The 1151447-nt window shown below is 43.3% G+C and overlaps 3 protein-coding genes and 6 non-coding genes across 18 annotated transcripts; 4 read left to right on the top strand and 5 right to left on the bottom strand.

The window, feature by feature from the left end:
• The first annotated feature begins 48963 nt into the window (after nucleotides 1–48963).
• Nucleotides 48964–49036, top strand: Trnak-cuu (transfer RNA lysine (anticodon CUU)). Its single transcript has one exon. It is a non-coding gene; the product is annotated as a tRNA-Lys (tRNA).
• A 78-nt stretch (nucleotides 49037–49114) lies between these two features.
• Nucleotides 49115–49188, top strand: Trnat-agu (transfer RNA threonine (anticodon AGU)). The gene has a single exon. It is a non-coding gene; the product is annotated as a tRNA-Thr (tRNA).
• A 32932-nt stretch (nucleotides 49189–82120) lies between these two features.
• Trnag-gcc (transfer RNA glycine (anticodon GCC)) lies at nucleotides 82121–82191 on the bottom strand. The gene has a single exon. It is a non-coding gene; the product is annotated as a tRNA-Gly (tRNA).
• Nucleotides 82192–198565: 116374 nt separating this feature from the next.
• Trnat-agu (transfer RNA threonine (anticodon AGU)) lies at nucleotides 198566–198639 on the bottom strand. The gene has a single exon. It is a non-coding gene; the product is annotated as a tRNA-Thr (tRNA).
• Nucleotides 198640–198716: 77 nt separating this feature from the next.
• On the bottom strand, nucleotides 198717–198789 carry Trnak-cuu (transfer RNA lysine (anticodon CUU)). Its single transcript has one exon. It is a non-coding gene; the product is annotated as a tRNA-Lys (tRNA).
• A 52288-nt stretch (nucleotides 198790–251077) lies between these two features.
• Nucleotides 251078–343649, top strand: LOC126214987 (carbonic anhydrase 2-like). Its single transcript, XM_049941618.1, has 7 exons — nucleotides 251078–251165; nucleotides 270042–270113; nucleotides 282434–282598; nucleotides 294442–294574; nucleotides 302532–302637; nucleotides 322488–322718; nucleotides 343545–343649. The coding sequence occupies exons 1-7, from the start codon at nucleotides 251078–251080 to the stop codon at nucleotides 343647–343649; spliced, it is 900 nt and encodes a 299-aa protein (XP_049797575.1).
• Nucleotides 343650–393180: 49531 nt separating this feature from the next.
• Nucleotides 393181–393252, bottom strand: Trnad-guc (transfer RNA aspartic acid (anticodon GUC)). The gene has a single exon. It is a non-coding gene; the product is annotated as a tRNA-Asp (tRNA).
• A 60644-nt stretch (nucleotides 393253–453896) lies between these two features.
• Nucleotides 453897–615447, bottom strand: LOC126214864 (molybdenum cofactor sulfurase 3). The gene is given in 15 exon segments (XM_049941502.1): nucleotides 453897–454161; nucleotides 466233–466337; nucleotides 475638–475744; nucleotides 494014–494229; nucleotides 511175–511407; nucleotides 521185–522092; nucleotides 537735–537851; nucleotides 540609–540894; nucleotides 550497–550645; nucleotides 559587–559819; nucleotides 567489–567496; nucleotides 567976–567998; nucleotides 568232–568460; nucleotides 581771–581927; nucleotides 615118–615447. Coding segments are annotated over 15 exon segments (3024 nt in total). The 5' UTR covers nucleotides 615173–615447; the 3' UTR covers nucleotides 453897–453963.
• A 794-nt stretch (nucleotides 615448–616241) lies between these two features.
• Nucleotides 616242–1140977, top strand: LOC126214866 (poly(rC)-binding protein 3). 10 transcript variants are annotated; one of them, XM_049941504.1, is made up of 12 exons: nucleotides 616263–616379; nucleotides 757327–757365; nucleotides 868672–868712; nucleotides 1052917–1053109; nucleotides 1069098–1069154; nucleotides 1086446–1086562; nucleotides 1089107–1089385; nucleotides 1115186–1115539; nucleotides 1123319–1123412; nucleotides 1134456–1134606; nucleotides 1135357–1135485; nucleotides 1139121–1140977. In XM_049941504.1, exons 4-12 carry the CDS (start codon nucleotides 1053032–1053034, stop codon nucleotides 1139545–1139547), a joined length of 1686 nt encoding a protein of 561 aa, XP_049797461.1. In that variant the 5' UTR covers nucleotides 616263–616379; nucleotides 757327–757365; nucleotides 868672–868712; nucleotides 1052917–1053031; the 3' UTR covers nucleotides 1139548–1140977. The 10 variants fall into 10 exon arrangements, with proteins under 10 accessions (XP_049797469.1, XP_049797466.1, XP_049797465.1 ...); XM_049941512.1 differs by lacking the exon at nucleotides 757327–757365 and having other exon boundaries at nucleotides 616242–616379; nucleotides 1089119–1089385; nucleotides 1115186–1115311; XM_049941509.1 differs by lacking the exon at nucleotides 757327–757365 and having other exon boundaries at nucleotides 616242–616379; nucleotides 1089119–1089385; nucleotides 1123322–1123412.
• Nucleotides 1140978–1151447: the final 10470 nt, after the last annotated feature.

The raw sequence follows: 1151447 nt of genomic DNA, 5'->3' as shown, positions 1-1151447 counted from the left end.
GTACGAATGAATGATACAGACAGTTCATCCATTCCGGGAATCGAAAATCTCTACTATTGATGCCTGTTATCAGTACTGATGCTGGCAAGATATCGGTCCCGGGGATTCGAGGGCTGTAAAAGAATATTTTTATTTCATGGTCGAAATCGGATTACAAATGACGAAATATTTTTTAGTATGGTATAATTACAAATTAACAAGTTACTGATTGTTTTTCCTCTACTTCTACTGTGGAACTTTGCTTCTCGACAAATTTCATGATTTTGGGTCAATAGGAAGTGTACCCTATGGAGTTCGATGAGTGAGTTTGCAAGTATCAAAATATGTGACATAAATGCCTGTATACGTAAAAGTTTTCTGGATTTGGTACCGCGTCATAATGTATAAAACTACTCCTGCTGGAGAAAAACCAACGTTTCGGCCACGATTGCAGCGGCCTTCTTCTGGACAAGGTGAATGCATTACACACTGCAGGCGTTCACAAGGTGGAATGCGAATGTGGAGAGGCATACATTGGCGAGACTGGTAGGCCAATAGCAACGCGCATTCGGGAACAGGAGCGCTATGTTCGTCTAGGGCAACACAGTAAATCCGCAGTGGCAGAACACCAGCAAGACTGCGGAAAAGAAATAAAATTCAGCGAAGCCTGTGTGTTGGCCAAGCAGCCAATTATGACGAAACGCAAAAGTCAGAGAGGCCATCGAAATAGTTAAACACGCTAACAACCTCGGCTGCCGGCAATCAGAGCCCAACAGACCGCACTGTCAACACGAGGCGCGAGCACTGCCGGCGAGTAACTGCCGACGCCCAGCAGTTGGTGAACGGCAGCAAACTTCTCATTCGACGGTGGCCACCGATCATGGTACACAACACAAGAGCCAATGGACAACAGAGGTCACGTTCTCCATCCACCGCAATAACCTATCAAAATAAAGTTCCCTCTCCTTCTTCCTTAAGCGACCCACGAAACTAACTACCTTTTTAAAATTATGACGTAATGGCATGCGCAGTGAACACTAAGGCACCATTAGACCCAGAAGAAGGCCGCTGCAATCGTGGCCGAAACGTGGTCTTTCTCCAGCAGCAGTAGTTATTAACATTATGAGGCGGTACTATACCCAGAAAACTTTTATGTCGACTGACTCTGGCCGCGGAAGCCTACGATTTATAAATGCCTGTATGTTTTGATAGCAAGCTCATCTTGTACACACGACCAACGAGCAATAAGCTTCAGTATTTGACTTAACTTTCAAGCTGATAGGTGTATCCGTTCCTGAGAAAAGGGCTTCTTAACAAGGTCTTTTTAACAAATGGACAGACAGACAGACAATCATATAACAAAAGTCAATTTTTTTCGTATTATACAGGGTGAGTCGCCTAACGTTACCGCTGGATATATTTCGTAAACCACATCAAATACTGACGAATCGATTCCACAGACCGAACGTGAGGAGAGGGGCTAGTGTAATTGGTTAATACAAACCATAAAAAAATGCACGGAAGTATGTTTTTTAACACAAACCTGTTTTTTTAAATGGAACCCCGTTAGTTTTGTTAGGACATCTGAATATATAAACAAATACGTAATCAGTGCCGTTTGTTGCATTGTAAAATGTTAATTACATCCGGAGATATTGTAACCTAAAGTTGACGCTTGAGTACCACTCCTCCGCTGTTCGATCGTGTGTATCGGAGAGCACCGAATTACGTAGGGATCCAAAGGGAACGGTGATGGACCTTAGGTACAGAAGAGACTGGAACAGCACATTACGTCCACATGCTAACACCTTTTTATTGGTGTTTTTCACTGACGCACATGTGCATTACCGTCAGGGGTGAGGTAAACGTATACACGTGGTTTCCGTTTTCAATTACGAAGTGGAATAGAGTGTGTCCCACTGGAAACGCGTCGACGTATGTGGTGTCAGCATGATGGTGCACCTGCACATTCCGCAATTAACACTAGGCTGACCCTTGACAGGATGTTCGACGGGCGTTTCATAGGACGTGGAGAACGCATAAATTGGCCAGCCCGTTCTCCTGATCTTACACCTCTGGACTCCTTTCTGTGGGGTACGTTAAAGGGGAATGTATACCGTGATGTGCCTACAACCCCAGAGGATATGAAACAACGTATTGTGGCAGCCTGCGGCGACATTACACCAGATGTACTGCGGCGTGTACGACATTCATTACGCCAGAGATTGCAATTGTGTGCAGCAAATGATGGCCACCACATTGAACATCTATTGGCCTGACATGTCGGGACACACTCTATTCCAATCCGTAATTGAAAACGGAAACCACGTGTGTACGTGTACCTCACCCCTAATGGTAATGTACATGTGCGTCAGTGAAAAAGACCAATAAAAAGGTGTTAGCATGTGAACGTAATGTGCTGTTCCAGTCTCTTCTGTACCTAAGGTCCATCACCGTTCCCTTTGGATCCCTACGTATTTCGGTGCTCTCCGATACACACGATCGAACAGCGGAGGAGTGGTACTCAAGCGTCAACTTTAGGTTACAATATCTCCGGATGTAATTAACATTTTACAATGCAACAAACGGCACTGATTACGTATTTGTTTATATGTTCAGATGTGCTAACAAAACTAACGGGGTTCCATTTAAAAAAACGTAGTCTTGTGTTAAAAAACATACTTCCGTGCATTTTTTTGTGGTTTGTATTAACCAATTACACTAGCCCCTCTCCTCACGTTCGGTCTGTGGAATCGATTCGTCAGTGTTTGATATGGTTTACGAAATATAGCCGGCGGTAATGTTAGGTGACTCACCCTGTATAATTACAAACTATTTCCTGATTTTTTTTTTCCCTTTACCTCCACTGTGAAACCTTCGTTATGGCCAAATGTATGTCAACTGGTAGTACGTTACAGGTTTCGATAAGTCACCTCGCGAGTATCAAAATATGTGATACGAACTGCCAGATTAGCCGAGAGCGCTAGCGCGCTGCTTCCTGGACTCGGGCAGGCGCGCCGGCCCCGTATCGAATCCGCCCGGCGGATTAACGACGAAAGGCTCCCGACAGGGGCCTGGGTATTGCGTGTCCATTTTGAAAAGGACGCGCGGGGTAGCAGCGCGGTCTCGGGCGTCTTGTCACGGTCCGTGCGGCTCGCCCGGCGGAGGTTCGAGTCCTCCCTTGGTCATGGGTGTGTGTGTGTGTGTGTGTGTGTGTGTGTGTGTGTCGTCCTTGGCGTAAGCCAAAAAAAAAAAAAAAAATTGGTCGGCTTTCGGTGGTGGTCGCTTGCGGACCGGCTGCGCACGCCGGACAGCCTACCGCAGTTGTTTACTTCCGCGTCGCGGTATTTCGTGTCGTGCAGCGTCCGTTACTGCTGCACCCCATGGCGCACTGTTACCGCCGAGCGACACTTAAAGTAACATTCCAAGCCGAACTTGCACGACCACGCGCTTATGAAATTGAACAATTCATTCGCGAAGAGCTACGTCTAGACCCTCCAGGAAGTGATAGGTATTCACTTCTCTATCACTGGCAGTATCGTCTATATTAAAATGACGACGGAGGAAACACGTGCTGAGGTAGTTCGACAACAAGCATACGGACTCAAGCATCCTGACAGGCATATTGGAGAGATAACGGTACATCACGCTGGTTTCGGTCTTCGTACAATTCTGGTCTTTGAGCTCCCTTTCGAAGTGGCACAAGACGCGGTAGTCGAAGCTTTCCGACCCTACGGCAACGTTGTGGAGCACATCGAGGAAAAATGGATTTCCTTGAGACAGACAAGTTGCTGTCCATGCATCAGCACGGCTTTAGAAAGTATCGCTCCTGCGAAACGCAACTCGCCCTTTTTTCACATGATATCTTGCGAACCGTGGATGAAGGGTATCCTTGACTTACGGAAAGCGTTTGACTCGGTGCAACACTGCAGACTCCTAACTAAGGTACGAGCATACGGGATTGGTTCCCAAGTATGTGAGTGGCTCGAAGACTTCTTTAGTAATAGAACCCAGTACGTTGTCCTCGATGGTGAGTGTTCATCGGACGTGAGGGTATCATCTGGAGTGCCCCAGGGAAGTGTGGTAGGTCCGCTGTTGTTTTCTATCTACATAAATGATCTTTTCGATAGGGTGGATAGCAATGTGCGGCTGTTTCCTAATGACGTTGTGGTGTACGGGAAGGTGTCGTCCTTGAGTGACTGTAGGAGGGTACAAGATCAGTTGGACAGGATTTGTGATTGGTGTAAAGAATGGCAGCTAACTCTAAATATAGATAAATGTAAATTAATGCAGATGAATAGGAAAAAGAATCTCGTAGTGTTTGAATACTCCATTAGTAGTGTAGCGCTTGACACAGTCACGTCGATTAAATATTTGGGCGTAACATTGCAGAGCGATATGAAGTGGAACAAGCATGCCCGCATCTCGTGGTCGTGCGGTAGCGTTCTCGCTTCCCACGCCCGGGTTCCCGGGTTCGATTCCCGGCGGGGTCAGGGATTTTCTCTGCCTCGTGATGGCTGGGTGTTGTGTGATGTCCTTAGGTTAGTTAGGTTTAAGTAGTTCTAAGTTCTAGGGGACTGATGACCATAGCTGTTAAGTCCCATAGTGCTCAGAGCCATTTTGGAACAAGCATGTAATGGCAGTTGTGGGGAAGGCGGATTGTCGTCTTCGGTTCAATGGTAGAATTTTGCGAAGATGTGGTTCATCTGTAAAGGAGACCTCTCATAAAACACTAATACGACCTATTCTTGAGTACTGCTCGAGCGTTTGGGATCCCTGTCAGGTCGGATTGAGGGAGGACATAGAAGCAATTCAGAGACGGGCTGCTAGATTTGTTACTGGTAGGTTTGAGTGTCACGGAAATGCTTCAGGAACTTGGGTGGAAGTCTCTGGAGGAAAGGAGGCGTTCTTTTCGTGAATCGCTACTGAGGAAATTTAGAGAATCAGCATTTGAGGCTGACGCAGTACAATTTTACTGCCGCCAACTTATATTTCGCGGGAAGACCACAAAGATAAGATAAGAGAGATTAGGGCTCGTACAGAGGCACATGGGCAGTCATTTTTCCTTCGTTCTGTTTGGGAGTGCAACAGGGAGAGAAGATGCTAGTTGTGGTACGAGGTACCCTCCGCCACGCACCGTATGGTGGATTGCGGAGTATGTATGTAGATTTAGATGTAGACTTTCACGACATACCACGTGTTGAGTGGTGTCCGCCAAATCAAAATCGAACTCTCCAGACATGTACCTTCCTATCTGCTGATAGGTGGCGTGCGAGCCATCCTTATGTGTGGTGACCAGCGCGGACGTGAGCCGGTTGCTGACAAGAGGGCCATGTTTGGTCAGACTGTCTCCGCCGACGTTTGCTCCAGGTCCCGACCAGTGACTCAGCTCCCAAAGCGACGATCACTTGCTTACCAGACAGCTACGCCACAGCCGTACGCAGCCCCGATGCGTCACTACGGGAAGCGGCGGTCTTCCCCCCCCCCCTCCCCTCCCAGGCACTCCTCACTGGAAATGACGGTGCTGCCACCACGGCCTCACTCACCGGCACCATCTCCTCCGACGGCTACGAAACCGCCGCCCCTCCAGAGCTCGATGACCAGCCCGCCCGCTGCGATGATGAGAGTGCAGTGCCTCCCTCTGCTTTTCTTCAGACGGGCGCGACCTCGGACATTGAACGTCCACATTCTGATACAGAACAGCACCTCCGAAAGCAGCGGTCGCCACGGAGACGGAAGAAGAGGTCAAACACGCTACGACGACACACTTCTTCATGTGGCATCACAGGCAGCAGAGCGGACACAAGACAGTGATCTCCCTTCGACTGCCCTGACGACAGGAGTGGCCGCTCCTGTTGTCCCATCTGAGGAACGATCCTACCCGACGACGATGGATGCTATGGAGGGGGAGTCCCTGGACCCCAATACAGCAGTGTCACCACGACTCGTCCTCGATGAGTGTGACAGTAGCTTGCCACCTGTTCCAGTGTCCTGGGCTGATGATGTCGACGATGGAGCACATCGAGATGGTGGCCCTCCCATCAGTCACTGCCCCTTGGAGGTGCCTGACCCACCTTCACCCAGTGAATGCGGCTACAGTGGCTGCACCAGATGTTACACGCCAGCCGGACATCTCTGCCGGAAGATCTGTGGGGATGGCGGGAGCACGCCCACAACATTACTGCATCGCAATGATGAATCTGGCCACCATTCGGGCTTCCCACAAACTAGCACTGTTTCGAGAGACCATTTATGCTGCTGATGTCGACATTGCCCACCTCCAACAAGTGTTCGTGGCCGATTTCTATGCCCCCACTGGCTATGCAGTACACATCTCCCATGCCTTTGACAGCGGTAGTGGAGTCGTCATCCTCCTCCATTCTGGACTCACCGCCGAAGATGTAGTGTACCTTCCTAATGCCAGAGGTATTGTTTGGCGTCTGCATCTTCAATGTATATGCGCCACCCAGCTCCACTTGACGTCGTGACTGACGCACCTTCGTTGCTGACGAGGTACTGCCGCTTTTAGAGGGTCTTCTGCATGAAATGGTCCTCGGTGGCGATGTCAACTACACACAAGGGCCTGATGACCAACTTACACGTCATTCCCCATGTGCGGCCCTCTCTGTCATCACCGACAGACTTCAGCTTGTTGAGACAAGGACAAAAATTCATGGCACCCACGCAGGTTTCATGTACTATACAGCGCATTCGTCCAGTCGCCTCGATCATATATACCTCACATGTTCACTTGCTGCCGACACTCGACATGCCGAAGTATGGCCTCTGGCTTTCTCTGACAACGCCGCCCACATCTGCAATGTCGGCCTCGCCTGCCAACAGGTGTGGCACAGCCTTGGCCTGTGGAAGTTAAACTTTTCCCACCTGAATGTCCCTGATTGCCGACGGATCGTTGAGGATGCATGGGCTCTCTGTCGTCGACGTCGCCCCACATACACATCCACCTTATCCTGGTGGCTATCCTGCGCGAAACCAGCTCTACACAGGGCACTGATGGGATATGGCAAATACTTCAAAGCCTGACAAGCAGGCACGATGGACTTTAATTACGCAGTGCTTCGCGACTGTACTTCGATGGCATTCTCTCCTGTCCATCAGATGATAGTGCGTCGTGTAAAGCGCAGATCACTTCACTCATGTGATGACGCTTGGAAGGGACCCTTGTGGGATCCTGCACCATATGCCTCACGAAACGCCATCGATGTCCCACCTCCTCACAGTCGATCTCTCATCCATGACATCACCGACGCAGAAGGTCGACGATACACTGTGCAATGCGCCATTGATCATGCTTCCTGTTCTCATTTCCGCCGGCTGTACACTGCCGTCCCACATCCTCTGACCCTAATAGAGGAGACAGCGGCATTAACTGTCAACAGCATGTCAGAGGATGGCTCAAGAACTTCAGGAGCACCTCCGATGAAGTCCTAGATGCTATCAGGGTGGGACCTGCCAACAGGGTCCCTGGACCTGACGGCCTCCCCCTCGAATTTTACAAGTGTTTTAGCTGTCTTTTGATGCTTACTCGGACGTCCATCAGTCGCGAACCGATGTCACCCACAATCCCAGCCACCTTCCATGATGGGATCTTCATCCTGGTCCCTAAGCCACATGGGCGATCACGGATCTGTGATTAGCGGCCCATCACTCTGCTCAACAGTGACATGAAAATTTTTACCCATTTGTTGGCCTCACGACTGAAGAAGGCAGCAGGATACGTCACCTCCCTCGATCAGACTTCGTTGCGTGGTGACAACATCCATACGGCCCTTTGCCATTAGACGGATCACACTCGCGAGGTCATAACATTTGCCTGGCGCCTTAGCATCACTTGACTTCAATCAGGCATTTCACTGTGTCGACCAACCCTCCTGAAATCGGTCCTCCAACACATGCGTTTTGTGGCTCGTATAGAAACAGTGATAATGCGGTTCTTGAACGGCGCGACATAAAGAATACTCGGTAATGGTCGCCTCACCGCGCCTCTAGCGATCGAGCGCTCTGTCAGACAGGGTTGCCCACTTTCCACGATACTGTATGCTTTGCCATTAGAGCCCCTACTCCAGGGTCTTCGCCAACGCCTGATGGGCCTGACATTGCATGGGCACCGCTTCTGTTGTACAGCCTATGCTGACTACGTAGTTCACTACCTCCGCAATGAAGATGATGTTCGCGCGGCTCTGACTTGGGTGGCGACGTATGGGGAGGCATCGGACAGTTCTCTAACATTTCCAAATGGAAATTACTGTTCATTGGTGAGGGTCTACTTGAGCGATATGTAAGTAGGCTGTTTAGGTTTTTATGTTGGTAACGTCACCTAGCGCTCTGTATGAAAATCACTGGCAGTCTGTGGCTGGTGGGCATTGTTGAAATAGTCGCAATTGTAGTGTTGGGCAGTTGGCTGTTAACAGCGCGTAGCGTTGCGCAGTTGGAGGTGAGCCGCCACCAGTGGTGGATGTGGGGAGAGAGATGGCGGAGTTTTGAGAGCGGATGATGTGGACGTGTGTCCATCAGAGACAGTAAATCTGTAAGACTGGATGTCATGAACTGCTATATATATTATGACTTTTGAACACTATTAAGGTAAATACATTGTTTGTTCTCTATGAAAATCTTTCATTTGCTAACTATGCCCATCAGTAGTTAGCGCCTTCAGTAGTTTGAATCTTTTATTTAGCTGGCAGTAGTGGCGCTCGCTGTGTTGCAGTTTTTGAGTAACGAAGAGTTTCGTGAGGTAAGTAATTCATGAAAGGTATAGGTTATTGTTAGGGCCATTCTTTTGTAAGGATTACTGAAAGTCAGATTGCGTTGCGCTAAAAGTACTGTGTGTCAGGTTAAGGACAGTCGTGTATAATTGTTCTAAGGGGACGTTTCAGATATGCCGCTCCTCTAAGTGTGCCCACCAGCATCTGCTGTCTGGGTATTGATCTTATCAATGCCCTCCGTCGTTCAGCGGCAACCAACAATAGACATCTCCTCCAAACGATCAGCGCTGGCCTTGTGGATCACCAGCTTAGATCCGTCAACATTGTACAGCGTGCGCAATACGTGAATGTTTACCACGCATCCCACATGTGGCACAAGTGGTCCCGGTCACAATTATTCTAGCACGTTGTATGTTGATAGCGATTGGATCCTTTTACCGAGATGTTATTTAAAGTTCAATATTCCTCCCTTGCTCTCCCGCGGGAGCGTGGTCGAGTGGGCTTATTCCATGTGGCAGATAGAGATACGGTACTTTTCATTAGCTCCCAACTGAAAATCTGGCGTCGCTGCCCCACGAGTCTGACCAGCATGCTTTTCCATGAATACGCGCCAGTCATCCTACACGCCTTACCACTTTCACGTATACTCCAGACAAAGGCTGTACATGACTCTTTACAAATGTGTCGAACTCCCAACGCCTTCGAACACAAGTTTTCACATGTCGTATGGCGGCGTGTGTGGAACATGCTGGTTATCTGGACACCAGCGTCCAGTCCACCTGGTATATCACCGTCAGCGGCAAACAGGTCAACCAGTTTCGTCTGCACCGCATCCGCCTCTCTGTCTGCACTGTGGTGTAGAGGACAGGGACGCTCATCGACTCTCATGTGGTCCGTCGTCAGACGCCTGGAGGCTCGTGCAGCGTATCTTGGCTTTCCTTACCGGACAGACACCTGCCCAGATCACTTTGGTTCAAAATGCTTCAAATGGCTCTGAGCGGTATGGGACTCAACTGCTGAGGTCATCAGTCCCCTAGAACTTAGAACTACTTAAACCCAACCAACCTAAGGACATCACACAACACCCATGCCCGCCCCCTGGACACAGTGTTTACCGCACTGCCGCCGCGCGCCTCTCGGCCGACCCGCACTCCCACCCAGCGCCGCCTGCCAATACACGGTCCTTGTCCACGTCCTCCATGCTCGCCACTGACGCGGATTTGAAGCGTCGTCCTCCCGAATGCGAGTCCTGAGTGTTAACCACTGCACTACCCCACTCGATCCTTACAGGTCACTTTGTTGTCTGCCGTCTGTCTGTCTTTTAAAAATACTTTTTCACAGGAACGAGTTGACGTATCAAGCTGAAATTTATGTCATGTACGAAGGCCTATGATGTGTTGGTGGTGTACCAAACTGAAGCTTATAAGTCGGTGCAATCGCGAGGCACATCCTTTTGTATCACGTATTTTCTATCTATATCCGAACCCCACTCCAGCGACTCCCGGGTGTGGGTCGTTACCACGGAGTTTGGCAGTGTTTGTTTCAGAGGGTGGCCGGATGCCCTTCCTGTCGCCACCCCGCACCCCCCAGCGTGGGAGCAGTGTACCCCAGCTGTCTGCGTCTAGTGTAAAGCGTGAAATAGTGTCAACGGTTTTGCAAATGTCTGCGAGTCGTGTAACTGACGCTGGGCATGGGGGTCCAGCCCGGTATTCAGCTACAGGGATGTGGAAAACCGCCTAAAAACCACATCCAGGCTGGCCGGCACACTGGCCCCTTTTTTCTGTACTACCTGTTTTTTTTTCTGCCCATGGACAGGAAAGGGGAAACGACAATAAAAATTCTACTTGCCACCACCATTTCTGTTCTAGCAAAAAAGAAAAAAGAAAAAAGAAAATGCACCTCTTCAGGCCTATCCCAAAACAACTGACGTATTGCTACAAGGGTTGGGAAAGGAAGAAAGTAGCGGGGAAGAACATAAAGAGAAGCGATGAAAAAGAAAATAGCTGTGAAAGGGCTTTTGTTTTTTTAGTTTTTTTATTGCACTTTCTGCTTTTTTGTTTTTTGCGTTTTTGTATATATGTATTTAATTTATTTATTTACTTTTGTTAATTATTTCATTTAAAAAAATTGAATTAAATTACTCTATGTACCAGAATTCCAGGAGTCGCTAGCGCCTTCCGATTGGCAGAACATCCAAACGTGTCTTCTCGAAAATTTAATGGAGATTCCTTCTGTAGTGCGTTCAGAACGTGATGTCGGCAAAAAAGTATTGTCATCTCATCGCTTGGACGTTCCAGCTGGAAGGCGGATCATGAAAGGCGCTCCATAGAAAACTGGAAAAGAACTGCTTCTATCTGGGGTTGCGAACAAGTGCACAGTCCAATAACCTAGTTCTGATTTCTCGTCGGTGCCAAAAAGGTAATGGACGGTATGAGCGCGTATCCAATTCACAGCACTAGTTTTTGGTGTGGGGTAATGAATCACATCCGGGAATAAAAGCGTCAGGAAAGTGATCTGGGCCGTCCGGAGTGGCCGTGCGGTTCTAGGCGCTGCAGTCTGAAATCGAGCGACCGCAAGCTACGTCTCATTTCCTAATCTAATTCCCTCAGTATCACCCGATTTAATTCGACTACATTCCATTATCCTCGTTTTGCTTTTGTTGATGTTCATCTTATACCCTCCTTTCAAGGCACTGTCCATTCCGTTCAACTGTTCTTCCAAGTCCTTTGCTGTCTCTGACAGAATTACAATGTCATCGGCGAACCTCAAAGTTTTTACTTCTTCTCCATGAATTTTAATACCTACTCCGAATTTTTCTTTTGTTTCCTTTACTGCTTGCTCAATATACAGATTGAATAACATCGGGGATAGGCTACAACCCTGTCTCACTCCCTTCCCAACCACTGCTTCCCTTTCATGCCCCTCGACTCTTATAACTGCCATCTGCTTTCTGTACAAATTGTAAATAGCCTTTCGCTCCCCGTATTTTACCCCTGCCACCTTCAGAATTTTAAAGAGAGTATTCCAATCAACATTGTCAGAGAAGCTTTTTCTAAGTCTACAAATACTAGAAATGTAGGTTTCCCTTTCCTTAATCTATTTTCCAAGATAAGTCGTAGGGTCAGTATTGCCTCACGTGTTCCAATATTTCTGCGGAATCCAAACTGATCTATCAGTTTTTCCATTCGTCTGTAAAGAATTCGCGTTACTATTTTGCAGCCGTGACTTATTAAACTGATAGTTCGGTAATTTTCACATCTGTCAACACCTGCTTTCTTTGGGATTGGAATTATTATATTCTTCTTGAAGTCTGAGGGTATTTCGCCTGTGTCATACATCCTGTTCACCAGACGGTAGAGTTTTGTCAGGACTGGCTCTCTCAAAGCTGTCAGTAGTTCCAATGGAATTCTGTCTACTGCCGGGGCCTTGTTTCGGCTCAGGTCTTTCAGTGCTCTGTTAAACTCTTCACGCAGTATCATATCTCCCATTTCATCTTCGTCTACATCCTCTTCCCTTTCCATAATATTGTTCTCAAGTACATCGCCCTTGTAATAGTAGTCGACTACAAATGACAAATGAATCGTACAACAATGACTAAGCTATACGTTTGACGTTAAACAAACTTTACTACTCAGTGCGCGTGGGTGTACACCGTGATACTGTTAGTTACGAAAGCCCATCCACCACGGCAAGGTCGTAACACATTGGATGGAAAAAATCGGTTTTTAATTGTCCTGAAGCGAAAAACTGCATAAAAAGCATAAATGACATCAGTTTTTAATTGTCCTGAGGCCAAAAACCACATAAAATGCATGAATCAATATCAAATCGGATTATTAATTTCCGTGTGACTGGCGAAAAACATGTTCAATATGCTGTTCACCGTTTTCTGCAACAAGTTGAAATCGAGAAACAGCATGTTTCGCAACTGATCGAAGTATTTCAGAATGCATGCCTTCACTGCAGCTATGTTTGCAATCGGAACACTGAACACTGAACATCTGTCAGACAGCCCCACAGCCAGAAGTCACACGCGTCGAGATCAGGTGATCGGAACGGCCAGGTCGTAGGCAAATGGCGGCTGATAATTCTATTTCCGAAATGGCGCTTTAGCAGCTGCGTAACTGGATTTGCAATGTGCGGAGGTGCGCCATATTGCATAAAAATGACCCCATCCACACATTCACGGTGGTTGCGCAAAAGTCACTCATAGCGCTTACCAGTGACGGTAAAGTTAACAGGACCAGAAGCACCTGTCTCTTCGAAAAAATATGGCCCTATGATAAATGGTGCCGTAAACCCGCACCACACAGTGACCTTTTCAGGGTGAAGTGGTACTGGTCGATTTGCGTGTGGATCTTCCGTTGCCCATATTCTATCATTCTGTGTATTGACGTATCCTGTCATATGGAACTGGGCTTCGTCTAGCCACATCATCTTCCGCGGCCATTCGATGCGAGCAAAAAATTCTAAAACAAAGGTCTCTCTTGCTGGAAGGTGAACAGGAAGCAACTCGTGCACATCGGTAATTTTGATTGGATAGCAAACAAGGACGTTTCGTAGGATTTTACGCACCGTGGTCGCGGGTACGTCCAATGTTCGGGCAATTCTCCGAGCGCTACCCGTTTGCACACCAGCACTCGTCTCCTCCTGCATTGCTGTGGCCACTGCTTCCACTGACGTCGAACCAATTCGTTTCCTCCCTCTGCCAGGTTTCACACCAAAAGAACCCGTCGTCGAATATCCTAGTCAATTCTTCAGACCCACGGCAGTCTTCAGACCATGCCTTTTCTCAAACCCTTCACTGTCCGGAACTTCTGCAGAGCGACGTGTGCACAGCCGTCATTCTTGTAGTACAGCTTTACAGGCAGAGCGCGATCCTGCATTGAGACAGTCATGGCGAACGTCGCAGACGCGAAAGCAGGAAAAGCCGGGTACCCGGCGTGTTTGTACCAACTTCAGTGGGTCGTGCGCACGACGGGTGTTTTCATTTACGTATTCTGACACATACAGCGCCATCTATTGATCAATTTTTACACTATTTTATTTTCTTGTGCCACACGTTTTCCCCCTTCTCCGATAATAGTCCGGTGCAATTTTACGTCATTCTGACCAGTGGTGTTATTTCTACAGCGTTTTGAAAGTTTAATTATAATCACCCTGTACTTATCTGATGTTCTTTTATGGTGTCAGCTATGTATCGCTCATTAAAGTTCAGGTCGAATGCCATAGTTTCTCTTTTTATTCTTTAAACTATATCTTGAGACGTATGTAAGCAAGCACCTCTCTTCTCAAGGGCCCAGTTTTAGCACCTGTAGAGCAGTACAGGTATATCTGTAAGTTTATAGACCTTCAGTAGAGTATATGTGGAATTTCTATCCTGACGTTTTGCATATAGATACACAGAAATAGTGTTTCATTAATTTCCCCATACCTAATACTGTGCCCTAAATACTAAACGTAATGTTCAATGATCGGCTCGTCAACTCGAATGGTCGGGGCAACACATGTGAGTAAAGATACCCCGCAACGAGGGCGTACCCTTTGAGGGACACTAATGGGCAGTTAACCCAGATACCAACCCTGCACAGAAAAAAATGTGATATTACCAGACAGAATTCCCCTCTGCCCTGCCACACTGACATGCCAATACCGCGCCAAATAGAAGCCAAGTAATGCAAGTAATGTATTCTGACTGGCAGCAACTTCAGTCAGAGCCATTTATTGTGATATCTCAAACGTACTACACTATTCGTCGCTGTTCCCCTTACAGCTTAAGACACAGACTGCTGTAGTTTGTAGGAGCTTACCAGTCTTTCAGAGGAAATGCCCTAACCCGATAATTCATATGAGGTGTTAACACAATTATTTTTTCACGAAACCTTATCGAGCTGTTGCCATTATGCGCTTTATATCCCCTCACTTCTGTTCTTGTCAGTTATTTTGCATCCCAAATAGCTAAACTGCTCTACTACGTTGTCTTACGTCCTTATCTAATTCCCTCAGTATCGGCTGATTTAACTCTGCTGCACGCCATTATCCTTATTTTGCTTTTGGTGATGTTCGTCTTAAAACGTATTTTTATTTGGTTCAAATGGCTCTGAGAACTATGGACTTAACATCTGTGGTCATCAGTCCCCTAGAACTTAGAACTAATTAAACCTAACTAACCTAAGGACATCACACACATCCATGCCCGAGGCAGGATTCGAACCTGCGACCGTAGCAGTCGCGCGGTTCCGGACTGAGCGCCTAGACTATTTTTATTTCTCTTTAGCTGCTCTTCCATATCTTTTGTCGACTTTGGGAGAAATACTATCTTACTGGCAAACCTTAAAAATTTAATTTATCCTCCCTGGACTGTGATTCCTTATCCGAATTTGACCTTGGTTACCTTCGCTGCTTGCAGTATGTGGAGCACAATTATAACACCCTACCAGTATGAGGAATCGACTATAACCGTGTCTGAATCGTTTGTCAACTATTGCCTCATTTTCATATTCTTTCGACCCTTATAACAGCAATCTGGTTTCAGTACATGTGTTATATACCTTTCGCCTGCCCTTCCTCCTGTATTTAATCCCTGATAGCTTCAGGATTCTAAAGACTGTATTCCTGTCAAAATCTGTAAGGTTTCACATATAAGCCCAATGCTTATGTTCTTCGCCATACTGCTATACTACGCAGTTACAACTGTCTCTAATGATCTCTCCAAAGATGGAATGAGGCTGCAATGCCATAGGGCAAAATAAAGCAGCACATGCTGCAAATTCCGAAGCGCATTAAACTACTCTCACAGCCCATTAACACGAAAAAAATCGTATATCGTTTCACACGTGGTCTACGTCTTCCAGTACGATAACACACATCCTTACGCATCTTAGTGAACGACCGTGTCGCAGTGGTAACACCAGTTCACGTCAAATCACCGAAGTTAAGCGCTAACGGGTTTGGATAGCACTTTGATGGGTGACTGTCCAGGTCTGCCGAGCGTTGGCAAGTGGGCTGCACTCAGCCGTAGTGAGGTCAACTGGGGATCTACTCGGCTGCAAAGTAGCGGTTCCGGTCAAGAAAACTGACAACGGCTGGGAGAGTAGTGTGCTGACCACGCGCCCCTCTGTATCTGCACACAGTGACGCCTTCAACTGAGGATGACACGGCGGTCGGTCGGTACCGTTGGGTCTTTCGAGGCCTGTTCGAACGAAGAGAAAGTTACGCACCTAAGAAGACAAAAGTCAGGATTTGTATGTTAAAACATCCTGATCTGACAAAGACATAACGTCTGCCCTATATGTAATCTAATACTGTTATGAAGTGTTCTGAAGATCGCTCCCATAGACAGTGAGAATAGCAGATAAGGAAGCATTCTTCGCACGACCTATATATAAATTAAAATAAAGGAAAGCTTAATCTACACCATCATTCATTCAACATCCAGTGATGGATAAAGGCCTCATCCTAACTTCTACATGAATTCCAAGCTTCAGCTGTACCCATGTCACTCGCTCACCTTTTATCTCATCTGCCTCTGTTTCGTTAGTTCCCTTCTTATCTCTCCGTAGACAGCATAGAAATGCTTCGTCTGTCTGCCTACCGTTCCAGACCATATACATTTCATTTTTATTACAATCCCAGTTACATGTACTACTCGGGTTCGTTCCTTCATCTGCTCGTGTGTTCTCTTATCCCCTACCACCTGCGAGCACATCTACATCTACATTTATACTCCGCAAGCCACCGAACGGTGTGTGGCGGAGGGCACTTTACGTGCCACTGTCATTACCTCCCTTTCCTGCTCCAGTCGCGTATGGTTCGCGGGAAGAACGACTGTCGGAAAGACTCCGTGCGCGCTCGAATCCCTCTAATTTTACATTCGTGATCTCCTCGGGAGGTATAAGTAGGGGGAAGCAATATATTCGATACCTCATCCAGAAACGCACCCTCTCGAAACCTGGCCAACAAGCTACACCGTGATGCAGAGCGCCTCTGTTGCAGAGTCTGCCACTCGAGTTTGCTAAACATCTCCGTAACGCTATCACGCTTACCAAATAACCCTGTAACGAAACGCGCCGCTCTTCTTTGGATCTTCTCTATCTCCTCCGTCAACCCGACGTGGTACGGATCTCACACTGATGACCAATACTCAAGTATAGGTCGAACGAGTGTTTTGTAAGCCATCTCCTTTGTTGATGGACTACATTTTCTAAGGACTCTCCCAATGAATCTCAACCTGGCACCCGCCTTACCAACAATTAATTTTATATGATCATTCCACTTCAAATCGTTTCGTACGCATACTCCCAGATATTTTACAGAAGTAACTGCTACCAGTGTTTGTTCCGCTATCATATAATCATACAATAAAGGATCCTTCTTTCTATGTATTCGCAATACATTACATTTGTCTATGTTAAGGGTCAGTTGCTACTCCCTGCACCAAGTGCCTATCCACTGCAGATCTTCCTGCATTTCGCTGCAATTTTCTAATGCTGCAACTTCTCTGTATACTACAGCATCATCCGCGAAAAGCCGCATGGAACTTCCGACACTATCTACTAGGTCATTTATATATATTGTGAAAAGCAATGGTCCCATAACACTCCCCTGTGGCACGCCAGAGGTTACTTTAACGTCTGTAGACGTCTCTACATTGAGAACCACATGCTGTGTTCTGTTTGCTAAAAACTCCGCAATCCAGCCACACAGCTGGTCTGATATTTCGTAGGCTCTTACTTTGTTTATCAGGCGACAGTGCGGAACTGTATCGAACGCCTTCCGAAAGTCAAGGAAAATGGCATCTACCTGTTAGCGTGTATCTAATATTTTCTCTCATAGATCGCTGTGTTTTTTAATGGCTGCCACGTAAAAGTTTCATATCTCAATGCCACAAGGAGAAATTTGCAGTACGCAATAACTGTAAACCTTCCACTTCACACAGATCGATAGGAACGTTTCGGAATCCATATTTAGTTTGCTACAACCACTCGGGTTACGTCTTTTCCGTCCAGTTGTCTTCAACTCGTCAACCGATTTTGCGAATTGAGTGTCTCATTGTTTTCTTCACGTATGTATTGCTTTGGTCGTCTTGCTACTGACTTTCAAGCCTCCTGTGAGACTTGGTCCGTTACGTTCCCGCATGCTACGAGTATTTTTCATGTAATCACGGTTACGTCTTCCACCATAGTCCTCTCCCCGACGCCTTCGTTTTCCTGTCTCTCCTGACAGCCCCTAATATCCATCCCTCTCTTGTTCGCTGCCTGTTTCTCAGTTAGAGAAGGCTGCTCGGGGTAAGCTGCTTATTAAATCAATAACGCCAGCTGGGTGGGGGGGGAGGTTCTCTCCAGGGCTCACGTGGCCGCGTCACGTGGCAGTCCTCCCCAAAGCGAATGACCCGCCGTAAGGGAGTAGCGGCAAAGGGCACGTACAGAGGGAGCTCAGACACGTTTGCGACTTTATCAGACTGCTTGTAAAACAATAAACTGGTAGCCAAGATCGCAGGAATTCTTTTTATTCCATGATTACCGGTTTCGGCGAAACTAAAGCCGCCGTCATCGGATCTTAGGACACATACAGGTTACAACATCAAGGCAGACAATGGTAATATTAATAGTTGCCTACAACACGCAGGCCTTATAGGCAACTATTAATATTACCATTGTCTGCCTTGATGTTGTAACCTGTATGTGTCCTAAGGTCCGATGACGGCGGCTTTAGTTTCGCCGAAACCGGTAATCATGGAATAAAAAGAATTCCTGCGACCTTGACTACCAGTTTATTGCTTTACAGGCATCTAGATCGCTCCCACATAAGCACAATGTGCTCCCTACATTATCAGACTTCCTTAAGAAAATTGACAAGCAGGCTTGAGAATATCTAAACCTCACAGAGTTAAGATATATGACCCACGGTGTAACGTTTATTCTGTATCCCATACAACACTTGTTCTTTTAAGCACAGGTTGTCCGGCAAAGTTTTTCTTTACAGGTTGTTTACCTGCAGAGATGACAATGTGCTGTAACATGTAGAAATTGAATGCAAAACCATAAAACCGTTCCAAACCTTTTCGCCTTGATGCGTTTCGCCACATCGTGCAGCGTTCCCTAGACTTCCCTTCTTTTCTTTTTTTCAAATTTTTTCGTGCTAAATGAAACTGATATTAAAATCGGCGATATCATGTGGACAGTAATTCATTCCTGTATTGAATACGAAGATGAACTGCATTATTCTCTGTTGTGACATCACCTCTGTGGCAATCGCTGCAATGCGAAATCTAAATAATGCACATAACGTACGTGTTGGATCAGATATAGCCAGATCAAGTGACTCAGCAAAAGCTTGTGACATAGTCCGAATTACTTGTTGACTTCGATGCATACTAGGTAGACTGTGACCACACGGCCGATAACTGACTCACTCCTGCAGCCTGTAACGTCTTTGGCACGTATTCGTACGTACGTTTAGCGCAATATTGCAATTACATTTCAATTACACACAAGACATACTTCAGGCAAAACCTTAGTTTGGCTTGTAAATTTCTGATTCCTTTGTTACCACATTTACTCCTGTGGATACCAGTCAGTGAACCCAATATACACGCCCAGTTTTGCTGTTTCACGTATATGTCAAATTATGCCTTTGTTGGAAGACAGACCTCACGTCTCTCCGTACATTCACTTGCCGATACATCGTGGGACCAGCGCTGTTACTGTATCTTTATATAATAGGGATGACGCATTCAGCTGCATTAATAAGTCATGATGGTCATTGAGGGGTGTAACGTAAGACCGAATTGGACTGCAAATAAAACAAGATCCTACTAATGCAGCTGAAGGTGCCATCTCTACTACCGGCTGGTGCAGGTATGGGGTGGATCCACAGGCACCTCGGTCCGTTCTGCTTTGAAGAGAATACACCCAGAGCACCTGTCAGGTGTGTTGTGATGTCTGCACATTGTCGAGACCGGCTTGTCCGGCATGCGATTCTACCCTACACCTACATCTACATACATACTACGCAAGCCACTGACAGTGCGTGGCGGAGGGTACCCTGTACCACAACTGGTCGTTTCCTATCCTGTTCCACTTGCCGGTAGAGCCTTAATTTCTCGTATCTGTCTTCGTGGTCCTTATCCAAAATGTATGTTGGCGGCAGTAGGATCGTTCTGCGGTCAGCTTCAGATGACGGTTCCCCTTAGCTTTCCTTCGAAATGAATGACGCCTTTCCTCCAGGAACCCCCTGTTAAGCTTCGAAAGCATATACATAATACTTGCACTCTGATCGAACTTGCCGGTAAAAAATCCAGCAGCTCACCTCTGAATTGCTTCGATGTCTTCTTTCAATCCGACCTGGTATGGATACCAAACACTCGAGTACTCAAGAATACGTCCCACCAGCGTCCTACATGCAGTCTCCCTTTGCAGGTGAACCACTCTTTCCTTTAAATAATCCCAATAAACCCAAGTCGACCATTGACTTCCCTACCACAATACTCAGACGCTCGCTCCATTTCATATCGCTTTGCAACCTTACGCTTAGATATTTAAATGACGTGAGTGTGTCAGGCAGCACACTACTAAGCTGTATCCGAACGTTAGCGGTTTCTTTTTCCTACCCATCCGCACTAACTTTCATTTTTCTACATTAAGATCCGGCTGCCATTCATCACTCCAACTAGAAATTTCATCTACGTCATTTTGTATCTACTTACAGTGAATTATCTTCGACACCTTCGTGCACACCACAGCTTCGTCAGGAACAGCAGGTGGCTGCCCACCCTGGCTGCCAGATCATTTACGTATATACAAAACAGCAACGGTCCCACCACACTTCAGTGGGCGCTCCTGATGTTACCCCTGTCTCCAGTGAACACTCGCCGTCGAGCACAACATATTGAAGTATTCGAGCCACTCGCGTATCTGCGAGCGTATTCCGTATGCACTCACCTTCGTTAAGTCTGCAGTGGGGTACCGTGCCGAACGCTTTTTCGGTAATCTTGAAATACGGAATCAGCCTGTTACCCTACACCCATAGTTAGTTTTGTGGCGGCCTTCGTAGCGACAACACTTCGCTGTAGAAACGGCCTACGAAGTCACCGCCACACTTTTAATAGCGGGCCGACCGGTCCGCTGGAACAGTGAACAGAAAGATGAAAACCCAAACACTCTGATTAAATAAAAGTCGGTACTTATCTTTATTAACGAAGATACAGAAACACAGTAGTGAACTCCGTGTCTACAGAAGTCTGTCTAGTTCGAGTCGGAGCGGCTAGGTCAGCGTCGGCTGACGACAAACAACAACTCTGCTGCGATGAACACACAACTGACTAGCAGGTACACAATTCGGTGGCGAGTCTACAACTGAGCGGCGAATCCAGAACTGTCCTAGCGCTCGCGACTCCAGCGCTTAAGAAACCAGAAGCCAGCGGTGGCGCGCGCAGACTTGCGGCGATTTCCTGTATCGCTGGCGCTGCTTATGCGGACGGCGTCCGGACTTTGATGCTGCCAACCTTTTTGGCAGCGGGCTCGGTTGGCATTACTGGCTAGGATATAACAGTTAGCAGTATATCATGTGAGAAAAGAGCAAGCTGGGTTTCGCACGAGCGATACTTTCTAAAGCCGTGCTGATTCGAGGGCGTGAGCTTTTCGGTTTCTAGGAAATTTATTATATTCGTACTCGGAACATGTTGTAGAATTCTGCAGCAATTCGATGTTAAGGAAATTGGTCTGTAATTTTGTGGGGCCGTTCTTTTACCCGTATAATAGGAGTCACAGGCGCTTTGTTCCAGCCGCTTGGCACTTTGCGCTGGTCTACAGATGCGCGATAAATGCAAACTAAGTAAGGGGCCAATAACGTAGAGTGCTCTGTAAAACCGAATTGGGATTCCATTCGGACCTGGCGACGTATTTGTTTTCAACTCTTTCAGTTGTTTCTCTACGCCAGGGATGTTTGTTACTATGTCATCCATACGGGACTCTGCGCGATGGTCAAACGACGGTACATTTATGTCATTCTCCTGTGTTGCTTAAACGTGGAATTCAAAACTTCGGCCTTCCTTTTGCTATCTTCTACTGCCAAACCAGACTGGTCGACAAGTGACTGACTGGAAGCCTTATACCCGCTTGGCAATTTTACATAGGACCAGAATTTTTTTCGGTTTCTCTGCCAGATCTTAAGCCAAGGTATGAGGCCAGTAGCTGTTCTATTCTTTGTGCGTTGATCTTTTCATAGAGGTGCGAATGTCTGCTAATCTTTGCCTGTCGTCATTTGCACGTTCTCTTTTAACCGAGAGTGCAACAGCCTTTCCCTCCTCAGCTTTTTCCGAATTTCTTTCTCAAACCACGGTGGGTCTATTCCGTCCTTCATCCACTTACTAAGGACATACGAGGTATGACTGGAAAGTTTTAAGAATGAATGCGCTTCTGCTTACTGGTTTGGCAGGCAGGTACACACAGGATGGGGAGGGAGTCATTGTCTTGTCCTCGAACGCCCTCTGACAGGAAACTGTGTTTCCTTTATTCAATTCGTTGTGGCAGCCGGTTGAGTGCGGGTCTGTTAGGGCTTGTTGCCGGATTCTGTCAAAAATGGTTCAAATGGCTCTGAGCACTATGGCACTCAACTTCTGAGGTCATCAGTCCCCTAGAACTTAGAACTACTTAAACCTAACCAACCTAAGGACATCACACACACCCATGCCCGAGGCAGGATTCGAACCTGCGACCGTAGCGGTCGCGCGGTTTCAGACCGGATTCTGTCTGCGTGAAAATGGACTTAAAAACAGAGCAACGACTTTGTGTGAAATATTGTTTTAAACTCGGGAAATCGGCTTCTAAGACTTCCGAACTATTAAAAACAGCTTTTGGAGGTAATTGTATGAGCCAGCCAAATGTTTCTGTCTGGTGCAAAAGATTCATTTGAAGATAAACCACGGTCCGGCTGTGTTTGCACCTCAAAAACGAGTGAAAATGTTGCGAAAGTTCGCGACTTGGTGCGATCTGATCGTAGACTTACAATTAGCTGTTTCATTTAAGTTTCTATGCAGTTCAGTCAATTTTAACTGAAGAACTGAACAGGCATCCAGTGTCCGCAAAATTCATTCCAAAAGTGTTGTCAAGTGACCAGAGAGAATACCGACTTGAAGTGGGACTGAAAATGACCCAGTTTTGTTAAATGGGGTAATTACAGGTTGCGAATCGTGAGTATATGGATACGATCCTGAGACCAAAGTGCAGTCTTCGCAGTGGAAGACTCCAGGTTCACCATGACCGAAAAAAGCACAGCATAGTCGGCCGACGGTGAAGACAAGGTTGGTGATTTTTTTTATTCTACCGGTATTGTGCATAATGAATTTACCCCTGGAGGACACAAAGTTAACCAGGAATACTACAAATGTGTCCTTTGAGCGTTTGCGGAAGAAAAGACCTGCATTGTGGAAGGACAGGAGTTGGGTGCTACCTGTACACCGTGACAATGCTCTGGCTCAACGTGCCTTCTCCACCGTTGAATTTTTTATCAAATTCAAAATTCCTGTGCTTCCACAACAACCATATTCAGAGCCCCCTTAACACACTTAAGGAAAAATTTTCCAGGAGTGTTTCCAAAATTGGAAACACCATTGGAGTCGGTGTGTTCAGTCAGAAGGGGACTATTTTGAAGAAGATGCATCACAGTAGCATGTAAGTACCACCATTGTACAATTACAAGGCCATTCTTAAAACGTTCCAATCACACCTCGTACTATTCCAGAACACGATCTACAATCTGCTTAAAATTTGCCCATAATTCCTCTATGGCCATCATTCTGGAACTAAATGACTGCAAAAATGGTTCAAATAGCTCTGAGCACTATGGGACAACATCTGAGGTCATCAGTCCTCTAGAACTTAGAACTATTTAAATCTAACTAACCTAAGGAAATCACACACATCCATGCCTGAGGCAGGATTCGAACCTGCGACTGTAGGGGTCATGCGGTTCCAGACTGAAGCGCCTACAACAGCTCGGTTACACCGGCTGGCCTAAATGACTGCAGTTCATTGTCTAAGTGAGTTGTCAACAACTGCTTGACTGCTCTTTCTAGCAGAAACACTCCCTTAGTTCTCTAGACTGATTCGTTAACTTTCGTAACCGTAGTCGCTATGATACCATGATCACGAATCCCGGTGTCTAGACTGCCATCGATAAGGCCCGGCCTGTTTGTAGCTACAAGGCCCAAGATGCTTCCATTGCCTGTCGGCTGCCGAACTAACTACTCAAGATAGTTTTCGGTAAACGTCATCAAAAGTACTTAACATGATTGTCTGTCTGCACCCCCTGCAATGAATCCATACAACCCCAGTCTATACTCGTTAGATTAAAGCCACCAGCAACTAGTATTGCATGATCTGGGTATTCATGCACAAATGACCAAAGACTTTCTTTGAATGACTCCAGCACTGTCACAGTGGAGTTGAATGGTCGGTAAAAACAACCAACCATTTCTGTTTTGGAAGAACTCAGCTGTGTGGAAACCACTGTTTTCATGCAAGGTGGGGCGGCATCTCATGCCGCTCACCCAGTGGCAGGCCGCTTAATCCAGTCTCTCACGAACTTGTTGCCTCCAGAGATTTTCCAGACGCATCATCTGCAAGATCCCCTGATCTGAATCCATGTGACTTTTGGCTTTGAGCATCTCTAAAAGAACGCGGAGACACGTCCAGTCCCTACCCTGTCTGGTGGCCAGTACACAGGAACACGTTGCTGAGATTGCACTGAAATCGCTGCGAGCAACTCTGTGATCACATTTCCTCGAGATCTCCAGCGCTCGTATTGAAAAAATTGTGTAAGTGACTCTTAATAAGAAGGTGAACATTATGTCTTTCTCACTTGTTTGACATTTTCTGCCCACTTCCTGTTCCTTTTTTACATTCACAGCACCAGATTTGCACTTTGTAAGGAAATTAGTGTTTGACTTCCTGTCGACAACGAGATCATTAGAGACGGAGCACAACTTCGGATTAGGCAAAAATGGGGAAGGAAATCGACCGTGCCCTTCCAAACTAACTGTCCCAGCATTTGTCTGAAGAGATTTAGAAGAGTCACGCAAAACCTAAATCAAGATGGCCGGATGCAGATTTCAACTGTCGTCCTCCCAAATGCGAGTCCAGCGTGCTGACCAATGTGCCACTTCACTTGCTTGCACCTGGCGGTCAAAATTGGAACTAATTTTTCCAGCGTAAATCGATTCCGCACTGACACATTGGAATATCCACCACGTTTCGCAGCCATACGGTAATTATAGCCAACACTCTGAGTAGCTGCACTTTAATTATAACCACCTAGTACATAAGGGGGTTCACATAGTTCATGATAAGCTTTGTTGTGATTTGCAATGTTCGCCATAGATCACTTCGATTATGTCGACGTCTATACTCAGCAAGCCATCTTGCGGTGTGTGGTAGACGGTACTCCATGTACCATTGTCATTTCCCTGCTAACCTGTTCCAGTCGTATATGATACGTATGATGGGCTCGAATCTGTCTAATTTTATCCTGCTGATCTTCCTGCGAGGTATGGGTGGAAGAAATGACACATTGGTTGATTCTTCTAGGAACCCAAGCTTTCGGGATTTTAACAGTGAACCATACCACGATGCACGATGCCTCTCTTGCAGCGTCTGTCACCCGAGTTGGCTGAGCATCTCCGTGATGCTTTCGCTCTTACTAAATTGATCTGCAACGAAACGTGCTACCCTTCTTTGGATCTTATGTATTGAAGTATTGGTCGAGGTACGCTTTTGTTAGCTACCTCCTTCGTTGATGGACTAAATTTCCGGGGGATTCTTCCTATGAATACCAGCCTGGCAACCGAGCGAGGTGGCGCAGTGGCTGGTACACTGGACGCGCATTAGGGAGGACGACGGTTCAATACCGCGTCCGGCCATCCTGATTTAGGTTTTCCGTGATTCCCCTAAATCGCTCGAGGCAAATGCCGGGATGGCTCCTTTGAAAGGGCACGGCCGACTTCCTTCCCTGTTCTCCCCTAATCCGATGAGACCGATGACCTCGCTGTTTGGTCTCTTCCCCCAAACAACCCAACCCAACCAGCCAGGCCTTTCCTGAGATTAGTTTTATCTGGATCGGTAGCACTTTAAGTCCCTCCACACGCATATTCCTGGACGTGAGTGACTGCCGTGATCGTTCGTGTAATCACACAATAACGGGTCTTTCCTTTCACCTACGGTACGCAAAACGTCAGATTTATTTATGTTGAGGGTCAACTGCCAGTCGCTGCACCGGACTTCGACCCTCTGGTGGTCCTGCATTTTCCTACTGTTTTCTGTCGTTGCGACTTCTCCGTGCAGCTCCTAACAGTACCAACTGTGATCAGTTTCATGCGGCTACCGTCGTTAACCAGGTCACATACGAGAGTGGTAATGCTACTGCAAGCGACGAAAGCAACAAAAGTACCTCAGTACGGTCAGCCGAATACCAGTTGAAGGCATTGTTCCAATTAGTACTAAATTTATTATTAGATGTAGTTTAAAACACTACAGGAATAGCTTAATGACAGAAACAACTTTTACATATTCAATGTAAAAATTAATCTATATCGTCCTCTACGTCTTTATCCATTTGAATCTGATATTCAACAAACAACTGAATTATTTCAAATCTCTTTTGACTGGTACAGGCTGGAGTATTGCGTTTTGTGCACTATGTGATCAAAAGTATCCGGACGCCTGGCTGAAAACGACTTGCAAGTTCGTGGTGTTCTCCATCGGCAGTGTTGGAATTCAGTATGGTGTTGGCCCATCCTTAGCCTTGATGACAACCTCCACTCTCGCAGACATATGTTCAGTCAGGTGCTTTTCTTGGGGAATGGCAGCCCATTCTTCACGAAGTGCTGCACTGAGGAGAGGTATCGATGTCGGTCGGTGAGGCCTGGCACTAAGTCGGCGTTGCATAACATCCCAAACGTGTTCTCTAGGATTCAGGTCAGGACCCTGTGCAGGCCAGTCCATTACAGGTACGTTATTATGGTGTAACCACTCCGGCACAGGCCGTGCATTGTGAACAATTCCTCGATCGTGTTGAAAGATTGCTCTTCAACAATGAGAAGCAGGAAGGTGCTTAAAACATCAACGTAGGCCTGTGCTGTGATAGTGCCACGCAAAACAACAAGGGATCAACCCCCCCCCCCTTCCCATGAAAAACACGACCACACCGTAACGCCACCGAATTTTACTGTTGGCTCTACACACGCTGGCAGATGAAATTCACCGGGCATTCGTCATACGTACGCCCTGCCATCGGATCGCCACATTGTATACCGTGATTCGTCACTCCACACAACATTTTTCCACTGTTCCATCGTCCAATGTTTACGCTCCTTACACCAAGCGAGGCGTCGTTTGGCATTTACCGGCGCGATATGTGGCTTATGAGCAGCCGCTCGACCATGAAATCCAAGTTTTCTCTCCTCCCGCCTAACTATCATAGTACTTGCAGTGGACCCTGATGCAGTTTGGAATTCCTGCGTGATGGTTTGAATAGATGTCTGCCTATTACACATTACGACCCTCTTCAGCTGTAGGTGGTCTTTGTCAGTCAGCAGACGAGGTCGACCTGTACGCTTTTGTGCTTTACGTGTCCCTTCACGTTTCCACTTCAGTATCACATGAGAAACAGTGGACCTAGGGGTGTTTAGGAGTGTGGAAATCTCGCGTAGAGATGTATGACACAAGTGACGTCCAATCACCTGACCACGTTCGTAGTCCGTGAGTTCCATGGAGCGGCCCATTCTGCTCTTTCACGATGTCTAACGACTACTGAGGTCGCTAATATGGAGTACCTGTCAGCACAATGCACCTAATATGAAAAACGTATTTCTTTGTGGATGTCCGGATACTTTTGACCACATAGTGTATGTACAGGTAATTGTTTGCAAACATTATGCAGAGGGATATTGCTGCAATTGTGGCGTTTAGTGCTATATACTTGTAAATGTGCCTAAAGGGGGTTGGGTGTGGTCATTAATGTCACAAATTGCATGATTATGTCTGCTGCATCGATAAAGATTTATAGCTTCGTACAGTTTTAGCACTGGAAGTTGCTTTCAACTGGAAAAGCGAAAAGCAGTGTTACATCCATAATTACCTAACTTGTGCTTGTTACGTTGACGGAAAGGTTTTTGTGTCCGCAGCTCGTGGTCGTGCGGTAGCGTTCTCGCTTCCCGCGCCCGGGTTCCCGGGTTCGATTCCCGGCGGGGTCAGGGATTTTCTCTGCCTCGTGATGGCTGGGTGTTGTGTGATGTCCTTAGGTTAGTTAGGTTTAAGTAGTTCTAAGTTCTAGGGGACTGATCACCATCGCTGTTAAGTCCCATAGTGCTCAGAGCCATTTGAACCATTTTTTTAAAGGTTTTTGTTCTTCTGTTTTAAGTCCACATGGCACAATTTAAACATTCGCAATAGAAGTTTCAAGACAGCGACATTGCGAGGTATTTTGTTCGCTGTAAAACATTGAAATATTTCTCATAAAATTTTATATAATGCGTTCTTCACCTAGGAACGGTCTTAAAATTCTTATGCATAGCTGACCCTCATGTAAATACTTAATTGAAGTGTTTCCGCAAGTTTGCATCTGTCATACATACCTTAAGAAACAAGTTACGGAGAATAGCGTTGGTGATCGATATGGGTTTTGTCATTGCTGTAGCTTATTTATTTTATTTATTTAAAGATGTAAACAACACAATGCATAATTCATTCTACTGAGGTAATCGATGCTCCAGTGGTTGTATCATATGTGTAACCTGGATGCTGGATGGTATGTACAGGGCATTAGCAAACCTTTGACTAATCACAAGTAAACTGTTGCAGTCACCATGGGCTGTCATCCCACAGTGTTGCAGAAGTGTATTTGAATAAAGGAGTCAACACATAACACTGTCAGACATAGCAGAACAAAGGAACAACATGTAGACGGAGCGAGGTGGCGCAGTGGTTAGCACACTGGACTCGCATTCGGGAGGACGACGGTTCAATCCTGCGTCCGGCCATCCTGATTTACGTTTTCCGTGATTTCCCTAAATCGCTCCAGGCAAATGACGGGACGGGTCCTTTGGAAGGGCACGGCCGACTTCCTTCCCCGTCCTTCCCTAATCCGATGAGACCGATGACCTCGCTGTTTGGTCTCTTCCTCCAAACAACCCAACCCAACAACATGTAGGCAACCACGGACACTGTTACAAATCAGCTGCATATACCTTAGATGAGAACATCCGTGAAGGAGGAACTTGAAACTTCCCCTTTGTATGTAAAGAATGACGGTGCTGGAAAAAGTCTTACGTTATTTGATTTTCAAACAGCTGAGCAAAACTGAACGTACTCAGACATTTCTCTCTTTTCTTATTCTGATCAACACTAAACTGACACACAATATTTTTAGCGCAACGCAGTCTGACTTTCAATAATCCCTACAAAAGAATGGCCCTGACTAACAATAACCTATACCTTTCATGAATCACTTACCTCACAAAAACCTTTGTTACTCGAACTACTGCAATACAGCGAGCACCAATACTGCCAGCTAAATAAAAGATTCTAATTACTGAAGGCACTAACTAACTACTGATAGGCTTAGTTAGCAAATGAAAGATTTTGATAGAGAACAAACAAAACATACATATCAAATTTCCTTTTTTCTGACGGACACACGTCCAGATCGTCCGCTCATAGTGACCTCTAAAAACTGTGGCCTCTCTCTCCCCACATCCACCACTGCTGGCGGCTCACATCCCATTGCCCAACGCTACACAAGCGAGTATTCCGACAATTGAGTCCAACCAGCCACAGACTGCACACAACGCAGTCAGCAATTTCCATACAGAGCACTACGTGGCGTTACCAACATAAAAACCTAAACAGCCTACTTACAAACATACTGCGCTTGAAACTCGTAATCGTTGATTTAAGTGTCTGAATCAGCATCATGGAAGAATCGAGACTTGCAGGAAATACGACTCCAAAAAATCGAGCTGTGACCATGGAAGCTGATGGTGATGTTAGCGCTTCTCTACATCTACGCCGCCCAATGCTACATACTTTTTTTTTGTACCATCGTGCATGGTCTGCCGGAGACCTTGATTGTACTAATAACTGTTTCGGTTGTTGAGGAAGCGCTCCATCTCGAAAATCACACCGTCCTGATTCCGGAAATGTCTGACACGCAGTGGTATCTTCACCTGAGGAAAGTCGAAAACGACACTTTGTGCCACTTCATCAGAATACCGGGAGTGAGGCAAAATTTGACAGCCAAAAGTTAACAGCACGTGTTAGCCGGGGCGTTGTTGTGGAGCAGACGCCTCCTCGGACTGCTTACTGTGACGCTTTGTCTTGACAGACTCCCACGGCCTCGTCAGCAGGTTTCGTCAGTATGCTCCAGAGACGGTTTGGCCTTTCGACTACACTGTCCTGTCATATTAGTGTGACCACAGACTATGTTCTATGTCAACATGCAACAACCACTCAAAGATGGTACGTCGCAGTACTAGCACTGGAGGAATACATACAGCGGGCGCCCGCACGCGCGCGTGTGTGTGGTGCAGGGGCCAGGGGCGGACGGAGAACACTGCAGTCTTCGTAATGCAGAAGAGGCCGGCCGAAGTGGCCGAGCCGTTCTAGGCGCTACAGTCTGGAGCCGCGCGATCGCTACGGTCTCAGGTTCGAATCCTGCCTCGGGCATTGATGTGTGTGATGTCCTTAGGTTAGTTAGGCTTAAGTAGTTCTAAGTTCTAGGGGACTGATGACCTCAGAAGTTGAGTCCCATAGTGCTCAGGGCCATTTGAGCCAACTTATTTCATTGTCGCCTACACAAACAAAGGTTCTCATACACAAGTCTTGGAGCACCAGGGCTTTCAATTCCACCGACCCAGACCGCAACTTCGCGGTTAATGCCAACTGACAGTTCAAATCTTAATAAAGACCCTAATATTTAAAAAGATACACAACGGACAAATCTAGAACAGAGAAGATTATTTAACTTTTCGTTCCTTATTCCTTTTTCGTTAGTGAAATCTTCACATAGACAGCTTTACATCTAAGAGTGTACTGTTTATTATTCTCCTAGTAGGTTCACGCGTATCCACTGATTTAGTTGTGTCATTCATGCTTGTGGTTCATGTTCATTTCACTGTGTCTTTCACTTACCTTTATGGTAACTCGCCTTCCGCGGCTTGCTTCATAGATCATACCTATTAAATAAAATTACTGCGTGCTAAAGCTGAGCTCTTGTTGTGCTGCTACATATATTTAGTCTCTTCATTCGTTTCTGTAGTTATGTCATGCTAAACATGTATAAACGTTTGGGTTCCGTTCCTCGTTATAAAACAAACTACTTCGCTGGTTCTTCTCAAGTGGCTTGTACTTATACTCTTCTGTAGGTTAGAAGTCGTTTTTCCTTCCAATTCCAAAATTTAGACTTGAACACTCATATGTTCTCTTAAAAATAAGGGTAAAATTAAACTACTGCGAGTAATAGTATTCGTACTTTTCTATATGTTTCGAATAGTTGGCCCTTATGGGCGTCAAAACTAATATTAGCATTGAAAGTCGTACAGATTAAATATATTTATGCAAACACAAAGAAATATATACTTGTATTCATTCCTCTATTCCATTCCTGTAAGGATGTCAATTTCTTGTCCCATCTTTTGTCCGCTCATCTTGATCAACCTGTACCAAAATACTTTGCGAGCTCCGTGCCCATAGACTCTAAATTCCGCTGTTACTTAACTTAATCTACATTGATCAATATACTGTCTTGTCTGACAAATACAAGTACATTCCTTCGCTTCTTATCTGGTAGTAAGAAATATGCACTAGCCCAATTTCCTTTTTATAATCCAGCGTCATTTGCCACATAAATGTACTAGTTTTTTGTTTCACTTAAGTACTGTGCGAAAGGTAGAATAGAACTAGTATATTTGCATTGGTGTGATTTTGTTCTTCAGTCTTGTGCCTGGATGTATGGCCTTACTTTCTCATTACAATTTTTTCGTCGTAGTATTAACTACACAAGCATTGTATCTGCTGTTAGTTTTCTTTACGTTTTTGTACTGGAAGTACTGCAGTGGTTTTGCTTATATTGTTCTGCAGGGTTTGAAGATATAGGTGTCAAAAAATTGCATTGGCCGGTTGTTGTTGTTGTTGTGGTCTTCAGTCCTGAGACTGGTTTGATGCAGCTCTCCATGCTACTCTATCCTGTGCAAACTTCTTCATCTCCCAGTACCTACTGCAACTTGGCCGGTATAATTAACCACTTCTAGTATAACATATCCGTAGCCACCGACTGTGCGTTGTCGGTGACCTCAGTTATATTCACCACTGGATCTGGCTGGGTATCCCCATTGCGGCTTCCCAGTTCCCACTCGGAATCGGGACCGGTTTCGATTGCTGGTAAGTGTTTCTCCCCTGGTTTCCGTGGTGGCAGTCCCATTGTGGATTCTGAAAATTCATTTGCGTACTTTACTGTTGGTGACTATTTGGTGCAAATGGTTCAAATGGCTCTAAGCACTATGGGGCTTAGCCGGCCGTGGTGGCAAAGCGGTTAAAGGCGCTACAGTCTGGAACCGCGCGACCGCTACAGTCGCAGGTTCGAATCCTGCCTCGGGCATGGATGTGTGTGATGTCCTTAGGTTAGTTAGGTTTAAGTAGTTCTAAGTTCTAGGGGACTGATGACCTGAGAAGTTAAGTCCCATAGTGCTCAGAGCCATTTGAACCATTTTTGAACTATGGGACTTAACATCTGAGGTCATCAGTCTCCTAGACTTAGAACTACTTAAAGCTAAGGACATCTCAGACATCTATGCCCGAGGCAGGATTAGAATCTGCTACCGTAGCAGCAGCGCGGTTCCGGACTGAAGCGCATAGAACCACTCGGCCACAGCGGCCGGCGACTATTTGGCGGCGGTCACCTGTGACTTTTATTGTTCTGATCATTCCAGTTGCCGTTACCGTGGTTCGAATAACCAGGGTGACACCTGTCATCATTCCTACGTCTACTTTTATGATTGGATTGATGCCGTCGGCCGGGCCAGGTACTGACAACGACGCAGCCTGCCGTGTGTCAACAAACGCGGGACGCTCGTCACGTACTCGCCCGTCATTGTTGCAGTAACACTGCGAACGGGTGGGCGTAGCGCGTCCTCCGCCCGCACCATTACGATACCCACTCTGGCTATTATTGTTGCTACTAGCCTTCGTATCTTCGTTCATAAGGCAAATAGAATCGTGGACAGACACAAAGTATTCTACATTGGTTTCAGGGACCTGCACCAGTTTTCTGTAATGTGAAATGGAAGTTTTCCTTTCAAAATCTGTAGAACATCACTAAGTTCCACGGGTGCATCGCAAAAACGAGTGCTATTTATGTACTTTTCGAAATATTTTTTTAACGTTTGCTGCCTGATACTGTATGGCTCTGGAGTAAGTATTTATTTTCTTATTCTTTCCTACACATAGCACTCCGTCTTTAGGCCGCAAGTGGCCCATCGGGACCATCCGACCGCCGTGTCATCCTCAATGGAGGATGCGGATAGGAGGGGCGTGTGGTCAGCACACCGCTCTCCCGGTCGTCATGATGGTTTTCTGTGACCAGAGTCGATCCTCAGTTGGCATCACGAGGCTGAGTGCACCCCGAAAAATGGCAACAGCACATGGCGGCCCGGACGGTCACCCATCCAAGTGCCGGCCACACTCAACAGCGCTTCACTTCGGTGACCTGACGGGAACCGGTGTATCCGCTGCGGCAAGGCCGTTGTTCTCCTGCACACAGCACAGCTAGTATTTCGCAAGAGATGCATTTTCAAATTGTGCTAATTGTGTGACAGCACTCTGTCGTCTTGAATACCCAAAGCGCGGCCTCACCTTGCATAAAACCTAATGTGTACTGGATTTGTTGTTGTTCAGACCTAGCTGTAGGCAACGCACTCCTAAAAGCTTTTACGATAATAACTGGATGAATAGATTTTTTTCTGGGGGTGAACACCTGGAATTCTCGGTTTTTTAGAAGACTTTCTTCTAGTATAACTGATGAAAGTGTGGTGTCTGCCCCCATATTTCGTGTAACAGCGTTTTGTGGTACTATGTTTGTGCTAGCTATTGTTCCTTGTGAACATACATTCGCATAAAAAATTGGACTAAGACATAATTACTCTTACCTGTACAGCTACTAACATTCCTTGCTTGGTCCTTAATTTTATTCCATTCTTCTTCTAATTGCTCTAATTGCGTTCTTGTTCGTGTTCGCACATAATCCTATACTTAGGTAGATCCTGTGTAAGTGTTCTTTGTATCTGACGTAACTCAGTTTGTGCCAGGGTTCGGACGGCTGCCCCCGTCGGAGGTTCGAATCCTCCCTTGGGCATGGGTGTGTTGTCTTAGCGTAAGTTAATGTAAGTTAGATTAAGTAGTGTGCAAGCCTACAGAACGATGACCTCAGCAGTGTGATCCCAAAGGAACCTACCCAAATTTCCAATTTTCTCTTGTAAAAATATTCAACTTGTTTTCCATGTTTTATTGCTATGCCATCTACTTGTTTGACTACCTGTTGAACTGTGGACTATAGTGTTGTGTGTTCTAACCGCAATGTCCCAAAATCTTTTCTCACTTTTTAATCTGCCCTATCCTATCTTTTACTGTACTTTCCAGTGTTGAAATATCATTAGTTATTCCTTCTACGTCGCCGCGTATCACTTTAATGACGTGATTCGCAATGTCTGTTTTCAAAGTGTTCTGCGTTGTGAGTGAGATTACTAACATCGTTTGTCAATGCATCTGGCTTAGCAGAAGTGGTATCTGTCTTTTATTTGTTTTCATCAAATCTTTAATCAAGCTTTTGATTGACCTGATCTTCTTTCCTTTTATGTAAAAAAAGGGTCGTGTGTAGGATTTATTACCTCGGAATTAGTATTGCTCTGACGTGGCGTGTCTTGGGCGCGCGACAACATTGCCACCGCTTCCCTGAACATTTTAAACGTTAGTCTCGGCTATAGTATCCAAAGTGTTCTCTTCCTCTGAACCTTCCATGGTTGTTGTTTCAAACTTAGTTTTAACTATAACAACTTGTATAAATATCCAAAATTAAGTAATCTCTTTCTCGTTCGCCATTTTGACAATTTAAACAGTTTAATAATGACGCTTAGCTGTAAATTACCTCTGCTACTGAAAAATGTTTCTTTACAAAGCAATTGCGTCACGTTGAGCGTGTTTGCGATCTCCTGCAAGAATGTTTCCACCGTATTGTGAAACATTTATGTAACGAAAAAAACTACAAAAATAATAAATTTTGAAACTACTAGAGAAGAAACCAGATTCTATGCGTAGCACACAGTGACTCTCATAAAAAGTCTATTCTGCTTCCACACTTAACGCTAACAAGCGCTACAAATGAGTACTGTTACCTGACGTGTTGTTTTGTTGCCGTCGGAAAAATATCAGAATAGGCTTTTTTTTCTAGATTTTTCCGTTCTGGTTTCACTGTATCAGAATTTTGAAAAATATTTCCTTATTACTGTTGTTTTCTCGGCGTCATGCGTTTAGTTGCATATAGCATGAAACTAAAAATGTTGCTTTGTACATATGTGTATAATAAATTTGTGTATACTTACGTCGTGTAAACAGTCGCCAGTGTAAAATCTTCTATGTGATTTGCGTTTACTGGTGAGAGTGGTTAAATTGTTGACTCCTTAGTGAGGGAAAAAAAATTAAATAATTTTGAAAATCTGATACGCCCGCAACTTCTCTATGGAACCGTTAGTCGCAGCACACAAAAGGGATTTACATCAGCGAGAGAGCCAGTAACGGGTTATTTCCTAATGCCATATTTCATGATTATGGTTAGTTTTACGATCGGAAAAAAAAAAAAAATACCCGTCTATCTTCAGATCGGTATGCGAGAGGCAGGGGATTTTCTGATGAGCTGCCCTGGAGAAAATTATTATACCTTTTATGTTTTGACCCTCAAATAGGAAAGTTCAAGACTGCAAGCTCTTGAAAAGGGTGAGAATTATAATCGCTTAATCTTTACGTACCGCGCAAACCGTCATTTCGACACAGTCCAAGCCGTCCAGGAATTAATTCAGACAACGTCAGAAAGATAGAAAATTTTAGTAACTGTGGTAACAAATCACAAAGGGTGTCCCATAGGGTTCAGTTTTGGATCCACTCCTACCCCTTATACGGGGTGAGCATTAATATCGGCGACAAACTGCAGGGACGGATTGCTAACTGGAAATAGAGGAACATGTGTCCGGAAATGCATCGCTGCCACAGCAAATGGCGCTGACGGATGACAGTTCCTCTGACCACGTGCCGTGTGTTCCTTGTGTGTTGCACGTTGTGTGACTGACGCAGCGTACTGTAAGCAGCAGGATGGTCCTGTATTCAAGTCGGGAACAAGCCGAGATGGTGTTGGTGATCACACAACATCTCAAGTCCTTTTTGGCCTTTTGTGAGATCGTGGGTCCTTTCAGAGGAGCGTGTGCATGGAGGCGGCGGACTGTGCGTACACCAGAACTGGATGACCGCGTTCAACTGGATATGGAGACGAATACTAGCAAAACCTACAGGCAAGTGTCTTGCCAACATGGTATAAGCCAGAGTACGATTGTGTGTATCCTGCATGACAACCGCTTCTGTCCCCATCACCTGCAACAACTACAAGCATTCCGCAACGAGTGGAAGGTTTATCAGCAGCGGATGCTATGCAGCTCTCCACTGCGTTCCGGAACCATGTGTTGTAGCTGCACGCAAACCGTCCATTTCTGGACACACGTTCGTAGGATCTCATTTCCTCCATTTCCAGTCATGAATATGTCCCTGCAGTCTGTCGGTTTTATTAATGCCCACCACGTATATGTGAATGACCTTCCACTTAACAGTCAACACGCAGAATTGATACTTTTTTCAGATGGTGCTAGTGTTGTAATAAATCTCATTAGAGAGAAAGCAACACAAGATTAGTAAATGATATTTTCCAAAGAATTATTAAGTGGTTCTCTGTAAAGGGACTCTTCTTAAATTTTGTAAAAACGCACTACATTCGGCTCTGTACAACAAATAGTCACACCAACAATTGAGGTAAACAAGAGTAGTAGACGAGAAAGATTTTCATTCTGCAGCGGAGTGTGCGCTGATATGAAACTTCCTGACACTGTGTGCCGGACCGAGACTCGAACAGGAGTTAGTAAGTAGGGCTACAATGCTCCAAACTTTGGGGGGGGGGGTTACATAATGATGAAAACGTGAACTGGAGGAAGCACTGTTTGTATAGTTGCTAATCTCGGAAACAACCAACCTCCTGACATATATTACATGTCTCCATTTACTAATGTCGCACGGAATAATTTTGTGGGGTAATTCATCACTTAGAAAAAAAGTATTGATGGTACAAAAGCGAGCAGTAAGAATACAATGTGCTATTCACCTACGGCCGTCACGCAACTCTCCAAGGAGCTGGGTTTTATAACTGTGCTGTCACAGTACGTATTTTCGGCAATGAAATTCGTCATCAATTTTCAAAGAACACTGATGTAGGTACATACAACAATAGAGGGAAAAATGATCTTCATTATCCATTGTTAAGGCTGTCAGTTGCTCAGAGAGGAGTTCAGTATGCAGCAATAAAATTTTTTGACCATTTTCCCAAAGTGTCGAACAGATAAAGAAGCAAGTCTTTAAATCTAATTTAAAATCATTTTCCCTGGACAACTCCTCTTTTCCATTGATGAAGTTGTACTTAAAAACTGGCAGCTAGTTAAAAAAGAGGATTTTTAAAAGTGTAACTGCATGAGTAGGAATAATATGATGTGTTCATTAATGTTGACACTGATCATGTATACATATCCTGTATATTGACATTATTTCGATAAAAGAATCGTTCAGATAATCTGTGGAACGTGTTCCTAAATAAGTGCTTTACAGTGTGAATCTGCTGCCCCTACCGCCGTCGTTTTATGCAGTCCACAATATTACAGCTCCCTTCGTAAAGTACGTGCGAAATTTTCATATTCTCTCGCTCGCTAAGAGCAAACTATTAGTCCTTCAGAAAAAAATGAGCTGGACCTTTTTGTAGGAAATTTAATGTAGTTCAATTTTATACTGTGATACGTTTTCACTGGAGATTACTGTTTTATTCAAGAGAAACTAATAAGAGTGATCTTCAAACGCCCCTCCACCCTACACTCATTCCTCTCCAGTGGGGATTTATAGTACATCGTACTTGGCACTCCCTGCTACCATTACACAAAAATTTTCGACTAGACGAACTGTTCCCAATATTGGACCTTTTTCGGTCTCTCATGATTGGGCTACTGCGACGCCAGCATAGTCAGATATTTCGCTAACATCGTTAATTTATACGTGCCTGTGAGGGTAACGAATGAAAATCGATTTTTGTAAACGTTAACTTAAAACTAATTACATTGAGAATTCTATCGAAACTTAACCCTTACAAGGACAGTACTCCCGTAGTCAGAAGGCCTGAAAAATATGACGATGTAATTGTTTATTTTATGCTGTTAGAATTCAAAACACTGTTACGTAAAGCTTACACAATCGTCAGTTTCACAATTTGCAAGTGCTCGACTAAGACGGTGGCGTTATAAGGCCAGTCAGTCGAGACCAAAAAATACGGGAAGTAATTCGAGCAGTCGCAAGTATTTGTGGAGCGGTGGGAGGATGTGCCATGAACAACATGCTAGAAATACTGACCAGTGGGAGCTGAGTGTGGGAGTGGGGATGCGTTTGAAGTTGATCTTCGTACGTTTCTCTTGGACAACTCGAAAACTACGACTGGTAACAATTAAGCAGTCCAGCGGAAAATGTAACTACTTTGCATTTCCTACAAAAAGATTCTCCTCGTTTTATGTACAGAACAGGCTGCGCGTGACGAGCGACAGAATATGAAAGCCTGGCGCTTGGTTTGTGAAGGCCAGGTATAATATTGTGGGCTGCAGAAAACGGCTGCGGGAGGGGCAGCTTGATATTGTCTGCAAATGTGTCGCGAAAGTAAAGATGATGTAACATATTGAAACGTCGTGCCTCATGGTTAAGTTTTACTGCATCATCATGCAATATGTAGTAAGGGATAAACTTTTATGACTAATTATTTTGTGAGCGTTTGTCAGCGAGAAAAAGTTTTGAAAAGTTTGAAATTATCTGAAAAGTTTATTGGAAGCCACTAAGTGAGGTAATTCTTAGTATATGAATATGGTGTCGGTAACTTACAAGGCACGACTATCGCCTCCTCAAGATAAATACAGTTTCTAATTTTAATACGTGATTTGCTGTGTTAAACCTTGAGGTAACATTTCCCCTCTTATTGAGCAGTTTATGTTAGCATTTTAAATTTATAAACTGGATCAATAATTACATGAAATCAAATTTTTGTTGCCCTTGTTATTTTTCATTCTACTTTATTTACCGGAAAATTACCTGTGAAGTTTGGAAATTAATATCTGTAAAAATAAATACGCTACAACCCACTCGCCCAGTCCCCTCCTTGGAGCCTCGCCTGCCTGTGGGAGGTTCTAATAGCCCTTGCGGTCCGCGCAGTGTGGGTGACAGTTGCAGCCGCGGCCGGCAGAGGCGCTGCTATCGCGGCCAGCTGCCGCCTGATGGACAGCGGACAATGGCGGCGGGCGCTTTGTGCCGCTGTCCCCACCACCCGATACCGCACCGACTGCTGGCTAGCAGAGCAAATTTTACTGTGGCCGCCACAACTACCCTGCCAAGAGGTGACACTGAGGTACATTATTTGCTCGTCTCGCTATTTTATCCCTGCCAAGACACACAAAAAGTATGCGGGATTTGATGGTGAAAACTTACGAGAAAGAAAGGTCCGATAATAGAAACCAAAGAATCCGGATAAAGGTGAGTGGATTCCGCAGAAACGTAATTGTCTATATAGATAGTTCACCCATCCCGTGAATCGAGAATTTTGACTATTTTTGCCTGTTACCATTGTCAATGTTGGCAAGATATCAGAATATGTGACATAATAGGCCATATCTTTTGACTGCATTGATCTGGAAGCTTAAATACTGTACATCGCCAAGGGACTACACACTTTAGTATGTGACAGAAATTTCAACTTGATATGTCTACCCGTTCCTGAGAAAAAGGCGTCTTCAACTCACGGACAGCAAGTGTCCTGTCAGTGTTTCATTTTTACAGATTGAGGAACGGAAACGTAAAAACGATGCAACATGCATGGTCCAACAAACCAGACTTTTTCTAGGTAATTGCTAATTTGTGATTACGATCTACCGCTGACTTCAGTATGGAATACTGTCCTAGCTACTGTAGTAACCACCCCACTCCTGTACTTTTCCACTCGAGCGCCCACATACAAAGCCTCGTATCTCCCAAGCTGAGAGCCGTACAACGATACAATTTTACATGTACGTTCCGTGGTATAAATCGAAACTGTAAGTAAAATTTATTACGAATAGAGATAATAGTAAAGAAGTGGTAGACTGATGTCGAAGTTTCACTGCATGAAGATGTAATAAGCGATTAACTTTCTTCCTTTCATTATTTACCGGGGTCGTGTCAGCGAGAAAAAGTTTCGCGAAGGTTTGAAATAATCTGTAGTGTTTGTTGAATGTAGGTAAGTGCTCTCATTGTCAAAGACTCGATGAATACAATCTCGGTAACTTGCAGGCCGTGAGTTAACTCTGCCTCAAAACATACACACTGTTTCTGTGTCCGACCCATCAACGTTGAGCCACACTGCCGCATTGGATGTCGTCTTACATCAGAAGCAAAATGTGCCGGTGGTCCGTTGTGCATGTACCACGTTCCCCAGCCACCTGGACCTTCTGGATAAAGTTGAGCCCAAATGTAGTGGACCTTATCAGAAAGTTCACGCTTACAATACGTTTGCGGTTACTAGAAAAATATTTTTATACTCAAATCGAGGACTTGTAACCAGACATTCGCAAACATCACGCGAAACCTTTTTGTAGAACGAAAATCTGCTGTATAAAAATCAACGTGGATTCTGCAGACATCCTGCGAAACTCAGCTCGCTCCGGTCCTCCATCAAAAAGAAACGCAAAGTACATCTATTTGAAAAAGCAAATAAAAATGCTCTTAACGCCTTTTTAAGAGACAGTCCCACTCCTTCCCCATCTGATCATGTAAGCGTAGAAAAGTTGTGGAATGATTTCAAAGAGACAGCATCGACGGAAATTGAGAGACACATACCGCATAAATTAATAAGTGATGGCACTGGTCCCCCATGGTACACACAGCGGGTCAGATCGATGTTGTAGAAACAACGAAAATGCATGCCAAATTTAAAAGAACGCAAAATTATCAAGATTGGAAAACTTTTGCAGAAGTTACAAATATAGCGTGGACTTAAATGCGAGATGCTTTTAATACTTTCCACAACGAAACTCTGTCTCGTAATCTGGCAGAAAACTCAAAGAGATTCCGGTGATACACATAAAGCACACCATTGGCAAGGCGCAATCAATACCTTCACTGCGCGATTCAAATGGTTCAAATGGCTCTGAGCAGTATGGGACTCAACATCTTAGGTCATAAGTCCCCTAGAACTTAGAACTACTTATACCTAACCAACCTAAGGACATCACACACACCCATGCCCGAGGCAGGATTCGAACCTGCGACCGTAGCAGTCCCGCGGTTCCGGACTGCAGCGCCAGAACCGCACGGCCACCGCGGCCGGCCTCTGCGCGATAACAACGGTCAAGTCACTGATGACGGTGCCGTTAAAGCAGAGTTATTAAACACGTTTTTCCGAAACTCCTTCACCAAAGAAGAAGAAGTAAATATTCCTAAATTCCAATCAAGAACAACTGCCAAGATGAGAAACATAGAATTAGATATCCTAGGTGTACTAAAGCAGCTTAAATCACTTAATAAAGGCAAGGCCTCCGGTCCAGATTGTATATCAGTCAGGTTACTTTCATAGTATGCTGATACAATAGCTCCATATTTAGCAGTTATATACAACCGCTCGATCACAGAAAGGTCAGCACCTAAAGACTGGAAATTGCTCAAGTCACACCAGTACCCAAAAAGGGAAGTAGCAGTAATCCACTGAATTACAGGCCCATATCACTAACTTCGATTTGCAGTAGGGTTTTGGAACATATACTGTATTCGAACATTATGAAGTACCTCGAAGAAAACGATTCATTGATACATAGCACGGTTTCAGAAAATATCGTTCTTGTGAAAACCAACTACCTCTTTATACTCATGAAGTAATGAATGCTGTCGACAGGGCATGTCAGATTAATTCCGTATTTTTAGATTTACCAGAAGGCTTTCGACACCGTTCCTCACAAGCGTTTTCTAACCAAACAGCGTGCCTACAGAATATCGCCTCAGTTGTGCGACTGGATTGGCGATTTCCTGTCAGAAAAAATGGTTCAAATGGCTCTGAGCACTATGGGACTTAACTTCTCAGGTCATCAGTCCCCTAGAACTTAGAACTACTTAAACCTAACTAACCTAAGGACATCACACACATCCATGCCCGAGGCAGGATTCGAACCTGCGACCGTAGCGGTCCCGCGGTTCCAGACTGTAGCGCCTAGAACCGCGCGGCCACCGCGGCCGGCCCTGTGAGAAAGGTCACAGTTCGTAGTGATAGGCGAAAAGTCATCGAGTAAAACAGAAGTAATATCCGGCGTTCCCCAAGGAAGTGATATATGCCCTCTATTGTTCCTGAACTATATTAACGATATAGGAGACAATCTGAGTAGCCCTCTTAGATTGTTTTCAGATGATGCTGTCATTTTCTGTCTTGTAAAGTCATCCGATGATGAAAACGAATGGCAAAATGATTTAGATAAGATGTGTGTATGTTGCGAAAAGTCGCAGTTGACCCTGAATAAAGAAAAGTGTGAAGTTATTCACATGAGTAGTAAAAGAAATCAGCTAAATTTCGATTACGCGTTAAGTCACACAAATCTTAAGGTTGTAAATTAAACTAAATACTTACGGATTACAATTAAAAATAATCTAAATTGGAACGACCACACAGATAGTGTTGTGGATACAGAAAAGCAACGAATGCGATTCACTGGCAGAGCACTTAGAAGGTGCAACAGGTCAACTAAAGAGACTGCTTACACCACGCTTGTCCGCCCTATTCTGGAGTACTGCTGTGCGGTGTGGGATCCGCGTTAGGTGGGACTGACGGATGACATCCAAAAAGTTCAAAGAAGGGCAGCTTGTTTTTTTACTATAGCGAAATAGACGAGATAATGCCAGAGGAATGATACGTGCATTGGAATGACAGTCATTAAAACAAAGGCGTTTTTCGTTGCGACTGGATCTTCTCATGAAATTTCAGTCACCAGTTTTCTCCTCCGATTGCGAAAACATTCTGTTGTCACCCACCTACATAGGGAGAAATGATCGTCACGATAAAATAAGAGCAATCAGGGCTCTCACAGAAAAATTTAAGTGCTCGTTTTTCCCGCGCGCCGTTAGAGAGTGGAACGGTAGAGAGACAGCTTGAAGGTGGTTCACTGAACCCTCTTTATAGTGAATAGCAGAGTAATCACTGAGATGTAGATGTTTCATACTGTAGCAAAAGCCATCATTGTAACGGACACGCCGCTTGCTGCCTACTTTTGGGGATAAACCCTCTACTGGCGTGTTTCTTGTCGACACGCGTGGCCCACCCACAACGCCCCTGCAGTAGGAACCCACCCCCAAGATATATTTTAAAACTTCTGTCTGGCCACTTCATCCACTTGTCCTTTTGAGTTTCACCAGATTCCAATACTCATCTTCTACCCTAAGTAAATTTGGACAGAGTGAAGAAGGCATAAGTGAATTAATTTGCACTTAGCTTTTTGATGTCGTTGAAATTTTGGGCGACGTCTTCCACGCTGCTGCTGCTTCTTGTGGAAGTTGAATAAAAATGGGTTCTGGTAAGAGGTCTGACGTTTGTCTGTAAATAAAAAGTCTTGGCCATGATGTCATTTTCCACCACATGGTTTACTTCCAAATTCTGATTACACTTTCACTACTGGTTACAGTATTCACACATGTTAGTGATGACAACAGTTTTTAGAGCGACCATCAAAACACGCCATTTCCTAACATCCCTGACAACCAAGTGCGTCGTCTGCCTCGAACGTCACAGACCTCATAAAACCTCCTGGTTCAGGTTGCATTTGTTTTGTTCTGGATTTTGTTTGCCACCTTTTGACACAGGTTAATACTACTACAAAAACTAGAAAATGTTAAATTCGTAGGTTGAAAGCAATGCTTACTACATCTATTGGAAATTACTTATAAGAATATGATGTTTATATCGTGTTGATAATGATATACTTAAATTGTCTACGGCGTGTTTTCTAGAAAGGGATGTTTTGCAGTTCTGTCCTTTTCTTCAAATTGGTTACATTTGTTTTATATTCCATATCAGGAATTACAAATAATAAAAGTAGCTTTGGTGTGAACAATTTCGAGAGTCAATGATGGTTTTTGATTCAAAATTACGACGCAATTTTCATATTTCAAATTTAGCTGTTTTCTATTTGGGATGCAACTGACAAAAACTAGGAAGCATTTCAGTGTCTCTATCTCCTAAGTTTTCGGATGAGATATAAAGTTCCAGAGGATGATTTCATTAACTATTTAACAATATTGCACAATTTGTAATTTTCGTCTTTTGGTTCGTTATTGAAATTAACATGTCTGTTTCTATGATGTCAGTGCTCAGAGGTTTGCTTACATGTAATATGCATTTTGTCTGTTCCAAAAATTTATGTTTTCTTGATAACTGTGTACTTGCAAATGTGGTTCTAAGTCTACACTGAAGATCATTTTCGATAAGATGTAAAATCCCTCCTATATTTCTTCTGTATAGAACATATACAGTGTCTACAAATGTTGTCTGTCGAAATATTGTGTGAACAGTTTGAACAGATTGTAAAGCTCAACTAGAAAGATTTAGTGAATCTACCGATACCATGTCCGTAATGGTACACTCTGAACGAGAGTACAGCCCGTATTGGGGGACGATTGGGAAAGTTACCTGCCGTCCCCTTTCATAGGAACCATTTAAGCAATTTAATATATTTCAATTAATGCCTCGAGTAATAGAAAATTCCAGAGTCACAGAAAAATGTAGAAGTTATTTTGCTCTTCAAAAAACCGGGCAAAGGCGGGTAGGGCTCGCGCTCTGTGGACTCCGTGGAAACTTTATTATGTATACACACAGTTCATCTATAGGTTTTGGTGAGTAACGTTGCGAATATCAACACATGCGACGTAAATGGCTGCATCTTGTTACTGCGTTGATTTAGACACTTAATTCTTTTTACTTCGCCAAGGGCGATTCACGGAGAGAGGTGGTGCAGTGGTTAGCGCACTGGACTCGCATTGGGGAGGCCGATAGTTCAAACCCGCTTCTGGCTATTCTGATTTAGGTTTTCCGTGAGTTCCCTAAATCTACATCCAAGGAAATACCGGGATGGTTCCTGTGAAAGGACACGGCCGATTTCGTTCCCGATCCCTTCCAAATGCGATGGGTCTGGTGACCTCGCTGTTTGGTCCCCTCCCCCATATCAATCAACCAAATTCGCCAGGGGATCATAGATCTTAGTACTTGACATAAATTTCAACTTGATAGCTTCATCTGTTGCTGGGAAAAATGGGTCTTAACAGACTGATAGACAGGATCCCGTTTTAACGGACTGAGGTATGGAACACAATAAAGTGACAACTCGGACATCGAGGATGACAGGCCTATTGGTCTTTTACAGTCTGCTAACAAAAGCCATTACGGACCGCCTGAGTCAAAAATTTGACTTTTAGCGACCAATCGAGAAGGCGGGACCCAGAAAAGGTTTCAGTACAACCGACCGTTTCCAAGCAGTACGCGCACAGAGGAATGTGGGGGGTGTAGTGAACCACGTCACATGGCCATAGAGCACCAGAAGGCGTTGGACACAATCGAGACCTAGACCGTAGTGACGACGATCAACAGGGTCCGCATTGACGACAGATGTACCAACTTAATCCGCTACATTTACGCGAGTGCCGCTGTACGTTTGAAAATAGAGAGGGACCGTATCACTGGGAAGGTTCCCCTCAGGAAGGGCGTTACATCAGGAGACGCAGTCTCACCTAAATTATTAATCTTGACTCTGGAGGCTGTTTTGAAGTGCCTATCCTTGTGAAAGGTATCAATGTAGATCGAAAACGTCTCAGCCGTCAATACTTTGCCGATGATGTCATCCTCTTTAGCAGCGACGCAGACGAACTGTCAGCAATCATCCGAGAACTAAAATGATCCATCCCAACCTGTAAGTCTCAAAATCAACCTTCAAAACTTCAAATTCATGAGCCCCGTCAGTTTTACGGCCCCCATCAGAAACCGTGCACTGGAAATAGTAAATGAATAGGTTTGTCTGGAACATAAAATCCAGCTTGTGCAAGATAATCACGACTGCGTGATGTTCATTTACAGAACTGGATATCAACTGGATATCACCCAGCGAACTGATCTCACTTGGATGACTTTCGGTTAGCTCCATTACAACCTCCGCAACATCCCTGACTATCCGTATAAATTTAAAGAGGCAGGTTTATGATACATGCAGTGACAACATATGGGTTCTAAACTATGACACAAGCCGTGCAAATCGACTCCAGGTCTGTCAAAGGACAATAGAGAGAGTAATGCGTGGAGTGAGTCTGAGACACAAGTTCAAGAAAAAAGAGATAAGGAAAAAAAAAAAAAAAACGAGTGGATAGCAAGCCTGAAATACCTCGCAGCAAAGGTCGATATGGGCTGTTTTCAAGAGACCTATGTCCAGGAATGGGTATCTGAAGAAGAAGAAAAAGAAGAAGAAGAAAATCACGGAAAACGTAAATCTGAATGGCCGGGCAGGGATTTGGACCGGAGCCCTGCTAACCTCCGTGGCTTGAGGGATGGCTAGTTGTAGCAGTAGTTGCGGTGGCAGTAAGAGTAGTAGTAAGTTATTTTTGTGAAATTTTGCGTCGTTATAGGCAGAAAACGTGGCATAAAAATGCATTTAACCCAAACTGCGAATAACGCGAGTATTTTTAAATACCGTACGTACTTCCGGCTTGCAAATTCTTTATCTGTTATTACATAAAATGGGATACATATTACACCAATGTATGTTTTATAACAACAAATATTGAAATCAATGACCGAGTGTCGGTGTATTATTTTGTCGAAAAATTATGTGTAAACATCGTGTGGTGGACATCTTGAGATGGGATTCTTGCAGATTTCGCATTGGACACTATATCCATACCTTCTTTCTTGCTGTCATAAAAAGTAAACAGACAAAGGCCTACTTTCAATACGTGCATAAATGTACGAGGGTAATCCCAAAAGTAAGGTCTCCTATTTTTTATAAGTACATAGACCTCTTTATTTCTACATTGGTTATATCAGTTTACAGCTTAAACATTTAGCTATTTTTCGACATAATCACCACTTCTGTCGATTCATTTTTGTAGACGTTGTGGCAGTTTTTGTATGCCCACGTCATACCAGCTCGCCGCCATGCTGTTCAGAAAGTTATGAACCTCTTCTTTCACCTCGTCGTCGGAGCTGAATCGCTTTCCGGCCAAATGTTCTTTTAACCTGCGGAACAGGTGATAGTCACTGGGCGCCAAGTCAGGACTATTGGGTGGGTGGGTGATTATGTTCCACTGAAACTGTTGCAGGAGAACAACGGTTTGACGAGCGATGTGTGGGCGAGCGTTGTCATGGAGAATGTGTACGCCCTTGCTAAACATTCGTCTTCTCCGGTTCTGAATTGCCCGTTTGAGTTTGAGAGTCGAGCAGTACATGCCAGCGTCAATTCTGCGCCCAGCGATTCAGCTCCGACGACGAGGTGAAAGCATGGCGGCGAGCTGGTATGACATGAGCATACAAAACCTGCCACAGCGTCTACAAAAATGCATCGACAGAAATGCTGATTATGTCGAAAAATAGCTAAATGTTCAAGCTGTAAACTGATTTACACCACTGTAGAAATAAACAGGTCTATGTACTTATAAAAAAAATAGGATACCTTACTTTTGGAATTACCCTCGTATGTCAAATGAAATAATTTTCTGGGACAATTGCACATGTAGGCACACAGAATTCAATCTACAGAAACGCGATATGGCCGCTCTAAATAAATGTAGGTAAATGTTGTAAAAATGTGGCTTACGAACAACAGCCTCGCAGTACCTTTAGACTCTGAAGTTCGTTGTGAAGAGCCAGGCACAATTTCAAAACAATGGTAGCATTAATAATATGTATATTTTTAGCACTTTCAGTTGCAAATGATGCGTGATTTCAATCACTTAACGATCATCTTAACAAATCCGATCTGGGGATGACAGCTAAGTAAGGGAAGCTAGGAATTAATTGTGGCACTTTGTAACTGATTGTGCTAAAATAAGAATTTAAAAAAATATAAAATTGCTGCGTATCTTATGACAATGTCGTCTATTATCAGTAGTAGGATTCATAAATATAGCACAAGGAGCAGAAATAGTTTCCACAATCCACAAAGTAAAATTGTTAGCCGTACTCTTGCACAGGAAGGAGTAAGTATGTAGCCACCTCTCTTGTGAATTGAAGGTGCTGGCAAAAATGGACGTTTTAAAAACAAGTTTGAAGTCAATTCTGCTTGCGTTATTTTATTTGACAACTCATTGTACTCCATAGATAAATGCTGAATAGATAATATCTGCAATATTGCATTTAGGCACCGGTAGAAAAAAAAATCCAGTTCTGTAAATGAATATCACGTAGCCATGTTTTCACGGAAAAAATCTGTCTTGTTCGTAAAGTTACTGACAGGATCCTCATCATAGCAGTTTGTTCCGAATATTATGCAAAAAAGAAAAAAGGAGCATTGCGTATGATCACCTTTCTCACTTCGTTCACCATCCTTTTTCTTGCGTGCAACAGTTTAACATCGAATGGCACAACTTCGTTGTGTTGAAAGTACTCTCCAAGACGTAAGGTATCATTCGTGAGCGTTATCAGTCTGGTTATAGGTTGCTGGCAACTACTACCAATATTGAAAATTAAAGAAAACTTCTATATGTTCGAAACTGCTGGGATTGAACAGATACCGTACTAAATACTTATTGACTGTGAATTACATAATTTTTCTAATAGGCTTTTCACAAGATGCGCTGTCACGTTCATATACGTGTAGGGCACGGTGTACCAAGGTGCCCGGCTAGCTCAGTCGGTAGAGCATGAGACTCTTAATCTCAGGGTCGTGGGTTCGAGCCCCACGTTGGGCGAATATTTTTATTCTTTGAAGGGATGTTCGTAGAGTCTTGAACAAAGGTACATTCGAAAGATGCCACTATTTCCCGTGCGGCGCCGTGGCTTAGTTGGTTAAAGCGCCTGTCTAGTAAACAGGAGATCGAGGGTTCGAATCCCTCCGGTGCCTCGTGGGCTTTCTAGTTTTTATATTTCTATGTCTAATAAACCCTCCGAATGACGGAAAAAGACGGAAAGAAGATTAGGGGTTTGACGTATCGTTATATGCTACGGTCGCAGGTTCGAATCCTGCCTCGGGCATGGATGTGTCTGTTGTCCTTGGGTTAGTTAGGTTTAATTAGTTCTCCGAAGTTAAGTCGCATAGTGCTCAGAGCCATTTGAACCATTTGAACATATCGTTATGGACAGCGATAGGACAGCAGTAGGAACCATTGCCACATTTGCGTGTATTGTCTTTAGAAAGCCTATGTCTGGATATTCGTAATCCGAATGTAAGGAAACAGTTGTCTACCTGAATATGAGATCTGGAAAATGTTTTGGATGATGAAACGAAAGACGTTAGCCACTTTTCTATGCATTCAACCAAAAGTTGCTATGACATAAAATGTAAGCTTTCTGTACCTAGTTTGGACAGTGTAATGTTCACGACACTTACCTCAGTCATCAATATAGGTATCTGCATTTATACTCCTAACATGTCGCATATCCAGGTTACAATGTCTTAAGTAGTCCGTGATGACTTTGTAATTTTACATTTTCGGTCACCATGACTTTCGCGCTCGCTGACGAGACGGGCTGCTCTTGTGTAGATCCTGTGTCAGACCTGTGTGGTACAGAGCCCACACTGACGACCAATACTCAAGTGTTTATCGAACGAGAGTTTTGTGAGCTACCTTCTTTTTGGGCAGAGTATATTGCCTGACTATTCTTCTAACGAATCTCAGTGTGGAATCTGTCTTATCTGCGATTTCTCTTATGTGGTCGACCCACTTTGAAAAACTTCTTACGCTTTTTCACAGATATTTAATGAGTGTCACCGCTTCTTGTCAGTCTTCTGAACTCTGCACTTAATCGTACAACACTGGGTAAATTCCTGTCTATTTATGCGCTGTAGGTTACGTTTGTCTGTGATGGTGAACTCCCAATCCCCGCACCAAGCGTGGATTTTCTGCAGGTCTTCTTTGATTTCGCTACAGTTTTTTGGCATTGCGAGTCCTCTGCGTACAACAGTACCATCCGCGAAAAGCCACATGCTACCTCTAGTGTCACCCACTGCATCGTTTATATATATTGTGAAAAGTAATTGTCGTATAACACTCCCTTGGTTTAAAACACAAGTTACTTTCACGTCTGAGGATTTCTCTCCGTTGTCAATGACGTCCTGTGCTCTATTAAAATGGTAAAAAAATGTACAAAAATGTTTTGTTGCCTAGACCGCAGTTTACAATTTTAATATGTTTATGTTGTAACGAAATGACTTTCTGAAGCACATTAAGCACGTGGCGAGGCCACAGCGTCTGACCAGATCAGTATCCACAGCAAACGAGGAGAGAGTAATAAAACTGATCCTTTAATTCTGATCACACATTCCAACTCTCTATAAAATTCTGAGATAATTGATACCAAACTCACATCTGCCAATTAATTAACAAGTCGTCAATCTTAATTACACATTTAATACTATTAAACTAATTTTTCCCAGGTCTACCGAAGTATTGTTTACATAGAGGGTCACCGGTTGAAGGGGCAGAATAATTTTCACATTTCCCATTTATTTTGTACAGAGAACTTGCAAAAGGGAGAAATCTAGCTTGGTTTCCTGACAGTTATTTTGGATCGCAGTTGGTGGTGGCAGAGACATATGCTGCGGAAAAACAATTTATACATCCTTCCAGAGATTTCCAATTCACAGAAGATTTATTGTTGCAACAGTGCATATGGAGTACATGAATTGACTACATTGAATGCCGGACATTTGCCACGCCGGACATTTGCCACACTTGCCCCTTCGCCAGGTATCTGATCCCTCAGGTAAGGGACGCCCTTCCCCGCACTACCTCTGTCCGCTTTCAAACCGCCGTCTCCACATCTTACTCGATACAACCAGTACGTAAGGGACCTTTTTCTTCGACATCTTGGCCAAATACAGAGCTTCTTTTCCGAAATCGAGATATTCATAACTTTTGGGAAACGAAAGCAATACCGACGATTATATCAGTATGTAATTAGTTCTGCCAAGTATAAATATAGATCCCTCTGTCTGTACGGTAGCTTCCTTTCACGCTTACTGATTGCGATAGAAACAGCCCATCGCCATGAGAGCAACAAGAAAGGAACGGTGTAAAGAGAATGCGAATGTACGCTAATCCCTGCATTTGTGCCTACTTTAATTGCTACAACTGCGTGCCCAAAAGACAATAAGGAAAGAAGAAATCGCTATGTGAATGTTCGAAAAGAAGAACGACGTACTCCATATTGATTTACTCTCTAAAATGCGATATCCCTTGCGGCGAAACATTAGTTAATAAAGTGTAGCGGGACAATGTTCAAAACATGACTGAAAATAGAGATAAGAACATCTGCGATTGACATGTCATCTAAAGTCGACGTACAATTTTAAAATGTTAGAAATAAGGAAATGAAGTAATACAGAATGCTATGCTTGTAACGTACGTTGTTGTTCTACATTGTTTAGCTCTGGTATTTACAGGGTCACAGAGAAAGCATCCTAGGTTTTGGAGGGAAAAGCCGTAATTGTAATGATCTCCACTACAACAGAAACAAGAAGCACAACTTAAGGAAAAATAATGTAATGTGTGTTCCAGCTGACAAGCGACATTGAAGCAGGTAGTTCCTGTGACTTAGTATGGGCAGAGGTTATATTGGACAACCGGAATAAATTAATAACTGGCTCCTTTTACCGAACCCCGGTCTCAGGTGAAACAGTTGCTGAACAGTTCAAAGAAAACTTGAGTCTCATCACAAACAGGTACCCCACTCATACAATTATAGTTGGCAGTGACTTCAATCTACCTTCCTTAAGTTGACAAAAATACATTTTCAGACGCTATTGTAGATAGAAAACAACTTCCGTAATTGTTCTAAATGATTTTTTTAAAATTATTTTGAACAATTAGTTCACGAGGCCATTCAAATTGTAAATGGTTACGAAAACATACTTGACCTCTTAGCCACAAATCATCCTGAGCATCACGACGGGTACAGGGATTAGTCAACATACAGTCGTGGGCAGACTCAATTCCGTAACAAAGAACTTCACCAAAACTAAACGCGAAATATATCTTTTAAATTCGGTTGACGTCTTTCTAAGAGACAGTCTCCAATCCTTCCAAACTATGTAAGTGAAGACCATATGTGGCTTAAGTTCAAAGAAATAGCATCGACAGCACTCGAGAAATTCGTACCAAATAAACTAATAAGAGACGGAACTGATCCCCCATGGTACACAAAACACAACAGAAAGCTGATGCAGGAGCACCGAAAATGGCACGTATAATTTAGACGAACGCAAAATCTCCAAGATTGGCGAAGTTTTACTGAGGCTCGAAATTTAGTGCGAATTTCAATGTGAGATGCATTTAATAGTTTCCACAACGAAACTCTCTCAAGAAATGTGGCGGAAAATCCGAAGAGATTCTGGTTCTGTCTTAAGAAAACCAGCGTAAAGGCTCAGTAAGCGATGAGGAGGAGGAGGGGGGGGGGGGGGGGGGAGACACAAGGGACTCAGCCCTTCGGAGCAGGTATAATCGCGGCAAATGCCCGCACGCCGACATTTACGGACCAATAAAAGAAGCGGTTCTGAGCTACCAAATGTCGCCCCTTGCTAAAACATGCATATTAGTATGTGTTGTAACCTGCACGGGTAGTAATGCAGGCATTGTTTCTGGCATCCAGCCGATCGTAGAGTTGGCGAATACTGTCCTGCGATCAGGTCACGTAGTTCCGTGAGAGTCGTTGGTCGACGAGTCACATGCGTCACTTCCCGTCTCATCATATCCCACAAGTGCTCAATTGGAGATAGTGTTGGTGAGGGAGGTTGCTGCACGCCTTGCAGAGCACGTTGAGGTTTTACGGGCAGTGTGTGGGGGAGCATTATCCTGTTGGAATAACACATCACCTCCCTGTTGCAAGAACGGGTCTAACAATATTCTGCACGTACTGAGCGCTGGTTAGCGTCCCCACCAGAGGGTAGATTATAACCCCAACCCCCCCCCCCCCCAGACCATAAGGCCAGGGTCAGGGCTAGAGTGTCTTGGAGGAATGCAGCCTATGAGACAGCACTCACCAGGTCTACGTCGTACGTACGTACGACCATCACTTGCGTGCGGGCACAACCTCAGAATCTGGTTTCATCGCTGAAGACAACGGCGCGCCATTCCATCCTCCAAGTGACCCGCTGATGGTACCAGTCGAATCATGCACGGCGATGCTGTGGCGTCAGTGGGAGACGGGCTAGAGAAGTGCGCGTGCCCCTAGGGGCTGATATAGTCTGTCGGTAAACAGAAGACTGAAGAGCGAGCGAGCGAGTCCCCCCACTCTGCCAACCCAGCTACAAGGCGCTCCTACAGGCTGTTTCACAGCGTAGTGCCGGCCCTGCCGCGGCGCACGCTTCAAATCTGAGACAACGCCGTGTACAGATACGTCTCGGCTGCGTTTAGTTTTAGAGAAATGCATTAAGAGCATAAGGAATACAATACACGATAGCTTCTTCCGAAACACAACATTATAGAGTAAGTAATGTTGTTGTTGTTGTGGTCTTCAGTCCTGAACTGGTTTGATGCAGCTCTCCATGCTACTCTATCCTGTGCAAGCTTCTTCATCTCCCAGTACCTACTGCAGCCTACATCCTTCTGAATCTGCTTAGTGTATTCATCTCTTGGTCTCCCTCTACGATTTTTACCCTCCACGCTGCCCTCCAATACTAAATTGGTGATCCCTTGATGCCTCAGAACATGTCCTACCAACCGATCCCTTCTTCTGGTCAAGTTGTGCCACAAACTTCTCTTCTCCCCAATTCTATTCAATACCTCCTCATTAGTTACGTGATCTACCCACCTTATCTTCAGCATTCTTCTGTAGCACCACATTTCGAAAGCTTCTATTCTCTTCTTGTCCAGACTGGTTATCGTCCATGTTTCACTTCCATACATGGCTACACTCCATACAAATACTTTCAGAAACGACTTCCTGACACTTAACTCTATACTCGATGTTAACAAATTTCTCTTCTTCAGAAACGATTTCCTTGCCATTGCCAGTCTACATTTTATATCCTCTCTACTTCGACCATCATCAGTTATTTTACTCCCTAAATAGCAAAACTCCTTTACTACTTTAAGTGTCTCATTTCCTAATCTAATTCCCTCAGCATCACCCGATTTAATTTGACTACATTCCATTATCCTCGTTTTGCTTTTGTTGATGTTCATCTTATATCCTCCTTTCAAGACACTGTCCATTCCGTTCAACTGCTCTTCCAAGTCCTTTGCTGTCTCTGACAGAATTACAATGTCATCGGCGAACCTCAAAGTTTTTACTTCTTCTCCATGAATTTTAATACCTACTCCGAATTTTTCTTTTGTTTCCTTTACTGCTTGCTCAATATACAGATTGAATAACATTGGGGACAGGCTACAACCCTGTCTCACTCCTTTCCCAATCACTGCTTCCCTTTCATGCCCGTCGACTCTTATAACTGCCATCTGGTTTCTGTACAAATTGTAAATAGCCTTTCGCTCCCTGTATTTTACCCCTGCCACCTTCAGAATTTGAAAGAGAGTATTCCAGTTAACATTGTCAAAAGCTTTCTCTAAGTCTACAAATGCTAGAAACGTAGGTTTGCCTTTTCTTAATCTATTTTCTAAGATAAGTCGTAAGGTTAGTATTGCCTCACGTGTTCCAACATTTCTACGGAATCCAAACTGATCTTCCCCGAGGTCCGCTTCTACCAGTTTTTCCATTCGTTTGTAAAGAATTCGCGTTAGTATTTTGCAGCTGTGACTTATTAAAATGATAGTTCGGTAATTTTCAAATCTGTCAACACCTGCTTTCTTTGGTATTGGAATTATTATATTCTTCTTGAAGTCCGAGGGTATTTCGCCTGTCTCATACATCTTGCTCACCAGATGGTAGAGTTTTGTCATGACTGGCTCTCCCAAGGCCATCAGTAGTTTTAATGGAATGTTGTCTACTCCCGGGGCCTTGTTTCGACTCAGGTCTTTCAGTGATCTGTCAAACTCTTCACGCAGTATCTTATCTCCCATTTCATCTTCATCTACATCCTCTTCCATTTCCATAATACTGTCCTCAAGTACATCGCCCTTGTATAAGCCCTCTATATACTCCTTCCACCTTTCTGCCTTCCCTTCTTTGCTTAGAACTGGGTTGCCATCTCCGGGCGGGGACTACTCAAGAGGACGTCGTTATCAGGAGAAAGAAAACTGGCATTCTACGGATCGGAGCGTGGAATGTCAGATCCCTTAATCGAGCAGGTAGGTTAGAAAATTTTAAAAGGGAAATGGATAGGTTAAAGTTAGATATAGTGGGAATTAGTGAAGTTCGGTGGCAGGAGGAACAAGACTTTTGGTCAGGTGATTACAGGGTTATAAATACAAAATCAAATAGGGGTAATGCAGGAGTAGGTTTAATAATGAATAAAAAAATAGGAGTGCGGGTTACCTACTACAAACAGCATAGTGAACGCATTATTGTGGCCAAGATAGACACAAAGCCCATGCCTACTACAGTACTACAAGTTTATATCCCAACTAGCTCTGCAGATGATGAAGAAATTGATGAAATGTATGACGAGATAAAAGAAATTATTCAGGTAGTGAAGGGAGACGAAAATTTAATAGTCATGGGTCACTGGAATTCGTCAGTAGGAAAAGGGAGAGAAGGAAACATAGTAGGTGAATATGGATTGGGGGGAAGAAATGAAAGAGGAAGCCGCCTTGTAGAATTTTGCACAGAGCATAACTTAATCATAGCTAACACTTGGTTCAAGAATCATAAAAGAAGGTTGTATACCTGGAAGAATCCTGGAGATACTAATAGGTATCAGATAGATTATATAATGGTAAGACAGAGGAACCAGGTTTTAAATTGTAAGACATTTCCAGGGGCAGATGTGGATTCTGACCACAATCTATTGGTTATGAACTGCAGATTGAAACTGAAGAAACTGCAAAAAGGTGGGAATTTAAGGAGATGGGACCTGGATAAACTGAAAGAACCTGAGGTTGTAGAGAGTTTCAGGGAGAGCATAAGGGAACAATTGACAGGAATGTGGGAAAGAAATACAGTAGAAGAACAATGGGTAGCTCTGAGGGATGAAGTAGTGAAGGCAGCAGAGGATCAAGTAGGTAAAAAGACGAGGGCTAATAGAAATCCTTGGGTAACAGAAGAAATATTGAATTTAATTGATGAAAGGAGAAAATATAAAAATGCAGTAAATGAAGCAGGCAAAAGGGAATACAAACGTCTCAAAAATGAGATAGACAGAAAGTGCAAAATGGCTAAGCAGGGATGGCTAGAGGACAAATGTAAGGATGTAGAGGCTTGTCTCACTAGGGGTAAGATAGATACTGCCTACAGGAAAATTAAAGAGACCTTTGGAGAGAAGAGAACCACTTGTATGAATATCAAGAGTAAGTAATATTAACATAATATTAACATAAGAACGGAAGTCAGGATTGTACTACAAACGTAGAATCATGTGAAAGTGTGTTCCTCTATTGCTATTCGTGAAACGAACCCCATATAATGCAATCAATCTGTATAATTTAAGGCTTGCTCTTACTTTGTGTTTCTAGTAAAAGGCAGAAGTTTTCTTCGAAGGACTGCATTGAAACTTAACAATTTTTGGAACACGAAGAGTGTTTAAAAAGTAAGCAGAAATTTATAATTTTGTGTGTTGTATTAGTCCGATTTGCACTACTTTTTTGCCACTGTCTTCGTAAACATGTCGCAAAAGTATGTGTACAATGTTATGCATATTGGGTATTTACTGTGTTGTCAGCTGTAAAAAAGGTTACATGTCTTTCGGTAGCATCAACGATTCTTTTGTATAAAAATCAGATTACAGAATCTGTATTAAATTTTGTTATAGGGATGGAATAAAGTGTATGAAATTTTTGGAAATGTTAAATATTGCTTTTGTTGAGCCTGTTATGAGTGAAGCAAGGGCATACAAGTGGTATAAACATTTCAAAGCAGCCGTTAAAGGACAGCGGTTTTACAAGCATGGATGAGATTAAAAATGCACAGTTAAGAGACAAATAAACTATCCCGAAGAAACAGTTCCTAAAAAATTTCGGAAATTGGAAAAAGCACTAGCGCAAGTGTATAATATGTAATGGGAAATATTTTTATGAGGATAATATTGCTGTAGATTAACAAATAAAGTTCTTACGAAAAACTAAAAATTAATATGCGAACGCTCCTCGTATGTGAAGCTTTTTGCTTAGAAGTCCAGAATCGATGTACATGTTTCTAATAAAATTTCAGCAGAGTTTAGAATAGCTATTGCGCACATATTTCAAGCAATATGTGAATAGTGACCGAGACAAATATTTAGTGTTCCATAAGCATCAAATCGGATCGGTTGGTAGGGCATATTCTGAGGCATTAAGGGATCAGCAATTTAGGGCAGCGTGGAGGGTAAAAATCGCAGAGGGAGACCAAGAGATGAATACACTAAACACATTCAGAAGGATGTAGGTTGCACTAGGTACTGGGAAATGAAGAAGCTTGCACAGGATAGAGTAGCATGGAGAGCTGCATGAAACCAGTCTCTGGACTGAAGACCACAACAACAAGAACAAAAGTATCAAAGGTTTTACGTGATTTTGAAACTGTCTATAACGATCGGTTTCCTCCCAAGATTATTAGTTTTCCTTCGCGGCGATTCCACTAAACCATGCGGCTTATTTTCACGTTCCTTCCGTATGCGTCCTATTCTACGAGGCTGACGTTTGCATACATTGCAGCTCTTTATTGGGACTGGTAATATTAGCCAACAGTTCTTTTTGGGTCGCCTCTTTAATACACGCTGTAGTTACATTAGAGACGATCGAACGGTCGTTACTCCGCAAATACCTCCACTTCTTCGTATTCTGCATATTTTCCTGCAATTCTAGACGATTATCCATCACTTGCGGATATCGAAGTACATTAGCAAGTATACAACGTTAACTCTGACACTGGCAGCTAAGATCCCACGAACACAAACGACGTATATCACTGCACGCCGATCTACACCGGTAGACAGGTAACGGGCAACAGATTTATGGTGCCCCTGTAGGCCGTTCTTCCGGGAAAGGCCACTGCCCCCACCAAAAGCGCTGCTCACTCTTGAGTTTACAGACTATAACCGGTTCGCAACAGTTCGTCTTGACAAGTACGGGCTCGCTTGCCGTCTTACTTGCCGTGTGGTGGCTGTACGGCTGCTGCTGCTGCCATCACAATACGACGGTATTGCCGGACGTGTGTGCTGCGCGGACATAAAGGACCTCGTCTGAGAATCTTCACGTGACCACTGATAAAAGCATCGTTGTACATCTGACGCAGTACGTCCGACTTGTACGACAATTTTCCGAGAGGACTGTCCCCCTCCTTGGAAGCTCACAATTTGACCCATTTCGGTCTCACTCAGTTGCCCACAGGAAACAACCAGATAGTCTCCGTGACGTCGTCTGCTCGCTTCACACGTCTACACTACACCGAGTCTTCTCGCTGTGAGGATTCCCTAATTAATGGGTACATACAGATGACGCTCTGCTAGTTACCCCACTACGCTATTGTTGGTGGACGATGTTGAAACCATTATCAACTATCGGCCAAGTGCCATGTGCCATCATCCATCAAAATCGACGTTGTCTCTCGAGCAGTACTCATTTTCTTCCGACAATATACGGGGTGTTCAAAAATCTCTCCGCAGTGCCGTGTGATTGTTAGCCGCGCGTGCCGTATGCCGCAGTGAATATACCGAAATGAAACTCACGTCAGTGAAATACAAGTTATTAATTTATTGAATATTCATTTTTACTTACAGATTTTCACGTTAGATGTTGAAAGTGTCCCCTCTGTTGTTGAATACACAATTCAGTTCGTGTAATCATGTTTCCAAACACTAGCTGTAACACTTCTTCTGTAAGAGAAGCATTGAAAGTGGATATTGCCCTTTTCAATTCATCGATATATTTGGGACGGTTTTTATAGATAGTTGCTTTCGCTGCACCCCAGAAGAAAAAGTCAGGTGGTACTAGGTCAGGCGATCGTGAAATATGCGATCACCTCGAGAGATGTAATTATTACCAATTTTGAGATCAGAAGGTGCATCTTTGATGTCAGTCATAAATTTTGTTTTTTTTTTCAAATGAAATTTGTAATCCTATTTTTGTTGCCTGCTCTTGTAATAATTCTAGCTGTTTCTGTGCATCAGTGATGTCTTGCGCGATGAGTGTCATGTCGTCAGCAGTGACACTGAAACGCGAGCTGTATGCGCGCTTGCACCATCTTGTTGAAAATAACCGTTCAGACTTTGACTTAACACAAGCTCTCCTACGAATGAATACAGACTATCACTGCAGTATGGTTGTGCGTTTATTGTTTCGTTGAAAAATATGGGACCCACAATCCGACGTCTAGAAATTGCAATCCAAACTCTTATTTTCACATAGTGAAGTGGTTCCTCATGAATACACATATGAGATTTTGCGAGTTCATGTACCCGGATAAATGAAACCATATCTCATCAGTGAAAAACATTTCATTAAGAGTACCCCTCCCATTTTGTTGAACGAAATTTTTGAACCATTCACAACAATGCAGTCTCTTGAGATGATCAGTATTTTTCAGTTCTTCCACGACTGTAACTTTGTATCGGCTAAAGTTCCAGTTTTTTGCTTACAGCTGTGTGGGCCGTTCAGAGACTAACATCGATTTCCTGGGCGAGTTTTCTTGCTGACTTGTTCGGACTCGTGGACATTTTATCGGAAATATCGAGTAGTTTATCCTAGGACAAAACGCTAGGACGACCGCTTCTCGGTGCATCTGTCAGCGAACCCGTACTTCGAAATTTGTTAGTCAAATCTCGCACAGTATCGCGATGTGAGACTGGTCTCTCAGGGAAAACTGAATTAAATGTTTGAAGAATTGAAACTGTGTATTTACCGCCACCTTTGAACACTTGTTCGACTAAAAACACACGTTCTTGAATGTTAAGCATTTTAACAGCGACAAAAACGAGACAAACGAACATAGGAACTAAACTTATACGTTCACGTCAACACCTAACGACACACACACCAACGATACTACTGACGCTGGCTGAGATAAACGAAACAGTGGAATGTTGGGAGAGTCCACTTGAAGGGAAGTAACCCAGGCAGGCGAACAATAATACGGCACTGCGGAGAGACCTTTTGAACATCCCGTATAATGTTCTGGGAAACCGCGCCAATTCGGTCTACGTCACCTGACGGCAAGAACTAAGCCGCACCAGTCGACCTCCAACCTGTGTTAGGTTGGCTACGAGGACCTTTTCGTACACCGCGGAGGTCCACTGCAGTTCGTCGACGGTGTGCCTAAGTTGCCCGGAGAGCAACTCTGTCTGCGACGCCATTCTGTTAACATTTACTAATCCTGTCGGCGTTGCGATGTTCGTTGTGCGTGTAGCATGGTCAGCTCTACCGTCTCATCCCCGTTACCGTGACCGCATTCTGGACCTATGACTAACTTCTTCCGTTAACGGTAATTCATTTTGCGCTCTCTCTAGGGACTGGACTTCATTCTGAAGACGTTAGTGTGTGTGTGTTTCGTTTTTTAGACTTGTCCGGACGTTCTCCCTTTGCTTCTGATGCTTCTTCTTCTTCGCGGATGGATCACTTAGGACCACGCGTAGTCAACATTTGTTGGTCTTCTTTTTCGCCCAGTATTCCCTCATAAGCAACCAATGGGCTAGCTTTCGTTGCGTAGACCACGTATGTCGGTTAGTTTTTCTGTCTTCTTCCTCAAAACCCCGTGTGTTTGTGATTTTTCTGATTTCATTTCTGTCATGTAGATTTGGAGACCCTAATTCTCTCAAGTCTTTTTCCGTCTGTTTGTACCAGTTCGGTCTTGTAGTTTTGTTCTTTAAAAATGTATGGATTTTGTGTGTTAACCTGTTTGAGTCCATACTTTCTAAATGCCCCATGAATTGGATTCTTCTCGTGCGCATTGTGTCTGTTATTTTGGAAATATTTTTATATATTTCTGCATTGGGTTTTGGATAATGCACACCATCTTTAGTTCTTGGTCCTAGGATTTTCCTCATTATTTTACGTTCTTCCACTTCTAATTCCCCTTTTAGTGTTCTGTGTTTAAGGTTTAGTGTCTCAGATGCGTAGAGAGCTTCCGGTTTAATTACTGTTGTGTAGTGTCGTATTTTGCAATTCCACGAGAGACTCTTTTTGTTGTAAAGGTTTTTTGTTAACTGAAACGCCGTCTCTATTTTCTGGACTCTTGATCTGGCAGATTTCTTTTCATTGCAATTTTCTGCAATCCATTCACCTAAATATTTAAATTCTTTTACTCGAGACATGTAGTTATTACCAATTTGATGTCAGTCATAAATTTTGTTTTTTCAAATGAAATTTCTAATCCTATTTTTGCTGCCTGCTATTGTAATAATTCTAGCTGTGTTTGTGCATCGCCAATGTCTTGTGCGATCGGTGCCATGTCGTCAGCAAATGCTGAACAGTCTAATTCTACGCCCTTACGTTTTGGTCCCAATCTGTGTGCTGTTGCACCTGCTTTTCTCCATTCTCCAACAACTTTTTCGAGAGCACAGTTGAAGAGCACTGGGGACAGTACATCCCCTTCTCGTATTCCTGCGTCTATTTCAAATTCCGTGCTAAGTTCTCCCATAAATTTTACTTTGGATTTGGTCTCCATGAGTGTTTCTTTTATGACGTGTCTTTTGATCTAGTCCAAATTCTGCTAATACTTCAAAAAGGCGTTCTCGGTCTATACTGTCATATGCTTTTTTTAAAGTCGACAAACGTGATGACAAAACTTTTGTTTGAAATACTATGCAAATATTTCATCGAGTTTTTCAAGCTAAGAATTTCTTCTACGAATGATCGACCTTTTCTGAATCCACCTCGGTATTCGCCTAGTTTTGAATCCACCTGAGTTTCTACTCGGTTTTGCAGGGCTTTGGACAGAATTTCGTATGTTATTGACAATAAAGAGATTCCACGATAGATGTTGGGGTCTGTTTTACTTCTTTTTTTGTACAGAGGATGTATGATTGCTGTCTTCCAATCTGTGGGGATTTTTTTCAGTTTTCCAGATTTCATGTATAATTTCTTTGATTTTTGCAATAAGATTTTCTCCTGCATTTTTCCATAATTCTGTGATGATTTGGTCTTCTCCTAAAGCTTTGTTATTTTTCAGTGACTGAATTATCTCTTTAATCTGCCGTAAACTTGGTGGCTTTGATCTTCTGCTAATGTTTATTGTTGTACATTTCGGCCAGTCATAAATTTTGTTTTTTCAAATGAAATTTCTAATCCTATTTTTGCTGCCTGCTATTGTAATAATTGTAATAATATTGTAATAATTGCCGCGGCGGCAATTTGGAAACAGTAAGCTTTCCGACAAACGGCGCAATACATTCCGCCGTAAAACGGGGGTGCGATTAAGATATGGAACAAAAGTTACTAAAATATGGCACCGGTCTGGCTGTAAGAATAAGAGAGAACGTAAATTCGCGATAAAATGAGACCACAAATACAAAATAATCCGATGTTTCTCAAATATTAATACTGGTTAGTTACGTGTCCTTTTGTGAAACTCACGAGCGTACACTTCGTTGAGAGGCACGCACGGTCTGTCCTCGCTTGTGGCCTATGTAAAGAAAAGTTGGGGGAAAAAGACATTCATTTTATGTTTAAAGAAATAAACTGAATCGAACTTCGTGAAAGCAGAATAGTTACAGGTTCATGGTCACGAATTGCCATGACCTAAGAAAAAAATTAAATATGATGGCCACAAAAGGAAATAGGTAAGTGCATTCACGTACCTCAGCTATTATGCAGCGTCGTGTCGAAGATCGGCGCCCAATATGAGATTTTGAAAAGAAAATTTTCAAGAAATAACTTGACTGGATTCCAAGGTTGCGGATTCGTTGGACCGTCAATGAAAAACAGTGTCGATACGTTTTTATATGGTGATTATTCAGCATTTCGCACACAACACATTATCATACATCTTTGCAATTCGACCTAAGATAAGGAAACACGACTCTTCGTCGAGAAAAAAAAAATCTGAAGCTGAAGCGGTTCTTTGTTTTTCCGCGTTATCCCTTCGTACAGCTTACATACATCCTCGAAAATAAATATGTTTGAAAATTATTATAATACGTACAGAAAAGAGATAAGGCAGTAAATAAAAATAAAAAAAATGAATATTTAAGTAGTACTTCTTCATGTCCTACGTTAAGTCCATTGCTTGTCTAGCGGTTGTGTTATTGTGGGCGATACTTTAGGAAGCTCGTGGCAGGGCTACCTCTAGTTTGTGTGTCCATTTCTGAACAGACACATTGGGGCGCTATACTGACTTGTATTGGTCTGTAGCTTCGCCGCTGTCCCTTTCTGCTAATTAATTCTTTACTAGGGGACGAAACACTTGCTGTGACAAACGATGTCCGACGCCTGTGAGAGAAGATCTGAAGGTGAGTGATGTACTGTACGAGACGTGCGGACGGCAAAGTGTTAATACTGCGGACAAAAAACGGTGGTAGTTGGTACATTTCCGAAGGCCATTTCTTCCGTCTTTCGGAAACCCGTATTGCTTCAAACTCTCAAGAGGATATTCGATAGAGACTCAAACAACAAATGCTACAATGTCATATCACATTTTCGTAGGATATATTTTTTATACGTGCGCTGTTGTAATATAGTACAGATTCCAAGTCTTTTAATTGTCTGTCATTCTGTCACTTTAAAATTTCAAAATTATTTGGATTCATGTATAATCTTTTTATTGCTGGGACAGTTTATTTCTGCACGGTTACGATTCGGCTCGCCCTTTAAGATGCTTTTAACGTAAATGATGTATTAATATGATTGGTTTTTTTTTAAATATGGATGAATGTTTGTACATAGTGCTCAGTACTGATAATGTTCAGTGCATATTCACCTACTTTTACGATCTGAACGGCAGATTACTTCTAAAGCAGTAAGGTATTATCCAAACAACGCTGTAAAATCGATTGTGATGTATGTTCATTTTACTAATAAAGCAGGCTCTACCTGCGAATAATGTGTCGACTTTAACATTTTGATACTCTATATTACTATGTTAAGAATTTTTCTGAGACGATTTTCTTTTCTCCCTGGTTACAAATCTGAAGACGGTCGTTATCCACAACCAAAACAAGTCGTCACGTTTTAATTGTCTAACGTAAATTTCGGGGTAGGCAGTAAAAGTTGTTGGATAATTTTTTAATTTTAATAATGATAATACTTTATTGATTAGATCGCAGTATGGAACTCAATCTAAGGACGTCCAGGTATCTTCCTGGGCCTTCTGGATCACATCGACAGACAGAGAGAGACACGACATTTGTTTGCGGAATCGATATCGATTCCTGCAGAGATCTTCAGTCTCCAGAAATGCCACAATGACGAGCATGAACCCGGCTACACCTGCACGTTACGGCATTGGCAAACTCTCTGTCGCCTGTCTCTGCCCACTCATCTTTCCACGCGAAAAATGTAACGCGCTTTTGGTTCAGGAGTGTCGTCGGGTGCATTGGAATCGTGAATAAGTAAGCGCCCTTTACGCATTGCGACCTTTGCGATGAGGTCGACGCATTTGTTTTGTTGGGCGCCGTGTTGCGCTGGTATTCAAGGAAAGTTCTCCGAAATCCCATACCGCTACAGCCCAATCACCTTTCCCACAAGAGCCGGCCGCGGTGGTCTCGCGGTTCTAGGCGCGCAGTCCGGAACCGTGCGACTGCTACGGTCGCAGGTTCGAATCCTGCCTCGGGCATGGATGTGTGTGATATCCTTAGGTTAGTTAGGTTTAAGTAGTTCTAAGTTCTAGGGGACTAATGACCACAGCAGTTGAGTCCCATAGTGCTCAGAGCCATTTTTTTCCCACAAGATAAAAGTCGTTGTCCTGCAGTGTAACTGGGCTGTGGAGATCTGTCAGAGCAGTCAAGGAGTTGAAGATCCTGTTTTGTCACAGCTGCATGAGCAACTACAGACCTTCCATGACGTCCACTGCCACTGCGGCAAACGAGGCGTCCTTAGGAAGGCAGTACAGACAATTAGCTACAAGTGCAGACCAAAAGACACATCTAGGAGTCACGCAAATTCGTCAAAAATTGATATTCTTTCAGGTATCGATGGAAAATGGAAAACTGCAAACTTTAGCGGCCGATGGATGAATGTGTGACCCTGCAGCGCAATTTCACTGCGAAGCTGTCGAGGGGATATGTCGACACCAGGGCATAAAATCTGTGCGAATTTCATTCCGTGTACTCAGTTGGACAGTAAATATACCTCGCAAACAGGCGCGTGAGCAATATAAGCAGATGTCAGTATTTGAGGAAGAGAGTATAGTTGGCCTCAAGGACTGGAGTAATCGGCGCATCGCTCGACATTTGAATAGGACCGATGCCACTGTTCGACAATGTTGGCAGGACTGGGTGAACCATGGCCGAACACGTCGTCAAGGAGGATTCAGTCGACCTAGAGAGACGACAGAATGTGAGAACCGAGCAATCTTCACAGAGGCACTCGGGCACGGATTCATCATCATGATCGATCAGACGTGTAACTGGTGTTCCATTAACCCAGAGGGTCATTAACAAGCTGCTCATATAAAGAGGGTTCAGCTCACGGCACGCATTGTAGTGACTACCGTAGACCTCTGTACACCAACAAGCCCCTTTGCAGTGGCATCGGGCGCATTGAGTCTGGAACCTCGTCGATTGGAGTAGAATTGTCTTCGGTGATGAGTCCCGATGATCAGCAAAGACGCGTCCGGAGACGCCACAGACAGCTCAGCCATACTGCCTGTTCATTTCATAGCAGGACCCCTTTGGTTGCATTTGCGGTACCCCTACAGCACAGAGATACATCGACGATGTTCTGCAGCCCGTTTTATTGCCCTTCATCGCAAGCCATCCTGGGCTTACATTCCAGCAAGATACTGCCCGCCCGCACACGGCGAGAGTTTCTACAGCTTGTCTTCCTGCTTGCCAAACCATGCCTTTGCCAGGAAAATCGTTTGGAGCATTATGGCCACAGCTCTCCAACTAGCTCGGGATTTTCGCGATCTGCGCGCCAGTTGGACCAAATTTGGCAATGTATCCCTTACGGTACCAACCTGACTGTCGCCCGTCATGCTGGCCGATAATCAGGATTGATGGTCTTGAGTGCCCATTTCATTTCACAGCGGGACCGCTACAACTCTCTCATTCAGTGCCACACCGAATAACTGCCTGCATAAAGGCGAGAGGTGGACCAGCGCTTTATAGAATTGCTCAATTTGTGAACCTGTTCCTCTTGAATGATTCACCAAATTATTCTGAAATTGTAATCATTTGTTTCTTTGCACATGTGATAATATCTACAGATTTCCGTTCGTTTCAGATAATTAATTCCTTCGTAGTGCGTCGTTACTTTGTCTTAGAGTGTATTTTAGCAGATAGTTGCATAGATTTATTTGAACAAAATATTCGACAAAACATGTGTCCAATATTTATTGGTTACAGAGACACAGCCATTAGAAAGCAGCTCGCACAAAGACTCACAAGAGGCGTTAAGAGAAGACAAAATTTGAAAGTTGAATGAAAAGTAATGCCTTCACCATCGTTAACTGGGCTTGGATGGGAATATTTTAATAAATCAAACGCAGAAATAATCCTTAGAAGGCGATCTTTAGTTACCAATATTCACTTTCCCACATAATCACCAGCCAGTTGGATTCATTTCTGCCAACGATGAACAAGTTTTCTGAAGCCGTCACGGAAGAAGTCGACACTCCGTTTCCACAATCACAGTCTCACAGTTCTCTCAACGTCCGTATCAGAAGCAAAATGATGTCCCTCCAGATTGTCTTTCATTATCGGGAACAGATGGAACTCGGACGGTGCTAAACCTGGACTGTACGGAGGATGCCGTACGGTGGTGAGGTTCAGTCTCTGAAGTTCTGCTGTGAAGTGTGTGGTTTGGCATTGTCACGCTGCAGGAAAACATTTCCCTTTTCCTTTCGGACCCTTGTTAGACGCCGTTTCAGAGTTCGCAGCGTTGTGATGTAACGCTCCGAATTTATTGTTTTTCCAGGATCAAGGAAATCAACATGGATGACACCGTGTGCGTCCCAGAACACTGTGGCCATGATTTTTCCAGCTGAGGCTGCGTCTTGAATTTCTTTTTCTGGGGCGAGTCTTTGTGTTGCATTCCATAGACTGACGTTTCGTCTTTTGCCACATGTGAATGGAGAAAGGCGTCACCTACATTCTCGTAACGCGAGAGCAGTCCCTGGCAAATTTCAAGTCTGTGCGCTTTCATTTCAGGAGTTAGAATCGTGCACAGATATTCCGATAGCCAAGCAAAGGAATAATGTGACCCGCAAAGTCTTGTGAAATGCCGATTGTGCTTGCAATTTCTCTCTCAGTGATACGACGATCGTCCTGAATGAATCTGTCAACATTTTGCTTGTGAAACTCGGTGGTTGCTGTCGCAGGATGTTCCCGCCTCAACATCTTTAAACTTATTCGGCCAGCGATGCACAGTACTCAAATCAACACAGCCACCACAAACTGGTTTCATTCTCTGATGAATCTCATTTGGGGTGACACCTTCTGCTGTCAAGAATACAATGACTGCACATTGCTGAAATCGCATTGACCGACCGCCTGGGCAGGGTCCCACACAACCGCTCAGTGCTGAGGCTTCCCGCAAACTGGAGCTGTAGAGAAGAGGCTACGGAGCAAGCCAGTACCTGCTGCATACCAGTGCTGCCAACTGTTGAAGAGTTACGAAGGTGGAGGCATTACTTTTCAGTCAACCCTCGTATTAAGTTCAAAGAAGACGTGATATGTTGCACCTCCTGCTCCAATCCACTCTCGAATTCTAATGACAACACAGCTCGTAGTTTGTTTCTTTTCTTTTTCTTTTTTAGTTCGTCTTGGCATTCTCTTATGAGAGCAGCTATATTCATAATTCGTAAGACCCAATAGCACTTTTTGTTTGTGGACTTCGCATTCCAACCGCCTCCCCCGGCAATAATCAGAAAAGAGTGAAACCTGGGAACTTTGATGGCCAAGAAACGTCACCATTTTCCATCTTCTGACTAGAATGTTCAGGGGTCGTCTCATGCTGGAAGAACCGCTCAGTGCTCGGAGCCAAAGGGACCTCTTCCATAAATGCCTTTGTTTCTTTCGCACTCTGTTGATTTGCAAGTTCAGATGACGTACGGCTGCTGTACACTCCCGCGCCAGTCTCACGCAGTTTGGCGAAAACACGACGAAACGCTCTCGAACCTCGCACTCTGCAGTTATAACTTCGTCTGCCATACTCTCTGCAAGTAGCGTTTCCATTCCAAAACGCACACACACACACACACAATCAGTTATGCAAACTCGGCACAAGTTCGAAATTTCAACTTAAAAAAGATACAATCGATAAATAAACCCATAGCAACTGGAGTCCCAAGAGACGAAATAAATACTTATCACTGTAACCAGAAGTAATAATTTAACGAAAAATAAGACAGATGTTACATTCATCATCAGCCTCTTAAAATATTTACCATATCTCCTGAAACCATCAGTATATATTTTAATCGCATCAGCGCAATTGTTCTTAATGTGTTATGGATATTTGGCTTTCACGTTGCAAGAAGTAAGTAGTGGAGAAAAAGTATTTTCAAAGTGCTACTTACTCCAATGAACTGTATCCTGTCGCAGTATTAACACTTTGCCGTCCGCAAACGTCTCGTACAGATTTATTCGCTTGGCGCCGGCAGCGCTAATTCGGATTACTTCGCTTGTCGCCGCCGGCCGTTAAAATGGGTTAAATGGCTCTGAGCACTATGGGACTTAACTTCTAAGGTCATCAGTCACCTAGAACTTAGAACTACTTAAACCTAACTAACCTAAGGACATCACACACATCCATGCCCGAGGTAGGATTCGAACCTGCGACCGTAGCAGTCCCGCGGTTCCAGACTGTAGCGCCTTTAACCGCTTGGTCACACCAGCCGGCACCGCCGGCCGTTCTTGACGTTATCGAGAGATTATAAATTGTTACGTTTTACTAATCTCATCGTTAGTTCTCCTAACTTCTCAACCCTGTTCCCCTACTTTCATCAAATTTCGAAGATAAACAAATTTTGTATTCATTTACGTATGTATGTTTCATATATTTGTTTATTTGTATTGTCTTTGGTACTTCATATTTCTCTTTCATATGATATGCAGCAAAAGTGTCTCCAAGATGTAACGCAACTCCACAAGACTTGCGCATTAAGTTTATTGTTCTTTTCTTACTACTAAATTAAACAGTGAACAGCAATCCCAGGACGCAACGAGCCGACTGTTACGATGAGTCTCACGCCGCTTGGCCGGTCGGCAGCGCCAGCGATTTGCGCCGCATAACATTGTCAGAGACAGTAAAGGTCCTTTAATAGCAGCTGAACGGAATGGACAGTGCCTTGAAAGGAGGATATAAGATGAACATCAACAAAAGCAAAACGAGGGTAATGGAATGTAGTCGAATTAAGTCGGGTGACGCTGAGGGAATTAGATTAGGAAATGAGACACTTAAAGTAGTAAAGGAGTTTTGCTATTTAGGGAGTAAAATAACTGATGATGGTCGAAGTAGAGAGGATATAAAATGTAGACTGGCAATGGCAAGGAAAGCGTTTCTGAAGAAGAGAAATTTGTTAACATCGGGTATAGATTTAAGTGTGAGGAAGTCGTTTCTGAAAGTATTTGTATGGAGTGTAGCCATGTATGGAAGTGAAACGTGGACGATTAATAGTTTGGACAAGAAGAGAACAGAAGCTTTCGAAATGTGGTGCTACAGAAGAATGCTGAAGATTAGATGGGTAGATCACGTAACTTCGGTAGTCCGCCACTTACCGCCACTGCATTCACAGATGGAGCGCCGGAAGAATCTTTAATTGACAGCACGCACGAAGGCAGTTAAACAATATAATCCTGTCCTCACGTACCCTGCGCGAGCAATACGTCGGCTGGTTGCAGTATATTCGTAGCATCGCCATTTAAAGGCAGTTCTTGAAATTAGTAAGTAAGCTTTTCGGGATAGTTTGCGTCTGTCTTCATGTGTCTGCCAGTTCAGCGTCCGCTTTGCATATTCTTGTCTCTGCTTGTCCGTACTCTTTTATCCCTCTACTGGTCCTTCCATTGCCAGATATCAGAATATCAGATGGCCTACTAGCCCAGATCTTTGTGATAATGATCTTCCATAGGCGGTACGGCACTGTCCGATTCTGCCCTCTGCTTTGACCCGTGACGTCATCAAGATGGGGACACCCCTGTTTCTAGCATATGCAATACGGCGACCATGACGACTATTAGTCCCATTTGCATAATAGTAAATCCAATACGCCATTATATCACTGTAACGTAAGGTACATGTATGCAGCGTTAATACTATCATAAACATGTTAAATAACTTCAAAATGGAAGTACAAATGTGGAAGTTTTTCACCAACCCCGAAGGCGGAAATTGTGTCGTCGAACGCTTACAGCATGTTACTAGATTTTCTCACATTTCTGTAGCATTTTCTCATTAACACCGCATGAGGTATAGTTTATTTCGTTAACTCTAATAACTGTGTCGTTCTGTTACTATCAGGTGAAAAACTGAAACAGTTGTGACGCCCGTTATAGCCATACAGTATTTGAAAATGGAGTTGTAACTCCGAATCGCGTTGGACAGCAATTAAAAAATAAAAATAAAATGACTGATGATGGAATATTATTAATTAATAATCAGTAACTCAGAAGTTAATCACAGAGACCCCATTAGTTAATGTCTCTTAACAACATGGCAGAACTATATCAAAACCTAACGACACGAAAATAACTAGAGCTCACTCCACGACACCTATAACTTCGTATAAACCACTAAATACGAACTTCAATTATCAACAACAAGAAATTGCAGAAGACTACGACTTACAGAAACAAACTATACTTTTTACAATAAAGACCAAAAATACGTAAAAACATACTTAACACCCAGTCAGCTGACAAATCTTGGTTTACACACATGCGCACACACACACACACACACACACACACACACACACACACACACACACACACATCAAAATAAATATTACTGAAACCCACTAAAAACACCGCCACACACACAAGCCCCTGTTCTGAGAAGCATAGACTTCGCTCGGTTTCATACATTTCGTGCACTATTCACACTTCACACATTCCGCCAAGAGGCCGTGCAACTGGATAAATTTAATTGTGGGCGCGATATTGCCCCTTATAGCAGCAACCGACGAACGAGTAGTAAATTTCGTTGTAAGATCCATACATAGTACCCAACGAGAACCACCTTCACAATAGTACCGAACGAAACACAAAAAAGCTTCTGAATCATTAACAACTCGACGAACTAACAGTGACAAGACCGAAAACAAAACAGCAGTCAATAACTAACGACCTGGAAATAACTCGCAGTCAAGACGCGAAACACAAACTCCGAAAACATCCAGTAACACACGATAACAAGTCTGATGCCGCAGTAACACCACTCACAACAGTTCACAAAAATAACCAACCCACGCTCGACTGCGGCACCACTCACTCCAGCACGCCCTCTGCAGACAGTCTATTTAAAACACGTCGCGCCTCAGTGACGTCAAACGAGACAGTTACGTCACGGGACCAGAGCAGACTGGTGGAACCGAACACTTCCGTTGACCCCTTCCACAGACTTCTGGACTCACACCCGGGAAGTCACCAGTTCAGATCCCCGTCTACATACAGATGCAGGACTTCCGTTCTTTCCCTAAATCGCTTAAGGCGAGTCTCGGGATTGTTCCTTTGACAGAACACTTCCAATGTCCTTCCGCAGACCGAGCTGACCCCGTCGTCGACGGGACGCTAAACCCCAACTTTCCATTCCCTTTCGATAGCTTCTTTCCCCACCTGTTCTCTTTTAGCGCTTCTACGTTTCACACATTATAGTATCAATTCTAGATATCATTATAGATGTAGATATGATACGGTGTGAAGAATTTGACAGTGCTGAAAGACCTAAGTCGAAACAAGGCCCCGGGAGTAGACAACATTCCATTAAAACTACTGGTAGCCTTCGGAGAGCCAGTCCTGACAAAACTCTACCATCTGGTGAGCAAGATGTATGAGACAGGCGAAATACCCTCGGACTTCAAGAAGAATATAATAATTCCAATCCCAAAGAAAGCAGGTGTTGACAGATGTGAAAATTACCGAACTATCAGTTTAATAAGTCACGGCTGCAAAATACTAACGCGAATTCTTTACAGACGAAAGGAAAAACTGGTAGAAGCGGACCTCGGGGAACATCAGTTTGGATTCCGTAGAAATATTGGAACACGTGAGGCAATACTGACCCTACGACTTATCTTAGAAAATAGATTAAGGAAAGACAAACCTACGTTTCTAGCATTTGTAGACTTAGAGAAAGCTTTTGACAATGTTCACTGGAATACTCTCTTTCAAATTCTGAAGGTGGCAGGGGTAAAATACAGGGAACGAAAGGCTATTTACAATTTGTACAGAAACCAGATGGCAGTTATAAGAGTCGAGGGGCATGGAAGGGAAGCAGTGGTTGAGAAGGGAGTGAGACAGGGTTGTAGCCTCTCCCCGATGTTATTCAATCTGTATATTGAGCAAGCAGTAAAGGAAACAAAAGAAAAATTCGGAGTAGGTATTAAAATCCAGGGGAAGAAATAAAAACTTTGAGGTTTGCCGATGACTTTGTAATTCTGTCAGAGACAGCAAAGGACTTGGACGAGCAGTTGAACCGAATGGATAGTGTCTTTAAAAGAGGATATAAGATGAACATCAGCAAAAGCAAAACGAGGATAATGGAATGTAGTCGAATTAAGTCGGGTGATGCTGTGGGAATTAGGTTAGGAAATGAGACACTTAAAGTAGTAAAGGAGTTTTGCTATTTGGGGAGCAAAATAACTTATGATGGTCGAAGTAGAGAGGATATAAAATGTAGACTGGCAATGGCAAGGAAAGCATTTCTGAAGAAGAGAAATTTGTTAACATCGAGTATAGATTTACATGTCAGGAAGTCGTTTCTGAAAGTATTTGTATGGAGTGTAGCCATGTATGGAAGTGAAACGTGGACGATAAATAATTTGGACAAGAAGAGAATAGGAGCTTTCGTAATGTAGTGCTACAGAAGAATGTTGAAGATTAGGTGGGTAGATCACATAACTAATGAGGAGGTATTGAATAGGAGTGGGAAGAAGAGAAGTTTGTGGCACAACTTGACTAGATGAAGGGATCGGTTGGTAGGACATGGTCTGAGGCATTAAGGGATCACAAATTTAGCATTTGAGGGCAGCGTGGAAGGTAAAAATCGTATAGGGAGACCAAGAGATGAATACACCAAACAGATTCAGAAGGTTGTAGGCTGCAGTAGGTACTGGGAGATGAAGAAGCTTGCACAGGATAGAATAGCATGGAGTGCTGCATCAAACCAGTCTCAGGACTGAAGGCCCCAACAACAATGAAGGAAATCACGCGAAAATCGCTTGACTTATAAGTGTAAATCCTGTGGTGAAGAGAAGATCAAAGAAAAGTCCAGATGGAAGTGTGTCACGATTTTTCCCATGTCTATAAGGCGCGCATTAATAGAGATGAACAAGTACAGCATGTTCAAGTATGTCACCCAGTATCCTTGGCATTGGATGGTTTCACGAATAGACATCTTATTAGTCTTTAAAAAGCCAATGTTTACTACAAGGAAAGCACATAACAACATGTAATATACCCCATGACTGGCCGTGCTTTTTCATCCGAGACTTAACAGATATGAAGACAAGCCGTCCGTGGATTACCTTAGCCAGTCATGACATAGGATTTCCTCCTACCTGTTTGGCCGTAAGGTCTCATAGTTGATGTCCTTCGCAGAAGCAATATCAGCACCATCGGAGTCTCTGGAATGTGCAAATCTATGTCCTGATGAAGCGGAAAGTTATTACTTGAAATAACGTTCGTGGATGCCCTTAAGATGCATTTATTTATGAAAACACTGTAATGTGATGATAAACGTTAATTATTAACTGAAAATTAGCAATTTCTTGAAAGCTTGTTCTTACGACAGTGCTAGATGGACAGACATGCTATCGGCGACTGGAGATGGTGGCGCGCAGTCTAGATGTTGTACGTACTGTCGTGGAACGTCGTAACTGTTCGTACAATTTCGTTGTCTCAAACATTGTACTTTTATTTACTGAAATGACTACTATCCTGTGTCGTAGTAGTGTTTGAGTTGTAGGCTTCTCCTCATATCAGTACTAAACCTTCTTTAAACAAAATCACTTGCTCTGAGACAGGTTGGTCCAGCGTGGGAAACTTCCTGCTGCTATGCATTCTGCAGCTCTGCTTGACGTCACTGAATGCTAATGATATCTGCAGCCGCGATATAAACCTCTAAATCTGGAAAATAAGGAAATGAAATGCAATGGAAAAATAATGGGTACCTTACAGTCACATTGCTGGAGGTAATAAGTAGGACTGAGTTGTCAATTGCTCGACAGCTCTCTTGTTATGGTTTCCAGAACGGTTGTTGCATATTAGCAAGAAATATATTTAAAAATTCCTATTTTGTCGAAAACTGACAGTCTGAGCCCGTGGCTGTGTACAAAATATAGGTTGACTCTTACGTAGAAGATAGCAGCATCCAGCTACTTCTTAGAATGCTATTTATTTATTTAAATAGGGCCGTTACAGCTTTCGAACCGATACATTCATCTTCAGACGGGTCGCTCACGTTACGATACGTTTTACATTAGCTTTCTCTTTTTGTTTACCAGCTAATGAAATTTCCTTCGGGTGGTGGTGTTGTACAACCAAAACAAGATGTGAGACAATGTCTTTTTAACTTTAATTGTGCCCACAGCGTTTTTAAGTGATGTAAGTAACGAAAACATCTTCCGTCTAATAATTTGTTTACATCACTTAAAATCGTTCTGAGGCGCAATTAAAATTAAGAAGACACTGTCTCACATCTTGTTTTGGTTGTACAGCACCACCACTCCAAGGAAACGTCATGAGTTGGGAAACAAAAATTGAAAGCTAATGTAAAATGTAATAATTTTTTTCATGATGCCACAGCCTTAATGCATTTCTTTAAAGTCAGTACCGCCATTAGACTGTTTCTTTTTATTTGCAGTGTTACATTTACACGATCGTGATTTCGGCTTTACAATGGCGAAATCGTGATCGTGTAAATGTAATACTGCAAATAAAAAGAAACAATCTAATGGCGGTACTGACTTTAAAGAAATGTAAAATGTATCTTAACGTGAACTAGCCGTCTGGAGGTGAACGTATCGGTTCGAAACCGGTAACGGCGCTATTTGAATAAATAAATAAATAGTATTCTAAAAAGTGGCTGGTTGCTGTTATGTTGTATGTAAGAATCAACCTATAAAAGATATTCTTTGTTTCTGTTGTATTACACTTAAAATACAACTAATCTCTCAGGTTTCCTCCTAACTAACTGCGACCGGTCTCTTAGGAGTAGCTGGAAGTTCTCTAGCTGCAAATAAAACGTAAAAAAATGGATGCTTCGGCCGGGAATCGAACCCGGGCCACCTGCGTGGCAGGCGAGCATTCTGCCACTTTTTTAAATTCTGAAATAGTTACAACAACATCGTGAAATTGCTTATTGTACTGACATAGTCCTAAAGATAATCTTCTACATTACTGGATGCCTTTGCGAAAACGAAACATTTCTTGAAAGTGATGTTTCTCGTTTGATAGTACGTGTTTTTCACAGATCAGATTGTCTCTCGTTTTTCCATGTTCTGAATCGCATCATCGAAAATCGGAGTTCACTTGACGGTTCTCCTGAGGAAGTTGGCGTGTGTATCATAGTAACTGTTGAAGCGTAGTAGCTCGTAGTGCTGGTCGGAGATGTACGTCCAAAAGTCTCCTTCGCTCCTTTCTTTACTGGACAGCAGGTAAAATACAACTTGTCCCTTCAACCAGTTGACGGCATTGTTTTTAGGGACGGGTTGAGTTCTTCTTCCGGGTATAAAAGGCACGTTGGCGTTATCAAATACGGCGGTTTTGTCTGCATAGTTGCGAATTTTTTTCTGATGGAGAACCATATGTTATTTGCATTTCCACAGACAAATTGATGTTCATCTGTGTCAATCAGGTTGCAAGTGGTACACAAAGGAGAGTCCGCCAGATGAATGGAATGTAGTCTGGAGTTCGTTGGAAATTTCCTGTTCACAAAATAATACCACAATGACCGCACTTTTGTTGGTAAATACAGGTGGTGGATGTTCCTCCAGATATCATGCCAAGAGTGACCGACGCATTTTTGGTCTGAAAGTTCATTGAGTTATGGTAGATTTTCTTGATTTTGATGACATCTTTCTCGTGTGTTTCTACGGAGAAATGTTGTGGGTGGTAAAGTTCATTTGGGATGTGGTGAACGTCTATTGGGGCATCCTGGCTGGCCGGCGCTATTTCATTTAACAGAGATGCGGCGACACTATTCACTGACCACTCCCATTGTTTATACGTTTTGCAGACGTACAATGCTTGTCCTTTATTGCAATCCACCGTTCTCAGTCGGTAGAGTCAACGTTTGGTACTTGACTTTGAACAAGTGGCCGCGGCTGACGAAGTGGCCAAAAGCAGCCAAAATCCTGTTCGCCACTTCCCTCGGCATTGGCAGGGCTTGCGCCACGTAATTTAATTTAGAGCATATATAGATGGTCACGAGAGCCACTCTTGGTATCTCGTCAAGAGTACGGAGATTGTGCTGACGTATATAGGCACGAATGCTGTTGAGGATTCTTCTGTAATTAACTGCGTTGGTCTGCCGAATATTCCTTGTATATTTCACCAAAAGGCATGTCATGGTGACAGTTTCCTTTATTGGTCCACGAATGGGAACTCCTAATCCGCTTCCAATATTAATTAAGCCAGACTTATTTCTATACAGTTTCGCACCAGACACTAGTTCATATTTGTTTATTATGTCCAGTGCTTTCTTTATCTCGTCGTTGTCTTTGGCAATAAATGCAACGTCATCGGCATATGCCCTGCAGACAATCCTACGGCCGTGTGTAGTGAGTCCTTGGAGGTTGTGGCTCAGGAGAAAAAGTAATGGATCGATTGCTATTGCAAAGAGTGACATAGACATCGGGCACCCTTGTCGCACCGAAATTTCATTGCAATAGGCCTACTGGATTGACCGTTTACCATGTTTGTCGATGTTGACTTCTGCAGCAGATTTTTAATAATATCGATAAAACATTGCGGAAAGTTCATGGCACACATGGTGTGAAAAAGATAAGCATGATCGATTCTGTCGAATGCTCCAATGATACGATGGCGCACTTCATTTTACAGGCTCCAGAGGTGGAAGTAATATCTCTGTAGTCGCACAGTGTGTGGTAGATGGACCTGCCTTTTCCTTCGCTCAACTGAAAATGATCCAGTGACTGTGTTCAGTACTGATTTTAATCCTTCATTTATGATGCAGGCAAATATTTTATAGTCAGAGTTTAGGAAAGTTATAGGCCTGAGATTTGTTACCGAGTTTCCTGCAGGATGTTTTAGGGATTAGAACTATGGTGTGGGACGCCATTGGCGGGATTCGTTACAGATACACGTTAATTTGGGAATCAGCTGCCTTCTGAACATTTGATAAAACTCCGCCGGAATGCCGTCGGGCCCAGAAGAGTTGTTTTCCGAGCTTCGTGTTACAGCGTCTGCGACCTCTTCTCCTGTAATTTGAGGTAACAGGTTGTTTGCTTCTACCGGGTCGAGCCTGCGTGTGAATCCCGTCATGAAGTCACTGTCCGCCTGGATATCCTTTGTTGTATTGCCTAATAACTCCGTTAAGTATTTGTGAATTTCGTTCGTGATGTCACTTTGCTGCGTCAGTAATCTGCCGTCAGAAGATCTTAGTTCGGTTATTATTTTCCTACATTGCCCCTTCCTCTCATTCATCACATGATATATAGAGGTTTGTTCTCCTTGTACGGCATCGTGAAGTCTTGCTCTTGCTTGATGACCCTCCGGCTGTTTCCGTTTCAGTCCGAGAAGTTTAGCCTGAATTCGTTCCATTTCCACGTAGTTGGCATTTACTGACACATCAGATTGGTACAGGTCACGAAGGACTTGCAAGAAATATTCTACCGTCTGTTTTTACCAAACGTTTTTCTCGCGATTTATTATCGCGGGTTTCACACATTTCATCCACCATGTCAGTGCCGAGGTATATGAAGTGAATTTGTTCTCGCACGCGGTCCATACGTTATTGATATTTCATGGTATTCAGGGTATTTTAGGTGTTCCACGTTCAACTTCCACTAGCCTCGTCCCCTGTACGTTTCTTGCCGTTTTTAAGTTCATGGTACATGTGTATGCAAATGTTCAAATGTGTGTGAAATCCTATGGGACTTAACTGCTAAGTCATTAGTCCTTAAGCTTACACGCTATTTAACCAAAATCATCCTGAGAACAAACACACACACGCACCCATGCCCGAGGGAGGACTCTAACCTCCGCCGGGACCAGCCGGACAGTCCACGACTGCAGCGCCCCAGACCGCTCGGCTAATCCTGCGCGGCACATGTGTATGCAGGCAGCGTGATCCGAAAAGATAGTGGGCCATAACTGTGTTTGGAGGACGTGCGTTTTCAAAAATTCAAATGGCCCTGAGGACTATGGGACTCAACTGCTGTGGTCATCAGTCCCCTAGAACTTAGAACTACTTAAACCTAACTAACCTAAGGACGTCACACACATCCATGCCCGAGGCAGGATTCAAACCTGCGACCGTAGCAGTCGCACGGTTCCGGACTGCGCGCTTAGAACCGCGAGACCACCGCAGGCGGCCGTGCGTTTTCAAGTCGACTGTTACACAAATCCTGTCGATACGACTGGCGGAATGATTCGTAGTGTGAGTGAAACCCGGCAGTGCACCGTTCTTGAGCTCCCAGGTGTCAACCAAGCGGAGTTCTGTAATTACGACTCCGAGTTCTGCACAGTTATTAAAATGCGGCGTCTGGTCTTTTGGAGACAGCACACAATTATAGTCACCTCCAAAACTGATATGCTCGTAGCGGCCACCGAAAAGGGGAACTATATCATCTTTATAAAATTCAGCTCTTCGCCTCCTGTTCCCGGTGCCAGATGGTGCATAGATATTCATAAGACGCGTATTGTGAATGGTGACTGCTGGACCTCTAGCGTTTGCCAGTTTCTCGACATCTTTGATGATGATTCCTTCTTTAGTGAGTATCGCCGTTCCGAGGTCACGGTCGTTCCCTGGATTTACGACTGCATTGTAACCTGTGATGGCATCCAGTCTAATATCAATAGCATAATAACATCAATATCGGCGGCATGGAGCATATCTTGCAAGTCCTTAAGGTTTAATTCGCTACGGATCTTGTTTATATTCAGCGTCCCGATTCCATAAGCTTGTAATGAAGTCGTGATTAATTATCAAAGTCGTTATGGCTCACTGTCGACGAAGCCTAAGGTTTTCCACGTAGTGAACGAGACGAAGTCTTCTCATTTGCTTGTCTTTCTGCACTGGAATCTATCCTCCTGGTAGGTGTGACACGTCCTTCATTTTCTCGTCTGCGGGAAATTCTTCAGTGTCATCTGCCCAGTTTCTCGTATCACTGCGTTGAGACAACTGTATCTCTGCCCCACGTGGAGAAGGAGTCCTGTTCTTCGTTTCCTTATTTGTGGACCGTTTCGCTTCGCCATCCTGTTGCGTCTGCGTTTTCACTTTTCCGAAGTCGTCTTTCCCCGCTGTGTGCGGGGTCTGTGGGTTTACGTCAAAATTGACAGATGTCATGCCACTGATTTTGCGACCGATTCGTTGTGCCTTTTCACGCACCGATTGTACCTTTTGGGGAGATCAGATGGAGCTATCCTCCGTTTTTTATGCTTTTTGGGAGAAGATCAGGATTTCTGCCGTTCCTCATCCTCGGAAGCCTTGATGGGATCTTGTGCAGCATCTTTTGGAAGACATCCTGCTTCTGTGATGGGCGCCGCTGCAGGCGACGGAACGACAGTCGTTCCTTCAGTAGAGCTAGTGGTCACTGACAAGCCTTGGCCGTCGTCTTTTCTGTCGCCACTGCTCACCGCTGCGAAACTCGATGTCGTGACAGTGTGGCCACGGGTGGCCGTAGCATATGTCACTGGTAGGACCGTCATCGTCAGGGGAGGGGCTGCTTCCCTCGCCAGTACCTGCGTCACTCTCCTCTGTATACATCACAATAGCTCTATAACCGCATACGTAAATATACGAGCAAATGTGCTGCTGAAGATCTATTTTTATTTGCCTGACGCCATTTAAAGCTGGAAACGTTTGAAAGGTGGTCCACTTCTTCATAACATTACTAATGACCTTCCCGTATGCTTTGAGGACGCAATTAATCTGTTCCGCACTTATTTCAAAGGGAAGTTCAAAAATCCGGACAGTTCTAATCCCGAAACCTGCATGATCAACTTTGACATCACCGACGTTTCCATCACAGTGATTAAATTTAAAAGATCCGCCACATCCTTCAATAATCTTATCACAGCATTCAGCATTCACCATCTTTACATAAACTGAGCTACTCACAATCGATGAGTTGATCCCAATTATAGCCTATCAGCGAAACTGATCTTTACTACAGGTTGTTTATAATTGAATATCGGGGTTTTAACGCTTTATAATATTTATTACATTAAACTTACAGTTATAAATGATATGTCAAATGAAAGAGCAACTCAAAACAGATTTACCAAGAACCTTATAAATGTTCAATATGAGCACTGGCATAGCGAAGTACGCGATTGGTTGAACTTCAGTGTCCCCAAGCGCTGGATAGGCTGCAAGGGGACCAATGACGGGGCTTGCGTTGCATGGCCTCCACGTTCACCCGACCTAACGCCATGCGATTTTTTCCTTTGGGGCTTCATCAAGGATCGCGTGTACTTGCCTCTGCTACCAGCAGACCTCCCTGAATTAAGAAACCGGATTGAAGCAGCTGTTGCTAGAATCACTGAAGACGCACTTATCAATGTTTGGGAAGAACTCGGCTATAGACTTGATGTGTGCCGTGTGACAAATGGTGCTCACATTGAACATTTATAAGGTTCTTGGTAAAACTGTTTGAGTTGCTCTTTCATTTGACATATCATTTAAAGCTGTAAGTTTAATGTAATAAATATTATAAAGCGTTAAAACCCCGATATTTATTTATAAACACCCTGCACATCGGGCAAGAACTGTTCTACTTGGAATGCTCTAGATCATACAAAGCGTTCATCAAACGTGAACTTCAAAGTATCTTTCCGAAGCGGTTGCGTCATATTCATGTTAGATTCATTTTCAATTATACAATTGACGTGTAAGCCGCAAGAGCGCCCACTTACTCGTCATTCCGGGGTTCGATTCCCGGCGGGGTCAGGGATTTTCTCTGCCTCGTGGTGACTGGCTGTTGTGTGATGTCCTTAGGTTAGTTAGGTTTAAGTAGTTCTAAGTTCTAGGGGACTGATAACCATAGATGTTAAATCCTATAGTGCTCAGAGCCATTTGAACCAACTTACTTGTCAGCACGCGGCCGGCCGCAGCGAGGACGTAAACAAGGCCCGTCCGCTCAGCTCGCCCTCCGAAGCACGACTAAATTGACAATATTCATCGAGAACTACACGAAAGCTGGTAGTGGTTGACGTTGCTAACCAGAGATATTGCTCCTAACCAACTGCGACCGGTCTCTAGGGAGTAGGTACAAGTTCTCTAGCTGAGAATAAAAAGAAAAAATGATGCATCGGCCGGGAATCGAACCCGGGCCGCCCGCGTGGCAGGCGAGCATTCTACCACTGAACCACCGATGCTACATGTTTTAAATAGCGTGTAGCTACGTCACAAACGTGGTCGTTGCGCTGAGTCATGTTCGCTGGGTCCGACGCTGCTTTCTCTGCGCCCGCCGTAATGCTGGTCACAAATTAAAAAAAAAAATCTGTTAGTGATGCTTCCGTCAAAGCCCATCCTCTCAGATCTTCTGTTACCACATATGAAGTGTGACAAAATCCATTAACTGTGCACATAACACCAGCATCATTATGTCTACTCCAAAGAACATGTACACGACACAGGCAAACTACTCACCTCGGAGTAACAGCGACAGGAACGCAGGTCGGTATAGCTACACTTGCGGACAGCGCTGGAAATCGGGCGAAAGGGGGGGAGGAGCAATTTTACAGGGATGATGAGGTTACCGAATTCATTTGCTGAAACAGGAACCCTGAAACGAAAAAAAATTCAATGACTAAGTAAAACCAGTCGAATAAATTAGTGCTACAAAAATATGATAATCCAGGCTAACACAGGAATAGAATTCAGCATTGTAACAAATATTATTCTCTCCGTAAAGAAAAAGGTTTTGCTGTTGCCAGATAACGAATACAAGCTGTAACACAAGGGATAAAAAATGGTTCAAATGGCTCTGAGCACTATGCGACTTAACTTCTGAGGTCATCAGTCCCTTAGAACTTAGAACTAATTAAACCAAACTAACCTACGGACATCACACACATCCATGCCCGAGGCAGTATTCGAACCTGCGACCGTAGCGGTCACGCGGTTGCCACTCCGGCCGGCCTAACACAAGAAAGTACAGAATATCTACGCAAAAGTCAACCGGTTTAGGAGGAACTTACGTGTTGCGAAGTCGAAATCATTTGGAGGTAAATAAAGAATTTTCTTCTCCTTAATGTTCATCGCGACGAAATTACACTCTCACAAGTAAGACAAAAAAATCTGATGTACATGTACAGGCAAAAAAATTATTCCAAGTTCAGAAATACTGGATGATTTCCAAGCTTGTTTGCGTGGCCATCCTCCGCAGCGAGGAGCCATCCTGTAAGTTGGTAAGTGTGCTACGAACAGCGTGCAGAATGGCCTGTAGGTGGCAGCATAGTGCAGATGCACACATACCGTCGCAGTATCAGTATAAAGATGGCCGCCCCACTTGCGACTTGCACCAGGGAAGAACAGCGTTCTGTTATTCGGTTTTTGCGTAGTGAGGGTGTGAAACCTATTGAAATTCATTGACGAATGAAGGTTCAGTACGGTAATGCGCTTTTGTCACAGCAGCAAGTCTACGAACGGAGTAGAAAGTTCGCAAATGGTGTGACTTCAGTGGAAGGTGCTCCTCGTCCAGGTCAGGCACAACGAGTTGTGACTCCACAGAACATTGCAGCAGTTGGAGCCATAGTGAAGGAAAACCGCCGAGTGACACTGAATGACATTGCAGCATGTTCACAGATTTGTCATGGGTCAGCACACCACATTGTGCATGATGTGCTCCAGTTTCACAAAGTGTCTGCAAGATGGGTGCCACGGCAGCTGACTCCTGATGTGAGGGAATGACGTGTTGATGCTTGTGAACAACTTCTTCGGCGCTTTGAACGAGAAGGTGATGGCTTCCTTCCAAGCGTCGTTACTGGGGATGAAACCTGGGTTCACGTCCACGAACGGAAACGAATAGAGCGAGCAAGGAACGGCACCATTTCTCATCACCAAAACCAAAGAAGTTCCGAACAGAACTATCGGCAGGGAAGGTTATGCTGACTCTCTTTTGGCACGAAAAAGGTGTCATTTTGGAGCATTACATGCCTAGAGGGACCACTGTCACCAGCGCATCATATACAGATCTCCTAAAAAATCATCTGCGGCCTGCAATCAAATCAAAGCGACGTGGATTGCTGTCAGCAGGTGTCCTTTTGCAACATGACAATGCAAGGCCCTAGACTGCCCGTACAACAATTTCAACAATCACAGACCTGCATTTTGAGTGTCTTCCTCAATCACGATACTCACCAGATCTTGCCCCAAGTGATTTCCATATGTCTGGACCACTCAGAGACGCATTGGGAGGAAAGAAGTTTCGTTCTGATGAAGAGGTACGCCACGCGGTGCACGAGTGGTTGTGTGGACTACCAAAAGATTTTTTTTTTCTAAAGGAATTTATGCACTTTGTAAGCGCTGGAGGACTTGTATTGAGCGTGGTCGAGATTATGTTGAAAAGTGATACAGCTTTGTACCAATTCTGCACAATAAATAATATTTTTTAAAAATTTTAGGTTTTCGTTCGTAAAAACCGCGTTTTCTAGCTGCTTTGTGTTTTATGTCTCCCAGATGCATTTCGGCTTTTTCACTTTAAGCCATCATCAGTGGGATAGTTCGTGTTTTTGGTTGGCATCTGCGTTTCCTCTCATCTGGTGACAAACTGGAGGTCGCACTAAAACTCTCTTTACGAAACATAAGCGTGTTTTTACGTTCCGAACTTTTTTCATCACATTATTTACCTTGTTTGACCTTATTGTTCTGGTACACTATAGCTCTTCTGTCACTAGCTGCTATAGATATATGATTTCAGCTATCACTTTATCAAACATCATCTCCTAGCGAGCAGGCTGGGTGGAGGGGGGGGGGGGGTTGGCTTACAAAAATAATTACCACAGTCGCAATGATCGGCCTTTACAATAGAATAATGTCACCTCAATCTTTTCTATTGATTCATTTTCCTGAAAACGAAAAGCCAATTGTTCATCGCATTTGTATGGCGACTTGCATCTCAACTGTGCTGGCTGTGGTGTTGCAGGAAAGGACGCAGCATCTCCAATACGACCACAGAAAGTAAGGCACTGTGGTCTGGAAACAAACTTGCCGACTGTAGGCGACGTTACTTTTCATATCTACTCTGGGCGTGCAGCTGCGACTCGTGGCAATCAGCTTTTCTGCCCTGTGTATCTATGGCTGTGACGTACCTCCTCTTCTGAATTACGGTGATTGTCTCCTGCCCAGCTAATGTGCGAAACCTCTGAGAACGTTAGGTTCAGAGTGTTCCGAGATAATGTGCCGTGAGTCAAGAGCTCGGAGGGTGGGCGCAAGTAACGGCATTTTGTGACGTTCCATTGGGAGTAGAGCAGAGAAACCGTTTCTCCCAGGAACTCGACTTTCGTGTGCCAATTCATGGAAGACAACTAGTCGTCCGAAGACCAATCAGTTTACTATGACGACTTAGAACAAATTATGTTCTTGCCCGTTCTGGCATACTGTCCCGCCGGCAGGTAAATGTAGTATCAACATAAGACTGCACAGCCAACTAGTTGCAAATTAGTGTTTGGTAAACTGACTTAGGTTTCGATACCTACTGAGGGTGTCTGCGTCAGAATGAAATTTTGATGAGCTCTATAAAATAATACATAGAAAATTTGGTATGACAAAAAACACATTAACCAAGATGACGATTGTCACGCGGTACAAAGGTTACTTACATAAAATTAAATTGCGAAAAAGCAGTGGTCCGATTTTAGAACAGTTACGCTCAAGTCAAAAATAAAATAAAACTAAACAAAGCGTTCCAGCCTTTGGGACGTGTGCCTAGCTAGGAACAACATCAGACTGATTGGCGCAATGGATTACATTACTGCAGCAAAAACAATACAAGTTGCGCCGCCTATCGGGTGCGGACAGTAACATGCGACCATTTGAAAAATTGTGTTGTTTTTTGTTGTTGTGGTCTTCAGTCCTGAGACTGGTTTGATGCAGCTCTCCATGCTACTCTATCCTGTGCAAGCTTCTTCATCACCCAGTACCTACTGCAACCCACGTCCTTCTGAATCTGCTTAGTGTATTCATCTCTTGGTCTCCCTCTACGATTTTTACCCTCCACGCTGCTAAATTGGTGATCCCTTGATGCCTCAGAACATGTCCTACCAACCGATCCCTTCTACTAGTCAAGTTGTGCCACAAACTCTTCCCCAGTCCTATTCAATACCTCCTCATTAGTTATGTGATCTACCCATCTAATCTTCAGCACTCTTCTGCACCACCACATTTCAAAAGCTTCTATTCTCTTCTTGTCTAAACTATTTATCGTCCATGTTTCACTTCCATACATGGCTACACTCAATACAAATACTTTCAGAAACGACTTCCTGACACTTAAATCTATACTCAATGTTAACAAATTTCTCTTCTTCAGAAACGCTTTCCTTGCCATTGCCAGTCTACATTTTATATCCTCTCTACTTCGACCATCATCAGTTATTTTACTCCCTAAATAGCAAAACTCCTTTACTACTTTAAGTGTCTCATTTCCTAACCTAATTCCCACAGCATCACCCGACTTAATTCGACTACATTCCATTATCCTCGTTTTGCTTTTGCTGATGTTCATCTTATACCCTCCTTTCAAGACACTATCCATTCCGTTCAACTGCTCTTCCAAGTCCTTTGCTGTCTCTGACAGAATTACAATGTCATCGGCAAACCTCAAAGTTTTTATTTCTTCTCCATGGATTTTAATACCTACTCCGAATTGTTCTTTTGTTTCCTTTACTGCTTACTCAATATACAGATTGAATAACATCGGGGAGAGGCTACAACCCTGCCTCACTCCCTTCCCAACCACTGCTTCTCTTTCGTGTCCCTCGACTATTATAACTGCCATCTGGTTTCTGTACAAATTGTAAATAACCTTTCGCTCCCTGTGTTTTACCCCTGCCACCTTCAGAATTTGAAAGAAAGTATTCCAGTCAACACTGTCAAAAGCTTTCTGTAAGTCTGCAAATGCTAGAAACGTAGGTTTGCCTTTCCTTAATCCAGCTTCTAAGATAAGTCGTAGGGTCAGTATTGCCTCACGTGTCCCAATATTTCTACGGAATCCAAACTGATGTTCCCCGAGGTCGGCTTCTACTAGTTTTTCCATTCGTCTGTAAAGAATTCGCGTTAGTATTTTGCAGCCGTGACTTATTAAACTGATAGTTCGATAATTTTCACATCTGTCAACACCTGCTTTCTTTGGGATTGAAATTATTATATTCTTCTTGAAGTCTGTGGGTATTTCGCCTGTCTCATATATCTTGCTCACCAGATGGTAGAGTTTTGTCAGGACTGGCTCTCCCAAGGCTGTCAGTAGTTTTAATGGAATGTTGTCTACTCCCGGGGCCTTGTTTCGACTCAGGTCTTTCAGTGCTCTGTCAAACTCTTCACGCAGTATCATATCTCCCATTTCATCTTCATCTACATTCTCTTCCATTTCCATAATATTGTCCTCAAATACATCGCCCTTGTATAGACCCTCTACATACTCCTTCCACCTTTCTGCTTTCCCTTCCTTGCCTCGAACTGGGTTTCCATCTGAGCTCTTGATATTCATCCAAGTGGTTCTCTTTTCTCCAAAGGTCTCTTTAATTTTCCTGTAGGCAGTATCTACCTTACCCTAGTGAGACAAGCCTCTACATCCTTACATTTGTCCTCTAGCCATGCCTGTTTAGCCATTTTGCACTTACTGTCGATCTCATTTTTGAGACGTTTGTATTCCTTTTTGCCGGCTTCATTTACTGCATTTTTATATATTCTCCTTTCATCAATTAAGTTCAATATTTCTTCTGTTACCCAAGGATTTCTAGCGGCCCTCGTCTTTTTACCTATTTTATCCTCTGCTGCCTTCACTAATTCATCCCTCAAAGGTACCCATTCTTCTTCTACTGTATTTCTTTCCCCCATTCCTGTCAATTGTTCCCCTATGCTCTCCTGGAAACTCAGTTTATCCAGGTCCCATCTCCTTAAATTCCCACCTTTTTGCAGTTCCTTCAGTTTAATCTATAGTTCATAACCACTAGATTGTGCTCAGAGTCCACATCTGCCCCTGGAAATGTCTTACAATTTAAAACCTGGTTCCGAAATCTCTATCTTACCGTTATATAATCGATCTGAAACCTGTCACTATCTCCAGGCTTTTTCCATGTAAACAACCTCCTTTTATGATTCTTGAACCAAGTGTTAGCTATGATTAAGTTGTGCTCTGCGCATAATTCTACCTGGCGGCTTCTTCTTTCATTTCTGCCCCCCCAATCCATATTCACCTACTATGTTTCCTTCTCTCCCTTTTCCAACTACCTAATTCCAGTCACCCATGACTATTAAATTTTCGTCTCCCTTCACTACCTGAATCATTTCTTTTATTTCATCATAAATTTATTCAGTTTCTTCGTCATCTGCAGAGCTAGTTGGAATATAAACTTGTACTACTGTGGTAGGCGTGGGCTTCGTGTCTATCTTGGCCACAATAATGCGTTCACTATGCTGTTTGTAGTAGCTTACCCGCACTGCTTTGTTTTTATTCATTATTAAACCTACTCCTGCATTACCCCTATTTGATGTTGTATTTATAACCCTGTATTCACCTGACCAAACGTCTTGTTCCTCCTGCCACCGAACTTCACTAATTCCCACTATATCTAACTTTAACCTATCCATTTCCCTTTTTAAATTTTCTAACCTACCTGCTCGATTAGAGGATCTGACATTCCACGCTCCGATCCGTAGAACGCCAGTTTTCTTTCTCCTGATAACGTCGTCCTCTTGAGTAGTGCCCGCCCGGAGATCCGAATGGGGGACTATTTTACCTCCGGAATATTTTACCCAAGAGAACGCCATCATCATTTAACCATACAGTAAAGCTGCATGCCCTCGGGAAAAATTACGGCTGTAGTTTCCCCTTGCTTTCAGCCGTTCGCAGTACCAGCACAGCAAGGCCGTTTTGGTTAGTGTTACAAAGCCAGTTCAGTCAATCATCCAGACTGTTGGCCCTGCAACTACTGAAAAGGCTGCTGTCCCTCTTCAGGAACCACACGTTTGTCTGGCCTCTCAACAGATACCCCTCCGTTGTGGTTGCACCTACGGTACGGCTATCTGTATCGCTGAGGCACGCAAGCCTCCCCACCAACGGCAAGGGGGGAGGTGAAACATTATAACAGAAATAATTGAAAAATACGACAGGAAATTTTAAAAACAATTAGAAAGGACGAGAGCGTAATGTATTACTGAAAATAGACAGTAATAACAGAAATTTCTATTACGTAAAGGACAGAATGATATAGTCTTTCTTATTTACAGACAGCTGTACAATCCAGAAAATATTTGCTTGAAGGTAACTTTAGTAGCACATATCCGTGAGATTCGAAGAAAATGATGTTCCGGAACCACAGGCAGGAAGGTATATTTATTTTTATAAAGGAAACAAAATTCCACGAGCAGTGCATTGAAAACGATTGAAAAAAATTTTCTTACGTTGTTGAAGCTGTTCATTGATGATGAGGCCATCGTTCTTAGAAATATGTTTGAAAATCTCCTGTTCTTCCAGTACATCGAGCCTACGACCTTTCTTTTCTGAATGTAAAATGGAAATTCAGTTTCGGTTTGTGTCCGGAAATTAGCAGATGACCAGCAAAAGTTGAATTGTGTACATTAGTTCCTCTTTTTCGCAATAAATGTTCCTTGCACTTGCCATTAAAACAACTTCTAGTTTGGCCTATGTAAGAAACGGGACACGTATCACAAGTGATTTTATACAACGTATGACTTGTGTATAGGAGCGACTGTGAACTTGAGACTGTGAATGGGATTTTTTTTTTTTTTTTTGTTCGTGGAAAAGGTAACTTTGAATCCATATGACTACAAATTAATACGAAATCGGGCCTGAAAATGGAATCCAGAAAATATTTTGTACTCGTTACTTTTCCAGGAACAGTAACTTGCAAAAAAATCTCATTTACAATGACAGTCAAGTCCACAGTTGGTCCTACACACAATCCAGGAGTGTATAAAATCACTTGTGATACGTGTCCCGCTTATTGTGTAGGACAAACTGGAAGGTCATGTGGTGTCAGGTGCAAGGAACAATTATTTGGAAAACGAGGCAGTAATGTACACAATTCCTCTTTCGCTGATCCTCTGCTGATTTCCAGACACTAGCGTTGAAGACATTTCCATGTTACATGGAGGAAAGAAAGGTGGTAAGTTCGACATACTCTAAGAGCTGCAGATTTTCAAGCATACTTCTAAGAACCATGGCCTCATCCTCAGTCAATAGTTACAACTACGTAACAAAAATTTTTTCAATGGCTCCAATCCAAAGCGCGAGGAATTTTGCTTCCTTTATTTTTGCTGTATTTTCTTGCCTTTGGTTCCTAAACATCACTTTCTTCGAATCTCATAGATATGTGCTACTAAAGGTACCTTCATGCAAATATTTTCCGAATTATGCAGCTGTCAATAAAAAAAATTCTGTGTTGTTCTGTCCTTTACGTAATAGTAATTTCTGTAAAGCCTAATAAATGGATCTTATTTATACTTAACCTGTCTGACTACCGTGTATTTTCAATAATATATTAAGCTCTCTTCCTTTATGTTTGTTTTTAAAGTTAATCGTCTTGTTTTTCAGTTGTTTTCGTTATAATTTCTCAAACGGGCACATATCAGTGTACGCGCCCGACAGGCGGCGCAACTTGTATTGTTCTCGCTGCAGCAATTTAAGCCTCTGGGCCGGTCAGTCTGAGGTTGTTCCTAGCTCGGCACAAGTGCCAAAGGCTGCAACGTTTTGTTTTATTTTTACTTGAGCATAGCTGCTCTAAAATTGGGCCATTGCCTTCTGGCAAGATAATTTTACGCAAGTAACCTTTGCACATCATAAAAATGGTCATTTTGGTTTATGTTTTTTGTCATGCTTAATTTTCTATGTATTTTATCGGGTTTCTCAGAGTTTCATTGTGACGAAGACACCATTAGCAGGTGTCTAAACCAAGGTCAAGGCTGCAAACAGTAATCTGCAACCGGTTGGCTGTAAAATTCTATGTTGAAACTAGTATACGGTCGCTGCGTAACAGTCATGTTTAAAACTGTAAATGTAGTACTGAAAAGTGCGTAAACACTTAACCCAGTAAGTACACTAGGCGAACTTCAAAATACTTATGATGATAATTTTGGCTCATCGTGTTGTTTTTGTTCTCGCTTGGGAAAAAAAGGTCCAGAAACTGTTACTAACTTGGCATTGAAACATGATCTTTCTTGTCACGCAGAGTTCTACTGTCACATTATCAAATACAGCGTTGATTGACAGTGACTGACCGTTGAGACTGCACAAACCAATTGCCTCTGAATGAAAATTTCGTCTGCACAGCGATAGCCCTTACATACTTGTGTATCAATGACAGTTAAATCATTGGTAACCGCCGTTTTCCCTTTCACAGTGAAGAATTAAATATTCACAAAGTTTTAAATGTGTTGTGAAACTTTGAGTCCAGTCACTTATTAAAATGCAAAGTATAGGTAAATTCTCTCAGTATTTCAGTCGCTTTCATTCATAAACATTCCAATGCTGAAGTGTTATTAATTCGTCCATAAAGATTTCTTCAGAACCATGCTGAAGGTTGTAAAAGTTGGAAATGTTTACATTTTGAATAATCGACAGTGTTGTTCTACCGTATTTTCCAGATATCTCTACAGTAAGAATTTGCGGCTTTTATTCAAAAACTGAATAACACAACCCAATTTCCGCCTTTCTGGATTTGAAACGACAGAACTGTCCAAACTGAAATATGCTTTCACGAAGTTACGAATCGCATGATTTCGTAATTTAGTGTATAAAATGAGACGATAAAGTTAGTCGTCTGCAGTTCATTACATTACTTCAAATGGGTCGCATAATTCACTTGAAAAGTGTCTTCGACTATATTAAACTGGTATCGGGCATTTCAATATACACCTCTCGTAAGCAGGCAGCAACATCTCGACATGAACAGGAAGTTCATTTTACGAGTAGGTTCTCTTGTGGTAGTGCCAGCACATCTCCGCACAGAAATACTGTACAAAGAGAGATGGCAGCTTTAGAAAGTTTTTACGAAATGCAGACACACTTGCAGATGATCAGCGTGTGGAGCATACGTTCACAGCTGCCTCTAAACATAAATATATGTAATGTTACTCAAGCAACTAGAAGAAAAGATCCGGTTCGAGTACACTATGGTGATTAAACCGAGAAAACAGTCCGAACCTTAAAGTGTATCAGAGTTAGTTTGTGGAGTGTCTAGCGTTAAAAGGTTTTTGACTTTCACATTTAACCAAATATAACATTGATGATGATGATGATAATTTATGGCAATGTTTGCCGACAAGATAAAGAATGCCACCTTTAACACTAGATTGCGTACTCACGGCAGTTCTCCTTGGCCGTTTTTTGGCACGACTTGAAAAGAGAGAAAAATTAATGAATGATGCGTCGGTTCTCGATTGTGTTCAGGAGACGTACAGACTGACTGCGCGAAAATACACTCCTGGAAATGGAAAAAAGAACACATTGACACCGGTGTGTCAGACCCACCATACTTGCTCCGGACACTGCGAGTGGGCTGTACAAGCAATGATCACACGCACGGCACAACGGACACACCAGGAACCGCGGTGTTGGCCGTCGAATGGCGCTAGCTGCGCAGCATCTGTGCACCGCCGCCGTCAGTGTCAGCCAGTTTGCCGTGGCATACGGAGCTCCATCGCAGTCTTTAACACTGGTAGCATGCCGCGACAGCGTGGACGTGAACCGTATGTGCAGTTGACGGACTTTGAGCGAGGGCGTATAGTGGGCATGCGGGAGGCCGGGTGGACGTACCGCCGAATTGCTCAACACGTGGGGCGTGAGGTCTCCACAGTACATCGATGTTGTCGCCAGTGGTCGGCGGAAGGTGCACGTGCCCGTCGACCTGGGACCGGACCGCAGCGACGCACGGATGCACGCCAAGACCGTAGGATCCTACGCAGTGCCGTAGGGGACCGCACCGCCACTTCCCAGCAAATTAGGGACACTGTTGCTCCTGGGGTATCGGCGAGGACCATTCGCAACCGTCTCCATGAAGCTGGGCTACGGTCCCGCACACCGTTAGGCCGTCTTCCGCTCACGCCCCAACATCGTGCAGCCCGCCTCCAGTGGTGTCGCGACAGGCGTGAATGGAGGGACGAATGGAGACGTGTCGTCTTCAGCGATGAGAGTCGCTTCTGCCTTGGTGCCAATGATGGTCGTATGCGTGTTTGGCGCCGTGCAGGTGAGCGCCACAATCAGGACTGCATACGACCGAGGCACACAGGGCCAACACCCGGCATCATGGTGTGGGGAGCGATCTCCTACACTGGCCGTACACCACTGGTGATCGTCGAGGGGACACTGAATAGTGCACGGTACATCCAAACCGTCATCGAACCCATCGTTCTACCATTGCTAGACCGGCAAGGGAACTTGCTGTTCCAACAGGACAATGCACGTCCGTATGTATCCCGTGCCACCCAACGTGCTCTAGAAGGTGTAAGTCAACTACCCTGGCCAGCAAGATCTCCGGATCTGTCCCCCCATTGAGCATGTTTGGGACTGGATGAAGCGTCGTCTCACGCGGTCTGCACGTCCAGCACAAACGCTGGTCCAACTGAGGCGCCAGGTGGAAATGGCATGGCAAGCCGTTCCACAGGACTACATCCAGCATCTCTACGATCGTCTCCATGGGAGAATAGCAGCCTGCATTGCTGCGAAAGGTGGATATACACTGTACTAGTGCCGACATTGTGCATGCTCTGTTGCCTGTGTCTATGTGCCTGTGGTTCTGTCAGTGTGATCATGTGATGTATCTGACCCCAAGAATGTGTCAATAAAGTTGCCCCTTCCTGGGACAATGAATTCACGGTGTTCTTATTTCAATTTCCAGGAGTGTAGTTTCTCAAATGACCTCTTAACCCGGATTGCTTTCACGCAATCAGACTCTTCAGTGAAAGTACCTAAGGGACCTATTTGAATAATAATAAGAAAAAATTGGAAATGAATGCAAAACAGTGAAATTTTGTAGAAAAAAAAGTCTGATCGGAAATTGAACACATTAATGGTCTCCCAAATACAATCGAGACACCGCGTTAAAGAACGAACCTGTAACAAAGTTCATTTAAACATAAACATTATTTGTGGTTAATTTAAAGAAAAGAATAAGCATAGATTTTCTGTACAGTGGAGCATCAATATATTCTCAAAGAACGAAGGCGTTAAACTATAAACATTAACAAATTTACAATGAATACAAAACTTACATTTTTATGTTTTTCTCATACATGGAGCATACAACAATCGCTGCTTTTGTATGTGTGATATTTTGTAAAAATTAAATGTCCTGGCGTGCGCGTAAGTATTTTTTATCGTCACAAAGTTTACAAAAGCGTTTTGTTTTTCTTGGTGATAACGTGGTTTTTCACACTAAAAGAAATATAACTTGTAGCGGTGCTACACAACACGTCTTAACAAGTCGGCGACCAAACATCAAAGGTAGTGAAGTAAATGTTAACATATCGGCGACCAGAAGTACAACTAACTATAAAGACTCTAGAATTTTCCTAACAAATGATAAACTGTTCTTTCTTCTGTTTCGCAGCTTCTTGCTATCAAGCGCTGCGGCAATGATTTTAAGTATCTGCGCCCAGCGAGCCATAGTGTTTAAAAGTACCTTTTAAACGCTGGCCGCGCGTCTTGGTATAGGCGCACGTTATAAACAGATTTCGTTTCTTTACTCTCGCGTTTTCATGCTTAGTATCATTACAAACTACAGCTCGATGGCTGTCCTTTTCTCATATGCAAAATGTCTGAAATCCAATAATATCACAAGTGATTTGTGGTAGAGCGACCACAAAAATATAGCTGTAGGCAAGGAGGTTGTTAGACACACATTTTTTTGGGAAAATCTTCTACATCTACATTTATACTCCGCAAGCCACCCAACGGTGTGTGGCGGAGGGCACTTTACGTGCCACTGTCAGTACCTCCCTTTCCTGTTCCAGTCGCGTACGGTTCGCGGGAAGAACGACTGCCGGAAAGCCTCCGTGCGCGCTCGAGTTTCTCTAATTTTACATTCGTGATCTCCCCGGGAGGTATAAGCAGGGGGAAGCAATATATTCGATACGTCATCCAGAAACGCACCCTCTCGAGACCTGGAGAGCAAGCTACACCGCGATGCAGAACGCCTCTCTTGCAGTCTGACACTCGAGTTTGCTAAACATCTCCGTAACGCTATCACGCTTACCAAATAACCCTGTGACGAAACGCACCGCCCTTCTTTGGATCTTCTCTATCTCCTCTGTCAACCCGACCTGGTACGGATCCCACACTGAGGAGCAATAGTCAAGTATAGGTCGAACGAGTGTTTTGTAAGCCACCGCCTTTGTTGATGGACATTTTCTAAGGACTCTCCCAATGAATCTCAACCTGATACCCGCCTTACCAACAATTAATTCTATATGATCATTCCACTTCAAATCGTCCCGTACGCATACTCCCAAATATTTTACAGAAGTAACTGCTACCAGTGTTTGTTCCGCTATCATATAATCATACAATAAAGGATCCTTCTTCCTATGTATTCGCAATACATTACACTTGTCTATGTTAAGGGTCAGTTGCCACTCCCTGCATCAAGTTCCTATCCGCTGGAGATCTTCCTGCATTTCGCTGCAATTTTCTAATGCTGCAACTTCTCTGTATACTGCAGCATCATCCGCGAAAAGCCGCATGGAACTTCCGACACTTATCTTAAGTAAGTACAGGGTGGCGCAGATGGATCGGGTGGTTTTAAAATACTTGTCAAACTGTCAATTGTAAAGGTATTGGATTGAAATAAAGTGCAAAACGTGTAGTTACAATGGAAGTTTATTAACAAAAAAATAGTAATGTTAGTTTTTAAAAATTACATCCATCAAATGCCCTCCTTCTCGAGCGACGCATTCTTGGAGTCGGTCCTTAACGTTCCGCATTGCCCGCTCAAGCACATCACCAGGAATTGATGTGATTTCGGTGTGAATTGCTGCCTTCAACTCCTGAATGGTCCGGGGTTTGTTCATGTAGACCCTTGCTTTTAAATAGCCCCATAAGAAAAAGTCACATACCGTGAGGTCCGGCGAGCGAGGGGCCCAATGGACATCTCCATTACGGGAAATCAAACGGCCAGGGAACAGAGCGCGTACAGCTTGCATTGATATCCTAGCGGTATGTGCAGTTGCCCCGTCTTGTTGGAACCACATATTGCCCATGTCGTAATTGTTCTCTTCAAGTTGTGGGAGAAGAAAATCTTCAATCATGTTCACATAACGCTGCGAATTAACAGTAACCGCCTGCTCCCTTTCATTTTCAAAAAAGTAAGGACCAATTATCCCTACCTTAGAAACCCCACACCAAACCGTCACTTTGTCACTATGGAGAGGCCGTTGGTGTAGATCTCTTGGGTTAGTGTCGGCCCAGTAACGGCAATTTTGCTTGTTTACGTATCCGTTAATGTGAAAGTGAGCCTCGTCAGACATCATGATAATCAGGTTTACATCTTCCAATAACTCCAACATCTGTTGGCTAAACTGAAGCCTTTGAAGATGGTCTGTTGGGAGAATTTTCTGTACCAACAGGATTTTATAGGGGTGGAATTTCAGTTCTTCGTTAAGAATCCTTTGAAGGCTCCGACGTGACATTCCAAGAGCTTGAGCACGACGTCTCGTTGATCGACGTGGGCTCGCAGTGACATCGCGTCTCACACGCTCCACGTTCTCAGGCGTTGTTATTGTTGGCGGTCTAGGCGTCCATTTTGGAGCACATGAACCAGTAGTGCGGAAATTATGCACCCAACTCAATATCGTATCTCGCTTAGGAACACTACCGCGAGGTGGGATGTTGAAACGCCGGCGAAAGGCACGCGTCACAGCAACAATTGACTCGTTATTGCGTATGAACTCTTCCACTGCGAAAACACGATGCTCAACGGACCACGTAGCCATCGCGACTGACTGCCAGCCTGCAACTGAAACTTCCCATCCCCCCCCACCACAGGACGAAGTCGCCGAACACCTGGCTCCCCCCCTCCAGACGTACAGTCCACTTCAAAACCACCCGATCCATCTGCGCCACCCTGTATAATCTACGCTAGAAATACACGGTTCACTCAAATTAATGTGATCATCGCCTATGTACGATGTCACCGTGTAATAACGACTCACAGATGACACGTGAGAGATCTAGCAGGGGGGGGGGGTATATAAAGCGTGACGTGGGGAGGGGGGACGTGGAAAACAGTGCAGCCGTTGTAATGCGGAGACGGAGCGATTTATCTGACGTCCAGGACGGCACGATTATTGGTTTTCGGGCCAAGGGTGGAAGCATCTCCGAAACTGTTAAGTTCGGAAACAGTTCGCGTGCCACTGTTGTTGAAGCATGCCGTGTATGGCAACTCGGAGCAGTCGAAAACCGGCGCCGAGGCAGCCGAAGTGGACCGCGACAGGGGAGAACGTCGGCTGTGGAGTTAAGGCCGGTTCCCACTACAGCGCGGCAGCGCGTCGTGCGGCAACGGCAGCGGCAAGCGTTTTCCGCGTTGACGCGCCGGCTCGCGGAATCGGCGTTCCCACCTGGAAGCGGCAGACGCTAGCGGTAGCCAATGACGGACTGCCACTGAGGTACGGGGAGGGACCCACTGAAACTCCCGGTGCGTTTGAAAAACTATATCTTACACCTACATGGAGGAAAGACGAAGTTGGGTGTACAGGGAGTACAATGTACTCTTTCACATATTCTATTATGCATGTTTTCTCATTTCACCATAAACAGATTTCATGACTACCGTTCATCATTGTTCACTATCTAGCACATTGCTTAAGAATCATGAAAGAATAATACATATTTGGAACAAAGTTTTCGAAACCAGATTTTAAATTATAAGACATTTACCGGTGCAGACGCAAACCTACAATACTTTATTAGTTACGAGCTGCAGTTTACAACTAACGAGACAGTAAACGGTAGCAAATTAAGGAAATGGAACTTGAATAAGTCAAGACCCACAGTTTTTCGATAATCTGAAAGTTAGCGTAATGCAACGACTGACTGAAACAGAGGAAGGAATCCGCTAGAATACGAATGGATATCTTTGAGAAAAGAAGTGGTGAATGCAGCAGAGTATGAGAACGGGAAGAAGGTACAGTAGAAATCGTTAGATAAAATGTGAAATATTAAATCTGACAAGAGGTAAAAATACAAAAATGCAGCAAATAAAGTAGGCCATTGGAAATAGAAATGTCTAAACATGACGTTGACAGAAAGTCCAAAATTGCAACGTGATTTTGCACTTGGAAAACATAAGGGAATGAAAATGAGAAAGAACAAAGAAAACTTTGCTCAAAGGAGAAGCAACTGTCAAGAACTCATTTGGCAAGCCAGAACTAAGCAAATAAGAGAAGGCTAGATAGTGGAAGGAATATGTAGACAGGAGAGGGGGAGGGGTTGTACAAACTAACATAAGTACAATGTTAGATTCCTGTGAGATGTCTGAACACGCAAGGCAATACTGATCCTACCACTTAACTAAGTGGACACACTGAAGAACAGCGAAACTGTGTTTATAGCATTTGCATGTTTAGAGAAAGGTTTTGACAATCTTAATTAAAACATTCTTTGAAGCTCTGGAGATGTCATCGATAAAACACAGGGACACAAGATTATCTACAACTTGTACAGAAACCAAACTGCATTTCTAAGACTTCAATGACTTGAAAGGGAAGCAGTAATTGAGAAGGCAGAAGTAGAGAGGATATAAAATGAAGACTGTGAATAGCAAGAAAAGCGTTCTGAAAAAGAAAATTTGTTCACATGGAATATAAATTGTAATGATTGGGTACTATTTTACGAAGGTATTTGTGTGGAGTGCAGCCTTGTAAGTGAAACGTGGGCGATGAACAGTTCTGTCGAGAAGACAATTGACGCTTTCAAAACGTGGTGATCAATAAGAATGCTGAAGATTAGACATGAGGATTGTATAACTAAAGAAGAGGTACGGATTTAAATAGAGTAGGAAGAGGAAATTACGGCACAACTTTGACTACAAGAGGGGTAAGTTGACAGGACATATTATGAGGCGTCAAAGAGTGAGGACAAAGGGGTTGGGTGATAGTATTCTGATTATAATCATTTGTTCAAATGCTATTCTACTATTTTATCTGTTAATGTAAGCAGTGAATTTAGTCTTCCATGCACTCCTCCACAAAACATTTAAACCAAAACTGAAATCAGCTGAACACCAAACCTTTCAACCACTGTCTGACAACTACTGCACTTTCAACTTTCTATAACTATCACTGGCTAGCCCCACACATATACAGATATAAGGAGAACAGAAATAAACAAACAATTTCAGCATATAATTCTTTAGGTTGGCAACATGTACATAAACAAACCAAACAGGAAGGGGCATGAGGTGAACACACTGTAGTTACGACTTCAAATCAGTGTTTTCGGTAAAATGTCTACAGCTAGTGACAGAAGAAAAAAGAGCAAACATGAAAATGTGCTTATGTTCCATAATCTAAGTTTTAGTTCAACCTCCAGCATGTGACCAGGTGAGGGGAAACGTATATGTCCGCCAAAAACTCGATTCACTGTAAGTAATCAGTTATGCATTTAAAACAAAACTGAATCATTCTAGATTCCACCGAAAATGCCTTAAAGTAAAAGGCGAAACGCGCCTTGAACCAATAAAGTACACTCGATAAAGAAAAAAAACCTTTGTTACTTACCAAAGGAAATAATCAATACCTGTAGATACTTAGCAAATTACATCTTATGACATACCAGCAAATTAGTTTCTGTTTAACTTCTCATTCCACACGCTATTAACTGCTGTTTAAAAAAAAAAAAATCATCTATCCCTTCTGAAAAACTGTAGTATCTCGGTAGATAAACAGATTTTGGATATTTATCATGCGACGAAATACATGACTTTTTACAAGTTATCGTTTGCAAAAAAACGCTTTTAGATTTCTTGAACCGTTTACGAAATTTGCGGTTGATACAACCACATGGTTTACGACGAGCAGGACGAAGTATCGGTCGCGTCGCAAGCGACCCGCGCACGGTCACCGCACAGCCCATCCGCCGACATATCATTCAATATCTCGAGAACGGTGATAGCTATCGTTCTGCTCTCAGCTTTAAAAGCAATTTCGATATGTTGACTAAATTTCATACGCAATAATGTATTACCTAAAATGAACTGTACGCAAAGTCCACGCAATGCGTTTTTACCTCTGCACACTCATTAAAATTTCGTGTAAAGGTTTACGTAAATGCGATACAGCACGTAACCACGACGAATATCTAAAAGAAATTCGGCCCTTTATCGAGAGAAGATATCAGGCTGTAACATGCCCAAGAATCAAATTTTTCTACCGAATAGTTTCCTTGGAATCGGATGATAAGTATTTCATAGCTGCCGCCGCGTCCGCGCCAGCGGTTCGGCGAAAGTTCTTGTGGCCCGGGGTTGCGTACCTGACGTCACGCTCAGCGCGTTCTGTGATTGGCGGCGCGCACCTGTGGCGCGTCACGCGGCAGCGGAAGCGGTTCGACATGAGCAAACCGCAACGCAGAGCCCACCGCGCCTTGCCGCTGACGCCGTTTCCATGGCAACCACGCCGCTGACGCGCGGTTTTGACGCGCGGCAGCCCTAGTGGGAACAGGCCTTTACGAGCGGGCGAGTAGGCGTGCAAATGTGGGAGCAGCTGACCGCTGCCGACACCTAGTCTCCTCAGCGACCGTTGCCGCGCGCGGGTCTCTCCAGCAAACGCTCTGTCCGCACACCCGTGCCGACTGCTCTTCATCGCCGACGAAGGATGGACTTTTGCATGCCAGTAACGCAACTGGGCATCCACTGACAAGGGGGGGCCACGACGTTTGGAACGCTGATTTACTGCAAACTTCGTACACTCGCAGTACTCCACGAGGACAACAAAATGTGTTAGCAGTAGCGCGTACTTCTCAAGCCTTATTGAGAAACTCGCAACATAATTTCGGTCGTCAAATATATACAGCAGTGCGTGGCCGTTTTTACCAGGAAGCGGCGGCAGCCGAGTGGTAGCCGGCACGGTAGCTCAGTGTGTTTGGTCAGACGGCTACCTGCCCTCTGCAATAGAAAAAAAAACTGAGTTAATCGATCAACAACGACCTGAAACGTGTCTTTCGACGTCCGCCCCGAGCAGATAAAACGGAGTGGGTAGCGATCAAGCGCCGTAATCGCTCGGTCGCTGGATCGAGTCCCATTGGTCTTTTTTTTAATTTCTAACACAGTCATTTCCTTTACTATTTATATTACAATTGATATAATGGGAAAAATACGTGTAATCGGATGAACTTTTATTAAATTTACAATGTTATTTGGCAGTCTACAAACTTTTATTATCACAAATAATACGACGGTAGTTCAATAAGTAATGCAACACATTTTTTTCTGAAACAGGGGTTGTTTTATTCAGCATTGAAATACACCAGGTCATTCCCCAATCTTTTAGCTACACAACACTATTTTTCAACGTAATCTCCATTCAATGCTACGGCCTTACGCCACCTTGAAATGAGGGCCTGTATGCCTGCACGGTACCATTCCACTGGTCGATGTCGGAGCCAACGTCGTACTGCATCAATAACTTCTTGATCATCCGCGTAGTGCGTCCCACGGATTGCGTCCTTCATTGGGCCAAACATATGGAAATCCGACGGTGCGAGATCGGGGCTGTAGGGTGCATGAGGAAGAACAGTCCACTGAAGTTTTGTGAGCTCCTCTCGGGTGCGAAGACTTGTGCGAGGTCTTGCGTTGTCATGAAGAAGGAGAAGTTCGTTCAGATTTTTGTGCCTACGAACACGCTGAAGTCGTTTCTTCAATTTCTGAAGAGTAGCACAATACACTTCAGAGTTGATCGTTTGACCGTGGGGAAGGACATCGAACAGAATAACCCCTTCAGCGTCCCAGAAGACTGTAACCATGACTTTACCGGCTGAGGGTATGGCTTTAAACTTTTTCTTGGTAGGGGAGTGGGTGTGGCGCCACTCCATTGATTGCCGTTTTGTTTCAGGTTCGAAGTGATGAACCCATGTTTCATCGCCTGTAACAATCTTTGACAAGAAATTGTCACCCTCAGCCACATGACGAGCAAGCAATTCCGCACAGATGGTTCTCCTTTGCTCTTTATGGTGTTCGGTTAGACAACGAGGGACCCAGCGGGAACATACCTTTGAATATCCCAACTGGTGAACAATTGTGACAGCACTACCAACAGAGATGTCAATGATGGTGATCCGTCGATCATCTCGAACGAGTGTGTTTGCACGCTCCGCCATTGCAGGAGTCACAGCTGTGCACGGCCGGCCCGCACGCGGGAGATCAGACAGTCTTGCTTGACCTTGCGGCGATGATGACACACGCTTTGCCCAACGACTCACCGTGCTTTTGTCCACTGCCAGATCACCGTAGACATTCTGCAAACGCCTATGAATATCTGAGATGCCCTGGTTTTCCGCCAAAAGAAACTCGATCACTGCCCGTTGTTTGCAACGCACATCCGTTACAGACGCCATTTTAACAGCTCCGTACAGCGCTGCCACCTGTCGGAAGTCAATGAAACTATACGAGACGAAGCGGGAGTGTTTGAAAATATTCCACAAGAAATTTCCGGTTTTTTCAACCAAAATTGGCCGAGAAAAAAAATGTGTTGCATTACTTATTGAACTGCCCTCGTATAATATTCATAACTATTGATTAGTAAACGACCAAACGCATAAAGTGATTGTTGTGTATATAGTTCCGCGTAGTCAGCGCGTACACAACTTTCCCACTAGAGCGCGCCCCGCTAAGCAGAACAGCGCAGGCGCAGCACTCGTCCGTCTCCACACTACGAGATGGCGCTGCCTTAGAGACGGACCAAATTCTGCTTCCGCCGATCCGCGTATTAATATGTAACACAGCCATTGAGATTGCTCCTAACGTAGAACCTTTTCTCCTTGTGGATCACACCCGCGCAGTGATACATAAACGCGCCAGGTATTATAACGAGTGTACAGACCTCCGATTAGTCAGTCTGCATTAGTGTGTAGTCAAGTTTCAGTCTGCGCCTAATAAGATTACCATATTCCTGTACATAGCCATGAAGATAAATGTATAGACACTTTGTCAAGTATCAGAGATATGTGAGAATAAGATTAACGTACCAAGACCAAAGGAACTTCAGATTGTCAGTTGTGAACAGCATCCAGAACCAAGTTACGTAATGTCTACGCTTTTTATTATTTTAATAAATGTGTGTGAAAATTAATCAAGTTCTGTTTAAAGTTGGTCACCGTCAATCTGCTACTGTAAGCGTGCAAGTGGCATTTCTATCGTCTGACCTAACGGCAGAAGATAAACACGCCACGATAAGACCACGAGACATATTGCTGACACTCGCCTACTTCGTTAGAGCGACAAGTCAAATAATCTGATGGTGTGCGTACTGAAGGTCTTACAGTACGCACACCAGAGTGATACTGAAAATGTATGCTTGTCCGTGTCTTCAAAATTGTTCGTATTTAATCGAAAAAGAACGAGAAATTGCTTCTCGTGAAGACGCTATTAAAATACACTCGATACTGCATGATCGATTATCAGCGCCGATATTTGAGGAAATGCTGCGTGATGCATCGTTTGCGTCCAAATTATCAGCTGTAAGAGAGGTTTCTGAAAATGTTAACGAGGTTTGCTTTTCCACGGAAAACCTCAAAAGACCTAGCGAATGCGGAAACAGCATTTATTCAATGCAGCTGGTGCCGTTTAACTTTGTTTTCCATGTTTTTACGAAAAATACCATTCTGACATTGTTCGCCTAATGTTGAAAGCGACGATTAATTGTACATCTTTCCAAATCCGTCTGTGCCGGTCAAAACTTGCAGGTAACAAGTCGTTTCGGGCTCCTTTCAGGTATAAGGGATTTCTCAAATCACGGACAAGCATACATTTTCAGTATCACTTTATACGTTTGGTCGTTTACTAGTCAATAGTTATGAATATTACATTATTTGTGATAAAAAAATTTGTAGACTGCCAAATAACATTGTAAATTTAATAAAAGTTCATCCGATTACACGTATTTTACCCATTATATCAATTGTAATATAAATAGTAAAGGAAATGACTGTGTTAGAAATTTAAAAAAAGTCAATGGGACTCGATCCAGCGACCGAGCGATTACGGCGCTTGATCGCTACCCACTCCGTTTTATCTGCTCGGGGCGGACGTCGAAAGACACCAGTTTCAGGTCGTTGTTGATCGATTAACTCAGTTTTTTTTTATTACAGATGGCAGCTAACCCTCTGACCAAACACACTGAGCTACCGTGCCGGCTACCACTCGGCTGCCGCCGCTTCCTGGTAAAAACGGCCACGCACTGCTGTATATATTTGACGACCGAAATTATCTTGCGATTTTCTCAGTAACGCTTGAGAAGTACGCGCTACTGCTAACACATTTTGTTGTCCTAATGGAGTACTGCGAGTGTGGGAAGTTTGCAGTCAATCCGCGTTCCAAACGTCGTGGCCCCCCCTTGTCAGTGGCGGCAGCTGGCCTATTCAGATCAAACACGCTTCATGCTCCATTGGGCAGTGTCTTGGTGTCTACGGCGTGCAACGTGTGAAAGCAGACACGCCGCAACAGTTTTCGTGGAATTTCCTACATGATCTAGTCATTCTCGAAGGCAGAACCGATCAACACAAGCATCCATCTATGCATGAGAAGCATGTCCACCCCCACGTGCAGTTTGTTTTGCCTCGTCTCGATGGCATCTACCAGCAGGACAATGCAGTGTGTGACACAGTGCGTTGTTCGAAGAGCACCAGGTTGAGTTTACCGAACTCCCCTGGCCATCAAACCGCCCAGACTTAAAACCCAATCGAGAATCGGTTCGCGCCATGGATCCTCAACGAAGAAATCCAACGCAGCTGGCCACAGCACTCGAACTGGTGTGGCTCCTCATCCCTGTCGGCACTATCGAGAACCCCCCCGGCTGTCTTTCCGCACGTCCCGCGGCAATGTGTGAGCTGCGAAAGACGATTATTCAGGTTTTTCACAGGTGGTCACATAAATGTGACTGGAAAGTGCAGGCTGCTTGCCAAGTTTCATCCGATAAATTCTTGGGTAATATTCGTCGGTGTAGGACTCTCACCAAGTTCGATGGACAGAAGAGATAGATAAGATTCAAAGTTGAGCCACAAGATTCGCCATAGTCTTCTTTAGTCGCCGCGAGAGTGCCACACGGATGTCCAACAACCTCTACAAACTGCCAACTGTGCCCATGTTCCGTGGCGAATGAAGGAGCTGTTACGTCCTCCAACACACGCCGATGAGCCAAAGCATCATAGCCATCTTACTAACTGCGTACTAGTACACCTTTAGAAAGCAATGCCGCAGCGCGTCTGCGTGAATAGTATCCGATAATTCCTTGGTACGATTCTGGAAGTATATGCCGATATACACTACGTGATCCAAAGTATTCGGACACCCATAAAAACGTACATTGTTCATATTAGGTGCTGCCTCCTACTTCCAGGTATTCCACATCAGCGACCTCAGTAGTCATTGGACATCGTGAGAGAGCAGAAAGGGGCGCTCCGCGGAACTCACGGACTTCGAACGTGGTCCGTGGATTGCGTGTCGTTTCTGTCATACGTCTTTACGCGAGATTTCCATACTGCTAAACATCCCTAGGTCCACTGTTTCCGATGTGATAGTCAAGAAACGTGAAGGGACACGTACGGCACAAAAGCGTAGAGGCCGATGTCGCCTGTTGACTGACGGTTGAAGAGGGTCGTAATGTGTAATAGACATCTATCCGGACCATCACACAGGAATTCCAAACTGCATTATGATCCACTCCAAGTACTATGATAGTTAGGCATTTCATGGTCGAGCGGCTTCTCATAAGCGACACGTCACGCAGATAAATGCCAAAGGAAGCCTCGCTTGGTGTAAGGAGCGTAAACATTGGACGACTGAACAGTGAGAAAACGTTGTGTGGAGTGACGAATCACGGTACACAATGCCCGGTGAACGTCATCTGCCAGCGTGTGTTGTGTCAACAGTAAAATTCGGAGGCGGAGGTGTTATGATGTGGTTGTGTTCTTCGTGGAGGGGGCTTGCACCCTTTGTTGTTTCGCGTGGCACTATCACAGCACAGGCCTACAATCATCTTTTAAACACCTTCTTGCTTCCCACTTTTGAAGAGCAATTCGGGGATGGCGATTGCTTCTTTCCTGTGACGGACTGGTTACATGACAACAACATCCCTGTAATGGACTGGCCTGCACAGAGTCCTGACCTGAATCCTATAGAACATGTTTGGGATGTTTTGGAACGCCGACTTCGCGCCAGGCCTCACCGACCGACATCGATATCTCTCCTCAGTGCAGCACTGAGTGAAGAATGAGATGCCATTCCGCAAGAAACCTTCCAGCACCTGCGAGAGTGGAAGCTGTCATCAAGGCTAAGAGCGGGCCAACACCACACTGAATTCCAGCATTACCGATGGAGTGGAAGCTGTCATCAAGTCTAAGAGCGGGGCAACACCACACTGAATTCCAGCATTACCGATGGAGAGCACCACGAACTTTTAGCTCGTTTTCAGCCAGGTGTCCGGATAATTTTCATCACGTAGTGTATACCTACGCAGATGTGACGCATTTCCCGTAAATTACGATTTGGTGGTTTGTGGGAGCAAAGATGGTTCCTGGCAGCGTCCCAGATGTGTTCCATTAGGTTCATTTTCGCCGAATCTGGTGACCAAGACATCGACCACCAGTGTAGCACGGTTCTGAGCTTGTATCACGGACAGTTATCCTGCTGGAAGAAGCCGTCGCTAACAGGGGCAGACATCCAGCGTGAAGGTATGCAGATGGTCGTCATTAGCGTTCACATTGTCCATATCTGTCACGGTGCTTTCACACCCGTCCTATGGCAGCCCAGGCAACATAGTAATTCTGCCCCTAAGCAAAAGGAATCCACGAGTGTGGAACGGCACTATTGCTGACAAATCGCTGGAAACAGTATCTACCGTCAAATATCTAGGAGTAACTATCCAGACAGATCTTAAGTGGAATGACCACATAAAACAAATAGTAAGAAAAGCAGACGGCAGACTGAGATTCAGAGGAAGAATCTTCAGGAAACGTAACTTATCCACGAAGGGATTATAAGGCTCTTTTCGACCGATTCTTAAATACTGTTCATCCGTATGAGATCCCTACCACGTGGCACTGATGGAAGAGACAGAGAAGATCTAACGAAGAGCGGGCGTGTTTCGACACAGGATCGTTTAGTCCACGCGAAAGCGTTATGGATGGTAAACAAACCCTGGTGGCAGGCGGTACAAGGGACGTGTTGTGTACCAAGTAAAGTTGTACTACTGAAATTTCGAGAGAGCACTTTCCGGAGAGAGTCAGGCAACATAACTACCTCACACACCCATCTTGGGAAATGATCATGACGAGAAAATTCGTGAAATTAGAGCCAAAACAGAGGCTAACCGACAATCATTCTTCCCATGTCGCGAGTGGAACAGGGAAGTTGTGATCAACTAGTGATAGCAGATATGCCCTCCGGCACACACCGTTAGGTGGCTTCCGGAGTATGATGTATGTGTAGTTCTAGATGCACACGTACATGGAAATTACGACCGGTGGAATGTGTGCGCTGTTCGCAACAAGGATGACACGCACGTTGAGCGAAACATTAGTTTCCCGTATGAGGTACTACTGTCGGCATATGGAAACTAATTTCTGAACCGAAAGGTAAATAAACAGAACCACAGATACCGGTCAGACGTCAACCATCACAGGATGTGTAAGCTTTCTATTAAATTATTGTCAGTATGAGAGAAAACCTTATCCTCATGTATCTTCTTGAAATGTAGAATTTGAAATAAGGAAAACGAATCTAATTAAATGTCAAAAGAATCTAATTGTGTGCTCAGTGAAAACTATATAACTAAAACTCAGTACCGAAGCACTCTATAAACGATACGCAATATCAATAACAATATCGACAAAAATAAATTACTGCTCTTCTCAGAAGAAAATAACTGCTTGAAATTATCAACACTACCCACTGAAAATTAATGTATTTGTTTGCACAGACACCTGACAATCCTGACTACCCACTGTTTGCACAAGAATGCGAGGAGAGATCTCCCCTGAAATGAAAGTGACTTACCTCCTGTTCAGGATGTTCTTGTGTCTGGAGTACTGCCGTTCTCCAAAGTAAACACAAATCAGCAGGTGCAGCCGCTAAAGATAAATAGTCTACTCCAAGTCTCTGAATCAGAAATAATTTATTGTTTCGTGTGGTGTAAGGTGCAATGGACACACGATAAAAATTCAGAATTTGCTGTGAACCACGGAATTGGGTTTTACTTTAAGGAACATAATTTTTGAGAAATCAAACTCTGGTTATTAACAAAAAGACTGTTCAGAATAAGAAGACTCTAACAACTGCGAAATTCTGTCATCACAAAAATTACAAACATACCTTTAAAATTCCTCCAAACTTTTCTCTATCAATCTTAATACTTTCTTGTTCATTATAAAGTATTCTAGACAGATTCTCCCAGAGCCACAGAAACACACCTCAGTCTCTCAAGGATTCAGTTGTGCACTACTAAACCTCAAACAAGACTGCCACGGCGCTGCGCAATTGACTGACTATCAAGTCATCCACAGATAAAACTGAACACAGAGTCAAGGATCTTATTCACTACTCATGCGGTGCGCTCATTCATCTTTGTCTCAGTAGAGTAGAGGTCAATTACACTCCTGGAAATGGAAAAAAGAACACATTGACACCGGTGTGTCAGACCCACCATACTTGCTCCGGACACTGCGAGAGGGCTGTACAAGCAATGATCACACGCACGGCACAGCGGTCACACCAGGAACCGCGGTGTTGGCCGTCGAATGGCGCTAGCTGCGCAGCATTTGTGCACCGCCGCCGTCAGTGTCAGCCAGTTTGCCGTGGCATACGGAGCTCCATCGCAGTCTTTAACACTGCTAGCATGCCGCGACAGCGTGGACGTGAACCGTATGTGCAGTTGACGGACTTTGAGCGAGGGCATATAGTGGGCATACGGGAGGCCGGGTGGACGTACCGCCGAATTGCTCAACACGTGGGGCGTGAGGTCTCCACAGTACATCGATGTTGTCGCCAGTGGTCGGCGGAAGGTGCACGTGCCCGTCGACCTGGGACCGGACCGCAGCGACGCACGGATGCACGCCAAGACCGTAGGATCCCACGCAGTGCCGTAGGGGACCGCACCGCCACTTCCCAGCAAATTAGGGACACTGTTGCTCCTGGGGTATCGGCGAGGACCATTCGCAACCGTCTCCATGAAGCTGGGCTACGGTCCCGCACACCGTTAGGCCGTCTTCCGCTCACGCCCCAACATCGTGCAGCCCGCCTCCAGTGGTGTCGCGACAGGCGTGAATGGAGGGACGAATGGAGACGTGTCGTCTTCAGCGATGAGAGTCGCTTCTGCCTTGGTGCCAATGATGGTCGTATGCGTGTTTGGCGCCGTGCAGGTGAGCGCCACAATCAGGACTGCATACGACCGAGGCACACAGGGCCAACACCCGGCATCATGGTGTGGGGAGCGATCTCCTACACTGGCCGTACACCACTGGTGATCGTCGAGGGGACACTGAATAGTGCACGGTACATCCAAACCGTCATCGAACCCATCGTTCTACCATTCCTAGACCGGCAAGGGAACTTGCTGTTCCAACAGGACAATGCACGTCCGCATGTATCCCGTGCCACCCAACGTGCTCTAGAAGGTGTACGTCAACTACCCTGGCCAGCAAGATCTCCGGATCTGTCCCCCATTGAGCATGTTTGGGACTGGATGAAGCGTCGTCTCACGCGGTCTGCACGTCCAGCACGAACGCTGGTCCAACTGAGGCGCCAGGGGGAAATGGCATGGCAAGCCGTTCCACAGGACTACATCCAGCATCTCTACGATCGTCTCCATGGGAGAATAGCAGCCTGCATTGCTGCGAAAGGTGGATATACACTGTACTAGTGCCGACATTGTGCATGCTCTGTTGCCTGTGTCTATGTGCCTGTGGTTCTGTCAGTGTGATCATGTGATGTATCTGACCCCGGGAATGTGTCAATAAAGTTTCCCCTTCCTGGGACAATGAATTCACGGTGTTCTTATTTCAATTTCCAGGAGTGTATTTACAATATCTGAAAACATGTGAGAGTAATAGAGATGGATCCATTGAAGATATCTGACGCACGGAAAGTGCTGGTCGGGTGTGGAGTAGGGAGGCTCTCGTATTGTTGGGCTGTCCTCCACTCAGGCTGGCCGCGGGGTTTCAGGCGCCTTGCCACGGTTCACGCGGCTCGCCCGTCGGAGGTTCGAGTCCTCTCTCGGGCACGGGAGTGTGTGTGTGTTGTCCTTAGCGAAAGTTAGTTGAAGTTGGATAAAGTAGTGTGTAAGCCTAGGGACGGACGACCTTAGCAGTTTGGTCACATAGGAACTTACCACAAACTTCCAGTTTCCATTCAGGGTGCACTAACAGCAAGCAGTTATCTGACATTGGCGAATGATGATATGCTGCTGTCATTACTGTCTGGAGACGGCACATTTGAAACTTTCTTTCTGTACAATGGTACCCCACCCCATTATGGGTTAGTTGTCGGGGCATACCTGGATCTCCAGTTTCCCTGTAGATGGATAGGTTTTATTCGACGAGCGGGGGGAGAAGACCTGGGACTCCCACTCGACCAGCCTCTATTTTAACTGATAATGAGGCGAGCTTGGTTTGTGTGTTACGGTTTCCTATGACATCGGGACTTCTTTTATCAATACTTGGTGTGAGATTTTAAGGTCTTGTAGATTGGCTTGTTCACCCATTATTTTTAAGCAGTCATCTAGCCACTGTTCTCTGTCCTCTTTTTCACTGTGTCTGTACTGGTATTTTATCCTTGGTTTCATCTAGTTATTTTGCAGTGTTTTGTCTGAATTCTATGGACAGTCTAGTAATGAATCATCTGATGTGTTACGCAAGGGCGTGCTGAAAAGTAGTGCCTCTGAACTTTTTATGTGAAAGCTTATATATTCTTCAAGTCTGGATATTTAGCTCTCGACATAGTCACTCTGGACGAACACATTGCTCTCAACCATAGATGGGTAGCTCAGATGGTAAGAGGGTTAACCAGACCTCTGTAATAAAAAAAAACTGAGTTCATGGATCAATCACGAACTTAAACGGTTGTCTTACGACGTCCGCCCCGAGCATATGCAACGAACGTAAACGAACAAAATGAGATTAAAAAACTGGTAGAGCACTTGCCTGTGAAAGGCAAAGGTCCCAAGTTCGAGTCTCGGTGCGGCACACAGTTTTAATCTGCCAGGAAGTTTCATATCAGGGCACACTCCGCTGCAGAGTGAAAATCTCATTCTATTTGCGTTTTGTTTTACATTGTCATAATGAAGGGAAGGGTGCTCCACTGCGTGGAACAACTCTTCGAATTCGAAACAATATTGCACCACGCTGTTTCTCAGGCACCGACATACACTCCTGGAAATGGAAAAAAGAACACATTGACACCTGTGTGTCAGGCCCACCATACTTGCTCCGGACACTGCGAGAGGGCTGTACAAGCAATGATCACACGCACGGCACAGCGGACACACCAGGAACCGCGGTGTTGGCCGTCGAATGGCGCTAGCTGCGCAGCATTTGTGCACCGCCGCCGTCAGTGTCAGCCAGTTTGCCGTGGCATACGGAGCTCCATCGCAGTCTTTAACACTGGTAGCATGCCGCGACAGCGTGGACGTGAACCGTATGTGCAGTTGACGGACTTTGAGCGAGGGCGTATAGTGGGCATGCGGGAGGCCGGGTGGACGTACCGCCGAATTGCTCAACACGTGGGGCGTGAGGTCTCCACAGTACATCGATGTTGTCGGCGGAAGGTGCACGTGCCCGTCGACCTGGGACCGGACCGCAGCGACGCACGGATGCACGCCAAGACCGTGGGATCCTACGCAGTGCCGTAGGGGACCGCACCGCCACTTCCCAGCAAATTAGGGACACTGTTGCTCCTGGGGTATCGGCGAGGACCATTCGCAACCGTCTCCATGAAGCTGGGCTACGGTCCCGCACACCGTTAGGCCGTCTTCCGCTCACGCCCCAACATCGTGCAGCCCGCCTCCAGTGGTGTCGCGACAGGCGTGAATGGAGGGACGAATGGAGACGTGTCGTCTTCAGCGATGAGAGTCGCTTCTGCCTTGGTGCCAATGATGGTCGTATGCGTGTTTGGCGCCGTGCAGGTGAGCGCCACAATCAGGACTGCATACGACCGAGGCACACAGGGCCAACACCCGGCATCATGGTGTGGGGAGCGATCTCCTACACTGGCCGTACACCACTGGTGATCGTCGAGGGGACACTGAATAGTGCACGGTACATCCAAACCGTCATCGAACCCATCGTTCTACCATTCCTAGACCGGCAAGGGAACTTGCTGTTCCAACAGGACAATGCACGTCCGCATGTATCCCGTGCCACCCAACGTGCTCTAGAAGGTGTACGTCAACTACCCTGGCCAGCAAGATCTCCGGATCTGTCCCCCATTGAGCATGTTTGGGACTGGATGAAGCGTCGTCTCACGCGGTCTGCACGTCCAGCACGAACGCTGGTCCAACTGAGGCGCCAGGTGGAAATGGCATGGCAAGCCGTTCCACAGGACTACGTCCAGCATCTCTACGATCGTCTCCATGGGAGAATAGCAGCCTGCATTGCTGCGAAAGGTGGATATACACTGTACTAGTGCCGACATTGTGCATGCTCTGTTGCCTGTGTCTATGTGCCTGTGGTTGTCAGTGTGATCATGTGATGTATCTGACCCCAGGAATGTGTCAATAAAGTTTCCCCTTCCTGGGACAATGAATTCACGGTGTTCTTATTTCAATTTCCAGGAGTGTAGTTACGTTCACCCCGCCATGTTACGTGCTTCGGAGCCCTTTGGTGGCAGGGGACTGCAAATATATAATGCCAAATAAATGCGTAGAATGGTTTTTGTATATAAAAAGCTTTAAGAGTTTTGACATAAAAATTCGGAGACATAACTTTTCGCCGCACCCTGGTGTCTTAAATGCTCGTTCGTTGTTACATGAGGGTTATAAACTTCTTTTTATTTTAATAATTTTCCACCACGCTCGTCTTTATTTTATGCAAGGACGCTGATGACCTCGTTCTTTAGCGCCCTAAAACCATAACCATCGTCATCGGGAGATGTAAAGGTCGTACTGATTGGCTGTGTCCCTTTAAAAATAAACAAAATCACTTTTCTATATAGCAAGAACAAAGAGTTGCTGATTAATAGGATCAACGGTTCATTAGTTGTTGGCCATGTCAGAATGTCCTTGTAAAACCCATCGTTCTTGTGAGGGATGTACCGAATCACCTTGCTGATGTGTTGCACATTCTTTGAATAATAGCTATTTTCTGAGTGCAAGCTTTCCAAGTTGGCAACTATAGCTTGCCAATATCCATTCGGAGAGTTTTAATAGTCTGAAGCCGTTCCTTAGAAGTTCACTGATGTTCGCGTATGGCACCATGGTTTTTGGTGATTTTCAGCTGTACACAGTGTGAAAGTTGGCTGACTGCAAAAGATTGTTTTTGTTCTTTAGGTACACTTTCTCCGATGACTACAGAAAGTGCATTTTTCTTATAATATTTTGTTCACCATCGTTTATAATCTTTAATGTCTTCGGCTTTATCAGTGGTACAATGAATTTACCACACTTACTTGATTCTGCAGTCTTCCTGGCATATTTTTCAGGTGGGAAGACTCGCTCGATTTCTCGCAAACATTCTTTATAACACCGAAATCTCGATCACAGGGATGGAAAGTGTGTCCCGTAATTGGAAAAACTGACTCACAGATTCGAGTAGTAACAGTTTGAGGAGAGAAAAAACGAATGACGGCGTGATTACGGTTTTGCCCCGAACTACCATCTACTTGAAGGAAAAGATGTCTTATTCTGTTTGGAACATAACCATTTATATACAGTTGAATGAACGTACATACACTACTTCATGCGGAGTGATCTGATGGCTCGTTCTCCTGCAGATATGACATACTTCTTCCGTTGTGATGTGTTGAATGTCAGTCACGTGTATTTCTTCTTCAGAAGCACCTTCTCTCCTCTATGTTGAATGTGATGTTTGGTAATGTTCAGTTCTTTCAGGTGCATTTGCACTTGTCTATAGCAGTTGGCTTTTGTCTCTCTGTTCCAAAAATAGTTAAAAAGTCGTTTCAAAATTGGTTCAAATGGCTCTGAGCACTATGGGACTTAACATCTTAGGTTATCAGTCCCCTAGAACTTGGAACTACTTAAACCTAACTAACCTAAGGACACCACACACATCCATGCCCGAGGCAGGATTCGAACCTGCGACCGTAGCAGTCCCGCGATTCCAGACTGAAGCGCCTAGAACCGCACAGCCACCGCGGCCGGCAAAAGTCGTTTCAGGATTCTAGTATTCGGTAAGCGAGAAATGTGGCCAATACACGTAAACGTTCTTTTTCGCATGGTATCAACAAGAGATTCACTTTCTTGGTAAACTACCGAAGTGACCAAGAGTATACATCGACCATTAACCTGGTGCTCTTTACTGATAATTGTTCGGAGTACGGTACTCTTCTATCGGCTTTCTGCAATTTATAAGTTGTTACTTGAGTGTTTAATTTAAATAATGTATCACTTGCACATGTTTCCTCCGGTTTAATGGTGGAGGATACTGCTGAAGTTTCACACTTGTTCTAAGAGATCTTCTCCGTATGTTGGCCGAGCAGTTGTCTGTGATCGCTTTAGTTTCAGTGTTCCAGTATTTCTTGATGCTCTGTTATTGGCATTTCAAGTAATAATCTCACCAAGATATTTAAACTTCTTCACCATCTTAATGTTCTGAGCATTATCGAGTGTAATATGGGTTGTGTCAACTGGGAAGGTGGGCATCATTTCAGTTTTCTCAAAAGAAATTTGCAACCGAACCTTTGGCTCTAATCGTTAGTTCTTCTATCTGGAACTTTGCCCTTTGGACTAATAGTTCGAGTTCTTCTGTCTGGAACTTTGCTTTATCCATACTGTTTGCTAACAATAACACATGTTCTGCAAATGTACGACAGTTAAGTCTAATCTTTCATCCAGACTTACAGATGGTGGACGTACCTTGTCCCATTCGCGCATGAAGTTCTCCAGCACACAATTAAACAGTACTGGAGACAATCTATCGCCTTGTCGAAGTCCAGTACGAATCTTAAAAGGTTCAGAGAGTTTATTTTTTCTAAGGATGACCGCAATGAGATTAATAAATTTCTGATGTAAATCAAATTCTGTATGGATACACGGCAGAGATTAACGATGGATACTATAATTGGTTTTTTTAAAAAATCGACTAGCTTCTTGTTCCTGACACTTCGGTGTTTCACTTTACATTTAAGACTAATAATTTGATCTGGGCAGTTTCGTCCTAGGCGAAAACCTGCTCCATATTAATCTAATTCAAGTCTGTTTATGAATTCTGGGATACAGAACCTCAGAAAATTTTGTAAGTAGTATCCAGCAAAGATATGCCTCTATATCCAATTTGGATATTTGGATCCAATGTGTTCTCCTTTCTTGTGTAGTGGATGGATTATTGAAACATTCCATTCCTGGCAATTTCTCAGTATTCCAAATTTCAGTAATATGTCTACGTAAATTCAGAATAATCTGGGCATTTGCATGCTTCCAAAGTTCTACCGCTAATTGATCATCACCCTCCGCCTTATAATTCCGAAGTGAATTAATCGCTGCTTGTACTTCGTCTGATTGTAGGGTTCTAACATTTTCTAGATGCGTTCTATTTCTCGGATAAAGGTCAAATTCCAAATACTGTTCAGGTTCCGCACTATTTAGTAATTGTTTGACGTATTCAGCCAAAATCATTGAACTGTCATACCTGTTAGGTGCTGTCTTTCTGTTCACATCCTTCATCATAAGAATAGATGGAGTAGATTTCGATTGGTACTGTTTAAATGCTTGAATAGTAATCCCTCATCTTGTGGCGACCCAAAGCCTACTCGATAGATTTCGGTGAGTCCTGATGAAACTTCGTTTTGACCCTTCTAATTTCGTTAGCCGTTGATCGTCTAGCATTTATTAGATTCTCCCTGGAACTTTCCGCTCTCTTTCGTGATCACTTAACCGAGAACCCCTTTAAAAACAAACGATTCAGTTAGGTACGCGGTGAAGATCAGAAATCTTGCTCACCTCAGGAAACGGGTTGTTGTTGCTTGAGTTCGCGTTCCAGTACCTGTGCTGCTTAAAACCCATGAAGAGTGGATGAAGCGTGAAGCAGGAAAAAACGACCTTACATTGTGCTGGCCAAAACGTTGAGCACAATATTTAGTCTTTATGTGCTATCATCTGCATTTGTCTTGTTCTGTATAAAATGTCGCATAACATGAAAATGAATAAAATTACGCTCAAATGAAAGGCCCCAAAATTTTTCTCGTGTTATTCTCTGTCTATCTGAGCTGTCATGTTGAAAGTGCTAATTTTAAAAAAATATATTATTTCTTTCTTTTATGCGTACAGTTATGGATGTATCTTTTGTTGGTTCAAGAATGAAAAGGATATGAATGATGTATTTCGTTGTGGCTCAATCGTAAGACGTAATTTCAGTGAAGGTACATGACATTTATTACAATGTCTGTAGAACGGGTATTACTCGTAATCCTGGATATAATTGTAATCACATTAAAAGATGGTGTCAAAATTAGTGTGGCTAATACTGATTGCTAGATCGTAAGCATGGTCCAGTTGGTGAATATTGGTACAACTCAGCATTACTTTTGCTAGAAAGTGCATTCTTAATTACCAGCTACTGCCATAGTTCCCCAACAAGTGAAAAATTCATAATGTGGTAGACTGAGTTAAAGGTAACACTCATAGGCAATACTGCGACGTTCTTTAATCATGAGACGACTTTGTGTAAATGTTATGGATGAGTAACAGTCTGTTTGTACTTCAGTCCATAACTTTGATCTTTCAAAATTAGTACACAAAGTAATTCGATTAATAACTGATAAACGAATAGATAGAAGTGAATTTATTACGATAACGAACTTAACTACTGCTTAAATGACAGTATATTTGATTAACCAGTGACTGAATGACATTACTTCATTGACATTAAACCATATGGTCTCTCTAGGCTATTTTAAAAAGGAATAGGAAAAAAACTAAAAAAATTAATTAGAAAAAGATGATAAAAAGTGGCAGAGATGAAGAAATTGTTAGATGATGTTCAGACTCGTGGAATTAAACGATTTTTATGTGGATCCGATTCCGTAATTAATAAAATTCCCATAAGCGATTCACAACCTTTGAGATATTCCTCTGACTTAATACTTAATACTAACTTCGGTGATTGTGGGAAAATAAATATACTCGCGTTTGAGGACGATATATATTTCTCTTGTCCTGAGAATATCTGATTTGCTATATAGCTGACGTTCTTTCCCACAAACACTTCAGTGCTTTTTTTTTATATTTCTGTTTTTCATAACTGACTTACAGAAAAGCTACCAAGTCAATAACAACGAAGCATACCAGAATGACAGATAAAAATACAGCTATTCTTAGAACAGCTGATATTACGTTCTGTTAGACGGATTGACTGCCGCATGTAAGTTCTGGTATTTCATCTTTTAAATTAACAACAATTTGCTAATACATAAAGTGATCGGCAGCAGGCCAGGCTCGAAACCGACGTCGCATCTCACTGGGACCGTCATTAAAGTTTTGCATCGTGTGTGGATTGAACAATCGAGAAGTGATACAATTTTTTTTAAATAACATCGAATTGGTAGGTGGTAAATGATCGATGTGTTCAATGGAGAGCATGATACTGAAACAGGTGACGAATGGATATATAATGTATGAGAAAAAATATTAGGAAGAAGAGAATGTCAAAGTTGACTGACAAGGATAGAAAATCAATAAAGTCTACATCTTTTAACGTCAGTAGCCTATTGTGTACGTATAATAATATATATGTATACAAAGAAAGACTTTGTATGACGCACTTCACCAAACGAAATCAACATTTCAATTTCATGGGTTTTGTTGTTGTGTGATGTGATGCGAAGTGGAATTATGCTTTCATGTGAATACAGCAAAGTGAGTGAGTGTAAGTCGTTATAACATTCGGACCTGAGCCTTTCACATGCAGTACCCTCTGGGTTCTGAATCATGATGTTGTTCCTAAGTCCATGGAAATCAGAAGACTTATTTGCGAGTTATGTAGTACAAGTGCTTTCATAGTGTGGTGAAATTGGAACGTCAATTGCTTCATTATTGTCGACCAATAAGTTTATATAATCAGTCAACACTTTTTGCACCGCACAGCTAATGAGACATCATGTTGATCCACAACTTTGTCATTATTATTGAAATTAATGGTCCATGAATGTCAAAAATTTGAAAGTTCTCGAACAACATTTCTCTGAAATCTAATTAATGTCTTCACTTTTGTCTTTAATTACTCAATCTCCACTAACTGGTAGATTTAATTGTATATAATGTATCATCATCCCTTGTTTTACTGATATTATTGTAGTCTCTAGCAATCATTTCATAAGATTTTGCAGCTGACGTGAATCACATTATGCAGTACTGAAATGTCTTGTGATTTAACATTCCAGGTGAGGAATTGAAGAAACAAACTGATGAACGTACCCTGACTGGTGAGACTGCCGTGGCGTGATGTTGGCGGCGTCCTGTAGTCGTCAGCTGTTGCGAGAGGAACCCATGGCTCGATCGACACCTGTCCAGCTAACATCGGCATGAATGCCCTCTGTCGACAAAACTCGAAACAGGAAAACGTTTTACGAGTCCTGCTTAGTTTTTCATCTGAACGACTCTCTACATTCATTGCCAGACGAAAACAATATGCGAGAGATGTAAGTGTAAATAATTTTTAAAATTGTAAGACACCTATCAATATAAATGAAATTTGAAAGGTTCGCAATACGTTTGTTGTTTTTGGTTTTAAGTGTCCACACACGTATTTGATAATTGTAATTAAATCGTAAAACTAATCGTACTCCATTGATCTCTGAATGGAGTAAAAGTAATCTCTGAACAGGTGGTACAAACTTTTTTAATGTTGATACATGCCACTTGCCAATAGATTTGTCAGTTTCGATGTTCTCTAATTAAAATGTGCAAGTATGCACTTGTTTCGCAATCACAGTTCTCTGTAAATGTTCGATAACATGGACATCTTTCTAGGGATCTAGTTGCACTGTAGACGATTTCTAACAGCTTGTATTGCTTCTTAAATATTATGTCCTCCCTTGTTTTCGTGAATCTTTGTAAGAATCCTTTATCTCTGCTATTTGGTTAGAGAAAACTGTTTTATATTTAAAAATTGATTTATGCAGATGAATGCAATGATTTTTAGTGTGTTGAATGGAGTTAGTAAGCTTGTAGTTAATAAGATGAGACATTGTCCCTTTAATGTTGTTATTGTTAAAGGCATTACCAAGGCCGGCCGGAGTGGCCGTGCGGTTCTAGGCGCTACAATCTGGAACCGCGAGACCACTACGGTCGCAGGTTCGAATCCTGCCTCGGGCATGGATGTGTGTGATGTCCTTAGGTTAGCTAGGTTTAAGTAGTTCTAAGTTCTAGGGGGACTGATGACCACAGATGTTAAGCCCCATAGTGCTCAGAGCCATTTGAACCATTTTTGCATTACCAAGGTACGGTACTTCAACAAGAGAACGTAAACATTGACGCAAAACTGAAGGTTTAGATGGTTCATAGGGAAGCTGATGGAATAACTTATTACGGAAAGCTATTTTTTAAGCTACGATAAAGAACATTGAAACTATTCAGACGATCGCCGAGGTCTCAAATTGCGTGCACGGAGCTGTCAGCTTTGGGAAAGAATGGTAAAGATTATTCCTCCTTATGCAAGAGCTAATAGTAAGTGGGGAGGATGCAGAATTAAGAGGAGGGCAGTGAGTGCGGCAGCGGTAGCGCCGGAAACACGCAGCACGGCGCCTCTGATTAGCTGGGCGGAATACGGCAGCCGGCCGGCTAATGACGGGCCTGGGTTTCTGAACTGCACTGCCGCGTTGCGCAACGGCTCTCCGATTGGAGAGCACGAGGCGATGCACAGGAAGGAGCAGGAAACACGCAATGAACACGGTGCGTCAGTAAACAGGTACGAATTGGGTTTCAAAGTAATACCTGACAAAAGCGTCTTAAGTCCGACGAAAGCTTTAAACGTGACGCTGAACTACACCTAACGTAGAATTTTAACAGCAGTATCAGTCTGAGTAATGATGATTATTTTTCAGGAAGAGTCGTTGTCCCCACTGCTGTTCGTCGTCGCCTCCAGCCACCGGTCAACTATCTTACAGAAAACAAACTTTATCAAATAGTGAGAAATGTTCAGAAAATATTCCATTTGACGTACATCATGACCTGAAGCTGCACCGAAAATATGAATTTTAAATTCAGTCTCTGGCGAATGTAGCCCGAATCGTCAACATTGACACCGTCATAGATTTCGGCTTCGACAAGTTGAGAGCTGGCATGAGCCCCCTCTCATATTTCTATCTTACGATTCTCCTCTCTAATGCCATGCGGTGAAAAGTTGCTATTCCTTCACACGCGGACTTCCCACGCAGCGTCTCTCGTCACCCAGATGGTCCGGTGGCAGGCGTGTTCTGCTGATCTGGAAAGGGTTTAGCCGACGGGTGTGAGGGAGTCGAATGGATGCTGTCCAGACGCCGACATTGTCATAAGAGTGGGGGCGACACGCCCACAGGGGCCTGGAGGAGCGACTGGGGTTAGAGATTCCGTAACTTCGCAGAAACTTAGTGAAAACACTTTCTGGCGGGCTACCAGCGAGGCGTGGGAATGACTTGTGTTCCCAGGCAGTCTTGCCGGGCAAATTCCCGCGTTTTCTGCAAAATCGTAACTGTGATTGGCTTGCTCAGGGGATAGCTCCCTGACGTAGCAAAATCGGCGCAGAAATTGGCGCCAAGAATCTCCATTGGTGGAATGGTAGTGCTCCGGCAATAGAGTCGAATTTTCCGTCGGTTTTCGAGTTGCTGATTGGAACGTTTAACCACGGCCACTCTCGTGGGGGCGGGAATGTTCTGTGTTCGGCTTGTACGGGTGCTCTTGAGAGAGTCGGCTCTCGCCTTTCGGTCGGAGTAGGTTACAAGACTGAGTGAGCTCTCGCTGCTCTGGACAGCCTTCCTTCCGTTGGCTGTCTAATATACTTTCATTTAATTGTAATTGTTTCACAAAGTTGCTGAAGTTTCGACTTCAACGTAACTTTCCGAGTACAGTTGGCAATTGAGCGTTCTGCGTACAAGCGGCCTATGTTGTCCGTCTTGAGCAGCTTTGGCGAAAGTTGACTGTATCGGAGTTACTCTGTGACTTCTCTTGTTAAAATGAATCACTGCACCGTCAGTGATTGTGTAGCGAGCTTTCTTCGTCTCCCTCAGAGGCGCATTTGTGTTGCTAGGAAGTCTTTAGTCTGGAATAACCAGACCAGGATAATTTGTTTCAGGCTATACTCGCGACATTAACACCACAACGACGGGACATGGAAGCAACCAGCCATCGCCTCTGGTATGCCAGATCATGTCCTTGCAGTTAAGAAGACAGCTTGGTAATGTACATCCGCAGCACCGGCAAATCAGGGAATTTTGCTACGTGATTATCAGAGCTCAACAGAGCGCGCCTGTTCGTCTTTCCTAACTTTGTTCTCTCTTGGGTGTTCATTCTCTGAGTTCTCGCTACTGTAGTAGCAATTAATGTTGGGTTGGCTCGTGGTTTCTCTTAAGATTTGAGTTGCAAGGAATTGGCTCCACATACCACTTGGTCATAATTGTCACAATCTAGTTCATGGACAACCTCACCTTCACAGCATTTATTTGAGTATCTAATTTGATGTATTGTAAATGTTTCATGTGTTTTGTTTATTATTTTGAGTTTAGCCATAATAAATCAAATTGTTATTTTGGACAGAACTTTCATTCTGTTAATCGGTAGAGCAACCCTTTCATTTCTCACTACGTTAATGAAACTTTCATTTATCTAATTAGTTTCTATCAAATTAAATTATTGCAGGTGCCAGACACTTTTCTACTCCACTTGCAGGGTCGATTACAGTCAGTTCGCGTTTCTTCTTAATCCATGTGCAACAGCAAAAGTCGGAGTTAGAAAAGGGGGAGGGGGGCTTAGAGCATCATTTCCATATGAAGATTCTAGAAGAATTTAGCGTTAAATACACTGATAGCCCCGGCACCTTGCAAAGTGCGCTAGAGTGGTACTAAAGAAGGGCAAAGTATCACTGGCGTGAAGGCATCTAAATCTCAAAAAGACAAGCTGTCAAGTGTGACCAGCCAGTAGCCTACAAATACGTAGGCGTTTGCAGTTGCACAACATCGAGCATGGGAATGTAGCAAATGTAGTCGGCGAAGACTACACCCAGAGATTCAGAAAGCGAACTATATGGCGGATATACCATCGAGGCATTTAATACCTGGGCCATACCCGATATCGGAGACAGACTGCAGGCGTCGTGAACTGGACGCAAGCGGAGCTGGATAACCCGGAGTTCACCGTGCACTTCACCCTCGCAGTGACGTCGACAGACTGCTGTACTTGCCGAGAAAAACATGCACTAGAGGATACTTGCAAGTGAGGCAAACAGTGGAAGAAGAGAAGCAAGCACTGTCGGACCACGTGACAGAGCGCCAACAATCCTCTCCGGTGTCAATCCCTCAAAGAAATTAGGGGCAACTCTCAAACCGTCACGAGAAAATAGACTTTGAAGGTTTACGAGGAATTTTAATTCACAAAACAGTAGTCAATTTTCACAGTGGACTACATGGCTCCCTCGGCAGTGTTGTAGCATGGTAATTTGGTTAAACTACGGATCGCTAGTTCGAATATGACTATGGTATTTTTTTCCGCTTTACGTTTTTGTTTGTTTCAGTTTGAATACCTACAGAATTTAAATATAAAATTTATAAAATATGTGCTAATTAACAGGTATTTAATCGTCATTAGGGTCCCGCACCTCAGCCAGTAAAAACGGAACCCTTATTGGATAACTCTGTTGCCCACCTGTCTGTCCCACTGTTAAAAAACGGGTACATGTATCAAGTTGAAATTTGTCGCGTACTAAGATGTACCATCCCTTGGTGGTGTAAAACAATTAAGCTTCTAAGTCAAACCAATCAAACCCTGCAGCAGTTTACGTCACGTATGTTTATATCTTGCTGGTGTCTATATCGATAACAGGCAAAAATCGTAGACATCGTCGAATCCCGGGATGTATGAACTATCTACACACGTAATTAACTTTGTGCAGAACTCTCGGTGCTGTAGTCCTGCTCGCACTTGTTCTTCCTTCTAATTACATAAAATATGCGTTATCGATATCTTATGAGAGCTTGCTAATAAATATGGTTGAAATTAAAAGCATTACAAATTTATTAAAAATGTTTGTATATTGATAGTTGCTATCCGTGTGATATTTACTCGTAATCAGAAAAAAGAGGACGCGCATTTTTCTTAAAATAGATATGTTTCCTAAATGATTCTCCATTCCTTTCAATTGAAAGCAAGATTGATTATCCAATTACCTTCCTGCAACGCTACCGAGTGAGCCACAAGGCCCACCGTAAAAAATTGCCTCGATCTCACTCCTCGTAAGACTTCAGACTTGACTTTCTCGATAATTGTTGATATTTGAGTTCTAAACTTCCCGTAGCACAAATATATAAAAAAAAATACGAAAATCTCGTTGCCAGGTGGTCTCCTCGTCAGTAGGGCATTGCGTGGACAGTTCTTGGAGAACATCGAAGGTAAAGTAGAAAGCAAAAAGCCCTGTCTTGGGCGAGCAACGCCACCCCAGAGGAGGAAACTGAAAGATTGATTTTTGCTGCACAGCAACAAGCCATCAGAACGCTCAAAGCTAGCATCGAGAAATCAGCAGAAGGCCCTAAGTCCAATCTCTGCAAAGAAGCTGAGGATACAATCGACTACCTCTTGAGCTGTTGCAACAAGATCGCTCCAACTAGGCTGTGGCACAAATGAGCCAAAATTACGATGTACAGGCGGCAAAGAACTGGTGGGATGTAAGCCAGAAAAAATTGTAGAAAACTAATATATCGCGTTGCTGTTTGGTTTGTGATGATGTTTGGTTTGTGGGGCGCTCAACTGCGCCCATACAAAGCCCCAATCTTTACACAGTCCAATCTCGCCACGTTCACGAATGATGATGAAATGATGAGGACAAAACAAAACAAACACCCAGTCCCCCAGCAAAGAAAATCCTCAACCCAGCCGGGAATCGTCCCCAGGACCCCGTGATCCAGAGGCAGCGACGCTAGCAGACCACGAGTTGCGGACTGACGTTACCGTGGGGCTTTGGGCTTCATACAGATGGAATGCTGGAACTTTGTCCACTAGACGTTACTAATATGGAGGAAAAGATATAGCGTATGATTAAAATAGCCATCACAAGTTATAGCAGAATCGACGAGAAAGAACTGGAATAACTTTCCAAATACGAGGACTTGAAAATCAAACTACAATGTCTCTGGCGTAAGCCAGTGAAAGTGGTCCCAGTGGAAGGATTGCCCCAAGTTCTTAACAGGCATTAGCGCTGCCAGCTGCAAAAGTCACTTTACAGGGACATACGCGAATTATTCACAACAGGTAGTTAGATTAACGATAAAATGGGAATTGCAGCATAGTGATACCATACCCTCTGGGTGATCACCACTCTTTGGTGTGATTGCGCTTGGCTACCATGGGGCCTCAACCTTTGCAGCACCTTTTCCCTTTCCTGCTGCATGTCTATCCCGCTATTCTTTTTCCCCTCCCTTGGGGAAAATGTCTGAGACATTTTTGGGAAAGTGTTCTGGAGTTTTGGCCTGCTATCAGAGCAGTCCTTTCACTGTTTTCTCTTTCTTTCTTTCTTTGTTCTCCATCTCCTATCATTCCTCCGCTTCGGCGTTTGAAGTTCCTCTTTGTTTCTTCCTCCTGCTTGCGCGCTCCTGAAGGTCGGCCCACGCGTCTGACGCGTAGCATGTGACTGGGTAACGCCTAATTCCCAGTCCCGGAGCAGCAGGGTTCACACATACTCTCTGGCACAGGCCAGACCAAGGGAGAGGTGATTGCCTGAGCTGTTACCCTCTCAAACTGCCAATTGGCTCGTCAGGAGCTAGAGAGGTATGACCTGAGGTTTGGAAAGAGGGAGGTGTGACCTGACGTTTGGAAAGAGCGCACCATCGGAGACGCTGGCAGTCACGGGGGATTTTCTCACAATGAGCCAATCACCATCTCAATCTACGTCTATTGAACGAGAACGGAATAAGGCCAAAGATCCCAAGGATCTCCCAGCTGCACCTCGGTTCCTCGAGGTATCACGTACTGAAGAAGGTCAGTCCTTCGCTATAGTTAATCCATTTCTTATTCAGAAAGATGGTACAATTGCTGGCCCTGTGAAATCCTGCTCTTATTTACATGATAGCACTTGCATTTGGAGCCCAACAGCTGCTTGCAGGTTCACTCCTCCATGGCCGTCGTCCTCATGTCGAGGCCCACTGAATGCTGAATTCTTCACGTGGTGTTACTTACATTAGGCTGCTTGATGGTCTGACCGAGGGAGAAATCCAAACATAAAGGTTGATGCAAACTTAATGCCTACATGCACTCTCTTTCTCCCATTTGGTAGAAAAGTGCTTCCATCAGAGATCAAAGCAGACAATGAAGTCATCATGGTCTGACCATACATTCCAAACCTGATGCGCTGCTACCAGTGTCAACGTTACAATCTCACTCGAATATCCTGTCGAAACACGGCCGTATGTGTTACTTGTGGTGCATCCCGATCTTCCGCCCCAGGGCCAGACAATGCTCATATTCAGATGTCGCAACACCTTTCTCTTGCGGGTAAGGACTTTGTGCTTCATACATACCATTGCATCTGAGCAAGTGGCACGTTTCCCAGACGCTGGCGTGAAGTCACTGTCATATCCATACCTGAGCCCCATCTCTCTCACTAGCTGTGTTTGCTATATAATAGTATGATTCATGCCCAGCTGGTATGGAGGCTAAAGTATCGCAATTTTCTAACCAATGCATGTGGACTTCGAGCGCGCCGTTCTGCAGTTGATCATCTCGTCAATTTTTGTCAACCCGTGTCGTGAACGGTTTTCTGCGGAAATACCAGACTGTGTCAGTGTTTTTTGATTTGGAGGAAGCCTGCGACACCTGCTGGAGGACTGGTATCCTCCGTACACTCTACAAATGGGGCTTCTGAAGCTGCCGGCCCAGTTTCCTCCTTGAATTTTAAAAAACTTGAAGTTTCAAGGTACATGGGGGTTCTGCCTTGTCGGACACCTTTATCTAGAAAAATAGGGTGCCTCAGTGCTCCATCCTGAGCGTCCTCCCCTTTTCTATAGCTTGCCCCTCCGGGGTATCTCCGGCTCCCCTTTCGTCGACGATTTTGCGATCTATTCCTGTTCTCAACGGACTTGTCTCCTTGAACGGAATCTTCAATGATGTCTCAATCATCTTTACTCGTGGAGCATCAACAATTTCTTTCGCTTTTCCACTGACAAAACCGTCTGTATGCATTTCTGGCGGTGCATTGAGTTTCTCCCACCGTCTTTACATCTTGGACCTGCTGCTCTCCCGTTCGCTAAAACTACGAAATACCTGGGGCTCATGCTTTATAGAAAACTGCTTTGGTACTCCCACGTATCTTACGTGGCCACCCACTGTACATGGTCCCTCGGTGTCCTACGTGTCCTAAGTAGTACTTCCTGGGGAGCGGATTGGACCACCCTCCTCCGTTTGTGTCGATCCCTTGTATGTTCGAGACTACACTACGGGTGTTTCTTTTATGCACCTGCACGTCCGTCCATCTTACGCTGTCGAAATACAATCAACCATTTTGGAATCCGTTTGGCCGCTGGCGCCTTTCACACTAGCCCGACTGGGAGTATCTGTGCAGAAGCTGCTGAACTACCTCTGTCATACCGGTGTGACGTCCTCCTCAGCAGACGAACATGCTGCCTCTGTGTGGGCTCTAATCTCCTTGATTTTATCCTCATCGTCTCTTCGCGAGATGTTCCTAGGAGGGAGCAATATACTGCTTGACTCCCCGGTGAAGGTATGTTCTCGAAACTTCAACAAAAGCCCATACCGAGCTACTGAGCGTCTCTCTTGCAGAGTCTTCCACTGGAGTTTATGTATCATCTCCGTAACGCTTTCACGATTACTAAATGATCCTTAACGAAGCGCGCTGCTCTCCGTTGGATCTTCTCTATCCCTTCTATCAACCCTATCTGGTACGGATCCCACACCGGTGAGCAGTATTCAAGCAGTGGGCGAACAAGTGTACTGTAACCTACTTCCTTTGTTTTCAGATTCCATTTCCTTAGGATTCTTCCAATGAATCTGTCTGGCATCTGCTTTACCGACGATCAACTTTATATGATCATTCCATCTTAAATCACTCCTAATGCATACTCCCAGATAATTAATGGAATTAACTGGTCCAGTTGCTGACCTGCTATATTGAAGCTAAATGATAAGCGATCTTTCTTTCTATGTATTCGCAGCACATTACACTTGTCTACATTGAGATTCAATTGCCATTCCCGGCACCATGCGTCAATTCGCTGCAAATCCTCCTGCATTTCAGTACAATTTTCCGTTGTTACAACCTCTCGATATACCACAGCATCTTCTGCAAAAAGCCTCAGTGAACTTCAGATGTCATTCACAAGGTCATTTATGTATATTGTGAATAGCAACGGTCCTACGGTACACCTGAAATCACTCTTACTTCGGAAGACTTCTCTCCATTGAGAATGACATGCTGTGTTCTGTTACCTAGGAACTCTTCAATCCAATCACACAATTGGTCTGATAGTCCACATGTTCTTACTTTGCTCATTAAACGACTGTGGGCAACTGTATCGAACGCCTTGCGGAAGTCAAGAAACACGGCGTCTATAGTTATGCACATCTGTTCGATGTCCCTTCTTGAAAACGGGGATGACCTGTGCCCTTTTCCAATCCTTTGGAACGCTACGCTCTTCTAGAGACCTAAGGTGCACCGCTGCAAGAAGGGGGGCAAGTTCCTTCGCGTACTCTGTGTAAAATCGAACTGGTATCCCATCAGGTCCAGCATAGAGATGGGTAGTTCGCGAACGAACGGGTACAAAGGAACGGTTCACCAAGATGAACGAAAGGACCGAGAAACGAATTCAAAGGAACGATCTGTTCATAGTTCACTTCGGTCGCGGCGGTCTACTTATAGTTCCCGGGAACGAGGAACGATCTGTTCATAGTTCACTTTCGGTCGCGGCGGTCACTTCGGCAGTTCTCGTTCCAGCCTCGGTCGCGTGCTCGTCTCAGTCTCGGCCTCCCTCGGCCGCACTCGCCTTTCTTCGCATGACCACCTGTCTCAGTTCCACTGCCGACTGCTCCTAGTTAGTTCAGTCTCCAGTTGTTCGTTTCGTTCACTGCGATCGCCCATTTCACATGTGTTCCAAACTGTTCTTGCACTTCGTTCTGGCTATTCAGCGTCCACGACCGGTAATCAAAAAGTATTTTAGAGTTACGTAAATTACATAAAAATTACGTTGTTTGTAATAGGTACGTCTTTTCAGGTAACAAAATGGCATATCACCTCACTTCATTATATCGATGAGCAGCAGAAGACATACCTATAACAAGGCTAGTTTTTTTAGTTATTCATATATTTTTTGGTTTCATCGACTTGATTTAGCAGCTAAAGTTCAATGATTTGCTTAATTTTTAGTGTAAGAAAATTCATATAAAAAGATTTTCGTGTATCTTTCATATACAAAACATTACATTTAGGAAGGCTCTAATTATTTTTAAATTTGGTTGTTTCCAATTTGCATTACCTGCTAGTTGGGTTTCTTTGAAAAAAAAAACAGTGGGTTGTGGGTCATTTTGGCTCAGTACGAAAAGCGGTGCCTCTCCATTTGAAAAGACATAAATTGCCATAAAATCGTATTTACTTATTATCTCAAACATTTGTTTAGAAGGAGCTTTCAAACCAAAAACTTTATTACTGCGAACTTAATTATTATTATTATTGCTGCATTAACTTTAATAATGCAACATAAAACCTAATTTTTACCAAGCGTGTGACGCAAGTATGAGAAAACCACATTTTATTTTATGCTTCCATAAAGTCTCTACTTCGCCTACGAACTCAGAGACAAGGTGAAGTATATTGTTTACAACGTAGCATAACTATGCAGTGGAAGTCGAAACGAAGAATTTTATACAAGACACTTGTGGTCTATTAAGTTCGTAAACAGCCACCAACAGGTTTACGAGACTACATGAGCTATAGCCCATGGGCGTCGCGTGAGATTTTCATGTTCTCTTCTCCAGCTCCCTACACATCGTCCTCAATTGTTTCGCAATTGTTGCTTGCATTAGCATGTTATTTCTTCACTGCCTAATTATTACATGTTTGTTTGTTGTATCTGCTCGTAACGGGCAACACATCGTCCGTAACTGGCGAGCAGTCTGTACTAGGGGTCGGTTATCCGTGCGATCGGCTACACAAGGCTACGGTTGGCTAAACGAGAGGTTCTGCAGAATCACAGAAATTACTTCTAAAAGTGTGTAAGAATTCTGTAATGAATAAAAACTCTATACTCCACGGGGGAGGCAAGTGCCCCCTCTTGGTGCCCTCCATCCTACACTACTAGTTTTCAGTTTTTCGTAAGAACCATACACCAGGCACAAATGAACGGTGAACGAGTAAAAATGAACGGTTCCCAAAAAAGAACGATCAGCAGTGAACTAGTTCCCAAGGATGAACGAGTCTGCCCATCTCCAGCGGCCTTTCCTCTTTTGAGCGATTTCAATGGTTTCTCTATCCCTCTGTCGTCTATTTCGATATATACCATTTTGTCATCTGTGCGACAATCTACAGAAGGAACTACAGTGCAGTCTTCCTCTGTGAAACAGCTTTGGAAAAAGACATTTAGTATTTCGGCCTTTAGTCTGTCATCCTCTGTTTCTGTACCATTTTCGTCACAGAGTGTCTCGACATTTTGTTTTGATCCACCTACCGCTTTGACATAAGACCAAAATTTCTTAGGATTTTCTGCCAAGTCAGTACACAGAACTTTACTTTCGAATTCATTGAACGCCTCTCGCATAGCCCTCCTCACACTACATTTCGCTTCGCGTAATTTCTGCTTGTCTGCAAGGCTTTGGCTATGTTTATGTTTGCTGTGAAGTTCCCTTTGCTTCCGCAGCAGTTTCCTAACTCGGTTGTTGTACCACAATGGCTCTTTTCCATCTCTTACGATCTTGCTTCGTACATACTCATCTAACACATATTGTACAATGGTTTTGAACTTTGTCCACTGATCCTCAACACTATCTGTACTTGAGACAAAACTTTTGTGTTGAGCCATCAGGTACTCTGAAATCTGCTTTTTGTCACTTTTGCTAAACAGAAAAATCTTCCTACCTTTTTTAATATTTCTATTTACGGCTGAAATCATCGATGCAGTAACAGCTTTATGATCGCTGATTCCCTGTTCTGCGTTAACTGTTTCAAATAGTTCGGGTCTGTTTGTCACCAGAAGGTCTAATATGTTATCGCCACGAGTCGGTTCTCTGTTTAACTGCTCAAGGTAGTTTTCGGATAAAGCACTTTAAAAAATTTCACTGGATTCTTTGTCCCTGCCACCCGTTATGAACGTTTGAGTCTCCCAGTCTATATCCGGCAAATTAAAATCTCCACCCAGAACTATAACATGGTGGGGAAATCTACTCGAAATAATATCCAAATTATCCTTGAGGTGCTCAGCCACAACAGCTGCTGAGCCAGGGGGCCTATAGAGACATCCAATTACCATGTCTGAGCCTGCTTTAACCGTGACCTTCACCCAAATCATTTCACATTTCGGATCTCCGTCAATTTCCTTCGATACTATTGCACTTCTTATCGCTATAAACACGCCTCCCCCTTCACTGTCCAGCCTCTCTCTGCGGTATACATTCCAATCTGAGTTTAGGATTTCATTACTGTTTACGTCTGGTTTCAGCCAACTTTCTGTCCCTAGTACTATGTGGGCATTGTGACCATTTGTCAATGAGAGCAGTTGTGGGACCTTTTTGTAGACGCTCCTTCAGTTTACTATTAGCACATTAATGTTGTTATTTCCTGTTGCGTTTTGCCTACTGCTACCTTGTCGCGTCTCAGGAGGCGTCTTGTCGGGCCTAGGGAGGGAGTTCTCTAACCTGAAAAACCCCCATGTGCACTCCACACGTACTCCGCTACCCTTGTAGCCGCTTCCGGCGTGTAGTGCACGCCTGACCTATTCAGGGGGACCCTACATTTCTCCACCCGATAGCGGAGGTCGAGAAATTTGCACCTCAGATCTCCGCAGAATCGTCTGAGCCTCTGCTTTAAGCCTTCCACTCGGCTCCAAACCAGAGGACCGCGATCGGTTCTGGGAACGATACTACAAATAGTTAGCTGAGATTCCACCACCGCCTCACCAACTCCGCCAACCGCCTGTATGAACTGAGGGGAACTGAGGATGACCTCTGAACCCAGTCGGCAGGAGTCATTGGAGCCGACACGAGCAACAATTTGCAGTCGGATGCACCTACGTGTCATCACCTAAAGTTGTGTAACATGTCTGCATATGTTTATACATTAGTAAATATGATTTCAACTGATATGGCAGCAACGACGTGTATTACCTTTTCCTGCTCCTACCCACGCGCCGCGTTCCATCTGGGATACAAAAGCCCCTGTTCACTTTGGACTTCATTCGCTTCCGAAGGGAACTACTCCAGATTCGACCTAATGCTGTAAGTCTCTTCAGCCTTCATACGGAACTTAGCGATAGTACCTTTTTGCACAGTGATGGCTCTCGGACTGAAAGTAGTGTCGGGTGTGCTTTTGTCATTGGCACCGACGAGTTTCGATATAAGCTTCTGGAACACCGCTCAATTTTTCCAGCACAACGCTTCACCCTCTATCAGTTCATCCTGTAACATCTGGTGGCACAGGCTTTTCAATTTTCATATGCTCAAATTCTCTGTGTCCTTCAGACCTTCTGTGAGCTGTACACACACAGTCCATCCCTTAGTGCAACGGGTTCAAGAGAGCTTCCACGTGTCCGGCGGTCACACAAGATGACAAAGTTTCTCTCGTCCTTGTGTTTTGCACACCAGTCCACTTTCCGTCATGTACGTCAGCGTTTCGCAACCTTTCACTATCCGCGACCGAATTTTCGGCCATAATCATTTTCATCACGCCCCCCTTCTCCTCATACGATTACACACACACAAATTATACACAGGGCTTCTCAAAAAGAAGGAAAAGATTTCAAACATTTATTGCTTCGAAATCACAAAAGATAGAAACAGAATTCCAACGTTCCTGGAAAGAGAAAAGTTCAAATTCTTTTGCATTCAATGTGAGCATCATGGGTTACACGACAAATATCAAAACGGTGGCGTATTTCCTGTCACAAACGAAGCAGCTGGTCTCCTGTTATCGATTTTGCAGATTCAACAATGCGATGTTGCAGAAGCGGAATAAAAACGCGGTCTTTACGTAGCCCCACAGATAAAAGAGAAGTTGTCGGAGCACGACTAACGTTACTTGAATGACACCATTCCAGGACGCTGGAAGAGAAGGAACAGAAGATGAACTTGATCGCTGGTGGCCTCCCAAATCTGCAGCCCTTAGACCTTGTAACTTATCTGCGGGGCTACCTAAAGGATTTCGTTTTTATCTCCTCTATGCTTGACACTCTTGAGAGTCAGTGACATCGCATTGTTGAAGTTGTGAGTTCGATAACGAGAGACCAGCTGCTTCGTGTGTGGTAGAAAATGAGCCGCTGTTTTCATATTTGTCGTGTAACACATGGTGCTCACATTGAATGCATAAAATTCAAGAGCATTTCGTATATGGAGTTCAAAAAGTAATACATTTTTTCTCGGCCAGTTTCGGTTGAAAAATTCGGAAATTTACTGTGGGGTATTTTGGGGTATTGCTGCTTCAGCCCCTATAGTTTCATTTGAGGTTCAGATAGGTGGCGGCGCTATACACATCCTTCAAAATGGCGTCTGCAAAGGAGGTGCGTTCCGAGCAGAGAGCTGTCACTGAGTTTGTTTTGGTGGAAGCGAGAGCGCCGCAGATATTCATGGGCGCTTGCAGAATGTCTGTAGAGAGCTGGCAGTGAGTAAAAGCACGCTGCATCGCTGGGCCAGTCAGATCGCAACAAGGTGTCGCAAATGTGTCGGATCTCCCGCGTGACGGCCGACCGCGCACAGCCCTGACTCCTGCAGTGCTGTTGGACCTCGGCGTACTCGTCGCCACAAGAATGCAAAACGAACTTCTCCTTTTCGATGACAACGCAAGGCATCACCGGAGAGGACCTCAGATTATTTCGCTGCACTGTTCTTCCTCGTCCACCCTACAGCCAGGATCTCCGCTGGGAACAGTACGTCGACGGTGGGGAGCTCAGTGAGGCAGCAGTGCGTTCGCTCCGACGCCGACCAGCACAGTGGTACGATGCGGGCGTATAGGCTCTTCCAGTAAGTTGGCGTAAGATCGTCGCATTGAATGGAGATTATGCTGAAAAACAGGGTCTTGTAGCCAAAAGAGTGGAGAACAATATGATGTGTCCCAAATAACATCGACCTACTTTCAATAAAAAAAAGGTCGCATTACTATTGAACGCCCCTCTTAGTGTTGCCATTTCCAACATCCTAACCTTTGTGAAACCGAATTTTCTGCGTAGGCTCCTATGAAGACAAGATGTATACCTCAGCTAAACATTGAAGAAGAACACAGAGTGTCTACTTCTACTTGGACCACTGTTTTCGCTTTCGGATAGATGGCGCTGTAATAGTCACAAACATATGGCTCACAATTTTAGACGAACAGTTGCTAACAGGTAGGTTTTTTAAATTAAAGTACAGAACGTAGGTACGTTTGAACGTTTTATTTCGGTTGTTCCGATGTGATACATGTACCTCTATGAACTTATCATTTCTGAGAACGCATGCTGTAACAGCGTGATTACCTGCAAATACCACATTAATGCTTTAAATGCTCAGAATCATGTCCGTCAACCTCAATGCATTTGGCAATACGTGTAACGACATTCCTCTCAACGGCGAGCAGTTGGCGTTCCGTAATGTTCCCACATGCATTGATAATGCGCTGACGCATGTTGTCAGGCGTTGTCGGTGGATCACGATACCAAATATCCTTCAACTTTCCCCACAGAAATAAATCCTGGGACGTCAGATCCGGTGAACGTGCTTCGACGACCAATCCACCTGTCATGAAATATGCTATTCAATACCGCTTCAACCACACGCGAGCTATGTGCCGGACATCCATCATGTTGCAAGTACATTGCCATTCTGTCGTGCAGTGAAACATCTTGTAGTAACATCGGTAGAAGATTACGTAGGAAATCAGCATACATTCCACCATTTAGATTGCCATCGATGAAATGGGGGCGAATTATCCTTCCTCCCATAATGCCGCACCATACATTAACCCGCCAAGGTCGCCGATGTGCCACTTGTCGCAGCCATTGTGGATTTTCCGTTGCCCAATAGTGCGTATTATGCCGGTTTACGTTAACGCTGTTGGTGAATGACGCTTCGTCGCTAAATAGAACGCGTGCAAAAAATCTGTCATCGTCCCGTAATTCCTCTTGTGCCCAGTGGCAGAACTGAACACGACGTTCAAAGTCGTCGCCATGCAATTCCTGGTGCATAGAGATATGGTACGGATTCAATCGATGTCGATGTAGCATTCTCAACACCGACGTTTGGGAGATTCCCGATTCTCGGGTAATTTGTCTGCTACTGATGTGCGGATTAGCCGCGACAGCAGCTAAAACACCTACTTGCGCATCATCATTTGATGCAGGTCGTGGTTGAAGTTTCACATGTGGCTGAACACTTCCTGTTTCCGTAAATAACGCAACTATCAGGAGGGCACGCCCGTTGGGCATTTTGATCACAATAGCCATACATTGACACGATATCGACCTTTTCCGCAATTGGTAAACGGTCCATTTTAACACGGGTAATGTATCACGAAGCAAATACCGTCCGCACTGGCGGAATGTTACGTGATACCACGTACTCATACGTTTGTCACTATTACAGCGCCATCTGTCACAAATCGAAAAAAGTGGTCCAACTAAAACATTCATATTTCATTACGTACTACACGAATATGTAATAAAAATGGAGGTTCCTATTTAAAAAAAAAACGCAGTTGATATCCGTTTGACCTATGGCAGCGCCATCCAGCGGGCCAATCATAGCGGCATCTGGTCCCCCCCTTCAAGCTAGACGACTTTCGTTCTTCGTAGTTTTTTCGTTTGATGCTTATTTCGCGAGATATTTGGCCCAGTTACTTTCAACGGACCACCCTGTGTATTTCACACATACATTTTGTGTTTCACATATAACAGTTTTGCTTTTTTTTCCGCTTTCCGTTGAATAAGGCCGATTGGCTTCCGTATCAAGTGAGACATATTTCTAACAATAAATGATGGTCGTTTCGAGAAGAAGGGCGGGGGCTGGCAACTATCAGATTGTCCGCTGCTTTACATCGTGCAGCTCTAGAGAAGGTGTAAAGTATTTAGTTCGTTCAGGATCGATTGGCATCCCCACTATAACTTCTGCAAAACAGAAGTTTGAAATGTGTGTCGATGTATGATTGAAGATGGACTATAGCACTGTCTGTCGCCTTCGGATGGTGGTGTTGCTTCCCACATGTGGCGCATTACGCAACACTTAGGTTTCGTCTTTCGAGTAGGGCGGTGGACATCGGTAACACGACATAGAAGCAGAGAAGCGTGAGCAGCAGTGGGCAGTGTGGTCTTCTGGAGGGAAGGAGCGACTGATTCAGCCATCGGCAAGGGGTTAGTAGCCACATGCGGGGAAACTGCACCAAGTCACAGATCTGTGTTTCCTTGGGTACCAGAGTTCAGATACGGCAGGGACTGTGCTGAAAAACACACACACACGGGGCCGGGGCCGGGCGAGGGCGGGAGGGGGGGGGACAGCAACTGCATGCAAATCACTGCCCAGCGTGACATTGACTTGATAATAGGGTACATTTATTTATTTATTTATTTATTTATTTATTTATTTATTGTTCCGTCGGACCACATTTAGGAGAAGTCTCCATGGTCATGGAACGAGTCAATACATGAAATTATAACACGATTGTAAAAACAGAATGAAATGAAATATAAGAAACATATTCAGGTGACACGTCGTTAGTTTAAATAAAGAAAATCAAGAATGTAACACTGGAATTTGCTTAATTTTTTAGCTCTTCCAGGAGCTCCTCGACAGAATAGAAGGAGTGAGCCATGAGGAAACTCTTCAGTTTAGACTTAAAAGTGTTTGGGCTACTGCTAAGGTTTTTGAGTTCTTGTGGTAGCTTATTGAAAATGGATGCAGCAGAATACTGCACTCCTTTCTGCACAAGAGTCAAGGAAGTGCATTCCACATGCAGATTTGATTTCTGCCTAGTATTAACTGAGTGAAAGCTGCTAACTCTTGGGAATAAGCTAATATTGCTAACAACAAACGACATTTAAGAAAATACATACTGTGAGGGCAATGTCAAAATTCCCAGACTATTGAATAGGGGTCGACAAGAGGTTTTCGAACTTACACCATACATAGCTCGAACAGCCCGTTTTTGAGCCAAAAATACCCTTTTTGAATCAGAAGAATTACCCCAAAAAATAATACCATATGACATAAGCGTATGAAAATATGCGAAGTATACTACTTTTCGTGTTGAAATGTCACTTATTTCAGATACTGTTCTAATGGTAAATAAAGCGGCATTTAGTTTCTGAACAAGATCCTGAACATGGGCTTTCCACAACAACTTACTATCTATCCATACGCCTAGGAACTTGAACTGTTCCGTCTCGCTTATAACATGCCCATTCTGTCTGATTAAAATGTCAGTTCTTGTTGAATTGTGAGTTAGAAACTGTAAAAACTGAGTCTTACTGTGATTTAGCATCAAATTATTTTCCACAAGCCACGAACTGATATCATGAACTACATTATTTGATAATATTTCAATATTACACACAAGATCCTTCACTACCAAGCTGGTGTCATCAGCAAACAGAAATATTTTTGAATCACCTGTAATACTAGAAGGCATATCATTTATATAAATAAGAAACAGCAGAGGCCCAGCACCAACCCTTGGGGAACGCCCCACTTAACAGTGCCCCATTGGGACTGAACATCATTACCACTCTCAATATTGCGGAGGATTACCTTCTGCTTTCTATTCTTAAAGTAGGAGGCGAACCAACTGTAAGCTACTCCCCTTACTCCATAATGTTCCAACTTCTGCAGTAATATTTTGTGGTCAACACAGTCAAAAGCCTTCGTTAAATCAAAGAAAACACCTAACGTTCGCAACCTTTTATTTAATCCGTCCAAAACCTCACAGAGAAAAGAGACTATAGCATTTTCAGTTGTTAACCCATTTCTAAAACCAAACTGTACATTTGACAGCAAATTATGTGAATTTAAATGCTGCAGTAACCTTGTATATACAACCTTCTCGATAACTTTAGCATGAAAATCACGTTTGGTGAAGTAGAGGATGCAGCAGGTTTGTCACGGGGGAACCGTCTACACCATCACGAATGAGCATAAGAAGATGGTGTGCATAATGGATAGCCCTATTCCATGACACAGAAACAGAAGCGTGCAGAGATGTGGCAACAGTTGATGTAACAGTACAGTGCACATCGGAGTTGTGTGAGCGTCTGGTAACCGTCGAGGAGTGACGCTACGAGACTCTGGAAAAGAAGCGCCAGTCTAGCAGTCACGGCTGGGATCATTCGTGCAGAAGCAAATGGCGACTGAGTTTTAGGAGACTGCTGGTGGCGGGTTGGCTCCCTCACAATGCGATCCTCGCCAGTGATCCGTACTGCGTTTCTCTGCGTCAACTCACGACAGAGCCTCCACGGAGGACGCGGCCGCGGCGCGCGGCCACGCGGCAGTCGCCCGACCACCGCCACCGTGCCTCAACTGGCATCTACTGTGCTGCGCTGCGGCAGGCTACATATTCGCCGGAGTGAGCTCCTAGCGACTACGCCCTACTGCAACTAGTCAAGAGGTCTTACAGGGTAATCTGCTCACCACCAATGACTAACTTCACGCTGTTGTCCAGAAGTGACACAAGGATACCCCCAAAGGATGGTTTGCTACGCAAATACGGAAGCTGCCGGAACGATAGCAGAAGTGTGCATCGGCATTGATCAGGAATACTTGTAACATAATATCTGTTTGTTTGCTCAGTAAATGGTTCCTGTGAACACAAAACAGATTGTAGTGCCGACCATTTTTGAACGCCTCAAGGATATCTGTTCTATTCAGCCGCGATCTGCGGCCCCAAACTGACGAAACTGTTGGCTCACTGCAGTGCTCTCATATCCTATAGTTGAATTCTTTTATCTTGGCGGCTCGCGCATGCCCGCCCAGACGCGGGAGATTGCTGCGTTGCCAGTTGCACACGACGCACGCGCCAATAGAAGCAGCGCCATAGTATAGTATAGTTCGCAAACTTACGTTTAGGGGGCAGCGCGCAGTTCATGAAGTAAAGCCACTACGGCCGCATTAACCCTTTCGCTGCTACAAAGACGTGCTCCCTGCATTCCGCGCTGTGAGCGATTTTGTCATCACTGCACTGCTAGCCTGTGCAGACACATCGTGTTCCGACTGCTTTGACAGTCTTATCATTCGATTCCACAAAAACTATTTGGCCCAAAAATTATATTTTTACACATCTTCTTGACCGATACCTTCCCCCCATAAATGACTTAATTTCGGTTCGACGTTCAACGCAGTTATTGTGCAGCATTAAGAGTAGTAAACCTTTGTACGAAATTTTGAAGAGTTTGCAGAGGTAAAAGTCTATAGCTTATACTTTCCGTATGGTCAATTATAGTTGCCACAATGTTGAGAATGAAATGTGGACAAGACAGCTAAATTTCATATAAAATTTAGTTTATAACAATATCTCATTTAATTTAAGTACCAGATAGGTGCCGTATGTAATATTGAGAAATATTCCGTCTTTCCCGACTGTAACAAAAGTTTTATTTACACTCAGCACGTTTGGCTTTATTTTAAATAAAGAGACAAAGCACTAGAAATTTAAAAAAATTGCATTCAAACGAATATAATTCGTGAAGTAACGCACTTCGATATTGTTTTTAAATAATGAAAATATTACGCTCTGCACAAGATTTGAACTCATAACCTTTCGCGTAGAAGCCCACCACCTTAACTGTTACGCTATCGCAACTCGTCTGACTATAACACCTCATGAAGACTCTAACACGTCACGCAAAATACTGACAAACACTGTTGGTATGACTATGAATTACTCACGCTTCGTCGAAGTACAATAGGAAATAAACTATTACCGCTGTTCTTTATTGCGAAAAACCAGTTCGTGTGATTGATACAAACACCTTTCCTTGATATCGCCTGAATTAGGACTCTTATTTCTTGTTTGGTTCAATTAATTAATAGAATATGAAGCAATTGGTATAAAGAATGCTAATGCTTTTTTCCAAACTTTCTATAAAAGAAAGTCTGCTATCAAGACATTGCTTTTGTTCTATTACTTTATTTATGACTGAACGTTTCTAAAACTGAAGGCACTCGTCCATGCTCTGCACTGCAGTCGAGATCTGGCAACGTCGTTCTCTGTTCATTGGCAGACTGTGTTTTGTGACGTCAGATGCGCAGAACGAACCTAACCTCGGCCGCCAACATAAATGACACGCACTTTAGTTGTACTGCACAGATAACAAACAGATTATGCTTAATATTTTTAAAGTATTACATCTAAATGCAGCGAAGAAATACCAACAGGTCGTTTTCGAACATTTTTGCACGTCACCCACTGTCATGCCCACTCCCACCTCTAGTGGTAGTAAAGGTGTGTTACCCCAGAGTAGTCTTGCACAAACAATACGTCATTTGCCTGGAATTTCTCCACGTCTTCCTGAGTTGTGCTTTAATGTCCGACATCAGTCATACGGGTCCTAGGGGCGTCGTGTTGTCACAATAATTTATTCCTACTGCTAAGAAATGTAACGTGTGCTAATCTTGACTGAAATTGCTTGAGCCGTTACAGAGGGCTGATACGCCCTCTCCCCATACCTGTGGGTGAGACGTCATCAAGACTCTCACCAATGACCCTAAGTCCCAGGAAACTGTCGATTCGATACTAATATCCGTCCTTATCAAATACAGAGTCCTCCAGAAAAATGTATACACCCTTTGTCAGGCTGTATCGTGATATCGATATTGTCGTTCTATTTGAGTTCCGAGTCTGTTGTAGTATGGTCTTTGGCTGAACAGATGTTAGTACTTTCATCTCGGTATTTAGAAAAGAAGATGGCTGGAGCACGCTTGACATTCGAGCAACGGAAATGTATTGTGAAGTGGTTTTTCAAGTTCCCTAGTGCCGTTGAAGTGCAACGTCAGTGGAGGCGGGAGTTTGAAACAGAATCACCAACCCGCCTAACAATTAAACGCATCATTGACATGTCTGAATTGCATGGAACCATTTGTGATATTCACAAAGGAAGATCACGAAGACAGCGTACAGCTACAAGTCGGCTTTCGTGTTGGGAACGTTTGTTAATCCTCCAGAGAAATCTGCTGTGTAATGTGCACGTCTAGTGGGGGTTAGCAGTGCAAGTGTACGAAGAATTCTGAAAGCTGCAAAGTGGAAAGTTTACCCTCCACTATTACTGCACGTGATTAATGGTGACGATCCTGATCGTCAAACGCAATTTTAGGAATGGCATCAGCAAATGGTAACTGATGACAAACAATTAGTAACGAAGGTAGTGTGGAGCGACGAGGCACAATTTAAACTTAATGGAACCGTGTGTACTGGACACCGGAAAATCCGCATCTTTATGTGGGTAAAGCGGTCGATCTATCAGTGGGTTGATGTGTGGTCTGGGGCTTAGTAGGACACTTTTTATTTTATGCTACCGTCACTGAAGAAGTGAACCTGGAAATGTTACGCACATCAATTTTGCCAGACACACGTGCACTTTATGGAGCTGATGAAGAGGTCTCCCACCAACAGGATGGGCGCCACCACACTACCACCTAAGCGTACGAGCTTTCTTGGATGACAATTTTCTGGGGCATTGGATTGGACGAAGCGGGCCCCTCGAGTTCCCTCGACGGTCGCCACACGTATGGACATTCACTTGTGGGAAACTGTGAAAGATAACACCTATCGACGTAAGCCACGCACGCTGGAGGAACTTGGCCAGGAGATCACAGCGACATGGGCCGCGACCTGCACTGTAGCGACCGCTGGTCGTTCTGTGTATAGCCGCCAATGGTGAACATTTTGAACATTGAAAGTAACCAAGTGCTAAACTGAAGGTTGTACAACATATGTGATCAGTTATTGAATGTAAAACAAACAGACAAGTAATACTTTTCGTTCCTTAAAGTGTGTATACATTTCTCTGGCGGACTCTGAATTATTACATGACACTTGAACTTCAACCCCTAGGGGTGATGTGAATGTATTATGCCCAAAGTGTTTTTAAACAGGTAATTTACATATACTAAAATTGGTTGAAATTTCTCCAGACGTTCCTGAGATATGGTATTTTATACCGCCCCTTACATCCCCATTACCACCCTTAAGATATATGGGCTGTTCGTAACGCCACAGTGCTAGTTAGTAGTTAATAGGTGAAATTTGGCTCAAATCGGCCCAGTGGTCTAACAGATAATGGGGAACATATCTTGTATATAGATACAGTGGTTTTTATAAATATAAGGGGGCAATCAAAAAGTTTCCGTTTAAAGGAGTTGTGCAGCGAATATGCAGCGTAGCGCGACTGCGGTGTTGGTGTACAAGCGACGACATGTAACCAAGGGGTTAGTGTGGCATCCCTGTCTTCCCGATGTGCGTGCAGTAAATGCTGAAGTGTGAACTGTGGCGACGTTATTAACAAAGGTGTCCAAAACCGACAAATGTGCTGATTTTCTTTTCGTGGCTGCCGAAGGGCGAACACAGATAGAGACGCATCGGAGGATGCCTGTCCAAATCCACCGTTTTGGAATGGTACGCCATGTCCTGTACTGCTTCATGACAACGCACGACCCCGTATCGCAAATGTAACGCACAGGTTAACGCCCACTAAAGTGCCAGACAGACGGCCGTCCGCCCTATGGTACACATCTCTCCCCATGCGACTATAACGGCTTCGGTTCCTTGAAAGAGGCGTTGATGATGGGGGTCAATGCCGGCCGCTGTGGACTAGCTGTTCTAGGCGCTTCAGTCCGGAACCGCGCGACCGCTGCGGTCGCAGGTTCGAATGCTGCTTCGGTCATGGATGTGTGTGATGTCCTTAGGTTAGTTAGGTTTAAGTAGTTCAAAGTTCTAGGGGACTGATGACCTCAGATGTTAAGTCCCATAGTGCTCAGAGCCATTTGAACCATTTTGAAGGACTTCTCCAGGAGCAGCACACGGTGATGTACGAGACGGGTATCTTCAACCTGCTGCGTCGGTGGGGTAATTGACTCAGTGCTCACGGTGATTTTGCCTGATTGGCATAACGATTCTGGGTTGTACGGCCTTCGAACAGACACTTTTTAGTCGCTCCTTACACATGTTGTTGTTGTTGTGGTCTTCAGTCCTGAGACTGGTTTGATGCAGCTCTCCATGCTACTCTATCCTGTGCAAGCTTCATCTCCCAGTACCTACTGCAGCCTACATCCTTCTGAATCTGCTTGGTGTATTCATCTCTTGCTCTCCATCTACGATTTTTACCCTCCACGCTGCCCTCCAATACTAAATTGGTGATCCCTCGATGTCTCAGAACATGTCCTACCAACCGATCCCTTCTTCTAGTCAAGTTGTGCCACAAGCTCCTCTTCTCCCCAATTCTATTCAACCTACCCATCTAATCTTCAGCATTCTTCTGTAGCATCACATTTGGAAAGCTTCTATTCTCTTCTTGCCTAAACTATTTATCGTCCACGTTTCACTTCCGTACATGGCTACACTCCATACGAATACTTTCCATTATCCTCGTTTTGCTTTTGTTGATGTTCATCTTATACCCTCGTTTCAAGACATTGTCCATTCCGTTCAACTGCTCTTCAAAGTCCTTTGCTGTCTCTGACAGAATTACAGTGTCATCGGTGAACCTCAAAGTTTTTATTTCTTATCCATGGATTTTAATACCTACTCCGAATTTTTCTTTTGTTTCCTTTACTGCTTGCTCAATATACAGATTGAATAACATCGGGGAGAGGCTACAACCCTGTCTCACTCCCTTCCCAACCACTGCCTCCCTTTCATGTCCCTCGACTCTTATAACTGCCATCTGGTTTCTGTACAAATTGTAAATAGCTTTTCACTCCCTGTATTTTACCCCTGCCACCTTTAGAATTTGAGAGAGAGTGTTCCAGTCAACATTGTCAAAAGCTTTCTCTAAGTCTACAAATGTTAGAAACGTAGGTTTGCCTGTCCTTAATCTTTCTTCTAAGATAAGTCGTAGCGCCAGTATTCTTTGCACATATGCTATACTCATTTATTCCACTGTCGTACAAAATAGTGCCATGAAATTCAGTAGAAATACGGCATTACCCAAACCCTCAAGTACATGTAACTGACTTCATAGAACAGTTAATCAGATCTCTTTAAAAATTGCCAACTAAAATCGCAATGCCCCTTCATCAAAAAATATATTAATTTAAAAAATAATTATGAAAATTTTATACAAATATAACCATACTCCGTAAAATTACGAAACTCTGATAGACAGCTGTATGGCCTACGTGCCATAAGTCACTCATTTTAAACTAAAAAAAAACTCGTAAAATCAAAGCAGCACCCTTTTGGGTATGTGAGCGTATTTTGCCAAAGAATCAGATTGTTATTTGTGTGACAGTATCATATAGAAACTAAAAAATGGTTGAAATGGCTCTGACCACTACGGGACTTAACTTCTGAGGTCATCAGTCCCCTAGAACTTAGAACTAGTTAAACCTAATTAACCTAAAGACATCACACACATCCATGCCCGACACAGGATTCGAACCCGCCACCGTAGCGGTCGCTCGGCTCCAGACTGTAGCGCCTAGAACCGCTCGGTCACACCGGCCGGCTACAGAAACTAGAGTTGGAAGAGAGATGCTCTTGAGTTGAGAGAGAGAGAATTTTTTTTAGTGGATTCATAATAAATCGGGAACGGTGTGTTGATATTGGAACAATGAGCAGTCTGGAAGGAACGCGACACGGCGAGTTTCGCCCGTGATGACAGCCGCCGCTTGTTGCGTCAACGCACCTTTTCCCTCTGCCGTGCCACCACTACACACGTCCCCGTCGGGTGGGAACTTGGCTCGCACACACCACACGCCACTCGAACGCGCCGCACCGTCTTTTGTTTCGCCAGTCGCTGCGCAGTCGTCCCCCGGACAAGCGAACGGCGCTGAGCGGATTGGCTGCGCTCCTGTTAACAACGCGCTATGTGAGTACATCTGTTACACTTTCCTCGCCTGAGACAAGACTGTCTCTTCCAGCCACTCAGCGATATTCTATATCCTGCTGACATAAAACTGAAATGTTTTCTCTGTAGTTGAAACACTGGATACACATTTCACTGCACTGTTTGCTGGGACATGCCCTCATATCAAGCAAGCGAGCAAACTGCGTAAGGGACAGAAAACGTTCAGGTACACAGATAAACCAGTCGTTAGCTCGCGATAAAGGAACAACGTTTTTCGCTCGTTCGCTGTTTTACTATACAACGTCACGCGCTCGCCTCTAACTAGGGGACAGTACAGACTGCTCTGTCTTCTCCCGCCTATACGATTTGAAGCTCAGCGCCCAGACATCAGTTTACTAAAGCAGTATGATGCAATATTAAAAAAAACGCAAGAAAAAATTTATGTTTGAAGATTATAACATTTAAGAGCATTGCCGACCACAAAGACTTAAAGACTAATTAATGTAGTCACCGGTAGCTGGCTGATGTGTTAATAAGTGGAAATTAAGTTTTATACGTAAGCAGCCTTCTCAGAAGAGAATATGGTTTGGAGTGTGCTTCTGTTAGATGTGTCACATTTAAATTTCTGCTTGTTTCACTGCACAATGTAGAGTTAAAAAAAAAAATGGTTCAAATGCCTCTAAGCACTATGGAACTTAACTTCTGAGGTCATCAGCCCCCTAGAACTTAGAACTACTTAAATCTAACTATCCTAAAAACATCGCGCAGATCCATGCCCGAGGCAGGATTCGAGCCTGCGACCGTAGCAGCAGCGCAGTTCCGGACTGAAGCGCCTAGAACCGCTCGGCCACAAACGACCGGCCAGAGTTTTTAAACACGGTATGAAATCGTTATATGAAAACTGCTTTGTAAACTAAATGAAGTACCAGTTTTACAGACTGAAGCATTAGTAAAGTTTTTATGAATGTTGAACGAGAAGTGTAGTGTACTACTCTTGTAATCATGAAGTCACCAGTTCAAATGTTGAAAGAAGCCTCTTTTGTACTTTTATTTAAATTCCGTGTTTATTAACAAATTGAAATGTTAATTAAAAAATATTGAATCATAATTTTTAATAAAAATGACATCTTTTATTCTTAATTACTAACTGCTTGATAATTTGAGCATTCACAGTAATTTAATATGTATAATTTTCTGTTAATACTCACATTTTTCAGGCAATTAGTAATTAAAATTAAAAATTTCAACGCACATGAAAAAAAGTTTTGCATCACCGCGGTTCCGAGAGTTCCGGAACCTCTACAGAAAATTGGAATAGCGATCAACATAAACATCATTTCTGCCCTTCTTATTGCTCATGAAAACCACACATTGCATGTTGTACCACTGTACAACGAGACCTTCAGAGGTGGTGGTCCACATTGCTGTACACACCGGTACCTCTAATACCCAGTAGCACGTCCTCTGACATTGATACGTGCCTGTGTTCGTCGTGGCAAGTTCATCAAGGCACTGTTGGTCCAGATTGACCACTCCTCAACGGCGATTTGGCGTAGATCCCTCAGAGTGGGTGATGGGTCACGTCGTCCATAAACAGTCCTCTTCAATCTATCCCAGGCATGTTCGATAGGGTTCATGTCTGGAGAACATGCTGGCCACTGTAGTCGAGCGATGTCGTTGTCCTGAAGGAAGTCATTCACAAGATGTGCACGATGGGGGCGCGAATTGTCGACCATGAAGAGGAATGCCTCGCCAATTACGCTACCGATATGGTTGCACTATCGGTCGGAGGACGGCATTCACGTACCGTACAGCCGTTACGGCGGCTTCCATGACCACCAGCGGCGTACGTCGGCCCCACATAATGCCACCCCATAACAGCAGGGAACCTCCACCTTGCTGCACTCGCTGGTCAGTGTGTGTAAGGCGTTCAGCCTGATTGGGCTGCCTCCAAACACGTGTCCCACGATTGTCTGGTTGCGACACTCGTCGGTGATGAGAACGTGATGACAATCTTGAGCGGTCCACTCGGAATGTTGTTGGGCCCATCTGTACCGACTACATGGTGCGGTGGTTGCAAAGATGGACCTCGCCATGGACGTCGGGAGTGAAGTTACTCATCATGGAGCCTACTGCGGAGAGTTTGAGTCGTAACACGACGTCCTGTGGCTGCTCGAAAAGCGTTATTCAGCATGACTGGAACTGAGCGGCTGTCGGACCCCCTCCGTCTAATAGGCGCTGCTCGTGCATGGTTGTTTACATATTTTGAAGGGTTTAGTGACATCTTTGAACAGTCAGACAGAATGTGTCTGTGATAGAGTATCCACAGTCAACGTCTGTGTTCCCGAGTTCTGGGAACCGGGGTGATGCAAAACGTTTTTTGATGTTTGTGTATAATTTACTCTGTATTCACATTTTTATACGATTGGCATGTCCGGTGTCGTGATACAAGACGGCCCAAAAGTGTGTTAACATTCGAAACTGCATTCATTCACGGAATAGTGTAAGAAGAGCCGTAAAAATTGACACACCTGCATGAAATGACATGGGGTTTATTTAAACTAAAAAAATGTACAAAAACTGGCTAATAGATGGCGCTGAACGGCGACATGTCAGTGACGCCGCATGAGAAACTTGTATAAAATGAAGTGTGGTGAGAGAGGCAGTCAAGAGGCGCCAGGTCGGGCGTTAGGTTGACTTCATCAGAAAAGGCACTGTTAACGAAACTTTATTTTCAGAATCCAGAATCCGCTTCTGCAGCTTTACAAACGTAGCAGCATAAGAAGAATATTCTAACGGTAAACGTCCTGTGACAAGTGTCGCTATGAAGCAAGGTGATCACAAAGTTTAAGGCCATGGGCTATGTAGACGATGGTCCCCGTAGTGGGCTAATGGTGCTCGGATAGTTGAGGAAGTAATGGAGACCTCAGAGGGTTAGTCTCCGCACGGTGAAGTCGGCGTTCGTCGCACTGGCATTCCAAGCACTATAGTCTGGACAGCACTAAGTCGTACCCTCCAGTGCTATCCCTACAAAATCCAGCGTCACGAATTGTCAGCCACCGATTTTGTGACGTGGAGAGTATCTGTGGTGTGGCCACTTGAAAAAATGGGGGAAGATTACGATTGGCTGTCGTGTTGTGGACCGACAATCCTATTTCGCTCTGCAAAGATCTGTGGACAACCACAGCTGTAGAATTTTGGCTACCGAAAATGATAGAAACTGTGGTGGAAATCCTACTGCATGACGAGAAAGTGACAGTGCGGTGTGGATTTACCACATGAATCGTGATCGGACCCTTTTTCTTCGAGAAAATGCGGGGTGCTGCTTTTCAAACAGTCAGCGTGATATGGCGCGAGGTGTAGACTCGCACAGTCTCCGACCTGGCTGATTCACACCTGCTGGAATATCTGACTTCCATGCAGGAAGGCGCTCCACCCTATATTGCTGCACGTGTGAAAGATCTTTTGCGCACATCGTTTAGTGAGAAGCGCGTCCTGAAAGTCCGCTTCCGTCATTATTGGCATCTCAGATCCCAAAACTCAATCCGCGTGGATTAGTTGTGGGGCTACCGGGAATCACAAGTATCCGTCATTGGGAATGCTAAAAGACAACACCCGACAGCAATTCCTCCTGTACAGTGCTGTTCACAACATTGTACCTCGACTGCAGGTATTGTTGACGAATGACGGACGACATGTTGAGCACTTGTTATAAAGAACACCATCTTTGCTGAGAATCAGTTCTTATTGGTCATTTTCTGCACTTCTTTCGGTTTCAGTAAAACACTATATCATTTGAAGCGTCTGTCAGTTTTCACTTTTCTACCTACGTTATTCCGTTAAATATTGAATTTTCAAATGTTAACGGGCATCTTGTAAGTCACGGCATTCCACGTCTCATCCTAATTAGTTAATTCAAATGGTTCAAATGGCTCTGAGCACTATGGGACTTAACATCTGTGGTCATCAGTCCCCTAGAACTTACAACTACTTAAACCTAACTAACCTAAGGACATCACACACATCCATGCCCACAACTACTTAAACCTAACTAACCTAAGGACATCACACACATCCATGCCCACAACTACTTAAACCTAACTAACCTAAGGACATCACACACATCCATGCCCACAACTACTTAAACCTAACTAACCTAAGGACATCACACACATCCATGCCCGAGGCAGGATTCGAACCTGCGACCGCAGCAGTCGCGGGGTTCCGGACTGAGCGCCTAGAACCGAATTAGTTAATTATTTAGGAACGGATAGGAACTGCTACACTACGTTACATCTAAATGAGCATAGCGGGACTAAGATTTGAACATCGTTCTTCTCGGATTTGAGCCCAGCTATTCTTAACGAGTGCGTCCGACACCTCGCTCGACCATACAGATGAGCACTGACTAATGTTTACACGCGCACCGTCCTCCAGTGAAATATGCCACCACACACTGTATTGCGCTTAACGTCGATGCTATGATTACAGCATCGTAATCGTTGATGATTAGATAGGATTCCTATCCAGAGCGAAACCACAGTGTTCATTCTTGCATCTACATACGTGCAGAAATCCCGAAGTAAACGCGCTGGGCCGCGCGGGATTATCCGAGCGGTCTAGGGCGCTGCAGTCATGGACTGTGCGGGCGGAGGTTCGAGTCCTCCGTCGGGCGCGCGCGCGCGCGCGCGCGTGTGTGTGTGTGTGTGTGTGTGTGTGTGTGTGTGTGTGTGTGTGTGTGTGTGTGTGTGTGTGTGTGTGTGTGTCCATAGGATAATTTAGGATAAGTAGTGTGTAAGCTTAGGGACTGATAACCTGAGCAGATCAGTCCCATAAAATTGTAAAAAGAGTAAATACATAAAAAATGAACGCGTTGGTTGAGAGCCTAGCGCCGACCCTGACCAGAGTACAGAGTCACAACCGCGGATGGACTAACGAGGCAGAGTGTGGTCAACGGTGCGGCCCCACGTCCCTGGTGAGGTGATAAGGTTGGCGAATGAGTAATTACGAGATCGCCACGGCGAGTTTACCTGTAGCGCTCGCTAGACGACGCGTTCTTCTTGGTTTTACTTGGTGCAAACAGTCGTTCTTCCTGTTAATTCTTACTGGAAAGTGTTTACCTGGATTGCTCACTACGAGCTATGACAGCCACTTCGAACAATGGAAGACATGTATTTGAAGAATTAATAGAAGGGACTTGAAACCACGCACACGGCTTAAGAAGTCGTAATTGTGGCCGCAATGAAAATGAAATGTGCGGAAGGGGGGGGGGCAATAAGAGTAATGCAATGCATTTTTCTTTCTGCCAATTTAGGTTCGAAAAATGCGCGTTTCTATAGGGTCGTAATAGAATATTCCTGCTTCAGCCCCCAGATTCATACCTCTGTAAAGGAGGTGCTTTCAAAGGAGAGAGCTGTCATTGCGTTTCTATTGGCGGTCGACCATAGCATGTGCCCGCTCCCGGTAGCTGAGTGGTCAACGCGACAGAATGTCAATCCTAAGGGCCCGGTTCGATTCCTGGCTGGGTCGGAGATTTTCTCCGCTCAGGGACTGGGCGTTGTATTGTCCTAATGAAGCATCAAATCGAAAGACTTGCATCCGACGGACGTTCTACCCGACGGGAGGTCCTGGTCACACGACATTTATTTACCAGAGCATGTCAGATATTCATAGGCTGTGAACAAAAACACGGCTATTCGTTGGACGAGGTGGCTGTCATCATCGCAACAAGCTTGCACAAACCTGTCCCATCTCTCGCGTGCTGGCCGGCCACACCCAGCTGTGACTCCTGCATTGTTGGAACGTGCGGACACTCTCATTCGAGGCGATCGACGGACTACAACCAAACACCTCGCTGCTCAACCGGACGTTCCTGTTGGTTGTGCTGGCACACTCGTCCTCCAGTTGGGGCACTCAAAGGTGTGTTCTCGCTGGGTTCCTTGCGCCTAACAGAAGACCATAAGGGGCTACGAAGGACCATCAGTGCGGAATTGCTTGCGCGTTAAGAGGCTGACCGTGGCAGTTTTTGTCGAACACCGTAACAGGCAATGAAATATGGGGTCACCGGAAAGAAATCGGAAATCTATGTAGTGGCCCCAATGCACGTCTCCACCGAACAAAAAGTTGAAACCCGCACACTCAGCAGAAAGTTTATGAATTTCTCCTTCGTGACAAGGCAAGGCCTCACCCAAGTCTGCGGCCCCGAGAGGAGCTCACGCAACTTCACTGGACTCTTCTTCCTCATCCACCCTACGGCCAGGATCTCGCACCTTCCGACTTCTTTTTGGCCCAATGAAGGATGCGCTCCGCGGTATGATGGAGAGGTTACTGACGCAGTGAGACGTTGGCTTCGACGTCAACCAGTAAAGTGGTATCGTGCGAACAAATAAGTCTTCGCAGAAAGGTGGCATAAGACAGCCTAATCAAAAGCAGGGTTTTGTAGCCAGAAGAGTGGGAATAATATGATGTTCCGGAATACTGAACAAAACCAACCATCTTTCAGGAAACAAAAGTATTGCATTAGTTACTAAACGTTATCTGCAGTGACGCAGATTCTCCATATATCCGCACTAATAACTACTTTGCGGATTCTTGGGATATTCTAGATGAATGCTAATACACATAGTGGTTTTACTGGTGTAGTTCCTTACACTGATGTGACAATAGCCGTGGGACAGCGATATGTACGTATACAGATGGCGGCAATACCGAGCACACGCGAGCTATACAAATGTCAGTCCATTGGTCGAGCTGTCATCTGTACTCAGCTGATTCATGCGGAAAGGTTTTGTGGCCGCAAGACGGCAATTAACAGGCGCGGAACGCGCAATCACAGTTCCAACTAAACACACGGAACGTTACATTTCGGAAATTATTAGGGAATTCAATATTTCGAGAGTCAGGAGTGTGCCGAGCATATCAGAGTCCAGACATTACCTCTCAGCACGGAGAACGCAATGGCCGGCGGCCTTCACTTTAACGACCGAGAGCAGCGGCGTAGAGTTGTCAGTGCTAACAGCCAAGCAACACCGCGGGAAGTAACTGCAGAAATCAGTGTCGGAGGTACGACGAACGTCTGGCGAAACCTGGCGCTGGGCTGTGGCGGCACGACGTGGCCTCCAGGGCCTCTCCTGGGCTCGTGACTGTATCGGCTGGACCGCAGAACACTGGAAAACCGTGATGGGGTCAGACGAGCGCCGACTGCAGTTGCTAAGAGCTGATGGTAGGGCTAGAATCTGTGGCGCGCGCGCGCACACACCACGAAGCCATGGACCCAGGTTCTCAACAAGACACTGTGCAACCTGGTGGTGGCTCCGTAACGGGTTTTCATTGGACAAATATATTGTACTAGAACTGACATGTGATAACATTTTCAACGCAATTTGGGTGCATAGATCCTGAGAAATCAGTACCCAGAACAACCACCTCTGGACGTAATAACGGCCTTGATGCGCCTGCGCATTCAGTCAAACAAAGCTTGGATAGCGTGTACAGGTACAGCTGCCCATGCAGCTTCAACACGGTACCACAGTTCATCAAGAGTACTGACTGGCGTATTGTGACGAGGCAGTTGCTCGGCCACCATTGGCCAGACGTTTTCAATTGGTGAGATATCTGGAGAATGTGCTGGCCAGGGCAGCAGTCGAACATTTTCTGTATCCAGAAAGGCCTGTACAGGACCTGCAACATGCGGTCGTGCATTATACTGCTGAAATGTATGGTTTCGCAGGGGTCGAATGAAGGGAAGAGCCACGGGTCGTAACACATGTGAAATGTAACGTCCACTTTTCAAAGTGCCGTCAGTGCGAACAAGAGGTGACCGAGACGTGTAACCAATGGCACCCCATACCATCACGCCAGGTGATATGCAAGTATGGCGATGACGAATACACGCTTCCAATGTGCGTTCACCGCGATGTTGCCAAACACGGATGCGACCATCATGATGCTGTAACCACAACCTGCATTCATCCGAAAAAATAACGTTTTGGAGCCAAAAAATGGTATTATGCACCCAGGTTCGTCGTTGAGTACACCATCGCAGGCGCTCCTGTCTCTGATGCAGAGTCAACGGTAAGCGCAGCCACGGTCTCCGAGCTGATAGTCCATGCTGCTGCAAACGTCGTCGAACTGTTCGTGCAGATGGTTGTCGTCTTGCGAACGTCCCCATCTGTTAGGGATCGATACTTGGCTGCACGATCCGTTACAGCCATGCGGATAAGTTGCCTGTCATCTCGACTGCTAGTGATACGAGGCTGTTGGGATCCAGCACTGATTCCATGTTCTGCTAACAGTCATTGGATATCGACCAACGCCAGGAGCAATGTCGCGATACGATAGACCGCAATCGCGATAGGCTACAATCCGACCTTTATCAAAGTCGGAAATGTGATGGTACGCATTTCTCCTCCTTACACGAGGCATCACAACAACGTTTCACCAGGCAACGGCGGTCAACTGCTGTTTGTGTATGAGAAATCGGTTGGAAACTTTCCTCATGTCAGCACGTTGTAGGTGTCGCCACCGGCGCCATCCTTGTGTGAATGCCCTGAAAAGCTAATCATTTGCATATCACAGCATCTTCTTCCTGTCGGTTAAACTTCGCATCTGTAGCACGTCATCTTCGTGGTTTAGCAATTTTAATGGCCAGTAGTGTATATACATAACCATCCTGTCTCTTGGCAGCCTGTGGTGTTGTCACTATAACTGACAGTAATATTGTAAACACTCTTGCGTGTCTTCAGCCCATAAATAGCGACTGTTATGTCTTGCAGAGAAGTGTACTGAACTTGCTACAGGCACTGGACTGAACTATCAGAGGAGTACAGTGCTCTGACCTATCACGAATAATGTTTGGTATGAAATCAATGAATTTGTCAACCAGTGCCTTCCTCTTCAAAAAACTTTCAAATGTTCAGTGCTGTACCCAATTCAACATTAACGTCGTTTTACGAACTTTTGATAAATGAACTACAGTGTGCAATATATGAGTTCATTTGACTTCCCAATACAGCGGAAATGTTCAGCACGAAATTTAGCACGTGACAGAAAGTTTTAACACCGTGTTTTAAGTTTAAAAAGTGTATTCTTCGGTGGTCTCTACGTTATTAATCAGTAGGATATATATTACGATGTCCGACTTCAACAGACGCAAATTTAGACCAGTAGCAATCCTACTGTCAGAGCTCCGGCTTACCGAATTTCTTAAAAGTCGTTTGCAAATTTTTAACATCCGCGAACGACTTGAAGACGTGAAAGCGGATGCGGATCTAATTTTGCTGCAAACAGACTTCTATCTATACTCAGAGCTAAGATGAGAATGGGACCACAAACTAATATGAGGTGCAGGGATGACATTAGCAGACATCCACAAGCAACGTGGATTAGGCTATATTGCTAAACACTGTAATGCGTGAAGAAATCTGGAGGAGACTTTTCCCTGGAAAATGGAAGTGAGCGTATGGCATCGTTGGCCAGGGGGTCCCTACTCGGGGAAGTTCGGCCACCAAGAGCAAGTCTTATTTCATTCGACAATACACTGGGCGACTCGCGCGCCGGTGACGAGGATGAAATGATGATGACGACGACAGAACACCCAGTCCCCGAGCGGGGAAAATGTCCAACTCGGTCGGGAATCGAACCCCGGCCTGGGAGGCGAGCATGTTACCACCCAGCTAAGCAGGCGGACTCTTCCCTGCAAGTGTATGTTAAGTGAGCGCTGCCGCTGCTGACGTCATCATAACGGGTGTGACCCAAAGTCGATGGTAACTGGGTGGGGACGGTATGTCCAGTCAGCGTTAAATTGCTGATATTTATGACCCACTCTGTCGGAAAATGCTGTTAACTCGATCTGACGTGCGCTGCGATTGTGAATACAGGCTGTTTGGCTATTACAGGTACAAACAGAACAGAAGAACACAATACAATGAAACACGCTAGTCATCCTAACCAATGGCTTCTCCGATGCGGCCTATTAGGGGTCAGTACGTGAACGCCTTATAACAGAGTCACTGAGGGTCCAGACTGCGGACGTGCACTTCAAGAGGAACACACGAGTGTTCACATGGCCACCGTGTCCATGTGAAGACAGGGTTCAGCACGTCTCCTCATCGATGCCTGTACACGTTCAAGTATGCCAGGCACATTCCGAATATATTGACAGGCATAGACAGTGCGTTCACGAAGTTCTGCCACACTATCAACAGGGCTAGAATTCCAAAGCTTTTAACCTCCTCAGATCCTCTACCCTCTAAATTTAATTTTGCTAAAAAAAATTGCGTTTTATTTGATGTTATGGTTGATATTAGCAAGGACACATTGATCTTTAAAAATTTTTTTGATTGGTTTTTTGAGAATCTGATGTGTCATATACGACACACTGGTACTGAAGGCAGACAATTATGGAATGAATGTATGTGACTCCGTATATTATAATATAGATTTATTTGGCAAATTTAATAAAGGATCAAATTTCATTGTACAATATCAAAGTGTTAATATTTTTAAATTACATTATTTTAACATCCGCTGATTTTTCTTGGTGAGTTCAGTTCGTGTGAAATTCTCGAAAACAATTTCTGCCCTTCATGAGGCACAAATGAATCTTGCATTCTGTGCAGAAAACTCGTGCTCTTACACTTTTACATCCTGGTCGTCTACAACGATGAGTCTTTTCATCGTTCGTGACCTCTGGCATGTGAATAGCACTGCTCTTTCGTTTAGCATCACTCGGAATTGGTGCTGGAAGACTTTTTCTTTTCAAGGAGCTGGAAGCAGTATCCACTTCTTTATCTCCATCTGTAGATTCGTCATTAATATCAGGTATATAATTTCCTGAATGGATAAGCCACTCTGATACCTCAATTTTAAATTGTAGGTAGTCCATCGTATTTTTCCTTCTTTTCTTCAGTGCATTACAGTCTCTCCTGTACTCTATCCATGCTGCAGCACAAGCAAAATCAAAGAGATGCAGGATAATTCGCACTGTTCACTTTCTTGTTCTTGTACTTTGTCTGTAAACAGCAATGATATGATCCAGCATGTCGACCCCACCCATATTTTCATAATATTTTTCGATAGCAAGAGGCCTGCTGATATTTACGTATTGTTTGTCTTGCTTTGACCAACGCCTGCACTGTCCTAGAGGCAATTTTCCTTCTGCAGATGAGGCAACAATTACAGATTTGTTGTCATACCATTTAATAATGGCAATTTGTCCATCACCACGAACAGACTGATCAACTGCACCCCGACCTGCCTCTTTCATTTCTGCATCCGACTGAAGATCGCTCGCTCTTGGAACTTTACAAGACTGTATTGTCCCTGTAGCCTGACAGCCTCTGTCTGAGTGTAGACAGTCTAGGAGCTCAACTGACGTAAAGTATCGGTCCATATAAATTATAGACCCTTCAGGTAGCGTAGTTGCCAGTCTCATTACTACCTTTCCGCCCATGTTCAAGTAATCATAGCCTTCCAGTATACTGTCACCTTTCCCTTCATACATGAAAAAGTCAAGTGGTAATCCATCTGGAGATGTGGAAACGAAATTCTTGAGGCCACACCATTGCCGCATCATTGTCTTGCCCCAGAAAGGAATCATCTGTTCATCAATGGACACCTGTGTCCTAGGATTTTGTAAACAGCCTGCTCTGACGGTGTTTAGCAAAGGACAAATTTTCCGATAATTATCTTTTGCTCTCACATCACTAGCCACATCATTGTCTGTAACTAGTTTCAGTGCACTTCTGATTGCAAAAAGCCGCTTCCTTGACATTTTCCCTGCTACATCAGTCATTCTCGTCCCGAAAGCCCAATACATATTTAATCTGGGGTAGCCAAGACGTGACATCTTGATTGAGATGCCAAAAAACGTCATAATCTGTTGAGGAGTTGTATTTAGTGATTTCCCTGTGCGTGAAAAAGATGACCGATTGCTACAGGATGACAACAGCTCAAAAACACCATAAGGAATATATTTAAGAAAATATTCTCTTGTCTCACAGTGTTTCCCCTGCCAAACAGTTTCTACAAATGCTGGTGCAGGTGGTAAGGGCTCAAAGACGTCTGTATGGCGCCAAGGGGGGACATTTCTGGATTTCTGTCTGCAAAACTGATCAGTCACAGTATCTGAGACAACTTCACACGAATCGTCATCACTTTCCACTTCTGGTGCTAAAACAGTATCTTCATTGCAGTCTTCATCACTGGATAAACATTCAAGTTCTGAGATGTCTCCATCGAACTCCAGAGGTCTCTCCAACTCTTCAAGGATATGTGCATCTGACACTGAAGAAGTCAAGAAAGTTTTAATTACTTTAAATGAAACAAAAACCCGTAATTATAATTACAGCGACATGTATTCTAGTGTACACAGAAATACACATCCAGTTCCAATGTGTCCTATCCGACACACGTGTACAAAGCCTTTTGTAGTACAGTGAAAAATATTATTTCGTGGTTTTAAAATGCTCACATACCGAGCATTAGTATTTGCGTCAAACATTATGCACGTTAAGGTAACACAAAATGTAAATAACTTTACTTAGATGGGTACTTACAGTATCTCGACATCATTTTGTCCGCCTTTTCACGCATGCACTCAGGAAACAAAGCTCACACTCGTCACTTTACGCGCCAGACCGCTAAAACTCACAGGAATCCATGCTGACATCTCGCAGACGCTTAGGAAACTACTTAGACATGTGTCTCTGGCGTTACATCGGAGCTGTGGCTAAACAAAGTTCACCAATTTGGTGTGTCGTATACGACACGCGGGATCTGAGGAGGTTAAATGTGCCCACATAAACATCCAACGGGTTAAAGTCGGACATCTTGGGAGACCATGGTATTGGGGAGGTATGACCGATACGCTTGTTGTCAAAGATTCGTGCTAGGTATTCCCGAACAACTAAATGAAAGTGTGTTGGTGCGCCATCATGCACGTATCACATACACATCCTTTCACCATAAGGAATAATATGCAAACAGTTGATTAGCTTGTGTTCACAGGAAATGAAGGTACATACGACCAGCAAGTCGACCAGATGGGAAATGTGGCCATAGCAACGGATCTCCAACGACACCACCCCAAACGATAATGGAAGATCTCCGCAGAAGTGGCTTCTCTCTGTGGTAGCAAGTGGGTTCTCGTGAGCCCAAACGTGCATGCTGTAGATGTTCATGATAGCATCACCAGTAACGCAGGCTTCATGTATACCATTTGCACAAGGAATTGTGAATCTCTCCCACGTTGTGTAGAGAGCTATTGGGCGAAGGTAATGTGGGCTGCCGGAGCTTGCACACTTTGTACACAAATGGTTCAAATGGCTCTGAGCACTATGGGACTTAACAGCTGAGGTCATCAGTCCCCTAGAACTTAGAACTACTTAAACCTAACTAACCTAAGTACAGCACACACATCCATGCCCGAGGCAGGATTCGAACCTGCGACCATAGCTGACGCGGATCCAGACTGTAGCGCCTAGAACCGCTCGGCCACTCCGGCCGGCCTTTGTACATATTTCGGTGCAACTGCCCCTCACGTAATATGATTTAACTAAGGAAAATCAGGGTAAAAATCCGACTAGTTGCAAATTTTTGTACAGTGGTTCGAGGCTGCGCCATGATCAACATACTAAAAATTCTTGCCAGTGGGGTTTAAGCGGGAGGGTTGTGAAGGGGGTGAGGGCGCGTCTGAAGGGCGGTTTGGCACTTTTTTTATGTCTTTCTTGAATCACTCGAAAACTGCGGCTTCTAGTCATTGAAAAAAGGCTCGAGTAGTTTTTCTCTACGACTAGTAGTTTCAGCGTTACAGAGGATGGAGAAATGCACAGTATTAAAAGTTTTTCAATGCTGTAAAATGAATGTTTGCTTGGTAAACGAAGTGGGTTAAAACCACATGCAAGTGCAGTAGAGCCAAATGAAGCGATAGATTGTATTCCGTTGTTGTAACATGGTGGAGTGGTTAGGTGATGCAGGCAAGAGGCGTGAGGGAAGGCAGATCGCCGGATTTGTGTCATGCGCTTCTCTTCTTCAGAGGTGAGCAGGTGAATCCCGACCCTCGCTAGCCCACTACAAGATGCAAGTACAGAATGTTTCAGAAGGATATACCAACCCTTCCGCAACTCACCTTGCGAGGCACTGGCGATGTAGTGTGCAGACGTGCCTGGAGGTGCGTCAACATAGGTTACTAATAATACTGATGCATATGGACTGAATGTACGCCAAAGCTCTGCAAACTATTCTATACTACTAGAGGGGAAACTGATTATTAGTCATCATGTACGGCAGCCGTTTATAAGAATAGAGGAAACTTCCCCTACCATGATCGCTGCTCGTTTTTCACTTTACAGACAGACCTCCCTGGAATTTCGTATCCAGTTTCTTACGTGCGTACGCAACTGAGTAATTTGCTGCTGCAACTACAACAGAGGAGATATATGATGTTAACACTGTGAGTACTAAGATTCCGATTTTGGTACATGGGTGTTGCATGCAAGCTAGTCGATGGGGCGCTGACGATTTTGGTGTGGGTTTGATCTTATAAACAGTGGCGTATGAATATATTGTGCCTTCAGAAACTACATATTGGTCCGAAAAACGGCTACCTTAGATTTTGCTATTTAGCTTTATAAACGTGTTAGGAATAACTCATTGATGAATACAGGCGCCATTTTTAGATTTGTAACCATCGCTGTGAATTTATGCAAGTTGTTAATTAATGGCTATCACTTAGTGAAAGATGTCATCTGATTTAGAAAAAATATAGTAACCCAAGTATATTGGTAAGAGCTGGAATCTAGCGGGCGTAATGGTACAAATGGCAAAAGTAATTTTGGATGTATTCGAACTTTCATTAGAGTTATCTCTTACGTTAATTAGTTTCAGGGAAGTCAGAGTAAGTTACTGCATAGTATGGCTGTCGGTGTGAACGTAATTAAGTCGACCGATAAGCTCAGAGTTCCGTATCTCGTATCGTAGTAAAGTTTTCATGTACTAATAACTTTTAACTAACACGGTTTTCAGTAAAATTAATGACACCTAATGAAATCAGACATTGATCAAGAAACCCTTAATAACGAATTTAAGTAAGACAGTCTGATTAAAGTTTTGGCAAAAGACGGCCGGTGTGGCCGAGCGGTCCTAGGCATTTCAGTTTGGCACCACGCGACCGCTACGGTCGGAGGTTCGAATCCTGCCTCGGTCATGGATGTGTGTGATGTCCTTAGGTTGGTTAGGTTGTAGTACTTCTAAGTTCTAGGAGACTAATGTTAAATCCCATAGTGCTCAGAGCCATTTGAACCATTTTTGAACCATTTTGACAAAATCGATTATATGTTACACAAATACTTTCTAGATACTGGAGTAAAAAGTCAAAAATTAGCAAAAACAACTCCTATTAGCAGGAATGGAATGAAAGCGGTTCGGAAGTTCCAGCTTGCTCTGTTTCGTAACATTGGTATGACTGCATTTGTACAAACGTGGTATCAGGGAAACCCCTGGTTTCCGGGCCTGTGTTTATTGGGATTATTTGCTTGTTTCATTGTCCTCTCTGCTCGTCCCTTTCATCTGTACCTATAATAGTCAAACACCCCGTATTTTCAGGAGACCGACAATCTACTGTTGTAAACCCTACTGGGGGTGCAGTTAAGGTAGAACCTCTCCGGGCTCTCACTCGCATGTTTGTCAACACAAAATCAGGAAACCAGACAGCGAGGTCATCGGATTAGGGGAAAGGCGGCCGTGCCCTTTCAGAGGAACCATTCCGGCATTCGCTTGGAGCGATTTAGGGAAATCACGGCATGGGTGTGTGTGTGTGTGTGTGTGTGTGTGTGTGTGTGTTGTTCCTAGCGTAAGTTAGTTTAAGTAGTGTGTAAGAGTAGGGACCGATGACCTCAGCAGTTCAGTCCCTTAGGAATTCACACACACACACACACACACACACACACACACACACACAAAGAAAAAAAAGCTCTACTGCCATCCCTAATCTTCTAGGTGAGGTGATGGCAGCATGTGGGTATTGCGATGTCTGGGTACGTCTGGTTACGATTAACCATTAATACGCGCTCTTCGAAGCTAGATTGGGTCGAAAATTAAATGAAGGGTAGGTGTTTGAAGCTTAGGGGGGGAGTGCCGAGGCAAGAGCCAAGGGAAAAAAATCTCTGCCCTGGTCGTGTCGGGTAGGAAGTGCAGTAGCGGGTTGCTTGCTGTCTGCGACAGATCGTGCAAGGGTTAGTTAGGTGCGTTAGTGGGGTATCGTGCAGGCAGATAGCTTTAACGTTGCGAAGAGTTGTTACTCGGCGGCTGCAGCTGGCTATCGGCGTCGTCGTCTGGACCAACAACACCATACCTGTAACAGTTGGGTTCATCGTCGTTTAGTGTCCGATAGGTCATACAGCGGATGCACAGTGCAGGGTAGTGTTGGCGGTTTGCTTGTGCGTTAGTAAGCAAGCAAGCTTGTCGGCTTTCCTGCTGTTGCCTGTTGATCCGCTGTGATAGTAGTTGCCATATCCAGTCAGTATTGCCGATGTGCAGGCGCTCGCCTATGTTGTCGCTTGTGACTGTGTGTTAGCTCGCTATAGGTGGTTATGCCCTAGCTAGCAGTGTCTTTCGTCGCTTACGCTTCCACGTACGGTTGCGATCGTAGTTCCTCAGACTAAGGATGAAAGAATTGTTAGAGTGTCTCGATTTACTCTGTAATCGTGTGGCGAGTTTCTTGAATAGTTCTTTGAGTTTCAAGGCGGTATTCACTATGAAGATCCGCGGTGCGAGTGTAGCGTTACTAATGAAGCGGAGCACTTTGTTCTGTATGACCTGCAGGGCTACATATCCCAAGACAGGAGCTGCGTACGTCATCTTAGGTCTGATCAGTGTCATCTATATGGATATCGACACCCACTAATTTAGTGCATTCTCTGTTTAACAGGGTTGTTGGAGAGTCACGTGCGGTCTGTTGGCAACGTATTTTACGTGGTGTCCCGCCTCCCCCATGTAAGTTTCCGGCCCAGGCAGACACCGCGGTACCTAACTTTCTCTGGCAAACGTACCGGGTGTGCATGTAGTGTCACCTGTCTACAGTGTTGATGTTTGGCAGTAACTTCGGTTTGCGTGTGAACTGAACTGCTTCAGGCGCAGTGGACACTTGGAGATGCCCTACGAGCTAGTGAAAACGCTATTGGAACGAAAGATTTAAAAGAAATAAAATAATATGGATTGAATTCTTTAACTCTCTTTACATGTCGCTCTGTTCACCCAAGTAGCCTACTTTTTTCCCGGGAAAACGTGGTACAACATAGTGATAATAGTGGCCAGTGAATAAATATGCGCTGTTCCCATTCACGTTGTACGACGTTGGGAATTCCTGTATAGATCGATTCCGAAAATACAAAATAAAGTTACAGTAAGTGGCGATATTAATAAGAAGCGAAATGAATTAGGTCAAACACATGAAATTACTAATAGGGAAGGTAGTTGGAAGACTCGTAATAGCAGTGATGGATAGAAAGCACTGTTGTACATGTGCAAAGAAAATCGTGTACAAGACGCAAGTGCGAGGAGTTCTAGAGACCAGCCCCACATTTTCGGGTCGTCGTGAAGTGGGCATGGCAGCAGACGTCGAATACATAGATGCGCTGTTAGGATCGTGAAATCTTTGTTAAGAATGTAAATGTCGTGTGACTAGGGCCTTCCCGTCGGTTCCTCACAACCGACTTCTAATCAAGCTGCGGGCCTATGGGGTATCGTCTCAGTTGTGCGACTGGATTCGTGATTTCCTGTCAGGAAGGTCGCAGTTCGTAGTAACCCCCCCTGCGGGTCCGGGGATTAGAATGGGCCCGAGGTATTCCTGCCTGTCGTAAGAGGCGACTAAAAGGAGTCCCTCCCCCTCAAGGGGGTAGTTAGCGCCTGCGTCCGGAGACGGACGGTTCCACGACCTCTAATTGCGGTCATTTTGCTTTTTCACTTCTCGTTTCTTCCTTCCTTTGGTTGGTTCCTTTCTTTGCTCTTCTCCACCTCACTGTCTTCCTTACACTTTCCCCTGCAAAATCTCCTTGCCTTCTCATTGCCTTCTTCTCCTTGCCTTCTCATTGCCTTCTTCTCCTTGCCTTCTCATTGCCTTCTTCTCCTTGCCTTCTCTGGTCTCCGCCTCGGCGTTTGAGACAGTCTGTCCTCTCTCTCCCTCTCTCTGTCCTTTTTCCTCTTCTTCCTTCCTCCCTGTGCGCGCCTGAAGGCCGACCCACGCGTTCGCACGCGTAGCCGGTGACGGGGTAACGCGTAATTCCCCGCCCTGGGTAGACATGTAAGGCACGCGCGTACCCCCTGGTAAAGGCCAGGCCCGGGGAGGGGTGATTGCCTGAGCTGATACCTTCTGACCGTGCCGATTGGTCCCTCCGTCTGTTTCTCGGGAGGTGTGACCTGAGGTGTCAACATTCACCTAAGGCGGGAGTGCCCTCTGAGAGGGTCCCCACAAGGAAGGAGCGCGCCATCGGAGACGCTGGCAATCATGGGGGATTCCTCCGCAATGGATTCCACTCCATCTCTCTCGACTTCTGCCCAAAAACGGAAACGTGACCAGCTACCAGTGACAAAAGTACTACCGCCTGCCCCACAGTTCCTCGTCGTTTCTCGATCTGAGGACGGAAAGGATTTTTCTTCTGTCAACCCTTTCGTTATCCAGAAGGGCGTAGATGCCATTGCCGGATCTGTTAAATCTTGTACCAGGTTGCGTAACGGTACCTTATTACTCGAAACTGAGAGCGCCTTTCAGGCACAAAAACTGCTTCGGGCCACACTCCTGTACACGTTCCCTGTCCGGGTGGAGGCTCACCGAACTTTGAATTCGTCCCGTGGTGTGGTCTATACTAGATCCCTCGACGGCTTGACTGACGAGGAGATTCAATCTTTCCTCGCTGAGCAGGGCGTGACGGCTGTCCATAGGGTCATGAAAAAGGTCAACAATGACCTTGTACCGACCCGGACACTTTTCTTGACCTTCGATAGTGTTCAGCTGCCATCGCGCATCAAGGCGGGCTACGAGGTTATTTCTGTTCGCCCCTATGTCCCGACACCTACGCGCTGCTACCAGTGTCAGCGTTTCAATCACACTCGACAGTCTTGTTCCAATGCGGCTAAATGTGTCACTTGTGGCAGGGATGCCCATGAGGGTGACTGTCCACCTCCGTCTCCTCGTTGTGTGAACTGTCAGGGTGACCATGCCGCATCCTCCCGCCACTGTCCTGTCTATAAGGAAGAACGCTGTATCCAAGAAATTCGGGTCAAAGAGAAAGTATCTACCTCGGCTGCTCGCAAGCTATTGGCTAGTAGGAAGCCCACGCTGCTCCCAGCGGGGAAATACAGTACTGTCCTCTCCTCTCCTCGGACTACCAGGGAGGTGGCAACCCAGACATGCGATCTGACCTTCAGCACCACGGTCGTCCGTTCGGCCAGTGCTAAGATCGCGCGGTCGACGTCTCCTCTTCCTCCCATCACCCCACAGGCACCAGTCCCTTCATCAGCTTCTGCTAAGACGAAGACCCAGAAGTCAGATGCACGGGCCTTCAAGAAGGAACCGTCCCGTGCAGACTTCCTACGTACCTCGACCTCCCAGCCTTTGTCCGGTACTTCCACCAAACGACCTTCCAAGAAGGCAAATAGGAAGCACAGTTCTCCTTCTCCGCCACGGCGCATTTCTTCTCCTGCGCCACCCAGCGGTTGCCGCCCCAGGCCGTCATCCGTTTCGCCTGGCCGCACCGCTGGTAGCCGAACATCTGGCCGTTCACTGGCGGAGGAAGCTCCAAGATGGCCGATGAACCTATAGAACCAATGGACGATGACTGTCCGCCTACTGATAGCGGCGGCAGTGCTCGCTCGAAGCCAGGCCCTCAGCGGCCTTCGAGGTGACCCCTTCTTTCGTCTTTTTTCTTTTCTTACGATGGCACTTATTCACTGGAATATTCGCAGCATTCGCTCCAACCGAGAGGACTTGAAGTTGCTGCTCCGCTTGCACCGTCCGCTCGTCGTCGCCCTCCAGGAAACGAAGCTACGCCCTTGCGATCAAATTGCCTTGGCACACTACACCTCTGTGCGTTTTGACCTACCCCCTGTGGTAGGTATCCCAGCTCATGGAGGGGTTATGTTGCTGGTTCGGGATGATATTTACTACGATCCCATCACGTTGCACACCGGCCTACAGGCAGTTGCCATCCGCATTACTCTCCCCACTTTTACATTTTCCATTTGTACCGTTTACACTCCATCGTCATCTGCCGTTACCAGGGCAGACATGATGCAACTTATTGCTCAGCTACCTGCACCATTTTTGTTAAGTGGAGACTTCAATGCCCACCATCCCCTTTGGGGCTCTCCAGCATCCTGCCCGAGGGGCTCCCTGTTAGCAGACCTTTTCAACCAGCTCAATCTTGTCTACCTCAATACTGGCGCCCCTACTTTTCTTTCGGACACATCTCACACCTATTCCCATTTAGATCTCTATATATGTACTCCCCAACTTGCACGCCGGTTCGAGTGGTATGCACTTTCTGATACATATTCGAGCGACCACTTCCCGTGTGTTATCCATCTCCTGCAGCATACCCCCTCTCCGTGCTCATCTAGTTGGAACATCTCCAAAGCAGACTGGGGGCTCTTCTCTTCCAGGGCGACCTTTCAGGATCAAACATTCCCAAGCTGCGATAGTCAGGTCGCACACCTCACGGACGTCATTCTCACTGCTGCTGAATATTCCATCCCTCACCCTACTTCTTCTCCACGCTTTACGTGCTCGTCGACGTGCTTTACGCACCTTTAAACGCCACCCTACAGTGGCGAATTGTATCAATTATAAACGATTACGTGCACAGTGTCGTCGTATTATTAAAGAAAGCAAGAAAGCCAGCTGGGCTGCTTTCACAAGCACCTTCAACAGTTTTACTCCTTCTTCTGTCGTCTGGGGTAGCCTGCGCCGGCTATCTGGCACTAAGGTCCACTCACCAGTTTCTGGCTTGACGGTCGCGAATGACGTCCTTGTGGCCCCTGAGGCTGTCTCCAATGCCTTCGGCCGCTTTTTCGCAGAGGTTTCGAGCTCCGCTCATTACCACCCTGCCTTCCTCCCCCGCAAACAGGCAGAGGAGGCTAGGCCACCTAACTTCCGCTCCTCGAATCGTGAAAGTTATAATGCCCCGTTCACCATGCGGGAACTCGAAAACGCACTTGGCCGATCACGGTCCTCCGCTCCAGGGCCTGATTCTATTCATATTCAGATGCTGAAGAACCTTTCTCCTGCGGGTAAAGGTTTTCTTCTTCGTACTTACAATCGCATCTGGATTGAGGGACATGTTCCCGCATGCTGGCGCGAGTCTATTGTTGTCCCGATTCCTAAGCCGGGGAAGGACAAGCACTTGCCTTCCAGTTATCGACCCATCTCGCTTACCAGCTGTGTCTGTAAAGTGATGGAGCGAATGGTTAACTCTCGATTGGTTTGGCTGCTCGAGTCTCGACGCCTCCTTACCAATGTCCAATGTGGATTTCGTAGGCGCCGGTCTGCTGTTGACCATCTGGTTACCTTGTCGACCTTCATTATGAATAACTTCTTGCGGAAGCGCCCGACCGCGGCTGTGTTCTTTGAGTTGGAGAAGGCTTACGACACCTGTTGGAGGGCGGGCATTCTCCGCACCATGCATACATGGGGCCTTCGCGGTCGCCTCCCTCTTTTTATTCGTTCCTCTTTTAAGGGATCGACAGTTCAGGGTACGTGTGGGTTCTGTCCTGTCACACCTTTCGCCAGGAGAATGGGGTGCCACAGGGCTCAGTTTTGAGCGTCGCTCTCTTCGCCATAGCGATCAATCCAATAATGGATTGCCTCCCAGCTGATGTATCAGGCTCCCTTTTCGTGGACGATTTTACCATCTATTGCAGCGCGCAGCGTACGTGTTTCCTGGAGCGCTGTCTTCAGCGTTCTCTTGACCGTCTTTACTCCTGGAGTGTCGCCAATGGCTTCCGTTTTTCTGCCGAGAAGACGGTCTGTATTAACTTCTGGCGCTACAAAGAGTTTCTCCCACCGTCCTTACGACTCGGTCCCGTTGCTCTCCCATTCGTGGAGACAACAAAATTTTTAGGTCTTACATTTGACAGGAAACTTAGTTGGTCTCCACATGTGTCTTATTTGGCTGCCCGTTGTACCCGTTCTCTCAATGTCCTCCGTGTTCTCAGTGGTATGTCGTGGGGAGCGGATCGAACCGTCCTACTTCGCCTATATCGGTCGATCGTCCGCTCCAAGCTGGATTATGGGAGCTTCGTATACTCCTCTGCACGGCCATCCATCTTACGCCGCCTCAACTCCATACAACATCGGGGGTTACTTCTTGCGATCGGAGCGTTTTATACTAGTCCCGTCGAGAGTCTTCATGCTGACGCTGGTGAGTTGCCACTCACCTACCGGCGCGATATACTGCTTTGTCGGTATGCCTGTCGGCTACTGGCAATGCCCGACCACCCGTCTTATCGTTCCTTTTTTGATGACTCTCTCGACAGTCAATACGGGTTGTATGTCTCCGCCCTGCTCCCCCCTGGAGTTCGCTTTCGTCGCCTCCTTCAACACCTTAATTTTTCACTCCCTGTCACCTTTCGAGTGGGCGAGAGCCACACGCCACCTTGGCTCCAGGCTCAGGTTCGCGTCCACCTTGACCTCTGCTCACTCCCGAAGGAGGTTACCCCCGGTTCAGTCTACCACTCCCGTTTTGTCGAACTTCGTTCGAAGTTCATTAATATGACCTTCATTTATACAGATGGCTCTAAGACCAATGAAGGGGTCGGGTGTTCTTTTATTGTCGGGGCACAAAGTTTCCAATATCGGCTCCATGGCCATTGTTCGGTCTTCACAGCTGAGCTCTTTGCCCTCTACCAGGCTGTCCTTTACATCTGCCGCCACCGACATTCTGCATATGTCATCTGCTCCGATTCCCTGAGAGCTATCCAGAGCCTCGGTGATCCGTACCCGGTTCACCCTTTCGTGCACCGGATCCAACGCTCTCTTCCGCAGCTGGTGGACGTCGGTTCTCCGGTTAGCTTTATGTGGGTTCCTGACCATGTCGGTATCCCTGGGAACGAAGCTGCAGATGCCGCGGCCAAGGCTGCGGTCCTCCAGCCTCGGACAGCTTCTTGCTGTGTCCCTTCGTCAGACTGTAGCAGGGTTATTTGTCGGCGCATTGTATCGCTATGGCATACCGATTGGGCTGCACTTCCAGACAACAAGCTTCGGGCCTTGAAAGCTCTTCCCGTGGCTTGGACGTCCTCCTCACGCCCTTCTCGGCGGGAGGAGGTAGTTTTGGCCCGGTTGCGAATTGGCCACTGCCGGTTCAGCCATCGCCATCTGCTGACTGCTGCGCCGGCGCCGTTCTGCCCATGTGGGAAATTGCTGACGGTCCGCCACATTTTAACGTCGTGTCCGGATTTTAACACCCTGCGTCTCGATCTTGGCCTGCCATGTACTGTGGAAGCCATTTTAGCGGATGACCCACGAGCAGCTGCTCGCGTTCTTCATTTTATCAATTTGACAACCCTCTCAAAGGACATTTGATTATGCTGTTTTCTTTTTTAATCCTATGCCTGTCAGTATGTCTTTCATCGTGTTTTCCGTTTCGTTGCTGTTTTAACCTTGTGACTCGCGGTGCATTCCTAAAGTAGTCTGGGCGCTAATGACCGTTGACGTTGTGCGCCCTAAAACCACAAAAAAAAAAAAAAAAAAAAGTTCGTAGTAATAGGCGGCGAATCGTCGAGTAAAACTGAAGTGATATCAGGTGTTCCCAGGGAAGCGTCCTGGGACCTCTGCTGTTCCTCATCTATATAAATGACCTGGGTGACAATCTGAGCAGTTCTCTTAGGTTGTTCGCAGATGATGCTGTAATTTACCGTCTAGTAAGATCATCCGAAGACCAGTATCAGTTGCAAAGCGATTTAGAAAAGATTGCTGTATGGTGTTGCAGGTGGCAGTTGACGCTAAATAAAGAAAAGTGTGAGGAAATCCACACGAGTTCCAAAAGAAATCCGTTGGATTTGATTACTCGATAAATAGTACAATTCTCAAGGCTGTCAATTCAACTAAGTACCTGGGTGTTAAAATTACGAACAACTTCAGTTGGAAAGACCACATAGATAATATTGTGGGGAAGGCGAGCCAAAGGTTGCGTTTTATTGGCAGGACACTTAGAAGATGCAATAAGTCCACTAAAGAGACAGCTTACACTCGTTCGTCCTCTGTTAGAATATTGCTGCGCGGTGTGGGATCCTTACCAGGTGGGATTGACGGAGGACATGGAAAGGGTGCAAAAAAGGGCAGCTCGTTTTGTATTATCACGTAATAGGGGAGAGAGTGTGGCAGATATGATACGTGAGTTGGGATGGAAGTCATTAAAGCAAAGACGTTTTTCGTCCCGGCGAGATCTATTTACGAAATTTCAGTCACCAACTTTCTCTTCGGAATGTGAAAATATTTTGTTGATCCCAACCTACATAGGCAGGAATGATCATCAAAATAAAATAATATAAATCAGAGCTCGAACAGAAAGGTTTAGGTGTTCGTTTTTCCCGCGCGCTGTTCGGGAGTGGAATGGTAGGGAGTTAATATGATTGTGGTTCGATGAACCCTCTGCCAAGCACTTAAATGTGAATTGCAGAGTAATCATGTAGATCGATCGCCGGCCGCAAGTCTTTCGATTTGACGCCACTTCGGCGACTTGCGCGTCGATAGGGATGAAATGATGATGATTAGGACAACACAACACCCAGTCCCTGAGCATAGAAAATCTTCGACCCAGGCGGCAATCGAACCCGTGCCGTTAGGTATGACAGTCCGTCGCGCTGACCACTCAGCTACCGGGGCGGACAAAATCTTTGTTCAGGTTGTTAAATTATGTCTATTGTATTTGCAGTGGCAATGACGGATACTGGACTGTTTCCGTGCAAGATACAACTGGAGAAGTATATGTTCTACATCCGTAAACGCGAAAATAGAAATACAAAGAAGTAGAGAAGAAAACCAGCAACAGCATTCAGATTGCTGTCGGAGCTTTAACGATAGTTTCACATATGTATTACGCTGACTGAAGATAGGTGAAAGACCGGAATAAATAAATAAATAAATAAAAGTACATTAAAAGTGACTTGTTGGCTGTCTTCCTTGAAATAATAAAGTAAGGTAGCTGCAACAAAAATGAAGCATTACTGAATAATATTACTCAAATGAGCGATAAAGGTGAAAAATATTGGACACAACAAATTAAATGTATCATTGCAGTAAACAAATTAAAAATTGTATAAACTTTCTAAAGGTACTCGATATTGATTTTAATATGACGTATAACAAAGAACACATTTTATTTGCTCTTCATATATAACTAATATTGCATAAATTACTAACTGAAATTAAAAGAAAAATGGCTATAATTAAGTGCTGAGAACACATGCTTTCCAGGAATTGAGTTTTTATTATAATTTACCTTTCATTTGCTTACTTTGAGCGAAACAAGCTCGTCGATTATATAATTGAACTCTATTGGCAAGATAACTGTATTTCACAATTTTCTTCACCAGCAATCGACCTTAAGTACTTCTTTTTTCATCTTTCATTTGCTGAAATTGGTTTGACAAGATGCTGCAGCCGCTGGAATAGTTACAAATATCCTCAGACCTATTTCGCTGTTTCAATAAGGAACTTATTATTCATACGTCGAAAAAGGTCTTCAATATATCCAGATGGAAAGCTGTGTGAGTGTTTTTCAGACCTCTTTCTACTGGAATTCCAAAGACACTATTTGGCACCAAAATCTGGTGCATATTTTTGAAAACAAGGCACTGAACTCTCGTTTAAGGCGTTCCTCACAGAAAATTTAAATGAGATGTGTGTGTCATACACTGACGTGCCAAAACATAATGACCACCTGCTTAATAGCCTGTTTGTCAGTCTTTGGAACGAAATACATCACTGATTCTGCCTACCAGGGATCAGACACTTTGTCGATACGTTTGTGGAGGCATGTGGCTCTGGATGTCTACGCAAAGGTCACGTACTTGGCGTAAAAACGGGCCGCTGATATACGTACGCGATGGTAGCGACCCAGATGGGTTCAAATGGCTCTGAGCACTATGGGACTTAACTTCTGAGGTCATCAGTCCCCTAGAACTTAGAACTACATAAACCTAACCAACCTAAGGACATCACACACATACATGCCCGAGGCAGGATTCGAACCTGCGTCCGTAGCGGTCGCGCGGGTCCGGGCTGAAGCGCCTGGAACCGCTCGGCCACACCGGCCGGCCCCAGATGGGTGCGATAGGATTTACATCAGGCGAATTTGGTCGCCGAGACATTAGCGTGAGTTCACTATAATGTTTCTCAATCCACTGTAGCACGGTTCTGGCTCCGAGACACGGACAGTTGTAGTGCTGAACGATAACAAAGTTCGCAGCTGTCAGAGCGTGTCTTCGATCACTACGACAGGTCCCATGCAAGCGCGGGAGGATGCCTCCGGTGGCATAACACAGCCTCCCCCTGGCCTGCACGTTCCGAGCCGCCGTTCACCTCGATGACGGCGGCTGAGGAGACGGCGATCGACCTAGTGTAGCAAACACCGTGATTCACCCGAAGACTGGACAAGTTTCCATTGATCGACGGTCGAATACCGATGGTCCCGTGTCCACTCGAATCGTAACTCACGATGTCTTCGGGACAACATGTGAACACACAGGAGTGGTGTGCTGCGTATCTTCGTTTTCGACAACTTAAGATGAACGGTGTGCTCCGAAACCCTTGTTCATGCGCCGGCATTGTGCTGTTTCGGCAAAGATGCCACAGATAGCCGACTGTCCTAGTTTACAGAGCAGACAAGCCTCCGAACCCCACGTTGTGTGACGAGTCGTGGACTTGGAAACCATTTCGCCCCTAGTGGTAGTTCCACTGTCCTTCTCTCTCTTTTCCTTGCGTCAACATTCGACCAGTTTCGCCGTTTTCTAGATGCTCGCTCCCTGGCTCTGAGTGATAATAATCTGCCTTTGTCAAAGTGGCCCATCTCAATGGATTTCCCCATCTGCAGCTCATATCCTCGCTAGCGCGGTGCCCCGTCCGCGTCTGGTTCGCTTACATACTTTTGCTAGCGCGTCAAGGCCCGCAACCCCACCAGCTGGCATTTAACGTCGCGTTGGGCAGTTGTATTAATGTTTTGGCTTATCAGTGTGTGAGAGACCTGTTTCCCATTTTATGACTGAAATGCAATACTTCCAAGCAATCCAGCTTAAACAGTTTCAGTCCAGTCTTCAGTTAACAGATGTCGGTTCAAATGGCGTATTATTTGCTTCAGCAGCCTCTCGCCAACCTTCGAGATCCTCCGATACCGTAGCGAAGTAGCAGCAAAAATTTCGTTGTTAAACATGAGATAGCTGTGTAGACGGCAGAGTCCGCAGCTCGTGGTCGTGCGGTAGCGTTCTCGCTTCCCGCGCCCGGGTTCCCGGGTTCGATTCCCGGCGGGGTCAGCGATTTTCTCTGCCTCGTGATGACTGGGTGTTGTGTGATGTCCTTAGGTTACTTAGGTTTAAGTAGTTCTAAGTTCTACGGGACTGATGACCATAGATGTTAAGTCCCATAGTGCTCAGAGCCATTGGAACCATTGGAACCAAGACGGCAGAACCAAGCGCACTCTTGGCTCATAACCCATTTGAAATCTGCCCGTTCGTTGTTATTTCGTTTTGATGCTACCTGGAGGAAATGTGACGTTGGCAATACCGCACATTTACAAAGGGCGATCAAAAACTTGGATTCGAAGGCGGTACAGCCCAGTGCTGATAAGCTAGTCTGTGGCTGCGTCCGCCATGATGTAGCAGCAGTGCGCAACTTGGCATAGCATTCCACAACTGTGGCTATCGACAGATGTGCTGCCCCGTACACATTCCTCATTCTGCGATGGGTGTCTACCAGTGTGTGTCCTTCGGCAGCATGTTGGTCCGCTGGACCGACGTCGCAGTACTTCATGCTTCCGCATTTACCGCACGCACATCGGAAAGACACGAATGCTACACTAATCCCTTGCTACATGACAGTGCCCGCATCGGAGTCGAGCTACGTTGCATATTCGCAGCAGCAACTCCCTCAAACAGAAACCTTTTAATCGCCCGCTACACAATCTCGGGCCGAGGGAAAGGTTTCTTCTTGCAGGTAGAGGATAGGAACACATGGGACATGACCTCACGAACCTTTTCTGCTCAATTCGGAGATCGTCTTTATTTTCTTTTTTCAGTCAACTTTTCACCGCCGCTGTCTGTGCGCCTATCCCGCCATGGCCTACGTACGTCCCTGGTCGTGGCTCGCGAGGTCACTGGACTGATGTTTTTGTGTGACTATGTTAAAACGATTCACTGTAGTCCAGCACTGTTGGTATTATCGACGAGCAAGTCGCCGAAGTGGTGTCAACTCGAACATTATGAAGTACCTCGAAGAAAACGGTTTATTGACACATAGTCAGCACAGATTCAGAAATCTTGTGAAACACAACTAGCTCTTTATACTCATGAAGTAATAAGTGCTATCGACAGGGGATGTCAAATAGATTCCATATTTTTAGATTTCCAGAAGGCTTTCGACAGCGTTCCTCACAAGCGTCTTCTAACCAAACTGCGTGCCTACGGAGTATCGCCTCAGTTGTGCGACTGGATTCGTGATTTCCTGTAAGGAAGGTCACAGTTCGTAGTAATAGACAGAAAGTCATCGAGTAAAACAGAAGTAATATCCGGCGTTGCCCAAGGAAGTGTTATAGGCCCTCTATTGTTCCTGATCTATGCTAACGACATAGGAGACAATCTGAGTAGCCGTCTTAGATTGTTTGCAGATGATACTGTCATTTAACGTCTTATAAAGGCATCCGATGACCAAAAAGGCTTGCAAAATGATTTAGATAAGATGGTGCGAAAAGTGACAATTGACCCTGAATAAAGAAAAGTGTCAAGTTATTCACATGAGTACTAAAAGAAATCAGCTAAATTTCGATTACGCGATAAGTCACACAAATCTGAAGACTGTAAATTCGACTAAATACTTAGGGATTACAATTACAAATAACCTAAATTGGAACGATGACGTAGATAATATTGTGGGTAGAGCAAACCAAAGACTGCGATTCATTGGCGGAACACTTAGAAGGTGCAATAGGTCTACTAAAGGCTTGTCCGCCCTATTCTGGAGTATTGCTGTGCGGTGTGGGATCCGCATCAGGTGGGACTGACGGATGACATCGAAAAAGTACAAACAAGGGCAGCTCGTTTTGTACCATCACGAAATAGGGGAGATAATGCCACAGACATGGTACGTGAATTGGAGTGGCAGTCATTAAAACAAAGACGGGATCTTCTGACGAAATTTCAATCAGCAGTTTTCTCCTCCGATTGCCAAAACATTCTGTTGCCACCCACCCACATAGGGAGAAATGATCATCATGATAAAATAAGAGAAATCAGGGCTCAGACACAAAAATTTAAGTGCTCTTTTTTCCTGCGTGCCGTTCGAGAGTGGAACGGTAGAGAGACAGCTTGAATGTGGTTCATTGAACCCTCTGCCACGCACTTTATTGTGAATAGCAGAGTAATCACGTAGATGTAGACTTGCACCAGGCGGCCGGTCTACCCGACGGGAGGCCCTAGCCACACGACATATCATATTTTCACTGTTGATATTTTCGATGAACTCTGGGGAAGCATTGTGGATGGTTGTGATTTCTGAACGTGTGCAGGTTTCGATGAGGAAATGTGCTGAAGGCTGCCTTCACATGAACGATGCCTATAAGGGCACCTGTTGTAACGTGGTCGTCCTGAGGCGTATACCTGCAGTTTGGATCCACGGAGACTGTTATAAGGTTTTCATGTACTCAGTCATAATGCATCGTAGTGGGTAAACCATCGGATTCTGTAAAAATGTTTATTAGTATTATTTGCTTTTTTCACTGTTCGCTGGCCGCCCCCTTTCGTTTGTACACCGTATATACGTAGATGTAGACCATTCTATCTCCCCCATCCGTCCATCTTCCACAAGCTAGTAACACCTCATTAGGAATTCCCTCATGTTAATAAATTCCTGTCTACACCACTTTTGTCTACTACTAATAGTGGCCGTATTACCCAGGAGCCCTGTTTTCTGTGCGTCTACTGCTTCGTGTGTGTGTGTGGGGGGGGGGGGGGGGGGGTGCAGCATGAGACCGGTTTTGTCTTAGATAAATCATTCGCAGACATTCACTGCAGTCTGCCACTCAAAGTGAGTGTAGCCCTATCTCCGTTAGCGCAAGACACATTCCTGGTGGTCTCTTGCATCGCGCAAATAAAAACGTCAGCTGATGGAAGAGACGTGACTACGTCTACGTGAGTAACAGCCCACAATGAATGTCGGGGTTGTCTTACTGGAAACGAAACCGTCCACCAACTGAATGCATGAAAATTTTACATAAATAAAGTACAACGTGACAAAAACATGAGTAACTCAATAATGTGTGTAGATAAGTTTTTAAGAGAAACGAAAAACTCTGCCGGTATTGGGCACTGAAATAGATTCAACGGCGACACGCCAAAAGCCTGTGCTAGCCCACGATGTAATGCCTACCACAAATAACATTATGCATCATAACTCGAAAAATTGTACAGAAATCTGATGGCAGTTATAATAGTCGAGCGGCATGAAAGGGTAGCAGTGGTTGGGAAGGGAGTGAGCCAGGGTTGTAGCCTATCCCCGATGCTATTCAGTCTGTATATTGATCAAGCAGTAAAGGAAACAAAAGAAAAATTTGGTGTAGGTATTAAAATCCATGGAGAAGAAATAAAAACTTTGAGGTTCGCCGATGACATTGTAATTCTGCTAGAGACAGCAAAGGACTTGGAAGAGCAGTTGAACGGAATGGACAGTGTCTTGAAAAGAGGGTATAAGATGATCATCAACAAAAGCAAAACGAGGATAATGGAATGTAGTCGAATTAAATCGGGTGATGCTGAGGGAATTAGATTAGGAAATGAAACACTTAAAGTAGTAAAGGAGTTTTGTATTTAGGGAGCAAAATAACTGATGATGGTCGAAGTAGAGAGAATATAAAATGTAGACTGGCAATGGCAAGGAAAGAGTTTCTGGAGAAGAGAAATTTGTTAACATCGAGTATAGATTTAAGTGTCAGGAAGTCGTTTCTGAAAGTATTTGTATGGAGTGTAGCCATATATGGAAGTGAAACGTGGACGATAAATAGTTTGGACAAGAAGAGAATAGAAGCTTTCGGAATGTGGTGCTACAGAAGAATGCTGAAGATTAGATGCGTAGATCACATAGCTAATGAGGAAGTATTGAATGGGATTGGGGAGAAGATAAGTTTGTGGCACATCTTGACTAGAAGAAGGGATCGGTTGGTAGGACATGTTCTGAGGCATCAAGGGATCACCAATTTAGTACTGGAGGGTAAAAATCGTAGAGGGAGACCAAGAGATGAATACACTAAGCAGATTCAGAAGGATGTAGGTTGCGGTAGGTACTAGGAGATGAAGAAGCTTGCACAGGATAGAGTAGCATGGAGAGCTGCATCAAACCAGTCTCAGGACTCTGGACCACGATAACAATAACAACAACAACAACAACTCGTAAAAAAAGCAGTTGCGGACAAAACTTCGTTCGACGCTTTACTCTTATTCTGACCCACACATTACTCCCACCAAGTGTGTACAGTTACTTTTGAATCAGCCTGCATTTCATTTCAATAGCGTGTCAGCTCGCTCCGCAGTAACACTCATCCGTACAACAGCTGACGACCTACATTTCTGGATCTGGAACCTACTCCAAAGCTATTTCTTACTAGTGGCGTGCAGCAGCAGGTCTGAATCAGGAGAACTGTTTCTGTTGCATCAGAATACTTACACGTGGCAATATGCATTGTCAAATAATAGCAAGATGGCGGCGAAAAAAACGCGACACAGTATGACAAGGAAAACAACAGTGAGATTACTTGGTGTCGATGGAAATATTTCACAAAAGCGTCGCATTAATTACTATTTATGATTGCCAAAAGGATCTAACTGAATTGCAAGCCGACGTGGATACACACGCTCTGAATACGAAAGCGTAATCGTAAGAACATGTTCCGAGAAACTAACTTTAAACAAAGGAATAACTCTCTTCAGATTTCAGGAAATGATAACTTTCAATCTTCAGCATGACGGATTGTAAACGGTAATATTCACCCCCTGTAATCAGCTTCCATTTAACCACAAATGAGCTACATGCGGGTGTCTACTGCAAGCCAGAACCCAGAGTAATAGCAAGTAAATTGTGTAGAAATGTAAATGCACTCACGAACAAATCTGGCCGTTTGTCTAATATTCATGACGGCGATCAGTTCAAATGATCTCATTGAATTTCTTCATCCCTGTAGAATATCTGAACCAGCTCACAACCCTCTCTTCCTCCCAACGCAGATACGCTTAGTCACATTAATATGACTGCCTCCTATGTGCGACGTGAACGTGCAATAATCACAGGCCGGTATTACACTATCAAATTTCTTTGTCAAAGAGTTTTGACAAAGAAATTTGGTAGTGTAATTCCGGCCTTACAGACGGCGGGTGGCAGCACCAACAGTGGAGGGTATATAAAGCGTACTGGGGAACGCAGAAAACGGTGCAGTCGTTGTTGTAGTGTGCAAACGGGGCGATGTATCTGTGGTCCAAAACGGCATATCATTGACTTTCGGACCAAAGGCGGAATCACTTCCGAAACGGCTACGTATGTAAACTGTTCGCGCGCCGCCGTGGTTAAAATGGCGCTATCCAAACCCGGAGGCGACGCAAGTGTGGTGCACCACGGGCCATAAAAGACGGGGGTGAACGACGGCTGTGGGCGAACAGACGCGCAACTGTTCAGCAACTGACCGTCCAGGTGAGCCAAGGGGCTGTCAACAGTGTCTTCTGAACGTCTGTTCAGTGAACGTTGCTGCATGTGGGCCTCAATAGGAGGCGCTTGGTTCAGGCACCTATTCTGACTGCTGTTCATAGGCCACAAAGGCTGCAAATTTGCGCTCCAAAACCGCAACTGGATGCCCACGGCGGGCGACAGGTGGCCTTTCCAGGTGAATTACGTTTAAGAATCTGAAAGTAGACCATGCAACAATAGTCTCTAAAGCACAGCCCATAGGAGGGAGCGTTATTGTCTGGGGAATGTTTTTGTGGCAATCCCTAAGTAACCGCGTCGTTCTGAAAGGAACAATGTACCAACACAAGTATGCACCTATCGTGCAGTTTGTCTTTCCTCGGTGGCATCTACCAGCAGGACAATGCAACGTGTCGCAGAGCTCGCAATTTGCGTGCGTGGTTCGAAGAGCACCACGACGAGGGTACCGGGCCGCTGGCCAGCAAACACTACAGATTTAAGGGGAGTTGGAACGCCCCATCCTGACAATGTTAAATTTAGTATATCATCCTCTTGATCTTTTTCCAGGTTCTTTATTCTTTTCTTCTTTCTGGACTCCTTAGTGGCCAAATGTGCTGCATACTCTGCTTTATCAATGCGAACCTTCTCCATCCGTTCAAGTTCAAAAATGGTTCAAATGTCTCTGAGCACTATGGGACTTAACATCTGAGGTCATCAGACCCCTAGAACTTAGAACTACTTAAACCTAATTAACCTAAGGACATCAGACACATCCATGCCCGAGGCAGGATTCGGACCTGCGACCGTAGCGGTCGCGCGGTTCCAGACGGAAGCGCCTAGAACCGCTCTTCCACAGCGGCTGGCTCCGTTCAAGTTCTCTGATGCAGTTTGCTCCAAGATTAATTCCCATATGCTGTAGCACTTTCACCCTACCAATGTTGCCATCATTAAAAGGAATAACAGCATCACTGACCGTTCCAACAAAAACATTTTTTGGTAAGCGAGTACGTATAAGATTACTGAACGACTCATTGGGATTTTGAGTCTGACCATGCAGACACTTCTTCAGTAATTCAGGATTTGATGCGATGGAATGTTTATGGCTGTATGAACTGTTTGAGTACTGGGCATTGCGGTAATTGCACCATGAATCAGCTCCAGGAGGGCAAAGGTGGTGTATTGGTTTTTCATCAGTTAACAGTTTGTGGAAGAAGGTAGCCCATACTGCCTGCTTCATTTTCAATAAGTCCTCAGTATTATTTCTAATGCCCATCTCATAATACTGCTGTAGTTCATCAATCATTTTGTCTGTCAGCGTGCCTCTTATTTTTTTTTATCCTCAGAAAATTTCTTGTCTCTAAAACTTTGTTTCAACTTCCTCGACATGGTGCCCACTCTCTTCTGGACATGACCAACACATTCCAGTTTTGTGATAATCTTCTCACCATAAATCTGAGCGGCTACTAGGCTGTTATATGCTTTTGAGTCTCCATTACCTAAGAACAGATAGACTAAAAATTTCAGTAGCTGCGGAGGCCTCCATACCACGACTTGTTCCTTCATAATTTCTGTCACAGATGTGCCCTTCTTCATTCCCTGATTTACACTTAAAACAATGTTTGGTTAAAATCTGGAAATCTGTTACCTTTCCTGTATCCACACTGGTCACCATAGCAACAGAATTCATAGAACTGTAGCCGCACTTCTGCCAAGTGCCATCAAAAGCTGCTGGTATGCCATTCATACCATCATTTATTTCAACAGTTTAGTTTGCAGCACCCTTCATTGACTCACGTGCAAGAGACTTCACAGGAGCTCCAATAAATCCTGCATACTTGTCGATTTTGCAAGGTGGGCGTGCCGTATTCATCACGGCACACGTTTTTTCTGCTGCAGTGTCCTTTGCCAATAGCTCTCAATCCATAAAACCACCTATTTACTTCAAAATAATTATCTTTAAACTTATCAGAATTTCAAAATGAATGAGTATATTTACAACTGGCACATTTAATGATAAGTTTCCTGGTTAGTCCACTCGATACCTCACTATCTTCATGTAAATTAACTGGACTTCTACATATTTTACAACATACACATTCACCTAACACCCTTGTTAGGATGTGTAAATCTATCAGAATATAACCTGACCAACCATTTACATCACTTTCGATTTCAGAAACTGTGTATCACAACGTTTTATTTTAATGTTCGGAGCACTAATGGGTGTTTCTCTAGACACTAACGAGTTTGCCTGTATTTCATTGTCTGTAACTTCACATGCCACATGTCGAACACAATGTTTCCTTTATTCGAAAAATATATTACCATGAAACCCATGTTTCTTAAAAACACTTCGTTTTGGCGTCATACTTAACTTTTTCAGACATTTACCAATCTATTCATCATCACTTTTCCTCGGAAAAACGTTAGCACTTAGACATACAACGCGTGTTTATACTATGAAACGATACGACACTGTTTTTGACAGTGCTACCAATACAAACAAGTGGTTTAACCTTTATAACACAGCAATCCACAGCCTTCTATATAAAAAATTACCGATTTTATTAGATCTTGAAGTAATGCACATAAAAATTTTAACAAAAAAAATAAAATACTTCCCACGTGACACACACACACACACACACACACACACACACACACACACACACATATATATATATATATATATATATATATATATATATATATATATATATTATTGGTGTTTTGCCCTTAAAGAGCGCATTTGGACTAAACTACATGGCCAGTTCCTTTTGCTGCCTTCCTTGCTGCCCAAACTTCCCTCATTCGCTCGCTGTGTTTCTGTTTCCGGTCCTCTGTCCATGTTTCTTGTCGGCTTTGTGTCTTCGGCTTCATCTTGATTGCCTTTTTGGTTGCCCATATTTCTTTCATCTTCTGGCTGTGATCTTGCTTGCGTTCTTCGGTCCATTTTATGCCTGTTCGTTTGTCGCATTGTATCTCATGTAGTTTACTTTTCTTAATGATGTTTCTGAACTTTATTCTGTCGTTTATTGTGTCTGCTGTTATGTTGACCTGGTTCAGGTCGTTTTCTACCTCTGCCACCCATTTGTTGTTTCTAGTGGTTACCCAGTCAAAGATCTGTTTGGTCAGCCTGTGTGATGGCATTCTGTATAGGTGTCCATAGAATTGTAGTCTGCGTTTTCTAATCTTTTCTGTGATTGTCTCCGTATGTTTGTACAGTTCCTTTGTAGGTTTCTTGATCCATATTCCATTGTTGTTAGTTGCGCCAAATATTTTCCTAAGTATTTTCCGTTCTACTTTTTCTAATTGTCTGATTAGTGTGGTCTCTGCTGCATATAGTGCCTCGGGGAGCACCACCGTGTCGTAATGGCGTAATTTGGCTTTTTGTGAGATAGACTTCTTGTTGTAATGATTCCACACTACTTTGTATGCCTTGTCCAGTTTAGTCTTTCTTTCTTCGTTTGAGTCTCTGTTATGTCCACTCATTTGTAGTGTTTCACCGAGGTATTTGAAGTTTGCCGTTTTGTAAATCGTGCCATACTTTGTGTTCAGAGATGAGAGTTTCTTTGTGCTCATAAACTGTGTCTTTTCGTAAGAGATCTGTAGTCCAGTTTTGGCAGCGATTTCGTGCAGTTTTTCAATAGCGTCTTTTGTTTCCTTTATACCTTTCGTGACAATCGCCAAATCGTCTGCAAAAGCCAGGCATTTAATCTGTAGGTTTCCTAAGGTTATCCCCTGTTGTGATGTTTCCCATTCTTTTATGACCTTATCTAACACCAGATTGAAAAGGAGAGGTGAGAGGCCATCGCCTTGTCGGACACCTGTGCGAATTTCAAAGGGCTCTGATAGTTCCCCACAGAACTTTACTTTGGAGGTCGTGTTGGTTAAAGTTTGCTCTATGATAGCCCGTGTTTTGTTGTCTACTTTGTATTCTGCTAGAATTTTGAAGAGAGTTTTCCGGTCGATAGAGTCGTACGCCTTTTTGAAGTCAACAAAGGTAATGATCAGGTTCTGTTTGTGTTGTAAAATCATTTTCAGGTTCCAAATTTGTTCCGCACAAGACCGCCCTTTACGGAAGCCTGCTTGGTATTCCCCAATCAAGTGGTCGGTTTGGCATTCTAGTCTGTTCAGTAAAGGTTTAGAGAGGATCTTGTATGTGACCGGTAATAGGGATATTCCTCTGTAATTGTTCGGGTTAGTCTTGTCACCTTTTTTGTGTAGTGGGTGTATCAGGGCAGTTTTCCAGTCGTCAGGAATTTTCATGGTCTTCCAGATGTCTTCCAAGATCCTGTGGATGTCTTTGGTGAGTTCTGGGTCTTGTAACTTCCAGATTTCCGCGATGATGCCATCTTCTCCTGGTGCTCTACGATTCTTGAGTGACTTTATTATTCCTTTAACTTCTTCTATAGTTGGAGGTTCACTATCTGGATTGTATGTGCTCGTTTCTGTCATTATTTCTTCCATGGGGGGGTCCGTGTTGAGCAGTTTTTCAAAGTACTTTGCCAGAATGTCACAATTGTTTTTGGTATTGGTTTCTAGGGTTCCATCCGGTCTTCTGAAGCACAAGTTGGGTGGTTGATATCCAGTCATATTTTCTCTGAACGTTCTGTAGAAGTTTCTTGTATTGTTCTTCATGAAGTCCGATTCGATCTCTGTCAGTCGCCGTTTGTCATACTGTCGTTTCTCACTGCGAATGATTTTGCTTGATTGCTTCTGTGTTTTCAAGAAGTTCATCCAATTCTCTTGGGATTTATGGCAACTAAATTTTTTCCATGCACTGATTCGTTGGTCAATAGCTTGGTCACATGTGTGGTTCCACCAACGGTGTTTCCGTGTTCGTGGTGCTTGTGCTAGTTTCATGGCCTCTCGGATTCTTCGTGAAAGTTGTGTCCAGTCTGTCGTTTTCTCCATTTTAATTTTGTGTAATATTTGTGTCTGGTTTAAAGTAACGTATTCTGGATCTGGTCGAACAATTTTGTTCTTCTGGAGCTTTTTCTTGGGCAAAAGACGAATCCTGATCTGTAGTAGGTGGTGGTCTGAGTCGAAGTAGCCTTTACGGGTGTCTATGTTCAAAATTTCTTTTTGTGAGTCTTTCTGCACTATTACGTGGTCGATTTGTAGTTCTTGCTTTCCGCTGGGGAATTTCCATGTGGTAAGTTTTCGTGTTGGTTTCTTGAATTTTGTTGACATAATGGCGAGGTCGTGGCTTTTGCAAAAGTCTATCAGATGTTTTCCGTTTTTGTTGGTGTCGTTGTGTGGAGTATGTTTTCCTGTGATATGTCTGTATATCTTTTCTTTTCCGAGTTTGGCGTTGAAGTCTCCCAGTATTATTTTGACTCTATGTGCAGGAATTTTTCTGATAGTTTCTTCCAGAAGTCATCAATTTCGTCCGGATTTTTCCTGTTGTAGTCATTAGTCGGTGCATGTGCGTTGATTATTGTGTAGGATTTATTGGCTGATTTCACTGTGATGGTGCTGATTCTTTCGTTTGGTGACGAAAAGTCGATTATGCTGTCCGTGATGGACCTGTGTACTGCAAATCCTGTGCCAAAAAGCCTTAGGTTTTTCAGTTGTCTCGATGGTTTTCCTTTGTATATTCTGATATTCTCCGTGTTGAAATGGTCTTCGTCTGTGAATCGTGTTTCTTGCAGTGCACATATTTTGATTTGAAATTTTTCGAGAGTGTCTGTCAGTTGTTTCATCTTTCCTGTCTTCATCAGTGTGTTCACGTTGAGTGTGCCGATGTAGTGTTTGCGTTTGGTCTTGAGGGAGTTTGAGAAGCTCCGATTCTTCTCATGATGTCCGTGAGCCCCCGGAATCCGATGCTCACGACGATCCCAGTCTATTGACTGGGGCCCGGGGTAGTGAGATTTTTCTCGTTGTACCATCATATATATATATATATATATATATATATATATATATATATATATATATATATATGTGTGTGTGTGTGTGTGTGTGTGTGTGTGTATGTATGTGTGTGTGTGTGTGTGTGTGTGTGTGTAATTTTATTCGGAAAATTGCAAATTATATAATGAGATAAAAATCCGAAAATGTGAAAAAAATGTTCATTTCTAACTCCCCTTAAAGCCTATCGAGAATCTGTGGGAGCACTGTGTCGTGGTGTTCGTGACGCAGCTGGCCACCACGGCTCCTCATGCCTGTCGCTGCCTTCCCGAACCTCACTGACTCTCTTCCTGCACGACTTGCAGCGATCCGTGCTGCAAGATGTGGTTATCCAGGCTTTCGATAAGAGGTCACAGTAATGTGACTGGACACTGTAGAACGCGGCAGCAGCAATTCCAACAGGTGAGTCAGAACAAGAATGGCGGAAGCACGTTCGGACACGGCAGATCTCGTCGTTTCAAACTGAAACACTTGCCGTTGGCTAATAGACGAACCGATCTCCCAAAGCTGCGGAAAATGCCGCAGTTCGCATGCAAAGAGGTTGCTCAAAGAGCTATTTCGATCAGTAGAAACTCAGAATTGTAGAGACAGGAAAGTATTGGAAACGTAACTTTCACTCTCAGGTAAACGCAAAATACACTGAGTAAAAATGGAACTACGAAATGAACATGCGACTGTCAGCTGTAATCCTCGCACCACGTTACCGTAGCATTTCAAACTAAATGTGGGAGGCCAGTGATAACGTGGTACAAACGAAAAAAAATATTAATTACGTAATTTAGTTTTTCGAGACGTCAATTAAAAGTTAATATTACTTTATTACATTACCGCCTGGTCTCGGCCTTCTCATACCTGTTGGAAGCCAGCAAGATATTTTCGTATTCCGTTTACTACCGCTTCGCCTGGCCATGCACCCGCACTTCACATCGTTGCCGTTTCGGTCGTAATCAGTTCTTGCGCTGCAGTCTGCTCTCTGGCCCATCTGTTTGCTGTCACGTCTCGTACACTGTGCAGTCACTCCTTGACCTTCTTTAAGTATACTTTGTGGGACCACCATTTTTTAATAACAATGTTTCATTTCTGAAAAAAACTATTAAAATTGTGCGACTTTAAACTTCTGCTACCGCTTGCATTACTTTGCAAATATTTACAAATTTTATCGTTTAACATCACCGCTCATAACTGCAATTTACTATTATTAATTAATTCACATTATTTCTCTGTGCTGAATTCATTAGACTGTGCGAACACAATTTACTATGGATTACTCAGCTATATAGCTTCTTCTTTTAGTGTCCAACCCTGAGGCTGGTTTCCAGCAGAGCGTCATTCCTCTCTTTTGTCTGCCTTCCTCTGCATTTCCACGTATGTGTTACATCCAACGTCATTCATAATCTGTATCATGTATGATATCCTTGGTCGCCCCCGCCGACTCCTTCCCTCAATAGCTCCTTCTGCTATTGTTCCAATGATGTTGTGTCGTAGGATGTGCCCTACAAGTTTGCCTCTTCTTCTTTGTATGTGCCTTCACAGAGATCTGGTTTCCTGTACTCTTCTAAGCACCTCTTCATTTGTCTCTCCAGCTGATCATCACCCTTCTACAGCACCACATCTCCAGGGCCTCTAGCCTTCTTGCCCAAGTTTCACATCCGTATAGGGCCACACTCCAAACGAAACGGTTCATGATACGTTTCCTTATTTTGAGACTAATGTCGAGTAAGTTCCTTCTACGATTAAACGCAGTTCTGGCCTTTTGTATTCTGCTCGCAATTTCTTTCCGGCTTCTACCATTTCGGGGGTTCATATTCTGCTCTTGTACTGCATACCATCACTTTAGTCTTTTTCTTGTTTATTCTCATTCCGTACTGATTGAATAGAATTTTTTCCATTGTCCTCTAGATCATCTTATCTGTCCGTGACTATAGCAATATCATCTGCATAACGTAGCACGATCCCCACCTCAGTAGTTTCTCGAACTTGGTCTATAGCTTCCTGGATGTAAGCACTGAATATAAGAGGAGAGAGAGAGCACATCCTTGTCTTACCCTTTTTCTGATATTTGCTTCTTGTTCCTGGTCACAGTTCCTAATCAGTGCCACCCCATTCTTATAGAAACTGAGTATCACACGGATGTCTTGGTACTTTATTCCACTTTTTCTCAGCACTCTGAATATCTCTTGCTAGACGTTATCAAATGCCTTTTCCACGTCTACAAGGCAATAAAAGTTGGTTTATTTTTCTGTAACTGCTTTTCGATAACGAGTCTCAGTGCCAGAATCGCTTCTCTTGTCCCCAATCCCCTTCTGAAACCAAACTGATCTTCACTCAGCATATCCTCCACCTTCTCTTCAATTCTCTTCAGGACTATTTTTATGAGACTTTTTGATGCATGTGATATTAGGCTTAGAGTTCGGTACTGTTCACATTTTGTAGCTGCTGCCTTCTATGGTATAGGAACAATGATACATTTCTGGAAGTCTGTCAGCATCTCTCTTGTGTTATAGAGGGACCTAATAAGTTTAAGCAGCATCATTTTCATGCTGTCACCAGCATTCTTTATTAGTTCTGCAGGGATGTCATCAATACCCGTTACTTTGTTGTCCCGTAGTTCTTTTAGAGCTCTGTCGAATTCTTGCAGAATGGCATCTCCATTATCTTCGTCTACTTGCTCTTCTCTTCCTATTACTTCTTCCGAAAGACGTGTCCCGGCATACAACTCCTCTATATGTCTTAATCATGTCCTCACCAAACAGCATTTTCCCCTCTTTATTTTCTATTGTGCCTGAGAGTGTTGTTTTAAGTTCGTTAAAAAATTGATTTGCTGTTCTGTAGGCTAAATCAGCTCTTCCGTTTTGCATATTTTCTTCCACTTCCCTGCACATTTCTTCAAGAAAATTTTCTTTTGCTTTCCTAGCTTCTCTATTAAGTAAATTCCTTAGTCTTCTGTATTCAGCTTTTCCTTGTTCATCAGTTGCTATTGGGCATAAAGCAGACTGTCCGACATTAGCGAGTGACATTTTCAATTAGAGTGGCACATAGCCGAATAACGATTCATAGTGCTAAGATACCGTACTGAGTGAGTAGAGAGATTAAGAAACCTAGTAAGTCACACTTCTACTTGGCTGAAATGCAAAATCCGGGAAAAAAAATCTCTTCGTCAAGCTTGGTGCTCATGAGTCTATTACAAAACGACAAAGTGCAGTATGGGAATGTGATGGTTCCCCAAGATCAAAGAAAGTGCGATGCGACCGAGTTGAGCATCCCAAAGGAGGACTCTTCTGACAGTTTCACACGGCTGTGTGAAAGCCTGTGCTTTCTACTGAAGTGGATAGGGGAGGGGGGACACACTACGTAGGAGCACCTCATGCACTGAAGCCGCCATCTTGATTTGCCCTATATTTTATTAATGCAGTCTCGAAACTCTTTGAAGTGACGGTGTAGTCACGACTGGTCCCTTCTCACGTGACGTTATGTCCCGCCTGTAACTGGACAAGACGCGTACCAGACTTTGAAACTGTTTGTGTGTGTTTGCAGGTGCTGCAGACAGCTATGCGCGCCCAGGGTGTCGCAGTGAGGCCGCAGCTGCTGCTGCTGGCGCTCCTCACGCAGTTGCCGGTCCGCATCCTGTCCGGCAACAGCTGCGCCGGTAAGTACGCCACTCCCCATACTCTCTCCCGCCAGTACCGACTCAAGACTTGCCCAGGGGGTACCACCGCCGTGTTTACACTGGAGAAACAACGGGGGCACGGAGGGAGATAGTTCACGGCCATATTTGCATTCTAATGACCTGGACAGAACCTGAGGTGGTTTGTGATGAATGACTCGCAAAAATGGCATTTCACAACAGATTTCGGGTTAAGGACGGATGGATGGAGAGGGTTGTATGGGCGCACGACGGCGAGGTCTTCAGCGCCCGCTCAGATTGAGACGGGTGTCAAGAAAAGACTCAGAACAATAAGATAAAACAGAACGTAAGACACAGGTAACAAGGTTGGAAAATATGTGCCTACCCACACCGAAGCGTGGGACGAAGCACGCCGCCAGTAGTAAAACACGGACAACACAGGAAGAAAGTGGTAGAGGGAGCTAAAACAATGTAGCAGATGGTAGTGGCTGGCTGACCGCAAGGAAAAAGGGAGGACCCAGCCACTGTGCAGTACACTAAAACCTCCAGCCTAAAAGTTTAGGCCAGAGTCCAGACACATCACAAATCTATAAAACCCTAGACACACACGTCTCATCATTAGCTGAAACACACGGCAGGTCCCCATCAACTTGTGCTTCCGCCCTTGCATCACGGTATAAAATGCAGTCTGTTAAAATGTGGCGGACAGAGATGTGCACACCACAAGCATCACAAAACTGGGGATCCTCCCGCCGTAATAAAAAGCCATGTGTCAGAGGACAGTGCCCAATCTGAAGACGCTTGAGGGTCACTTCTTCCCGCCTGAGCAAATAGTTCAAATGGCTCTGAGCACTATGGGACTCAACATCTGAGGTCGTCAGTCCCCTAGAACTTAGAACTAGTTAAACCTAACTAACCTAAGGACATCACACACATCCATGCCCGAGGCAGGATTCGAACCTGCGACCGTACCGGTCTCGTGGTTCCAGACTGCAGCGCCTAGAACCGCACGGCCACTTCGGCCGGCCCCCCTGAGCAACCGGCAGGAGGAACGCCACGGCCGAGTTGTTGACTTCACCAACCGCAGTTTATTGGCCGTCACCGCCAGCCAGTCTTTCTCCCACAACTCCGTGGACTTCCTGTGGAGTGCAGCGATGACTGACTGCAAGGGGATAGGACACTGGACCACATCCTGCTCTCTGCAGGCCTCCTTGGCAGCCCGATCGGCCTGTTCATTGCCCCATATTCCTACGGATTAAAACCCTGTAATCCAGCAATTGAGGCTCATTATAGAGCATGGTTCAAAATTCATGTTACCCACTTCTAGAGATCATGTTTTACGTGGGAACCATGTCCGGAAACGTCATCTAACGAGGCTACCGAGCGTCAGTGTTACACGGGGGGATTCCGTGATACAAACTTTCAAGGATGATGGTCAAGGATAAATGCATGAGTTTGAGGTAAGAGGCCCTGTATCAGGAACGAACGAGTCGAAAGTTATAAGCGAAAACCATTCTGATACCTCCGACAGTGGTTCTGTTGCTAAGATTGTGGTATGAACAAAAACTAGAAAAAAAGTCCAGTAAAGAATGGTTCTAACATGCATATCTTAAGAGCGAAGAGTGCTTGTTAAATAGAGGAGATACGTTTCATACTAGCGAAGACGAGTAAATGTTCCACAAGCCCGCCCGGTTAGCCGTACGGTCTGATGCACTGCTTTCCGGGCGGGAAGGCGTGCCGGTCCCCAGCACGAATCCGCCAGGCGGATTAGTGTCTAGGTTCGGTGCGCCGCAAAGTCTGTGGATGGTTTTTAAGGCGGTTTTCCATCTGCCTCGGCGAATGCGGGCTGGTTCCACTTATTTCGCCTCAGTTACACTATGTCGGCGACTGCTGTGCAAACATTGTCTCCCAGAACGAGTACACCATAATTACTCTACCACGCAAACATTTGGGATTACACTCGTCTAGAACGAGATGTGCTCAGCAAGCCGAACCGCACAATAACCCTGGGTTCGGTGTGCGGCGGTGGTCAGGTGGGAGGACTGCTGTAGCCTGTTGTGGGGTTGTGAACCACTGAGGGCTACGGCGGGGACGAAGATTCTCCGTCGTTTCTAGGCCCCCAGTTCCATACAATACAATACAATACAATACAAGTGTTCCACAGCTCCTCAGCTAAGCATCAAGCCCGTGTTTACTGGACTTTCTTTCTTATCGTGGTGCATACTACCACCTCATCAAGTTACCTACCCTACAATCTTAGCAAGAACAAGTGTTCCACTGTCAGAGGTATCAGAATGATTTTGGCTTATAACTTTCGACTCGTTCCTTTCTGGTACAGGGACGCTTACTTCAAACTGATAAATTTATCGTTCTCCATCACGTTACAAGGTTTGTAACATCATCAACCAATCACCCTGTATATATACATGCATTTACAGGCGCCGGCCCCTATAACGTTGGTGCGGCAGCGTTCTCGCTTCCCACGCCCGGGTTCCCGGGTTCGATTCCCGGCGGGGTCAGGGATTTTCTCTGCCTCGTGATGACTGGGTGTTGTGTGGTGTCCTTAGGTTAGTTAGGTTTAAGTAGTTCTAAGTTCTAGGGGACTGATGACCATAGATGTTAAGTCCCATAGTGCTCAGAGCCATTTTTTGAACCCCATAACGTTGACGCTCTGTAGCGTCGCAGGATGACCTTTCCGGGCATTGGTTCCTATGTATAATTTCATCCACGAAATCTCTGAGAACGTCCTGTATAATTGTATAAAAATTTTTTATACAATTGAAAGTTTAATAAATGGATAACATTTTAAAAATTCAGAACTATGGAAATCATTAAGATGTTCAACTACATTTATTAACTTCGTTATGAGCAATTAAATATATATATATATATATATATATATATATAAAATGTCCTGCACACTCGTCTAATATGGGGTGCCTTGGAAACCTGCTTTCTCGGATAGTTAGACAACAATTCAAGCAAATCGTATAAATGGATTTTTATTACAGTAAAATAAATGACAATACTTTGACAGTTTACAACGGTGTCGGAAGTAAATGGCGACATACAAATATGAACTCTCTTCAGTATATACAACTCCAATACAGTAAAACAACACATTTCATAAATAGATGCCGTCGAACTAGTTGCCTGCATAGACTTCAACTGGCCCGCTACCAGCTGATCTGCCTCACATTCTCTCCAGGATTGAAATAGTTGTTGCAGAACTATTACTCCAGACACACCGATCAATGTCTGGGTTCAAAAATGGTTCAAATGGCTCTGAGCACTATGGGACTTAACATCTGTAGTCATCAGTCCCCGAGAACTTAGAACTACTTAAACCTAACTAACCTAAGGACATCACACACATCCATGCCCGAGGCAGGATTCGAACCTGCGACCGTAGCGGTCACGCGGTTCCAGCCTGAAGCGCCTAGAACCGCCCGGCCACACCGGCCGGCCAATGTCTGGGAAGAACTCGCCAATAGACGTGATGTGTGCCGTCTGACGAATGGTGCTCATATTTTTATTTAGTTATTTTATTTAATCGTATGGTGATTTTATACAGTATACATATGATATAAGACAAGATTAAACCTTAAAGTCCGTGTTTTTCAACCAATTAATTAAGCTGGGTGAGAGAGTGAACAAGTCGTCGGGAATTCCAGGGTATGAATGAAGTGGACAGTGTTTGACTAAATGTTCAATTGTCTGCTCTTCTTGGTTACATTCACACCTTGGTGAACTGATCCAGCCCCACTTGTACCTGAAGTAGTTACAACAACCATGTCCAGTCCTTAACCTGTTGAGGCGGCACCAGAGCTTCCTCGGTAGGTCAAAACCTTTTGGCTTCTTTGTGGGATCAAGGTGATGGGCTCTTGTTCCCAATGTTTTTGTTCTCCATTCATGCTTCCAGCTTTCATTTAGATCAAAATAATCCGCGATGAGCTGTCCTGCAGTAAGACTTGCTGGTCTTCTTGATCGCAATCGTTGCTGTGGCGGATGACAGAATTCCTGGTGCAGTGGTAGAGAGGGTGATGCAGAGATTTTCTTGGCCTCCCTCAGTAGAGCTTGTTTCTGCCTTAAGTGAGGTGGAGAGATGTGACTCAGTGCAGGTAAGGAGTGGCATGGGGTTTATTTGACGGAACTAGTAATGCAGCGCACTGTGTCGTTATGTTTTGTGTCTACCTTCTTCACAGTACACCTTCCAACCAGACAGACGCACAGTACTCAGCTGCAGAGTACACAAGACTGATGCCAGTTAAACGCAGACAGTCTCATGTTGAACACCTATAACAAAATCTATTTGAGTTGGTCTTTCTTTTGATGTATTACCTGTAATTGTATGTTAAATGTAATAAATGCTAGAACGTCTTAAAACCTCGATACTGATTTTGTAACGCACGTTACTTTCCCAAACAATCAGCCGTTAAATGATAGTTTCAGATAATCGTTCTGCTTCATTGTTTTGTCTTCTACTTTCTACTAATGAACACACTTTCAATGCAGTGTGAAACCAAAAATTCCGACTAAAATGCTCGCGATCGTCACTTGACCTAGTATGACGTCACGAATCAGTAAGCTATACTTTGGGCGCTGTGGATGTTAAGAAGTCTTCTACGTTGACCAAAATACCTCTTTAACCAATAATATTAGCCGAAAATCTTTTCCCCAGGAGGAAAACCCGCGTATTGTGACAGGAAGTAAAGACATTTATGGGCACCTCTTCTTCTTCTTCTTCTTCTTCTTCTTCTTCTTCTTCTTCTTCAGTAGCTCTACAGCCCTTGGTGAGCCTTGGCTTCTTCAACAATCTTCCTCCACACTTCTCGGTCATTTGCTGCTCTTTTCCACCCCTGGACTCCCATACTGGTGATATCCATTACTACCTCGTCGATCCATCTTCTTCTAGATCTCCCTTTTCGCCTAACTGAATGGATCATACCTTTCATCATTTTCTTTGGAATTCTATCCTCTGCCATTCTCTCCAAGTGTCCTAGCCATCGTATTCGCTGAGATTTCACAAATTTTACTACGTCCCTGCCTTGTATTAACTCTTGTAATTCGGCATTGTAGCGTATCCTCCAGCCTTCTTCCTCCCTTATTGGCCCATAGATTTTGCGTAGTATTTTCCGCTCAATGCTTCTTAGAGCATTTTTATCGTGTTCTGTCAACGTCCATACCTCTGCGCCGTATGTGATAACTGGGCGGACTAGGGAATTATATATTAGCAGTTTAGTTTTTCTTGTAACAAGGCTATTTTTGAAAAGCTGCATATTTGCAAAGTAAGCTCTGTTTCCTGCTTGTATTCTTTCCCTTATAGCCTTTCCAATATTGTTATCATTTGTTATTAGGGCTCCCAAGTAGTTAAAAAGAGGACACTCCATTGAAGCATTTCCCATTGATGTTTAGGTTTTTAGGGGTTCTTCTGGCCTCAGGTTGTGACATTACGATATATTTTGTTTTGTTTTCATTTACTATGAGGCCAATTTTTAAGGCTTCTGTTTCCATTGCCCGGTATGTTTCTAGGAGTGTATTGGTATTTCTTCCTACTATAGCAATGTCATCAGCGTATGCACATATCTGGCTAGTTTTCATAAATATGGTGCCTCTTTTGTTGATTTTATTTACTGTACTATGCAGGGCTATGTTGCATAGGACAGTGGAGGGACTATCCCCTTGTTTCACACCTTTATTAAAGTCAAAGCTATCACTTGTTCTGCTAAGGACCTTTACTTTTGCTCTTGTCTCTGTCATTGTCATTATTAAGTGAATGAGGAAGAAATGAACATTGCACGACATCGAACACAGTCCAAAACGCCGAAATTCTGTTAAGAATAACTTTGAAAGCCGTGTAGCGATTTTGCCAACCCAACCGTTGAGTTTGACCCGGTGTCACTGAGCGTTTAACGCTAGGGAACGTAATGTCTGAGAGGAGAATGCTGACTTAATTCACACCAGCTAACCCCACACCAGGTGACCATTGGAAAATTCGGGCGAGTAAGGCCATACAATATAACTACGTCTACCTTCCTTTAAGATTATAAGGGACCAAACCACAGTTTCAAAACAAAGATGTTTTTAGGGTTCCATACCGCAATCGGTAAAAAAGGAAGCTTTATATGATCACTTTGTGTCCGTCTGTCTGTCGGACTGTTAATAATCCTTTTTCTCAGGAACGTAAGATGTATGAAGTTGAAACTTATGTCACATACTAAGACCTATGGACCCCTGACGATGTAGAAAAATTTAAGCTACTAACTCAATACAATCAAAAAACACGATATATTTTGATACAAACTTACTCATCTAAATCCCTTGGCCTAGAATCATGAAATATGGAAAGAAGTAAGGTTTAATACACATAAGGGAAAAGATCCGAAAATTGTTAATTTTTAATTATATGATACCATACAATATTTGTTTTTGTAATTTGTTATCCAGCTGACCGTCTGTCCATCCGTCTGTTAAAACTCCTCCCGAACAGGCCATGAAGGCCTAAGAGGTACTGACCGGCCGCCGTGTCATCCTCTGGCCACAGGCGTCACTGGATGCGGATATGGAGGGCATGTGGTCAGCACACCGCTCTCCCGGCCGTATGTCAGTTTACGAGACCGGAGCCGCTACTTCTGAGTCAAGTAGCTCCTCAGTCTGCCTCACAAGGCCTGAGTGCACCCCACTCGCCAACATCGCTTTTCGGCAGACCGGATGGTCACCCATCCAAGTGCTAGCCCAGCCCGACAGCGCTTAACTTGGGTTATCTGATGGGAACCGGTGTTACCACTGCGGCAAGGCCCTTGGCATCCGTCCCTTAAGGTCGCTTTTTCCTCAGGAACGGGTAGACGTACCAAGTTGAAAATTATGTCACATACTATGGTCTACGGTTCCTTTGCGGTGTAAAAATTAATGCTTCCAAGTCACTGCAATCAAAAGATACGGCCAATTGTCAAATATGTTTGATATCTTACAGGTATCAGTGTCGATAACAGGAAAAAATCTTTCGAAATTTCGATGGAATCGATGATGTATCTGTGTACGTAACAGCAAATTCAACAACGAACTGCGAACTGTTCTTCAGCGGAATCCTAGATATTCTACAATGTGCAAAGTTAGTGACAGTCTTTCTGAAAATACCAAAACATTGGAAGACAATGAACCAAAGCTGGCTTGCAGTGACCTCACCGCCTTGAAATACGCTCCTGTGACGGACGTCCTTTGATGTGGAGGTGGTAAGTTTCTAAGGGTCTTCGTCCCTAGGCTTACACACTGCTTACACACACACACACACACACACACACACACACACATGCCCAAGGGACGACTCGAACCTCCGAAGGGGAGGCCGGGGGGGGGGGGGGGCAAGGCGTCTTAAACCACGTGGCTACCCCGCGCGCCCTTTGATGTGGAGAGGAGCGTTTTCCGGTACAAAACTATGCTTAGCCACAACCGTAGATCTATGGAAATAGAAAACCTGAAAATGCTCCTTGTGATCCAGTGCAACTCTGCGGAAATTGAAGACAGACAGGGCGTGTTAACTAATTTCGGATGCAGTACTTTAAGTAAGTGGTGTGCAGTAGATAAAAATCGCATTTTCTTCGTGAACTGTATTTTATTTTGCCTTTTTTACTTTAAGGTTGATTCAATGGGATCTAGAATGATACAGTTTTGTTTTGATGTGCGTTATTTGTGGATTTTAAAACAGTCCAAGTCTCACTTTTTTTATATAAATTAGTGATTACTTGCAGTTCTTCGTATTTTTGCTTGGCGCCTCTTGTCTGGTCACGCGCTGGAGCACCGCACTACAGCTCTGTTCACGAAACATTACCATGTTTTTATGTTCCGAACTTTTTTTTTCTCCCCATTTCTCATCTTGTTTGCCCTTATTGGTTCAAATGGCTCTGAGCCCTATGGGACTTAACATATTTGGTCATCAGTCCCCTAGAACTTAGAAGTACTTAAACCTAACAAACCTAAGGACACCACACACATCCATGCCCCAGGCAGGATTCGAACCTGCGACCGTAGCGGTCGCGCGGTTCTAGACTGAAGCGCCTAGAACCGCTCGACCATTCCGGCCGGTTGCCATTATTGGAGTGATGCGCTATCAGCCACTAATTATAGATATTTGATCGAAAAATGTGATTTCAAGACGTAACCTCTGTCATGTATATTTAAACAAACATGACAAAAATGGGTAGACGTTATTTTTCAGCGTATACTTCGCTAAGTTGGCAACAGGTACGTAAAGAAACCAAACAGTAGTTAAGTCTTAAAATCACAGTTTTCGATCAGATATCTAAAATTAGTGACAGAGGACTGATAGTGCATCACTACAATAAGGGCAAACGAAATGACAAATGACAACGAAGAAAGGTCGGAACATAAAAGTATGCTTAGAGCTGCAGTCCGGCCTCCAGCAGGTGACCAGATGAGAGGAAACGCAGATGCCAACCAAAAACGCGAAGAGCTGTAAGTAATCCCTTACTTACATATAAAACGAGATGTGAACTGTTTGTTAATCTACAAATATCACACATCAAAACAAAACTGTATCATTCTAGACCCCACTGATGACGTGGCGTCTGGGAGAAACAAAATACAGTGCAGCAAACACTTCTGTGCTTTCTGCGGAGGATGACCGTGCAAACGAACACGGTTTTACTGTTTGGCTAGGTGTTAATGTTTTCACGGTACTTTATGTTTTTTTCCAGTTTTTCAGTTGGGAGGAGCACTCCACAGAACTGCAGAAACGCCTTAACAAATCTGTATTTGCAATTAGTGTATTAGCAGACATAGGCGACATGAAAACGAAAAGGCTTGCATACTTTGCCTACTTTCATTCCATAATGTCATATGGTATAATATTTTGGGGTAGTCAAACAAAAGTTTTCAGAGTCAAAAAGTGTGTAATACGTATTATTTGTGGGGTAAATTCACGACGTCCTGTAGAAACCTCTTCAAAGAACTAGGTATACTAACTACTGCCTTTCAGTATATTTACTCCTTAATGAAATTTGTCCTAAATAATATCTCTTTTTCCAACAAACAGCTCAGCTCATACATATGATACCAGGAACAAAAATGATCTGCACAAGGACTTAAAAGCACTTACTTTAGTTCAAAAAGGGGTCCACTACTCAGGAACACACATCTTCAATAATTTGCCAGCAAACCTAAAAATTTTATTTACAAAATGGTTCAAATGGCTCTGAGCACTATGGGACTCAACTGCGGAGGTCATTAGTCCCCTAGAACTTAGAACTAGTTAAACCTAACTAACCTAAGGACACCACAAACATCCATGCCCGAGGCAGGATTCGAACCTGCGACCGTAGCGGTCTTGCGGTTCCAGACTGCAGCGCCTTTAACCGCACGGCCACTTCGGCCGGCATTTATTTACAAACAAAGATCAGTTTGAAATGAGCATGAAAGACTTACTAGTGGCCAACTCCTTCCACTCCATTGACGAATTTTTTAATAGAAACAAATGATGTATTGCATATACTCATGCCATTAGTATTGTTATTTCAGCTTAAAAAATGATGTATTGTACATACTCATACTATTAGTATTGTTATTTCAGCTTTTTTTAAAAAAAAATTGACATGTTCCACATGTTGTGGCGGAACACTACGCCACACTGAGAAGGAAGCTGAAAGGCACGCGTACACACACGCCGACTGGCGTCAAGTCTGGAACAGGATACGTTATGACTGCTATAAAGAAAATACGTAGCTTTGGAATATACTTAACTTTTAATGCTTCCTTTGGTACATCTCTCTTGACTATACAAATGAGACTCGTAAGATACATGCACTGATACAATTGGCGCCTTGCTAGGTTGTAGCCATTAACTTAGCTGAAGGCTATTCTAACTGTCTCTCGGCAAATGAGAGCAAAGGCTTCGTCAGTATAGTCGCTAGCAACGTCGTCGTACAACTGGGGCGAGTTCTCGTACGTCTCTCGAGACCTGCCGTGTGGTGGCGCTCGGTCTGCAATCACACAGTGGCGACACGCGGGTCCAACATGTACTAATGGACCGCGGCCGATTTAAGCTACCACCTAGCAAGTGTGGTGTCTGGCAGTGACACCACACCACATCCACGAGGATCTACTCAGCACGGATCTATGGAACGAAAAACAAATCTAATCTCCAGACACATGCAGACATTGTTAAAATAAGTGCTAGTAAGTCTTAAAGACCGCGAATAGTAATAATTATATTCACAACTTGGTGAATTTTATATTACAGTGTGTATATATAAAGTCATATTTTATTTTTAAGGTCATATTCATTCAAGTTTTAGGTCATGAATGCTTGCATATTTTGCTGTTTTTTATGTCATTAGGACTTATGACCCAATACTTCAGTCCCTTTAAACACATAATCATCGTCAATTCATGTCATTAGAAACGGGGCCCTAATCATGGAGAAGTGGCCTATATGCAATACTTTTGCATCGTCTGGATGTTGTCGCATTACTGTGTGTTGTACGTTCCAATTGATGCATGTTACAGCCTTCTTCACTGTTGTGCCGATGTAAGTAAATGGGGCAACAAGCATAGTAAGTGGTAATTATATTATTACGTTAGAGCGAACCTTCGCAGACCGTAGGTCACTTACACCAAGACACTCCGAAAGGGTCCTTGAACCACCTGGAGTTCGTCGGTGGAGTTCTGGTACTCCATATTATAAAAATGCCCTTTCACAAAGGCAAGTGAAATGGCCTATTCATGTAAACACTTATTCTAAGAGAAAATAATCCTTAAAATACTGCCCAGTGAAATTGTTACTGAATGAGTATATTAATCGACTACTTTTCAGTACTAGCTACATTTATAGACTCATCGAAATACTCTGTATCTAAATGAGAATACCGTAATTGGCTGTTTTCGTCGTGTCCATCGAGATTATGTTTGGTGTTAGCTTACGACTTTCGGTGTCCAGTTTGGCACTCATGGATCGCTTGCCGTATACACTTCTAGTGCGCGTTTAGCTTACCTACACCACCAGACGGGTTTTATTTTCTGGTTGTCGCGTGTATGGCTTACAATTAATTATATGTGGGAAATTTTTTTTTTATTCTAATATTTACGATTGAAGAATTAGTGCCGCTCTCGAGTCCTGATTTCAGTTCTGCTTGAACAAGTTACTGTGTAACGTATGTAAGTTCGTGCAGCTGTGTGTAGTCATTTTTAATTTAGTTTCCTAGCATTTTAATGTCCTTTTCTTTCTCTTTTTTCATCAAGGTTGGGAAAATGTTCTTTTTTGTCATTAATATACCAGAACTTACACCTATTTAATAAAAACATTACAACCCATGAGGCACCGGAGGGATTCGAACCCTCGATCTCCTGTTTACTAGACAGGCGCTTTAACCAACTAAGCCACGGCGCCGCACATGTATCTGTATATCTTTCACAGTAGACAGTTAAAATCGATATGCTGTCCTGTTTTCATACATTAAAAATTTTCGCCCAACGTGGGGCTCGAACCCACGACCCTGAGATTAAGAGTCTCATGCTCTACCGACTGAGCTAGCCGGGCGGTTAACGCAAAGTATGTTTGTAGACCCTCTTACCACAATACGCAAGTTATTGTATTTCCATATGCAATAGGCCGTTACATGCTAAACTACATACAGTTGACCGTGTAAATTAGGGTCCTCACAAGGAACGAAAAGAAACATGATAACGATACATAAACAATTATTAAGGGTACAATATCATAAAACATCAGCATCTCATAAATGTCGCCTGAAAAATGTATGTACAAAAGATATACTGCCGCCGCATTATCACATATTTTGTCCTTAATAACTAACATCACATTCATGTACTGATTATTAAACTCTGCTACTACTCGAAACAGAAGTTACATGCTACATGAAGTACCGGTACCGTAACACTTACTGACAACACCCGTATTAGCTGCCATGATCTATTTATCTACAGAACTAGGCATATATTGTAAAAACTACATCGTGCTCCAACTAATGGAATAGTCTACTGCACCCCGTCATGTTATGCAGGCTCCGTTCATCAACATTTTTAAATCTATACGAAGGTAATGTGATTCAGGAGTTGAATCGAAGATTTCGATTGGAAAGGTGGGGGGGGGGGGGGGGGGTACTGAACTAATACAAATCTCTAGAGTGAACTAAGGTGTGTTCTTAATCTACACTACTATATAAAGACAAGTCGTTGTACAGCTTTGTTACCTGTACCAAAAATCTCCAAGAATTTTTTTATCGATTTACTTCGAAATGCTTACAGGATGCTTCAAGAATCTCTTTATTAGCAAAAATCTCGAAAAGTTCTTGACCGATTAACTCCATATTTTTACACGGCACTCCAAACGTTCAGATCATTCATATTATATAAAATATGTAAAATATATGAAGGGGAAACACTGTTGGAAAAATACTCGGAAAAATTATCGGCCGGCTTACTGCAAAATTTTACACGATTTAACAATCATATGGGCATAACCTATATATTCCATTAAATAAGAATGTTAAGGTTGTCCGTCTGAAATCGGCTGTGAGAAAGATAATCCTATGATTTGCTGTGCTGTGAAAATGGGTAGTGACGTTTTCTTTCTCCCGGTCAGTTTTAACTACAGTAGGAGCGCATTTAAACCATGAAATAATTGTTTTTGTCACTTATATATTCAGTCTCTTTTTACGTAACTTTAAATGAGAATTGTATGCACAACTATATGCTGTTTTGTATTCATACTAGCAGTCAGTTTCAATAGAAAATAGAAAAGTAGCATTTATGGCTTACTGGCTTGTGATGAGAATACTGCTAAGGAATCTCAATCGTCCGATACTTCGTAACACTCCGCATTTGTAGATTAAAGCTATGCGAAACATTGTCACTGAAGTCATTATTTACACAGATGCGGCAGCAGAAGTGGTCTCTGTCATATCCCAATACCAATGATCCCACTCAGTTTAATTGACTTCAATACCCAACCACAGTTTCGTCGCAGTAACAATAAACGAGGCTCAAGATAAGACGAGGGGGGAGGGGAGGAAATGGGTACTGAGAGGGGCTGGAAGTGGTGGAGCAAGATGAGAGGAAGAGATGGGTAAAGGGGGGGGGGAAGAGGGGAGGAGATGATGAACAGACAGGGAGACAGAATAAGATTAGGACGTATATCTAATTCCCATACATATTTAGCTATTGTGAAGTATTGCAGGGTTCGCTAGTCCGTTGTAATACCAATTACAACTGCAAGAATTTTTTTTAAGCGTGAGGCGAAAATGGATGTAGTTATGAGGGAGAAATGTATGTAGTTATGAGGGGGAGGGGGCGAGACTGCAGTCCCACATCCCCCACCTCCCGCTAGATTCGATCTATTGTGACAAGAGCAATGCAAGGATTCTTCTTCAACGCTACAGCAAATGGATTGAACAGAGTATAACGAACAACAGAACTCGTCTCTATAAATCGACAGTACTATGTGACATTTGGACAAGGTGGAACAGAACATTGATAGTAAGAAACAAGTGAATTCACATTGTGTTTAATGAAATTTTCATAAACGGATAATAATTACGGCCTTATTACGCTATTCTATTAGCTGCTGTATGGTGTAGGTTTTGCAGTCTATAATGTAGTTGTCTCGATAAATCAGTGTTTCCCAACCTGGAGCTAATTACCTCATAAGGGATAACGTGAAATTTTGCAAAGGGTAAAAACAAAAGGGTTCGATTGCGTTTCACTCACAAGACTAAATATTTTTTTAAAGATTGTTACCATTAGCATTATTTCTTAAAATTTTAAAGTTACCAGTAATTCATTTTTTCTCTTACTAGTACTAACAGGTCATACAATGCAGTGGAGGTTACAGCTAGTGAAACGAATGCATGAAACCGCGTGTGTAGGACTTTGTCCACGACGCGAACGAAATTAACGTGTAATACGCTCTTGCTTCGCAGAAGTGACACGGAACTTGATGACGAGTCGCTACTAGGACCGGGTGCAGCACCTTCGCTCACATTTGTAAATAACGTTAGTCACTACACACAACATAGTACACGGTTCAATACTATATTCACAACGGCTGGTTATTCTTGCGGCGCACGATACGAACACGTGCGTAGCTAGTGTTGGCAGCGACCGTAAACATTCCAGAGCGGCACGAAGTCGCGATTTTCACCCATCACAGAGGGAACAGGTAAAAAATGCGCGATTGTGCAAAAATGCATTGTGTTCCGATTTGCAAAGACTTTCTTATACCAACAGCAGCAATACTATTCGCTAAAAACTACAGTTGAAATATTTGGAGAAAAATAGCAGCCAGAAATTTTATATTCGTAAGTACTTGAGATAACTTACGCCGTTTTGACATCTAGATTGAAGCAATATTCATTTACAGATATCTTTCGCTCTTTACAAATTCCAGCGATTTTTCTTACGTTACATCTGGTTTTTAATATTTCATTTTCTAGGAAATCATTTCCATGTTCAAATGTCTCTTATCATTAATCCACAAGGGTACAGAACAACTCTCTCCACAAAAAGAAGAAAAATGGGAAATTAGTAATAATCCTACTGCTCGTATAAAAGGCAAAGAATCATTATATCCTGAAATTACATCGCTGCCGCTTCACATCTCTCTCTGTCTAGAGCGTGTATTATACATTTTGTTGCGCCATGGTAAATAAAAAAATAGAAAAATTAACTTCAACTCCCTCATTTTCGTACACAGTTTTAAAAGCGTTTTACTTATATTTAATTTGTGCACTGCGAGAAATTGTCTGTGTTTCTTTGGAGACTAAAACTATCGACTTGCGAACGAGAATCGCTTGAAAAAATAAGCGCGTAAAGGTTGCACTTACGCATCTATGAAAGCAAAATTGTGACATATGCGATACACATGATTAGTTAGTGCACGCAGCGGTGAACTGCCGTCAACATTCCCGGAACTGGGATTTTCCCGATTTTCGGCGACGCTGGTGGTCTTTATATTCGGGCTCGCTTGTATCCGTCAGTTATACTGGGCGGCAGATAGCTCGCCTGAACAAGCGCAACGTTACACTATGACGTATCCGTGCCCAATTTCGATCGTTGGAGAGTCAATCGATTTTCATGGTCGTGTTGTGCCTGAGCGCGGTGAGCCTCCCGTGTCCCGTCGCACGAACCTCACATCTGTTATACCTGCTACCATAACTTAAGTGCGATTGAAGTTAGTTGTGACTTTCGACATTCGGCAAACTAGAGGGAGACGTGACGCCGTTGTCCGGGGAACACCAATGGCGAGCAGGCTCTCCCTACCACGCCACAAGCGGTTCGGCTGGTAATGCGCCCCTGTTGCCACACCACGAGTAAACAGTACCACGTGGCATCACGCCGACAACGTTCGTCAGCTGTCGTTGTACAGTCATATTTTGTGGCATTGAAATATTCTGTAGGCATCAGATATCGTGAAGAAGTGTTTTGTGTTTGCGTTGGATTAACAATAGCGCAGTACATCTGAATAAGATGGCTCTGAGCGCTATGGGACTTAACTTCTGAGGCCATCAGTCCTCTAGAACTTAGATCTACTTAAACCTAACCAACCGAAAGACATCACACACATCCATGCCCGAGGCAGGATTCGAACCTGCGATCGTAGCAGTCGCGCGGTTCCGGACTGTAGCGCCTAGAAGCGCACGGCCACATCGGCCGGCCATCATCTGAATAAGAGATTTGCAATAAAAGTGTCGTCCAGGATCACTGTTCACTGGCTGCAAAACACTCCTCGGAATTGGACAATAGTAATGGAGAAACGCCATACCGCACTGTTGTGATGCATAAATCCCCAACAATGCAGTGGAGGAAAGCGAGAGTTTTTTTCTCTGGGTACAAAGAAATGTTTCACCCGACATGTATAAAGCAAAGGGAACTTCTTGTGCTATATAAGCAGAAATTTCACGTTACCAGGTCAACTGGCTAACCGCAAAGGGCATAGTTTAATGAGGCTTCCTCCCTATCATGGTCATTTAAATCCGACAGAGTATATGGGCCTAAGTGAATAGTAATGTGGCAAAAAGCAACAAGATGCTCCGCTCACTGAGATTGAAATGCTGACAAAAGAAGCCACTGCAAATCTTACATAGCAGGGCTGGTCTAGATTTTTCACCCATAGCAAGAAGGTAGTTCAGCAGACATTGAGTAATATGTAACTTCTCTTGTTGCCATGTTAGAATCTGCTCCCGGCCGTTGAGGCCGAGCGGTTCTAGGCGCTTCAGTCCGGAACCGCGCGACTGCTACGGTCGCAGGTTCGAATCCTGCCTTGGGCATGGATGTGAGTGATAGCCTTAGGTTAGTTAGGTTTAAGTAGTTCTAAGTTCTAGGGGACTGATGACCTCATATGTTAAGTCCCATAGTGCTCAGAGCCATTAGAACTATTTAGAATCTGCTTTTTTTTGGTCAAAACACAGCAGAGTTTAGACATTCATCTCAATAACATTCTAATGCAGTTGAAATTGCGACAGAATACAGAAACAGTGTATTTTTGAACTACTAACTGGGTGCAAGTCAGGTTAATAGTTTATGAAACAGCCCATTTTGAGTATAAAAATAAGCATGTAAGTTCTTCACTTACACGCTAAATCTACAGCGATTTTCGTTTCACGAGTTGTCGATGGCCCTCAATAATAACACTATTTCACTGAAAAAAATCTGCAGTCGCTTGAATATAACGATAGATAGAGAAGTTTCGCATATTAATCATACGGCAAAACACTCTCGTACCACGTTTCAGGAATTACTGCAACCATTCGCCGTTTTTTCTTCAATTTTTATTTATTCATGACCGGTTTCGAATCGCCTGGCGACTCATCATGAGATGATACAATTTAGTTTGGAGTATTGTGGGGGTCGTGCATCCGTGGCAAATACAGAGACGAGGAAGTGAGCACTGTATGTCGGAAGAATATTACGATTGTAAGATTAATTTGGTGGTATTACTCACTGTTTTTATTCTTGTGGCAGGCACTGCTCTGGAAAACATAATGTGTGCTTACCAGTATCGTTAAATATCAAGTGAAACAGGCACTTTTCCTCCGACGGCGACTCCCACATACTTCACAAAATATAAACAAACCAAAGAGTGTGACTGTTATTGTCTCCAAAGAGTTTTGTGGAGGCAGAGATTTTCATTGCTCATTTTTCGTTTTGTGTGGCATTCGTAATAAAATATATATTTGTTACATTACTTTCTTTATAAAAAATATTATTATGTTTTTACATTGCAAAATTTTCTTTTGCTATTTACAAAATCTACAACAAAGTGTTTAGGACAATATTTCTGGTAGTGAAGTTACGTTTGGCATGTTTCTCATTGGTCAACAAACAGGATAGTATACATGTGGGGAGGGGGGGGGGGGGGGGAGAAGGAAGGAAGGAAGGAAGGAGAGATGGGAGGGAGAAGGTTGGTTGGTTGTTTTGGGGAAGGAGACCAGACAGCGAGGTCATCGGTCTCATCGGATTAGGGAAGGACAGGAAAGGAATTCGGCCGTGCCCTTTGAAAGGAATCATCCCGGCATTTGCCTGGAGCGATTTAGGGAAATCACGGAAAACCTAAATCAGGATGGCCGGACGCGGGATTGAACCGTCGTCCTTCCGAGAGAGAGAGAGAGAGAGGGAGCCATGTGGCACAAAATAGTCATCCAATCACAGATATAAAAACCAACCTCCACATTCTACACAGTGTAGACAAAGGAATCATAATGGACCTCTTGGAACAATCGGAAATTTTCATACATAACAATGAACAAATTGATTTGGCAAACAACCCAGTCTTCCAAAATTTTAAAGAATCCTTAAATTTGAAAAACTAATAAATACTGTACTCATCCACTCCCACCTCGCTCATACCACACCTAAACACCATCGTCTACCTCTTTTTACACTCTCTCTCTCTCTCTCTCTCTCTCTCTCTCTCTCTCTCTCATTTAATACGCAGGAATATGCAACCTAACACTCTCAAAATACATATTCATAGCGAAACCTATTTTTCACAGTAAACTAAGGATTTTTTGGAATAGTTTACCTGCTATCGAAATGCCACAGTAACTATAACCATTAGCGAAATGATAGGGGGGGGGGTTCATCATGAAGCTTACGAATTAAACTATAAGATGTGCGAGAATCAGAATTTATTACGGAACAGTTTCTTTAAAATCGTTTGAGAAAGATCGCAGATCAGCTGGCCCGCGCGACTTGCTGTTCATTTGAGCGAGGAGGCCTGCCGTTGCACTGCGGTCACCGGCCGACGCGGCCCCCACACGCTTCCCTCCACTCGCCCCGAACCGAACCGTCAACGCACTATAATTATTCTTTGAAATAATGCTCTGATTGCTATTTTTAATATCTGATTAATTCCAAGCGTGAAAGCATTACGAGGCTAACCAGGTTACGTTTATTTAGGAATTGCCATCTACAAATGCTCAGTCATTGTGTGTGCACCTCATTAGTGTTAATAAATGGAAACGTATTTACAGGTCGCGCATCAAACGGATAAGTGACATCTTGAGTCATCTTATTTAATTTGACGTGTTTATTGACTTCATTTCAGTTGACCTCCTTATTCATTTGAGGACCATATGCATAACATAATGTCGCCTAATTACTATATAAAATTGTACGTCGTTTGCACACCAGAGTAATAAACGTAGTATTACCATAACACTCTTTTGAAACTATGAAAGGATCGTAAATACGGAGTATCATTGAAGCATTCTTGTCTACGAATTAAAGGAGCAACTCATTACCTCCAGCTGGTGTAATCATTGCGATTTTGGACACTATTGTTGCCTTTTTCTTTATTTCAAAGTGAGAACCCGCCAACTTCGTACTCGTTATTTACAGATGTATTACATACCCGCCAGGGTAGCCGAGAGCGCTAATGCACTGCTTTCTGGACTCGGGTAGGCGCGTCGGCCCCGGATCGAATCCGCCCAGCGGATTAACGACGAGGGCCGGTATGCTGGCCAGCCTGGATGTGGTTTTCAGGCGGTTTTCCACATCCCACTAGGTGAATACCGGGCTAGTCCCAGCATTCCGCCTCAGTTACACGTCTTACAGACATTTGAACACATTCTCACTATTTCACGACTTACACTAGACGCAGACAACTCGGGTACAATACTTGCGTCCCGGGGGGGGGGTTCGGGGTGGTGGCAGGAAGGGCATCTGCGCACCCTCTGCAGCTAACACTGCCAAATCCGTAATAACAAGGCCGACCCCGCGCTGGTGCAGGACAAAGGCCCAAAGAAAGAAATATTAACATATGTATTACGAAAAGTGCTTAATAATAATCTCTCTAAATGGTTAAAGTGTGGTGGTTATGTGAAGTATGTTCTAATTTTCACAGAAAATTATAATTCACTGCGATAAAAATAAACTCCTTCCTTTGCTCTTGAAACTAACGCAAGGGGAAAAAGCATCAGCTGGAACATTCCTGTTCTAATACCAGGATACATTTGGGTCTGCATATGCACTTTAACTAAAGATGTTCTTGCTTGGAAAATAAATCTCCTAAAATTACTAGCTCCTAAATTTCTTTTACGCTTTATGGACGGCTAAGCCTAAGTTGCTATTTTGTTCCTTTCAAATGTGCCAATCTTTCCTGTCCTTTTTATTCTGAGTGGTACCTAATTTGTTTTAGCACATGATAATGTCTTCGAGATCTCTGCTGGCACTGGCGTGTTTCATGCTTAATTTGTATATTATTGACAACGAAAACTCTTTCATAGGACAGAGCACTCGTACATGTGTGATACATAAGATCAAATATTACAGAACATGCTTTTATCGAATTACAGAGAAGGTCCCAACACCTTTTAGAAAAGGGAAGGTAAAGAAAATAATATTAGAAATAGTAAGACATGAACCATTGCTGTTACTTTACCTTTCGTCGAAACATGACACCCCGATCAGTACTCCCTCGTGGACGTTCCAAACTCGTGAATTGGTTTCATACTAATACGTGCTGAAGACTTTACCCGCCGATATAACTTTACCTTACATTTAATTATAACAAAACGTACCAGTAAGGATAAGATTTCGAGATACTCCCAATATTTTGAAGCAGCATATATTCATAGGACATACGTTGTAATTAAAAACCTATTAAACAATAACTTCAATTAAGAAGACAAAAATCCAGTATTGCTTCTCCCAGTTTTTAGAACTCGATACGACCACGAAAGCCGATAGACATCCCAAATGGCCGAGACTGGTCATGTATGTACACATCGTGGTGATGTCACGGAGAAATATCACCGAGGCGAATTTCCGTCTCCCGCTCCGTGGCTGTCGCGAGTAGAGTTCCACCTTTGGCAAGTCAAAAGTCTGGACACTACCTCCTTTGGCAAGTCAAAAGTCAGGATACTTCACACAAAACGTGGTAAGTACTTAATCAGCAAATGTGCAATTCTTATTAACGTTAGTCAGATTTTGTCCTCACACCAGAATTTAGCTACAAACGCCACACTCGAACCTTAAAATATTTAGAAATGAACTGTGTTTATTTTACACACTGGTGAAAATTAGTGGAGCTAAGCCTGGAACTTATAGATGTATTTAGTGTTCCGGCCTATAGAAGTTTCTTCGAATGTAGAACATGCTGACAGAACTCTGAGAGAAGTCTGTTTTCACAAGAAGTTCGTTTTCAACACATTTCATCTACACTTTGTTTCGCTCATCAGTCCACAAGTCTATATCAGGAAGAACACTCATTCTGTGTGTGCGCTGCTCAAAGGAATACGAAATACAAATCTTATGTCTTTCGTAAGTTTGGAGCTGCAGTTTTACCAAAGAAATGATCTCATTTTTGGTCTGCTGGTAAATCTGAAGTTTTAAAAGTTTGAACGACAGTTCTTAACGCGGCATATAATAGTAGAATTTATCACCGTTTACTTTTATACTATTGTCATCTACAATATCTATAACGCTATCAAAAGCCAACTCTCATTTCATGCCTAGGACAGCGAATTCCTTAAATGGCGAGGTTCGAAATTAATTATTTAAATATGGATCGTACTTGGAAAAACCATAAAATAAGCGTAATGGTAATAATGTTCTGCTCCTACGGAACGGCCAAAGTACGAAACATATCAGAACTCCTTGACTCGGTCGCTTCATAGATACAACTGTCACTCCAATACTATGTATTATGAAAACGAGGCGTCGAAACAATTGACTTTTAATCCCATTGTTTTGTTGCTCTCTCATGAACTTTACACGGATAAGATGATAAAATGAAGAATATGAAATTAAACATTATGCAGTATAATACAAAAAGGTACAATTTAAAAAGTAAACCGATAAAGCAGCGACATTAGTGCGTCCCTTCGTATCATGTACGGACACCGAACACTTATACAAAAGTAGGGACAACAGTACAAAATCGGGACAGGTGGCAATTACAGTAGAGGTACAAAATTCACACGTCTCATGTTCCTCATCGAAACGATCATGCGCCAATGTTGCGCGAATGATTGTTGTCAATAGGTTTTCCGAGGCGGTTTTTACTTTCCTGCCACCTAGACAACAGTGAAAGTATTTGAAAATTTTCGGGTTCTTACATGCCTCTGGGGTGTGACATACCTCGTCTACAAAAACAGGAGCAAAAAGGGGGATACCGTGGAGCATTTGGCCAGAAAATACGAAATGTCCCACCACAATGTGGAGAAAAATAAACAAGTTAAAATCGCAATACATGAGACAACGTAAGAAGCTGTGCGAGTCAAAAAAGATGTTCTTCTCCACGAAAATTAAACTGACTTGGTTATCATCCTTTACTATTTTTACTACGAAGCATAGAATCCAGGGGAAGTCGGCATTCAGATTGCGATGAAGGTAGACTGGCTGTTAACGGAATAGGTACATTTTACTTTATTTCACAATACAATATCTGTATAAAGAAAAGACGTTGTTCAACGTTCACACGAAAATCTCGAAAAGTTCTTGACCGATTGATTTCAAAATTTTACGTAATACTCTAAAAATATACAGTTTATGTGCGTCTGAATTTTTAGTAAACAACAGTGTGCAGATTTTCTGTTAAAACCGAAAGCAAGAAGAAAAATTGTCTACTGTGGGGCGGTTTCGTTTACTTTTTCGGGGTAAGTTTGAAAGGTCTCTGTTGGATTCCTTTCATGTTAATTTCTTAAATCTGTTGTCATTTACGGCATAAATTCCTCTTCTAAATTTACTGTGGTATTTCTATCTGGGAGGAGACTGAGCAGTGAAACGTGTTACTTTTACACATAAACAAGAACGATCTGTCACACTACTACACTTTAAAACACAGTTTATATGTAATTCATGTCACACAGTCTCATACGGAAACTACATCCGCTTTCTTTTATATACTGTATATGATAAGATACTGTCATCCCCCTTTCCTTCTGTGTGAGAGGATGAATGAGCAAATGTGTTTCTAGTTGCATGCTGGATGGTAGCAGACAAGCCTGTCTGCTAGAGAACAGTAGGACCAACGTCGGAACAGGTAGCTACGCTTTCTAAAAGCAAAGAGGTTTCTATCCTTAGTATGGTCCTGTCCGTCCGTTGTCATGTTGGTATAGGAAGCTGCCCCTCTGGCCACTTCCGTTTGTATTTGTGAGCCACCCTCAGGAAGCACGCTCGGCAGTAGCGCAGGTCAGTCTGTCCGTGGCGAGCGTCTGAAGTGGTAAGATCTCCGGCTAAGCGCGTGTCTGCTAAGTCCGTAGGACAATGGATTTCTTAAGTTCAGCTTAACTGAAAATTTAATCATCTTTATTTCAGGTTTATCTCTAAAATATCTAATGTTATCTTAAATTGCAACGCAGTGTAATTCGCGTGTGAAGTTCAGAATATCTTCCTGTAGTTGGTTTGTCACTACTTTGTGAGTAAAGTGGAACCACGTGTTGATCAGTAACTAAGATCATCAATCTTAAATGCGAATGCTTGTGTGATTATAACGTCTCGTCTTGACAATACTTTTCAATATAGCAACTTTTCTTTATGTTCAACCCATGTGGGGTGTACTTTGCGAGACCAGTACCACGTGCTTATACAACTGTTTGACCCATCAGGTTAATAGTAAGACGATAGTAACCAGTTCGAGGTTTTTCTTTTGTAAATTGCTTTTCGATCTAATTTATTTTAATTATCGAAATTACTGTGGAGTTACACTCTTTGTGTAAACCAAGTTGACCACGTGAAGCATGTGGTGTAATCATCAAAGTAGCCCTCAGCTATTCTTTTTGGGAAGATTTCACAGAGAGTTAGTATGAATTTAGTATATCAGTGTGTGGTAATTACATGACGGACAGGATTGTGCTACGAACGTAACTTCTTTGGGTGAAAATTGAATCGGTTGGTTGTGGTTAATTTCCTCTTGCATATGTTTCAACGTTCTTCGTGTGTTATTTTATGAATGCAGTGTTGTATGCAGTCTCCCAATCTTGCCTCCATATTTGATGTGTTCCGTAAGATTACAAACTCACATTTTCACAGTCCTAAATAAGGCACCAGCTTAGTTACGACTCACGTTTAATATGCTGAAATTTCAATGATCAATGTTAAAATAAATTTCCAAATATAAACTGATTTATTTCTTTTTATTTAAATTCTTTTATATATATATATATATATATATATATATATATATATATATATATATATATATATTACTCCTGGAAATGGAAAAAAGAACACATTGACACCGGTGTGTCAGACCCACCATACTTGCTCCGGACACTGCGAGAGGGCTGTACAAGCAATGATCACACGCACGGCACAGCGGACACACCAGGAACCGCGGTGTTGGCCGTCGAATGGCGCTAGCTGCGCAGCATTTGTGCACCGCCGCCGTCAGTGTCAGCCAGTTTGCCGTGGCATACGGAGCTCCATCGCAGTCTTTAACACTGGTAGCATGCCGCGACAGCGTGGACGTGAACCTTATGTGCAGTTGACGGACTTTGAGCGAGGGCGTATAGTGGGCATGCGGGAGGCCGGGTGGACGTACCGCCGAATTGCTCAACACGTGGAGCGTGAGGTCTCCACAGTACATCGATGTTGTCGCCAGTGGTCGGCGGAAGGTGCACGTGCCCGTCGACCTGGGACCGGACCGCAGCGACGCACGGATGCACGCCAAGACCGTAGGATCCTACGCAGTGCCGTAGGGGACCGCACCGCCACTTCCCAGCAAATTAGGGACACTGTTGCTCCTGGGGTATCGGCGAGGATCATTCGCAACCGTCTCCATGAAGCTGGGCTACGGTCCCGCACACCGTTAGGCCGTCTTCCGCTCACGCCCCAACATCGTGCAGCCCGCCTCCAGTGGTGTCGCGACAGGCGTGAATGGAGGGACGAATGGAGACGTGTCGTCTTCAGCGATGAGAGTCGCTTCTGCCTTGGTGCCAATGATGGTCGTATGCGTGTTTGGCGCCGTGCAGGTGAGCGCCACAATCAGGACTGCATACGACCGAGGCACACAGGGCCAACACCAGGCATCATGGTGTGGGGAGCGATCTCCTACACTGGCCGTACACCACTGGTGATCGTCGAGGGGACACTGAATAGTGCACGGTACATCCAAACCGTCATCGAACCCATCGTTCTACCATTCCTAGACCGGCAAGGGAACTTGCTGTTCCAACAGGACAATGCACGTCCGCATGTATCCCGTGCCACCCAACGTGCTCTAGAAGGTGTAAGTCAACTACCCTGTCCAGCAAGATCTCCGGATCTGTCCCCCATTGAGCATGTTTGGGACTGGATGAAGCGTCGTCTCACGCTGTCTGCACGTCCGGCACGAACGCTGGTCCAACTGAGGCGCCAGGTGGAAATGGCATGGCAAGCCGTTCCACAGGACTACATCCAGCATCTCTACGATCGTCTCCATGGGAGAATAGCAGCCAGCATCGCTGCGGAAGGTGGATATACACTGTACTAGTGCCGACATTGTGCATGCTCTGTTGCCTGTGTCTATGTGCCTGTGGTTCTGTCAGTGTGATCATGTGATGTATCTGACCCCAGGAATGTGTCAATAAAGTTTCCCCTTCCTGGGACAATGAATTCACGGTGTTCTTATTTCAATTTCCAGGAGTGTATATATATATATATATATATCACCGGTTGTCGTATGACTATTAAAAGATTATAATTAATGTTAGTCTGTTGGGAATTCGGTAAGCTAGACTGGATGCCTGGTGAAACAGTTGCTCAGTAATGCAAGGTTAACTTCCCCAGACAGCTCACAGCTTTAACCTGCTTTTATTGTCTATCAGTACCGCTTTCATAGCAAATTAAAGTAACAACTTTACAAGTTTTAACTAAGACGTCAGGTCATTTAACAGACCTTTAATCATAGTCTTACTCTTCGTATATAACTTTAAGCAAAAATTGTATACGCAACAACGTGCTGTTTTATTTTCTTCTATCGGCTTATGATCAGAATACTGTTACGGAATCTGAATCGTCCTAAATCCTGTAATCCTGCCCGTTGGCAGACTAAAACTACGAGAAATAATGTCGCTGACGGCGATGGAAACGTCTCTCTCATAGCCCGTGTACCAGTGAGCTCATGCGATTTACCCATTCATTTTAAGCAACTTCAGTTCCCAAGAAAAGTTTCGTTTGCAGATATAATGAACAAGGCTCAAGGTCGGAAGGAGATGGGAAGAGGAGATGGACGGAGAGAGGGAGAATGAGGTGACTGAAAGAGAAAGGGGTGGAGGAGATTGGGACGTATATCCAATTCTTATAATACCTATTTAGCAGTTGCGTCAATGGTACTGCTTCCATTAGAAGTCTTTAGTATAGTGTGAAAAGAATGCGATATAATGGATCATGTATGAACCAGATTTGTTGTGCTCATGACATTGTATTGTTTGTCTCTAGTGCAGGTTGTGATGTCACCGCCAGACACCACACTTGCTAGGTGGTAGCCTTTAAATCGGCCGCGGTCCGTTAGTATACGTCGGACCCTCGTGTCGCCACTATCAGTGATTGCAGACCGAGCGCCGCCACACGGCAGGTCTAGAGAGACTTCCTAGCACTCGCCCCAGTTGTACAGCCGACTTTGCTAGCGATGGTTCACTGACAAATTACGCTCTCATTTGCCGAGACGATAGTTAGCATAGCCTTCAGCAACGTCATTTGCTACGACCTAGCAAGGCGCCATTATCATTTGCTATTAATCTTGTGATGCATGCACCGTCAGACCGATGTTCACCAATTATGGATTAAAGTTAAGTATTCCAGAAGCTACGTACTTATTTTACTAGACTCAACTCCTTTAACTGTTCCAGACCTCACGCCAGCCTGCGTGAGCTTAAACGCGTGCCTTTCGGCTACCTCACAGTGGCTTGCCTGTCTGGCCAAGTCACAACACAGATAAGCTTTGATAGTCGGCCGGAGTGGCCGTGCGGTTCTAGGCGCTGCAGTCTGGAACCGAGCGACCGCTACGGTCGCAGGTTCGAATCCTGCCTCGGGCATGGATGTTTGTGGTGTCTTTAGGTTAGTTAGGTTTAATTAGTTTTAAGTTCTAGGGGACTGATGACCTCAATAGTTAAGTCCCATAGTGCTCAGTGCCATTTGAACCAGAAGCTTCGATAATGAAAGGAAGTATGAAAGTACACCTGAAATCGGTTAAAATAAGACTAAGCTAATCTGCAATGAACACATAGAAAGTAAAACAGTACAAATTAGCCAGGAAATAGACCCAGTGAATGAGTTACAATCACGGCAGCTGAAGGCAATTCTATGGTCGTGCCACGGCATGTCCCCTATCAGAGGGTTGAGAAAATTCACAATATCAGTAATGCCTCCTCAAAATAGAATCTCCTGCACTAACGTTTACGTTTACTGTTTTAATAATATGAAATTAAATTAAACGTATATTTAATTAAACGTATAGAGAGCAGTTTTTTTGGGACATTGCGTTGTGCATCTGATTTCGAAGTCGTGGACGCGGGACTCTCGTAGCGACAGCTGCGGAAAAAAAAATGAGTGTCATGTAATATTTTGTGCAATGTAATATCTTGTATAGACACCTTTTATTAACGTGACACGTTCCACATCATTACGAAGCGTCGTATTCATGATCTATGGAACAAGTACTAATCTAATCTAATCTAACAACTGTTGGCGTACAATGTCGTGCATCTTGTCGCTAGGTGTGCATGTACCTTAAGAGTGCCGTGAACAGATAAAATTACTAACATCGACATTCTCCGCAAAATGAAGAAAAAGAAAGAAAGAATTCCTAAACACATTAAAATGCATAAAACTACAATGTCTCCGCCATGTAATGAGGAGTAGAAACAGATGCACATTGCTGCAGAACGTTCTTCAAGGAGAGAGACGACGAGGAAGAGGAAGAACATTTTGGCTCGGAAACCTGAGGACATGGACTTAAAGCGAGCGAAAGTGATGATGCACTTCTTATGATGGCTACCAACAGCCGGAGCAGGTGCCTTATGGACTACACTGCTAGTATCCTGAGTTCCTTGCTACACTTCTGCTGCCCCGGGCTCGCTCTCCACCCCCACCCCCCCCCCCCAGGATTCACTTACCTGCCTTACTACCACAGTAAGCCCTGATGCGACGTGTAATGTGGCTACGTGGTTCAGCTGTTTAAAAATCAGACTGTACCACTATTGAAATAAGCCCTTCATATGATTTGAATAGTGGTGTCCTACTTACAAAGTAGTGGTAAAAGCACATACGCCTAACTGTGTGCAGTTCGCACTATTCAGTTCATTCGATAGCACATTTTCTCTCTAAGTATAGAAATCGCGACCTGCTGTACAAATAACCTCAACTTTTCGCAGTCAGTAAACGGTTAAAAATTTCGTGTGATAGTTATCAGTTTAGTACGCTCCGCCATGTCTAAGCGGTACACCAATATCCAGAATCTTAAGTTTCCGAAATACATTCTTTAATCCATCAGAAAAATTCGCAATTTTTTCTAAAATCCCGAAACTTCAGGAAAGGATGTCATCAGTTTTCGGGCTATTACTTGTCTGTGCAGAAACAAATTGCACCATTTTTACAAACTTACCTAAACACCGAGCAACAGGTCGTGTGATAGTAATGCTCAGTCATGACTCCTCGAGACGAGCGATCTGCTTCCAGAACACATGAAAATTCTCCTTACTGATTGGCTGGAATATAATTTAGCCAGTCATCATCAGAGTTTTTCGCGGACAGCACAATAATTTCCGTCGATGACCAATCGAGAACTCCGAATTGTATTTCATTATCTCTCAAACTTTATATTTTTAGAAAAGTAAACACTCAAAACAACCAGATCTTTGTCTTCTTCTATAGTCGTTAAATTAGCAAGTTTACAGTAATTTCATACATGTATATTACCCTACACAATGTGATTCCTACTCTCATTCATCATTAACAATTTTCAAAATTCACACGCCAAACAAGTGCTTCACTCCTCCTGACAGCAGTATAAATGAAAATTATAATGTCAAAGAACTGGGAGCACTTGTTCATCTCTGTAGCACATGGAAGCGGCATAGTGATTTTTACTGAATCTTATATGAAAAAAAAGATCTCAACAAATTTAAAACTATTTTCAGTTGATACTATAGGGAAAGACCTAAGTAGAAACAAGGCCCCGGGAGTAGACAACATTCCATTAGAACTACTGACAGCCTTGGGAGAGTCGGGCTTAACAAAACTCTTCCCTGGTGAGCAAGATGTATGAGACAGGCGAAATACCCTCAGCCTTCAAGAAGAATATAATAATTCCAATCCCAAAGAAAGCAGGTGTTGACAGATGTGAAAATTACCGAACTATCAGTTTAAGAAGCCACGGCTGCAAAATACTAACACGAGTTCCTTACAGACGAATGGAAAAACTGGCAGAAGCCGACCAGTTTGGATTCCGTAGAAATGTTGGAACACGTGAGGCAATACTGACCCTACGACTTATCTTAGAAAATATATTAAGGAAAGGCAAACCTACGTTTCTAGTATTTATAGACTTAGAGAAAGCTTTGGACAATGTTGACTGGAATACTCTCTTTCAAATTCTGAAGCTGGCAGGGGTAAAATACAGGGAGCGAGATTCTATTTACAATTTGTACAGAAACCAGATGGTAGTTATAAGAGTCGAGGGGCATGAGAGGGAAGCAGTGGTTGGGAAGGGAATGAGACAGGGTTGTAGCGTCTCCCCGATGTTGTTCAATCCGTATATTGAGCAAGCAGTGAAAGAAACGAAAGAAAAATTCGGAGTAGGTATTAAAACCCATAGAGAAGACATAAAAACTGTTATGTTCGCCGATGACATTGTAATTCTGTCAGAGACAGCAAAGGACTTGGAAGAGCAGTTGAACGGAATGGACAGTGTCTTGAAAGGAGGATATAAGATGAACATCAACAAAAGCAAAACGAGGATAATGGAATGTAGTCCAATTAAATCGGGTGATGCTGAGGGGATTAGATTAGGAAATGAGACACTTAAAGTAGTAAAGGAGTTTTGCTATTTAGGGAGTAAAATAACTGATGGTGGTCGAAGTAGAGAGGATATAAAATGTAGACTGGCAATGGCAAGGAAATCGTTTCTGAAGAAGAGAAATTTGTTAACATCGAGAATAGATTTAAGTGTCAGGAAGTCGTTTCTGAAAGTATTTGTATGGAGTGTAGCCATGTATGGAAGTGAAACATGGATGATAACCAGTTTAGACAAGAAGAGAATAGAAGCTTTCGAAATGTGGTGCTACAGAAGAATGCTGAAGATTAGATGGGTAGATCACATAACAAATGAGGAGGTATTGAATAGGATTGGGGAGAAGAGAAATGTTTGGCACAACTTGACTAGAAGAAGGAATCGGTTGGTAGGACATGGTCTGAGACATGGGGGGATCACGAATTTAGTATTGTAGGGCAGCGTGGAGGGTAAGAATCGTAGAGGGAGACCAAGAGATGAATACACTAAGCAGATTCAGAAGGATGTAGGTTGCAGTAGGTACTGGGAGAAGAAGCTTGCCCGGATAGAGTAGCATGGAGAGCTGCATCAAACCAGTCTCAGGACTGAAGACCACAACAACAGCAACACTATAGGATGTTCGGAAAGTGTCTGTACAGTTACGAGATATGTTTGAAATGATGCCCCTAGGCGACTATACAGGTCTGAACCCGTTAAACTTTATTGCAAAACACTTTCTGTACATCTGACTGTGATACACTATCTGATCAAAAGTATCCGGACACCCTCAAAAACATACTTTTTCATATTAGGTGCTTTGTGCTGCCACCTACTGCCAGGTACTCCACATCAGCGACCTCAGTAGTCATTAGACATCGTGAGAGGGCATAATGGGGCGCTCCACGTAACTCAAGGACTTCGAACGTGGTCACGTGATTGGGTGTCACTTGTGTCATACGCCTATACGCGAGATATCCACACTCCTAAACATCCCTAGGTCCACTGTTTTCGAGGTGATAGTGAAGTGGAAACATGAAGGGACACGTACAGCACAAAAGCGTACAGGCCGACCTCGTCTGTTGACTGACAGAGACCGCCGACAGTTGAAGAGGGTCGTAACGTGTAATAGGCAGACACCTATCCAGACCACCACACAGAAATTTCAGACTGCATCAGGATCCAAGTACTGTGACAGTTACGCTGGAGGTCGGAAAACTTGGAATTCATGGTCGAGCGGCTGCTCATAAGATACACATCACGCCGGTAAACGACAAACGACGCCTGTCTTGGTGTAAGGAGCGTAAACATTGGACGACTGAACAGTGGAAAAACCTTGTGTGGAGTAACGATCCGATGACAGGGTGTGGGTATGGCGAATGCCCGGTGAACGTCATCTGCCAGCGTGTGTAGTGTCAACAGTAAAATTGGGATGCGGTGGTATTATGGTGTGGTCGTGTTTTTCATGGAGGCGGCTTGCACCCCTTGTTTTGCGTGGCACTGTCACAGCACAGGCCTACATTGATGTTTTAAGCACCTTCTTGTTTCCCACTGTTGAAGAGCAATTCGGGGATGGCGATTGCATCTTTCAACACGGTCGAGCACCTGTTCATAATGCACGGCCTGTGGCGGAGTGGTTGCACGGCAATAACATCCCTGTAACGGTCTGGCCTGCACAGTGTCCTGACCTGAATCCTATAGAACACCTTTCGGATGTTTTGGAACGCCGAATTCGTGCCAGTCCTCAACAACCGACGTCGATACATCTCCTCAGTGCTGCACTCCGTGAAGAATGGGCTGCCATTCCCCAAGAAACGTTCCAGCACCTGATTGAACGTAACCCTGCGAGAGTGGAAGTTGTCATAAAGGCGAAGGGTGGACCAATACCATATCGAAACCCAGCGTTACCGATGGAGAACGCCACGAACTTGTAAGTCATCTTCAATCAGGTGTCCGGATACTTTTGATCACATAGTATATGCAGTTATGCAAAGCGTGCGTTGTTGATTGCAATACGTTACAGATTTTTCAGGTCCCCAATGAAAAATGTCTGGTGGATTATGGTCCGCTGAGCGAAGTGGCGTAGGTTTTTCGAGATGACACGTTCCCCAAGAAACTTCCAGAAGACGCACAGTGTTGCTACCTGTGTGCGCAGTCTTCTTGCAACAATGAGCAGTTGATGTAGACTTCTTTTAGTTGTGGATGATCGAACAATAACGTTCGCTCTTCACGGTTTCTTCAAAGAATAAAGATCTAATAACGCGCCGTCTGGATATTGCTATCCACGCTGGAAATTTTCTGGTCATGCAGTGGAGTTTCAAGCACAGTACTAGGGTTCTCCACTGAGCATAATCGTGTGTGTTAACTTCCGGTGAGATGGAACCTGGCCTCGTCTGTGTGGGAGGTGACAATAGATCAGCGGTGTTCCCTCTATTAAGAGATGTAAATCATTTGCAGTAACGGGATCGCTTTCCATGGCCCGCATCTTTCAGTGTTTGCACTGCTGTGACTTTATAGGCCTTACATGAATACACTCCTGGAAATGGAAAAAAGAACACATTGACCCGGTGTGTCAGACCCACCATACTTGCTCCGGACACTGCGAGAGGGCTGTACAAGCAATGATCACACGCACGGCACAGCGGACACACCAGGAACCGCGGTGTTGGCCGTCGAATGGCGCTAGCTGCGCAGCATTTGTGCACCGCCGCCGTCAGTGTCAGCCAGTTTGCCGTGGCATACGGAGCTCCATCGCAGTCTTTAACATTGGTAGCATGCCGCGACAGCGTGGACGTGAACCGTATGTGCAGTTGACGGACTTTGAGCGAGGGCGTATAGTGGGCATGCGGGAGGCCGGGTGGACGTACCGCCGAATTGCTCAACACGTGGGGCGTGAGGTCTCCACAGTACATCGATGTTGTCGCCAGTGGTCGGCGGAAGGTGCACGTGCCCGTCGACCTGGGACCGGACCGCAGCGACGCACGGATGCACGCCAAGACCGTAGGATCCTACGCAGTGCCGTAGGGGACCGCACCGCCACTTCCCAGCAAATTAGGGACACTGTTGCTCCTGGGCTATCGGCGAGGACCATTCGCAACCGTCTCCATGAAGCTGGGCTACGGTCCCGCACACCGTTAGGCCGTCTTCCGCTCACGCCCCAACATCGTGCAGCCCGCCTCCAGTGGTGTCGCGACAGGCGTGAATGGAGGGACGAATGGAGACGTGTCGTCTTCAGCGATGAGAGTCGCTTCTGCCTTGGTGCCAATGATGGTCGTATGCGTGTTTGGCGCCGTGCAGGTGAGCGCCACAATCAGGACTGCATACGACCGAGGCACACAGGGCCAACACCCGGCATCATGGTGTGGGGAGCGATCTCCTACACTGGCCGTACACCACTGGTGATCGTCGAGGGGACACTGAATAGTGCACGGTACATCCAAACCGTCATCGAACCCATCGTTCTACCATTCCTAGACCGGCAAGGGAACGTGCTGTTCCAACAGGACAATGCACGTCCGCATATATCCCGTGCCACCCAACGTGCTCTAGAAGGTGTAAGTCAACTACCCTGGCCAGCAAGATCTCCGGATCTGTCCCCCATTGAGCATGTTTGGGACTGGATGAAGCGTCGTCTCACGCGGTCTGCATGTCCAGCACGAACGCTGGTCCAACTGAGGCGCCAGGTGGAAATGGCATGGCAAGCCGTTCCACAGGACTACATCCAGCATCTCTACGATCGTCTCCATGGGAGAATAGCAGCCTGCATTGCTGCGAAAGGTGGATATACACTGTACTAGTGCCGACATTGTGCATGCTCTGTTGCCTGTGTCTATGTGCCTGTGGTTCTGTCAGTGTGATCATGTGATGTATCTGACCCCAGGAATGTGTCAATAAAGTTTCCCCTTCCTGGGACAATGAATTCACGGTGTTCTTATTTCAATTTCCAGGAGTGTAGTTTTACTGTTTGCCTAATCGGTTTTACGCTACATCGGTATCTTTTTTTCCTTGTGCCAATTTGTGCAATGGTTTTGCTGGGTTCTGCTGCGTAGCCAGAAATATTCCACAACCTTTTACTCGATACTTTTAGTGCGTTCGTTCGGTATCCAACACTAAGCCAGTCACTCTAAATTTCTCAAGAAATCGAAGATCCGTATTACGACCAGATAAAACTGTATCCGGTAATTTTTCAGCAAATGTCTCCTGCACTAAATTTGTGTGTTTATCGCCTTGTCTACTGAAGGTAAACACACTGAAGCGCCAAAGACTGGTACACCTGCCTAATATCGTGTAGGGCCCCCGCGAGCACGCAGAAGTGCCGCGACACGACGTGGCATGGACTCGACTAAGTAGTGCTGGACGGAACTGACACCATGAATCTCGTAGGGCTGTCCATAAATCCGTAAGAGTACGAGGGGGTGGAGATCTCTTCTGGACAGCACGTTGCGAGGCATCCCAGATATGCTCAATAACGTTCATGTCTGGGGAGTTTGCTGGCCAGCGGAAGTGTTTAAACTCAGAATAGTGTTCCTGCAGCCACTCTGTAGCAATTCTGGACGTGTTGCGAGTCGCATTATGCTGCTGGAATTGCCCAAGTCCGTCGGAATGCACAATGGACATGAATGGAAGCAGTTGATCACACAGTATGGTTACGTACGAGTCGTGTCTATAGACGTACCAGGGATCGCGCATCACTGCAACTGCACACGCCCCACACCGTTACAGAGCCTCGACCAGCTTGAACAGTCCCCTGCTGACATGCAGGGTCCATGGATTCATGAGGTTGTGTCCATACCCGTACACGTCCATCCGCTCGATACAATCTGAAACGACCAAGCAACTTGTTTCCAGTCAAATGGTTCAAATGGCTCTGAGCACTATGGGACTTAACTTCTAAGGTCATCAGTCGCCTAGAACTTAGAACTACTTAAACCTAACTAACCTACGGACATCACACCCACCCATGCCCGAGGCAGGATTAGAACCTGCGACCGCTGCGGTCGCGCGGTTCCAGACTGAAGCGCCTAGAACCGCTCGACCACACCGGCCGGCTGTTTCCAGTCATCAACAGTCAAGTGTCGGTGTCGACTGGTCCAGGCTCTGTGTCGTGCAGTCATCAAGGCTACACGAGTGGACCTGCGGCTCCGAAAGCCCATATCGATGATGTTTCGTAGAATCGTTCGCACACTGAGACTTGTTAATGGCCGGCCGTGGAGGCCGAGCGGTTCTAGGCGCTACAGTCTGGAACCGCGCTGCTGCTACGGTCGCAGGTTCGAATCCTGCCTCGGACATGGATGTGTGTCATGTCCTTAGGTTAGTTAGGTTTAAGTAGTTCTAAGTTCTAGGGGACTGATGACCTTAGAAGTTAAGTCCCATAGTGCTCAGAGCCATTTGAACGTTAATGTCCAAGCATTGAAATCTGCAGCAATTTGCGGAAGGATTGCACTTCTGTCACGTTGAACGAGTCTCTTCAGTCGTCATTGGTCCGTTGTTTCAGGATCTTTTTCCGACAGCAGTGGAGATTTGATGTTTTATCGGGTTGCTGATATTCACGGTACACTCGTGAAATGATTGTATGGGGAAAGCACCACTCCATCGGTACCTCGCAGATGTGGTGTCCCATAGATCGGGCACAAAGTTCAAACTCACTTAAATCTTGATAACCTGTCATTGTAGCAGTAGTAACCCATCTGACAACTGCCTCAGACACTTGTTTCCTTATATAGCCGTTAACGAGACCAGCACCGTATTCTGCTTGTTTACATATCTCTGAATTTGAATACGCAAGCCAATACCAATTTGGTTGGCGCTCGGTGTATATTCCTCTGTTGCAACCAGTATAATTTAAAAGCAAATTGAACATTTAAACACCACACATCCCATTCAGTAGCTTTCATTAAGTGAAACAAACAGTTAAATGTTACGCAACAGTAGAAGACATAAAAAAGCGTATCTATGAAAAAACTGTTCTGCCAACTTGTGTTCTACCAACTTTGTTTCCAGGTTCCGATGTAATGTACATCCGTATTCCGTAGTCCAGTGCACAGCGGCTTTCAGTACACACTGTAGTTAAATTAATTCAGACTCAAATGACGTTATAGTGTTCACATGTTTGTGTGAGATCTTATGGGACTTAACTGCTAAGGTCATCAGTCCCTAAGCTTACACACTACTTAACCTAAATTATCCTAAGCACAAACACACACACCCATGCCCGAAGGAGGACTCGAAACTCCGCTGGTACCAGCCGCACAGTCGACAACTGCAGCGCCTATGACCGCTCGGCTAATACCGCGCGGCATGACGTTATAGTGAACATAGCTAGTGGCAGGGGTGAAGAGGATTTCGTACGAAATTCGTATTGATGACTGCTGTAAACAAAATTGTTGAAAGAAGACTGTGTATTGCCGGCAGTTTCCAAGAGAACACTTCGTTTCCAAAAACAGTGGCTTCACAGGTACTCCTGGCTGGCGTGTTCTGAAGACATACGATGAGCGTTTTGTAAACGTTTTCTTTTTAAATCTGACAATGTCGAAAAAGATGGGCCATACACTATCTACTAGAAAGCTCTGGAAAATCTTTCGAGTCATGCAGAAACAATGTATCATCTAAAATGTGTCGAATCCGCTGATAGTTTTTTGAAGATACCAACAAAGGAGAACAATCTATTGTGCATCAGATGAACAAATAAGACACGTAAAGATGTTGACCGATGCAGAGTGCTTCAGTCACTTGTGAAAACTGCGAGTTGTAAGGACGGCAGGAGTTGGATCTTCGCGCTAAACACTACTCTGGGAATTTAAAGTAGATGACAGAGAGTCAAATGATGCGAATTTTCGTTCTATCCTGAGTTTCCAGGCCGAAGTTGGCGATTTAATTTTGCAAAGACATCTTCAAAATGGTCTGAGAACCAACAATACATCAGCGCTGCTATTTAAAACCAGATGGTACTAGAAATGAGTAGTGATGTTTGACCACAGTGTGTACAAGTGCTACGCCGTTCTTGCTGGCAAAGTGACAGCCCTGGCAAGAATTGAGCAACTAACTGTGTGTACTCGATTTGCAGATTTGGAATTAAATATGATTCGTGAAGACTTACAGATGTTTTTGTACCTGGCTCAAAATGGTTCAAATGGCTCTGAGCACTATGGGACTCAACTGCTGTGGTCATAAGTCCCCTAGAACTTAGAACTACTTAAGCCTAACTAACCTAAGGACATCACACACATCCATGCCCGAGGTAGGATTCGAACCTGCGACCATAGCAGTCGCACGGTTCCGGACTGCGCGCCTAGAACCGCGAGACCACCGCGGTCGGCGTTTTTGTACCTGCTTCAGACTTAACACGACATGGGCTGTCAAACTTAGTATTGTCAAAATCGTGAATTTTTGATCCAGGATACGATGGAGCAGTCGCAATGATCAGTCATTTACGCGACGCGTTAACTTTCATTAGAAAAGAAAATCCAATGGCAGTTAATGTACGCTGCCGTCTCCACTGTTTAAACCCAACGTTAGGCCGAGCGGTTCCAGGCGCTTCAGTCCTGCTACGGTCGCAGGTTCGAATCCTGCCTCGGGCATGGATGTGTGTGATGTCCTTAGGTTAGTTAGGTTTAAGTAGTTCTAAGTCCTAGGGGACTGATGACCTCAGATGTTAAGTCCCTTAGTGCTCAGAGCCATTTGAACCATTTCTGAACAGTACAAATCATAACAGACTCAGTGCTCTTGCTGTCCACTCTGCGCTGTAGTGAATCTCTGAACTAGTGAATCACTTTTCCGAACTACCACGACAGAGAAATACTTGCTGAAGATGAGCGCTAACAGCTACTCTTCGTTTTTTTGCTTTATAACGATAAATGTTTGGGCTGAAATGTAGTGGGTTTGGACACAAAAAAAAAATAATCCCGAGTGCGTCCGTGTCGTATGACGCCAGACGACACACGAAATTCAACAATTACGATATTTGGTTGGGAGCTAATATAAAGCATGATAGTTTGGTAAACTCACAAATATACTCTTGTCACAATGTGGCTATTTGCTAATCAGTTGAGTGCCTTGGACCTGAGCGTGAGGTTACGCCGCAACACAAGAAAATTGTCTTCTTAAAATATTTTTAACCTATTTGATTGTCAGTTCTGATCCGTCGATTGTAATTATTACAAAAAATTTACTTCATTTTCTACGTGTCAACATTATTTCACGCGCTCTCGATCTCGGACTCCAAGCAAAACACCAGAAAATCGGCTTTGAACGTGAAACGTAGATCGTGTGAAATAAAAAAAAAAATGTTGTGCACCGTTGTCGGACAAGTGTGTAGAGTTGTTGTTGTTGTTGTTGTTGTTGTTGTCGTTGTTGTCGTCGTCGTCGTCGTCTTCAAACTGAAGGCATGTTTGATGCAGCTCTGAACGCTGGTCTATATTATGCAGGTATCTTTATCTCTGCGGACCTATTGCAACCTACACCTAGTTGAAACCTTTTCTGTAGTAAAGCCTTGGTATCCCTCCACATTTCTCCCCCCCCCCCTCTCCACACACACATGCACACGCACACACGCACACACACACACACCTCCCTTACGAGCCTTAGGATTCCATAATGCCTCAGTAAGTGTCAAATCAACGTATCCCCTCTTTTATTCAAGTTGTGCCATGAAGTTATTTTCTCTCGAATTCGATTCAGTAGCCGGCCGCAGTGGCCGTGCGGTTCTAGCGCTGCAGTCTGAAACCGCGCGACTGCTACGGTCGCAGGTTCGAATCCTGCCTCGGGCATGGATGTGTGTGATGTCCTTAGGTTAGTTAGGTTTATGTAGTTCTAAGTTCTAGGGGACTGATGACCTAAGATGTTAAGTCCCATAATGCCCAGAGCCATTTGAACCATTTTTTTCGATTCAGTACATTTTAAGTAGTTACTCGATAGGTGTTCCTGAAGAAAAACAAGCGTCACACAAGGAATCAACACGGATAAAGAAAGTGTACTAAGATGCAGAGTTGCTTCTGAGGGAGTTAGTTGCTTTGTTCTACAAATAAAGGTAGGTTTCCCCTTGCTTAACGTATCTTCTAAGATTAGTAGTGTTTCTACTACTCTCCGGAACCCATCCTGGTCTTCCCCGAGGGTGGCCCTACCGGTTTCTGTGTTCTCCCGTAAATACTTCGTATTGGTATTTTGCAGTCGTGACTTCATAGGCAGATAGTTCGGTAATATTCACATGTTTCACCATCTACCTTGTTTGCAACTCGATTAATACATTCTTTTTGAAGTCTGGGGGTATTTCACCTACCTCATACACAGTGATTGCACAAAAACATGGAAACCGCGGAAAACGCATGCATGAAGGCAAATGCAGACGCTAATCAAGTCTGCAGGTTGCGCTTTTATACTCGATAACGAACGGCGCCCCGGCAATGTCCTCAGTTGTTTCAAGTGAGAGTCCTGTGAGAACAGTGTTCTGCCAAGTTGAGAGTGCTTTATGTCGCAGCTGAGTGCATTCGAACACTGGGCAAACAGCTGTTACTCTTGTGGCGGCTGCTTCCGTAACCAAGGCAGCCGAAGTGTTTGGAGTTTCAAGAGGCGCCGTATCGAACATTTTCATCGCGCTAGCAGCGGTTACACAGTCAGCTGTAAGGAAGCGTTAACGCTGAAACTTGCCGCCCATGCGTATGCGCCACCACAAAAGTTCGTTTGGAGGTAACGCGGCGCAAGCCACTTGCGGCCCAGCAAAACGGTGACAGAGCTCGAGTCCCTTAAAACTCACTCGTTTACATTACGAAAAAAAATGTACGCGATAGGTTAGCAAACTACAAAATGTACAAGGAAAGGGAGTAAATGTAAATATTTGCTCGACTTTTTGCGACATGGCTAGCCCGGAAAATATAATTATTTTGGTATGTATGGAGAGCTAGGAATCTGCTCCAAAACGTCTCTGTAAACAACGATTCGGGACTTGTTTTCCGAGTATATGTAGAGGTATCCGGTTCTTGATTCACGCGAGCAGCCAATTTAGAGGTGTCCGTGCGAGAAACATGGGGTGCGAAGATGAATACCTGCCACTTTTGACGTATGTACTTTACTATTATTTGTAGTGATCGATAAGGCCCCTTTCAATGGGAACTGCAACCGTTTAAACTTGTGGTTTGTTGGGATGATGGGAATTCGTGGTATTAATACTGCCTCTCTCTCGGCCCTACCCGTGGTGATGGAGGACAGCACGGTGCAGCTTCTCAGGTGCCGCCACTGCACAGAGGTGGTGCACCCAGGTTACGCATCAGTAAGGCAGGCACACCCACGTTCAGCTCCAACTTGTCGGACGGCATCCCCGACAGCTCTAATGAGTTTAGAAACTCTACATGGCATGACGTTTCGTCGTCATCACTGTATCGACTGACGTGTACGTGGTCACCCCACGAGCTACTTGAGTGATAATTTTTTTATTCATGGCCGCGGGGTAGCCGTACCAATTGAACCACGCTCTGCTACCAATTGGTAGGATTCCTGCACTTAACTTAGGATCCAATTAGCAACTAATAAATACACGAAACACTCCGTTGCCAAATTTACCTTTATTGTAATTTTAATTAACGTGGAAGCCTTAAAAACACCAAACATGGAGGCAAAATGTACGCATCTAAAGGCTACTTAAAAAAGGAATAAAATAACGTAAATTTGTTTCCACAAGAGGAGAATACAACGTCCCAATTCGGACCTCGCTAACACTTACATTTTACAGGTATTAAATATAACAAGATAAATAATCATACATGTGACGAGAACAAATGAATAACACTATCAATCTTTACAGAAGAGAATACGACTATATCCACGAAGGTTCGCGCCCTGGCAAGGGCGATATTTAACTTCGACATATAAGGTGATTACAGTAAGCCCTAATTGCACTCGACAAACGTCGTAACGATATAAGCGAGACAAATGTACTGGAGGAGGATAGCCGGATGTGCCGCAGTAAAAAAAGGCCAGTATCAACCCCGTCAGGACGCGACCCCCGTGGACACGTCAGTCTCAGCCACCTGCAACATACACACAGTCATTTGTAGCTTCTTAAAAACAATTAACGTGAAAAGGCACAACGCGTAACACACTAATAAAATATAAACGACTACTTCGCAGAACTAGCTCCTCTTTAGACAAGGCAAACAGCAGAATATTAACAACACGTAAAATACTTCTAACCTATAACAAACTAAGGTACCACGTAATAGAATATCGTCTTGAGCTCATAGAACACTCAGTCTGACTTGCCTGTTTATAGGTCTTACAACTCAACAGTGTGAGCTTAAGCAAACCCGCGAATGTGAAACTCGAAATATGACGGGAATAATGATTGAAGCCACTGACAATGCTAGGCTGCCACACAGAGAAGACAATAGTAATTTACAGCGGCACACAACGGACCTTACATCTCCAATTTAGTATAATCAGAATAAACAATTTTGTGTATAATAACTATTTACAGTACCACGACAACCTCCCAATAACACTTATTAGCCAAGGTAGGTGCTGCTATTGAAAGGCACCTTTAGTAATGCAGAGTTGGAGTGTATTCACTTATTGGAAGGGTTTCAACTTTACATCCTTTACCACATAGCTCTCTGTTTACACACTTCTATAACTTCTGCAACTAAAGAAGGGTATATAAATGCACATATAACTGACACAGATTGAAGCAGAATAAAACAGTACCCTAGTATGGCGCAAATGGCTTCATTTCCTTTACACGTGGCTATCTTCACCATTCAGTAATTCCGAATATATTCAACAACGCTTGAGAGCAAGACCTCGCCGTGGTATCAGCTATTTACTTCACATAATTTCCTGCACAGACACGAGGCAGACGAAGCGTTTTCACATGCAACAGCGGCGAGCATCACACATTTCCTCCGTCACGCCATAAACACGTCTCGATTTCAGTCGCCAGTAACAAGAACCTATACATGCCCTCACAGCAGAAAAGCCCCAAAACAAAACAATGCACCACCGCGATACTAAACCCGAGGTCCCATCGAGTCACAGCCGGGATCACTCGCTGACCCTGCCCGTAGCGTACAGGCGTCGTACCACAGGCCTCACGGTAAACGTCAACAAGCCACCTCCGACCCTGTCAATATCCACCCCGCTGTCTCTTTTCTCTCCCCGTTAACCACCCGACCACCGGCCTGAATCGCGGAAGGCAAAGACGGTGACCCTATAATCGATGGCAGCGACGCCATTCTAAGTGCGAGAACACTGGCGCCAGCCGCGCCACGGCTCAGGGTGTGTGTGTTGTCCACAGCGTAAGTTAGTTTAACTTAGATTAAGTAGTGTGTAAGGTTAGGGATCGATGATCTCAGCAGTTTGGTCCCATAAGACGTTAATTTCCAATTTTTTATTCATGCTTCCCACCGATCCATTCTCAGCCGCCAAGATAACTCTTTCCTATAACCACTCCTGTAAGCTCGTAAAAATCTCGTTAATTAGATTATCATCCGAGCTTGCAGCATTGCGGAAGCGGCTTTCACATTTTATCAGGCCTTCCGCGTTATTGGGATGCGGCCCTCGCCGATCTCGAGGGAGTATTGAGCAAAGAGTCCAGACTCTTGGTCATTGTAGAGTTGGGCTCTCATGTTAGTTGTCAGCTGTAAACTTTCTACGGGTGCCCACAGTGGCGGAGATTCGAGACACGCGTTGATATCACCTGCCGCAGTGCCTCGCTCGATGGCCGGCAGCGTCTGTCGGAAGTCGCCTGCGAGCAAGACGACGACTCCACGCGTCAACATTGGGTTACAGCAGATGTTCTGCACGCTGCACCTGACCACACGCTTAGGTGTGTTCGAGCATTCGTGGCACACGATCAGTTTGCACTACCGCAATGGAATGTCGCGACGACTGGCTTATATTGCAAGTCGGCGTTTCCTCACTTGCAAAGTTCAGAGGAAGCTTGAACAGTTCTTCCTCCGCTGCGCAAGGTCGCAGCTCTTCTAGAGGACGCAACAGCCAGCGCGACGTTCCTCTCCTTGCACGACTGGGCCACCAACTAAGTCAATAGGAATGTCTTGCCAGTGCCCCAGGTGCGTCCAAGAAATGAAGACCCCCTTCTCCGTTCTCCACGCGGCTCAAAATTTTACAGAAACTTTGCCTTTGCTCTGGTAATAGCAGGGGATCAGTCTGCGGAACTGAGGCTTTCAGGGCTCCCGTGTCGTAACTCAGTTCCCTGGGTAAATAAGTTGACATCTCTCCCGTTCGTTGTGCGATGGGCATGCCGAAATCAGATAGCCACTTTCCCACCGTCGGGGAAGCTTTGTCCTCGATAAGCTTCAGCACTTCCTTAAAATACAGGGTAATCGTTGACAAAACAGACAAACCTCAAGGACGTATTCCTGACTGGAAATGGAAGAAAAAAGGTCCATTGAACATGTGTCTGGAAATGAACGGTGTGAATGCAACAAATCGTCCCAGAATTCAGTGCATCGCATCCATGTCACAACAGGTGTCCAAAGTGGCATTCGTGTGATTGCAGCTGATAGGTGTAGTATCGGTTTTCATGCAGGATAAACTTTATGTGCAAACACACGCTTTTGTAAATAGACCAATGCCTATTGACATTAATAAACTAAAATGATGGTGCTGCAGAATTCTTAAGCGAGTCGTTTACGAGATATTGTATTTTGAAAAGTTCCCGCACCGCCACTTGCACAATATCTGTGGTGGCACACACTAAAGAACAACATAGGTACACGCACTAGTGATGAGCATTCTGACCAGTGGCGAGACTACGGACCATCACAGGTTGTGTTCAGAACGACCAGCGGCAGCGCCAGTACACGCTTCCATTCTGGTACGGAACGGCTGCCGCACACTTGTTACCACTCCAGCGATGTCCGCGCAGCCTGCACTAAGACAGCGGTGCATGTGATCGGATGTAGTTGGTGCGTCCTTGTAGACAGCGTCTTTGAGCTTTCCGCTCAAAAAAATCTACAGCCGTCAAATCCGGATAACGGGCCGGCCAAGATACAGGCGCTCTGCATCGAATTCAACTATTTGGAAACAATTCGTGCACTGTGGTCTGGACAGCCATCATTCCTGTACCACAGGTTTCACCTAGTCTACAGAGGAACGTCTTCTAGTATCCGTGGAAGATAGTCTGTTAGGGGGCTCCAACACTTGTGTGGGTTCAGTGTTCCGTCTATGAAAAACTGGCCGAAGAGCTGATGGTTCACTATCCCACACACACTTTCCATAGACGCCGACGTTCCACCTGACGAAGCCAGTGGGACCGTCAACAGGCAACCGGTTTAGCTGGTCACGATGGAATGTCACTTCATCACTAAACAAGATACATCATACATCTAGAATATCCTGTCTTAATGCCAAGGTGCATAAGTTAACACGCTCCTCATAATAATTTCCATGCAGCTCTTAATGGAGAGAGATGTGATAGGAATGGAAACTTATGCCGGTGGAGAATACGCAGGACACTTGCCTGACTCGTGTCGCCCCCTCGTGCGACCGCGGATCAAGTGCAACTGCAGCAAGAACGTTAATTCCCCCCCTCTTCTGTCGTCACTCGTTTCCTTTTCTTACGTTGTCTAGGTATTACACTACAGCTTTCACGTAACTGGTTGAAGAGGTCGATAGATAATTGCTGAGATAGTTGACGTGTATTGGGATGTTTGCTGCATAGACCGTACAAGAAGGAACTACATTCATCCTACACGCTCCGTACACCATGTTCATGTCTGCTTTTTCTGCGTTGGTAAATCCCATCGGCCGGCCGCTGTGGCCGAGCGATTCTCGCCGCTTCAGTCCGGAACCGCGCTGCTGCTACGGCGCATGTTCGAATCCTGCCTCGGGCATGGATGTGTGTGATGTCCTTAGGTTACCTAGGTTTAAGCAGTTCTAAGTCTAGGGGACTGATGACCTCAGATGTTATGTCCCATAGTGCTTAGAGCCATTTTTGAAATCCCATCGTCCACTCACGACCCACTGCTTGGACTGATACACACTAACTGACTAGGAATCGCAGAGCACTCAGGGAACACACAAGCACACTGTAAGCAAAGGTAACTTCGTACATAACAACTATTCAGGTAGAATCGCACAAACAACTGTAGCTGCGGAATTTTTTCGAAATAGGATATCTCGTAAACGACTCTCACTGGAATCCTGAAGGAAAGATCACTGACATTCTAATTTACTCTACTCCTAGTCTCGTAATGTCAATCTACATCTACATCTACATGGATACTCTGCAAATCATATTTTAGTGCCTGGCAGAGGGTTCATCGAACGACCTTCACAATTCTCTATTATTCAAATCTCGTATAGCGCGGGGAAAGAATGAACACCTGTATCTTTCCGTATGAGCTCTCACTTCCCTTATTTTATCGTGGCGATCGTTCCTCCCTATGTAGGTTAGTGCCAACAAAATATTTTGCGAATTCGGAGGAGAAAGTTGGTGATTGGAATTTCGTAAGAAGACTCCGTTGCAACGAAAAACACCTTTCTTTTAATGATTTCCAGCCCAAATCCTGTATCATTTCTGTCACAGCCTCTCCCATACTTCGCGATAAAACAAAACGTGCTGCCTTTCTTTGAACTTTTTCGAAGTACTCCGTCAGTCCTACCTGGTAAAGATCCCACACCGCGCAGCAGTATTCTAAAAGAGGACGGACAAGCGTAGTGTAGGCAGTCTCCTTAGTAGGTCTGTTACATTTTCTAAGTGTCCTGCCAATAAAACGCAGCCTTTGGTTAGCCTTCCCCACAACATTTTCTTTGTGTTCTTTCCAATTTAAGTTGTTCGTAATTGTAATACCTTTAGTTGAATTTGCGGCTTTTAGATTAGACTGATTTACCGTGTAACCGAAGTATAACGAGTTGCTTTTAGTACTCATGTGGATGACCTCACACTTTTCGTTATTTAGGGTCAACTGCAACTTTAAGCACCATTCAGGTATTTTTTCTAAATCGTTTTGATCTTCTAATGACTTTATTAGTCGATAAACGACAGCGTCATCTGCAAACAACCGAAGAAGGCTGCTCAGATTGTCTCCCAAATCGTTTATATAGATAAGGAACAGCAAAGGGCCTATAACACTAGCTCGGGAAACGCTAGAAATCACTTCTGTTTTACTCGATGACTTTCCGTCAATTACTACGAACTCTAACCTCTGACAGGAAATCACAAATCCAGTAGCATAACCGAGACGATATTCCATAAGCACGCAATTTCACTACAAGCCGCTTGTGTGGTACAGTGTCGAAAGCCTTCCGGATACTCAGAAATACGGAATCGATCTGAAATCCCTTGTCAATAGCACTCAACACTTCATGTGAATAAAGAGCTAGTTGTGTTTCACAGCAACTATGTTTTCTAAACCCATGTTGACTGTGTGTCAGTAGACCGTTTTCTTCGAAGTAATTCATAATGTTCGAACACAATATATGTTCTAAAATATTGCTGCATATCGACGTTAACGATATGGGCCTGTAATTTAGTGGATTACTCCTCCTACCTTTATTGAATATTGCTGTGACCTCTGCAAATTTCCAGTTTTACATTGCTCGCTTTAAAAAGCGCCTCTTTGCACAAAAAATACTTTTCTGAGTGCTCTTAAAATCTGTGTATTGGCTAAACAGTATGAGAGCCTGAGTACCAGTCCGTTCTGCGAAAGCCGCACATGAACAGCACGTTCTATTTCCGCAGTACCTGTGGTGCAAGTTGTAGGTAATTCACACTGTACATTCATAACGCGATACAGAAAAACGTGAAAATGTAAGTACAAAAGCTTATTTCTTCGTTTTTATCTACATCTATGTCCTTGCACGGCAACGGCCTCGCCGCAGTGGATACACCGGTTCCCGTCAGACCACCGGAGTTAAGCGCACTCGGGCGTGGCTGGCACTTGGATGGGTGACCGTCCGGACCGCCACGCGCTGTTGCCATTTTTCGGGGTGCACTCAGCCTCGTGATGCCAATTGAGGAGCTACTCGACCGAACAGTAGCGGCTCCGGTCACAGAAAACCATCATAACGGCCGGGAGAGCGGTGTGCTGACCACACGCCCCTCCTATCCGCATCCTTAGCTGAGGATGACGCGGCTGTCGGACGGTCCCGATGGGCCACTTGTGGCCTGAAGACGGAGTGCTTTTATATCCCGCAAGCCAGCTTATGGAGTGTGACCGAGGGTACTTTGAGTACCTTTTTCACTTTCCCCTTTTCCTGTTCCAGTCGTGAATGGTTTGCTGCTGAGCCTCCGGGTGGGCTCCAATCTCTCTAATTTTGTCTTCGTGCTGTTCCCGCGAGATGTGCGTAGCAGGAATCAATGTATTAGTTGACTCCTGTGGAAATGTACGCTCCCGGAGTTTTAACAGTAAATCACACCTTGTTGGAGAACGCCCGCCTTACAGCGCCTGGCACACGGGCTGGTTGATCATATCTCAGATGCTTTTGCGCTTACTAAATTAAACTGTGACAAAATGTGCCGCTCTTCTTTGGACCTTCTATATTTTCTCTATCCATGCTATGTGGTGCGGATCTCGTGCTGATCAGCAATACCGATCCGTGCGAGACAGTGGATGGGACCAATATTTTCGAAAAAGCTGCACGCGAGATGTGATTTTTCAGGGGGTCTTGTGTTCTGTTGATTTCAGAGATAAGGGGTCAAGTGCTGTGGATAGCCCGTGGCATAGTGACCATTTGTGTACGCATCGGAAGAACAGGCACTCTGTAGCTATGCTACAGCACAGCGCTAAAATTTATGCATTGCACACTTCCTCCGACCCAGGCAAATTGAGTAAATTGGTTGGTTCTCTTGCATTGCGGGTAGTCTAGGGTGGACCTTAGATGGCTTATACAATAAAACCACCATTTGTTCACTGACAGTTTCTGAGAAAACCCCGGAAAACCATGATTTTTGGGTACTAGAAGCACCAATTGTGGGAATAGCCACTTCTATTACGTCTGTGCATGGTAGATTGTCGAAATTTTTACCATCTGCCCTTAAGATAATATTCTCTGGGAATATCGAAACTTTCTTCGATATTATCCGTTACCGCAGTTCAAAGTTACCGCACTTATGAACGTAGAATATGCACGTAAGTTCCGGTCTCAGGCGTAGATGTAGTTTTAACTAACGTACTGAAAATGTCGCAAGGGTTATAAGGACATCGCAGGGGTTGGAGGGGCATTACAAGGGTTCTGTGGTCACCGGACTTTGTATTAGTCAGAAATATCACTTCATGGCACGCTGCCTCTGTATGTTGGACACTTGAGGCCTGTACAAATAGGCCCAAAGTGGTATTTCAGTGACAAAAAACTGGACTAAGAGAGTCATAACGTGCCTGAAAAAGCACTTAAGGGGCTCCGGAACGCCCTATACTTGCAATGTTAAAATAACGCTTATAAATTACATCTTTCCTCACAAAGTATTTGAGGTAGGAAGTTGAACTTTTTACAGATTATTTATTGGAATATGGGCTACAACTTAACACAGGGATTTTACAAAATTTTAGTTCAGTTATTAAAGATGATTTTTTTTTTCAATTGTAATGAAAATTCACAACATTTTTTTGCAATTTTTTATTTATATATTCAAAAATATACAGTTTTTTGGAAAAAGGCTGTGTTAAATTATGCAGAAGGTACTGTGTAACATTTACTGAAAGTTTGAAACAAATATGTTTGGAAGATCCTTAGAAAACATGTAATTAGTATGAGAAAATAAAAGTTTTGGGAATCGAGCGACAAAGATTGGATTAACTTTTTAGTGCATTCCAGGTCCATAGGATGGATTATCTTCATCCTCTGCAAAGTCCTCCTCCAGCTTCCTCTTGTTCCTCCTCCTGTTTACTGTTGCTTGTATTTCTAGACTCTTTACAGCCCTGTCTGCAGCCCGAAGGCGTTCCTTGTCTAAAGCAAGCATCGCTCGTACCATGTTAGAACCTATCTTCATTCCCATATTTCTAAATACCTTGCACCTTACAATGTTGCCATCATTGAAAGTCGCAACAGCATCATACACACCAAAGTGAAGTGTTTCTATTCCAACAAATACAGTCTTGGGGATTCTCGACCATATAACACTATTTACACTTTCATTGGGGTTTTGAGTTTTTCCGTGAATACACTTTTTCAACAGTTCAGGTGCTGCTAAGTCTCTGAAAATAGGTTTTATCACCTCCATTATTGCATGAGGCAGACTATGCTTATGAGTGTACACTTCACCAGTTAGCAATCCTTTGTTATATTTACACCAACTGTCTTCTTCTTTGGGACACAAACTATGTTGGGGATTTTCATCGGTTGAAGAAGTATGAAAAAAAAAGGGCCCAAACAGCCTTCTTCATTTCGTCGACACTTTGTGTATTTTGCCTAATAGCCATTCCATAATAGTTCTGTATTTTGTCAATTACACTGTCAGTTAACCTTCCCTTCCCATCCAACCCTTTACCATCACTGAGTTTTTGTTTTTTGTACGAAGCTTTCAGTCGCCGAAGTCTTGCTCCCATTCGCTTCTGTACGTGTCCAATACACTCAAATTTCTGCACTACAACATCATCACCATAGGGCTTCAGTCCTTGAACATGTTTGAAACTTTTAGAATCACCGTCACCAAGGTAATTAACATATCGCACTTTATCACACGCCTCAGAACGCTGGAATATACTGGCAACACCAGCCACTTCCATTCCTCCACTACTGCCACTATAGTTAGCTTTGCAATTATTTTCATGTGTACCTTTATATTTTTGTGGACATCTACAATACTTTGATATTGCTGCTACATCTAAAACTTTCCCTGTATACATACTGGTGGCAGATACTACACCATGAAGAGATGTGTGTCCCCGTTTATGCCAAGTACCATCGAACGCTGCAGTCAAATCTCTGTTACCATTATTTTCCATTACTGCCTCGTCCACAGCGTTCTTCATAGATTCTATACAGACATCTTCTACTTTAGACCCTATTAATTTATTATAGGTCGTAAACTTGGTTGGGGGATTTGGAAGATTCATGATGCCACAGAAAATTGCACCTGCAGTAGCACCCTTACCAACTGAACGCAAGGAATAAACAAATCTAATGTTGTGTTCGTAGATTTTGCTACCATTTTCTTCAGTTGCAGTTACTGCAACACTGTTCCAAAAGGTGGTCATGTATGAACCCTTATCACATTTCAGTTGTATTTCACTAGCAAGTCCTACGTGCTTTATTATGGAGAGTTCCAGACCAACTTCACTACAATGAATACATCTTACACAGTTTGAAAAAATTCCTTTGAGAACCGACATATCAAATATTTCATTCACATCCGATTCGCCCATAAAACATTCATAGTTTTCACTCATTGAACCTAGCTTCTTCTGTGAAGTATTTTCTTTCCCACTTTGACTGCTATGGGCAGGTGTACTTGAGAGGTTAGGTTCACTCACTTGGTTATCGTCTTTATTGTTTACAGTAATAACACATACCTTTGGCTTCCCAACATTTCTCCTTTTCTTAAAAGCCTTCAGAGGATTTAACTTTACTTTTACTCATTATTATACTTCAACAAAACAGAGACTCAAGAAACAGAATTAATTACGAATATTTTCGAGATAACGACAGAGTAAATAAACATGAAACAATCGACAATCACACCAGCGATATACACTCCTGGAAATTGAAATAAGAACACCGTGAATTCATTGTCCCAAGAAGGGGAAACTTTATTGACACATTCCTGGGGTCAGATACATCACATGATCACACTGACAGAACCACAGGCACATAGACACAGGCAACAGAGCATGCACAATGTCGGCACTAGTACAGTGTATATCCTCCTTTCGCAGCAATGCAGGCTGCTATTCTCCCATGGAGATGATCGTAGAGATGCTGGATGTAGTCCTGTGGAACGGCTTGCCATGCCATTTCCACCTGGCGCCTCAGTTGGACCAGCGTTCGTGCTGGACGTGCAGACCGCGTGAGACGACGCTTCATCCAGTCCCAAACATGCTCAATGGGGGACAGATCCGGAGATCTTGCTGGCCAGGGTAGTTGACTTACACCTTCTAGAGCACGTTGGGTGGCACGGGATACATGCGGACGTGCATTGTCCTGTTGGAACAGCAAGTTCCCTTGCCGGTCTAGGAATGGTAGAACGATGGGTTCGATGACGGTTTGGATGTACCGTGCACTATTCAGTGTCCCCTCGACGATCACCAGTGGTGTACGGCCAGTGTAGGAGATCGCTCCCCACACCATGATGCCGGGTGTTGGCCCTGTGTGCCTCGGTCGTATGCAGTCCTGATTGTGGCGCCCACCTGCACGGCGCCAAACACGCATACGACCATCATTGGCACCAAGGCAGAAGCGACTCTCATCGCTGAAGACGACACGTCTCCATTCGTCCCTCCATTCACGCCTGTCGCGACACCACTGGAGGCGGGCTGCACGATGTTGGGGCGTGAGCGGAAGACGGCCTAACGGTGTGCGGGACCGTAGCCCAGCTTCATGGAGACGGTTGCGAATGGTCCTCGCCGATACCCCAGGAGCAACAGTGTCCCTAATTTGCTGGGAAGTGGCGGTGCGGTCCCCTACGGCACTGCGTAGGATCCTACGGTCTTGGCGTGCATCCGTGCGTCGCTGCGGTCCGGTCCCAGGTCGACGGGCACGTGCACCTTCCGCCGACCACTGGCGACAACATCGATGTACTGTGGAGACCTCACGCCCCACGTGTTGAGCAATTCGGCGGTACGTCCACCCGGCCTCCCGCATGCCCACTACACGCCCTCGCTCAAAGTCCGTCAACTGCACATACGGTTCACGTCCACGCTGTCGCGGCATGCTACCAGTGTTAAAGACTGCGATGGAGCTCCGTATGCCACGGCAAACTGGCTGACACTGACGGCGGCGGTGCACAAATGCTGCACAGCTAGCGCCATTCGACGGCCAACACCGCGGTTCCTGGTGTGTCCGCTGTGCCGTGCGTGTGATCATTGCTTGTACAGCCCTCTCGCAGTGTCCGGAGCAAGTATGGTGGGTCTGACACACCGGTGTCAATGTGTTCTTTTTTCCATTTCCAGGAGTGTATATTGAACCATTACAGGTTAGCCACAACACATACTTTATCTCACATCACTAAAATGTACCTGATGAACACGGACGTTAATAATAACACCATTTGACAGCAGTTTAACAGCGCCACAGTGGGTCACGCCCATGTAGAACACATTTCAAAAAAAAAAATTTAAAAGTAGTTGTAGTCTTCGGAATTGAATAAATTATGGATCTATTAAAAGGTAATAGTCTGCAGATTCAGAAAACGCAAAAAAGTAAAAATTGAACTTTTCATTATTTTGAGCCTTTCCGGAGCCTCTTAAAATGACTGCCAAGTATTATGTAAAACTGGAAAGACTGTAAATTCAGTAGAATATTTCTAATAACATTTTTACTATTTTAATATACGATTCATAAGCGACGTGTTTCCCATAACTTGCTAACAGATGAGCAAAGTATACAGAAGAAAATGTAGAACCAACTATCTTATGTTAACCTTATATTAAGCATACCTATTTGTTGTTGTTATATATCAAGGTATATAAATCTATCGAAGAATATAAATTAAGTGTAAAAACTTTACGCAGCTGTAGCATTCACACAAATTATAGAAATGTGTGTATGACTATTCCACATATCCTCGTAAACCACTTGACCGACTTCAACCAAACTTGGTACATGTATCACATACTGTGTGCAAAGAATCTTTGGCGGCTGAGAACCACTTATCTTTCAAAGAGGTAGCGGTAGGGCCGAAAAAGAAGACTTTACTCATCCAGTATTAGAGAAAGATACCACTTAGTGGCTTGCTAGAAACTTTACGCTCAATTTCAAATCTTTACGAAACTTTTTCTCGCTGACGACCCCCACAATATGACGAAAGCCTGAAAGTGTATCGCTTACTACATTTTCGGTGTTCATGTAGGAAAACTGCCGCATTCGGCATGATGTCTTAATTTATTAATTCTTTAGTACTAACTGCATTCGTGATACATTGTGCTGACAGTATTTACATATATCACTGAATGTACCTACAAAATTATGTCATTGTGCGACGTATAGTTAAGGAGAAATGACGTCTTAATACTGAGATGCTTCAAAAACTGCCACATTATGCATGACGATTAAATTTGTTACTTGTTTGCTACTAAATGTATCCGAAACACATTTCGCACACAGTAACCAAATACACCGCTGTGAGCGCCTACAAATTTCATTGTACAGCACATAGTTTGGCAGATACGACGATACAAATATTGACGAAACTGTTAGTTGGTAATTCTTCCGGGTTAAATGGCCGTGGTCCATGGAATTCCAGGAATAGAAGAATTCCATGGACCACGGCCATATAACCCGGAAGAATTATCAACAACAGTACCATTCGGTCATGAAAGCCTTCATTGTATGATTGACGAAACTACAGGGCTAAATTCGCTAGAGATATAGGTGAAATATGTGTAAAAATATGTATGAAATATATTAAAGATATGTGAAATTTATCTGACGTGTGTATGCTGGTAAAGGTGCGGGTAAAAAATCCTCCTAAACACTTTAATCGATTTCAAACTTGGTACACATATCAGTTTACTTGGTATATGATGGGGTAAGAAACACGATGGGGTAAGAAGCAGGAACCTCCTATTAGGAAGGGGTTGATAACGTGGAAAGAGAAGGGGAGAGGAAGAGATGGAAAGAGAGGGGGAAGCAGGACATGGACAAGGAGTTAGTCAGGAGGAGAGGGCAGAGAGAGGGGAGAAGGAGAAGGCGTGATACAACAATGCCGGGTACTCAGCTAGCTCGTATTATACAGCATGAGCAGTGCACCCTGCTGCAGAAGGGAAAAGTAGTAACCAGCGGAAAAATGCGCCTGTCAGAACAGAAAAAAGGCTAATATACTCCTCTTTAAATGACTCTGACAGAAAAGTGGGGAACCAGCTGCCTCAATCCCCATTCCACCCTCTTCACCAAAAGTCTTGGCGAGCGAACACATTAGCGCTATTTGTGGTGGTGGTGGTGGTGGTGGTGGTGGTTAGTGTTTAACGTCCCGTCGACAACGAGGTCATTAGAGACGGAGCGCAAGCTCGAGTTAGGGAAGGATTGGGAAGGAAATCGGCCGTGCCCTTTCAAAGGAACCATCCCGGCATTTGCCTGAAACGATTTAGGGAAATCACGGAAAACCTAAATCAGGATGGCCGGAGACGGGATTGAACCGTCGTCCTCCCGAATGCGAGTCCAGTGTGCCAACCACTGCGCCACCTCGCTCGGTGGCGCTATTTGTCCTGAAGGAGAGCAGCAGAAAGACACTGACAATGTGTGTGTGTGTGTGTGTGTGTGTGTGTGTGAGAGAGAGAGAGAGAGAGAGAGAGAGAGAGAGAGAGAGAGGAGGCACTGATGGTGGGAGAGAGAGAGAGAGAGTGGCAGTGAAAGAGAAAGGCAGATGGATGAAGACCATAGCAGTGGGAGCTAGAAAAAGATGGGCTATTGATAGTCTGTGATAAACAGTGACAGCATGAGAGTTGACTGGAGATAGTAGCAGTGGGAGCAAAAGAGATAGGGCGCAGCAGAAATAAAAAGAGAGACGAGTGGAGACCGTGCACTTATATATAGGGGAGCGACCATTTTGGACCGAAATTTTGAACGCGTGGGTATAGCAGAAAAAGTAAGTTGGATCTCCAAGAGTTTTTGAGCTGCTGAGGTGTGGTGAAGACAGTGACAGCGGGAAATAAAGACAAAAGAATACAGTGTAAGTGAGAGAGGAGACAACTGCACCGGGATATACTGGAAAGCAATGGGAGAAAACGCAGACAGTGTGAGAGCGACATGTATAGACAGCTGCAGTGAGGTGACGATGCCGAGTATGTAGGTTTAACTACAAGCAGAGTCTAGATAAAAGTATTTACAATATTCTTTGTTAAGAATGCGAATATATGCGCACGCAAAAGCTGTTGACTGGGAAAGGCGGAATGGGGAATGGACCAGCTGGTCGTACACTTTCCCGTCAGTCTTTTAAAGAGTAACATATTCGCCTTTTTTGTGCTCCGACAGTACTGGTTGAATGAGTTTTACAATCTACCTCTTCTGTACGGGTGCTTTATTCCCAGAGGACTGTATTGTAAAGACGTTGAAAAATGGTATTTTTGACGCTGTATGTTACATATCGATCTGTGTCTTATCACAGCTTACTTGTTAAAAATGTTATTTTAAAAACTTCCGGCTACAGACATGATCATGGCTGGCACATCACTACATGTGGCTTCTTGCCGTAATCATCTGTTCTGCAGCACTGGCGAGCCGTCATTCCTTTACTTTTCCGTAGATACAATATGTGATCAAAAGTATCCGGACACCCCCAAAAGCCGGCCTGGGTGGCCAAGCGGTTCTAGGCGCTACAGTCTGGAACCGCGCGACCGCTACGGTCGCAGTTTCGAATCCTGCCTCGGGCATGGATGTGTGTGATGTCCTTAGGTTAGTTAGGTTTAAAGTTCTAAGTTCTAGGGGACTGATGACCTCAGAAGCTAAGTCCCATAGTGCTCAGAGCCATTTGAACCATTTTTGAACACCCCCAAAAACACACATTTTTCATATTAGGTGCATTGTGCTGCCACCTACTGCCAGGCACTCGATATCAGAGACCTCAGTAGTCATTAGACATCGTGAGAGAGCAGAATGGGGCGCTCCGCGTAACTCACAGACTTCGAACGTGTTCAGGTGATCGGGTGTCACTTGCGTCATACGTCTGTACGTGAGATTTCCACACTCCTAAACATCCCTAGGACCACTGTTTTCGATGTAATAGTGAAGTGGAAACGTGAAGGGACACGTACAGCACAAAATCGCACAGGCCGACCTCGTCTATTGACTGACAGAGACTGCCGACAGTTGAATAGGGCCATAATGTGTAATGTGTAATGCAGACATCTATCCAGACCAGCACACAGGACTTCCAAACTGCATCAGGATCCACTGGAAATACTATAACAGTTAGGCAAGAGGTGAGAAACCTTGGATTTCATGGTCGAGCGGCTGCTCATAACCCACACAACACGCTGGTAAATGCCAAACGACGTCTCCCTTGGTGTGAGGAGAGTAAACATTGGACGATTGAACAGTGGAAAAACGTTGTATGGAGTGACGAATCACGATACACAATGTGGCGATCCGATGGCAGGGTGTGGGTATGGCGAATGCCCGGCGAACGTTATCTGCCAGCGTGTGTAGTAAAATTCGGAAGCGATGGTGTTATGGTGTGATCGTGTTTTTCATGGACGGGGCTAGCACTCCTTGTTGTTTTGTGTGGCACTATCACACCACAGGCTTACAGTGATGTTTTAAGCACCGTCTTGCTTCCCCACTGTTGAAGAGCAATTCGGGATGGCGATTGCATCTTCCAATACGATCGACCATCTGTTAATAATGCACGGCCTGTGGCGGAGTGCTTACACGACAATAACATCCCTGTAATGGACTTACCTGCACAGAGTCCTGACGTGAATCCTCTAGAACACCTTTGGAATGTTTTGGAACGCCGACTTCGTGCCAGGTGTCACCGAACGACATCGATACCTCTCCTCAGTGCAGCACTCCGTGAAGAAAGGGCTGCCATTCCCTAAGAAACCTTCCATCACCTGATTGAACCCATGCTTGCGGGAGTGGAAGCTGTCATCAAGGCTAAGCGTGGGACAACACCATACTGAATTCCAGTGTTACCGATGGAGGACGTCACGAACTTGTAAGTCATTTTCAACCTGGAGTCCGGATACTTTTGATCACATGGTGTAGTTCTTCCACAGTTTTTCGAATGTGTCACACTATGTCCCCATTTTTCCTTATGTCTACAAACGCTACTTGCAGTGTTGAGTTTTACGGCTTACAGCCAGTGAGTTTGCTTTTTTTCTGGATTACTTACGATATTTTTTAAGTTGGCAATGCTAATGTCAAGTGCCAATCCAACGTTGAGAGACCATACTGTCCCAATGACCTATTGTTAAATTAGCTGTGTGACTATTTCACGTTATCTTCTTCTGGTTTAGGTACCTATCAGTTTTATTAATTTGCTCCTAATGCACATTGTACGTTTTTGTAGATTTTCCACCTGATGATGCGACAATTTGCTCCTAATGCACATTGTACGTTTTTGTAGATTTTTCACCTGATGATGCGACTCCAGTATCGCGAAACCGACCGTGTAGAATCTTAGGTTATCAACAGTTAATGCGGCTTCCGGAAATTACTTTCTCTGCCGTTAATATGTGCTGTTAAAATTACTATTGAGATTAGTATGAAGTCGATTTGATGTTGCTCCACTTTCTTTTGCAATACTGAATTTAATCCGTCGTATGACATCCGACAAAGCTATTCCTCAAACTGAATTTTACTGGAGATCAGGAAAATAATTCTCTCAAATATATGAACTGTGAATACCGTATTATTACTTCAGTCTTACATCAGGATACGGGTCATGTAAAAACTTAGCATTTACTCAAATGGTTCAAATGGCTCTGAGCACTATGGGACTCAACTGCTTTGGTCATCAGTCCCCTAGACTTAGAACTACTTAAACCTAACTAACGTAAGGACATCACACACATCCATGCCCGAGGCAGGATTCGAACCTGCGATCGTAGCGGTCGCGCGGTTCCAGACTGTGGCGCCTAGAACCGCTCGGGCACGGCGGCCGGCAGCATTTACTCCTCCTGAAAATGAAGTGAATCGGAAGCTCGCACTTTATAGCACAGACGTTACGAATCTGGGGCCGGAAAGCAGACTACACGGAGTGCAAGCCACGATACTGTTGTTCGACGAGTGTCCGCAACCGTCGTATTGTCAATGCAGATAGAAAATGTTCTGGGCCCGGGCAGGCCTATCCGAAGTGCAGGCTCTGGCTTACCACACGACATTCCAACAAGTCTTCCGAACCGTAAGCTAGGTTTCCTTTTAACAAGGATGAGAAAATCTCTTTATGATTCGTTGTAAGTTTTAGGTCAACTTGAATTTTTATTTCTTTAGAAATAGAATTATTATTCCCTCACATGAATTTCATCTTACTAATCAATTCAAATACAAGCGTGGCTAACATTTCATTTGCATACAACTATTTTCGATCAGTTATCAGAACAAGAGTTTCAAACGTGTCCTACTCTTGCCGATCTTACGCTAGAAACCCGGCTTCTTTCCTTTGCTCTCTCTCAAAAGTCACAGAGTAAGGAATGGACGCAAGGCAGAAAACAAAGACCGACCACAATGCCCTCTCACAGACACCTCTCCATAAACATCATCTCTGGCGCATCGCTTACCTGATAATTCATTAACAATGTAGTACAAGATTCCTGTAGTGAGTCTCAGTCTGCCATCTGTATTAACTTCCATTACCTCTATGCAGTCGTTTCGCTGTAAATACCTCGGTACTTATAGTCCTAAATACAGCGAGGCGCCAAAGAAACTGGTATAGGAACGCGTATTCAAATACAGAGATATGTAAGCAGGCAAAATACTGCAATGCGGTCGGCAACGCCTACATGAGACAACAAGTGTCTGGCGCAGTTGTTAGATCGCTTACTGCTGCTACAATGGCAGGTTATAGAGAGTTAAGTGAGTTTGAACGTAGTGTTATAGTCGGCGCACGAGCGATGGGACACAGCATTTCCGAGGTAGCGATAAAGTGGGGATTTTCCCGTACGACCTCTTCACAAGTGTACAGCCAATATCAGGAATCCGGCAAAACATCAAATCTGCGACATCGCTGCGGCCGGAAAAAGATCCTGCAAGAACGGGACCAACGACGACTGAAGAGAACCGTTCAACGTTACAAAAGTGCAACCCTTCCACAAATCGCTGCAGATATCAATGGTCACCAGCAACAAGTGTCAGCATGCAAACCATTCAACGAAGCATGATCGATAGTGGCTTTCGGAGCCGAAGGCCCAGTCGTGTACCCTTGATGACTGCACGACACAAAGCTTTAATCCTCCCCTGGGGCCGTCAACACCGACATTTGACTATTGATGATTGGAAACATGTTGCCTGGTCGTATGAGTCTCGTTTCAAATTGTAACGAGCGGATGGACGTGTACGGGTATGGAGACAACCTCATGAATCCATGGACCCTGCATGTCAGCAGGGGACTCTTCAAGTTGGTGGAGGCTCTTTAATGGTGAGGGGCGTGTGCAGTTTTACTGATATGGGGCCCCTGATACGTCTAGTTACGTCTCTGACAGGTGACACGTACCTAAGCAACCTGTCTGATCACCCGCATTCATTGATCTCTATTTTGCCTTCCGACCGACTTGGGCAATTCCAGCAGTACAATGCGACACCCCACACGTCCAGAATTGCCACAGGGTGGCTCCAGGAACACTCTCCTGAGTTTAAACACTTCCGCTGGCCACCAAACTCCCCAGACATTAACATTATTTGTGCACATCTGGGATGCCTTGCAACGTGCTGTTCAGAAGAGATCTCCACCCCCTCGTACTCTTACGGATTTATGGAGAGCCCTGCAGGATTCACGGTGTCAATGGTGGAATTCCCTCCAGCACTACTCCAGATTTAGTCCAGTCCATGCCACGTCGCGCTGCGGCACTTCTATAGGCTCGCGGGGGACTTACACAATGTTACGCAGGTATAGCAGTTTCCTTGGCTCTTCAGTGTATTTTGTGGATGCAGCTGTTTTCAATGGTTATTTCCCAATCATGTAATCATACAACATTGTGGTTTCCAAAGTATTTCCGAGATACGATACATTCGATGACGTTGGGGGTGAATTGCCACTTCCTGCACCAATCGTTGATCCTCTGCAGGTCTTCCTGCATTTCACTAGAATTTCCTAGCATGGCGACTTCGCTGTATACATCAGCATCATCCACTAAAAGCCACGTGGAGCGTCCGACGTTATCCACTAGGACATTTAGAGATATTCTGAAAATTAATGGGCCTACAACACTCCCCTGAAGTTACTTTCACATCTGAAAATTTCTCCCCGTTGCAAATGCCATGCTGTGTTCTGTTTCCACAAACTCTTCAGTCCAGTCAAACAGCTGATGAGACATTCCGTACATTCGTGTTAAAGAACTAACATTAAAAACTTTGGATCGGTACATCCCGTCTCCTCTATCATCGCTCCCCTCTCTAAATCTTTCCGACCGCTGCACGCACACACACACACACACACACACACACACACACACACACACACACACACACTCTCAAAAGTTAATGAAAGATTCTTACCGACCGCTGTTTCCAACTTCCGGAGACAGTACTGGTGCTTAAGCTTGAGAAACCGCTCACCAGCTGTCGGCAGTATGTGGTAATCCGCAACAGATAACACCCGCGCAGGAACTACTGTACGTTAAGTCAGTTTTTCCTGCTTGTCGGCTTCCCTGCTTGCGCACCAAAAGGAAAGGAATATGCGGACTGTGTAAGAGATCGTGCGGTACACAATTCCCTGCCACAAAAGGATAGCTGTTCTCTAGTCCTACATTCATTCCGAAACTTACTTCTGGATTAATCGTCAGCTCAAAAATAGTTCAAATGGCTCTGAGCACTATGGGACTTAACTGCTGAGGTCATCAGTCCCCTAGAACTTAGAACTACTTAAACCTAAATAACCTAAGGACATCACGCAAATCCATGCCCGACGCAAGATTCCAACCTGCGACCGTAGCGGTCACGCGGTTCCAGACTGTAGCGCATAGAACCGCTCGGCCACTCCGGCCGGCAATCGTCAGCTCAGCTGAACACCCAAAAGCACGCAATTAATCAATCACGCAGAGAAATCATGACAGCGATCGCATAATTTCATGGCGCCTGAGTGTGCATTATAGCGTCGAAGTAGCACTAGATGGATTCTCGTCGGCCGATAACAACGCGGATGCATTCTCGTTGGTATCGATACACAAGCAGCTGTAATAGTTTCAGCGCGGAAGGGCTGTAGCGAGTATATAGAATGAAAAGCCGCTCACAGAATCGCGGTTTGAGGAGCTCCTGGTACTCGGTTCCTATCTGAGATAGCGACATGGGGTAAAAAAAAGTTTTGATTTAAACCAGACCAGCGGCAATTTGTATAGCCATTCGAACGCCTTACTGTTGCTACGTTAAAGCACATTAAGCAAGACTTGCAACACGAACCAGAGCTGACGCCCAGTCAAATTGTGTGAATCGATTAATTCCTTTTGAAAAAGATTTTAATTAGGCTGAAATTAACGCTCAGCTAACGGCACCATTTGCATGTACTCCGTTCGGATTTTACGTACAAAAGCATGCAAAAATAAAAACATGTTTTTCTGGGAAGTTTTGGGAGCGCCCACACTTTAAAATTGTACGAATAAGTTCAAACTTTACGCGAAGGTAGATAAATGGATAAGTCAAAACAATATTTTAACCGGTAATCTTTATCCCTTGTCGAGATACAATGGTATAAAGTCGAACTAAATGTAGCACGTAAAATTCGTGATTCGCGGAAAAGGTTTAAAGCGAATCAAATCAATTTAAAAAAATGCATTCTTACAATAAACTTTAAAAACCACGTTGAAAAATCTAGCTTCATTCATATTACGCGCAAAAAACTTTTTTTTTTTTTTTTTTTTGCGCAAAGCGCTTCTACGTTTCAAACTTGCGAATTGGTTCAAATTTGGTAGGAAAGTGGACATACATGTAGTTAATGGGCGTCCTGTTGCTTTGTGCAGCTTTATCCGTTGCCACGATATAAACAACATGGGTCGAAATAATCCTATACCGCATCAGTCGGCGCCCAAGTCAACAAAAATCTGCGTCTGTTGCCAAACTATGGCGGACTAATGTCAAAATTATAGTAGAGTAAAAGCTGGGAACCAGAATGAAAACTGCTCCTATCATAGCGCAAAAAAAAAGGAGAACGTAACCTCGGCAGAGTTTGGGATATAAAAGAAGGAAACTAAGCCGGCCGGTGTGGCCGTGCGGTTCTAGGCGCTTCAGTCTGGAACCGTGACCGCTCCGGTCGCAGGTTCGAATTCTGCCTCGGGCATGGATGTCCTTAGGTTAGTTAGGTTTAAGTAGTTCTAAGTTCTAGGGGACTGATTACCTCAGATGTTAAGCCCCATTTGAACCATTTTTGAAGAAGGGAACTAACCTCTCGACTTATCTGGCAGCTTCAAAGAAATTTAAATCCAAACATGCTGACATGTTCGCGCTTTTTTACGCCTTAACCCTACTTCAGTGAGCTTTATTAGCTGCAATGAGTTGGTAAACCTGCATTTGCAATTTATAGGCTAAAGTCGCTGATCTTCGGCCAAAAATCCAGAATATTTGCCAGCCACAGTGAACAATACGTAATACACTCCTGGAAATGGAAAAAAGAACACATTGACACCGGTGTGTCAGACCCACCATACTTGCTCCTGACACTGCGAGAGGGCTGTACAAGCAATGATCACACGCACGGCACAGCGGACACACCAGGAACCGCGGTGTTGGCCGTCGAATGGCGCTAGCTGCGCAGCATTTGTGCACCGCCGCCGTCAGTGTCAGCCAGTTTGCCGTGGCATACGGAGCTCCATCGCAGTCTTTAACACTGGTAGCATGCCGCGACAGCGTGGGCGTGAACCGTATGTGCAGTTGACGGACTTTGAGCGAGGGCGTATAGTGGGCATGCGGGAGGCCGGGTGGACGTACCGCCGAATTGCTCAACACGTGGGGCGTGAGGTCTCCACAGTACATCGATGTTGTCGCCAGTGGTCGGTGGAAGGTGCACGTGCCCGTCGACCTGGGACCGGACCGCAGCGACGCACGGATGCACGCCAAGCGTAGGATCCTACGCAGTGCCGTAGGGGACCGCACCGCCACTTCCCAGCAAATTAGGGACACTGTTGCTCCTGGGGTATCGGCGAGGACCATTCGCAACCGTCTCCATGAAGCTGGGATACGGTCCCGCACACCGTTAGGCCGTCTTGCGCTCACGCCCCAACATCGTGCAGCCCGCCTCCAGTGGTGTCGCGACAGGCGTGAATGGAGGGACGAATGGAGACGTGTCGTCTTCAGCGATGAGAGTCGCTTCTGCCTTGGTGCCAATGATGGTCGTATGCGTGTTTGGCGCCGTGCAGGTGAGCGCCACAATCAGGACTGCATACGACCGAGGCACACAGGGCCAACACCCGGCATCATGGTATGGGGAGCGATCTCCTACACTGGCCGTACACCACTGGTGATCGTCGAGGGGACACTGAATAGTGCACGGTACATCCAAACCGTCATCGAACCCATCGTTCTACCATTCCTAGACCGGCAAGGGAACTTGCTGTTCCAACAGGACAATGCACGTCCGCATGTATCCCGTGCCACCCAACGTGCTCTAGAAGGTGTAAGTCAACTACCCTGGCCAGCAAGATCCCTGGATCTGTCCCCCATTGAGCATGTTTGGGACTGGATGAAGCGTCGTCTCACGCGGTCTGCACGTCCAGCACGAACGCTGGTCCAACTGAGGCATGGCAAGCCGTTCCACAGGACTACATCCAGCATCTCTACGATCGTCTCCATGGGAGAATAGCAGCCTGCATTGCTGCGAAAGGTGGATATACACTGTACTAGTGCCGACATTGTGCATGCTCTGTTGCCTGTGTCTATGTGCCTGTGGTTCTGTCAGTGTGATCATGTGATGTATCTGACCCCAGGAATGTGTCAATAAAGTTTCCCATTCCTGGGACAATGAATTCACGGTGTTCTTATTTCAGTTTCCAGGAGTGTATATGGCTGAAGATCATACATGTAATAGCTAAAATAGTTTTTCTAAGGGAATAAAATTTCTGAGGGTGGATTAGTTCCTGGGGAAACGCTAAAACAATTTTTTTTTATTTCTCTTTTTTTTTGGGCGGGGGGGCAGATTGACTTTTTTCCCTGAGGGGACTCTTTGTCCCCCAAACCCAATCCATGCCACATATATGGTGATGGGTGTAAGAACAAATACACAAATTGATGTGCTTCTTGAGAGTAGGATGCATCTAAAATAGGAAGTATCGAGAGTGGAGGTGAATCTATAAGATGAAGTATCGGAGAGTGGGGATGCATGCATGCTAAACTTTAATGACGCATTGTGTCATAATGCACGACATGACAAATCATTTGTTGGACGGCGTGATGGCGTGGCTCATGTTACATGACATGACATCATGTATCAGATTACTTTACGTGACACGATGCAATGTATTTCCTGATATGGGTACTAACACTAACAAGTAAGAGGTTGTGAATTACATGCATTTGAAGCTGCCATATAAGTCGAAAAGCTAGTTCTCTTTTACATTCCTAACTCTGCCCAGGACTTGCCTCTTTTGTGCTGTGAAAGGAGCATATTTAATTCTGATAACATGTATAGTGTAATTAAAATGAAGTGCTACTCTAGATGACCTTCCGTGTTGCAGGTGGTGGAGACGTCCGCTGTGTGGTCGACCAGGCGGCCGACGACGGCAATGGCGTCGCTTCCAGTCCAGGTAAGCTGCCACAACACCGTGCCTTACGTAAGGGAGTTACGCACGCGACTTGGCAATCGTAAAGAGCAGGTTGGGGCCTAGAAATCTCACAGGTAGCGACACTGCTATTATCATTCACTCGTATGAAATTACGGTAGAGGGCAACAACCACACACACTTTGCCCTTGCGTGACTGTGTGTGGAGGTTATTTTACTCCTGGAACGTGTAAAAATAGTTAGATCAGATATCGGCGACAGGAGGACCGTATACGGACCGCGGAAGGTCGAACCTCGGACCGCCAAATACAGTCCGACGTCCAACCAAGTATCCCGGCGCCTTGTTCGCACTAGGCTAGTAATTTAGTCGAGTACTGAGTAATTTAGTAACTAAACGTGTCTGAAAAACAAAAATTTAGTCGAGTAGATTAGCAAGTCATTTAGTCGAGACGATCCACCTCATTCTATTTTTCTCGGCGAGTAGCGCCTCCCACCACGCGTCACTGCTCACTCGTTCATTTGTTAAACAAGTCCGAACCTGCCGTTTTAATCAAAGAGAGCGGAGTGGGCGGCCGGTCTTCACTTCGTTCCGTCAATCGCAGGCAGGCCGCGGAGCAATTATTCATTTGTTTTACAATTTGTGGTGTGTAAAACCTTTTCGTACATACAAACCTACATTAATAATGGGTCCTAAAAAGGCGAAAAGTGGACACTGAAAATAGATTTTTGACTGAATGGACTGAACAATATTGTTTTACGGCTTCAAGCGGTTCCAGTTTGCTTAATATGTAATAAAACTGTCGCTGTTATTAAAGGTGGCAATTTAAAGCGACAGTATGAAACAAGGAGGTGAAAACTCGAATGCCATAGCGAAGGAGGCATTCAACCGAAAGAGGAGACTCTTACGTGAAAAATTAGATAAAGGACTAAGAAAAAGGCTTGGCAATTGTTTTGTCTGGAGTGTGGCACTATATGGGACAGAAACATGGACACTGAGACGAGAGGATGAAAAAAGGTTAGAAGCATTTGAGATGTGGAGGAGAATGGAGAGAATAAGCTGTATGGAAAGAGTCAGTAATCAAAGACTATTGGAAAGTTTTGGTGAGAGAAGATGTCTGCTGAAGGTTGTAAGAGAAATAACTGGTTGGGACATTCATTGAGAAGGGAGTGCTTGCTAGCAGATGCTTTGGAAGGATTGGTTTGTGGGAGAAGACTGAGAGGAAGAAGGAGATACAAGATGATAAAAGGGAAGAGGAAATTATGCAGACCTGAAGAGGACGGCAGAGCATCGGACAGCCTGGAGAACTACCGTGTGAAAACCTGCCTTTTGGCAGAACACTATGGCGATAATGATGAAACAACTCATCAGCAATTTCACAAAAACTTTCCTCTTGGCAATGAGGCTCGTAAAGAAAAACTTCAGGTAATATAATTCTATTATATAATGTATAAATGTGATATGGAAAAACTGGTAGAAGCGGACCTCGGGGAAGATCAGTTTGGATTCCGTAGAAATGTTGGAACACGTGAGGCAATACTAACCTTACGACTTATCTTAGAAGAAAGATTAACAAAAGGCAAACCTACGTTTCTAGCATTTGTAGACTTAGAGAAAGCTTTTGACAACGTTAACTGGAATACTCTCTTTCAAATTCTGAAGTTGACAGGGGTAAAATACACGGAGCGAAAGGCTATTTACAATTTGTACAGAAACCAGATGGCAGTTATAAGAGTCGAGGGGCATGAAAGGGAAGCAGTGGTTGGGAAAGGGGTGAGACAGGGTTGTAGTCTCTCCCCGATGTTATTTAATCTGTATATTGAGGAAGCAGTAAAGGAAACAAAAGAAAAATTCGGAGTAGGTATTAAAATTCATGGAGAAGAAGTAAAAACTTTGAGGTTCGCCGATGACATTGTAATTCTGTCAGAGACAGCAAAGGACTTGGAAGAGCAGTTGAACGGAATGGACAGTGTCTTGAAAGGAGGATATAAGATGAACATCAACAAAAGCAAAACGAGGATAATGGAATGAAGTCAAATTAAATCGGGTGATGCTAAGGGGATTAGATTAGGAAATGAGACACTTAAAGTAGTAAAGGAGTTTTGCTATTTAGTAGAGAGGATATAAAATGTAGACTGGCAATGGCAAGGAAATCGTTTCTGAAGAAGAGAAATTTGTTAACATCGAGTATAGATTTAAATGTCAGGAAGTCGTTTCTGAAAGTATTTGTATGGAGTGTAGCCATTTATGGAAGTGAAACATGGATGATAACCAGTTTGGACAAGAAGAGAATAGAAGCTTTCGAAATGTGGTGCTACAGAAGAATGCTGAAGATAAGGTGGGTAGATCACATAACTAATGAGGAGGTATTGAATAGGATTGGGGAGAAGAGAAGTTTGTGGCACAACTTGACTAGAAGAAGGGACCGGTTGGTAGGACATGTTTTGAGGCATCAAGGGATCATAAATTTAGCATTGGAGGGCAGCGTGGAGGGTAAAAATCGTAGAGGGAGACCAAGAGATCAATACACTAAGCAGATTCAGAAGGATGTAGGTTGCAGTAGGTACTGGGAGATGAAGAAGCTTGCACAGGATAGAGTAGCATGGAGAGCTTCATCAAACCAGTCTCAGGACTGAAGACCACAACAACAACAACAAATGTGATATGTACAACTGCTTTGTAAACTTATCACGATAAAATTTAAATTACGGGAATATCTCACTTCTTACGAAAAAAGCACGAAATTGCTGGTTCGCTGCATGAGTGAGCAAGAAAAATCGGCAGAAGTAGCGTTATGTGTGCTGGACACTTAGTAAACACCAAAAACACTTTTCAGATTCTGAAATAATGAAAGAATGTATGTTGGAAGTAGCCTCGGCACTTTCTGGAGAAAAAAAAGGATGTTGTCGCTGCAATTCAAAGTATCCCAATGTCGGCAAGATGTAATACAAGAAGAACGGAAATTTTAACTACTGATATTAAAAGCTCTCTGCTTGAACTTTTGGAAAAGGCACCACGCTACGCCATTGCACTTGACGAATCATGTGACATTGTTGATAATGAACAAATATCTATTTTCGTGAGATTTTTCGACATTGAAAATAAGATATTCAGGGAAGAATTGCTCCCAATATTGCCTTTGAAAGGTAACACTCGAGGAGAAGATTTATTCAAAGCTGTTGACGAATTTATTAATAATTCCAACATTCGTTATGATAACAGCGCCCCAGCGACGATTGGCAAAGAAAAAGGTGTAGCAAAGAAAATCAGGGATCAGAATCCAGGTCTAATATCGTATCTGAGTATAATTCATCGGACTGGCCTTCGTGGAAAACTCAGTGCTACACTGAAAGAAGTAATGGACAGCTTGGTGCAGCTGATTAATTTTATGAGATCTCATTCTTCTCTTCAACACCGAAAGTTCAAGAAGTTTCTTTCAGAATGTGATGCAGCGTATTCTGACTTACTGCAATACACCAATGTTCGTTGGTTAAGTACAGGTCAAGTTGTTGAACGTTTGTGGCTAATAAAGGAAGAAGTAACCTCCTCCTTGCATATCTTGGATACGCAGGGAGAAAAAAAAACATAACAAACGAGCGCAATATGCTAGCCGTGGCTTTTCTGAAGGATATTCTGAAATATTTAAATGCGCTCAGCATAGAGTTACGAGGGAATGGGAAATTAATATGTGATCTGATACAAAGCGTGTCTGCTTTTCCTCGTAAGCTGGATATTTTTGAGAAAGATATTGCAAGGCACGAAGTTATTCATTTCCCAACAATTCTTGAGTATAAAAAAGAAAACTCTGAAAACGACATTGCAGTGTTTGTAAGATTTCTGTCCGATCTAAGGGACGAATTTGCTACAAGATTTCAAGACTCCCCAGAAATTGGAAAGCTGTCTCAGTTCCTAAAATTTCCTTATGACGTTGATGAATCGGCAGAATGGACTGATGTGGCTGCTAAGTTGTTGAGCGTTTCAAAGTCTTCACTTCAAGTGGAGATAATCGACTTGCAAGAAGATATTTCTTTGCAAATGTATAAAACTGTATCCACTGAAGAATTTTGAGGTAAACATGTTTCAGAAAAATATGAAAATTGTAAGGAAGTAGCTCTCAATCTCGTCACTATGTTTGGTTCGACATATATATTCGAATCGTCGATCACGAAAATGAATTTTTCGAAGAACACATATCGCCCACCTCGAAGACATACTTGGCATTTGCTATACCCCTCTTACACCGAACTTTAAAAAACTGGCTCAAGACCGTCGATGTAATTTCTCGCATTGAATATATTACAATATTAACTGAGAACTACTTGTTTTTACTTGGTTTACCCTTTTTTTGGAAACTAACTCGACTTGAAAACCAAATAAAAAACAGTACCTTTTAATTATTAGTTTTTTCTGCACCTACATAAAAATTTTTACACCGAATCCGGAACACACTGAAAACTACTTGCCGACCCTGGGTTAGAGTGTCGAAGCGTGTCACTTAGTGAGCGAGAATCTACACCCGTCAGACTTGTTACAAGGTTGTGACTGCTCTCGGATGCGAAATGAATAGGGTGGTAAAATTTCGTCATGGCTGGCCTCTAATTTTTGAAAAAGAGGCACGATTATTGAGACCCGCCTTGTCGGTCACGCAGTTAATAGAAACGGCTCTCCTACTGGTGTTGGGAGAAGAACATCAGCTGTGGCTCAAAGCGGCAGCTGCCGGCGATTAAACAAGGGCTTTTCAGCATCTCAGATAACATCTCACAGGTACACACATCTGGAGGAAGCTGTATTTATGATAAATATGAACACAGTTCCAGACTGTGTCTTAATGAAGAGATTACTAGCGTACGGAACATCACACGAGCTTTCTGACTGGATGAGATTCCGTCTTGAGCAATTTTTAATTATGTAGCAAAACATGCTCAAAACAGGTATATGAGAAAAAGCTGAAATCGCTAAAATTTAACGAAGCTTCAGGACCCAACGGAATCTTTATCAGATACCATACCAGATTTCCGTCTTTTTTTTCTCTCTCTCCCTTTCTCCAACGGTATCACCTCAGAGTAGCACTTACAACCTACATCCTCTATTAATTGCTGGATGTATTCCAATCTCTGCCTACCTCTGCAGTTTTTTTACAGTTCCCTCCAGTACCATGGAAATTATTCCTCGATATCTTAACAGATGTCCTACCATCCTGTCTCTTCTTGCCAGTGTTTTCCATGTATTCCTTCCCTCCCCGATTCAGTAAAAAAAAAACCTCATTCCGTACCGTATGCGTCCATCTAATTTTCAACATCCTTCTCAATATGCTTCGATTCCCTTCTGTTCCGGTTTTCCACAGTCTTTGTGTAACTGCCATATAATGCTGCTCAAAACGTACATTCTCAGGAATTTAGTCCTCAACTCAAGACCTGCGTTCTAAACTGGTAGACGTCTCTTGGCCAGGTATACCATTTTTCCCAGTGCTTCTCTGTTTTTGATGTCCTCATTGCTCCGTCTATCATGAGTTATTTTGCTATGGAGGTAGTAGAATTCCTGAACTTCGTCTACTTGATCCTCAATTCTGGTAAGTTTCTCGTTGTTGTCAGTTCTGTCGCTTCTCATTACCTTCGTCTTTCTCCGAATGACTCTCAGTTCATAGTCTGTATTCATTAGACTGTTTTTTCTATTCAACAAGTCATGCAGTTATTTTTCATTTCCACTGAGGATAACAATGACATCAGCGATGCTTATAACTGACGTCCTTTCATCAAGAATTTTAATCCCATTCTTGAAACTTTCTTTTATTTTCGTCATTACTTCTTCGATGTGTAGATTGAGCAATAGGAGTGGAAGGCTGTATCCTTGTCTTACACTATATCTAATGCGAGCATTTCGTTCTTGGTCTTCCAGTTTTACTGTTCCCTCATGTGTATCCCTCTTAACAGAGGGGAATCCTCGGACTTAAAAGTATGTTCGGGCATTCCTCAATGCAATGTAGGAGCATTATTGATCACTATATATGTGAATGACCTAGTGGATGACGTAATCTCACGCCTTTCCTGATAAGTGACGAAGTTGTGACAGTCCTGCCTGTTAATTAGTGCGCCTGACCTTGCAAGATAAGGGAACAGTGTTAATAGGACTTGGCGATTGTTAGTCGGAGCTCGTAGCCTCTCCTCACTGAAACAGAAACCGAGTCAATACAACATGTGTGACGGCTGCGCTAGAAAACCTACCGTAGTGGCAAGATTAAAACCAATTTCCCCTAACAGTCCTCCTGTAAAATTACTGTCGCTTGTGGCTACAGGCCGTCAACACGTTACTATATACGCTGAATATCACAGTTCAGCAGCCAAGCATCGTAGACCCATCACTGGAAACTCAGCAATAAGATAGGCAAAGTATAGGTTTATTCGTAATTCCGACGCCGAACGTACAATTTGGTCGAAGTAAGAGGACGTGGTGAAAGGAAATGCCTCCGAATTTTTTAAGTGAAAACTCTCAAAACGTTTTAAAAAATGACAAATGTTGTTGTTGTTGTTGTTGTTGTTGTTGTTGTGGGCTTCAGTCCAGAGACTGGTTTCATGTAGCTCTCCAGGCTACTCTATCCTCTGCAAGTTTCTTCATCTCCCAGTACCTACTGCAACCTACATCCTTCTGAATCTGTTTAGTGTATTCATCTCTTGGTCTCCCTCTACGATTTTTACCCTCCACCCTGCCCTCCAATACTAAATTGGTGATCCCTCTATGTCTCAGAACATGTCCTACCAACCGATCCCTTCTTCTAGTCAAGTTGTGCCACAAACTCCTCTACTCTAGAATTCTATTCAATACCTCCTCATTAGTTATATGGTCTACCCATCTAATCTTCAGCTTTCTTCTGTAGCACCACATTTCAAACCCTCTATTCTCTTCTTGTCCAAACTATTTATCGTCCACGTTTCACTTCCACACATGGCTACACTCCATACAAATACTTTCAGAAACGACTTCCTACAACTTAAATCTATACTCGATGTTAACAAATTTCTCTTCTTCAGAAACGATTTCCTTGACATTGCCAGTCTACATTTTATATCCTCTCTACTTCGACCATCATCAGTTATTTTGCTCCCCAAATAGCAAAACTCCTTTACTACTTTAAGTGTCTCATTTCCGAATCTAATTCCCGCAGCATCACCCGATTTAATTCGACTACATTCCATTATCCTTCTTTTGCTTCTGTTGATATTCATCTTATCTCCTCCTTTCAAGACACTATCCATTCCGTTCAACTGCTCTTCCAAGTCTTTTGCTGTCTCTGACAGAATTACAGTGTCATCGGCGAACCTCAAAGTTTTCATTTCTTCTCCATGGATTTTAATTCCTACTCCGAATTTTTCTTTTGTTTCCTTCACTGCATGCTCAATATACAGATTGAATAACATCGGGGAGAGGCTACAACCCTGTCTCACTCCCTTCCCAACCGCTGCTTCCCTTTCATGCCCCTCGACTTTTATAACTGCCATCTGGTTGCTGTACAATTTGTAAATAGCCTTTCGCCCCCTGTATTTTACCCCTGCCACCTTCAGAATTTGAAAGAGAGTATTCCAGACAACATTGTCAAAAGCTTTCTCTAAGTCTACAAATGTTAGAAACGTAGCTTTGTCTTTCCTTCATCTATTTTCTAAGATAAATCGTACGGTCAGTATTGCCTCCCGTGATCCTATATTCCTTCGCAATCCAAACTGATCTCCCCCGAGGTCGGCTTCTACAAGTGTTTACATTCATCTCTAAAGAATTCGCGTTAGTATTTTGCAGCCGTGGCTTATTAAACTGATAGTCCGGTAATTTTCATATCTGTCAACACCTGCTTTCTTTGGGATTGGAATTATTATATTCTTCTTGAAGTCTGAGGGTATTTCTCCTGTCTCATAAATCTTGCTCACAAGATGATAGAGTTTTGTTAGGCCTGGCTGTCCCAAGGCCGTCAGTAGTTCTAATGGAATGTTGTCTACTCCCGGAGCCTTGTTTCAACTCAGGTCTTTCAGTGCTCTGTCAAACTCTTCACGCAGTATCATATCTCCCATTTCATCTTCATCTACCTCCTCTTCCATTTCTATAATATTGTCCTCGAGAACATCTCTCTTGTATAGACCCTCAATATAGTCCTTCCACCTTTATGCTTTCCTTTCTTTGCTTAGAACTGGGTTTCCATCTGAGCTCTTTATATTCATGCAAGTGGTTCTCTTTTCTCCAAAGGTCTCTTTAATTTTCCTGTAGGCGGTATCCATCTTACCTCTAGTGAGATAAGCCTCTACATCCTTACATTTGTCCTCTAGCCATCCTTGCTTAGCCATTTTGCACTTCCTGTCGATCTCATTTTTGAGAAGTTTGTATTCCTTTTTGCCTGCTTCATTTACTGCATTTTTATATTTTCTCCTTTCATCAATTAAATTCAATATCTCTTCTGTTACCGAAGGATTTCTATTAGTCCTCGTCTTTTTACCTACTTGATCCTCTTCTGCCTTCACTGTTTCATCTCTCAAAACTTGTAATGTTATTGCATTAAGTTGTTCTGAAGGCGGTGCTGATGTTCAAGACCATAAAAGTGGGCTAAAAGCTGTGAGCGACCTGAGGAAGTTAACCTTGCATTACTGCACAACTGTTTTCAAGGTATCCAGCCTAGCTTACCAAATTCCCAACCAGACTAACATTAATTATAATCTTTTAGTACTCGTCTTACGATAACCGGTGATATACACTCCTGGAAATTGAAATAAGAACACCGTGAATTCATTGTCCCAGGAAGGGGAAACTTTATTGACACATTCCTGGGGTCAGATACATCACATGATCACACTGACAGAACCACAGGCACATAGACACAGGCAACAGAGCATGCACAATGTCGGCACTAGTACAGTGTATATCCACCTTTCGCAGCAATGCAGGCTGCTATTCTCCCATGGAGACGATCGTACAGATGCTGGATGTAGTCCTGTGGAACGGCTTGCCATGCCATTTCCACCTGGCGCCTCAGTTGGACCAGCGTTCGTGCTGGACGTGCAGACCGCGTGAGACGACGCTTCATCCAGTCCCAAACATGCTCAATGGGGGACAGATCCGGAGATCTTGCTGGCCAGGGTAGTTGACTTACACCTTCTAGAGCACGTTGGGTGGCACGGGATACATGCGGACGTGCATTGTCCTGTTGGAACAGCAAGTTCCCTTGCCGGTCTAGGAATGGTAGAACGATGGGTTCGATGACGGTTTGGATGTACCGTGCACTATTCAGTGTCCCCTCGACGATCACCAGTGGTGTACGGCCAGTGTAGGAGATCGCTCCCCACACCATGATGCCGGGTGTTGGCCCTGTGTGCCTCGGTCGTATGCAGTCCTGATTGTGGCGCTCACCTGCACGGCGCCAAACACGCATACGACCATCATTGGCACCGAGGCAGAAGCGACTCTCATCGCTGAAGACGACACGTCTCCATTCGTCCCTCCATTCACGCCTGTCGCGACACCACTGGAGGCGGGCTGCACGATGTTGGGGCGTGAGCGGAAGACGGCCTAACGGTGTGCGGGACCGTAGCCCAGCTTCATGGAGACGGTTGCGAATGGTCCTCGTCGATACCCCAGGAGCAACAGTGTCCCTAATTTGCTGGGAAGTGGCGGTGCGGTCCCCTACAGCACTGCGTAGGATCCTACGGTCTTGGCGTGCATCCGTGCGTCGCTGCGGTCCGGTCCCAGGTCGACGGGCACGTGCACCTTCCGCCGACCACTGGCGACAACATCGATGTACTGTGGAGACCTCACGCCCCACGTGTTGAGCAATTCGGCGGTACGTCCACCCGGCCTCCCGCATGCCCACTATACGCCCTCGCTCAAAGTCCGTCAACTGCACATACGGTTCACGTCCACGCTGTCGCGGCATGCTACCAGTGTTAAAGACTGCGATGGAGCTCCGTATGCCACGGCAAACTGGCTGACACTGACGGCGGCGGTGCACAAATGCTGCGCAGCTAGCGCCATTCGACGGCCAACACCGCGGTTCCTGGTGTGTCCGCTGTGCCGTGCGTGTGATCATTGCTTGTACAGCCCTCTCGCAGTGTCCGGAGCAAGTATGGTGGGTCTGACACACCGGTGTCAATGTGTTCTTTTTTCCATTTCCAGGAGTATATATATATATATATATATATATATATATATATATATATATATATATATATAAAGACAATTTATATAAAAAGAAATAAATCAGTTTATATTTGGACATTTATTTTAACATTGATCATTGTTCCGTTAAAATTTCAGCATATCAAACTTGATTCATAACTAAACTGGTGCCTTATTTAGGATTGTGTAAATGTGAGTTTGTAATCGTACGGAACACATCAAATATGGAGCCAAGATTGGGAGACTGCATACAACACTGCATTCATAAAATAACACACGAAGAACGTTGAAACATATGCAAGAGGAAATTAAGCACAACCCACCGATTCAATTACCACCCAAAAAAGTTACGTTCGTAGCGCAATCCTGTCCGTCATGTAATTACCACACACTGATATACTAAATTCATACTAACTCTCTGTGAAATCTTCCCGAAAAGAATAGCTGAGGGCTACTTTGATGATTACACCACATGCTTCACGTGGTCAACTTGGTTTACACAAAGAGTGTAACTCCACAATAATGATGATAATTAAAATAAATTAGATCGAAAAGCAATTTACAAAAGAAAAACCTCGAACTGGTTACTATCGTCTTACTATTAACCTGATGGGTCAAACAATTGTATAAGCACGTGGTACTGGTCTCACAAAGTACACCCCACGTGTGTTGAACATAAAGAAAAGTTGCTATGTTGAAAAATATTGTCAAGACGAGACGTTATAATCTCACGCACATTAGCATTTAATATTGATGACCTTAGTTAGAGTTACTGATCAACACGTGGTTCCACTTTACTCACAAAGTAGTGACAAAGCAACTACTGGAAGAGATTCTGAACTTCACACTCGAAATACAATGCGTTGCAATTTAAGATAACATTAGATATTTTAGATCCAAACCTGAAATAAAGGTGATTAAATTTTCAGTTAGGCTGAACTTAAGAAATCCATTGTCCTACGGACTTAGCAGAGACGCGCTTAGCCGGAGATCTTACCACTTCAGACGCTCGCCACGGACAGACTGACCTGGGCTCCTACCGAACGTGCTTAACAGATACAAACGGAAGTGACCAGAGACGCAGCTTCCTACACCAACATGACAACGGACGGACAGGACCACACTAAGAATAGAAACCTCTTTGCTTTTAGAAAGCGTAGCTACCTGTTCCGACGTTGGTCCTACTGTTCTCTAGCATACAGGTTTGTCTGCTACCATCAAGCATGCAACTAGAAACACATTTGCTCATTCATCCTCTCACACAGAAGGGAAGGGGGATGACAGTATCTTATCATATACAGTATATAAAAGAAAGTGGATGTAGGTTCCGTATGAGACTGTGTGACATGAATTACATATAAGAATTACATATAAACTGTGCTTTAAAGTGTAGTAGTGTGACAGATTGTTCTTGTTTATGTGTAAAAGTAACACGTTTCACTGCTCAGTCTCCTCACAGATAGTCAGAAACACCACAGTAAATTTAGAATTTATGCCGTAAATGACAACAGTTTTAAGAAATTAACATGAAAGGAATTCAACAGAGACCTTTCAAGCTACCCATTCTTCTTCTAATGTATTTCTTTCCCCCATTCTTGTCAATCGTTCCCTAATGCTCTCCCTGAAGCTCTCTACAACCTCTGGTTCTTTCAATTTATCCAGGTCCCATCTCCTTAAATTCCCACCTTTTTGCAATTTCTTCAGTTTTAATCTACAGTTCATAAGCAATTGATTGTGGTCAGAGTCCACATCTGCCCCTGGAAATGTCTTACAATTTAAAACCTGGTTCCTGAATCTCTGTCTTACCATTATATAATCTATCTGATACCTTCTAGTATCTCCAGGATTCTTCCAGGTATACAACCTTCTTTTATGATTCTTGAACCAAGTGTTAGCTATGATTAGGTTATGCTCTGTGCAAAATTCTACAAGGCGGCTTCCTCTTTCATTTCTTCCCCCCAATCCATATTCACCTACTATGTTTCCTTCTCTCCCTTTTCCTACTGACGAATTCCAGTCACCCATGACTATTAAATTTTCGTCTCCCTTCACTACCTGAATAATTTCTTTTATCTCGTCATACATTTCATCAATTTCTTCATCATCTGCAGAGCTAGTTGGCATATAAACTTGTACTACTGTAGTAGGCATGGGCTTCGTGTCTATCTTGGCCACAATAATGCGTTCACTATGCCGTTTGTAGTAGATTACCCGCATTCCTATTTTCCTATTCATTATTAAACCTACTCCTGCATTACCCCTATTACATTTTGTATTTATAACCCTGTATTCTCATGACCAGAAGTTTTGTTCCTCCTGCCACTGAACGTTACTAATTCCCACTATATCTGACTTTAACCTATCCATTTCCCTTTTTAAATTTTCACCTACCTGCCCGATTAAGGGATCTGACATTCCACGCTCCGATCCGTAGAATGCCAGTTTTCTTTCTCCTGATATCGGCATCCTCTTGAATAGTCCCCGCCTGGAGATGCGAATGGGGGACTATTTTACCTCCGGAATATTTTAGCCAAGAGGACGCCATCATCATTTAATCATACAGTAAAGCTGCATGTCCTCGGGGAAAATTACGGCTGTTGTTTCCCCTTCTTTCAGCCGTCCACAGTACCAGCACAGCAAGGCCGTTTTGGTTAGTGTTACAAGGCCAGATCAGTCAATCATCCAGACTGTTGCCCCTGCAACTACTGAAAAGGCTGCTGCCCCTCTTCAAGAACCACACGTTTGTCTGGCCTCTCAACAGATACCCCTCCGTTGTGGTTGCACCTACGGTACGGCCATCTGTATCGCTGAGGCACGCAAGCTTCCTCGCCAACGGCGAGGTCTATGGCTCATGGGGGGAGGACAAATGTTATTAACACTCAATAAATTTATTCTTCGTGAGAACACATTTGCAGCACTCTGCCGCTAGAAGTCTCCGAAGCGTAGCGTGTAACATGGCAATGTGTAACGTAATTACACACATAAAAAAAATTTAGCCTCACCGCAGTTCCCTAACCTCCTGAAGATAGACTTTGACTGTGGATATTGTATGACAGACACAGTCCCTCTGACTGTTCAGAGATGTCACTAAACCTGCCCAAAGACTTAAACAACCACGCACGAGCAGCGCCCATTAGACAGAGGGGCTCCGGCAGCTGATCAGTTTCAGTCACTCCACCAGCAAGGAGGTACACGGCTCGTGTTGTCTGTAGTTCAGCCATGCCTAGACGGTCAGTACCGCGGTTCGATCGCGTCCGCATTGTTATTTTTGTGCCAGGAAGAGCTCTCGACAAGGGAAGTGTCCAGGCATCTCGGAGTGAACCAAAGCGATGTTGTTCGGACATGGAGGAGACACAGAGAGACAGGAACTGTCGATCACATGCCTCGCTCAGCCCACCAAAGGGCTACTACTGCAGTGGATGACCGCTACCTGCGGATTGTGGCTCAGAGGAACCCTGACAGCGACGCCACCATGTTGAATTACGCTTTTTGTGCAGCCACAGGACGTCGTGTTACGACTCAAACTGTGCGCAATAGGCTGCGTGATGTGCAAATTCACTCCAGACGTCCATGGCGAGGTCCGTCTTTGCAACCAGAACAGCATGCAGCGCGGTAGAGATGAGCCCAACAACATGAAGAATGGATCGCTCAGGAATGGCATCATATTCTTTTCACCGATGAGTGTCGTATATGCGTTTAGCCACACAATCGTCGGAGACGTGTTTGGAGGCAACCCGGTCGGGCTTAACGCGTTAGACACACTGTCCAGCGATTGCAGCAAGGTGGAGGTTGCCTGCAGTTTTGGGGTGGCAATATGTGGCGCTGACGTACGCCGCTGGTTGTCATGCAAGGCGCCGTAGCGGCTGTACGATACGTGAATGCCATCCTCCGACCGATAGTGCAACCATATGGGCAGCGAATTGGCGAGGCATTCCTCTTCATGAACGACAATTCGCGTCCCCGTCGTGCACCTCTTGTGAATTACTTCCTTCAGAATAACGACATGGCTCGACTTGAATGGCCAGCATGTTCTCCGGGCATGAACCCTATCGAACATGGCTGGGATAGATTGAGAAGGGCTGTTTATGGCCGACGTGACCCACCAGCCACTCTGAGTGATCTACGCCCAATCGCCCTTGAGGTGTGGGACAATCAGGACCACCAATGCCTTGATGAACTTGTGGTTATATGTCACGACAAATACAGGCATGCGTCAATGCAAGAGGACGTGCTACTGGGTACTGGAGGTACCGGTGTGTACAGCAATCTGGACCACCACCTCTGATGGTTTCGCTGTATGGTGATACAATATACAATGTGTGGTTTTCATGAGCAATAAAAAGGGCGGAAATGATGTTTATATTGATCTCTATTCCAATTTTCTGTACAAGTTCCGGAACTCTCGGAACCGAAATGATGCAAAACATTTTTTTTATGTGTGTACATCGATGAGTGAGAAACATCATGTTGTAATCGAGATTCGCGTACGAAGAGTTGCTCCACACATGGAGCATCATCTCCATCAGCAGGACAGTGCTAGGCCACACACAGGCGCTTTGACATCTCTGAAAATCCAACGCTGTTGGTTCGCTGTCATCGATTATGTTCCGTACAGTCCCCACTTGGCCCCAACGGATTTTCATGTGCTTCCAAAACTTAAATAGCACGTATATGCCTCCATATTAACCCTAATTTCTCGTATCTTCGTGGTTTTTACGCATAGTATTATGATGGCAACAGCAGAATCATTCGGCAGTCAACTTATATTGCCGGTTCTCTAAATTTCTCTCAGTTGTGTTCGTTCAGGGGTTGAGGACTCACATTTGAGCTCTCGAACCATCTGTATTGGACCCCGCCTCTGAACTACTTCGATGTCTTCCTTTAATCCGACTTGGTTCGGATCCCAAACACTCGAGTGTACACGAGACTAGGTCGCTCCAGCTTCTTATATGCGATCTCCTTTACAAATGTACCATACTGTTGTGTACATAGTTCCACGTAGTCAGCGCGTACACAACTTTCCCACCAGAGCGCGCCCCGCTAAGCACAACAGCGCAGGCGCAGCGCTCGTCCGTCTCCGGACTACGAGATGGCGGTGCCATAGAGACGGACCAAATTCTGCTTCCGCCGATCCGCGTGTTAATATGTAACGCAGCCTATGAGATTGCTGCTAACGTAGAACCTTTCCTCCTTGCGGATCACACTCGCGCAGTGATACCTGAACGCTCGAGGTATTATAACGAGTGTACAGACCTCCGATTAGTCAGTCTGCGTTAGTCTGTACCAGTCTGTACGAGTTCTACATTTGCCTGTACCAGGCTATAGTCAAGTTTCAGTCTGTGCCTAATAAGATTACCATATTCCTGTACATAGCCATGAAGATAAATGTATAGACATTTCGTCAAGTATCAGAGATATATGTGGCATTTCTATCGTCTGACCTAACGGCAGAAGATAAACACACCACAATAAGACCACAGGATTTGGGCTGGACATCATTAAAAGAAAGGCGTTTTTCATTGCGACGGAATCTTGTCACGAAATTCCAGTCCCCAACTTGCTCCTCCGAATGCGAAAATGTTTTGTTGACATCGACCTTCGAAGGGAGGAACGATCACTATGATAAAATAAGGGAAATCAGAGCTCCTACAGAAAGATATAGGTGTTCGTTCTTTCCGCGCGCTATACGAGATTGGAATAATAGAGAAGTGTGAAGGTGGTTCGATGAACCCTGTGCCAGGCACTCAAATGTGATTTGCAGAGTATCCATGTAGATGTAGATGTATTTTTAGTCTCTTATTTCCTAATGTAATTCCGTTAACATCGCCTGATCTTACTCGATTATATTCCATTACCCTTCTTTTACTATTGCTGTCTTTTCAAAACAATTCCGATTCCGTAAACAACGGAGTTTTATTTCTTGTTCCTTTAATTCCCATTCGGAATTCTTCCATGGTTCCTTTGCTGACTGCTCAGTGTACAGATTGAATAAAAATCGGGGATAAACTAAAATCCTTTCTCACTCTATTGTCAGCCACTGCTTCTCTTTCGGTTCCTTCAGTTCTTATAACTGCAGTTGGTTTCTTTACAAGTTGTAAGTAATCCTCCGCTCCTTGCATTTTATCATTGCTACCTTTAAAATTCCAGCCAACATTGTGAGAGGTCTGCTCGAAAACTACACACATAAAAAAAAGTTATGCTTCACATCGGTTCCGAGAGTTCCGGATCCTGTGCAGAAAATCGGAATAGAGATCAACATAAACATCATTTCCGCCCTTTTCATTGCTCATCAATACCACAAATTGCATGTTGTACCACCATAATGCGAGACCTTCAGAGGTGGTGGTCCAGATTGCTGTACACACCGATACCTCTAATACGCAGTAACACATCCTCTTGCATTGGTGATGCATGCCTGTGTTGGTCGTGGCATACTATCCACACTTTCATCAACCCACTGTTAGACCCGATTGTCCCACTCCCCAATGCCGCAAAGTGATTGGTTGGTCACGCCGTGATGGCCCTTTCCAATCTATCCCAGACGATAGGGTTCATGTCTCGAGAACATGCTGGCCACTCTAGTCGAGCGATATCGTTATCCTGAAAGAAGTCATTCACAACATGTGCAAGATAGGGGCACGAATTGCCGTCAATGAAGACGAATGCCTCGCCAGTATGCTGCCGTTAATGTTGCACTATTGGCCGGAGGATGACACTCACGTATCGTACAGCCGTTACGGCGCCTTCCATGACCACCAGCGGCGTACGTCGGCCCCACATAATGCCACCCCAAAACAGCAGCGAACCTCCACCTAGCTGCACTAGCTGGACAGTGTGTCTAAGGCGTTCAGCCTGACCGAGTTGTCTGGTTGAATGCACATGCGACAGTCATCGGTGAAGAGAACGTGATGCCAATCCTGAGCGGCCCATTCGACATCATGTTGGGCCCATATGCACCGCGCTGCATGGTGTCGTTGGGAGTGAAGTTTCGCATCGTGCAGCCTATTGCGCAAAGTTTGAGTCGTAACACGTCGTCCTGTGGCTGCAGAAAAAGCATTATTCAACATGGTGGCGTTGCTTTCAGGTTTCCTCCGAGCCATAATCCGTAGGCAGCGGTCATCCACTTAGGCGGCCTGAGCGAGGAATGCCATCGACAGTTCCTGTATCTCTGTATCTCCTCCATGTCTGAACATCGCTTTGGTTCAGTCCTAGACGCCTGGACGTTTCTCGAGAGCCCTTCCTGACGCAAAGCAACATTGCGGATGCGATCGAACCGCAGTATTGACCGTTTTGGCATGTTTGAACTACAGACAACACCAGCTGTGTACCTCCTTCCTGGTGGAATGACTGGAACTGATCGGCTGTCGGCCCCCCTCCGTCTAATGGGCGCTACTCATGCATCATTGTTTACATCTTAGGGCGAGTTTAGTGACATCTCTGAATAGTGAAAGGGACTGTGCCTGTGATACAATATCCACAGAAACGTCTATCTTCAGGAGTTCTGGGAACTAGGGGTGATGCAATACTTTTTTTGATGTGTGTATAAATGATATAAACGTACGTCTCCTTTTCTTCAGTCTATCGTCTGATAGATTTCGTTAAGCAGGTATTATGTAAATTGTAATATTATTCTGATGGAGCAAATGGATCATCATTTTAGTACCTATGCATCGTACGACACAGTAGTGAAGCAATAAATAAGTGGTGTTTTTTTTCATATGGTCTTCAGTGTGAGTACACCATTTAACCATAAATAATTTCACTATTTTACCATCAATAATTATACAGCGAAACCATCAACAGTTGTACTATTCAGCCATCAATAATTACAGAAAATAACATTCTTAATATAGAAACGTTACTTCAAAGTAATTAAACAATTTGCATTCACTATTAGCAAAAAGGGAAAAGTATCGTCATTTCTAATGACAGATGTAATGATTAAATATTTCTCTACAAAAAAGTTTACAAAGAGATGTGCAAGATCAATAGTGTTTTGATTGCCTGCAGAAATAGTGATCGCAACCTCTCTGTAGGTCAGTATCAAATTTAAAAATTGGTAAGAAAAATTAATCTTATCAGGCATCTTAGAAATGCCTTGTCATTCTTTATTAGAAGATTTATTAATGCTTGTATGAAATGACAATCTAAGTTTTCTTTGGTCTGAGAGAAATTGTTCTGTTTTTCTAGAATTTGGAACAAGCCAAGATTAAATGATTAATATTTCGAACGCCTGAATTAATTCGATCAGTGCAAGTGTCTGAGTATGTTGTTTGTAAGCAGTGCACATAAGCAGGGGAGTTGCCGCGATCGAATCTCATCTGTGTGATTGTGAGGGAGGTGTGCAGTGTGCTGACCTGTTACGAAACCAAGGAAAGCGGCCTGTGTGTAGTTGAATTACTTGACGTAAGTAACCTGTGAATGGTAACTGGATAACAAGGTAGGCACTCGATATAACAGCCACCTTGGTCAACTGGTCTATTCATGTGTGAGCTTTCATCGAAAGCAAATTCAATATTTGTGTGATCGAGGACAATCCGTTACTTCGTGGGCTTTGCCAATAAGTTTAGTACTCAGTTTTCCCCAGTTCATCTTCTCTATGACACTAGGGATAGTTTTTGAACGAGAAATAATAAATCCTTCTTGTCGTTATGAGTTAGAGACTACTTGACGCCCTTCATGAATGAATGAGTGAGTTAGTAAGTGAGGATACCAGAAAACAGGACGCCGTGTGACATGACATGTTTTCCTTGCAGATTCGCCCCACAACGAGTCCAGCCATGGCGTGGCAGACCTGGTGCGCCACTGGGGCTACGACCACGACAACGGTGAGTCAGCTCAAAACCGTCCTCACCTCTCTTCTTTTACTGATTCCAATAACTACTACTGTTCGGTGAAGACTGTTTCACGAAAAAATGAAAGGACAGTCATTCTGCTACTTGTTCTATAACGATTTCCTACAAGTAATTACGCAGCTGATACCCTCCCCCATCTGCTCAAATAGCTTGTAACGTCCGACAGCTACTTACTGTATGCAACCCTTCAAGATTCTGTGGCAAAACGTTCACCAGAACACTTCGTAATCCGTTACGATTAAAGCGCAACCTACCTTTCCATTTAACTCTAACCCTATACTAATAAGTCTCCTATATTTTCTAGTAGACAGCGTCTATCTCTATTAGAGGCTGACTGAGATCGCTGATACGGCTCATAAGCGCTCGTCAGTCACATAAAAAAATACATATAAGCCAGTCACACAAACAGATGAAATACATACAAATATTAGCTAGCTATTTCTGAGGGTATTTTTCATTTGTTGTTACAATTACAAGAAAATGCGTGTTTTTCTCACCACACTCGTTTCGCTTGATTGAAGTAAGTACTAGAACAGAGTATGTTCTGCCCCACTCAACATTGTTGGCAGATTTATTCAAGGTGTCGGATCCAAGATGGCGGCGATAGATATGGCAACATTGCAATGACGTCATGGCACGTAGTTCTGATTTTGGCGGGAAAATAGGTCAATTGGGCTACCTCCACTAACCTAACTCCCTCCCCACCCCTCTCCAGAAAATGGCGTGCACTTCAAATTCCAGCAGGACAGTGCAATACACCATTGCTGCCTCTCCTAACCTAAGAAAATGGCGGGAAAAAAAGGTCACTTCGCCTACCTCCACTAATCTAAGTCATCAGACCGCCTCCTCTTCCTAGGAACTGGCGGGAAAAGGACTCAGCCTGTGCTGGATAGGATGGACGTAAGTCTTTATTTTGTAGGCAGTCTTTATTTAAACAATTAGAGGCAGTACCTCCATTCAGTGTGTTCACCATGAGGTCTGGAGTCCAACTGACCTTGTACACAGTACTGCCACCAGAGGGTGCCATTGTCCACCCTGTGATGTAATCTGAGATTGCGGTCTGGAGGGGGAAAAATGGCAGGAACCAATAGGAACCTTTAATCCAGTCACGTGTTAGACTTCAGCCAGTAAGATGGCGGTGTCTGTTAATGAAGTTGGAGAGGGTGTAGGGCACTTCAGTAGCTCTGGAACCTTGCTCAGTCAGTCAGCCAGCAGCAGCAGCAGAAGAAGAAGAACCATGAAGCATCAACAGTAGTCACAATCCAACACAGCCCTGCAGAACAGGAAGAAACGGAAAAGTGAGTATCCCATATCACACATTTCTCTGTGGTTAGCATTATTATTATCGGTTGTTTTCGCATCTTGGTCCATATGTAATGCTCACCTTTGTTCAGCAGTAGCGCTCGTCACGTCCAAGCCAGCAGGGCATCTTGTCGAGACCTGCATCGACGTCTGGAACTGCGGCAGCAACAACCTGCAGCATATCTGAACCTGTAGCGACCACGTGGGATCCTGTAGCGCACATAGCCCACTTGCTGGAGCAGAACAAGGAGCTGTTGTCTGTCCCACTCATCGATTTGTGTGATGAGGACATGCAATCCGCCCCCAACACCTCGAACACTGCGGGTGATCCCAAACAACAGCAAGACTGGTGACAGTACTGGTCACCAACATACGACCCATCCCAGCAGAACATCCCTATGCTAGTGCAGGCTGTTCGACTGGGACGAAATATGTCATGCAGAGCACTACATCAAACACCAGATGACTGCAGATTATTATCCAACTCGTTCTCCCCCAGACATTCGCCTTACTGGTGTGACACTATATATTACAACAGTGTATGATAACTGTGCAGTATGTGTGAAATCGAGTGACAACTGTGTTTATCTAAGGCACACCTCAGTTATGAAGTTATACAATCTGGATACTGCGCTACGTCTTGCTTCGGAGAGATTGAACTGTTGGTTGCCAAGCATAGGCTCTGCATACAATGATGTTGTAAACTTCCTACGTGTGCATAGTGTACATGTTGATGCTTTGAAGCAGTACCTTTGTTTGCACATGAACCCTGAACCGAAAGAGAAACAGATTAAATGTGGGTGTGAAAAACCTAAGTACTGTGAGGCATCCATTGGCTTGAGGGAGATACGCACGGAATTTACTGCACATCAAAAAGCTTTGTTTGGGAAATACTGTACAGGTGCGAAGCAGAGGATAAAGAAAAAGTCTGATGATTTGCTTGAAATATTGCATCCTATGTATGATATTTAAATAAATAAATAATGTATGTATATATAATCTCGAACTGTGTTTCTGTTTTATTTCGTACCTCTGTCATTGTAGTAAACGTATTACACTTATTAATATCCTTATTTTGTCCATGCTACACCAGTTATTCACTTACTGAATGATCAAGTTGCTCTTCATGGGTAGTATATATATATATATATGATGTCTCTGCGTAGCCAGTATATGTCAGTTGGTTAAATGAGCTATAATGGCTACACGTACTATTACTGCCCCTTCAAGTGTGTCTTTCTATATATGTCAACCACTTGTAGGTACCTAGCACAGGTAGTATCATGGCAGGGTGGGTGAACCATCCTCATCACAAGGACTTTGTTGTTGGTGACTGGTCCCGTGAAGACGCAAAAGAAGACTTGAGGAGGAAGAAGAACAACGGAATTCTCCTTCCTGATCATATACGTGCAGTTATCGTAGGTCCATCATCATGATGCTGCTATCACACGTAGATGGAGTCCGATTTGAACATGTTTGTATATTCTAAAAAACACTGTTTCAGCCCACTATTACAGGAGATATTGTATGGCATAGATGGTGTTACATATACGCCATTCAGTGAAAGTGCTGATATCCCTCCAATTGAAAAAGCAAAGCCAAACATGGTCTTCATATGTGACGGCATTTGTGTGGAAAACCAAGACCAAATTCGAAAATATTTTTATTTCGGTCGTTATATGGGTGCTGATGTATTTTATCAAAGCTTAACATATTCAAGAATCCCGAAACAGTTGGTCGGGGATAATCCAAACCTCGTTATAGCCTTCAAACAAGGCAATCTCAATTTAAAACACATTTACCACGCACATGTAGGAACTCTCAACACTTTCCATAAAAACCCTGACATGATAGAAAATCCGGCAATATGTCACATAGCTCCGAATAAATCCTGACATTAAATTAACCAAAGTAATACGATCAACGAGTGAGCAAATGAAATACCACAGACTAACACAAAAACGCCTAATTGCATGTCATACCATCCCACCGTGAAACAGACGCAGTTCCCGGGGGAGAAACGAGAACAGAAGCCGAGAGCATGGCCGTGTAGGCTAGAAGGCCCTACGATAAGAGTGGGACAATGCGACACCCGCATCGCCAGCCGACCGCCAAGAGGTCCATCCCCCAGCCCGTGTTAAAAGGTAGAGCCCTCCACTATAGATCTTACGATAACACTAAAAGGGCCACAGCAGCTGCAAGTTTTACTGTGAGACTATACGTGTCTCTGTTACGTAGCAAACATTACAAACATTGCCCCACCACGAAAAGTATAACGTTTCTCACAGCATAGACAGAATTTTTGTAGGCGGAGCTTAACATTGAGACGCTGATTGGTCAGTTGAAAACACCGCCGAATATCTTTTTCTTAAACCAATTTCGGTAAACAGTAGTAAGGATAAGTTCGAGAGAGTTGCTACACAGTCGGCGAGGTGTGTGGAGCTGCGCCGCCAGCCGACCCTGACACTCCCTAACCACCGACAATGTAATGAACGCACGCGATGCCGCATAAGAACGCATAAGGCTTCACTCAGAACTGCAGAAGTCTCATCTGTTACATCCCCTTTTTACGTAATACTAGTGTCGATCGTCAATTAAACTTCGTGGTATTCACATTTGTTACTTGAAGTTATAATCTGAAACGCGATGATTTTTCTGTGGTCTGGCATCTCCTTACCAGCAACAGGTCCCAGGTTCGAACTAGTCAATTCCCTAAAAAACACGGTCAGAGCGTCGCTGTGCGAAAGTGGTAGGGAGACACGACTTAGAACAGACACCACGCAAAATGTTAGAGTACTGATTGCTGGAATCATTCACAGTATAGGTTTCTCGTTATTTATAAAACAAGAAAACTGTATGATAGTGGGTGTGGTGTCACCGCCAGACAGCACACTTGCTAGGTGGTAGCCTTTAAATCGGCCGCGGTCCGTTAGTATACGTCGGACCCGCGTGTCGCCACTGTCAGTGATAGCAGACCGAGCGCCGCCACACGGCAGGTCTAGAGAGACGTACTGGCACTCGCCCCAGTTGTACAGCAGACTTTGCTAGCGAAGCCACACTGACAAATACGCTCTCATTTGCCGAGACGATAGTTAGCATAGCCTTCAGCTAAGTCATTGGCTACGACCTAACAAGGCGCCTTAGCTTTGATAATTAATATTTTGAAGCATGTATCATCAAGAGCGATGTTCTACAATTGTGGATTAAAGTTAAGTATTATATCAACTACGTACTTTATTTGCAATTCTCAAGATATTGTCCTGTTCCAGACCTCACGCCAGTCTGCGTGTAATTAAACGCGTGCATTTCGGCCTCCTCTAGCAACACGGTGTTGGCTCTTCTGCCAACACAGCAGTGGGTACAGGCGAAACTTTAAAGAGTTTCTGCATTGTAAGACATATCGCTACATCAGTATACGCTGGACCTTGGTCAAATTCGCGCGCATGTCTAGCTATCAACCCGAGAGAATGGGTGTACACAGACAGAACATTCGTCTGTACATGGATGCGAAAATTCAGGCTATTGTGCACAAAGTTGGAGGTATGCGCAGGGAACTAGAGACATATTATCAGACTCTTTTGAGAATGGTGAATGTGTTACATGAGTTGGTTAATGAAGTCGTTAAGAAGGTAACCGACTTAACTGAAAAGGTCGAGGCTGTTGAGGGGAAAAAGGATGTAGAGTTCCTTGTTGTTGAGAAGGGGAGCAGGCACATAAGAGGAAGAGGAAGAGAATGGAAGGGGCCAACTACAATATGCTTGTCTTGCTCATCTGACTTGCTTTTCTTCTCCAGGCCATAAACATGAACCGATAGGCCGGTATTCTGTGCCTCAAATTTAAGTATGTCCTGGATCTTGACGGGGAACTCTGTACCATAAAAGTTATAACACAAATGAATATTATGGTATGTACTGTGTAAGGGGTCTGTAGGCCCTTACTATAAATTTGCACTCGGCACAGGTCGATAGGGCGGACAATCGATTGTGTCGTGTTGCGAGAGCGAGTGTGGAGTTGAGCGTGTGCCATGTTGCGGGTAGAGGTGTGTGGAGGCCAGTTGTTGTAATGCAAGGCTTTGACGGAGAAGGGAGTCGCCATCGCCGTGGTTAGACCCCTTTGTACTAGAAATAATACCGGGAAAGTGAAGAAGTATAATTACGGAAGTGGTCAGTGACATTTCTAGTGCCAATATTTTGGTTTCGCGTCTACCGTGCCGGCATCACCTTGGATTGCAGTGTTGGGTTGCAGTGTTGGGTTGCAGTGTTGGGTTGCAGTGTTGGGTTGCAGTGTTGGGTTGCAGTGTTGGGTTGCAGTGTTGGGTTGCAGTGTTGGGTTGCAGTGTTGGGTTGCAGTGTTGGGTTGCAGTGTTGGATTGCAGTGTTGGATTGCAGTGTTGGATTAGCATGTGATGATAATGGAAAATGAAGAAGCCTGTGCTGAGATTAGCCATAATTAGATATGTATGACGAAGGCAGTGGCTGTCTCCTCCTTTTTTGTGTTTTTAAGACGAATATAGGTTCGTAATTAGTGAAACTGTGTTGGTGTTTTTCTTGTTACCAGACATTTTGTTATTACAGTATTGAGAAGGACGAACTGGAAAGTAACAACTTCCGTAGCAGTCAATTCCGATTGCCAGCCCCATTAGGTACACGGTCACACTAATAATAATTATTGGGCTGCTATTCGATCAGATCAGGTTGGGATAAATAAATGGAGGTGTTACAACTAGGACGCTCAGGATGATCCCTACGATCGTAATTTCTTTCACAATCCATGATTGACCATGCAAAACAAGCCTGATCGTTTCTATTTTCTAATGTTAGTTTTTCTTCTATTAGCTTTATCTCTAGGGAGCTTGATATGGCTTGACCCTGCATTTACTGGATCATAGACGTGTGTATGGATGTCCAGATGTAGTATTCAGCTGAGTGCTTCAGGTGACCGTCTGACGTCCATCACGGAAAACCGGACTAGTATAGCACTCAAGGTGGATTTACGAAACCACCCGGCGATTGATGTACTCCGTGTAATATTTTGAGTCCACCTCGTTGATGATGGTATTGAGGAGGGGCAAGTCGGTATGTGGCGAGGTGCACGGACCTTGCATATATATAGATTCCGACAAGGCTCATATGATGATGATGATGATGATGACGGAGTAGGATGTTGCAGTGTTACCGGGTCAGCGCGATGGGAAAAGCCAGGCTGCGGCAGTGGCTCCCGATGCTGTTGTAGACAGTCTGAATTGACTGTGTAAATAATGCATTCAACGTTTTTGGGGAAAAAAGGTCAAACGTTTCATGGAATGATTTGTCTAGCAGTAAGAAGTAAACTAGATTAGAGGAACATTGCTACAACTCATTTGCTGCAGATGATTTCAACAGTCATTCAAAGGCATAACAAATGTTTCTTTATCTATTTTATTTCCTTTAGACAAACCATTTCGCAAAACGCTCGACGTATTTCTTTTTCATTTTTTTTAAATTTTCAAGTATTATTCAACATCATGATCTTAAATTTAATACTTGATTTGAAGGAAGTCTTTATGACAGTTAAATATCACACCAATGTATCTTTTCATGTGCAAAATATGTAGACCTTGAAGAATGAACTCCTGGCAGTGGGATGTACCTCCACAGCTTTGGCAGGTCCCGAGCTGCCTGTATAACATCTTTAGTTGTGTCGCCCCCCCTCAACACAGGATTCCACTGTGGTTTGTGGTCCTGGTATCCTCCACGTCTCATATACTTCACTTTATTACCTTACCTATGGTGAGAGTGGGGATGGCAGGGTTGAAGCTGGAGCTGATTGAATAATCTCAGCCAGCACATGGGCTCAATTTATAAGATTGATCCATGCTGTAATAATTTTAAAAGAAAGTTTTTAGATGCTGCATGCATATATAATAATGCACACAATTTCATTCAACTTGTTTTAAAAATAGCCATGTCAATGTAGCCTCCGAGGCTACTGACATTATTCATTCCAGCCACCATGCAACCTGCATTTAAACCTCAATCCATGTGTAGATCAATCATTTACATATATTATGGCACCTGCTATGAACAGGTCCTGTTCCGACACACAGTTGTGATGAAGTTTGAGAAGAGGTGATGGGGATTTCAATTTTCTCCTGGTAAGTCGAAAGTGTCGCCATGGTGTTTGAAGTCAGTGCACTAGAGTTGATGTGCTGTATCATTAGCGCGATCATTGAAGCAAAGGAGGTATGTTCATAATACATACTTCAGAAATCTGTCATGGAATTCAATCAAAAACAACGCTCCCGGTGCAGGTGGACATGTGTAGGGCGTGGAGCTCTGATATTTTTGTAGGGTTCTGTGAATAAGAAGTAACAGAGAAGGCCTGTACGGGAAAGAACTACATACTGGTGACGACGATGTTAATGTTATTTTAGAACTAGAACCAGATATTTTGGAGAGTTAAGTCAAATGGAGCCTAGAAAATATCGCTAAAAACAGGGCTAGTGGAGGTGATATTCCAGCAGAATTGTACGGAATCATCGGAAAGAATGTAGTGGAAGCGTTTCATTCAATATGTTAGAAAATATGGATAACCCAACAGTGGCGGAAAGACTGAGAAAGCTCAGTGTTCCTTTCAGATAAGGGAATTTGTAAAGACTGTTCAAATTGCCGAACAATCCCACTTATCCAAAGTCATCTTAAAAAAAGCGTACAAAATATACATCCCTTGTTTAAAGAACTACCTGAAGCAAAGCTGGGTTTCGTAAATAAAGACGGACAAGAAATCAATTTGCCGACATCCGATATATTTTGCAGAAGGCAAGGCAATTCTAGGAAGATGTATATTTCTGTTTCACTGATTATGCTAAAACCTTTGACTGCGTCGACCACTATAAATTATGTCTTTACAGGACGGTAAATGACTGCATCGTCTGCAAACAATGTAAGAGGGCTATCGCATATAGATCATGAACAGTGCAGGGTCTGTAACAGATCCTTCGGGAACGCCGTCTGTTTCATTCGATGATTTTGCGTCAATTACTGAGTAAGAAAATCATGAATCCAGTCGCAGAACTGTTTAGGCATGCAATTTGTTACATTTTCTAACGTGAGGAGCTGAAACATGGAGATCCTCTGCCGATAGATCACACATCCGATTAGGGAATGGGTGTGTGAAAAAAATTAACGGAAACATGTGTATTTCACTGAATTATGCGTCACGGAATACTAAAACTACGCCATGAAAAATACCCCCTTCCGTTCGTAAATTCCCGTTACAAACTTGTAGGACTTTTTGGGGGAGTGGGTACATGATATTTTGAATAGGAACCAATGTCTGGAGACGTACCGTTTCCGTTCTGTGACGGTTTCGGTTCAGATGTTTAATTCTTCCCCTTCTGCTTGAGGAATAGAATTAGTTCTGAAGCAGTGCAATTACTAGCTAACAATTCGGAAGGAAACATAATAAAACATCCATTTATCACTTAAGCACATTTGTTTGTTTTAACACTTAAACGTTACATGTTTACATTACAAAACGAAAAAGAACCCAGCACACTGCACGTACAGAACAATACTGACCCATTACAACAGCGGCCCCGTGTGACGACCACCAACGTGTTGTGGTACACTCTCTCCGTCCCCCCCCCCCCCCCCCCCCCACCCCTGGTGTCTCTTCAGTTTGTAGTGCAGCGGCCAGAACTAGTGCGAACAGCTCTTTCTTTCTCTCTCCCTACAGGAGTCTCGTGGGTTACTGTTAAAAATATTATGTACTCACTCTCCTCTAAAAGTCCTAGAAGTTTGTAACGGGGATTTCCGAACACCCAATATGTGCACGAACCATCGGGGAAGTTTGGCCAGGTTGTTCAAAACAAGGAGATATAACACAAAATCACTAAGAACTTTTTAAAAATCCGTCATTCTTCCATACGCGAGACAAGAAAAAATTCGTGGTTCGTGAGAGAAAGAACAGTTGTATCGCGTAGGTTTTAAACCATTCCCAGTTATAGATTGACGCCTTAAGTGCAGTTGCTGTGGTGTGTACACGATGAAGGAAATTAGAAACAGGAGGGATTGAAGCAAACTGAAACTGGAACTTGCGGTGAAGACAACTGCCGTGAAGGAAGAATACAAACTGCAACTGGAAAAAGGGATAGCTATTGTAGACGTTCACCAGGGAAGACGAATGGAATATTTCAGAATTTGAAACACGAACAGCTGCTAGCATGAGTTTCTTGCAAGTAGATACCTTATGGGTTGCGAAGCAACTCAAATCGCTTCATACGGGCAAGTCTTCAGGTCCAGATTGTATACCGATTAGGTTCCTTTCAGATTACGCTGATACAATAGCTCCCTACTTAGCAATCATATACAACCGCTCGCTCACCGATAGATCTGTACCTACAGATTGGAAAATTGCGCAGGTCGCACCAGTGTTTAAGAAGGGTAGTAGGAGTAATCCATCGAACGACAGACCCATATCATTGATGTCGGTTTGCAGTAGGGTTTTGGAGCATATACTGTATTCAAACATTATGAATCACCTCGAAGGGAACGATCTATTGATACGTAATCAGCATGGTTTCAGAAAGCATCGTTCTTGTGCAACGCAGCTAGCTCTTTATTCGCACGAAGTAATGGCCGCTATCGACAGGAGATCTCAAGTTGATTCCGTATTTCTAGATTTCCGGAAATCTTTTGACACCGTTCCTCACAAGCGACTTCTAATAAAGCTGCGGGCCTACGGGGTATCGTCTCAGTTGTGCGACTGGATTCGTGATTTCCTGTCAGGAAGGTCGCAGTTCGTAGTAATACACGGCAAATCATCGAGTAAAACTGAAGTGATATCAGGTGTTCCCCAGGGAAGCGTCCTGGGACCTCTGCTGTTCCTGATCTACATAAATGACCTGAGTGACAAACTGAGCAGTTCTGTTAGGTTGTTCGCAGATAATGCTGTAATTTACGTGTAGTAAGGTCATCCGAAGACCAGTATCAGTTGCAAAGCGATTTAGAAAAGATTGCTGTATGGTGTGGCAGGTGGCAGTTGACACTAAATAACGAAAAGTGTGAAAGTGATCCACACGAGTTCCAAAAGAAATCCGTTGGAATTCGATTACTCGATAAATAGTACAATTCTCGAGGCTGTAAATTCAACTAAGTACCTGGGTGTTAAAATTATGCACAACTTCAGTTGGAAAGACCACATAGATAATATTGTGGGGAAGGCGAGCCAAAGTTTGCGTTTCATTGGCAGGACACTTAAGAAGATGCAACAAGTCTACTGAAGAGACAGCTTACACTACACTCGTTCGTCCTCTGTTAGAATATTGCTGCGCGGTGTGGGATCGTTACCGGGTGGGATTAACGGAGGACATCGAAAGGGTGCAAAAAAGGGCAGCTAGTTTTGTATTATCACGTAATAGGGGAGAGAGTGTGGCAGATATGATACGTGAGTTGGGATGGAAGTCATTAAAGCAAAGACGTTTTTCGTCGCGGCGAGATTCATTTACGAAATTTCAGTCACCAACTTTCTCTTCCGAATGCGAAAATATTTTGTCGAATCCAACCTACGTAGGTAGGAATGATCATCAAAATAAAATAAGAGAAGTCAGAGCTCGAACAGAAAGGTTTAGGTGTTCGTTTTTCCCGCGCGGTGTTCGGGAGTGGGATGGTAGAGAGATGGTATGATTGTGGTTCGATGAACCCTCTGCCAAGCACTTAAATGTGAATTGCAGAGTAATCATGTAGATGTAGATGGGAATATACCTCACAAAAAACACTTAAAAGGTGTGAGAGACTGGGCACTTCAGAGATGGGGCACCCTTACAGAAAATTCCTAAAGCAATTCTTTGATACTTCATCAGGTGTGTTACCTTATTTTTTGACCTTCTGAACGAATGTTTTTTCGTGGCCTTGATTCGTAAAGCGGGGGGCTGTAATGTGTTCTGACATGATTTGTATGGGGAACGCTGCTGACTGTTGTGACAAAGATGACCGACCAGGAGTGTCAAGCGGGGGATGGTGGAGTGCTGTTTTCCACCACCACCACCACCACCACCACCTTGTGACCTATTTGTGACCTAGGAGGGGTTTATTTATTTAATCGTATGGCTAGGGTCCCCGTCGGGCAGGTCGTTCGCCGGGTGCCGGTCTTTCAATTTGACGCCACATCGGGCACCTGTAGTCGATGAGGATGATAGGATGATGATGATGATGATGACATCACAACACCCAGTCTCTGGGCGGAGACAATTCCCCGACCCAACCGGGAATCGCACCCGGGCCGAGAGGTTTGACAATCTGTCATGCTGACCATTTTTTTTTCCTCTTCATTTTGTTCGTTAGGGTTCGTTGTATTTCGTCATAGCGGACGTCACATGACATTCGTTGAAGCTCGTTGTTGATCGTTTCACTCAGTTTTTATATTACAGAGGCCAGCCAGCTCTCTGACCGAACACGCTGAGCTACCGTGCCGGCTGAATTTCATTTTGTTCGTTTTCGTTCGTTGTATCTGCTCTGGGCGGACGTCGAAAGACACCCGTTTCAGTTCGTTGCTGATCTATTAACTCAGTTTTTTTTATTACAGAGGGCAGCTAACCCCCTGACCGAACACGATGAGCTACCGTGCCGGCGGATAAGCTTGTCACAGATCTGGTCAAATGCAGAGTGCGGCAGGTCTTGGATGGAGGTGACCGTATCCTTGGGATGGGGAGGAGAAGTGGGGCAGTTCTGGCAACGATGCTGAGTGTCCTAGGACCACCTCTGCTCCAATACCGACTCTGTCGCATTCCACTGTTGTCATGCTGCACCAACAAAACTCAGACAGGTCTGAATCCAAATGTCGCCAGTTGTAGCGGGTGACCAGTGGTGGCACGGACGTCAACAACCTAGGGCGCCACCTGCGGCCCTGCCTCGTTGCCTGCAGCTGTCACGTGCTGTCGTTCACTTCTACCTCTCGAGCAGGATGCCGCCGTCTTGTGGTCCGCTTCAGCAGTGTTTGTGTTTGCTCGGCAGGCCCGCCCCTGTGGCCGTCGTCGTCCCCGGAGTGCGGCGGTCGCCGGCAGAGCCCCGTGGCGCTGGACACCACGTCCGCTATGGCCAGCCACCAGCCGCGCCTGCGCTGGTTCGGCTGGCACAACCTGCCCGTCTCGCAGCAGGTCGCCAACAACGGACACACCGGTGCGGCCGCTCCCTCTACAGCTAGCTCGACACCCTCGCCGCCCACACACTTTCAAACCTCCACTGTCGTACACTACTGGCCATCAAAATTGCTACACCACGAAGACGACGTGCTACAGACGCGAAATTTAACCGACAGCAAGAAGATGCTGTGATATGCAAATGTTTAGCTTTTCAGAGCATTCATACAACGTTGGCGCCGGTGGCGACAGCTACAACCTCCTGACATGAGGAAAGTTCCCAATCGATTTCTCATACACAAGCAGCAGTTGACCGGCGTTGCCTGGTGAAACGTTGTTGTGATGCCTCGTGTAAGGAGGAGAAATGCGTACCATCACGTTTCCGACTTCGATAAAGGTCGGATTGTAGCCTATCGCGATTGCGGTTTATCGTATCGCGACATTGCTGCTCGTGTTGGTCGAGATCCAATGACTGTTAGCAGAATATGGAATCGGTGGGTTCAGGAGGGTAATACGGGACGCCGTACGGGATCCCAACGGCCTCGTATCACTAGCAGTCGAGATGACAGGCATCTTATCCGCATGGCTGTAACGGATCCTACAGCCACGTCTCGATCCCTGAGTCAACAGATGCGGACGTTTGCAAGACAACAACCACCTGCACGAACAGTTCGACGACGTTTGCAGCAGCACGGACTACCAGCTCGGAGACCATGGCTACGGTTACCCTTGACGCTGCATCACAGACAGGAGCGCCTGCGATGGTGTACTCGACGACGAACCTGGGTGCACAAATGGCAAAACGTCATTTTTGGGACGAATCCAGGTTCTGTTTACAGCATCGTGATGGTCCCATCCGTGTTTGACGACATCGCGGTGAACCCACAATGGAAGCGTCTATTCGTCATCGCCATACTGGCGTATCACCCGGCGTGATGGTATGGGGTGCCATTGGTTACACATCTCGGTCACCTCTTGTTCGCATTGACGTCACTTTGAACACTGGACGTTACATTTCAGATGTGTTACGACCCGTGGCTCTATTCTTCATTCGATCCCTGCGAAACCCTACATTTCATCAGGATAATGCACGACCGCATGTTGCACGTTCTGTTCGGGCCTTTCTGGATACAGAAAATGTTCGACTGCTGCCCTGGCCAGCACATACTACAGATCTCTCACCAATTGAAAACGTCTGGTCAATGGTGACCGAGCAACTGGCTCGTCACAATACACCATGATGAACTATCGTATCGTGTTGAAGCTGCATTGGCAGCTGTACCTGTACACACCATCCAAGCTCTGACTCAATGCCCAGGCGTATCAAGGCCGTTAGTACGGCAAGAGGTGGTTGTTCTGGGTACTGATTTCTCAGGATCTATGCACTCAAATTGCGTGAAAATGTTATCACGTCAGTTCTAGTATAATATATTTGTCCAATGAATATCCGTTTATCACCTGCATTTCTTGTTGGTGTAGCAATTTTAATGGCCAGTAGTGTATTTTGGCATCAAGTGTTTGTGACATTCTCTTATCTCTCACTGGACTAAATAAACAGCCGTGCAAAACTTAAGGTTGAAAATAACGCTTGCAAGGTTTGTGAATGCCAAGTGACATAGCCCAATGAAGCTTGGACCATAAATAGAAGAAAATAGTACTGACTGTAACTGAAAGATATAAACAATGATTACACTTTTATTCAAAGACAATAGTTGTACTGAAGATTTATGATGGTCCCCTGGACATCACTGGAGATAGGACACGGTTCATAATAGTGTGCATGGTCACTACAGACGACAGTGCATTCTGTGCAACGTTTCCGTCCTGACCACAGAGTTGGTAAAGAGTTCTTGTACTAGGGAATTCCATACCTCCACCAACGCAGATGACAAACCTTGAACTGTGGTTGGTGCATGTGCAAGTTCTGCAGTACATCTCCACAATGCATCCCACATGTGCTTGAGAGGAACTGGGTTGGCCACTCCAGTCACCGAATATCCTCTTCTTCAAAGAGCCTCTCCAACTGTTCTGTTCGATGTGGTAGCGCCTTCTCATGCATAAAAATGAAATCAGAGGTGAATGCACCACTGAGTTGAACCACACGGTGAAGGACTGCTGTGTCACAATAACTTCGACTGGTGACTGTACGGTACTCAAAGATCTGAATGTCAGTACGCCAATCCAGCATTATGCCTACCCATATCATAACACCTGGACCACGAAAACGGTTATGTTTGGCAACATCCCTATGTGCATTACATACCCTCATAAGGCGAGAGGTGGAAACCTGTAATGCACACAGGATCATTGTCCCATTTGGTGCCTCTGGTGTGATGGCGTGCGGAGGCAGAATGTTGCATGGTCCTATGCCTTCCTAATCATTCAACATGGTGCACTCACTGGTCAAAGTTACTGTGACAAGTCCCCATGTGCATCTATTCAGAAGTGTGTTCGGCCTCTACAGTTGGTTATCGTGGGTGCAATTGGGAGAGAGAGTGAGTGCGATTTTATCTTATCTTCTTTTATCGCATTTTCTACGTTTTAACAACATTAGTTTCAGTTGATCTTCGTATACGCGCTGATAAGCTCGATGTTGAGTGTCCCTGTTCCACAAACACACACATTCAGCCATCACTTCATTATTATGGATGAAAGTCTGCAACCGCAACCATATCGAATAGCGTAGCTAGTGGAGCTCCAGCAATGGGCCCATATTCGGCGAATAGGCCGACCTGCTCGTTCCCACAACTTCAGTCCCATCGAGAGTGGTGGTGAGATGCGGTGGGGAGACACATCGCAGCACCAGCGACCACCCAGCAATTACCAATAGCGCTGGTGGAGCAGTGGAAAGCCGTACCACAGGAACTCCCTGGCAACCTTGTGGCCAACATGTTAGCTCGTTGCAGAGCATGCAGTACCGTTCGTGGTGATCACTTTATTCCATTTATGCTCCAGATTTTATCGAGCTATGATACTTGGTATTGACACATTATGGGAAACTTACTTTCATCCTCAAGTCTTGTACACCAGTGTGTTGGTCACACCTCTTGTCCAATTCACTAGAATCTCTCTAAACCACATACCTCACCCTGAGAGAGAACTTAGCAATAAATCTTAAACTAAAATTAAACCCTGTATCAGTTAGAAGAATCGTAGTAATAAGATGTTTAGGGGCACCCTGAACGAACGTCGTAAATTTTTAAATCATATAGAGAAGAATGGCACATAAAATACAACCATCATGCACAAAATTATAACTATTGCAAACAGACCATTTCAGCTTCTCTTGAAAACAGATCCCTCCCCCCCCCCCCCCCTCATGAACCACATACCTCGTTATCAGGAGAAAGAAAACTGGCGTTCTACGGATCGGAGCGTGGAATGTCAGATCCCTTAATCGGGCAGGTAGGTTAGAAAATTTAAAAAGGGAAATGGATAGGTTAAAGATAGATATAGTGGGAATTAATGAAGTTCGGTGGCAGGAGGAACAAGACTTTTGGTCAGGTGATTACAGGGTTATAAATACAAAATCATATAGGGGTAATGCAGGAGTAGGTTTAATAATGAATAGGAAAATAGGAATGCGGGTAAGCTACTACAAACAGCGTAGTGAACGCATTATTGTGGCCAAGATAGACACGAAGCCCACGCCTACCACAGTAGTACAAGTTTATATGCCAACTAGCTCTGCAGATGACGAAGAAATTGAATAAATTTATGATGAAATAAAAGAAATTATTGAGATAGTGAAGGGAGACGAAAATTTAATAGTCATGGGTGACTGGAATTCGAGAGTAGGAAAAGGGAGAGAAGGAAACATAGTGGGTGAATATGGATTGGGGGAGAGAAATGAAAGAGGAAGCCGTCTGGCAGAATTTTGCACAGAGCATAAATTAATCTTAACACTTGGTTCAAGAATCATAAAAGAAGGTTGTATACATGGAAGAACCCTGGAGGTACTAGAAGGTTTCAGATAGATTATATAATGGTAAGACAGAGATTTAGGAACCAGGTTTTAAATTGTAAGACATTTCCAGGGGCCGATGTGGATTCTGACCACAATCTATTGGTTATGATCTGCAGATTGAAACTGAAGAAACTGCAAAAAGGTGGGAATTTAAGGATATGGGACGTGGATAAAATGAAAGAACCAGAGGTTGTACAGAGTTTCAGGGAGAGCGTAAGGGAACAATTGACAGGAATGGGGGAAAGAAATACAGTAGAAGAAGAATGGGTAGCTTTGAGGGATGAAGTAGTGAAGGCAGCAGAGGATCAAGTAGGTAAAAAGACGAGGGCTAGTAGAAATCATTGGGTAACAGAAGAAATATTGAATTTAATTGATGAAAAGAGAAAATATAAAAATGCAGCAAATGAAGCAGGCAAAAAGGAATACAAACTTCTCAAAAATGAGATCGACAGGAAGTGCAAAATGGCTAAGCAAGGATGGCTTGAGGACAAATGTAAGGATGTAGAGGCTTGTCTCACTAGGGGCAAGATAGATACCGCCTGCAGGAAAATTAAAGAGACCTTTGGAGAAATGAGAACCACTTGCATGAATATCAAGAGCTCAGATGGAAACCCAGTTCTAAGCAAAGAAGGGAAAGCAGAAAGGTGGAAGGAGTATATAGAGGGTCTATACAAGGGCGATGTTCTTGAGGACAATATTATGGACATGGAAGCGGATGTAGATGAAGATGAAATGGGAGATACGATACTGCGTGAAGAGTTTGACAGAGCACTGAAAGACCTGAGTCGAAACAAGGCCCCCGGAGTAGACAACATTCCATTAGATCTACTGACAGCCTTGGGAGAGCCAGTCGTGACAAAACTCTACCATCTGGCGAGCAAGATATATGAGACAGGCGAAATTCCATCAGACTTCAAGAAGAATGTAATAATTCCAATCCCTGGACGAACATCGTAAATTTTTACATCATATAGAGAAGACTGGCAGATAAAATACAACCATAGTGCACAAAATTATAACTATTGCAAATAGACCATTTCAACTTCCCTTGAAGACAGACATAACGTACTACTGATCCATTATTAGCATCAGTTGTAGGATATGGGGCGAGCGTTTGAGCTGATAGACTGCAGCTTCTGATGTCAGCTTTACTATTCTAAAGAGTTCAACGAAGAGTGCTACTAAGATTAAATGGGCGCGTGATGCACAAATGATGCGTTGTTATTAATTCTAGGAATATTCCCATTAGGCTTAGGTGTAATGAGAAGTGGAACCTTTATTGGTTAAAGAAAGGCAATAAAAACGTATGAAGCATACTTGCAACTAAGTCCAATACGAAAAACTTAATACAGAATCACATATTATAACTTTGGCTAACTAAATGCTAGACTACAGGCACAGAATGAGAAATATATGAATTTCTGACACCAAGGAGCGACTAAAAACGAGATTTCTTCGGCCGTCGAGTGGAGCGATTCTTTATATGAACGCTCGTGGCCTGTGTGCTACGTATCTAGATAAAATCCAAAGAGGGATGAATGAAAGAGTGGTCTGCGGCAGTGTGGGCACGTCAGAGCACAGGCTGTGGATCTGTGCGCTCTACGAAGGCGCAGCGGGTAATGGCCGTGAGGCATTGAGGTTGCTGGAGCCCAAAGCAGCTCTGAGGAACAAGCCAAGCTGGCGCTTCTTGGACGATACCGCAGCTGCAGTATCCAGGAAGGCAGAGGAAGACTTCAGGAGTCACTCAACAGCACGGCAGCATGCTGCCAACCCGACCAGATAACATACTTTTCAGACGGTGAGAAGAAGACTGCGGTCGACGACCACGAAATAAAATGGTTTCTCAAGACTTTACATTGCGCCGCTGCGAGTGACCACGGAAGTGTGGACTCCTAAGGTGTTACAATGAGCTGTGGCATGATTCTATGCAGTGAACACGCCGTTGACGTCCTGCCCTATGCCCAAGGTATGCACCAGGTCAGTGTGAGGGTGGATCCAGTAGCGGAAACAACGATCTACAGTTTTAATGCACCCCGAGAAATGAAAAAAAAAATCTTCGACTGTTGTTTTGTAATGGTAGAGAGTTGTTGTAGTATTAGCAGTTTTGTAGGATTGGCATTTTTTTTTCAAAATTTTGTTTCTGTGGAGATCCACAGCCTCTAAATGTTTAATAAAAGAAAACCTCGTCCACAATAGGCTGTAATGCAAACGAGCTTTATTTAAATCGTGCGATTAGCAAATTTCGCCAACTTGCCATTTTCAAGCACCTGTAAAAGCAACTTGGAAGGGTATCAGATTGGCTGCATACATGTCCATACATAGCCATCTATAAATAACACATTACACCACTCACAACTGTGGAGTAGTTCTACTTCTGTCCATGCATATCGTAATTGCCAAATTATTTTTCCCTGTACATAAAGAGTAGACGTTACATTCCATCCTTACATTGGGAATGGGTCCACGACAACGTTACGACCTTAAATGTCATATTTGTGACGTTTCTCTCAGTACTACAGGTTTACAACTAGCAGCAGCTGATATGATGTCGAAAATACATGTAGATGCACATACTGTAGAACTGTCGATAGGAAGTGCCAGAGGCTCATTACATACCAGGTGGTTATAATTAAACTTACCCTGTTTAACTTGTTATAACAAGGAAACTATTTACCATACAAGGACCAAAGTTGCTAGCATTAATGTCAAGGACATGGGAAAGAGAAATAATGCAGAATAAATTCCATTGAAACACTTTTAATATGCTGGTACGGTACATCATACCATTATATACCGGTACCACTACTGCTACAAAGAGGGCCTCAATATGGCGCCCATCAGCGTCGAGAAGAGTCTGAAAGCGCAAGATTACATTCTGCACAGCAGAACGAAACATTTCGCTAGGTATGCTGGCTACCTTTCTTTGGATCGACACACGCAGCTCATGTGTGAATGTTCGCCTGGTAAGCCCTGTTTTTTGCATGATGTACATCGAATAAAAAATATGAGCTGTTACAGATCCCTTAAGAAGAGAAACTAGGTGTTATAGGTGTTAACGTGACATTCACTAACATTTTTTAGAAAATACATCGAAGGTACTAGAAGATATGAAAACCTGTTAACATCTATCAAGCAGTATACAGTAAGAGGTAGGATGGCAAAAGAAATGGCACTTGCTATAGAAATATAGGAAGCAGTACTGGGCACTTCATGAAATTAAGGACTTGCAGTATGTGATACTACCGTAAAATGAAGCAACCCAAAATAGTATAGAGATCAACTCAGTGTAAATATAAAACAACAAGGGAAGATAGCGTTGAAAAAAGGAAGCGAACGTCTATGCAGCAGACGGGTCTGAAAGAAGAATATAAGGCTATGTAAATTAACTGATGGCACGATTCAAATAGAGGTCATTTATATAGAGCATATTATGGACCATGTTTTCTTTTATTTTTGCAAAATGTTTGTAAACACCAGGAATCAATAATTAATACATTTATTAGTATCCACAAGGAGGTGCCTGTGTGGTGTATAATAATTCCCTACAAAATAGGCTGTCATTGTGGAGATTAAATAAATAGTCCCTGTTGGAAGCGCACATAGGTTTCTCTGGGGTGGCGAAAAATGGAAAAATGTGCACAACTGGTACCAGCTGTCACGTGATACTCCACTGCTGACGTGAGTCGTGGCAGTTATTCTACGAGGGCCATCCACAAAGTGCATTACGTTTTGGAATTAAATATAAATAAATTATTGGAAATTTTTTATTAGACACAGATGAAAGCCACACTTAAATACTACTTTTCTACATAGTTGCCATTTAAATTAAGGCACTTATCGTAGCGATGGACGAGCTTAGAAATTCCTTCGTCGTAAAATTCGGCCGCCTGCGCCTTCAACCACGTGGTTACCTCTTCTTGAAGCTGTGCGGCGTCATCAAAACGCTGCATAGCCAACGACTTCTTCATTGCTGGGAATAAGCGGAAGTCGCTCGGTGCCAGGTCGGGACTGTACGGCGGATGAGGAAACAACTCCCACTTAAAAGATTCGAGAACTTCACGAGTGGCATTTGCCGTGTGGGCCCGGGCGTTGTCGTGAATCGGCAAGATCTTTGAGCCCAACTTTCCCCTGCGCTTGTTTTGTATTGCTCTTCTGAGGTTGTGCAGAGTTTGGCAATACCTTTGGGAGTTTATTGTAGTGCCTCTTTCCAGGAAATCCACAAAAATCACACCTTTTCTGTCCCAAAAGACAGTCGCCATCACCTTCCTTGCCGACATTGTTTGCATGCATTTCTTGGGTTTTTGGGGGGAATTTGTGTGCCCCCACTGCATTGACTGCGATTTCGTCTCGCAGTTCACATGCTCAACCCATGTTTCGTCACCAGTAACGATGCGATCGAGTAATGAGTCGCCATCTTTCTCGTAAGCGTCCAAAAACGTTAACGCTGCAGCCATTCGCTGATTTTTCTGAATCTCTGTCAAGATTTTTGGTATCCATCTTGCACAAAACTTGTGGTAACCGAGCTTTTCGGTAATGATTTCGTGCAACAAACTTCGTGAAATTTGTGGAAAACTCGTAGAGAGTTCCGTTATTGTGAAATTACTGTTTTCACGGACCGCGGCATCGACTTTTTCGACAAGTTCGGCAGTCACCATGCTGGGTCTTCCACTTCGCTCTTCGTCGTGAACGTTAGTTCGGCCATTTTTAAATTTTATGACCCATTGACGCACTCCACCTTCAGTGATTGTGTTGTCCCCATACACTTCACAAAGCTGCCGATAGATTTCTATCGGTGTACAGTTTTTTGCAGTCAGAAACCTTATTACAGCACGCACTTCAAATTTCGCGGCATTTTCAATTAATGCTGACATTTCAAACTGTCACAGTAACTCAACGGAGTACAGCACGAACCTCTCACTAGCACGGCAGGATGCCGACTGAGCGGCGGAATGCCATGACACCAAGATGGCCGCGCTAGCCCCGCCCCTAACGGACACAAACGAAAACGTAATGTACTTTGTGGATAGCCCTCGTATCATGTGTGGAATCAGTGTAATAAGACGATTCGACGTACAGACGTGACACAGTGGCGCAAAAGACCTGTTGTGATTGGACGTGTCCACGACCACACGAACTTCTGACGTGTCTACAAATGCTGTACCACTCGCAGCCTTGTGACAAGGCGTAAGAATAGCGAATGTAAAAAGACGCTGACCGACAGGGGGCGGGGACGATAAGAACTGCAGGTGTCAGTGGCTGCAGGCCCGTCTCGACCACTTTCCCAGTGAACGCTGCGAAGGGAACTGCGTGCAGCGGATATTTGGAGTCGGGGACCTCGCAAAAGGCACACACCGACAGACAAATCTGCACTTCATTATTACGCCAAACAACACACAAACTGGGCAGTGGCTGACCGTAGGCTTGTAGAGTGGTCCGAGCACCTGCAGTCTGGACTCTTCCCAAATGCTGAAAGGCGCTGTGTGCAGGGACAGCCCACACAGCCGTTTAGTTACCAGTGTGTGGACGGTGTAGCTTAGGCCGCAGGTGTTTCTATCATGTTTTGAGGTTTTTTCATACTACGATTTGGGTGCACATTCAAATTACCTAGAACTTGAACAAGGGTGTTCTTCTTTAACATTCTTGAAGGTCACGTGTTGCCTTTCGTTAGACAACTTCATGAGTAATTCGTGCCACCTTCCAAGATAACAGCCGTGTTAATAGGGCTACGATGCACTGGCTTCACACAGACTCAGGCGCTCACCCTACCACACCTCGGCTGACCAGTTAAATCAGCCGATGTCACTCACACACAAAATATCACGGACTTTTAACAACAATGGCTGAAACATAGCAATCAATACCCCTGCAATTTGGCAGTTCTGGCTGGATTTAATCAAGGAGTAGATTCAGACGGATGCGGCATACCTGAATAATAATAATAATAATAATAATAATAATACAGCAAGCATATTATTAAAGATCCCAATACCACAACAGATAAATGCCGTAAACAACAAATAGAAACAGTAGATCACATCACAAGCGGATGTACAATACTAACAAATACAGAATACCCCAGAAGACATGACAATGTAGCAAAAATAATACATCAACAGCTTGCCTTACAACATAAACTTATAAAACAACACGTTTCCACATACAAGTATGCACCACAAAGTGTACTGGAGAATGATGAATTCAAATTATACTGGAACAGAACCATTATAACAGATAAAACACCACCACATAACAAACCTGACATCATACTCACCAATAAAAAGAAGAAATTAACACAACTAATCGAAATATCCATACCCAATACAACAAATATACAGAAGAAAACAGGAGAAAAAATTGAAAAATACATCCAACTGGCTGAGGAAGTCAAGGATATGTGGCATCAGGATAAAGTTGACATTATACCAATTATACTATCAACTACAGGAGTCATACCACACAATATCCACCAGTACATCAATGCAATACAGCTACATCCAAACTTATATATACAACTACAGAAATCAGTAATTATTGATACATGTTCAATTACCCGAAAGTTCCTAAATGCAATATAACACATACCATACAGTTAAAAGGAAGTGACGCTTGATCAAGGTCCGCGTCACTTTCCATTTTTAACCAGACTTAACGGCTGAGAAAGTAAATAATAATAATAATAATAATAATAATAATAATAATGGAAAAAGAAAACACTTCATGGCAAGCACCCGTATCATCTAACACAGCCACACATCGATCAAGACGCATCCAACACATGGCTAAGAAAAGGCAATATATACAGTGAGACAGAAGGATTCATGATTGCAATACAGGATCAAACAATAAACACCAGGTATTACAGCAAGCATATTATTAAAGATCCCAATACCACAACAGATAAATGCAGACTTTGTAAACAACAAATAGAAACAGTAGATCACATCACAAGCGGATGTACAATACTAGCAAATACAGAATACCCCAGAAGACATGACAATGTCGCAAAAATAATACATCAATAGCTTGCCTTACAACATAAAATTTTAAAACAACAAGTTCCTACATACAAGTATGCACCACAAAATGTACTGGAGAATGATGAATACAAATTATACTGGAACAGAACCATTATAACAGATAAAACAACGCCACATAACAAACCTGACATCATACTCACCAATAAAAAGAAGAAATTAACACAACTAATCGAAATATCCATACCCAATACAACAAATATACAAAAGAAAACAGGAGAAAAAATTGAAAAATACATCCAACTGGCTGAGGAAGTCAAAGACATGTGGCATCAGGATAAAGTTGACATCATACCAATTATAGTATCAACTACAGGAGTCATACCACACAATATCCACCAGTACATCAATGCAATACAGCTACATCCAAACATATATATACAACTACAGAAATCCGTAATTATTGATACATGTTCAATTACCCGAAAGTTCCTAAACGCAATGTAACATATACCGTACAGTTAAAAGGAAGTCACGCTTGATCAAGGTCCGCGTTACTTTCACTTCGAACCAGACCTGAGGTCTGAGAAAGGAAAGAAATAATAATAATAATAATAATAATAGTATTTCTAGTTACTCGAATGCACAAAATTTGTAACCCTGCAACAGTTTTGGAGCTGCATTACTCGAATGAAATTAGCATTTTGATATATGCATTTTATTTTGGTAAACACGTAACTGTTACGCTATTAACATGTGCATTGTAAAAAAAAAAATATGAAGTTTGAGAAATTTTAATGGGTCGCGAAATGAATTTAAATCACTGTACCGTGTTCTTCACTACAAAGGGGGGATGTACCACTGATGACGCTGCCATAGAGCAGTAATGTGGAGGTAGTGAGCTCTGTAGGACGGCGGGTGTGTGTGTGTGTGGTGCTGCAGTGTCGGTGAAGTCGACGTACCTGAGCGAGAAGGAGGTGCCGGTGGTGTGGCTGTCGGACTCGGAGCGCCGCTACAGGCTGGACAGCGCGCACTTCCACTGGGGCGGCAGCGAGCACACGCTCAACGGCGAGAGGTACGTAGCCTGTATAGCTAGCTGGCTGCCTGGCACTCTGCCGCGTCCACGACTCAGCGGCAGAGGGGCTCAGCGCGTGGTGGTTGATTAGCGAAAACAGGCTAGTGTGTGCAGCAGCGGGCACAACTTGAGGGCCCAAGTGTCACTCCCAAGTAATATACACTCCTGGAAATTGAAATAAGAACACCGTGAATTCATTGTCCCAGGAAGGGGAAACTTTATTGACACATTCCTGGGGTCAGATACATCACATGATCACACTGACAGAACCACAGGCACATAGACACAGGCAACAGAGCATGCACAATGTCGGCACTAGTACAGTGTATATCCACCTTTCGCAGCAATGCAGGCTGCTATTCTCCCATGGAGACGATCGTAGAGATGCTGGATGTAGTCCTGTGGAACGGCTTGCCATGCCATTTCCACCTGGCGCCTCAGTTGGACCAACGTTCGTGCTGGACGTGCAGACCGCGTGAGACGACGCTTCATCCAGTCCCAAACATGCTCATTGGGGGACAGATCCGGAGATCTTGCTGGCCAGGGTAGTTGACTTACACCTTCTAGAGCACGTTGGGTGGCACGGGATACATGCGGACGTGCATTGTCCTGTTGGAACAGCAAGTTCCCTTGCCGGTCTAGGAGTGGTAGAACGATGGGTTCGATGACGGTTTGGACGTACCGTGCACTATTCAGTGTCCCCTCGACGATCACCAGTGGTGTACGGCCAGTTTAGGAGATCGCTCCCCACACCATGATGCCGGGTGTTGGCCCTGTGTGCCTCGGTCGTATGCAGTCCTGATTGTGGCGCTCACCTGCACGGCGCCAAACACGCATACGACCATCATTGGCACCAAGGCAGAAGCGACTCTCATCGCTGAAGACGACACGTCTCCATTCGTCCCTCCATTCACGCCTGTCGCGACACCACTGGAGGCGGGCTGCACGATGTTGGGGCGTGAGCGGAAGACGGCCTAACGGTGTGCGGGACCGTAGCCCAGCTTCATGGAGACGGTTGCAAATGGTCCTCGCCGATACCCCAGGAGCAACAGTGTCCCTAATTTGCTGGGAAGTGGCGGTGCGGTCCCCTACGGCACTGCGTAGGATCCTACGGTCTTGGCGTGCATCCGTGCGTCGCAGCGGTCCGGTCCCAGGTCGACGGGCACGTGCACCTTCCGGCGACCACATCGATGTACTGTGGAGACCTCACGCCCCACGTGTTGAGCAATTCGGCGGTACGTCCACCCGGCCTCCCGCATGCCCACTATACGCTCTCGCTCAAAGTCCGTCAACTGCACATACGGTTCACGTCCACGCTGTCGCGGCATGCTACCAGTGTTAAAGACTGCGATGGAGCTCCGTACGCCACGGCAAACTGGCTGACACTGACGGCGGCGGTGCACAAATGCTGCGCAGCTAGCGCCATTCGACGGCCAACACCGCGGTTCCTGGTGTGTCCGCTGTGCCGTGCGTGTGATCATTGCTTGTACAGCCCTCTCGCAGTGTCCGGAGCAAGTATGGTGGGTCTGACACACCGGTGTCAATGTGTTCTTTTTTCCATTTCCAGGAGTGTAGCTTCATGAACCTTCGGCCATACACAGAAAGAAGTGCTAGAGTACGGTACAGAAGATAACAGAAATAAATATGCAATAATACCAACAGAAATGACACTTCACAGATAAAGGTAAGTGCGATTCAAGATGATATCCAGGACATGACAAAAGACGGCCACGGTTCTTCAGAGGGTCTGTGATCACCAAGGACGGCATAGCATTCTCTGCGAGGTGCTCCCGCTTTGGGCACGATGTAGGTAAGGAGTTCTTGTCGTGAGGCGCTACACTTATCGGATGGTACGTGTGGGCGTGCTGCAGTACGCGTCATCAATCCATCCCACGTGTGCACGATATGGGGTGAATGCGCAGGCCACACCATTCGCAGAGTATACTACCGTTCCAGGAGCTCCTCCACCTGTGCTCTTTGATGCGGTCGCGCTGTTTCATCCTTAAAAATGATGTGAGGGCCGAATGCACCATTTAAAAGACGCACACTGGGATGGAGTACAATGACTACTTAACGACGACCGGTGACTGTATCATTTTCGAAGAGGTGGTCAGTATAGCCATACAACATTACACGGAGGTGACAAAAGTCTTGGGATACCGCGAAATATCGTGTCAGGCCTCTTTTTGTCCGGTGTAGTGCAGCAGCTCCATGTGATGTGGACAAGTTACTGCCCTGCAGAAATACTGGCTCATCAAAAAGTCAGTATACATTTGAAAACTGAATCAATCACGGAATAATGTAGAAAAAGAGGTACAAATTGGCACACATGCTTGGAATGACATGGGGTTTTATTAAAACCAAAAAAATACCAAAGTTCAAAAAATGTCCGACACATGGCGCTTCATCTGATAAGAATAGCAAGGAAATGCTCAATATTGAAACGTCCCCTTTTGAAAATTTATACATACGACTGTCCTTATACTGACACACAATATTTTTTAGCGCAACGCAATCTGACTTTCACTAATCTCTACAAGAGAATGGCGCTGACTAACATTAACCTGTACTTTTCACAAATCACTTACCTCACAAAAATCTTGGTTACTCCCACTACTGCAATACAGCAGGCGCCACTACTGCCAGCTAAATAAAAGATTCAAACTATGGAAGGCACTAACTACTGATAGGGATAGTTAGCAAATGAAAGATATTAATAGAGAACAAACAATGTATTCACCTTGATATCATCATATATATAGCAGTTCATGACAAATTTCAAAACTCCGCCATCTCTCTCCCCACATCCACCACTGCTGGCGGCTCACCTCCAACTGCGCAACGCTACGCGCTCTTCACAGCCAGCTGCCTAACACTACAATGGCGAGTATTACAACAATGCAAAGCAGCCACAGACTGCACACAGCACAGCCAGTGATTTTCATACAGAGGTGGCGTTACCAATAAAAAAACCTAAACAGCCTACTTACAATATGTCCACCATCATTCCTCAACAATAGCTGTAGGCGAGCAATAATGTTGTGAACAGCACTGTAAAGCATGTCCGGAGTTATGGTGAGGCATTGGCGTCGGATGTTGTCTTTCAGCATCCCTAGAGATGTCGGTCAATCACGATACACTTGCGACTTCAGGTACCCCCAAAGCCAATAATCGCACGGACTGAGGTCTGGGGACTGGGAGGCCAAGCATGACGAAAGTGACCGCTGAGCACACGATCCTCATCAAACGACGCGCGCAAGAGATCTTTCACGCGTCTAGCAATATGGTTTTGTTAAATTTTAATAAAACCCCATGTCATTCCAAGCATGTGTGTCAATTTTTACCTCTCTATCTACATTATTCCGTGCTTTATTAAGTTTTCAAATTTATACTGACTTTTTGATCACCCGGTATTTAGCCATGCTCCATCTACAGCCGTCCGTAACAGCGAAAGTGTTATCCATGCAGAATTTTCGACACGAAATGACCTGTCACTTATGTGCCATAAATGTTCGATGTCGATATGGTTGCCCAAATCATTCACTCGAACTGTCCAGAATGTTCTTCACGCCAATACGAAGAATTTTGGCCCGGAGACATGGTGCATTGTCATCCACAAAAATTCAATCGTTGTTTCGGAATATGAAACCCATGAATGGCTGCAAATGGACTCCCAGTAGCTGCACATAACCATTTCCAGTCAATAATAGGTTCAGTTAGACCAAAGGGTCCAGTGCACTCCATGTAAACACAGCACACACCATAACGAAGCCACCACCAAACTGGACAGTGGCCGGTTGATAACTCGGGCCCATGGCTTCGTGCGTTCTGCGCCACTCTCTAACCCTACCGTCACCTCTCACCAACTGAAACCGAGACTCATCTGGCCACGCCACGGTTTTCCAGTCGTCTAGCATCGAACCAATATGGCCACGAGTCCAGAAGAGACACCGCAGGCGATGTCGCGCTGTCAGCACAGGCATTCGCGTCAGTCGTCTGCTGCTGTAGCCAACTAACGCCAGATTTTTTCTATGTATTTTGTTCCTTGCAATGTTAAACTATTAATTATAAATTGTAAACATATTTAAACAGTTCAGTATCTATATATAAAATTAATATATTACATTTAGTTAAGATTACTACCCTCGAAGTCAAAAGACTGTATGTGATGGCAGAAAAAACGAGTACATGGTGAATTTAGTACGAAAATGTACGAAAAGAGTGGGATCTGCCACCTCAGTTCTCGCAAGAACAATTAACTATGTGGCTGTTTCGTTTCTCCTCTGTTGGAGCTCAACGATGCCACAGCTAATATCTAGCTGAATGTCAGCTGAAGTGAACGGAGCGTTCACACAAATTCCTCCTGTGTGTCGTACAGAGCATTATACAGCCCGTTCTGCACTTGACGCCAGTTTAGAGGAGAGTCCCCGAATTTTTCGGCCTTGTCTCTCTCGTAGCAAAACTGTCACCCCCACCTGGGTCCTTTCATGCTGCACGTCATGGCTTTTTTCCGACCAATAGGAACATTCCTGTTACTTTGTGGAAACTCTGTCAATCGCAAACGGCCTACCATTAAACTGCGCCGTAATTTCCGCCCTTTACTCCTTCCTAATTCGTGTCAGCCAATCGGACATTATGTGCCCGCTCCAGACATGCTTACATCACGAGCAGTTCACGTGATCGACTGCGTCACTTGTTTATTCATATCCATCTGGACATTCCCCAATGCAGTTTTCTAAAGCTTCTTTCCATACCACTCTGGTGGCCCGCTACTTGCCCTTTCTGGGTGAGTCACCTGGCCCGTTCATTGTCTCTCGTCACGGGTCACTTTTAACAGCTTTCCATAGTACTCCACTTGTGACACACCCAAAACGTCGCCCTTGGATTTGCTTCCCAAATGAATCATTTCCTCCAGCAGCTTGTTTCATGTCTTGCTCATTGACATGCAGGATATAGGTTCAATGTGTTAATAACGCCGATTGAGTATCATCCCTTTGCATTGCATGCTGTACATTTTTATAGGCAAATCTGCTCATTTTCGCCGAAGTATATCAGGTGACATATTCACCTTCCCGTTACAATGCATAAAGACTCTCATGTAAGGTGTGAAATTGACCATCATTTAATCAGCCGCCTTACAATTTGACTTCGAATTTTTGTGTTCAAATTATCTACGACCTTATTTTTTGCTGGCAAAATGGCTCGCTGGCTCAACGAAAAACGCTTTTCATGTTCTGCAGCAGTATTTGGGACCACTTTCGTGATCAGTTATCCTTATGATGTTGCGAATTGAAAAAAAAAAAAAGGTGGAAACCAGACGAGGCCAGTGAAATCGTCAACTGAAATTTTTCCATTGACAGCATCGAATAACTGCTTGGTAAACACTTCCACTGACCCATCATTTTGTAGATTCGCATACTCGTTGTTAGCTTGAGAGTTTTTGCATGTCTCCACAAAGTCGTTGACTTTACGCACGTGTTTATTTCATCAGCAGGTGCTGACCTTGGAATAACTATAATCATTTGGCAAAAATCGCCGACCAGTAGAATCATCCAGATTATTGCGCAAACCTCTCAGATAATTTTGTGGGTAAGCTCCAACATAGCGACTCGAACTCGACTGAATCGTACATTCCAACACACTTGTCATAAAGGAGTGTTACTATAAGTTAAATGTTTGACACTACAATAGTGAAGCCATACTCACAGTACATAAAATTTTTCTTTAAAGAAAGTGGGGTTACTTTACTGGTTTCAATAAACTAAATCGACATTTTCAAATGTAAAACATCTGTTGAAGAATATATAATGTATGCTCACAATTCCCTATATATATTCACAAACTGATGTTTTACATTTGAAAATGTCTACGAAGTTCGCTGGAACAGATAATGAAACACTTAAAAAAAAAAAAAAAGTGTACTGTGACTGTGGCTTCACTATTTTCGTGTTAAATAAACATTCGACTGTATCCATTTTTCCTGAATCATAATGGATCCCACTTCACAATTTCTTGATCGACTTGTCCCCAAACACTGTCCACCCTCTTCTGCAGTCTCACTGACTCGACGATCACGTACTTGTTGTTGGCTTTCGTTGCGCGTACGTCGACCAATATTTCGAGTCAATGGTGACTCTTTTCCACAGAGATAAAGCATGAACTAAAATCAGGTGAATGTTTGCAACAAAGCAAATTACCACGAACTGATATCACTTCAATCTTAGCAACACACCAAAGATATGATCACCATCGATAACACACTGAATTATCTCTTTCAATTGTATTCTTTTTCGTGAAATATGAATATTCACTGTGGAATTTGTTTTTGTTATGAAAACAGGCGGCAACAAAACTGTCGAACTGAGATTTCGTTGAAATTTTCATACAAAAATGCCGTACAAATTTCCGACTTCTCCAGTGGAATTTCCAAAAATATTCTTTCATGCAAACCTTGTCCTAACAATTACGAACAAAATAAGAAAGAAATAAGTCAAATCGGTGGAGCCGTTCGCAAATTGATGTGCTTTCATACGTGCCGCAGTTTATTTTTATTTATATTATAGATACGGCATCCAGTTCAGAAGTACAGCGTCATAAACATTGAGCTGCTTGAAACTTCACGGCGAATTTCGGTAAATATACTGGTGACATAATGTGTACAAATATGTGTACAATATGATAAATATGCGTGACGGTGCATACGCGGACATAACTATGGATAAAAAGCTCCCCGTAAACCCTGGATCGATCTCAGCCAAATTCAGTACACATCTTACTTACTATGTGGTAGTAAATAGTGTGAGAGTGAGAATCGGCAACCTCGTATTGCCGTGAGGGTCATACTTGGAGAGAGAACAGGGCGGCAAGAGGTGGACTGAAAGAGGGGGGTAAGGGGGAAATGGAGACAGATATGGGGGAGGAGGAGACAGAAAGAGAGAGGGGGAGAGGAAAGTTGTCAGAGAGAGGGGAGAAAGAGATTAACAGATAGATGAGGAGGAGGAGAAGGACTTAGAGGGGTGGAGGTGCAGATGGACAGAGTGGAAGGAGCAGACTGAAATGAGGAGTGGTAAGAGCAGGTCAACAGATAGGAGGATAGGGACTAAGGGAGATGGTCAGGAAGTGGGTGAGAACGAAGTGGAAAGAAAAATAAGATTAGAAGATGGACATAGAGGGAGGAGGAGAGGAGATAGACAGTGCGAGGAGAAGGAGGAGATGGCTGGAAAGAGGTGGGAGCTGGAGATGGACAAAGAGAGAGAGAGGAGGAGGTAAGATGGGAGGGCAGCAAATGGACATAGAAAGGAAATGAACGAAGGGAATGGGAAGGAGCAGATGAAGCGACAGAAGAAAATGAATGAAGAGATGGGCAGAAGCAGATGAACAGGAAGTTGGGTTCGAGGTAGTGGCAAGAGAGGGGATGGAGAAGATAGAGAGGGGGAAGCAGAAGATGGATTAAGAGGAGACTGGAATAAATACACACTCTAGCAACGCCAGGTACTCAGCCAGTTACATTTATAAAAGTTTTAAGAGAAATATTACCTGAAAAAAATATATATTACTGTTACATATTTGTGTTCGTGTTGCAGTACATCTAATATGAAATTGATTTTGCTGCCATTATTCTGCATTTTTTTGTTAACAAAGGTTCATCGTTTTCTCTCTTTGGCTATCACTTTTTTAGGTTTAAGTACTAGTTTTAGAAGATGGGTTGGGGAAAATACTGATTGAGAACAGAGTTTGTGAAATGGTGCAGTAGGGGGACACTGGGGAGGGGCTGGGGGGGAAGGGGGGGAGAAGGTGGGTGGAATGTTTGTAAATTGTAAACATACCGATTTTAAACTTTCAATTTGGGACACATTGAAAGCTTAGTTATTGAAACCCTATTTAGATTAGCTAAACAAAATGAGACCATTTTTCCTCTGCTCATGAGTGAAACGTGACAATTGGACTGGTTGTGCAGGTTCGCTATGGAGATGCACGTGGTGACATTTGACAGGCGCTTCCCGTCGCTGGAGAAGGCCAAGAGCCAGAAGAACGGCGTACTGGTGCTGGCCTACTTCTTCCGAGTGAGTAGCCCTGCTATATATGTATGTTAATCGAGCAGCGACTCGGTGCTGATCTCTGCCAACCGAGCTACTGCTGTGTTCGTCATCTAAATATCGAGACTAAAGCACTAGGTAATATTTATTGAAAATGTATGTCCATAGTCTTCAAAGTGCACGATGATTTAGCTCATCTGTACACTTCAGATATTTCCTGAATCGTCTAAGATGTCATAACTCTGTCTCCATCCAGATTAATTGTGGAAAAATCGTCACAAAATTATTTATAGTGTCTTTTAATACCTCTATATATTTCAGAGATATCGATATCTATTTCGCTTTTTCAAACTGAAGTACAGTCGTTTTTGCTGCTATACAGTATCGTACTTCTAAAAGAGATGAATTCAGTGTCATTTCTCTCTTCAAAATCCCATTACTAGTTTTGCAGAAATTACGATATTCGTAACTTACCCGTTACTGTGTTATACTGAAGTTGGCGTTGCTACACGAAACTGTCAACGTCAGGCTGATTTGGTAGCTCCAACTGACGCAGCTGAATGTATCTGCGTACTAACGCGGAATTGTAGAGAAAAGATAACTTCAACCTGATACCGATTACAGTGGCCTACATCTGTGGGACCGACACACCAACAGGAAGCCAGAAGTAGAACATCTAAGGATGGTGGCTGTTGTGACAGTTCTGTTCTTGTTTCTGCCAGAGTTTGAAAGAAAGCTGGACGTAAAAAATCGAAAGGATATCTGAAACAGGTCATTGAGGTATAAAGATTGTATAATAATTTACGCCGCACTCACATTAATGTGATCGCCTGTCAAAAGCCTGTGTGAACACCTTTCGCAGTGCAGACAGCTGCGAGACGTACAGGAAGACAGGGATGTGGTGGGGCCGTACCGACTCCAGCCGCGGGTGCGTCAAGAACCCGATCCAGATGCTCCCACACATTCTCGGTTGAACTTAACTCGAAGGAATCTGGTGGCGGGGAGTACGGTAAACCCGTGCTGGTGATCTTCGAATCACGCACGCACATTGCGAGCTGTGAGACACGTTGTGTTGTACTGCAGGTAGATGCCATAGTGCCGAGAAAAACAAACTGCATGTAAGGGTGGCCATGTGTACTCGTGTCGATCCATTGTTCCTTCTAAAATGACGAGATAATCCAGGAAACGCCACGAAAACGTTCCCCAGACTCTACGGCTCCCTTCTTCGGCCAGGACCCTTGCAACGATTATTGTAGGGCCATACACGCCAACTCCCATCTGTCCGATGGAGCATTAAACGTGATTCCTCTGAAGAGGCCACCTGCTACCACTTAATGGACTCCAGTTGCGCGACTGGCGAGCTAAAGCCGTCGGCACACGGACCGTGCTGTCGAACGTGAACGTTGAGCGTGCCAAGTTCAACGTGCTGCTGAACGCTCAGGAATGATGCGACTCGTGCATACGGTACGTGGGCCCCAACGTGGTATACGCGATCGCAACGCACTCCAGCGGCAGTTGAGAGATGTTTCTAGTTCGTAAAGCACACTGTTTACTCAACGGGCGCGCGTAAAATTCCCACGTTAGCTCTATTAAAACGCACATTTCCTCCATCGTCCACGAAAAGGAAAGTACCATGTCCAATCAATAAGGACACAGGCTTATAAAAGTTCCATTACAAACAGTGCGGTACAAAATTGGAATACTTCCCTGCATAAGATAAACATTATTTCATCATTCCCACATTTCAGTAAAAGCCCAAGGTCTGTCTTACTTGATCACTGTTCCAAACCCAGAAGCAGAATCTTTTCAACGTGTGAATTACGAAGGGTAAAAGAAAAAGGAGCAAAATATCTTTATACAAGTAGCGCAAGCTGTCTAGTAGATTAAGCCAATCGGACAAAGTCAGCCCTCAAAAAAAGGTGAGCCTATATTTACATAACATCAAATATTATAACATATATTTATATTACACTAATAAAGTATCAGAACCTAATAAAAACGCGAATGTTAGAAAAAAATTGGATGTGTTAAGACGCGAACCACCGCCCTAATAAAACCTCATTATTTGACAGAGACGCTACTCATTACGATCCTTGCTCGTAGCCATATTGTGTTACTCCGTGCTAAAAACGTTAATCGTAGATAATTATGTCACTAATTGAAATTTAACTATAACAAATTGCACCAAGAACAATGCGTTTTGGGTGGATATTCAGTGTGTCGCTGCCTTCAAATAGCATACTCCCATAATACGCAAGTTACAATAATTCTTTTGCCACGAATGTGATCTTTCTCATTATTTTATTGGAACGAATAACACAACTAACAACGGGTTTTCCAGTGATTCTCAATTTGCTACTGCTCAGAAACGGCACATATATATATATATATATATATATATATATATATATATATATATATATATATATATATATATATATATATACTACCGCACGTCCTGAGGCTCAGGCATCATCCGTAGCCTATGGGATAAATACCTGCTGGAATGTACGACGTTAACGCAGGATGGCAGCAGACCATATTATTCGTTTCGGACCACTTGATAAGTATGGAAGTGTGATTACGCATGTCAGTCATATCACGATTACGGGCAGCATGGGGTTCACGCCTGAGCCTCAGGACGTGCGCTTGCAGCGCATGTCGGGTGTTTCAAGCGTCAACTTTGCGTCTTAATATCTCGGGATGTAATGGGAATATTGCGATGCAATCAACGCCATTGTGTATGTGCTTTGTCATGCTATGGATTGCTGAAGAAAAAATATAGGAGGTCCATTTAAAAAAAACATAAGTTTGTGTTAAAAAACACATATGCTTTCGTTGGAGAATGTTTCCATATATGTACATTCATGGGCCCCAGCCCTACATTGATACCGGTGAAAGTCGTTTTCCAATAGCTGTTACTGTTCCAGAGATATTTTGGGTGGACAAGATTGCTGGGACACCCTGTATACAGGGTGCTACAAAAAGGTACGGCCAAACTTTCAGGAAACATTCCTCACGCACAAATAAAGAAATGATGTTATGTGGACATGTGTCCACAAACGCTTAATTTCCATGTTAGACCTCATTTTAGTTTCTTCCACCTACGCTCAATGGAGAACGTTATCATGATTTCATATACCGAGCGAGGTGGCGCAGTGGTTAAACACTGGACTCGCATTCGGGAGGACGACGGTTCAAACCCACGTCCGGCCATCCTGATTTAGGTTTTCCGTGATTTCCCTAAATCGCTCCAGGCAACTGCCGGGATGGTTCCTTTCAAAGGGCACAGCCGACTTCCTTCCCCGCCCTTCCCTAATCCGATGAGACCGATGACCTCGCTGTCTGGTTTCCTTCCTCAAAACAACCAACCAACCATGATTTCATACGGGATACTCTACCTGTGCTGCTAGAACATGTGCCTTTACAACTACGACACAACATGTGGTTCATGCGCGATGGAGCTCCTGCACATTTCAGTTGAAGTGTTCGTACGCTTCTCAACAACAGATTCGGTGACCGATGGATTGGTAGAGGCGGACCAATTCCGTGGCCTCCACGCTCTCCTGACCTCAACCCTCTTGACTTTCATTTATGGGGGCATTTGAAAGCTCTTGTCTACGCAACCCCGGTACCAAATGTAGAGACTCTTCGTGCTCGTATTGTGGACGGCTGTGATACAATACGCCATTCTCCAGGGTTGCATCAGCGCATCAGGGATTCCATGCGACGGAGGGTGGATGCATGTATTCTCGCTAACGGAGGACATTTTGAACATTTCCTGTAACAAAGTGTTTGAAGTCACGCTGGTACGTTCTGTTGCTGTGTGTTTCCATTCCATGATTAATGTGGTCTGAAGAGAAGTAATAAAATGAGCTCTAACATGGAAAGTAAGCGTTTCCGGACACATGTTCACATAACATATTTTCTTTTTTTGTGTGTGAGGAATGTTTCCTGAAAGTTTGGCCGTACCTTTTTGTAACACCCTGTATACATATAGGCTTGAAATGAATGCCAATATGGCGCCTCACAACTCTGTACTGAAGGGAGACGGCGTGCGTGTGACGTAGGTGGCGTTGTGCCATCTCATTGGTCAACGCTCAGACGCACGCTCAGAATGTCTGACATCCCGGATACTGCTCCGCACGCTCGGAAAGACTCCCGAACGTGCTATTCCACGCTATGACGTCAGAAACTCGGCACGCTCAACCTTCGGATGCACGGTCCGTGTGCCGACGGTTAAAGTCCAGCCTTCGTCACCAATGAACAGCAGTCAGCATGGGTGGACGAACCAGGCGCCTGCTCCCGAAGCCCGTACTCAGCAACGTTCGCTAGCTCGTTGAGAAGACACTGATAGTGGCGCCTTGGTTCATCTGGGCGGGCAACTGCGCAACAGTTGCACGTATACTCGCCCCTGTACACAATTCCGCAGCCGTCTTTCGCCCGTGACATCTACGGCTTGTGGTCCAGCACAGTTGCCTCTGAGCTAGTTTTGGATAGCGCCATTTTGCCGTGCACGGTATACTTTAACCACGGCGATACGGAAACAGTTTACGAACTTCCCCAGTTCGGAAATTCTTCCACTCTTAGCCCGAAAGCCAATGCACTTGGATGTCAGATAAAACGCTCCACTTCCTCATCACAACAATTACTGTTTTCCATATCCCCCCAACACTCACCCGCCCCTCCCCACTGTTAGTCCTGCCGCCTCCCGCCTACGAGTAGTTACCGCGCGTTCGCGTCGAACATAGGCAGTGTCGAATGCCCACTGTCTACTGCAGTAAGCCCGTTTGCAAAATCAGAATCGTTCAAATGGCTGTGAGCACTATGGGACTTAACTGCTGATGTCATCAGTCCCCTAGAACTTAGAACTACTTAAACCTAACTAACCTAAGGACATCACAAACATCCATGCCCAAGCCAGCATTCGAACCTGCGACCGTAGCGGTCACGCGGTTGCAGACTGAAGCGCCTAGAAACGCACGTCCACACCGGCCGGCCTAAATATATATTTTTTTAATAACACCATCAATAAATGATTCTATTTACAGTTTTTAGGCAGTTCGTTAGAATTTTGTTGATTTTTCTCCTCACTATTCCACAAAATATCTACTTTTTCAAAAAGATGCACTTCAGTATGGAACTTTAAATATGTAGTCTTGCACCCTGCGAGCACGTCATCATGTGATGCTATTTACAGTTGTTAAAAATTTTGTTGATTTTCTCCCCAAATAGGCACATTTTCTTTTTCCAGGAAGACGTACCACAATGAAAATACGTAGCACGCACACATTTCGCTTGAAACGAGTTTTCAGTGTCTGATGTAACTGTCAGCTCCCATAAAATTATATGACTACACCGGACCTGCATATAAAATAATGCCTAGTACGCTTCTACAGAGGAAGGTACACATTCTGCTCATGAAGTTCTGTGCTGACGTGTGGTGCTATTCTGTCATTCTGCGCAACGGATTAATCTGACATGTACCCTTTACCGTGTGGCTCCTGCAGGATGCAATTTCCACCCCCACACTACTACAGAAGTCAGAGAGACGCTCCTAACGTTCTAAAGAGAAATGCCTGAAAAACTTTCAGCAATAAGTGCCTTCTGGAGTCGTCCGCTGTAAGGAAATGACACAAAAATTCACAAAATTTCTTACGTAACTAGTGGGATACTTGGGTACTGGAGTAGTGCTGGTTAGTGTAAGAAAAACATGAAACTAACGAAAATTATTATTTATTTTGCAAAAATTCTGAGAAATCACAGTGGCACTTTTAGTTATGAACTGAACAAGTTATTTCCGGGTTCTTTTCGGAATGTGAAGTTACCTCTCAAGGATAGGATTCGGTAATGAAATTTCTACACAAAGTTTAAGATTGTTATTGATTTGGCAGAATGGCTGAGAGGCATGCCTAATCAACTTGAATAATTATCCTTTAGAATGTTGCTAGGTACGGTCGAGGCTGTCGCGTGTGAAATGCAGTGAAGTGTACTGTTGTGGAGGAAATATGGGGCTCGCAAGAGCTGTAGCGCACAATACCGTAAGCTGCGATGACTGCTGTCTGCGTCGCTCGCTGCTGACAAATAAGATAACTCTATCTGGATTGACCTTCGCCAATCAAACTCTCCCTACGCCTTGATGAAGTCGAGGACTCCTATTCGCCCCTAGTCTAACTATAGGCGTGGTGCACCGGTCAGATAACCAGTCCACCGTGATGCCACTCAAAAATTCGCTCGCAGTCGTTTAGCTATAACTCTGTCCGTTCACACCGCACAATAAGTGTGGCGGCCAACACAGTGAACAACACTTAATCGCAAGGACTCAGTATAGAGTAGCACTCGATTCGCTCTCGACAGAGGAGAGACTTGTTCCTCGCTCCAAGGGCGACAACGGAACGGCCCCTCTCCACGCCAGACATGAAGGGGTATATCTTTCGGTCTCTTCCATTATTCCTTCAGCTCAAGGCGTCAGGAATATCGTCTGCCAATCAGGATTGCTCTTCTAAAACAGGAGAATGACGTTTTGTTTAAGGCGACCAATCCAGAAATCTGTAGCATCGGCGTTTGGCGTTTGCTGTCTCCTTGTGAAAACCTCTGAAACTGCGTCCTATGTTTGTAAAGAATGCGTAGGCTGGGCGCTTCCACACAATGTAGCGGAATTTGCTTTTAAGCCGAACACGGGGTCGTTCTCCCTTTCACTCGGGCAAACGCTGTCTGCTCTACGGGCAGTCGCTGGCCTACCTAGATAGGTTGACTCATCCTCTGAAGGGACCGGCCTCCTGGCGTGCGGTCTGCCTCTCCCGAACTAAAAGCTTTTGTGACCGTCGTGTCTCGAATGTGTGTGTGTACGCCAGCCTCGAGTATTTCAATCTCGGTGTGCACTTGCAATTTATTAGTTAATTGCATATCGTTCACATGAATTCATACAACATTGACTTTATCTTATCGAGTTTGGGTTCGAATGATGCGTCTTGATGGGCGGAATATGTAAGGAATGAATGTCAGGAGAGCATGACGTCTTACAAAGTCTGCACTACACCTGAGGTGCGGTACGTTTCTGCGGGAGCCTACCACATCTGTCGCCGCATGTGCCACCACTGCTTCGCACATTAATACTGATAACTGCTGGGACATTATGCGAATAATTATGTCTATATTGAACATATATTTCACAGCGATGTTGCCCCTATCTTGAATGTTGTAACCAAGTGTTCTCAAAACTGAAATCTAACAGATATTTTTACTTAAGCTGGCTTTACAGTCTCTGTTAAGACATCCACATGTGGAATAGAAGGAGTTGCCTATGGGAAAGTCTTTCAAACTCTGTTTGAGCCGTGATTTATTTGAAGCTAAGTTTTTAATGGTTGCTGGCAATTTACTGAAAATGTGTGCTCCTGAATATTGGATCCCATTTTGGACCAAGGTAAGTCACTTTAGGTCTTTATGTCTATTGTTCTTATACCTGGTATTGATACTATGTATTGAGCTACTGGTTGGAAATAGAGATGTATTACTTGCAACAAATTTCATTAACAAATAAATATTCTGAGAAGCAGTGGTTAGAATACAAAGTTCCTTTACGGTATATTGATAATTTTTACTTATGGACCGTCTGACAGCAACTGAATAAAACACAATTTTAGTGCCATACGCGTTTCGCCTTTATTTTCTGCAAGGCATCATCAGTGGCCTGGAATATGTACATATGATAGCTATTTTATTTACATTTTTGTCACTGTGCCTATAGTTTATAAACAGTTCTGGTGGTTGCTATTTCCTATTAAGTAGTAATGTTTTGAACTGTACTTACAGGTTGCGTGGACAATTTCTTGCATATTACGCTCCTGTTACATTTTTGGTGTTGTTCTTCTTCTCATGAACGCCAATTTGCGGTTTTTTCCACATTCCACAGCACTATGCACTGAACGCTTGTTTTAATGCAATGTTTTGGTTTCTGTTGCCGACTGTCAAATGTTTTTGCCAAAGATCGAAACTTATGAGTGTAATTATTGAAGTATCAGTGGTCTGTTTGTGTATGCATTTGTGTGTGTTTGTGTTTTTGTGTGTGTGTGTGTCTGAATTTTGGTGTGGTATAATTTTGTGCGTGTGTGTGTGTGTGTGTGTGTGTGTGTGTGTGTGTGTGTCCAGGTGGTGTGGGGAAGAGTTTTTTTGTTTTATGTTATCATTTCCTTTATTAAGTGTAGTAGGTAGCCTGTGCTGATGTGTGTTTGTTCATTTATCACATGTTTGTTTTCTGCTATGGCTTTCTGGATGTGGAAGTTTTCTTGCGTTTGTATGAGATGTTTGTCGTGGTTGCTTATTCTCATTATTTTCATTTCTTGTTCCATGTTTGTAGGATGATGGTTATGGTGTTTCAAATGCTCTGCAAATGTGGAATGGTTTGTTTCATACTTCCAACTTCTGATATGTTCTTTGTATCTTGTTTTAAAATTCCTGCATGTCATGCCTATGTATACTGCATCACAACTTTGACATTCAAGTTTATATATTCCTGATTGTTGGAATTTGTCCCTCTTGGTAGCTGGCTGGCTTAGGTTTGATTGGAGGGTTTGCCCAGACTTATATGCTATTTTGAAGCCCTGTCTCTTTAGGATGTTTGCAACTCTGTGTGTTAGTTTATGTGTGTAGGTCATGGTGTACCATCTGGTTCTTTTCTGTGTGGTGTTGTCATTGTGTGTGTTTGTTGAGTGTGTTTGTAAGTTTTTAGCTTGTGAGTTCTTTTGTATTGTGGAACTGTTGTGTTTGGTTTTTATTTGTGTTTTTATTTTTTGATTGAGCTTGTGTACCACATGTGTGTCGTACCTGTTGTTCCTAGCTATTTGTATGATTGTACTCATTTCTTGTTCATAGTTTCTCTTGCTGAGTGGGATTCTGTTTAATCTATGTAACATTTGTCTTAGTGCTGCAAGTTTCTGGCTGTGGGGGTGGTTGGATGTGGAATGTATTACTGTGTCTGTGGCTGTTGGTTTTCTAAAGATGTTAAATGTATGTTTGCCATTTTCTTTTTTAAATGTAATGTGAAGAAAATGTATTTGATTTTCTTTTTCTTTTTCAAGTGTGATTTTTATGTTCTGATGAGCTTTGTTTATTTCTGAATGGAGTTCGTCTACTTTTTCACTTGGCTCATCTACCAGACAAATAATGCCATCCACGTATCTGTACCAGTATATGATTTTGAAACTTTCATTTGTGGTTATCTTATCAAATATCTGATTTTCTAGGTGACTGATGAAAATGTTTGCTAGTGTTCCTGATATTGGGGATCCCATGGGCAGTCCATCAGTTTGTAGATAATATTCTTTCTCAAACTGAAAGTAGTTTTGTTCAGTTGTCATTATGAGCATATCTGTTATTTATTTTATTCCGTCTGTGGTGAGGTTGCTGTGGGATGAGAGATTTTGTTCTATGATTTCTATTGTTTCTGTGATAGGAATGGAGGTATACATATTTTCTATATCGAATGAAATCAGTGATGCTGTGTGTGGTACCTGTATGTTCTGTATGTTTTCTATTAGGCTTCCTGTGTTTATCACTGTTCTGTTGTTTTCTACTTTATAGTGTTTTGTAGCTAACTTTTGGAGGTGTTTGGCTATGCGGTATGTTGGGGCTTTCTTGAAGTTGATAACAGCTCTCATTGGCATTCCGTCTTTATGTACTTTCAGTTGACTGCGGAGTGTTGGTGCTTGTGGGTTTTTCTGTGTTAAGTAGTATTTCTGTTTGTCTGTGAGTGTGTGTTCAATGTTTTTCACTGTTCGTTTCACATTTGCCTGGAATCGTGTAGTTGGGTCTGACTTCAGTTTTTGTATGGCATTGGTGTTTATGTATGCCTTGGTTTTTGTGATGTATTGCTCTTTATCCATGAGTACTGTTACATTTCCCTTGTCTGCTCTTGTTATTAATACGTTATTGTTTGTTAACTTATATTTTAACCTTTCATAGTGGCTGCTTCTGTTTGGTTGTTCTTATTGTGTGTCTGCTGTGTTTGTTTTATTATGCCTTTTATTTCTTCTTTTACTAGTTCTCTTGTCAGTCCTATGTTTATTTCACAATTATTTTGTTGTTCTTCACGTGTAAGGATGTGTTCAGTTTCTACTATGAGATTTTCTATGTCTTGATTGTTCACTTTGCTATTGGTGCAGTGTTTCAAACCTTTTTCCAAGAGCATTTTTTCATTTTCGTGTAGTTCTGTCTCTGTTAGGTTAACTAAGCGTGGATGGAATGTGTGTTGGTGTTCATGTGGCTTCACATTTAAAATGTAAATGTATTTTTGCGTCTTTTTTACTGTTAGTTTCATTATCTTCTGTTTATGTTTGTTTTGTAAATGTTTCATTGCTGTGTATGTATTGTGTTCAGTTTTTTCTACTAGTGCCATGAAAACTGAGGAACAAGAAATGAAAATAATGAGAATAAGCAACCATGACAAACATCTTATACAAACACAAGAAAACTTCCACACCCAGAAAGCCGTAGCAGTAAACAAACATGTGATAAATGAACAAACACACATCAGCACAGGCTCCCTGATATATATATATATATATATATATATATATATATATATATATATAAAATTAATATCACATACACACACACACACACACACACAAACACATACACAAACGCACACACAAATGCATACACAAACAGACCACAGATACTTCAATAATTACACTCATAAGTTTCGATCTTTGCAAAAACATTGGACAGTCGGCAACAGAAACCAAAACATTGCATTAAAACAAGCGTTCAGTGCATAGTGCTGTGGAATGTGGAAAAAACCGCAAATTGGCGTTCATGAGAAGAAGAACAACACCAAAAATGTAACAGGAGCGTAATATGTAAGAAATTGTCCACGCAACCTGTAAGTACAGTTCAAAACATTACTACTTAATAGGAAATAGCAACCACCAGACTGTTTATAACCTATAGGCACAGTGACAAAAATGTAAATAAAATAGCTATCATATGTACATATTCCAGGCCACTGATGATGCCTTGCAGAAAATAAAGGCGAAACGCGTATGGCACTAAAATTGTGTTTTATTCAGTTGCTGTCACACGGTCCATAAGTAAAAATTATCAGTATACCGTAATATTACACGCAACTGAGGAAGACAGGACTACAAAAGTTGAAGATGACAAAGTTCCTTGTACAGGTTCTTACAAGATGTTCTTGAATTTACACCACAAATGATTCTTATCACACGCTTTTGCACCCTAAAAAGTTTTGCTCGGTTTGATGAATTGCCCCAGATCCCATATGACATAATAGAATGAAAGCAAGCAAAGTATGCAAGTATTTTTTGAATATTTATATCTGCTACATGTGACATCATTTTCACGGCAAATACAGACTTGTTTAGGTGCTTAAGCAATTGTGTGATGTGCCCTTCCCAACTGAATTTATTATCGAGTTGTAATCCCAGAAATGTAACGCTTGTGAACCTCTCCGATCAGCATGTCTTCATATGTTATACTCATGCTGGAAGGAAATCTCTTACAGGTTCTGAGCTGCATACAGTGGGTCTTTGCAAAGCTTAATGGCAGTCAATTAGCTTTAAACCACTTATTAATGTTAGTGAAAATTTCATTAGCAGATATTTCTAAATCTGTACGTGCCTTGCTACTTACTGCAATGTTTGTATCATCTGCAAACAAAACAAACTTAGCATCTGGCAATGTAACAGATGAGGGATCATTAATGTACACAAGAAAAAGCAATGGACCCAAGCTGCAACCTTGATGAAAACTGACTGCTTACTGCACAGCTATTTCTCAACGACACCCGTTGTTTCCTGTTAGATAGATAAGCCGCAAACCATTTCGCAACATTGCCGATGACACTATAGTATTCTAATTTACTAAAGAGAATGTTGTGGTTGCCACAGTCAAAGGCTTTCGAAAGGTCTCAGAAAATCTTTTAACGTAACGTGTCTCCTATTTCCACAAATGAGAGTTTATCGCGCTGACACGTTTTTTCTCAGCAGCAAGAGATGTACAGTAAACTTTCCTAAGTTAACTGTACTGCCAATGTCACTGCAGTAGCGCATGGTAACATCTAAACAGCGCGTTGGTGTACCATTTACGCACTACATCAGTTCTACGTGACCCAGAGATTTCCATACGCTTTACGAAATTCACGTTCAATCGCGGTCTGACAATCCCAGTATTTATTTACTCCCATTCCCACAGAATGTGCTCCAATTGCGGCAGATGGCTCTCCCTTCGCCTCAGTTCCACTATCGTAGAGATCAGATATACACTGCGTCGCTCACAAGAATCCTCGAACATATGAAGTTTTTCGCCTGTAGTTAGAACGATTTGTGCACGGAAAGAATGTCTGTGTGTCGGTCAGAATTTTTGCACTACAGAGTAATTCCATAACCTTATCTACCATATTTTATCTACGAGTTAGCAATGTACATTTAGTGTACTCATTAAGATTCCAGTCCATCCATTAATAGACAGACAAAATGGAGGAAAGAATGTACACTGTTCTTTTTAATCACTCACGAAGTCTCTACTACAACTTAGCTGAGCAATGATAATTAATTTCGACGTAACATAATTATATTTCGTTACCGAGGATCTGTAAGAAAATGTTAAAATAAAAGTCAACTCTGTGTTAGTGATGTTTAACATTATGTTCCACAAGCCATCGAAAAACATTGTAAACATTTGTCTATTTATCTTGATGCTGCAAGCTGCTTCTCGCTGTCTCTCCAGCGTCATTTATTACATAATCATTATTTAATGGACTTCAAATATAATACAAATATTTTACAATCTGCCTTTGTTGCCGGTATATTAATTTTCTCGTTTCTGGCAGGTGGAAAGAATGCCTGCCTGCTGATTAAAATTTTTGAACTACAGAGAAATGCCATTATATCATTCACAGGGCTTTGTCAACGAGTCAACGATATACATTAAGTTTACCTATTAAATTGTAAGTCCATTTATAGGCACAACAAACACGTGGAAGAAATTTGTGTCTTATTTATCGAGAAAATAATAGACAGAACTTCTGCTGCTGTAAATAGCATCACGTTATGACGTGCTCGCAGGGTGTTAGTTCTTACATATTTTACGTTTCATATTAAAGCGCATCTTTCTGAAAAAGAAGATATTTCGTGGAATACTGAGCGAAAAATCAAGACAATTCAAACGAACTGCCTAAAAACTGTAAACAGCATCATTTATTGATGGTGTTATTAAACATTTAAAGCTGCGTATTTTTATATTTGTTTCTTAACTGTCGATAAAATACCAGATAAACCTATGTGTGTGCGCGATGTCTTAAAAATTCGGTAAAATTAATCACGAAACCCATATTTACGTGTATGATCTTAAACGGGGGGAAAAATAGCAGCGAAATGCATATTTACATGTATCTTCTTAATAAGTGAAAGGGAATCAAAAAATAGTACTGAAATGCGCATCTACTTATAAAAAATCGGTAAAAATTATCCACGAAACCGTAAATGGTGTCGTATGTTGCAGAAGATAGCGTGCGTGGTGAACATTCGTGAGAACTAGGCCAATACCGCAGGATGCTGTACAATGCTGGAAATTTGCAATATCACCTGAATGTGCTGACACTGCTGCTCCAGAGAAATCCACATTAAGGATGGCAGTCTCGGGATGCTGGGACGACACGTGCCCAGTAGCAGGAGAGTGGGGAGAGAAGACGTTATTTCCTTTTGTCATAAAATAACACCATTAAAAATTACCGTTGTCAGTTTAACGTAAAAGCTTTCGGACACCTCGGTAACCATGAACCAACGCCTCCATCTCGCCCATAAATTATGGCATTGCCATCACAGTTCAGGCCGGTTCCCACTAGGGCTGCAGCGCTTCAAAACCGCGTGGCAGAGGCGTGGTTGCCATGGAAACGCCGTCCGCGACGCGGCGCGGCGGGCCCTGCGTCGCGGTTCGACCGTGTCGAACCCCTTCCGCTGCCGCGTGCCGCGCTCCAGGTGCGCGCCGCCAATCACGGAACGCGCTGAGCGTGACGTCAGGCACGGAACCCTGGGCCACGCGAACTTTCGCCGAACCGCTGGCGCGTAAGAAAAATTTGATTCTTGGGTATGTTACAGCCCGATATCTTCTCTCGATAAAGGACCGAATTTATTTTCGTTATTCGTCGTGGTTACTTGCTGTATCGCATTTACGTAAATCTTTACATGAAATTTTAAGGGGAGCCGGAGGTGCCTATGCTGCCTATGTTAAAATCACTAAGTTTGAGGAACATTTATACCAAATAGAAAAATTTGAATTTTTTTTTTTACATATAGAGTGGTTTAGTATTGCAGTTATGACAGAGGGATTTTGGAGTACCTTTTCTAGTTTCCTTCCAATTATTTTTTATTAATGACCCAAATTTTTTTACAAATAATTGCTTTTTAATTAAATTGAAAAGAAACTACTGAACATATTGCCAAATGGCTGTGTTACAATGTAAGTTTGACCACTAGGAGTGCTGTACAAAAATTTCATCTCTCTAGCTTGAGTCGATTTTGAGAAAATGTTCCTCATATTCGAAAAATTCTAATTTACGGGAAATACATTCCTGCAGTATAGGATGGATTATCAGGGTCTTCTTCTTCATCCTCCAAAAGCTTCCTCTTCTGTCTTCTTTTCTGGCCCATTGTTCCATCATACGTCATATGCCTTTCTCTTCTTTCTGCTCCTCTTATCCTTTCTCTGTCAATATTTCATAGTGCTCATACAGTGTTCACCCCAGCTGTAAATCCTAATGCCTTCAGAACTTCACACTTCACACTGTTCCCTTGGTTGTAGGTTGCTATTGCATCATAAATGCCAAAGTGCAGTGTTTTTATGCTTACAAACACCCTTTTAGGAATCACTTTCCAAATCAAATTGTTTACGCTTTCATTAGGATTCTGCGTCTTTCCGTGTAGACATTTGTGTAACAATTCTGGCTGTGCAAAGTCATGAGAAATTTGTTTTATTGCATTTATCACAGCTGCTGGCAAACCATGTTTGTGATCATAGTCCTTTTTTGCATTATATTTGCACCAGGAATCTTTTGGGCACAGGCTGTGTGGAGGGTATTCATTGGAAGAGGCAGTATGAAGGAACAATGCCCACACTGCTTTTCGCATGTCACTAACATTACTAGTATTTTGCCTTACAGCATACCCATAGTATCTCTGTAGACGTTCAATCACCTCATCAGTAAGCCTGCCTCCCCCTCCTATTGTCTTTCCTCACTGAGCTTACTTGAACCCAAAGTTTGTTTGAGCCTTCGAAGCTGTGCACCCGTACGCTTTTGCACATGCCAATGCATTCCAACTTTTCAACTACAAATTCATTTCCATATGGTTTCAGTTCCTCTATAGTCTTGAAACCTTTGGAGTGACCATCCCCAAGGTAGTATTTGAACCTAACGTTGTATCTGGGAACTGAACGTTCAAAAATTTGTTTCACTCCATCCACTTCCATTGTTCCACTTGATCTACTAAAATTTGCCTCACAGGTTCCACTGTGCTCTCCTTTGATTTTATTTTTGCACCTACAATGTTTTGCTAATATTGCAACATCTATCACTTTTGCACTATCACCACAAGTAGCAGTTACAACCCCATTCAGGGATTTATGACCCCTCTTTTGCCAGAAACCATCTAATGCCACCAGCAAATCCCTAGAACCGCCGTTCATTTCTACAGATTCCTCCACTGCTTCCATCATGGTTTTCAAAGCCACATCTTCAACAGGGATCCTACCAGTTCACAGTAGTACCCAAATTTGCTTGGAGGCGATGGAAAGTTCATAATACCACAAAACAGTTTACCACCAGCAGACCCTTTTCCAATGGATCGAAGACCATACACAAGTCGAACATTCACATCAAACACTCTAGATCGTCCATTTTCACCAAAGAGACTGGCCTGTGAATTGTAGAAAGTCACTTGATACTTGCAACATGCACAGATTATCTTCATCTCACAAGCTAAACCAAAGTGCTTTGTTATCTCTAGTCCCACTCCTACACTAGAACACATTTTGCACAGAACACTTTCTTTCAGCACAGAAGATAATAATCCAATATTCAGTACTTCGTTAATATCATCACTGTCACTAACATATTTACGACATCTGTCACTTCCACCAGTCAGCTTCTTGCTAGACAATGTCACAGGGGTATGGCCGGCCATGTGTTGCTTAGCAGAAGAACGCACTGTTTCAGTAATTGTAGTATCCCAACTTGGTATTAGTGTTAATTTTCTTTTCCTCTTCTTATATACACGGTTATTAAAACGTGGCATCGTAACCGGAACAATGCTTTACACAAGAAGTATGATACTACCAACAACAGGCGCAACACTGAACTAATTCGAAACGGTAAAGAGCAGAGAGACGATGTTCCGCGCTGTTAGCGCTTCATTTGTCACAGAAAACAATGTAGCCAACCCTTGCACACTCGCTGTATGCGTAACATAAGGCACTGTATGCGTGGAGGGGGGGGGGGGGGGAGGCGGGGGGAGGGGGCAGGAGGGGGGAGGGGGGGAGAGACAATGTCAGTGAAAAAGAGAGAGAGGATGAGAAACAATGGATCAAGACAGTAGCATTGAGAGATAGGAGATATTGGTGGTCAGAGAGACAGTGGCAGTAAAATGGAAAGAGAGATACGGAGATAGAAACAGTGGGAGCAAAAGAGAGAAATGAAAAATACTGATGAGTGGAGACAATACATAGTCTTGGGGGTTGTACAGTCTCCCAGACTGGCGAACACAGGTATAGGGGAGGATGCATTTTGGACAGAAAGTGAAAAATGTGGATATAGGGGAAAACAAAAGTTGGACTGGCCAGAATTTTTGAGGTGCTGAGGTTCAGTAGAGAGAGTGGCAGTGGGAGAGAAAGACATAAGGAGACAGTGGTTGAGGGATACACTGTAAATCTGTGGGAGGAAAGAAGAAGACCGTGGGAGAGGGTCATATGTAGACAGTGGGGAGAGAGGGAGATGCGGAGTATGAAGGCCTAACTCTGTATAAAGAGGAGCTGGAAAACAGAATTTAGATCGTCCTGTGTGAAAACAGCGTGAATATGTTCGCATGCCAAGGAGGAAGGTGAGGAAGGCAGAGTGAGGACTGACGCAGCTGCTTCACCACATTTCTGTCCGCCGTCTTTTCACTAAGTCCGTATTCGCCTTCTTTTGTGCTCCGACAGAAGCAATTTTTCTCCGGTTTGTTGTTCCGACCTACTTCAAGGACGAGAAGGAGAATACAATTGTCGACCTGTACATAATGCAGCAGGGTGTGAGAGGAAATTTGGAAATTTGTTTTTTTTTTTTCCTACGGGGCCAAACTGATGAGGTCATCGGTCCCTAGTCTTACGCACTACTTAATCTAACTGAACCGTGAATTTACTTTCAAAATATTTTCTTAAAGAAATTACTTTATTTACTGGCGATTCATCAAGAACATCGACACATTTTATCACACTAGGTGAGCATGCACGTAGTTTCCAGGAAGTAACTGATGGAAAATTACTTTTAACCAATTTGAATTTTATTCCTAAAAGCTTTTCAAAACAGATTTAAAATTATAAGCAGAAAAGCACCCTCGAAATATCAAGTTACAGTTTTATTTAGAGGCAAAGAACAATATTAACAGTAGGAGGCTTCGGGCTGAGAAGCTCGCCTGCTCCCTTTCATCACGGCCGTAGTCACGACTGCTCACAACAACCTCTGAAAGAGTTCACTGGTGCAAATCTGCAACACACTGGATTACTTTAAACAAAAAATTTTTAACAACTCACACAAACATATAAACTATGCACCCTGTAACAGGAATGGAAATGGTACAACCCTCAAATTATTTGCCACTGAAAATGCAATTTTTTTTAAAGGACTCTTACGGTGGAAGGGTGCCAAGCTTATAACCTAAAATGACTAAATAAAACCCATAAAATGCAGACTTACATAAAATGTACAACATGCTGTACATTGCACATATATCGCCTCGCAGGATGAAAGGCAAGATAGAAACATATTCCAAGAATTCGGCCTTTAAGCAGTAAATTCGTCAACACCGAATCCGACAAATATGACCGAGGCAGCTATTAACGTATGCCAGACCGACCGACAGACAAACACTAACTGCCTAACAAATGCGGACAAGACAAAAGAACAAGCAGGGGACGAGAGACTGACCAAGAACACAAGTAGAATTTAACAAGTAACTGAAACAACATATCTGCATACACTTAACTTCTAATAAACTGCGATTTCTGGCGAAGACCTGGCGCAGCACACCCAAAACGCTCTCCCGAACCGTCCGCTGCCAGCCGCTTCAACGGACGCAAGAGGGTGCACCGATCTCCTGTCTCACTGCGTCGCAGCTTGTGCCGGCCAGACCGATGTCGTGGGTTGACTGCTGTTGCTCCGACAGACACTAACTGGCTCACCAATGCAGACGAGGGACAGACCCAGACTAACTTGGCTGACCAACGGACCAGACTCGCCCAGACTGACAGACTGCCCTGGCTGACCAACTGCCTCAAACTGACAGACAGACTGATAGATTCCTCCTGCTGAGTTTTTTTTTTTTTTGTTTCTTTCTTTATTGTGATTTCATTCCCCTGTCCCATACGGGCAGGGGAGGGCTGTCAGTGGCACAATGCGCCACTCTTCAGCCAGTGACACGACAACTAAAACAAGAATAAAATGTTACATACATAAGATGATAAAAAAGGGGAACATAAAACAGAGTAAGGGGAGAAAATGGAGGTAAAAATACACTGACATGGAAACGTTCATAGGGGACAGTTAAAAAAAAAAGTCACCAGAAAGTTAATAAACATAGTTGGCGATTCTTAAAACACAGAGAAGACACTGAATGTGCGTGCACAGGTTAAAAGTCGGCCACAGTATAAAAAACACTCCGGAACAACACACTTAAAATCCACTTGGAGCACACACGACGAAGAATAAAACTACCAGGTGGGACCTGCCGAGGGAAAGGTCAGAGAGGATGGAAAGGAGGGGAGAGCAAGGGGCAGCAGGGGAAGCGGCGGGATGAAGAGAGGACGGGCGTCAGCGGGTACACGGAGAGGCGGGAGACACGTGGGGCAGGAGATGAAGAGGAAAGACAGGGCAGGAGGGAGTGCAGAGACACTGAAAGGAGGCACAAGAGATGGAGGGGGAGTAGGAGCGGGAAGCCGCTCAGGATGGGGGAGGGGGAGGAGAGGGAGCCCTGAGGAGGAGGCAGGAAGGGGGGTTAGAGTTGGTAGGAAGGGCAGATGTCAGGGCAAAGCTCATCATCCGGGAGGGGTAGACGGTGGAAGTTGTGTTGGGAAAGGAGATGGAGGGTGTGGAGATGGAGAGAGGGTGGAACACAACAGTAAAGGCGCGGCAACTGGTTGGGGGTGGAGAGGAAGGGAGACACCAGGGGGTGAGGGGGATCAAGGCGGCGGACAATATATAGTGTGCGGATGTGTTCGAGGAAAAGGAGAAGGTGGGTGGGATGAGGTCGTAGAGGATGCGCGTGGGGGACCTCCTGCCGACCTCATAGCACCCCTTAAATGCACGTGAACAGGCATCCTTTCCCCTTTCCCACCAGAGGGAGACACCAGAGCTGCGATTGCCACAGCAGCGCCACCGCCAGCAACAGAGGGCGACTGCTTTACATTACGCACTGCGGCGCGTTTTTGGAAACAGCAATTTTTACTGCGGCTCACTAACTTAAACTAAGTTACGCTAACGATGACACACACACACACACTTATGGCCGAGGGAGGACACGAACCTCCGACGGGGGCAGCCGTACGAACGTTGTCGAGGTTCCCTCGACGTCGCGGCGGACGTGAGATTAGTTGTGTGTGACGCGTTGCAGGCGTCGGCGACGGGCAGCGCGGCGCTGCAGCAGCTGGTGTCCCGCCACCTGGCCGCCGTGGTGCGGCCGCAGTCGTCGCGGCTGGTGGCCCAGCCGCTGCGCCTGTCGCGGCTCGCCCATCCCTTCGAGAAGTCCTTCCTGCTCTACCAGGGCTCGCTCACCACGCCGCCCTGCAGCCAGGTCGTCCGCTGGGTCCTCTCCAAGGACGTGCACTCCGTCTCCCGGCAGCAGGTAAGCACACACACACACACACACACACACACACACTCACCAAAAATACACTCTAAAAAAAAAAAAAAGGCGCAACGATACCGACCGGCCGCCGTGTCACCCTCAATCCGTAGGCGTCACTGGATAAGAACTTGGAGGGGCGTGTCGTCAGCACATCGCTCTCCCGGCCGTATGTCCGTTTACGAGACCGGAGCCGCTACTTCTCAGTCAAGTAGCTCCAGACATGGCAAGCGGGCCGTGCTGTCAACGTTGATCGTGCCAAGTTCAACGTGCTGCTGAACGCTCAGGAACGATGCGACTTGTGCATACGGTATGTGGGCCCCAACGTGGTATACGCGATCGCAACGCACTCCAGCGGCCGTTGAGGGATGTTTCTAGTTCGTAAATCACACTGTTTACTCGACGGGCGCGTGTAAAATTCCCACGTTAGCTCTGTTAAAACGCACATTTCCTCCATCGTCCACGAAAAGGAAAGTACCAAGTCCAATCAATAAGGACAGAGGCTTATTGTGGTGTGCGTACTGTAAGACGTTCGGTACACACACCATCAGATTATTTGACTTGTCGCTCTAATGAAGTAGGCGAGTATCAGCAATATGTCTCGTGGTCTTATCATGGCGTGTTTATCTTCTGCCGCTAGGTCAGATGATAGAAATGCCACTTGCACGCTTAGAGTAGCAGATTGACAGTGACCAACTTTAAACAGAACTTGATTAATTTTCACACACATTTATTAAAATAATAAAAATCATAGACATTATGTAACTTGATTCTGGATGCTGTTTACTATTGACAATCTGAAGTTCCTTTGGTCTTGGCACGTTAATCTTATTCTCACATATCTCTGATACCTGACAAACTGTCTATTCATTTATCGTCATGGCTATGTACAGGAATATGATAATCTTATTAGGCGTAGACTGAAACTTGACTGCAGACTGATGCAGACTGACTAATCGAAGGTCTGTACACTCGTTATAATACCTCGAGCGTTCAGGTATCACTGCGCGAGTGTGATCCGCGAGGAGAAAAGGTTCTACGTTAGCAGCAATCTCATTGGCTGCGTTACATATTAATACGCGGATCGGCGGAAGCAGAATTTGGTCCGTCTCTAAGGCAGCGCCATCTCGTAGTGCGCAGACAGACGAGCGCTGCGCCTGCGCTGTTGTGCTTAGCGGGCCGTGCTCTAGTGGGAAAGTTGTGTACGCGCTGACTACACGGAACTATGCACACAACACTTATAGAAGTTCCATTACAAACAGTGTGGTACAAATTTGAAATACTTCTCCGCATAAGATAAACATTATTTCATCATTCTCACATATTAGTATAACCCCAGGGTCAGTCTTACTTGATCACTGTTCCTACCCAGTAGCAGAATCTTTGAAACATGTGAATTACGAAGCGTAAAGGGAGCAAAATATCTTTATACAGGTAGCGCAAGCTGTCTTGTAGATTAAACCAATCGGACAAAGTCACCCCTCAAAAAAAGGAACTTATATTTACATAACATCAAATATTATAGTATATACTTACATTAAACTAATAATAAAGTATCAGAACCTAATAGAAACGGCAATGTTACGGGAACTACGCGAACTACCGCTCCAACAAATAACCATTACTGGACACAGACGCTACTCACTATACTAAACCAACAGTGCCTCTGCACTGTGTCATATTATCTTAGCCGTTGGTAAAAACGTTAATCGTAGGTAATTATGTTACTAATTGCAATTTAATTATAACAAATTGTACCAAGAACAGTGCGTTTTGGGTGCATCTTCAGTGTGTCACTGCCTTCAAATAGCCTACTCTCATAATACGCAAGTTACAATAATTGTTTGGCTTCGAATATGATGTTTCTCATTAATTTATTGGATCGAATCACACAACTAGCAACGGGTTTTCCAGTGATTCTCAATTTGCTGGTGCTCAGAAACAGCATATATACATATAAGCTTGAAATGAATTCCAATATGGCGCCTCACAACTCTGTACTGAAGGGAGACGGCCTGCGTGTGACGTAGATGGCGTTGTGCCATCTCATTGGTCAACGCTCAGACGTACGCTCAGAATATCCGACATGCCAGATATTGCTCTGCACGTTCGGAAAGACTCCCGAAGGTGCTATTCCACGCTATGACGTCAGAAACTCGGCACGCTCAACGTTCAGATGCACGGTCCGTGTGCCGACGGCTTTAGTCTGCCTCACCCCGCTTGCCAACAGCGCTCGGCAGACTGGATGGTCACCCATCCGAGTGCTAGCCCAGCCTGACAGCCCTTAACTTCCGTGATCTGACTGAAACCAGTGTTACCACTGCTGAAAGGCCATCGGCAAAAATACACTCTAGGGATGTAAAATTAAAGATTCCATTCTGCACAGTATGTGTTCGGCAGGCTGTAAAAAATTAACCACTACGCTTTGGACGGTGTGTATTCGCCGCTGTCGATATATACCGGTATTGGTTACTCGTTACATTCGCTAGTGAACGTCATTACTCATGCACCCATTATAGACACATACTTTTGCTACTCACTACATTGGCAAGTCACATTAATGTGAACACCAGCCTGAATAATCACCTTTTACAGCGAGGACTGGTGCGAGACATGAAGGAAGAGTAAAACTTTGAACATAGCTGCTAAGTTTCAGTGACCGTGTGAGGTGTCAGATCAGAGGGGTGTTCTGAACACAATTTCGACACAAAGCAGCTCAACAGGCTGTGGAGTCGAAGGGGTAGGCTAGCAATAGAACAGTGCATCACCGTTGACTAGACACTCATTTATTGAACACATAAGTCAGGTACTACCAAAAAGGAACAATTAGTACAAATTACAAAATAATATTCTTTTCCTTTCAGTCACTCAAACATTTAAACAGGCAAATAGCAATCATTTAACTGAAAGTCTTTTAAGAAAGCAAGACTAGAAAATTTGAATGATGAGTTAAAATCATATTTAAATAGGCTCTGACCAAGCACATATTTTAAAACGAAATACTTCCTTTAAGGAACCAGCGATCAAAATTACATAATCCTCAACACCCATATTACATCTGTAAGGGGTCCGCAGGCCCTTACTATAAATTTGCACTCGGCACAGGTCGACAGGGCGAACAATCGATTGTGTCGTGTTGTGAGTGTGGAGTTGAGCAAGTGCCATGTCGCGGGTAGAGGTGTGTAGAGGCCAGTTGTTGTAATGCTAGGCTTTAACAGTGAAGGGAGTCGCCATCGCCGTGGTTAGACCCCTTTGTACTAGAAATAATACCGGGAAAGTGAAGAAGTATCATTACGGAAGTGGTCAGTGACATTTCGAGTGCCGATATTTTGGTTTCGCGTCTACCGCGCCGGCATCACCTTGGATTGCAGTGTTGGATTGCAGTGTTGGATGCAGTGATGGATTAGCGTGTGATGATAATGGAAATGAAGAAGTCTGTGCTGAGATTAGCCGTAATTAGATATGTATGACGAAGGCAGTGGCTGTCTCCTCCTTTTTGTGTTTTTGAGACGAATATAGGTTCGTAATTAATGAAACTGTGTTGGTGTTTTTCTTGTTACCAGACATTTCATTATTACAGTATTGAGAAGGACGAACTGGAAAGTAACAACTTCTGTAGCAGTCAATTCCGATTGCCAGCCCCATTAGGTACACGGTCACATTAATAATAATTATTGGGCTGCTATTCGATCAGATCAGGTCGGGATAAATAAACGGAGGTGTTACACCTTGGCTTACTGTGAAAGGACAAGTGCAATCTTCGGACGAATCGTAAAGAACAATAGGCAATTTTATCTTGCGTAACGCGAGAAAATATTTTTTCAATTTCGGATCAAGACAGAGCATAAACTTTAAAATCGCGACAAGAAACAGTGCATTCTTGAACAATACGAAGTAATAGCATCCTACGATTGTGAATAAACTGTTTTTTCTTGCCATATTAGATAAGAGTAATAGTGTTCATAAACTGTGTTATAATGTGCAAACGCGTAAATCCGCACGAAAAACTGTGAAAAGTGAACACCAAAGAAAGACACGTGTGAACATTACGACAGCAAAACGAACTACGAATTCGTCACGGAAGCTTTTAAAGAAGTGTTTAGTAGTAACATTATGACCGAAATTGCTTTTTGAATAGTGAAAAATCGAGCAACTTCAAGTGGACCCATAAACTGTTATGCAAGCGACAATATATGTGGCGACGCAATTGTTGAGGGACGTCACGCAGACCCGTGCAGCAGCTGCGCCAAAGAGCTTCAATCCGCGAGGTGATTTCACACGTCATCCCAACTACCTGTGCAAGGAGTAGGTCAGGCGCAGACGCACTACACTGACACCGAGCGCCAACTCAGCATCTAGCGGCCGAACCACAAACTACGCCCGCCTGCAGCGCCACGGAGCGGCCGATTGAGAACTACGAAAACTCGCCACAGATCTTCAGCGTGACATCACGCGGCTCCGGCGGCAGTACAGCGCCACGCCCACTTCAAACGTCAAAACATCGCGACTCGTGGTAACGTCAATTGGTGAGTGAAAACGACTGGTTAGCATAACATTAAATTGCAGTGTACTGTCTTCACGATAAATAAACAGTTTTAAACTGTGTTTCACCTTAGGAAAAGTGCCCAATTACAGTAATTTCCGAAAGGTTTGCGAAATATACTCTGAAATATAGCATACTTATTGATGCATGCTGCGCTGTCTAAATGGTGATTATACAGATATGCTCATTGTTTTTGGGGATTTTACATTTATAGATTTAATGAATGGTGTGATTTATCTTATATAAAACGTTTTACATAAACTGTGTATGTGAAAATCGGTATTTGAAATTATTAGGTTTTGAGAGTCGTTATGTTCAGTATTCATACGTATTGTGTCAATTTTGAGATTAACTGAAGATACTGCAGTTACTGTTTGATTAGTTTCGTGGTAATTAGGAGTGTTTTGGGTTACTAGAGGTTATTTTATATTACTTGCCTGTGCATTAAAAATAAACCAAACATGTCTACTGAAGATAAGCAGGTTGGTGAGGCAGTAGTTGAAAGGAAAGGGATAGGACAGGAAGACAGAGATTATTCAGGAATCAGTGATTATGGATTGTCATTAGAAAGCCCATTAGCACATTCAACTAGTTACCCCGAGACGCCGGAACAAACGACGAGAAATAAGTCAGTTTCAAAGGGTGCAGATATGTGATCGATGTTGACAGACTTGCTAAAGGAAACCAAGGCATCATTAGAGAAAGGTTTACAAGAAACTAGAGAAAGGGAAGAAATATTCCGCAAATCATTAGAGAAACTAGAGAATCATTAAAGGAAGAGTTACAAGAAACTAGAGAATTATTAAAGGAAGATTTACAAGAAACTAGAGAAGGGGAAGAAGTATTCCGCAAATCATTAAAGGAAAATCTACAAGAAACTAAAGAAAGTTTAGAAAAATCATTTAAGGAAACTATAGCACAAGAGATCAAGACATCGCAAATGAAGATAGAATATAATCTGAAGAAGGAAATGCAGGAGTTCAAGAACGATTGAAGATGGACATCGAGAGAGAGAGAGTAAGCTACAGAAGAATATAGACCAAGTCCAGGGAGACGTGGAGAAGATGGAAGGAAAGTTAACAAAAAAGATAGAAGACGATATTGAAGAAACTAAAGCCGAATTGGGAGAAAGGATCACCAAAGTGGAAACAAATTGCAATCATCGAATCGCCGAGGTGACGCAGATGCAGAAACAATGCAATGGTGCGGTTAAGGGGATAGGAGATAGGCAAAACCAACTGGCTGTCAATCTGAGAAATGCTATAGCTGTGCAACGAGAAGAGGATAACAAGAGAGTTGCAATGGAGGTCAGGCAATTACAACAGGGAGTGCAAAACCGAAGAAATTGAAAAACGAATTAGCAATGCCACTTTAACCGTTGGGGAAGGTAGAGTCGTTACCTTGATGAGCAGTGATAATCGGTACATCCAAAATAATACAGGGCAGAAATTTAAACCGAAAGGAGGGTTGCACCCAATGATATTTATGAAATGGTTAAAAGGAGTTTTCCCAGCACATTTTAAAGACGCAGACAAGATTCAATTTGCAATAGATAGGATGGAAGGTGAGGCCTTCACTTGGGGAGTCAGGAAGAAGGAAGGGACTACCAGTTATGATCAGTTTGAAGGGGAATTCTTGAAGAAATACTGGTCCAAAAGTCATCAGTGTGCAGCACTTGAGGACCTACTACACCGCAAGTCACTTAATACATGGAGAGGAACGTTGAGAGAGTTTGCCGAACATTTGTGGGAATTGAACGAGACCTTGGAACAACCCCTGAGTGATGACATAATGATATCAGCGGTAAAAAGAAGACTGAGCCGGAGAATGCAAGAAACTGTATCCGGGAGCCTAATTAAAGATAGGGAGGCCTTGATGGAGATACTGGAACAGTTGGAATCTGTTCGACCACAGGAACACAATCAAGCTAATGATCAAAACCGAGAGGGAAGTAGTGACCAAAGGAATCATTTTAATAATTCGTCTGATTATAGAGGAAGAGGTGGTGGCCATAAGTATAGGAACCATGATGGTGAACGGCAATGGAGAAATGACTGGAGAAGGAGTGAAGAACCAAGAGATCATGAGAGAGGAAGGGATAGGCGAATGAATGACACAGTGCATATAGAAGAGGCGGAGAGACCGGAAAACTGAATGACGCTCCAGATGAGGTCCGGTCAGGAGTGAGAGTGACAAGGACCAGAATAAACCTACTAAGACATGTTTAGAACATTTAGTTGTTAAACTGACATTTGAAAAAGGGCAATGTTTATTTGCATTGTATGAGGGGCGTTCAGAAAGTAAGCTCCGATCGGTCGCGAAATGGAAACGACTATGAAAATCCGATAAAGCTTTGCACAGATGTGTTGGGTAGTGTCTCTAGTATAACCCCAGTTAGCATCACGTCGCTCTTCTCATTTCTGAGCTCGCAGTGAGTGCGTAAAGATGTCTAGAAAATAGTGTCTGCCGCCAAGTACGAGGGCCTGGTGAGAAATTTCGCCTGAAGCTATGCAGCTAACATTACATAACTGTCGTGCTGTTTCTTCTTCAAGACAATTCTCAGCCGCATTCTGCAGGGGCAATGAAGATGCTCCTGCATCGTTTTCAAATGGAAATGTGAGATTACCCACAATACAGTCCGCAATTGTCTCCCCCTGAGTTTCATCTCTGGTCACATGAACCACTGTCTTTGAAGACAACATTTTGACAACGAGGTGTAGGCCAGCGTGGAGAATTGGCGGAAAGCACTGGCGGCTGCCTTCTATGATGAGGCTATTGAAAAGTTGGTACAACGCTATGACAAAAGTCTAAGTCAGAACGGCGACTACGTAGAGAAGTAGCTGAAAGGTGTAGCTAATTGTTACAAGTAAAACATTTCTGATGTTCACTGTGGTTTCAATTTGGCAATCAATCGGAGCTTACTTTCTGAACAGGCCTCGTATTTTCTGGTGTATTATAACTAGAACTTCATATTTCATATCGACGATTACCTGAGAATGGGTGTAATACCTGTAACAACTAATTTGTAATATAATAACTCATATGTCATGTGTTCATGTAATAATTTTTTATTGTTTGTTGTGTGTGACATTCAAGATGGACTATAGAGGATTATTGCTGCTTGATAAAAAATTGTGATTTGGACAATGCCATGTTTGTGGGATGTAATAACCTTTTGTAGAATATTGTTGTGGAGGCAGCCCACTACCGGAGTCGAGGGATTATTTGGTGAATTGTAATTTCATTAATTATTTACACTATGTGTTTTGTTCAGATGTAATGATATCTAATTTCCTTGCCGATTCTTTTACGCCAGAGGCTCCAAAGAAGTTTTCGAGGGCGGGGATGTAAGGGGTCCGTAGGCACAGGTCGATAGGGCGAACAATCGATTGTGTCGTGCTGCGAGAGCGAGTGTGGAGTTGAGCGAGTGCCATGTTGCGGGTAGAGGTGTGTAGAGGCCAGTTGTTGTAATGCAAGGCTTTACCGGTGAAGGGAGTCGCCATCGCCGTGGTACTTTGTACTAGAAATAATACCGGGAAAGTGAAGAAGTATCATTACGGAAGTGGTCAGTGACATTTCGAGTGCCGATATTTTGGTTTCGCGTCTACCGCGCCGGCATCACCTTGGATTGCAGTGTTGGATTGCAGTGTTGGATGCAGTGATGGATTAGCGTGTGATGATAATGGAAATGAAGAAGTCTGTGCTGAGATTAGCCGTAATTAGATATGTATGACGAAGGCAGTGGCTGTCTCCTCCTTTTTGTGTTAAGAATTTGTTCTCGTGATTTCCCTAAATCGCTCCAGGCAAATGCCGGGATGATTCCTTTCAAAGGGCACGGCCGACTTCCTTCCCCGTCCTTCCATAATCCGATGAGACCGATGACCTCGCTGTCTGGTCTCCTTCCCCAAACCAACCAACCAACCTTTTTGTGTTTTTGCGACGAATATAGGTTCGTAATTAGTGAAACTGTGTTGGTGTTTTTCTTGTTATCAGACATTTCATTATTACACTATTGAGCACAACGAACTGGAAAGTAACAACTTCCGTAGCAGTCAATTCCGATTGCCAGCCCCATTAGGTTCACGGTCACATTAATAATAATTATTGGGCTGCTATTCGATCAGATCAGGTCGGGATAAATAAAGGGAGGTGTTACACATCCAAGACATTTAAGATTAAACAGTAATATATAACGTCAGAGAGCTGCAGTCCCAAGTTTTAAGCAGCACGTTTCAGATGGACTGCACTGCAACAGTACAATACAAGTCCCTCAGAGGATCTCCCCACACAGGAAGTTATTGCCGCAATCGACAAAACATGAACCTCATTCCATGTACAGGCCTAAAGCAAACTAAAAGCTCTCTTAAGTTTGGTACAGTTAATTCCCTTTCAACATAACATACATCACAAGTCTAGCCCTACGACGGCACAGACACCCCGCAATTTAGCACGCGAAAAACTACAGCGATGCACTACACCATACACATTTCTTCAGTTACTGCATAGAAAGCCAATGTGATAGACAAACAGACCAGCATATGATAAAAGCTTAAGCAATTTCCTTACTAGACAACCCTTATCAATAGTAGCCGTAATTTTTTTTTAACGTGAGCACACCCACAATCAAAAGACAAACAACGCCAATCATAAGGACAGTAGCACGTAAGTAAGTAGCAATGGTAACTTCTGCTTAGACTGGCTACAAATCTGCGCGTGATTTAACACACCAGAGAACAGTCTTTAGAACATAACCATCAATACAACAGCAAATTACTCACTCGTGTACTCCGCCACGATTTCGATTCGCAGAGCCATAGACAAAACGTGGAGAACGTATCACTTAGACCAACATAATGGTGCTCCCTCACTTACCCCAAATAACTGACTCCCTTAGTTGCACAGCAAAGAACCAGACCTAATGAAACCACCACAGTTTTCGCCTCTAAATTGTCACAGTACAAGTGAGACTCAATCACAAATGTAATTTTACATCAGTTCCCGTACAGTCAATACAAGCGCCTGATTTTTACCCGTTTATAATGGCAGGCAGCAACATCGTACGGAAAAGAGCGTAGACACAACCTCTTTCCAATTTTCTTCTCCGAAAGCAGCCACCGCAACTCTCGGGCACCACTGGGACATCCAATGCAAAAATCACAAATTACCGGACGGCCGCTTCCCGCTGCTTGCTACGGCGCCTTCCGTTCAGAGCCAACTCGTATATCTCCGTGCGATAGGTCCGGTTCCACACTCGCTGCGTCAACCCGACAGCCGTCTTCCACCACGTCCCGGAGCACACACCCCCGGGATGTCGCCTCGTTGCTCCTCGCGTAGGCCCCAGAGGGCGCTGCTTAACGCCCTGACCGTGGCAGGAAAGATAAACCACCAGAGTGGCACTATCCATATGAGCCGCCACGGCTCATGTGTCAGAATTATATTAGAACAGATAAGCCCTCGGTCACAAATATTAAGTCAAAACTGACCAGGTTTCGACTCTACTATGAGCGTTATCTTCAGAATTAAACTGTTCTAAAACATAATAGGTATATAAGACATTAATAAACTAAAGTATGTACTGACTGGAAAGAGATGCATTACTTACATTCTAAAAAATCTAAGCCGGAAAGGCGATGTCATGAAAAGTACCTGAGTGAACACGGCTTGCAAATTCTGAAGACGACGCTCATAGTAGCGTCGAAACCTGGTCAATTTTGACTTAATATTTGTGAGCGAAGGCTTATTTGTTCTAATATAATGCAGGAAGAGTGTCAGTGAGGTTCTGGAAGGTACGGACAGCGACGTGGAGTCATGGCGGCTCCAGTACCTTGGCTAGCTGCACTAGGTTTCTCGGTTCAGGATCCGCGGCGCGAACTGCCCCTTCGAGGTTCCCGCACAGGTTCTCGGCAGAGATTAAATCCGGGGAGCTCGGTGGCCGGGGGAGTATGGTAAAGTTAACCTGGTGCTCTTCCAACCGCGCACGTACAGTGCGAGCTGTGTTACGCGTTGCGTTCTGCTGCTGGTAGATACCGTCGTGTCGAGGGAGAAAAAACTGTATGTAGTGGTAGGCATCGTTCACAGAGATACATGCGTACTTGTGTTGATACCACCCACATTCCCCAGACCATAACGCTCCGTCCACCGGCCTGGAACCTTGCGACATTTGTTGTTTTACTTGAGGCGTTTCAGACTCTACACGCCAACGCCCATCTGTCTGATGCAGATTCAGCTGGAAAGGGCACCAATCGCCATTCAGTGGACATCCAGCTGTGACAGCGTGTGCGAATTCAGCCCTCGTGGCCGGTGGACAGCAGTCAGCAAGTGTGCGTGAACAAGGCACCAGCTGCGGATGTCCACATGGAGCAACGTTCGCTGAGCGGTCTTCGAGGAGACACTGTTGGTAGCGGTTTGGTCCATCTACGTTGTCAGTTCGTCAAGAGTTGGACGTCTGTTCGCGGGTACACATCTCCGCAGCCATCGTTCACCCCTTCCATCTGTGGCCCGTGGTGCAACACATTTGGCTTCGGCTCCTTTAGGGATAGTTCCGTCTTGCCATGCATGGCAAGCGAACAGTTTGAAACTTAGCATTTCGGAACTATTTCCACCCTCGGCCCAAAAGTCAACGACGGTGCCCTGTTGGACCACAGATACATCGCTACCTTTCTGCATTACAAAAGCGACTGCACCGTTTCCCGTGGTACCGGCACGCTCTCTAAACCCTCCACTGCTACTGCTGCCACCTGCCGCCTGTGAGTGTTTGCCCGTTGACGTCGCACGCGGGCCGTTGTCACATTAACGTCACTGGGCTGTGTGTACACAAAAGTCGTGATCGTATAAAAACACTTATATTCGTAGGTGGTGACAGGTTTCGATCCAATGTCGATCATTTTCGGCCCACATTCCGCAACTTAGAGTACAACAGAATACGGGGAAACATGTTTTGTAATAAGTATTAAGTTACAAATAAATCATATGATCTTATACCTAGTGATGACGTGCGGAGACGATGCCACGGACCAGGAACTGTGGATACTAACCACTGATGTCGACTGCTGATTATGTGGCGGTGCCGCTGAGTTCAATACTAGAAACCCCGTCCATAGGCTATAGCGTTTACCAGCTGCGACACATTCGCGAATATAAACAGTGATCCAGGTACTGTCAAAGACAGGAATAAAAAAAAACATAAAACGTAACTTATATTTAAATAACAATTTATATGTTATACAGTTAGAATATTTATACAACATAAGGTCGAAAGCATCAGTGAGCACATTTGTGCTCTGTGCCCTGCAGGACTTACAAGGGAACCTCCCCATCGCACCCCCCTCAGATTTAGTTATAAGTTGGCACAGTGGATAGGCCTTGAAAAACGGAACACAGATCAATCGAGAAAACAGGAAGAAGTTGTGTGGAACTATGAAAAAAAAAATAAGGAAAATATACAAACTGAGTAGTTCATGCGCAAGATAGGCAACATCAACGATAGTGTGAGGTGAGGAACGCCGTGGTCCCGTGATTAGCGTGAGCAACTGCGGAACGAGAGGTCCTTGGTTCAAGTCTTCCCTCGAGTGAAAAGTTTACTTTCTTTATTTTCGCAAAGTTATGATCTGTCCGTTCGTTCATTGACGTCTCTGTTCACTGTAATAAGTTTAGTGTCTGTGTTTTGCGACCGCACCGCAAAAACGTGAGATTAGTAGACGAAAGGACGTGCCTCTCCAATGGGAACCGAAAACATTTGATCGCAAGGTCATAGGTCAACCGGTTCCTCCACACGTAAACACGTCTTACATATTCTATACGACACTGGTAACGGCATGTGCGTCACATGACAGGAATATGTTGTCGAATGGCGAATGGGTAAAAAGATTCTTCTACCTTGTCCGATTTAGTATTTCTTGTGGATGTGATAATCCCTCCCAAAAAAGTAATGAAAACATAACGGACGGACAGATAATAATTGTCTGAAAATAAAAAATTAAAATTTTCCGCTAGAGGGCAGACTTGAACCAAGGACTTCTGGTTCCACAGCTGCTCACGCTTACCACGGAGCCACGGCTCCCCTGGCCTTACCCATTCCTTAATGTTGCCTATCTTTCGCATGGACTACTCAGTTTTTATATTTTTCTTATATTTTCATAGTTCCACACAACTTCTTCCTGTTTTCTTGATTGATCTGTGTTCAGTTTTTCAAGGCCTATCCACTGTGCAACTTATAACTAAATCTGAGGGGGCTGCGATGGGGAGGTTCCCTTGTTAGTATACAGCAGAGACGGACTGCAGGACGCCGCAGGGTACGTAGTGACAGGGACGACAGGGCAGCAGTCACACAGGGTGTGCCGCTGCCGCGCTGCATTCGGTTCGGCCTCGATCATCTTCATACTCGCGTTGGATGCACGTCCCCATTCAGTGCCGTACTGTGCACTGCACAAATCTTACGTAACCATTGTCCAGCATCACCAGTAGTATAGACACTTTTATGAAGCCCACAGGATTATGTGCAGTCACTGTTTTGAATTTAATTACAAGCAGCAGTTTCTGAAAAAATTCTACATTGAGGGTTAAATACAACAAAAATATTTCATGGAATACGGGATCGTCAATATGTAGTAAAATATAAAAAGAGCACGCAATTTTTACAGCAACTCGTCGAACAGATCGAAAAAATATCTGTCTTTCAAATATATTTGTTGATTGAGTAATACCGACCCATCTTTTTTTGTACTGTATGAAAATTTTAGTATCTTTTAATGCTACTGAAGATAAACAACAACTTTTACACTGAGCCGTAATTAAGATCTGTGGACCCCCAAAACCACAATCTGTGGTGGTGCACTACTAGCGGAAATTTTATAAGAACTAACCTACGGCAGTGGCATTGCAGGGAAGTTTTCGATGTGAAAGGCTATGTTATTGTTTATTGCATAGAATTTTACTATACAATACAAGGCTTAACGAAATAATGAGATTAAAAAACTTAGAACAATTGGAATCAGTAAGACATTAAGTGCGATTTGTAAACATCGCTATGAACACCTTAGTATATTTTTTAAAAATCAGTAACTTGATATTATTCTCCATGTAGAAATTAGCATGTCAGATTAAAAATTACATATTTACAATACATTACTAAACAGCAGGTTGCCTTTCTAACGGATTCCAGGGGCAAGAAAACTTCGATTTTCAATTTAAAATGCTGTCGCTATCTACTCATTGAAAGGTACAGTCTTATCCTAAAGTTTTAAGACAGTAATATAAGCGTTACAGTTACAAACTGTGTGTATGTCTACAGGCAAGTTTAACTGACTGCGTGCAAATCATCCACTCTGTATTCATCCAGTATTTGGGAACACGGGCGCTTAACGACATGGAGCAAACTTTTACGTCAAATGATATTCCTGGAGAATTTCGAAACTTTTTTCGGTATCATTATATGCTAGCGAGATCCAGAGGTTCAGACTTACTGTAATTGTGCAGAAAATAACAAAAGAAAACTCTTTTTGGTTGTTTTCGCACCGCGGGCCGCAATTTTCTAAATAACTGACCATAACAAATCGCTCATGCGTTAACTATGAGATTCTTCCGTGATACATCTGTAAACACCGTTCTCCATAATGAGATTTTCACTCTGCAGCGGAGTATGCGCTGATATGAAACTTCCTGGCAGATTAAAACTGTGTGCCCGACCGAGACTCGAACTCGGGACCTTTGCCTTTCGCGGGCAAGTGCTCTACCATTTTTTTTTTTAATCTCATTTTGTTCGTTATTATTCGTTTCAATTGTTCGTGGCGGACGTCTCCTGACGCCCGTTGAAGTTCGTTATTGATCCATTCACTCAGTTTTTTTATTACAGAGGGCAGCGAACCCTCTGACCGAACACGCTGAGCTACCGTGCCGGCTAAGTAAAGCTGTGAGGCCGGGCGTGAGTCGTGCTTCGGTAGCTCAGATGGTAGAGCACTTGCCCGCGAAAGGCAAAGGTCCCGAGTTCGAGTCTCGGTCGGGCACACAGTTTTAATCTGCCAGGAAGTTTCACCGTTCTCCATATTTGAAAATGTGTTTCCGTTGTCAAGATACACCCGAAAAACCGTGATCTGCGAGTGATAAAAGTGTGTAGAGTGGATTGACAAACTGATGAGAAAAATTTACTAGTAATTAAGTCCTTTTGTGTTACCACTTTTTTGTTCCGATACAGCCGACTTCTGTTTCTCTGTAAGGTCGTGGCTGGGTCTAAACTACCAACGCTCAGTCAGTGTGAATAATGCCGTCACAGTGAGTGCTGCAGACGGGGTGACGCTTCCCAAAAGCGTCTCTAACTGGCCACGTTTTGCACAGTGTCCTCCAGCAGCCAATCAGAGGGCTACGAAGGATCACGTGGTGGTCCCAGCAGGGACTAGAGAGGACACGCCGATGCCACCGGCGCGCCCCCCACGCTGACTAGCTCACACGTGTCTCCCCGGTTCTCCTTATTCGGGCGCCATGCTTCATCAAGCTAGTTGTCGATGGCTTCCCACCAGCCGCAGCTGTATGCCTGTATCCTTAGGCTAGCTGTACTCAAATAAACCTCCAGTCAGTTTATTCCATTTTTGTTCTGACTTACACTACTGGCCATCAAAACTGCTACACCAAGAAGAAATGCAGATGATAAACGGGTATTCATTGGACAAATATATTATACTAGAACTGACATGTGATTACATTTTCACGCAATTTGAGTGCATAGATCCTGAGAAATCAGTGCCCAGAACAACCGGCCGTAATAACGGCCTTGATACGCCTGGCCATTGAGACAAACAGAGCTTGGATGGCGTGTACAGGTACAGCTGCCCATGCAGCTTCAACACCATACCACAGTTCATCAAGAGCAGTGTCTGGCGTATTGTGACGAGCCAGTTGCTCGGCCACCATTGACCATACGTTTTCAGTTGGTGAGAGATCTGGAGAATGTGCTGGCCAGGGCAGCAGTCGAACATTTTCTGTATTCAGAAAGGCCCGTACAGGACCTGCAACATGCGGTCGTGCATTATCCTGCTGAAATGTAGGGTTTCGCAGGGATCGAATGAAGGCTAGAGCCATGGGTCGTAAAACATCTGAAATGTAACGTCCACTGTTCAAAGTGCCGTCAATGCGAACTAGAGGTGATCGAAACGTGTAACCAATGGCTCCTCGTACCATCACGCCGGGTGATGCGCCAGTGTGGCGATGACGAACACACACTTCCAATGTGCGTTCACCGCGATGTCGCCAAACACGGATGCGACCATCACGATTCTGTAAACATAACCAGGATTCATCCGAAAAATTGACGTTTGGCCGTTCGTGCACCCAGGTTCGTCGTCGAGTACACCATCGCAGGCGCTCCTGTCTGTGATGCAGCGTCAAGGGTAACCGCAGCCATGGTCTCCGAGCTGATACCCCATACTGCTGTAAACGTCATCGAACTGTTCGTGCAGATGGTTGTTGTCTTGCAAACGTCCCCATCTGTTGACTCAGGGATAGAGACGTGGCTGAACGATTCGTTACAGCCATGCGGATAAGATTCCTGTCATCTCGACTGCTAGTGATACGAGGCCGTTGGGATCTAGCATGGCGTTCCGTCTTACCCTCCTGAACCCACCGATTCCATATTCTGCTAACAGTCATTTGATCTCGACCAACGCGAGCAGCAATGTCGCGATACGAAACCCGCAATCGCGATAGGCTACAATCCGACCTTTATCAAAGTCGGAAACGTGATGGTACGCATTTCTCCTCCTTACACGAGGCATCATAACAACGTTTCACCAGGCAACACTGGTCAACTGCTTTGTGTGTAAGAAATCGGTTGGAAACTTTCCTCATGTCAGCACGTTGTAGGTGTCGCCACCGGCGCGAACCTCGTGTGAATGGTCTGAAAAGCTAATCATTTGCATATCACAGCATCTTCTTCCTGTCGGTTAAATTTCGCGTCTGTCGCACGTCATCTTCGTGGTGTAGCAATTTTAATAGTCAGTAGTGTAACTCAAGTACTTACGCTCATGCGAATGTCTACGTTCCGCCTTCCGTACGCCAAAGGCAAATCCTGTACAAAACAACTAGTTGTGGAGATGGCCACATCTATAATTTGAAACTTTTCTCGACATCATTATCCATTACCGAGAATCAGAGCTTCAAAATTACTATAAAATCTGCACGGAACATTCAGTCTGTTTTAACTAACATAGTGAACATATGGCAAGGGTACTAAGGCCATCACAAGGTTTCTGAGGTCACCAAACTATGTTTCCAGTCAGCTTAGTTTCACCACTAAAACTTCATGACTTTGCGTCTCTGTACGACGAACACTTTTTGCCTACACAAATATGCAGCGACAAAAATGTGATAAAGAGGGTCTCAACATGCCTGCAAAGAACTTAACATGACTGCCAAAAATTATGTAACACTGGAAAGTCTGCAAATTCAGTAAAGTATTTCTATTAACATTATTACTAATAGTAAACAGCGCGTCTCTGATGAAATGCGATTGATGACCAAAGTATCCAGAAAAAAGTGTAACCAAACGATTTTGTGTTAACCTTCTTTGCCTTTCATATGTGTCAAAGTATATAAATGTATCGAAATATACACAAATAAAAAATAAGTTTTGCATCACCTCGGTTCCGAGAGTTCCAGAACTTGTACAGAAAATTGGTATATAGATCAACATAAACATCGTTTCTGCCGTTTTTATTGCTCGTGAATACCATGCATTGCATGTTGTAACACCGTACAGCGAGACCTCCAGAGGTGGTGGTCCAGATTGCTGTACACGCCGGTACTTCTAATACCCAGTATCACGTCCTCTTGATGCGTGCCTGTGTTCGTCGTGGCATACTGTCCACAAGTTCATCAAGGCACTGTTGATCCAGATTGTCCCACTCATGTTCGATACGGATCATGTCTGGAAAACATGCTGGCCTTTCTAGTCGAGCGATGTCATTATCCTGAAGGAAGTCTTTCACAAGATGTGCACGATGGGGGCACGAATTGTCGTCCATGAAGACAAATGCCTCGCCATTGTGTTGCCGATAATGTTGCACTATCGGTTGGAGGATGGCATTCACGTATCGTACAGCCGTTACGGCGCCTTGCGTGACCACCAGCGGCGTACGTCGGTCCCACATAATGCCACCGCAAAACAGCAGGGAACCTCCACCTTGCTGCACTCGCTGGGCAGTGTGTCTAAGGCGTTCAGCCTGACCGAGTTGCCACCAAACACGTCTCCGACGATTGTCTGGTTGAAGGCATATGCGACACTTATTGGTGAAGAGAAAGTGATGCCAATCCTGAGCGCTCTACTCGGCATGTTGTTGGGCCCATCTGTACCGCGCTGCATGGTGTCGTGGTTGCAAAGATGGACCTCGCCATGGACGTCGGGTGTGAAGTTGCGCATCATGCGGCCTATTGCGCACAGTCTGAGTCGAAACACGACGTCCTGTGATTGCACGAAAAGCGTTATTCGACATGGTCGCGTTGCTGTCAAGGTTCCTCCGAGCCATAATCCATAGGTAGCGATCATCTACTGCAGTAGTATTCCTTGGGCGGCCTGAGCGAGACATGTCATCTACAGTTCCTGTCTCTCTGTATTTCCTCCATGTCCGAGCAACACAGCTTTGGTTCACTCCGAGACGCCTGGACACTTCCCTTGTTGAGAGCCCTTCCTTGCACAAAGTAACAATGTGGACGCGATCGGTCTGCGGTATTGACCATCTAGGCATGGTTCGACTACAGGCAACACGAGCCGTGTACCTCCTTCCTGGTGGAATGACTGGAACTAATCGACTGACGGACCCTCTCCGTCTAAAAGGCACTGATCATGCATGGTTGCTTACATCTTTGGGCGGGTTTAGAGACATCTCTGAACAGTCGAAGGGACTATGTCTGTGATACGATATCCACATGCAACGTCTATCTTCAAGAGTTCTGGGAACTGGAGTGACGCAAACTTTTTTTTGGTGTGTGTATAAATAAACTTTGAAAACTTTACTGAACAATAGGACTGGCTTTACATAAGCAACTCATCCTGCTGCAGCAGCGAAATAAGGCAATCAGCAGAAAAATGCTTCTGTCGGAGCACAAAAATAGCGGACGTGTTGTTCTTGAAGAGACCAACAGAAAGTGAAGAAACAATTGTGTCAACCCTCATACTGACTTCCTCACCAAAATTTTTGGCATCCGAACATATTCATGCTTCTTTGTGCTGGAAGAGAGGATCAGAAACAGTGATGTTGGAAGACAGAGAAGACAGTGCCAGTGGGAGAGAAAGAGAGAGGAGATAGTGATGGTGGGAGAGAGAAAGTGGCAGTGAAAGAGAAAGAGAGATAGATGAAGACCAAAGCAGTGGGAGCTAAACAAAGAGCAGATATTGATAGTCAGTGAGAGAAGTGGCAGTAAAAGAGAAAGAGACGGATGGAAATAGTAGCAACGGGAGCAAAAGTGAGAGTAGACGGTACAAATGAAAAATACAGACGAGTAGAGATCATACATAATCTTGGGGGGTTTGGACCCTCCCAGACCGAAATTTTAAACATAAGGGGATACGGCACAACGTAAGTTGGAGCCCCCTCCCCCCCACCCCCCCAATTTTTGAGCTGCCGTGGTATGGAGGAGACAATGGCAGTGAGAAAGAAAACAGTGGAAGTGAGAGAGGAGACTGCAGCACTAGGATATATTGTAAACCAATGGGAGAAAAAGGAGACAATGGAAGAAAGACATACTTGTATACAGGGTGTTACAAAAAGGTACGGCCAAACTTGCAGGAAACATTCCTCACACACAAAGAAAGAAAATATGTTATGTGGACATGTGTCCGGAAACGCTTACTTTCCATGTTAGAGCTCATTTTATTGCTTCTCTTCAAATCACATTAATCATGGAATGAAAACACACAGCAACACAACGTACCAGCGTGACTTCAAACACTTTGTTACAGGAAATGTTCAAATGTCCTCCGTTAGCGAGGATTCATGCATCCACCCTCCATCGCATGGAATCCCTGATGCGCTGATGCAGCCCTGGAGATTGGCGTATTGTATCACAGCCGTCCACAATACGAGCACGAAGAGTCTCTACATTTGGTACCGGGGTTGCGTAGACAAGAGCTTTCAAATGCCCCCATAAATGAAAGTCAAGAGGGTTGAGGTCAGGAATCTGTTGTTGAGAAGCGTACGAACACTTCGACTGAAATGTGCAGGAGCTCCATCGTGCACGAACCACATGTTGTGTCGCACTTGTAAAGGCACATGTTCTAGCACAACAGGTAGAGTATCTCGTATGAAATCATGATAATGTGCTCCATTGAGCGTAGGTGGAAGAACATGGAGCCCAATCGAGACATCACCAACAATGCCTGCCCAAACGTTCACAGAAAATCTGTGTTGATGACGTGATTGCACAATTGCGTGCGGATTCTCGTCAGCGCACACATGTTGATTGTGAAAATTTGCAATCTGATCACGTTGGAATGACGAAACTAAAATGAGCTCTAACATGGAAATTAAGCGTTTCCGGACACATGTCCACATAACATCTTTTCTTTATTTGTGTGTGAGGAATGTTTCCTGAAAGTTTGGCCGTACCTTTTTGTAACACCCTGTATAGACAATGACAGTGATAGGGAGCTGCTGAGTATGCAACCTTAACTACAAATAGGGACTCGGGGAAAGGGTTTAGAATGTTCTGTGTTAAGAACGCTAATATGTTCGCACGCCAAAGGCAGACCAAGGCAACTGTTTCGCCACTTTTCTGTCAGTGTTTGCAAGAAGAACGTACTGAGCACTTTTGTACTCCGACAGAAGCATTTTCCGTTGGTAATGAATAAAGCCTGTGTACTCCAGATTTCTGGAGGGAGGGGAGCAAGTGACCGCCGCCTGCCCTCCCTCCCTCCCTCCTTCTCTCCCTCTCTCCCTCCCTCCCTCCCTCCTTCTCTCCCTCCCTCTCTACCTCTCTTCCTCCCTCCTTCGCCCCTTCCTCCCTCCCTCGCCCCTTCCTCCCTCCACCTCCTGAGGACGCCTATGCCTGCATCGTATTGTTTCCATTCCTCTAGTGGCTGGCTATGGCACTGTGATGTAACCATTTCAGTTTGTACCTACAAACAAATTAATGATGTAACTTTACTTTTTCGAGGTGATAGTTTAAACTTTATGAAGACCTAGCTGTGCATGTACGAATCTAATGCGCACGAACTCTTTCCTTGAGAGTTAGAAACTTTTCATGCCACTAATGAAGCTGAAGAAGATAGAAGTTTCATTTATGGTATTATTGTGTTGCAGCTTTTGCTACTGTCACGCCTACAGAACGACAAGGGCAAACCGCTAGTGCGCAACTGGAGGCCCCTACAGCCGCTCAATGGCAGGACTGTCACCAATGTCTTCTGAGCCCGATCCGGCCAGAGGCGCCTGGTGCCAGCTCAGTGGCAGGACTGTTGCCAACGTCTTCTGACCTGCCCTGCCCAGAGGCATCTGGTGCTGACTCAACAGCAGGACTGTCACCAACGTCTTCTCACCTCACCTGACCTGGCCAGAGGCACTTGATGCCAACTCAACAGCAGGTCTTCTCACCTGACCCAGCCAGAGGTGGCTGGTGCCAGTTCAATGTTAGTGCTGCCCAACATCTTCTGACCCAACCCAGCCAGAGGCACTTGGTGCTGGCTGGACTGACACCAACGTTTTCTGACCCAACATGGGCAGAGGTGGCTGGTGCCGGCTGAACAGTGGGGCTGTCACCAACGTCTTCTGACCTGACCTGACCAGAGGCAGCTGGTGCCAGCTCAGTCGTGGTTCCACCACAAACATCTCGTGATCTGAACTGATATAACCAGGCAAGAAGACCTAGCATAATTCTTGTCTGTGTATACCAGACCTCTGCAGCAGCTAAACTGATGCACCGTCACCTATGGCTGCAGACCTGAACTGATGAGTGGTAGGTGCAGCGTCTAAATGAGCGCGCCATCACCCATGTCTTGGGGCCGAATCTCAATGTCTGGGCTTTAGCTGCTCGACATCTGCACCATCACCTCTCTTCTCCTGATGTGAAATGACCTTGGGCCTTTTCAGCTGCTGCCGTGACCTTTGCAGGCGCTGAATGGAGGTGGCACCACCAACATTTACCGACCTGACTAGACAAGAGACACCTGTACCCCCTCAGACTTGGTCTGGACAAGGTTTGCGGCAGCCACTCGACAGAACACCCTCACCCATGTGTGATGTAGGCCGGGGTCTCTACATCTGCTTAGCTTCTGCTCTCAACAAGGCCGCTGTCAGATGCTTGTCCCCAGCCTTATCAAAAATCTGGGATTGGTGATCGTGGTTTGTTAGGCAGACTCACCCCACAACTATGTCCTTAGTATAACTACTGCATTAAGTAAATAAGGGGACTGATTCGTGAACACGAGAGGAAATCTTGAAAAATTTGTCATTTTTCTAAGCAATTTAGCGCAAAGAATAAGAATTGCAAGCTCATGTAATGCTTAGCGTCAGAGCTTTTGGGAACGTTTTCGGTCCTACACTTTTGTAGTTTGTGTTGCAGGTGAAACCAAGCATGTTCATTATTTATGCAAAGTGTAGGTACACATAATTATAAATAAGAACAAAGTAGAAGTGTGATTTTTTTCTGGAATTTCTTCACACTAACGCATTTAAAGTAGACTTTTGAAAAGCTGTTGTTATCTTAAATTTTAATTCAAAACATTTTTAATAACGTTTACCAAAATTTTTTGTAATTAACTCATGGGTTTCTCTAAAAAAACGTCTTTAATTTTTTTTAATTTAAGTCAGAAAATAGTCTAATTTTTAGTTAAGAATGATTTAAGATGGTATACAAAATTTCAGCCCTCTTGCCTCACTATAGTTCAATTCTTTTATCTTGGCCGCTCGCGCATGCCCGCCCAGACGCGGGAGATTGCTGTGTTGCCAGTTGCATGAGCCAAGAGAAGCAGCGTCATAGTATAGTATAGTTCGCAAACTTACCTTTAGGGGGCAGCGCGCAGTTTACGAAGTAAAGCCACCACGGCCGCATTAACCCTTTCGCTGCTTCAGAGACGTGCTCCCCACATTCCGCGCTGTGCGCGATTTTGTCATCACTGCACTGCTCGCCTGTGCAGACACACGGTGTTCTCACTGCTTTGACACACTTATCATTCGATTTCACAAAAACTATTTGGCCCAAAAACTTGATTTTTACACATCTTCTTGACTGATACCTTCCGCCCTATAAATGACTTTATTTTGTTTCGATGTTCAACGCAGTTATTGTGCAGCATTAAATGTAGTAAACCATTGCACGAAATTTCGAAGAGTTTGCAGAGGTAAAAGTCCACAGCGTATACTTTCCCGTATGGTCGATTTCAGTTGCCACTACAAATTTCAAAAAATTATCTTCAAACGAATGAAATTCATTAAGTACGACACTTCGATATTGTTTTTAAATAAAGAAAATACTAAGCGTCGAACAAGGTCTGAACTCAGAACCTTTTGCTTAGCAGCTAAACACCTTTTTTTCTTTTTCTTTTTATTTTATTTTATTTTATTTTATTTTTTGCATTTTGTTCGTTATTGATCGTTGTTTGGTCGTTGCGGACGTCGCAAGACATCCTGTTCAAGTTCTGTAGTTGATCCTTCCACTCAGTTTTTTATTACAGAGGCCAACCGGCTGTCTGACCGAACACGCAACACCGTAACCATTACGCTAATGCAGCTCGTCATTCAGCAGAATTCCTGGAGTACTTTAAAAAATCTCTCAAAATACCGAAAAACACTGTTGGAATGAGTATGAATTACTCACCTTTCGTCGAAGTACAATAGGAAATAAACAATTACCGCTGTTCTTTATTGCAAAAAAGTGGTTAGTGAGAATGAATTTCCTTGGTATCGTCTGAACTAGGAGGCTTATTGCTTGTTTAGTTCAATTAATTAATAGAATATGAAGCAATTCGTATAAAGAATGCTTATTCCGAACTTTCTTTTATAGAAAGTCTGCTATCAAGACATTGCTTTTGTTCAATTACTTTATTTATGACTGAAAGTTTCTAAAACTGAAGACACTCGTCCATGCTCTGCACTGCAGTCGAGTTCTGGCAACGTCGTTCTCTGTTCATCGGCTGACTGTGTTTTGTGACGTCAGATGCGCAGAACGAACCTAAACTCGGCCGCCGTCGTAAATGACGCGCACTTTAGTATTTAACCATTGTGTATCAGAACATGGAAAAAGTGAGTTTATGGTAAATTCAAGTTAAAGTTAAAACTCGTTTCTCTATCTAATGTGCATAACGCTAATGTATCTTAAGTGCACAGTCATCTTATTTCTGATGTTGTTCGTCCTTCCTTTTCTTTTCATGCACTTCTTCTTATATGAAACTTCCTGGCAGATTAAAACTGTGTGTTCGACCGAGACTCGAACTCGGGACCTTTGCCTTTCGCGGGCAAGTGCTCTACCATCTGAGCTACCGAAGCACGACTCACGCCCGGTCCTCACAGCTTTACTTCTGCCAGTATCTCGTCTCCTACCTTCCAAACTTTACAGAAGCTCTCCTGCGAACCATGCAGAACTACCACTCCTGAAAGAAAGGATATTGTGGAGACATGGCTTAGCCACAGCCTGGGAGATGTTTCCAGAATGAGATTTTCACTCTGCAGCGGAGTGTGCGCTGATATGAAACTTCCTGGCAGATTAAAACTGTGTGCCCGACCGAGACTCGAACTCGGGACCTTTGCCTTTCGCGGGCAAGTGCTCTACCATCTGAGCTACCGAAGCACGACTCACGCCCGGTCCTCACAGCTTTACTTCTGCCAGTATCTCGTCTCCTACCTTCCAAACTTTACAGAAGCTCACCTGCGAACCATGCAGAACTAGCACTGTTGGATCCATGGCCTTTACGAATTGTTTCATTAGACCGAGTCTTATGTGAAGCGGTGGAAGTAGTATGGTTCGCAGGAGAGCTTCTGTAAAGTTTGGAAGGTAGGAGACGAGATACTGGCAGAAGTAAAGCTGTGAGGACCGGGCGTGAGTCGTGCTTCGGTAGCTCAGATGGTAGAGCACTTGTCCGCGAAAGGCAAAGGTCCCGAGTTCGAGTCTCGGTCGGGCACACAGTTTTAATCTGCCAGGAAGTTTCATGTCAGCGCACACTCCAGTGCAGAGTGAAAATCTCATTCTGGACACTTCTTCTTATTCTTGCTTCTATGGTGGCTTCCAGCACTCAGTTCTCTGCTTCAAAGAGTCATCTCTGGTCAGTGACAATTAAAGCTCTCAGCATATTTAGTCCATCGGACACACACATCAATTCCGTAACCTTACCCTTTGACACTGCTTCATTACTGAACCATAGGAGAGCATTCAGCACACTTATTTTCAAATTTTTATGTCGTACCACAAAGTTTTTGTATGCATTCCCATATACAGTTGTTAAAACTCTCATTTGGGTTTTGAGCCCTACTTTTCTAATAATCTCGTGCCAATAAGACCCCTGTATATAGGTTTACACCTTCCTTTATAGCAAGTCGCGAAGACTGCTTATGTTTGTAGGTCTTACCCTGAATAATAGCCACACCGTGACTCACTGGCAGGTGGACAGAGTACAAGACACAGGTTGTCACCTGTGGATGTTTTATGAAAGAAGGTAGCCCATACTGCCTTTCTCAAATGTTAATTTTGAAAATTTGATAATTTCATCTATTACTAAAATACACATAAAATATTCTAAAGTTTGATGTTGGCCCATTCAGAGCTACCACAAATAATTCCATAACTGTTAGCGGCAGAATAACGACTAAACTCTCTGTATACACAAAAGTGAAGCAACCAGGATGTTCTCACAGGTTAGTCAACATTAAAGACTAAAAATTCATAAAAAGACAGACAAGTGAGGACCAAATACTGTTCCTAAAATACCTGTCTGCGTGCTATGGGACACCGTCATGTGTGCAGCCACTTTTAAATTCGTCTAATTTTGGGGCTTCCGTTTGTTCCAACTTCCTCGAAGTAAACATGTCCTGGTTCAGAAAACTTACGAGAATTTCTGAAGATAAAAATTTAAAAACTTTTTTTTACACTCATTCGTGTACCAGACCGTAAAGGGGACACGTGAAAGTGGGCCAGTAAAGATATGTGTATACAATCTCCTGCACAGTCATGCTATGACGACTGCTACTGGCCAGTGCCTGCACTGTGTATGCACGTGATCTGTCGTGAAACGCTCAGCCACATGCCTCTGCCCGTCCAACAGCATGCTTTTGTTGTAATTAATTAACGTCTGTAGGTCAGGGATAAAGGCTCAGCTAGAAATCATTCAAACAAATCTCAGGTAAAATGGTGTATTTATTGAGAGCAGAAGAAAATAAATGTGGCTTGCACTGTTAGGTCTATAGCCATCAATGCTTTAACTGTAACAACAAATAGACACAGTTTTGAAAATAATAAGTAATTTATTTTGGTGTGTCTGCAGAATTCACAAAAACTGCTTAACAGTTCTTCTTACGACAATGCACATACCTATCATAATGTGGATGAATATAGTCTCCTTGAGGCAATAAGGAAGTGATTGTTCAGCCACTCGACTAATAATCTCTGTTGATGCATTGTGGACGTGGGGCAGCGGCTGGTAAAATATTTAACAAAGAAATTCGCCAGACAGACGTGCAAATTGAGAAGTTATTTTATTTTATTTTCTCAACAAGTTTCGGTAATTCAGTATGCCATCTTCAGGCTGTTGTGAATTCTCAAGTGCTTCCTTCGAAGACTTGACTACAGTCACGGAAGCAGCAGTCAAATCTTCGAAGGAAGCACTTAATTCACGACATCCAGAAACAGATGGTCGCAATACTGATAACACTAATCTACAAAAAACTTTGTTTCTACTTCTGAAAAAAAATTGTGCTCCTAGTTGTACTTAGTGCTGAATCCAAAACTCTTCAGTTTTTTTTCTGTCAGGGATTGTTTATGAGTAATCGCAATTTTATTTCTCTTTTCCGTTTCTGATATAGAATAGAGGTGAAATTCGATAAACAAATTCACGTTTTTATGATGTTATAAGTTCATCACATTAATGGAGGGTGAGACTAACACACAGTAATCTTTTTGTATACGCTATGTAGTATTTATTTGACACGATAAATTACAGAAAATTGACAAAAAATGAGCCATTGTATTGTATTGTATTGTGAATGTTTCTTCTCGCGAATCACATTCCAGCAATAATCTGTTAACGTAGAAGATACCCACTTCCCTTCATAACGCCTTTCTATGGTAGAAATGTCTTCATGGAATCTTTCGTCGTGTTCATCCTATACGTCACTTCAACTCTCTGTGAAGTAGTCCAGATGAGAGTCCATCATATGTACCTTCAAAGACATATTGCACCCCAGATCTCGATGTGCTTTGATCACATCATTCACCATTCCTTTGTAGTTAGTAGCTCTTGTTCCTCCGAGAAATTTTCTGAAACCATCTTGAAACAGTCCCATGCTCTCTTTTCTTTGTCAGTTAAACGTGCTTCAAAATTTGCATCTTTCTGCAGCTCCTTGATTTGTGGGCTAACGAATACACCTCCCTTTATTTTTGCCGGTTAAAGACTGGGGAATCTGGTAGCTAGATATGCAAACTCACTGCCTGTTGGATCCATGGCCTTTACGAATTGTTTCATTAGACCGAGTCTTATGTGAAGCGGTGGAAGTAGTATATCTTCACGAGCTACCAGACTTTCACTTTATACATTCTTTTCGCCCACTTTCCATCTCCACCTAGGGCATTGGGTTTTTAACGTAGTGTGAATTTCTCTCTCGACCATTCCACTCGCAAAGGAAACAGGCATACCTCACGTAGCCTTGTTGCATTCCCAGTACCACAACAATTACTTTGAAATCTGCACATGGTTTCCATTTGTATTCATTGTATTGTAATGAATTTAGCATCCTTTGTACGAATTCGTAGTTCAATTTGGTCAAGCTGGCGCAAGCTACTGGAACAGAGGACTTTTATTTCCGTTATGGAGCAAAACACACTTGAGGCTTGTTTTCGATGCATGTATGAAAAGTCTCTATTCCTGTGAAACATAGGTGAAGTTCAGCATTTTTATTAGGCCAGCAACGTCATTTCAAAATGTCAGTGCTCCGTCAGTTGCAAAATAGGAAATAAAGACATGTTCTCTGTGCCTGAACAAACTGATTTTAGTACATTGGTGCAGTAGATTATACTCTTGTAGTCTTGAACTAAGCAGCTGCAACTTTTGTTTACTTAGTCCTAGATCACATACTAAATCATTTAAATCTGCTTGTGTTAACAAATGTGGCGATCACTCATTTGTGCAGTGATATAAAGGATCATCATCTGTGATTTCTTCAGTATTACTTACTTCACTGCCACTCCGAATTTGACCTGGAGCTCTTGAAGGTACTGGAAGGCTGTCAGAATGCTACAATGGCGTTCTCGCTGAAGGCAGATCTGGGTAAACAATGTGTCTCTTCGATTTTTTCTTGTAAAACCCTGAATTTTTGTTGGACAGAAATAACAATCAGTAATGCGGTCCTTGGGCTCTCTCCACACCACGCCACATTCTCCTTACCTTTCCACCACTGAATTAGTTTGCAGTAACATGTAGCACAACAGAAATGTGGTGCTCATTCTTTATCTTGGTCTTCTACCTCTACTCCAGAGTAACGTTTATATGCTTCCTTTATGACTTGTAATTTTCGTCCTATTTCTGAAAAAGATGAACTTCCCATAGGTATAGCAAAAGTTGTCTGGCTTATATTGACATCCAAGACGATGTGGCATTTCTGAAAATTTAAAAATACCATTTCAGTAATGCACCTGTACTACAGTAATACTAGAGAAACGCTAATATGTGAAAGGAAGCAGTCAGTTTACCTTCAGCACCAGGATAAATCAGTTTAAACACAGGAACTTATAAGTTCAACTGAGCTCAGAAATATGACAGAGACGGTTACTTGTCAACCAAAACACCCACTCGTTAAGATTGACACAAATTACGGCTAACACCATTGTTGTAAACTTGATGCATCTGCCTCTGGGAAGCCTGAAATGTTTACTGCCGAGGCAGTGGCCGGATGTCGCCGTTCGAGTTAACGAGCTATTGCAGATGGTCTTACTAACATAGGTGTGGCGGGGGATAACCCAATGAGTCTGATTCTTCCCACCTGCTGTTGAACAAGAAATTTTCATGTTCCATCACTACTGGATGCGGCAACATGCCCGTATTTCTCTATAACATCCCTGTGTTTGCCATGAATTGTGGAAATATATTACATAAAAAATATCCCTGACAACGATATTTTGTTTACATATTTGAATTTCCCACGGTAAACTGGCTTAGAAGCACACACTTTAATATCAGAAATAGAACCCTTCTCGAACAATGTAATTTTTGAGAGGGGCATATGGCGGCCTGAAGATGTCATACTGATTTGCCGAAACTAATACTGAAAATAAAACGAAATAACTTCTCAGTCTGCATGGCTGTTCGGAGAGTTTCTTTGTTAAATACCCAACTAATACTCCTCCCCCTGCATTGATCTTACATGGAATCAACCTTCAAGTCAGCACATGGTCACATCTCCTGAAAACCATCCCCACACACTGCGACATCACTCATACATCTGAAAGTCAGTAACACTTGTGTTACTATCGGTACACATATTCCAGACGGACCACATACAGTCGATTTCTTAGTATTGTCAGGTTGCTCAGCTGCTGGAGTTGGCAGTCATATGTGCGTGAGTAGTGCTGGCTTGTGTGAATGAATGACTTGTGTTTCTCTCATTCTGACGAAGGCTGTGGCCGAAAGCTTGTGGGTAAGCGTATTTAATAGCGCCTGTTTGTAACCTAACGTGTCATGTTTAGGGTAAATAGCAATCTCTCTTTTCCTACATTGTTGATATTCCTACGAGGAGTTTCCATTGTTCCATTTATTAGTATTATTTTCTTCAGCATGAGTTTGACCATTTGGAAATGGTTGCATAATTCGTGATCCCCTATCTACACAATAATGCACTCACTAGTTAATAATAATAATAATTATTATAATAATAATTATAATAATAATCGACACAGCTGCTTCAACAATCTCACTCGCGACTTAAAATTACGAAAAACTGCACCACTTACTTATTTTTTCATGCTTAGCACAACGCAGTTCGAGAATTTTTTCTCATTTTCGTGTACGTTTGTTTGCATGAATATTTTTGGTAACGTTTCTGTGTATAATCTTTTACTTGTCTTGCACTATAGATGCATTTTGTCTAGTTTTTCGATTGCAATTTAACCTGAAAAATACATCTGTAAGGCAAGTGAGGCAGGAAATAACACACGTAGGCATCAACAAAACTACTCATGTAAACAAATACACTTAAAAAATGAGAATAAATTCTCGAAACGCGTTGTGCTAGGCATGAAAAAACAAGTGATTGGTGCAGCTTTTCATTACTTAAATCATGAATGAGACAGTTCCAGGCTTTCCTAAAACATAATTATGATGGACGAAATTAAATCACATTCACTGTACCACAACGTGTTATGAGTACATACAATGGACAATGATATGCCTACATGCTTGCACACATAACTGATACATATTTATTGTCACTAGTGTTTCTGGTGTTCCAGTATGGTGTGGATACATAGACCATCACAGAGTCTGATCATAGAAAAGTATTCATTTCATATCTGGACATACAGAAAATTATTCTGAATTTTGAGGATTGAAAGAAGAACTGAGTTCTATAAAAATTAAAGATAGAAGTAGGGCTGGCAACAACATACTATCACAAACTCCTCAACGTTATCTGAATATGTAATTCAGAGGCAAATATACCACGTAGAGAAAAACATCATCTGACTTCCAGGAAGTTGAATGGGGCCAGGTGAAAAAGAAAACCAACATCTAAACACTAGGGCAACTAATGAGAGAGGCTGAAGAGGCTAATAATCAAGGAGAAATTTGTAATAAAATTTGTGATGAGATTCCAACTTCCAATACTAAAGAAACAATTTAAATAACTAAAGACATGTCTCCCTGTTTTTTATTATTAATTATTCTGTAGTGTTGTTCTGTAAAACTACATGATAATTAACTTGTTAATTGAATTGAACTTGTTAATTAATGAGTGCATTAGAAGTAACTTATGATCATGTAATGTAAACTATACAAAACATAGAAGAAGTTTGTCATAATTGTAATATTTATAAGTGTTTCAAAATGAACAGGTCTGCTTATGGAAACAATGTTGGGATAAGAACAACATTTCAATCACTTTGGTCCACCATTATTTGTTGTTCAGAAACATATACTACTAAAAATTCCTCAACAATCATAAAATGAGTAGCTGCAGCTTAAGAGCTGCACAAACAATGTAGTGATTGCCAACACCTTGTAATCCATTAAATATTTTTTTAGTAGAAGCAATAGATGTCCATATAATCAGCTCTTACCATGTAAAACCTCATGTATTATTGCCAGACGCAGAGTCAGTTGTATCATTTATGTCTTTGGAATGATACATAAAATTTGCTTACATTTTTCTACATTATTCATTGAGCAAAGTAATGGCTCCAGTATTATTAGCACACAATGCTTTAAATGATATTAGTTTTATTTAGTTGTGTTATTCATTCCACTATTTCTAAAACACTGTGAAACTGAAATTTTTGTTATTATTGTCTTTTTAGTTGGTAATGGGTGTGACTGCAAGCTTAATATTTTGTTTCTTTCACACATTTCTAAATGAACCATTTACATGAAATATAGTGTCAGTAATGCTTATTCACTGTATTTCTCTTGAATGACTTTGACAGTTAGCATTCATGAACATAATCAACCTTCTAGAATTGTTATTTTATTACTGTGTCATAATATGAAATACTACAATCCTTACAAGTTTGCCAAATGCACAAGAGTAGGTTCTAATTTCTGAAGACTCATTGAAAACTTAGCAAGCTTTTGTAACTTACGTATTCATCTACACAATATTTAGTTATTTGAATTGTTGAAAGCATAATTTTATGCTGAAACTTGTGTGCAATAGTGCTTCAGGTATATACCATTTTTATTATCATGAAACAGAAATAATTATGCAAGAGTAAACATTACATAACTTTTAAGACTTTGTATCAAGATTTTTATAAATGAAAAAACAAATGAGGAAAAGTCTTCCTTTTCGTCAACTAAATACAAAAAGAAATCGTTGATCTTCATATTCATAACTTAAAGACATCTATGGGAATACCTATTAAACATATCCTTGTGTTTATTTTATGGATGAGAGCTCTAAAAGTGATTAATCACTGATAACTACAGTCACAATTAATCTTAGAGGATGAATACAATAAATGGATCATTAAAAGTCAAAATTTAACGTTTCTTAAAAAAGCTGGTGTATCTCTCATTGCATCCACAGTGGTTGTTGGTTACTGACGAGGGAGTCATCCAATCTGACACGTCAAAACCTACACAGTGATTTGTCACACAGAAAGATTACACCGAAATAAATGCACTGTTGGGCGCACTGCAGATATTTTTCTTTAATATTAAAGTTACACATTTTTGCCGCACAAAGAGCTGCTTGTAACGGCGGTTTATACAGTCCTTCCCGCCAAGCGCGCGAATCGGCGAATAACCAGAAATAGCTGTCTCGAGAGAACGTAGTGCCACATAGCATGAAGTCTAAAATGCGTTACACGAATTTTAATAACATTAACCATACCAAAAACTATCAAATCATTAATTTTCGTAATAACTTGCAGATAATATTGACATCTAACCAGTGACTAACAGAGAAAAGGAAATCAAGGCAATGTATGTTGTTACATTACAGACAACTTCCATCGATCGGAACATTAATTTGTTGACATGGCATATTTTACAATTCCTGTAGCACAGTTCTTATGGTTTTTCAATAATGTGTATTTTACTAACAATGAAACAGATCATGTATTCGTCACAAAAATGCAAAGTGTCTGTTGGATGACAAAAACAAACATTTTCTTTACACCAGGCACACCTAATAACAGAAAATTCGATGCATTCAGGCACTTCACACTAATTACTAGTTCTATTTAGGCAGAACAGAGATGGAGAAACAAATTGTCGTTGCTGTTGTTCCGAATATTGTGCTGCGTACCAGGCGTACTTGATCAGATTCACAGAACGTTGTGATACAGACTGACAATGCAGCGTAATGTCTGAAGCGTAACAACACTGTATCGCAGATAAAACCTGAAATGACAAACATCCATCGAAGTTATATTGTCGGATAGTTTTCTGAACAATGCTTTTTACACTGACGAAAAATTTTTTTATCGAGAGGCTGAATCACATTATTACGTCTGGAGGGAATCTGAAATCTATTACCCCTTGCCGGCCGGAGTGGCCGTGCGGCTCTAGGTGCTTCAGTCTGAAACCGAGCGACCGCTATGGTCGCAGGTTGGAATCCTGCCTCGGGCATGGATGTGTGTGATGTCCTTAGGTTAGGTAGGTTTAATTAGTTCTAAGTTCTAGGCGACTGATGACCTCAGAAGTTAAGTCGCATAGTGCTAAGAGCCATTTGAAACATTTTATTACCCCTTTTGGGCGTCCGCCTAGAGACAAAGGTGTCACGTCCAGGCCAAGACCCCAGCAAAAGCAGTGAATTACTTTCTGCTCCTGTGAAGAAGACGTTCAGGATGTAATCAGTGCCGGAACGCACCTCTTCTGCCATACATCACCGATCACCGTCACCTCAACCCCCCCCCCCCTCCAATTCTGCCCAACGCGACCGCGGACGCGTCACAGGTTGGGAAGATCGTCATATTCTCTCTTTCCCGCAGTTTACCCTTTCATTCGACCCCGAGCGTTGAAGTCACGCGGTTTCCTCGTGAGTGGCCGAGGAAAACATTTCAGACATGCCGCCGCTCAGAATGGACCGAAAGGCCCGCAGAAGGGGGTATAAATGACGTCAGTAAAGCCACTCCTTCCCTTGGGACGATGATTCCCATGCATTTCGCGGTCGGAAGCGAGGGTTTGCAGTGCGATGACATTCCTGGCAACATTCGGCATTGCTGACACCCACTGCGCCATTTAGACCTACTCCAAGCACATCACGGGGATGCAGCCTGTTAAATCCTGCCTTGTCGTCGAATGTTGGGCGTCTGGGAAACCTGCTTTTTCAGATCGATAGACAACATTCAAACAAATACAGTGTAACCTCCTAACAGTAAAAAATAATATGTATATATCATTCATTCATATTCAGCGTTACACAGTTAAAAATACCTCCCAACAGTAAAAAATAAGTATATATAACATTCACATTCAGTGTAACCTCCCCACAAAAAGTGTAAACACCCAACAAAAAAAAAAAAAAAAGAAAGAAAGAAGGAAATCTACCTACAGATAAATTCGGTAACCTACCAATAGTTTATTATTCCGTAACCTCGCAATAATAACGTGACTAATCTTCCAATAAAAAATGTGACTCATATATATAACCTTTCAATAATCAAGTGAATGTGAATCTAAACTGGTAAATTTGGACGTCAGCAATGCTGCGTCATGGCCCTGAAAGATCATACTGAATAAATTTGAAATTCTTACCTCAATGAAGTCGCCGGATAACGCGTATATATCTGCTCCTATAAGAAATTTTTCTGGGACAGACCAGTGCAATGCTGGTCGATAGATTTGTCATGTATAAAAAAAACTGATTTTTCTTTACAATAATCGGGATGACTATGGATTGGAGAAATTAGTAAATTCTTTAAATTGAGATGAATGATTGTCAAAAGTTAATTTTTATAAGAAAGATTGTTATGAAGAGATTTTTTTAAAACATTTACATGGGACTTGATATAACAATAGTACCGGGTGATCAAGTCAGTATAAATTTGAAAACTGAGTAAATCACGGAATAATGTAGACAGAGGGGTACGAATTGACACATGCTTGGTATGACATGGGGTTTTAGTAGAACCAAAAAAACACAAAAGTTCAAAAAATGTCCGACTCTGATCAGAATAGCAATAATTAGCATAACAAAGTAAGACAAAGCAAAGATGATGTTCTTTACAGGAAATGCTCAATATGTCCACCATCATTCGTCAACAATAGCTGTAGTCGAGGAATAATGTTGTGAACAGCACTGTAAAGCATGTCCCGAGTTATGGTGAGGCATTGGCGTCGGATGTTGTCTTTCAGCATCCCTAGAGATGTCGGTCGATCACGATACACTCGCGACTTCAGGTAACCCCAAAGCCAATAATCGCACGGACTGAGGTCTGGGGACCTGGGAGGCCAAGCATGACGAAAGTGGCGGCTGAGCACACGATCATCACCAAACGACGCGCGCAAGTCATCTTTCACGCGTCTAGCGATACTTTTTTTTTTTGGGTTCTAATAAAACCCCTTGTCATTCCAAGCATGTGTGTCAATTTTTACCTCTCTATCTACATTATTCCATGGTTTATTAAGTTTTCAAATTTCAACTGACTTTTTGATCACCCAGTACATATGCGCGAGGCTGCTTTTACCTTATACCACATTGCTCAGGCACCGCCATCGCTCCCCACGACCGGCCCAGCCAACTCGATACGCCAGACCGCTCGCTTCTACTTACTCCTACTGCTACTGAGTTCCTACTGCAGCCAACACTGCTCTCTGGTCTGAGATTCTCTTATAGCTTACATATCGCAGGCAGCGCGTGAGCAATCCATCGAAATTACACCTGCTCGAGTGCGGTAGCAATAAATTCCTTAATCACGGAACTCTTACAACAGTACTTAACTTTTTGTTACACAAATGTGTCGCAAGCAAAAGGCGACAGACAAAATAATAAAGTTTCTTCAGTATAGCAATTACTAATTCTGATACATATAGGGTTCAGGCGAAGTAATGAGCTTTGACGCTTCTGTGCAAGTCGCTAGTCTTGCGGTTCGAGTGGGCCGCGACCAGTTGGGCGTGGCGCTTATGTCCTCTTCAGATAGAGGCCGCTGCCGTCGCGTTGTCGTCTTGGAGAGCGGTCGGTCAGCGTGCGACTGTCTGACCTCTTCTCCACGGCCATCTCTACTCTATCGTTCCCAACTGGCGGGCCGGCGCTTGACTTTACGCCCTAACATAGCCGTAGTGTGACTGCAATTTTTGCTCTCGTGTACAGGTTGGAACCACTATGGACCGTACAGTGTTAGAGATGGACCTTGTAACGGAACCTATTAAAGGCTTTACTTTACCGAAGTATGCGATACCCTATAAATTCAACCATTTTAACAAGTATTTATGAGTATAGAAAAGTTATTGTGTATGTTAACAATGATTGCATAACATGTCTCCATATACAGTCAACGCATTAAATTATACTGAATAACTGACCCACACAAAAGTTAAAATCACTTGATCACTGATTGAGCAAATGTCATCATGTAAAAACACTAAGTTCATCTTAAATAATTAATATGAAGTACGAAAAATAGTGGCCAACTTACGTATTTCTGATCTCCTTAAATAAAAATCACCCAGTGAAACCTATTTGTTCACTAGCACCGTTTTCATTCAGTATTCACGTAAACACTCCTATTTTAGACGAAAACCAATGCAATTCTTAATAATTCATGTTATTTACTTATTTATGGTGCAAATGGTGCAAATGGCTCTGAGCACTATGGGACTCAACTGCTGAGGTCATTAGTCCCCTAGAACTTAGAACTAGTTAAACCTAACTAACCTAAGGACATCACAAACATCCATGCCCGAGGCAGGATTCGAACCTGCGACCGTAGCGGTCTTCCGGTTCCAGACTGCAGCGCCTTTAACCGCACGGCCACTTCGGCCGGCACTTATTTATGCAAATTAGAGAAGTCACATGACAAACTTCTAAAAAAACGGCCTTTTTGTAACGAAGAATTATTCTTGTAAGTCTACAAATCTGTCTGTCGTTTTAATAACCTGTTAAATTATGTCATTCGATATAAATTAATACCTTTTCTGTAGAAATTACGATAACAGATGCACATGTGACTTATAAACTATCTCTCTTTTTAGTAGTTCTTTGACAAGGTTATTAATACAAGCAGCAAGAAGGGTCGGGAGCGGAGTCTGAATGTCACTTTGGTAAATTGTATGTGTGTTATTGTTCGAGGTGGATAAACATTGCAAAGAACATGTAAAAGAAGTGCTACTTTATGTTGTCATTGTCTTTGGTGGACAGTCGAATTAAGATGGCCACCAGAGTAATAAATATTTGAAGTTTAAATATTTGTTGGTTTCGCTCGTTATTTATCATCAAAAGCACATCAAAAACATTACCCCTAGACAACCTGATTTAGAGCCAGCATTAGCATGGAGACACAGCAGCTATCCAGCAAGCAGCAGGGATTACCACAATGCAGTTTAATGGCGCCAACCTAACATCAAGTGCTAACAAGCTCCGTAAATGGGAGTGAAATAGTGCGATTATAGCAATATCTACGACTAGGCGACCATTATAACGGAGACAACCTGTGAAGTAATCCCAGGCGCCTGCAGGCAGGCATCTGGAGTTGGTGGGGTGTCAAGGGAGTTGCTGCCTGCAAGCGTCTAGGACTGCTTCACAGGCGTCTCCGTACAGGTGGTCCACTTCTAACATTCTCAATAGAGGTGGGCGGGTCTCACTATGGCGTTTGTCGGACTAGGGGGAGGGCGTCTTAGAGGGACCGCCTGCCGTTTTACTCGGGCATGTGTCAATGTCGCACGTCGCCATCATGACGCCACAGGAGGAGGCCATGAGAATTACAATGGGCACCCGGAGAACAACCCCACTACCTTGGCTGTCTGCTCTCAATAGCATCGCTCCACCACATTTGAGACAAGATGCAGCGGCCCGCGAACGGGAAAAGACTAATAACGTAAAGCTTCCCCCAAGGCTACCCGCCCAGGAAATACTGCTCAATCCACCCTGCACGCGTCTCAAATCAAGAAAACCATTCTGGACAGCTCGAGAACCCAAACCATTCAAGATTGAAGACGTGTGGAAGGAGACATGGAAAAACGACACCAGCATACTTCGCCGTGGCCTCGAAGACCCTACATGCTACCTAGGAAGAACCCGGTGTGTGCTCAACAGAATCCGATGGGGACATGGAAGAACTAAGTCCTTCACGTACAAATTGGGACTCTCAGACTCCCCGTTGTGCGACTGTGGAGCAGCACAAGAGTCTAGAATGAAATTTTCACTCTGCAGCGGAGTGTGCGCTGATATGAAACTTTCCTGGCAGATTAAAACTGTGTGCCCGACCGAGACTCGAACTCGGGACCTTTGCCTTTCGCGGGCAAGTGTTCTACCAACTGAGCTACCCAAGCACGACTCACGCCCCGTCCTCACAGTTTCACTTCTGCCAGTACCTAGTCTCCTACCTTCCAAACTTTACAGAAGCTCTCCTGAGAGTTCGAGTCTCGGCCCGGCACACCGTTTTAATCTGCCAGGAAGTTTCAGCATAAGAGTCTGTTGAAAACATTGTAGAGGAATGTTCCAATAGATGTTTTAGTGGAGGCTGGAACGACATAATAAACGCCTCTCCAACAGCACTGGATTGGATAGACTCTTTTGATATCAGTTTGTGATATAATTAGCGACCATAAATCTTGTATATTCCCTTTGTTATGTATAAATATCGCTGTAAATTGCATATGTATTTCCACACGAAGTAATAACAAGGAGAACGCGAAACATAAGGCTGAAAAAGTAAAGGCACTCTTGGTGCTTTGGATCGCGTTCAGATTTCGTCGAACGATATTGAACGGTCCCTAGTGGTTCCAATCTGTACACAGCAATTGCGATCGCGCTGCATTTCAAAGGGGTGACGTCACGTTCAGTGGTGTTGCAGCCCCGTGATGCCCATCGAGAAGTTTCAGTCGCCGAGGAGGTGTCAACAGTGAAAAGGTTGTCAAGAACGTCGTCCTGTTGCACATCGCACTGCAAAATGTCGTTTTCGACCGCGAAAAGTGCGGGAATCAAAGCCCCAGGGAAAGCCGTGGTTTCATTGACGACCCTGAGCTCTCATCGTGTTGATACTGGTCGGCGGTGTGTCTGACATGTTTCCATCGGCCATTCATAAGAAAACCGCGTGATTTCAACACTGGGTGTCGTGGTCCTGACCACCACCGCAGAGGCGCCAAAAGAAGGGGTGAAATGTGGATAAGAGCGTGCCCATTATTGAAACTTCCATGGCGGCGTTGGGCAGAATTGTGGTAAAACTTGGGGCAATGTGACATCGCTAGCTCATTTTACAGCTCACGTGAACTTCCGAGCTCCGGCCTTTTTCTCGCATGTGTCGACACCTTGCTGTATGAAACGTTGCTGAGCCCGAAGGTGAAGTCGCAGGGCGCCATGCTTTTGGACCGTTATAGAGAAAGGGGGTGGGTACCCATGAGCCAAATTTCAGACTTCAGTGTCGCAGTTACAGGGTTTCCAAAAACTTATCCTTTAATGCTGTTGCGCAACGTGTTTCGCTTTTTCGGAAACACTCTTCTTTTCCTCCTTTGCCGGCTATTTTGCCACCCAAATAGCGATTTCATCCACTACTTTACTCTCATTTCCTTACGTAATTTAGTTCTATGGCGCTATATTACTATTATTTTGCCTTTTTGGAGGTTCATCTTATAACTGCAAGGCACTATCCATTCCGTTCAACTAATTTATTTATTTATTTATGCATTTATTTTACCTGGCAACATTAGGGCCTTCAGGCCTCTCTTACACCTAACCAGGCATACTCAAATTGAACGAATTTCAGTTTGTACAGAACATTAAGGACATATAGCGTGTTATCTTCCCCCATGAACCATGGACCTTGCCGTTGGTGGGGAGGCTTGCGTGCCTCAGCGATACAGATGGCCCTACCGTAGGTGCAACCACAACGGAGGGGTATCTGTTGAGAGGCCAGACAAACGTGTGGTTCCTGAAGAGGGGCAGCAGCCTTTTCAGTAGTTGCAGGGGTAACAGTCTGGATGATTGACTGATCTGGCCTTGTAACATTAACCAAAACGGCCTTGCTGTGCTGGTACTGCGAACGGCTGAAAGCAAGGGGAAACTACAGCCGTAATTTTCCCCGAGGACATGCAGCTTTACTGTATGATTAAATGATGATGGCGTCCTCTTGGGTAAAATATTCCGGAGGTAAAATAGTCCCCCATTCGGATCTCCGGGCGGGGACTACTCAAGAGGACGTCGTTATCAGGAGAAAGAAAACTGGCATTCTACGGATCTGAGCGTGGAATGTCAGATCCCTTAATCGGGCAGGTAGGTTAGAAAATTTAAAAAGGGAAATGGATAGGTTAAAGTTAGATATAGTGGGAATTAGTGAAGTTCGGTGGCAGGAGGAACAAGACTTTTGGTCAGGTGATTACAGGGTTATAAATACAAAATCAAATAGGGGTAATGCAGGAGTAGGTTTAATAATGAATAAAAAAATAGGAGTGCGGGTTAGCTACTACAAACAGCATAGTGAACGCATTATTGTGGCCAAGATAGACAAAAAGCCCATGCCTACTACAGTAGTACAAGTTTATATGCCAACTAGCTCTGCAGATGATGAAGAAATTGATGAAATGTATGACGAGATAAAAGAAATTATTCAGGTAGTGAAGGGAGACGAAAATTTAATAGTCATGGGTGACTGGAATTCTTCAGTAGGAAAAGGGAGAGAAGGAAACATAGTAGATGAATATGGATTGGGGGGGGGGGGGGAAGAAATGAAAGAGGAAGCCGCCTTGTAGAATTTTGCACAGAGCATAACTTAATCATAGCTAACACTTGGTTCAAGAATCATAAAAGAAGGTTGTATACCTGGAAGAATCCTGGAGATACTAAAAGGTATCAGATAGATTATATAATGGTAAGACAGAGATTTAGGAACCAGGTTTTAAATTGTAACACATTTCCAGGGGCAGATGTGGACTCTGACCACAATCTATTGGTTATGAACTGCAGATTGAAACTGAAGAAACTGCAAAAAGGTGGGAATTTAAGGAGATGGGACCTGGATAAACTGAAAGAACCAGAGGTTGTAGAGAGTTTCAGGGAGAGCATAAGGGAACAACTGACAGGAATGAGGGAAAGAAATACAGTAGAAGAAAAATGGGTAGCTCTGAGGAATGAAGTAGTGAAGGCAGCAGAGGATCAAGTAGGTAAAAAGACGAGGGCTAATAGAAATCCCTGGGTAACAGAAGAAATATTGAATTTAATTGATGAAAGGAGAAAATATAAAAATGCAGTAAATGAAGCAGGCAAAAGGGAATACAAACGTCTCAAAAATGAGATCGGCAGAAAGTGCAAAATGGCTAAACAGGGATGGCTAGAGGACAAATGTAAGGATGTAGAGGCTTGTCTCACTAGGGGTAAGATAGATTCTGCCTACAGGAAAATTAAAGAGACCTTTGGAGAGAAGAGAACCACTTGTATGAATATCAAGAGCTCAGATGGCAACCCAGTTCTAAGCAAAGAAGGGAAGGCAGAAAGGTGGAAGGAGTATATAGAGGGTTTATACAAGGGTGATGTACTTGAGGACAATGTTATGGAAATGGAAGAGGATGTAGATGAAGATGAAATGGGAGATAAGATACTGCGTGAAGAGTTTGACAGAGCACTGAAAGACCTGAGTCGAAACAAGGCCCCGGGAGTAGACAACATTTCATTAGAACTACTGATGGCCTTGGGAGAGCCAGTCATGACAAAACTCTACCATCTGGTGAGCAAGATGTATGAGACAGGCGAAATACCCACAGACTTGAAGAAGAATATAATAATTCCAATCCCAAAGAAAGCAGGTGTTGACAGATGTGAAAATTACCGAACTATCAGTTTAATAAGTCACAGCTGCAAAATACTAACGCGAATTCTTTACAGACGAATGGAAAAACTGGTAGAAGCGGACCTCGGGGAAGATCAGTTTGGATTCCGTAGAAATGTTGGAACACGTGAGGCAATACTAACCTTACGACTTATCTTAGAAGAAAGATTAAGAAAAGGCAAACCTACGTTTCTAGCATTTGTAGACTTAGAGAAAGCTTTTGACAATGTTAACTGGAATACTCTCTTTCAAATTCTGAAGGTGGCAGGGGTAAAATACAGGGAGCGAAAGGCTATTTACAATTTGTACAGAAACCAGATGGCAGTTATAATAGTCGAGGGGCATGAAAGGGAAGCAGTGGTTGGGAAAGGAGTGAGACAGGGTTGTAGCCTCTCCCCGATGTTATTCAATCTGTATATTGAGCAAGCAGTAAAGGAAACAAAAGAAAAATTCGGAGTAGGTATTAAAATTCATGGAGAAGAAGTAAAAACTTTGAGGTTCGCCGATGACATTGTAATTCTGTCAGAGACAGCAAAGGACTTGGAAGAGCAGTTGAACGGAATGGACAGTGTCTTGAAAGGAGGATATAAGATGAACATCAACAAAAGCAAAACGAGGATAATGGAATGTAGTCGAATTAATTCGGGTGATGCTGAGGGAATTAGATTAGGGAATGAGACACTTAAAGTAGTAAAGGAGTTTTGCTATTTAGGGAGCAAAATACTGATGATGGTCGAAGTAGAGAGGATATAAAATGTAGACTGGCAATGGCAGGGAAATCGTTTCTGAAGAAGAGAAATTTGTTAACATCGAGTATAGATTTAAGTGTCAGGAAGTCGTTTCTGAAAGTATTTGTATGGAGTGTAGCCATGTATGGAAGTGAAACATGGACGATAACCAGTTTGGACAAGAAGAGAATAGAAGCTTTCGAAATGTGGTGCTACAGAAGAATGCTGAAGATAAGGTGGGTAGATCACGTAACTAATGAGGAGGTATTGAATAGGATTGGGGAGAAGAGAAGTTTGTGGCACAACTTGACTAGAAGAAGGGATCGGTTGGTAGGACATGTTTTGAGGCATCAAGGGATCACAAATTTAGCATTGGAGGGCAGCGTGGAGGGTAAAAATCGTAGAGGGAGACCAAGAGATGAATACACTAAGAAGATTCAGAAGGATGTAGGTTGCAGTAGGTACTGGGAGATGAAGAAGCTTGCACAGGATAGAGTAGCATGGAGAGCTGCATCAAACCAGTCTCAGGACTGAATACCACAACAACAACAAACAGCGTGTTATACAGTATTAATGTTGAGGAAGAAAAAATAGAGATTATAACAGTAGTACAGTGATAATTATAACAATCAAAAAAATAAATATAACAATCAAGAATAATAATAATAATAATAATAATAGTAATGACTATGTATATCAAAGTAACCATTGCTAGTTGGGAATTTTCTCGTTGTGTTCTTGCAGCTTGTGAGTTATTCTCATCGAGCAGAGACATAAGACGATAGAATGGGGTGAAAGAGATATAGAAGAGGTAGCTAGGTTAGAGGAAGAGAAATAGAATGGAAAAATTCGAAGCTATGATGGAGAGGAGAAAGAAGGAGATGAGAGGGGCACAAGAATGGCGGCTATACCGTCCCTAATATGTAAGTTTTGAGTTCCCTCTTGAATGATCTCATAACTCCTTTACTATCTCCGACACAATTAAAATGCCATCGACAAAACTCAAAGAGTTGTTATTTATTTTCTCTGAACTTTTTAATTGCCTTGCCACATTTCGCGTTCGTTTCCTGGACTTCTTGGTCCATACACAAACTGAATAAAACTGGGCGTAGGTCGCAACAGTGTCTCATTGCTTTCTCACCTACCACATCCCTCCCCCTCTTAAAACTGCAGCACGCTTTCCGCAAAAATTTCCGATATTCTTTCGCTCCCTGTATTTTATCCCTGTTATCTTGAGACTTTCCAAGTCAATGAATTTGAAACAATGATTTTACCTCCTGAGTAGACAACAAACTCTGAAAATTTTTGGTTTATGTAAAATGAGTCGATCGAACAAAGTTCTCTGTCCGAGCACTGGTTGATCGTGGTGTCACCAAAAAAGAAGACAGTAAATGGAAGGCCGAAATACTAAATTCTGTTTTTCGAAATCGTTTCACAGAAGTCTATGCTCTTTCTACGTGCGACCGAGTACTGACCCAAAAGTGATTCAGAAGTAAGAGCTGGAAACCATCTCTGCTGCTCGATACAGGACGTGATGCGGCGCCCGAGAGATTCCGTACTGAACAAGCGAAGAAGGTAGTGGCCACTCCTCAGTCGCAGTTTGCCATAGCCCGCTGAACCAGCAGAGCGTGCCGAGTAAGTGGAAGAAGTAGCGGAGCGCTTCACTCTGCACAACTGTCTCACTGACGCCAATAAGTTTCAGAGTTATGGAGCATACGTTCTGTTTAAGTATGATTACTTTTCTGGAAATCGACCAACTACCGTGTGTCAACATGCTTTCTGCAGGCACCGCTCGTACGAAGCCGAGCTTCCTGTGTTCGCTCATGAGGTTCACGAGGCAGCAGGTAGCGGGGCTCACGTTGACGCCGAGTTTCTTTGGCTTCGAGAAAGCCCACAATACAGGTGGTACACAAAATACGCACGTACGACCATCGGGAAAAATTCGAGAATTTCTAGTAAACAGAACTCAGTATAAGACACCTAATCGAGACTATATATGACCGTAGTATCTGTTCCCGAAAGAACTGTTACCGTTAAAGACCATGCAAGTTTGCTACAATGAAATGATAATTAAATGGACACCCTCGCTGCAAACAGGCGCTTATATACTTCATTGGGACATGTTGAAAATGTGTGCCCCGACCGGGACTCGAACCCAGGATCTCCTGCTTACATGGCAACCGCTCGATCCACTTGAGCCATCGAGGGCACAGAGGATAGTGCGCCTGCAGGGACTTATCGAATGTAGTGGTGTGGACATGTTGGGAATGTGGGTCTCACGGGGAGCGTGCAAGGGATAAGTCCCTGCAGGCGCAGTATTCTCTGTGCCTTCTGTGGCTCAGATGGATAGACCGTCTGTCTGCCATGTAAGCAGGAGATCCCGGGTTCGAGTCCCGGTCGGGGTACACATTTTCAACATGTACCCAAACGCCTGTTTGCAGCGAGGGTGTCCATTTAATTATCATTTCAACCTAATCGCGAGTTGTCATCGAGAGCGAAGGTTGCGTTTATCGTACCTCATGGCATTGTGGAAAGGTCGGAACTATTCCCTATGAATATTGTGCAAAGTAAATAACTTAGAGACGCCTTTTTATGGATTTTGGTATTCTTACTTGCTAGTACATCTGCTCCTTAACTGTTTCTGTTAACCTAAAAAAAAAATCAGACTCTGCCGAACCGTGATTTAAACAGTCACTATACAAGGCACAAATATAATTTTCTTGTCGACTCTCCCTCCTTGTCTACGGCCCACAGTGGAATTATGGACTATTACGACGAGGCTCTCAACGATGTCTCATCCAACATGAAGTGAGAAGTACAGTTCGAAGGAGAAATACAAGCACTCATTACCCGCTCTTTCTACAAATTACTTCAGTGTCTTGATTCAAGGATTGAAAAATTATGTTAGCTACATCTCAACTACCAGCGTTTATTGAAATCTGCATGGGGAGTAGTAGTAAACTGAAACAAAAATCAGTATTTATAGATTTAAAAATACACTATGTGGTGAAAAGTATCTGGGCACGTGGCTGAAAATGACTTGCAAGTTCGTGGAGCCCTCCATCGGTAATGCTGGAATATGGTGTTAGCTCACCCTTAGCTTTAATGACAGCTTCAACTCTCGCTAGCATACGTTCAGTCAGGCGCTGGAAGGTTTCTCGGGGAATGGCAGCCCATTCTTCACGGAGTGCTGCACTGAGGAGAGGTGTCGAGGTCGGTCGGCGAGGCCTGGCACGAAGTCGGCGTTCCAAAACATCCCAAAGGTGTTCTCTAGGATTCAGGTCAGGACTCTGCGCAGGCGTCCATTACAGGGATGTTGTTGTCGTGTAACCACTCCGCCACAGTCCGTGCTTATGACCAGGTGCTCGATCGTGCTGAAAGATGCAGTCGCCATCCCCTAATTGCTCTTCAACAGTGGGAAGCAAGAAGGTGCTTAAAACATGAATGTAGGCCTGTGCTGTGATAGTGCCACGCAAAACAACAAGGGGTGCAAGCCCCCTCCACGAAAAACACGACCACACCATAACACCGCAGCCTACGAATTTTACTGTTGGCACTACACACGCTGGCAGATGACGTTCACCCAGCATTCGCCACACCCATACCTTGCCATCGGATCGCCACATTGTGTACCGTGATTCGTCACTCCACACAACGTTTTTCCACTGTTCAATCGTCCAATGTTTACGCTCCTTGCACCGAGCGAGCTGTCGTTTGGCATTTACCGGCTCGACCATGAAATCAAAGTTTCCTCACCTCCCGCCTACGTGTCACAGTACTTGCAGTGGATCGTGATGCAGTTTGGAATTCCTGTGTGATTGTCTGGATAGATGTCTGCCTATTACACATTACGACCCCCTTCAGCTGTCGGTGGCCTCTGTCAGTCAACAGACGAGATCGGCCTGCACGCTTTTGTGCTGTACGTCCCTTCACGTTTCTACTTGACTATCACATCGGAAACAGTGGACCTAGGGATGTTTAGGAGTGTGAAAATCTCGCGTACAGATGTATGACACGAGTGACACCCAATCACCTGACCACCTTCGAAGCCCGCGAGTTCTGCGGAGCACCCCATTCAGCTCTCCCACGATGTCTAATGACTACTGAGGTCGTTGATATGGAGTACCTGGCACCACAATGCACCTAATATGAAAAACGTATGTTTTTGGGGGTGCTCGGATACTTTCGAACATAGTGTATTTTATTGGAAAAACACCATTGTTATCAAGCAGATATTAAGCTATCGGTGGAAGATAAATGGCAGCTCTTGAATATGCGCTGTAAATTCACATTAATTTGACCACCTGTCAGAAAACTGAATAACAACCTTCTGTAGAGAGAGAGTAAGGTAGCGACCAGGATGTGGAGCCACGGTCGGCTAAGCGAGTTTTCTGGGTTACAGCCACACAGAAATGGTCCCACAGATTCTCGACTGGGTTTTAATACGCGGAGTTTGGTGGCCAGGGGAGTCCGGTAAACTCAACGTGGTGCTCTTCAAACCAGGCACGTTCACTGCGAGGTGTGCGACACGTTGCATTGTCCTGATGGTAGATGCCATCGTACTGAGGAAAAAAAAAAAACTGCGTGTAGGTATGGACGTGGTCCCCACGGATAAATGCAAACTTGTGTTGATCCACTGTACCTTCCACAATGACGATATCAGCCAGAGAACGCCACGAAAATATTCCCCAGACCGTAACACTCCGTCCTGGTTACAACAACGAGCGATCGACAGTTTGGACAAAATAATACTTTGTAATGCCTACATTCTTTGTGAAACATCCTGTATATATTGTAATAATTGAACAACTGACTTTTTGGTAAGCACCAAGTTTGCTGCAAAACCAGATATTCTAAAAATCCACGTCGATAGAGTAAGAGAAATTATGCTAAATACACTATTCATTTTTGCGCCTTCAGTATTTGTACGTTGCAATGTACTGGGTGATCAAAAAGCCAGTATAAATTTGAAAACTTAATAAACCATGGAATAATGTGGATAGAGAGGTGAAAATTGACACACATGCTTGGAATGACATGGGGTTTTATTAGAACAAAAAAAAAAGAAAGTATTGCTAGACACGTGAAAGATCTATTGGGCGTGTCGTTTGGTGATGATCTTGTGCTCAGCCGCCACTTTCGTCATGCTTGGCCTCCCAGCTCCCCAGACCTCAGTCCGTGCGATTATTGTCTTTGGGGTTACCTGAAGTCGCAAGTGTATCGCGATCGACTGACATCTCTAGGGATGCTGAAAGACAACATCCGACGCCAATGCCTCACCATAACTCCGGACATGCTTTACAGTGCTGTTCACAACATTATTCCTCGGCTACAGCTATTGTTGAGGAATGATGGTGGACATATTGAGCATTTCCGGTAAAGAACATCATCTTTGCTTTGTCTTACTTTGTTATGCTAATTATTGCTATGCTGATCAGTGAAGCGCCATCTGTCGGACATTTTTTGAACTTTTGTATTTTTTTTCCTAATAAAACCCCATGTCATTCCAAGCATGTGTGTCAATTTGTACCTCTCTATCTACATTATTCCGTGATTTATACAGTTTTCAAATTTATACTGACTTTTTTGATCACCCGGTGTCCGCCCCCGGTAGCTGAGTGGTCAGCGCAACAGACTGTCAATCCAAATGGCCCGGGTTCGATTCACGGCCGGGTCGGAGATTTTCTCCGCTCAGGGACTGGGTGTTGTGTTGTCCCAATCATCATCATTTCATCCCCATCGACGCGCAAGTCGCCGAAGTGGCGTCAAATCGAAAGACCTGCACCAGGCGAACGGTCTACCCGACGGGAGGCCCTCGTCACACGACAAAAAAAAAAAAAAAAAAAAAGGAATCACCCGGTACTTTTCCTACACTGCGAGGAAGACTTCATGGCACCAGTTTAGTTTCAACAAGAATCCATGCTTAAATTGCAGTACTGCAAGTAATAATTATGTCTCATTACGTAAAATTCATGCCGATTCAGACTCTTAGGTGTTGGGCTGCCTCCCTGTACGCTTATTCCAAAATCGAACAGTAGATTACACACCTTCCTCTATAAGTTCTTCAAAGCAGGTCAGAAATAATCAAATAAAGCATCCACAACTCGACGGTAACAGTAATCAAGAAACAGACTTCCTAGAGTTCCCCTCTTGGCCCTAGTCTGGAATCTTCCGGTTTCCGTCTGGCGCTCAGTTTTGCCGCGGACGTGACTTTGGGCAGGTGGGTCGGGTCTTTGTCGGGGCGGGCAGAACTCGCCGCCTTGTTAGGACAAACTTTGCGGCGCTCGTTATTGGTTTGCGGATGCAATATTCAGGCCGTCTGGCGAACTTGCTTTTGCCCTCTCCTCTTACCCTCGCCTTCTCGTACCCAGACTGCAGGTCGTCGCCCAACAGAATGCTTCCGCGCCTAACACAACACCCTCCCCCCCTCCCTCACCCGTCATTACGCCGAACAGAGTGCACTAAGAATCTGCCGTCACTTGTGTGTCAGCTACCTCTTTAGCACAGTGCTGTTTCTTGGGAGAGAAGCATAGAGATGCTCAAATTCTCAAGCTTTTAGTTCTGCGTCTAAATTATTGTATCTCCTGTCCGCCCCCGGTAGCTGCATGGTCAGCGCGACAGAATGACAATCCAAAGGGCCCGGGTTCGATTCGCGGCTGGATCGGAAATTTTCTCCGCTCAGGGACTGGGTGTTGTGTTGTCCTGACCATCATCATTTCATGCCCATCGACGCGCAAGTCGCCGAAGTGTCATCAAATTGAAACACCCGCACCCGGCGAACGGTCTACCCGACGGGAGGCCCTAGTCACACGACATTTTTTTATTGTATCTGCTCAACTCTCTTTACGGTGTATGGCGGAGGGTAGCCACTACTAACATCTTCATCGTTCCTCAAAAGTATTTGACCGCGAAAATCACAATAACTTGTTAACTGGGATATTACTGTGTAACGGGCAATACTGCAAACTGTTTCAGACAGCACCTCTCTGACAGGAAACAAGGGGTGTCATCAGGGGAGGGTTATGTATTAAGCTGTCATCATCATCATCCAACTGGGTACTAATGACATGTGGCGTCCCACGAGATTCCAGATTAGAGCCCTTGGTTTTCCTTGTGTGTATTAATAACCTACATCAGTAACATCGCCAGGTGCCAAGTTCGTTTTGCGAAATGTCGTTTGCGAGCGTAAGAGATCTGCACCAACCGGATCTACTGACAGCCAGTTCACTCCTTGAAGTCCAGATGCTTGATGAAGCTACACAACAGAATTAATTTTAACACCATTTGATAGTAAATTATCCCAGCATCGAATTCAAAGTTCCCGAAATTTCTGTAATTTTTATACAGATTAATCTAACGGAAGGGACCTGCTTATTACGAAATTAAATACATGGTGCAGTTAAAACTGTTTTATTGTATGCACAGATTAATAGAAAACATCACAACGTTTCGTCCAACAAACTTTAAGAACATTTAAGTGATACGTAAAATCGTCTGCAAGGACAACAAGGGAACGCTGTGTGGCGAGGGTACATGCGACAATGATAAAGGACTTCCCAACAGATTCATTAAACCGCGTGAATAGAGTGATTGCACGAACAAAAAAAGAACTACACGTGCACTAGGCCTGTGAACTGAGTCGTGGTGAGCCTGTGTGAATTTACTAGAGTCTAGAAGAACCCGTACCTCGTTGTGACCTAATATGCCGAAACCACTGTACGATCTTACTATAATTGTAAGCTGACGTGTATGTGGAGGTCCGCACAATTCAGACTGTTTGTGTTGCATATATCGCCTTCGGCTCTCTCCATCTCCAACTCCAAGACTGTCCTACGATATCAGAAAGAGAATAAATTTGGCACTGCCTAGTCTGTATCAGGAAGAGCGGTGCCGTGTAGTGAACACTCGCTCCAAACGTCTGCTCGCGCTTATTGCGAACGGCCAGATTTTTCTTGGCTTCCGCCAATAGTATGCTTGTAAGTTTGCAGCTTTTCTCCAGACGAAGATTGTACAAAACACAGCTTGCGATCCGATGTCAGTCAGCGAGCTCTGTTCTCAGAATCCTGACTCTTGGACCTCCGTCATTAACGCGGTGGGCCAATGACAGGTCGTTTCGCGTGTAACGATACAGCAAAACGTCACTTTCCTTTTTCAAGAGTTCTCAGGACGTTTTCTTCTGTCTGTGGGTGGCTATATTCCTGCCACATGTGCTGTGGTGGCGGCAAACAGTCGCCTCTGCAACTGGTGGTGAAGATGACACACAGGAAGTCCGTCAGAATGCTTTACTTTCTTACAGACTAGCAGAAAAAATAGACATCTGTAGAAACTGCCCTCCCAGCTCCACTCTTCCGCAAATTCACTGAACGTACAACGAACTTCAAAAGACAGACCACGTATCCACAGAAGAGCTGAACAGTGAAGGCCCCCATTCACGGCCAACCCGCCGCCTCCTCTCCCCCACCTAGCAGGTCGCTAACCTGTCTGACTGTGTTTGTGCATACTGTGACTGTGTGGTGGACGCTACCTGCACCCAGTCACGAGCCAGATTCCACAGTGCTAAAACAGGGGGGAAAAGGGCAGAGTGTGGAGTGGCAGGTAGCAGTCAGTGCTACGAGGCAGCAGCGTGACGCATCTGGACCGTGGACCCGACCAGCTGTCCACACAAAGGAGAATGTGTCGGGACAGGGGCGCTGGTGGACTGGTTGTCCTGTGAATGGGCAGCTTAAAGACGGTCGCTCAGCTGCTTGGATCATTCGCTACAGTCACGTTTTAATTGGGGGGGGGGGGGGGGAGGTGGGAGTCTGCTAGTGTTGTTATTTAGCTGGCGAAAGTTGGCCCAAGGCGCCACAGTGATGCCGCACCAGGAAACATTCACTGGGCACATACCTGAGCTGTTCGACCCCACCACTGGGCTCTGCCCTGTGCCGCCGCACCTTCGAGCCCTGCTCGTACTCCACTGTGGATCCGTGAACGAGGGAGGCTTACGGGGTTGCTATGCTACTCACATTCCGCTTTCGCTGTTCCCCCAAGACTGCACTTCACGAGAAAAATACAATGTCTGCATAAGCCCATATTGTTAATTAGACAGGAAGAAGAAGGTGAGCTGGCCTTACAATCACTGCTATTACTCTCTTATTAAATCCGAGGAAGATTCGATCCATCTGAATATGATTTGTCAAATTATTAATTGGATTTGCAAATTAATAAAAAAAAATGAGAAGAGGCAGGTCAGGGGAGGGACAGTAGCATGCCTCAGATCAGGTTTTTTTCTGTAGATACATACATCTCTTCTTGTTCCATCACATGTTCTACATCTTTGCAAAAACGGACGTAATGTCTGATGGGTTAGCAGCAATCAGCGATTGTATAATGTTACTTATAATCCGTCTTGATTGCAAAATTTTTTTTTCATATGACCGGTTTCGGTTCATTCAGAACCTACTTCAGATCTGATATTTCAGTTACAGGAGTAACCCATCCAAAACCAGCAACTTTCACGCAACATGTGAAAGTTGCTGGTTTTGGATGTGTTACTCCTGTAACTGAAATATCAGATCTGAAGATGGTTCTGAATGAACCGAAACCGGTCATATGAAAAAAAAATTTTGCAATCAAGACGGATTATAAGTAACATTATGTTCTACATCGTTGAGGATTTCTTCACTGTGGATTTATGGGGCAATAATTAGCTATTGTCTAATCTAATCAAATCTTCCATACACGAATGATGTGCAGGAAGAATGCTTTTGGTAAGTCTCTGTTCTAATTTCTTATATTTTCTTCTCATGGTTGTCTTGTGAGTTATGTGTAGTTGTAGAAGGAGGCAATGTGTTGTCTCTCAACGTACCAACGTGACTTCAAACGCTTTGTTACAGGAAATGTTCAAAATGTCCTCCGTTAGCGAGGATTCATACATTCACCCTCCGTCGCATGGAATCCCTGATGCGCTGATGCAGCTCTGTAGAATGGCGTATTGTATCACAGCCGTCAATACGAGCGCGAAGAGTCTCTATATTTGGTACCGGGGTTCCGTAGACAAGAGCTTTCAAATGCCCCCATAAATGAAAGTCAAGAGGGTTGAGGCCAGGAGAGCGTGGAGGCCACGGAATTGGTCCGCCTCTACCAATCCATCGGTCACCGAATCCGTTGTTGAGAAGCGTACGAACACTTCGACTGAAATGTGCAGGAGCTCCATCGTGTATGAACCACATGTTGTGTCGTACTTGTAAAGGCACATGTTCTAGCAGCACAGGTAGAGTATCCAGTATGAAATCATGGCGGGGAATCGAGGAAGTACAGTACATACTGACGAAACTAAAATGACCTCTAACATGGAAATTAAGCGTTTCCGGACACATGTCCACATAACATCTTTTCTTTATTTGTGTGTGAGGAATGTTTCCTGAAAGTTTGGCCGTACCTTTTTGCAACACCTTGTGTACTCATGTTTAGAAAAAACCAGAACACCTTGAACGACTAGAGATAAGTTGTTGATATTCACAGGTCATGTACATTATTATGTTCTGCAGAAATGATTAGCATTTGAACCACGTTGGCGTGCAGTTTCAAGGTGAACATTGATATCATGGTGCAACACCACCTACTGCAGATCTCATTGTCACTGTAAACCGAACGTTATGGGTCAATGTGACTTGAGCAGATGCGCAGGATGCCTTACAGATGTATGTGCAAACTGTACCGTCAAATCAGTGAATCTGAAAGAGGGCGCAGTATTGGCATGAGAAAATGTTCAGCATTCATCCGGAAAATTGCTTCTCATGAAGGACAAAGTGTTTGGCAGTGAAACAGGTGTGTGCAGAATGGCATTTAAAGTATGGTACAACTGGTAAAATTGCTAAACTTGATCATGCTATTAACTGTGGCGCATATTACAGTACATCATCCCATATCGATGGTGTCTTTCCCATCCCATCCCATCCCTCCATTGGTATGTTGTTGAATACCACATATTGATTGACTGACACCACTCGGTTGGGATGGAAAGAGCCTTGGCGGGACATTGGATATCTGCTACTTGTCAGTGTGGAGCATAGGGTTAATTGTAGAGGCCATCACATTCAGACAGTTGTTTGGAAGCTCTCTGCAATGCTGCAGACTCGTCCTATTTCCATATGCTGTGATGCCCTGCACAGTTTTTTAACCAATGAGATACCAGTACCTCTTTTTATTTCTACTATCTCACGCATGTTGTGAACAGCACCTTCCAGTGATAGTCAACACTGGAGCAGTAATCATTTACAAGACTGCAAAATGAGGAAACAATGCTGTTGATAAGGGAACACCGAGACATCTGATAACCTCATCACTGTGTAAGATGAGATTAATTGTCCAGGTAATCGTCTCCGGATAGCAGTTTGGAAACGCTCGGCAATGCGACAAACTCATCCAAAACTGGTTCAAATGGCTCTGAGCACTATGGGACTTAATATCTATGGTCATCAGTCCCCTAGAACTTAGAACTACTTAAACCTAACTAACCGAAGAACATGACACAACACCCAGTCATCACGAGGCAGACAAAATCCCTGACCCCGCCGGGAATCGAACCCGGGAACCCGGGCGCGGGAAGCGAAACTCATCCAGTTCCATATGTTGTGACGTCTTCCACATTTTTGTCAATGAGAAACGTTGCCACTGTGTTTTATTCCTACCACCCTGTGTGTTGTGGGAGCTGTATAGTTTACACCATGCAATATTCAGCTTTCTGTGAAAGCCAATGGATAGAAACATGTTAATGCTGCTTTAGCGGCTGACACAAACCTCGCAGCCATGGTGGAAAAACGAAGTTTATGGCAGTGTACAAGGCTGTAGTCATACACTGCTTGGATGTGTTACAGCTGGAAAAACAATGTATTAAATTGCTTATGAAAGAACAACATAGGATCCCTCTCTTGTGATAGTCTGTTGGATATGGTCTTCTTCCAGTACAGCTGACAAACTTGTACATAGGTTTGTGCAAGCGACTTTGACCACTAGTCACCTGCTACAGTGGACTGATACGTGTATATCTAGTAGGCTCTATCTCAGCATGCAGATGGCATTTGTTTTGCGATATACACACACCCATGTCCGAGGGAGCACTCCAACCTCCGGCGGGCAGGACCACGCAGTCCGTGACATGGCGCCTCAAAACGAGCGGCCACTACGCGCGGCAAGTCCTGCTTCGTCGGCTCTCGTGCAGGAAACGTTTGTTAATTCTCCGCAGAAGTCTGCTCTGCAGTGTGCACGTGAAGCAGGGGGTAACAATACAAGTGTACGAAGAATTCTGAAAGCTACAAAGTGGAAACTTTACATTCTACAATTACTGCACGCGAATAATGATGACGATCCTGATCGCCGATTGCAATTTTGCGAATGGCATCAGCAAACGGTAACAAATGACGAACAATTTGTGACGAAGGTAGTGTGGAGTGACGAGGCACAATTTAAACTTAATGGAACCGTGAATCGGCATAGCAGTGTGTACTGGACACCGGAAAATCCCCATGTTTGTGTGGATGAAGCGGTCAATCTACCAGGCGTTCATGTGTGGTGCGGACTATCATCCAGGGGCTTAGCAGGACACTTTTTCTTCGATGCTGTTGTCGCTGGAGAAGTGTACCTGAAAATGTTACGGACATCAATTTTGCCAGACATACGTGCACTTTATGGAGCTGATGAAGAGGTCTTCCACCAACAGGATGGGCGCCACCACACTACCAGCTAGCCGTACGAACTTTCCTGGGTGACAATTTTGAATCGAGGAAGAGGCCCCATTGAGTTCCCTCCACGGTCGCCAGATCTAATACCTATGGACTTTTACTTGTGGGGGAACTGTGAAAGACAACGCCTAGCGACGTAAGCCACGCACGCTGGAGGAACCTCGCCAGGAGATTACAGCGACATGTGCAGCGATCTCCTCCGTAACACTGACTGACGTAGTTACGGCGACCGCTCGTCGTTCTGTTATGTGTACAGCGGCGCACGGCGAACATTTCGAACATTTAAAGTAACCATGTGCTAAACTGAAGATTGTACAATATGTGTGATCAATTATTAAATGTAAAATAAACACGTAAGTAATACTTTTCGTTCGTTAAAGTGGGTATACATTTTTCTGGCGGCCTCTGTGTCCTTACCACATGACTCATTCTGTAACTAGTGCTAGTATGACAACTGCCAAGACTACAGAAGAAGACAAGACGTGTCAATGACCAGACAGACTGTATATAATATTTTGTGAAAAAAAATTGAGCACAATGACGATTTGAACACGTATCTCCTGAGTGACAATCCAACACCATTACCGCCCAACTACAACGCATGGTTTCTCGAATTGTTCACCCTTTCTATTTTGCTTCTTTTTTCCACAGTTCAGTACACCTTCTCCCTGTTTTCATGCTTGATCTGTCTTTAGTTTTTGATGGGCTATCCACTGGGTCATCTTACAACTAAATCCGGGGAAATGAAATTGGGAGTTTCCCTTGTTAGAGTTTCAGTAGAACGGCCGCCATACCACGTTAGTGTTGTTCGTGTTTAGTGTTGTTACCGTGGCTGGTAGGGTATACAAGGAGCGCGAACAGCGACAGCTACTGAGTGATCACTGTGAAGGACACGGAGATGCCACATACTCGTGTGAGACAGCGGTATCAGCACCTGACAAAGTTGGTAACGGGTCTCATTGTGGGTTTCCATTTGGCCAGTCGAATCTTGCAGTTTCCAGATTTGCGGAGCGTTCAGATGTGGGAATGGTCTGACTTCAGACTGCACAGGAATGGGAGGGCAGGCAAATTCATCGTCAAGGGCCTGGTAGACCTCGTCCAACAACCTCAAACGAGGGTCACCGTATTGGGCACCAAACATGTCCTAACTAGAGATGGGAACGGTTCATCAAGATGAACGGAACGAGCGAGGAACGAATTCTAAGGAACGCTCTTTCAGAGTCCACTTCGGTCGCGGTTTTCTACTCACAGTTCGCGGGAACGGGAAACGGTCGGTCTCGTTCCCGCAACGGCACGTCGGCCGGTCTCGTTCCAGCCTCGGTCCCGTTCCCCCGCCTGTCTCGGTCTCGGTCTCGTTCGGCGGGACTCGTCCTTCTTCGCGCGGCCACTCGTCGCAGTTCCACTGCCGACTGCTCACAGTTCAGTATCCGAGTTGTTATTCGTTTCGCACACTGAACACGCCCATTGTAGATCTGTTTCAAACCTTTTTTGAACTCTGAACTTCTGGTTCTTTTCTTATTCTATTCAGCGTCCATGACCGGTAATTAAAACGTATTTTATAATTACGTAAATTATATAAAATTACGTGGTATGTAATACATACATCTTTTCAGATAACAAAACGGCATATCCGCTTACTTCACTATTTCGATAAACAGCGGAAGAAATACTTGTAAAAAGGCAACATATTTTGTTATTATACATGTAAAGGACGTCGGCATGGCATACACGAATGGCCATTTTCCGTCTTTTTTTGATCCAAGGTAAAAGAGCATGTTCATTGTTATGGTAGGCAGACCGAGACACAACCGAATGAAGCCCGCGCTCCATAATCGAGTGCGTGGTGTCACATTTTGTAAAGAGAATATGATAACTCCTACAGTATTATTTCAGTGCTACAGGGTTGCGCACGAAAAATCGGCCCGGATTATTGTTTGACTGCTCATTGTCGCCCACCAATCGTCATCTGTTGTATCGAAGTTGTTGTTGGCATTAGCTTATTTGTTATTTCTTCACTGTCTAATTGCCGGCCGCTGTGGCCGAGCGGTTCTAGGCGCTTCAGTCCGGAACCGCGCTGCTGCTACGGTCGCAGGATCGAATCCTGCCTCGCGGATGGATGTGTGTGATGTCCTTAGTTTAGTTAGGTTTAAGTACACTACTGGCCATTAATATTGCTACACCACGAAGATGATGTGCTACAGACGCGAAATTTAACCGACAGGAAGAAGATGTTGTGATATGCAAATGATTAGCTTTTCAGAGCATTCACACAAGGTTGGCGCCGGTGGCGACACCTATAACGTGCTGACATGAGGAAAGTTTTCCAACCGATTTCTCATACATAAACAGCAGTTGACCGGCGTTGCCTGGTGAAACGTTGTTGTGATGCCTCGTGTAAGGAGGAGAAATGCGTACCATCACGTTCCCGACTTTGGTAAAGGTCGGATTGTAGCCTATCGCGATTGCGGTTTATCGTATCCCGACATTGCTGCTCGCGTTGGTCGATATCCAATGACTGCAGAATATGGAATCGCACTACTGCTACGGTCGCAGGTTCTAATCCGGCCTCGGGCATGGATGTGTGTGCTGTCCTTAGGTTAGTTAGGTTTATGTAGTTCTAAGTATGGGGGACTGATGACCTCAAATTTTAAGTCCCATAGTGCTCAGAGCCATTTGAACCACTGCCTAATTATTACATGTTTATTTCTTCTGCTCGTAGCGGTCAACAAATCGTGCGTAATTGGCGAGCAGTCTGTACTTGAGGTAGGTTTTTTGTGCTCCACCTTATATTGTTTGACTGCGATCAGCCACGTGACGCTACAGTTGGCTAAACGAGAGGTTTTGCAGAATCAAGAAAATTTACAAGTATGTGAGAATTCTGTTATGAATAAAAACTCTGTACTCCAGGGGAGAGGCAAGTGCCCCCTCTTGGCGCCTTCCATCAACAGTCACCTGTGCTACTAATTTTCAATTTTTCATAAGAACCATATACCAAGCGCAAATGAACGGTGAACGAGTAAAAATGAACGGTTCCCAAAAAAGAGCGATCACCAGGGAACTAGTTCCCAAGGATGAACGAGTTTTCCCGTCTCTAGTCCTAACCCCTCCCCCTCTGCACCTCCCATCCAAGGACAACTCGTGGACTCCCCACAACATTCTGTGCCACCCCACACCACTACTTGGAGTACTCGGAGACTAGCACCAACTGGGCTGGGAGTTAGCGTCCTGTGCGAAGACCCCCATTCACACGATAGCACGAACAGCTGCGTTTGGAATGGTGCCGTGACCGGGAAGTGTGGACTGCCGATGAATAGCGTCGCACTGTGTCCAGCGACGAATAGCAGTACTGCACTGCCGTGGATCATCATCGTCGACAGGTATGGCGGCAACCTGGGGAGAAGTGCCGTCCTTCCAGTGTTTTGGAGAAGCACAACGGTGTTACTCCTCGCACCACAGTGTGAACAACCGTTGAGAGTGACTTCAGGTTACAGCTGGTAGCAAGGGTGCCCATACGACAGCTTGTAATGGAAGCCTACACCTAGCGCTATGGTGCATCTTTAATATTTTGGAAGATGAATGTCACCGAGTGTGGTGTCAGAGTGGTTAGCACACCGGTAAATTCTGGGATGGCTCATGTGAACAGGCATGGCCAGCTTCCCTACCCACCTGATGGGACCAATGACCTCGCTGTTTGGTCCCCTCCCCTCAAGATCAACCAACCAACCAACCAACAAAGATGGACGTCAACTTGTAAGTAGCTATGCAAACTTTCAAATCCGACTATGTTCAAAACCTGTGTAATACGGACTTTTAAATTGTTTTCTTGAAACAAAACGCTTGAATGCATTTTTTTTCCTTTTGCATGGGGAGTACAGGTGCCCCTTGCCCACAGGTATGGCCCCGCTTAGCTGATAGTGTTTAAGTGAACCCTGATGGCACAGTGATATGCCACAGACATCCCGCATCCTCATGTGTTACCTCTCATGCGAAAGTATCGTGGTGCCATTTTACGACACGATAATACTCGTCCACTCGTGGTGCATGTCTCTATGAACTGTCTGCACGGTGTTGGGGACCTCCCACAGCCAGCGAGATGTGTAGATATTTCCCCGATAGAACACGGGTAAGATCAGATGGGGGTACCAACTGTGCCCCAGTGCCGGCATCCAAGGTATCGAGGGCCAGTTACAACAGTTTTTGTATGTCTGTCCTTTTGACTGGAGGTCTGGGGGCTACGGCCGTCCACTATTTGTAGGAAAATGAAACGCCTTCAGCCGTTTTTATGGTGTCATTTATTGTCTAGCTACCAGTTTCGGCACTTCAATGCACCATCTTCACGCCTTAGTTGATACTGAATGGGTTATCACGATCCACATACGAGGTTTATCCGGAAAATACGTATAAAAGTTGAATAATGGCTCATGTTACAAGTTGCAGTCACCGCCAGGTGGGACTACTGCTGTAATCAATCCCATCAACGCTCAGTTCGAGTCAGAGCACTCTGCGTGAAGGTGGGAGTGTCCGGCCGCTTGTTGCCAGTCACCCTTTTTCACCTGCCGTCGGCATGGAGCTCTCTCTGATTGAGGAACAGCGCGTCAGGATCAAGTTTCTTGCAAAGCTAGGCAAGAATGGCCGTGAGATTTTTGAGTGTTTGAAACAGGTTTACGGAGACAATTCTCTGAAGGAACCGACCGTGAACAAGTGGTTAAAAAGGTTCCGGGACGGCCGAGAAGAAGTGAGCGATGACCCTCGCCCAGGACGCCCGTCGACATCGAGTTCCGATCCAAATGTTGAACGAATTCGGGCTTGTGTTCTTAAAGACCGTAGATTGACAGTCAGAAAGATTGCTGACGAGCTGTCAATCCCCAAAACAATCGTTCACGAAATCCTGACACAAAAACTTGAAATAAAGAAATTGTGTGCGAAAACCGTACCGAAGCTCATGACGCCAGAACAGAAAGCAAAGAGGGTTGAGTGGTGTGAGGATTGGTTGGAAGCAGAGGAACGAGGGGACTTTCGCAAGCGAGTCATCACTGGAGACGAGTCCCGGTTTTACGAATTCGATGTGGAGCTCAAATCTCAAAGCAAGGAATGGAAACTAGCAGGAGAACCGAGAACAAAAAAGGCGAAAATCAAGGTCCAATGTGAAGACAATGTTGATTGTTTTCTTTGATTCTAAGGGCATTGTTCACAAGGAATTTGTCCCTCCCGGCCAGAGAGTAAGCGGAAATTTTTACGTTGAAGTTCTGACGCTTCACAGAGCTCGTATGGCCGGAGTTCGACCGGAGTTGGCAAAAGGGGGCAGGTGGATCCTTCATCACGACAATGCGCCCGCTCACACGTCGCTCGTTCTGCGCGAGTTTTTGGCCCGAAGCTCAATTACCGTGACAGACCACCCGCCTTATTCACCCGATTTAGTCCCGTGTGACTTCTTCATGTTCCCGAAATGCAAAATGATGCTTCGGGGGCGGTACTTGGGAGATATGGAAGCCATCAAGGCGGAAACGACACGGCAACTGAACATCACAACTGAAGACTTCCAGCAATGTTGTCAACAGTGGAAACGGCGTTGGCAGAAGTGTATCGCGTCTCAGGGCGAGTACTTTGAAGGAGACCATATTGTAATACCTGAGTAATTGTAAGATAAAGTTATTATTCAACTTTTATACGTATTTTCCGGACAAACCTCGTATATGATGTGTCAGTGGCCAATACAATTGCTTTTCGCAGACTACCTGTAACTGTGATGTCGTTTCTCCAACCACTAACTGTCAACTGCAGAAACATTCAAAATAGAACATACCTTCTTTTTCATGACTGGTAACAACACTTTGCAACATTATTTACTATATTACGCATTGTCCTGTCAAGTTAGTGGGAATTTAACGTCTTACTAAGCTGTAGGTGATCCAAGTAAACCTGTTTGAAAGGCAATCATATTTCTGATGTAAGTTCTTAAGCTCAAGTTTATCTTTAACCTGTCACTATTCTGGTCTACTTTCTATCCGATGTTGTTATCTCCTCTTATTCTCACTTGAGCGTAGTTGGGAGTGACGCTTCAGAGACACATCTTTTCTTGAAGTTGACCGCTGCTGCTACCTTCATTAGCTCGATCCCGTTACTACTGGAGTGTCTCATTACGTGGTAAGGTTCATAGAGTTTTTGTATGTCCATCCTTTTGACTGGACGTGGGGGATTACGGCCACTCACTATTTGTAAGAAAATAAACACCTACAGCCGCCCTTATGACGTCATTTACTTTGTAGCTGCCAGTTTCGGCGCTTCAATGCACCCTCCTCAGGCCTTAGTTGATGCTGTTCTATTTCGAATGTTTCTCCAGTTGGCAGTTGATGGCTGGAGAAACGACATCACAGTTAGAAGTAGTCTGTGTAAATCAGCTGCGTTGGCCACTGATGCATCATATACAGAGTGGTCCATTGATAGTGACTGGGCCAAATAACTCACGAAATAAGCATCAAAAGAAAAAACTACAAAGAACGAAACTCGTCTAGCTTGAAGGGGGAAACCAGATGGCGCTATGGTCGGCCCGCTAGATGGCGCTGCCATACGTCAAGCGGATGTCAACTGCGTTTTTTTTTCTTTTTTTAAAGTTGGAACCCCCATTTTTTATTACATATACGTGTAGTACGTAAAGAAATACGAATGTTTTTGTTGGACCACTTTTTCGCTTTGTGGTAGATGGCGCTGTAATAGTGACAAACGTATGAGTACGTGGTATCACGTAACATTCCTCCAGTGCGGACGGTATTTGCTTCGTGATACATTACCCATGTTGAAATGGACCGTTTACCAATTGCGGAAAAGGTCGATATCGTGTTGATATATGGCTATTGTGATCAAAATGCCCAATGGGCGTGTGCTATGTATGCTGCTCGGTATCCTGGACGACATCATCCAAGTGTCGGGACCGTTCGCCGGACAGTTACGTTATTTAAGAAAACAGGAAGTGTTCAGCCACATGTGAAACGTCAACCACGACCTGCAACAAATGGTGATGCCCAAGTAGGCGTTTTAGCTGCTGTCGCGGCTAATCCGCACATCAGTAGCAGACAAATTGCACGAGAATCGGGAATGTCAAAAACGTCGGTATTGAGAATGCTGCATCGGCATCGATTGCACCCGTTCAATATTTCTATGCACCAGGAATTGCATGGCGACGAGTTTGAACGTGGTGTACAATTCTGCCACTGGGCACAAGAGAAATTACGGGACGATGACAGATTCTTTGCACGCGTTCTATTTAGCGACGAAGCGTCATTCACCAACAGCGGTAACGTAAACCGGCATAATATGCGCTATTGGGCAACGGAAAATCCACGATGGCTGCGACAAGTGGAACATCAGCGACCTTGGTGGGTTAATGTATGGTGCGGCATTACGGGAGGAAGGATAATTGGCTCCCATTTTACCGATGGCAATATAAATAGTGCAATCTATGCTGATTTCCTACGTAATGTTCTACCGATGTTACTCCAAGATGTTTCACTGCATGACACAATGGCGATGTACTTCCAACATGATGGATGTCCGGCACATAGCTCGCGTGCGGTTGAAGCGGTATTGAATAGCATATTTCATGACAGGTTGATTGGTCGTCGAAGCACCATACTATGGCCCGCACGGTCACCGGATCTGACGTCCCCGGATTTCATTCTGTGGTTGAAGTTGAAGGATATTTGCTATTGTGATCCACCGACAACGCCTAACAACATGCGTCAGTGCATTGTCAACGCATGTGCGAACATTACGGAAGGCGAACTACTCGCTGTTGAGAGGAATGTCGTTACACGTATTGCCAAATGCATAGAGGTTGATGGACATCATTTCGAGCATTTATTGTATTGATGTGGTATTTACAGGTAATCACGCTGTAACAGCATGCGTTCTCAGAAATGATAAGTTCGCAAAGGTACATGTATCACAGTGGAACAACCGAAATAAAATGTTCGAATGTACCTACGTTCTGTATTTTAATTTAAAAAAACCTACCTGTTATCAACTGTTCGTCTAAAATTGTGAGCCATACGTTTGTGACTATTACAGCGCCATCTATCACAAAGCGAAAAAAGTGGTCCAACTAAAATATTCATATTTCTTTACGTACTACACGAATATGTGATATAAAAAGTGGGGGTTCCTATGAAAAAAAAAAAACGCAGTTGACATCCGTTTGACCTATGGCAGCGCCATCTAGCGGGCCAACCAAAGCGCCGTCTGGTTTCCCCCTTCAAGCTAGACAAGTTTCGTTCTTTGTAGTTTTTTCGTTTGACGCTTATTTCGTGAGATATTTGGGCTGGTCACGATCAATGCACCACCCTGTATACACTTCTCACATACACAACGCTGTAACTTTCGGCTAGGGCAGCGTTCACAACAAAGAACGATGTCCCAGAAATAAATTATTAGGGTTTCAATTCCCCGGATCCCTCTGTGGTGTAGTTGATAGGCGTAGCGCTGCCACCTGCTACCGACACTACAGAGGTGCTCCCTGCTGGCTGAGCATCGCTGGCCACATCAGTGAGATGGCAGTAGCGAGACACGACCACAGAAGTTCTCCGCACCCCCTCGGCGGCCTGTCTTCAAATAGACCTACACACGGACCCGAGGGCAGTTCTACGCCAGGCTATGTTCCAGTGAACGGCTAGTGCACAGCAAGCAGCGAGAAGGGTACCGTGTCCAGCCGCAACAGAGACAACCGTTTACACTTTACAAGTTTAAGTCCTTGGATACGATTGTGAGCTGTGTCTTTGGACAGGGCTACAAGGAAGAGTTTGTGTTAAACGGACGGAGCTGGGAGAAACAGTTTCTATTGAACAGTGCTTCGAGTTGTATTACCAACGACAGTCTATTTCAACTGGTTCTGACAATGTATATTGAAAGGGTACAGTACCGCCCGACATTGAAAATAGGTACAACATACTTCATTATTTTTGTCAGAACAACACATTTTTCTTGTAAAATAACTCAATTTCAATTAATACAGCGAAGCCGGATACCAGTGTGGGAAAGAATGACAATTTATTTATTTAATTGATCACATGTGCACTGCCACAAAATAAATCCCTACATACAGTTTGGTGAGATCTGTGAAATGAATGAATGTATGGTCGTCTGTTAACCGCAGATAGTGAATGTGAATATATGATCATCTTTGAGACGATCCTTTTGCCACCTTTGGTGGGACCAAAGAGATGAAATTTACCAGAGCTTTGAGCGCCTGAAATGTGGCTGACCAATACGATAGCAAGGTGCTTCCCCCACCTCGACAGAGATGGGAGATGACCTAGAGAACGGCCATGTTTCAGCACTCTGCCGCTGGATCTTGTGCTGTTAAGACCTGTTTTAGTTGTGCTCCGTATTGACGAAAGAGTGGAGACATGGTATGCATGTGGAATATTTAAGAGTAGTTTGAAATAATAATTTCTCTATTTCAGGAACATTTGTGGGTAGAATTAAATGTTAGGCAGGTAATATTAATGGGACTGTAGTAATCTTCGGAAGTGACCAACGGTCACAATGAAACCACGTGTAGCAATAAGTTGAAATACTTCCGTGTGCTTAAGTTAAGCTGAAGTACTAGCGTGTGTACAATAAGTTGAAATATTTAAGAAATAGCGTGTGTACCATAAGTTGAAATATTTAAGAAATGGCGTGTGCAGGACTTGAAATTAGAGACGAGTACTTCCACGTGGTGAGTACTGTGTGAGTCTCAATCTGTGTATGAGACAAAGGATAAAGAGAAGTACTCGTCCATGGTATCAGTTGAGGACTTGCGTGTGTGATGAATATGTTCTTAATGTTACTTTGCGTGATATGATTCCGTGTAACGCTAGATTCAAACTCTGAGAGAGAAGCAAGGTGAGTTGGCCGTCTATCCAGCAACGCCACTTGGCTTGCATTGCACAGGAAGACGTGCAAATATCTCCAGAGTTCATAGTAGGAAAGTAGAATTACAAAGTGGGGCAGTGTCGTGTGAAACTGGGATAAATACTAATTGAAGTGGGAAAGCTGAAAGTGATAGTGTTGTGACTATTTAGTGTTTGTATTCCATGTCGTAGTGTGATGTATGTCGTGTAATTTGGGTATGTGTGGTTTGCATGGGAGAGTAGCAAGGTAGTTTCAAAAGATTAGTGGGTTATGCTTGTTCCTTCTGTACCGCTCGGTCTGGAGGATAGTTTCGTGATGATGATTGTGAGAGTCGAAGTGTGAGAGATAATAAAAGATCCACCATCCTATCCAGAAAGTGCACTGTAGCGTTAAATAATTACGAGACCATAATATAGAGATTCACTAATGTAAAGCCATGCCCACTGGGCGGAATTTCTCATGTGATATTGTTGTAGGTTATAGAATTTGTGTGTTTAGGTTAGAGAATTTATCGAAATAAATAAGATAGTGAAAAGAAAAAGATTGGTGGACTTTTCCTTCGGATTGTATGTTGTCATAATGTCCCGAATTTATAATGTGTGCGCCATTCATATTCAGTGCGGTGGCCACGTGTTGATAAAAGCCGTTAAATAAAAGACAAAAAGAAAATGTGGTATTGCCAGTGCGTAGTGAACAGTCAGAGTTCTGTAAATCACTGATAGATGTGCGTTTCCGTTGCGTATTATTCATACAGGAGGATAATTTGTAACTTAATTGTGAGTACGAGAGTTCATGTTACTCGATAAATAAGAATGAATCCACTCGCTTGGCAGACCACTCATCTTGCAGGCCTGACTGCTTGATGCCACAGTATGAGCAAGGCACGTGGGGGCCTCTCAATATCAATGAACCTTTACTCTGAACCATTCTCACAGCAAAGAAGATAGGTGTTCATTTTGACTGTATATTACAATTCTTACATTTTACAAGTGCAATAACCATGTCATTTATTACCTGCTATCCCTTGCGACAACCCATCACAACACCCTCGGTTTTAAGGCAAAAGCTGGGTCTGCTAACTCCCTGTCATTTGTTCCCATTTACGATCCGTGATCTGCCCCATTATGAGCTTTTCCGATAGTTGCGTTAAATGTATTCGCAATTGCGAATATGGACAACAATCAGCTGTACACTGGAATGATGACAGTGAGAATTTGTGCCGGACTGGACGCGAAACCGGATTTCCCGCTTATGGCGAGCGCTCGCCTAACCATCTGCCTGTACGTGCACGACTCACGGCCACACCCAAACAGGGTGAGCGCAAAGTCTTGCCCTGATTACAAAAATTTATAACAGAATATCCGTTTGACATAATAAATTACGTTTGATGCCGTTACATAGGTTAGTGTTGCTATTTAAAGACCACTTACGTTAGTAAACCTCAAAGTGTGCTCCCTTGGTAGCTCGGAGAACGTCGAGGCGGTATTCCAGTTCCCGTCAGGTGTTTCGTAACATGTGTTCTGTCACAGTACCCACAGCAGCTTGTATCCTAGCCTTCAGTTCGTCGACGTCAGCAACTGGTGTGACGAACACTCTGTCCTTGACATAGCCCCAGAAAAAAAAGTCAAGGGGCGTAATGTCTGGAGAGCGGGGTGGCCAGGGTGTTGGACCGTTCCTTCCAATCCACCGATCCGGACATTACTCCCCTCTCCGGATATTACGGCCCTTCACTTTTATTTCTGGGGCCACATCAAGGACAGAATCTTCGTCACAAAACTACACTACTGGCCATTAAAATTGCTACGCCACGAAGATGACGTGCTACTGACGCGAAATTTAACCGACAAGAAGAAAATGCCGTGATATGCAAATAATTAGCTTTTCAGAGCATTCACACAAGGTTGGCGCCAGTGTCGACACCTACAACGTGCTAACATGAGGAAAGTTTCCAACCGATTTCTCATACACAAACAGCAGTTGACCTGCGTTGCCTGGTGAAACGTTGTTGTGATGCCTCGTGTAAGGACGAGAAATGCGTACCCTCACGTTTCCGACTTTGATAAAGGTCGGATTGTAGCCTATCACAATAGCGGTTTATCGTATCGCGACATTGCTGCTCGCGTTCGTCGAGACCCAAAGACTGTTAGCAGAATATGGAATCGGTGGGTTTAGGAGGGTAATACGGAACGCAGTGCTAGATCCCAACGGCCTCGTATCACTAGCAGTCGAGATGACAGGCATCTTATCCGCATGGCTGTAACGGATCGTGCAGCCACGTCTCGATCCCTGAGTCAACAGATGGGGACGTTTGCAAAACAACCACCATCTGCACGAACCATTCGACGACGTTTGCAGCAGTACGGACTATCAGCTCGGAGACCGTGGCTGTGGTTACCCTTGACGCTGCATCACAGACAGGAGTGCCTGCTATGGTGTACTCATCGACGAACCTGGGTGCACGAATGGCAAAACGTCATTTTTTCGGATGAATCCAGGTTCTCTTTACAGCGTCATGATGGTCGCATCCGCGTTTGGCGACATCGCGGTGAACGCACATTGGAAGCGTGTATTCGTCATCACCATACTGGCGTATCATCCGGCGTGGTCGTATGAGGTGCCATTGATTACACGTCTCGGTCACCTCCTGTTCGCATTGACGGCACTCTGAACAGTGGACGTTACATTTCAGATGTGTTACGACCCGTGGCACTACACTTCATTCGATCCCTGCGAAACCCTACATTTCAGCAGGATAATGCACGACCGCATGTTGCAGGCCCTGTACAGGCGTTTCTGGATACAGAAAATATTCGACTGCTGCCCTGGCCTTGCAAACGTCCCCATCTGTTGACTCAGGGATTGAGACGTGGCTGCACGATCCGTTACAGCCATGTGTGAATGCTCTGAAAACCTAATCATTTGCATATCACAGCATCTTCTTCCTGACGGTTAAATTTCGCATCTGTAGCACGTCATCATGGTGAAGCAATTTTAATGGCCAGAAGTGTATGTTTACAATCTCAGATTTTACGTTTCCCGCCATTAACTTTATTTTGTTTCTTTTGTCTTAACCACTATCCTCTCAGTTAATTTTTTTCCTGTTATTATAAATTTCATATCGATAACATTTCCCACATTTTGCGCTTTTGAATAACTACTAAAATCTTCAACATCGATTTTCGGATATGTTTATGTGGGAATTACACCGTGTACCCGGTCTGACACAACGCGTAGCACAATGCACAACATGTAACCTTACAAATTGTTTCAAAATCTAAATAATTTTAGTTTTTATGAGACATAAAGGTGGCATTTTTAAAGGCACTTTCAAAACCTTTGCTGGGTAATTTCGTCAGCTGACTGTACTCTAAATTGTAACGAATCATCAAAAACTACATTTGAATTTGTTTTTCCGCTTAAAGATAAGTCTTGTAATGCTAAGAACAACATGCAAGTGAGCTCAAGTTGGCATGAAAATTGTCCTAATTTCGCAAGATTCTGGTTGACTAGATCGTCTGTATTCTTACAATTAGTTTTGTTTGTAATCATATCAGAAAACTACTCGGTCTTTCAACTGCATCTTTTTGTCATTCGTAATTTATGCGTCGTGCCTGATCCATGAAACTTTTGCAGATTGGTACATGGACGGCTTAAGAATGCGCCATGATAACTGCCATGCATTGTACGTGACCAGAGTCTTTTAAGTGCGTCAGAATAAACCAACTATGGATATAAATGCAGCCAGTCCAATAGAAATTTAATCTTTATGCGATTCACGTCATTCTTGAAATTCTAATTTTTGTCAGATTGCCATGGGATCAGTGAAATTTATTTTTATTTTACTTGGTTATTTATTTAACCTGGTCAATCGTATTATAGAGACGTTCTTGCTCGGATGTGAAGCTTATTTGCAGTAGCGATTATGAAATAATTTAATGCAGGCTGTTCTACAACAATCACTCAATGAGTGTACCCCATGTTAGAGCACATAAGCCGGTAGCAGTTCGACCACGCAGAGTTTCTACTTCTACCGACAAGTACTGATCAGCAACAACACAGTACAGGTACACAACACTTCAGAAAACGGAAAGAAACGTGACATAGTATGATATTCCAACATTTTTTCACCATTATTTGAATTCTGAAGGAGCAACGCTTTGTTGAGTGTGTGTTCTCGTTCAACTGCTTTGTTGCGTCATTTGCCATTTGAGGTTTATCAATAATTGCGCGTTCCGAGACGGAGCTGTCACCATGGATATCCTTTGTAATGGGACTGCATACACAGGTAGTAGTTTCCGTCATTGTCGATCGGCAGCTTCATTTAATTTCATTATTGCTTGTCAGTATTGCTCACAATTTGTTAACGTGTAGCCTTCCTTTCCTTACGAGCTGTCTATTGTTCACAAGCACTAAAACACCGACCATTCTGGCCATAGAAATGTGTACTTAATTTTTCATATTTCGTCATATAGTCACTGTACCCTACATTTTTACATGTTTTTGTTTAATGTCAATTTATGACGCAGCAATTTCTTCTTTTAATGTTGACAAAAACGACCAGTGCACTTGCCTCTAGGATAAACGCAAGAATGTATTACAACATGTAAATAAATGGAGGGTTCATCTGCCTATTTTCGTTGTCGCCTCGCTTAACGAAGATAACTTTAACCAGGTATGCATACTGAAATGTACATATCGGAATTTTATATTGATATTGTATTAAAAACACTGTTCATATGTGAAATACCGTGAATCGATTTTTTTGATTCTTTCTCGAAACTAAAGGAAATTATCAAAATGCACGCTCCTGTTGTTTCGATAAATATTAAAAATATTTTCTAACTACAAGCACATATCCGGCAACAGACGTTTCTCACTTTCGAGAAGCTCCGCATGCTATGATACACTGTAATTGCTCTAAGATGATTATCCAACGATTTTCGTACATCTTCGAGGAATGAGTGTCCTTAAAGAAAAACATAGCGATTATAAATTGTCCTTTTTGTAATTTGAGTTCCAACCTCCTATGAAGTCAGGGTAATTACGTAGGCTTCTGCGGCCGGTGTTCGGAGATCCAAGTATTTTAGATCACAAATATCCGGGCCCTGAGGTTACAGTCCTTTTTCATACTCGTACACTAGAGAAATTCTCACAAGGAACAGTTGCCTCTCCCCTCCCCCAAATACCATCCTCTGCGGGCAACCCTGGGTGCTGTCTAAACAAACCGTTTACTACGAGAACAGCATAGCAATAGCTTAGTCTGTAATTCTGAAATTACGCCGTCTTGGAGACCGCAATTCGAAAACCACTTTCGAAACTGAAACAAATTTTAATAGTGTGGAGTGACTACGCTCCTTCATCGTAAAGTTAATGGCCATGGTGTACAGCAACAACCAAAAACTTGTTTTAGGTAACTTTATTCAAAAAATACTGTTACCGGTTACGAATTTGTACAGTTCATCAAATACAGCTTTTATACTTTCGTCAAAGCATCTGCTGCGTTGGCTTAGTGGTGTGTTGCGTGAAACGAGTACACTATGTATCATATCTTTTGAGGAAAGCATGAAAGCCATCTGACGAACTCTATAAATTCGAAAACGGTAACTGTACTTTTTGGATCAAGTAACCTACAACAAATGTGTGGCTCGTGCTCTGCGCTATCAACAATTTATTTCACGTAACAGGCACTTATTTGACAAAATTGCATTTAGTTAATAGTCTTTTAGGCCTCACCTGCAACATTTAGTGCTGTCTTGCGAAATAAAAATTGGCGTCTCCCCGGCGGGGAATCGAACCCCGGTCTCCCGCGTGACAGGCGGGGATACTGACCACTATACTACCGAGGATTGGCCGGCAGTATGAATTTGCAACTTGGATACTTATATCTCATACCTGAACACGTGATATAAATTTACCATGTGCGTGATAGGTGAGTAATTAAAAATCATATGCACCGTCCCGTCAACGAATCAGACTCCGATCTCTCGTGTAACATGCTGGGATACTCACCGCTATTTTATCAACGACGACGCAGCTTGGTGCATGAATTTGCCTATATAATAATGATATTATTAATATATATAATAATTTGTGATAACAATAGCACCTGGGCAGGTCAGTGACACTGCAAATTAGCAAACAGCAGGAAGAAGCATCAGTCAGCCTGTGTGAATTGAAGTTAGCCATATTTGACAGCCAAAGAACAACCGTAGTCGTCTATTGTCACTCAGCGTGCATTATGTCAAAATTATTGCAATGTTACCATCAAAATTTCCAACATTTCCGTACTGCATGAGATAATACAGCAGCAGCGGATAAAAATCTCAGTACGTTGTCTGCCCATTTGGGGAGGAAGATATTAGATGAAACAGAACAGTCGAGCTTATCTCAAAATGCTTTCAATTCCAAACAAAACAAATAAATTATCAAAGCACATCAGCAGTAAAAGTCCACAGTTGAATGTTTCAAATGAGGCAAAAAAGGGCATGTAAATTGTAGAGAGCCTCCCCCCCCCCACACACACACACAAACACACACACACACGAGTGATAAACACAATGGCGTTATCGGTATCTCGTTTCCACCACGCCACAAGTGATTTACCAAATCATATCACAGTACCTCGAATCCCACTGTATCGTGAAGTTATGCTCTATATATAAATGCAGCACTAAACCACTGTTAGACTGTGACTAAACAGAAACGAGACAATAGAAAAATCCAATTAAAAACAATCAAATCATTTCAAACGTATAATGTTTGTCATTATTGGCTTATATACTGCCATCATAAACTTGTAATTCGATCGAGCAGATAGTTATAATTAAAGTCCAGCTGGTCTAGGAAATTCAGTATGGACTATAATTATCGTATGGAACTTGGTAGATACAATAATGTTTTAATGCGGAATTGATTCGCACAGGAAAAAAAAAATAGTTCCAATTTCGGCCACCAGATGTAAATCTGGCACTGTTCAGCATCTAATTAATGTCTCCGGTGCTCATATTGAGCAAAATGTGTAAGCTGCAGTTAATACCAAGACTAAATTGTGCCTTTCTCACTTGTTTGAATCACATATGAAAATATTTCTGTACAACTTCCTTTCATTCACAGCACCAGATTTGCACCTGATGGCCAAGATTGGAAATAATTCTTTTTCAGCATAAATCAGTTGCACAATAACACATTGGAATATCTACCAAGTTTTGCTGCCATATGATAGTTACAGCTCAAACTGGACCTCTGTGGATAGCAGCACTTCAATTTTAACCACCTGGTATTACCAAGATTACGCTGAGCACATGACCTTTGAAACAGACTGATTAATTAATGACATAAAATTGAATTGTAGTACCGGTATGAAAGTGTCGATTAGCAAAGGTTCTGAAACGGAATGAACTGTTGTGGGAGACATCAAACTAGAGACTTTTGATGGAGAGCAGTGTTTTGACATAGTTTTTGGGTACATATACGTTTATTATGACTATCTACTCCATGTAGCCTATTGTGTCAAATATACACGGAGGTGACAGAAGGCATGGGATACCTCCCAGTACCGTATCATACCTCCTTTTGCCCAGTGTAGTGCAGCAACTGGATGTGGCATGAAGTCAATAAGTAGTTGAAAGAAATATTCAGCCATGCTGTTTCTTTAGGCATCCATTAATTGCAAAAGTGTTGCTGGTGCAGGATGATGTGCATGAAGAAGCCTCCTGATTACGTCCCATTAATGTTTGATGGGATTCATGTTGGGTGACCTGGATGGCCAAATCATTTGGTCAAACTGCCTCACGGATCCAAGTGAGGCTGGGAACCTTTGTTGGCTTTATAGCATGGGTGTAGCACAGCCTAGAAATTATTTAAGCCCACCAACAAATCAGTGCGAGGAAGTCTAACGGGCAATACATAACGTGATTTGTCTCACACACTGCACAGCTCTAGAAGATCAGGTTCTCAGGCCACGTTTGGGAGGGACTTCACCAGATGCTGCAGAAACTAAGAGCTGACAGAAGTGGAGGAATCTTTCAGCAGGACTAGATGCTCAGAAGCTTTCAGTTCTGGGAGATGTTAAGAGACTATCTCGTAGTCATGTAAGTGATGATCAGACAGTGTATATATTGATCTGCAAGAAGAAAAGAACATGTATCAACATGACGGATTCAGTTGTGGCGCAAATAGATTGACTAAGTTAAAGAAGAGTTTATACAACCTGAAACGAGCTCCTAAGAATTTTCTGTTGACACTGAGATTTGTAAGTTCTGATGATGATCCTTGTGTCCAAAACAGTGAAGACAGAAACATCATTATAGCATTATTTATTTATGATGGACTAGTTATTGAAACGAAAACAGATAGCATTACTGAATTTTTGATAGAGCTAAATCAAAACTTTGAAATTACATTTGGAAGCATATTTTGGGATTGAATGTCATATCTTGGAACTAAAATTACAGTAAGTTCGTACTCAATTTTTGTAAATAAAAATATGTGTACAGCAGAAGCCCTAAGACATTTTAAAAAGCTTGGCATGTTTAAATCCAGTACTACACCTATGGATTTCAGAATGGTAAGAGATGCAGATGAACTTGGGATCAGTGAGCTGTTGGCAATGTGTTGTACCCTGTAATAATATGTCTACTAGATATCAGTTTTGTTATTTATTACTTAAGCACATATAGTAGTAAAAAGTTGATGAGCCACTGGAAAGTGGTGAACCACATTTTTCAGTATGGCACCTAACTGAAGTAAGTCCAAAGTCTGGTACGCAGGTTTTTGTTGCTTGCCTACACTGATACCAATAATGGAGGTGATATCTCAACTAGATGCTCCACAATACAAGGGGTTACCATTGCACAGTACACTCAAGAGCCACATCGTATGGCGACTTTGACAGCTGAAGCAGAATACTTATCCACCATCTCATCAGTCAACCATACATGTTGGATACCACTAGGAGAAGAAATTGGAATTTCAGGCTTGAACAACCATTAGAACTCTGCACTGACAACTGTGCTGCCAGACATATATTGAAGAATACCTATGAAGGAAAAATAGAAAGAGTAGAAAAGCATGTTGAAATTGCGAGATAGTTCATTCAACAATAAATCGTAAAGACTATCAAAGTAAAACATTTGAGAGCCCAAATCAACTTGTTGGTACTATCATGAAAATATTGATACTTAAAAATGTTTGAAGAATTAAGAAGGAGAAATAATGAAGGAGTACTGTTGAGAGTTAATTATTCTTTGAATATTGAATAAAATAATTTTGGGTATTGGGCCACATTATTATAAACAACTAAAGCAACTAAATTTCTGATTTGCTCTCGTCATTTTCAGGGCAGTTGATGCTTTTTCCTATTTCCTTGTCTTTATTCCTAGTTTTTTATTGTGTGTCATACATATCGTTCATACGTATGTTCCATGTCTTTTCATGGTACGTTAGTGGTATAATAACTACTCTTTAGTCAGTTTTATTAAGTATGCCACAAGAAAATGTGCTCAAAGTGTTCTCCATTGGATATTGTATAATCAAAGTCAAACATGCTAAAATCTGAACGTGATCATTCTTGGGAAAATAGAAACTTTTTAATAACATACAAGTCACTATTTGTTGTGTCAGTGAGATTCAGAAAAAGTCTAAGAGTTCACAGTCCATGAAGTACAACAAATGATGCATTGGAAAGTAAATAAACTGTTATGTTTCAGTATAATTCCTGATATTTCAAAAGTTAATGATTGTATATGAAACTTTTATCAAGACATGTTGTGTGTGGAGATATTTGTCATCAATTATAAATATGTGTATACCATTAAAACTTGTACCTGTAAACATTTCACCTGCCATGTCCAATAACCAAAGGGAGAGAAAGAAAAAAAGAGAGAAGGGTAGGAGTGTTACTTGTAGAAAGTGACAGCAGTTCACTGAGCATTGCATACGTAACAGTGCTCAAAGATGACAGTTTTTTTACGAAAACCGTTCAGAAAATGGAAATGGTAGATTATGGAGATGAAAGACCTGCACTTATGACTCTGTATTCCGAGAATGCAATGGGGATGCAAGTCGTAATGTACAGCACACAATACGACAAACAGGAGTGTGCCTTGGAGCAGCCTGGAGTCCACCCTCTTACTGGCACACCTGTTCCAGGTGAGCACTCTGTAGTCTACGTCATAGGCAAATGTGTTCACAGGTAACAAGAAGCTGCAGGATGTGTTAGTAGCTTCCTGCACATCTACATACTATGTGGTTAAAAATATTATTGTCAAACATAAACATGTCAGAGCTCAATGAATGTGCCACTCTTTTTACTTAATAGTAGCTGATTGCCCAGCATTGTTCAGTTACTTATATACCTCAATCTTTTATTAGATCACGAAAGGAATGAAATCTGTCTGTAGTGTGAAATAAAACTTAGTTATTTTGTATTTCTGAAACTGTAAATGCAGCATATAAACTATAAGATACCTTTCATAAATTCACAGTGATATTCATTTAACACACAAATTGACAATAATCACTATTTTCAGTTTTCTGTTCATTTTCAAGAGTAAATAAATTCATTGAGATTTCTCCTCTTGAATGAGTGAAGCAAAGTTGCCTGTAGAAGAAACGTGGCAATCTAAAAGCCACTCTACAGTACTTAATTGACTGTGCCTGCAATTCACTGATTCTGATAAAGAATACAGTTCTCACTGGAAATTGTTGTTTCTTACAGATAAAAGGAAGAGTAGTATCTGTGGGCAAAGACTGTTTCGCTCCCTCCCTGGCATTTTAGGACTGTCACTTCAGTTAATTTACCCATTATCTGCTTTACACACAGACTGGTCCAGTTTTGTGTGAGTGTGAACGTTTTGTAGTTGAGTGAAAGCTCGTGCAGTGGTCACTGACTTGGATGAAGTGGTGCTTAGGAGCTCTTCTAGGGAAGTGAACACACTAGAGTCTAGTAATAATATTATATCAATAGTGGCCACACCTAGTATCGTGGCAAGTATGTGACGGCTGGTTTTGTGGATGCCATCATTTTCAGTTTCAAGAATGTCCGTCTCTTGAAACTGGTTCATATTGTTATAGCTTTACAATGCAGCAGTATAGATGGCATCAGTTAACTCTTTTGTGGATGTCACCAGTTTATAAAAGTTGGGTGATAGTTAATTATATTTTGCTAAATGACCCGACTGCAAAGCTACCTTTTCCAGTCAGCTCAGCAACACTAAATATTGTGGATTTTACACAAGTGCCAGTTGCCTTCAATTCTTTGTACACATCACTCCATTATTACCACTTCCCTCTGTCCCAAGGGAAAAATCTCATCTGGACCATCACGAATCAGCCAAACAACACAAAAAATTATATATTTGACACTAAAATTTACCATTTTTGAATGCTCTTACATGCCACCCCTTCCATCTCCACTCCTAGTGGTTTTAGGCACATCTTGCCTTACAGTATTTTTTTTTTTATTTATAGCAAGTTGTATGTGTGCTAGCTTCAGTTGAAATTTGTATAGGCATTCCGGAGTTATACTTATCTGTCCCATCTCTAAAGGATGCCTGGGTTATCTCATCCCAACAGTATAATTTCCCACATAGTAAGTCATATATCCACTATGTCAACCAAGCACCTACTTGTCATTTTGAAGAGCTGAAATTCAGTCTTGATGTATGGGGCCAGGTGATTGGCAGCCCTGGGGCCAAAAGGATGTGCTCAAGAGATGACCAATTACCTTCATCATTGGAACTGGATACTGTGTACTGTATTAAAAAGTGAGACAAATAGGCCATAAAGTGGGCTGTGTAGCCCAGAGAAACAAAATACTGAAGTTATATTGTCAGCAAGGGCAGTGCCAGTTATCATGCCTTTCTTGAATCATCCTCTTGGTCAATATTATTGCTCAATAGTTTTGGTTGTGCAATAATATTGAATGTGCATGGACTGGATTGAGGTGTTGTGAAACAATACTGTACAGATCAAAAACTTTAGAAATATATTAAGCTTCCTGAGGAACATTGTGCCATCTGTGGGTAGTATTGATAGAATCCTTGTCACTCACTTGTATTATGCCTGTAGAGGTCAAAAAATGGACGAGCTTTAGGTCCAAATGGATTGCCCATCAAATTGCTCAAAAGTGGTCCAGAAAAACTTCTGGAATTAATGGTCTATGTTTTTAGTTGCTTCCTAAGGAGGGAACAATTATCAAAGAAATGGAAAGCACTGCACACATCCAACGTAATACCAAGGGTTACTGGGGGAAATGCTTAGATTATAGAGGAGTAAGTTAACAAATTCAATCTCTTGATTTTATGGGAAAATTATAAATGTGAGAATCAAATCACAGATTGTGGGTGAAGAAGATCAGAATGGTTTCCATGCTAGAAGACTGTGTGCAGTAATATGTCTTGCCTAAACAGCTTGTGGAAAAACGACCGGCCAGGAATTCGGAGATCCATACTGTTTTCATGGATCTGAGGCAAGCCTATGATAATGTTCCCCTCTGTAAATTTTGGACTTCAGTCTTAGAGAGTAAAGTGAGTAGTTTGTGTGTTCAGGCTGCCAGAACGTTATACAGTAACACAACTTGCAGAATTAAAGTAAGTACAAAAATATCTGCAGAGATTCCAGTGACCAAAGGATTATGTCAAGGATTCTCAAAGGTGGCCACATTATTTAAAATATACTTGAATTCCACCTTAGAGATATGGAAACTTTTCTGTTGTTGTATGGGTGTGCCTATAAATGATGAGAAGCTATTCACTTCGTGCGCTGCTGATGTTAAGGTCATTTTTGCGGAGTATGAGAATGACCTGAAATACATGGTGAGAAAGTTGGGACAGAGAATATCAGAAGTGGAGTTTAACTATTAATTTAGAGAAAGCAGAGCATTTGGTTTCAGGAGGAGTAGGCCAAGACCAGACTTTACGTTTTGGGGTAGTAATATCTGTGTACTCATAAATATTTGGGGGTCAATATTAACAAAGAAGGATGTTGTCAAAATGCAATTAAGAACCACATTGGCCAAGGTAGATAAGGAATCAAAGGTTTAAATTGACTTTTATTAGATCAGAAATGAAGATTATAATATACAGCAGTATTGTAGAAACTACAGCAATGAACCTGGGCATCACTGTGGTGTATACAACAGAAACAAAATGACTGAGCTGATATAGGCATGTAAGCAGTTTGGTTGAGAGCAAATGGCCTTAGAAGATGATGGAATGGATTTCAAATACTAGAGGAAGAAGAGGATGCCTGAAAACAACTTGGGAAGAGGGAATCAGAAGAGCCATGACAGAGAGGAATTTACCGGTGGAAGACTGGAAATGTAGATGACTCTGGAAACTAGGATGCAAGAAACAACTACAATTTTGTACTGAATTGCAATGAAAAGCTATAATCCATCAGTGTACAGTGTACTGATGTTGTCAGTATGTATGAAATGATTCTAAGATACAAGGTCATTCAGTAGAAAAACTGGATTTTTTGTAAAGAATCTATTACAAGAATGGAATGCAACACTTATTTATTTTTCAATGCATCCCCCTCAGTTCTATGTAGTTAAACCAGTGACGGACAAGTTTCTCAATTCCACATGCAGACAATTCTCGAGGTGTACGCATAACGAGTTATGCGTCGCTGCCTGGCCTCCCTCGTCAACTGTGAACCTTGATCCACTAAGATCTCCTTTCAGTGGGTTAAAATGTGGTAATCTGAAGGTGCCAGTTCTGGGGAATATGGAGGGTTGGGCAAGCAGATGAACTTCAAGTCTCCCCACGTGCATCTGTGCATCTTCCTTTCGTTCCTCATGTCTAATGTTTCGGAATCCACTGCACACACACTTTCTGTAACATCAGTATGTCATGAATGCTATGGTGGGCTGAACCAACACTGATGTTCATGCGTGCCACAATATCACTTGCCTGTTTCCCCATAATAACTCATATTTTCTTCCAATGTTGTTCTCCGTGACTGCGTAGGCAGAGCTTCCTGGGCATGGCGAATCTTCAACACTTATTTTATTGCATCCCATTTCAAATTATGTGCCCATTTGTACACTTGTGTTTGACTCAAACAACTTTCACCATATTACACTGCCACCCGACGGGTGCGGCCATCTTATTTCACTGATTCCCAGCACTGTCTCCGTGAGGGACATGTTCCAGACCCATCTGGTAATAGTTCTAGGAGACCACCAAAAAGTAACAAAGAAGAACAAACTTCATCTGAGTTGTGTATTCCTTATACAATGTTTGGTTATTTATTGAGTGGACCTTGTACATATTGACATACTCGTATTTATTTAAAACTATATATACACCAAGGTGACAAAAGTTGTGGGATAGTGATATGCACATACACAGATGGCAGTAGTGTTGTGTACACAAGGCATAAAAGGGCAGTGCTTTCATTTGTACTCAGATGATTCATGTGAAAAAGTTTGTGACCTGATTATGGTCACAACTCAGGAAAGAAGAGGTGTTGAACATGGAGTAGTAGTTGGAGCTAGGTGCTTGGGACATTCCATTTTGGAAATCATTAGGGAATTAAATGTCCCGAGATCCCCAGTGTCGAGAGTGTGCCGAGAATACCAAATTTCAGGCATTACCTCTCACCGCAGATGATACAGTGGCCTACAGCCTTCACCTATGACTGAGAGCAGGGGTGTGTGTGTAGAGTTATTGGTGTAACAGACAAGCAGTACTGAACGAAATAGCCACAGAAATCAATGCAGGACATTTGACAAATTTATCTGTTAGGTCAGTGCAGTGAAATTTTGGTGTTAAGGGGCTACGGCATCAGACATCCGATGCGAGTGCATTGCTGACAGCGTAACATCAATCGCAGCACCTCTCCTGCGGTCGTGACTGTGTCCGTCGGGCCCTAGACGTCTGAAAAATCGTGGCCCGGTCAGATAAGTCCCGATTTCAGTCGGTACGACCTGACGGTAAGATCCGAGTGTGGTGTAGACCCCGTGAAACGGTGGATCCGAGTTGTCAACAAGACACTGTGCAAGCTGGTGGTGGCTCCACAAAGGTGTGGGCTGCATTTGCCTGGAATGGACTGGGTCCTCTGGTTCAACTAAACTGATCATTGATTGGAAATGGTTCTATTTGCCTACTCGGGGTCCATTTGCGGCCTTTTGTGGATGTGATGTTCCCAAACAGTGATGGAATTTTTATGGGTGACAATGCACCATGTCACCAGGCTACAGTTGTTCATCATTGGCCTCAAGAACATTCTGGACAATTCATCTGAATGATTTGGCAACCCAGTTCAACATAATCGAGAGGTCAGTTTGTGAACAAAATCCTGCACTGGCAACACTTTTGCAATTATGGGTGTCTGTAGAGGCAACATGGCTCAGTATTTCTGCAGAGGACTTCCAACAACTTCTTGAGTCTATGTCGTGTCGATTCGCTGCACTGTGCCTGTCAAAAGGAGGTCTGACACGACATAGGAGGTATCCCATTACTTTCGTCATCCCAGTGTAAATAGATATCTTAATATCTAAGTCATGTACTCAGGTTTTCCCATTAGTTTAGTATATTTTTATTAAGGTCTTCAACTAAGGCATAATTTAAAAGTTTTTCTGAAGTAATGTGTGTGATTCCTTTGACTTCCTGTGATTTTATTATACAATTTTACATCGCGATAGAATGCCTGTTTAGGTCTTCCGTTTATTTTTCCTATCTAGATGAAGACAATGGCTTAATCTTGTCCTATGGTTGTGAATTGTGCTGCTTGTCCTGTTAGTTTTCAATATTTTTATTGGTGCAGACTATGGTCTGGAATCTGAAATAATTCTTTGCAGTGAACCCATTTACCGCTTTTCATAAGGATTCTCTCTGCTCTCTTTTGCATTTTGAAAACTGTAAGTTCTGGATATTGCATCCATCACCAAAGACTGTATATTAGAGAATCTAAAGCCACAACTGTCATACGTCTCTCAAAATACATACTATGTACACTAAATTTTGTAAGTAGCAAAAGGAAGTTTATTTGTACATTTCCAGATTGTATGAACATGTGACACACAAAGCACTGGAACAACAAGATACGAATGCTAAGTTACACTGCCTGACAAAAAAACCCAGAAGAGGAGGGGGAAATGATATGAAACTTATTAGTTTGAGGGGATATGTAATGTTATTCGAGTGATTACAAAACTGAGTCAAATTTACACACAACTTGGCGGTATGAGCCCAGTCATCACTATGATATTGCACCCCCTCTGTCCTGTATACATTCACAGATTCAGTTGGGAAGGCTTTCATAAAACTGTCGTATTCTCTCCTGAGGCAAGCTGGCCCACAACCGTTCTAACTGGTCCTCGATAATGTGATTTTCACTCTGCAGCGGAGTTTTCGCTGATGCGAAACTTCCTGGCAGACTAAAACTGTGTGCCGGACCGAGACTCGAACTCGGGACCTTTGCTAATCGCGGGCAAGTGCTCTACCAACTGAGCTACCCCAGCACGACTCACGCCCCGTCCTCACAGCTTTACTTTTGCCAGTACCTCGTCTTCTACCTTCCAAACTTTACAAAAGCTCTCCTGTGAACCTGGTCCTCGATATCCTCGATACTGCCACTGGGACAGAGTTGATGTCTAAGGTGGACCCACTCGTGTTCTGCTGGGGACAGGTCAGCTCACAGACACACATACCATTTGTGGACAAACATTGTCCTATTGAAAAGTGGCACTATAATATTGTCACTTGAAAGGTAGCACATGAGGACACAGGATGACTATGATGTGTCATTATGTCATGAACAACTCCCTCAGCCACTGCCTGCTGTGACCTGAATTCATACTTGATGGCTCCCCATACCCCGATGCCTCTCCAAAATACTAGGAGAATAGGAACTCCCTCCGGTTTTCTGTCATACTAACTGATAACTGACATCCAGAGTAGTGCATAAGCACAATTCATCGCTGAACACACAGTGATGCCATCTATCAGCAGTCTGTGCGTCCTGATCATAGCACTACTCCAAATGCAGCCATTTGTGTTGTGCTAACAGCAGCCTATGTACGGGCAGTAATTTCTCAGTCCAAATGCTGTTAGTCTTCAACTAACAGTGCGGGATGACACACAAAGTTGCAAGAAGTCCATTACTTGTTGTAAGATAGCATGCACAGATGTGAAGGGGTACGATGTGCTTCGTTCACAATACAGTGACCCTCTTTCATCGTGGTCAGACATAGTTAACCAGAACGATGATGGTAAGTATGCCTGCACTTACGGTTCCGTGCAGTCCGGCATCGGGCCATCAGATTGCACTGCAAATGAGGATATTGCACAATTCAGGTAGTTGGCCAAATGGTGACCCTCAATGAGGCCTTTTTCAAACTCTTGTCAGTTGCTGATCATGCTGTCTCACACAGGTACACGGCATCCTGTATTCTTCGGTGATCACTCGTTGTCTGTTGCTTTTCGTGCCCCTCATATATCTACCAAACCTGGTAACAACACTAAACAGGCATAATGTTAATACAGTCTATAAACTGCCTATAGTTGTTCTACTTGTCTCAGGTACTTGCAACTCTAATCATTCACATAATTGCTGGAGGCTTGTTAGTGTATGAAGTTAATGAGTCTTCAGGTTCTTCACTTGTTTTGTCAGGCAGTGTACAATAAATGACCATAGAGACTGTATAGCTCAGAAGATTGAACTGTAGAATTGGCAGTCTTGGTCACATTTTGATTTATTTCAACAGATGAAGAGTATTGTCTTTATTGCCCATCATCAGATCTTGAAAGAGTAGGGATGCACAGGTTGTGTGGTCATTAACTTACAAAACTGCTGCCTCTGTAAAATCTGAGTATGGTGCAGAGCCAAACCCAGCCATCTGATCAAATAATCAAGATAATTTTTACTACTTATTAAGATAGCAAAGTTATCATTTAGTTATTTATTTCATTATCTGCATGTTTGATGGATGGATCCTAACCAAATCAGATTCATCATATAGCGGAGATGCTGAGTCGCAATAGGCACAACAAAAAGATTCACACAATTATAGCTTTCAGCCATTAAGGCCTTTGTCAGCAATAGACACACATGTCTGCAGTCTGACAACTGAAATAATAAATAAAACACACACACACACACACACACACACACACACACACACACTGCTACACATGCAAGGATTATTCTATTGTTTTATATAGCAGGAGGAGTTGTTGAGCAGATATTATTTCACTTTGTCCTTGAAGTTAATTTTATTGTCTATTAAATATTTATACAGCTCACTGTTTAACCCGAGTGTAACTAAATTTTAAAACTTCAAAAATTCAGTAAACAAAGTAAGTAATTCCTTAATTTGACAATTATAAAATCCAACAACTACTATTAGCAAACAAAGTCAGCAAAATGCAGCAACAAAATTGTGAATAACTTAAACAGAAGTTTATCAAAATTGCCGAAATCCAAATTCCTTTACATACACAGAAAAAAAATATAATTGACAGAACCAAGATTGTGAATAGATAGTAAAATCTCAATGCAAGACACTCAAAACATGGAAAGTAACAAAAACTGCACACAACACATTCCTGGCAACTAAAAAAGAAGCTTCAAAATTAATTAGAGAAACAAAAAGATGCCATGACAACAATTTACTCTGTGAAATTGGAGAAGACTTCCAAAGAGACAACACCAGAATTTTTTACAAAAAATTTGAAACTAATCTAAGGGGGTACCAGCCCCAAAATCTCTGGTTGAAGGTGGAAAGTAGATAACTGGTAGTTAATAACAAGAAATCTGATGAGAACTTCCAAAATATTTTTAGAAACTTCAAAATTCCATCAGAAATTCTCCTGATAACCAGATAACCAGTTCTTGTCCACAAACTGACCTCTCCATTATCTCTCATAATTGTTTGATGGGACTCATGTCGGGCAATCTGGCTGTCCATATCATTCGCTCGCATTGTCCAGAATGTTCTTCAAACCGATCGCAAACAACTTTAGCCCCGTGACATGGCGCATTGTCATCCATAGTTGAAGTCCAAAAATGGCTGCAAATGGTCTCCAAGTATTGTACGATACAATTTCCGACCACTTATTGGTTCAATTGAACCACAGGATTCAGTTCATTCAATGTAAAAACAGTCCATTCCATTATGCCACAGACAGCTTGTACAGTGCCTTTTTGATAACTTGGGTCCACTGTTTCGTGGGATCTGTGCCACTCTAAAACCCTAACATCAGTTCTTACTAGCTGATATTGGGAGTCAGCTGACCAAGCCACAGTTTTCCAGTCATCTAGGGTCCAACTGATACGGTCACAGGCCCAGGAAAGGAAAGGCAGGTGATGGCACGCTGTTAGCAAAGACACTCTCATTAGTTGTCTACGGCCATTGACCATTAATGCCAAATTTTGCCATACTGACGTAACAGATACATTCATTGTACATTCCCATTGATTTCTGTAGTTATTTCACACAGTGTTGCTTGTCTACTAGCACTGACAACTCTCTACAAACTCCACTGCTCTCACTCATTAAGTGAAGGCTGTCGGTGACTGCGTTGTCCGTGGTGAGAAGTAATTTTAGAATGCAGTATTTTGAGCACACTCTTGGCACTGTACAGCTTGCAATATTGAATTCCTAATGATTTCCAAAATTGAATGTCCCACGCATCTAGCTCCAACTACCCTCCCATGTTCAAAGCCTGTTATTTCCCATTGTGTGTGGCTATAACTGCGTCGGGCACTTTTCACGTGAATCACCGGAGTACAAATGACAGCTTCACCAATGCGTTGCCCTTTTGTACCTTATGTACATGATACCACCACCGTCTGTACATTTGCACATCACTGTCCCATGACTTTTATCACCTCCGTGTATTTAACAACTAAACAGTCATATGAATAATTTTGTATTGCTGCATAAGAATTTTCCTGAAAATACAATTAACATGTTGTGAACTTATGCATGTTACACATGCTGACAATTGCAGAATGCGGTAAACAATATCTTTAGTTGGTAATCATCTTCGTTACATAAATGAAACAAGCAAAATTACATGATGTTAAGTTCATACACAATGCTTTTTGACTGGTATACAAATTACTACTAAATTACAGTGAGTCAAAAGATGCTACTTTATTTTAAGTATTGGTATATTAAGTCCTTTTCGCAGAACTAATAACTTTTACAGAGCAAAATTGAAGACCTTGTGTGTTAACAAATGTAAGTGACATTTTGATTGTTTTAAGAAACCACCCCATAAAGTTTCAACAAATTCCCATAAGTAAGTTATTGCATGTACATCCAATGGGATCTTTTTATTTCACATATGTTATTCACATATCTACATCAACATCTACATAGATATTCTGTAAGCCACCATACGGTGCATGGTGGAGGGTATCCTGTACATCCACTAGTCATTTCCTTCTCCGTTCCACTTGCAAATGGAGTGAGGGAAGACAGCTGTCTATATGTCTCCGTATGATCCCTATTTTCTTGTATCTTACCTTCGTGGTTCTTATGTGCACTGCATGTTGGCGGCAGTACAATTGTTTAAGTCAGCTTCAAATGCCAGTTCTCTAAAATTTTTCAATAGTGTCTCTCAAAAAGAACATCGCCTTCCCTCTAGGGACTCCCATTTGAGTTCCTTAAACATCTCCGTAACACTTACATGTTATTCTAGCAGCCTGCCTCTGAATTGCTTTGATATCTTCCTTAAATTTGACCTGGTATGCATCCCAAACACTCGAACACTACTCAAGAATAGCTCGCACCCTGTCCTATGTGTGGTCTTCTTTACAGATGAACCACTCTTTCCTAAAATTCTCCCAACAAATCAAAGTTGCCCATTTGCTTTCTCACAAGCTCATTCCACTCGTATCGCTTTGTAATGTTGTTACCAAATATTTAAATGACTTGACTGTGTCAAACAGGGCACTAGCAATACTGTAACCAAACATTTCAGGTTTGATCTTCCTACTCGTGTCCATTAACTTACATTTTTCCACATTTAGGACTAGTTGCCATTCATCACACCAACTTTTGTCTAAGTCATCTATCTTTCCACAGTCACTCAACTGTGACACCTTACTGTAGACATTGGGGTTATCAATGAACAACTGCAGACTGCTGCCGCCCATGTCCGCCAAATCATTTATGTATACAGAGAACAACAGCAGTCCTACCACACTTTCCTGGGGCACTCCTGACAACACCCTCGTCTCTGATGGATACTCACCATCAAGGACAACATACTGGGTTCTATTATTTAAGAAGTCTTTGAGGCACTTGCATATCATGAATTTATTCCATATGCTCATACCTTTGTGAGGCAGCAGCCTTGCCACAGTGGACACACCAGTTTCCGTCAGATCGCCAAAGCTAAGCGGTGTCGGGTGTGGCTGACACTTGGACGGTGACCGTCCGGGTCGCCGTGCACTGTTGCCTTTTTTTGGGGTGCACTTAGCCTCTCGATGCCAATTGAGGAGCTACTCGACCGAATAATAGTGGCTCCGATCAAAGAAAACCACCATAATGACCGGGAGAGCGGTGTGCTGACCACACGCCCGTCCTATCCACATCCTCAGCTGAGGATGACGTGGCGGTCGGATGGTACTGATGGGCCACTTCTGGCCTGAAGATGGAGTGCATACATAGTGCATATACCTTCTTTAACAGCCTGCAATGGGGCAATGTGTTAAGTGGTTTTTGGAAATCTAGAAATATGGAATCCACTTGTTTCCCTTCATCCATCTACATCTACACCCTGCAAACCATTGTGAGGTGCATGGCAGAGGGCACATCCAATTGTACCAGTTATTAGGGTTTCTTCCTGTTCCATTCACTATGGAGCAGGGAAAGAATAATCATTGTAGTATATCCCTAGAGTAATTATTTAAAGTCAGTTCTTTTTAGCAGACTTTCTCAGGATAGTTTCTGTCTGTCTTCAAGAGTCTGCCAGTAAAGTTCTTTCAGTATCTCTGTGACACTCTCCCTTACATTAAACAAACCTGTGAACATTCGTGCTGTATTCCCTGTTAGTCCTATCCAGCATGGATCACACACACTTGAGAAATATCCTAGGGTGGGCTGCACCTGGTTTGTAAGCCACGTCTTTTGCAGACTGATTGCACTTCCCCAGTATTCTACCAATAAACTGAAGTATACCACCTGGTTTAACCATGACTAAACCTACATGATACTTCCATTTCGTATCCCTACAAAGTGTAACACCCAGATATTTGTATGAGTTGGCTGATTCCAACAGTGACTCATTGATATTATAGTCATAAGATATTCAATTTTTTTTATTTTGTGAGGTGCAAAATTTTATATTTCTGAACATTTAGAACAAGTTGCCAATCTCTGCACTATGTTGAAATCTTATCAAGATCTGACTGTATTCATGCAGCTTCTCTCAGATAGTACTGCATTCTAGATATTGACATAATCTGCAAAAAGCCTGATTTTACTATTATTTCCTGCAAGGTCATTAATATACAACATGTATAGCATGGGTTCCAACACACTTCCCTGGGGCAAACTCGAAGTTACTTCCACATCTGATGATGATTCTCCATCCAAGATAACATCCTGTGTCCTCCCTACCAAAAAGTTTTCAGTTGTCACAAATTTCACTTGATACCCCATATGGTCTTACTTTTGACACTAAGTATAGGTGCAGTACTGAGTCAAATGCTTTTTGGAAATCAAGAAACACTGCATCTACCTGGTTGCCTTGCTCCAAAGCTTTCATTATATCATCTGAGAAAAGAGCAAGTTGGGTTTCACATGATTGATGTTTTTAAAGCCATTCTGGTTGGCATTCAGGAGGTCATTCTGTTCAAGACACCTCATTATATTTGATGTCAGAATATGTCCTAAGATTCTACAACAAATTGATGTCAAGGATATTAGATGGTAGTTTTTTAGATCACTTTTACTACCCTTCTTGTAGCTGGGTGTGACCCGTGCCTTTTTCTGTGAACTGGGTACGGTTTTTTGTTCAAGGGACCTATGATAGATTATAGTAAGAAGAGAGACTAACTTAGCCACAAATTCAGTATAGAATCTAATAGGGATTCCATCAGGGCCTGGATCTTTGTTCAGTTTTAATGATTACAGCTGCTTCTCAACACCACTGACACTAACACTTACTTCAGTCATCTTACCAGTGGTTTGAGCATTAAATTGAGTTTCCCTTTCTAAAGCAGTATTTGAAAATGGAGATGAGCATTTCTGATTTTGCTTTTCTATGCTCAATTGCAGTTCCTGTCTCATTTAATTGGGAACTGGACTCTAACTTTGGTGCCACTGACAGAGGTTACATGCGACCAGTATTTCTTTGGATTTTGTGAAATGTTATTTGACAATATTCTGCTATGGTAGTCACTGAAGGCATCACACATTGTTCTCTTGACAGTCAAACATGTTTCAATCAGCCTCTGTCTATCACTTTGTTTTACACCTGTTATGCAGTAATCTCTGTTTCTTTAAAAGTTTCTTTACAGCAACTGTATACCACGGATGTACCCACCCGTTATGACTGCTCTACTGGGTACATATCTATGCAGGGCATGGTCAACTATCCTTTTGAATTTGAGCCAGAGTTCCTCTACATGCTCTTGCCCTATGCTGAAAGTTTCAAGTTCCTCGTTGAGATATCACACTACTGATTTTTTATCTACTTTACTGAGCATATATATCTTTCTGCTTGTTTTAGTTGTCCCTTCTACTTTGGAAATCATTGTTGCCACAACTGTGTCATGGTCACTGATACCAGTTTTGATGTGGATATCCTCAATGAGATCAGGTCTGTTTGTTGCCATTAGATTCAATATATTTCCATCATGAGTAGGGTTCCTAACTGTCTGTTCTAGGTAAATGTCAGAGAAGACATATAGTAAAGTTTCACAGGATGTCTTATCATGCCCACCACTGGCAAAACTGTAATTTTCCCAATTAATTGTTGGATGATGAAAGTCTCCACCAATGATTACTGCATGACTGATGAACTTATACAAGTGAACTGAGGTTTTCCCTGAAGTTTTTGATTACACCAGAAGATGAGTCTGGTGGGCAATAGATCCAATTATCATTTTATGCCCGCCCCTGATACTGAGTCTTGCCCAAACAATCTCACATCCAGCTTCAGTTTCTGTCTCAGTGGATTTGAGTTTTTTGTCTACTGCAAGAAATACACCATTCCATTTTCCATTTGCCTATCCTTTTGATGTACATGTAAATTTTCCCCAAAAATCTCACTGCTATCAATTTCAGGTTTCAACTAGCTTTCTGTAAAACTTCCTGGCTGATTAAAACTGTGTGCCGGACCAAGACTCGAACTCAGGACCTTTGCCTTTCGCGGACAAGTGCTCCACCAACCGAGCCACCCAAGCACAGCTTCACTTCTGCCAGTACCTCATCTCCTACCTTCCAAACCTTACAGAAGCTCTCCTGTGAACCTGGCAGAACGAGCACTCCTGAAAGAAAGGAGTGCTAGTTCTGCCAGGTTCGCAGGAGAGCTTCTGTAAGGTTTGGAAGGTAGGAGACGAGGTACTGGCAGATGTGAAGCTGTGAGGACGGGGCGTGAGTCGTGCTTGGGTGGCTCAGTTGGTGGAGCACTTGCCCGGGAAAGGCAAAGGTCCCGAGTTTGAGTCTCGGTCCGGCACACAGTTTTAATCTGCCAGGAAGTTTCATATCAGTGCACACTCCGCTGCAGAGTGAAAATCTCATTCTAGCTTTCTGTACCTGGTATTACGTGAGCTTCACTGCTTTTCATGACTGCAATATATCATGTGAGAAAAGGGCAAGCTGAGTTTTGCACGAGCGATGCTGTCTAAAACCTTGCTGATTCATCGACATAAGATTTTCAGTCTCAAGGAAGTTTATTATATTTGAACTGAGAACATGTTGAAGGATTCTGCGGCAGATGGAATTAGGGATAGTAACTTTGTGGGTCCATTCTTTTAGCCTTCTTATGTACTGGTGTGACTTGCACTTTTTTACAGTCACTTTGGACTTTCTGCTGGGTGACAGATTCAGAATAAATGCAAGCTACGTAAGGGACCAATGCCGTAGAGTACTCTTTGTGAAATCGAACTGGGATTCAATCTGGACTTGGTGATTTATTTGCTTTCAAGTCTTTCAGTTGTTTCTCTACACAAGGGATACTTATTACGATGTCACCCATATGGGAGTCTGTCCGATGGTCAAATGATGGTATGTTTGTATGAATCTCCTGCTATACGATTCCTTGAATGTGAAATTTAAAACTTGGGTTTTCATTTTGCTATCTTCAACTGCCACACCAGACTGGTCAAGAAGGGACTCAATGGAAGCCTTTTACCCGCTTAGCAATTTTACATAAGACCAGAATTTTCTCGGCTTCTCTGTCAGATCTTTTGCTAAGGTGTGACGGTGGTAGTTGTTGTATGCTTCATGCATAGATCTTTTCACAAATGCATGAATCTATATTGACCTTCACTTGTCATCATTTGTGCATTTCCTTTTGAACTGAAAGTGCAACAGCCTCTGCTTCCTCAGAAACCTCTGAATTTCGTTGTTAAACCATGGTGGGTCTTTTCCAACCTTTACCCACTTACTAGGCACATAACTCTCCAGACCGTGATTTACAATCTGCTTAAACTTTGCACATAATTCCTCTACATGCATCTTACTGCAACTAAGCAATGCCAATTCATTGTCAATGTGAGATGCTTACAACTGTATATCAGTTCTGTCTAGCAGAAACACTCTCATACCTTCTTGACCGATTTATTAACTTTCATAATCATAGTTGCTATAATGACATCACGATCACTAATTCTCATTTCTATACTGTCATTATTGATAAGGTTCAGCCTATTTGTTGCTACGAGGTCTAACATATTTCCATCGTATTGAGCAGCCAGGCTAGCTGCTCGAGACAGTTTTCAGAAAATGTGTTCAAAAGTATTTCACATGAGTATTTATCTGAACCCCCTGCAGTTAATCCACAGACATTCCAGCCTATACTCGGCAGGTTAAAGTCATCTCCAATTAGTATTGCTAGATCTGGATATTTATGCACTACTTTCATTGAATGGCTTGAGAACTGTCACAGCAGAATTGGGTGGCCAGTAAAAGCATCCAGCAATTGACTCGGTTTCACCTGCGCCTGTTACATGCGACCGGATAACTGCACTGTCACACTCAACTTCGACCTCAATAGAGACAATATTTTTGTCGACTGCAATGTACATTTCCCCTCCTGTGGCCTGTAGGCTGTCTCTCTAATATACATTCCATGACTTGCTAAATATCTCAGAGTTTTCAACTTTGGGTTTCAGCCAACTCTCGGTTCTAAGAATAATTTTAGCATGAGAACTTTCCTGGAGGGCAGGAAATTCAGGAACTTTATTACGAATACCTTGTCAATTTACTGATAAAATTATGACAGTCAAAGTGTCTTCACGCTGAATGCTGTTTGACTTCCTTTGCTGCATATTGACTGGCAAGTGTTAATCAGAGCACCTCAAATTACTGCCTAACCTAAAAGAAACCTTCACGTACACCCCACATGTAGACTCCACACTTCACGTAGCGCATCCCTGACCTATCGATGGGAGTCCTAAAAGTCCCCACACGATAAGACAGGTCTAGAAACCTGCAACCGAGACTGTCACAGAGTCGATGAAGCCTTTGGTTGAGATCCTCCACTCGGCTGCAAACCAGAGGACACTGATAAATTCTGGGAACAGTGCTGCAAATTGCAAGCTCTGCGTGCAACCCACACACGAGGCTAGCAGTCTTAACCACCTCCGCCAGCCACCTGTACAAACTTAGTACCCTCCAGGCATTGTTGGGGCCGATGTGAGCCATGTGTCAGATGCGGCCCCCCTGCAGAAATATCGAATTCACATCGGCTTTCTTTCCAGCTCTGAACTCTTATCTGCCTAAGGGGCTTCATAATGTGCCTTACAATGAAGCTTCCGATAACTAGTAAACACCTCCCCCACCCGTGTGCCTACTCGGACCCTGCTGAAGGTGTCGGGTGAGACCAGATGGCCAGGCTCCCCATTGGCCCTTCACCTCGAGCGATGCCCTGCTGTAAAGGTGGATCCAGCGTGTCGGTGCACTAGGAGGTGCCTCAAAAGTAGAGCTTGTGGCAAAACAAGCGACACCAGAGGTGTCCCGTGTGACACACCAGATTCTCCGCCATTGCCTGTAGCCAAAAGTGCATTCAGCTGTTTGCGAACTGTGGGCAGCTCCTCCTGTGTCCGCACACAGCGTGCACACATCCTAGCCATCCTAACAAGACTAACTGAAGAAGCAAACTGTAAAAGCAGACAAAATTCTAGATATGCACTTTTCTACCCTCCTCACATGTCACCAATGAACACTGATGCATTAATGAACTGTGTAGCTGTCTGTTCAGTGAGCAACTACTGTTACAGACTGAATGAATTTGCACTTACAAAAACGTGGGGTTAAACCTCTTAAGCAGAAAAACACACACAAAATTTAATAATATCTACCATAATAAGATATTTTTAAAATGGAAAATTCTACCCACAATTGTATTCTTAAAATTTCATCAGTGAGTACCTAACACTGTTTAATTGCAGACCTTGCACATAACATCACTAACCATTGACATATCACTATTTACTTACTGGGCGAGTTAACAAAACATTACTGCAAGACCTCTCCAGAATACAAATTGAAGCAGTCCTTCTACGGATGACACTTTTTGATCATAAAAAACCTTGTAAGTACCCATTGTGTTTATCATACCAGTTCAACTACCAGAAATTCCTGAATATGCACTGCTAGTCCTCTTCACTTAAATGTTCAAAACACCTTTTAGAGCATCACATGGAGAACCTATGGGTTCTGATACGACACCACCCTCTTGCCCCTGAATGTTCAACGTTCCTTTTATTTATTTCTCCTTTTCTCCATATACTCTTGGAAACCTTCACATTTTAGCCTCTGCTGACTTCTCTGTTGTCTCTGTTGATCATTGGCAATGACTGTATCTGCCTGCATAGTATCCAGACCTGATGCATCTTTGGGATGATGCATTTGTGTGATGTTTGTCTCATCCTATAAAAATTAGGCTATAAGCTTAACATCCTCCACATGTATCAGAATAATTTCATGCACAACAATAGTATACTTCTGTAGACCATTTGTACGAGTATTATGTAGTCTTTAAGGCCCTCATCCATATAATTATTGTCGGATTTCCTTCCAGCGAGCCGGGTAGGAACTTTGTGAACGAATGCCTCCATTGGTTTCTGTCCTGGTATAGCTTTTCCCTCTCCACTACACCCCACGTTACTCCTCTCCTCTTGAGATCTTCCTTAACCTGGTCTGTCCATCTCTTTCTAGGCCGCCCAATTGGTCTTCTTCCTGGTACCTCCATCTCCAAATACTGGCATGGAGTTCGAGTCGGATGCATTTGCTTCACATGACTGAACCACTTCAGTCTCACTCATTCTCTCCTCTGTAGTCAATGTCACCTGCAGGTCTCTCCTTACATAATCATTCCTGACTCTGTCTCTGCTAGGTTTTTGCAGAACTGACCTAAGGAACTTCATTTCACACACTTGTATTTGACTCTCTTCTCTCTTATTTATGACACAGGCCTCTAGACTATACATCATGATTGGCAGGAGATAAGTTTTATACATGGTCTGTCTGGCTGTACGAGGGACTTCCTTGTCCCAGATTAGATTTCATACTTGGTGGAAGAAGCTAGATCGTTTTGTTATTCTGTTTAAGACTTCTAGTTTGAAACTTCCATTGCGTGATACGATGCTACCCAGATAATTGAAGCTTTTCACACATTCGACCTTCTCCTCCTCCAGTATTATGTGACAAGTTGTGAGTGTCCTGCTCGTCTTCATTGCCACTGTCTTGTTCCCACTCACAGTTAACTTGATTTTTTTAAATTTTGTGTTCCAGTAATCTAGTCTCCTCTGAACCTCCATTTCTGTCTCTCCCCAGATGGCGATGTCATCAGCAAAAACCAAAAGCGTTGAGATCTTCATTTTCTTCTTCCCTGATTTCTTCCACGATTATGTCCATAAGTGTAATGAAGAGTAAAGGGGAGAGCGAACTGCCTTGCTGAAGACCTCTGCCTTGCTTGTATATATAGGAAATACTAATTTTCACAAAAGGGAGCATCTTAAAAAAGGAAAATCTCTTCAAACACAACTATAATATACACACATATGAAACTAGACAGAAGATGAACCTACACAGAAACACAGTAAATACAAACTTATGCAAAAGAGGAGTGTATCATTCTGGAACTGTGTTATATAACCATATGCCTTCTTACCTAAAATGCATACCAACATTAAATGCATTTAAAATAAAGTTAAAACAGCTCTTGCTTGACCACTGCTTCTATTCTTTGTCTGAGTTTGTGGAACATCATAATAAGTAAACCCCATTTACCAAATTTCACTAACTGCCAATTCATAATATAGTTTACATTGTGCTTATCATGTCATCTCATTTAATAACTGCTATTGTCACATGTAGAAGCAATGTAGTACACCAACCTACATTATTATGCATTTTTATTACGTCAACAATGTAGTCAACATGACTACTGTATTGTAAACTAACTAGGTTTACCACTGTCCTATATCACATGTACAAACTATGTACAAAACTGATTCTTGACCAATAAATAAATAAACCATTTTGATCTTCCACTTCCTACTTGTACACTGCTCACACAACCATTATACAGCATCTGGACTTTTTAAATTAATGAATCAGGAACATTATATTTTCTCAGGCATTCCCATATTTTACCCCTTGGTACACTGTCATATTCTTTTTTCCAAATCCACAAATACTACTATCAACTCCTTTCCTTTTTCCCAATATTTCTCTATTAACTGGCAGAGGGTAAAATGAGATCTAATGTTCCCCTATTACTTCTGAACCCATGCTGTTGTTCCTCTAATCGGTGTTCTAGAATTTTCCACAACCTTTTTTCTATGACCTCCTCCATTATCTTAAGGCAGTGTGATTCCTCGGTAGTTGGTGCATTTCTTTCTACTACCTTTCTTGAACAATGGTATTATAATTCCTTTTTTCCACTCATCCGGCACTTTGTTTTCTTTCCATATCACCCCTAGCACCCACTGTGACCACTATATTCCATGGATTCCTGCGGCTTTAATCGTATCCACTGTCAGCTTATCTACTGCAGCCGCCTTCCCACTTTTCATCTGTTTCAGGGAATACTCAGTTTCTAACCAAGAGATTGGGTCCTGCTCTTCCTCTAATTCAATGACTTCAGTGTCACTTTCTTGTGCACCTTTCCCATTCACTAAGATTTCAAAGTAATTCTTCATATCTTCTCTGATACCTTCCATGTCCCTGATAATATCCCCATCCTCTGTTTCAATCGCTTTTTATGTCTTCTTTATCTGATCCACATGTCAAATATAAATATACTTGGAACACAGGTCTTATAGGATATATAAATGCAGTAATAATATGTGAAGGCTGATAAATGCATAACTGGCTTTTGTTCATGTGATTTTCAAGGTATGGCTACAAGAGTAGATAATGCTTTATAAGAAATTGATACAAGCATCTTAGTACAGCATGTCAACAATGTTAAGGACAGCATTTAACAAACCTTTCATTACACTGTCACACAAATGCATGTAAATTGTGGTAAGTAATGTGACTTAACATTGTTTACTTGCTTAACAAAATAATGCACATTTAGCAGATCAGTAACTCCTTTTGATGTGCATTTCTATTCAGGAACATATGCAGCATCTTTATCGTAATCATATGTATCCACATCTTCCTCCAGTTCATTCAGTTCATTCCCAAAAAGAATGTTCGTGGCATGACCGCAGCTCACATTAAGACTATAGGGGAGTGTGTGTGTGAGCAAATCAATTAATAATCTATAAGAAGAAATAGAGAGTTGTGACATATCTTTCCACGAAAGTACATTACTCTTTTCTGTATCCTAGACAAGAAAGCCAAGCCTGACTACAAATAATTTGCATGTCTTGTATTGTGAGTGTGTACATCACAGTTCAGTTGAAACTGATTTCTAGTTTCAGCAACAAAAGCCAGTAAGGAGTAAATACATACACAGAAAGTGGGACACAAACTGTCAGTCTTTCAGATCACAACTTACATATCTGCTGAGTACACTACAGTGACCAGATGGATGTAGCTGTATATGGAACTTCAGGGTCAGTCCAGGGAGCATGCTAAGTGGTAAGGCGAGCACTTGCAATATACAGGAAAACTGGGGTCGAGACCCAGTCCGTCATAAATTTTCATGTGCTGTGGCAGTACATCTATACCTGTTAAATTTAAGTTGAATTTTAGGAGTAAATTTCAATAATTGAAACTGTAGTTTGTTGTCAGACGTAAATGGAATGGTAATTTTGAAGAAGATATTTTCCTACTTCTGTGAATACTGAGTCATATTTGCAGTACATTATTACTTGTCATACAGCCTTATAATAATCACTGCAGTTTGCCATGTACATAACAGATCTTTATGATCCTTTAATGTAGTTACACAGACAAGTTGTGGAAAGAGTGGGTGGGTGATGTATGTTTTAAACCATTAAGTATTCCCAATTCCTTGCTTTATGTTAGATGGGACTTTGTTGAATATCTTTCGACCACAATACATTACTCTATTCTGTATGGTACCCTAGACAAGGAAGCTAAGTCTATCTATAAATAATTTGTGTCTCTTATATTGTGACTGTATATACCTCAGTTCCATTTAAACTGATTTTTAGTTTCAGCAAAAAGCCAGTAAGGAGTAAATTCATACACAGAAAGCAGGACACAAAATGTCAGTCTTTCAAATCACAACTTGTGGCTCTGTCCAGTACACCACAGTGACCAGGCAGTAATTTTTTGATGAAGGTGGTGACAACCTAAGCACGGTGGACAGTTTTTAACCCAGTGGACTGGCATGTTGGTGTACAGGGATTCAAATATCCATCCAGACACCAACTGTTAGGTTTTCTGTTGCATTTCTGAATCACTGTAGATGAATATGCAGATATAAATGGAATTAATGACAGTCTAGACTGCGTGGATTGATGGTGATTAGACTGCATGGATTCTACAAAACTGGAACAATGCTGTAATTATTCTCATTCAGAATAAAGAGAACATATGAGACACACAAAAACTACAGACCTGTTAGCTTCCTTTCCATAATATAAATATTCTCTTAATTTATTATCAACAATGTCTGCACAAGAAAACTGCATTGTACTGTAATTAGGTAAAGGAATAAACTAATTTTAAAAGTGCATACAGCACAGTGAACTACTTACTACTCTCAAATAAGATTATAGAACAGAAACATGACTCTGAATTACCAATTTTGCTAGGACTCAAAGATTTCATAATTGATTTTCACTGAATCACTACAAAATCTGTGCTGTCAAACATTAAGATGAATGCCTTTGTATTGATGATTACTCTGTACTGTTTGCCTCTAGTGTGTATAAACTTCAACAATAAACTGATGGGCTAATAGAGTGTACTTGAAATAAATATGTTCAAAAATGAAATTTTTTTTATGTGGTGGAACATTAATGGTTTGGCATACTACAAATTGCTTCCCTGAGGTGTAACATTTATTATCAACAACTGAAACCTCTTGCATATGTAATACAAGAACAATAACCAGGAAGACTGCATGAAGTGATGCTACTCCATGATAACAACCGCCTACATTCTGCTAGACTGACAAAAAACACTGTACAGAAGTTATGTTGACGAGTCATTCCGCACTCATTTTCTGCTGAGTTCTTCGCCTCAAGATCTCATGATTTCTACAGTCATGGAATCAAAAAGTTACCACAGCATTGGCAGACCATTGTAAATAGTAAAGGAGAATATATTATTTATGACTTAAGTCTCTTTTATGTGTGTCTGTTGTGTTTATTAACCTCATAGAAAAATGCTAAGAACCTATGCACAAACCCAACATTATGGGCACGGCACTCTAAGTGTTAAAGCCACCTTCACAGTAGCAATATCTCCACTTTGGGGAACTTTAGCCATCCAGATGTGTAAATTGGTGTATAAACATATGCAGCAGGTATTACAGTTTGAACATGTTGGTGATAGAAAACGACATTAATTCTTTACTTTCGGTAGAACAGGCGAATATTTCATTGGTGGTACAAATAGCCAACGATGTCGGCTCGGAGGAGACCTCGGCTATACAACAGGATAAACAAACCTACTTTAATGAACAACTCTAAAGTCTTCAACACCAAATGGACACTCTGCAGAAGCAGTTATTAGCACTGACGGTAAGAAACAGAACTGCACCGTGCAAAATAAATAAGACAGGCACTCATCCTGCCAGCAGAATCAGACAGCCAAATGGTACAAGGGAAACATTGCCCAGTGTGCCAGTATCACAGGCGTTTTGGTGATCAGGCACGCACATCGCATTGTGCTGCAAAAGGCACAGTAGGCCATACTGTTCCATAAGAGTGGTGAATAGTAACTGAAGGAGCTGTCAGTAATCGTGGAAACACTGTCAGTGACTTGTTGTTGTTGTTGTTGTTGTTGTTGTGGTCTTCAGTCCTGAGACTGGTTTGATGCAGCTCTCCATGATACTCTATCCTGTGCAAGCTTCTTCATCCCCCAGTACTTACTGCAACCTACACCCTTCTGAATCTGCTTAGTGTATTCATCTTTTGGTCTCCCTCTACAATTTTTACCCTCCACGCTGCCCTCCAATGCTAAATTTGTGATCCCTCGATGCCTCATAACATGTCCTACCAACCGGTCCCTTCTTCTTGTCAAGTTGTGCCACAAACTCCTCTTCTCCCCAATTCTATTCAATACCTCCTCATTAGTTATGTGATCTACCCATTTAATCTTCAGCATTCTTCTGTAGCACCACATTTCGAAAGCTTCTATTCTCTTCTTGTCTAAACTATTTATCGTCCGTGTTTCACTTCCATACATGGCTACACTCCATACAGTGACATAATCAAAACTAAAGACACACAGTGCTCAAGATTGGCCTAGTTATTTGTGACAATTTGATGATGAGCACATATGCAGCGAATCTAGCTCACTTATTTACATTATCGTGCCAGTTGTACATCAAGGCAAGAAAACAAATCACTGCTATCTTATCGACTCATGTTCCGATGGAAGTACGCTACCATTCAGACGTCAAAACCGCAACAGTGTTCACACCTCTCCATCTTACAGCAGCTAACAACTAGCTCATTACAACATACGGTAATTGGGAAGTGACAGTTGACCAGGATTTCTGTAAAAAGTTCAAATGGAGGTTCACGCTAGCTAGTGTTATTGAGCCAATATTGGGACCAGATTTCATTCACTACCGAGGACTGGAAAACAGTCTCAGTACGGCACAGATTAAGGCGAACAACGAGGTGGTCACGTTTGCTATGGGCAGAAGTGTTACCGATGCCATCACCTCACCCCACGGTTTGGTTGTACCAGAGGTACAACAGGAAGTTACCGGCCACTTAGGTAAGATATTGCATACCACGGTGCATTGCATTGAGACAAGATCTAGACGACCGATCTCTCAATGCCCACAGAGGTTAGCACTTGACCATTTTTCTGTAGTGAAGGTAGAATTTGAAAGGATTTTTCAAGCAGGTGTCATAAGCTGAACTGATGGCCCCTGGGGATCACCATTACATTCTCTGAAAAATAAAGACAGCACCCAGAGACCTTGCAAAGGTTACTGTGCTTTGAATAGACAGACCATTGCTGACTGATACGTAGTTCCTAATATGAGGGATTTCACGAATGTGCTAGCTAGAGCGTGATTGACTGTAAAAATGTTTAATCAGATTCCTCTGGCAGAAGAAATTTCCAAGACTGCAGGGATAACACTTTTGATCTTTTTGAGTACCTAGACATGCCATTTGATCTAAAAAAATGTTGCCGTCACAGTAGCATTTTACAGATGAAGTGCTAAGGAGCTGAATCCCCGTTTCATCTATCTCGGCGATACTTCTATATTTGCACAAACAGTTGGATTAGATGAGAAACATCTCAGTCCAGTGTTTGAAGGGATACATAAATGAGAGCTGATAGTAAATGAAGCAAAATTCACCAAAATCAAGTAACATTCCTCAGTCATACAGTTTTGGCAGCTGCTATTTGTCTGCTCAGGGAGAAGATAGACGTCATTAGGAACAGTCTGTGCCCGACAGACTTTCAGTAGTTAAGAAGATTAATGGGAATAGTTAACTTCTACTGCCAACACCTGCCTGGAGTGACAGAAACACGGGCACCACTGATTGACAGCCACCCTGTCAGGTAGTGACGCCAGAGACCGATGCTCCCTGCCATCGATGCTACAGATGCAGCACGCCTATGAAAAGGAGAAAGCCAGCCTGCTAAAAGCAGTTTTCTCGTGTTATCCGGTCCGCGATGTGCCATTAGTAGGAGCGGTAGACGCTAGCCGGTAGGCTATCGGTGTAACTCCACATCAATATGACAGAGGCTCAAGCCGACGAGAGAGTGTATGACTGAGAGCTGCTGGCCACCTTCAAAGTCAGGTAGCACTTTTGCCCTTATGTAGAAACTATACCATTTGTAGTGTTTACAGATCACAAACCAGTCTCATTTGCTTTTGACAAGCTCAAGGAGGGTTGTTCTTCCCAACAGTTTCATAAATTAGAGTTTATTTGTTAATTTAAAACAGACTTAAGGCACATAAGAAGGGCAGAAGATGTAGTAGATGATTGTCCCTCCAGAATCAGTACTGTGTCTTATAAAATAAATTGCAGTCAGTACAATCCATTACAACCTGCAGATGAACAGCTACAAGAGTATTTCCAAAAAAAATTCATTGGCTCTCCAGCTCAAACAACTGCAGTTATTAGGTACCGAGGATCTGATCTGGTGTGATATGTCTCACCCGTCACCAAGACTATTCGTACCGGAGACACTATGAAGAGCAGATTTTGACAGCATTTGTAACCTCACCCATCCGAGTGCAAAACCCAGCATTAAGCTAATGATGAAGAAATTTGTACGGCCCAGTATAAAAATGTCAATACTGCAAAGTGTGCAGACATATACACAAGCCAGTGGGAGACTTTGGAGAAAGAGCAGGTTGTTGCTCCCACATTCACGTAGATCTTGTGGGCCCACTCCCACTGTCACAGGGGTACCATTACATACTTACCACTATCAACAGATGCACTACTTGGGTGGACACAACACCAGTCAGTGACCAGTCAACAGAAACAATAGCAAGAACCTTCCTAACAGCTTTGATTTCCAGTTTTGGCTGTCTGGCCCATGCCACTACAGATGAGGAGGTGACAGTTTGAGTCAACACTATTCCTCAAACTACCCAAGTTGTGTGGGTTCCAACACCATCATACAACCAGCTACCAGCCCACAAACAATGGGATGATAAGAGTACTGGCACAAAACATTAAAAGCTGCACTCATGTCTCAAGGGAACCCCTGAACTGCTACACTTCTTAAGTTTTTCTTGAATAACTCAAAAAATGTAGTTTCTAGTGAATTTCTGTCCCAGTACAAAATTAAACTTCACTAAATTTCCTACAAAAAAGGTCCTATTCATTTTCACTCTAGGACCATTAATTTCCATGTTCAGGGGGATGGAAAAATCACAGCTTATTTATTTATATTGCTTTAATAGTATAAAATCAATGTTTATCTGTAAAAGAAGTGGTCTAAAAACAAATATTAAATGTGTGTTTCACATCTAAGTGCAGTAGAGCTATATTAACAGAGGTAAATTGTGTTCTGAGTGTGTAACAAGGTGAAGGGTCGAGACGTATGGGGAAGAAGCATGAGGGAAGGTAGGTATCCGGATTGTGTTCATGAACTTTATTATTGAAGTGATGTAAAATCAGTCTGTTCACAGGATATGTAGACATGATTAGCGTTAACATTAATGAATACATTATTATTTTTAGCCCTACTCATGCAACTACACTTATCATTAACATTTTTTTGTTTTATTGATTACCAAGTAAAAATCCACCAATGGAATAGGAGGAGCTGTCCATAGAATATGATTTAAAATTAGTTTTAAAACTTGCTTCACTACCTGATCATAACATTTTTTTGCTGCATATTGGACTCCTTTCTGAGCGACTGACAGCTTTAGTAATGGGTAATAAAGGTCATTTTCCTCTCAAGTGTTGCAGGTATGTACATTACTGTTCTTCTCAAATTGTGATGGATTATTTACAATGAATTTCATTAGTGAATATATGTATTGTGATGGCACAGTTACAATGCCTCACCCCTTGAAGAGATACCTATGTGCCATCCATGGGTAAACACTACATATTATTCTTACTGCTCACTTTTGTTCAATCAATACTTTCTTGCTAAGTGATGAGTTACCCCAGAAAACTATTCGGTACAATATGTAAAAGGTGTCAGGGTGTGTACTTGTTGTACAGGACTGAATGTAGTGTTTTTTCTTTCAAATATGTGGGGAGAATCCATTTCTCATAATCACTTAATAATTATTTGGAAAATATCATTTACCAACTCTCTCTCTGATGGGGTTTATTATAACACTAGTATTGTCTACAAAAAATACCAATTTTTCTTGTTGAATATTACGTGGAAGGTCATTCACATATCTAAGGAATAGGAGTGGTCTCAAAATTGAACCATGTGGGACACCCTTTGTGATTCCCCCTCCTCCCCCAGTCTCTAAAACTTTCTCTTTTCCAAAACTGTCTGAATCATTCAAGGCAACTTGTTGCATTCTCTTTGTTAAGCATGACTCAAACCAACTATGTGTAGATTGTTCAGTTCTATAAAACTTCGTAAGACCTCACTCACTATCTCATTAGTCAGATATGAAAAAAAAAAACTGTTATATATGTCAGAGAATGCTCACAGGTATACTGGAAACCAAATGTGGATCAAAGAGTACCATGAGCACTAATAGTTCAACTCGCCTCTAAATAGCATAAACAGAAACATTATGAGGAGGAAGAATCTGCACGTAAAACCATGGCTAAAGTTGCAGGAGAGATAAACTAGGAAGCACCAAGACAGCAGCATATTTAGCACAAGTACCGGTCTCGATGATGTTTCGGATTGTGAGGCGCTCAACTGCACGGTTACCAGCATCTGTACAAATTCCCAACCTTTGCTCAGTCCAAGCTCGCCACTTTCATGAATGATGATGAAATGATGAGGACAACACAAACACGCAGTCATCTCGAGGCAGGGAAGTGCCAGGCTTCATAAGGTGATGGATTACTTAGGAGTGTCATGTAAGACTCTATTGTACATCTAGGCCAGAGCCAGCCAGAAATTCTGCACACATGCAACTTCCTGGTCACAGTATGCACACTTACCAGATGTGTAAACAGGGAAACGGAACCGTCGTCACTCATTTAGTGTGTGTCTCTAAGCTCATTACTTTGCTGTACCTGTTAGCTGAGATACACTGCACCTGGGGCACTCTCGTGCTCTTTTCACAGTACGCAATGCAATCGAGGAAAGATACTGTGTCATTTCATCAGCCTATCAACATGTCACGGTTCTAAAACAAAACATAAAAACAAATGGTACATAAATATGCCACATTGGTTTTACACCCATGTTAGGTACCTAAACACCCTTCATGGCAAGGGTATCAAACATGCCTTTTAATAGTTAAAGGATGATTTTCAAATACGTAATTATACCTTGAACAACTGATTTAACACCAAATTTTTTCAGCTTACTATGTTTGCCTGTGTAACACGGGGCAGCAGGAGGCATAGTTAGTAAATAACAATTTTAAATTTGATGAGAAATGATAAAGTTAGTATTGGGCACAAAAGCGCACAGCACATCAATAAACGCAAGCAGTTGCAAAAATTGTCATCACTAATACTCGATTGAAACCTTGATTTATTCATTTCCATTACGGAAAAGTCTTTCGCACACATAAGTAGATCCAAACGTGGACATAACTCTCACAACTTTGTGATTCGGGTGTCAAAATTCTTGCTGCAGAAAGTTTTTGTAGAATTCTTTAGTGCTTTGTACTGTAAAGAACTTGTCCTTCAGCCATGTATTGCATTGCAAGTCAGTCATGTCCATCTGCAGACAATTTGGTGCATCTTCAACTGATGCTGAAAAGGGCAGTTCAAAGCAATGAGTGAGGAGACACCCTTGTAACATCTACAAATTGTGCTCACAATTACTCCTCAATTTTTACAATTCTTGACATGTATTCATGAAATCTAGTGCTTTATGGACCAAACCAAGAGTAGGGAAATGTACAGTGTTTTCAGACAATAATTGACTCTCCCATGGAGCTAACTTCCTTTTGAAAAAATTTACTTTTTCCAATATGTCAGAAATTAAATTATTTTCACCTTGCAAACAGACATTCAGACTGGTCATGTGAGACGGAATGTCCACGGGAAATGCAAGGTCCGATATCCACCACGGATCTTCTAATTTCAGTTCACTCTTTCCCTTCTCGTGTAAGACGTGTCCTACGGCCAAATGTAAATCAGAAAATCTTATCAGCATTTTCCTCAGCTGAGCTAGCATACTTCGGAAAGTACGGTACGTCGCCGTACTACTCTCCTAATTCCTTCGAGAACTGCCGAAACTGGCAGTGTGTAAACCCATGTTTCTTCAGATAGTTTACAGAATGCACAACAATTTCTGTTATGTCTTCTAATGTTACCGATTTTGCACAAAGCGCCTCTCAATGTAGAATGCAGTGAATTCCTTACAATGTCTCTTCTGTGTGTCCTAGCTTTTTGCACATCAGTGCTGTAAGTCCACTCTGACGGCCTCACACAGCCGGTGCTCCGTCTGTGGTCACTGAGATGAACCAATTCCAATCCATACTGACACCATCAATCACTTGCGTGACATCTTGGAGTAAGTCTACACCTATTATAGTTCCCTTCAAAGGTGCTAAGTCCAAAAAGTCCTCTGTTACATGCAGAACAATATCGACACCTCGTACGTACATCATCAGTACCTGAGCCGCAACTATAAAAGCTGTTGCTTCATCCAATGCAATGGAGAAAAAAACAAAGTCCTTAGCCTTTTTTATTAATTTCCTGTGCACATCTTTGGCCATAACACTTATACGTAGTGCCACTGTTTGTTTGGAAAGGCTGATTTCTTGAAACCTGCTAACGTTTGTGGGACACAAAAGTTCCGTAGCCTCGATGGACAATCTTTTACAAACTCCCCTTCAGAAAACAGTTTCCGAGATCTTGCTATTTTCAATCCAGTTTTGAACCTTGTTCACAGTGCAGATGTACTATGATTGTCATTCTGAAAAATTGAAAATAGGTATGAATGTAACACAAGAAATGAAGAGTTCAAGAGGTATCAATTATTATGACTTATATTAAAAACCTGTTGATGAGCCTCATTCATTACAAGTACACTTAATTTAGCTTGCCTTTCTTCACTGTGCATACACTACACTCATCTTTTTGAAATGTATGTAGTGTCTTTCAGTCCTGAAATTGTGCTTGCCACCTATTATTTGGTGGCACAGCGAACATTGTGAGTTTTCACCTAATTCTCTAAAGAGGAACTGCAGTTCCCAGTAGTGCATAAATGACTGAGAACACAGATATCCCGTTCTTTCCTTTTTGCGATACTTGCCATTTCTCGGTACATCTCATGTAAGGCTAGTCACCAGAAGGAAGCAACCTGGTTGTGCTCCAGTCCTCCTGGTACCACATAAACTATCATAGCTACCAAGAAATACAAGAAGAAATTAGCAAAAAGTAAACTCGCAATTGTTTTGAGGAGGTGGTCATTTTGTAACGTAATTCTAAAATTTTTCAGAAAAATTAATTTTTATTATCACAATGAGCAACAAATACAAGAAGAAATTGGCAGAAAATATACAGTCAACTGTTTTATGCAGGTGGTTTCACTTTGGAGACACTAGAACATACAGTTTTCAACCCTCTTCATTTCATGTGATATATTTGAAAGTAAATTCACATTTTTCTTTAGACAGAATCTCACATTTCAAAACTTCCATGAACTCATATTTCCTAAAACAAATTATAAAAAGCAAAACTGGGCCTAATATTTAATAATTTTTTTGAATCAAAACTACTTACTGCCCCAGTGGTTTCATTTTGAAAACCCTCATAAAGCAATATACAGACTCAAATTTATAAATATGAAAAATATGTCAGAATCTCCTACAATCACATAGTACTCTCTCCATACTGATTGTTGCTTTGAATGTTATAAGTGACTGCTACAATGCCCTATATTTGCAGAAGTGCCACAGAGTACCTCTAGGTGTCTCTCTGCCTTGCAGCAGTATTGGTGGCTTCATGATAAAGGCACTGGTAAGGGCCTAGCACCTACCTGACTGGTCTGAACAGCAAGCTAAGGTTCACCAAATGCCAAAGTATACACCTTTTGAGGCCCAGTCACAAGAAAAGAATGCACCATGCTTAATCTCGTGAACAGGATCGTAGACAGTGCAGCAATTTTGGTGCCTGAGAAAGGTTTGAACTATGCATCAATTCTAGGGACAGCTCCAGGCTGAGATGTGATTGTTGAGATAGACCAGGCAATTTTGAAACTTGCCAGTGATGTTGCAGAAGAGATTAGGAGGGAGACCTGCCAAATTTTAATCTGAGCCCTGCCAAAAAAGTTTAATATCAGTTCAGCAGAAAGGAAGGCTGTGTGAGACTTGACAGCAGACAAAGACCTCGTTATTTTACCTGTCAACAAGAGGAACACCACTGTTCTTTTCTCACGATCTGTATAAAACAGCAAGATAGAGGTGCTGCTTGACAATCCCGCTTATTGCAAGCTAAGAGAGGACCTGACTGGCAAGATTCAGAGGAAAACAGAAGATCTTCTCAAAAAGAGTTCTGTTCCAGCTAAAGCCATTAAGGACCTTTGACAACAGGCTGCAGTTCCCCCAAGACTGTGCAACATACCAGAGATGCACAAGGATGGGACCCCTCTTCACCCAGTTGTGAGCAACATTGGAGCCCCCACCTATTTCCCCACCACGTATCTCACTTTGCTGTTGGGACCTCTCATAGTCAAATGTGACCATCATATCCAGAATTCGCAGGACTCCATAGGATTCCTGAAGATGTTTATTACCTTTGACATTGTACCTTGGCAGGACTCATTAGGGCTTATCAGCAGGAGGTTTGAGAAAGAAATTGTGGTATTGTTTAAACTTTTACTTACCTCAACTTATTTGTTGTTCAGTAACCAGTATTTTGAAGAAGTGGATGGGGTTGCCATGTGAAGTTATCTATCTCCCATGTTGGACTACTATTTCATGGAAGACTCCGAGGAAAAAGTACTGCAATCGACAAGTCTCCGACCTTCGTGCTTCCGACGGTATGTAGACGATACATTTGCAGTGTGGCCCCACAGAATGCACAAATTACCCATGTTCCTCCAGCATTTGAACTTCCTCCATCCGAGTATACAGTTCACCATTAAAGTAGAAAAATATTGCATCTTACTATTTCTGGATGTCACGGTTAGAAGAAAAATCGACAGTATACTGGGACATAGTGTGTACCACAAAGCAACCCACACAGAGTTATATTTGTAAGCCAGAATCTGTCAACATCCTGCACAATGCGATAGTACCTTACGCTCTTTGGTTTGCAGAGCACTTGCGGTCTCAGATACCGACAGGCTGACTGGTGAGCTACAACACCTAAGTGCGGTGTTCAAACAGAACACCTGTGCTGATAGGTATGTCAGGCATTCCATTCTAAACAGGGACATAAATGAAGAAGATGTAGAGGCACCCAATGCAACGGAAAATTTTGGCAGCACGTCTTCAGGAAAGTCTGAGAAGTCACTTCATTTGACAGTTTCATATAATCTGACAATGCCTAATCGTAGTGAAATGCATTATTTTTAAATAAAAATAACTTTGCAACTGTGACTGTTTTATTTTTAATGTAAGATTTACAGTCTGTCTAAAGTTTTTCTATGGTTGTTCTATGTCAGTCATGTAGCAACAACTTTTCATATGCTCTTTCCGGTGTAAAAGGTCTGCAGGCCTTCTCAATGGATTCATTAACTTTGGTAACTGTTGCGAATATATGAAATTTATTAGTCAGAAACAGACAGTGATCAGGTGGAACCAAGTGGTAGGGGGTAGAGATGGAGGGAGCAGATGTCATGGACACCACCCCCCATCTGCAAAGAACATTTTACAAATTTCAAATTTCCCAGCTAACTTTCATTGAATAAGCTAAGAGAATCAAAGTGGCAAGCAATTCTAGAAAATTACAAGCTTTAGTTTACACAATGCTTCTCAGTGCTTCCATAAGGACTAGCTCAGATTAATAAGTTTGTGTTCCGAGTGGCAGCAGAGGACATTCCAGCCAGCAGATGAATGCACCCATTCATAGGTCCGATCACGCCTGTCACCACTGACATATCCAGTCACAGGCCTGTGACAGAATCGGCAAACTGTGGAAAGTTAAGGAAGGTGAGACAGAAGGCAAAGAACCCCTTGTAAGAAAAAACAGCAAATACTTTCTCGAATGTTGTGGTGTCACCGCCAGACACCACACTTGCTAGGTGGTAGCCTTTAAATCGGCCGCGGTCCGGTAGTATACGTCCGACCCGCGTGTCGCCACTGTCAGTGATTGCAGACCGAGCGCCGCCACACGGCAGGTCTAGAGAGACTTCCTAGCACTCGCCCCAGTTGTTTGGCTGACTTTGCTAGTGATGGTTCACTGACAAATTACACTCTCATTTGCCGAGACGATAGTTAGCATAGCCTTCAGCTACGTCATTTGCTACGACCTAGCAAGGCGCCATTATCATTTGCTATTTATCTTGTGATGCATGTACCATCAAGAGCGATGTTCACCAATTATGGATTAAAGTATTCCAGAAGCTACGTACTTTATTTGCTAGTATCCATTACTTGTCCTGTTCCAGACCTCACGCCAGCCTGCGTGAGCTTAACGCATGCCTTTCGGCTTCCTCCAAACCCCGTGGATTGGCTCCTGCCAATTCACAACAAATGTAGATGAAAATAACAGGTAGCTCAGTTGGAGGAGGTGGTGAATGGGTCCTCTCCCAGATACAGCAGTGGTGTGTACACAACAAACCATAGCCCCACAGAAAACCACATACACACCACTTGAAGGTCAACTTTCATTACGTAGAAATCCTGCAGTTAAATTAGCAAGATTCATCACCAGACAAACAGCCGTGTGATACCTTGGAGTCCAACTAGATGAAGACTGTAACTTCGCTCAACATATCCAGACATTCATAAACTAAACAAGCAACATTATGCACAAAACTGCCCCTGCCTCCACAGCAAAGTGCAAGCTAGTGCCATGTGCAGTGAGAGCCTATCACAGTGTCATTTTTACGTCTATCACACACCACGCAGTAAGTGTTCAGGTGCACGGACTTGGGTGCGCACAGGACAGGTGAATCCTGTGCCGTACACGGGGCAGTGTGCTCCTCAGACTCACAGAGTCCTTTGGCACCGTGCCACCTGATAAAGTCCAACAAATCTTAGACTACAAGGTAACAACAAAAGTCCAACTCCTGAACTGTAAAGTGGGTACATGGCAGAATGACTGGGACAACAGTGTAGATCTAAGAGAGAAAGCTGAAGAAACACTAGAAAGTGTGTATGAGTGGGCAGCTAACAACAAAGTCACATCATTCCATGTACGCTTTCACGGCTGGCGTCTTTATCAGTAAACTCTTCCGGGCTAAGTTGCCGTGGTCGATCTGTAGAACTTCTTCTCCCTGACGTTTCGTTCTCAAGTACGGAGAACATCTTCCGAGGTGAGTCGACGACTGGCTGCTAGGAGCTGGGGCCGCCGCTTATATGGATATCGTAGAGGGCGCCACCGCACGTCACGTGGCGTCGATGTGCAGCTATCTCTGGCTATCGTCTGTTCTCTCGATTGCAGGCAATCGATTGTCACGTGATTGATGCAACGTCGACCGCCATATCTTATCCAATTTTAATCCTTCTTCTTTACGATTAAAATTGTATTGATGTTTGTGGATTTCAATTGCCTCTCTACACATACGTGTATAATAATGCGACGTCCTCGCTAGCACGCTTGTTTCACCAAATTTTATTTCATGATCTCCATCCTTAAAAACATGTTCCGCCACTGCCGATTTGTCGATATGTCCCAAGTGACAGTTTCTTTTGTGCTCCGTCAACCGTGTATTGATGCTTCTTTTTGTAGTTCCTATGTAAACCCTGCCGCAACTACACGGAATTGTATATATACCCCTGGGGTGGCTAGGGGGTGACGAGCATCTTTTGTTGATCTTAGGCATTCACTAATTTTCTTAGTAGGTCTAAAATTGGATAAGATATGGCGGTCGACGTTGCATCAATCACGTGACAATCGATTGCCTGCAATCGAGAGAACAGACGATAGCCAGAGATAGCTGCACATCGAAGCCACGTGACGTGCGGTGGCGGGCCCTACGATCTCTATATAAGCGGCAGCCCCAGCTCCTAGCAGCGCCTTCTTTCAGTGTCTCTGCGCTCCCTCCTGCCCTGTCTTCCCTTTTCCTCTCCCGCCCCATGTGTCTCCTGCCTCTTCGTGAACCCACGGTTCCCCCTCCTCCCTTCCTCCCGCCACTTCCCCAGCTGCCCCATGCTCTCCCCTCCTTTTCCATCCTCTCTGCCCTTTCCCTCGGCAGGTCCCACCTGGTAGTTTTATTCTTCGTCGTGTGTGCTCCGAGTGGGTTTTAAGTGTGTTGTTTCGGAGTGTTTTTAATACTGTGGCCGACTTTTAACCTGTGCCTGTGCATCTAGTGACTTCCATGTGTTTTAAGAATCACCAATTGTGTTTTTTAACTTTCTGGTGACTTTTTTTAACTGTCCCCAATGAACGTCTACATATCGGTGTATTTTTTACCTCCATTTTCTCCCCTTACTCTGTTTTATGTTCCCCCTTTTTACCTCCTTATGTATGTATTATTTTATTCTTGTTTTAATTGTCATATCACTCGGCTGAAGAGCGGCGGATTGTGCTGCTGCCAGCCCTCCCCTGCCCGTATGGGGCAGGGGAATGAAATCACAATAAAGAAAAAAAAAAAAAAAAAACTCCTAGCAGCCAGTCGTCGACTCACCTCGGAAGATATTCTCCGTAGTTGAGAACGAAACGTCGGGGAGAAGAAGTTCTACAGATCGACCACGGCAACTTAGCCCGGAAGAGTTTACTGATAACAAAGTCACACTTAATATTAAGAAAACAAGTGCTATGAACTTTTACAGAAACAAAAAACCATATTATAACAACCTGAAGTTAGGTAATGAAACCATACAATGGGTGGAAAGCACAAAATTTCTTGGCATGCAAGTTGATAGTTGAAGTGGGAATACCATGTAAAAATACTTCGTAACAGAATCTCTACAGCGTGCTATGCCCTCAGAGTTCTTACTTCAGCATGCGATATTTCACGTATTAGATCAGTATACTTTGTGTGTATCCATTCTGTTACTAGTTATGGGATAATATTCTGGGGAGTGAACAGGAAAAATATCAAAGCTATATTCAAATTGCAGAAAAGAGCAGTACGTATAATGACCAAGAGTGGCAGCATGGCTCACTGTCTTGAACTTTTTAAAATGCTGGAAATCTTAACTGTCCCATGTGAGTATATTTTTCAGAATGTTGTGTACATTAAAAAAATATTGGACACTATGTTAACAATGGTTCTGTACATGGTTACAAAACTAGGAACTGCAATAATTTGCATCTGGATAGAAAAAATAAAGTTAAAATGCAACAGAGTCTACTGTATAATGCCATCACATTATATAATAAATTACCGCAAAACATAAAAGACATAGAGACAATCTCCTCCTTCAAAGAAAAACTAAAAAATATGTTTACAAAATAAAAGTTACTATACAGTAATGGAGTACTTGAATTAAAAAAGGTTACTTAAACTCTGAAAGTTCTGTGTTAAACTATATGGAGAAATAATAATTACATAAGACTGAAAAATGTAAATTAGATTATAAGAAAATTTCACTGTCATGTATTGTGTAAGAAACAAATTTAAACTGTTAAATTGTCTATTATTTAATGACGAAATCCATACAATGTAAATTGTTTCACGGATTAATAAAGAAATCAAATCAAATCAAATGAAATCAAGTGAAATGGGTCAAGTGTTTAACAACTATTCCTATGCATTTCAGAGTACCTAGTGCTTGGATGTGTAAACCCCAGTCTGGGCTTGGTACATTATCTAATGGAGCATGGGCCCATATCCAGTTTACCTGCACAGGTTTAACAATAAAGACAATGATGTTTGTCAGTTTGGTCTGGTCATAGAGTAATTCACGACAACATTGCCTTTAACTGTGATGCCTATAATGGAATTAGGGAACTGATAGAAGCTAATCGACCACTACACGAACTTACAAGAAATAAAAAACGGTGGATAATAATAGGCAATATTGCTAACACCACTTACTGGCATGAAAATACAAATTTGCCAGAGATATAACAATTATATAATCCCTCCCACCCAGCACAGCATCCATATACACTACTGGCCATTAAAATTGCTACACCACGAAGATGACATGCTACAGAAGTGAAATTTAACCGTCAGGAAGAAGATTCTGCGATATGCAAATAATTAGCTTCTCAGAGCATTCACACAAGGTTGGCGCCAGTGGCGACACCTACAACGTGCTGACATGAGGAAAGTTTCCAACCGATTTCTCATACATAAACAACAGTTGACCGGCGTTGCCTGGTGAAACGTTGTGGTGCTGCCGCGTGTAAGGAGGAGAAATGCGTACCGTCACGTTTCCGACTTTGATAAACGTCGGATTGTAGCCTATCGCGGTTGAGGTTTATCGTATCGCGATATTGCTGCTCGCATTGGTCGAGATCTAATGACTGTTAGCAGAATATGGAATCAGTGGGTTCAGGAGGGTAATACGGAACACTCTGCTCAATCCCAACGGCCTTGCATCACTAACAGTCAAGATGACAGGCATCTTATCTTCATAGCTGTAACGGATCGTGCAGCCACGTCACGATCCATGGGTCAACATATGGGGACGTTTGCAAGACAACAACCATCTGCACGAACAGTTCGACGACATTTGCAGCAGCATGAACTAACAACTCGGAGACCATGGCTGCAGTTACTCTTGATGCTGCATCACAGACAGGAGTGCCTGTGATGGTGTACTCGATGACGTACCTGGGTGCACAAATGGCAAAACGTCATTTTTTCGGATAAATCCAGGTTGTGTTTACAGCATCACGATGGACGCATCCGTGTTTGGCGATGTTGCAGTGAACGCACATTGGAAACGTGTATTCATCATTTCCATACTGGCGTATCACCTGGCGTGATGGTATGGGGTGCCATTGGTTACACGTCTCAGTCACCTCTTGTTCGCATTGACAGCTCTTTGAACAGTAGACATTACATTTTGGATGTGTTACGACCCGTGGCTCTACCCTTCATTCAATCCCTGCTAAACCCTACATTTCAGCAGGATAATACACGACCACATGTTGCAGGTCCTGTATGGGCCTTTCTGGATACAGAAGATGTTTGACTGCTGCCCTTGCCAGCACATTCTCCAGATCTCTCACCAATTGAAAACGTCTGGTCAATGGTGGCCGAGCAACTGGCTCGTCACAATACGCCAGTCACTACTCTCGATGAACTGTGGTATCGTGTTGAAGCTGCCTGGGCAGCTGTACCTGTACATGCCATCCAATCTCTGTTTGACTCAATGCCCAGGCGAATCAAGGCCGTTATTACGGCCAGAGGTGGTTGTTCTGGGTACTGATTTCTCAGGATCTATGCACCCAAATGGCCTGAAAATGTAATCACATGTCAGTTCAAGTATAATATAGTTGTCCATTGAATACCCATTTATCATCTGCATTTCTTCTTGGTGCAGCAATTGTAATGGCCAGTAGTGTAGCAGTGCCAATGTGAGTAACAAAGTGCAGCTAGTCTTGTGGAAGATGTGGATGCGAGCATCGCATTACAGAACGTGCTTCTACAGCCAATATCACAGCAACACACAAGGTACAAGTCACAGTATGACAACAGCCTCACGATGGCGCAGCTTCCAATTTCACCTCGGTGAGAGAGACGAGGAGATGGGCCTCGAAGGGAGGTGTATAACACGTGAAGTGTAACACGGTGCCTTAATAGTCCCAATGTTTTTCTGAGACAGTTTTCAAACACACAAAAAATAATTATGAAAACTAAAGTGTTTACTATGGCAGAGAAAGAATGGTATCATGCTCTGATGCCACTGAAGGGCATATTTAGCCAATACAAAAGCATGCAGTCTTTCAACTAATATTGGCACTGATACATGGTACAATCACTCAAAACATGTAACAACTTTAAAAAATGTTGGCACATAACCTATTATGTTAACAGAGAGAGTAGGCCTAAACTAAACAATAAAATAAAGAAATAAAATCAAACAATGGAAAATCCCGGATGGAATGTAACAATTTTATGAAAAGGAAAGGTACTACTGACAATATAGTGGAGATGCTGAGTCACAGATAGGTACAACAAAAAGACTATCACAATATAAGCCTTCAGCCAACAAGGCCTTCATCGAAAATAGAACCCCCCCCACACACACACACGTGTGTGCGCAACTGCAGCCTCTGACTGGGTGGGGGTCAGGAGGAGGCTGCGGTGGGGAGGGGGAGGGATAGCAGAGTAGGGGAGGGAGACAGTGAAGTGCTGTTGGGCAGTGTGCAAGGATGAGATGGAGAGAGGGTGCACAGCTAGGTGCAGTTGGGGGTTAGACAGTGGGCGGGGGAGAGGTGAGGGGGAGGGAGTGTAGCCTGCTTCCGTACAGCCTAGACACCCGTGGTCGTCACATCTGCAGTGATGAGTGGTCCCCCTCAAAATATACCGAGGGTCTCACTGAGGCCCTCACAGACCACAATTATGCTCTGAACCTTGTACAAAAACAAATCTCCCTTGCTTTTTCAGCCCCCCACAAACTCCAAACGTCTCACTGCCTGGTCACAGAGCAACATTCCCCTCGTAGCTCAGTACCACCTCAGGACTGGAACAACTGCACCTAGCTGCCCACCCTCTCTCCACCTTGTCCTTGCGCGCTCCCCAGCGCCACTTCATTGTTCCCCACTCCTACCCTGATATCCCTCACCCTACCCGCCCCAGCCTTCTCTGTACCCTGACCCAGTAGCACTCCCATCATGCACTGCTGCTATTGTCCACATTGTGGCTTCAGCTGCCAGAGGCTGCAGTCGTGTGTGTGTGTGTGTGTGTGTGTGTGTGTGTGTGTGTGTGTGTGTGTTGGTTGTCTATTTTCGACAAAGCCCTTGTTGGCCAAAAGCTTATATTGACAGTCTTTTTGTTGTGCCTATCTGCAACTCAGCATCTCTGCTATATGGTGAGTAACACCTTTCCTTTTCATAATAAAATAAATAAATATATAAAGAAACATCTAAAGAGACAGAGACTGCTGTGTAATTGTAAAACAAAGTGTAGCGCTGTAAATAGAGAGATGGTGAATGAAACATTTATGGCTGTCAAAGGACTAAATGTGAGAAACCTACAACAACTGCCTTAGCAGAATATTATCAAACTATCTCTCACAAAACTAAAAGAAATTCTGGTCATATGTAAAGGCTCTCATGGACGAGACAGGAATTGGAATTGAAATTGAGGGTAGCAAATCAACTGCAGAAATGCTGATCTCTTCTTTCAACTGCTTTTTTACAAAAGAAAATTCACAAGTATTGCCTAAATTTAATCCTCACGTCAGTGCAAAGATGAGTGAAATAGGTATTAATGCCAGCTATGTTGAGAAACAGGTGAAATCATTAAAATGAACTAAATTCTGTACTCTGATCAAATCCCTGTCAGATTTTGTATTAAATATGCAGCTAAGTTAGCCCCTCTTTTGACTATAATATATCCAGATTTCTTGAATGAAAGACCCTGCCCAATAGTAGGTCACACCCACTTACAAGAAGGGAGGTAGAAGTGATCTGCAAAACTATCATCTAGTATCCTTAAAATCCATTTGTTATAGGATATTAGAACATGTTCTGAGCCAAAATGTAATTAGGTTTCTTGAACAGAATCGCCTCCTCCATGTCAAGCAAAATGGATTCCGAAAACATCAGTTGAGTGAAACCCATCTAGGACTTTTCCTCATGTGACATCCTGAGAGCCACAGATCGAGGCAGTCACATAGATGTAGTATTTCTCGATTTCTGAAAAGCATTTGACCGAGAACTAAATCTACACTTATTATTGGAACTATGGTCGTACTGAGTACCTGCAAAATTTGAGATGGGACTGAGGATTTCTTCGTAGGAAGGATGCAGCATGCTATCTTGGATGGAGAGTCATCAACAGATGTAGAGATAACTTCAGATGTGCCACAGAGAAGTGTTGGTACCCCTGCTGCGCATATTGTATGTTAATGACCTTACAGACAATATTAACCTCACTCTACTTGCAGATGATGCTGTTATCTGTAATGAAATTGTGTCTGTATAAAGTTCCACAAATATTCAGTCGGACATTAAATAAGATTTCAAAGTGAGCAGAGATTGGCAGTTTGTTTAAGGGGCTCCGGAATGGCTCAAAATCATGAAAAGTTCAATTTTTACTTTTTTGCGTTTTCTGAATCTGCAGACTATTACCTTTTAATAGATATATAATTTATTCAATTCCGAAGACTACAACTATTCTAAAATTTTTTTTGAAATGTGTTCTACATGGGCGTGACCCACTGTGGCGCTGTTAAACTGCTGTCAAATGGTGTTATTATTAACGTCCGTGTTCATCAGGTACATTTTAGTGATGTGAGATAAAGTATGTGTTGTGGCTAACCTGTGATGGTTCAATATATATCGCTGGTGTGATTGTCGATTGTTTCAAGTTTATTTACTCTGTCGTTATCTCGAAAATATTCGTAATTAATTCTGTTTCTTGAGTCTCTGTTTTGTTCAAGTATAATAATGAGTAAAAGTAAAGTTATTAGAAATCCTCTGAAGGCTTTTTAGAAAAGGAGAAACGTTGGAAAGCCAAAGGTATGTGTTATTACTGTAAACAATAAAGACGATAACCAAGTGAGTGAAACTAACCTCTCAAGTACACCTGCCCATAGCAGTCAAAGTGGGAAAGAAAATACTTCACAGAAGAAGCTTGGTTCAATGAGTGAAAACTATGAATGTTTTATGGGCGAATCGGATGTGAATGAAATATTTGATATGTCGGTTCTCAAAGGAATTTTTTCAAACTGTGTAAGATGTATTCATTGTAGTGAAGTTGGTCTGGAACTCTCCATATTAAAGCACGTAGGACTTGCTAGTGAAATACAACTGAAATGTGATAAGTGTTCATACATGACCACCTTTTGGAACAGTGTTGCAGTAACTGCAACTGAAGAAAATGGTAGCAAAATCTACAAACACAACAATAGATTTGTTTATTCCTTGCGTTCAGTTGGTAAGGGTGCTACTGCAGGTGCAATTTTCTGTGGCATCATGAATCTTCCAAATCCCCCAACCAAGTTTATGACCTATAATAAATTAATAGGGTCTAAAGTAGAAGATGTCTGTATAGAATCTATGAAGAACGCCGTGGAAGAGGCAGTAATGGAAAATAATGGTAACAGAGATTTGACTGCAGCGTTCGATGGTACCTGGCATAAACGGGGACGCACATCTCTTCATGGTGTAGAATCTGCCACCAGTATGTATACAGGGAAAGTTTTAGATGTAGCAGCAATATCAAAGTATTGTAGATGTCCACAAAAATATAAAGGTACACATGAAAATAATTGCAAAGCTAACTATAGTGGCAGTAGTGGAGGAATGGAAGTGGCTGGTGTTGCCAGTATATTCCAGCGTTCTGAGGCGTGTGATAAAGTGCGATATGTTAATTACCTTGGTGACGGTGATTCTAAAAGTTTCAAACATGTTCAAGGACTGAAGCCCTATGGTGATAATGTTGTAGTGCAGAAATTTGAGTGTATTGGACACGTACAGAAGCGAATGGGAACAAGACTTCGGCGACTGAAAGCTTCGTACAAAAAAACAAAAACTCAGTGATGGTAAAGGGTTGGATGGGAAGGGAAGGTTAACTGACAGTGTAATTGACAAAATACAGAACTATTATGGAATGGCTATTAGGCAAAATACACAAAGTGTCGACGAAATGAAGAAGGCTGTTTGGGCTCTTTTTTTCATACTTCTTCAACCGATGAAAATCCCCAACATAGCTTGTGTCCCAAAGAAGAAGACAGTTGGTGTAAATATAGCAAAGGATTGCTAACTGGTGAAGTGTACACTCATAAGCATAGTCTGCCTCATGCAATAATGGAGGTGATAAAACCTATTTTCAGAGATTTAGCAGCACCTGAACTGTTGAAAAAGTGTATTCACGGAAAAACTCAAAACCCCAATGAAAGTGTAAATAGTGTTATATGGTCGAGAATCCCCAAGACTGTATTTGTTGGAATAGAAACACTTCACTTTGGTGTGTATGATGCTGTTGCGACTTTCAATGATGGCAACATTGTAAGGTGCAAGGTATTTAGAAATATGGGAATGAAGATAGGTTCTAACATGGTACGAGCGATGCTTGCTTTAGACAAGGAACGCCTTCGGGCTGCAGACAGGGCTGTAAAGAGTCTAGAAATACAAGCAAGAGTAAACAGGAGGAGGAACAAGAGGAAGCTGGAGGAGGAGTTTGCAGAGGATGAAGATAATCCATCCTATGGACCTGGAATGAACTAAAAAGTTAATCCAATCTTTGTCGCTCGATTCCCAAAACTTTTATTTTCTCATACTAATTACATGTTTTCTAAGGATCTTCCAAATACATTTGTTTCAAACTTTCAGTAAATGTTACACAGTACCTTCTGCATAATTTAACACAGCCTTTTTCCAAAAAACTGTATATTTTTGAATGTATAAATAAAAAATTGCAAAAAAATGTTGTGAATTTTCATTACAATTGAAAAAAAATCATCTTTAATAACTGAACTAAAATTTTGTAAAATCCCTGTGTTAAGTTGTAGCCCATATTCCAATAAATAATCTGTAAACAGTTCAACTTCCTACCTCAAATACTTTGTGAGGAAAGATGTAATTTATAAGCGTTATTTTAACATTGCAAGTATAGGGCGTTCCGGAGCCCCTTAAATGTTCAGAAATGTAAGATCGTACATTTCACAAAAATGAAAAAGAATGCAGTATCCTATGAGTAAAATATCAATGAGTCACAGCTGATATTGGTTATCTCATGCAAATACATGAGTGTAACAATTTGTAGAGGTATGAAACTGAACTGTGGGCTCACTCTTAGGTTAAACAGATGTTAGACATTAATTCATTGGGCAAATACTGGGGCAAGCACAATCAGCATACAAAGGAGGCTGTTTGCAAATGACTAGGGTGACAAATATTGCTCAAGTATGTGGGATCCATACCGAAAAGAACTGACAGGGATATTGAATGTATACAGAGAAGGACAACACGAATGGTCACAGGCTTAAGAAACTGAACTAGCAGGCTCTTCAAGATAGACCCAATTTATTCTGTGAAAACCTTCTCATAAAGTTTCAAAAACCAGCTTTTAAGTGATGATTCTAGAAATACACATTTTGGACACATATTAGTGGACATTAATATGGAGTGTATCCTGCCTTCACCTTTATAACAGCTTCCACTCAGCTGGAGATGCATTCAGTGAGGTGTCTCAATGCCGGTGGAGGAACGGCAGCCCGTTCTTCATTGAGATCTGATGCCAGAGGAGACAGTTATGTGGGAAACAGGAGTGAAGTGTTTCTCTGGGTTCATGTTAGGACTCTGGGCAGGCCAGTCTATTTTAGGAAAGTTACTGTCCTCCCACCCTCGCCTCACAGTTGCTGGTTTATGACAGCGTGCATTGTCATGCAATGCAAACAAGCATCATCTCAGGACAGTTCATCTACTGCAGGCACTAAATAAATCTGAAAAGTGTGTTTGGCATTTAGCATTCTCTTACATGCGATAAGGGGACAACTCACTTACCGTGAAAAACACACCCGCACCGTATCACCGCCACCTCCGTTCTTCACCCTTGGCACTACACAGTGGCAGGTAACATTATCCAGACATTGTTAAACACAAGCCCAACTTCATTTTTGTACATAACTGCTTTTCCTTTGAAAACCAGATTTGTAAATGAGCCCACAGTACAGCCATGGGCACTCTCGTGGCTTCTTTCCAAACTTCCTGAGGTTATTGAACACTCCTGTCCCTCATAAAAATTAGATATTATAATAAAATTATAAAACACAATTACTGTGGTGTCATTCACCATAGACACCACACCAGGCTTGACAATTCCTAATTCGCAAGTTTACACCGGACATTCCAAGAGCCACCTCAGAGGCAGCCACCCAGCAGGTGTGGCCGTCAACTGACAGCCGTTACACCGGTGCACTCTCCTCGGTTGACGCGGGCAGTACTGCTATCTGACTGTATAAAAGGCCGCTGCGAGTGATCTTCGGCCCCTTCAGTCGAGTATAATGCGTCTGTGGATACTCGGCCTGTCTCTCGAGTGATTACAGTGAATTACGGACTTCTGGGTGTTACGTTGGATCTGCCAACACTTGCGTTCCGCAACCTGTTTAAGTTGAGTAAACCAGTTTCACCCAACTGTTGTGTCTCTCATTCTTTCCTTTCTACCTTAGAATCCACACATCAGTACAGGATAAAACATTGTAATTAGTATGAGAATCTTCATCAACATAAGAAAAAATTGCCACGAGTTACACTTGTTGATTTTAATATGTGTGAATGATTATGTTTATTTGTTGCACCAAAAGAAAAATTTATTTAAAAAAAACCATAAGATTGTAATGAATAATTGAGGAGAAAGTGGTGGTAGTGATGACGATTTTGGTTTGCACGGTGCTCAACGGCATGGCTATCAGCACCTGTGCAAATTCCCAATATTTTCACTGTCCTGTCTCACCGAGTTCCCAAATGATGACAAAATGATGAGGACAACACAAAAACCCAATCCCTGAGTAGAGAAACTCCCCAACCCAGCTGGGAATTGAACCTAGGGTTCTGTGATCCAGAGGCAGCAACACTAGCCATGTTTTTTCCCCCCCTTAATCTCATTTTGTTTGTTAGTGTCCGTTCTATTTGCTCGGGGCGGACTTACCGTATCACTCGTCCAAGTTCATCGGTGATCCATTAGCTCAGTTTTTTTATTACAGAGGGCAGCTAACCCTCTGACCGAACACGCTGAGCTACCGTGCCGACACCACTAGGCTACGAGCTGTGGACTTGGGGTGAAAGAAATGGAAAGGAAACAGGATGGGGAAGAGATAGGAAGGGAAGAATTACTTCCAGCCACACAGGGCACTGTGGCAATGCGACAGTAGGAGTTGAAAATTTGTGCCAAATCGAGGCTCGCACCCTGGTGCTTCACTTTCCTAGAATGGTTCCCTCGACTGCCTCAGCCAGCCAGACACACTTTCCATCAGACTCAAATTTCTACCATCCCACTTGCAGCACTGCAGTGACCCCTGCCCATTAACCCTCTCCTACCAGATTTCTGATTACTGTAGGAATTTGGACACTGGTTGTGCATCAGCACTGAAACTTTTTCATCAAACAGCCATCACGCCCACAGAGTAATAGATATGAGTTGTGTTCTGTCAGATGTGTCCGACACCGGTCACATCTGGAAATCAAATTATGGGACAGAATGGCTAACTGCTACTCACATTCAGGAGGCAAAATTCTTATTCTGTTGATTGTACTTTTACATGTTTCAGGTGACAGTACTAAGGAGTACTGGCCAGACAGTCTGTCTTATATTTTATTACTTGATAATATGTGTCATAATTCCAAGTTAGTATAAAAAATTTGACCTTCTAATTAACATTATTTCAGTTAGGGAATAGCTTCTCGCATAAACATGTGGTGTGAAGATCACAAAAGGAATATTTTTCTCGGACCATCAGTCTTCTGGACGGCCAGCCACAATTTCTTCATATACGTCTACACTAGCGCTCTGCAAACCGCTGTAAAGTGCACGGCAATGTGCGTTTTTCCTTGCACCAATCATTAAGGGTTCTTCCCATTCCATTAGTGTATAGTGTGCAGGAAGAATTTGAAAATGCTTCTGTACTTACTGTAATTTGTCTGTTCTCATCCTCGCAATCCCAACAGAAGTGATACACAGAGGGCCGTAGTACACAGTTCAATTGACAGGACACCCGTATTTAATGTGGAATTGACCACTAGATGCTGCGAGAGGCAGACTCACCAGTATAAAAGGAGGTGGATATTATTTGTGTTGTCAGTAGAGAAACAGGAACAGCAGAATCGGTCGGTCAAGTGAACTCGGTGCCTTCAAATGTGAGCTTCTCAAAGCCAAGAGGAACATTTCAACCCTTATGAAGCTGATTGTTACTGATGCGACTGTGAACTGCAAACGTGAAGGAACAGCCACAGATAAAACAAGATCAGGCAGATCTCAAGTACTGATAGACAGTGACTGCCAAGCATTACTCAGAAAGGTTGAAACAAAGGGGACACACACGAGTTCCAAAGTGTTACTGACTGTCCAGCTAACACAATGACTGCGCGTAGGGAGTTAGAAAGAATAGGGTACAATGGCCACGCAGCACACTTCTGTAATCAGTGCTACGCGATGCTTGCTGTTGAGATCAACACCACTGGACAGTGGGTGACTGAAACAAGTGATTTGACCTTATGTGTAATGCTATACTGCCTACGGCAGTACAGAAGGGTTGCATTTGAACAATGTCTGCATAATGTTACCTGCAATTGTGCAGTGCCAACAGTGAAGTGTTGATGTGGTGGTGTTACTGAATGGGTTTGCGTTTCATTGTTAGAAAGTGGTCTCCGTATTGCACTTAAGAAAATGGTGAATGTGGAAGGATATGAATGCATTTTACAGATCTGTTTCCTGCATTTTTGTGGAAGATGAGATCAAGGTGATGTTACATGTCAGCTTGTGGTTAATGAAAAGCACTTTCTTTCCCTCTTTAGTATCAGGTTCTTAGTCCTCTTTAATCAGTGTTCCTTTGTTTTTGTGTTACTTTTGTTGGTACTATTGCTGCATTTTTAACTAGCAAACCATTCTAACCCATATTACAAATGTTGTTATGCTACTCCGGTGTTTTTTTTTTTTTTTTTTTTTTTTTATGTCATGTATCCACATATTTTCATTCACAGCTTAACAATGTGGGCTAATATAATGATCACTTAACATAAATTTTACACACTGACACAACTACTTATATTAATAGTGAACAAAGGTATGCATATTTTTGGTACACAACAATGTAGTTCTGAATTAAAAAATCACAAGAAAAAATATTTTCCTTTTAACATTGCTTTTATTTTGTAGATACCGTATCACAGATTTTTTAAATGTAAATTTACCAAAAAAAAAAAAACTTTCTGAAATTATAACAAGTGCAAAAAGTATAACAGGTGCAAAAAAAATAACATAGGTACTTTGTACTATTTTGATATATAACATATAATAAATCAATTAACAAACATAAGGATATGATAACATGATTCCATGACAGACATCTTATAACCAAACCAATAGTCAACAAACAGAACAGGGTTACTAGCTGCACAAATGAAATCATCAGCAATGAAATGAGTGAAGTGATTGGATGTCTCATTCAAAGCTTCACTATAACCTAGGAACTAATGACCATTACTGAAATTTGTAGAAAAAATTATGCTTCTGTGCACTAAGTGGAAAATTCCATGCATCTCTTATGTTTTGTTACTTCATGCTGCTTGTAATATATCAAGGAATTGTATCCTTTTTTTAGCAAGCATTACTTGTCACTGATACATCAATCTGTGAAGGAATGGCTGCACTCTGCCCCTCCCCCTTTTTCAGTGATTTTAATCTTCCATTTTTGTTTCCTGTTTTATCCCATTACTACCAAACCAAGAATTAAATTTACAGACACTGAAATAAATACTGCATTATTTTGGAACTGATTGCAAGTTAGGACATAACATGTCCACTTTCTAATGAAGTACTGTGAATAGCTTCAAGAAAAAGAATTCAGTACTATACAGTGAAATGGTTGAGTGACTAAGCTGCAACATTGATGTAAACATAAGCAAGTAAAACAAGGCTCAAGTTTAACAACAGTGACAAAGCAGTAATAATCAAAGCTCCTAGCAGTTCTTAAAAACTATGGTATACAAGACAGTGTTTCTATGGAAGATATTGCCAGCTCTCATACTGCTTCCTAATTCTTTTAAGCACCAATCAAACTCTCCCTTCAATGATAATAAACTTGATGTTTACATAATTCAGTAACCACCACCACAATAGTCCTCCAATTTTTAATCCACTCCACCCTTCCCCTCCCCAAGAAACACAAACCCTCTCCTATCTTGATCATATGGTTTTCTTTCAATCTCTCCTCTTCCAGTACCTTATTTCCTAGTCCTTTATGCCAGTTAGTTTCCTGCTGTCTGAATTATTCTCTTTCTCTTCTCTAATTTCATATGCCAGAGTCCTATATTTCTGCGTCCTATCCCCTTTATATCTCGTGAACTTCTCTTCACCTGGGTTCTGTGGGTGCTGCTTCCCCCTATCCCATGTCCCCTAAACATTGTCTCTTTTTGCTGCTTCAGAACAATCCTATGGTCCTGAACATTAATGATGCAGCTTTTTAAAAACATTATTTTTATTGCCTGTACAAGGAGCTGCACACCGTGAAGTATTAACGTGCCCATATACACCTCAGAAAACATAACAAAGCTCCCAATTTAATTTTTATTTTTATACAATTCCTCTTGTCTAACTTGGTGACTTAGTGGGTAAGCATCATACTACAATGTGAGACTTTAATTTCTCTCAGCAAATACAATGTTCAAATAACTTACGAGAGTGCTGCCAATATCTTGACAGGGGCACACCCTGCCACTATCAGGGCAATACTGCTGCAAGTGACCTTGGATCACAGCACCCATGTCATCTTGGAGAAGGAAGAGGAGGAGGAGATTAGTAGTTTGATGCACTATCGACAATGAGGTCATTATAGACTGAGCACAAGCTCGGATTAGGGAAGGACGGAGAAGGTAAGCGGCCTTGCCCCTTCGAAGGAACAATCCCGGCATTTGTATTAAGCGATTTAGGGAAATCACGAAAAACGTAAATCGGGATGGCCAGACAGGTTTGAACCATTGTCGTCCTGAATCTAAGTCCAGTATGCTAACTGCTACCCTCACCTGCTCATTTTTCACCTCGGACCCTGAGAATTTGTCAGCTGAGTTAGCCCATCTCAAAGTCACCTTCCTATCAGAATGGTTATAACAGAAAACAGATCAGACATGCAGTGTACTATCGACCGACTGTGCACTCGACGAATGATGATAATATCAAGGTGGCACCAAAGTCTACGGCCTTTTTGCATTACACGGGGGGAATTTCAAACAGGATTGGTCATACTTTGGGGAAATGCAATGTGAAGTGTGTATTTTGGTCACCACTGAACATCAGGGTCCTATCAGGCTCTGTAAAGGATGATCCCAATTTGCGTAAGGCTGGTGTCTACTGTGTTCCTTGTAGTTGTGACATGTCACGTATTGGTCAGACCATCAGGACTGTGGAGGACTGTTGTACTTAGCGTAAGTGGCATACACACTTACAACAGCCACGCAAATGCACCATTGCAGAAAATTGTCTTTGCAGTGGTCACCCTAAGGAAAACAAAAACACTGAGATTCTGGCATGCACTTCCAGCTATTGGGATAGTGTTATTAAGGGAGATGTTGAAATTAAATTAGCAACTAACCTTATAAATAGAAATGGTGATTTTTATTTAAATACTGCATGGAATCTTGCTCTCTCCCTTGCCAAAAAAATCTGTTGACTATTAATTTCATTATCAAAAACTTCTGACGATGAGCATCTTGGTTTGTGATGGCACTAGTGTTTATAGTGTGTGAGAGTGTTACCTTTCTAGAGTTTCTCTGAAAACTGAGGTTTTAAATTTCCTGGCACAGTGCTTACTTGCTGCAGTTTTGCACTGAAAATGGCAGGGTGTGCTCCTGTCGAAACATCGTCGGTTACCAATGATGTCACCTGGCTGCATTTCCGTAAGTTATTTAATCGTAATACAAATCCGAAGGTTTGGGGTACAACTTTCAGTTGGTTCTAGCATTTTCCCTGTCATCTCTGGAAATGTTGATTTCAAAAATGCAAGTTTCATTGCAGTTAAGTGTCAATGTTAAAATGTAGGGCCACCTACAACTAGCTGGAGCAATCAGTTCAAAGGTGAGAAGAGAGCACTGCCACACCATCTCCATTAGGACAATGCCCAGTAAAACACAGTGGTGTTCAAACCAGCCTTTGGGCTAGAATGCTTTTACAATTCCTCTTCAACAGTTTATGATAGATAAAGGCTACCGACACAATGCACCACCAGAGAAATTGCACTTGTTAGCTGCCTGCACCCAATAGAGAAAGGAATAGGGTGCTCCTGTCACTCGTCCCTCCGTAGCTTGAATGTCCGCCAACACAGCAGGGTGCCTCACATCAAATATTCGATTTCCTAATGCGTTAAAGACATTTGCATAAATGCTGCAGCAAGTTGCGAGCAAGAGCATGGAGTATTTATCAGCAGCTGACACTGAGAAAGAAGCTTCCTCCAACACACACAGATTGTGTGACATCATCGTATGAGATGCAGAGACAACCTTAAGATGTGAGATTTCAGTGTGGAGTGCAGAGAAAAGCAGGCAGTAGACTGCCTAAATCGTGTCCTGTGACTGCCACAGACCTCCTCACACTATCACCACACACAGTTTATGTGGCCATGTTTTGATCAAAGGAAAAAAAAATCATTAAATTCAGTTAATTTAATTTTCTTTCATAGCAGATTGTACAAACTTTGATGTTTGTCTTTAGTTAACTTCCAACAAAATAAATGAGGCTGCTTGACCAACACGTTGTCCTCTCTAGTTATTCACCATCACCTAAACATCTGTTATGTACCTAAGAAATAAAACTATGGAATAATGCTTAATATTCTTACTCTTTTGCAATGTTATAGTCCAGCAATACCTAAATGTTTTGCCTAGTGAATCTTTGTCAATGATTACCACCAGTCTTTTTCTTATCACAATACGTATTTCATGTGACCCATAAAGCACTCCCGGATAGCCGAGTCAGTAAGAGTTTGGCGCAATGCAGGCCTAAGCTTGATTCTGAGTCTCTAGATATAGTTTTGATCTGTCAGAGGAATTCAATATGCATTTCATTAAAATCTCATATAAAATTTTGTCACCACACATTGAATGATCGAAATCAAACACCAGGAATATAAAAAAAAGTCTGACTTTGGCTGCATGCGTGACACCGACATGAAAGAAGAGTTTGTTTAGAACCAAAATGAAATGTCATGTGACTAGGGCCTCCCACCGGGTAGATCTATCACCTGATGCAGGTCTTTTTAGTTCACGCCATTTTGGCGACTTGCGTGACAACGAGGACGATAGAATGATGAAGACAACACAACACCCAGTCCCCGAGCAGAGAAAATCTCCAACCAGTCGGAAATCCAACCCGGGCCACTCACATGACTTTCTGCTATACTGGCCACTCAGCAGTAGCTATTTGAAAAATACCCCTCCACCGCCATGCACACACATAACCTGACTCCCACTTATAATACACTAATAACTGTAGGGGACTGATGACCTCAGATGTTGTCCCATAGTGCTTAGAGCCTTTTGAACCAGTAACTGTAACTATTGACACAACAAATGATGTCTGTATTAACAACAAAAATAATTTAATACAGATAGGCACTGATGATAATTTCATTAAAATAACAATTAATTCAAAATAAAAAATAATTCTTATTATTAAATAACATCAAATCCTGATAAGGTCATAAATTCATTCTAACAAAAGAAATAAAAAGTTAGAACTACATTAAAATAATACAGACAGGAACAAAGTGTCTGGACATGAAATTGAGACAGTGAACATAAACAACAGATCACACCTATCCTGAATATTGTATTCATTGTGCAGAGTGGTAATGAACAAAAACATATTACAGCATAACTCAAATCAGTGTAACAATTGGTTAACACATATTTATTTCTTGTGCTTTACTTTCATTGAGAATGTTATTCAAGTGTAAAAGCTTCATATTTTGACTATAATTCTTTTTGGAACAGTTTCCCAGTTTAACAAATCATGGCAGTTTTTGTGCAAAATTTTTCTACTTTAGTTCTTAGACTTCTAATATTGCAATCAGTTTCTTCTTCACTGTGCAGCTACTGTTGCGCATATGCACTATGTGATGTACTAACCTACTTAAAATGTGCATTTAAAATATTACTTAGTAAACAATAACTAATCTGCAATGCAAGATGTCCTGTCACAAGGTAGATTATTAACAATTTACCACAGGTTAACAATTATTTTAAAACAACAATATAAAAATAATTTGAGTCCACATGTAAATTTTATGTACGACAAAATAGAAAACTTAGAACTTAAAAAAGAAAGTACTTATTTGGTTCACTGAGGATTTGCAGTCGATGAAGTGAATGTTGCCTACATTTTGCAAGTGAAAATGTTTTGTGCTTGTTGCACAGTGTTCTCACTGTGTCTTCCAGTTTTACATCATTAATGTCTTATGCAACAGAAAGTTTGTCACGTGGTTGCAGATGGTGATGTCGAAGGGGAAGGTGGAGAAATATAAGAGGAGAGCAACAACGGGCCACAACCGTATAAGGAGTTGGGAACACAGGCTGTGCTAGTTTTCTCAACATAGTTTTTACTACACCACCACCAACCATTACTTCACGCTATGAGAAACTCAATCATTCAGTGGCACCAGAACACAATGAATGTCTCCTAAAGGTGTTTTTTTCCCCCCTCTGAAAATGAGCAATGGTTAACGAAAACCAGACAACCTTCAGATCTATTCATCACTTGCAGACCCTCTACAAAATCAGTCACAACCTGCTTTTCTGCATTTTCTTCTTCATAAATGAAAAAAAAAAATTTTTCTGTAGATTATCATCTAAATCAAGTCATGTATATGCATTATTTTTATTTTAAATCATAGTAATATCAAAAACAATATGGAATTATATTTGTTTTTACAGGAAAAGCCATCCTCAAATGAATCCATTTGCAAAATAAACGCATCTTAGAAAATTTTATATGCCCATTATACATATCTATTGACAGTTCAATACAAGCATCAAGTTTTTGTCACAGATAGTTTTAATGAACATTACAAATACAACACTTATTTTCAAACTATTTGAAATGGCTAAAAGCAGATTTTGCAAAAGCCATATATTTCTACTACAATGTACAGCAGAATACATATGTGTCATCATGGTGCAAACTCCAAAACTGTCACTACCCAAAATTGCCTCAAATTTTAATCCTTACCCTGCTACAGACATACTCTCTACAGTCCATGCTAAGCGTAGCTTTGTTGTGGCTGCACTGATCGCCAAATGCTGAAACCTGTGCTCAAAGATGGTGTTCGAGCTGCTAAGCAATATTTATCGTGTGATTTTAAGAAAATTATTCGCTGAAAAAATTTCATTTTTGCACATCTTACAGTCTATCTTTGCTTGATAAAGAATTGAATTACTTTTTATTATTGTCATGGCTACTGTGCTGCATCAAATTAAGTAAAACATTGCATGCTATTTTAAAGAGTTTGCAAAGGTAAAAGCAAACTGCGTAAACTTTGTGTATGGTTGATTTTAGGTCATAAATTTCAGTGTATGAAAAGTAGATAAGGTATAAAACTTTTATTTGAAATTGAGAGCTGAATGATCTCCTTTTGTTCTCGAGTCATTGACTCTTACATCCAACAGACTGTCACACACATTGCACCCATTTCCATCACTGCAATTTGGGAATTGTGTGGTTGTAACAATCATCATATTTCATAAACAGTTCAAGATATTGAAACAAGGTTTTTGCAAATGATAGCATGCAAAGATGCACATTTGTTACATGATAAATACTTGAAACTTTTTTACTCACAAAGGTAATTGTGGAAGTAACTCATAAGCAGCAGTGAGAGGTTGGTGTGTGGTTACACACATACACGCAGTAGCATTGTAGGAAACCCCAGGCAGTGCCTGTAAACGTGTCAACAGCACCTGGGGAACAGCGGAGCAAGAGATGTATACATGTCCGCAGCAGCTAAAAGGTTAAATATTCTTGATGCAACCTGTCATAAATGAATTCACTTGTTCTTCATATTAAATGTCATGGCACATTAAGACTGTGTGCTCTACAAGGGCTCAAATCCAGACCTTTATCCCGCACAGGAAATGCTTGTATGAAGATATCCAAGCCCTTGTCCACCCTCACATTTCCAATACATTGCTTTTAATTTTCAAATTTTACAGAGGCTCTACTGCATACTTTGTAGATTACCACTCCCCAGAAGAAAGGATATCATGAAGAAATTACTTAGCCAAAGCCTGTGATTTGTTTCTAGAATGAAACTTCCACTCTGTTATGTAGCGGGCATTTTGTACAATGATATAAAGTCAAAATCAGTGCATAAATAAACAAATTGTAAGTAGCTCCAAACACCCATAAATAAAGAATGAAAAGCATAAGAAGTCACATAACCAAACACTTTCTATATAAATCACGTACGTAACAGACAATGGATCCAAAAATAATAATTTCAGATCTCACAAAATAATAATATCCTGCACCATGGGAAGTAATACAGGAGAAACAAAACAGATATAGAAGAGATTCCGTACAAAAATAAATGTCACTGAAAATCTATTCTTACTGTCCTATTACACAGCCGTCTCAAATGGTTCAAATGGCTCTGAGCACTATGGGACTTAACATCTGAGGTCATCAGCCCCCTAGAACTCAGAACTACTTAAACCTAACTAACCTAAGGACATCACACACATCCATCCCCGAGTCAGGATTCAAACCTGCGACCGTAGCAGTCGTGCGGTTCCAGACTGAAGTGCCTAGAACAGCTCGACCTCCGCAGCCGGCCACAGCCGTCTCAATGGCATAACTTGCCCAGAAAGTGAATCTTACTTTTACTCATAGTACTACATTGTGATGTAATTATTTTTGTACTTGTGTTTTCTACACTCGCTTAGATGTCAATGTCAAAACGTGTTTCCCTCACATTGCTACAATTGAGGTAACTGTACTGCACCTAGACAATATAAAAATAGTGGCTGGTAGATATTTTAATTATTTCGAAGGACAGTTCTTGTTTCACAACCAAGTAAGCATTCCGGGAATAGTGTGATGGCAAACTTAGTATAAGGAGGTGATAGGAACAAGTTTCACGATAACAACAACAACAGCAATGTCATAATATGTGCAGGAGTAAGGCACTTAAAACACAAATTGAAAAATAGGAATCAGTACGCGAAGCACTAGTACGCCAGTAGCTGCTCGCCATTGTGCTAGTCCCACAGTAATACTGGAGAGGCTAGGGTACAGGAACGATGACTCTGTCACCGACAGAGATCACAGTGCTCGCACTGTCGTGGTGGAGCTGGCTGAGGTATACACCGAATCTCATCTTGCCACAGAACACCTCGGACAGAGTCCTCAGCGGCTCCCTCGTCTTCTCGCCTGTCGCCTGGTCGATGCATATCACCTGGCAGCGTGTGCAGGGCCCGTCCACCTGTACAGAATTGACTATCTTGAAAATGAAAAAAAAAAGCTAATGGACATTGCAGGCTGGCTCATGTTTTCTTCACGTTTATAGGATGTGAAGGTCAATGCCCAGTGAACTATTAACTGGAGAAATAAACACAATTCCCAAACAAACTTGAAAAAAATCTCCTTTGAAGGTTTTCGAGCACTGTTCAATGTAACACACTTTGATGTTTTTAAAAAATCAGTCAGTAGCCGAGAGTATAGGTCTTGTAGTAATGCAGTCACCAGTTTGATTCTCAGAAGTACATTTACACCTACATCTACATGATTACTCTGCAATTCACATTTAAGTGCCCGGCAGAGGGTTCATCAAATCACTTTCACAATGTACGTCTACCGTCTCGCTCTCGAACAGCACACGGGAAAAATGAACACTTAAATCTTTCGATGCAAGCTCTGGTTTCTCAAATTTTATTAAAATGATCATTTCTCCCTATGTAGGAGGGTGTAAACAGAATATTTGGAGGAGGAAGTTGGTGATTAAAGTTTCATGAAAACACCTCACCACAACAAAAAACGCCTTTCTTGTAATGATTCCCACCCCAACTTGAGTATCACATCCATTACACACTTTTCCATATTTCCTGGTAGTAAGAAATGAGCTATCATTCTTTGAACTTTTTCGATGTCCTCTGTCAATTCTATCTGGTAAGAATCCCACACTGCATGGAAATACTCCTGCAGAGTACAGACAAGCATAGTGTAGGCAGTCTCTTCAGTGGATTTGCAACATCTTCTAAGTGTTCTGCCAATAAAATGCAGTTTTTGTATCACCTTATCCTCAACATTATCTGTGTGATCACCACCATGAAAGTAATTCATTATTGTAATCTCTAAGTACTTAGGTGAATTGACAGCCTTTAGATTTGTGTGTTTTATCGTGTAACCAAAATTCAATGGATTCCTTTTAGTTCTGATGGGGATGACCTCACACTTTTCATTATTTAGGGTGAATTACCACTTTTCACACCATACAAATATCGTGTCAATCATATTGCAATTTGTTTTGATCTTCTAATGACTTTACTAGGCAGTAAATAACAGCATAATCCACAAAAAATTTAAGATGGCTGTCCTAAATCATTTACACAGATTTAGAACAGCAAAGAGCATACAACACATCCTTGGGAAATGACAGTTATCACTTCTGTTTTACTCAATGACTGACTGTCAATTACTATGAACTGTGACCTTTCTGACAGGAAATCATGAATCCAGCCTCACAACTGTGACAACACTGCATAGGTATGCAGCTTGACTGGATGTAACCCTTTTTTTTTTTTTTTACAACTCTATTTTCAAACAGAATGTTAATCAACAAACACTTAATCATAACCTTGTTTAATAATAGTAATAATAACATCTTTTTATTTTTAAGTACCAACTAAATGAAAATGTAAAATGTCAAATAGAAAATAAAATACTACTCTATGGATGTTTAACAGTGTTGTTGGTGTAGATAATTTTTCGTTTACGAATAAGGCGTTTCACATATGTGTAACAAATTTTAATTTATACTCATGTGATTAGTAATTTTTGTGAAAAACTTATCCAATATATATTAATAAACATTTCCATTTGAAAAGAAATATATAATTCAAATAAAAGTAAAAAATAAATCAAAGCAGTGATTTTACAGTTATAAAACCCACATGCTATGCACTCCACAACTGGCAGCTCTGTTAAAATTCTCAAAATGTGTTTATGTAACAGTGCTCCAAAATCTTCAAACACAATTTTTTTTTAGTTTGTTTAAGAACTGCATTGTACTGCTTTAGAAAATTTCTGTCTGGGCACTGAACTTTAAATCCCAAATTATGAGGAAATCAAAGTGGGCAGAGCAGTTCATGAGATTCACTTGTAGGATGGTATCCAATAAAAGCTGTCACATGCATAGAGAAACTGGAGATAAATAGCAGAAGTTTAATATAGCTAAGGAAGCAGCAACTAAACATTATAGTGGTAGTTTGGGGTTAATACAGTATACAGATCAAATTTCTAAAGAGTTTTTGAGGTGCTCAAGAGTAGCCAGGCATATAAACAACACTGGAAAACACTGCTGAGCTAATGGACAATGTCCTCCCTAGACCTAACTAATAAGAAACAAAACACACAAAAAAGAGTTAGCAGAGGAGGAGAACATTCTCTGAAAACTCAGCAATGTTTTTTTGTTATTAGTTTGTGACATGGTTTTTTACGTATTGTCATCAAATCAATGGTTTTTGTACTCCAACAATGGAAAATCCAAGACAGAATAGTGACAATATTATGAAAAGGATAGATTGCTACTTACCGTCACACACACACACACACACAAAACCACGCTCTCTGGCTGCCAAAGCTTGTTTATACACTATCTGATAAAAATTATCTGCACACCTATTAGCTGACACTTTAACTCTTTCCATCCAGCACTTTCCAGTATCATATTAAGATTTGTTCATCTTTTGTAAATGCACACCTATACTTGTTCCTCATACAAAAGGCTTCTCCTTCCTGGGAGTATCTATAGAACACGATGAACGAACAAAAGTCAGAATGGCGGTACTTGCAATAGGCACGTATACGGTGCCCTGTGAAGAACGGCGAGTACTGAGGGATATAACTGGAACAATCATTTGAAGCAAAACAGTGTAGTAAATGTGGGCTCTAAAATGCATTGCTTAAGAGCTATGAGCTCCTCTTCATCTTCAATTATGTGCCACATACCTTCTCTACTTTAAACACTTTGCTTTCCATTTCTTGAGAGGTGGTAGGGGTGGACCAAAGCAAGAAAACAAGTGTCCACTGAGCTCTAAACTGCGTACCTTAAGATCTATGGGCACTTGTTCATCTTTGCTACAAAGAAACTTTTCTACTAAACAAGTGCTCATAGCTCTTACGGTATGTATTTTAGAGCCTATGTTTAGTCAATTTTTTTGACTTTGAAATCCCTGAATATTCACCATTTCTCCTGGGACATCCTGCATAAAAACACTATTATAACTTTCAGAATTAACAGTTCCTTCCTTACGTGGAGGTGAGGGATAGGCTGGAGAAGGTTATGAAGGAAACAGAACAGGTGGGTCTCCACTCATCTTTACTGTCCCCAAACTATCCTTCTCTCCTTCCTGATGGAGGAAATACTAGTTATGAAAGCTAAGATGGTGTTGTGTATTTTTACGAACCATCCATCCAAAAAGTTACAAGACTGATATTATTTCTCGGTGCTTAAGGGAAATCTGGACAGCAAATACAATGACAGCTTGAACCAATAACTGTAAATAACACGTCACAAATCACAATGGAGCAACATATCTTAATCGTGTGTTCTAGACATTCTCCAAAATGTTTTGAAAATGAGAAAAGTGTGAGTGAGATTCTGTCTGCACAACTCAGCTTCTGAACGAAAACGAAGACTCGTGAACACCTGCCGCAGCTAGGCTGAAATGAAAATGTGTACAATTCTTTTCGGGAAAAAAAATCGACACAGTTCCCCAGACTTGGTGTTAACAATACAAATCCACACAAAATAACAAAGTGTAGAAATTCACATGAAGGACAATACTTTGACAACAAAACTGACATTCGAGCCAATGTGATGCACAAGTTGAACAATGTCCCGAAAAAGGACTTTTCTGGCAATGTCACACGGTTGTATGATCATCCTGTGCATCATACTCACTTTGAGGGAAGACTATGAAGCACTAAAACCACCATCCTAACTTTTCTGTAATTTTTTAAAATTATTAATCCAATCTGGAAACCTTGTGGACTTCGGGGTATGTGGCTATCAGCAATACCGATATTTTGCCTTCTGTCTCAGAATTGTATAGTTTTCTCCACGAACTTTTCCTTTTGATATAACTGAATGAGCTGATTGAAAACAAAATGATAAAAATTCAAACTTTATCTGAAGACATTAGATTAGTGGGAGTATAACCAAGTCACCATGAATTCCAACACACATGTATCTCTACTAATTTTATGATTTTTCAAACACGACTATTTGCCAACCGTCATTCATCTATTCGGTCTCACAATTTTATATAAAATACACCAGACTGATGTGCGGGGTACACAAACACTACTAACACTTGCTTTCGAGCTCTCTCTCTTTTTCTAGTGAAAGTACACTCACATTTGCATATACAAGCACACAGACATCCAAATGCACTGTCTGCGTGTGGTTTTATGTACTTCTGCTAGGAAAAGAGAAAGAGCTGGAAAGCTAGTGTGAGTAGTGCTTCTATGCTCCACACATCAGTCAGCTACAGGCCAGTGGTTCCCTTTCTCTTATTTTATCTGTTGTTCCATCCAGAATTTCCGTAATTTTTTATAATGTTCTCAATTTTCCTTTTTTACATACTTTTAATGGAATCAGTAAATAAGAGTAAAAAATAAAGCTTTAAATAAAGCTAAACTCATGTATTATAAATTATTTATGAAATAGGGCAGCAGATAACATTAGCTTACAGAAAATAAATTGACATTTAACTGCAACTCAACACACTGCATGCAGTTTCTGACATGGAACTCTTACAGAATCAAAATTATACTGTTCCAAGGTTATCAAACCACCACTGGAGTCGAACATCTTAAATTCTTAGGACTGAAAATCGATATTAAAAGTTGTCTTGTCAGTATCACAGCCAGGGTCTTGTGAAGAAACTAGATACTGCCTTCTTTACTATGAGTGTAATGTCCTCTCTCTCTCTCTCTCTCTCTCTCTGACACTCAAATCAATAAGTTTGTTTGCTTCAAGTATTTTCCCTCTATTATGTTCTATGGTGCGTAAAGGACAGACTATTATTCAGTTGGGGTCCGGTGTCGAGAGACATTAGCTGTGAGTGTGTCAGTTGTGTGTGTGAATGTGTGTGTTTTCTATTTCAGAAGAAGAACATTTTTGTCTGAAAGCTTACATGTTAATCAGTCTTTTTCACTGTGCCCATCTGCAGCTCAATGCTTCCTGTTTGCAGTGGGTAGGAATCTATCCTCTTCATATTGTTGTTATTTCTATTGTTTCATACTCTATGGAAGCAGTTTTCAAAGTGGAGGGCAGAGAATAGCAGAAGGGGGCACCGTCTTACACTGAAATATTTATATTTGAGATTACGTAAGAAAAAGATTTCCAGTGAACAGATGTTGCAGTGTCAGATTCTCATCTCCATGAACCACCATTAATTAGCCACCTTGTTTCACGGGAACTGACCAGTAGATCCTGTCAGCAGGAATTCTGAGAAAAGTGATGAGTAATATTTCATCACACAGCCTCTGTCAACGATCACTGCACAGTTAGCTAGCTACTTTTAACAACCAGTAATGACAATAAGCCAATTGAAAATATGCCCACCACTGCCTTGCAACAACGACTGCAAGAATAGATTTTTAATCACGTCATTGTGACTGTCCATTCAATTTCTGGTAAACTTCCAGAGCCAGTTTAAAGGTAGTGAGATAACTAGAAGTTGAATTCTTGTGCATGTTCATTGGAAGTATGTAACCGGATTTAAAAAAAAGTGATACAAGTTCTGCCATTCTCATAGATCAGTGGCTGGTTGACAGGGGTAACAAGACATCCCATGGAAGTGATTCACCTAGCGTCTCTTTTCCTCAAAAGGACGCAGTTATGATAAAGAAAAAGATGCAATTCTAAAAAGAAAAAGACTCAAATTTAATCAACGAACATTCTTTCGCATCTTTCTCTGTTCCTATGAGCAATGTTAGTTCTAGATGCAAAACTGTGTGTAAGTGTGTAAATATCAAGTTCATTATTTGACATAGGAATGACCACCGTGTGTTCTTTGTTGAGAGATTTTTGCCAACAATCGCTTGAAACCTTAATTAAGAGACATCTGCAGACAAAACTTCCAGACGACGTAAATAAACCCGTCAAATTTTGTAGGTGTCATGAGCAACAACTAAAATGAAATATTAGGTCCTTCAATAAAAGGGCATCAGTTCCTAAGAAAGCCCTAAGAACATTCCTAGAGGTAGCCTGCTTATTTGCAAAATCCAAATCGTCACATACTACTGGTGAAAAATTACATCCTCCTGCAGCTGTCAAAGTGTGGAAAATTGTACACGGAGAAAGGTTTACCAAGAGTCTGAAGTTGATACCACTCTCAGGTGATAACACAACTCATTGTATTGATGCAATAGCTGCTGACACAAAAAATCAAAATTCACCCTCCAATTTGGTGACAGCACTGTTATCAGTAATCCTCCCCATCTTCTTCTTTTTGAATACTACCGTTATGAAAATGAAATGCTTGAGGACTATCTATTGCATAAAGTTCTGGAAGTAAGGACTACAGGTGAAGGTAATTTATTTCTCGTGAATTCCATTTTTACTGGCAACAATGGGCAAGTTGTGTTGATATATGAACGGATGGGCGGCAGCATTTACCAGAACTAAAAGTGGGTTCATTGCAAGTGGGTGTACTGTTTCTCCCTCTGTAAAATTTACACATTGCTTGATACACAGGAAAGCATTTATTTCTAAATCAGGGCCGGCCAGAAATTCTGCACGCGTGCGGTGCTCGTGCACATGTGCAACTTCCGGGTCACAGCGTGCACGCCGCAGCCGTCAGCGTACAGGTAGTGCACGTTTCTACGCACAGATGTCGCTCCTCTGTTACACAAAGTGCGTCGTCGACACCTCGTATGTATATAACAACCTGGGCTATATCTGTAAGATCTGTTGCTTCATCGAGTGCGACGGAGAAAGCAACAAAGTATTTAGCCTTATTTATTAGCTGGCTGTGCAGATCGCCGTCCGTAGCACTGATACGTCTTGTCACTGTTTGTTTGGATAGACTGGTTTCTTGAAACCTGCTAACATTCGTGGGACACACAAGTTCTGCAGCATCAATCGGACACCTTTTCACAAACTCCCCTTCGGAAAAGGGTTTCCCAGACTGTGCAATTCTTAATGCGATTTTAAAACTTGCTCGCAGTGAAGATTTAGTGTGGTTGTCACTCTGGAAAATTGAAAACAGTACATTGTACAGTAAAACAGACATAAATGTAACACAAGAAACTAAGAGTTCAAGAAGTATCAGTTACTTTGACGTACAGTAAAATCGAGTTGATGTGTCTCATCCATTTTCTGAAGGACATTTAATTTTGCTTGCCGTTCTTCACTGTCGAGTACACTACACTCGTGATATGTATTGTAATGTCTTTCAATTCAAAACTTACACTGGACGCCTGTTATTCAGCGGCTCAGCAAACACTGTGAGTTTTCACCAACGGCAACAAAAAAGAATTGCAGTTCCCAGTCATTTTTAAACGACTGAGAACATAGATCTCCCGTCCTTTGCTTTTTCACAGTACTTGCCATTTCTCAGTACTTCGCTGTTAAGGTTACGGTCACCAGGGGTAAATGAGACTGGGTATGTTGCGCTCTTGCTTGTACCACATAAACAGGGAAGTGGAGCCGTCGCCGTTCATTTAGGACACATGTCTAATAAGAGATGTCGCTGTCGCACACATGCGCACATGTGCAGCACTTCCGCACGTCTGCACACTGTGCAGCGTTTGGCCGGCCCTGTTCTAAATAGTACAACCAGAAGTCAACAGACTGATGAATAATACAGTTAGTGTTGTGAATTTTGTGAAACCACAAGCTTTAAACACAAAATTATTTTCCAATCTTTGCAAGGATATGGGTTCTACCCACGATTGGCTCCTACTACTACTCTGATGGTCTTGTGGTACAGTGTTGTGGAGCTCAAGGATGAACTTGGTCTTTTTCTATTGAACAGCAGTCCTACTACTCACATAAAAAAAAAGTTTTGCATCACCACAGTTCAGAGAGTTCCGGAACCTGTACAGAAAATTGGAATAGAGATCAATATAATCATCACTTCTGCCATTTTTATTCCTTATGAAAACCACACAGTGCATGTTGTACCACCATACAGCGAGACCTCCAGAGGTGGTGGTCCAGGTAGCTGTACACACTGGTACCTCTAATACCCAGTCTGGTTAAAGGCATATGCGACACTCATCGGTGAAGAGAACGTGATGTCAATCTTGAACAGTCCACTCACCATGTTGTTGCGCCCATCTGTACCGTGCTGCATGGTGTCGTGGCTGCGAAGATGGACCACGCCGTGGACATCGGGAGTGAAGTTGCACATCGTGCAGCCTATTGTGCACAGTTTGAGTTGTAACACGACGTCCTGTGACTGTACGAAAAGCATTATTCGACATGGTGGCGTTGCTGTTAGGGTTCCTCTGAGTCATGATCTGTAGGTAGCGGCCATCCACTGCAGTAGTAGCCCTTTGGTGGGCTGAGCGAGGCATGTCATCGACAGTTCCTGCCTCTCTGTAGCTCCTGGATGTCCGAACAACATCACTTTGGTTCACTCCGAGATGCCTGGACACTTCCCTTGTTGAGAGCCCTTCCTGGCACACAATACAGACACGATCGGACCGTGGTATTGACCGTCTAGGCATGGTTGAACTACAGACAACATGAGCCATGTACCTCCCTCCTGGTGGAATGACTGGAACTGAACGGCTGTCAGACCCCCTCCATCTAATAGATGCTGTTCATGCATCGTTGTTTACGTCTTTGGGTGGGTTTAGTGACATCTCTGAACAGTCAAAGGGACTGTGTCTGTGATACAATATCCACAGTCAACATCTATCTTCAGGAGTTCTGGGAACCAGGATGATGCAAAACTTTGTTTGATGTGTGTATATTGGCTCTGTTTCTGGATGAGAAATGGTTTCTAGTAATGTGCTACTTGTCAATGTTTTTGGGGAACTGAATGTCCTTAACGTATCGCTTCAAGGCCAAAACAGAATTGTGTGAGTCAACATTTTTGGGCTCAAAGATTCATCTAAGAATGAAATATATTTCTTCACAAATTCAGACATGCACATAACACTATCTGTGAATGTGTCTGAAAATTTCCATATTTCGAACTTGGTACATTTTTACTCTTGTTTATTTCCTTTTTCGATGATCAGTTTGAATCAGCTTTTATACTGGCATTTAAATGTTGACTATTGTCCTATTATCATTCATATGTCATCATCTTTCAAACATTAAAACATTCTAAGTGAATTAAAAGAAATATAGATGGAAACAGTTAAACTTTAACCTACCAACTAATTTCTGAACTAATAATGCTCAGTTCCAATAACTATACATGCAGCCATGGTTATTTATGAACTAGTTGTGTTTGTTAACTTTAACCCTCTGTGAATAATACAAATGCATGCTAATCAAAAACAATTAATTCTGACATCATCAAAAGACTCCCCCTCATCATTAACATTGTTGTTGTAACTGATAGTTGCAATAATTAGACAGAAGTAAATAGATACTGTGGGCCATATTAAAAATAGGTGATAGGGTGAGGGGGGGGGGGGGGCAGCTGCAAAATAATTTATGTTTCAGAAGGGGGGCGCAACAGAGTAAGTTTCAGAAAGTTTCTGCAGCAACTCTATGCATTCACAAAGATTATTACTGACCCAGAAAAGGGCAATCAGAAAGATCCATGGTGTCAGTTTGCAAACTTTGTGCAGTCTGTGATGAAGCAAGCAAGGATAATTTTACTTCCTCTCTTGTTTTTCCATATGCCTCCTTAAAATTCATTTTTTTCATTTTGACTAATTACCATTAACATAAGTGAGTATAATCTGCACTTTCATAGTAGAGAAAGGTTGGCCCTCAGTTTTAAAGAATATAATACCAGATCTAATTTTGTGCTTAGTTTTATGTATGTAATTGATTTTCTAATTTATTTTGACTGTTCCTTGTTAGTATCTTTCATTATAGGGCAAAATCAGTAATTATTTCGTAGCTTAAATTCTATTGTTGATGTACAAACAAATATAAATTCTGTATCAATTATAAACATTTGCAGGAACAACTACTAGTAATCTTACAGTACCTATTTGGCTCTTTTCGAAAACATGTAAGCAAAAGTAATTAACAGTTTTGTCAAAAGTATTGTTTGCATAATGATATTTGTTAATTTCATTATGTAAACAAATAATTCAGCTTAACCCTCATAGTACAAGAAACTGTTGAAAAGATGAAATTTACCGATATATTCAGTTAATTTAATGAGTTCAGTTTTAATTGTAATTTTTGTAAATTAAACATCGAACAATGTGAAGTTTTAGTACCTATTATTGCGATGATATATACGGGCCCAATTTTTGGTCACGAGACAGTCAGTCCACGGCCAAGTTTCAGACGAGAAACCTGTGTCGGTTAGAATGACAATGATGCCTCAACTTAACTGTGAAATAAGTGTTACACAATTAGGCCGGGTGTTAAAAAAATGATAGTGTCTGCTCCATACATACCTTTCTATTCTTCAAGAACGGTGAACTTTGTGGTTAGTTTTTTACTGCTCGTAGATGTTCAATAGTAAACTATTTTAGCAGTATGTGGAGGTTTGCCTGTTAACTATTAATGAGGCTTCTGGAAAGTTTAAACAATAGTGCACTGGCCATACGTATATAACTGTGTATCATTGGGGAGTTGTGAACAGTGAAAGTAAGAGACTGTGAAACGCAACTGTGCGTCTGTCGGCTACATCATTTACAGCAGACAGTAGTTGCACTTCCACAATCCATTTTCCAGCCAGTACGTCGACACCATGGAAAACAAGCGAAAAAAGAAAGCAGGGTGAGCCATCACGAGGCCTTTGTTTAAGCATCCCCGATTTACAACTGTCATCCTTGTACATACACCCCCATACCTGTGGTTCATAATATGAACACATTCATCGTCTGTATCACAAAACCTTAACATTTTAAAGGTACAGTGATTTCCTGATCCGTTGTGTGTGTCATTGTGCTGCCTATCAGTCATCCCCGTGTCACTGTTGCCTTTACTTTGTTTTTGTTGATATCCAAGCTGCCCTTGATTTCACAAGGTATTCAATCTGTACTGTCATATCTACCAATACACTAATTAGTGGACTACTACACTTCTACTATTAGTCTTTTTGTCTGTTATATTTACCCTTTTTTATAATTTTTGCTCATTTCTTATTCAGTTGTACAATGCTTCTTTGACCACTGCACAGAATGGTGAGCACTATTCTGCAAGTTTCGTTTTACATAAGCTGCCAGCAGAATTGAAAAATCTCTGTGATGAGCCACAGATTTTTTTCAAATCTGTGTTCAAAGGCTTCCTTGCAGCACTCTCCTTTTAATTTGTACAGGTCTAGCTGAATTATGTAGTGAATTGTTGCATGAACAAATAGCTTTAACTTACATTGTCCCACAGAGTGTGCTGAATTAAATTAAAATTGTAGCTTCTTCCACTTCCGTTTGGCAAGACAAATCCACATTAAAGAATGAGAAGAAAAATGAGAAGAAAAATGTAAATATGAAACAAATTATGTGAAGTATGAGAAGTTTTACTGCTACAAATATCTCCTCAGAAAACAGAGAAATTCAATGCAGCTGCCTTTATGATCAGAATATAATCCATCACCATGCTTTACTTTGCATACTGACATGCCATGATGTAATATGGGGTATTAACTCATGAGCCTCATATAGTGCACTACTTAATGGGTGCTGTTAAAATCACATTCCCATACATTATTTTTCTCATGAGATTTGTTGTTGATGACATACTCTTGTTTAGAAGTCACAGCTGTAGCTACTCACAGTAAAACATACAGAGAAACAGTCTAAAAGTGGGAAACACATCCTTCTTGGCCATTCAGAAAAGAATGTGTCACTCTTCAGAATACTCTGATACACTTAATAATAAGCTGCATAGCTTGAGCCTAAATTTAACAATGCTGTTGGCTAAATCCTCTTATTTTCTACAGGGCATGCTCAAGATACATTTAATGCTGTTATTACTGCAATTTACTAAAATTAACAAAATTGAGGTAATATTGTTCTCATAACAAAGACAAGGTAACTGGATCAAGGCATGATGAATCAAAATGATTCTACAGAGAAATCATTATAGTTACTAATAGGCCACGGCTACTACTTTCACATTGACACTAATTTGAAATAAAAATTTTATTCGTATACTGGCGTATTCTAAACACATACCTTAAAATCCACAGATCCTATACGCAAAGTTTTCCACTCATTTTCCTCAAATGCATCTGTACTCTCTACAACCAAGTTGCTGCGAAATCTTTCCAATAGACCTTCCTGGAACATGAAGTGAGCACATTGTTACTTAGAAATACTATCTGACAGTAACACAAAGTATTTCAACAATAGCATCAGGTTAAAACAATCACAAGGAAGCTTTTCTTTGAGTGTTATTTGCAACAGACTGTTGATATGACACTCAAAAAAGAAAATAAAAACAAGTAGGAAAATAAACATATACAAATGACAGCTCCACCAATGCACTGCCCTTTTATATCTCGTGTATGCGATACTTACTGCCAACTGTATATGGGCATATTGCTATACCACACCTCAGTGTATTGTGAACTTAAGAGACTTATCAACATTAGTACAAAAGGCTGGAGGGAGGAAAATTATACTGGCATAGCACTTTATAGAGGAAACCAGATGCAGATATGCATCTGTATAGCAGAACGTAAATGCCATGTTGAATGAACAAATGAATGAATGAATGAGTGATTCAGGAAACACAACACATGGTTAAACAAAATACCATAATGATTTTGGGCACCGTATAAAAACTGATGTTACCATGATGCTTATAAGGTAGCCACAGACATGCACACACAAAATAAGTGTGTCAATTGCAGTCTCGAAGGGCTGCAGTATTGACAGCATCTACGTCGACTGCACCTGGCTTGCTGCACACCATTCACAGCAGTGCAAGACACGGCACTTTTAAATGTGCCATCAGTGGGGTGTGGTGGAGCTCTCTCTTCCGTCACTCACAATCTCCAATAGGGGCACCACCAGACGATGCTGAACTGACACGACCTCACTGCCCACAGCTCTGACTGGTCAGCATATCTTTTTAAGCGGCCACAAGTCAGAGGTTCACCCAGATCTAGTGGACGTACTGACTTGTCAACATTAGTACAAAAGGCTTGAGCGAGGAAAATTGCATCAACGTAGCAGTACACTACTAAGCATTATTAAATTCGTGTATCAGAATTCGAGGTTATCTGTTGTAATCGAGAACTTTTCTCTATTCGTGTATTACTCAGCTCCACAGAAGAACCTGCAGCACTTCAAATTTATGTATATTCAATTATTAAGTGCACATATGATAAATAAATTTATTAATGTGTTATCTTTTTGTAGATGTCTGATTGCTTTTATCAGTCATCTCTACTACTGACCCATCTATTACTGACTAGTTTGGGTTTTTCTGTCTATTGGCACCAAGTCTGGTTTTTTCCACATATTGGTGACAAGTTTAGTTTTTCGACTCACTGGGAATGAGTCTAGTGCTTTTAATGTAGCACTGATTGGCAGAAGTAACATTTTCACAATTTTTTTTGTGGCAATCACAACTGTTTTACAGCATCTTTAAATCTGTGTATGCAGTGGCAACCTCTTGAGAGCAGTCACTCACTGCATTTATTCAGTTTTGGAGCCAACAAATTACCTTCTTGTTAGCAGCTATTAGCAGAATGATAGATGCACAACAAACCCAGCAAACAACAGCTGAAGTATAGCCAGGTGTCACCTCCTTCACCCCTAGGCTCTTTTGGTGCACAACAAGAGGAATGTACAAAGTACTGTTTGCAGCTCGAGTGACATTTCGCACAGTTCAACAAATTGGGCAAATCACAATGCTCTCTCTTTTTTTTTTCGTGTTTTCAATTGTGTCACAAGTTGATCCTACAGTAGAGCCCCAAACCTTACCTTATGACACATTAGAAGTTTCTTGTCTTCAAGTTGATTATTCTGGTAAGCAAGCACTGCAAGCTTTTCCCATCAATTCTCAGCAGATTGCAGCACAGGCTACTCAGTCACTACGATTGCTGAATTACTGCATTCAGATTAGTTGGAGCTGTAATCCAAAATCAATCTCACATGCAGTAGAACACATATCCCATGCATGACACAACAGACTTTCTCTTCAGAATGGTGTCATTGTATTGCACCTCATAATGAACCAATGCGAGTTGTAAGTCCCACATTTTTTGTAACAATGTAGAGGACATTGGGGAATCATTAGAACTAATCAGTATTGTTTATGTTTCAGGCTGGATAAGCCAACAGTAGATATGACTCACCCACTGCTGTGTATGCACGGATAACCAGGCAGCACTGAGCCACGAATTTTCAATTTTCCTCAACCTGACAGTCCTCCGCTACATTTTCATACTGATTTTGCTTGGTCCCTTCTGGAATGCACCGTGGATCATCATTACTGATCCCTACAGCAAATATTCATTTGTCATTCCAATGAATTTGGCTAATGATACTTCCACTGTCAAAGTATTTGCTTCTATCTTTTGCTTAGGTGGTTTGCCACAAACAATTGTTTTGGGCAACAGTCCAATTTTTTTGTCAGAATTTCAACAATTTAGCAACAAAACTGAATTCAACATATCCAAACGGTATCGTTCTCTCCTCAATTGAGTGGTGAAGCCGAACATTTCATTCACACATTAGGGTGTTCAAACTTTGTGCTTTGCACTCGAGAGAAAATGCTTTGCTGTTGTTCCTGGGACTGCTCACGATGCTTCACCAGTACTTACACAGTCATTGCTACTACACTGTGCTGCATCTCTTTCATCCTCATCACTCTATTTCTGACACAAACTTTGCAACAAAATTCAAAACGAAGGACAAAATTTCTGTCATACGTGTAACGAGCCTCACAACTGGAAATCCAGAGTTGTGACTCAGATGTCCAGCTGCGAGCATTATACCATTCACAGTGCATCGGGCACCCGTCGAGGGCAGAGAGCCGACTTTGCTTCCACGACTGTAGTGATCCTGGAGCAGATTTTTGTTCTTCAGACATGCTGCCAGCAACAGAAGCTGCTGCTGCCCCCAAGCACCCCTTGCCAGTGTCTGACATCCGGGTGCACAAGTCTTCCGACAACTCTGCCACGGAGATGGAGATCGGCTCCTGACCACCTCTACAGCTGCTACCACCCCCGTAGCCACTGCCGCCTTTGCAGACGCTGCATCCGTCATCGTTCGCAGCAACAACAGCCGTGGACATCGAGCCTACATCAGCTGTAGAGCTTTCTGCGTTATCAGTAGCACCGAGACTGCACTCACCCGTGCCATTAGATGGATGTCCTACCTCCAATTTTTCAGCAGATTTTTTTCTTGTGATTTGTGAGACGAATGTTGGGACGCGAGTTGGTTGGTGCACAATTTTGTGGGGGGAGGAATTCGGTACTGACAGCACCTTCATCGGCCACACCCAATGCACCAAATGTTGCTCACAGCTACATGAGATGGCACTTTTAAATCTCTCACTAGTTTGCTGCCAGTTAACTAACTCTTCGGTAGCTTGAAATCTCCACAGGGAAGTGCCACATGTACGTGCCACCAGAGGCCGCTGAATTGACATGACCTCACTGCCTGTGACCCTGACTGGTTGGTGCATCTTTTCGAACAGCTGAAATTCAGAACTTTATCCAGACTCAGTTATCTTGTAGACTTATCAACATTAGTACAGAGAACTGCAGTGAGGAAAATTACATCTGCGTAGCACTACATTACTAAGCTTTACTAATATTCAAAGACTATCAGAGGGCATCAGCATTCAATATTATTTGTTACAATTGAGACCTTTTCTCTCTTTGTATATAACTTGGCACTAATGAAGAACCTACAGCACTTCAAAGTTACATATTGTAAATAAACTTACTGTCTTTACGAGACAACCCTACTACTGACACATCAAGAAGTTTCACTATACAAGTCCATTGAATCAACAAGGGGCAGTAGCAGAAGGAATACTATAGATTGCAAGGAAAATCACACCAAACCATAAGGAAGCCTGCCCTCACCACGCCAAACCCCTTACTACAACATTTCCCCCTCGATGCCCTAAAGCAGTTACTTCTCTCATAAATGCCACTACAATACAGTCCAAACATCAGCTATTTTACTGGAATGAGATTTTCACTCTGCAGCAGAGTGTGCACTGATATGAAACTTCCTGACAGATTAAAACTGTGTGCCAGTGAGACTCGAACTCATGACCTTTGCCTTTCACGGGCAAGTGCTTTACCGACTGAGCTACCCAAACTCGACTCACGACCCGTCCTCAGAGCTTCAATTCTCCTACCTTCCAAACTTCACAGAAGCTATTTTACTAACTTAAATATTTTACATGATGACACAGCAGCACACCCAGAAGGACTTTAATGGGGCTAAACTTTACTTTTTTTACCTACTATTCTCTCACCATTACATTTATGTGGTCACAACAACAGTATCTAACATGCATCTGGACAGCACTGTATTCACGATACAAGTGGATCTCACCTGCAAGTGCTACGTTTTGAATCTCGTCTTGCCAGCAATGGTTTCCAATGAAACGTGATCATGAGTAGCAAATTGTCCTAAATCCATGTCTAAAGCCAACTCATTTCACAATCTGATTGAAATGCTTTTTGGCACCTTTAAATTCCTTTATCCAGCAATAAACATTTTGGATTGCTGTTTCAATCTGTACGAATGTCCTTTAACTTTATTATTCGTTTTCATTTTATTATCTTTCTGTAAATCATTGATGTAGGAATTGTCACAAGTGTAATTAACATACAAAGTACATGTAATACAAATACAATATCACTTGAATAGCTGTTTTCAATGCTTTTTCAAGATTACAATATTTGTCATGAACATGTACATGAATGTTAAGACAACAATTTTACACACATTCAAAGTACTCATCTATGTCATAGAAACTTTCGCTTAAAAGACAATTTTCCCCTCATGTACACTCGTAGAGCATCGTAAAGTTTTATTCCAAAATAACTTACATGCTTTTGGGTTTGTGTTATCCTTACTTTTTCTACAAGAAAATTTTTACAGTTGCGAGTATTATAATTGTGGCAGTCCTCAATGGTACGCACGTTGTTCAGATGTGCTCTTGTACATGTTGTTGTTGTCGTCTTCAGTCCTGAGACTGGTTTGATGCAGCTCTCCATGCTACTCTATCCTCTGCAAGCTTCTTCATCTCCCAGTACTTATTGCAACCTACATCCTTCTGAATCTGCTTAGTGTATTCATCTCTTGGTCTCCCTCTACGATTTTTACCCTCCACGCTGCCCTCCAATGCTAAATTTGTGATCCCTTGATGCCCCAGAATATGTCCTACCAACCGGTCCCTTCTTCTAGTCAATTTGTGCCACAAACTCCTCTTCTCCCCAATTCTGTTCAATACCTCCTCATTAGTTATGTGATCTACCCATCTAATCTTCAGCATTCTTCTGTAGCACCACATTCCGAAAGATTCTATTCTGTTCTTGTCCAAACTATTTATCATCCATGTTTCACTTCCATACATGGTTACACTCCATACAAATACTTTCAGAAACGACTTCCTGACACTTAAATCTATACTCGATGTTAACATATTTCTCTTCTTCAGAAATGCTTTCCTTGCCATTGCCAGTCTACATTTTATATCCTCTCTACTTCGGCCATCATATTTTACTCCCCAAATAGCAAAACTCCTTTACTACTTTAAGTGTCTCATTTCCTAATGTAATTCTCCAGCATCACCCGACTTAATTCGACTACATTCCATTATCCTCGTTTTGCTTTTGTTGATGTTCATCTTATACCCTCCTTTCAAGACACTGTCCATTCCATTCAACTGCTCTTCCAAGTCCTTTGCTGTCTCTGACAGAATTACAATGTCATCGACGAACCTCAAAGTTTTTATTTCTTCTCCATGGATTTTAATACCTACTCCAAATTTTTCTTTTGTTTCCTTTACTGCTTGCTCAATATACAGATTGAATAGCATTGGGGAGAGGCTACAACCCCGTCTCACTCCCTTCCCAACCACTGCTTCCCTTTCATGCCCCTCGACTCTTATAACTGCCTTCTGGTTTCTGTACAAATTGTAAATAGCCTTTCACTCCCTGTATTTTACCCCTACCACCTTTAGAATTTGAAAGAGAGTATTCCAGTTAACATTGTCAAAAGCTTTCTCTAAGTCTACAAATGCTAGAAATGTAGGTTTGCCTTCCCTTAATCTATTTTGTAAGATAAGTCGTAGGGTCAGTATTGCCTCACGTGTACCAACATTTCTGCGGAATCCAAACTGATCTTCGCCGAGGTCGGCTTCTACAAGTTTTTCCATTCATCTGCAAAGAATTCGCGTTAGTATTTTGCAGCTGTGACTTATTAACCTGATAGTTCGGTAATTTTGACATCTGTCAACACCTGCCATTCTTTGGGATTGGAATTATTATATTCTTCTTGAAGTCTGAGGATATTTCGCCTGTCTCATACATCTTGCTCACCAGATGGTAGAGTTTTGTCAGGACTGGCTCTCCCAAGGCCGTCAGTAGTTCTAATGGAATGTTGTCTACTCCCGGGGCCTTGTTTCGACTCAGGTCTTTCAGTGCTCTGTCAAACTCTTCACGCAGTATCTTATCTCCCATTTCGTCTTCATCTACATCCTCTTCCATTTCCATAATATTGTCCTCAAGTACATCGCCCTTGTATAAACCCTCTATATACTCCTTCCACCTTTCTGCTTTCCCTTCTTTGCTTAGAACTGGGTTTCCATCTGAGCTCTTGATATTCATACAAGTGGTTCTCTTCTCTCCAAAGGTCTCTTTAATTTTCCAGTAGGCAGTATCTATCTTACCCCTAGTGAGATAAGCCTCTACATCCTTACATTTGCCCTCTAGCCATCCCTGCATAGCCATTTTCCACTTCCTGTCGATCACATTTTTGAGACATTTGTATTCCTTTCTGCCTGCTTCATTTACTGCGTTTTTATATTTTCTCCGTTCATCAATTAAATACAATATTTCTTCTGTTACCCAAAGATTTCTACTAGCCCTCGTCTTTTTACCTATTTGATCGTCTGCTGCCTTCACTATTTCATCCCTCAAAGCTACCCATTCTTCTTCTAATGTATTTCTTTCCCCCCATTCCTGTGAATTGTTGCCTTATGCTCTCCCTGAAACTCTGTACAATCCCTGGTTCTTTCAGTTTATACAGGTCCCATCTCCTTAAATTCCCACCTTTTTGCAGTTTCTTCAGTTTTAATCTACAGTTCATAACCAATAGATTGTGGTCAGAGTCCACATCTGCCCCTGGAAATGTCTTACAGCTTAAAACCTGGTTCCTAAATCTCTGTCTTACCATTATATAATCTATTTGATACCTTTTAATATCTCCAGGGTTCTTCCATGTATACAACCTTCTTTCATGATTCTTAAACCAAGTATTAGCTATGATTAAGTTATGCTCTGTGCAAAATTCTACCAGACGGCTTCCTCTTTCATTTCTCTTCCCCAATCCATATTCACCCACTATGTTTCCTTCGCCCCGTTTTCCTACTCTCGAATTCCAGTCACCCATGACTATTAAATTTTCGTCTCCCTTTACTACCTGAATAATTTCTTTTATCTCCTCAGACATTTCATCAATTTGTTCATCATCTGCAGAGCTAGTTGGCATATAAACTTGTACTACTGTAGTAGGGATGGGCTTCGTGTCTATCTTGGCCACAATAATGTGTTCACTATGCTGTTTGTAGTAGCTTACCAGCACTCCTGTTTTTTTTATTCATTATTAAACCTACTCCTGCATTACCCCTATTTGATTTTGTATTTATAACCCTGTATTCACCTGACCAAAAGTCTTGTTCCTCCTGCCACCGAACTTGACTAATTCCCACTATATCTAACTTTAACCTATCGATTTCCCTTTTTAAATTTTCTAACCTACCTGCCCGATTAACCAGTGTATTTACGAAGTGACTGTAACTATTAGAAGAGAAAGTTCTTTTGTAAATTTGATGTAAAGTATTTTCAGTCCTTGGGACTAAGAGAATTTTAAGGATTAGTGCATTTTGATCATATTCCTAGGTCAACATTAATTACATTTGTATCTATGGTTTCTCTATTTGTGAAGAAGTCTGTAGAGTTTGTTACTCTTGTAGGGCTAGTGGACACAAGTTGAAGCGCTGTAGAACATACAGGAACTGATCTTTAGAAGCACTTTCAGTTAAAAAGTTGACATTAAAGTCTCCACTTATAATTACTGCTGTTTTTTATCATGTAATATGTTGAGTGATGCCTCTAACTTATTTCTAAAAATTTTGGGATCAACACATGGTGATCTGTGAACTGACATTGTTGTTAATTTACTCTTTTGCTTATTCAGCTGTATTGCTGCAACCTCAAAATGTTTTTCTTCACACATAGATTCAACTACAATCAAGTTTTCAACTTTTATTCCAGCTCTGTATTATTTTCAAGCACACACAATTATTACTTAGCTCTATAGTAAGTTCTGTGGTTTTTGTTATGGGTCATGTACTGTTTTACTGTCTGACACTGGAAAACCCATATTGGCTAGATTCTGAAGAATTACTTGCTCTTCTTACCAAATTTTCAAACGTTTTAGTGCATTTTATGACAAAATCAAGTTTCTTAAGTTTATTCTTTATATTCACTTGCAAACTGCACTGTACATTTCAATGGCACTGTCCCGACCATTGTATTCCATACCACAGGTGCACTTATTTTGAACTTCTATCCATGGTATGACAGCATTTATGATTGAAGGTGCAAATTCTTAATCCATTTAACACAATTTCATGGCATGAAATATTTCACTGATGAAATATGATCACAATTTATAGGCCGATTTGAGACTACATGTATACTTGCCGCCATTTTGGTACCTCAATTTGTATGTGGATTCACAGAAGGAAGAAAGGTCATGGCGCACATGCATAAATGGATGGGAAAGGAACTGTCTCCACCCATGCATCTTACCTGATTTAGGGAATCCTTAGCAATTCTAAATCGAGGAGGACAGACAACAATTTTAACTCCACTCTTCCCAAATGTCAAACCAGTGGGCTCAGTACCTGGAGTGTGGATGACATTTTATTTTTTTCTTTCCTCATTTTTTTTATCAGTGCCTCAAATTCATGATTATCCATGAAACCAATCACTTACAACATTTACTGACAAATACCAGTGCATTATAACTGTTTGAAAACAACCATCATATGCAACATAATTACCGAGAGCTGTGCTGTTTAACAAAACTGATCTGCAATTTTATATGATATTGTCATACTTACACATCCCACCCCCTTCCCCAACATGCATTTGACTGTGGAATGCTAATTAGAATACCAGGTGTGGTGTAGAAGCTCTTCAAATACAGGCAGCTTCCATTATACACTGGCCAAATTAGAGCTTCACATTTTCTTTTACCAGAGCTACAAAAATTTCTAAACAAGGTCGGCTTGTGAGCAAAGGAAATGGAACCTTATGAAGGTCTTTCTTGAACTCAAAGGCAGTACTAAATAAATTCGTTTTTACTGACCTTTGGGAATGCTGCTCTCTCCTGTAGGATGTCTGCAAACCAGTTAATACTGGCCAGGTTAATCATCAGGTACTGTGCTTGATTTGACAGTGACAGTTCAGATGTATCTGAAAAATGTCAAAAGAATACTGTAATCTGATTGCAAAAGCATGGGAACATTTTTTAATCAGAAGGTGAAAACAATCTAATAAATTGATGATGTATAATAGAATGCTAATTTTTTAATCCATTCTACAATGAAATAAGAAGAAAATGTTTAGAATTTCAGTATTTATACAATGTAAAAAATGAGTGAAGATATCCAATCCATTGGTAACACAAGAAAAACCACTCTACTGGAAAGTTACTACAATGCTTGCTGCTTTGGAACTGTAAATTCTCAGTACATCTTGCTGTTTGATACCGATCTATTGACCATAAACTTTATGTAATGACCCTGTTAACAGTGACCATTGTTACATATTGATCTCAAAGATGAAGATGTAATGAAGCTCACTGAGTTATAAATAACACAATGGAAATGCCTTGGCCAAATATAAATTATTTGTGGAGTAAAAATAACAACTTGCCAAATAATTGAGGCACCATGCTGTCAAAAAGAACATAAACAGGACTGAGAACACTGCTAGCTAATGGATGATTCTTTCCTTGAAGGTATAGAGTGTACGCACATGCATGCAGTGCCCCCCCCCCCCCCACTCCCCCACACACATACACAGATAAATTACGTGCCACGTGGCTGTAGTGCGAGTAATGTCTGTAATTGACCTTCAGGATTTCCCCATAAAATGGAAATTGTCCTATCCATCAAACACTGAAAAGTTCAGGATGGTATAACAACAAATTTATCAAAAACAGACATTGCTACTCACCATACAGAGGAGATGCTGAATTTCAGACAGGCACAACAAAGAGACTGCCGTAGATTTCAGTTTCTGACAAAAGGCCTTCTACAGAAGTCGAAAAAACACACAAGCACAACATGACCAATACTTCTGGCCACAGCAGCCAGTGGCCATGAGTACCGTATTTACTCGAATCTAAGCCGCACTTTTTTTCCGGTTTTTGTAATCCAAAAAACCGCCTGCGGCTTAGAATCGAGTGCAAAGCAAGCGGAAGTTATGAAAAATGTTGATAGGTGCCGCCACAACTAACTTCTGCCGTCGAATATATGTAGCGCTACACAAGCATGCTTTGTGGGCACAAAGATAAATACTGGCGCCAAAACCTCTGCATCAGTAAATAAATTTAAAAAAAAAGGTAGAAGACGAGCTTTTTTTTTCTCCGCCCCGAGTTTCGACCACTGCATTTTCATACATTATCCAACGAAGTAAATACAAATTCCGTATTGTTCATCTTCGAATGTAGCAGAATTTCAATGTACTACGAAAATCCGACTGGCAAGACTGTTAGGGATGTTTGTCAATATGGCCAACTCTACGTTCCGAGTTTTTTCCTACCTGTGAGAAGAGATGGTTGCTAATAGGAACCTGATGAAATGTGAATCACATGCAGTATTCTCTTCACCATAAGAATAATACGAATATAAACATTGTGCCATGTATTCTTTCGTGTCTGTTGCTATCTCATTTAAATCCTGTCTGCATAATAAACTACGAAACTAGAGTGAGACAACAGCAAACGCGGAAGAATATACGTATCGTGTCATGTTTATATTCGTATTATTCTTATGCCTAATAGTGATACAGTCAGAAATGAAGCACGGCAACTGACTAGATTTTAAATGTAAGATGACTAATTTCTGTGCAGAATTTGATGTACTAAAGAAGCGGCCGCAAAGATTTTCAAACAGAGGAAAATTTTCGCAAAACTCTCGTTCAGAACATGTTCTACCATACGCATGTTCTATCATACGCATTTGGTTCTTGTTGATCATTATCAAAGGAAGCAGCAGTGTAAGTAACAACAAATAGCAGTATCTTGCCATTGTTTCGCTAATGAGACGATTCCTCTTTTTTTTAAGCGGCGGTAGCGCGCACAAAAGCAAGTCATGCCGCGAGTGGCGACAGGCCGTAAACACGCACTATCAAAATGCGACAAACAATGCATTACACAGTACAGTAACGCATTTTCAGCTTAGAGTGACGTAAACACCTATAACAAAGAAAACGGCACTTATCAGATCAAAGCAAAATAAGCAATCGATTCAAACCAGACGAAGCACGTGAAAAAGGAAGGGTACCCGTATAAATACGGACGGAGCGCCTGACGCATAGCAATGGCTACCTGGTAAAGCTTAACTGCTAAGCTTACGACTCGAACCAAACTACTGTAGCTGTATCGTCTTTCATTCGACCTAAATTGTGTCTCATATTACAATGGACCAACTTTGTTTTGATTTGGAGGTGCGGCCTAAAACTTTTCTCTCCCCTTGAATTTCGAGTCTCAAATTTCAGGTGCGGCTTAGATTCGGGAATTTTTTTTTTCCTTTATTTCGAGTCTCATTTTTCAGGTGTGGCTTAGATTCGAGTGCGGCTTAGATTCGAGTAAATACGGTATGTGAATTGTGCTTGTGTGAATGTAAGTGTGTTTTCTACTTCAGCAGAAGGCCATTTGGTGCAAAGGAGTCTTTTCACTGTGCCTGTCTGACTTGTGTCATCCATACAGTGAATATTAATCTATCCTTTTCACAATAGAATTATTCTTCCTATGTTGGAAATAAGTATTGTTTGCACCATTCAGGCACAGATGGAGAGATACCACTTGTGGTAAGCGGGACATCTGGGTTCGAGTCCTTGTCCTGCAAACATTTTCATTGACGTCATTCCATTATATAGCTGATGCTCATCCATATTCACAACTGTGAATACATTTCATGTATTTAGGCACAGGGTCCATAGATAATATTAATCATTTCAGTTGATCTGTAACATTACAATAATTTTCAGAATTTCGCTGGGTGTAGAGTGTATTCTCTTGGAGAACTCTGCAACATAATGTGCTAAAAAGACATTTGCTACTTGTTTTACTAAGCACTATGTGTACTCTGTAATTCCTATGGTTACTGTCTTGTGTTTCATACATTAGCAATAATAATAATTAGAAATTTTAACATAATACACCACATTGAAACTACGTGAATTCATAAATCACAGGAATATGAGACCACTCAAGAAAACTTACAAATAAATTAAATAATGAAATTGTAAGGCAACTGAATAGATAAAAAAATCTACTAACCAAGCAGTGGCAAGAGAAGACAAGTACAAATGCTGAAGAGGTTTTTTCCTGCCACTGCATGGTGAGTAGACTTCTTTTAATGTATCCAGTTACATTACATTTTCAAAAATTAATTATTTTCATTGATAAATAATGAAATTAGTTACTCATAATGGAATAAAAACTGGTTGTGTCTGGTATCCCCACCAGGTCAGATTAAAAAAAAAGAGATCAAAGCAATTCAGAGGCACGCTGCTAGAACTCTTAACAGTAGGTTTGATGAAGAGACAAGTGTTCGGGAAATGCTCCACAAACTCAATACTGCCACCAACACATATCTTGCGTAAGGCTAGTGCTGACCAGGTAAGAGAAATTGGGACTCTTAAGTGCGCATACAGACAGTAATTTTTTCCCTTGCTCCATTTGCTAGTGGAATAGCCAAAGGGAGTTATTACCAATGATACAAAGTACCCTCTGCCATGCACCATATCCTAACTTGTACAGTATGTACATAGACATAGACATAGATACATTCACATACTGCATTCCATAAATCCCACCATGAAGAAGAGCCTTTAGGGATGTGGGGCAAGTCAAATTACAAATTACATAGCAGAAGCAGCAACTGTCGGCTACTTCTGTAAAGTATACTAACAATCAATTATGACTTTACTACACAGAATGATATCGCTCCTCTTCTTTGTCGTACTCTACTCAAATGCTGTTTGACAAGTTAAACACCCTCAGTCTTCAAGAAGAATGCAGGGTTCTCAATACAAAAAAGCAGTTGCTGACAAACGCATTACAAAAACATTTAAAAAGTCACTATTGTAAAATACGAATATGAATTTAGTAAGTGCAGGCTTTGCCTGTGAAGAACAGTGGCTGTTAGAAATTAAAATTTCAGAGTGGCCAAAAGTAGCATGTAACTTTTCTTTATTTTGACATGTTTCATTTGACAAATGTGCTATCTTGTGAATTGTGGAAATACTATGTGTTATACGACTACAGAATAAAATAAATTCACACATTCAACTTATAATGTGATAATCTACACTATTAGCCAAAGGCCACATGTTCCAAATATCAGCCTGTGTAAAGTGCTGGTATGGCATGTACAAGCAGTAAATTGCTTGTGTGCGCTTAATGTAAACTCTTTGGTCAGGTACGCTGTGAGGTTAAACAGCAAGACATAATATTTCTTGTTGAGTTAGTCAAAACCGCATCAATATGTGCTTTGGTTGAAACTTCCATAAGAGTGGCAGTTATAATTTCAGTTTGTGATTTTACTAGGTCTTTTCAAAATTATTTTAATAACCTTGTATGATGAAACTTGTATGATGGAACCTTGTATGATGTTTAAGATTTGCATCTGTGAATGCCCAAAAAAAGCAGCAGTTATTTGCCATAGTTTAGTGATACTATTTGTTTTAATTACATTGTATTACAATGAGGTAGTTTTAACCAAAGAGCATATCAACAAAAAGTAATATGCCTTGGTATTCACTCTTAGAATGTGCCTGATCAGAGAGTTTATATTATCTGTACACAGCCTGCAGCTTACTCCACTTTATGTATGACAGAAGCACTATATACAGCCCAATGTTTGTAATGTGTGGCCGTTGGCTACCTAATGTACATTATCACACTATAAGTTGAATCTGTGAATTTTATTTTATTGTATGGTGGTGCCAAATTAACATCTACATCTGAATCTACACTTCCATCTATATCTATATTCTGCATGGCAGAGGGTGCATTTCATTTTACCAGTTAATTATTAGAGTTTCTTCCCGTACTATTCACATATTGAGTGTGGGAAGAATGATTGATTGAATACCTCTCAGCATGCAGTTATTACTGTAATCTTATCCTCATGATCCCTATATCAGCAGCGTGTAGGAGGTTGCAGTATATTACTAGAATCATCATTTAAAGCCGGTTCTTTATACTTTATTAATAGACTTTCTCAGGATAGTTTATGTGTCTTCTTCAGTATCTCTGTGAGACTTTCCAATGAATCAGATAAACCTGTGAACATTCAGTATCTTCTGCATACATTCAATATCCCCCGTTGGTCCTATTTGGAACAGGAACCACACATTTGAACAATATTCTGGAACTGGTTGCATGAGTGATTTGTAGGCAATCTCTTTTGTAAGCTGATTGCACTTTCCAAGTATTCTACTAATAAACCAAAGTCTAGCACCTGATTTACCCACAGTTGACTATGTGATCATTCCATTTCATATCCCTACAAAGTGTTAGACCCAGGTATTTGTTTGAGCTGTCCCATTTCAGCAGTGACTCGCTGATATAACAGTCAAAGGATACTACATTTTTTTTCATTTTATGAAGTGCATAATTTTACATTTTTGAACATTTAAAGAAAGTTGCCAATCTTTGCACCACTTTATAATTTTACCAAGATCTGATTGAATATTTATGCAGTTTCTTTCAGACAGTACTTGCAGTAGCCACCAGAAAGATCGCGGGAGGCGCACATCGGCACGGCGCGTCACGGACGGTAGTTGCCGCAAGTAGAGTCCCGTCCACCAGAGGGCACGCGAGAATTCGGACGCGACCTCTGCCGGCGTAACAACAACAACAACAACAACAACAACTCCGGCAGCACGGGCCGTGCCCAGCCAGTTAACATCGGGCATGCCTAGGACACAGTCCCGGTCTACGCTAAGTGAAGTGCGACGTAAACGTGAACAGTGTTACTACACAATTGGCGACGAGTAGGGTCGTTCTTTCGCGTGTTGCGTCGTTGTTCCGGTTTCGCAGCTTCTCCATGGCACGGAGGATTTGGTGCGGGTTTTGGTCGAGCAGCAGACGGAGCTCACGGCCACCATGAAACAAGCGCTTCCGGCGTTGCTCTCCACGCAGTCTGCTCCGGCGCTGTTCCCTCCTCCCTTTCCCCCGTATGACGAGACGGCGGAGGATTGGGACGCGTACGAACATCGCCTTCGGCAGCATTTCCAAGCGTTTCATGTTGCCGATGCGGAGGTATGTCGTGCTCTCTTCTCGTCTCAGATATCTCCCTCGCTGTATCAAGTTTTGCGGCAGCTAGCGCCGTTGCAGGAACCCTCGTCCTTGTCTTTTGATGCATTGTGTTCATTGCTGTCTTCATATTATCGCCGCCGCACGCATGTTGTGGTGGCTAGGGTCGAGTTCTATCGATGCGAGAAATAGCCCCATCAGTCTTACCGGGCGTGGGCCGCTACCGTGCACGGTCTTAGTCGCAAGTGTCATTTTGTCACGGAGCAGTCGCGAGAGTCGTATGCCCACGTTATGGTACGCGACGTCATTGTTCGTTCGGCCCGATAGGAAGGTCCGGCAACGGACCCTGCAGTTAGAAGACCCTTCCCTCAAGGAAGTCCTGTCCATTGCTCAATCGTATGAAGTCTCTCACGCAGCGGGTCAACAGCTGGAAGCGTGGTGCGACGTCGCGGCGGTTCAGGGCGGCGCGGCCGCGTCCACTGTGTCCGGGGTGGACGACGTGCGAGCGGTACAATCCGGCCATTACGGCCGCTCCCACACGGCGCGTAAACAGAATTCCGGCCGCCGGCCCCCGTTGCCAGCCTGTGCGTCATGCTATATACATCACGATCGGTCGGAGTGCCCCCAGCATTGGGCCGTTTGTCGCAAATGTAATAAAAAAGGTCACATTGCTAAAGTTTGCCGCTCAGCCTCGAAAGAATCGAAGGAAGCAGATACAGAGGACACGGACGTTGACATTCGGGAAGTTTCATCGGGCCAGGCTCCCGACGCATCGGCACGCAAACTCTTTATCGAGGTGTCAGTTCTGTCGCGCCGGTTACAACTGCAAGTAGATACGGGTGCGGCAGTTTCGTTGTTGAATGCACAAACTTATTCCGACCTTGGATCACCCCCGTTGGCGCCAGTTTACCGGCGTCTACGCGGTTATGGTAAACAGTTCAGTCCCCTACTGGGTCAATTCACTACCGACGTGACTTACAAATCAGTCACTCGGCCTATTACTTTTATTGTTGTCAGCGATGCGAGCTCCGCTAACCTTTTTGGCCTGGATGCCTTTCGAGCTTTCGGTTTTTCTATCGCTGACACCATACAGTTGGTCTCAGAAGACATTCCCTATCAATCATTGGAATCTTTGATCTCAGACTTTCCAGATATCTTTGAGGAGGGCCTGGGGCGTGTTTCAGATTTTGAAGCTCACTTAAAGTTGAAGGCGTCGGCTTGCCTGCGTTTTCAACGCGCGAGGCAGATCCCCTTGGCTCTCCGCCCTCAGGTAAAGGAAGAGCTAGACCGGCTGACAGCCCTAGGGGTCGTTCTTCCCATTTCTTCTAGTGAGTGGGCTTCGCCCCTCGTTATTGTAAGGAAGCCCTCGGGAAAATTACGTCTTTGTGGCGATTTCAAGGCCACCATTAATTCCCAACTGGTGGTGGAGACCTATCCTTTGCCTCGTGCTGATGAATTGTTCTCCGCCATGGCGGGAGGCCAATATTTTTCGAAAATCGATCTTTCGGAGGCTTATCATCAGATACCACTTGATGAGGACTCCAAACGGCTGGCGGTCGTCAACACCCCGTTTGGCCTTTACCAATACCAGCGGTTGGCCTTCAGAATATCCAGTGCCCCAGCGATATTCCAGCGTTATCTTGAGCACGTCACGTCGACAATCCCTCATTGTATTAATTACCTGGATGACATACTTGTCACAGGCCACAGCACGAAGGAACACTTGCACAACCTTCGCACCCTCTTTCTCAAATTCAGGTCTGTGGGCTTGCGTTGCAACCTGCATAAGTCAACCTTCTTCCAACCGTCCATTGAGTATGTGGGCTACACCATATCTCGGCATGGCATCCAGCCACTCGGAAGTTTGGTCCGAGGTATCGTCAACCTTCCTCGGCCCACTTCGCTGAAAGAGTTACAAGCTTTTTTAGGCAAGATAGCCTATTACCACCGGTTCATTCCCAGGGCTTCCACTATAGCCCACCCCCTGTACTGCCTTCTGCACAAGGGTGTTCCTTTTGATTGGTTGCCTGCATGCGAGCCAGCGTTCACCTCGTTGAAGGGCCTCCTCACGTCAGCCCCTTGTTTGGCTACTTTTGATCCCCGTAAGCCATTGGTCCTGGCTACAGATGCTTCGCAGTATGGGGTGGGGGCGGTCCTGGCCCATCGCAACGCAGACGGTTCCGAGCAACCACTGGCGTTTGCGTCTAAAACTCTTAGTCCCGCGCAGGCCCATTACTCCCAGGTGGAAAAAGAGGCTTTGGCCATTGTCTACGCTGTTACCAAGTTTCACCCTTTCTTGTATGGCACGAAGTTTCAGTTGATCACTGACCATAAGCCGTTAATATCGTTATTTGGCCCCGCCTCTCACATCCCGGATAGGGCGGCCCACAGACTACAGCGCTGGGCCTTGTTCCTCTCTAAGTACCATTATGACATTCATTTTCGCCCTACAGGACAGCATGCCAACGCTGACGCTCTTTCCCGTCTTCCGGTGGGCCCGGATCGTATGTTCGATCGAGAGGAGATTATGTGCTTTCATTTGGATGTGGCGTCCCGCCAAGCGGTTGACGGCTTCCCGATCACTAGTTCTCGAGTCGCCAGGGAAACGGCGGCTGACCCGGTTCTCCGGCAAGTAGTTCGCCTCATTCGGCAGGGGTGGTCATCCCCCGCCCTCCGGGCCGGGCCTCGGACCCTCTTCGTAATTATTTTATTCTACGAGACGGCCTCTCGGTGTTGGAAGGAGTTCTCCTTCTGGCTACTGAGGATACAGCTCCCCGCGTGGTTGTTCCTGCAAGTTTACGAAGGGAGGTCCTCACGTTATTACATGCAGGGCACTGGGGTGTTTCCCGTACTAAAACCTTGGCTCGCAGACATGTGTACTGGCCCGGTATTGACAGAGAAATTGAGCACTTGGTGGCCGCCTGTTCCCAGTGTGCGAGCCAACAAGCATCTCCCAGGGCAGCGTTCTCTTCATGGCCGCCGGCAACCCAAGCATGGGAACGTGTTCACATCGATTTTGCGGGCCCGTTTCTCAATGGCTTTTGGCTCATTGTCATTGATGCTTACTCTCGATTCCCATATGTGGTTCGCTGCTCCTCAACCACTTCAGAAGTTGCAATCCAGGCACTAGCAAAAATCTTTTCTGTGGAAGGTCTGCCAATCACCCTTGTCTCGGACAATGGACCGCAGTTTATTTCGCAGACCTTCCAGGATTTTTGTAGGCGCTTCGGTATTCGGCACGTTTGCTCTCCCCCCTTCCATCCACAATCGAATGGGGAAGCCGAGCGCATGATGCGCACATTTAAGACGCAGATGAAAAAGTATGTGCACGAATTTCCTGCAGAGGAGGCATTGACGTTTTTCCCGATGGCATACCGGACTACACCAATGGGAGAACGCAGCCCCGCAGAGCTCCTCCATGGGCGTCGACCTAGGACTCTGCTGCACCTCCTCCGGCCTGGTCCTCGCCAGTCTTCACAAAACGGAGTACCTGGCTTTCCACTGGGTATGTCGGTCTGGGCACGTGGGTTTGGTCGCAATCCACGTTGGATACCGGCAGTGGTCCTGCGCCGAAATGGCCGCCGGCTCTATACCTTGCAGGCAGGCGACCGGGTGGTACGTCGTCACCAAAATCAGCTACGTCCACGTTCGGGCACCCACCCTCCGACCTCTCGGACACCGACTTCCCCATTGCCGGCACCTGTATTGGTTTCACAGGGGACGTTACCTCCTCTCCCCGCTGTGACTCTGCCACAATGCGATGGTTCTCAGTCTTGGCAGCCTCCAGTAGCTCCAGCACCGGCATCGCCATCGTTCGACATGCCCCAGCGAGAGCCGGCCCCCCTCGCAGGCCCGGTTTCTCAGGAGGCTGGTTCACCTGTGGTCGTCCCTTCCCCATTGTCCCCGCCACTGGGTCTTGTCCCTCCCGAGGTGGAACAGGATCTGGAGTTCAACAGCTTGTCGCCCGTTCTGTCCCGGGCTCCGGTTGTGGGATGACGGGGGCCTCTTCGTGTGGGTCACTTCCAGCCATATTCGAAGGTTCCGGCTCGAGGGTTGGCAGATCCCCTCGACTCCGGCCTTCCAGTGGATGTGGAGGTCATCACTCCTGCCCGACGCTCCACCTTCCGACGCAGTGGATCACAGTGGCTTCACCCCCCGAAGGAGGAGGAGTGCAGTAGCCACCAGAAAGATCGTGGGAGGCGCACATCGGCACGGCGTGTCACGGACGGTAGTTGCCGCAAGTAGAGTCCCGTCCACCAGAGGGCACGCGAAAATTCGGACGCGACCTCTGCCGGCGTAACAACAACAACAACTCCGGCAGCACGGGCCGTGCCCAGCCAGTTAACATCGGGCATGCCTAGGACACAGTCCCGGTCTACGCTAAGTGAAGTGCAACGTAAATGTGAACAGTGTTACTACAGTACTTCATCATAGATAACTACATCATCTGCAAAAAGTCTGAGGTCACTATTAATATTTTCTGCAAGGTCAATAACATACAACATGAACAGCAGAGGTCCAAACACACTTCCCTGGGGTACACCCAAAGTTACTTCTCTCTCCATCCAAATAATGTGCTGCGTACTCCCTACCATAAAATCCTCAACCCAACCACAAATTTCACTTCATACCCAATATGGCCATACTTTTGACAGTAATCATAGCTGTGGTACCAAGTCAAATGCTTTGCAGAAGTCACGAGATACTGAATCCACGTGATACCTTTGATCAAAAGCTTTCAGTATCTCATGTAAGAAAAGTGCAAGTTGTGTTTCACATGATCAATGTTTTCAGAAATCGTGCTGTTTGACATGGTGGAGGTCATTCTGTTTGAGATATCTCACTGTCTTTGAGCTCAGAATGTGTTCTAAGATTCTACAACAAACTGATGTCAAGGATACTGGATGGTAGTTTTGTGGATTACTTCTAGTACCCTTCTTACAGACAGGTGTGGTGTGTGCTTTTTTTTCCAAAACACTAGGCATGGTTTTTTGTTCAAGGGACCTATGATAGAGTACAGTTAGAAGAGAAGCTGAGTCAGCCACAAATTCAGTGTAGAATCTGATATGGATTGCATCAGGCCCTGGAGCTTTATTCACTTTTAACAATTACAGCTGTTTCTCAACACCACTGACCCTAATAATTATTTAGTTCATCTTTTAAATGGAAAGAGGATTAAATTGGGACAATTCTCCTGAGTTTTCCTTTGTATTTCCACAGTTATGAAGCTGTTCACACTGGTAGGGTGAAACACATCAAAATAAAGTTATAGGCAACTTGTGGCTTCTCTGTTGTTTTAATTTACTAACAAAAACCCTCCACAGAAGAATAGTATAATTGGTAAAAGATGAATTGGGGAGAAAATTACAGCTGTTTCTCAACACCACTGACCCTAATAATTATTTAGTTCATCTTTTAAATGGAAAGAGGATTAAATTGGGACAATTCTCCTGAGTTTTCCTTTGTATTTCCACAGTTATGAAGCTGTTCACACTGGTAGGGTGAAACACATCAAAATAAAGTTATAGGCAACTTGTGGCTTCTCTGTTGTTTTAATTTACTAACAAAAACCCTCCACAGAAGAATAGTATAATTGGTAAAAGATGAATTGGGGAGAAAATCAGTTTAGGTTCCACAGGAATGTGAGAAGTCATGTGGCAATATTGATCCTGAAACTTATCTTTGAACATGGACTGGAAAAAAACCTCTATTTATTGCATTTATAAATTCAGAGAAAATTTTGAAAGTGTTAAGTGGAATGCATTTTTTAAAATTATGAAGGTATCAGAAATAAAATACAGGGAGTGGAAGACCATCTGAAACTTTCACTGGAAACAGACTGAATATATAGAAGACAAAGGACACGAAGGGATGGTGGTCATTGAAAAAGGTTAGACAGAGTTATAGCCCATCCCTCACATCATTCACCCTGCATACTGAGTGAGGAGTGAAGGACGGAGTACTCTGGAATAGCCCAAATTAAAGTGTGCCGATAAGATTGTAATTCTATCAGATACGGCAAAGCACATGGAGAACCAGAAGTTGTACGGACACTATTGAAAGTAAAAAAAAATGGTAATGAGGTTTATTCAGTTAAGTCATATGATAGTGTAGGAATTAGATTAGGATATGAGGCACTACAAGTGGTAAATGAGTTTGGCTTTTTGGCAGCTAAACAATGGTTGACTGCAAAAGTGAAACAATGGAAAATACAGGAAAATGGCACATTCTATGTGTGCACAACAACAAACAAGCTGCCTGTCCACGCAAATGGCCACCGGCAAACAATGGAATAATGATAATTTTATGAAAAGGATAGATTGCTACTCCCACTTAGTAAAAATTTTGAGTCACAGACAGGGACAACAAAAGCACTGCTAATCAAGGATGCTTTCAGCCAAAAAGCCTCATTCTACAGGAGACAACACACACATTCACACAAGCACGATTCGTACACGACCACTGTCTCCGGCCACCGAGGCCGGACTATGAGTAACTGCGCATAACGGAAGAAGCAATCTGGGGGGTGGAAATACGGAGGATGCTGGGGTGGGGATGCGGAGGAATTGCAGGCTAGAGGTGGGGGGCAGTAAAGTGCTGCTTGTGGGAGTGTGCAGTGACTAAGAGGGACAGCGATGTGCACTTTTGGAGATTAGGCAGGGGTGGGGGTGGTGGGGGGGGAGGGTAAGGATGAGGGGAGGGTACCGTCACCTGCATCACCCATCCCATGTGAAAGCAGTCACGTGATTTACAAGCTAAGCTGCAACCACTGTGGTGCGTTCTACCTGGGCACAACAAGAGACAAGCTGTCCATCCATATGAATAGCCACTGACAAACTGTGGCCAAGAGAGAGTTCACTTCAATGACTGCTTGACTACCTGTGCCATCTAGATCCTTCCTACTAATACCAGTTTTTCTGACTTCTACAGGTAGAACATCTCCCTGCAATATATCCTATGTTCCCATAAGCCCCCTGCCTTCAACCTTCATTAGTCGCTTCCTTCACCCACCTACACTCTCTCCTGCTCTCACTCCATCACTATACAGTCTTCTATTCCACTATCACACCTACAGTCTTTTTACGTCTCTGCTTTGTGCACTGTATCTGAGCAAACAATGGTTAACAATCTTCGACAGAAATAAAATCGTAATCATTTTATTCATGGTGATTCAGGCTAACACATACAAGTAAACTCAAGACAGAAAAAATTAAGTTTCAGTGCTAAAGGCAAACTGTAATTTCTCTGTGTCATTGGTCACCTGAATCTATCCTCGCACTGACTACACAGGCTAACTCATTACCAACCAATGAGCAGTCCTGGTTGGCACTTGGTTGCAGAGTATATGTGACACACAGACATTCCAGACAAAAAAAAATTATAGGAAGAAAAATAAGAGCAAATAAAAAGGTCAATATGATGATGAAAATGACATTGCAATGAATTAGAAATGAAAAAAAAACTACATTTTAAAGAATTAATTGAAGAAAAATAATACATCCTTTTAATCAGATTTAGAGATAAAAAAATTCAATACGTTTGATGAGATTCAAACCTACAGCCTTCTACATGTCATGTCAGGTTTATACGCTAACCATGGCACTAGGATGCAACAGTGGGTTAAGTAATTATACTTATGACTGTGGTGACCAAGTCACAATGATGATTTGCAGCCTTCACAAATTAGGCTTCACACAATCTTCTGCAAGGATTATATAATGTGATTATGACAACTTTGTGTGTGACACCAAATCGCATTTTGTGAAGAAGTATCCAGTTTTGTTTCATTAGTACTGTGTATGAAACATGTATGTCATTGGTTTCATCATATGTACGTGTTTTTAGTGTGGCTATGATGTGTGATGAAATATGAGATAGCAATGACACACCCATGAACCCATGATTTGGTATCCAAAGACATTTAAAAAAAAAAAAAAAAAAAAAAAAAAAAAAAAAAAAAAAAAAAAAAAAAGGTCGGACAAGGAACTGGAAGTGAACTGAACAATTTTTGTTGCAGTCTGGCAAAGGGAAACAATTTGGTTGTGACACTAAGTGCTCTGATTGGAGGAAATCAGCTCCAACGCATGAAGGGTCAACTATCAAATAATTTTAAACGACTACAGTAAGGTTCTCCTCTACTTTAAGTTTGAATATTTGAGGATTTCCGATTTTCTATTAAAGATTTATAAACCAGAATACACCTCATTTTACTAAGATTTGAAGCTCCTCTTTTCGTTCTTCCATTTTTGCAATTTAAAAACTGGGTTGTTTTGGAAATCAGCCTTATGCAAACACAGTTGTGTTTCCAAAACAACCCATTTCCAAAACAAGCCATTTTTCAGAATACACCTTTCTGCATGCTGGATAAGGATGCATTGTGTACTCAGAAATTATTTTTATTTCCGGTACTGAGGTTACAAATTGCACAGTTCCTGCTATTTTTAACCTCTCCTTTAAAATGTTAAGTTACCAACTTTACACAATACTAGCTTAGCATCTGCTGCTTTGCACACATAGACTGTGTAGCCTCCACAGATTCTTTTTTTTTCTCTCACTCTCTCTTTTTCATCAAATTTTTATATTGTTCACAAATTCAACACCTTCTAAACTTTTTATGCCAATTAAGGCCACAGAAACATTGTCTTTTCCGAATGTACTTCTGAGCAAAAAGTATTTGTGGTAGCTGGTCATGCCTTTTGCATTCCTGTGGTGATATTCCATAGCAACTTTCATCTCCTAACTCATATTTCTTTGTAGCTAACTGAGAAGTGAAATACCAATTTTCATACATTTAGCTTTAAAAATTTTTTAACATAACGAAAAATTTTCTTAAAAATTTTCATCCTTACTTCACCATCTTAGGGGTTGAATTGCCAAAACAGTGAAACACATTTTTTTCTTATTTCTAATCAAGAAGTCAAATACCAGTTTTCATATACACAGCTTTAAAAATGTTTTAGTAGTTCTTTAATAATGATTTCTTTTTCAAAAAGCTTTCACCCATTATTTTACTCCCTTAATGGTTGAATTTGCAAAAACGCTGAAACACACATTTTTTATGTCTAACAGAGAAACAAAATACCAATTGCCTTAATAGCAACATATTTTCAAAAGGCCTTTCGTCCTGTATTTCACCTCATTAGGAGTGGAATTTCAAAACATTCTGTCATAAACAATGCCTACCGTATAAGATCCGCACCCTTTGCAAATTTCAAGTTTCTGTCCTTAGTGGTTTGGGTAGCATGATGATGAGTCAGTGAATCAGTGTGACCCTATTTCACACCATTACGGGATGAATTCCCAAAAACAGTAATACATGTAATTTTTATTTCTAGCAAGAAATCCAACTGAAATTTTCATAAATTTAGCTTTAAAAATGCTTTCATAATGAAATATTTCACAAAACATTCAACCCCCACTTCACCCCCTTAAGGATGGAATTTTGAAAAACCCTGACACACACATTTTTTAATTTCTAACCGAGAATTCAAATACCAATTTCCATAGATGTAGCCCTAAAAATACTTTAGTAGTCCTTTTATAATGATTTATTTTCAAAATAATCGCTCACTATTTTACCCCAACAGGGGTTATATTTACAGAAATGCTGAAACATATATTTTTTTGCATCTGACCGAGAAACCAAATACCCATTTTGGGAGGTTTGTGTTCAAAATTGTCTTACTAGCTACATATTTGTCTCTATTTCACCCCATATGTGTATAATTTCGAAAGATCCCTTCTTAAAAAATGTCTACTCCTATAAAATCAACGCCATCAGCAAATTTTTAAGTTTCTATCCTCCATGGTGTGATAATGAGTCAGTGAGTGAGTGAGTCAGTTGGGACATTTTCTTTATTTATGTATTCTTACTGTACACTTCTGTGAAATAAACTCCATTTTCTTGAACATTAGTTGCATTGCTTGAGAAGATTATGCTGTATGGCAGCAGTGAGCAAAAATATACTAGCAATCCCATCTGCATGAGAGAGATTTTAAATGCAAAGCAGGCAGACTCAGCTATTTGGCTAACTCATCCCCACGTCGGTGTCACCTCAGTTTACTACCAGGATGCTTAGGATCTCGAGGCAAGGTGTCTCATCTAATGTGCTGCCACTGATCTCTACTTCTCCCATTACCATCTGTTTGTCCACCTCCACACCTGAGTGGGCAGTGTGTCCAAATGCTGTGTGGAGGACCCGGATTTAATTCCGAATGCCGCCAGGGATTTTTCCTCACCAACTGTGATTTCATCCGAAGAGTGAGGTTCCGACGTGAGGTCGACACCTCACATTGCGAACACGAGAGAAGACGGTCACTGCGAGCCGTGTCGACAAACTAGCGACGCCGGTGCAGCTGTGCCTGCAAATGTATCGCTACGCCACTGCAACCGCTCTACTTGTGGCCGAACACGGTACCACTCGACCCCAGTTCAGGAGTGTCTACTGAGACGACAGCGTCATCTTCTAGTAGGCCAGGTGTGTGATCAATCTATTAGGTAGAACTCTACGTCAAAGTTCTTGTTAAATGTAATCTGCACGAGAGACTCGGGTTTTGTCTGTATCAAGTGATACATTAATGTTCATAGACTGTTATAGATACTCTTGACTTTACTGTGCACAAAGTAAGATAATTCTTCCTATTTATGTAATAATAAAGTGAACTAATCTTTTATGTGTTGTAGCATCTACTCTCTCCTCTACTGGAGTAAAGTAAAGAACCCGCCACGGTAATGACGAGGGTATTTTCATCTGTTACAACACTGGGCGACTGGAACAGAGCACACTGCCCCTAGTGATGCCAACTGAGGAGCTACTCAAATGAGTTCTAGTGGTACGTTGACCACGTGCCTCTTGTACCGCAGCACACTGAAGCCAATGACAGGGGATGACAAACTGGCTGCTCAGCACTGAACGGTCCATCAAGATTGGAGCACAGAGTTTGCATTTTTATTTTGTTGGAACTGCACAATTCCATCTTTTTAGGGTTGCAATCCTGCTTCATTAATCTCTGGTATGGATATGTTTAAGTTCTTTATCAGTATACTTGTATCATCCACAAACGTGACAATGTTCGAGAGGAACTTCCTCGAAGATTAAAGCTGTGTGCCAGGCTGAGACTGAAACTCGTGACATTTGACTTTCACAGGCTAGTGCTCTACCAAATGAGCTACCCGGACACTACTCGCAACCTGTCCTCACAGCCTTCCACCAGTTCCCCGCCTCCGACCTTCCAAACTTCACTGAAGCTCTCCTGCGAAACGTGCAGGTTGAACACTGCTGGAAGAAAGGATATTGTGGAGACATGTTGCACACTCTGATGCAGAGTGAAAATTTAATTCTGGAAACACCCCCCAGCCTGTGGTTAAGCCGTGTCTTTGCAGTATCCTATCTTCCCGCAATGCTAGTCCGGAAAGTTATGCAGTAGAGCTTCTGAGAAATTTGGAAGGTAGGTGATGAAGTGCTGGTGGATTAAAACTGTGAGGGCAGGTCCTTAGTCTCTCTCAGATAGTTCAATCAGTAGAGCACTTGCCCACGAAAAGCAAAGGTCCCGAGTTCGAGTCTCTGTCTGGCACACAATTCTAATCTACCAGGAATCAAACAATGGAAAATCCAGGACGGAATGTAACAATACGAGAGAAGGAAAGTCACTACTTACCATATAGCGGAGATGCCGAGTCGCGATAGGCACAATAAAAAGATCCACACAATCACAGCATTCAGCCATTAAGGCCTTTGTCAGCAGTAAACACATATACACACACGCACACAAACACCCTCACGCAAGCGCAACTGCACACACGTCTGCAGTCTCAGGGTGTTGAAACTACACGGCGAGCAGCAGCACCTCGTACTGTTATAATCTACCAGGAAGTTTCATATCAGTGCACACTCCACTGCCACAGAGTGAAAATTTCATTCAGTTTCAGAAGAGTCTTCCAATATACTTGATAAATCATTTATGTACGTCAAGAACAAGAGTAGACCACGTACTGAACTGTGCAATACTCCGTCTGTGACATTTCCATTACAGTGACTGTGTTTTCTGTTGTTGAAATATGACCGCACAGCATTTTAATGTTCCTAGTAGAATTTTAAGATCCACAAAATCAGAACTTACCAGATGCCTCACGGTGAGCCCTGCCTACTTCTGTCATCACACCGAACCCCCGGCCACCGGCGCTACGTACCTGCGCGGCCCTTCCCGTGGCGCCCGTCGTCAGCGCTCTGCCTGACCAGCCGCAGGCCGGGCCGTCCCAGAGCCTCCTGCAGCCAGTCGGCCACCCCGTCGCCGCAGTCCTCGGCCCGCACGCGGTCGCCGCACACTTTGCTCTGGCAGACCGACACTCGGCGCGGCGCGCGACTCGCGTCGGTGTCTCCGATGCTGACGTCGAGACGCTCCATTCCTGGAACGCGATAAAACGATTCTGACTGAGACAGAAAAGAAGTGTACAGAATTTTCAGTAATTATGCAGAAGCCATAAATATCAGCACAGTTGAACAAAACGAGTTCCAAAAATATGTGCAAAGAGAGGCCGAGAGTGCCTCGTTATCAACTATTAAGATACCTGAATATACTAAACGTTTTGTACCCGTACATAAGTGAACTAATTCTCTTTACATAAAGCTATTTTGATCTTTTTTTATTAAATAATTTTCAGCATATGCACAGTACTAAGATCCAGGCCGCCATGTGCCGTTGCCATTTTTCTGGGTGCACTCAGCCTCGTAATGCCAATCGAGGAGCTACTCGACCGAATAATAGCGACTTCGGTCGAGAATACCGTCATAACGACCAGGAGAGCGGTGTGCTGACCCCACGCCCCTCCTATCCTCATCCTCCTCTGAGGATGACACGGCGGTCGGACGGTCCCAGTCGGCCACTCGTGGCCTGAAGACGGAGTGACTATGCACAGTACTGAGAGTAAAGAGAAATGCGTGCATCCTAGGTGTACAGCTTCTTGCCCAAACTCCGAATACGTGGGAATTAAGATTTGTAACAAACTAAGAGGGGAAAATATAAATAAAATTGAGAGTATTTTCTGAAGATAAAATAGTACTGCACCCTATTATTCAGTAAAGGGGGTTATTAAATGATATTTGAGCAGGAAACAGCAAAAGGAAATGATATGTGTAGCTCTACAAAGAATTCTTTTTTTACAATGATTCAGTTTTCATGTAGTATGCAATATTAAATGATGTAACGTAGTTAGATTACACAACACTAAAACACTCTAAAACTGTAATGTAGATGAATATCCCACAAGCCAATAAGTTACTAATTTAACTCATATGTTGTGAGACAGTAAATTTCTGATGCTGCTGCATTCAGCGTGCAACAGACGATCGATAGGTGCCGTCGATACAACTTGGCCCTTACCACGTTCACTGATTAAATAAAAGTGTTCACTAGAACTATAAGACAAAGGCTTTGGGACATAATTTCTGATAAGAATTTTTTTCTTCATAAATCAGTCATTCACACATCCTATTTCACAATGACAGATAGCCTTTTGGGGAGAGGGAATGACTCAAGTGATACATAGCCGACTACATCTGTAAAGTACAGTAACAACGAAGTGTGACTAGTGTTAATATGCTCACATTAATTATTATTTTTTGAATTAATTTACAGCAACATACGTAAAAGGACAACATATGGTGGAGGGTACCTTGTACACTGCTAGTCATTCACTTTACTTCCACTGCAAATGGAATGAGGGAAAACAACTGTCTATGTTGTTCTGTACGAGCCCTGACTTCTCTTATCTCCTCATACCTTATCAAGTATGTGTGTCGGTGGCAGTAGGATCGTTCCGCAGTCTGTCACAAATCCCAGTTCTCCAAACTTTCTCAATATTATTTCATGAAAGGAAAGTCTTCTTCCATCCAGAGACTTCCTTTTCAGTTCACAAAGCATTTTCATAATACTCACATTTTTGAAGTAACAGATGTTTTAGTATACCGTAGACTAAAATGTGTAATTTTTCTTATGGGTATTGGTCACTATTCCGTCTGACAGTATGTCAAGAATATATCACTCACATATTGATCAAACCCACTGGTAACAAATCTAGCAGGACACCTCTCAATTGCTTCAATGTCTTCCATTAATTTGAACTAGAAAATCGTAGAAGCTGTCATAAATACGTACATATGCAAGCCATTTTAATAAACAATGATACTTAAGAGATTAATAAATCCATAATAGGATGTACAATAACTTTAAAGTGGGCCCCTGTCAAAAGAATGAATAACCACCTTTTGCAGTGCAAACCGCAATGACACGTGCAGGAAGAGGGTCAATGAGATTCTGGAAGCTACTGACAGGGACGTGGAGGCACTCCTACTCCAGTACCGTGGGCAGCTGCATTAGGTTTCTCAGTTGAGGATCCACGACACGAGCAGCCTCAGCGAGGTGGTCCCGAAGATTCTCTATTGAGGTTAAATCTGGGGAGCTCGGTTGCCTGGGGAGTACGGTAAACTCGTCCTGGTGCTGTTCGAATCACGTCCTGCTGGTAGATGGCATTGTGCAACGAAAAACAAACTCTGTGTAAGAGACAACACGGTTTCCAAGAATAGATGCATACTTGTCCTGATCCATTGTGTCTTCACGAATGACAAGTTCACTCAGGGAATGCAACAAAAACATTCCCCAGACTGCAACAAAAACATTCCCCAGACCGTAGTGCCCCTCCTGCAGCCTGGACCTTTCTCATGAATGGTGCAGGGTGTTTGCTTTAAAGATGTTTCATGCTGTACATGCCAATGGCCGCCTGTCCAATGGTGCGTAAAACGTGATTCATCTGAAAAGGCCGCCCTCTCACCATTCAGTGGACATCAGGTTGTGGTATTGGTGTGCAAATGTCAGCCTTTGTCACCTATTACGAGCAGTCAGGCTCCCACATACTTGAACCGTGGCAGCATACTAACAGTTTACAAAATTAGCCATTTTGGAAATGCTTCTGCACTTGGTCTGAAAGCCAATGATCCTGCCCTTTTGGACGTCAGATAAATCCCTCCATTTCTGTGTTATGACAATGACTGCACTCTTTTCCACGTTCCTCCCTGACACGCTTTATATACCCTGCACTGTAGTGCTTTCTTCCATCCACGAGTGGTTATTGTCTACTGACATCGAATATCAGTGGTGGTCATATTAATGTTACAGGACCGTGTAATAATCCGACGGGTTATAGGAGTCCACAGTCAGTCACCGGTATTGTTTCCTTTATATGTTGGTAGCAAAATTAAATGACAGTACAGCATTATTGACTGGGAGACCCTGTCTGGAGTTGTTCAGCCATCTAGTGCAAGTATTTCCACTGATGCTACTTCAGTAATTTGCGTGTCATTGTGATGAAGATGAGATGGAATGATTAAGACAACATAAAGAGTCATTCCCTGAGGAAAAAATCTTTGAACCAGCCAGGAATGGAACCCAGGGCCCCAGGGTCTGGAGGCAGTAATGCTAACCGCTACACCATGAGCTGCGGGTACTGGTGGTTATCACTTGAGAATGGAAAGCAGAAATACCTTCTGGGATTCAGCTAAGTCAGAAGGCAGTGAATGTCTACTTATTTATAGGGGACGAGTGAGAAGTCGCTACATAGTTTTAAATGTCCTTAAGTTTTGTGATTGTTGATATTTATTACTGAATGAGGGTATGTTTTGTTACAGGGTCCTTGAGAATATGTTGACTGTCTATAGATCTTCTTATGGTGAATGCCAAGATGACAGGAAAGTTAACTTTACAAGAGAGCATTCAGATTGCTTTGTGGTTTAAAGTATGGTGACCTGTAGCCCTCGTTCAGTGACGGTGGTGGGATGTTTGCGGCCATTGTGCCACACTTGATGCCGAAACCATTAGGAATTGTTGGATGACATCTGGGTCAGTTGTGGTTGAACCACGAGGATGATGACCTTCGTTCACTGAAAGAACATCGTGGAGTAAATTACAACCCATTTCTAAAGTGTCGTTCAATAAATCTGCAATCTTCTCATGTGATAAAACACTGTATATTAATGTTTTAATTCAGCAGAAGTGAGCATTAAAAATATTGAGTATAGTCAGTAACAGTACATTTTGTCGAAGCCGCTGATACATTTACTCCTTACCGTTTTTAGTTAATGAGGGTAAAAATTCTTTTTAAAATGGACTGCAATGCACGTAATCACAATACAAGACAAAGAAATAATTTTCATTCAAACTTTCCTCCTTGTCCATGGTTCCGAGTGGAATCATGTAGAGTCAGCCTGTCATTCAACATTAAGGGGGGTAGACCTTTTTTAAAATATCACAAAATCATCTTTTGCGCTTAAAATGTTCTCTGGAATGTCTACTTTATTGTGGTGTTCATCCCAAGTTTGCCATAAACTCTGTTCTCAAGTTACAAGTGTCTGTCCAAAAACCATTCCCAGCAGCAACAAAATAGTCAACACGTAATTTCAGCGATGGCCTAATAAGCATTATAGGAATTATGTACATGCCTGAAAGTGAGATCAGAGCAGCATGATACAACTTCTCCACAAATGTGGACGAAAAGCATTTTGAACAAACAGAGATCCATATGTCAGAAGCTGCCAAAGAGGGCTGCAGACCAACAGTGGTCAAAAGGAAGATGGAGGAGAACCTCTGGGATCTGAAATGGTTGCTGTATAGTCCAGGTATTGCTGACTAGAGGTATGTTTAGCTTAACTACAAAAAAATGTGGCCCAAAACTTTAAACACATTTTTCTCGAAACTGTCTTTTTCAAATTTGTGGGAAACATAAGTTGAGAATGGTACATATTATTTCGATCAGAATTTGATACCGGCATTCTAAATTGACTTCACTATCAGTGTAAATCGCCATTTTGTGATATCTTCAAAAGTCTATTTTTGGTGCACCCCTTTTAAATGCGTCACCATTTTGCTAGAACTTAATATTCAATATATGCTGATGGAAAATGGAATAAAACTATAATATCATATTTAGCATTATTTTTTATTGTACTTGAAAAAGAAAATCACAAAAATGACCTATTTTTCACGCCTTCAAAGAGAGGTACCCCCTTAAGTGATAAGTATAGAATCCTTGCCAAATTAAAAGAAAATTGAAAACATACTTGATTAGTTAATCTTTTTTAAAATTAACAGAAAATGTAATTGAGATACTAACAAAATAAGGAACAGATAGATTGCTACTTACCATAAAGATGAGACATTAAGTTGTAAACAGGCAGAACTGAAAGATACTTACGCAATAGCTTTTGGCCACAGCCTTCATCAGGAAATTAAAACCCACACATTCATTCACACAAAAAAGCACACATCATGCACAACTGACCACTATTTGTGGCAGCTCAGACCGGATGCAACTCTCAAGTGGAGCAGAAGCAGCAAACTAGAGAGGGCAGAGAAGGGTAAGGTTCAAAAATGGCTCTGAGCACTATGGGATTTAACATCTGAGGTCATCAGTCCCCTAAAACTTAGAACTACTTAAACGTAACTAACCTAAGGACATCATACACATCCACGCCGAGGCAGGATTCAAACCTGCGACCGTAGCCATTGCGCGGTTCCAGACTGAAGTGCCTAGAACCGCTCGGCCACAGCGGCCGGCAAAAGGGGAAGGGATAGCAGTGGATGGATGTGGGGAGAGAGGAACACTATCTGGTAGAGCAGCATCAGGAGGTTGTGGGGCAGGGAGGTGCGGAAAAAGGAGAGGAGCAGGGAAAGAGGGGCAGGCGTTGGAAGAGAGAGTGAAAGATGAGAAGGGGGAGGACACGATAGGACAGAGGGGGCAGAAAGTGTTGGATGGAGGGTAAGAGAACAGTATGTTATGTTACTGTAGGTCGAGGTCAGAATAATTTTGAGAGTGGAGAATGTGTTGTAATAACACCTACCTGCGCAGTCCAGAAAAGCTGGTGGTGCAAGGGAGGATCCAGATGGCTCTGTTAGTGAAGCAGCCATCGAAATCAAGCTTCGCTACCCAAGCCATCTGAATCCTCCCCTCTGATGTGTACAGATGGGATTTATCCTTACAATACATCCTCCACTTTGAAATTCTCCCAGTCTCAGTCTACTTAACCTACTGTCACCACACCCTCCACCCAACAGTTTACACTCCCCATGCCTTATTATCTCCTCTCTATTCTTGTCCCGTCACCCTCTGCCAACACACCTACCTGTCTTCCCTACCCCACCCATTCCCCACACTACAGCCTCCTGACATTGCGCCTGTTGGCATTCTAATCTCTGCACATTCCACCAGACAGTGTTCCTCATCCTCCCCCCGCCCCCCCCCCCCCCCCCACATACACACATACTTGTATACAGTTATCCATTACCCTTACCCTTACCCACCCCATCTGTTCCACGTAACTGCTGCAATACAGTCCGAGATGCCAGAGATGGAGGTCATGTGTGCATGAGGTGTGCCTGCTTGTATGAGCGAGAGAGAGAGAGAGAGAGTGAGTGTGAGTGTGTGTGTGTGTGTGTGTGTGTGTGTTTCCTTTACTGACAATGGCTGTGGCCAAAAGCTAATGTGTTTCTTTTAGTTGTGCCTGTCTGCAACATAACGTGTCATCTTTACGGTAAGTAGCAGTCTATTTTTTCCTTGTTGTTGTTGTTGTTGTTGTTGTGGTCTTCAGTCCTGAGACTGGTTTGATGCAGCTCTCCATGCTACTCTATCCTGTGCAAGCTTCTTCAACTCCCAGCACCTACTGCAACCTACATCCTTCTGAATCTGCTTAGTGTATTCATCTCTTGGTCTCCCTCTACGATTTTTACCCTCCACGCTGCCCTCCAATACTAAATTGGTGATCCCTCGATGTCTCAGAACATGTCCTACCAACCGATCCCTTCTTCTAGTCAAGTTGTGCCACAAGTTCCTCCTCTCCCCAATTCTATTCAATACCTCCTCATTAGTTATGTGATCAACACATCTAATATTCAGCATTCTTCTGTAGCACCACATTTCGAAAACTCCTATTCTCTTCTTGTCTAAGCTATTTATCGTCCACGTTTCACTTCCATACATGGCTACACTCCATACAAATACTTTGAGAAACGACTTCCTGACACTTAAATCTATACTCGATGTTAACAAATTTCTATTCTTAAGAAACGCTTTCCTTGGAATTGCCAGTCTACATTTTATATCCTCTCTACTTCGACCATCATCAGTTATTTTGCTCCCGAAATAGCAAAACTCCTTTACTACTTTAAGTGTCTCATTTCCTAATCTAATTCCTTCAGCATCACCTGACTTCATTCGACTACATTCCATTATCCTCGTTTTGCTTTTGTTGATGTTCACCTTATATCCTCCTTTCAAGACACTGTCCATCCCGTTCAACTGCTCTTCCAAGTCCTTTGCTGTCTCTGACAGAATTACAATGTCTTCGGCGAACCTCAAAGTTTTTATTTCTTCTCCATCGATTTTAATACCTACTCCAAATTTTCCTTTTGTTTCCTTTACTGCTTGCTCAATATACAGATTGAATAGCATTGGGGAGAGGCTACAACCCTGTCTCACTCCCTTCCCAACCACTGCTTCCCTTTCATGCCCCTCGACTCTTATAACTGCCTCCTGGTTTCTGTACAAATTGTAAATAGCCTTTCACTCCCTGTATTTTACCCCTACCACCTTTAGAATTTGAAAGAGAGTATTCCAATCAACATTGTCAAAAGCTTTCTCTAAGTCTACAAATGCTAGAAATGTAGGTTTGCCTTTCCTTAATCTATTTTCTAAGGTAAGTCGTAGGGTCAGTATTGCCTCACGTGTTCCAACATTTCTATGGAATCCAAACTGATCTTCACCGAGGTTGGCTCCTACCAGTTTTTCCATTCGTCTGTAAAGAATTTGCGTTAGTATTTTGCAGCAGTGACTTATTAAACTGATTGTTCGGTAATTCTCACATCTGTCAACACCTGCTTTCTTTGGGATTGGGATTATTATATTCTTCTTGAAGTCTGAGGGTATTTCGCCTGTTTCATACATCTTGCTCACCAGATGGTAGAGTTTTGTCAGGACTGGCTCTCCCAAGGCCGTCAGTAGTTCCAATGGAATGTTGTCTACTCCCAAGGCCTTGTTTCGACTCAGGTCTTTCAGTGCTCTGTCAAACTCTTCACGCAGTATCGTATCTCCCATTTCATATTCATCTACATCCACTTCCATTTCCATAATATTGTCCTCAAGTACATCACCCTTGTATAGGCCCTCTATATACTCCTTCCACCTTTCTGCTTTCCCTTCTTTGCTTAGAACTGGGTTTCCATCTGAGCTCTTGATATTCATGCAAGTGGTTCTCCTTTCTCCAAAGGTGTCTTTAATTTTCCTGTAGGCAGTATCTATCTTACCCATAGTGAGATAAGCCTCTACATCCTTACATTTGTCCTGTAGCCATCCCTGCTTAGCCATTTTGCACTTCCTGTCGATATCATTTTTGAGACGTTTGTATTCCTTATTGCCTGCTTCATTTACTGCATTTTTATATTTTCTCCTTTCATCAATTAAATTCAATATTTCTTCTGTTACCCAAGGGTTTCTACTAGCCCTCGTTTTTTTACCTATTTGATCCTCTGCTGCCTTCACTATTTCATCCCTCAAACCTACCCATTCCTCATCTACTGTATTTCTTTCCCCCATTCCTGTCAATTGTTGCCTTATGCTCTCCCTGAAACTCTGTACAATCTCTGGTTCTTTCAGTTTATCCAGGTCCCATCTCCTTAAATTCCCACCTTTTTGCAGTTTCTTCAGTTTCAATCTGCAGTTCATAACCAATAGATTGTGGTCAGAGTCCACATCTGCCCCTGGAAATGTCTTACAATTTAAAACATGGTTCCTAAATCTCTGTCTTACCATTATATAATCTATACCCGCATTCCTATTTTCTATTCATTATTAAACCTAGTCCTGCATTACCCCTATTTGATTTTGTATTCATAACCCTGTATTCACCTGACCAAAAGTCTTGTTCCTCCTGTCACCGAACTTCACTAATCCCCACTATATCTAACTTCAACCTATCGATTTTCCTTTTTAAATTTTCTAACCTACCTGCCCGATCAAGGGATCTGACATTCCATGCTCCGATCCGTAGAATGCCAGTTTTCTTTCTCCTGATAACGATGTCCTCTTGAGTAGTCCCCGCCCGGAGATCCAAATGGGGGACTATTTTACCTCCGGAGTATTTTACCCAAGAGGATGCCATCATCATTTAATCATACAGTAAAGCTGCATGCCCTCCGGAAAAATTACAGCGGTAGTTTCCCCTTGCTTTCAGCCGTTCGCAGTACCAGCACAGCAAGGCCATTTTGGTTAGTGTTACAAGGCTAGATCAGTCAATCATCCAGAGTGTTGCCCCTGCGACTACTGAAAAGGCTGCTGCCCCTCTTCAGGAACCACACGTTTGTCTGGCCTCTCAACAGATACCCCTCCATTGTGGTTGCACCTACGGTACGGCTATCTGTATCGTTGAGGCACGCAAGCTTCCCCACTGACGGCAAGGTCCATGGTTCCTTACACTGTTGATATTCCAATATGGAGTTTCCAGATTGAGAAGTTCTGTTAGTTTCATGGCAAGTATCTGTGTTCACTGTAAAGCTGCTTATAATATTAACGTACTATAAACACAACTCAATATTTACAGATGTCGCTAACTATTTTCTTTGAAAAATATCAGTGTTGTCAGATAGGTATCAAGCTGTCAATAAAAGATGAACAGCAGGTGTTTAGTACAACTGAAGATGTAGCAGGATTTTTTCCAAAGCAGCAGCTTCCTTCCAAATTTACTAGAAAAACTTCAAGCAGTTTAGTAACCTGCCCGTATAGCTACACACATTAGCACACCACTTCTGCGATTTGCGGGTGCACACCAGCCCCAGATTGAGTCCAGTCGGCAGATTAACAACAAGTGCCAGTGTCCCACCCGGCCTGCATGTGAATTTTAGGTTGTTTCTCATATCTGACTTGGTGAATACTGGTTTGCTACCCACAGCCAACCTCAGTTAAACGACTCTGTATCATTTCAAAAATGTTCTCACACTTTGACGGGAATGATGCCCTAGATGAAAGGGGTGAATCAGAGCTGCATAAATATGTACAGGCAAATAGACACGCAGGTGTCAAGCGCACGACCAGCCAGACAAACTGAGATGCTACCGACAGTGTACTCCCGATGACCGTTCAGAGATTGTCGCTCTCTTCGGGCCTCCGCTGCAAGTGCCCGGTTCATTCATCCGTGCTGTCAGCTGCTCATCAGCGACAAAGGCTGGAATTTGCAGGCCGACACTGCTACTAGATGTACACCGAGTGGTGACAGGTGGCCGTTTCAGATCAGTCACATTTGACGTTCCACCGGACAGACGGCCGTCGCTGTGGTCGGCCCTGTGACAATCGTCAGAAGAGTCTAGGCTGGAGTGGGGAACATTATGCTCTGGGGAATGTTTTTGTGGCATTCTCTGTCATTCTGAAAGGCACAGTGGATCTCAACACAAATACACATCTATCACTGGAGACCGTGCTGACCCATAAAACAAAATTCATGTTTCCTCTGCACAAAGCCATCTACCAGCAGGACAATGCAATGTGTCACACAGCTCACAGTGTACACACGTGGTTCAAGGAGCCCCAAAATGATTTTACTGTACTCCCCTGGCCACCGAACTCCAAAATGTAAACACGACTGACAATCTGTGGGACCACCGATTGAGGTTTTCGTACCACGGATCCTCACCTGAGAAACGTAGTGCAGCTGGCCACAGCACTGGAGTTAGCGTAGCTCCACACGCCTGTCAGCACCGTCCAAAACTTCACTGACTTCTTCCTTCATGTCTCATAAAGTAATCTGCACAGCAAAAGGCTTTGACAGGTGGTCACCTTAATGTGACTTGACAGTGTAGTTTGACGCTACGTATGTACTCTGATATGTGTTTTTCTCCTTTTATGTAGCAGACAGTTGAAAACGGATACAAAATCTGACAGACATCATGCACCTCAAAGTAAAAATAAATAAACTGCAGCAGAGATGTTAGGACAATATTGTTGTTGTTGTTGTTGTTGTGGTCTTCAGTCCTGAGACTAGTTTGATGCAGCTCTCCATGCTACTCTATCCTGTGCAAGCTTCTTCATCTCCCAGTACCTACTGCAACCTACATCCTTCTGAATCTGCTTAGTGTATTCATCTCTTAGTCTCCCTCTAAGATTTTTACCCTCCACGTTGCCCTCCAGTACCAAATTGGTGATCCCTCGATGCCTCAGAATATGCCCTACCAACCGGTCCCTTCTTTTGGTCAAGTTTTGCCACAAATTTCTCTTCTCTCCAATTCTATTCAATACCTCCTCATTAGTTATGTGATCTACCCAAATAATCTTCAGCATTCTTCTGTAGCACCACATTTTGAAAGCTTTTATCATCCACGTTTAACTTCCATACATGGCTACACTCCATACAAATACTTTCAGAAATGACTTCCTCACACTTAAATCTATATTGAATGTTAACAAATTTCTCTTCTTCAGAAACGCTTTCCTTGCCATTGCCAGTCTACATTTTATATCCTCTCTACTTCGTCCATCGTCACTTGTTTTGCTCCCCAAATAGCAAAACTCCTTTACTACTTTAAGTGTCTCATTTCCTAATCTGATTCCCTCAGCATCACCTGACTTCATTCGACTACATTCCATTATCCTTGTTTTGCTTGTTCTTATGTTCATCTTATATCCTCCTTTCACGACACTGTCCACTCCGTTCAACTGCTCTTACAAGTCCTTCGCTGTCTCTGACAGAATTACAATGTCATCAGTGAACCTCAAAGTTTTTATTTCTTCTCCATCGATTTTAATACCTACTCCGAATTTTTCTTTTGTTTCCTTTACTGCTTGCTCAATATACATATTGAATAACATTGGGGAGAGGCTACAACTCCTTTCCCAACAACTGCTTCCCTTTCATGCCCCTCGACTCTTATAACTGCCATCTGGTTTCTGTACAAATTGTAAATAGCCTTTCGCTCCCTGTATTTTACCCCTGCCACCTTTAGAATTTGAAAGACAGTATACCAGTCAACATTGTCAAAAGCTTTCTCTAAATCTACAAGTGGTAGAGACATAGTTTTGCCTTTCCTTAATCTTTCTTCTAAGATAAGTCGTAAGGTCAGTATTGCCTCACATGTTCCAATTATTCACGAAAAAATGCTAATTTTTTTTTTTCATGGTTGCTCCAAAATGTTCCAGGCAAATGCAAGAAATCTTTTTGACAGATGTCTCCTTTCCCTTCCCTCACCTGTAGCTAAAAAGAGTATGCACACAGAAATGTTGTGCATGCAAGTACGTAAAATTTTTTGTACTACTACCGCCTTTGTCACACACTGCATGCTCAAGCTGTTCCCTTTAATGATAACTAACAATGCTGGGGTATGTGGCTTTGAAAGACACTGTTTCCATTTACCATCTCTCAAAATATGTATGAACATGGACTGATTCTGGTATCAGTTACTAACCTAATATTTATTGTGGTCACTTTATGTCACCTGTTGTGAACAATTGATCAATACAATTGCAAAATAACCATCACATGCTTACTCTCACGAAAGTCGATGCTGCAAAGCAGTCAGGAACAGCACAGTAACGCTACTGGCTGCAGCATCACACAGGATACTCCCTGTTCCTGCTGTGCATCTCAACATCACTTGCCTTCTCAAAAGCATCCTACTCTAAAACTTGTAAAATGTAGGAAATTTTTATACGTACACAAGTTATTACCGTTATCAGTTAATTTCACTACATAATTTCATTGTTCTACATTTTATTAATGTTTCTTTTTCTTTCGGTGCATTACAAGGAACCATTTGGGAATCATGAACGAAAATATAGAATTTTGTCTGGGTGTCTTAGTTCTCAGTTTGAACTAAATCTATATAAACTGTTTCCAAGAATGGAGGCATCAATCCAATCGATATTACTACACAGAAAAGTACAATGCTCACAATGAGATTTAGTGTCACCTAGTGGAACTGTGACTAACTCAGGAATGTATGAGGGCTGTTCAATAAAGAATGATGGTCCTTCTCAAAGTAGTCTCCCATGAATGTGATGCACATGGAAACCATTTTTTGAGAGGTCCTTCAAAATCGCCTCCACAGCCTTTATCACTGCTTCCGATGATTGATAATGCCTCCCGTGAAGGCATTTGTTCATGTCACGTGTGGCTAAATCTGGACTATAAGGAGGGTGAGGGATGAACTTCACGTTGATTTTTGCAAGATACTCAGCAACAAAATTGGCAAAATGCGGCTGTGCATTATCGTGGTGCCGTATCCAGTCTGCTTCACGGCAAAGTGGTCTTTTGCGCCTGATATGGTCTTGCAATGTTTTCAGGAGATCCCTGTAGTATTGTCCAGTTACTGATCTGTGTGCAGGTACAACATGCTGATAAACCATTCCATGAATATCAAAGAATGAAATAACCGTAATTTGCCCAGAAGAAGCAACCAATTTTGCTTTTTTGGGGGTTGGTGATGAAGGAGATTTCCGGACTGAGCTTTACTGTTTGCTCTCAGGATCAAAATGATGTAGCCAAGTTTCATCAGCAGGGATTACATTTGAATGAAACTTTGGATCTTCCTCTAACATCAAGTTTAACTGCATGCAGACCTGTACACGAATGTCCTTTTGTTCGGGAATCGACAGTCTTGGAACCCGTCGCGCACAAACACGTGTCGTGTGTAATTTTTCTATCACCGACATGTGGGTGGCACGGAATGAAATGTTCAGTATTTCAGAAAGTGATCTTAAGGTAATTCGGCGATCCTCTCTCACAATGACAGCAGCAGTGTTGATGTTTTCTTCCGTAAGAGCAGTAATTGGAGCACCGGGTCCACCTTCCTTTGAAATTTATTGTCTCCCCTCTTCAAACATTTTAAACCACCTCCAAGCTGTGCTGTAGGGAAGAACAGACTCTCCATGGGCCTCCTGTAACATTGTATAGAACTCGGCTGAAGATTTGTTGAGACAAAAGCAGAGTTTCAAAGCCACATATTGTTCCTCGCGTGGTCCTCCACTGCAGTGGTAGGCGATACTGAACGTGGCTGACCTTCACAGGTGGGAACCAGGAGTCCCAACAATGAAACTACTATGGTGTGTTTGTTGCACATTAAGCTAACAGAACATCATAAGATTGAATTTTAGTGCAAGAAATTATGACAACAAAAAGTTATGACCATTCTTTATTGAACAGCCCTCGTATATTAAAAACAGCAGAGAGGAACGGGGAATCATTCTAGTGTCAGTACAGATCCCAAATGACAAAATCTGTGACTCTGACAAAGGGCATATAGTTGTGATCCAGCACCTGCAAAGGAGCATCTCAGAAACAATGAAGCTAGTCCACTGTCTGTGCGCTGCTGTTGTGAGAGTCTATGAAAAATGTTTGAATAACAATGAAACCACAAGTCAGTGTCACGGTATCAGACATCCAGACCTCACCACAGAATGTGGAGGTCGGAAGCTTTCCTGCTCAATAAAGTGGAACGGGCAATGATCTGGTGAAGGTACAAGTGTTTCAGAGCACACCATACAGCACACACTGTCGAACACGGGCCTCTCTGGAGCATACCTGCATATTCGCATGTCAATCTAATGACACAGTCAATTACTACTGCAGTCGGCACAGAATTATCGTGATTAGACTGCGGAGCAAAGGAAATGAGTCACCCAGTCAGACAACACCACATCGACAGTCGAGTCCGGATACGCCAGTGTCGATGCGAACGGCCCCTCGAAGAGTGCAGTGCGCCGCCGATGCGGGCCGGGGGCAGTAGTACTGCGGTACGAGTGACAGTCACCTGAGCTTCCACAGGACCTGTAGTAGTAATCGAAGGAACTGCGACAGCTGTGGACTGCGTGAATATTATTGCGGACCACCTGCATCCCTTCACACTCGACTTCATCCCTATGGCAATGGAATCTTCCGACACGATGATAACTGTCCGTGTCCCGAGACCAGAATCGTGCTGCAGGGGTTTGAAGAGCACAGTATTTGACTAGCTCTGATGTCTTGGCCACCAAATTCACCTGATGGAACACGTCTCACAACCCATCTGTCAACAATTTATGGAAATTGTGAGATCTGTGCATAGACATTTATATAGACATCTACATCTACATCTACATCTACAACCATAGTCTGCAAACCACTGTGAAGTGTATGGCAGAGGGTACATCAAATTGTGCTACTTACATTAGGGTTTCCTCCAATTCTACTCAAGTATGAAGCGTGGGCAGAATGAGTGTTCGAATGCCTCCTGTGCGTGCCAAATTAACGTTATCTTGCCCCACGACCACTATGTGAGCAGTATGTGACAGGTTGCAGTATTTTCCTAGTCATTATTTAAAGCTGGTTCTCAAAACTTTGTAAGTAGACTTCCTAGTGACGGTTTACATCTATGTTCATGTGAGTGCCAGTTGAGTTCCCCTGTTAGTGCTGTTTTGTGTGGGTCCTACACACTTTTCAAAGGAACTGACACACTATTAAGGAGGTGGCATTAAGAGAAATTTGAAACTGAAAGCAACAACAGGCAAGGATATTCCATAACACCAAAGTTTTTCTCAGTGGTCCTAGAGATACTTTCAGAACATTACACTGGGAAAACAAAGAAGGCATGTGTGTTAATCACACAAATCTGACACAGATGACACTGTGCTATCTGCCCCTAATTCTGATAAGCTTTAATAATAACTTGAAACAGTTAAAAGAACTAATTACAGAAAAAGGCCTGAAAATGTAACAGTAAAATAATGTATAACCAGAAAGAAAACTGTAGGAACGAAGTGCTACAACTGGTTGATAAGTTTTTGTACTTAATGACGCAGGAGGCAACAACTGGATGGAGAACAAAATAAATAAACGAACACAAGAGTAAAAATGGTCTCGATTGTTTTTAGTAAAATTTCAAAACTAGGCTTACAGCACGTCTGAAAGAAGTAATTACAACAGTAATGAGTTATGGCACTGAGCTGTGACCTTTTAATGTGAAAATCAGTCGAAACCTGACGGTTGCTGAGTAACAGAAAGTGGCATGTTGGTAATTATTAGGAGGTACAGAAAGGCAAAAAATGAATCTGGGAACAGACTCAAATAGAAAATGCACTGAAACATCTAGGAGGCATCCTTAATCTAGCATTCAATGTCCAATAATGACGATGATGCAGTAATAATGTTAATGATGATTTGTTTACACGGAGTTCTCTTTGTCTCTTTGGCACCGGCTCCTTACTTAGCTCTCATTTATCGCAAATCTCTCACCCGACACAAAGTCTCGAGCAACTGGAGGGGAGGGGGGGGGAAACCAGGTGACTCCTGTATATAAGAAGGCTAAAATAACGGACCCATAAAATTACCTTCAGGCTTCCGTCCACAAATCTGCACGTTTTTAGAAAGTATCAATTGTGGCTGAGAATTTCTATTTTGTGTGACAAATGGCAGCTTCCACAAATCTGCATGGATTTAGGAAGCATTGTTTATGACTGTTGGAAAAAACAGGAGAATTTCTGCCTGGTGTGAAAAATGGCAGCTCCCTCTACATCTAGAAAAATGCAAATTAATACAAGAAAGTAGGAAAAATTATCCTACAATTTTCAAATACAGTGTTAGTGGTGTGCTGCTTGACACAATCACGGTGATTAAATATCAACGTGTGGCACTGCACAGCGATACGAAATGGAATGAGCACGTGAGGTTGGTAGTACGGAAGGCAAATGCTTAGCATCAGTTTATTGGGAGAATTTTTGGGAAGTGTGGCTCAACTGTGAAGGAGACTCCATCATAACACCAAAGCAACCCATTCTTCAGTACTCGTCAAGTGTTTGGGATCCCCAGCAGGTCTGACTGAAGAAAGACATTGAAGAATTCAAATGCGTGCTGCTAGATTTGTTAAGAGTAGGTTCAATCAACAGACGAGTACTATGGAGATGCTTCATGAACTCAAATGGGAATCCCTGGAGAGATGAAATTGTTCTTTTCACAAAATACTATTGAGATGATTTTGAGTGCCAGTACTTGCAGCTGACTCCAGAATGATTCTACTGCTGCCAACGTGCACTGTGTGCAAGGAATGTGAATGCAAGGTAAGAAAAATTAGGGCTCGTTATGGGGCTTATAGACAGTTGTTTTTTCTTGCTCGATTTGTGAGTGGAACAGAATAGTAGTAGTGCCACATGCCATGCACCGTACATGGTTTATGGAGTACACGGTTGATGTAGAATGATTGTGTGTACATTGTGATGTGTCCTATGAAACTAGGTGGTTAACACAGATGTCCAGCTGAAATATACTTTGAAACCAGCTCAGCCTAGATGCACACACCTGGAAAGTGGAGCTGCAGGATCCTCCTGTCGACATCGACGTGAGGCACGATGAGGCACAGCCGGGACTCCGTCTTCTGCGTGAGGGCCACCCCCGCAGACGTCACCACCATCCACTGCCGGTCGTAGGCCAGGCCGCGCGCACTCACCTCCCACGTCGGGACGGCCATGGCGCCGCACGACTTCACTGGGTACACGAAGATGTGCCTCAGTGTTGTGACTGTTTCAGATTTCCTGGGCAGAAAAGTGAGTCCTGCTTTATGTTTAACCACACGTAACTGGTCAGTACCTTCATCTATACTCTAATGACAATGACAAAGTGCATCATTGAACCGTACATTCTATTCACATATGGAGGAAGTTAAGAATGACAGCTTATATGTCTCTGTCACCACACTGCTGCCTCAGACTAAACCTGTTCCAAGCCGACTGCTTCATAGTTTGGTACACTATGTGATCAAAAGTATCTTGACACCCCCCAAAACATATGTTTTTTCATATTAGGTGCATTGTGCTGCCACCTACTGCCAGGTACCCGATATCGGCGACCTCAGTAGACATCGTGAGAGAGCTAGGACTTTCAGCGTGGTCAGGTAATTGTGTGTCACTTGTGTCATACGTCTGTACGAGAGATTTCCACACTCCTAAACATCCCTAGGTCCTCTGCTTCCGATGTGATTGTGAAGTGGATACGTGAAGGGACACGTACAGCACAAAAGCGTACAGGCCGACCTCATCTGTTGACTGACAGAGACTGGCGACAGTTGAAGACAGTTGTAATGTGTAATAGGCAGATATATATTCAGACCATCACACAGGAATTCCAAACTGCATCAGGATACGCTGCAAGTACTATGACAGTTAGGCAGGAGGTGACAAAAACTTGGGTTTCATGGCCGAGCAACTGCTCATAAGCCACACATCAAGCCGGTAAATGCTAAACGACACCTTGCTTGGTGTCAATTGTACAGTGGATTTGTGGACAGTACAATTGTACAGTGGAAAACTGTTGTGTGGAGTGACGAATCACAGTACACAATGTGACGATCCGATGACAGGGTGTGGCTACGGCGAATGCCCGGTGAACATCATCTGCCAGTGTGTGTAGTGCCAACAGTAAAATTCAGAGGTGGTGGTGTTATGGTGTGGTTGTGTTTCACACGGAGGGGGCTTGCACCCCTTGTTGTTTTGTGTGACACTATCACAGCACAGGCCTACATTGATGTTTTAAGCACCTTCTTGTTTCTCACTGTTGAAGAGCAATTCAGGGATGGCAATTGCACCTTTCAATACGATCGAGCACCTGCTCATAATGCACAGCTTGTGGCGGAGTGGTTACACGACAATAACATCCCTGTAATGGACTGGCCTGCACAGCGTCCTGACCTGAATCCTACAGAACATCTTTGGGATGTTTTGGAATGCCGACCGACATTGATACCTCTCCTCAGTGCAGCACGCTGTGAAGAATGGGCTTCCATTCCCCAAGAAACCTTCCAGCCCCTGATTGAATTTATGCCTGCGAGAGTGGAAGCTGTCATCAAGGCAACACCATATTGAATTCCAGCATTACCGATGGAGGGTGCCACGAACTTGTACATCATTTTCACCCAGGTGCCTGGATACTTTTGATCACATAGTGTATCTTCCTCTTTTCACTCCAACCAGTATTTTTATTCTTCTCCTTTCTATTTTACTTCTGTCCAGTTGTATCTTTGATAGCTATTACTACAATTCCTTTTCATCACAGTATTTGTCCCACAACAGTTTTCATAACAAGGTTAAGGAGAGTTCTGTGTTCCCTTAGCCTTTCATTACTTCACTGTCTTTCATTTATCCACACATTTAATTTCTTCATTCTGTCCAAAACCAACATCTCGAATACTTAAATTTTGTTCATTTCTCACTCCTTCATTGTCTGGTTTTCACAGCCATATAGAAAAACACTCCACACAAAGCATTTACCCAACCTTTGCCTGAACTCTACCACCATTTTGGTACATAATAAGCATATCGTTTTCTGAAAAGCTTGCTTTGCTACAGCAATTCTTGAATTTATTTGTCTTTCACTTGCCCAGTTTTTAGTTATCAAGCTACCAAAATATTTGTACTTATAGCCTGTTCAATTTGACCATGTGTTGTTTCCACTTTCATGTATTCTTTGCCACGTACTCTCATTGACTTAGTTTCCTTCGAACTGATTTTAATTCTGCACTCTCGCAACCCCCCTTCAAGTCTGTATGGTGTTCTTCAAAAACAGATTGATGTACTGTGCATCCACAAAGTGTCTCCACAGCAGTGAGCCTCGCGAGTCTCTCCTTTGAGGGGTGTAAGATTGGCAGCATGTTAAAATCTTGCCTGCACATGTTCTGTGGCTCTGCAGTAGTAGGACGGGGGTGGTAGCATTGTTTGTGCATTTCAGGTGTCATTTGTGTTACTGTCTAGTTCTTGGGTAAGCCGAGTGTAGTGAGAATGCTTACTATTGCGAAGAGAGTATTTTTAGTGGAAGGAGTTTTCCGTGCAAGGGGAAACTTTACGGAAAAACATTATGGAGCATGTGAGGTGGCAATTTAGATTGCATCTTCCTGCTTCACTGTGTCCACACCGTGGAACTGTGAGTGATTTAATTCGTAAATTCCAGATGACAGTTTCAGTTCATCATGAACCGTGAAATAGTAAGCCCAAAATTTTAACAGAACAGAAGCTTGACGACACTTCGGATATTGCGTTGCAGAGTCCAAAAAACGGCCGAAGTGGCCGTGCGGTTAAAGGCGCTGCAGTCTGGAACCGCAAGACCGCTACGGTCGCAGGTTCGAATCCTGCCTCGGGCATGGATGTTTGTGATGTCCTTAGGTTAGTTAGGTTTAACTAGTTCTAAGTTCTAGGGGACTAATAACCTCAGCAGTTGAGTCCCATAGTGCTCAGAGCCAGAGTCCAAAAAAATTAGTGAGGAGATTATTGCAAGAGACTAAAGTCTCTCATACAACAGCACGTAAGTCCATAGCCAAAGAACTCGGGATATATCTATAAAATTACTGCTGTGCAACAATTACATTGTATGCACCTTGAGAAATGAATAGCATACTGTGAATGGTTTCAGCAATTTGTTAACTGACATGAAGTTGGTGTTTTAGATCAAGACTTTTTCACTGATGAGGCTTGATTTCACCTATCTGGCTACATTAATTCCCAAAATTCATGAATTTTGTCACCAGGAAATTCACATGCCATTCCACACAGAGAAAATTTGAGGGGCTGCCACAATGCAAGCGTGAATTATAGAGCCGATCTTTTTCAATACTACCGTCATTTCCGATGTCTATTGTTCTGAAATAATTTACCCATTTATTGCTCTGTTGAATGAAAATTAGATCAATCATTCATTTTTCCAACAAGACAATGCTACTGCTCATACAGCACACCAGTTCTTATAACTTTTAGATGAAATCTCTGGAGACAGAGTAATTACAAAAAAGTCTCTGGCCCCTGCACTCAGCCCCTCCCCGACGTTTTCCTTTGGGGCACAGCTAAAACATATGTGTATAAAAATAACCCAAAGACGATAGATGAACTGAAGACAGCAATAATTGATTATCTGCATTCGATTACACAAGAAACACTGGCAAAGGTGTTTGCTAATAAATGTAAATGTGTTTAACTATGCTTCAAGAATGAGGAAAACATTTCCAGCATCTGCTGTGATATTGGTGAGTACAGAGTATTTAATTGTAATGTATATAATCAGTTAATTTCATTGTTTTAATTGTAATAATGTTGAACGCCATCTCCCAACATAATTGCAGCCACTAGCAGTGAATCCCAGCCCCTAGCTTATACAGCAACACAAACGTTCTGTCAACATTATGCAAGTTGAGACACAGGGAGTTCACCGCTGCAGAGAGACTTTGCGGACGCACTCTACCTCCGAGCAATAACATGCCGTCAGCAAATCTGATGCTGTTGACCTTCTAGCTTCCTACGTTTACTCCTTCCTTCTCTACTATAGTGTCCTCATTATCAAGTATTCAGTATACACGGTAAACAGAATTGGTAAAAATATAACATCACTGTCTTACTGTTCTTTTGATTTCAGACAGATTTATTGTACCATTTATTAACTTCAAAGACTCTGAAAGATGTTATGACCCTATGGCTGCAGTGGACTGCTACAGCAATCTAACTGCATCCTGCCCTGACTGCAGTTGATTGCTAAAGCAGTTGAGCACTGAGCTGCCTCTGGAGTGGTTGATAGCTATAGATGTTTGGACACTTATGCTTGTTCATATGTTCATAGTTAAGCTGTGGCTGAATATGAGGTCCATTTCATCATAGTACCACTGGCGGACTTTCACCATACTGCATAATTTCTTCTAAATGTAACATATGGCACATCAATGTGCAGAATATGATATCATTGTCAGACATCAGCACTTGTGGCAGAATTATACAATGCTTCGTAGTTTGCTATAAATCGAACCCACGTTGCTTATAACACAACCAGCTCTGCCTTATACATGTTTCGGAATATTCATTTCAAACCTAAGCATTTTCTCACTGTGTTAATGGAACTGCTAAAATAGTGCTTTAACTTATTTGTAGAGTGACCCATTTACAAACACAAAAGAAATGTCGCATAGTTAATGCTGCTGTAGTGAGAAAACAGTTAGGGAGTGTATGTTGTGCCTAATTTCATTATCACCTAAAATATGGGATCACATTTACAGGAACTCAAAAGCAGCTATCAGCAAATTCAAACTGCAAAAAAGGGCCATCAGAATCATGTCTGGATTTGAACGTAGAGACTCATGTAAAGAATTGTTTAAGATATCTGGTATTCCACCTTTACCATGCATCTACATTATGTAAATACTTGTATTCTTTAAAATAAATGTAATAGGTAAGGACAGTAAATTCCAAAAGAACTGCTACATTCATGATCATTTTGCCTGATGAAACGAAAACTTACATACAACCCAGCACAACACACCACTGCCAAAAGGGTGTTTTCCACACAGCAGTTAAATTTTGTTAACAAACTTCCTGAGAACATAGAAGCAAATACTGAGGCAAAAATCTTTGGAAAATCTTTAACACTACTGGGTGCACCTATGTATAAAGTGCACTGACCACAAATAACGTTGTTTTGTAGTGTTTCATTGTTGTTTTATAACTGCAAGCCCGCACCTTTTCCTTCATTATTTCTTCAGCTAACTCAGGGATAAGTTGTGTTGTCATATGTTCAAGTGAGCAGCAGTACTATAAAATAAACAGTGAGCTATGACAGAGAAAATTTATGATCCAGTATTATGAAAAGGATAGTTGCTACTCACCATATAGCAGAGATGCTGAGTCACAGATGGGCATAACAAAAAAACTGTCACAAAATGAGCTTTCAGCCAACAAGGCCTTTGTCAAAAATAGACAAAACACACACACACACACACACACACACACACACACACACACACACACACACACCATCACATTCTCTGACAGCTGAAGACAGACTTTAATTTATGATTCCTGCAAGGAAATGACCCATATTCTGAACTAATAGGACAATACCACACTGAAGAAATTGTCTACGTGACGATTAGTAATCAAATAAGCGGTGGGTTTCGACCTGATGCAACTGTGCTGTTTAATGCTCTGAGTGGGTCATTCCTGTTTGGTAACACTTTTATATGACATCAGAACGATACAGTGAAAGTTTATTTTATTATTTTTCAATTAAACAGTGATTTAGCTCATATAATGTAAGGTTATTTTGTCACTGTTTAATTGAACTAAGATTAAATTATGATTTTGCTCATACATATTAACAACATAAACATTTTTTTTCTTTGGGCCTTGTCCCACGCCAACGCAGTGTCAGCCGTGTTATTACAGATTTGGCAGTGTTAGCTGCAGAAGGGGGCCAGATGCCCTTCCTGCCGCACCCCAAACCCCCGGGACGTAACTAGTGTACCCCAGCTGTCTGTGTCTAGTGTAATCCATGAAATAGTGCAAACATGTTCAAATGTCTGTGAGCCGTGTAACTGAGGTGGAATGTGGGGACCAGCCCGGTATTCACCTAGCGGGATGTGAAAAACCACCTGCAAACCACATCCAGGCTACCCACCATACTGGCCTTCATCGTTAATTCACTGGGCAGATTCGATACGGGGCCAGCATGCCTACCATGTCCGGGAAGCAGTGCATTAGTGCTCTCGGCTACCGAGGCAGGTATTAACAACATAAATATAACTATTATTAATATGTGTACATAGTATACCAAGTATCCACTCGTGGTATAAAAAATAATGAAAAATATTTAAAAGTATGAAAAGTATTATATAAAAATTTACAGTTATTAAGTTTATTACATATACTCCTATTCTAGTCCCACTCCTCACCCTCTGCCACAAGTATCATGTTGTTGTTGTTGTTGTGGTCTTCAGTCCTGAGACTGGTTTGATGCAGCTCTCCATGCTACTCTATCCTGTGCAAGCTTCTTCATCTCCCAGTACTTACTGCAACCTACATCCTTCTGAATCTGCTTACTGTATTCATCTCTTGGTCTCCCTCTACAATTTTTACCCTCCACACTGCCCTCCAATGCTAAATTTGTGATCCCTTGATGCCTCAGAACATGTCCTACCAACCGGTCCCTTCTTCTTGTCAAGTTGTGCCACAAACTCCTCTTCTCCCCAATTCTATTCAATACCTCCTCATTAGTTATGTGATCTACCCATCTAATCTTCAGCATTCTTCTGTAGCACCACATTTCAAAAGCTTCTATTCTATTCTTGTCCAAACTATTTATCTTCCATGTTTCACTACCATACATGGCTACACTCCATACAAATACTTTGAGAAACGACTTCCTGACACTTAAATCAATACTCGATGTTAACAAATTTCTCTTCTTCAGAAACGCTTTCCTTGCAATTGCCAGTCTACATTTTATATCCTCTCTACTCCGACAATCATCAGTTATTTTGCTCCCCAAATAGCAAATCTCTTTTACTACTTTAAGTGTCTCATTTCCTAATCTAATTCCCTCAGAATCACCAGGCTTAATTCGACTACATTCCATTATCCTCGTTTTGCTTTTGTTGATGTTCATCTTATATCCCCCTTTCAAGACACTGTCCATTCCATTCAACTGCTCTTCCAAGTCCTTTGCTGTCTCTGACAGAATTACAATGTCATCGGTGAACCTCAACATTTTTATTTCTTCTCCATCGATTTTAATACCTACTCCGAATTTTTCTTTTGTTTCCTTTACTGCTTGCTCAATATACAGATTGAATAACATCAGGGAGAGGCTACAACCCTGTCTCACTCCTTTTCCAACCACTGCTTCCCTTTCATGCCCCTTGACTCTTATAACTGCCATCTGCTTTCTGTACAAATTGACAATAGCCTTTCACTCCCTGTATTGTACCCCTGCCACCTTTAGAATTTGAAAGAGAGTATTCCAATCAACATTGTCAAAAGCTTTCTCTAAGTCTACAAATGCTAGAAATGTAGGTTTGCCTTTCCTTAATCTATTTTCTAAGGTAAGTCGTAGGGTCGGTATTGCTGCACGTGTTCCAACATTTCTGCGGAATCCAAACTGATCTTCGCCGAGGTCGGCTTCTACTAGTTTTTCCATTCATCTGTAAAGAATTTGCGTTAGTATTTTGCAGCAGTGACTTATTAAACTGATAGTTTGGTAATTTTCACATCTGTCAACACCTGCTTTCTTTGGGATTGGAATTATTATATTCTTCTTGAAGTCTGAGGGTATTTCGCCTGTCTCATACATCTTGCTCACCAGATGGTAGAGTTTTGTCAGGACTGGCTCTCCCAAGGCCGTCAGTAGTTCCAATGGAATGTTGTCTACTCCCGGGGCCTTGTTTCGACTCAGGTCTTTCAGTGCTCTGTCAAACTCTTCACGCAGTATCGTATCTCCCATTTCATCTTCATCTACATCCTCTTCCATTTCCATAATATTGTCCTCAAGTACATCGCCCTTGTATAGACCCTCTATATACTCCTTCCACCTTTCTGCTTTCCCTTCTTTGCTTAGAACTGGGTTTCCATCTGAGCTCTTGATATTCATACAAGTGGCCCTCTTTTCTGCAAAGGTCTCTTTAATTTTCCTGTAGGCAGTATCTATCTTACTCCTAGTGACATAAGCCTCTACATCCTTACATTTGGCCTCTAGCCATCCCTGCTTAGCCATTTTGCACTTCCTGTCGATCTCATTTTTAAGACGTTTGTATTTCCTTTTGCCTGCTTCATTTACTGCATTTTTATATTTTCTCCTTTCATCAATTAAATTCAATATTTCTTCTGTTACCCACGGATTTCTACTAGCCCTCGTCTTTTTACCTACTTGATCCTTTGCTGCCTTCACTACTTCATCCCTCAGAGCTACCCATTCTTCTTCTACTGTATTTCTTTCCCCCATTCCTGTCAATTGTTCCCTTATGCTCTCCCTGAAACTCTGTACAACCTCTGGTTCTTTCAGATTATCCAGGTCCCATCTCCTTAAATTCCCACCTTTTTGCAGTTTCTTCAGTTTTAATCTACAGTTCATAACCAATAGATTGTGGTCAGAGTCCACATCTGCCCCTGGAAATGTCTTACAATTTAAAACCTGGTTCCTAAATCTCTGTCTTACCATTATATAATCTATCTGATACCTTCTAGTATCTCCAGCATTCTTCCATGTATACAACCTTCTTTTATGATTCTTGAACCAAGTGTTAGCTATGATTAAGTTATGCTCTGTGCAAAATTCTACCAGACGGCTTTCTCTCCCCTAATCCATATTCACCCACTATGTTTCCTTCTGTCCCTTTTCCTACTCTCGAATTCCAGTCACCCATGACTATTAAATTTTCATCTCTCTTCACTATCTGAATAATTTCTTTTATCTCATCATACATTTCATCAATTTCTTCATCATCTGCAGAGCTAGTTGGCATATAAACTTGTACTACTGTAGTAGGCATAGCTCTGTGGAAAACTCTGGTGCAAAACTTGTCCAATCCATCCACCCAGCACTTCCCAGTCCAGTTCTGCCAGGATTTTCCTACCCCATCAGAAGATGGGCTTCCTATGAAAGTAGCCGTGCCGTATACCAATTCTGCTGCAAAAGCTGGACAACCTTTTAAGTTGTTCCAACTACCGACCAGCTGTCCACCAGGATAAATTAGCACCTCCAAACTGTTGCCAAGAACGATGTTGACCACCAAGTTTCCCCTTCCTCTGTCCTGTCACCCACCAGCTCCTAATTCACTGCTCCACACCACATTCATTGTGTACTCCCCCCCCCCCCCCCCTCGAGCTCTGGCACCTATGCTTCATATGCCTATCCCGTGCACCTGCCACTCCTTCCTTCTGCATCTTCTAGCCAGAAAACTTGCTGTTTCCCTTTGAGCCGCAAGCTACCCATCTCCAACCAACCACTCATCCTGCCTACCACTTCTTTCTCCCTCTACCCACCCCTCCTGATACTCCCCCACCCTCACCTCCCACCCCAACCAGTGCACTGCTAACTGCATTCCTAACTTTGTGCATCCAACCAGCACCATGTAGGGTGTGTGTGTGTGTGTGTGTGTGTGTGTGTGTGTGTGTGTGTGTGTGTGTGTATTTGTACACTAACCTGAGAAAGGATTTACTCCAAAAGCTACCAAGTTTTCATTCTCTTTTATGTGTGCCTGTTGATGATTCAATGCTTCTGCTATTCTGCGAGTGGTCTCTTTTACTCCAAAATTATTTAATTTCGTTGTTTCTATGGTAATGTGTACAGAGAAGACGGTTGCATTGTCAAGAAACTGAATAAAAATACATGAATCAATAATCAATCAATCAACCTTTAAAAAAAACACACACACACACTATTCTGTGATGAAAGGCAAGTAAAACATTTCTCAAAATCTCAACTTACACTACAACTGGAGTGTCAGATGTTCTACTATTTGGCATGCAGGCTACAGCTCATTTGCAAGGCCGAAAAGAGAAAATTTTACTTACCCATTCACAGTCTGTAGTGGTTTTTCTGGCTGCACAGTCAGATTACAACAGTTCTCTTCAGCTTCATTATTAGCGTCAAAATTGCTGGCAACTCTGAACACTTTGTTCCTCGGAGGTCGGAAAGAGGAAGCTACTAGTTTCTGCTGAAAAATAACGCTGTCTCCATTTGCTTCTTCTTCAGAAGCGTTATTGTTTGTATGACTGCAAGACCGTGTGAGGTTTTCAGTGGTGGGCAAAGGAGAGAGATGTTTACAAGTTACTGGACACAACACAATTTCCTGTTTAGGATCCTCCACATCACATATCCCTCTCGGACTGTCAAGCCTGTCGGCAAAATCTTGCACGTCACTGAAAGAGTCCGGAAGTACTCGAGGTTCCTCATCACTAAGAAGAGGAAGTGACTTCAGTTTTTTGACTTCACAGTTCATTTCACCTGAGCATTTCTCACGTTCATGCTCTGGAAGATCTGTGCACCAACTGCTCCCATTAACCACGTTAAATTCTTCACCTGCACCACCATTTCCCTCATCCCGGAAGTGACTAGATACTACTTTGTGTTTTTCACGTCTAGTAACATAACTTGTGAAACTGTACTTTTCCACCTTCCCCGCTTCCCGAGCGCTAATTAAGCTACGTGACAAAGGTTCTGTAGAATTCGGCACTGTGAAGTCGAAACTGTCGGGTACACAACTGGAATCAACCCGGAATTTTTGCCTGTACAATGTAACAAACTCTGACCACCATTTCGGAGTCTCGAAAATCGCCGGGCCTCTTACGAAAGCTGACTCCACCATCTCCAGAAACCTGTCAACGTCGTGCTCGGTTGACATGTAGCCGAAGGATATGCGAACGGATCCGGTTGGCTGACTGTCTATAAGGTCTCTTTCATCACCACATACATGGCCTGCCTGAAATGGAGGTCAAACAATAAAATTACAGATTTTCCAGAAATGAGTAACGTGACATAATTTTTATTGTACACTCAAACACACACACACACACACACACACACACACACACACACAGACACACACACGACACAGCACAAAGGAATTATCTGAATGGGACAGAAATCAGTAGACGTGAATTGAATGTACAGACAAACAAACAGTTTCAGAAAAAATGAATGGTTTATTCAAGGGAAAGAGCTTCACAAGTTGGCCACGTCAGTAACATGTTTGTTCACCTCTGGCCCTAATGCAAGCAGTTATTTGGCTTGGCATGGATCAACAGAGTTGCTGGATGTCCTCCTGAGGGATATTGTGCCAAATGCTAGCCAATTGGCATGTTGGATCATCAAAATTACCAGCTAGCTCTGCTCTGCCCATAGTGCTCTAAATGTTTTCAATTGGGGAGAGATATAGTGAGGTAGTTGTTGTCCTCAGTGATACGTGGCTGGCGACCACGGGGCCCCGAGCTGAGTCCTGGCATTGCTTCCACTTACTTATGCCAGGCTCCTCACTTTTATCTTTCCTATCTGGCCACCCTCGGCCAGCTCCTGTTCTTTTCCGACCCTGACGCTATTAGGTTTCGAGGGCTAGGGGTCTTTCATTTTCCAACCTATACTTCCCGTGCAGTGTCTGACCCGGAGCGGGCGGCTGCAAAAGGCGTCTGTATCCCACGTTAGGGGCGGCCTCCAGAACTGCGGAAGGCAACGGAATACCACCGCAGATTATCTTCCCTGCATAATGCAGTCTCCATTTTATGCACAAAAAATGGCTTCCTCTCATGTTAAATCAGTGTCCGGAGGTAAAATAGTCCCCCATTCGGATCTCCGGGGGGAGGGGGGGGGGGGACAACTTGAAAGGAGGCAAAAAATCAAAATGAGAATTGGTACCTGGAATGTCAGAACTCTGCTACAAGTAGGAAAACTAGAAAACCTTAAAAGAGAGAGATGGAAAAGAATCATACGGACCTCATAGGAGTTGCTGAGGTAAGATGGAATGGACATGGAGAGTTGCAGTCAGATGAATATGTATTCTACTACTCAGGAGGAGGAGTAAAAGGAATTAATGGAGTAGGAATGATTATGACAAAGGAATTGGCTAAATGTGTGGAATATGTAGACTATGCAAATGACCGGGTTATTGGTGTAAGGCTGAAAGGAGCACAAAAAGATTTACTGATTGTCCAGGTGTATATGCCAACTTCAGAACGTGATGACCAAATTGTAGAGGAAACGTACAATGTAATAGAGAGAATAATGGACGAAAATAAAAAATGCTGCAAAATAGTAATGGGAGACTGGAACGCCATTGTGGGAGAAGGGAAAGAGGGAAACACAGTAGGCAGTCATGGTCTTGGAAAGAGAAATGACAGAGGTGAATGGTTAATTGACTTCTGCAGGGAAAGGCAGCTGATAGCGGCAAACACATGGTTCAAGAACCATAAGAGGAGGCTCTACACTTGGAAATCATCAGGGGATAAATATAGAAACCAAATCGATTTTATACTGGTAGAAGAAAGATACAGGAATGGAATGAAGAAGGTGCACACATTACCAGGTGCAGAAATTAATAGTGACCACAACTTACTTATGGCAGAAATATAAATAAGAATGAAAAAACTGAAGAAGGTGACCATGCTGAAGAAGTGGGATTTAGAGAAGATAAGATCCAACAAAGAACAAATTACAGAAATGCTGTCTCGGGACTTTCTAAACACATTACGAGACAAAGAAGCACCTGATAATGCCAATGAGTACTGGAATATGCTGAAAGAAGGAATCATTAAACCAGGACAGCAAAATATATGATATGTAAAAGGGAAAAGGTCAAAAAAACCATGGGTCACACAAGAAATGATTTCCAAGATGGAGGAGAGAAGAAAATTGAAAAACAAGAACACTGAAGATGCAAGAAAGATATACCGAAGGTTAAATAATGAACTGCGAAGAGAAACAGAGCAGGCTAGGAAAAAATGGCTAAAAGAGGAATGTGATGAAATTGAAGAACTGGACAGGAAGGGAAGATACGACTTACTATACAACAGAGTAAAGACTATGACATGGGAACAAAACAGAGCAGGAAGTGCTGCTATGGAAATTTTGAGTAAAGACGAAGAGGTAGTGTACAAAGATTGTGACGATGTCCTCCAGAGATGGGAAGAATATATAAAAGAGCTATATGACACAAATAGCAAACCAGAAACTCTGGAACTTGAATCACACAACAGTGTAAGTGATGAAGAGAAAGGACCGACCATCATAATGGAAGAAGTAAAGTCTGCCATTGCTGCAATGAAAAATGGCAAAGCAGTAGGTACAGATACAATACCGGGAGAAATACTAAAATGCTTGAACCACAATGGAATAAGAGAAATATTGAGGTTATGTAATAAAATATATGACAGTGGTGAATGGCCTGAAGACTTTTTGACAACAGTAATGATTCCATTACCGAAAAAACAAGGAACCGAGAAATGCAGCGAGCACAGGACAATCAGCCTCATTTCACATGCAGCGAAAGTGATGTTAAGAATAATTAATAAAAGACTTGAAAAAGTAATAGAGGAGAATCTCGGTGAGAGGCAGTTTGGCTTCAGACGGAATACGGGCACCAGAGATGCAATAGGGCTCCTACGAATCTTGGGAGAAAGGTTTATTGAAAAAGGAAGAGACCTATATATGTGCTTCATCGATTTAGAAAAGGCATTTGACAATGTGGTTTGGGACAAGCTGGCGATTATTATGAGGGAAAAGAGAGTGGACTGGAAAACCAGAAGACTTATAAACTCATTGTACCTTAATCAAAAAGTTTCAGTTAAAGTGAGAGGAGAAAGTACAAACTGGATCAGACTAGGGAAAGGAGTAAGACAAGGATGCTGATTATCACCTACTCTTTTCAACCTGTACTTGGAAAATATGATTGACCAATGCTCATTAGATGATAAAGGAGTAGAAATTGGAGGAAGAAGAGTAGGGTGCTTGAGATTTGCTGATGACATGGTCCTTGTAGCCACAGGGGAAAAAGAATTACAGGATTTGGTGGATACCATTGCAACTAACGGAAAAAATATGGAATGAAAATTAACACAAATAAAACAAAAGTATTGGCAATAGGAGGAAATAAGGAAATAAAAATTGTGCTGAATGGAGAAACACTAGAACAGGTGCAAAATTTTAAGTATCTTGGAAGCAGGATAGACACCGACTGGAAGTGCACCACAGAAATTAAAACAAGGATAGCAATGGCAAAAGAGGCGTTTTATAAGAAAAGGAGAATCTTCTGCAGCGGTCTGGACAGAGAACTCAGAAAGAGACTCATAAAATGTCTCGTATGGAGTGTTCTTCTATATGGCGCTGAAACGTGGACTGTGAGGAAAAAAGACAGAGAAAGGCTGGAGGCTTTTGAGATCTGGACATGGCGGAGGATGGAAAGAATAAGTTGGATGGACAGAGTAAAAAATGAAGAGGTACTGAGAAGAGTGGGAGAGAAAAGACAGTTACTAGATGTAATAAAGAGAAGAAAAAGAAATTGGATTGGGCATATATTAAGAAAGAATGACGGACTGATAAAAACAGTTTTAGAAGGTTATGTAGAAGGGAAAAGGAAGCGAGGAAGGAAGAGATTCCAGATACTGGATGACACGATGGACGGTACAACACACAGCAGCCTTAAGAAGGAAGCAATGGATCGCAGAAAATGGAGAGGCAAAGGACCTGCTAATATAGCAGATAACTGATGATGATGATAGTGAGGTAGGGCTTGACAAGCATGAAAATAATCAGTAGAAACTCTCGTCAAGTGTGGGTGGCCATTATCTTTCTGAAATGTAAGTCCACAATAGCTTGCCATGAAGGGCAAAAAAATGGGGTATTGTGCTGCTGTGCTGTAAGGGTGACAACCATAGGGATCCTGCTATGAAAAGAAATGTCACTCCACACCATCACAACTGCTTGTCACAATGGAGGGTGCACGACAGTTATACTGGTATCCCATCACTGCCTAGCACATCTTCAGAAACGACTTTGGCCTCGAATCTCACTGACTGGAGCAAAATTGTTTTCTCATCATTTTGCAAGCTTTCTCACTCCACATTGTCCTGTTAGGCAGAGCACAGTCAAATTATAAATGCTACTGCTAAGTGGCTCGAAATCCTCGGACTGCTGCCAATTCTAAATTCAGTAGCCAAACATTCGAGCTAAAGTTTACAGTTTGTGAAGGAACCTGTACTCAAACTATGTACTGCAAAGATAATAATAACAATGAAGAGGGCTTAACTCTGGTTCTTCAAACTGCAGTGCAGAACCCAACACACACAGCTGGATGGTTGAAGGACTCTGTGAATCCTACAGTACTCAAAGTCGATCACCAAGTGGCTGCTCGTGACATCGGGCCTCATGCTACTCCCCTATTTGGAGTCTGGCCTTACGCTGCATTTATTTTCCTCTGCAATAGATGCATATGTGCCACAACTGGAGGCACATTACTTACATTATTATTATTATTATTATTATTATTACCGAGAATTTCATGTTATTCAGCTTCTGAACATTTTTCTTCAGCAACACTGGCATAAACATGATCACAGGATAATCTTCATCTGACTCTTTACACATACAGGCAAAGTTGAAAGTATTGGTGACTAAGACTCTTGTCTGCATTTTCACTGAAAAGCGAATTTTTAGACAGTTTCAACAATATTTAAAGCAGGTGACATTAAAAATGATGTGGTAACAATGCTTCTCACTTCATTTGTCACTAGCAAAAAAGGGCAAGTCGGCTGAAAACTAGATGATTGATATTGTGGGCCTCTGGGACAATTATACTGTTGCATTCTGTAAGTGCCAAAACCACACTAACTGCAATATGACTATGCCTGCATAATGTGCTACAGTGACCAAAGTCATGAGAGCTATAGCACAGTGATGAACATTAGTTGCAAATGAAACTTCCTGGCACATTAAAACTGTGTGCCCGACCGAGACTCGAACTCGGGACCTTTGCCTTTCGCGGGCAAGTGCTGGTAGAGTACTTGCCCGCGAAAGGCAAAGGTCCCGAGTTCCAGTCTCGGTCGGGCACACAGTTTTAATCTGCCAGGAAGTTTCATATCAGCGCACACTCCGCTGCAGAGTGAAAATCTCATTCTGGAAACATCCCCCAGGCTGTGGCTAAGCCGTGCCTCCGCTACATCCTTTCTTTCAGGAGTGCTAGTTCTGCAAGGTTCGCAGGAGAGCTTCTGTAAAGTTTGGAAGGTAGGAGATGAGATACTGGCAGAAGTAAAGCTGTGAAGACCGGGCGTGAGTCGTGCTTTGGTAGCTCAGATGGTAGAGCACTTGCCCGCAAAAGGCAAAGGTCCCGAGTTCGAGTCTCGGTCGGGCACACAGTTTTAATCTGCCAGGAAGTTTCGTATCAGTGCACACTCCACTGCAGAGTGAAAATCTCATTCTGGATTAGTTGCAAATATTCTAAGAGAATTTTCTCGTCCCATACAGATCATGGACAAGTAACAAGATCTCTTCTCAAAAGATGATGAATAGATGTATAATTTATGGCATAGTACGTGACTTCTCTTTTGACAATGGTTGTCCATGAGGGAAAACTTTCTGAGCTCCTATGTTGCTGCTGGATGATACTATTCACTAGCCACTGTAGACCATCAGGAAAAGTTAATATTCAATAGCAACAAACGCATAAGCATGGTCATGGGTAATGTTTGTGTGTAATGTGTTGACATTATCTCCCTATACACTGACATACCCACACCCACAGACTGGCTACTACTGAACACTACCTTTACCAACATCTTACGGACTCCAGACCCTTCAATCTCATTTCTTATACACTTGACAAATTATATACTTACTTACGAGGCCTGTATAAAAAGTATTTGACCTTTGGCCAGAAAAATATTTCAAATACCTGACTGGGTTGGGACCCTAATCCCCTTCAAATTGCTTGCACACACTTAGCCCAACGATCCTTCCACAGCTGGAAACACCTCTAGAAGTCTTCTTTTGGAACAGTGTTCAGCTCCGTCATCGTGTTCCGCATTATCTCTTCTTTACTCTCAAAATGCGATCCTTTCGGTGTCAGTGGCTTCTTCAATTTTGAAAACAACCAGAAGTCACAAGGAGCCGTGTCTGAAGAGTAGAAGGTTGGCGAATGGCTGTAATTCCACGATTGGCCAAGAAATTTTGGATCAAGTGGGATGAATGTGCAGGGGCATTATCGTGATGCAGTTGCCAGTTTTTTGCCACTCACATGTCTGGTCTTTTGCACTGAACTGCATCACAAAGTCGCCAGAGAACATCTCGATAGTACTCCTTTGTCACTGTTTGTCATTCCGGTATGTATTCGTGATGCACATTTCCGTGGACATCACAGAAGACAGTCAGCACCACCTTGATTTTGCTTCACACCTGCTGCACTCTCTCCGCCTTTGGAGACTTGGGATGCTTCCATTGCAATGACTGTCTTTTTGTTTCAGGGTCATACCCATACACTCGTAACTCATCTCCAGTTACCACAGTGTTCAGAAACCCAGTATCATTGTTGGTGGTGTCCAGAAGGTCCTGTGCAATGTCAAAATGGAGGTCTTTTTGTTCCAGCGACAACAACACAGGCACAAATTTCACAGCCACTCGGCACATGTCGATGCAGTATCTTTGCTCAACACATTCATTCATCTTGAGAGAATCAGTAATCTGATGAACACGTGGTGTAGCACCTCACTCACCAACCGGCAGGCAGTGACTGACACGCTGGAAGGCTGGGACAAAATCCGAGCACGCACGTAACGGTCTCTTCCTTTACTGTGTACAGTGGCGCCACACTACCATCTCTGTTTCGTGCGGGAAAATCAAAGGTCAGATAATTTTTAGACAGACCTCATATAGCTATTTCTCCTGTGAGAGTAAGATATATAAATAAATCTGCAACATGGCGATAGGAGCTCTGATGCCTTTCTCATTATTTTCAACAGTGAATCCTGTGGTAGTTTCTGGTAGGCATCTTCCTTGAGAATCAACTGAATTTTAGTGTTCTAGTCAGCTCTGTTCAAAATGTCAGATGCACAGGCAGAGTGACAGGCAGAGTCACAGTGAGGGGGTCACTGGGGAGTGCGTGAAGTCTGTTGCACTCAGCCCTAGTCAAGTTAGTCGGAGGTCATTTAGATTTTGAAATAATCTGACACGTTTCGTGACAAATTTTGTCTCGGCACTCTCGCTAGGCATCTTGTGGATCACTTGTTCGGCGCCACTTATAATATCACAGTAGGTACTGCTGTGAACTTCAGACCTTTCTTCAGTGCCGAAACAGCAACCACGTCAGTATCTCTCTTCATCTTACCCAATGTGGCCGGAAGCCCGAGAAGATTTTATTAATTCGTATTGTCGCAAAACCACGTGTTCGTCCACTACGTACCACTGTGGGGAAGAAATGTGATGCAGCATTAAATGGCAGGGGAAGCTGCATACTAAGAAGGCTAACTGTCAGGCTCTCTAGCTTCCCGCTACACTGCAGAGACTTTACTCTCAAAATGCGATCCTTTCGGTGTCAGTGGCTTCTTCAATTTTGAAAACAACCAGAAGTCACAAGGAGCCGTGTCTGAAGAGTAGATTCCACAATCTGAATGTCGAGCTGTCACGTCGACACCTCGGTGGCCAGAAGAATGTATCACTGTGCCAGTTTTGCCCTGCTGCGGGGAAGGTTACATTTCACTAGGAGGCAGCTGGATTCAAAAGGTCACGAGCTGCTGGCTGTCCGTCTGCAACAGACAGAGGAACTCTAGGAAACAGACTGGAAGTGGATAGATGTTGTCACTGTCACACAAAAGGTGTCACTGCAGAAGAAAACCACAGAAAAACAGAAAGAGAAATGCATCTGGCGCTCTCAACATCACGGTGCAGAACTAAAACAGAACAAACTGTCATCAATACGACTGAGAGAACTATTGGTGCAGTTGCCATTCTGGCACCAGTGCCTCGGAGTACCCCTATCTCTGCTATTATAAATGAGGTCGGACAATCTGCAAGGTACCTAGTGAAAGTGGGGTCAAAATTCGTAATGAATCGTGCCAGATTATCTCAAAATCTAAACCACCGAATTTGACTAGCACCGAATGCCGCACACTTCAAGCACTCCGTAACGACCCCTTCGTCACGGTTCTGCCAGCTCACGAGGACAAGGGCATCTGACATTCCGAATAAAGCTGAGTGCGATGCTAAAATTCAGTCCATCCTCGAGGAGGATACGTCCTGGAAACTGGCAAGGGACCCGACACCGAGAATAATGAGAAAGATGTCGGAGCTCCTAAAACAAACATCTACGCTTTGTGGGCTACTAAAGACCCACGAGACAGGTTCTCCTCTTCACCCCATTGTGAACACCATTGGGTCACCAAGTTATAGAGTGGTAATACATGTGGTCAGCCTCCCTTCAACGCATGAGGGTCACTGTGTGCATCTCATCGAGAACACTGACGGTTTCATCAGCTGAATTAAAGCATCAGCATCTTGGGCAAAGTGATATAATGGCCAGTTTTGATGTGTATTCCAAATATTCCTGTCAAAGACTGTATAGATCACCTCTGTCAGCTTTTTGATAGCACTATAGTGGGACTGTTTAGGCACACACCGACATCGTCGTATTTCCTATGTGATTGATAGTGTGGTGACCGTAGCCAACCTCCATGGAGAAATTTGAAGATGTGGCTTTGTATTATGTCAAAGACACTTTTATCATCTGGCCCCACAGACATGATAAACTGAGAGAACTCTCAGTTCATCTGATCGGCATTCGTGATGGAAATACTGATAGATGGTGCATTCCCCTTCCTTGACATCCTGATTTGCTGGAAAACCGTGGGCACCTCAGCCACAGTGTCTACAGAAAATCCACACACATTGATCAGTAGGTGCACACTTTCATCCACCAGCATCCGGCCCAAAAACAAAGCATTCGGAAGACCCGTGTCCACCATGCTGAGGTCATCTCAGATGCTGAAACTGCCACTGGAACTAAGACACCTCCGAAAAGGCCTCCAGGAAAATGGCTACAACACTGCCAAAGAAGAGAGCAAAAAACTTGCATTTTTGTCTTTGTGTGGCACAGCATCAGGAAAGATTAGCCACTCCTGAAGAGAGACAACATTTCGTAAGTGTTCAGGCTCCCAGCAAAAATATGACAGCTCACAAAGCTATCTAGGATCATCACAAGACCTGGAATGTACAAGGAATGTACAGGAACGTAGGACATATTGCAGGGAGAGTTCCCAACTGCGCAATTCAGAAAAGCTGGTGTTGGTAGGAAAGATCCGTATGGCAAAGGCTGTGAAGCAGTCACTGAAATGAAGGATGTCGTATTGTACAGTGTGCTCAGCAACAGGGTGGTCCGGTCCACTCGTTTCTCAGTCACAGTTTCTCGGTGGCCATTCGTGCAGACAGACAGCTTGTCGGTTGTCGTGCCCACGTAGAATGCAGCACAGTGGTTGCAGCTTAGCTTCTAGATTACATGACTGATTTTAAAGGTAGCCCTCCCTTTGATGGGATAGATGATATTTATGAATGGACTGGAGGTGGGAGGATGTACGGGACAGAGCTTACATCTAGGTATATTACCGGAATATGAGCCATGAGGTACGGGGTTAGGAGCAGGGGTTTTGTAGGAATGGGCAAAGATGTTGTATAGGTTTGTCGGGCTGCGGAATCCCGCTGTGGGAGGGGTAGGAATGGTAGTGGGCTAGACATTTCTCATTTCAGAGCATGATGAGAGGTATCTACATCTACATCTATACTCCGCAGGCCACCTGATAGTTCTCCCTTCTATTCCAGTCTAGTATTGTTTGTGGAAAGAAAGGTTGTCGGTATGCCTCCATGTGGGCTCTAAACTCTCTGATTTTATCCTCACCGTCTCTTCGCGAGATGGTCCTAGGAGGGAGCAATATACTGCTTGACTCCTCGGTGAAGGTATGTTCTCGAAATTTCAACAAAAGCCCATACTGAGCTACTGAGTGTCTCTCTTGCAGAGTTTTCCACTGGAGTCTATCTATCATCTCCATAATGCTTTCACGATTAATAAATGATCCTGCAATGAAGCACACTGCTCTCTGTTGGATCTTCTCTATCTCTTCTATCAACCCCATCTGGTACGGATCTGGATCACACACCGGTGAAACACCACCCAGGACTGGAGAAACTGAATTACATTCTCTGGTAGGGTTTTGACTACCTCTCGTCGTGCCCTGAAATGAGAATTGACACACACACACACACACACACACACACACACACACGGGGGACACAATAAACTCATCCATCCCTACACAACCCCTTATCCCGTCCCTTACCTCGTGGTTCATATCCCTGTAATATACCTAGATGTAAGATCTGTCCCATACATCCTCCCACCTCCAGTCCATTCACAAACATCACCTGTCCCATCAAAGGCAGGGCTACCTGTGAAATCAGTCATGTAATCTACAAGCTAATCTGCAGCCACTGTGCTGCATTCTATGTGGGTATGACAACCGACAAGCTGTCTGACCACACGAATGGCCACCGACAAACTGTGGCCGAGAAACGAGTTGACCACCCTCTTGCTGAGCATGCTGTCCAACACGACATCCCTCATTTCAATGACCGCTTCACAGCCTGTGCCATACGGATCCTTCCCACCAACACCAGCTTTTCTGAATTACGCAAGTGGGAACTCTCCCTGCAACGTATCCTATATTCCCGTAACCCACATGACCTCAACCTTCGTTAGTCATTTTTCTCAGCCGTTTAACCCAATCCCTGTTCCCATTCCAGCATTACACAGCCCTCAGTCCACCAATGCACCCAGTATTTTTACTTATATCCTTTTCCACTCCCACCCATCCAACCCCACCTCTCCCCTGCCCACCATCAAACCTCCTGACTGCACTCAGCTGCCCTCTGCTATCCCTCCCACTCCCCGTCCCAGCCTTCTCTTTACCTCCACACAGTTCCCACTCCCATCATGAACTGCTGCTATTACTTGCAGTGTGACTTCAGCTGCCAGAGGCTGCAGTCATCGTTGTTCCTATCTAGCATCTCCGCTACTGCTATATGGTGAATACCAACTTTCCTTTTCATAATATTGTTACATTCCATCCTGGATTTTCCATTTTTTGATTACACAACACTTCCTTTGGTCCCATAATCATCTTAGTCTCAATCTCTGACAGCCCTGTCAAATGCTATTTTTTCACACACTTTCAAATTTAAAACATCAGTATTTGTATCCCCCCCCCTTGCACTTACACAGATCTACTTTTATTCTTCTTTCTATGTGTAGCTACTGCTATATTCTGCAATGAACAACCTTAAAATGGTGATTGCCTCTCGAACGAATTTATTCTATAGATATTCAGCACCTTTTACACGTCTAAATGCTACATTACTGTGTTGTTGTTGATGTTGTGGTCTTCAGTCTGAAGACTGGTTTGATGCAGCTCTGTGAGACATTCTATCGTGTGCAAGCATCATCATCTCCAAATAACTACTGCAGCTCACATCCCTCTGAATCTGCTTGTTGTATTCAACTCTTGGTCTCCCTCTACTATTTTCATTGTCTCTAACACTGAATTAGTGCTCCATTGACGCTTCAGAATGTGTCTTATCAAGCGAACCCTTCTTTTAGTCAAGTTGTACAATAAATTTGTTGTCTCCCCAGTTTTATTCATTATCTCCTCATTAGTTACATGATCCACTCATCTAATATTCAGTACTGTTCTGTAGCACCACAATTCAAAAGTTTCTATTCCCTTTTTGTCTAAACTGTTTATTGTTCAGGTTTCACTTTCACACATGGCTATATTCCAGATAAATACCCTCAGAAAAGAGTTCCTGAAACTTAAATCTACATTTGATGCTAACAAATTTCTCTTCTTCAGAAACAATTTTCTTGTCACTTCAAGTCCACATTTCATAGCTTCTCTACTTTGGCCATCATCAGTTACTTTGCTTCCCAAACACGAAAAACTCATCTTCTACCTTAAGTGTCTCATTTCCTAATTTAATTCCCTCAGCATCATCCAATTTAATCCGACTACATTCCATGACCCTTGTCTTTCTTTTGTTGATTTTCAACTTACATACTCCTTTCAAGACACTGGCCATTTCATTCAACTGCTGTTCCAAGTCCCTTGCTGTCTCTGACAGAATTACAATGTTGCAGGAAAAATCAAAAGTTTTTATTCCTTCTCCCTGAACTTTAGTTCCTATTCCAAAAATTTCTTTCCTTTCCTTTACTGCTTGCTCAATGTACAATATGAATAACACTGGGGATAATCTACAGCCCTGTCTCACTTCCTTCTCCACCACTGCTTCCCTTTTATGACCCCCAAATCTCATACTACAAGTTGTAAACAGACTTCTCTCCCTATATTTTACACTTGCTATCTTCAGAATTTCAAAGAGAGTATTCTAGTCAATACTGTCACATACTTTTTCTAAGTCTGTAAATGCTATAAATATAGATTTGCCTTTTCTTAGCCTATCTTGTAAGAGAAGTCATTGGGTTAGAATTCAAATGGCTCAAATGGCTCTGAGCACTATGGGACTTAACATCTGAGGTCATCAGTCCCTTAGACTTAGAGCCACTTAAACCTAACTAACCTAAGGACATCACACACATCCATGCCCGAGGCAGGATTTGAACCTGCAACCGTAGTGGTCACGCAGTTCCAGACTGAAGCGCCTAGAACCGCTCGGCCACACAGGCAGGTGGGTTAGAATTGCCTCATGTGTTCCTACCTTTCTCCAGACACCAAACTGATCTACCCTGAGCTTGAATCCTACCAGAAATTCTAGTTAGTATTTTGCTACCATTATTCATTAAACTGACAGTTCAGTAATTTTCACAACTGTCAGCTACTGCTTTCTTTGGAATTGGAATTACTACATTATTCTTGAAGTCTGAGGATATTTTGCCTACTCATACTATCTTGCACAGTAGACAGAATAGTTTACTCATGGCTGTCTCTCCCAAGGCTACCAGCAGTTCTGATAGAACATCATCTATCCTCAGGGCCTTGTTTCAACATATGTCCTTCACGGCTCTGTCAAATTGTTCTCGCAGTTATCATATCTTCATCTAGGTCATCTGCCCTGTCTACAACATCGCCTTCTAGTTAATCTCTCTTGAGTAGACTCCTCTATACTCCTTCCACCTTTCACCTTTCCCTTCTTTGCTTAGGACTGGTTTTCCATCTGAGCTCTTGATATTTATACAGCTGCTGCCCTTTTCCCCAAAGGCCACTTTAATTTTCCTGTAGGTTGTATATACACTCCTGGAAATTGAAATAAGAACACCGTGAATTCATTGTCCCAGGAAGGGGAAACTTTATTGACACATTCCTGGGGTCAGATACATCACATGATCACACTGACAGAACCACAGGCACATAGACACAGGCAACAGAGCATGCACAATGTCGGCACTAGTACAGTGTATATCCACCTTTCGCAGCAATGCAGGCTGCTATTCTCCCATGGAGACGATCGTAGAGATGCTGGATGTAGTCCTGTGGAATGGCTTGCCATGCCATTTCCACCTGGCGCCTCAGTTGGACCAGCGTTCGTGCTGGACGTGCAGACCGCGTGAGACGACGCTTCATCCAGTCCCAAACATGCTCAATGGGGGACAGATCCGGAGATCTTGCTGGCCAGGGTAGTTGACTTACACCTTCTAGAGCACGTTGGGTGGCACGGGATACATGCGGACGTGCATTGTCCTGTTGGAACAGCAAGTTCCCTTGCCGGTCTAGGAATGGTAGAACGATGGGTTCGATGACGGTTTGGATGTACCGTGCACTATTCAGTGTCCCCTCGACGATCACCAGTGGTGTACGGCCAGTGTAGGAGATCGCTCCCCACACCATGATGCGGGGTGTTGGCCCTGTGTGCCACGGTCGTATGCAGTCCTGATTGTGGCGCTCACCTGCACAGCGCCAAACACGCATACGACCATCATTGGCACCAAGGCAGAAGCGACTCTCATCGCTGAAGACGACACGTCTCCATTCGTCCCTCCATTCACGCCTGTCGCGACACTGGAGGCGGGCTGCACGATGTTGGGGCGTGAGCGGAAGACAGCCTAACGGTGTGCGGGACCGTAGCCCAGCTTCACGGAGACGGTTGCGAATGGTCCTCGCCGATACCCCAGGAGCAACAGTGTCCCTAATTAGCTGGGAAGTGGCGGTGCGGTCCCCTAAGGCACTGCGTAGGATCCTACGGTCTTGGCGTGCATCCGTGCGTCGCTGCGGTCCGGTCCCAGGTCGACGGGTACGTGCACCTTCCGCCGACCACTGGCGACAACATCGATGTACTGTGGAGACCTCACGCCCCACGTGTTGAGCAATTCGGTGGTACGTCCACCCGGCCTCCCGCATGCCCACTATACGCCCTCGCTCAAAGTCCGTCAACTGCACATACGGTTCACGTCCACGCTGTCGCGGCATGCTACCAGTGTTAAAGACTGCGATGGAGCTCCGTATGCCACGGCAAACTGGCTGACACTGACGGCGGCGGTGCACAAATGCTGCGCAGCTAGCGCCATTCGACGGCCAACACCGCGGTTCCTGGTGTGTCCGCTGTGCCGTGCGTGTGATCATTGCTTGTACAGCCCTCTCGCAGTGTCCGGAGCAAGTATGGTGGGTCTGACACACCGGTGTCAATGTGTTCTTTTTTCCATTTCCAGGAGTGTACATTATCGCTAGTGAAATATGCTTCTAAATCTTTACATTTGTCCTCTAGCCATTCCTGCTTAGCCTTTTTGCATTTTCTGTCAATCTCTTTGTTTTTGACATCTGTAGTCCCTTTTGCTGCTTTATTTGCTGCATTTCATATTTTCTCCATGCATCAGTTAAATTCAATATCTCTTGTGTTACCCCAGGATATCTACTTGGTCCTATCTTTCTACCTGTTTGATCCTCTCGCTGGCTTCACTGTTACATCTCTCACAGCTACTTAGTCCTCTTCTACTCCATTCCTTTCCCCTTTCTTGTCAATCATTCCCCAATACTCTCACTGAAACTCTCAAGCACCTCTGGTTCTTTCAGTTTATCCAGGTCTCATCTCCTTCGTTTCCTACCATTCTGCAATTTCTTCAGTTTTAATCTACTGTTCATAACCAATGAATTGTGGACAGAGGCCACATCTGTGTGTGGAAATGTCTTATAATTTAAAATATGGCTGCTGAATCTGTGTCTTAACACCATATAATCAATCTGAAACCTTCCGATGGCTCCAGGGCTCTTCCATATATACAACCTTCTTTCACAGTTCTTAAACCGAGTGTCGCCGATTATTAAAATATGCTCTCTGCAAAATTTTACCAAGTGGTTTCCTCTTCCATTCCTTTCCCCCAATCCATATTCAACTACTATTTTTCTTTCTCCTCTTTTTTTCTACTAGTAAATTCAAGTCCCCATCATAATTAAATTTTCACCTCCATTCACTATCTCCATAATTTCTTTTATCTCATCATATGTTAGAGTACTAAGTAATAAAGCTACATGCGACATAAGTTCAAGAAAAAGTATACAACAAAGTTTTGTGAAAGTTGGTAGTACTGACGTCATACCTGGAAATGTTTTCTGACATCATCTGAAGAGAGCTTGAGATGCACCTGACATGCCCCTGGATTGCAAAAGCATCCTGTCCTTAGCTGAATGTTGTGCAGATTTGCCATGTTAAGTACCTGTAACACAATAAGCGACGTGCCAATGAGAAGCTAACAGCTGTCTTACATAACATGTTTATTTGTTACAAGTGAAGAGTATGTTATATTTATGAAATCCTAGCTCTGTTATTTTAAATCTGCAAGAGCCTAGCTTCAGTCTACATTGAAGTCATGTAGAAATAATCATAAATGACTTCTGCTTTATCATCATCTCGTATGTTCCTAACAAGGAAAAAAAATGTATTTGTGTTAATAAAAAATGAAGATGCCCCAAATGTATGAAACTGCCAAAAACAAAAAACAGTGCAAATGAGTGTCTTAAAGGAAACATTACTTATTACCCAACCAATGAATAAAATTACATAAATACAGACTTTTCTGCTACTAAATACTAATCAAGACTCTACAATGGGCACATAAAAAATAAGCACGTTTTCTCAATACCAGCAAACATCTGGAAGTATATGACTACTCTGCAATTCACACTGCAGTGTTTAGCAAAATCACTTTCAGGTTATTCCACTCTCAAGTGACAAGAGGGAAAAATGAACACCTAAATCTTTCCATTTGAACTCTCATTTCTCTTATTTTATTACTACGGCCATTTCTCCCAATGTTGTAGGGAGCCAACAAAATGTTTACACATTCGAAGAAGGAAGTTGGTGATAGAAATTTCATAAAAATATCTTGCCACAATCAGAAATGCCTGTGTTTTAACGGTTGCCACTCTTAATCGTGTATCTTATCTGCCACACTCTCTCCCCTATTTCACAATAACACAAAATGAGTACTGGCCGAATAAGAAGGATGATCCATTCTTTTCATGGAATTGAGCAGAAGTCATAACGAGTAATATGCCAAGCCCATTCTTTGATAAAACTGTCCCTGTTATTAATGAGAAGTAAAACCAATACTTTTAGAAATAAAGCACAAGAAGTAGCTATAAAAGACACTTTTTATGCCCTTGATGAGTACTTTAATGAAAACATGCATTTTATTTTTGTTACTTTCTCCAACATGTTCCTCATATCAGACAGAGGACATATGCAACTATTATTATCAATGGCCGGGATCCTGAAACTGGAAGCAAAAATAAATACTGAAGTTCTTCTTCAGTAGTGCTACAGCCCTTGGTGAGCCTTGGCTTCTTCAACAATCTTCCCCCACACTTCTCGGTTATTTGCTGCTCTTTTCCACCCCTGGACTCCCATACTGGTGATATCCATTATTACCTCGTCGATCCATCTTCTTCTAGATCTCCCTTTTTGCCTAACTGAATGGATCATACCTTTCATCATTTTCTTTGGAATTCTATCCTCTGCCATTCTCTCCATGTGTCCTAGCCATCGTATTCACTGTGATTTCACAAATTTTATCATGTCCCTGCCTTGTATTAACTCTTGTAATTCAGCATTGTAGCATGTTCTCCAGCCTTCTTCCTCCCTTATTGGCCCATAGATTTTGTGTAGTATTTTCCGCTCAATGCTTCTTAGTGCATTTTTATCGTGTTCTGTCAACGTCCATACCTCTGAGCTGTATGCGATAACTGGGCAGACTAGGGAATTATATATTAGCAGTTTAGTTTTTCTTGTAACAAGGCTATTTTTGAAAAGCTGCATATTTGCAAAGTAAGCTCTGTTTCCTGCTTGTATTCTTTCCCTTATAGCCTTTCCAATACTGTTGTCATTTGTTATTAGGGCTCCCAAGTAGTTAAAAGAGGACATTCCACTGAAGCATTTCCCATTGATGTTTAGGTTTTTGGGGGTTCTTCTGGCCTCAGATTGTGACATTACTACACATTTTGTTTTGTTTTCATTTACTATGAGGCCAATTTTTAAGGCTTCTGTTTCCATTGTCTGGTATGTTTCCAGGAGTGTATTGGTGTTTCTTCCTACTATAGCAATGTCGTCGGTGTATGTACATATCTGGCTGGTTTTCATAAATATTGTACCTCTTTTGTTGATTTTATTTACTACACTATGCAGGGCTATATTGAATAGGACAGTGGAGAGACTATCCCCTTGCTTCACACCTTTATTAAAGTCAAAGCTTTCACTTGTTCTGCTAAGGACCTTTACTTTTGCTCTTGTCTCTGTCATTGTCATTCTGATCAGTCTTATTAATTTAGCACATATACCAACTTCTTTCAGTACTCTTTATAGTTCTTGCCGATTTATGCTGTCAAAGGCTTGTTTGAAATCGATGAATAGGAAATGCAGATCTATGTCATATTCAGAGAACTTTTCCATCATTTGTCTTATCACAAATATTTGATCAGTTGTTCCTTCGCCTGGTCGAAAGCCACACTGATATTCCCCTAGTGTGCCTTCTGCAGACTTCTGTATCCTTTCGTTTAATATACTTGTGAAGATCTTATAAGCTGTACTTAGGAGTGTTACACCTCTATAGTTTTCACATGCTGTTCTATCTCCTTTCTGATAAATTATTCCAATTTTCCAATTACCTGACATAGTTTCTGTTTCACATATATCTGATATTAATGCATGCAGTTCCTTTATTACAGTCTCACCACCAGTTTTTATTAATTCAGCAATTATGCTGTCTTCCCCAGGGGCTCGATTGTTGGTTTTAATCAAACTTTAGTTTTGAAACGACCACAAAATTGTGTAGCAACTGTCGCACAGTGACCTATTCAGTTTCTTTTTCCTTTTTAAATTCTACACTTTCTCGAAAACAAATTACTAAAACACTCGCACAGCAAAACTGTACACAAAAAATAATGAAAGAAACAAAATTAAGCCAATCTTCCTTCACCTCGACAAAACCGACGAATTCCCCCGTAGGCCGCAGCAGATTAAAGTTGACGACCGCTCCCTGGGTCTCGACACTGCTGTAGTCTGTGTCTCCGTACAAGACGGCCACCGGTGCTCCATTTGCATGGTGCAGGCGCAAGAGGTGGTAAAACACCCGACGGGCCAACGAGAGCGAATGGCGTGCCGCCGAGGCGCCTCCGCAGCCTCCCGGGACGAGGCGCTCCGCCGCTTCCAGGCCGTGACGCACTGCTACGATTGACAGGAATGGCAGAGTACCGTCTTCAAACCTAGTTTTTACCATAGGAATGAGAATTATCATAACCGATATTTTGAGAAAATGATGTTTAAATTAAAGAAGATTTGTTTTAGTAGTCTTCTAGGATTTTATTACCAACACTTCAAACAGATATATTTCCAGATGTTACATAAAACAAAGAAATTGTCGAGCTGTCTTAGACACCGAGAAATAATTTTCTATCCTACAACTTCCACAAACTGTAATCTCACAGTGTGGATTTCCTTGGAAAGTAGTATTGTTCTTTCTCTTTGTTAATTAAGTACAATGTAAAAGCATTTGATATCAAAAACACTTGATATCCAGAGCTGTTCACGTGTGTGTGTGTGTGTGTGTGTGTGTGTGTGTGTGTGTGTGTGTGTGTGTGTGTGTGTGTGTGTGTGGTTCTTTCTCTTTGTTAATTAAGTACAATGTAAAAGCATTTGATATCAAAAACACTTGATATCCAGAGCTGTTCACGTGTGTGTGTGTGTGTGTGTGTGTGTCATACATATGACTCATTTGGGTGTCCCCACAAATTTTCCAGGCGGAGGATGGAGGCAAAACTGTTAAATTTCCAATTTTGGCATAAATGAGTTGGTCATTTGGTGGTAAGAATTATATTTTATAGGTGACACAAAAAGCTTATAATATTTCAGTGAACTGATGGCCATTCAGTTGATATATGAATAAAAACTCTGTATTCTAGATTCTACAATCAACGGGGAGGTTGTAAATGCCCCCTGTTGTGCCTATGCTTACAGAAGAACAAGAAAAACTTGACAGTTCCCACCCATCAACTCAAACTGTATGTCCAGACACTCAACACACGAGAATAGGTATTTTAAATTAATTAAAAGGAAACAAGTTCAGGCAGATAAAATCAGGTGCACTGTAAAGGAAGTTATATAGCGCACTTGCATAGAGGTGCTATTAGTCAGCAGAAGAATTTATGAAAGACTGACTGACAACTTGAGTTGTATCAAACTTGTTGCTTATCCCACTAAGTAAATATAGCTATTTATTCCTAGAAGCTGTGCTCGATATGTGATGGTATGTGCGGGTGTCTTGTACCGGTACCTCTGGGAAAAAAAGTGTTAAAATAATGTACTAACACACCTACATTTCAAAAAAATGTTCACCGGTAGGTCACAGTACCATATCCTCTTTTTTATACAAATCAAGCGCTGTCTAGAAACATATTTTTATTGTTACGTAATTCTTTATTAGCATAAAAATTATGAGAACTACAATGTAAATTTCTGATATGTCTCTTGTATATAAACCAGTTAGTTTGTAACTGTATCTCATGAGATAAATAAACTATGAAGGTTGTACACACAAGTGTATTTACAATGTAAGTAAAGCTGACCTCAATCCAAATGCTGGTATGAACACCACAGTACTTTATTAGTCCCATGCCTTTTAGCACTGGCACGGTCGTTGTAGCTAGGCTCAATACCGTTTCTTCCAAATCCACCAGAAACAAACGCAAAATAATTTTATTTAAAAAAGCGGATAAAGTGTCACTGGAAGCCTCCCTAAGAGACAATCTCCATTCCTTCCGAACTGACTATGCAAATGTAGACGAGATGTGGCTCAAATTCAAAGATATAGTAGCAACAGCAATTGAGAGATTCATACCTCATAAACTGGTAAGAGAAGGAACTGATCCCCCATGGTACACAAAACAAGTCCGAACGCTGTTGCAGAGGCAACGGAAAAAGCATGCAAAGTTCAGAAGAACGCGAAATCCTGAAGATTGGCTAAAATTTACAGACGCGCGAAATTTGGCACAGACTTCAATGCGAGATGCCTTTAATAGGTTCCACAACGAAACATTGTCTCGAAATTTGGTAGAAAATTCGAAGAAATTCTGGTCGTATGTAAATTACACAAGCGGCAAGACGCAGTCAATACCTTCGCTGCACAGTGCCGATGGTACTGTTACCGACGACTGTGCCGCTAAAGCGGAGTTATTGAACGCAGTTTTCCGAAATTCCTTCACCAGGGAAGATGAATGGAATATTCCAGAATTTGAAACACGAACAGCTGCTAGCATGAGTTTCTTAGAAGTAGGTACCTTAGGGGTTGCGAAGCAACTCAAATCGCTTGATACGAGCAAGTCTTCAGGTCCAGATTGTATACCGATTAGGTTCTTTTCAGATTACGTCGATACAATAGCTCCCTACTTAGCACTCATATACAACCGCTCGCTCACCAATAGATCTGTACCTACAGATTGGAAAATTGTGCAGGTCGCACCAGTGTTTAAGAAGGGTATTAGGAGTAATCCATCTAACTACAGACCCATATCATTGACGTCGGTTTGCAGTAGGGTTTTGGAGCATATACTGTATTCAAACATTATGAATCACCTCGAAGGGAACAATCTATTGATACGTAATCAGCATGGTTTCAGAAAACATCGTTCTTGTGCCAGCTAGCTCTTTACTCGCACGAAGTAATGGCCGCTATCGACAGGGGATCTCAAGTTGATTCCGTATTTCTAGATTTCCGGAAAGCTTTTGACACTGTTCCTCACAAGCGACTTCTAATCAAGCTGCGGGCCTATGGGGTATCGTCTCAGTTGTGCTACTGGATTCGTGATTTCCTGTCAGGAAGGTCGCACTTCGTAGTAATAGATGGCAAATCATCGAGTAAAACTGAAGTGATATCAGGTGTTCCCCAGGGAAGTGTCCTGGGACCTCTGCTGTTCCTGATCTATATAAATGACCTGGGTGACAATCTGAGCAGTTCTCTTAGGCTGTTCGCAGATGATGCTGTAATTTACCGTCTAGTAAGGTCATCCGAAGACCAGTATCAGTTGCAAAGTGATTTAGAAAAGATTGCTGTATGGTGTGGCAGGTGGCAGTTGACACTAAATAACGAAAAGTGTGAGGTGATCCACATGAGTTCCAAAAGAAATCCATTGTAATTCGATTACTCGATAAATAGTACAATTCTCAAGGCTGTAAATTCAACTAAGTACCTGGGAGTTAAAATTACGAACAACTTGAGTTGGAAAGACCACATAGATAATATTGTGGGGAAGGCGAGCCAAAGATTGCGTTTCATTGGCAGGACACTTAGAAGATGCAACAAGTCCACTAAAGAGACAGCTTACACTACACTCGTTCGTCCTCTGTTAGAATATTGCTGCGCGGTGTGGGATCCTTACCAGGTGGGATTGACGGAGGACATCGAAAGGGTGCAAAAAAGGGCAGCTTGTTTTGTATTATCATGTAATAGGGGAGAGAGTGTGGCAGATATGATACGCGAATTGGGATGGAAGTCATTAAAGCAAAGACGTTTTTCGTCCCGGCGAGATCTATTTACGAAATTTCAGTCACCAACTTTCTCTTCCGAATGCGAAAATATTTTGTTGAGCCCAACCTACACAGGTAGGAATGATCATCAAAATAAAATAAGAGAAATCAGAGCTCGAACAGAAAGGTTTAGGTGTTCGTTTTTCCCGCGCACTGTTCGGGAGTGGAATGGTAGAGAGATAGTATGATTCTGGTTCGACGAACCCTCTGCCAAGCACTTAAATGTGAATTGCAGAGTAGTCATGTAGATGTAGATGTAGGTATTGCCTCTCTCCAAGATCTGAACTGTTGTACAAGGTCTACAGTTTAACACAGACTCCGGAACACGGCGCAATTCGGCCTCTGACATGTCGACAAACTCTGTCAGAGGTGAAAGCAGTTAGAAGTGACAATCAAAACCATAAAACTGACTGGGAATCGAACCTGAGCATTTGGATCCACATTCTGACACTTCGGCACTGATTCACATCTAGAAAATTAAAAAGAGTAAAGATGGAAGACTTAAAGCTCTCTATTGATCTTGCACAGTCATATGGTTTTTCAGTCAAGTGAGTGTCTTAATGGACATACGTATGGACGTACTAGATGCAGATGTATAAAAAAAGAGGCCAAAGAAAAACAAAGAGGACGCACAGAAATATATTTCAAATTTAATAAATAAATTAATTAATAGACAAGCATACATTCCTTAACTTTTATTGGTACTTCTCTGAAGATCCAATTTTCTGTACCAGAGTAGGCTTCCTTAGTACTGGAAAGTTCTTTTAATTTATACTGGACCATCAACAAACCTTTGACAGACTGGAGATTCAACCTGTTCCAGTCATCAATCTACTGTGTTGTAATGAGTGAAAATTTCTTTCTGCATTTGCCTTGTGTCTTGATATATTGAAAAAGTATTCTGCAAGTTGTAATGATTCTGAATGACAATCAACAGGCTTACTTTCACAAAAATACTCGGCCATAAAAAAAAAGAGAGAGAGAGCAAAAGAAAAGAGCAACAGAATGAAAATAGTTGCAAATATAATTCTATTATGGTCAACTTTGCAAAAAAGGAGGACTCCGAACAAAGAGATAAAAAGAAGGACAGATTTATCCCGACGTCTCATCACCCTACATATGTATGAACCAGCTCTTCCACTGAATGCCTTTACAATGGTTTCACTCCATTGTGTTAGTCACAAGAATGTGATTCTAACTGACACACTGATGTAGAGCACTTCTCTCTACATCACAGCATATTCTATTAAGTTTGGACCAATGCAGCTAGGGAGAAGCAAGTCTATTTAGCAAAAAGGTCACAGATGTTGTCAAGGTCAAAAGGATGTGACAGACTACCTCCATCGCCATGTTTCATTAGGTGAAAAATACGTATCAGCTAATTCTTGTGCATCTTTGGTCAGGATTATTAGATTTCAGTCTTGTGGGAGCACTTTCTTATGTTGCCTTATGGATGCAAGGAGAGCAGTTCTCCAGTCTCCTGGACATAACCTGAAATGGACATTTTGCCAAACCTATACTGTGGACCTAACTGTTATTTTTAAACAAACTTTTGATGTGTTCGGTTCCTAGTAGCTTAATTTTAAATTGGTACTGCAATGAAGAAAATCATTATGGTGGGCAAATTGGAGACTTTCAGGCACTATATAGTGACCAGTTTCTTGCTATCCAACATGGCAGGGCAAGCTGAGGTAACGAAAATGGATGAAATGCTGAGTTTGGTGTCCTGGAGGCTTTCCCATGTGGACAGATATGAGCTGGAGAGGGAAATACTGACTGCTTCTCAGACAACACACAAATAATGTACAAGTGGACGCACTTGTGACAAGACTGTACTTTACACGTTTTCTGTTTTCTGAGATAATTTCAATCAAATCAGTGAGACAGGAACACAGTTTAAGAAATTCTCTGTTTTCTAATCATTGTGACATCAGCTCTCATTCTGATAACTCTTGTACCCCTACTCGAGCCAACAGCCTTTTCATTACGGTAACACCGGTTCCCGTCACACCGCCAAAGTTAAGCGCCATCAGGCTCGGCCGGTTCTCGCACGGGTGACAGTGCGGGTCTGCTGAGTGCGGTTGGCAAGCGGGATGCATTCAGTCCTTACGAGGAACTACTGAGGAGCTACTCGATCGAGAAGTAGTAGCTATGGTCAGAAAAACTGACAACAGCTGGGAAAGCCCCTCCGTATCCACATCCAGTGGCATCTATGAGCCGAGGATAACATGGCAGTCGGTCATTGTGCCTTCAAGTCTTGTTTGAACGAAGTTTGCCTGTTTGTTTGTTTGTTTATACCCCTACTTGAGGGACAATAACCCGTTGCTGGGATACTTAACTTAAAAGGGAACTGTAACTATCGATTTACAGATGGTATGCTTAATGATATCAAGTAAGTGCACATTCACATGGTGCATGAACTTGTAAAATATTTCTCTGCTCTTTGAATTATCTCCTTTTGCTAGCTTTAAGAGATGTAACTGCCACTAAGAGCTTCTGACAGTGCCTGGTAAGTCCAGAAAAGTACATTGAGAGAAGTGTCAATATACAGTACTGTTAACGTTTCATATCTTCCGACAACTGACTGATGCAGAAAAAGTCTTAAAGGTATCCTGAGCTTGTCAGAGATCAGTCAGTGGACTCACTATGAGTAGCCATTGTACAGGGGTGGGGAGCACTGTACCAAGTATAATTCTCATTGTGAAATAAGGGCACCATTCAGCCATACACAAAAGCAATATTCAGTTTATGAATATACTAATGATAAAGTAATTGTTCGTAGCCTACTCGTGTATGCTTTCCAGAAAGTTTTGGCTCATCTGCCTGGGAATCCATCACAGCTCCAGAAGTTTAATAGTCAGTTTCTGAAGATGGTGCTGGTATGATAAGGTTATGTCTACAGTTACACCCAGTTACTTTCAGACAGTATTATACCGTAATGTGCAACTCCTGAACCTGACTGTAGGCTTGTACTTTGACCCACTATTACGGATTTATTTCTATCTTTGGTGGACGAAATTCCAGGGCTGTTTTTTGAAATGATCTTTTGAAGGTCACTGTATAGGATGTCCTCCGTGACACTAAAATCTCTTCTTTTGATGAGACTGATGTTGTGAAGTTGATGAATTTGTGAGCTGCAGTTTCTGAAAGGTCACAAATGTACGAGTTGAAGACAGCCGAAGGAGGACTGAAGTATGTGGCAAGCCACTATGGAGTTTACTGAATCTGCTATGGACATATTCTGCTTGAGTTTGCAAGAAAGCATTACTGATGAGTGTGGGTTTTTTTAAATACAGTGTCATAACAGACAAGAGATTATTGTACATTTTTCACTTTCTGCTGGACTCTATTTTCCAGAAAGGTCCTCAACAAAATACTCAAGAGTCAACAAAGAAAACAACCAAAGGCTGTAATGGCACCTTTAACAAAATGACTATAGTTTCCACTCCACAAAATTCGGCATATGCATCCTTTCTAAATAGACTTCTGAGAATCTATTTGAAAACTTTCTTTTGTTGATCAAAGGTATCGGTTGTCAAACCAGAAGCTATAGGAAAATTCATTATTTCCAGGCAATTTTTAGTGACTTTACTGTTTTTACTTATAATGTATTATGTGTTCTAATATTGTTATAAAATCTGTTCCATTACAGTCAGGCCATAGTGACATCAGGCCAAAGTCACTAAAGATATACATATTATTATTTTATATTATATATTAAATATAAGAATCTACATTTGTACTCTGCAAAACATTGTGAAGTGCATGGGAGAGGGTACATCCCACGGTACCAGTTATTAGTTTTTCCTGTTCCATTCACATATGGAACATGGCAAAAACAATTTTAAATGCCTCTGTGCATGCTGTAATTAATTTAATCTTATCCTCACAATCCCTATGGGAGTAATATTTAGGAGTTTGTAGCTTACTGCTAGAGTTATCACTGAAAGCCAGTTCTTGAAACTTTATTAATAGGCTTTCTCAGGATAATTTCTGTCTGTCTTCAAGAGTTTGCCAGTTCAGTCTCTTCAGTATCTCTGTGACACTCTCCCATTCATCAAAAATCCTGTGATCATTTATGCTGCCCTTCTCTGTATACATTCAATATCCACTGTTAGTCTTATTTGGTATCATGAAAAACCAAGACTAGAAGTCAAAGGTGAAACTTCAAGAAGAATCAAATGTGAATAAATGTACCCAACTGAGTGCTCCTAACACAGAAATATTCATGGAACATAAGCTTCAGAAAACAGATTTCTCTATCAGTAACTAAGATGATATGTGGAGAAAACAGAAAGATGTGAAAAACAGAAAAATACAGTATTGAAAAGGTCTAGTGATGGCAAATATGTAAATACATATCAAAATGTATGCACGGTAACTGTCCTCAACAAATGCTGATGTCTTTCCTCGGGAATCAGAGCAATATTGGGAGAGTCGAGAAGTTTCAGGAGACAAGGTGAGTGATACAGAAAATAATTAACCATGAGGATGAAATAGCACACAAAAATTGAGGTTGTTTAGTAAAAGGGGAGATTACAGTAAGAAGTTCATCTGGGGGAATAGAGTATTTATAATTTTTAATTTCTATGTGTTGTGAAATAGTATTATATGCTGAATAAGTTAAAACACACACACACACACACACCACCACCAACAACAACAACAACAACAACAACAACAACAATCCATTATTTCAGACAACAAGGAGCTTCTTGTGCTTCTATGGCTTGGAGTACCAAAACCTGAGGAAAGTATGAGGATAATTCAATAATTAAAGAGACAAATTGGTCTGAAAAAAAGTGTTTATTGTTACAAAACAATACTTCTTCTACTTTTCAACATAATTCCCTTGAACATTTATGCACTTGTTCCAACGGGCTACAAGCTTTTTTATTCTGGTTACAAAGAACTCTTCATCTTGATGTTTGAAGCAATTTCCCACAAACTTTTTCACACCCTCATTGTCCTGGATCCTCTTCCCACATAAAGCCTCTTTCAGTGCACCAAACAAAAGGAAATCACTAGGTGCTAACTCAGGACTGTAAGGGGGATGAGGCAGTACTTCCCAGACCATTCTGTTGATGGTTTCACGGGTTAGTTGAGCAATACAAGGACATTCATTGTATTGCTGGAGTATCACACCTCTCCTCTGAGATCCACGACGTCTCTCTCTCATTGCTCGTTTCACCTTGTTTAAAAGCAAATCTGAGTACAACTGGCTATTCATTGTACACTGCTCTTCGAGAAAATCACAAAAAACTGGACCTTCAGCATCCCAAAACACCGTCAACATTACTTTTCCTACTTATGCTTGGCTTTTGAATTTTTTCTTGACAGGTGAGTTGGTGTGCTTCTACTCCACGCTTTGTCTTTTTGATTCTGGCTCATAATAGTGAAGCCTAGTTTCATCACAAGTTAAAATTTTGTTGAGGAAGTGCTCACCTTCTCTTTCATAATGTTCCTTTAGCTCTGTGCACACTCTCAACCTCCTTTGTGGTGTAGCCACGTAAACTCTTTTGGGACCCATCTTGCACGTGTTTTGCGGTACTTCAGCTTGTTACAGATAATGTCATTAACTGTACCAATACTAACTTGAACCTTATCAACTATCATTTCCTCAATCACACAGCGGTCGGTATGAATGAAGTCAGCAATTCGACTTTCAAGTGACGGAGTTGAAACTGCAATTGGTCGGCCAGAATGGCGTTCATCAGTCACCAAGTTGTGACCATTTTTGAACTGTTCTACCCACTTGCAAAAATTTGCACCAATCATACAACCTTCATGATAAACTTTAGACATTCTACAGTACATATTCACTGGTTTTTCGCCTTCAGCAAGTAAAAAACGAATAACAGAACGTTGTTCAACTAATGTGGACATTTCAAGCGGACTCACCATCTTGAAATATATTTTTGAGGTTATAAACAAAGCAATGTCGATACATCGGCTGATCAGGGCTCATCCCAGTGATGCCAACTTAAAGCCCTAACTAACAATTTTTTCCCCACACTAACTTCTCTCTTCAATTATTGAATGACCCTCATATATGTCTGGCTGATGGAGCTCCCTAGTTTGCAACATGTCCAGTTGAAAGAGATTTTTGCAAGAGTGCTATACATCATCATACTGATAGCTGTTTAAGAAACTGTTGATATAACGAATGTCCAGTCACTGGGAGCATAGATTTAACATTAAGATGTAGATTCTAAACTCCTTCCACCAAATTAAAGTATTCCTTCGTGCGAGAATACGTTAACGAATTGTATACAGCTGTACTCACCGCTCACTGATCTCTTCTCGAGGCACGTGAAATCTCTCACTCGATAATGCAATCTGAACAGTCCCTCCTCCAAAGTAATCCCTTCTGAGGACATCAGAACTGGAATTGCGTACAAGCAGAGCACCGAGACCAGTAGGGTAACCGAACATCTGCAAACAATGAAAATAATTTTCCAAGTGCAGTGAAACTGCTGTTTACCACTATAAATGGTTATGAACACTTAATAAGACTCTTCTCTTCTCTATAACACAAATAAAATCTTTCAGTACGTAACCTCATAACATCACGGACCATTCATTTGTGAAGTACATCCATTATATGTCAGGGTTCACAGAGAAATATGATTCAGTACTACTTTACCTGGTCTCTTTGGAAATTTGGAAGGTAGGAGATGAGGTATTGGTGTAAGTGAAGCTCTGAGGGATGGTCACGAATTGTGCTCGAGTAACTCAGTCCCCACAAAAGGCAGAGGTTCCTTGTTTGAGTCCGACACACAGTCAGGGTGTATACGTGGATAAGGAAAAAAAATTCCCAGATTTTTCCCGGATTTCCCAGTTAAAAATACACTTTCACCCAGGTGGGAATACACTTTTTCTGTGTTAAGTTATTCTTCAGCACTGTAAAACTCATCAATCCTTTGAATGTTTATGGTTTTATATACAGATGTAGAATTTCACGGCACTTTTGAAAACGAAATTCGGGGGGTGGGAGGGGGGGGGGCACACGTTTTTTAAGACCTTTGATGTGCAGCTACATATTTTTGTATTACGAAGGTATAATAAACAACGCATGTCACTTTCCGAAGCATTGAAATCGAGATTATGATGCACTTTTGTAGACCAGTCATAGCTCATGTCACGTGATCTCGGCAGCTGATGCCAGCATAGGTCACGTGATATAGTCAGCCAACAGCAAGATCACTCTTCAGTTGCATGAACACACAAATAAGAAAAGTTAATGGTTTAAATTAATATACATAGCATTTGCATATAATATTGGTCTCTAAGATTAATAAGCTGGAAGAGAAGTTAAGCTTCCATATATAATGTTGATCTTTTTTGCGCGCGATACACTTTAAGATACATCACACAAATGTGCCAGTAAAATTTTTAATTGCAACGTAAATGTCTGATTTGGGCTCGAAATTCTTCTAAATGGTCGTCCTCAAAGAGTTGATTTTTAAATCAGAGTCAAACTCTTTGTGATTTAAGAAATTCATCGTACATTCTCGCACATAGTTCATATTGCGTAAAAGGAAATTTGCTTTGAATGTAACGCTTTTGAAACCACCATTCGCAATATTTTCCCGCGACCTGTTAGAAATAGGTTCATTTCATAAGTTGTAAGAGAGCTCCAGATAACAGGCGTCACCGCGCTTGCGCAGCTACGATGACGCAGAAAGCCCATATATATATTCGTATGTGTAAAACATTAAAAGATCTTACATTGTGTCATACAAGGATCAAGACATCAGAGGATATGTCAAGAGCATTGGAATTTCGTGAACCATACTAAAGTGCATAATTCGGCTTAAAATGCACACTCGTATGTAAATTTTCTTGGAGTACCAGTACTGTATTATCTCATGTTTGGTTCTTTATTATGGCATAATGCCATACGTGCACTTGAAATGCAGTGAACAGTTGAAACTAACCAATAGTGTGAAATAAAATACTTCATTTCAAATAAATTGACTGCCTCAGCAGAAAAGATTAATGGAATCTCTTTAGCAAACCAGCAAAAATAACTTCATTGTTCTGCAAGGCGATTAAGCTTGACTGTCAGAAAGGTGGAAATAATATCTGAAACGAATAACATATTTTGTCCTTCCGTAATTATTTCATTTGATAGCTCCCGGCCACAAAAATCCGTTTTGTTATCATTTAACGTGAGAGCAACAAACGAAGAGGAAACAACAAAATTACTGAACGTAAATACAGGTCACGTGGAGACGAGCCACCCCACCGCAACTCAAACTGCTCTGTGCATCAGCCCCAGATTTACTATTATTTCCCAGCCGGGACAATATTAAGTAGTAGCGCCCAGCCACACTTCTGTATACAGAAGCGGGAGAAGGTACTACTCATACATGATTCATCTGTGCATGTGCAAGAGCCAGCCCGCAACTGCTCAAACGAATGTAATTTAAACAGTTGACACATCACGCTCATCGGAGGCAATTTGTTGTTATGAAGCACTAAAGTCTTCCTAAAGCCTTTGACACACCTTGCAGTTGGCAGACACTTGTATGAGCACTGTTTTGTTGTTGTATACGGCGCATTTCCTTTGCAACTGAAGTTTTATTTATTTATTTATTTATTTATTTTTTTTTTTTTTTCATGTTTTGTTGCTGCAGTATTATTCTGCAGTAGCAGGATACAGTAATATCCTTTGTTAGAGTATTGGTTCTTACCAGTCAAAATCACAAAAATTTAACTGAAAACTAAAACAATGAAAAATTCCCAGAATTCTAAACAATTCCCGGGTTTTTTCCGGTTTTCTCCCCGATGAAAAAATTCTCAGGTATTTCCCGGTTGTCCCGGGTCGTATACACCCTGACAGTTTTACTCTGCCAGGAAGTTTCATTAGACAGATTGTTTGTCCTATATATATTCTTTCTCCTTATATAAAATTTTTAATGAAATCTGTACACACAACAACATGCTATTCCATTTTATTCCTTGCGGTCAGTTTTAACAGAAGATAGGAAATTTTTATTTACAGTTTATCGGCTTATGATTAGAATCCTACTATAGAATCTGAATTGCCAAAAACTTTATAATCCTACCTGTCGGCAGATTAAAATTACGGTATGCAAAATATTGTCCTGAAGCTACTATCCTCATAGACACAGCAGCTGGAGAGTTCTCTCTTGTGCCCTGTTTACCAATGATCCCAACCAATTTAAACAAGGCTCCAAGTCAGAAAGAGAAGGGAAAGGAAATAAACATAGAGAGGGGGAAGGAAAATGTGGACAGAGGGAGGGAGAGGAGGAGGATATGGACAGAGAGGGGGAGGAGGAGAATGACAGAGAGGGGGGAGGGGGGGGGAGGAGAGCCAGCCATTGTGGCCGAGCAGTTCTAGGCGCTCAGTCCGGAACCACGCAGCTGCTACAGTCACAGGTTCGAATCCTGCCTTGGGCACGGATGTGCATGATGTCCTTAGGTTAGTTAGGTTTATGTAGGGGACTGATGACCTCAGATGTTGAGTCCCATAGTGATTAGAGCCATTGCAACCATTTGAGGAGGAGAATGAAAGAGAGGGGGGAGGAGGAGAATGACACAGTGAGGGGGGAGGTGGTGAAAATGGACACAGAAAGGGGGAGGAGGAGGGGGAGGGTGAGGAATGGAAAAAGAGAGGAGGGCAGGAGGAGAGGGGCAGAGGGAGGGTGGATACAGAGATTCGGATATACATTCAATTCCTATACATATTTAGCAACTGCGAAGCATTTCTCGGTTGGCTAGTAATAAATTTAACTAAATTTAATAATAAATAATAAATTTCATTAACCAGTAGCATAAAAAGAGTAAACTGACTGCAAGATCAAACACCAGTGGTGTTGAGTGTATTTAATGGTTGTGCAGGTGGGCCCAAAGAAATCAGTCATCCATTATAGTTTTCAGGTAAGTATTCTGGAACTGACAGTGATTTTATCCGAGAAATTCTGCTATGCAGATGACATTGCAATAGCCACTCAGAGCAAGACATTCGAAGAGGGGGAAGCTACTCTGTCAACGGACCTTCAACTTCTTAACCAGTATTATACAAAATGGAGGCTCTGCCCTAATCCAAATAAAACTGAGGTAAGCGTATTCCACCTGAACAATCGTGAGGCAAGACAAGAGTTACAAGTAACATTCTGCAATGAGCAATTGATGCACAACAGCCATCCAAAATATCTAGGAATAACTCTAGACCAGTCACTAACCTATGAAAAACACCTAGAAATAACCAGTCAAAAGATAAAAAAATCAAAATAACATATTAAGAAAGCTGACTGGAACCTCCTAGGGAGCTCAAGCTAACACCCTGTGCACCACAGCACAATCTCTTGTTTACTCGGTGGCAGAATACTGTGGCCCAATCTGGTACAAGAGCACACACACAAAGAAAATAGGCATCCAGCTTAATACCACCGTGAGGATTGTCTCAGGAACTCTGCAATCAACTCCACTTCCCTGGCTTCATGCCCTTTGCAATATAGCTCCTCCCTCCCTCAGAAGGCAACAAGCAGCTATTTGAGACTGGAAGAAAATTAATGACCCCTCTGTCTTTGAAGATATACCTATCCGAAATATATTGGACCATCTACCGATTATCCGCCTAAAATCCAGGAAACCTATTTGGGAAGATGAAGTCCTCAAATTCCCCAAAAGGTACAACATAGCAAGGGAATGGAGGGCAATACTGGTCGCTGAATAATCACCATCCTCTCATCACTGACATTGATCCTTCGATACCGGTGGAAGGAATCCAAATGCCCAGAACTTGGTGCAGACTTAATCGTGTGAGGACTAACCACGGCAGGTGTAAGGCCATTCTCCACAAACAGAAACCCACTGATGATGCACGATGCGACTCTGGTGCAGAAGAAAAACCAATCCCTCACCTGATCTTCAAGTGTCCTGCGAGGAGGTTTGAAGGAGAAAGGAGGGAGATCATGAATGCTACTCCATGTGCTGTTCAGTGAGTGACCTGCTTAGATGTGGACTTTTAATAGCTTTAGTGGCTGTCTCCCTAATCTTTCACTTATTATTGTTTGCAATCAATCATTTAATAATATATTTGTAATTCGTGTATTGTATTAATTAATAGTGTGTGTGCAATTTTACTCTGTAGATGCCATACGCTAAATAAATAAATAAGTGATTTTATCCGAGAAAGACCACAAGCACATGCATACAAAATCATCTTAGATAATGAAATAATTGCCGTAAATGTGTCGAGTCCGTAAATGTTACAGGAGGGAAGATGTACAATGATCAGCACTTTTTTCTGTTTTTCAATATGTCCAGTGGTACTACTGCAATTTCACCTTTTGAAGCTAAATACTTGCCAGCCATTTAGCATTTTACAGTTTTTTCAAATGAATTCTCCATTTGATACAATACGTATGATGAGACATTCGTAAAATGGTCTACTACTCCACAAGTAAACTTCTCATATTAAAAGAGCCATAAAGCTACATAATTGCCACCGACAGTGTTTGCAACATCCAACAAGACAGGTGAATTTAGGATAACAGCCATTAAATTTCAGCTGGTAAGGCTAAAATATGTTCAACAAACACTGTCTACAAACTTTTGACTGTTAAGAAGAGTATCTATTCTGTGATTTGTTTAAAGCCCTGATCTCAGTTTTTTGTGTTTCTTCTTAGTGGGCTATGAAAGAACACTGTACACTCCATAGAAGTTCTGACATACAGCCTCACCTGTCTTTATCCAGTCAACAAGAACAGGAACAAAATTTCATTCAAATATGTGCTACGTGACAAATGTTGATGAAATTGAAGTTTATTATGAAAAAGGCTGAGACCTATCTAAGGTAAAAGGACAAAATATTATTCACCCCTAAAGAGAGCACACTGTTCTCTTTGGAACACTGGGCACAGCATAGAACTGGTTCCAGGCAGCCTTCACCTCAGACATAACTCACAAAAGTTAAGTGGCGTGTTTGTGGCGGTTGATTGTATCGAATCAGTAGAGAAAGATAGGTAGACACTGAGATGTAACGAAATGGCAGAAAGGAGCTATCACATTTTGATGTGCCCGTTACCGCACAGGCTACAAAACTATTCGATCTGTCGGACTATCCGACGTATCTACAAGGAATGGTGTACCGCCCACAAGCCGTGTAATGAGGCACGAGAACATCGGTCATAGCTGACCGTGGCCTGGAGATGAGAGTCACACCTTGTCAATGAGCACCAGTTTCAAACTTGAAAGGACTGCTGCTGTGAGTGAATATACAGGGTGTTACACAAAGGTACGGCCAAACTTTCAGGAAACATTCCTCACACACAAAGAAAGAAAATATGTTATGTGGACATGTATCCGGAAATGCTTAAATTCCATGTTAGAGCTCATTTTATTACTTCTCTTCAAATCACATTAATCATGCAATGGAAACACACAGCAACAGAACGTACCAGCGTGACTTCAAACACTTTGTTACAGGAAATGTTCAAAATGTCCTCCGTTAGCGAGGATACACGCATCCACCCTCCGTCACATGGAATCCCCGATGCGCTGATGCAGCCCTGGAGAATGGCGTATTGTATCACAGCCGTCCACAATACGAGCACGAAGAGTCTCTACATTTGGTACCGGGATTGCGTAGACAAGAGCTTTCAAATGCCCCCACAAATGAAAGTCAACAGGGTCGAGGTTAGGAGAGCGTGGAGGCCACGGAATTGGTCCGCCTCTACCAATCCGTTGGTCACCGAATCTGTTGTCGAGAAGCGTACGAACACTTCGACTGAAATGTGCAGCAGCTCCATCGTGCACGAACCACATGTTGTTTCGTACTTGTAAAGGCACATGTTCTAGCAGCACAGCTAGAGTATCCTGTATGAAATCATGGTGGTGAATCGAGGAAGTACAGTACATACTGACGAAACTAAAACGAGCTCTAACAGGGAAATTAAGCATTTCCGGACACATGTCCACATAACATCTTTTCTTTATTTGTGTGTGAGGAGTGTTTCCTGAAAGTTTGGCTGTACCTTTTTGTAACACCCTGTAGGTCCATCTCTATGTGTTTATGACCAAACACTGTGGAAGCAACTGCATGCAACAGGGGCTCCAAGTTGGGTATCTCAGAAAAGGGCACAGGCCACAGCGGTACAGCTCCACACTTTCAGTCAGTCAGACAACACAGAGTGGACAGTAGACTGGAGGTGTGTAGTGCGGGCCGAAGAGTCGTCACTCTGCCAGCTCACGAATGATGTGAAGCACCGAGTGCACAGCAGGACCTGCGATGTGTGGAGGCTGTAGTTCAGGTCGCAGGCCCCTCCATTCAGGCTACGATCAAAAAGAACACTCTCGGTAACTTTTATTTAATTTAATCGTACGGCTAGGACCCCCAGTCGGGCAGACCGTTCGCCGGGTGCCGGTCTTTCGATTCGATGCCACTTCGGTGACCTGCACTCGATGAGGATGATAGGACGACGATGATGACAGCACGACACCCGGTCCCTGGGTGGAGAAAATTCCCTGACCCAGCCGGGAATCGAACCCGGGCCCAGAGGAGTGACAATCCGTCACACTGACCGTTCGGCTACCGGGGGTGAACATTCTCGGTAACTGAGTGTTGCCTTTCTTTCTATATTTTCATTACGAGTACGTTTTCGACACCCCTCTCTTCCCAGATGACGACCACCACATTCGCAGGCTAGCCCACACGTGTGTCCGGTTTGACGAACACTCGGACTCACTGTCGCATCTCGACCGGCTCGTGAAATCGCGTAGAAAATGTGTGGGACTATTTGGAACGGAGGGTGAAACACTGCAGTGAATGTGTTCGAAGTCTGGTAGTCCTACCGGATGTAATCACAAGTGGGTTACTTCAGCTGCATACAGCGTACGTGACGAAACTCACGGACAGCCTAGCTCGTCAATCCGAGACTGTTATCGGGGTCGGAGATGTGTGAGATGTACGAGATGCGCAAAATACTCTCGGACTTCAAAATGTATGTGACAGTTCCAATTCCAAAGAAAACAGGTGCTCACAGATGAGAATATTACTGAACTATCAGTTGTTATTGTTGCAAAACACTGACACGAATTTGTACAAAAGAATACAAAAATTGGTAGAAGCTGACTCTGCGGAAGGTCAGTTTCGATTCTGGATAAATATAGCAACGTGTGAGGCATTACTGACTCTGTGAATTATCTTAGAAGATAGGTTACAGAAAGGCAAATCTTCATTTATAGCTACTGCAGATTTGAAAAAAAGCTTTTGACAATGTTGACTGGAATACTCTCTTTGAAATTCTGAAGGTAGCAGAGGTAAAATAAAGGGAACAAAAGACTACTTATGCTTGTGTACAAATCAGGTGGCAGTTATAAGAGTCAGGGAGCGCGAAAGGAAAGCAGTGGTTGAGAAGGGACTGAGACAGGATTGTAGCATGTCAAAGAGGATATAAGATGAATGTCAACAAAAGCAAAACAAGGGTACTGGAACATAGTCAAATTAGATCAGGTGAGGCTGAGGGAATTAGATTAGGAAACAAGTTGCTAAAGGTAGTAGATAAGCTTTGCTATTTGGGCAGTAAAATAACTGATGGTGCCTGAAGTACAGAGAATATGACATTTAGACTGGCAACGGAAAGAAAAGTGTTTCTGAAGAAGAAAAATTTGTCAACATCTGACTTTTCTACAGTTATTTAAATGGATTGTAGCTAGGGATGGAAGTGAAATGTGGGTGAGCAACAGTTTGGAGAAGAAGAGAATAGAAGCTTTTGAAACTTGCTGCTACAGAAGAATGCTGGAGATCTGATGGGTATATTGTGTAACTAATGAGGAACTACCGAATAGAAACATGCAGAAAAGAAATTTGTGACAGAACCTGGGTAGAAGAAGGGGTCAATTGGTAGAATACATTCTAAGACATCAAAGGATCACCAGTTGAGTACTGGAGGGAAGTGTGTGTGTGGGGGGTGGGGGGGGGGAGGGGGGAGGGGGGTGTAATTGTAGAGGGAGTCCAAGAGATGAATACGGTAAGCAAATTCAGATGGATATAGGATGCAGTAGTTATTTGGATGTGAAGAGGTTAGCACAAGATAGAGTAGATGGTCTGCATCAAACCAGTCTTTGTACTGCAGACCTCGACAACAACAACAAGGCTACAGGTGATGGTACATGGCACGGTTGCAATGTTTCCTGTAAGGGGGGAGGGGGGCGACCTGTTATTTGTCCACTATGCTTACACTCTGCTAGTACTCTTTTTACAAAAAAAGTAAAGATTCAATTAATATACACTGCATTAATAATATGTACTACAATACAGAACCAAATGTGCAGCAAAAGAGAGAGAGAGAGAGAGTCAGTCTTCTCCCCCTGGACTTTATGAGTGAGACTTTGAGAGTACCTTGTAAAATGACACAGAAACAAAGTCCGGTGCCACGTGCGACAGATCCAGTGATGGCATTGCTGCAGCATCCAGCAAACAGAACCACTTTGAAGAACCAGTTGACCTGATACCAGGAAGCTTATTCAAACTGCCACGGTGCACGCTTTCAACCCAAGACAGTGGGTAGCGCACGCCGCAGAAATTGCTCTGCGCTGGATACACAAAAAGGGAGTTGCTGCTTGGTACCTCAGCTTCGTGTATCTGTAAGAAAGAGCACCAAATAATTCAGTGTGTCTAAAATAACTTTCCTGTAATGACCTCACCAGCAGAGAGGCAAATATATTGCAAGAGGTGTAGATCTGTAAACAACTGGAATTGCCTTTCTGTTCTACATTCTTACATGGTAATGAAACATGTCACAACATTAAGTGAGTAATAAGTAAATGTATCTAACAACAACAAAAACTATAAAAAATAATAATATTTTTCATCATATTATTATACAAGGTGATTCTTATTAACATACAAAACCCCTGAAGTGATGTACATGGCACTGAGAAAAGTAATTTAACACACGTGGGGATGAAAAGGTCAGGAAACACCCCAAAAGCGGATGACATACGTCGGACATGTGTCGTGACCAGAAGACGTACCACACCGCTCACGAACAGGTGGAGCCTGTCTATCTATTGCACCTGATCGTCCTAACTCAAGTTGAGTATTCACGTCAGCGTGGCTCTGGGCCTGCATGCGAGACTTTAGCGCGTGGCGTCTCAGGGTTCGAGTCTTGTTTCGAGCAGGCAGTATTTTTTTGTAGTGTGCTACACAATTGTGTGTTTACATTGAGGTAAGATTTATTATTGTATTTACCGGTATCGCAATCTCTGCCGGTTAGTTTCAAAGTACAGAAGAACAGAAACCTGCCATATTGTGTGACAAGAAAATAAGTATAAGCCTCTAAATTGCATTGCTATTGTTCCATTCTTTTATCTTGACGGTTCGCGCATGCCCGCCCAGACGCGGTAGATTGCTGCGTTGCCAGTTGTACGCGTCAAGAGAAGCAGTGCCATAGTATAGTTCGCAAACTTACGTTTAGGGGGGAGCGCGCAGTTTATGAAGTAAAGCCACCACGGCTGCATTAACCCTTTCGCTGGAACAGAGACGTTCTCCCCGCATTCCGCGATGTGCGCAATTTTGTCATCATTGCACTGCTCGCCTGTGCACACACATGGTGTTTCGACTGCTTTGACATACTTTATCATTTGATTTCACAAAAACTATTTGGCCCAAAAATTTGATTTTTACACATCTTCTTGACTGATACCTTCCTTCCTCCCCCCCCCTCCCCCCCCCCTTCCCCCCCATAAATGACTTAATTTTGTTTCAAAGTTCAACGCAGCATAATATGTAGTAAACCATTGCACGAAATTTTGAAGAGTTTGCAGAGGTAAAAGTCCATAGCATATACTTTCCATATGGTCGATTTTAGTTGCCACTAGAAATTTTAAAAAATTACATTCAAATGAATAAAATTCATGAAGTAAGACACTTCGATATTGTTTTAAAATAAAAAAATATTAAGCACCAAACAAGGCTTGATCTCAGAACCTTTCACTCAGTAGCCATACACTTTAACAATTACGCTAACGCAGCTCGTCATTCAATATATGTCCCAGAGGACTTTAAAATCTCACACAAAATAACGACAAACACTGTTGGTATGACTACGAATTACTCACGTTTCGTTGAAGTACAATAAGAAATAAACAATTGCCGCTGTCCTTTTTTGCGAAAAAGCGGTTAGTGAGAATGATACAAACACCTTTCCTTGCTATCGCCTTAATTAGGAGGCTTATTGCTTGTTTGGCTTAATTAATAGAATATGAAGCAATTGGTATAAAGAATGCTTTTTCCAAACTTTCTATAAAAGAAAGTCTGCTATCAAGACACTGCTTTTGTTCAATTACTTTATTTATGACTGAACGTTTCTAAAACTTAAGGCACTCGTCCGTGCTCTGCACTGCAGTCGAGCTCTGGCAATGTCATTCTCTGTTCATTGGCCGACTGTGTTTTGTGACGTCAGATGCGCAGAACGAACCTAAACTCGGCCGCCGTCGTAAATGACGCGAACTTTAGCAGTAAATGATGTACATGTTCTTTGTTGAATAAAGTCTGTAAACAAAAAAGAAGGGTCAAAAGGAAAGAAAAACACAGAATTAGAACAGATTTTCTTGGTTACAGTGAGGACAATAATGTTGTAACTTTTACTATGTTTTCAACAGATAACATTTACCAAATGTGTTTGAAGACAAAGTAGCCTAGCAGTAGTGCTGCCCCCTACCATCAAAGGCAGGTAGATAAGCCCACTTGCTGTGTGTGTGGTGAGGTATGTCACGTTGTGACATCACATGTTCAGCATTTGTCATCCAGTTTCGGGGTATTTCCTAACATTTGCAGCTCCATGTCTCTCGTATAAAATTTCTTGTCTCAGTGTCATCTACACTGTTTTGGAGCTTCCTAGACATTAATAAGAACCAACCTGTATAAAATGTTAATTTCAAACTGCTAATGACAAAAAATAAATGGGGAAAAGAACACTAATGGGCTATTGTTAAAAGCCATCACACCATTCTCTTGAAACGATACGAGAAAATCGTAACCACAAGGGTGACTAATCCATTAAATTTCAGGTGTGCAACCTTGTTTCTTTTTTTAATATTTCAGCTGTATACTAACCAGACATCTTCTGAGTGAGCTGACATCCTGAAGCTACAGCACTCTGAAGATCGCTAAAAGGCATACTGCCCAAATATTAAAGTAAGCAATAGTGTTTATGTGGTTGCAGAACCAAAATTTAATGCATCAGGCACTAAACTATGAAAACATGAAGATGCATATAATGATGACTAGTTTCAAACATCTTTGTCCGTTACTGAACTAATCCTGAGTGATTGTGAAATGTTTAGTGAAATAACATTTTTACATTCTGAGCTATTCACAGCTGTTCAACTATGAAAATGTCTGTCCTTAATGTAAATCCTTGCAATACACTGAGCAATGTCAATGCACATGGCTGAACATACAAATGTTTGCAGGAGATTTTATGCACATGCAGATATCAAATGAGTAATGGTGTGGTGGTTTTTTTCCCTAGCTAGCAGAACATTTACAATGTGAGCCATGCTTTCAGAGGTGATAGTATTAGTGATCCTGAACAAAAATGTCATATGGATATATGTCCTATTCCAAATGGTTTTCAAGATTTAATATCAATTTCGTATTTTTTTTTTTTTTTAATAACTCAAAAACCACAACCTCCAGTGAAAACGTGGCATAGTACAAAATTAAACCACATTACATTTCCTACAAAAAAGGTCCTATTCATTTTTTCTCTACGACTAACAGTTTGCCTGTCATGAATTTTCTGTAGCTTAAGTAGCATCTGTTGCCCGGTTTGAGATAGTTCTCTAATTTGGTAGACCACAAGTGTTCTGTATCATTGTTTGTCTCAACTTCCTCTATGTTACTCTGGTACACTGTAAAAAACTACAATGTTTGATTAATAAGAAAACAAATAACAATGTAAAGGGTGGATGAGAAGTCCCCATACGCCTGTTTAGTATAAAATATTATTGCGCAGGGTGGTAGCTATGTTGCTTCTTATCAATTGCTTTTTCACAGTCTCAGTCGAGTTTTAATTTGTAACCGTGGCAGATGTGAATGGTCATATTGAGGTGCGCTTAGGAACAAGCGTTTGGGTGTATGAATAACAGTACACAGGGGAGACAATGAGATAGCTTATGGGAGCATTCCAAGAAATATTTATTAATGCTCCACCTTGAAAGGCAATACATCTGGATTGGGAAAGCTTTAGGTTTTGGTAGTGTTAAAGATGACAGAGTAGAAGGAAGAAGCCACGAGGAGAAATGTGCCAGAGTCTCTATGTGAAGTTGACACATAAATGCGCTTCAGAGCTCAGTATACCGAGGACGAAAATCCAAGAGTGCACGAAAAAAGACCTTATGGTCAGAACTTTTCCACCAAAATTCATAAACGATTTATCGGATACAGGCCGGAATGAATGTTTTTTAGCATGCTGCACTTTGTTTCAGATGAATGTGTCTTTTATCACAATTCACGTGCTAGAAATATTGTCATTTGGGTCAAAGATAATCCTCGTTAGACAGAAAAGTTAGAAAGGAACCCGCCTCATGTAATGATATGGGCAGTGACGATATAACATCAGATGTTACACTATGTTAATGGTGCAAATTACTTCCACATGTTATCAACATAATTCATACTGCAACTTGAGGAAAGAGGTCTTTCAGAATGCAGCAAGACATAGCTCCTCTTCACTACACTCTTGCAGCGTGCGAGTTCCTAAATGAACACCCGTCGTTCCTTAGCAACACTAGCTCCCTTAGAATGACCACCAAGAACACCTGAACACTCCACAACTGACAACTGGTTACGGGGAGTCATTAAGACGCACGTATTTGCATATCGTTATGCTACAAACAAACAACTGTGCAGTGCTGTTGTGGATGCGTTTCACACTGTAACACTAGACACAATTAAAAAAATGTCATAAAGAACATGGAGGTGTAAATGTGTTTACAGCACAGTGGAAAACATATCGATATATTGGACATTTAATACGTAAGCAAGTATTTGTGCTAAAACAAGTCAAATCAATTAGCATCTCATACTAGGGGGTACGGGGATTTCTCTGTCCATTAAATGTGTTCTATCTCGGAAACTGTGTGGAGTAGGGCATATGTTCATTTGAAGTTTTTTGTTCAGAGTCTTATATACTATCACGCCCCAAAGCCTGTACCTTTCCTCCTGATTCACCCTGACTATATATGACTATATATATATCTAAAAACAAAGATGATGTGACTTACCGAACGAAAGCGCTGGCGGGTCGATAGACACACAAACAAACACAAACACACACACAAAATTCAAGCTTTCGCAACAGACTGTTGCCTCATCAGGAAAAAGGGAAGGAGAGGGAAAGACGAAAGGATGTGGGTTTTAGGGGAGAGGGTAAGGAGTCATTCCAATCCCGGGAGCGGAAAGACTTACCTTAGGGGGGAAAAAAGGACGGGTATACACTCGCCCACACACACATATCCATCCACACATATACAGACACAAGCAGACATCTCACAAGCAGACATATTTGAAGACAAAGAGTTTGGGCAGAGATGTCAGTCGAGGCAGAAGTGAAGAGGCAAAGATGATGTTGAATGACAGGTGAGGTATGAGTGGCGGCAACTTGAAATTAGCGGAGATGGGTAACGGGAAGAGAGGATATATTGAAGAGCAAGTTCCCATCTCCGGAGTTCGGATAGGTTGGTGTTGGTGGGAAGTATCCAGATAACCCGGACGGTGTAACACTGTGCCAAGATGTGCTGGCCGTGCACCAAGGCATGTTTAGCCACAGGGTGATCCTCATTACCAACAAACACTGTCTGCCTGTGTCCATTCATGCGAATGGACAGTTTGTTGCTGGTCATTCCCACATAGAATGCATCACAGTGTAGGCAGGTCAGTTGGTAAATCACGTGGGTGCTTTCACATGTGGCTCTGCCTTTGATCGTGTACACCTTCCGGGTTACAGGACTGGAGTAGGTGGTGGTGGGAGGGTGCATAGGACAGCTTTTACACTGGGGGCGGTTACAAGGATAGGAGCCAGAGGGTAGGGAAGGTGGTTTGGGGATTTCATAGGGATGAACTAACCGGTTACAAAGGTTAGGTGGACGGCAGAAAGACACTCTTGGTGGAGTGGGGAGGATTTCATGAAGGATGGATCTCATTTCAGGGCAGGATTTGAGGAAGTCGTATCCCTGCTGGAGAGCCACATTCAGAGTCTGGTCCAGTCCCGGAAAGTATCCTGTCACAAGTGGGGCACTTTTGTGCTTCTTCTGTGGGGGATTCTGGGTTCGAGAGGATGAGGAGGTGGCTCTGGTTATTTGCTTCTGTACCAGGTCGGGAGGGTAGTTGCGAGATGCGAAAGCTGTTGTCAGGTTGTGGGTGTAATGGTTCAGGGATTCCGGACTGGAGCAGATTTGTTTGCCACGAAGACCTAGGCTGTAGGGAAGGGACCGTTTGATGTGGAATGGGTTGCAGCTGTCATAATGGAGGTACTGTTGCTGGTTGGTGGGTTTGATGTGGACGGACGTGTGAAGCTGGCCATTGGACAGGTGGAGGTCAACGTCAAGGAAAGTGGCATGGGATTTGGAGTAGGACCAGGTGAATCTGATGGAACCAAAGGAGTTGAGGTTGGAGAGGAAATTCTGGAGTTCTTCTTCACTGTGAGTCCAGATCATGAAGATGTCATCAATAAATCTGTACCAAACTTTGGGTTGGCAGGCCTGGGTAACCAAGAAGGCTTTCTCTAAGCGACCCATGAATAGGTTGGCGTACGAGGGGGCCATCCTGGTACCCATGGCTGTTCCCTTTAATTGTTGGTATGTCTGGCCTTCAAAAGTGAAGAAGTTGTGGGTCAGGATGAAGCTGGCTAAGGTGATGAGGAAAGAGGTTTTAGGTAGGGTGGCAGGTGATCGGCGTGAAAGGAAATGCTCCATCGCAGCGAGGCCCTGGACGTGCGGAATATTTGTGTATAAGGAAGTGGCATCAATGGTTACAAGGATGGTTTCCGGGGGTAACAGATTGGGTAAGGATTCCAGGCGTTCGAGAAAGTGGTTGGTGTCTTTGATGAAGGATGGGAGACCGCATGTATTGGGTTGAAGGTGTTGATCTACGTAGGCAGAGATACGTTCTGTGGGGGCTTGGTAACCAGCTACAATGGGGCGGCCGGGATGATTGGATTTGTGGATTTTAGGAAGAAGGTAGAAGGTAGGGGTGCGGGGTGTCGGTGGGGTCAGGAGGTTGATGGAATCAGGTGAAAGGTTTTGCAGGGGGCCTAAGGTTCTGAGGATTCCTTGAAGCTCCGCCTGGACATCGGGAATGGGGTTACCTTGGCAAACTTTGTATGTGGTGTTGTCCGAAAGCTGACGCAGACCCTCAGCCACATACTCCCGACGATCAAGAACCACGGTCGTGGAACCCTTGTCCGCCGGAAGAATGACAATGGATCGGTCAGCCTTCAGATCACGGATAGCCTGGGCTTCAGCAGTGGTGATGTTGGGAGTAGGATTAAGGTTTTTTAAGAAGGATTGAGATGCAAGGCTGGAAGTCAGAAATTCCTGGAAGGTTTGGAGAGGGTGATTTTGAGGAAGAGGAGGTGGGTCCCGCTGCGACGGAGGACGGAACTGTTCCAGGCAGGGTTCAATTTGGATGGTGTCTTGGGGAGTAGGATCATTAGGAGTAGGATTAGGATCATTTTTCTTCGTGGCAAAGTGATATTTCCAGCAGAGAGTACGAGTGTAGGACAGTAAATCTTTGACGAGGGCTGTTTGGTTGAATCTGGGAGTGGGGCTGAAGGTGAGGCCTTTGGATAGGACAGAGGTTTCGGATTGGGAGAGAGGTTTGGAGGAAAGGTTAACTACTGAATTAGGGTGTTGTGGTTCCAGATTGTGTTGATTGGAATTTTGAGGTTTTGGAGGGAGTGGAGCTGGAAGTGGGAGATTGAGTAGATGGGAGAGACTGGGTTTGTGCGCAATGAGAGGAGGTTGAGGTTTGCTGGAAAGGTTGTGAAGGGTGAGTGAGTTGCCTTTCCGGAGGTGGGAAACCAGGAGATTGGATACTTTTTTGAGGTGGAGGGTGGCATGCTGTTCTAATTTACGGTTGGCCTGTAGGAGGATGCTCTGAACAGCCGGTGTGGATGTGGGAGAGGAAAGATTAAGGACTTTTATTAAGGATAGGATTTGACGGGTGTGTTCATTGGCTGAGTTGATGTGTACACATCATTCAACAACATCTTTGCCTCTTCACTTCTGCCTCGACTGACATCTCTGCCCAAACTCTTTGTCTTCAAATATGTCTGCTTGTGAGATGTCTGCTTGTGTCTGTATATGTGCGGATGGATATGTGTGTGTGTGCGAGTGTATACCCGTCCTTTTTTCCCCCTAAGGTAAGTCTTTCCGCTCCCGGGATTGGAATGACTCCTTACCCTCTCCCCTAAAACCCACATCCTTTCGTCTTTCCCTCTCCTTCCCTCTTTCCTGATGAGGCAACAGTTTGTTGCGAAAGCTTGAATTTTGTGTGTGTGTTTGTGTTTGTTTGTGTGTCTATCGACCTGCCAGCGCTTTCGTTCGGTAAGTCACATCATCTTTGTTTTTAGATATATTTTTCCCACGTGGAATGTTTCCCTCTATTATATGACTATATATAGTTAGGCATGGTTTACAATTCTGAAGTTGTTATCACTGACAAATTCTGTAATATGATCTGCCTACATACTAAATATTAAGAGAATCAAATATTAATTTACGATTAGAAACATTTCAGAAAGCACTTCAATGGGGTCAATTTTTTCCCCCACACAAATCTGTGTCGATTAACACCATACTCGATACACAGCTCTCTAGGGAGAGATACAGGAGGAGGCTGGAGGTGTAGAGACAGGGAGGGTACAGGAAGTGGATGGAAGGACACTACCATTTTGACAGTGTCGCCCATTTGTTACTCGGGAACCAATTGGGGGCAAACATGTCTGATCTCACCTCTCTTTTAGTCTTGTTGAAGACAGAAAAAGCTTCCTCCTGGCTGATGCACGTGACTGAAGCACCTCGAGATGCTGCTAGTTCTCTCATTCCCAGTACGGACGTGTGGTTGTCCTGAAGGTAGGTGAAAGTGCCAGCCTGACCATCCTCTCCCCAGACAAAGGACTCTGCTACCAGCTTCAGGGCTGCTGTTGCCCCAGATGTGAATATTACACTGTACTCGTCTGGGTTGGCATTGTAATGCTGCAACACTCTGCAAAATCACAACACAATAAACAGTGAATGGCATAACTTACAACTATAATATAAAAGTGTAACCCGTATTCTTATAGGAGATAGTATTGGTTAAAACTAGAAAAACTACACAGAAGAGCCAAAGAAACTGGTACACCTGTCTAATATCTTGTAGGGCCCCTGCGAGCACACAGAAGTGCCGCAACGCGACGTGGCACGAACTCGACTAATGTCTGCTGGAGGGAACTGACACTGTGAATCCTGCAGGGCTGTCAATAAATCCGTACGAGTACTAGGGGGTGGAAAACCTTCAGAACAGCACGTTGCAAGGCATCCCTGATATGCTCAATAATGCTCATGTCTGGGGAGTTTGGTGGCCAGCAGAAGGGCTTAAACTCGTAAGAGTGTTCCTGGAGCCTCTCTGTAGCAACTCTGGATGTGTGAGGTGTCGCATTGTCCTGCTGGAACTGAACTGGAAGTCCGTCGGAATGCACAATGTACATGAATGCGTGCAGGTTATCAGACAGGATGCTTACGTATGTGTCACCTGTCAGAGTCGTATCTAGACATATCAGGGGTCTGATAGCACTCCAACTGCATATGCCCCACACCATTACAGAGCCTCCACCAGCTTGAACAGTCCACTGCTGACATGCGAGATCCATGGATTCATGAGGTTGTCTCCATACCCATACACATCCACATCCATCCGCTCGATGCAATTTGAAATGAGACTCGTCCGACCATTGTGTTGTACAGTCGTCAGCAGTACACGAGTGGGTCTTCAGCTCCGAAAGCTCATATCGATGATGTTTCGCTGAATGGTTCACGTGCTGACACTTATTGGTGGCCCAGCATTGACATCTGCAGCAATTTGCAGAAGGGTTGCACTTGTGTCACGCTGAACGATTCTCTTCAGTCGTCGTCGGTCCCATTCTTGCAGGACCTTTTCCTGGCCACAGCAATGTCAGAGATTTGATGTTTTATCGGATTCCTGATATTCGCAGTACACTCTTGAAATGGCCATACGGGAAAATCCCCACTTCATTGCTGTGTCCCATCGCTTGTGCGCCGACTATAACACCACGTTCAAACTCACTTAAATCTTGATAACCTGCTATTGAAGCAGCATTAACCGATCTAACAATGGCGCCCCCAGACACTTGTTATATAGGCATTGCCAACCGCAGCACCATATTCTGCCAGTTTACATATCTCTGTATTCAAATACCCATGCCTGTACCAGTTTCCTAGGCACTTCAGTGTACAAACACGTGTCCGGAATCTAATACTTGTAAAGAACCAGCCATTTTAATCACGTTGAGTACTGTCCCTATTCTTCCTGATGATCCATTGCTCATTTATTATTGCTTTTGTTTGTCTCTGTGCTTAATTGTCTGGCTGTGACACTGTTATTAGACATAGCAATTTGTCATATTCCAATTATGAAATTAAATCTAAATATGAAAATTAGTGACTGTGTGTTCTGCTTCAGAGCAAAGCTTATTACATTTGAGATTAAATGGCATCGTGGAATGTACAATTCAAACTATATACAACTAACATTTTGTCAGCAAATAATGTAGGCGTACTAAACGTTGCTTTTAACTGAAAAATTGCCAAGATTCCATTTGTGTGTAGTAATAACTGACATAAAACTTGGACACATTTTCAGAATTGCAACTTCTATTTTTGATGAACTTCAGAAACACTTTGGGAAAACAATAAATACAGGACTTGTCCAAAAACATGCAATCTGCAACTGAAACATAACTACAGATTTTCACATGAAACTGTGTTACAACTTGATAACAGCATTATCAGTATATACATATTAACTACACTGATTCACAAAATAATGACACTTACAGAAAAATCAAAAGGTTTATAATTATAGCAATATTTAAATGTTGTTTTTAATTAAATGGCAATTACTGAATGAGTAATGATACTACATTGTATTATTATATGCTTGAGCTTAGTGTAGTAAAAGATAGTGTCACAAATTACATTTGAAACAGAAAATACAAGTATGTTTTCAGTACATTCGACTCTAATTCTTGTATTTTCAATGAAACATTATCGGAATTAAAATGAACTTGTCATATTCACAAATAAACAACATATAAAAAGGAGCAAAAACAGAAACTTTCAAATTTGATGGTAAAACATAATGCGTTATTGTGTAGTTTCATAACTAAGTTATTGATCTCTTCACTATGGTATGTCTTGGTCTGCTACATTACGAGTGACCACTGTCTCCCATACCAACCATTCTGTATGTATCACTCTGAGATCTTAGGGTTGTGCTGGCATTATAATAAGACTATTGACTCCATTGCAAGAAAACAAACATGTACACCATGAAATGGAGTTCTTGTCTGAGTAGAGATGGACAGTGGATGTGGCTTATGGACAATCAGGCACTGCTCCATTTTCTACACCTCACACAGCAGTAGCTATCACAGACATTTAGCGAGCTATGGATTGCTAAAGTAGGTCCTGTAGTGTGGCCTCCATGTTCAGATGACCCTAATGCCCTAGATTTTTTTCTACGGGAAAATTCATATGCAACAGTTTATTCCACACTCGTTGACAGCGTACACATTACAGCAACATCCACATCGTGCATCTGACCAAAACCGAGCTCCACCAAGAGTGTTCAGATGAGTTCATTTTTATTTGAGAAGCATGTGTAAGAATGATTAGTAACCATGTTGAGCATTTCCTGTAATGTCAACAGCCAGAGGCTATCAAAGGACAGAATGGCACATGTCTAAATGAGTACTTTTTTTCACATGTATGTTTATAGGACTTATTTTCTAGTTTCGACCAGTGCCGTCTTCTGTAAGAATGTAGGACACTTTTTTCTTAACCCTGCGAAGATGTGGTAGGGTCAATTTGACCCCGCTCATTCTGTTTTGTTGTCAGTTCTTTGTTGCGCAGTTGCACATTGTCGAAGTTGTCAGTAGCTCTAATTATTGAACTCCCCTCCATAATGTGTGCACGCACTCAGATGGCTGCCATTCGGGAAAGGAGAAAAATGAGTGCAAACGGTAGGAGGGTATTTTTGACCTTTCCACAGCTACGAAGTAGTATTTCTGTGCCATTTTTCAATTTATCTTTTTTCATGAATGTTTTTTGGTGTTCATGAATGTTTTTTGGTGTTTTTTGTCAAAATGGACAATGAAGAATGGGAGGCTGAAGATATGCGTCATCGGCTGGTGGAATTATCAGACAGTGAGAATAACTTTATGACAGATGACAGTGAAAATAAAGGTTGTGTACGTGAGTGCAGTAGCAGTAGTGGGGCTGAACAAGATGGAAGTGAAGGCAGTGACAAAGAAGATAATATACGGCCAAATGGGCTACAAATGCTGCCCGCAATGCTGCGTTACCAGAATTAGTCGAGCAATCGGAAAATCAGGTACGCAGTTCATTTTATTTTGCTGAAGATGGATCCGAGTGGTGCAAAAATCCACCTCAACAACAAGTTCAGACATGTTCTGAAAATATCATCACGCAGGTACCTGGTGTGAGTTTAGTGGTAAGATTAGCAATGACAGAGCTTGAATGCTGGAGTCTGTTTTGCAATGAAAATATGCTTAGTATTATCTTGAAATACACAAACTTGCAAACTGCAAAAATGAAAGCAGCTTGTGAAGTAGTTGCAAATTACTATTTTATGAAGGAAATGGCCATGAGTGAGCTGAAGGCTTATATAGGTTTGTTGTACATTGCTGAATTTTACCAATCTGGGAGGAAAAACACGGTTGACCTTCAGGCTTCAGATGGAACAGGCGTTTAAAAATCATAAAAGTGAGTCGTGTACATGGAAGAGAGATGGAGATTAATGGTAAGACAGACTTTGAAGCCAGATTCAAAACTGGAATACATTTTCAGGTGCAGATGTTGACTCTGATCATGATTTACTGGTTACGAACTGCAGATTAAAACTGAAGAAATTTCAGAAACGTAAGAATTTAAGCACATGGAACCTGGATAAATAAAGAACCATAGGTTTTTGAGAGTTTCAAAGAAAGCATTAAGCAACAACTAACTGAAACAGAGATAAGGAACACAATATAAGATGAGTAGATAGACTTGAGAGATGAAAATGTGAAGACAGCAGAAGGTCAAACACACAAAATGACAAGGCCCAGCAGAAATTCTCACATAATGCATGTGATATTAAGTCCCAATGTTGAAAGGAGAAAATATAAAAATGTAAAGAATGAAACAGCAGAAGGGAAAAATGTAAAGAATGAAACAGCAGAAGGGAACACAGCCGTCCAAAAAATTAGATTGCTGGGAAGTGTAAACTGACAGAGCAGGAATGACTAGACAAGAAATGCTAAGCTGTAAAAGTATGCACGACTAGGGAAAACTAAACAAACCTACGGAGAAAAGAGAAGTAACTATACGAATATCGACACCTCCCTTTAGTCGCCTCTTACGAAAGGCGGGAATACCTCGGGCCTATTCTAAACCCCGGACCCGCAGGGGGGATATACGCGTTATCCGGTGACTTCATTGAGGTAACGCCATTGCCAGTCCCAAGCCCGGGGCCCCATCTCGCAAGTCGTGGGGAAGGAGGAGGGGGAGGAGTAACAACCTCGTAAAAAAACCTGGGTCCGTCTGGCTCCGGATGGTAGCACCCAGTTAGGGCCCCTACCTAGGGTTACCGGCGAAGCCCGGCCGACGGTCTCGAAGGCGGAAGAGGAGCGTCGCTTCCCAACGGAAGAGAGAGCGGAAGAGCACTGAAACGTATCAGATAGCGGCGGTACTCCGTGTTAGGGGCGGCTACCAAAGGTGTCTGTGTCCCCATGTCAGGGGTGGCGTGAACACATCTTCTGGGGCTAACAACTTCAGTCGTATAACTGGACGGACACGAGACGTCCCGCCAAAAAATTTTTTAGCTCGTGGAATGGATCGCACTTTGGAATCGAGATTACCCCAGGGGCTCGACACAAGCAGGCATTCGGATTCTGGGGAACCTGCCAAAAAGTGCATAAGGGATGAGTCGGAGCTCCCAAGAACCTCAAAGAAGATTGAAACTAAAAAGACTTTCAGAATTGGAACCATAAATGTACAGACAATGATTGAGACTGGTTAACTTAAACAGGTAATAGATGAGATGAAAGAGAGAAGCACTGGAATATTAGCATTGCAAGAAACAAGATACACTGACAAAGACACAGTGGAGTCAGAAGGCTTCATAATGCTGAAGGGGAAACCGGGAGCTAAAGTGGGAAAGGAAAGACATGCACCTAGATGCTTTGGTACAGGGTTCATAGTAGACAAGAGATATGAGGATGGCATAACTGAAATGAAGAGCAGGTCAGAAAGGATATCAACACTGACTTTTCAAGCAGGGAACAAAAAGTATACAATAATAAATGGACATGCACCTACAAATGACAAGAACAGGAAAGACAAGAAAGTTGCTGATAGTTTCATGGAAGAGCTAGATGATACACTGAAAAACATACCGTATAGACACGTAAAGATACTAGTAGGAGATTATAATGCACAGACTGGAAGAGAGAAGCAACATAAAGGAGTAGTGGGCGAGTACCCTGCACACCAGCGGACAAACAAAAATGGAGAAAGGCTAATTGAACTGTGTCGAGAACACAAAATGAGATTGATGACAATACACTTCAGGGCCAAACCGTGTAAGAAAAAGACATGGGCAAACCCGTGCACCCGCCTTGGGGAATTCCAAATTGACCACATAGCAATCAGCTGGACAAATGCTAGAGAGATCATGAACACAAAGGTCAGGAAGAACACAAGAATAGAATCGGATCACTATCTTACAGAAGTTAAGTGCCTTTAGATTCCAAACAGGGGCAGACGAACAGAAGAACAGAAAACATAAAGATAGACAGAGACAAATTAAGACACAATCGATCCAGATATGAGGACGGAATTGAATCATTCAATGAATGGGACGACATGAATCAAAATATGGCGAAACGGGCTGAACTGTGGGGAAAGGAAGAAAAGAAACGGAAGCACTGGTGGTGGAACATGGAATGTGAGGAAGTGGTAGTGACTCGCAGGAAAGCCTGGAGAGACTGGAGCAGCAAGAAGGACCCATAAAAATGGGAAGTTTTCTTAGGAGCAAGAAAGGAAGCAGCCCAAACAATCAGATGGACCAGAAGACAGAAGATGAAGCAGGAACTGGACGAGATTGAGACCAGGAAAAACAACAGCAGACACTTTTTCGGGAAATTCAAAAAGAGTCTGATTGGATACAGGGGTAGAGATAAGAAAGGGGAGCTGGCTGTCAGTGCGAAGGAGAACTGTCGGATTTTTGCAGAGCACTTTCACGACCTGCTGAACTGTGAACCACCTGAAGAAGAGCTGGAACTGGGGACTGACACAGAAGAGAGAGAGCCACGCCCTCCAACCAGGGATGAAGTTGCACATGCCATAAGCGATCTAAAGAATAATAAGGCAACTGGAGTAGATGGTATCGCAGCCGAGATGATAAAGTGGGGAGGCAACAAAGCAATAGACAACATGACCAACATAATTCACCAGATCTGGAGAACATAGAAGTTACCAGAAGGATGGAAGAATGCAATTGTAGTACAAATACATAAGAAGGGGGACAAGAGCGATGCAAACAACTACAGAGGAATATCGCTACTAGAGGTCGGATACAAGGTGCTGTCAAAACTATTGCTCGAGAGAGTAGAAGAACAGGTAGAAAGTACAGTTGGCGACTACCAAGCGGGATTCAGGAAGGGAAGAGGCTGTATAGAACAGATATTTATCCTGAAGCAACTGATAGAACATAGGGCCTTAAAAAGCAAAAAGACAGTAATAACCTTCGTGGTCTTCACAAAGGCATAGGAATCCATCGACAGACATACTCTTGTTAGGATCCTGAAGAACAGAGGACTTGGTAGAACTACACAAGAACTCATAAAAGAAATTCTGACAGACACAAAAGCAAGGGTAAGATTCAGAGGAGCACTGTCAGAAGAATTTGAGATCAAGACTGGTGTTAAACAGGGAGATGGATTGTCCCCATTGTTGTTCAATATAGCACTGGACGAAGTGATCAGGCAGTGGAGAGCAATAAATGAGGAAATGGGAATACCAAAGACCCATGTAGGGGACAAAAAGGACAACAGGGCTCAAATGGACTGCCTAGCCTTTGCAGATGACAAAGCAATAGTAAGTGAGACGGAAGAAGACGCAAAGACACAACTCGACAACTTAAGTAAGGTGGCCAGAAAGGTGGGACTGAGGATCGCCTATAACAAGACAAAGACATTAAACACCACTGCAGACTGGGAAACAATGGAAGGCACTGTGCAAATGGTGGGCAACTTTAAATACCTGGGATAATTTATAACAGGAAGGAAAAGGAGCAAGGAGGGAATAACAGAGAGGATAAAGAAGATGAGGTCAGCCTTCTGCATGAGGATAGAGGTATACAATAAAAAGAATATATCCACAGAGGCAAAGATAAGCCACTACAAGGCAACAGTGAGGAATACAGTGTTATATGCTGCTGAGATTATGACACTAGGAAGAAATGGGGCAGAGCAACTAGAGAAAGAAGAGAGGAAAATACTGAGAAAAATACTAGGTCCCAAAAGAGGTGGAGAGAGGTGGATGCGAAGACCTAGGGAAGAATTGTACCGGAACACGAGAACAATATCCGGGGAAATCAGACTCAAAAGGGCAAGGTTTGCCGGACACGTAGTTAGGATGAGTACGGATAGAATGACGAAGAGAGTGTGGGAAACAACAGGGAGGACAAGGGGAAAGACAGGAACCGAGTGGATTGTCGAACTTCAGAAGGACCGGTTGGTATCGGGGATCGAGGTCGATGGAAAGGAAAATTGGAGGAACAAATATACACCAGCAAATATGCCGGAGATCAATCACAGAGAAGAATACAGGAAAAGATTAGAATGTCACCAGTGGAGCCGCCAGGGGAAACGGAAACTGAAGATCTCGGAAGAAGAGCGGGAGAGGAGAAGAGAAAGAATGAAGAGGTTCAGGGAGAAGAAGAGGAAAATGCAGTCCACGGAGGGGCTACCTGTGGTCCTACAGAGGCCGTAAAGCAAGAAGAAGAAGAAGAATATCAACACCTCAGGTGGTATGCCAGTACTAAGCAAAGGAGGGAAAGCTGAAAGGTGGGAGGAGTATATAGAAAAATTATACAAAAGATACAAGGTGTCCCACATACAACCAGCACACCTCACATACCGTGTGATCATCTGTAGTCGAATTGCTTGTGAAGTGACAACACTGTCTTAAAAGTTGGCTACACTGTGTTTTATCAGACAGTTGAGTGTTGCTGTATGTTCACGTGCCAGTTGCCATCAGGAGCTCATACTGCTAAGTTGTTACAGAAATGGGGCAGTTTGCATTAGAACGGCAAACTGATATTGTGAAATGTGACATAATGACAGGCTACATCGAGGATTGTAAATAAACAACTTCAAGTGAAGTATACCGATAGGAAATTCCGGACGACCAGCACTATTCGAGATCTGCACGAGAAATAGAGGACTGTAGGATCCATTCAGAATGTGCAGAGGAATAGGCACTGACAGCAAGAAGCCCTGAAACTGTAGACAGAATTTGCGCGGACTTTATGAGAAGACCCTGCAAGTCAGTAAGGAGGTTACCACAGCAGGCTGGTGTATCTCGTACACAGTGTTGTCGTGTGCTAACTGAGGATCAGGAGAAAAAAAGAGGTTGTTATTGTAACTGGCTATTAACATAAATTACTAACAGTTACTTGGACTCTTTGCTTTGCTTCGTGACAGATACCCGGTTTCATTTGTCGGGTTATGTAAACTCCCAGAATAGCAGATACCAGTTGCAGGACATCCCATCCCACATATTCTGCACACGGACCTCTCCACTCAGAGAAGATAGGTGTTTGGTACGCACTGTCCAGAATGTGCGTTATTCACCCCATATTTTTCAATTACACCTTAAACAGTGCCCAATATCTATGCACAATTAAGACATGTAGAGAAGCTGTATGCAATATTCTAAAAATATGGAACAGCCACTCTCACATACAAAGTATAGCCCACGTCACCAACGTGTCCCCTGAAGACAGGCTTGTCAGTAGACACATCTGGCCGCTGAGGTTCCTGAACTTAACACTGTGTGAGCTTTATTTACGTGGCACACTAAAAAGCAAAGTGTATGCTGAGAATCCTCACACAGTAGAAGATCTTAGATGGAACATTACTAGAGAAATTAACGTCACACCTGCAGAATTACAATGTGTTGCTCGTAACATCATCACGTGAAGTCAGCGATGCCTGGATGCCCTTGGCCACCACTTCTGGCACCTCTTATAAACAGTAGCTATTATCTATTTTTGTTTAGTTAGTTGATTGTTACTTGAATCTCTGGCATGAGACGTATCTGTTTTATGTGAATATTACCGAACTATCAGTTTAAAAAGTGATGGTTGCAAAATACAGACAAAAATTATTTACAGAAGAATGGAAAAACTGGTAAAAACTGATCCCAGGGAAGATCAGTTCAAGTTTCAGAGAAATACAAAAACATGTGAACTCTTACTGAGACATAGCCTGAAGAGAGGCAAAACTACATTTATAGCATTTGTAAACTTAAAGAAATCTTTTGACAGTGCTGAATGGAATAAACTTTTTGAAATTCTGACAGGAACCAGACTGTCTTGAAGAGCATGTTAGTTAGTCAGTCAGTCAGTTTGTTTGTTTCATGTTCCATGAATCATTTCAATGATAAATCCTAAAGATGTGGAACAACTCATTTTACATTCACATCACAAATTAATTTGTAAATGTGTCTACATGAGTTAGTAATTCCCATCCACAACTGTTTACACATTACAGCAACAGAAATTATTACTGCAGGATAAAATGAGTTGTCAAGGAGAAACTACCTAGTTTGTTTTCAATTTTACTCTGCTGTCTGTCAAACACTGTATCAGTGTGTAAGTTATCAAAAATTTTAGCTGCAGCATTTGAACCACTCTTTGTGCTAAGGACAACATTAATGGGGAGTAATGAATACCATTTTTCTTCTGTTATTGTAATTATGTACATCATTGTACCTTTTCAACTGCAGTGGAACATTTACAACAAACTTCACGAGGGAATAAATATCAGAACACCAAACTCCTTAAACAGATGTCTACAAGATAATCGTGGGGGAGTGCCACATATTCTTACAACACATTTTTGAGCAATGAAGACTTTCTTTCTTAAAGATGAGTTACCCCAGAGCATTATTCCACATGACATTACTGAATGAAAATAGTCTCTTCTCAAGATTTGCAATGATTCTAAGTGCAAATGTTCTAAGAGTTCTACGAGTTCCAAAAGGTTTCTTAGTTTAAATTCTCATCAATATGACCACCTAAGAATTTCGAAGTTTCCACCCTATTTAATATTTGCTCAGCATTTGTTAAACTTATCACTGGCGTAGTACCCGTACATGTACAGAACTGAATATGTTGTGTCTTTTTAAAATTGAGGGTGGAAGTATTCGCAGAAAACCAGTCAATGATACTTTTAAGAGTTTGTTTACCATTTCTTGTTTCTGTATGTATGCTGGGGTTGATTACAATACTAGTGTCATCAGCAAAAAGAATTAATTATGCTTACTGTACATTAGATGGAGGATGGATTACATGTATGAGGAACAGTAGTGGGCCCAAGACTGAGCCTTGCGGAACCCATATGTGATTTCTCCCCAGTCAGAATGATGTCCCCAGACTATATTGCTTTAATTATTAAGTACAACTTTCTGCATTCTTTTGGTTAGATATTACATTATACATTGGTTGGCTATACTATCAATCCCATAAAACTTCAACTTATCTAGGAGAATACTGTGATTCCCACAGTTAAATGCCTTAGTTAGATCACAGAAATACCATCCAACACTATTTTGCTATTTAATGCTCGTAAAATTTGTGAGTGAACATGTAAATGGCATTCTCAGCAGAGCAATTCATCTGAAATCCAATCTGTTATTTGCTAAGAGATACTATTTTCGAATACATCACCTTCTCAAAAATTTAGAAAAATGATATCGGCAGTGAAACAAGTCAGTAGTTAATGACATCTCTCCTATCATTTCTCTTAAAGAGGTGTTGGACAACAGCATATTTCAGTCTTTCTTGAAAAATGCCTTCTGTTAGTGCTGCATTACATATTTCGGACAAGACAGGGCTTATTATATGGGAACAATCTTAAGCAGTCTATTGGAAAAACTATCAAAATGAATTTTGGGTTGTCCAATCTCTTGTTTCAGTACACTCCATATAGCCTTAAGTCTGTTGCCAAACTTACTGATTTCTGATATTATGTGCATGTTTCTTGATTCTTTCATAATTTTTCTTAGTAGTTTTGAGTAGTTTTGTAGTGTGCAACTACCGCAGTATCTCTACTTGCTCTCGCCAACAGATACACTTCCGTTTTCCTTTCACGAGATACTTTAATCCCTCTACTGATCCGTGGCTTTTTTACATCGTTGTTCAATGTCCTTTCACATTAGCTTATGTGAAAAGCCGTTCTCAAATAATGATATGAAGTTATCATGGAATAGATTAAATTTTATGTTAGTATTTTATTCATTGTAAAAGTCATCCTGTGTCATCTCAGGTAAACTGTTCTTAAAAGCATTTGTGTTGGAGTGACTAATTATTCCAACTGATTGCCACTGAGGAGTATTTGTACTGCAAGGCACTATCTTATTTATCCTAACTGAGCTCCATGATCAGAAAGTATTTGTTACTGGGTAAACAGTTATTTTCTTGCTTTGAGTTTCACCAAAGAAAACATTATCAGTCAAGATCCTTTACCCACCTGTGTTGGAAAGTTAATTACTGAGATCAAACTGCAGGACTCAAATAAGGTTTTCCTGTTTAAATCCTTTAGAACATTTACACTGACATCATCACAGACTATTAACTGCTTGCTGCTCTATCTACAACAGATAAGTGAAGTAGTACTTGAGAAGAAAAAGAGACATGACTTTAGCCTCTCTCTAATGTTATTCAATCTGTACATCAGCAGGCAAAAGAGGAACGCAATGCATTTGTGCAGCAAAATAAGTGACGAAGGCCTTCGGTATCTAGTGCCTTATAATCCAGCCACACAACCAGGTGCTGTCAGCTTCCGCCCTGTTAAGACGCCTAAAAATTCAACTGCACCCCATTCGGCCTGTGACAGGCGCTACTGTATCTGCAGACACCACATCTGCCAGATACGGCGCTGTTATGCCAGCACTAGCTTGCCTCCAGCCGCATTGTACTAGACAATTTCCTAGTACACCTCTGCTAGACGGCCTTTACAGAACACCGCATAGCAGCCAATGCGAATTCCCATCCCGACAGCGACGTCTCGACTCACCAGCACGAGTGCAGCTGACCTATTTGTCAGAGTGCAGCACTCACCAGGGGAACTGCACGCAGTGCCAATATCTCCGTACAGCCCCGCCCACGGCAGTGTTACTCGAGCTGAAACCTTCACAACTGTAACTGTGTCAGTGACAGACTTTCAATGTATTGGGACAACCTTTTCATTGCCTTCACTTGAAAGTGGTTTTCTGTTGTTACCCAGCACCAACTGTTGATGTGAACTGTCTGTGTAGGGTACCTGAGCATGTTTCTCTTCTCATGTGTGTATCACCTGTGATGGGATACTATGTGGCTGAAGTAAAGAGAATTTGAAATGCAGACTGGGAGTAGTGAGAAAATAATTTTTCATGAAAGGGAAATTTGTTAATATTGAAAAATTGTAAGGGAATCTTTTTTGACGGTATTTGCATGGAGTATAGCCTTGCGTGAAAGTGAAATGTGGACAATAAGCAGTTCAGAAAACAAGAGAATATACGTTTTTGAAATCTGGTGTGACGGACGAATGCTGAAAATTAAGTGGGAAGATCGAATAATTAATGGTGAGGTACTGAATTAAATTAAGGAAAACAGAAGTCTGTAGCACGATTTGACTAAAGTAAGGGATCGATTAATACGAAACATCTTGATGCATCAAGGAATTGTCAGCTTGGTAAAGGAAGGAAGTGTAAGGACTAAAAATTGCATAGGGGGACCATGGCCTGGATAGATTAAGCAGGTCCAAATTGAGGTAGATTGCAATAGTTATGTGAAGGTGAAGACGTTAGCATGGACAATCACATTAAACCAGTATTTAGACTGAAGGTAACAACAATAGTTACATTCTGTTGCTCTGCCTAATGGCGCAAAAAAAAAAAAAATCAGATCATTATCTTATCACAGCTACCAAAAATAAATTGTGACACACAATGTTTTGTACTTACCTGAATCGTACTTGATCCACAACATCTGTACAATAGCGGCTGCATGTACTTAAAGAATGAGGATTTCCATACACATTAGACAAAAGATCCTCTTGCACAGCTTTAATTTGACTCTCTGAGTATAGTGTCGCTCCCACATGGTCCAAGTAGCAAACATCTGCAATTTTCAAAACAATGTCATTGTAAACGAAGTATTTTTTTTTTAAGTTTATACCCAAATTAATCATTATGAAGGTGATTTTACTGTTGAAAAGTCTATTCTTTGCTGTTTTAATACCTGATGCATGACAAAGGATTTAGGGTAGGCCACAAAGAAATAATGGTGGAACCGATGACATGTAAACACAACTCTAGTGTGATGAACATCAATGCAGTCAAGGATTTCATTAGTTTTGTTTGGCAATGGAAGTTCTGGTGGAAAATAAATAATTTAGGAGTAAAAATAACAACTCACCAACAAAACCATATGGAGTTCCCAGGATTGTTTGCATGCATTTGTTGACTTAACACTTCTACTATTAGGTGAGTCGTTTGTTACTCTTACTCTTAAATAAGTTTTGTTTGATTGGATATGATACTGGAAAGCTCTGGATGGAATACTAATAATGCAGAGGACTTAAAAAAACACTAAACATATAACAGGTACAGGGGCAACTGACAGGTTTATAGCTAAGGTTTTGGGCACTGTTCTTCTTCAGATGTAATTAATACATAACAAACATACATATGCACAGCTACATCATTAGCTCTGAACAGAGCCACTGTCTGAAAGCTCAGCTGCATTATCGGTCTAGTTTATATGCTGGTTGGCAGCTGCTCCATGACCCAGTTTTTGTTTGGTACGTTACTTGATTCACGGACTGCTGTATATGCACAACAGTTCATTATGATGTATCAATTGTTAGATAATACATGAGAGACATATTACAGGTGTTTCTATGGCTACCTTCTGACCATTAGGATGTTTCTGCATCTACATCTACAGTCGTACTCTGCAAATCACTGAAAACTGCACGGCAGAGAGTATGTCCCATTGTACCAGTTATTAGGGTTTCTTCCCATACCGTTCGTGTATGGAGGGTAGGAAGAATGATTGTCTGAATGCCTCTGTATGTGCTATAATTATTCTAATCTTGTCCTCACAATCCCTATGTGAGTAATACACGGTTGTAGCATACTGCTACAGTCATCATTTAGACTTGGGAAAGTTTAGCTCTGTCTTCAAGAACCTGCCAGTTCAGTTTCTTCAGCATCACTGTAACACTCTCCCTGGGGGTCAAACAAACCTGCGACTATTAGCGATACCCTCCTCTGTATACATTCAATATCCTCTGGTAATCCTACTCGGTTCACGTACACCCGAGCAACATTCTAGCATGTTAGTCATTTGTAAGCAATCTCCTTTGCAGGCTTACTGTGCTACCCTAGCAATTTACTAGTAAACCGAGGTCTACCATCTGCTTCAATGGTGACTCATTGATATTACAGTCATAGGATACTACGTTTTTTTCATTTTGTAAAGTGCACAGTTTAATGTTTCTGAACACTTAAAGCAAGTTGTCAATCTTTGCACCACTTTGAAATCTTATCAAGATCTGACTGAATATTTATGCAGCTTCCGTCAGATAGCACTTCATTGTAGATAAAGCACCATCTGCCAAAAGTTGGAGGTTACTATTAATAATGTCTGCAAGATCATTAATTTATAACACGAACAGTAAGGGCCCCAACACATTTCCCTGCGGCACACCGGAAGTTACTTCTACATCTGACAGTGACTCTTCATCCGAAATAACATGCTGTGTCCTCCCTACCAAAAGCTCCTCAATCCAGGTCACAAATTTTGCCCGTTGCCCTGTACGATTGAACTTTTGACAATAAACATAGCTGTGGTATTGAGTCAAATGCTTTTCAGAAACCAACAAATACTGCATCTACCTGACTGCCTCAATCCAAAGCTTTCAACATGTCAAGTTGGGTTTCACGTGCTAAATGGGGCACGAGGTACTTAGTATGATATTACGTCATGTTAGTGTTTTTTGTAAACCCTATGGCACCTGAGAAGAATGACTACTTAAATTACTTAAATGTATCTGACTTTGCTGTAAATAGTCTAACCTTGTCTTCACAGTGCATTTGAGAGCAATATGGAAGTGGCTGAAGAACATACATAGATTTTTCAATTAATATGGTAGATAGGTAGGTAGATTAAAGTTGAATGTCCTTTCAACCGTGAAGTCATTAGAGATGAAGCACAAGTTCAGATTAGCAAGGAGTGGGGGAGGAAATCAACCATGCTCTTTCCGATGGAACTGACTCGGCATTTGCCTGGAGGAAAATCGTGGAAAACCTAATTCGGGATGGCCAGCTGGGGATGTGAACCACTGTCCTCCTGAATGCCAGCCTAGTTGCTGACCACTGCACCTCCAATATTGATCTGACAAATTTTGATAGCAGGTACAAAGTTTAGAGCTGGGTAGAAAAGGTGTCCCGAAAAGAATAGCACGAGTCCATATGTTGTGACAAATTCATTTTAGCCAGGAGATCTTCAAGATTATCTGGCTGCTTCTGCTTCTAGTCACTCGATAGTTGCCTCACAGCAACTGTTCTTTAGCACCATCCAGAGGACACGTGAGACTTAAGACAGATTATTGATAACTTTGAACTTCTAGAGTTGAACAATATATTCCCCATCCAGCAAATGAGATTTACGATCAAAGAATACACTCTTATCACAGCCAGGATTCTTACTGAAAATGACTTCACTGCCATCGATGAATGCAAATGCTGTCGGCAACAAAAATGTCTTGCACAATATCTGACATTGCCCTGCATCCAGTCGACGCTCCCTGGACTTGACTACACTCGGGCAATTTGAATTACCCTGAATCACATCCAAACAGGCCATGAAAGATGTGCAGAAACACTCCACAAGTGAGGCAAATCAAGATCACCATTCTGTGACAGTGGTGTGTAACAATAAATAGTTGCTCATGTTGTATCAACATGTCCTGCATGTGGCTACAACAGTCCAAAGTGTGATAAACTATATATGAAACACTTTTTATTAACCTACAAATATTGTCATTTGTGTTATAACAAGTTGTACAGCTGTGCTGAAATCCTGATATTAGTAGTTTAGTAATGTTTGATTATAACTTTTCTTGTGATGTGAGAAGCCTTAATATATGCCACACCATAAATAAATAAATAACTACTGCACCACGTCACTCAGTTTCAGTTAATACTGGGTCTTGAAATTTCGCATGTGTTGTTGTGATCTTCAGTCCAAAGACTAGTTTGACGCAGCTCCCTACTCTACTCTACCCTGTGCAAGGCTCTTCATCTCCGAATAACTACTGCAGCCTGCATCCTTCTTACTCTGCTTACTATATTCATTTCTTGGACTCCCTCTGTTATATTTACCCTTACCCCCCCCCCCCACACACACACACACACACTTCCCTCCATCACTACACTGGTGATCCTTTGATGCCTCAGTATCTGCCCTATCAACTGATTCCTTCTTATAGTCAGGTTGTGTCACAAATTTATTTTCTCTCCAATTCTATTCAGTATCTACTCATTAGTTACATGATCTACTCATCTAATCTTCAGCATTCTTCTATAGCATCAAATTTCAGAAGCTTCTGTTCTAATCTTGTCTAAAATTCTTATCGACCACGAATCACTTTCCTACATGGCTACGCTCCACACAAATACCTTCAGAAAATACTTCCTAACATTTAAATCTATATTGATGTTGACAAATTTCTCTTCTTCAGAAATGCTTTTCTCACCAATGCCATTCTATGTTTTATATTCTCTCTACTTTGGCCATCAACAGTTAATTTTATTGCCCAAATAACAAAAGTGATTACTACTTTAAGTGTCTTGTTTTATAATGTAATTCACTCAGCATCACCTGCTTTAATTCAACTACATTCCATTATCCTTGTTTTTCTTTTGTTAATGTTCATCTTATGTCCTCCTTTCAAGACACTGTCATTCCGTTCAAATGCTATTCGAAGTCCTTTGCTGTCTCTGACAGAATTATAATGTTATCGGCAAATCTCAAAGTTTTTGTTTCTTCTCCCTGAACTTTAATTCCTACCCCAAATTTTTCTTTGGTTTCCTTTACTACCTGCTCAGTGTACAGGTTAAATAACATCGGGGATGGCCCTGTCCGCTCCCTTCTCAACCATTGCTTTACTTTCGCACCCCTCTCCTCTTTGTAACTGCTGTCTGCTGTAAATAGCCTTTCCTCCCAGTATTTTAACCCTGCCACCTTCAGAATTTCACAGAGAGTACTCCACTCAACATTGTCAAAAGTTTTCTGTAAGTCTACAAATATTATAAAATTATATTTTCCCTTCCTTAACCTATCTTTTACGGTATGTTGTAGGATCAGTAATGCCTCACATGTTTCTACATTTCTCCAGACTCCGAGCTTAACTTCCCTTAGGTTATTATTGCTTACTCCCCCAAGGCTATCAGTAGGCCTGAAGGAATCCCATGTGCTTCCAGGGCCTTTCTTCAACTTAGGTCTTTCACAGCTCTATCAAATTCTTTTCGTAGTGTCATATCTCCCATCTCATCCTCATCTACATCCTCTTCCAGTTCTACAATATTGCCTTCAAGTCTATCTCCCTTGTATAGACCCTCTACATACTCCTTCCATCTTCCAGCTTTCCCTTCTTTGCAGTCTGGTTTTCCATATGACCTCTTCATTTTCATACAGCTGCTTCTCTTTACTACAAAGTCATCTTTAATTTTCCTGTAGGTGGTATCTATCTTGCACCTAGTGATATATGCTTTAAATCTTTACATTTGTCCTCTAGCTTTTCCTGCTTAGCAATTTTGCAATTCATACCAATCTCATTTTTTAGTCATTTGTATGCCCTTTCACCTACTTCACTTTTACATTTTCTCTTTTCATAAGTTGAATTCAATATCTCTCGTGTTATCCAATCATTTCTTCTAGGCCTGTCTTTTCATCTATTTGATCATCTGCTGCCTTCACCATCTCATCTCTCAAAGCTACCGATTCATCTTCTATTGTAATCCTTTCCACTGTTCTAGTCAATTGTTGCCTAATGCTCCCTCCGAAACCCTCAACGATCTCTGGTACTTTCAACTTATCCAGGACCCATTTTCTTAATTTCCTACCTTTTTACAATTTCTTCACTTTTAATCCACAGTTCATAACCAATAAATTGTGGCCAGAGACCACATCTGCCTCTGGAAATGCCTTATCGTTTAAAATCTGGTTCCAAAACCTCTGACCATTATACAATCATTCTGAAACCTTCCTGTGTATCCATATCCCTTCCACACATACAACCTCATTTCACGATTTATAAAATGAGTGTCAATGATGATTAAATTATGCTCTGTGCAAAATTCTACCAGGTGGATTTCCCTTTCTTTCCATTCACCCGGCCCATGTTCATCAACTATTTTTTCTTCTCTTCCTTTTCTGCTATTGAATTCCAGTCCCCCATCACAATCAAATTTTTGTCTCCCTTAGCAATGTGAATAATTTCTTTTACCCAATCACAGATTTCTGCAATCTCTTCATCATCTGTGGAGGTAGTTGGCATGCAAACTTGTACTACTGTGGTGGGTGTTGGCTTTGTGCCTATCTTGGTTACAATAACGAATTCACTATGCTGTTCATAGTAGCACATCCATATTACTATTTTTATGTTCATTATTAAACCTACTCCTGCACTATAGAGATGGGCAAAACTGTTCTTTTCAGAGATTGGATCAGAACTGTTCACTCCCTGAAATGAATTAGCTGTTTTTCATGACTCACCACTCATTTACAAAAGAAAATAAATGAAAGGCACATTGCCCTTTAAACTTGGTTTATTCCAGTACTATACCTGTATTTTGATCTTATTTGATCCTATTTTGAAGTAACATAGATAATGAGTAAGAATTTTGTATTGTTTATTGAAATTTCCACGATATGACAAAGTTTTTGATTATTGATTTATTTTGCACTAGCATGGTTTTTTGGGTGATCGGAAAATGTTGTAGCTTGAGATTTACATTAACAATATATTTGGCTATAATGTATTAAAATTTCATTAACCTCATACAAATACATCGCAAGCCATATATTTTTCCTTTCGAAGACGCCTAAAATCGCAAAATCCGTACCAGAATAAGAAAAGAAAAAATATAAATTTGACTGTAAAACGAAAGTGCTGCATATAGCCTTACGCAGAATAAAACAAGGAAAATATTGGTGTATCACATTTTGCGATACGTTTATCGGTTCGCTCGTAATTAAAGCGTAAATTCGAGTGTCCATAATAAAAATCCTATAGTAAGAGTAGTCATCAGGAACCTAATCTAATCAGTTTAAACAAATAAAAATAAAATAAAAACAATTGATGTATACATAACATAATAATGTAATATACATAGCGGTATTACTACGAAGAACAATATCCAGTGGGGACAAACTCCGATGCAGAGGCGCTGAGTCGAGCAGGTCGAGCCGCGAGCTGTATTACTGCGTGAGCTGAGACCGCAGAGACCAGAGTGACACCAGAGTCGCTTTGCTCGACGCTCTGGCTAGAGTCGAGACGGTGGGGTGAGCGTTGAGCGGGCGAGTTCCGAGGGTGGGGGGAGCTCACCCGCTCCGAGACAAATCGTCCGCTCCCTTGCGAGCAGGTTTTTGCAAGTAGTTCCTATGTTATCCGCTAGGTGGCTCTCTGTCCTGTTGCTGGCATCAACTGCCCAGAGGGCAGGACGTGCGACTGAAACGATCGCCGACAGAGTGCGATGTGAAGTTAAGCTGCGCCAGACACTGCACAGTGCACACGGCAGACGACGCACAGAGACGGCCCGGCATATGTGAAACACAAAATCCAATGGGGCACTGCACAATGCAGGCAGCCAAGGTAGAAGCAGGGCAGAGGCCGGCGCTGGCTGTGTTGTGTGGCGTGCACTGTGCTCTGACCAGCAGAGGCGCTGCTGATATGCTCCGTCTCTCTCTCTCTCTCTCTCTCTGCCTGGGAAACGTTTGGAGCTACCGTTCTTTTTTTCTGAATCACTGATTGTTCACTCCTTTGAAAGATTGAACTCTATGAATTAGTTCAAGAGCGGATCCCCCATCTCTACTGCACTACCCATATTTCATTGTATATTTATAACCCTATATTCACCAGACCAGAAATACTGTTCCTCCTGCCACCAAAGTTCCTTAATTCCCACTATAACTTCAGCTTATCCATTTCCCTTTGTAAATTTTGTAACCTATCTGCCTAATTAAGGCATCTAACACTCCCCACTTCAGTCCTTAGAATGCATTGTTTCTCTTGATGATGACTTCCTCCTGAGTAGTCTCCACCCAGAGATCCGAATGGGGGACTTCTTTATCTCCGGAATATTTTACCCAAGAGGATGCCATCTTCATTTAACCACACAGTAGAACTGCATGGCTTCAGGGAAAATTACGTCCTTAGTTTCCCCTTGCTTTCAGCTGTTTACTATACCGGCACAGTGAGGACATTTTGGTTGATGTTACAAAGGCAGATCGGTCAATCATCCAGACTGTTGCCCCTGCAACTACTGAAAAGGATGCTGCCCTTCTTCAGGAACCACACCTTTGTCTGGCACCTCAACAGATACCCCTCCATTGTGGTTGTGCCTATGGTACAGCTATCTGTATCTGACACACACACAAGCCACCTCACCAACGGCAAGGTCTGTGGTTTGTGGTTGCATCTGCCATCAAACATATCCAAATTCAGGGTTTCCAACATTTCCAGGAAGATTTCTGTGACAATTTGCTTCATCTTTTCACATATGTGATCAATACATCTGTTACTCCTATTTCAGCAGTATTCTAAGATGGCACATACAAGTGATTTGTCTGGAGTCTTTTTTGCAGTATTTTGACAGTGAACTGAAGTCTGCCATGTGCCTTACCTATGAATTAGCCTTGTCATAATTCCATTTAATGTTCTTAAAAATGCAATACAGCAATCAATGTCCTCAAAGAATGGAATTATTAGGAAGTGCGGAGAAGCCATGGCAAAACGGCTGCTGTAAAAACTGAAGACATTGACAAAGAAAAGCTCATTGGGATAAATGATTCAGCATACACAAAAGTCAAAACAAACTTTGGTGACATTGAAAGCAAGTGCAGCAACATCAACAGTGCAAGAAGAATTCACCATTAAATACAGAGGAGAAGATGAGGAACTGTCCAATCTCATGATAGAAAAAATGAGAAGCAATTTGGAAAACATAGGGGATCCAGTATTCAAATCAGAGTTTAACAGAGCTTTGCAAGACTTGTGAACAAATTAGATGGAAAACACAAATAACATTCCATCAGAGTTTCTAATATCATTGAGGCAAGGAATGGGGGCAGCCAAATGACTATTCATGCTGATGTGTAGAATCTATGAGGAATCTAGAGACATACCATAAGAGATTTGGAAAATTTTTAGCTACACAGTGCCAAAGATGGCAAGGGCAGATAAGTACGAGAACAATCACACAATCGGCCTAACAGATCGTTGCATAAAAAAAGTTGCTGCGAGAATAACGTACAGAAAAATGGAAAAGAAAATAAGGTTCTAATTACAGTAGGAAAGTTTTTGTAGAAAATGTGAATACTTCAGGAGTAAAGGGAACCACCAACTAGAGAGCAGAAAGCGAGGAGTTGTCGACAGCCACACGAGGAAAAGATGGAAAATTTGCTAGCATTTGAAGTAAATCATTTCTTGAGCTAGAGTACAAAAACAGACACACATGCAACTGGGGCCCTACATAGTGACAGCTGGACAGACAATGACTGGCCAACGAGCTGTTTTTTTGTTCAGTTGTTTTTTTTAGTCAGACGAAATTAGTCTCTGCGGCCATGTTTTCACTCATTCACTGGGTTCGTGTGGTTTAACTCAATGTGAGACAATTAACTGAAACAAGTCTCCATCGGCTGCAGCCATTACACGAATGTTTTCAATCAGTCTCTGGGTTTGAGACTGACATACGTTTTCACCTTTTTCTGTGGCGTCATTGTCACGTAATGTTACTTAAAATCCATCTCGATTGCAAATTTTTTTTTATTATTCATATAACATGACGTAGCATGTGAAAGTTGCCGGATTTGGACGGGTTACTCCCGTAACTGAAATATCAGATCTGAAGACGGTTCTGAATGAACCGAAACCGGTTATATGAATAATAAAAAAAATTTGCAATCAAGACGGATTTTAAGTAACATTATAAAATCACTGATTGCTGTTATCCCATAAGACATTATGCCTGTTTTTGCAAAGTCATTGTCACTGTCACCCACTCCGGTGGCTGCCAGGGCCAGGGCCGCAGCCGCACGAGGTGAGGCGGTAGCCGGCGCGAGCGCTCCACTGTCGGGACCTGCGCCAGTGGCGACCGGTCACCGCGCCACCTCCTCGCGCCGGCTGCAACCCTGGCCCTGGCAACTGTCGGACACCACCGAGGAGGGTGCACGACACAGGCGCCATTTCAAATTTTCATTTCTTTTGCGGACATTGTGACTTTTCAGTAAAACGTAATGCAAACGGCCGGAAAAATGTGTCGATGTTCCTTTCCTCTCCACGTACCCCTAAGAGAACGTCTACGATTGCTCAGTATTGTACTCACAATGAAGATTTATTAGTTATGTGTTAACTGCAACTAGAACAATTTAATGCCTAGTAGTCTATTTATCAGTTTCAAATGCTGAGAAAAAGAATGACTCTTTCAGTAAATAATGAAACGACTGTGTTTATTGCTTGTCTTCGTGTACAACTGAGGGTATGTGCACCACAGTTTGTATTGTATGCCTCTTATTTACTTCACCTAATGAAAGCATTACAGACTGGTTTCACTCAGAAGAATAAGTGGATAAGTCGGTCAGTTAAACCACTGAGCAGTGCTTTCAATTGAATGACCGAATGAATGCGAGCTTCGATAGACAGAAAAAACTGAAGTGTTTTCACTTGAAAAGAAAAGAATAAATGACTTAGTCAGTAGCATGCAACATGCCACTGGACAGTGTCGACTGTTTTCATTTGGTTGCTTCCCGAGACTGGTTTCACGTGAAAAAAATGAATGAATAAAAATCCCACTGGTATCTAAAACTACAACCCACTCCATCTAAGGCCACAAGTGGCCCATCAGGACCATCCGACCGCCATGTCATCCTCAGAGGAGGATGCGGATAGGAGGGGCGTGGGGTCAGCACACCGCTCTCCCGGTCATTACGATGGTATTCTTGACCGAAGCCACTACTATTCAGTCAAGTAGCTCCTCAATTGGTATTGCGAGGCTGATTGTACCCCAAAAAATGGCAACAGCGCATGCCGGCCTGGATGGTCACCCGTCCAGGTGCCGACCGTGCCCGACAGCACTTAACTTCGGTGATCTCACAGGAACCGGTGTATCCACTGCGGCAAGACCGTTGCCTTAAACTACGACCCACTGATTCAATTGCTTTCATTTGGCCATTCTCATCATTAGGATGGGTAGAGCGGGAGAGAGGAAGGAGGCAGGAAGAATGTTTGAAGGTGGGTGGCTAGCAGCTCACAGGGAGGCAACCAGTGTGCCGGCTGGGAATGTGCGAGAGGTGGAAGGTGCAGAGGCTAACCGTGTGATGCACAAGTGCCACTGCCAGCGGGGAGCAGAACGTGATAGTGACATGGGCATGTGAAATGAAATGGGGCCTTTACAGAGACTGCATAGGAAGTTGAAGATCTCGCTATGGTCTTCCCAGACAGGCACTACCCCCAAAACTGGTCTGCAAACAGGTTTTCTGTGCCATATTCTTGCACACACCCCAAATCCTCCCACCACCACCAAGAATCGAGCTACAAAGGAGCACCACCTCATCACTCAATATTGCCATTGACTGGAAGAACTGAACTATATTCTTTATCAGGGCTCTGATTATTTATCATCATGCCCTGAAATGAGGGACATCCTACCCAACGTCCTTCCCACACCTCCTAAAGTGCAAGACTTGCCCAATCCACCCACCCAGCAGATCCTATTCCAGTCTTGTTACAGGCTTATCCTATCCCATCAGAGGACAGGCTACCTGTGAAAGCAGCCACATCTTGTACCAACTCTGCTGCAAACACTGCACAGGTTTTTATGCCAGCACGGCAACCAATTGACTGCGCATCAGGATGAATGGCCTCTGCCAAACTAAGACCGAGAACAAAGTTTAACATCCAGTGTCACAACATGGAGCTCGCATAACACGCTCAGTTTCAATGGTTGCTTCACAACCCGTGCTATATGCTTTCTTCCCTCCACCGGCATTTCTGAATTATGCCGATGGGAGTTATCCTTGCAGCACATCCTTCACTCCTGCATCCCTCCTGGCCCGAATCTCTGGTAACCCACTACCCCTACACCCTCCACTGAACAGTTTCCTCTTCATCCGTCTGCTTTTGATGTCCTGCTTGCTCCGTCCATCATTGGTTATTTTGCTGCCCAGGTAGCAGAATTTCTTAACTTCATCTACTTCGTGACCATCAATTCTGACGTTAAGTTTCTTGCTGTTATCATTACTTTCTTCTTTCTTGAATTTACTCTCAATTCATATTCTGTACTCATTAGACTGTCCATTCAATTGAGCAGATCACATAATTCTTCTTCACTTTCACTCAGGATAGCAAGCTCATCAGTGAATTGTTTCATTGATACCCTTTCACCCTGAATTTTAATTCTACTCCTGAATCTTTCTTTTATTTCCATCATTGCTTCTTCGATGTAAAGACTGAACAGTAGGGGCGAAAGACTACATCCCTGTCTTTTTAATCTGAGCACTTTGTTCTTGGTTGTCCACTCTTGTTATTCCCGCTTGGTTCTTGTACATATTGTGTATTACCCGACCCTCCCTATACCTTAAACCTATTTTTCTCAGAATTTCGATCATCTTGCACCATTTTACATTGTCCAACGCTTTCCCTAGGTCGACAAATTCTATGAACATTTCTTGATTTTTCTTTAGTCTTGCTTCCATTGTCAACCTTAATGTCAGAATTGCCTCTCTGGTGCCTGTACCTTTCCTAAAGCCAAACTGACTGTCATCTAACACATCCTCAGTTTCCTTTCCCATTCTTATGATATTATTCTTATCAGTAACTTGGATGCATGAGCTGATAAGTTCATTGTGCAATAATTCTCGCACTTCGAAACTGTGTGGATGATATTTTTCCAGAAGTCTGACTGTATATTGCCAGGCTCATACATTCTACATACCAAAGTGAATAGTCATTTTGTTGCTGCTTCCCCTAATGATTTTAGGAATCCTGATGGAATATTACTGATACCATCTGCCTTATTTGATCCTCAGTCCTCCAAAGCTCTCTTAAATTCTGATTCTAGTACTGGATCCCCTGTTTCTTCTTCAGTCACATCAGACAAATCTTTCCCCTCGTACAGGCTTCCATTGTACTCTTTCCACCTATCCGCACTATCCTCTGCATTTAAAAATGGAATTCCAGTTGCACTCTTAATGTTACCACCCTTGCTTTTCATTTCACCAAAGGTTGTTTTGACTTTCCTATATGCTGAGTCAGTTCTTCTGACTATCATTTCTTTTTCGATTTCTTCACATTTTTTATGCAACCATTTTGTCTTAGCTTCCCTGCACCTCCTACTTAATTCATTCCTCAGTGATTTGTATTTCTGTATTCCTGAATTTCCACAAACATTTTTGTACTTCCCTCTTTCATTGGTCAGCTGAAGTATTTTTTCTGTTACCCGTGGTTTCTTTACAGTTACCTTCTTTGTACCTATCTTTTTCTTTCCAGCTTCTGTCATTGCCCTTTTTAGAGATGTCCACTCCTCTTTAACTGTACTGCCTACTGGACTATTCTTTACTTGCCTTGGAGACCTTCCAGCATATCTCATCATTCCTCAGTACTTCTGTACCCCACTTCTTTGCGTACTGATTCTTCGTATTGATTCTTCCCGACTAATCTCTTCGTCACTACCGCATTGTAAAGTGAGTCTATATCTGATCTTGGGTATGCCTTACAATCCAGAATCTGATTTCAGAATCTCTGTCTGACCATGACGTAATCCAACTGAAATCTTCCCGTATCATCCGGCCTTTTCCAAGTATACCTCATCCTCCTCTTGTGATTCTTGAACAGAGTATTTGCTGTTACTAGCTGAAATTTATTACAGAACTCAATTAGTCTTTCTCCTCTCTCATTCCCTGCCCCATGCCCATGTTCTCCTGTAACCTTTTCTTCTATTCATCCCCTCTACTGCATTCCAGCCCCCCATGACTATTACACTTTCATCTCCCTTTATGTACTGTATTACGCTTCCAATGTCATCATATACTTTATCCATCTCCTCATCTTCATCTTGCGACATCTGCATATATACCTGAACCATCGTTGTCAGTGTAGGTTTGCTGTCAACGAATAAGAATAACCGTATCACTGAACTGTTCACAGTAAGACACACTCTGCCCTACCTTCCTATTCATAATGAATCCTACTTCTGTTATACCATTTTCTGCTGCCGTTGATATTACCCTATACTCATCTGACCAGAAATCATTGACTTCTTTCCATTTCACTTCACTGACCCCCTACTATATCTAGATTGAGAATTTGCTTTTCCCTTTTCAGACTTTTAGCTTCCCTACCACATTCAAGCTTCTGACATTCCATGCCCCAACTCATAGAACATTATCATTTTGTTGATTATTCAATCTTTTCTTGGGGTCACCTCTCGCTTGGTAGTCCCTTGCTGGTGATCCAAATGTGGGCTATTCTGGAATCTTTTGCCAATGGAGAGATCATCGTGACACTTTTTCAATTACAGACCACACATCCTGTGGATATACATTGTGTGTCTTTAATGCAGTAGTTTCCATTGCCTTCTGTGTCCTCATGCCATTGATCATTGCTGATTCTTCTGCCTTTAGGGGCAGTATCCCACCCCAAGGGCAAAGGAGGGATCATATCCCTGTGGAAGACCCAGGTGCAACAACTGCCCAATCCACTCACCCAGCACTTCCTACTTCAGTCCTATCACAGGCTCACCCTATCCCACCACAGGCAGAGCTACCTGTGAAAGCAGACTTCTCATATACCAACTCTGAAGCAATCACTGCACAGCTTTTTATGTCAGCATGACAGACAACCAGCTGTCCGCCAGGATTAAAAGGCACTGCCAAACTTTTGCCAAGAACACAGTTGATCAACTGGTGGCACAACATGCAGCTGAGCATAACGTGCTCTACTTCAATGGCTGCTTCAGAACTGGGACCATCTGGAGCTTCCCTCCACCACCAGCTTATCTGACTACACTGAAGGAAGTTGTTCTTGTAACACACCTTTGCTCCCATATCCTCCGGGCCTCACTCTCCAGTGACCCACTGACACAACAGTTTCTCCTTCCTCTATCCTATTATCCCCTCTCGACTCGTGTTACCACATCACCAGCATTGTGCAGTGTCCCCAATGGATCCAACACCTGGGTATCACCCACCACCCGCCACCCCTCCCTCCCTCATTACTAGCCAGGAAACCGTCTCCTCTATCTGAGCTGCTTGCCACCAGCCCCCAACTGCTCCTCCTGCATCTCGCCTCTCTCTCCTCCTACCTACACCACCCAACACAACTCGCACACCACCCTAGCCCACTTGCTGCACTGCAAGCCTGGAATTGTGCATGCAGCTGGCACTATGTAGGAGCACAGAGGTAGGTAGGTATGTGTGTGTGTGTGTGTGTGTGTGTGTGTGTGTGTGTGTGTGTGCGTGCGTGCGTATGCGCACACGTGCAGCACTGTCACAACATTCGTGTGTTGTCTGGCATTGACATTCTGAAGCAGGGGGTGCTCCACTTGTGGATGAACTCTTTGAATTCGTGCTTTCAGTTTACTGAGTCTCACACAGTATCTTGCTGAGTTTATGGTGGTCCCTGTAGCCACGAATTCTAAATGCACCGCACAAAACCCAGAACTCTGAGAACATGACTTTGCCTGCTCATGGCATGGTGTGAAACATTTTTGGCATCAGTGATCCTTTGTGGCAGCCTCCATTGACAAACTCTTGTTTTTGTTGTCAAAATGATGATCCTAGCTTCAATCACCAGTCTCAATGTTGTTAAGAAACTCTCACTCTCACACCCAAAATGCAAATGAAATGCATATTTTCTGCAGTTAAAAACTTGATTACAGCAAATTGTTTCTCACACGCCATGTTACACACTACAGTTTGTAGCCAACTAGTAGCAGAGGGTTGCAAATTGTGTCAGTGAAGTGCAAAAGTCAATCAAGTAATCTGCATGACGTAATACATCAACCGATACCGAGAAAAGAATAAAAAATGCAGGACATTACTTTTCAAGACACCCTCGTAGCTTTTGGTTACTGTTTTAATTTTCATACATCTCATCACACACCATTGTACCCATCCACAAAGTTATAATTACCATGTAACTTTGTGGATTCTATTACATGAAAGAATTGAGTGTTAGTCCAATTTATAAATCAGTCTTAATTTAACAGATGCTCTGCATGAAGGCTAAAATGTGGTTCCACTTTTCACAATTGTAATATGCAAAACTGAGCTTGGTCTTTCACAGTACAACCATAATTGCTTTGTTACAGACTGGAGTTTCCTCTCCTCCCCCCTGCAATCCCATGAAAATGATCACATACACTGCACTTAGCTTTTTAATACAGTCTGCAACTTTCCACTGACATCCTGACAGCAAGGTCAGAGAGAGAGAGAGAGAGAGAGAGAGAGAGAGAGAGAAGGGGGGGGGGGCTGTTAGAGTTTACAGTAGCACTGATAGTAATATCACCATTAGAGGCAAAGCACTTGCTTAGATGGAGGGAAACAGAGTAATTGAAGGAAATCATGAAAAACTGAAATAAGACTGACTGGATGAAGAGTAAAGCCCAACTCTTGCTAAATGAGAGTAAAATGACTTCATCAATGTAGTTAGTCAGAGAGAGATTTGTGGATCACCATCACATACTACCTTTCTATGCATTTCTGTGCATAGAGTACTCTTCCTCAATTAAGAGCTGCCTACCTCTACATTTCTATTCTGCAACCCGTGTATGTCTGTAATGGAGCAAACAAAGAGTATGATACAAATTTTGCCCCTCTTTTATTAAATTTACACATAATAAACGGAAAGAATGATTGTTGGTACAGCTCCAATTAAACTTTAATTTTCCTGATTTTACCATAACAGTCAGTATGTGAGATGTTTGTTGGGGAATACAGTATGTTTTATGACTCACTTTAGAAATTGAGTTCTTGGGACTTTAGAGCAAGACTATCTGCCTTTCTTAGAGCTTAAAACATTACAGTTAGTAGAATTCTTCAGTGAGATTATTGTGCTGACCAAAAACCTCACGATGTATCTCAAAGCTCTTCTTTTAACTTTTTTTATCTCTTTCTACAATGCCACTTCACAATAGTACAATCAATATTCAAGAATTAGTCAAATTAGGGTTTGGTAAATGACATCTTCCCTATTTGACTTCAATTACTTGCAATTCTGATATGAGATTTAAAACTTTCCTGGTGTACAGATTGCTCCATAAAATTTTGGGCGAACTGCCAGATGTCTGCAAGTTGTTGGCACGATATTTCGGCAGAGTGTCTTCTGACCACCTTTAGGTGAATACTGACAGGGAAGGCACTGAGCTCACATATTTAAGACCCCACCGGCACACGTGTGATGTGTGCGCTGCATCCCATACCCTCCATATTGAAAGCTGGCTTCATCAATATCAGATTGATTGTCTTTGATTGGCAAACGATGCCAGCTACACAGAGCACTAAGTTTTTTTTATGGTGGGATTCCTTGCATAACTTAACTAGAAACCACCATCTCGATTAATAAGGGACTCAGACAGTCATATTTCCACTAGTTCATTGATGATGAGGCTCCAAAAGTTTGATATATGGGCCACAATTTTCGCTTGTTTGTATTTCATCAACTGAACAGTGGAAGTACAATGTTCACCAATAGTGGACTTTTTGGCTTGGAGGAGGCGAGTATGCCGCTGATGTTCTACAATGTGTTCCTGCACTGGGCATACGTTTGTCCTATCTAAGATTTGCCACATTCCCACAGAATTCTATAAACACCTGCCTTGCACAGCTCTAAGCTGTAGTGCTGAGATTTAGTTGGAGGATGACAAACTGCTTTAACTTTATATCTTCTTAATATGCTGCCTATTTTGGCTGAAATATTTCCAATATGTGGTAAAGAAGCAATCATTTTGAAGGCCTCATCCTCTTGTTTGTCTTGTCGTTTGTACATCCGTAGCACTCTGTAATTGCTGGGATAAATATCCATTGTTCTGGAACACAGTTTGCAGGTACTCCTGTTCTGTTTGCAGATCGTCAGCATCTGAGCTGGCATGAGCTCGGTAGATTAAGGTCTTCAGGATGCCCATTGTTTGTGCCGGATGGTGGCAACTATTTGCTTGCTCTTCCATTGTGCCAAGACGACTAAAACCTGCAAGCAACAACCTTTTATGTTTTCATGTACAGAGTTCAAATGTTATAGAAATTCTCGGAGACTGTCCAAACCGTGAGGCCAGATTAAAAAAGTGTCACCATCTTACCGCTAAAATACTGTTGGTTTTAAAATAGCTGAAGCGAGTGCTTGCTCCTCGAAATCTTCCATAAAAAGATTTGCCACTAGGGGAGAGAAAGGGCTACTCATGGCAACACCATCACATTGTACAAAAATGTATGTCGAGGAGACAGTGTGCTCGAATAAAGCTGTGCTGTCAGCCCCAGATATATTGTCAATGAGATTCTGTGAGTCCACCAGACACACATTTGTGAAAAGCAGAATGACATAGAAACTGATCAACAAATCATTGCTTTCCATCTTAAGTGACTGAAGCCTGCTTATAAGATCACTAGAATTTCTTATATGATGTGGACCCCTACCTACAATGCATTTCAGTAAAGACACCAAGTATTTGGCCAAATAAGAGCCTGCTTACTGTAGGATGTAGAGGCCCACCATCTCTGTGGGCCTTGTGCAGTCCATACAGTCTAGGTGCAACTGAATTATTTGGTCTGAGCTGCTTCATGACCTCCATGGTAGAGAACTGTTACAAAGCAGTTCAGCTGTTTTTTGCATCTTTCGATTGGTAGGATCCTTATTGATCAATAAAACATTGATCTTATTGATATAGCCTTCCCACAGCATGAGAACAGTAACATTACCTTTATCCAATTTGGAAACTACCGTATCCACGTCTGCTCGTAAGTTACAGAGGCCTGCTCTTTACATAGGCGAGATGTTACTCTTTGGCAGTACGGCTCTCGTCAACACACGGTGAGACTCTCAATGAATTTCCTCTGCTGCATCTGCTGGTAGACGGTGGACAGCGTCTTTGATGGAACTGTGAGAGTTCACTAGCTGTGGTGAAAGAGGTGTAGGGACAAAATTAAGACCTCTTTCCAACATATAGTCGTGTCGTCTACAGATTTCCCCGTGAAGTTGATAACGGATTGTCAAATAGGAACTTCCTGCAGCACCTGTGTCGAAAGAGTCAATCTTTGCACTCTACATCATTGTAGCCTTGTTGTGGATCCAGTTTGCTTTGGCCCATGTCACACCATCCAGCTAGTCCAAAGACAACAATGATAATCTTGCTCCCAATTCGAACTGCAAATAATCTTACAACACAAACTCCAATCCACATCAACTAAAACGAATCCTTTCTCTAGCCAGTGCCATGTTCGCCTTGTTTGATGTTTTTTTAGCGGTGCCATAATAAAATGCCAATTTTGGCAAACTTTGGAATAATGCCCTCGCATTGCGTTTTAGTAATACACTGCTGCAAATAACATCAAACGCAAGGCAAATGTGGCACTGATGAGAGAAAGGATTTGTTTTAGTCAACACGAATTGGATTTTGTGTCCAAAGGTACATACATTATTTGCATTTAGAAGTGGCAGCAAGACTCTTGTTGTTATCTTTGGACTGTGTGAATGGTGCGACATGGGCCAAAGCGAAATGTATCCGTGACAACGCTAAGACAAGGTAGGGTGCAAAGATTGACTCTATCGACACAGGTGCCGCAGGAAGTTCCTATTTGACAATCTGTTACGAACTTCACAGGGAAATCTATAGATGACACGACTATGACTGTGTCGGTAAGAGGTCTTAATTTCACTCCTACACCTGCTTCACTGCCGCTGATGGATTTTGACAGTTCCATCAAAGAAGTTGTGCACTGTCTGCCAGCTGATGCAGCAGAGGAAATTCATCGAGAGTCCTGCCCCGTGTTGATGAGAGTCGTACTCTCAAACAGTAACATCTCGTCTATGGAGAGAGCAATTGTCCACAACTTAAGATCAGAGGTGGATATGGTAGTACTCAAGTCAGATGAAGGTAATGATACTGTTATGATGCCACAGGAGGGCTATTGAGTGATTAAACGTATCACAAAACTGATAAGACACCAATCAAGTGATGCGAAAAACGGCAGAACTTCTGTCTAATGATTCTCTAAGAAAGGAGGTTATTACAAGACTAAGACCAAATAGTTCAGTTCCATGTAGGCTGTATGGACTGCCCCAGGTCCACAAAGCAGATGTGCCTTAATGTCATATAGTAAGCAACATTAGAGCAGCCGCCTACAATTTGGACAAATACTTGGTGTCTCTACTGAAACACATTACAGGCAAGTGTCCACATCATATAAGAAATTCTAGTGATTTTATCAGCTGGCTTCAGTCACTTAAGCTGGAAAGCAACAACTCGTTGGTCAGTTTCGATGTCATTTTGCTGTTTACAAATGCGTCTCTGATGGACTCACTGCATCTCATTGGCAGTATGTTTGGGGCTCACATTACAGCTTTGTTCGAGCACACTTTCTCCTCGATGTATTTTTATTTTACAACAAGTTTTTTTAACAATGTGACAGTGTCGCCATGGGTAGCCGTTTGTCTCCCTTAGTGGCCACCTTTTTATGGAAGATTTTGAGGAGTGAGCACTCACCTCAGCTATTTTAAAATCAACAGTATTTTGAAGGTACGTTGATGGCACTTTTATAGTTTGGCCTCAAGGTTTGGACAGTCTCCGAGAGTTCCTATAACGTATGAACTCTGTACACAAAAACATAAAATTTACTACGGAGATCGAGAAAGGTGGTTGCTTGCCATTTTTAGACGTCTCGGTGAGATGGAAGAGTGATTGCATACTTGGACACCTGGCATTTCAAAAGTCACTGAAACAGACAATATCTGCAAGCTACTAGTTGCCACCTATCAGCACAAGCGACGGACATTCTAAAGAACTTAATCCACCGAGCTCGTACCATCTCGAATACCAATAATCTGCAAACGTAACTGGAGCACCCGCAAACTGTGTTCAGGAACACTGAATATTCATTCCAGCAAGTAGAGAGAGCACTATAGACATACAAAGGAGAAGCCAAACAATAGGATGATACCTTCAAAACGACTGCTTATTTACACCACATTGGAAACATTTCACAGCCAAAATAGACAGAATGTTAAGAGGACAAAGTTAAAGTAGTTTTTCGTCCTCCTCCCAAAATCTCGATGCTACTGGGATCTGTCACAGATGACAGAGTTGCACAAAGCAGTTGTTTATAGAATTCTGTGAGTGTGGCAAATTGTTTATAGGACAACCAACGTGAACAGTGCAGAAACACATTGTAGATCATCAATGGCAAACTCACCTCCTCTGAGCCAATAAGTCTGCTACTGCCGAATATTGTATTTCCACTGGTCACTCGAAGCAATGTGACCAAAAGAAAATTGTGACCGATACATTAAACTTTTGGAGCTCCGTAATCAATGAGTCAGTGAAAATACAACTGTCCGAGACCACGATTAATCGAAATGGCAGATTTCCATTAAATTCTGCAGGGAATCCCATCACAGAAAAATTTTGTGCTCAGTGTAGCTGGGATAATTGCCATGCAAAGACAACCAATCTGATACTGATGACGCCAGCTTTCACTACGGAGGGCGTGCAACGCTGAGCACACACTTGCTATATGCCACGCACATGTGCTAGTGGGGTCTTAAATACGTGAGCTCAGTGCCTTCCCTGTCAGTATTCAGAGTTCAGTGCCTTTTCTGTCAGTTTTCACCCAAAGATGGCCAGAAGACACTGCTGAAATATTGTGCCATCAACTTTCAGGGAAATTCACCCAAAATTTTATGGAACTTATAATTTTTCTGATAAACCTAGGCCTGGGAATTATTTGCAGATTCATGGGGCAATTTTGTGTTAAAATACTGCAGATGGATTTATTTTATTCATTCATTCATCCAGGTACACGATACAGGATTTGTCATCATAATACAATGAAAATAAGCAGCTCAAAAAAGGACACAAAGAATAAGTACAGTATAAGGATAGGACAGATTGCCTCGGAGAAGGAGCCATCACGGCATTTGCTTAAAATAATTTAGGAAAACCGCGAAACATCTAAATCGGGATGGCTGGACAGACAAAGTTCACTTCTCCCTAAAATGAGGTCAGTGTCTTAACAACTGCAGTGCCTCATTTATTTCATACCTATTGTACAGTGTTCCTTCATGTAAACACAGTTTTACTCTTCACTGAGCTGATGACACCACAACCAGAAACTTGCTGCTGCACCTCTTGCACTAACTCCAGTCCATTTGGAAAACTGGTTTTTTAAGACTAGATACAAGCTCCCAATTTTAGTAACTGATACCCAATTGAATGATGAAATGTTATCAATTCTTTTTGTTCACTGATGTGTATAACAAGACATTCAGTCATGTTTTGAGCAAGCTATCAATCTATGAGAATATTATTCTGTGTGACAATGATAACAGGCATAGTGAGATAATGAATTGACCCATAAACATTTTTCACTGCCTGTGATGAAAAAATTGGGGATCTTAACATGTCGTATAGGATCACTAATGTAAGACTTCCAGTGTAAGTCACTATCATTGAAAAATGTAAACTTCATTTTATTTGCAGATTTTTATATTTTACATTGCTGTTAACTGGGAAGTAAAATTTCATACAGTACTGAATTTATTTTACTATGTTTCACTCTCTCCTAATGACAATCCATTTGCAGAGAACTGGTTAATAATTTTCACAGAAGTGTCATTTACAATTGTCTGTGTTAAGTTATTCCCACCAATTTGATTAAATGCACATTATCAGTGATATAGAATGGGAATTTAACTATGTCTAACAAAAAACTCGACAAGATCATAACAATCCCTGTGGTACAGCAAAACCAGCAATGACATCTCTGCCCACAGAGTATGCCAATTCCTTATCCACACAAGATTTCTCGACATAAGTTTCTGTATTCTGTTATATAAATAAAAAAATTAATTATCTGGTACTCTGATTACCTTAGAGTCTTATTGTGAAAGATATGTACTATTTGAGTACACTTACATTATTGACAGTTATCACGACCTGTATCATTACCTCTCTAAACAATAGCATGAACAATGTGAACTATCAGTATATCCTTTGATATTTGATGTCATATGTTACGCAGTGGCATCTCTGATGTCTTCTTTACACGTTTCACTTGTACATGTCATTCAAGTGTTTTGTTCACTATATGTCATTTAGTTTAGCATAGTTTAGTTTAGTTTTTGGTTGAGGCTTGGATCATATTGTTTACTGCACTTACTTGGTAAAAGTGCACTTACGGTGTCTGACGTGTAGCGTGACAATATTGGTAAAAATTCGATGGGAACTGTATATAATGAATCACGAGTCGATTCTTGGTAGCAAATGTGAATGCTTGCTCATCATTTTCTCTGCTTCATAAATAAAGTTAGCTGGTATTTTATAGTATTAGGTTAGAATTTAAACACATTCTCAATTTTTGACAAAATCAAAAATAAGATACACAAGTAGGTTACTGCAATGACGAACATACATTGCCAAAAGTCATGGGGTACCTCCTAATATCGTGTCGGACCTCCGTTTGCCTGGCATAGTGCAGCAACTCGACATGGCATGGACTCGACAAGTTCTGGAAAGTCGCCCAGCAGATACACAGGGTGTAAATTTTAAGTTGACAAACCAGAATAACTCAAAAAATAAGCTTCACATGAAAAAATGTGTAGAATCCAAAGTTGATTATTTTTGAGGGGGACGTCTGCTGTTGCTAAAATTAGCCCACCACCCCAGCCCCCTGGGGTGGGGCGGGAGGCAACTTTAAAATTTCAAGTGGGAACCCCTGTTTTTTATTGCTGAATCGGATTCTACATAAAAAACTACCTACATTTTGTCTTAAACATTTGTTTTTATTCTTGCTAGTTGGCGCAGTAATTCAAGAAAATCCATGTTCTCATTTTTGCGTGGTAAATGGTTACGTATAAATAAAAAATATTTATTTTCTTCATATATTTTGATTCACTAAAACTAAAAATCTCCCTCTCTGCCCATAGGGTGAGGTTTGAGAGAGAGGAATTAGAGTTTTACAAATGTTGACCCATTTGACCAATGTTGTTTGGGTCCCCTCTCTCAAACCCCATCCTATGGGGAGAGAGAAAGAGTTTTAGTTTTAGTGAATAAAAATTTATGAAGCAAATACGCATTTTTTATTTATCCATAACCATTTTCCACAAAAAAATGAGAACATGGATTTTCTTGAATTACAGTGCCAACTACCAAGAATCAAAACAAATGTTTAAGACAAAATGTAGGTAGTTTTTTATGTAGAATCTGATTCTGCGATAAAAAATAGGGGTTCCATCAGAAATTTTAAATTTTCCTCCCGCCCCAGCCCCAGGGGCTGGGGTGGTGGGCCAATTTTAGCACCAGCAGATGTCCCCCTCAAAAATAATCAACTTTGGATTCTACACATTTTTTTGTGTGAATCTTATTTTTTGAGTTATTCTGGTTTGTCAACTTAAAATTTACACCCTGTGTTCAGCCACACTGCCCCTATAGCCATCCATAATTGCAAAAGCGTTGTCATTGCAGGATTCTGTACACCAACCGATCTCTCGATTATGCCCCACAAATGTTCGACAGGATTCGTGAGGGGCGATCTGGCTAGCCAAATTGTTTGCTCGAATTATTCGGGATGTTCTTCAAACTGATCGCAAACAATTGTGGCCCAGTGACATGACATCATTGTTTGGGAACATTGAAGTCCATGAATGCCTGCAAATTGTTTTCAAGTGCTGAACATAACAATTCCAGACAATGACCAGTTCAGCTGGACCAGTGGACCCAGCCCATTCCATGTAAAAGCAGTCCACACCATTACAGTGCCGTAACAAGCTCGCACGGGTGCCTCGTCGACAACTTAGGTCCCCGGCTTCGAGGGGTCCACACTCTGACAGTACCGTAAGCTCTTATTGACTGAAATTGGGACTCATCTGACCAGGCCACAGTTTCCAGTCATCTAGGGTCCAACACATTTGGTCACAAGCTCAGGAGAGGTGCTGCCATTAGAAAAGGCACTCGCATCGGTCGTCTCCCACCGTAGTCCATTAACACCAAATTTTACTGCACAGCTCTGACAGATGAGTTCGTTACGTGTCACACATTTATTTCTGTAGTTATTTCACACAGTGTCGCTTATCTGTTAGCACTGGCAACTCTACGCGTACGAGACTGTCCTCGGTCATCGAGTAACAGCCGTCGACCGCTGCATTATCCGTGGTGAGAAGTAATGCCTGAAATTTGGTATTCTCTACACACTCTCGACACTGTCAATCTCGGAATACTGAATCCCCTGATGACTCCCAAAATGGAATGTCCCACACATCTAACACAAAGTACCATTCCGCGTTCAAAGTCTATTAATTCCTGCCGTGTGGTCATAATCACATTGGAAACATTTTCACACGAATCATCTGAGTACAAATGACAGCTATGGAAATGAAATGCCTTTCGTATCTTACGTATACAATACCACTACCATCTTATATGTGCATATCACTACCCCGACTTTTGTCACCTCGGTGTATATTTTCGTGTTGGGGAAGAGCTGCTAACATTGTAAATGAAATGTAGCCCACTTCCATACTTCTAGTGCAATTGGCACTCCACTGAAGGAGAGAACAGCTCGAATTTTGTAGTACACGTACATAGGTCTAGTGGAGATGGTGGGTGTATTGAACATTGTGATACAGCCATCCCATTTTGACCAGGAACATCAGCAACGGCATTAACCAAAACTTCCTCACTATTTGACTACGCTCGATGAATAAAACTTTTTCCTAATGTTTCCTCTTCGACTGCAGGAAACGTCTTCAGAGGTAAAATGGCAGTTTCCCATTTTATCTCTGGAGATGACTGACATCACTTAAAACTTCTGAGGTATTAGGCTGTGGTTGATGTATAAAACTTTCTCCTAAAATTTCATCTCCGACTTTGCGAGACATCTTCAGGGGTAAAGTAGCATTTTAACTCTGAAGATGAACGTTAGGAGACAGTTTTATACATCGAACACGGCCTAATAGCCTGGAAGTAATGTCAGTACCAGCCGTGAAAGTTTACACTGTATGATCAACAACAGCATTTTTTTTTTTAATTTTTAACAGAGGCTGTGTCTAGAACCTACTTTGCACTAACATTCACAAACAATATCTTTTGCAAAATACCTGGTAATTCATTAACAGAAAATGTCTTTCAAGCCAAACATCATTGTCAGGGAAAGCTTCCAAATTTTCATATTCACCACAAGAATTGGTCACAGTTGGCCATGTACTTCCGCTAACTGTAGCATTAAATAGTTTTGCAAAACCAGATACAGAGGTTGCTTTGGACAATCGTGCATTAGTTGTGAGCTGACAAAGCCAACAAATGTAGCATGAAAATTTTTTTTGCATTGCACATTCCATAGTTACACCTGTGTTCCTAATTAAAATCCTGTATTTTCCAACTGTGACCCGATACTATATGACTTTTAATATGTTTGAAGGTGTCAATAACAAGAACATCCCACTGAAAACCCTCTACTCCCCCGGAAGGTTCCACAGGTCATTTCTTGAGACTTATCTCTGTCATGTTGATGGCATTATTGGTCTGTTGGCAGACAATTGCGTTGTTTACTAATCCCATCTAACCTCATTAACTCCATCTGAAAATAGCTTTCATGGTGGCCATGCGAAAATTACGTGTCTGCAAAGAACAGGTTTTAAGCAATTTCTTGAAATATTACTACCACCATGGGTATTTTTGCTTTTGAGGAAGCCAATAACGCATTTTATTCAAACAATGGAAAATCCAGAATGGGATGTAATAATATTATGAGAAGGAAAGTACTCACCATATAGTGGAGATGCTGAATTGTAGATAGGTACAACAAAAAGGCTGTTCCAAATAAAGCTTTCGGCCATTAAGACCTTCATCAACACAACACACACACACACACACACACACACACACACACACACACACACCTGCAGTCTCAGGTAACTGAAATGAAATCAGAACAGTATGACTGTCATTTACTTTATTCAGTGAACTCACAACACCCGTCTTCAAAACTACATCCCACTAGTGAAGGTTTTTTTTGTTTTTGATCATGTAACATTCTGGTACAGCAATACGAGATTACTTCAGTAAGTTTTTACAAAACGCACGCAGCATAACTCCCGAAAACTGAAAAAAAAAAAAGGAAGAGGGGTTGCATCACAACAACAATCATCATCAGTGTACATCGGTACACACTTTATTTATCAGCTATCAGTTCTGCTATCCATTAGTTAAGTGAGTAAATGTCAGACTGTAAATACAGAGATTCATGGTTCAATCCCCAGTTGGTCCTATAGGATTTTTTTTTTCTGTTTCTTATCACTTATTTCACCTTTGGCAATTATTCGTACAGGGTAATTCCTTATTAAATCAACACAATTTTGAACCTAACATTACTTTGACCTCTTAGTGTACCCAGTGTGCCTACATAACAGTGAATCAAAATCACAAAAAAGTATTCATTTCATTACAAATTTATTAAGCATGCAATCATCAAATTTTTGTTAAAAATTGCTGCACCGTAAACTAGTAAACTGCCATTTTCTCTGGAACCAGATAGGATACAGACATGGAAAATGTGTCATTTTAAAGATATTTATATGGACTTTCATTTAGAATCAACACGATGGTGTTTAATTTTTTTTAATTTTAAGTAAATTTTGAATTTGAAATTTCCAAAAAAGCCATGTTCTCAGAATTTTGAAAAATCGCAAAATTCCTTGCCCTCGCAAAGTTTCATTTTGGGATCATCATGTGATAAACTCATACAAGGAGTAAAGGTTAACATGCATAGGAAGAAATAAGGAACAGCAGATCTAGCATTGCCACAAAATTTAGCTCATGGTTAACATGAATTTCATTGTATATTTTCTAAACAGTGCTTTTATTTATTTATTTGTTTAAATTCCAGGTGTTGAGGATTTAAGACAATAAGATAACAATATGAAGAAAAGTGACGTGTAATTTTACATTGCTTGAATCCTTTGGATACAGTGAATCACAGCTGCCAAACAAAAGAACTTAGAACTGTTTCACAATGAATGTGTGTACTTTTTCATGAAATGCCAAAACTTGCAAAAATCTGTGACAGTTGTAGAAAAAAAAAGAAAAGTAATTGGTACACTTCAGAAAGAACATACAGCTGCACCAGCTGAAATGGGTGGTGGCCACAATACAATGTCAGACTCCACTCAAGAATGAACTTTTACTTGTCACACACATTTTCCAATCCCTTCGAATGTTATGAGAATCTCCTGTAAATAAGAAAAAGATAACAAACACACACACACACATCTATGCCCCCACAGGGTGCCAGCTGACAGTGTCGATGGTCTTTCGTGGCAGGTGGACTAGTTGTGGGAGGGTAGTGTCAGGTGGGGAAGGTGAAAGGAGAGGAAGGCGGGAAACAGGGAGAGGGCCTGGGAGTGGATGGCTAGTGGCTTGAAGAGAAGTGACTGGTTTGCCGGTTAAGAATATGGGAGGGAGGGGTGGCAGGCATATGGGTTAGCACCATTGTAGTGGCCAGTGGGAAATGGTACATGCTGAAAGTGATGTGAGGACATGAACTGGGAGGGCGTAACATGACAGCTGGAGGTGAAACTGTCGGGTGGAGGGTGCAGGGACAGTATGTTAACCGAAATTGAGGCCAGAATGATTACAGGAGAGAAGGAGTGTTGTAAACCAAACTCCCATCTGCATAGTTCACCAAAGCTGGTGGAGGAGGAAAGGATACAGATGGCTCAGGTTGTGAAGCAGCCATCGAAAAAGAGCATGTTGTGCTCAGCTACATGTTGGGTCATAGGATGATTAACTTTGTTCTTGACAACAGTTTGGCAGTGGCCATTTGTCCTGATGGACAGCTGGTTGGTAATCATGCCAACTAATAAGCTATTTAGTGTTTGCAGCAGAGATAGTCTACGACATGGCTGCTTTCAGTATACTTCCACAGAACCTAACCACCTGTAGGCGATGTATCGGCAGTGGCAAAAACATCCTGCCCTGTATGCTAAAGGCCTCACAAAGGCTTTCACAGACAGGCAATTCCCCAATCTCCTCACCCCCCCCCCCCCTCCCAAAAAAAAAGACCTAGTTCACAAACAGATTTCCCATGCCATATCATCCCACACCCACAATCCTCCGATCACCCAAGAATCAGCTAAAAAAGAGCACTCCCTCGTCACTCGGTACCACTCTGGACTGCAACAACTGAACTATATCCTTCGCCTGGGCTTAGATTATCTCTCTTCCTGGCCCAGAATGAGGGATATCCTACCCAGGATCCTTCCCGCCACTTCTAGAGTGGTGGTGTGTCACCTACCCAACCTACACATCATCCTAGTCAATCCCTACGCCACTCCCTCTACCAAACCACTTGCCACAGGGATCATATCCCTGTGGCAAGCCCAAGATGCAAGACCTGTTCAATCCAACTACCCAGCACTTTCTATTCCAGTTCTGTCACATGCTTATCTTATCCTGTGAAAGTAGCCATTTCATATAACAACCCTGCTGCAATCATTGCACAGCTTTTTATGTTTGCATGACTACCAACCAGCTGTCCACCAGAATTAAGGCCACTGTCAAACTGATGTCATGAAAAAAGTTGATCACAGAGTGGCACGACATGCAGCTGAGCACAACATGCTCAATTTCAATGGCTGCTTCACTACCCGAATAATCAGGGTCCTCCCCCCCACCACCAACTTCTCTGAGCTATGCAGATGAGAGTTATCCTCACAACACATCCGCTCCTCCCGTAATAGTCTTGGCCTCAAACGAGGTTAACCAATCGTTATTGCACCCTCCACCTAACAGTTTCCCCTTCCTCCGTCCTGTCACCCCCTCCCAATTCATGACCCCGCATTGTCTGCAGTGTTTGCTGCTTCCACCAGCTTCTACAATCGTGCCAGCCCATATACATGCTGCTGCTTTCCCTCCCGCATTGCATTTGTCGCCAGCAAACCAGCCACCTCCCTCTGAGCCGCTAGCCACCTCCACCCCTGTCCTCCTCCTGCCTCACTCTCCTTCCACCCACCTCACCCCCCCCCCCCTTTCTCCTTGACAACCAGCCCATCTGCAACAAAAGAACATTGGCACTGTCAGTCTCGCTGGGACCGTGTGTGTGTGTGTGTGTGTGTGTGTGTGTGTGTGTGTGTGTGTGTGTGTCCATTGAGGGGAGGGAGGGAGGGGCAGAGGAAGATTCTACAAGCACTTTCCATAACATTTGTGGTACTCCCATTTGTGGGAGTAACTAAATGTAGTGAAACTAGTATTAGTCACATAATAACCTTCTTGCTACTGTGACCCCTAGGTAATAAACCCCACACTGCGGAGCCAACATGGCTATCTGCAAGATAAAGAGAAAAATAACTGATGAAAAGAAATATGTTTGTCAATACAGGATCTCCCGGAAGTGACAATGGGGTGTTTTAAACAATCTGAAGCCCAATTTCACAAATGCAAGCAGCAGAAAAAAGAAAATCATAATTTCAACACGCCTGCCAGAACTGGAGTGTAAGAAAGGTAATGCAGGAGTTCAATGCCGTGAACTACATGGTCCGACAAGCAAAATAACTATTACAGAACAGAGGCATCTTGAAATGTCAGATACAAAACCAGGGAAATTTCTGTCAGTAGAAACTGCTCACACCATTTGGTCATTTTATGAGGGTGATGATGTAAGAAGGGCAATGCTTGGAAGAAAGGATCGTGTTTCAATGAAGTACAGGAATGGTCAGAAAATTAAGGTTTCAATGAGATGGGTTCTTTGTAATTTAAAGGAGGCACACACATTGATTAAAGGAAATTTTTCTAATATGCCTATTAGTTTTTCCAAATTTGCAGAACTGAGGCCCAAACACTGTATTCTAGCAGATTTTGGTGGCACACACATGGAGATTGTATGTGCTATTTGCCAATATTTGAAACATATTATTGAAAATGCAAGGTTAAACTCTGTAATAAGTGAATAAATACAAACATATTAACACTGCCTTGCAAAGGTTCTTTGCAGCCTGCAATCACTGTTGTAATTCATGTCCTGGAAATTAGGGGAAAAAATGTTCAAATGTGTGCGAAATCTTATGGGACTTAACTGCTAAGGTCATCAGTCCCTAAGCTTACACACTACTTAACCTAAATTATCCTAAGGACAAACACACACACACCCATGCCTGAGGGAGGACTCGAACCTCCGACGGGAGCAGCCGCACAGTCCACGACTGCAGCGCCTTAGACTGCTCGGCTAATCCCGCGCAACTGGAAATGAGGAAATTTGGATTTCTGTCTACAGATGTAAATTAGAAACATTACAAAAATTAACAACAGAGCTCATCACTTTATTTTGCAATGATCTGTCTCTGTTTGTCCTACTGCAAAACAACAAAGTTCATTTATGAACACTTTAGAGGAAGCCTCAAGATTCACATTTTGCTGTGTACTGTGATTTTTCGGAGAAGAACTAATTTTTGATAAGCTGAAGTGCAGAGCTATCATTGGAGCAGTAAGCAAGTTACTGTCCACCCATCTGTTGTGTACTACAAAGGAGAAACAGAGACAAAACATCTAAGTTATGTTGTTATTTCTGACTGTCTTGAACATAACACTGTGACTGTCTACTGCGTCCAGAAAAAGCTCATGGACTTCTTGAGACAGTAATTTGAACCTAAAAAAAACATGCTACTTTTTTAATTGTTCAAAAATAAGAACAATTGTTTAAATTTATGTTTTCATCAAGCTGATTTTGGCATAGAAGCTGAATGGCATTTTTCATCAACAGCTCATGGAAAAAGGCCTTGTGAAGGAGTTGGTGGCACAGTCAAGAAGTTGGCAGGCCAAGAAAGTTTGCAACATCCATTTGAAAATCAAATTCTTACACATTGGTGGTGTTTCACCTGGGCAGTGGAAAACACCTCTAGAGTACATTTTACGTTTGTAACTCTGGACAACTACATAGAGACAGCCACAAAACAGTCACTTCAGCAAAGCATTAACAATTACAGGGACTCAAATACAACAAAAATATTTGTCATAATATTCTTGTATGCTCCAACTTCACTTGAACAGTTGGCCACCAAATCTCAAGAAACACTAGCTACAGTGTATCACAACAAGTGGTAGTTGGAGATGCAGATGCAGTGGCTTGCATATATTTTGAGCAAAGATGAAGAGGATCTGAAAGTGACATTTCTTCATCCGTGTGATCCATCTCCTCCTTTTGCATACCTGGAGAAGCCAGATGTTACGTGGATTCTTGTAGCAGATGTTCTATGCAAGGTGAAACCTGTGACTCCAACAGACTAAATATACATCTTGCCTGAAAATCATATGGTCAAAACCAACATCGCCTTTACAGTTAAAGTCCAGTATTAGAAAAGGTGATATGCACAGTTATTCATGAATGTCATGTAGGTAAGAAAATAAATTTTTAAACAATTATTTGTTGATTTCTTAATATAGAAGCTTCCCAAAAGTCATTTTTCACACATCTCTTGGAACTTGAAAGTTTTGCAACATGTGATCCTGTGATGATCCCAAAATGGAAGTTTGGGAAGTGCATATAAACTTTGTAATTTTTTAAAAAATTTAAAAATATAACTCTCTATAAATTTAGAAAGATATTAAATTTTAAACACAATCATGTTGCATATCAAATGAAAGCCCATCTGAAGTGCTTTAAAATGACACTTTTCTAGGTCTGTATCTGATCTGGTTCCAGACAAAATGGCAGTTTGCCAGCCCAGGGTGCAGCAATTTTTAACATAACTTTGAAAAGTCAGAGCTTAATAAATTTCCGATGAATTGATGAAAAAAATTCTATGGTTTTCATTCACAACTATGCAGGAATACTAGGTACACCAAATTCCAACATAATCGGAGAATGTCAGTATTAGTCACAGAACAACCCTATATGGAAAAATTTGCTGTCTAAGTTAAACGGTAGGCCCTCCTATATCAGGCTAGATAAGCCAATACAAAGGTCAGTGGCATGCAAATGTATACCACCTTCATTAGGACCACGACTTGTAAATCACACTGAGGTTCACAACAAAGCTTCAGATGGAGGCCAGCATTATTTATACAGGTACATGATTCTCTCTGCCAACAGAGTTCAGACCATTCCTCACCTCCCAATAGCAGCAACTGGCACAGAGCCACTGTGAGGTCTCTCCAAAATCAGCACCCTATTGCACTCCTAGTTGGCTTGCCCTAAAGTTTTATTATTCCAAGGCTGATGCCACTGGTTTGTTTGTGGAGTTGCTGCACCAAACAGGTCGTCACTCTTGATGTTAAAAATAGTGCGTTCTTGATCAGCTTATTGTGTGCACCTATTATAAAGTGGCAGCTGATCATTACTCAGGTCCACAGACAGTGCTTCAATTCCCTCTGTTGCCTGGCACTGGTTTCACAGAAAAACATTGTACTGAGATCCAGAGTATTCCCTGCATTTTTTAGTCACCACCCCTTCAATAATTTAGCAACAGGAGATTCACTTGTTGTTTCCAATATATTTTGATCAAGATGGTGTTTGGCATCTTCCTAGTTTTTGCATAATTGTGCTGCTTTGCACTACACTTCACTGAAGACAAGCACTCAGGTTTGAATGAATGAGATGTTTTTATATCAGAAACCTCACTGTATCATTCTGCACATCTGAAAGGTAGCCAGTTATGAGAGTAGCCTGTAGTAAGTATATAAAACGGGAAGGCTTCAAGAACAGTTGGTTACCGATCCGCACGTCATCAAACTCATTATCTCCAGTGCAAAGCTTTTGCTGCGAGTATGTTTTGCGATGAATCAGACTCGTTTCTCAGAGTGGTGAGAAGATGAAAGCAAAATTGCGCGCTTACCTTTCAGTCTACTAAAATCTTTCAGTAAATTATTGATCGTTTCCTCGCTGTACATCGCAGGAGCCTCCGTAGCAGCTAATGCGACAGGTGAGCTTGGTATACCATCAGTACTCCGACAGCAAAACTGCAGATCCTGTTTATTCAACGAACAATACAGGTAATTTGGCGATGAGTGTACATATTCCGCATCGACAACCTTCTGATTGCAAGGAAATAATACCCCCCGCAGTGCATTGCGTAATCATGCTAGGCTTCCTCAGACAGGTACATGGCTCATAATTTTACTGCGTGTTTTCGTTGCGCCACACGCTGTCAAGCTGCCATTCCCGTGTTCCTCCTATCAATCAGTCGACGGTGCTCTTTCCTGTTTAATCGTGAATAACAACAGATTTTATATCTTTTGTAATAAATTTACTTCTTCGTTTCCGTTAATGTTTGCAGCTAGAGATTCTATTTAATCAATTGCTACTTGTTGTGTGTATAAAACGTGAAGAAGTGAATACAGATACTCTCATTTTTAGTAGTTAATAATAAAAAGGATGAATGATTACAGACGTAAATATTGTTCACTGTTCAGAGTTCTTAAAATCTGGATCTACAGTACCAGCTCCAGCTTTGTTTTGTTACATGTCTTAATCGTATAATTTAATTATTGACCCCCAATTAAACACTCAGGGAGTAACGCCTGTGAGCATCCCTAAACAATGCGAGACATTAATTGGATATTTGCAGTAATTCCATGGAATCTGTGAAAACAAATGACTGGTTCTCTTGTGCCATTCTCTGCACTCCTGGTCAAACGCTAGTGTGTGCATCAACATCTAACATTTTGTACATCTAAAAAATATTTGAAAAGGTAAATGCGTAATGAGGGATTCATTTCGAAATGCAAATCCGCTGTATATTGGTATTTAGTTGTAGATGGAGTGTAGCTTCAAAAATAGGCCCGGTATTTCTCGATAACCTGGTTTGTAATACCAATAGATAATCCTATTGGATAACATTTTATGAAGAGCGTTACTTTTTTGTTTCACTAAACCGCAATAAGACAGTATCCCGGTTTAAAGCGAAAACATGTAGGATTTTATGACCTGCCCATGCTCGTAGACAAGCTAGAGCAATGTCTCTGACGTTCACTTTGCCCTTGGATCAACGCTGTCAGGCTGCCATTCCAGTGTTCCTCCATTTGTGACCTGTTTCTGTTTCCCAGAAACAATCCTCGTTATTCCTGGACCTGCCAGTATTTTCCTGAGTTTACAAAGGTATGTTTGTAACTTTTCCTTTATCCATTAATTGCGTATGACTTGTATTCCAAGCTCTCTTCGTCACGATGAACAAGCTAGTGCAAACCGGTAGCCATGATAGTCAAGCGTAAATGATCTTTGTACGTGAGAGTGCTATTTTTGTTTTCAATAGTTAACAGTGACTTAAGTTTTATTCCATAACTATGAAATACAGCTACCAAAATAACTGCTTATATATTACTCTCTCTTCGTCACTCTTGACCTTGACTTTGAATGTGCCGGGTAAGCAAACCTCAAAACAATAATACCGTGTGCCGGCTTAGTGATGCGTTGTTTAAAAGTAGCAGCTTATAGAACATAAAAAGTAAACAAATGTATGTATGAAAGAGTAGCTTGTTCTAGTGACATCATAACCTAATCATCTTTCAGCAGTTTGCCCTCCCCTGTCCTTACCTTCCACGAAAAATTTAGATTGCCCATGCTTGACCTTCTCTTGTACCAGTACACAGTAGAAGGATCCCATCGTAAATTGCATCGTGCTACACCATTTAGATCTTTTTGTCTACTTTGCCAAATTTTGTTGCGCAACTTGCACAGAGTTCTTAGAAATGCCCTGTTTTCTTTCAGCCAGCACAACTTTTATATTCCTGTTTCCAACCAAACCCCATGCCCTCCACTACTATAAAATTAGCTTTTTAAAATACTTTCCGAATTGTTTTAGTCCTTTCCACCTTACCTTCCAAGCATGTCCGGAGAAAAAAAATTGGAAACCTTTATAACTCCTGTTTGGGAAAAATAGCAGCAGATGCTGTGCATATTGCTAAATTTCAGTACCTCACCTTTTGTGAACCACCCGAACATTCTGCATACTTTTCCAAAGTCTCCATTCAAGCCTGACGGCATTGGAATGACTGTCAACTTGTAATAAAGTAAGCAAGAAAATAAATTTTATTATTATTATATACCATTCCAAACACTTTCCATTGTTATCTGTCCTTCCGAATTCAGTCTGGTGGAAACCTTCCTTTAATTAAAGTGGTACTTCGCCAAAGGAAGGTAGAATGCAATGGTAAGTAGAACAAGAGGGCATGGGTGAGTGTTGGAGCAGGACTCTGCTGCGAATTATTTGCTTATAGTATTGTATTACACACATGGAATGAGTGTGTATAATAAATAAAACATCTTAATGCCATGGTTCAGAGTATTATTGAAGCGAATTTTTCAACAGTGGTTAATCCTGTACAGCACATAAGCCACATAATGATTTTCAAGCTGCAGTAGCCTACATTAATAATTACCATGGTCAGATGTCACATATTGGGAAATCTGCTAACAGACTTCCACATTAGATGTGCAAACAGCTGATCAAACCATATACAAAATTATTTCAATTTTGGCCACTGGGAAGCAGGGTAAATGACCCAATCAGTTTGCTGTAATATCATACAATGCTGTTTAAACATGGCACCTTATCTGCAAATAAATTGCTTGAGTAAAACATTAAGTAGAGAATCCACTTTAGATTGTCACTTACATTGAAATGAAAATTAATGTAATTACAGATGATAGTAGAAAACACATTACATCTCGATGGTGTAAAATTTCTGTAGAGAACTAAGAAAAGGTATCAGGAAATTATTTTTATGCACTAATTGATTGGTAAGTTTACCTTTAGTCTTTCCATGTAGGCTATTACAATGCTGCAATGAACAGGGCTAGTTATATTTTTTTTTTCGTATTTTGCTGATATAGAAAGTTAGTTGCAACAAATGTTAGTGGCATGCAAACTACAAATCATAAAAAAAGAAAAGAATGCATAAAAGTCATGTCTGTCAGAAGCCTTTTGAGCTGTAAGGGCTTTTCCCTTCTGAACGTTTGTTTTACCTTTGTGAGAAAATATCTAATAAGTTTTTAATGAAGTTGGTTTATGGGGTATCTTAACACCACAAGTGTCAGTAAAGCATGTGGTAGTCATAAAGTAAGTTTTCATCTAAATATTAATTATTTCAGTTACCAAAGAGAACTTGCAGCACTGTAAAACTCCATTTGTTTTTTTGACAAAATACAAACTGATGGCTCAACAGCAGTTGTATCTATCTACCATCACAGTACAGAAAATGGTCATGGTTTAAGGTGCAGTAAACTTAAGAGAACTCATGTTGCTTCACACATTTAAAATTAAGAGGAATGGACCACGATTTCAAGAGTTAGGCCTACATGTTTGAAAGGTAGTGTGGGTGGAGAGAAAAGTATACTCACTGTGTAACAGCAGATGGAAATATTTAAAAGGGCATACAGTTGCTACCTTCCAGAGCCAGGAAATTCTTTCTGCAGGAGGAAGGAAAGATATGAAAAAGAGACTAGTAAGGCTTATGATGGTTGCATGCAGAACTGGAAGCTTGACCATCATACTTATCAGTTTTGATAGAGCTTGCTCAAATCCCTTTGGCCTCCACAAAGTGGATGCTCTGAATATGCCAAACTCAGATGTATGGTCCTTTTGCGTGTGTAACTTTCAGTTGTTTAAAGATTGGTCAGTGAAATTCAAAACATATTCCCGTGTTTATCTTCTTGGTGAGTTGGAAGGTGGATACATCTCACAATGAACAGAAACTAGTTTGTACTTTGTTACTTCTGAATCCTTTAGTTGGAAAGCCAGATATCGTCATAAGACAAGCTGTAACAGCATGCAGAAAAATTACAACAGTTCTGTTTCTTGCTCCATGAAGAAGTTACGAATACTTAACACATCTCTAATCATACTGTGTTCACTTGTATACTTAATACGTAGTATAGCCAGATTTATGAACCCTTTCCAATTCTTTGCTCTACTGCTGTAACTAGCCCTAAAGGAATTTTTATTAATGACACTATGGTCTGCAGCAGGATCAGTTGCCATGTTGTTGTTGTGGTTGTTGTGGCCTTCAGTCCTGAGACTGGTTTGATGCAGCTCTCCATGCTACTCTATCCTGTGCAAGCTTCTTCATCTCCCAGTACCTACTGCAACCTACATCCTTCTGAATCTGCTTGGTGTATTCATCTCTTGGTCTCCCTCTACGATTTTTACCCTCCACGCTGCCCTCCAATACTAAATTGGTGATCCCTTGATGCCTCAGAACATGCCCTACCAACCGATCCCTTCTTCTAGTCAAGTTGTGCCACAAACTTCTCCCCAATCCTATTCAACACCTCCTCATTAGTTATGTGATCTACCCATCTAATCTTCAGCATTCGTCTGTAGCACCTCATTTCGAAAGCTTCTATTCTCTTCTTATCTAAACTATTTATCGTCCACGTTTCACTTCCATACATAGCTACACTCCATACAAATACTTTCAGAAACGACTTCCTAACACTTAAATCAATACTCGATGTTAACAAATTTCTCTTCTTCAGAAACGCTTTCCTTGCCATTGCCAGTCTACATTTTATATCCTCTCTACTTCGACCATCATCAGTTATTTTGCTCCCCAAATAGCAAAACTCCTTTACTACTTTAAGTGCCTCATTTCCTAATCTAATAGCCTCAACATCACCCGACTTAATTCGACTACATTCCACTATCCTCGTTTTGCTTTTGTTGATGTTCATCTTATATCCTCGTTTCAAGATACTGTCCATTCCGTTCAACTGCTCTTCCAAGTCCTTTGCTGTCTCTGACAGAATTACAGTGTCATCAGCGAACCTCAAAGTTTTTATTTCTTCTCCCTGGATTTTAATACCTACATTTTGTTAAAAGCAGATCATATGTAGAATTTTTCTTTACCTTGTGATTGGCTTTGGTTTTAATGCTGTTGAAACAAGGCTGGTTCTCGTAACTCTTCCAGTTTTTCACAATCAATACTCTTAAGATAGACTAACATGTTTTCCCATATGGCAGTATAAAATTTTATACAATTCTTTGTTGGCTACTCTGAAAAGCGTTCACTGGTTTCATCTAGGAGTAAAGGGGAGTACTCATCAAATAGAAGAAATGTTGAGTTATTGACGGGCACACATAAGAGGACGGAAACTTGCTACATCCGTTGTCGAGCTAAAGTAGGTGTGTGTGGGGGTGGGGGAGTGCACGTTTGCACCCACTATAGCAAAAAAAAAAAAAATATGTATCCTAATGAAAACTAGCTAGGTTTCTTTATCTTTAGTGTGTACCTATTGGTGAGTCAACAGTTCTGGTATTTGGTGGGTTGTCTTCTTTACTTATCAGTTATTTGCATCCTGCCTAGAATTTTCTTTACTATGTTTCTGGTTTCTTTGGCAGATATATAAACATGGCATAACAGAAATTTTTCTGTAAGCACCTGTTTGCTTACGGTGACATTTTAGTGTAGCAGTCACTGAAGTTAAAGCTGTAGAACTTTCAATTTAAAAATGCGAAGCACTACTCGAGGAATGAGACATAGTTCCAGCTGACCTAATTAATGGTGTACAGTTAAGTAATGTAAACAATAATACTCAACTGTGGAAAACATTGGGCTGTCAACTTTTGTGCTGTCCTTTATGCTGAAGGCACTACTTATTAGTAAAATAGGATGTTTACTTTTTTACTTTGGAATTTGTGTCTCGTAATTGCTAATAAAATTACTGTCAATATGGAACTCGCACATGCCGACTAAAACACTGTATTACAAGGCATTCTTTGGATTTTGTTGAAGGATCTGAGTAAATGAAGCAATGTTAATAATGCAATGGACTGCTGGAAATAAGTGAGCTATAATGTGAAGTTTTGCATTCTACTTCTTAGACAATACAGAAATACTCCTTTGCTCTATTATCAGGAATGAAAGGTAAGAACTTTTCAGGATATTTTCGCTATAATCACTCGCTTTGTCAAAACTTAGAAAAATAGTTTACTTCTTGCCATTCAGGAGCATCTTTGTCAGCACTAATACACACACAGTTGTGCACTGTTTACACACTTTTGTTTGTAGATATTGTTGTGCCCCCCAAAATGTTATTTGATGCAGTGAAAGTGTTACAAAATTTCTTTTGGTGTCCCACAATAACACATCCCTAGTGGCTTGAATCACCAAACGCATTCAATAAAGGGAGCGCATTTAAGTTTCCTTCATGAAAAAAAAGGAATTTCCATACAATAAATAATTTCAGAATGTATATGGTGGTTATGATTGAAGTACAGGTACTCACAGAGGTCCACTGTGGTCTGTAATTACCATATGGCGGCAAAACTTGGTAGAAGTGGTAATGCGTTATTGCGGAATGATTAACGTTGGAAAAAGATTAGTTCCAATTTTGAATGCAAGAAAAATGTATAGAAATGTTTCCATTTGTAATGCATTAGGAACAGGGTATGGGCTGAAAAGCTCGAACAAATGAGAAAAGCATAACATTTATTTTATTATTAACCACTGCTTAGACAGGTTGTCCAACACGAGCAGTGGAGATGTTGATCAGACGCTGTATCCATAGACCATTTGATTAACAGTTGCTTGTAAGAGTTCCAATGAATTCTGAGCAACTTTGTGCTGGTCTTAGTCAGGTAGAGGTGGAATGTCTCTCTGATAAACACATGCTTTTAGATATCTGCAGAGCCAAAAGTCACACGGACTCCGATCAGCTGCAGATTACTTGTTCATTAAAGGTTGCATTTAGCAGATCTTTCATTGGGCGAGTGACATGAAGCACTACACCATCTTGTGTGAAAACTTTGGTTTCCACACAGTTACATTTTTCCAAAGCAGAAATTGCATGCTTTACAAGGGGGTCTCAAAAATGTGCAGATGTCGCGATACGCCTGACAGACACTCTGGGTGTACTCTGTTCGAAGAGAAACAGACAGAAAAAAAGGTGCTTGCGAATCCACGCCACACAGTAACATACAGCGAGCACAGTGGCTCTGGGCACAACATGCAGTTTAACAGTGCCGTACATTTGATGGTTCTGGGTATTCGGTGCGACGTTTAGTGTAAAATTTGGCTCGTCAGTCCGTAGAATATTGCTCGGCAATGTCACCAGTGTCGATCCGTGCCAGAAACCGAAGAGCAAATTCAGAATGTTTCTGTGTATCACGAGTTTTCAGTTGCAGCACAGCCTGGATCTTGTGCAGGTAGTGATGTAATATAGACTACAAAAGTTTCTGTACTGTAGACCACGGGATGGTCAATTCTCTTTTCACTGCTCGAGCACTAGCTTGCCCGGGGCAGATGCCGCATGGTCAGTTGTCGCAACGGCAATCTCATTATAACTTTCACCAGGATAGGACGCCTTACTCTTCCAGGTACCACACCAGGCTCACCCCTGTTTTTGAATTTCATTATCATCTTTAAACCATTTTATGACATCAGGCCTCCCCTCAGACCTTTCAGTCGGTTATACTCTCTCAATGAATCACTGTAATTGACAATTGAGATATCGTAGAATTGTGCAAAAAGTGTACGGTACTAGATTTGCACTTGGTGGTAAAAATTGGAACTACTTTTTTTCCTGTGTAAATCTGTTCCACATTCATGCATTAGTGTACCCACATAGTTTCACTGTTATATGATAATTACAGACTACACTGCTCCTCTGTGAGCAGCTGCATTTTAGTTATAACCACCTGGTAGCTGATTCATTGCTATTCCTACTTTCTCTTACCTGTTTGAAATTGTATCAAATGTTGTATTGTAAAAGATTGCATTTGTGCAGCTTAATACATCATAATGTCAAATGTAGGGATACGTGGCAGTCTATTGAGACATGGAACATGGCTCCACTAAATATGTGTAGCTGCTTGTACCTATTCCTTTGAGAAACCATTATTTTTATATCTCGGGTGGTTAGTGGGTATTCGGCCGTAATCAAAAGCATGTTTCTGAGCCTAATGTTTCGTGTCCTCGTGCTGGATACGTTGACCGATGGTGTCGAGCCTTAGATAGTAGTTTCAAAGTTAAGTATTCTCAACAAGTTTGAAACTATTATCTGAGTCTTTATAGCCTCCAGCATTAAACAGAGAAAAGTGCCGTGCACTGTGGCCTAATAACAGAAATTGCTAAGGATGTAAATACTGGTTGCAAAGGTCTACATTGTATGACTTTATTTATTTTTTCTTGGTAGTTATCATTTGCATACCTATGTGAAGTTTTGTGTAGGGAATATTTTAGGTTTAGGGCACATGCTATGTGATGAGTATTAGTGCTGATATCGTGACAGGAGAATCTGGAATAATTGTTGTCAGCAGCAGAGACAGTTAATTTTAAATTTCGTAATGTTAGAAAATACCTGTATCATTTAAGCCCCTCCCTCCCCCGCAAGGAGAGTGCACACTTTGTGGCATGTTTTAACAATGAAATTCAACATTATTGGCTGCTGTTAAAATATTTCTTAGAAGAAAAAAGAGTTTCTGTTTAGTTTGTGGCTCTCTCCAGCCCATAACTTCATAAATTACTTGCATCTCTCTCTTCATTCCCACCCAAAATATTTTGCCAATGGGAATGTACACAACAGGTACATCCTTGCGAATATCTTGATCACAGGGGCTCTGTTTTTTCATTAGATAGTTTTGAAAATGTGGAACAAAAATAGGTGCGAAAGAATGGCTTTCAGTACTTACAATCAGAAGGTGGAATTCCTAATACTGGCAGTAGAAACAGCAGAATATGATAATCATAGCTTTTGAAACTTCTATGCTCATTCTTCAGAAAGGGAAGACTGCCGGGCTGGGGAAGGTTAGAGGAGGAGCAGATCACTCAGATTCTAGGCTGCGAGGGACCTGCATCATCCTCACAACTCCTTTCTCGGTCCATCCCTGCTTCGTCCCTGAAGGAGAAATGCAGAGTTATTCAAAAAGAAGGATCCAGTTTAATTAATTTTTATTTCTTCAAATATAAATTGGAAGTGAAAAATTTAAAATGTGCTGGAAATAAGAGCATCAAAAATTGTGATTACCACCATTATAGTGTTACATCAAAGACTGTTGGGTGCTTGTCGGTAGGCATTCAGTTCGCATTGGTTGTAAGGTAGCTACTGTACAGTATAGGGTTTTCTGCCTTGTTCAGAAGTGAGTCAACAGTTTCAGTGCAGACGACATTTTGTCTCCCCTGTATTGATCTACCAACTTGGAAAAGCAGAAGCTATTGGTTTAAGCAATTGTGGTCACTGCAAAGGATGTCTGATGTGCAGCAAAAGGGAGCTGAGCGAACATTTATAACTTGTTTGTAAACTTTGTCTTCCAGTTTCCATCTATATGTAGCTTATTCATATCTAATTTATATTTTCTGAAATAAAAATTACTCAAAATGTATCCTTCTGTTTGAATAATCCTGTAAAGTTTGGAAAACTAGGATTAGTATTTTTCACTGCAAGTACTAGGAAACCAAAGGTAAGTACTGGCCAACTATTTTGTTCTCTTGTAATTTAACAAGTTTGTCATTTGCATTTTCTTGCAATTTTCACATGCGTAACGAGTGCTGTGTAATGTCACTGAACTTGCCGACTGGTCAGCAGCAGCTTATGGAGAGAAAAAAAGGGCAATCAAGTTTCTGTGCAACAATTACATTCAGCTGTACAATGCAGTTATTGTGCAATATGTCTCGGTGGTTTAAAATTTGATTAAAGTTAACATGCCGATCTTAAACTAGTGGAGACCAGCTTACTTCCACCACAGACAATTCTACTTGCACAGAGGCTGCGATCGAGCGACCTTGTGACTCGCCTTGCTCTGCTGTTAAATTTAATCTGGTTACTGCAATATGCCAAACTTTTGAAGTACTGATTGCTAAGAAGGAAGTACTGTATCATGTTCCTGTATTATTACACGTGTCAAATTGCTATTGTGAAAAGGACAGAATTACGTCATTGTGCATCCAAAGTTGGAAAGCACAAAAATTTCATGATTATTATTTTCGTGGTTTTCTATTGGCTGTAGTCTTCTTTGGACAGTGATAGTTAAGTTTCACCAAATTATGTTATGACGAAATCTTCAGAAAAACTCAAGGAAGAGATTACAAGTGTACTTCCTTAAAATTTTCTTAGTTTCCACAAGTCACACATGTAACAAGAGTTTGCCATTTTTATCAGCTCTTTAATTGCCAATTTGATGACATGGGAAGACTGTAGGATACAATTGGTTTTCTCCATTTGCAAGGAAGCGGTAGTGAAATCATAAGGCTGTGGGCATGCATTCATAACTTCCACCAAGACTTTGATCAGCATATGAGCCAATAGGTCAACTGAAGCTACAGTAGCAGTGTGCTATACAGTAAAAATAGTGCTAGAAGAGTCCACATATCATGATCTACAGGCTAGCATTGCTGCCTCAGGATTACGAGGTGCTGCATTTGATTGTCAGCCGGGCTGAAGTTTTCTTTACTCATCGACCTGGTGTTTGTGTTCCCCCAGTCATTTCACCTCATCTTCATCACAAAAATGCACAAATCATCAAAGTGAAAGACTTGCAGCAGACAGCCAAACATCCCATATGGAGTTGCCCTGCTAATAATGCCGCATCATCATTTCATTAGTAGAAACAATCCCATTGGCTATGGCTAAGCCATCTCTCAACGGTATTCTTTCTTCATGCTTTGCTAGTTCTACAAGACATGCAGGGGAAGTTTGTAATTTAGAAGAGGTGCTGTCACAAGTAAAGATCGTTAGTCGTGCTGTGATGGTAAAGCCGGTACAGCAATCGGCTACGAAAGACCGAGGTTCCGGGATCGAGTCCAGCTATCTGGGAGTTTCAGTAAGTGGGATGGCTAGCCCCTCTCAGACATAATTCGTCGTGAAGCTCTTCTTTGCCCAAGTTTAAGTTACACTACTTTTTTCCTTTGTGATAGGTGACATAAAAGCTGAATGAGGTGTTAAGTTGGTAGTAAGTACTTCATCTGCATGTACGGGGTATTTCACAATTATTAGTATTGCAGTCTTCTAGGGATTGCAGAAGGGACTGAGTGTGAGTAGATAAAAGTTCTGAGAAGCAACCCATCTCTGGAAATGTGCTGTTTGGCTGCAAAATAGTTTGAAGATGGGCTGACTTTCAAATCTCCCGCTTCACAATAGTCATTAACAGAGAAGAGGGCGCCGTCGCCAGTTGCTATTTAACTATGGCAACGTACCTATGTCGACTCCGTAGCCGAATATTTATCGTTGTTGCCTTCGGTGCGGAAGCATCTGGGCTCGATTCCCGGTACCTCTTCAGATAGGGACGTCTGGAACAGAGTCCACTCAACCTCTTGGAACCGAAAAATCTTCTGGAATAAGGAAGCAGCGCCACCATCAGGATTCATCTTCTGGCAATTATTGGTTGGAGGGAATAGCGACATGCTGATAACATGTCCCACATTCATAAATTGCTCCACGTATTGCCTTAACGACAGCAGTGGGAGAAGGCCCAGTCCTTGAGTGGTGCATACGTTAGATCCATTTTTCGTCAGACTACAATGGATGAGAGAAACTAGCCACGTTCGCGGCTGTGAGGGTTGACTGTAGTGCACTACGGACGTGCCGCACACTCGACTCGAAACATTGCTCATTCTATGGGTCCGTGTATAGCGCACAGCTCAGAATTGTTAGTATCAGCTCGGCGTACCGTGGGCGGGAGATTCGAAACTGATCCGAATTTTAACACTTGTGTTGACAGTGTTTTACGGCACAGACATTCCGTCGCGAAAGAATCCTCATAATGCTGCTTTTAAAAACTAAAATTTTTCTCTCTTTACTGTTGACATTGACAATTTTGTAACGCAGTTGCTAGAACCAAAAACAAGAAATTGCTGGGCACTATTTTGAACGTATTTGTGGTGATACAGAAAAATTAGAGAAAAGAAACGTGAACTTAGTTCTCAGCACAAGTGCTCTGCTTTGACTTTTTATAATGTCGGAAATATTCCTGACTCGTGTATAATCAGCTGGAAAAATTGGCATTTGCTGTTCTCTCTTTTTCGGGTCTACATAGTCATGAGAAAAGTTATTTTAAAGCACCAACCTCACCGGGAGTAAATCAGGAAGTAATTATATTGATGAGAATCAGGAATCACGCTTAAAATGAAAAACAAAATACAAACCTTACTTTCCAAGGAAATTCAGGCCCATTGTTCAAATTAGTGTTTGCCAGTCATTGTCATAATTTAATTTTATGGATACCTTGTAATAGCGTTAAGTATGATGCCAAGTTTTATTTAACATTCCTATAGTTTAACTAAGACTCCAATCTTTACTCAAAGTTTATTGACTTAAATTTTAGGAAGCGTTGTGGAGTGAAAGAAGACGTAGTTTCCAGCATTGAGAAACATATGTTCAGAGGGTTTGGACATACAGAGAGAATGAACAAAAGGGGAGAGACGGAAATAGTAGGAGTGTGGATGAGAGAGTTGGAAGGTATCGCTCTCAGCAAGCATAACTGAATGAGATTGAGGGTGTCTGCTGACGAATGAGTTTGGGAAACAGTGGTCTTCATGCACCTGTGCCCACCAAAATCTTTCCTGTCTCATCAAGATGCTTATGAGAGGTTCGAGGATGGCAGCAGAATAGTTGCACCGTTGTCCTCGAATACCGGTTCTCTAAATTTACCCGCCAGTGTCTCCTCAGAACGACTACTACTTTCTTCTGTAGGTTTCTATGTGTGTTCGTAGAGCGTCTGTGTTACACTTTAGTGTGAACTATACGGACCTTCGCAAACTTAGGATGTATAGTGAACATTACGCTATCGTGGGACACACCGCGGAGTCTGTGCATCGGCGATGTGTGAAGTTGTAGGTGTGTGTCTGGACTGGTGTGGTGTCACGACACGCGGCAGAGGAGTAATCTCCGGGGCCTGGGCCGGCGGTGATCACAAAGCGGCCGGCCTGATTTGTGGCTTGGCAGGCGGACCGCCCATTGTGGCGCACTGTGCCGCCGGCATGCCGGCCATCTTTATTCTCGCTGCGCGTAACCGGCAGTATTGCGCGGTATTAAGGAGGCGCTCGCTTCTATAAATAATAGGACCAGCCCGGGGACGGTGGCGCCGCCTGGACCCTCTTCCTTGTTTACACCTGTCCCTGTCGCCGCCAGGTGGCGTATTTCTGGCTCTTGGAGACGTCTGGAAACTCGTGGACAGCAGTAAATGGTGAAATGCGTGCCACTAGTTGGTATTACGTCCCAGAGATGTCTTCTGCACTCAGTGGCGGGCTTCGTGAATGTTTATATATACTGTGACAATAGCAAGGAAAACTTCCCTGAAGAAGATAAATGTGATAACATCTAATATAAATAACTCTTTCCGAAAGCGTTTGTCTGGAGTATGGCGTTATATGGAAATGTAACATGTTCGGTAAACAGTTCAGACAACAATAAAATATCAGACTCGACCACGCAAATAATACTGATAAGCATTTTTTGTCACAAATAATGTGAATGGTAACACCAATTTTGCCTGTCGAGCTCAGTTTTCGGGATACGGTACACTGTATCTATAAAATAACTTGAAAATACTGCATGTTGGTTGCTTTGGAATTGCTTAATTAATTCGCTGTTATTTATTTTTCACGGGGTAATTGTTGGTAAACAACAGAAATACACTGATAAGTCTTGAGTTACCTCCTAATACAGTGTTGCACCTCCTATTGTCCGGCGTAGTGCAGCAACTCGACTCAAGTCGTTGGAAGCCCCCTGCAGAGCTATGCTGCCTCTATAGCTGTCCGTAATTACCAAAGTGTTGCCGCTGCAGAATTTTATGCACGAACTGAGCTTTCGATTATGCCCCATAAATGTTAGATAGGATTTATATCAGGCGATCTGGGTGGCCAAATCATTCGCTCCAAATCTCCAGAATGTTCTTCGTCCAGTCGCGAACAATTGTGACCCGGTGACAGGGCTCATTGTTAGGGAACATGAAGTCCATGAATGGCTGCAGATGGTCTCTAAAATAGCCGAACATAACAATTTCCAGCCAATGACTGGTTCATTTGGACCAGAGGACCCACTCCATTCCATGTAAGTACAATCCACACCATTATTGAGCCACCATTAGTTAGCACAGTGCCGTGTTTACAACTTGGGTCCACGGCCTCGTGGGGTCTACGCCACACTCGAATCCAACCGTCCGCTCTTACCAAGTGAAACTGTGATTCACCTATTAGGTCACAGTTTCCCAGTTGTCTAGGGTCAAACCGATACGGCCACAAGCCCAGGAGATGTGCTGCAGATGCTGTTAGCAAAGGCTCTCGCGCCAGATTTCTCCGCAGTGCCCGAACGGGTATGTCCATCGTACGCCCGACATTGAGGTAAGCCCTTGTTTCACGCAGTTTCGCTTGTCTGTTAGCAGTGACAATTGCACGCAAACGCTGTTGCTCCCGGTCGTTAAGTGAATGTCTTTGGACACTGCGTTGGCTGCGGTGAGAAGTGATGGCTGAAATTTGATGTTCTCCGCACACTCTTGAGACTTTGGATCTCGAAATATTGAATTCCCTAAGATTTCCGAAGTGGAATGTCCCATGCGTCTAGTTCCAACTACCGTTCCGTGTTCAAAGTCTGTGATTCTCATCGTGCTACCATAATCACGTCGCAGACCTTTTTACATGAATTATGTGAGTATAGATGACTGCCCTTTTATATCTCGTGCACGCGATACCATCGCCTTCTGTAAATGTGCATACCGCTATCCCACGACTTCCGTCACCTCAGTATATATACAAGTAATTCCGTACGTGATCCTTAGTTCCACCCGTCATCGCCAGGATACAGAGGTGGCCGATGAGTCATATCGTTGCACGGTATTGCGCCGTGCTTATTGCATGGGTGTCAGTAGTGACAGAGCTCTGACCATCGGAAGTGAGTTGTATTTTCGTGAATGTTTGTGTTTTGTGCGGATTCAGAAGAAGAAATAACTCACACCTGTATAAATACCCCAAATTCTTTTTGTTCCATCTGTGGTGGGTTAATTCCCAAATCGGAAAAATGGAAGCTAATTATCTTATAAAAAAAATCTTAAGATCTTTAGTTTGGGTGCGAGCTTGGCGGCCAAGACCTAAATTGGTCCCACACATACGCTGTTTGACATGTTATACTCCTGACAGGATGGTTAAAAAGCATCACGTCACATGTCGTTTGATGTCCCCATGATGAGAGGGAAACAACGGGTCACAGAAGAGTATTACTTCTGTGTGACAAAACTAGCTGGGATCACTTCTAAAACAAAGAAAACTGTAAATACCCTAATTTTCCATCTGCTGTTAAGACCTGTGTTTCACAGTTATCAGGCTACTGCTGGACCTCACGAATGGACGTTCTTGAGGCAAAGTACCGTAGGAAATCAGAAAGAATGTACAGGGTGAGCACAAAGTCTTGCCCTGATTATAAAAATTTATAACAGAATAACCGTTTGACATAATAATTTACATTTGATGCCTTTACATTGGTTAGTGTTAGACTCCGTCCTTGGGGCGTAATGTTAGGAAAGTAATGTCCGGATCGGTGGATTGGAAGGAACGGTCCAACATCCTGGCCACCCCGCTCTCCAGACTCGCTGACTTTTTTTCTGGGGCTGTATCAAGGACAGTGTGTTCGTCACACCAGTAGCTGACGTCGACGAACTGAAGGCTATGATACAAGCTGCTGTGGGTACTGTGACAAAACACATGTTATGAAATACCTGGCGGTAACTGGAATACCGCCTCGACATTCCCCGAGCTACCAAGGGAGCACACTTGGAGGTTTACTAACGTAAGTGGTCCTAAAATTCTACCAACACCAACCTATATAATGGCATCAAATGTAACGTATTATGTCAAACGGTTATTCTGTTATAAATTTTTATAATCAGGGCAAGACTTTGTGCTCACCCTGTATTATTACGTATTTCCTCTTACGTTGTTTATTTATTAATTTGTGTAAACATGGTTTTGTTGTCCTTTTGCCACACACATTCAGGGTGTTCGAAAATTCCCGTTACAAACATCTAGTACTTGTAGAGGTGATTTAGTAGATAATATTTTCAATAAGAAGCCATATCTGGAGCATTTGGAAACATGTTGGTATAATGCGACGACTTTTACGAGTAATTGATTAAACGTGACCCAGTACTTCACTTGTTTTAGAATTTCGCTCATTAACAGCTAAAGAAATTGCTCGTGTACTCGTTGAAGGGTTCTCTTCAACACGATGGAGTGTAGCGTCTTCCAGTTCGGGTGTGCGGCGTTATCTTTGGAGCACCACAATCGCGCCTGCTGAAGGTGAAGGTAGCCCATTATCGAAGTCGTTATGTAGTTGTGGCGAAAAGGGTATGCGATAGTCGGAAGTTATGGAGCACGATCTTGATAACGTCGACGAGTAGCCCTTCCATTATCCTGACCTTCGCCTTTTAGAAGGATCATGTCAGTATATTCTGCAAATGTGTGCTCAGCCATGTTGCTCTAATACTCAGACACCTGACTGAGGCTCGAACCAGGTCAGAGGGGCAGGCTAAATGTCTAATGATGTCACAAAATATGTAATCACTCCTCTCTACAAGTCCTGGAAGTTCGTAATGGGAATTTCCGAACCCCCCGTATAATGCTATAATACGTTGGCATTTACGGAAACCAGTATCACTTGGACACTAAGGCGAATACAGAAATTCTGAAAATTACATCTGTATTCAGGAACGAATTATCTCTTAGGAACAGTGCGTTTTGTTTTTGATCCTTTTTTTGCCATTGTAACCTATTGTGTGTGTGTGTGTGTGTGTGTGTGTGTGTGTGTGTGTGTGTGTGTGTATTTGGGGGGCGTTAAAATTTGGTAGGAGACCAAAACTTTACTGCTGTAAGCAGGTTCAGATTCATGTACGTTGCAATAGGTCCAGAGAGATTGACAGATCTGCACAGAATAGGTAAGCGTCGAGAGCTGCTTCGAACAAGTCTTCGGACTGACAATCACCAACACGTTAAGAAGATAGGCAGGTTTCTTCTGCCTGTGGACTTGAGATTCAGCTCGGCATACATGACGTGGACAAAAATATGAAAAAACAGAAACACAGCTCATTACGATGCCCACTACTGTGTAGAAAAACAGTTGGCATTAGAAACAGCTTGCAGTTGTTACGGAATGGATAAACACTGGTCCTGTGTGGTTTTCAAGAGAATGCCGTACCATTTTTCCTGCAAAATAGTACTTCAGATAACGGTGTTGGATGTGGATAGCGATCATGCACCCTTTCCTCCAAAGCAGACCACAAATGCTCAGTAACATTGAGAGCTGGTTGCTGTAGTGGCCAGGAGAGATGCATTTCATCGTCGTGCTCACAAAATTGCTCCTGGACGACGCAAGCTGTGTGGACAGGGGCACTGTCGTCTTGGAACACAGCACCATCATTGAAGAACAGATACTGTACCATGGAAAGGGCCAGATCAGCCAAATGGTCACATAATCCTTGGCAGTAATTTGAACTTCCAAAGTACCCACGGAATAGTGCGATATGGCTCCCAAAATCACCACCTAACCCCCGCCGTATTTCACTTTTGCGACGTAAACTTGGCTCAAGTTTGAAGAAGTGTGAAACAGACTCATCCGATAAAATAACATACTTCTACTGCTCTGTAGCCCAGATTTTGTGGCATCGGCAACATGTCCTGTTATGGGCATTTGCGTCACAAATGCATGGTTTTTGAATTCCAACTCGATCTGCATTTTCTTTGTCCTGGAGCTGCCTTCGTTTTTGACAGGCTTCTCGAGAGCTACATTCACTTCTGCAGTGATTTTCGTAGCTGTCGTCTTCTATTTTTCGTCACAGCCCTCGTCAATGATTGTCCGTCACGATGACTCGACAAACATATGCGTTGCGTCCGCGTTGTGACTTATCGGATGATACTTCATCTTGGATTCGGCGTCTCTTAAATAAAAAAAAAAATACTGCGGCGACCTCGGTTGCGGAAGCATCAAAAACTTTCTCACGTTCGAAGTCACTTAGCTCCGACATAATGCGCTCTCAAATACATTGAGCGAAGTTCTGACTGCGACTGACACTTGGAAGGCATTGAGGACATTGTGCTGGCGCTGTTCTGGTCAAATGTAACAGTGCAACTTGCAGGCGTGGTTAGCATTTGTATTTATGTCCAAGCATGTTCTTCTCACATACTTTCCATGGTTTTGTCTAACTCGTGTGTCTCCCCTAGTAAGCCGGCGCCATGGTTATTAAGGGACACTTTTGACGTTCGGAAAGAGTTATGGGAGGACATGAAGTGACCGTAAAGATTTAGATTTTCATTGTTTTTTGTAAATTACAAAGAAATATGTGTGGATCTGAGCGTGGTGCAAGCGTTTAGATTTGACGGCAGTTAGTGTTTTCCTGTCAATTTCCGTACTTCATTTATTAAACGGTTGCTCATGTAGCCTCACGGGACTGGATGGCCATCGTCTCAGACCTTTATGTCCCAGAAAATCTTAAGATGCTTACGTAGAATCGAACGTAGGTGCTCCGCGTTAGTAAAAATGGTTCAAATGGCTCTGAGCACTATGGGACTCAACTGCTGTGGTCATTAGTCCCCTAGAACTTAGAACTACTTAAACCTAACCAACCCAAGGACATCACACACATCCATGCCCGAGGCAGGACTCGAACCCGCGACCGCAGCAGCCGCACGGCTCCGGACTGCGCGCCTAGAACCGCGAGACCACCGCGGCCGGCTCCGCGTTAGTAGTCAACAATGTAAATCACAGAAGCTGTCACCTTAAACGACGTTTTGCTAATATCGGGATATGTCTTCTCTAAAAGTTTCCTACCCTGTGCTTATTGTAAGCTTTTAATTAAACCATTACCCGCCAGTCTCCCTCCCGTGTGTGTGTGTGTGTGTGTGTGTGTGTGTGTGTGTGTGTGTCTGTGTGTCTTTGTATACGCACACAGTCCGTCATTTACGGTTTGCGCAAGTCATACACATTTATCAATAAGATTATCCCCATAATACGATGTCCATTTAGCTTATGGCCATAAGCGCGTCACATTCAGGAGATTGGCAGCAAGCCAATCAAGTCAGCTTATGTCCTATAATCGTGTTTTACATGTTGGTCAAAAAGACTTCATTGTAGTGTCACCACCATGCTCCTTTTACAATTACCGAGCGGGGTGGCGCAGTGGTTAGACACTGGACTCGCATTCGGGAGGACGACGGTTCAATCCCGCGTCCGGCCATCCTGATTTAGGTTTTCCGTGATTTCCCTAAATCACTCCAGGCAAATGCCGGGATGGTTCCTCTGAAAGGGCACGGCCGCCTTCCTTCCCAATCCTTCCCTAATCCGATGAGACCGATGACCACGCTGTCTGGTCTCCTTCCCCAAACCAACCAACCATCCTTTTAGAATTATATTTTCACTAGAAGGGTTCGTCGGAATTTAAACACTGTAGTATAAACGCCTTAGTTTCGAAGTTTATTTTCTGGCTCATCTCTGTCGTCTTGACGTTATGGCTACGCAGTCTTTCACGACGGCGTTCTTGGATTAAAAGTTCTCTGTGAACTTCCCGCATCGGATAAAATCCTAAGCTTTCGATGATTACCTCCGTGGTCGTCGTCTATGTATGGCCCGGTTTGTTGTGGCTGTTCAATGGAGATTTGTATCACCATTTGCCTCTTGTCCTTAAGAACTTGTAATTTTTTGTGTATGTTCCTGTGAAATGTGTGTTCCCATTGACGACGCACCTATAGAGGACCATGCGTCAGCCCAACTGAGAAGTTCCTTATGCGCTCCACTTAGTACTCCAGTACTATGACGAAACTCATCTGTGCCACAGATTTGTAAGCTCAGTTTGTGGCGAGTGTCATTAGCATAACATACATTTAATAATATGCACATGGAAATAATGATCAGCATAATAAAAGTCCACCGGAGAATAGATTTAAAAATGTTCCGTGCAGCACACTTCGCTAGCTAGCTTTTTCGCACTTTCTTTCGTAATCAACCATTAGAGAAAATGACGCGTAACTTTTCCCGGCTGAGGCGTGCTGTCTGCAGTCGTGAAAGTTATTTTGGTACCGTGGCATTGGGAGATGCGTCACGCAGTGAAATGTTCCAGGCATAGCGACATTTGCGAGCTTGTCGTTTACCGGGCTCTCTGTTAGTTGGAACCGTAGATAGCGTTATCATGAACAACTTGCAGTCTTACGGTCGCGGTTAGCTATGAAGTATGCGCCCGGGGTTACAGTTTCAGCTTTTCTTGCAGAGCTCAGGCGGGTGATGCGCAACGCAGTCACAAGGAGGTTGTGTAAGCATTGAGCGCAGTGCTGTGCCCTGAGATGTTAGCAAAGGCGCCTAGTTGGCTTGCATGAAGACTAGCTCCTTAAATGTAAACTGAGCGAGCCAGCCTACTTGCTGCGGCACTGGATTGGCATTCGGGAGAAACAGGAGCCCCTCTGTCGTCCAGATCTAGATTATCTGTCAGGTCAGTTATACCACCTGAAATAACGTAAAATTTATTCTTATGAAAGGTACCTTTCATCAGTCACTATCGGGAATAAAAACTTGCAAAACATGTGGCTTGTAGGTGACATTTCTAATCCCTTAACAGAAGGATTTCTAGAAATATTGAAAACCCCTGTATTAAAATGTGCCCAGTACTCAGATTAATGTAGTCTGTAATTTGAAAAAATTCTGGCAAGTGGAAGCTGAAATGAAAAAAGTATACTTTATTTTTTAAAAATACGACTTAAACTATGTTTAATATATAAAAGCGAAAGAACTTTGGTGCAAAAAAATAATAAATAGTTTTCGTTCAAAAGTTCTTGTTTAAAGCTTATTTATCAAAGTGCAGTTGAGTTCGATCATGATGCGGTGAACCCAAGTAATGAAGCTTCATTAGTGTTAAAAAGTAGAAAGCACTGTTGATCGTCACTCATAACCGTTATACGTTGATCCTACTGGGGAAACCTCAGTTCCTGCGTGCTTGTGAGATGAGGTTACAATTTCTAGATATACTGAAAAATTCAAATTACTCCAATAGGTAACTGATATTACACGAGAAATAACTTGTATGACTAGGCTTCTATTATGTGAGGATTGATCATGTATTTCTGGTTCCATGATACTGACCTTTCCTACTACCCTCTGTTACACATTTATTATTAAACATTTTTCGGGTGTAGGAGAAGAGCTATGTGCATCGTGCAAGTGATGCTGTCAGACGTCAATTTAAGTGCTTCGTTGTATGCAGAGGTCAATTTCTTATGGTTTGTGGATCCTACTTCGCGAATGAGGATCTACTATATTTCCTACGGAACATCACAATAAAATTTCAAATTACTTGAGAAATTCTGAATCAGGCTAACAGACCATTCTTGTTTTCCCAATAGAGCCTACAAACGCTAGATAAAACTGAAAGATTGTGTTTGCGGAGACTGGGAAAAACACGTATTACTGTATTCTGTGCTCATCAAACCAGACGAGGACGTTTCATGCCTAAAACATTTAATCCCATACGGTGAAAAATGCGTACGCACTTCAATGAACATGGTTACGCACACCACGGAACGAACATGGGTTCGCAGACTGTACCTGATAAATATGTAGGCACAGAATTCTCAGAAAACAATATTTGATCACTCAAACAGTAACAAAACCGCTATTGGACTTACCCGAAGATTGTGCACTTCACCTGTTCTGTATAATCTAATAGACGTGAGGTAAGGAATAGTGTAATACCACATAACAACTTGCTGTTAGTAGTTAATCAAGCACTGTTCGCGCTCCATTGAAGCATGTACAGTACTTTGCGTTCATCTGGTTTCGAAGTACCTGCCCTATCGCTTGTAATATGTTAATGTAATTCTCATAGCATTATTTGTATGTGTAATGTGTTCTCGAAAGGCATATTGAGGTAAGTAGTCCAATCGAGAATGGTGGCTTAGTGGTGAAGACACTCGCTCTCCGGATGACGCTAGTTCAAATTGCTTTTCATCATCGATATTTAGGTTTTCCATGGTTTCAGTAAATCTGTTAAGGCAAATGTCTCGATGATCCGTTTGTAAAAGACGTGGCCTATTCTATTATCCATCCTGTCCGAGGTCGCTTCAGTCTGGAACCGCGCGACCGCTACGGTCGCAGGTTCGAATCCTGCCTCGGGCACGGATATGTGTGATGTCCTTAGGTTGGGTAGGTTTAAGTAGTTCTAAGTTCTAGGGGACTGATGACCTCAGTCACTGATGACCTCGTCGTTGACGGAACGTTAAAGCTTCCTTTCTTCGTGGCAGTGGTCTGATTGGAGATAACTCAGCTGATTTTCGGCTGTCTCCATGGATGTACCAACTACGCGGGCACTTGTAGTTTTACCTCATTGGACGTTAGTACAGACGGACGAAACTTGTAATTGGAGAAAATTGAGGAAGTAATCAAGGTGTCTCATTCGCATGAAGCCCATCTCCTTTGTTCCGTATTTTTGAGTCAGAAAAGAAAAGAACAGCACAGGCTGCAACATGTGACACTTGGTTTTTAGTTCTTGAATAACCGAGTCTCTTTCCGAAACTACAACACACTATCCCGCCCTCATTTTCTAGCTTGCTCGAGTTGTAGGTCAGAGCTCTATGATAAATAAACAACAGCCCCATAACGAACAGCTGTGTACCGGCGGCTCGAGACACAACCAGATACGTTGTAATCCAAGAGACGTTGCTGCGTTCCGGGAATGAGTGGTTTGATATCAGTGTGTGAAAACAATTCCTAGGTTGCCTCGTTTCAGACCGTACAAAACAGCCTGAAGTGTCGGCTAACGGGCTCAGTGTGGAACCTAAGTGATCCCGATGCGCGCGGATAATAGCGCCAGTGTGTGCGAGCGGCGTGGAGCTCGGTGCTGACAGCTTTCGTCGTCGTTGCCCCCTGGACTCGATGCTGTCGGGCACTTGGCTCCCTCGGGAAATTAGTGCCGCGCTGTTGCAGGCGCAATTGCCCGACTGTGTACATCTGTTAGCCGCCGCCGCCGCCGCCGCCGCGCTGGCTATTGATCTGGCTGTGCACTAATAGGAGCAGGCTTCTGTTCAGTCCTGATTTCGACCATTCGAAATAACGCGTTGACGCAACTTGTGAACATTACTTTATATTCTGCATGTCTATCTTTTTAGAAATGGTTGCGGGACTCGGCTGTTCGTTGGACGATGTCATAGTAAATACCTTTCAGCCGTATTTTATTTGGCAACCAGTTTCAGCGTTATACTACGCCATCTTCAGGACCCTGACAGACGCGCAGTAAGAATCTACCTCGGTTGTGTTCAAAACAGGGGTCAGCAATAGTGGTATTGGTAGATATCTGAGTCAGCAGGTGATGGTTGAAGTGATGACTCTAGCAACTAGACTGTGACATTCAAACTGGCATTCAAAATACTTCTCCGCGTGTGCTCTGCTCCGTTGATTACCGTCGCCTTCGCCGTATTTTTACATGTGCTGTGAGCTGTAACGACTTTTACGAGGATATGGAACGAATTTGTTCCCGGAGATAATGAAAAAATTGCTTTCCTTTTGGACCAAATGCTTTCTAATCAGTTAAGTTGATACGGCGAAAATATTATTTACGCAAAAAATTACCCATCCATCCCGTACCTCGCGTCGACATAACCACCTCGTCGCAGCGTATAGATCGTATATTTATTTAGCTTCGTAGTTCTTCAATTTTTCGTACGTAACATTCTAGATCTAAGACCACTCAATCGAAGTCTTTTTCATAAAATTATTGAACCGAAAGATTGTTTCTTACAAATGACGTTTTCCAACATTTTATATTATTAGAATCGCGGCAGTAGAAGAGATGTAAAAAGATGTGATTCATCGGTCTATTTTGAAAGGCCTCTAGTGATATTGCGAAACTTCAGAAAACGTGGGTCTCGTTGTCTATATGTGATAGGAAGAAAATTAAAATCTGTTTGTCGAAAACATCACACGTCATCGGCCAATAAATGCAACATCCCTTAAAAGGAAAAAAATCGTTTTAAAATGTCTGGGTCGTACAATGGACTGTTTTAATTGGACTCGCAGTTGGAAGGAGTGGGGTTTTATTACCCGTCCGGCTATTCAGATTTTGGTTTTCCGTGGTCTGGAAGGAATACGGGAATGGTTTCTTTCGCATGACTGCTGTCGATTTTATGGTCCAGCCTTGTCCTGTCCCCTCCCTAATGATCTCATCACACACAGACCATTGAACTGTGGTTGTCGTTTTTATTAAAGTGTGTAACAAGTCCAAAGTGCCAGCTGCAATTTGTGCAGTCAGATGTTCAGGAGTGAAGACATGTTGACGGACCAAACGCCAATTCTGTTCACGAGAGATCTGTTTGCATTGCTACATAAAGTGCATTTAAGCCTCTCACGTAATTTAATCTTACGTAGGTGCCACGCTGTGTGTGTAGTTGTGTAGCACTATGACGAATAAGTAAGAAAGAACAGTTTTTAGTGAGATGCACGGCTTTACTCAAGCGTGAAGTGTGATTTGTTTCGTGAGAGCCCCCTTGGCAACCCTTATTAGTTTTGCGCGAGTGCGAAGCCACGTAACGCGGACGGGCCCTGTGCGCATGCCCGCAAACACACTCTGTGCCCGAGTTGGCAGCGAGTATTAAATATGTTAATTACTCGCGATGGCACCGCAAAGCCGCCGCCAAATGAGCGAAGTAAGGAAAACAACCGCAGCCGCATTTGCATTTTAATTGGCGGAGTTAACGAGATCTGCGCGTATTGCATTGTAGAGGCCGCCGTCAGTGCCCTCTGACCTGCCGTGGCGACGCTTAATCCTGAATCGTGGCGCGCCAGACCCCTCTAACTCCTACATTAATAATTTGGCGCAACTCCATTGCCCAGTTTATCTTCCTAAAGACCACCGTTCACCACTGTCTGCACCTGAGGAACTTCGCATTTATCGACTAGCTGGTGAACTGGCTTTGCTCTGTTACTTGTCCATCGCAATGTTATGCATTATTAGGCGCGAACAGAGGTAAAGTCTGTCGATAGTATAAAAACAAACTTTATTTGATGTGACTTACCAACACAAGTACAAGGATAGCGTACCAATAGGGACAAGAAAGGAGGTATGAAGGGCGCCAAAAACAGAAATAACAATCATCCATTTATTGCACCATTACACACGCACATCATGATATATGAGACATTATAATTGCCAAACTCAAATCTATTATGACAAACAATATGTGTCACGAAGGCACGCACACAATGGAGTTTAAGAAATTACAATGGCACATCAACTCCGCTATGACAGTGTCCATAATGAAGGCCGCACAATTTTACCAATGTAAGAAATTAAAATAATACTAGCATAGAATTAACTAAAATGCCTTGAAGCAAATGTTTATGAGAAGAACACGACGGAGCCGCAAGGGAGGAGGCAACACAATACTTAACTCAGGTACACCAGGCCGCTCCAACAACGGACACGTAAGGCACGCAGCTACTCTCTCCGTTGCGGTTCCGCGCGTTCCACCCAAGTAATAGCTACCTGAAACATTTTAATACTTGGAACAGTACACCAGTGATCAGCAAATTAAAAAAAAATATGACATAAAAATACAATAATTTAAGAAAATCATATCATATGACTATGAGCTTAAGGTCTTTCGGTAATTAACAGATTACGAAACAAGTAAAGGGGCATGTGCCACTTAAATCTTCCGTAATTACACTACTAAATTTCTCAGTACCCAAGTTGCAATTAACCCAACAAGAATTAAATCATTTAAGTGATAATGTTACTTTAAAATAATAATAAAATCATTTCATACAGCAGAGGACCAAGAATGGCCCTATCAGTACTCCCCAGTCAAGAAGTTCACACAAATGGTACTCCACGGCTCCGAGCACACAGCCCCATACAGAATGCAACACAACCACAGCGACCCGGCGTACTACCAGAACCACCAGGCAGTAAACCAAAATCGTACTAAGCCAAAACAATGACCGACTTTTAAAATAACGAGACCTAGCCCGGGCCGGACAACAGACCGAGTGCCGGGAAATCCGTAAGAAACCTCAGCCAACTTAATACCAAAACAACAAATTATGAACAATATGCAAAACACAAGACCTCTCAGTCCAAAGGCTTCCGTTTAGACGCGTAGCTGGCTCCGACCCGCCTGCTGAGGTGCCAAGCGTCGTACGGAGTGCCGAATCAAGCTTGACGTTCGTTAACGGAAAGCGGAAGCACCACAGGACAAAATAAATTCCAATCTAACTGCGCAAGGCAAACTCTAAGGAGTGCCACTCGAAGACTATGCACTTGAAGATCAAACATAAAGCACCCAGACTAACGTGCCGCTGAACGACGCACTTCCATCACCAGCGTCTAGTAGAGTACGGAGAGCAGCGTACCCCATCGATATACACTCATGGGACGGTAAACGAGGATAGAAATCCCAGCGACGGAGAGACAGGACGACGAAATGACATCCTGCCGCACATAGAAGGTATTTCAAACTCATGTTCGACAAACTAAAACAGGCGAGATTTTGCTCCCCTTGCGAATCAAATGAAGCGGCACACCGCGCCGCTGTCCACACTATTAACCGTAAAATCGCGGTCCGGTCTTCCCATCGGGCCGCACTCGGCGTCCAGACGCAAACAACCCCAGCCGAGCCGAACTGTCTCCACGCCAAGGCAGCCACCTCTTTCCTCCTCACACCTTCCAGCTTAAGCTGCCGCCAGCGATCACACACGGAAACAACCGCCTAACGCCAAAGCGCAGTCTGAGTGAAAACTCAGCACTAAGATCGATACGAACTTGGAAATAAGCGAGCACCGTAACATTTATGTTTTTAAAAGATAATACACTTAACAGATTATTAAAATAAGATGTTTTCATAGAGTAATTGTAATATTAAGCGCAAGTAGCGCTGTAATGTCTCCAATGCATTACCTTTTCATGCTACCACCTTCCAACTCGTGTGTATCATTTGTAATCATAAATTGTGACCGGATAGACGCGCGTATTAACGCGACCGCTTCCGGGACGGGGAGGAGCGCCGGCCCCAGTTCGAATCCGCCCGACAGATTAACAATGGGTGTGTGTGCCGGCCAGCTGGATGTGGTGTTTAGGCGGTTTCCCATGCCCCACTAGGTGTATACCGGGCTGCTTCCCAAGTTCTGTTTCAGCTCCACGCTACACAGATATTAATTAGAACACTTTCTCTCACTTGCACACAGAATTTACTCTGTACGCAGACAGATTGGATACACTGCTTCCGTCCTCGGGATCAGTAGGAAACTGATGACGTGTAACGAAATACTTACTCAGCATCAGCACTTGACACCACTCAGGTCAGCGACACCGAAAACTGTGGATTCCAGCGTAATACCGGTCGTTTTATACTTCCTTCGCACCACTCCTCGTAGAGATGCTAGATATGTGCTACCTCATCTCTTTCTTTCGTGGGTAGGAAAAGTTTGGTTGAAATTTCTCAATGTGTTAGCTTACGTGTCTGCACTTTCCCAACCCAACCTGACAAATAGGGATGTTTTGTAGTACTACGAGTACATAAATATATGCAGCATGTTTTGTTGAGGTTTTGAAGTGCTACAGGCTTTTCGAAGCTGTATTCAGAAACACGCACATGCGCGCGCTCTCACGTCTGCTTGAAACTCATAAAGAATTACTGTGTGGTTTGATAAAAGATTTTGTGTGTGCACCGCGTCATTGTTTAAAATGTTCAAACGTTCCTGCCGTAATTGCGGGCATTAGTAGTAAAGATAACCCCTGTGATAAAAAAACGGCAAACGCTCTGGAAATCTAAGCTCGTTCTGTTGCAATCATTAACCTTCGCGAGGCCATCACGTAATCATCTACTTCTGACCATGTACCTGTGACTTGAGGTGTAAACAGATTTCTGTTCTCTTGTCTTGGTAAATGTCTTTTTAATTCGCTTCGACTAAGGCACTGTTTCAGGATAATGTTTGTTCCTATTTCAGCATTATAAGTTCTCCGTTCTATCGCATGCACAGCATCAATTTTAATGCTGTTTTAAGGAGCAGAGTAAATGGTACCTATGTTAGAGACAATTGGATTGGGTGAATAGTGCGAACTGTGTAGTGCAATTTTCATTCTGCTGAAGCTTTTACTACCTGCGTCTAGCGTTGTTTGTGGAATGGAAGAGACGTAAAATTGGCCTGCGTACGTAATTAGTCACGCATGGTGTAAAATACACTACTGGCCACTGCTACACCACGAAGATGACGTGCTCCAGACACGAAATTTAACCGACAGGAAGAAGATGCTGTGATATCCAAATGATTAGCTTTTCAGAGCATTCACAAAGGTTGCCGCCGGCGACACCTACAACGTGCTGACACGAGGAAACTTTCCAACCGATTTCTCATACACAAACAGCAGTTGACGGGCGTTGCCTGCTGAAACGTTGTTGTAATGCCTCGTGTAAGAAAGGCGTACCATCACGTTTCCGACTTTGATAAAGGTCGGATTGTAGCCTATCGCGATTGCGGTTTATCGTATCGCGACATTGCTGCTCGCGTTGGTCGAGATCCAATGACTGTCAGCAGAATATGGAATCGGTGGGTTCAGGAGGGTAATACGCCATGCCGTGCTGGATCCCAACGGCTTCGTATCACTAGCAGTCGAGATGACAGGCATCTTATCCGCATGGCTGTAACGGATAGTGCAGCCACGTCTCGATCCCTGAGTCAACAGATGGGGACGTTTGCAAGACAACAACCATCTGCACGAACAGTTCGACGATGTTTGCAGCAGCATGGACTATCAGCTCGGAGACATGGGTGCGGTTACGCTTAACAGGAGCGCCTGTGATGGTGTACTCGACGACGAACCTGGGTGCATGAATGGCAAAACGTCATTTTTTCAGATGAATCCAGGTTCTGTTTACAGCATCATGATGTTCGCATCCGTGTTTGGCGACACCGCGGTGAACGCACATAGGGAGCGTGTATTCGTCAGCGCCATACTGGCGTATCACCCGGTGTGATGGTAAGGGGTGCCATTGGTTACACGTCTCGCTCACCTCTTGTTCGCATTGACGGCACTGTGAACAGTGGACGTTACATTTCAGATGTGTTACGACCCATTGTTCTACACTTCATTCGATCCCTGCGAAACCCTACATTTCAGCAGGATAATGAACGACCGCATGTTGCAGGTCCTTTACGGGCCTTTCTGGATACAGAAAATGTTCGACTGCTGCCCTGGCCAGCACATTCTCCAGATCTCCCACCAATTGAAAACGTCTGGTCAGTGGTGGCCAATACGCCAGTCACTACTCTTGATGAACTGTGGTATCGTGTTGAAGCTGCATGGGCAGCTGTACCTGTACACGCCATCCAAGCTCTGTTTGACTCAATGCCCAGGCGTATCAAGGCCGTTATTACGGCCAGAGGTGGTTGTTCTGGGTACTGATTTCTCAGGATTGCGTAAAAATGTAATCGTATGTCAGTTATAGTATAATATATTTTGTCCAATGAATACCCGTTTATCATCTGCATTTCTTCTTGGTGTAGCAATTTTAATTGTCAGTAGTGTAGTTAAGTGCTCATGAACATTCATCTACTTCTCGAAAGTTGTTCAGCAGTACTTTTGTGAACGTTTCATACAGGGTTAAATGCTTAGTACTTATCGTAATAATTGTGCATTTATTGTGAATAAGGTGTAGTTTGTGACTTCAGATTACTGATTCGAATACTATTTAGTTCATCAAGCAGATGGAAATATTTCAAACCATGTCCTGATTTACGTAGCGTCGCTTAGGCGTTTTTATCAGTTAGCATTTTTAACGTAAAAAATTTCTCTCCTGGAAAACGAGTGATAGGAAACTCTTTTATACGTTGAGTATATATTGCACCAAGAAGCAGAAAAGGAAGCACAAATACCTGTTGCTGGTCCCTTGGTAAAAGCTACACTATCTGATCAAAAGTATGCGGACAGCCTTATGTAATGGCGGAGTGGACCACTAATCGTTAAGAGTTGTGGACCATTGTAAAAGTAGTCAGGGAATATCGTGTTGTCAGTAACAGCGGAATGGCTCTTTCTGAAAAGCTGTCACTTCGGACGCAGACTAGTCATGCGATGTCATCTGAGTAACGAATTTATCAATCAGGGACATTTCAACATGTCTAACACTGCTCATATCGACCGTTCGTGATGTGGCTGTGAGGTGGAAGCGCAAAGGAGCAACTGCGGATAAACAAAGAACAGAGACTTTATGTATTGACGAACGGGGGGTCGCCGAGCTATGCGAAAGGAAGTTGTAAAAAGTCGCGTGAAATCAGCGACGACACCAGGCTGAGGGTGGCTGGAAGCGGGTGCTTTGGAGTGATGACTCACGCTTTAGCCTGCAGCAATCCGATTGAGGGGTTTGGGCGGACGAAAGCCATCGTTTGTGGTGCTAACAGTGAAGTATTTAGAAGGTGGTGCTGCGATTTGCTTAGGGTGTGGTTTTCGTATTGTGCTTAAGAAAATGAGCACATTTTATGGCATTGTGTACTGCGTACAGTCGAGCAAAAAGTTAGGAGACGATGATCAGCATGAGAATGCACCCTGGCATAAAGCAGCATCTGTGAGGCGGTAGTTTGTGGACAGTAACATTCCTGAAGTGAACTGGCCTGCCCGGAGCTCCTACATGAACTGAATGGAACACCTTTGGCACGATTTAGACCGTGGACTTCGTTTTAAACACCAGTATCCAATAGAGTAGCTTCGCTGGTTTCGGCTATTGAGGGAGAATGGGCTGCCATACCTCCAGACATTGACACACCTCATGGAAAGCGTCCCCAGTAAAGTTCAGTCATAAAGGCAAAGGATGAACATAACCTTGTTAATGTCCAATTATAAGTGTACTGATACTGTTGATCAGCTAGTGTATATACAACACTTTCGTATTATTCCCAATAAACGTTGGTACGCACGGTCCACGCGTCAGTTTAGTAGAGGGGAGAAGGGATTCGTCGGGGAGTCAGGATTTACGAGTGAACAATTATATCTTTGTACTGCAACAAAACTTTAAATCTTTGATCAAGTGTACACCTGTCGTTTTGGGTTACAGAAAAGCACAGCATTTTGTGTGTGACTTGAAACTGTGTTCCCGAACGCCCTTGTGCTGCTTTATCGTAGCAGTAGACGTTTTTGTTTGATCTCGCAGAGCTGATTTCAAAGGACTTCAGACGCCAGGTGTGTGGCTTTTTAACTCGAGAATGAAGGCTCGTTTACAAAGGTGTAACGTTCTCAGCTGAGGGAGAACATCTGCCGAGTAACTTGGCGGACAGTGTTCTCGCGGTGCGTGTAGCTTTTGGCAGCCGCTAGTCGGGATAGTCACGGATCCCAAACAATCCCCCAGCCTGGGCGTAAACGTTTAGAGTGGCGCGTCGCCTGCCATCGGCGCGGCCCCATTCACGAGGAGATGTACTGTGCGCGATGAGGGAGGCCGGCTGTTGCAGTCAGCACAAACTTCTTCACTCACTACCGAAACTCGCTTACACCTGTTGCACCCCCAGTAAATTCATCTTTGGTTTCCCTAAATGCCGTGATGGTTCCGGTGGAAGGTACAGAGCAGATTTTCTCCCTCAGGTCGAGCTTATGTGCCGCCTGCGATGATCTTATAATCGACGTAACTCCAAATCTTAATTTTTCGCGTGCTGCTTCCTCACAGTCTGTCTTCTTCTTGTGAGTCTTGAACATTGAATTGCTTCATTGATAATATTGTAATTCTATAAGCCCTTGAACCATGCTAAATGAAGCCTGCAGATGAGGGTTTTCCGTGGCCTTTCAATAGCAACTACGTTGGAACGTGTTTCACACTACAATGCATTCTCATCACCATTCCCAATGACACGTGCTAGTAAGTTAGCTGTGAGTTCGGATTTCCGGTTAGTCATTAAGAAATTATACTTACAAGGGAACCTCCCCATCGCACCCCCCTCAGATTTAGTTATAAGTTGGCACAGTGGATAGGCCTTGAGAAACTGAACACAGATCAATCGAGAAAACAGGAAGAAGTTGTGTGGAACTATGAAAAAAGTAAGCAAAATATACAAACTGAGGTAGTCAATGCGGAAGATAGGCAACATCAAGGATAGGGTGGGCTCAATAGCGCCGTGGTTAGCGAGAGCAACATCGGAACAAGAGGTCCTTGGTTCAAGTCTTCCGTCGAGCCAAAATTTTTACTTTCTTTATTTTCGCAAAGTTCATTGACGTCTCTATTCAGTGTAATAAGTTTAGTGTCCGTGTTTTGCGACCGCACCGAAAAACCGTGCGATTAGTAGACGAAATGACGAGCCTCTCCAATGCGAACCGAAAACGTTGGATCGCAAGGTCATAGGTCAACCGATTGCTCCACAGGAAAACACGTCTGGTATATTCTATATGACACTGGTGACGGCATGTGCATCACATGACAGGAATGTGTTGTCGACCCATCTAATTTGTACAATTGGCGAGTGGGTAAAAAGATTCTTCTACCTTGCCCGAATAAGGTTTTCTTGTGGATGTGATAATCATAAATAAAATAAACTTTTCACTCGAGGGGAGACTTGAACCAAGTAACTCTCATTCCAGAGCTGCTCACGCTAACCACGGGACCACGGCGCTCCTGCGCTCACGTTCTCCTTGATGTTGCTTATCTTAGTCATTAAGAAATTATACTTACAAGGGAACCTCCCCATCGCACCCCCCTCAGATTTAGTTATAAGTTGGCACAGTTTGTATATTTTGCTTATTTTTTTCATAGTTCCACACAACTTCTTTCTGTTTTCTCGATTGATCTGTGTTCAGTTATTCAAGGCCTGTCCACTGTGCCAACTTACAACTAAATCTGAGGGGGGTGCGATGGGGAGGTTCTCATGTTAGTCCAAAACATCGCCTGTGAACGTAGATGTCGAAGTTTAATTCGTCAGTTAAATTCAACGAACATGTCAGCATCTGTCAACAGCAGAGTATTCGCTTATATCGTACACGGTTCTAGTTCGTCCGTTTGTCTTATTTTCGCCGAAGGAAAGAGTGCTGTATTGAAAAGAACAGTAGGACAAACCACATGAAGTGGTTTGAGCTCTAGGTAACCAAACAAATGCTAGTCACTTTTGAATGGGCCTTACTCCAAATTTTAAGAAAATGTGTAAAGAACGGTAACAGATTCTATACACAACGATACATATTTGTACTCGAAAAAGGGCTCCATTCACACATTGTAACTCTGTTTTTGCGACTTCGCTACAGCAACGTCATTTTTGAAAGGACTTCACTCCTGGAACAATGCCCATTCAATCGTGATCATCTTCGCATGCCCTCTATAGAGTACCTCATGCACTATACGTTTCGTAGTTCTGTTGTTTCTCAGAACCAGATTCCAACCGTGTTGCTTAATGCATTTTGAACTTAGTGAGTTACTTAGGTGCTGTGGCTTCTTGAATACATGGGAGTACAGGCGCATTCGTTCTATCTTTTATTTATGGGTACGTGTGTTTTTTCAATTTTGAAAAGGCCTGTAAATGGGGCGGTGGTGGTGGTGGTGGTGGTGGTGGTGGTGGTGGTGACAATGATCAGTAAAACCATATTGTATGTAATTCGATTAAAGTGACAGTACTGTGGAGATATGGTAGTTAAAAAGGAAGCACTACTAAAAGTGTAAGTTGGCCACGCGTATTCATTACTGCCTCAAGAAAAGAACCTTACTCAGATATTTTCCATTTACTTTTTTCAGAGATTGTAAAACTTAAGAAATGTTGTAATGGTAAAAATCCATTTCATTTTGTCCTTTAAACATTAAAAAGCCAATCCTTTTACATTTCATATACTCACCCGCTGTATGTTTTTCTTCGTTCCTGGAGTGAGGTCATTTCAAAAATGACTGTACAAATGTTATTAGCGTAAATGAATTTTCTTCAGGCTCTTCACTCACACGAAATGTTACATGTATCAACAGGGGATTTCAAATTGATTCCGTATTTTTGGATTTTCAGAAGGCTTTTGAGACCGTACCTCACAAGCGGCTTGTAATCAAATTGCGTACTTCTAGAATATCGTCTCAGTTATGCGACTGTTCGTAGTAACTGACGGAAAGTCATAGAGTAACACAAAAGTGATTTCTGGCGTTCCCCAAGGCAGTGTTGTAGGCTCGCTGCTGTTCCTTGGTATACGAACGATTTAGGAAACGGCCTGAGCAGCCGTCTCGAGTTGTTTACATATGATGCTTCCCTTTATCTACATAGATACTGTTGTCTAGTAAAGTCATGAGAAGATCAAAACAAATTGCAAAACGATTTAGAAAAGGTATCTGTTGTTGTTGTTGTGGTTTGATGCAGCTCTCCATGCTACTCTATCCAGTGCAAGCTTCTTCATCTCCCAGTACCTACTGCAACCTACATCCTTCTGAATCTGCTTAGTGTATTCATCTCTTGGTCTCCCTCTACGATTTTTACCCTCCACGCTGCCCTCGATGCTAAATTCGTGATCCCTTCATGCCTCAGAACATGACCTACCAACCGATCCCTTCTTCTCGTCAAGTTGTGCCACAAACTTCTCCCCAATCCTATTCAATACCTCCTCATTAGTTATGTTATCTACCCACATAATCTTCAGCATTCTTCTGTAGCACCACATTTCAAAAGCTTCTATTCTCTTCTTGTCCAAACTATTTATCGTCCTTGTTTCACTTCCATACATGGCTACAGTCCATACAAATACTTTCACAAACGACATCCTGGCACTTAAATCAATACTCGATGTTAACAAATTTCTCTTCTTCAGAAACGCTTTCCTTGCCATTGCCAGTCTACATTTTATATCCTCTCTACTTCGACCATCATGTTATTTTGCTCCCCAAGTAGCAAAACTCCTTTACTACTTTAAGTGTCTCATTTCCTAATCTAATACCCTCAACATCACCCGACTTAATTCGACTATATTCCATTATCCTCGTTTTGCTTTTGTTGATGTTCACCTTATATCCTCCCTTCAAGACACCATCCATTCCGTTCAACTGCTCTTCCAAGTCCTTTGCTGTCTCTGACAGAATTATAGTGTCGTCGGCAAACCTCAAAGTTTTTATTTCTTCTCCATGGATTTTAATACCTACTCCGAATTTTTCTTTTGTTTCCTTCACTGCTTGCCCAATATACAGATTGAATAACATCGGGGAGAGGCTACAACCCTGTCTCACTCCCTTCCCAACCACTGCTTCCCATTCATGTCCCTCGACTCTTATAACTGCCATCTGGTTTCTGTACAAATTGTAAATAGCCTTTCGCTCCCTGTATTGTACCCCTGCCACCTTTAGAATTTGAAAGAGTATTCCAGTCAACATTGTCAAAAGTTTCCTCTAAGTCTACAAATGCCTGAAACGTAGGTTTGCCTTTCCTTAATCTTTCTTCTAAGGTAAGTGGTAAGGTCAGTATTGCCTCACGTGTTCCAACATTTCTACGGCATCGAAACTGATGTTCCCAGAGGTCGTCTTCTACCAGTTCTTCCATTCGTCTGTCAAGAATTCGCGTTAGTATTTTGCACCTGTGACTTATTAAACTGATAGTTCGGTATGGAACGAAAATTGGCTAAGTGTGAGCGAATCCACATTCGTGCTAAAGGGAATAAGTTAAACTTCGGTTACACTGTAAATCAGTCAAATCTAAAGGCCGTAAAGTCAACTAAATACCTAGGAATTACAATTACAAACAATGTAGTTTGGAAATAACACACAGAAAATGTTGTGGGGAAGGCGAACCCAAGACTTTGCGTTTTACTGGCACAACATTTATAAGACGCTAAAGAACTGCTAGAGACTGCCTTTGTAGACAGGATTAACGGAATAAATCGAGAAAGTTCAAAGAAGAGCAAAATGTTTTGTGCACTACTGGCCGTTAAAATTGCTACACCAAGAAGCAATGCAGATGATAAACGGGCATTCATTGAACAAACATATTATACTAGAACTGACATGTGATTGCATTTTCACATAATTTGGGTGCATAGATCCTGAGAAATCAGTAACCAGAACAACCACCTCTGGCCGTAATAATGGCCTTGATACGCCTGGGCATTGGGTCAAACAGAGCTCGGATGGCGTGTACAGGTACAGCTGCCCATGCAGCTTCAACACGATACCACAGTTCATCAAGAGTAGTGGCTGGCGTATTGTTACAAACCACTTGCTCGGCAACCAGTGACCAGACGTTTTCAATTGGTGAGAGATCTGGAAAATGTGATGGCCAGGGCAGCAGTCGAACATTTTCTATATCCAGAAAGGCCCGTACAGGACCTGCAACATGCGGTCGTGCATTAACCTGCTGAAATGTAGGGTTTCGTTTCGCGGGGATCGAATGAAGGGTAGAACAATGGGTCGTAACACATCTGAAATGTAACGTCCACTGTTCAAAGTGCCGTCAATGCGAACAAGAGGTGACCGAGACGTGTAACCAATGGTACCCCATACCATCACGCCGGGTGATACGCCAGTATGGCGATGACAAATAAACGCTTCCAATGTGCGTTCACCGCGGTGTCGCCAAACACGGATGCGAACATCATGATGCTGTAAACAGAACCTGGATTCATCTGAAAAAATGACTGTTGCAATTCGTGCACCCACGTTCTTCGTCGAGTACCCCACCGCAGGCGCTCCTGTCTGTGATGCAGCGTCGAGGGTAACCGCAGCCACGGTCTCCGAGCTGGTAGTCCGTGCTGCTGCAAACGACGTCGAACTGTTCGTGCAGATGGTTATTGTCTTGCAAACGTCCTCATCTGTTGACTCAGGGAATGAGACGTGGCTGCACGATCCGTTACAGCGATGCGGATAAGATGCCTGTCATCTCGACTGCTAGTGATACGAGGCCGTTGGGATCCAGCACGGCATTGCGTATTACCCTCCTGAACCCACCGATTCCATATTCTGCTAACAGTCATTGGATCTCGACCAACGCGGGCAGCAATGCCGCGATACGATAAACCGCAATCGCGATAGGCTACAATCCGACCTTTATCAAAGACGGAAACGTGATGGTACGCCTTTCTTACACGAGGCATCACAACAACGTTTCACCAGGCAACGCCCGTCAACTGCTGTTTGTGTATGAGAAACCGGTTGGAAAGTTTCCTCGTGTCAGCACGTTGTAGGTGTCGCCACCGGCGGCAACCTTGTGTGAATGCTCTGAAAAGCTAATCATTTGCATATCACAGCATCTTCTTCCTGTTGGTTAAATTTCGCGTCTGGAGCAAGTCATCTTCGTGGTGTAGCAATTTTAATGTCCAGTAGTGTATTATTGAGAAATAGGGGAGAGTGTGACTGACTTGATAAAAGATTTCGGGTGAACACTGGAACAAAGGCGCTGCTTGCTGCGTCGGGATTTTCTCACGAGATTTCAGTTTTCTCTTCCGAATGCGAAAATATTTTGTAGATGCCGACCTACATAGGGAGTAACTACCATCGTAATAAAACAAGGAAAATCAAAGCTCGCACGGAAAGGTATAGGCGTCCGGTTTTTTTTTTTTTTTTTCCGCGCGCTGTTAGAGTGTGGAATAGTAGAGCATTACTGTGAACATAGGCTTTTACCCGTGGTCTAGGGGTAGCGGCTTTGATTCATAATCAAAACGTCTTCGGTCCCGGGTTCGATCCCCGCCACTGCCTAAATTTTGATAAATAATCAGCATTGGCGGCCGAAGACTTCCGGCATAGGAAGTCAGCCTCATTCTGCCAACGGCCTTGTCAAAGAGGGCGGAGGAGCGGATAGAGGTTCAGGGCGTTCTCTTGTCCTAGGGTTGGGAAATTGCCCCTAAAGGCGGAAGAATCAGCAATGATCAACGACATGAGGATGCAGAAGGCAATGGAAACCACTGCATTAATGACACGTAACGTGTATCCACAGGACATGTGGCTTGTAATTGAAGAAGTGTCATGGTGATCTCTCCATTGGCAAAAGATTCCGGAATAGTCCCCCATTCGGATCTCCGGGAGGGGACTGCCAAGGGGGAGGTTACCATGAGAAAAAGATTGAATAATCAACGAAAGGATAACGTTCCACGAGTCGGGGCGTGGAATGTCAGAAGCTTGAACATGGTAGCGAAACTAGAAAATCTGTAAAGGGAAATGCAAAGGCTCAATCTAGATATAGTAGGGGTCAGTGAAGTGAAGTGAAGTGGAAGGAAGACAAGGATTTCTGGTCAGATGAGTATCGGGTAATATCAACAGCAGCAGAAAATGGTATAACAGGTGTAGGATTCGTTATGAATAGGAAGGTAGGGCAGAGGGTGTGTTACTGTGAACAGTTCACTGACCGGGTTGTTCTAACCAGAATCGACAGCAGACCAACACCGACAACGATAGTTCAGGTATACATGCCGACGTCGCAAGCTGAAGATGAACAGATAGAGAAAGTGTATGAGGATATTGAAAGGGTTATGCAGTATGTAAAGGGGGACGAAAATCTAATTGTCATGGGCGACTGGAATGCAGTTGTAGGGGAAGGAGTAGAAGAAAAGGTTACAGGAGAATATGCGCTTGGGACAAGGAATGAAAGAGGAGAAAGACTAATTGAGTTCTGTAACAAGTTTCAGCTAGTAATAGCGAATACCTTGTTCAAGAATCACAAGAGGAGGAGGTATACTTGGAAAAGGCCGGGAGATACGGGAAGGTATCAATTAGATTACATCATGGTCAGACAGAGATTCCGAAATCAGATACTGGACTGTAAGGCGTACCCAGGAGCAGATATAGACTCAGATCACAATATGGTAGTGATGAAGAGTAGGCTGAAGTTCAAGACACAAGTCAGGAAGAATCAATATGCAAGGAAATGGGATACGGAAGTACTAAGGAATGACGAGATACGTTTGAAGTTCTCTAACGCTATAGATACAGCAATAAGGAATAGCGCAGTAGGCAGTACAGTTGAAGAGGAATGGACATCTCTAAAAAGGGCCATCACAGAAGTTGGGAAGGAAAACATAGGCACAAAGAAGGTAGCTGCGAAGAAACCATGGGTAACAGAAGAAATACTTCAGTTGATTGATGAAAGGAGGAAGTACAAACATGTTCCGGGAAAATTAGGAATACAGAAATACAAGTTGCTGAGGAATGAAATAAATAGGAAGTGCAGGGAAGCTAAGACGAAATGGCTGCAGGAAAAATGTGAAGACATCGAAAAAGATATGATTGTCGGAAGGACAGACTCGGCATACAGGAAAATCAAAACAAACTTTGGTGACATTAAAATCAACGGTGGTAACATTAAGAGTGCAACGGGAATTCCACTGTTTAATGAAGAGGAGAGAGCAAATAGGTGGAAAGAATACATTAAAAGCCTCTATGAGTGTAAAGATTTGTCTGATGTGACAGTAGAAGAAACAATAGTCGATTTAGAAGAGATAGGGGATCCAGTATTAGAATCGGAATTTAAAAGAGCTTTGGAGGACTTACGGTCAAATAAGGCAGAAGGGATAGATAACATTCCATCAGAATTTCTAAAATCATTGGGGGAAGTGGCAACAAAACGACTATTCACGTTGGTGTGTAGAATATATGAGTCTGGCGACATACCATCTGACTTTCGGAAAAGCATCATCCACACAATTCCGAAGACGGCAAGAGCTGACAAGTGCGAGAATTATCGCACAATCAGCTTAACAGCTCATGCATCGAAGCTGCTCATAAGAATAATACACAGAAGAATGGAAAAGAAAATTGAGAATGCGCTAGGTGACGATCAGTTTGGCTTCAGGAAAAGTAAAGGGACGAGAGAGGCAATTCTGACGTTACGGTTAATAATGGAAGCAAGGCTAAAGAAAAATCAAGACACTTTCATTAGGATTTGTCGACCTGGAAAAAGCGATCGACAATATAAAATGGTGCAAGCTGTTAGAGATTCTGAAAAAAGTAGGGGTAAGCTATAGGGAGAGACGGGTCATATACAATATGTACAACAACCAAGAGGGAATAATAAGAGTGGACGATCAAGAACGAAGTGCTCGTATTAAGAAGGGTGTACGACAAGGCTGTAGCCTTTCGCCCCTACTCTTCAATCTGTACATCGAGGAAGCAATTGTGGAAATAAAAGAAAGGTTCAGGAGTGGAATTAAAATACAAGGTGAAAGGATATCAATGATACGATTCGCTGATGACATTGCTATCCTGAGTGAAAGTGAAGAAGAATCAAATGATCTGCTGAACGGAATGAACAGTCTAATGAGTACACAGTATGGTTTGAGAGTAAATCGGAGAAAGACGAAGGTAATGAGAAGTAGTAGAAATGAGAACAGCGAGAAACTTAACATCAGGATTGATGGTCACGAAGTCAATAAAGTTAAGGAATTCTGCTACCTAGGCAGTAAAACAACCAATGACGGACGAAGCAAGGAGGACATCAAAAGCAGACTCGCTATGGCAAAAAAGGCATTTCTGGCCAAGAGAAGTCTACTAATACCAAATACCGGCCTTAATTTGAGGAAGAAATTTCTGAGGATGTACGTCTGGAGTACAGCATTGTATGGTAGTGAAACATGGACTGTGGGAAAAGCGGAACAGAAGAGAATCGAAGCATTTGAGATGTGGTGCTATAGACGAATGTTGAAAATTAGGTGGACTGATAAGGTAAGGAATGAGGAGAGGAAAGGAATATGTGGAAAACACTTATAAGGAGAAGGGACAGGATGATAGGACATCTGCTAAGACATGAGGGAATGACTTCCATGGTACTAGAGAGAGCTGTAGAGGGCAAAAACTGTAGAGGAAGACAGAGATTGGAATATGTCATGCAAATAATTGAGGATGTAGGTTGCAAGTGCTACTCTGAGATGAAGAGGTTAGCACAGGAAAGGAATTCGTGGCGGGCCGCATCAAACCAGTCAGTAGACTGATGACAAAAAAAAAAAAAAAACTGTGAATATTGTTGGAGGAAACCTCTGCTAGCCACTTACGTATGATTTGCAGAGTAGCCTTGTCGATGTATATGTGTGTCCAGAGAGACGAGTATGTACAGAGTGAAAAGGAGGCTAGCGAGAACAGGTCCGCCGACGCTGGCAACCAAGTGTGCAGTAAATGTGCGGTTTCCATATTGAGACGTCTTTAGCGAATATGAGAAGCATCCAATAGCTGTCGCAGTGATTGACAGAGTAGCACAGATAGGTGAAGAAGACAGAGGAGCGGTAGCGCAGCGTCCAGTTGAGAGGGGCCGGCAGAGCTGAAGCGAAGTGATAAGTTTTTGTGGGCGGGCGGGCGCGGCGCGCCGCCTGAGTGGGGCAGATCGCGGAGTGGTCGGGCCGGGCGGCCTCCCGCAGAGTTCAGGGTCGCGCCGCGGCCTTGACACGGCCAGGGCGCGCCGGCGGTCACGCGCGGGCCTCTGGGCCAGGGGCGGCCGTTATCGCCAAAACCTCTCAAAATAACCGGTTTCCGAAATAACAGATTTTCGGTTTTTTGTTGCTATTGTTTCCAGTAATAGACGTAGATATCGAACGATGCTCGATACATTCTAAGAGTCTCTCAGACTTTTGCATTATACGTTTGAAGATAGCTGGAATCAAAGCATCGAATAAAATACACTAATAAGCCAAAACATGCCGTTTCGTGACGTTGCAGGCACGTGACGTAGTAACAGAGGTATGTAAGTGGAGCAGACACTGTGGGGTCTCACCCTACCGAAGATATCGGCTACAAATGGGGAAATCTTCGACAAACGGCAGATTATTATCACGCAGAGCCTGTGAGAGAGTATCTCGAAAACTGCGAAGCTGGTGGAATGTTCACGTGCTACTGTCGTGGGCATTTACGGGAAGAGGAAAGACAGTAAAACTACCACTAGGCGCTAAATGGTTGGACGTCCACGACTCTTCACACAACGTAGCGTTCGCAGTCGTATCTGCTCTCTAAGCTAGGATACATGGTCATCTGTGCAGAAAGAGCACAATGCTGGTGCACTCACAAGTGTTTCAGAACACACCGTTCATCGCACATTGTTGAACGTGGAGCTCGCAGCAGACTATACCTACGTGTTCACATGTTGACCCTACATCATTGTCAGTTATAATAGGTTTGTTTATAAATAATACGTTTGTTTATAAATAATACGTTTGTTTATAAATAAATAAATAAATCTTCTGCTACCAGTCACGATTTTCTTTATTTTACTATTCACACGACGCGTTTCGAGAAATAATTCTCATTTTCAAGTGCGTTTTTATGATGTGTGTTAAGCCATTTCTTTTGATGTTGTCAGTGTGTGTGAATCTGCTTCATTTTGTTGACTTTTACTGTAATACATAAGAAACGCGATTTTTAGTTGGGTATCAATTCTTTCTGTGAGGTTAGTGGCTAACGTTTGAGAACAATTTGTACTTACAATTTTCTAATGGTCCATTTGTGTAGAGAGTCACACACACTTAACATCACACACAACTTGCACATTTATTAACCTCTGTACAAAAGCATATCATAATCTGTGGAAGACCTATAATGTTATCTCTGTGAACTACCTATAAGAAGATCTTTGTAACTGTTTTGTTTATATAAGATATTTTCGATGTGTAAAATCTACAAGTTGTGTGTGATGTTAAGTGTGTGTGACTCTCTACACAAATGGACCATTAGAAAATTGTAAGTACAAATTGTTCTCAAACTTTAGCCACTAACCTCACAGAAAGAATTGATACCCAACTAAAAATCGCGTTTCTTATGTATTACAGTAAAAGTCAACAAAATGAAGCAGACTCACACACACTGACAACATCAAAAGAAATGGCTTAACACACATCATAAAAACGCACTTGAAAATGGGAATTATTTCTCGAAACGCGTCGTGTGAATAGTAAAATAAAGAAAATCGTGACTGGTAGCAGAAGATTTATTTATTTATAAACAAACCTATTGTATCTACAGTCGCAGGCTTTCAAAAACCATTTATAATGGATCAAATCAGATTGTCAGTTATGATTGCAGTGGGCGTAGGACCATCGGGATTCGACCGTCGATCAATGGAAACGTGTCGGCTATTCGTGTGAATCACATCTTTGCTATACTAGGTCGATGGCCGTCTCAACAAACGCTGCCGGCCGGAGTGGCCGAGCGGTTCTAGGCGCTTGACTCTGGAACCGTGCGACCGCTGCGGTCGCAGGTTCCAGTCCTGCCTCGGGCATGGATGTGTGTGATGTCCTTAGGTTAGTTAGGTTTAAGTAGTTCTAAGTTCTAGGGGACTGATGACCTCAGATGTTGTCCCATAGTGCTCAGAGCCATTTGAACCATTTTCAACAGACGCCGTTGTCGAGGTGAACGACGGCTCAAAACGTGCAGCGCGCCACGGACGCAGGCTGGTGGGAGCAGTGTGGGAGACATTCTCCTGCGCTTGCCTGTGACCTGTGGTAGTAATCTTGCCTGTGACCTGTGGTAGTAATGGAAGACACGCTGACAGCTGCGAACTACGTGCATCCCATCATGATCCTTCCCTTCCCCGACGACCGTGTCATGTTCCACCAGTATAACTGTCCGTGTCTCGGAACCACAACCGTGCTACACTGGTTTGAGGAGCATTACAGTGAAAGGTCACTAGTTGGTGACTTCCCTGCATAGTCACTATAGGGTGGTATCAATTTTTCGCCCTGAAGCAACCACAAAATGAAAGGTTTAATTATTATCCCAAGTTTATAGAATGTCAATAAAAGTATAGCTATATCGACCAAATTTACCTTTTCTTCCAAAGAACATGTGGATTTTTTTCTCCTTGCATAATGTTGCAAGACTGTTGTGCCTTCCCTGATTTTTAATATTTTAAGGCAGATAGAACAGTGTACTTCACTGCTACCACACATTGAAAAATATTCCGAACTAGGCATAGTGCCATTCTTCTGTATAGACTAGATGGGAGCAAGTCTTCCACACTACACGTACATGCATACCGAGCAATAGCAGACTTCGTATGGCAAGAGGTGCGTCATTGCCTTTGCGATGCTATACTGATATGTCTCTGTAGCTAGTTCTTGTCTGTGCTGGTTATTAAAATAGCACAATAACAAAAGTTGAAGCACAAATCACTTTTCCCAATGGTCGTTTTACTAATAAACATTTGTCGTTTTCTAAAAAAGTTTTATTTAAAAACAAAGAAATTTGCAGAGCCGCTGTAGCAAACTGAGACCAGTTTTTACCCAGTTATTAGTGAAAAATGAAAAAGCCTCTTATAACAGAGTTAAAAAAAACAAAAATTTCGGTTATTTAGAACTAAAATACCAGTATCGGTTTTAACCGGTCGATTATTCGGTCGTGCCTCTTGTTCTGCTCGCCATTGTCATAGCGCTCTGCCACCTCAGACGGCGCTTGCAGCTGGTATTACGCAGACTTTAACGTGGAAGTTTCAGGTGGGAGGTGTTTTGAACGATGGTTGCGTAAGATACTGGTAGAGGTCGGGCCTGAACTACCACGTTTACGACTCTGCCAACCTTAGCAAACAGTTTCGCTGTAGTCGTTTCGTTCGAATGGGCTGGGGGAGGGGGGGGTGTTAGCCGAAAGAAACGAGTTTCTGCTGTTGTGCGCATGACGTCACTGAGGAACTCTTGGAGCCCATACTTCGATGTTGCAGGCTGTGTGATTTCGTTAATGTTATCGTTTTCGCTTAGTTGCATTTGTACAATCGATTGATTTGTAAGAAAATGTTTCGCATATATACAAGGCTGTAAGCAGTGCCTTATTGACTGTAATACTAATCATCGTAAAAAACAGGGACTGAAATAGTACTTCACATTTTCGCTCGCGATGCAAGTTCGAAAAAGATATGACTGTCAAAAATCCTTAGAGACGCTGTGCACGTCGTAAGCGCCGGAAAATGCTCTCCTCATATCGAAGAAATTTATTATGTTAAGAGACTTGTTGAATTTACCACAGAAAGGAGTGTTTAAGGCTGATGCGTTTACATGATGCAAGTCGTCTTGCAGTAGCGCGAGTAATAACACACTATGTGCAGAAGAAGAAGAAAAATGAGATTCGTACAAGAAGCCTAGATATTTTAGACAAGATTTTCCCGTGGAAGAAGAGTGCCGTGAAACATACATTCACCAATGAAGTTGTTTATAAGTCTTCGGATAAAATGAAATGATAACCGCTGTTCATTCAGAAATAATTTAAAATTTATGGTAGAAGGTGATCATCTACCCCATTTGCGCTAGTTGTAATCGAAAGATACGAGAAAGAAGACAGAGGCAGTTCACCGTTGCGAACTGAACAATAGTATGCGAATTGCGTACGAACTTGAATTAGTATCAAAAGTGAAGCTCCTTCGTTACTGTGTGTGTTTGATTGGAATTTCAACTACGTAGCAAAAAGCACGGTAAGTGAAATCGCTAACGCTTCCTATAACTCACATTTCGCAGTGCTGGTAAGTTCTCGATTTAATTCCCTTCTATATGAGTGAATTTAAACAGTTAGGATCAGCATTCTCTACTCACTTTGACAAGAAAAATGCAAAGAAAAGTGTTACGTCTAACAGCATAAAAGTGTGTGTCCCAGTTAGATTAGCTAATTCAGAAGCGTTGTAGAATTAAAGCACTTCAAATAACAGTGTACATGTTTCACGTAGCATTTTTTTTAACTTCTGGTACATACTAAATTTAAAATTGAGCTATCTATACTTATTTTCACATTAAAGCTTTTCTCATAGCCAACTTAGATTACTCCGGGCTCTCTCCAACATTCACGTCGACAGAAACCTGCAAAAACATACCAAGCTTTGTGTGTGTATCAATGAGATAGTTTCTCGAAATTTTTTTAAGTTGCCATTTTCTATTCCAAATTTTGGCAAGTTAAGTAGTGTGGCCTGAAAATAATTTATATTTTATTATTTCTGTAGAAATTAAGGCGTTCCACAAATAACTCGCGTGAATGCGCGGCCCAAATCTTAGAGCGCTGTTGCTGAGGTTGTTTGTTAGTGACGTCACAGCGTCAGCAAATAACGGCAGAGCGCGCTTACTGTCCATCCTCGCTTTCTAGTGGTCCATGGGTTTGTGTACTCCGCTTTGCTTTGTCTTGTGCGTCGCTCGTTGTATTCTTTCCTTATTTCGAAATGAGTGAAGGGGCTAATCCTTGTCCATGACAGTACGATCCTCACAAGATAAGAAGGGATCGCTGATCCCCATGACCATTAAAGACGAAGATGTTCCTCTTTAAAAAAACTCCTACATAAAAATGGGAAACCAGCTGCCTCATTCTGCCTTCCTCACCAAAAATTTTGACATGCGAATGTATTCACGCATTTTTAACACAGAACATCCTAAATCCTTTTACGCAGACTCTCACTACAGTGAAGCCTTCGGGCGCAGGTTCTCCCCCTCACTGTCGCCTCCTTCTCTCCGCTGTCACTGTCTTCATCTCTTTCTGTCGCTCTTCCTTAACACTGTCTTTTTGTCTGCCACTTTCCTTGTCTCTGCTCCACTGCCGTTGTCTTTTTCTCTTGCAGTCTACTACCTTCAACCATTGTCTCCTTCCCACATATGCACTGGGTATGGTTTGATTGAGGGTTTGGCGACTACACCGGGAAACTTTAACACATGGGTACAGGGAACGGAAGAAAGTAGGCAAATTTAACGTGATGGTCTACTACTTCTGGACATTGGCGTGTTCAGACAGACAAGGAAGTTTCAGTAGAACTTCAAATCACGATACCTTATTTCGTGACCCGATTTTGATGAACTAAAGCCTATACAGGTGCCCCAAATTTTGCTAAAGTTACCTGCGAAAACCGCATGAAAATGCGGCTAGTAGGTTTGGAGATCAGTGTGTTCAAAGACAGCTTCATTACTCACCTTTCACCATAACGTATAACCTATTCTTCTGAGAATTTCGAACGTCTTGCAGCATTTCAAATATTAAAAGTTCTATAGGTCGACATAACACATAAAAGAACCATCATTTTTCCTAAATCGTACTTCCACTATGAAGCGTAAGGTAAGAATTGCCTTTTTGGTTCATTTACTTTTCTAATACCAAACTGATAGTAATCCAACAAGTCCACACTTTCCGTTGTCTTCTATAAATGATTGTGCATACTCTGCCAAACTAATTGTGTGGTAGTTCTCGGATTTGTCATTCTATACTCGGACTGTGTGTAAGATATACACTGAGATCACAAAGGCGTGGGATGAAGATATGCACGTAGATGTCTGTGGTATCGCATACACAAGGTACTAAAAGGGCAGACCATTGACAGAGCAGTAATTTACGTGAAAAGTTTTCCGACATGATTATACCTGCACGACTTAAATTAACTGACTTCGAACACGGAATGATAGTTGGAGCTGGACGCATGGGACATTACATTTCGGAAATCGTTAGAAAAGTGTATAGTTAGAAATCCACAATGTCAAGAGTTTGCTGCGAGTAACAAATATCAGACAGAACCTTTCACCACGGACAAAGCAGTGGCCGAGGCCCCCCCCCCCCCCCCCCTTTAACGTCCGAGAGCCGTGGTCTTTGCTTAGAGTTGTCAGTGTTGACAGACAGGCATTGCGGGAAATAACCGCAGAAATCAGTGTGGGACTTAACGACGATCCTATGGGTTTGGACAGTGCGGCGAATTCTGGCGTTAATGGGCTGTTGCAACAGACGACCGGCACGGGTTCCGTTGTTAAAAGCGCGAGATCGCCTGCAGCGGCTCTCCTGGGCTGGTGACCATGTCGGTTAGACCTTAGACTTCTGGAAAACCATGGCCTGGTCAGATGAGTTCCGATTTCATTTGGTGAGAGCTGATGGGGAGTGTGGCGCAGACCCCAAGAAGTTGTCAACAAGGCACTGTGAAAGCATGTGGTGGCTGCATAAAGGTGTGGACTGTGTTTACATGGAATGGTCTGGGTACTGCTGTTTGACAGTACCGATCATTGATTGGAAATGGTTAAATTCGGCTATCTCGAGACCATTTTCAGCCATTCACGAACCTCCCAAACAACGATGGAATTTTTATGGATGACTGTGCACCATGCCAGAACATTCCGAAAAATTCGAATGAATGATTTGGCAATCGCTCGACATGAGTCCTATCGAACATTCATGGAGCATAGTCGAGAGTTCAGTTCGTGAACATCATCCTGCACCGGCAAAACTATCGCAGTTAATAGAGGCAGCTTGCCTCAGTATTTCTGTAGAATAGAGGCAGCTTGCCTCAGTATTTCTGTAAGGAACTTGCAACTATTTGAGTCCTTGCCATGTCGAGTTACTGCAATACGCCGGACAAAAGGAGATCCGACACGATATAAGGAGCTATCCCATACATTTGTCACCTCATTATACAGGGTGTTACAAAAAGGTACGGTCAAACCTTCAGCAAACATTCCTCACACACAAAGAAAGAAACTACGTTATGTGGACATGTGTCCGGAAACGCTTACTTTCCATGTTAGAGCTCATTTTATTACTTCTCTTCAAATCACATTAATCAGGGAATGGAAACACACAGCAACAGAACGTACCAGCGTGACTTCAAACACTTTGTTACAGGAAATGTTCAAAATGTCCTCCTTTAGCGAGGATACATGCATCCACCCTCCGTCGCATGGAATCCCTGATGCGCTGATGCAGCCCTGGAGAATGGCGTATTGTATCACAGCCGTCCACAATACGAGCACGAAGAGTCTCTACATTTGGTACCGGGGTTGCGTAGACAAGAGCTTTCAAATGCCCCCATAAATGAAAGTCAAGAGGGTTGAGGTCAGGAGAGCGTGGAGGCCACGGAATTGGTCCGCCTCTACCAATCCGTCGGTCACCGAATCTGTTGTTGAGAAGCGTACGAACACTTCGACTGAAATGTGCACGAGCTCCATCGTGCACGAACCACATGTTGTGTCGTACTTGTAAAGGCACATGTTCTAGCAGCACAGGTAGAGTATCCCGTATGAAATCATGATAACGTGCTCTATTGAGCGTAGGTGGAAGAACGGGGGGCCCAATCGAGACATCACCAACAATGCCTGCCCAAACGTTCACAAAAAAATCTGTGTTGATGACGTGATTGCACAATTGCGTGCGGATTCTCGTCAGCCCACACATGTCACTTGTGAAAATTTACAACTTGAAGCCTCATCCGTAAAGAGAACATTTGCACTGAAATGAGGATTGACACATTGTCGGATGAACCATTCGCAGAAGTGTACCCGTGGAGGCCAATCAGCTGCTGATAGTGCCTGCACACGCTCTACACGGTACGGAAACAACTGGTTCTCCCGTAGCACTCTCCATAGAGTGACGTGGTCAACGTTACCTTGTACAGCAGCAACTTCTCTGACGCTGACATTAGGGTTATCGTCAACTGCACGAAGAATTGCCTCGTCCATTGCAGGTGTCCTCTTCGTTCTAGGTCTTCCCCAGTCGCGAGTCATAGGCTGGAATGTTCCGTGCTCCCTAAGACGCCGATCAATTGCTTCAAACGTCTTCCTGTCGGGACACCGTCGTTCTGGGAATCTGTCTTGATACAAACGTACCGCGCCACGGCTATTGCCCCGTGCTAATCCATACATCAAATGGGCATTTGCCAACTCTGCGTTTGTAAACATTGCACTGACTGCAAAACCACGTTCGTGATGAACACTAACCTGTTGATGCTACGTACTGATGTGCTTGATGCTAATACTGTAGAGCAATGAGTCGCATGTCAACACAAGCACCGAAGTCAACATTACCTTCCTTCAATTGGGCCAACTGGCGATGAATCGACGAAGTACAGTACATACTAACAAAACTAAAATGAGCTCTAACATGGAAATTAAGCGTTTCCGGACACATGTCCACATAACATCTTTTCTTTATTTGTGTGTGAGGAATGTTTCCTGAAAGTTTGGCCTTACCTTTTTGTAACACCCTGTAGATACCTCATTTCGAAGGTGAAGTTAACGACTGCAAAAAAAATATCAAATTAATATATTGCATAAGAATGAAATTAGAAATTACTGTATCAGTATCAAAACAGCTTGTCGAATCTGACAAAAGGAAACATTGGTCAGCAGAGAGCCATCCCATGGGACGAACATGAAATGGAGGGGCGGACGGGCTGTCAGCAAGTAGCGCATCGGTAGGTGAAGCGCTGAGTGGCGACTTGGCAGGTGCGGGCTACCCGTTGTTAATTTACGGTCGGTCGTTAAACTGCGGAGCTGCTCTCGTCACTCGCTCCAACGTGCAGCGTGGCGGGGGACGGGACTCAGCTGAGGCTGTGCCTCGCAAGGCCGAGAGGAAGGTCGTTCCCGACAAATACTTTGCTGCTCAGTACCACCCCTGTGGGGGTCACAGAGCGAATGCTCGTTTGGTTTCCCTGTTGCTGCACACGGCACCCAAGTCTTCAGCGCCCATTGTGAAATCTGATGAGGCGAGTTGTTAAATGAAAATTTTCAAAACTTGCATTAGATTACAAAACAAATTTCTCTCTCTCTCTCTCTCTCTCTCTCTCTCTCTCTCTCTCTCTCTCACACACACACACACACACACACACACACACCCTGTTTCCTACACACACAGTAATAATAAACTTTGTCAAATGTGAGTTCTTTTCCTTTTTTAAAAAAGTTTGAACAGGAAGTAAAAGCAAAGTGGACTACTGTAGTTTACTGTAGCCTTGTCGCAGAATCGGTACACATGCACTACCTAGTACGTACCAAAGTGACGCGCATAAAACAGAATTTAAAACATTGTGACAGAAATAGTCTTCTTGACGAGGTACTTAGTCGTGTTTCAGCAGTTATTTGTAATATAAGGTCTTCTAAAGACACAAATTACAAACAATATTGTGGAGCGAGTTGACGCTACGATATAAAGGAAGAAAAAAAGACGGTAGAAGATTGTAAGCTTTGTTGTTGAGAACGACATTTCTATGTCGTGAAATGTACGTGATTGATGATAGAAGAAAAGGACGCAGACGGGAATAGACAAAAAGCAGAGCAACTTATGTTTCAGAAGCGAAAATCTGTTGCAAATACATTCTGAGACAAAAGAAAAAGTGCAGCACGATGGAATTACGTGAATGGGATGGAAATAGGTAGATGTGACGTACCTGTACAGACAAAGAATGAGTACAATTTCAGAAAAACTGGATGATACATTCAAGAGAAAGAGCTTCACAAACTGGTCAAGCCCACGTTGGTCGTGTGAATAGGGCCTCCCGTCGGGTAGACCGTTCGCCGGCTGTAAGTCTCTCGATTTGACGCCACCTCGGCGACTTGCGCGTCGATGAGGATGAAATGATGACCATTAGGACAACACAACACCCAGTCCCTGAGCGAAGAAAATCTCCGACCCAGTCAGGAATCGAACCCGGTCCCTTAGGATTGACATTCTGTCGCACTGACCACTCAGCTACCGGTGGCGGACGGCGTGGCATTGATTGACAGAGTTGTTAGATGTCATGCTACGGGATATCGTTTCCATTCTGTCCAGTTGGCGCGTGATATCGTTAAAAAAAATACTGAACTGGTTGGAGGGCCCTGCCCAAAATGCTCCAGACATTCTCCATTTGGCAGGGACACGGCGACGTTGCTGGCAAATATAGGGTTTGGGAAGCACGAAGAAAAGTAATAGAACTTTTGCCGTGTATGGGAAGGCTGAAAAGTAAACCGAGAACAGCTTGCCATAAAGGGCAACAAAAAAACAAAACGGGGTGTTGAACATCGTGGACGCACCGCGGTGATGTAAGGGTACTGCGGATGACAACCAAAGCGGTCCTGCTATGAAAATAAATTGTACTCCAGACCATCAGTCCTGGCTGTTGAGCCGTATGGAGGGCATCCCAGCACTTTCCGGGTTCTCTCCAAACACATCTTAGCTGGTCACCGGAGCTCAATTCGGAACAGAACTCCTCACTGTAAACTGTTCTACTCCAAGTCAATGGGATTCCAGGCCGAGTGTCCCCAACACCACTGTAAACGGACTTGTTGGTGAAAAGTGTTCACTGGTAGTCGGCGCAACCAGATTGTCGCCCGCTATGCGGTCTGACAAGCAGGAGTGGTTCATAACAGGACCCCTTTGGTTGTCATTTGCGCTCCCTTACAACACAGAAGTACGTCGACAATATTTCACGGCCCCTTTCGTTGTTGTCCTTCGTGGCAAGCCGTCCTGGGCTTACATTTCAGCAATATAATGCCGCCCGCACACGTTGAGAGTTTCTACTACTCGGTACTAGCCTAACCCTTCCTTAGTCAGCAAGGTCGCCGGAACTCACCCCCATCATAGAAAGTTTGTAGCATTATGGGCAGGGACCTCCAACCAGCTCAGCATTTTGATGATATAACGCGTCAGCTGGCCAGTATTTGACACTACAACCCTGAAGAGCCCATCCAACAACTCTTATCAATCAATGCTAAGCCGAACAATTGCTTGCATAAGCATCAGAGGTGGACCAGCGTGTTAGTGAATTGCTCAATTTGTGAAACTCCTTCTCTAGAATAAATCATAGAATTTTTCTGAAATTATCATTTGTTTGTCTGCACGTGTACGCGTCACAGCTACCGATTTCCTCCCCCATTAGGATAATTCCTTCGCGGTTCGCCGTGTTTTTTGTTTCACGTGAAACGAAGGCCCCACCCTGAGATAGTCAGAAAACAGTTGTTGTTGTCTTCAGTCCTGAGACTGGTTTGATGCAACTCTCCATGCTACTCTATCCTGTGCAAGCTTCTTCATCTCCCAGTACCTACTGCAACCTACATCCCTCTGAATCTGCTTAGTGTATTCATCTCTTGGTCTCCCTCTACGATTTTTACCCTCCACGCTGCCCTCCAATGCTAAATTTGTGATCCCTTGATGCCTAAGAACATGTCCTACCAACCGGTCCCTTCTTCTAGTACAGTTGTGCCACAAACTCCTCCCCAATTCTATTCAATAGCTCATTAGTTATGTGATCTACCCATCTAATCTTCAGCATTCTTCTGTAGCACCACATTTCGAAAGCCTCTATTCTCTTCTTGTCCAAACTATTTATCGTCCGTGTTTCACTTCCATACATGGCTACACTCCATACAAATACTTTCAGAAACGACTTCCTGACATTTAAATCTATACTCGATGTTAACAAATTTCTCTTCTTCAGAAACGCTTTCCTTGCCATTGCCAGTCTACGTTTTTATCCTCTCTACTTCGAGCATCATCAATTATTTTGCTTCCAAAATAGCAAAACTTCTTTACTACTTTAAGTGTCTCATTTCCAAATCTAATTCCCTCAGCATCACCCGACTTAATTCGACTACATTCCATTATCCTTGTTTTGGTTTTGTTGATGCTCATCTTATATCCTGCCTTCAAGACACTATCCATTCCGTTCAACTGCTCTTCCAAGTCCTTTGCTGTCTTTGACAGAATTACAAAGTCATCGGCGAACCTCAAAGTTTTTATTTCTTCTCCATGGATTTTAATACCTACTCCGAACTTTTCTTTTGTTTCCTTTACTGCTTGCTCAATATATAGAAAACTACGCTGTCATATTCGGGAAGACGTAGTGTGCGGAAATCCTTGCATTTTTGTGTTTATTTTTTTTTTATCAGAACACGTAAATCGACATCTGATAATGTAAAGAGATGTGTAACATACTGAACAGACAGTAACTGGTAACACATCATGGTAACGGGCAATATTAGAATATTGGGGAACGAAAATTGTAGTAGCTACAAAACGTTCGATTTACTGTTGGGTGATACAGTAATAATGGTCTAATTTTAAGGCGACATAAAGTAGAAACCACGCATTACGTTGTGTTCTCAAAGTTGTTGCGTTTTATGATAAAATAATGATGATTTTAATGGAAAATGGTTGCTCAATTTGCTTAACCTTGAAAAGTGACTCGTTGATGGCGACACCAGTTACACAGAAAGAAGAGGAAATTTAAATAACCGTATGGCGGTGGGTTGCACAAACAAATTGGGGAGTCTCTTACGCACATCCTTCGTGACTTGTGACGTCTACCGCGAGTCCAGTTGTAGACCACAATCTTCTGAAGACAGTATGTCGAACGTTAATTTATGCATACGGCCTTTCTGCTATATTGTTTAATACACATTTGTTGTATGCCGTCGCTTCAACGTTGTCCGGGTGCTGTGTAATCGGGGTTAAGAAAGTGTCTGTTGTTCGCTGCGTACTTCTGGAAGAGGTCCAGTTATATGTTTGGTTCGGGGGCTTGGTGCTCTGGAATTCGGAGCAAGTGCACCGACGTCCAATACCTCTGTAGCGTAACCACCATCTGCCGTTCCTCCGTTTGAATTTAGTCAGTAGTTGGCGATTTATGTGCGTGTGATATGCAACCAGTCACTTTTTTTAGTTTGATGCGATTTATTACACCATTAACTGGCTTTCGAGATACTGCAGGATCATAACCTGATGGAGGTATGGAAGGAATGTTATGCTGTTAGACGCTACAGTTGTGGAGGTGTCGAGAATGTGCACATTTTCACGGTCCCCCACGACACACACACACACACACACGCACACGCACACGCACACAGTATTAGGTGCACGCGAGTGTACAATAAACAGAGTATGAGGATTCTAGATTTACATCGTGCCTCATCCCGAATTTTAGCGTAAATACTGCCAAAGAGTGACACACCTCCAGCTTGCGGTGTTCACTTGCTTCATTATCTGTGCATGTAAATATTTTATTCGCATTTCATACCAAAGATCGCGATGTAGTGCGATATAACAACTAGTGTGTGTGTGTGTGGGGCCGCACCAACCACTGGTTGCCTCCTGTCGCGACCTTCCCTGCCTACAAGGGAAAGGACGAGCGACAATAATGTCACCGGCAACGCCACACGAGTAAAAGAAATGCCGAGATGAAAAGATAGGGAAAATGGAATGAGGTCGATAACTTGGGACACTGTATGAAAGGCGGGATAAGCAGCTAATCCATGATGGTGGTAAGCAGCAGCGCGGTTGGTGTCGGTCGGGAGCTGGCAGACACTGCATTGTAGTGGCCAGTGTCAGCGGCCCAGGAGCCGCCCGCACTCAATAATTCAGCGGCCGATAACGGCTGATGGCTTTGGCGGGGCTCCAGCGCCATCTGGCCAAGAGGCGTGACTGACTGCTCACTCATTCACTCGGCGAGGATCTTGTGCGCTGTCCAGTCAGCTTGTTGACAGGCGTTACTCGCTGGATGTAACTAATCTTAAGAATAGCAAATAAAAAAAGTTGGAGCCGTCCACTAACTACTTTGGGAAAGGTATGTTCGAGCATGACAGAGTATAGCGAATAATTTTTCATTTTGTATGGATGTACGGCAGCGTATTGTCTTTAAGTGTTAAAGGTACATTTTGAAGTAGGTGTATTACAGTGATGGATCTTGAAACGACAGCAGAATGCGGGTATTATATAAGTTGAAGGTGAAGAGGTGAGAAAGAAAAGAAAAGAAAAGGGAAGGGAAGGAACTAATGATACGAACTGCATCAGGATTTTGTGAGGAATCAGCGACGACGAGTGAAAACGTGCGCCGGGCTGAGACTCAAACCCAGTATCTCCTGCTTACTAGGTAGCTGCGTTGACTGCTGCGCCATCCGGAAACAGTGTTTATCGCAAATGCGCGAACTATCTCGGCACTTTGCCCGGCTGACCCACACACCCACCTAGCGCCATCTAGCTGCCTTCATGCTCGCTAATTTTAGATTCCCACTGGAGGCCGAACGACGACGTGCCTCCACACTGAAATTTGTGGATTAATTGCCAATCGAGGCGAATCAGTCATATGAATGGGTGGTGTCTGTGCTTTACACCGAATCCGCAGCTGTGATACATATTATGTAAATTGAAGGTGTAGGAAGGGGGAGGGGAGAGGAGGGAAGGAAAGGAACGGAAATGAACCAATATCTTCTAAAGCGGGGCTTGCCCGAAAGAACAGGCACTACGCATTCATATAACTGATTCGCCTCAATAGACAATGAATCCACAATCTTCGGTGCGGATGCACATTCACGTTCGACTTCCAATGCGAATCTAAAATGGACATGGACGGAGACCGCGGGTAGGTGGTGCTAGGTGAGAATATGGGTCAGCCGGGCATTTGCGATAAACACTGTGTTAGCGGAACTGCCTAGTAAGCAACGGAGTGCAGGTTGGAGTCATAAAGTCCGGCACACTTCTTCACTGGCAGCCAATGATTCCGCATGAAGTCCTGATGCAGCTGATATCATTCTTTCCTTTCCTTCCTCCGCCTACACAATGTGTAACTTCTGCTGATTCCTCGTGGTGTCTGTTCTTTCAGACATGTCCGAGAGAACAGACACCACGAAGTTCAGCCGTTACACTGTAGTATGGAAGCATGTTACCGTAAGCTGTCAAACTACAGCTATTATTCGCCAAAACTTTTCTTTTTATTTAAATTTTCACCACACGCTATGTTTTGATAACCCATTATGAAGTGTCAAGCGTCGTGGTTTGACTAGCTACTGTTCACTTGGTAGCTCACGGGAAAGGAGTCATTTCTAAATTTATTCAAACCTATACCTGTTGATTTCGTGAGAAAGTACGCTGTGAGCATGAAAGCCAGGTTGTTAATGTTGCCCGCAAAACAAAGTAAATTCTTCTGGTGGTAGATGGTGAAACTCTGAAAACGTGTATTACAACAGTATCTCGACAGCTACTCATTTCGTCACACGACTAACTCAATCTGAATGTCAAATAGGGGCAGCTACGCTGACAGGAGTGCCTGCCAGTTTTCGGAAACACTTTAGGCCGTGGAACTATTATTGTTTAAACCGGTCTTCGAACGCTAAACAAATTAGCTTGCAGGTAATTTTATTGTGTTTGAACTCTGCTGTGCGACACATTTAACTCGCATCCTGAGTGGTGCGTGCGTGTGGAAATAATGAACGCTGTAAACGTTGATGCTCGAATTAATGCATTTGCGAAGCTGGTAATGGGATTTTATCATACCGGGCGTTAACATGCAATCCAGTAACAGGCCTTTGAACTCGACGGCGGAAGCGGGCCATGCGCAGCCGTCACCCGCGGCGCAAATGTAGCGTCCGTTATCGTGTCGTTGCAGGACTTCCTGCGCGCTCGCCCGAGCCGTGATTGACAGCTGTGAGCCCTCTGCAGTTCGTTTGTGGTTGGCCCGATCACTCAGATTTTTTCCGCTGTATTAATCCGTTCTTGTTCATTTTAGCAACTACATTAGTGGAATATTGAAAATAAGAAACACATGGCTCAGAAATACCGTATCATATTTTCACAGGGCAGGACTGTTCAGTATTTTCTTCTTCACCTATGATCCATCTACTGCTGAATGAAGGCCTCTTCCGTACAATGTGGTGACAAGACACGACATAGCGATATGCGCACATACAGGAGGCGACAGTACCGCGTAGCCGGCCGCGATGGCCGAGCGGTTGTAGGCGCTACAGTCTGGAACTGCGCGACCGCTACGGTCGCAGGTTCGAATCCTGCCTCGGGCATGGATGTGTGTGATGTCCTTAGGTTAGTTAGGTTTAAGTAGTTCTAAGTTCTAGGGGACTGATGACCTCAGATGTTAAGTGCCATAGTGCTCAGAGCCATTTGAACCATTTAGTACCGCGTACCCGAGATACAAAAGGGCAGATCATTGGCGGAGCTGTTATTTGTATTGGGGTAATTCGTGTGAATCAGTTTCCTGCCTAATTATGGTCGCAGGCCGGGAATTAACGACTTTTAACGACGCTGATGGTAGTTGGAGCTAGACGCATCGGACATTCCATTTTGGAAATCTGTAGGGAATTCAGTATCCCGAGATCCACATCTCTCACCTTTCTTGACAACTTGGGGTACAGCACCGCCTTGGCTCCGACCCCGGACCTACCTGCTCCGTGACCTTTGTCAGTTTCCCAAGGATGGTACCCCTTCTCTTGTTTATCGTCGGGCATTTGCTGCTCTATGCGCACAAATGAAGGATGCCACATTTATTTACACTGATGGCTCGAAAACATCGTTAGGTGTAGGGAGTGCCTATATTGTTGGCGACACCCCAAATCGATTTCGGCTTCCCGACCAGCGTTCGGCTTATACTGCGGAGCTTTACGCTGTTCTCCAGGCTGTCCAATACATTCGTCGCCATCAGCGGATACAGTATGTTATCTGCTCAGACTCTCTCAGCTCTCTCCTCAAGTCTCCAAGCTCTTTAGCCTGTCCACCCTCTGGTCCACCGGATTCAGGACTGCCTCCACTTGCTCCACGTGAGGCGCGTCTCTGTGGCGTTCCTCTGGATCCCAGGACATGTTGGTATCTGTGGAAATGAGGCGGCCGAGATAGCGGCCAAGGCTGCAGTCTCTCTCTCTTCTTCGGCCAGCTATTCAGTCGATTCCCTTCGCCGATCTACGGAATGTTTTATGTCGTCGTGTTGCTCTTTTATGGCACGCACATTGGTCGACACTTCCCAATAATAAATTGCGGGACGTGAAAGCTCCTCCGTGTGCTTGGACCTCTTCCTCCCGACCTCATCGTCGGGAGGAGGTAATTTTAACTAGACTCCCGATAGGGCACTGTCTTTTTAGCCATCGACATCTTTTAAGCGGCGATCCTCCCCCACTCTGTCCCCACTGCTCTCAACTGTGGCCGGTGAGACACCTTTTACTTGAGTGCCCCTATTTTACTCCGTTACGCGCCCGTCTACAGCTGTCGCCTGATATATCTTCCATTTTAGCCGATCACACGTGATCAGCCGATCGCGTTCTCGAGTTCTCATTAGTGCCAGTGAGATGACGTCAGTAATTTGATGCTCTTTTTGGGGACAAACAACCCCCCTTCTATAGTGGTTTTTTAAGCTTTCTTCTGTTTTTGGTTTCCCCACTTTGTTTTGCTGCCTTTGCTGGTGGTTTCCAGTTTCGTTTTTAGCTTTTCCTAAGTCACAGACCGGGCGCTAATGACCGTAGCAGTTTTGCGCCCTAAAACCATAACATAAAAAAAAACCACACATCTCTCACCACCGACAACGGAGTGACCGACGGCGCCCGCTTAAGGATCGAGGACAGCGGCGTTGGCGTAGAGTTGTCAGTGCTAACAGACAGGCAACACAGCGTAAAACAACTGCAGAAATCAGTTCGGGACGTACTACGAACGTGTCCGTTAGTACAGTGCGGCGAAATTGGGAGTTAATGGGCTGTGCATTTGCTAACAGCGCGAGATAGCGTGCAGCGGCTCTATTGGGCTCGTGACCATATTGGTTGGACCTTAGACGACTGGAAAGCCGCGACCCGGTCATATGAGAGCCGATTTCATTTGGGAAGAGCTGATAGTGGGATTAGAGTGTGGCGCAGACCTCACGAAGCCATGGATCCAAGTTGTCAACAAGGCACCGTTTAAGGAGGTCGTGGTTCCATAATGGTGTGGGATGTGTTTGCGTGGAATGGAGTCCGTTTGGCCATCTGAATCGATCATTCGCTGACGAATCCAATTTCGAAATATTCGGAAGTAAACGCCGTCAGTTCTTGCGTCGTTTACCCCATGAACGCTTGAGTTCTGTCCTCAGTGCGGAATTCTGTGAAGAATGGAGGGGTTCTTCGATGCTAATGGGGGGGGGGGGTCTTTTGGTGGGATGAAAGCCGGAGAGTTCGTGAAAGTAGATGGAAATGTGAACCAAAAGGAATTCTAGCGACATGTCAAGACATCTGGTTTGCTTGTGATTGGGAAAGTGTTTGTCTTGCAGAAAAACGAAGACTCGGCAAATGCATCCCGCTTGTGTCGGAAATATGTGAAGTCTCTAGAGGGTCAGAAAATTTTGAGAAACGTGGAATGGCCTCCCCAGCCCCCTGACAGTAACCCAATCGAGTTACTAAGGAGTGAGTTGGGCAGGAGGATCGGTAACGGGCAATCGTGAGTGGAACGTACTTGTGGGTGGCCCTGCAGCAAGAGTGGAGACTGATTAAAGTATAGGGCGGATATTTTGAGGAATCTAAAATTTGCGTAAACCTATGTATCTTTTTAGCTTAATAAAAATTCAGAAATCAATAGAAAGCAGTTTTATAATGTTTTGCTTTCCATCGTCCATAATCGCTTAGGGTTTCGAAACTGACGTAAGGCAGTGTATGTAATGACTGTTGCACTTTAATTTTACTTAATTTAACTTGATATTAATCTAATGACGGATTTACCTTTCTCAGCAACTTTATCAAACCTAGATAAGATTCCGACTAGAACTTAATGTACGAGATGTGGGGAAAATATAGTATTGTTAACATTTTCTTAGCTTTCGGTGGTTTAGGTACTGTTCTCTTTGTATTGCCCCCCCCCCCCCTCCTCCCCGTCTTCCTCTTACCCCACTCCATTCTGGTAATATATCTTTCCAAAACTTCCCTCTACTGTTCGAATTCATTTCATAGGATACAATTTCGTTCATTCGTTGGAGTTATTTTTTTTTTTTTAATTTGATCAACGAGTTAACTCATTGGTGCATATAATGTATTTACATCGAAGAACATATCAGTCCTTGATACTGGATTGACAAGTAGCGTGATATGTGTTTTCCAGATTGAGGCGATTACGTCTACATTTTCATGTCCGATAGTTTTTCGGAGAATTTTTTTGTTTCTTAGGATTTCCAAGCTTCTGCCAACTGATGCCGACCCAAATTTATTTTCTTTCAGCAACCGAAGGACTAATTTTGTAATGGAGTGGTTCATGTGATATTTATCAGCTGAAATCAAGTACTGTAGGGGACACTTTCCTAGCTGCAGGTTCCCGAACGTCAACGGAAAATACGTGGGATAAGTATAAGTGATGCATTGCATAACCTATGTATTCGTTACTTACTAAGAGTTCGAAGTACCGCCTGGATTATTTCGTTGCACATCTTCTTCCCCGCACACTCAGTGCCGACTCGGTAGTTCAGTTTTTATTCTCAGTGGAGCAAGTCGTAGCGAATCCGTTGGCCGCCGCTTGTTTTCTTTCCTGTGTGCAACATAGCAGAGTGAGTAGTAATCGTAATCTTTCAGTTCCTCAACACCTTTTTTATGTTTCACGCGTTCAATAGATGGCCTGAGTTACTTTTTGCGGGAACTGTGTGTCTCCAGCTCTACGTACATCTTTTTTATTTGTACGACATTTTCAGTTGGTTATAAAACTTTTCACACTGTGTACTTACGGAATTGGACGAATCTGCTTTGTTTCCGGGATCTACTCTGAAAAAAATAGTGTCATTTATGTCGTCGATAATATTCAGAGGAGGAGGTCCAACACAAATTTAGACAAAAAATGCTAAGTAGCCTCGGTCTATCTATGATAATTTATTTCCATCAGGGTGCAATATCTGCCACATGTTTCTACACTACCATTTTTCTTTCTTTGTAGTCGACAGTGTGTAGGGAAAGTGGTACCAGTCTGTCTGTAGTGCAGTCCGAAAGCCCATGTACGAAAAAGTCAAGTCAGACATCTGGCTTTGTGAAGATACTTATGAATATCGTGCGAAAAAAATAATTATAAATTCCACCGCGATGTTCGCTGAGCTGGTTTCTCCGACGCTCAGCTCGTTGTCCCATTTTCGGCAACTTTGTTTTAACATATCGTACCAAAAGGATGCTCTTTTGATAGCTCTTCATTGTGCTAACGACCATAAACATTTTTTGTCGGCCCCAAGCGATGATGCACAAACCATTTCATACGGTTACCGCAATATCTGATGTACAAAAAACTTTAAAAAAAAGAAGAAAACGAACGCGCTAACCGCTCAGCGGTGATGTCTTTTGGGTGAAGCTTTATACGATATGGGATCGAGTAACGATTAACGAATACTTTGAAAAGGGTATGTACCAAATATATACGATACAAAATTAGGTCTTTAGTTTTACAGCCCTTATGTAGATGCTCTGAATGTTGCCACCTGGACTGTAAGGTGATAAGGAATAAAGAGACAGAACTAATTGACATCTACAAAAAAAAAAAAAAGTGTAGCTATTGTAAACACAATCTGAAAAGAAATAATGACTAGCTTCAAAATTCAACGAGATTTCAGTCTTGTGTTATGAGACGCCATAGTTTTCGAACTGATGGATTGCTCAATCAGCAGTTCTCACAATGAGAGATAATTTTCCTTTCAGGTGATAAAATTTTAGGACAGTTAATCTGTAAAAAACACCATGTCATAAAGAAAGCATGTAAACCGTTTGAGGATGAATCACAACGATTCGATACCGGTAACAGTACCCTTTGAATAAAGGAACTGAAAGTAAATTTGTGGCTGGTTGCTGTCCTAGCACCATCAAAATTAGATTTTCTGAGAGTTAAAAACAGAAGCGGGTTCAGTTATAGTTCAATCGCTGGTCTGAAACAAAATCATCTGTATTATTCCGATTTTGTACATTCTAACGTTAATATTTCGGGCATAGACCCAGTTGCAGATTGTCCATTCCATGGGACAAAAAATTTAATTTTTAGTATTTTTCGTAATTATTAACCGAATTTAAAATATTAAATTGCTGTTATAATCTGCCCAAAAAGAGAATTTTACGTTAAAAGTATGCTGACGTTCACCGTAGGATCTCCGTACACCTTCTTCAACGATGCGGTGGGCATCTTCGGGAGTAAAGAATTCAGTCGCATAATGCTGTCGTCGGCCATTGTCTACCCTTATACAGTGAGACAACAGGTGCCATGGGATAGATACCTCCTATTGTCGTGTCGGACCTCCTTTAGTCCGGCGTAGTGCAATAGTGGCTGGCATGCACTCGATAAGTCGTCGCAAGTCCCCTGCAGAAATACTGAACCACGCTGTTTCTACATGCGTCAATAATTGCCAAAGTTTTGCCGTTGCAGGATTTCGTTCACGATCTGACTTTTCCCCTGTGCCCCTTAACTGTTCGATGAGATTCATGCAGGGCGATCTTGGGTGGCCAAATCATTCGCTCGAATTGTCCACGATGTTCTTCAGACCAGTCGCGAACTGTGGCCCAGTGACATGACATCGTTGTTGGTGAACATGAAATCCATGAATGGCTGCAGATGGTCTCTAAAGTAGCCGAACATAATATTTCCAGTCAATGATCGGCTCAGTTCGGCCAAAGGACCCAGCCCGTCCCATGTGCCATTGTGGAGTCACCACCAGCTTGCACAGTGCGTTGTTCACAATTTTGGGCCACGGCTTCTTGGGGTGTGCGCCACACTCGAACCCTACTTTTACCAGCTGAAATCGGGACTCGTGTGACCAGGCCAGTTTTTCAGTCGTCCAGGGTACAACCGATATGGTTACGAGCCCAGGAGAGCGCTCCAGGCGATGTCGTGCTGTTAGCAAATGCACTCGCGTCGGTCGTCTACTGCTGCAGCCCAATAACGTCACATTTTTGCCACTCTGTCCTGACTGATTCGTTCGTCATACGTCCCGCATTGATTTCTGCGATTATTTCATGCGGTGTTGCTTATCTGTTAGCAAACGCCTCTACTCTCTGTCCGTAAGTGGCCGTCAGCCACCGCATTGCCCGTGATGAGAGGTAATTATGAGAGGCAATGCATACTCTTACACTGTGGATCTCGGAATATTGAGTTCCCTGACTCCGAAGCCTTTTGACATTATAATTTTAATATTGTTTATACTGGTTGCTGGTGAGGAGGAAATTTAGTTATTAGTATTTTATTAATGATCTCATTCATAAGCAGCCATATCACAGTCATCATAGTCGCTCAAGAAAGGTATAATTAAGCTTTACTTGTTTAATTAGAATCGGACGATGACTCTCCTTGTCCGCATTCGCGATGATTCTAAGCGATCTGCAATCCTTTGTAAATAAAATGTCTCGGTTTTCTTGCGTTGCGTACTGAGTCGGGAAACCTCAGATCAAGCGGAAAGATTGCTTCGATAGAGTTTAATTATCCCATGAAATAATGGAGCTCGTGGATCTAATAATTGCAGGTTCGTTTCCAATTCATCGGAAGTTCCCTTCTGATAACCAACGAAACGACACATCCGTGCGAATTTCTAATTAGAAAATACGTATATAATGAAATTCCTTACAGACCTTTGATGTAAATGCCCAGTATATGTTCTCTTGATTAGCATACAATATATTTGCAATCACTTTCTTCCAGTAATCTCGATAGCAAAATTACAATTATTCATTGCGGCTATTCGGCACGGAGAAGATCCTAGGCCTCTCAACACACAGCCGAGAGAATATTACAAAGAGTAATTATGCGCTCATGGAATAGTAGTAGTACTGTACTACTTTTCGCATCGATTCTGCGAGTATATAGCTGGTCAAGTAGGAAACTTAATTCACTCATAGAATTGTGCAGGGATAATTAGTAGAATATAAAGATATGTTAAAACATCAATCATCCGCATACAAATGACTGCTCCGTCAATGCTCTACCCTTTTACACATTTTGTTCGCGATAATACGGCCGTCTGTATATGTGCATATCGCTAGCCCACCTCAGTGTACAGTGAGTAAAATATGTGTAAGGGGGTAGTGTTCAAAGTTCTTTAATTCAAGCTTAATTGGTTGTTAATCATTGCTGGAGGTACTGGCTGATACCTGAACTCGATAAAGGGTAATGATCTGGTAGACTTTGGGACGGCCCCTGTGTTCCACTCCGCTCCCCTCCCCTCCCCTCCCCTCCCATGGGGCCTGGAGGCCAGACTAGACGAATCGCACCGCTGTCGGCCGGACTTGGCACGAGCCGCTATTAAGGCGGCCCGTGGCCCGGCACGGCACGGCACGCCCAGCCAGAGCCGCGCCGCGCACCTACAGACTTGGCTGGCGAGCCGTGTATTTTTGAGATCCAGAAGGACTCGCATTGTCCCCCAGTGCCAGGGCAGCCCCTTGGCCGTCGCCCGCATCTGATACGAAGCCGCGTTCCTCTGGTGTCGCCGATAGTATTTTTATTTCTGGCCATCCACGCTGCAGGTGACCCGCGACCGCGCCGCATTTTTTCACTTATTTTAAGGGGCGATTCAACGACGTTCTTAGAGGTTCGCGCTCTATTCGGCCTACAGGCAGTTCGTTAAAAACCGATTACTGAAGTTACTGACGAGCGCGAGATTGTGCCGAAAAACGAAAATAACTGGCTGTTAAAAACTAATATTTTACTGAATGAGATATTCACTCTGCAGCGCAGTGTGCGCTGATATGAAACTTCGTGGCAGATTAAAACTGTGTGCCGGACCGAGACTCGAACTCGGGACCTTTGCCTTTCGCGGGCAAGTGCTCTACCAACTGAGCTACCGAAGCACGACTCACGCCCCGTCCTCACAGCTTTACTTCTGCCAGTACCTCGTCTTCTACCTTCCAAACTTTACAGAAGCTCTCCTGCAAACCTGCCAGGAAGTTTCATATCAGCGCACACTCCGCTGCAGAGTGAAAATCTCATTCTGGAAACATCCACCAGGCTGTGGCTAAGTCATGTCTCCGCAATATCCTTTCTTTCAGGTGTGCTACTTCTGCAAGGTTCGCAGGAGAGCTTCTGTGAAGTTTGGAAGGTAGGAGACGAGGAACTGGCAGAAGTAAAGCTGTGAGGACGGGGCGTGAGTCGTGCTTGGGTAGCTCAGTTGGTAGAGCACTTGCCCGCGAAAGGCAAAGTTCCCGAGTTCGAGTCTCGGTCCGGCACACAATTTTAATCTGCCAGGAAGTTTAATATTTTACTGCTGTGTAACATTCGTTAACAGTGACAAATTTGAGATAAAGCTGACCTCAACCTGAATTTTAGTTCGAATGCAAAAGTCCTTGACAAGACATGGCCCTGTTTTACATGGCATCCCTTTGCCTTCCTTTGAGCGGACTTCGTCAGTACTTCGCTTTTTCGTGTCCAAAAACCAATCGCAGTCTTTCAGCCCACTATTGGGCCACGTCCTGGGCTTCTTCCTTGTCCAGTCACATATCGCCAAGATTGGATCTGTAGTAGCAGTTTTGACATGAACAGGCCAGGGGGTGTTCCATGCCTTGCACAGCACCACAATCGCACTTGTCTCGACGTTGCCGTGACTCCAGCTGTGCATTTTTGTTTTCACTGGGACCGCGCCTGCTGTTATCTATTTCAGGGTACTCCGTGTTTTCTGGTTTGTTGTGGACCCGCTAGGTAGTACCTGTGCTGGCGGATATTCGGGTCTTCAGTGGCCGTGATTAAGAACCTTCCTCGAGATCTGTCGTCTAGGCTCCCACATAATGCCAAACAGAGGATGTCGATCATCGATGACACTGTAAATTCGTGAAGTGTTCTTCGGGAGCTGGTACTCGAAAGACCAGCAGCTATGTACAGCTTTGGTAGAGGCGTGGGTTTCGTACACCTTGTTGTGAGTAGACGTGTTTCATTAAGGCTCATGTCAACCTTTCTCGCGTGGGCTGGCGTATTAAGCTGCAGAGGAACGTAGTGCGTGGGCGGCGGTTCTCAGGATAGTAGGTTTTGCTCCCTATTTGCTGTTTACGACTTTCCGCAAAATATTATTTCTGGCCGCCTTCTGACGTATCTTTCACAGTGGTGTCTCTTTCAGATCTATCCATCGTCACACCGAGATAGGTTGGTTTACTGTGTGTTTCAGTGTGATAGTATTCTAGGAAACATTAGAGTGTTCGCTTTGCTTGGCGAGATAGAAGGTGGGAAGCTCTTATTTGAGTACTCGAAGGATTCGATTTAAGGGAGTTATTTTGATAGTATTTGGCAACATTGTGTGCTTTCTCCAGTTTATGCTCTACCTCACCACAAGTCCTCCCCTGAGCTGTGATTGCCAAGGTATCTGCATATAGGGAAGGCTTAGGATGAATAACTGTTCGCTGGTTGATAGTGTATAGGTTGAAAAGGTAGGGAGCCCGAACGCTTCTCTGGACCAGTCCATTTCTTTCCATTGAGAATGACCTAAAATTGTCTATCTTGTGAGGGAGACGAACAAAATGTACATCTCTCTTTTCGTTACAGAGCTCCTGGAATAGCAACTTACGGTTAACTCTATCGTATGCAGAGCTGAGATCGACCAGTGTTATCGGAGTAACGATTTTACTTTTGTACCCTTCTTCTATCTGTTCCGTCAGGTACAGAATTTGGACGTATATGGAGGCCAGATGTTTAACGTGGACACCACACTACGTCGCAGCTTGACATTTTTCACAACTACGAGAGACAGACAAAATTTTTATCACTTCGAAAACAAACTGCAACCATGGAACATCCTTCTCTCTACTTTTACTCGACAGTGTAACACGTTTTCTCCAACAGTGAACGACTTGGGCGAGACTACGGGCCGGCCTGTGTGGCCGTGCGGTTCTAGGCGCTTCAGTCTGGAACCGCGTGACCGCTACGGTCGCAGGTTCGAATTCTGCCTCGGGCATGGATGTGTGTGATGTCCTTAGGTTAGTTAGGTTTAAGTAGTTCTAAGTTCTAGGGGACTGATTGACCACAGATGTTAAGTCCCATAGTGCTCATAGCCATTTGAACCATTTTTTGATCGAGATCACGGTTGTAGATGTCGGAATTTTGGCTTTTCGGGAAACGTTCCACTTCGTAAACCAACTTATCATTTTTTGGAAATGCACGCACCATGCGTTCTTATCCTATTGTTGTTGTTGTTGTTGTGGTCTTCAGTCCTGAGACTGGTTTGATGCAGCTCTCCATGCTACCCTATCCTGTGCAAGCTTCTTCATCTCCCAGTACCTACTGCAACCTACATCCTTCTGAATCTGCTTAGTGTATTCATCTCTTGGTCTCCCTCTACGATTTTTACCCTCCACGCTGCTCTCCAATGCTAAATTTGTGATCCCTTGATGCCTCAAAACATGTCCTACCAACCGATCCCTTCTTCTAGTCAAGTTGTGCCACAAACTTCTCTTCTCCCCAATCCTATTCAATACCTCCTCATTAGTTACGTGATCTACCCACCTTATCTTCAGCATTCTTCTGTAGCACCACATTCCGAAAGCTTCTATTCTCTTCTTGTCCAAACTGGTTATCGTCCATGTTTCACTTCCATACATGGCTACACTCCATACAAATACTTTCACAAACGACATCCTGGCACTTAAATCAATACTCGATGTTAACAAATTTCTGTTCTTCAGAAACGATTTCCTTGCCATTGCCAGTCTACATTTTATATCCTCTCTACTTCGACCATAATCAGTTATTTTACTCCCTAAATAGCAAAACTCCTTTACTAGTTTAAGTGTCTCATTTCCTAATCTAATTCCCTCAGCATCACCCGATTTAATTCGACTACATTCCATTATCCTCGTTTTGCTTTTGTTGATGTTCATCTTATATCCTCCTTTCAAGACACTGTCCATTCCGTTCAACTGCTCTTCCAAGTCCTTTGCTGTCTCTGACAGAATTACAATGTCATCGGCGAACCTCAAAGTTTTTACTTCTTCTCCATGAATTTTAATACCTACTCCGAATTTTTCTTTTGTTTCCTTTACTGCTTGCTCAATATACAGATTGAATAACATCGGGGAGAGGCTACAACCCTGTCTCACTCCTTTCCCAACCATTGCTTCCCTTACATGTCCCTCGACCCTTATAACTGGCAACTGGTTTCTGTACAAATTGTAAATAGCCTTTCGCTCCCTGTATTTTACCCCTGCCACATTCAGAATTTGGAAGAGAGTATTCCGGTCAACATTGTCAAAAGCTTTCTCTAAGTCTACAAATGCTAGAAACGTAGGTTTGCCTTTCCTTAATCTTTCTTCTAAGATAAGTCGTAAGGTTAGTATTGCCTCACGTGTTCTTATCCTAGGAAAAAGAAATCAGTCACTAGGTGCCATATTAGGATGATGCGTTAGGCGAAGCAACATTTGACAGCCCAAAGTACAGCCTTTGACTTGGCTTGCGCAAAAAGAGCTGGTGCATTGTCGTGTAGGAAAACGTGCCTTTGGACAGGTTCCTGCCACAGTTCGCGTCGATAGCCTCCCCAGACCTCGTACTGAGGTTTCGGTAGCATTCTACTGTGAAGGAAACACGACTATTGTCTAAGTAGTTCAGGCTTTCGAGATGACTTGACGTCGTAAGAACAATAATCATCGTCGTCACGACCGTAATCCATGGTCGCCATCAAGCAGAATCATCCATCAGCACCATCATCGTGAGCTCTTACCTTTCTCCCCTTCATCTCACTGTCCCTTTTCCTGGAAATAGAGAAGTGAGCAGCTTAGAACAAAATCTACAGGAGACAGACCGCTGTGCAGGTAGCAGCTGTCCTTGATTGGTCGCTGAGTCCGCTTTTCGGCCAAGGATAGTGTGTTGTGGACAGAGGATACCCTCCGGACATGAACGTGTAGGATTTGTTGGTCACGTCCCTATAGATGCCACAAGATTACTCCTCCGGAGCATCTACATAGTGTTCGCAAGATATAGTACTGTATCCAGAAGAGGCCATGTAGTATACCAGAATCATTTTCCCTGTTTCGTGTTCCACTTCCTGATTGTAAGCAGGAAGAATGTCTCTGCGTACGTCCGACTTTATCTGTTTGTACCATCTTGTCATACTCCAGATGAATGTTCGGGAAAATACTGTATCGACTCACATAGGTAAGTCCAAATTTTTAGAAGTAAGACTCGTCCACGATGCACAACCCCTCTTACAGCGTATCCCTCCGGGGTTTGTTGAGCGTATCAGTGACACTCTCACACTTAACAACACACACATGACAACTCGCTCAGTTTTTCGAATCTCGTCTCTGCATTCCATTCACCGAATCGCATCAAATGACCAGCTTTAGTCGCAGAGGAAAAACAATTGAAAGAGCATGGAAGTATAAAAAATGTGCTGTTCCTCATGTAAGTCATATTACTGATAAGTATGAAAATTGAGTTCACAGCAACCACAGCATTGGGTCTATAAAACTTGGTACGTCGCCCAACTATATCATTGAGAAAAATTGGTCGAATGAATGTTTTAAAGAGGTTTTCCTCGGCAATAAATCTGTTTGGCATCTGCCTTTCCCACGGTCTAGCCTTGTAGTCGTTTCGCATTTAAACGCTCCGAAGAGAGATTTCGAAATGCTTGACGATTGTGGCGGATTGCAGTGACTTTCGCCAGTTGCACAATTAAACTATCTTGTCACCTATTTACACACTTGACGTTTATTTGCATGCAAGGTTATGTACCAGCCCTTGCACAAAGCGCCAATAATTCGCAAATCCGCCAGCATTTCGTGACAGTTTGCCCAAGGTTTCTCCGTTTTGTACGTATCTCCGTCGTATGCGAAGCTTTCCATTTTCAGGGAGCAGTTGTTCCGAGAAGTGTACCAATATGGAAGAATGTGTACCAGGTACAACCAGATTGATGACCACCGTTTGGTTTTTGGTTTATGTTCATTCTCGTAGTATGAGGAACCTGTGTTCCATTCGGTGTATATACATTCGTCAAATAACCGACCAGTTGACACCTGGGTGCATTCCCGTTAGTTGCTTGGAGAAGTTTGATGTTTTCTTAATTTTTTTATGTGATGATCTTTAAAGCGCACTTACCAATTACATGCCCCTTGACACCAAAAGTTTTAAATGTTTTGACAAAAAAAAACAAGAAATTCATAAAAGTGAGAAGAGATCATTTGTAAACAAGGACAAACTGTGATAGACCATGGCCACACGAAATACACAAAAGTGACAAAGGTGATGGGATAACCACCTAATATCGTGCCGGACTACCTTTTGCATGCTTTGTGCAGCGACTTGACATGGCGTGGACTCAAGTCGTTGAGCAGAAATATTGAGCCATGCTGCATCTACAGCCGTCCGTAATTGCGAAGGTATTGCCGGTGCAGGATGTTGTGCATGAAATGACGTCTTCTTTGTGTCCCATAAACGTTCGATGGAATTTATCATCCATAAAAATGCCACCGTTGTTTGGGACCATGAAGTTGCAGTCAGTGACGGGCTTAGTTGGACCAGAGGGCCCAGTCCGTTCCTCGTAAACACAACCCACACTATTATGGAGCGGCTGCCGACAGTGCCATGGTGACAACTCGGGTCCATGGCTTCGTGGGGTCAAACCCTGCCATCAGCTAGTGCAAACTGAAATAGAGACTCGTTTCCAGAATGAGATTTTCACTCTGCAGCGGAGTGTGCGCTGATATGAAACTTCCTGGCAGATTAAAACTGTGTGCCCGACCGAGACTCGAACTCGGGACCTTTGCCTTTCTTTCATGAGTGCTAGTTCTGGAGGGTTTGCAGGAGAGCTTCTGTGAAGTTTGGAAGGTAGGAGACGAGATACTGGCAGAAGTAAAGCTGTGAGGACGGGGCGTGAGTCGTGCTTGGGTAGCTCAGACGGTAGAGCACTTGCCCGCGAAAGGCAAAGGTCCCGAGTTCGAGTCTCAGTCCGGCACACATTTTTAATCTGCCAGGAAGTTTCAGAGACTCGTTTAAGCCACTATTTCCCCAGTCGTCTAGGGCCCAACCAATACAGCTACCAGCCCAGGAGAGGCGTTGCGAGCGGTGTCGGGCTGTAAGCACTCGGTCGACCGTGTGCTGCCATACCCCTGAACGCCACATTTCGCCGCGCTGTGTTGCGGTTATTTCACGCAGTGTTGCTTGTCTATTAGCACTGTCAACCTATGCAAACTCCGCTGCTCTCAGCCGCTGCCTTGTCCGTGATAGAGATAATGCTTGAAATTTGGTATTCTCAGGGCGCTGTTGATACTGTGGATCAGAGAATAGTGGATTCCCCCAACATTTTCCGAAATTTAATGTTCCATGCATCTATGAGGGTTGACCAGAAAGTAATGCGCCGCATTTGTTTTTTCAACAATTCTTTATTGAACATAATGACATTTGCAAACACGAATGAATGATGTTTTATGTTACGACGTAAAGTCGAGCGCATATCGGGAACAACAGAAAAGAGAAGGATGTGAGGAGTCAACCAATCGCACACTGACCGTACCTCCTTCCAGGACGACAACGCGACAGTAGCGGCCCCTATATGGTCGCGGCGCAGTTGAAGAGTAGCTCCAAGATTAGCCACGTGTATAGCTGCGACTTACGATAGTTTGTACTGAAGAACATTGCTTATTTTGCATGTCGCCCTTTGTTTGCTACACTTTTGTGTGATAGTCAGAGGTAGGTATTGTAATCTTTCCTTTTTGTAATAAAACTCATTAATACGATTTGCTTGGATGTTGTCTAGTGATCCGAGAAAGCGGGTTTCCTTGACACCCAGTATTTGACGACTAGGCTGGATGTTACATTTTATCTACACACCCTATTTTTCCACGTAATCGCCATCCCTTTCTATTGCCTTCCTCCAGCGCGAAACGAGGTCGTGTATGCCCTTCATCTAATGGCCCAAACAAGTGGAAGTCCGAGGGAGCTAGGTCAGGTGTGACAGCCTTCGATGGTCTCCCCGGCCGCTGCAAATCGTGGAGCTCCGCCGAACCGCCTTCTCATGACCTCACCCTCCGTGCTCAGCGACCAACTGTACTTCTGTCGACAGCAGATGCTCCATCGACTTTGCACAGGCGTTTGTGAACATTCCCCAGTTTATTTCGCTGCAGTGAGAAATTCAATGGCGGCACGTTGCTTGTAACGTACGTCACCTTCAGACGCCATTTTCAAGCTGTCCTGCAGCTACGCTATCTGTCGGAAGTGACGGAAACGTGGCGTGCTCGCTCAGGAGACTTCATATAATACGTACGTAACGTTTCGCATTCGTAGCATTGTTTTCGTCTGAGAAAAAAAAATGCGGTGCATTACTTTCTGGGCAACCCTCGTAGCTACAATTACCATTTCTCGTTCAAAAACCGTTAAATTCCGTCGTGCGGCCGTAATTACATCGGAAGCCTTCTACATGAATCACCCGAGTACAAATGGTGGCAAATGCATTGCCGTCTTCCACATTGAGTAAGTGGTGCTACCGCTGTCTGTGTACTGCGTATTACTCTCCCGTTACAGATTCTCCACTACTGATGCACATCGTGAGGGCCATTCCTCAGAAACTGCCTGCTCCACCGAGAATAGTGTCCGCCCGTACGGAAATATTACTATGTGTTACAGCCATACTGCAGCAGTGGTGTAATTACATAAAACAAGGCAGCTGAAAATGAGGTTTTTTTAAATAGATGTGAAAGGCTGTACCAGAGTAAACAATTGGGAAACAGTGGCATTAGGAAGGAATTAAACATAGTTAACGTAAGAAAATAACTTCAATCAGAATGAACTGTGGTGTACTATCTTACAAAGTCAGAAATAGTAAGCCGGTAGCCTGAAGAAGCCTGAGAAGGCCAAGGAAAAAATGGACAGCATAATTGGCAAAGGTCTAATAATTGAAGTAAAAAATAAGCAGCAGAAGAAGGAGAAGAAGAAGAAGGTTGTGGCAAAACATTGCCGTGTAATATGACTGGCAAAACATTGCCGTGTAATATGACCCGTGTAAAGGCAGCTTTATGGTTCGAATAACTTGGCAGTCGGTGGTGGCAAGCGCGGTTTGTCAGTGTTCGTTTTCCGGTTTGTCTCTGCTATATCACGCAAATCGGGCCGCGCTGCGCGACAGTGGAGTGGAGTGTAGTGGTAAACCGGGCAGGCGGCCTTTCCTGCGTGGAACGCGCGAAAGTGCCCGCCAAGATCTATTCCTGTGCGCGCCGCCGCCGCCTCGCGTGTGCATTGTCCTCCGCTCCGGAGCGCGCTCCAATCGAACTGCGCGACAGCCATTATTATTATTAGTCACATTCCTGCCGCCTCTGTTTGTGGGTCAGCTGAGGATCTGGTCCGCTGCCAGCTGCCGTGTCTTTCGTCGTCTCCCTCGCCACTTTCAGACGTTGTTTATTTTGTGCCCTCTAGGGACTGTTCCTCTCTATAATTTACACTCACCGGTGGATGGCGGCGAGGTCGCGACCTGATATATGACAACGGCTTTTCAAGGACTTAGGTCCTCAGTATCTGGTGTCTTGGGGTTCGACATACTGTATACCTTGACCGAACACTGGTACAGGGCTGTTACCAGTCGAAAGGCGAAAGGGTTGGAACAAGTCATCCTCCAATACGTAATAGGGAATGCACGGTACTAGATAACAGGAAATATGACGACGCAGTTAAGTTTGAAGATCCTCGAGGAGTCGGCAATAGACAGCGGCAAGAACTGACTGCACACCTCCCAACTCTCCTGATTTAAGCGGGACGCTCCCTATTTTCTGCTTTCTATCCCGCCTCCCGATTATTCCGTTATTTCTCCCAATTTTTAGGTAATTATCGTCAAACCAAGAAAACTTGTTTTGAAAACACGCCACTTCATCTTTCTGGGCAACGGTCTTGAGTCCTTTACCTATCATTATATTTGCCGCCCTTGGTGACCGAGCGGTTCTAGGCGCTACTGTCTGGGACCGCACGACCGATACGGTCGCCGGTTCGAATCCTACCTCGGGCATGGATGTGTGTGATGTCCTTAGGTTAGTTAGGTTTAAGTAGTTCTAAGTTCTAGGGGACTGATGACTTCAGAAGTTAAGTCCAATAGTGGTCAGAGCCATTTGTACCATAATTATATTTAATCTATATAGGATCAGAACTTTGTAGAAGGCTGGAAGTCACATGCGACCTTTTTGTCGATTGTCATTTTTTCCTCTTCCCCGAGCATTTTGGAGGATGTATAGGCCTACTTGCAGTGCTCGTTATTGTCGTGGTTGTTTGGTTCATATGGGGTGGAGGGGACCAAACAGAGAAGTCATCGATCCCAGCATATTTGGGAAGAAATGAGAAGGAAATCGGTCGTGCCCTTTCAGAGAAACCATCCTGGTATTTGCCTGAAGCGAGTTAGGGAAATCGCAGAAAAGCTAAATCAGGATGGCTGGACGCGGGTTTGAACCGTCGGCCTCCCGAATGCAAGTCCAATGTGTTAACCACTGCGCAACCTCGCTCGGTGGTATTGTGCTTTATTTGGACTTGTTTGGGTATTGTCGTTCTGCTTAAATGAAGTGGATTATTAATCGTTGTTGTTATAATCAGCATAAATGGATTGTTACGAGCGTTATTTTATCTGAAACACTGAAAGGCTTTATTTTCTGTAAGCGTGTAAAAAAAAGTGTGAAAAAGCCGCGCCGCGCGCAGAATCGCGGTTTGTCGAGATCATGTGGTCTGTTCCTGTTTCAGCAAGGGACATAGGATAGAAAGTATTTTCTTTAGCCCAGACCAGCGGTCATTCGTGTAACTATTCGAACATCTTAGTGTAGTTATGTTACAGCATATTGAACAAGATTTGAACGACGAAATAGATCTGGCACACATGGAAATTGTGCGAATCGATTACGACCTTTCGCAAAGTATTTTAATTGGGCGAAAATTAATGCTCCGCTAATGGCACCAGTTGTGTGTGCACTGTGCAAAAACAGTCACCCTAGTTCGAATTTTACGTGCGAAAATAGTCACCCTTTCCGGACTGTTGCGAGACTGAAGATTCAAATTTGGACCACCTGTGTATCGGACCTTAGTGTAAGATGCATTCAAACAGTTTCAAAAAATCTTGCTCTCTTTTGATTCTAAGTGCAAAAAACACGTTTTTGTGAGTTTTTTTTTACGCGCGACACTTCTGTGTTTCAAACTTGTGCGAATCGGTCCAAATATTGTGAGAAAGTAGACCTGTTGTTTTGCGAAAGCTTTATCCGTGGCCACAATATAAGCAACAACGTTCGAAAGTAAAAAAAAAAAACCTATACTTGATCAGGCGTCAGGCGACTCAGCAAAAGTATACATCGGTGACCAAACATCAGTTGTCAAGCTGTGGCGGTCTAATGTGAAAATTATGCTAGAGTAAAATTTGGGAACCTAAATTAAAAAAGATATCACTATCAATGCGTATATGTCTTGTGCAGAGTTAGGGAGTAAAAGAAGGAACTAGCTTTTTAACTTACCTGGTTCCATCAAAGACATTAAAATCAAAACATCTTGACATATTTGCGCTTTCTTATGATTAACCCTTCCCCAGTGCAGTGAGCTCTCTTAGCTTCATGGTGTTGGAACACATGCATCTTGCATTTTGTAGGCTGAAACCCTGATCTTATGTCCAAAAGACAGAAAAATCGCCAGCCATAGTGAACAATATTACATATGACCGAAGAGTGTACATGTACTAGCGAAAAGAGTTTTTCTGGAAAGGTGAAATTTCTGGGGATGGATTAAAAGCGCGAATATGTCAAGGTGTTTAGATTTAAATGTTTTTGAAGCTACCAAATAAGTAGAAAAGCTAGTCCCCTTCTTAAACATTCCTAACTCTGCCATGTTGGTTCTATGATAGCAGCATTCTTCATTCTGACTCTTTACATTCGTAGTATTTTGATTCGGTCTTATTTTTCATTATGCCAAAAGATATAAAACTCTTCATCTTTTCTCCCGCAGAAAAAGTCCGTTGTTTCATTTTGTATTCTTTGTGCGTCACATGGTGACAAAACAGTGTTTCAAAACACTTGGAAACAAAAACACCGAGAAAATGTTAAGTGTGTGATTATCCAAAAAGCATCCTATCTCAGTACCGATTAACTGGACTGTGCTACAGATAAGGGCTGTGGAATTAACATTCTGGGTAGTTTATTGTTGTATAGCCGTTATTTAGCTTCGTGACGCCACAAGGAAAGACTAACATCAGTTGTCTCGAATAATACTGAAAATGAGTTACGGTTTTAATCATTCATACATGATTTTTAAAAGTGATATCACGTGATATTTGGTTTTTGAAGGTTGACAGATTTGTGAGTGTGAAAATATGAGGCTGTCTCTCGACGTCAAGTTTTATATCCCGTAGAAAAAATCACTCTGCTACATTCAGAATTGTTGATGGTGTTACATACTCATCCATCGATGGAGCACCATTTTATCGAACAGTGGAAGATTTGTCGCAGATCTTGTAGTAGTCTGCATTTGATCGTTCAGAAAAAATTCCACCCATTAAATCACATGGTTGTCATTCTGGAAGCAGCTGCCACGCAATGCGAAGAAATGAATACTGGCCACCTCCTCAGGAGAGCTCAGGGGCATCCGTACATTTATCTTTGCACTTTGACGTCTGCTGTGATGTAGCGTCACAACGGCAGTCTCTGTGACGCCAGCCGCTTCGTTGATCTTACTGTACTGAAATTTGGCAGCTCTGATACACATTAGATGCCAAAACGAAACGCAATACAGTCACGTCACGTCGGCCAGTGCTTATCTATGAGAGTAAAGTTATGACGGTACGTCTCACAAGCGTTTGGGATTTACTTTCTGCATTAAGCAACTAGGAATGGTGGGAAATGCATATATGCTGGGCGAAAACAAAATTTGTGTTTGAAGCTCTTGACTAACCTAGCATCCGTAATGATACACGATGCAAGGAAGAATCTGAAAGAAGGGAGAACTTCCGTAAGAAACCAGTTTTAATTTGGTCAAGAAAATATTTACCAATGCTGAGAGCGATAATATTCATGAAGCATGATCAGTTGCGAACTAGCCTGAAATATTCCCTTCTTGCTCCAAAACAGACAAATTTATAATGTGATTTCATCGTTCTGCCAATGTATTCTCAAAACAGCCTCGCAGACAGTCTTGACATTCCGTTATATGCTTTTAAAAATTGATATGACGCGTCCATTTGAAAGAATTTTCAGAAAGTGTTCACCCTACCCTATGCTATGACATTGTGAGTGGGCCACCGTCGAAGCCCCGCTGAAATCACTTGTTGAGATATAATACGCCAGGCTGCTGCATCAGGCATAAAGTGTGTGTGTATAGCCGGGATCTAATAAACCCGACTGCTGTCTACATGTGATCTGTCTGCTTGATGGCAGTAGGAATTTTTCTCATCAGTTTTGTTGACTAGCGATCTAGGCCGTTCTGTCTGTCTCAGATATACATTACTACAATAGTGACTATAAAATGGAATAAGGCTTCCACGTGGAATATACTGGTTATGTAAACTCTTGGTCTTTTGTGGATCTGTGACATGAATTACTAAAATCACTGTTAAAGAATGCAGTGTAATTCCGATAACGATAAACTGGACAGGAAAGAGGATTTGCTGCGTTTTAAATTTCAATGTGGTCTTTGTGTTAAATTGTTGTCCCATTTATTTTATTTTTATTTTAAAGCTGACATAGCACTTGACAGTGGTACTACCGTGCAGGATTCTGTTACATTGTGAAGCATTCGGTATGTTGCTAACAGTTTCCACTGAGACAGACTATACCCTGCACCCTGTCTCGTGAGGTATCTTGCAAAGCGTATTTTACGGTTGCTGGAGAAATAGTCTGAGCTTTCGCTGTTCCTCATTTCTAAGGAGTGCTACAGTTAGTCAGAAATAAGCCACGAGAAGGGATGTACGTCGTGAAATTTCATCATAGTTCGATGGGTTCCGCACTCGGCGTTCATGGCTGTGCATGGGCACTGTGTTGACGTGACGGTCATAGGAGACAAAGGACATCAGTTTTCAAAATGAGGCAGTTAGAGTGAATATCTGAGGTTTATACAGTGAATGAAGGTGATGCGACTCAATGGGTTGACGTTTCCTGTCCGTTGTATTGTGCGAAATGTGTTGCACCTCTCATGGAAATGTGATCTCTTCCGTAACCCAATCAAGAAAGTCAATGCATCATTCATATTGGCAGATAGGTGATTATTCATTGTGTCCACTGTGCACGGTTTTGCGGAACATTGATCGCACATCGTTTTAGTCGCAGTGCGACTGTTCTGTTTAATGGTGCGGTCCACCTGTCCTTTCAGTGCATGCGATGCCAGTCTCCAGCTTCATGAATGCGTACTCACCCGTTCGTAAATATCACCATCGCCCGTATTCTTTCGGACACCAACCGCTTTCGTAACATCTTTCTTTTTTCATCATTATATAGGATCTTTTCATTACATACTGTTTTCGTATGTGATTAGTATCATGTTATAATTAATAAAGAAAATCTGATTTCATCCATTAAGATTTAACACATGAACTAACGAGCAGAAACTAATAAAAAGTACAGACAATCCAGGTGACTTAAATAGTTTTCATTTTACGCGTATCTGTTTTTCGATTCTGTTTTGACACACAAAATCGCTACGCAACCACCTGTGTAAAGGTGATAAAGTACACCTGCATCTCAGTGCAGTTCAGTATAGCGCGTTATGTCTGCAATCGTGAACGGGACAAAGCGGCCGGTGTAAATTTTTCATTCTATCGTGCACGGATAGTTGCTTCAAGCTCAGATCGTTCTCGCATTGTCACTTTCCATCTCTAACGTTTTTCAACAGGCAAACTTGGCCGCCGAATTGAGGCACGCCATTGCCATGGCGTTAAAACCTAGTGTTCTGCGATGCAAAGCACTTTAGTCTGCCTCTTGGTGGTCTTTCGCGGTCAACAGTGCCAAATGATGATCGCTGCATACAAATCGTGGCTCGTAGATAAACCGACAAGGATACGCCAGTGCTTTAGCTTCAAGCATAGCCTGTAAATGAGAACATAATTTCCTCTCCTAGAGAAGAAATAAACGTAAATCTCTAGACGTTGGGTGCGAAACTGCGCATAAGAAGAAAAAAGGTTCTGAAACGGACGATACGTATTTAAAAGTAATTAAAAAATAAAAATAAAAATATCACTTCCAGAGCAGCCGAACTGGGAAGAGGACTTGGTTGCGTCTAGTTGCAGCTATGTCAGGTGATTTTAAACTTAAGTGAATGTAATGGAATGCACGTTAATTGTCGAGAAATTGATATACCATTTGACTACGTTGGCGACGATGTGCGAATTAAATCATTTACAGCGCTGAAGTCTGAGTTTCTGTTCAGCCTAAGGAAGTGTAACTCAAGCAAGAAACAGATCGCATACAAAACCTTTTTTCTACCCAATCTTGATTACTGCCTGTCGGTCTGATATCCTGTATCAAGTTAGATTACCGAAAGATCTCCACCATTTGTCGCGGCATTGCTCAAACAGCGCCACAGTTTCTATGAAATGCTCTACAAACTCGTAACAAAAAAGGAGCTGTGCTTCCCGGAGAGCCTTCCTCACGAAGTGTAGAGTACCCACACTCGAAGACGATTTAAGAAACCTATTACTGCGTCCAGCATATACGCTAAAGTATCCGGACACCTTATAGTGGCACTAATAGATGGCCTGTACTTTGCTGGGGTCACTTACCGTGAGGTTTATGAATGTCTGTGCAGGAATGGCATCCCAATCCCCCTCAGAGCCTAAGCCAGAGGAGGCAGTGAAGTTGGGCGCTACGGTCAGTCTGACCCTTCACATGTGTGTTACATTGGGTTCAGGCTCGGACTCTGGACAGGCGAGTCCATTTTGCAAAAGTTACTGTCCACTACTTCACAGATGCTGCTTTACGACAGGATACGTTGTCATGCTGATCCAGTCAATCATCTTTTCTAAACTTTACTGTACGCTGAATGCTGTAAAATGTTTCTACCCTTCTGAATTTAACGTTTCCTTAAGCGCATTAAGGGAACCGCACCGTAACCACGAGAAACACCCTTCCACCCCCCCTCCCCCCCCCCCCCCACACACACACTCACACAACACACACGGTTACGCCACTTCCTTCGAACTTCACTGTTAGCACTGCACATATGTCAAATAACATTCTCCAGACATTCACTAATCTCAAACCATTCCTTGTGGATGCAGCAGTGTATAGCGAGATTCATCACACCAAATCAGCCGTGTCTAGTCATTAATGGCCCAGTGACGTCGCTCTTTATACCTCCTCAGCGTGTGGCCTTATGAATAGTTTCTCGACCATTGCACCCTATTCTTTTTTTCCCCCTTTCTAGGCACAGCCATTGTGCTAGCTGGACTGCTGGTAGCACGTTGGAAGCCACAAATAATTCCTCCTCCTGACTTCACGCGACTTTTTACAACCACTCTCTGCATTACCATACGGTCACTAACCGGTCTTGGTATCTCCCGTAAAGGCTACGACGGTAAAATTAGATAATTTACAGCTTATGTAGAGAGTATCGACATTCTTTCCTCTCGCCTGCCATTCGAGAGTGGGACAACGCAGTAATGACAGTGGTGCACCGTACGGTGACGTGGAATCTTTCTCACTTAAATGTATGCTCCATTAGCCACGTTACACTGTGTGTTGTGGAGGGCTCCTCTGACAACATTATGTTTACGAAGTCCATTCGCGAATGGTGCGTAGGAAGAACGACTGATTGTAAGCCTCCGTATGAACTCCAGTTCCTATGGTATTATCGTCGTGGTCACTTCGCGACTTGTATATGTAGGGATATAATATGCTGCCTGAATTTTCTTTGAAAATTTCTGAATTTAAACAGTAAATCTACTGGTGATCCACTACCCTGGCACTGTAAGCCATCGGGCATCTCCATAACGATCTCGTAACGAAACGCGCCATTGTATCTTCTCTACCGCCGTCAATCTGATAAGTATTCCAGACTGATTAGCATTACTCAGTAATTCTTCACCGAGCGGGTTTGCTCAGTGGTTAGCACAGTAGACGAGCATTCGGGAGGAGGACGGCTGAAACCCGCGTCCGGCCATCCAAATTTAAGTTTTCCGTGATTTCCCTAAATCGCTTCAGGCAAATGCCGGGAAGGTTCCTTTGATAGGGCAGGGTCGATTTCCTTCCTCTTCTTTCCTAATCCAAGCTTGCGCACTCTCTCTAATGACCTCTTTGTCGACGGGGCGTTAAACAACAATCTTCTCCCGCTCCTCAATAATCCTTCGAAACAGTGTTATTCAAGCCAATTCTTACGTGGAGGAATTAAATTTCCTCTAAGTTCTTTCAGAAAACTGCTTTTCCCTCTAGTTTTGTGATCATTCTACTTGAGGGCGCTCGGGACGGTTACCAATAGATATTTCACAGTGGATGGAATTACCTGTAATTCATTGCCAATAGTATAATGCTGTGTAATTGATCATTAATTGCTATCTCTGTCTAGTTAAGAGTAGTGTTCCATTTATTTACGTCCAGGGTCAACTGCAAGTTGCTGCACTAATCGTCGCTCCTCTGCAGACAGGTATCCAGTACCATTCCTTAAAAAGACCTAGGCAAAGGCTTGGAAGAGTTCTTGCTGGCACCTGAAGAGCTGCAGTTGGTCTGACGACCTCTAAAGGGTTCAGATCCGAAGACTTCACTGCTATTTCTGCGAGAAAATTGTCCACCTCAAAGCCGGCCGAAGTGGCCGTGCGGTTGAAGGCGCTGCAGTCTAGAACCGCAAGACCGCTTCGGTCGCAGGTTCGAATCCTGCCTCGGGCATGGATGTTTGTGATGTCCTTAGGTTAGTTAGGTTTAACTAGTTCTAAGTTCTAGGGGACTAATGACCTCAGCAGTTGAGCCCCATAGTGCTCAGAGCCATTTGAACCATTTTTTTTTTTTTTTTTTTTTTTTTTTTTGTCCACCTCATCAGCTCGTTGCGGACAGAAAGTATCGTCAACGAAGTGGAAAGCCAGATGAGCTATACTTCTGATATGTCTCACTTGGAAATTTTCTGCCTGTGGACGCTAAAAAATTTTTTCCAATCAGCAAAGGAATACTGCAGCTTAGTACATCCATCCAGTAAGATGAGATGCCCCCACTATCAGACTAGTCTCTCATGTAGGTTAATTGTACTTGTTGCCTCTCTCTCTCTCTCTCTCTCTCTCTCTCTCTCGACGAAAATCAGTACACATGAGCTAATGAGGAATTTATTTGTGGGGAAATCGGTCCTCTTTAATGGTGTAGTCTACATGGTGGTTAATTCACAATAAGCTAGCCAGTCTGTTGGGAAACTGTAACTTCTGAGCCAGCTCTAAGCCCTGCGCAAGATAGTCTTAAGAAGCGGCATTAGATTTCGCCGTGTAGCTACAGTCAGAAAACAGAACATTGTACATTTATCATTCTTACTCTCCACATTACGACGAACTTCTCATTTGTCTCTACATGGCATCTTTTTCATATTGCGTTGTATACTTCACTTCTCTCTCAAAGTGGAAACATTACTGAAACGTTTTGAGAAAGTACACCGGTGCAAATTGTCAGCACATACTGTCAACAGGAAATGCTGGCAGCGGTTCTGTTTTCCTTTGAGTTGTTTGTTTGAAAACAAAAGAGAATTTACAGCAGTGAAAATCGGATTTTTCAGCGGCATTATATATTATATTTGACGTATCTAGCGTTAGTTGTTCCAATACTTGTGCACTGTTTAGCTCTCATTGGCGCCGTAGAAACGATGACTGATTATAAAACACGTGCATGAAGATAGTGGCTTTCTTCTTTTTTCCATCTTCTGTGGAAAACATATACTGCCAAATATTATACCTTGCGTAATTGTTTAAAACTGACGAATAAACGGGACAGCATAAAAAAAGAACGCAATTCAGAAATGTCGTTGCGACGTCAAAGAACGCAATTCAGAAATGTTGCGACTGACGTGGTCTGCAATCTTAAGCTGGGTGTTTCTTCTCGACGGTAAATATGAAACGTTAGTGCCTGTTCTGTTCTTTTCTACCTCGATAAATTAATCCTGGTGGAACTAGCCTGAAAAATTTTAGGCCGACATCGGTACGACTGTGTCCCGATGATCATATTAGGCTCTTATCGCACACATTCGCTGTAGTCGCTGCACGACGAGCCACGGCGGAACACCTTCAACAGATGCACTGATAAGATAACACTATTGTAACGCAGCTGCGGACCCCAAGTTTGTTTTGCAATATCCGCCCTAAGGTGCGGGCTGCGAAGGAGGCGCACAGTAAATATTTGGGGAGGACGCGGTTTGTTGGCAGAACTCGGTCATCAGAAGTAACATTGGAAGACGCCGCGTGTAGCGTCGCGCCGGACCACAACTAGGGCAGAAAGAGTATATTTAAATCTGTTTCAAAATTACAGAAACGCGTTGCTTTTTTCAGAAACGGATAGTGGATGTTCCTCCTATTCTCACTAGCCAAGGTTGCGGAGAGCGTCAAAACAAACTCTCCTGGCTTCGCTGTGTGTGTGTGTGTGTGTGTGTGTGTGTGTGTGTGTGTGTGTGTGTGTGTGACAGTAGTGCCGTTGCGGATGCTGAACGTTTCTACTTGGTTGCACATTCTACTCAAAATAAATTCCCGCGAATTATTTCTTTCCAGAGATTACAAGGAGACCGTATTGTTGGTGCTTTGTTTCTCCTCTGTGCCTATGTAATGAATGTTACCCAGAGTCGTCGACTCTCGGCTGTTTCAAACGTTTCGTTCAATCAACTTTTTAAAAAAATGAAGAAAGATTGTGTTTAACGTCCCGTCGACGATGAGGTCGCTATATATCGAACTTTCGATTTGCGGCAGAAATATGCCGTGTCCTTTTCAAAGGAATCATCCCGCCGTTTGCCTTAAGCGAACTAAAGAAACCATAGAAAACGTAAATGTGGATGGCCGAGCGGGGATCGAACCGCGGTTCTCCAGACTGCGAGTCCAGCACCTGAATCAGACGAAAAATTTGTAATTCGTGTAATTTGTATTTGTAGGAAGGATTTTTTTTAGCAACAGGAAGAACGATTTCAAAACCCAGTTATCAGAAGAAAACTCCCGTCTTTATCTGTAACTAGAACCTATAAAAGACTTCAAGTTGATACGGATTAAATGCTGAGAACACAAGACTACATTGTGGTGTCTGGGTTACTGCGTTTTTCAAGACCCTAAATAAGAAACGGCTTAAAATATCCTTTGTAAATTTTGCAGTGGGTATATTATATTCACAGTTAATGGCGATCAGGCGCAAGGCTTTCTAACGCAATGTGTGCACTTCGTAGTCCTTTAACCCTTTTAAAAAATAAACCTGGGGTGGACTCAACAAGACTATAAATGAATAATCAGCATGCAGAGTCAGCTGTTTTCATTAATGCTGTTCGTTTTGCCAAGTTGTCCCTTCAGTCGTCTCTAAAGCTTTTCTCCAATTTTCGTCTACATCTTCGTTGTCGTAGGGACACTAAACTGAGAGCTCCTTCTTCCAGACAATTCTGGATGGACATTCTGTGAAACCACTAGAAGTTTGAACCAATATATTTGCCGACTTCTAACAAATTTCACAGTAGCAAACGTCACTGTATTTTCTCTATTTAGCCGGCCGGAGTGGCCGTGCGGTTCTAGGAGCTACAGTCTGGAGCCGAGCGACCGCTCCGGTTGCAGGTTCGAATCCTGCCTCGGGCATGGATGTGTGTGATGTCCTTAGGTTAGTTAGGTTTAATTAGTTCTAAGTTCTAGGCGACTGATGACCTCAGAAGTTAAGTCGCATAGTGCTCAGAGCCATTTGAACCATTTTTTTCTCTATTTATAGCGTCCAGAATGACACCATGAGGGAAGAAGGGTCTTTGTACGAAGATAGACGTAATTAAGATACATAGAATCCAGTGAAATTCTCTTAACTGATAGTTGGAGGTTGTCTATAGCAATCCGGCGGTGCTCGTGTTGTGAGCGCAGAACTATGGCGAAATGCTCTATTTAGAGAATACAAACAGAGATCTTGTAATTATTAGCGAGGTAGGGATTGCGAGAAACAGCTAAGAATGTGCTGATATCCGTTTGTTTTTAATCGAGGTTTTCACCGAAATTTCTATAAGCAAGAATATTATTACCGCCAGTCTTTTTCTTCGAATAAAGTATTAATAAGATCCAGTAAATATAAGTTAAGTTACACACAAAAAGACGTTATAGTTCATGACATTTTGTATGTTACTATCATCGTTCAAAATATTAGGCTAATCAACCGACATGAACATCTTGTAAGTTAAGAAACGTGTGACGAGCTTTTGCTTCCAACCACTCGACGCGTAACGCGGTCTTTCAATGGTGTGCCTAACAGCGCAGATGAACGATAAAATAAAGTTGAACATGTAACATTGAACTTAATCACTGTTGCGAGTTGCTGCAATTCTATTATTTGCTCTGGTCTCCGTTTAGCATGTCCATAAATAATAAGAATGGAATATCCCTGTTTCGTAAACACACAGTCTTTTTATTTATTCCCACCCCCTAATATTCCAACACGCCTGTGCCGTCTTCATTGAGTCCAAATCTCATACCTCAACCTTTTTTAAAAAAACTTGTGCAGTTAAAATGGAAAAATTTGGCAAATACACCCAAAGAAAAAAAAAAGATGCGATACGAAGGAATTATCGGAATGGGACGGAAATTGATATATGTGGTGTACTTATACAAACAGCCAAATGATTACAATTTCAGAAGAACTGAATGGTTAATTCAAGAAAAAGAACTACACAACTTGAGAAAGTCAGTAACGCGTTGGTCCACCTCTGGCCCTAATGCAAGCAGTTATTCGGCTGAGGGATACCGTTCCAAATTTTGTCCAACTGGCGCGTTGGGTCCTCAAAATCCTGAACTGTTAGGAGGGCCCAGCCCTTATTACTCGAGTGTGGAGAGATCCGGTGATCTTGCTGGCCAACTTAGGGACTGGCATGCACGATGAAAAGCAGTAAAAATTCTCCGATGTGCAAGCGGACATTATTTTGCTAGATGTTAGCCCGGGATGGCTTGCTATGAAGGGCCACAAACCGGGGCGTAGAATATCGTCGACGTACCGCGGTGCTGTAAGATTGCGGCGGATGACAACCAAAGAAGTCCTGCTATGAAATGAAATGCACGCTAAACGATGACTAGTGGTTCTCGGGCCTTAGGCCGGGCGACAGTCAGGTTGGAATCTTATTGACTCGAGTAGAACTGTCATCAATGATGACCATAGCTTTTAACTGAGCCGCGATGACCGGCAAAGACGCTCCTGACAGCGGTGGGATACGTACCTGACTGTCAGCCGCCATAGGGCCGGGAACCAGGACCCACTGTCATAGCAGAACATTTTTGGTTGCCGTCCGCTGCATTCTTACAGCACAGATACACGTAGACGATATTCTACTCTCTGTTTTGTTGCTGTTCGTGGCAATCAATTATGGGTTTACGTTTCAGCAAGATAATACCCGCCCGCACACGACGAAAGTTCTGCTGCTTTTCTTCGTGCCCACCATACCATACCTTGGCCAACAAGGTCGCCGGACCATCCCAACATTGAGAACGTTTGGAGCATTATAGCCCAGGCCCTCCAACCAGCTCGGGAGTTTGACGATCTAACGCGCCATTTGGATAGAATTTGACACGATATGCCTCACGACACTACCCAACAGCTCTATTAATTTATGCCAAGCTGAATATCTGGTTGCACAAGAGCCAGAGGTGGATTAGTGCGTTATTGACTTGCTTAGTTTGTGAAGCCTTTTCTCTCTAATAAATCACCCAGTTTTTCTGAAATTGTAATCATTTTGTCTGTCTGTATATCTAAATCACACGTACTGATTTCCGTACCATCCAGATAATTCCTTTTTTGTCTTAGAGTTTACTTTATGCTGTGGGTATTGAGAGTTCCGTTTTAATAAAACGTTCTATCGTTTCGGCTGGGTAACCTACGATTTGCAATTGAAATAGAATTTCTTTTAAGTTACGTCTTATCTTCAAAACGATCACGTCATTGCAGTTCATACACACACTACCCAGCTGACATGCATGCAAGTTCTACAGTTCCACAAAGAGGTAATTACGGTAACACTTAAATCAGCGAAATGTGTATGCGCTGTCTTCAGTATTTTTATTCTATTATGTTTTCGAAATTGGAAAAGCTCTACTGATAGAGGTAAAGGTGGATAAATGGGCCCCCACTCTGTTTTTTTTATATAAGATCTTTTATTTTTAGTATAGTCACCTGAAATTAACATAAAACATTTCTCTAGTATGTCCTGCAATAGTTACATGTTTTGGTCCAACTTTTTAATATTTAAAACAAAATTTTATTTTTTTCTTGATACTCTGCATTTTGTTGCGTCAAGAAGTTGTGCTGGTAATATGGGTCCCAAGGTAGTTTGAAATAAAAAGAAACAAAAATTTGAAAAATATAATTTTATTTAATTTTTCTGTATAATGAAAGAAAGATTCACTCTGAACATTGTTAATTAGTCTACTGGTGGGATGATTTTCACAGCCTACGCCTAGCCTATTTACAATAGTCACACACATAAGCATCTTTTTCGCATCCAGCGCATTCGTTTTGAGCCCACATCTCACAGGCTATACACTGGACCCAAAGTCCACCTTTTGTGTCCTTTGAAAAAATTCCTTCACAAAATAGACATACAGCGTCGTCAACATCAGGGACAGAAACACCAACTTTTTATTTCTCGTGCAAAGCTGGTAAACCATGCGCCTGACGTCATTTCTGGTAAGGCCGTAGAATTTGGATTCCATAATGAGAAGATACTTAACCAGTCGTCCTCAAGTCCCTGTGGTAAAACCGGTGGAAAGCCTTTGGAGCGTAGAACGAGGGACGGAGTACACTTTAACCGCTTTTTTCAACCCCATTTTTTTCTCTTTTAATAGCTACAATAGCATTTGCCATATTTGCTTTGTCCCACGATTGCCGTTTCGATTTTTTTGGGCGCACAAGATGTGTTCGAGGCATCTGAAACATAAGGAGTAGCAATATCTGATTGATTTTACGGGGCCCATAATACCAGCAGCAAAAGGGGCCCATATATCCACCCTCGCCATCTTGGGAAAAACGATCTTGCCTACGGTTAGTTTGGTTCGCAACCGACGTTAATTAACGTAAAACGGTATCCCAACAGCAAGCCAAATACGTACCTTACCTTAGTTCTACTAATAACATGTTAGAAATTTGAATTTTATTCAAGTAAACACTAACCTTTCAAACTTTTGAAGACAGCGAAAAAATTCACAGCACAACTACTCACAAACCATGACGGCTACTACGTCTGCGCACTGTACAGTGAAGTTTGGCAACTAGTTTTAGTAGTTCATGTGTTCTCCGCTAGAATTCGTGGCCTGTACTTCCAAATATGTAGGGGGCCCATAATATCAGCAGGGGCCCATTTATCCACCTTTGCCTCTAACAGTACAGACCTACTAAAACAGAAGCTGACTGGACAAAATATTAGTCATCATCCGTAAAAGAACACACTTTTCACTATGGATCGCTGTAGATAGTGCGGAACTGATGTAGACGGATATGTTACGCTGGTGTGAATGTTCCAGTCGTTTGTATGGAATCAGCGCAGTAGGGTTCGTTCCTGTGGAGACGTGACAGAATGGCAGAAAGGAGATATCGCGTTTGCAAGTTTCGATAATCACTCCGTAAATGAAGTTGCCCAATTTGCTCGTGTATCCACACGGTCTCTCCTACTTGCCTACAAGGATTATGTACCAGTCGCAGCCATGTGCCACTGCACAAGAAGCACTGTTGTAATAAGGTCATAATCTAAAGGGTTCTCTATGACAGTCGGTTGCCGTCAGTGAATGCAGGCAGGTCCATCAGAACAACTTTGAGTCAACGTTGCGAAGGAAACTGCGTACGAAGGCCGACTGGAGTCGGTTACCTCCCCAAAGGCGATATCTTAACGGGGACACTTGAAACTGCACGTCTTTAATGGGCCAAACAAAACAGAAACCGGGCAGTAGCTGAGTGGAGTCGTGGAACGTGGTCCCACGAGTCAAGTTTGCCTCTTTTCGAAATGATGCGAGATGTCGACTGCACTGATGGCTCAACAAGGCGTTTAACGTGCTGTCTGTCAAGGCGGAGGATGGTTGTGAGACGTTATGGAGGTGTTGATCGTACCATCCTTTTACCGTGATCGTGAACCAGTATGTGTATGTCAGTATTCTTGGTGAACAAGTTTCCCAGATCTTCTCAGTCTTCATGAACAAAGGGTTGTGGAGACTGCAAGACGACTAACAGCCGTGCTCACAGGCAATAAACTATCTGCTGTATCACAAGAATTTGATTCGTATCTTGATATTTGTAGCGACTGCCTGGAAGTAATTTCGTTCGTTAGGCTATCAGGGCGACTGACACCCGTGTGCTTTCTTCAGCTGTAGGAGAAGAATGCATCCGCAGGGTTTCCGCCCTGGAAGACACAGTGATGCCAAAGAACTAGACTGAGGAGAGGAAGCGGGAGGAAGAGAGACGAGAGCAATCACTTTCTTCCGCTGCGGTGACAATACGGCCTCCATGTCGGAGGCGTCTTTGGCGCGCCCGGGATGAGGAGATTACTCGCTCTGTCGGGCCCCGCCGCCGCTACCACCCCCCCCCCCACTCCTGCCCCGACCCCCCCCACCCCCACCCCCACCCCCACCCTTATCCACGGCCCCGCTCCGGGCCAGAAGTCGCGCAACCAGCCAGCCGCTCATATTGCGGAACGTCTCAATTTCAGTGTAGCCCGCAGCGCGATGCAGCCGGCAACAGACCACCACACCACAGACCTCCCCCGCCAATCTAGCTCCGCGACAGCATCGGGCAGGCAGTTGACGGCATTTCGAAACACGACGATCCTGCTATTTCGCAGAAGAGCAGTGGGCCAGTTTTATGGACGTATCGCTTTCGCGCCTGTGGATTGTGCTCTGTGAGACATTACCTGGAAATTCCGAGAATAAGGCGTCCCTCAATTCCCCTAATTTTTCTTTTTTGTTTCGTGGATAAATCACTGACCTTACTGAAGAATTTGCTCTTCTAATGAAAGACAGAGTAAGCTTAAACGTTAAAAAAATGAGCATTAGGGTTTAACGTCCCGTGGACGTGGAAATTATGAAACAGACCACGAGTTCGGATTGGTCGTCTCGCGATGTCGGACCTTTCCAAAGGTGCCATGCCGGCTTCTTTTTGTCTTGAGGCGTCGTTGCCACATATCCTAGCTGACGAACCAACGAAACCAGACCACGTTTAAACTTATGTATGGGAATGTAGATGTGTACCTCTGCTTCATTCACTACGCCAAAGACTTTGACTGCGTCGATCACAACAAATTATGGAACGTACTGAAAAAGATGGGTGTACCAGATCACCTCATTCATCTGATACGGAGTTTATACCTTGACCAAGAAGCCACGGTGAGAACTATGTATGGAACAACGAAATGGTTAAAGATTCAGAAAGGGGTCCGGCAAGGCTGCATACTGTCACCGTATTTATTCAATCTGTATGCAGAACATGTCATGAGGAAAGCGAGGCTAGATGAAGGAGAAACAGGAATTAAAATAGCTGGAATAAATGTAAACAACCTCAGGTACGCGGATGATACGATCTTGTTGGCAGAAAGTGAAGAAGAATTGAGAACACTCTTACTGAAGGTGAAAGACGAAAGTGAAAAGGCCGGTCTCAGGCTGAATGTGAAGAAAACGAAAATTATGGCAACTACACCTAGCAATTCGTGGGATATAGCAGGAGAAACCATGGAGGTAGTGACCACATTCAGTTATCTCGGTTCCCAGATCTCTGCTGACGGCGACTGCAGCCATGAAATCCGGAGACGCCTGTTGCTCGGTAGACAGGCGATGTCAAACCTGGACAAGGTTATAAGGTCCAGAGATATAACACTAGCAACAAAGATCCGTATTGTGAGGGCTATGGTCTTTCCAGTTGTGATGTATGGATGTGAGACCTGGACCATTAGAAAGGCCGAACGGCGAAGAATTGACTCCTTCGAATTGTGGTGTTGGAGGAAACTTCTTAGAGTTCCATGGACTGCAAAGAGAACCAACAGATCAATATTGGAGCAAATTAAACCAGATTTCTCCCTGGAAGGTCTAATGCTAAAACAAAAGCTGACCTACTTTGGACACACAATGCGAAGGCATGCCTCGCTGGAAAAAACATTAATGCTGGGGAAAATTGAAGGAACTAGAAGAAGAGGACGTCAGAGGATGAGATGGATCGATGGCATCACAGAAGCAATGTGTTCCAACCTGGAAGGTCTACGGGAGAAAGTGCAAGACAGGAAAAAGTGGCGTGATTTGGTTCATGGGGTCACGAAGAGTCGGAACCGACTAAACGAATAAAGAGAGAGAGAGAGAGATTTTTAGTAGATGGCTACAGCGGTGGAGAAGGAGAAGCGACATCTGCCGCTTGTTTTGCTCCCGTGATGACGAGGCAGACATAATTTCTAAATCCTACCTCCCCATACTATGTCACCTCTCCATACTGTTTCGATTGTCATACTGAAAGCAGCGAGCAACAGTTTGTAAATCCTTTAATATTTATTTTTCACAGAAACCAAATATATCATCCCATCCACAGACGTTCCCCTCTCACTTTCCATTTCTTTGCACACATTTTTCCCAAAGTTCTGTAAGTGAAAATATCCTAACGACATTCCTCCGTTCCAGCCGAACGAAGACACTGCCGCACTATTTTCCCAATATCCTCCACCGTCTCGTAGTGTTGGTCTCACATCCGTTCCTTTAAAGAGCCGAGAAGGTGGAACTGTAGGGAGGATGTGGAAGTGTTTCCCACCCAAATGTTCTGCTACCCATTGTGATACAGACGGTGTGAGGACGCGCGTTGTTTTGGTGCAGAGTGACCTTCTTTCCAGGGCACTTACAGCGGGCAACATTTATGATTTGTCCAGATTCGAGAAAATCAACCACAATGCAACCCTGTGCATGCTATTCATACCCTTCCCAGCATATCGCTCTGTCAATCCAGATGGTGCCATTCCATGCTTCGGCGTTTTATTTCGCGCTCGTAATGATGAAATCACTTGTCACAATACTCGTCAAAAAAGCATCTTCATTTTGAATTCTGTGAAGGTTTTATCTGATGGTTCTTGTCCGAAGTTTCTGGTCTTCGGTCAACAAACATCGGACCCAAAGGACACAAACTTTCCGATAATCTAAGATTTGAATCGCCAACGGCCTTACCGCAGTGGTAATACCGGTTCCCGAAGTTACGTGCTGTCGGGCTGGGCTAGCACATGGATGGGTGACCATCCAGTCTGCCGAGCGCTGTTGGCAAGCGGCGTGCACTCAGCCCTTGTGAGGCAAATTGAGGAGCTACTTGACTGAGAAGTAGCGGCTCCGGTCTCGTAAAGTGACATACGGCCGGGACAGCGGTGTGCTGACCACATGCCCCTCCATATCGGCATCCCGTGGCGCCTGTTTGAGGATGACACGGCGGCCGGTCGGTACCGTTGGGCCTTCTTGGCCTGTTCGGGAGGAGTTTAGTTTTTACGATTTGAACCATTTCCGGCACTGCAGTGTGTCCTACTTGAAGCTTAGCAGCGATTCGATTCACCGTGACACGCCTATCTTCTGCAATGACATCACCAACTCTTACCTCGTTGCGTTTCGTGGAGGCAGTTCGCGAGCGACCGCTACGAGGCTCAACTTCCCATCTTTGAAAAGCTTCGTCCATCTCCTAGCACTGCTAGTACCCATGCAGACATCTCCATGGACACGTTGAGGTACATTTCAGCAGCAGTTTTTTCCCTCTTTAACAAGGAATTCAGTGATATCGATATCCGCCATTTTGGAAGTTCTGCCTGTGGTTACGGGATAGTCGTTAATGACATCACAATATGGCAACATGGGGTGGAAGGTCTGTAGTTTCCGGTCTTGCATTCCTTGTTCATTGTTCGGATTTGAATTTCAAGAATGGGTTGTTCACGATTTTCAGCATGACCCCCGTATTTGTCCTTATGACTCTTAATACAGTGAGTGTGTTTTTGTTTTTTTGATGATGTCTTTGGTGTTGACGCAGAGAGGCCAGGCACTGGGAGATGAGAGGTGCATCATCCGTCCCGGTTCTTATTCTGGAGGAAACGTCACCTGCGCAATTCTTGTTACTGATTTACTTCCGCTTGTGCATGTCGTACATCTTATTTTCTGGGTAGTGTGACTTAATGATCTACACACACTGTGTACAGGATTTTTGTATTTTTTTTATTACTGTGCTATCTCTTTGGGTGGTTTATAGTGGTGATACGTGTCAATCATTTATTCATATCCTAAATATTTTTGTAAACAGCAATGCACGAAGTGTATAGTAGAATAACCATTCTGAGTAAGTTGTTTCTTGTGACAGCGTCACAGCTCTTGTGGTCCAACTCTGTTTTACTCGCAAAAGTCTTACATTGGCTTCTTGAATATGACGATAAAGGGACTTACAACCATGCTGTTTAGTCCCTTAGAGAAACCGTTTCACCATCATACTGTCATGTTCTCATCCACGATGAGAAATTCTATCCGTATCACCAGCTGGACATTTGAACCTTCGCTTTTCTCCGAACTTAAGTGGAAGCGTACAGTACACGCTGTCTTCTTCCAGCTATGGTTTGGGCGACGATGCCACGTTTTTCAGTGGTTGCTACAGTTACTCAGAGACTGCCAATGATGGTTAGATTGGGACTGAGCAAAGCAAGGACTAGTGAGGGCACACCCGAAAGACTTCTAAACAATCAAAATAATTACCACGGTTTTCCAGTAGGGCTAACGATTTTAGTCTGTGCCTTTCCCGTTTTATGGTGCCTCAAAGGCGCCGCACTTGACATGCGGAACTCAAAATGGTTCAAATGGCTCTGACCACTATGCGACTTAACTTCCGAGGTTGTGAGTCGCCTAGAACTTGGAACTAATTAAACCTGACTGACTTAAGGACATCACACACATCCATGCCCGAGGCAGGATTCGAACCTGCGACCGTAGCGGTCGCTCGGTTGGAGACTGTAGCGCCTAGAACCGCACGGCCACTCCGGCCGGCCATGAGCAACTCTTGTAAACCGGTGATGTGGTATAATTTCTTCTACCTCGCGGATAGCAGACAGCAACTTGTTGACGAGAGTGATGTATGCGGAGCGAGGACAAGACGGGCTGTGTGGTGGCGGAGGCGTTCTGTTTGTAGGATCGTCCGTCCCGAGTGGGGACGGGCTGAGCCTGCAGGGCGGGCGGCTGTCAGCGCCTAAGTGCCTGCCTGCCAGGGCTCGTAATCTCCGCGTGGCGGCCTCGCCGCCTGAAGGCTGCCAAAACACTTGCCCTGCCCTAACTCACTGGCGCCGCGACGCACCGGGACTCTGCTGTCATTGCCATTCAACTGATGGCCGGATAGTTGGAACTGTCGTAAAACAATGAACAATTTTCTTGTTGGGTGGAGTCCACATCTATCCCCAGTGCTGGCTGGATTAGATTACGGTGCGATCTCCTTCCACAATTCCATTACATTAACGCTTAAGATATTGGAATCAGGAGGGGACAGGTGCCTTAAAAGCCTATCATTGCCCGTTTCCTCGTAGCAGCACAAATGATTCTCCATACTGGGCAGTATTTCCTGTCAAATGAGTAAAAGGACGGGAGAACGCGAAGGGCAGGTTTAGGCGACTAGTTGGGAAGTAACGGCTTCAAAACTGACGCACAAATTTTCATATTCTCTCGCTTGCTATGCGAGAGCCAGTAGTCCCACAGAAAAATTGAAATGGGTCTTTCTGCAGGAAATTTATCGTTCAGACTGACCGGGTTGACTCCAAACACGTCTCCGCCGACTCTCTGGTTGAAGGCATATGCGGCACTCATCGGTGAAGATAAGGTGATGCCAGTCCTGAGCGGTCCCTTCGGAATGTTGTTGGCCCCATCGGTACCGCGCTGTACAGTGTCGAGGTTGCAAACATGGACCTCGCCTAAGGAGTGCATCCTTCATCGGACCAAAAAGCCCCTGCCCTCACCGACAAGCACCTTTCTTCTCGAAATGTTATAATAGTGTGTATAAATGTATCTGTTTAATGTAAGACCGCCTGATAGGGCCTGACCGACCGCCGTGTCATCCTCTGCCAGTGGCGTCATTGGAGGGCATGTGGTCAGCACACCGCTCTCCCGATCGTTGTCGGGTTTCTTGACTGTGGAGCCGCAGTCGAATAGCTCTTCAGTTGGCCTCTCGAGGATGACTGCACCCCGTGCTAGTCCCCCCTCAAGGGAAAAATCCCTAGCAGCCACAGGGATCGAACTCTGCCATCAGCATGGCAGTCAGCTGCACTGACGACTCAGCTGCCGCCCTTCGCGTTACGTATAGGCATCAGTAATGGTGTGCGGCGTGTAGTTTAGTGTCATGTACGTCTTGGAGATGATGTGAAACCTGGTGCCGGCACATAGCCTATTCGGCTAGACCTCTCGAAGAGCACCAACGGGGCAGTCACCCTTAACGTCCCCATTGGACGGACGTATCCCCATCAACAGTATCGCGTGCCCTCACTTTTTGAGACACTGCAGAAAGAGGTCTGGAATTCAATCCAGGATATTGGAGCAAAGACTAGTGATGAGGGTTTTGATTTTATTCATACTGGATGAGAGGTCGTGGTTGTGAATGTCAATGTTAAAAAATATATCGGCTCAACCACTTGTTTATAGTGTAAAACACTAAGCTTGACAAAGGCAAAAAGCTGGATCTACTAGAACAGCTGGAAATTACGATATATAGCGGGGATAATCATAACACACCGAATGAACAGCTAACTGGTGATACAATTAACTTTTTCAAACATTTGACGAACTTACAAGATCGAGGAAAAAATGTATCAGGATAGACCTTTCCGTATTGACGGATTGAGCTTGTGCTTTCCTGAAATTTCACGATCATTTCTTTATAAGATTGTTTGTGAGGACTTGGGCTATAACAGATTGTGCGCCGGGTGGATTTCTCAACAACGTTGATGAAGGAGTGACTTGGGAAGTTTTTGAACATCCCGAACTTGGTCCCAAGTGATTACCATCTTCTCCCCAAATTTAAGGATTTTCTACTCGGAAAGCGTTATGGAAATGCCAACGATCTGAAAGAGGGTGTTAGTGATTGGTTTAACGATTTGGCGGCAACTGATTATGCAGAAGGCGTGCGAAAGCTGTGGAACGCTATAACAAATGCTTTGTTGAACGGCGGCCTCATTAAAAAATAACTGAGATAACAAAATAGGTTGTAAAACAAGTTTTCGTTCATTATCTCAAGTAAACAATTTCTGAAGAAACGAACGTTCGTTGCTTTTAGAATGACCCTCGTACAAAAATCTTCATAAGCTTCTCTACTCAGAATGAATATGTAATGAGAAATGAACTACAACGGCTGTCGTAAGTTTCTTCCGTCTTGTGGTACGCATGTATGGAATAATTTTAAGAGCCGTATGTAATAATGTATTATTCGTCACTGTGTTTAGTGGTGAAACGGATAATCTGTGCAGTGTAATTGTTCAAAATACAATATTGTAAAAAACTTGTACTGACTGAGCGTAAAAAAAGCAGAGCAAATTAAAACCATCTGACTTCAAACATCCCCTGAAATCTTCATATCAACGGTAAAGACGTAATTTGATGGGTTCCTTTGAATGAAACACACACAACACTGGTGTAATATTCAACAATATTTATTATTTGTTACACGAACTGGTTTTCGGCTGTAACCCCATCGTCAGGTGCACAGATCAGTATGTGTTGCAGTGAATTTTTGTTGGGTGAAAGATTTTAAACTAGTGCATGTACACAGTATATCCATTTCCAGAGATGACAAATGTTAATGTTAGAATTAGGAACCAAATAAGGAGGATTTCATGTATGGAAGGGTTATCAACACAGCTAGAATGCACACCTGAAGACTGCGATGAATGTCATTAAACTTCAGTCCTCAACACGAGCGGTACAACCGTGTCGCAAGCATGCGTGATGTTTTGTTCTTACGTGACTGTAATATTCTGTGAAGGTACACAAACCTAAAATGAAAATCGTCCAGGTAGAACGAATATTATCAAAAAAATGCCACTGTGTGATAAGCAATAACATAATATGGTTTCACCGTATGGAACGTTTATAAACAAATTACAAAGCAATCGTTGGCATGTCGGTGTAACCAGCTAGACACAGTAAGTGGCCTATTCGTTAGCGCATTTGTCTTCTGACTCTAGGTCCTGAATTCGACACCTTTTGGCCGTAACAGATATTTTCATTAATATAGGATATAAGGACTGCTCAGTAGTGTGAGGCTAGCTGAATGGCTGGCGAGCTGAAGAAGTAGCTACACTGAAAGGTAAGTTAAGGTAAAATGCATGCTATACGCCACATAACATTTTAGATACGATAATAGAGGAGCGGAATACGCCTACAATGCTGATAAGTTTGATAATGCGCCTTTTGGGATATTCATCTGAATTTGGAGAAGACAAGCGAACTGCTACAGTAAAAGTGTCGCATGACCATCTGACTTGCACGAATCGTGAGGGAGAATGCTGATGGGCTTTACCATAAGATGGGGGCATTGTCATTTCCTTTCGGGACTTTCTACATCGACGTCGTTATAGAGCTGCTGGCGACAAGAAGTAGCGACAATATTAGGATAGTACTACATTCTGCAAACGTTTTTCTTTCTGCATGGACGGGAGCGCTGCTTTCCAAAATATTTAAATATGTGTGCTCTTTTACGCTATGGACGTGCCATAATTGCTGTCCTTTCCGGCCGTTTGAGATATTTTTTTTCTTCTTATTGCTTCACAGTCGCAATGCACTGTTTCTTGTTTGTAGAAGCATGTTAACGCTGTTCGGTTTACTTCGTGAATTCTGTTTTATGTACACCACGAGCCGCTGTATCTAAAACGGAAGAATGCATAGTTTATCAGTAGTGTCCGCCCTCTCGCTTACAGAGTGAGGGACCAATGATTATATGCTTCCAAGCGCTGTTCTCGCAGTTGTTTGTCTCATGATCTTTATATGTAATGGACGTTGTTTAGTTGTTTTAGTCTACTGCAAATAAAGGTTCTTACGGCTTCTTTCACCTCTGGCAATGATTTCTATATGTGTAACATTTCAAGTTGCACTTTATGATCAAGGATGAACTGTAGTCCCTCTACAATTAAGTCAGCTTAAAGGACGGAGCAAGGCGACGGCACACTACCTGCAATGAGATCATGCCTAGTATAACGCTGTGAAGTTCGATCGGGTTGGACATATGCTGATAAAACAAATCGCAACACCAAGGAGGAGTTATGCGACATGAACGAAAGTTCGTAGGCGTGTTTGTTTCTACATCTGAAAAAAATGTCTACTCAGATTTCGCGCCAGTCGCATAACGGTACTGATAGTAGAGCTGTCATGAGGATGCAAATCAGGCTTGTTTTAAATGCACGCTGTAAAGGTCCTGAGGTTTATTTACCTTTGAGACTGAACGTTAGTCAAGAATGCCTTTAAGGGGGTTAGGACGCCAAACGGGCCGACTTGGAGCAGGAGAGGCACCACAGGACATTTTAATTTCCACTGTCTATAATTTTACAAATAAATTCATAAAAGTTTGTCAGCATGACCATAACGGAGTCGGGATTCACACTCATAGCAGTGGAAGTTCAAAAACATAACAAAATAAATTTTAATACATGCGAAATTTCATCATATTTTCGCTTGCTATTGGCTGCATTTGTTGCTATAGGTACATTTTTCTTCACAAGTAAGAGAGATTCTTTGCTGAATTTTGCACAACATACAAACCGTACTTAGAGGTGTATAAAACTCTAGAATTTTCCAAATATATATTAAAAACTGGTAAAAACTGAGATATTAACTACAAATTTTGATTCTTTTTCTAAACATAACGTTTAAAACGTAACAGCTCATTCATTTTTTCATAAATTAAATAGATTCTACAGTTTAACACCTGTAAGTATGGTTTGTATGCTGCGCAAAATTCATCGAACAGTCTGTCTTACTTATGAAGAAAAGTGTACCCATGGCAACAAATGCAGCCAATAGTACGTGAAAAAATGATGAAATTTCACATGTAAAAAAAAAAAATTTTGTTATGTTTTTGAACTTCCGCTGCTACGAGTGTGAATGCTGAATCCTTCCTGGTGATGCTGACAAAGTTTTATGAATTTACTTGTAAAAGTATAGACAGTGGAAATTAAAATGTCGTGTGGTGCCTCTCCTGCTCTAAGTTGGCCCGTTCGACGTCCTACCCCCCTTAAGGCGGCAAAGACGCCATAACATCTCAGTGAACTTGAACGAGGTCGTGCAATATGGCTGCGATACGGCAGAAAGACTTGGCAAGAAGGTAGCCATTGTACGTTATTGCTGGCGGCGGTGATAACGAGAATGCACGTCCGCCAGAAGGCTGTATTCCGGATGTCCACGTGGCACTGCCATCGTGTGGTGCATCGCAGCAGCAGTTGGCGCCGTAGCGACACAGCGACATGTTGCAGATCGGTTACTTCAATGACAGCCCCGAGCCTGACCCCGGACAACCACAAACTGGGACTCCATTGGTGTCACTGGAGGGCATGGTGGAGGTGTGTTCTGTTTTCTTATGGAAACAGACACAGCTGTGTTTTCTGGATGTGCCTCGGTGCCAGTGATGGCTGTGTGTTGTGGTCAGAGGAGGCCAGGTGAACAGCTGCGACCACCCTTTCTGTTTGCTACACACTCACGACCTGCACGTGGAGTTGTAGTCTGGGGTGCGATTTTGAATGACAGCAGGAGCACTCTCGTGGTCATCCCACGCAGTCTGACCACAAATTTGTACGTCAATCTGGTTAGACGACTTGTTGTGCTGTCATTCACGAACAGCATTCCACGGGGTGTTTTCCAACAGAATAATCCTCGCCCACATACCGCTGTTGTAACCCAACATACTCTACAGAGTGGCCGCATGTTGTCTTGACCTGCCCGATCACCGGATGTGTCTCCAGTGCAGCACATGGGACATCATCGGACGACAACTCCGGCGTCATTCACAAACTGCATTAACCGTCCCTGTATTGACCGACCAAGTGCAACAGGTATAGAGTTCCGTCCCACAGACCGACATCCGGCTCCTGTGAAACACAGTGCAAGAGCGTTTGCTTGCTTGCATTCAACATTGTAGCGGTTACACCGGTTATTACGAGGGTCAGTCAAAAAGTAATGCCTCCTATTTTTTTTCTACGTTTAATTGTCAGGAAATTTAAATGCAATTACATAGGTTGAAAACCACAACATTGAGGATCATTTTGTCATTTTTCAATGTAATCTCCGCCCATCTCTACAGTTTTGGTCCATCTTTGAACAAGGGCATGTATCCCAGCACGGTAAAAATCACAGCTCTGCTTCCTAAGCCATTGACGCACGGATGTTTTGACGGCCTCCTCATCTTCAAAATGAATCCCACGATGAGCTTCTTTTAGTGGCCCGAACAGATGGAAGTCTGATGGTGCCAGGTCAGGGCTGTATGGGGGATGAGGCAAAACTTCCCATCCAATTTTGACAATCTCGTCAGAGGTGTGACGACTGGTGTGTGGTCTTGCATTGTCATGCAAAAGAAGAACATCTGCCATTGATTTTGTTGGGCGAACTCGCTGAAGACGTGCTTCAAGTTTTTTGAGGGTTGTGACGTATTGAACAGAATTTATTGTGCATCCCTGCTCCAAAAAATCAACCAGAATCACACCCTCTGTATCCCAGAAAACTGTTGCCATAACTTTCCCTGCCGATCGCACAGTTTTGAATTTTTTCTTCCTCGGCGAGCTTGTGTGACGCCACTCCATTGACTGCCTCTTTGATTCGGGTTCAAAAAAATTCACCCATGTTTCGTCCCCGGTCACAATTTTTTCAGAAACTCATCTCCCTCCAAACGGAAGCGCTGCAAGTGTTGGGAGGCTATTGTTTTCCTTGCCTCTTTATTCTGATCGGTTAACATTCTTGGAACCCACCGTGCACAAACTTTTGAGTACCCCAATTGTTTAATAATCGTGATCACACTGCCTTTACTAAGAGAAATAATGCGACACACTTCATCTGCAGTCACCCGACGGTCACCACGAATGATGTCATCAACTTGCTGAATGTTGTGTGGAGTCACTGCACTCACCGGCCTGCCGCTCCGCTTTTCGTCAGTCAACGGTGTTTGCCCTTCAGCTTCCTTACAACGACGAACCCATCGTCTAACAGTGCTGACATCCACTGTCACAACACCATACACCTTCTTCAGTCTTTCATGAATGCGTATGGGCGTTTCACCTTCTGCATTCAAGAATTCAATCACACAACGCTGTCTCAAACGAACATCGATGTCGGCCGTCTTACAAACTTCTGCTGTGCTGCCACCTGTTGACACAGAAAGTTACTACTGCAGTGGATTGCAGAAGAAGGTTTGAGGAATGGCGCCAAATTCAAATTTTTCACTTAACTTAATTTCTTTAAGTAGAAAAAAAATGGGAGGCATTACTTTTTGACCGACCCTCGTAATTTGCAATGGCTTAGCTCGTACTTGCATTAACCTGCGATTTTGTAATGTTAATCACATAAATAAGTTACCTAGACAGATTTGTTCCCGAAATTCCGTCACTCTACGTTAATTACGTTGATGCATTTACATCAAACTTTCACCAACAAGGTTTTTGTGACAACGTTGCCACTTTTGCACCAGCGATTGTCATTTACACTATTTTAATATCTTCTAACATTTTAAATTGGACAACACATACTTGTTACGATTAGGAAGTCCTTTTCTGAATATCTTCGAAAAATGCTTTCTTTCCCACTTCATTAGGAACTCAACACCGTAACAGTACTCTAGATTCGATATCTCTAAAGACTTGTGCGACACACACACACAGAGAGAGAGAGAGAGAGAGAGAGAGAGAGAGAGAGAGAGAGAGAGAATTTAAAGTACGTTCTATTGAATATCACGAAACGATATGACGCAATACAAGACGCTGGATTCGAATAAGGTAATCTGCCCATCCGGATTTAGATTTTCCGTGGTTTCCCTGAATCGCTTGTTGTAGTTGCCAGCAGGATTGTTTTTTAAGGGGGGTAGGACGTCAAACGGGACGACTTGGAGCAGGAGACACACCACAGGAATTTTTAATTTCCACTCTGTATACTTTTAAAAATAAATTCATAAAACTTTGTCAGAATGACCAGAAAGGATTCAGGATTTACACTTACAGTGGTGGAAGTTGAAAAATATAAGACAATTTATTTTTTTACATTTGTATTTCACCTTTTTTTCACTTACCGTTGCCTGCATTTGTTGCTATAGGTACACTTTTCTTCATAAGTAAGGAAGATTCTTCGATGAATTTTGCAGAGCATACAAACCATACTTACAGGTGTATGAAACTCTAGAATTTTCCAAATCTATTTCCAACTGTGGTAAGAATTGAGATAATTAACTGTAAATTTGAGTTTTTTCTAAACACGAAGTTTAAAATGTAACAGCACATTCATTTTTTAATAAATTAAATAGTTGATAGAGTTTCATATACCTGTAAGTAGGTTTATATGCTGTGCAAGATTCATCGAAGAATTTCTCTTACTTATGCAGAAACGTGTACCTGTAGCAACAAATGCAGCCAATAGAAGTGAAAAAGTGATGAACTTTCACACGTAAAAAAATTATTTTGTTTCTTTTTGGACTTCCACTGCTAGGATTGTGAATCCTGAATCCTTCCTGGTCATGCTGACAAAGTTTTATGAATTTATTCGTAAAAGTGTAGACACTGGAAATTAAAATGCCCTGTGGTGCCTCTCCTGCTCCAAGACGGCCCGTTTGGCGTCCTACCCCCCTTAAAAGGGTGCGACCGATTTTCTTTCCTATCTTTCTACCCCATCTGAGTTCGGCGCCGTTCGTAACAACCTCGTTTCCGGCAGAAAGCTAAACCTAACCTCCCTTTTTCCATTAAATACCGCGCCCCACATTGATATTTAAAACATTAGGGCTGAAATTCCGGATGGGATTTCGTTGCATTTATCTGTATTTAAAGAAAGGTGCAACACAACACTCCTTGGCTGGAGAGAAAATGAATCTCGTCAATCTGCAAGCTCCGTTCGTGAAGATAACTGAGTTTAGGAGAAACTTTGATATACCAGTGTATGTCACATATGAAGTCCTCATATGTATGGGCTTCGACTCAAGGAGAGGAGGTTATGAAAGAATAACCATCTATATTACTAACTGGTTAATGCGGTTCATGGTCCCAGTTGGAGACTGCATGTCTAACGGCTTCCACCTGATTTTCACTATTTTGTATAATTATTGACTGTATTTAAATGTAGTTACAATCAGTGTTAACGGCTTCATGGGTCAACAAACACTTGATTTTCAATACTTAGTGTAATTATAGACTGAATTTAAAAATTTAAGTGTATTAAGAGAGAGAATTTATGTCAAAAGTCTGACTCATTAAGTCATATATTACAGTCAGAAAGCGTATATATGACTTGATGCAGCGTAACTCACAGCGCGCAGATCACACAAACTGTTCTTCCAGTATTTGAGAATGTAAGCATTAGCAAATTCCAATAGCCTTTACACATAATTTTTAACATTTTTGGAACTTTTTCGCTCTGACATCCCACACCAGCTGTTGAAAGGAAGAAAGTCCGTCGCTAACTACATGTTCTCTATTCATGCAATAAAAGTACATCAAGCATGATGTTTTAATTTATTGTGTGTTTACTGCTGACTCTACTGGCAGCACATTCTGCAGAGAGCGTCCAGACACACCATCATTGTACAGTAAATACACAGTTCAGTAGATGTGTTGTCATAAACATCGAGATGCGTGGAAAAACTAGCTTTTCCTTAAAACGTAGCTCATATTACCCAAACTATTTTCATCCAGTGTTTTCTGAATGACATAATTTAGCGACCTCCAGTTAAGATTAACTTGCATGCTTAATGTAAAACATTTAACACATTAACTCATTTGTAAAGTAATCACGCGTTTGAAGCTACTTTAAACTGGGAATTAGATTAAGTTTCGGGACTTTAAAAAAAACTGTCGAAAAAGTACACGAAATAAAGGCAACATAGATGAGAATATAAATTTTTGCATTGCTGTGAAATCACTGCGATTGGTATCGTGCTGCATTGTTGTCGGCATTGTAGCACACCTTGCTTCTCGTTGACATGCTGTTCGACAAGGTTGTCGAGACGTTGACTGGAGAGTGTCCCACAGTTTGAAATGATCCCAAGCATACTCCGACGGGTTCATGTCGGTGTATACCGCAGGCCCCTCCATTAAAAACACGTGGCTCATCGACGAAGGCGATGCATTGTGCTCGTAAATGGTTGTCTCGAAAGACCACCCCATCGCTGAAACGTTGACTGTAGGGTGGAGTATCGTGCCTCTATACTGCACGGCTCTGAGTTTATCTTAGACGTCCCTACATGGCTCCCCCTAAACATGACAGACCCCTTTCTCTGCCAAAGTAGTTGGAATGCATGCATGAGAGTTGCGTTCGTACCGTGCGTACCAAACCGTTAGTCGTCAGACAGATCCTGCACTCGTCCGTTAGAGAGTCCTGTCGCTGTAGATCCAGGTTTTATTTCAAGGGTTTCCTTGTCGATCTCCTCCGCCCACTACAGTGCAGGGGCGGGTGTGTTCGTACTGTTGCTGAAAATGGTCGAGGACATGATGGTCGTTTGGATTGGGTCGCGTACTGCCGGTTCAACACAGCCAGTTGCTTCTACATGGTCCAGTCGCATGAATACGATCACAGCCTGTGTTCAACGTCAACATGCAGTAACCATTCACAGATGGCAGGTAGCAGCACTGGTAGTGGAAAGCATATAAGGCGCGGAAAACAGTGGAGTCGTCGTAATGCGGAAACTCAGACATTTGTCTGGCGTCCACAAGGGCCAGGGATGGAAGCATTTCTGAAACGGCTAACTTCCTAAACTGTTCTCGTGGCACCGTTGCTTAAGTATACCGTGCATAGCAAAATGGCTCTATCCAAACCCGGCGCAAGGGCAACTATAGTGTCAGGGATGAACGACAGCTGCGGAGATGTTTACGAGCGAATAGACGAGCAACGGTTGAGCACCTGACTTCCCAGATGGACGAACGGGCTACCAATACTGTCTCTTCAACGACCATTCAACGAACGTTACTGCGTTTGGGTCTCCACAGCAGGCCGCTGGTTCATACCCCATGCCGACTGCTGTTCATCGGCGACACAGGCCCGGAATTTGTACGCCTGCTGAGTGACAGTACGTGGCCTTTTCAGGTAAATTACGTTTTAAGCTGCATCGAAGAGATGGCCGTTGACCTGTACTGCCCTGCAACAATCGTCTGACGTGTCCAGGGCGGAGGAGCGAGCGTTATGGTCTGGAGATTTTCACGGCATTCCCGGGGTTACCTCGTCATTCTGGAGACACAATAGATCAACACAAGTCTGCATCTAACCTTGTGGACTATGTAGACCAGTGTGCGATTTCTGCTTTTACCAGTGGGGGGGATGTCTTAGGGGGTTAGTATAATTATATATGTTACTAGCTTGGACCGTGGCGGTACCCATGGTTAAGCAGTTATTTATAAATAGATGTTAATGCCGAAACTCACTATTCACGCGTATGCACTATCAGAAAAGCCATCCCTTGCTATATCTTTAAAAGTACAATATAGGTAAAGCTTATTTACAAAATCATCTACATACAGGTGTACGAGGGGAATTCAAAAAGTAGAGACACATTTGTGAAAAGCTGTACTTATTCTGATGATAGAAAACTGAAACATGCGTTATTTTTCTACGTAACCTCCCTGGACTCCAATGCAGTTTTCCCGACGTTTTACGAGTTTTTTTATTTCATCAGAAAATACGTTTATAGGTTGCATCTGTAACCAATTTTGCACCCCAGCAATGACGTCTTCATCACTTTCAAATCTTTTTCCCTGTAGTGCTTCCGTTAAGGGTCCAAACATGTAAAAATCGCTTGGAGCCAGGTCTGGACTGTATGGTGGATGTTCCAGCATCTCGAATATCAACTCTTTCTATTGCATCGGCTGTCCGCTTGGCAGAATGTGGGCGAGCGTTATCTTGCTGCAGGATGACACCTCTTCAGTTTTCCACGACGTTTGGATCTGATTGCAGGTTCTAGTTTCGTACGCAACACATCACATCCACCAAACAATACAGACCTGGCCCTAAAGCCTCGTTTATGCTGGGACGACGTCTTGCAACATTGTGGCATGCTACGGAAATGTGGCGTGCGTCGCCTTGTCATTTAGTTCTAAATGTTTTGAAATGCTTAACTACTACATAACACATTTTCAAAATTAATAAGCAAACATATTAACAGTATTAATAGTAAACTTTCAGTGTTCGGCTACACAAATTTAAACTATACGTAAAGTTTTACTCCAGTGCGTGGGAAATAAACATCCCAGGTTGGGATGCATAAACTAAAACCAGAGGAGTGGATGGTCTTATGCAGCGGGAGGGAAATCCCCACCATCCCCCCCTGCAAATAGCACACTGATGTAGACCCCTACATGCGATTTCTCCTCGGCACGAAGGCGTCTACCAGCACGACAATGCAAAGTGTCACACAGAGTGTGTGATTCTAAAGAACCAGAATGAGTTTACCACGCTCTCTTGGCAGTAAACTGCCAGGATTTAAACCCAATCCAGAACCCGAGGGGCCACTTCGATCGGGTTGTTCGCGCCTTGGATCCTCAAACGAAAACGTGACGCAACTGGCCACGACACGAGTCGGCAAGACTCCACATCTCTGTCTGTACATTCCAGAATCTCCCTGGCCCTCTTCCTGCATGCCTCGAAGGGGCCCATGCTCCCTGGTTATTGACACTTTTGACAGATGGTAACATCATTGTAATTGGTCGAACTAAATGGCAGCTTGCAGTTGTTTTATTTTCCTCGGGGCACCTGCAAGCCATAATTTATAGCTAGCAGTCATCAGTTACTATTGTTGACTATAAACGACCTCTACGAGGCAGATTTTTCTGTACTTAGTCTAAGACAAGAGCAGTTTAACGTTCGAATTACGTGGTTGTGATGTACGCCATTTTAGCCACACCTTTTGGGGCGGAGAACCTCTTTTTGCCGTAAAATGACAATGCGCGCACGGTGTAAGCTTGAAACTACGTTTGGAGGTTTGACAGACTGAACAGTGTAACAACGCCAGCTGTTTCATCCCATTCAATGTTGGAGACGTAGCTCACTTGACAGAACTGCATAGAAAGTGGTTTACTGTCAACTCTTGTCAGATAGCTGGGAATACCCAGCGCTTTTCCTGTGGTTGGAAGAACACTGAGAGAGGTTTCCGATACAAATGAATATTTAAGTTCATGAAGTGGTGGTGTTGTTGTTGTGGTCTTCAGTCCTGAGACTGGTTTGATGCAGCTCTCCATGCTACCATATCCTGTCCAAGCTTCATCATCTCCCAGTACTTACTGCAACCTACATCCTACTGAATCTGCTTAATTCATGTCTTGGTCTCCCTCTACGATTTTTACCCTCCACGCTGCCCTCCACTGCTAAATTTGTGATCCCTTGATGCCTCAGAACATGTCCTACCAACCGGTCCCTTCTTCTTGTCAAGTTGTGCCACAAACTCCTCTTCTCCCCAGTCCTATTCAATACCTCCTCATTAGTTATGTGATCTATCCATCTAATATTCAGCATTCTTCTGTAGCACCACATTTCGATAGCTTGTATTCTCTTCTTGTCTAAGCTATTTATCGTCCACTTTTCACTTCCATACATGGCTACACTCCATACAAATACTTTCAGAAAAAAACTTCCTGACATTTAAATCTATACTCGACGTTAACAAATTTCTCTTCTTCAGAAACGCTTTCCTTGCCATTGCCAGTCTACATTTTTATCCTCTCTACTTCGAGCATCATCAATTATTTTGCTTCCCAAATAGCAAAACTTCTTTACTACTTTAAGTGTCTCATTTCCTAATCTAATTCCCTCAGCATCACCCAACTTAGACTACATTCCATTATCCTCGTTTTGCTTTTGTTGTTGATGTTCATCTTATACCGTCCTTTCAAGACACTGTCGATTCCGTTCAACTGCTCTTCCAAATCCTTTGCTGTCTCTGACAGAATTACAATGTCATCGGCGAACCTCAACGTTTTTATTTCTTCTCCATGGATTTTAATAACCACTCCGAATTTTTCTTTTGTTTTTCTTCACCGCTTGCTCATTATAGAGATTGAATAACATCGGGGAGAGGCTACGACCTTGTCTCACTCCCTTCCCAACCGCTGCTTCCCTTTCATGTCCCTCGACTCTTATAACTGCCATCTGGTTTCTGTACAAATTGTAAATAGCCTTTCGCTCCCTGTATTTTATCCCTGCCACCTTTAGGATTTGAAATGGAGTATGAAGTGGTAGCAATCGTTTTATAGCAGATAACTGAAATAGGTAGAAAATTTTGCCGACGTGGAAGTTGGGCCGTACGACAGCATCTTTCGGTCCGGGTTGAGGCCGCCGGCACTGAGCAGAGCCGTCGGAAGTAGAGCGCGGCGGCGCGACCAGGTGTCAGTTGTCTGGAGCCGGCGTGTCGGCGGAGGAGCCGCTGCCCGCGCCGATTGTGTGTCGGGGGGGCGGCCCGGGCGGCGGCGATAAGCGGCGCTCATTGTGCGCCCGGCCAGGGCCAGGGGCAGGGGCGCGTGTTGCCGCGAGAGGAAGGCCGGCGTGCCCCAGCCCGGCCTGGCCCCGCCGTGCTAAATGTCGGCCGGCTGCCGAGGCAGCGGGCGGCGTGACGTAAGCGGCCGCGGATCGTTACGGGCGCGCGCACGCTCAGTCAATAGCGGCAATGCGATACTCGGGCCGCGTAACTGCGTGCGGGCGCACCGAGCAGCCGACATCTCAGCACGGTGCCGGTCCGTGACGCCACACGTTCGCGGTTAGCCCCGTCTTTCTGCCGCACACTGTTAGACATTTTTTTTAAGGAGTTCCCCTTCATATACCACTCCGCTGAATGTAAGACCTTCCTTATTCGATACTAACGAATGACTAAAGTTTGATCAGATTTTATAGTTCATAGACAGAATGGGTTGCATTCAGATCTTTAAAGCATTTATTATAACAGATCGGATGGGTGTGGCTGATCCCTGGGAGACACTCCATTGCGCCCATCCACCCTACAGACGTCAATATTTCTCTCAACTTTTGTAATATTATAGGTCCTACTGATGTCTGTCCGTCACCTCGAAGGGAACGATCTATTAATACGTAATCAGCACGGTTTCAGAAAACATCGTTCTTGTGCAACACAGCTAGCTCTTTATTCACACGAAGTAATGGCCGCTATCGACAGGGGATCTCAAGTTGATTCCGTATTTCTAGATTTCCGGAAAGCTTTTGACACCGTTCCTCACAAGCGACTTCTAATCAAGCTGCGGGCCTATGGGGTATCGTCTCAGTTGTGCGACTGGATTTGTGATTTCCTGTCAGGAAGGTCGCACTTCGCAGTAATACACGGCAAATCGTCGAGTAAAACTGAAGTGATATCAGGTGTTCCCCAGGGAAGCGTCCTGGGACCTCTGCTGTTCCTGCTCTATATAAATGACCTGGGTGACAATCTGAGCAGTTCTCTCAGGTTGTTCGCAGATGATGCTGTAATTTACCGTCATCCGAAGACCAGTATCAGTTGCAAAGCGATTTAGAAAAGGTTGCTGTATGGTGTGGCAGGTGGCAGTTGACGCTAAATAACGAAAAGTGTGAGGTGATCCACACGAGTTCCAAAAGAAATCGGTTGGAATTCGATTACTCGATAAATAGTACAGTTCTCGAGGCTGTCAATTCGACTAAGTACCTGGGTGTTAAAATTGCGAACAACTTCAGTTGGAAAGACCACATAGATAATATTGTGGGCAAGGAGAGCCAAAGATTGCGTTTCATTGGCAGGACACTTAGAAGATGCAACAAGTCCACTAGAGAGACAGCTTACACTACACTCGTTCGTCTTCTGTTAGAATATTGCTGCGCGGTGTGGGATCCTTACCAGGTGGGATTGACGGAAGACATCGAAAGTGTGCAAAAAGGGCAGCTCGTTTTGTATTCTCAAGTAATAGGGGAGAGAGTGTGGCAGATATGATACGCGAGTTGGGATGGAAGTCATTAAAGCAAAGACGTTTTTCGTCGCGGCGAGATCTATTTACGAAATTTCAGTCACCTACTTTCTCTTCCGAATGCGAAAATATTTTGTTGAGGCCAACCTACATGTGTAGGAATGATCATCAAAATAAAATAAGATAAATCAGAGCTCGAACAGAAAGGTTTAGGTGTTCGCTTTTCTCGCGCACTCTTCGGCAGTGGAATGGTAGTGAGATAGTATGATTGTGGTTCGATGAACCCTCTGCCAAGCACTTAAATCTGAATTGCAGAGTAATCATGTAGATGTAGATGTTTTTAGCCTTTTCACATTTTGTATTACGCATTTCCTCTCTATTCGGTTAGAAGTAAATTATTTATTCCGGTGCGGTTTTACCCCTGCTTCAAGCCGGTACGACCCATTTACAGGAGTGGCAAAAGTCTGGAAAGAGCAAAGGCGTGACATTTTACCGTGCCTAATACAGTGTAGGCAAACCGTCAGCATTGGAAACAGCTTCCAGACATTTCAGAATGGATATATACAGATTCTCTATGGTTTTCAAGGAAATCTCATCCTTCAGAAAGCACTCGAGCGCCGGAGAAACCGGTATAGACATGCGTATAGAAATACAGGATGGAAACAGGCAGAAAACGGCGCTGCGTTCGGCAACGCCTATACAAGGCAACAAGTGTCTGGCGCAGATGTTAGATAGGTTTTTAAGATTTAAGTGAGTTTGAACGTCGTGTTATAGTCGGCATACGACTGATGGGACACAGCATCTCCGAGGTAGCGATGAAGTGGCGATTTTCCCGTACGACCATTTCAGTGTGTACCGTGGATATCAGGAATCCGGTAAAACATCAAATCTTCGACATCGCTGCGACCGGAAAAAGATCCTGCAAGAATGGGACCAACGACAAGTGAAGAGAATCGTTCAGCGTGACAGAAGTGCAACCCTTCGGCAAATTGCTGCAGATTTCAATGATAGGCCATTAACAAGTGTCCGCGTGAGTCCCATTCAACGAAACATCATCGATATGGGTTTTCGGATTCGAAGGCCCTCACGTGTACCCCTGATGACTGCACGACACAAAACTTGACGTCTCGCCTGGGCCCATCAACACCGACGTTGGACTGTTGATGACTGGAAACATGTTGCCTGGTCGGACGAGTCTCGTTTCAAATTGTATCGAGCGGATGGACGTGTACGATTATGAAGGCAACCTCATGAATCCATGGACCCTGCATGTCAACAGGGCATTGTTCAAGCTGGTGGAGGCTCTGTAATGGTGTGGGATGTTTGTAGTGTGATATGGGACCTCTGATATGTCTAAATACGACTGTGACAGGTGACACATACGTAACGATCCTGTCTGATCACCTACATCCATTAATGTCCATTGTGGATTCTGTCGGACGGGCAATTCAAGCAGGACAATGCGATACCCCACAACTCCATAATTGCTACAGAGTGGCCCCAGGAACACACTTCTGAGTTAAGCACGTCTGCTGGCCACCAAATATTATCGATCATATCTGGGATGCCTTGCAACGTGCTGTTCAGAAGAGATCTCCACCCCCTCGGACTCTTACAGATTTATGGACAGTCCTGCAGGATTCATGGTATCTGTTCCCTCCATCACTGCTTCAGACATTAGCCGAGTTCATACCACGTCGCGTTGCTGTACTTTTGTGTGCTCACGAGGGCCCTACACAGTATTAGGCAGGTGTACCATTTTCTGTGGCTCTTCAGTGTAGTAGTAAGCCCAGGTAACGATGATGGAGGTGGACAGAATCACGCATCGTTCTCTCCAAAGTAGACCGCAAATTCTCATTAATATTGTGGCCAGGAAAGATGCGGTAATTCATCATCGCGCTCACAAAACCTGCCCTGGACGATACAAGCTGTGTGAACAGGGGCGCTGTCGTCGTGGAACTCATCAGCACCGCTGGGGAACAAACATTGTACCATGCGATGGACGTCAAAGTGGTCAGATAATCCGTGGCGGTAATCCGACCTTGCAGTGTAGCAGTGCAGCCCGAGGATACCACGGTATAGCTGCTCAAATCATCACCGGACCGGTGGTGGTGGTGGTGGTGTGGTGGTGGTGGTGGTGGTGGTGGTGGTGGTGGTGGTGGAGGGGGGGGGGAAGTCGCTGGTGGAGATGCGTGGAAGGTCACCCGATGGTGTTCGTGCACTCACCCCTTTCACAGGCCTGCAAACTGAAGATCGAGCAAGTCATTCCCCTCTCTCTCTCTTCACAAATGCGTCACAAGAAGCAACTACAGGGTGTTTCACAAAGTTTCACACTCCACAACGTGCCTTACGAATTACTGGCGATGCAGTCCACACGCACATCCGGAGGGTCTGTTTTCCACAGAATGCGATTACAAGAAATGCTTGTGGACAGAATATATGTAAATCTCTGCACACTGTTTTCTTCGCCATCCTGTAAGGCAGAAGTAGTGTTCTTCCAGGAAAGGTAACTTCCCACACTACGAGCACTGCCCGATTTTCAATTTACAGAGAAACTCTACCTTCCCAGCATTTCTTGTCCAGTTCTGTTACGTGAGTTAGACAAAAGAAGTTCAGTGAGCTCGTATTTATATTGTTGGTTTATTTGCAGTTTCTTAACTGAGAACTTTTGTGGTTGTTAAGTGAGCTAATGCGTAAAAAAGCTTAACAGCTGTAGCTGTCAACTGTTTACCACTCGGAACAGCCTTTTCTAATTATAGCATGTCTATTTCATTGTTTCCACTATTGCTGTCTGGAGTACTTTTCACAGCGTGAGGAGTATCAAATGCGTCAGCCCAGCTCCAGCCCACGCAAAATCTGAAGAGGCCCAGAAGCTAAAATAGTCTCCCACTGCAATACAAGTAGGTCAGATAGGTGTTACAGACCTACAGAAACTCAACGTAAGTTAAGCAGTGCATTACAGCAGATTACAGTTCTAGACTTGAACATGATCATTGCTATGCCATCAGACATACTCCCGTCCTGTATGATCTACTGTGGATGTGGCTCCATACAGCTCATCCCACTCCACAAGCGCTAACAGTTCCTGAATGGGAAAGAGTCATGGACGTCTAGCAGCAGCACAGCGGTGAGAGAAGTGCATAACTTTCTGATCATTCATTAATTCACCACCAAGTAATTGATAATAACGCCACTATAGAATTACGTGCTCAATGAAGTGATTAAATCGGTTCTAGGAAATGTTGGGCCGGTATAGTTGTCTGAAAACTTGAAATAGAGTAGCGTTTATGGTGGAGGAAGTCGCCTTCCCCCTGAGGTCATTACAGCTGCCCTCTAACAGTGTAGAACAGTGTGCAGTGATTTGCGAAGATTTCTTCCATAAGGCTCACTTGCGTTAGTATTATTAGTAACTCATATGTGCGTTCCATGTGTGTTTACGCAATTTGTGAAAAGAAACACCCCAAGGGCATGTCTACGCACTGCGTCGTCTGTGATCCATAAGGCACGCTGTGGAGGATCGGTGTAACGTCGACCTACCTTCCCTCGCGTTTCAAACCCCCCGCCCCCCTCCAACCTTCCACACTGTTACACTGCCGGCCGCTGTGGTCTCGCGGTTCTAGGCGCGCAGTCCGGAACCGCGCGACCGCTACGGTCGCAGGTTCGAATCCTGCCTCGGGCATGGGTGTGTGTGATGTCCTTAGGTTAGTTAGGTTTAAGTAGTTCTAAGTTCTAGGGGACTTATTACCTAAGATGTTGAGTCCCATAGTGCTCAGAGCCATTTTTGAACTGTTACACTCTTGGAACAGAATTTAACCTTTAAAACAGCACCGTTACACTTTGACGTGGTACATACATTGAATATTTCTTCTTAACCCACTACATTTAATCATTAGTTCTACACCATTAAGACAATACTTTAGTAACTTTCGGTTTTTCTATTCCCTTGCAACGTGTAAAGAATTTATCCCGAGAAAAAATGGACAGCACCTTGTTTTTTGTTTTTAGGAATTTTAATGTGGTTTCATTCTGTACTGGGAAACATTTTTCGCCTAAAGACATTGTTTTGATTTATCTAAAAACAGACGCAAAAACGTAACTTCACGCCATTCTCACCTCAACGCTCCCACCTCATCGGTCGGGATTTTTTAGTACTTCCTACTACAGTGCAAAATTGGCGACTACACGAATTTTTCCCCTAATTTTCCTTCGTGGACTGTGCTAAACGAGGAATTAATGACTTCACCCTCCCCCCCCCCCCCCTGTCGCAGACAAGCAACCAGTTCATACGTTCGCAGACAGAAATGGAACAAAGTACTGGAACGTACAGGGTGTTTCAAAAATGACCGGTATATTTGAAACGGTAATAAAAACTAAACGAGCAGCGATAGAAATACACAGTTTGTTGCAATATGCTTGGGACAACAGTACATTTTCAGGCAGACAAACTTTCGAAATTACAGTAGTTACAATTTTCAACAACAGATGGCGCTGCGGTCTGGGAAACTCTATAGTACGATATTTTCCACAAATACACCATGCGTAGCAATAATATAGCGTAGTCTCTGAATGAAATTACCCGAAACCTTTGACAACGTGTCTGGCGGAATGGCTTCACATGCAGATGAGATGTACTGCTTCAGCTGTTCAATTGTTTCTGGATTCTGGCGGTACACCTGGTCTTTCAAGTGTCCCCACAGAAAGAAGTCACAGGGGTTCATGTCTGGCGAATAGGGAGGCCAATCCACGCCGCCTCCTGTATGTTTCGGATACCCCAAAGCAATCACACGATCATCGAAATATTCATTCAGGAAATTAAAGACGTCGGCCGTGCGATGTGGCCGGGCACCATCTTGCATAAACCACGAGGTGTTCGCAGTGTCGTCTAAGGCAGTTTGTACCGCCACAAATTCACGAAGAATGTCCAGATAGCGTGATGCAGTAATCGTTTCGGATCTGAAAAATGGGCCAATGATTCCTTTGGAAAACATGGCGGCCCAGACCAGTACTTTTTGAGGATGCAGGGACGATGGGACTGCAACATGGGGCTTTGCGGTTCCCCATATGCGCCAGTTCTGTTTATTGACGAAGCCGTCCAGGTAAAAATAAGCTTCGTCAGTAAACCAAATGCTGCCCACATGCATATCGCCGTCATCAATCCTGTGCACTATATCGTTAGCGAATGTCTCTCGTGCAGCAATGGTAGCGGCGCTGAGGGGTTGCCGCGTTTGAATTTTGTATGGATAGAGGTGTAAACTCTGGTGCATGAGACGATACGTGGACATTGGCGTCATTTGGACCGCAGCTGCAACACGGCGAACGGAAACCCGAGGCCGCTGTCGGATCACCTGCTGCACTAGCTGCGCGTTGCCCTCTGTGGTTGCCGTACGCGGTCGCCCTACCTTTCCAGCACGTTCATCCGTCACGTTCCCAGTCCGTTGAAGTTTTTCAAACAGATCCTTTATTGTATCGCTTTTCGGTCCTTTGGTTACATTAAACCTCCGTTGAAAACTTCGTCTTCTTGCAACAACACTGTGTTCTAGGCGGTGGAATTCCAACACCAGAAAAATCCTCTATTCTAAGGAATAAACCATGTTGTCCACAGCACACTTGCACGTTGTGAACAGCACACGCTTACAGCAGAAAGACGACGTACAGAATGGCGCACCCACAGACTGCGTTGTCTTCTGTATCTTTCACATCACTTGCAGCGCCATCTGTTGTTGAAAATTGTAACTACTGTAATTTCGAAAGTTTGTCCGCCTGAAAATGTACTGGTGTCCCAAGCATATTGCAACAAACGGTGTATTTCTATCGCTGCTCGTTTAGTTTTTATTGCCGTTTCAAATATACCGGTCATTTTTGAAACACCCTGTAGGTTGTGTACGCAGACTTACATGTTCTGGGATGGATTCGAATGCGATAGTCTGCGTGCGAGTCGGCGAGTGTGAATAACTATAACTCTTCTTAAGGATTTTAAACATAGCTGCACAACAGCAACGGTTCCACGTAATAAAATTATAAACAGCCGACCAGTTGCAATGGATAAAGAATTCTTTACCTAGGTTTCAACAAATTTAAATTTGTCTTCCTCAGAAGGTGGCAATTTTACATTAGTATGGACTAATGTACCATCGCCGTTTTTTTATTTTGTATTTTTTTACAAATGTCGGCATAGATCCATTTGTCAAAATTAAAATATAGCCCTAGAAATAGGGTTTGTCACGTAAATATAAATTAGTACATGGATGTTGCAGAGCTCACAACCGACTTATTGGATTTCGTTGATTTTTCGGTACAGAAACTGTACGAAGCATTATTAAGTGCATTCCCCTTCGTGAGCGTCGAATTGTACCGAGGCATTTTCTGGGCAAGTGTTCCGGGGTAGTGAACGTGGACTACTTCGCTAAAAGAGGCCGCCTAGCAGAGCCTGGATCAGTTAGCTGGAGGTGGTTTTGAATGAAATACACAGGCTTGGCGTAGTTACTTGATACCAAATACATTTGTTTCCCTGCAAATTTGAACGTAACGTTTTTGTGTGACTCTCTGTTGAATTTGCACTATTCCTGTTTTGTTGTCGTTATCGGTGGGAGCTTAAGTGACATCTTGGAGGTGGTCTTTGAACTGTCAGCGGTGCACATATTCGAGTCTAGTGGGCGAGCTTCAGAATGTTTCTAAAAGTAGTTCCATTACTCTGATTATTGACATTGCCTTGCGGGTCAAAGCGAGGCTAGCGATACTAATTTAGACTGATTTAATAGTGTAACAGAGCAAAGGATCAATCCGGGTCCGCTAATTACTGTTTCCGATTAAGTCCGCGGAGGAGGACGTCACGAAATCGGTGTCTCGCACGTCGCGCTTCCGGCGGCGACAGCAGATAGGAGACTGTGCTAAGCAACGGACGAAAGGAACGTTTAAGGCTTGCGGAATGTATCTTGCCGCACGTTCACTTACAGAGAATTCCGTACATAAACTTAACGGAAAAAGAGTAATTTGGTAGTGGTTACGTCTTGGCTGTAGCAAAACACCATGTAGCTCAGCGGCACGAAACTTCATATTTCCGTTGGTGGTCGGGAGAACATAGTTAACGTCCAAGAACAGAGAGATACGGTACTCTGATCACATGCGAGGCTTTTCAGAGGTGCACTGTACTTCAGCCTTCGTCGTGGGTGTCAGTTATGCCCATTGTCGTCAAGCCGCTGTGGCAGATGAATTTCACTCAGCTGACGTCACAAGAACTGTCCCAGAAGCTCACAGGATTACTATAGAACATACACACACACATCAAAAAAGTTTTGCGTCATCCCGGTTCCCAAAACTCCTGAAGATAGACATTGACTGTGAATATTGTATCACAGAGACAGTCCCTTTTGGCTGTTCAGATATGTTACTAAATCCGCCCACATATGTAAACAACCATGTGTGAGCAGCGCCTATTAGACGGAGGGGATCCGACAGTCGATCAGTTCCAGTCAATCCACCAGGAAGGAGATACGCGGCTTGTCTGTAGTTCAACCATGCCTAGACGGTCAATACCGCGATTCGATCGCTTCCGCATTGTTACATTGTACCAGAAAGGTCAACAAGGGCGTCTCAAAGTGAACCAAAGCGATGTCGTTCGGACACGGAGGAGATACAGACAGAGAGGAACTGTCGATAACATGCCTTGCTCAGGCCGCCCAAGGACTACTACTGCAGTGGATGAACGCTACCTACGGATTATGGTCGGAGGAACCCTGACAGCAACGCCACCATGTTGAATAATGCTTTTGGTGCGGCCACAGGACGTCGTGTTAAGACTCAATCTGTGCGCAATAGGCTGCATGATGCGCAATTTCACTCCCCACGCCGGCCAAAGTGGTCGAGCGGTTCTAGGCGCTGCAGTCTGGAACCGCGAGACCGCTACGGTCGCAGGTTCGAATCCTGCCTTGGGCATGGATGTGTGTGATGTCCTTAGGTTAGTTAGCCTTAACTAGTTCTAAGTTCTAGGGGACTAATGACTTCAGAAGTTGAGTCCCATAGTGCTCAGAGCCATTTGAACCATTCACTCCCCACGTCCACGGCGAGGTCCGTCTTTGCAACCACGACACCATCCAGCGCGGTACAGATGGGTCCAACGACATGCCGAAGGGACCGCTCAGGATTGGCATCACGTTCTCTTCACTGATGAGTGTCGCGTATGTCTTCAACCAGACAATCGTCGGAGACGTTTGGAGGCAACACGGTCAGGCTGAACGCCTGAGACACACTGTCCAGCAAGTGCAGCGAGGTGAAGGTTCCCTGCTATTTTGGGGTGGCGTTATGTGGAGCTGGCGTATGCCGCTTGTGGTCACGGAAGGCGCCGTAACGACTGTACGATATGTGAATGCCATCCTCCGACCGATAGTTCAACCATATCGGCAGCATATTGGCGAGGCATTCGTCTTCATGGATGACAATTCGTGCCCCCATCGTGCACATCTTTAGAATCTTCCTTCGGGATAACGACATCGGTCGACTAGAGTGGCCAGCATGTTCTCAAAACATGAACACTCTCGAACGTGCCTGGGATAGATGGCTGTTTAAAAGATGATGTGACTCACTAACCTTTCTGAGGGATCTACGCCAAATCGCCATTGAGGATTGGGACTGTCTGGATCAACAAGGCCTTGATGAACTTGTGGATATTATGCAACGACGAATACAGGCATGCATCAATGCAGGATGACGTGCTACTGGGTATTAGAGATACCGGTGTGTACAGCAATCTGTACCATCATCTCTGAAGGTCTCGCTGTTTGGTGGTGAAACATGCAATGTGTGGTTTTCATGAGCAATAAAAAGGGCGTAAATGATGTTTATGTTGATCTCTATTCCAGTTTTCTGTACATTTTCCGGAACTCTCGGAACCGAGGTGCGCAGAACTTTTTTTATGTGTGTGTTTTAAAAAGCGACCAATGTCAGCCCTTTAACCGCCAACGAGGACTCTTCCAAATCTCTGCGCAGCTCTCTTTAATTTGTGTCAGTTGTAGCACATTGGACTCATATGTGGAGGGCGACATGTCAGATCCACAGAGATTCAGGTTTTCCCTAAATCGATGAAAGCGAATACCGGGTTGGTTGCTTTTAAAAGGACACGGCCGACTTCTTTCCACAATCGGATCTCATGTTCTGCCTCTAATGATCTCTTCGACTATAGGACGTTTAACTTAAGACTTTCTTTTTGTTTATTAACTCTTACTCAGAAATAGGATCGATGTCCTTGAAGTACATCGTTGAAAACGTTACCTGTAATAACTTTTTATTTGTATGATGGAGATATTCCAGTTTTTTACCCTTGTGCACGTGTAGAATGTTTGAAAATTTATCGTATTGCGTATTTTCTATATCCTGTTCAAGAAATGTGCTCTCATATTTTAATTAGTCTAAACGTTTGGACGGAAGTGTGGATTAAACCTCTGTGCCAGGCCATGATTTCAACTCTTGACATTTGCGTTTCGGAGTGACTGTCTGCGAAGCGAGAAATCAAGAGCACACTTCGGTGCGCGGCTAAGGAAAATATCAGAGTTCGAATGTGAGCTCAGCGCACGGCTATCCTACATGAGTTCACATCCAGTACTCCGTGAGAAATGCGGACGTTTGAGTGTCACGAGCGCAAGCTTCTCCATCATGTTAGGTATTTTCTTATGCCCAGTAATTGTTGGTATGTCAGTAATTTTGTGTTGTAACTAAATACAAACTTAACAAACGTTACGTAGCTGAGCGCTAGTGATGTAAATTGATCATTAAAGCGTTTACGAAGAAGCTTCACAACGTGAACAAGTTCGTGATAGCCAAAAAAATATCGTCGCATCTACTAGCGTACCTTCGTTTCTGCCGAAAAAAACGTCAGCAAGCTTTTAGATACTGCTCAGCTACGGAATACTTAGATTTATTTCGCGAGTTGTTATGTGAAGCAAAGAAATGTATGATCTCCGCCTTCGACGGGTTGGTTTATACTTAGTGGCTTCTGATCTACAGAGTGTAACGTTTAATGGAAAGTTGAATTGATAGAAATTGGCCAGGAAGTCGAACCTGTCCTTTCTGAAAGGAACATTCCGGCATTCAACCAGAAACTAAAGAATTCATGGGAATTCTGTAGATGGACGAAGATCTGAATTCCACTCACGTATGCCAATTCAGTATCTTGTCCCAACGGTAGCTTGCTCGATGCATTTTTGGGGTGGGAAAGTTACATTTCTCGTACTAGCAAGTAGAACGTAGTGTTCCCTTTACTTTATATACTGATGTGCAGCCCGTCAATCGAATCGAATACATGCTGTTCACAGACACATGTTACCCGTTGGTGGCAGCAATGTCATTCATCGATTGTTGTGCGTAATCTCTTGCTTTTCGAGGTTGCGATAGTTAGCTACATTTTTAGAGTTGCTGAACGTGTCTCGACCGACTGCTGATAAATGGCGTGAACGCAAGCACCAGTCACCATTCCCCCTCCACAGAACAAATGAAACCTAATATGTTTGTTGTACGTTTCGCCGAGTAATTAGATAATCTGGTCGTATGGACATATTGATAAAGATGGATGACATGTGTTGTAACGAAAGTGCCAGGGTTCGTAATGGTTGCGCGGAGCAGAAAAAAGATCCATTCAGAACATCATCGCACCTCGGAGCTCGGTTGAAAGGATTGTGTATGAAAGGAGCAACTCTTCCACGATCGTTAACCTTCCCCACTTACGTTCCGCACTCTGTGCATCAGTATATGCGGACCTCGCTTAACGGGAGAGATTGCTTTCATATTTAGTTTTTCTCGTGCACAACAGTTCGAGACAGATTTTTGAGATTGGGTGAAGCTTTCGTTAACTCGGCTAGCGTATCTCCGCTGATAGCAGAACTAGTAACACTAAGATAAAATTAAAGATTTTTCACTTGTCAATTTTTTCGGCTGGTGCGGTACCGTTCATGATTTCCTCCTGTCGACGTTTTTGCATATCAGATGCAGCGAATGTCCACAATGTTTGGTATAGTTCCCTTTGCATATCTGTTTCCTCGACTTAGTATTGCTCCCTGTATTCTCAAATCAGCGTATCTCAAAGGGTTTCCCTGTGACTTGTTTCCTCGCCTATTGCAGACGGTAATATAAACATTCTGTTCTTTATCCGACTGTTTGCTTTGTATCCTGATTCTGTAAGCACGCCATTTGATATGTTCCTAGCGTCTGCCTTTTTGTGGCTTCTTTGGCACCAATTTACAGCGCTCTGCCCTAGAGGTAGACTTCCAGAAACGTGGTACGAACAACTTGCCGGATCGTGTTTATTACGACTTTTTCATTGTCTAAACTATCACTCTGTATCGAAGTTTCATTGATAGCACTGACTTGTGCTGCTCACTATTATTCCTTTTTCATACAGCCTTAAACTATTTTTCTCCATAGCTTACGTATCGTATTCTGTTGTTCAAATTGGTGGTCAGCGATCTCAGCCTCACCAAGAAACTCCTTTGTTATTTTCTCTTACTTACTGCCTTGCGAACGATGGCATACTGCAGAGCCGAATAATCAGAACAATGTGTGTATTTCGCGGCAGCTAAGTAAATATTCCATGCCGAATATCGTGATTTGATTCCCCGCGACCTTTGTAAATCACTTCAGCAGAATCATTCTGTTTTATATTGCACATTCCTTTTATTAATTTCGCTCTCTACCTCAGTGAATAATAAAGTTAATTATTTAAAGTTGAACGCAGTCTGAAGGGTGGTTTGAATACCTCAGTGCCATACTGATATGCATTTGCTTTCCGCCAACGTTTTGAAGTAACTTAACACAGGTGTAGCTGTTGTTTGACGTGAAAATCCCAGGATCGACTGGGGGGTTCGAAACCCGGGCTTCTGGGTTTATTGTACGGCACTCAACTGCACCAACGGTCACTCTCACAAAGATAGAGCTATTTGACTTCTGAAGCTAGCAAGGCAATGTCTCACATTTGCAGAGAAAACTGATTTTTTACAGTTTTGTAATAAGGCAGAGAACGCGATTATTATTATTATTATTATTATTATTATTATTATTATTATTATTAACTGTTTTCCGGATGGAAGAATCCGTAAATCTGGGATGTGATGTCTGCCTCAAAATCCATTCATCGCTGTTTAGACGGCATTAGACGGTTTCACTGTTAGACAGCCTGCCATGTCACTAAAGATTTCGCAACTGGAAATGTTATGAAGTCTTCCAGAAAACGTAGAGGCACAGTACTTTTGATGTCCATCTAATCTCACAGTGCAGAGATGAGCGTACATAGTTTAAATCATAAGTTAAGTGATATGCTTTCAACCAATATGACCTTGCCTCTAATAATTGCTTCATTATGCTAAGTTAACAATTCACTCCAATCTTCAGACTGTAGGTAATAAATACCTTACTGTAGGTAATAAATACCGTACTGTAGATAAACAGGATCTTCTGCGCCTCGAAGGGAAGCGGTAAACTTAGTAACAATGCACGCTAGTAGAAGAGTGAAAAAGGACTGCGTGGAGGTAAGAGAGTTAAGTATTCCGCTGACACTGCCCCCTCGCTGTATCTTTTCCTGTTCCTATTTATGAGTAATGAAACTTAACTTGGCAAAATAGAAGCAAACGTTTGCAAGGAATTATACTTTCTGCGATCTTGTTAAAGGTGGTGACGCCGTAACCTCGATGAAAGTAGTTTTATAAAGGTGGAGTTTCCACGAATATGTATGTAGAAATCATAATATTCCGCGCACTGGAGGACAATCTGTATCCCATATACACTGTGGCAAGAAAAGTGTTGCGTCGCAATTCTTAACTGTACACATTAAACGATCTCTTTCACGTGCTCTCAGCTATGATCACCAGAGCGTGTATGACTCAGCAGCTTTTATCTTCGTTAATCTAGTCTAGTTCGTCGTTTTCGAGCCACTAAGACATTCTTAAATACGATAAACACGTGAGTAATGGAATGACAGAAAAACGGTCTGCGCTCAATGCTGGAAGCAAGGAGTTTAGCAAACGCTATTCGTGAGTTCTGTTCCCGAACCGTGTTAGTTTATGCGCTCGTTCAGAAGATCCCGCCCCACCCAACCCCCTTCTCTCTCTCTCTCTCTCTCTCTCTCTCTCTCTCTCTCTCTCTGTGTGTGTGTGTGTGTGTGTGTGTGTGTGTGTGTGTGTGAGAGAGAGATCCTACACCTTAGTCTTTCACACTGAGGTGACAGTAGTCATGGGATAGCGATGTGCACATATACAGATGACTGTAGAATCACGTACACAAGGTATAAAAGAACAGTGCATTAGCGAGCTGTCATTGTACTCGTGAGATTCATCTGAAAAGGTTTCTGATGTGATTATGACTCCATGATGGGAATTAAGACTTTGAACGCAGATTGGTAGTTGAAGCTAGATGCATGGGCCATTCAATTTTGGAAATCGTTACAGAATTCAATATTCCGAGATCCACAGTGACTGTGCCGAGAATATCAAATTTCAGGCATTACCCTCCACCACGAACACCGCAGTGGCCGACGGCCTTCACTTAATCACCGAGAGCAGAGGCGTTTGTGTAGAGATGTCAGTGCTAACAGACAAGCAGCACTCCGTGGAATAACTGCAGAAGTCAATGTGCGACGTGCGACAAACGTCCGTTAATACAGTGCGGCGAAATTAGCCGTTAACGGGCTATGACAGCGAGTGCCCTTGCTCCTGGGCTCGTTACCATATGGATTGGACCCTGGATGAGATTAAATTTCCGTGGGTAAGAGCTGACGGTAGGGTTAGAGTGTGGCGCAAACCCCACGAAGACATGGACACAAGTCGTCAACATGATACTATGTAGTCTGGTGGTGGCTCCATAATAGTGTGGGCTGTGTGTACGTAGACTGGTATGGGTCCTCTGGTCCAACTGAACCCATCATTCACTGGAGGCCATATGCGCCATTCATGGACTTGTTCCCAAACAACGATGGAAATTTTATGGATAACATTGTCATTGGGCCTCGTTGTTTGCGATTGGTTTGAAGAATATCCTGGACAGTTCGGACAGACTGCCCGACACGAGTCCCACGACCATTTATGAGACATTATCGAGAGGTCAGTTCGTGCACAATATCCTGCACAGGCAACATTTTCGCAGTTGTGGACGGCTGTAGAGGCAGCATGGCTAAATATATTTGCCGCGGGCTTCCAACGACTTGTTGAGTACATGCCATATTGAGTTGCTGCGCAACTCTGGGCGAAAGGTGGTCCAACACAATATTAGGTCGTGTCCCACTACTTGTGTCGCCTCAGTGTACGTCCACTGTTCACTTGTGGTACCATACGGACTCCTGGTAGTCAAGACTTTATTCAGTTATCCGAGTGCTCATAGTGTACAAAACCGCAAGCGGGGCGGATTACAGGTAATTATTGCTGTTGTAAATACTTGAAGCCAGTTATAAGATGTAACGCAGCTTCAGTGTCTTGTACCCCGTCAAGGTCAGTGGATAATTCACGCCAGGCAGCATCGCTTATGAAAGACCGGAATTCACCATATATGAAACAATGCAGTAAGTATTGACTGCGTTGTTTCACACAGCAAACGGATAAGCAAGTACGCTTAACTTACTGCACCAATAAAAGCGCGCAGCTTCCAGGAGGCGGTATAGGCAGCCAGGCGCAATGGTGACAGTCCCTTGTTTCCGGCACGTATGATTGCAGTCGGTTTGTGTTGCCGGAACTAATTTTGTTTTGCCAAAGCAGGACGAGGTGAAGTCGAGAAGGGACTACCTGCATTGAGCACGGCAGTCACTTGACATTAGGTTGTTGCAGCAGTTCCTTCGATTCTACGCCACGGCACAGTTCCAAATTACGAGTAATGTGGTGCGACCTCGCAGCTCTTTGTAGTGTAGGAGGCTGTCCTTTGCTTTTCTATGGGCCATTTCTCACGAGAGACGTCCGACTAATACGCATAGTTGGCTGCGCTACTTGGCTAGTGTTTCCTCTCCTAGGCTTCGCTGTCAACGCTTTCTACCCCACCCCCAGTCTACCTCCATCGCCCAGCCCCCCCTCGTATCTCTCTCTCTCTCTCTCTCTCTCTCTGCGGGAGGAAGCGAGCTGCTGTGATGATAGTTACCCCACCGGCATAAGCATTTCTTCAGGGGAAATTACCGCTCCATGAACTTCCTGCACTTAGTGTCAGCGTTGTGAATCTTGCCAACTTTCGGCAGACTGTTATTCCCGTGAAGTTCTCCGCTAGAGTACTTGAGCTGTGATGGGGTCGTATATTAGCGGTGCTGCGAGGCAGCGCTACTGCTTTTTCCACCTGCCTAATACTGAATTCAATTTGGGCGGGAATCTTAGCTGCTAAAATGAGCAACGCAGACGAAGAGGCATATCGCTGGAGTCTTAGGAGGTCTTGATCTGCATAAGACGGACTCGAGCGCTATTGCGTTCCCTACTGTACATAACAATCACTTCATGCTATGAATGAGGCTGCTGTTAAAGATGAAGCATCAGGCTACGGTCTTAATATAGGGATTAACTAGAATGAACGGATCTTGCGGCATGCAGCTAAGCTCATTGTCTCAGAAGACGGATATTGTTTGAAGGGGTAGCTGTGAGGAGAGAACAGTATCTATTTTGGTGATGGTAATTTCATAACCATCCGTGACATAAGTTTTTTTTATTGTTTACTTTGTATTTCAGCGATAGTTAAGTATCCTCATTCCGCAGGAGAAATTGCTATTTTAAAGTTCCAGTTTTTTTGATTGGGTATTTTTTTTATATTTATGGTACATAAGTTCAGAACTCAAGTATCAGTACCTAAAAAAATTCGACGCCACTCTCAGAAAGTCTCGATCAAGTATACTTTCAAGTTATCCGAACTATTTAATATCGTAAAGTCGGGTAGATTATTTTGCAGGTGCCGTAGTGTGTTCACCTGCGACGTAAGCGGCCGGGGTTAGACTCCCAGCTGATAACAGTTTTTAAGCGAAGGTGCATATTCTATGAGTATTTTCGTGAAGTGAAGAATACACAAAGTGGGAAATTTAATTTACAATGGTTTTTTATCCTAACAATCTTTGGGAATAAAAACAGGATTCTTGGATGCTATGTATAATAAGAAATAAGACGTGCAATTTTCATAAAAATAACATTTACATACATGTTAATTAGTATGTACAGTGTGTTCCAGCACAGCCGTTAAAAACTTCGGAGATATAGACAATGGAAAATCACATGGTCGGAAACGCTTTCCTGGAGCCGTAGTGACTACATAAAACGTAGACAAGAAAAGCTACGAGCAGGGGGAGGAAACATGTTTATTATGTTAAGTACAGCAGAAACCAAGAAATAAGAACAAAACCAGGCAACAGTCATCAAAAAAGGTGTTCGAAATTACGACGCCGACCGTGATACAGGCCTCACATCTCCGGCGCGTGGGGAGAAAACATCAGGTCGTTAAGTCGGTACCGTTCGAAACACTTCCTGTCGCCCTTCCTTTTTTTATTTTTCTTTGTTTTTCAGATTGTATGATGTGTATACGCGTCACGGAAATGCTCTTAGTACCTGCACGTTCTTTTAAAAACTCGCGTCAGACAGTAATCGAGTACCCAGACTCCACTCTCCCTGCGCATCCTTGCACGTCTGTTGAGACGTCAGTCTTACTTCAGCATGTTACAGAAGTCCGGAAAACTTCGGAGTCGACTGTCTCTAGAAATTTTGGAATGACTCAGCGTGACACACTATCTGGAAAATACGTTCAGTAGGGTACTAAAATACGAGATGATGTGATTTTGTATAAAAGTAATAGTCTTAAAGACATAAATTATTAATACATTGTTTGCGTAGAGCACTTACAATATCTGATATATTGAAACCGCAATGCTGTTGAATTAAGGAAGCAAGGAAGATTGCGTTTAACGTCCGGTCGACGTCGAGGTCATTAGAGACGGAGCACAGGCTCGGATTGTGTCGAAGATATGGAAGGAAATCGGCAGTGTCCTTTCAAAGGAACCATCCACTCATTTTCCTGGGCGATTTAGGAGACTCACGGAAAATTTAAATGTAGATGGCCAGGCACGGGCATGAACCGTCGTCCTCCCGAAGGTGAGCCCAGTGTTCTGACCATTGGCGCCACCCTGCTCTGTTGTTGTTGAAGTGGGAAACACGTGCCGAGCATGAACATTGTGTATAGCTACGTGAAGGATTGGCCTATTTGTCGAGCGTTCTGCTGCCTATATTAGTTGACATTGTGGACTTGAATGTAAAGGAGGCGTCGACAAGAGAAACTCGTTCAGTTAACACTGTTCCAGCGAGGCTTTATTTCGAGACTACGGAGGACTGGCGCTCGAATGGTTCTCGTGCATATGGTTGGTTATATGCGAGATGTCAGCTACATACGCTAGAAAAGATCGAAGCAAAATGCACATACTCAGCGCCCTGATCGTGGTTTGTCGAGCCGCTGGATCCTCGGTGGGAGACACTGTTGATAGCACAGCTACGGCACTACGGCAGGATGTGTGTATAGCTGGGACCGGTACAAGCTGTTTCCTCCATGCTGGGTGCGAGCAGACATTTGGGTGTGTTTTTATTGTATCAGTCAAGGAGAAGGTTGATACAGGTTATTCCCAACAATCTTAATTGGTTTACTGTCTGCCAGTGCACGCCGTAAGCTACGTTAAGACCATTTGATTCCTCGCTGTTGTTGTTGTTGTATTAGAAAATCTATTTCCTTACATACAAGTTATGGCGAAAAGAATGGCTGCTCGTAAGGCTTTCTCCGATAATAATGGTTACCCACCACCCATGTCTCGCAAAATAATGCCAGTTGTTTTTCATCAAATCCTGTTTTCAGTGTTTAGACTGCGCTGTGGCCCGAATTTCGTCAGCTGAAGAAAATATTCATTTATTGAAACTGGTCACAGAATACTTAGAAAATGTCCTTGGATCGTTTTTCAAACCGTGAAAATAGTTGCCAGTAGAGTACATCATTGATGACTGGAGTTGGCAAAGACAGGGACAAAAATGGATCAGCGGTCGGAGTACAGAGGAACGCATAGTTATCAAACAAATTAAAAATAACAGATTCTCTTTCCTTCTAAAGAAAATCACGAATAATCTAAAATAGACCCCAATGCTATATTCGAAAGTGGTACAGGCTGGAACTTTTTGAAGGCACTGATGGTTCCAGTCTGCAAAAAATTCGGGTACCAAGAAATTCATACACAGACCACTAAGTATCACCTCTCATGCTGCCAGAACAACGTTGAGAGTATTCAATTGTATAGTTACGTATAATGAATGAAGACGTAGGGAAAGAGAGATTTGGTTTCAGAAAAGGGAGAGGTAGAGAGATGCTATTGAGTGATTAGTGAAAGGCATATGGAAAAGAGGGAAAGAATGCGTTTGTTTCATCGATCTAGGCAAAACCTTTGAAATAGTCCAGTGGAAATTTGAAAATCGAAGAACGTGAACTGGAAAGACTGCAGACTTTCACCCACTTTGCCATATGTATGTACTGTATGTATATTATCTTGACGGCTTGATAATGAACTAGAGAAGGAAGGGGCAAGTATAGCTTGCCAGAAAACAAATTGCATCAGATTTGTGAATGACATGGTATTGTTTGGATATAAAACAGTTTCTCTTCAAAGCACATTATCAAAACCTGGAGGCGGATTTCAAAAGTTCGGCTTGAAAGCAACGTAATAGACACTAAGGTGGTGAGAGTGCATGACAAAGAAGATATGACAGTCAAAACGAGCAGAAGGTCAGAGGAACAACTCGCTACCTTGGAAGAAAACCTGCACAACTCGAAAAATGCCGATTTTTCGCTCTAGTCATCACCAAAACGAGAAAGTGGAATACTTTTATGTGGAAGAGAGTCACAAACGTAACTGGCGTATTCGGCAACTAGAGATCAGTTATGTGAGTGTTGGCATTAACAGAAGCTATTCCAACAATTGGAGAAAGTGTGTCGCATTGTCAGTTGTTTAGCAGCGTTCGGCCAGTGCTCATGCGGATGTTGGAAGAAAAGAGTCGCATTTTGAATTGTGTCTGTGTTCTCCGTGTGAAAGTAAGTAGGCACAGTACATTAATACGATAAATAATGTTTTATTTTGAGATTTGACAGTTTAGTTTACAAAATGAGATTAAATACTGTTCCCTTTCCTGTTTTATTTCGAGATGTGCTACTCTTCTCAAAAATTATTCATAACCTTTTTTTCGAAACTTTGTCTTGTGCCACCCTTGAACAAAGAAGTACATATAGTGATGAATCTTAGTTAAAACAAGCCGCTCGGGATTAGCCGAGCGGTCTGAGGCCCAGCAGTCATGGACTGTGCGGCTGGTCCCGGCGGAGGTTCGCGTCCTCCCTCGGGCGTGTGCGTGTGTGCGTGCGTGTGTGCGTGTGCGTGCGTGTGCGTGTGCGTGTTTGCCCCTAGAATAATTTGGGATAAGTAGTATGTAAGCTTAGGGACTGATGACCGCTAAGGTCAACTGCTAAAGTTGTCCCATACGATTTCACACATATTTGAACATTTTTTTGAGTTATAACAATGCCGGCTAGTTCACGAAGTCCACTACTTGTCACGTGAGCTGTCAAACGAAATGATCAAAATTCTAGAGTTTGGGAGCTTCAACGTCCAAACAATAATGAAGAAAAAGCACAGCATATTATGACCAGTTATCAAGGTCGGTTCTGTACAACGACAAATCGTGAGTTATACTAAGTACGTTTTATACAATTCACATGAAACGTACTTATTTTGAAACTTCCTGGCAGATTAAAACTGTGTGCCCGACCGAGACTCGAACTTGGGACCTTGCCTTTCGCGGGCAAGTGCTCTACCAAGTTATTTTGTTTCTTGCAGCTGTTCCGGTACGCTGTGGTGACACTGTTTTACAAGGCACTAGCGTTTTGAATGATTGTGGTGATCAGAATGATGATAACCTCAGCAATCTGCTGAAAACGATTGTAGTGATCCAGGTGAAAACAGTACATCCACGTGTTTGAAGAGTGTCGCAGATGAACTTTTTGAAGATTTTGATTCCGACGACACAGAGGATGACCGCTCATTTTGTCGCCTATTCTAATGACTCATCATCCACTTCAAAGTCACAATCTGCTCAAAGAATTACAAAGTCTAAAGAAGGGGAAAGAAAAGGTAAAAGTGTCATTACAATGTAAATCTGAGAATAAAACTCGAAAGAGAAAGAGGAATGTTGACAAATGGCAAAAAAAAAAAAAAAAAAAAAAAAAAACGAGAGCAAAATCCTAAGGAACTGTGGCAAAAGTTATAATTGTACAAAGAAAATACAAAATGACGATGGAACAATTTAAAGAACTTTAGTAATAAGAAAAGCTCGGAAAGTGATACCTCCATTTCTAGGAAAAGTGTCGGCTTAGTAGATGTTTAAAAAAAAAATGTATATATATCTGAGGAAGAGAGAAAATGGGAGACTTACAGAGGCAACGTAATTGCATGACAACCGTGCAGCCAAGGTGCCGCTATCTGCTTTTTATTTTGATCACAATGGTGAAAAACCAAGAGTTTTTAAACAGTTTTTTTAGTGCTACTTTAGTTACAAGCGGACGAATGGTTCGAACTGTTGAGGAAAAGAGAATTTATGCTCAAGGAGAAGTTATTTCCACTGATTTACGGGGAAAACATGGTAAACACCCAAATGTGTCAACAGAAATAAAACATATGAGCTAAATTCCGAAGATTCCTAGTCACTACTGCCATGCCAGAACATCTAAAACAGGGCTTCCCAACCTTTTCAGCTGGTGGACTCCTTCTTCAGTCGAGAATCCATGGCGGACCCCTAGTCAGTCACGAGCACAGTAACTTTAAATTTCAGAGCGAAACCCATGGGAACTGAAAGCTTCTTAATGCAAGTTCCATGTTCCCAATGACCCCCCACCTCCCCCCGAAGTATCAACAGTGTTTGGTTTAGAGATGAATGAAAACAACTTGAAGGTCAAAAATCGACTTGTGAAATAGTTAGTGCACTGACAAAGCAAGTTTAACATTTAATGATGCCTGGGGCCGCATACGTGCCAGCGACTGCTGTGATTGGTCGACAAAGCTCGCTCCGCTCATGCGTCAAAGGTTTCAGCTCATCTAGCACCGTGAGCCGGCGCACAAACGACCCCCGTATTGTTGCGAAACAGTCGATCAGAGAAGCCGCATTCTCCGGCACTAAACTGTGTCTGCGTTCTCACTTAGGAACCGCAAAGGCTGCTTTTGAATACGACCTGAAGTAGAAGTACACATTTTTTTTTTACACGAAAAAAAAAATAGTGATGAATTTGGTTTTCACATTTTTATTCAATAATTTTACTCATTATTTTACACGATTTGGTGAAGGGTGGCCGTGGACGCCCTAGAAAGAGCCAGCGGACCCCTAAGGGGTCCACGGACCACACGTTGGGAAGCCCTGATCTAAAAAATACATTGAAAGTAGTAAAACAATAAGTGACCTTTATAGAGATTAAAAAAAAATATGTGCGAAGAAAAAGTTGTAGTATGGTAATAACCTCATGTATTACACAATTTTTACCAAAGAATTTAATCTGGCCTTTTTTTTTGTGTGTGTGTGTGTGTGTGTGTGTGTGTGTGTGTGTGTGTGTGTGTGTGTGTGTGTGTGTGTGTACGCCAAAGATGGGTCAGTGCGAGCTCTGCATAAAGTTTGAAAACTCATCTAATGAAGAAAAAGAAATTTGCAGTGCAATAGGAGAACCATTTGAAAGAGAAAGATCTATAACGAATTGAGAAAGAGGAAGATAAGAAATCTAGTAATATAGTAGCAGTGTATGACTTACAAGCTGTATTACCATGTCGTGTGGGTGATCCCTCAACGTTTTACTACGTTTCCAATCCGAACGTTTTCAATTTCACGATTTTTCAGCTTAACACAAATTCAGTTAATTGCTACGTTTGTCACGAAGGACAATCAAATCGAGGTTCTGTTGAAATTACTTTCTGTGTATGGCTTTATTTAGGACAACTGCGTTAAGAAAGGGGTAATGAATCAAGCAACGAAAACAGAACAGAGTTCATTTTTTATTCAGATAACTGCGCCGGTCAAAATAAAAGTAAAGCTATACTGATTTTCAAGTGGATTAAAGCCATAATGCAGAAATATTTAATCTCTGGGCATACCCAAAACGAGAGACAGTGTACATTGTGATATTGAGAAACAGATCAGTAAAGCTTGAAAATCTGGTCCTATCTATGTTCCTGATCATTATGTGAGCCTAATAAGGTCGACAAAAAAATTGGCGTGCCATATACTGTGCACGAGCTTTGCTATGACTTCCAAAATGAAGACATGGAGATCAATAAAAGGAATACTGACAAAGAAACATTCAAGATTTCTGATTTTTAGGATCGACCGAGATAAACCAAATGAGTTGATGTAAAAGAACTCTTACAGTGAACAAGATTTTAAAGTAGTATTATTAACTGATAATCGTAAAACAACTCGATCACAAACATCAGAAGCTGGCGAGCAGAAGGCATGTCTGGCAAAAGCCTGTACTGCTGAGGAAGGTGTATCAGATGCTAAAAAGGCTGGATTGTTGCAGTTAATACATAAAAATATAGTTCCAAAATCTTGTTTTGATTTTTTAAATAATTTGTAGGTTAATTTTTGTGTGGAAACTATTCTATGTAAAATTTAAAACAAACCAATTTTCTTATAATTACTTGTTTATTAAATTATTTATTTCATACCCTTTACAGATATAAGAGCTGAAATTTATGTTTTATGCGTCACAAGTCAGAGCCCGTTAACTAAAATTGAAGTTTTCTTTGAAGAAAAGTGTCACACATATCGAAGCCCTTAGGGTTAATTTATCGCTCAAAATGAAAGAAAAGCTATGTAAAAGTTACCTCTGAGTATGTACTACTTACAAAGAAAAAGACAGTGCTGATCTGATTTCATGGAGAAAAGTAATGTTGAGTGAAACTTCGGTTGTTATCTTTAAGTGGGGTTATATCTAAACTAGTGGTTTTAGGGATGTGCCGGTTTTCCTCCAAGGTAGCGAACTGTGTGAAAGATGGACACTGAGGAAGAGAGAAAGAGACAAAATAGAACAACTCAAAGAGTGGGTTTGGAAGAGAGTGGAGAAAATAAAGTACGTGGCTAAAGTAAAAAACAATGAAGCTGTGGAAAAGGTAACGGAAAAAACCTGTTCAAGAAGAGTGTAGCAATGTGGGTGGGACTAATTTTAGCAACATCTGTTAAAGGTACAGTGTAAGGAAAGTAGGAAATAGAAAGGAGGATGGTAAAATTACTGGATGAAGTGAAAACAGGAAAATAGACTAGGAAACAGCCTGGAATGAACCAAGTGGAGGCAACAGGGGTATTCAGGGTGGTGCTGCCAGTATGGGTAACACCTAGCGAAGATTATGATGATATTTTTAGCTATCGGCTAATCTTCATTGAAGTCCTCGACCATCCCCTCCCCCCGTTCGCTGTTGGCAGCCCAGACCGATGCACCAGCTGTGGCGGCGCCCAGCGCGACAGGCCTGCGGGCGCCGTTCTATGTATATCGGCGCGGCCGAGCGTCGCGGCGCGGCCGCACGGGCCGGCGGTCACAGAGAGGCGGCGCCTGATGCGATAAGCGCTGTCCACTGTCCAGCCAGGCGGCCGCTTTGTGCCTCACGCCCACCTGCCCAAAGAGTGCCGGCGTTTGTTTGCCCGTCCAGCGCCTACTCTGTTTTCACGTTTTGTTACGTCACGGCCGTGGAAGTCGCACAGACTACGTGGAACCAAAGCGGGCACGTTTACACTGAGATGACAAGTCGTGGGGTAGCGATAGGCACAGATAGAGACGGAGGCAGCGTCGCGTACACAAGGTATAAAAGGGCGATGCGGTGGCAGAGCTGTATTTGTACTAAGGTGATACATGTGAAATCGTGTCCGATGGGATTGAACAGACTTTGAATGCTGAATGGTAGATGGCGCTAGCTAGGCACATGGAACATTCCGTTTCGGAAATAGTTCCGCAATTTAATATTCCGAGATCAGCTGTGCAAGGCTGTACCGAGAATGCCATATTTCAGGCCCTACCTATCACTGGAATACTCTTTCAAATTCTGAAGGTGGCAGGGGTAAAATACAGGGAGCGAAAGGCTATTTACAATTTCTACAGAAACCAGATGGCAGTTACAAGAGTAGAGGGGCATGAAAGTGAAGCAGTGGTTGGGAAGGGAGTGAGACAGGGTTGTAGCCTCTCCCCAATGTTATTCAATCTGTATATTGGGCAAGCAGTGAAGGAAACAAAAGAAAAATTCGGAGTAGGTATTAAAATCCATGGAGAAGAAATAAAAACGTTGAGGTTTGCCGACGACACTATAATTCTGTCAGAGACAGCAAAGGACTTGGAAGAGCAGTTGAACGGAATGGATGGTGTGTTGAAGGGAGGATATAAGATGAACGTCAACAAAAGCAAAACGAGGATAATGGAATGTAGTCGAATTAAGTCGGGTGATGTTGAGGGTATTAGATTAGGAAATGAGACACTTAAAGTAGTAAAGGAGTTTTGCTATTTGGGAAGCAAAATAACTGATGATGGTCGAAGTAGAGAGGATATAGAATGTAGATTCGCAATGGCAAGGAAAGCGTTTATGAAGAAGAGAAATTTGTTAACATTCAATATAGATTTAAGTGTGAGGAAGTGATTTCTGAAAGTATTTGTATGGACTGTAGCCATGTATGGAAGTGAAACGTGGACGATAAATAGTTTGGACAAGAAGAGAATAGAAGCTTTCGAAATGTCGTGCTACAGAAGAATGCTGAAGATTAGATGGGTAGATCACGTAACTAATGAGAAGGTATTGAATAGAATTGGGGAGAAGAGGAGTTTGTGGCACAACTTGACAAGAAGAAGGGACCGGTTGGTAGGACATGTTCTGAGCCATCAAGGGATCACAAATTTAGCATTGGAGGGCAGCGTGGAGGGTAAAAATCGTAGAGGGAGACCAAGATGAATATATTAAGCAGATTCAGAAGGATGCAGGCTGCAGTAGGTACTGGGAGATGAAGAAGCTTGGACAGGATAGAGTAGCATGGAGAGCTGCATCAAACCAATCTCAGGACTGAAGGCCACAACAATAACAACTACGTCTTACTGCGGACAATGCAATAGCCTTTTGGCGGAGGTTCGAGTCATCCCTCGGGCATGGGTGTGTGTTTGTTTGTCCTTAGGATAATTTAGGTTAAGTAGTGTGTAAGCTTAGGGACTGATAACCATATCAGTTAATTCCCACAAGATTTCACACACATTTGAACAGTGCAATAGCCGACACAGTTGTTACAGAGCAGCGTCATTTGCGTAGAGTTGTCAGGGCCAACGAGACAAGCAACCGTGCGTAAACTAACAGCAGAAATGAATGTGGTATATATGGCGGACGTATCTGTAAGGAGAGTGCAGCAAAATGTGTCAACTGGCTGTAGCAGTAGACGATCGACGCGAGTACGTCTCGCTAACAACACGACACCGCCTGCAGCGCCTCTCCTGTGCTCGTGACTATACCGGTTGAATCCTAGACGACTGGAAACCGTGGGCTGGTCATCTGAGTCCTGATTTTAGTTGGTAAGAGCTGGTGGTGTGGGCTCTGTTTAGATGGAATGAACTGGATCTTCTGGTCTAACTGAAACGATAATTAACTGGTGATGGTTGTGTTTGGCTACTTGAGATCATCTGCTGCCAAACAAGGATGGAATTATATGAATGAGAATGCGTCATGCCACCGGGCCACAGTTTTACGCGATTGGTTTGAAGAGGGAATGATTTGGCCACACTGGTCGCTTGACATGAATTCCATGTAACACTCACCGGGCATAATCGAGAGATTAGTTCGTGGACAAAGTCTTGCACCAGCAGCACTCGCAATTATAGATGATTTTAGAGGCAGCATGACTTAATATTTCTGCAGGGAACTTCCAACGAGCTGGTCTGGGTGGCCGAGCGGTTCTAGGCGCTACAGTCTGGAACCACGCGACCGCTAGGCTCGCAGATTCGAATCCTGCCTCGGGCGTGGATGTGTGTGATGCCCTTAAGTTAGTTAGGTTCAAGTAGTTCTAGGGGACTGATGACCTTAGAAGTCAAGTCCCATAGTGCTCAGAGCAATTTTTGAACTTCCAACGACTTGTTGGGCACGTCGAGTTGCTGAACTACACCGGACAAAAGGACGTCCGACACGATATTGGGATGTAAATCATGAATTTTGTATCCTTAGTCCATGCTTGCCCATGTTAATACGAACACCTCGTAGCACATGTTGTAGTCAGTAATGACCATAATGACTGGGTCGTACATCTATGAACATTATTTTCGTGGACAATATTATCTGTATTTTGCTTGTGCTTCTACATCTGTACACATCATTGCACGTCATGCTATGTGGCAATGTGTACCCTCGTTCCTGTTTGTGTCTAGAATAGTTCGCGAGAAGAATGATTAAAGTTAATTAGTGCCTGACAAACAAAAAAGGTGCTGCACCAAGAAGGGGAGACTAAACGAAATGAAACTTCACTCGTTGAGAGGGTATTTGATGTTGTTCTGATGATTGCTACGTAGAATCAACTTAGCAAAGTAATCAGTAATGAGACCACTTACCAAGACGACGTTGCACTCGTCTGGCCTGCATGCCTGCACTTACTCGGTTGGGAAGGCCGTCACTAAGCCGTCGTATCCTGTCCCGAGGCAGGTTCGCAGGGCAGCTTGTGTTAGGTTTGGAAGGTATGAGGCGAGGTACTGTGAGGACAGGGCGTGAGTCGTGCTTGGGTAGCTGAGACGGCAGAGCACTTGCCCGTGAAAGGTACAGGTCCCGAGTTGAAGCTCGTCCTGCACAGGAAGTTTCATTAACATTGCTGTTAAATTTTATTTACCGGCTCTTTTGATCTTCTGTTATCGTGAAATTCTTTACAGCTGCTTTCATGGCATCGTTTTTTTGTAGCACCTAGTAAAGTGAAAACCATCCAGCTTCATTGACGTCAAGAGTAGCATACAGTATACAGTCAACAGTAAAATATACTACACAGTTCAACAACATTCGTCAGTGTGTAGAGAGTGGGAACCTGATAGTGACAGTATCAGAAGGTAACTGCATCCTTCTTGCGTGGACTTCCTCCATTGGATCTGCCTCCCTACGATTAGTTGTAAATGGCCGTTCAACTTCAGATAGCTCCAGCGCATGCTTCTACATATTTAGCGGATTGCCACGGCCTGTTACTATTTTAAATTATAAGCTTTCAAAGTACTACTATGGTGACTTGATGATAAATCACAGTATCAAGTTTGCAAATTTGCCATTGTGTAAGTGATGTGAATATTTTGTATCAACGGAAAATTCGTTCCCTGTAAAAAGTACTACTTCGCAGCACGTTTTAACATGCTTCTTGCCGTATGAGCAATCTAACGTGTTGTAGTAGGCTAATTTATTCTACATCTACATCTATACTCCGCGAGCCACCTTACGGTGTGTGGCGGAGGGTACTTATTGTACCACTATCTGATCCCCCCTTCCCTGTTCCATTCACGAATTGTGCGTGGGAAGAACGACTGCTTGTAAGTCTCCGTATTTGCTCTAATTTCTCGGATCTTTTCGTTGTGATCATTACGCGAGATATATGTGGGCGGTAGTAATATGTTGCCCATCTCTTCCCGGAATGTGCTCTCTCGTAATTTCGATAATAAACCTCTCCGTATTGCGTAACGCCTTTCTTGAAGTGTCCGCCACTGGAGCTTGTTCAGCATCTCCGTAACGCTCTCGCGCTGACTAAATGTCCCCATGACGAATCGCGCTGCTTTTCGCTGGATCATGTCTATCTCTTCTATTAATCCAACCTGGTAAGGGTCCCATACTGATGAGCAATACTCAAGAATTGGACGAACAAGCGTTTTGTAAGCTACTTCTTTCGTCGATGAGTCACATTTTCTTAGAATTCTTCCTATGAATCTCAACCTGGCGCCTGCTTTTCCCACTATTTGTTTTATGTGATCATTCCACTTCAGATCGCTCCGGATAGTAACTCCTAAGTATTTTACGGTCGTTACCGCTTCCAATGATTTACCACCTATGGTATAATCGTACTGGAATGGATTTCTGCCCCTATGTATGCGCATTATATTACATTTATCTACGTTTAGGGAAAGCTGCCAGCTGTCGCACCATTCATTAATCCTCTGCAGGTCTTCCTGGAGTACGTACGAGTCTTCTGATGTTGCTACTTTCTTGTAGACAACCGTGTCATCTGCAAATAGCCTCACGGAGCTACCGATGTTGTCAACTAAGTCATTTATGTATATTGTAAACAATAAAGGTCCTATCACGCTTCCTTGCGGTACTCCCGAAATTACCTCTACATCTGCAGATTTTGAACCGTTAAGAATGACATGTTGTGTTCTTTCTTCTAGGAAATCCTGAATCCAATCACAAACCTGGTCCGATATTCCGTAAGCTCGTATTTTTTTCACTAAACGTAAGTGCGGAACCGTATCAAATGCCTTCCTGAAGTCCAGGAATACGGCATCAATCTGCTCGCCAGTGTCTACGGCACTGTGAATTTCTTGGGCAAATAGGGCGAGCTGAGTTTCACATGATCTCTGTTTGCGGAATCCATGTTGGTTATGATGAAGGAGATTTGCATTATCTAAGAACGTCATAATACGAGAACACAAAACATGTTCCATTATTCTACAACAGATTGACGTAAGCGAAATAGGCCTATAATTATTCGCATCTGATTTATGACCCTTCTTGAAAATGGGAACGACCTGCGCTTTCTTCCAGTCGCTAGGTACTTAACGTTCTTCCAGAGATCTACGATAAATTGCTGATAGAAAGGGGGCAAGTTCTTTAGCATAATCACTGTAGAATCTTAAGGGTATCTCGTCTGGTCCGGGTGCTTTTCCGCTACTAAGTGATAGCAGTTGTTTTTCAATTCCGATATCGTTTATTTCAATATTTTCCATTTTGGCGTCCGTGCGACGGCTGAAGTCAGGGACCGTGTTACGATTTTCCGCAGTGAAACAGTTTCGGAACACTGAATTCAGTATTTCTGCCTTTCTTCGGTCGTCCTCTGTTTCGGTGCCATCGTGGTCAACGAGTGACTGAATAGGGGATTTAGATCCGCTTACCGATTTTACATATGACCAAAACTTTTTAGGGTTCTTGTTTAGATTGTTTGCCAGTGTTTTACGTTCGAATTCGTTGAATGCTTTTCTCATTGCTCTCTTTACGCTCTTTTTCGCTTCGTTCAGCTTTTCCTTATCAGCTATGATTCGACTACTCTTAAACCTATGATGAAGCTTTCTTTGTTTCCGTAGTACCTTTCGTACATGATTGTTATACCACGGTGGATCTTTCCCCTCGCTTTGGACCTTAGTCGGTACGAACTTATCTAAGGCGTACTGGACGATGTTTCTGAATTTTTTCCATTTTTGTTCCACATCCTCTTCCTCAGAAATGAACGTTTGATGGTGGTCACTCAGATATTCTGCGATTTGTGCCCTATCACTCTTGTTAAGCAAATATATTTTCCTTCCTTTCTTGGCATTTCTTATTACACTTGTAGTCATTGATGCAACCACTGACTTATGATCACTGATACCCTCTTCTACATTCACGGAGTCGAAAAGTTCCGGTCTATTTGTTGCTATGAGGTCTAAAACGTTAGCTTCACGAGTTGGTTCTCTAACTATCTGCTCGAAGTAATTCTCGGACAAGGCAGTCAGGATAATGTCACAAGAGTCTCTGTCCCTGGCTCCAGTTCTGATTGTGTGACTATCCCATTCTATACCTGGTAGATTGAAGTCTCCCCCTATTACAATAGTATGATCACGAAACTTCTTCACGACGTTCTGCAGGTTCTCTCTGAGGCGCTCAACTACTACGGTTGCTGATGCAGGTGGTCTATAGAAGCATCCGACTATCATATCTGACCCACCTTTGATACTTAACTTAACCCAGATTATTTCACATTCGCATTCGCTAATAACTTCACTGGATATTATTGAATTCTTTACTGCTATAAATACTCCTCCACCATTGGCGTTTATCCTATCCTTGCGGTATATATTCCATTCTGTGTCTAGGATTTCGTTACTGTTCACTTCCGGTTTTAACCAACTTTCCGTTCCTAATACTATATGCGCACTATTTCCTTCAATAAGAGATACTAATTCAGGAACCTTGCCCTGGATACTCCTGCAGTTTACCAATATTACGTTAACTTTTCCTGTTTTTGGTCTCTGAGGACGGACGTTCTTTATCAACGATGATAATGTTCTCTCTGGTAAGCCGTCAGGTATTTTATCGTTTCGCCCAAGGGGGGGTCCCTCTAACCTAAAAAACCCTCGTGTGCACGCCACACGTACTCTGCTACCCTAGTAGCTGCTTCCGGTGTGTAGTGCACGCCTGACCTGTCTAGGGGGGCCCTACAGTTCTCCACCCAATAACGGAGGTCGATGAATTTGCAACCATTATAGTCGCAGAGTCGTCTGAGCCTCTGGTTTAGACCCTCCACACGGCTCCAAACCAGAGGACCGCGATCGACTCTGGGCACTATGCTGCAGATATTAAGCTCAGCTTGCACTCCGCGTGCGATGCTGGTTGTCTTCACCAAATCAGCCAGCCGCCGGAAGGAACCAAGGATAGCCTCAGAACCCAAGCGGCAGGCGTCATTCGTTCCGACATGTGCTACTATCTGCAGCCGGTCACACCCAGTGCGTTCAATAGCTGCCGGAAGGGCCTCCTCCACATTACGGACGAGACCCCCCGGCAAGCACACAGAGTGCACACTGGCATTCTTCCCCGACCTACCCGCTATTTTCCTGAGGGGCTCCATAACCCGCCTAACGTTGGAGCTCCGTATAACTAATAGGCCCGCCCTCTGTGACTGTCGGGACCTTGCCGGAGAATCGGCCACTGGCCCAACAGGCGAGGCATCCTGTGGTGGCTCGGAAACGATGTCATCACCACTAGGAAGCACCCCGTACCTGTTGGAAAGGGGTAAGGCAGCTGCCACGCGGCCAGATCCCACCTTCGCCTTTCGGCCAGGCTCGCGCGAGCCCACCACTGTCCGCCATTCACCCTGGAGTGATGGCTGACCGGTAAGATGCTCACTGCCGGAAGACGCAGCGACATCAGGGGTTCCATGTGATTCCAAGGCCACCGAAGTAGGCATAGGTCTCACCACAGTTGCCCCAACGCCACTACGAGCCGACGCCTGCGTCTCGAGCTCGATGAGCCTAACAGACAGAGCCTCCACCTGCCCCCGAAGAGTGGCCAATTCTCCTTGCGTCCGCTCACAACAACCACAGTCCCTACACATGACTATGTTTACCCTACTCTATACGGTGACAAATTCCCAAGATAATCTTCTGATGAGCTACTCTGATAATCAAGAAACACTCACTGAAATACGAGACGCGAAAACTACGCTAGGTTTTCCCAGAAAAACTATTTAAAAGTTAAGCGCAGCAAATAAGTACAAAATAAATTTCTCTCCTAACGATCAAGAACTGTTAGTTTCTATGCAGAGCAGATAAACACAAATAGAATCCCTTCCTTAGTGGAAGGTCGTAAACAAAATGCAAAATAAACGCTTTATACAAACAGTACTCGCTGCTGCTGGTGCTCTCGCTCTGGCTGTCACAAGACAACAATATTGTATCATATTAAGGAGGTGTCAAAATTTTGTCTCTAAACTATTGTTTTCTACTTGCAGGTGAGTTCTGTTGAGCCGCATCTGCCGCTGGAAACTACGGTACGGTAGGATGATAAGAGCATCAGCAGTAGTCTAGAATAGCTACACACACTTGCAGTCGCTGTACGCAGTTGTGGAGACTCTGTCTGTAGCTTTGCAGCTGCCGTAGGCTGTTTGAACTTGAAATTACAGCGCAGAAAAGACATGATCTACAAGATAGGAAAATATAACGATATTTGGCCGAGCCGAGACTGTGTGTGCAGCTTTATACTGTAGTTACGAAGTGAGTAGTTGTCTTCAGAAACATACTTCTCTCTTGTCAATTGAACCACTGTTTCGCAAGTTCTGCCCTTCCTCTTGTTATGTTCTTACTTTAGAAATGCTGTTGTAAGCTGATGGTGAAGTGCTTTCCTAATGTGGGAACAACTACTTTAAAGCCAAAAAACTAGCCTCCGCCATTACGTGAAAGCCCCACACGTCCGTCTCATTCGGAATTGTGTTGCATGTGTCTTGCACTTAGAGGTAACGCAGTATCCTATGACGGAAGAGCCTAAGGGTGTATAAATTGCTTCACTTTCACGGCCTCCTCGCTGGAAAAAAAATTTCACCGTCTCATTGTGTGTGTAAACGTGCATTGTCAGATCTTCAATCATTATTGACATGTTTTGACTCCGTGGATGTGACCCTATGCGGGATACAAAACGCTAAAGTACTTTCAATTTTTATTAATCTACCGCGGCATTTCCATGCCCTCGGTGGTGCATTCAGTAATCTTAACTTCAAGATTATGTTGTCTCTCAGCTGTTGTTGGACACTGTGTGAATACATGAAATTATTTCGGTATTAAATCGTCCTGCCTCCGTTGAGAACATAGTAAGTACAATACTAGTGACTGATAGGTGAAATTCTGTGTTGTGAAAATTTTTTATGGTCTAGATGATAAATTGGTGTCACAGATTCAACAACAATCACCACCGACACTTGGATGCGTTCTCCTTTTGTCCTTTTTGCATTTGTTGATTTTCTCCTTGACTCTTTGTAATATTGATATTGCACAATTAGCAAGACGAACTCTTAGACAGCAAATGGGTTCCAATTAGTGCACTTTGTCAATTAATAATTGTCCGTATTGATCGCACTTGATAATATAATGCACAACATTAACATTTTCGACTCGCTGCATCACATCATTAGACACACACTTCAGCCACGTGAAACATTTTTAATTAACGACCACGAATGTCCTGTTTTAAACTAATGAATCCGTGATGCTGGGCACTTGGGTTACTTCATCAGTGGCCCCCTTTACCGTTCGGGGGTTAGAATAGGCCCGCGGTATTCCTGTCTGTCGTAAGAGGCGACTAAAAGGAGTCTCAAATGTTTCGGCCTTATGTGATGGTCCCCTCTCGGGTTTGACCTCCATCTTTCTAAATTATTCCGAAGAGCGAGCCAATTGGGAAAGGGCGCCTTACATGGTGCACTGTATCCGTCGTGCATTGAGACCTTTAGCCGGCTTTTTCGTCGTTGCAATGGTGTCCCGCTCGTTTTCCATCTCTTGGGCGAGGATACGTCCCTGGGTGCGATTACCACGCTGCACTCTGCAGTGTTGCTTTTAACTGCGACGACGACCTTGGACAAATCCTATTCTTAGTTATAGCAACTGCATTTATAGGATATGTTTTACCTTGAGGTCAAATATCATTCTGAGGTGCAACAGTAATCACTAATTTATTATCAGCAATCCCATATTTAGGAACAGATTTAGTTCAATGAGTATGAGGAGGGTTTGCTGTTGATAATGCAACATTAAATCGATTCTTTACATTCCATTTTGTATTACCATTTATTATTGCTGCTATAGCAGCAATTCATTTATTCTTCCTTCACCAAACAGGGTCTAATAACCCTTTAGGGCTAAATGGAGATATTGAAAAGATCCCATTTCATCCATACTTTACTTTCAAGGACTCTATTACATTTGTATTAATAACATCGTTATTAATTATACTGTGCTTGATTAATCCTTATCTCCTAGGAGATCCAGACATTTGCACCTAAGATCCAGCACGGTAGCCAGTCCGTTGTGGTGGGGCCGCCATGTACCCTGTTGGTTGTAGCCCCCTGACAACACAGGGATCGCTCTACTGATGCCTGCGCCGTTAACTCCCCACGTATGCCAAGGAGTCGATGTCCGTCTCCCTGGGGCATGGACATCCTGCCAGGTGGCTATTGCTGCGGCTGGGTGGCGCCCGTGGGGAGGGCCATTGGTCGGAGTAGGTGGCATCAGGGCGGATGACCCGCAATGAAGCGTGGTACATCATCTCTCGCTGGCGGCCAGCCGCCAGCAGTCTCTAAGCGTTCTCGGGCCCAATTTAATGCTCAAAAGTACGATCCGAAAACGCTCCCCTCTCTGGCCACGCCGTGGGAGGAGCGTAAGTCTCAGGATGGAGGTAATAGTTATTCGCCCCGATTCTTAGTTTGCACGAGAGCTGATGGGGAGTCTTTTCTATCCACAAAGCCTCAGTTCTTCGTCGAGCATTTAGAGGACAAGTTTGGGGAGGTGGAGGGCTTGTCCAAAATGCGCTCTGGGTCAGTACTGATACAAACGGCATCCTCCGCCCAGTCACGCAGGTTACTTGCTTGTGACACCACATAAGAGTTTAAATATGGTCCAGGGAGTTATTTTCCATAGGGACCTACTTTTGCAGTCTGACGACGAGCTGCGCGCCAACTTAGAGCGTAGAGGTGTTCATTTTGTCCAGCGCGTTCATCGGGGTACGAAGGACAATCAGGTTGCTACCGGTGCCTTCATCTTGGCCTTTGAGGGTGATACATTACCGGAGAAGGTCAAGGTGATGGTCTACCGTTGTGACGTCAAGCCCTACATCCCTCCCCCGATGCGGTGCTTTAAGTGCTGGAAGTTCGGGCATATGTCCTCTCGCTGTACTTCTAGCCTCACATGTCGCGATTGTGGACGCCCATCTCATCCCGATACTCCATGTGCCCCGCCTCCCATCTGTGTCAACTGCGGAGAGCATCATTCCCCTTGCTCGCCTGACTGCAAAGTCTTTCAGAAAGAGCGCAAAATCATGGAATATAAGACCCTGGACCGGCTGACCTATACTGAGGCCAAAAGGAAATATGACAGACTCCATCCTGTGAGAATGACATCTTCTTACGCAGCTACTACAACTACTGTGCTAGCCCCATCAGTTTCGAGACTTCCAGCCAGCTCGATAAGCAGTACGACTCCTCCTGCCCCCTTGCCCGTGGGGGGCTCTACCCAACCGGTTGCTCCTGCACCACCTACCTCAGGAGCAACCTCTTCCCACCCATCGGGGACGTCCGTCCCCGCTCCTCAGCCGGAGAAGCGTCTAACTTCTTCGGCTACTCTCACCCGTAAGAGTTTCCTTGGGACCCTCCCTTCCCAGGGTTCCACCAGCGGGAAGGATGACGGCCGACAGTGGCATAAGTCCTCACCAGCGGCCGGGCGTAGGGCTTCACGATTCTCCTCCATCCCGGAGACTGAATCGGTGAAGCCTTCCCAGCCAGTGAAACCCAAGGTTCAGCGAGAGAAGTCCAAGAGAAAGACCTCTAAGGCCAAAGAACTTGCGGTGGCACCAACCCCACCACACCCTTCGCGCTCTGCGTCTGAGGATGAGGTCGAGATTCTAGCGTCCGCTGAGGACCTTGATCTCGCCGGTCCCTCAGACGCCATGGATGCCACTCGTACGGGTACTGAATCGGTGGCAGTGAGTGAACAAGCGGCGTAAACTGCCTTCCCAGTCCTTTCACGCCTTTCTCAGCCATGGACAATATCATCCTCCAGTGGAACTGCAGCGGTTTCTTCCACCATCTAGCTGAGCTCCGACACCTTATCAGCCTTCACCCTTTCTTCTGCATTGCTCTTTAGGAAACTTGGTTTCCAGCAATGCGAACCCCCGCCCTCCGTGGCTATCGGGGTTATTATAAGAACCGGGCAGCATATGAAAGGCTGTCTGGTGGCGTCTGCATATATGTCCTTCACACTCTGCACAGCGAGTCTGTCCCTCTCCAAACACCTTTAGAGGCTGTCGCTGTTCGGGTGTGGACGCCACAGGCTGTTACCGTCTGCAGTCTTTACCTTCCACCGGATGGTGATGTTGCGCAGCATGTCCTGGCTGCTCTGATAGCCCAATTGCCGCCACCTTTCTTGCTATTGGGCGACTTCAACGACCATAACCCTCTGTGGGGTGGATCAGTGGCAACAGGTCGAGGCGCCACCGTTGAGCATTTATTGTCGCAGCTCGATCTCTCGATTTTAAATGATAGTGCCTTCACACACTTCAGTGTGGCGCATGGCACATACTCCGCCATTGACCTTTCAATCTGTAGCCCTAGCCTCTTACCGTCTGTCCAATGGAGTGTGCATGACGACAGCGTCACAAGCGACATCCCTCCATAGCTCACCTTATCGCGTTCAAACGGCTGCGTGCGCGGGCCCGCCTCCTTATCCGCCAAGGCAAGAAGGAGTGCTGGGAGCGGTATGTGTCCACCATTGGCCTCCATGTCACTCCATCGCAGGTCTGGGCCAAGATTCGACGCGTCTACGGCTATCAGACCCCTGTCAGCGTCCCTGCGCTCTCACTAAATGGAGCAGTTTGTACTGACTCCGACGTCATTGCCACCCGCTTAGCAGAGCATTTTTCTCTGAGTTCCGCTTCTGCGAACTACCCCCAGGCCTTCCGCTCCATCAAAGAGCGGATGGAACGTCGGAGCCTTTCTTTTCACACCCACACTTCTGAATCCTACAATGCTCCATTCAGTGAGTGGGAATTTCACAGTGCCCTTGCCGCTTGCCCTGATACCGCTCCCGGGCCAGATCGCATCCACTGTCAGATGCTGCAACACCTTTCAGTGGCCTGTAAGCGACGCCTCCTCGACCTTTACAACCGCATTTGGGTCGAGGGTCAGTTTCCGTCGCAATGGCGAGAAAGTATTGTTATCCCCATTCTGAAACCTGGGAAGAACCCTTTGGAGGTGGACAGCTACCGCCCCATTAGCCTCACCAACGTTCTTTGCAAGCTTCTCGAACGGATGGTGAGCCGGCGCTTGAATTGGGTTATGGAGTCTCGGGGCCTTCTGGCTCCGTCTCAGGGTGGGTTCCGTAAAGGCCGCTCCGCCGCCGACAATCTGGTGAAACTGGAGTCGGCCATCCGTACTGCCTTTGCCCGCCGTCAGCACCTGGTCGCTGTCTTTTTCGACATGCGGAAGGCGTACGATACGACATGGCGTCATCACATCCTTTCTACGCTTCATGGATGGGGTCTTCGGGGCCCTCTGCCGACCTTTACCCGCAATTTCCTGTCGTATCGTACCTTCCGCGTGCAAGTCGCACCCTCATATAGTTCCTCACACGTCCAGGAGAACGGCGTGCCACAGGGTTCTGTTTTAAGTGTCTGCCTGTTTTTAATAGCCAATAACGGGCTCGCTGCGGCCGTGGGAAGTTCTGTCTCCGCTTCCCTGTATGCTGACGACTTCTGCCTTTACTACAGCTCTATTGGCATTGCAGCTGCTGAACGTCAGCTACAGGGCGCAAGGCGCAGTCCTGGGCTGTAGCTCATGGGTTCCAGTTTTCGGCAGCCAATACCTGCATTATGCATTTCTGCCGGCGACGTACTGTCCACCCGGAGCCGCAGCTTTCTCTTAACGGCGAACTTCTTTCAGTGGTGGAATCACACAGGTTTTTGGGGGTGGTTTTCGATGCCCGGTTGACTTGGCTGCCTCATATCCGGCAGCTTAAACAGGCGTGTTGGCGGCATCTCAATGCTCTGCGATGTTTGAGCCACACCCGCTGGGGCGCCGACCGATCTACCCTGTTCCGGCTCTATCAGGCTATAATCCAGTCTCGTCTGGATTATGGGAGCCTGGCTTATGGCTCAGCTTCCCCATCTGCGTTGTGGGTGCTGGACCCAATCCTCCATAGCGGGATACGCCTTGCCACTGGTGCTTTCCGCACCAGCCCTGTGGACAGCATACTAGTGGAGGCAGGTGTCCCTCCACTGCGGTTACGACACCAACAATTACTGCCTGCTTATGCTGCCCATGTTTTTAGCTTGCCCGGGCATCCCAATTACCGTGTCCTGTTCCCGCAGTCAGTCGTCCATCTGCCAGACCGTCGGCCCCGGTCGGGTTGTCCGATCGCCGTACGCGTCAAGGAGCTTCTCTCCGGGCTTGGGTTTTTCCCTGTTCCATCTCCTTTCCAGGCACCTCTGCGTACACCCCCGTGGTGTGTTCCTCGCCCTTGCCTTCGGCTCGACTTGGCACAGGGCTCGAAGGACTCAGTCCCGCCAGACGCCTTCCGCCGCCGCTTTTATTTCATCCTGGCCACGTATCAGGGCTCTGGAATTGTTTACACTGACGATTCGATGGTTGCTGGTCGTGTCGGGTATGCGCTAACTCTAGGGGACCATTCCGAACAACGTTCCTTGCCGGATGGCTGCAGCGTTTACACTGCTGAGCTGGTTGGCATCTTTCGTGCCCTAGAGTATATACGCTCCTGCTCAGGTGAGTCCTTCATTATCTGTAGCGATTCCCTGAGCGGTTTACGAGCTCTCGACCAGTGTTTTCCTCGTTCTCGTCTGGTGATGGCTATCCATGAGTCCCTGCATACTCTTGCGCGTTGCGGCCGCTCTGTGGTCTTCGTGTGGACCCAGGCCATGTTGGGATACCTGGCAATGAGAATGTTGACCGCCTGGCGAAAGAGGCCACTAGTAAATCATCTCTGGAGATTGGCCTCCCGGAGACTGATTTGCGGGCAGTCTTACGCCGCGAAGTTCTTTCGGTTTGGGACGCTGAATGGCGCAATCTGCCCACGCGCAACAAACTCCGTCCAATCAAGGCGACGACGACTGTGTGGCTGTCGTCCATGCGGGTCTCCCGCAAGGGGTCTGTTGTCCTCTGCCGGCTGCGCATTGGGCACACACGGATGACCCACGGCCACTTATTGCGCCGTGAGGACGCGCCTCTATGTCGCTGCGGCTCCGTTTTCTCTGTGGTCCATATTTTATTGGAGTGTCCGCATTTAGCTGTGCTCAGGCAGTCGTTCGCACTGCCTGACACGCTCCCTGCCCTTTTAACAGATGACTCTGCTGCGGCTGACTTAGTTTTACGTTTTATTCGGGCAGGGAGTTTTTATCATTTAATCTAAGTTTTTCTGTTTTATCTTATAGTTTTGTGTTGATTCGGGCCTTTGGCCTCCGGTTTTAAACTGATTTTTTAATGTGTTTCAAGTGGTTGGCTTTTCCTTTTTTATTTCTATGGTCGGCCAACCACCGTCACCCTCTGTGTGATTTTAGTTCGTTTAGTCCGGTCTTTGTCTCAGTTTCTCTTGTTCTGTGTCGTCTGTGCTCTCTTCTGTTAATCGTTTTTATTCCCTGTGGTTGTTTTTAGTACTTGGAAAAAGGGACCGATGACCGTAGCAGTCTGGTCCCTTTAATCCCACAAACCAACCAACCCCCTTTACCAGCTGTAAGTCGTGCTCAGACAAATACAGGACGCTCTCATAACATTACTAGACTTATTCATCTAAGTGCCTGTGCAAAGCATTTAACGTTGTTACTCTTGTCAGATTGCGCATAGTGGTATGTTATGGCCGTCAACCATGTTATACTCATTATGTATTGCTTGATTTCTTGTGTCAAATTGAATCTATTATTGTTACGTTGGTGTTTATGTACTTCGTTCTAACAGATCTGAAGCTGACAGAAAACCGAAACCACTAATGCTGTGAATTATGCAGCGTGGTTCGCAACTGTTCGAACAGCTTGTAGGGATGTTGCGGGATGTGTTGTGCTGAGAAATAGTTGTTAAGAAAAAAGATTCGATCCATTTCGCCGTTTTAACGTTAACCAGCATTGACGTTAGCCAATCAGGTCGTTGCGCGCAAATTCAAACTGCCAGCCTTATACAAGTAGTGTCAGTTGTTCTCACAGCGTAGGTGATGGCGCACGAGACTTCTCGGCCTTTGACTAGAGTTCGATCCTTACTACCGTCTCATGTCCAATCTTTGTATCGCTCTCTTGATCGGTTTTAGGAAACTAAACTAAGAACAAGTTTGGCGACACACACTCTGGCGGGCCGCTTGAATTTGCGCGCACAGCGGCCTGATTCGATAACTTAAAACGATAATCAATCGGAAACGGCGCAACGTATCGATTTTTTTTTCGTAATTGTTTCTTCCCTGTACAATGTACCCTGCAACACCATTAAAGCTTTTCAGACTGTTTTTAACCATCTTGTATAAGTATACACTTCGGACACTTAAGTGTATGACGTATGTTCTCGTTCTGACCACAGATGGAACGAGGGATGCTGAATAATATTCGTAGTCAGTCCTGAAAGATGTTACTTAAAAATTTTTGTGCAGGTTCTCTTGAGGTGTAAGAGCGCCTGTCATTTAGGGTTGTACTTTTATGTTGCGGTCTCTCGCATCTCTTCCGTAGACAACTGGTAGCTCCCCAGGAAGGTATCGATGAACTGAAGTCTGCCATTTTCCTCGCCTGCACTTAAGCTCATGTTTTGCTCATACGTAACTGCAAAAGCTGCCAAAAGCCTGAGATTGTATATACACTATTTCCTAACATGTGACTGTTCCAGAGTATTTTCACGAAATCATTTCAGTTCTAGTTTTGCTAAGGAGCTTATGATTTATTCATTGCTAGTGTGGTTAGGAAGCATATAATTTTTCTGTGTTTATTGAGCGCAGTTTGTAGAACGTTTCATTTGACACGTATTCGTTGTTTCGGTGTTTTTGTGCAACAAATTTCGAACAGTAGGCGCGAAATTTGTTGCGCTTTTTGCTTTCTCTCATCGAAAACGCCTATTCCTATATCTTGGATGGCTGTAAAATATTGGAGGTGGCCGCATTAGCTGGGACACGCTGCATAATGGACTGCCGGACGTCGGCGGGAAAGTATTGTACTCCGGAGACGGGGAGCGCCGCCGCGGGGGCTGTAAATCCCGCATATTGACTCGTTCGTAGGCAATAAATACGGCCGGCCTTTTTATTAATGGGCGCTTTTACTTAGCTTCTGCTTCGCTGTCACAGCCGCGCCACTGACGAGTAGATTATTATTATAAACTGGAGAGCAGCACGGCAAAATCGCTAATGTACCACAACACAGAATTTTCAGCTTGCTGTCGAGATTAACGGTACTGACCAGAATGATACATTTCGCTTCGCACCCATCTGAAAGAAAAAGTATCTCCCAGGTGTGTTGGACATGGTGGGACGTACTGGTATTCTAACGTGGATTTTGAAGTTTCATCGGCACTGCTCTACTAACAGTCACGCATTACGCGTAAAACACCAATTAGACTTCCGTCTGGCGTTAACTACCTCCCAACTTTTCTCGGATTTCCAGATGGGTTGGCGCAGTGGGGCTTGCATTCGCGAGGACGGCGGTTCAAATCCTATTTCGGGCGTTCACATTCAGGTTTTCCGTGTCTTGCCTTAAACGATTAAAGTGAATGCACCGGTGATTCTCTTCAGAAACGCCGCGTCCGGTGTCTTCGCTCCCTTACCTTCTCCATCCGTAATGACTGCGTTTTTGAGGGGCGCTGAACCCCCAACCTTCTTCCCTTACGATACATTCGGTTCTTGGCTTTAACTGTGCTGGAGAGAAGGAGCTGACATATTGGTCCAACTACATGTCTCCCTCCCTCCCTCCCTACTTCCCTTCCCTCTTCCTCTTCCTCTTCCTCTTCCTCTTCCTCTTCCTCTTCCTCCTCTTCCTCTTCCTCTTCCTCTTCCTCTTCCTCCTCCTCCTCCTCCTCCTCCTCCTCCTCCTCCTCTTACCCGTCCCTCCCAACCTCCCGCCCCGCCCCGTCACAGGTGGGGTGCACGTTCGATTTGCTGCTACATCCGTCCAATCATAGCTTCTGCTCTATTTCCTCTGATTTCTGACATTCGTTAATACCAATGCTTTTTCTCACGGCGGTGTTTCTGAGCAAATTGCTTAGTTATTTTTACGGCGTCAGCTTTTACATGGTGACAACTCAAGTCTTCCTGAGTGGTTATCGTCAGGGGATGACCGTTGTAATTAGTACACCAACAGTATTCTGTAGCAGTCGACCGTCAAACGTCATGACGACGTCATGCAAATGCCAAGGAATTTACAGGCAGTACCGAATTACGCCGGTTTCTGGGACGGAAGAACGCTGTGTCATTGGAATATAAACGTTTGAGCATATTTCTGTATAATCACTCGACATCGAGCGCCCTAAACCTCTAATAGCGTAGCCGCTGTTCCGGTCGTGGTTACGGTTGTTGTTCTTGTTGTTCTTTTTATTGTTATCTGAATGCAAACAGCCTCCTTAATGCCAGTATGCCATTACATAAGATGGGATGGTGAGCAAATCGCTAACTTGACGAAATCCATATGCTTACAGCAGTGTCTGCGTTCTGCTCAGCATTCTGGCTTTGTTAGTATGTACAAGGTGCATTCAAGTTCTAAGGCCTCGGATTTTTTTTCTAATTAACTACTCACCCGAAATCGATGAAACTGGCATTACTTCTCGACGTAATCGCCCTGCAGACGTACACATTTTTCGCAACGCTGACGGCATGATTCCATGTCAGCGGCGAAGGCTTCTTTAGAAGTCTGTTTTGACCACTGGAAAATCGCTGAGGCAATAGCAGCACGGCTGGTGAATGTGCGGCCACGGAGAGTGTCTTTCATTGTTGGAAAAAGCCAAAAGTCACTAGGAGCCAGGTCAGGTGAGTAGGGAGCATGAGGAATCACTTCAAAGTTGTTATCACGAAGAAACTGTTGCGTAACGTTAGCTCGATGTGCGGTTGCGTTGTCTCGGTGAAACAGCACACGCGCAGCCCTTCCCGGACGTTTTTGTTGCAGTGCAGGAAGGAATTTGTTCTTCAATTCATTTTCGTAGGGTGCACCTGTTACCGTAGTGCCCTTTGGAACGCAATGGGTAAGGATTACGCCCTCGCTGCCCCAGAACATGGACACCCATCATTTTTTCAGCACTGGCGGTTACCCGAAATTTTTTTGGTGGCGGTGAATCTGTGTGCTTCCATTGAGCTGACTGGCGCTTTGTTTCTGGATTGAAAAATGGCATCCACGTCTCATCCATTGTCACAACCGACGAAAAGAAAGTCCCATTCGTGCTGTCGTTGCGCGTCAACATTGCTTGGCAACATCCCACACGGGCAGCCGTGTGGTCGTCCGTCAGCATTCGTGGCACCCACCTGGATCACTTTTCACATTTTCAGGTCGTCATGCAGGATTGTGTGCACAGAACCCACAGAAATGCCAACTCTGGAGGCGATCTGTTCAACAGTCATTCGGCGATCCCCCAAAACAATTCTCTCCACTTTCTCGATCGTGTCGTCAGACCGGCTTGTGCGAGCCCGAGGTTGTTTCGGTTTGTTGTCACACGATGTTCTGCCTTCATTAAACTGTCGCACCCACGAACGCACTTTCGACACATTCATAACTCCATCACCACGTCTCCTTCAACTGTCGATGAATTTCAATTGGTTTCACACCAGGCAAATTCAGAAAACGAATGATTGCACGCTGTTCAAGTAAGGAAAACGTTGCCATTTTAAGTATTTAAAACAGTTCTCATTCTCGTCGCTGGTGGTAAAATTCCATCTGCTGTACGGTGCTGCCATCTCTGAGACGTATTGACAATGAACGCGGTCTCACTTTAAAACACTGTGCATGTTTCTCTCTCTTTCCAGTCCGGAGAAAAAAAACCGGAGGCCTTAGAACTTGAATGCACCTCGTACTAAGCAATATTACTTGATGCCGCACGCACAAGGAGAGCTCCGAATTTCAGGAGCCATGAGACGATGATCGTCTACCAGTTGAATTGAATTCCCTGAAATGAAATGAACGAAATCAGTGGCGGTGCAATGAAATGTAATATCAGTGCAGTGGCGCTCAGAAACGCTGAGATCGAATGCAACAGACTTGTGACCAGTGCAAGTGTGTGGGAGGCCAGCTTTAAATTGCGTTTCCTGATTTTCGAGTGCAATCGAATTAATCATTAGACAATAACCGCGCACCTTCACTTCTAACATTCATTACATTGCACATTTCACATTTCTGAACCATTTTCACTGGCACAACAGCATTTTCACTACAATAATTTCATTTTAGCAGTTAGAATTCGACTAATTATGTGATAGTGAAGTGTTCCAGTTGGTAAAAAATAAATCAAAATATCTCGCATCTTTCTGCATGGTGCAAGCCTGTCGATTTGACGCCACTTCTGCGGCTTGCATTTCAGTTCTGTTGCTTGTTCATTGAAGCAGCAGGTCACTTGCCCCGTCAAGACTGTGTGGACCTCGTCCCAGAGTTTTCCCCGCAGGAATCTGTGAGGTAGCCTCGGGAGGACGTCTCGGCTCCGCGGTGGGTTGAGTCCTCGGGGACACTCTGATGCCCCTACTCATCTAACGACCTGATTATTTCTCTCATCTTGTTTCACTCTTGTTGGTTCTGCAGAGGTCATTGCGTTTGTATCCTTTGCACTGTAGTATTGTGGATGCCCTCTCCACCCGGCTGTAAGAAAGTATTATGTTTGTGCATAAGTTCGTAGCGTTTTTCCGTAAGTATACAAAACAGTGATGTTAGTCATCGGTAATATATTCTCCTTCACTATTCGCAACAGTGTTCAGACGTTGGGGTAACTTTTCAATTCCGTCGCTGTAGAATCACTTGGTTTTGAGGCGAAGAACTCGTCTAGCTATGTTCGGAGCCCATTTTCATCCGGAAAGGAAGTTCTTTCAAGGTTATTGGATGTTGTTGTTGTGGTCTTCAGTCCTGAGACTGGTTTGATGCAGCTCTCCATGCTACCCTATCCTGTGCAAGCTTCTTCATCTCCCAGTACTTACTGCAACCTACATCCTTCTGAATCTGCTTAGTGTATTCATCTCTTGGTCTCCCTGTACGATTTTTACCCTCCACGCTGCCCTCCAATGCTAAATTTATGATCCCTTGATGGCTCAGAAGATGTTCTACCGACCGGTCCCTTCTTCTTGTCAAGTTGTGCCACAAACTCCTCTTCTACCCAATTCTATTCAATACCTCCTCATTAGTTATGGGATCTACCCATCTAATCTCCAGCATTCTTCTGTAGCACCACATTTCGAAAGCTTCTATTCTCTTCTTGTCCAAACTATTTATCGTCAATGTTTCACTTCCATACATGGCTAAGCTCCATACAAATACTTTCAGAAACGACTTCCTGACACTTAAATCTATACTCGACGTTAACAAATTTCTCCTCTTCAGAAACGCTTTCCTTGCCATTGCCAGTCTACATTTTATATCCTCTCTACTTCGAACATCATCAATTATTTTGCTTCCCAAATAGCAAAACTCCTTTACTACTTTGTCTCATTTCCTAATCTAATTCCCTCAGCATCACCCGACTTAATTCGACTACATTCCATTATCCTCGTTTTGCTTTTGTTGGTGTTCATCTTCCTCGTTATTGGATAGAGAGAGGAAAATGTGCCGGCCGGAGTGGCCAAGCGGTTCTAGGCGCTGCAGTCTGGAACCGCGCGACCGCTACGGTCGCATGTTCGAATCCTGCCTCGGGCATGGATGTGTGTGATGTCCTTAGGTTAGTTAGGTTTAAGTAGTTCTAAGTTCTAGGGGACTGATGACCTCAGATGCTAAGTCCCACATTGCTCAGAGCCATTTGAATTATTTTTGAAGAGAGGAAAATGTGAAAATCTGAGGGCGCAAGATCAGGTGAATAAAGCGGGTATCGAATGACTTCCCAACGCAACTCCTATATAGTCTGGCAGAATGCGGGCGGACGTTATAGTAGCATAACTTCACGCAGTCGTCCTGGTCGTTGTTCGTGGATTTCGTCTGCAAAAAGTCTCAGTTGTCCGCATTAAATGTGAGCAGTGATAGTCACATCTCAGGGAAGCAATTCGTTGTACATCACACCACCGCTGTTTCACCAGACGCATAACATTACTTTCTGTGGGTGCGCGCAGGCCTTTGTGCGTGAAGTTGCTGGTTTGTTTGGGCTCAACCATTCCTTCCTTTTCCCTGCGTTAGCTTAAAGACATCAGTTACAGGAGGGGAACGGCGGTGCTGTTCGCGGGTCAGTTGATGAGGAGCGCGCTGAGATGAGATGTTGATTTTTGTGATTTTGGCTTAGAGCGTATGGTGGCCATACACCCGATGTTTGAACCTGGCCCATTGCATGCAAATGTCGCACGATGGTGGAACGATCACAGTTCATCAAAAATGGTTCAAATGGCTCTGAGCACTATCGGACTTAACATCGGAGGTCACCAGTTCCCTAAAACTTAGAACTACTTAAACATAACTAACCTAAGGACATCACACACATCCATGACCGAGGCAGGATTCGAACCTGCGACCGTAGCGGTCGAGCGGTTCCAGACTGCAGCGCCTAGAACCGCACGGCCACAGCGGCAGGCACAATTCATGACATTGGTCAATTCTCGAGTATAAAGACGTATGTCAGTGTGGATTAATGCGTTTAAACGATCTTCTTCAAACCCGAGAGTGTACCTGAAGGTGGAATGTCAAAACGATCCTCCTTAAAACAAGAAAACCGTTTGCTTGCTGTGCACTGTCCAATGGCTTTATCGCCACACACGGCGCAAATGTTTGCCTTCGCTGCTGTCACTCCTCTATTGAACTCAAGCAGAAGAATATATCGGAAATGTTCAGATTTCTCGACTTGTCACTCCATTTTCTAGGTTCCACAACTTCACTCAATATCTCCAGATGACAGCATGTAAACTCAAATACGAACAGTGAACTTCAAACAAAAAACAAAAATGAATATCATCTGGAATACCAACATGGAAAACAAAACACGCTACGAATTTGTGATGCACCAACCTAATATTTATTCCGTCGCTGCCTTACGCCTGTCTCTGTTCTGGTGTCTGACCTGCGTACTTTTAACTCTCTCTCTCTCTCTCTCTCTCTCTCTCTCTCTCTCTCTCCCTCTCTCCCTCTCCCTCTCTCTCTCTCTTTTCTCGTCTGTGTCGTCATGCGTACATTCATTGCCTCAATTTTACTGTTCCTGCATCTTAATTCGATGATAAGGTTGTCGTTTGGTTCCTTAAAATGCCCAATATTCCCCATCCCCTCCCCTCCAACACACACACGCGCGCGCACACCCGTCCAGAAACGACCAGGGCACGGGGGCGGGGTAGCCGGCTTTATTGTTGAGTGGAGGAGGAGGACGAGACAGATGATGGATGAAATCTTGTTTCAGCGCAGGATTAGGAGATCTCCGAACTTAACATCCCCATTCGCCCATTCCGTGAGGCATTGAAACGGGAACTTTGGCACATTGCACGATGGTCGGGAGATACGCAGTATACATGACTCCCTCGCGTCCCTTTGGCAGGCTTGGTCAAGTCGTCCACGGCCGTATGGAACTCGTCCTTGGGGGGCACGCGTAGGGACTCAGTTGTTCTCTGCCGTCTCCGAACTGGACACACGCGGTTCACCCACAGCTGTCTCCTTCGCCGTGAGAACCCGCCCAAGTGTCGCTGTGATGCAGGGCTGACAGTGGTCCATCTTCTGATGGACTGCCCCCTTTTAGCCCTCTTGCGGCCGTCCTTTAATTTATCAGCTGCACTTCCTTTAATTCTCGGTGACGATGCCTCTATAGCTGACTCAGTTTTACGTTTTATCCGTGCAGCTGGGTTTTATCACTCGCTCTAGTGTGGGCGCTATCGCGTGATTTCTCAGGCTTCACCCACTCCAGCGACTTTTAATTGTGACGTGGATACCAAATTAGTGCCTTTTATGGTAACAAGTTGTGTTGGTACCTCTACCAAGGCTTTCCAGCTGGAGGTTCTTCGTTTGTCGAGTGGTTCACCTTTTACCTGATCCATCAACCACTGTAGTCTTTTTTACTCTAGTCAACTATTTGCTTTGCTCCATTTAAGTGTCCTCTATTTTGTGTTACTGCGGTGTTCATTTTAGTTCTGTACCCCTTGGTGTTCCCTCCCTCTGGGTGCAGTGGTTACGCTTTTACTGTATAGGCCTTTTACAAGTATGTCTGTTAGTAACTGTGGAATGATGACCTCCATGTTTAGCCCCCATCAAACCCCAAAACAACCAGCCGCCCCTTTGCCCGTGAATAGCCGGATCGCATTCGCCTCAGCGCTCGTTTGCGGCCTCGGCTACTGAGGCGAGAAGTTTCTGGCATTTACCATCTGGTTCGCCAATAGAGCTCCGAGTAAATACGTGTAATTGAAAGGAAAGCACCGAGGGAGCCGTTTATCTGGGAGCTGCAATTTCGTCAGTGTCGAGTGCCCCACGCTGCGGACCGCGCAGAGGCAGCCCTAATTGCAATACGCGATCTCCGATAACTCGCACTGCGCTAACCGCCGGAGAGGCTCACCAGCGGCTCCAGCGGTCCGGCCGTAAATCTGCTGCGATGGGCGCATCTGGCGCGCCGCCATTAAAGCGAAACAAACCGCTTCCGACGCGCGCCGTCAGCGGGAGAGATTGCGCTGTCAGCCCGCGACGCGGCGGGCGCGCTATCTGCCTCCGTCAGTCAGGCCGGTCGGTCCATCAGGGAGTGTGTCCAGGCCGAGGGGGGCCATACACGGGCACGACGGCGGCGGCGCCACACATCTTACAGCGGGGGCTTGACGCAGGTGTATTCTGAAAGTCAGACCACCGGCAGTAGACAGAGTAGGATACAGGTATCGTATCACGAAGCCAGTGTTAAATTTTTCGCTTCGAGCAACTTCTATACCCTTTTATTCTACATGTTCCATCGGATGGCAATCTTTTTGTGTTGGTTGGCTCATTAGACGTGCATCTTCATATGTCGCTGCGAATTACGGCAATTAGATCTCAAACGCCAAATACACTGAGGTGGCAAAAGTCGTAGGATAGCGATATGCACATACAGATGGCAGTAGCATCGCGTCGTCGTCGTCGGCTGATGCTCGTATCCGAGTTATCATTCCTCTCCTGAGAATTCCTTTGTCACGGTTCAGGCGTGGAAGTGTCGTTGATGGCTTAGCAATCCAATCCTAGCGTGGAACAGGCGGCCACAGACATTACAGCTGATGGAAGGTGGAGGACGTGGCTGAGCCTGGAGGAGTTTACGTCTCCGGCGTTTGTCATTCTCCATTCTTCGACGTTCCAGCTCAAAGTTTTGAAGAGCATTTGAGGTAACCGAGCGCCAGCGACTTCGATCTTGTGCTATTGTGGACCAGTTACTCGGATCGATGTTCAAGTTTTTCACATTTTTCTTGTACTGATCCTTCTAACGTTTGAGAGGGGCACCTCGTGGCCTTTTACCTGTGCTCACTCTGCTGTACAGCAATTGGCGTGGAAGTCTGTCATTTTTCATCCGCTGGACATGTCCGACCCATCTGAGTTGATGCCCAATGATAAGAGCTTCCGTGGTATACATTTTTGCTTTCTCAAGAACAGCCGTGTTGGATATGAAGTCATCCCATTTCAGGTTCACGATATATCTTATCTTCTGTTGGTTGAAGCGTTCTAGTTTCTTCAGATCACACCAATATAACGTCCAGGTTTTGCAACCATATAGCAGGGTGGAAATGATTACAGCTTTGTACACCATCAGTTTGGTGTACAGTGTTAGGTCTTTATTCAGGAAGACACGCTTTGTAAGACGTCCAAATGCTACATGGGCAGCACGTAATCTATTATCCACATGTTTTCCAGATGAGCAGTTAGATGGCAGTATGCTTCCCAGGTAGAGGAAATGGTCCACTTGTTCAAAGTATCGCGTACACAAGCTATAAAAGGGCAGTGCATTGGCGGAGCTGTCGTTTGTACTCGGGTTTTTCGATAATATTATGGCCGTACGATGAGAATTATATCGACTTTGAACGCGGAATGGCAGTTGCAGCTAGACGCATGGGACATTCCATTTCGGAAATCGTTAGGGAATTCGATATTCCAACGTCCACAGTGTAAGAATGTGCCGACAATACCAAAAGTCGGGCATTACCTCTCACCACGGACAACGCAGTGGCCGACGGCATTCACTTAACAGCTGAGAGCAGCGGCGTTCGTGTAGTATTGTCAGTGTTAATATACAAGCAACACTGAGCGAAGTTCTCACAGAAAACAGTGTGCGACGTACAACGAACGAATCGGTCAGGACAGTGCGGCCAATTGTGGCGTTAATGGGCTGCGGCAGCAGACGACCGACGCGGGTGCCTTTGCTAACAGCACGACATCGCTTGGAGAGCCGCTCGTGATCGTATCGGTTTGACCACAGACTGGAAAACTGTGGCATTGTCAGATGAGTCGAGATTTCAATTGGTATGAGCTGGTGGTAGGGTTAGAGTGTGGTGCAGACCTCCCGAAGCCACGAAGTTGTCAATAAGGCTGGTGGTGGCCTTATCTACGTGGAATGGACTGGATCCTCTGGTCGAACTGAACCGATCACTGCCTGGCACTGGTTATGTACGGCTATGTGGAGACATTTGCAGCCACTCACGGACACCAGTTTTCCAAACGACGATGGAATTTTTGTGGATAACAGTGCGCCATGTCACCGGGGCACAAAAGTTTCTGCCTGGTTTGAAGAACATTCTGGACAATTCTAACGAATGATGTGGCCACCCAGATCTCCCGATATGAATCCCATCGAATGTTTGTGGGACGTAATCGGGAGATTAATTCGTGGACAACATTCTGCACCGGCAACACTTTCGCAATTATGGACGACTGTAGAGGCAGCACGACTCAGTATTTCTGCAGCGGATTTCCGACGACTTGAGTCCGTGCCACGTTAAGTTGCCTAACTACGCTTGGCAAAAGGAGGTTCGAAACAATATTAGGAGCTATCCCACTACTTTTGTACACTCGGTGTATGCCCTCCTCGGTAGCTGCGCGGTCAGCGCGGCAGATTGTCAAGCGAAAGGGCTAAGGTTAGATTTCCAGGCGGGCCAGGGGACTGGCTGTTGTGTTATCCAAGAGCTTGAAGTGGCCGTAACATGCAGTTACCTTCCCATTGTTCGCTCTGAAACTGGTTGAGGGGTGACTCTTGCCGCGTGTCCCTGTCGGTAGGCATCTTCATACGACCACTGTTCTTATGCCGTGTTAAATACACTCCTGGAAATTGAAATAAGAACACCGTGAATTCATTGTCCCAGGAAGGGGAAACTTTATTGACACATTCCTGGGGTCAGATACATCACATGATCACACTGACAGAACCACAGGCACATAGACACAGGCAACAGAGCATGCACAATCTCGGCACTAGTACAGTGTATATCCACCTTTCGCAGCAATGCGGGCTGCTATTCTCCCATGGAGACGATCGTAGAGATGCTGGATGTAGTCCTGTGGAACGGCTTGCCATGCCATTTCCACCTGGCGCCTCAGTTGGGCCAGCGTTCGTGCTGGACGTGCAGACCGCGTGAGACGACGCTTCATCCAGTCCCAAACATGCTCAATGGGGGACAGATCCGGAGATCTTGCTGGCCAGGGTAGTTGACTTACACCTTCTAGAGCACGTTGGGTGGCACGGGATACATGCGGACGTGCATTGTCCTGTTGGAACAGCAAGTTCCCTTGCCGGTCTAGGAATGGTAGAACGATGGGTTCGATGACGGTTTGGATGTACCGTGCACTATTCAGTGTCCCCTCGACGATCACCAGTGGTGTACGGCCAGTGTAGGAGATCGCTCCCCACACCATGATGCCGGGTGTTGGCCCTGTGTGCCTCGGTCGTATGCAGTCCTGATTGTGGCGCTCACCTGCACGGCGCCAAACACGCATACGACCATCATTGGCACCAAGGCAGAAGCGACTCTCATCGCTGAAGACGACACGTCTCCAGTCGTCCCTCCATTCACGCCTGTCGCGACACCACTGGAGGCGGGCTGCACGATGTTGGGGCGTGAGCGGAAGACGGCCTAACGGTGTGCGGGACCGTAGCCCAGCTTCATGGAGACGGTTGCGAATGGTCCTCGCCGATACCCCAGGAGCAACAGTGTCCCTAATTTGCTGGGAAGTGGCGGTGCGGTCCCCTACGGCACTGCGTAGGATCCTACGGTCTTGGCGTGCATCCGTGCGTCGCTGCGGTCCGGTCCCAGGTCGACGGGCACGTGCACCTTCCGCCGACCACTGGCGACAACATCGATGTACTGTGGAGACCTCACGCCCCACGTGTTGAGCAATTCGGCGGTACGTCCACCCGGCCTCCCGCATGCCCACTATATGCCCTCGCTCAAAGTCCGTCAACTGCACATACGGTTCACGTCCACGCTGTCGCGGCATGCTACCAGTGTTAAAGACTGCGATGGAGCTCCGTATGCCACGGCAAACTGGCTGACACTGACGGCGGCGGTGCACAAATGCTGCGCAGCTAGCGCCATTCGACGGCCAACACCGCGGTTCCTGGTGTGTCCGCTGTGCCGTGCGTGTGATCATTGCTTGTACAGCCCTCTCGCAGTGTCCGGAGCAAGTATGGTGGGTCTGACACACCGGTGTCAATGTGTTCTTTTTTCCATTTCCAGGAGTGTAGTTGAAAGTGGTGCACTATTTCTTGTACGCACTTCGGACGTACCGACCGGAGAACGTTAAACATATCCCCTTTCCACTATTCTGTCACGCCGCAGCTGTGATCCATCTGACTGCGCTGATTCCGTTCGACAAACTGTTACAGACATCTCACTTCGTTGCCATCAGTTACGCAAGCATTGGATGATCACATGACTACCTGCTACCACCTGTGCACCACCTACTGCGATCAGTCGCTTACTGGGATGTGTAATATATCGTTCTATGAAATTGCTTTGCTGTAGAAAACAGCATTGTCGACGAACCATCTTACAGTCCTGCTGTCCTTATTTGATTAGTCGTTGATGTATTTTGAGAACATAAGAGTTTTTCCACACGTTGTTCTGGTAAATCCAATATTAGTCTCTGTCTGTTGAACATCGCCGTCCACTATAAAGTGGTGGATTATATTGAGCATATCCATCGAGACACTACATATGCGGTCGCCCGTTCGCTCACCTTGTATTGTTAGTGCATGATGTGGTCTAGAGTCGATTGGAGAGAGTTGGTGCCCCGTCCTAGGGTTTGTCAGACATCCGTCCTAGGTGCGTACCACGCGACTGGAAGAACGGTGTCATTCCTGGTGTTAAAATACAGTTAAGGACAAGTGAGTTGGTAAGGACTGACCGCTGAGCGACAGGCATGCACCATTGATGTTGAAATTTTGAAAATATGCAGAAATCCAAAGAGATTGGAAGGGATATTTTGAAGTATTATCAAACACCAATAGAAATGTTGAAAATGAGCATGAGGATTTAGAAGATGATGAGGTGGACCTAACCTTGACTGAAGTAGAGGAAGCACAAAAGACGAGAAGAGAGGCAAAGCGCCTAGACTGGATGTAATAATAGTGGAAATTATGAGAGCAGCTGTTTCTGAACAGTATAGAAAGGACAACTGAAGACTGGAAAACAGGGAATCATCGTGTCAGTTTTGAAGAATGATGGAAGGAAGCCATGCCAAAATTTGTAGGTGAGATACTTCGATGTGTGATGTTGTCAAATTATGTGAGAAGATCCTGTAAAAGAGAGTACGGAAGATAGCAGTAGAAGTACTGAGAGAGGAATGTTGAGTTTACACCAGGACAGTAGATCTAATTTTGTTTTAATGCAGCTCCAAGAGAGTGGCTGTGGATATGGTAAGAATTTAGGAATGGTGTTCCTAGATAGTAAGGAGGAGGATGATAGTGCAAAAACAAGCAAGATCGGGGAAGCCCCACAGAAAAGGAGAATAGGAAGGCTGACTACGAGAAAAGAAAAGGTAACGAGGAAGTAAGAGTTCTGTAAAAATGGGAGAGTACAGACTTGATAGAAAAGAAAAATGTGATGAAGCTGTGGAGTGCACCCTCCCTTCTGTTTTTCATCGCTGTTGTGGACGATGCCAGGAGTGGCAGCGCGAATAGAAGATGAAAATAGGAAAGGAATTCTGTTTGCAGATGATTTAATAGTGTGGGGAAATAGAGGAGGGAAGGTACAAAAAATACATGTGTCGGAGGAAGTGGTGGGACAGTATGGATTGAAATGTAATGCAAAGAAGTGAAGAATAAGATAAGTGTGTCAATGGGTATATTAGAGGATAAGTACTAAAGAAAGTGGAAAGTATAAACTACATGAAGGTCATGAAGAAAGACATTGGAAGAAATGGTAAAGAGCAGTGGAAGGGTAAGGCAAGCATATGAAGTGCTGCAAAATGTTAGAAGTCTAGCCTGAAGCAAAGAAGTGCCATCGGAAAGCCAACAATTGTTATACTGAGTACATTATGCTCCAGTAGTCACGTATGTACGAGAAACCTGGTTAATGAGTACAGGAATGTGAGCATCATACCGGCTTGCGAAATGAAATTTCAAAGAAGTAAGATAAAAGGATCTGGAATGGGCAGAGTTAGGAATGAACGCTGAGAGAAGTAGTGAAAAAGAGGCCCATGCAAGAGACCATAGAAAGACGATGCCAACTTGTATGGATACGTTCAAAGTATTGTAATTGGCAGCATACATGACATTACAGACGGCACGAGACCTAGAGGACGCTAGAGACATTGGATTTTGGAGCGAAGAATGTGTGAAGAAGAAAGAAGAAGACTGCGACAGAGCGAGGAGGGAAACGTAGTGGGAGAACACGAAAGGATGGGATGACGATGATTCAAATAATAGTTTCTTGGCTCCTGTGGCGAAATCCGAAATGGATTTCAAAAGCAGCATACGTATAAAACAAACTACTCTCCCTCATTCATGTAACAGAAAGATTTTATACTGGTTGATTACGTGGCGATGGTACAAAATTTCAGGAATGATAGAGAAGGGTAAATGTATCAATTTGAGATAAGAGACCCTAGTCCAGAAATGAACGAGGCGAATGTTATAAGCGAAAATGTACTCAAGTTGTGGCTTAAGCTCGCGCAGTACTCGAACTAAGGACTTAAACTTCTGGCATACAGAATTCTCAATGAATACTCCCCGATATTCTCAGATAATATCCCTTGTTGGTGAACTACTAACGGGACACATAATTTGATGTCAGAGAGCCCGAGTATCACAAGTCTACGGTGCAGTAATAACGAATTCCATTTACCTGCATAAGTTTCAAAAGCTGCAACAATTACAGCAATTGTTAAAAATGGCGTCCCCCAGCGTCAGTGCAGGTATGGCGTCTTCGCACAAAGTTCTGTCATAACCTTTCTGATATCTCCGATGTATGAACATTGTCGCAGGCAGCCAGAGTTCTTGCCAGGACGTCAACTTCAGCGTCGCCAGGCGTTTCGTACACAAAACTTCTCACATGGCCCCACAAGAATTAATCAAGTGGGATGAGATTAGGTGAATGCGCTGGCCAGTCCAAAGTGAGGTTGGAGTCCACCACGTTGGAACCACATCCGTTGACGATATGTAGGATAAGTTCCAGGAACTTGGGCGGCATGTCTTTGATGAACACTGTGTACACTGGTACAGTTAATCGGGCAGGAAGAAGAAATGGTCCTAGTACATGATCATAGACAGTTCCTGCTTACACGTTGTTTCATAATTTTGATGGCTCTTCACAGTTGTAGCGTGGAGAGTCTCATTTGCCCAGATATCGCTATTGCGACTACGTAGCGTTCTGTCTCGGGTGAAACAGGCGTTATCCATGAAAAGTACATAACGCAGGAAAGTGAGGCTCGAGTGTAGCTCCTTTTCCCGTAATACTCGCCACAGGGCACTCTGCGAAACATTGATTTCACGTGCAATTGATAGTGCTAATTTCAAGCGACTTAAGCAAGCACGGCATCTTCTAAGTCGGGAGTTCGTGTAGTTCGTCTTCGGTCGTTGTACCAATTACCGTGTTTCACTTAATCGTTGGAACAGCCTTGGAAACATGGTGTCATCCGGCTGTCTTCTTCGTAGATATTTAGTTATGTTCAACCTCTTCGCTTCGCTGCTACTTGCATATTCATGTGCACACACGAAAATCCTGTCTGCAAGTTCCGTCATCGGATACAAGTCCATTTGGTTAGGGCTGATCGACGTTAGCACTTCACCTTGTAAACAGACTACAGTCTAGTACAGTGCAGAAATGGAACATCAGAATGGTTTGTATCCGAAAACAGTATGCCATCTACATTGTATTAGTTGCCTGCCGTAACAAAATTAGCAACATCAGTACCGGTACAATCTCCATTCCTTCGGAACTGACAATGCAAATGTAGACGAGATGTGGCTCAAATTCAAAGATATAGTAGCAACAGCATTTGAGAGATTCATACCTCATAAATTGGTAAGAGATGGAACTGATCCCCCATGTTACACAAAACAGGTCCGAATACTGTTGCAGAGGCAACGGAAAAAGCATGCGAAGTTCAGAAGAACGCGAAATCCCGAAGATGGGCTAAAATTTACAGACGCGCGAAATTTGGCACGAACTTCAATGCGAGATGCCTTTAATAGGTTCCACAACGAAACATTGTCTCGAAATTTGGTAGAAAATCCGAAGAAATTCTGGTCGTATGTAAAGTACACAAGCGACAAGACGCAGTCAATACCTTCGCTGTGCCGATGGTACTGTTACCGACGGCTGTGCCGCTAAAGCGGAGTTATTGAACGCAGTTTTCCGAAATTCCTTCACCAGGGAAGACGAATGGAATATTCCAGAATTTGAAACACGAACAGCTGCTAGCATGAGTTTCTTAGAAGTAGATACCTTAGGGGTTGCGAAGCAACTCAAATCGCTTGATACGGGCAAGTCTTCAGGTCCAGATTGTATACCGATTAGCTTCCTTTCAGATTACGCTGATACAATAGCTCCCTACTTAGCAATCATATACAACCGCTCGCTCACCGATAGATCTGTACCTACAGACTGGAAAATTGGGCAGGTCGCACCAGTGTTTAAGAAGGGTAGTAGGAGTAATCCATGGAACTACAGACCTATATCATTGACGTCGGTTTGCAGTAGGGTTTTGGAGCACGAACAACTTCAGTTGGAAAGACCACATAGATGATATTGTGGGGAAGGCGAGCCAAAGGTCGCGTTTCATTGGCAGGACACTTAGAAGATGGAACAAGTCCAGTAAAGAGACAGCTTACACTACACTCGTTCGTCCTCGGTTAGAATATTGCTGCGCGGTGTGGGATCCTTACCAGGTGGGATTGACGGAGGACATCGAAAGGGTGCAGAAAAGGGCAGCTCGTTTTGTATTATCACGTAATAGGGGAGAGAGTGTGGCAGATATGATACGCGAGTTGGGATGGAAGTCATTAAAGCAAAGACGCTTTTCGTCGCGGCGAGATCTATTTACGAAATTTCAGTCACCAACTTTCTCTTCCGAATCCGAAAATATTTTGTTGAGCCCAACCTACATATGTAGGAATGATCATCAGAATAAAATAAGATAAATCAGAGCTCGAACAGAAAGTTTTAGGTCTTCGTTTTTCCCGCGCGCTGCTCGGGAGTGGAGTGGTAGGGAGATAGTATGATTGTGGTTCGATGAACCCTCTGCCAAGCACTTAAATGTGAATTGCAGAGTAATCATGTAGATGTACATGTATGTTCATTCCGAAGCCTTAGTATGTTAACTGCGTGAAATTAGGAGAGGTTTCTTCAGTGATAGTGGAAGTAATTTTCTTGTGGGTTTAGTGTTCTGCGGCCAGCAGCATGCAGTTGTGTCGCCTGTTGGCCGAACGGGCGGTGCTTCGCCTGGCAACTAGGGGAGCCGGCTGACAGAGCGAGCTGGACTATCGATCTGGATGGCAGCGAGGGCGGCGCGCGCAGCCTGTGTGTGTGTGTGTGTGCGTGCGCTCCTCTGCTGGACCACGTCACTCGGCGCTCAGCTCCCTGCGCAAAAGCAGTCCTCAACCCGAACGATCGCCAACTGGCCCAGTGGTTAACTCCACTCGTATTCGCCGGATGGCGGTTTGAAATCTATTCAGATTTCGAGCTATCTCGGTTTTCCTAGCTCGCTTAGGGGTTCGTCTTCACAGACGCAGCCGTTTTATTATACTGCCTTTTTCCAATGGGAGCATCACCTCGACGGGACGTTAAACTCTTAACACTCAGCCCTCCTTCAACCTGAACTTCGGCTTAAACTCATCATTACTGTTCTAGGCATGATCGTTGGAGGTCAGATGAAAAACGAGAGAGATGGAAAAAGGTAAGTAAACTGTTTATTATTTCAAAAGAAATTCCCATAACACATTTATCCCACTGTGAGATAACTCGGTCACTGCCTTCATGAAAAAATTTTTTGCGATTGCCTAGGGAACCATGACTGGCCCAGTCTTGCTCCCAAATAAACTGACTGCCACGCATGTCTTTCTTCAGTTCCCAAAAATGGCGTGGAGAGAAACCGGACCTGTATGCGATATATGTAAGGGCTTCCCAGAGAAACTTCTGCTGCGTAATCTTTGAGTACAAAGACCCGTTGCTCATTGACTTTCTGGAACACGGCGCCACATTTAACGCACAGCGGTACGTGGACGCTTTGCAAAAATTGGAGCGTGCCATGAAGTCCAAACGCTCAGGAATGTTGAAGGACGGCATCATTCTGTTGCAGGGTAATGCCCGCCCACCTGTTGCCATGGTTGTTTCGAGTACGCTGCAGAAGTTTCGCTCGGTAGGCCTCACACATCCTGTATTCAGTCTTCATCTCTCCCCACGCGATTTCCATATGTTTGGAGAACTGAAGAAAGACATTTGTGACTGTCGATTTGCTTTGATGAAGAGGTGCACGCCTGGGTTGAATCCTGATTCTGTAGGCAACCGCAAACATTTTTCCATGAAGGGATTGGCCGATTTTTCTCACAGCGGAATAAGTGTAGTAAGTCACGAAGATTGCTTCGCCATACACAGTTTACTTACCTTTTTTTTCCGTACGTCTAGTTTTCATTTGACTGCTCCGTATGGTATGTCTGTGCCTCCTATGACCTTAGAATTGAATTACGCAGCCCGTTGCCGGGCGACCTGCCGTTTAAAGTGGACTACTAACCTGATCAGATACAAGTGTGTGATAACGACACATGACTGAACGGTTTTATACTGCTCTAGAACACTACACACCAGTAGTAAAGATAATCTAATAGAACATGGATGGGTAACTGGCGATCCGCGGGCCGGACGGAAGTTTTTAAGACAGCTACTGTAAAACGTCATAAGTAAAGTAACTGTTTGACACACAAATAAACATAAGCATCTCAATAAGGCGTGAAGATCAATAATTTTCTCTCAAAAACGCTTGGTTTGAGGCCTAATTTGTTGGTGTGCCGTGTCGGGAAAGCGGTGCTATTCAGATATGTGCGTTATCCTATGAACAATAGACTACTCTGTAGTTTGGATTGCATGCGCTAAGAACGCTGCTGGTGCGTCACGTGACATGGTGGCACGCGCGGTTAACTACAGCCTACGGATCGTGCCCACGAGTCACTGAAGGTTGTCCTTACCATGTATAGTATATGATCGCTGTATATGGGAATTTCTAGATGGGCATTGCCCAGGTTAAATATGGCACATGACTTTGCTTTAAAACTTCGTCGTCTATCAGTCGGAATTGAGATTGCCTTCGATACGAATGGTGAAAATCGCATGTAGCATCCAACGGCATCCGAAATTACCACGTTTGGCGTTTGTCCACTATGCTGCCGAACATTGCAGATTGCATGACTGCAGTCTCCACTGTACCGGACCATCCCTGTACTACACGTGAAAGCGGAATTTTACGGAGAACATACGGAGCGTTGGTGATGTTCTTGTTCCAGTTGCTTTACCAGGCGTCCTTGGCATTTATGGACAATGGAAGAAGACTGAATGGCACGCATACCACTAGTTCATTTAATTTGCCCTTCAAATCGATGAAGTGCCAGATTTATATAAATATCTTAGTTGCTACAATCCTTATGGGACCAATTTTCGAGAAAAGCGCCTATTCCAAGTGCCTATTGCTAAAATATTATATTGTGGAAAGTCCGTTTCGTATTGTAGTAGTTTCTATACTAAAAGTAAAATAACCTCGGATACATTCATTTGAATATGTTGTGCTGTTGCTTATGCAGTATTTGGAGGTCGAGCAGGACTACAGCAAATATTCGTAGCAATAGTTAACCTTTTCCATGTCGGGTGGCATAGCCATAGATTTACTGAAAAATCACTCAATCTTCCTCCTTAGCTGGATTATGATCACAGTCATTTGTTTCACACAATAAGCTGTATACTGTATACACCCACGAAGGGTGACTGTAAAATTACGAGGTTCTGAATAAGCATCTGAAAATGACACGTAGGCGAAATGGGGAAAATGGATTTGTCTTTTTCGTAGCTACTGCATAGGAATCTTTGTGGACTCACACGAACCTCTGTGAAATTTTCACATACTGTTGGAGATTGTAGCATAAACCGCGACAGTAATCTAAACAAAACCGCTGAAACGTATAATTTCGAGAACCCTTTGTGAAGAAATGGATTTGAACGCAATGCTGTATTGCTTCACCCAAATGCTTGTTAGCATCAGGGAGGAAAGGCATATCCACAGAATGGGAACACCAACCTCTGACAGAAAATGGCGGGAATGTTTAGCTTTTACTAAAGTGGTCTGTCTCACTGTATTTGAAAAGCTAAATTCCCAGAACACTTTGCTGCAAAGGAATGGAGCAAATGTGCACCTCTGTAAACTTCATCAAGGAAGCATTTATACGTAACGTAGAATAGGAGAAAACAGTATGCAGAATGATATTACGATCCCGACTTCGATTGCCGGCGGGGTCAGGGATTTCACCTGCCTCGAGATGACTGGGTGTTTGTGTTGCCCTCATGATTTCATCATCATTCATAAAAGTGGCGAGATTGGGCGAAGCAAAGGTTGGGAATTTGTACGGGCGCTGATAACCGCGCATTTCAACGCCCCACAAACCAATCATCATCAGAGTGATATTATCTCTGTACGGGTATTACGAGTCTAGTGCTTTAAACGAACTTTAAGAGGGTTTAGTTGGTTATCTAGCAATGTTAAAAATTACTTTTGAAAGTGCTTCTGTTGCAATTTTGTTAAGTTTCGTTGGCTTACAAATCCCCGTTTGACTCAGCAACTGTGACCATGAGAGAGTTAATGATACTCCAGTGGAAAGAAAAGTTAATGAAATGTTCTTTCAGATTTATATAATATATGCGAGTAATGAATTCCCTGAGTCAAATGGCGGTGGAGATAATTCCGTTCCCTAGTAGAAATAGGTGACAGAGTTTCGGCTTCTATAAAATAAAAATGAAGAAAGAGCAATCGTTTCGTGTTTAGGACCACATTTTACTCAAATGGGTTCTGAAAATCAGACGTTCAATATTGAATTTCCCAAGTCGCTTAAGGTAAATTCGGGGATTGTTACTTTGTAAGGAGACGGACAGTTTGCTCCCGAAGTCTGAGCGTGTTCTGAGTCTGAAGTGACCCTATCTTGCTTCCTTTCCTTTTTTTTCTTAAAGCATCGAATATCGTTTTATAAGACGATATTTTAAGTGGATATTTTAAGTGCTTCAACATTTCACTCTAGTTGTGTATAATGTTATTTATTTTACATGTTGTCTGAATCATAAGAATGTTTAAAAAATTCATTTATCATTAATAGAGTAAAAAGCAAATTTAATTAACAAAACAAGAAGAAAAACAGGAATTTCTGACCTCAGCAAAATAAAAATCAGTTAGACAACAATGTTAAGAAGAAAATTTGTAACACTTATTTTCAACAAACGTGCATTCGTTTTGAAATGTTCAAAAAATTGTAACCTGCGCCTCCTTAAACACTCTGTTGTCGAAAGTGTAACTGACCAGCGAGTATATGATTCTATCCTCCGTTCTGGGAGCAGTTAGTGCCCAAGGGCAATTTCGTTTGTGTGAAACATTCCCCATTCAGTATATTGTATCGTATGGATATTAACAGTAAAAAAAAAAAAAAAATCAGCTGAGCAAGTGGTGACTCGGAACACACAGAATTGTGGCTTGGTTCATACTTATCAGTGTTAAGGTCAAATTAAAAGGGAGGTGGTTAGCAAAGGACATTGTTTTCCAAGAAGACTGGAGGTTGACAGCATTAAATTGTCAAGTACCGTTTAGTAGGTGAGTGGACGGCTAGGTTCAGTAGATGGAGAAATACAAGGTGCTTATGTCCCCGAATCCTAAGCAGATAGACCATGGCCGCATGTACGGCACCACACCACTTTTTATATTATTATTTAAACATACATCAGTAACCGCTATACCTAACACCCACTTATCAAAAACTTCATAAATTAATTCAGCTTGACAGTGTGAGGCCTCCTTTCCAAAGAGGCGCGCCACGACGCATTTGAATTACGTCAGTGAAGTAATCAGATTAACTTTTTGCATGCTCGGAAATAGGGAGAGACCAAATTTAAGCGAATTTACTCCTCATCAGCTCCATAAAAGTTTCGTGCCTTCCCGAAAATTAACAACTGGTGGATTATCTCAGCCCTTGACTTGAATTTCTCCACTGGCCCGATAAGATGCCTTCTGAGTTTAGACGAGTAGCGTTCGTCATAGCAAATCGGAGAAAGAAAATGTTAATATGGGATTAGTTAAATGCGGGAGCATCTATGGAAAGGCCTCAGAAATAAACTTGCTTATAAACGCTAACAGTGCCCACATAGTTCTTCAGAGAGAAAGCTGTCTGGAACCAAAGGTTAATTATTAGCAGTGAAATTCTGAAATCCCATTGGAATGTCGTTGCAAAGATAAGTTGAACGCTGGTGGTGGAGGCGTATCTATAGCTATAAAAAATAAGATAATATGTAGTCAGATAAACCTATATCTCTGACGTAGGTCTCTTATAGAATTTTGGAACGTGTTTTGTGCTCACGTACTATGACATATCTGGAGACTGAAAAACTCCTCTGTAGGAGCCAGCAAAACGCCCAGGTAGATGTTACTGATCCGCACCGCCGGCTACTAAACAAAAGACGAGCGTACGGAATATTAGACCAACTGTGTGACCGGATTGGAGAATTTATAGGCAACAGAACTCAACATGTCATTCTGAACGGAGAGAAGTCTTCGGACGTAAAAGTCACATCGGGGGTGCCCCCGGGAAGTGTTAAAGGACCATTACTTTTCACATTATGTAGTAGGTAACGTCAGAAGTTCCACGATGATTTTAGCGGATGATGCTGTAGTAAACATACAAGTCCGACGATAGGAAATTGTAGCAACATGCAGGAAGATTTGCACAGGATCGACGCTTGGTGTGCGGAGTGGCAGTTGACCCTCAACATAAACAATTGTAACATATGGCTCATACATAAATAGAAATATTGTTACCAACGCCAGGATTCGAACCGGCTTACCTCCGTGTATAGCACCACTGCACAGGCGTGCGTAAGCGGTCCCTCCACGGAGGCGGGTCCCAAATTGACTAATGACTATGTGATTGAGAAGTGGAAACGCGAAGAAACAACCACAACTAGGCCAAGAGCAGGCAGACCTAATGTACTAACGAACAGCATTGAGGAACGTGGTTGTAAAAAATAGCATGAAATCAGTAGAAGAAATCAGTCATGAGTTGAAAAGTGCTACCAGTAGCTAGCAGACGGTTCGAGCAGCTGCTTGTAAGTCATACATTCCTGTAGTCAACGCTGAGTGACACTTGAGGTTGCGAGAGGAGCAGTCTAGAGAACGTCGCTTGCCATCGTGTGTAATGCGAAGAACACATGAGATGGTCTTAGTGTGTGCAGGTGTTTTCGTGATTAGAGTGCAGTCTCTCTATTGCACTTAAGAAAACGCTATATTTGGAAGGTAATGAACACGCATTGTGTACTGCATACAGTAGAGGAATTGATAAAATTGCATACTCTTGAAGGCATATTGATTTATTTTTTTTAATTTGATTTTGGCAGGGAAGCTAAAACAGTTTTGGTCTAACCCACCAGTGCCCGCATCGAAACAGTTTATTTTGCGGTATCGCTCCCTGTATATCAAGTAAAGCCAACCAATGCCCTTAAATAATGCAAGGAATCCCTTTACCAGTTTTTTGTTAGACGCAGTTTCTTCGGGTCTAGTTGTCCCGAAAATTCTTTGTCTCTTGCTCTCCAGTGCCGTGCATTCGAAGATTAGGTGTGATGCTCTTCCTTCACTCTTATCACAGATCCGACAGTTTGGGTCTTCTGTTATTCCCGTTATATGTAAGTATTTTTTGAAATTCCCATGGCCAGTCATCAGTCCAAACATGAGTTCAATCTCTTTCCTGTCCAAGCCAAGGATTACACGGCTTAGGCATCACTACCTTACCATGTTTTTGTTTATATACCTGGTCGAGTATTCTATGTGGTGTTTTCTAAGCCAGTTCCATAGTTCTATTTTGCCCCCCAGGGGATCCACAACTCTTTTGTGGATACGTGCGTAGCGAGCACGGGACCCCGAGCTGATGTGGCCTTCCTTCCTTTCCGGGCTGCATACCTCCCCTTTCCGCATCCTTCCCCGTCCCCCATCTTCGCCCCCCCCCCCCTGCGGGTCCGGGGATTAGAATAGGCCCGAGGTATTCCTGCCTGTCGTAAGAGGCGACTAAAAGGAGTCCATCCCCCTCACGGGGGTAGTTAGCGCCTGCGTCCGGAGACGGACGGTTTCACGACCTATAATCGTGGTCTTTTTGGTTTTTCACTTCTCGTTTCTTCCTTCCTTTTGTTGGTTCCTTTCTTTGCTCTTCTCCACTTCACTGTCTTCCTTACTTTTTCCCTTGACTTCTCCTTGCCTTCTCATTGCCTTTTTCTCCTTGCCTTCTCATTGCCTTCTTCTCCTTGCCTTCTCCTTGCCTCCTTCTCCTTGCTTTCTCATTGCCTTCTTCTCCTTGCCTTCTCTGGTCTCCGCCTCGGCGTTTGAGACAGTCTGTCCTCTTTCTCCCTCTCTCTTCTTTTTCCTCTTCTTCCTTCCTCCCTGTGCGTGTCTGAAGGCCGACCCACGTGTTCGCACGCGTAGCCGGTGACGGGGTAACGCGTAAGTCCCCGCCCTGGGTAGACATGTAAGGCACGCGCGTACCCCCTGGTAAAGGCCAGGCCCGGGGAGGGGTGATTGCCTGAGCTGATACCTTCTGACCATGCCGATTGGTCCCTCCGTCTGTTTCTCGGGAGGTGTGACCTGAGGTGTAAACATTCACCTAAGGCGGGAGTGCCCTCTGAGAGGGTCCCCACAAGGAAGGAGCGCGCCATCGGAGACGCTGGCAATCATGGGGGATTCCTCCGCAATGGATTCTACTCCATCGCTTTCGACTTCGACCCACAAACGGAAACGTGACCAGCCAACAGTGACAAAAATACTACCGCCTGCCCCACAGTTCCTCGTAGTTTCTCGATCTGAGGACGGAAAGGATTTTTCCTCTGTCAACCCTTTCGTTATCCAGAAGGGCGTAGATGCCATAGCCGGATCTGTCAAATCTTGTACCAGGTTGCGTAACGGTACCTTATTACTAGAAACTGAGAGTGCCTTTCAGGCACAAAAACTGCTTCGGGCCACACTCTTGTACACGTTCCCTGTCCGGGTGGAGGCCCACCGCACTTTGAATTCGTCTCGTGGTGTAGTCTATAGTAGCTCTCTCGACGGATTGACTGACGAGGAGCTTCAATCTTTCCTCGCTGAGCAGGGCGTGACGGCTGTCCATCGGGTCATGAAAAAGGTCAACAATGACCTTGTACCGACCCGGACACTTTTCTTAACCTTCGATAGTGTTAAGCTGCCATCGCGCATCAAGGCGGGCTACGAGGTTATTTCTGTTCGCCCCTATGTCCCGACACCTACGCGCTGCTACCAGTGTCAGCGTTTCAATCACACTCGACAGTCTTGTTCCAATGCGGCTAAATGTGTCACTTGTGGCAGGGATGCCCATGAGGGTGACTGTCCACCTCCGTCTCCTCGTTGTGTGAACTGTCAGGGTGACCATGCCGCATCCTCCCGCGACTGTCCTGTCTATAAGGAAGAACGCTGTATCCAGGAAATTCGAGTCAAAGAGAAAGTGTCCACCTCGGCTGCTCGCAAGCTATTGGCTAGTAGGAAGCCCACGCTGCTCCCAGCGGGGAAATACAGCACTGTCCTCGCCTCTCCTCGGACTACCCGGGAGGTAGCAACCCAGACATGCGATCTGACCTTCAGCACCACGGTCGTCCGTTCGGCCAGTGCTAAGATCGCGCGGTCGACGTCTCCTCTTCCTCCCATCACCCCACAGACACCAGCCACTTCCTCAGCTTCTGCTCAGTCGAAGACCCCGAAGCCAGATGCACGGGCCTTCAAGAAGGAACCATCCCGTGCCGACTTCCTCCGTCCCTCGACCTCCCAGCCTTCGACCGGTACTTCCACCAAACGTCCTTCTAAAAAGGCGCATAGGAAGCACAGTTCTCCTTCTCCGCCGCGGCGCCTTTCTTCTCCTGCGCCACCCAGCGGTTGCCGCCCCAGGCCGTCATCCGTTTCGCCTGGCCGCACCGCTGGTAGCCGAACATCTGGCCGTTCACCGGCGGAGGAAGCTCCCCCTCCCGGCCATCCTCCTGAGATGGCCGATGACCCTATAGACCCCATGGACGATGACTGTCCGCCTCCTGCTAGCGGCGGCAGTGCTCGCTCGAAGCTAGGCCCTAAGCGGCCTTCGAGGTGACCCCTTCTCTCATCTTCCTTTTCTTACGATGGCACTTATTAACTGGAATATTCGCAGCATTCGCTCCAACCGAGAGGACTTGCAGTTGCTGCTCCGCTCGCATCGTCCGCTCGTCGTAGCCCTCCAGGAAACGAAGCTACGCCCATGCGATCAAATTGCCTTGGCACACTACACCTCTGTGCGTTTTGACCTACCCCCTGTGGTAGGTATCCCAGCTCATGGAGGGCTTATGTTGCTGGTCCGGGATGATATTTACTACGATCCCATCACGTTGCACACCGGCCTGCAGGCAGTTGCCATCCGCATTACTCTCCCCACTTTTACGTTTTCCTTTTGTACCGTTTACGCTCCATCGTCATCTGCCGTTACCAGGGCAGACATGACGCAACTTATTGCTCAGCTACCTGCACCATTTTTGTTAACTGGAGACTTCAATGCCCACCATCCTCTTTGGGGCTCTCCAGCATCTTGCCCGAGGGGCTCCTTGTTAGCAGACCTTTTCAACCAGCTCAATCTTGTCTGCCTCAATACTGGCGCCCCTACTTTTCTTTCGGACACATCTCATACCTATTCCCATTTAGACCTCTCTATATGTACTCCCCAACTTGCACGCCGGTTTGAGTGGTATGCACTTGCTGATACATATTCGAGCGACCACTTCCCGTGTGTTATCCATCTCCTGCAGCATACTCCCTCTCCGTGCTCCTCTCGTTGGACCATCTCCAAGGCAGACTGGGGGCTCTTCTCTTCCAGGGCGACCTTTCAGGATCAAACCTTCACAAGCTGCGATCGTCAGGTCGCACACCTCACGGAAGTCATTCTCGCTGCTGCTGAATATTCCATCCCTCACCCTACTTCTTCTCCACGTCGCGTACCGGTCCCCTGGTGGACCGCAGCATGTAGGGACGCTTTACGTGCTCGTCGACGTGCTTTACGCACCTTTAAACGCCACCCTACAGTGGCGAATTGTATTAATTATAAACGATTACGTGCTCAGTGTCGTCGTATTATTAAAGAAAGCAAGAAAGCCAGCTGGGCTGCTTTCACCAGCACCTTCAACAGTTCTACTCCTTCTTCTGTTGTCTGGGGTAGCCTGCGCCGGCTATCTGGCACTAAGGTCCACTCCCCAGTTTCTGGCTTGAAGGTCGCGAATGAAGTCCTTGTGGCCCCTGAGGCTGTCTCCAATGCCTTCGGCCGCTTTTTCGCCGAGGTTTCGAGCTCCGCTCATTACCACCCTGCCTTCCTCCCCCGCAAACAGGCCGAGGAGGCTAGGCCACGTGACTTCCGCTCCTCGAATTGTGAAAGTTATAATGCCCCATTCACCATGCGGGAACTCGAAACCGCACTTGGCCGATCGCGGTCCTCCGCTCCCGGGCCTGATTCTATTCATATTCAGATGCTGAGGAACCTTTCTCCTGCGGGTAAAGGTTTTCTTCTTCGTACATACAATCGCATCTGGATTGAGGGACATGTTCCCGCATGCTGGCGCGAGTCTATTGTTGTCCCGATTCCTAAGCCGGGGAAGGACAAGCACTTGCCTTCCAGTTATCGACCTATCTCGCTTACCAGCTGTGTCTGTAAAGTGATGGAGCGAATGGTTAACTCTCGATTGGTTTGGCTGCTCGAGTCCCGACGCCTACTTACCAATGTACAATAATTTACAATGTGGATTTCGAAGGCGCCGCTCTGCTGTCGACCATCTGGTTACCTTGTCGACCTTCATCATGAATAACTTTTTGCGGAAGCGCCCGACCGCGGCTGTGTTCTTTGATTTGGAGAAGGCTTACGACACCTGTTGGAGGGCGGGCATTCTCCGCACCATGCATACGTGGGGCTTTCGCGGTCGCCTCCCTCTTTTTATTCGTTCCTTTTTAATGGATCGACAGTTTCGGGTACGTGTGGGTTCTGTCCTGTCCGACACCTTTCGCCAGGAGAATGGGGTGCCACAGGGCTCAGTTTTGAGCGTCGCTCTCTTCGCCATCGCGATCAATCCAATAATGGATTGCCTCCCAGCTGATGTATCAGGCTCCCTTTTCGTGGACGATTTTACCATCTATTGCAGCGCGCAGTGTCCACGTGTCCTGGAGCGCTGTCTTCAGCGTTCTCTTGACCGTCTTTACTCCTGGAGTGTCGCCAATGGCTTCCGTTTTTCTGCCGAGAAGACGGTCTGTATTAACTTCTGGCGCTACAAAGAGTTTCTCCCACCGTCCTTACGACTCGGTCCCGTTGCTCTCCCACTCGTGGAGACAATCAAATTTTTAGGCCTTACCTTTGACAGGAAACTTAGCTGGTCTCCACATGTGTCATATTTGGCCGCCCGTTGTACCCGTTCTTTAAATGTCCTCCGTGTTCTCAGTGGTATGTCGTGGGGAGCGGATCGAACCGTCCTACTTCGTCTATATCGGTCGATCGTCCGCTCCAAGCTGGATTATGGGAGCTTCGTATACTCCTCTGCACGGCCATCCATCTTACGCCGCCTTAACTCCATACAACATCGGGGTTTACGACTTGCGATCGGAGCATTTTATACCAGTCCCGTAGAGAGTCTTCATGCTGACGCTGGCGAATTGCCACTCACCTACCGGCGCGATATACTGCTTTGTCGGTATGCCTGTCGGCTACTGTCAATGCCCGACCATCCTTCTTATCGTTCCTTTTTTGACGACTCTCTTGACCTTCAATACGGGTTGTATGTCTCTGCCTTGTTACCCCCTGGAGTTCGCTTTCGTCGCCTCCTTCAACACCTTCATTTTTCACTCCCTTTCGAGTGGGCGAGAGCCGCACGCCACCTTGGCTCCAGGCTCAGGTCCGCGTTCACCTCGACCTCAGCTCGCTCCCCAAAGAGGTCACCCCCGGTTCGGTCTACCACTCCCGTTTTTTGGAACTTCGTTCGAAGTTCAACAACATGACTTTCATTTATACAGATGGCTCTAAGACCAATGACGGGGTCGGGTGTTCCTTTATTGTCGGGGCACAAAGTTTCCAATACCGGCTCCATGGCTATTGTTCGGTCTTCACAGCTGAGCTCTTTGCCCTCTATCAGGCTGTTCTGTACGTCTGCCGCCACCGACATTCTGCTTCTGTCATCTGCTCAGATTCCCTGAGCGCCATCCAGAGCCTCAGTGATCCGTACCCGGTTCACCCTTTCGTACACCGGATCCAACGCTCTCTTCAGCAGCTGGTGGACGTCGGTACGCCGGTTAGCTTTATGTGGGTTCCTGGCCATGTTGGTATCCCTGGGAACGAAGCTGCAGATGCCGCGGCCAAGGCTGCGGTCCTCCAGCCTCGGACAGCTTCTTGTCGTGTCCCTTCGTCCGATTTTAGCAGGGTCATTTGTCGGCGCGTTGTGTCGCTGTGGCATGCCGATTGGGCTGCACTTACCGACAACAAGCTTCGGGCCTTAAAACCTCTTCCCGTGGCTTGGACGTCCTCCTCACGCCCTTCTCGGCGGGAGGAGGTCGTTTTAGCAAGGTTAAGAATTGGACACTGCCGGTTCAGCCATCGCCATCTGCTGACGGCTGCGCCGGCGCCGTTCTGCCCATGTGGGCACTTGCTGACGGTTAGTCACATTTTAATGTCCTGTCCCGATCTTACAACACTGCGCCTCGATCTTAACCTGCCTACTACTTTAGATGCCATGTTAGCGGATGACCCACGAGCAGCTGCTCGTGTTCTTTGTTTTATCAATTTGACAAACCTTGCTAAGGACATTTGATGATGTTTTTTAATCCTCTGCCTGTCAGTCTGTCTTTTATTGTGTTTTCCCTTTTAGTTGTTGTTGTCAACTTGTGCCTCGCGGTGCATTCTTAGAGTAGTCAGGGCGCTAATGACCATTGAAGTTGTGCGCCCGAAAACCACAAAAAAAAAAAAAAAAAAAAAATAATCTTCGCCCCCCCCCTCACCTCTGGCTCTTCCCTTACCTTTCTCCCCCTCTGGGAGTATAGTTTGTGCCTACGTCCGGAGACGGACGCTCGAAACTGTTCCAAATTCCTTGATTTCCACGCTTGCAAGTCCTTGTCCTTCCTCTGTCCTTCTCTTTTCCTTCCCTTTTCTCTTTGCCCTTTTCTCCGCTGCGGCGTTTGAGACCCCCTCTTCTTTCCTTTCCCTTTCTCTTTTTTCCTCCCTGTACGTGTCTGAAGGCCGATCCACGCAATTCCATGCGTAGCCGGTGACGGGGTAACGCGTAATTCCCCGCCCCGGGTAGACAGGTAGGACACGTACGTACCCCCTGGTAACGGCCAGGCCCAGGGAGGGGTGATTACCCGAGCTGATACCTTCCGAAAGTGCCGATTGGTCCCTCCGTCCGTTTGTCGGGAGGTGTGACCTGAGGTGTGAACAATCACCTAAGGCGGGTGTGCCCTCAGTGAGGGCCCCCACAAGGGAGGAGCGCGCCATCGGAGACGCCGGTAATCATGGAGGATTCTTCCGCATTGGTTTCCTCACCTTCCACTATGTCTGCTCACAAACGTAAGTTCACTAAGTCTCAGCCACAGACGGTTCTTCCATCGTTGCCACAGTTCCTTGTTGTTTCTCGGTCTGACGAAGGTCACGACTTCTCCACGGTCAACCCTTTCATTATTCAGAAAGGTGTCGACGCAGTTGCAGGTCCTGTAAAGTCTTGTTCCAGATTACGGAATGGCACCCTGTTGTTAGAAACACACAGTGCCCTCCAGGCACAAAAATTGCTGCGTACTTCTCTGCTCCTCACCTTCCCTGTCCGGGTGGAACCGCACCGTACCTTAAATTCCTCGCGTGGAGTCGTTTATACACGCTCCCTCGATGGATTGTCTGACGAAGAAATTCAGCACTACCTGTCTGACCAGGGCGTAACGGCTGTTCATAGAGTTACGAAAAGGGTTGACACGAAGATCATTCCAACCCGCACTGTCTTCTTGACATTTGACAAAGTTCAACTCCCATCGAAAATCAAAGCAGGCTATGAGATAATTTCCGTTCGCCCTTACGTCCCAAACCCTACGCGTTGCTATCGATGTCAGCGGTTCAATCACACCAGCCAGTCCTGTTCCAATCCGGCCAAATGTGTTACGTATGGCAAGGATGCCCATGAGGGTGTTTGTCCACCTCCATCCCCTCGCTGCATCAACTGTATGGGTGACCACGCCGCTTCCTCTAGAGATTGCCCAGTTTTTAAGGACGAAAAGCTCATCCAGGAAATAAGAGTGAAGGAAAAGGTGTCGACCTTTGCTGCTCGAAAATTATTCGCCAGTCGACAGCCCACCGTGCCTCAGACAGGCAAATACAGCACTGTCCTTGCTTCCCCTCGGCCAACAAAGGAGGCGGCCACGCAGACTTTCGACCTCACCTTTAGTGCCACGGTCGTCCGATCGGCCAGCGCAAAGATCGCCCGTTCAACTTCACCACTTTCGCCTGCCCACTCTATGGCTCACCCTTCGCCGGGTTCTGCTAAATCTCGAGCCCAAAAGTCAGACACCAAGTCTTCGAAGAAAGAGCATACTCGTGAAGAGTTTTTACGTACGGCAACTTCACCACCATCGGTTCCTCCTTCATCTAAATCTCATACTTCCAAGAAGGCTACAAACAAACCCAGTTCCTCTCCTTCTCCGCCAAGGCGTGTCCCATCCACAGCGCCACCTGGCGGAAATCGCCCTCGGTCGTCTTCTGTGTCGCCGAGGCGCACTGCTGGTGGCCGGTCAACCGGCCGATCGCTGGTGGCAGGAGCTGCTCCTGCCCAACCTATGGATCAGGATCTTCTGCCTTCGGCTGAATGCCATTCCCTGCTGTCGGTCGCAAGCTCTGAGCAGTCGTTGACAGCACCCTTGGTCACAATCCTCCATTTTCTGTTCACCCTATGTCCATTATCCACTGGAATATCCGCGGCATTCGAGCCAATCGGGATGAATTGTCGATCCTCTTACGATCCTACTCGCCGGCCATCTTCTGTCTTCAGGAAACAAAGCTGCGTCCTAATGACCGCTTTGTTTTCCCTCATTTTCAGTCCGTCCGATATGACCTCCCCTCTGTGGAAGGCACTCCAGCCCATGGAGGACTCATGATTCTTCTCCATGATACTCTCCATTATCATCCAATCCCCTTAAACAGTTCCTTCCAAGCTGTCGCCGTCCGTCTTTCCCTTTCTGGATACACGTTCTCTCTTTGTACTGTATACATTCCATCGTCCACACCAATGGCACGAGCTGATCTCCTTCATCTTCTTGGTCAGCTTCCACCCCCCTATTTGCTGGTTGGGGACTTCAATGCCCACCACCCGCTTTGGGGATCTCCACATCCTTGTCCACGTGGCTCCGTATTGCTAGACGTCTTCCACCTAGCGGATCTAGTTTGCCTCAACACTGGGGTCCCCACGTTTTTGTCTGCCTCCACGACAAATTTATCTCATTTGGACCTTTCGGTCGGTACTGTTCCGCTAGCTCGGCGCTTCGAATGGTTCGCCCTTGATGATACACACTCGAGTGACCACTTTCCATGTGTCCTTAGGCTGCAGCCTCAACTGCCATACATGCGCCCGCGACGCTGGAAGTTTGCCCAAGCCGATTGGACACTTTTTTCGTCTCTAGCGACATTCGATGACCGTCGCTTTCCCAGCGTCGACGATGAGGTCACACATATTACCGACGTTATCCTTACAGCTGCGGAACGTTCAATACCACGCACCTCCGAATTGCCCCGGCGCCCCCCAGTTCCTTGGTGGAACGAGGCATGCCGTGACGCAATCCGTGAGCGGCGACGTGCTCTTCGCATTTTCCGTCACCATCCTACCTTGGCCAACTGTATCCGCTATAAGCATCTCCGTGCGCGATGCCGTCGCGTCATCCGCGATAGCAAGAAGGCAAGATGGAAATTCTTTATTAGCTCATTTAACACCTTCACTCCCTCCTCGGAAGTTTGGAGTCGGCTTAGACGGTTCTCAGGTGCGCCTAGTTTCTCCCCGGTATCTGGGCTCACTGTCGCGCATGATACCTTAGTGGACCCCGTCGCAATTTCTGACTCATTGGGTCAGCACTTTGCTGAGATTTCGAGCTCTTCAAATTACCCGCCAGCGTTTCTCCCGAAGAAACGTGCAGCGGAAGTGCGACATCTTGCTTTCTCCTCTCAAAATCACGAAAGCTACAATACTGTTTTCTCCATGCGGGAACTCCAACATGCCCTCTCTTCTTCTCGCTCCTCCGCCCCAGGATCGGATGGTATCCATGTCCAAATGTTGCTGCATTTATCAACCCATAGTCTGCGTTACCTCCTTCGCCTTTATAATCGAATTTGGACCGACAGTACTTTTCCCAGACGATGGCGGGAAGCTATCGTCGTTCCCATTCCGAAACCTGGAAAGGACAAACATCTCCCCTCTAGCTATCGCCCCATTTCTCTCACGAGTAGTGTCTGTAAGATTTTGGAGCGTATGGTGAATTACCGTTTAGCTTGGTGGCTGGAATCACGCAGTCTTTTAACACCTGCCCAATGCGGATTCCGAAAGCATCGCTCTGCAGTTGACCATCTCGTTGCTCTCTCCACTTATATCATGAACAATTTTCTCCGGAAACGCCAAACGGTAGCAATATTTTTTGATCTGGAGAGAGCATACGATACCTGTTGGAGGACAGGCATCCTCCGCACACTGTTCTCTTGGGGCTTTCGAGGCCGGCTGCCCCTTTTTCTTCGCGAATTTATGGCAGAGCGAACATTTAGGGTGCGGGTGAACACTACTCTCTCCCGTACTTTCTCTCAAGAAAACGGGGTACCCCAGGGCTCCGTGCTGAGTGTTGTACTGTTTGCGATCGCTATAAATCCAATTATGGATTGTCTCCTTCCTGATGTCTCGGGCTCCCTCTTTGTGGACGATTTTGCGATCTACTACAGCTCTCAACGGACCAGCCTTCTTGAACGACGTCTTCAAGGATGTCTCGATCGCCTCCACTCTTGGAGCCTCGAAACCGGCTTCCGTTTTTCTCCCAGTAAGACCGTTTGTATTAATTTTTGGCGACGTAAGGAGTTTCTTCCGCCCTCCTTACATCTAGGTCCTGTCAACCTTCCGTTTTCAGACGTCACTAAATTCTTGGGTCTTATGTTTGACAGAAAACTGTGCTGGTCCTCCCACGTTTCCTATCTTTCGGCTCGCTGTCTGCGAACGCTCAACACCCTCCGTGTCCTGAATGGTACCTCCTGGGGAGCGGACCGAGTGGTCCTTCTCCGCCTCTATCGCGCCTTAGTGCGCTCGAAATTGGACTATGGAAGCATAGTCTACTCCTCTGCTCGGCCGTCTATTCTTCGGCGTCTCGACTCTATCCACCACCGTGGATTACGTTTAGCGTCTGGAGCTTTTTACACTAGCCCTGTGGAAAGCCTTTATGCTGAGACTGCTGAACCTCCGCTGTCCAATCGGCGAGCAGTCCTTCTAAGTCGTTATGCTAGCCATCTGTCTTCCATGCCTGCTAATCCAGCCCATGACCCTTTCTTCGACGCCTCCTTTGATGTAGGGTATGCAGGCCGCTCCTCCTCCCTACTACCCCCGGGAGTCCGCTTCCGTCAACTGCTCCATTCTCTTTCCTTCCGCTTTCCTAAAACCTTCTTGACAACTTGGGGTACAGCACCGCCTTGGCTCCGTCCCCGGATCTGTCTGCTCCGTGATCTTTGTCAATTTCCCAAGGATGGTACACCTTCACTTGTTTATCGTCGGGCATTTGCTGCTCTATGTGCACAAATGACGGACGCCACCTTTATTTACACCGACGGCTCGAAAACATCGTTAGGTGTAGGGAGTGCCTATATTGTTGGCGACGCCCCAAATCACTTTCGGCTTCCCGACCAGTGTTCGGTTTATACTGCGGAGCTTTTCGCTGTTCTCCAGGCTGTCCACTACATCCGCCGCCATCAGCGGATACAGTACGTAATCTGCTCAGATTCTCTCAGCTCTCTCCTCAGTCTCCAAGCTCTTTACCCTGTGCACCCTCTGGTCCACCGGATTCAGGACTGTCTGCGCTTGCTCCACCTGGGGGGCGTCTCGGTGGCGTTCCTCTGGCTCCCGGGACACGCTGGTATCTGTGGGAATGAGGCGGCCGATATAGCAGCCAAGGCTGCAGTTTCTCTTCCTCGGCCAGCTATTCAGTCGCTTCCCTTCACCGATGTACGGAGCGGTTTATGTCGCAAAGTTGCTCAATTATGGCATGCGCATTGGTCAACACTTCCCCGAAATAAATTGCGGGAAGTGAAAGCCCTTCCTTGCGCTTGGACCTCTTCCTCCCGAACGCGTCGTCGGGAGGAGGTAATTTTAGCTAGACTCCGGATAGGGCACTGTCTTTTTAGCCATCGACATCTTTTAAGCGGCGATCCTCCCCCACTCTGTCCGCACTGCTCTCAGCTGTGGACGGTAAGACACCTTTTAATTGAATGCCCCTATTTTAATCCGTTACGCTCCCGTCTACAGCTATCGCCTGATCTATCGTCGATTTTAGCAGATGACACGCGCTCAGCCCACCGCGTTCTCCAGTTTATTAGTGACAGTGAAACAACGTCAGTCATTTGAAGTTTTATCGGGGACCATCAACCCCTCTCTGTAGTGGACTTTTAAGCCTTGTTTCTGCTTTTAGTGTCTCCAATTATTTGAGTTTCGTTCCCATTTTTGCTGTTTTCCATTTTCAGTTTTTATTATTTCCTCAGTCACGGACCGGGCGCTAATGACCATAGCAGTTTTGCGCCCTAAAACCACAAAAAAAAGTTCTATTTTGATCATAGCCTTGGTGATTGTCAGGACAGGTTCCGGTCCAATGAATGAAGTCTTTGCCGCCATCCTGGCCAGTCTGTCAGCTTGTTCATTGCCACCCATACCTGAGTGGCCAGGGACCCACACTAGGCTTACCCTATTGCTTCCCGCTAACTCCACCAGAACCCTGAAACATTCTGGAACAGTCTTAGATCTTGTTGCAGGAGCTGCCAATGATTTCAGGCTGCGTGAATAGATGTAGATGCTACGGTCCTTGTAGCACCTATGCATATTCTCTTCCACACACATCCTGATTGCAGTAATTTCAGGTTGGAATACCGAGGCCAGTTTTCCTAATGAACCCCCAGCGCCTTGGTCTGATTTCGAACCATCAGTGAACCAGACACTGTCCCCCGTACAGTGTCGAACTGTTTTCCCACTGCTCCCTGCTTACAATTATTATATTGTGATTAAATGATGATGGCGTCCTCTTGGGTAAAATATTCCGGAGGTAAAATACTCCCCCATTCTGGTCTCCGGGCGGGGACTACTCAAGAGGACGTCGTTATCAGGAGAAAGAAAACTGGCGTTCTACGGATCGGAGCGTGGAATGTCAGATCCCTTAATCGTGCTGGTAGGTTAGAAAATTTAAAAAGGGAAATGGATAGGTTAAAGTTAGATATAGTGGGAATTAGTGAAGTTCGGTGGCAGGAGGAACAAGACTTTTTGTCAGGTGAATACAGGGCTATAAATACAAAATCAAATAGGGGTAATGCAGGAGTAGGTTTAATAATGAATAAAAAAATAGGAGTGCGCGTAAGCTACTACAAACAGCATAGTGAACGCATTATTGTGGCCAAGATAGACATGAAGCCCATGCCTACTACAGTAGTACAAGTTGATATGCCAACTAGCTCTGCAGATGGTGAAGAAATTGATGAAATGTATGATGAGATAAAAGAATTATTCAGGTAGTGGAGACGAAAATTTAATAGTCATGGGTGACTGGAATTCGAGAGTAGGAAAAGGGAGAGAAGGAAACATAGTAGGTGAATATGGATTGGGGGGAAGAAATGAAAGAGGAAGCAGTTTGGTAGAATTTTGCACAGAGCATAAATTAATCTTAGCTAACACTTGGTTCAAGAATCATAAAAGAAGGTTGTATACATGGAAGAATCCTGGAGCTACTAAAAGGTATCAGATAAATTATATAATGGTAAGACAGAGAATTAGGAACCAGGTTTTAAATTGTAAGACATTTCCAGGGGCAGATGTGGACTCTGACCACAATCTATTGGTTATGAACTATAGATTAACACTGAAGAAACTCAAAAAAGGTGCTAATTTAAGGAGATGGGACCTGGATAAACTGACTAAACTAGAGGTGGTAGAGAGTTTCAGGGAGAGCATAAGGGAACAATTGACAGGAATGGGGGAAAGAAATACAGTAGAAGAAGAATGGGTAGCTCTGAGGGATGAAGTATTGAAGGCAGCAGACGATCAAGTAGGTAAAAATACGAGGGCTAATAGAAATCCTTAGGTAACAGAAGAAATATTGAATTTACTTGATGAAAGTCGAAAATATAAAAATGCAGTAAATGAAGCAGGCAGAAAGGAATAGAAACGTCTCAAAAATGAGATCGACAGGAAGTGCAAAATGGCTAAGCAGGGATGGCTTGAGGACAAATGTAAGAATGTAGAGGCTTATCTCACTAGGGGTAAGATAGATACTGCCTACAGGAAAATCAGACCTTTGGAGAAAAGAAAACCACTTGTATGAATGTCAAGAGCTCAGATGGAAACCCAGTTGTAAGCAAAGAAGGGAAAGCAGAAAGGTGGAAGGAGTATATAGAGGGTTTATACAAGGACGATGTACTTGAGGACAATATTATGGAAATGGAAGAGGAGGTAGATGAAGACGAAATGGGAGATAAGATACTGCGTGAAGAGTTTCACAGAGCAGTGAAAGACCTGAGTCGAAACAAGGCCCCGGGAGTAGACAACATTCCAGTAGAACTACTGATGGCCTTGGAAGAGCCAGTCCTGACAAAACTCTACCATCTAGTGAGCAAGATGTACGAGACAGGCGAAATACCCTCAGACTTCAAGAAGAATATAATAACTCCAATCCCAAAGAAAGCAGGTGTTGACAAATGTGAAAATTACCGAACTATCAGTTTAATAAGTCACGGCTGCAAAATACTAACGCGAATTCTTTACAGACGAATGGAAAAACTGGTAGAAGCGGACGTCGGGGAAGATCAGTTCGGATTCTGTAGAAATGTTGGAACACGTGAGGCAATACTAACCTTACGACTTACCTTAGAAGAAAGATTAAGAAAAGGCAAACCTACATTTCTAGCATTTGTAGACTTAGAGAAAGCTTTTGACAATGTTAACTGGAATACTCTCTTTCAAATTCTGAAGGTGGCAGGGGTAAAATACAGGGAGCGAAAGGCTATTTACAATTTGTACAGAAACCAGATGGCAGTTAGGGAGTCGAGGGGCATGAAAGGGAAGCAGTGGTTGGGAAAGGAGTGAGACAGGGTTGTAGCCTCTTCCCGATGTTATACAATCTGTATATTTTGCAGTGAAGCAGTGAAGGAAACAAAAGAAAAATTTGGAGTAGGTATTAAAATCCATGGAGAAGAAATAAAAACTTTGAGGTTCGCCGATGACATTGTAATTCTGTCAGAGACAGCAAAGGACTTGGAAGAGCAGTTGAATGGAATGGACAGTGTCTTGAAAGGAGGATATAAGATGAACATCAACAAAAGCAAAACGAGGATAATGGAATGTAGTCGAATTAGGTCGGGTGATGTTGAGGGTATTAGATTAGGAAATGAGACACTTAAAGTAGTAAAGGAGTTTTGATGTTTGGGGAGCAAAATAACTGATGACGGTCGGTCGAAGTAGAGAGGATATAAAATGTAGACTGGCAATGGCAAGGAAAGCATTTCTGAAGAAGAGAAATTTGCTAACATCGAGTATAGATTTAAGTATCAGGAAGTCGTTTCTGAAAGTATTTGTGTGGAGTGTGGCCATTTATGGAAGTGAAGCATGGACGATAAATAGTTTGGACAAGAAGAGAATAGAAGCTTTCGAAATGTGGTGCTACAGAAGAATGCTGAAGATTAAATGGGTAGACCACATAACTAATGAGGAAGTATTGAATAAGATTGGGGAGAAGAGAAGTTTGTGGCACAACTTAACTAGAAGAAGGGATCGGTTGGTAGGACATGTTCTGAGGCATCAAGGGATCACCAATTTAGCATTGGAGGGCAGCGTGGAGGGTAAAAATCGTAGGGGGAGACCAAGAGATGAATGCACTAAGCAGATTCAGAACGATGTAGGTTGCAGTAGGTACTGGGAGATGAAGAAGCTTGCACAGGATAGAGTAGCATGGAGAGCTGCATCAAACCAGTCTCAGGACTGAAGACCACAACAGCAACAAGGCTTGTTGAAACAGTTGGTAGTTGTAGTATAGTCAGTCGGCATTTCCCCAGCCATTCCTATATTTACACTCACTATTTTAGTGTGCGATTCTGGTTATCCCACTGAGATCCAGTTTTTACCAGTTTTGAGTTTGTACGCACCAGCTGCTGCCTCCATCTTGACCCAAAGGTGTAGTGGAGGCATGTCCAGCATGGATTCTATCCCAGCAATTGGAGTGCTGCAAATCCCACCTGTTACGGGGAGCCATATTGAGTCTCAACTTTGTTTTTGATAAGGATAGAAGCTTAAGGAATGAACTAAAATTGGTGCGAATGCCGGGACCGGAACACAAAGGTCTTCTGCTTACTAGGCAGATGTGTTGTCTACTAACCACCCTGGTGTTGTGACTAACACAGTTGCGCAGACATGTCCAATGCCCTGCCTAACACGAACCCCAATTCACGCCTCGCCCTATCTTGATTTTCCGTCTTGAGTCGGAGCCTGGAAAATACTGAAGATTTAAGAAGGAAAATCTAGATAGGCTGAGGCATGAATTGAGTTCCCTGTTAAGGAGGGCGTTGGACTAAGGCGATCCATGCAGCTGTGTTTTCCACTACAGCAACCTTTCATTGCTACAGACACATTTTCCTAATAAGCAGGAGATGTGGGTACAGGTTCCAGCCTTGGCACAAATTTTAATGTATTCCTTCAGCTTCTATCCTTAACGACGGCAAAGTAGAGAATAGTTCGGAGACGATGATTGTATCAACATGACAGTGCACCATCTGAGGCAATGGCTTGTGGATAACAACATCCCTGAAACGAGCTGACGTGCCCAGAGTCCAAACATGCTACAATGGAACATTTCTGGGATGCGTTAGAACCCCAGCATCCAACATCACTACCGTCTGGGTTCTGCGCTCTTGAGGAAGAACGGGTTACCATTTCTCCAGGGACAGTCACACCTCACTAGAAAGCGTCTCCAGCAGAATTCAAACTCTCATATACGCGATGGGTGGAGGCACCCTATATTAATTACCACTCATCGGTGCCCAAATATACAAATAGTGTACGAGGGGGGACCCAAAAGAAACCGGATTGTTGTGATGAAAAATTTATTGATGAATCTTTTTACAAAATTACTACAGTCACCTTCAAAATACTCTTCATTACCTGCAATGCACTTCTCAAGTTTCTTTTCCCACTGTTGGAAGCATGTTTGGACCTCTTCAAGTTTGATATTGTCCAGTGCCCTTTGCGAAGCTGTTTTTACCGCCTCCACACTGTCATAACGCTCCCCTTTAGGGTTTTTTTTTCATTCGTGGAAATAGGAAAAAGTCGCACGGGGCGAAGTCCGGCGAATACGGAGCGTGGGGAACGACAGACCACCTCTGAGATGCAAAATAGTGGGTCACTCGTAAGGCAGTGCGTGCTGGAGCGTTGTCGTGATGCAGAAACCAGTCACCAGACGGCCAAAGTTACGGGCGTTTCCTCCTCTCATCCTCTCGCAGACGCCCTATAACATACAAGTAAAAGTGCTGGTTAACAGTCTGGCCAAGGGGTACGAATTCCCGATGCACAATTCCAGGAACGTCAAAAAAGACTGATCATCGTCTTCACATTTGACCTCACTTGGCTTGCTATTTTTGGTCTGGGAGAGTTGTGAGTCCTCCACTGGCTTGCGCTTGCTCGGTTTCTGGGTCATACCCGTAACAGCAACTCTGATCCCCTGTAATGACTTTGTTCAAGAAGTTTGGATCACGTGCAATCTCTGTTTTCAAGTCCTGACACACATTCATGCGGATGATTTTTTTGCTCCTGTGTGAGAAGGCGCGGAACAAATTTCGCAGCAACACGTCTCGTGTGCAAATCCTCACTCAAAATCCGCTGGCACGAGCTCCAACTGATTTAAAAAAAAAAAAAAAATCTTATCAAAACCATTATAATTATACAAATTTAACCCACTACCTTAGTACATTAGTGGGTCCTAACAGTGAATACATAAATTTTTGCAGCTTAGTGTAGTTAGTAGTGAGTGAGCTACAGTTAACATTAGTAACAATGGGCATCTAATTTCTGCTTATATTATTTATATCTATTTCCTATTACTAATTTAATTTAATTTATATATGTATTCTGCAGCGTCACATATGTGCCAGTAAGATATAAACTTACTTTTACTTGCCCTGCTCTTCGAGCTAACCCCGAAGAGCATGCCCCTGGCACTGGGCGGGCCTCGATGTTAAAATTCGCTGCAGTCCCTATCTTGATTTCCTATAACTAAGTTCTACAAACTAACCTATCCTGTCATGTGCGGTGTGTGTGTCGCAATCGGTAGTTGTCCCCACTCCCCCTAGTCCTGCACGTGGCGGTTCCCAACTTAGAGGTAGTCGGCCAGTCCTCGCACAGGCGGTATGGGAATAGGGCTCTTGGACTCAATTGGTGGTTATTGTCGCTCCAACTGATTCCTGTCTCTGTTGAAATTTGATGGATCGTTTGGTGACGATCCTCGTTGATCTTTTGGCAGACCTTTTCAATGTTCTCATTCCGCGATGTTGAAGGGCGTCTAGAACGAGCTCGGTCTTCAACACACATCTCACCACATTTAAAGCACCCAAACCACTCGAAAACCTATGTGCGGCTCATAGCGTCCTCCTGGAAAGATTCCTGAAGCATTTGGTGTGTCTCCGTTGCAGTTTTTTTTAAGCAGGAAACAAAATTTCCCACACACTCTTTGTTCTTTTAAAGTTGCCATAACGGCTCCGCAGAGGTAACCCGCCAACAGTCAGAGAAACACAATACCCACACTTGCACGTTCAGCTCTATACTGACGCCGTCTGCACGGCTGTTTCATGAAGGTCTTTACTACACCATCTAGCGTGAGAACCCTGCACTACGTCTACGAGTGACAGCGCCCTCGGAGTCCGGTTTCTTTTGGGTCCCCCCTCGTACATTATTCGCAAATGGGTAGTGGGAAGCCCGCTATGCGCTAGCCGAGGGGCCCGCGTAACTGGCTGGGTACGCAGCGTCGCCGTGGAGCAGGTGAGAGTGCGGCCGGCCGGGCAGGCGCGCCCGGAATGCCTGTGGGCAGTCCACGTGTTGCGCGCGGCCGCCGCCGCGGCACGTAGTCGCACCCACCCCCACCCCACCCCACCCCACCCTGGCTGCGGGAATTCGGCCGTCACGTGCCGGCGCAGGCATCGGCCGTGCCGTGCCGTGCTGTGCTGTGCTGTGCTGTGCTGTGCTGTGCTCGCGAATAGCAATGCTGCCCGCCGGCAGCGACAGATTCCCCGCGTGGCCGAGCCGCCGACGCGACGCTGCACTCCGCTCCCACTGCCGACAACTTGGCCCGCTAACGTACACTCGAGGAACAACTCGGGCTCTTCAGGGTTTCCGTGCCGTCCCAGTAGCATTGTTTAATGAGCTACGTATTCAGTCTGTCAACTTCGCAGGTCCAGTGTCTAAAGAGGGTATCTGTGGCTGATAGCAGGGCTTCCCAACGTGTGGTTCGCGGACCGCTTAGGGGTCCGCCGGCTCTCTCTAGGGGCTTGTAGCGGGACTTTGAATTTCGCCGCGCTACACTCGTTCCCTCAGACATAAATTACATCGTCACAGCGGTGTGAGCGCTCGACGGCAGAGAAAATACTAAAATTGTAACTCTTTTTTTTTCCTCTATCCGTTTTTTATTGTCTCTCTAGAGCGAAGCTTAATGCAGACGTGATCTGATCAAGACGAAAAAACTTATTAATGTGTAGACATTGTGGAAGTTGTTATGAAATTCGGAGGATAGAGAGAAGCAACTAAAATAAATGGCATTTAATATCAAGACGGTTTTGTATACATTAGAAATTCTTGGACAATGAAACTTATTGCAAGATTTCGGAGCAGACTTTTCACGCAGAAATGAAGTAGGAGATTTTTGCAGACGGTGGACGCCGCATGAAAGGACGAACTCTTTATCTACGCCACTTCCCCCTGTCAATTACATTTTGTTAGTCTCTGTTCTTTTTCAATAATTTTTGTAGTGGAAATTGGTTTAACTTTTGCTCAAAAACGCCACAAGGATCACCCCAACAATAGCTTTTCCGAAACACGAAGTCCGATAACTTTTCTGTAATACGAAGTCCGATTTGCATTTCATTCTTTCCCTTTTATTCACCATTCCTTCCCACCATTTTCAACCTTTTATTTTCTTCTCTTTTTCTTTTTATTAACCACTACAGGGTCCGCGGCCACCCTTCACTAAATCGTGTAAAATGATGAGTAACATTATTGAATAAAAATGTGAAAACCAAATTCATCATTTTTTTTTCGTGTGAAAAAAGGTGTACTTTTACTTCAGGTCGTATTACCAAGCAGCCTTTGCGGTTCCTAAGTGAGAACGCATACACAGTTTAGTGTCGCAGAACGTTGCTTCTCTGAACGCCTGTTTCGCAACAATACGGGAGTTATATTGGAACAAATAAGCCCTCGGTCACAAATACACTCCTGGAAATTGAAATAAGAACACCGTGAATTCATTGTCCCAGGAAGGGGAAACTTTATTGACACATTCCTGGGGTCAGATACATCACATGATCACACTGACAAAACCACACGCACATAGACACAGGCAACAGAGCATGCACAATGTCGGCACTAGTACAGTGTATATCCACCTTTCGCAGCAATGCAGGCTGCTATTCTCCCATGGAGACGATCGTAGAGATGCTGGATGTAGTCCTGTGGAACGGCTTGCCATGCCATTTCCACCTGGCGCCTCAGTTGGACCAGCGTTCGGACTGGACGTGCAGACCGCGTGAGACGACGCTTCATCCAGTCCCAAACATGCTCAATGGGGGACAGATCCGGAGATCTTGCTGGCCAGGGTAGTTGACTTACACCTTCTAGAGCACGTTGGGTGGCACGGGATACATGCGGACGTGCATTGTCCTGTTGGAACAGCAAGTTCCCTTGCCGGTCTAGGAATGGTAGAACGATGGGTTCGATGACGGTTTGGATGTACCGTGCACTATTCAGTGTCCCCTCGACGATCACCAGTGGTGTACGGCCAGTGTAGGAGATCGCTCCCCACACCATGATGCCGGGTGTTGGCCCTGTGTGCCTCGGTCGTATGCAGTCCTGATTGTGGCGCTCACCTGCACGGCGCCAAACACGCATACGACCATCATTGGCACCAAGGCAGAAGCGACTCTCATCGCTGAAGACGACACGTCTCCATTCGTCCCTCCATTCACGCCTGTCGCGACACCACTGGAGGCGGGCTGCACGATGTTGGGGCGTGAGCGGAAGACGGCCTAACGGTGTGCGGGACCGTAGCCCAGCTTCATGGAGACGGTTGCGAATGGTCCTCGCCGATACCCCAGGAGCAACAGTGTCCCTAATTTGCTGGGAAGTGGCGGTGCGGTCCCCTACGGCACTGCGTAGGATCCTACGGTCTTGGCGTGCATCCGTGCGTCGCTGCGGTCCGGTCCCAGGTCGACGGGCACGTGCACCTTCCGCCGACCACTGGCGACAACATCGATGTACTGTGGAGACCTCACGCCCCACGTGTTGAGCAATTCGGCGGTACGTCCACCCGGCCTCCCGCATGCCCACTATACGCCCTCGCTCAAAGTCCGTCAACTGCACATACGGTTCACGTCCACGCTGTCGCGGCATGCTACCAGTGTTAAAGACTGCGATGAAGCTCCGTATGCCACGGCAAACTGGCTGACACTGACGGCGGCGGTGCACAAATGCTGCGCAGCTAGCGCCATTCGACGGCCAACACCGCGGTTCCTGGTGTGTCCGCTGTGCCGTGCGTGTGATCATTGCTTGTACAGCCCTCTCGCAGTGTCCGGAGCAAGTATGGTGGGTCTGACACACCGGTGTCAATGTGTTCTTTTTTCCATTTCCAGGAGTGTATTAAGTCAAAATTGACCTGGTTTCGACGCTACTATGAGCGTCGTCTTCAGAATTAGACTAACTGTTCTAAAACATATTAGGTATACAGGGTGTTACAAAAAGGTAAGGCCAAACTTTCAGGAAACATTCCTCACACACAAAGAAAGAAAATATGTTATGTGGACATGTGTCCGGAAACGCTTACTTTCCATGTTAGAGCTCATTTTATTACTTCTCTTCAAAACACATTAATCATGGAATGGAAACACACAGGAACAGAACGTACCCGTGTCTTCAAACACTTTGTTACAGGAAATGTTCAAAATGTCCTCCGTTAGCCAGGATACAAGCATCCCCCCCCCCCCCCCCCCATCGCATGCAATCCCTGATGCGCTGATGCAGCCCTGGAGAATGGCGTATTGTATCACAGCCATCCACAATACGAGCACGTAGAGTCTCTACATTTGGTACCGGGGTTGCGTAGACAAGGGCTTTCAAATGCCCCCATAAATGAAAGTCAAGAGGGTTGAGGTCAGGAGAGCGTGGAGGCCATGGAATTGGTCCGCCTCTACCAATCCATCGGTCACCGAGTCTGTTGTTGAGAAGCGTACGAACACTTCGACTGAAATGTGCAGGAGCTCCATCGTGCATGAACCACATGTTGTGTCGTACTTGTAAAGGCACATGTTCTAGCTAGCACAGTTAGAGTATCCCGTATGAAATCATGGCGGTGAATCGAGGAAGTACAGTACATACTGACGAAACTAAAATGAGCTCTAACATGGAAATTAAGCGTTTCCGGACCCATGTCCACATAACATCTTTTCTTTATTTGTGTGTGAGGAATGTTTCCTGAAAGTTTGGCCGTATCTTTTTGTAACACCCTGTATAGTACATTAATAAAATTAAAGTTTGTACTGACTGGAAAAGATGCAGTACTTACAAGGGTTGCAACCCTTGTTCACAGTACGAGCAGCCCTTAGCGGCTCGCCATCTCACAGCTGTTCATGACGTCACCTTTCCGGCTCAGACCTTTTTTAATATGTGACTTGTAAGTACTGCATCTTTTCCAGTCAGTACAAACTTTAATTTTATTGATGTACTATATACCTAATATGTTTTAGAACAGTTAGTCTAATTCTGAAGGCGACGCTCATAGTAGCGTCGAAACCAGGTCAATTTTGACTTAATATTTGTGACCGAGGGCTTATTTGTTCCAATATAATTCTGACACGCTCACTGAACTAGACATGGCCTGCACCTCAACAGGTATGGGAAGGGGAGGTTGGCAAAGCTTATAGGTGACAGCATAGGTGGGGGTGGTGGGATCACTCATGGGAAAATTCCGGTAGTTGTAGATGTTAGAGCTGTACCTTTTTTAGATTGAAGTCAGCTGACAGGTATTCCTGCTTAAGGGAAGTCTCTCTAACAAAGAAACCACTTTCGACAAAGCTTAGGTATCCGATTAATGAGGGAATTAGTATATTTCATCAAAACATATAAGGCATTAGAGATAAAGTTAGTGAACTGCTTATAGATGTTGACTCTGAAATTATTGGTATATCTGAACACTTCTTAAATAAGGAGATAATTCAGAGGCTTCCTTTACCAGGATACAGGTTGGCTGGCAGCTTTTCTAGGAGCTCTTTGCGGTGTGGGGGAGTAGCCATGTATGTGAAAAACGGCATCCCATTTGAGTCAATTGATGTTTCAAAGTACTGCACTGAAAAGGTGTTTGAATGTTGTGCAGGTGTGGCTAAATTTAGTGGAGCTAAACTTCTTACTGTTGTTATTTATAGATCCCCAGACTCCGATTCCACAACATTTTTGCTAAAGCTAGACGAGGTTCTTGGTTCACTTTATAGGAAATGCAAAAAGTTAGTTATATGTGGTGACTTCAATATAAATTGTATAAGTGATTGTGCAAGGTAAAGGATGCTGGTAGACCTCCTTAATTCATATAATCTTATGCAAACCGTATTCTTTCCAACGAGAGTGCAAGGGAACAGTAGAACAACCATAGACAATATTTTGGTTCATTCGTCATTACTAGAAGGGCATTCTGTTAGCAAAATGGTGAATGGCCTTTCAGATCATGATGCACAAATTTTAACTTTAAAAGATTTTTGTGCTGCAACACGTGTTAAATATAGTCATCAGCTGTTTAGGAAAGCTGATCCAGCTGCTGTAGAGACCTTTGTAAACCTTATCAAGGAACAAGAGTGGCAAGGTGTTTATAGCGCTGATACAGTAGACGATAAATATAATGCTTTTCTCAAGACTTTTCTCGTGCTCTTTGAAAGTTGCTTTCCGTTAGAACGTTCAAAACAGGGTACTAGCACAAACAGGCAGCCTGGGTGGCTGACTAAAGGTATAAGAATATCTTGTAGAACAAAGTGGCAATTATATCAAAACGTTAGAAACAGTCACAATCTAAATGCAGCAGCCCATTACAAACAGTATTGTAAGGTGCTTAAAAAAGTTATTAGGAAGGCAAAAAGTATGTGGTATGCAGATAGAATAGCTAAGTCTCAGGATAAAATTAAAACCATATGGTCAGTCGTAAAGGAAGTGGCTGGTCTGCAGAGACAGGTTGAGGATATAGAATCAGTGCGTAGTGGTAATTTCCGTGTTACTGATAAGTCGAATATATGTACAGTATTTAATAATCACTTTCTGAATATAGCAGGTGAACTAAATAGAAACCTAGTCCCAACAGGGAATCATATAGCGCTCGTAGAAAAAAGTGTTCCGAGACTGTTACCTGAAATGCTCCTCCATGATACTGACAAGAGGGAGAGTGAGTTAATAATTAAATCACTAAAGACCAAGAACTCTCATGGATATGACGGGGTATCTAGCAGAATACTGAAGTATTGTTCCATGTATGTTAGCCCAGTACTTAGCCATATCTGTAACTTTTCCTTTAGGAGTGGTCGGTTTCCTGACCGATTAAAGTACTCGGTAGTGAAGCCACTTTATAAAAAGGGAGACAGGGATAATGTTGACAATTATAGACCTATTTCTATGCCATCGGTGTTTGCTAAAGTTATCGAGAGGGTTGTATATACAAGGTTACTGCAGCATTTAAATTCACATAATTTACTGTTAAATGTACAGTTTGGTTTTAGAAATGGCTTAACAACTGAAAATGCTATAGTCTCTCTTTCTCTGTGAGGTTTTGGACGGATTAAATAAAAGGTTGCGAGCGTTAGGTGTTTTCTTTGATTTAACGAAGGCTTTTGACTGTGTTGACCACAAAATATTACTGCAGAAGTTGGAACATTATGGAGTAAGGGGAGTAGCTTACAATTGGTTCGCCTCTTACTTTAAGAAGAGAAAGCAGAAGGTAATTCTCCGCAATATTGAGAGTGGTAGTGATGTTCAGTCCCAATGGGGCACTGTTAAGTGGGGCGTTCCCCAAGGGTCGGTGCCTTCTAGTATTACAGGTGATTCAAAAATATTTCTGTTTGCTGATGACACCAGCTTGGTAGTGAAGGATCTTGTGTGTAATATTGAAACATTATCAAATAATGTAGTTCATGAAATAAGATCGTGGCTTGTGGAAAATAATTTCATGCTAAATCACAGTAAGACCCAGTTTTTACAGTTTCTAACTCACAATTCAACAAGAATTGATATTTTAATCAGACAGAATGGGCATGTTATAAGCGAGACGGAGCAGTTCAAGTTCCTAGGCGTACGGATAGATAGTAAGCTGTTGTGGAAAGCCCATGTTCAGGATATTGTTCAAAAACTAAATGCCGCTTTATTTACCATAGAAACAATATCTGAAATAAGTGACATTTCAAGACGAAAAGTAGTCTACTTCGCATATTTTCATACGCTTATTTCATATGGTATTATTTTTTGGAGTAATTCTTCTGATTCAAAAAGGGTATTTTTGGCTCAAAAACGGGCTGTTCGAGCTATGTGTGGTGTATGTTCGACAACCTCTTGTCGACCCCTATTCAATAGTCTGGGAATTTTAACATTGCCCTTACAGTATATATTTTCTTTAATGTCATTTGTTGTTTGCAATATTAGCTTATTCCCAAGAGTTAGCAGCTTTCACTCAGTTAATACTAGGCAGAAATCAAATCTGCATGTGGAATGCACTTCCTTGACTCTTGTGCAGAAAAATGGTTCAAATGGCTCTGAGCACTATGGGACTTAACAGCTATGGTCATCAGTCCCCTAGAACTTAGAACTACTTAAACCTAACTAACCTAAGGACAGCACACAACACCCAGCCATCACGAGGCAGAGAAAATCCCTGACCCCGCCGGGAATCGAACCCGGGAACCCGGGCGTGGGAAGCGAGAACGCTACCGCACGACCACGAGATGCGGGCACTCTTGTGCAGAAAGGAGTGCAGTATTCTGCTGCATCCATTTTCAATAAGCTACCACAAGAACTCAAAAATCTTAGCAGTAGCCCATACGCTTTTAAGTGTAAACTGAAGAGTTTCCTCATGGCTCACTGCTTCTATTCTGTCGAGGAGCTCCTGGAAGAGCTAAAAAATTAAGCAAATTCCAGTGTTACATTCTCGATTTTCTTTATTTAAACTAACGACGTGTCGCCTGAATATGTTTCTTATATTTCATTTTATCTGTTTCTACAATCGTGTTATAATTTCATGTATTGACTCGTTCCATGACCATGGAGACTTCTCCTTAATGTGGTCCGACGGAACAGTAAATAAATAAACCTTAGCAGCTATGTTCAAAATAATACGGCGGTCGTTTGAGCGCCGGCTCACTGCGATAGATGCCCTGAAACCTTTTACGCATGCGTGGAGCGAGCTTTGTCGACCAATCACAGCATTCGCTGTGACGCATGCGGCCCCACGCATCATTAAATGTTAAACTTGCTTTGTCAGTGCACTACCTATTTCATATGTCGATTACTTCGGGGGGCTGGGGTTCATCGGGAACATGGAACTTGCATTAAGAAGCTTTCAGTCCCCATGGGTTTCGCTCTGAAATTTAGTTACTGTGCTCTTGACTGACTAGGGGTGCGCCATGGAATTTCGACTGAAGAAGGGTTGGGCAGCCCTGGCTGATAGTGAAGACTTGGCGTTCAGTAAGGCTGTGACTTTTTATTTTATTTTTTTTTTTTTTCAATCTCAGACAAGTTTAAGAAGCTAATGAAGTGTGTATCGCAGAGCGAGGGGTGTGGCGGTGGGTGTACGAGTACCATTTTAGCCCCCCTCCCCTCTCTTCCGAATCTTGTCCTATTCGCGTATATACTGAGGTGACAAAAATAGTGGCATCGCGGTATGCACATATACAGATGACCGTAGTGTCGCGTACACGAGTTATGAAAGGATATAGCGCATTGACGGAGTTGTCATATGTACTGGGGTTTGAAAAGGTTTCCGACGTGATTAGGCCCCACGACGGAACGCGGAATGGTAATTGGAGCAAGACACATGGAACATTCAGTTTTGGAAATTGTTTGGGGTTTCAATCTTCACAGATCCATAGTTTTAAGTGTGTGCCAAGAATACAAGATTTCAGGCATTACGTCTCACCTCAGACAACGCAGTGGCCATCGGCCTTAACATAACGACCGAGAGCAGCAGCGTGTGTTCACAGCTGTCGGTGCTAACAGACGATCAACGTTGCGTGAAGTGACGACAGAAATCAATATGAGATATAAGTCGAGCGTATCCTTTAGAACAGTGCGACGAAATTAGACATTAATGTTCTATGACAGCAGACGACCGGTGCTAATAACACGACATCCATCGCCTGCAGCGCCTCTCATGGGCTCGTGGCCATATCGATCGGTGCCTACACGACCAGGATACTGTGGCCTGGTCAAATCAGTTCAGATTTCAGATGGTAAGAGCCGATGGTAGGGGTCGAGTGGAGCCATGTACCCAAGTTGCCAAAAAGGCACCGTGCAAGCTGGTGGTGGCGGCTCCATAATGGTGGGCTGTGCTTACATTGAATGGACTAGCTCCTCTGGTCCAACTCAACCGATCAGTGATATTCTTCACGGCTTGGCAGCCGGATCATGTCGTCGTCGTGACACAATATTTCGGCGGACCAGCTGGCCGCCATCTCCAGGTGAGTTAATGCTAGTGCACTGCCTCGCCGGAACTAGCACTAGCATTAACTCACCTGGAGATGGCGGCCAGCTGGTCCGCCGAAATATTGTGTCACGACGACGACATGATCCGGCTGCAAAGCCGTGAAGAATATCGGAAGTTATTACGCTGGGAAAGTTTATGAACCGATCATTGACTGGAAATGGTTATATTCGGCAACCTGGAGACCAATTGCAGCCAGTGATGGAATTCACGTTCTCAACCAGCGAGGGAATTTTTGTGGATGACAGTGCGTGATCGCACAGGGTCACAGTTCTTCGTGGTTGCTTTGAAGAAAATTTTGGCTATCCAGATCACCCGACATGGATCCCGTCGAACATACTGGGACATGATCGAGCGATCAGTTCGTGCAAAAAAAAAAAAAAAAACTGTACCGACAACAGTTGCGAAATTATGGACGGCTGTCGAGGCCCAATATTTCTGCAGGGGAGTTCACACAACTTGTTGACTCGAGTTGAATAGGGACAACGCTATCGGCATCTGCTCCTATATAAGCACGCATTCCCTTTCTTTTACCATCATGATCATAAGGCGTAATTCATGTTAAAGGAAATATGTTTCGTGACTCATACTGAAACAGGGTTTTCTATTTTTTGCGAGTGATGAACAACGGACTGAGGATAGTTTGCCTTTTTACCGACAAATAGTGTTCCAGTATAAGTCGCACGACGGTTTTGTAATAAACGTCTTATTTTTATTTAATATTTTTAGGGTAATTACATACACTGCTTTAGGATTAGTCCCGTAGAGTAGATCGGAGGAAGAGGCCTAACTTAAGGTTTAGAGGATCAAAACTTGAGTTAGAATTGCGGGATTAGATTCGACAGTAAATTGGTTTTCACTGAGGGGCCTTTTTTGTGCACAGGTAAGTTATAATTAAACTTATTATATGAATTACGAATTTTTGTAATGAACAGTGTTGTTTAGGCGCCTCATCCTCAGCATCGTAGTGAGATGGCAGTTATATCGGAAGCAGACTCAAACGCTAGTTTTGTGGCTTTATCATACAGTGTACCTTACACATAATTCGGAAAGCAAATTTAATAGACTACAAAGAAGAAAATATAAACACTTAACTGGATTTAGGAAACTAGCAAATAACGATTTCTTCCACATTAAATCAGAGTTCTTTTGCGCAGTTATTGCACAGGTTTTCTTATTTTGTACAGCTTCCATCCATCCACTTTTTAGACGTGACATGCTGAATCCAGTCTACCTGTCGTACGTTTTTTTATAGTAGTTCATGGCGCAATGAGCAATGGAGGCTTTGGAGTTTATATGGAATGGGATTTTTTTTCCCTCTCTCTATTCGGGATCGACTTGTTACCAGAACCGATGGGCGAAAAGGTGTTCGGCCACAAATAAAACATAGGCACAGAGAGAGGAGCGGGCGGTAATTGAAGGCTCAGAAAACACGTAGGCCTAATGCTGTAATTTCAAAAAGGCCATTTGTGAAGAACCGGGCGAGGCGGCAGCGAACTGGTGAAAATAGCGCGTTTGTGAAGCGGTGACCCGAGCGGCGGCCGCGACCTCGCGGTTCAGCGGACTGACCTTTCACGTGACCCTCCGTCCGCTGCTGCCGCTCGATCTGAGGACAACAGGTGCGCGCGCGGGTCGCCGGGTCACCGAGGCTCGCGGGGACGCCGCGCCTGGAGGGGAGGCCCGAGGAAATGAGCTGCTGTGCGGGCCGCAGGAGGCGGGAGCTCATGGCGGAAGGAGACAGGTATGTAGGCAGTACTCGCCGTGCACAGGTTGCCCCGGAAGTGGACCCACCGATCTAGTAGTATGAGATACGAGAGGCTATGTTACCATCGTGGCGCCAATTTTGGAAGCCGCAGCTCTTAATTTTCAGGTGGGGAAGGAGGTCATGTGATGTATCAGACAGAATTACACGAGAAATCAGTAGTGACATCACTTTGAGCATTATCCCGCACTTTTTACAGAACGCCGGCTGGAGTGGCCGAGCGGTTCTAGGCGCTACAATGTGGAATCGCGCGACCGCTACGGTCGCAGGTTCGAATCCTGCCTCTGGCATGGATGTGTGTGATGTCCTTAGGTTAGTTAGGTTTAAGTAGTTCTAGGCGACTGATGACCTCAGAATGTGTAAATATTTCAGGGTGTGCTCGGTATGTTGTCCAGCAGACTGTAACGTTGTTGTTATCCACTTCAGCCATTTCTCATGGACTAACGGAAATATGCGGCGGAATGCGAGTACGAGCGAGCATCAACAGTCCTCTCCCAGAGGTATCCAAGCTTTCCGATTTTCACCGCATACACAATTACCTGCATATTTGCCGCCGCTCGTTTATGAAGACGGGAAATTTCCGAGCCTTGCCGCAGTGGCTAAACCGGTTCCCGTGAGATCACCGAAGTTAAGCGCTGTCTGGCGTGGTCGGCACTTGGATGGGTGACCATCCGGGCCGCCACACGCTGTTGCCATTTTTCGGGGTGCACTCAGTCTCTTGATGCCAATTGAGGAGCTCATCGACCGAATAGTAGCGGCTTCGGTCAAGAATAGCATCGTAACGATCGGGAGAGCGTTGTGCTGACCCCACACCTCTCCTATCCACATCCTCCACTGAGGATGACACGGCGGTCAGATGGTCTCGGTCGCCCCCACTCGTGGCCTGAATACGGCGTGAGTGCTTTCATCACGGTAGTGTCACATCCCATTACGGACTAGACACCCGAGCGTACCTGGATGTCCAGTTACCCTGAAAATGGGTAGGACGTACAGATCCTGTTGGCGTGGCTGCCACGTTCCCCACTTTTAAGTCCATTATATTTCCGTTTGTCGGGATATGTGTAGGCAGTTGAGTGTGGCGCGAAAATTAGAAACCTTGGACACACGAGCGAGCAGATTGTTGATGTTTGTGCTGGCTTTCCGGTACATGTGTTAGTTCAAGTATATGAGAAATTGGTGAAATGAATAATAACCACCTTACAACGTGCTGGACAACGCACCGAACGAATCGACAGTCTTTGTGTCATCACCAGCCTTTACTTGTTTTGTATATAATGGACGTAACTTGGAGAATTAATAAATATTAGCTGTTTGTTACATTAAATGGCCCCCCTTCCCATTTGAGAATAACACTACATAAATGATTCATAATAGCTGCAGCATCTAAATGGTGTCTGTTTTTTTCGGATATCTCCAAACGAACGGAACCACATGTATGACTAAGGCGAGGACGGCCAATGATCTCTTCAGTGCTCAGGCACACCACACTCGAGCTCTGACGTGAATCGGTGAAACTCATCGAATTATGAGGCTAATGGGCAGAGGCGCTATATTAGCAGTGTGTGGGTAAGTTCGGAATTTGTGTCTGACTGGAGGCTTGCGAGGGTAGTCCGCGCAGTTGCAATGGTTACTGTGTCCGGATGGCTGAGTGGTGAGAGCATCTGCCATCTGGGCAGGAGACCTATGATCGAATCCCGGGCCGGCACAAATTTTCAGCTTTCCTTGTTGATGTATATCAGCGGCCACTAGCAGCTAAATGCCATTAATTCGTTTGTCTCTTGAGAATTACGAGCTGTATCCACCTTAAAAAATATAGCCCCTGAGGGTTTTACCCCTCTCCCATCTCGTACTATATGACCATCTTTCCGATGGCAAAACACGAAGTGAAGCAGAGATTGCTTCCCAAAGGCCGTCATGATAGTAACATAGCTTCAGAGATGCCAACTCGTTTCCTGTTACTTGAGTTAGAATTTCTGTTTAGCTGCTTGTATTTGCTTTAGAATGGTGGTTCCACAGCTGTAGATCACACAGTACATTGACAAAGTAGTAACGGAAAGTCAGGAGAAATTTGGTAAGGGAATTAAACAGAAGAAATAAAAACTTGGAGGTTTGCTGATGACATTGTAATTCTATCAGAGCCGAAAAAGAACGTGAAATACCAGTTCACCGAAATGGACAGTGTCTTGAAAAGAGATTGTAACATGTTCATCAACAAAACGAGAATAATGGACTGAATCCGAATTACCTCATGCGAAGTTGAAGGAATTGAGATCGGGAACTGATCCACTAAAAATAGCCCACGAGTGTCGATATTTGGGCAACAGCATAACTGCTGCTGGCAAAAGTAAAAATACAAAATTCATACTGGCAATAGGACGAAAATATCAGCTTCAAAAGATAAATCTACATCTGTACTTCGCAAACCACAAGTGCATCGAAGATAGTAAGTCCCACTGTAGTACCAGTTATTGGGGTTTTTCCCGTTGCATTCACATATGGAGCGCGGAAATAATGATTGTTTAAATCCCTTCACGCGCACTGTAATGAACCAAAACTTGTCCTTACGATCGCTTCGGGAGCGATATGTAGGGATCACTGTATATTCCTAGAAATATGTTAACATCGAATACAAATTTCCGGGCTGGACAGTCCTTTCGGTTTGTACTTGTTCGGAACGTAGCCTTGTACGGAAGTGAAAGATACAGGCGATAAACTGATGAATAGATGCTTTTGAGATGTAGAGCTACAAAATAATGCCAAACGTCAGATGAGTGATAAGTAGCTGATGAAAAGTACCGAACTGAACAGAAATGACTAAAAGAAGGTATGGGTTAACAGGACAAGTCCAGAGTCATCAAGGAATTGTCAGTTTGGTAATGCAGAGGATCGTAGGTGACTAAAAATTTTAGAGGAGGATCGAGAAATGTGTACCATTAGCACCTACGCCCCAGTGGAGCTAAGGATACTTTTCTCTGCGACTGTTAGAGAATGTTTAAAGCTCCACTTGTCCCCTGCAGCTTTACCGAATAGCACCAAAACCTGGTTCTATAAAGGCTAACTCAGATTAAAAAGCCTCTCTTTAGGAACTGTGTGTTCGCATTGCTTTAAGTTGCCTTAGTTTTCCGGGAGGAGGGTCATGAAATATGCGAAAGGCAACTGGGTCTCTGCTTCCCATGACACGTTTCAAAACCGCTCACCCATTTCTCAGTTGACATTTCAAAGCGATAATAAAATAATCTATCTACATCTACATTTATACTCCGCAAGCCACCCAACGGTGTGTGGCGGAGGACACTTTACGTGCCACTGTCATTACCTCCCTTTCCTGTTCCAGTCGCGTATGGTTCGCGGGAAGAACGACTGTCTGAAAGCCTCCGTGCGCGCTCTAATCTCTCTAATTTTACATTCGTGATATCCTCGGGAGGTATAAGTAGGGGGAAGCAATATATTCGATACCTCATCCAGAAACGCACCCTCTCGAAACCTGGCGAGCAAGCTACACCGCGATGCAGAGCGCCTCTCTTGCAGAGTCTGCCACTTGAGTTTATTAAACATCTCCGTAACGCTATCACGGTTACCAAATAACCCTGTGACGAAACGCGCCGCTCTTCTTTGGATCTTCTCTACCTCCTCCGTCATCCCGATCTGGTACGGATCCCACACTGATGAGCAATACTCAAGTATAGGTCGAACGAGTGTTTTGTAAGCCACCTCCTTTGTTGATGAACTACATTTTCTAAGCACTCTCCCAATGAATCTCAACCTGGTACCCGCCTTACCAACAATTAATTTTATATGATCATTCCACTTCAAATCGTTCCGCACGCATACTCCCAGATATTTTACAGAAGTAACTGCTACCAGTGTTTGTTCCGCTATCATATAATAATACAACAAAGGATCCTTCTTTCTATGTATTCGCAATACATTACATTTGTCTATGTTAAGGGACTGTTGCCACTCCCTGCACCAAGTGCCTATCCGCTGCAGATCTTCCTGCATTTCGCTACAATTTTCCAATGCTGCAACTTCTCTGTATACTACAGCATCATCCGCGAAAAGCCGCATGGAACTTCCGACACTATCTACTAGGTCATTTATATATATTGTGAAAAGCAATGGTCCCATAACACTTCCCTGTGGCACGCCAGAGGTTACTTTGTCTGTAGACGTCTCTCCATTGATAACAACATGCTGTGTTCTGTTTGCTAAAAACTCTTCAATCCAGCCACACAGCTGGTATGATATTCCGTAGGCTCTTACTTTATCAGGCGACAGTGCGGAACTGTATCGAACAATAGTAATAATGATATCCAGAATTAAGAAATTAACAAGAGATCGAAAGTGGAGAATTTGCAAAGCAGCTGATAAAACAACGAACCACATTCTGAGTTGTTTCAGGAAGATCACACAGACGGATTACAAGCAGAGGCATACCGATGCGGCGTAAATGACACACTGAAATTTGGCTTTTATATAATCTGCAAGAAGCAAACAACTGCTAAAATCGTGCTACAGAAAGTTGTCGAAAACGAAAGATAAGCTACTGCAGAGTGATCGATCACTGAAACGCATTACGGCAGAATTCACATTTGTTGAGAAAAGAAAAATGTGAGTCGTCCATATTCTTATTCCAGCTGACATTAGTCGGTGAAAAAAGTTGAAAAACTTCCCAGATACGATTACCTGAAAGTTATTCATTGGATGTGGTATAATCCAGTAAGAGTTCCCAGGGCGTTTTTGGCGCACTGTGCGCCTGCCGACAGATATCATTGCACACTCGAAAATCATTGGCTCCGATAAAACACCCATTTGCCACCTACGCCAGTCTGCGTGCATTACATAGCGATAATTACTAGGTCGCAGGTGCTTAGGAAGTGTCAGGCTAGTTATAAAATAAGAAATACCAAATTAATGCTCTCGTTTGCTGAGCTTACTGCAATCCTTTTTGTCAGTAAGTAATAATAATAGTAATAATAATAATACATTCCCTGATACACTTACACATGGAATAACTTATCTGAAACCTAAAGATCAAGCAGACACAGCAAACCCAGCTAAATATCGCCCCATAACATGCCTACCAACAATATACAAAATATTAACTTCAGTCATTACACAGAAATTAATGACACATACAACACAGAACAAAATTATAAATGAAGAACAAAAAGGCTGTTGCAAAGTAGCACAAGGATGTAAAGAGCAACTGATAATAGATGCAGAGGTGACATATCAAACTAAAACTAAACAAAGGTCTCTACACTATGCATACATTGATTATCAAAAAGCTTTTGATAGTTTACCCCACTCATGGTTACTACAAATATTGGAAATATACAAAGTAGATCCTAAATTGATACAGGTCCTTAACATAGTAATGAAAAATTGGAAAACCACACTTAATATCCCAAGAAATTCAAATAATATCACATCACAGCCAATACAGATTAAGTGCGGAATATACCAAGGAGACTCATTAAGTCCTTTCTGGTTCTGCCTTGCTCTGAACCCACTATCAAACATACTAAATAATACAAATAATGGATACAATATTACTGTAACATACCAACACAAAATCACACATTTGCTATACATGGATGGTCTAAAACTACTGGCAGCAACAAATCAACAACTCAACCAATTACTAAAGATAACAGAAGTATTCAGCAATGATATAAATATGGCTTTTGGAACAGACAAATGTAAGAAAAATAGCATTGTCAAGGGAAAACACACTAAACAAGAAGATTACATGTTGGATAACCATAGCGACTGCATAGAAGCGATGGAAAAAACAGATGCCTATAAATCTATAGGATACAGACAAAAAATAGGAAGAGATAATGCAAATATTAAAGAAGAACTAAAAGAAAAATATAGACAAAGACTAACAAAAATACTGAAAACAGAATTGACAGCAAGAAACAGGACAAAAGCTATAAATACTTATGCTATACCAATATTGACCTATTCATTAGGAGTAGTTAAATGGAGTAACACAGAACTAGAAGCACTTAATACACTTACACGATCACAATGCCACAAATATTCAGCAACAGAAAGATTCAAATTAAGCAGAAAGGAAGGAGGAAGAGGATTTATCGATATAAAAAACCTACATTATGGACAGGTAGACAATTTAAGAAAATTCTTTCTAGAACGAGCAGAAACTAGCAAAATACACAAAACAATCACTCATATAAATACATCGGCTACACCACTGCAATTTCATAACCACTCCTACAACCCTTTAGATCACATAACATCAACAGATACGAAGAAAGTAAATTGGAAAAAGAAAACACTACATGGCAAGCACCCGTATCATCTAACACAGCCACACATCGATCAAGACGCATCAAACACATGGCTAACAAAAGGCAATATATACAGTGAGACGGAAGGATTCATGATTGCAATACAGGATCAAACAATAAACACCAGATATTACAGCAAGCATATTATTAAAGCTCCCAATACCACAACAGATAAATGCAGACTTTGCAAACAACAAATAAAAACAGTAGATCACATCACAAGCGGATGTACAATACTAGCAAATACAGAATACCCCAGAAGACATGACAATGTAGCAAAAATAATACATCAACAGCTTGCCTTACAACACAAACTTATAAAACAACATGTTCCCACATACAAGTATGCACCACAAAATGTACTGGAGAATGATGAATACAAATTATACTGGAACAGAACCATTATAACAGATAAAACAACGCCACATAACAAACCTGACATTATACTCACCAATAAAAAGAAGAAATTAACACAACTAATCGAAATATCCATACCCAATACAACAAATATACAGAAGAAAACAGGAGAAAAAATTGAAAAATACATCAACTGGCTCAGGAAGGCAAGGACATGTGGCATCAGGATAAAGTTGACATTATACCAATTATACTATCAACTACAGGAGTCATACCACACAATATCCACCACTACATCAATGTAATACAGCTACATCCAAACGTATATATACAACTGCAGAAATCTGTAATTATTGATACATTTTCAATTACCCAAAAGTTCCTAAATCCAATATAACATATACCGTACAGTTAAAAGGAAGTGGCGCTTATCAAGGTCAGCGTCACTTGCCATTTGTAACCAGACTTAACGTCTGAGAAAGTAAAGAAATAATAATAACTTACGGAGATCGCAGAGAGAAAATTCTTCGTTGTGTTTCCAGAGATCCAGTGCATTACTGAGTCTGTGCCACCAACAGAACATCCTAACATCGTGCTAGGAAGGAGACCTGGCTCAAACAAAAAGCGCAGAAAACTTTCATTGCGAAAATTGTAGAAATCTGCTTGTAGGTGCATCTGAACGTTTTCTTTCTTTCGAACCGTCAATGTCACTTTTTCTCCTAATTGTCGCCGCTCTTCTTATTCCTTGGAGTTTTGTACTTCAAGGGATAAATTACTCGCAAGTGCCGAAAAATATAGGAGGGAGGCGTCAGTAACATCAGGACAGCGCTTGCAAGTATCTGGACATTGCTGCGTTGATTAAACCGTAAATTTACTTATTCACATTTCAGTCTACAAAAGCATAATGAAGACCAACATGGAAACTACGAGTTCTTAGCTTCATGAATTCAAGATCAAACCATTCACTCGGGCTGTTATATTTACAGACAGGTAGTAAAGACTCACAGAAACAGAGTATAACAAATGTCATTGCCATAACCAAAGTACACTGCTGCACAAACTATGACATTGCAACACATAACCTGGGCATTCTCGGACCAACACGTGTTGAACAGTTTCGTTTTTATTTTCGACTAATTTCGGACATTTACGAATACGGTAGCTCACAGTAAATCGCAAATATTTCACAGGATATAAACGCATCACAGTGGGATAAAGTAAGGTCTGATAAATAATTTCACTCAATATAATGTTTCACTTTCTTCATAGCGAAATCACTTCAGAATGCACCATTATCAACACGATAAAAATTCAGCAACGTATTGAGAACGTACCATGAAAACAGACAGCAGATTGCTAAGTACACAAAAACATATTGCGACATGTGTGGATATATCACGTTCTTTAGCTGTAGCAGTAAAGACATCTTAAACAAAGGATATACCCGAAATTACGTGTATCTCCTCAAGTAAAATGGTACTAGTAGTATAATGAAAGGTAAATCAAAGGGACAGCTAGTAGACCGTAACAACCAGTAATTTTCAAAACGTGTGACTTTGAATGATGCCTGTGAGCACAAATTTCAAAGCACAGCAGAGTACTATAGAGCCGGCCTCGTGACGCTGCAGTTAGTAATCTGTGCAACAGCAAAAGGGGGGGGGGATTCGCTAAAACCACAGCTATATATGCGTGGAGTTTGGTAGTAGACCCCCCGACAAATCATCGTAATGTACACACACATTATTTATAGCCTTTTTCTTTAAGGTGATTGGATTTAACTGAAGGTTTATAAGCACAGCAGAGTACTTCAGGGCCGTCCTCGTGGCGTTGCAGTTAGTAATCTGTGCAACAGCAAAGGGTGGGATTCGCTAACACCACAGCTACATATGCGTGGAGTTTGATAGTAGACCCCCCAACAAATCATCGAAATGTACACACACACAATGGCTATAGCCTGTTTCTTTAAAGTGAATGGTGATTGGATTTACTGAAGGTTTATAAGCACAGCAGAGTACTGCAGGGCCGTCCTCGTGGTGCTGCAGTTAGTAATCTGTGCAACAGCAAAGGGGGGGGATTCGCTAACACCACAGCTACATATGCGTGGAGTTTGATAGTAGACCCCCCGACAAGTCATCGTAACATACACACACATTGGCTATAGCCTGTTTCTTTAAAGTGATTGGATTTAACTGAAGGTTTATAAGCACAGCAGAGTACTGCAGGGCCGTCCTCGTGGTGCTGCAGTTAGTAATCTGTGCAACAGCAAAGGGGGGGATTCGCTAACACCACAGCTACATATGCGTGGAGTTTGATAGTAGACCCCCCAACAAATCATCGTAACGTACACACACATTGGCTATAGCCTGTTTCTTTAAAGTGATTGGATTTAACTGAAGGTTTATAAGCACAGCAGAGTACTGCAGGGCCGTCCTCGTGGTGCTGCAGTTAGTAATCTGTGCAACAGCAAAGGGGGGGGATTCGCTAACACCACAGCTACATATGCGTGGAGTTTGATAGTAGACCCCCCGACAAGTCATCGTAACATACACACACATTGGCTATAGCCTGTTTCTTTAAAGTGATTGGATTTAACTGAAGGTTTATAAGCACAGCAGAGTACTGCAGGGCCGTCCTCGTGGTGCTGCAGTTAGTAATCTGTGCAACAGCAAAGGGGGGGATTCGCTAACACCACAGCTACATATGCGTGGAGTTTGATAGTAGACCCCCCGACAAGTCATCGTAACATACACACACATTGGCTATAGCCTGTTTCTTTAAAGTGATTGGATTTAACTAAAGGTTTATAAGCACAGCAGAGTACTGCAGGGCCGTCCTCGTGGTGCTGCAGTTAGTAATCTGTGCAACAGCAAAGGGGGGGATTCGCTAACACCACAGCTACATATGCGTGGAGTTTGATAGTAGACCCCCCGACAAGTCATCGTAACATACACACACATTGGCTATAGCCTGTTTCTTTAAAGTGAATGGTGATTGGATTTACTGAAGGTTTATAAGCACAGCAGAGTACTGCAGGGCCGTCCTCGTGGTGCTGCAGTTAGTAATCTGTGCAACAGCAAAGGGGGGGATTCGCAAACACCACAGATATATATGCGTGGAGTTTGATAGTAGACCCCCCAACAAATCATCGTAACGTACACACACATTGGCTATAGCCTGTTTCTTTAAAGTGATTGGATTTAACTGAAGGTTTATAAGCACAGCAGAGTACTGCAGGGCCGTCCTCGTGGTGCTGCAGTTAGTAATCTGTGCAACAGCAAAGGGGGGGGATTCGCTAACACCACAGCTACATATGCGTGGAGTTTGATAGTAGACCCCCCGACAAGTCATCGTAACATACACACACATTGGCTATATCCTGTTTCTTTAAAGTGATTGGATTTAACTGAAGGTTTATAAGCACAGCAGAGTACTGCAGGGCCGTCCTCGTGGTGCTGCAGTTAGTAATCTGTGCAACAGCAAAGGGGGGGGGATTCGCTAACACCACAGCTACATATGCGTGGAGTTTGATAGTAGACCCCCCGACAAGTCATCGTAACATACACACACATTGGCTATAGCCTGTTTCTTTAAAGTGATTGGATTTAACTGAAGGTTTATAAGCACAGCAGAGTACTGCAGGGCCGTCCTCGTGGTGCTGCAGTTAGTAATCTGTGCAACAGCAAAGGGGGGGGATTCGCTAACACCACAGCTACATATGCGTGGAGTTTGATAGTAGACCCCCCGACAAGTCATCGTAACATACACACCCATTGGCTATAGCCTGTTTCTTTAAAGTGATTGGATTTAACTGAAGGTTTATAAGCACAGCAGAGTACTGCAGGGCCGTCCTCGTGGTGCTGCAGTTAGTAATCTGTGCAACAGCAAAGGGGGGGATTCGCTAACACCACAGCTACATATGCGTGGAGTTTGATAGTAGACCCCCCAACAAATCATCGTAACGTACACACACATTGGCTATAGCCTGTTTCTTTAAAGTGATTGGATTTAACTGAAGGTTTATAAGCACAGCAGAGTACTGCAGGGCCGTCCTCGTGGTGCTGCAGTTAGTAATCTGTGCAACAGCAAAGGGGGGGGATTCGCTAACACCACAGCTACATATGCGTGGAGTTTGATAGTAGACCCCCCGACAAGTCATCGTAACATACACACACATTGGCTATAGCCTGTTTCTTTAAAGTGATTGGATTTAACTGAAGGTTTATAAGCACAGCAGAGTACTGCAGGGCCGTCCTCGTGGTGCTGCAGTTAGTAATCTGTGCAACAGCAAAGGGGGGGGATACGCTAACACCACAGCTACATATGCGTGGAGTTTGATAGTAGACCCCCCGACAAGTCATCGTAACATACACACACATTGGCTATAGCCTGTTTCTTTAAAGTGATTGGATTTAACTGAAGGTTTATAAGCACAGCAGAGTACTGCAGGGCCGTCCTCGTGGTGCTGCAGTTAGTAATCTGTGCAACAGCAAAGGGGGGGATTCGCAAACACCACAGCTACATATGCGTGGAGTTTGATAGTAGACCCCCCGACAAGTCATCGTAACATACACACACATTGGCTATAGCCTGTTTCTTTAAGGTGATTGGTGATTGGATTTACTGCAGGTTTATAAGCACAGCAGAGTACTGCAGGGCCGTCCTCGTGGTGCTGCAGTTAGTAATCTGTGCAACAGCAAAGGGGGGGGATTCGCTAACACCACAGCTACATATGCGTGGAGTTTGATAGTAGACCCCCCGACAAGTCATCGTAACATACACACACATTGGCTATAGCCTGTTTCTTTAAAGTGATTGGATTTAACTGAAGGTTTATAAGCACAGCAGAGTACTGCAGAGCAGTTTATGTGACACTGCAGTTAGTAATCTGTGCAACAGCAAAGGGGGGGATTCGAAAACACCACAGATATATATGCGTGGAGTTTGATAGTAGACCCCCCAACAAATCATCGAAATGTACACACACACAATGGCTGTAGCCTGTTTCTTGAAAGTGAATGGTGATTGGATTTACTGAAGGTTTATAAGCACAGCAGAGTACTGCAGGGCCGTCCTCGTGGTGCTGCAGTTAGTAATCTGTGCAACAGCAAAGGGGAGTGATTCGCTAACACCACAGCTACATATGCGTGGAGTTTGATAGTAGACCCCCCGACAAGTCATCGTAACATACACACACATTGGCTATAGCCTGTTTCTTTAAAGTGATTGGATTTAACTGAAGGTTTATAAGCACAGCAGAGTACTGCAGGGCCGTCCTCGTGGTGCTGCAGTTAGTAATCTGTGCAACAGCAAAGGGGGGGATTCGCAAACACCACAGCTACATATGCGTGGAGTTTGATAGTAGACCCCCCGACAAATCATCGTAATGTACACACACATTGGCTATATCCTGTTTCTTTAAGGTGATTGGATTTAACTGAAGGTTTATAAGCACAGCAGAGTACTGCAGGGCCGTCCTCGTGATGCTGCAGTTAGTAATCTGTGCAACAGCAAAGGGGGGATTCGCTAACACCACAGCTACATATGCGTGGAGTTTGATAGTAGACCCCCCGACAAGTCATCGTAACATACACACACATTGGCTATAGCCTGTTTCTTTAAGGTGATTGGTGATTGGATTTACTGCAGGTTTATAAGCACAGCAGAGTACTGCAGGGCCGTCCTCGTGGTGCTGCAGTTAGTAATATGTGCAACAGCAAAGGGGGGGATTCGCAAACACCACAGCTACATATGCGTGGAGTTTGATAGTAGACCCCCCAACAAATCATCGTAATGTACACACACATTGGCTATATCCTGTTTCTTTAAGGTGATTGGATTTAACTGAAGGTTTATAAGCACAGCAGAGTACTGCAGGGCCGTCCTCGTGATGCTGCAGTTAGTAATCTTTACGAAAGCGAATCAGGGGATTCGCTAACACCGCTGCTAAATGTGTGTACTGACTGATAATAGCTTTCCCAATGAATTCTATATTTATTTTGGTAGTACTATTATTGTTTGCATAGGACCAAAGCGCCTGTTATAAGAATGGATACCCTACATAAAGTTGGGTATCCGTTTTTTTGCTTATAAGCGTTGTCAGTGCAATTACGAAGCCAGGCTGAAATAATAGTCGTAGCAACAGACTTCTGACTGTTTCACATCGTTGTGGGCGGTTCTACAGGTGGTGGTGTCTCTACCCCCTACAGCATTACTACCATCTTATTAATTTTTTAAACTTTGTGGCCTTGTGTTATATTTCTATGTAACCCTCCTGTGCCAAATGTTCTAAAATTATTGGAACTTATGACTTATTGGTTTGGTACTTAAGCCTGAGGTTTTTTTCTTACCCATTCATTGTGTATTTTTTGTAATTTGTTTTTTTCTTTGTATTTGCGTGCCTGCTTCTTTTACCAACTTGTATGTGTGACATAACTTTTATAACAGTTGTGGAAGTGGTGTATTTCACTGCTACATTATATCAAAACCGCTTTATATGTTTGTCGACAATTATTGCTCGATTCATGTAGTGATACCCTCTATAACGGGTAACACTGTCACAGTTGTTATAGAGGACATAAATGTAAACACGATCGTACACCAGTTTATTTCAAGATCTTATAGCATTAACAATTAACACTTCTAATACTATAGGCAACCGTCACCAATGTTTTCTAATTTTTCAACTGGTTTTATATTGTATCGTAATTATGATGCCCGTAAATATGTTTTCACGTGTATATTCAGTCATTAGTAAACTTTGACCGCAGTTCTGCTGCTGTAATAAAGTCTAACTCCCTGCAGTGTGCACTGTCTGTGCGGTTTGGGCGTGTGTGGGGAGAAACGAGAAGGTTCCAGTGGTCTGTGATTGGAGGCAGTGGCATGCAACACGGTGCAACGTCTACTTAACACCGGTTTTCAGAAATTGGACACAGAACATTAAAGGTGTTGTTGTGTGTTTTTTTTTTTTTTGTTGGACACTTAAGTATACTCGTACAATACTTTACTTGTGTAGAGAGCACTTAATAGTCGATCGCTCGTTGTATAGATAACAACCATCACTGTTCAATCTCAAGGCAATGGTATCTGTTTTTCTGTAGCTTTAAATCATTTCGTGGTGACTGAGTGTTGTGTGATGTCCTTAGGTTAGTTAGGTTTAAGTACTCTAAGTTCTAGGGAACTTATGACCATATATGTTAAGTCCCATAGTGCTCAGAGCCATTTAAATCATTTGCCGGCTTGCGATACAATGACGTCGGCGGAAACTGGAAAAGCCACCAGGCAGAGCAGCGCAGAGCCAGTCAGCTAATGTGAAAATAATATGACACCCCAAGAGCGTGGCCCGGATTGTTCTCGGAAGAAATGAATATACAGAGGCTAAACAGTATCCAAAAATCAGAATTAATGTTCAAGCTTGATAGATTTAAAGGAATTTTTACTCTTTACCTTGTAGTCGAATCGTTGAATTGCTTGCAGAACGTCAAGTAAGGAACATATCGAGTTAGACGGATTGTAGAAGGTTGCTACAGGATACGCACTTCTCAAGAAAACTAATCCCCTGGCATAGGACATCATGAAAGCTGGTAAGGTAAAATATATGTGGATCAAAGGACACGCTAACATTGATAAGCCGAATATCAGTCATCAAAAAGAATTAGAGGGAAATGTTACGGACAGACAAAAACATTTTCTCGGAGCCCTGGTTCCACGCAATTGAGGCGAGTAAAATGTTGTTACGTTCCATAATTCGTGTGACATTTAATCGTGTATCATTCCCAGGTATCGAACTGAATACACATCCGAGATAATCATTATAGTGAATGTAATGGAGTAACAATAGGACATATGTCACATTAGAGTAAATTGTATGCATACTGGCAAAATGATTTCATTCAACAATTAATCCGGTCTCATATACCATTACTAACTAACATAGCAACTACCTTCGTCAAAATTAATACACTGATTTGAAAATGAATTATGAAATGTGTAGATAAATGTAACCTTGCCCCGTAAAATTCCAAAACACGGAGAGCCTTCAGCCCAAAAGCCACAACTTTAAAAATGAAAAAAAAAAAAAAAACTGGCCGGAATGTCGTCTACTGTATTGGGGAAATGAGATTGAATATTGTAATAATAAGTGTAACGGACTACAGAGAGAGGTGATGTACACGGAGGCCCAACAAATCCATCTGTCACCCGGAAGCCAGGAATTACATAAAGTTCAATTCGTAAGGAGCTGACAGAAGTGGAAACATGATAACGGGCTACAGTATCCCTCGTAGACGCTAGGGGCGCAATTGCAGCAAATCAGGCATTGCTTTCTGGGAAGAAGAACCAGTCTCCCTAATAGATTTGTCTCACCTCGACGTTTCTGTTTGTATCGGGTATGACGTTACATGTGTAGGTATGCGTATTGTCGCAACAGCACGGAGTGGCAGCGGTAATGTGGAGCGTCCCAGCATCTTCCACAGTACGGCTTGACGCTAGCGCGCTGCCATGTCTTGTTCGACGACGACCATATACTAATGCTGTGGCCGCAATCTGACAGCCGGTGAACGGCATATTTCACAAATTCGAGGTGTTGTGGCTAGACCATCACCGTTCATAACATACGACCGCGACACCTATGTATCGGAAGCAATCTGAATAGCGACCGCAACATTATGGAGTTTCTTAGATGGCAAGATGCTTCCTCGAGGCGCATTCAAATTACAGCTGGACAGTATACGGCCGTAAGTGGCGAGGCGACTGAAAGAATTCTTCAACAGGTGCCTTTCCTTCCCTGGTCTGCTCTTTCGCCTGACATGTAACACGTATGTAATACACAGGAGTTGGACAAATATATGGGAACACAGCGAGAAATGTGTGCTTGAACATAAATGCGGAAGCTAGTCGAGCCTGCAGATTGCGCTGTTGTATTTGGCCACGAACATTACCTGTTCAATATGTTGCTAGTGTCAACCGTGGTCAGAACAGTGTTTTATATAGTTGGTGCATTTCATCGAAGCCAAGTGAATTCGAACGTCGGCAAACTGTTGCTGCTCGTATGGCGGGTGGTTCCGTTACCACGCTACACGAAGCGTTTGGTGTTTAAAGAGGCACCGTATCAAGACAAGAAAAGCAGGAAAACATGTGACAACTCGGAAGAGGTGTGTGAGAACATAAGACGACAGATGCAAGTCACTTCAGAACTGAATGTCAAACTCGCGAACCCCGTCAGCACCAAAGTAATACGAAGAGTGGTCTATAAGGAGGGAACTGCAGGGCGAAACGGAATTTGAAAACCACCCATCAGTGATGCAAAGGCTGTAACAGGAAAACGTGGCGCCGAAAGTGTAACACCTAGGCTGTTGGGCAATGGAGGAAAGGCATTTAGTCAAACTACTTGCCGAGTTTACGTCCGTAGAGTGGAACATGGTGGGGGTTCGGTGATGATTTGGGCAGCCCAATTAGTATTACACCGGTCCAAATGGCTACTCCGTAAAGTCGCATTACTGCCAACGATAATGTGACAGTTTTGGGTGATCAGGACGGACCATCACATGGTATAATGTTTATTCCCCAACTGTGTGCTGTATTTTGTAGACGACAGGGCCCCTGTCCACGCAGCTCGCGTCGCGCACCGGGATCAACTGTCGTCGCATATCCGCTGCCTTTATCGTTTGGAGAGAAGGATGCGTCATCGTATTCACCTCAATCACGGTTACCTGATCTTTCCACTATTTTGCAAGAATAATGGTATAAGATTCCCTCTGAAACCACACAGCGCCCGTATTTATCCATTCCGATACGAATGGAAGCTGTTTCGAATGCCAACGGTTTTTCTAAACCGTGTTAGGGATGGTAACATGTTGTCCCCTTGTAGAAGATGGGGGCAGCTTGCTCTTCACGCTGCTGTAGCAACAGGGGGCAGGTTCTGCCGTCCGTTTCTTTATTAATTTTATTTTCTCACTCAGTTTTTTGTAAGAAAGCCAGAGATTTTAAATATCTGTTTAAAGTTCCCCTTATAATATCCTTTTACCTTTTGCCAAGGACCCGTGTATCTTTTTCTTCCTTTTTTCAAGAGGAAGGCCAATAGAATTGTTTATAATGTCAGCTGTAGTATTTGCTGCTTCCTCCTTCACCTTACGTATCGGAAAGTGTGCGTTAGTATGTTTGATTTGTAGAATAGTTTTCTCTGCCAATCTTGGACAGCATACGTGCTGCTGATTCATAACGTTCCACATTTCAATTGGTGTACTGGGATTTTCCATCCATTGATTGACCAATAGTCTGCGAATTCTATGACCTTTTCTCCACTGGGCATTTCCTCTGTTTCAATCCACGCTTCATCAACTCTGTTTGGCTGGAAAACATGCCACTGCAACACACGTGCGGCAAAACAGTCTGACTTCATTTCTTTCCGTGTAGTCCTCCGTTATTCCCAGTTCCTGTATTTTCTTCCACAGACATTACCTGAAAACTGCAACTGGAAAGGGACCTTTCGGAGAACACTAGATTCCATAGCCTTAATTTTAGTTGTTTCAAAGTGTAGCACTGCAGTTGTCGGTCATCAATCAGGCGTCTTATTTTTTCAGTCCAGAAAAAAAGTGATTCATATGTATTTCGGATTCTGCGTGCGAGCAAAGAAATTAAAATGGGAAATCCTTGGTCTCTTCTTTCATACTACCAATGTCAGTGTGTATGCTGTACAGTTCTTTAAACTGTTTCGAACAACTGTCAGATGTGTCGTCTATAGGAACAGTTCCACTGTCACATATGGTATTCTCTACTTCTTTACAAGTGAACGCCAGGATTCTTTTGTCGGGAACAGATTCATCGTCAGTTTTCAAAAACACTTCTGCCTATGGTTATTTTGAATTTGTCTTCGCTCAGTTGAATCTTCGAACTAGTGCCAGGATTCTGGGTCGTCCTAGTAGTCTCTCTTCTTGCTTTGCACAATGCAGTCTTGGAGATTCTCATAATTTGACATACTTGCGACAAAATCTAAATCTTTATCTTTCAAATCTTGAAATTGCTATGTAAGAATTTGGATAATAGGCGCTGTGGAGTCTATTGTGGCAGATATGCATTCCTTCCATAATATGCATATATGCTTCAAGTGGGCTAATATGATACTGCCAGTTGCAATTTTTAAACTGCCTCAGCACTTACTCTGTGTAGAATTGACGGGTAACAAGCATGTACACTAACGTGGCAAAAGTAATGGGATATCTCCTAATGTCGTGTCGGGCGGCGTAGCATAGCAACACGATGTGGCATGGACTCGTCAAGTCGTTGGAAGCCCCCTGCAGAAATATTGAGCCATGCTTCATCTATAGCCGTCCATAAGTGCGAAAGTGTGCCGGTGCAGGAGTTTGCGCACTTACTGACTTCTCGATTGTGTCCCATAAATACCTGCATGTCGAGTAAACTGGGTGACCATATCATTCGCTCTAGTTGTCGACAATGTTCTTCAAACCGGTCGCAAACGATTGTGCCCCAGTGGCATAGAACATTGCCATTCATAAAATACCATCGTTGTTTGGAAACATGAAGACTAAACAGTGGCGCTGCAAATGGCTATTTCCAGTCAGTGATCGGTTCAGTTCGACTAGAGGACTCGGTCTATTCCATGTAAACACAGCCCACACCATTGTTGAGCCACCACCAGCTTGGACAGTGCCTTGTTGACAACTTGGTTGGGTCCATATGTTCACGGGGTTTGCGCCGCATTCGAACTCTTATCATCACAGTCATCTGGCGAGGTCACGGTGTTCCAGTTGTCTGGGGTCCAATCGATATGGCCACGAGCCCAGGAGCGGCGCTGCAGGTGACGTGCTATTAGCAAAGGCACTCGTGTCGGCCGTCCGCTGCCATAGCCAATTAATGCCAAATTTCACTGTTATATCGATACGCTCATCGTACGTCCCACATTTATTTCTGCAGTTATTTTACGCCGTGTTGCTTGTCTGGTAGCACCGACAGCTCTACGCAAACGCCTCTGCTCTCGGTCGTTACGTGAAAGCCGTCGGCTACTGCATTGTCTGTGGTCAGAGATAATGCCAGAAATTTGGTATTCTGACACTGTCGACGTTGGAATACTGACTTCCCCAACAGTTTCCGAAATCGAATGTCCCATGCGCTTAGCTCCTGCCCGAATCACCCGAGTACAAATGATAGCTGCACCAATGAAAATGGAAATGAAGTCCCATGCTTGTTTACAGAGCGTAGGGGAACGATCCGGGAGACCCCGCACTGCTTTACTAGGCAAGGTCCTAGTGGAGGTGGTTTGCCATTGCCTTCCTCCGACCGTGATAGCGATGAATGATGATGATGAAGACGACACAACAACACCCAGTCACCTCGAGGCAGGAAAAATCCCTGATCCCGCCGGGAATCGAACCCGAGAACACTACCGCGAGACCACGAGCAGCGGACAGCTGCACCAATGCCCTTCCCTTTTATACCTCGTGTATGCGATATTCTCATGACTAGCGTCACTTAGTGTAAACTCGTTACATTTTCTGTGTGCTCGGGGGGTACCAGTGACCATCCTTTAAGAAGAGAGTACTTCATTTTCATGGTTGTAATTATTTCTGCCGGCCCTGTGACCGAGCGGTTCTAGGCGCTTCAGTCCGGAACCGCGCTGATGCTACGGTCGCAGGTTCGAATCCTGTCCGGGCTTGGATGTGTGTGATGTCCGTAGGTTAGTTAGGTTTAAGTAGTTCTAAGTCTAGGGGAGTGATGACGTCCGATGTTAAACCCAATAATGGTTACAGCGATTTGAACAATTTTTGAAATATTTTTATTACCCATAGTGCATAGAACTCGAGTAGCTTAGGCCTACGACATTATACGGAAGTGCTGTTGGTGAGGGTACTGCCTGGCTGGTGGTGACAACACATCCCCTGCTGGTGGACGACTGGCGTAAATCAGCAGTGGGGGAGGCTCTGGTCGGAAGACCCGCGATGCAAAGGTACTAGGCGGAAGGGTCGGAAACACCGCGACCAGAAGGCCCACGTGATCGTGCATATGGACCGCGTGGAGGGAGATTCCCAAGGAACACAGAGACGCTCTTCTGTTTTGTGGAGCCTTTACTACATCCTCAGGCTAATGAGTTCCTAGTCAGAAATGGCCGAAGTCAGCAATGTAGTCCTTTGTATTGCTGTGTTCCCAAATACGTAAACTGTTGCATAAATTTCATTTCTCAGTGACGTGTATCAGTGTTTATTATCTAAATATTCACGTGTGTTTGTGTAGCTTAAGGAAAGTGACATACATAGAATAGCAGACGAAGTCGTCACTAAGTGAGTGGTGCGTGTTTGAGGGGGGGATTGTGTATGTGTACCTATATAAAACCACTGAGAACCATAAGGACCTATACCATACCGTCGTCTGGCTCACGTGGATGTGTATATCAGAGGAATCGATGAGATAGCGTCGGGACTGTTTATACATACAAGGGCCTACAGCACAGATAAACCTAGGTAACCATAAGAACAACATACGTGAGGAGCATGGATACATGTGGCAGTCTTAAAACTGGCGATCATATGCTTTGAAAACACAAAGAAGATTTTGTTCGAGATAGGATGCAAATCAGGTTTGCGTCAGATAAGCGCTGTAAGGGTCGTGAGCGTTAGTTGCCTTTGAGACCGGAGGTAGTGTGTTGTTAGTCGAGAATGCCTTTAAGGCGACAGAGGCGACATTGTCAACAGCGCAGTGAGTCTGGACAGTGTCGTGTAATAGGGTTGCGAGAAGCTCGATGTTACTCCGTCGTATCAAGCGAGAGCTCATTTGAGGGCAGAATGGAGATCTGTTGTGTTTTCTGATGAAAGCCGGTATTGCCTCGGTGCCGATGATGACCGTGTGTTAAGAGGAGGTTAGGTGATCTGCAATCAACCTGTCTGTGAGCTAGACACAGTGGCTTTAGATGTGAAGTTGTGGTCTGGGGAGCGATTTCGTATGATAGTTTTGATTCTCCCGCTCACCTTGACTGCTAATTTGCACGTCAGGCTGGTGATACGACCTGTTGTGCTGCCAATGAACAGCGTTCCAGTAATAGCTTCCGACAGGATAATGCTCGCGCACACCATTGTTTGGCACCCAACATGGTTTGCTGTGTTGTTGATGATTATTGGATTGTGGGGCGCTCAACTGCGCGGTCATCAGCGCCCGTACAAAGTCCCAGTTTTTCTCACAGTCACGAAAGATGAGGATGATAATGAAATGATGAGGACAACACAAACATCCAGTCCCCGAGCAAAGAAAATCCTCAACGCGGCCAGCAATCTAACCCGGGACCTCGTGATCCAGAGGTAGCAGCGCTGGCCACTTTTTTTATCTCATTTTGTTCCATATTGTTTGTTGAATTTTTTCGGGGCGGACATCCGATGACAGCCATTCAGGTTCTTTGTTGATCCGTTCACTCAGTTTTTTTTTTTTATTATTACGGAGGGTAGCTAACCCTCTGACCGAGCACTCTGAGCTTACCGTGCCGGCTCCACTAGACCACGAGCTGCGGACTGGTTTGCAGTGTGTCAACATGTCGGCCTAGCCTGCACGATCACCAGATCCGTCTGCAATCGAGCACGTATGGAACATCATCGGACATCTCCCGCATCATCCACAACCAGCATTAACTGTCCCTGTATTGATCGACCAAGTGCAGCAGGGGCATTGAAATCCAGCCCACAAACACATCCGGCACCTGTCGAATGCAAGCACGCAAACGTATTTACATTGCGTTCAACATTCTGGCTGTTATTAATGTACCAGTACTTCACATTTGGAAAGGGTTATCTCACAAAAGCTCACTGTAGGGCGCATTGCTTAACATACCGGACACCTGCCTTTGCATGCCGGCTGCGTGCTGCCCTGGGGCATTAATCGGAGCGAGGCCCGTTGGCGCAGCGGTGCCGGGTCTCGTGCTGCACGGCCGAGTTTTGAAACGGGGCGACGAAATAGGCGGGAGCGCCCCAGTGCGGCTCGCGCCGCTCCACCCCGCTAAGCTGCTTAGCTTCCGCCTTTGTGTGCTGCCGCCACGGTGGGGCTTCCTGCTCGCAGTTCTGTCCCTGTTTCATATTTAGTGCCCTCCGCCGGCGCCGGGGGACGGTGTCGAGGAGTTATTGCGCTGGTACTTCCGGGTGAACGGCTTTTAAATAACGAATTTATCGGCAAATCCGTCTCTCGTAAATTGAAATTGAGGGAAGGGGCTAAAAAATGATTGAAACTGAGAATAACGATGAACCTAGCAGGCAGCCGATAGCTGCGTGATCTGTGCCCTTTCTAAAACGAATCTTTATTCACTTTTCAGTTTTTTAAAATTTTCATTTATTTATATATTTATTTTTCCCTTTTGTAGCAAAGTCTTAACCTTATGAGAGATCCTGTGGCTATCTTCAAGGTAAATCTCTGGCAGAAATAAATAACTCGACGCTCACCTTGAAAATGCCTCTAAGGTTATCAGCCCAAGAATCGGAACAAGAGATTCTATCCGGCGGGAAAATTTCAAGAAACGGGAGTGCTGCTGTTAAAATTGGGGCTTATTGGTCTTTGATAATTCCACAGAGCTGCATGTGACTAGTTAAAAAGTTAATATAGGGAGGAGGAAGGAATGGTAAAATTAGACGGGTAATTAGGCAACCGGCATTCAGCGAGACTTAAATTGCCATTCAAGGCATGTGACACATAATGGGAGCCCTCAGTACGGGTCTCGGAACTTAACAGATTTATCCTAGCGTATGAAAGAGAGTAAACACAACATTTTCTCCAGTCACATCCGTTTTCATGAATGTACCATCACATGAAACAACAAGATCTGTTCTAACGTGACCAGAATCGTTCTCATCTAACGGGTCATTGTCTGCAATAGCTTCTACTGTCGTTGCTATCATACTGTCCTCACAGACGTCAAAAATTGTTTTCCAGTACACCGTTTATTTGTGTAAATCTCAGACACGGCGCTGGCATGTTCATTATTCCACACAGTAAATTTCCCCCTTCTCTCCCAACTCCAATGCACCTCAATCCATAGGTAAAACTCGTATAACTTTCGTAGTACATAGTTTACATTTAGAAGTTTTGAATGGGTTATCAGCATCGCATTTTTTGCACACAATATGCAGATTGGCTGCCAAGCCTACTCCCTCACCATCATGTATAATCTGAATGTTATCACTACCACACACGTCTTACAAACCCAAGAAAATTCCACTGCTGCCGTCAATAATTCAAGGTCATTTAATCTAAATCCAGTGTACCGAGATTCATCACTGTAGTACGTACCATTGACCTCACCAGTTTTTCGCTTGGAGGTGCTACGAGACAAATTAACATTTTCATCAGATGTTCTTACTTCGGACGTAGCCTCATTGCTGCTTTGTCGTCGTTTCTCACGTCTTCCATTCACTAACTTATTCAAACGCAGTTTATCCAGTTTTTTGTACACTTATTGTGATAGTGGCATAACTGAATGAAGAAAGAATCGAGCACTTGTATAAATCTCCGTCAGTATCACAATGCAAAAAAAAGAGAATGTCTTCGTCATAAACGATGCAGCTAATTTGTTATTGTTTATTAGATACAGAACAAAGATCTATGAAAGCCAAGAGTTTGTATCCCGGCCTTCTAGATGTATCCCGCACACGTTTGATTGAAAGTAATACACAGAATCGTTGTTCACTGAGCTGGTATTGAAGTGCTGCTTCAAAACGTGGACGTGGAAGGGAGGCCGCGTCACACTTTCAATTAATTTTCAGTTACTTGGGATGCGATTTCAACATTGAAATTCTAGGAACTTATTGTCCATGAGTTGTACTAACAAATAAAAAATAAATCAAAAATTGACGTTTTTAGTCCATTTCATCAACGTCCCCCATTAATGGGCTACGGCACCAGACAACCAACGCGAGTGCGTCTGCTAACAGTAGGACATCACCTGCAGCGCGTCTTCTGGGCTCGTGATCCTAGACGACGGGAAAACCGTGGCCTGGTGAGGTGAGTCCCGATTGCAGTTAGTAAGAAGTGACGGTAGCCCTCATAGCTATAGAAGCAAGTTGTCAGCAAAGCACAGTGCAAGCTGGTAGTGGCACCATAGTGGTGTGGGCCGTGTTTACATGTGTAACAGGATGACCAGAGTGGGTGATGTGGTCAGGGTTGTAGGGCGTGGCTGGGTAGAAGAAGGTTGCTGTTTTTAGCAATCTTCCACTTTAGTGTCGGTTTTTCCAATACATTTTCCGGTAACTCAGCGCCACCGCTCGTACCGTGGTGGAGACATGCTGATGCACACAGACCAGGGAACGCGACACGCTGCCCAGGCGATAGGAGGTCAGCAGCACGAGGCCCGGCCCAGCTCGCCTCCTGCAGACGCGGCGGCTCGTGACGACGCCGGGAGTCGCCGGTGCAGCAGCGAGCAACGCCCTCCGCCGGCCAGCGTCACTGATGACGGCGACGTGACAGAGACCGGACGCCCAACTCTGATGCCCTTAAATAGTGCAGACCATTGCTGAATCCGCTGGTTATGCGGCGGCGTGTTTATTAGAAGGTTCTCGATGAGTTGGCTAACGCAACCGCGCCTGCGTAATTCTGCTAATGCTGCGTTCTGATGGCTGTCGCGCACGTACACACACACCGACGCTCGTTGCAAAACTGTGTCGCCTGCATAACGCGCCCGCCAGCCTTCGTCCGCCGTTTGCCGTGAGGCTGGCGCATCGCGCACTGAAACACACTAAATCACAATTTCGTACCGAATTTCCTAAAAATAACCCCTTGTCCTCTACACATGACATGGACTGGGTAGTCTGATCGAGCTGAACCGACCAATGCCGGGGTGGCCGAGCTGTTCTAGGCGCTACAGTCTGGAACCGCGTGACCGCTACGGTCGCAGGTTCGAATCCTGCCTCGGGCATGGATGTGTGTGATGTCCTTAGGTTAGTTAGGTTTAAGTAGTTCTAAGTTCTAGGGGACTGATGACCTCAGAGGTTACGTCCCATAGTGCTCAGAGCCATTTTTGAACCGACCATTGACTGGAAATGATTATGATCGGCTATTTCTAGGCCATTTGCAGCCATCCATGGGCGTCATGTTCCCAAAAAACGGTTTGAAGAAAATTTTGGACAATTCGAGCGAGTGATTTGGCCGCCCAAATCGCCCGACAGAAGTCCCATCCTACATTTATGGGACATACTAGAGAGATCGGTACACACAGGCAAGCACCGACAACATGTTGGCGATTATGTACAGGTAAAGAGGCAGCGTAGCTCAATATGTCTGCATGGTACTTCTCAGCGACTTAGTGAGTCCATGCCACGTATAGTTCCAGCACTCTCACGAAATCCCTCAACTTGTCACATCGGTGTATGGTGAATGATGGTGCTAAAATTCTCTACGTTCTTTTCTCTACCACGACGCTTAATTGTGTCAGTTGTTTTTTTTATAATTGGGTGCATACCACAAACTAGTGGTTAAAAGAAGGCATGTTTCTGCTGAGGCAGTAACATTATGTAACACTTTTGTTTATTAGTGCCTAATTTTTCAACCTGGTAGTCATTATCAAACATTCCCCCATTTATATAGAATGGACAAACACGAATGAGGCACTTAACTTTAAATGAAGAAATAAATTCTAGTTACGAAGTCTCGTGTAATGCATTGATTATAACTTTGAAAACGTAGTACGTACGTGTAGGTGGTCGTACGTCTACTACTTACACCCAGTGGAACGTACCAGATTAGGTGCAGATTCTTAAGAGGAACATTTCCTGCTACAGTTAGTGCCATGCATAATTATAATACGCAATAGTTGTAAACTAAACTCATGATGACTCTCATATAAAAACGTGAAAGTATATTGCGGTCAGTAGTGACTGTGCCGATTCGCGCAAGGACTTATGCACACAAAATAACTGCTTCTCCACATAGGCGTAACTAGAAAACAGTGCATCACCACCGCACCAACATGACACATCCGATCAAAAGAAACGTTGTCACACACAAACGTGTCACAAATCATCGGATTATATTTAAGATGTGTATGTGAATGAAGACTACAGAAGGAATGTGGGTAAATTTAAACATAATTATCATAACATCAATGCTATATTAGTATATGAAGGCAACCCGCCACTTTTTGTTTTAATGTTACTATCAATGTGTAACCTAAGGCATTTTTTTATTTAAACACACTTTTTTCTTGACGGGACATCCACAACTGTTGATACTCATGAGTGCTAAAAGTCGCTACAGTTGTAAAAGCTGTTTATTGCTAAAAAGGAAAGCATAAGCTATGTCCAATCTTTAGGTGCGTCTGCAAGTTGGCATATACTTCATCATGATTATGTTGAAACTGACCAGTACAAAATAAAGAGTATGACGTGCAGTTATTCGTTTAATTTTTTGCAAAGATGATGTAAAAGTGGTCCGACGAGTTAAGTTCGTCTCGGGGGGGGGGGGGGGGGGGGGTGGATGCCGGAAGAAGATAATACAGAAAGTGCCACTGCTAAATCAGACTGACGAATTCAGCAGCACACCCAAGGCGCCCCTGCTTTTTGGTAGAAGGGCACATTTGGATCCACGTATACTCTCATACCCTCCTATTGAAATACTGTCATTTACTGAGTCAATGCGACTGGCTGGTCCGCGCCTGTTGCAGCGAGAATAGGCGGCAATGAGTTCCATCGCTCGGCCGGTTTCAAAAATAACCCGGCGGTCCGCTGGGAATGATATTAATGGGCGATACCTGGCGCATATTAACCCGTCGGCTGCCAGCGAAAACTATAAAAAGGAGCCATTGTGGCGCCGCGAAAGCTTTGTTTGTCGCCCAAATTGATTCCGCCACTGTGTTTGCAGACAGAATCTGCGGGCTGGGCAGCTGCTCGCCTAAATGAGGCCTCTTCTGTGAGGCTAGGGCTTCCCATCTCTCTCTCTCTCTCTCTCTCTCTCTCTCTCTCTGTGTGTGTGTGTGTGTGTGTGTGTGTGTGTGTGTGTGTGTGTGTGTGTGTGTGTTTCTACTACATTCTTCTTGTGTTGGTTATTGTTACGCACCCCTACGTTGTGTAAGAATCGGTGAAGGATAGAAAAAAGACCTGACAGTGGTCTCAAAGATTCATACAATGTTACGCACAGGCATTGGGTTTTTGGTAATAGCATGGTAAACACTGTGGTGGTGGATTAGGGGGAGGGGGGACGTCAGTGTGATAATTTTTACTTCAGTAGCGGCAGCTATAGTCGGATTAAAACTAATTGGTAATTGACACTTCACGGCCGGCCGGAGTGGCCGTGCGGTTCTAGGCGCTACAGTCTGGAGCCGAGCGACCGCTACAGTCGCAGGTTCGAATCCTGCCTCGGGCATGGATGTGTGTGATGTCCTTAGGTTAGTTAGGTTTAATTAGTTCTAGGGGACTGATGACCTCAGAAGTTGAGTCCCATAGTGCTCAGAGCCATTTGAACCATTTGACACTTCCCGCGTCTGAGTTGGTTTCCTCCAGTCAGAGCGCTCAACGTCAAGCCCGAATCGTTCGCCGTTGCCAAACAGCCACAACAATTGGTAAGTTCGCTTCCAATTCCTTGGCCGGCGTTCTGTTTGATGATGTGTTTGGATCACGAATCGTGGGTCTGTAACAACTTTTATTTCATATTTCATCACACATGATAACCAGGTCAAAAACAACTCACGCACACAAAGATGCAATTGAAACACACACATTTCGTACACAGCACTAACCAGCAACTACTCGATACTTCCGCACAAAACGTAATTTAGCGTCACATATACAGTTATCATAGTCACAGGGATCGGCTTACATTATATAAGAAGGCTGCAATTAATCGTTGCGCCCGAGGCATCACAGTCATAACTACCACTATGTAAGGGGAGCCGGAACTATAAAAATGACAACATTAACGTTTTTGGTTTTTTTCATTATAAAATTATTTGGGAGTTTTCTGAATAAAACACATCAAGTTTCACCCTTCTAAGTGAATTCTAAGTGTGTTTTTTATCGCTTCAAAGTTGACGCGCTGCGTAAACGGTTGTAGCGACTTGGTGTGTCACCTCTGCGGCGCCGCTCGCTGGCTGCAAGCAGGGTATCTTTGCGGAATTAGACAGTGTTTTGTTTTCCAACGTTGTATGGCTTTATCTCTGTGACAAGTGACAGTTCATATCGATAAACATAAACGCTATACCGTGTGTGTTGACTTGTGGTGTTTGCTCTGTGTTGTTTAGCTGTTCAATTTTGCGTATTTGACGAATTTTGCTCGTACCTGTTTTACGTATTTGGTTTGTGGATATCAGTATGCTCCGTTTCAGCAATCGAGTGTTTAAGACAAGGCACAACGAGTGGAAGAAGAAATCTTTTGTTGTTTCGAAGGGAGATGCTGCTCAGACTGCTGCACCGACTACTTCAAATGACTGTGATAGAACTTCTTCCAGCAAGAAACTTTGTGACAGCAAAGAAAAATTTGAAAACTATGAAAGTGACGGTAATGATGTTAATGAAATAATTACCATACCGTTGCTCTCTAATATTTTGAAACATAACGTAGTATGCCAAGTTTGCAAAGAAAGAGGATTGGAATTGAAAATAACTTCACACATTGGTTTGGCATGTAAAATGTTATTGAAGTGTAACAAATGCGCTGCAGAAGTTTCGTTTTCTTATTCTAATAGTATTCCTGGTAGTGGTAATAGTGGAAAGAAGGTGTATGATATAAATGTTAGGCTAGTGTATGGCTTGCGTTGCATTGGCAAGGGCAGTGCTGCAGGGACAATGTTATGTGGACTTATGAACTTGCCAAAACCACCAACCAAATTTGGATTTTATAAGAAATTGCTCAAGCAACAATGAAGAAAGCAGTTGAAGAAGCTGTGACAGATAATGGGAATTGTAGAGATTTAACTGTTGCTTTAGATGGATCATGGTAACGTAGGCCATAAATCTCTAAATGGAGTTTTGACAGCTACCAGTGGAGGCAGTTGCAAAGTAATTAATGTTGCTATTCTCTCAAAACATTGTAGGGGTAAGGGCAATACCAAGGACGAGCATAGTGAAAGTTGGAAAGCAAATAATGACGGCACGAGTGATGGAAGTAATGGGAGTGAAAGCAACTTTTTTTTTTTCAGATCACAGGAGACGGTGATTCTAAGGGATATAAAGCTGTAGAGGAACTCAAACCTAATGGCAACGAAATTCACATTAAAAAACAGGAGTGCATTGGACATGTGGAGACGTGCATGGGGGCTCACTTGCGGAAACTAAAGCAGACATTAGGATCCCAGAAGCTTAGTGATGGTAAGACTCGTGGAGGAAGAGGAAGACTGACAGGTGTGCAGTTGGGCAAAATACAAGAAGCATTGAGAATATGAGGAGAGTAGTATGGGCATTACTTTTTATACAGCATCAACAAATGAACATCCACAACATGCAATGTGCCCCACAGGTGATGACTCATGGTGTAAGTCCCAATCAGGAAAGGAATATGCCCATAAAAAGAGTTTGCCAAATGCTGTAATTGATGTAATTAAGCCCATATTCCGAGATTTATCACAACGAAGTGTATTGGAAAAGCGTCCACATGGGAAAACACAAAATCCAAATGAAAGTGTAAATAATTTAATTTGGATTAGGATTCCCAAAAGAGTGTTTGTACAGTTAACTGCGTTTTGGATTGTATGATGCAGTGGCAACGTACAATGAATGAAAAATTATCAAATGTGATGTGCTGGAACGTTTAGGTTTCCAACCAGGACACATCACCATTTTCACAATGCGCCTAATTGATGAAGAAAGACTAAGAGGTGCAGGAAGAAGAGTCAAAAGCCTACAACATGCAGCAAAAGAGAAGAAAAGACCAGTGAAAAGGAAACCAGCACTGAAAAAAGAAGAGGATGCTGATAATCTATCATATGGGGCAGGAATGTATTAAAAAAACTGTGGAAGCCATTTCCTGTAACTTTAAAATTTTCGTCTTTGAGGAACATTTTCTCAAAAACTGCTAACAGTATATCAGTGAAATTTATACACAATATTCTTTATTTCGTTTCTTTCATTTTTATAACAAATTGTAAAAAAATGTGGTATAATTAAAGAGTAATAGAAGAAAAAGTGCAAAATTTTGGAGAAAAATTAAGCATCTGTTTAAAAAATTGTGAAACAAAAACCAATAATATTTCTTAACATGGCATTATAACTTTGTAGAGAAATATTCACTGAACATGTAGTCCAAATTTCAGAGCAATATGTTTAATGATTTTAGAAAAAATGTTACTTCTATTTGCTAAAATTAACATGGAGGAGATCTATCGTTCCGCCTCCCCTTAACCCAGTGTTGGGTCGTAGTGCAATGGTTAGCTCGTAACCCTGACAGGTAGGTCATATATTCGAATCTTGTCAAATGTAGCAAATTTTTTTATTGTCCCTTATTGTAATCAATTACTATTTCTATATAATTAACATGACTACATGTCATTTTATTACTCGTAATTCTTTTCCATTATCGTGCATCTCCCTATCATTCTTTTTTCGTTCGCAATCTGCCTGTGGCGCCCGTAACATACAGTCAAGGGCCAGCGAGGACTGATCGTCGGTTGGCAACGCGGCAGCTCTTGTAGCCGCTGTGAGGATCGTTGACTAAAGAAAGGTTTTAGTCTGCAGCGCGGCTCTCTCCAGTTGGTGTTGTCGTTGTTCTGGACTCGGAGTTAGCGTATGATCACTTACCGTGGAACACCTGGGAAACAGTACTCACATCTTGTCTCCCAGCCAGTCTGGTATCTGGCTTCGCTTCCTTTGGCACACTTTCATCTCCTCTCACCGGTTATGCCGACCGCTCCTTAGTTTCTGGCGTGCTATCGAGAATCCCAATTTCATCTAGTAAAATTGCGAAACGTCGGAGAAACTTACATAAACGGGATGCTTATTTACAGGAGATTTTGATCAGAGGTTTAACAGGCGTGACATCCAGCAAACAGAAAGGTTTGTCGTGTAGGGTTTGTTTAAAACGTGGTGGACGAAGCCTATGCAGATCTTCGCAATGTCAGTCTTGACTGGGCTGTGAATTTCATCCACATTCTCGTCGGCCGCGTACTTACAGACCGACCATCGTGTGCAGTGGACACAGAGCACGCCTAAATGCAGCAGCTTACTTATTGACCGGGTAAACTCAAATGGAGAATGCTTTCATATCGAATCTAACTTCTCTGTTATATACGTTGGGGTTAAACACTCTAAAACGAATCACTTCGCCAGCACTCATAATTCACTTTCACCTACCTTTATGCCAAGTCTTGACGTTTGTCTGTTTACACTGTTTTTACATAAAGGCAGCGAAACTAATATCGCTGGAGCTTCACAGTGCGTAATCAAGTCTTCTTTTGAAACTTTGTACTATTCTAACCACATTCACGCCATTAGTGCGATCACCAGATAAGTTGTAGATTGTCCTTCGTGTGTACAGAATTGTGCTGACTCATCTATATTCTTTATTACCACTAAAATACGTTTGCTACAACGCACATTTCTCCTGGTGACTGTTGGTGTCAATTTCTGTAAGTGGACAAAGTATACGGTAACCTGCACTTCACGAGCGCCACTTTTTCGTGTGAACATGCTGACGTTGAGAATTATTTTGCGTCACAGAATAGAGTTTCTGTATACAAACAAATAGGGTGTGCTCTGCAACTACAGATTTCTCCAGTTCTCGATTTTAATATGGCGTTAATGTTCAGAACAGTTGTCGGAAAGGGTGCGGATGGACTGACCGATGTAATAGCTACCGCCATCACAAGGGATGTTATAAATCCCAAAGATCCTGAGGCAGACACTGTCCTTAACAAGGCGTAGCATTTCTCTTCTTAGGAGGTAGGAAAAGAGGTCTTACATCTCGTCTCCCCAGCAGTCTACTTATTTTACTGGATGTAACGCCCCAGATAGGAGGAAACACATTCGGTGGCTCATCACATGACTGTTCATCAGGCTCACTTTTTCTTTGCTAGCATACCACTGACTTCACATGAAGTGAACCACAGCCGTTGTTTCGGAACATGTACTTCAAATGATGAATTCCGGAATCCAAGTGGTCCTCGATAGAAACAGTTTTTGCTCTGTGTGCCAATGTATTTAAACCTGCTTTGTTCTGTAACGGAGGATGATGATAGGACGCTACGATATAAATCAGTGTGCGTCGGCTTGCGGTACACTGAGTCACAACTTAAAACAGCAGCCTTCCTTCTTCTTTCTCTATCCCGACAGTAAATTGCATTTTAGGATGCATGCTGTTCATATGTTCGAGGAAGTGCTCAACAGCTTCTACGTCGTGTGGTTCAAATGGCTCTGAGCACTATGGGACTTAACGACTGAGGTCATCAGTCCCCTAGAACTACTCAAACCTAAGGACATCACACACATCCATGCCCGAGGCAGGATTCGAACCTGCGACCGTAGCAGTCGCGCGGTTCCAGACTCAAGCGCCTAGAACCGCTCGGCTACTTCGGCCAGCCGCACAAATATACAGAAACAAGTTTTGAATAATACTGTTTGTCAAAAATCTAACCTGTCATCACTAACTTAGCATGAAATTGTTTTTCCCTACTAGGGCGCTGTTAAAACATAGGTACGGACAGAGTATTTAGCACAATGGACTCGCGTTCGGGAGGGCAACTCTTCAGATCCGCGTCCCGAGATCCAAATTTAGCCCGAGCTTGTGCTCCCTCTCTAATGACGTCACTATCGACAGGGCGTTGAACACTAAGTGGCGCGCTTGAGCTGTCTTTGTTTTGGAGTTTCTTTAAAGTACAAAGATAAGCTAGAACTTAGTTCATCAACGCACTGGCGTTATTTGACCGTAGGATTTTTTCCATTAGTATTCTTAACAATATTTTTTTCTCACAAACCATACGAGTTTGCATGCAAGAAGGATTGTATAAAATTACATGCTATTAACGGATGTTTTATTTTGTCGATCACGTACAGCTAGGCACTGGAGTTACGGTGTTTTTTCTAGTTTTGATTATTTACAGCTGAATCTCAGTACTCAGTATCCGGCGACGTAACCGATTGGAAGTCCACAATGCGTCTTTCCCGCTCGCGTCCTCGCTTGTCATGCGCGCTCTCTTCGTGATGTGTGGCGCAAGAGACGTATTACTTACAGAAAGTCCGTTTATTAGTGGACCAAGATCTATTCTAGAAACTTTTTTGTTCGATGCTACTAATGGTCTATACAGAGCGCGCCTGGTCGAGTAATAACCCTTGTAGGGATGGACTTCGCAGCCATATACCAGGCGAACTGGTAGTGTAGCAGAGACACACCCCGAACGGGGAAATGCTTCGCAGATGATTTCAATTTCCAACATTTATATTACAACGTAGTCGGGAGATTGGACTGTTTATAATTCATCTGTGGGACGACATGTCCCAGACAACAAAATGAAGGCATATTCTACGTGAAGGTCTTCAGCCGCGCTTTGATCTGCGAGATACGGTTAAAAGAGTCACAATTCCAATGGTAAATGCCCTGACGCTATGAAACAGCACTGAACAAGATTCTATGATCCGACCACTGGACCGGAGACGCACACCGGCATTCGTCAAGGCACCGCCTAGCGGTACCAGTTAATTCCTCGCAGCATGCGCAGAAATCTTCATAAGAACGAAACTCTTTAATTATATCGCGCCATCTTTTCCGTCAATGCCTCCGCCACCTCGTTAACAGCTACACTATCCAATGAGAGCTCCGGGTGGACTAATACAGCACGCCATTGTTAAGCCGAAACGCCTACGGAATCGCAATTAACTGTCGACAACTCCACTTCCGAGCACGTGAGCCGCACTTTGTAATTCTTGCGACCTGACCTCCACAGGGAAGAACAATATTTCCACTCTGAGCAATATAAACAAACAAGTGCCACCTCCACCACACACGGCCCACGACTCGCCTCTTACATCAAGAAGGGCTTTCCAAGTACTCCCAGATTGTTCGGGCTCCAAGAACTTCCGAAATGGTTTAAATACTCGAGCCTTTTAGCCAGATTACTCCCTTTTTCCCAATTACAGTACTCCTATCGTAAGCGCAACCTTCTGGCAAAAGGTGTCATTATTTCCCACATAATGCTGATGGCAGAATACCTGACAAAGTCAGCATCCATATTCCATGGGCTTGGCAACTTCGGGAAGACTGGCTCTTGCTTCACTCTTCACTAACACATATCTCAAAGTACTGCCAGGCTAAAATGAACGGTAGATTTCATCCCCATTTAAAATACAAATCATTATTATTCCTCCAGAGATTCACAAATGATATGTCACACACACACACACACACACACACACACACACACACACACACGTATTAACCGTACATACTTCACAGCTTCATTCTCAAATTAATTTCGCAAATACCTCCGACAACTCTACAAGGTATCTAGCTAGGTATAGTTACAGCTAGGACAATCTACACCGACTGTTTTTCCCCAGTAACAAGGAAACGCACTTGTCGAGTTTGGAATAGTAGGATTTCAGGATTTCAGATTAAATGGAGAGCCTTTTAGGATGGCACAATGACAAAAGTGGCTTGAGTATTGGTTAAGTTCAGCTACTCGCAGATTTATTTTTTACCTCACTGAAGATTACTGGGCAGTGCCCAGTTGGAGAATACAGCTCCTTGAAATCTTTTCTCTGAACTAGGCAGTACAGTTCTAACAGTCATGGGTCAGCGGTCAGGTTGGTCGGTTGGTTGGCTGGTTTGTTTGTGAGGGTCCAAGGGACCAGACTACAAAGGCGATCGGTCCCTTGGCCCACGACCATGAAACCGCCAAAGGGAAGAAAAACAAGCAACAGAGACGAGAAGGGACGACACAGAACAAGAAAGACCAGAAAAGAGGAATTAAAAAGCACACAGTTACAGTGGTTGGCAGACCATGGCAGCAAAAAAGAAAAAAAAGGAAAAACCAACCATCAAGAGACACACTGAGAACCCCAATCTCAAACCGTAGGCCAAAGGCCAGACTCAACACACGAAAGAGACAAACCCTCAGATGGAGCGATAGAAGTCCCCTGCACGAATAAAATTCAAAACAAGCCTGCCATTGCAGCGTCATCCGTTAGAAGTGCAGGGAGCGTATCAGGCAGCGCAAACGTCTGCCGGAGTGCAGTTGAAACCGGACAGTTCAACAAGATGGGGACCAATGTCGACGCCGATCCGCAGCGACATAGAGGCGGGTCCCCGCGGCGCAATAAATGACCGTGTTTGTAGCCGGCAGAGAACAACTGAGTCCTTGCGAGAGGCTCGCATGGGGGAGCGCCGCACACCTGTAGTCTCCTTGGTAACCAGGAGGTTGGGTGAAAGCAGGGTGCGCCATTCATCACCCCACTTTCTGCCGCAATAGTAACTGGAGATCACATTCCGAAAGGCCAATCTCCAGGGCCGGTTCACTGGTAGCCTGTTTGGCCAGCCTGTCAACACGTTCATTACTCGGGATGCCGACATGACCCGGGGTCCACACAAAAACCACGGAGCGGCCGCAACGGGCAAGAGTATGGATGGACTCCTGGATAGCCATCACCAGACGAGGGCGAGAAAAACACTGGTCGACAGCTCGTAAACCGCTCAGGGAGTCACTGCAGATAACGAAGGACTCACCTGAGCAGGAGCGGATATACTTTAGGGCGCGAAAGATGGCTACCAGCTCTGCAGTGAAAACACTGCAGCCCTCCAACAATGAGCGTTGTTCAGATCGACCCCCAAGAGTAAAAGCATAACCAACGAGACAGCAACTATCGAACATTCGGTATAGACTACGTCAGAGCCGTGTAATGCGGCAAGGATGGAAAGAAAGTTGCGGCGGAGGGACTGAGTCCTTCGGGCCCTGTCCCAAATCCAGTCGAAGGCATGAGCGGGTTACACACTACGGGGGTATACGTATATAGGCCCGGAAATGAGATGGGAGAGGGAAAACCTCAAGCCCAGAGAGAAGAGCCCAGACGCGAACCGCGATCGTACACCCTGACCGGGGCCGCCGACCGAGTTGGGGAACAGGAGGCGGTAATTTGGGTGCCCGGGCAAGCTACAAACATGTGCAGCTTAAGTGGCCAGTAGTCGTTGGCGCCGGGTCCGTAATGGAGGGACCCAGCCTCCACAAGTAGGCTGTTTACAGGGCTTCTGCGGGAAGCGCCCAGTTGCGAGTCGGATCCCGCAGTGAATAATAATGGGGTCAAGCAACCGCAACGCGGAAGGCGATGCCTACCGTACGCCAGGCTCCCATAGTCGAGACGGGACCGGAACAACGCCTGATACAGTCGAAGAAGGGTAGACCGATCGGCAGCCCAGCTGGTGTGACTCGAGCAACGAAGAGCGTTAAGATGGCGCCAGCACGTTCGTCAGCCGTCAGGTTAAAGCGAATCGTCATAGACGTGAACCAATTTACGCGCATTAGAGCAACAATTCTACTCAAACGGCGAGGAAACTCTGGTTGGAATGCCAAAATACTGAACAGACACATCTTTCACCTATGAACTAGTAATGCATCGAAAAACAATCATCGAGCCCAGAATAAAATTTTTTTCACTGCGCAGTGGAGTGCGCACTGCTAATGACAAGTTTAAATGTTTGGTTCGTAACATTTAACAAGTGAGCAGTAAAATACTAAACTATCATAAGGGTGCGACATGCATCCAAACTTTTCTTTTACGATTCACATGTTTCTTTTTACTGTAAAATAATCAGATTTTTTGTCTTATTCTCTTATTTCCACATTTCATGGTATGTAGCTACGAGATGAAAGTTTTGTCTCAGGCTTCTACGTACTGGCAGTCTGTAATTGAAGAGACTGTAGTAATAAGAATGTGTGAGAAGCATTTCAATCGTAACAGTGGATGTAATCATAGCGGTGCCTGGAAACGAGGTCTGTATGCAGAGAATAGACAGAGATACTCCCCGTAATGTTTCCGCTTCTACGGGACCAGTGGCGCCACCAGCGCAGACGTTGACAGCATCTGCGTCAATATTACCGAAATACTGATCAATCAGATGCTCTCTATGGGCTATATAAGTCCACCAAAACAGCAGTTCAAAAAATTAGTTGCCCTTACGAAGGCGATGGAGGTAATTTTCAAAAGCTCGAGGTTTCACCCTCCGAGAATGTTTTATACGGTAGTGCGTTCAGGGAAGACTTCGTTCTCGGCACAATAAATCGTTCGGAAATATTTTTGGGTGTCATTCGTTCTCATTAACGTTATAGCCAACGGAAATGTCATTCGTGTCGCGAATCCGCGCCTCCGTAAGATGATACTCGGGTGCCGCAGAAAATGAAATGCGAGCTGCGAAAGCCATTGTGAATGCGACAGCTGTACGGCGACTACCTGACTGTTTTAAATAAAAAGCCGCAAGACAAGCCGGAGAATAATGCGGCCACTTTGGCCGCTCGTGGGAGAGCGGGACGCAGCCGGGAGCCGGGAGGCGGTAGCGCCAGGGACGGGTTAGGGGTGGGAGCCGCGAGGACAATGGTTGTTTGTTACCTTCCGGTCCCCCGGCACTTCCTCCCCCGACGACGCTTTGTTCGCGAGCTCCTTCGCTCCTGGGGCCCTCCTGCCTCCTGCCGCCGTCGCCGGCTTTGGAGCCGCGCCAGGAGCAGACGTGCCGGCCTGCCTTGAGAGCGCCACCGCCTCGCCCACAGGGCTCTGACGGCCGTCGGATGAAACACCTGCGGGGCTGGCGCCCGAGGAGGACGAGAAGCGGCGTTCACTCGAGAGCACACACACCTTACAGACTCCAGAAATTCGCGGGAAATATTGCTGCGCCGTGGCAACACCGTGCGGAATACACCACGGCGTCTGCTCGTTTATAGTCTGACTTCAGTTAGTTGACACCAGGCGTTTAACAATCCCAGGCTCTGTCGGTGTATTGGTGGTGGGAATAGTCCAGCCCGGAGCATAGTGAATCTCACTTGAGATTATTATTATTATTATTATTATTATTATTATTATTAGAAGTTGTTGTTGTTTCAGTCTTCAGTCCTGAGACTGGTTTGATGCAGCTCTCCATGCTACTCTATCCTGTGCAAGCTTCATCATCTCCCAGTACTTACTGCAACCTACACCCTTCTGCATTTATCTCTTGGTCTCCCTCTACGATTTTTACACTCCACGCTGCCCTCCAATCCTAAATTTGCGATCCTTTGATGCCTCAGAACATGTCCTACCAACCGGTCCCTTCTCCTTGTCAAGTTGTGCCAGAAACTCCTCTTGTCCCCAATTCTGTTCAATACCTCCTCATTAGTTATGTGATCTACCCATCTAATCTTCAACATTCTTCTGTAGCACCACATTTCAAAAGCTCCTATTCTCTTCTTGTCTAAATTATTTATCGTCCATGTTTCACTTCCATACATGGCTACACTCCACACAAACACTTTCACAAACGACATCCTGACACTTAAATCTATACTCAATGTTAACAAATTTCTCTTCTTCAGAAACGCTTTCCTTGCCATTGCCAGTCTACATTTTATATCCTCTCTACTTCGACCATCATCAGTTATTTAGCAAAACTCCTTTACTACTTTGTGTCTCATTTCCTAATCTAGCTCCCTCACCATCACCCGACTTAATTCGACTACATTCCATTATCCTCGTTTTCCTTTTGTTGATGTTCACCTTATACCCTTCTTTCAAGACACTATCCATTCCGTTCAACTGCTCTTCCAAGTCCTTTGCTGTCTCTGACAGAATTACAATGTCATCGGCGAACCTCGAAGTTTTTATTTCTTTTCCATGGATTTTAATACCTACTCCGAATTTTTCTTTTGTTTCGTTTATTGCTTGCTCAATATACAGATTGAATAACATCGGGGAGAGGCTACAACCCTGTCTCACTCCTTTCCCAACCACTACTTCCCTTTCATGCCCCTCGACTCTTATAACTGCCATCTGGTTTCTGTACAAATTGTAAATAGCCTTTCGCTCCCTGTATTTTACCCCTGCCACCATTAGAATTTGAAAGAGGGTATTCCAGTCAAGAAGTATGAGAAGTACAAACTACAAATTTAACAAGAAAAGTGATCGTGTAGCACTGTGGGCCGGGAGGCCGTATCGGGCAAGTTCGGCTGCCGGATTGCAAGTCTTATCTCAGGCGGCGCCACATTAGGCGACTTGCGCGGCGGCGTTGGTGGTGGTGGTGGTGGTGGTGGTGGTACAACAAAACAACATCCAGTCCACGAGCGGAGAAAATCTCCAACCCGTTCGGGTTCCAACCCGGCCTGTTGCATGGTAGGCAAACACGTTACTACTCAGCTAAGCAGGCGGACCGATACTTAACAAAAGGAACTCGATCGTTGACATCAGTTTAGTCTGTGTGTAGACATCTACCGTACTTGCAAAAAAAAAAAAAAACCCCAGGTTCCAGAGGAAGGTCCCACTTCTTTAGGTTGATCATGCTTCTCATGGTAGTAGAGTGCAGTCCATTGTACACTTCTCTGAATGAACAGGAGGAACGCTTTCTACGCAGCCATCCATTTGTCCGAATGTTGACTCCGTTACTTTGAGATCCTTATTCGCTATGGCGTTTCTGTAAGAGCTTTGGTAGTTGCCAAGAAGCTGCTTCTTGATTTCAGCCGAGGATGTGGTGGCTGACGAAAGTAAAAAGGGTAGGCTTCCGTAGCTGTGGCCCTGCTTTTCTAGGATCTCACAGCTACGTTGCGTCTTATTTCAGGAGGGGCCATGCCACCAAGACGGCGGAATTTATACAGTACAGAGTCACTCCTGTATATTTCGGAGAGAATGTTCCATTCCTTCGCAGATGTTTTGAACCGTTTTATCAGCTTGTTTGTTCCTGAGGTGGAATACACAGGTGAGAATTTTGGCAGGATTCTGATTCAAGTGATTTTCATTATACTGGGTACTAAATTGGTCTAGAGCTTTGGGCAGGGTTTGTTACACGTTTTCAAAACAGCCGGCCTGAGCAGTGATTGCACAGTCACCGAAGTAGACAAAACTCTGGGTTCTTCCAGGCAGTGCTGATCTTCAGTGTTCTGGAAATGTTGAATAACAATGGTGCGAGAACACTGCCTTGCGGTAACCATTCTTCTGTGTTCCCCATCTGTCCTGAAATCGCATAAAGAATCTCACGTTCCAGAGTAGGTTTCTGGTGTTGCACACGCGGTTGAAGTCTTTGGTGATGCAACTAGGCTGATCGTTTCGCCATCTCTTCGGACCAGAATTAAAGCTCAGTCACTTGTTGACCTCTGTGTTGTGTGCGCTAAATGTTAACTTTCCTTCCATCATTCCTTTTAGGGCTGTCATCAAACGCGGTATACGACGGTTTTGGCGAGGAGCTGATAGTTGTCAGTTGCCAAAATGGCGCGGCTTCTAAGAAGGTACTCAGAGGTTGACTTCGATTTCCACTTGGGAGTGTAAATAGCCAGTTTTGTGTTGAGCAGCATTATACGAGACAGTTCATAAATGATTTATTGGCCGTAAGTGTATTTACAAATCAAACTGGTTGCATAACGGACAAGCTTCGCCTCACGTTGTACACGCACTCTGAGATCTAGGAGAGTCGTTAATGGCAGTGTAGCGCCAGTGCGCTGCCGAAGGATAAGGGCTCGCCTTGTTTTCCGTCCGCTGAAATGTTGGACGAGCGCTGGCGATTTTGCGCGCCCGGATTGCGCTGATCAAAGCGTCCGTAGTGTTGGCAGGCCGGCGGCAGTCGGCTGTGAAACTGCCCGACCGCCGTGGAGCGTGAAATCGTCTGTACCGGCGTGAGCTCGGCAGGCAGGCGGGCGGGCGTGCGTAGGCGGCGGCGTAGCCGCGGCCGCTACCTGCGGCTATGGCCGCCAGGAGCTGGACACGGCGGGCTGGCCGCTGCACCGCACAGGGCGGCCCCAACAGGGCGGTTATAATTAGAACGAACTGCCGCTCAAAATGACGTCAGCTTCGGCTGAATATTATCGAAGAAGGGGGGAAACGTTATAGAAAGAAGAAAAAAAAAAAAAAACCAAAATTTGCCCACTAGATAGCACCTAAGACTGCAGAACATAGCAATACGATGGCTGTGATGTGATTTACACATTACACCATCCTTACTGTTCAGTATGCATGGTCACATAAGTTAAGCATTCAACATGCCGAACTGTTAACTGGCACCATGCTGTCAGAGGCAATGAAATTATCGACCGTTGCTATTCACAATATACATAAATGACCTGGTGGAGGACATCGGAAGTTCACTGAGGCTTTTTGCGGATGATGCTGCGGTATATCGAGAGGTTGTAACAATGGAAAATTGTACTGAAACGCAGGAGGATCTGCAGCAAATTGACGCATGGTGCAGGTAATAACAATTCAATCTCAATGTAGACAAGTGTAATGTGCTGCGAATACATAGAAAGATCCTTTATCATTTAGCTACAAAATAACAGGTCAGCAACTGGAAGCAGTTAATTCCATAAATTATCTGGGAGTATGCATTAGGAGTGATTTAAAATGGAATGATAATATAAATTAAATCGTCGGTAAACCAGATGCCAGACTGAGATTCATTGGAAGAAGGAAATGCAATCCGAAAACAAAGGAAGTAGGTTACAGTACGCTTGTTCGCCCACTGCTTGAATACTGCTCGGCAGTGTGGGATCCGTACCAGATAGGGTTGATAGAAGAGATAGAGAAGATCCAACGGAGAGCAGCGCTCTTCGTTACAGGATCATTTAGTAATCGCGAAAGCGTTACGGAAATGATAGATCAACTCCAGTGGACGACTCTGAAGGAGAGACGCTCAGTAGCTCGGTACGGGCTTTTGTTGAAGTTTCAAGAACATACCTTCACCGAGGAGTCAAGCAGTGTATTGCTCCCTCCTACGTATATCTCGCGAAGAGGCCATGAGGATAAAATCGGAGAGATTAGAGCCCACCACAGAGGCATACCATCCTTCTTTCCACGAACAATAAGAGACTGGAATAGAAGGGAGAACCGATAGAGGTACTCAAGGTACACTCTGCCACACACCGTCAGGTGGCTTGCGGAGTATGGATGTAGATGTAGATTCTCGCTAACAGTGTCATCCCCCGCGGGAACATGCTTCCTTCATCAGACTTACTGCAAGACGTGCGGCAGCATATCAGAACCTTGTGAAACAATGTGGTGTCTGTCGTACCAACAAGAAGAAGGCATTATGCAACTATATTACCACATACTCCTGCATGACCGTGTACTCCAGTGGTATCACAGAAAATTTCTAGTTATCGTGTCCCGGCTCGGCCTCACTTGCTTTGCAATGGGCGAAGGAGCGCCACATTGCATACAAGTGATGGATTGATGCTGGTGCACTAAAGACTTTCATAAGTTTATCAGTGACAGCTAACAGGACCTGCAAATCTCATCTCGAAAAAATACGGCCTTAAAGATAAACGACGCCGTCAACCCGTACTACACAGTCACCTTTTCAGAATAAAATGGTTCCGGTTGTTATACATGTGGCGTTTGCGTTGCACATGTTCTGCGTAGTGTCATCTCCTTGGAGATGGAAATGGGGGTTCGTTTGTCCAAAAAATGTTCGACGGCCGTTCATCGTCCATCTTGATGGGAGCAAGAAATTCCAGAGCGAACGTGTGTCTTGAAACGTCCTGGGAGATTAAAACTGTGTGCCGGACCGAGACTCTAACTCGGGAGCTTTGCCTTTCTGGTACTGGCGGAATTAAAGCTGTGAGAACGGGGCGTGAGTCGTGCTTGGGTAGCTCAGTTGGTAGAGCACTTGTCCGCGAAAGGCAAAGGTCTCGAGTTCGAAACTCGGTCCGGCACACCGTTTTAATCTGCCGGGAAGTTTCATATCAGCGCACACTCCGCTGTAGAGTGAAAATTTCATTGTAGTAATCATTGTCTTGCTGGCAGGCAGGCGGGAAGCAACTCCTGAACGTGGGTGGTTTTGTGTAGATAGCAATGCAGGATGTTTTCTAGGATTTTATGCACCGTGCTCGCAGGCATGTCCAACGTTGGGGCAGTTCTCCGTGCTCTGCATGTACGGGCGCACACCACCGCCCGATCCCTCCTACAGCGCTATGGCCATATCTTCGATCAGCTGCGTTCCTCGCGTGCCACACTGAACTTCAAAAGAACCTGTCTTTTCTAATGTTGTTATCATTTTCTCCAGACCCATACCACACATCGGACCAATGCCTTTCTCCATGTCATTGAGTGTCCGGAACTTACCAGAACTACTGGCACCGTCACCATTCTTGTAGAAGAGCTTTACCAGCAGCGCACGATACTGTATTGGGGTAGTCATGCAGAGTGCGTGAGACGCAAACTAAGGAACAGATGTGTACCCCGCGGCTTTCATTTTCCATATTCTGCCGCTTACAGCGGCATCTAGTGGGGAAAAAGTTCCTTAAATTTTACTGTTATTGTTTTCATAACGTTTCCCATTTCTTCGAAATATTCTGAGCAGTGTTTTATATATATATATATATATATATATATATATATATATATATATATATATATACAGTGTTTTGAAACTGGAACGTATATTTACCCCGTATATCTACGTCTTCAAGATTTCTCCAAGTCGGCGTGACTCTATACTCTGAAAATAACGTCTTCCACAACACTGGAAGAGCACTGAAATTTAGAACTAACGATTCCCCCTGGCTAATCGATGTATCGATAAATTGTAATGCAGTAATAATAATGTAGGCTACGAAAATTAATTGAAATGTGTACCAGCGCCAGGACTCGAACTTCGATCTTCTGCTTACTAGGTAGATTCGCTATCTGTTACACCACATATATCACGGCTGCACGGTCTAGCCTTGTACTTCTCCCTCTTCGACACATAGTGCAACTCTCACTTCAGCCCATTACTATTCCCCTTCTATACTCGCATGAGTATTGCCAGTACCACGTTGGTACTTTTAGCACTGCAGTATTGTACATATGGTACAAGGCGGTTATGTTATCCCATTGCTGTTGTAAGTCTTGGCAGTGAAGTGGCGCGCATTTGTCATTCGGATTTATGGAATCAGTGCACTAAGATGGAGACGTCGCCAGAATGCAGAAAGCAGCTATCGTGTTCGAAGGTGTCCTTAACACCACCGTGACTGAAGTTACGTGATTTGTTGGTATATGACAGCGGACACTGCATCGTTTCTACGAGGAATGGTGTACCATTCGCAGCCTTATTACGCTCACAAGGACAGTGCTCGCATGAAGCTGCTAACCGAAGTGAAAAGAATGTCTCGCCTTGTCAGTGACAATCCGTTTCAAACACGACAGCTGTTTCTACTGTTAGTTAATGCAGTTCCACCTCAACCAGTTTTAGGTGAACATTATGAATGGAACTGCACGTGATGGACATTTGGAGTCGCATACTCCGCAAAACGCAATCGCCCACAGCAGAGCAAAAACGCTCCACATCTTCAGTGGATCAAAGAACACAGAAACCGGAGAGTAGCTGACTGGAGTCATGTAGTGTGGTCCAGAGAGTCGCGATTTTGGCTCTTGCCACATGATGCAAGATAGACTCCGCCGGCAGAATTTAATCCGCATTGTGTGTAGGGTGCAGTTCAGGCCAGAGAGGTGGTTCTGTGATGTTTTGAGGGCATTCCTCTTACGGCAACGGGGATCCACTCATTTTTCGACATTCTCGGTGACCAAGTGTTGCCCGTTCTTAAATATCTTCGCAATGAATATGCTGTAGTCACTAGCATCTTCCAAGATAACAGCCGTGTTCATACAGCTGCACGATTTCGATCTTGGTTTGACTGCCAGTCATGCATCCAATCGCACCCCACTTGCCCTCTAAAGCACCCGGTCTAAATCCCATAGAAAATGTCTGGAACTGCTCGGAACAGCACGTGGAACGTAACTATCAGTAATCGCGCAATTTGGTACTGTAGCTCTACGGAATCTAACCGTCAATGAGTAACTTCAGCTTGATACGTTATACACGAAGAAATTTATTTACTGCCTTGACGATTTGAGGCCATTACTAAAGCTGGAGTCGGTGTTACAGTTTGTTAGCATGGTGTCCAGTAGGAGGGAGAGGGCGGAAGGGGGTACTGATTGGTTTGTCCGGTGCGTTTATGTGCATTGTTTTGTGTCTATATACATTAAAAGTGCAATGCCATTTACTACAACGTGTGAAAAATGTTTCTGGATTTATGTTCGATTGTGCAGTTGTGCAATACCTTTCGATAGATGTCGTTAAGCCCGAAATAGAAATGGGTTCCGTAGTATCTGATGAGAGACACTGTGTCCGATGTTTTATGACTGGTGGTTGAGTATTCGAAACTAGGTACTGGGAGAAAGGAAAACAACGCGAAGGAATATTCAGTTAACACGCAACGCTATTGATGATGAGGAACAATGAAATGAGAAACAAAACGTCAATCGTGAGCAGGACGCACTGGCAAATGATTGCCTAAGTAGCGTAGTGCGCGGTGAACCGCTGCAAGAGCTCAGCTGTGTACGTAAACTACGGTGATGAGCCTGAAAGTGTTGCAGGCACGCGATATGACGAGGAAAGTACACGCCGAGGTGGCAAGAGTCGTGGGGTTCCTCCTAAAGTCGTGCCGGACTCGGTTCTGCCCGGCGTACTGCAGCAACTCGACGTGGCAGGGTGGCAGTCCCCTGCAGAAATAATGAGCGATGCTGCCTCTGTAGCAGTCTGTAATTGAGAACGTGTTGCTGGTGCAAGATTTTGTGCACGAACTCACCTCTCGATTATGCCCCATAAATGTTGGATGGGTTTCGTGTGAAGCGATGTGGTTGGCCAAATTAGTCGCTCGAACTGCCCAGAATGTTTTTCAAACCAGTCGCGAACAGTTGTGGCCTGGTGACGTGGCACATTCTCATCCAAAAAAATTCCATCGGTTTTTGTGAACATGATGTCTACGAATGGCAACAAATGATGTCAAAGTAGCCGAACACCACAAGTGAAGAGGACCCAGTCCACTCGTGTAAACACAGCGCACGCCATTATGGAGCCGCCACCAGCTTGCACAGTGCCTTGTTCACAGCTTGGTAGTATCTGCGCCACACTCGAACCCTACCATCGGCTCTTAACAGCGGAAACCAGGACTCATATGACCAAGCCTCGGTTCTCCAGCGATCTAGGTTCCAACCGATATTGTCATGAGCCCAGGAGATGCTGTGCGGTTTGCTGCCCTAGTCCATTAACGCCAAACTTCGCCTCACTGCCCTAACGGTTAATTTCGTCGTACGTCTCAAATTGATCTCTGCGGTTACTTCGAACAGTGTTGCTCGTCTGCTACCACAGACAGCTGCGCATATGGCTCTGCTCTCGGTCGTTAAGTGACGGCCGTCGCACACGGCGTTGTCTTTTATTCGGAGGTAATGTCAGAAATTTCGTATTCTCGGCACTCTCTTCACACTGTGGATCTGAGAATACTGAATTCCCTAACGATTTGCGAAATGGGTTGTCTCATACGTCTAGCTGCAACTTCCATTCCGCGTTCACAGTCTGTTAATTCCTGTCGTGCGGCATTAATCACGTTGGGAATCTATTCACGTCAATCATCTGAGGGCAAATGACGGCTCCGGCCTTGCACTTGCGTACGCTCTACTATCGCCACCTCTGTCTGTGCATATCGCTACCCCGTGACATTCGTCACATCATTCTATAAGCGGGGCACACACTTTCCAGTCGTGACACGGGCTGCAAACGGGAAATCCACGACTTTGAAGGAAGATTGTTATGGTCTGTGGTCAGGGAACGATTATCTCAGAAACGGCGCACCTGGTCGGCTGTTCTCGTGCTACTGTCGTGAACATGTATGGGAAGCGGTTGGAACTCTGTGAGACAACGAGCAAGCAACATGGTGTCGGACGTCTACACCTCGTCATAGAATGTGGAGGTGGGAGTCTCTTCCGCTCTGTAAAGCAGGGTTGCCAAATACGACGCCGGAGTACGATGTTGGTGCAGGCAAAAGTGTGTCGGAGCACACTGTGCAGCGCACTTTGTCGAACATGGAGCTCCGTAGCAAAAGGCCCCCGTCGGTTCCCATGTTGACCCATCGTTACCGCCAAATGATTGCACTGGCCACAGCATCATCAATATTGGGCGTGGAGCAATGTGGACCTACAGTACTGCCCATTAAAACTGCTACACCAAGAAGAAATGCAGATGATAAACGGGTATTCATTGGACAAATATACTAGAACTGACATGTGATTAAATTTTCACGCAGTTTGGGTGCAAGGATCCTGAGAAATCAGTACCCAGAACAACCACCTCTGGTCGTAATAACGGCCTCGATACGCCTGGGCATTGAGTCAAACAGAGCTTGGATGGCGTGTACAGGTACAGCTGCCCATGCAGCTTCAACACGATACCACAGTTCATCAGGAGTAGTGACTGGGGTATTGTGACGAGCCAGTTGCTCGGCCACCATTGACCAGACGTTTTCAATTGGTGAGAGATCTGTACTGGCCAGAGCAGCAGTCGAACATTTTCTGAATACAGAAAGGCCCGTACAGGATCTGCAACATGCGGTCGTGCATTATCCTGCTGAAATGTAGTTTCGCAGGGATCGAATGAAGGGTAGAGCCACGGGTCGTAACACATCTTAAATGTAACGTCCACTGTTCAAAGTGCGGTCAATGCCAACAAGAGGTTACCGAGACGTGTAACCAATGGCACCCCATATCATCACGCCGGGTGATACGCCAGTATGGCGATGACGAATACAGGCTTCCAATGTGCGTTCACCGCGATGTCGCCAAACACGGATGCGACCATTATGATGCTGTCAACAGAACCTGGATTCATCCTAAAAAATGACGTTTTGCCATTCGTGCACTCAGGTTCGTCGTTGAGTACACCATCGCAGGCGCTCCTGTCTGTGATGCAGCGTCAAGGATAACCGCAGCCATGGTCTCCGAGCTGATAGTCCATGCTGCTGCAAACGTCGTCGAACTGCTCGTGCAGATGGTTGTCGTCTTGCAAACGTCCCCATCTGTTGACTCAGGGATCGAGACGTGGCTGCACGATCCGTTACAGCCGTGCGGATAAGATGCCTGTCATCTCGACCGCTAGTGATACGAGGCCGTTGGGATCCAGCACGGCGTTCCGTATTACCCTCCTGAACCAACCCATTCCATATTCTGCTAACAGTCATTGGATCTCGACCAACGCGAGCAGCAATGTCGCGATACGATAAACCGCAATCGCGATAGGCTACAATCCGATCTTTATCAAAATCGGAAACATGATGGTACGCATTTCTCCTCCTTACACGAGGTATCACAACAACGCTTCACAACGCAACGCCGGTCAACTACTGTTTGTGTATGAGAAATCGGTTGGAAACTTTCCTCATGTCAGCATGTTGTAGGTGTCGCCACCGGCGCCAACCTTGTGTGGATGCTCTGAAAAGCTAATCATTTGCATATCATAGCATCTTCTTCCTGTCGCTTAAATTTCGCGTCTGTAGCACGTCATCTTCGTGGTATAGCAGTTTTAATGGCCACTAGTGTATCACCTGGTGGAATGATGTTTCTTGTTACAACATGCCTATGATCTTTCCGGATACGCCGTCATTCAGACGGACGGCTGTTCGAAACACGTCGCGCACCACGGACGCGTTGTGGCGTGGGGGCATTCGCCTGGCCTCCCTTGTGACGTGTGGTAGTAATCGATGACTGTTAACTACGTGAACATTATTGCGGACCACCTGCTCACTTTCATGCTTGACGGCTTCGTCCAGCACTGTAACTGTCAGTGTCAGTGTCACCAGGCCTGAACCTTGTTACTGTAGTCTGAGGAGTTGTATAATGAATTGATGTCTTGGCCTCCGAATTCGCCTGATCTGAACCTGATGGAACATACATGTGATGCTGTTGGGCGCCATTTTCGCACCCGCAAACCATCGGCCCGTAGTTTACAGAATTTTCCTGAACTGTGTGTAAACATCTGCCGTCTCAACCTCCAGAAACCTACCAAGTAGTTTCTGAATCCACGTCGCGCAGAATTGTTGCTGCATTGTTTTTTAATGATGGACCAACGACGAATAAGCAGGTTGTGGTAACGTTTTTTCATCAGTGTGTTCGGTTTCAGTGGCTCCAGTCGTGGTAAATGACAGGACTGCGCTTACCGCCGCCTTCAAGAAAGCCACAGACTGCTGCTACGGCCCGAGTAATGTGATAGCCGGTGGTTGTTCGTGCCTTTTTCTGTGTAGTGCAGAGGTCGTTTCCCTTACTCTGCCCTCACCGACTCCCTGACAGTTTCAGTTCGAGTGATATTATCATCATCATCTGTCGGTGTTCATTTTCTTGAGTTGCAGTCCTTGTGTGCACACGGAAGATAAAGCGATGATTGGCATTTCTTTACGTTTTAGGTGGAGATTTCCTAAATTTCGTTTAGCACCTCCAAGCATGTTATTTAGTTTTATATGGTACCCTGTCCCGGTACGATTCGAGGTCAAGGGACACTGTCTGAACTGGGAACAATAGAGGCCCTGTCACTCGCTGTCGAAGATGTACGTGGCGCTCTGCGACATTAAATCACGCGCTGATCTCTCTGGGTCAAGTCACTGTACTCTTGTCTTGCACCTTCTATGAAATATTTACACATGACAGGATAGAAGAAAGTAGTCTAGAGGGTAATCTGGGGAATTGCTTTAAAGTGGAAAAAGAAAACTGCACCAAGTGACACTTCCTTCTGAGATGTAATGAAGATGAAGAGACGTCCTGTCCATAGAAGTGACACTACGTCGTGTTTGTTCCAATAAGGGAAAAATATATTGTTTAGTCCAGATTCCAGTACTGCAGTAGTCTGATTCCGGAAACACACAACCTGTAGTGACCACTTCCCATTTGGATCGCTTATGTTCTCTTCTGATATTTCTCAGCGTAAGTGTAAGCATCTTTCAGCCAGGTTAAACTAACGTATGCAGGTATAAGAGTACCGTTTGATCATTGATTTGTGTCGGATGTGTGCACTGTATTCATTGGTTAAATGTTCAACGAGCATCTGTCTGTTTTAGCGACTGTTACGTCGAAAGTTTTACCGTATCTTTAATGTTAAAGCTTTTCTAAGGTTTTGCATCTGACAGTTGGAGACCTGCTGTTATTGGTTATGAATGGAGACTGGAATCTCCGATGATTATACTGAATTAACCCAGAGTAACTCAGTGTTCTGTTCTCTTTTGTTTCAGATCGACAATAAAGCGGTCCGCTACTGTGTTAATGATTTTTGGTAAGTGAGGCTGTATTACTTTCTTCTCCTACCAATTTTTGAATGGGCTGCATGTAGTCTTATTTTAATTCATCTTTCGTTTGTGTCCTTTGTTGCCAGCAAAAATGTTTTCTTTAACCGTAAATTTCGTTTAGCGATAAGAATTTCGAATTATGTATCTTTCATGATTTCATTTAAGAATGTACGTGCAGACTATGGAAATTTTTGTTTGGCATTTAACTAAGAAATAATTTGAACCTGGTTAAGGGAGAGAAAGAAATGTGACGCCACTTTTTTAAGGAACCTTTCCGGCATTCGCCTGACGTGGTGCATGGTAACCAGAGAAGACTTAAATCTGTCTGAAACATCGTGGTAGATTAAAACCGTGTGCCGGAACGAGGCTCGGAACTCGGAAACTCAACCTTTCGCAGACAGGTGCTCTACCGACTGTGCCACCCAAGCACATGGATCACGACTCTTCCTCACGTCTTCCTCGCCAGTACCGCACCTCCTACCTTTTAAACTTCACAGAAGCTCCCGTGCGTACTTGCAAGACTAGCTCACCCTAACTCGCAACACAAGTCTTGGAAGTTACGCAGCAGAGCTTCTATGAAGTTTGTAAAGTGCAAGATAAGATACTGGAGGAAGTAAAGCTGTGACGAAGGGTCGTGAGTCGTGGATGGGTAGCTCAGGCGGTAGAGCGATTGCCCGCAAAAGGCGAAGGTCTAGAGTTCGAGTCTCGTTCCAGCACACAATTTCAGTCTACCGGGAAGTGTCATATCAGTGCACACTCGGCTGCAGACTGAAACTTCAAGACCCAAAGGGTGTCTTCCGGCTGCCGTGTCATCCTCTTCCTTGCGGCGTCATGCGGGTTCAGTATGGAGGCGCACGTGGTCAGTACACTGCTGTGCCGGCCGTTTCTCAGACTTCCCAGACAGTGGAGTCGCCATCAGCGAACCTGTTCATAAAACTAAGAACTACTGTAAGAGAAAAGGCTGCGTTCCTTGGTTTGGGTGAGCAGTCATCCAGACAAGCCCTTTGCAAGTCCTCTTCAGCGTGTTCGTTATCCTGCTTTGATAAATAATGCTAGTGGTCGTGTACTGTATCACTTTGCTCAAGTATGAACATGGCATACTTCCTTAAATACTTGAAGTTTTGAAGATATCACGGATAAAATAGAAGGATCGAAAGGTTATCTACATATTGTACTGCTAGTTGCCTACAGTTCTATGAGTCAGAGAAACGTAGAAGGGTATAAGTAGTTTGAGAGGAAACTGAGAAAGATACGACAAAGGACTTGGAAGATCAGAGAATGGAATGAATAGTTTATTGGAAAGTGACTAAAGATGAACATTAAGAGAAGTAAAGAAAGGCGGGGGGGGGGGGGGGAGAGGACGAGATAATGAAGTGTAGTAAAATTAAATAAGGCGAAGCTGAGGAAGGGGTTACGAAATGAGACGCAGAATATAGAAGTGTTTTACTTTTTGGGCAATAAAATAAGCGACAATGAGGGGAGTGAAGAAGATACTCAATGCAGACTGGAAATAGAAACATAAGCTCCTGTGTAAAGAGAAATTTGTTAACAGCGAACATAAATTTTTGAATATAAATTTGTGAAAGTATTTGGAGTGTGGATTTGTATGGAAAAGTGGACGATAAACAGCTGAGATACAAAGAGAATAGAAGCTTTTGGAATGTGGTGCTACAGAAGAATAATGACAATTAGGTGGGTAGATGACATAAATAATGAGGAGGTACTGAATAGAATTATGGAGATAAGAAATTTGTGGCACAACTAGATGTGGTACTACACCGAGGAATAGTCGATTTGGTGATGGAGGACAGCTTAAAAAAGGGGATGAGCATTTTAGATGGAGACCAAGGCGTGTGACTACGGTCAACAGGTTCAAGTGTGTGTATGTTGCAGAAGTGAAGACAGACCAGCGTGGAGAGCTGCGGCTTTCGGACCGACAAAAACCTCGTCATCAGCAACGCACTTAGTATTGTAGTGAATAGTGTGATTTCCTGATTTTGTGCAGGTGTTCATAAGTACCGGTGCTCAGTGGACGTGCACGGTTGGTTCAGCTCGCGAAGTGATTAACACGGCAGTCATTTCTTGCTTTCGTAGACTTTGACTTTCAGAGGTTCTTCGATTTATGCCCCAGTCTTGTCAAAATCTGTTGCGATTTGTTGTTACGCCGTGGTTCCATAATACATGAAATACCGTGTTGTGGAGCGTGTTTGATCGCATGTGAAACGAAGGCGACAGTTCGTCAAAATTTCTCTATTTTGCAGCGTAACTTGTTATGTAGAACTTGTGTCTTTAAACTCCAGAAACGTAAGTGCGTTATCGTTTGGGAATGTTAATTTTTCAAATGGTTCAAATGGCACTGAGCACTATGGGACTTAACATCGGAGGTCATCAGTCCCCTAGAATTTAGAACTACTTAAACCTAACTAACCTAAGCACATCACACACATCCATGCCCGAGGCAGGATTCGAACCTGCGACCGTAGCAGTCGCGCGGTTCCGGACTGAAGCGCCTAGAAGCGCTCGGCCACAACGGCCGGCATGTTAATTTTGATATGGCGCGAAGAGGAAAGATGTATACAGTTTTTTTCTGTAGCTTTTACTTACCGTATTGCAATCTTATTATCATGCGGTTAGGAGGATAGTACATCTTCAAAAATTATCATACGAAGGTTTCTCGAAATACTTTACTTGCAGTTTGTAAGAGTTGCCACTTCGGCTTCCTTCTCTTCGCTGCGATGGGTGACGTTTCCACAAGTATTTGCGCATCGAGATTACCGAAACGCTAATTGTGAAGCAAAGTGAAATGAGTCGTGCCTGAGACAGAGATATTGTCATCTAATGCGACTAAACTCAGTTTTTTTCTGGTGGCAGACAGCAATGATCCGGTTCTGCAGCCGATATTGCATTCGACCGCTGAAAGTAGCGCAACCACCATTCTCACGTAACAGCTTGATACCAGTATCGATTGACGATTGACGTAACCAAACGAGGCGTGTCTGTTATGTTACGCGCGTGTCATGTCAGTTTAAAATGAAGCACTATTATTTACAGTGTTTGTGTTATTTTGTTCGGGAATGAATTTTAATAAAAGGAGGTCTCCTTCGCTTGTGGGCCGTACTGTAGAGGAGGCATTGTGAACCCAACGTGAGATGAACTGCGCGGGCTAGTGTCGCCTGCGGACATACCGTTCACAATGGCAGTCATCACTTTGAGTGACAGCTACTCATCTGCCTGGCGACGCGGCGCGTTATGAGTGGCATCTCATAAAGAACATTGCTCTACGTTGCAGTCCGTTTATTGTCGTGCTTCAGTGAGGCTCTTCGTCTCTGATCTCCATCGCACACTTTTAGTGCTACCGCCTGCGTTACAGACCTGATTAGTACTGCTACTACTTAGCTGCATATGGGGGACAAAGTAGCCTATAAAGTGCTATAAAATTTCCAGTGAAGGAGATTCGTGCTGGTCGTTATGGCCGAGCGGCTCTAGGGGCTTCAGTCCGGAACCGCGCTGCTGCTACGGTCGCAGGTTCAAATCCTGCCTCGGGCATGGATGTGTGTGATGTCCTTAGGTTGGTTAGGTTTAAGTAGTTCTAAGTCAAGTTGACTGATGACCTCAGATGCTGTCCCATAGTGCTTAGAGCCATTTGAACCATTTTTTAGAAAATTTTGATTTAAAAATTATACAGTGTACGTTAACTTAACATTTTTGTTTAGTAATAATATAGAATTTAAATAAAACTAAAAAGGGACATTGTTGTTAACGAAAACTGAACCAGGGACTCCGGTGTTTACAAAATTTATGCGCCACGCTCTCAGCTACCAGATACTGTGTTACAGGGTCGGAAGTATTTTATACGTGACGACATTCGGAAATCTAATCTTCAAAGGCGTTTACTTCGACTGTCTACGAAGTTTGCGTCGTACTACTTTAGGAAATTGATGTACACGCTCTGATGTTCAAAATCTGTGAATATGAAGAAAACCGTAGAGTAGCCTTACATAAGATGTCCTTGTAGAAGCGTAGTTCGCAAAGTTATTTCGGTAAACACTTGTCAGTTATATTTCTCTTTCAGTTAAGACACTATGATACAAGCCAAAATAAATTTAAAGCGTGTTGCCCAAAGCCGACAATCATAAAGGAAGGAGGAAAGGGAGTAGTTGTGCTCCTTCATTGCAAATGCATCTTTTTTGCCTCCCACCTTCTCCATTCGAGATTTAGTGTAGATTGTATAGAAACAATGGACAGTCGTCGGTACCTTTGAGAGGACACGGAAGGAGCTACGAAGTGTTGAAAGGGGTCGCCGGGTGGGGCAAAATGAGGGGCGGTGAGTTGGCTCGTGAATATTTTATCCGGTTTATTACGGCTTCGGGCTCTGTGTCGAGTCGGAGCGGTGAGCAACGGGTGGGAGGCGGCGGCCGCCGCCTCGCCTTCATTTTGAGCCCCCGCGTGTCCCCGGCTGTGGTGTGGGGCCGCGTTTCGAGGACCGGCGCGAGAGCTAAAGGTCAGCATCTCTTGAAGGAGCGCCCGCAGGGGTGGCGGCCGCGCCTCGCCATTGGAGCGCCGGCGCGGTGACGTCAGAGCGGGGGAGGCGTGGCCTCGCGTGGGGATCTGGTAAAGCCGATTGGCAGGCGCGGCGGTCGGCCGAAGGGACGGCTGGAGGGGGGGGATGAAAGAGGGGGTGGGGGGAGAGAGCGGGCGCGAAGGCCGCGCAGGCGGCGGAGGAGGATTTGTAAACCGTAGGTAAAGGGAGAGTAAGTAATCACTTAGGGCGTGTTGGAAGGGGTGGCGATCGTGGCCGGGCGGGTCGCGGCCTGCCGGGAAAGAGAAATAGGGTTAGCGGGGGATGCGGAAGCGCGGGAGACGCTGAGCGGCTAGAGAGGACTATTTTACGACTCTTTGGCTTCAGTCGGATCCTGGCACTTTGCGAAGATTATTGGAATTTTAAATCTTTGAAGGCGTCAGGGCGTCACTGGCGAGAGTGAAGCGATGGAGTCTGCAGTTGATGGATAGATCTGACTCACGGTCCACCCACCATCTCCTCCTCCTCTCTCCCTCTCTCTCTCTCTCTCTCTCTCTCTCTCTCTCTCTTTCTCTCTCTCTCTCTCTCACTCACGTATCCCGTCGCTCGTTCACGAACGCCCACGACACGACAGGCGATACAGCGAAGTGGCACGATAGCCCTTAAATTTGTACGAACTTCGGCACGGCAACACCGCTCTCATGACCAACGCTTCTGACAGCGTGGTTTTTCGCTGTCTTCGTGATTGCATCATGTCAGACATGAACGTCTCCTACAGTAGCTCGGTTCGCGGAAAGTGTAATAACGCAATAGAGATACAGTTTATGCTTGTGCGAGAGAAACTGCTTGCTATTAAGAACTTACGTAGGTCACTTCTGAGACGTCATTGGTAAGACACCAGTAATGTGCGTCGTTGTCTAGTTTCATTTACATTACGTATTCTTTGACACTTAGCACATCAAACAGCTGCCACGCTAGAGATATGACACTGTTACCGCTGCGGCGATTCAGTATTTGCACGTAGCACCTGACATTTGCGCCGGCGTTGTACCAACAGTTTGACTGTCGCGCGCACAGTGGAGCAACAGCCAATACCTCGGAACCAGATACTCGTAGGGACTCTCCGTAAAACTATACCATTAATACCCCATGTAAACCCGCCACGCCACAACAAAACTGGCCCCGTTGTTGCAGCAGCGCATATTCCAGCAACGGCGCAGTGGATCTGCCCGCCAGCTGGACGCTATGTTGGAACAACGTACAGTGCCTCTGCCGACCACACAAAATTTAGCTTTGGCAGCGAACCGCGAGTGTTTCACGTTGCGCTTGTGAAAAAGTACAGGGCCATTAGAATGATTGAAGCGATTTCATAAATTCACTGTAGCTCCATTCATTGACATATGGTCACGACACACTACAGATACGTAGAAAAACTCATAAAGTTTTGTTCGGCTGAAGCCGCACTTCAGGTTTCTGCCGCCAGTGTGCTCGAGAGCGCAGTGAGACAAAATGGCGACAGGAGCCGAGAAAGCGTATGTCGTGCTTGAAATGCACTCACATCAGTCAGTCATAACAGTGCAACGACACTTCAGCACGAAGTTCAACAAAGATCCACCAACTGCTAACTCCATTCGGCGATGGTATGCGCAGTTTAAAGCTTCTGGATGCCTCTGTAAGGGGAAATCAACGGGTCGGCCTGCAGTGAGCGAAGAAACGGTTGAACGCGTGCGGGCAAGTTTCACGCGTAGCCCGCGGAAGTCGACGAATAAAGCAAGCAGGGAGCTAAACGTACCACAGCCGACGGTTTGGAAAATCTTACGGAAAAGGCTAAAGCAGAAGCCTTACCGTTTACAATTGCTACAAGCCCTGAGACCCAATGACAAAGTCAAACGCTTTGAATTTCCGGCGAGGTTGCAACAGCTCATGGAAAAGGATGCGTTCAGTGCGAAACTTGTTTTCAGTGATGAGGCAAAATTTTTTCTTAATGGTGAAGTGAACACACAATGTGCGAATCTGAGCGGTAGAAGAATCCTCACGCATTCGTGCAGCAAATTCGCAATCACCAAAAGTTAACGTGTTTTGTGCAATCTCACGGTTTAAAGTTTACGGCCCCTTTTTCTTCTGCGAAAAAAACGTTACAGGACACGTGTATCTGGACATGCTGGAAAATTTGCTCATGCCACAACTGGAGACCGACAGCGCCGACTTCATCTTTCAACAGGATGGTGCTCCACCGCACTTCCATCATGATGTTCGGCATTTCTTAAACAGGAGATTGGAAAACCGATGGATCAGTCGTGGTGGAGATCATGATCAGCAATTCATGTCACGGCCTCCACGCTCTCCCGACTTAACGCCATGCGATTTCTTTCTGTGGGGTTATGTGAAAGATTCAGTGTTTAAACCTCCTCTACCAAGAAACGTGCCAGAACTGCGAGCTCGCATCAACGATGCTTTCGAACTCACTGATGGGGACATGCTGCGCCGAGTGTGGGAGGAACTTGATTATCGGCTTGATGTCTGCCGAATCACTAAAGGGGCACATATCGAACATTTGTGAATGCCTAAAAAAACTTTTTGAGTTTTTGTATGTGTGTGCAAAGCATCGTGAAAATATCTCAAATAATAAAGTTATTGTAGTGCTGTGAAATAGCTTCAATCATTTGTAATAACCCTGTGGATACTAGCCTCCAGCTGAGTCACTCATGCTACTAATTTAGGCATTGTTAAACACGTTTCACTTCTTAACAGAGTAAAATAATATTAAACTGAGACGTTAAACAAATTTTTTAGCTGTATTAGTTTCCCTTGACATTTGTAGCCTCAAATTCCCCTTATGCGATTTGCAACAAGAGTTACGGAAGTAGCAGCATTACTCATGGATAACATTTTTATATGAATGCATACGATAAAGTCATAGCGTACGTGTCATGTTTACTTGTATGTCAGAACGTGATGGCCAACTGCTGACGGTATGACATAAGAATTATTGGAAAACACAGGATAAATAACTGGAAAAGAAATTGACAGATTCATAAAGTATCTGCGCAAATCACACTGGAAATACATACAGAAACATGTGATGTTTGTCTAAAGTAACATAATGATACTTTCGAAAAGCCTCTTAAAAAAGAACCTGAGCATTTAAAATATGTTAAAGACTCCGAATCGCCCAGTTAGAACTGGCATCAGAAAACCGTGGAAAACTGAGAAAATACTAACAGTTAACACCTAAGAATGCTGGTGATGACTGTTTGAAATCACATTTCAAATCATATAGAAAAATCGAAGCACTCGTCAGAGCATGAAACTCTTAAGTATTTTCAATAAAAAAATTTCTACGGCAGCAAGTGTGGATCAAAAACGAGTAACAACTGTGAAATCTCTTCGAAGTTAAATAATGAGATTATCAGAGAACTTCAAAATTTCAAGCCCATTGGCCTGGTATTTTTCTCCATTAGAAGCAGTTAATTTAAATTCGAAACTGTGGGTTATTTTCTAAGGAACTTTTTAAAGAAAATCGTACCAAATAGTTTGAATAGACACATATACAAGCTAAATTTTCATGAAATTTTAAATGTTATCAACTGGCTTGAAGATAAATGTTATTCTTCTGATGAAATGTGCAGGATAAAAATGTTGCTCAGCTGGGCTTGTAATATTCTAAGATACTTAGGTAAATGTTACCGATTCGCCTTATTATTGCCGGAATGTCCGGCTCCGGTAGCTGAGTGGTCAGCGTGACGGAATGTCAATCCTAAGGTCCCGGGTTCGATTCCCGGCTGGGTCGGAGATTTTCTCCGCTCAGGGACTGGGTGTTGTGTTTTGTCCTAATCATCATCATTTCATCCCCATCGACGCGCAGGTCGCCGAAGTGGCGTCAACTCGAAAGACCTGCACCAGGCGAACGGTCTACCCGACGGGAGGCCCTAGCCACACGACGGATATGAACTGCCACTGACTTCAGCATCACATAATGTCATATTTAGTTCGAATCTGTTTGATATGTGAACTTTTTGGTTAAGTCGCCATATAATTGGGCTCAAATACCATCCATTTCTGCAACAAGAATTACAATACAGCTTCAGTGCGTTACATGCTCGAATTTACTGTACACTCCTTCTGTATCCCCAGCGTCATCTCGTACAGCAGGACAAGAGTGTGTAATTCCCTCGTCCATAACTTCTACCATATCAAGGAGAGTGCTGTACACTTCACTTTTGAGATGGAACGTCGTGGTATCCTCAGCCACTGACGTCGTTAGATGTCGTGTGGAGGGTCACGTGGTCAGCACACCGCTCTCCCGGGCGTGAGGTGTCAACAGCCCGACATTGGGTGCACTCACACGGGCAGCTGCTCGACGGATCACCAGCGGTTCCAAGTTGGCTCCACGACGCTGAATGCATCCCATGCCTGTCTTCCCACCGAGGGAATGGAACGCAGGTCCGGCATATGGCACTCAGCTGCGGAGGCAGACAGCTTTTGAGGTGATCCAAAGGAAAATGAAGAACTAGATCCAAAGGAAAATGAAGAACTAGCGGATTGGGGGAGGGGAGGTGGTGTTCTTGGAAGCCAAGGCACAGCGCTGCTCCATCTTGGAGCATGCAACGCGTTAGACGTCGTCTCACACCAGAAGCACAGAAGGAGTGCGTGCCTGTGTAGACGGTCGTTTACGGAGCCATGTTCACTTAACATTTTTGATTTTATTATCGAATGCTTTGTCGTATCAGTTTTCGCGATTAATTGTATACAGCCTCAAGTAAAAACATAGTGAAAATGAAGTGCGACTTAAAGCGGTATAAATATGTCAACAAAATGAGGGAAGATGCTCGACCATCGCAGCAGGAGATACGTGCAGGAAGTCCCCAGCAAAAAAAAATTTTACCCATCAACGTGCCGTTATACATGTATATCTACATTGTGTTCCAGAAATGGCGCGACACCCTTCGAGGGGTTTGAGAAGGGTGTCTTGAGGAAGAAATCGACGGTAGGAACCCCGTGTCCGGAATCGTCATCCAACGACGCCACAGAGCTTCTTAAGTTACATGCGCCGGCGCTTGCCACTAAGGCTAGCCCCCTCCTTTCCGACAGCAAACGAGACTTTCTACGCTGTCGGACGTTAGCGGGTTTTCTTGCAATATTCTTCCTTATTCTGTGATCGCGACTTGACTGCGGAGATCACCTGTGGACAACATGCTGTATAATTATGCCTTCTCTCCAATGAATGTGATACTGTGTCGTCTCAGTGGAGGATGCTTTTGGACGCGGGTTTCCATCTAGTTTATTTTTCCCCTGAAGTTACCTAAAATCATCGGTTTTTTTCGGTATACGGGGAGAAAATGAACCTCAAATGGAAACGCTCTATAGCGTCGTTGCATGACGTTTCCGGACACGGGTTCCAATCCTGTATTTGTTCCTCCAGACGCCCTGTAGAACCTCTCGAAGTGTGAAACTAATGATGATCCTATAGCTGGAAAGAAAATAGCATTTACAGAGCCGAGTATTTTTCAGAGATATTAAATTTGAAAAACAAATTAGTTGAAAGAACTTAATTACAAAATCTTTATAATGTGTAATTTATTTTCTTACACATTTTGTGCAATTCTAATCTTTGCATCACAAACAAAACAGAAATGAACAAATTACATAGGGTCAAAAGTATTTTGTTGAAACCATACACAAGAAAAATAATAATGAAGAACTGACCCATAATGCATATGGTTTAATACTTGGTTGCATAGCCCTTTGCTTGCAGTACACCTGGTTGGCATAGAATCCACGAGTTTGGCCAATCGCACCTGAGGAACCGTCTTCCATTGCTGACGCATTCTTTCTAGAAAGCCGCCTTGTTAGTGCAGTTGTGTTGGCGATCACGTCTATACAGCCCGCCACCAAACATTTTCTATGCGGTTTTTGGCCATTCGAATACCTTTACTTTGTACTTCTTCACATGGGTATAAGTGTGCTTCGGGTTCTTGTCGTGCTGGAATTGCCAGTTCCGAGGCATATTTCATCTCCCCTTAAGGTATTACATGGTGTCTTACGCTTCATCATATTTCAAACTATCCATTACCCCATGGATTTCGACGAGAGGACCTGCACCACGTAGCGAGAAAAAGCACCACACAGTGGTACTTAGCACTTCCTGTTATTACTCTTGTTTTTCGATCGTCGAAGGTACTGATCCCTCTTGAGGATGAGAGATTAAATTTACTTCCGTCACTCTATAGAATTTTTTACCAGTCTGCAGTGGTCAGTGACGCAAGCTTAATAGCAAACTGTAGTCTAGCCTTCCTGCTCCGAACTTACCATAGATTTTGGTGAAGCTCTTCTCCCATTCAGCTCTACAGCTGCTGAAAGGAATGTTTAACTGCCGATACGTGGACCTTCACTCCGTGTTCCACCTATGCATCATCGTGGCACTGCCCAGGCTGATCTTTTTGGGATCAGCCATCGATTGCCTTCTTTTGAGATGGTTTTTCAGGACCGACCATTTCGCGTGCATTGTTATCTATTGTCGCCCCCCCCCCCCACTTTTTTTTTAAAGCCAGGTCGATACATTCGCAAGATGTTGTGAAACGCCAAACGCCTTTGCAACTAAGGACTGAGTTTGCTATAGTTTCAGTGCTGTTAAGACAGCTTGTCTGCAATCTATCCCATTCTACATAATAATTAAGAACATCTTGGGAACACTGTATACGGCTAAAGTCCGTTCTTACCTGCACTCAGCAATCAATACATGTAATCGCGGCGAGTTCAAGTAAACCGAGCGAGGTGGCGCAGTGGTTAGCACACTGGACTCGCATTCGGGAGGACGACGGTTCAATCCCGTCTCCGGCCATCCTGATTTAGGTTTTCAGTGATTTCCCTAAATCGCTACAGGCAAATGCCGGGATGGTTCCTTTAAAAGGGCACGGACGATTTCCTTCCCCGTCCTTTCCTCACCCGAGCTTGCGCTCCGTCTCTAATGACCTCGTTGTCGACGGGACGTTAAACATTAATCTCCTCCTCCTCCTCCGAAGTCAAGTAGTTTCTGTCTGAACAAGCGGTTTGTTGTGATTCCGTGCATACATAAACACGTTTACCAACCTTCTAGTTTAAGTAAGAAATTCTTGTGAGTGACATGGTAAGTGCTTTGTATTCCTTGCTGCCTAAAGACGAGTACCAGTGGCTCTAAACGAGTTCATGCTGTTTCGTCCAGTGTCCGTACGTCAGGTCGGGGGAGAGGCGCTCGGCTGCACGCCGTGTGTCGGCCACAGAGCCGGCCGGCGGCTTTTGTTTGTGATAGCGAGTGGTGCTGGGAAGTGTGGCGTGACGGCAGCTGTCAGGCGGGCCGGCGCAGGCGCAGGTGAGATAGCGCCGCGGGCCGCGCCTGCCGCCGCCAGATAAACCTGCCGCCTCGCTCCCCAGACCGGACCAGTTTTACAGCGCTAGGACCGCAACACTGGATCCCCTTACAGCGCTTCGTGTGACGTCTGTGTCCCAGGTTCCCCGTCATACGTACTCCAGGAGCAACAAAATTTTGATTTTCAGTACCCCGTTTCGTGCAAACATTGACCGAATTTAAAAACTTAAAATGGTGTCGTGTTCTTGGGAGGATGACCGTTCCTAACGGTTGCTGTTGAGCTCCTATTCTCAAGAGCGAGCCAGCTGCGTGTCTTCTTGCGATTACTCGATACTTTTGGTACTTGGCTGTGCACGGCTATCTTCGGAAAGAAGAGCTCCATGTACTCAAAGCGTAGAGCCGCATGCGCCTGTGATCCTGCACTCAAATAGTCTATGTATGCATTGGCTACAATTGCGAGTTAATGAAACACCCAGAAATATAAAATAAAAGTTAAATCAGTAATTTAATAACATTCTAGCGTCTGTAATTGGTTTATATGACAAGGTTTTGCTGAATAATGTTTATTCCAGAAATGACATCTCAAATAAACAGGAACTGGTCTACGATATTCACTTAAAACACAGACAGGAAATACCCTTACTAAATGCAGTAAAGTTATGTTCAGAGCGATACGAGAGTGGTATTTAAATATCCAAACTAAATTGTAATCAAAGTTACATAAAGACCAAGTCCATTTCATAATCACTATACATGAAATATTCACTATCTTAAAACAGTTCAGACTTCAACATGATGAATTAACAAATTATCACAAAACCACTCACTGTCCGCCCTCAGTTCTGTAATACAAGCGGCAAAGTCAGAGTCTTACTCTGGAGCACATTCAGACCTTCGAAATACACTGAAGCGCCAAAGAACCTGGTATAGGCGTGGGTATTAAAATACAGAGACAAGTGAACAGGCAGAATACGCCGCTGCGGTCGGCAACGGCCGTATAAGACAAGAAGTGTCTGACGCAGTTGTTAGATCGGTTACTGCTGCGACACTGGCAGGTTATCAAGATTTAAGCAAGTCTGAACGTGGTGTCAGAGTGCGAGCGATGGAACACAGCACCTCCGAGGTAGCGATGAAGTGGGAATTTCCCCGCACGCCCATTTCACGTGTGTACCGTGAATATCAGGAATCTGGTAAAACGTCAAATCTCCGACATCGCTGCGGCCGGAAAAAGATCCTGCAAGAATAGGACAACGACGAGTGAAGAGAGTCGCTGCATATTTCAATGCTGGGCAATTAACAAGTATCAGCGAGCGAAACATTCAACGAAATACCATCGATATGGGCTTCCGGAGTCGAAGGCCCACATGTGTACCCTTGATGACTGAACGACACAGAGCTTTACGCCTCGCCGGCCGTTGTGGCCGAGCGGTTCTAGGCTCTTCAGTCCGGAACTGCGCTGCTGGTACGGTCGCAGGTTCTAATCCTGCCTCGGGCATGGATGTGTGTGATGTCCTTACGTTAGTTAGGTTTCAGTAGTTCTAAGTCTAGTGGACTGATGACCTCAGATGTCAAGTCCCATAGTGCTTAGAGCCTTTACGCCTCGCCTGGGCCCGTCAACAGCGACATCAGACTGTTGATGGCTTGAAATATGTTGCCTGGTCGGACGAATCTCGTTTCGAATTGTATCGAGCGGATGGACGTGTACGGATATGGAGACAACCTCATGAATCCATGGACCCTGAATGTCAGCAGGGGACTGTTCAAGCTGGTGGAGGCTCTGTTATGGTGTGGGGGCGTGTGCAGTTAGATATGGGACCTCTCATATATCTAGACAAGACTGACAGGTGATACGTACGTGAACATCCTGTCTGATCACCCGCATCCATTCGTGTCTATTGTGCATTCCGACGAAGTTGGGCAATTCCAGCAGGACAATGCAACGCCCCACACGTCCAGGAACACTCTTCTGAGTTTAAACACTTCTACTGGCCACAAACTCCCCAGACATCAACATTATTGAGCATATCTGGGATGCCTTGCAACGTGCTGTTCAGAAGAGTTCTCCATCCTCTCGAACTGTTACGGATTTATGTGCAGCAGTTCAGCATTCATGGTGTCAATTCCCTCCAGCACTACTTCAGAGATTAGTCAAGCCGTCCCCACCAAAAATAATTGTTGTTAACTTCTAAAGAAGTGATTTGACTCAACTTGACCTCTACCCCGGACTAAACAAATATATTACAACAATAAGAAAAGAAATGTTAGGAACATTCAGTCACACTCAGACCTTTTACAATAAATATAAATAAAGCTTTGTCCATAAATACATAGGCCAGTTATATTGTGCAAGTGCGCTCGTGATAAAAGAAAACAGATTGTCGTTAAATATTGTTTAAACGATTATTTGAACCGGCTTGTCAAAGTGTCTTCTGGCATTCTTTTAGAAAGATAGTGTCAGGTAACACATGCGATTGACCACTTCTTAACATTGACTACTTAAATTACTGTGATTTTTTACTATCAATTGTAATTAATATTTGAATACAGTTACTTCAAAGTAGTGAACTGTGCTCCGGTGCTCGCCTGCAGCGACCACATGACGTCCTTCTCCTGTCGACTCGCACCCAGCCAAGCAAGTTCAGCTGTCCTCAGAACCAACACAGGATGGACGAATAACTGCCCACATACGTACACCTAACGTTACAAAACTAAAGTATTACAGTGATAAAATGTGTGCATGTAGGCGCCAGCCGCGGTGGTCTAGCGGTTCTAGGCGCTCAGTCCGGAACCGCGCGACTGTTACGGTCGCAGGTTCGAATCCTGTCTCGGGCATGGATGTGTGTGATGTCCTTAGGTTAGTTAGGTTTAAGTAGCTCGAAGTTTTAGGGGACTGATGACCTCAGCAGTTAAGTCCCATAGTGCTCAGAGCCATTTGAACCATTTGTGCATGTAGACAGCGTACTCACGGCGCGCAAGTACCCCGACTAACATATTCTCCTGTTACGACTTAGAGGCGACTTAGCGACTTCCAACAAACTCTACAGACGGTTTCGAAATTTAGCGAAAGTTTAATCTTCTAACACCCCCAATATGTTGAAAGGAAAAAAAATTATCGCTTACTAAATTTTCTCTGTTCGACATTTTTATCTTACTAGTAACTTCTTCCACAACACATTTCGCAAACACTATCCACATATACTACAGTATGTGCTTACAAAAATATTATTTTACGGCGTATAATTTTCCAGACATTTTACACATAGGAGTTCGGTTCTCTTAAGGACCGTGTGAGTGGGTGTTTACTGGTTTAAACCAATATCCAAAACATATAATTATATTTCTTGAATACAACGGGGATTATTCTTTAGAGTACCAATAGTTTCTGCCTCAAACATCCATTTTATTAATTTGATTTTGAAATAACAGTGCCTTTAGCATGAGACGACAAATGCTGTTGAATGGCAGAGGTATCAAGTGGTTCACTGAGGTACCTTTACGAATGTAATGCGTTGCAATCATTTACAACGTGTGTGTGTGTGTGTGTGTGTGTGTGTGTGTGTGTGTGTGTGTGTGATCATAAAACCACTGCTGCAGTATATAGTATTGATACAAAATTTGTTAAACGTGAGGCTTATTTTTGCCTGTTATTTAACGCTACAACTTGTTTAATGCGTCATGAGCTCATGGGAGTTTAGAGATGTGGGGTTGTGTCTAGGAAGAATGCGGAATTGCTTGAAAATGTATCACAGGACTTGATGGATAAAAATGGTATGTCTCAGTGGTTTCACAATTTGTTGTTTACTTTTTGCTAATTCCTTCTCGTATTCGTGTGTGATAATAATCCTTAATTTTGTGAAAAAATTAAAAATATTTTTTCGTATAGTTGGGACTCAGAGGGCTAAAAATAAAGATTTTATCCCATAACAAAACCTGATAAAAGTGGGTATAATTACTCCCATTGGCTTGGTGGCTAAGAGTCTTAAAGTGTCAGACTGTAAATGCTCACAGTGCTTTGTAGAAATGGTAAGTCGTGTGACACACGTCATCCCTTTCATTTCGTCAGCCGTTTCTTCTGTAGTGGACAATCCAAGGATTGGTTTGCAATAGTTACAATGGCAGCTTGTCTCCATTGTGTGCGTCTTTCTTTTCTCTTCCTTTCTTTACGGGTGTTACATCCCACATCTTTCACGATTTGATCCATGTACCTCAGCCGTGGTCTTCCTCTTGGTCTTTTTCCCTCGACATATCCCTCTATGATTGTGTTCAGGAGTCCTTTATGTCTTAATAGATGGCCTGTAAATCTCTATTATAGTCAATTGTCCACAGCTTGCGTCACTTAGTGGTGAGTCTCGCTGCATGTAGATAGCGGAATCGCGCGTTCTATAGTCCGCTCGCTTCGAGCCTTTTTTCGGTCGGAGTCTGGATATTTGTATTATCCTAGTCACGTCTTCATTGACGCTCACGTCGCCGAAGCGGCGTCAAATAGAAAGACTTGCACAAGACGGCCGAGCTACCCTGGACGGATATCTCCCGGCGAATAACGCCATTGATTTGATTTGATTTTAACAGGAGAGCTAAAACAGCTTAGGTCTAACCCGCCACTGTCCGCACCGAAACTAGGTTTATTGTGCGATATCGTTCCTTGTACATCTAGTAAAGCCAACTAGTGCCCTTAAATAGTGCAAGGAGTCCCTCTACCAGTTTTTTGTTAGACACAATTTCTTCAGGTCTAGTTGTCCCGAAGATTCTGTATCCTTTACTCTCCAATGCCGTGCATTCAAAGATTGGGTGTGATGCAGTTTCTTCACCCTCATCACAGATCCTGCATTTAGGGTCCTCTTCCGTTATACCCATTGTGTGTAGGTGGTTTTTGAAGTTCCCATGGCCGGTCATCAGCCCGGTCGCGAGTTTGTTCTCTTTCCTGTTCAATGCCAGGATTACAGAGCTTCTTTTAAAACATGGCTTGGGCATCATTACCTTACCATGTTTTTGTTTATGGGCCTCGGTCCAATATCCTACGTGCTGTTTCCTAAGCCACTTCTGTAGTTCTAATTTGATCATAGTCTTGGTGATTGTGAGGACAGGGTCCGGTCCAATAAATGGAGTTGTTGCCCCCATCCTAGCCAGTCTATGGGCTTGTTCATTGCCACAGATCCCTCAGTGGCCAGGGACCCACACTAGGCTTACACTATTGCTCCCCCCTAACTCCACCAGAGCCCTGTGGCAATCTGCAACAATCTTAGATCTTGTTGCAGGAGCTGCCAATGATTTCAGGGCTGCCTGGCTACGATCATTGTAGCACCTACTCATATTCACCTCCACACATACCCTGATTGCAGTAATTCCGGCTTGGAATACAGAGGCCAGTTTCCCTAGAGGGATGCTGGTCTCCAGTCTTGGCTGAACCCCGTACAACCCTGCCCCAACGCCTCGATCTGTTTTCGACCCATCGGTGAACCAAACGATGTCCCCCGTACGGTGTCAAACTGTTTTCTCCCACTGCTCCCTACTGCCAATTATTATATTGTAAGGCTTGTCGAAGCAGTTAGGAGTTATTATACAGTTAGCGGGCATTTCTCCAGCCATATCTATATTTACCTCACTTACTATGTTAGTGTGTGATCCTGGATACCCAAATGAGACCCAGTTTTGGCCAGTTTTAAGTCTGTATGCCCCAGCTGCTGCCTCCATCTTAACCCAAAGGTGAAGTGGAGGCATGTCCAGCATGGCTTCCATTCCAGCGGTTGGTGTGCCGCTAATTCGAATAACCCCATTCAATTATTTTTTTTTTTTTTTTTTTTTTTTTTTTTTTTTTTTTGGAATCTTGGACGTCCGGAAACCTGTGTTCACTTACCGTGTGTGCCACAGAAAAGTGGATTAGCGTATGTGCAGGTTATGCTGATAACTAGCGTGGCACCGCCAGCTCGTCGGCGATGCGCACCCAGAAGAGGAGAGCGGCTGCTGGGCGCGGTTGCTACGCAGAAGAATGCGGGCCGCAGATCTCCGATGCCGCCCGTGGGCTGTCTGCAGATTAATTAACCGGCGTCAGCGGCGCGGAAATTAAATTCCCCGGCCGTCCGCCCGCCGGCCGGAGGTAAGCGGCCGCTTCTCGCGGAGGCTGCCGGTATATCCGGCCGGAGACGCCGAGTCCCAGGTGGGCGGCGTCCAGCCGCAAAGCGTACTCTGGGGGAAGGTCCGAGGCAGGACGGGGGAAAGGTATGTCAGTGTGTGCTGGGAGTGATACAGGGTGGGCGATTAAAAGTGGTCCGGAGAACAGAGTCCCGGCGTACGAGGAAACACAGCAGAGGAAAGAAACCTGACCGTAGCAGATGTTGAAAGTGACCACCATTAATCTCTTGGAATTATTGGGCCCTAGTCACCCAGTTGCTGAAGGCGGATCGAAGCTGGACTCCTGGAATTGGTGCAGTCTCATCCGAAATGTTGTGCTGGAGTTCTTGAAGACTGTAAGGGTTGTTGCGAACACCTTAGATTTGAGGGCTCCCCACACAAAGTAATCGCACACTGAAAGATCAGATGATCTTGATGGTCAGCTAGGGTCACGACCGTACTGATCTTGGCTAACAACTCTGTGAGGCGTGAAGGTTGTGTAAATGTGCTCCAAGGTTCGACAGGCTGTATGGACTGTTGCTCCATCCTGTTGGAAGTAACTGTAGTTATTTTCAGCCGCCGTTAATGCTGCCGCATATGGTTTCAAAATATTGGCAGTGAACGCACCAAAGTCAGCATCTGATGAAAGAAGATGGGACCAATAATGCGCCGTCCAGACATAGCACTCCAAACCCCAACGTTCTGATCATGCAACGGTGTTTCGTGCAGATTACGCGGATTATCCGCTGTCCAGAACCTGTGATCCTGTGAGTTGACCTAACCACTCAGGTGAAACCAGAAAGATTTAAGTGCTCGTTTTTCCCGCGTGCCGTTCGAGGATGGAACGGTAGAGAGACAGCTTGAAGGTCGTTCATTGAACCCTCTACCAGGCACTTCATTGTGAATAGCAGAGTAATCACGTAGATGTAGAAAGAACAGAAGCCTGTCCAAGCGGTTCATTATTATCTCAGTGAACAGCCACGCAGAAAACTGGAGACGCTGAGGAACATCTGCTGGTTTTAATGCACAAACACTACCTTGGGATGAAACTTCCTGGCAGATTAAAACTGTGTGCACCGACCGAGACTAGAACTCGGGACCTTTCGCGGGCAAGTGCTCTACCATCTGAGCTACCGAAGCACGACTCATGCCCGGTCCTCACAGCTTTACTTCTGCCAGTATCTCGTCTCCTACCTTCCAAACTTTACAGAAGCTCTCCTGCGAACCTTGCAGAACTAGCACTCCTGAAAGAAAGGATATTGCGGAGCCACAGCCTGGGGGATGTTTCCAGAATGAGATTTTCACTCTGCCAGGAAGTTTCAATCTGCCAGGAAGTTTCATATCAGCGCACACTCCGCTGCAGAGTGAAAATCTCATTCTGGAAACATCCCCCAGGCTGTGGCTAAGCCATGTCTCCGCAATATCCTTTCTTTCAGGAGTGCTAGTTCTGCAAGGTTCGCAGGAGAGCTTCTGTAAAGTTTGGAAGGTAGGAGACGAGATACTGGCAGAAGTAAAGCTGTGAGGACCGGGTGTGAGTCGTGCTTCGGTAGCTGAGATGGTAGAGCACTTGCCCGCGAAAGGCAAAGATCCCGAGTTCGAGTCTCGGTCGGTGCACACAGTTTTAATCTGCCAGGAAGTTTCATATCAGGCCACACTCCGCTGCAGAGTGAAAATCTCATTCTCACTACCTTGGGATGTATGTGCAGTTCCAGGTGGAGTATTCGTCCGCACGATCGGCGTGATATACCGGTCTCTTACGGCAGGCGTCGTGTTGACTTGGTATGGCTCTGAAGCATTTTCTGGTGAACTGGAGCCACATTTTCTGATATGCGGACACGTTTCGGAAAGTTTTTTTACTTGTTCAAATGAGATCCTGTCTGACGCCGTTTTCGGACTAAGCGTTGCATGGCACTCTTTGCTGGCAATTTGACACCATTATACTTCTCAGTTGCACTGCTTCACTCACACTAACACAGAACGCTCTACGCACTGAACCGATGTGGACTAAGTTGCGGGCGTACACGTGGCGTGCACGTCGGGGGTGTGGTTATATGCATACATTCACGCCCAATCGTATCCACTCCTCCGGCTCACTTTTGTTTGCACCACCCTGTGCTTAGACGTCATGTTGAGAACACGTTGCTCTTGGCTGTTGAGTACTTTTTATTCTGCCGTGAAAATATTGGTTATCATGTTAAAACTTAGATAATCGTTCGTGTTAAAGAGTATGATACTACAAAAAAAAAAAATCTGCGGGAGATATCTCTTTTGCGCTACTTTGAGATGTGGTAATGAGGAAAATGCAATTGTGTACTCTGTACGTTCGTGCACAGTGCATGGCGAAGGCACATTTGGCCAGTGTTAACCATTCCCTTTGCTGCTTCATTCGCGTCACGACTAGCGGTCAGACGACTGTATATATGCCTATGTATGAACAACCGCTAAGCGAGACAAACGGCGGAGGCAGTAGAACTTGGGCAGGATACATCCGATAGCGTCTCTCGAAATTCAACTGACAAAGTTCTCCAAGGGCGTTGTCACATTTCTTCGAATGATTCCCATATGACGCTGAGCCTCTATGTTACACTACCGTGTGGGCTACAGATAATCCTCAAGTACTTCTAAGAATTCCTTAGCCTTCTGTGAAACCGCTTGAGTGAGGAAGAAAGCAAATTACGGGTTTAAGGTCTCTCCGACGATTGAGCCACTCCATAAGGGCCTGAGGCTGCGGTGCAGTACTCCCTAGCCTTTAGTCTGCTGTTTCTTTCATCTGTCTCAGAATTCTATTGACGAATCTAGGTCTTCTGTGCATTCCTTGACACTGATTTTCGAATACTAGTACCATTTAATATCACTTCCTAGTATCCGTTAGTGATTCAAATCTGTGTCACTGTCAAATTTGGTCGGCATTATACAAGTAATAAACAAATATGACTGACTAATTATGTAAAATGTCTGCTGTTGTTGTTGCGTACATAAATTCTAGTACCAAATAAGAGTCTAGAACAAGAATGAGGTGGAAAAGCAGTTGCCTGGAAAATGGAATTTAGTCTGTAGCAATGTCACGTGATTAATAGACGATAGGTTTCCCTAAATCCAGCCGAAATGTAGATTCTGTTTGTGTGTACAAACTGACAATGGCTAGCTGCGAATGGGGCACACGGTTCTCAAATGTTGGGAATATTTGCGAGTGAATTTCAGTTTCGACCATTTACCCTACTACTAGCTGTAGGAAGTTGGATTTTAAACGTATTTTTATACTTGTGATACTAAACGGCTCGTTCAGTCGTCCAAATATTGTGCACAAGATGGGAGTTGTCACTAAAACATACCGTTAGAGACCGTGCAGATTACGCGGTATACTCATGTACCTGATCTGATAATTTCAGCCACGTGCACGCTTCTTGGTGTTGAAGTACTGTAGTGAGTGCTGACCCGTAGTATCGTGTTGCCTCGAATATCCAATGAAAGGAAAGAAAAAAGACACATTTGCATATAAAGTTGAGTCACCCTTCGTAATGTTTATCGATAGATGTTAAACTGTATGAGTATTTTATGCATGTGTGTGTTTGATCGCTACTTCCGCTAATACTTGAGTAGCTAAATGTAGTTGACTATAATGGTAGTAAGCAGTGTTTACGGCTTCATTTACTGGACACGCCCTCGCTAAGCTCGTTGCATTTGTTTACAACAATTCTTGCCTAATTTCATGGCCTTTTAATTTGTCTGAACACTGTAAGTGAATTTAATGAGCGAAGGCACATAGCCAAATGTACCATTTCCTCCACGCTACATAAAACTAACCAACCGAAATACCCCTGCCCCCACCTCCCTCCCAACACACACACACACACACACACACACACACACACACACACACACACTATGTGGCGTGCACTTTCCTGCGTAGCCACGAAACAAAAAATCTTTGTTGCTGTAGCGAGCAGCGCCACAAGGCAGGTGATATCAAACAAGTGTTCGGGAACTTCTCTAATTTCAAAATCGGAAACGTTTTCGGAAATATGGTGTACAGCTCAGGCTACAACGCATATTGGGCGCACACTTTTCATGTGGCATGTGAAGTAGGAGTAAGTGTGACAACGTTTTTAACCCTTTTTACCCACGTTCGTTTCTGTTAATATTTGTAAAGGCGCCGATAATTTCTCCGTTGAGCGCCCGTTGTTGTGATCTTAAGTCCTGAGACTGGTTTGATGCAGCTCTCCATGCTACTCTATCCTGTGCAAGCTTCTTCATCTCCCAGTACCTACTGCAACCTACATCCTTCTGAATCTGCTTGGTCTATTCATCTCTTGGTCTCCTCTACGATTTTTACCCTCCACGCTGCCCTCCAATACTAAATTGGTGATCCCTTGCTGCCTCAGAACATGTCCTACCAACCGATCCCTTCTTCTGGTCAAGTTGTGCCACAAACTTCTCTTCTCCCCAATCCTATTCAATACTTCCTCATTAGTTATGTCATCTACCCATCTAATCTTCAGCATTCTTCTGTAGCACCACATTTCAAAAGCTTCTATTCTCTTCTTGTCCAAACTATTTATCGTCCATGTTTCACTTCCATACATGGCTACACTCCACACAAATACTTTCAGAAACGACTTCCTGACACTTAAATCTATACTCGATGTTAACAAATTTCTCTTCCACAGAAACGCTTTCCTTGCCATTGCCAGTCTACATTTTATATCGACTCTACTTCGACCATCATCAGTTATTTTGCTCCCCAAATAGCAAAACTCCTTCACTACTTTAAGTGTCTCATTTCCTAATCTAATTCCCTCAGCATCACCCAATTTAATTCGACCACATTCCATTATCCTCGTTTTGCTTTTGTTGATGTTCATCTTATATCCTCCTGTCAAGACACTATCCATTCCGTTCAACAGCTGTTCCAAGTCCTTTGCGGTCTCTGACAGAATTACAATGTCATCGCTAAACTTCAAAGTTTTTATTTCTTCTCCATGGATTTTAATACCTACTCCCAATTTTTCTTTTGTTTCCTTCACTGCTTGCTCAATATACAGATTGAATAACATCGGGGAGAGGCTACAACCCTGTCTCACTCCCTTCCCAACCACTGCTTCCCTTTCCTGCCCCTCAACTCTTACAACTGCCATTTGGTTTCTATACAAATTGTAAATAGCCTTTCGCTCCCTGTATTTTACCCCTGCCGCCTTTGAAATTTGGAAGAGAGTATTGCAGTCAACATTGTCAAAAGCGTTCTCTAAGTCTACAAATGCTAGAAACGTAGGTTTGCCTGTCCTTAATCTAGCTTCTAAGATAAGTCGTAGGGTCAGTATTGCCTCACGTGTTCCAATATTTCTACGGAATCCAAACTGATCTTCCCCTAGGTTGGCTTCTACTAGTTTTTCCATTCGTCTGTAAAGAATTAGCGTTAGTATTTTGCAGCTGTGAGTTATTAAACTGATAGTTCGGTAATTTTCACATCTGTCAACACCTGCTTTCTTTGGTATTGGAATTATTATATTCTTCTTGAAGTCTGAGGATATTTCGCCTGTCTCGTACAGCTTGCTCACCAGATGGTAGAGTTTTGTCAGGACTGGCTCTCCCAACGCCGTCAGTATTTCTAATGGAATGTTGTCTACTCCGGGGGCCTTGTTTCGACTTAGGTCTTCCAGTGCTCTGTGAAACTCTTCACGCAGTATCATATCTCTCATTTCATCTTTATCTACATCCTCTTCCCTTTCCATAATATTGTCCTCAAGTACATCGGCCTTGTATAAACCCTCTATATACTCCTTCCACCTTTCTTTGCTTGAACTGGGTTTCCATCTGAGCTCTTGATATTCATACAAGTGGCCCTCTTTTCTCCAAAGGTCTCTTTAATTTTCCTGTAGGCAGTATCTATCTTACCCCTAGTGAGATAAGCCTCTACATCCTTACATTAGCCATCCCTGCTTAGCCATTTTGCACTTTCTGTCGATCTCATTTTTGAGACGTTAGTTTTCCTTTTTGCCTGCTTCATTTACTGCATTTTTGTATTTTCTCCTTTCATCAATTAAATTCAATATTTCTTCTGTTACCCAAGGGTTTCTACTAGCCCTCGTCTTTTTACCTACTTGATCGTTTGCTGCCTTCACTACTTCATCCCTCAAAGCTACCCATTCTTCTTCTACTGTATTTCTTTCCCCCAGTCCTGTCAATTGTTCCCTTACGCTCTCCCTGAAACTCTGTACAACCTCTGGTTCTTTCAGTTTATCCAGGTCCCATCTCCTTAAATTCCCACCTTTTTGCATTTTCTTCAGTTTTAATCTACAGTTCATAACCAATAGATTGTGGTCAGAGTCCACATCTGCCCCTGGAAATGTGTTACAATTTAAAACCTGGTTCCTAAATCTCTGTCTTACCATTATATAATCTATCTGATACCTTTTAGTATCTCCAGGGTTCTTCCAGGTATACAACCTTCTTTTATGATTCTTGTACCAAGTGTTAGCTATCATTAAGTTATGCTCTGTGCAAAATTCTACAAGGCGGCTTCCTCTTTCATTTCTTCCCCCCAATCCATATTCACCTACTACGTTTCCTTCTCCCCCTTTTCCTACTACTGAGTTCCAGTCACCCATGACTAAGCGCCCGTGCACCCCAAAAACGGCAGCAGCGTCGAAGACACTGGTCAGCCTTAACAGGACCACTGCCCACTCCGATACTGAGTGCCGCCTGGTGCGGCTGCAACCACAAGTGGGGAGATCCGCTGCCTAACAAATTTGGCAAATGGCAGATCGTTATCGTCCGGTGCTTGGAAACTAGCATCTCGGAAACTGCAAACTTGGCCGATTGTTTGCGTGCCACTTCTGTAAACTTCTATGGAAACTGGTCGGAGGACGGTGAAAGAACGAGTAGTGTTGGACGCCCACGCCTTGTGACAAGACGTGGATGTCTGTAGCTTGTCCGTTCTGTAAAGTAGGTTAGCTGGCATCTGTGTAAGATCTGACGACAGAGTACAGTGCAGTGCTGGTGCAGGCAGACACAAGTATTTCGGACCACACCGTTCAGCGCACATTGTTGAACTTAGGGCTCTACTTGTTCCCCTGTTGACCCAGTGTCATCGTCGAGACGGTACCGTGGATCAGTGGAAACTAGTCGCGTGGTCGGATGAATAAAGTGTATTGTGACACCAGATCGATCGTCGTGTCCGGATACACCACCATCCAGACGAACGACTGCTGGAAACATGCACGCGGAATGGATGCAGTGCGCTGGTTACAGTATTGGGCTGTAGTGGACATTCACCTGTGGGAATCGACGGCACCGTGACTGCTGTGGACTATGTAAACATCACTGGGGACCATCTGCGTCCCTTCCTGTTTGATGTCTCCCCCGTTAGCTATGGCATCTTTCAGCAAGATTACTACTCGCCTCAGAAGACCCCCAATCATACTAAAGTGGTTCTTGGAGCATGCTAGCGAATTCACGTTGAGGTTTGGCAACAAAATTCGTCCGATGTGAAGCCACTGCAACACATTTGGGACGCCGCCGTTCGCCAGCGTCGCGCCCACAAACCGCCGCCGCATAACTTGCGGGAACTGCGCGGTCCGTGCGCAGACACCTGGTGCCGCTCGCTTCTGGAAACCTGCGGAGCACTTGTCGTATCTGTGCCACACAGAGCCGCCGCTGTAATGCGTTCGACAGGTGGATCAACACTCCGGTAAGTAGCTGGTCATAATGTCACTAGTGTAAGAAGTCGGGGTGTGCGGACGAAAGGTAAATGACTACAGTTACACACGAATAATTAGAGATGAAACAATTCTCTGATGCCGTCGGCGTAATACTTTAACTCTCTTCTGTTAGTGATCTGATTTTTGTTGACGAACTCGCACTTAAATTTAGTGGGCACCAGTGTTTGCGGCTCTCTTTCTCTGTACACAGTTGTGAGAAATAGGAACAAATTGAGTTGAGCAGAAACGCCGGAAGTAAATCCAGTTTAGCTTTAATAAGGATTTGTCTCTCGCTGTAAATGTTAGGGATAAAAGTCTCGAAAAAATGTCACTTTCTGATTTTGCCTCTTGTGGCTCTGTGCCAGCCGAGAAATAGAACTCACTTCGTCACAAACAATACTGCATTTCTTGCGGTGGGATCCTTATACGTATAGCCACATACGTAGAGTCACTATTTTGTTCACTCAGGGTGACTTTTCCTAAAATATTGTAGCAGATCGGAACTGCGTGTGGCCTGGGAACGCAAAAACGGTACTTTGCCCTTACCGAATGGTATACTAAGGCACGACTCACGATTCTTTATTATAGCTTCGCACCTGCCACTACCTCCCTCCTGCTTTCCGAATTTCACCGAAGCTGTCCTGAAGCGCTTGAAAACAGATAGTAGGTCGACAACTGGATACCTTAACCGGGAAAAGAGTTACCCACGAAAGACTAGGATGATTCATATCCGGAACCTACGAGGGTAGTATGAAAAGTTGATGGAAAAGAAAAGACTTAAACCTCAGTGAAGCTTTTTTATTTTTCACTGTAGTCTTCCTGTACACTAACGCAGTTGATCGAGCGATGTTCCAGTATATTGAGCCAGTCTCGAAAATTAGATTTATCCAGGCCTGCAAAATACCCGTGAACTTCTGTTTTAATTCCAAGCACTCCAAAATTTCTCCTCTAAATTGTACCTTATATTTTGTATCTTCCAGTGTTTCACCAATAATTGAACTTGTTTTGAGTTGCAGAGCTCGTTCTTCCTGAATTTGGAAGAGACAGACTTAATATGTACTGAGTCATGAAGGTTTTTTAACCTATACAAGTCCAAACACTATGTATAGAATTTTTGCTGTCTGAGTTTTAGTGTCAGAATTAAATTTATTCTGCCCATGATTTATTTGATTAGACAGAGAGGCGTTCAATAAAGATGAAGTACTTTTTTTTCGTAAATCAGGTCCACTCCAGTGGCTGATGTCTGACCCAACCTCCTACAGCATCAATAACCTCATTTTCTACGTATCGCTCCCCGCGGATCGCGTCCTCATTGTGCCAGACAGGTGGAAGTCGGATGGTGCGAGATCTGGGCTGTGAAATGGACGAGGAAAAAGAATCCAGTAAATATTTGTGATCTCTCTGGGTGCGCAGACTTGTGTGAGGTTATGTCTTGTCACGGAGAAGGAGAAATTCGTTGGCATTTTTGTGGCGACAAATACGCCGAAGTAGTTTTTTCAGTTTTCTGAGGACAACTGTGTGCGGCCGGCCGTCTTGCGGGAGAGGCGACCTTGTTGCGATGATCAGACGCCTCGCCCAACGACTCGCCGTGCTTTTGTTTATTGTCAGGTCCCCGTAGACATTCTGCAAGCGTCTATGAATATCTTGGACGCTCTGGTTTTCCGCCAAAAGAAACTCAGTGCCAGCGCTCTGCTTGGAACGCACGCCCATTACAAGACGCTGTTTTGTAGGCCACGTATAGCACCGGCAAGTATCGCAACTTCGTAAACTACGTACGTTGGAACTTAAATATTGGCAACACTGTTGTGGAGACACTATGCAATGGAATCTCTTATTGTCGCTGATAGCACACGTTGTTGACATACCTACCTTACCTCCGGGCAAATGGACTCGCCCGTCGCACGTCACCGGCGTGCGCACAATCGAGGGAAACAGTCACTTGTGAGCGAGTGGTCTAACGTAACGGTGTCGGTGTCACTATGTTTTCGAAACAGGAACAACGGAGTTGGATTAAGATCGAATGTCCCAGAGGTTGTACAACACGACAGTGTCACCAAAGTCTTCGAGAGGCGTGCGGGGAATCGGCATTGCCGTACAAAATAGTGGCACGTTGGGTAAAAGCCTTCAATGAAGGTCGGCAAACTGTGGCAGACATGCAACGGGCAGGTCGTCCTGGCGTCTCTGAAGAAGTAGTGCATGCTGTTGCCGCATTAGTGGACAGTGATCGACGCCATAAGATTATGAGCTCGCCCACGAAACAGGATTAGCGCATACGACAGTGCTTCGCATCCTGAACGCCTGGGCATGCGAAAAATTGCATGACGGTGGGTTCGCATGAGTTGACGGAAATGCAGAAATGGATGTATTACGACGCTGCTCAGACGCATTTGGAGCGGTGTGAGCGCGAAGGAGAGGTTTTCTTACGCCGCGTCGTAACACAGGATGAGACATGGGCCAAATCGTACGAGCCAAAACTGGAACGCCAATCCAACGAATGGCGTCATTATGGGTCGCCGTAAAGGCGAAAGTGCGTCCGAGCCCTAGTATGGTGAAAGTTATGGTGATTCTCGTGTACGACTGTGATGGTGTTATCCTAACGCATTACGTTCCTCCACGGTAGACCGTCAATGCGCAGTATTACTGTTCGTTTTTGGAGCATCACCTACGACCAGCTTTGCGAAACAAGCGGCGGCACTTTCTGCGCAACACTCCCACCCCCATCATTTTGCACGACAATGCGCGGGCGCATACAGCGCATGTTGTGGCTGCTCTGTTCGGTCGATGGGACTGGGAAGAATTGTACCATCCATCATACTCCGCGGACTTAAGCCCTTTTAACTTTGATTTGATACCGAAGATGAAGGAACCACTTCGTGGCATTCGCTTCAGGACTGTTCCAGAGATTCGACAGGCAGTACACCGCTCCATTCGCACCATCGACAGAACAGGCTCTGCTACCGGTGCACTACGCCTTCCCCATCGCTGGCGACGGGTTCTACACAATACACACAATGTACCAGGACAGTAACAGGTGCAAACATGTAACCCTTTTGTATCGGTAGTGAATAAATAGTTACCTCTATTTAAGTTCCTCACTCTTTCCATCCAGCTTATTCTCTCCATTCTCCTCCACATCCACATCTCAAATGCTTCTAACCTTTTTTCATCCTCTCGTCTCAGTGTCCATGTTTCTGCCCCATATAGTGCCACACTCCAGACAAAACATTTGCCAAGCCTTTTCCTTAGTCATTTATCTAATTTGCCACATAAGAGTCTCCTCTTTTTGTTGAATGCGTCCTTCGCTATGGCAATTCGAGTTTTCACCTCCTGGTGACATCTCAAGTCTTCAGTTATTAAGCTTCCGAGATATTTAAATTCACTTACTTGGCTAATGGTAGATTGTCCTATTTTAATATTGGACAGTCTGCGTCTTGTACTGATGACCATACTCTTTGTTTTTGCTGTGTTTATTTGCATCGCATATTCCACACAAGCTGGATGGAAAGAGTGAGTAATGAAAGAGTATTGGAAAGGGTTGGTGAGAGATGATGTCAGCTGAAGGTTGTAAGAGAAAGGAAAAAGAACTGGTTGGGACATTCATTGAGAAGGGAGTGCTTGCTAGTAGATGCTTTGGAAGGATTGGTTTGTGGGAGAAGACTTAGAGGAAGAAGGAGATACAAGGTGATAGACGACATAAAGGGAAGAGGAAATTATGCAGACCTGAAGAGGATGGCAGAAGACCGGACAGCCTGGAGAACTACCATGTGAAAACCTGCCTTTAGGCAGAACACTGATGGTGATGGTGATGGTGATGGTGATGGTGATTTAAGTTGCAACCCTCGTATAAGGGCTGTAGCGAGAATACTCCACGATGGTCCACTGAAAATTCCGCATTATGTAGCTTTACGTATATGTTATTGGTCTTAAAAGAAGGGATTGGACACGGTTCCCTACTGTAACCGAGGCTGAAGAGGCATGCTGCGTCTACCTGGCCCCCGTGCTTCTCGAGCCAAGCTAATGCACCGGCTGTAACGTCTCAGCCGCCCCTAGTTTCGTGTTGTAGGCCAGGCAGGCGACTTCCCCGCCGTTCCGGGACACTTTCCACGACGTGAAGGGCTGACGAGAGGACAGACGGCGAGGCGCCCCCGACGAGGAGCGATAGGGCCGGCGCGGGTTTAATTAACCGCCGATCGCCGCCCCTTAACGCGTCCGCGGGCGCTCCGCAGCCCGGATAAAGGAATGCGGCGCTGCCGGCTCCAACCCCGTAATTGAAAACGCGCGCCGCTACCTGACAGCTAATATATATGCCCCACCGCAGGCAGCAGGCAGCCGCCTGATTAAACAGCTGCGCCGTATTTATGTGCCGCGCGGATAGAGAGATCGCTCGCGGCGCTGCTTCCGAGCTACGCAGACCGGCCGAGGAAAACTCGTAGAATAACGTGCCTTATCAGCAGGTGTTTTCAGCGTACGAACTGAATGAAACACACTGATGCGACACAAGTTCTGGGACAGCGATATACGCACATACAAATGTCGGTAGTATCGCGTACATGAGGAGTAAAAGGGCAGTACATTGGCGGAGCTGTCACTTGAAAATGGTGAAGACAACACGAACACCCAGTCCCCGGGCAGAGAAAATCCCCAAGCCGGCCGGGACTCAAACCCGGGACCCCGTGATCCAGAGTCAGCGGAGCACAAATGTTCGATGGGATTCACGTAGGGTAATCCAAAAGGCTTCCGATGCGATGATGGCCGCACGACGGCAGTTAACAGACTTTGAACACTGAGTGGTGGTTGTACCTAGACGCATGAGACATTCCATTTCGGAAATCGTTAGGGAATTCAGTATTCGAACATCCACAGTGTCAAGGGTGTGCCGAGCATACCAAATTTCAGGCATTACCTCTCACCACGGGCACTGTTGTGCCCAACGGCCGTCACATAACGACAGTGAGCAGCGGCGCTTGCGTGGAGTTGTCAGTGCTAACAGACAAGCAACACTGCGTGAAATAAACGCAGAAATCATCGTGGGACGTACGACAAACGTATCCCTTAGCACAGTGAGGCGAAATTTGCCGTTAATGGTCTGTGTAAGGCAGCAGGCGACCGACGCGAGCGCCCTTGCTAACAGCACGACATGCCTGCAGCGCCTCTCCTCTGCTCGTGACATTTCTGTTGGATCCTAGACGATTGGAAAACCGTGGTCTGCTCAGATGAGACCCGGTTTCAGTTGGTAAGAGCTGGTCGTAAGGTTACAGTGTGACGCAGGCCTCACGAAGCCGTGGACCCAAGTTGTCAACAGGCGACTGTGCAAACTGGTGGAGACTTCATAATGGTGTGCGCTGCGTTTACATGGAATGGACTTGGTCCTCAGCTTCAACTGAACCGATCATTGACTGGAAACGGTTACGTTCGGCTACTTGTTCCGAAACTGCGACGTCTCCGGCCCACAATAGTTGGTTTGAAGTACGTTCTTGACAATTCAACTGAATGCTTTAGCCACTCAGATTACCCGACGTGAATCCCATCCAACATTTGTGCTTCGCTGCCTCTGGATCACGGGGTCCCGGGTTCGACTCCCGGTCGGCTTGGGGATTTTCTCTGCTCGGGGACTGGGTGTTTGTGTTGTCTTCATCATTTTATCCTGGTCGTCATTCGTCATAGTGGCTAAAATTGGACTGTGTAAAGATTAGGACTTTGTACGGGCGCTGGTGTCCGCCCAGTTGAGCACCCCACAAACCGTCATCGACATCATCGTCTTAATCATCATCATAGAACAATTGCGGGACATAATACAGAGGTCATTTCATGGCACCAGGAACACGTTCACAATTATAAACGACTCTATAGGCAGCATCAGTAAGTATTTCTGCAGGGTACTTCCAACGACTTGTTGAGTGCATGTCACGTCCAGTTGCTGGACTATGCCGGATAAAAGGAGGTCCAGCACGATAGTAGCAGGTGTTCAGTGACATCTCAGAAACGAAATGTTCGGATCGCTGAGGATGGAATCACCGAAGATACATTGTCATGAAATGATGTCAGTGGAAGCCGGTGGGAAATAATGAATATGCAATGTATTGACTATGTCTTGAGAAATAGATGTGTGAGCCACACGGGGAACAGAGGCCAGGTTTCCTGATTTCAAAATCTTAAACATGGCTGCGATTCAGCTTGCAGCTGAGTTTAACCATGATTTAAGGTAAATCACTCGCGCAAAAAACTGTGCCTTGCTTTTGGAAGAGTGAATAGCTCACGCCCCTCTACAAGAAGGGTAGCGGAAGTAATGGACAGAACTACCGTCCATTATCATTGACAATCATCTGATGTAAGATATTACAACATTTTATGAGCTGAAACGTAAAGAGGTTTGTTGAACACACAATGGACGAATGGACCGTGCCCACCAGCGTAGGTTCCGGAAACATCGGTCGTGCGAAATCTGAAAATTACAATTTTTACCGTATACAACTCCGTCAAGTACCATGTAAGTTACTCTCTGAAGTGTTACATCATCCGACCCACTCTCGTAGTTTGTACGTTCAGTACATCCCTTTCCTCGCTGATTCTGCGGAGGAACAACACGTTTCTTGTTAATGTACTTAATTTCCAGCATGCTTCCGTAACACCACGTCTCAAACGTTGCTATACACATTTTCGTTTTGTCCAGTAGTCCAAGATCAATTTCCGTACGTATAGTGTCATAAAATTTTGTCTCAAACAAAAGTGTATATTTGCCGAGGAACACACTCGTTGTATTCGTTAATCAGGTTCTTATGTCGTCCCTCTTACTTAATTTTGTTACTCTGCTTCGTCTACTACGTGGTTCCCACTATCGCTATTAACTTACTTCCAGTGTCATTTCCACTACTCCGAATACTCCAGTCTTCCTTCCATTTACTCTCATTCCGTGTTCTGTGTTAATCACATACAACAGAATAAGATTTTCACTCTGCAGCGGATATTGAACAAGCAGTAAAGGAAACAAAAGAAAAATTCGGAGTGGGTATTAAAATCCATGGGGAAGAAGTAAAAACTTTGAGGTTCGCCGATGACATTGTAATTCTGTCAGAGACAGCAAAGGACTTGGAAGAGCAGTTGAACGGAATGGACAGTGGAAAGGAGGGTATAAGATGAACATCAACAAAAGCAAAACGAGGATAATGGAATGTAGTCAAATTAAGTCGGTTGATGCTGAGGGGATTAGATTAGGAAATGAGACACTTAAAGTAGTAACGGAGTTTTGCTATTTGAGCAGAATAACTGATGATGGTGGAAGTAGAGTGGATATAAAATATAGACTGGCAATGGCAGGGAAAGAGTTTCTGAAGAAGAGAAATTTGTTAACATCGAGTATAGATTTAAATGTCAGGAAGTCGTTTCTGAAAGTATTTGTATGGAGCTTAGCCATGTATGGAAGTGAAACATGGACGATAAATAGTTTGGACAAGAAGAGAATAGAAGCTTTCGAAATGTGGTGCTACAGAAGAATGCTGAAGATTAGATGGGTAGATGACATAACTAATGAGGAGGTATTGAATAGAATTGGGGAGGAGAGGAGTTTGTGGCACAACTTGACTAGAAGAAGGGATCGGTTGGTAGGGCATGTTCTGAGGCATCAAGGGATCACAAATGTAGCATTGGAAGGCAGCGTGGAGGGTAAAAATCGTAGAGGGAGACCAATAGATGAATACACTAAGCAGATTCAGAAGGATGTAGGTTGCAGTAGGTACTGGGAGATGAACAAACTTGCACAGGATAGAGTAGCATGGAGAGCTGCATCAAACCAGTCTGAGGACTGAAGACCACAACAACAACAACAACAGCGGAGTGTACGCTCATATGAAACTTCCTGGCAGATTAAAACTTTGTGCCGGACCGAGACTCGAACTCGGGACCTTTGCCTTTCGCGGGCAAGTGCTCTACCATCAGAGCTACCGAAGCACGACTCACGCCCGGTGCTCACAGCTTTACTTCTGCCAGTACCTCGTCTCCTACCTTCCAAACTGTGAGGACGGGGCGTGAGTCGTGCTTGGGTAGCTCAGATGGTAGAGCACTTGCCCGCGAGTCTCGATCCGGAACACAGTTTTAATGTGCCGGGAAGTTAAATTCAACAGACCTTGTAATTCTACCCCACTTTCGCGTAGGGCAGTAATGCCACGCTCTAATCTTATTATTGGCATCCTATCACACCGAATTTAAATTTGCTTCTAAACCTTCCTTTTATTTCCTCCGTTGCTGTTTCAATGTACAAGTGAGCAGTAGGGTAGTAAGACCGCATCCCTGTATTGCACCCTTTTTAAACCGTGCACTTTTATCTTGCTTGTTCTTGTTGTTGCGGTCGAGTTCAGAACTTGATTCCTTCTCAAAACTTTTCTTTGAGCAAGCAGTAAGGGTAACCAATGTACAGATTGAATAATGTCGGGGATAGGCTACAACCCTGTCCCACTCCATTCTCAACCATTGCTTCCCTTTAATGCCCCTCGACTCTGAAAACTCCTTTTTGGTTTCTATACAAGTTGTATATAATCCTTAGCGCCCTATATTTTATTCCTTATTCTTTCAGAATTCCAAAAAGTGTGTTCCAGTCGATAGTGTCAAAAGGATTTTCCAAATTTACAAGAGTTATAAACGTAGGTTTGCCTTTCCTTAACCTAATTTCTAAGACAAGTCGTAGAATCAGTATTGCCTCACGTGTTCCTACATTTCTCTACAGTCCAAACTCATCTTCCTCGAAATCGGCTTCTACCAGTTTTTGCGTTCTTATGTAAATAATTTTATTAGTATTTTGCAACCATGACGTACTAAACTGATAGTTTGATAATATTTACACCTGTCAGCACGTGCTTTCTTAGGAATTGGAATTACAAATATTACTGTCTACATGAAGTGTGAGGGTGTTTCGCTTGTTCATTCATCTTACATGCCGAGTGGAATAGTTTTGTTGTGGCTGGCTCTCACGAGGATATTAGTAATTCTAAGGGAATGACATCGACTCTGGGGACCTTGTTTTAACTAAGATTTTTCAGTGGCCTGTCGAATTATTCTCTCAGTATCGTATCTGATATCTCATCATCTACGTCCTCTTCTCTTTCTGTAATATAGTCTTTAAATATGTTTCCCTTTTTTGCCTAGTGTCGGTTTTTCATCTGATAGTTCGATATTCGTAAAACAGCTTCTTCTCCAAACGTCTATTTAATTTTCTTATAGGTAATATCCATTTCCCCTTTCATATATGCTTTTATATCGTTAAATTTGCCCTTGAGCCATTCCTGCACAGCCAGTGTGCGTTTCCCGCCATTCTCATTTTTTATACTTTCGTATTCCCTTTGTCTGGCCTCTCAACAGATACTCTCCGTTATGACTGCACCTAAGGTACCGCTGTGTGTACCGCTGGGACACGCGAACCATGCCACCACGTCAAGGCCTATGGTTCATGTGGAGGTCTCTCTTCTTATCCATTCTTACTGTTTCCTCGTGCTTTTTGTGGAGATCGTGTCTTACCAAGTTATAACTACAGCTTATATCCGTTTTTCTGAGGAACTAAAACGTCTTCACCACTTTTTCTAGTTCTATAAATTCTATGAAGGTCTTGCCTCGTTCGGAATTACATCTCTGTTGCTCTTACGTTTACTATTATATACGACTTCTGCTTTATTTGTACACAAGTCTTCCAAAATCCTGTGAATCTCTAACTCTCAAATTAAATTCTTCATGTCGGCAAAGAACTGACCTATTATATATCAGTTTGTATATCTGAACTATTGTTGCTGGAGTTCTTTTGATGTAGAATCTGATGGGAGCAACCCCATCACTGAACACAGTACTCTTACCTTCCTATTCATTACTCCCGTTACTCCATTTTCTGCTGCTATTGAAATTACCCTGTATTCGTCTGACAAGAAATCCTTACCTTCTTTCCATTTCACTTCACTGACCTCCACTAAATCAAGACTGAGCCTTCGTATTTCCGTTTGCAAATTTTATAGCTTCTCTACCATGCACTCCTGACATTCCACACTCTGACTCCTAGAATGTTATCGTGTTGTTTTTAGTATATTCCTCCTTGCCACCTCTTGCTTGGCAAATCGCTCACGAAGATCCAAATGAGGGACTAATCCCTAATGCCGATGGGGATGTCGTTTACAGTTACTTGACCACTGGTTTCCTCATATTCAGGATTACATATTTTCTGATGGAAACTGGTTTTACATTTTTTAAATGTCATGACACAGGCGTTGTTGCATACAGCAAGCTATGTGTACGCGTATATCCTGTAGCACAGTCCACATGCGATGGTAGCTTTTTTCGTATGAAATAAGTAGATGTTTTTCAACTGTGGTAGAATAGTTTGTCTCACTTCCGTGGTCACTTTTAAAACTATTTTTCTTCGACATAATTTTGAGGCTGCGGAAAAATCAATGACCCTCTTCATATTAAATACCCAAATGTGTGGGTGAAGGAAAAATGGGTATTCTCTTGCATAAAGGGAACTTTCAAAAACAACAGTGTTTCTTTCCCTGTCGACACGGCTGTTCGTGCTAAATGCCTTACTCCACACTTGTTAATCAACGCAGGCGAAGGTAGGAATATGAATCGTAAAATGGCGTATATTCACACTTCCAAACAATTAACTATAATACCATTTTGTCAGTCTTTTGGGAAGAGAACACACTATTCGTCAGGGCGGAAGCTATTACTCAGCAGAAAATTGTTGTCTTCTGGACAGTGTCTTCACTTTCGGAACAAAGGCAAAGTTATGTGTGTGGGCATTAAGACTTGAGGAATAGTGAATGTGCTTGGGTATTTCGGAGTGTTCTGCTTCAAACTAGTTAGATGTTGGAGAACTTTATTGTACCGTTGCTGTTATGAAAGAACCTTCTGTCACGGATTTAGAAAGGAAACGGAGGTCTTAGCTATCTACCACTTTGAGTTCTGTTCCAGGTGCCCCGTATTTTAAGAAAATAATAATAAAGAGATTATAGCACCAGAAGTTATAGATTGAGATTTTCGGATTGCTCTCACTTTCACGCACAGCGCTTGCAAGTTACTGTGCTGTATAATGGGAAGTAAAATTTGCTACGTCTTCTCTTACCACGTTGTTGAAACAAATCGGTCAAAAGCGACGGCGAAAATAATACGGGTGACTTCAGAAGTACTGCCACGCCACAATCTAAAAGACTGTGCGATTGTGGGGAAAATGCCGGAGCAGTACACTGTAGTATTGTGACAAGGCTCTTTGGAGCTTGTCTTGTGTTAGACACCCCCGTGTGATTGGAACGTTAGTAGATGTCGCTAATAGGCGGTTCTCGGTATAGATTCAGCTGCTGGCGAACAGCAGTGCAGTTCTCCTTGCGCTTCCCTACATTTATGTTAGACGGATGTCGCACTGGTGCGATGTGAAGGCACACCCACACAGGCCCCGCGCGATAAGACTTTGATTTGGTGTGGTCTCTTTCACGTACCTGTTGCTTCGATACTTGTCTCCCCAATCTTGTCCCTCTCTCTCTTCCAGCATAACTCGCGCACCAATTTACAAGGTAGGAAAGTTCCAGTTTTCCACACACACACACACAATATGCGCGTATGGTTTAAAACTTTGTGGCAGACTAAAACTAAGAGCGGGGGTGGAACGTGGCTGGTAACTGAGCTACCCAAGTTTTGCTGCCAACCCTTCCTCACAGCTTACTTCCGCCAGTGCTGCTTCTTTTACCTTCAGAACTTTGGGCACAGTTTACTCTGCGAGGAAATTTCAGTTCAGAACGAAGTAAAAATTGATTCTGGGCATGCCTTTTTGGTTTTGTTATAAAGTTATATAAATACTGTCACAGTGCTAGAACAAACTCACTCATCGTGTTGCTGTTTCCAGTCCGGGTCTTTCGCTTCCACATTATTGAGCTTCAGCGGCATATGCTGCAAGCCTGCGACTTTAAAAGTTAAGCGCTATCCAGAGTAGGGTCTCGTTGTGTAGAATGAAAAGGATTTCTAATAATATCATACGCACGAGACAATACAGAGTGAATCAATAACTATTGCCACCTAGAATAATTCCGAAATTATGACAGTAGATGAAAAGTTTGTGGGACAAGTGTTCAATGGGGGCCATAGTATGACGTTGGTTTTTGTTGCTAGGTGTGGTCGTGTCAGATACAATGATGTGCAACAATAAGGTCTTTGAAGGTCAACGAAGGTTAAAAAAGTGGCATGCACTTCCATTTACAGATGGTGTCCAAAGTGCTGCAATCTTCTTATCATGGATTGGGTGGTATTCCTCATCACATCGTCACTTATCGAAGCACATGCTATGACAATTCTCTCTCGTATATCGTCCAAGTAGTAAATATACGCCGAATGCGGCGTATCCATCTAACGTGGCATTGACATGTCAACACCATTCGACGGTTTCGCAATACGACACTCATAGGAGCGGTAAGACTAGCATCGTCGAATCAAGGGAATGTGAATGATGTACTCGTTCGAAGAACAAGTCGATATGCTTCTCGTTTATGGAGAATGCCAATGAAATTCAGTGAGAGCTAGATATTTATATGCTGAAAGATATCCTCAACGTACTCACCCTCCACGTCGTACATTTAATTATATGTATGATAAATTGAGAACAACTGGATCTTTAACGCATCGGAAACACATCCGGCAAAGGAAAGTTACTAACGAGGAAACTGAAGTTGGTACTCATGTCACTGTGGTTAGATATCGTTGGGTTACTTCGCGTCAAATCGCAAGGGAATCTGGCATGACTCAGAGCAGTGTTCTTCGTGTTGTGCATCGCCATAAATATCATCCTTACCATATGAGTCTCCACCAAGAATTAACTGGTACGGATTGTATATGTTGCGTTGAATTCTGCTGATGGGCTCAATTTCACGTTGAGAGGGATGACACATTTATTAATTCGATTTTATTTACTGACGAGGCTACACCCACAAACCATGGAAATGTTAATTTTCGTAACATGCGTTAATGGGCAACTGGAAACCCACGTTGGCTGCGGCAAGTTACACACCAAAAATCGTGGCGGTGAATGTGTGGTGTGGGATTCTGGAGGACAGAATTATAGATCCCTATTTCATCGAAGGAAATCTTAATGGTAGGAAGTACACCACATTCCTGCAAGAAACATTGGGTCTGTTATTGGAAGAAATAACTTTAGGAACAAGGAATTGAATGTGGTATCAACACGACGGGTGTCCGGCACATTTTTCGCTGATGGCGAGAAATGAGTTGCAGAGACAATTCCCAAATCGTTGGATTGGACGCGGAGGAGATGTATCGTGACCGGTTCGTTCTCCAGCTTTGACGCCTGTGGATTTTTTCTTGTGGGGATTCGTAAAAGACATTGTTTATGAAGACGTTCCAACTACACATGAAGATAACCGATACAGAATTGTCTGAGCATGTGCTCCGATAAATGCCGAAATGGTAAGGAATACCACTCAAGCGTTGGATTGATACCAATGGTCATCACTTCGAACACCTTCTGTAAGTGGGCGTTCATTCCACCTTTGTGAACTTCGTTGACCTTCAAAGACCCTACTGTTACACATCATTGGATTCGTCTCGATAGCTGCTATCAGAAAATAAATACCAAACTATAGCAGCCCATTTAAAAGAAACAAAGTTGACCTTCATATCTCTAACGCGACCCCACCTGGCAACAAAAAAACGAACGTCATATTATGGCCCCGTCGTCCCATGCAACTTTTGTCCCATAAATTTTTCAGGTGCTATCATACTTTCGGAGTTATTCTTGGTGACAATAGTTAGTGACCTCATCCTGTACAATCTGCGCTAGTGTAGTTGTGTATGCCCCCTAAGAAACTAGTACGAAAAGCATCTTTTTCGGCGACTTAGTTTGCCGTTTCCGGAAACGCATTGCGTGTGGCCTTCATGCTTAGTACAGTTTTAGTCGCAACGTTAAAAAGTGTACTGCAACTTGCTGTCGCCACGTTCTGAAAAATTCACCGTGCGGGTTACGATGGTAACAAATGTCTCCTATGGCTGAATGTTGCGCGTGATGCAGTCTGAGAGATCGAATTACGCGCTGTGCTTTCAAGCTTTTAGCTGCTCAATCAACTGGGGAAGTGAAAGTGCGGAACGGTATTTATTTGCATTAGTGGATGTTACTCATTTCCATTTGGTATTTGTTCCAGCAGTGGACAGCGCAGCGACTGCAAGAGTTTGTAGCTGCTGCACATCTACCTGTGCTGAAATACTTCTTCGGATGCTGCAATGGGCACTACAGCAGTTGTGTAGTGAATGCTCCTCGTTACGGCTGGAGCAATGTAGTACAAGAAGCAAGTGCAGCGACTTGTTTTTCGGAATTAGAAATGGTGATTGATACGGGTAGTAATACGCGCACATTTGACGGTGTAAATCATTACCGCTTCTCCGCAAGTAATTTCCCGTTGTCTGGCAAAGTACGCAAGTTGCGTACTCTGCTGGCCGAGAGACAGGAATGATTTAGGTACCTTATATTATTTTAACCATCTCTTGAGACTACTATAGAGATCTCCGAGACTTCTGAACGTAAATACAACTACTCTCGAGGCTTCTTGGCTTTGGTTGGTTTGAAATCCTTTACTTATTGTTGGATATTGTCACATACCTCGTAAAATTTCATATCGATTTTCATAGTTCCAACATTTGAGGCACTTGTATTTTTTGGGGAAGGATGTGCCTTGTTCCTTCGGTACATTGTAGCACGATCGGTTGTAACACAACATTCCACTCGAGAAGCATTCACTTTTCATAAGGAGATCAACATTATTGAGACGCCGCTAAATCACGCAGGGCAAACAGGTAATTAGGATTGTGTAAAGGGCCAAGGAAGCTGCGATCGGATTAATTTCACAATTGTAATTTATTGTCATTTAGTTCACAAATACACTTTTGAAAGAATTAAATTTGCTTCGCGGCTGAAGGCCTCCAAACAGAAGCTTTAGAATAAGTTCAATTTTGAAAAGACATGACACAGTTAAATATACATATGAGATCAGCATGCGGAGCGGCTGAAGGCCGCCGGATTAAATCTTCAAAATTCCAAATATGGTATGATGATTACTGAAGGCAGAAGACCACAATGTTTTAAGATGCTAACAGGGCTGATGGCCCACAAGGTGCACAGAGATAAACAAACGCAGTAAGATGGCTGAAGGGCTCAAAGCTTAATTCTGCAAATTAAGGAAATATATATTTCAACAATCGGTAAAACAATACATTAAGTTTAAAAATTTCCTTTGTGCAATACGAACGGAGGAAGGCTCACAATAACTTGTAAAACCTTTAAGAGGAAATTACAATAACCTTTCAAGAACAGAAGGCGATAGTGTTTCCAGGACTGAAGGCCCACAACTAACCTTGCCAGATTAAAAATATAAAATACAGTTAAATTACAACAACATTAAGACTGCCAAAAGGATAGTTAACGGCACTCAGCAGTCTCCAGTAGATTGGTCTGACCGCATTCACTTAGGCGAGACAGGTGGTGTGTCCAACTACACTTCGCGCGAACCCAAACAAGGGACTGTTACGGACCGACCGACCAACCGCTTGCTTGCCACGACGGAACTCACGAGAATTCAGCCCCCCCCCCCCCCCCCACAAAAAAAAAAAAAAATTACCAGTATCACTATCGGCAAACAAACGCGTACGTGAACTCAGCTGCGAAAACTACACACCATGTTGGGCAGCAACAACAGGTGAGGAAAAGACACTGCCTAAAAACTAAGTTAGCGGCCAGAGCAGGTAACCAGAACACTAACGACCACAAGGCAGAAAATTCCACTGGTTCACTTAACTACGAAACAAGATAATACGGTTAACTTCACCCAAAATGAACACTGCCTGAATTTACGTTAGCGGCCAGGGCAGGTAAGCAGAGCACTAACCGCCACAAGGCAGAAATTCCGCTGGTGCACTTGACTATGGATAAATTAATTTGATCAATTCCACCTGACGGCGGCTATTTCGAACACTTCACTCGTTGTTGCTCACAGGAAAACCTCCAGAACAGCAACGCCGGAACCGACAGCGTAATGCTCAAAACCACTCAACGTTCACGTCCTGGGTCGGCGAGCGACACTGTGCAGAGACTGCAGTCGACTCACGCCGCACGGAGATGTCCTCGGACCAACCGACCGACCAACAATCCACCCAAAGTCAGGCGGCAACGGTCGGGCGGGCGATGTCCACGCAGGGCTCACTTCTGCTGCTGCAAGCCGGCGACTGGCTGCGCTCCAGACGCGTTGCAACCGACTGCCAGGGCCCAACTCACGACCCGAACTGCCGCCGTGAACTCTCCCTCTCGCACGTTCCGACTGACTCCACGACAGATGACAACCGGGAACTAATAGCAGTCGAGCAAAGACCCTATAAGAGGGGATATATCGATACGCGCTACTGGCGCCGATGACGGTCTGGCAAAACGGCAACTCAGTAACGCCAGTAATTTAAATCAACGTGGTGAGATGGAAATACGCTGAAACAGGGTGTAAAATACCAAATGGTGGGACGGCGAGCCATGCACGGCTCAATTAATACGAGGCTAACGTAAATAGTTTTTGCCTCAGAAGTGGCAGTGTTCTTAGGTCAAAGAACGCTCTACTTTTTGATGTACTGTAGTAACTTTTTGAGTCAGTTCACTTATCTCAAAAATTTTGTAGTGTGTAAATTCTGTTTCCTAACTGAGATTTTGACAGGTCCCACATATCACTGCCAGAATCCCTTCATTGCAGAAATAATGTTCGTACGTACAGCAGTTCGTGGTAGTCAGAGGGCACCAAACCTGTCGAATAGTTTAGATGTACTAGAACCTCTGCAGTTTACCTATTGCCGAAGGACGAGTTTGGGTGAATACACTGACCTGATAAAAAGGGAGTTGTTAGGTTGACTGTATAATCCAGATATTTTTTCCCTTTTTTCATACAGTGGTCATGCAGGTCAGCATTTCCCGCTTGAAACAAATGTTGGAGTATACCATCGAAAAGGAAAACGCCGAGTCCGTAATTGTGTTCAGTCTCTAATGACTTTCTCGCTTGCGGGACATTAAAGACTTAACCCCTTTTGTCGATCAAAGTCTTCGAAATAAATAGTTATGCCTAAAATCCACATTATTGCAGTAATTTAATTCCAGATTTCCTAGTTTTACATTCACTGTGCAATTACTGCTGCCGACGTACGTGAGGGTACTGTTTCTCGTGGCTGGGTGTTCCACCAACCAAATGCGCAGTACCGCATGACCCCCTCTTTTCAGCATCGTACCTCCATAACTTCCCTGCTCTCTTGAAAAACCGTAATGAACAAATTCCCTTCCTCACGTCAGAGGGGCGTCCGTGCCGGTAACGTACTGTTGAAAGTGGCCATTACTCCAGGAGAAATGCGTCGGTTGGAGTGAACATCCGAAGAATGCTACAGTGTCTGCAATAAATTTTTTTCCATTATTGATGCGCGGCGGATTAGTTGCCAAAACACTAGTGAAGAGCGGAAACAACATGTAAAATCTATAGGATTTGTCACCAATTTACAGACGGTTGCAGAAGTTGATGAAGAGCGATGAATTCATAACGTGACGAGACTAGATGCTTGATGACTTGAAGAGTGTTGATATTTATGATAGTAGACCGGAACAAGAGATAATTTTTTAGTTCATGTAAGGTATGAAGCCTTTATATATGTTGAGAGCCTAGAAACATTCTTCAGAAAGAAGTATTTCAGCCATACAGTCGTGTTGCTCGGCTCACAGCACTTCGGATCGGGTGTCGACTTTTTTGTGCGATCTTGGCCAATCGCTGCTGGACAGTCGTTTTAGGATACCCGCTATGTTGATAAGTGGTTTTGGTGCTCAGCCTCAGTAAATCCTGACGTGAAGTTAGAGTTGAAAGTTTTTCCAATATAACTGATGGAGCTGGAATTGCTAGTTTCTTTAATAACACTAGCCTGGGAATACGAGAGAGACAATTACTGGTAATTTTCTCATTTATATTAGTTTTAAGGGTCGCTTTCTTTTTTCGGCTTACTTTTTTCAAATTTTAGCTCAATAAATGCCCGTGATTTTTCAGGAAATGCGGACCGCGTTTGCTTATCGGAAATTTTTCTGCGTCCTAACCGAAATCAGAGTTGCGCGCACAGTCAGCTGTAAGACATCGTTTAGTTTAGCATACACTGATGAGACAGAACATTATGACAACTGCCCACCGCGAAATTTACTGCCGTCTTGTGGCGTTGCGGGCTTGTTAGCGGGAAGTAACCAGTACAAGCGGAACAAAGGCGAATGGGGGCCAATCAAATTCTGAAAACCACTGAATTAAGCGACTTTGGTATAGGGAAAATTGTTATGATCCGGTGCCTCGGAACGTGAAGTTCGGAAGCGGCATAGCAAGTAGACTGTTCGGGTGATACTGTCATCCACATCCATTGAAAATTGCTTGATATCCGGTGACAAGGTGTTTGACGTCCACGCATCACGTAGTGTGTAGGTGAGAGAGACCTGCCTGCTCCCTAAAGCAGGATAGGCGGCAAATTCTGGGAAATCTCAAGACAAGAGAACAAAACAATTGCGGACACAAGTGTTTACGAACAGGGGCTCCGTAACACACGACCTCTAAATTCCGATTTTAACTCAATGTCTGGTCAAATACGAATTTAGTCGGCACGACATCATCGACATTGGACCGTACATCAGTGGAAGGGTGTCGCCTGGTTCGTGCTGCAGTAAATCAATGGTCTTGTTAGAATACGCCGTCATTCACGAGAATGGCTGTTCGGAACATGGATCGCACCATGGACACTGGAAGAATAGGAGGAGGAGAGGGCGAGTATTGTGACGTGGAAGCAGTTCACCTAGGCTTCCACAGGAAGGTGGTAAAATTTGAAGGCATCATGACAAATCTGGACTACGTGAACATTATTGTGGACAATATGCATTCGTTCACGCTTGACGTCTTCCCCTACGGCAGTGGCGTCTTCCTACAGGATAACTATTGGTGTTATAAGGACAGCCAGAATCGTGGTGCGGTGATTCGAATTTGGCAACAAAATTTGCCTGATCAGAAACAAGTGGGAGACATCTACGATGCTTTCGATGGTCAGTTGTGCGTCTACAAATCATCGGCCCATAATCTACAGGATCTGCACGACCTACGCGAGATTTCTGGTTTCACATATCTTTCAAACTTACCAAGAACTATTCCAAGCAGAATAGCTGTTGTACTGCCTTCCCAAGGTAGAGAAACACTAGGTAGGAATTACATTGTTGATTCGTCACCGTACACGACGAATTAATTAAAGGTGGAGTACCATCGATCAAAAATGTACCCACAACCCTTGTTACTCCTTTATTGTGGGTGCTCTTATTTCTAGTGTCTGTCAGTGGTATAGTTGGTGTGGGGCGTACAAAGTTACTCGCCCTGTACACTGATGACTTTTGCATTTACTATTGCTCCTCCATTGTCGGTGTTGCCGAACACTGACTGCTGAGTGCCGTACGAAAGGCACACTCCTCGGCTCACACCCATGCGTTTCGGTTGGGACTGGACTTCGATGCCCAGTTGACGTGGCGTCTCTATCTTCGTCGCCTTAAGCAAACGCGCCGGTCACATCTTAACGTTCTTTTCTGCCTCAGTAACACTTTTGCAGCTTTAAAGAGTTATGATCTTATTCCGTCTTGGTTATGGGAATCTGACACATAGCACGGTGTTGCCTTCAGCACTGTGGATGTTGGATGCAATACGCCGTTTTGGGGACCGACTAGCAACAGATGCCTTTCGGATCAGCGCTGTGACTAGCCTACATGCAGAGGCTGGCTTCCTCCCCCACAGATAGGGAGCCAATAACACCTGCTCAGCTATGCATTACACATTCACTGCTCCCATAAGCATCCTAACTATCGTGTCGTTCTCCTTGGTAGGGATCACCTCCCACAACAGGGGCCCAAGACCGGAGTCAAGATCACAGTTTGCATACAGTATCTGTGCTGTGAACTCCAACTTCCCCCAGTGCCACCTCTTGGCGTGGAGCAATGGTGTACGCCCCCATGGTGTGTACCCCATTCTCAGATCTGTCTCAGTCTGTCTTTGGGCACACTGTTGACCCCCATGGTTTTTCGCTACCTGTTTATGGCTGTCCTCCGTGCTTCTCGAGGTTCATATGCGGTCGACAGACAAACCGATTTTGCCTACGCACAAAGAAAGTGAAGTGAACTATGCAACCTGCTGAATGGATGCAGAATTGGTGGCCATTGCTCAAGCCGTCAGTCATGTACGTTCTTGCAGGAGTGAGACATTCATAATCAGCAGCGACTCTCTTCAGGCTATCAATCAGTGCAACCCTCGACACCCATTGGTTGTGATTATCTAGGTTGTTCTTTTTGACTCCATGAAGCTGGATGGTTGGTCGTACGTCTGGACTCCAGGTCACATTGAAATCCCAGGGACGAACATAATAATCGATTGGCTAAGTTGGCTACCAGAATGACGACATTAGAGATTGGATACAAGACCATTGGTTGACTCTTCTCAATCAGTAGTTGGAGGCTTGGAAAATGAATTGTTGTGCCTTTGTTTCTCTTAACAAAGAGTGAGCAATGAAGAGGGCAATGATCATCATGTGACAGTCTTCCCTTTGTGCTTCTCGCAGAGGATCTACCATTCTGTCAGCTTCACACTAGCCAAACTTGGCTGACCCATAGTCACGTCCTACAACATGAGGTGTAGGGCCCATCTGACAGTGGCCCACTTTGCACTGAACTGCCCTAATTTGGCTGCCATATGGCTGACACACTGCCTTTGGTGTTAACGGACAACGCTGAAGTTACGTTTTTCCTGTGAAGGTGGTTTCTACTCCTTTCTTTGAGGTAGGTCACATTGGCCTTGTAAACCGCTTGAGGGATTGGGGAGGGGTGCTCCATCCACTGCTCTGACCCTGGGGGACCAAGGCTGTCCTCGCTCTTTGGTCCGGCCTGGCTCCTGCTCTTCTGATCTTCTTAATTCTACTTTTTTACATCTGTCGTTGGTTTGCTGTCTCGTCATCGTTCTTCTCTTTCCTGACATTTCGTCAACTTCTTAGGATTCATAGTTTTCATGTAGTAATATTAATGTCGTGTGACGAGGGCCTCCCGTCGGGTAGACCGTTCGCCTGGTGCAAGTCTTTCGATTTGACGCCACTTCGGCGCCTTGCTCGTCGATGAGGATGAAATGATGATGATTAGGGCAACACAACACCCAGTCCCTGAGCGGAGAAAATCTCCGACCCAGCCGGGAATCGAACCCGGGCCCTTTGGATTGACATTCCGTCACGCTGACCACTCAGCTACCGAGGGCGGACCATGTAGTAATGGAAGATGAGGAAAGAGTGGCCAGAGGCAGAGGGTCCACCTCCCATTGCGCAACACGTCTGTGGGCCTGCGGCTGCTTTTTGGTGAGAGCAACTCGCCCATTTCCACCCTCTTACAACTATGTCACTTCCACTTGCTTCTATGTCTAGGTTTTATTGTTTGTCGGTTACAGTGAGGTTCATTAGGTTTGGCTTCTGCGTCCTTCCTCTCTGAGGACTCTGGACGACTTGACGCATGTAGGATGGAGGGACTGATGACCTCGTGGTTTGGTCCCTTCAACCCCGTCAGTCCAATCCTATGCGGTCCGAAGTGCCGACCTACAACGTCTGGCTTCACTCTTGAGCCAAAAATTTCGACGATCACCGACCAAACTTAACATTCCCTGGAAAATGGGTATACCGAAGTGGTCACGTTTCTTGCTCAGCAAGGTGCATCGCCTGTGGCGATAATTTAAAGAAGTAGTTTACATAGAAAAAGTAAAACCAAGAAACGAATTAATCGTTCGGCTTATGAGTAATGATGCCCCCATAAAAATACAGAGAGACAACATTAGAAAAACTACAGATGATGTCGTCAAGAGAATTCCAAAGTGCATTGAAGGTGCAGGTGGAACAAATGACAAACAACTACGAACTTAATCTTTTGCGTTTGCTTAACACTTACTGTGAATATTTGTTTGAGTTACATTCCGACATCTGGCCACTTGAAACTTCCTGGCAGATTAAAACTGTGTGCCGGACCGAGACTCGAAATCGCGACCTTTGCCTTTCGCGGGCAAGTGCTCTACCCACTGAGCTACCCAAGCACGACTCACGCCCCGTCCTCACAGCTTTACTTCTGCCAGTATCTCGTCTCCTACCTTCCAAACTTAACAGAAGCTCTCCTGCGAACCTTGCAGAACTAGCACTCCTGAAAGAAAAGATATTGCGGAGTATGGCTTAGCCACAGCCTGGGGGATGTTTCCAGAATGAGATTTTCACTCTGCAGCGGAGTGTGCGCTGTTATGAAACTTCCTGCCCGAGAAAGGCAGAGGTCCCGAGTTCGAGTCTCGGTCCGGCACACAGTTTTAATCTGCCAGGAAGTTTCATATCAGCGCACACTCCGCTGCAGAGTGAAAATCTCATTCTGGGACCTGGCCACTTGTTGGATGGAAAGTTCTATTCGAATTACTGTATTAGCACTACCTAAAATATTTACTATTCCTCCAGAATAGAATGTATCCAGTCGCATTTGTTCAGGGAAGGATTTCCCGAGTACGACACACTGCGGTGGTCAGACAGAAGGCGACAAGCAAAAGTTGAGCCGAGTGACTGAGGAAGATGGTGGGGAACACGTACAGAGCGACGTGCCGTGTAGGGTAATGAAGTGGAACGTGCGCGCGTGGCGTGGAGTGCTGCTCGGCGAGGCCAGAGCAGACGGGCTGCAGCAGCCGGCGCCAGGCAGTCTGTGCCGACGCGGGCGCCCTTCATTGATCCCTCGCTGCCTGCGCGCTGCCTTCCAGTCCCCCCCCCCCCCCCTCTCTCTCTCTCTCTCTCTCTCTCTCTCTCTCTCTCTCTCTCTCTGCTCGCCTCTCCTCCAGCGACGCGCTGTGACGACACAGGTCCGCCTTTCGCTACACTCAGCCGGCGCCGCGTAACCTCGGCGTGTCACTCTCTGAAGCGCGGGCGCGCGTTTGCACAGTGCTAATCGTAACTCACCGTACACGAGGTGCATTCAAAAAAATATCAACTTCCATGTTTCAGAAATAACGTCATATATCCGTCTGCATACATGTAATCATCTCCAAATGAGACCTCGTTAGATATTATACACTTACGCCAGCACTTTTTCGAGTCCCTGAAACACTCCTGGAATTGATGTTGTAATCTTCAGTCCTGAGACTGGTTTGATGCAGCTCTCCATGCTACTCTATCCTGTGCAAGCTTCATCATCTCCCAGTACTTACTGCAACCTACATCCTTCTGAATGCTGCCCTCCAATGCTACATTTGTGATCCCTTGATGCCTCAGAACATGTTCTACCAACTGATCCCTTCTTCTAGTCAAGTTTTGCCACAAACTCCTCTTCTCCCCAATTCTATTCAATACCTCCTCATTAGTTATGTGATCTACCCATCCAATCTTCAGCATTTTTCTGTAACACCACATTTCGAAAGCTTCTATTCTCTTCTTGTCCAAACTATTTATCGTCCATGTTTCACTTCCATACATGGCTACACTCCATACAAATACTTTCAGAAACGACTTCCTGACATTTAAATCTATACAAATTTCTCTTCTTCAGAAACGCTTTCCTTCCCATTGCCAGTCTACATTTTATATCCTCTCTACTTCGACCATCATCAGTTATTCTGCTCCCCAAATAGCAAAACTCCTTTACTACTTTAAGTGTCTCATTTCCTAATCTAATTACCTCAGCATCACCCGATTTAATTCGACTACATTCCATTATCCCAGTTTTGCTTTTGCTGATGTTCATCTTCTATCCTCCTTTCAAGACACTTGTCATTCCGTACAACTGCTCTTCCAAGTCCTTTGCTGTCTCTCACAGAATTACAATGTCATCGGCAAACCTGAAAGTTTTTATTTCTTCTCCATGGATTTTAATACCTACTCCAAATTTTTCTTTTGTTTCCTTTACTGCATGCTCAATATACAGATTGTATAATATCGGGGAGAGGCTACAACCCTGTCTCACTCCCTTCCCAATCGCTGCTTCCCTTTCATGTCCCTCGACTCTTATAACTGCCAACTGGTTTCTGTACAAATTGTAAATAGCCTTTCGCTCCCTGTATTTTACCCCTGCCACATTCAGAATTTGGAAGAGAGCATTCCAGTCAACATTGTCAAAAGCTTTCTCTAAGTCTACAAATGCTAGAAACGTAGGTTTGCCTTTCCTTAATCTAGCTTCTAAGATAAGTCGTATGGTCAATATTGCCTCACGTGTTCCTATATTTCTACGGAATCCAAACTGATCTTCCCCGAGGTCGGCTTCTACTAGTTTTTCCATACGTCTGTAAAGATTTCGCGTTAGTATTTTGCAGCTGCGACTTATGAAACTGATAGTTCGGAATTATGTCTCTGGAAACACTAGCAGCTCAATCGGCGATGCTATTCAATTTCATCTGCACTATTTGATTAAAAGTATCCGGACTCCTGTTAGCGACCCCTTCGCCTTCATGACGATTTGGATTCTACTGGGGACACGTTAAATGAAGTGTCTGATTTCTTTGGAGGAATGGCAGCTCATTCCTCTTCAAGAGGTAAAACCGTAGTGAGATTAGGCTCTGCAGCCAATCAACGTTCCAACTCATCTCAAAGGTGTTCCATTGGGATCAGATGGGGCCTTTGATCAGGCCAGTCCATTTCAGGAAAGTTATTGTCCAAGACGATTACCTCACCTGCTGTTTTACAGCAGGTTGCATTATCATGCTGATACAATGAACCAGCCTCTCCGAATTGATCCTCTGCCGCACGTAGTACTGTCCCATCCCAAACGTGGGTGTTCTCGTGGATTGAATTAGCTGGTTGGTCTATGTGAGAGGGACTCTTGACCTGTCCATTTCTCCTTGGAAAATAGGATGAGGATTGGACAGTAGCTTGAAGTGGTCCTCTCAAGAAGTGTTCCACTTTCTAGTTTATTTCCTAAAGTGACTTTTCTTCTGCTACTCTTACTTGTTAGGTTCCGTATCCACAGAGAGGCCCAGTCTTTTAACAGAGAAAGTTATCTGATGGCACTGTTCCGTCTGTACTGAATCAAACTGGTAACACATTGCGACAAGTAAAGTTTCTGACTCTCAGACTCTTTATTTGTCTATCTCGATACTAATCTTGACACTGCTATTCACTCCAGGAGCGCCGTGCTCTAATTTTGCTCAGCTTTTCCCCTTCAGACTGATCTGTGTCTGCCATGACGTGATGCTGAAGGCGTGTTGCCTTCTCATTGGCTCTTAATTGGCACTCGTCTTCGAAACTTTTCCAGGGGCTGGGTAGAGGGGGGGGGGGAGGAGTCTGTCCATATTCTGCGTTTCTAGCCGGTCTTTTGACTCGCATGGCGTTTAGGTTCCCTTTCGAGAATACCTCTCTCTGTCGCCTTCTAGCCCTGTGTTCTATGTTACTTCGAAAAACTTTCCGTTTTCTTATTTTGACCTAGATGTGTACTGAGAATACTTGGCAAGGACACAATATGGTGGTGCCGTGTTCGCATCCCATTCGGTGGTCGCCGCCGTCGTCCTGGCGCCGGCTGTGTAATCAGCGTCGTGTGATGCCCGGCACCCTGCTGACTCTCGCTACGGCATTCAGCTTCTCTCTCAAGACTTGTGGACACGACAGTACACAGTGTTGTAAAATGTGTTCATATCCTCACGCATGTAGCATTTTTGTAAGCGCAGTATTGGGAGCACACTCTAACCACGAAGAAAACCTCCGAAACTTAACGTCACCTCCTCCTCGATACTGTGCACGATGATAAGTAAAACTTTCCAGGCATTCGCCAAACCCAAACTCTTCCGTCATGACTCCACATCACTCGTTTCCAGTCATCCAACGTACAGTGGCGTAGCTCTTTGCGCCCCTCGAGCGTCGCTTAGTATTGACAGCAGAATGTGTGGCTTAGGAGGTACTGCTTGAGCACTGTGTTCCACTCTTGTCAACTCCTTACGCAACAGTCATTGCGTTAGCTGGACTGGTGGTAGCACTTTGGAACTCCTTCCTCTGGTTTAATGCCTTCTTTTACGCTCACCCTCTGCAGTGCTCGACAACCGATGTCCGTCGGTGTGTGACGTCTTCGCTGGTCCCTGCGGAGGTTAGAGTCCTCCCTCGGGCATGGGTGTGTCTGTTTGTCCTTAGGATAATTTAGGTGAAGTAGTGTGTAAGCTTAGGGACTGATGACCTTAGCATTTAAGTCCCATAGGATTTCTCACACGTTTGAACATATATGATGTCTTCCTGGTCTCGGTTTGGCTGCAGCTGTCCCTTCGCGTTTTCGCTTCACTGTCGCATCACCAGCAGTCGACTTGGGCAGCTTTAGAAGTGTTAGTGGATTTGTTACTCAGTGGACATTCAGCGGCCAGTGCACGTTGCAAGTCACCGAGCTCTCTCGCACGAGCCATTCTGCTGTAACTGCTGCTCTACTCCCCAATCTCGTTGTGTACTGGCGTTTTCACCTCTCGTGATATCTGTTGAAGTAGGGCGTTCAGATGGTGTATATGAGGTAAATACACTGACGGAACGAAAATCGCAACATCAAAAAGGAATTAATGTTGAGTAATGAACTTCAGGACTACATTTGTCCAGCTATGTGAGTAAAATTGCTAGCTAGATCGCAGTTTAATGTAAGTGCGAGATGAGCCATTGCAGATGTGAAATGCTGGGGAATTAATAACCGGTGCAACAGCCAGAATGCTGAATGCAAGCACGGAAATGTTCATGTATTGTGTTGGATAGGTGGCGGATGTCAATTTGTGGGATGGAGTTCCGTGCGTGTTGCACTTGATCGGTCAGTACAGGGATGGTGTGTGCTGGTTGTCGATGGCGCAAGTGTTGTCCAATAAAGTCCCATATGTGCCCGATTGGAGACTGTTATGGTGATCGAGCAGGCCAAGGTAACGTGTCTACAATCTGTAGATCATGTTGGGTTACAACAGTGCTGTGGGCGAGCATTATCCTGTTGGAAAACATCCCCTGGAATGCTGTTCACGAATGGCAACACGACAGGTCGAATCACGAGCCGGACGCACAATTTTGCTGTCAGGGCGCGTGGGATAACCACGAGAAGCGCTCATGTTGTCATACCAAATCGCACCCCAGACCCTAACTCCAGACCGATGACCTCGCTGTCTGGTCTCCTTCCCCAAACAACCCAACCCCCTAACTCCAGGTGTAGGTCCAGTGTGTCTAGCACGCAGACAAGTTGGTTGCAGACCCTCAACTCGCTTCCTCCTAACCAACACACGGCCATCACTGGCACAGAGGCAGATCCAGCGTTAATCAGAAAGTAGAACAGACCTCCACCGTGCCCTTCACTCAGCTCTCGCTTGACCCAACTAAAGTCGCAAATGGCAGTCAGCCTGCTGCTCAAATTGCCGCTGCAGATGCAGTACGACTCGACCTCTTTCAAAATCAGTGAGATGTTGATAAGGGCTTTGTCGCCTTAAAGGCAGTCTCGACTAACGTCAGCTCACCATGTCCAGTCCCAAAGATAACTAACTAACCCTCACGACCGTAACGACGTGCAAACCTGATTTGCATCCTCATAGTAACGCTACTGGTGGCACTCTTATGCGACTGGCGCGAAATTTCAGACGTAGAAACACGCTTACCAACTTTTATTTGTCTTACACAGCTCCTTCTTAAGTCTCGAATTTTTTTTTCCCCGTTACTACATGTATGTCTTCTCCTTGTTTCTCCTTTGTTGCTCCCGACCATCGTATATCTCATTTATGTGACGGAAAGCATGCATTTATAGTAGTAGAGGTTAGACTTGCTGCAGCAAAAGGGATATTTTTAACGACGGATAGGATACGAGCCGTGAAATTGGCACTGCCGCCGGAATAGTTCGGCGAACGTTAACAATTTTTTTGTCTTGTGTCGTGTTTGAAAGATGAGTGGAGCGCGTCAGGGGGTGATATATGAGGCGGCGCAGGTGTCCAGGGAGGCGACCTGCTGTACGTAACAGGCCACGGTGTGACGTGACGTGTAGCGTCAGCCGGCGCTGCGCTCTGGAAAGTTGGCGCAAACACACACACACACACACACACACACACACACACACACACCGCCGGGCGCGCAATAACGGAGCCTGCCCAAGTTGCACTCTTCGTAGACCCGCTGCAAAAACGGAAGAGTCTCGGTGGCCGACTGCTCTTGATAGTGTCCGCGCTGTGGGCCGATTTCAACGCACTGCTGCTGTTTGCTCCAGCGATCAACACCGTTGGGCCTTCGTTGATAAGTCTGATTTCCTACGTTACAGCTAAATATATTACTCATATCTCTAACGGAAACTGATCAAATTAGGGCATTGGGGCACGCTTACATCGGACTGGTGCTTTGCGCTTAAAAAGTTACACTACTGGCCATTAAAATTGCTACACCAAGAAGAAATGCAGATGATAAACGGGTATTCATTGGACAAATATACTATAATGCAACTGACATATCATTCCATTTTCACGCAATTTGGGTGCATAGATCCTGAGAAATCAGTACCCAGAACAACCACCTCTGGCCGTAATAACGGCCTTGATCCGCCTGGGCATTCAGTCAAACAGAGCTTGGATGGCGTGTACAGGTACAGCTGCCCATGCAGCTTCGACACGATACCACAGTTCATCAAGAGTAGTGACTGGCGTATTGTGACGAGCCAGTTGCTCGGCCACCATAGACCAGACGTTTTCAATTGGTGAGAGATCTGGAGAATGTGCTGGCCAGGGCAGCAGTCGAACATTTTCTGTATCCAGAAAGGCCCTTACAGGACCTGCAACATGCGGTCGTGCATTATCCTTCTGAAATGTAGGGTTTCGCAGGGATCGAATGAAGAGTAGAGCCAAGGGTCGTAACACATCTGAAATGTAACGTCCAGTGTTCAAAGTGCCGTCAATGCGAACAAGAGGTGACCGAGACGAGTAACCAATGGCAACCCATACCATCACGCCGGGTGATACGCCAGTATGGCGATGACGAATACACGCTTGCAATGTGCGTTCACCGCGATGTCGCCAAACACGGATGCGACCATCATGATACTGTAAACAGAACCTGGGTGCATCCGAAAAAATGACGTTTTGCCATTCGTGCACCCAGGTTCGTCGTCGAGTACACCATTGCAGGCGCTCCTTTCTGTGATGCAACGTCAAGGGTAACCGCAGCCGGGGTCTCCGAGTTGATAGTCCGTGCTGCTGCAAACGTCGTCGAACTGTTCGTACAGATGGTTATTGTCTTGCAAACGTCCCCATCTGTTGACTCAGGGATCGAGACGTGGCTGCACGATTCGTTACAGCCATCCGGTAAGATGCCTGTCATGTCGACTGCTAGTCATACGAGGCCATTGGGGTCCAGCACCGCGTTCCGTATTACCCTCCTGACGCTACAGATTCCATATTCTGCTAACAGTCATTGGATCTCGACCAACGCGAGCAGCAATGTCGCGATACGATAAACCGCAATCGCGATAGGCTATAATCCGACCTTTATCGAAGTCGGAAACGTGACGGTACGCATTTCTCCTCCTTACACGAGGCATTACAACAACGTTTCACCAGGCAACGCCGGTCAACTGCTGTTTGTGTATGAGAAATCGGGTGAAACTTTCCTCATGTCAGCACGTTGTAGGTGTCGCCACCGGCGCCAACCTTGTGAGAATGCTCTGAAAAGCTAATCATTTGCATATCACAGTATATAATTCCTGTCGGTTAAATTTCTCGCCTGTAGCACGTCATCTTTGTGGTGTAGCAATTTTAATGGCCAGTAGTGTATTTGCATCATAGTTTAAGTAATAATATTGCAGATGTTATAGTAAATGTATTAAAATAATTGACAGGACAGCATGATTCCAAACTTGCGTACGCCTACCCATATGGAGTAACAGTACTGACAAGAAACTAAGGAAGATATCAGTAATGTTACTCCTCCTCCTACTCCTACTACTACTGACTACAAAGACAGTAGAAAATCAGATCTAATTAATGTAAGAGTGTAAAAGTGCCATATTATGACGTAACGAATTAAAAGAAATTACGACAGACAGTTCCAGCTAGGAAGAAGCTGGAAGTGTTATTTAAAAGTCCGGTTACTACTACTGAAAAGGCTTTAGAAAAGTCATCAGTTGAGGCAGTTTCTAGCCGTGGTTGAGAATAAGTGTTCTCCTGCTGTATTATTCGGACAAGTGTTGTGGTTCGATACAGATATGAGGTACAGTGTGCATAGATCAGACAGTAAAGCAGACTGTGTGTGTGTGTGTGTGTGTGTGTGTGTGTTTGTGTGTTCAGGGGACGTTCGTGACTTAACTCCAAGCATCTTCTGTACGTTAACATCGCTGTACTAACAGCTGGTATTAAGTGATCGTTCAAGTTTATTTTTCAGGTTGTAACAGGAGAACTTCTAAGTTCTTCTAATGCGCGTTGTAATCGTATGTTGAGCCCATCTTAGTTTCTTATCTAGTATTACTTCTAGGTAGTTCGTTGAGGGAGACGGACTTGTTTGTGTAATTACTGTTTTTTTTTTCGCCGCAGGTAAACTGTCTCCTGTTTTTTGTAGTCAAAACTATTTGTTGTAGAAGAAATACGTAATAGGGAGATGATGCCATTATCAAGCTTCCGGAATATAAATCTTGCTGAAAGCGTCCTTGATTGAAATCTTTCCATTTTTCACTTCTTTCTTTAATTTTAAATCATACCTCCTATTTTTGCATGGCGACGCAATACAACAATCTCCATCCATTTGTTTGCATAAATTTTCTCGTCTTACACGAATATTTTTTCAACGTTCGGAAGTAGAACTAAGAAATTTTGAACTGAATTTGTTGAATAACTTCGGTTTTAGACGACACGATGAATTTCGAAAAATGTGTAATTACTTGTTAGAATAAGCAAAGTGCGAACTCCTCTAAGAGAATATGATAAATACGCAATGCTAACAAGATGGGAAGTGTGTTGAGGTAGTTCATTAAACATTCTTGTTCAAATACTGCGGTTGATAATGTGATAGAGATGAGCGATCAGAAACAAATTTTACGTTAGACTACATTACATGTCCCAAGTTACTCTTCTCGTCTCACAAAGAACAGAAATCTGTAAACCGGCAGGCCGTCACAGGAACGTGTAGTAAAACGTTCTCTCGAACAGCGAATTGAGCAGCGAGCGTAATCAGCACGAAATCTCTAAAGGTCAGAGCGAGAGGTTAACTGGGGCGTAAGCTGGCGACCCTTTGGATGCTGTATCGCGTCTGCGTCTCCAGTCGCAGCGGAATCAATGACAGAATTTTAGGAGCAGCAAACTCCTGCTTTTCATCACTCCGTTCTCGTCAGTTTCTCACTAACGTTGAAAAGTAGCCGTTTCAGAACCAAAATGCGTGTGTTGGGGAAAAAAGAACGGAACTTAGATCCATTTAGAGCAGATGGTCAGCTATAAAGAATTAACGCTTTTTAGTATTTTAAAGAAGACATTTTAAATTCACATTTCAGATCCATATAAGGTGCAAACATAACAAAATATTGAGAACATACTTTCTGACATTTAAATTTATATTCGATTCTAAAATTATTTTCTTTTGTTTTCAGATATTATTTTCTTGTTATTGCGAGTCTACATTTTATATCCTCTTCACTCACGGGTCGTAGATTATTTTGATGCCCAACAAGTAAAAACTCGTAAACTATTTTGTCACACTTCATATTTGATTTCTTCACCATCACGTGATTTAATTTCACTACATTCCATAAGTTCTTTCACTTGGGTTGTCATCGTCGGCTGACACCCCTATTCAAATTTAATTTTTGTCCTGTATTTTCTCGAATGCATCACGGTTCAGATGTGGAGGAAGGATCTTGAGTAATAGATAGGCAAACATTGATATATTTAATGGAGTGATTGTTTTCATAAAACCACTCATTTCTTTTCTTTGCATGGAAACAATGACGTTTATTGCAGTAATTTTAATGGTGGTTTTTTGTTGTAAGCGGTCCGTTCCTTTTCAACATCTGTTATGCTAGCTGGCGTTTTGCTAAGTCGAACTAAGTGTGTGTTGCAAGAGATAACAGTTTTAACCTGCAGGCTGCTTATTTTGAGTTTTCTGCTGGAAGGATTTGAAACACTGGGTCGTGGTTTACAATATACGAGCTTCCTCACATGGATATCCAACTGTTTGTGATGAGGACGTCTTTCTTGTCACGCTACCGTATGAAGACTGTCAATGATACGCCAGTGTTTAGAACGTGGGTGCGTCCATGTAGTTTTAAAACAATAATCAAATGAGATTAGTATTGGTGATAAAATGCCTATACTCAGCGCACAAACCAAGAAGTAACAGCCCATTTGCATGCAGTTCCTAACACGTTAATTACCCATGACGCTTCTCCAAAAGCGATCTTTTTTTCTCATTCCACCATTGAAGTTGCTAAAAGTTTATCTTCTGTAGGTATCTTGACGAGGACATCGTTCTGTATCTTCATCGCTGTATAAAGGGGGAGCGTAGCCGTTGACGAGAGTGAAAAAACTTTCTCCAGCAACAGGAATTGTAAAAGCTAGAATTCTTTCGTTGACAACAATACTGGTTAAGCGATGTTCTTCCACTGTTTTTGTTTTTAATGCAAATCCCACAGCACGGATGCAATTTCTTCTACATTGCTTATCCTGAGCTAACCTCACTGCTATGTCCTTTTCTTGATAATTTGGTTTCATTTAAGGTAGCAAGGTCCATATCTAATCTAGGAAGGACGTGGGTGATGAAAGCTGTTTCTGTTTCAGGTCTGTTGCCAAGTATGTACGGAAGAGTCTCGACATTCCATGTTTCAATAGTCATTATATTGCTCTCTCTTGGTTTTCGTTCGCAGATAAAGCAAGACCTTGTGGTCGCGTATTCCCAGTCTGTTGTATGACTACCGATGTTTCTATACCCACGTATTGTAGCTGCTTCCGCATTGAGGGTGGCAGCGGTTATCCTAAGTAGGCAGCCCTGTCGCAGATGCAGTCACAGATGTTCTCAGGAAAGCGACCGTTGCCTACCTGCCGTTAGTGCGCAGGTCCAGACTAGCAGCTTCCAGGTTCACTCCAGCCGGCTACCACCGTCACTGTCCTGCCGCCAGCGGAATACAAGGAAAATTGCGGGAGAATTTACAATTCTCGTGAATTTGTTTAAGGTGGATCTCAACTGGTGAGAAAGTAACTCGGCCACTATTATTCTGGAACCATTCATTATGCTATATGAGTGTGAGAGACGTTATTTCAAACACCAGAACTGCAACGAACTGCCGCGATCTCGGGGAAAGTAGAGCAACGCCATTACAGTCAAATCGTCCGGCATGTCTTCCACCTATGCGATCGTTGGGTATCTCGGGTGTGAAATGTTCTTGTTCCGTCCGCTTCGCCGTTGCGTACTGGAGTGTTTGGGAAAGGACGTGGAAAGAGAGGAGACTGTGGGGAAACACTTCGTCGGGTTCTTCCACCGAGGCATGTCCAGCATGGAACACACATCACGAGCTATGCTTACCTGAACAGGCAAACACAAAAGTGCAGCTGGCGTTATTGCATGTACGGATTTTTGTAGTTTCTGATATTTTAAACTAAGATTCGACATACGGCAAAATAAAATACACACATTCAATATGCCTCTGTGTCCGCAGCTCATGATCTAATAACTAACGTTGCTTCCTCTGGATAACTGGGTCCGGGGTTCGATTCCCGGCCTGGTTGGAGAATTTCTCTGCCCGGAGTTGGGTGTTTTGTGTTGTCCTAATCACTTCATCATCATTCATGACAGTGGCCAGAATGGTCTGTGTAAAAATTGCGCTGTATAAAAATTGGGGCTTCGTACAGGGGCTGATGACCGCGCAGTTGAGCGTCCCACAAACCAATCATCATCATCATCATTATCATCATCATGTCTCTAAATAGTGGCACTAAATACATTTATAGAGACACGCATAAGTACATGGCTGTACACCGAGATATTTTTAAATTACTTGTTCACTTACTCAGCATCATTTGTCATACCAAAAACTGCTGATGTGCGAGTGGAACCATAGGAAATAGCTAGTATTGCGTATAATTTTTGGCTGAATTAAAAAAATTGAGATCTTTCATACACTACGTATTAAGAGGTAAGACATGTTGGTGGCACAACTTGGCTAGAAGAAGGGATCGGTTGGTAGGACATGTTCTGAGGCATCAAGGGATCACCAATTTAGTATTGGAGGGCAGCGTGGAGGGTAAAAATCGTAGAGGGAGACCAAGAGATGAATACACTAAACAGATTCACAAGGATGTAGGTTGCAGTAGGTACTGGGAGATGAAGAAGCTTGCACAGGATAGAGTAGCATGGAGAGCTGCATCAAACCAGTCTCAGGACTGAAGACCACAACAACAACAACAACACAAGACTAGTATTACAGATAAAGACAGTGTGAATGTCTTGAGATAGCGTAACTTTACTAGTCCCATTCCCCGGATTGTGTTCACCCAGTGTTGCAGACTGAGACTTGCAACAAGCAATACACATTGTTGCAAACCTTTATGAAAATATTTCTCCTGACATCCGCCACAGAATGTTACAAGGAAAACAGTTTATCTCGTATTAAATTTTGCCGGCCGGGGTGGCCGAGTGGTTCTAGGCGCTTCAGCCTGGAACCGCGCGACCGCTACGGTCGCAGGTTCGAATCCTGCCTCGGGCATGAATGTGTGTGATGTCCTTACGTTAGTTAGGTTTAAGTAGTTCTAAGTTCTAGTGGACTGATGACCTCAGATGTTAAGTCCCATAGTGCTCAGAGTCATTTGAACCATTTCTTATTAAATTTTCCGTTTTCATGTACCCTGTTAAATTTCATAAACGCTCCTCCGTTAAGTCCGATATGTAGCACATTAACTCATTTGTGAAGAATGAAGCCTTTGAAGCTGTTTCATACACGGGAGTTCTATTGTTTAAAGAGTCGGAGTGTAGTGGTAATCAGTAATAAGTAACGTTGCAGCTTAAAGTAAAACTTGCTCGTACATACAAAAATAATTGATTTGGGTAAACAGTCGCCACCCAGATATTACGCGATGCACGAATACGTAAAGTGTCGTCTGGATCGTGGCAGGGTTTCTGTACCTGCTGGCTGAACTGGCCAGTAGTTCGGCCGTCTGCAATATGGGCTGCAGGCTGGGCGACGGCTGGCCGTGTAGCGCGCGACTGAAGCGGCGCGCCTCATCTTGGGCGTCGCTCGCTCCGACACACGTCGCAGACCGGAGGTACGGCCGGTATTATACTATCAAATTTGTTTGTCAAAGATGTGATCAAATATTCCGTCAAATGTATTTGACGAAGATCTTTGACGTGGCGCTAGAAGGGGTATTACACTGTCATCAAATGTTTCGTGAAAGTTCAAGATGGCTGACAACAACTTCTTATTAACCGCAGCAGTTGCACGTACCGCAATTGCATTGTGTGCACATGCGGAAAAGAAGTGGGGGGGGGGGGGGGGGGAAAGGAACCATACATACGAGGTTGACAGTCTTAAATTCCTGGGATTACAACTTGATAATAAATTCAGTTGGGGGGAGCACACCACAGAACTGCAGAAACGCCTTAACAAATCTGTATTTGCAATTCGAGAGTTAGTTGACATAGGCGACATAAAAATGAAAAAGCTTGCAACTTTGCCTACTTTCATTCCATAATGTCATATGGTATAATATTTTGGGATAAATCTTCAAGTCAAACAAAAGTTTTCAGAGTCCAAAAGCGTGTAATACGTATAATTTGTTGAGTAAATTCACGGACGTCCTGCAGAAAATTCTTCAAAGAACTGGGTATACTAACTACTGCCTCTCAGTATATTTACTGCTTAATGAGATTTGTCCTAAATAATAGACCTGTTTCTCCAACAAACAACTCAGTTCATACATACAATACCAGGAACAAAAATGATCTGCACAAGGAGTTAAAAACATTTACTTCGGTTCAAAAAGGGGTCCACTACTCAGGCACACTCATCTTCAATAATTTGCAAGCAAACATAAAAAATTTAGTTACAAATAAAGTTCAGTTTAAAAGGAGCCTGAAAGACTTACTAGTGGCCAACTCCTTCTAGTCCATTGACGAAACTTTTAATAGAAACAAATGATGTATTGTATTTATTCATACTAATATTATTGTTATTTCAGCTTTAGAAAAATTGACATGTTCCACATCCACGAGGATCTCCTCAGCACGGATCTATGGAACGAAAAACTAATCCAATCTGGGTGAAGCCGTGGGTTTTACGACGACACGATAAAAGCATTCAACAAAACTTGTTACGTGAGCTTATAGCGGAGGACGTCAAGTCGTAGATCAATTACTTAAGAATGGATGAGCATACATTTCTGTATGTGCTCAGTGAAGTGTATCTTCATATCACATAGCACAGTATTCACTTAAGAACTGCTACATCTTCAGAAGACAGGCTCACCGTAACACTCCGATTCCTTGCTGCAGGAGAGAGTTGAGTTAGGTTAGGTCTCCAATCTTCTTAATTATTTTTGTATTCAGGGTGCCTCACGTTGTAAAGCGCCTCATCAGCTTCATACATCTCTATTAATTTTGTAGTTGTCGGCACATACCAACTGTATTTACCGGCAGTGCTTATGAAAACACTACAGACGACAGAACCCTGCAGCGATGCTAGCGCTCCATGTGGTAACATGTCACATTGCAGTGAACAGAAGACATGCGATTTCTTTGATCAAATCTACAGCGAGGCCCTAGATTTGATCAAATATTGGACGACATTTGACAAAGTTCCTATTACACCATCAGATATCTTTGACAAAATTTGATAGTGTAATACCGGCCTACGGCGGGCCCGCCAGGGACCACGTGTTGTCGGCGAGGCGAGGCGAGGCGAGGCGAGGCGCCACCAGCCGCCCAGCAGCTGCGCGTCTCTCTCTCTCTCTCTCTCTCTCTCTCTCTCTCTCTCTCTCTCTCTCTCTCTCCCCCTCTCTGAGAAGCTGCCGTGCGGCTAACGTGCGTGTCCAGTTGTGAGCGTATGCGAGGCGTGACGGTGGACCTGGACGCACACATTATGAGAGCAGAGTTTTGCTACGCCTGTCTGCCTCGTCGCCCCAGTACACAATATAGTTACCGAATGCAACAGTCACAGCTCTTCTGTTTGTTGTTATCTGGACCCGAACGTGGCGCTATTTTCGGAAGACCGAGAAAGCAGGAAGCGTTCGCCAAACACACATGCTCGCAAGAACAACCGGACAACGTGCATTCCAGTGAAGCGGTCCGCGACTGTTTGGAACGTCACAGCTCTTTCCGAAACATGTCTTTCCTTCGGAGGGACGGGTCGGCCGCACAGCTACAGAAGGACGTGAAATCTGAAAACAGAGCATTACCAGAACTGAAAGACACAACAAGCACAGACAGAAAGACAATAGTGTCAAACGAGGATTTAGCCTTGCGCATTTGGCTGTACCTTGTATTTATCGGAGTATCCACCAAACTATCAGGCCTCTGTCTAGTACTACAGGCAGGGGGAAAAAAAAGGTAGGCGAGCTCTTGTAAGGCAGTTCAGCATCATCCATTACAGAGAAAATATGTATGTTGCTAGCGGGTTTTAAACCGAAAGAGAGAGAGAGAGAGAGAGAGAGAGAGAGAGAGAGAGAGAGAGAGCCGAGCGGTCTGAGGCGCTGCAGTCATGGACTGTGCGGCTCGTCCCGGCGGAGGTTCGAGTCCTCCCTCGGGCATGGGTGTGTGTGTTTGTGTGTTTGTCCTTAGGATAATTTAGGTTAAGTAGTGTGTAAGCTTAGGGACTGAAGACCTTAGCAGTTATGTCCCATAAGACTTCACACACATTTGAACAAAGAGAGGGGAGGGAGGGAGTGTGAATACCGGCCAGATGTGAGAGCGTACCTCAGTACTTCCTACAGAAACATCGCTAGAGTGTTTTTCAGCATTGTTTCCAGATGTGTTCCTTATACTGCATATATTAACTGATGAGTACGCACAACAATAGAGCTTTCTGTAGGCGGAACAGAATTACCAGCGGAAGTAGTACGCATCAGAATTTTAGTTAAAGCAAGAAAATGTGAGTGATTCAAATCTGGGATGGAGCGATGAGAAAAAAATTGTGTTCTCATCTGTGTACGTACGTTAACAGTTGCGCCGATCATAAGAACTCGATTCAGAATCGGCAACATTCATTTCTCTCGTGCGGATAATTTCGACGCTAGGCGAAATAGGTGGTAATAGTGGAAGCGAATGGCGCAGAAGCTGCGTGAACAGGTAAACCTGCGAGATTGACATGCAATCTACCGGAAGGAGGATGAGGTCGAAAGATTTGTTCACCGGCCGAGGTGGTCTAGCGGTTCTAGGCGCTCAGTCCGGAACCGCGCGACTACTACGGTCGCAGGTTCGAATCCTGCCTCGGGCATTGATATGTGTGATGTCCGTATGTTAGTTAGATTTAAGTAGTTCTAGGGGACTGATGACCTAAGAAGTCCCATAGTGCTCAGAGCCATTTTAACCATTTTTTGGAAGATTTGTTCGAATCGTTGAGATGCAACCGTGATGGCGCAACAGATACGCCTATTGTACTCTCTCAGCGTCAGACCGCTTTCGAACGTAATGACGATGAAGGTGTTTTAGACGAGGAAGTGAAATATACATTAGCGCACCAGACGCGCGCGCTATTGAGTACAGTGTGGAGAGAACTAAGGCGCGAACATTTCTTACAATTCCATCCCTTTCGGGGATCTGTCCATCTGGAGGTGGTTCCACTGTGGGGTTTACCGCGTCGCACTGCTCCGTCGCTCAACAACCGCGTTCAGTAGCCATCGCTCCTCATGGAAACCCATTGGGAGCTTCACCTGTAGGGTCACACAGACGCTTCATAGCTACGTAAGCGGGTTGCAGCCAGCCAGCCAGCCAGCCAGGCAGCAATACTGCCACATGCAGGCGGTTCGTTAACAGCATGAGATAGCGACCGATGTCTGGCACCAGTAACAGACTGCTGCGACCCGGCACTGTCGTCTGGAGCTCTTCCACGCCGCCGCCGGTAGGGTGGTGGTGGTGGTGGTGGTGGTGGAGAAGAAGAATAATTTAGGGCTCTCAATAGCATGGTCATCAGGGCCATTACTAGATATCATCATAAACGTGTCGTGAATTAAACGTGACTGCCCTTGAAAGAGAAATTGCTGTGTTGATTTGTTAAGGACACACATTTCCATACTCCTTCAGAATGTCTGACTACGTTGACACAAATGTGGTTCGTTTCGTCCAATCATGTGGAAGAACGTCTTAATGATACTTTGCCTGTTTATATGGATGGCTTACTACTTAAGGAAAGGCGGTGAGGAGCCATCCATTCACAGCTCGTAGACTTCGTCTCTCCAACACTTTAAATAGGTTATTCGTCTGACGGTTTTGTCGGGCGTCGATCTGAAACATGTGAAAAACATTGCGTTAGTGTTATTCTGCCATCAGGTGTACCTCGATGAAAACAGCAAGGTGACTGACGGTCGATGTTGGAAGGGGACGGTATGGCCAGCGCACAGAAATGGCTGTCGCAGCAACGCTTGTGCACTCCGGTTCTGCGTGCGTCAACGCGCTCCTCGCCGAGCCGTATTTGGTTTGCTTCGTAAGGTGGTAATTGCCTTATCGATTTCCTGCGCACTTTTGGAACTAGTCTGACATTCTGCCGTGGAAAAGAAACACACCGGCTAGAGGAACAGTACAAGCAGTGAAAAGCATTCACATTTTTACGTAACTAGCACGTGATTAGCAGAGCTACTCTCACGGGAAAAAATCGCAGTAACAAAAAATAAATAATGTAGGTAATGAAATTTCGGCAATACGTTTGTCAAGGTAACATATTTAAGCAATGAACACTGCAAAATCACAGCGCGAGATGAGCCATTGAAAATGCGGAATGCTGGTACATTAGTAACGTGCGTAACCGCCATAATGTTAAATGCAAACGTGCATGCATTGTGTTGTATAGGTGCTGGAGGTCGATTTGTGGGATGTAGTTCCACGCCTGTTGCACTTAGTAAGTACAGGGGACAACCACCAAAGTGCCCCTGCTATCGCACGAAATCGCATCCCAGACCATAGTCCAAGGCGTAGGTCCGGTGTGTCTAGCATGCAGACACTTTGGTTACGAGGCTTCAACTCGCCTCCTCCCAACCAATGTACGGCCATCAGAAAACACCCTGCCGTACAGTGAGCTCTCGCTTGGCACCACTCAAGTCGCAGATGGCGGTGGCTTGGGCTCGGTGGAATGCACGCCACAGGGCGTCTGGCTCTGAACTGTACTTGAGGTGGCCCATTTGTAACAGTTCGTTGTGTCACTGTGGTGCCAACTGCAGCTCGAATCGCGCGAGAGCCATAAGCGGAACACGGTGCTCTTCCCCTTCCCTCTGAGTGGCGCCACGTGGCCGTCCGCTGCCTTGTCCCGTTACGACAGTATATTCTCGTGACCACCGCTGCCCGTATTCACGTACAGTGGCTGCATTCCTGCCGTATCGCAGAAGGAACATCCAGCTCCTCGTTGTCTTGTTATAGCGTGAGGTGTTGATAGTGGCATTTTGTCACGTTAAAGCCATTCTTGGCTAACGTCGATTCACTATGTCCAGTCTGAAAGGCAACTAACGCTTACGACCTTTACAGCGTGTATTTAAAGTAAACCTGATATGCATCCTTATAGTGGCGCAACTAGAGCCACTCTTACGCGGGTGGCACGAAATTTGAATAGATATCATCTTTCGTTTATGCGTAAAACTAATTCTCGGTGTCGCGACTTTTTTTTCCGCCAGTGCATATGGCAAAGTTGAGCGGAACATGAGGTACATCCTAGCGTATTTTCTGGATGGATGTTGCTGTAGTAATTGTCCTTCAAACAAATAGCTGTCAATCACATTTTTGCTCTGATCCGAGTACAGTGACGTTGTGGTGTCGAGCTTGCGGGTACGTCGGTTCAGTGACGTTTCTAAAATTCTCGTACAAATAACCGCTCGACTCGGCAGTCGCACTGGAAACACCGCGACTACGTTGGCTTATCGGGGACAGAAACGTCGCGTTTGGGAGAAAACGATGTTAGTGGAGGACGAGTGAGAGGATTGTGGGTCCGATGCCGGCGGCGAGAGCAGTGGGACAGCGGGGTGAGGTAAACACGAGGGCGCAGGCGTGCCGCACGTGCTCCCGTTTCGCCCCCGCCCCCGGGCCCCCTCGCTCCGGAGGCGCAGGGCGTCGATACCGCGGCCGCCGCCCCCCGCCCCCCCTGCCCGCCCCCTGGCTGCCTCCCTCCACCGCGCCGTCCCCGCCTGGGCGCCCTGCCACCGGCGGCTGCCGCGTCCGCGCGCCAGTTCAGTTGTGTCTGCCCTCCCTCCAGTTTGTGTTCGCCCTGCCCCGTTGTTAACTGTATAGCGAACCAGCCAGCCAGCCACCGCTACTATCTCGCACACGCACGTTCCAGCCGGCCCGCCAGAAGCGCCGAAGCAGCACGCGGCCAGCTCCCGGAAGAGGCCTCCGGTACATGGCAAGTGAGGCCGGCGCAGAGTGCGGCTGCTGTGTGGCTGTGTGTGTGGCTGCGTGCGAGCGTGCGTGCGTGCGTCAGGGCAGCTGCCGGGCTCTGAGCGGGTTGCGAGGACGTGCGGAAGGGCTCGCAGCTTTACATGCAGATACCTGCGTACCAAATAAGAGGTATAGCTGGGCAGTCACATTTTTGTGGTAATCCAAGGCCTGTCACATCTTTTTAATATTAGCGTAGGCATACTGTGGTGCGATATGAAATGGAACGAATGTGTGAAATCGGAAGTGTAGAATTCCGATGAATACGTTGGAATGGTTCAACGAAAGTGAAGAGCAGTGTTACGAACAAAAACATGCCGGAACGAACAATTGGGAGATGGAATCCCAATCGAGTAGGCGTGGAAATAAACAACGGAGAATTTTAGAGTGGCGCTGTTGAGATCGTGACGAGTCTGTACAGCTCTCGAGGTAAGATGCTCTCACCCCGGATCCTGTTCTGATCACAGCGGTGTTTTACTGGGCACGATGTTATTATGCAGTCGCACCCTTCCCTTCTGGCGACCTTTGAAGTGACTGGAACGCCGAGGTGTAGGGTGACCTACAGCATAACGTGCAATTTGACAGTGCGAGACGTGAAAGAAGCTATAAGTGACAGAGAATTGAGGCCCAAACCTAAGCATGTGTAGACCGGCACTTGCCGACCTAGCGATTGAACCACAGCGTTGAAATATGAAATGGCGTGAACGCACGAAATCAGTACTGACGAACGCAAACGGAAGATTTGGGAGGGTGGAGGGTACCGGGAAAGCGCGACGAGTAAGCAAACGAAATCTCACTCCAGACGCTACAGCGGCCAATTCTAGATCTTTGCTACGACGTTTGCACCGCTCACAAGGTAGGTATGACGATAGACTTTGGTCGAAAATTAAAGTGCTGCTGTGTCGTATCAGCCCATATGACAGGTCAACATAGACGCTCACGCAGCTTAATACCTAGTCGTTAGGAGAATGACTACGCTGTTCTCGTTTAACATCAAACAACCGCTGTTTACCTCGACTGTGCTTCCGTCCCAATAGGTATCATCAAAATACGTGAGTGTAGGGTGCGTACGCCGCCGCACAATTAGTTTCCCCATCCTCCACCTGCTAGTAGAATAGCGTAGTGAAAGTCTAATATTTGCGGCGACTGCCCAGTTGGCTGTGAGGTATATATATTGTAGATGTATCTAATGGTAGACGTAGAATCACTTCTATTTGGCTTTTCTCGTAGTCATGACTGAAAGGGGGTCCCGTTACTCCGTGTTAAAAACTACAAAAATACTTTGGATTCCCAGTCATATCTTAATCCTCATGTCACGTTTCCAATGCTTAGCTTTTCTTCGACAGTGTTAGATGTGCTCTAATATGTTTTGTACCTTATCCTATCGAGCTGTGTGAGTGCTAATGCTAGTGTCGGCTGCTGGTATCGTGAGAGCCATGATGGCGAACATAAAAAATAATTGACTTTCAGTTGTAGTTTGAACTAGAAGTAATAAACACAGATTCCAGTGTCTGGTAACAGGGTTCTATATGCTGCGGTTTGATCTGCTGCATCCAAACTTTGATACTGTACGAGGCTGGTCGGCCTCAGCATTCACTGGCTAGCGGCACCGTGCCTGTGGCTTTCAAGTGTGCCGTTTTTGTCGATCTGATTATTCGCACAATTGTGACTCGCAACTGGTAATCCGCTTTCTGTTGTTATACTGCTGACGAGCTACAGTTGAAACAGGCCTCATGGACTTGCTCGGACCTGTTTGCTATATACTTGACGGCGTATTACGAACCGTAGTAGTAGACGTGCTCCAACTTCGGACGGAAGAAAGGTGATTAATAGTAGTCCACACACTGCATGAACGCCAAGTACCGCGATTAGGTATCACTGCTTTCCACCTGTCAAAAGATTCAGAGTAGCATAAAATATATGTGGGTGATTCCTCCACGAAACTGTCAAGACGGCAATCGGCAGAAAGTAGTTAACAGCTTTCCCAGTACGACATACTTCTTTAAGGATCGTGTAAAGTTTTGCGTAATGATCCGCAGAAACAGACTTCTTACGCCCTAGCTGAATAAAGGCATTTCGGTTTTTTTGTTTTTTGTAGCGGGCACCTTTGCATCCGACATCCACATTAGGCCTGTCTTTCCGTAGGGTTATGGGAGGCGTTTTGTAGTCTACACATGTTTCGATGCCGCCTCACGTCCGAGTCCGACGGATGATTTCAACCCTTCGTCGGGAGGGGGGACATCAGAAGTAAAGCGCTGGGTTATGAGTAGGGAAAAAGCAGCTTCTTCAGAATCTGATATTGATGTTGGCAAATATCCCTTAGCTAGACGTAGATGTTAAACGAGGATTGAGGAAAAAAACGGAGTAACGCCAACTGTTTCGTACAACTTTATTGTTAAGGTGACAGTTGCGGTTCGTTTCCTGGAAGCAACTGATGAGGATAAGACGGCATAAACGCCAGCGACGAGGACGACCATGCAGAATGCGACTGTCGCGCTGTTTGTGACTGCCTGAACGCTCAGCGTTTTCCTTTCTTCGCATTCGGCTAGTACCGAGAAGAACCAGAAGTGGATTCTTGCTCTTGCTGCAGCCAGTAAATGGGAGCATTTCCGTTTATGCGGATACATTGCGATAAAGACTTTAGCTCCTGCTCTGGATTTGGCTCAGGTAACCAGCAAGATCTGCTGCGCGACTCGCCATTAACCTGGTGTTTCGTAGATGCACGCCCGTTCTCCGCGTGACCGTGCTTGGATCTTATCCCTTCCGATTCCAAAAAGTCGAGCGTTGTAATTTTCTAACACAAAACTCGCATAGCTATTGCGACGAAGGTAACGACTGTGAACGGAGATGCATCTCTAAACGTTACTGTCATTCTTAAAGTATCTAAGTGAAAGCGGAAAACAGCGCTGTGCAGTAAGGTCTCAAAAGTTCTTAACATGTAGGGAAAATTTAAGGGCTGTGGGCATCGTTCTAGTCTCAGTGGCGGCATTGCAGCTTAGCGCTTCCTGTTTTTATACATTATAGGTTATTTTCGCAGTGAGTACGGAGGAGCCGTTGCACAGAAGATGTGTCAAAACTTACACGTTCTGCAGCGTGTGTTTGGATCGCAAAGAAATTCATAAGCATGCAATTCAACTTCGACTCTGTTGCAATAGTTGTAGAAATGTAAAGACTATAGCACATTTAGTACGGCTATCAATAAGCCACCATCGCAGTTAAACAAAAACCACGCATTGTCGAGGAATTAGATACTTTAAATGTCCAATAGCGTTTTATTATGAATTGCATTAACTACACGTCACCGTGATAGCCGGACGCTGTCATTTGTGTCATCACGGACCGGCTGCACTTGGCCACAATCTTCCTCCATACCTTGTGTTGCACAACTGGAACCTGCAGGAAGTGTTTTGTGTATTAAATACAATAAAAAGTGTGAAAGGCTTTTGCTATTTCGATTGTGTCACCCAGTTGATAAAAGACGAAAATATTGGAAGGGTTACATAGCTGCAGATACGCATGTAGCGACTGTCTGTGCAGTCTCTAAATATCATACCGCGTGACTGCTACGGTCGCAGGTTCGAATCCTGCCTCGGACATGGATGTGTGTGATGTCCTTAGGTTAGTTAGGTTTAAGTAGTTCTAAGGGACTCATGACCATAGATGTTAAGTCCCATAGTGCTCAGAGCCATTTGAACCATCTAAATATCATAGTGCCAGAAATCTATAGCTTACCTGCCGCAAAGTATAGTTAACCTACTGCATTATTCGGCACGGGGGATTCTACGAGACCTACGAAATGTCACCACTAAAGAGTTCCAGGTTATTGTTAGGCGCATAGAATGCAACCGTGTACGCATATGCGAAATCGTGTTGTAGCACTACTCATTTAGGTTCACACAACGCTTTTGCTCATGAAATAGGGTAAATCAGCTGTCAACCCGAACACAGTCTACAAAATTGCGTCTATTATGCATAGGTGTCAAGCTGTTACCGAGAACAATTGGTCAGAAACAACATTCCTCTGCTTCGCTTTTGCAACTGCACTGGTATTATTGGACGAAAAATGGTTAGCAACTTTTTTAGCTTCGTTACGTTGAGGAATGAAACACGCGTTGTATATGTCTTGGGAACCCTCTGTAACTTCATTGATTAGACTAACATTCTCAGCTTCAGTTGGACTATATAGCCCATGTAGTACAGAAAAAATTATGATAACACCGAAACGGTTTATTTTTTTTCTTCAGCTAGTATCTACATCTATATGGATACTCTGCAAATAACATTTAAGTGCCTGGCAGAGGGTTCATCGAACCACCTTTACAATTCTCTATTATTCCAATCTCCTATAGCGCGCTGAAAGAATGAACACCTGTATCTTTCCGTACGAGCTCTGATTTCCCTTATTTTATCGTGGTGATCGTTCCGCCCTATGTAGGTCGGTGTCAACAAAATATTTTCACATTCAGAGGAGAAAGTTGGTGACTGGAATTACGTGAGAAGATTCCGTCTCAATGAAAAACGCCTTTCTTTTAATGATTTCCAGCCCAAATCCTGTATCATTTCAGTGACACTCCCTCCCCCATTTCCCGATAATACAAAACGTGTAGCCCTTCTTGGAACTTTTTCGAAGAACTCCGTTAGTCCTATCTGGTAAGGATCCCACACCGCGCAGCAGTATTCTAAAAGAGGACGGAGAAGTGTAGTGTAGGCAATCTCTTCAGTAGATCAATTACATTTTCTAAGTGTCATGCCAATAAACGCACACAACATTTTTCCACACATTTTCTGTGTGTTCCTTCCTATTTAAGTTGTTCGTAATTCTAATACCTAGGTAGTTTGTGGAATTTACGGTTTTTGGATCAGAGTGATTTATCATGTAACCGAAGTTTTAACGAGTTCCTTTTAGCACTCATGCGGATGACCTCACACTTTTCGTTATTTAGGGTCAACTGCCACTTTTCGCACCATTGAGATATTTTTTCTAAATCGTTTTGCAGTTTGTTTTGGTCTTCTGATGACTTTATTAGTCGATAAACGACAGTGTCATCTGCAAACAACCGAAGACGGTTGCTCAGATTGTCTCCCAAATCGTTTATATAGATAAGGAACAGCAAGGGGCCTATAACACTACCTTGGGCAATGCCTGAAATCACTTATGTTTTACTCGATGACTTTCCGTCAATTACTACGAACTGTGACCTCTCTGACAGGAAATCGCAAATACAGTCACATAACTGAGATAATATTCTATAAGCACGCAATTTCACTAAGAGCCGCTTGTGTGGTACAGTGTCAAAATACTTCCGGAAATCCAGGAAAAAGGAATCTATCTCAAATCCCTTGTCAGTAGCACTCAACACATGTGAAGAAAGAGCTAGTTGTGTTTCACAGGAACTATGTTTTCTACACCCATGTTGACTGTGTGTCAATAGATCGTTTCCTTCGAGGTAATTCATTATGTTCGAATACAATATATGTTCCAAAATTCTGCTGCATATCAACGTTAACGATATCTTCAAATTCACACTTAACTTTTTTTCTATCAACTAAGATAAATCCCTCCTCGACGAAATGGTTGCCTTCAGCCCTATTGGATTTCTGATTCACCCAACGTACTGTTCAACCCGGATCAACAACAACGGTGGAGCGAAGTGTTTGACAGATACAGAGGTGAACGAAGAATCTTTTAGCTCTCTGATGACATTCTCGCTAAGTGATTGAGTCATGTTTGTTGCTCAAAAACAGTCATTGTTTTAGAACTAACTGAACGCCTTTGCCATAGATACATATGAATAGGGAAAATATTATCTTGTACCTCCCCAAACCCCCCTCCCCACACCTCTCCCGCTCACTCTTGGTAATTAAGACGGGGGCGCAAAATATAAGCTGTGCTTTGGGCTCTTACTTTTGTTCTTTCCTGCTGGTACGCTTTCACGTACTGTATTACGTCGCGTCACTTAGGTGTTACCTTCTGATATCTACTTCGCTTATACTCTGAAAGATTTTAATTGAATATCCCATGTTACAGAAACGCTGACATTTATATAAGGGACAGTCAAATGAAAACGAGACAGTTGGGGAAAAATTAAGTTAACTGTCAGTTTTTTCAAAAGTAATTGTCCTAACTGTTATATATTTATCGCATTGAGAGACAAGACTGTCAATGCCATCATGGCATAATGTTCGCGGTTGCCTGCGGAACCCTGGAGGTCACCTCTTCATGCGACGGCCACGTATTTCTTTCTTCAGGGACCTGAAAGTATGGAAATCGCGTGGGGAGAGGTCGAGACGGTGTGGAGGGTGTGTGAGGGCTTCCCAGCGAACCTTTTGCTGCACAGTCGAAACAGCCTCGGCAAAAAAATGAGCCCTATTGGATACGATCACGGTTTCACAGGTAGCCGCAAACATTGGCACTGACTGTCTTGTGCCACAGTGGTATAGATGTATTAAGTTGTGGCGATTACTTTTGAAATAATAAACAGACTGCTTTTTTCTCTCCTGTCTAGTTTTAATCCGACTGCCCCCGTACATGTTTTATTTCATTTTAATCAAGTCGCTTATCTCCATATGAAGAAAGACAATTTTAATTGCACTGTATTTTCTTCTTTGAGTGCAACGTCTTCTAGGAATACTGGTGACCAGTAGTATGATACGCTGTTTGTCGAGGCTTCTCTGCACAGAGCTGTGTGCTCAGTCCAAACCACTGTCGTAATTGTTTCAGCATGGATAGTCTTCCTGAGGACGTGCTGAAAAGCATTTTAATATCGGTTGAGGTATTACATGTCCTGCATATAATTCGGTCGATTTCCTGCTTCGCTATGGTGGTATGTAACGTAACTGTGTCGGTGCGTGAGAAACAGCTTGCTGTAATCTAGCATCTAACCGAAGAGTTCGTCCACACACAGAGCACACTCGCCTTCAGCGTGACAATCTCTCTCTCTCTCTCTCTCTCTCTCTCTCTCTCACACACACACACACACACACACACACACACACACACACACACGAGCGCTAGGTCATTTGCAACAATCCGACGCCCCATCCGATTGTCATGTTTCCAAAACTTAAAAAGCACCCTCGAGGGCTTCACTTTGACAGTGATGGAGCGCCATCAACGAAGTCAAAGATTCTACAGTTGCGATATCAACAAACTGGTCTCTCGTTGGGAGAAATGGGTGAGTGCATTGACATATGAATGTGTAGACATGAACAATAAATGTGTAGAATGGTAATAGAGTTTGTTTTATTTGGAAAGCTTTAGGAGTTTTCACATGAAAATTCGGAGGCATTACTTTTCAGCACGCCCTCGTACGTTCTGGAAAGTGTCTGCTAATACTAACTACTGTTTTCTGTATACGCCAATTCATTTATCTGTCTGTATACACATAACTTGAGTACATTTGTTACAAACATTATTTCCATGTATATAAAATACTATAAAATTTTCCTTTCCGAGATTTTCGTTTGTCGGTAGTTTCTAAAGTCTTCCTGTTGAGCAGTAGGCTTCCATTTTTACTGGTAACGTTTCTCCATCGTAGCGCTGTGCTGATGGGATCTCTCCCCATGTTCATCACTAACAGCACCGAGAGACTCTGGAAATAAGTTTAAGTGGGAGTGTAAGTAGTGCAACTTAAGAGACACGTGACACCCCATTTCACCATATTCTACACAAATTCCACATAATTTTCTGCTTTCTTGATTCCAAGGAAATTCATGGTTACATCTTTAAAAGCATCATGCAATTTTTTTCCTTTCCGTTCAGTAGTTCAGTAAAATGTTCGCTCTTAATGAGTGTCCTTATTTGTGGGCCGATAAATTACACCTTCCTTGAGCTTAACATGTGTCATGTGAGCGAACATTTGTTGAAGACACTCACAGGTTGCACTCTCTATATTCAGGGCCTTTGCGAAAATCTTCATAAGACCGAGTTTGATGGGGAGTGGAGGCAGCAGAATCTGTTCTCTAACGACAAGTTAACACAACACATTCTTCTGTCCTAGCTCTAGGTTGCTTCGCTTTGGCCGCTCTTGTGTTTGTCAGTTGCAAATGGAACTCGAGAACTTGGTATATTCTAATTGCATACCTAGGAGGAGCGCTACAACCTTCAGAATAGCACAGGTTGTCCACATTGTAGAATATGCTTCAGTGAGTTGTATGTCTCTTTCATATGTGCAGCATGCACAACAGGATTGGAGCTTTTCTCCCATTATGGAGAAACACACATTTTAAACTCTCCTTTGAGGCATCTATGAAAAGTCTTCAGTTCTGTGGGCTGTATTCAGTTCCCAATGTTGCTAGTAACCCATCAATATTATTGCAGCCGGCCGCTGTGACCGAGCGGTTCTAGGCGCTTCAGTCCGCAACCGCGCGACTGCTACGGTCGCAGGTTCCAATCCTGCCTCGGGCAAGGATGTGTGTGATGTCCTTAGGTTAGTTAGGTTTAAGTAGTTCGCGCGGTTCCAGACAGTAGCGCCTAGAACCGCTCGGCCACACCGGCCGGCTAGGTACAGACAACTCTGAGCTGTTGGGAACAGGGCGAAGTGCTGATGGTAAGTTTGGATACACCATCCTTTCCTTTGTCATTGTCATACTTTTATTGATGGTCTTGCACAAAAATAATAGTAGTTCGTATGCTGTTTGGTTCTCGCCAAACCATGGGCACTGTAAATCGCACAGATATATGCTTCCCATTCAGCCACCCCCTTAGCTGCACAGCACGGGTATTACAGCAGAAATAAGGGGCCCATCCTTCCTGCTGGTCACCCCCACCTTGCTTCCAAAGTACAGTTAAGCTTTGCGGAAAACAGGCGTGAGCTTCCTAGTCTGTGTAGTAAATATGAACTCGCCACAAATGTAACAGAAATTATCACTACTGTTCACACACGAGAGTGACATTTTATTACGCAAACGTGAAATGGAAAAAAAAGTTTTATTTATATAATATGAAAGAATACGGTGGTCTCATTATATAACTAACCAGTTGAACCTAACATAACGCATCGTCTCACAAACTAGGACCAGTTAGTGATTTTTATCGAGAGTATTAAAATCAGCACACCGAATTTGGTTAATAGCTGTTGCTCCCATTTAGGAACGAAATTCATTGTTGACCAGTGCTATCAAACTTTCCTTGAAGTGTTATTTGCAACATGTTATATTTGTTGTTGGTCGTTATCTGGCCAATGTCTTCAAATTTTCTTCTCTTGATGGTATTGATAATTTCTAAATCTTTGCTGATACGCCAAAGTACTGTCACATTTGTGACTTTTTTATCCTTAACATCCTTCGATACGCAACATTTCAAATGCCTCCAATATCTTACCTAAGTGTTCGTGACTCAACTCCGTACATAGAGTAGGATAGTGAACATTTATGATCGAATTAATCCAGTGCGAAGTGCAATATTTAAGTCATGGCCATTCAGAACGTCTTTAATTTTCTGAAAAGAATTTCCGGACTCTCCAATTCTACAGTAAATTTCTTGAGAAAAGAACCAGCAATAATGTCCCAAGTTTCATCCCGGTTTCTGCTGATGACAACCTTCCGTGTTATCTTCCTGACGTTTGAACGTAACGGCGTGGCATCACTCCCTTCAGCAACAGTGTAAAATAGTTCTTGAAAATCTTCCAGTCACGTTTCAAGTAAGACAGTATCACCAGTATATCTATCTAATCCTTCAAATTTTCCATTAAGTATCAACGAGTAGTAGTTAATGGATTTACCATCAAAAAGATCAGGTATGCTTACCTGCAAACCAGGCTGGATGCGCAAGAACTACTAAACACTGAAACACTGTTACGGCCATGTATTTGCCGAGTACAAAACGGCATTCTCTACTATTGTCTGCAAGTCTTTGTGTGTGTGTGTGTGGGGGGGGGGGGGGGGGGGGGTGGCGGTTCTTTTACGGGGTTCATTTACATATGGTTGAACACCTGTCGTCACATACTAAACAGAAGGCTTAAGTACACTGTAATCTCTCCACTACAAAAATGCAAGACACCTGTAGCAGAAGAGACGAAATACCACGCCAGAACACTTCTCCATTATGAAACTGTTCTCCGTTCTGAAGGAACTCTAAATAAATGGAAAAATCGGGCAGGACTCGCGCTCTGAGGGTTCTGTACAAACTTAATTTATGTTCATCCATTCCGGGAAGCGAGAATCTATGATTTGTGCCTATTACCAAAATGGCTCTGAGCACTATGGGACTTAACTTCTGATGTCATCAGTCCCCCAGAACTTAGAAGTACTTAAACCTAACTAACCTAAGGACATCACGCACATCCATGCCCGAGGCAGGATTCGAACCTGCGACCGTAGCGGTCGCGCGGTTCCAGACTGTAGCGCCTAGAACCGTTCGACCACCCCGGCCGGCTTTGCCAATTACCGACATTGATACTCGCAAGACATTGCTGTAATTTCAAGTTTCAAGTCGGCCACCAAAGACAAATAATTTTTTAAAGTGATATAGTAACGAATTAACACTTTGGATTTTTTTTTCCCTGCACATGTACTGTGAAATCTTTCTTTTTGCCAAATGTCGTGATTGTTGGCCTATTGGAATGTTTCGATGAGTGAGTTTGCGAGTATCAAAATATGTGACATAAATGGCCGTATCTTTTGACTGTAGTTGTTAGTATGCGACATAAACTTATACGCGATATGTCAACCCGTTTCTGAGAAAAATGGTTTTTGAACAGTCAGACAGACAGATGGACAACAAAACGAACCTATAAGTTCGTGTTTTTACTAATTGATGTACGGAACAGTAAAGATAGAATGACACGAACCGAAACAAAGTTGGTATCTTAAGCGGGAGTTACTCCATGAGGATGGGCTGGTCTTTCCCATGGGGTAGTAGAATAACCTCGACTGAAGTCACTAATTGTTCGAGTTAATGATGAATTTCTAACATCAAATCTACTAACACACGTAATTTACCTGTCGTTTAATAGCCGTATTATCGGATACAGGAGTGCAGTTGTGACATAGTACAAGTATCAAAATAATTCTGAAGGTTTTGTGCAAATGGATGAAATATTGGCAGATTGATACGCAGATAGAGCACAGCACTGTGTTTTCAGCACAGTGCGACAGTTGGATACACACTTAATTAATAATCCCTATGTTTGGTTTGATTACTCGAAATAAACTTAGAATATGTTAAGAAAACGAAACTAAAAATGCAATATGTGCGATCAAAATATTTGCTGTCGCGCTGCCACGTGGTGGTAAAAGGTCGGAGGGTATACATTAAAAATACTAATTCTCGTAATGCGTATGGTCCCGGGGGTGTGAGGGGGTGAGAGAAGTAGTGCGGGGGGGGGGGGGGGGAATGGAGGGCGCGGATGTGGGCTAAAACAGTGCGTGGCAGCCAGCGTCTTACTGCTCATCTATGCCGATAGGACGCAACCGCGATTCACTACGCGTATACTGGAACGCTGTTCAGACAAGACTTATCAAAAGAAGTTTAGTTTCAGTCAATCGTGATGCTACCTAAAGCCGTCGGTACACGGAGCGTGCTGAGCGAGGCCCACGAGAAAGACAGGCCGCAGCGCGTACGTCACGAAGGTAGGCTCGAAACCTAATTCGCAACTGGGTGTGTAGTACTAACGAGAATTACAAAAAATGGTTCAAATGGCTCTGAGCACTATGGGACTCAACGGCTGTGGTCGTAAGTCCCCTAGAACTTAGAACTACTTAAACCTAACTAACCTAAGGACAGCACACAACACCCAGCCATCACGAGGCAGAGAAAATTCCTGACCCCGCCGGGAATCGAACCCGGGAACCCGGGCGTGGGAAGCGAGAACGCTACCGCACGACCACGAGACGAGAATTACATCTTCTACTGGAGTCTGCTATTATAAGGTGTTACTGATTACTAGTCGTCCAAAAAGAAAAAAAAAAAATTCTAGACATAAATGGTATAACATTGTTTATAGCGTTTAGTCTTTCCTGCGTAACAGTCACTATTTCATAGAAGATGTAGTGCTTTATTCAACTAACGATCGTTTTGGCATGATTTTCATTTTATTGTACTCCAGTACAGCCGTAACAAAGTATTAGTAGGCCTATGGACTTCCTGTCATTGTAGGACTATTAACGGGAAGATTCCATAATAGTGGATTTTAGTAGAAGATGGCATTTTCATTTGAACACACAGACCTAGTTACGAGTTAACAGGAGTAGAAACGCAGTTTGTCTGCTGAGTTGCTCGAGCTTGGCCTATCTTTCTCGTAGGCCTCGGTGCTGAGTCTCTGACGTCATAACTTGGAGAAAGCACGCTGACGAACCCTTCCCAACGTGCAGAGCTGTATCAGACATGTCAGATACTCTGAACCAATGAAATAATCTAAAACTTACATGGGACAGAGTTACAAATTTGTATGGTGTTAATGTAACTGTTGTTATTGTACGTCTGAGCTACGAAAGCATCATTAAAACGCGCCAGAGAATGACGGAAACACTTGCAGAACAATGTTTCCGCTGCTGAGTCGTGGATGCGAGCTCTGTGAGGCTCTGATCTAGAGTGTGTTGCTAGTTCGCCCTCGCCCTCATCATCGACCGTAGTTGTATGGCATCGCATCACATCACAGCACGTCATACACCGTGTACCGCCATATCGATTGCGCGGGCTATGACGCACGTGGGCAGCGCGCGGTTATTGGGGGCGGGCGGTGCCGCCGGCGGAAATTGTCGGAATAACCGCGCCGACTGGCAGCAACACGGTTCCGCTCTCCGCTGTCCCGGCTCGCGGCCGCTCCAGTCCAGTCCAGTCCCACAGCGCAGCGTGTTCAGCTGCCCCCACAGACAGGCTTTATGCAACCCGCAACGCCTTCAAATACCTTGCACAAGATTTACATTTTCTCTCGCTCGCTAGGCGCGAACTATTAGTCCTACAGAAAAAACTGAACAGCAGCAATTTGTAGGAAAATAAATTTAGTTAAATTTTGTATTGGGATACATCTTCTCTGGTGGCTGCAGTTCGAATTATTCAAGAAAAACGTATGAGAATGACCTTCAAACTCGTTTCTCTCGAATAATTCGAAAGTTGTTGATTCCAGCACAAACACATCTCATTACAAAAAATAACTGTATTAAATTTCCGACTGAAAGGTCATGTTCATATGAAAATCTCGCATGTGGTTTTCGAAGGTATTGTGTGCTGTTCCTAAGCACCAGCAACTTGAGGCTCTCTCAGAAACCTGTGCGTGAGTGTACAACTTTTTGTAATAAAAGTAGCGAGAAACGACATATTGATGGTTAAGAAAATTATTGTACTGCGCAGCTAATGAAAAATATCCAATTTAAAGGCAATGGCACATCAAGGACCCAACAAAAGTGCATTGTTCATGGCGGCCACTGTGGCCGAGCGGCTCTAGGCGCTACAGTCTGGAACCGCGCGACCGCTACGGTCGCAGGTTCGAATCCAGCCTCGGGCATGGATGTGTGTGATGTCCTTAGGTTGGTTAGGTTTAAGTAGTTCTAATTTCTGGGGGACTGATGAACTCAGATGTTAAGTCCCATAGTGCTCAGAGCCATTTTGCGTTGTTCATGGTACAGTTTTTTATAACTGTCAGTTAATAACATATCTACAGTTAAGGGTTTGAGAAAATGGGAAGATGCAAAGTATGATCGTACATCATTCATGGTCGTGTAGCGTAATGAATAGAGATGCAGAGTTGTAAAGTAAAAGGTGATGTGTTGTGTTTGCAGCTCACTAGATCCAAATATTTCTGTACTAACATTCACATATTCTACTACTTTCTCATCCTTTCTTATTACTTTAATAGAAATATATTCCATGCTTTATACATATAAGTGCGCTCTATCCGAGGAGTGAGGTGAACTTTATAGGTATAAGACAGTTCGCACTACTACGTACCAGTAATGAACTTTGCACTTTCTTGTGTCGAGTGTTGTATTTCGATTGTTATAAAGATTCTGCTGCGGAATAGGAACAATGATTATGTAAGGATGATGTTAGGTTTGACTGTTGTTGTTGTTGTTGTGGTCTTCAGTCCTGAGACTGGTTTGATGCAGCTCTCCATGCTACTCTATCCTGTGCAAGCTGCTTCATCTCCCAGTAACTACTGCAACCTAAATCCTTCTGAATCTGCTTAGTGTATTCATCTCTTGGTCTCCCTCTACGATTTTTACCCTCCACGCTGCCCTCCAATACTAAACTGGTGATCCCTTGATGCCTCAGAACATGTCCTACCAACCAATCCCTTCTACTACTCAAGTTGTGCCACAAATTTCTCTTCTCCCCAATCCTATTCAATACCTCCTCATTAGTTATGTGATCTACCCATCTAATCTTCAGCATTCTTCTGTAGCACCACATTTCAAAAGCTTCTTTCTCTTCTTGTCCAAACTATTTATCGTCCATGTTTCAGTTCCATACATGGCTACACTCCATACAAATAAATCTATACTCGATGTTAACAAATTTCTCTTCTGCAGAAACGCTTTCCTTGCCATTGCCAGTCTACATTTTATATCCTCTCTACTTCGACCATCATCAGTTATTTTGCTCCCCAAATAGCAAAACTCCTTTACTACTTTTTACGTGTCTCATTTCCTAATCTAATTCCCGCAGCATCACCCGATTTAATTCGACTACATTCCATTATCCCAGTTTTGCTTTTGCTGATGTTTATCTTCTATCCTCCTTTCAAGACACTTGTCATTCCGTACAACTGCTCTTCCAAGTCCTTTGCTGTCTCTCACAGAATTACAATGTCATCGGCAAACCTGAAAGTTTTTATTTCTTCTCCATGGATTTTAATACCTACTCAAAATTTTTCGTTTCCTTTACTGCATGCTCAATATACAGATTGAATAACATCGGGGATACGCTACAACCCTGTCTCACTCCCTTCCCAACCACTGCTTCCCTATCATGCCTCTCGACTCTTATAACTGCCAACTGGTTTCTGTACAAATTGTAAATAGCCTTTCGCTCCCTGTATTTTACCCCTGCCACATTCAGAATTTGGAAGAGAGCATTCCAGTCAACATTGTCAAAAGCTTTCTCTAAGTCTACAAATGCTAGAAACGTAGGTTTGCCTTTCCTTAATCTAGCTTCTAAGATAAGTCGTATGGTCAGTATTGCCTCACGTGTTCCTATATTTCTACGGAATCCAAACTGATCTTCCCCGAGGTCGTCTGTAAAGAATTCGTGATAGTATTTTGCAGCCGTGACTTATTAAACTGATAGTTCGGTAATTTTCACATCTGTCAACACCTGCTTTCTTTGGGATTGGGATTATTATGTTCTTCTTGAAGTCTGAGGGTATTTCGCCTGTCTCATACGTCTTGCTCACCAGATGGTAGAGTTTTGTGAGGACTGGCTCTCCCAAGGCTGTCAGTAGTTATAATGGAATGTTGTCTACTCCCGGGGCCTTGTTTCGACTCAGGTCTTTCAGTGCTCTGTCAAACTCATCACGCAGTATCATATCTCCCATTTCATCTTCATCTACATCCTCTTCCATTTCCATAATATTGTCCTCAAGTACATCGCCCTTGTATAGAATAGACCATCTATATACTCCTTCCACCTTTCTGCTTTCCCTTCTTTGCTTGGAACTGGTTTTCCAACTGAGCTCTTGATATCCACACAAGTGGTTTTCTTTTCTCCAAAGGTCTCTTTAATTTTCCTGTAGGCAGTATCTATCTTACCCCTAGTGAGATAAGCCTCTACATCCTTACATTTGTCTTCTAGCCATGCCTGCTTAGCCATTTTGCACTTACTGTCGCTCTCATTTTTGAGACGTTTGTATTCCTTTTTGCCTGCTTCATTTACTGCATTTTTATATTTTCTCCTTTCATCAGTTAAATTCAATATTTCTTCTGTTACCCAAGGGTTTCTACTAGCCCTCGTCTTTTTACGTACTTGATCCTCTGCTGCCTTCACTACTTCATCCCTCAAAGCTACCAATTCTTCTTCTACTGTATTTCTTTCCGCCATTCCTGTCAATTGTTCCCTTATGCTCTCCTTGAATGTACAACCTCTGGTTCTTTCAGTTTATCCAGGTCCCATCTGCTTATATTCCCACCTTTTTGCAGTTTCTTCAGTTTCAATCTACAGTTCATAACCAATAGATTGTGGTCAGAGTCCACATCTGCACTTGGAAATGTCTTACAATTTAAAACCTGGTTCCTAAATCTCTGTCTTACCATTATATAATCTATCTGAAACCTGTCAGTATCTCCAGGCTTCTTCCATGTATAAAATCTTCTTATATGATTCTTGAACCAAGTGTTAGGTATCATTAAATTGTGCTCTGTGGATAATTCTACCAGACGGCTTCCTCTTTCATTTCTTCCCCCCAATCCATATTCACCTACTACATTTCCTTCTCTCCCTTTTCCTACTCTCGAATTCCAGTCACCCATGACTGTTAAATTTTCGTCTCCCTTCACTGCCTGAATAATTTCTTTTATCTCATCATACATTTCATCAATTTCTTCACCATCTGCAGAGCTAGTTGGCATATAAACTTGTACTACTGTAGTAGGCATGGGCTTCATGTCTATCTTGGCCACAATAATGCGTTCACTATGCTGTTTGTAGTAGCTTACCCGCATTCCTATTTTCCTATTCATTATTAAACCTACTCCTGCATTACCCCTATTTGATTTTGTATTTATAACCCTGTATTCACCTGACCAAAAGTCTTGTTCCTCCTGCCACCGAACTTCACTAATTCCCACTATATCTAAGTTTAATCTATCCATTTCCATTTTTAAATGTTCTAACCTACCTGCCCGATTAAGGGATCTGACATTCCACGCTCCGATCTGTAGAACGCCAGTTTTCTTTCTCCTGATAATGACGTCCTCTTGAGTAGTCCCCGCCCGGAGATCCGAATGGGGGACTATTTTACCTCCGGAATATTTTACCCAAGAGGACGCCATCATCATTTAACCATACAGAAAAGCTGCATGTCCTCGGGAAAAATTACAGCTGTAGTTTCCCCTTGCTTTCAGCCGTTCGCAGTACCAGCACAGCAAGACCGTTTTGGTTAGTGTTACAAGGCCATATCAGTCAATCATCCAGACTGTTGCCCCTGCAACTACTGAAAAGGCTGCTGCCCCTCTTCAGGAACCACACGTTTGTCTGGCCTCTCAACAGATACTCCTCCGTTGTGGTTGCACCTACGGTACGGCTATCTGTATCGCTGAGGCACGCAAGCCTCCCCACCAACGGCAAGGTCCATGGTTTATTGGGGGCGGGGGAGGGGGTGGGGGGGGGGAGGTTTGACTAAAAGATGAGAATGAAGAAACAATTTTTTTTCTTACGTGGAGAACTGTTGTAAACTTGTATCACCTTACGTGTAATGGAACTTTCATAAGCCGATGTCCTTATTGACGGTACATGGTACTTCCCTTTTCGCCTTATAACATGTTCATGGAGTTTCAAGTTTTTATTTATGCATCGTGAAGTAGCATATGGGCAGTGGAGTAAATGTGCATTTTAATACATCCAACGTAGGAATTTTTCGGCTGCCCGTTTCGTAAACAATGTGATTTGCGAGCCAGATAAGCGGACACCTTGCGCTGGAGCGCGCTGCGATGGCATGTACCTCGTTGAAGTACACGTGCCGTATGAACAAGTCTCGTCGGTTCTGAGCGTTCAGCAGCAGCTTGAACGCGGCACGCTCAACAGTGTCGGTCCGTGTGCCGACGGCTTCATGGAAGTGCATTAACGGAACCATGGTTCACGACGTATGCAAGGCGTTTCCAAGTTTGCACATGAAATGTCTAGATGTGAATCAGTAAAATTCCAGGCCAACAACGTGGTCTTACTTGAGAATTCACGGTTGATTGGAGATTTCTTTCTCGCTACAAGTTACAGTCTCACACAGCAAAATAGACGTAAACTCAGATGAGGAATCCGCCATTACACTTTGTAATACATGTGGACCTAGATTTCTTGGGAGTCCCAATATTTACGGTGCAAAAAGAAAATGAATGTACTGAAATCATGAAACTGTTGCTTCCAGGTAGTTAGTCTGTGTTCTCCCCTCTTCTATACCTTCTTCTACCCGTTCCCCCAACAAATATTACTTACGGTCACATACTTGATTAACTTGCCACAGATAATGACAAAAAAAATACACAATAAGAAAAAAGACGCACCACGAAGCAATTACCTTAATGGGGTGGAAGTCGGTAGATGTGACGTGCATGTAACATGCAAACAAATGATTATAATTTCAGAAAAAATGGATGGTTTATTCAGGACCAAGAGCTTCACCAGCGGAGCAAGTCCGTAACGCATTGGTCCACCTCTGCCTGGTACGCAAGCAGTTATTCAGCTTGACATTGATTTATAGGGTTGTTTGATGTCCTCCTGACGAATGTCGTGCCATAGTCCTTACAATTGACGCGCTAGACCTTAAAAATCTCGAGAGGGTTAGAGGACCTAGTCCATAATATTCCGGACATTCTTGGCATAGATCAGGCTATCCTTCTGGCCAAGGTAGGTTTTGGCAAGCACCAAAGCAAGCAGTAGAAACTCTTGCCCTGTCTGGTGGGCGTTATCTTGCTGAAATGTGGGCCCAGGATAACTTGCCATGAACGGCAGAATTGGGGCATAGGATATGCTCGACGTACCATTGTACCGTAAGAGTGCCGTGGATGACAACCAAAGGGTTCCTTGTACAAAAAGATAAATGAAACCCCAGAGCATCACTTCTGGTTTTCGGGTCTATGGCGAGTGACAGTCAAGTTTGTGACCCATCGCCGTCCAGGACGTCTCAGACACTTCTACGGCTTTAAACCTCATTGAATGAAGTAGAATTGTTTTCAGTGACGAGTCCCGCTTGTAACTGACTCGCTAAATTTGTGAAGCTCTTTCTCCTGAACAAAGCGTTGTTTTTTTTTTGACATTGTAGTCATTTGTTTGTCTGTAATTGTACTCTAACAATTTCCGTATCATTCTCAAAATTCCTTCGTGGTGTTTCGTGTTTTTTTTTTATGATAGTGTATAAAATGTTTCAATATAACAATGATTATTATTTGTTTACATCAGTAATTAGTACAATGGTGTAACATAACATCCAAGAAATTCAGTTTAGAGAAATGTAGCATTTCAAAAGCATCAGTCTGACGATTTTAGATTAACTTACGTCATGTTATTAATTTAAGAACTAAAGTAATAAGTAACATACTTTATTCGATATAAAATCTAAGTGTGCACTATTACTGGTATTCCACTTGGCACTACTGCAGTGAACACAGGCTGGAAGACTATGGCTGTTTGAGCGCCTAAATGACGGCAATGACTTTCCTTCAGTCGTTTCCACTACGTTGGAGATGTCAGTTTTGTTCTGGGGGGGGGGGGGTCTTTCCCTTTCTGTCTTCCTCTGCTCAATTTTCATAATACACTCCTGGAAATGGAAAAAAGAACACATTGACACCGGTGTGTCAGACCCACCATACTTGCTCCGGACACTGCGAGAGGGCTGTACAAGCAATGATCACACGCACGGCACAGCGGACACACCAGGAACCGCGGTGTTGGCCGTCGAATGGCGCTAGCTGCGCAGCATTTGTGCACCGCCGCCGTCAGTGTCAGCCAGTTTGCCGTGGCATACGGAGCTCCATCGCAGTCTTTAACACTGGTAGCATGCCGCGACAGCGTGGACGTGAACCGTATGTGCAGTTGACGGACTTTGAGCGAGGGCGTATAGTGGGCATGCGGGAGGCCGGGTGGACGTACCGCCGAATTGCTCAAGACGTGGGGCGTGAGGTCTCCACAGTACATCGATGTTGTCGCCAGTGGTCGGCGGAAGGTGCACGTGCCCGTCGACCTGGGACCGGACCGCAGCGACGCACGGATGCACGCCAAGACCGTAGGATCCTACGCAGTGCCGTAGGGGACCGCACCGCCACTTCCCAGCAAATTAGGGACACTGTTGCTCCTGGGGTATCGGCGAGGACCATTCGCAACCGTCTCCATGAAGCTGGGCTACGGTCCCGCACACCGTTAGGCCGTCTTCCGCTCACGCCCCAACATCGTGCAGCCCGCCTCCAGTGGTGTCGCGACAGGCGTGAATGGAGGGACAAATGGAGACGTGTCGTGTTCAGCGATGCGAGTCGCTTCTGCCTTGGTGCCAATGATGGTCGTATGCGTGTTTGGCGCCGTGCAGGTGAGCGCCACAATCAGGACTGCATACGACCGAGGCACACAGGGCCAACACCCGGCATCATGGTGTGAGGAGCGATCTCCTACACTGGCCGTACACCACTGGTGATCGTCGAGGGGACACTGAATAGTGCACGGTACATCCAAACCGTCATCGAACCCATCGTTCTACCATTCCTAGACCGGCAAGGGAACTTGCTGTTCCAACAGGACAATGCACGTCCGCATGTATCCCGTGCCACCCAACGTGCTCTAGAAGGTGTAAGTCAACTACCCTGGCCAGCAAGATGCCCGGATCTGTCCCCCATTGAGCATGTTTGGGACTGGATGAAGCGTCGTCTCCCGCGGTCTGCACGTCCAGCACGAACGCTGGTCCAACTGAGGCGCCAGGTGGAAATGGCATGGCAAGCCGTTCCACAGGACTACATCCAGCATCTCTACGATCGTCTCCATGGGAGAATAGCAGCCTGCATTGCTGCGAAAGGTGGATATACACTGTACTAGTGCCGACATTGTGCATGCTCTGTTGCCTGTGTCTATGTGCCTGTGGTTCTGTCAGTGTGATCATGTGATGTATCTGACCCCAGGAATGTGTCAATAAAGTTTCCCCTTCCTGGGACAATGAATTCACGGTGTTCTTATTTCAATTTCCAGGAGTGTAGGTTCTGCCCTTGTTGTTGATAACAAGCACGCTCAGCCATCAAATGTGCGCCCGTGTCAGAGGCAAGGTTGAGATAAGGGTATGCTGAGGAGTGCCTCGGGGGAAGTGTGATAGACCGTTGATGTTCTGGCTCTGAGCACTGCGGGACTCAACTTCTGAGGTCATCAGTCCTCTAGAACTTAGAACTACGACCTCGTAAATGCGTAAGTGGCGGCAGAAGTGCCTTCCTCTTGTAACGCAGGCGTGCAGCAAGAGCCCGAGTACCCCCTGGCATCAGTTTGCCGGGAGCTGTCTGTATACCGTGGTTCGCGTCCGGCCTGTTAACCGCCTCCCCCAGCCGCTGGTATGAAGGCTGCGTTGTTTTTGTACATCACGCGCACCGAGCATGAGTGACGACGGGTTCTTGAACTATAAGGTTTCTGTAGCAGGCCTTCAATATTTCCTGGCGAATCATCGTACACTTTAGCCCTTCTGGTTCGTCAGAACTTTCGGAAAAACAATGTGGCCGTAGTGGACCCACTCGATACACGCACTGTATCACATAGCTTGTTTCTGCGATTTTCGTCACCAGCTGAAAATACTCCTGTCGGAGCGCAAAATAGGCGAATATGCTCCCCTTTAAAAGACTCAGACAGGAAAGTCGGGAACCAGCTGCCTCAGTCCTCATTCTTCCTGCCTCATCAAAAATTTTGGCGTGCGACCATCTTCGCGCTCGTTTACCACAGCACATTCTTTGCAGTGAAGGCTTCATGTTCCTTTCACTGCCTCTGTCTAATATTTCTTCCTCCCACTGCCTCCTTTTTCCCATGGGCAAAATCTCCTGTCTGTCTCTCCCATGTCACTTTGCTCATCCCTTTCTTAAGCTCTCGCTTACCACCGCCCCTTCTGTGCCACCTACTGGTTCTCTGTTCCACTGTCGTTGTGTCTTTCTTTTTCTTTCTGCCGCCATATATTTCTTTCCGCCGCCATATATTTCTTTCCCTCTTAGTCTGCTGTCTCTCTCTTCAACCACCATTGTCGCCTCTCCACATATGCCCTCGGGAATGGTTTGCTTGGGGTTTTGACCCCCCAGACGTACGCGTGGGTGTAGAGGAAGGGGGAAAGTGGGCAATTTTTTTTCGTGTGAAAGTCTGACGGCCGGAGGTGGGAGTGGTCCAGACCTCCAAGCCTACTTATCGTCTCCACTCATCACTTCGTTTTCACTGTCTTTTGCTCCTACTGCTACTATCTCCATCCGTCTGTCTTACTTTTTTACTGCCACTATCTGTCACTGACCACAACCACCTCGTCTCTCTCTGGCTGCGACTGATGTTCTCTTCATCCACCTTTTTTTCTCTTTCACTGCCACTTTCGCTCTCCAACCATCACTGCCTAGTCTCTCTTCCACCCTCACCCGCTCTTTACTGCTCTTTTTCAGCGCGAAAATGTTCGCAGTCTAAACTTTCGAGAAGGTTGGTTGGTTGATTTGGGGGAGGGGACCAAACAACTAGGTCATCAGTCCCATCGGTTTAGGGAAAGGTGGGAAGGAAGACGCCGTGCTCTTTCAAAGAAACCATCCCAGCATTTGCCTGAGGCGATTTATGGAAATCACGGAAAACCTAAATCAGGATTGCCGGACGCGGGTTTGAACCGTCGTCCTCCCGAATGCGAGTCCAGTGTGCTAACCACTACGCCACCTCGCTCGGTTTATGATAAGGGAGGCGGAATGAGGTTTGAGGAAACTGTGTCAGATGCTTTTAAAGTGGAACATATTCGCCTTTTTTGTGCTCCGACAGACATTTTTCAGCTGGTTTCCTTGTTTTCTCTGTTAACAGTGTGTGCTGCCAATGTAAAACGAATTCTGTAAGTTAAAAAAGTGTTAATAGTTCATATACTCCGGCACGTACGCACACACTTCGACACACATAAACGACAAATAACCATGCAAGTTCACTTTACACTATTTTACACAAAAATGCAAAACTTTTTTAGGCTAGTGTATTCTAAAAAAGTACAAAGAATTTAGTGTGATAAAATAATTTTTTGTAGGGTGCTCATGCCGCTAGGTGACACCATCGAATGATTTACAGGTCAAGAGTCTCTGTAGGCGTGAATTGCCCATTATGCGGAGACAGTGCATCATAAATTTTTATTGTTCAAAAAATTCTGACTAAGAACGTAGTTTGGTGAATTCAGAACTCTTGTGAGGACCCTAGAACCCTTGCCACGTGTTCATTGCGTAAGTTAAAACATTTACTCCTCGGACGGAATATTACGTGCATAAGCACGGTCACTTTGAACATCTGATTCTCGGTAACAGGTAAGGTTGTGAAAAATCGTTTCAAAGTTACTCGATCAACATCTTAAGAATATACGGCAAAAATTTGGACGATTTGCCATGAACAGAAATTATAGAAGTGGTTATCTCCACAATTGGTAGTTTTGGTACCCAAAATAATGGATTTTCGGGGTTTTCTCAGGAACTTCGCGTGCTTTTATGAGCCTCTAAAGCTCACCTTAGTGAAACGTAATTCAAAAGGGCTAGTCAATTTGCTAAATTTTCCTGGGCTGGAGGAAGTGTGTAGTGACCCTGTACGGTAGGATATCTTCAGTGTGCCCGTTCTTCGGACAAGTATACAAACGATCGCTAGGCCAAGGGCTCGCCAAAACATCCGTGATCAATAGAACCCGAGATATAATACCCTGAAAAAATCGCATTTCGCGCGTTGCTTTTTGGAACTTTTTGGTACCGTGCACTGTGCGATCATAGCTCGATTTTATTTCTTTTCCTCTTTTGTCCCTAATACGTCATAATTTGTTCTCTCATGATGATAGTTTCGGTCCACTGATAGTGATTGATAGTAATTGTTTCAGTAGCCATCGGGTTTGATTTAGCGACAACGTCACTGCTACATACTTAGCCATTTACGTTTATCACACAACTATGGAGTCTTTCCATGATTATGGATGTAACGTTTGTGCAATTTACATTTGAGTATTAATATGAAAATAAAAGAAAGATGGACCTGAATATAACATTATATACAGCGAAGGTTTGATGATGCAAGCTGTGCAGATTTTCCAGTAAACAAAGGAACAGGAAGTGTTGCAGTCGTAACAAAACGTTCACTTTCCATGAAATGACCCTACAGTGGATTGATTAAATGCGTTTTATGCACGATCAGTCACCGAATGAACCGAGGCCAATACATTACAAGATGTACGGGGAAGCAGAACATGTTGGTAGTGTTGTGAAATGTAAGGGGTAGAAGGAGCAAATGAGTAAAACTCCCTGGTATTAGCGAAATAATTGTCGAAACTAGCAAAGCAGGCCCACAAATCCCTCTTTGCCGTGGATCACACTGTTGTACAGGCAGGACGGGGGGAACCGGATTGTTACTAAAACGAAAGTTCCGTAATGGAGCTGTTTTCTTGGATTAATTGATTGTGTGATACGAAACTCCTACAACACGAAAACTGCTATTAGCCCAACTAACACAAACCCGTTAACATTATTGTTGTCAGAGAAATGGTTGAATTTTACGTGAATTACACCGAAAGCCATTGGACTGAGGAATCCGTTGCTGCTTGAAGTGACCATCTTGAATATTTATAAATATTCATCCGTCGCGACGTGGAGTGGTACCATCACATAAATAAGAAGAAGAGCAGACGCAAGATGTAGGATCTGTTCAAAGAATCCTACCGAAATGTATGAGGGTTGCCGAGAAAGTAATGTACCCCATTTCTTTTCTCAGACGAAAACAATGCTACGAATGCGAAACGTTACGTACGTATTATCTGAAGTCTCCTGAGCGAGCACGCCACGCTCCCGTCACTTCAGACAGATAGCGTAGCTGCAGGACAGATTCAAAATGGCGTCTGTAGGTGACGTACGTTACAAGCAACGTGCCGTCATTGAATTTCTCACTGCAGAGAAAGAAACTGTAGGGGAATATTCGCAAATGTCTATGGAGCATCTGCTGTCGAGAGAAGTGTACGGTTAGCCGCTGGGCACGGAGGGTGAGGTCATCAGAAGGCAGTTCGGCGGAGCTCCACTACTTGCAGCGGTCGGGGAGACCATGCAAGACCGTCACACCGGGCTTGTCGCAGCGAGCTGCTGATGTTCGTGAGAGCAGGCGCATTACGACTCGGCAGTTGGCGCTGCGTCTGTCCGTTAGCAAAGGAATTTAACATAGTGAAGCACTGGCTCCGCCACCAAGACAAGGATTGGTAGCGGCAGAGCATACACGCCCTGGAGGAAAGCCGCGGAACTGGATGGAAATTACGTGGGGAAAATAGGGTGTGCACATAAAACACCATTCTTTCGTTTCGGTAATTCTCATTATGTTACATAAAGAATTGGCGACGAAAAAAATGCGTTGTATTGCTTTATGGCCAACTCTCGCCTAACCGACTCTGGAGAATTGTTCGTCAATCTGTGACCCTTTCCAGCTATGATTAACAACGGAGGTAGAGAATTTCCCAAGAAGAGCGGCAGGTTCATTTAGCGCGAGAGCCTTCGCAGAGATTTTTTCCAAAGACCAGTGAAAGACGCAGCAGCAGAGAGGTTGGGAAAATCTGACAAAGCCGAGCTCATGCGGAGTCTTGCCGACGATCATTCTTCCCGCACACCATTCGCCTACAGGCCATGAGATTGAGAAGTAATACTGTTAATACGTTCAGTAACATGGCTTGTGTATTATAGATGCTAACGAAGGCCATTAGTTACTATTGTAGTAGGAATTGTGACTCTACATGTTACTTCAGATTGTTGTTGTTGTTGTTGTTGTTGTTGTTGTGGTCTTCAGTCCTGGATGCAGCTCTCCATGCTACTCTATCCTGTGCAAGCCTCTTCATGTCCGAGTAACTACTACAACCTACATCCCTCGGAATCTGCTTATTCTATTCATTTCTTGGTCTCCCTCTACGATTTTTATCCTCCACGGCCGGCCGAAGTGGCCGTGCGGTTCTAGTCGCTACAGCCTGGGACCGCTACGGTCTCAGGTTCGAATCCTGCCTCGGGCATGGATGTGTGTGATGTCCTTAGGTCAGTTAGGTTTAAGTAATTCTAAGTTCTAGGGGACTGATGACCTGAGATGTTAAAGTCCCATAATGCTGAGAGCCATTATCCTCCACTCTTCCCTCCAGTACTAAATTGGTGATCCCTTTGTGTCTCAGAACATGTCCTACCAACCGATCCCCTCTTCTAGTAAAGTTGTGCCACAAATTCCTCTGATCCCCAATTCTATTCAGTACCTCCTCGTCAGTCATGTGATCTGCCAATCTAATCAATAATCAGCATTCTTCTGTATCACCACATTTCGAAAGCTTCTATTGCCTTCTTGTCTAACCATACTGTAAAGCTGCATGCCCTCGGGAAAAATGACGGCTGTAGTTTCCCCTTGCCTTCAGCCGTTCGCAGCACCAGCACAGCAAGGCCGTTTTGGTTGATGTTCCGAGGCCTGATCAGTCAGTCATCCAGACTGTTGTCCCTGCAACTACTGAAAAGGTTGCTGGCTCTCTTTAGGAACCACGTGTGTGTCTGGCCTCTCAACAGAAAGCCCCTCCGTTGTGGTTGCACCTACGGTACGGCTCGGCCATCTGTATCGCTGAGCCACGCAAACCTCCCCGCCAACGGCAAGGTCCATGGTTCATGGGGGATACTTAAGATGAACAGAATCCGAAAAAAAAAATACTCGATAATAGTTAGCACGACAAGCCTATACGCTCTGTCGACGCTCTCAACTCTTCCAGTTAGTGATATTACGAGTTCGTTCCTTTTCATATCACTTCATTGTAGTTGCATTTTGCTATTCCAGAGGCTTATCACTAATACTGGAATCGATAGCTACGGTGTGTCTTCCCCTTTATTTATTTGCATGCCATAAATTTAAATTGTAAGACATTTCCAGGGGCAGATGTGGACTCTGACCACAATCTATTGGTTATGACCTGTAGATTAAAACTGAAGAAACTGCAAAAAGGTGGGAATTTAATGAGATGGGACCCGGATAAACTGAAAGAACCAGAGGTTGTACAGGTTTCAGGGAGAGCATAAGGGAACAATTGACAGGAATGGGGGAAAGAAATACAGTAGAAGAAGAATGGGTAGCTTTGAGGGATGAAGTAGTGAAGGCAGCAGAGGATCAAGTAGGTAAAAAGACGAGGTCTAGGAGAAATCCTTGGGTAACAGAAGAAATATTGAATTTAATTGGTGAAAGGAGAAAATATAAAAATGCAGTAAATGAAGCAGGCAAAAAGGAATACAAACGTCTCAAAAATGAGATCGACAGGAAGTGCAAAATGGCTAAGCAGGGATGGCTAGAGGACAAATGTAAGAATGTAGAGGCTTATCTCACTAGTGGTGAGATAGATACTGCCTACAGCAAAATTAAAGAGACCTTTGGAGATAAGAGAACGACTTGTATGAATATCAAGAGCTCAGATGGAAACCCAGTTCTAAGCAAAGAAGGGAAAGCAGAAAGGTGGAAGGAGTATATAGAGGGTCTATACAAGGGCGATGTACTTGAGGACAATATTATGGAAATGGAAGAGGATGTAGATGAAGATGAAATGGGAGATACGATACTACGTGAAGAGTTTGACAGAGGTAGACAACATTCCATTGGAACTACTGACGGCCTTGGGAGAGCCAGTCCTGACAAAACTCTACCATCTGGTGAGCAAGATGTATGAAACAGGCGAAATACCCTCAGACTTCAAGAAGAATATAATAATTCCAATCCCAAAGAAAGCATGTGTTGACAGATGTGAAAATTACCGAACTATCAGTTTAATAAGTCACAGCTGCAAAATACTAACACGAATTCTTTACAGACGAATGGAAAAACTAACAGAAGCCAACCTCGGGGAAGATCAGTTTGGATTCCGTAGAAACACTGGAACACGTGAGGCAATACTGACCTTACGACTTACCTTAGAAGAAAGATTAAGGAAATTCAAACCTACGTTTCTAGCATTTGTAGACTTAGAGAAAGCTTTTGACAATGTTGACTGGAATACTCTCTTTCAAATTCTAAAGGTGGCAGGGATAAATACAGGGAGCGAAAGGCAATTTACAATTTGTGCAGAAACCAGATGGCAATTACAAGAGTCGAGGGACATGAAAGGGAAGCAGTGGTTGGGAAGGGAGTAAGACAGGGTTGTAGCCTCTCCCCGATGTTATTCAATGTGTATATTGAGCAAGCAGTAAAGGAAACAAAAGAAAAATTCGGAGTAGGAATTAAAATCCATGGAGAAGAAATAAAAAGTTTGAGGTTCGCTGATGACATTGTAATTCTGTCAGAGACAGCAAAGGACTTGGAAGAGCAATTGAATGGAATGGACAGTGTCTTGAAAGGAGGATATAAGATGAACATCAACAAAAGCAAAACGAGGATAATGGAATGTAGTCGAATTAAATCGGGTGATGCTGAGGGAATTAGATTAGGAAATGACACAATTAAAGTAGTAAAGGAGTTTTGCTACTTGGGGAGCAAAATAACTGATGATGGTCGAAGTAGAGAGGATATAAAATGTAGACTGGCAATGGCAAGGAAAGCGTTTTTGAAGAAGAGAAATTTGTTAACATCGAGTATAGATTTAAGTGTCAGGAAGTCATTTCTGAAAGTATTTGTATGGACTGTAGCCATGTATGGAAGTGAAACATTGACGATAAATAGTTTGGACAAGAAGAGAATAGAAGCTTTCGAAATGTGGTGCTACAGAAGAATGCTGAAGATTAGATGGGTAGATCACGTAACTAATGAGGAGGTATTGAATAGAATTGGGGAGAAGAGGAGTTTGTGGCACAACTTGACCAGAAGAAGGGATCGGTTGGTAGGACATGTTCTGAGGCATGAAGGGATCACCAATTTAGTATTGGAGGGCAGCGTGGAGGGTAAAAATCGTAGAGGGACACCAAGAGATGAATACACTAAGCAGATTCAGAAGGATGTAGGTTGCAGTAGGTACTGGGAGATGAAGAAGCTTGCACAGGATAGAGTAGCATGGAGAGCTGCATCAAACCAGTCTCAGGACTGAAGACCACAACAACAACAACATAAATTTATGCACCTTTAAGACAAACTACATTTGGCTACAGCTAGCTGCAATAGTTCTAAATCGCTCCAGGATTTCACAATGCCTTTCAGTGATGATGCCACTATCTACAGTGTGTTTGTGCTGCTGATGTTGTCAGTGACAAATTTTGTTCAGATCCCTATCAATGTTTGGCTCAAAATGGTTCAAATGGCTCTGAGAACTATGGTCATCAGTCCCCTAGAACTTAGAACTACTTAAACCTAACTAACCTAAGGACATCACACAACACCCAGTCATCACGAGGCAGAGAAAATCCCTGACCCCGCCGGGAATCGAACTCGGGATATCAATCTTTGTTCAGTGTAGTTTTCTTAAGTAATTTCATCCAAACCAGGGGAAGAAAGCGAGGAACAATGGTTGTCGCAAGAACTGGATGCAGATGGTGTTAAATTGGCGATTGAGTGCAGTAGAGCTCTGTGGAAAAACTAAGTGATCGACGAGGGGAGCATTAACCACATTACACTGTCATCTGAAGGCTTGTTGGACAGGGCAAGTGATGGCGTGAATGGCAAACAGCACAGTCAAGAAGAGAACAGTCTTCGGTATGTCGTAGCAACCCTAGATTTACTTCAGCGTAAAATATTGGTTCATTTCATTGGTACTTTGTAATATGGAGTACTTAACTTGAAGCATTTCAGGTCAACTTGAATTCACAATATATATTTATTACGTTTGCCAAGTACAGGAATACTGTCTATACTGGAATAGTACTGAAGAACAGTCACATCTCAGTGTACCGCTACATTTAACTTCGATACACAGTTCTGACTAATAATCCTAGCGCTGCCGGATCTGAGCTGTGTTGATGCTGCTGTCCTAATCGATGATCATAATAGTGGGGCGAGTGGCGTTGTCCTCTGACGAAAGCAGCGGCGTAGTATGGCGCCTCTAGGGGGCATATCTTCACCGACGACTCTCATTCGTGGCTGCGTCTGGCAGTGACTGTCTTGAGCTTGTGGTCCCGTTGTGAGGTATCAACTGTAACAAGAGACCTCATTCTTCGAACGATACCACAGAAACTTTGGGAACGATTGCTGTGGTAGACTGCGTAAGATTCGGTGGGTAGGTAGGTTAGATTATGAAACGATACCGATTCGAATTGGGGGTGAGCCGGCCGGTGTGGCCGAGTGGTTCCAGGCGCTTCAGTCCGGAACCGCGATGCTGCTGCGGTCGCAGGTTCGATTCCTGCCTCGGGCATGGATGTGTGTGATGTCCTTAGGTTTAAGTAGTTCTAAGTTCTAGGGGACTGATGACCTCAGATGTTAAGTCCCATAGTGCTTAGAGCCATTTCAACCATTTCGAATTGGGGGTGGGGGGATATACTTAGGACACAGTTTGACAAAAAGAAGGGACGCATTGACTTCAAGAATTAGTTAAATTGGTGATGGCCGGAAGTGTGCAGGATGTAACTTGTAGAGCAAGATGACGCTTGACTACAGTAAGCAGTTCCGAATGCGTAAAGATTGAATTATTTACGTGTAGAAGAATGGACATGTACAGAATAGGCTAGCGTGGAGAGCTGCATATCTGGGCGTAACGTTGGCGAGCGATATGAAATGGAACGAGCGTTTTAGGACTGTGGCAGGGAATTCTAGGAAAGTGTGGTGGTTCATCTGTAAAGGATGCCTCACATAGGACGCTGGTGCGACCTGTTCTTGACTTCTGTGCGAGTGTTTGGGGTCCGCACCAGGTCGGATTAAAGGATTATATCCAAGCAATTCAGCAGCTTGCTGTTACATTTGTTACCGGTAGGTTCGAACAACATGTGCTGTGTTACAGAGTTGCTTTGGGGACTATTTATTCATTATAAATACATGAAACTGCAAGTACTAACTTTTTTGAAATATTTATTTATTTCATAAACTGGTTTTCGATCCTTTTCAGGCTCATCTTCAGATAGTGCACAGGATCGTTACGCTTTGAAATAGACTGCAACCTCCTATGCACCATATAAAGATTTGCCTGAAAAAGTTCAAAAACCGTTTTACGAAATAACGATTTAAAAAAAGTGGTTGCGGTTTTCTGTACGTGTATTGAATAAAATTATTGAATAAAATTAGTTACTTGGCGCAAGAGCGAATAAAATTTCTTTTTAGGGCCCAACAACAGATCCAGTCACTGTGCGACACAAACTCTAAGTAATAAAAAAAGGCTGCTTTTGACGAGTGACATAAAGGTTCCATTTCCTTCACCCACACTTTTCGGTCTTCCGTATTATTCCCTATGCACTTTTGGGAAGATGTGAGAACGAGCTATGAAAGATTGACACGTACGATACGCGCAGGCGTTGTGTTTCACAACCATCAGCAAATTATACGATATATATATATATATATATATATATATATTGTGTGTGTGGTTTTAGTCGGATAATTTGCTGATGGTTGTGAAACAGAACATTTCTCGAAGTAACTTTGCTGACTTACCGTCGTGGACTAGCTGCCCGAGAGGACTGTGAGGAAGTGTATTAAAAGCCATGTGGCCATTTAAATAGGAAGGTTGTGTGTGTGTGTGTGTGTGTGTGTGTGTGTGTGTGTGTGTGTGTGTGTGTGTGTACACGTACTCAGACAGCTGCGCGGCCGCCAGATATATAAGCCGGAGCGGCGCGGCGTCCCTGTCGCCTTGCCTGCCTGCGCCTGTGTCTGCGGCGTTGTGCTCCCTGCTCCCTGCTCCCCGGTCCGTGCTGTCCGCTATTAATAGTCCGGGCAGCCACAGCCACACTCCGACCCAGCCAGGCGGCCTCAGCCTGTTCTCTGCCACCTGCCGCAGGTCACCCCACCATTACAACTACTGCACGGCCGCTCTGCCTGCCCGTAAAGGTTTGTGTCTGACCAGAGGTTGTTCTGCCATATTCCGTACACTCATTCTCCAGAGACGTGAAAACGAATATGCAGGGTACCCCAAAATTCCCCCTACACACTTCTAGTACTTGAAGAGGGGACTTAGCAGACAATATTTTCAACTGAAACCCGTGTCCGGAGACGTACCGTTCCCCTGCTACAGCCGTTTTAAAACAGGATAGTCATACAAAATTGTTAAGGATTTCGTGGCCACTTGTTGACGAACTGCCTATTGGCTTCTGTCTCGGGTTCTTCGACAGACGTTCATCTAATGATTTTTCTGACGTTTCGCCAGCACGAGTGGCTGGCATTGTCAAAGCTTCACCTTCCATTGCCGGTGGTGAACTGGAGCCGAGCTCGCGGCCGCAGGCTATATGTACCTGACGCGCCAACGTCCGAGGGCTTCTCCGCGATCTTCATGGAACAATTCGAAGCACAGGCACTGGACTTGGCGACTTGCAAACCTAAGGTGTGGTACTGGTACGTCGAGGATACTTTCGTGGTGTGGAGCCACGGTGAAGAACAGCTCGGTGACTTCCTAAGACACTTGAACAGCCTCCGTGCCAACATAACATTTACCATGGAAGTAGAAAAGGACAAGAAACTGCCACTTCTAGATGTGCTGGTCACAAGGGACGGCGAAAACCTGGGACACAGAGTGTATCCAAAACCGACACACACGGACCGATACCTGCACCAACTCTCAAACCACCACACGAGCCAGAAAAGAGGCACGATTAGTACGCTCGTAACGAGAGCAGGACGAATATGTGAACCGCAACACCTCAAACGAGAAATGCAACACCTGGAAACTGTTCTGAGGAGCAGTGGGTACTCCATAAATTATATTAGAAGTGTAACAGAGCCAAACACTCGGCGAAATAAGGAACCAGAAAAGAAATGACGGGTACGGCCTTTCTGCCATACATTCCCAGAGTGACGGACACAATCGGCCGTATATTGCGTAAACATGGCGTAAAGGCGACTTTCAAACCGACAAGGAAGATCAAAGAGTGTCTTAGATCGGCGAAGGAGAAAAGAGACCCACTTGCAATGTCGGGAATATACCGTATACCATGCACATGCGGAAAAGTTTATGTCGGAATGACTGGACGATCCATCAACACCAGGATCAAAGAGCATAAGCGACAATGCAGGTTGGGGCAGGTGGAGAAATCGGCCGTGGCAGAGCACGCACTGAATGAGACCGACCATGTAATAAAATTCGCCGACACGGAAGTTCTGGCTGTAGAGAAGCACTATCACACGCGCTTGTTCAGAGAAGCTGTAGAAATACAAAACACGCCAACAGTCTGCGGCCGCGAGCTCGGCTCCAGTTCACCACCGGCAATGGAGGGTGAAGCTTTGACAGTGCCAGCCACTCGTGCTGGCGAAACGTCAGAAAAATCATTAGATGAACGTCGGCCGAAGAACCCGAGACAGAAGCGAATAGGCAGTTTGTCAGGATATAGTTGGGGTTGCTTACGTCGGATAGGATGATCTCATTTGATATCTACCCGTCTCTCACGTGTTAGAGCGACATGGTTGAGTACACGTTTGCAGAATACACAGACATGGTCCTTCTGTATGGAAAAGCTCACGGTAATGGAAGACCTGATCGTCGCCTTTATCGAGATCGTTCTCTACAACGTCCGACACCATCGCATACCCTTTTCGCCACAATCACGCAGCGGCTTCAAGAAAGGGTACCTTCACCATCAGCTCTAAGGACACGCCGCACACCCGAATTGCGTGAGGCCATCCTGTATCACATTGAAGAGAACCGTTCAGCGAGTACACGAGCAATTCCGCATGCAATGACATCCATACCACGTCCAAAGGATTCAGTCAACTTTCCACCACGCGTTGACTTCTATACGCAGTTGGTGCGCCTCTGCATCAACGAGCCTGTAGTATTCCCACAGCGCTTTCTCTTCACATGTGAACGTAAATTTACTAGCAGATGGAAGTCCACATGCCACGCATGTCCTTTGATTCAAACTGTGGGCAGGTACTCTGGACGGTCATGTGATTGGACCGTACATACTTCCACCCAAGTTCACGGGTCCCATCTACTTGATCTTCCTACAGCAGCTATTGAACGTCCATCAAGACATGTCGTTTTAGCATGACGGCGCATCCGCTCACTTTTAACGTCATGTAAGGGAACGCCGACCTTGCTGGTCTAGCGGTTCTAGGCGCGCAGTCCGGAACCGCGCGACTGCTACGGTCGCAGGTTCGAATCCTGCCTCGGGCATGGATGTGTGTGATGTCCTTAGGTTAGTTAGGTTTAAGTAGTTCTAAGCTCTAGGGGACTGATGACTACAGATGTTAAGTCCCATAGTGCTCAGAGCTATTTGAACCATTTTTTTTGTCAGGGAACATCTTTAACAACGATTCTGACACAGATGGATAGGCCGAGGTGGTCAAGTCGCGTGGCCTCCACCATCACCCGATTTGACCCCATTGAACTTTTTCCTCTGGGGTCGAATGAAGAGTTTGGCTTATGAGAGTCCTTCAAAGACAGAAGATGATCTGGTGCCACGCGTTGTGGATGCTGCAGGACAGATTGCAGAGACACGAAATGTGGTGAGAGCGTATGTACCACACCATCATTCGTAGGTACATTGTGTGAACTGAACTTGGTGGTCGTCACGTCGAAAGTTAATTGTAGAGGATCAGAATGCTAACCCTCCTTTGAAATGGACAAAAACGGTTTAATTCTAAACAACAGTGTCTTTGAAAACTGATTAAGTTTCCTTGTTGTTTCTTTGGTTATTAATGATTGAATTGTGAAACAACTAATTTGTTGGGTCACGCCTAATAAATTTGTTGTAAAAGTGCTCGTGTTACCTAAATGTTTTCAAACGATTGTAGCACGGAAACGGTACGTTCCCCGACACGAGCTCCAATTCAAAATATTATCAGTCCAGTCCTCTCTACGAGTTCTAGAAGTTTGTAAGGCAAATTTTAGACCATCCCGTTTAAAACAAATTAGAGCAAACATCTGTCAGTTGGAGCCACTGAAAATTGTGTAAAATAAAGTAACTCCGGTAACAGGGAGTATAGCTCCGACAACAGTGTTAATACGAAGCTGCGACACTGCGACGGGTGTGAACCAGTGTGCATCGACAGGCACCACCTACGGGAGACTTAAGGTTTTCCTACAAGCAGTCTCAACAGTGCTGATTCATATACCGCGCAGACGCCATGTGTAAGGATTTGGACGTCATTGGATACACTGTATAGCTCAGTGGATAAAGTGCCAGACCATGTACATTCCAAGGTCCCGGTTTGTATCCCCACTTGGTCCACTTGTTTCCTTTACTTACCACTTCTTGGTAAGTGATGATATGAAAAATGCGCAGTTGCACCCTGACTCAGTAACTGCCTGAGTACATCATCAAAAGAGGGAGGAAGGCGAAGATTTACCACCTCCTGCAGGACAATGCCTAGTAAACCACTGTGGCGGTCAAACCAATCGTCCGGTTGATATCATTACCTCTAAAGGATACGACATTCTTTCGGCACTCTTAGGGCAATACACATTTGTTCACCGCTAGTGGGACATCTGTGAATTAATTTAAATTCGTCGAAATGAGAGAAAAGAGTCCAGCGATAATGTAGTCCACGATACCACAATACGGCACAAATTTTCGTTTGCCACCTTTTATAATTGCAATACAAGGGAGGCATTCCTGGTAGTTCATATCAGACTATTGCATTGATTTAATTCAAATGGTTCAAATGGCTCTGAGCACTATGGGACTTTAACTTCTGAGGTCATCAGTCCCCTAGAACTCAGAACTACTTAAACCTAACTAACCTAAGGACATCACGCACATCCATGCCCGAGGCAGGATTCGAACCTGCGACCGCAGCGGTCGCGCGGTTCCAAACTGTAGCGCCTAGAACCGCTCGGCCACCCTGGCCGGCATTGCATTGATTTAATTCCCGTTGCTTCTACTCATTTGGTGTCGCCTTTTCGTCTGGTGGTGGTATTTGCGAACGGGAAAACGTTCGGAAAATGGGACGAAAACGGAAGTGACAGTGAATGTTTGGGTCGAGTCGGATAGACTAACTGGTCGAGGCGACTACTCAGGACCATCAAGAGATAGGGTTGGTTGATTTGGGGGAGGGGACCAAACAGCGAGGTCGTAGTTCCCATCGGATTAAGGAAGGATAGGAAAGAAAGTCGGCCGTGCCCTTTCAGAAGAACAATCCCGGTATTTGCCTGAAGTGATTTAGGGAAATGGAGGAGAACCTAAATCAGGATGGCCGGATACGTGTTTGAACCGTCGTCGTCCCGAATGCGAGGAGTGTGCTAACCACTGCGTCATCTCGCTTGCTAGGTGGCCAGTGTTCGACTCCCAGCGCATCGTAATTTTTTTCATAATATATTCTTTACGAAATAAAAGTAAGCCAAACACCGAAACTTTGAGTCTTACCTTGTCAACATTAAGTGTTCCACTCCAACTCCTCGCGTGTTTCCTACCCTACTGCCTCCTGTTTAGACAGGGAACTCTAGTTGCTCGGAACTTGGGCCGCCTCCCTTCTGTCTCGCTCTCTGGTGTCGCCATGGCAACGGCCCGACCCAGCCAGCCAGTAGCAGCATCGATTGCAGGCGGTGGTCGTGCTCCGGAGGGTGGGGTGCTTACGTCACGGCGCCCGTCCGGAATACAGATGGCGCGCCGGGCGGTATCTGGGCCGGCCCGGCTGTCAACGTCCGCGCCCGCGTCCGCAGGGGAGGCCTTGGCCTCGACTGACGCCGCCGGGGGTTCACCGACGTGACGCAGCCTCACGTCACCTGTGCCAACAATTTCTTTAAACTTGCTGTAATTAATACTCTTGTTGTTGCTTCGGTCATGCACCACTAGGTGGGTCTGACGATCATCTCCATTCCTTTCGCCTCCCAGCTATCACCATGTAAGCAGATCTGCTGCATCCCACGTCATCGACGATTTGCCTTATATACTCACAAGTATTCCTTTCCGCGATATCTTCAACTAGTTTTTAGCCACGACTCAAGTCGTGATAAGTGCACAAACTTTGTACATGTTTTTGTACGTCCATCCATGAGGTTGAGGGTCTGTTGGACATCGACCGTTCACATACATAACTAAATTGAGACACCCATATCTACATCTGTATGGATACTCTGCAAAGCACATTTAAGTGCCTGGCCGAGGGTTCATCGAAACACCTCGCTTTTACAGTATTCTAGGGAAGCCAGCTCGTAGATGGAGGCCACTGATGGGATCGTGTATACGATTGGTGTTCACCCTGTTAGTGCCAGTTAAGGCCTGTACATGGTGTACTGAGTCACCGAAACTGATTGCAGTATAATAAAATAACATCAAAATAACGGCTTACGGGTTTCATCTTATTACCTTCGTGTATCAGTTTCATTATGTTCTTTAGGTGCTATTTTTCTCGTTGTCTTGCTGCAGGACGTTTTCATTCCCTACTCGATCAATTCATCTGACCTTCAGTACTCTGCTGTAACACAACATTTTCAATTCTTTCATGTGTCTTCCCCTCTTTCTGCTCCAAACATAGCTGTTTCAAAGTTTATGTTTTTGGATGTTAACAGCTCTTTTTCTAGAAAAAGTCTTACTCCCTATACTTGTTCTGCTCCTGCCGCATCCAGCTATCTGGTACGGGCGCAGCGCAGGGCGTTGGCTTTGTTGCACCCGCCGGAACACCGCTACACAGTGTAGGGCAGGCCATTTATTTCCTCACTTGAGCTCTTTAGCGCAACTCGGTGAACATTTAGTGTAAGCTTATTGTCAGTGTGAGTTCCTAATTTCCTTCGTTACGATGCTATAGCTTTATCTTAAATTCTTAACTTTAACTGCAGTCAGCCTGAAGATATTCTACAAACGAAACCGATCATAATACAGTAAATTAAAATTTCTGTTAATATTTGGCGTCTATGACAGAATTACGATGTTATCGGCAAACATTGGAGTTTTCGTTTCTTCTCCCTGAACTGTAATCCCTTTCTCGAAATTCACCTTAGTTTCCCCTGTGCTTGCTCTCGTGGCGACACAATTCGTAGCTCCGTCACGCACGAACCTGATTGGGCTCGTAAAATTTCTGCCCTCCAGGTAATCCCGGAGGGGGTGAAAATACGCTGTCGGTACTCACAGAAACAGAGTTCGAGCAGATGGCTCTCTAGGTACACACACATTCGTAGTGATCCATTGAGTGGAATGCCTTCTCCCACAGCCCCAGGAGGGAGTTAACACCCTCTGGATTGTCCAACTTCCTGTACAGATCGTGTTAGGCACACGTTGTGAAACTGTCTTAAACAGCTGATGCAATGCGGAGAAAGAATATTAATAATTTTAATAGTGTTAATGCCAAAATGTTTTATAGGCCATAGCTTTTGTCTTTATCCGATGTTTGTTCGGAAAATATGTGAAGTACATTCAAATGAAACCTGGTCAGCCGGCCAGGGTGGCCGAGCGGTTCTAGACGCTACAGTCTGGAACCGCGCGACCGCTACGGTCGTAGGTTCGAATCCTGCCTCGGGCATGGATGTGTTTGATGTCCTTAGGTTAGTTAGGTTTAAGTAGTTCTAAGTTCTAGGGATCTGATGACCTCAGAGGTAACGTCCAATAGTGCTCACAGCCATTTGAACCAAACCTGGTCAGTGTGTCTACCTTTCCCTTACACGTAAGGTGGCACCACGTAGCTGCGGGTTTGGTGGCGCCATCTGTTGGTAGAGAGACTGACGCGTGCGCACCATTTGAAGTTGCATAGCGCCAGTGTGGTTTCACGCCAAAGAGAAGGTGGTCACACGAGTTATCGTCCACTACCGAACATCCAGGCGAGGAAGCAGGAACAACGAGGAGTGATTTTTGGCGGCGGAGGAAGTTGGAGGGTGTGAAATATATCGACGGATGAAGGCTGTGTATTGTGAGTACAGTCTAAAGTGTTGTGGAATGTCGCAAATGATTCCTTGAGGGGCGCGACTCACTGGAAGACGATGCTCGTCCTCGACACACTCATCGTGTCATCACACCGGAAATGGTTGCGGAAGTGAATGCTTTAGTCTTGGATAACCGTAGAAACACCATAATGCATCAACACTTGAACTTTCGAAAAATCTGTGGGAAGTACGTCCCACACCAACCGACCGCCGAGCAGCGCAGTACTGGAATGGCGCTCTTTTTGAGTCATCTGCGACGTTATCATGAGGAGGAATACGGCTTTCTGTCGCGTATTGTCACAGGTGACGAAACGTGGTGTCACCATTTTGAGCCGGAAATCAAGCGTCAGAGCAGGCATGGAGACATGCGACTTTACCACCCCAAAGAAACCAAAGGCCGCGCACACCAGTTCTGGTAGGGTCATGATGTCCTTTTTTGACCACAAGTGCACACTGCTTGTCGAGTTCCTAGAACGGGGAACCACCATGAGTGCTCAGCGTTATCAAGCCACTTTACATAACCATCAAGTCGAAACGGCGAGGCATATTGCCCAATGGCGTTATCCTCCTGCATGATAATGCCCGCCCACACACGACATTGCGGCAGTTTCCGGTGGGATACGCTAGAACACCGTGTAGTCCCGATCTTTCACCGTGTGACTTATGTGCGTTTGGACCTCTAAAACAAGCTGTTCGCCGACATCGATTCGCAGCGGATGACGAAGTGTGTGAATGGGTCCAGGCCTGGATTCGACAGCAGCCTACTAGCTTCTTCGAGGATGGAATTGACCGGCTAGCGTCACAGTGGGATAAATGTGCCAACAGTTTTGGCAACTATTCATGAGTATGTGTACTTTTTGAGTTAATAAAATCGTTACCGTTACTTTACATTAGTGATAGGGTTTCATTTGAATGCCCCTTATATGTAATAGTTACTTCCAGACCATATTAGATACAAGGAGGAGGCGGGGAACATTTTATCTGAGAACATGGTCTCGTAAGGCATCATCTTTGACGTGTTATGACCTTTTTTTTGTTTTTCATCCATGCAGCATTAAGCTGGTATTGTCATGAGGTGCCAGAAAAAATTAGCAGCCAGGAGCCCAGCTCGAATCCTGAATATGCACACCAGTTCAACCATAATGTGGTTTGTAGGCTGCTTTCTGCGCATACGTAAACTTCGCAGTACCACTTACAAAATTCATAACGTTTCAGCAGCGGATTATTAATCAAAGCCGGCCGCTGTGGACGAGTGGTTCTAGGCGCTTCAGTCCAGAACCGCGCTCCTGCTACGGTCGCAGGTCCGACTCCTGCCTCGGTCATGGATGTGTTTGATGTCCTTAGGTTAGTTAGGTTTAAGTAGTTCTAAGTTCTAGGGGACTGATGACCTCAGATGTGTCCCATAGTGGCTCAGAGCCATTTGAACCATATTAACCACAGTGAAACCACCCATGGATACCTGTTTATACAGTAGACCAGTTATAGATGACTCAAAGAAACTAAAGTTCTCCATCTGGTCCCAGAGTACACCCAACTGGGGTCAGTGTCTGTCGCACCAGCTTAACTTTTTCCGTGTTTTCCTGCTAACTAGTTTTATCGTTGGGGACAAGTCTCACTAAGATTGGCATGGGATCATGTTTCAGTCCTGAACTACTGCTGCTGCTGCTCCTAATCCTATTTCCTTTTGCAGTGCTTGTCGTTGAGTGTCGTGTTAGGTTGTTCAGAAGACTTCTGGATCAGTGAGACTACGTCCATGACGATGCACTTTATAGTGATTCTCAACGTGCAGGTGCGCAAAGTGTAACCTTCATATCTCTCCTGCAAATCCTTGTAACTGACCGGTGAAGAGGTACAAGTTGTTCATGTACTAGCGCTGTATTTAGAAAGAGCAGGATTCCAACCTCCAAAAGAGCGTTCTAAATCGGGTTTTTTAGAACATAAGAATGCAGAAATGTTTCATTAACAAGGCCACGGCCGATTTTATGCCGTCCTCTCTCAACCAAGTCAGAGTTCCTTATCTAATGCCGACGATACGTTATCAGCTTATCGTGCTTGCAACCGACCTGTGTTTACTAGAGGCGGCATTGCTACAACCCTTGCTTCAACCGACAACTGAAATTACCTGCCTGCTGCCAGTCGTAATTACATTATTTCACTAATATTGCAGCTCTTAAGCTTGCTGCCAATTTAGAAATGAGACCCGAAATGCAGTAACAGTGTTAGTTACTGAAGATTTGCAATCGGTAAGTTAGTGGAAGAATGCATCTACAACCGACAATGTGCTGAAATTTCAGAGATAATTCATTCCTTCGTAAATACGACAGATTTCACTGGGACGGAAGTCTGACCACCGGTTGATGGCACGTGGCATGGAGTTTCGTAGCGTTCTTCAGCGAAAAGTGAGACTATATGCGGTGGTGATAAGTTATATCAGAGCCTTAGTTGGTATGTCTTCGTTTACAGGTCTGTGCGACTACCAGTTTACTATCGACACGCAGAAAATGTGTTCTTCGGAGGCTGCGAGCCATTAATGAAGTAGGCCACCTCCCGGCGTAAACTCGTGTAGAAGTGTGGATGTATTCAGATAAAAAATTTCAAACAATTCAGCAAAAAGTATTTACTTAGAAATTTAATTTCTATAGACTACTGATGTAAAGCTGGACGTCGAAAGCAGAAATGAGATGATGATATGGCTAAAATTAGTGGATTTGTGAAATACATAGTTTAGAATATCGCGGGAAAGAAGTGCCAAAATGATGCGTTTACAAATGCAGCGACTTCTGTCGCAGATGAAGAAAACGGATTCTGTCGATGTTTGAAGAGCACCAACACTTCCTGATGTGCTCTGTTATTCAGGAAATGCAAACCTTTACTTAGTGCCCCTGTACTACGGCCAGAGTATTGCAGTACTATCCTATTGGGAAATACATTTAGCTCCCTATTAGCGTCCTTCCGGGTGTTCTGCCGAGTCAGGTGTTGTACGTGAAGGCGACAGTCAGGTCGGCCGTCGAAATATTACGTACAAAATGGAGACAACTCTGCAGAACATCCACAAAGGACGAGTGGTCAGTTGCGCCGAGGAATCCTCACTGTTCTGCTGTGCATGTGTGGACTCGTTCAGCCACGTTTTGCTGTTAAGTAGTTGTAAAAATAAGATCAGAAGGAAAATTGAACTGTGTATTAAAATAATTTGCTGTAACTGTCAAAATTTAACAGAAGATATATATAGAATTACGGCAACAAGCGGTGATTGCCTTTATTACATCAGTGCCACAGTCACGAGGATCAGGGTAAAACTAAGTTAGAGAAGGCACGAGTTTACGATACTACCAACAAAGTTTAGTAAAAAGTCCGTTATAAAGGACTTTCTTTCCGAATTCACAACTTTGAATCTGTTAAGGAACCAGTAGTCAGAAATGAAAATTTTGAGCAGTAAGGAGTCTTGAGCGAGTAGTCCATTTACAGCAAGTGTTTGCAAACTGCCTATGTTTCACGACAAAGAACCGTCCGCGAAAGCGACGTTACTCTTGCTGCCTTGATGCACAATACACAAGCGTCCGTAATGTGTCCACACCAAGTGTGCAACTCAAGTACAAACTGACGAGGTGTTCCCCCCAACCTGTCTCATCGTACAACAGTCTAGAGGGATGTTTGAGAGAGCGGCACAATATTTCGCTGCTTTTTATTGCCGTCATAGAGCTTGGCAGTCATCACTTTAGTTTGCAGGAGGTTAAATGGTTGCTTTAGTCTATAACTTGCTTATGCCAACAAAAAAACTAAATGTTCATATGCGACCATTACTTCCTTTCTTTAAATTACTCAGTTGAAGGCGATCTACCTTGTTTACAGTTTCGACCCTGAAGTGGAGACGATATGCATGTATCAAGGGTAATTCTTATTAGTAAATGGTTCAAATGACTCTGAGCACTATGCGGCTTAACTTCTGAGGTCATCAGTCCCCTAGAACTTAGAACTACTTAAACCTAACTAAGGCCGGTATTACACTATCAAATTTCTTTGTCCAATATCTTTGTCCAATATCTTTGTCAAAGATATTTGATAGTGTAATAGGGATCTTTGACAAATGTCGTCCAATATTTGATCAAATCTAGGCCGAGGCCGTATATTTGATCAAAGAAATCGCTTGTCTTCTGTTCACTGCAATGTGACATGTTACCACATGGAGCGCTAGCATCGCTGCAGCGTTCTGTCGTCTGTAGTGTTTTTATAACCATTGCCGGTAAATACAATTGGTGTGTGCCGACAACTACAGAATTAATAGAGATGTCTGAAGCTGATGAGGCGCTTTACAACGTGAGGCACCCTGAATACAAAAATAATTAAGAAGATTGGAGACCTAACCTAACTCAACTCTCTCCTGCAGCAAGGAATCGGAGTGTTACGGTGAGCCTGTCTTCTGAAGATGTAGCAGTTCTTAAGTGAATACTGTGCTATGTGATATGAAGATACACTTCACTGAGCACATACAGAAATGTATGCTCATCCATTCTTAAGTAATTGATCTACGACTTGACGTCCTCCGCTATAAGCTCACGTAACAAGTTTTGTTGAATGCTTTTATCGTGTCGTCGTAAAACCCACGGCTTCACCCAGATTGGATTAGTTTTTCGTTCCATAGATCCGTGCTGAGGAGATCCTCGTGGATGTGGAACATGTCGATTTTTTTTTAAGCTGAAATAAAAATACTAATAGTATGAATAAATACAATACAACATTTGTTTCTATTAAAAAGTTCGCCAATGGAGTAGAAGGAGTTGGCCAGTAGTAAGTCTTTCAGGCTCCTTTTAAACTGATAAACTGATCTTTATTTCTAACTAAATTATTGAAGGTGAGTGTTCCTGAGTAGTGGACCCCTTTTTGAACTAAAGTAAGTGCTTTTAAGTCCTTGTGCAGATCAGTTTTGTTCCTGGTATTGTATGTATGAACTGAGTTGTTTGTTGGAAAAAGAGATATATTATTTACGACAAATTTTATTAAGAAGTAAATATACTGAGAGGCAGTAGTTAGTATACCCAGTTCTTTGAAGAGGTTTTTGCAGGAGGTCCGTGAATTTACTCCACAAATAATACGTATTACACGCTTTTGGACCTTGAAAACTTTTGTTTGACTTCAAGATTTACCCCAAAATAATATCCCATATGACATTATGGAATGAAAGTATGCAAGCTTTTTCATTTTTATGTTGCCTATGTCTGCTAACACTCGAATTGCAAATACAGATTTGTTAAGGCGTTTCTGCAGTTCTGTGGTGTGCTCCTCCCAACTGAATTTATTATCAAGTTGTAATCCCAGGACTTTTAAGACTGTCAACCTCGTATGTATGGTTCCATTTTTTCCCCCCACTTCTTTTCCGCATGTGCACACAATGCAATTGGAGTACGTAGAACTGCTGCGGTTAATAACAAGTTGTTGTCAGCCATCTTGAACTTTGACGAAAAATTTGATGACAGTGTAATACCCCTTGTAGCGCTACGTCAAAGATCTTTGTCAAATATATTGGACGGAATATTGGATCACATCTTTGATCAAATCTTTGACAAAGAAATTTGATAGTGTAATACCGGCCTAACCTAAGGACATCACACACATCCATGCCCGAGGCAGGATTCGAACCTGCGACCGTAGCGGTCACGCGGTTCCAGACTGAAGCGCCTAGAACCACTCGGCCACTCCGGCCGGCTCTTATTAGTAGAGAAGGCTGAAACAAGTAATCTAATGTAAGACAGATGGGGCCGCAATTGTCGGCAAATACCCCAAAAATGGATTAGTAAATATCATCAGATGTACCTCGCAGCATGTGCAGCAGTTTGTCTTGTCGATCCTATCCTCGCTGGTACGAAGCAGGGCTGCACATCGCTCTGCTAGCCTACAATGTTTTCGAACGCCTTCTATAAAAGTGATCTGTTCTAAACGTAGGAAATACAAAATTGTCCTCGCTGCAACCGAGCAAAGACTGTTTGTATTGTATGTTCCTTTCCTTTTGTCTCTTCTTTTTTTGTTACAGACTTTCTTTACTAAAGAACACGTAGGTCATTTACTGATAGCGATGGTTTACTTCTGAGGCAATATGGTAGGTTTTGCTGACTGTGCTTTGTAGTTAATCAGCGGAGATCGCGAAGCCGGTAAATAATGAATATTACGTCAGTTTAAACACATAATTTAACATAATGCAAAAAAAATACTGCCTGGCAGATGAAAGACTCGGACGGTGAGCCGCCCGCGCTGAAATCCAGCACGTAGGCCCGGAGCCACAGCGACGTGAATACCTTACCGACTTCACTTGACTTGGGATGATCTCTTGCGACAGACGGATAGGCTACATCGCTGCACGTGCGGCGACGTACGTCATCAGGTGACGCCACATGCTTAACACTTGACATACATTTTTGGTGTATTTGCCGATATTTGCGGCCCCACGTGTCCTTTAGTGAATTACTTATCTTGGCGTCATGCACGTCGCTTCGAGTTTTTTTTAATGTTAATAAGAATGATCCTGTATAGTTACGTATACATAAGCAAGACATGATTGAAATGTAGTGTGTGCAATAGTTCGTCGCCACTTGTCAGTCGTGACGCTTCCTGACAGACTGATATTATGTGCCGCACTGGGTCTCGAACCTGGGACCTTCGCCTCACGATCCGCCCTCACTGCTTCAGTTCCTGCGGAACCTCTTCCTCCTATTGAAGCCGGCCTAGCGGTTCTAGGCGCTACAGTCTGGAACCACGCGACCACTACCGTCGCAGGCTCGAATCCTCCCTCGGGTATGGATGTGTGTAATGTCCTTAGGTTAGTTAGGTTTAAGTACTAAGGGGACTGATGACCTCAGAAGTTAAGTCCCGTAGTGCTCAGAGCCAACCTACTATCGAAACTTCACAGAGGTACTCCTATATACCGTCCGGGACTACACTCACTGCTGTGTTGAAATGCTTAGGCAGACTAGGGGATTATTTCCGAAATGAATTTTCATGTTGCAGCGGAGTGTGCTCTAACTTTAAACTTCTTTACAGGTTATAACTGGAAACAATGACCTAGGCTGTAGCTATTCCACTTCTCCACTGTGTCACTTCTTCCTGGAGTGCTAGTCCCGCAAGATATGCAGCCGCACTTCTCTGAAGTTCGGAAGAAGATAGGTGAGGGGGTAGTGGCGGAAGTAGAGCTGTGAGAGCGGACGGTGAGTCGTGCCCGGGTAGCTCAGTGGGTAGAGCATTGGCCTGCGAAAGGCAAGGGTCCCAGTCCTGCACACAGTTTTAATCTGCCGGCGCACACTCGGCTGCAAAGTGAAAATTGAAATTTATCGATGGTGCTCCAGATATGAAAGGGCCTCGACTTTTCGATATTTGTATTATATATGCAGGACTCCACCAGTTGTAGGTACAGGCGCAGGCGGCACAGACAGGATGTGAGACGTGGATGTGCGCGCGCGCAGCCGGCGGAAGCGGCAGCAGACGGCAGACAGCGTGGACGCTGCTGGATCCTCCGGCGCGAGGAGTGGCGGCGGGGGCGGCGGGGGCGGCGGTCGATACGGCCCGACCTGGCAGCGCGCTCGATAATGGCGCCGCCCGGCCGTGCCGCCTGCTGCCAAACACCTGCACGCCTCGAACGCTTTCCTCATTAGCCTCGTCACAGTGGAACTTGAGTGTTCAGAAATGGTCCAAATTGCTCTGAGCACTATGGGACTTAACATCTGAGGTCATCTGTCCCCTAAAACTTAGAACTACTTGAACCCAACTAACCTAAGGACATCACACACATCCATGCCCGAGGCAGGATTCGAACTTGTGACCGTAGCGGTCGCGCAGTTCCAGACTGAAGCGCCTAGAACCGCTAGGCCACACCGGACGGCTACTTGAGTGTTCCGATAACGAGCTGTAAGGGCCGAGCCATTTCAGTTGGGCTGGAAATGTTGTTCAACCATTCGCAATACATCCGGCCGCGAAATCGCTATTCAGGTGCCGTGAGTACTTTCGTCAACAAAGTCTGTTGGAACTCCATCCTGCTGTAACCACACGTGATCCACGATTCCCTTATCTTATAGATGCAGACATGACCAAATGAGAATTTCCGTTGATGTACCCCTACTGAATAGAATGGATAAACGTATGGGGGTACGAATGTAATATGAGAATTAATAAAGCAAAAACAAAAGTAATGTCATGCGACAAAAAAGATCTAGTGAAAGTCCAAGTTCATGTAGGGAATGAACTGCTTGAACAAGTTGATAAATTTACTTATCTGGGCAGTAATATTACCAGGGATGGAAGGAGCAAGGCAGAAGTGAGAAGTAGAATTGCTCAAGCAAAGGCTGCTTTTAACAAGAAAAACATATTAGCATCTAAGAGCATCAGCCTTGAAATCAGGAAAAGATTTTTGAAATCATATGTGTGGAGTGTGGCATGGTATGGGTGTGAAACATGGACTCTCTGGACAGAGGAAGACCAGAAGCTAAATTCTTTTGAAATGTGGTGCTATATACGCATTCTCAAAATAAAATGGTTCTGGAAAGAGCAGGTGAGAAGAGAAGCATGGTCAAAATAAAATGGTTCTGGAAAGAGCAGGTGAGAAGAGAAGCTTCTGGAGTTCCATTGTTAAAAGAAAAGTGTAATTTACAGGCCACCTATTAAGACATACAGGACTCATGAACACAATCATAGATGGATATGTCGAGGGAAAAAGACCAAGAGGAAGACCACGGCTGAGGTACATGGATCAAATCGTGAAAGATGTGGGATGTAACACCCATAAAGAAACGAAGAGAAAAGCTGAAAGACGCACAATGGAGACAAGCTGCCATATTAGCCGTCCCAAACCAATCCTTGGATTGACCACTACAGAAGAGAAGAAGACGCGTAAAAAATGGTATTAAAAACTGCAGTGACATTCCAGTACATATCGTAACATGGGACGAGTTCCTTTCAAACTCGTGCACATAATGGGGATTTTTCCGTACACCAGAATGATCATGCAGTACTAGCTGCAGGAGACTTCAACCTGCTGAGTATAGACTGGGACGTCTATGTATTGATTGCGGAGGGTGCAGTCAGTCAGTCAGTCTTGCGAAGCAGTTTTGAACACATTTTCCAAAAACTATCTTGAGCAGCTAGTTGAGCAGCTCTCACGCAGTGAAAATATCTTAGACCTTTTAGCTACAAACAGGACCTTATTGATGGTGCCAGTATAAGAGACGGGGATTAGTAATCGTGAGGTCGTCACAGCGACTGTGGTCACGAAGGTTAATAAACCAATCAAAGAGGCTAAAAGAGTGTTCCTTCTACAAAGAGCAGACAAGAAGTTGTTAGCATCTCACTTCGACAATGAACTGCAGTCGTTTAGTTCCGGTATGATGGACAGGTTGTTAATCGTGCTGTGGACAAGTATGTGCCTAGTAAGTGGATTAAGGACGGAATAGATCCACCGTGGTTGAATAACGAGATTCCGAAAATGATGAGGAAGCAACGGCTGTTACACTCTCTGTTCAAAAGAGAACGTGTAAATGATGACAGAGAAAGGCTGGTAGAGATCCGTGCATCTGTGAAAAGATCTGTGCCTTAGTCATACAATGACTACCATCGTTCTACCTCAGCAGGAGATCTGGCGGGGAACCCGGGAAAATACTGACCCTACATAAAATCGCTATGCAGGTCTAACGATTCCATCCAGTCCCCTTCGTGACCAGTGTGGCGTGACAGTTGAAGATCGCAATAGAAAAGCCGAAGTTTTAAATTTCACGTTCAAGAAATCGCTCGTACACGAGAATCGTACAAACATGCCGTAATTTGACCATCGAACGGACTCGTGTATGGAGGACATAGTGTAATAAACATCCATGGCGTAGCTAAACAACTGAAGGAGTAGAAAGCAAATAAGTCACCAGGTCCGGATGGAATCCCCATTCGTCTTTTCAAGAGTACCCTACAGCCCTGGCCCCTTACTTAGGTTACATTTATCGCGATTGTTTGCTCACCGAAAAGCCCCAAGCGACGTAAGAAAAGCGCAACTGACTGCTGGTATAAGAAGGGCAAAAGGACGTACCCGCAAAATTACAAACCAATATGCATAACTTCGGTGTGATGCAGCATCCTTGAATATTTTCCGAGTTCGAATATAATAAATTTTCTTGAGCCGACAGCTGCGCGGGATAAGCCGAGTGGTCTAGGGCGCTACGGTCATGGACTGTGCTGTGCGGCTGGTCCCGGCGGAGGTTAGAGTCCTCCCTCGGGCATGGGTGTGTGTGTTTGTCCTTAGGATAATTTAGGTGAAGTAGTGTGTAAGCTTAGGGACTGATGACCATAAGATTTCACACACATTTGAACATTTTTTTTTTTTTTTTTTTTTAGACCGACAAGCGTATGTCCACCAAAAGCATCGCTCGTGCGAAACTCAGCTTGCTCTTTTCTCACACAGTGCACTGCAAACTATGGCTGAAGGGCAACAGGCAGATTCCATATTTCTAGATTTTTCGGAAAGCGTTTGACGCCGCGCGGTCTGAGGCGCCTCGCCACTGTTCATGCGGCTCTCCCCACCCCCCTCCCCCTCCGTCGGAGGTTCGAGTCCTCCTTCTGGCACGGATATTGTCCTTAAAGTAAGTTCGTTTAAGTTAGCTTAAGAAGTGTGTAAGCGTAGGAACCGAGGACCTCAGCAGTTTGGTCCCATAGGAATTTACCACAAATTTTCGAAAAAAGCATTTGACACGGTGTCCCATTGCGGGCTGCTGAGGAAGTTACGAGCACATGGAACAAGTTCACAGATGTGAGTGGATCGAAGACTTCGTAAATAATGGGAAAACATGCTTGTCTACAGTTAACGTTGTTGGATTTTTATCGGTAGAAATTGTAAAATTCTTCGAACATCTGGACCATAGTTCTATATACCCACAAACTGGTGTAATGGAGTACGTTGTAGGCTGATGTTGACGTAAGTGCATTAAAATAATGTAGATACTGTTGTTTGAATATAACGGTATTCCCATTCCTTGAATATGGCTTTGGAGTTTGGCCTTTTATTTATCTTCATCATTTCCATCGTGGTGGAGAAGTAATAGTAATCCAGAAGTTCCCGCTGTCGGTCCTGACAGTATCCTCCTTTCGCGACTCACAGGGAAGCGTCAAACTACGAGTGCTGTGAGTTACCGCAACTGGACATAATATGGTCCGGGCGGAACTACTGCTGTCTCAATCATAACGTGTTCATCTCATCATGTATTAATTGTACCAACGTGACATTTTTTGTAAGAATCAGCGCTGCTATCACACATATACTTCATGTGAAATGCTTTTAAGAAAAATGTTTTATCTGCTGATAGTTAATACGGTGGATAAAACAAGGGCATGTTGGGAACACAACCGTGTTAACGCCTCCTGTTCAGCTCAAACGCCAAGAGTTCCCGAAGAATGACGGAGATTTTAATGTGCACGGCGCCGTTTACTTGAGTGAGCTGAAACGTCGCCGTACGGCTCTGCAGTACTCGCTTCCGCGTGATCAACTACTCCCACGTGCCATTCGCTGTCGATTCAAATTCCACTCCGTTCCCACTCCATTCGGGGCTCCCATGAGAACTTGCAGAAACAAATCGAGCCATAGAACAGGAACAGATACGTAAGAAAATTTTCTGTGAGAGCTCAGAATCACTTAAAAAAACGGCATGTCTACTACAGTCATTGCCGCCCGCTGTGACCGAGCGGTTTGCAATATCCTTTTTTCCAGGAGTGCTAATCATACAAATTAGGAGAACTTCTGTAAAGTGTGGAAGGTAGGAGATTAAAGAATGGCGGAAGCAAAGCTGTGAGGACGGGTGGTGAGTCGTGCTCGGATAGCAAAGTTCGCCAAAGGCAAAGGTTGAGGGTTTGAGTCCCCGGTCAGCGCACAGCTCTAGTCTGCCAGGAAGTTTCACCGACATGGGTAAGCTGTACAGGGCACCCTCTATTTCTTAACACACCACTGTGGAATCTGACTTGACGTGAAGTAAAACAACTTTCTTCTTACGAGAGATAATCCGGTTTTTATGTAAAGGTTGTTAACAATTTTGATCCTAGACGCTTCAAGCAGCTGGATACTTATGTGAAACTTATTCTTCAGTCGAGTGTAAAATGTTGTGTGAAAGAAGTCCTAGGAAAATGTTTGTCCGTGAAATCTGTACGCTCTAATTTTAGGTGCGTTTGTGGGAAATAAATAAAGCAAATTGTCTGCATTCAGAGCTAACGAACAGCGCTAGCTACATAGCCCGTAGTTAATTGGAAGCGGCGTGCTGTTGTGAAATAGTGGCGGTAACTATTTGGAGAACAAGGTCAACGTCGTCTTGGGAGATAGCCGGGAAGCTACATATTGCGCCATTTGTGTTCGTGTGTCTCGTAAACGTTCCGTTAGTCAGGAGACGACGAAAGCGGCCGCGAAAGTGCGCAAACATAGTGGAGTACTGTATTCACACGCATCTACCGTTGTAGCGGCAACCAGAGGCAGCAGAATACAAATTGCGGGAAAGGGAAGTCAAGCACTAGTGGAGAAAGGATTGGAAGATTAAGAGAAGAGCTGCCTGTGGTCAACAAAGAATAAAAAATAATTGCAAACACCCAGAAACAAGCAGCGCTTTACAGCAGAGAGATTTGTGTCAAGGAACAGCCGCAACTGCTCTGGAATTCTGTTAATCGTTAATCATTAAGATGTACACGGCGATTTCCCCGTTTAATCTTTTTAGTTGTAATTCGTGTTGTCACAGTGTGTCTTGAATTGACCATAACGTGTGTTCAAACGTGTGTGAATTCCTAAGGGACCAAACTGCTGAGGTCATCGGTCCCTAAGCTTACACACTATTTAAAGGAACTTAAACTTACTTATACTAAGAACAACACAAACACACATGGCCGAGGGAGGACTCGAACCTCTAGCGGGAGGGGTCGCGCAGTCCGTGACATGGCGCCCCAAACCGCGTGACCACTCCGCGCGGCGAATTGAATATAAAGCAATGCATTTCGTAATATGCAAATCGTCAGTTACAAGTGCACATGTTTCTTACAGAGTAGTTTATGCGAAAAAGGGAAAATGTTCAAACTTGTGTGAATTCGTAAGGGACCAAACTGCTGAGGTCATTGGTCCCTAGACGTACACACTGCGTAAACTACTTAAGCTAACTTACGCTAAGAACAACACACACACACACCCATACCCGAGGGAGGACTCGAACCTCCGGCGGGAGAGGCCGCGCAATCCGTGACATGGCGCCTCTAACCGCACGGCGCGAAAAAGGAGGTCGATTGTGAAATGAGAGTGCAGATACTTGAATTTTTCCACCTGTTCTGTGGAAGATCTTTAAATATTTCTCTTCCGTTAACAACTGCTTGAAAAATGGTTTACATGGCGTATCTTTAAAAAGAAATTCAAGTAGTAATGGGATTGGGATATAGCTCAAACCGCTTGAGTTGAAGCTGTGACGTGTATGAGCTAAGCAGGGGTAGAAAAAACTTCGTTCAGTGTTATATAAGAGTTATGGGACTCGTTTGTACCAGGCAGGGAGTCTACAGTGTGATTTTGTATTACCAAGTATATTTTCTAGTTGCCATGCTTGGCAAGGATTAAACATAGATCTGTATCTGACAAGGAGAGATCCCCCAAAGGTGGGATCGAGTTCTTGAAAGCACATATACGGTGCTGTAGTTTATAACCCAGCAGCCATTCACCCTGGCGGGCCATTGCTTGTGAGTAACCGGAAAAAAATCAGTATTTCTTGTGATCCACTAGATCATTAGCAAACAACGTGGTCCCTACCGTGCACTTGTGGGCGAACCAGCTTTCATTGTGGCTGGTAGGTGGTAGAGGTTTTAAAAAAAATTTCATTAAGTTTTCGGAAAATTTTGGTATAAAGTGTTTCGTAAGTAATTATTATTGTACGCTTTAACTTGCTGTAAAACTGCTTTATAAATTTTATAAAGTAAAGATACCTCCCTACTTCATAAATCATGAGTACTGTGGAACCTACGAGCGTTTAAAAAATTATACAACCAACAGAGACACGAAAGTGGGCGGTTAGATCCCTGGAAATTGCCTAAGTTCAGTAATTGTACCATACTGTAGCGTTTAAGTAGTGTGGCTGTAGCTTCCATTTCCATTAGGTGTTAATTTTTTTTCCATCGAAATGGCTATTCAGTTCGTTGGTAGAAATATATTTTTTAAAATATTTTGCTAATTTATTTACTTTCTTCTTATTCGTTTTTCATTCGGAATCTTTTCATGTAGTCATAATTATCTTTTAATGTATCTATCGAAACATTAAACATATAAAAATGTCGATCTATCGATTAAAAATAAGAGATGGAATATTGTTTTATATTGGCTGTGCAATGGATCAAAATTTTCGTTATTACCGAGTTTTAAATTTTTGGATTCAAATCGTCATACAAACATTTAAAACATAGATTCTTGTCGCACCATGAACAACATAACGCAGATGAAAATTTAAATGGAACAAGTTTCATAAATAAAACGAAATTCAAGCAAAATGAGTATCAGACATAACGATTGCAATGACATGGACGAAAATATAAAATGATGAAAAGTTACATCGAAGTATATACAAATTATCACTGCCATTTCGATAAAGATGTAATAAAAAATAGACAACTAATGAGTCTCGAATACTCAATGTTGGACACATCAACCAAATAGCTTACACATAAGTACCTCGAGAACTTTGACCGTCGTGTCTCAGAAACGGTCGAGTATCTGTGGATAAACAGAGACATGTGTTCGCTTGTTTTGACTCCTACTGAGCAAAGTTCCTGGGAAATCGAGTGATGGCACTTGTCATGTTCTCCTTTTTAGTAAATGAATCTCTGACGAAACGCGCTTCTGTTCTGCTAATCATCTGTATTTTTTCTATCAGTCCTTTCTAGTGTGTGTGTGTGTGTGTGTGTGTGTGTGTGTGTGTGTGTGTGTGTGTGTGTGTGTGTGTGTCAGTCTGGTGAGCAATAGAGCGATAGTCAAGCATTGGTCGAACGAAGTGTTTGGAAGTAACATCTTTCGTGGATTGACAACACTTCATGACCACGCTTGCAATGAATGTGTCAGGCATCTCTGCGATTAGCTTTGTGTTGTCGTTCCAGTTTAAATCGCTCTTTACACGTTCTCCTAGATACATAACGTTTATGACCGCTCTAAGTTAATGTTCTGCAGTCGCGTTATCTATTCTACCTGCCTGTCTGCCATGCGTTGCATTTGTTTATATTGAGAGACCACTTCAGTATCCATTACGGCGTTCCGGACGGAGAAGAAGGCGAGGTGTAAGTAAGTTTCCCCGCCATCTTTTTGGCAACAGCTGCGCCCGTAGTACCTGCGCGCTCTCCACTGTATGTTTTATCATTTCCGTGTATTTTCCTCTGTGAAATAAAATACACGTTTAGTCATTGAAACGATTTTTTTCATATAGAAAAGCACTCAGGGTGATGTACTATTTCTTGACTTACGAAAAAGCAGTTGGCTAAGTACCATAGCTATGTTGATTGCAAATACGAAGGTAGTTCAGTAAGTTATGCAACACTTTTTTTTTCTGAAAGCAGGTTGGTTTTGGTTCAAATGGCTCTGAGCACTATGGGACACAACTGCTGAGGTCATCAGTCCCCTAGAACGTAGAACTTCTTAAACCTAACTAACCCAAGGACATCACACACATCCATGCCCGAGGCAGGATTCGAACCTGCGACCGTAGCAGCAGCGCGGTTCCAGACTGTAGCGCCTAGGACCGCTCCGCCACATCGACCGGCTCAGGTTGGTTTTGTTCAGGATTCGAAAACAACGTATTATTCCGAAATATTGTGGCTACAAAATCCTACTATCCAACATAATCTCCTTTCAAAGCGACGGCCTTACGCCAGCTTTCTGGAAGGGCCCGTATACCCGCAGGGTACCACTCTACTGGTTGACATATGAGCCAACGTCTCACTGCAACAATAGCCTCCCCATCATCCACCTATTGCTTCACACGGAGTGCATTCTTCGTCGGGCTACCAGATAGAGAAGTCGGAAGGTGCGAGATACGGGTTATAGGGTGGTTGAGGAAGAACTGTCCAATAAAGTCTTCACAAGTCCTCTCGGGTGCGCAGACTTCTATGATGTCTTATGGAGAAGGAGAGGTTCGTTTGCATTTTTGTGTCCACGAACAGGCTGAAGTCGTTTCTTTAATTTCCTGAGATAAGCACAATACACTTCATTGTTGCACCATGAGGTAGTAAATCAAACAGAATAAGCCACTCAGAGCCCTTGACGACCGTCGCCCGGTTCTAGGCGCTCAGTCCGGAACCGCGCGACTGCTACGGTCGCAGGTTCGAATCCTGCGTCGGGCATGGATGTGTGTGATGTCCTTAGGTTAGTTAGGTTTAAGTAGTTCTACGTTCTAGGGGATTGATGACCACAGATGTTAAGTCCCATAGTGCTCAGAACCATTTGAACCAAGACCGTCGCCTTGACTTTAGCGGCTGAGGACTTTTTCTGCGGAGGAGTAGCGCCGATTCACAGGTTGCCGCTTTGTTTCCTTTTCGAAGTGATGAACCCATGTTTCATAGCCTGTGAAGATGTTAGCCAAAAATTGTCGTGATCAGTCTCGTAAAGGTCAAGCAGTTCCTCACAGATGGTGCGTCTTCTGTCTTCGTCTTCTCTTCGTGGCGAGAAACCAAAAGGGCACACACCGTTGAGTCCCCCAACTGGTGGACGAGTGTGTCAGCACCACCCACCGAGACGTCCAGCTGAGCAGAGAGGCGTTTGATGGTGATCCTTCGGTCACCTCGAATGAGTGTGTCGGCCCGTGCCAGCATTGCAGGAGTCGCCGCTCTGTGCGGCCGGCTGGCACGCGAGGGGTGGGACAGGTTTGTGCGACCTCGTTGCGATGGTGACAGGTGCCTCGTTCAACAACTCGTCGTGCTTTTGTTCACTGCCAGGTCTCTATAGGCATTCTTCAAGCGCCTATGAACATCTGTGATGCTCTGATTTTCAGCCAAAAGAAATTCGCTTCCGTCACATAATGCTATTTTAAAGGCTACATTTAGAGCCGTCAGCAATTGGAAGTATAGGGGCTGAAGCGGGAATATTCGACGATGTTCCACAGCAAATTTCTTATTTTTTCAACCGATATTGGCTAAGGTAAAAAGTTTGTTGCATTATTCATTGAACAACCCTGATACATGCAGTGATGTAACAATTTATAGGGATATGAAATGGAATGATCGGACAGGCTCAGTCGTTGGTAAAGCGCATAGCAGAGTTCGGTTAATTGGCTAAATGATAAGGAATTTTAGCCATTCTAGAAAGGAGACTGCTTAGAAAACGCTTATAAGACACATTATACACTCCTGGAAATTGAAATAAGAACACCGTGAATTCATTGTCCCAGGAAGGGGAAACTTTATTGACACATTCCTGGGGTCAGATACATCACATGATCACACTGACAGAACCACAGGCACATAGACACAGACAACAGAGCATGCACAATGTCGGCACTAGTACAGTGTATATCCACCTTTCGCAGCAATGCAGGCTGCTATTCTCCCATGGAGACGATCGTAGAGATGCTGGATGTAGTCCTGTGGAACGGCTTGCCATGCCATTTCCACCTGGCGCCTCAGTTGGACCAGCGTTCGTGCTGGACGTGCAGACCGCGTGAGACGACGCTTCATCCAGTCCCAAACATGCTCAATGGGGGACAGATCCGGGCATCTTGCTGGCCAGGGTAGTTGACTTACACCTTCTAGAGCACGTTGGGTGGCACGGGATACATGCGGACGTGCATTGTCCTGTTGGAACAGCAAGTTCCCTTGCCGGTCTAGGAATGGTAGAACGATGGGTTCGATGACGGTTTGGATGTACCGTGCACTATTCAGTGTCCCCTCGACGATCACCAGTGGTGTACGGCCAGTGTAGGAGATCGCTCCCCACACCATGATGCCGGGTGTTGGCCCTGTGTGCCTCGGTCGTATGCAGTCCTGATTGTGGCGCTCACCTGCACGGCGCCAAACACGCATACGACCATCATTGGCACCAAGGCAGAAGCGACTCTCATCGCTGAACACGACACGTCTCCATTCGTCCCTCCATTCACGCCTGTCGCGACACCACTGGAGGCGGGCTGCACGATGTTGGGGCGTGAGCGGAAGACGGCCTAACGGTGTGCGGGACCGTAGCCCAGCTTCATGGAGACGGTTGCGAATGGTCCTCGCCGATACCCCAGGAGCAACAGTGTCCCTAATTTGCTGGGAAGTGGCGGTGCGGTCCCCTACGGCACTGCGTAGGATCCTACGGTCTTGGCGTGCATCCGTGCGTCGCTGCGGTCCGGTCCCAGGTCGACGGGCACGTGCACCTTCCGCCGACCACTGGCGACAACATCGATGTACTGTGGAGACCTCACGCCCCACGTCTTGAGCAATTCGGCGGTACGTCCACCCGGCCTCCCGCATGCCCACTATACGCCCTCGCTCAAAGTCCGTCAACTGCACATACGGTTCACGTCCACGCTGTCGCGGCATGCTACCAGTGTTAAAGACTGCGATGGAGCTCCGTATGCCACGGCAAACTGGCTGACACTGACGGCGGCGGTGCACAAATGCTGCGCAGCTAGCGCCATTCGACGGCCAACACCGCGGTTCCTGGTGTGCCCGCTGTGCCGTGTGTGTGATCATTGCTTGTACAGCCCTCTCGCAGTGTCCGGAGCAAGTATGGTGGGTCTGACACACCGGTGTCAATGTGTTCTTTTTTCCATTTCCAGGAGTGTAGAAATGTGTGGGGGGCACATACCAAGTGAGATTAACAGGGAATATTGAACGTATACAGAGAAGAGCAACGTGATTGGTAACAGGTTATCAGCGCTGGTTCTGCCTTTAAACGGACACTTATCACATCAGGTGTCAAGTTACATACTTGTCTGAGTTACGACTCCCCCCCCCCCCCCCAAATCTTTCTCCGTGGGGAACCACTAGGAGCTGATTAAGGTCACCCACGGGAAACCCTCTACAAGCATTAGGCCATTTCGCGAGCTATATTCAAAGTCATAGCTTAACTCGATAGTGGTCACATGATCGTACCCACTCAACGTAGGCAAGAGGAGTACTTATATTGAACGTGATGGCGTGACTATATTGTAATCACAAGACATAAAAATGGCGGGAAAGGCCTCCCATACCTCTCTCTCTCTCTCTCTCTCTCTCTCTCTCTCTCTCTCTCTCTCTCTCAAAACAAACACAGTCTCTGTCTATCTATGTGTATACTTCAGTTATTGCTCGAGTGGTTATCTGCTGAGAACATTTTTTATATCATTGTTATTATTTACAAACCGTTTCATTGCAGAGTACAGTTGACTATACTCGTGTAGTAATTGAGAGAGAGAGAGAGAGAGAGAGAGAATTATTGTTGATAATTCGGAACTTAATATGCTTTTTATAACAAATCTGAACCTCTCCGCTATAACGTCCAAATGCAAAATGAAGAGGTTGGGTAAATTATAAATGATAAGGGAGGGGAGGAGAGAATTTGATTCCTATTCGTCCATAGTTTCCCTCCATTTTATTGTGGTCCCACTGGCTGAGGGAGAGGGGGAGCGGTTTTCGGTCATTTTATTGTGTCACTTGAGAGAGATAGGGCAGGTACGAGGATTTCTAGCCATTTTTTACATCATGTGGCCACTATCGAGTTAAATCGTGTTGTTGAGTTATAAGTAGTCTACTTGCCTAAGGTGAGTTGGTAGGACCGTGTGTCCATATCGAGTTACGTCATGACCTTAAATGTAACTCACACCACTGCTTAATACTTGTGGGTTGTTGCCCATTGATGACCTCGATCAAACCCCTGTGGTTGCCCCGAAGGGAGGGCAGAGGGATGACCTGGAATGACCGAGTATGTAACCTGACACAGGATGTGACAGGCGTGCCTTGAAATCCATAACCAACACCGATAACCTACTAATGATGACAGATTTGTTTGACGCGTGGGAGAGTCTCACGGAGACCCTTGAAGACAGAAGTAGCCTATCCGGAGAGAACTTCTTTACACAGCTTCAAGAACTAGCATTAATTGATGGCTCTGTGGATATACTGCAACCCCCCTACGTATCGTTCCCGTTAGAAATCGTGGAGACAAAATAATACCAAATACACCGCGCAAAGTGGCGTTTAAGCAGTCATTCTTCCCACGACCCCTATCCAAACACAAAGGTAAATGGTGGAGTAGAGAGTAGCGTCTGTCGTGCACTCGACAGTAGTTTGCAGAGGGTGGATGTGTTTTAAATGGATGCAGATGGAGAGAGAGGCTATGCTAGTTGAGGGAAGTGTGGAAGCAGCTGACAGCAGGGTGAGGAGCCACGTGCTGCGCCTGCGGGGGGGCCGGGCAGCGGCCGGCGCCCTAATTGCGTTACGGCCGGGAGAGCAGCCGGGCGCTCGCTGATGGGTCGGGAGTGTTCCGGCCCTCCGCCCTGTCACTCCACTCTGGCCGCGGCGGCGTTGCTGACGTCACTAGCGGGAACGTGTCTCATTACCCTGCATTAGGAGTCTCCGGGATGTGGAAAGAGTCAAAGGTTTTTACTCAGATACGTCGACATTGTACAATCGTTCTTGTGCAACGCACGAAGTAATGGGCGCTATCGACAGGGGATCTCAAGTTGATTCCGTATTTCTAGATTTCCGGAAAGCTTCAGACACCGTTCCTCACAAGCGACTTCTAATCAAGCTGCGGGCCTATGGGGTATCGTCTCAGTTGTGCGACTGGATTCGTGATTTCCTGTCAGGAAGGTCGCAGTTCGTAGTAACAGACGGCAAATCGTCGAGTAAAACTGAAGTGATATCAGGTGTTCCCCAGGGAAGCGTCCTGGGACCTCTGCTGTTCCTGATCTATATAAATGACCTAGGTGACAATCTGAGCAGTTCTCTTAGGTTGTTCGCAGATGATGCTGTAATTTACCGTCTAGTAAGGTCATCCGAAGACCAGTGTCAGTTGCAAAGCGATTTAGAAAAGATTGCTGTATGGTGTGGCAGGTGGCAGTTGACGCTAAATAACGAAAAGTGTGAGGTGATCCACACGAGTTCCAAAACAAATACGTTGGAATTCGATTACTCGATAAATAGTACAATTCTCAAGGCTGTCAATTCAACTAAGTACCTGGGTGTTAAAATTACGAACAACTTCAGTTGGAAAATATTGTGGGGAAGGCGAGCCAAAGGTTGCGTTTCATTGGCAGGACACTTAAAAGATGCAACAAGTCCACTAAAGAGACAGCTTACACTACACTCGTTCGTCCTCTGTTAGAATATTGCTGCGCGGTAGGGATCCTTACCAGGTGGGATTGACGGAGGACATCGAAAGGGTGCAAAAAAGGGCAGCTCGTTTTGTATTATCACGTAATAGGGGAGAGAGTGTGGTAGATATGATATGCGAGTTGGGATGGAAGTCATTAAAACAAAGACGTTTTTCGTCGCGGCGAGATTTATTTACGAAATTTCGGTCACCAACTTTCTCTTCCGAATGCGAAAATATTTTGTCGAGCCCAACCTACGTAGGTAGGAATGATCATCAAAATAAAATAAGAGAAATCAGAGCTCGAACAGAAAGGTTTAGGTGTTCTTTTTTACCGCGCGCTGTTCGGGAGTGGAATCGTAGAGAGATGGTATGATTGGGGTTCCATGAACCCTCTGACAAGCACGTAAATGTGAATTGCAGAGTAATGATGTAGATGTAGATCAATTCTAATGCAGACAGAGTTATGAGCTGTAATCCTTGTGTAGATATTCATCTATGCAGTAGGAAGAGTTGGCCAACAGGAAGTTCTTTAATTCACTCTGAAACCAATCTTTATCACTTACTAGACCTTTGATAAGTTATTGAATATGTCAGTACCTGTGTAGTTGACTCATTTTTGCACCGATGTTAAGCTTTTGTAGTCCTTACACAGATTGTTTTTGGTTCTGGTATTATCATCATGTTTTTCACTATTTTGTGTAAAAAGAGACATGTTGGAAATGACAAAGGACATCAGTGAGTATATGTACTGAGAAGTAGTAGTTAGAATACCTAGTTTCTTAAAGAGGTCTCTGCATGATGATCTAGGACCGACACCAGATATAATTCTAATGACTCGTTTCTGAATTTTGAAAATGTTTTCTTTGTGAGAGGAGTTTCCCCAAAAGAATATTCCATAACTCATTAGTGAGTGGAAGTAGGCCGAATAAACTAACTTCTCAATCTACTACTCGTAGCAAGTGAGCTTACTGCAGCGCCTCACTTGTCACGAATGGTCTGTTTCGTTTAGATGCGGGCATCGAAATGTCATCTCGTGTGATAGCTATCTGCTGCTTCACAGAAGTCGCGAGATAGCTATATGCACACACACAGGTTGCGTAGTATCTCGTACACGAGGTATAAGAGAGCAGTGCAGTTGCGGAGCTGTTATTTGTAGTTGGGTGATTCGTGTGATCGTGGCCAGGCGACGGTAATTAACGAAATCTGAAAGCGGAGTAGTGGTCGACGCTAGAAGCTTGGGACATTTCGCTTCGGAAATCGTGAGAGAATTCAATATTCCAGGATCCACAGCTTCAAGACAGTGCCGAGAATTCCAAATTTCAGGCGTTACCCCTCACCGTGGACAAAACTTCGCGACAGAGAGCAGCGGCGTTTGCGTAGAGTTGTCAGTGCTAACACTGCGTGAGATAACGGCGGAAATCAATGTGGGACGTACGACGAGCGCATCCGTTAAGACAGTGCGACGAAATTCGGCGTTACTGGGCTGTGGCAGCAGCAGACAGACAGACGCGCGTCCCTTTGCTAACAGCACGACATCGCCTGTGGGCTCCTCACCTTATCGGTTGGGCCCTAGACGGCAGGAAAACCGCAGCCTCGTCAGATGACTCCCGATTTCAGTTGGTAAGAGCTGACGGTAGGGTTCTAGTGTGGCGCAGATCGCATGCAACTATGGACTCGGTTGTCACTAAGGCTGTGCAAGCTAGTGGTTGTTCCATAAAGGAGTGGGCTGTGTTTACGTCGATTGGCTGGTTCCTTAGGTCCAGTTGTACCGATCATTACTGCAAATGGTTATGTACGGCTACTTCGAGACCATTTGCAGACATTCGTGGAATTCACCTTCCCTAAGAACGATAGAATTTTTATGGATGACAATACGCCTTGTCAGAAAATTCTGAACAATTCGAGCGAACGATTTGACAACCTAAATCGCCCGACATGAATGCCGTCGAACATTTATGGAACGCAATCCATCGGTCAGTTCGTGCACAAAATTCTGCGCCGGCAAAAGCAGCTATGGACAGGTCTAGAAGCAAAATAGCTCAATATTTGTGCAGAGAACTTGAAACGACTTGTTGAGTCCGCGCCACGCCGGGCAAAAGGAGGTCCGAAACGATATTAGGAGATATCTCCTAATTTTTCTCACCTCATTGCAGTTTGGCACCACAGCGATAAAATTGACAGTCCATCATGAGTTCATAATCGATGCGCAGTTCGCCATTGTGGCAGCAAATAAAAAAGACGTGCACCAGTGGGGGCAATAATGCCATACGCACGTTTCATTTTTATCCTATTTACGAAACAAACGAAATGTAGTAATAGTATGTGTGAGCAAATAATAACGATAGGTTATTAATGAGCAAAGCAAAATTCATAGTGAATTCCAGAAGTATCGTCCTAGCATGTCACAACCTCTACATTTCTTTGTTGAAGAAATATACGTTTACACACACATCAAATAGTATTTTGGAAGATAGTAAGCACCGCTTTTTTTTTAAGCATTATCCTATGTATCCTAAGTGTCAAATAACACAAATTCTTTTTCTCATTAAATAATAAGACTTTTCCACTGTTCAAACAATGTTAATTAAAAATATTTGTCTGTCTGCTTCCTTATTATTGCGTAGTTTAGACTTTTTCTTCGAACAAGTATTATAAAATGTAAATACCGTTTTACTTTCAGTTATCTCTGTTGTGGGAGAACGCTAATAGGGAAAAAAGTAGGTTCTCTTGCAGCCTTTGCAATGTGTCACGAAAACAAAGCAGTCAAGAGAATAAATATCAAGACAACACGAAAGCACAAAGTCCATTATTATAACAGGGGTGGGTTCGCCGAGAATGGGTTAATTTCTTTCATAATAATCGACGTCGTCTTATTTTACTTTTTTGTTATTATTATATTAGAAAATCAGTGGACGTAATATATTGAATGTGTGTAATATTCATTATAATTGAGGAGGCTCAATACTTCATAACCTCAAAACTGTAACTGCAGTCCAACAGGCAGAAAATCAGACATGCAAACATCATAAAAAATCCAGAATTAGATTTTCACTCTGCAGCGGAGTATGCGCTGATATGAAACTTCCTGGAAGATTAAAACTGTGTGCCGGACCGGGATTCGAACTAGGGACCTTTGCCTTTCGCGGGCAAGTGCTCTACCATCTGAGCGACCCAAGCACGACTCACGCCCCGTCCTCACAGCTTTACTTCTGCCAGATTTACACAAGGTATCTGCAAATGTAGTTTCATTCTGGGTTCAGGAGCGTGGTACAGCAGTTGGTCGGGTGAAATGTAATGATACTGTACCAACACCTTTTATTTTGATATTACTGAGCAACCAGGTTAGACGTTCCAATGACGTCATCTTCAGGCCTGTCGCATCAGTGACACCAAGTACCGCTCGGGCATATATAACTGCAGTTGCTATCACATGTACAAGTGATATTTCGTGTCATTCATGCGACAAGCTTGAAGGTCTTGAAGGTCACGTGATTGGAACGTCCAAGCTGGTTACCTAATAAAACAATACCAAAATAACGGCTGTTGCTACAGTATTATTACAGATGTCTGCAAGGGGCAAAAGATTGAACACACAAAAATCGGTTAAATTTTGTTAATAGTATAAATCACACGAATATAAAGGGGGCTGGCTGTTGATTTCAGTAAATATCTAGGGATTACAATTCCGAACAACTTAAACTGGAGCCTTCACGCACAAAATGTTCTGGGGAAGGCGAGCCAAAGACTTCATTTTATTCGCACACAGCAAGAAAGTGCAACAAACCTGCTGAAGATACAGTCTGTACTGCACTTGTCCGTCCTGTCCTGGAGCAATGTTGCGCGGTGTCGAGTCATGACCAGACCATGTTGACGAAGTGGTTCAGAGGAGGACAACTCGCCTCGGTATTGTCACGAAATGAGAGTCATGGACATGATAAGCAACTTCGGGTGGCTATCACTAAAACAAACGCTTTAAGTTGTGGCCGAAATCTTTCCACGGAACTTCAGTCACAAACTTTCTCCTCCGAACGGCAAAATATTTTGTTCACTCCCACCTATATAAAAAATGTTTCATCGTGGTACAAAAAGAGAAATCTGTGCAAACACAGAAAGATTAGGTGTTAATTTTCCCCACGTGCCAGTTTAACGGTAGACAAAAGTCTGAAAGGTGTTCTGTGCATCCGCTACAAAACCCTTTAAGTGCGATCTGCAGTTGCAGATGCATATCAGGTCCCGAAAGAGATATCCTGTATTTCGCGCTTAGTTTAATATGCTCTTCTAATAGATTTCTAGCACCAAACGTTATCCCATGTGGTACGTGGAAGTAGCACATATATCCTTACAACATGGTGATCCCCCAAACGTAGTACTTTCGTGTCCGTCTTCAAAGGCGGTTCTCATGGTCTGCATGGGATGCTGCGCTACTTAAAGAGAAAGGCTACATGGGCGTTGCTGTTACTGCGGAAGCGCTTTAGGTTGGTGTCCACATGGGTTGTTCACGGAGCGTTCTATCACGTCAAGCTTATATCTTTCGCTCGCTATGCATTGGTTTTTGATCATACATGGGTTGCGGCACACATTCTTACACTCACCGATTCTTTTCAATGATTACAGATACTTTCTTCGTAGTATTTTCCGTGAAATCAACAGGTGTCTGTCGTTTGCTAAAGATAAACAGCATCTGCTTGCAGTGGCAGGAGTATATTAGACCATTCGTGCCTCCCGGAAACACACGTCGGGATGTGAGGATCTCCGTAAAACTCAAAACCAGATACTGACAACATTTTGTTTTGACTGAACGTCCCTTATGCGTGTCCTACATTTCGTTTATTCATAAGCTTTATCTTCCACAATTGTTTCACCTCCTCACTCGTTCGTTCGTTCGTTCTTGCCTGTACCGAGGTGGTGCAGTGGTTAGCACATTGGTCTCGCATTCGGAAGGACGACGGTTCAAACCCGCGTCCGGCCATCTAGGTTTACGTTTTATAAATCGCTCCAGGCAAATGCCGAGATAGTTCCTTTGAAAGGAAAGGGCACGGCCGATTTCCTTCCCCATTGGTAACACAATCTGAGCTTGTGCTCTGCCTCTAATGACCTCGATATCGACGGGACGTGAAACCCAAACTTCCTTCCTTGCTTCCTTCCTTCCTTCCTTCCTTCCCTCCCTCCTTCCCTCCCGTTCTTCACTGTCATAAACTTGTCAACGAGATAAAAAATGAAGGAAAATTTTATTTACACGACAGGTCAGTTGCACTTGATTTGCATTTCTGCGCTGTTGCACTGTGTATACCGAAACACTGCATTGTGTTCCTAGCCAGTCACGTTGAAATTATGCTCTTGGAGGATATTAAACTTTTGTTACAAGAAGCGAACGGCCAGAAATAAACATTTGAGACTGTGCGATGTCTTAAATCGACAATTCGTGCGGTGTTTCCTAACGAACAGTCTCATCGACGTTAGAGGCGCTAGAAGGAAAAAAGTGCGTCGTGTATCCACTCCAGAGTTTACCACTGATTGCAGTTTCTGATGGTTCCGGAAGTATATCTCTTGTCATAGAAACTTTTACTGGTGAGATTGTCTGTTGCGGCAGGGTGTTCGGCCCGTAAAGCGGAATGGATCTGCAGCGTAAAGTTTCGCGACAGGCGTCAGCCTAATTGCAAGAAATTTTCCTGTTGAAGACAATACGTCTTAGGGACTGCTTTTGGTTCATTGAAAAATCGTCGTCTGAATCAATCGATAAGACTTTTATTTTCATAAACGTTTTTTTTTTTTCTGTTGCGCCGATCAGCTTCAGTTCCAAAACTAGTGCTGCAAACGCAGTTTGTCGAAAAGGAAGAGAGACATAAGCAACACCAACTTTATATTTGAAGATTACTTGCGCACCCTACCCAAATCATTCGTCAAATAAAGAAATTATTATGCAAGATTTTTTTTTTCTGCTCTACAGAAACATCGAGTAGAAATTTAAATGTTACGAAGTCTTTTCTGAAGGTATTTATGTAGAGTTTAGTGTTCTATGAAAGTGAAAGGTGGAAGAAGAACAGTCGAGACAAGAGAAGAGTAGAAGCTTTTGAAATCTGGTGCTACAAAAAATGGTGAAGATGAAGTGCGTAGATCGAAGAAGTAATGTAGAGAAACTAGATCTAATTTGGGAAAATCCTGAGAAACCAAGCATTAGTCAATTCGGTAATGAAGGGAAGTGTGGGTGGCAGGGATGAAAATTGTAGAGGGGAAATAAAGGACTGAATACCGTAAGGAGTTAGAATGTATGTAAGTTGTAGTAGTTAGACTGAGATCGAGAGACTTGGACTAGTGGCTGCACCAAACTGGTGTTGGGGCTGAAGACAACAGCAGCGCAAAAAGGTACAAGAAACTGGACGTCCCAGCGATAGAATGTTGGCCAGCGTTACTGGAAGAGTACTGTTCGCTTAGTAGAGTCTGATTAGGTTGTGTTGTATAATTCATCAATAAGCACTGCCAGTGCGGTTGTTAACCGCTCACTTTCGAGAATACAGGTAGTTCAGGAATTACAAACATCGTGTTCAAGTAATGAGGTCATATTTTCAGTTCTGTCTACGAATAACAAAGTGCATGCTTTGAAACTGGCCCTCATCACTTTGAACACTATGAGCGTAAGTTGTTACTATAAAGCGTAATTTGTTCGTGGCAGTTAAAAACTAAATATTCTTATGCTACATTACTGAGGTTAGGATCCTATAATTTTGACCGGAAAGATTCGTGACAACCTGTTCAAAGACAAATAAGTCAACTTTAATCAACATAGAATTACGTCTACAGAAAGGTATCAGTCTGTTAATGCAAGGTGTTTCTGCAGCGCAAGATCTACTTGGAAATGGTACCATCGAAGCGTCATCAATTCAGATAACAGCTGCTATAAATTCGAACTAGGAAAATGATAGACCACTTATGACACTGGATTCGCAACTGTCTATTCCTATTTAGGTTTTCCACGGTTTCTCTGAACGGGATCAAGCAAATGCGGGGACGGTTTCTCTCAAACTGATTTCCTGCCGAGGTCGTGAGCCATCCAGAAAGCCCTAAAACGTTCGATCCATCGCTAGATAATGTGCTTCCAAGACGACGTAGATCCGCATGGTATAATGACGTAGGCTTGATTTGTAGCGTTTATTTTTTATTTTTTAGAACGTAAGCTCTCTTGTGCAACAGTTTCTATCCGAGAAAGAGGCCTTTGTCAGCAGTGCTCCACGAAGAAATATTCTGCCTTTCCTACGGGAGCAGAGTCGTCCATTTCTGTAGATGTTGTTGGGAGTGTTTTTCGTTTCGCGCCTGGTGCGAGATTAAACGGCTACCGTAACGTTCTCAAATGTTTCACGTCGAACAGTAGCGCGCGTAGGCGAGAAACTGAGATGGTCTAATCACAGAAAGAGGGTGAGGACACGGTCTTAGTGCGGTTTCGATTGTAAGGTGTTCATCAGGGCGAGTGCATTCACGAGAACTCTGCCCTCCCCCCCCCTCCCCCTCTCCCCCATTCAGTCAGCCCTATTGTTACCGGTATAGTTCAGCTTTTAACGCATGCGGACTACCGTATGTAACGTTAGCGATTTCTCTCATTGGTGTTGTGATTGTAGACATTGTCTCTTGTACTTAAAGTTTCGCAAGAAAATTTATTTTACAAACGCCTTTTTCAGTTTAAATTCAATTTACGTATGAACGCAATCTGAATCTTCGAAATTCGTGGTATCGTGCAAAGTACGTAGCTGGGTACCCTTTTCTCATCCTGACTTGAATAAAGTATAGAATCACTAGATCAAGCCATGTTCGGATTATGAGCACTGCACTTAAATACTTCAATTAGATAACAGCAAATTGATATCCGCTGTCAAATACCTGTTCCTTTAATTAACTTCAAGTGTGATAATGCCCCTTTTTTATCTTTACAGAAGAAATTAACGATATCTGTACGAGATAAATTTCTGCAATTTTTAAGTCTTATGTTCAAAGTCAATTTCCAGGTAATCATTGGGGATACAGTCGGTGATGGGACCCTGCTGTGGAATACTACACTGTAGAACACAGGCGGCCTGGCAAATAAGATCGGCATTCTTCCATTCGCGGCGCAAATCACGGTTAGCGCGGTTTGAGGTTGCCCTAGCTCGCTTCCGCGGCGTTGCAGCCCGCAGGCTGGCTTTGGGACTCGACATTCCGGTTTGCAGACACCGGCTTTCCTGAACTGAACTTGTCCTGTCTGTGATCAGAGCCTGACTTGCGCCTGCTTGGTCGCAGACATTGCACCCTGGTGCACGTCACGTTCTACTTCACTGTGCACAGACCCGCACTACAAAAGTTCTTGGAGAAGTCTTCTCTAAAAGCTAGGACCACGGCCCGACTACTATAAAAGATGTGATAAAAGTGCTCCAGTAGACCGTCGAAGAATTTATAAAACGTCTTTTGTAAAACATAATAGACTGAGTTGTTTCACAATGTAATACAGGCTTAGGCCTAGAGCCTGCGGTAGTGGGGTTCAAGGGGGACAATTCCCTTAGTCACCATATTCACCGTACGTGATATATTGAAACAGCAACACGTATTAACTGACGAGGAATGCATCTTAATCGAACTTTTATAGCTGTTTCGTGAGCTGCTCACCATATACCGCGTCCACGAGTTATTCGGGGGCGGGGGGGGAGTTAACCTTTCGCAGTTCGGAACGTTCGAAAAATAAATTCATCTGAGTTCTGTTTTATTAAACAACATTTTACGAACTATTAATTAGCACAAGAGATATTTGGTTTCCTTCTCCGGCCTAGAGCATATTTTTATGAACTCGCGCCACGACATTGTCGACTGACAGCGTTTGGTTTCGTGTCGCTGATTGATATTCGTATCGGAGTTTTCCACTTTTTCTCCTAGATTTTCTTAAATGCATCGCAGCTTAGGCGTGGAGGTGCCCCTGATGGCTTAGCAGACCAATCCAAGCGTACACATAAATACAGGACAGAGGGCTGGGTCGGTCGTAATTTGCATCTCTTACGTATCTCTTTTTCCTATTTTTACCGGTCATGCTGAAAAGGTAAGACAGCAGCTGAAGTAGATTACGATCTTCTCCTGTGGCACACCAATCACTTAGTTCAATGTTTAAGCTCTTAAATTGCTCTGGAGTTGATCCTAGTATCGCTTCAGGGGAGAAACATCGAGCGTTTCTTCCAGCTGTGATCACTTCCCTTACAAAATTTGTCGAGGAAATGTTTCATTTTACATGTGCTGGAGGTTCCCAATGTGTCTTTGGTGAGCAATGACGGTTGTCTACAAACCGTTTACCTTCGCCTTCTCAAGAACGGTTACGTTTTATATGAAGTCATTTCATTTGCTGTTCGTAATCTATCGAACCTTCTGCTGACTGGAACCTTCTACGATCACGGCCATCCAAGTTTCGCTACCACAGAACAGGGAAGAAATAGTAGCTGCTCGATACGGTTGGTGCATAATGTCAGGAAGACCCGATGTGTAAGACTTCCAAATGCAAAATGGACAGCACGGATTGTATTCTACACATCCTTTTGATTAGCAGTTAGTTGGTAATGTACTTCCTAAGTAGAGGAAGTTTACAACTAGTTCCACGGCGGGCTAAATACATAGATATTCAGACCCGAAAAGGCGGTTACAGGAGTAGTCTTGGCGACTGCATTTATTTCTGGGGTGTGTATGGTCAGGACAGACCTCTCATATACACTACTGAAACAATTCAGACAGTTGCGGTTCTACGTGTGTATGAGCTGGAGGAATATTGTCGTCTTGACACTGCAGTCGAGTTACCTGGGTGAAACTTAGGAGCCTTTTAAAATGAAGTCCGGACTCGTTACATAATCCTCTGTCAAATCGGTATCTACGGTTCTACACTTGCCTTGTTCACAAACGGTGCCTCATAAAGCATGGCTGCAAGATATAGGGCAAATAAAGTATGACACCATTAGTAATAGGCGATTTACCATATGTCACATTCCGGTATACCACTTGGCCGAACATATTATCATGGAGAGCTTGAAACACATCAAAAGTGTTCAGGGCAGCCAAAACATTTTAAGAACTTCCACTTAGCATCTCTGGACACTGTATCAAAGGCTTTTTGTAAGCCATAGAACACTACTAGTAAAGACTTATCTTGTTCTCTGCTCTTGTCCTGCTGTTCTTCGCGCACAGATCACATCAATATTGACTCTGGAGTCACGTAATCAACACAGGGATTCGAGAAGTACCGCCTAGAAGAGAGTCCGACAACGATTCAACATAATTATAGCAAAAATCTTACCAGCCACGGATTGCAAATGGTTCAAAGGGCTCTGAGCACTATGGGACTCAACTTCTCAGGTCATTAGTCCCTTAGAATTTAGAACTACTTAAACCTAACTAACCTAAGGACATCACACACATCCACGCCCGAGGCAGGATTCGAACCTGCGACCGTAGCGGTCTCGCGGTTCCAGACTGCAGCGCCTAGAACCGCTCGGCCACTTCGGCCGGCACGGAATCATCGCTAGTGCTTCGGTCGTCTTTTTAGATGGTCAATTATTGTAGAGTTTTTCTTGTCAGCTGGGGTTTTCCATGATACTGATAGAAGAAACGGGGAGAAGATTCTGGTTTTTAGAGGCAAGCCACTTGTTTGAATGGTTTCCAAGAGGATATCAGGTCCGTGTGTCTTACTCCGTTTCATAATATGTGGAGCAGTTGTCGTATTCCCCCACTCCCTCCCTCCAGCAAGAGCCAATACTGACAATGTAAGGTGGCACCTAGGGCCTCATATGTAGTGATCTTATTATTAATTGATAACGTAGGTAAACTACGTTTCGAGCCTGCAATAGACTAGCTAGATGGTAAGCTGGCGGCCGGTCCCAAAGTACTGATAAAACAGCTGATTGGCACGAAGCAGACACGCCCGTAAGTTGTCAGCACTGGAATACACAATAAAAGAGTTCCCCTCTCACATTCTCTAATCCTGCAATGGCTGCACTGCTTATCCCTCTGCCCATGACGTAAGCCGCCAGCGTTACTTAGCTCACGTCCGAATTCACCAACGTCAGTTAATATTGAGCACATCTTAAAATACACTCCTGGAAATGGAAAAAAGAACACATTGACACCGGTGTGTCAGACCCACCATACTTGCTCCGGACACTGCGAGAGGGCTGTACAAGCAATGATCACACGCACGGCACAGTGGACACACCAGGAACCGCGGTGTTGTCCGTCGAATGGCGCTAGCTGCGCAGCATTTGTGCACCGCCGCCGTCAGTGTCAGCCAGTTTGCCGTGGCATACGGAGCTCCATCGCAGTCTTTAACACTGGTAGCATGCCGCGACAGCGTGGACGTGAACCGTATGTGCAGTTGACGGACTTTGAGCGAGGGCGTATAGTGGGCATGCGGGAGACCGAGTGGACGTACCGCCGAATTGCTCAACACGTGGGGCGTGAGGTCTCCACAGTACATCGATGTTGTCGCCAGTGGTCGGCGGAAGGTGCACGTGCCCGTCGACCTGGGACCGGACCGCAGCGACGCACGGATGCACGCCAAGACCTTAGGATCCTACGCAGTGCCGTAGGGGACCGCACCGCCACTTCCCACCAAATTAGGGACACTGTTGCTCCTGGGGTATCGGCGAGGACCATTCGCAACCGTCTCCATGAAGCTGGGCTACGGTCCCGCACACCGTTAGGCCGTCCTCCGCTCACGCCCCAACATCGTGCAGCCCGCCTCCAGTGGTGTCGCGACAGGCGTGAATGGAGGGACGAATGGAGACGTGTCGTCTTCAGCGATGAGAGTCGCTTCTGCCTCGGTGCCAATGATGGTCGTATGCGTGTTTGGCGCCGTGCAGGTGAGCGCCACAATCAGGACTGCATACGACCGAGGCACACAGGGCCAACACCCGGCATCATGGTGTGGGGAGCGATCTCCTACACTGGCCGTACACCACTGGTGATCGTCGAGGGGACACTGAATAGTGCACGGTACATCCAAACCGTCATCGAACCCATCGTTCTACCATTCCTAGACCGGCAAGGGAACTTGCTGTTCCAACAGGACAATGCACGTCCGCATGTATCCCGTGCCACCCAACGTGCTCTAGAAGGTGTAAGTCAACTACCCTGGCCAGCAAGATCTCCAGATCTGTCCCCCATTGAGAATGTTTGGGACTGGATGAAGCGTCGTCTCACGCGGTCTGCACGTCCGGCACGAACGCTGGTCCAACTGAGGCGCCAGGTGGAAATGGCATGGCAAGCCGTTCCACAGGACTACATCCAGCATCTCTACGATCGTCTCCATGGGAGAATAGCAGCCTGCATTGCTGCGAAAGGTGGATATACACTGTACTAGTGCCGACATTGTGCATGCTCTGTTGCCTGTGTCTATGTGCCTGTGGTTCTGTCAGTGTGATCATGTGATGTATCTGACCCCAGAAATGTGTCAATAAAGTTTCCCCTTCCTGGGACAATGAATTCACGGTGTTCTTATTTCAATTTCCAGGAGTGTATTAATATATCTCCGTAAGCATTTACGTTTGTTGCTGAGAAGGGTAACTACATTCTAAAGCAGCTAATAACCCTAGCTGGAGTTTTTGGATTCGGCCTTTAGTTACTAGATGTGTGTTGTTATATAACATAACTGATAATTGCAAGCCGCAACAAAAACTGATTGGGGCTGCATGCGGCCCATGGCTGCCACTGTCAGATTCCTGGACTGCCGTTCGAGGTCGAGCTGGGTGTTGGGGGACACAGACAGTAGCACTGTGGCTACGGCTTAAGAGTGAGCGTAAGTTCTCTTTCCAGCCCCTCGAGGCGTCCTAAGCGTCATTGGGGATGGTCGTCTCTCGGCAGCTTTCAGGGTTGCTGATGGCGAACGAACAGGTCACTTTGTAACCTCGCAAATTCCTGGCATCTGACAAACTTTGGAATCCCATAATTGCTTATTTCAGTTTTGACAGGAACACTACATTAAGAGAAAGATCTAAGAGAACCCTGAGATGAGTCCAGTGAGGCAGATTGCGATGTAGATCCTGAGTGTCCACTTCTTTATGTAATTCACACTGTCATAAAAAAATGTCTGGAATCAACATTTTCTGTAATAATTCCTCCTTCCACAAGATTTTTCAACATTTATATAACTGTTGTTGACCTTTATAGAAATTATCTTTTGTATAAGATTGTCAATCAAATTGGAGGTTCCAGGGAGTAAGATAGTTTCTCAATTTTTTTAATGGTAGCAACAAAAAACTTCTAACAGATCTGCTAAAAACCTCAACCGTAATGGGAAAGAGCTGTTAGAGAAAAAATTTACCAAAATTTCAGGGCAGTTTTCAAGGGGCCAAAAGTATTACTTACATCCTGCGAAAATATCCAAGAAAAATATGTGCAGCATATACAGGAAGAAGAGGGAGCCATCGAGCTCTGCTGTTGCTTAATAGGGACTGTCTTCAACACCTGTAAACTCACAGAATTCTTTTGAGGCATGGTTTCTAACAGTATACGTTTCAGAATATTTGTAAATTGGCGGACCATGCTGATTGAACACCACCGTGCAAAACATGAGCACACAGCTAACACCAACAAGAGAATTACTTCATTTTGCTTGGAGTTCCTGGTAAACGCTGTGTCCCATTACGGCTGGCTACCCTAAAATTGGTATTTGAACTGCGTGCAGAAAATGCTATTACTTTGTCAACTGCTTCATATTTTTTCAAAATTTTCTCAGTAAATGGAATTTGTGAGCTGTTTCGCTTGGAAAATCGCTAATATCCAAAATTTCGATTTTCATGCTGAAACCAGGAGTGTAATATCGCATCACTAACCTAATGAGGATAAAAAACAAATTAAGGACGGACACCGTAGGGTGAAGATGTAGTGCGGCCATAAAATCGGAAATTTTGTGACAACTACGCCTCAAAAAACTGCATTTACTTCAGTCTTCTAATTAAAAGCTTGTAACGCAGTTAGGTCTACTGTTCCACTCTGTGAAACAATTTTATACAATTGTTTGATGAGATTAAAAAATTTGGAAAAGTGCGAGGAGGACTGACGTACTGAGGGGGTCTGTAGAAACTTAAATTATGTGCGGTATGTAGATAGTTCATCCATTCCGGGAATCGAGAATTTTGACGATTTTTGTCTGATATTCATGTTTATACTTGCAAAATATCAAAATGTGTGACAAATGGCCGTATCTTTTGATTGCATTGACGTACAAGTTGAAATGTATTGTACCACAAAGGGACCGTGGACGTTAGTACGTGACATAAATTTGAAATTGATACGTCTCCTGGCTGTTAAGAGAAATGGGTCTTAACCGACGGACAGGCAGACAGACAGTCCGATAACCAATGACGAAAACTATTTTCGTGTGTAATAATTGCATATTAAGAACTTAGAATATTTTTTTTCCTTTAGTTGTCCCGTAAAACCTTGCTGCTTGCCAAATACCATGATTCTAGCCAAAGGGAAGTACCCTATAGGTTTTGATGAGTGAGTTTGTATCGAACTATGTGACGCAAATGGCCGTATTTTTTGATTGCACCGACTTCGAAGCTTCAAGTTTTTACACGCCAAGGGATTATAGATCTCAGTATAAGGCATAAATTTCAACTTGGTACGTGAACCCGTTTTTGAGAAGAAGAATTTTTGAGCTGTCGGACGGGCAGACAGACAGACGGACAACGAAGTGATCCTATACGGGTTCCGTTTCTACTGAGGGAGGTATGCAACTCTAAAAAATGAAGAGAATCCAAACTATTAAGATTTCGACACGATTTATTTATATTGCTACATTTTTTACAGAAAAAGGAACACAAACTTTGCCATTCCTGTCCATGCAAAAATCAGATTTTCGATTTAAAAAATTACATATTATAACTACAAGCAATTGTTAATAGAACAACGACTATGACCAGAACGTTTCCTATAAAAAATTATTCGTAATTTTTTTTAAAAAAAGCATGTATTTATTTGACGTCTGAATTTCCCGCGAAAAGTGTGACGGAGTCGCATGATTTTACTATGAAAAATAAAAAGTCTGTCGGCAAACTCAGGAACGAGCAGCGCTCCTTGTGGGGGGAAATGGCCTTTCGAGGAAGGACGCTGTAACTGCCCGATGGGAAGACCCAAAGTCAGTTGCCCGTTTCCTGTCTCGTAAGTGTCTTGCGGCGTGCGCTGATTTTTGTTGATTCTGTTCGTGCCGTTTTAGTACTAGCATCATTCAATTCAGTTTGTGTATTTTGTGACACACATATTCAGAATTGATGAATAAGCGTAGTACATCTCAAGAAAATGTGCACAATACAAAGAAGAGGTATTTTCAGAGTAAGGTGCACTCAGTCGTCTCTAACGTAGTAGGCTGGTTTGAAAAGTTCTCGGAATCACCACGACAGGTCAGCGCTAGCGCAAAAGATTTGTTCACATGATATTAATTGGACTCTTGCTTGTAATGCCACGTCAGTGCTCTTTGAAGCGAGCTGTGGTGGTGACGTGGTTCTGTTGTTACCGCGTTTTCGATATAATCAGATTCGAGCAGTGACTAAATACTTCCTAAAGAAAGGTATGAAAGCAAAGGACATTCATGCCGCTTTCCAGAATACACTGGGGGACTCTGCTCCTTCATATTCAACTGTTGCCAAGTGGACAAATGAATTTAAGTTCGGTCGGGAGAGCTTACATGATGATCCGCATAGTGGTCGGCCAAGATGAGTCACTACTCCGGAAATCATTGCAGAAGTGCACAAAATGGTCACGGAGAATCGCCGATTGAAAGTGCGTGAAATTGATCACGCTTGCCAGATGTCATCTGAAAGGGTATATCTCATTTTAACTGAAGAATTAGAAATGAAAAAATTATCTGCAAGATGGGTGTCGCGACTCTTGACGCACTCCCGCACACATGTGCCGTCGCCATGGCAAAATTACACGAACTATGGTATGAATTGTTGCCACACCGGCCTTATTCACCTGATATGGCTCTGCCAGACTTCCATCTCTTCCCAAAACTGAAAATTGTTCTCGGTGGACAAAGATTCACTTCAAACGAAGAATTGATAGCCGGAGTTGACAACTATTTTGCAGGCCTGGAGGAATCTCATTTTCGAGATGGGATCAAGGCACTGGAATATCGCAGGACCAAATGCATCAGTCTACAAGGAGACTACATTGAAAAATAAAAAAGTTTCAGAGATGTATTTTTTTTTTCTATTCTGTTCCGAGAACTTTTCAAACCACCTCCGTCATTACAGCTTGTATTAAAAAGTTGAAAGCGAAAGAACTGTTGGCTGATGTTGCCAGTCCCGTGCAAAGGGCTGCATTTTATACGAGGTCTGTTCAAACAATTTCGGAACATTCGTAATTTTGCGCCAGTGGTGACTTGGAGCAAAATGCCGTTTGCTACCCCTGCACACGCCTACCTGTGTTTAATGACTACCGGAAGTTTCACTGTTGTTTGTTTGTTAGTCATTGTTCAGTGCTGAATTGACCAGAACGTTATGTCGCACAGTTGGCGAATTTCGAGAGGGCAGATTTAGAGGATGAACGCGTCTGCATTAAATTTTGCGTGAAACTCGAGAAAAACCGTCATAGCGACACACCAAATGATGCAGGAAGTCTACGGCGATGAGTGCTTAACCTGTAGTGCGTGTTACGAATGGTTCACACGGTTTAAAAATGGCCGGACGGAAGTTAAAGATGACCCTCGTTTAGAACGCCCTTCGACGTCTATCGACGACGCTCATGTCAGGAACGTCAAAGAAGTTGTGCGTGCCAATCGAAGACTGACTGTCCGAGACATTGCAGAAGAATGTAACATTTCATGTCATTAAATAAAATGCTGACACAGCATTTTGGAATGCGTGGTGTTGCCGCTAAATTCGTCCTACGGCTCGTCAGTCAAGACCAGAAAGACCTTCGCCTCGCAATATGTGAAGAACTTTTTGATTGCGCAGATGAGAACGAAATGTTCCCTAAGAGAACCATAACTGATAATGAGACCTGGGTCCACGGTTATGATGTTGAGACGGGATTCAAAATTTCACAATGGGTCATTGTCGGGAAAGGTTCTCCAAAACGAAAAAAAAGGCCGTCAGGTCAAATGTCAAAGCCCTGCTGATAGTTTTCTCTGTCTTTGAAGGATTAGTTCATCATGAATTCACGTCACAGGGAAAACTATTAATCGATGGTATTGTCGGGACGAGTTGCGATGCCTGAAATGTGGCGAGACAATTCACGGGTCTTCCTTCACGATAATGCACCCGCAAACTCATTCCTCATGGTGCGTGGCTGTTGTACGAAAAACATCACTGTGGTGCCTCGCTCTCCGTACTCTCCAAACCCGGCCCCTGCGGACTTTGGAAATTAAAAGTTGAACCCCCCCCCCGCTTGAAAGGTCGAAGATTTGCAACGATAGACGAGATGAAAGAAAATTCGCAGGCGGCGCTTCGCGCGATCCAGAAAGAGGCGTACCGAGACTGCTTCCGGAAGTGGAACCGGCGTTGAGAGCGGCGTATCACTTGTGGAGGAGAGTATTTCCGAGGAGACCATAGAAAAAATTTGTGGCCAAAGTTCTGGTTTGTTTGAACAGATCTCATACAAAAGTCAGCTTTGCCACAAAAGGACGCATCAAAAAGAAATGCGAAAATAAAGCAGATCGTATACTAGAATCGCCAGGAAAGCGCGCAGATCGTTTTAGGACGTAACTCAGTGTGAATATTGGATCAAATGCTGGTCTGTGCGCCCGGTGTCCACGTCAGTGTTATCCTCTTCAAAATATTCCCGCCACATAATATACTTACGCTCGCGCTGTTTTCAAATCCCGAAACACTCCTGGAACTTCGTTTTTGGGACAACTTTTAGGCCTCTCAGTGACGCGTTTTTCATCTCATCTACGTTTGTAGAAGCCTATTCTTCAAGTTTATTTTTGGAAACAGAAAGAGCCTAGTGGAGTGGATATAGTTTTTGGGCAAAAATTCACGAACGCGCAACGAAGTTCGTCAACGCAGGTGGCGTTGAATGTGAACAGGTGCTTTACCGTGGTGCAAAAACCATGAATTCTTCCGCTAAAAATAGAGACATGGATTGCTGCGTGCAAACAACGTTGAACATGTAAGTAGTAATCCTTATTGTTCGTTTCTGGTACACCGTAATGTTAAAATCGAAAAACATTATCGGATAACCTTTATATCTGACCACACTCGTCGAGCTTTCTTTCCGACTTGGCGATCCTGGTTGCTTCACACTGAGACGTTGGAGCCTTAGTTTTCCTGTCATATGCATCAACTCAAACCTTTTTGCCATTATGACTCTTTTCAGTAGGTCTGTGTCGCTGTTGGCTTCATCTTGTGACTCCGACAAATTTGCATTCTGTGAAGTTTTTCTTCAAAATTCAACAGTTTGCTGGAACGTCCGAAACAATTCCATGACATCAGCCCGTTGTTATGCCAGTTTCATCACCTACTTCCACGATTGCGATTTGGTGACCTTTCTCTGTCATTTTTCCACGATTTCATCGATCGATGTAGTGCGCCGTCCAAGGCGCTCGTCATCTTCGACGTCGTCAAGGCCTTTTTCGAAACTCTTGTTTTACTCACAGCAGGCTCACCAAAAGCAGTATTTAACATTCCTAATATTTTGGTGTGCTGTATTCCGTTTTATAGCAAAGTTTAAGTTGTTGTATCCATTTTTATACAAAATAAGAAATCGCCGATAATAGCAAAACACTTGTAACGTTTCTGACGGCCGACGACAGACGAAATATCGCTCTGCACTTTTCAGACATGTTTAAAAACACAGTGACAAAAAGTGGTTCGAATAAGACTAATACAACGCGCGAAATTACAGTAGACACCCCTCGTGTAGCAAGAATTGTTGCGTCTCAATGCGCCTCGTCAAAGAAAACATCTACCACTTTGTGACAACACAAAATAAAAATAAGCCTTAAATTCGACAGGGTAACTACACTTTATGGTATTCGAAACTGTATCAGAATAAATCCATCGTTTTAGGAGGAAACAGTAGACGATCATCATTCAGATGAGCAGGCATTCGGTTCTATATATGCAGTTGATGCATGAATCCTGATTTCCGTTCCTGCGTTAATATAATTTATAATGTTCAGTTTCGGAAGGAGGCAATCGTCTTTTGTATTCCGCATGGTGTTAATGTAGTTACCAGAACATAAACGCTGCCCGGACGTATCTGTACTCTTCGTCGCCACAGAACTGGAGCGCTCGCCGCGGCAGGGCCAACACAACTTTGTGAAATCCCTTGTACAAGCGCTAGTGGGGCCTTGGTCTTGAGCTTACAGACTAGGCGTGGTCAGAAACAGTCTGAAAAGCTTGTAAGTGCTGTGTTGTGAACTAATTGCGAAAAAAAATTCGATACGTTGCGCCGTTTCCAAGTTCATTAGCATTAGCCAAACAGACCGTTACGCGCACAGATCCAAGAGGTCCGCTAGACACAGTTAGCTTCAGTTGTTCTCGTAGCTTAGTGATAGCGCACGAGACTGCTCAGCCTTTGGTTCAGCTTCGACCCTTACTCCCACGTCCAGTTTCTGTATCGCTCTCTTGTTCGATTTTAGGAAACCAAACGAAATACACGTTCGACGACGCCGTCTGTAGGCCACTTGAAACTGCACGCGCAACGCGCCTGAATTATTAACTTCGATGCTAATTAACTCGGCAAGAGCGCAACGTATCGAATTTTTTTTCATAACACAATTACAAGCTTTTACCCGAAAACGATTTTCCCCAGCTTCTCATTTGGATAAAATTAGATATGGAAGAAGCCAATTTTCCACGAAATCGAACTCACTCCAGAATCCCCCAATACCGATACTCATTGCTTTAAAAGTATTCCCAATTTTGGCCACAATTGCCACGCGTTTGACCGGCCGCCAACAGCAATATGACGTTAGGGAACACGGGGTTTGACAGATGAACGCCTACTTAATTCGTATCTGCCTTTCACTGAGAAATATAGCGGAATAAGCCCATGCAAAATAATTACGGTTACGTCTTTTCCGATTATAGAAGGACCCGCGCCACTTTTGCTTGTTTAATTTTTGTGGTGCGGGCGCGCAGGCTGCAGGCAGGATAGCCTGCACGTAAGTCTGGCTCTGGACACGGGTGGCATTGACTCGAGGCCATAACGTGTCGAAAAATCGCACGGCGAATTAGGCCTACCGCACTGGATGTCAGCCAGATGGGTGGTAATGATATGCTTTTGTTGTTATAGTGATAAATTGTGAACAGTGGTGATAACGTGGTGGCTCTCTCTCTCTCTCTCTCTCTCTCTCTCTCTCTCTCTCTCTCTCTCTCTGTGTGTGTGTGTGTGTGTGTGTGTGTGTGTGTGTGTGTGTGTGTGTGTCCAGAAAAACCAGGAAAGTTGATAGCCCTTAACGCAGGGCCAGTGCTCTCCATCGAAAGAGAGCTCGTTAAAATCTTCCGCTCCTGTTGTTCTGAAAGGCTGGCCGTATTTCATAGAGTAAATTGCTCACTGACAAAGGGCCGGCGCACACTAACAGGGTGGAAGGCTGTGTTGCAAACTGCGCGAAGACGCCGGACTAATCGGCGTGCCTTCCAGCTGTTTACCTGTCAAAGCTCGGCTCTGGTCAGGGGGCCGTTTAACTTTGAAATAGGGCGCCACTGCTTATAGCCAAGCTTATAGCTTGTGCTGTGTAGACCTCCATTACATTTATCACTGTAAACGGTTCCACATAAACATTGATAGCTTCTCAGCAAGTAACAGGCGCTCCATTGAAACAGGCGATATTGAAACCTCCACCGACACAATTTTATTCACAGCGATATCAAAGAAATGCAGACAGAAACCATGGGATAGCGGTATCCGCATATACAGATGGCGCTACTGTCGCGGACACAAGGTATAAAAGGGCAGTCCATTGGCGGAGCTGTCATTTGTACTCAGGTGATTCGTGTGAAAAGGTGTCCGACGTGATTATGGCCGCAACGACGGGAATTAAGATTTTGAACGCGGAATGGTAGTTGCAGCAAGACGAATTGGACATTCCAATTTGGAAATCGTTCGGTAATTCAATATTCCGAGATCGACAATGTCACGCGTGTGCCGAGAATACCTAATTTTACACATTACTTCTCACCACAGACAACGCTATTGCTGACGGCCTTCACTTAACGACCGAGAGCAGCGGCGTTTGCGTAGAGTTGTCAGTGCTGACAGACAAGCTACACTGCGTGAAATAACCGCAGAAATCAATGTAGGACGTACGACGAACGTATCCGATAGGGCAGTGCGACGGAATTCAGCGTAATGAGCTATGGCATCAGACAAACGACGCGAGTGCCTTTTCTAACAGCACGACACCGCCTGCAGCACCTCTCCTGGGCTCACGACCAAACCGGTTGGTTGGACCCTAGACGATTGGTATATCATGTCCTGATCAGATGAGTCCCACTTTCAGTTGGTAAGAGCTGATGGTAGGGTTCGAGTGTGGCGCAGACACCACGAAGCCGTAAACCCAAATTGTCAACAACTCACTGTCCAAGCTCGTGGTGGCTCCATAATGGTGTGGGCTGTGTTTACATGGAATCGACTGGGTCCTCTGGTCCAGCCGAACCGATCATTTACTTTAAATAGTTATGCTCGGCCACTTGGAGACGATTTGCAGCTTAATGCGTCGTATTACTAGACGACAGTTGTTCGCGATTGTTTGAACAACATTCTGGACAGTTCGATCGCCCGGTATGAATCCCACTAAACATTTATTGGGCACAGTCGACAGGTCAGTTCGTGCACCGGCAACACTTTCGCAATTGTGGGTGACTATAGGGGCAGCATCAATATTTCTGGAGGAGACTTCCAAGGACTTGACGAGTCCATGCCACGTGGAGTTCCTGCACTACGTCAGGCAGAAGAAGATCCGAGACGATATTAGGAGGTATCCCACGATTTTTATCACCTCAATGTGCACACATCAACAGAAGTTTTGCATCTCCCTTGTACGCAGAACTCCTGTAGATAGACGTTGACTGTGGATATTGTATCACAGACACAGTCCCTTTGACTGTTCAGAGATGTAACCGTCCGAAGATGTTAACAACCACACAAGAGCAGCGACTATTAGACGGAGGGGGTCCGACAGCCGATCAGTTCCAGACATTCCACCACGAAGGAGGTACACGGCTCGTGTTGTCTGTAGTCCAAACATGCCTAGACGGTCAGTACCGCGGTTCGATCGCGTCTGCATTGTTAATTTGTGCCAGGAAGGGCTCTCAACGAGGGAAGTGTCCAGGCGTCTCGGAGTGAACCAAAGCGATGTTGTTCGGACATGGAGGAGATACAGAGAGACAGGAACTGTCGAATGCCATGCCTCTCTCACGCCGCCCAAGGGCTACTACTGCAGTGGATGATCGCTACCTAGGTATTATGCCTCGGAGGAACCCTGACAGAAACACCACCATGTTGAAAAATGCTTTTCATGCAGCCACAGGACGTTTTACGACTCGGTATGCGCAATAGGCAGCATGATGCCATGGCGAGGTCCATCTTTGCAACCACGACACCATGCAGCGCGGTACAGATGGGCCCAACAACATGCCGAATGGGCCGCTCAGGGTTGGCATCACGTTCTCTTCAATGATGAGTGTCTCGTATGCCTTCAACCAGACAATCGTCGGAGACGTGTTTGGAGGCAATCCGGTCAGGCTGAACGCCTTAGACACACTGTCCAGCGAGTGCAGCAAGGTGGAGGTTCCCTGCTATTTTGGGGTGGCATTACGTGGGGCAGACGTACGCCGCTGGTGGTGACGGAAGGCGCCGTAACGGCTGTACGATACGTGAATGCCATCCTCCGACCGACAGTGCAATCTTATCGGCAGCATATTGGCGGGGCATTCGTCTTCATGGACAACAATTCGTGCCCCCATCGTGCACATCTTGTGAATCTTCCTTCGGGATAACGACATCGCTCGACTAGAGTGGCCAGCATGTTCTCCAGACATGAACCCTATCGAACATGCCTTGGATAGATTGAAAAGGGCTTTTTATGGACGGCGTGGCGCACGAACCACTCTGATGGATCTACGCCGAATCGCTGTTGAGGAGTGGGACAATCTTGACCAACAGTGCCTTGATCAACTTGTGGATAGTATGCCACGACAAATACAGGCATGCATCAATGCAAGAGGGCTTGCTACTGGCTATTAGAGGTACCGGTGTGTGCAGAAGTTTGTATGGTGGTACAACATGCAATGTGTGATTTTCATGAGCAATAAAAAGAGCGGAAGTGATGTTTATGTTGATCTGTAATCCAATTTTCTGTAAAAGTTCTGGAGCTCTCGGAACCGAGATGACGCAAAACTTTTTCTGACGTGTGTAGTACCGTGTTGGTATTTTTCAACATATAAAGTGTCTCATATCAGTATGACATTTAGAGTTACATATTTGTTGTACGTACCTATGAAAAGTTACTGGTCCTCCTTTCACAGACTTCCCTTTACATCCATAGCAATAGCAATTCTGCACCGTAGCTCAAACGTGCAGGAACGTTTGTAAAACAAGGCGAATACATGTAATATTCAGGTTTCGCTATTACCAGAAATTGTAGACAGGTAGCGTCGTCCGAAAGTCACCTGACTAGCTCGGTTTGATGTTGAGAACACCCGCAGTAAGCTATGCTGACTCCGTGTATTGGGAAAGGTTTGCTGTAACTTTTACGGGTTATTCTCCGAACACTGGCAGCGTCGAGCAGCGCGCACGTCTTTGGCTTGGGAAGCCGCACAGGTGACGTGGACAGGAGTGCAACTCGCACGGCTTCTGGTCGCCTCGTGTTGCACGGGGGGGGGGGGGGGGGGGGGTGTAAAGCTGCACAGCTCGACTGCGCCTGGCCGGCGGGAGGCGAATGTCGAGCTGTGCTGCCTGTGGCCGATGCGTCAGGCGCGGCGGCTCCTCGGAAGTCGACGGCTACGAGCCCTTAGCCCTTGGCTGCCGTTTACTGTGGCTCGTCACAGTCGTCGGCAGTTTGCAGCTAAATACTTGTTCTTCTTAGCTTCCTTCGCATCCTGAATCTACAAGGCATTTTATAGGGAGGGCACATGGTACCGCGTATTGAGCGTGGCAAAATTGACTGTCTCTGCGTACGTGTTCTTACACTGATCAGCCGCGCGGGATTAGCCGAGCGGTCTCTGGCGCTGCAGTCCTCGACTGTGCGCCTGGTCCCGGCGGAGGTTCGAGTCCTCCCTCGGGCATGGGTGTGTGTGTTTGTCCTTAGGATAATTTAGGTTAACTAATGTGTAATCTTAGGGACTGATGACCATAGCAGTTAAGTCCCATAAGATTTCACACACATTTGAACATTTTTTACACTGATGAGCCAGAATATTATAACCACCTACTAAATAGCGGGTATGCCCACGTTTAGCAGCGATAACAGCGGCGACGCGTCTTGGTATGGAAGCAATGATGTCTCGGTAGTTTGCTGTAGGGAGCTGGCACAACATCTGCACACACAAGTCAATTCACGTAAACTCTGGGGACGGGAGTGATGAGCTCTGACATCCCACATGTGTTTGATCGGGTTCAGATCTGACGGATTGGGGGGGGGGGAGGGTAGGAAATCAATTGGAACTAGCCACTGTGCTCCTCGGACCACCCCATCGTCCTCCTGGCCTCGTTACATGGCACATTATATTGCTGAAAAAATGCCTCTTGCACATGATCGTCATGAAAGGGGTTCAAGTGGCCTGCGGCCAGAGTACGATACGCCTTGGCCGTCATTGTGCCTTCCACGACCTCCCACGTGAGTGTTCCAGGCTCGCCACCGCTTGTATCCGTACGGAGTACAGGTGTCAGAGAGCTTTTCTCCTGGAAGAGGGCGCATTTGCACCCTCCCACCGGCATGATGATGAAGAAGGTATCGGGATTCATGAGACCGTGCAACGCTCTGCCACTGCGCCATCATCGAGTGCCAGTGCTCACGTGCCCATTTCAGTCGTGGTTGACAATGTCGTGGTGTTAACATCGACACTTGCGCGGGTCGTCGGCTGTGGAGGCCCATCGTTAGAAGTGTTTGGTGCTGTGTGTGTTCAGATACACTTGTACTCTGCCCGGCACAGTTCACTGCCTCACCTTATTGACAACTCTGCCCATCCTACGACATCGGAGGGGTGGCCGCCCAACCCCACGACGTCTGGACGTAGTTTCTCCTCGGTTTCGCCACGTGATGAAGACACTCATCACAGCAGTCCTCGAACACACGAGAAATCGTCAAGTTTCCTAAATGCTCGTTCCGAGCTTCCGGGCCGTCACAATCTGTCCCCGGATCAACTTCGATATATCGCGCGCTTTCTCCTTTCTGGAAATGGGCAGCACTCTCACTGATACTACATGTACCGTGCGTGTGCGTGTGCGTGTCTGACTAGAAGTCGTTCCTTGCCGCGTGACGCTGCTACTACCTGGCTGGGTTTATGTCATTTGTAGGTCGGTGGTCATAATGTTCTGGCTTATCAGTTTACATCCCTTATCTCATTCTCATAATCCCTTATCAAACAGTTCCCCAAGAACTGCTTGTGTATTCTTCCAGGGATTCCCACTTAAGTTCTCCGAGGAGTTCCGTTACACTTTGACATGGCCTTTAGCGATCTGGCGCGATCCTAGCAGTGCGCCTCTGAATTCGTCCGATATCTGCTGTCTAATGCGGACTCCAAACACTGAAACATTACTCTCCAATTGGTGGCACACTTTCTCTGGACCCCTACAATAAATCTAAATCTTCCATTGGTCTTTCCTGATTTTACGTGATCGTCCGTTTCATAGCCTATATTAGTACTGCGATGGGCAACATGAATTTCCATCTATCATTGCTTTGATAGCTGGATTAAGGAAATAAAGCTTCATGCACAGAATTGTTTGTCGGTACTTGACAGACACGGCACTGATAATAAAAAATAATATTTGCAGAAAACACCAGGAAAACGTTTACTTTTTAATATCAAATAAGCTTCATTTTTGCTACCGTAGTATCTCTAGTTCCTGTGCAAACGCTTTATTCGTTCTGATAGTGACCTCTGATTCACTACAATGCACCAGTATAGTTTTCGTCTTCATAGACGTTTGGCTGCATTGAGTTAAAACGTGTTTATTCCTGCTACAATGACACTTACTTATCGGCATGGTTTTGTTCGAAATTCAAAAACAAAGCACTTATCAAAGTACTGACGTAGGGTCCATATCGTTTCCTCTCTCACGTCGGGATCAGCTTACTGCGTGTAGGTATCACACGTATTTAAATTTTTTTATAGTGGTTGTCCTGCCCTCTTTTATTTGGATCACTACGCATTTTGCTCATGTTGCTGCACACATTTAAATCTTGTGTACTTCCGCACATCTACAACGTGACCGCTATTTCGCTGACAAAATTTTGGAGGTTGTCCAGGAATATTTTAAGTGTGTTCTTGTATAGGGGATCCGTGGTCTTCTGTGGTTCGTTGCATGTAATGATGTAGTCGCGATTTATTCAGTTTGTCACCCCAGCTACCTTTATTTATGGGAGGATGCCTTCACAACAGTAACAAAGCTGGCAACACGAGAAGACTAAATAGAGTAATGCAACAATCCTCAAGCAGATGCAAAAGCGGTGTAATGGGGTTTTCGCTGTTGGGAGAACGTCTCAGCATAGCGTGTGTTCCATCCGTACTGCTGTGTATCACAGTTAAGGACCAACTAACCCAGCCGAAAGCAAAAACCGTGGACTTTACTGTTGTCAACAAAAAGGTACCATGACTGAGTGGAACAAAAGTTTAATGAGGGCAGGAAATCAAACGAAATGCAATTACTCTTGTCACGAGGCACTCGCGACCACGGATCCATTACAAAAAAATGCACGGAAAATATCCCTAAAGGACCTCCGAAATTTAGTCGGTTTAGCTTTGGTTCGCCCTGTGTATCTGTTGCATTGAGGTTGACAGTGCTAGGTTTGAAGAGTTTAAGTCCACTTACTTTGGCTTGCTTAGTGTTGACGTATGAGGCAGATTCTGCTTTGTTTACTCTGTCGAGTGTCTCCTTACTTCAAGCTGTTTGCTGTGTGTATAATTATATACGTAAAGTGTGAGTCCTGGAAAGAAATTTCTGAAATAATGAAGCGTTGTTAAGGAAATAAACTGCGCTTAATTGAAGATCTAAAGCTGAATGTATTTGGATTATGAAGTTGATCTTTACCCATAAGGCATCAACCTGTGGTACTACTGCTCCACTATAAGCTGTGTGTTTCATACGAAAGTCTTTCAAAAATGTAGAGATGGTCGTATGACTTGCGCAGCATTTGGATAGAACAGAGTTTTCACGGTAGTAGATATTCTTCGGTGAGAGTTACTAATGCATATCTCTGATTGTGCCAAGAGACTTACTTCGGTCATAACATATTGTCTAGAAGACTATATTACTTCTTTAAGCTGGTCAAAGATGTGCAATCCTAGCCTGTGGCGAACGAAAATATTTTGCTGTATCTGACGCTATTTTATTTTTTGTTTCATCGCCACTACTTGTTAAGGACATTGTCTGATAACCACGTGCCTTTACATTGAATTATGTTTACTTCTTAGCTGTTGCTTACGCGTGGATTACACTGTCATTTTCAAGCCGAAAAATTTTTAGCATGGGAGTGACTCAGATGTGGCATGTGTAACACATACTTGCATGAATGTTTCGTCTGTAACACTTTCGCACGCGTCCGAAACTGGCTCGTGCCTATAGAAAAAGCTGCCGTGTAAATTTAATGCGAGGTCATCTTAGCAAGAGGGCACAGTGCTCATAAAATACCTACTGCCACGGTTATTTAGGTCTTATTCATTTGGATATACAGTCGCAAACCGTACAGGTAAGAAATACAAGGTCATGGAACAAGTTATACGTCGTAGAAGGAATAAAAGAAAAAATGAAGGAAAAATTCGGGCTTGGAATATAGGTTCAAAAAGAAATACCTACCAATGCTAAGTTTCGGAACAATAGAGCCCTTCTGGCAGGAGGTAACGAGGGCAGAAGATCTGTTGAAAGGAGGGGAGGACGTACTTGGCACGGAATTCGGCTTACGGATAAACATAGCTAAGACTAAGCTGCTGTGGAACAGTAGAAAGGAGGATAACGACTTGGGCAGCATCGCTGCTGGAAACGACACAGTAGTGGAACAGGTATGTGAATTCTGTCTAGGAAGCAGAGCTACATTGGCACAGCCTAAGAAAGTTTTATTCAGAAGAAGAAAGTGAACTTACGGAACACAGTGGAAGCCTGCTATGAAGGTTACGTGGCTCGTCTTCTCACTCGTTTCTTCAGTCGGCCGATCATACGCATTTCTTCAGCAGCATATTAATACCTAATCGGTCCACAGTTCTTAATATCCTTCGACAGCAGAAGTTGTTATTTTGATTTTCGACGTTTTAAGTTTCACTTCCACACTTTCGAAGAAAAAAAATAGCACACTTAACAACCCTACCACAACAAAGGTCAAAAATTAATTATGATTGTAGTGTTGCTCGCGCTGCTAAATATTGCATTTTCGGGCAACAACAAAGTTATATTATGTGGCAGGTGTCATCAGAGCACAGTTAATTAAGTCATTTCTTGAAATAATGGATAAACTAGGCACTCATCTTTTCGTGTTTCCCACGCCGGTCTCGTTCTGAACTCGTGGCTCAATCGTCGAAAATCTAGGTAGTGATGATTCCACGCTCGGATGCAATTCTATGGTATTCAAAAGTTTTATAGATGTGTTTCATAAATCATTCTTGAAGATTAAACTTTTGCAAGTTAGGACAATGGTGATGTAAAAAAGTAATCAGCACTCCGAATTTAAGTTACACTTCTTTTTTACTACTTTTGTTGTAATATCACATAACTCGTTCCAAAACATCACTTCACAATATAAAACATACTTGAAAATATCTTCCTCACTGTTAAAGTTCACATTTCATAAACTGACTACAATTTGCCACTTTTTAACATGACGACCAAAACTTGACACTCTAATAACCGCTTACGCGCCCAAAAATCAGAGTTACAAGTACGTTAAAGATCTTAGTGACAAAAGAAAGAATACAAATAAGAATAATATCATTGCAATGTATACATATCGACGTATCGAAGTACCTCTACATTAATGAAATCAAATCTGAATGTTGTCACAGAAATATGTTAACTATTTTACAGAAACACAGTAGAATATTGCCGGTATCGAGAGGTTGAGGTGAGGCGCCGTAATGGTTACGTAATTCAAGTACCATTACAACCTGGAATGATGATGCGGATTTTGGCCCAATGACGGCAAATGCCACCTGAGTGATAGCAGATGAACTGATAAAGGTTTCAACAGCGTCCGCCAACATATAGCGTAGTAGTATAGATATTAAAGCGCCATCTGTGTCTACCCTTTAACAGGGAATTCTGACTGCCAGAAGTTCAGTGTAGTGCAAACGTGTGAGGCAAGCAGGCAACCATGCCACGGACGCACTCGTACTTCCTACAGCCATTTCAGCGAGTTTGAAAGGGCCCAAATTGTGGCCATCCCAGTGGCGGAATTGTCCTTTCGGAAAATTGCCGGGTGTTGGGTGTGCTGCGTCAGTCGTGCAACTATGCTGGTATCGGTGGTCAGGTGAACGTTCTGACACCAGTAGGTGAGTTTCTGGACATTCACACAGCACAGGCGCCCACTATGATCGCCGTATTGTAAGGGCAGAGCTACGACAGCAGAGTTAAGAAGGCTCGCGAGCCTAGCAGTGGGACTACACACAGGCACACCTCTAGCCTGTCTTCCACTCACGCCACAGCATCGACGCGCATAGCTCGACTGGTGCCATTGGAGGGTCACTTGGGAGATGGAGTGGCGCGCCGTGGTCGACAGCAATGAAATCAGATTCTGCCTGGATCTGATTCAGTAGTCGTAGCCCGCGTGAGTGCTGTCTCATAGAGTGCATTCGTCCGAGACACAGTGGCCTCAGGTCAGGCCTTATGGTTGGGGGTGCGATAAGCTACAACTCCCGTTCACTTTTGGTTTCTAGCAGAATGCTGTTAGACCTGCTGTTTTACCGTTCGTGAAACAGCAAGGTGACGCGTTGTTTCAACAGAATAATGCTCGCCTACACACTGCGCGTAAAAATCAGCGTGCTCAGCTAGACGAGCAGCAACTTACGTGGCCAGCACAATCTCAGACAAGTCTCCAGTCGAGCGTGCGTTGGATGAGACGAGAAGCGACTCTTGCGACTCGTCAACTAACAGCTCTTACAGAACTACGTCAACAAGTCGAGCAGGCATGGTATAACGTGTCCCAGGACAGTATTCGCTATCTGTACGATCGACTGGACGCCAGAGTCAGCGCGCTTACGTTGTCGCCCGTGAAGGATACTCCACGTACTAATATGGGTTGTTTCGGCGTGGGTCGAGACCTGGTGCCGCAGTGTCGCTTGGCTTGTTGATTTGTAAATGTAATCATTTCATTTGCTCCACATGCACTGCTGCAACAATAAATTGCGAGTGAATTAGGTGTACAATTTTTTCCAGCAGTGTATATTATGCTGTTACGAGAAGCGTACATCCTCGCAAGTCGAACATTCTAGCAGATTTAGTTGGTAACAGTGATGGATCACAAAATTTGTTTGTTGGATTAGATCCTTCAAAAAAAAAAAATTTTTTTTTTTTTTTTTTTTTTTTTTTTTTTTTTTTTTTAAAGCTACAGTTTGATTCAGAAAAATCCCATATGCCTCCAATGATGAATTTCTAGACGCTGAAACTTCGGTTTCATCATTCGCACTTTGGTTACGGTATACCCGAACATAATCTCGAGATGGGTGTAATTTCACCCGGGTTATATCAACAGACCGCTGCTGACCAACTGGGACTGAAACGTATTACGCCCAGTGCGCGCACGAAACAAAAGCCGCCATTCAAGTATCAGTCCTGAATGCCCGTTCCGACAGGCCGACTGCTGGCTACGAGGAAGTACGAGGAGCGGTCTGGGATCCTGGAGCGTGTGGTCAGCAAATCGCCAATCTCTCCAGCCGCCATTGCCAGTAGATGAATGTTGATAGTGTCGCTGCATCTTTATTCGACCAGTCATTTCAGACCTACCCACCTCAGAGAGAACCTGAGGCGGCACCGGGAACCAAACCCGGGTCATTCCGCACAGCAGTCAGCAACGCTAATTTTTTTTTTTCCCTGTGGCCGAGCGGTTCTAAGCGCTTCAGTCCGGAACCGCGCTGCTGCTACGGTCGCAGGTTCGAATCCTGCCTCGAGCATGGCTGTGTGTGATGTCCTTAGTTAGGTTTAAGTAGTTCTAAGTCTAGGGGATTGATGACCTCAGCTTTTAAGTGCCATAGTGCTTAGAGCCATTTTTTCTGAGAAAATATTGGATTTTACCCGCAATAGATATTACCAAAATTTTACTTTGACTTCGGCAATGGAGGCAGCCTGCGCAACGATAATTCATAAAACATTTTCAGGGGCCAAAGATATTTTTACTGCTGGATACAGCGTAACTGCATGACTGTCGCTACTCGATATTCAGCCTGCGCCAGTTTTTCGGATAAATTGTGACGTTTGCTCTTGGAGATGCGTGCGTCTTCTAGTAACTAATTAGACTTGTGATGAACGTCCCTGTAGATCGTTTGCTAGCTTAACTCGGTGGTGGGGAAAGTTCGATGACGATAGATATCGCAGTGTGTCGACGAGGAATGAGGAACTGGAGTAGGGTAGACATTGAACGTTTAGCATGAGAAACAGTGGCTTCCTAATCTTCCGTATAACTGATAAGAGACGTTGTGTGATCATGCGACTCCTCATGAATTTCGTTACTGCAGTCTCAGCCAGCTTGAAGAGCGGTGTACTTGATATTGCAGGTTTTCTGGGCGAATTTCACTAAAGAAATCTTTTAAGGTGACAGCGTCGTTCTGAGGCGACGTTTCAACAAGTTCCGTACTCGTTATCCTCAGTTTTGAAGACGTCGGCCTAACGATGTGGCGCTCTGGACTCGCACTGGGGAGAACGGCGGTTCAGGTTCCTGGACAGGCATCCTCAGTTACCTTAAATTACTTGAAGCGAATGCTGGGTGGTGCCTGCGGAAAGACCGCCGCAGATTTCCTTCACCATCTTTGTCCTGCTCCACTTTCTGATCTCTGTGTAGATGGGACATTTTAGCGTAATCTTGTTCCTTCCTTTTTCTGGATGTGACTAGTAGGAAACTTGTTGAAATGTTGCACCTCTAGACAACGTTGCTAGCAGAAGATTTAATTATTGGTGAACCTATTCTTGAAGCAGGGCGACGACTGCTGCGACAGTTGAAGTGATAAATTGTACCCGGAAGTACTGTTGTTAAGTTCACCTTTCCGACCGACACTGAACTGAATATTTACGTTACCGTAGGCTTTATTATTTCTGGTATTATTTCTCGCATTAAACGAATTTGAAACTGTATGATGACACATGTTTCTTCTACACAAGTCTCTGGACTGTAATCATTACGGAAATGAAGGAACGCTCAAAAACCTCTGTAGTGTTACAATAAACTGATTCTGCTTTAATATCCGCCCTCTTTAAGGCACATGCAGTTCAGAACTCAAATTTCAATCTTCCAAAGCATGTCGATCCAAGTCTTAAAATTTCTCGAGAAAATCCGCTTCGATATTTTCCGAGGTCCCTCTTTCGACAGGCTGTGTAGCTACACGGTAGATTGCTACGTGGTTGGTCGAGATCCGATTCCAGGCTAATGCAAATTTTCAAACATTAGTGCATGTTCTATGAGCATTTCCGTAAAACATGAAATATATAAAGATGGAAAGAAATCAGTAATACTCAAGTCTGGTAATCGCTGATTCGAGTCTCGCTCGGTGTCTTTTTTCGTTCAGTTGGAATACTTACGTCATTTAAATATATGATTAACCAAATATATGCTGATTAACAGATACCTAATTGTATTTTTTTATGAAAAATGCACGTCTTTCTAGTAACACATCCCACACAAAAATCCAGTGTTCATTGGAAATACAAATTATTAATATTCTACAAAAGACTGTTAATAAAGATTGTTTAAATTGAAACAACGTTGCAAATTAAATATTTTTCGCATTTGTGAATTTTACTGTACACTGAAACTTGGATTCTTTGTTTAAAAATTTGCCACAGCTTGGTGTCGATCCTGGGCTAACCACATGGAAGGTGAGAACTCTACCACAGAACGAGGTACTAGGGTTGCCGACACGGCTTCGCTCGCGTAGACGGTTATTATTTGCACACGTGTTTTTGGTTTCTATCGATTTTTTATGTTCGCAAATTGCAACACCTTCTAAACTTCACACGTTAATTAAGGCCATATAAGCTTGGCCTTACCCGAATGTTCTTTTTACCAAAAAGCGATTCTGGTAGCTGGAGCCCAAAGTTTCTGTTAATCGTGCCTTTTAAGTTCTTGTGGCGAATTTCCATAGAAACTTTCATCCACTAACTCGCATTTCTTTATATCTGGCCGAGAAGTGGAATTCTGATTTTCATACATTTAGCTTAACATTTTTTAATGTAACTAAATATTTTCTTAAAAAATTTCATCCCCCGTTTCACCCCCGTCGAGATTGAATTTCCAAAAACAGTGAAACATTTTTTTTTTAATTCTAACCGAGAAGACAAATTCAAATTTACATAGATTTAGCTTTAAAAATGCTTCCATAATGAAATATTGTCAAAAAACGTTTCCTTCCCTATTTTACACCGTTAGGGGCTCAATTGGCTCAAAATGGTTCAAATGGCTCTGAGCACTATGGGACTCAACAGCTGAGGTCATCAGTCCCCGAGAACTTAGAACTACTTAAACCCAACTAACCTAAGCACATCACACACATCCATGCCCGAGGCAGGATTCGAACCTGCGACCGTAGCAGTCCCGCGGTTCCGGACTGCAGCGCCAGAACCGCTAGACCACCGCGGCCGGCGGGGCTCAATTTCCAAAACCCCAAAGACACTTATGTTTTAGTTGTATCCGAATAATCAAATACTAGTTAGCTTTAAAAATACTTCAGTAGTTCTTCAATAATGTTTTATTTTTTTAAAAAAATCAAAGAACGGTGAAAAATGTTTTTATTTCTGACCTAAACACCTAATAGCAGTTTTCCTATCTCTAGCTTCAAAATTGTCTTAATACCAACATATTTTCAAAAAACCTTTCATCTCGCGTATCACTCCCTTAGGAGTGGAATTTTGAAACATCTCTTCCTAACCGAAGCCTATGGTATAAGAACAATACTGTCTCCAAATTTCAAATTTCTGTGCTTAGCGGTTTGGGCTGGGCGAATTTTACATGAGATACGAAAAAGTTGTAAAAAAACTCATCACAATAAAATGCTTTCATATACAGGGTAATTACGATAAAAATAATAAAGTTCTCTCTTTAAGCAGTATTTTTCCACACTCAGTAGCAGAATTTAGTGATAGTCTCTCAGAACCGGAAATTTTGAATAATGATCAAATTTTATTCTACCCGCTACGTAGATTTAGCAAGTCTACACTCATCTATCACTGATGGTACTTTTGCCACAACCTGAATGCATCCAGATACCTCTGATCTAACTACTGTGAAACGAGCTTGCTGCCTCTTCTTGTTTCTGCTTAGCCGTCGTCTGATGCAAATCAAATGAAAACGTGTAAGTAAACGGTGTGTCGCTCCCAGCCCGGTTAGCCACTTCTGCGGCGTTCGTGTGCTAGAAGTTTCGGTATCGAGCAACTTCTCATTTGAACCAACGGGGCTGAGCTGACTCCGTCCCAGGTATTTCCACCACATAAAAATCTGAGTTGATAATTTGGAAACAAACCCGAGACATTCACGTTAGTGTAGTCCGCAGCTCGTGGTCGTGCGGTAGCGTTCTCGCTTTCCACGCCCGGGTTACCGGGTTCGATTCCCGGCGGGGTCAGGGATTTTCTCTGCCTCGTGATGACTCGTTGTTGTGTGATGTCCTTAGGTTAGTTAGGTTTAAGTAGTTCTAAGTTCTAGGGGACTGATGACCATAGATGTTAAGTCCCATAGTGCTGAGAGCCATTTGAACCATTTTGCACCATTCGCGTTAGTGAGCAAAAGTGCGGACCGTTAGAACACGGAGGCGATCAATGTTTTATGGAAAGTGTACGTAATGCATATACGACTAAAAGACAGAATAATATATTGCGTACAAAAATTTGCACTTGTGACTCGTTTATGCCATATTAAGAAAAGCACATCCACTTTATAATGTGGAAATAATCCTTCGAAACGCGTGCGGTGAAGAACAAGAAATGTGAATGGGTACTGTAATTGGAGGTTTCATTTGAAATAATAGCTCGATTTCAATGAGTCGGCGACTCTCGTTTCTTCGTATTTGTGAACTCCGTGGTAGACAGTCATTATAGAACTGTGGAAACCACTTGGTTGTCCCCCTGTCTGGGCCGTGATGCGAGCCAGAGTTGGTGGCTTGCCCAGTTTGCCCTTAATGGCCTCTTTCAGTTCGTTTATTTTAAGTTTGCAGTTTTTTCGTCCCGTATTTTTCCCCACTAATTAGTCATCAATTCAGCTCTGTCTTATCGAGGTGACGTCTGACAAGTGTACTGGGTTCAGCTGCTCTACTTTGCGATCTGAACCATCCGGGCACACTGGGAAGAAATATTTTGACTTTAAATCCGGCAGTTTTTCTTTCTTACTTTTCCGGTCTTTGCATAGGCTCTCCTGTATATGCTGTTCAGTTGTATCACGAAGGATACGACGGAGAATGGCTCTTCTGGAGCCGAAGGATTGTTCCAGAGTCTTGTTTCATGCTGCTGCCTGTGGTACAGGAAAACCATCATTCGGTAGCTGCTGAAAGAACAGCGATTTTCGATTTTTGAGAACTTTTTAGTAAACAAAAAACGATTTTTTTACATCTTACAATCTTGATGTGACAGATTGATAATTAACTGATGTTTTTCTTTTCGCTATTGCCCATAGTTATTGTAATATTTCGAAATCGACACAGAGCGTATAATTTAAAAATTTGCAGCAGAAAATATAAGTAGTCAATCTAGCAAACATATCGAAATCGTTTTTATCGCAGGAAGAAGAGACATACCTCTTTCAGGCGTCGAGTTCATACTTGACATACAGTGAGGTGGCCAAACTCATCGGATAGCGACAGCCTCATGTACAGGTGGCGCTAGTATCACTACAAGCTATGAAACGGCAGCGCGTTGGCGGTGCTTTTACTCGTACTAGGTGATACGTGTGAAGAGATCTACGACATGATCATGGGAGCACGACGGGAATTAATAGAGTTTGAACGCGGAATGGTAGTTGCAGCTAGACGAATGGGACATTCCATTTCGAAAACCGTAATTCAATATTCTGACATCCACTGTATGAAGAGTGTGCCGAACACCACATGTCAGGCATTACGTCATGCCACGGCCAGCGCGAGCCAGATTGCAGCGTGTCGTACGGCATGTCATATCGTCCCAGTCAGAAACGGTTGGTGCTCCTCTGCCGCCCCAAGCGGCGGCATTTCTCACTTGGACTTTGAATCCGGCCCCTTGAACAGAGTACAGCTGTAGATCTCTAGCCAAAACGACAAAAAAATTCTCGTTATATAGGATGTATGAAAGAGAATCATCCGATTTAAAAAATCATAACTATTATGTTATTTGAGAAATATGCGTGAACAACGTACTGTTGGAAAGAGAAAACTCTCGAGATCTACGTGGTTTACATGGTTCCCGCTAGGTGCGGGAATTTAAAAATCACAGGATTATTGATCGATGGATCGGTCGCACTGGACCAAATGACTCAGCCTCACGGTACTTACCTCCAAGGTCACCGGACCTGACTGTATGTGATTACTTCTTGTCGGGGGTTTGTAAAGAAGTCTGTTTCTGTGCCTCCGTTACCAATAACAGTGAATGAACTGAGACATCACATAGCATCAGCTGTGGAAGCTGTAACTCAACATATGCTCGCTGCAGTGCTGGAACAGTTTCAATATCGCATCGACTTATGCCGTGCATCTAAAGGGGGAGGGGGGGGGGCATATTGAACACCTACGAGAAGATATGAAAAAAAAACTTTCTGGGTTCCCCGTTCGTCAAAAAAACAAAATTTATTTTATATGTTTATTACTTTCAGAAATGTAGACGTGTTAAATCGGACGATTCTTTTTGATACACCCTGTACTATTAATCCACCACAGAAGGCTCACTTTCTGTTTTATTTACGCAGTAGATCCTATCAAATAAAACTTTGTAGCTGGGGGGGGGGGGGGCAAATGAGTCACTTATGTACTTTAGCTTTTTCGCTTGTTTGCTCGTCCTCGGTGTCTCAGATGGCGCAAATGGGAAGTTTTGCGTCAAATTGGTCGCCTATCATAACCAAAAACACGGTAGTGAATTAGCAGCAAGTGTTGTACAGTTGAAAATGAGCGTGTTGTGTAGGCGGCAACTGTGTGCACTGTCGTTTCTTCATGATGCTGCTTGGACGTACACTCCGTGGGCGTGGCTGAGAACTGCGTGCGTATACATTCGCGGACCGAGGGAAAGACTTCTCGTACATTGCTGTGCCGCTACCGGTTAACTGTCAGACTGTCTGTCTTGTTTTTTCTCCCGCTCTGTGTTGACCGAGCTCGCAAACCTCTCCATATGGCCCTGATTCCTTCTGTGCTTTCTATTGACGCAGCGGCAGACTTTGCAAGGGAAGCGATGTGCGTCGCCGAGAAATTCTCTGTTAAAATTTCTAGAGAAAACGTTCCATGAAGATCATGTTACATCATCTCACGACAAGAAAATTCATGAATTCGAACTCGTACGCAGACGGACGGCAGTTATCTCGTAAGCGCCACTCTCAAATGGAACAAGAAACGGGTGATAATTGAACCAGAAACTCGGGTGGACAATGCAAGTGTTATCGGAGATATCCTCCGCCACCGCACATCGAAAAGCCTGTTTCAGACGAGCGACTGCCTTTTCTGAACTTACTTCCCGATAATAGGTGCGCGTCACGTGGCACCCTTACATCGGCCGTCAGTCAAGTAACGAGTGGATATGTGACGCCAGTCAGTACAGAGTGGTATAATTCTAAGTAAGCTGAAGACTGCGCACGCGCAGAAATAGGGGGGGGGGGGGAGGGGGGGATGGCCAGACAGGAGCTGATTACCAGTGTTTGCAACAGAACATTTAGAAAATTCTGTAAAAGCCAACTAGGGAATGTGCCCTCTGTTGAAATGCCGTCAAAGGGAAATGCCTCCGCAATTACGGTGGAGTAATCGCCGTAAAATACCGGTCTGACAAGTAACTAATACGAAGGAAGTTCGTTCTCACTAGCAGCTGAAACCATTCGTTACTGAGGTTTTGTAAAATTTTCCTAGTGTTTGAAATGTTGCCATCTTTGTTTAATATTGTCCCTCATATTTATTTACGCGACTGCTGCTGTTAACCTTATCCACTAGCAGAATATCTTACAAGAAATGTTATAAAATTCAACATTATACTATCATTTTTGAACTGCTGTGCAGCACGGGCCATGTTGATGTAGCCTTAAGCTGTCGACACGCGGACCGTGCTTTCGAGCGTCAACGTTGAGCGTGCCGAGTTCAAGGTACTGCTGAAACCCCACCCCCCTCACATTTAGTGGTAAGAGCCTGCCAAAAACTGAACGCAGATCAAGTCCGAAGATAGGTAGAAGGTGTACTGCTGAAAAACAAAAGCAAAATAGAAAAAGTGAACGGTCTAAGAACAAGAAGTGCGATATAGAGCTGCAGGAACGACAAGTGGCGTCGTGGTTAAGTGGAGACGGTTTTGGACTGTTAAGTGGGCGAGCCGGGTCAATTTATTTATTTACCTTTTTCCCTCTGTTCGCTTTATTCAGATTTGTGTCTGTGTCGTGGTGTAATGTCCGTTTGCAATAGCGAGGTGTAAGCTAGGAGGGACCTATAATGGCAGTTGATTCTGCACAATTACTCTATTGGCAACCGAAAGGAAGTGGCTTTCAAATGGGAACCGCAGTCGTTTGAGACAGGGCGACAGAATCCTCCACCGGAAAATATGTCTGGTGTGTCATACACAGCATTAGTGACAGTACGTGTGTCGTGCGATAGGAATATCTTAATCGACGCACCTAATTTGTACGACTGGTGAACGAGTGAGATATGCCTCGTTGCCTGATATAGGTGTTCGTATGACTGTGAATGTGATCACTCCAAAGGAAATGATGAAAACGTAATAGTTTGTCACATAAGCTGCAACAGTTTCACAATCGCCCAGTTTCTCTGTGCTCTGTCAAAACGTACGTTTTAAACGTTTTTGAAGTTCCGTTCTGTTTTGGAAGTCTTTACTCATGAATTCCTTTGTTCTAACATAGTTAACACGAGTTTATTTGTTGTTTTTCGTTTGTGTGGGACGTCCATGTGGTGTTTCGCCTGCTCTCACTATACATCACGTTTACTTGCGACGGTAACATAAAAAATGGCTCTGAGCACTATGGGACTTAACATCTATGGTCATCAGTCCCCTAGAACTTAGAACTACTTAAACCTAACTAACCTAAGGACATCACACACATCCATGCCCGAGGCAGGATTCCAACCTGCGACCGTAGCAACGGTAACACATTCTTTCCACATGACTCATATTGTATAACCAGTGTATAGTATGGCAACTGCCGAGACTACAGAAAAAAAGACAGACATTTCAGTGACCGGACGGACAGTTCATACTGTTGTGGAAAAAAAAGGGCAAAAGAAACGAGGAAGTTTTGGATACGGCTCGCCCGCTTGGCAGTCCAGCACCGTAACCACTTGACCCACGACGCTGTTTCTGTAACTCATTGTGCTCTCTGTGCACTTTTTCTATTTTGCTTTCTTCACAGTTCAGTAAACTTTCTTCCTGTCTTAATTTTTTGACGGGCTATCTTCTGGGCCATCTTACTCCTAAATCTGAGGGGAGTCCGATGGGCAGTTTCCCTTATCAGAAAAGATGCGACTTGGGAATGCGGCCTGCCTCGTCGTGGTACCTATTTTACGGACTGTAAGATGCACCTTAATTTTTATGCAATTTTTTTAAAAATAACATTTTACCTTTTTTATTATTAGATTGCAAGTCCAGGTAAAATAAATTTAATTTATAAAACCGAACTGACCCGAAAAAAGTCATTTCAACTTTCTTCTTCGCCCTCTTCGTCCTCTTCGCCCTCTTCGTCCTCCTAGTCCTCTTCGTCCTCCTCTCCACATATAAGATGGTCTTCACTGCCATCGAGAGCGTTACTCCTGCAGCACTTCTTGAAAGTTTAAACAATGTCCTCTCTCACTATAGACCACGACTCTCTCATCCACTGACACACTTGTTTGATTGTAAGTCGTTTCAAAGCTCCCTTCGGCGCGAATACATGGTGGGGGTCATCCATTTGTTCCATTCCTCACTCATATACACTTAAAATGGTTTATTTATCGAGATATGAAGAGGTTGCAGTAAGTCCTCCCGGAAGAACAGCAAGCTCCTTATTTTCCCGTCTCACTTTATCTTTCGCAGAATTTTTCAAATGACTACTAAACTGATCTAGCAAAGAAGGGAACTTTTCTTCAATAGGAAAGAGCCTTTCCCTCTCTCCTGCACTCCGTTGGTCCCTGATTTCATTCCAGCGTCGTCCATCCAGCCCTTGTCATGTACGTGAACACCATCGCCCGGCGGAATTTCAGGAGGTTTTGGCATTGTTCGGCACTTGAAAATGATTATTGGATTAAGTTAAGTACCGTCAGCACAACATGAAAGGACAATAGTGTAGTGAAATTTTTCATGTCCAATTGTTTTTATAGTTTTAGTACTTTTCATGGCTAACAGTTCTATTACTCGGCACATCAAATGCCGGAGGATCTTCGTCCATATTCGCTATTTGGCCTAGTTCCACACTGGCTTTCTTTCGATGTTGAATAATAATTCGATGGAAAGATAATGTTTTCTCTCCATATTCTTGTAGCATTTTCTGAGATATTTTGGTTTTGTCTGCATGCCAAGTCCATGACGCCTCATAAACCTGTAGCACCAACCAACTCCACGCTTAAAGTCTGTTAAGTTCCACAGTATCGATAGCTTACGAGCATGTATTCGAATAATTTTTATATTGATTCCAGTGCTGTTTTGACGGTGTCCTTGAATCCATTTCAGTACGTCATCTTCTAATTTTGGCCATTTTGCATTTAGTCCTATATTTACGCATTTTTTTCAGTTCTTTTTTACTAGGCCGCCAACCGCGAAAGTTTTTTTTTTTTTTTTTTTTTTTTTTTTTTTTTTTTTTTTTTTTTTTCCCCTATCGGTGGAGGGCCGAAATGCCGCTCAGCTGCCCAACTTCCATGTTGTGCTGCCGATGCTACTAGTTTCAATTTATAGCCGTATCATAAGAATACCTTTTTCGTTACGAAACTAGCTACTAACAAAAATACTGTACCTTTACCGGTAACAGAAATCACTTTCAATTCAAGTTCACTGGCACCGTAGACTGCAGTGACGCATCATAGAGTAGACAGTGTTCTGGGTCTGTGTTAGCGGCGTGGGTGGGAGACAGTGTCAGCAAGCTCGTGAATCCCAGGAACTCACGTTCGTCGCATCGGTGCACTGCTGCTGCCAGACACAGATAGGTTTCCCGCGGCATCGCATATATAGCCATTTTTAAGACTGGTGTGTATTTTAAATCAATCACTGAACTTTTTTATATTAGTTTCGAGTATAAGAGGCACCTGAATTTTGGAGGCAGTTTCTCGAAGAAAAAAAGTGCGTCTTATAGTCCTTAAAATACGGTAAACGCGATAGCATCGCGCTCCAGCCGCAGTTGTCGCAAATGACACTCTTTGTTTAGGAAAAGGACGCGTAAAACTCTTACTTTAGCTCTATTAAAATGTACATTTCCTCCCTTGTCCACGTTGTAGTCTTGTTGTTCTATCCGTAGTATACATAAATCAAAATTTCAGTATCCATGAACATGTATAAGACAAAAACGAAAATATCATGTCCAGTCAGTAAGGACAATATTACAAATATTGCGATGAAATTTACAATAGTTCTCAACATACCATGAAAATTATTCCATCATCCTCACCTAACGTCATTCGTACTTGATCGCTGTTCCTTTTCAGTAGCAAAAGCTTTACAACATGTGAAATAAAAAATTTGAAACAAGAAAGCCGAAAATATTTTCTGCGCATGCTGATCTTGGATAAAGCCAATCCAACAAACTCACTCCTCAGAAAGAGCATCCTTACATTTACATAACATCGAATATTATCATTATAATATATTCTTCTGTTGAACTAATAAGAAAGTATCAGAACCTATTAGAATACGTGAATGTTAGTAAAAAAAAGTATTTTATCCAGTGCAACACACCCTCTGTTGCATTGTTCACCCGCGTCTCTACTCATTGTGCTAGACAAAGGGCGCCCGTAATCCGGCGGCAAGAGGGGGCCACCCCCACCTCCGCTGGCTCCCAGGGAAAGGGAAAAATATGGTGTAGTCGGTCGTTTTTCTTTCAAGAAAATTATTTAAAAATGGGTATAACGCAGGTTTTTAACAGGGTGGGAACTGAGAGTTTTATTGTGCCTAGTTACAAGTCACCATTCGTCTTCCAGAATACGGAAGATACTTCATACACTTCCCCCTCCCCCCTCCCCCTCACCCTTACATACAATAGTAGGGGTGCTCTAGCGCTACACCGACCATTAGTGATTTGCGACCATACTATGTGCCTTATCATTTGCTGCAAGCTTTAATCGTAGATATGTCTTTGAATGGCACCTAATTACTTCAAATTGTACCAAGGACAATTCGTTTTTCATGCATCCTCAATATTCCGTTGTCGTGAAACGGAAGTTACAATAATTCTTTATCCACCAATATGACTGACGTTTCCCGGCATTTTATTACAACAAATCTTATTATAAATGACGAGTTTTTGAGGGATCCGCAATTTGCTGGTGCCTGGAAATGGCATATACACATGCAGGCTTCAATTGAAATCAAAAGATGACATCTTGCAACTCTGTACGAAAGAGTGATGATGTCATCTGGCGTTTCAAACGAACACTCAGATTTGATTTGATTTTGATTTGATTTGATTAAATTAATTATTCATTCCATAGCCCCACAAAAGAGGGGATCTTTCTGGTTGTGGAACATGTCAGATACACACATTACAAAAATGTAATTAGAAAAACTTGAGTTTCATTTATTGTAATGATCCTCAGTAAATAAACAGTAAAATTGTGTACATGAATCAAAATTAAACGTATAATATTTACAGGTTTAATACTTACATCTGCTTTCATTAAATCCATCATTCACACAGTAGTTAGTTACTTGGCTATTAGAACCAAGTATTGTCAAAAATTAAACTAAATTATTCATTTCAATTATCCTCAGTTAAGAACAGTCAAACTGTGTACAAGGTTTAAAATTAAACTTCCACTATTTACAAACTGAAGGCTTACATGTGCTTTCCATACATCCATCAATCACGCAGTAGGTAGTTAGTTTGCTGTTACAACCAAGTATTGTCAAAAATTAAAGTGTAAAAAATTTTCATTAAAATGGTCTACTGCACTTGAGTAATTAATGGATAGAATAGGAGGAGTTGACGTACAAAAATTCTTTTAAATTATGTTTAAATTGTGCCTTGTCTGAAATTAAACTCTTAGTGGCTGCTGGTAACTTATTGAAAATATGCGTTGCTGAATACTGGACTCGTTTCTGGGCAAGAGTAAGTAATTTTAAATCTTTGTACATTGTTCTTATTCTTAGTATTGATACTGTATACTAAGCAGTTAGTTGGAAAAAGAGATGTTTTATTTACAACAAACTTCATTAAGGAATAACTATACTGAGAAGCTGTGGTTAGTATGCCCAATTCTTTGAATAGGTTTCGACATGATGTTCTTGGATTTACAAAATGGTTCAAATGGCTCTGAGCACTATGGGACTTAACAGCTATGGTCATCAGTCCCCTAGAACTTAGAACTACTTAAACCTAACTAACCTAAGGACAGCACACAACACCCAGTCATCACAAGGCAGAGAAAATCCCTGACCCCGCCGGGAACCCGGGCGCGGGAAGCGAGAACGCTACCGCACGACCACGAGCTGCGGACAGTCCCCTAGAACTTACAAGGGAACCTCCCTATCGCATCCCCCTCAGATTTAGTTATAAGTTGGCACAGTGGATAGGCCATGAATAACTGAACACAGATCAATCGAGAAAACAGGAAGAAGTTGTGTGGAACTACGAAAAAAATAAGCAAAATATACAAACTGAGTAGTCAATGGCAAGATAGGCAACATCAAGGATAATGTGGGATCAGGAGCGCCGTGGTCTCGTGGTAACGTGAGCAGCTGCGGAACGAAAGGTCCTTGGTTCAAATCTTCCATCGAGTGAAAACTTTAATTTTTTATTTTCAGTTTATGTGACAAACTCTTATGTTTTCATCCCTTTTTTGGGAGTGATTATCACATCCACAAGAAAACCTAAATCGGGCAAGGTAGAAGAATCTTTTTACCCATTCGCCAAGTGTACAAGTTAGGTGGGTCGACAACATATTCCTGTCATGTGACGCACATGCCGTATGGAATATATCAGATGTGTTTTCCTGTGGAGGAATCGGTTGACCTATGGCCTTGCGATCAAATGTTTTCGGTTCCCATTGGAGAGGCACGTCCTTTCGTCTACTAATCGCACGGTTTTGCGGTGCGGTCGTAAAACACAGACACTAAATTTATTACAGTGTACAGAGACGTCAGTGAACGAAAAAACAGGTCATAACTTTGCGAAAATAAAAAAGTAAACTTTTCACTCGAGGCAAGACTTGAACCAAGGACCTCTCGTTCCGCAGCTGCTCACGCTAACCACGGGACCACGGCGCTCCTGGGGTCACACTCTTCTTGATGTTACATATCTTGCGCATGGACTACTCAGTTTCCACATAACTTCTTCCTATTTTCTCGATTGATATGTGTTCAGTTTCTCAAGGCCTATCCACTATGCCAACTTATAACTAAATCTGAGGGGGGTGCAATGGGGAGGTTCCCTTGTTAGAACTACTTAAACCTAACAAACCTAAGGACATCACACACATCCATGCCCGTGGCAGGATTCGAACCTGCGGCCGTAGCGTTGGATTTACATTACTCTTATTATACACTTCTCTTATTATACACTTCCGTACTTTAAAAATTTTTCTCTGTTTGTGGCGTTACCCCAAAATATGATACCATATGACATAATGGAGTGAAAATAAGCAAAATATGCCAGTTTTTTTATATTTACATCTCCTATGTCCGACAGCATTCGCATTGCAAACACAAGACTTGTTTAGGCGCTTTAGCACTTCTTTAGTATGTCGCTCCCAACTGAATTTATCATCAGGTTGTAATCCCAAGAATTTTGCGATCTCAGTTTCTCCTATTTCCATGTTATCATATTTTATTCACACACTAGAAAGAAATCTCTTGGAAGTTCTGAACTGCATATAGTGAGTCTTTTCAAAGTTTAATGACAGTGAATTGGCTATGAACCACATATTGTCAGTAAAAATTTGATTAACTGCCCTTTCTAAATTTATATTTAATTCACTATTTTTTGCAATGTTAGTATCATCTGCAAATAAGACGAACTTGGCATGACAGGTCATTAATGTACAGAAGAAAAAGTATTGGACCTAGTATGGAATCTTGGGGAACACTACATGTAATTTCTTCCCAATCAGATGATGTCTGATTGCCTACTGCTGAAGTGTTACGTAATGACACCCTTTGTTTTCTATTAATAAGATATGACTGAAACCACTTTGCAGCACTACCAGTGATGCCATAATATTTTAATATACTTAAAAGAATGCTGTGATTCACACAGTCAAAACCCTTTGACAGGTCACAGAATATGACAGTTGCCTCTAATTTGTTGTGTAATGAATTAAGGACATTTCCACTGTAAGTGTAAATAGCCTTCTCAGTATCAGAACCCTTAAGAAACCCAAACTGTGACTTTGACAGTATGTTATTTTCACTAAGGTGCTTAAGTAGACGCTTGAACATAACCTTTCCAAAGATTTTTGAAAAAGCTGGCAAAAGTGAGATCGGTCGGTAATTTTACGACATTTCTTTGTCCCCTTTCTTGTGGAGATGTATAGCTTCAGCATATTTAAGCCAGTCCGGGAATGTTCCTGTGATAAGTGATTGATTACACAAATAACTTAAGATATGACTAAGCTCACATGAACACTGTTTTATTAACTTTGTTGATATGTTGTTATAACCACTAGAATGTTTTGATTTCAAGGTCTTTATGATGAATTCTATTCCTTTGGGTGAAGTAAGTGTCAATTCCATTTTACCGAGATTGCTTGGGTGTACTGGTCTCAGATATTCCATTGCATTATTTACTGAACCTGACAACCCCATGCTATCAGTAAAAGAGACAAAATACTTGTTTAAATGGTTTGCAATACAACATGCGTTTGTTACCAGGGTTTCATTTATTTTTAGAGCTATTTGTCCCTCCTCATTTCTGGTCCTACCTGTCTCTGACTTACCTATATCCCATATCTGACATGCTAGAAATTCCTGTGCACGTTAGGAAAGACTCCTGAACATGATTTTTCTATGCTATGACGTCAAAAACTCGGCACGCTCAATGCTTATTAGGTACCCAGATTACAAAACAGATTTATGAAGACGGACTCGTGGCAAGCAGTTACCATGGCACCTATTGGGAGCGTGCAGAAAATGGAACCGGAAGAAAGAAATGCTGTTGGTTTGTACTAAAGCTGTATAAAAAGTTTTATTACTTCATTTTATTTACAACCACGTTCCTCTTAAAATTCAACCTAGAACAACCTTTTAAGATTTAAACTGTAGACTAGTTTTGCCAAGGCACTGATCGATGACTATAACAGTACTAGTCTGCAAAATGGTCTCTGAAAAATTTTCCGCTGGTGATTCCCATGTTCGACATGCAGACATACTTGTCAATGGACACGTCAGTCTGTCCTCAAAGTTGTAACAGTCAAAAATACCTACACGGTTATGAAGTACAATAAATAAAATATTCACATCCTTTGCCTGGTGCAAAACCTGCTATTATTTGCTAAAATGCCAAATGTGCATTTAATAAACCGCTTGGCTTTTTACAATCTTTAGTTGAAAACACTTTTTTAGGCGTCAAGTGTTTTGCTAGATAAGGTCTTTTGCGATTTTTGCGTAGGACGAATGCCTCGCCGACCAAAAATACAAATGGAAGAAGTTTACCGGTGGGACAGTTCGGAAAAAGTTCCGGTTGTGTCAAATTTACGGTCTTTGCAAAGACTTTCTTACCTTGATCAGTTGATTTGAACAAATTTGAATCTTCTTCATCCACATAGCCTACCACATCAGTGTATCTGAAATAGTAACTGCTGGCTGCCACAGCTATTAGGACAATCGAAAAGAACTGATTGTAGTTGGAAAAAAAATCAATTGCCGATTCGCATGACTTCATAATTATGATGTATTTCGCATTAATGGCTCCCACACAATGAGGAAATTGATCGTCATTTCATTATTTGTACTGATTTCTACCCAGTCTTCAGTGATTGGTTGTTTCATCAAGTCTCTTACAAGCGTCTCCCATATAGCGCACCCATCATAACGAATAATTTCTGCAACCGAAGAATGAACAAGTAGCACTCGAAGTAAAGTGAACGTTTCCTGATTCTAGATACCTCAAAATTATTTGAAAATTATCAACGTTTTATAATGTGTGTAAATTTTATTGTAGGTAAGGAGGTACAGAAACGTTGGAAAAGCATGACTATTTGAGAAGCTTAAAATTGCAGGAAGGCAGAAGTGGAGATGCAGCGAAGAATAAGTAGCGTTATCGTAGCAAGTAAATTACCTTTCTCTAGCTTTATTTTCACATAGCTGTTACCTACTGCTTCGCTCGCGTAATAGCAGTTTTGCTATGAGTGCCGGTGAGCAAGAAAAGGTAGTAATTTTACGAGATCTGTGTGTATATAGTGGTGTGGAAACGTATGTATAAGAAATGCGGGGACTAGTGCAGCAGGGGATACAACCCGTCGGCTTTGAACAATGACGTCACAAGTCGCCAGAGAGCATGTATTACAGAGATGAAATAGCTGAGGAGAATGTTGAGAAACAAAGGAATGCGAGAGAGATAAACATTGATCTTGTCAAAAGCATAAGTGTATTTTGACTTAAAAAAAAAATCTCACGAGATAGAATAAACTGATCCTACTTTATTAGGCAATATCTTGTCAAAAGCCGAGAAGCGATTGTTCTTAATGTTCTAGCTCCCTTCAGTACGTAATAAGAGTTTTTTGGCTTTTTAAAAAAAAATATCTCACGAGATAGAATAAACTGATCCTACTTTATTAAGCAATAGTGTTTTTTGGCTTTAAAAAAAAATCTCACGAGATAGAATAAACTGATCCTACTTTATTAAGCAATATCTTGTCAGAAGCCGAGAAGCGATTCTTCGTAGTGTTGTAGCTGCCTTCAGTAGCTGATAAGTGTTTTTTGGCTTTAAAAAAAAATCTCACGAGATAGAATAAACTGATCCTACTTTATTAAGCAATCAGTAAAAAAAACGAAATGGAAAGATAACAGCAAAAGCTGTTATGTTTTAGTTTAGTTTTTTTTATTGATTGCTGAATAAAGTAGGATCAGTTTATTCTATCTCGTGAGATTTTTTTTAAAAAAGCCAAAAAACACAATCCACATTACCTCAATATCATTACGAAAAATATTAAATACCGGACGAATAAAAAACAAACAATTAAGTTAATTAAATCACACATTTAATGATGCACCGAATATCAAGCGATCGCTTTTAGATTAACATTCAATTATTTTAATGATAGTGCTTATTAGAACACAGAACTGCTTTATTATCTATGCCTCGAAGTGAAGACATTACGATCTATGACTAAGGAATGACGTCATTGTTCAAAGCCGACGGGTTGTATCCCCTGCTGCACTAGACCCGAAATGCGTGCAGTGCCGTTATATAAGAACACAATGAATGTACTTCTATTATTATGGTGTATGTAGAGTCTGAGAGCACGCACTATATTTTCTAATTATATGTAAGAATCTTCGATTCATTACATTCGTGCAGAAATATAGTTTTTAGGGGTTTCTATGGTTCACCTAGTACTGGATGCGAGATTTTGCCATCAGAGCAACACATACCAACCGCTTCTCCCTTCCATTTTAATACGTTGTGGTGCCTATACTTTTTTTAACCAGGCCTCCTATGATGACTTATTTATAATTAACACAGTGAGTTAATAGATCATAAGAAAATGCAGCGTCACCCAAAGCCTCCCGCGTTCCACATGTAAATGTACTACTCTCTGTCGTACAGCCGTTGTTCAAGACTCGTGAAAGCTGTAATGTACGCATGAGCTCAGCGTCTAAAAATGCGACGGCCTGTGACTATTCTGATGTCTCTGTAGCTCTTAAGACCGCCTGATGTTCTGCATCCAAGTTCCGGCGGACATGAGATTGCTATGAGTTTTGTTGAATTCGAGTAACGTTCTTATAACTATGCGCTAAATCAGTTTAACGTTCGCAGGCTTATAGTGATAGTTTTACATATGGTTCTCGGGCTTACCGACCGATTTTATTGTTGTATCTCCATCCGAATTCTCCAGCCATGACAGTGGCGTAGGATCTCAATTACATAAGCCACGCGCACAATAACATTGGATTTGCAGTGTCAAGGATAATGGATTTGCACTGTCAAGGAGTAATCTATAGACACAAAGAGTCGCCGACCATCGGGCCAGCGTCGTCGGCTGGCAATGACGTATACTATATTTAAAAATACAACTTTCTGAAGTAGCCAGTGGTCTTCCTCAGGGTTCAAGCTATCTCCATAACGAATACCATTGCTATTGGTTCATCAGTGTACTCATGACAGCAGAACGGAGTGAGTCGCTTACGAAATAATAATGTAATAATACTGGAGTTAGTATGGAAGTATGGATTAATCGTTGTGTTAATTACGTAGAACATATCAACCAGCAATCCCATTATCACAAATACGATAAAGTTTAAAAGTGAAAGAGTAATAAATAGCCTATATGGTAAAGTTTAAAAGCGAAAGAGTAAATAGCCTTTTGAAAGAGTAATTATTGTTTCATATTTCGTGTTACATTCTTCAAATCAACAAATATTTCGTACTACACACTTTTCTAAAGTAGCCTATGTTCTTCCTCAGCGCTCAGGCTATCTCCATACCAAATTTTATCGAAATCAATTCAGCGGTTTAATCGTGAAAGTGTAACAGACAGAGTTGCTATTGCATTTGTAATAGTAGTATGGATTAAGAGAGAGAGAGATATTGGGACATATTGAATGTTCCATTAGTTTTGATCACTCCAATATGGAAAAAATGATTGCGAAACAACAGGAAGCAGCGAGGAGTCAGTTGCAGCAGTCGACGAAACTGCGCCATTTCCAGGTGTGTTTCAGCTGCGTCTGCTTACTGCTTCGGCGCGTGTACGTGCCGCTACACGGCAAGTTTCTCTGTTCTGTGTGGCCGCCACGCTTGCTGAAATGTTCCTGCCACGTTTTTTACAGCTCATATACCGCAGTAAAAGAGACGCGCGAAACCGTATCCTAATACGTAGCACGAGACATTCAGGATTTTGGTTAGACTTTTTCCATTGTGTAACGCTGCGTTAACATTGTGCCAGAGAAGCATAACACACGCCATGTTACATACAGTGAGTCCAAGAAGTATTCGTCAACTTGTAATTATATGTCACGTGAAAGGAAAGGAACATAAAATGTGATCGTCCAGTCATATGCAACGAACCTTAGTAAGTCATCTTTATTGGTGGACAAGGAAATAAATACATCCGTAGTGATAAAAAAAAAAAATTGACAAAATGAAGAATGTATTCAAGGGCTGCTTCAAAAAGTATTCGTCCACTCATAAATTTTTTTGAAATTTACAGTGTGAAAATATGGTTTCAATTACAAAAATTAATATTTAGTGGGGTTTCCCTATGCAGCTATTACTGCTTGTAGTCATCTGGGCATCGACTTGACCAAATTTGCCGTTAGAGAGGATGGAATTTTGTCCTATTCGTCTTGAAATGTTCCTTTAAGGTTTCTCTTGTTAGAAATGTGTCTTCTTCTGATGCTATCTTCTAGTACTTCCAAAGGTAGTCGACAGGATTAATGTCTGGGCTATGAGGAGGGGTGTTAAGTTGTACAGGAGCCACACCCTTGCATTTAGAGCCGTATGCTTTGGGTCGTTATCTTGTTGAAAAATGTAATTTCCTTGCAGACCTAATTTTTCGGCGCTAGGATTCAGATTGTCCTTTAAAATGTTGATATACATATGGTGATCCATTGTACCTTCTATGAAATGTAATTTTCCAGCACCTGCAGCACTCATACAGCCCCACACCATCGGGGAGCCACCAATGTGTTTAAACGTTGGCACAAGATTGTGTGGCGACGTCTCCGCATTCTTCTTAGGCCACACCATTCGCCTGCCATCCGACCCGAATACGTTATATTTACTCTCGTCTGAAAATATTACTATATTCCAGAAGTGTTCCTTCTTGAATCTTTCGATTCTGTTAACTGACCCAAAATTACTTGCACGCTACCCGGCCGTGATACCCATACGTTTTGAAGGTATTTCTGATGGTGTTGGCGCACACCTTCTCTCCCCTAGACTAACTCCCCAGCCAACTGATTTTAGGTTTCTTCTTCATTTGCCTCACGATAAATCTCACAGCAGCATCAATCAAAGTGTGAGGACGTCCGGTACGTGGTTGGTTTTTTAATGATTTAGTTGCGCAAAATCGATCTATTTTCGACAACCGTCGATCTAGGTATACCGACTACTTCACCAATCTCGTAAGATGATTTGCACTCACTATGCAAACGCAGAATAAGTTTCCTTTCGATCGGCGTCGTCTCACTACCCTTACGGCCCGTGGCGCTAACTGCACTGTATGGGCGCCGTTCAGAGCCACAACAGGCGATAGGGTGGGGCCGCGCACCGTTGACTACAGGGTGTGCCGTGGGTCAGCGTCAATCACTGCGCGCAGAATTTAGGCAAGTTCAGATGGTGGACGAATACTTTATGAACTAGCTCTTGTTTCACATTTTCTGTTTTGTTAACCATGCTGTCGATTTGGACGTATTTCTTTCCTTGCTTTTCAACAAAATTGACTTACAGAGGCTCTTCTTACATGACTGGCGTTTTAGATTTTGTATACATGTCTTTTCATGTTACACAGACTTTGTTTTCTAAAAGATATACAGCTAGACGAATACTTTTTGGAGTCACTGTAGATGAATGACTAAGACTTATTAGAGAACTAGCCGAACACTGAATTTGAGCAAGTCAGCTACGCACAATTATACAGTCGACTGCACAATCGGTAATAGCAGAGCTCTTATCTAGATTTCGTAGTACAGAAACAAAGAATTAAATCTTGAAACCCGTATCAATTATATAGCCGCAAAAAAAAGTTTTCGATCGAATTGATGGAAATAAATTATGATCACTAATGAATGAGAGTGGTTACCTGGCATACCGGTACCTCATAAGGGCAATCAAAAGCTTATATTGTGAAACAAAAATAGCATAGTACAGAATACAGGAAAGAAGGAGAAATGGAAGTCAGTGAAGAAGTGAGACAGGGTTGTTACTTTTGATCCACTCTTCATAACGTTAAAGTGGAACATTTCCTTCTAAGTTAGAAATCAGTTCATTATCGAAAAATTAAATTAAGCAAACACGCTAATTTAATTGCTTTGCAATTACGCTCAAGTTTCAGGCAATATGTTGTTGTTGTTGTGGTCTTCAGTCCTGAGACTGGTTTGATGCAGCTCTCCATGCTACTCTATCCTGTGCAAGCTTCTTCATCTCCCAGTACCTACTGCAACCTACATCCTTCTGAATCTGCTTAGTGTATTCATCTCTTGGTCTGCCTCTACGATTTTTACCCTCCACGCTGCCCTCCAATGCTAAATTTGTGATCCCTTGATGCCTCAAAACATGTCCTACCAAACGATCCCTTCTTCTAGTCAAGTTGTGCCACAAACTTCTCTTCTCTCCAATCCTATTCAATACCTCCTCATTAGTTACGTGATCTACCCACCTTATCTTCAGCATTCTTCTGTAGCACCACATTTCGAAAGCTTCTATTCTCTTCTTGTCCAGACTAGTTATCGTCCAAGTTTCACTTCCATACATGGCTACACTCCATACAAATACTTTCAGAAACGACTTCCTGACACTTAAATCTATACTCGATGTTAACAACTTGCCATTGCCAGTCTACATTTTATATTCTCTCTACTTCGACCATCATCACTTATTTTACTCCCTAAATAGCAAAACTCCTTTACTACTTTAAGTGTCTCATTTCCTAATCTAATCCCCTCAGCATCATCCGATTTAATTTGACTACATTCCATTATCCTCGTTTTGCTTTTGTTGATGTTCATCTTATATCCTCCTTTCAAGACACTGTCCATTCCGTTCAACTGCTCTTCCAAGTCCTTTGCTGTCTCTGACAGAATTACAATGTCATCGGCGAACCTCAAAGTTTTTATTTCTTCTCCATGAATTTTAATACCTACTCCGAATTTTTCTTTTGTTTCCTTTACTGCTTGCTCAATATACAGATTGAATAACATCGGGGAGAGGCTACAACCCTGTCTCACTCCTTCCCCAACCACTGCTTCTCTTTCATGCCCCTCGACTCTTATAACTGCCATCTGGTTTCTGTACAAATTGTAAATAGCCTTTCGCTCCCTGTATTTTACCCCTGCTACCTTCAAAATTTGAAAGAGAGTATTCCAGTTAACGTTGTCAAAAGCTTTCTCTAAGTCTACAAATGCTAGAAACGTAGGTTTGCCTTTTCTTAATCTTTCTTCTAAGATAAGTCGTAAGGTTAGTATTGCCTCACGTGTTCCAACATTTCTACGGAATCCAAACTGATCTTCCCCGAGGTCCGCTTCTACCAGTTTTTCCATTCGTCTATAAGAATTCGCGTTAGTATTTTGCAGCTGTGACTTATTAAACTGATAGTTCGGTAATTTTCACATCTGTGAACACCTGCTTTCTTCGGGATTGGAATTATTATATTCTTCTTGAAGTCTGTGGGTATTTCGCCTGTCTCATACATCTTGCTCACCAGATGGTAGAGTTTTGTCATGACTGCCTCTCCCAAGGCCATCAGTAGTTCTAATGGAATGTTGCAATATATGGAACAAGAAACAAAACCCTGAATAACAAAACTCGAAACGATACAAGAATTAAATCCTGAACTGTGAAGGTACCATTACTTAGAACAAGTAATCTTGCCATTACTGTTGTATGGAAACAAGAGTTCCATAATAGAAACTAAGATGATAAAATACAAGCAGAATGGATGAGATTCGTCAGGATACTCTCCTGCACTAAAAGAGACTTATTAAAGAATTAATACACTTGTTCGCCCACTGCTTGAATACTGCTCAGCAGTGTGGGATCCGTACCAGATAGGGTTGATAGAAGAGATAGAGAAGATCCAGCGGAGAGCATCGCACTTCGTTACAGGATCATTTAGTAATCACGAAAGCGTTACGGATATGATAGACTCCAATGGAAGACTCTGCAAGAGAGACGCTCAGTAGCTCGGTACGGGCTTTTGTTGAAGTTTTGAGAACATACCTGCACCGAGGAGTCAAGCAGTATATCTCGCGAAGAGACCATGAAGATAAAATCAGAGAGATTAGAGCCCACACGGAGGCGTACCGACAACCTTTCTTTCCACGAACAATACGAGACTGGAATAGAACGGAGAACCGATAGATGACTCACGGTACCCTCCGCCACACACCGTCAGGTGGCTTGCGGAGTATAGATGGAAGTATAGAATATTAAGGCATAGGTCGACTAAGGAGACCAAGGTTATAAAACTTTGTCAAGATGGAACAGCATATGCCTAATCCACAGTTTAAACACTGTATGTAAGACGACGACGACGAATAATTTTACATGACACTATACTGTGCACCGAGGTTCAAGGTACAATGGAAATGCGTTATTGTAATTGCATTCACTGATGTGCCTCTGCCTTATTAGGATTGTACCAGCAAGTTTTAAAGACGAATAATATTTTAAATTCTTGTTGGCTTTGTGCTCAATTTTTGGCTATAGTGGTATACATTAATTGTTAATGGAGCCTTCTGTCAGCTTGGGCGCAGTGATTCTAGTGGTCCTCGTTCCTCTATATCTGGAACCAATGGTATAAGTTCCTTTGGTACATTGCGACTTTGATCGCTACCGTGTTGTATTAATATCAGCGGTGGCGAGTAGACAGTCTGCACGGTGGAAGGTCTTTGTACCGGCGGAAGCTTGGGCGGCATAGCGTTTTCGAAAAATCGTGGGCATTTTGTTTGCGGAACTTGGCACATGAGGAGTGTAGGTAAGAAGACACAACTAGTAGTTTCGCGCTTTACTTTGTACATTGTTAGAGCAAAAGCCTTGAAGTGTATCGGTAGGTATTATTCGTTTGTCTTGAGTGCGTTTAAATACACCTAAGTAACGTGCGTGGTGCAATTACATATGTACATGACAATATTTTGCCCCGTAACTGTGATTTACGGCCCACTGTGTAGTCTCGAGCATGTTTAGCAACATAACCCAACTGTGTGTAAAATGCGGGCATGGCGCGGGAAAAGTAGGAGGAAGACAGACAGAAATTATGGTTAGCAGTTAGGCCTTGCTAGAAAGGATGCCGGGTCGGTAGTTATGTGTGTAGAACTTTGTATGTGCTTAGAGTTGTCATGTATTTCATGGTAAAAGGCAGTGTTATTTTCGCAGAAGTAGTAGGGTACTTGATTGTATCGGACAACTTTTTAACCGTTTCACGAATTGCAGGTTTTTAAAAGCATCGTTTCTGGTTCTTCTTGGGCAAAGCTACGATCGACATTATATAGTTGCTGCTTGCAGCCCTTACAGAAGTCTGTTTTATGAACTTTTTCGTTTTTGACCTGCAATCCTGTTATGACGGGTTAGCACTCTGGGGTTTCGCATTCCTGTGGCTAATCTGCTTGCAGCGTGCTGATGTTATAAGGCATCTTGGTTGCTGTAAGGCTTTACTGACACGAGGAACTACTGCGGTTTGGAATCTTGTTAGTTGCTACGGTTTGTTAGAACCTCCCCCAGACCCATTTCAGCTGCCCTGAGGTGAGGAGCTTTTGTCTGTGCTGTAAATAATTTGTACTATCGTGGAGGTGTGTACATGTTTGTTCTTATATGTACGCGCGCATTGTCTTACTACCACGTAATTGTGTATTAAGTTTATAGTTTCAGTAGTTAAGCTGTTTATATGTGTCGAAGGGATGTTCAGAAATTATTCTCACAGTCCATTGGTTTTGTACAGAGTATTGTGATTGTATTTTCAGTGACAAAGCATTACAGAACATTTTAAAATTATCACATATTGCACATCAGGCAGGAAGGTAGGTTGGTTTGCATCTACGTGACTCTGTTGAACTTTCTGAACAGCCCTCATATTTGTAACTTGTGATTCACCAGGGTAGTAAATCCAAGCCCACTCCACTTTAGTGGCATATAGTTATTACCCTTGCAATATGTATGCTAACTTTTAGGTGAATTGCTAACTGCATGCTTCCGAGGCTAATTCATCTTGACAGCCTGATAGAATTTTGAAACATATCTATTTTGAACATTGGAACTCTTCTGCAAATTTGGGAACTAAGACAACTGTTATAGCAGTATGTTGGAAACCTCTTTTTTGTCACAAACCAATTATATGAATTAATGCCCCAACATATCACTGATAAAAGATGCATTTAGCAAGCTGTTCACCTATTGAACCCTTACATTTACCTGTGAGATTGCTCTGTCTCATTTGTTGTTCATTTGTTGATTTTATTTTTCTCATTGACCTGTGTAGAGTGAGGCGAGTTGACCACGTGCCACACCACAACCAACCCTGTACCGTTCTAACCGTCTCACCAACAAACCCGCAACCACCGCCAGCCAAGTAGAGCCCATCTGTTGTGCCAGTCATGGACTCCATGGACAAACCTCTGCCCAACGATGATCCCTCAGTCACCCTGACCATTCGACTTATTATGCAAGGCAAGGTAAGTTGGCTTCCCTCTTTGCTCTGGTACTATATTACCTCAGTTGTAGTGGGTGTCATGACTCCAAATAATAAACTGAGTGTTTGAAGCAAATATTGCTAGATTACAGCTAATACCTATACACAGGGGACATTTGTTTCACCCATTACCTTAACAAGGGAAACATAAATATTTTCACTGTGTAAGAGAAAAATAGGAAAACGAGTACTTAACAGACAGTACGTTCCGGTAAGTAAAATATTTCATCGTAGGTTTATTAATGTACTGCGTAATAAAAATTTTATTAGAGTTATTTGGATGTCTAGTACCATACTGTGTGATAATGCTCAGTTTTTAGCATTAGTTATTTGGAAATTCAAATAAGGTATTTATATACTATTTGATAAGTATGCATAGGCATCAGACACCAGATACGAAAACTGACCCTCAAAAACTGTTTAACCGTTTTCATGTAGAGCGACTTGATGTATTATAGGCTATGTTAAGTCCTTTGATTTAATGGAAATTTCTTGCAGGGATGATAGTGAAGGCTTTTGTGGCTATATCCACAAAGGATGTTTTTCAGACCTTGAGGCAACACTCTCTCTCCTCCATACACAGGATATGGATTTGCATTGTGGTAGTGCTAGTGAGTGACCCGCAAAGTGCTGCCATTTTTTAAATTTTTTAATTGTACTTCTCACTGAAAACTTCAAAAATCCAGGATCCTTGTTTTTTTGTGGTTTTCATTACAACTTTTTCTTTGCAGCACAAAAAATCAGAAAATCCATAATGTGTCACTTTCACACCATAACCAAGCAGCCCTCATTGTAACAGTCCAAATTTGGCTTTGAGCTTTTTATTTTCAGATTTGTGAGACGATGCTGTGCCATCTTTTTATGTTCTCATTAGGTAACCATTTATATTTTAATCTGTTTTTCCTGGCAATTGTGAAATTTCACTTTATATCAATCTTTGCCCTGTACTTAAAATGACTGACAATACTCCAATTCATATGCCATATTATTCAAAGTATAAGCTGTAATTATCCAGGTAATTGCATGCACAGAGATAAAAAGTACGATAGGGTCAATAAACCATTGCATCGTTATTGAGTCACAGTAGTGCTTGCATTCCCATTATGCAGAAAATGGTAGGTAAACGTTTAAAGTATTGCTTATCTGTTCAGGGCATTTATTATCAAAGTCCAGTCTATCTATAACATAGTTTTATTGGACTTTCCTAAATCATTTGAGGTAGTTTCCACATCTCATAATAGCTGCTTCATTCCCTCAACTTTGCCAAACTGTTGTGCTCTGTGTGTAATGTTATAACTATTAAAGGGTAGGAACACCAGAGCCAAGGAAATCATTTTTCAGTTCTATATATTGTTTATACATAAATAACTATAGACAGCTCTAAAACCAGGCCGCAAGTTGTGCTAGGTGTGGCCCAGTACATGAAACACATTTTTCTCAATTTCTATCACATGTTTACTGCAATTTTCCACTTAATGTTTATTTTCCTAGCCTTACATTGCTGAATATAACATGCAAGAACAGAATTTATTTACAAGAAATGAAAACATCAGATACTTAAGTAGTACAAAATGTTTTGGGTTAAAGTGCACTTATGGTATACAACATGTTTTCTGTTCTGTGCTGCAATTGCTAAATCAAGATTTGGGTTAGACAGTATAGCAGAACCAATGAGAAAACAGTGTTCAATAAATGTCATGATCTTGAGTGTATTAAATTACATAGTGGCATAATGGGCTATATTGTGCAGAATGCTATTGTATAAGATAGAATATTCCTTAATATTTAGACTGTAGTCTTAAAGTTCCTGCCTAAACAGCACTCCAGAAATCGGGACAGACAGGAAATACCTCACAAATATTTTAAATGGTCATCAGTCTATGCTACAAATCGGCCCATCATCACAGCCAGTTTTTTTTTTTTCCATTCGTATTCATTGGCTTTGTCAACTTGCAACCAAACTGTTGCACTGGCTTCCAAAACAATATTACAAGAATCTTGTTATATCTTCAGAAATGTACAAGAAATGGATACAAAAACCAGTAACCAAATTTATAATCTGTAATAGCCATATTATTGTCAATCTTGTACTTAATTCATACTTTCCACCAAAGAAAGTCATTAAATTCAGTAATAGTCATTGGCTAACACATACTATTACTGGATTGGATATGAGCATAGATAATGAATTGCCAGCAGTGCCACAAAACAGGAGAGCTGTGGTACTCAGTTTAAGCACTCTCAACCCACTTTCCCAAGTTTTGTACAGTCATGTTCAGATTCTGCCCATGGCACATTAAAAAAATAACAAAATGACATGTCTATTGTAAATTAAGAATCTCTCTCTTCTGGGGTTCTGAAAATGAACAGTATATGCCCAGTGCTTCCTACTGCACTAACTGATCTGAAAGCTCAGTGCTTAGATTGCTTCTGACACAAATATGCTTGTTGACAGAAATATGCTTGTTTGTCATAAAACACTGAGGTGTGGTCTGATCCTGCTGCGTAAAAATGAAAAAGTTTATAAGCAAAGTAAGACAGGAAAGTGGAAGTAGCACAAATGGATTCACACTTAAAGCAAGTTTTGATGAAGGTAATGCACCTCCGTTTTCTACACTTCACTGCAGACGTTATTCCGAATCTTCAGAAAACATGTATCTATTATTGCACTGATCATGGAATGCTACCATTTACACATGCTCCTGTTTAATGTGGCAGTATTCTCTTGAGGAATCATCTCCCATTCTTTCAGGAGGTTCTCAGAATGCTGCTGATGAGCCCTTTTCCGCAGCTGGTCCCGTACATTCTCAGTGGGATTCTAATCAGGGCTTCAAGCAGGCCAAGCCATAGCATGAAATTCCATTTGTTCAAGAACTCTTGGGCAATTCTCACAAGATGTGGGTGTGCACTGTCATGTATTAGTGGAAAATTATGACCAATAAATGGAACAGGGGGCAAACATGGTCCGAAAGGATTTGTTCCACATACTAATGTGCTGCAAGGCCTCATGTTCAGCAAAGACCAAACCCAACTTGGCAATCATACTGATTCCTACCCATATAAGAAGAGATCCTCCTGTGAAGGTGTCCTGGATGAAAATGCATAAAGGGAATACCCTTCTCAAAGCCCTCCCTCCCCGCCATTTGATTGCAGGCCAAATCACAACTCGTCAGCAAATAATACTTGATTCCATAGTTATTATCTCTATCAGTGATATTCTATTTCAAAACATAGTAGAGCTGTGTGATTACATGTGGTGAGTTGTGGGCATGGCAGGTCTGATGGGGTGAAGACTGCCTGCAACCAGTGTTTTTTGGATGATTCTTTCAGTAACATTGATTACTCTGAATTGACTTTGTGTCAGTGGCATTGTTGTAATGGTTACAGAGAACTTGAAGGTGTAAGAAGTGACCATCTCATGACAGTGTTGCTGTTCTTGGACCTGATAATGGTTTCCTTCCATAGTCTTCATTTTCCGTAATTTTATTACCTCAGATCTGTGTTTTTTCAGGTTATGTGGGAAATAACAATTAAGACTAATGCATTAAGAAATTGACACTTGTTTACCTGCAAAGCTACACCAATAACATACCTTATCCTTAAATGTAGGATAAAGTGCAATTCGATATTTGCTACGTTTCACCTTTTTGAGCTGGTCGCTGTAGTTGGATTTGATGGCTGTTAGTCTCTCTGTGTTGTGCGAGGAATGCATTCAAAACTTCTTGTGTCTTGTAAGATGCTCGTTTCTTTGTTTGAGTTTGCCTTCGTTGTGTGGTCATTGCATTTAAAACTGGTGCTTCAGATAGTGCAGAGGTGTGTTTCATATGTGCTGGCAGTATGGTAGGTGGTTATGTGGTTAAAATGAAACAGAAAGATCTGGAAATATTATTGCAATCCAGTAAGGATAGGTCAATTGCAGCACATCATAAGTTGTTAATTGGTCTGACTGTAGTAGAAGTGCATGGTGCTTATCAGAAGTAGTACAGTAATCCAAAATGGATTAGATTGTCTTTGATAAAGGCCCTGTGCTGTCAGCATCAAATCTTTGATCGTACAAGAAGGTATTTGATTTTAATGAAGACTGCTTTTATTGTGGTGAGGAAATTGATACCAATTGGGAGAAACTTAGCAGCCTTAATGATGCGAAGTGAAGTGAGTTATGGAACTTGAATTAAAAGATACTGTTATTAGGGTAGCTGAAAGGCGAGGTGATGACTGGACCGCAAAGTATTGGAATGTGTCCATGATGTGCACCTTTGTGCTAAAGGTGTCAGAGGCATTTTTACTGGCCGATATAGGGTGGACGAAAAGGAGGAAGTTCTGAATCCACACAGACAGATGAAGCAATGGAAATTATTTCTTCCTACCTCGAACAATCAGAAGGGGAGTTAAGGGACCAAATCACTGATGACTGGTAGGCAGATATCTCTCTCTCTCTCTCTCTCTCTCTCTCTCTCTCTCTCTCTCTCTCTCTCTCCCCACCCCCCAATATCAGAGTAGCACTTGCAACTTACAGGTGTCCTATCATCCTGTCCCTTCTCCGTGTCAGTGTTTTCCACATATTCCTATATTTCCATCATTGCTTGTTCAATGTACAGATTGAACGGTATGGCCGAAAGACTACATCTGTCTTACACTCCTTTTAATCTGAGCACTTCGTTCTTGGTTGTCCACTGTGATCATTCCCTCTTGGCTCTTGTACATATTTTGTATTACCCATGTCTCCCTATGACTTCTCCCTATGATATTTCTCAGAATTTTGAACATCTTGCACTAATTTACATTTTTAAATGCTCTTTCTAGGTCAACAGATCCTATGAACATGTCTTGATTTTTCTTTAGTCTTGCTTCCATTATAGCAAAAAGGTCAGAATTGCATCTCTGGTGCCTTTACCTTTCCAGAAGCCAAACTGATTGTCCTCTAACCGTTCTCAGTTTTCTTTTCCGTTCTTCTGTATATTATTCGTGTCATCAGCTTGTCTGATTGAGCTGTTCAGCTGATTGCATGATAATTGTCACTTTTGTCAGCTTTTGCAGTCCTTGGAATTTCGTGGATTTTTTTCCAAATGTCAGATATTATGTCGCCAGACTTGTACGTTCTACACACCAGCATGAATAATCGTTTTGTTGCCACTTTCCACGGTGATATTAGAAATTCTGATGGAATGTTATCTATCCTTTTACCTTATTTGATGTTAAGTCTTCCAAAGCTCTTTCAAATTGATTCCTGTTTCTTCTTCTGTCACATCAGACAAATCTTCCCCCACCTATCTGCTCTCTTCTCTGCATTTAACAGTGGAATTCTCATTGCACTCTTAATGTAACCACCATTGCTTTTCTTTTCACCAAAGGTTATTTTGACTTTCCTGTATGCTGATTCAGCCCTTCCAATAATCATTTATTTTTTGATTTCCTCACATTTTTCATGCAGCCATTTTGTTTTAGCTTTCCTGTGCTTCCTATTTATTTCATTCCTCAGTGACTTGTATTTCTTTAATTCCCTGAACATTTTTGTACTTTCTTTTTCATAAATCAGCTGAAGTATTTCTTCAGTTACCTTCTTTCCACCTTTTGTAATTTCCATTTTCAGAGATGTATATTCCTCTTCAACTGAGCTATTCCTTATTGCTGGATCTATATCCTTACAGAACTTAAAGTGTATCTCGTCATTCCTTAGTACTTCTGTGGGCCAGTTCTTTGTGTATTGATTCTTCCTTACTAATCTCTTAAAATGCAGCCTAATCTTCATCACTACTACGTTATGATCTGAGTCTATATTGCTTCTGGGTACACCTTACAATCCAGTATACAATTTCGGAAACTGTCTGACTGAAATCTTCCCATGTCACCTGGCCTTTTCAAAGTATGCGTCCTCCTGTTGTGAGTCAGAGTATTCACTATTACTAGCTGAAATTTATTACAGAAATCAGTATTTCTCCTCTCTCATTCCTTGTCCCAAGCCCATATTCTCCTTTAACCATTTCTTCTACTCGTTTCCCTAAAACTGCATTGCAGTCCCCCATGACTATTCAATTTTCATCTCCCTTCCAATATCCTCATATACTTTATCCCTGTCTTCATCTTCAGCTTGTGACACCAGCACGCACACCTGAACTATCGTTGTTGCTGTTGGTTTGCTGTTGACTCTGATAAGAACAACCCTATCACTGAACTGTTCACAGTAACACTCTCTCTGCCCTACCTTTCTATTCATGATGACTCATACTCATGTTCCACCATTTTCTACTGCTGTTGATATTACCCTATACCCTGATCAGAAATATTTGTGTTCTTTCTATTCCACTTCACCGACCCCCTTCTGTATCTAGATTCAACCTCTGCATTTCCCTTTTCAGTTTTTCTAGCTTCCCTACCCCCTTTCTTTGGTTATTGAATCTTTCTCTCATGGTCGCCTCCCCTTTGGCTGTCCCCTCCCAGAGATTCGAACTGGTACTATTCCAGAATCTTTTGCCAGTGGAGAGATCATGACACTTCTTCATTTCCTGTGGATACACAGTGGTGCAGAATGAGGATGACTTCTTACACCAGAAGTCCTCGGCCGCCAATGCTGATTATTAATAAAAATTTAAGCAGTAGTGGGTTTCGAATCCGGGACCAAGGACATTTTGATTACTAATCAAAGACGCTACCTCTAGACCATGTGTGCACCCGGCAGGTGTAACGCCCATAAAACCCATACTCTTGTGGACGTATGGTGAAGAAATAATGATTGTTGACAGACATAAAAAGACCACGCTAGTAATTCTTTAAATTTTGATCCTGCATTTGTCCTTTTCAGCCATGCCTTCACAGATGTGATATCAGATCCTCTTTTTGGCCAAAAAATAGGAAAATTACTGAACCTTTCGGAATGACAGAAGGAAAAACTTATCAGGCTGCTGAATTTGTTAAACCCTCAATCTCTTGAGGTGTAATAGCATAGGCAGAATAGCTGATGTTACCACTGTATGGTAATTCCAACTGCGCTACTTTGGACGATCTCAGGTACGAGTATTTTGTAATGTCTGCACCAAGAAAGCCTTTCAAATCTGAAAGGCTACCGCCAACGTCAGATGCAGGAGGGTGGCACTCATTGCAATCCTCCCATCATGTTCAGTATTGGCTGGGGAAGAGAACTGATCCACACCAGTGGGACGGAAGGAAAAACTTATCAGCTTATTTCCCATGGCAATGACGAATGATGTGACACCACACACACTACTTAAGATGGTTTCCTGCACATGCAAAACAAGATGCACAGCTTTATCTGGGTGTTGCAAATCTGAACTGAAGTGCTCCTTGATGTGCAAAAACGTTGCCGCTTATCTTGTGAGAACGCTCCAGAAATTGAGATTGACAAGGATGAGGAGGAGATCAAAGGTACTTTCCAGGACGGAAGTTGGTGAAGACACTGCTATGGATCCTGAAGATTGGATGCTGGACAAGGCCTGCCACAGTCTCCAAACCACCTTGATGGAACTGAAATTTCGTATAATGTGACTCATATTTAAATTGTATTTTTTGGTATTGTTGTGCCCTTTTATTTGTTCATGTGTACAAATTTTCATATTACTCATATGTTAATACATATTGGCCATTACTGTGTACTTAGTTTCCATTTTAGCGCTCCACTTGTATCACTCGAGGCATGGATAAAAATGAATAAAAATACACATGAGTGAAGAATGAATTAAACAGATATACATAGAAAACACACGTGTCCCCGTTAGAGAGCCATTTTCCAACCGCAAATTTCATTCAGTTGAATTACAAAAAAGGGGGATTGCTTTGGCTTTAAAGTGTATGAATGCTTACTAGTGCCTAAAACTGAAAAACTATATGCTTTTATAACATGAAATTTTGTGCTCTACAACTTTGATAAGTTAATATTTACAAAGAAATAGAGGGGCTAGCCAGTACTTACCTCAGCTCAGTACAGCCAATAGATAACACAAAACAGAACAGAAAATTTACATTCCTAGCTTTCAGAACTTTGTTCCTTCATCAGGGAGGAGAGAGGGGAAAACAGGGAAGAAGGGAAAGTGGATTTAGTTACTCACAACCCAGGTTATGAAGCAACAGGGAGGGTAGCAAGGATGGAGGCAGGGCTTCCCTCTGACAACCATGCCTCCATCCTTTCTACCCTCCCTGTTTACCTTTCCCTGTTGCTTCATAACCTGGGTTGTGAGTAACTAAATCCACTTTCCCTTCTTCCTTTTTTTCCCCTCTCTCCTCCCTGATGAAGGAACAAAGTTCCGAAAGCTAGGAATGTAAATTTTCTGTTCTGTTTAGTGTTATCTATCGGCTGTACCGAGCTGAGGTAAGTACTGTTTAGCCCCTCTATCTCTTTGTTAGTATTTGTTTCACATCTTTATATGAGATTTCCATTAATCATAAGTTAATATTTTTCATTTGGAGCCGGCTTTTTAGTAAAATTGATAAAAATTGCAACTTTTTGTGGTCAGATGGCTGCACTGATTTTTACATTTAAGTAGGTCATTTGACGCAAAGTTTAATGCTCTATCATTTTGGTAATAGTAAAATTATACAGTGTTAGAGGTGAAAATCTGAAAAAAGTGCCAAATTACGTAGTTTTTGGCCAAAAGGGTTGTCCCAAATATTTTGGAGGTTGAAAACGTGGATTCGGCAGACTCAACTAAGTGCGCAAGATACAAAACTAAAATCTCAACCTTAATTTTTGCAAGCAAAAAGTAGGTCGTTACTGAACTAATTGGCAGGAACTGCAAATTGATACCAACTGCAGTTGTAAATTTTACAAGGATTTAGTAATCCAGGGTTTATTGCAACAACATTTTGTACGTGAGGTAGGGTTAAAGGCAGTTCCATGTTTCTGCATGGATACATTTGGTCTAAAAAAAAAAAAAAAAAAAAAAACAAACGCGCGCGCGCACACACACACACACACACACACACACACACACACACACACACACACACACACACACACACACACGGCACGCAAAGGTAACGAAGTTTTATTCTCTTCCGTCTGTGGGCTTTTCGTTTCTAAGATATAAAGTGGGACAAATGATTTACTTCCTTGTTTTGTGCAGCACTGCTACCAACACTTGCCAAGAGGTAATGTTGGGAAAGAAAGTGGTTGTCAGCTGCTGATTATTCACAGCCAATGAGAGAGCAGTGGGCAGACATCTTTTGAAGCAAAAGACCGAGGAAAATTTTTGCGTTGTCGTATCAACATGGATGTGAAATCTGCTACACATTCGGAAAGGAATAGTGGTGTCACTTACGACCACTGAAATTGTGATACATTTGGGGACAAAAGTCGAAATATTTGTGACAACCAAGATTATCTTACTGGCTTCACGCAACAGATGCATTGCCAACCTATGATCAGTACAGGAACACCACTATCTGGCACTGGCCACAGTATAGACTTTAGTAGCCTCACGAACTTTACTTGGCATTCACATTTGTTGGCTTCAGACTCGCAACCTGAAGCTTCTCTACACATCATTATGTTGGAACAACCAAGGTTTCAGCGAGTGAGGGCAGTATAACGCTCTAGCTGAAAAGTGTGTTCTTTTTTGGAAAAATGTTTATCATTGGCAACTGGAAAAAAGTGTATCATTGGCAACTGAATTAAGCAAAATTACATGCAGAGATTAAAATATACATTATTGTTGACTCGTTTTTGTTGTAACAGTGGAAAACTGAATTAATACTTGTAATGGCAAGGCTTTCCTCTTGATTTCTTTCTGTGTTACGTGTTGTGTGCAACCATTCTCATGGTATTAGTTTTACTACATATCTTCTCAGGGTGTGAACATTTTAAAAATGAGTACAGAAGGGTTCTGTGTCCTGTGTAGTAGAAGTTACATGGTGAAGAAATTGCTGAATCATCTCTACAGTTTAAGCTCTCTCTCTCTCCATAATCACATAGACCTAATACCATTTGTTTTCACTGTTTTTTATCCAATTTGTAAATTTTCTCCTCATAATTTGTTGCCTTAAGACTCATCTTAATTAGATTTTGACGTGTCTGTTGGTTTGGCTCAATACCACTTGATTAAAAGATGTGACAATAGTGCTTTGTGTTTAAAATTGGCTTTGTGTGTGTACACTCATTGAAAAGTATTGAAGTTGTTGTGTGTGGGCTTCAAAAAGTGCTGCACAGGAATCTCACGTCTACTGATTGCATTTTGATAATGTAGGTAATTGCTTTTGTCAAAATGTTATTGATGTATGATTTGTAGAGACTGCCTTTCCCCATAGCACTGTTAATTGTGCCGTCACTTATTTTTGTTACTATAGTTGATGAACCAGTCCCAGAACTAAGCTCTGACTGCTGGAACACATGAAAGCTGCTGTTCTGTGTTCTTCAGTTGTGACAGTTGTGCGATTAACAGCAGCAGCAACTGTTCTTGAAACCTGTTGGTGTGCCATCGTTGTTAATGTGTTCTGTGTTGTAATAAGTTAAAAAAATGTACACATTAAATAATGCTGTGGTTGTTCTGAGTGCACCCAGAAAGAGAATAGTAAGAAGTGTTTGGGGAAATCCTATAAGTAAAATGTTAGAACACTGGAATGAAGTTGGGTTATTAGTAGATAGATATATCACAATTTACTATACGAATTTCCATTTTATTTCTTTGGCCATTGTAAATGGCTGTTCTCTCTGAATTTTGCATGGTCTCTTGTATTAGTTTTGGAGCAGAATTTAGCGTGAGGGTCTATAGATGATAAAATATTCCGGAAAGTGGTAGTTTTGCAGCTACGCTTTTTAAAAATTCGTTGATTTCATTGCTACTGGTGTAAGGGCTGCAACCCCTTTGTCAAGTGCACGTACGCATTTAAATAAGTTGCACCAAGACTGGATCTTCGTATTGTGACAAAAAATAAAAACACCTATAGCCGTCCTTATGATTTTATTGTATTTTGTGTCTGCCAGTTTCAATGCTTCATTGCATCATCTTCAGGCTGTTTTGATGCGGTACAGGTTGATACGATCCCCATGCATAACCCATCCGTTGCCAGCATTCCTGGATACGCAGATAATCTGAAACTTACGTGTCAGCACTCCAACGATCAACCTGTTGATGGTTGGAGTACTGACATGTAAGTTTGATTATCTGCGTATCCAGGAATGCTGGCAACGGGTGGGTTATGCATGGGGATCGTATCAACCTGTACCACATCAAAACAGCCTGAAGATGAAGCGTTGAAACTGGTAGTGACAAAATCATAATGACCGCTGTAGGTGCTTTTATTTTTTGTCACGATAGTAAACGGCTGTTGTCCCAGAGACTTCCTGCTAAAAGGATGGACATACAAAAGCATCTTTGTATGTCTGTGAGCAGTGACGATGCCTGCAACTGTGAGACTTGATTAATTTAAACAAGAATTAGCACTGGAGATTGAGGCTGTGACAGTGAACTATTACCTGAGAAACACAGAAATAAAACAAAAATACATCTCTGAATGTGGTTGTAAGTGTTTAAAAAAATCCTGCAAGTTTCTGTTGCTTACTGTCAAGGATGTGGAAGACTGGATTAATCAGGAGAAAACACAGTGGCTGTGTCCCATAATTTTTGTTGTTGTTTTTCTAATGTATTTATCAGTTGGAAGATAACCTGTGCCATTTTCATGTTATTAAACTGGCTTAATCTGCTCTCATTCGTGTTTATTAATTCACCTCACCCACCGAAAACCAAATAGAACCTTTTGTACCAGTAGATTAATGTAGATTTTAAAAAGGGTAGGGATATGAATGAATGATCTACAGAGCTTCATTTCCTACTGTCACGAAAGTCTGAGCCGCGTTGTATGTCAGCACTCTTAATAATGGCAGTGGCAGTAACTTGTCTCAGATTGCTCAGTCCCACATGCATGTTCACAAGCTGCATTGTTTTTACTGCTCTGACTATAATTGTCCCTTGCAGATATTACTGCAGTTTTGGACTACAGTGTAGTGTAACAACTCTTCCGGATATCAGTTCACAGATATGTAGGTTTAGAAACTGCAGCACAGATCAGATGTTTGCCTGTGGCTGTTAGGTGAGTAGAAGTGATTGTAGCCAAGAAGTTAAATTTAGCAATGGAACTAGATGTTGGAGCCAAGTCTAGGGTCAGGTCAATTTCAGTAGTGTGCTACTTTAAATTGTCTTGCTTTCCTTGCCCTCTTCTGACAAGCGAGTGAATAAATCGAGGCCTCATCTTTCGCTTGCGTAATGTTCTTCAGTTAATGTCGCTTCTTCAGTTTTGGAAATCAACTATCCCACTCCATTAGGCCATTGTCTTGGTCTCTTATCTCCTGGACCGAGCGAGGTGGCGCAGTGGTTAGCACACTGGACTCGCATTCGGGAGGACGACGGTTCAATCCCGTCTCCGGCCATCCTGATTTAGGTTTTCCGTGATTTCCCTAAATCGTTTCAGGCAAATGCCGGGATGGTTCCTTTGAAAGGGCACGGCCGATTTCCTTCCCAATCCTTCCCTAACCAGAGCTTGCGCTCCGTCTCTAATGACCTCGTTGTCGACGGGACGTTAAACACTTACTACCACCACCACTCTTATCTCCTGGTATCTAGCAAAGAACTCCTTAGGTGCATCTTTCACCTATTTACTTGACTACATGTCATACCAACTTATATTTCAATCAGAATAAAGCAGTCTATTCCATTGTTTCCAGATCGTTTGTTGGGTTTGGAGTCTCTGTTGGTTGCTTTGTAAATGCCGTTGAACAATCCCCAGTTTTGTTTGGTTTTTGTATAAGTACCAGAAATCAAAGCTTCTAAAACATTACAATTCCCATTTCTGACTCATTGGAAGTTTAGTTTTGTATGCCGGATTTGGTGTATCAAAAGCAATCACATTGATTTTTAATATTTTATTTCTTTGGCTCTGCATCCATTTATTGTCTTCACCTGTCCTAAATACAAAAAGCTTACAATTTTCTGACTTATTTTTTACAGATTAGGTCAGACTTGTTCTGTAAATTTCATGTAGTTTGTTGTTTAAGCTTATCTGCACTACAGGCAAATTGTAAAAAACGTTATCAGCAAAATTAAGGTTTTTTTTAATTGAAATCAGTTTTCGACTGTTGTAATAAAGTTGAAATAATTGCACTGATAAAACTAAAATTCATTTTAAGTATATTAATTATTTATGAAGAGGCCATTGAAAGTCTATAAATTGAAGGAAAAGTACATTCTATTATGAAACTGCATGTAACACACGGAAATGACTTGTAATTGAGTCTGAAGAAGTTGTGAGAATAAAACTAAAACATAACTGGCAGTTGGAGAATTGATTTCAATAAAAAAAATAGTTAATAGTTGAATAATAACACGGTCGCTTAAAGGGCACGCTGCCTCTTGTTTGAGACAAAATTTAAGGAGATTTATAGTCCCTCAGTCTTTTTTCGGTCTGAAAACTTATTTTTAGAATGGAGAACAGTTTCGATCATGCAGAATCACCCTCCTTTCTCACTGCTCCCCGTCACCTCTGTTTTCTGTGTCCTGTCAGTCCAATTAGAACTGAAGCCTTGCTTGATGATATTCTTCAACATGTTATCAGCTGAATTGGAGTGGTTTCTCAGATAAGGTAGAGATCTTGTTGTAACTAAGTCATAAAGTTTCTCAATTTGTTTTAAAAAAATTTTTAATTCGCCTACATCCACATATATACATTTCACATGCCAAGATACAGTGTGTGGCAGTGTGTACATCATACCAGTGTTAATGATTTTTTTTTCTTTCCTTTCTCATTTGTAATTGAGCCGTGGAAGATGATTATGCACCTCTATGCGTACACTAATCTCTGCTGCATTACTTTCACATACATGAGTCGGTGGTGGCGGCATAACAATTGTATGGTCTCCTTTCGAAATGTTCCTGTTGGATTTTGATGAACATTCCTGCCACACCCTGTGCGATATACAGTTATGTTAGAGATTTTGCAATGCTCTCTGAAATCATTCAGTGCTGTTGTCGTGTGTACTTAAGAACCTTAATCATTGGTATAGTGCTCTAGAATCGATTGCACTACTGTCTAACCTTTCCTGTAAGGTCCACAACACTTTCCAGGAACCCTGCCAACAATTTGGTCTCTTCTATCTGCTCTCCCTAGGCATTGTTGATCTATAATTTTGTTCGTGAGTTGTATACAATCCAGTGTGCGGTATCCTCTTTTGAGGCCAGCTTGTTCTTTTGCTCAATTCAAACATATTTATCCTATGCGGGTTTTGAATATCTTGAGTTACTAAGGGGAAGCTGTAAGTCAAAAGCTATTTGTACACTCTCTCTCTCTCTCTCTCTCTCTCTCTCTCTCTCTCTCACACTCACACACACACACACACACACACACACACACACAAACAAACAATGTAAATAGGAGGTAAAAACATCCAGCTTTGGGGAATCTTCTTTCTACATGGACATCTTACTTTGCCCCCACCTTAAACCATTCTATAGAAATGCCTATCTTCAGGCATCTATCTTTTTTACACCTCAGATGACTTGTACAACACTTCTGCTGTTGTTTTGTCCGTGGTGAATCTTGTTGGAACTCTGTGGCTCTTACTCACTTGAGGAATGTTATTGTTCTCGTCATTGTTTTTTCTGATTCATCTCTTGAGCCATCAAAATGTATAAATACTCTTTGCAATGCTTTTACAATTTCTCCCATATTATTGTGCCACCGTAATTGTAGGGATTTGTACTCAACATAAGTAGTTTTTTGCGTTCTGTAATACTACATGGAATACATTTACAAATTCAAAAAGTTATTAACATTTGCTTGAAACTCATACCATCACTTTAAAAGTGCCATGTTTCATTTCAGATTTTCTTTTGCCTTCTTTGTGCTTGCAAAATTGTTTAAGTAGAGCTGTTACATAATCCCCCATTTTATCTGTCTGCATAATTTTTTAGCCTTATACCTGTTATTCAGCAACTTAAATCTGTGATAAGATGCAGTTTGAAACAGTGAAAACTAATAAAAAAACTGAAGAAATTGTCTTGCTTGTTTAGCTGTTATTACAGTGTAAACGGAAAATTCATGTAGCAGACATCTTTGCAAACTATACTCTTTCATCAGAGTGATTCTTATGGTTAAAGTTTACTGACATTTCAAACTGAAAATGAAAGGAAATAATAATAATTTGGTGAAGATCATCTTCTGAAACCTTATCAGCTGAACCAGCACATTAAAGTTTGATGTAATTAAAATTCCAATAGGCTTCCATTGGTGTACAGATGAGGACTCCAGTGGGTGGGATGTACACAGTTACTGGATAGAAAAATTGTAATCCTTTTAATTATACTCTTCTGTTTTCTTCTTCCACATCCTTTCTCAAGAATAAATTTAGAGAAACCCTGAAAGTTAGAGATTTGTACTGTATTTCTCCAATTCAATTTTTGCTATTTCAGCGGTTGGTAAGTGAACATTATTTCTCGGAAAAACTTTTTCTATATTTCACCAGTCATATACCATATGATTCTTGACATATTTTTCCTGCAATACCTTTAGTTTCCATTCTGTGAAGTTCTTGAGGATTTTGGAACAGTACCTTGCATTTGGACAAAATTACATTTTAAAAACTCCTATGCAGTTAAACTTACTATCAAATCTCTTTTGAATAACTTTTGGTCATAAACTATACTTTTATACCATTGCAACAAAGGTCCGACAGTTTCCATATCATACGAATGTAAACCTAATTTGTGATACGGTTTTCTGTTTAACAAAGTTTGTACACAATTGGCACTGCAATTGCAAAGTAGTAAATTGGAGCTTAGGGCTTTTTGCGAGATGTAGGTATTGGGCAGAAATTTCTCACCTCTATGCCGTGTCTTTCACATTATTGTGTTTTTGCATTGTGGATATGCCATTGTAGCTGAAGATTATCTTGTCCATGTAGGAGAATGCTTACTCATTGTTTTATGTCTGTCTGAACTGTTGATGAATTTTAACGCTTTCCTTTTTCTTTGCAGGAGGTTGGGAGCATCATTGGAAAGAAGGGTGAAATTGTTAAAAGATTTAGAGAGGAGGCAAGTATTTGCACTTATTTCATTAAGATAGAAATGAAACTTCTACTGAATTTGACTTGTATTTTTATTTTTATGATGCCAAAAAGAAAATATAAATATTTTATATGCTTGTGGTATGTTGGCAAATACAATGTTTGTGTGGTAGTCCACATAACTGAACATTCTGTTGACAGTTCTGACAAGTTAATTTTAATGACCAGTGGTGGTAGTATATGATTTAGTTGGATTACACAGTGTGAAACATGTACCACACATGTTGTTAACAATACTGAGATGAACCCTCTACATCTACCATCACCTGCCACACCCGTTTTTTTCCTCCCCAGTTTTTGTTTTTTCACACGTTTTGTCAGATACTGAACGTCAACTGTAGTGAAATTGCTGAGTGAACTATGATAGTCAATCTGATGTCCGATCATACAGGATATTAAATGAGATTATACAGTGATGAAAGTACTAAACTCATGATTAAGGTGAAGTAGTTGTTGTTTTCCACTGTGATCGTTCTATTTAATGGTTTTTAATGTTTGCTAAATGTCACTGGATGAATGTCTGAAACATAAGGGAATGTCTTCAGCTTGTTGTTATTCTGCCTAGTCTACACTTGCTTTGTGTAATCGAAGACTTGCTCACTCTGAGCCACACAGTTATTTCATCTGAATATCAGCATTGGTAACTTTTCTCTTACAGAGAGACCAGATCCTGCGAACCACAATTTCGGGCGTTAATCGGCATACTAATCAGGACCAAACGGAAGTAACTCCTGTAAAAGTGTCTAGATCACTACCATTTTTGAACAAAACTCCAGATTGGAGATGGACCAGTAGGAATCGAAATAACCCTTTAAAGTAATGACTAACAGTATGGAAAGAATAGATTGCTACTCACCATATAGAGAAGGCATTGAGTAGCAGAGATGCATAATGAAACATATTGCCTGCGATTTGATGCCTACTCTATATAGTGAGTAACAGTCTATCCTTCCCATATTGTTGTTATATTCTAGACTTCCCATTGTTAAAAAAATTTAAATTTTTTTACATATGTCAGGTCTGCAACGTAATCGTTTTGAAGAAATTGAAACATTGATTTCAATTATTGTGGGTATTCTTAGGAAGGTAAAAAACTAACTCAGGCAGTAGTAAAATGTTGTAAGGCTTGTGTTCCTGTCAGTCAGATTGGTTGGGCATAGATTTGAACTGCACTCCTTGCAATATATTTTACTTGTTCAAAAGAGAAAGTGATCAGCTGTGAAATTTTATAAAGTAAAACAAACTTTATTGTGAGTTTCAAAGGGTTATGCAGTTTTACTAGAATCTCACTCTTTTTGTTTCTCAAATGTGTACTAATTGTCATTTTGTTGTGGTAAGCCTTCGGTGTGCTGTACAATACTTTTCATAAAAATGGAAAAAGCATATAAATCCCTTGTACCAAGCACAGTTGATGAATACCATTTCTTGTAGAGTGAGATCTCCAACCCAGTGCCTGATGGACACCAAACTCCATTTATGTTTATACCTTGACGGTGAATTTAGACGCATCGTGCATGTGATAAAAATGGCATGTGTTATTGGAGCTGACAGCTGATTATGTACGAGGTTTTGACTTATTATATTTAAAAAATATTGTAGTTTGAACCTATGCTCATCCAGTCTGATAGTGATTGTAACACAGGTGTTACAGCTCATAACTAAATGTTCTCTATTTTTTGGACTTTTAACATATCCACTTGGCTTGAAACAGGCTGGATGTGATGACCTTTGACGTAGGGCTAAAAACAGTGAAAGTGTAATGATCTAACTTCTTTCTTAGAAGTTACTTTTGAATGACCACAGAATAGTGAAAGTCACTGTCACATTGTTACGAAATTTCTTTCACTCCCATCATTTCAGCAAGAGAGATATTCAGTTTTTATTCTGCTGTTTCTGTTGCATGCACATGGTTTTTAGATTGCTCTGCATTATCCCCATTCATCATAATATTCTGAAGTTTATACCGTATCTCTAGCACTTCTATGATCCATTTTACCTTACCTGAAGTCAACCAAACTGGCCTTTCTCATGCATATGTCAGGTTTTCTAATTCTGTATAATTATCAAGTGAGCAGCTTACTTACAAAAGATAACAAACATTACAAAGTAGTTCTGATGTTTGTCCAGTCATTCTGTCTTGTCGTGAATATTTATAGGGAAAAAAGCACTCGTCTTCAGGCCACGAGTGGCCTACCGGGACCATCCGACCACCGTGTCATCCTCAGAGGAGGATGCGGATAGGAGGGGCGTGGGGTCAGCTCACCACTCTCCCGGCTGTTTTGATGGTATTCTTGACCGAAGCCGCCGCTATTCGGTCGAGTAGCTCCTCAATTGGCATCACGAGGCTGAGTGCACCCCGAAAAATGGCAACAGCGCATGGCGGCTGGAAGGTCACCCATCAAAGTGCCGGCCACGGCCAACAGCGCTCAACTTCGGTGATCTCACGGGAAGCAGTGTATCCACTGCGGCAAGGCCATTGCTATATTTATGGAAATCTGATAGAATTATCACGATAGACATATATTGGTGTTGGCGAAAATTCTAATTCCTAAAATTAACTGTTTTTAGTGTGCTGATGATATTCCACTGATTTCAGGTGACTTATTTGCCTCCATTTGCGATGTCAAAACTGGTAATTTTATTCGACTGTTTATTGCTTTGACATCAAACAATATGTACTCAGGAGTGAACTTTCCTCAGATTTTTGAGGTACAGCTGCCACTTATCATTCCTTCCTTCTCAACTTGAATGTGTGCTTTCTACGCATTCTTAGTATGATGACCTAATTTTAAACTTCAGTGCAGTGAAGTTCAGACACCCTGCGTCCATAATCAGTTTTCTTTCTTTCTTTCTTTTTCTGCACCCACTTCTTTTGCCATGTCGTTCTCATACATTCTGGTTTTACTTGTTTCCATTTTCTGTTGATTTCATTTGTGTAATCTGTAATGCTTTTATCAGTTTAATATTTACTTTTATAGTTCCTGGGTCAAACATGGATTTTATGCTGTGATAAAGTATGTATCCTCAACTAGTAATGACATAATGAGATGGCAGAGTGATACAACACTGGACTAAAAAAACAACTTGGGAGGCAGTGGTTCAGATCCCTGTCTGGCCATCCACATTCAGATTTCCCACAGTTTCTCTTAAAGTTTAAGGCAGTATCTGGATTGCTTCTCTGACAAGGACGAGGTGAATATCCTTTCCCTTTATTACCCAATCTGAGCTTTTCCCCAGTCTCTAATGATCTTGTTGTCAATGGGACATTAAACCCTAATCTCTCTCCCTTCTTGAACAGTGTTTGTTCTGCAATCCAATATGTGGCTCCAGAATCTTTGTGTAAACATTATGTATTCTGTAATAGAGCTGCACAGTAACTGTCGGTGAGATGAGAAAACACTGAGGTATTGCCACAGAGAAGTTTATAAAATTACAGTTCATGATTCATTGTAGTAGGCAGGCAAAGCTGTCATCAGTGTCCTACTCCATTTGGCAGGGATCAGCTTATGCCAACTCAGCTGTTGCTGATTTCATCAAAAATGCTCAAAGTGTATCAAAAGTATATCTATTTGTTGTAAATTTTGAAGTTAGTTTGTTACGAACAGTTGACACTTGTTAATGAACTCTAGTAGATGGCTCTTATAATGTCAGTGTCTGTCCCAGATCCCTCTATTGTTTCGTTGACTAGTGATGATGAGTGGTACTTGAGCAGGTTGTGTAAGTCACATTGCCATGCTGCAAGACAAATGTGCACGTGTGTGTTAAATGTAACAATGAGTTTCTTGCGTGTAACAGATGCCGTTGTTTTGCTTCACTTAATTAGATGTCTGATTCATAGTTTGTAATTGTGGGGCAAGCCAAACGTGTGAAGTGAAAATAGGAGGAGAAAGAATGTTGCATAGCAAAGCCCACAAACTCGTGTACTTGGGGAGGAAGTATTTTGAAGAATGGACATGGTGAGCTTTTACTTCCTGTTGCCCAGGTCATAAAGAGGACCAAGGCATCTTTAAAAGTAAGCAGAAAGATAGTTGTAATGATAGTGAAAGAACAGTATAATATAGACTGACATGACAAGGCTGCAGTCACCAGGAGAAAAACCGAGAGAGCTTTGGACAGTTTTCAGAAATACATACTTCACTGTCTTATTTGTAAGTGATACCATTGGCCATTCCCTTCCCTTAACAAAGTTGCCCACGTAGCTTTAGAATGGCGATCTTAAAGGCAGCAAATTTTCATTGTGTGCAGCGGACAAAGACTAAGGCTTCAGCTAATCCATTATTAACGAATGTAAAATATTAACAGAAAGGGCAGATATTGCTACGTGGTGGTGCAGATTTGTGGAGGATCGAGGGTGCGAAATTCAAAATTTTTTGCAGTTAGATAAAATTTCGGTTAGCGCCAATGATAGTTCGAGCAGTGCAGAAGAAAATCACTATAGTATCTTGACAGTGATGTGAGTGGTGATTCACATTGTATTTTCTTCTGTTTATAACTGTTAATATATTGATAAAGTCTTTGTTGCTCATTGAGGAACAGTGCAGTTATTTAACTATGGAAAGAAGAACTGCAAATATTTGATCAAACTGTGAAAATAGTTGGCATTTCTGTTGTGAATACAGAGAAGTTTAATTAAAAACTTTCGCTACTCGAGAGGGCCCCACGAAAAAAAGAGAGATTGTGGAATAGTGAAACTTTGTGGAAACGTTCACAAGGACGTACGGAAGGAAAATAATGAATCGACCATTGAAAGAAACTCGTTTTAATTATCACATGAGAGTGTAACATTTGTTTTCCATGCCAGTGTTTATGTTACTGGTTACAAGCATTGGTCAATGTGATAACTGTCTACTACCATGACACCCTGGAACTGTGCTGTAGATAACATTTCACAGTTGTGTGCAGAACTTTTCAAACTGTAGACCACGGAATGTTCTCCCTGTCGTGACACACCTCGTGCACGATTCGAAGATCACACATTGCATCCAGTGTTCTCAACCAGAGCAACAACAATCTCTTCAATAATTTGTGGTGCAGACATTTCAACATACTTGCCTCTTCTCCTTGCCATGATTCGCATGGCTCCCCGCACCCTCGGCCATGGGTGTGAAGCCTAGGGACCGATGACCTCAGCAGTTTGGTCCCACAGGAACTTACCACCCACCACTGCCACCACCCGCCTCTTCACAATCTTTTTGAATTTATGTATTACTTCCCTTATTTTTCCGTAAGAATATGCGAGCTGTAGTGACATTGTCACCTGACCACGTGAACTGTCAATACCATCCGTTTTTTTCATGGCCTATAGGTAAGGAATAGATAGTGTAGCACAAGCTTTCAAACGCCCACAAGATTAAAATTTGCTTTCAGACTGGAAATGTTTTAAAAATACTATTAAACATGTGACTACACAGGAAAATTGTGTTATTCACAAAATTTCTTGCAACAACCAAGATGATGTGTGTATGTAAGATAAACATGCTCAAACCTCTGAATTCTATTTGCATAATTCCCCCCCCCCCCCCCCCAACACACACACACACACACACACACACGTGTTTAAACAGAATGTTTAACACTTAATAATTAACTAACGTGTGTGAATTCTAAGACTTTGTTTCAGCGTATCTGTTCCTTCTGTGTACAGATCCAAAGTAAACATTGCCCCAGTAACTGGATTGGTCACCTATCTTTTATTAACATTTTTACTTTGACATTACTGTAATCATTGTCATCTCACCATTGAGTGATGCGACACAGAAATTGGCCTTTCGTATTTACCTATTTTTGTGTGTGTTTGCACACACTATCTGATTGTAATATCTGGACAGTAATGTAATGTGTACACCATTTGCCTTCTTGATGGTTTGGACTATGCTGGGGACACTTTCAATGAGTTATTTGAATGTCTGTGGAGGAATGGCAGCCCATTCTTCCTCAAGAGCTGAGCTAGTGACATTGGACACTGGGTCTGGAGCAGAGTTGACATTCTAACTCTTCCCAAAGGTATTCCATTGGGCTCAGCTTAGTACTCTGGGCTGCTCAGTTTCTGTGTCCACCGACCTTTTCCTCACAAATGTTGCTTAGAGAGGATGTTTACGCATGGTGATACAGTATTCTCTAAAATGTTACTCTGCTTTATGTAGTACACAGTGATGTAAAGTGTGTGTTCATATCCTTCTGCATGTTGCATTTTCTTCAGCACAATAAGGAGACCACATCCTAACCCTGTAAAACATCCCCATTACACCACCTCCAAAATCTCAAATTCACGTCTTTCAGCATGCCAAAATAATTTTAATTAGGACAAGAGTTTCATTAATTTTTTGTAACAGATTAAATTTTCCTGTTTGTAAACAGCTTCAAACTAATCATGTTGTGTTTCGAAAACTATTGATCTTCCAACAGTACTTTATGTTGCTTGTTGCTTACCAAAATTGCTTGCTTGGCAACAAATTCTTTTATAATTTTTGTATTGTGTTGTTTTTCCTGTGTATATGCTTCTGGAGAGGGCATTTTTATGCAGTTCTCACTATTTAACTTGTTAAAAGTATGGATTTTAAAGACACACACACACACACACACACACACACACACACACACACACAATATGTAAAAATTCTGAAATATATGTATAGTATCAATCTCAGTGGTTTCTCTAAGCAAGTCAAAAATCTTTTCTTGATTTTTAATAAGGCTCAGTATTGTGTTGGTTATTGAAATAGTAATTTTTGCACTGGAAGAAGTTTCCTTCTTATCATTGCATGTATCAAAAACTATTACACACATGAAATAACATCTTGGTGCCTACACAAAATGAAATATATCTAAAATTCAGTTTAACTTACCATAAAGAGATGATGGGAGCTGGATGAACTATATTCCTTAGTCTCATTAAAGGAAAGAGAAAGTGATCAAATAAATTCACAAATGCAAAAATTCAGTGAAAGTGAGATGTTCATTAAAGTATGCACTAATCGGACAATAGGAAAACTGCTTAATTCAGAGTCGGTCACTTGAACTATCAGTGTCACTGCTCAAAGTGACCGTATTATCAAGTCTTGGACATAGTGTTTTAACACACCTTCATTGTTCTGTGCTTCCTGTAACACTAGTTTCACACATTCCACTACCTTTTACCAGTTGTCTTGTCACTTTTTCATTTGCCCGTTCAAAAGGCATTTCCCTTTAGTCGGTGTAAATTTTTTTCTGTAGCAGCAAAACTTTTAACCTCACTCCGAATGAGTTTTATCCTGCTAAAATAGCAATGGTAAGGAGGCATTCAATGCACTTAAAGCCTATAATTTTTAGTATTTCATCCACAAGACAAATTGGATTTTTCGACTTGTGTTACATCACAAGTTCTTAGTAATTTTGCCCTTGTCGAGTACTGTTAAACTGTAACTTACATTCCTCTAGCCAGCAAACAGTCTTTTTTTTATTTTTTTCATTGCCTTTGAGTGCCTTACCTTGTATGATCAAATGATACAGTCTATTAACCATAACCTTGACGCGACTCGTAGCAAGGACAGTTTACCAGTGTGTAACATATCTGCTGCTACAAAGGTAGCATGTAGCTTTCTGAGCTTTTTTCTTGAATAATGTGTGTATATTTCATGGCGAATTGCATATTCCTGTAATGAGTAGAGTTTTGTGACCATCTCCTTGAGGTACCTCTTTCCCTTGTCACCAATACAGAGGACTTGCCCAATTCTTCTTCTGCTAAAATCTTCTTGCAGATTCATAACACTGATCCTTCATTAATTTTTGAGCAACTACAGTTTGCCCCATTGTTGAATCCAGAGGAACAAGAGGCAGTCCTGCCTGTATGTCTCTTTCTCAACACTTTCTAAAGTTTTCTAGGGTTGTGCAACTTCGGTCGGTCCCTCTTTTGATTAGGTTTGTCACACAATGTAAGGCATGTGAACCACTGCTCACAGAGGACTGGCTGGAACAATGCTTTAAGAAGTGCATGACGCTGCCAGCACAGCTCTCATTGGTTTGTTTTTAGTGGTGTCCTTCATTGAACAAATGGACCCATCTCCTTACCGTTGAATCACTTATTGCATTTTCTGTGTGAATCTTTTGACAAATGTTGACTCACTTGGTGTTCTCTGCATTCAGAAAATGAATTAACATATTTATTCCCACAAGCCGTGGGATATTCAGTGTCCTTTGCCATTCTACAAGAGTGCTATACAGCATAAACACACAGAGAACTCGAAATGTTGTCATCTTCTCCTTTACTCAAAGCAACTACCGCAATTGTAGCATGCCACAGAGAATATAAAACGGAATTTACTTGCTGGATATACCTCATATTACAGTTTCTCATAATACGAGACTGTAATGTTATCCACATGTTTCGGGTTCATGCTGTCAACATGGTCTTATCTTGGAGATAGTGGATTAAACAGCTCAAAAAGCATAAGGCAGCATAAGTGCCACATCATCGGCTGTGGGCAAACAAACATCTGTGAAAGTATGATTGAGGAGGGTGACGAGTGGTGGAATGAACATTGTGTGTTACTTGCAACAGTTTGTGCTTGGTATTAGTATATTTTGGTAATTAGTCTAATAATTAGTGTAGTTGTCAGTGACTGCAAAGTCTCCTGGGTTGGCTCCTCTGTACTGATTGCACCTGTGACAAGCCAGAGTTACTGTAAGTGACCAGTTGATTCCCAAACGAGTCTTGTGTGTTAGGACTGTTTGTCTGATTGTGTTGGTGGCATCCATGTTAGATAACTGCCAGTTTTCATCATAGGCCAGCACTGCCAATAGTTGTGCTACGTCACTGTGGTTTGGCACTACATAATGTCTGCAAACTGTTTACTGTTGGCCACAGGTGGCCAGTTTTACCAGTGAATGTTGTTTTGGCCGATTGTGTTTGTGGTTTTAGTTAGCCATATTTATAATGAAAGGGGTATTAGTAAATTTTGAGTGTCTGTACATTCATGCATCAAATATGATTCCTCAAGAAGTTGGAGGTGGAACATAAAGTGCATATCAGTTTACATATGTATAATGTAGCAGTTCTTATAATTTCTATCATCATCAAAATCTTTGAAAATGTTATTTATAAAGATGCTGCTCATCCTCTGTGACAACTGTCAGAGGTTTGAAGAGTCCTGAGTCTTCTTCAAGCAGACAGCGCAAATATTGCACAAGCCAATGAACTATAAATCAACCTTTTAGAAAGCCTCGATTGGAACCCTATAAGGACATAATAAAAACTGAAAGGAACAAGCACTAGAAACATTTCACTATTTCTCTAATATGTTTGATTCAAAATTCAGAGGAAGAAGATTAACTGCTGAACGAGAAGAAAGTGCAAAAAAAGGCACATAGTGATGCACGTACCTTTGCAAGCATAATGCATTTAGGATTACTGATTCTGGTTATTATCCAGCCACTGTGTATTCTAATGGAATTGTTACAGCTACAGGCAAACAGATGGTGGAAAGTAACATAGGTGAAAACAGCAAAAGAAAAGGAGGATTTATTAAGTTTGTGAAAAGCTTCATTTCTCACTCTGCCAGCACTGCATCCATTGAAAGAATCTTCTGCACTGAGGGGCTTGTAAGCCCAAATTAAGAAATACTCGTAATTTAGGACAGAGCAGAACAGAGCCGAAAAATTATTTAAGCTCTAGGAATTTCTGCATGATTCCAAAAAAGGACTAATTTGTACTTAGTCATAATGATTCTACATAAAGTTCTTCTCTGGAAGTCAAATGTTGTTCAACTGTTTCTTAAATTGCAAGAAAATTTTAAACAATATTAATAAATTCTTGGAACAGTAAATAGTTGTCTTCAATAAATATGATGGCTCTTTCTAATTTGTCTAAGGCTATGTAACATTTAGTATGTTAATTAAATTTAGTTGCATTTTTGACATTTAAAAATGGCTTTTTAAAAATAGTTTGTGGTTTTTTGGGGTCAGGTGAAGTTAAAACAACCTGTTCGTTCCCCATGGTCACTAATTTAAGAATTAGTATATTCCATCTCTGAAAGAAAGTAACGTTTTCATATTAATAACCTGGTAGGAATACCACTGAGAGTAATTGCATTTTATAAATTTTGCAATTTATTTTTACATAGCACTTACTAACCTAAGTATTCATGTGCTTTAGAAATAAAAATATGACTTGCAATTGTAGCAGCTCTGTTACTACAGTGACCTCTGCCGCTTCATTTTAATATAATTTAAGTGTGAGTGCACAGATGCACACATGTCTTACCGACGTGTAATCACTTATTAATAAGCATAAAAGTCTGTTTACACAGGCCATAAAACCTGTACATTGTCTACAATATTGTCTGGCAACATGTGGCCACACAAATTGAAGCCACATTTACTGCAACATTGCTGGCCTCTGTTGCCTGGAAATGTTTGCAGCACTAAATATCTATGGCAGAAAAGTTTCAGGGGGCCACAAAGAGGTCAAATGCAAGACAGTGGGAATGAGCGTAGCTGTATTACTTTCGCATCACATAAAGAATAGAGTAAGAATGAGAAATTTTGCTTCACAAGTGTGTTCTGTTTTAAAGTAAGTGGAATGTTTCAGAAAATTTAACTAGTAAGCTGATGTTGTTGCATACCTGTTGCAAAATTTTAAGGTTTCAAATATCTTGTAGAAGCAGTTCGCCCAAGAATTGCTAAAACCAGTACAAATATGAAAGAGTATATACCACTTAAAACCCGATTATCTGTTACCGTGTGGGGGTTTAGCTACTGGTGATTTGTACAGAAGTTTAATCTATCACTCTGGACTTCATTAATCAGCAATTAGCCTTACGGTACCAAAAGTATGCAGTGCTCTGATAGTTCTGAAAGACTTTATTAAGGGAGGTTTCAAATAAGAATAAAATTTTTATCCTAATTTTATTTTCGTTGTCCAGTACACACTTTTTACACCATAAATTCCTGTTTCTTGTGTGAGTCAATATAGTATGAAACTTGAAGCATCAAATGCATACCCTGTCAGTGAAGAGCTGCCTACACTTCCACTTTTCCTGTGCAATGTTTTTGCCTCACGTCTGGCATGGCTTTAAATATTTGAGTTTTTTTTTTTTATTCTGGCTAATTTGCAACAGCTTGCCAGCAGTTTTTCCGTATTGTGATCTTTGTATACATTAAATAGACTCCTATAGCTCTGCTCATAGATGAATCACATTTTTAAAAAATGGTATTTTCTTGGTTCTACATTGCTGTAGACAACAAACTTCAATAACAAATAACTACAAAGTGTGTGACATGCAAATTTTCAAACAAAAGCAAAACAGTATTGTTTTCACTCAGACACGTGACTGCAGGACTGTTGGTGAGAGTAGTATGAAATACCACACTTAGTGGAAAACACCAGCAATCACTCACCAGTTTGTTGGCAACTACCTGCAACAGCCTACATCAGTTATATGACAAAATTTTTTGTCTGTTGCAGCCGAGTTAAAGGCAATGTTGTTGTGGCCGAATATTGCCGTAAAATGGGGCACTTCTAAACACAATTTAAGAAATTGCGATAAAGACTATGATGTCAAAGTGTTCAAGAAATACATGTTCGGTACTATTTCAGACAGATAGCTCTCTTAGACATCGTTTCTAATTGTACAACATTACAATCCTCCCCACCCCTCTAAAATTAATTCCAGTTTGAAGATTTCGCTACTATTCATTATTTGCTACATTGTCATATGCCCAAAGCTGCATCGTCCCAGCACACCTTAGCTGCAATAAGAAATTGTCAAATAGTGTAGATTTGAGGAACGTGAAGGAAGCTGGGTGTAGTAGTCTTAGGGCTCGGTGTTGGGGTCACCCCGAGGGAACAGGATAGGCATTTTCATCTGGTGAGCTTGTCTAGGTGCAGACTGGGGAGGTTGCAAATGGTATATGATAAAATATGTGGTGCAATCTGGGAGGGTGGGAGGGATGGGGGAAAAGGCAATAGAACAGACTGTACAAAACCTAGTGGTTGCAGATTTATGGATAAAGGTATCAAACTAGTGTGAAATGGTGGGGACTGTTGGTAAGTGGGGAGGAGGTGTTACAGATTCATATGCTGAAGCTGAGAGCATTGTGCTCAAGAAAATATGCTTGGACACTATGTGGTTTACTTAGCTGTTTGCCACAATCTGATATTCAGGTAAATAGCTGTTTAGTGACAGCATAAAAGGCTGTAAAAGTAAAGTCGTATGCAGCCCCAGATCTTCGATATTTCCGAACTGTGGAAAAATATTGATAGTGGTGCCTCCCCCTCGAGTGTTTGGGATGGGGTGTCAAAAATTTTAGAAAATAAAGTTTTCAAAAAATGTTCATTTTGTAGCTCACATCTTTCTGAAGAGTTTGATATATAATACATACATGTTTGGAGAAAGGTAAGACATGTTGTTTGGTCTGAAGCGTGCCAAACTGTAGCGTCAGACCTCTTCACACAGCATTCTTCTATCACACGCCACTCTATTTCACTCTGGAATTCAGGCATGTATATTTTGTATTGGAAGCCATCAAACCTGTATTCAGGACAGTGGAAAGTAAAAAAAATCCAGTGATGCCTCTTATGCTCTCAGGCAGCCAGTTTGACATCCTCTGATTATTTGTAACCAGGAGAATAAGAACTCCTGATAAAATTTGCACTCTTCATTGCCTATAAGCTAATTACTTTCTCTTTTGTGTGACATAAAATTTAACATAGGAAACATAAAACCAGTGAAGGAAAGACACAAACAAGGCGGTACACGCTTCTTCAGACCTTAGGTCCCAGCATTTTTTCCTCTCTAATCTTGCTACAGCTTTACACGACGTGCTTTCCCTTCAGTTTTTTCACTTTCTGCTAGATAAAACGATATAGGCCTTTCTAATATTGCAGCAATTGTAACACGTGACAAATAAGCAAGACTGGCACAAATGGTCATTTTTATAACACAATAGAATATAATTCATGAAGTCAAATATCAAATGTCTATCAGGCCTACTACAAGCAAAACGTTTTGTGTTAGGAAACAGTTTCACATTCCATTAGTACACTCCAGTTTCTCAAGCGAGAGATTGGGAATTAGTAGTATGAAATTTATATAAAAATTAGGAATCATCATATTCTTCCATATAATTTGCATGGTGATACCATTTTCTCTCCTTGGTCATTCTGACAAACCTATGACATGTTTTCCGCACTATTCTGAGAATAGAACTTAAGCGGCTGCTACAACTGGCCCTTACTAGTGTAGCAATCCGGCAAAAATTTTCTGTCAGAATGTTATTTTCTTGGATACGTCGAGAAGTTAATATGTAATCTTTCTTACCTGTTATTCCTGTTAGTTGTTTATTTCCACTGTGGTAGTCTGAATCTATGGATTTCACAAAGAATTATAACAACGCTGATCATTTGTGCACCCAGTCGACCACATTAACAGCAGCAATTGGCATTCACCTGTTTGGGTTTATTCTGCTCACGTTGTAGAGCCCCAGCCCCTTTTGTCTGTGGGAAAGTTTATGTCTAGACACAAAGAATGTGGGGGGGGGGGATAGAGTGGGGGGGGGGGTGTTGATACCTGTTGCTGGCACATAGCCTACTCCTGTTGAGTAGCACCAAGGTGGCTGCCGAGCTTAATGTCCCCATCTGAAGGGCAGTTCAACGTTATCACCAGCATTGTCACCTGCACTCACTTCATGGTGTAGTGTGGAAAGATTTGCAGTTTAATCTAGGGAATTGGTGCAAAGTCTGGAGATCACGAACTTTGCACCACCACCCCACCTTCCCTTTGCTGGAAAGGCAATGGGAAAATTCGCAACACCCGGGGTGGTTTCACAGATGCTGGCCATGCCAGGTGTCGCTTAATTCCAGTGATCTTATGGCAATCGGTGTATTCGACGAGGCGAGGTCCTTTGCGTATAAAAGGCAGAGCACAAGTTTAGTAAGGTCAGTATGACCCAACCACACGCACTGGTAGCCTGCCTCAGATAGGGTAAGGTATGCCTGTGATGTGACTTGAATAGAATGTTTTGGATTGATGTATAGATCGGCTTCTGCATACTGGTCTTTCACAGGGATACGGTTCATGTTGCAAGGAATTGGAGGTAGGCGTCGCAAAGAGGTGTGGGAAAATTTAATTGAAGGAAATGAATAGAAACTTCTAGAAGGAACTGAAAATGTAACGATTTGTGTACCCAGATTTTTGTGTTATTAATAGCCACAGGGCCTGGCGAAATTCTGTTCGAACTTATTAAAGTCCTTGATGAAGAACATATCAAAGTCTTAAACAAGCTGTTTAACAAAATTTACAACACTGGTCATTACCCTGCTGAATGACTATTATCAACTTTCATTCCCTTACCACAGAAGAGGAATAAGAGATGATCTGAAGATCACACTCATTAGTCTTATGAGCCATTCTCGGAAAATATTTCAGAGAATCATCGATCAGAGACTAGACGAAAAATGTGAGAAATTAATTAGTGAGACAGTTTGGATTTAGGAAAGGTTTAGGTACAAGAGAAGCAATAGTCACACTAAAAGTTCTTGTACAAAACTGCTATGATCAGGGTAAAAATGTAGGCCTCTTTTTCATTGACCATGAAAAAGCATTCAATAGAGTGCGACATCATAAACTCGTGGAAGTTCTCAAGAGAATTGAGAAGATGAAAAAGATATCTGCTGATAGAGAATTTATATTGGAATCAGAGAGCGCAGGTTAAATTTGATAATAGGTCACAGATTTGGTCAATATATGCTGACAAGGATGCATACTGTCACCCCTGTTATTTCACTTACACTCTGAGAGTCTTTTTCAGTAGGCACTTGATGTAGAAAAAGGCATAAAGGTTAATGGAGTGCATATAGACAACATTTGCTATGCTGATGACACAGTATTGATAGCTGATAATTTAGATGACCTTCAACAACTTGTCAACATAGTAGGAGATAACAGCAGTACTCTAGGTCTGAATATTAACTTAAAAAAGACTAATTTTATGATTGTCACAAGAGAGTCTGATTCATTTAAAACATGCAAATCTACGATTTCGAGAGTCTGTAATACAAAGAGTCAACGAGACTAAATATTCGGAATGTGGCTTTGTGAAGACTGGTGAACCGACTCCGAAATAAAATGTCAGAGAATGCCCGAAACACCTTCATAAAATTTAAGAATATTCTTAAAAGCACAGATGTAAACCTAAACATTAGCCTGATTTGTAAAATGCTACATCTGGTCCATGCTTCTATACAGCTCTGTAGGACGGACACTGAATATGACAACAACGAAGAAGTTAGAGGCCTCCGAAATGTGGATTTATTGCAGAATGCTTAAAATACTGCGGACTGCAAGAATAGTGAATACCGAAGTAGTGGAACAAATGAACGAGCAGTGAGAAATGTTGACAGTGTTTAAAAGAAGAAAACTGCATACCTAGGACAATTGGTGTGGGACACCAAATGTATGCTTCTACAGTTAAAAATAGAAGGGAAGATTGAAGGAAAAAGAAGACAAGGGTGAAGATCATCATCCTGGTTGTCCAATATAAAGCAGTGGACAGGACTATGAAGTGTAGACCAGCTATTGCATACTGCGGTTTACAGAAGAAAGATGCAGCATGTGGTTGCCAACATTCATTAATGGATAAGCCGTAGAAGAAAAGAAGAAGAAGAAGGACTAAGAGATGAAGGTGTAGCTGTGTTTGATGATAAAACCCACACTATATGTTGGCTTCATCTAATTATATTTGGTAGTTCCTGCTTTCTCTTGTGATAGTGATTTGCTGCAGCGATTTGGAAATTAAAAAGTTGTTGATTTGTTTGCATTTGTTACTGTTATAACAACACAAATCCCTCCAATGAAATTTCTACACACGTAGGCCATGTATAACATACGCAGCTACTCACTAACGGAATAAATTCATTGTATAGAGTGCTCGTTTTGACAGATACGGCTGCATCACATCTCCCCTACGGAAGTGCCTGCTGTAGTATAATAGTAATTTCAGTGCATAACTGGACTCGAAAGTTCTGTTTTACACTTTGGGCAGACACCACCACAGCTGTTCTATAGATGGCAGCTGTTGTTGAGTAGTAGCGAAATGTCCCAGTGAAGCCGGAATGAACTTATTATTTAACATGATTAGATGAGGGTGCCTAGACCTCTCAGATCAGGCAAAGATTTTACACATACATTTCAGGTGCATAAAGAGTGATGATTTTAATGTGATACATACTAATGAAATGATATACAATTAAAATTATTTGAAGTGATAATTTATCTAATATGTTATTGAGTAAGAACTGATGGTCTAGTACACTGTTGTGAGGACGACGACAGTGGCGACAGTAAAAGGTGCCAAAGGAAAGAGATGTTATGACGAGCCAGTTCTGAGGGAGGGTACTTATTGTAGTGAGATAACAGGTGTATGCATAACAAGGACAGGAGTTATTTAGCACTCTGAAGTAGTGAGGGAGGATATTTTGGCTTGGTTCCTGCTGCGGGCGGTCATTTTAATTCTTCATAGAATGTTTCGGAGTTGTAGGTTATAGAGACAAAAAATTAACAGTATATTGAGCAGTTCTTTAAACTTTGTATGAAATTTTATTCACTTTGTCAGGTACCTGCGTGAATCAAAATAAAATTTGATGAGTTGTTTCACATCTTCTACTTATTTGGTCTAGTTGTGAGGAGGACGGAGGGATACAGTGCACTGGATTTTAAACCTTTCATCACCGAAGCAATTGACCTGTTGTGTACATGGGCAGTAGTAAGAAGAGTGAAAACATTTTGTTGCATTTGGCAAAAGGCTAGTTTTCCCACGTGAATATTTGAAACCGTAACCTTTGTGGCCAAACCAGTTGCTGCCAATTAAGTTGCCCTTCAAAATCTCTAGTGCGTACAGTCCACGCGATAGTAGCTATACGAAGGTGTTTCTTATTGTTCCGGTCTTGTAAACTGCCGTACGGCCGGGATAGTGGTGTGCCGACCACTGGCTCCTCTGTATCCACATCCGGTGGTGCCTCTGGGCCGAGTTGGTCCTGTCGGGTCTTCGAGGCCTGTTCGGGTGGAGTGTTGTTTTTTGGTATTAGTGGTTTTCTTTGTGTGGTGTGAATTTTTAAACTTGTTGGTTCCAAATTTTTATGTAGTGTCTAACAATCTTGAACAACATTCCAGGTGTAAAAGGTGCTTAAGACTTATTATTTGGTATGATACAATGTTAATAAAGGCCATCCATTTTCATGTGCATAATTGAATAGTTGAAGTGAATTGCTTCTTTTTCTTTTTGTAGTCTGGCGCGAAGATCAACATATCTGATGGCTCTTGTCCCGAACGAATTGTCACTGTCACTGGACCGACAAATGCAATTTTTAAAGCTTTCACCCTTATCTGCAAGAAATTTGAAGAGGTAAGTAGAGATCTTACACACACAGTGCTGTGGGTAGTCAGATCTGTGCAATCGTCATCTTATAATTTTGAGCTAGTTTAATGGACATCGTCATTGTGAAACAGACAAAAACATTTTTGAACTAAAATGAGTTGGTAATGTACATTGGACATAGTTGTCTTTTCTTACATATTCTGCACACTGTTTGAAGTATTTCCGTGTATTTATAACAGCACAGTTATATTTTCAGTAATATTTCTGGCAGATGTGTATGAAAGATGTTAAAAATTAACTAGCACTAAGTTATTTCCTTAGAGTGTAATGGAAGGTCTTTCTCTTCTTCAAGAAATAAAATAGATTAGATAGTGTTGCTTCAACTACAGATACTGCATTCATAATTTGTGCCTCTTAATTGAATGTGCATGCATCAGCTACACCCTTGCTGCTATTACATACTTTTACAATGCATGATCTTGGAGAGAACTGTTTTCTGTCTTAATGTGAGTTTGTATTGGTAAATTTTTTCCTTCATTAGTGTTACTGTTTGTATTGTTCTTTCTGTTGGATAGCTTGGATTATTTACATTGGATTCTGCAGTGTAACTTTCATGCCAATGCCAACATTTAGCTTTGTTTAAAGACCATACATTTCATCTTCTCTGTGTAAGGTAAATCAGAAATTACTGCAAGGGAAACAGTTATTATAATTAGATTTTACAAGTGGAAAGAACTTGATATCCCTGTTAAATATCTCTTTCCTTGCCTTTGGCTGCTTTGGGAGATTTACTGTGAAATGTACTTGCACGTATTTTTTATCAGTTTCATTTTAATTAAACTTATGTGCCCCCATGTATGTTTCTTCATATTTAAAGTTGGTCTGTAGCTGCATGATGATTTTACAGAGTTCAGTTTGTAGATAGCATGACCTCAGAAATGATATTCAACTGGGATATCAGAAAAAAGTATTTTTAGTTTTTTTTTTTTTTTGGTTTGTTGTGTTTGTATAATTTCCAACTCCCCTTCTTTCTTCTTCAGTATATATATATATATATAAAAACAAAGATGATGTGACTTACCAAACGAAAGCGCTGGCACGTCGATAGACACACAAACATACACACAAAATTCAAGCTTTCGCAACAAACTGTTGCCTCATCAGGAAAGAGGGAAGGAGAGGGAAAGACGAAGGGATGTGGGTTTTAAGGGAGAGGGTAAGGAGTCATTCCAATCCCGGGAGCAGAAAGACTTACCTTAGGGGCAAAAAAGGACGGGTATACACTCGCGCGCGCGCACACACACATATCCATCCACACATATACAGACACAAGTAGACATATTTTAGTCTTTAAATATGTCTGCTTGTGTCTGTATATTTGTGGATGGATATGTGTGTGTGTGCGCGAGTGTATAACCGTCCTTTTTTGCCCCTAAGGTAAGTCTTTCTGCTCCCGGGATTGGAATGACTCCTTACCCTCTCCCTTAAAACCCACATCCTTTCGTCTTTCCCTCTCCTTCCCTCTTTCCTGATGAGGCAACAATTTGTTGCGAAAGCTTGAATTTTGTGTGTATGTTTGTGTTTGTTTGTTTGTGTGTCTATCGACGTGCCAGCGCTTTCGTTTGGTAAGTCACATCATCTTTGTTTTTTAGATATATTTTTTCCCACGTGGAATGTTTCCTTCTATATATATATATATATATATATATATATATATATATATATACACTCTTGGTTCTGTGGCTATGGAACACACCTTCGGGATAACTCTTCATATTTCTTGATCGGTCTTCTTTTGTTCTTCAGATAAGTGTTGTTGTATTCTTCCTGTGTCGCAGCCTTAAAACGGACTTTCTTTGCTATCATCTACATCTACATTTATACTCCGCAAGCCACCAAACGGTGTGTGGCGGAGGGCACTTTTCGTGCCACTGTCATTACCTCCCTTTCCTGTTCCAGTCGCGTATGGTTCGCGGGAAGAATGACTCTCTGAAAGCCTCCGTGCGCGCTCTAATCTCTCTAATTTTACATCATTTACCAAAAGGCTCTAAATAATGAACCAACAACATATCACATTTTTTCTAATTGGATTCGCACTGCCTTTACTACTTGCATTTTGTCTTTAATTTTTGTAATTCTTGGAACTGGGAAGTTCTTAGTTTTGTTTCTACTCTGTATTTGGAAAATACTTTCTGTAAACTGGTGTTGGGTTTTGTTGTAGTGTGTGTACAAATAAAACAGGTATATTACTGTGATGTAAAATTGTAAAAGTATGGCATATAGACTGCAACAAACCTTAGGGATGAAGTTGCACAGGGTTAACAGAATACGCGGCCAGCTTAAATTGTTGTAAGCATACTTACTGCACAGACTGTGTCCATAGCTTCAGGAACCAGGGAGAAAGTTGTCCTAGTAGTGCAGAATCTTGTCACTATCCTGTTGTCATATGCAGTTGCTGTTCGCACACCCTTCCAGCATATTGCTTTGACAAACCACAACAAACTCTGAATGCTGCTTGTCCACAGTTGGAACACTATCTAATAACACGCATGTTGGTCTTTGAACCCCCAGTGGTGTTACAAGTTCCAGGAGATGCAGGGTGGAGGAGGGGGCGGTTCGGGCATCCCCCGACCTCCGATTACCCTGCGGCTCATCGTTCCCGCCTCGCAGTGTGGGTCCCTCATTGGAAAGGGTGGCTCAAAGATCAAGGAGATACGAGAAGTCACCGGAGCATCCATCCAGGTAGCATCGGAGATGCTGCCAAACTCGACGGAACGTGCTGTCACCATCACGGGTACCAGCGAAGCTGTCACTCAGTGCATCTACCACATTTGCTGCGTCATGCTTGAGGTTAGTTTAAATTTTTTTCTGTAGTTTCTATAGTTAAAACATCTGTTCCACAGTTAATCACAGATTTTTACTGACAGAAAACTGGCGTATTTATTGTGACCTATCTGTTTCTTTCAGGAGGAGGGTGTCTACTTTTGTATCACTCCCACATTGTCAGTAGGCCATGATATGTGAAAGTGTTACTTTTATTTCTTTTTTTATAGGAGAGGCATGCTTCCTGTGCCGATCATTTTTGAAACAAGTTAGGAGACTCAAAGCTGGGTTCACTCACTGAGCAATTAAGTTTGCTAGCTTTGTTTAGCTAACAGCGAATATTGAGAGTAACAATGAGTAGAAAATGTTCACAGGTATGCAGTCTGCCAAGAACAGCAGCTGTTAAAGTAAAAGAAAGATAGGAGCCCACCCAAAAAAAAAAAAAAAAAGAATTATCTACTATTGGTAAGAGAATACTGCAAGAGTGAAACAAACACCTTTTTAATCTCGTCATGCCCCCTGCATTTGGTGTTGTCCTGCACTTCGTAAAAAAATGTGTGTTGAGGGGAGAAATGAGAAAAGCAGTAATTGTGCTAAAAATCATAGGCACCTTCCACATACAACTTCTTTTGCTAAACAGCAGCTAAGAATACTCCATTACAATAGCAAATGCATAAAAACAATAATTCAAGCAAATTCATAGTACAGGGCTATTACAAATGATTGAAGCGATTTCATAAATTCACTGTAGCTCCATTCATTGACATACGGTCACGACACACTACAGATATGTAGAAAAACTCAGTTTTGTTCGGCTAAAGCCGCACTTCAGGTTTCTGCCGCCAGAGCGCTCGAGAGCGCAGTGAGACAAAATGGCGACAGGAGCTGAGAAAGCGTATGTCGTGCTTGAAATGCACTCGCATCAGTCAGTCATAACAGTGCAACGACACTTCAGGACGAAGTTCAAAAAAGATCCACCAACTGCTAACTCCATTCGGCGATGGTATGCGCAGTTTAAAGCTTCTGGATGCCTCTGTAAGGGGAAATCAACGGGTCGGCCTGCAGTGAGCAAAGAAACGGTTGAACGCGTGCGGGCAAGTTTCACGCGTAGCCCGCGGAAGTCGACGAATAAAGCAAGCAGGGAGCTAAACGTACCACAGCTGACGGTTTGGAAAATCTTACGGAAAAGGCTAAAGCAGAAGCCTTACCGTTTACAATTGCTACAAGCCCTGACACCCGATGACAAAGTCAAACGCTTCGAATTTTCGGCGCGGTTGCAACAGCTCATGGAAGAGGATGCATTCAGTGCGAAACTTGTTTTCAGTGATGAAGCAAAATTTTTTCTTAATGGTGAAGTGAACAGACACAATGTGCGAATCTGGGCAGTAGAGAGTCCTCACGCATTCATGCAGGAAATTCGCAATTCACCAAAAGTTAACGTGTTTTGTGCAGTCTCACGGTTTTTCTTCTGCGAAAAAAACATTACAGGACACGTGTATCTGGACATGCTGGAAAATTTGCTCATGCCACAACTGGAGACCGACAGCGCCGACTTCATCTTTCAACAGGATGGTGCTCCACCGCACTTCCATCATGATGTTCGGCATTTCTTAAACAGGAGATTGGAAAACCGATGGATCGGTCGTGGTTGAGATCGTGATCAGCAATTCATGTCATGGCCTCCATGCTCTCCCGACTTAACCCCATGCGATTTCTTTCTGTGGGGTTATGTGAAAGATTCAGTGTTTAAACCACCTCTATCAAGAAACGTGCCAGAACTGCAAGCTCGCATCAGCGATGCTTCCCAACTCATTGATGGGGACATGCTGCGCCAAGTGTGGGAGGAACTTGATTATCGGCTTGATGTCTGCCGAATCACTAAAGGGGCACATATCGAACATTTGTGAATGCCTAAAAAAACTTTTTGAGTTTTTGTATGTGTGTGCAAAGCATTGTGAAAATATTTCAAATAATAAAGTTATTGTAGAGCTGTGAAATCGCTTCAATCATTTGTAATAACCCTGTATCTTCCAAAGATGCAGTGGGTATTGACATTAAGGATTTGCAGTTTGATCAGAAACACAGGCATTGTTGAGCTTGGGAAGTTTATAAACACAATTTCTTTCTCCTAGTCACTACATGCGTGGTGCATAAAGTATATCTCAGCTGGGTGACTGGATTCAAGATTTTCTGTCCGAAAGGTCAAAGTTTGTAGTAATTGACAATACTATCTGGTGTTCTTCAAGAAAGTGTAGTGTCACAGGCCTTCTGCTGTAGCTAATGTATATAAATGGTGTAACAGACAATCTGAGCAGGCATTAGAAGATAAAATGCAGTTGCAAAATGATTTAGACATGATATTTGTTTGGTGCTAAGAGTGGCAATTGACTCTAAATAATGAAAACTGAGGTAATTCACATCTATATTACTAAGCAACTACCCCCCGAGAACACCCCCCCCCCCCCTCTCCGCAACTCCACCAGGGAGCTTGCCACTCTGTCGGGTTCGTGCTTGGCTACCACAGGGCCCCAGCCTTTCCAGCATCTTTTCCCTTCTGTGCTGAATGTCTGTCCTCTTGCTATTCTTTTTCCACTCCCTTGTGGAACGTGTCTGTGTTCTTTTTGGAATGTGTCCTGCATTTTCAGTAGCCTGATATCAGAGCATTCTCTCCATTGTTTTTCGTTCTTTTTTTCCTTTCTTTGTTCCCCTTCTCCAATTCTTCCTCCACTTCGGTATTTATGGTTTCTCTTTTTCTTATTCCTTCCGGTTCACTCCTGAGTGACGGCCCATGCGTCTGACACATAACAGGTGACTGGGTAATGACGTAATTCCTAGTGTAGGGTTTGCACATTCCCCCTGTTACAGGCCAGGCCCATGGAGGGGTGATTGCCTGAGCTGTTATCTTCCCAAATCACCGGTTGGTCCCTGTGTCAGATGTTCGGAAGGTGTGACCTGAGGTGTGAACAATCACCTAAGGAGGATAAGACCTCCCAGTGGGAAAAAACACATCATTGGAGACCCTGGCAACCCTGAGGATTTTCTCACAATGAGCTAACCATCATCTTCACAGTCTACGTCCACAAAATGTAAACAGAATGAGAGGCTAACGATTTAGAGACTCTCCCAGCTGCACCACGGTTCTTCGTGGTCTCACATACTGAACTGCCCGTCCTTTGCTACGCTAATTCCATTTATTGTCAGAGAGGTGTTGATTAAATTGCTAACCCTGTGAAATCCTGCTCTCGTTTATGTACTGGCACTTTGCTTTTGGAGACTACTACTGATCCTCAAGCACAGAAACTGCTTGCACCTTCTCTCATCCACGGCTATCCATTTCGTGTCAAGGCCCATAAAACACTGAATTCTTCATGTGTTGCTGTTTACACTGGGCTGCTTGATGGTCTGACAAAGGCAAAATCCAAACGTACCTCTGATCAGGGCATCATTGCAGTCCATTAGATGAGAAAAAAGTTGGTGCATCCTTGGCGCCCACATGCTCTCTTTTTCTGACATTTGATATAGTAGTGCTTCCATCTCGGATCAAAGCAAGCTATGAAGGAATCACAGTTTGACCGTACATACCAAACCAGATGCGCTGCTGCCAGTGTCATCGTTACAGTCACACACAAATGTTCTGTAGATATCTGGCTACATGTGTAACATGTGGTGGGGATGTTCACGAGGGCGATTGTCCTCCTCCTCCTTGCTGTATCAGTTGCAAATGATGACAGTGCAGTCTCCTCCCGAGATTGTCCCATGTATCTCTAAGAGCGGGCCGTCGAGGAGATCCGGGTGAAAGAAAAAGTGCCTTTCCTGGTTGCTCGCAAGTTGTTGGCTAGTCTTGAAAAACTGCGTTTTACCATCCAGCACTTACGGTATTGTTCTTACTACATCTCGCTCCAGGAAAGACACTGCCACACAGACATGCAACCTCAAATTCAGTACCGCGGCTGTAAAATAGAACAGTGTCACTGTAGCATCCCCCATCTCCTCCTCCAGCTGTGCAACAAGCTGTCAAACTTACACCTCGCAGGACTAAGTTGCCTGCTACACAACCAGCAGTCCAGAAAGAACACAAGGAATACTCCCACGAATACATTTTATGTCCCTCCAGTCCACAAACATCTGACTTGTCATCTGCCACTCGCAAAGGTTCCAAGAAATTAAAAGCAAATGTTCTTCTCCTTTGCCAACTCAGAGATCCTCTTCAACGGTGTAGCCACGATACCCTCACCCAGCTGACATCCGTGCTGCCAGGGCACACCGCCAACCATTTTTCTGCCTTGGACTCGTCAGACCGACAAAGGGAGGGTTCTAATATCTCTGTAGATCTCGTGGAGCAGGATCCACCAGCCTCTGCGCCCTCTTGCAGTTAGTCTTCGAAGGCTGGCACTCGGCAACCTCCGAGGTGACACCTCTTCCTTTTTCCCTGCTCCTGTTTCCTCGTCATGTCTCGTTTCCGGTGGAACATTCACGATCTATGATTCTACAAAGAGCAATTACAACTGCTCTTGAAATTGCAGTGTCCACTTGTTCTTGCCTTCAGGAAACAAAATTGAGACCTCATGACCGCTTTGACCTCTCGCAATTCTGTCTGGTCCAGACCTTCCTGTGGAGGATGGCATTCCATCTCGTGGATGAGTCAAGCTGCTCATCCGGAATGATGTTCGTAGTCAAACCATCTCCCTGACTACCCAGCTTCAAGCTGTTGCAGTCCACATTTTCCTTTCTCACTTCACCTTTTCCCTTTGTACCATTTGCATCCCTCCGTCATTCTGTGTCACCAGGGCATGCATCCCTCCGTCATTCTGTGTCACCAGGGCATGCATCCCTCCGTCATTCTGTGTCGCCAGGGCAGACTTCCTCCAGATTATTGGATAACTCCCTCACCCCTTTCTGCTGCTCGGTGACTTCAATGCACACCATGCCCCTTGGGGTTCTCCCAGAACCTGTCAGAGAGGCGCCCTCATCGTAGACCTTCTCAATCAACTTAACCTCATTTGTCTTAACACAGAAGCCACTCACATTCCTTTCAGGCTACACACACACACACACACACACACACACACACGCACACAGGCACACACACAGGTTCCCGTGTGGACCTCTCCTCCTGCACTGCTCAGCTTGCCCGTTGCCTCAAGTGCTCTGTTCTCTCTGAAACATACTCTAGCGACTATTTCCTCTGTACCTTGTTTGCTGACTCCTACTCCACCTACGTGCACATCCAGATGGGAGCTTTCTAAGGCCGACAGGAGGCTCAGCTCCTGACTGGCAACCTTTCACGTACAACATTGCCCCAGGTGTGATGATGAGGTAGAATACCTTATGAGCATTAGCCTTACCACAACAGAATGTTCCATTCCTCGCACTTCATCTTTACTGCACTGTGTCCCGGTCCTTTGGTGGACTGAGGTGTGCCACGGTGGGATTCCTGCACCCAGATTTGCTGTCCGAATTTTTGACCATCAGCCTATGATGGCAGACTGCATTTGCTACATAAACAGTTGCGTGCACAGTGTCATTGTATAAAAGCTAGCTGGATTTCATTTGCTAATTCTTTTAACAGTTCCAGTCCCTTTTCCGTCGTGTGGGTCAACCTCCGTCGGCTCTCTGGAACCGAGGTTCATTCCCCAATTTCTGGTCTGACGGTAGCAGATGACATCGTAGTGGACCCTGTTGCTATCTCCAACACCTTGGGCTGCTATTTTGCATAGATGGTCGCATTCAGATGTTGCAGAACCTTTCTCTTGTGGGCAGACTCTTCCTGCTTCATATGTACAATGGTAACTGGTCAGAGGGCACATTTCCCCACATGCTGGCATGAAGTCACTGTCATAACCATAATTGAGCCCAGTAAGGACAAACACGTTCCTTCTAGCTACTGGTCCATTTCTCTCACCAGCTATTGTTGCAAGATGATGAAATGTTTGATTCATGCACGATTTGTATGGTGGCTCGAGTCTCGCAATTTCCTAACAAGTGCACAGTGTGGATTTTGAGTGCACTGTTGTGCAGTTGACCATCTTGTCACTTAGTTAACCCATGCCATGAATGGTATTTTGCAGAAATACCCGACTGTGGCCATGTTTTTCTATTTGAAGAAGCCTAAGACACTTGCTGGAGGACTGGTATCCTCCTTACTGTCTACATATGGTGCTTCCGAGGCTGCGTGCCCCGTTTCCTTCAGGAATTTTTAAAAGACCACAAGTTTTCAAGGTACGTGTGGATTGTCCTTGTTGGACATCTTCATCCAGGAAAACTGTATGTCCCAGGGTTCCATTCTGAGCGTCGTCCTTTTTGCTATTGCCACTAACCGTGTTACCTCCTGTCTTCCACCAGGCATCTCTGGCTCCCTTTTGGTTGACGATTTTTGCCATCTATTGCAGTTCTCTACAGACCTGTCTCCTTGGGTGGCAACTTCAGCATTGTCTCGATCTCTGTACTCTTGGAGCATCGGCAATGGCTTTCGCTTTTCCACTGACAAAACTGTTTGTATGAATTTCTGGTGGTGCAGTTGGTTTTATACACCGTCTTTACATCTTGGCCCTTTTGCTCTGTGTTTGTTGAAATTAAGAAATTCCTGGGCTCATGCTCGATAGGAAACTTTCTTGGTCCTCCCGTGTGTCTTATTTGGCCACCCCCCCCTGTACATGATCCCTCATTGTCTTGTGTGTCCTCAGCGGTGCTTCCTGAGTAGAGGATTGGACCGCCCTCATCCATTTGCACCGGTCCCTTGTCAGCTCAAAACTAGATTCTGGGTGTTTAGTTAATCCATCTGCACGTTTGTCGATTTTACGCCGTTTCAATACAATCCGTCGTGGCAGCCATTTGGTCACTGGTGCCATTTACACTAGCCCGGATGAGTGCCTGTAAGCAGAAGCTGCTGAACCATGCTGTCATACTGCCGTGATTTTCTCCTCAGCGGACACACGTGCTGTTTGTCTGCCATACCTGGCCACCCATCTGATGCATCCTTCTTAGATGACTCCTTTGATCGCCAGTGTAAGGAGTTCACTTTCAGCTCATCTGGCAGCTTAACTTCACGCTGCCTGCCACTTTCCCAATGGATGTGAACCATTCGCCACCTTGGCGTCATGTGGCAGCCCATGTTCATGTTGGACTTCACTCTTCCTAAGGACACTACACCAGACTCGATCTATTGCCGTAAGTTTTTCTACATTCGTATGGAATTTCCCGATAGTACCTTTGTGTACACGGAAGGCTCTCGGACTGACCGCAGTGTCGGGTGTGCCTTAGTTGTTGGTACTGACAGATTTTTGGTACCTGCTTCCAGAAAACTGCCCAATAGTTACAGCAGAACTCTTCATCCTGTATCAGGACACACAATACATCCGGAGAGACAGGCTTTTCAATTGTGTCATCTGTTCAGATTCTCTTAGTGCCCTTCAGAGTCTGTGTGCTGTACACTGTCCATTCCTTAGTGCAACGGGTCCTGGAAAGTTTTAACTTTCTCACTCTTGATGGAGTGACTGTGATGTTTATATGGGTTTCTGGTCACGTTGGTCTGACTGAAAATTAGGCCGCTGATGCTGCCATAGAGTTCTTCCATTCCCTCCAATATAATCCGTGTTGTCGTCTGTCAGCAGGTGGTATCACTTTGGCATCACCACTAGTCTTCCCTTCATGGGAACAAGCTCCTGAGAATTAAACTCTCCCAGTGGTTTGGCCAACTTCCTCTCAGCCCTCTCACCACAGGATCATTATTTTAGCTAGGTGGCATATTGGACACTGTTTGTTTAGCTGTCGCCATTTAAGTGGTGATCCTCCACTACTTCGTGCTCATTGTCCTCAGCCTTTGATGGTTTGCCATTTCCTGACAGTGCACTTTTTAAATAACATATGTTCTAATATATGTTTGCCATCTGAGTTATCGGCCATTTTAGTGAATGGCACGCAAGCTGTCTACCGTGTTGTACTTTTTATCTGTCGTAGCAATATGGCGGAGTATGTTTAATCTTTAATTCAGGACTTCCGTTGTGTCTATGGCATCTTTTAAGTACCTTTCTCCAAGTCCCTATTGTTAGCTGTCTTTCCTTCCCTCGATTGGGCTTAACTTGTAGTCGCTTTTAACCCCTTTCTGTCTTTGTGTTCTACGGTTCTGACATAGGGGTGTATGACCCTAGTTGTTTTTGTGGCCTAAAGCAAAATGAAACAAAATAAAACCAGAACATGGTACCAGTTGCAAGGGCAGCAAAAATTTGGTTCTAAGTGTTTTCCATAATGATTGATTGAATTTAAAAATTTTAAATGCTGTCATAACCTACTCATTAAGAGGTATAATCTTATGTTAAATGTTTAACACAATAAGATGGGTATTACAGCTAGAATCTGTGTTTGTTTTCAGGCAGTGTTAGAGACAATGCACAAATACCTGGGTTTTATTCATCCAGTATTTAAGAATGAGAGCACTCGACGACTTCCAACAAACCTCAACGATAATTTCAAACCTTTTTGCACTTGCATGTTTGTCAAATGTTAAACATTTTAACTCATTTGTAAAGCAGACAGATGTTTGAAGCCATGTTACAAATGTGATTTAGATTCTTTAAACAATTACTTTGCATTAAATTTTGGTTACATGAACAAATGCACAAATTTAAAGGCTGTCAGTTCAACTAAATAGTTAGTGGTTACCGATACAAATGATTGATTTATTTGGGAGAACACTTGGAAGGTGGAACAGGTCTACTAAAGAGGCTGCTTAAACTGTGCTCAACTGTCTTCTTCTGGACTACTGCTATGCAATAAGGGATCTCCCAGATAGGGTTGATAGAGGACATTGAAAAAGTTCAAAGGGCAGCTCATTTTGTATTGTCACAAAATAGGGGGTCAGAGTGTCACAGATATAGTATGCAGAACGAGGTGGTAATCGTTAAAGGTGTTTCGTTGTGGCAAATTCTTTTCACAAAATTTTAGTCACCAGGTTTCTACCATCTTCAGAAATACAGTACAACTCTGCTTTATGTTTCCGGAATTAACATTTTCCCATCGTTCGACATTTTTTGATCATTTCCGTCAAATTTCCTATGTTCACAATGTTAATTCGCAACCGATTTTGTGTCAACAAATTTATAAATTTCCTTTGATTTACACTTTACGAAAAAATGTTTGTGGAGAGAAAACTGGCGTAAATCGATGCTGTCATGATATTGGGTGTTGAGTAGTGTTACCAAACATTGTGTGTTTTAAGTTTGTTGACACCAGGGTGCTCTACTCAGCGGATTTGAATCGGTAAATGTCACTGCGTTTGCAGGGGCTACCCAATACTGGATTTTGTAAACCGATTTCCCAATATAACTTCTGGGTGGTCATGTAAACACTTCAAAATCAGTTCTGGAAATCTGCTTCAGATAGCTGGTTATCCAATTGTGCAATTGATTTTCACTCCCATGTAAATGCAACTGATTTTGAAATGTGCTTCGGCTGTCAGGTTTCATCTTGTCTTAAAAAATTTTGGGCTAATATGGATGGAGCGGCTTTTTGTACAGTGGAGGATAAGAAGAAATATTAGACTGAAGTTGTTTGTCTTGTATAATTGAAGGGAAATAACAATTGTGCTGATTCAATCATAACCATATTTATCTGGGCTAGCAAATCCACTTCAGACCTTAACGTGTAAACACGACAGCGAAAAACTGTTTCTGATGTTCAGTTTTCTCCGTTTGGAAGATTTGTCGAATGAAAATGTAGTGCGTGCAAAGTGGGAACAATTCATGCTGCATCTCCTGCCGCTGCCAAGCTCTACTCAGCATGCTGGCTGATGGGAGTAACTATGATCGTTCGAATAAAGATATCGCGACCAATCACAACCATTTCCAAACTATCTATACTGCATGTGCGTAGTTTCAGGATTTTTGTGATTGTCGTGACACCTTCGTTGAATCATATTTAGCGTGTTTCATTGTTTGGTCACTAGTAGCGCTAGTTGACACCTTCACTCACTCTGCATTGCTCAAATGTTTTTGATTTATAGACAGTGCCAGTTACGTATTTTTTCATGCTGGGCAGAACGTTTTTGGATAATGTATCCTCATTTTCAAGTCTAGTATTTACATATGTATTATTTTGTGTGATATTACACATACAAATGGTGTGAATAATACTTGGCATCTGTACGGTTTTCTACATTACTGAGGCGGCACAGTAGCTAATAACCTCAAAAAGACTGTTACAGTCCAACATGTTTGCAAACACCACACGAAATACTTATGTAAATATTTGCAATTAAAGACGAGAAAAATTTCTCGAAATACATCGTGCTAAACATGAAAAAATACGTAACTGATGCAGTGTTTCATTATTATAATAATGAATGAGAGCTGCAGACTTGATTGAAAAATTGATTATGACCTATGAAATTGGTTCAAACACTTCTGCTCCCTAGACAGTTATCGGTTCCAGTTGCATTAGTGGTTTTTATTAATTAATAAATCTTTAGTAGTTAATAAAAAAGTTCCTGACAAAGTGTTTTGATGCTTATTACATATACATGTATCATACATGAAGTGTGAAAATAGCTTAAAATATTACTTTCCACATTTTACATTTTCCTGCATTTTACACATTTTTTTTAAGTGCCTTGAAAGGTTTTTAAGTGGGGTTTCATGATATTTCACCAAATATATTAGCACAACAGTACCGTAATATTTCAGTGTCAAGTCATTTGATTGTACTGCAGTTGAGTGAAACAGACATTCTTCATTTCTTTCTAATTTGGAGACTCCTCTCTGTGCTGTGCATAAAATATGCCTAATCTCTCTATATAAAAGGCAATGTCCTGACTGACTCATCATCGCCTAGCCCAAACTGCTGAGGATAGAAACTTGAAATTTGGCCAAGGTGTTGCTGTTATACTGTAGGCATAATTTAAGAAGAAATTTTCGAAATTCCAACCCTAAGGGGATGAAGAGTCTTTCCAAAAACGTTGCTATTAGGCAATTTTGAAGCTAGGCCTGCAGAAATTAGTATTTGGTTTCTTGGTCAGAAATAAAGAAATAATGGTTTCAGCATTTTTGGAAATTAAACTACTAAGGGGGTAAAATAGTGGGTGAAATTTTTTGAAAATCAATACTAAAGAATTGATAAAGGGTTTTTGAAGCTACATCTCTGACAGTTGGCATAAGATTTTTGAAAATATTTTGTTACATTAAAAACTTCTAGAGCTAAATTTATGATTCACTTCTTGGTTAGATATAAAGCAATATTTGTTAGGGGATGAAGGTGCTTTTGAAATATCACCACAAAAATGCAAAAGGCATAATTAACGAAAGCTTGGTCTCCAGCTATCAGAATCACTTCTTGGTCAGATTGGAAAAGACTTTGCTGCTATGGCCTTAATTAGCATGAAAGGCTCGGAAGGCGATGTAGTTTGTGAACAGCATAAAATTCAATCAAATAAAAACAAAAAAAAGTCTACAGGCCATACTGTCTATGTGAGCGAAGCAGTGGGACCTAAGCTAGTGCGTTAATAAAAGATGGTAGTTTTTCATGATTTTGACTTTTGGCTACTATGTTAATTATCACAATATTTGAATGTATGGATAAACAAAACCCAGAATTGCAAAGCATGATTGACCTTCCTTAAAACTGACAGCATGTTTTGATAGCCCTTTGCAAAGAGTTGTGGCCTTAGTTTCTAAAACAATTACAAAGTTCGTACTGAAATGGTTTTTCCCCAACTTTTGATGATAATCCCACATAATTCAACTTTTAAGTTAGATGAAATGCTCGGACAATGGCTCAGCTGTAGCACGTTTCTTGTGGATGACATAAAGCATCACCATTATGCCTTTTCCTTCAGAGGATATCTAGATAATGTATGTGGCTTCTGTCATTATTGACCAGCTGTAGCTTAAAAGTAGAATCAAGAGAGCAGTAACTAAAGTGGATGAGGACATTTGGTGAAGCATCAGCTACAGCAGGATTCGAAAATATTGCTGTAGAAACTTTATAATTGAATTACACAATGCAGCAGTAAAAACTTTTTTGCTAATGTAGGTGTTCCTGAATTTGAAACTGATAATCAAAACATTTTCACCAACATTGTCATATATACTTTAGTAGTATAAGGCACACTAATCATATGTTAGTGAAACAAAAGTTTCAAACAATAACATATTGAAATATGCACACAACAGACAGGTGCATCCAGAGAACAGGGTAACAAAGAAGCATTTATCACATTCATTACATATTGTATTAGTTGTATGGTAAACCCCCACTTTTGCTCACATGAGGCATTTGTGTGTGCTTACACTGAAGCAGACTGCAATAGTTGCCCATCCTCCGGGCATCGCTTCACATCCTTCAGAATGCAATTACCTGTGTAATGCAGAAGAAAAGAACGTACTTAATTTGGTTCTTTGTTACCATCCTTTTCATTATGAGGTAAAAATGACCACCTCCTGATTTTGCATTTTGAATTTCAAAAACATTGAGCATTAACTGTTGAAGATTAACCACCACCTGCACCAGAATATTGGGCCGTGAAATATTCTGTGTGTAGTCAAATGTTATAATGGCAAGATACTCCCTTTCTTTGCACAGATTCATTGAAGCTGCTGAGTATTGTAAAATATTTAGCTCTTCTTTTGTGAATCATTAATTCTGCTTCAGCAGCCTTTTGCCTTCTCATTAAGGTATGAGTTCTTTAGTTTCTTTTCCAGAAGTTCACATGTACAGCGGGTACCTACCTGAGGCCTCCCAAAACTGATGTTAAAATGGCCTTTAAAGTTTTAGTATAGTACTGATACATAATGTCTACATCAGGATGTTTTTGCTTAAAAAATGGAAACACAATTTTCACATATAACTTTACATCAAGGCAATTTTTCACTTCGGAGGAATAATGAGTCTATTTTCTTGGAGAAGCCTCAATATGTTGATAATGGGCCTCTTAATTTTGGCAGGCTTTGAATTTGCTGGGGAGAGGGCTTCCTCATAAATGACAGCTGAACATTCCACGTGGGAAAAATATATCTAAAAACAAAGATGATGTAACTTACCAAACGAAAGCGCTGGCACGTTGATAGACACACAAACACAAACATACACACAAAATTCAAGCTTTCGGAACCAACGGTTGCTTCATCACGAAAGAGGGAAGGAGAGGGAAAGACGAAAGGATGTGGGTTTTAAGGGAGAGGGTAAGGAGTCATTCCAATCCCGGGAGCAGAAAGACTTATCTTAGGGGGGAAAAAGGACTGTAAGGGCCTGTTCTGTCAGAGAGAATCTAATGAAATATATCAACATTAACAAAACATGCTTTCTTACAATTGCATTTCTCACCTGTTTTTCTTTCCAGAATTTTCACCAGCATATTTCATGTTTTCACTTCCTTGAACATGTGCTCTTTTAATCACCTCACTCTTGTATTCAACCTGATTCCTTTCACCCCTCTTTCATTTAATGAAGTTTACAGTTATCACAGAACTTTAATAAAATAAATCTATCATCCTGCATCTTGTAATTGCATAAGATAACTAAGACCTAGAATTTTCTGTTCTGTCAGACAATCAACTCTTCAAAATGACAAAGCTTATTACTAGAATAAACAGACCACACTGTACTGTGAATGGAATCAACATTGCTGCCACATTAAGATTAGAAACACCAGAACACCAGGAGTTATGTTGTTTCTAAAACTGATACAAAGTTACCAGATGCAAAAGACATAGACAGGGCGATGGATATTATGTTGTTTTTTGTACAGAACGCTGCAGCTACCCTTAAATAAGGCCTGTACACAAATGACAGATTTTGCATAAAATGTGGAGTTACATTGTTTCTAAAATGGCCGATGTATTTTGAATTTTGTCGCCATGTTCTCAACTGTATCGATATACTCTGGGCTAAAATTGTTTCCCAAAACGGTTTGAACCACACACTTACAGGCAGTCCAGGTTTCTTGCTCTGTGGCATTCATTGAATGAAATGTAGCAATTATTTCCAAAAAGGGACCAGCAAACACACCCTTTAAGAACTTTGCATTTGAGAGGTTGTGCAACTTGTAACATAGATAAAAAGTTTGTTTGCGTGGCCATCCTCTGCAGCAAGCACAGAAATACTTGTCTTGTAAATAAAACCGCCTTTGCTTGCTGCAACTTATTTTATCTTTCCCAGACGCATTTCGCCTTTTACTTGCTCTAAGGCATTACCAGTGGGATCTATTACGATAAAGTTTTGTTATTGTTGGATTATCAAACAGTTCACGTTGCAATTTTTCATATAAATAAGTAATTACTTAAGCTTTGCTGTGATCTGCGTTTCCTCTCATCTGGTCTGGAGGTACCACTACCACTTTGTGTGTATGTAATAAAGTGGTAATGCGACCTCCAGCCATATGAGAGGAAACGAAGATCACAGCAAACCATAAGTAATTACTTAATTACATAAAAAATTGCCACATGAACTTTCTGAATAATATAACAGTTACAAAACTGTATTGCTATAGACCCCACTGATCATGCCTTAGACCAGGCAAATTGCATCTGGAAAAAATAAATTACATTGCAATATAAAAAGGTGATTTTATTTACAAAACAAGTACTGTAACATAGATATTTGAATCTGTCACATTTCGGAAATGCCTTAGCTAATTGCTTCATTGTGCCCAATTCGATTTGTAGAGAATGCCATAGGATTATTCCTCTTTCCAACCTTCAGGGCCATTATTTAACTCCCAGTGTTCGTCAGTAACCTGTCTATCACATTCACAGATGAAATTTGGGAACTTGGTGTATCCTGATCGTTGTCCTAGAAGCATACTCAGCACTTGCAATCACCACGCCCCATCCAGTTGAGATCGTCATTGTGATGATAGTAAGAAGAACCTTTGTTATATTTCCTACAGGTGCACAGCAGTCAACAGGTATTGAGGCATTCATGTTGTTGTTGTTCAGCAGAATTGCCTTACAACTTGTTTTAGATAAGAGAATAAATGGTCTTCCCTCCCCAGGTGTGTACAATATATTGAATTGACCCACCAAACCTTGTACATCACTGCAGTTCACTAACAAGTCATTTTGTCCAAAATATTGTGTGAATATCAAGTTCATTTTTCTGTAAAATTTAACAGATTTATAGTCCACAGGATGCTATGACTGGTAGGGGCACAGACGGCAGGCATTGTAGGGGAAATGCCGAGCGCTGGAGGGGAAGTGCCGTTCTAAACTGAAGCCTGCAGTCACAATTCTTGTAAATATTAAGTGGGACCCCTCCACGCCCACACTTAAGCATGGTGACCATTAAAAAAGATCTACTGTCACCTCTGTTTTGATTAATATTTAGAAAGAATTCCGCCGAAAATGCAGCTATTTATTTTCACCTGGCTTGTTAATCATTTGGAACTTAGAGAGAAGCATCATGAATTGCGAATTTTGAGTAAAACCTACACATTTTCCTGGTTGCTTCTTCTTGCTAAAAAAAACAGTGGGGTTTACACAGTCTCAGCTCACTAACCTGTGCAGATGCAGTTGCAAGAGAAGTTTGAAGCAGTGGTTTATTAAGAGAGGAAAAATGACAGTAGCTTACGGAAAATCACATCCTTGGTACAAAATAAATATGTAATGTCTTCACATATGTTGTTCCAAATACCCATAACATTTCTCATTTCATCAGTTGTCGATGGCCCTTAAAAATTACTTTCTTTCATGGAAAAAGTCTGTAGTTACTGGATAATCACTGTAGATAATGCAGTTTTACATAATAATGATATCACAAAATGTTCTTCTCTTTGCATGCTATCATTTGCAAAAATCTCATTTCGAAATAAGAGACCATTTATGAAGTGTGAGGAATGTTGTGGGTAGTTCACTCTGGCATGACGCAATTGCAAGTGAGTGTGCTATTTCATGTCAGTTTTCTCTAGCTTGGTGACAGATAGATACCTCTACCCGTCTAAAGAAAAATTCAGTATGTTATCTAAATTTCATACGCAACAACAGATCATAGCAACCTCTATTTTGCATTGCAAACTTTTCTAAATTTTGCGCATTTTCGTACTTCCCTGTAAATATCACGACTACTATGACCACTAACGGCATGATGGGCACATCATCATGAACCTGACATTTTTCACGAAATAGTTTCTGTAAAATCGTTTGACAAAGATTGCAGCGTGTGCGTCTCGATTGTCATCACTGACCAACCGAAAAGTGGAAAACACTTGTCGGCCTCCCCTTTCAATCATTTACACCTATATCTATATTGCACAAGCCACTGTGATGTGCATGGCAAAAGGTACATCCCATTGTATCAATTATTGGGTTTCTTTCTGTTCCATTCGCCTATGGAGTGCGGGAAGAATGATTGTTTGAATGCCTCTGTGCGTGTAGCAATTATTCTAATTTATATCTAAAAACAAAGATGATGTGACTTACCAAACGAAAGTGCTGGCAGGTTGATAGACACACAAACAAACACAAACATACACACAAAATTCAAGCTTTCGCAACCAACGGTTGCTTCATCAGGAAAGAGGGAAGGAGAGGGAAAGACGATAGGATGTGGGTTTTTAGGGAGAGGGTAACGAGTCATTCCAATCCCGGGAGCGGAAAGACTTACCTTGGGGGGGGAAAAAAGGACAGGTATACGCTCGCTCGCGCGCACACGCACACGCACACACACATATATATATATATATATATATATATATATATATATATATATATAAAAAGAAAGATGATGAGACTTACCAAACAAAAGCGCTGGCAGGTCGATAGACACACAAACAAACACAAATATACACACAAAATTCAAGCTTTCGCAACAAACTGTTGCCTCATCAGGAAAGAGGGAAGGAGAGGGCAAGACGAAAGGATGTGGGTTTTAAGGGAGAGGGTAAGGAGTCATTCCAATCCCGGGAGCGGAAAGACTTACCTTAGGGGGAAAAAAGGACAGGTATACACTCGCACACACACACATATCCATCCACACATACAGACACAAGCAGACATATTTAAAGACAAAGAGTTTGGGCAGAGATGTCAGTCGAGGTGGAAGAGTAGAGGCAAAGAAGTGGTTGAGAGACAGGTGAGGTAGGAGTGGCGGCAACTTGAAATTAGCGGAGATTGAGGCCTGGCGGATAACGAGAAGAGAGGATATACTGAAGGGCAAGTTCCAATCTCCGGAGTTCGGATAGGTTGGTGTTGGTGGGAAGTATCCAGATAACCCGGACGGTGTAACACTGTGCCAAGATGTGCTGGCTGTGCACCAAGGCATGTTTAGCCACAGGGTGATCCTCATTACCAACAAACACTGTCTGCCTGTGTCCATTCATGCGAATGGACAGTTTGTTGCTGGTCATTCCCACATAGAATGCATCACAGTGTAGGCAGGTCAGTTGGTAAATCACGTGGGTGCTTTCACACGTGGCTCTGCCTTTGATCGTGTACACCTTCCGGGTTACAGGACTGGAGTAGGTGGTGGTGGGAGGGTGCATGGGACAGGTTTTGCACCGGGGGCGGTTACAAGGATAGGAGCCAGAGGGTAGGGAAGGTGGTTTGGGGATTTCATAGGGATGAACTAACAGGTTACGAAGGTTAGGTGGACGGCGGAAAGACACTCTTGGCGGAGTGGGGAGGATTTCATGAAGGATGGATCTCATTTCAGGGCAGGATTTGAGGAATTCGTATCCCTGCTGGAGAGCCACATTCAGAGTCTGGTCCAGTCCCGGAAAGTATCCTGTCACAAGTGGGGCACTTTTGTGGTTCTTCTGTGGGGGATTCTGGGTTTGAGGGGATGAGGAAGTGGCTCTGGTTATTTGCTTCTGTACCAGGCCGGGAGGGTAGTTGCGGGATGCGAAAGCTGTTGTTAGGTTGTTGGTGTAATGTTTCAGGGATTCCGGACTGGAGCAGATTCGTTTGCCACGAAGACCTAGGCTGTAGGGAAGGGACCGTTTGATGTGGAATGGGTGGCAGCTGTCATAATGGAGGTACTGTTGCTTGTTGGTGGGTTTGATGTGGACGGACGTGTGAAGTTGGCCATTGGACAGGTGGAGGTCAACGTCAAGGAAAGTGGCATGGGATTTGGAGTAGGACCAGGTGAATCTGACGGAACCAAAGGAGTTGAGGTTGGAGAGGAAATTCTGGAGTTCTTCTTCACTGTGAGTCCAGATCATGAAGATGTCATCAATAAATCTGTACCAAACTTTGGGTTGGCAGACCTGGGTAACCAAGAAGGCTTCCTCTAAGCGACCCATGAATAGGTTGGCTTACGAGGGGGCCATCCTGGTACCCATGGCTGTTCCCTTTAATTGTTGGTATGTCTGGCCTTCAAAAGTGAAGAAGTTGTGGGTCAGGATGAAGCTGGCTAAGGTAATGAGGAAAGAGGTTTTAGGTAGGGTGGCAGGTGATCGGCGTGAAAGGAAATGCTCCATCGCAGCGAGGCCCTGGACGTGCGGAATATTTGTGTATAAGGAAGTGGCATCAATGGTTACAAGGATGGTTTCCGGGGGTAACAGATTGGGTAAGGATTCCAGGCGTTCAAGGAAGTGGTTGGTGTCTTTGATGAAGGATGGGAGACTGCATGTAATGGGTTGAAGGTGTTGATCTACGTAGGCAGAGATACGTTCTGTGGGGGCTTGGTAACCAGCTACAATGGGGCGGCCTGGATGATTGGGTTTGTGGATTTTAGGAAGAAGGTAGAAGGTTGGGGTGCGGGGTGTCGGTGGGGTCAGGAGGTTGATGGAGTCAGGTGAAAGGTTTTGCAGGGGGCCTAAGGTTCTGAGGATTCCTTGAAGCTCCGCCTGGACATCGGGAATGGGGTTACCTTTGTAGCTGGTTACCAAGCCCCCACAGAACGTATCTCTGCCTACGTAGATCAACACCTTCAACCCATTACATGCAGTCTCCCATCCTTCATCAAAGACACCAACCACTTCCTTGAACGCCTGGAATCCTTACCCAATCTGTTACCCCCGGAAACCATCCTTGTAACCATTGATGACACTTCCTTATACACAAATATTCCGCACGTCCAGGGCCTCGCTGCGATGGAGCATTTCCTTTCACGCCGATCACCTGCCACCCTACCTAAAACCTCTTTCCTCATTACCTTAGCCAGCTTCATCCTGACCCACAACTTCTTCACTTTTGAAGGCCAGACATACCAACAATTAAAGGGAACAGCCATGGGTACCAGGATGGCCCCCTCGTACGCCAACCTATTCATGGGTCGCTTAGAGGAAGCCTTCTTGGTTACCCAGGTCTGCCAACCCAAAGTTTGGTACAGATTTATTGATGACATCTTCATGATCTGGACTCACAGTGAAGAAGAACTCCAGAATTTCCTCTCCAACCTCAACTCCTTTGGTTCCGTCAGATTCACCTGGTCCTACTCCAAATCCCATGCCACTTTCCTTGACGTTGACCTCCACCTGTCCAATGGCCAACTTCACACGTCCGTCCACATCAAACCCACCAACAAGCAACAGTACCTCCATTATGACAGCTGCCACCCATTCCACATCAAACGGTCCCTTCCCTACAGCCTAGGTCTTCGTGGCAAACGAATCTGCTCCAGTCCGGAATCCCTGAAACATTACACCAACAACCTAACAACAGCTTTCGCATCCCGCAACTACCCTCCCGGCCTGGTACAGAAGCAAATAACCAGAGCCACTTCCTCATCCCCTCAAACCCAGAATCCCCCACAGAAGAACCACAAAAGTGCCCCACTTGTGACAGGATACTTTCCGGGACTGGACCAGACTCTGAATGTGGCTCTCCAGCAGGGATACGAATTCCTCAAATCCTGCCCTGAAATGAGATCCATCCTTCATGAAATCCTCCCCACTCCGCCAAGAGTGTCTTTCCGCCGTCCACCTAACCTTCGTAACCTGTTAGTTCATCCCTATGAAATCCCCAAACCACCTTCCCTACCCTCTGGCTCCTATCCTTGTAACCGCCCCCGGTGCAAAACCTGTCCCATGCACCCTCCCACCACCACCTACTCCAGTCCTGTAACCCGGAAGGTGTACACGATCAAAGGCAGAGCCACGTGTGAAAGCACCCACGTGATTTACCAACTGACCTGCCTACACTGTGATGCATTCTATGTGGGAATGACCAGCAACAAACTGTCCATTCGCATGAATGGACACAGGCAGACAGTGTTTGTTGGTAATGAGGATCACCCTGTGGCTAAACATGCCTTGGTGCACAGCCAGCACATCTTGGCACAGTGTTACACCGTCCGGGTTATCTGGATACTTCCCACCAACACCAACCTATCCGAACTCCGGAGATGGGAACTTGCCCTTCAGTATATCCTCTCTTCTCGTTATCCGCCAGGCCTCAATCTCCGCTAATTTCAAGTTGCCGCCACTCATACCTCACCTGTCTCTCAACCACTTCTTTGCCTCTACTCTTCCACCTCGACTGACATCTCTGCCCAAACTCTTTGTCTTTAAATATGTCTGCTTGTGTCTGTATGTGTGGATGGATATGTGTGTGTGTGCGAGTGTATACCTGTCCTTTTTTCCCCCTAAGGTAAGTCTTTCCGCTCCCGGGATTGGAATGACTCCTTACCCTCTCCCTTAAAACCCACATCCTTTCGTCTTGCCCTCTCCTTCCCTCTTTCCTGATGAGGCAACAGTTTGTTGCGAAAGCTTGAATTTTGTGTGTATATTTGTGTTTGTTTGTGTGTCTATCGACCTGCCAGCGCTTTTGTTTGGTAAGTCTCATCATCTTTCTTTTTAGATATATTTTTCCACGTGGAATGTTTCCCTCTGTTCTATATATATATATATATATATATATATATATATATATATATATATATATATCCACTCGCACACTTTTTTGCCTTTTTTCACACCAGGTCTCCAGTTGCTTTCTAGTTCACCTTTATCTCTCCCCATATATTTTTATTTTCATTTTCATTTCAGCCTCATGTTACACTTTCCACCTTCTAATACCATGTCACCCTCACAACACCCCCATGACGACCCCATTAAGTTTTATTTACATTCCCTCCGCAAACATGCCTTCGCCCTAGCCAGATTACGCTCCCATATTTTATTTTCTCAGGCTTGTCTGACATTTGGCATTACCCCCAAAGGCCTCACACTTAAAGTTCCGATCTCTGGCTGCAACCCTTCTTTCCATCAGTCCCTATACCATTTCCAAACTGAACAATCCATTGCCCTCACCCACCTAATCCTTCAAACGGATGGATGTGTGTGTGTGTGTGTGTGTGTGTGTGTGTGTGTGTGTGTGTGTGTGTATACCTGTCCTTTTTTCCCCCTAAGGTAAGTCTTTCCACTCCCGGGATTGGAATGACTCCTTACCCTCTCCCTTAAAACCCACATCCTATCGTCTTTCCCTCTCCTTCCCTCTTTCCTGATGAAGCAACCGTTGGTTGCGAAAGCTTGAATTTTGTGTGTTTGTTTGTGTGTCTATCAACCTGCCAGCACTTTCGTTTGCTAAGTCTCATCATCTTTGTTTTTAGATATATTTTTCCCACATGGAATGTTTCCCTCTATTATATTCTAATTATTCTGATTTTATACTCACAATCCCTATGTGAGCAATACATGGGGCGTTGTAGTTATTCCTAGAGTAATCTTTTAAAGACGTTTCTTGAAACTTTTACAGACGTTCTTGGGATAGTTTTCGTCTTCCAGTTCAGTTGTTTCAGTATCTCTGACATTCTCCCACAGATTAAACAAACCTGTGACCATTTGTGCTATGCTTCCCTGTATATGTTCAATATTCCCCTTTAGTCATATCTGGTATGTGTCCACACACTTCAGCAGTATTTAAGAACAGGTTGCACGAGTGATTGATTACAAATCTCCTTCGTAGACTGATTGCACTTTCACAGCAAACTGTAGTCTACCACCTGCTTTGCCAACGACTGAACCTGTGAGTTCATTCCATTTCATACCTCTACGAAGTGCTACATCCAGGTATTTGTATGGTTTGGCCAATTCCAATGGTGACTCATTCATACAATAGTTATAGGATACTACATTTTTTCATTTTGTTATGTGCAAAATTGTACATTTCTGAACATTTAGAGCAAGTTGCCAGTCTCTGCAGCATGTTGAAACCTTATCAAGATCTGACTGAATATTTAAGCAGTCTTTCTGGTATTACTTCATTATAGATCACTGCATCACCTACAAAAAGCCTGATTTTACTATTAATATTATCTGCATGGTCATTAATATACAATATGAATGGCGAAAGTCCCAGCACACTTCTGGGGTGCATACCCAAAGTTACTTCTACATCCGACAATGACTCTCCATCCAAGATAACGTACTGTGTTCTCACTTCCAAAAAGTCCTGAATCCAGTCACAAATTTCACTTCATACCCCATATGATCGTAGTTTTGACAATAAGTATAGGTGTGGTATGGAGTTAAAATGCTTTTCGGAAATAAAGAAATATTGTATCGTTGCTTTGGTCCAAAGCTTTCAGTATGTCCTGTGAGAAAATGCGAGTTAGGTTTTACATGATCGACATTCTTGAAATACATGCTGGTTTGTGTGGAGGTGGTGATTTTCTTAAAGATTCCTCATTATGTATGAGCTCAGAATATGATTCTACAACAACTTGATGTCAAGGATATTGGATGGTAGCTTTGTGGATCATTCTACTACTATTCTTGTAGACGGGTTTTACCTGTGCCTTTTATTAAGAACTGGGAATGGTTTTTTGTTCAAGGGATCTAAGATATAATGAGAAGAGGGGCTTACTCAAACACGCATTCAGTGTAGAATCTCTTTGTTCAGTTTTAACAATTTCAGCTGTTTCTTAATACCATCTTTCCAGTGGTACAAGGATTAAATTGGGGCATTATCCTGGGTGGTTCCTTGTAAACAGACACAAGAAAACTGAGTTAAGCATGTCAGCTTTTGCATCGCTACCTTCAATTTCAGTTCCTGTCTAACTGGGGACTGGACACTAACTTTGGTGCCACTAACAGCCTTTAGATATGACCAGAATTTATTTGGGTTCTGTGAAAGATCACTTGACAAGACTCTGCTACAGTAGTCACTGAAGGCATCACACATTGCTCCCTTGACAGCCAAATGTGTTCATTCAGCAACTCCCTATCTATAGCCATATGCTTTGTTTTATACCTGTCGTGCTGTAATTTCTGTTTCTTTAGAAGTTTCTTTGCAGTGACTGTACACCTGGACATTCCTTCCCATTACGAACTGTTCTACTGGGTGCATACCTATACAGTGCACGGTCAACTGTTCTTTTGAGCCAGAGTTACTCTACATGCTCATGACCTGTACTGCTTATAGTTCCTCACATTACAGATATTTTTTATTTAGTTTACTGAACATGTAGATCTTTCTGCTTGTTTTAGTTGTCCTTTGTACTTCGATAGTCATTGTTGCCATAACAGCGTCCCGGTCTCTGAGTCCAGTTTCGATGTGGACATTCTTGAAGATGTCGGGCCATTTTTTTGCCATTAGATCCAAGATATTTCCTTTATGAGTGGTGTTCCTAACTATCTGTTCTAGGTGGTTTTCAGAGGAGGCATTAATTTTCCCAATTAGTTGCTGGATGATTAAAGTCTCCACTGTCGATTTCAGTATGATTGGGGAACTTCCGAACAAGTGAACTGAGGTTTTCTCTAAAGTTTTTGGTTGCATTAGGAATAAGTCTGTTAGGCGAAGGAAGGACCCAATTATTTTATGCTCATCCCTGTATTGAGTCTTGCCCAAATGATCTCATGTGTAGCTTCAATTTCCACCTCAGTGGAATTGGGTTCCTTCTCTGCTGTGCCAAATACAGCATCTTCATTTCCCATTTGTCTATCCTTTCAATATACACTCAAATTTTCGCCAAAAATCACACTGCTATAAAGTTCAGGTTTCAGCCAGTTTTCTGTACTAGTATTATGAGCTCCAATGCTTTTCATGAGCGTTTCAAACTCTGGCACTTTATTGCGGATGCTTCGACAGTTTACAATTTAAGGATTTTAATGAATGAACTCGCCGAGTGCTTTGGACGAAAACTGGTTGTTGCGCATCGGCCAACATATTGTGCGCAGACTCCACCAGCTGCTAACGAACATCTTTCCTAGGAGTTCTACTTTATCATTTGTCAGTCCCAGATCACAGACTGAATCATTTAGATAGATTTGTGAGCGAATAGAAGAGAGCCGTCATCTGTGCCAGCTTCAAAATCAGTATGCTCCATCTCCCGCATAGTACCCCTATCATCACTGCCATCCATATCTGATGTTTGTGAAGGCTGTAGTACAGGTGTATCAGAGCTATGTAGAACAGGACAAATTGCAGAGTGAATGTTGTTTGTATTGTCAATAGTCTTCCTGTTTTTTTTTTTTTTTTTTTTTTTTTTTACCAGTAATGTTACGCGAGGACAAGTAACGGACATTGGTATGATTCTTTTGTTTCCACCAGGCCACAGAGATATCGAATCGTAATGCCTTCGTCTTTGCTGCTGCCTACAGTCCTAAATCTTCTGCATGTGCAGTACCCAAGGCCTGTGATGTCACTGTTTCACTCTGAAATAGACATGATACAACTTTCTCAAGAAAGAAGTAATTTTCCCCCACTACAGAATTAGTTTACACAGGCTTCCTTGCACAAACTTAACACAGTGATGGACAAGTAGTGCCATTTCCAGTGTGACAGTTAGTTATCTCCAGCTAGGTGTGCAAATGTTGCACAACGCAAACCAATGCGCCACTTCTGAACTTCATTTGGTGTTTTTATGTGTAGTCCCGTTATTGCTAAAGTAAGCAATTTGTGCAAAAACTGTGGGTGAAATAAGCTTTGGGTATATTTTTGAATTCAGGCAGTTGAAATATATAAAGAATGCCTACATTTTCAAAAAGTTTTTGTGAACTTGCAGTTTGTTGCATTGTGTTACCAGAAGATTGTGGTTTATCCTTACTTATATATTTTGTTGGATCATATCTGGTTAATGATAGACAGGACCAATGCCACTTGCTAAATAGCTAAACTTGTGTTCACTTCCAGAGTCTACATTTACACATGTTCTCTGCAAACCTATGAAGTGTGTTGCAGATCATTCTTCCCCTTTGTGTCAGATTTTCTTGTTATTCCATTAGCATATGGAGTGTGGTAAGAAATGCTTGTTTCTGTATTGTATATAGTTAATAATTAATCTTTGCAATCCCTGTCTGAGCATAGGTATCGCAAAGAATCTTTCTTGTTCCTTAAAGCGGTAATGTTCCTCCTAACGGTACACTTTCATGTGATACTGGAATAATTGGTAATCATCTTATAGTGTCTATCAAACCACTTTCAAGCGTTTCTGTGACACACATCCGTGAATCAAACAAACTTGTATCCTGCACTCTAGATCATACATAACTACAGACACAGAAGCAGTTAATTGTATTGTAGGTACTACAGTTTTTCTCTCATAATGTTCTCTTACAAGCCCCTTACTATTCTGTTCGGTTTGTTCCTGATACATATTGTCAGTTGTATCCCAGTAAACATTTGCTGCATATATCTTGCACTAGGCTGCACAGTTTTAAGAATGAAATGGATGTTTTAATAAATTTATAGGTTTTATTCACTCTCAGCAATATTCTATTAAGAAATGATGGTTATAATGAAATATAGCTGTTGTGTGAAAGCATTCTTCAACTGTAGAGCCATTGACCAGTGAGTGATTTCGGGTATGTGAGAAAATGTATGTTATGAAGGAGCCTGTAACTACAGTCCGATTTCTGTATATGATTGTACACTGCTAAAATTGAAAGTCATCGTTATGTACAATTACATAGTTTACTCCGGTATGTAGTTTTTTGACTAATTTTTCCGTTTTCTGTTGTAGTCACCACCGAAGGGCGCCACTATCCCGTACCGGCCCAAGCCGCAGGTTGCGGGACCCGTGATCCTGGCTGGTGGTCAGGCTTACACCATCCAGGGTAACTATGCGGTGCCGGCCCACGCTGCCGACGTAAGTACAATGCCCCTGTTGCACCGTGCGGGTCCGGGGCCGGCGATGCCGCCCGTGCCCGTGTCAGTGTCGCTGTCGGTCCCCCCCGGCGTGGGGCACCCCCACCCCCAGTTGGGCCTGCCCCCCTCCCCTGCACTGCTGGCCGCCGCAGCCACCGGGCTCGCCGACCCGCTGCTGAAGAACGGCCACCTGGCGGCTGCTCTGCCTCCCGCCCACCTCGCTGCCGACGTAAGTCCGGTCGGGCCCCCTGCCGTCTCCTGAGTGCCCCGAATCCACCCTTCGACCGTGACACGGTGCCCCGCCTCTGCCGTATCGACCCCTCCCCCCCCCCCCACCCCGACCCCTTTTGAAATTCCACCCCGGCCCACCCACACACCGACACTAGGGGGGTTCCGTATCTTGGAGCAGGTTTGCACAGTGGCAGCTGTATTAATATGTGCACCACCATAGTCTCTGTTTAGTACTGTGTACAAATTTGGGTTTCTTGAGCAAAACCATTCCCCAAATCACTGCCATCCAATGCCAGTTGTTGTTTCCACATATGCATTCAGAATTTTTACTGGCAGAGCTTTTAATATGGTGTCAAATAAATTGATTTGTGTGCAAACATTAGTGTAGCTATGTGTTTTTGAGTCGAGAGCTGACTGAAATTTTAATGCAAAAGAAGGTCGGTATTGTGTATGTGGAAAATAATTTCTTGTTGAAATCATTTGGGGATAAAATGATTTTGTCAACAGTTCTATCTTTAATTCGTGATGCTGGGTTGTCATAGGTGCTGTGGATATGTTTTAATGTAGTTAATTTTGCAACGAAACTTTATTCCGTTGTTCAGAACAAAGTTATCATTCAGCAGTTGTGCTACTAAGAACACCATGGTCTTTAGAAGTAATTTTATTAGATTTAAATTTCTAAAGGTTGCTAATATAACTGTTGTCATTTCATTTTAATATTTATATTCAGTGACAAAAGCAAAAATTTGTTGCTCCATTGGAATCAAAATAAATGTGAAATATTGACAGTTATGCAGTAAAGTGAACTTTCGGAAGACCATTTCTTAAAGTTAAAATACTTTTGAAACACATTACAGTTGATACTACTTGACTTTAATAGCAATGAGTAATTAAAGGAAACCATTGAAGAGTAGAATGAGATTGAGATGACTTTCAAAGAGTTAAAGTAAATTTTGTTCCCTGAACAAAAAAATGTTCATTTCATACATGCAAAGTATGGAATGATAAGCGCATGTACACAATAGACTTCCGCGGTTGAACGAATGAGGGCAGAATGATGGCAGTTTCTGAGTAGCAGGTGTTGTTGAAAATCTTGGATGGTGATGGTGGTGATGGTGCAACAGGAGTGTAGTAAGAGTACTTCTATGACTTCTTAGGTCTGTGGCAATGTCACTGTGGCAAGAGGATGTTTCCACGTGCAAGTTGAGTAGAATGAGTGGTGATGGGAGTATGTATGTGTAAACTTTCAAGGTCTCTTAATTTTCTGCTCTCTGTTGTTCGCTTTGACTTCCTGTAGGAATTTGTATTTGTCGAGGAAGTGATCTATTTAATTAGCTTGTAAATAAAATTCTGACAATGATAAACACTAACATGTTCATTTTTTTTTTAAATAGACATCAATAATTTGTTACCTTATGAATGCACACTTCTTAGAGGCACAAATTACCAACTGGGTGATAGCGTTAATATCATTTGTCGTTGCTCCCCGTGGTTATGTTTAGCAGGCAGAAAGTCTTAATTTTGGACATTTTAGTTATGCCACCAGTTTGTGCTTTTCCCCTTCCTATACACAGGGTGAACCAGAACTCCACCAACAAACTTTCAGAATTGGTACTATGGATCAAAATAAGAAAAAGTGTCCAGTAAACAGTCTCTAAAATGTATACCTTCAGAGGTGTGAGCACTTCTTCAGGAGAACAGATGTTTCACAGTAGTGAAGATGAAAACTAGCTCGTAACTTATAAGGTATGCGTTTAAGAGCCCATGTTTACATTTTTTCCGTTCAGTTTCTTTAATTCTGGTTCAGCCTGTTTGTAACTTGGTTGAACCGGCTGGTAATTATACTGTTGATCTTGTTGATATTTACACATACATATGCTAAGAATATTACTTTTATAATTTTATGGTGTAGGTCACTCTCATTGTATGTCATTTGGTCTCTGTTAAATATGTTGTTCTCAGTCAGGAGAACATACAGCAATTACAATTACTCCAAAGTGCATTCAGATATTTCTGCTGGTGAGCTGAGCTGAGGTACAAACCTTTTCAGCCCTTTTTTAAAATATTGTCTGATATACTTCCGTGCATTTCGAACAGTCACTGCGACTTTGGTGGTGTAATCCTGTGCTGTCAGATATTATATGTTAAGTGAGATGTCTAAACAGTGGTTCATTTAGTGTCTCAAGGCGTGAACTATATGTAAGAGAGGCGTTTCAAGTTGCGTGTACCTGCTTTCTAAGATATGGCATTCCTTTGGTGTTCCATTCATGCACTCTTTTTCTAACTTCTGCACACAACACTAACCTTCAAGCCATCTGTTGAACTACACTGCATTGTTAGAATGTTACTGTGTTTTTCCTTGGGATCATTTCTTATGGTTATAAGAAAGTTGCAGAACAATCATCATGGCCTGTTGGCAGTATTTTGCTTTTAAATTAGGATTATTTATTTGTCTCTTTTTTTTTTTCTTTTTGAATGAAAGTAGATATTGCGCATTGTTTATTTTCTGATTTATTAGCTGTAAGTAGTTCTTTCTCCCAGTAATGTTGAGGTCTGTTAAACATTCATGATGATCGTTCTGTTTACATTGCTGAATAGTAGACTAATTAAGCTTAAGTTTCCAGGAATATCTTAACTTTCCCTTCTGTGGTTATTGTGATGAATGTGCTTCTAATAAAAATATTGCAGTTGTTTCTTTCTGTTGCATATCTGGTATGCCAGCAAATTTCTTCGTGCACTGCTTCTATTTGATTGCCTGCCACAGTTACAATTCCTGGGAACTGGAGCAAATATTTGCTTGTTTAGTTGGGGAAAAAATTGTTTTATTGCAACCATGTCCTCATTTCTCCTGTAGTGTTTGCATGAAGATGGAGCATGATGAATGTGAACTGCATCTTTGGATATTCCAGGTTACCCACAGAGGTCACAATAAAAAATCTTGTGTTATGTTGAGATTCCAGGTGATTTGCTTCATGTTAAATTTTGTACATGGTTCAGTTGCTGTTTAGTTTAGCTAATACACTCTTTCTGTTTGTGCTCCATCTTCAAGCGAAGATACCTAGGTTTTTGGGGAAGAATCTGTAATTTTTGTAGCTTTTTAGTTAATTTATGGTGCCAGTAACAAAATGCATAAGTTGGAAATGTTTTTTGGCAACCATTTTGATTTAATTTGGCACTTCTTTAGCTTTGTCAGAGTTCTTTTTCTGGTAACAGTTCGTAAATAAACAGAGCTCATTTGTTGAGAACCTTGGAATAAAGTAACCTGAAATTAGCTTAAATAGTTTCACATTGCCTGTGGAGTTCATGCATTGTTCAAAGATAATTAATCTCTTCTGGCACTCTTTGAATTTACCTTATCCAAAGAAACCTCCATAATCCTAATATCTAGAATGAAGCCACACCTTTCCTTGTTATAAGTCCTCTTACTGAACTCGTATGTATGCCTTCAAAATTTCTCATTTAGAGTTCGTATAAATTTGTACATATAACATTTTATGCATGGCTTTTTTTCGTGGTCTTTATCGCACACCATCACTTTCATTACTTGGCTTATACATTTGTACGGCACTCAGTTTACAGTAAAACGAAATGCTGATTGACGGCTGTTGATGGCAGATTTCCTTAAATTTTTCTTTCAGGGGAGGGGGACTGTTGCCATGTGGGGATGTCCCTCCCGGTAAAGGCCCAGGGATCAATCTTTTTAGTTTTATTAATGAAATGATTTATATTGGTTAACATGTATTGATGATGATGATGTTGTAAGTGTCCACACTTCAGAACTTTACACACCCACTTTATTAGCCCCACCTAACCTGTCACTTTTGAGCAAATTGTTTATGTTCACCGTAGTTGTGGTACTGTAATGATGTCAGTAGTTAAAACGTTGTTCTGAGTCAGTGTTTTATGCAGGCTATTAATTAATTGTAATAGTTAGATTTGTTCACTTCGTTATCTTTATTATTTGTACTTTCTTAGGTTCTATTTAAATTCAAATGTAGCAGATGGTAAATTAAGGGAACTGTAAATGCTACGAAGAGAACACAGGTTTAGAGAATGATATTGCAATACACAGTTTCCTCCTTACTTACCTCCTGCCACATTTCCATGCCTTTGTTAAAGCGTAGTGAACAAATCTTTCTTCAGCACAGAACTAGAACAGAAAAATTTTTTTCCTTGTGGAGGCAAGACAATGTCTTGTTGATAGAAATATTTTCTTATAGAATCAAGAATTTGATGGACCGTTTATTTTTATTGTTATTTAATTCTCAGCTTTTTGTTTCTTTCATTTAATCTCATTTAAGCTTGCGTTGTTGGCTGGTACCTAAGCGGAAGGCTTAATGAGTTATTTATTTCTTTAATTGGAAGTTCATTTTGTCTTCGTCTATAGCCCATTGCTCCACCCCAAATACATACCAGCCATATACCAGAAACAATCATATTTATTCACCATACCTGTCTTCCATTATTATTAAATGAAGTGTGGACATTTACATGTGTCATTCAGTGTTTTACGTAGTAAATCTTTGTAGTTGATAAGTTTTTACTTGGAAAAAGAGATCATTTGTTGATTGCCAATGTAACTTACTTCTCCTTAACTTGTTAGATCTCTTCAATCCGACCAATCAACCCATCCTTGAACGCCAGAAGATAAAGTTGGTTGGTTTTTATGTAAGAGGAAATTTGAACTGTCAGAAAGGAACCAGTTTCTTAGATGTGTAAATTGTACTTGGTTTCACTATGTGTTCTTGTTGTTGTATTTTCCCCAGTGATTTAGTTTTCTGTGTTGTGAATGAACTTAAGTGTTAATTTTTTGAATGTGCATTACAAGTAATTTATGGATGGTTGTTGAGTTATACTGTTAGCTCCCCTTTTCTCCAAGCATATTGTGATCTATTGTTACTGACTACATTCAGAGGTTATTTTTTATTTGAGATTTCACATTTTTTTCTTGCTGTTTTTGCACAGTATTGGTGTTGATTTTTCTTGATGTCTTTTTGTACCTTTTTGATGTTTGGCTCGTATTTGACAGTGTAGGATGATAAACTGGATGATTTTAATCCTTCAAACCTTGAGTGCACGTGCACCAACAGTAGAGTGATTTCCCACTTCATGAATGTGTTCCTCCTGCTTGTTGCTGAAAGAGAAGGCTACGAAACAATTGGTAGGATTTTAAAAAAATGTCCACAACACAGCACGATTATTAGAATGTAAAGTATTAAAACTAAATTCCTTCCTTTCTTGTAAAATTTAATTCTTGGTGGAAAATTGACTCTACAATAGGTGTCAGCTTTTTTGAAGGAAACTGAGACGCTTGAGCCAGTGTTTCCCCATTTTGTTTTGCAGTGTCAGTTTGAAAGAGAATGTGAATAACATGAAATCAATGATATATTCAGAGTATAGATATGCATGAGTAGAGTGCGTACAGAATAACGTGGCCAGCAGATATGCAGTCGGCAGGGCAAGAGTGGAAGGGGGGGGGGGGGGGGTTGGTCAGTATGCCAGAGTGGAAACCGAATGCTGGAGAGGAAGTGTCATTCCAAGCTGAATAACTAAAAGATTTCTGCTAAAAATTCAACAAAAGCAACAATTTATTTTCACCTGACCAGTTGAGTTTTCTAACTTTCAGAGAAGCATCACAAATGATGAATTCTGATTGAAACCTACATCTCTCTTGTTGCCCTGTTAAGATTTGCTTCTTTTGCCAAAACACGGTGGAGTTCTCACGATTTCACTTCACTAACATGTTGTGCAGGCACAATTGCAGGAGAATTCCGAAACGATGGTTTATTGAGTAAGGAACTGACAAGTAAGGTCAGTAGCTTATAAAAAAGCACATCCTCGGTACAAAAAATGTAATGTCTTCACATATGATGATCCAAAACCCATAGAATTTCTGATTTCACCAGCTATCAATGACCCTTCAAAATAAATTCTTCCATTGAAAAAATCTGTAGTTCAAGGTATAACACGGTAGATAATGAAGTTCCGTATAATAACCATATGGCAGACTACTCTCTTAGTTTCGCGCTATCATTTTTCAAAATCTTGTTTCAGTATCTCAAACCATTTGAGATATGAGGAATGTTATGAAAATTTCATTCTAGCTTTTGGCATTTGCATGTTCGATCGAAAATGCGTGCTCTACTTAACATTAGTTTACCAAGACAGTGACATCCACTCAAGCTAAACAAAAATTCAATATGTTAGCTAAATTTCTTAAACAGCAATATATTATGTAATAGGCACCAAATGCATAATTGTGATCCCTATTTATTCATTGCAAAATTTTTTGAATTTTGTAATGTCTGTCTTGCATGCAAATATCACGATAACTATGACCATTAATGAAATGGTGGGTGTGCCGTCATGAAGCTGACATATAAAGCTATAAGTAACACAGAAATATTTTTTTTTACTGTATAGTACTGTAGAATCGTTTGAGGAAGATTACAGGCCATGCGCCTTGATTTTGTCAGTGCAGCACATTGCCAAATGGCTGCAAGTCGGCAAACAATGTTTGCCTGACCTTCTGAACAAACAAATGAACTTGCCCAGTGCTTCGGACAAAAATTGGTCACTACGCACCAGCCACTGCTATGCGGACTCTACCCAATGCTTGCTAGTAATGTGCAACAACTGACTGTGACCTTTAAAAGGTATGTCTTCAATGTGTTCCAACTATTGGGGGGAACAACTGCATCTTATTTGATTAAGAAGATATACAAAAACAGTACTCGCCTTTTATTGAAAATATGAGCTAACCAAGATGAGTAAGCCTGGAAACTGAAAGCTGAACAATTATAGTGTCACTCCTAGCCGCCAAGAATAATCTGGCGCAAAGAGATTTTAACTTTAATTCCATTTTAAGAGCATTGTAACTGTTTGTGTATTAATACATCACACAACCAACCCCAATTGCATTCATTGAACGGTTTAGATACTTCTTTTATAAATGTGTTCAGGAGTCAGTTTGGGGCAGTGGGAACCATATTGCCATAGCAAGACACATTAAATATGCTATTGAGCTTAATTTGCCTGTTAGTATTTTTGATGTTATTGTATCAGTGATTAAATTTTCAACATACTTGTTTCATAAAAAATCTGCCGTGTCAGTTCTTACATACTGTCAAAGGTAAAGCTCTTCCTATGTGTAGAGTTAGTAAAGAAAGTTCTTTTGTTTCGTAATACTGACGAAGCAGTCCTTCAATTTAGCTTCCATATTTGGTAATTGTTTATAACTCCTTAGTTTACAAACTTAATTGAACACTTCTGTTCTCATAATACTTTACACCTGCTACATAAGACGATATGATTTTATTTATTTATTTATTTTTTTATGTGGCAGAAGGTGAAAGTAACATTTTTGTTAATGTACTCACATGCATGAAGTGGGTAATTACCTACAGAGAAACAGTTTTTACCATGTGATTTATAAATGTATGTTCTTTGCCTGGAAATAATAAGCACTAAGTAACAACGTATATGACATTTTGGAGCAAATTCTTGTTTTATTTGTTATGAAGTGTTAACATAAACTGACATTTCCTCAGAGGAGTTGCTTGGCTATAGAAATGTAATTCAGTTACAGGCAGTTCGGTTTTATAAATTACTGAAACACAGGTTTCATTGCAGTTACCTAGTGCTTAATTGTTACTTTGATTTATATGTAATTTTTTTTTGCTAGAGTTGTAGAATGTAAGTTTTGAAGTGCCTGTGGCCAAACACTTGGTTGTGGGCCATTGCTGTGGATAGAGTACCCTTATGTGCATGCTTCCAGAAGATGGGGATGGGCAATTCCCCATTGGCTGGCCTGGCTGCTCTCGGACTCGGTGGCCTGAACGCTGGCACAACAGGCGGCCTCAATCCAGCAGGTGAGTGTAAGTGTTGACGATTCATTGCTGTCATCAGCCGGGAAAGCTCCACTCGGGGAAGCACACTTCAGCCAACTACTGTTGTCAGTTATACTCTTTCACCAGCCCCGTACCAGTCTGTAATGTTTACATTAAAAAGCACACATAATTATGTTAGTAATTCAGTCTCACAGCAAATTTAAATTTTCTCCACATCAGTGGAGTGTTTTGTGTGTCCAGTTTTCCACTGCAGCGCAGGAGCTAGAGGATTTCCTGAACTTCCCACAGTGGTGAAATATTCCTTTCAGTCAAAAGCAATTGAAGTGTTTGATGCACGGAGACAGCTCCACTTTTTCCAGTTTGTGGCAAATTTTAAAAAGGTTTAAAAATTCAGTTTTCACCAAAAACAAAAATAGTCAGCCGTGTGTTAAGTTATGGGGTATCTAATACTACTGACCGGAATAGACACAAATGCATGCACTCAGGTACGTGCAGTGGAGTTTTGAATTTTGGAGCTGCCTCCGTTTTGCTCCAAAGTGCATGAAAAACGCTTTGTAGGGCCATTTTCTCCATAATTAGCAATATTTCAGTTTAAAAAAATGAAAAAGCTTTGTAGGACAATTTTCTCCATAGTTAACCGTATTTCAGTTTAAAAAACGTTTATTAATAAAGAAAGTACAACATTATTGACACAATACATCAGTATGTACAGTTTTTCTTCAGTCTTCTCCCTCAGTCTCTCAGGATCGTTTGAAGCATCAGATGTCAACTGGTCGTAAAACCAAATTTCGTTTGCCCAACATACTTTCTGAACAGCTCTTTGACATCATTAAGCTTTTGGTCTTTAAGTGGGAGGAGACAGTCACAAGCTTGATGAAGGTGGTCCATTGTTGAGGATCGTAGGTCCTTGGTTGCAAATTTGCACATTATTGAAGACAATCATCCCTACATTCACACTGCATTGAATAATCCCTTTACCGATGTATGGTTGTTCACAGAGGAATATTTTGTACTTACTGATGAAATATTTCTTCTTTCCTTGTTCAATAATTATACGTAAGAGTACTTTAAACAAAAGTTCTTCAGTTTGTCAACAAAGTTGAAATTAAATGCCTGGTCCACTTCAGTGACATGAAATTTGTGGTTGGTTCTTCTGATGATGTGAGAATAGTCCACTGGTAGAGAAACACTTTCAGTCTTCCTGAAACACTTTTCTATGTTACCAAACGCTCTGTCGCGTGGCATAAAGCTGTGGCCTGGTTCTGGGAATTGATGAACAATCTTTGTAAAGCGACCAGCAACTGCATTAACGAATATGTGTGTGTGTGTGTGTGTGTGTGTGTGTGTGTGTGTGTGTGTGTGTGTGTGTGTGTTTTTACACACAGTTACCGGAAAATAGATAAAAGTATTTTGGTATCATCTGTTAGAACACATGGTTGATGTAGTGATGTATAAAACTAATTGGCTCATCAGACGTCTTTTTTCCGATGGTTTCATCATAGAGATAGAAATGATGTTTTCCAGTCTTAAAAGACAAAATTGCAAAGTTATAGACCCACAACTGGCATTTATAAAATGCGTCCCCAGAAGAAACTTTTGGGAGGGACATATTTTGTTGGTAGTTGAAGCACATCATCTTGGTGTCATTATTATGGTGTGCAAGTGCCATCTTGTCTTTAATATCTTCATAAAATGAATCCACCCAACTTGATGAAGTAGCTTGGCATCCTGGAGCTCCTTACGTCTCTCATCTGAAGTAGAAGAGGCACAGGGTTCCTTTTGTATGTTTTTGAAATATGTGTGATCTTGGATGCCCGAATCTATATTGAAGGTGTTTTGAACTACCGAAAGCAAAAATCGTATTGTACTGGAGATTCAGAGTGCTTCACTATGTACAAATGGTGCATTTCTTTGGTAGTGAGGTTGGCAGGCAAGTATTGTCTGTTGCCATTGTCTCGTCAACTGTAATGTGATTCTAACCTAGGAAAACTGTCAATGTGACAATGAACCTTTTGCACAGTTTCATTTGGAATGTTGTTGTGTCTTGTATTCTGCTTTCCCCTACCATCTGGTTTTGGCGTGAGAGTTTCGTAAAAAAAAAATATTCTTTGTGATGTTTTCTACTAGTTTTGTGGACACACCACGCAGTGATGCAAACACTGTTTTACAGACTCTTGCATTACTCTCACCACTCACAGTATAAAAATTTGAAAATGCCCTGAGCTTTCCTGTTCCACTTTTTGGCCTATTTCTTTTAACAGGAAAACCTTTAACGCAACCAGCCAAATACACATGTTGGGTTCAATTACTCGTTAGGCCATTAAAAGCATTAATAATACGACAGCGTGCGTCAATGTCGAATTCAGTAAAATGCTTGGAGTTTGCAACTGCAATCTTTACCTGTAGTCCAGCGAGGCATGTTTTTTCCACTCATGCTATTGTGCTGCTTTCCGTCATCCTTCTGCTGTTTTCGTATGTCTGTTCCCATTGTTCCTTGTACGATCCTTTTTTCCTCTTCATTGGTCCAACAACTGTGTCTCTGCTTCGGGAATCTTCGGTTGGTTGGTTTGTGGGGGTTGAAGGGACCACTGGAATCTTCTTCTGAATAGGTAGATGTCTCATTTTCACCTGTCTTGTACTTTTCTCAAGAGTCACAATAAACAGTCCTTCCTCTTCTGATTCATTCATATTGACAAAAACTGTGAAATCAAAAGATGAAGTTACAAAACAGATTGTAAACCTGTTAAAAATATCCCTCACACAGAATGTGCAGTGTTTACACTACGTACCATAACATCCTTTCTGCTACCATTTGGGGGAAGAATGAGGCAGCTCCCGGGGCTGATTCAGTTTTCACGCAAACCTGGAGTACAGGTAGCTCCATCTGTTGGATTTCTCTGGAACTAGTGGGTGGAGCTGCCTCCTCCTTGCACCAAACCCCTCAATTGTCATCATTAGATGATTATACTTTCCTGTGATTAGGTGTTATAGAAAGTAACAGTCAACAGCAAATTTAAAATCTCATATTGAAGAACTTCTTTAATGCATAGTTTGCATCACGTGAATGTGGCAAATATACCAGAAGAAGACACATCTACATCTACATCCATACTCCGCAAGCCACCTGACGGTGTTGGTGGAGGGTACCTTGAGTACCTTCTGTTCCAGTCTTGTATTGTTCATGGAAGGAAGGATTGTCGGTATGCCTCTGTGTGGGCTCTAATCTCTCTGGTTTTATCCTCATGGTCTCTTGGCAAGATATACGTAGGAGGGAGCAATATACTGCTTGACTCCTCAGTGAAGGTATGTTCTCGAAACTTCAACAAAAGCCCGTACCGAGCTACGGAGCGTCTCTCCTCCAGGGTCTTCCACTGGAGTTTATCTATCATCTCCGTAACGCTTTCGCGATTACTAAATGATCCTGTAACGAAGTGCGCTGCTCTCTGTTGGATCTTCTCTATCTCTTCTATCAATCCTGTCTGCTACGGATCCCACACTGCTGAGCAGTATTCAAGCAGTGGGTGAACAAGCGTACTGTAACCTACTTCCTTTGTTTTCGGATTGCATTTCCTTAGGATTCTTCCAATGAATCTGTCTGGCATCTGCTTTACCGACAATCAACTTTATATGATCATTCACGGGATCTTTCTTTCTGTGTATACGCAGCACATTACACTTGTCTACATTGAGATTCAATTGCCATTCCCCACACCATGCGTCAATTCGCTGCAGATCCTCCTGCATTTCAGTACAATTTTCCATTGTAACAACCTCTCAATATACCACAGCATCATTCGCAAAAAGCCTCAGTGAACTTCCGATGTCATCCACAAGGTCATTTATGTATATTGTGAATAGTAATGGTCCTACAACACTCCCCTGCGGCACACCTGAAATCACTCTTACTTCGGAAGACTTCTCTCCATTGAGAATGACATGCTGCGTTCTGTTATCTAGGATCTCTTCAATTCAATCACACAATTGGTCTGACAGTCCATATGCTCTTACTATTGTTCATTAAACGACTGTGGGGAACTGTATCGAACACCTTGCGGAAGTCAAGAAACACTGCATCTACCTGAGAACCCGTGTCTATGGCCCTCAGAGTCTCGTGGACGAATAGCATGAGCTGGGTTTCACAGGATCGTCTTTTTCGAAACCCATGCTGATTCCTACAGAGTAGGTTTCTAGTCTCCAGGAAAGTCATTATACTCGAACATAATACGTGTTCCAAAATTCTACAACTGATTGACGTTAGAGATATAGATCTATAGTTCTGCACGTCTGTTCGACGTCCCTTCTTGAAAATGGGGATGAGCGCTGCCCCTTTCCAATCCTTTGGAATGCTACACTCTTCTAGAGACCTATGGTACACCGCTGCAAGAATGGGGCAAGTTCCTTCGCATACTCTGTAAAATCGAACTGGTATCCCATCAGGTCCAGTGGCCTTTCCTCTTTTGAGCGATTTTAATTGTTTCTCTATATCTCTGTCGTCTATTTCGATATCTACCGTTTTGTCATCTGTGCGACAATCTAGAGAAGGAACTACAGTGCAGTCTTCCTCTGTGAAACAGCTTTGGAAAAAGACATTTAGTATTTCGGCCTTTAGTCTGTCATCCTCTGTTTCAGTAACATTTTTGTCACAGTGTGTCTGGATATTTTGTTTTGAGCCACCTACCACTTTGACATAAGACCAAAATTTCTTAGGATTTTCTGCCAAGTCAGTACATAGAACTTTACTTTTGAATTCATTGAACGCCTGTCGCATAGCCCTCTCGCACTACATTTCGCTTTGCGTAATTTTTGTTTGTCTGCAAGCCTTTGGCTATGTTTGTTTGCTGTGTAGTTCCCTTTGCTTCTGCAGCAGTTTTCTAACTCGGTTGTACCACGGTGGCTCTTTTCCATCTCTTACGATCTTGCTTGGCACATACTCATCTAACGCATATTGTACGATGGTTTTGAACTTTGTCCACTGATCCTCAACAGTATCTGTACTTGAGACAAAACATTTGTGTTGAGCAGTCAGGTACTCTGTAATGTGCTTTTTGTCACTTTTGCTAAACAGAAAAATCTTCCTACCTTTTTTAATATTTCTATTTACGGCTGAAATCATCGATGCAGTAACCGCTTTATGATCGCTGATTCCCTGTCTGCGTTAACTGTTTCAAATAGTTCGGGTCTGTCACCAGAAGGTCTAATATGTTATCGCCATGAGTCGGTTCTCTGTTTAATCTGGAACCTACTTCAGAAGCATCAGCATTTGTCAGTTTCCATTGGAATATCTTAACACACATCAGACGCTATTGATTCACAATAATTGGTTAATTTTCTAAAGAATTGCTTGCCCATGTCTTACAGTATGCAACACTAAAGAGAGGTTTGTCTGTAGCTTGTGGTCTAATGGCTAACATTGCTGCTTCTGGGTCATGGGGTCCTGGGTTCGATTCCCGGCTGGGTTGGGGATTTTCTGTGCCCAGGGACTGGGTATTTGTGTTGTCCTCATCATCATTCGTGACAGTGGCTTGATTGGACTGTGTAAAAATTGAGACGTTATAGGGACGCTGATGACCACACAGTTGAGCACCTCACGAATCCACCAGCACCACGACCATCAGCAGCACTAAAGAGAGGTGTGCTAGAGCACCCTGAGCATTCCTAGTCAAATCAAGGAAATGTTTAGTGCACACATTATGCAGCAGTTGACACGCTGGTCTACGCGGTAGTATCTTTTACATGTAAAGTTTGTAGCATTTCCCAGCTAATTGGCTACTGCACTCTTGTGTTGTTACTGTTGTTTCCTGATACTGTCTTCATTTCCATCAATTTCTGTAAACTGCTTGTATGGGTATGGTTTATGCCATTATTGGTGTGGTCAGAGCATATGTACGGTAAATTACTTAATCAGCAGCATTTTTAATACCTGCATACTGAGTAGAAGAGAGTGTGTGCTGACCCCTAGTTCACCAGTTCTGCCGCGAGATGTCCGTTGCTCCACTTGTGACCCACGGCAAGCACAGTACACAGTCTCGTCCATTCATGAAATTTACATTGAAGATTGGATTGTGCTTCTGTGAAGTTATGTGGTTGTTGCAAATGTGTAGCTTTTAGTTTACATATGGTTTCGACGACAATTCACGTTTATGTTCAGTTTACACAGGAAGATAATGAAAGGTTTGCTGGAATGAAATGCACTGTAACATATGCAATCTGAGGAAGTGTATTACTGACAGATGACATTGCAAATCGGAGACCTTAAGGTGCGAGACTGATATTCCAGCACATCCTTACTAAACTATGCTGTCAAGAAATAAACTGAAATTCTTCTCCATGCCATGAGATATTCATAAGGTACTTCCAATGATTACTCATAGACATGGGAGTTATTTTGGAAGTAAAGCTCCTACTTTTATTGATGAGAATGGCTCCATTTCATTAACATTTTGTGAGCCTCTGAATTTTTGTACAATGCATCATTGCAGAAATAAGTGTGTCCACATAGTTGTTCATACCGTCTGTGTAAGGAATGACCCTGCTGATTTGTTGGCTTTGAATCATATTACTTAAAATTCCCTAAAAAATTGTATTTGGTGGCCATTGAAATTACTACAGAGCTAGTCTTCAATTTATTTGTTGAAATCACCTCGAATCAAAATGAGTAGAAATTAACTTGGTGCAGACTTTCGGTCCAGCAAATTCAGGGGAAGTAGCTTTCTGATAAACTCATTGCTAAAATATTATAGTTGGTGACTCTGTCATTAAAGTACATCTGTTTATCACAGAATTATTTCTTACACACTTCATTGCATGATTTTTGTCCAAAAATACATTTCTACATCTACATTATTGTGGTTTAGTCAACTGGATTTGATTAGGGCAAGTAACTTTATTTTTTATGCCAGAAATTTGTAGACATTGCCAGACCTTTCTATTCAGAAGGTTACCGTAAGATGCAAATGCAATGATTCTCATTCCAGCTTGCCCCAGTTGAATAATTATATGCTTCGATATCTGGGAGATGATGACGTCATTGGTAGGATGTTGAACCTAATAAATTATCTTCTATGGAATGCTTGTCTTGAAATTATATTGTTATTTGGTGGCATATTGAATTGATTCATGGTTTGCGTGTCTTTTAGAATCATTACTAGGATGAGAATACTACTACTTTCCCTCAGGGTAAAGAGAGATTATATTGAAAATTAGTAAATGCATTTGGGCTTACACTTCATTTTAATTGGCATTAATATGTTGTTGACATAAAGTTACTATATGTACGGAAATAGGACACACCATGCTACAGACAACGTGGAGGAATAATTGCCTTGTTGAAAAATATGCCACTGGATATACTATAGCCTGTGTGTATGGGCTCAGTGCGGTGTACCGCAGTTAGCTGAAACCATAATTAATTCCTATGTCTCCATTGTGAATATACATAATGTCTGAAACACTTCGGTGGCAGCATGATGGAAAAACATGGCCATCAGCGAACTGGCACAAAAACGTATTTGTTCTGCATCATATATCGAAGGCAGAAGCAATTTTAGCTGCAATGATTATCACCACAGTTCATATTGCACTGTGCAAGGAATGCTTTGATCTCTTTATGTTGGGGACAAATTGTGTAATTATTTTTCTAAAATTATCTGCAGCATTACTAAAATGGTTTCATTATTTTGAAGTAGTTAGTTATGCCGTTGTCAGGTGAAAAGTTTGTTTTTCTTCTATATGCCAGCAATTCATCATATCCATATTTGATAATCCTATAATGTCTGAAACAAGTGTGAAAATACTGAATGTAAGGAGTAAAGGTAACAGCTCGTTATATAGTTGAGGCACTGAGTCTACAGGCACTTAAGAAACTGAGAATGTTCTTTAGCTTTGTACGATCCATCTTCTTCAGAACTAATACACATGCAAGGCCACATTGTCTCGGCGGACACTGTTGTACCAGCACTGAACAAACGGGTGCATTAGTGCACGTGTTTGGAGCAGGATTTGTCTGAAATCTGGCAGTGTTCTGGCTCAGATATACAGTGAGTTGTTAACATTACTGCTTACATTATGTATATTCAATCAGGAACTTCTGCTTAAAATAATTGGAAGGTAATGAGTCATAGGCTAACCTCATATTTTCTTGACTAAAGAGACAGTAACATGTAGGTACGAGAAGCACTTTCACCGTTTATTAACTGTATACTCAGTTTCTTTTAGATTGAATTCTCATATTCATTCTCATCATCAGTAGCAAGAAATTATTACATATTTGGTTGGGGAAAAAGAAGATTCTTGTACATTATCAGTCTCAAGAGCAAAGTTTTGACAACAATTTGCTAATATTTCAAATCAAAACATTAAAGTTTTTTTAACGTTTCTTATTTTTGTAATACAGTATAACCCTGTTTTTACTTTCTCACACTTAACATTTTCCCCCACCCGAGCTTGCACTAACATATTTTCCTGCGATTTATGCTTTGAGACAATGTTCTTGGAGAAAAATCTGATGTCGTTGACATAAAATTACACTGGCATCGTATTGGCCTCCAGTTAGTGTTTACACGGTTTAGTTTGAATCCAGGGTGCTCTCATTTCAAGCCACACTTAAGTCAAATCAAATACAGCTCCTCATATCCCACCTCTCTGGGATTTGTGGGGAGTTGAACTTACTTGTAGTAATTCACACGGAATTAAACTTAGCTTGTTGGACATTTATGTTATATTGCACTGACAGCAATGAGAATTGACAATATCTGTCGAAATTATCCGAGTGGGACTAGGGCCACTGTGGCCAATAAGACGCAGCATGTGTTAGTCATATGTCAGTCTTTCCATGTCACATAAATGACACATTCATCCCAGAAAGTTACATTTCGTCTTGACACAGTTTCACATTTGATTTAAAGGATATACACTGGGCGAAGAGCGATCCATATATTCAAGGTGCTGATTTGTATTGTCTGTCGTAGAGGCTAGACGAGGTACTTTATTAGATACATTCCAAACAATATAATTTGTTTATACAGAATCATTTCCTACACTGCAGCATCTCCTATGTATGTCAATGTTGTTTGACAAACAAATTCTGGCACGGCTGCCTAGAATACAGGTAGCCGTAATAGAAACTACGCGCAGGTGGGCTGTGAGCGGTGATGTGACAAGGGTGTCTCGCTGCACTGTGTAGTTAAACACAGTTGGAATTTATTATTATGTTGCGAATAGTGTCAGCATTAAGAGATGGCTTGATGTACATAGATATATGTCGACAGCTTCTGAACAGAGCTGGAGCTGTCGAAACGTGAAACTGTGCTTACCGTGCTTGCCATCTTCTGCAAGTTTCTTAAAAATGCACATTTTTAATGTGTGTATTTACAAAGATTTATGGTTATTGCTACGAAAACCTGCTAAATTCAAAGATTAGCAATATTAAATTTAAATTCCCACATGATAAAAGATAATTAACATTCAGTACTGGGCGAGGTGGTGCAGTTGTTAGCACACTGCACTCACATTGGGGAGGAAGATGGTTCAATCCCGCGTCCGGCTATCCTGATTTAGGTTTTCCTTGATTTCCGTAAGTCCCTCCAGGCAAATACTGGAATGGTTCCTTTGAAAGAGCACGGCAGACTTAATCCGATGACCTCAATGTCCGGTCTCCTCCCCCAACCCCCCCAACCCCCAAACAGCCCCTAACATTCAGTATTCAAAATGCAAACACACAAGCTTCTGTGGCAGAATAATTGTTTACGGCAACTTCCAGCAACATTTTTCAGAACTTCCTTAGGCTGTGCCCCTGAATCTAAGCTGTAGGCACATTTTTAGAATGTGAAAGTTGGAAAAAAATGGTCAGCTTGCATTTGGGTGAATACAGTGAATTGGTTCCTCATCCAGCCTGCTCACCAGACTTAGCCAAAGTGATTTCTTCCTGTTCCCTAACTTCAAACTTTGGTTCACTGGGAAGAAATTTTCATCAAATGAGGAAGTGATAGTTGCACTCAGTATCTTTGAGTTTGAAAGGACCTATTTTTTTGATGGGAGGGAGGGAGGCTATACCAAGTGCATACTCCTCAGAAGGAGTTTTTTTACCAGACTTATCAAACCCCCCTTGTTCATCTGTCCAAATGTTCCAACTGTGTATCAGATTAGAACTTTGTGACCATCTTAATAAATAGTAGTCAGTGATGATTGTTTGAACCTTTGAAGTAACAGGATTGGTCATCCAGACAGCTGTTGGGTAGGATACAACATTGGGGGAGGGGGGGGGGGGGGGAGAATTGAGCAGTTATTTGATGTAGGAAAATGACACTGCATTGAGTTAATAAGACTCTTGAAACTGTATGTTGTGACACTGCTTACTCAAATTTAAGCAAGCAGATCAACTTACTCTACAGGGCAGAATAGAAACTTTGATGCAGGTAGCTGTAATTTCGTTTCAAAAGGAATGATACACTGTTCAACAATTGTTGTTTAGCCATATGTTTCCTAAGATTGCATTGGCTAAAACTGAAAGTCTTTGTGCAAACTGGGCATCCTTCAGGCTTTCCTGAACATTGCAAGCAATCATTGTATTGGGACAGTAGAAATTTTAGTGCTGTTATTGTATGATGTCTGTTATTTTCTAGTTTGATAGAAGAGTTTCTTGAGGGGGAAAGCAATTTCAAAACACCAGGGACATTTATGGTTACTGTTTGGCTGCATTAAGTACAGGACAGTTGCTAAGTGTTTTTGTTGTCATGTAGCTACACCTTAGAAAGTGTTAGTTTTCAGTGTAACAATCACAGACAACAGTACTATTATAAAAAAAATGATACAAATTTTTAAATATTTGATGTCTGCATACCTAATGTTTCCTATTTCCTGCACTGCAGATTTGTGTGTTCTATGCAGCACATTAGAATTTAGTAGTCCGTCTATAAACTTCACCTACCTGGAGGAAAGCTTGCCCATTTGTGCTAGTGATTGGGACTGCTTTTGACATTCCACACTTACATATGCAGTAGTTTTAATGCATTTTTGATTCTGTAAATGATTCTGTCCACACTTCTTCAGCAGTTGTTTTGAATTCAGCTTTGGCCGCCCTGGCGGGAAGCCAGCTACGCACGAACAACCAGAACCGTGCACAGCCTGGAGCTAACCAGCAGACCCACGAGATGACAGTCCCAAATGAGCTGATTGGTTGCATAATTGGAAAGGGTGGCACAAAGATTGCAGAGATTAGGTGAGTGTGACATTGTTCTATAGATTACGATTGAAATAGTTTTGTTTAATGAATACTCTAAACATGCACAGGTGCAAATATTAATATTGCATTAATATTGGGCTGAGAACAAAAGTCACTGTTTGGAAGTGTACAGTGTACCCCAATACCCCAACTGTGTGTGAATGCAGTTAGCTGCAAATTTTTTAATGTATTAGAGAGAAAAAAAACAATGTATCTATGTAAGATTTACAGTACACACGACATGACTGCCTCCTTCCTGTAGCTTCTGATGAGTGGTTCAGTGCAGTTTTGTTTGTGTATGCAGAAAACAGAATAACTACTAGTTACTGATAGTACAAATAATTGAGTGGGTCTACTTCACTTTGGAATTTTTCGGTTGGTTACAATGGACGAAATGGGAGGGGGTGGAGTTTCCTGAATTAATGTTTTGGCCATGTAGCTGTTGCAGAAGTGTTTGTCACAGGTGAACATAAAAAATTGATCATATGTATAAACATGGAATTGATATGAAAGAATGTAGGTAACAGCTCACCATTTCTTGAAAGAATGACTTTGTTAGTTCATTTATAGTTGACAAAACATTCATTTTTCACTTTCCAGATTTGGCAAATGAGGCTTTCACAGACAGCTCAATCAGAAATGGATTATTTTCACATTCCCTCTGTATGTCATATGTATTTTATGTGAATTTTCAAGCCAACAGAGTGCTGTTTGTTGTAATATATGCTCCTTCTTGTTCTTGTGCAGGCAAATTAGTGGTGCTATGATCCGCATCTCAAATTGTGAGGAACGTGAAGGTGGGCCAACTGATAGGACCATAACAATCACAGGCAATCCAGACTCCGTCGCACTGGCGCAGTACCTGATCAACATGAGGTAGGGAGAGTCACATAATTTTCTCTCCACAGATAGTGAATTTCTGTTTGGTGATCTCGAGGTTGTTGTTGTTGTTGTTGTGGTCTTCAGTCCTGAGACTGGTTTGATGCAGCTGTCCATGCTACTCTATCCTGTGCAAGCTTCTTCATCTCCCAGTACCTACTGCAACCTACATCCTTCTGAATCTGCTTAGTGTATTCATCTCTTGGTCTCCCCCTACGATTTTTACCCTCCACGCTGCCCTCCAATACTAAATTGGTGATCCCTTGATGCCTCAGAACCTGTCCTACCAACCGATGTTCTCGAGGTATACAGTGAAATAACATCAGAGTGTAGTTTTCACAAGAGCACTTGGCTGCAAGTTTTCTTTTTAACTTTCTGCTGGCGTGAAAAATTTTATTGTTTTGTATCTCGGGTGCTACAGACTCTTAACAAATTGTTACATGCCTGCTAAGGCTCTAATGAGAATTTACACACTTTACTGGTTTTCTTGTTCCATACATACAAAAAGAAAACAGGAAAAATAACTTTAAGAAAACCTGTGTTTTTGTATGTGTCGATGGTTCCTCTTGACTGAGGAAAAGAGGTAATTGATTATTTTCTCAGTTACTGTGTTTTAATGTTGTCATGCTAAAACTACTTAACTTGTAGGCTTATTTCTGAACATTATGAACCAGCAGCCTGGTTGTGATTGTGTTCTGCACTAGATGTTATTCCTTCAGTTTCCTTGCCCTGTGCTGTGCCTCTAAGGTCTTCGTTGGCTTGTTTATTGTTTCGTAAACCTGTTGTCAGTTGCCATTTGCCCAGATGTGTGTTTCTAACTTTTATATTATTATGCACATTTTTGCATGTTTTGTTCCTTGTTAGCTGTTCATAGTATAGCAGGTAACAGGTTCTCAACTGGAGAAGACATCGCATCAGAGAGGAAATCTGCCCACGGATGAGCCGCCACCATTTTTCTTACCTCTCTTTTATGTCCAGGTCCTTCATCTCTTTTCTGCATTTGTTTCCTTCACAGAAATTTGTTCCTGCCTGTTTGCCCGATACCAAAATGAGAACAGCCATTCCAACGGATTCCCTGTGATGGAAGTTAAAGAATAAATATCCCCTCTCTCTCTCACACACACACCTTTCCACATACTAGTGATGCCCAGCTAAAGACCTGTCAAACAATTTCACAGTGGGCTGTCAGTTTTTTCTGTTATTACTTGTGGTGAAATACTGGCTGTTTGCCTAAAAGTTTGTGGGTTTTTCATTTCGTAAGCATTAGTTCAAGATGTACATCCACCTGTAATTTTCACTAGCCTTTCTGCTTCATACAGTGCAGAATTTCATACATGCAGTGTTCATATGTGATCAATAGCATGTAAAGCACAAATGGGCTTAGCAGAAATATTTGAAATAATTGTTTCTGAGGAAAGTTATGAACTCTTATCCAAGCTCCATTTCTTCTCCTACTTCTCTGCACTACAGATTATATTATTGCATTATTAACTAAGACTGACTAGGACTGTATTAACTAAGACTATGTCCCAGTCAGTTTGTACAGCTGGAATTCCTATTACATGGACTTTGGTTGAAATGGAAATTCAGCGTTCCTGTAGAGTTAGCTTACAAAGCACCTCCTTCAAATGTATATTTCTCTTACTATTGACCTCATTAGACAAGATTTGAAATTTTCTTGTTTGTCCAGCAATGTGTAAAGAGCAATAATTGAAAAGCTGCCTAATTTTATGTTTTAACATTTCCCCTTTTTCGTTCTTTCTTTTTATATGAAAGGACTTGAAACAGTTGACTTTCAGTGCCTAATGATTTGTATAAAGGCATGAATGTCACTAAGAGCTGTACTACCGTTCTGTATAACATATGTCACTTCATGATCTCCAGCATTATAATTAAGTCCATAAGTTTATAAATCCCTATATATCAAATATTTCTGAGTGATCGCCACTTAAAAGTGCTTTCTGCAGCTTCTACGTTTTTCGGTCATTGGACCTTTTATTTTTGTTAAATTTTGTTTGTTTATTAGTGTTGTTGATTGTTGTAAGCCACTGTTAACAGCTACAATTACAGGTTGTGCATTTTAAGTGGTGATATTCAGTCCCTATTATGGTAAAAACATGACTGTGGCTGATTACTGTGCTATTTTGATTTTTTAGAAAAATAAACCTCTAGTTCTGTTACATGGCACATAAGCCACTACACTTGTATTAATAGCATCTCCACGTGGTGCACGTATATCCAACAGCTTCAGTTACTGTTTTTATTTCCCAGTCTCCAGCTAGTTGCTTCCAAGTTCGCACTCATTGAAATACAGAACTCATTACTCATTTTCTGAGGCAATTTGTTTTTGCTAGCAAGACTGCTGCCAGTAATTATACATTCAGGACTCATCATTGTAATTTATCAGCAGCAAATGAGTCCAGTACTTTCATCAAAATTTTCAACTTCACGAAATATTCAGAGATGCCTGCATATAACTGCAGTTTTTATTTATTTATTTATTTTTTTTTTTTTTATGGCACATTGCCAGTATTTTCAGGCTGTAAGCAGAGAAGCAGCTGGCTGGAATCACCATGTATGTTTCTTTTAATTGATTTCTTTCGTTTTTTCATTCTCTTTTTAACCATTTAAAGCCCAGTGTGAAACAACACAATGCCGTCAGTTACTTTTCCCCGCACCTAAATATGCCAGCAACCTTTTCCTTAGTGTGATGGGGAGAATCAAACGTGCTTATTCTTTCCCATTATCCCATACGAAATGATCCTGCAGTCTGGCTGCATACAGCTATAAAACAGATGGAATTCCCTTCTCATTTGCCAGTTGCCATTGTCCTATAAAGTGATTCAAAAGAAATTCTTATCCTCCCTTTTTTCTCCTCATTTGGTGCTTAGGTGTATCAGTGTGGTACAAGCCCACAGGAAATTATACCAGATGATGGCTGTGTACCACGTTATGGTCAAAAATTAGAGGCCATTATTTTTCAACTCACATTATAGTGCATATTTGAATGATTTTTACATATTAGTTTTATTACTATACAAAATGTCATAAGACTGACATTATCTTTGATTTATCCGAGTGAGTGTATGCAAAGTGAGGTAGTGGTGGTGGGGTTGTGTCTTAGAGAATATGTAATCGGATGTCAATTATTTTGCTGTGGGATAATTAAAAGTGCAACTGATCCATAAAAAATTCTCGGAACAGTTAACTTTCGATCAGAGGAGAATTTTAGTTAAATTTTAAAGCACTTACTGTTCAAATGTTCATTGTCGAATACATTATTTTCACAGGACATTAAAAGATTTGGCTTTCTGGTGCTGTACAGCCAATTTGTTAGTAAATGAAATTGAATTTTCTGCACAACTGTGCAAAGTGTGTCGGTTTTCTCATTTCCAGTTCTATTAATTATAACGCATAGGTGACTTTGGATTGCACCATTGTAAATAAGTAGCTGGCTCAGTATTGTCTGCAGTGGAAACTTTTATTTCTGCAGATTTCGAGATTAGCTTTGACGGCCTAGCTGGGCTCTGACAGGTTAAGGAGAAAAGGCCTGTGTTTTTCTGCCATTCCTATCACACCGAATACCTAGTACCAATATCTCCAGTGTCTCTCTCTTCTGTTTCTCCCACCAGTGTTGAACTGCAGAAAGCTAACCTTGAAGCCCAAAATCCTGGCTCCAACCCTGGTGGTGCGGGTGCGGGTGGTCCTACCGGCGGCGGTGGTGCAGGGGGAGCAGGTGGGGCACCCGGCAGCGGCGTGTCGCCTCTGGCTTCGGCCATTCCACTGGCACAGCTGCTCTCGAAGCCGGGTGCACTCAATGCTCTCTCTTCACTCACGGCCCTCGGAGGCCTGACTGAGCTCCTCGGAGGAGGCGGCGCCGGTGGGGGCGCACCTGTCCGCACTACCGGGGTTCACCGCACGTCGGGTGGTGGCGCGGGAACAGGGGGTGGTGCGCACAAGCCGTACGCCCCACGTCTGCGCAGTCCCGCCTCGGGCCAAGGAGTTGGCCAGGATTCCGGCAAGATGAAGACGGAGCGCAGCAAGTTTGCTCCCTACTAGGCGAGTGCCTGCAACAGGGACGTCACCGGCGTCTCGACACATCGTTTCGCCGTGGGACGTCGTCATAAAATGACAGTGTTACTAGTTATACTGATTACTCGTGTCTGTTCGGTACTGTTATTGAATTTTTTTTTTTTCTGTAACCTCTCTATTTGGCCACAGGAGACAGGACAGTTCTCTTATAAGTACACGAGGCGCCATTTGTTTCCATTTCTCTGTAAGTGTTACGCACTATTCTGACTTGTCAGACACAAGTACACTACTGCTGCTCTGTCGATTAAATTCACGTATGCTATTACTTCTCAAATTTTCCTTCTGTCTTTCTCTGCTTCATTGTATTTACTGGTGAAAGTTTTGGCTTTTCTTCTAAAGATGGGAATTAACATATTTTAAACATCTTGTGAAATGTTTCATTGACAGAGGTTTGTTCGCACTATAGTCTTGTAGTTCATCCTCTTCGAGAAGGTGAAATTTTATTTTCTGGACAGCTTATCTTAGTTCTGAAGATATTTGTAATAGAACAGACATGGTTGTTGTATTAGATGGAGTGGTAGGCAACAACAACATAATTAGATCTCCACTAAAACAATATTCACACATTAGGTTATTATCTGTCATTTCATCCAACTGTTTGTGACATCTTTTAATATGCATCACCTATAACTCCCATATTTTAGACTTTTTTGATGCCAAGTAAGTACTTTGCGTTAAGTGACGTGTGTTTTTATATTCTGTATTGGCGTAGCCAAAATCGTAAGACTTTCTAATTTTTGATATGTATTTTCTGTTGGAGATATTTTCAAGTAACTGAATTTCCTCTTGGATATTTTTATGTTAGTGATGAATATGTTTACCCCAATTCTTATGGATCATGGGACAACTACATTATACAGTTTATTTTTATGTGGACTGATAATATATAATTCATAAATGTTTATTGAGGGATCAAGAAATATCACTCATTTTTGAAACAAAATAGTGTCGAGCCACATTTTTGTGAGACGATAATCTGTACTGTATTGCCAGAATTTTGCTTTCCAGTGTTAAAACATTAGTGACAATATTGTGTGTTTTTTTTATTGTGATAGCATTTTCAAAGATTGTATCTTCTTTCGCGTAATTTTCTCACATTTTATAGTAAATTTCTCTCCTCCCAGTTGCCTTATTTGTTTTTTATTAAAGGAATTTCTTAGAGTTTTGTCATTTTGGCAAGAGTATGATGAGAACATATCAGTACAACTTTGTCATAGATGATTTGTGAAGATTTTCTTGGATTCATTTGCTTTATCACATCGTGGAGACAGAATAGAAACCGTTTACATATTGTAATGTCATTCGTTGTACAACTTTTCTTATTTGACTGTAGACATTATTCAGAAGATTGTGACTGAGAATTGTAAAGTTAATGAATAAAATACAACAAAAACACATGTTTATTGGTCAGAAGGCTTTCTTTTCTGTTTTTAATTTTCAACCATGTGTTCCCAGAGATATTAAACTAATCTTACAATTTGTAATCAAACTTCAGAGTTAACACCTCTCTCTCTCTCTCTCTCTCTCTCTCTCTCTCTCTCTCTCTCTCTCTCTCTCCCCTCCTCCTTTCTTTCTTTCTTTCTATTCTTTCTATTCTCTGCTTAGAAATAGTAGTAGTCTATATTAGGTGTCAGACTACAACTAGATCTACGGACTCCCTTCTTGTATTCTTATTATTCTTCTGTTATGTGGTCAAGGTATTGATCCCAATTTAAGTGGAAGTTTGGTGATAATGTTACCATTTCAGTTTAAGTTTATTCTTAAATAGTACAAAGTTCTAGAAATATACTTGAAAATGGTGGTCATTACCATAAACTTTATGGCATGATGTAAGTAGGAAAAGTGGTTAGTGTCAGTATTTTTTTGTTGGGATCAATCAATTTTAGGAGTTTCTTTCTTTTCGATCACAACTGCTGCACGTTGTGGTACAATAATTTGTACTTGCTAAATTAATCATTGTCTTTCTTTCTATTAAGAAATTTAGTGAAAAGAAAGATTACATAAACTGTCCCCATCTGCAAAGTGGACATTATTTAGAAAGCAAGTAGTCACATCATTCTTAACAAAGTATAACTGCATCTTGTGTATGGCATTAAACGGCCTATATTTGTGAGCAGAAATACAGTGACACTGAAGAATTGTTAGGCGGTGACGCTTCATGTACCAAAGACAGGACAGGTATGAAACTAAAGTGAAACTTAAATGAGTAGAGGTGAACACTTGCAAATGGTAATCTGAAAAATTGTTCTTTTCCTCCCCTCAAAGAAATGACAGTTAAATGTAACTATTCTCCCCCAATTTTTCCCCTTGATATGAGTGGTGGTCTCAACATATTTTGTTGTTTTTTTCCATACTCAAATTCCTATTAATTGTATTTGACGTAATGCTCGCATATTAGGAAATTTTGAGATACATGTCATGTATGATAAATTAGTATCTGTACATAGAAAAAACTAAATGCTTATCAATGTGTGGGAGTTATGTGTGGTTATCTGTCTGCCTTAATATGAAATCTCAGGTCGAGAGTTGGGTGGGTGGTGTCACTTTGTGAGGCATTATTCACTGGTTGGACATTAATGGTACTTTTGTTGTAAAGAAAATTTTCATTTACATTGCTGTTGTTAGGTAAAGTATCAGAAAGATTATAACTATGTGTAATGTGCAACATTTTAATCATTGTGGATGATACACAAATGCTGTTGTGAACTTACGACTAGTCAGATATAACATGGTAGATTGTAATGACATTGGTTTGGAGGTAATGTGGATCATAACCTTTCATATATGGAGGGCAACTATTTTTCTGTCCTCAATTGTTAGAAAACAGCAAAGTTAGTGTCAAGTGGTATTGAAGTTTTGAAGAGATGCTGACTGAGACTTTTAACCAATAACCACGGAAGAACCCCATCCTCCTCACCATCCAGCCTGTGCCAAATTGTCCGGTAAGCATGTTTCTTTTTTTCCTTTATGTACCTTCTTTACTTTAATCCCTTGCAGAGATTTGTCACAATCATGTTTTTTATTCACTGAACAAGAAACCTCTTAACTGGTTGTGCAACAGTTCCATATCCTAGATACGCAGTTGCCGAAATAGTCTGGTAAATAATAACAACAGATAGTGTAACAAACAAGTTGGGTGAGGTGTGTGTTTCTTCCCCCTGGATGTTTGTCGGGTGGATACTTAATGTAACAATTAAGTTTTGATGAATCCCCCCACCCCCCGCTTGCATAGCCACTTTATGTAGAATATGTTGTTACTTATTTTATCAGCAGAACCACTTTTTGCTAAGCTTAGCTAGGCCATCGTGGTTATGTTGCTCTAGAGTGCTGTTGCATAATTTCTTCTTCTTCTTCTTCTTCTTCTTCTTCTAATGCACTTACTTCCAAATGAGCACACTGGTTCCCAGAAATACATTAAATGACAGCAAAATTAAGAATGCTGTTTCCTTGCTCAATACAGCTTCAGCCATGTATGTTAGGAAATAGCAGAAGAAAGCTTTTGAAAAGGTGATATTTTAATTTGATTTCAGTAATCGTGCAGTGTAGACAGTCTTAGTTAAACTATATTTGTATAACTAATGGCATACGTTCTGCTTCGAGAAATCTCAAATCATTTTCATGTATGTGTGAGCCATTTTTGAGTTTTGCTGTCTAATACACAGTGATGGCTCAAATACCCGTACCTTGTTGTACAGCAGTTTAGAAAAGTTATAAACAGAAACAAAGTAACAAAGATCTTAATACTTTATGAAAATTCAGGGAGGGGGGTTAAAACATAAATGTCATTACATTACAAAGATAGTGACATGATTCTACAAGGTTGCAGGTTTGCAGTTTCTGTGCATAATTTAAACAAATGCAGAAATGAAATTATATGTGAAATGGATGGTGTAAATAAAAGTTCTCTTTGTGAAGACATCCCAGGATCATATGTTGTCCATTAAGCACTAGAGTAGTTTAATGTGACCTCACAGCAACAAGTGTTTGTAGTGAAGTTTTATTTCTTTTCATTTACGTACTTTTGCAGATTATAAACACAACTATCATTGAAGACTGTGTAAGAAACAGCTTTATACATCTGGAATGTTTTGTTTTGTCAAGCTTCCTCAGCAGATTTTACATTCTGTGAAAGTTTCACCTGGCATAAATTGTTTATTATTTCCTCACTTCTATCCTTTATCAACAAGTAAGCACACATTTGTCACAAAAATGGCTATACAAAGTAAGTTCAAATAGGATCACAGGTGTAGTAGTCTCAGAAGAATCACTATTGCAGACATACAGTGTGTGATCTATCAGGTACTATCATGCATCTACCAGAATGAAAGAACTCTGATTTATTAAAATAGTGCAGATTGCTATTTCACTGAAAGATTGAATATCTTTGCACCACCACTCTGGGTTTTTTTACCCTCAAGCTTGCTTTCGAGCTTGCTTTCGAACTTGGTGTTCTATACTGGAACCCTTTGTATTTGCTCAGCTAGTGATAAGTGATCAGTTTTAGGGCTGTGCTGTCAAACTGTTAAACAACATTCTGCCTTAACTCCAGTAACTTGTGTATAGATTTTTTTTGTTTTATGTAGAGGTATCTAAGTAGTGCAGCAGTGGGAAATGTCCCATACTCTGTGTTGAATAATCCATTATTTCATGTTATGTATTCTTACGTAAGTCGTGCAAAATAGTCTTACAGGTACTTAATGGCAATTTTAAAATTGCTGCTCATAGCTAAGAGTACAGATGCTATTTTCCTTCCAGATGGTCATATTTTCTGCTACTTGCCAGACTATTACAGGCAACAGGACTCTTGCACGAGTCATGGTTATTTTATTTTGTTGCTAGTCTGCCTCCCAATACAATAACGTGGAAAAAAAAATTCAATATTGAATTTGTTCCATGTTGGAGGAAACACATTTTCCCATCTTCCTGAACCTAAAAGTAATTCTGAAAGAGCCATAAGTAACATTTTGGTTGTGGATTCCTGATTTTACCCAGTTAAGAGGTTTACCGTGTGACATGGTGTTTTACCTTTATATATTTTTATAAATCATGATTGAATAGTATTGAGTGCCTCATCTGAACATTGCACATCACAGGTTGATCTACATGGAAGAAAATAGTTTGTTGTTGCTATGGTATCATATTAAATATACAGTTTGCCTAACTTGCAAGGCACCATTAAGAAGTTAAGCTGTGTAAGAGGGGAATAATGTCCTGAGGGGGAGCATTGTGCTTTTTATTGGTATTGCAGGGTGCAGCCAATCTCACAGGTTCAGAATTACCTTACAGAAAGTTTATGTTCGTGGATAAGTGTAAAAATTCCTAAGATTTTTTTGTATGCTGTGTTAAAACGTAGCACTTTGTGAAATAAACTGAATGATTGGAAACCTACTAGACAGATAACATGTAGATAGTGCTTTCAATAGATATGTTAGGGTAATTGATAAGGGTAATCTATTATTGTAAGATTGAAAAGTTTCCTGCAATTGAAAAGTTTCCTGCCTCTCTTGTTATTTAGAATATTGACATTTAGTTAACACAGAGGTGTGCTTATTTCAGGGTAACAAAACAGAAGTGTCAAGTGTTGGTTCCAATCTGATATTTTGCTTTTAAATATCATATATAGAAGATTGTCTCAGATAATCTCCTGTTTTTTTTTTTGTGGACCTTGAATGATTTAGTAGCAAAACTGGTCATACTATTTACTTATTTAGGATGCTTGCTTTTTTAATGAGGTGTGATTTTCTACCTCCTCTGCAGCATATTACTTATCTGAAATTTAAGTATATATCTTCACGTGTTTATTGAAGACTGTGTTATATTTGTCTGTTGCAGGATATCTATGGAAACAGCTGGGATGCCACTGCCAGGTTACCATTACATTGCACCAAATCATATTGTCAAAGCTCCAATTCATTAACTAAGATGGTATATTATCTTAATTTGACTTCCTGATAGGAATGGTCTTCAAAAGTCATTTAAAGCAAGTGCAGCACTCACTGTACATTGTTAAGTTTTGGTAAAGTTGATGCACATTAAGAGACATAGTCTACTGTATACTGTTTATGATAAAGAAGTGAGGTTCAGCAGAAATATCTGTGAAAATTGGAATTGTAGCAAACTGACTTTTGTGTGTTTATTTTCTTTGGAAAGCCATGGTAAAGTCAAACAAGAAAGAACGGACTTAAGTTTTAATACAGGCAGAGCTTTAACATCATTGGCAAGTTGCTATCCCATTGTATTATTTATTTTTAACATAGTAAGTTATTCAAAAATGTTTTAAATTAGTGGAATGACAATTTGCCATGTGAAAATTTAGCTAGGAGGTAAAAGGGGATCAAGCCAAAGATTTTTTTTTTTTTTTTTTGTTTATTGTATGTAATATTTTACAGTGGTTACACTCTTAATTGCTCCTGTTATTGTCATTTAATGGCATTCCCTTGATGAAGTTGTTAATGTTAGCAGTAATGATTAGCTATGATAAAAGTGTTTTCTTTTCTTGAAGAGCAAATTCTCACTGCCCAACAGAAAAGTAAACCACTTAATGGGCTTAGAATGAAAAACATGTTTGTTGTTCAGTGCCCTTGTAATTTTATTGTACTGTGACATATTACACTGTCAACACAGTTGTGGCACAGTATTGTGACTGGGTAGTGAATCAGTTGGCAAACATTTTAGTCTTCCTTGACCTGTTGAAATTTTCATCAGTTTTATACGTATCTTAAATCTAGCCATATCAGTGTTTCATCTTAAAACATAATTGATTGCTATAAGTGATTTGTACTGAAATTACATGGAAACTGAATCAGTATTTTAAGATATGGTGTTTCTCAGTACACTCTCACAAAAGCTGCTCAAGTTTTTCAGTATTGGCATAAGAGTGCTGGTGAGATCAGTGTGTAAAGACTATACACACATAGATAAATTGGGAACAGTTTGGGAGTGGGGGTGAATAATCAAAATTACACTGTTTGTTGGAGTTCTCAGTCAATACTTTACATAATTGCTATTGATTCATATCATTTTGGGGAAAGAATCATATCACACTAGGACACATGTAAAATATTTTATTCATTTTCTGTGATGTTTTGTGAACATCTTGGTTATAAAAATGTTAGCAGTTTACAGATGCTCTGTGCTTACAGTTATTGTTAAAGTACTAACTGAAATAAGCATGTCATTAAAATGCTTTTTTACAATCATCTAGTCATGAAGGCAGCTGATTAAATATTGCAAAATACTGATTTAAGAAGTTGAGTGCTGTTGAGTAGGTATACTGAGTATAAAGTAGGGACTGATAACTTGAAAGAATGCAAACACATTAGTACGATACCACATATCCCCCTATTAATACAGTTGTCAGATTTGCTTCCATTACATATCCTGAGCACTAGTTCATGTGCCAAATTATTTACAGTTTTAAAATTTAGAAACCATATAATGCACATTTTAAGTGTTCTAGTAGAAAGACTTCTATTATTATACCAACATATACTTCATTCTTCTGTAAAAGCGTACTGTGAATAGTTAGTATATTTTGTGTACTCTGTTTATATATATAAAAAAAAGCTGTGTGTCAAAGCAAACTGAAGTTTTATGCAAACCAACTTGTATGCAGAATGACAGTAAATTATGGAGATATAAACTTTTTATATTGAGGAGGCTCCTTTTGGAGTTGTGTAGTTTTGTGTGTCTTTATTTAGGTATCTGTCATTCAGTTTCTAAGAATTGTATTTTTAAGATCTGGATAGGACCACATTTTTGCTGTATCACATACTGAATTTGTGTTCGTTAGCTACTTTTTTATTGAAAATTAATTTTTACAAATCATTGGATGTAATATACTTCATATTTTGCGTTTTATCTGGTCAAGTGCTTATTGTGGTGATACATTACAGTTTAATTGACTCTTATATCGGCATATAGTCCTCATTTTGTAATAAGCAATTTGCAAGGAATTTGGTTGTTTGCTACTCATTTAAGTAATATATTGAATTACCTTGCTGGTTTGTAAATGCTAAAGCTTCACCAGTTGTCATTACGTGCATTTTGTTTTAAATATTGCATATTATTATAAAAAAATTGTTTGTGTCTGAAAGTAGTTGGAGCTGATAATCATACAAAAACTACATTAATTTGTAAGAATATTTTTGTGATGGGGCTTGGAATGTGTTAATGTGTGTGCTGTTGTGGCACAGAATTAGTATCAGTGAAGAAGGCTGGTCAGTGTGTCACCTAGTTTCCTTCTAATCTAGTCATTACAGTAGGGATACTGATATGGCAAATCATAATACTACAATAAACACTTTGTGCCATGTGTATACACTTACAGTACAAAATAATTTTGTCTTTGATTCTTTAAGATTTTTGTAAGTATGCATTGGCAGACTTCATTACTTAAAAATATCAGATCTACATATCTTTTAGTATACTTATTTATTTTAATAACTGATATACCATTGTTAGCACATTTGTGCTGATCTTGATGTGACAGAGGGTAAATCATACATAAAAGATATGTTATAATAACTTGTGTACAATAAATACTTCTCTCTGATACACAGTAGTTCATAGGTTATTGTAAAACATTCTTAAAAATAAGAGATAGAGTTGTTGTCATTTGGCATCTGGACAATCGTCAATATTTAGTAGGGATGAATGTTTTTAAGTGCACTACGCTCATAAATATTTATGTAAGGCTGTTTATACTAAACTATATGTCAGTTATCTCTTGTAGGTTGATAAGCTTAAGTATAATTTTCAATGTGTTTGTTTTTTAGAAATTGTGAGCATTTAAAAGTTCACTGCACTGCATATATTTGTTGTAAAATTATTTGCAATAACTTATAAATTTTAGTGTTTTTTACTAATGCAGATAGTGAATATCTTTCAGAAGGTATTTTTATGCAGAAGGAGCAATGTTTTTCTCATGCTAGTCTAAAAAAAGAAATAGCTATTCTTGTTGAACAATAGTTTCTTCCATGTTAGACAAGTGCATTATGTGTTTGTTGGTAAACACTTTTTGAAGAGCCTCCAGATGGCTCTTCAGCAAAGTGAGGTGTACATTTTGGAGAGTGAGCATTAGAGAACTGTTAATATATTTACTAAAAACTATCTATATTAAGATAATGTGTGTGCCAAAAAAGAAAAAAAACTGCAGTTGATTCACAATTGAAAATGTTCAGTGCCAAAGTACATTTCGTAGTTTTCAAAAGAAAATTACTTTCATGCAGTTTAATGTAAAAGATAGTCTTGTGAATTGTAAGATTTCATAATATATACTATATAATATATAAATATTTATATTTCGTACAAGAACTTTGTTTTTGCTATGCATTTTATTTAAAAAGGAAGTAATATACATAAAAGTGTAATATATATACATATATCTATATATGGTCCGTACCGAAAATGAAGAGTTTTGCTTCAGACGTTATAAAACAAGTAATTTTACTCTTGTCTTTATCTTTATATTTAAATTGGTTGTATTGGATGTCAGAGCAAGCTTTCGTAGTATCTATGAACTTCTCAACAATAATGATCGTTTCTAAACGGGTTAGGAAATAAAGGGTACAAACTACCTGTGTTTTCAGGGATTAAGAAGACTAAAAAGTCTGTCTACCCTTCATGTCACAATGTTTCCTGCCCTACTGTCCTTATCTCAAGCTTTAGGTCCTGTTTTTTATTTCTCAGTGTGTCGGTCGGTTCCCTAGGAATCCTTTTTTTGCCAGAAACTGTGGCTAGTGCATAATATACTGAAGATGGTTAACATTAAGCATCCAGGAAAAACCTATTCTTCCAAGAGCCAATAATGATATTGTTTTACCAACTGTGAATTTGATATACCAGGTAAGGTAGATAATCCATCCCTCTGACCTCCCTAAGTGTATAACTGTAGAGAAACCAGGTGTGAAAATAGGATGATGATCTTGTAAACCCACGTATCCCCCTGCATGTAGAAAAGGAAGTTGAAATATGATGCTGCTTCATCAAAGAAATTCAGTTGGTCTTGCTTTATAGAAGAAATTCAGTTGGTCTTTAGTCATGTTCACACTGTACTAACTAGTAATAATAATTGATATATTAAATCATGGTTTTTCACAGGAATGTTAGCTTACCAGTTTTCTTATTTTTATGATTTGTCAATCAATAACCATATGGTTTAGCACTGTGTTGTATTTTCAAGCTGTTTAGTCCAAAGCTGTTCTTTCGTTGCATTTTTGTTTGCAGTATCATTTATTTCAACTTTCTTACGCTCCTGATTGAGGCATTTGATATGACCTGGATTCTGATGCATGTGCAATAAGATGTCCCTCTTTGTAAGTTATTTAAAGCAAATACTGTTGAGGAAAGGGTAGGCAGAAACTAATAATATTCTTAGAGCTCAGAGCAATAATGAGGAAATATTTTGAGTTGAATGTGGAACATAATTACTTGTGAACAGTGTTACAGGGGCCTTATATGTTGAGACACCCGTCTTTGGTGACTGAGTATGACTTTCCAAGCTTTGTCAGTGGTTGCGAAAGGGGGTGGATTGCTGTTCTATTTGCTTATGAAACATTGGCAATGTCACGAATGTCATTGCTTCCAAAATTTATCAGTTTGAGGAAAAGTTTCTCTCTAAACAAGAAAAATGAGTTAGTTTTTCAGTTGTTTACAGAAAAAATATTGAAAACTTTTCAATTTTGGGCTTAGTCTGTACTTTCCTAAATGCCCAATAAATAGTTTATTGAATAAAATAACGGAAATTTCTTGTAAGAAAGGCAATCAAGTACTGTTAATAAATAGTTCTTTCTTCCATTGTAAACTTTTAAAGGTGTTTTAACAGATGTTAAATTCTCTAATATAAATATAATTTAAACAAAATTTTAAAGATGTCTTTTATAAAATTGTTGAAGTTTTTGCCTGATATTGTCATTTTTTATAAAATGAGACAAAAGTGTTCTGTGTTGATTTAAAAAGCTGATCTGGTAAATTTAACAATAAGAATTTTATTCAGGTTATGATTTACAATTACTGCTAAAATATCAGTAATTTTTATCATGAAGTTATTTTGTCTTGGTCACAGCTACAATGTGTAAAAAGTGGGTCTATGTTCTGCTAGAAAGTTTTAATGCTTTTCAATTGTGATAACAGAACACTTCTAGTTCTTTACTGAAAAAACTGATATTGTGATGGATGACTTTCCCAGTGGAAACTACTTTGTGTAGGCTGTGCTATGAATCTCATATTGGCTACTAGGTTGCAGCTTGTGGCTCATCTCATGTGAAAAGTGTAATAGGAAAGATAAGTTTCCACTTTTGTAGTATAAATCATAACCTAAATAAGTGTCTCCCTCTCTACAGCAAATAATGATTAAGCCTGTGTTGATAATTCCAGTGATTATTTCTTATGATTTTAATAATTAGTAAACATTTGAGTGTACTTGTGAGGTTAGAGTAAGAACCCAGTATGAACTTTGCTGAAAGTATCTATTGGATTACTTTGTACAGAAGTTTAAATTTTTTGGGTGGGTCCTTAATGAATTTAAGGCTCTAGTCAAATTGTATACACAAATTTTTATCCCATATGTTTCTCTCCAACATTGATTGTATATACTGAACTATATGTCTGTGATGCAAATGCTGCTGCTACATGATCACAAAGAGCAACATTCCAGATTTTTCATTTTTAAATGTGCGTTTTCCTTTGCTTTCCAAATTTTGGACTGAACCTTACATGTGAATCTGTTTGAACTTCAACTGGTTCCAAAGCCACCTAGTAGCCTGTTGTGTATATAAGTGAGGTGCGTTATTATTTATATATAATATAAATGCAGTGTTAACTCAGGAAATGTGCGTATGCCCTTTTGTGCAGTTATAATATCCTTG

Source organism: Schistocerca nitens, chromosome 12 (genome assembly GCF_023898315.1).
Source record: "Schistocerca nitens isolate TAMUIC-IGC-003100 chromosome 12, iqSchNite1.1, whole genome shotgun sequence".
Taxonomy (NCBI): domain Eukaryota; kingdom Metazoa; phylum Arthropoda; class Insecta; order Orthoptera; family Acrididae; genus Schistocerca; species Schistocerca nitens.
The sequence above is the reverse complement of the archived record's forward strand: the minus strand, read 5'-3'. Positions and strand labels throughout refer to the sequence as shown.

Bases quoted from the DNA above. Each gene is read 5' to 3' on its own strand.
- LOC126214987 (XM_049941618.1), top strand. From the start codon at position 251,078: ATGACCTTCCGTGTTGCAGGTGGTGGAGACGTCCGCTGTGTGGTCGAC. The intron at 270,114-282,433 runs GTGAGTCAGCTC...TTTGCTCGGCAG, and splicing joins GGGCTACGACCACGACAACG to GCCCGCCCCTGTGGCCGTCG. The intron at 302,638-322,487 runs GTGAGTAGCCCT...GACGCGTTGCAG, and splicing joins TGCTGGCCTACTTCTTCCGA to GCGTCGGCGACGGGCAGCGC.
- LOC126214866 (XM_049941503.1), top strand. From the start codon at position 1,053,032: ATGGACTCCATGGACAAACCTCTGCCCAACGATGATCCCTCAGTCACC. The intron at 1,123,413-1,134,455 runs GTGAGTGTAAGT...TTTTGAATTCAG, and splicing joins AGGCGGCCTCAATCCAGCAG to CTTTGGCCGCCCTGGCGGGA. The intron at 1,134,607-1,135,356 runs GTGAGTGTGACA...GTTCTTGTGCAG, and splicing joins ACAAAGATTGCAGAGATTAG to GCAAATTAGTGGTGCTATGA.